The sequence below is a fragment of the Natrix helvetica genome, assembly GCF_964273705.1.
Source record: "Natrix helvetica genome assembly, chromosome: 2".
Taxonomy (NCBI): Eukaryota; Metazoa; Chordata; class Lepidosauria; order Squamata; family Natricidae; genus Natrix; species Natrix helvetica.
Genome location: NC_138552.1, coordinates 20,024,425 through 21,177,857, shown reverse-complemented (window position 1 = coordinate 21,177,857; position 1,153,433 = coordinate 20,024,425). Strand labels below are relative to the sequence as shown.

Below are 1,153,433 nucleotides of genomic sequence, written 5' to 3'. Positions count from 1 at the left end.
AGAGGAATAGAAAATAATTGAAATTACAACTTAGAGAATAAATTATTTCCTTAATTTATATATCTACATGGGCATGTGCCCATGTATGCTCAGCATTCAATGACTGTCAACATTTACTGAATATTCCATATCAACATTTTTCTGTTTGATTTCAGTATTTGTTTTAGGTGTGCAATGGCATTTTGTAGCCAACAGATTTTATTAATAACATTAATTAGATTACATAATATAATAATGTAATATACAATTTGTCCTTGATGTATGACCACAATTGAGCCCAAAATTTAAGTTGTTAAGTGAGAAATTTATTAAGTGCGTTTTGCTCCATTTTATGACCTTTCTTACCACAGGTATTAAGTGAAACATTGCAGTTGCTAAGTGAATCTGGCTTCCCCATTGACTTTGCTTGTCAGAAGGTTGCAGAAATTGATTACATGTCCCAGGGACACTGAAACCATCATAAATTTGAATCAGTTGCCAAGCATCTGAATTTGGATCATGTGACCATGGGGATGCTGCAATGAAAGTGTGACATTGTGAAAGATGGTAAGTGTGAAAAATGGTCATAAGTCACATTTTTCAATGCCATTGTAACTTTGAACAGTAACTAAATCATCTATTGTAAGTCGAGTACTACATAATGTAATGTAGTGTTAATATACTATACTATGCTATACTGTACTGTACTGTACTATAATGTACTGTACTGTACTATACTATACTATGCTATGCTATGCTATGCTATGCTATACTCTACTCTACTCTACTATAATACTATACAATACAATATAATATAAAATAAAATAATATAATATAAAATAATATAAAATAAAATGAGATTAAAATATAAAGTATTTATCGATAGATAATTGTATTTGTATCTATTTTATTTATGCTGCTGCTCCTAGGCTATCTAGATGACTATCTCATGTGCTCTGCCTCATGTTTTGAATTTCAGGCCAGTTCACATAGACATCTCTTCAAGGTCTTACAAAAAGTCAGCCGAGTTCAGGGTCCCACCACTTGGGACATTTTAGTAAACAATATGGGATGGGCGGATACAATCAAGGAAAACAGCCCTTCAAATAATCCAGCCTCATGTCAAAGAAGTCTTTACAGGAAACTATCAGCACCTTGATTTGACTATACTGACAACCAAAATAGCTCACAGGGCAAAGGTGTAATATACACAGATTGAGTAGCATTTGTAACTGCCTATATTGCTGTGTTTTGAACCAGCTGCAATTTCCAGACGCTCTTCAGGAGCAGCCCCATGCAGAGCTCACTGCAGTAGTTCATTCTGGCGGTAACTAAGGCTTGAATGACTGTGAACAAAATCTGTCGGTCCATTTTCCAAAAAAGGATCATATTTAAAGGTCTTACAGGAATGTGAAAAGCTTGGGATGGGTGGGGATATATTCACCACTGTATAAAATCATACATAGGTGCCATTATAACAAGAGATTCTAAAACCAGTGCAAAATATTTCAAAGGCAGGTATACAGATGAATAAGTACTAAAATATATTGTGCGTCAAATTGATCTAAGAATACTGTAGATCAGAGCAATCCGGTTTTTTTAAATGTGAACTTTCTTCCAGAATTGCCCCTTGAAAAGATTTCTGAAGTTGTCTCTCAAGCCAAGTTTTTTTTTTAAAGGAAAGAATCTCTCAACCATCTCACAAAATTTCTAACTTTTCAATCTTACCCTGAATAACTGGCAGTATTCAGCCAGTTTGGACTGGTTCGGGCGAACTGGTAGTAGCAACTTGCGGGTAAAATTATGTGAAACCCAACTCTGACCCTTCCCATGATGCATTTGTTTAAAGAGGAAAGAGAGACATTAGCTGGAATCCATTCTAGCATCTGTCCTGTTCATAATCCTGTCAGAGCAAAATGTTGGGAGAGTCCACTAGCATTTCAGAAATCTCACTCCTGAATTGTCTGTTCTTTCACACTTGAGTCACTACCCAGCCAAAGCTTCAGTAAGGGCTGCCTTATTACTTCACCCTATCACCTGGTGCTGAAAAGGCATACTGTGTAGAAGCCCTGTCTATATCAATTCCTTTTAAGTAGAATGCCTCCAGCTTCAGTTTCAAAATATAATACTGTACGGATCTGAAAATCTTTAATTCTGCCTCCATTTTTTCTGTTTGAAGCTGTCAGTTTCTGCTCCACTTGGATTTTCAGGCTTGCAATATAAGGGGACCTATTGTGCCTTCAAAGCAAACGCTTGGGCTAGTTCAGTGAACCCTGAAGGGAAAGAAGAAGCTGAATAAGAATAGGAGCAAAAACCTCTTTCATAGAGAAACTCTTACAGAACTTAAACGACTGAGTCACTAGCGTGATGAAGTCAATATCTGTTTCTTTGCTTGGCCTTCCAGATCGCTTTCAGCTGCAACCCACTAATAGTTTGATATGGAAAAAGTCCCATTTATTCCACGGGATTGCTTTATGGCACTTCAGTTTGGAGAGTAGAAACTTGCATGAGTCAGGATGGGAACAGAGAACACTTGTCTCATCAAGAGTAAACTATCTATATTTATACTTCGTCTTATGACTCACAAGACTTTATTTTATCAGGGCTGCACCACGGTAAAAACAAGAGAACAGGACTTTTGACTTGGCTATTGTATACAAAGTCTATTTTTAAAAACCGGAGCCCTGGATCGGTGAGGAGGAATGGAAAGAGATCATTAGTCAGCTGCAGAGGCTCCCACAGACATGCAAATTCTGGTGATGTTTGCCCCAGAATTGAATATTCTAGCAGCAATGAAGGAGGACATAAAGAAAACTGCTCTGCGATGAATGGACATTTTCTCCGAGTGTTCAGAAGGTCACTGATACAGAAATAACCTTTTAAAAAATATTAAAGATATTATTGTGAAGCGTGGAGTTCAACTTTTTCTTTAAAGCACTCTTAAAATTTACAGTTGACTTCAGCAAGAGAAGTTGTTCTGCTGTAGGTCAGTGATGGCTAACCTCTTTGTTGTTGGGTGCCAAAAATGCGAGGGCGTGCGTGCGACAGAGTGCATGCATGCCAGCACCCATAATGCAAAGCGTACCCCCAGGTGCACATGGGTGCACAACCCCCCCATGCTCACCCTCCCATGCGCGCCACACTACTTGCCTCCAAGCTGAGTTTGGTATTTCCTCCAGGGGACCAGGGGAGGCCGTTTTTGCCCTCCCCAGGCTCTAGGAAAGACTCTGCAACCTGGGGATGGCAGAAAATGGGCCCAATGGGCTGGTAGGACCATTGGGCCCATTTCTTGCCCTCCCTAAGCTCCAGAGGCTTTCCTGAAGCCTGGGTAGGGCAAAAACAGCCTCTCCTGGCCTTTTGGAAGGCCGAAAATCAGCTGGCCGGCACGCTCATGTGCGCTGATGCTGACAGCTTGCATGTTGGCAGATATGGCTATGCCTGCCACCCGTGGCATGTGTGCCATTGGTTCGCCATCCCGGCTACAGGTGAAGAAAGTATAGATCTGCACAGTAATTCATGAGTTGGACTGTGGAAGTCTTCTGCTGAGAACAGAAGGCAAGAGAAGCAAAAATGATGTCCCTGTAGGACTTTATCCTAGATTTCCTGGTCAGGCAGAAGATGAAACCTTTCTGTGTTAAATGATCAAACTTTCAAAGAAACGTGTACTATTGACAATGGAAAATTTCAGGTATTTTGGCAGCTGGGGCAATCTAACTCAGCCAAGAGTTAAAATTTCAACAAATTATTATCTTTGACTAGCAACTATAAGTCCTTGTGTTCTCCTTTCCAGTAACTCCTTGGGCTTGGAGACATAAACTCAATTTGAACAATCCTCAAACTTGCGCGATCTTTTATCAGGCACCAATTTCTTTTTCCATTTCCAAACTTTGGCTAGATTTTGCCCCGATGTTCAAATTGGCTAAATGTGGTCTCATCTAACCCTCAAAACAAAGCTTTGCAAACTCACTACAGTTTATGAATTGCAACTGTTTTGTTTCACAATTCATTCAGAAAAGCTATTTTTAGCTAAAGCAACCCAAACAGAGAAGAAAATGTCTTTGTGAGAGAGAGAGAAGGTGGAAGAAGAAGCCTATGGGACCACAGAATCTTCTCAAAATTGGGAACCAAACACCTCAACCCAGTTGTAAACCAATCTTCCATAGCTTCATGGAAGATTTAATTTACGTTTGCTTTGGGATGCGATGCCAAAGGTAGAGGAGAGAGAGTTACTTAGTTCTAGCTAGACACTCTAAATACCTCCAGATGATTTGCTCAACTTTGACAGCAAAAGGCTGGATTGATTCTACTATTTTCCTTTTTCATTTTATTTATGTACTAGCCGATAACCTGGCATTGCCCGGGTATTTATTTATAGGGGGAAAATGTCCTGACCAAATGTAATTTCTAATGTTGGATTTCCCCCCCCCCCCTTACCAGAGGGATCCCCCTTATGGAGTACTGTGGAGCCGTTACCATGGCAACTCCACTGCGCTGCACAGTAGAAGCCATTTTACAGCAGTACAGTAGAAGCCACTTTAAGGTACAACAGGCTGTATCTTAACAGAACACACACCCCGAGGGGCTTTAGGGATATCTTACTCCCACAATATTTTTTTCCAGAGAGTAAGTCATCTGTGTGCCAAGTTTGGTTGAAATTGCTCAAGGCATTACAGAGTTATGCTGGAACATACACACCAGAGGTGGGTTCCTGCCAGTTCTAACCTCTTCTATAGAAGAGATTCCACAAATCTACAGTGCCGTTTAGAACTGGTCCAGCTCCCTCCCCCTGCCCGTCCGCACATCATCAAGATGAAGAGCGAGAGGAGGAATTCTGGGAGTTGAAGTCCACAAGTCTTAAAGCTGTCAGGTTTGAATACCCCTGGGGTTTTTTCTAAAGGGTTAGGGTGCAAGGGTCTTGTAACCTGACAGCTTTAAGACTTGCACACTTCAATGCCAGAGTTCCTGAGCCAACATGACTGGAGAAGGAATTCTGGGAGTTGAAGTCCACAAGTCTTAAAGTTGTCAAGTTTGAACATCCCTGGGGTTTTTTTCTAAAGGGTTAAGGGTGCAAGGATCTTGTAACTTGACAGCTTTAAGACTTGCACACTTCAAAATGCCAGAGTTCCTGAGCCAACATTTTGGTTGCTAAGCAAGAGCGTTGTTAAGTGAGTTTCACCACATTTTACAAGTTGGCCACTTCTACCCAGTCACATGGCCGGCAAGCCACTCCCACAAAGCAGGCCATACCTACAGAAGAGGTTCTAAACATTTTTGAAACCCACCACTGATACACACACACACACACACACACACACTTATATACAGATAGATTATGTCCTTAAATATTTAATCTGCTCTACTTTGAAAGGTCATGGAGAGATATATTATACAACTGCGGGGGAAAGCACATCTTCCAAGTCAGAGTGCAGCTCTACTGTATCAGAAGAATGTGAGAATTGATGCCCTTAAAAAGAACTTGACTTGTTTTTTCCTCTTTCATATCCCAAGTTCAGGGGAAAATAATTTAATGAGATATTACTTTAATAACAGTATTGTAGAAGAAGCATTTAATACACATCCAGCGTTTATGGTGTGCTCACTCTTTGAAGCACCATTCACCCCTCTTCCCCAAGATCAGATTGGTTCCATAAAACACTGAATAACTGGATATTTGGAAGCTCAGATGGCCCACTGAGTCATTTCTCTTTATCGCCTTGTTGGGTTCATCCTTGTGACCATTGATGGGTTTTTTTATTTTGTTAATATGATTTTTATTGCTTTAATGTGTTACTATCTACTTGGAGTCACATTTGCAATGTGGCATCCAAATTAAAGAAATACTTCCTGCTGTAATTTGAAGCATTAAAATACCATTGGTGATTATTTTGTACAAACAAAATTCAGGTTGCCTTGCCCAACGTGTAGACACGTACTGAAGATGCCAAAGATGTTACGACATTAGCTATGCACAGACATCTTCAAGGAATTAGTAATGACTGAGTCTTTGATTGTCTTGAACAACATTTATTTATTTATTTATTATTTATTTCTTAGATTTTTAGACCGCCCCTCTCCCAAAAAGGGACTCGGGGCGGTGTACAGTCAATACAAATAAAACCAGTCATAATAATAAAATACATTTAAGATACATTTGGAGGGGGAGATAGGCTGTACTAAGAAATAAATATATTCTAATCCTAAAAACATCACTATTAAAACCCCAAACCCAATTAAAATGAATAAATCCCCGGGAGGTAAAACTAAGAAAGTGCCAGGCCAGCTGATTGAAATAGGTGAGTCTTTAACTTTTGCCGGAAGGAACGGAGGTCGGTGGTAGTTCGAATGTCCGGGGGGAGGTCATTCCAGAGGGTTGGGCCCATCACAGAGAAGGATCTACTCCTAGGTGTCGCCCGCTGGCATTGCCTAGCAGACGGCACCAGGAGGAGCCCCTCCCTGTGTGAGCGGATAGGTCGCAGGGACGTGTGTGGTAGGATGCGATCCTGCAGATAACTAGGTCCTATGCCATGGAGCGCTTTAAAGATGGTAATCAATACCTTGAAACGCACCCGAAAGGCCACAGGTAGCCAGTGCAGCTCGCGCAGGAGAGGTGTTACGTGGGAGTAACGAGTACTTCCCATAATAACCCGCGCGGCTGCGTTCTGAACTAGCTGCAGTCTCCGGATGCGTCCCAAGGGAAGCCCCATGTAGAGGGCATTGCAGTAGTCTAGGCGAGACGTCACCAGCGCATGAGTGACCGTGCGCAGGGCACTCCGGTCCAGTAGGGGGCGCAATTGGCGCACCAGGCGAACCTGGTGGAACGCCCCCCTTGCCACGGCTGCCACATGGTCCTCCATTGACAGCCGGGCATCGAGGAGGACGCCCAAATTGCGCGCCCGCTCCACGGGGGACAGCTGTTCGCCCCCTATGGCCAGCGATGGAGTCAGCTGGCTGAACCGAGGTGCCGGTACCCACAGCCACTCTAATGCTTCAATAAAATTTGCAAGAAAATAGAAGTCAATCAACTAGAAATTGTCTGATGTGCAAAGTATTGTCCTACTGTGGTCCCTGTTTCCTTATTTTGAATAGAATAGAATAGAACAGAATAAAATATTCTTTTATTGGCCAAGTGAGATTGGACACACAAGGAATTTGTCTCCGGTGCATAAGCTCTCAGTGTGCATACTAACAACAAAGTAATAATCATAAGATACCAATAGGAGAAGATAATAGGAAAGATGAGAAGGATAATAGTAATATAACCCTACTACACAGATAAATATCCTTAGGCATAAGACAACAAAGAATACAGTATTTAGCAGTCTTTAAACAATAGTTCGTTAATAGTAATTAGTTGTACAAATTGTGTAAAAAGTCAGAGTCAGCATATTGCCCCCCCAACACTGAGTCCTCATTTTACCCACATCGGAAAGATGGAAGGCTGAGTCCACCTTGAGCCAGTGAGATTTGCAGCTAGCAGTCAGCTGAAATAACCTGCAGTGCTGCACTCTAACCACAGTGCCGCTCTATGTGTTAAATGACAGCATGCCATTCAATATGTATTTCTTTCCTGCCTTCTAATGGTTCTGTGGATTTTTGCATTCCAGATCTGGGAGCCCTCAGCATGAGTCCCTATACAGGTAGTCCTTAACTTACAACTTTAGTTTGTGGACCACTTCCAATGTAGTGTCCAGTGTATCATGAAGCTAGATTATATTCTTCTTTGTTTAAATCAATTCATATCAAATAAATGCAGCCATTTCTAAATTCACTACTGTATACGTTTAGTGCTTGGTTTACTACAAATAAAAAAACCCTTTATATTTTACTTTAAAATAGGATCACTCAACTTTGTCATTTGCCCCCACGTAAGGTCACATATGTGTTTTAACATTTCAGAGCTCAAAGCAGAGAATTTATAAACTTCGCTTTAGTTGGAGCGTGGGATGTCCTTGGAATTAATAGACCAGTTTTTAATGGGTTTGGCTTCTTTCAAAACATCTGTCTCAAGAAGTTTACTCTACCATATGTTTACACTATGATCTGCCAGGTAGAGGATATGTCTATGTAAAAGGAAAGCTGCAAATATTTTCTGTCCCTGTGCACAAAAATCTTCAACTATTTTAATTCGGGAAGCAAATGCCTATTAATCCATCCTGAGATAAACTATTCCTCACTGAAAATAACAGATTCATTTTAGTAAATATCCAAATCCTGTTTAGAAGTGTTCCTCACACACTGAGCCAACAATGGAAAAGGAGATATCTAGCATCCCTGCCTTCTCTCACACTGAAGCCATTGTGATGCCAATTGTCCTCAGTGCAGGATGATTCTATTTTTTGGGGTCCATTTCTCCATAGGTAAAGGTTCCCCTTGCACATATGTGCTAGTCGTTCCCAACTCTAGGGGGTGGTGCTCATCTCTGTTTCAAAGCCGAAGAGCCAGCGCTGTCCAAAGACATCTCTGTGGTCATGTGGCTGGCATGACTAAACACCGAAGGCACACGGAATGCTGTTACCTTCCCACCAAGGATGGTTCCTATTTTTCTACTTGCATTTTTACGGGCTTTCAAATTGCTAGGTTGGCAGAAGCTGGGACAAGTAACGGGAGCTCACTCCATTACGCGGCGCTAGGAATTCGAACTGCTAGGGATTCCCCATAGGTTCACTGAATATATGAATGAAGATGGTCGCTAACAAGGTTCTAGTGTGTAAAGAAAACTTTCAGGCTGCTGTGTCCAGATGTTGCATATCTGGGTGTTGTTTAATGGACATTGTTTTTTAAAAGTTCTAAGCATATTCCAGAAAATTGCAAGGTTTCAAAATTACATAGAATTCTTAAAAAGACCCTCTAACACTTCTGCATGTATTTCTGTCATCCCCGTGAGCTTTTAATAAATGAGTCATTGTTAGGGAAAAGTAGAGGCAATCAGTGGTTTTCCTTTTAAAAACCCTATGGGACAAATTTGATTCAGTGAATTGTGAGAATGAGATATAAACCAGCCAAAGGGCTGAGTGAACTGGACAGCTTCATATTGAATGGGGTTTTGAAGGAAACTTAGGTGGTTATTTTTTTAAAATGGAGTTTGGACTACAAGAAATTATAAATTACAAGAAGCAATGTTCTTGGTTTTAATTTCATTACTTTGCTTTGTTGCTATTTGTTGATCATCTATAAAGTGCTGATTACATTGCTTCCAATGGTATCTTCAACTAAGTTGAATACCTTAGAGGAGAAATTTCTCTTTCTTTGTCTGAGCAAATTTTGTCTGTTTAATACTGAGAACTCTCAGTATTAAACAGTCTCCAAACTTGGCAACTTTAAGACTTGTGGACTTCAACTCCCAAAATTCCTCAACCAGCGAAGCTCTAAATGACCAGAGGTATGTTTTCCCCCCTGTTTTTCCAACAATACTTGTATACTTGGTCAACTGTTACTTGTAGTAACAGTTGACCAACCCTTGTGGTATAATGAAAATCAAATGTTTTGGGGATCTTCCCGTTTATTGCCATTCTAAATGTTTCTGCAAATTCATTTTGATATTTGTAGGAAGAGAGTGGGGAGAAAATGTAGAAAGAGTTGAAGGGGGGAGGGAAACCTAGTGACTTGAGAATTCCTTCTCTGCCTACCCAGAGGATGGCAGCCTTGTTCCTCTAAACATGAACTGCAAACTGTACCAGACAAATCTCAATTACGTGTTAGGTATAATTGCTTGAAGCATGAATAGACTCACTGAAATAATTCACTGAAGAAATGTCTTCTCTCCAGGATAGAGTAGCTTTTAATTTAGACATGCGTAGTGCTCCAGGAAAGTAGTTCAGAAAGAAAATATATGAAGATGAAAAACTTCATAGCGAGCGTGAGAAATCAACAACTGAAAACTCTCAGAAAAAGTGATGACCGATCCATAATATGAACGATTACTATAACACATCTCCCCAATAACTGATCTTGGCCGGTGACCTTGCTTCTATATTCTGGATATTGTGAACTTTCCAAACACTTTCTGCAACTACTTTTGTGTTACATGGATGCAAGAAAAGCACGAACCGAGTATTTGGAAAACTAAACTCAGTTGTGAATACTTCTAAGCACTGTCACAATGTGGGTAGAATTCTCTTATTAGAGAAATAGGGGAAGGGGCAAAGAACACTTGTAGAGGTAATGTGAATGATTTAATGTTTAAAATAGGAATATAAGGTAGAAAAGTCTATGACTCCTTTTCAAGGAAAAATGACATTCTGAGGAAGGAACAAAACACAGCAACAAGAAGCAGCAACAAAATGTACTTCTACCACCTTATTTTCACAGAAGGAAAGAGAGTTTTTCCCCATTGATCTTTGAAATGAAGGCTCATTTCAATTCCTATAATTCATTGAGAATACAGAGATGGAAATTGGGAAATTTCCTTCTTCACTGCAGATTGTCTTCCGGATTCAGTGCTCTGTTTCTTTGCATCTGAAGGAAGAATTCTGCAAGGAATACATCACAATAAATGAAGGAGAAAGATATGAGGAGGCTGATGTATTCTATACAGCAGTGGTTCTCAACCTGTGGGTCGGGACCCCTTTGGGGGTCGAACGACCCTTTCACAGGGGTCACCTAAGACCATGGGAAAACACATATTTTCAAAAAAATATGGAAAACATAAAATAATTTTATGGTTGGGGGTCACCACAACATGAGGAACTGTATTAAAGGGTCGCGGCATTAGGAAGGTTGGGGCCCAACTGCTATACAGTATACTGCAGTTGTGATACAGCTGAAAGATATTATCTGATATATTCATAACATATACGTAGGTTATGAATGCAGTTTTTAATAGAAATAACAAAAAGAGGAGTGTGGCATTGTAATACATGTTCTATCCCATTTGTAGGTGCACTGCACACATTCAAAAAGAAAGGAGCTTACATCACAGTGGAATGGCTCTGTGAAATAAGTGAAAAATTGGTGCAAAAGGAGATGGAAATAAAAATGCAAATGATAAAGCAAGTACTGTTTTCACAATAGTAATATAGGCAGAAAAATGAATAAGTGTAACAGTGGGAAGAAGCATGCTATGACAGGAGTGATTTGGAAAAGGTAGGGGGGGGGGGAATCAAAACAGAAGGTTTTACCAAAATGGAAATCAAGCTTGTTCTAAGTTGAAAAGGCAATTTCACATCAGAAATGAAAAAAACCCCTTGTTGGTTAACATGGTCAGCAATCAGGGGGAAATAATGCCACAACTTATATGTGTTTGATATTTTAGTAAATAAGCCTTTAGAAAAATCACTTGATAGCTCAATTTTCAGAATGCTTCTTGAGACGAGATTACACTAAAACCACCAGAAAAATAGAAATGTACCATTCTTTTGTCACTGCATTAAAAGATATGGAATCAGATAAATCTAGAACTTGTATGAAAAGTATTCTTAAATTTTAATTTAATAAATTCAGTGATGGTGCTATAGGAATGCTTTTCTTAGAATTGGTCAAAGCTCTTGATTGTGTCGAATAGCAGTGGCTAATTAAATTAAAGAGGGTTTTTTTAAATTGAAAAGAAGTTCTGAACTTATTCAGAATCTTCACCTTTCCTTTTTTTAATTTAAAATTTTAAGTTTAAAATTTATTCAAAAGTGTATTTCAAAAGGTAACTGTTTCAGTTTACTCATAAATAAAAAAGAGATTGGGAAAATTCACATTAAAATACCAACCAAATTAATTTCTCCATGGTTCTCAATTATATATTTACAGCATATAAACCACAGATAGAATCTTAGAAAGAAATTACATGAGAAATATATGTATAGCTATTGATATGTTAAAAAAATATAACACATTTAACTGAATCTAACCATTACAACATAGAAAAATACTAATAGTCATTCCAAGAGAATAATGTAACAGAAGGATTACTGGAAGTTATTAAATTATTCAACAATGAAATCCAGATGTGTTGTGGATGTGAAAAATATTAAGTGTTACGTATGAAGTCTGGAAAAGCCCACACAATGTCAAATATTTGGTTCCACTTTGGGGCTGAATTACCAAAATGGTCATTCTAAATGCATTGGATTTGGTTCCTTTGGTTAAAAGAAAAGAAATTAGGGTTGACCTTGTTTTGCCATTTAAGCAGAAAAGAAGAATTTAAAAGCTATTTTTCAAAGGCTGCAGCAAGGCTTATAAAGTTGAAAGCATGTCCCAACATTATGTGCTTTTAAGTCACAGCAGTTTTAAATGGGACACTTAATTTTTTCCCGTAATAACTCACATGATGCTGGAGCTAAAGGCAAGGAGCAGTTTTTGTCAATTCTTCCTGCAGTCCTACTTCTTTCTGGTTCCCAGTCCCTTAAAGTTAAATTTACTAGGACCAAGAAGTCTGAGTAGTGACGAGGAAGCATAAAATGTTGCTTCTATTCTATCTTCTTTACGTGGCATCAATCAGTTCCACCCCAATTTGTGCTCCAACACAATTTATTTCAATTATTGGATTGTTCACAATCAGTTTCAAGAGCAAGTTAGAGACACTTACTTGAAATTAAAAGCCGTAAGACTTAATTGTGTGTGGAAATGCACAATTGTGTGCATTTCCAGTGTGTGTGGAATATGCATCTGCTCTCTGTGATCGGCAACTGGAAAATTGAAATGTTTGCACACCACTCCTTCTAGCTAGATGAGAAAGCTTCCAGTGTGTTTGCATCATCCCCATTTCTACCTCACTATCTTGATCCCTTCTATTCACTCACTCCACCCTGCAGGAAAGGTATTCTGTGACTGCCGTGATTATTAAATCTAGAAATGAACTATAACCAGCAGTCGTAGTCAGGCAGTACCTTCCTGGGCTCCCACTTATGCGAAAGCTTTTGTGTGCACATAGGTGTTCCTTCCTCCAGACAATTGTGCTCAACAAGAGTTCTTCATTGATGTCCCCAGTGCTACTTTACCCCCATGAACCTCATGCTCTGCTTCTTGTGGCATGAAGATATCTCTCTAACCATTTCTGAGGGACAGGTCCTCGTGATATTGTCTCCCTCATATTCCCAGCCTACTGTTAAGCCAGCCTAGAACTTTTGTTAGTTATCAACCTTGGAAGTTTTGGTAGCTTTCTTGTCCTGTCATAACACTGTGGACAATCTAGGATATCTCAGGGTTGAGCCTGGAGATGACATGATAGGGACAGTGATCTAATGCTGAGCTCCTGTTAGATGCAAAAGATCAGATTCACACATGAAGATCCAATTAAAGTGATCTATTGCTATTCAAGCCTATGCTCTCCTGCATATATTTTTAACTAACAGGTAGCACCTGCTAGGAGATAATAGATAAAGGTTCTCCTCGCACATATGTGCTAGTCATTCCCAACTCTAGGGGGTGGTGCTCATCTCCATTTCAAAGCTGAAGAGCCAGCGCTGTCCAAAGATGTCTCCGTGATCATGTGGGCGACATGACTAAACACTGAAGGCACATGGAATGCTGTTACCTTCCCACCAAGTATTTTTCTACTTGCATTTTTATATGCTTTCAAACTGCTAGTTTGGCAGAAGCTGGGGCAAGTAACGGGAGCTCATTCCATTATGCAGCGCTAGGGATTTGAACCACCGAACTGCCAACCTTTCTGATTGACAAGCTCAGCATCTTAGCCACTGAGCCACCATGTCCCATTCAGGAGATAAATAAGAGTCAACAAAATTCAAGGGAGGAGGGACTTGGTCCCCTAATGGCTATGTAGAGATTCTAGGCAAGTTCCTTTAACTTCACCACAGGTTCTGCCACACCGCTGAACTGCCAACCTTCTGATCGACAAGCTCAGCATCTTAGCCACTGAGCCACGGCCTCCCCACTGTGGAGGTAAGACACCCCTAACACCCCTTGTGGGGGGGGGGAGTTCTGTTAAAATACAGCCTGTTGTGCCTTAAAATAGCTTCTACTATACTGCCGTAAAATGGCTTCTACTGTACAGTGCAGTGGAGTTGCTATGGTAATGGCTTCACAGTACTCCACAAGGGGGCTTCCTCTGGTAAGGGGGAAAATTCAACATTAGAAATTACATTTGGTCCAGACATTTTTGCCCTATAAATAAATACCCAGGCAATACTTGGTTATCAGCTAGTAGGTATTAAATTCAGGTACAAACTCTTACTCTAGGATAGTCATCAGTGGTTGGATTATTTACTATTAATTGATAGGAAACCCAACTATTAGATTGGGTATCCATTAATCATTGCCCTGAAATGATACCCCATTAAATGGTGTTAGGTCAACATGCTAAGAGTGAAAAGTCAATATTCAGTATATAGTTGTTAAAATATTGTGTCAACAAGGCTTCTTCCTATATGCATTCTCATCACTTAAACCTGCTGCCTTTTCTTTCGGCCGTAGGATACCAAAGTGAATGTTTTGGTGCAACGTATCTATTTTGCAAATCTATTCTTCTATAAGAAGACATGAAACATTTAATATTGACTTCTTCCTTGGGTGAAAGTCTCACCATTTATTAAATAGATCAAGATAGCTCATAAAAATCTTATAGCCAATTGCATAAGTAAAAATGTTGGTTTCCGTTTCCTGTCCGGGAGAGACGAATGTTGCAAGCCAAAGTCTGAAACTCTTCTCTCTTAATAGGTTACATATGTTCAGAGGCAAAATCCAGCTAATATTTTGGATTGAACATCTATAAATTAAAGCTTTAAATGACAGTTTCCTCCCACCTTCTGTGTGAGTTTCTTTTAGAAAGCATTAAGTAATTGGTTTTCTTCTTCCATTGGGAATTTGACTCTCTCTTTAAAAGCAAGAATTTACAGAGTGGAGTGAGTGCAAAAGAATCCCAGTTATAAAAGCTGTGATTTATATCCACTACCAAGGCTAATTTCACCCCTGATACTATTTCACACGTATTCTGTGCCCACAGAGAACTGCACGGGACATATTGGCTCAGGGTATGAAGGCAATCTGTTAAAATTTACTAGTGTTGCACCTGTAGTCTTTTTGGATGGAAGACTGCTTGTTATTGCTGTGAGTCAATCTCTAAGCTCTTAGTATTTAGAAGAGGTAGGCAGTTGCTCAAAATGGTGGGAGAAAATTGGGTGAGGGGGGGGTAGAGAAGGGGACAGAGCTGAGGTAGCACAGTGGTTAGAGTGCAGTACCACAGGCTACCTCAGCTGACTGCTAGTTGCAGTTTGGCAGTTCAAATCTAACCGGCTCAAGGTTGACTCATCCTTCCATTCCATGGCTCATATTTAAATGGTTGTCCACTAGGACTCCAAGATCCCTTTCACAGTTATAAATGGTGCAGATCTGATATTTGCAAATTTGAGATCCAGTACAGGTTAAGTGTTGGATTAAAATTGAAGAACACAAGTTCAAACCACAAACAATTTATCTCATAGGATTTTTCTGTTCTTCAGAGTCTAATGCAGGGGTGTCAAAATCGCGGCCCGCAGGCCAGATGCATCACGCACTGGCCACACCCACGCCCAGTTTAGCGAAGGCAAAAAAAGTCACGATACATCATCATGCTGTGATGACATGGGTTTGGCACCCCGGTCTAATGCTATAAAATTAGCAACAAAAGTAAAATAAGCCCACCCAAACAATAACACTGTGGCAAGGGAGATTAAAACAAAAATTAATTGAAAAGTTTTTTCTGCCTTAAGTAGGTCGAACCTTTAGTTGTGAGTACAGTAGAGATATTGTAACTAACTGTATGGCATCCGCCAATATGAATAGATTCCGTACAAGTTATGGCTCATTCCTTCCTTCCCAGAAATAATGTTTTAGAATTTCTTTAGAAATAAAATTAACAGAATCTTTAATGCACATGGCTTGATTGCTTTGAGCTAGAGTGAACTTTTCACCTATTGATTGCCCTTTTCCGGAGTAGGAATGGAGAAAGATTACTTTTTAAAAGCCAAGCCTGACATTTCAATCAAATATTTCGAACATGAACACAATATCCCTTTCAGAAAGGGGGCACTGAGCCCACTTCGCTTCCTTTCAATTCACATAGGGACCGGGTGCAGATGCTAACTGAATTTTGCACCTCTTAAAATTGTATGATACTGCTATGCATGCTTTAGGATAAACATATTCTAGAGAGATATATGTAGAAATAAGATGCATTACAAACCCATAATCTGAGAGTGAAATCCTGTATTTTTTTGGAGTATAAAACTCATCTTTTTCCCTCAAAAAAGAGGGTGAAAATCTGGGTGCGTCTTATAGACTGAATACCACATTTTTGGGCTAACAAAACCCCACCCCCTTTGCAAAAATGGATGTGCAGAGGGTTTGGGAGGCTTGCAAAGTGCTCCTGAGGGCTGAGGAGGGCAAAAAAGAGCAAAAAACGGACCATTTTGCCCCCCAGCCCCCAGGAGTACTCTACAAGTCTCCCCAAAGCTCTGCATGCCCCCCCCTTTTTTTGGCAAAAAATGAGGCATGCAGAGGGTTTGGGAGGTCTGCAGAGTGCAAAAACTTCTTTTAAAAAATTTACCTCTTCAAAATCATGGTGCGTCTTATACTCCGAAAAATACAGTACCTTCAACAAATGGATATATTTAAAATTTGTTTAAATTGTTTCAATTTAAATTATTTTTAAAAATAAAATGTTCTCAACTCCAGAAGTTGGTCGGGGAATTCTGGGAGTTAAAGTCCACAGGTCTTAAAGTTGCCAAGGTTGGACATTTCCTGATTGAAAGGATGTAGACAGCTGAGAGTGAATAAGGCAAACAAAATTTATCCTAACAGATAGTTGTTGCACCCTCTTGTATAGTTTCACTTGCAATCCCTTAGCAAAGTTCACTCCTGAATAGGAATGAGGTTGTTCAATGGCTAAGACGCTGAGCTTGTCGATCAGAAAGGTCAGCAGTTCGAATCGCTAGCGCCATGTAACAGAGTGAGCTCCCGTTATTTGTCCCAGCTTCTGCCAACCTAGCAGTTCGAAAGCGTGTAAAAAATGCAAGTAGAAAAATAGGAACCATCTTTGGGGGGAATGTAACAGTGTTCTGGGCACCTTCGATGTTTAGTCATGCCGGCCACATGACCATGGAGACATCTCTGGACAGTGCTGCCTCTTTGGCTTTGAAACTGAGATGAGCACTGCCCCCTAGAGTCAGGAATGAATAGCACATATGTGTGAGGGGAACCTTTGCCTTTACCTTTACTCCTGAATAGGTTGTTATTTCTCCAAATGATCTTATCCTACTGTTATTCTATTATTCTAATTGCAAAGGGCTTTATATGGCATTTACCTCTTCCTTTAACTTCTTTTTTTTTTTTTTCTTTTTTTTACAAGGAAAAAAACTCCAGTCCATCTTTTTATTTTTTTGAAAAATTTCTGACATTACAGAACTAAACTGAAATGTATTAATTCCACTCTTACATTTCATGACATAACAGAAAAACTTCATGAGCCAAGAAAGGGGAAGAAGCTTAAACTAAAATATGAATCAGCATTTTAACAGTTGAACAGAGAAAAGGAATTAAAATGCTGCAATTAAAAAAAATCATGAATGGATGGGAAAAGCATGTAGAACTGAAAATTTACAAACTAGTTAAAACCTGGAATTGCTGACTGCTCAAAAACTACACAGATGGATCATGGGGATGAACGGCAGAAACGGGTATTTCCATCATTGGAAAGAAAGGAGAGTCTGTAAAGAAGATGCGTGAAGAGAGTGGTGCACGGATTAACATCTCAGAAGGGAACTGCCCAGAACGGATTATCACTCTTGCTGGACCCACTAATGCCATCTTCAAAGCTTTTGCTATGATTATTGATAAACTGGAAGAGGACATCAGCAGCTCAATGACTAATAGTACAGCTTCTAGCAGGCCCCCTGTTACTTTGAGACTCGTGGTACCTGCCAGCCAATGTGGTTCTCTTATTGGGAAAGGAGGCTGCAAAATCAAAGAGATAAGAGAGAGCACAGGGGCGCAGGTCCAAGTGGCAGGAGACATGTTACCCAACTCTACCGAAAGAGCGATCACCATTGCTGGGATTCCCCAGTCCATCATCGAGTGTGTCAAACAGATCTGTGTGGTCATGCTGGAGTCTCCCCCAAAGGGTGTCACCATCCCCTATCGACCCAAGCCATCCAGTTCTCCTGTCATCTTTGCAGGCGGTCAGGACAGGTACAGCAGCGGCAGTGCAAGCTACCCCCACACCGCCCCATCAATGTGCCTCAACTCTGACCTGGAGGGACCACCTCAAGAGGCCTATACCATTCAAGGACAGTATGCCATTCCACAGCCAGATCTGACCAAGCTGCATCAGTTGGCAATGCAACAGTCACACTTTCCAATGTCTCATGGCAACACTGGATTCAGTGGCGTTGAATCCAGCTCTCCAGATGTGAAAGGCTATTGGGCAGGTTTGGATGCATCAGCTCAGACTACTTCTCATGAACTCACCATTCCAAATGATCTGATTGGTTGTATCATTGGGCGTCAAGGCGCCAAGATCAATGAGATTCGCCAGATGTCTGGGGCGCAGATCAAAATTGCCAATCCAGTGGAAGGATCTACTGACAGGCAGGTTACTATAACTGGATCTGCAGCCAGCATCAGCCTGGCTCAATATCTAATTAATGTCAGGCTTTCTTCGGAGACTGGTGGAATGGGAAGCAGCTAGGACAATGCCACCACCTCACTCATTACCTCTTCCTTTAACTTCTGTGGCCTCCCTTAGACCACGTCTATGATTATTCTTGAATCTTCTGACCTTAGCTGTAATAATAATCCTACGATTTCTCTGACATGCTTGTAGACACAGCCATCGACGTATTTCCTTTTGGGAAAAGCAACACTGAGCAGACCGCAGAAAAGGAGCAGGATATGCTAAGCCAAAAAAATCAAAGACTTGAGATAAGACAAAGAAAAGGAAACACAGCTCAAACTAGTTGACGTGATTTCTATGATCTTATTAAAAAATATCTCTCGTTTCCCTTTTTTGTGACTTTTCCCTCAATTTGTTGACGTACATTCCGAGACTCCTTGCTTCATGTTGAAAGCCTTCAATCGCCATGTTTCTTTCTTCTGCTAAGTGTTTCTGATAGCTTGTTCTGAAGGCTACTTTAGATACACTCCTCTGAAATGGTGGTGGTTTTCTTTCTAGCCTAGTTTTAACCATATCTCTTTTGTCAGCTCTCATAAGCTTTCATTTTGTGTAAAATTAAGTCCAAGGACAGATTAAAGGAGCTTGGAATGTTCAAAATGAAGAGGGAAAAGATTTAGCAAAGAGATGATGACTATGTGCCGTTACATAAAATAAAGTTTCAAGAAAGACTATGTCAGGATCTACTTTCCCTGGCTATAGAAACCAGAATCAGAAATAGAATAGAATAGAATAGAATAACAGAGTTGGAAGGGACCTTGGAGGTCTTCTAGTTCAACCCCCTGCTTAAGCAGAATACCCTACACCATTTCAGACAGATGGTTATCCAATGTCTTCTTAAAAACTTCCAGTGTTGGAGCACTCACAACTTCTGGAGGCAAGCTGTTCAGCTGATTAATTGTTCTAACTGACGGGAAATTTCTCCCCAGTTCTAAATTGCTTCTCTCCTTGCTTAGTTTCCACCCATTGCTTCTTGTCCTACCCTAAGGTGCTTTGGAGAATAGCTTGCCTCCCTCTTCTTTGTGGCAACCCCTGAGATATTGGAACACTGCTATCATGTCTCCCCTAGTCCTTCTTTTCATTAAACTAGACATACCCAGTTCCTGCAACCGTTCTTCATATGTTTTAGCCTTCAGTTCCCTAATCATCTTCTTTGCTCTTCTCTGCACTCTTTCCAGAGTCTCCACATCCTTTTTACATCATGGTGACCAAAACTGAATGCAGTATTCAAAGTGTGGCCTTACCAAGGCATTATAAAATGGCATTAACACTTCACATTATCTTGATTCTATCCCTCTGTTTATGCAGCCTAGAACTGTGTTGGCTTTTTGGCAGCTGCTGCACACTGCTGGCTCATATTTAAATGGTTGTCCACTATGACTCCAAGATCCCTCTCACAGTTACTACTATTGAGCGAGGTACCACATATACTGTACCTGTATATTTTGTTTTTGTTGCCTAAATGTAGAACCTTACTTTTTTCACCATTGAATTTCATTTTGTTAGATAGTGCCCAATGTTCAAGTCTGTCAAGATCCTTCTGTATAGGTTGCAGCTACCTAGATCTTGTTTAAATTTAAGGAAACATTTCTTGGCAATAAAAATTATATAGCAATGGAGCAACCTATCTCTGGAAGTTCTGGGTTATACATCTCTGGAGGTATTTAAGAAGAGGATGAACAGTCATATCCTAGGAATGATTTAGCCTGCTGGCTGGAGAATTCTGAAAGTTGAAGTCCATGCAGCTTAAAGTTGTTGTAGCTGAGAAACACCAAACTAGATAATCCTTGTGATCCAATCTTTGGCAAACTACGCTTTGGTTTTCTAACTATAACCTCCGTATTTGACACCATGATCTATTTTATAGTCTTCCTGGAAGTGTCCTCGTTGACTGGATTGCATTTCACTGGGTTCTGTTCCCTCTCACATGGTCAATTTGATTTGATTCTGATGTTGACCACTCAGTGATGACCATGTTTGTACATGTTGCCTGAAGCTAGTGTTGGCAGGTAACCAAGAATTCTTTTCACAAAATGTTAGTAACCTACTCCCTACACTACTGTGTTTACCAAACTGAAATCTTGTCATTTTTTCCATTTCATCAACTTCTGCATTTCAATCACTCATTAGCAGATGTTTCCTGGATAGCTATTAAATCTAATTCTAATGGATATGATACTGCGGTCCATACTTGTTCTCCCAAAACATCCAGCTTGGTACTTTCCCTTCCTGTTTCTTCCTCATATTCCATGAACTAATTGCATTTCTCTTTCAGTATATCCTCAGATATATGCATTAGGTGAGAAGACACTCTTAAAATGTTGCAATATATTCATATAACAGATTTAGATTTGGATTTGGATTTGGGTTTGGGTTTGGATTTGAAAAAAGACATATCCAAATGTATACATTAGGATAAACCACATACACATGCAAAAGAAAGTACAAATACGTTGAAATGCAAATCTATTGAAAAAAATCCAAACATAAAGAGTAGAAATGTAATGGAAAGTACTGCACATAAAATTGAAGGAATGTTAAATTAAAATAAAATTGAATGTAAACATTTTGGTGCAAACCCAAAATGTTATCATTGCTACAGTTGGGAAGCTCCAATTATTCATATATACCGTTTATGGTTTAGGATTGAGTTACTTATAGGACCTTCCCTCCTCAATTGTTTCTGCCTTATCTGGCAGGTAAGGCATGCTCCATTGGGTAGAGAAGGTTGGCTGGCAGGACTCAAAATGATCTTCTAAAGGGTGGTACCTTTTCTGCCAGGGTATCACCCTCCTGAGATTAGATTGGTCCCATTCCCATTGGCCTTCTAGAAGGACTTTTTAAAAATTGCTTTATGCCAGAGTCTGGGGCCCTGAGCATGGGATAGAGCCCATCTCTTGGTTATGTGGATGATTGGTTAGATTATGCCCTACTATGCGTTTTGTTTTAATTAGCTTTTTTTATTCTGTATTTTGTGTATGTTTTTTTATTTTAAGCGACCTAGACTAATATAAAGGCTATATAAATTGAATTGATCAATCAAGTAATCAATAAGAACATTTAATTATTGGGGAGCCTACTTGAAAGAGAAAAATTGCTCAAAGGGATATCGGATCCATTTCTTGGTTTGCAATTAGCATTAAGTAAACTTGCGACAGCAGTTGGGAATTTCAGCTGGCTGGTGCTGAAAACTTCTCGGGGCTTGGTTCAGAAGAGAACTGAAAGCAGAGATATCCAAACGATGCCAGAAATAATCATGCAGCAGCTTGAATAGTTGGTTGGAGACAGAACATTTCAAAGATTGAAAAGGTTTAGATAAAGCTGTAAAAAAAAGGATCCCCTCTAAGTTTGCCTTGTTTAAATCATTTTCTAGAAACCAGCCAGATGTTAGCCAGAATTTTCTGATACAATGAGCCAAACCATTCAATATAACCCATAACTTTCTCTGGATGCACAAAAGCAGCATATGCTTTTACTCCAGCTGAATTCAACAGAATGACGTTGTTAAGAAAACTATCACATTTGGGGTGTGGTGTGATGGGGGCATGCAGGCCATCTTCCATTCTCACTCTGGTATTTTGAGAAAATCTATGTAATTGCCTGAATTTGTGTAGAAATTAACATTTTTTTTCAACAGCAAAAATCAATTATGAGCTGTGCCCCAGTGTCATTTGGTAGAGAAATGTTTACTTCCAATTATAATTCCATAAACACCCAATGGCATCAGATCGAGAGTTCAGCTTGTTTTTGACAATGGTCCATAAGTTATCTGGCTATTTGAGAGCTAAGTGTAAAATCTTTCTATTGCAGGTGACCAATTACTAAATTGGTGCCACGGTGAAAATGCATTCATTTTAATAATAATAATAATAATAATAATAATAATAATAATAATAATAATGATAATAATAATAATAATAATAATAATGCATCGGTCGTCGCGCGGGTTAACAAGGGCCACGGCGGATGTTGAGGTCCCTGGGCATCCGTCGACAAGTGGGCTACAAGTGGACCAGCCAACAAAACAACAGAAATATAGTGCAGATGAAAATTGTGCCATAATGGCCTTTTACTACAACTCAGAGCCAAAAAAAAGAGGTTATTTAAAGCGAATGTATGATTTATGGAAACAACAATATCCAGATTCAAATGTTAGTGAACAACGACTAGCAGATCAAAGGCGATTTATTATATGGAATAAAGTGTTTAGCGAAGTTGAACTTGAGGAAATTCAGGCAAATTGCAAAACAACAACAACAACATCACAAGAGGAAATAACTGATACTCATGACACAACTAAAGAAATCATAGGAGAACTCCCAGAGGAAGCTGCCGGAGAGGAAATAACAACACTACCACCAGAACTAGTTACCATTGAACCAACTGATGAACCAACTCAAAAACAAAATGAACTGAAGGACAAGATCATGGAGCATTTTCTGGCTAGGGAGGAAAGGCAACGTTTACCATCATTAAAAACTGTCCCTAAGAAAATTTTGGGTCCTATAATGAAAATGGTTAATGCAGTGCTTTCAACAATTGAACCGGGATCCATCTTGGAAACGAACCAGTTAATGTACAGTGCAGCTGTAATAGTCACTAATGAACTAGGCATTAAAATCAAAGTACCTAATCACACAATGGAAAAAGCATCAAAGCCAAAGTGGAAAATCCGATTAGAACAAAAAGTCAAAAAATTAACGGCAGATGCTAGCAACTTGAAGAACATGTGTGAGCAATGGCTTAAAAACAACAAAATTATAGATCAGCTAATCAGAAGGTATAGATTGGATACAAGAAACATCAATGAAGCTGTAGAGATTGTAAAACAGCAGATAACAGCAACAGCTAGGAAAATTGAAAGATATGAGGCGCGAATCATCCAGTATAAACAAAATCAGCAATTTCGATCAGACCAACGGCATTTTTATCAAAGTCTTAATGTGAATGGTGACACCAAAAGTGAAAAACCAGAAAAGCAGGCCACAGCTGAATTCTGGAAAGAATTGTGGGAAAATGCATAAGGAAGCAAAGTGGATACATGACTTTGAGGAAAGCATTGGTAATAAACAAATGCAAGTATTAGAAATAACAACTGAGATGGTCAAAAATCGAGTAAAAAAAGTAAAGAATTGGACATCACCTGGAAATGACCAATTACATGGTTTCTGGCTCAAATATCTGACCAGTTTACATGCAGTGTTGGCCAGGCAACTGAATGAAATTTTACAAAATGGTCAAATTGATGAATGGTTGACAACTGGAAAAACATACTTGATTCAGAAAGATGCAACTAAAGGAACAATACCTGAAAACTACAGACCAATAACATGCTTGCCAACAACCTTTAAATTACTCACAGGCATTAATGCAGATAATATTATGGATTATTTGGAAACAAACAACATCTTGCCAGTAGAGCAAAAAGGCAACAAAAGAAGGCATAGGGGCACAAAAGATCAGCTCCTAATTGATAAAATGATATTAGAAAATTGTAAGAAAAGAAAAATGAACTTGAATATGGTCTGGATTGATTATAAAAAAGCATTCGACTCATTGCCACATAGTTGGATCATAAAATGCTTAGAAACAACTGGCATTAGTAAAAATATTACATCCTTCACTGAAAAGGCGATGAAACAATGGAGAACTGAGTTGGCAGTAGGGAATGAAAACTACAGAATGGTTAATATCAAGTGAGGAATTTTCCAGGGTGATTCACTTTCACCTCTTCTCTTCATCATTGTGATGATCCCACTATCAGTAATCTTAAAAAAATGAAATTAGGCTACCAAACAGCCAAAGAAGCTGAAAAAAATTCACATTTATTATATATGGATGATTTGAAACTCTATGGAAAGTCAGAAATAGAAATCCAATCACTGACAAACACAGTCCGAGTATTCAGCACCGATATTTCAATGCAGTTTGGCATGGAAAAATGCGCCAATGTATCCATAAAAAGGGGCAAAATCACTACATGTGAGGGAATTGAAATGCCCAATGGCCAACTAATTAAATGCAACAAAAATGAAGCCTACAAATACTTAGGCATTTTGCAGTTGGATAACATCAAACATGGAGAAGTAAAAACTATTGTCAGGAGAGAGTACACCAACAGAGAGTACACCAACAGAGTACACCAACAGGAAAATTTTGAAATCTAAATTAAATGGTGGAAATACAATCAAGGCCATAAATACCTGGGCAATACCAGTTATAAGATACACAGCTGGTATAGTTAACTGGACACAAGCTGATTTGGACATTTTGGACTGAAAAACCAGGAAACTAATGACAATGCACTACAGTTTACATCCACGCGGTGACACTGATAGACTATACCTGCCCCGAAAATCAGGTGGCAGAGGATTATTACAAGTGAAGCAAATAGTTGAAGAAGAAAAACATGCACTGGCTGATTATTTAAAAGAAAGTCAAGAACATCTATTAATCGAAGTAAAGAACAAAAATCTATTGAAGGCCCAACAGATGAAACAAGAATACAGAAAAGATGTGATAAAATCAAGAATGGAGAGTTGGCAGACAAAGCATTACACGGTCAATTTCTGGAAAAAATAAAAGATAAAGTGGACAGTAAAAAAACTTGGTTATGGTTAACAACAGGTACATTAAAGAGAGAAACAGAGTCACTAATCCTGGCTGCGCAAGAACAAGCTATCCGCACAAATGCCATTAAGGCCAAAATCGAAAAATCCTCTGATGATGCCAAATGCAGACTCTGCAAAGAAGCTGATGAAACTGTTGACCACATACTCAGCTGCTGTAAAAAAATCGCGCAGACTGACTATAAAATGCGGCACAATTCAGTGGCACAAATGATCCACTGGAATTTGTGCAAAAATTATAATATTAAAAGAGCAACAAACTGGTGGGAACATAAGCCTGAAAAAGTCGTCGAGGGTCAGATGGTCAAGATCTTGTGGGATTTTCGCATACAAACGGATAAAATACTGGGCATAATACACCAGACATCACACTGGTTGAGAAAAATAAGGTCACAATCATAGACATCGCAATACCAGGTGATAGCAGGTTCCCGAGAAGGAATATGAAAAAATCGCGAAATACCAGGACTTAAAAATTGAAATCCAACGATTATGGCACAAACCAGCAGTGGTAATTCCAGTGGTAATCGGCACACTGGGTGCTATTCCAGGAATTACTGGAATTACATTTAAAACAGTTAAAAATTGACAAAATCACCATCAGTCAAATGCAAAAGGCCGCACTGCTTGGATCGGCACACATATTACGAAAATACGTTATGACGTCCTAGGCCCCTGGGTGGGGCCTGACTAGTAATTAATGCCAAATCCGGTGAAACAACTGGCCGCTGTGATACAATTCTGTTGATGCAATAATAATAATAATAATAATAATAATAATAATAATAATAATAATAATAATAATAATAATAATAATAGTGATGCCCAACAGACGAAACAAGAATGCAGAAAAGATGTGATAAAATCAAGAATGGAGAGTTGGCAGAACAAAGCATTGCATGGTCAATTTCTGGAAAAAATAAAAGATAAAGTGGACAGTGAAAAAACTTGGTTATGGTTAACAGCAGGTACATTAAAGAAAGAAACAGAGTCACTAATCCTGGCTGCGCAAGAACAAGCTATCCGAACAAATGCCATTAAGGCCAAAATCGAAAAATCCTCTGATGATGCCAAATGCAGACTCTGCAAAGAAGTTGATGAAACTGTTGACCACATACTCAGCTGCTGTAAAAAAAACCGTGCAGACTGATTATAAATTGCGGCACAATTCAGTAGCACAAGTGATCCACTGGAATTTGTGCAAAAATTATAATATTAAAACAACAACAAACTGGTGGGAACATAAGCCTGAAAAAGTCACCGAAAATCAGACGGTCAAGATCCTATGGGATTTTCATATACAAATGGACAAAATGCTGGCGCATAACACACCAGACATCACACTGGTTGAGAAAAATAAGGTTACAATCATAGACATTGCAATACCAGGTGATAGCAGGGTCGACGAGAAGGAACATGAAAAAATCATGTTTTCATATTTTAACACTCTGGGCAAAGGGAAGGTCTAAAAAGTACAAGAACTGATTTAAACATTGGCTCAATTGAAGAGTCAGTTTTTCTTTTGCAAAGTAGCCATTTAATTGCTAATATTAGCCTACAACCAACACTTTAGCCCAAGAGACAAAGTACTCAAGTTGACATAAGTGTATTTTAGAAGTAGAACAAATTCTGAAGTCACATTGAAGGTGAGCAGGCCATATCTTCTGCTTTCCAGCAGCAGTTGCCTATCCATTCTGGTCTTAGGCAGCAATGACAAGCTTACATTAGCCAAAAGTAATATTTTAGCCACTGCTGCAGCTTCTGGATGGAAAAAAGTTTTGCACAAATATTTATACACGTTGTCATGTCCTCTTCAGTTAACATACACATGCCTGTGTTTAGTTCTCCTAAAGCGTATATGCGATTATACAGTTTTCAAGCGTAAAATGTATTTTATACATTATTTTCTACAATGCATGGACTGATATCTTTTTAAAATGTGGTTTATTTTCCTTGGCCAACTGCAGCAGGTGGGAGTTGAGGGCAACATTCTTCAGTGGTTTCACTCCTACTTCAGTGTGCCAAGCCCTTGGGAGATTTGTTGTAGAGTTCCTCAGGATTCAGTCCTCTTCCTTTTGTTGTTTAATGCAGTTTTTGGGAGACAACAACCATTGCTTAGATACGGTGTCACCTATATATCAAGGACACCCAATTATGTATCACTACATTGGGCCAAACTAGAGATGCCTTGGAGATGTCCTGAATTGATCTCCAAACGTGGTCAGGATTCGAATGGGAGAAAACAAACCCTGACTAAGTCCCAGATGCTTCACTAAGGCACTGGTGTACAAAAGGTGTTTTTTCAAGAGGCAACTAGACTTGCTGGTTTTTTTCTTGGAAGACATGTTGCTTCTCATCCAAGAAGCTTCTTCAGCTCTGAAGCTTCTTGGATGAGAAGTAAAACATCCTCCAAGAAAAAAACACTAAAAGTCTAGTTGTCTCTTGAAAAAACACCTTTGGGACAATCATGGTCTAGATGACTGAGAATCTCCATAGATATAAAGCACTGGTGCACTTTTTAAAAAATAAGAAACAGTCAAATAAACGATTGTATAGACTGTTTTAATAATGCTACTAATTGTGTTGTTTTTAAAATCATCATCATCATCATCATCATCATCATCATCATCATCATCATCATCATCATTGCTGCTGACAGCAACATGTGTCAACCATTAGCACCAGTCAATGGCATTTGTGACACATTTTTAAATGTTCAGTTGACTGAGTTTCATGTTTAGTGAATAAAAGAGATAATAATAATAAATAAAATAAAAAAACTGGGAACATCATACATATTAAGAAGGTACTTGATTGATACCTAGGATGCTGGCAGCAACCCGTACCAACCATTAGCACCAGTTAATAGTATTTGTGATGCATTTTTGAATGTTCAGTTGACTGAGTTTCATGTTTAATGAATAAAGTAAATCATAACAAACAAACAACAACAATGACAATATCAACAAAAATGGATAGCCTTGCTTGGATGAGATCAACTGGATTGCTAGGCTCTGGGATTTTCTTTTTATACATCAAGCATAAATCACTGGATTGATGGCTCCATGTGTTCCCTGTCTAAGAAAATACATCAATGCCACCAGCACTGTGGTTGCACTGCAGTGTGTTTAGGATATAAATAATTGTCCGATGTTCTTTAATGTATACATTTTAGAGAGCCTGTGTCCACAGTTGTGCAAACATGTGCTGCAGTCTGAAACTGCTTTATACGGAGTGGGGGGGAAAAGCTGTTAATTTGTAGTTGAAAATGTTATTTTAAGACTCAGGAAAACTCTAGGGAGTTTGTCTCTAATCAGTTGTAATAAAATATCGAAGAATGACTTGATTTTCTACACACTCCCCTCTGTAAGGGGCACAGAATTTAATAATTGAGTATTCCTCAAGTAACAGAGCCATACTGATGTCATGATTAAAGCACCAGGTTAAAAACTGAGAGATTATGAATCCCATTTTAGGCACAAAACAGCCAGGCTAATGATCTTGAGCAGGGGTGAAATCCACTTACTGTATTTTTTGGAGTATAAGATGCACCAAGATTTTGAAGAGGCAAATTAAAAAAGAAAGTTTTTGTAGTCTGCAGACCTCTCAAAAACAGCACATTTTTTGCAAAAATGGACCCGTATTTTGTAAAAAAAAAAAAGGGGGGGGCATGTATAGCCTTTAGGAGGCTTGTAGAGTGCTCCTGGGGGCTGGGGGGGGGCAAAAGCAAACAAAAAACCAGCCCATTTTTTGCTCAGTTTTGCCCTTCCCAACCCCCAGGAAGCCTTCTAAAAGTTATGCACGGCAATTTTTGCAAAGGGGGTTTCAGGAGGCCAAAAATACTGTAATCAGTGTATAAGACGCAGCCAGATTTTCACCTGGCTGAAAGGTGTGTTATACTCTGAAAAATACGGTACCTTTGCTACCGGTTCAGTAGCAATGTGAGCGTGCGCTTGCTTCACTCGCATGTGCCTCCTCTGGGCACGCACAGAGTGTAAAAAAAGTACAGTAAGTGAACAGCAGGGGAGGAATCCGCTGTGCTGCGTGATTTTTATTAGCTAGAAAGCAGGAAATCTTGCTTTCTAGCTAATATAAATTGCACAGCACAGCTGATCGTCGGAAAAACCAGTTTGCCCGAACCAGTTTCTTTTATTTTACTACCAGTTCGGGTGAACCGGTAGCATTTTTACTACCAGTTGAGGCAAAGCAGTCCGAAAAGGCAGGATTTCACCCCTGATCTTGAACCAATCAAACCTGTTCAGACCTGGCAAAAAGGCCACACAAACTATTTATGAAAACCTGCTAAGAAAATTGCAGCGAAAATGTCTAGGAAGCTTCTCAGTCATCCAGGTCATGGTGGTCTTAAAGGTGCTTTTTCAAAAGGCAACTGGACTTGGTTTTTCCTTGAAGACATTTTGCTTCTCATCCAAGAAGCTTCTTAAGGAGCCATGGTTAGAGTGCAGCACGGCAGGCTACTTCTGCTGACTGCTGGCTGACTGCAATTTGGCAGTTGGAGTTCAAATCACCAGGACCGGATGGATTGCACCCCAGAGTTCTGAAGGAACTGGCAGACGAGATCTCAGAACCACTGAATTATATCTTTCAGAGATCCTGGAGCACCGGGGAACTGCCAGAGGACTGGAAAAGAGCTGATGTGGTTCCCATCTTCAAAAAAGGAAAAAAAAATAGATCCAGGAAACCACAGACCTATCAGCCTGACCTAAATACCAGGAAAGATTCTGGAAAAGATAATCAAGCAACAAATTAGGGAACTCCTAGAAGTAAACAAAGTAATAGCCAAAAGCCAACATGGGTTTGTCAAAAACAGATCATGCCAGACTAATCTTATTGCATTCTTCGACAAAGTGACAAAATTAGTGGACCAGAGGAATGCCGTCAATATAATTTACTTGGACTTCAGCAAGGCATTTGATAAAGTAGACCATAACCTACTACTAGATAAAGTAGAAAAATGTGGGTTAGACAGCATCCACCACCAGATGGATTCATAACTGGCTGACCAACCACACTCAACGTGTAGTTCTCAATGGAACTGCATCTACATGGAGGGAAGTATGCAGTGGAGTACCCCAAGGCTCTGTTTTAGGCTCAGTACTCTTCAACATTTTCATCAAAGATTTGGATGAGGGGATAAATGCGGAACTCATCAAATTTGCAGGTGACACCAAGTTGGCAGGAATAGCCAACACTCCAGAAGATAGGCTAAAGATACAGAAGGATCTTGACAAACTTGAACATTGGGCACTATCTAACAAAATGAAATTCAATGGTGAAAAAAAGTAAGGTTCTTCATTTAGGCAAGAAAAATAAAATGCACAAGGTACAGTATAGGTGGTACCTTACTCAATAGTAGTAATTGTGAGAGGGATCTTGGAGTACTAGTGGACAACCATTCAAATATGAGTCAGCAGTGTGCAGAAGCTGCCAAAAAAGCCAACTAAGTTCTAGGCTGCATTAACAGAGGGATAGAATCAAGATCATGTGAAGTGTTAATACCACTTTATAATGCCTTGGTAAGGCCACACTTGGAATACAGCATTCAGTTTTGGTCGCCACGATGTAAAAAAGATGTGGAGACTCTAGAAAGAGTGCAGAGAAGAGCAACAAAGATGATTAGGGGACTGGAGGCTAAAACATATGAGGAACTGGGTATGTCTAGTTTAATAGAAAGAAGGACTGGGGAGACATGATAGCAGTGTTCCAATATCTCATGGGTTGCCAAAAAGAAGAGGAAGTCAAACTATTCTCTAAAGCACCTGAGGGCAGAACAAGAAGCAATGGGTGGAAACTAATCAAGGAGAGAAGCAACTGAGGAGAAATTTTCTGACAGAACAGTTGATCATTGGAATGGCTTGCCTCCAGAAGTTGTGAATGCCCCAACACTGGAAGTCTTTAAGAAGGTGTTAGATAGCCATTTGTCTGAAATGGTATAAGGTTTCCTGCCTAGGCAGGGGGTGGGACTAGAAGACCTCCAAGGTCCCTTCCAACTCTGCTATTGTACTGTACTGTATTGTATTGTATTGTATTGTATTGTATTGTATTGTATTGTATTGTATTGTATTGTATTGTATTGTATTGTATTGTATTGAAATGCTATTAGCAAATCTACCCATCAGCTAAAATGGAGCTGTGTTGGCTCAAAGGTAGATCTGCCCAACCTATTGGTCTAGCTAAGGGGAGATAGCAATAGCAACAACACATAAAGTTATATACTACTTCATAGTGCTTTACAGCCTTAGTGCTTTTTCTCTTTACAGCCATAGTGCTTTTTCTCTTTGCAAAGTCAACATATTGCCCTCAACAATCTGGGTACTCATTTTACCGACCTTGGAAGGATGGAAGGATGAATCAACCTTGAGCCAGTCAGAATTGAACTCTTGACAGTGAGCGGTGAGTTAGCCTGCAGTACTGCATTCTAATTACTGCACCACCACAGCTCTCCTGAACAAAGTGATGAAGATAAAAGAATATTTTGGCTTTCTTGTCCTGAGATTATTTGCCTACTTCCTGCTTCCATCTCTTCTTTAGTAATCTTTTGATTTGAGGTGGTGTGTACATGTGTGTTTTGTTTACTAATCTCCTAGGGAAAGAATGTCACCTTTCTTGGGTCCAGTGTATTGGTGAGATTATTGGCAAAAGCCTATGGTGTATGTCAATGAGTGGGATACAAATTTTTTTACTACCGGTTCTATGGGCGTGGCCTGGTGGGCTTGGCTTGGTGGGTGTGGCAGCAGAAGGATACTACAAAATTCCCATTCTCTCCCCACTCCTGGGGAACGGATACTGCAAATTCTCCATTTCCACCCCACTCCAGGGCAAATATACTGTAAAATCTCCACTTCCACCTCACTCCAGGCAAGGATACTTTGAAATTCCCATTCCCTCCCAACCCCACTAACCTGCTTTCCAGCTCTGTTTTCCTGTGCAGGGCATCAAAAGAAGACCCAGCCTATCAGCTGGGACTCCCATCAGCTGGGACTCGTGAGGTACCGACTAGATGGGGGAGCGGCCAGTAGGAGGTGGAATTGCCCGGTTCTCTGAACTGCTGAAAGGTCTAATGCCAGCATTTTTGCGACAAGAACAGGAAGACACAAGGGGACTGTGAAGGAGACTGTGGGGCACAAGAAGACATTAGGGGACTGGAGACTAAAACATATGAAGAACGGTTGCAGGAACTGGGTATGTTTAGCTTAAGAGAAAGAAGGACTAGGGGAGACATGATAGCAGTGTCCAATATCTCAGGGGTTGCCACAAAGAAGAGGGAGTCAAATTATTCTCCAAGGCACCTGAGGGTAGAACAAGAAGCATTGGGTGGAAACTAATCAAGGAGAGAAGCAACTTAGAACTGAGGAGAAATTTCCTGACAGTGAGAACAATTAATCAGTGGAACAGCTTGCCTCCAGAAGTTGTGAATGCCCCAACACTGGAAGTCTTTAAGAAGATGTTGGATAGCTATTTGTCTGAAACGGTATAGGGTTTCCTGCCTAGGCAGGGGGTTGGACTAGAAGACCTCCAAGGTCCCTTCCAACTCTACTATTGTATTGTATTATTGTATTGCTCAAAGTTTCTGCTACCAGTTCACTAGAACCGGTCAGAATGGCTGAATACCACCTGTGGTATATGTGCTTTATGGTCAGTTAAAGGCGAGGGTCCTTTTTTGTTAATCATAATCTGCTTTTAACAGATGTCTGATACATAAAAAGTTGGCAAATGAAGCTTCTATATTTCTTCATGAGGAAGAAAACTCCAGGTTGCGGATTCTGTATGCTGGGATAATGTTAAATACACCACCTGCAGATAGGTTGAAATTTAAACTTCCTTTAAATTTCCATATACTTTATCTTAATTTTCACAATTGGCTTATCTGTGGGTGGTTCATTTCTTCACGGTATTATGGTCTTAAAAAAATTGAGGATTTGCTTATCTTTAGGATTAGCTTTTTCATGACAGGATATATAGATACTTAAAAAATAAACATGGGGGAAAAAATCTACCACATAGACTTGCAGATAAACCTATCCATGGATAAGCTCTTCCCCAGATAAGCTGAACCCAATTTTGGGCTATGGTTTGGCACCTAAAGCTCTTGTCTTATCTGTGATTATATACAGGAGTCAAATTTTACTTGCCAGAACATTTTTTTTTTTTGGAGTTAATAAATGCATGCTGTAATCAAACAGCTTTCATCACAGGATGTGAGATGGAAGTTCACCCTAGGACTGAGACTGGATAGAATTATTATTTTCAAGTTCAACTTTCTTGCAATGGTTTGCAAATTATATTAGAAGGGATTGCAAAGACCATGCAATATGTGCTTTATTTAAAAATAGAAATTAAGGTGTAAAAGGCATCATATTTTGTTCGTTTTCTAGCTAGGGGCAAAAAAAAGAATGACAATTCGCTGCTTCAATAAGCTTTAATGGAATTCAACAGGATTGTCTTTTACAATGTACTGAAGAAAAAGCAAGGGGCATTAATCATTGGAAGGTGAACAAAACTTTTGCCGAAACATTTTTCTTGAATTTATCAAAATTTATTCTTACAGAGTTTTGATCCCAACAAAGAGCATGCCAGCTATAATTCTGCCAGAATTAACTTTTCAGCGCCATCATGAGAAAACAGATGTCAGAACACGGTAACATGATTGCAAGGGAAAACTGTTACATTTGTTCACATTGGATAGGTTCAATGGTGGGATTCATTTTTTTTTTGCTACTGATTCTGTGGGCGCGGCTTGGTGAGTGTGGTATGGCTTGGTGGATGCAGCTTGGTGGGTGTGGCTTGTGGGCATGTCGGGGGAAGGATACTGTAAAATCTCCATTCCCTCCTCACTCCAGGGGAAGGTTACTGCAAAATCCTCATTTCCTCCTGATCAGCTGGGACTCAGGAGGCAGAGAATAGATGTGGACGGGGCCAGTCAGAGCTGGTATTTACCGGTTCTCCAAACTACTCAAAAATTCTACTACTGGTTCTCCAGAACTGGTCAGAACCTGCTGAATACCACTTCTGGATAGTTTGTATTCAGACTTCTATTTACTCTTTTTCTTATCTGTTTGAGGCAAGGGTAAACCTATTACATCTCTATCTGTTTGCTGTCATCCAGATCTACTGCATTAGCTCTACTGCATATAATTCCAAAAAATTGAAAGTTGATAGATTGGCATGGAAATGTAATTTTTATAATGGAAGAAGGAAGAAATTATCAACTCACGAGGAAGATTATGTTGACTGCCATTTAATTACATACCAATTAAATCAAATTTAATTTTGATTTGTGGCTCAACTCATGGCTTTGCAGAATATATCCCGAGAAACATGGCAAGTATAAGCAGTTGTGTATGTCTGGTTTATCTGAAATACCACATTCATTCCACATTACCTCAGATTTAGCTCTCAAGAAAGCATCCAGTTGCATGAATGTAGTGATAATCAGTTTCCTTAATTGTGATTGGTTGAATAAGCGATAATTAATTGAGTTCGACCAAATCAAACAAATCACATTATTGTGTGAAAAAGACATTGAAAACATGAAATAATCATGCTTGTTTTACATTGGCCTGAGTAATATTACAAGGTTTATAGTGCTGAATAGCTTTGTTCTTAACATCATCGAATCTATATCTCTAGTCATCACAGTTCTTCAATGAGGGGTTTATCTTCCTTTCTTTGCTTCTTTTGAATAACAACAAAGTTTAAAACAAGTTTAAAACAAGCTTTTCCTAGAGTAGAAACACAATAGTACCTTCAAGTCAATTATTTATCCCTGGGGACTGTCTGGGTTACTCCACACAGTTTTGTCCCAGAGGTACTTAAGAATAGCAATAACAAAAGAATAGCAAAGGTGGTTTACAGAGTCAGCCTATTGCCCCCAATAATCTGGATCCTAATTTTACCCACCTTGGAAGGATGGAAGGCTGAGTCAACCTTGAGCCTGGTGAGATTTGAATTAAAAAATCATACATACAATAGCAATTTCAGTACAATACGATACAATACGATACGATACGATACGATACAATACAATACAATACAATACAATAGCAGAGTTGGAAGGGACCTTGGAGGTCTTCTAGTCCAACCCCCTGCCTAGGCGGGAAACCCTATACTGTTTCAGACAAATGGCTATCCAACATCTTCTTAAAGATTTCCAGTGTTGAGGCATTCACAACTTCTGGAGGCAAGCCGTTCCAATGATTAATTGCTCTAACTGTCAGAAAATTTCTCCTCAGTTCTAAGTTGCTTCTCTCGACAAAGAGAGCTTAGTTTCCACCCATTGCTTCTTGTTCTGCCCTCAGGTGCTTTGGAGAATAGTTTGACTTCCTCTTCTTTGTGGCAACCCCTGAGATATTGGAACACTGCTATTATGTCTCCCCTAGTCCTTCTTTTCATTAAACTAGACATACCCAGTTCCTTCAACCGTTCTTCATATGTTTTAGCCTCCAGTCCCCTAATCATCTTTGTTGCTCTTCTCTGCACTCTTTCTAGAGTCTCCACATCTTTTTTACATCGTGGTGACCAAAACTGAATGTTGTATTCCAAGTGTGGCCTTACCAAGGCATTATAAAGTGGTATTAACATTTCACGTGATCTTGATTCCATCCTCTGTTCATGTAGCCTAGAACTGTGTTGGCTTTTTTGGCAGCTTCTGCACACTGCTGGCTCATATTTAAATGGCTGTCCACTAGATTCCAAGATCCCTTTCAGTTACTACTGTTGAGCAAGGTACCACCTATACTGTACCTGTGCATTTTATTTTTCTTGCCTAAATGTAGAACTTTACTTTTTTCACCATTGAATTTTATTTTGTTAGATAGTGCCCAATGTTCAAGTTTGTCAAGATCCTTCTGTATCTTAAGCCTATTTTCTGGAGTGTTGGCTATTCCTGCCAGCTTGGTGTCATGTGCAAATTTGATGAGTTCCTCATTTATTCCCTCATCCAAATCATTGATGAAGATGTTGAAGAGTACTGGGCCCAAAACAGAGACTTGGGGTACTCCACTGCATACCTCCCTCCATGTAGATGCAGTTCTATTGAGGACTACACGTTGAGTGCGGTTGGTCAGCCAGTTACGAATCCATCTGGTGGTGAGGCTGTCTAACCCACATTCTTCTACTTTATTTAGTAGTACGTTATGGTCTACTTTATCAAATGCCTTGCTGAAGTCCAAGTAAATTATATCGATGGCATTCCTCTGGTCCATTTATTTTGTCACTTTGTTGAGGAATGCAATAAGATTAGTCTGGCATGATCTGTTTTAGTCTGGCATTATCGGTCCTGGTGATTTGAACTCGTCTAGGGTAGACAAGTGCTAACTTACCATTTTCTTCCCTATTTCAACTTGTGTTCCTAATCTGATTTTTGTGGTGCTGTTTTTGGTAGGTTGGACTGTTTTTTCCCTTTGTGTTTTTCCCAAGTAGGCTGCTCTATCCTTTAGCTCCGTGTTACCCAATAGATAGATTAGGCAAAAAGGATTAGGGGGAGGGCAGGTTCTATGTTCTCCCAAGTCAATCGAGTCATTCTCCTAAACAAATGTTCACTACATAGTGATTCTTGTATTTTAGATGCAACTATAACATTTAGTTCAGGCTTTTATTTGGAAGATGTCGAGTTAACATCCCATTTAGAAGAAACCCACCAGCTGCCTTAATTGAGGGCTAAAAGCAGGAAATGCTTCCAACATTGGTGTTGTATTGCCCCCCCCCCCAAGTCTTTATCTCAAATCAACCTTGATGAATTTGGTAGAATGGAATGGAATGGAATGGAATGGAATGGAATAGAATAGAATAGAATAGAATAGAATAGAATAGAATAGAATAGAATAGAATAGAATAGAATAGAATAGAATAGAATTCTTTATTGGCCAAGAGTGATCAGACACACAAGGAATTTGTCTCTGGTGCATAAGCTCTCAGTGTACATGCTGCTAACAACAAAGTGGTAATCATAAGATATCAATATGAGAAAATAATAGGAAAGATGAGAAGGATAATAGTAATATAACCCTACTACAATATCCTTAGGCATAAGACAATGCTGTGAGAATAAGGTATTTATAATATATAATAGTTTAATAGTAATTACTTGGACAAATTGTGTAAAAAGCTATTATGTTCAACTTTATGCCATGCAGTATGTTGAAACTGAACATAGGAAACTAAATAAAACAATATAAATCATAAAGTGACTAGCAACAAAGTTATAGTCATTAAGTCGAAAAGGAGATAGGTAATAGGAAGGATGAGAAGGATAAAACTTCTAAAACGTCAAGAAGCGCAAAACCTCGTAACAGTTTGCAGTGAGTCCGATGTGTGTTTCATTCCCCCGGATTGACAGAGGTCTAGAAGATGTATGAGTTTGACTGCAGGGTCAAACCAGCCATTTGCAGCATCCTGTACCTTTAAATTAGAGCTGCCCTTCTATTAACACCACAGCTGTCAAGGGCTGTGTAAACAAATACACTTCCTAAATAGAGTCCACAACATTTTTTAAAACCTTTGATCTCCAGCCAGCAATAATAGAAAAACAACTTCCCCTTCCCTTACACACCCCAACACATAATCAGCCTGCTAATCAGCAAGTTCCTGACACAGGGCATACCAGTTGTGAAAGGGCCTAGCCGGTCACCCATACCCCAATTAATAACCTGAATGGGATCAGAAAGGAAACGGAGCAAAATACAGGATTAGGATTTGCATGAGACACCAAACCACAAGCTACTCCGCTGCTTTTTTAGCTCAGTGGGATATAATAATAATAATAATAATAATAATAATAATAATAATAATAATAATAATAATAACAACAACAACAACAACAACAACAACAACAGCAGCAGCAGCAGCAGCAGCAGCAGCAGCAGCAGCAGCAGCAGCAGCAGCAGCAGCAGCAGCAGCAGCAACAATAATCGTACAACACACCTGACATAACAATAGTTGAAAAGAAAAAAGTTTGGTTCATTGACATTGCAATATCTGGTGATGCGCAAATTGAAGATAAACAGCAAGAAAAAAATCACAAAGTCCCGGGACTTGCAAATTGAAGTTGAGCGACTGTGGAAAAAGAAATTGAGTGTTGTCCCGATTGTAATTGGAGGCCTTGGAGCAATACCTAAAGGGCTACCTCACTATTTGGAAATTCTAAATTTAAACTTGAACATTCTGATTCTACAAAAAACCACCCTACTTGGAACAGCTTATATCCTCCGATGTTACCTTAACAGTTCCTAGGTCCTTGGTTAGGACTCAAGCTGTTGAGCTACCAACCAGCACCAAAGGCTGTGAATCTCACCAAAGATTAACATGATGATGAGAATTTCATTAACCGGTTAAACATGTCTAGTGATACCTCCAAAAAGTCTCCATAAGATACACAGATTATGTCACTGTCTCCCAAAAGAAAGAAATTGAGTGATCTGTTTATTTACTTTTTGTTGATGTAATTTAAATGATACCCTAGTAGTTTTTCAGCCCTTTACATGTTACCTAAACAGAACAATTTTGAAGAATGTAATAAATAGAATGGGTTGCTTGAATACAATGTGAAATAATGACATTTCACCCCGAATCTTTTACACCGTTTATGTAGAACATTTTATTTTTCTGGGCTCTAAGATCATGCAGATGGGGACTACAGCCAAGAAATTAAAAGATGCTTGTTCCTGGGGAGGAAAGCTATGGCAAATCTAGACAGCATACTAAAAAGCAGAGATATCACCCTGCCAACTAAGTGCATATAGTCACAGCTATAGTTTTCCCAGTTGCAATGGATGGCTGTGAAAGTTGGACCATAAGGAAGGTTGAGAGCAAAAGAATTGAGGCCTTTGAACTCTGGTGCTGGAGAAGACTCCTGTGAGTCCTTTGGACCACAAGGCAATCAAACCGGTCAGTCCTAGAGGAGATCAACCCTGACTGCTCTTTAGAAGGGCAGATCCTGAAGATGAACCTCAAATACTTTGGCCACCTAATGAGAAGGAAGGTGTTAGATCTGGGCAACGAGAGAACAGACTGCGGACACGAAGTGACTTAACAGCTCTTTATTAGTAGTAGTAGTGATCCAGCTTGCTCTGTGGTCGGAGGGTTCCCCTTTTATAGTACTCGGGTACGCCTCTCGACCAATCAGAGTAATACCTGTTTCCGCTGTAGCAGCGGACCAGAGAGGAGACTTCCTCCGATATATGTTAATATCTAACACCCCTCCCCTCCTAGACGGAACGTTGTGGTTAGTGACATAGTCCTTTAGATACGTTGGTGTTTGTCTTGCTCGGGAGGAGCGTCACAGTTCGGGTTGGTTAGAAGTGGTTGCAGGATCGGGTGCTTTTCCTGTTTCACGTTCGGGAGGTTTTGTGCCTTCGTTGCTAGGGCGTTCCAGAGTCTGCTCGGTTGCGTTGTCTGGGGTTTGCTCTGCTTCGATCTCTTGTTCCGACCTGGGTTCGCAGGTGTCGTAGTTCTCTATGATGGGGCTCTCGAGTGGCTGACTTTCCGTTGGCTGGAAACTCTCGTCTTCAGTTCGAAGGTCTGAATGTGCTAGGCGACCCTGAAGTTGATCGATGTGCCTTTTCCAGTTCCGCCCATCTTCCAGCTCCAACAGATATGATCGTGGACCTGTGATGCCAATGACCTTGGCCGGCATCCACAAAGTTCCCCCTGCATAGTTGTGGGCGTATACTGAATCCCCTATGCTAAAAGACCGAATTTTGCTTGTGGAGTCTGGGGGAGCTGTGGCAGAGTAATTTGGGTGAAGACGGTCCAGGTGAGACCGTAGACGGCGGCCCATGAGTAGTTCAGCGGGGCTCCTACCCATCGTTGCGCTTGGGGTAATATGCTGAATTAAGAGATAATGGTCAATGTGTGTTTGCCAATCACCTGGACCCATCCTAGCGAGGGCCTCTTTTGCGAATCGCACCATTCTCTCCGCCTGTCCGTTTGATGCCGGCTGGAATGGCGCGACGAGGGCATGCCAAATTCCCTGACCTGCTAAAAACGTTTCGAAATGCATGGCCGTGAATTGGGGCCCGTTATCGGAGACTAGGAGGTCGGGCAGGCCATGAGTGGCGAAAAGTCGCCGTAGAACCTTAATGACTGCCTCTGCCATGGTTGAAGTCATTAGGACTACCTCTAGCCATTTGGAATATGCATCTACAACTATAAGGAAAGTCTGACCTTGTATTGGCCCTGCGAAGTCGATGTGTATTCTCGACCAGGGTGCTTTCGGCTTTTCCCATTCCGTGGCGGGTGCTTCCGGGGGTGCTGGTCTCGATTCTTGGCATGGATCGCAAGTGGCCACCCACTCCTCTATCTCTTTGTCCATGTTTGGCCACCAAACGTAACTTCTCACTAAGGCCTTCATTCTAACGATCCCCGGATGCCCGACATGTAATGCATCTAACACATTTTTTCATAAAGCATAAGGAATAACAACTCGATCCCCCCACAATAAACAACCTTGTAACACTGAGAGTTCGTCCCGTTTTGACCAAAATACTTTGAATTCTGGGCCCACGTTTCCCTTCGGCCACCCCCTCCAAACCCAAGTTTGAACTTGCTTTATTAAATTGTCTTTAGAGGAGAACCTTGCAACGTCGCAGGAAGAAACCGGTCCGGAGTCCAAACAGTCAATGAGCAACACCGGTACTTCGGGAGTGGGGTCTGGCAAAAGGTCCGGTAGTGGGCAACGGCTGAGTGCGTCTGCGTGTCCTAGAGTGGAGCCCGGTCGATGAATTAACTTGTAGGAGTACGCTGCCAGGAAAACAGTCCACCTGGTCATGCGTGGAGAAAGGGAGACCGGGGTGGGGCGGTTTCCCGCCAAAAGTCCCAACAGCGGTTTGTGATCAGTAATTAGTTCAAAATCGCGGCCGTAGAGGTATTCATGGAAACGTTTTACTCCAGCTACCGCAGCTAACGCTTCCCTGTCCATCTGGCTGTAGTTCCTCTCGGCCGATGAAAGAGTTCTAGAGTAGAACGCGATGGGTGCTTCTTTTCCGTCTGGCATCCTGTGGCTAAGGACTGCGCCGACTCCAAAGGGTGATGCGTCGCAGGTCAATACTAGCGGTAGTGTCTGGCTGTATTGGACTAACAGTGAGTCAGTGGTGAGCAGGCGCTTTACCCCGGCAAAAGCTGCTGCTTCGGATCGTCCCCATCTCCATGGTGCGTTTCGCTGGAGTAGTCGATGTAGCGGCTCAGCAACGGTCGCCTTCTGTCTCAGAAAAACGCTGTAGAAGTTAAGTAGTCCGAGGAAGGCCTGCAGCTCGGTCTGGTTACGTGGTGTGGGGGCGTCCTGGATCGCCTTAATTTTCTTTGAAGTGGGGTGTATTCCCTGACCATCGATTCTATATCCCAGGAATTCTACGCTAGGCACGTTAATTTGGCATTTTTCCTTTTTAAGGCGGAGACCCTTCTCTCTGATTCTGGCCAAAACAGTTCTGACTCTTTTATTTAATTGCTCCTTGTTTGCAGCGGACACCAAGATGTCGTCGAAATAGGGGACGACTCCCGGTATCCCTTGCAAAAGCCGTTCCATGACGCTCTGGAACAAACCTGGAGCAATGCTCACACCGAATTGCAGCCGGTTGCATTTGAATGCCCCTCTATGCGTCACTATAGTTTGGGCCTCCGCTGTGGCGCTATCTACGGGCAGCTGCTGGTAAGCTTGTGCCATGTCTAATTTAGCAAATACCTTTCCCGGCCCCAACGAGTGCAATAAGTGCTGTACTACGGGCACAGGATACGCGCTTTGTTGTAGCGCGACATTAATTGTGCATTTATAGTCCGCGCAGATGCGGACTGATCCGTCTGGTTTGACTGGGGTCACAATGGGAGTTTCCCAACGCGCGTGATCCACCGGCTCAAGGACTCCTTGCTCTACTAATTTATCTATTTCCTTGTCTATTTTTGGGCGGAGTGCAAAAGGCACTCGTCTCGGCTTAAGACGGATTGGCGCCACTTTGGGGTCTAAATTAAATGATATTGGTTTACCCACATACTTACCAAGACCGGGGCTGAACACATCCTCGAACTCCTTAAAAATCTGTTCAGCGCTGCTGTTTTCCACGGCGTTGATTCCGGTGACTTCTAACCCCAGGGCTTCAAACCAATCAAGCCCCAGAACGTTCTGTAATGGCGCGCTGGCGATGGTCACGGGCAGCTGGGCTACGATGTCCTTGAAACGGATTTGGAATGTGCCTTGGCCCACGATGGGGACTTGGTTCCCCTGGTAGTCTCGTAGCAGGACGTCTGGAACGCGTAGTTGGCTCTTTCTGAGGCTAGGGATAGCCTGTTTCATGGATGCCCATGAAATGATCGTCAGGGTCGATCCTGTGTCAACTTCTAGCTCGCAAGGTGAGCCCTCCAAGAGGACTGTGACTTTCAGCCTTTTTGGCCGCTTAGGGCGGACCTGACTTATCGTGGTGAGATACGTTCGCAACTCCTCTCTCTGGGTCAACTCTATCTCAGTATCTGTATCCTGAAAATACTCTCGTTGAGCGTCTTGATAGAATGCTCTTTCAGCTCTTTGTGAGTAATCTCTCTGGGGATACGCTCGCTCAGCTCCTTGTGTGTAATCTCTCTGGGGATATGCTCGCTCAGCTCTTTGGGAATTTTCTCTCTGGGTAAACACTTGTGGATTTCTCTCTGGGCGCCCTTTTTGGTTTCGCCAAACCCCTGGGTTGGGCTTCTGTTGGCGGTACATGGGTGGCTGCCGTGAGGCAGGGACTTCGCTCCGGCACACTCGTGCGATGTGCCCAAGTTTGTTGCAGTGCGAACAAACAACGTTCCTGAACCTACAAGTAGACCTGGGGTGATTCCCTCCGCAGCTTGCGCAGGGCGGCAAACGGAATCCGGGTCTCCCCCCAGGCCTCACGTGACTGCTCCGCATCAGGTGACTGTCCTCGAACTCGGGATCCTCGTAGTCGGGGCTTGTGTCCTCGTAGTGAACTTTGGTGTGTCTTGGCGCTGGCTGGCCAGTGTTGAACCCGCGTTGAATTGTCTCCGCTGATCTGTCTGCTGCTTCTGAAGCTCTTGCCTCCTCGAGTACAATCTGTAGGCTTAAATTGGTTTTGGCTAACAGCCGCTTTTGTAGGGAAATGTCTCTCAGCCCGCTAACGAGTCGATCCATAATCTGCTCATCCAGGTCTCTGAATCCACAATGTGTGGCTGCTTTTCGTAGTGCTGCAACGTACTGGTTGATAGATTCTCCCGCCTTCTGGTTCCTCGTGTTGAACGCTTGGCGGCAAACATGGCGGGAAGGTTTTGGCGCATAATGAGTCTGTAGAGCCTGTTGCAACGCCGCCCATGATACTGCCTGTATTGGAGTAGGCGCGGTGAGGTCTCTGGCCGTGTTGAATACTTCTTTTCCGCAGTAGCCGAGGAAAATGTTTTTCTTCCGGGCGTCGGTGATTCCCGTGTATTCATTTGCTTCGAGAAAACACTCGAAACGAATCATGAAGGCTTCCCACTCGTCATTCGCTGGGTCGAATGGAGCGGGGGGAGCATGCATCGCCATCTTCTCTCGTTTGAATTTGCCGCGCTGCGGTGGCTTGAGATGGCTGCCGGAATTTCTGCCGAATTCTTGGGCTGGATCAAATCCGGAGATTCTGGAGGTAGCGTTCTTCATCCTATCTGTCTCTCGATCCCACCTTCGTCGCCAATGTTAGATCTGGGCAACGAGAGAACAGACTGCGGACACGAAGTGACTTAACAGCTCTTTATTAGTAGTAGTAGTGATCCAGCTTGCTCTGTGGTCGGAGGGTTCCCCTTTTATAGTACTCGGGTACGCCTCTCGACCAATCAGAGTAATACCTGTTTCCCGCTGTAGCAGCGGACCAGAGAGGAGACTTCCTCCGATATATGTTAATATCTAACAGAAGGACTCACTGGAGAAGAACCTAATGCTGGGAAAGATGGAGGGCAAAAGAAGAAGGGGACGACAGAGAATGAGGTGGCTGGATGGAGTCACTGAAGCAGCCGGCATGAGCTTAAATGGACTCCGGGGTATGGTAGAAGACAGGAAGGCCTGGGCCCTGGAGGAACGTTGTCCATAGGGTTGCAATGGGTTGGACATGACTTCACGACTAACAAGGTAGAACATGATCAATACTTGTTTTCTGTCATGATTTCATGTATGGGCTCTAATTAGAATTGGGATTTTTTTTCTCAGATGGACTTTTTACTTTTCTCAGGGCCACAAAAGGCAAAAATTCACAAGATCATTTCATTTCCCGGTTGAGTGAAAGTTGACATTGGATGAAGTTTAGCACATTTCTATTGGCATCTGCCTTTTAACAGCATACTGACGTGTGGAAATTAAACATTTCTTTACCTTCATTCTGGAGATATCTTTCTCCATTTGAATTTGTGCATGACACGTGGCATCCCTTTGCCAGGCTTCCAGCCATTGCTGTTTTAATCTTTAGAATCTTTAGACTCTTTTTCTAAAATGCAAGATGAATCATTTGGAGACTCCTATAAAACAACAGGACTGGTATGGCCCATTTTAGTTTAAGAAAATACCCTTAAAATAAGAATAAAACCAGGTTACCAAACTTCAGCTCTTTGTAGGTAGTACTAATCATTATTAGTGGCTAAGAAAATAACATCTAATTCCATGCCTAAACATTCCACTTAAACATCATGTGAAATTAAGCAAGGGATCTGCTCCACTTCACGGGAGGATAACCTTCAACCTTTAAAGCAATATTTTCTATATTTGGGGACTTAAAATCAGGCAAACTGAAACCTCAGTGCCAAGTGAGGTGTTAACTTCGGCCATTTATCCAGATGGTGTGCATTTCAAAGCTTGATCGTTATCAATGTATTGTTTACTCTTCTAAATAGCAAACAAAATAAGGCTCTATTTTTATTTTGAAGTCTCGATGTCTAATTTTATTTTCAAAGGGAATTACTAATTCTGAGTTGCATGATAAATTTTGAAAACAGCCCCGAAACTGAAGAAAATTCTCAAACATTTTATATACCTTGTTTTCTTTATACTGCAACATTCAGAATTATTTGGATTATTTCTTTTTTTGCTACAGTTGATGAGTAAGAAATCAAGAATGTTTTTAGATGGACATGAAAATTTAGAATCAGTTCCCTGAGACATTGAAGCCACGTAAATGTACAAAGAAAAAAGGAATTAAGATATAATTTGTGCCATTAGTTACCCTAATTTAGAAAATAAGAATAACTTAGAAACAAAAAAGTCACATTCACAGGTACACACAATGAATGAACTAGCTTGTTTGGATTATGTGATGATTTTCCAACCCTCAGATAGTTTTAATATTTATCCATTCCTACTTGAAATACAAGATTAGAATCTGTGGATTTCTTGGCTGGGCCCTTCAAGAAAAGTTTGCTCAATGTCAAATTCTTCCTTTCTTCATCTAGTTTTGCATAGAGTTGTGTGTACAGGTAGTCCTTGACTTATGACTCAATTGAGGCAAAGATTTCCATTGCTAAATAAGATAATTGTTAAGTGAGTTTGAATCTGGCTCCCCCATTGATTTTGCTTGTCAAAAGGTCACAAAAGGGCATCGCATGACCCCAGGACTTTTCAACCATCATAAATATATGCCAGTTGCCAAGTATCTGAATTGTGGTAATATGACCACGGGGATGCTGCAAAGGGCATAAGCATGAAAAACAGTCATAAGTCACTTTCTTCGGTGTCATTTCATTGACAAGCAAGGCACAGCCAATCTCAGCAGATGCTCAGAGTAGCTACGCTAAGTCTTCTCAGGATCATGGCTGGCTCAAGACAAACTGTAGTGGCAATCATGTATTGCAGTGATACATTGCTATCACCTATTGCCATTCTTTCCATTCTACATCTTTTCCAAATTGAAGAATTTTTCTTGATTGGGTAATGTGATTTTCTTGAAAGCCTGTTGTTAGACAGTAACAGAGATCACTGTATCACCGACCCCATAGAGCATCTGAAAGGGCATTTGATAATTAGTACATTCTGATGTCTTTCTGTACAGATGAGTTAAGTACTTACCGTTAACATTATATACATTCTTCACACAAGCAGGACATTACTTCCTATACAAAAGATACTTATACGTATCAATAATCTAAGTGCCTTCAGCTTATAGCAATAGCACTTAGACACTGTATATACCACTTCACAGTGTTTTACAGCCCTCTCTAAGCAGTTTACAGAGTCAGCATATTGCCCTCAACAATCTGGGCCCTCATTTTACCAACCTCAGAAGGATGGAAGGGTAAATCAACCTTGAGCCTGGTGATAATTTGATTTGCCAAATTATAGTCAGCAGAAGTAGCCTGCAGTACTGCATTCTAACCACTGCACCACCGCGGCTGTTATAGAAAGTGTTTAGGATACTTGCAGTTATTATTATTCCACAATTCTTACCTGTAGCTTTATTTTACCAGACTTTTGCAAAGCTAAAATGGAGCAGCCCTCCAAAAGAAAGGAAGGCCTAAATTAGTAGATGTGTCCACAAAAGATAACTGAAGTGAAAATTGAACTTCTTCTCTTTTCGTTTTGAATGGTACGTGCATTGCAGGATCAAAGAAGTGCACAAAATTTGAAATTTATTTATTTATTTATTGAATTTATAGACCGCCCCCTCTCCCCGAAGGGACTATCTATTTTTTTTCCATGAGAAAAAGAATCATCACCATAAGAGATTGGCACCAGGTGTTTACTCTGATACAACAATGTCTAGCTGGAGAGAATGTCAGGAAAATATAATTAAATATTTAGAATAATACTTTGCCCACTGATGTAAGAAGTTCTCTCACTTATTCCAGAGAACTGTCCTCCCAGGTATTCTGTCCTCAGATAGAATGCAGAATCTTCAAATCCGTGATGGCGAACTTATTTCATGAGTGCTGGAAGTGCCACACAGAGCCATCTCTCTGGGCATGCCAACCGTCGCTCATTGCTCTTCTGGGTTCCAGTCAGTAGTGGGTTCCAGATCCCGTTGCAACCAGTATGATTGCAATGGGGCCCGGCATCCTCCACATGAATCCGTGCGACATGTGCGCACACGTGCTAGTGCGTGCGTGCGTCTTACCATCCAGTGAAGCCTCCACTAGCCTCCGTGATGCTCCAGCTGCTCAGCGGAGCGTCGTGCAGGCGCTGTACATGCCATGCTCTGAAGAGTTTAAAAACAGATAAGGAGTGCTGGCGGGCGGGCCCTCTGGAGCACCGTACCGGAACGGTATCCAGTGCTCCGGGTAAGCTCCAGTATGCCCGTATCGGGGCGTACTGCCTGCAACCCACCACTGGCTCCGGTGCTGGTCTCCACACGCACAGGAATGCCATAACTGAAAGTGCAGCTTCCTGGCATGCATGCATGCTCTAGGAAGCTGACTTTCCAGTTTCTGGCACACGCATGCCTGCCTGCCAGCTGCTGTTTGCGCATCAGAAACTGGAAGACCAGGTGACCAGCATGCATGCGCATGCCAGAAAGCAGAAGCTCAGCTTCCCGGTGCATGCATGCATGCCAGGGAACTGTTCTTCCAGTTTCTGGTGCTCTCGTATGTACACGCCAGGGAGCTGCTCTTCCACTTTCTGGTCTCCCCATGCATGTGCTGGCGTATTGGCACTATGTGACAAAAAGGTTTCACCAACACTGTCCTAAATGTTCAGGAGTAGGAACTTTAGTCCATTTTCATAACTATGGCACTTATAATACATTTTTTTTTAAAAGGAAATGCCCTTGGATATTATGTGGAAGTCTGATTCTTCTGACTCTCTACCCATATTTGACAGGAGTAATGAAGGCTGGATTTGTTCACTGTTCCCTTTGACATTTTTTTAAAAAGAAAGAACAGAACTCAGGCAAGTACAGTACATGGCAATTGTGTTGAGCATCCAGTTGGTATGTAAATATTAATACTCACCCAGCTTTCATGAGTGCTGCAGTTTACATGATATCCCCTGTTTGCAGAATCGCGTCAACTCTGTTTATCATAGAGTGAGGCTGGAAAACAGTTCTGGGAACAAATTTGGCCATTTCTTCTGGTTGGATTGTTTGGAATCCGTGTTTAATAAAAACCCTTGGAGACTTATGCACAGCCTGGGCTTGAGGGAATGAGTGGCGTTCCAAGGATTTCAAAGAGCAACCTGGGAGACTTTAAATGCTTTAAGGATGCTCAGATAGGAGCTAATTATAGACATACAGTACGCCAGCATTTAAAAGCACAGATGATATTAACCTTGTAAACTTTTATGCTGACTTCCATTGGGCTCTTTTTTTTCAATTAAGGCCAAAGAATTTGAAAGAATACAATAAATGTTGTAAATAAAAATGGTGTCAGTTCACAAAGATTACTAGGTGCAAATAGAAATACACATTATTTCCATAGCAAGGAAGATAAAGCAGGAATGGTTAATAGCCAATAGAAATACACATTATTTCCATAGCAAGGAAGATAAAGCAGGAATGGTTAAATTGAATACTTTATTTAAAGCGGAAAATGTGTTCTTATTTGGATATCACTTCTGGAATTTGTGCTTGTAAAGAAAAAAAATGAAACTTTGATCTTGGTTTTGTTGATTAGAAAGATTTAGTGCTATAGGAATGGGTAGTTATATATTCACGTGTAAAAGCAAAAAGTTGAGGTTGGCGTAGAGATGCTTTATGAGAAGAGTCCGCCACTCCTCTGCTTGCAACAGAATACCTTATGCCACCAGACATGAAATTTTGGGCTTAGACAATTTAGAACTAAGCTGCCTTTGGACTGACCTAAGCATAGCACATAAAATTATCTGCTACAATGTCCTACCTGTCAATGACTACTTCAACTTCAACCGCAACAATACACGAGCACAGAACAGATACAAACTTAAGGTAAACCTCTCCAAACTCGATTGCAGAAAATACGACTTCAGCAACAGAGCCTGGCATGCACTACCTGACTCTGTGGTTCCTTCCCCAAACCCCCATAATTTTAACCTAAGACTGTCTACTGTCGACCACGCCCCATTCCTAAGAGGTCTGTAAGGGGCGTGCACAAGTGCACCAATGTGCCTACCGTCCTTGTCCTACTGTCCCCACTTATTTGTATCCATTCCCTGTATTCATAATCATGTTCATACTTATATCTGTTATCTAATACATGCTTGACTAAACAAACAAATAAATAGAATCTTGTACTGTGCCAGGAAGAGTTGGAAGGGAAGTCAATGCCCCCTTTTCTTTCTTTTTCTCTTCTCCCTTGTCTCTCACACACCCCTTTCCCCCTTCCCTTTCCCTCCCTTAATTTCCTATTTTCTTTTCTTCTTTGTATTTTATATAATACAAATATAAATGATAAAAAAATGGTGAGCACAGTGATCAGCTGCTAGAAGGGAGGTTGAATGACAAGCAGGAGAACTAATCAGAGATGGGTCTGTTGCTAGATCAGAAAGACATGTTGTAGATCATCAGAGTTTAAGAAAGGTTAGATGAAAAACAAGGCTTTTACAGTAGGACCTCAATCACAGGTGAGCTGAGAATGGGAAGATCATGTCATTTATTGCTGCAGTCAAGGATGGCAACGCATACTGATGGTCTAAGGAGAAAGTGTCAATCTGCCCTTAATTACAGCGGTTTTGTGAGACATGTGGATTCTGTCACCTCCCCAATTTAATTAAGAAATTCCAGGCAGTTCCTTGTGGTTATTGTAACAACTAGAAGTCCAAGACAATATTTATTATGACACAAATAAAAGCTAAATCTGTTACTTTGTACAGAATGTCCTATCTTTTTCATGTTTGATATTCTATGAAACATCTGGAGATGTTCAGACTGGAACTCATTCAATTACTGCTGTCTGCTTCCCTGATATAGATTGGATATTTTTTGGAATTTCCTGCAGGGCCCACAGAATCTCCATACTTTTAGCATTATTTCAAAATAATATTTTTAATTCCCATATTGAAAACATAAAACATAGCATGTTCGGTTAAAAGGTAGTTTTCAGATCTTCTCAAAATTCCATAGTAGTGGTTTGGTGGGACTTTGGCTGTTGAATGACTAGGGGAAAGAAACTAGTTTATTATATTTACACGAAGTTAAATGGTTGAGGTAGCATTTTCCCAGGCAGCCAAATTTTAAAGAAGAACATAGTTTGGCAGTCATCAAATTTCAGGGGAAAAAAAAAACAATGCTAAAGGTGATAGCCTGGGAAAGTTTCAAGCTAAAAATCAACCAATGAAAAACACTGTTTTGACATATCTGGTTATAATCTGTGTTTTTGTTTTTTGTATTCCATTACTGACACATATTCTATTATTTCTCACGTATATACGTTAAAGAAATATGCATACTACAAAAACACAGTCTGTTTCTCCTTAACGCTATTTGAATTCATTTTTATTAATCATCATGATTCTGCCCTTCAGTAGAAGGAATGATTTCACAGAAGCTATTTTGTATTTATGCAAGAGTCAATCAACCAATTGCTAGAATTGTTTACTTCTTTGCGTGAAGGCAGACATAAATATTCAAACAACATGGAGAAATTTAAAAGTGCACTGAATGGAAGATCCCCCCCCTCTCTCTTTTTAATTTAGAAAGCTAGTTCTGCAAATTTCTAGTGTAGTATAGGTCGGCAGTTCGGCAGTTCAAATCCCTAGCACTGCATAATGGAGTGAGCTCCCGTTACTTGTTCCAGCTTCTGCCAACCGAGCAGTTCAAAAGCACGTAAAAATGCAAGTAGAAAATAGGAACCACCTTTGGTGGGAAGGTAACAGCGTTCCATGTACCTTTGGTGTTTAGTCATGCCGGCCACATGACCACGGAGACATCTGCAGACAGTGCTGGCTCTTCGGCTTTGAAATGGAGATGAGTACCGCCCCCTAGAGTCGGGAACGACTAGCACGGATGTCCAAGGGGAACCTTCACCTTTTTCTTACAGTTCAATTGGGTGGGGTGGGGGAGTTGTGATGATGAAATAGGATGCATCACACATCAAACAAAAAGTTTTAAGACAGAAAGTGTTTTGAGTCCTGCAATTTTGGTGGTTACAGGTTGCAAGGAAGAACTGTAAATCTTCTGTAGTCAGACACACATCTGCATACTTAGTAACAGGTGCACATACAAGCAAGAAGTGGTAACTCATGGTCATAATCATATAGCTGCAGATTGTGTCTAAATTACTTACAAGGATAATATCATGTTGGTATCTTCATTTGTCAGAGATTGCTGCTGTAGCTTGCATATGAATGCAGATTTCTGAAATATTAGTAATACGGTATATAATTTGATTTTACATACATGTCACTACCAGACTGTGCTGTTTAGTGATTGGCAGATCAATTTAAAAAAATTAGCCCTAAAGCATGTGTTTTTAGTTAACATTCAAGCTGCAGTCCAGAAAAAAAACTTTGTCATTTAAAAGACTTACTGCAATCAGTGGAATTTCAGCCACTTCCTTGAATGAACTGACCCGCCTCTAGATTTGTTCACTTCATTAAATTCAATTCATTCTCCTTTTTCCTGTTGACAACAATATATTTAGCAGGAGGAAAGAGAGATTTTAATTCCATAAGCTCTCACTATCCTCAGAGATCGGTAGATCAGGTTCCGTACGATTAGAAGCAGTAGAGGAATAGTCTAAAAATGATTTACAGATTTCGGTACAATTTTAGAGGGGTTTTATTCCCTCCTGTGGCAAAAAAAAAAAAAAAACCCCACTCCATTCCAGATTACTTCCCTTGGATAATACACTTGATTTTAACCAAAAATCTGAGATAAATAACTTCTTTGCAGATTTCCAGCAAACTTAATAAAACAAGATGTGATATGGTGCTTATGTTAACAATACAACAGTTAAGAGTTTTTCGGTTATGCTTCTTTTTTCTTAGATCCAAAGGGTTATCTGATCTCTATTGTATTTTTTTTAGAATAACAACAGCAGTAAGCTTGATTGGCAATGTGCCCTGTCTAAATATAGTGTAAATCAAAATATTTAAAGTTAAGTTGTACAGTTTATATAACAGCCGTGTTACTCATTCAACTACCATGCTGCCTCAACATGACAGAAAGTTTATTATGTTTTCTTTTGCTCAGAGGAAAAATTGCGTCTCTTGAATTTCTACATTGGTCATAGCAGCTTTACAAAGTATTGATTTTCTCATCAGTACAATAAAAGAAAATGGATAATCTAGGACTGGAGATTTATGCAAGGTAAAATATTTCTGTTAAAACAATTAACCAAGCATGATTGTTGAAAATTAGGAGAAAATGTAAAAATAAAGAAAACAAAAGTAAAAAAAAAACCAGTTGGAAGATGGAAATTCATATACAGTATGTAACATTCACATGATTACTTCCTATATAATTAATAATTTTGTCTTTCTACCAGAGACATTGATGGGGGTGGCATTTGTATCCCTAGGGCAATGGTGGGTTCAGGATCCCATTCCGACTGGTACGGCCCGGATGTGTGCAGCGCACGCACATGCGTTGTACCTCACTACAACGTCTCCGCAAGCCTCCGTGACGCTCCAGCTGCTCGGCAGAGCAGCCTGCAGCCGCCACATGTGCCATGCACGTGTGCGGAAGCGCCAAAGGCTTAAAGGACAGGTAAGGAGCTCGGGCGGGTGGGTGGGCCCTCCAGAGCACTGTACCGGAATGGTACCCAGTGCTCCAGGCAGGTTCTGGTACGCCCATACCGCCTGCAATCCACCACTGCCCTAGGACCTCAAGATGTGTGTCTGCCTAATAGGATTTTTTAAAATTAAGGTGGATGTAGGTCAGAGGTGGGTTCCTGCTGGTTCGGACTGGTTAGGCTGAATAGCTAATAACCCAGCCGGTCATGCCCCCGAACCAGTTCTATTGGTGGCACCATCTTGTTTTTTGCTTCTGCGCATGTGCAGAAGCAATTTTTTTTACTACTGTGCATGAGTACGAAGTGCGCATCAAGCACAAAGCATGCATCAAGCAAAAAACATGCATCAAGCGCAAAGCACGCATCAAGTGAAAAGTGCGCATCCAGCGTACGAAGTGTGCCCCTGAGCAAACCAGTAGTAACAAAAGGCGGAACCCACCCCTGATGTAGATGTGGATCTACAAAGCAAGAAGCACACAGAATGATCTTCATTTGAGAGGTCCTTAGATTGTTGATCTACACATGAAGTATGCATCTAACAGCATAATAAATAAGCCAAGGAGTGTTAATTCATATAATTTATACAGCAGCTCATCATAAACAAGCAACTTGGGAGGGGTTTACAAGATTGGATCAAGTGATCAACTCACCCTGGCCAACCTGTCGGGGCCAACTTGCCACAGGCCAACTCACCACAAGACAAGAATTGCACTAATATTGAAGAAATGGTGGAACAGAATCATTAATGAAAGGAATCAAAAGGAGGAAATGAAATGTGAATGATAAAAATTAAAAGAAAGCATCCAGTCCATATGATTAATGATGCCATTGCTGTGGGATTGTTCTCTGATTAAAATAAAATGATATGTCATTATAGTTGTCTCTTAAACCTATGCCTAATCAAAATCAGGGTTTTGACAAATGAATAGCCAGATAGTGCTTCTCAATGAGTCCTACAGAAACTAGATTGTTATGCTAGGGCTGTGTCTAGAAAATAAAATGCAGCAGAAACTCTTCTAAAGATTGAAGGGTTTTGAATCTTCTGAAACTAAAGAATGGGTCAAATAAATGCTAAAAGAACAGATGAAGTAGCTGTGTACATATCCAACTTCAGGATCAAACAGGGATTATTCTAACACAATGACAACAGAATGAACCACAACCATTTATCTGTTTTTCTCACAGGAATGATCACGCTGAAAGAAGAGAAAATTAATTTTTCTTTCATAGGAAAAAATGGAAATCTCAAGGAAATGTCAATTGTCCATCTATTGATTCCTATACTATAGAAGCATCTCTAATGTTTATAATCATGTGTTTGGTGGGTGGACCTATTTTTATTAGAACTGTGGTTGGGGAGATTATGGTAAGTTTCCTCCTTTATTAAAAATTATCCCAAGGCCCCTTGTTATTTCATTTTTTAAAAGCCTGAATTTTTTCATAGCGGGATGATGAGTGTTCTTGACATGTTGCCTACCAGAGTGCATATGTGATTTAAGTTTTTTACGCTCCGCTTGTTTTTTTTAATCAATTAAACAGAGAAGATGCCATTAACAATCCTTCAAAGGAAAACCAAATTTTGGAATGTTATGCTCCTGTTATGCTTCTCCATTAAAGGGGAATGATCAGAAATACGATTATATCTGCTTATCCCCAGCTGTTAAAAGCCAAACAAATTAAAATGTTCTGGCTTGTTTATACAAACATTAATCTTCCAATTTTGGTGAGTCACCAAGGGAAGGGCATGGATGCTGGAGGGAAGAAATCGCTTAGCAATCTAAAGAATTGTCATGGGTTGCCAGTAGGGAAAGTGGAATTTGACAAATGTTGACAGGAGGATGCCAAGTTGTTTGAACTGCATTTCCAGAAAAACACATGTTACTTGGTATTTGAGAAAGCAACAGGCAGGTTCTTAGTCTTGACTGTTGTTTCTGATCTAGCAAAATGCCCCTTGTATATTTATTTTAACATTTATTAGTAATTGTTCAGCAAAGGCTTTCATGAAAGATTTTTTTAAAAAACTAATAGCCAGAGAATGAGATATTCACTGTGCAGATTCAACACGTCTTTTATGACATACGGGCAGGTAGGAAAGTTTTTGAAGATACCAAAAAGGCAACAGGATAACCCAAATTCTGGAGAGGCAATTCTAAAGAACAGAATTTACTCCTAAGAGGTAGATATGAAACAAACATTGTTTTTCCTCTAAAGTATGTGTAGAGGCTAACCTAGTTTTACATTGTCCCGAGAAAAAGAAAGAAAAATATAATGTTCATTTAAGGCCCTCGATTCAGAAATTTTCATATACTGTATGTAAAGGTGAATGGGAACTTAGGAAAAATGTGTTGGGCTCAAGCAAGCAGGAACAGGAGTTAAGTTCAGATCCCTAAAAGTTTATTACATGCAACCTATACACAAGAATCTGATCTACTAACAGGTACTAAATTGGTGCTAGTGTCAGCGGAATTCATGGGAGGTGGCTGGACTTGAGCCTCTCAGGGGAGCATAGCAGTGGTGGGTTCCGACTAGTTTGGACCAGTTTGGCCGAACTGGTAGTGGTTTGGTGGCCTAGGTCACTGGAACCGGCAGTAACCCAGGACTGCCATGCCCCTGAACCGGTTCTCCTGGCAGCACCATAGGCACCGCCATCTTGATTTTTGCTTCTGCACATGAGCAGAGCAATTTTTATTGCAGTGTGCATGTGTTGGCAGCACGCGCGTGCCGCATGCCCACGAGCGAACTGGCAGTAATCCCTGCCAGAACCCACCCATGGAGCATATCAACTCCAAACTGATGACACATTTGACCTCGCCTTTGGGCTCAGCCTGCTCGTCTCCTACAATTGGTAGTAATAGAAAATGGGTTTCCAAAGAAGAAAGAGAAAATGGGTGTTGGCTTACCTGAGACGCCCTTTCTCTGGACAGGTGGAGACAGGTCCGAAGCCTTGATCCGATGTCTGTGGGCTGCTCCGGAGCAGCTCTGCACTGGCCGGTGCCACACAGCGGATCCTCGTGACTGTAGGAGCCTTGGGGGATGAAAGAAAGCTGTTTGGAAAAAAAATCAGCCTAATCTGAAACAGAAAGGAGAATTTAGAGAATTTTGGAGAATTTTAGCCAATTAAACCAGAAGGAATTGAAGGAGAGATTGATTCACCCATCTAGTCCTTTGAGTATACTGAGTCACCAAGTTGGATGTAGCTGCAGGAGAAGGCGTATCTTAAAGATATCAGACTCAGTCCTATTGATTATTGTACGAGTATGTTGTCTCTACCAACCTTGGAAAAAGAGAAAGCTTTATCCTTATGCCCAAGAAGATGTGTTGGTTGTGAGAAAAGGGTTTCTGTCACCCCATATAGATTTTAAAAGCTATCTAGACTCCTAAAAATGCTTTATCTTTATTCCTAAATATATCCTAATCTCATACAACAGACTGGACAACTTCTACAGTTTAAGTCATGGACCTGCTAGTCTGAAGCTGAAGCTGAAATATTCTGGCCTGTTTTGTGTAATTTGAGGAACTTGGGAGACCTTACATTTGGGAATGGGAATAGTGAATTTTCCAGAGACCTCTTACTTCCATTCACTTCCTTATTTCTAAATTTGGGGACCACCCTCCGGAAGAGTGAATTGCAACAATGTAATTGTGGAAGCTGGATTCAACTTTCACTGCAGACCAATCTAAAAGCTACCCTTTCCCCAACCATCTAAGTGAACTGGGTGAATAGCGTTCCAAATTTTAATGAAACGCAAACTAAATAAGATCTATCCCTCCATGCTTCAGTTTGCAATTGGATTCTGACTTTTTAGGAACCTGCCATTCAATTTTAAAACCCAATTCATATAGTAACTGTTCATATATAGATGGAACTGTGGCATAAAGGACAATCTTCATAAACTAATATATCTCCATTGTTGCCTATCAGAGGATGGGCCATTGTGACCTGATCATTTCAGAAACTGAAATCACATACACACCAACCCCAAATATCTAGATCCTTTCAAAGCATCTACCCTTGACAAATTAGTCAAAAATTGATTGCAATGTAAAGTCTGGGGAAAATGTTCTTGCAAACCATGGTAGGAAACAGTAGGATGTTTGCTCATGTATATATGTATATCAGTGGTGGGTTTCAAATTTTTTTAGAACCTCTTCTGTAGATGTGGCATGCTTTGTGGGAGTGGCTTGCCGGCCATGTGACCAGGTGGGAGTGGCTTGCCAGCCATGTGACTGGGTGGGTGTGGCCAATTTATAAAATGTGGTGAAACTCACTTAACAACGCTCTTGCTTAGCAACCAAAATGTTGGCTCAGAAACTCTGGCATTTGAAGCACGCAAGTCTTAAAGCTGTCAAGTTACAAGACCCTTGCACCCCTAACCCTTTAGAAAAAAACTCCAGAGGTGTTCAAACTTGACAGCTTTAAGACTTGGGGACTTCAACTCCTAGAATTCCTCCTCCAGTCATGTTGGCTCAGGAACTCTGGCATTGAAGTGTGCAAGTCTTAAAGCTGTCAAGTTACAAGACTCTTGCACCCTAACCCTTTAGAAAAAACCCCCAGGGGTGTTTAAACTTGAGAGCTTTAAGACCTGTGGACTTCAACTCCCAGAATTCCTCCTCTCACTCTTCATCTTGATGATGTGCGGAACTGGTTCTAAACGGCACTGTAGATTTGTGGAACCTCTTCTATAGAAGAGGTCAAAACTGGCAGGAACCCACCCCTGATGTATATTTTCTAAAGCATTCATGCCATGCCTCCCTAACCTAATTATTTCATCATTCACTGATTACCACGATCAATTATTTGAGTAAGTAGAACATACTTCCTCAAGCAACATTGTAAGATACACTTCTGCAGTGGATTCCAATTGGATCCAATTCTCCCTTGGTGGTTTTCTAGGAAGGCTTGTGGATTGAAGTAGTCATGGTGGACAACTCTTGGCTGGTGACCCAACCTTATTTGAGAATCAGCATTCTTTTAACTTTGGTTTGTTTGTTTTTTGCTACCTCATTCCACTGTACTGATCTCACTGCTTTGCTACATCAACAAATATTTTTCAGTTATATAGTGATAACTTGAGATATGGTCTTTTCAGCTATCTGCTTCCATCTTCTATTTCTTCATGGACTACAGGTACCATATTTTTTGGAGTATAAGACACACCAGAGTATAAGACACACCAAGATTTTGAAGAGGCAAATTAAAAATACAGTTTTTGCACTCTGCAGACCTCCCCAAAATGCCCCGTTTTTCACAAAAACGGGCCCATTTTTTGTCAAAATGGGGCTGGGGAGGGGGGCAAAAACAAGCAAACATGGCCCATTTTTCACTCATTTTGCCCTCCCCAGCCCCCAGGAGCACTCTGGAAGCCTTCTAAAGGCTATGCACGACCATTTTTGCAAAGGGAGTGGGGTTTCAGGAGGCCAAAAATGCTGTATTCAGTGTATAAGATGCACCCAGATTTTCACCTTCTTTTTTGAAGGAAAAAGGTGTGTCTTATACTCCGAAAAATACGGTATGTGGAAACCACCTTTTACAACCATTTAGCTTTTCATTTTGGTCTCATCTGTGGTGGCCAAGTCATCTTCACTAAGCCAAAACATACATCAAGACTGTAAACCTCAGATTTGTTCCTAATCAGAAGAAAATGATGGGGAAGTGCTCTGAATCACATTTTCCGTCAAATATGTACTACAGTTGTATCTGGTAGTATACTTCCAAACCAAGCATGCGATTGAATGGAACCCATTCAATTAGATTGCATGCTTGGTTTGGAAGATATTTTCAGTCCTGATTGTGTTCCATCTTTGCTTGTTATGAGCAAAAACATTTTCTTTAAAATTTCCATATGTTGGGACTATTCCTGCAGAACTTTCTTGAAATGCCAAGTGTTTGTGGTCTTGGCTTGGAATTTAAACTGTGGGATAAATTAAAGGCTAGTAACAATCATCTTAAAAGGAAAACAAACAGAGTTTCCCTTCCTTGACTTCTAAAGTATTTTTGCTTTGTATATGATGCTAATTAATTTCTTCTAAGTTTGTCATCAACTGAATTGCATGACATTTCATTGCATTGCAACGTACAGCTGCTTGCAGTGTAATATTTATTCCTTTGCGTAAAGAAACTGTGAGGAGAGATTAATGGAATCAAGCTAAGTCTGCTTGCCTACCATAGTAGGAAATAGGTTTGGATAAAAACCCAGTGAACAAAAAAAAATGTTCAAATATGATACTTTCCAGGATCACACAGCTGTGTTAAATCTGCTAGATTGCACTGGATTTCATCATAAATCAAGAAATGCTACACAATGGAAATATAGTTTTATAGCATTTCCAGCCTTAGATTGTGGGCTTAACTTTCTTAAGAATTGAAGGGAAACGTGAGAGTTGAGCCAAAGACATGATCTGGCTTTGTGTTGTGTGCCAAAGATAAATGTAAGATTAATTGTCCTCTTCATCAGCTCCCACCATTTAAACATTATCTCTACAATCTTGACGACCAGCAGTTGAAAAATTGTAAGATGGTTAAAAAGCACGTAAGCCACTTGCTTCTGTAATTACATTTGGCACATCACTGCTTTTAGATATGTTGTGGTTACCACTCCAATCATTGCAAAAATGATGTTATTCCACATTTGCCTATTGATCTTGCCAACATTTGCCTGTTTATCTTAATCTGATCTGTGAAAGTAATAAAGTACACAAATATTGGATCTTAATCCGCATGGCACAGGTCCAGGTTACTTTGATGAGCCATCTCATCCCAATGAGATGGTCTGTCGTACCCACACTGACAGAGGGAGTATACTGCAGATTCTGTCAGTCAAGGCATTTCAGCTGGCATTGTCCAGGAGAAGAGCTTTCTCTACCTTGGCTTCTGTCTTTTGGAATATCTTACCCCTGGAGGTGAGATTGGGTCCCATCCTTCTGACCTTCTACAAAAGACCAGGGGTGGGCTTCAAAAATTTCAACAACGGGTTCTCTGCCTGGTTTCTGGGTGGGTGTAGCCATGGTGGGCATGACCTAGTCAGCCTCCTGCACCACAGAAGGGGGGGGCATTTTCACCTTTCCTAGGCACCGGAAGCTTTCCTCGAGCCTCTGGGAGGCTGAAAACTGCTTCCCCCAGGCCCTCCAGAGCACAGAAATGGGATTGTTTCTGGCCTTCTGAAACTTCTGGGAGACGTGTTCCCGAACCTTCGAACAGCCCTGCACTTAGCTTGCATGGGCTGCGTGGAGACTCCTGGGGGGAGGGGCAGGGTAGGAGGGGAGGGGTATGGAGGGGTGGGAGGGATAGGGTGGGAGGGTTGGGAGGGTTGGAGTGGGAGGGGTGAGGCCAGCCAGGGGTGAGGCCAGGCAGGGCTGGGATTTGGAGGTTTTCCGATCTGGCCATAACATTAGCTACGGGTTCTCCCCTAACCCGGTCTTTGGAGAATAGCTTGACTCCCTCTTCTTTATGGCAGCCCCTGAGATATTGGAACACTGCTATCATGTCACTCATAGTCCTTCTTTTCATCAAACTATTTTACTCTGCTGAAAAGAGTATAGCAAATTTGGGTCACAAGACCATGGGGATGCAGTCACAGGTGCAAGGACTGTTGGTAAAGTTACCGTTAATGCCATCTAATTTTGAATGGTTGCTAACAGGGTGATCTTAGACAAAGACTACCTTGCAAAGAGGAGGTTGATTTTATTGAATGATGACTGACTGCAGCTTCCTTTACGTATCTAATTGTGGCTATCCTGTCTCTCTTCAGTATTTTTTTCCTCCAGAATGAACAACTTTCAGCCTATCCTTGCAGGACACATCTTCAAGTGCCCATGTCATCTTCATTTATCATTTTTAAACAAATCTGTAAACTTGAATTGCTGTGATCTGGACTGACATGAGGGTCATGTTCTGGATTCCATCCCTAATGGGTTCATTTGACAGGATCCAGAAGATGAGCCTGTTCTGCTATGGAGCCCACTCTTTGGCACACTGTTCCCCTGAAACTAGATTAGCTCTGGCCCTAGAAATCCAGAAATCCCTTAAAATGCTAATTTTGTCCAGCAGAAAATTGGGGATCCCACGAGCCACAGTGGAACAGTAATTAGAGTGCAGCACTGCAGGTTACTTCTGCTGACTGCTGGCTGCCTGCAATTTGGCAGTTCAAATCTCACCAAGGCTCAAGCTTGACTCAGCCTTCCATCCTTCCGAGATGGGTAAAATGAGGACCCAAAATTGTTGGTGCCAATATGCTGACTCTATAAACTGCTTAGAGAGGGCCATAAAGCAGTATAAACCAGTATATAAGTGCTATTGCTATTTTCAGAAGGCAGCAATGCCAAGCCACTTCCGTACAATTGCCAAAAATATGTAAGAATACATACTCAGACCATGTGTCAAACTCTGTTCTCCTTTTCACTAAATTTCATAGTAGTTTGCTTTGAAATTTAATCCTCTGGATCAATAATATCCACCTTAGTGCTAATAAGGAGTCCATGGGATGGTTGCATTACATGTGAGATTTTGATGCTTTCCTCCACAATCTTATTTTATTTTAATCATATTTTATTAGTTTAATCTTATTTTAATCATATGCCTCTCAGAGTCATGTTAGTGAGGTGGATGGCTATATAAATAAACATATTCCCTGCTGACACTATTGTCCACCATGATGGAAGCTCACTCTCCTCTATACCTTGAAGAATTGGAGACAAGAGTTGTGGTGGGGCAGTGGTTAGAATGCAGTACTGCGAGCTAATTCTGCTGACTGTCAGCAGTTCAATTCTCACAGGCTCAAGGTTGACTCAGCCACTGATCTTTTTGAGATTGGTAAAATGAGGACCCAGATTGTTGGGAGCAATAGGCTGACTCTGTAAACTACTTAGAAAGGACTGTAAAGCACTGTGAAGAGCTATGTAAGTCTAAGCTATTGCTATTGCTATTGGGCAGACCTACCTTTAAGTTAACACAGCTCCAATTTAGCTGATGGGTAGATTTGTTAATAGTATTTCATAGCAGGCTGCTCTATCCTTTAGCTCTATTTAAGCCAACAGATAGATTAGGCAGAAGGAATTAGGGGTAGGCAGGTTCTATGTTCTCCCAAGGATAATTCAGGCCAATAGAGTTCTAAATAAATGTTCGCTGCATGGTGATTTTTGTATTTTAGATGCATCTATAACATTTAGTTCAGGCTTTTATTTTATATAATACATGCTAGTTTCTATCTCTGTTTTCCAGCCATTGATAAAACAAGTCCCAAATTCAGAAGTATTCTGTGTCTTCTTTTTCTTTAATCTTCAATTTTAAGCTATCCATTTCTGCACAATCTAATATTTTTTCAGTTATTTTTTCAGTTTTTCTTCTGTTGGAGTTTCCTTGTTTTTCCAATATTGTGCAAATACAATTATTGCTGCTGTCAAAACACATAATATCAAATATGCATTCCCTTTGTCGTATTTTTTTGGTATTATTCCTAACAGAAATACTTCTGCCTTATAATCTATATGTTGCCTGAACATTTTTTATAATCACCTTTGTATTTTCATCCTGAATGTTTTGCTTTTGGACACGTCCACCACATATGGTAAAATGTCCCCGTTACTTGATTACATTTCCAACATTTGGTGGACATTTGGATTTTATTCTGAGCATGTAGAGTTTACATCCCATTTTGCAGAAGCCTATCTGCTGTCTCAATCAAGGGCTAAAAGCAGTAAGGGCTTCACTCAGATTTTTGGGAGCAATATGTTGACTCTGCAAATGACTTAGAGAGGGCTGCAAAACACTGTGAAGAGTTATACAAGCCTAAATACTATTGCTATGGCTATTCTCTTTTATATCTACTTTTTCTTCTCTGCTCCAGTTCTGGGATTCAACAGACATTGGCCACGGTCTTTCCATATTTATCTTTTCTGTAAGTATCTGCACCTTCTCCCAGCTCTTCAACCTGCTGTTTCTTCTCATTCCATGACTGCCGGAAACACATAGGGGAGAGACAATAGTAGAAATGTTAAGATGCTCTAAACCTATTGTATATATTTGAATAAATTGATTTAAGTCAACCTGTCATGTTTATTTATATTACTTCTCCATGGGAAATGGCCTCTGATTTTGACAGAAACCAGACTTACATTTCTCCAGTTTTTGTTATACAGGATAATCATTGTTCCTTTTATGGCCCCTTGAAATATACAGGTATTTCAGGCTGAAGTAGAACTTCATGGTTCTTAGCCAACAGTTGTCATTTGGCCAAAATACAAATAGGTATGACAGGAGGAAGTAATAACCCAGCACATAACCCTGTCTCCTGAATTCCTCGTGTCAGTTCCAGCCATTCTCCTTGTTTCCCTTCCTAGCCATAATCGGTGCCAGCATTATGTCATCAGAACAGTTTCAACAACACTGAGCCCATGTTTTGAGGTCCTCTAAGATGGATCAATTTTTAAAGCTAAAAATTACATAGAAGACTGAAGGCTGAATTCCAGTTTCTTCAGGTTATTCCTGAAGCATGGCAACATGAAAACCAAAATTTTCAAATGCTAAATGGAATTTTCAAACACAACCTGAACAATCAGCTGCATATAACAATCTTCCAGAAGTTTCATTAAATCTCCTTCTGCCTATGAAGTTTCAGTAGACGAAAGTATAGAGAACACATGAGTTGCATTTGGCTCATGGAGTCACAGGTTGGCGAAAATGAATAATTCAAATGTTACCCCCAAATTGCCTGGATATGTCTTTCTGTGTGCCAATTGTTTTGTCTGCCACTTTTTCAAACTGATCCTTCCACTGCCCTTCATTAAAAATGGTATGTAAGTCAAAATGTTCAGAACAACTTGACCTAAGACAGATAATTATTTTAAATGAAAACGCAATTGGCAGAAGGGAAACTAATTTAAAATCAAGTAGATCTTGCTTTAAAAGCTTGCATTTCTTGGTTGCATTTTGGCTATTCTTTTTTAAAGGTTAACAATTATTTGATGCAGCGCGTGTCCATTTAGCATCCATTTTTCCCCATTTGGGCTCACTCATGATTCAGACTTATTCTTTGATTCTTCTCCATCCAATAAGGGGGGAAAAACTTCTATAAACAGCAAAGGGTTCTATATGTCTGTCAGCAAAGTAACTATCCAAAAGCGAAGAGGATAAGATGAAATTTGGTGCAGGAAAATAAGATGGCATGGCATGGGACTGAGCTATTTGAGAGATCATCTCTCCCTGATTACATCAACCCACCCCACTAGATATATAACAGAGAGGCAGGGGTGGGATTCAAAATGTTTTACTACTGGTTCTGTGGGCGTAGCTTGGTAGGCATGGCATGGCTTGGAGGGTGTGGCTTAGTGGGTGTGGCAAGGGAAGGATACTGTAAAATCTCCATTCCCTCCTCACTCCAGGGGAAGGTTACTGCAAAATCTTCAGAAAAGCTGAAGTCTGTTAGTTTACATTAACAGAATTACATCTAACATTTCACCGTGGAATAATCTAAAAAGACTATAGCATTATTTTCCGAATTCTTCTCCTCTCCATAGCAACTGCAGAAAAGACAATGGCTCTATATAATTCTTCTGATGTGGGCTAGAAATCATCATCCTGAACAAACTCAGGACCCTTCAAAAATTATGGCTTTTGCTCCAGATACTGTAAATTGTTAGAAAGTGCAGCATGTCAGAACAGTTTTGCTATTTCTGTTGTTTTGTTTTGTGTTTAAGTACTGGGATTTTGATTAATCTGTAATTTAAAAAAAGTATGGTCAATAGAGAATTACATAATCTATTGTTGGCCTGGCATTCTAGTTAAGGATTAAAGGAACATATCGTAGGTCCTAAGCATGATCAAAAATATTATTTTGATGTAATCCCTGCTTGGACAAGGATAGAAGCAAACCAGGACTAAGGCAAGACATTACAAAGCTTGAGTCCCTGTTGCCTGAGGAGATTGGGAATCTCTTTTTAACAATAGGGTGTTCTCTAACTCTCTCTCTGAACAAACCCAATTTTGGGTTCAATTGGGGACTCTCAAATGCTGCCATACCATGAACTATGATAGCAAACCTATGGCACGCTTGCCAGAGGTGACACGCAAAGCCCTCTCTGTAGCACACACACCATCACCAGCTGCTCTTCTGGTTTCCAGCCAGCTGGTCTTCGCAGGCACCGGAGGACTGAAAAACATTTTTGGGCCATTTTCCGGCTGTTTTCCAAAAATGGCCAGAAAAACAGCCATGTGCATGCCGGCCAGATGGTCTTTGGGTTTCTGGTGCCCCAGCATGCGCAAAGACCAGCTGGCCAGCGTGCCCCATGTGTATTGGCCACAGGGGTGGGTTCCTGCCAGTTCTAACCTCGTCTATAGCAGAGGTTCCACAAATCTACAATGCCGTTTAGAACCGGTCCCAGCTCCCTCCCCCCGCCCGTCCGCACGTCATCAAGATGAAGAGCGAGAGGAGGAATTCTGGGAGTTGAAGTCCACAAGTCTTAAAGCTGTCAAGTTTGAACACCCCTGGGTTTTTTTTTCTAAAGGGTTAGGGGTGCAAGGGTCTTGTAACTTGACAGCTTTAAGACTTGTGTGATTCAAATGCCAGAGTTTCTGAGCCATCATTTTGGTTGCTAAGCAAGAGCGCTGTTAAGTGAGTTTCACCACATTTTACAAGTTGGCCACACACACCCAGTCACATGGCTGGCAAGCCACTCCCACCTAGTCACATGGCCACAAGCCACTCCCACAAAGCAGGCCACACCTATAGAAAAGGTTCTAAAAAATTTTGAAACCCACCACTGATTGGCCAGCTGGTCTTTGGGTTTCCGGCATTCCAGCGTGCACACATGCACGGGCATTCCAGTTTGGCACTTGGGGCCAAAAAGGTTCGCCATCATTGCCCTAGAATGATAAATAGATTTATGCAACTACCAAAGTGGAAGCACATTTTTAAAAGTACTTTTATTTTGTCTCGGCAAACGAAGTCAGAGTACTATCAAAACTAATTCTGAGTTTGTTCAGACAAAACTAGTGCAAAATATCACCTATTAAACAAAAATATATGCCCCCACTAAGTTGCTTTCAATCCTACAGAGAGTTGTGAGTTATACATTGAGAAGTTCCATCTCTTTGCGTAAGATATGAAATCAGCCAGTGGCTCTTTATGATCTCCTCCAGAGACACTGCCCATCAGGAAAGGACATGAATCGCGCATGGAATCATTTGATGTGCATTCTTAACACTGTTAGCTGTTTTAAAGTGTTCAATTCCTTTAAAGTTCTTGCAACTCTTTAGCTTGGATCTGGCTGCTATTTTATTGGTTTTGCTGTGTGTGTGTGTGTGTGTGTGTGTGTGTGTGTGTGTGCATGAATGCAATATGTGTTTAACTCTTCTTGTAAACTCTCTAATTAGCCATCAAAAGCATTTTTGGAACAAAATAGACAAGCTAGAAATGGCTGTCTTGAATCTAATTGGGTGAGCCAAAGTATCTAAATCAAAGAATAAACTATTTGGTAGCTTATTTTTTTTTTACTGCAATATTTATACATGGTTCACTCCACATGAATGCCTCTACCCATAAAATCATAAAAACTGTAAAATGTTCCATTAAAACTATAAACACAATCTCCCTTGGTGCTCAAGTCAGAAACATCACAGATTAAAAGCTTTGTGAAACAGTTATGTTTTTGTTGCCTCCCTTACAGTCGTTAGGAAGGGAATCCAGATTATCAGTGTTAACTGATAAGACTTGGTGGCTCAGTGGTTAGAGTGCAGTATTGCAAGCTACTTCTGCTGACTACTGGCTGCCTGCAGTTCAGCAGTTCGAGTCTCATCAAGCTCAAGGTTGACTCAGCCTTCCATCCTTCTGTGGTTGGTAAAATGAGGACCCAGATTGTTAGGGACAATATGCTGACTCTGTAAACCGCTTAGAGAGGGCCGTAAAGCAGTATATAAGTCTAAATTTTTTTTAATACGGACTGTACACCGCCCCGAGTCCCTTTCGGGAGAGGGGGCGGTATATAAGTGCTAATAAATGAAAATGAAATGAAATAAATGCTATTGCTATAGCTATTGCTAACTATTCTATTCTATGAAATAAAACCTGAGAAATTGTAACTTCCTCCTCTCCCTTTTACATCCAAGTCTGAATGCAAATCTACTCCAAACAGCTTGTCCTGAAAGTCAAAGCACATCAGCACATCAGCAGCATTTTGAATTGTGCTGGGAAGTCTACTAACCACCAATGCAATGCTTACAATTCTGGTCATATATATTTTCAGCAAATCTCACTCCCCAGTTTGGGGACTGCTGTCAGCTAATGTCCAAGGAGCCTTCAAAGACAACCCCATGTAGAACACATGGCAATTATCCATTGTGGAAGTGTCATGAGCATGGATGACTATTGCCAGAACCTCACACATTCCAGGAAGTCCTCAAAAAAGGAGAGAACCAACCTAGAACTAAGGATAATTTTCCTGACAGAATCATTAATCAGTGGAACGATTTGCCTCCAGAAGTTGCAGGTGCTTCATCACTGGAGATTTTTTAAGAAGAGGTAGGACAACTATATGTCTGAAATGCTACAGGGGGCTGGATTAGAAGATCCAAGATCCTTTGAAACCCTATTATATGGTAACTGGTGCACCAGTCAGAAGTGGGCAAAGGCCATCCTAACCACAGGATCTACCTGCCTATTCAACAATAACTATGAATGTAAGAAATTTCCCAAGTGTCCATTCCAGGGAAGCAGAACCACAATCTGAGCAAATAAAGAAGCACTTTACTAATAGAAAAAATATATTTGTAGCTCAGGATTGAATTGTGGGGTCGTGGGTGCTCTCTGAGTTTGGTTGTTTTCTTGGAGATATTTCATTACCAAACTAGGCAATAACAACAGTCCTAGCAGAGAATGGGGTTTGGTCTCATTTTATATATTAGTGGCTGCCCTGTCAGTGTGGGTAGAGCATTAGTAGATCTTTGATTAGGCTATTGTCTAGTGTTAGCTTGTTTAGCAGTTCCTTAATTGGGGTGGGTGGGTATTATTTGCTTCTTGATTGTAAATCTAATGTTAATTCTGATGTTAATCTTTGCTTCTCTGGGTATTGATTGCTGGTGAAAAGATGGTATTGTAGATGCTGTTTACATCTAAGTGCCTGTTGATTGCCAATTTGTCTGAGTGTGAGGCTTCCAGGAATTATCTAGAGCCTAGGAATTCTAGGATGCTCACAGTTTCCCAATTGAAACTATGGTTAAGCCTGTTCATGTGTTGTGAAATTAAGGGATTTAATTTCAGTTCAATTCATTGTGAAGACATGGTTCACTTGATCTGAAAAGCAGATGTAACAATGTAGATTTCCCATCAGCATCTTATACATTGGTTTCAAATTTCTCATCACTGAAGACCTGTTTTGTACTTAGGTAAAAGTTCCCCTCGCACATATGTGCTAGTCGTTCCGGACTCTAGGGGGCAGTGGTCATCTCTGTTTCAAAGTCGAAGAGCCAGCGCTGTCTGAAGACATCTCCATGATCATGTGGCTGGCATGACTAAATGCCAAGGGTGCATGGAACGCTGTTACCTTCCCACCAAAGGTGGTCCCTATTTTTCTACTTGCATTTTTACATGCTTTCGAACTGTTATATACTGCATTCAGTTTTGGTCGCCACGATGTAGAAAAGATGTGGAGACTCTAGAAAGAGTGCCGAGAAGAGCAACAAAGATGATTAGGGGACTGGAGACTAAAACATATGAAGAACGGTTGCAGGAACTGGGTATGTCTAGTTTAATGAAAAGAAGTACTAGGGGAGACATGATAGCAGTGTTCCAATATCTCAGAGGTTGCCAGAAAGAAGAGGGAGTCAAACTATTCTCCAAAGCACTTGAGGGTAGAACAAGAAGCAATGGGTGGAAACTAATCAAGGAGAGAAGCAACTTAGAACTGAGGAGAAATTTCCTGACAGTGAGAACAATTAATCAGTGGAACAGCTTGCCTCCAGAAGTTGTGAATGCCCCAACACTGGAAGTCTTTAAGAAGATGTTGGATAGCCATTTGTCTGAAACGGTATAAGGTTTCCTGCCTAGGCAGGGGGTTGGACTAGAAGACCTCCAAGGTCCCTTCCAACTCTGCTATTGTATATTGTATTGTATTGTATTGCTAGGTTGGCTGAAGCTGGGACAAGTAACGGGAGCTTACTCCGTTATGCGGCGCCAGGGATTCGAACCGCCAAACTGCCAACCTTTCTGATTGACAAGCTCAGCATTTTAGCTACTGAGCCTTTTGTGCTTACTACTTTGTTGATGACTGTTTTGCCTCCAGTTTTTTTTCCTACTGATTGGGGTTATTTTTTGAACTACATCATGGCTTTTCAGTTTGAATTTTCTCTAGGTCTTCACATCTTTTTGAAATCCTCTTCCTACAATGTTTTAGGGGACCCAAGAAATCCTGAAAATTGTAGCTAGCTGAATATACAGAAAAGGCTCTAGTAATATAGGGAGGATTACTGATTTTTCAGGATTATGTATCATCTGGAAAACTCTTTATACTACACTGACGTTCAAAACAATCAGAACAATGCAAGGAGAATAAGTTAGTGCTTCGTCTTCTCTTCCCTATTTGTGTAGAATGCCAGACAATGATTCAAAGGATTATTTTCTTTTTTTAAAGGGCGGTGCAGTTGAATTTATACACAGAGGGCACACTTTTCTTTTTGTATATATTTTACTCAGTCTGTGAAAGTATGAAAAGTATGTTCTGGTATGGTAAGGTAACCGGAATTTTTAATCCTGTGTTAAAAATATTCTTAGGGTTTAGTGGGATTCTTAAAAAATCACATAATAGAAATTATAAACTCCTCTATTATTTTTTTCCCTTAATGGTATTTTTTTTTTAAAAGACAGAAAATTGTGCTTATTTTTGGCAATTTATTGCTAAATTTTAGCAGTTGATTTCAATGAGATCTATAGACGTACCAAACTATGAAGAAAGGGGGCAGAAACTAGCATATGCTATCAGAGTTTGTTGCAGAAAAATCAAATCCAGAAAACACACAGAAATAACTGATTCAGCTGGATTCCTTAACTTCTTTATATACATAATAACAGATGAATAAATGTACACTACCAATAGTAGATTCTTTCAACGTGGCAGAAGTTGCAAGCAGAACACAAGCAAGAGAGAACAGTTAGTTTCATGTCAGAGTTCAGAGCAGACAGAGTAGTTTTAGTTTCGACTCTCAGCACAGAGTCAGATCTGTTTAAACTCCCATTGGCTGACTTAGTTGCTGTGCCTATCATTGGCTGACCTTGTAACCATGTCTCTCCCAGTCATAAATATTCTAACACATGCAGCATATAATCCATAGGTAGTAAGCCTCCACCTTCATTTATTTAATTAAGCAGAACAGAGAAAGAAACAATAGAAAAAGAAAAACAATCAAGCAAAACAGCAATACAGCAATACAGCAAATGAATGAAGCTAAGTTTTTTTGCAACAGTGATGTACCACATTTTTCCTGCCATAAGCAAATCAAATTTGACCAATTTGACTTATGACTACAGTGGAGCCTCTCATCATGACCCTAAGTCAGGGATCCCCAACCCTAACCACAATCCCCGGGCCACGTCCCATTACCAAGGCTGTGGCCCATTCAGAACCAGGTTGTGCAAGCTGTGGGAGAGCACCTGCATATGTGCAGTTCCACTTGCGCAAGTGGCAACCATTCATGCTCACGCACAGAGCTCCATTGCACGAGCAAAGGCTGCTCTCTTGTGAAGCTCCATTTGCATGGCCAACGGCCACGCTGCTTGCACAAATGGAGCTGCGCATGGATGAGTGTCTCATACAGAACCATTCTCTCTTCCCTCCCCCTGCCAAAAAGGTTGTCATAAGTCATAATCTAACAATAACAGAATTGGAAGGGGCCCTGGAGGACACCTAGTCCAACCCCCTGCTCACGCAGGAGATCTGTACTAGGGATTCAAACCGCCGAACTGCCGACCTTTCTGATTGACAAGCTCAGTATCTTAGCCACTGAGCCACCTAATCAGGCTAATGGTCATAAACAACGGAGCCCCCTGTTCACAGTCCTAAGTCATAGTGGTTGGTGATGTGACTGGCATGATTTTACAACCCTTTTTACAATGGTCATTAAGCAAATGCAGCAGTCATTAAGTGGCCACCATGTTTGTTAAACAAACATAATGGTCCTTAAGTGAGCCAATGGTTTGTTATGGTGGGGTTTGGCTGAAAACCAGTAGTGGGTGCCATTTCTCCGCAAAATCCTAGTAGAAAGTGGTGACGTGACTATGGGAATGCTGCAACCATTCATAAATGCGTCCATGGTGCTGAGCACCTAAAATTTAGTCATGTGACTGAGGGGGGAGGTGACCGTCAGAGCTTCATATCCAGGTCGTAAGTAGACCCAAGGTAGGTCCATCATACTTTCAAATGGTCACTAAGTGATTAGTCATAAGTTGAGGGCTTCCTGTGCACTTCAAAAGAAACCTAGGCTGGGATGAGAACTGAAAATGATATGATTTTCGTGTCTGTTTATGAGTTTTTCTCTTTGTCCGCCTTAAGTATTACAGCTGTATTGTAACTAGAACAGAGATTTTGGGGAACCAAAATTATCACAGGCTTCAAATGGATCTAGGATTTAAAACTAGGTAACAGTGCCTAAGACGCTGAGCTTGTCGATCAGAAAGGTCGGCAGTTCGAATCTCTAGCGCCGTGTAACGGAATAAGCTCCCATTACTTGTCCCAGCTTCTGCCAACCTAGCAGTTCAAAAGCATGTAAAAATGCTTTTGAAAAATAGGGATCACCTTTGGTTCTGTACACTTTTGGAGTTTAGTCATGCTGGCCACATGACCATGGAGACCTCTTCAGACAATGCTGGCTCTTCGGCTTTGAAACGGAGATGAGTGCTGCCCCCTGGAGTCGGGAACGACTAGCACATATGTGCGAGGGGAACCTTTACATTTACCTTAACCTGGTCTACAAGGATTCATGAAAGAACTGTCTGCTCTTTTTCTTATCCACAGAAACCAAAGAAGAAGCCAGCGATATATCTAAGGAGAACCCCAACTGAAAAATAAAATAAAATAAAGGGTGAAAACCTGACTGGCTAGTGAGTATCAAGAACATAAAACAAATGAAAGGAACTAAGTTGGCAGGAGGTTGTAGTAAAAGTAATATGGGAAAGAGATTAGAGAAGAGAGGGACAGAATGCAGAAGGCAAGAAATAAGGGTGGGGGGTAATAGAAGCTGAATCCAGTATTACAATTCTGGAAACGTGATATGTGATTCAATGTTGTTCAATAAAATCAGCATTCGGTTTGCAAACGTATCCTTTGCAAAGGATCTCAGAAATAGTTGGGACATTTAAAAAAATAGCCTTGCATTTTAAATACACATTGCACTTTAATTCTGAAAGTAAATGTAGGTTTATCTTTATTTTCTGTATTTATTGATTGCAGTGGAAGCGTCTTTGTTTTACTCAGACCTCACTTGGAGAAATATTATTAGGCACCCAACAAATCTTATAAGGTAAGTTAGGCCAGGATTTCCAGTGGCCACATTTGGAGTTTTATTAATTACATTTATATGCTGCCCGTTTCACTCTTGAAGCCGTTCTGATGAAGTTTTAAAAACATGCTGCTTCTAAGTGTGTTATTGGAGGCTGTTGACCTTAGCTGCCATGTAAAGTTAGTATCCACCCCTCCCCTAGAAAAATGAAGTGTTTTGAGAAATATTAAAAAGCAGAATATTATATTTCCTTGGATGAGAAATAGAGAAACTTCAACCAAGCTTAGCTCAGACCAACTCCTAGGATTTGTACATGGCCCCATGGGAGTCTGACAACAGCCAATAGAATAGATGTTCTTGCACAGGAACAGGAAGCTCAAGTGCAAAGCCCAAGATAAGGTATACATAGCTTCCCCCTCTGAACTCTATGTGGCCAACTATCAAATGTGCTTGATGGTTCTGTTCATCATTAAACCATCTTTCCAATCAGGGGAGAGGGGGCGGTATAAAAGTCTAAATAAAAGTAAAGTAAAGCCTCCATGTTTCTGGCGTCTTTCTCCTGGCTTGGAACTGAACCAGATGGATATTTCTTCCAATAGAAGCTATAACCAATTTATAGTATACCAATCAATCAGAATACTTTGCTCACCCCACCCAACTAACCCTGCTTACCTTTGTCCATTCTCTGAGCTGGTGGATGGCAGACAAGGAATTGGCTTGTAGCCACCTATCACGTTAGGAGAACTAATTTGAAATGAAAGGCATTCTGGGAAACAAAGGCGATGCGCGTTGCTGGGTGGTATGCCAGTTTCTTCCCTTTTTAAAAAAATTAAAAGAGTCTTTCGCACAAAGGGTCAATGGTGGAGGAGAAAGCCTGGCAGATGCCAAGGAGGATAGCCTTGACATGGGAGATTATGGGGGCTGGGAAAGTAATATGAATAATGTGCGATAAACAATTAACCGATTGGAGTTAATTACCTGCTTATCTCATATAGATTCGTTTAGTTTGGGTGGCAAAAAAAAGCCCAAGTAGAAGACATTCAGAACATTCAAAGAGGATCCAACATACGAGTGGTGGGATTCAAATTTTTTTTTACTACTGGTTCTGTGGGCGTGGCTTTGTGGGCATGATGTGGCTTTGTGGGCGTGGCTTTGTGGGCATGGCAGGGGAAGGATACTGCAAAATCCCCATTCCCTCCCCATCCCACTAACCTGCTTTCCAGCTCCATTCTGCTGTCCAGGGCAACAAAAGAAGATCAGCTGGGAGGCAGGAAGGCAGCAGGGGCGAGGCCAGCCTATTTGCTGGTTCTTCGAACTACTCACAATTTCCGCTACCGGTTCTCCAGAACCTGTCAGAACTGACTGAATACCACCTCTGCAACATACTGAAGTACATGAGGCTTGGAAGACACTGACTGACATCCTGCGGCAGTGCTGAAGAATTCTTGATGATTCACAGATATAAACAATTAAAATAATTAATAGTTGAATTACAATTAGAACATACAAATCTATATAGAACATAAGCAATCCTAACTGTTTATGAACTTCATCCAAGATCTGCTTCCCGAAAGCAATTAGAATGGAAATTAGCTTAATTTCTACAGTACTCATCCAAAATGACTAGTACTACGTCTGAGAAGGAACTTCTTCGAGCCTCTCCACCTCTTACCTCCCAAAAGTGGGGAACCACTAGGAGCTTTTGCAAGCATAACTGAATTTGTTGCAATTGGATTTTGCAACTGGAGGGCATTTATGACTTCACAGCATCCTGCGCCCACATGATAACCATTTGCGATGGTCCCAACTGACTTCTGACAAGCAGAGCAAATGGAGAAGCCAGCAGTGAAATTGCAAGTCTCAATCCTGTGATGTTTTGCTTAGTGATGGAGTTGCCGATCCCAGTTGTGATTGCTCAGCAAAATTATCTAATCAATTTATCAACAGCCCGAATAAGTGAGCTGCAGGAATTTTTTTTCCTTGCTTATTTTTTCACCAAACAACTCAGATCGGTGGCTTACAGGTTGCTAGAAAGGGTTACATTTCCTAAATATTTTGTTGGATCTCAGCCAAAGTATTTTTAAGGTCCCTCAAGAATTTAGAGAATTAAGCATTACCACATCAGCTCCTTGTCATTGATACTGTAGTATGGCTTACTCATTTCTTTCCCTGTGGCCACTAAAAACACACACTCTCTCTCTCTCCCTCCCTCCCTCCCCCTCCCCCCTCTCACTCTCTCTCTCTCTCACACACACCTAAAGATATGAAATGGTTTCAAATTATCATTTGACAATGAAAATCAGCCATTTCATTTTCCAATTTCAGAATCGTGAAATATAACCTTTAACAGAGTCAGACTGCATACCTATTTCATTTTGTTTGGAATAGCTCTCTAAAACTCTTTCCTTGACCTCCCCATTGCTTGAGATGGAGGTGTCAGAGATTTAGACTTGGGTGGTACATAGTACACTTCTACATGTTCTTCTACAGAGGCCATGACTTCTACCCAAGCCTCAACAACATAATTCAATGTTGGTTCTAACTGTGGTGTAACAAAAGCTTTCTGGCATTAACTGGTCTCTTTCAAGCCTCAATCACTTAACTTGGTTAGGCTTCTGCCTCCACGTTTAGGGTCTGAAAACCCATTAGAACTTAGCCATCTATAAAAGTTGATGAGCCATAGGATGGTTACAGGTGGGGGGAGATCTAATGTCAGGCCCAACAGAGACTCCACTTCCTTGAGGTCTTGAGTAAAAACAGGGTAGACCAACTGATGACCTCCTTTTACCAGTCCACAATAGAAAGTGTCCTTGCTTATTGCATCGCGGTATGGCATTCCGGTTCGACAGCTGCGGATAGAAAAACATTACAGAGGGTGGTGAGCACAGCACAAAACATTGTGGGCTGTCCCCAGATCGCGAGGGCTCACTGCCTTAGAAGAGTGAGGAAAATCCTCAGGGACGACTCACACTCACAGCCCTTCTTTACCCTCCTACCATCTGGAAGGAGATATAGAAGCACAGCCAGCTGCACAAACAGGCTGAAGAACAGTTTCTATCCATGGGCTGTCAGACTCCTGAATGCTAAATAACATCATAACTACATAGTACGATGGACTTGAAGGGCCGGCGCAATGTGTAACGTATTCACACTAGTGCAATAGGACTGGGTGTTTGTTAATATGATTTATGGGGTTAGGGATTTTTCTGTCTTCACTGTGAGCTGTATTGTGTTGGGAGGGGGCGCAACCAATATCATTGTACCTATGTTGTGCACTGACAAATAAATTATTATTACCGTATTTTTCGGACTATAAGACATACCGAAGTATAAGATGCACCATGATTTTGAAGAGGTAATTTTTTTAAAAAAGTGTTTGCACTCTGCAAGCCTCCCAAACCCTTTGCATACCTCATTTTTTGCAAAAAAAAAGGGGGGGTTATGGAGAGGCTTTGGGAGGCTTGTAGAGTGCTTCTGGAGGCTTGGGGGGGGGGCAAAAACAGCCCCGGTTTTTTGCTCTTTTTTGCCCTCCCCAGCCCTCAGGAGCACTCTGGAAGCCTCCAAAACCCTCTGCACATCCATTTTGACAAGGCGGGGGGGGGGGGTGGTAGGCCAAAAATACTGTATTCAGTGTATAAGATGCACCCAGATTTTCACCCTTTTTTTCTGGGGGGAAAAGGTGCATCTTATACTCTGAAAAATACAGTATCTAATGTTAGAAAAATTCTTGTTAATAAAGGTCTGCATAAGGAAAAGATCTAAGACATCAAGAACATTTGTCCTACAAAGTGTATAAACTGCATAACAAAAGCTCCATCACTGGGAAAAGTTGTAAATAAAAATGAATGCAGTATTTTTGTATGGAACTTTTAAAAAAAAGATCTGTCAGACCAAAACACCAGAATCCAGGAGGAAGGAGGGGGAGAGGGAGAAGAGGGAAGAGAGGAGAGAAGAGAGAGAAGGAGAGGAAAGAGGAGACGTTGAAGAGAGGGACAGGAAGAGAGAGGGAAGAAGGGGGAGGGAAGGGGGAGAAAGGAGAGAGAAGAGGGGAGAGGAGAGGAGAAGCATTATTCATTTCAGTAAAAATGTCCCAATTTCATTCTTATTAATTTTAGCTTTTTTCATATTTATCTTTCCATCATTTTGCAAGCTGCCCAGAGTGACTCCAACAGTGAAATGGGCAGCGTATAATTTTAATAAATAAATACAATGACTGTTTTGCTTGCTTTTGTTCCTTTCACAATCCCATCACAGGGCTGTCCTGCTGTTCAGGCATTAACAGAATGCAAAGTGAAGGACCAATGTCAGAATTCAGGAATTGAAATGCTCTGAAACCATTGCACAAACTCCCCCTTTTCCCGTCTGATGGGTGAAAGTTACCTTTATGGGAATGACCAGATTTTCAAACTGAGAGCAAGATCGAGCAGAACAAAATGTAACAAAAACATTAAAAGACAAGCAGTTAAATCGTTTTCTGTCCTTGGGGGGAAATAATCATACTTGTTGTACGAAAGACTTTTTTAAAAAGGGAAAACCTTCGTCTGGGCCTGATTCCAGTTCTCCAGCCCAGGTGTGGAGCGATGCCTTCCCCAAGGCACCATCTTGTCCTTCGAGCTGACAAGCAGCAAATGCCTCACTTCTAGCCTGCACATCTGTTGCAACCGATTCTGGAATTAACCCTTTTCCTGTAGCTCAACTAGCCCAGCTTCTCCTGAGGGCCTGAAATGATCCTTCAGCAAGAATAAATGAGACAGAGAACAGATCCCTGGGCATCAAAGGCAGAGGGGGGTTGCTACCGGTTCATACCGGTTCGGGAGAACCGGTAGTGGAAATTGTGACTGGGTCGCCGAACCGGTAGAGATGACAGGCTGGCCATGCCCCTGAACCGGTTCCCCGGTTCCCCATTGCCGGCAAGTTTTTAGTCATTTTATAATGTTCTGCGCATGCACAGAACAATGTACAGAAAACTGTGCATGTGCAAGCAAATTGCGGCCGGCGCGCACACAAAGTGAACTGGCGGTAATGCCGGCAGGAACCCACCCCTGATCAAAGGGATTCCCAGTGGAGTTCTTCATAAAGGTAAATATTCCCCTCGCACATATTTGCTAGTCGTTCCCCACTCGAGGGGGCAGTGCTCATCTCCGTTTCAAAGCCAAAGAGTCACCACTGTCCGAAGATGTCTCCGTGGTCATGTGGCCAGCATGAATAAACACCAAAGGCATACAGAACACTGTTACCTTCCCACCAAAGGTGGTCCCTATTTTTCTACTTGCATTTTTAAATGCTTTCGAACGGCTAGGTTGGCAGAAGCTGGGACAAGTAACAGGAGCTCACTCCATTACGCGCACTAGGGATTCAAACGCTGAACTGCCGACCTTTCTGATCAACAAGCCCAGTGTCCCCCAGAGATCTTCATAAAAGAGGACAAAAATAAGAAATTAAGGGAGGGCGGGTGTTATACCTTGCATGCTGTCTTTAAGACCATGGATATTATTAGGGGACATAGATGGAGCAGCATGGGAAGCTGTGGATGAATTTTATCATGGGAAAGAGGTGGGCACAGAAGTTTAATGCATGATGATAATAATAATCTAGGTCAGTGATGGCTAACCTTCTTGTTGTTGGGTGCCCAAAAATGTGACTGCGCACACTGATAGTGCGCATGCGTGCTGGCACCCATTATGCAAAGTGCACCCCCACATGCGCATGCGGGCACTGCTTGCTTCCAAGCTGAGCTTGCTATTTCCTCCGGGATGTGCACGCAGGCCAGTTTATTTCTGAACTTTCGGTAAACCCATTGGGCCCATTTTTCGCCCTCTCCAGGCTCCGGAAGCTGTCCTGGAGCCTGGGGGTGGTGGTGAAAACGTCCTCTCCCGGCCCTCCAGAAGACTGAAAATGAGCTGGCCAGCATGCGCATGCATGCTGGAGCTGACGGCTCATGTGCCGGCAGATATGGCTCCGTGTGCCCCCATAGGTTCGCCATCACAGATCTAGGTCAATGGGAAAAACAATTCTGACCTTTCTTTTCAGCTGGTTTAATAGCAATAGCAGATAGACTTATATACCGCTTCATAGTGTTTTACAGTCTTCTGTAAGCGGTTTACAAAGTCAGCATATTGCCCCCGACAATCTGGGTCCTCATTTTACTGACCTCGGAAGGATGAAAGGCTGAGTCCAACTTGAACCTCGAACATTGAGAATGATGTCATAGCTTCAAATACTGGGTTTGTAATACTAATAGGTAGTCCTTGACTTTGTTGTTGTTGTTAGTTGCGAAGTCATGTCCCACCTATTGCGACCCCATGGACAACGTTCCTCCAGGCCTTCCTGTCCTCTACAATCCTCTTGAGTGCATTTAAGCTCACGCCTACTATATGCCTAGTGACTCCACCCAGCCACTTCATTCTCTGTCATCCCCTCCTTATTTTGCCCTCAGTCATTCCCAGCATCAGGCTCTTCTCCAGTGAGTCTTTCCTTCTCATTAGATGGCCAAAGTATTTGAGTTTCATCTTCAGGATCTGGCCTTCTAAAAAGCAGTCGGGGTTGATTTTCTCACAAGCATTCATTTAGCAACTGTTTGAAGTTAGAATGGTACTGAAAAAAATGACTTACGTCCGGTCCTAAAACTTACAACTTTCACAGTTTTCCTACAGTCAAATGGTCAAACTTTAGATGCTTGGCAACCAGTATGTATTTATAACAGTTGCAGCATCCCAGGGTCATACGATTGCCAGTTATGAACTTCTCAGGTGTCCACCAAAAATCTAAGTCAATGGGGAAAGCTGCCTTTCCTTAATGGTCCTGAGATTCACTTAATTTATTAGCAGCCATGGCAAAAAAGTATACTAAAAATACTGAGAAATTTTATAATAAATTGTAAAACTGTCATAGTATTCATAATAATTTAATACAATACAATACAATACAATAGTAGAGTTGGAAGGGACCTTGGAGGTCTTCTAGTCCAACCCCCTGCCTAGGCAGGAAACCCTATACCGTTTCAGACAAATAGCTATCCAACATCTTCTTAAAGACTTCCAGTGTTGGGGCATTCACAACTTCTGGAGGCAAGCTGTTCCACTGATTAATTGTTCTCACTGTCAGGAAATTTCTCCTCAGTTCTAAGTTGCTTCTCTCCTTGATTAGTTTCCACCCATTGCTTCTTGTTCTACCCTCAGGTGCTTTGGAGAATAGTTTGACTCCCTCTTCTTTGTGGCAACCTCTGAGATATTGGAATAATGCTATCATGTCTCCCCTAGTCCTTCTTTCTCTTAAGCTAAACATACCCAGTTCCTGCAACCGTTCTTCATATGTTTTAGTCTCCAGTCCCCTAATCATCTTTGTTGCTCTTCTCTGCACTCTTTCTAGAGTCTCCACATCTTTTTTACATCGTGGCGACCAGAACTGAATGCAGTATTCCAAGTGTGGCCTTACCAAGGCATTATAAAGTGGTATTAACACTTCACGTGATCTTGATTCTATCCCTCTGTTGATGCAGCCTAGAACTGTGTTGGCTTTTTTGGCAGCTGCTGCACACTGCTGGCTCATATTTAAATGGTTGTCCACTAGGACTCCAAGATCCCTTTCACAGTTACTACTACTGAGTAAGGTATCACCTATACTGTACCTGTGCATTCCGTTTTTGTTGCCTAAATGTAGAACCTTACTCTTTTCACCATTGAATTTCATTTTATTAGATAGTGCCCAATGTTCAAGTTTGTCAAGATCCTTCTGTATCTTAAGCCTATCTTCTGGAGTGTTGGCTATTCCTGCCAGCTTGGTATCATCTGCAAATTTGATGAGTTCCCCATTTATTCCCTCATCCAAATCATTGATGAAGATGTTGAAGAGTACTGGGCCTAAAACAGAGCCTTGGGGTACTCCACTGCATACTTCCCTCCATGTAGATGCAGTTCCATTGAGAACTACACGTTGAGTGCGGTTGGTCAGCCAGTTACCAATCCATCTGGTGGTGATGCTGTCTAACCCACATTCTTCTACTTTATCTAGTAGTAGGTTATGGTCTACCTTATCAAAAGCCTTACTGAAGTCCAAGTAAACTATATCAACGGCATTCCTCTGGTCCACTAATTTTGTCACATTATCAAAGAATGCAATAAGATTAGTCTGGCATGATCTGTTTTTGACAAATCCATGTTGGCTTTTGGCTATTACTTTGTTTGCTTCTAGGTGTTCGCAAATTCGTTGCTTGATTATTTTTTCCAGAATCTTTCCTGGTATTGAGGTTAGGCTGATAGGTCTGTTTATTTATTAGGATAAAAAAGAGAAATGAACAAATTTGGACTAAAAGGAAGATTTGGATTAGGTTATGTAATTAATTCAGGAGGCAGATGAATTGATTTATAAAAGAGTTAATAATTATTCATTGCTAACTAGCCCAAGCAACATAAATATATGAAACTGACTATATAATAGGAAACAGAAGATCAAGTAGTATGTGAAATTGACAGAACTTGTGAGATGGCCAAACTGACTTCTTTTTTCTAATCAAATATCATTATTGATATTTATCAATGACTGAAAACCCCTTATGGATGGTTTTGTGTGTCGAAAAAGAAAATAGTATTGCAACTTATGGTTTTGTTGATTAGGTTACAGAAATAAGGGAAATATGACGTAATCTTAGAAAGGCACATTTGATTAGAATTGTAGTATAACTGCCAAGCGGATGATCAGAAACCATTTGTTTATATACTTTTTCATGTTTGCTGGCTTTATTTTTCCCATTTCCTTTTTGTTTTTTTCCCCCTTTCTTTTTCCTTTCACATTTAATGTTTTTCTTTACTTTTTTCTTTAAGTACATCATATATGTACTTTTAATAACTCTTTTAATAACTCTTTTTAAAAAAGAGATGCAATTCAGTCAAGACACTTCCAGATTATGAAACATGAATTGCTTTGTCAAATATGTAGGCTTAGTATATGCCTGCAAGATATGACAGAGAAAGAATATAAAATCAGTAAACCTATGTTTGAAAACTGAAGCAGGAAAAAAGCCCCAAATTTCAAAGAGGAAATGATTGGAAAAAAGGTTTAGAACACGTTTTTTTCTAGCAGCTAACAAAAAGCTAGCCATTTGGTGGTAGGAAGGGCGTACAACTGAGCAGAGATTTCCATTAGACATTAGGCAAGAAAAGTTACCTTAGGTATTCTATTTCTTGATACTTTAGCTAATAGAAAGAAGATGAGTTTTTTAAAAAAATCAGAAAAAATATAGCTAAGATAGGAAAACTGGAGTCTAATAAAAGCAAAGGAAGTTAAAGGAAAATGGAGATACCATACTGAAATACTTTATAAATGGGTTTATAGAATGAAAACATTTTCATTAAGACAATTTATTCAAGAATCAACATTACTTGAAAGTGAAGTATGACAGGCCATAAACCAGCTGTCAAAAAGAAAGTACAAGGTACAATTAAAGTGTTTAAAGCTGCAGAAGAAGCAGCCGTTAAAATGCTAATAACTCTGTGTCAAAAAACATGGAATACTGTAGGAGTTTTGTTCTAAAGGTAAAGGTTAGTCATTCCCAACTCTAGGGGGCAGTGCTCATCTCTGTTTCAAAGCTGAAGAGCCAGCGCTGTCCAAAGATGTCTCCGTGGTCATGACTAAATGCCGAAAGTGCACGGAACATTGTTACCTTCACACCAAAGTGGTCCCTACTTTTCTACTTGCATTTTTACATGCTTTCGAACTGCTAGGTTTGCAGAAGCGGGGACAAGTAACGGGAGCTCACTCTGTTATGTCGCACTAGGGATTCAAACCGCTGAACTGCCAAGCTTTTGATCAACAAGCACAGCATCTTAACCACTGAGCCACCGCATCCCAAGAGTTTTGTTCTATGCACCCCATTTTCTTCCGGAGAGATCCAAGAGAAAGTCAAAATCCCCAACCACTGGACCAATGCAAGCAAAGTTTTGCTTAAACTCTTCCACTGAAGAGCAGAGGCAAACACAGACTGGAAAAGTTCAGAAAAGAGAGAAGAACAGGACATCAAGCAAGTAACGTAAGATGAATATGTGAAAAAAACCACCTGTATTCAAGAAGATTTTCTTTCGCTTCTATGAAAACTGGTGTATAGCTTGATAAAGAGTCCAGTGGCCATTCTCAAAACTATTTGAGGTTTCCCCTCCTTCTTAGACAAGTTTCCTCTCCCAATCCCAAGAAAGGAGACTCTAAATCAAGGGTGTCCAACTTTGGCAACTTTTGTGTTTTTTAATTCCCAGCATGAGCTGGCTGGGGAATTCTGGGAGTTGAAGTCCATGGGTTTTAAAGTTGCCAGAGTTGGAGACCCCTGTTCTAAATGCTTCGGATTGCCTGTACAGAAATTTCTCCGTTGAAAGAAAAGTACTCACTAGGATTCTTGTGTTATCACTCCAACCCTTTCTTAATAAATCTTCCTTAATCTGAGCTCAGAGAGGTTCATTCCTTGGATTGTTCCTTTCCAGTCCTGGTTGCCCGAGAATTCTTGCACCTTCAAGGACAACAGCAAAGTCTTTTGACTGTGTAGTTCATGCCAGAATGTGGAACGTATTAAGGCGGTGTGTGTGCCAGAACACCTGATGATTCTTCTGTGAACTCTTAACAGTGAATAAGAAGATCTTGTTGGGAAAAAAAAGATGGTTTTTATCAGCAACAGCTGTGCTCAACAGGAAGTGCAGGCAAGGAGCGTTCAATTTAAAGAGCAGAGTGTGGGAAAAGGCTCAATAACTCTAATATTACGCTTTCTTCCTTCTTATGCCATAAATGAAAACACTGTCGTTGATAAACTTGAATTAGGTGGTTGTGGGTAATCCTAACTACCAAACATGGACACTTACAATCTTCTAACAGAGAGAGAGGGGGGAGGGAGGGGGAGGGGGAGGGGGAGGGGGAGGGGGAGAGGGAGAGGGAGAGGGAGAGAGGGAGAGAGGGAGAGAGAGAGAGAGAGAGAGAGAGAGAGAGAGAGCACTCTTTGTGTGTGTGTGTTCCAGCATAATTCTGGAATGCCACAAGCAATTTCAACCAAACTTGGTACACAGATGACTTATTCTCTGGAGAAAAATATCGTGGGGGTAAGACATCCCTAACACCCTTCGGGATGTGTGTTCTGTTCAGGGCCGCATTTAGATGAAAAGAGGCCCTAGGCTATTCCACTTATGGGGCCCTTTCACCTCCCATTTTTAAGTTTGTAAATTACATGAGAGATAATAAAATACATCATTACTGTGATATATATCAATATATTAAATGAAACATGTTGTAATTGGTACTAATCTTTATAAAAAATGTGGCACGGATAAATAAAAGGCCCCTCTTGATCTTGAGGCCCTAGGCTGAAGCCTCGTTAGCCTATAGGAAAATCCGGCCCTGGTTCTGTTAAGATACAGCCTGTTGTGCCATACTGCTGTATTGGCTTTTACTGTACAGTGCAGTGGAGTTGCCATGATAATGGCTTCACAGTACTCCACAAGGGAGCACCCTCTGGTAAGGGGCAAAATCCAACATTAGAAATTACGTTTGGGACAATTTTAAAAATCAGCTTTAAGAAGAAGAAAAGAAAGAAAGAAACTACATTTGGTCCAGACATTTTTCCCCTATAAATAAATCCCCGGGCAACACCGGGTTATCAGCTAGTAAAACATGCTAGTTAGTCACAAACAGGAGACTCTATACTGGGGCTATGGCAGAGAATCACAGAATAACAAAAGAACAGAATAACAAAGTTGGAAGAGACAATGAAGTTTAGTTCATGATGAGTTCACATATACACAAAATGTCCCATCTAGTCATTTTTGGCTAATCTCGAAAATCTAAGTAGGGCTTGTTTTGGTTAGAACTTGGGTGGGAGACCATTATAAAATACAAGAGTTGCAAGCTAGCTATTCAATCAATCAATTAATCAATCAATCAATCTCAGAAGCAGCACTAGCAGCAGACACCATTCTCTATTCCTTCTCAGGATATTACGTGCTCACGCCCAGTAATTTGCAAATTACATGATTATTCTCATTTTAACTTTGAATTTTATTCTATTATTTTAATTGCCTCATAATATGTTTTATATACAAGTAAAGCGTATAATTTATGCTTTATCTGTATGTCACCCAGAATTATGGATTTAGTGATGGGTGTTTTCTAAATGTAATATAGCTTGAGTTTGATCTGAAAGTGACCGTGACTTTCTGAATTAAATGAAATATCATTGTGCAGTAATCTTTGAGAAGGCTACTTAATGAATTTTGCTTTCTCGCATTGTCTTTTCTTTTTCTTGTAATCCTCTGTCGCATATTACGTGTTCTGTTGTATATTGTTTGTTCTTCTCACAGGAAGAGGAGATATTTTCCTTTTATTGCGCAGAGACAGCATTTGCTCTTCATTAGACTTTACATGGTCTCTTCCATTAATATTAATTTATCTCCATTGTCCACAAGCCACTTCATGCATAGAAGCAATGCAAAGCTTGGAACTACAAGGTAGAATGCAGCCATTCCAGAGCTTGCTGCTGATTGTAATTTTCAAAAAGGCAAAAATATTATGAGCCACAGTGGCACAGTGGTTAGAGAGCAGTACTGCAGGCTACTTCTGCTGACTGCCGGCTGCCTACAATTTGGCAGTTCAAATCTCACCAGGCTCAAGGTTGACTCAGCCTTCCATCCTACTGAGGTCAATGAAATGAGGACCCAGATTGTTGGGGGCAATAAGCTGGCTCTGTAAAACTCTTAGAGAGGACTGTAAAATTACTATAAAGCTGTATATAAGTCTAAGTGCCATTGCTATTAAATGCATATGAAATAATCTATTTTACACTGACACTTATAGAAAATCTGTTTGGCCTGGCTATTCTTTTTGTTGGCACCATCCATCCTGAGGTATTTCACCTGCTTTAGAAAATTCATCCCAATTGACTGTAATAAAATGATTAAGAGCCATTGCTGTTCCCAGAAATAGAAGTTGTGATTTAAATTTTTTTTAATGCTAGAATGGTGAAGAGTTGCAGATTTTTTGAAAAGCATCCTTTTATTACGCTAAACTAATTTACAAAACATATACAGGATTAATTCAATATGCAGATTCAAACTTCAAATTAATTCAAACTTCGAATATTGCCATTGTGGTAGGAGGGGAAGGGGGTGTTTGGATTACCAGAACCACTCCCAAAACTTTGAACTTATTAAAGATCAGGAATCTTATCCTTTTGTTTTTTAAAAAAACTCCACAATCACAATCAACACTTCCTCCTCCTCCTCCACTTCCTCTTTTACCACTGCAGGTGTTGAGGGAAATACAAAGTTCTGGTTTTTGCTCTTCTGGCAGAATCAACCATTGTTAATTGATGTTATTGTAATGTCTTTGATGTTGTCTCTCCATCTTCTTCTGAGACTGCCTCATGTTCTTTAACCTTCTCCTAATTTTTGTATATGCCTTGCACTATATGGAATCCCAAGGCATCTTCTGCACTTTATTTGTTGTTTTTGAATATAGTTTAAAATTGATTCTATGCCAATTTTTTTCTCTTATGGTCTCATTTCTGATTTTATCTCTTCTGGTCACTCCAACAGCTTTCCTCAAACATCTCATGAAATGAGATGGTCTTTTAAAATTGATGTTATGTTTTATGATGTAAGCTGCCCAGAATCACTTCTTGAGATGAACAGCTATAAAAATCAAATAAGCAATCTGTTGGATTTGTGTAGTCATATGGCTAGCATGACATCACGGAGAGTGGTTACTTTCTCAGTGAAGTGGTACCTATTGATCTACTTGCATTTGCATGCTTTTGAACTGCTAGGTTGGCAGGAATTAGGGCGACAATGTCATGCAGTCCCCAGGTCACGAATCTGGGCTGTCAACTTTCTAGCATCTTAAGTGCTGAGCTATCTCACTGCCCCTACCCAATAGCACTATCCTATTCCATGGCTTTTAAGTTGAAAAATACTTAATACTGCTCTAATATCAAACCGTATATGATATATACAAATGTGGTGAGACCTCCAATACTGGGGTTTTGTTTTTAATCCTTAAAAAATAATGTATTGAGGAGGCTATCATTAAACACAGACAGATGGCCATCTCAGACAGCTGGGTTTGGATGTCATGAAAAGAAGAGTATATTTAGGGTTATTTAGTATGTTATTATTGGATTTTGCTGCCAGGAAGTCGAATAATTATACCTAGGGGTTTAAAAACATTTAGCCTAAAAACCTATACTCCCAGTTAAGATGGCTCCTCTTCTTGTACCTCTGTTTGATCATTGACCTTCCTGCTTTGCATTGCATGCTGCCCTGAAATATGATATGATGAAGGGCCATTATAAAACTTTTAAATAAGTAAATTATTCTCCCCTCTTTGGTGGACGGGACTTGATTTGCCAAATATTAGAGCCGTTTGTTGCAACGTAGAAATCATTTACTATTTTGGCGAAGATTTGAAGTAGACCTCCATTCCTCATCTAGGAAGAGAAGCCAGACTCTGAAGTCCCAAGGAGGACACAAATCAGAGTTCTGTGTCTTATGTCAGAGATCTAGAGAACCTGGAGACCCAGCACAGCTGAATTGAGAATGATCTAGGCCAGTGTTTCTCAAACTTGGCGACTTTAAGTCCTGTGGACTTCAACTCCCAGAATTCCCCAGCCAGCTATGCTGGCTGGGGGATTCTGGGAGTTGAAGTCCACAGGACTTAAAGTTGCCAAGTTTGAGAAACACTGATCTAGGCAAAGGCAAAGGAAGAAGTTTTGGCTAGAGAGAAATTCCCTGAAGATGGGCTCCAGCATGAATCCAAAAGCTCAGAAGGCAAAAACCTCTGGTCCCAATTTATTTTTATTTATTATTTATTAATTAGATTTCTAGACCGCCCCCTCTCCCCGGAGGGACTCGGGGCGTGTACAGGTATAAAGTTTAAAAACCCATCCAAACAATAACATACATCATTAAAATTAAATTAAATAATCCCTGTACAATTTATAAAAATTAAAACTAGCCCATAAAACCAATCATAAAATTTAAAAACCAAAACTGAGGTGGGAAGGCTGGAATTAGGCCAGGCCGGCTAGCTGGAACAGGTGGGTTTTGAGTTTCTGACGGAAGGAGCGGAGATCAGTAGTCATTCTAATGCCAGGGGGAAGGTCATTCCAGAGGGTTGGGCCCATCACAGAGAAGGCTCTTCCCCTAGGCGTCGCCCGCTGGCACAGCCTAGCGGACGGCACCCGGAGGAGTCCCTCTCTGTGTGAGCGGATAGGCCGAAGGGATGTATGGGGCAGGATACGATCCCGCAAATAACTAGGTCCTGTGCCATGGAGCGCCTTGAAAATGATGGTCAACACCTTGAAATAACTGACCCAGATAGGAATCTGCAACATTATCCTGGCTCATGTACATTTGCCTTTATTCGTGAGAGGAAGAAGTGTTAGAGAAGGGGTCTCAAAAATAAAAGGCTTGCTTTCAATAGATTAAACACTTCCACTTGTTTGTACCAGTGGTGGGTTCTGGGCGGTATGACATGGTATGGTCATACCGGTGGTAGCTGGGAGCAGCGGCCAATGTTCCCTCTAATTTTTTATCAGTGTGCACGGAAAAGTATAGTGTTTGACCGGCACATTTTCATGCCTGAGCAGCACCTGAATTTTTTTCACAGATGTCACCTAAGACAACAACAAAATCAGTGTTACTTGAAACTCAAAGATATGTTTATTCAAGGTACCTGCTTAATTAAAAGTGTTATATAATATATAGAGTAAGTTGAATTCAAGTTCAATGGATGACTCCCTATGGGAAAAGGATCAAAACTTCCCTCTATCAGGAAATAGGTTAGAATCAATACAGTGCAGGAGGCAGAAGCCTTCATCAAAAAAAATTCTCTCCTCCTGGAGGACAAACATAGTGAAGGTGGTGGGAGGGGCAGCATGGTGCAGGATAAGAAGGAGGGGGGCTGAAGGCTCCTCTGGGGACAGGGAGGAAGAAGCAATATCGAAAAGGCTCAGATCGCAAAAATAAAAGTTTTTGAAATAAATAGCAATTGGTGATACTCTAGAAGGTGACAAAGAAAAATGAATGAACACATGGTTAATATTACAGAATAAGATCTTGTTTTCTGCTTATCTTTTGTATTTTGTTTTTAAGATTGTAAAAACTGTGAGTGCTGGATGGGTTACTAACACCAGTGTGGGAGCTGTCAAAAAATTTTGTATACCCATTTACCTTTCCCCATATATGTGTAAAAACCAATAAATTTTTTTGAAAAAAAAACTTCCCTCTATCCACATTTTCCATACTATGAATTATTTTATATGCTTTATATTTCCCCCCTTACTATCCAATAGTCTGCAGTGATATTAGCAAGTTATGAATAAATTACCAATTGATGTAGATTAGCAATTGGGGTATGTAAAGAAACAAACCTATTATTTATTGAGTTGCATGTATACAACATTTATATATTGGCTGGCTGTAAACTATATTTAACCATTTGTTTTTATATGATGAGCCAAGAACTGGAACCATTTGCTGTATCAACACTATGGATGGTAACACCTAGCTGACCATGGCTGATCCCCCAAAAACTAGTAGACTCTGTACTGCTGCCAAAACAATCTACATGGAGGTTAGCTAATTTGAACTTGCTAAAGAAATCTGATCTGTCACCTTTGAGAGGATGAACCAACAGAAAATGAAGTTGGTTTTCAATATATTAAATGGCTCATTTAATATACAGCCCTTTCATAGGCAAATAATATAATAATGCATGGAATGTGTGATGAAATGTTGATTTGTAAGTACTAATTTTCATACGTAAAAATACAAAGATGCATAAAAGAGGCAAACCAATACCGTAGGTCAGTTTTCTGTTTCCTGAAAATTATCCCTTTCTTCTCTGGTGCCATTGGTAAAAAAACAGAAGACTAATTCAAAGCATTTAAAAAGAAAATACATAATGACAGCATGCAAGTGTCAGCAAAGCCTTCTGACAAATAAGGGAAAGAGGTATATGACCCTACACTTTCAGAATCAAACAGAAAGAAATTCCCTCCCAGACTAAACATGTGTGTGTGTGTGTGTGTGTGTGTGTGTGTGTGTGTGTGTGTTTCGCGCCTATACTTTGCAATAGATAAGTGCAACAGACCGATCGGGAACCTGAAATCCAACTGCTTCCCCAAAGGCAGAGTGCTCTAATGTGCTTCCAGCAACCCTTTGGGGCCGGTGGTCCTGTTCACGGTTACCACAAGGAAGCACCACTCTGTTAAGTGGAGATTACTTTCAGGAAAACAATTCGCAGACTCACTGCCTGCCTTGCGTGCTCAGAGCTTCAAAAAACAGTCCCGGATAGACGCCAATAAGCATTGGGGGCTGCAGGTGCCGGGCGATTGAAGCGCTCCACTCTAGGACGCCTGACCCCATCGCAGCGTACCAGTTGTGAGGGGATCCAGAACCCACTACTGGTTTGTATGGAAACCATCATACAGAGTTGAAAAAGTTTAAAGATGTTGTGTTAGGAACTGAGTATTTTAAGTTCTGAAGGCTCATGCTTTCTTTTGGCCCATTTTTTTTTTTTTTTGAAGCTGTTATAGAAAAACTGTAACTGAAAGGAATTGCTGAATGTCTTCCTTACTCTCTGTAGATCAAGGGTATACAAGCTGAAGTCTTAGCTCAGCATGTACTCTGAATATTTGGTACGGCCCACAATACTTTTCAGATTTCAGATGGCAATTTGTTAATGTAGAAGAAAGAGACAATTATTGAATTTATGGGAATGTTCTTTCATTTTATTCATTTAATGCTTAGTTAAATGTTACTTTAATTAAAACATAGTGGGAATCGTCATATGTCCTACTCTTGCTGTGAGATTAGCAAGGCCCACAATGAACCCCTGATCTAGATACGGTTTGGGACCTTCAACACAACACCCCACCCCTCATATATCCAGGATGACCACATGACATATCCCCAAGTCTTTTAGTGCTGTTTCACCTGAACCCTACAGGAACTTCTCCAAGCGATGGATTAAAGGAGAGTAGTATGAAAAGTCCTATAATTCAAATCGTGAGAGCACAGATTTTAGGGTGATCTTGAAGCCCATTGTAATGTCAACAGTGTGTCAAGATTGAACCACTTTGCTTCTTTCAAACCTTAACACTTTTCAACTTGCCAATGAACTGGGGAAAGGGAAGGGGAAAATAGAATGCTAAGAATGTGTGTGTGAACTGTGAGAGCTTGGTAACCATCAAGGTCACCACAGCGGGTGCTTGAGAAACAGATGGACTGTTCCAGTGGTGGGTTTCTACTGGTTTGGACCGATTCAGCTGAACCAGTAGTGGTTTGGCAGCCTGGGTCACTGGAACCGGCAGCTACCCAGGCCTGCCATGCCCCAGAACCAGTTTCCTGGGCAGCGGTGCCATCTTGTTTTTCAGTTCTGCATATGCGCAGAACAACTTTAATTGAACTGTGCATGCACACAGCACGTGCACGAGCAAACCGGCAGTAGTACCTGGTGGAACCCACCCCTGGACCGTTCCCATAACAAAAGGACATCTCATAATTGGACAATGTGATCATCCAGGAGTGGGGAGAAAGGGAAGGTACTATTTAATTAAGCAAGCAATTGTGCGGGAAAACCAGATCTGGTTTTGTTTCTTCAATACCAAAATGGTGTATCCAATAAAGTTTTACTTTTAGCAATTCAAAGCGCCCGAGAATGTTTCCTTATTTTGCATTCACTAGTCAGACAGTTGACACACTGGATGAATCCTGGGATCCAGAGGTCATCTCAGTTCATAACTGACCTGTTTAGCAAGGATTAATTTTGTATATCCACTAGATATCTCCATGCATTTAATGGCACAATCGTGAATCAGACCGAAGAAAATCTGACTATCGCTGTTTTTTAGTTTGATTCATCCTGGGCCACTTTTTCTTTGTTCTTTTTCCAGTGGATTAAACCATGTTATGAACAGACATTGTTCTTTCAAAGTTTCTTGTTGTCATTGGTTCCATCTTGAACATGCCTGACTAATGGCCGTATAGATATACAGCTGTCTCCCTATGAGGAATGTTTCTCCACCAACAAACCAAAAAGCCAACTATGAAGCAAAAAAACATCTTGTGCTATTACACAGCAAAGCCACGTTTCATAGTTTTGCCCTTCTTTGTGTGGTGTTACAAAAGCAGATTGCACGCAGATTAATTTCAAAGTATAAGCAATGGAATTAGATTGCAGAAAGTAAATGGGATTTTGTTGGAAGGAGAGGAAACGGAATTTGCCCAGAGAATGGTTTTGATTGCTCTCTAAAGTTCTGTGGTCACATCTGATGAAGAAAGGAAGCAAATCACTAGGGGATTCTTTGCACCTGTTTTCTGTGTTGTGGTTGCTATGGGCCAGAGTGTCCTAGAATGAAAAGTATCTGTTTAAAAAACAACAACATAACACATTACAGGAGAATGTGACACTCAGCTGCCTCAAAACAAACACACCCACACCGTAATCTCAACCAACTCATCTCAACTAGTATCTAATTAAAAGAAGCAGTGGGTCTCATGTGTGACAGACATGAAATTTGATTAATCATCAATCTATTACTGTAGATTAACCTAGGATTCATCCTCATTTCTCTCTAACATCAACACAGAGATGTCTCACTCATTGTTCTGAAAGAATATGTCCTCATGATGCTCCCTTTGTCTCATTCCAAGCCCACCACAGAGAGTTTACGTTCAGCTATTCCACTTTTAAAGTAGTATTTTCTCCTCTCCTGACAATTTTCATGTACTGTAGCACATCAACTAGGATGTTTCTCCTGTTTGAGGCTGGTCAAGATACATTTAGGGGATGGGATCTGGCCAGGCTCTACTGACTACTAACAGGGACATGTCTTCCTCAACCTAATTGCTCAGCAATGAACTCTCTTTTGGGTTGTTCTGCATGGAAAAGTGGACTCTTGGCTTTGTGGAGGTATCTAATCATGTAGTGTCTGACTGGCACTTTCTGAAACACTTGCCAGGCTTCTTGAGCTATGTCACAGACTCATGGTGGAAGGTAAATAAGTTCAGTAATAATAATTGGAGAAAGTTCAGTGCTTTGAGCATTTTGTTGTTGTTCGTTGCGAAGTCATGTCCGACCCATTGCAACTCCATGGACAACATTCCTCCAGGCCTTCCTGTCATTTACCATCCCCTGGAGTCCATTTAAGCTCAATCCCACTGCTTCGGTGACTCCACCCAGACACCTCATTGTCTGTCGTCCCCTCCTTCTTTTGCCCTTTCCCAGCATAGGGCTCTTCTCCAGTGAGTCCTTCCTTCTCATTAGGTGGCCAAAGTATTTGAGTCTCATCTTCAGCATTTGGTCTTTTAAAGAGCAGTCAGGGTTGATCTCATCTAGGATTCACCTTGCAGTCCAAGACTGGTGGGTCTGGAACCTTTTCCTTATAGCCTGGAATTTCTTGCATTGGGAATAGAATAGAATAGAACAGAATAGAACAGAATAGAGCAGAACAGAACAGAACAGAACAGAACAGAACAGAACAGAACAGAATAGAATAGAATAGAATAGAATAGAATAGAATAGAATAGAATTCTTTATTGGCCAAGTGTGATTAGACACACAAGGAATTTGTTTCCAGTGTGTAAGCTATTGTTGTATATACAACAATTACTATTGTTGCATGTACAGCAATCACTATTGTACATACAATAATAGTGGTTCATAAGAAGATAAGGAGATAGGTAATAGAGAAGATAAGAATAATGATGGTAATATTGCCTTTTTAGAGAGTTTGACAGTGTTGTGGGAATTAATTGTTTAGCAGAGTGATAGCATGGGGGGGGGGAACTGTCTTTGGGTCTAGTGGTTCTGACATCCAGTGCCCTATAGTGTCATTTTGAGGGTATATTTCAGTGGTGGGTTGCAGGCAGTATGCCCCGGTACAGACGTACTGGAGCCTGCCGGGAGCACCAGGTATCATTCCAGTATGGTGCTCTGGAGGGTCCACCCACCCACCCGAGCTCCTTACCTGTCCTTTAAAGTCTTCGGCACTTCCATGCATGCGCATGGCGCATACAGCACCTGCGCGAAGCTCCGCCGAGAAGCTGGAGCATCGTTGCTGCGGAAGCGTTGCTGGCAGCTACAATGCATGCAAGTCCCACGCACACATGCACAAGTACCACATGCATCCATGTGGGCGATGCCGGGCCCGTTCCAACCGTACTGGTTGCAACGGGATCCAAAAACCCACTACTGGTAGACGTCTTATCAAAGTAATGTGCACTTTCAGAGAATGGTTAAACAGCTCCAAAGCAAGCGTTTGGAAATGGAGAGGAAAAGGTGCATTTTCCCCCCTGGGCATCCATTCTGAATAACTATTTTTCTTTTCCAGAAGTATAACATCTCTTTAACCAACATAATGCAGGCAGAAACTTGTAATTACAGCAGAGATCTCTCAAAACCACTGAGCTCACACTGGAGCTCATTGATGGAAGACAGGGCTACCCTTTTTTTCTTCAAGACTTCAGCATCTGGATTCAGTTCTTAGCACACAAGCACCAATGTGCACTATTTCAGACAAAAAAATAACCCTCCATTATCCCATGGAAATAATACACTCCATCAAATTGCTTATACAGGCAAGACAAGCAATGAGATAATCAGAACATGTTGAGCCCGGGACTTCCGGTTCCGGCGGCTACGGCGACAGGCAGATCGCTGCCTGCTCCAGCTCTCCCGGTGGGCTTCCCCCGCTTCTGGGGGGGCACAAGACGCCTTGGAGGGGCGTCTTGCCGAAGGAACGGCTCGCGGAGGGTCCTGGCGTCGGCGGCGGCTGGCGGGGGCTCCTCCGCTTCGTTCTAGGCATCGGGGAGCAGTTTTGGAGGACGTGCGTGCGCACGCGTCTCGCCCCATGCCGATCGGAGAACACACTTCCGAACGAAGCAGCGGCAGTATGGTGAGAGGCTTCCTTTCTGCATTCCTTCGCTTTTGAATTGATGAACTTTTCAGCACTTTTAAAAAGTTAAATTTTCGGATCCCTGCTAGAGGTGCGGCTAGAGGGAGGGGGATTTCCCCCCCTCCCTCGGACAAGCGGCTTGAAAAGACTTTCCTTCCATCCCCAGAGAGGAGGAGGGGGGAGAGCCAACTAATGATGCCTCACCCCTATAAAAGTGATTTTCATTCGACCTAGCTCCAGAACTAATGGATGAACTGAGAACTTTTTGAACTTTTAAAAATTTTACTATGCCTCTGAGCCCAAAGCTGGCAGGGCAAGATGGCACACTTCCGTTGTCTTCATGAACTGTGAAACCTGACTCCACCTTTAAAATTCAGGCTTCCGGTCTTTGTCTCCGAGTCACCCAGAGGAATTTCTTGTGGATTGCTACTTTCTGAACTCTTTGGAGAAAAAAAACTTTCATCTACTGCTAGAGTGACTAAAGAAATCCCCATCTGTTTGGATCCTCTGCCTTCTGAATTCGCCTGCCTGCTCTACCTCTCCAGCTGCCCAGTCTCTACTTTGACTGATCTCCTTGCTTCATAAACCATGTCTCCAAAAAGACCACCTCCTGGAAAGCCTGGCTTTGCTACTTCTGCTCCAACGTCTGCAACGTCTAGTCCAGCTACACAGTTAAAGATATCAGAATTGATGCAACCCAAGACTACAGAGATAGACTTCCAACAAATGCTTCAACAAATTTTACAAGGCCAGGAGGAAATTAAGAAACAGTTAAGGGAAATGAAAGATGAAATTAAACAGAATCAAGCCCAAATCTTTAAGAACTCACAGAGACTGGACCTTGTGGAGGGTGGGGTGGCGGAGGCGAGGGGGGGGGTAGAGGCCTTACAGAAGGGGAACAAAGAACTTGACATCCAACAAATGAAAGCAGAGTTTGAAAGAATGTCCTTTTATCTTAGATTTCAAAATGTAATAGAAGCAGATGGGGAAAATATAAGGGACATTATGACTAACATTCTAGCTGAATACATACACAAAGATAAACAGCAGATGGAATGGGAGATAGATCTAGCTTATAGAGTGAATTCAGCATATGCCAGAACACATAATGTACCCAGGGAGGTTCATATTAAATTTCTTAGGAAAACCACAAGAGATGAAATTCTGGGTGTACAAAGGGGGCAAACACTGACATACCACGATAGGGAGATAACCATTCTAAAGCAGATTCCCAAAAAAATTAGGGAAAAAAGGAAAAGTTATTCGCAATTGGCGAATAAATTATACCAGAAGGGGGTGTGGTTTAGATGGTTGATGCCTGAAGGTATGCTGATATTCTGGGAGGAGACAAGAATCAGAATCAACACACCCATAGAGGCACAGGCCTTTATGGAAAAAAACAAAGCGAACCTAGAAAAAACAGATGACACTACAACGGTTATACAGGACACGGGAGGGGCCGGAGCTCTGCCAGCGGGGGATGAAGGGGCAACACCAAGAAAGCTCAGATCACAAAAATAAATAAGAAAACCACAATGTTATAAACAGACCGAAAGTATTAATGAATTTACAACTAGACTATATATTATAATTATATAAACTGATTGAAAAGTATTTTTTCTAGAATTAATATGCTGATTTTTTTTATGACTATGTAATAAGGTTTGATATTTTGATGTAACCTAGGAGTCTGGAGGGAGGGGGCGTCTGCCATACTTGCAACTGCCAAAATTTGTAACTATTCCACTTACCCTTTTCCGCATAAATGTTTTTAAAAAAACCAATAAAACTTCTTGAAAAAAAAAAAAAAAAAAAAAGAACATGTTGAGCCCAAAGCGAGTTTTGTTGAAAGTATTTCCTATGACATCCATCCTCTATTAAATTATTCGGTCCTCCTAAAGTTAATACAGTGCAAACAAAAACAATAATTTTGTTTTATGTAACCCATTTTGGGCCAAGAGATTCATCTGAACTTTCAGCAGCCTGCTGTGAGCTTGCAGGAGTGTTTGGAACCAGGTTAAAAATGAGATGGGTGGCAGCAAGATGACAATACATTTCTTTTAATTTAATGTTTTAATTTAAATTTGTGGTTGATGATTTACTTTTTCCATGCTGTATTTTAAATTTTATAGTGTTTTCCTTTTTTAATTATTAAATAGATAGATAGATAGATAGATAGATAGATAGATAGATAGATAGATGATAGATAGATAGATAGATAGATAGATAGATAGATAGATAGATAGATAGATAGATAGATGATGGATGAATGGAGATATGGATATGGATATGGATATGGATATGGATATGGATATGGATAGATAGATAGATAGATAGATAGATAGATGATAGATAGATAGATAGATAGATAGATAGATAGATAGATAGATAGAGATAGATAGAGATAGGTAGATAGATAGATAGATAGATAGATAGATAGATAGATAGATAGATAGATAGACAGACAGATAGATAGATAATGATTCTTTCCATATTTTATGGATTCTTTCCATGTTGTATGCTGCCCATAGTCACTGCTTGTGAGATGAGTGACCATATAAATCTGATGATTGATAAATAGATGATAAGTCGGTAGATAAGTAGATGAGTACATTGATAATTTGAAAAAAGACATATGGGAACACAACCAGAGCATTTGTCTGCAGCCCTTTAAAATAGCTACAATTTTTTCTTGGGCCCTCACAGTTGCTGCATGATTCCTGAAGAGGATATGGCTGCTTTAAAGAGCTGGGGACAGATGCTACAGTGGTGCCAGCATATGCTCTGAAACACCTCTTGGAATTGAACATAAGGTTTTGCATGGCTTATAAATATAGATGGATCAATGACATCAGAAAATATTGTGGGCCCAATTGGGAAAAGAAAGCTCGGGACCATATTGGTGGGAAACATGCAAAAGATGCCTTAAGTAAGCAGTGGATAGACAATGGCTAGATGATGATGATATCTAAGATTTAGTACCATTTGCTTACAGATGGAATAGAACAGAACAGAACAGAATAGAATAGGTTGGAAGGGATCTTGGAGATCATGTGGTCCAACCCCCTGCTTAGGCAGGACATTCTATACCACTTCAGACAAATAGTTATCCAATCTCTTCTTTAAAAATTTCAGTCTTCCAGCATGTACAATTTCTGGAGTCAAGTTGTTCCACTGATTAATTGTTCTAACTGTCAGGAAATTTCTCCTCAGCTCTAAGTTGCTTCTCTCCTTGACCAGTTTCCACCCATTGTTTCTTGTTCTACCCTCAGGTGTTTTGGAAAATAGTTTGACACCCTCTTCTTTGGGGCAGCCCCTAAGATACTGGAACACTGCAATCATGTTTGTCCAGAAAATTTCCTGGACAAAACAATATAAGCTCCTCTCACCTAAACAAAAATATATTGCATGTGCTTTTTCAGGATGACTTGAAAACATAAATATAGAACAGAATCATTGTGCAATATTATATGGAACCATTTCAGTGGACTCTTGCAGTGACTTGCCTTTCTGGCAGTGAAATAAAAAACATTTGCAATATGTTTCCAATTGTTTAGATTGCTGTGAGGGTTTTTTTTTTCATTCTTTCTACATTTTACTCTCTGCAAAGATCAAACAAATCTTGGTCAGGATATAAATGCAGTAGAATAAATGTATTTTTAGGATTTGCATATTTGCCCCTCCCAAACACCTTCCATTGTGAGGAAAAAAACCCAAATTTCCTTACTGCTCTAAAATGATTGTGCTTCATCATTCAGTCAACAAGATGTTTAGATTGAATTTGGCAGGTTTATCCACCTATCAAATCCTTCCCAAGGACCTGGAAAAGGCAGATGTTGTTAATAAATATGTCATTGCAGGATATAAGCTGATCCAAGTAGAGTTGCCTTTTGCAATTAACTGATGGTGATTTTGTCAATGCCGGTGGGGTTCAAGTGATGCTCCAGATGTTTTGAGATTTCACCCAAGGCACCGATTACTAATGGTGCTATCTTTGTTTTCTTACATCACCGCCATTCTACTTCCATTTTCAGGACTTTATATTTTATGATTTTTCTCCAGTTCTTCCTCTTCGGTTCTGCTGTCTACCAGTATTGTAATGTTCACTATCCAGACTGTTTTGTCTTTCTTATCAATAAATGTTAAGTCTATGGCGTTGTGTGGCAGGTGCTTCTTTGTTTCAATTCTAAAGTCCCAGAGCAGTTTAACTACTTCATTTTCCATTATTTTGTCAAGGTTGTGGTCCCAACAGGTTTTGCTTTCAGATATGTGATATTTCTTGCAGATATTCCAATGCACCATTATTGCTACTTTATCATGTCATTGTTTGTAGTCAGTTTATGCGATTTTCTTGCAGCAGCTAACTAGGTGGTCCATTGTTTCTTCAGCTTCTTTGCTTCTAAAACTTTGTCTTGTACAACCAGAATGAGCTCTTCTGTCTCTTCCTTCAACTTTCCTGCTCTTGGCCATTGCAAGGTAATCTGTTTTGACTCTGTCTCCCCTCCCCCTCCCTCCTCTCTCTCTCTCTCTCTCTCTCTCTCTCTCTCTCTCTCTCTCTGTGTTGACATGTAATACTTTGCCTTGACATGTCTCTTTTCTTCATTTAGCAATAGCAATAGCACTTAGACTTATATACGACTTCATAGTGCTTTTCAGCCTTCCCTAAGATGTTTACATATTGCCCCAACAAGCTGACTGCTCATTTTACCAACCTTGGAAGGATGAAAGGTTGAGAGATTTTTGAGCCACTCAGAATCGAACCCCTGGAGTGAGCAGTGAATTAACCTGCAATACTGCATTCTAACCACTGGCTCTTCCTTGGTTTTTCTTATAGGACAGTTTAATCTGTTGATGTCAAGGAAGCCTTCATGGTGTTGCTAGCTTCAGTGCATCTTCACTGTCCTTCAGATATCCTTCCAATTCCCTATTTTCTTTTACAACTTTCTGGTGTATTTGCAACATTCAGTTCACACCTATTTTCCTTGATAAGTAGAGTCTGTAAAATGCTGCTATGGGATGAAAGGTATGATTCATTGTCATTATTTTTCTATTCTTTCTAACCAGGACTTCTACTTCAGTTGGAGTCCAGTTCACTATTCCAACTGCTTATGTAATGACTGGAATTGCCCAGTTTTGGTTGCCTTAATGGTATTTGCACTATTGAGTTTGAACTTTAAGGTGTTCCTCACTCTTCTTCATTTCTCACCCTCATCTTGACTTCTGTATGCTTGATATTGTCAGCCTGAAGGATGCCCAGGTATTTAAAGTGATCATATCTTCATCTAGACCAGTGGTTCCCAAACCTTTTCAGTCCACCGCCCCCTTGGTGCTACAAACTGATCCTCAGTGCCCCCCACCCAGTGGTGGAATTCAATTTTTTTTACGACCGGTTCTGTGGGCGTGGCTTGGTGGGCGTGGCTGGGGGAGTCATGTGACTGGGTGGCTTGCATGAAGGAATAAAGATAGTAACAGTAAAATTCAAAACTGTAACAATTAATTGCACATTTATTCAAAATCCAATTTAAAAACCTTTGTAGTTAGTTAATTCAACAAAATTGTTGAACATGATCCAATGATACCAGGTTTTCAAAGTCTGATAGTCATTTATCAAGAACCTTAGTAACTAGTAACTTAGTAAACTTAGCAAAATTTAGTAACTACTTCACTGTTCAGTAAATTCTTAATGTGATGGATGGGCTTGATGAAGTGATACCAGTTTCCCAATGTCTGGTTTTAAGTCACTTAGCAGGAGTCTTAAATCACCACATTCAGTAATCTGGAGTCATTTTCTTTGCTTGGAGACCACACTGAAGCCCTGTTCCACCAAATATGATGTTGGAAATGCAACAAGGAGCTTCTTAACCACTGTCCATAGTGCAGGATAGCGATCAGAAATTTCTTTCTGTAACTAAAACTCTTGGTACAATTTCTTGAACTTTGGCTTCAGCTCAATGTCACCAACATTTGATTGAATTATTTGATGAGATTATTGCATGGTACCTAGGGATTCCCAATATGGAAAGTGAGAATGGGAACATTTTAACAGATCTATATGTTCTTGGGTTATAATTTTCACTAAAGAGCCATGGGGATGGAAAGGGAAATATAGACAATGGAGTCCAATCCCCCTCCTCAACAGTTTGGAAGAATAACTCTAGCAAAATGTAGCCTTTTACCTCTTTGGGAAATCATTTTTTATTATTATTATTATTATTATTATTATTATTATTATTATTATTATTATTATTATTATTATTATTTATTTATTTATTTATTTATTTATCCCAATACAACTCATGCAAAGGGTCATCCACAACTACATTACATTTTCCACACTCATATTTGTGATTCCTTATAACTTCTTTAAACTAAAAATTTTAGTACAAATCAACGCATTGACATATATATCACTAATGCAGTTTCCTATCTCTTCCATTGACATAATTAACACCTTATGTATTGAATACAAGTATATCAAGTATAGGTTAAACATGAATTGAATAATATCTAATTCAAATGTATAAGCTGTGAATTTATTATATAATGACAGGCAAACATTGCACTTATGCCTAAGTCCTCTACCCACGCACATTATAAGACAGATAAAACTATCTTAGCTGGCTGTTGTAAATATTATTCTGCTAATTCAACAAGAAATGCTACTGCATGAATTCTTAATGCAGAACACAACTAAAAGTGATTTTAGCAATTTTCTTTCCAAGTTAATTCAAAATGTATGTCCAAATGTTCCTCTTATTTTTTCCCCAAGCACTAGGGAGGATTATATTCAAAACCAGACACTTTTGCTCTGTGTGTGTGTGTGTGTGTGTGTGTGTTTGCTTGCTTGCTTCTGGTCTCCAGAGTCAGAAGGGCCGGTTGGGATCCCCAGAGGTCATCTAGTCCCACCCCAGACAGCGCCTCCCCGCCCCACATTCCCCAGCCCCACCTCCTCTGGGAAGGCTCCAGTGGGGGAGGGAATGCAGAGCCCCTGCAGAGAGCCCCTGCTGCTCTCCCTCACCCTTCACTCTTACTCCCTCCCTCTCTTTGCAGGCCGAGCGGCTGCAGCGTTACTGGGACGGTGATCATGGATGTGCTGTCGCCCCGGGGAGGGGAGGTCTGGTTGCCAGCAAAGGGCTTCCGCCGAGGCACCCCATGCAGGCAAAATAGTGAGCGAGCGAAGGAGGATCAGGCAGGGCATCGATGCCCCTTTGCCTCCCACTTTGTCTTGATGAGGTCGCTGCAACCTCAGGGCGTGGACGGACGGAGGTAGCCAGAGGAAGCCCGGGCGGGCGAGCGGGCGAGCAATGGAGGATCAGGCAGCTCGCTCGCTCGCCCACCCCCCCGGGCTTCCTTCAGGCTACCTCCGTCCGTCCGCGCCCACAGCTGCAGCGACCTCATCAACACAAAGTGAGAGCAAAGGGAGGCGAAATGGCCTCCCTTTGATCACTCGCTCCCCCCGCCTGTCCGCACTATGCTAGCCCTGCTCTCACTGATTGGCTGGCTCACCAATCATCCCACCCACCTCTAAGAGCCCTATCTATAGAAAGCCAAGCAGAAAAAAAGTTAACTGGGTATAGATAGGGCTCTTAGAGGTGGGCGGGGCGATTGGTGAGCCAGCCAATCAGTGAGTGGGCAGGGCTAGCATAGTGCAGATGGGCGGGGGAAGTGAGCGATCGAGCAGCTTCTGGATGGGCGGGGTGAGTGAGCAAACTTGTTCTGAATAGCTCACTAGAGGAGGCCACCTCCAGCACTCCTTTGCCGCCCCCCTGGCCTCTTACCACCCCCCTAAGCCATCTCACCGCCCCCCAGGGGGTGGTGGCCCCCACTTTGGGAACCACTGATCTAGACTCTTGATATTATTTCCATACAGCATCTAGATTCATTCATTCATTTTTGTTATTTTTGCTCTGTTGATTGTATGGGTGGCACATTTGTCCAGTCTAAACTATATTGCATTTCTGTACATTACAGTTGTATTTTTTGACAAAGCTGAGCAATGACTCTATTTCAGGTGGTATTTTTCCATACGGTTTTAAATTGTCCATATAAAATAGGTGAGATAGTTTGGCAATATTTTTGATGGCTGATAGTCATGGCCTGACTTGTTCATTATTGATGACAGATGAATCAATGCAAACAGTAGTGGTGGTAGTGAGTCTATATTATTATTATATATACTTTATTCATTAAACATGAAACTCAGCCAACTGAACATTCAAAAATGCATTACAAATACCAGTGACTGGAGCTAATGGTTGATATGGTTTGCTTTCACTATACAATTATTATTATTATTATTATTATTATTATTATTATTATTATTATTATTATTATTATTATTATTATTATTATTATTATTATTATTGGTGAGATTCACAGCCTTTGGGGCTGTTGGTAGCTCACCAGCTCGACTCCTAACCAAGGACCTAGGAACTGTTAAGGTAACGTCGGAGGATATAAATTGTTCCAAGTAGGGTGGTTTTTTGTAGAATCAGAATGTCCATCTCATATAACTTTAGAATTTCCAAATAGCAAGGTAGCCCTTTAGATATTGCTCCAAGGGGTCCAATTACAATTGGGACAACATATGATTTGTTTTTCCACAGTCACTCAACTTCAATGTGCAAGTCCCGGTACTTTGTGATTTTTTCTTGCTGTTTATCTTCAATTCGTGCATCACTAGGTATTGCAATGTCAATGAACCATACTTTTTTCTTTTCAATTATTGTTATGTCAGGTGTGTTGTAGGCCAAGTGCCTGTCAGTCTGAATTCTGAAGTCCCACAAGATGTTGATTTTCTCATTCTCTAGAATCTTCTCAACCTGATGTTCCCAGTGATTTTTGCTGTACTCAAATCCAAACTTCTGGCACAATTTCCAGTGAATGATCTTAGCAATGCGGTCATGGTGTTGTAGGTAGTCAGTTTGTGAAATTTTCCTGCACCCACTGATCAAATGGTCGACTGTCTCATCTTTCTAATTTCAGAGGTGACATTTGCTGTTGGTGGTAACATGTTGAATTTTTGCCTTCATGAAGTTTGTGGCTAAGGCTTGTTCTTGAGCTGCCAAAATAAAGTTTTCTGTTTCTTTTTTCAGTACTCCTGATCTTAACCAGTTCAAGTTAGTTTTTGGTCAGCTTTGCCTTCAATACTTTTCAAGTATTGGCCATGCATAGCTTTGCTTTTCCAATTTTCAGCTCGCTTCTCAATTCTTTCTTAAATTCAGCTTTTGACTTAGTTGTCTTCAGAAGGCCTCCTTTATTTACTTCCTTAATCATTGGTTCTTCACTTTTCTGGATGTAGTCATTCAAGCTGTGTCTTTCTTCTTTCACAATCTGCTTTACTTGTATTATTATTATTATTATTATTATTATTATTATTATTATTATTATTATTATTATTATTATTATCATCATCATCACATTTTCCTTCAATGTTTTTCCAGTTCTGCCCATGCAAAGCTTTGGTTTTCCATCTATTTAATCTGTCATCCAGCTGTTTTTCCTTATATTCTGCCTTTGTTTCTGTTGTTTTTATTTTGTTCTCCGTTTTCACAGCCTGCAGCAATTTTTCTGTACTTTGGTTCACATAATCATTCAAACTTCGTTTTTCTTCTTCTACAGTTTGATAGATTTGCAATAGCCCCCTGCCCCCTATTATTATTATTATTATTATTATTATTATTATTATTATTATTAGTCATAGTTGTGTTTGCATTGTTAGTATTGTCAGGGTCTAATTGACAATATTAATCGCTTTACTATAATGCTAGATTCAAGATAAGAAAAATTTTAGGTGAATGGAAATGTGCTATTATTATATAGGCTGCATAAACAGAGGGATAGAATCAAGATCACGTGAAGTGTTAATACCACTTTATAATGCCTTGATAAGGCCACACTTGGAATACTGCATTCAGTTCTGGTCGCCACAATGTAAAAAAGATGTGGAGACTCTAGAAAGAGTGCAGAGAAGAGCAACAAAAATGATTAGGGGATTTGAGGCTAAAACATATGAAGAACAATTGCAGGAACTGGGTATGTCTAGTTTAAGAAAAAGAAGGACTAGGGGAGACATGATAGCAGTGTTCCAATATCTCAGGGGTTGCCACAAAGAAGAGGGAGTCAAACTATTCTCCAAAGCACCTGAGGGTAGAACAAGAAGCAATGGGTGAAACTAATCAAGGAGAGAAGCAACTTAGAAATAAGAAGAAATTTCCTGTTAGTTAGAACAATTAATCAGTGGAACAACTTGCCTCCAGAAGTTGTGAATGCTCCAACAGTGGAAGTTTTAAAGAAGATATTGGATAGCCATTTGTCTGAAGCGGTGTAGAGTTTTCTGCCTAGGCAGGGGGTTGGACTAGAACACCTCCAAGGTCCCTTCCAACTCTCTTATTCTATTCTACATTCATCATCACCATCACCACCATCATCATCATTTTACCCATTGTCTATCCACTGCAGGATGAAGGACTCTTCCACATGTTTCCAAACATAGTAGACCATTACATATATCTTGGCCAATGGAAGGTGATACAGTAAAGGAAACTGAACAACATGTTAAATGTGGTTGGCAGGAATTCGGCAAGCTAAGCATAATTTTTAAGAACAACCTCCTCCTATGCCTGAAGAGAAAAGTTTTTGATCAGTGTGGGCTACCTGTTCAAACATATTCCATGAAACATGGACACCAACCTCACAATCAATACAAAAGCTACAAGTGCCACAAAGAGCCATGGAAAGATATACGCTCGGCATAACAAGGCAAGATAGAAAGAGCTGTACGTGGATTACAAAATAAACAAAATTATTATATTAATACATAATATAATTTATATCATATCACATCACACATTGTAATGAATTCTCATAGTGACTAAGAATTACAGAAAGAGAAAGCATGACAATGAAGCTTGCAAAGCAGTTTATTCCTTTGGTAGCCTAATTCCTTTGGAATAAACTTGGGACATTCTGCTTCCATTAGACTGTGTAGCAAAATAAATGCTGGCATCAAACAAATTCCAAGAGCATTCATTTTTCCTTGATTAAAGAGAGACAACTATGCCCCCCAAATACAAGCATCAAAGTCCACAAGTATTCTTTTTTTGTCAGATGAAAGTTCTATGAAAACCATTGCTACCAAACACTGCATGTAAAAGAAGGTAGCTATAGTACATACTTTTAAAACAGGAATACTTACAAAAGCTCCATTAGATAACAGTACATACATACATACATGTGTGTGTGCAAGGTGCTTTGCATCTAAAAAGAGGAAGGAGTATTAATTTATTTTAATAATTAAGCTAGGGACTGGGAAAATGTTTCATTGTGTTTCAAGATATTGGAAACAAAAATGAACATATAATAGAAAATTGTGCTTCACTTTTCACCCTTTGAAGGCAGAAAACACACACAGAAATTTAGACTTGACTTTTGTAAATAGAGAAGTAGCTAAATTCCCCTTTATAATGGGGAAGAGGAGGGAAAGAGAAAGAGAGGGGGAGGGAGGGAGAATGAATCCTGGACACATCTCCACCCACTTGAAATCATTAATAGCAGTAGCAATAGCACTTTGGTTCTGTTATACTGTTTCGCAGTGCTTTATAGCCCTCTCTAAGCAGTTTACAGAGTCAGCATATTGCCCCCCAACAATCTGGATCCTCATTTTACCCACATCGGAAGGATAGAAGGCTGAGTCAACCTTGAGCCTGGTGAGATTCGAACTGCCAAACTTCAGTCAGACGGCAGTCAGCAGAAGTAGCCTGCAGTACTTCACTGCAGCACCACAGCTATTTATGTACTAAAGAGCCCACTCACTGTGGCTCTTTATGTACTAAAATATTTTAAATGGGGTTTGTGGTCACCAAAAGTGCTTAAACAGAACAACAGAGTTAGAACACACCTGAATAGAATTATTATTTGTTTTGAAGCAAAACCCATTTCCTGCTTTCATAAGCATATTCATTGGACTCAAAAGAGTGACCTTGTTCATCTCCATTCTCAGCAACAATGTCTTCTGTTCCTCCTCACCCAGTGGTAGGGTTCTGCCAGTTTGCACCTATTTGGGAGAACCAATTGTTAACTTTCTAAGCAGTTCGGACAACCGGTTGTTGGAAGAAATCTCATTTTGTTTTTCCCCACTTTACAGGGATTATCCCTGTAAGGAACATAGGAAGAAAATATTCTGGTTTTGTTTCTAGCTTAATCTTTATTGCCCTGCTTACAGAAACTGCCTCTCTGGTTAACCCTTATTACATTGTAATCGCTAAGGCGAAGCACGCATCGATCTGAGTGACATTGAGTTGGCCATGGCCTCACAATCGCATGACCACCGAGCCACACCTACCCAGCTGGTCATTAGGGCAGAGTTGTTAAATTATTTGAATCCCACCACTGTCCTCATTTGACCATTCAAGCCGATTTCCAGCCTGTGCCATTTATTTACTGAATCTACTAATTAGATTTGTTTTCCATCAAATCCAAGCAGGCTCACGTTAGCCTTAACCTGCCAATAGCTGTCATGATTTCTATATTTTACCTTCCGATGGGAATAAGCATCCCCTCCCTTTGTGCGTGTATATAGCCTCCAACCATTAAATTGAAAATTGCACTCCCCGGACCTTTCCCCTGGTTCTCCCGTTCAAGTTTTGTCAGCTATGGAAATCAACACCAGCTATGGGATATATTGAAAACAGGTGTCTGATCCATGCATCTATTTCAGTGGTTGCATCACAAATCTTTTCCCTATGTAATTTCAGACCTGCCAATGCTACTGGAAGTTGAGCCACCTTTTATTAAATCAACGATGAATTTTGAAATGTGTAGCTGGAGCAGGAAAGCAATCACTCAGCAGTAATTTTGGCACATCGGTAGCAAAATAAAGTACGCTAAGATATTCAAAAAAGATTTGGCTAGTCTTTATGGGAGTTTTTTTTATTGCTGTTCTATTATTTTAGCTCTTGCAAATATGAAGTTGTAACACAAGAATGTTTTTTGTTATAAGCATCTCTCTCTCTCTCTCTCAACCTTTCACTAAATATTTGATCATCTCATCCTGGTAAATTAGTGTACAACAAGCTATTTACCATTGTGTGTCAAAAATAGCTGTTGGTGCCTCTATATAATTCTGTACTAAAAAAAATTATACAGATACTCCTGAACGTAAGACCACAGTTGAGCCCAAAATTTCTGTTGCTAAGTGAGACATTTGTTAAGTGACTTTTGCCCCATTTTACAACCTTTCTCGCCACAGCTGTTAAGTGAATCCCTGCAGTTGTTAAGTTAGTAACATGATTCTTAAGTGAATCTGGCTTTCCCATTGACTTTGCTTGTCAGAGAGTTGCAAAAGCTGATCACATGACCCCAGGACACTGCAATCGTCATACATATGAACCAATTGCCAAGCATCCAAATTTTGATCACATGAGCATGGGGATGCTGTAGTAGTCATAAGAGGGGAAAACAGCCGTAAGACATCTTTTTTCAGTGCCTTTTTAACTTTGAATGGTTGTTAACAGCAATAGCAATAGCACTTAGACTTATATGCCACTTTTTAGTGCTTTACAGCCCTCTCTAAGCGGTTTACAGAGTCAGCATATTGCCCCCAACAATCTGGATCCTCATTTTACCTACCTCGGAAGGATGGAAGGCTGAGTCAACCTTGAGCCTGGTGAGATTTGAACTGCCAAATTGCAAGCAGCCAGCAGTCAGCAGAAGTGTCCTGCAGTACTGCACTCTAACCACTGCGCCACCATGGCTCCTTTCTCTTTTTAGATGCAAATCACTTATTAATATGTACTGTTATCTAATGGAGATTTTGTAAGTATTCCTTTTTTTAAAACTGTACCCTATACCGACCTTCTTTTACATGCAGTGTTTGGTAGTGTATCTTTTTCCTGTGTGGTTTTGGTGGAACTTTCTCACTAAATGAAATGTTGTATGTTGAGGACTACCTGTACTTGTTTAAGTCAGTTCTAATGCTTTATAGCATTTAATTCAGACTGCTTCTGTTTCCAAGTCCATCAAAGCAATCTGAAGGTAGGTCAGAAGGAACAAAAGTTCCCAGGAGGATTTAAAGCTATCTAGACTTCATTCACCCTTAAAATACTTGGTGGTGGAGTTGAATCCCAGGTTCCAGGAAAGAAGGTGAGATAAACATTCTTGCAAATGGAGAAATGGAGAACCTAATGTTTAAAAAACATACTATTTTTTCTGCAGTTTTAAAGATAATCACGGCTGAACTGGAAATAATTCAGCTCAATGATTTGCCAATCAGAGATAACCAGGTAAGATTGCAGGAGCACAAAACTGATTCTGAAATGGGAAAAATGGGGAAATGTGTACAATCTACTCACAATTGTTATTCATTTTTTCGCTGTCATTGTGTACCAAACATGAGGCGCCTGTGAGAGTCATAAACAAAAATCTTGGGGGGAAATTATCCTACGCACAGAAGACACACAGACATGGGCTATATTTGGTTCAATTAACCCACAGTAAGGAAAGTTGTGACAAAAATAATATATTACAACACTCATATGCAAATAATAAACTATGGAATGCTATGAAAGTTGGACATAAAACATTTAGGAAATACCGTCTATCACTCAAATCTGAAGCAATATTGCAGATTTCGTTAACGTTTCTATGTTTAGCTGATCTGAATGACATGCGAGTCTAAGCAATGTTGACACAGAGAGGATTTATGCTGATTCACACATTTCTAGTATTTACTTAATCCAAGATAAACATACCTAGTGCTTTCAATCAATTGTCATAGGATTTGGCTTCCAGACCACCAGCCATTTGATCTCCCAGTGCAACATTTGCTAAGCAGAGAAACATATGTGTTACTAAACAGATTCTCCCTCCTCATTAGCGAGGCTAAAACAATTAAAGAATTTGACATGCATGACTTTACCTACACTTTCAAAACATGACCTTATTTCTGGCCATTGTAGTGTTATGTAACTACTAACAAGCAGTGACGTGCGGTGACGTTTATGACTGGTGAGGCTGGTGACGTCATCAAACCACGTGGTTGCTCCGATCGCAGGGGCGCAGCCCAAACGGAGAAATTTCTTCAGCTCCAGCCTCAATCAGCGCAGCCGCGGTCCCCTTCATCTTGCCTCAGGAAGGAGGGGAATGGGACCACGTGTGCAGGGGAAGGGGATTGCGGCTCTGCTAATCTGAGGCTGTGCGCTGAGGAGCCGCCTGCACACGTGGTCCCATTCCCCTTGCAAGGATCCCGGGCTCGCCCAATGCAAAAAATGCCTGGGTACCGTGTTTCCCCGAAAATACAACCTGTCCTGCGCTCACTGACCTAGCGTTATCCCGAAAGCGCCAAGTTACAGGAGCCGGGGGTGGGGGGAGCGCTCACGTTGCTTGCCGCCTTCGGTATACCGCTAGGTTGGGGAGTGGCGTTCTGTCCGGCCAGAGGGGAGAGTTGCCGGGAAACTCTCCAGCCGGGAAAAGCGCCATTCACTGACCTCAGCAGCCGCCCCGCAAATCCCCTCTCCAGCCGGGAAAAGCGCCATTCACTGACCTCAGCAGCCGCCCCGCAAATCCCCTCTCCAGCCGGGAAAAGCGCCATTCACTGACCTCAGCAGCCGCCCCGCAAATCCCCTCTCCAGCCGGGAAAAGCGCCATTCACTGACCTCAGCAGCCGCCCCGCAAATCCCCTCTCCAGCCGGGAAAAGCGCCATTCACTGACCTCAGCAGCCGCCCCGCAAATCCCCTCTCCAGCCGGGAAAAGCACCATTCACTGACCTCAGCAGCCGCCCCGCAAATCCCCTCTCCAGCCGGGAAAAGCGCCATTCACTGACCTCAGCAGCCGCCCCGCAAATCCCCTCTCCAGCCGGGAAAAGCGCCATTCACTGACCTCAGCAGCCGCCCCGCAAATCCCCTCTCCAGCCGGGAAAAGCGCCATTCACCAAGCCCTTGCGCAGCTGTCCCAGGCGACCGCTGCTGGCTGCTGCTGCCCGCCGCCACCCCACTCCGCTCCGTGCATAACTTCCAAACTCCAAAACTTCCAGCATCAGCCGCTCTAGGAGTGCTCTCTATGGTGGGCCGGCTGCTGGACAGAGAGTTTTCTGGACAGTCTTCCAGCAGCCGGCCCACCATAGAGAGCACTCCTAGAGCAGGCGATGCTGGAAGTTTTGGAGTTTGGAAGTTATGCACGGAGCGGAGCGGCGGGCGGCGGCGGGCAGCAGCAGCCAGCGGCGGTCGCCTGGGAGAGCTGCGCAAGGGCTTGGTGAATGGCGCTTTTCCCGGCTGGAGAGGGGATTTGCCGGGCGGCTGCTCAGGTCAGTGAATGGCGCTTTTCCCGGCTAGAGAGGGGATTTTCCGGGCGGCTGCTCGTGAGCATAGTTACCTCATGGCTACTTCGCCCCTGAGGCTGTGCCCGGCTCTTCGGGAGCCAGTTCACAAGAGAGCAGCCGCCCGGCAACTCTCCCCTCTGGCCGGACAGAACGCCACTCCCCAACCTAGCAGTATATTGAAGGCGGCAAGCAACGTGAGTGCTCCCCCCACCCCCGGCTCCTGTAACTTGGTGCTTTCGGGATAACGCTAGGTCAGTGAGCGCAGGACAGGTTGTATTTTCGGGGAAACATGGTACCTAGGCATTTTTTGCATTGGGCGAGCCTGTGATCCTTGCAAGGGAAATGGGACCACGTGTGCAGGAGGCTCCTCAGCACACAGCCTCAGATTAGCAGAGCCGCGATCCCCTTCCCCTGCACACGTGGTCCCATTCCCCTCCTTCCTGAGGCAAGATGAAGGGGACCGCGGCTGCGCTGATTGAGGCTGGAGCTGAGGAGCCTCCTGCACACGTGGTCCCATTCCCCTTGCAAGGATCCTGGGCTCGCCCGATGTAAAAAATGGCGAGATCGGCACACTTGGGGCTGCTGCTGAGATGTCCAGGGAGGCTAAACCAAGCCGCGCGCCTCTCCCAGCCACTTTCACGGCTTCCTGGAGTAATTCTTTTTTATTTTCATGACGAGAGTGGTGAGGCTCCGCCTCCCCTGCCTCCCCTGACTGCACGTCACTGCTAACAAGGTCCTGAGGTACAACCTAGTTTCTCATGTTATTTTCCCCAACAAACAATTGTTTTACATTAATACCAAACAGAAAATTGGTCCTTCCCCCCCCCCCCCGACATTCTCATTTTCTTGATGAACGCAGAATTAAAGAAACCAGGGAAATTCTTATGAGTCAGATACAATGTTCTTGCACTTACTGAATTGTGAAATAACCAAGGGATGTGGTCTGTATCCTTACTGGCTTCCGTATACCAATTAAATATCAAGGGAGGACGTTAAGAGAACATTTTCGCATTGAGCTTTTCCAGTAATGGCATTACAATGACAGGGAAAATCTATGTTGTGGACATTTCTTTTACTTAAAAGAAATTCACAGAACCTTTCCACCCCATTTCAACCAGTGATGGGATTCAAAAAAGTTTACTACCAGTTCTGTGGACGTGGCTTTGCGGGCATGGTGTGGCTTTGTGGACATCGCAGGGGAAGGATACTGCAAAATCCCCATTCCCTCCCCACCCCACTAACCCACTTTCCAGCTCCGTTCTCCTGTTCAGGGCAACAAAAGAACATCAGCCAGGAGGCTGAGAAGCAGCGAGGGTGGGGCCAGCCTATTTGTAGGTTCTCCAAACTACTCAAAACTTCCGCTACCAGTTCTCCAGAACTTGTCAGAACAGGCTGAATACCACCTCTGATTTCAACGTCCATGCATCTGAGGCGGAGGTCTACAGGTAGCCCTCGACTTACGACCATAACTGAGCCCAGAATTCCTGTTGCTAAAGTGAGACAGTTGTTAAGTGAATGTTACCTTTTTTTTACGACCTTTCTAGTCACAGTGAATCACCACAATTGTTAATTGTAGTAACATGGCTGATAAATGAATCTGGACTTTCCCATTGATGATTCACATGACTGCGGGGACATGTAACCCTCATAAGTATGGGTCAATTGCCAAGCATTTTAATTTTGATCACATGACTACAGGGATCCTGCAATGGTCGTAAGTGTCAAAAGCAGTTGTAAATCACTCTTGTGCCATTGTAACTTTGAATGGCCCCTAAATGAACTGTTGTAAGTCGAGGACTACCTGTATTCTAAATTAGCCTGAATTCTAGCATATGGAGGAAGAATAGATTATTTATTTATAACAAGGATTTGGTTAATTCCTAGTTACAGGAGTCCATGTGGTTTACCACCAGAAGATGCTGGAAATAAATGTGTTAAAAACAATTTTATCATAGAACAAATATTTGATTAAAACCCAAACCATCCAACACTCCTATAGTATATAAAGAAAAATCCTACGATCTTAAAAAAACAACAACCAAGAACCATAAACCATCAAAGGCCCTAAAACAAGAAGTTAAGACCAGCATTGAAAACAAAGGTGGCATTCAGCCGGTTCGGCCCACTTTACCTGAACCAGTAGCGGAAATCGCAGGTGGGCCGGCCCACCCGCCCCAGCTCTATGCTGTCCTATTTAGGCATGTTTTTGAGGCCGGGCGCATGTGCAGAAGGTGTGCATGCAAGCAAAGTGCATGTACAGAAGGTCAGGCACATGTGTGGAAGCATGCACACGGGGCGAACCAGTGGTAACAAAATGTGAACCCCGCCACTGATTGCAGAGAATTGTTTTTGATAATACAATACAATACAATAGTAGAGTTGGAAGGGACCTTGGAGGTCTTCTAGTCCAACCCCCTGCCTAGGCAGGAAACTCTATACCAGGGATGGCGAACCTATGGCACGCGTGCCACAGGTGGCACGCAGAGCCATTTGTCAGGGCACGCAAGGCGCTGCCCTGTCAGCTGAGTTCACCCTTTTTTAAAGCCATTTTTCGCCCTCCCCAGGCTCCAGAGGCTTTATAGGAGCCGGGGGGGTCGAAAAGAGCCTCCCCCGCTTCCCCCCGGAGGCTTCATGAACTTCCCTGAAGCCTCCGGAGCGCAAAATACCGGCCCTACGGGCAAACCGGAAGTTCGGGAACGGACTTCCTGTTTGCTCAGAGGGTCATTTTGACTGGTCTGGAGGCTTCAGGGAAGCCTCTTGGAGGTCTCTGAAGCTTTCCGAGCTCTTAAAATGACCCTCGGAGCAAACCGGAAGTGACTTCCTGTTTGCTTGGAGGGTCGTTTTGACTGCTCTGGAGGCTTCAGGGAAGCCTCTTGAAGGCCCCTGAAGCCTTTCGAGTGCTTAAAACGACCCTTCGAGCAAACCGGAAGTCACTTCCGGTTTGCTCGGAGGGTCATTTTGACTGCTTTGGAGGCTTCAGTGCAGCCTCCTGAAGGTCCCTGAAGCCTCCGGAGGGCTTCCGGAGGGTGAGGGGGGCTGTTTTCTCCCTCCCCAGGCTCCTATAAAGCCTCTGGAGCCTTGGGAGGGAGAAAAAAGCATGGAAAATGGGGGGGACACGCCTGTAGTGCACACATGTGCACTGGGGGGGTCGCGCATTGCATTATGGGTGTGGCACGCCTGCACACGACCCCCCTGCGCTCCCCCCACTTATGGCACGCGAGCCAAAAAAGGTTCACCATCGCTGCTCTATACCGTTTCAGACAGATGGCTATCCAACATCTTCTTAAAGACTTCAAGTGTTGGGGCATTCACAACTTCTAGAGCAAGATGTTCCACTGATTAATTGTTCTAACTAAATTAATTGTTCTAATAAGTTGGGCAGCATATAAAATGAATGAATGAATGAATGAATGAATGAATGAATGAATGAATGAATGAATGAATGTTTAAAAAAATCTGGCTCCAAGCAATCATCTCACCATGGATTCTGAACCAACAGCATTTCTCAGTTGTCTTCAAAGGCAGCTCAAAATAGGACACACTACAATCATTTAATCTCATAATGATAAGGAACAAGTCACTGTTATAAATACTTCCTGGATCAAAAAGAAACTGCAATTGATATGCCAGTCTAAGGTAGACAAAGGTGCTTGTAGCTATAATCTCAATATCATGATCCTCAAACAGGAGCCATGATTTCAAGAGGAGTTAGTTTTCTTTATTTTTCTTTCTTCTTTTTCTCTTTCCTTTTCTTTTCTTTCTTTGCGCTAGTATTCTTCCTCTTTCTTTCTTTCTTCCTCTTCCTCTTTCTTTCTCTGGGTTTAGTTTGTATTTGATAATGTAATACTATTTTTCAGTAAAAATAATAACTATAAAAAAGAATTTAATTGCTATATGGCTATGCAAAATATTTTTTTAAGAAAACTCCTTGCTCTAAAAGAGGAAATGTTTTTCTCAAGATTTATTTATAGCAATAAGCTTAAACTTTAGGCCATATTGGGGACATTTAACATGTGGAAGATCTACCATAATTGGGCACTATCTAATAAAATGAAATTCAATGGTGAAAAGAGTACGGTTCTACATTTAGGCAAGAAAAACGAAATGCACAGGTACAGAATAGGTGGTACCTTGCTCAACAGTAGTAACTGTGAAAGGGATCTTGGAGTCCTAGTGGACGGCCATTTAAATATGAGCCAGCAGTGTGCAGCAGCTGCCAAAAAAGCCAACACAGTTCTAGGCTGCATCAACAGAGGGATAGAATCAAGATCACGTGAAGTGTTAATACCACTTTATAATGCCTTGGTAAGGCCACACTTGGAATACTGCATTCAGTTCTGGTCGCCACGATGTAAAAAAGATGTGGAGACTCTAGAAAGAGTGCAGAGAAGAGCAACAAAGATGGTTAGCGGACTGGAGACTAAAACATATGAAGAACGGTTGCAGGAACTGGGTATGTTTAGTTTAATAGAAAGAAGGACTAGGGGAAACATGATAGCAGTGTTCCAATATCTCAGGGGTTGCCACAAAGAAGAGGGAGTCAAACTATTCTCCAAGGCACCTGAAGGTAGAACAAGAAGCAATGGCTGGAAACTAATCAAGGAGAGAAGCAACTTAGAATTGAGGAGAAACTTCCTGACAGTTAGAACAATTAATCAGTGGAACAGCTTGCCTCCAGAAGTTGTGAATGCCCCAACACTGGAAGTCTTTAAGAAGATGTTGGATAGCTATTTGTCTGAAATGGTATAGGGTTTCCTGCCTAGGCAGGGGGTTGGACTAGAAGGTCCCTTCCAAGGTCCTTTCCAACTCTGCTATTGTATTGTATTGTATTGTATTGTATAATTCTACAGTTACTATTATGATGTATTCTGTGTAATTTTATTGCCTTTTTAAAAGTTTTATTAATCATTACAGGTCTATTTAATTTATTGTTGTGCTTTCTGGCACAAAACCCAAAATAGAGTTGATTTGAGTTGTTGAGTTGAGTTGAGTTGGAAAGGGCCTCTCTGTGTAGTATACACAATGGAATCTCTGATCAAAGAATACAAAGTGTCAAAAGTGCGGTGGGGAGGAAGAAGAGTAGAAAAATAGAGGAGAAAGGAAATGAATTGGAACATCATAGAAGAGACCAAGGCAAATTGGTTAGAGGCCTAAGTACTACCTTTTACATAGTATAGTCTTTATTGTCATTGTACAAAATAAATACAACAAAAATGGCATTTTCTCATTATAGTATCTTCTATACATGATACTCTGAATTAACTTGTGCATTATGCAACATTTGAAGATACTGCAGCTATCAGAACTTACTGCTAGGAGAAAATTATTTACACAGTATAAAAATGATAGATCTGAAGCGATCTTTTATTATTTTCAGAGATTATCAAGAAAAGAAGAATTCAAAATGCATGTTGACACAAAAGATTGAAGCCATTCTTTCAAGAACATTGTAGTCTACTTTATTCCTTCAATTGAAAACATATAGGAACATCCATTACAGTGGTGGGTTCCAGATCCCGGTGCAACTGGTACAGTGCAACCGGGCCAGGCGTCCACCACATGAACATGCGCAGCGCGCGCATGCATACTTACTTCCTGCAATGCTCCTCGATGCTCAAGCTGCTAGGCAGAGCATCGCGCAGGCGCTGTACACTCTGTGTGCGGAAGCCTCAAAAACCCCAAAGGAGAACGGGTGGGTGGGCGGGTGGGCAGACACCGGTACACCTGTACCAGGGTGTACTGGTCATAACCCACCACTGAGCCATTAGAAACTAAAGTCTTAATCAAACTAGCTTGATTAAGATCATTCCGAAAACATATGTGCCAAACCTACTGCTCTGTATTGCAGAGACATTATGCAGAATATTAGATTCTCTACAACTCCAAATATTAAAATGTATTTTTCTAAAAGAGGAATAAGATACGATCTGAGACCAGCAGTTCCCACACTTCACCTTAAGAAGTTTCACCTTCAAAAAGAAGAGCAGAACTTTCAAAATACGTCTTCAGCTTTGTTTCCTATTTCACATGTGGAACTGGAGACGTATTTCATATATCCTCTGGAGATGAAGTTGCCTTATACTGCAACAGATTTTTAAATTCCTGGCCTTGGCACTGTCACTGACAGAGGCTCAGTTTTCCAAAAATGAAAAGGCCTCAAAAATGGGAGTGTGAGAAACATTTTGTTTTGGAACATTCTGACCTCAAAAAAGAGTGTTCCACACGTTTCTATCCCATGTATAACCTCCATATACTCTTAGCTGTGGTGCTTTAGATAGCCCAGTACAGGGAATAACTGGTCAACCAGTGGCTTCACACAGCTTCCTATTATACCCCTCAGACTTCTTTCTTATCACGCCACCAGAGGTGGTCTTCAGCTGGTTTGGACTGGTTGGAGCGAACCAGTAGTTGCAATCTGCAGGTGGGCCTGCCCACCCTCCTTGGCTCTATGTCACCTATTTAGCCATGTTTTCTAAGCCGCGTACATGCATGCAAGCCACGCACATGCATGCAAGCCATGCACATGAGCAAAGTACATGCACAGAAGTCTGCACACATGCACAGAAAGTGCACATGCTCTCAAAGCGAGTGTATGTGCATGGGGTGAACTGGCGGTAAATGTATGTTAAACCCACCTCTGCATGCCACACTCTGGTGGCAAAAACAGTGGATTTTGTTGGCATAATTTTTCAATATGTCTCAGGAAAGGACCATAGGGAACGAAATGTTCCCTTAAGCATTCCCTTGAAGAGCATGTACTGTATTCTGTTCTTTAAATCTGCCTGATTGGCAAAGAGATCTTGGTGGACAGCTTGATGAAAAGATCAACCAAATGTGCAACGAAGAAAGAGAAAGGAGTAAGTCAGGGGTGTCCAAACTTGGCAACTTTAAGACTTGTGGACTTCAACTCCCAGAATTCCCCAGCCAGCTCTGCTGAATTCTGGGAGTTGAAGTCCACAAGTCTTAAAGTTGCCAAGTTTGGACACCCCTGGAGTAAGTGCATGCAACCAAATTTCATGTGTGGAATAATTGGGAATGGAACTGCAAATGAAGCCGATAATATTGTCCCCCAAATCGGCTTCTTCCTCATGTAAAAAAACAATAGAGACATCAAAACACGTGGTGCAGTTTATCGGAAACTTTTGTTGAAGTCCTAGCAGCTAAGGGAGACCAGGGGTGGGTTTCAAAAATTTTTACTACTGGTTCTGTGGGCATGGCTTATTTTGTGCGCATGGCTTGGCAAACTTATGTTTCAGATCGGAGATGTGAAATAAAATATGCTGTAAAATGTTTTTTTAAAGGCCAAAGAAAGCAGCAACCCGAGCCGTGCCGAGCTGAACGCATGAGAGCTGGAGGGTCCAAAGAGTATGTAGTTTTGTTCGCTGCCTGTGAGCTCCGGGAGGGGGCAGCAGCCAAGTGAGCAAGCCAGCAATCTGCTGGCTGCTGAGCACCCTGCTCATGAGTAAACTTGCTCACTGCAGATTAAAGGCAGGGAGCAGATCTTGGCATGCTCGCTTGGCTGCTGCCACCCTCCAGAGCTGAAAGGCAGCAAATGAAACTGTCACCTCCTGCCTCTGTGCATCGAGGAGGCAGGGAGGCTCGATCCCACTTAAGAGGCGGTGGTTATAAAGCCTCTGGGCTCCCTGAGCAGCCCAGGCTGCTTATCTGTGTGTATGCACTAGGAGGGAGTTGTGTGGATGCACATGGCAAAGATGAGGCAGGGTGAGCGTCGGAGCAAGCTGGTTCAGGGGCGTGGCCAGCTGGCCATCACTACCAGTTTGGCCCATGCCCAATTACTATTACCAGTTCAGCCAAACCAGTCCGAACCGGGAGCAACCCACCTCTGGCTGAGACCCTGAACAACAGCAAAGCACAATCTTTTATACAATTGATTTTCAGAAATAGGGAAGTAAAATTTAATAAGCTGTTACCTTTTTGGGTAACCTTGTTACCTTGCTTTTAGGCTACATGTCTGTTTGTCTATGGAGTTGTGCCTTGCTTGAGCACATGTGTCATTTTGCCCCTATAGAGTTATGCCTTCTTATGCCCTACATGTCTTTTTTGTCCCAAATTTTGTTTTCTGCTGCTTATCTTCTTGTTGCCATATCTTGTAGCTTTCTATCTAATTCTGAGGATGTGTTCTTACATTTCCTTTATTTCAAACTGACATGTTACTTTCCTCAAAGTTTTTACTCTTTCTTTTTTTTTAAAACAAAATTTTATTGGTTTTTTAAAAAATAAACAAGGAAAGGGGTGGTGGAATAGGTTACAAATTTTGGCAGTTACAATATGCAGGAAGTGCCCCCCCCCCCGTTCTCATACTTTTCATTTATTAATACATTAGATTATTACTAGTTAATGGTATTTTGTCAGCATATAAACTTTTATCTTCAAATAATTTCAATCATTTTACCTCAAACAGATTTTCTTGTTCATTTTTGTGATCTGAGTTTTCTCGATGTTGCCCCTTCTCCCCCCTCCAGCAGAGCTCCGGCACCTCCCGTGTCCTGTATGTCCTGTGCAGTGTCATCAGATTTATCTAGGAGGACTTTATTTTTTTCCAAGAAGGCCTGAGCCTCTGTGGTTGTGTTAATTCTAACTCTCTTGTCCTCCCAGAATATTAGCATACCTTCTGGCATCAGCCATCGAAACCACACCCCTTTCTGGTATAATTTCTTCGCTAATAGCGAATAATTTTTTTCTTTTATCTCTCACCTTCTTAGGGATCTGTTTCAGAATGGCTATTTCTCTATCTTGGTATTTTAGTACATGCCCCCTTTGTACACTCAGAATCTCATCTCTTGTGGTCTTTCTGAGAAATTTAATATGTACCTCCCTTGGAACATTATGTGTTCTGGCATATGCTGAATTTACTCTATAAACCAGGTCCATGTCCCACCCCATCTGTTGTTTGTCTTTTTTAATGTATTCAGCCAATAGGTTTGTCATAATGTCCCTTAGATCTTCATCATCAGCCTCAACCACATTTTGAAATCTAAGGAAAAAGATTTTGAAAAGAATTTGAAAAATTCTTTCAAATTCTGTTTTTATCTGGTGGTTCTCAAGCTCTTGGTTCCCTTTCTGCACTCCCCTCACCTCCCCCCTCATCTCAGCCGTCCCCTCCTCCAAAAGATCCAGTCTCTGTGAGTTTTTAATCGCCCGGTCTTGGTTGTCTCTAAGCTGCTCATTCATCTCCTTTAGTTGTTTTTTTAAATCCTCCTGCCCCTTTAAGAGTTGTTGGAACATCTGCTGAAAGTCCACCTCAGAAGGCTTGGGCTGTAGCAAAGAAGTTAAAGTCTGCTGTCCACTGGGGCTGGACATTGAAGATCTTGGGGCGGAGACAGCAAATCCCGGCTTCCCCGGGGGTGGTCTTTTGGGTGGCATTGTAATAAGCAAAGAGATAACAATGTCAGTACAGAGAGGAAACAATTAGGGAGGAAAACCGCCAAGAGAGGTTACGAGGCAGGGAGTCCAAGCAGATAGGGACCTTTTCTGGATTCAGCTCCTGGCAATAAAGCAATAAAGTCCTTTGTTCCAAGCCCAGAGTAAAATGCAGCAAGAGATTTATCTGAGTGTCACGGAGACAAAGACAAGATGCCTGAAGCTTCTATGGGTGGAGTCAAGTTTCAATGTCTATGAAGATGACGGAATTGTGCCATCTTGCCCTGCCAGCTCCGGGATCCGAAGGCAAAGACCAAAAGTTTTCAAAGTTTTCAGATCATCACCTCATTTACACAATTGCAGTCCAAAATCTGCCTTTGCTATGAGCGTGATTTCATTGCATGGCTCCCCCCCTCCTCCTCCTCTAGGGGCAGAGAGCAAAACCGTTTAAAGCCGCTTGTCCAAGGGGGGGGGGAATCCCCCTCCCTCCAATCACACTTCTCCAAAACAAGTTGAAAGTTAGTTCTAAAGAGCTGGCAATTTTTTTTCCTTCAGTCGAACAAGGGAACGAGGGGAAGTTTCCACCTCACCACACAGCAGCTGCGTCCTTCAAATCTTGCTTTTCTTCCAGCTGCCTCATCGCGAAGACGCCGCAGTGCCTCCCCTCTTGCCTCCCGGTGCCTAGGGCGATGCGGGGAGCCCCCTCGGCTGCTGCCGACTCAGGGGGTCCCCCGCTACGCCCCCCCTTGGCAGGAGCCCCTCCAGGGCATCCTGTGCCCCCCCGGATCAGTGGGGAGCCCACCAGGAGTGCGCGGGGTGAGCAAGGCTTGCCCGTCGCGATCCGCAGCCGGAACCGAAGTCAAAGTTTTTACTCTTTCTTAGGATGGGAGTATATTGCTTCTTGGAAGGGACCCGGTGGCTCAGTGGCTAAGACACTGAGCTTGTCGATCAGAAACCTAGCAGTTCAAAAGCACATAGAAAATGCAAGTAGAAAATAGGGACCCCCTTTGGTGGGACGGTAACAGTGTTCCATGCCCCTTCGGCATTTAGTCATGTTGGCCACATGACGACGGAGACATCTTCGGACAGCACTGGCTCTTCAGCTTTGAAACGGAGATGAGCACTGCCTGCAAGAGAAGGGGTGAATAGCTTTGAAAAGTCACCCAGAATTAGGGCACATAATGAATAGAGAAATGAATCAAGGGGAAACTCTTCCTCGTAGGGCTTTTCCAAATGGGGAAATGTTAGCACTCAGGAAGGCTTTCAGAATAATGGAAAGACGTGTTCTGGGAAACAACACCAGTAAGTTCTCCAGCGTGTCCCACAACAAGCAGGCTCAAAAACGTGCCAGGAGAAATTGAAAGAAAACATAAATACATTCTCAAACTCTGTGACATTACATTAGAAAAGCAGACATTTTCCCATGAGGAAAAAAGACATTTGAGAAATTAAAAAATCAGTTTTTGACACAATGGGATAAAAATCACATACAAATAAAATGCAGGCTTTTATGTTTTATCAGGCACACATCAACTTCAGGGTGTGGGTAAAGAGGAAATTCAGTCTTGAACAAAATGTAGAAAAATTGGTAAAATCGTCTCCCAGGACTCAATGCCAAGCTGCCGTCAACGTCAGATTTCAATCTGCGCAAACATTTGTTCTTGCTTTCCTTTCCTGTTCCTCAACTCACCAGATATTTAAATCCTCCTATGATGATTGGGCAACCTGGAAAACTAAGTCAGGGAGAGGCAATCTATTGGTAGAATGGACAGCTATGTAATGTTTTGATGAAGATCAAAAGTCTTTGTGATAGAAGCAATGATGTAATCAGGGGTAGGATTCAGCCGGTTCGGACTGGTTCGAGCAAACTGGGAACTCCGACGATCAGGTTGGTTCCCCCCCCCCCTGCACTTTACTGACCTATATCCTCTCAGCTGATTCATGCAGCAGGGCGGATTGCCATGCCTCAGCTGTGTTACTCCCTAGAAGTAACGTGGAGGGTAAGTTTTGTTAAAACTGCTGATGCGCGTGCAAAGCAATCACCGATCCAACAGGATACCACCACTGGATGTAATGAGTGGGATTAATAGGTCAAATTGTGATTCCCATCCTCTTTTTATTCCCTTTATGTCCATTTTCTTTTTTGTTCCAGGTCCTCTTCTCTCCTTTTAAGGAAAAAAAAACTATTTTAAACATTATTCTACTATTATATATACAAATTTACCACAAAAATGCAAGAAAGCCTTACTATTAGTCACGAGATGTGATGCCACAGTCACATGTTGTGATTCCTCATTTATATAGCAGACAATTTATAACCCACTTCCAGATTGCAACATTGGTGCTGTTTCATCTACCCAGTAAGGTCTGAATCTAATAAATGGGACATCATAAAAAACCAAAAGGGACATGGTGGCTCAGTGGCTAAGACACTGAGCTTGTCAATCAGAAAAGTTGGTTGTTCTGTGGTTCGAATCCCTAGTGCTGCATAACAGAGTGAGCTCCCGTTACTTGTTCCTGTTTCTGCCAACCTAGCAGTTCGAAAGGACGTAAAAATGCAAGTAGAAAAATAGGAACCACCTTTGGTGGGAAGGTAACAATGTTCCGTGAGCCTTCGCCGTTTAGTCATGCTGGCCACATGACCACGGAGACGTCTTCGGACAGCGGTGGCTCTTCAGCTTTGAAATGGAAGTGAGCACCGTCCCCTAGAGTCGGGAACAACTAGCACATATGTGCGAGGGGAACCTTTACCTTTACCTTTAAAGAACCAACAAAGAGGAATTTTTCCTGGTGAGCTCTTGAAGTGTATGTTGCTGTGATCCAGATTCCATATACAAAAGGCTGTTTTCATTTCATTTTACTTTATTTTTAAAAATGGATCTCATTAATTGATTTCCTCTAACGTGGCCTGAATTTGGCCCACATACTCCTTTTGATTAAAAACATTTTCTTAGGTTTCTTCTACACCCATGGTCGCCATCACTCTACTAGAAGGACTTTGTAAATACCAATGGTATATTGATTTATATAATATTAAAAACAAGCATATGTTGCCGCTGGAGGAACAATAACGACATTTTGAAAAACTACGTTTGTGTTCTGTTTTAAAAACCCTCAATGCTTAAGGCAATGAAATGTCATATTGTTGTGCAATTGCGGAGAAGCAAAAAAGAACAAAAGGATTCTCCCTCGTCTTCCTACCCACCCACCCACCCCCATGGAAATATCCACCAAACATGTGAATCAGGGTAGGCAAATTGGAGAGACTGGAAGGGACATTTGGCAATTTTTCAGAGCAAGTTGTATGTGCTCTGGTAAACCACTGGATACCATGGAGAATGATCTTCATCCCCAAATGCCTGCTATTCTGAAGAGAATTAGTCACCAAAAGTTTATTTACCAGAAGCAAATAGGAAGATTTATCCCTAATACCACAAAAATCATTCCAGAATCATCCTGAAACAGTTCATTTTACCTTTGAGTTTATTAGTTTTTTCTTAAACAGGGAGGCAACTTGTAAGTAAAGATGGTACAAAAAGTTGGTATTTTATTGTGGCAGCCTGCCACTTCTAATTTTGTCTCCAGAAGTTGATCAGGAGGATAGAAACTACAGAGAGAGACTGAGGGAACTAGCAATACTTATTCTTGGGAATGATTGGGCAAAATTATAGGCCTCTTCAAACATCTGAAAGGGTATCACAGACAAGAAGTTCAAGACCTGTTCTGCGTCCTTCTAGCATTCAGGAAATGCAATAGCAATAGCACTTAGACTTATATAGCACTTCACAGTGCTTTACATCCCTCTATAAGCGATTTCAGAGTCAGCATATTGCCCCTATTAATCTGGATCCTGATTTTACCCACCTCGGAAGGATGGAGGCAGAGTCAGTCTTGAGCCTGGTGAGAATCGAACCGCCAAACTGTAGCCAGCAGTCAGCAGAAGTAGCCTGCAGTGCTGCATTCTAACCACTGTGCCATGGCGGCTCAAATAATGGATTTAAGGAGGAAGAACACAGATTCCAATTTAATAAAAGACTGTTTTCTCCACAGGGAAAAAAACACAATTCAAAAGCAATAAATGGAAGCATTTATTTAGAGAGGTGGTGAAAGTCATCGATGGCTACTTCCAAGTAGGGATTAGAGCAGTGGTGGCAAACCTTTTGGACTGGGCATATCAAAAATTCAGAAACTGCTTAACTTGACTCTATTGGCATGTCTCTCTCGCTTTTACAGAGAGAGAGAGAGAGAGAGAGAGAGAGAGAGAGGGAGAGGGAGAGGGAGAGAGAGAGGGAGAAAGAGAGAGAAGATATACAATTCATAACAAAGAGTAATACATCACATTAAATTTATTTAATTAATAAATAAATATTGACATAATAGTAAGTATTTTTTTTGAAATGCCTATTCAAGGCAGCTCTGTATTGCATGAGACCTAGAAGCTTGGAGTGCGCTCCTGTGTGGCCTTGCAGCCTCCAGAAAAAACAGGAAAGCACGCCCCATTTTTTGCACATTTTTGGGAGGTTCCAGATACCACGTAAGAGGAGGGTCCTCTCGCATGACTTCCAGAGAGACTTCCAGAGAGTCTGAAGCAGAGGTAGTATTCAGCAGGTTCTAACCAGTTCTGGAGAACTGGTAGCGGAAATTTTGAATAGTTCGGAGAACCGGTAAATACCACCTCTGACTGGCCCCGCCCCCATCTAGTCTCTGCCTCCGGAGTCTCAGCTAATCAGGAGGAAATGGGGATTTTTCAGTATCCTTCTCTTGCCATGCCCATCAAGCCATGCCACACCCACCAAGCCACACCCACAGTAGTAAAAAAATTTGAATCCCACCACTGGTCTGAAGGCCCAGCATGTCATTAGGTTGGACCTTCTGCTCAGTAGTAGAACTCACTCAACTCAAAACATTATGGATAGATTATACAAATTATCCAATAATTTGTATTGTTGAGCAAACAAAACAACCCAGACAACACGACGTTTATTAAACACTAATTAAATGTAATAATAGAAAATCAATACAATTTTATTTTTTAAAAAACATTCTGGATAGATGTCTAAGTGGTGCTGGCAAACCTATGGCACGTGTGTCACGGATGACATGAGATCATGTACAATGGGACATTCTGGCTTTCTTTTTCTGAATAAATGTCTTGTACCTGGCAATCATTTTGATTCCCATGGGTTTCTTATAGGTTTGTGTTAATTTTATTGACTGAATCCTACTCTAAAATTTATTTGTCCAGAATGGATTAAGAATAACATTAATTAATTAATTAATCTTTTGATTTGCTTTTTTTTTAAAGATCCTCGGTGAGGTTTATTTTGCAGTCTGGATGGCACCCAGACAGAAGTACAACTCGGTTTGTAAAGACTCGGTTTGTAAAGACTTTTCAAGCAATTGAAAATTTGAGGTTCTGATCAGTGGTGGGATTCAAATTTTTTTACTACCGGTTCTGTAGGCGTGGCTTGGTGGGCATGGCATGGCTTGGTGGGCGTGGTAGGGGAAGGATAGTGTAAAATCGCCATTCCCTCTCCACTCCAAGGGAAGGTTACTGCAAAATCCCCATTTCCTCCGGATCAACTGGGACTTGGGAGGCAAAGGATAAATGGGGGCATGGCCAGCCAGAGATGGTATTTATTGGTTCTCTGAACTACCCAAAACTTCTGCTACTGGTTCTCCAGAACTGGTCAGAACCTGCTGAATACTATCTCTGGTTCTGAAAAAGCTTCTGTCTGAAAGCTTCTGTGTTTTTTTTTAAAGGATAGGTCACATAATTTTCATAACATTAATTTTAAACCTCCGTATATGGTGCTGTGTGCTAGGCATATCTTTTTGATATAATACATAATCTTGCTTAAGAAATAGCTTATTCTGAACACATATACTTATTGGCAACATTAACTATGCTGCATTCCAAGCTGCTGGAACTCTCTTCAGATACTTATCAACATGGAATAATGGTAGTTCAAATTGCTGGATTTCAAAATAATGGCTGAAGAATACATTTACTGTTCCCCATTTGAATTTCTTGAAAATAGTGACTCTTACTAAAAGATAAGAAAATAAAGGAAAATGCATGTAATTACAAGGGAAGATATGTGTAATATATCTATATAAAAAGCTGAATAAAGATTTTATAGAGAGCAGGAAAGATGGATATTAAAAGCCCTGGGCTTTGTTTCTTTGCCTGCCACTTTTACTAGAAATTATGGCATGAAAGCAGAGCTAACTCTGGTGGTAATCAAGTCATTTTAGGCTTTAATTCCTAAGATTTATCGTACTCCTTTATAAAGTGTCATTTTAATTCCCAGAACATCAACAAAATGATGGAAGAAACTGCCAGGAACAAATTCTTTTATTTTTATTATATTAGAAGCTGGAGCTCGGTCAAAGATATCAACAAAATAATATCAAGTCATACATTTTCTTGTCTATCACACTTAACTACCGCAGTTGGAAATCTAGTAAGTTTTATCACCATATTTTTTCATTCCATGATAGAGCTGATATGTTAGACCTTGGATTGCCAAGATATAAACTAATGGCTGACTGCTGAAGCCAAATACTTTGATAAGATTTCTACTGAGCTCAGTTCAAGCTGATGTAGCTGTTCTTTTTGCATAAAGGTTGTCACTGCGTTAAATTGTTTGCTAGCATGAACTGACGAATTGAAACTAAATAGTTAAACTGAAAGAGTTACTGCGCAGGTCATAAGGTCTTATCTGACAATGATGTACTGCGCATGCTTATCTTTTTTATTACTTCACACATTCCAGAGACTTCTCCTTCTTTTTTGATCTTTGTCCGTCTTCCAGGAAAACTGGGAGACAGAATTGCTTTTTCAAAATGTAATAATTAGATTGTTTTGTTTTATTTCCATTTATTATTTTTGTATTAAAGTTTGTTTTTCATTAGAATATGTTCTCCGGGATTTATTTCTTTTCTTCGCACCTTAAAGAATATGCCTGTTTGGAAACGCCGCGGTCTAAGCCTCATCTAGTTCAGGGTGAAATAATTCTTCCCCTGACAAAGGTAAAGGTTCCCCTCACACATATGTGCTAGTCATTCCCGACTCTAGGGGGTGGTGCTCATCTCCATTTCAAAGCCGAAGAGTCAGCGCTGTCCGAACACGTCTCCGTGGTCATGTGGCCAACATGACTAAACGGCGAAGGCGCATGGAATGCTGTTACCTTCCGACCAAAGGTGGTTCCTATTTTTCTACTTGCATTTTTACATGCTTTCGAACTACTAGGTTGGCAGAAGCTGAAACAAGTAACGAGATCTCACTCTGTTATGCAGCACTAGGGATTCGAACTGCCGAACTGCTGACCTTTCTGATTGACAATCTCAGCATCTTAGCCACTGAGCCACCACGTCTCCTCTTTCAGCATAAAATATACTATTCCTATTTATTCCAAAGAGAATGCATGGAAGCTACAACTTTTTTTCACTCTTATGTGTGTACCAATCTAGAACACAGAACATAAATAGGGTTGGAAGGGACCTTGGAGGTCTTCTAGTCCAACCCTCCTGCTCAAGCAGAAGACCCTCAGTCTCTTCTTTAAAACCTCCAGTGATGGAGCACCCACTACTACTGGAGACAAGCTGTTCCACTAATTCCATTAATTGTTCTCACTTTCAAAAAATTTCTCCTTAGTTCTAGGTTGGAACTTTCTTTAATGACCTGCCACTTGTTACTTCTTCTAGCAATCATCTTGTTCATTTCTAGGTGCTCACAAATGTGCAAATTGTGAACCTGAAGATGGCCTCAGTCAGGCCATTTTGACACTTCAGTGCTGACACACCAGAGAAGAGGGATAGGGAGGAGGGAATAGAGATAGTTGGGGTGTTGTAACCAAAACAAACTACTTTCTTGTGGGAATCAAGGACATTCTTGCAGGTGCTCAGAAGGAGGGGACTGGAGTCACCTAGCAACTGGACAGTATCCCGATTGGACCATGTGATAGCTTGCTTTGAGAAAGTTTACAAAATTTCACTGTTAATTAGGTGGAAAACTGTGGGAATATTCAGAGTCGGTTTTCCACCAGCCTGTGCCAATATGGCATATTCAATAAACCTATCCATTGAGGAAATTGCCTGCCTCTGAGTTTTGTTTGCTATGGGCATGTTACTTGGAACCCTGACACAAATAATATTTTCCAGGATTTTCCCAGGTATTGATGTCAGGCTGATTAGGGGACTGGAGACTAAAACATATGAAGAACGGTTGCAGGAACTAGGTATGTCTAGTTTAAGAGAAAGAAGGACTAGGGGAGACATGATAGCAGTGTTCCAATATCTCAGGGGTTGCCACAAAGAAGAGGGAGTCAAACTATTCTCCCAAGCACTTGAGGGTAGAACAAGAAGCAATGGGTGGAAACTAATCAAGGAGAGAAGCAACTTAGAACTGAGGAGAAACTTCCTGACAGTTAGAACAATTAATCAGTGGAACAGCTTGCCTCCAGAAGTTGTGAATGCCCCAACACTGGAAGTCTTTAAGAAGATGTTGGATAGCTATTTGTCTGAAACAGTATAGGGTTTCCTGCCTAGGCAGGGGGTTGGACTAGAAGACCTCCAAGGTCCCTTCCAACTCTACTATTGTATTGTATTGTATGTAGTTCCCTGGATCTACCTCCCCCCCCTTTTTTTTTTATTGGAGATTGGAACCACACCAGCTCTTTTCCAGTCCTCCCTGGTGTTCTAAGAGAGTTGCAACATTTTGTTCAATGGTCTGCCAGCTCCTTCAAGACTTTGGAGTATAATCCAATTGGTGCTGGGAATTTGAACTCATCTAGAGTGGGTAAGTGTTGTCTTAACATTTTCTTGCCTATTTTGACTTTGATTCCTGTTTTGTCTCCCACAGTGCTAGTTTTAATTTTAGATCTGTACATCACTTCACAGTGGTTTACAACCCTCTCTAAGAGGTTTACAGAGTCCGCATATTGCACCCAACAATCTTGGTCCTAGCTTATCATGGTTGTTAAGTGAATCCTACAGTTGTTTAACAAATCACTTGATCATTAAGCCAATCCAGCTTTCCCCATTGACTTTGTTTGTTGGAAGGCAGCTGAGGAAGATTGCAAAGGCAAGTCACATGACCCCAGGATGCTGCGACCATTATAAACAGAGTACATGCTTGTCAAGCATCTAAATTTTGATCACATGAACTTTCCAACTGCTGCGACAGTTGTAAGTGCGAGGATAAGTCATGTCACCTTTTCAATTCTGTTGTAACTTTAATCACTCACTTAAAAAATGGTTTTAAGTACTTAAGCCATCTATCACTTTTGATATGCTGAGCATTGTTAGAAATTATGACTAGTTTAGAATAGTTCAAAGCTGTGCCAGAATGTGCAATGTTTCATATTCGTTTAAGGCTTTGAGAAAGTTTGTTCTTTTGTATTTCTTTTCTTTTCTTTTTCCTTTTTTTTTGTGAAATTCATTAAAGTTTTTTTTTTGGGGGGGAGAAAATACTGCCCTATTAAGTTGCCTCAATTAACTGAATCGTATTCTCTGCCATATTACTTTCTTGAATGCTTTCTGGCAGTGTTATTCTGGGTTTAAAAAAATTAGATAGCGAATTGTATCAAGAGCACTTTGTCTTACTAGAAAAATAATGGATAATGATAGCACTTAAATTTGACAAGAGAAAACTCTCACAATGAGAACTGCCTTGGCTTCTTTTGAAATAGCAAAAGAGCTGCCACTAAATTAATTATAGAATGATGGTGTACATCGCCGTAGATTGTGTTGTACTGGACTTATCACAAGAATGGTGTGCAATTCTTTTCTCAGACATTCATGCCACTTATGCTTAGGGCAGGGGTGTCCAAACTTGGGAACTTTAAGACTTGTGGACTTCAACTCCCAGAATTCCCCAGCCAGCTGGCTGGGGAATTCTGGGAGTTGAAGTCCACAAGTCTTAAAGTTCCCAAGTTTGGACACCCCTGGCTTAGGGCAAAATTGCCAATTTATTTTCAGCAGGTTTTTTCCCCCTCCGTTGATGCTATCTATGGAAGGAGCTAATCCTTTAGCAAAACATTCACAGAACTGCATCATAAAAAAGCAAGTCAAAGCAGGAACAGCCCAAGGCAATTTGCTTCTTAAGGTGACGAGCAAAAGATGTCCCACTTTCCCACTGGCTTAAATGGCATAATAGCCGAAGTGAAATAAATTATTCTGGTACACGAGGCAGAAACTCCCACAAGGGCCTCCTCCCAACTCTGAGGATTAAAAGAGAACAGAATTATAAATAAAACGAGTAAAGTTGTGCTGCACTTTTCTCAAATCAAAAAGTTAGCGTGCTAAAAATAGGTGGTTCTCATCTAATGACCATCTGTTCAAGGACATTTCAAAGTTAAAATGGTGTTAAACAAGAGAGGGTCCTTATAGTAGTGACCATCACAGCAAGAGCCAAGGTAGCGCGGTGGTTAGAGTGCAGTACTGCAGGCTATTTCAGCTGACTGCTAGTTGTAGTTCAGCAGTTCAAATCTCACCAGGCTCAAGGTTGACTCAGACTTCCATCCTTCCGAGGTGGGTAAAATGAGGACTCAGATTGTTGGGGGCAAGATGCCGACTCTGTAAACCACTTAGAGAGGGTTGTAAAAGCAAAATGAAGCGGTATATAAGTCTAAGTGCTATTGCTATCCCTTCAACCATGTGATCATGATATAGGCACTTGGCAACCAACTCGCAATTATGACATCATAGCACCCTGCAATTACATCAGGGTTGTCAAACTCACATTGTTATGGTGGCATCATGTGATGTATCGGGACTTTTTTCCCCTTTGTTAAACCATGCGCCCGTGATTGGTTTAGCAAAGGGAGGAAAAGTCCTGATATATACCATGTGACGCATCCGACCTGCGGGCTCAGAGTTTGACAGCCCTAAATTACATGATTGCAATTTGCGTGCTTGGCAACCACCTCACAATTAAATATTCAAAGTGGTCATGGGTTTGCCATTTGCAAGATTCACAAGTAAAGTCAATGGGGAAGCCAGAAGGAGGTCACCAATGGTGATCACATGACTGTGAGCATGTGATATACACCTGATGATAGCAACTGGGAGTGCCTGACCTGCTACTGCAACTTGGCAGTCACGTAATGTTGCACCTTTCAATCTTTCCCTTAGTAATGGAGTTCCCAGTCCCACTTAATGTCAGTAAGCAGGGAGTTCCTGTATCTGATTCACTTTCTAATGATACAGTTGGTCTTTAAAACTGAGCTGAATCTTCTAAGGCAGTAATGGCGAGCGTTTTTCTGCTAGGGTGCCAAAAGGGTGCATGCATGTTATATAGCATGCGTATGTGCGCGCCCACACTCTCCCCCCCTGCGCATGCAAACACAACCCCAACTCCACCCCGCGCATACGCACACTCACTACTGGACTTCCAATAGGCCCGTTGGGTCATTTTTCGCCCTCCCCAGGCTTCCCCTGCCCTCCAGAAGGCCGAAAAACAGCTGGCCAGCACACACATGCACACTGGATCTGATATAGGGCAACACCTCACATTCACCATCACGGTTCTAAGGTCTTGGATAGCACACATGGTTGGTCTTTTTCTCCTATCATGATATAGATTTACATACCAGGTAAGAATTTGCACACAATTTATTTAGGTGAACATTTTCTGTCACCATCAGAACAATGAGATGGTTTTCATGCTAATGACCACATTCACTGAGGTACCGGCTAGGGAATTTCAGATAAGCCACTCTCCCCTTGAATGACGGCCATATCAAACATGGCCAATTGAATAAAATCTAAGGGGGAGAAACACATTTCCCACTGAAGTGGCAAAAGACCATAGCATATCTAAATGGGTTGAATATTTGTCATAGTTGTTCAAAACTCAGCCTTATGGAGGGTCGCCACTCTCTAATCAACGTGCCTTCATTGATGATTAAATTAGTTTTCTATTTCAGTCAATGACATTCTGCATAGAAACGAAACTATTGAGTGATCTTTCAGTGACTTTGAGAGAACTGAGTTATCCTGGATACCCTGGCCTTCACCCAACTGTCACATTCCTTGTTAATTCTGCTGTTTCTCCTTGCGTACTCTGCAAATTCTATTTTTTCTTCTTCTGCAAATTCAATTTTAACTCATCCCTTGATATCAGCACTCTACATTTAAAGATAGGGTATAGAGGGCCAAAAGAGAGGAATTGTTTACCCTAAGAAGAAGGACAAAGTTTTACCTAACACTTTAAAGATCTCAAAGAGGACAGAGAGGACCATTGGTTTGAAAGAGGGGCAAAAGAGATCATTTATATTAACATTGAGCAGCCCTCTGTCAACAGAGGGAAGGGATAAGACAACACCTATTTCCTACCTACAATACAGCCCTTGCAGCAATTCCAAGAAAGCTCCACCTCCATTTGCACCCTGATACCCGGTAACCTTGAGGTGACAGATAAACTGCCTCAAGAGATCTTGAGCAGGGTTCTAAAGATTAGATAACTGCAAAGAAATATGATCCTTCCAATACACACATACACACACACACCACATCTTGTCCCAACTAATTCTTCCATCACCCCCACCATCCTACCAGAACTGATGAAGCTTCTTGGATGAGAAGCAATTTTTTTTCTTTTTCTCCTCCTCCTCCTCCCTTTTCTCCTCCTCCTCCTCCTCCTCCTCCTCCTCCTCCTCCTCCTCCTCTTCCTCCTCCTCCTCCTTTTTCCTCCTCCTCCTCTTCCTGGAAAACACAGCCCAGTTGCCTTTTGAAAAAGCATCTTTGAGACAACTATGACTTGGACAACTGAGAATCTCCAAAGAGAGCTTCAAAGACTATCAAATGTTTACAATGTAAATGGCTCATATTTTCAGGGTAGTTCAGCATGCATGACGAGGCCAGGAGCATTAGTGTACACACAGGGAACTAATCCACACAATAATCTCTTAAGAATATAACATTGTGAGTGCCAGAATGCCCAAAACAGCTTTAGAAAACTTGCCCATATCCTCAGCCTTAAATAAATATTAATTATTTCTTAAACTGCCAAAATCGTGCACGAATGGCATGCAAGCAATTTTCTAATCTTAACCCATATACTAATCTGGAGATTCACCAACTGGCACTTTTCAATAGTTTTCCTCCATTATTTCCTCCTCTTGATGGTCCAGTCTAGAATAAGGTGACAAGACAGGAGTTGCTTTACGAACAAGGAAAAAATATATGTTCTAAAAATAAATGCCATTAATATAAGTACAGCTTTGAAAAATCTGGAAACAATTATTTAAAATCCAAAATATATTCTGGAAGTGGTTAAAATAAAATATTTTCTACAATTGGGAAACTCTAGAAAACCAACCACAAAATGCAAATTGCAAGATTCCTACAGAATTCTCTTTGCAGTCATGCCAGTACGTTATTATTCATTGGCAAGGATCCTGAGTCACAAGCAGCCACAGTCTTACTTACTGAATCCATTGGACCCAGAATGACATCTTGTGCAACCTAGCACAGATCTCTAACAAAAAGCACAGGAAGATACAAGAGGTGGAAATTAAGAGAATAGATAAATTATTCCTTTTTGAGTCACTGGTATTTTTCCTGATTTCAGTGGCTTGTTTTGTCAACCTACTATCTTCTGGCTCCTTTGAACTCAACTACCAAAAGCCAATCACTTCATGCTACCTGGAGTTCATGCTGCATCTAATGAGCTGTGGTGGCGCAGTGGTTAGAATGCAGTACTGCAGGCTACTTCTGCTGACTGCCGACTGCCTGCAATTTGGCAGTTCGAATCTCACCAGGCTCAAGGTTGATTCAGCTTTCCATCCTTCCAAGGTCGGTAAAATGAGGACCCAGATTGTTGGGGACAATATACTGACTCTGTAAACCACTTAGAGAGGGCTGTAAAGCATTGTAAAGCAGTATATAAGTCTAAGTGGTGTTGCTAATGCCTGCTATTGTGGTCAAGAAGATCCACCAGTAGAAGAGTGAATCCACCGGAAGCCAAATTGCCTAGAGATCCACTTGATTTGGAGCATGTAAGTGTGCTAAAATAAAATCCAAACTGAAACAGAAAATAAAGTCCCATTGGTGAATACTACCATAGAGCTGTTTTAATATAACAATGAAAGCACACCAATGGACAAAGACCAAAATCCTTGTACAGCAATAATTCCATTCATTCTGTGCAGACTCAACACTACTCCATTTTTCCATTCTAAGATCAATTCCTACTCTGTTCTCATTACCTTCATCTCTTAACACCTGCCTAACATTCAATCTGCTTTTCCTCTGATTGGCAACTTCACATCTTTTTCAATTACAAAGTAAACACTCATTATGCCTAGCTGAACATTTTTAAAGGTCCTATATAGGCTGAGGCATTTCTATACTGCCTCTAAATGCAACCTGCATATTATTCGCTAACAGTTAATTTGCATAACATTGCACAAAATTGACTTTTCGTACAGAACGATTAATCATGTGCCCAAGATTGTACATGAAATACCAGATACTATCTTATTCAGAGCTAAAGAGCTAAACTCAGAGATTCGTCTATAGCAAGCCAACATGGTAAAGCACATTTAAACACTAGAATGAATTTGCTAGAATTGACAGATGAACAAAATCAAAGACAAGAACTCTCCTCCCCACCAAAAAAGGGGAAAAAGACACAGGAGTGTAGTTAATGTTTCCAGCACATCAACACCAAACCAGTTCTCTTTCTATCTCGTTCGTTGAGAATAAAGTTTCGCATTTTTCCAAACATTCTTTGCTCTTCCTCAATGCCAAATACCTGAGGGTTTTGTTAGATGGAGAACTAAAAGTTTTCCCAAGGTTAAAAAATAACCATTACCAGTTGCTATATGTTAACATTGTTGGAAGTGAATAAAAATTCTGAAGAATAAACACTAAAGTGTATGCAAAAAATATACAAGGCACACAATGTACTTTATAAAAGTATACAAAAATATACAAGTTTATCAGTTTAAGAGCAATTGGCTGGAGTGGAGTGAAAGAAAAGAAAGGAATGGATGGAATAGAATAAGAAAAGAATGGAATGGAGTGGAGTGGAGTGGAGTGGAGTGGAGTGGAATAGAATAGAATAGAATAGAATAGAATAGAATAGAATAGAATAGAATAGAATAGAATAGAATAGAATAGAATAGAATAGAATAGAATAAGACAGGGGCATGCGGGCAGGGGAGGCAGGGGAGGCAGAGCCTCACCGTTCTCATCATGAAAAGAAAACAAAAGGGAAAAGGGAAAAGGCACATGTGGCCCGATTCCCTGCCTTCTTGAAGGGGACCGCGGAGCGCGAGACGACAGAGTGTGCTCCGCAGTCCCCTTCAAGAAGGCAGGGAATCGGCTCCGCGGTCCCCTTCATGTTGACTCATGAAGGCGGAGAATGGGACCACGTGTGCAGGAGGCTGAGGCTGCTTCAGCCTCCTGCACACGTGATCCCATTCCCCGCCTTCCTGAAGACGTCACCAGCCTCACCAGCCATAAACCTCACCGCACATCACTGGAATAAGAATGGAATGGAGTAGAGTGGAGTGGAATGGAATGGAATAAGAATGGAATGGAATGGAATAGAATAGAATAGTCAATAACCACTTTCTTACAAACCACCATATCCTTCACTAGAAGATTCCTAGATGATGAACTGTGAAGTTTTGGTGATCTGGAAATGACCCAGAAAATTGTTCTTATAACCCTTTTCTAAGTCTACCTCTCCTACGATAGCAGATTGTACCATATGACTTACTGATGAGATAGAGCCATATGAATAACTTTCGAGACATCTGTGATCCAAAGATCCCTACCGGTTATGTTTTGAAGTGTTACAACTGTGTGAAACTTAGGCAATGGTAATTCAGTGCTAGTCTCACAATCTGCAATTCGAAACTTTTTTTGAACATGTTTTCTCTCTCTCTAATTGCAAGAGATATCTTGCTCATTTTAACTATACTGAGAAGTGTCTGTAAATCAGCATTGCCAGATTTAATAAAAGTAATATTACCTTTCTTTTAAAATGCATTGCTTTTCCACCAACTGCTTCAGATACTTGCTTGAAAAATGGCTCCAGTCTTGAAAAGTATTGTGCAAAGAGCTGTTTTAGCCTACCAACATGCTTAGGCCAACGGCTTAAAAAACTAAATAAACTAATTTAAACATTTGCTTATTTTATTTTATTTAGATTTCATTTTTAATTAGAGCTGAATACAGAATGCAGTGATTTATATGTTTGATATCTTATCATTAGCATAGTGCTTAGGCTCTGGGGACTGACTTCATATTACCGTATTTTTCAGAGTATAAGACACACTTTTTCCCTCAAAAAAAGAGAGTGAAAATCTGGGTGCATCTTATACACTGAATGCAGCATTTTTGGCGTCCTGAAATCCCACCCCCTTTACAAAAATGGCCATGCATAGCCTTTAGGAGGCTTCCAGAGTGCTCTTGGGATCTAGGGAGGGCAAAAATGAGCGAAAATGGGCTGGGTTTTGCTGGTTCCCCCCCCCCCCCAATCTCCCAGGAGCACTCTATAAACCTCCTAAAGGCTTGCATGCTCTTTTTTTGACAAAAAAGGAGCCGTTTTTGTGAAAAACGGGCCGCTTTTGGGAGGTCTGCAGAGTGCAGAAACTTTTTTTTAAATTTGCCCCTTCAAAATCTTGGTGCATCTTATACTCTGGTGCATCTTATACTCCAAAAAATATGGTATATAAATCATATTAGTCTCATAGATCTTATCAAGTTAAGCATCTCATAGGTGACCAGAGAAGCTCATCCATGTTTCTGATAAACACAACACAATAGTATGTATCTAAATAATCTGCTCCATCCAGTTTTTTGTGGCAAAGAAAGGAAGTCGAACATTAGTACTATTTGTTCAGTTTATACGTTCCAGTAGTATGTACACTGACTATGATAAAACCGGATTATATGTTATGCCAGAGAATTATTCATGAAATTATTTCTTTGTGTCACTTTCAAGTCAAATGTCAGCCAAACCTTTTATCACATCATTGGTCTGGAGTTTATTAAAAAATACTTTTCCAGGATGCTTTGCTGGGTTTGTTTTTTTTACTGGCAAATTAGAAAGGGAGTTTGTTTTTTAGCTTAAAGCCTGCTGCCTCTTTTCTGTAGGCAAGGAGGATGAAATACTTTTTCTATTAAATCAGCTAGGAGGACAAAGAATGGATTTGCACTATAGCCAGCAACATGAACAATCCTGAATGATTTCCTTTTAAAGTAGATTGTTACGTCCTCAAACCCCCATAACTTTAACCTTAGACTATCTACTGTTGATCTCACCCCATTCCTAAGAGGTCAGTAGGGACGTGCATAAGCGCACCAGCATGCCCAACATCCCTGTCCTATTGTCCCCATGTATTTGTGCCCATTTCTTGTGTTCTTATTTTTTTTTAAACAAAGTTTTATTGGTTTTTTGGTGTTTTGCAAAAGGGAAAGGTATGGGGAAGGTTACAAATTGTGGCAGCCGCAAGCTGCGGTAGGTATACGCCCCCTCCAGACTCATGGTGTACATTTACATAACATTCAAATATTACATAATAACATATAGTCAGTGTGGTAAATTCATAAGTAATTTCAATCAATTTGTGTCATGTGGATTTTCTTACTTATTTGTGTGATCTAAGCTTTCTTGATGTCGCCCCATCTCCCCCTGTTGGCAGAGCTCCGGCCCCTCCCGTGTCTTGTACATCTACTGGGATGTCTTCTGGTTTTTCTAGGAGTAATTTATTTTTTTCCATAAAGGCCTGCGCCTCTATGGGTGTATTAATTCTCACCCTTGTCTCCTCCCAGAATATTAACATACCTTCAGGCAGCAACCAACGAAACCACACCCCCTTCTGGTATAATTTATTCGCCAATTGCGAATAATATTTTCTTTTCTCCCTCACTTTCTTGGGGATCTGTTTCAGTATGGTTATCTCCTTATCTTTGTATATCAGGGCTTTGTCCCCTTTGTGTATTCAGAATTTCATCTCTTGTGCTTTTCCTAAGAAATTTAATGTGAACCTCCCTGGGGACATTGTGTGTTCTAGCATATGCGGAGTTCACTCTATAGACCAGGTCTATTTCCCACCCCATCTGTTGTTTTTCTTTCTGGATATACTCAGCCAAGATAGTTGTCATGATGTCCCTAATGTTTTCATCATCTGTCTCCATCACATTCTGGAACCTAAGATAAAAGGACATTCTCTCAAACTCTATTTTCATTTGTTGGGTGTCAAGCTCTTTGTTTCCCTTTTGCACGCCCTCCACCACCCCCTCATCTCAGCCGCCCCCTGCTCCAAGAGATCCAGGCTCTGTGAGTTCTTATCAATTTTTTCCTGGTTCCCTCTAATTTCTTCTTTCATCTCCTTCAGCTGTTTCTTAATTTCCTCTTGTCCCTGTAGAATTTGCTGAAACATTTGATGAAACTCCAAGTCCGTAGTTTTAACTTGTTTAAAAGCTGTCAATGTTGATTGCGTGCTCGGACTTGAGGTTGCAGATGTCGGGGCAGAGGCAGCAAAGCCGGACTTTCCAGGAGGTGGTCTTTTAGATGTCATTGTTAGTAATTAAGAGTCCAGTCAGTATAGAGAAGAATCAATCAGAGCGGTAGAGCAGCCAAGGGAGTTCGGGGGATAGAGAGACCAGGCACAAGGGAACTCTCTAATCACCCTGGCAGGGAACAGACGTTTTTCACTCCAGAAAGTTCAAAAGCAAACAATCCACAAGAGAATTATCCAAATAACACGGAGACAAAGACCGGAAGCCTGAAGCTAAGAGGTGGAGTCAAGTTCACCTTTCATGAAGACAACGGAAGTGTGCCATCTTGCCCTGCCAACTTCGGGTACTGAGGCAACAAATAAAGTTTTCAAAGTTCAAAGTTCCCAAGGCTTCCAGATCCCATTATCTTGAAACCTAAAGGTTTAAATCCGAAGATCCATTTAGTTGGAGTGTGACCTCTTTGGTTTGGCTCTCCCCCTCCTCCTTCCCTTGGGGCTACGAGCACGTTTGTTTCTAGCCACTTGTCCGAGGGGGGGGAAATCCCCCTCCCCTCCAGCCGCACCTCTCCAAATTAACCAAAAGTTCCGATTAGACACAACTGACGAGTTTTAGAGTTGGTAATAGGTATGAAAGGAGTCTACACCTCACCGCATCGCCGCCGCATCCTTCAAGTTTCTTTTTTTCTTCCGGACAGCCTCACAGCGAAGACACTGGCGCGTCTCCCCTTTGCGCTCCTCGGTGCCTGGAGTGAAGCGAGAGCCCCCCGACGGCTGCCGCCGATGCAGGGGTCCTCCCGCTGCACTGCTCCTCCGGCAGAACGCCTCTCCGGGGCGTCCTGTGCCCCCCAAGGGGTGGGGAGCCCACCGGGGATCCTGTGTTCTTATTCATGTTTATTCTTATTCCTGTTATCTTCTACATGATTGACAAACTAAAATAAATAAATAAAATAAAATAAATAAATAGATCTGGGCTGCAAGAATCCAGATGGCCACTAGATTGTAGTATATTTGTCTTCATTGAATGTCTACTTAAAAGTAGTCCCAAATATCTTGATGACCCTATAAGCAGATCAGGCATCACTCGAATGATGTGATATCCACCCCCTCTAACAAAAGGTTTTCTCTTTGAGCATGACTCAAGGTTCAAAGCTTCTTGATATATTGTCTCAGGTGACTGGAACTTGTTATTGTTTTGACTTTGATGGAACATCAAACTGAAAAGGATGACTGCCAGATTGACTTACTAGCATCTCTTTTAACCTTTTACTTGCTGCGAGGTGTTTTGATTCTTTGGGAAGTGTTTTCCCCCTTTAGAATTAAAGTTTAGTTTGGCTATAATATTGAATTAGACAAATGGGAAAAATTCTGGGGAACAAACTTAAAAATGACATTATCAGTTGCATACAAGGAAAACCAGTACAAAATGTTTTATAGATGGCACCTGGCACCAACAAGGTTAGCTAAAATCTCAACAAATATCTCCCCAAAATGTTGGAAATGCGAATCGATACACGGAACATATTACCATTTATGGTGAACCTGTGAGGAGGCTAAAAATTTTGGAAAAAGATCAAAAATTGGCTGGAGGCAATAATGGGGGTTAAAATAGAATGGAAAACTGAATTTTTTTTTAATTAGGAATAAAGTCTGCGAAATACAAAAAAGAAATCCAGTATTTAATACTACATATAATTATGGTGGCAAGGATTGCTTTTGCCTAGAAATGGAAAAACAAACTAACTCCAAGCGAAGATGAAATTATAAGAAAGGTTATGGACTGTGCTGAAATGGACAAATTAACTAAAGAAATTCAGGGAAAAGAAGAATCAGAATTCTACCAGATATGGGATAAATGGTATAGGTGGATGGAGGAAAGAAACAAGAATCAATGAAGGAATATAACAAAACTCAAAAATAATAGTTATGAGTAAAATAAGAGGGTTAAGAATGGTGAAATCCAAATGAAATACAATAGAAGGGGAAATAATATAAGGTGAGCGGTATCGATTAATAATTGCTATTAGAAAGAACAGGAAGCTCCTGTTTGTATTGCATTGTGTAAATGTGTTGAACGTCTAAGTTTTGTGTGTGTGTATTTTACATGTTTGTTAATAAAATTGAAAAATTGAAAAAAAAAAGAATTAAAGTTTAGTTTTTTTCCTACTAGTTCATAACCCCATCCCATGATAGCATGGGGAAACTTCTAGAAATTCATATTCCATTTTTCCCCCCTAGATGCTAATTCTACTTATTCTACCTCTAATTGTGAGGAAATAGACTCTGCTGGAGTATGTGTGTGTATATATATATGTATGTATGTGTGTGTGTGTGTGTTGTATTTGTGCTGATAAATAAATAAATCAGCACAAATACAATACAAATATAAAAAGGCAACATTAAAAATAAAAATATGGTTTTCTGCCTGGATGGTTTTCTGTGATGAGCCGAAGGACAGAAAGAGGGAGTAGTGAACTTCCTCCCATATTTGGGCATACCAGGGGTTGTAATACAAATACATACATACATACGTACATACGTACGTACATACATACATACATACATACATACATACATACATACATACATATATATTCCATTTACTTTACATACAAGTCACATTGAATATAGCTGTTGTCACTGTCTGTCTTAGATGAGGGCCGGTAGAAGTATAATTATTAAAAATAAAAACTTCTCATTGTTGGCATCCCTGATTGGGCCCAATTAAGTAGCAGCTCCAGGGTTATCTTAAAAAGCTAATGAAGGTTGAATGTGGTTGGTCCTGGGATAACTATTAGGAAACTGCAACTTGATTCTAGATAAGAGATTTAAAACAAAATCCCAGAAAAAGCAATGCCATACCTCATTCATATTTGCCAAGAAAACACAGCTCAGTCCATGAAATCATGAGGAGCTAAACTGAAGTTGAAGGAGATATAATCACACGTATTTCTTCTTATTAAACAGGAGGAGGAAGGAATATTGAATATATTTGTTGCCTTGAATTATTTGTATAAATAATAAAGGAGGGAGGGAGGGAGGGAGGGAGGGAGGGAGGAAGGAAGGAAGGAAGGAAGGAAGGAAGGAAGGAAGGAAGGAAGGAAGGAAGGAAGGACTGACTAAGGAGGCTCAGTTTCTATTAACCTTCCACCTAGCCTCCACTGTGTCGATCTCTGACTTTCTGAACTCCACATAAATCCCTAAACCAGGAGTGGGTTCCTGCTGCCATTTCTACCGATTCGGTGCCCAAAAAATTTTGCATTCCGCACGTGTGCACATTTGCACTAAAAATGTTCTGCGCGTGCATACAATATTTAAAAGGGGGGGGAAATAACATTTTTTCAATGAAGATTGTTCTGCAAGATGGCGCGTGGTACAGTCACGTGTCTGCCAGAGTTACTACCTATTCGGCCGAACTGTACCATACCGGTAGGAACCCACCATCTCCCCTAAACTGACTTTTTATCTTCAGTAAATGAATCTTGCTGCAGTACTTTACTTCTCTTTTGTGCCTCTTTTTATTTGACAATGGCATTTAAAATGTAATCTTTTCAGGCATGTAAGGAGGAAAGCATTTATTTATTTGTTTGTTCATTCATTTGTTTGTTTTGCCACCCATCTCCCCTATTGGGCAATTCTCACATGTTTATAATCAATTCCCAGATGAACTTAAAAGTAGGTGGGACAGAGGTATTACAGCCATTTCTCAAAAGAGAATTCATACAGTAGGTATTGCTGACTGCGGTTGGAAAAGGCAGGTGGCTTCTACATCATTTGAACTGAAATGAATGAAGCAATGGGACTGTGTCTCAGCAAAGGCAGGTGTGATGGCAACAAGTCAATCTCATCCGTGCTCATATTTGACAACTGTCTTTCTGTTTTACCAGCTCCTATTGATACTTCTTTTATCCTCTCTGGGATGAAAGAGGTCCTCTCAATGAGAGTCCTCTATAGAAGAGACAATGGAGTACCTTAACTGACAGCGAAAATACGGCTCATCCATCAAACCCTTGGACGTCCACAAACACCCAGTAGGATGCAGAGGGTGCCTTTCATTTAAACAAGTTCTCCCTTTATTTAAACCAACAATTTTCCTATCACTTTCCATGCCTGCTCTGGGAGCCTTTGAGCTGCCTGTGAACTAGCAGCTGACAGGATAAATCAACACAACACTGAAGCTGAGGAGCACTTGTTCGACCTCACTTGACATGACTCTAATACCTTGTTGGCTGGGAATGGAAGCAGCCCTCCCTTTGGGAAGCTAAATATTTCCTGTCTAAATATTTCTATATTTTTTTGAGTGAACAGAAGAAGGATGGTGGTTGGAAAGGCATTATGGCTTAAGCCTCCTTCTCCGTTCTATATATATATATATGTATGTATGTATGTATATATATATCACACAGGGAAAAATCTTTTGTTTTGTTTCTAGGAAATCATTCTCCCCCCCCCCTTTTTTTTTTCTTCTTTCTCCTTTCCTTTCTTCTCCACCTCTGTAACTTAAGTATTTATTTATTTATTTTAGAAAGTTTATATTGCCACCTACTCACCCATGGGAACTCAAGGCGGCTTACACAAATATAAAAGCATCATATAAAAATAGTACATGTATTATTTATCTAATTAATAAATAATAAAGTATACCAGGATTAGGGTTAGGATTCTTCTTCCATCTTTATTATTCCTTTTGAGAAGAATCAAGGACTTCCAAATAGGTACATTAGTAAAATCCTAAATGAATAAATAATAAATAAATGAGGGACACGGTGGCTCAGTAGCTAAGTCACTGGGCTTGTTGATCAGAAAGGTTGGCAGTTCAGCAGTTGGCATGCCTAGTGCCACGTAAGGGAGTGAGCTCCCATTACTTGTCCCAGCTTCTGCCAACCTAGCAATTCAAAAGCATGTAAAAATGCAAGAAGAAAAAATAGGAACCACCTTTGGTGGGAAGGTAACAGTGTTCTGTGCACTTTCAGCATTTAGTCATGCCGGCCACATGATCACAGAGACATCTTTGGACAGCGCTGGCTCTTCAGCTTTGAAACGGAGATGAGCACCGCCCCCTAGAGTTGGGAACAACTAGCACTTATGTGCGAGTGGAACCTTTATCTAAATGAATAAATACTATAAACGAAGCTTATCAATACGTTAACTGCTTCATTACGATTTTATTTAAGTTTGGGGTGAGTCGTGTTAGTTTCTTCTAAAGGACAAAGAAGCAGTTCATTCTCAGAACTTGGGCCAACCTCAGCACGGCAACTCGGTGCAGCCAATTTGCTGCAGGACAAGTTACCACAGCCAACTCACCCCTGGGATAAGTCACTGCAGGATAAGAGTTACACTTATATCAAAGAAATGGTGAAAGAGAAGTATTAAAGAAAGGATGCGAAAGGAGGGACAAAATGAAATGTGAATGACAAACATAAAATGTTTTTTTTTATTATTTTAAATACTTAAATTGAATTGTTAAATTGTCCTGCAGCAGGCTGTCCTGCAGTGAGTTGACCATGTTGAGTTGCTGTGATGAGTTGGCTGCAACAAGTTGTCCCATTACAACCCCACTATTGGGGACCTCTTAATGAAAGGTTTCAGGCTTTTTAAAAAAAAAAGTAGCCAAAGAATCAGTTCAATTAGTCTTATATACTCACCTTGGTTTATAAATGAGCACTATCATATGTACAGCACTTATCATTTGGAGATATGATGGGAGTGCAATGCACATTTCATGAGCTACATTCAACCAGGTACATATTCTTAAGCAATCTCTTGTTTGAACCAGGGTTACTTGGAATCGGTGGCATTATCCCAAGAGGAATTCAGCTACTGATATACAACCTTTCCTGCTGCTGACTTCTACAGAAAATTCTGAAATGTGGCGGTGTAGGAATAGTATTAGAAATTGACTTTTCTAAGCACATCGATTTTCTTTGCGGACCATTTAGTATGTGGTAGTAGCAAATCTTGTTGGTGAAACTGTGTGTAATATTTTGGAGAACTGTAAAAGTCAATTGTGAAAGAACAGAAAAGGGTAAAATGGAAAGGATTCTGTTTTAGTGGGAAAAGTCATTTATGTACCGTAAGCTTTACATGCAGAAACGGTCCAAGTCCAGAATGGGACAAGTCACAGTGGCCAACTTGCCATGGCCATCTCACTTCGGCCAACTCACCATGGTCATCTCACTTTGGACAACTTGCCGTGGTCATCTCACTGTGACTAACTCGCTGTGAGACAATTTGTTGCGGTACAATTCCATGTGCGATAACTCAATGTGATAAATGTTATCTGCCACTGTTTCTTCAACGTTGTTTCCATTAACAAAAATTTATTTATTGTGTTTATTGCATTGAATTCTCCTCCGTGGATTGTCTAGCAGCGAGTTGTCACAATGAACTGGCTGTGGCGAGTTGGCCACAGTGAGATGACTGTGGCGAGATGGTTGTGGCAATTGTCCTACACCCCTTCAAATCAATGCTTTAGCATCACAGTTCTCTTGGTTGCAGTTGAATACATCTAGCCTAGAGATATGGGGGGGAAAATTCTAAAAGCAACGTTGAGCATTCCACTTCTACCAGACTTACAATAAAGCAAATGGCATCTGTTTGTTTTTCCCAAACAAAAGTTGGCAAGATTGAACGTTAGGTAGAAATATCCCAATTGCAATTTGAAAGTGAATGTGTATTGGAAACATTTATGCATGTATTCCATTTCTTTTTTTTTTTTTTTTGCAATCAGAAGACCCTCAGCATTGCACAAAGGCAAGGTAAATGTTACAAAATAGAATTTCCATTAAGCAGAAAACAGTTTATTAAAAAAAAAAACCATCAGTGTCTGATATAAGAATGGAATGCATGATAAGAAAATTCAAAAGACGCCTTCTAACTTAATGCAAGTGACAGAACACAAGTAATTTTCCCCAGGATGTGTGCATTAGACAGGTGAATTTAAGCTGAAAAAGGCAGCCTTGAGGGTATCTTGGCACCCAGCCACAAAAGACTTTATAAGTCAAAAACAACACTTTAGATCTCTCCTGAAAATCTATTGGTTAGTATTTTAAAAGTCTGTGTTGGGGGAAATTGCAAGGATTGGAAGCAAGGAGATTTTATTTTTGGAAAAAAAAGTTATTAGACTCTTTGCATTAATAGTCATATAAACAAAGAGTATGCGTATAGGAAGTTTTCATACGTAATAAAAGCTTATAAAATTTTTTAAAAAAATTATGGAGATCATTAGCATTCAGGAATGCCGGTATACTAATGTAAAGATAACAAAATATTCAGGATTTGCTTTTTTAGTTTTTAATTTTGTTATTTGCAATTGTTTTTTTTTTAATTGGAGGGCATTAAGTTGAAATTCACATGATACCTGATTAAAAAGACTTTGGCTTAGAACAGTCTTCTCTTTGGCCTTGTATGGGGAAAAACTGTGAGAATTCTACAATAAAATCTGCAAAAATCTGAAGAGGATATGAAAAGAGAAGAACGAGCCTGGGTATGACCTTCAATTTTTACTCAGGTAGTTGGTTAATTTAAAAAAATCCATCATGTGTCATTCCACCTTTGATATTCTTCTATGTACATGGGTAAGTATGAATGACAATGGCAGGGGGTGAACGCACCAATGTCCTGATATTGCTTTTTAATGGAACTTGAGAACTCAAAGTCTTCTTGCAGCTGTGGCAACAATGTGAACAGTGTTGCCTATTGAAGTGTCATGCTCTGGAGATGCAAAGAAATGCACTTATTTAGTGCAACTAGATACACCTCAGCTTCTTCTGATGCCCTGTTCATCTGAATGGAAGCTTTGTATGAGATCACTGTCTGAATACACAGCGGATTCCTAGAGTAACCAAAACAGTCAAATTACAGTCTAGGAACAGCTGGTTTTATTTCTAGAAGAAAAGGGTGTGTTTTTTTCCTTTATTGAAGGTCATGCTGCAAGGAACTAATAGACCAGGAAAAGGAAATTATAGGTTGAGTCTTCTCGTTTCTTCCTATAATGTCAGAAAAGGGAAACATTTACATGTCACCTGTCCACCTCATATTACATGCAGCCAGAAATTGTTGGATTTTTATCCCAGTATCTAATGGTGAAGGAGCAAGATATCAACTGACCACAACTTGTCAGGCTGTGGCTGTGACTAGGCCTTCAATGCCACATCTCTTTTTGACCTCCATCACAGTAGGGCCTTGTCTCAGGCCTGGAAGCCATCTTTTGCATTGGGCCTTTAGGCCTGCCACAATTAATGCTGTGCAGGGGTGGATTACTGCTGGTTCAGTGCGCGCGTGTGCACATTTGCACAAGAATAGGTCTAAACATGCGCAAAATGTTTTTAAAAGGGGGGAAATTAAATTTGTGCAATTACAATTATTCTACCCATGCGCAGAACCGAAAATCAAGATGGCGGCCTGTAGGAGAACGGGTTTGGTGGCCTGGAACTGGCAGCGATCCAGGCCACCAAACCACTACCGGTTCAGCCGAACCAGTCCGAATTAGTAGGAACCCACTTCTGATGCTGTGGGAAAACGGGAGGGGGGATTATATGGAGTGTGGGAGATATATAGTCTAAATAACATTCCTTCCTCAGAGAGTCAAGGACATCTTGCCCTGCACCTGGAATGATGTGACTGGGAGGCATCTCCAGTTGGGATGGCGCCTGATTGGACCATGTGATGGACATATGGGTGCTGGGCAGGGACTTGAACTTTCAATTGGGTGGGGAAAACCCGGAAGCTTTCAGATTCAGGTTTTCCCAGATGTGCTAAAATGATATCTCTTATGTCTAAGGACATCTCTAATAAAATGGAACTTTGAGGAAACTCAAGCCTTGGAGTCTTCTTTCATTAGGGGTATTACTTAGAGCCCTGATATTGATGGTCTGGTCATCTTGACATTCCTCCACCCCCAAGCAGATTCCTCTTCTAAAATGGGAATATTTATTTATCATAGTATAGATAGGCTTGTACTGAAAACAAAAACGTTTTATTAGAAGCCTTCTGATAGCACATTCAAGATAGCTAACTGATGACAAGATTAGAATCAAAAGAGTATTACAAAGGAACAAAAAAGAAACATTACAATGCTCAAGCAATTTTCAGAAATGCAAGGATGTTATTCAGGAATCTATAACAATAGTACTTCTTGTTACTTTTGATTTCCTTTATATAGAACATCTATAGAAAGATTACATTGTTTAGATAATTGTGCAGAGGGCTCTCCTCGCATAATTAGGAACCAACAGTCTATCTACATATGTTTCTACTATTTCCCAATTAATTATTAGTAAAGCTTCATATTGTGTAACATTGGTTCCTTCAAAATAAACATCTACCACTGTCAAGTATAATTAGTTACTATATGCAAATTTCATATGATCTACAGTGTATCATGTACAATATAATGTATAATTTTAATGTCATTTTTATTGGCACTAGGTTTGTATCAATTGTGTTAAATTATTGCTGGTAGAAATTTTGTCTTCATATTTGTATTGATCTAAACAGTCCCTCTGTTTTTTTATAATGATTTAGGCATTATCCAAAGAGCTGGTAATATGATAATGAGGAGGATGTATTCTACCCTATGTATAACTATTTTTACTCCTTATTCTCCTTTAATATGTATTGAATGTGTAGTTTAAGGTAAAGGTAAAGTTTCCCCTGCATATGCATGCTAATCGTTTCCGGCTCTAGGGGGCAGTGCTCATCTCTATTTCAAAGCCGAAGAGCCAGCACTGTCTGAAGATGTCTCCACGGTCATGTGGCTGGCATGACTATACTCCGAAGGTGCACGGAGCGCATCCCATAAAAGTGGTCCCGGTGCTTTCGAACTGCTAGGTTGGCAGAAACTTAGACAAGTAACAGGAGACCACTCCATTACATGACACTAGGGATTTGAACCTGAACTGCTGATCTTCTGATCAACAAGCTCAGCGTCTTAGCCACTGAGCCACCATTCCCCAATGTGTGGTTTAGGTTACTATAAAAGGCTAACCTGCATAAGCTGCTGTGAAAAAACCAATTTTATATTTGTGTTAATTAGGAAACGAATGTTTATTTTATGTGATGTCATTTGCAATACTAAATATATTGAATGGATCTACTCGCATAACTCATATATTGAAGAATAAGAAAAACCCCACCTTTATGAGAAAAGGTTATTAAGAGAAATAGGTATCTCGGGGCTGAAGTGTGAAGTCCTTGATGCTCTCTGACCTTTGGTTATTTCCGTACAGATATTTCATTACCCAATTAGGTAACATCATTATTTTCTATGGAAACTGATGACGTAACTAGTCAGGTAATGAAACATTTGCAAGCAAACCATCAAGATCAGAGAGACCACCAGTGGTGGGTTCCTACTGGTTCGGTCCAGTTCGGCCGAACCGATAATGGTTTGGTGGCCTGGGTAGCTGAAACTGGCAGCGCCCCAGCCTGCCACCCCCTGAACCAGTTCTCTGAGCAGCCATCCTGTTTTTCAGTTCTGCGCATGTACAGAACAATTTTAATAGCACTGTGCATGCGCGCGCCTGTGGGTGCACACACGAGCGAACCAGCAGTAGTGCCTGCCAGAACCGACCCCTGGAGAGCACCAAGGATGCCACAAAAAAGACTTGTTTGGAGCATGTCAGTAAAGAAAAAAGGAAGGCTGATCAGGAGAGAAGCATTTGAAATAATGGATTAGATGCTATGACTCATGCTTATGAGCTTCCCATTGACCATGAAATAAAATTCTAGACTGGTAGACTTTTATTTGGTGCAATTTAGCTCTTCTAAACTACCGTCTGCTTGAGCATCCATAATGGTTTACCATAAACAGTTTCAGAAAATACTGAGTATGTTTTAATCATGTTTTAGCCCAACTGTCTTATTAATAATTTACTCCTCGAGGTTGTAGACAACATTTTGCTATCTTAGCAGTCTTGAGTAGAATGTTATATGATTAACAGTGTCCTTGACATTGTCAGATGAGTGTTCTGAATTGTTAATGCTTGAACTGGAGTTCTAGTCTCAGTTGGCTGTTTGGAAGTCAGGAACTAAAACAAAGACATGCGAGCAATAAATCACTCGAGGTCCTAAGTTTTAGCAGAAATAACTTCCAAGGAAAAGCTGGGAATTAGTACACAGAGTCCCAGCATGGTGTTGCATAAAAGTGATGCAAGTCTTTGCCACCTTCATCTAAAGAAACAAGACCCATGATGCTCTAAGAAATGCTGTTTGCTATGCCAATGTTATTTGGCATAGTAACAAAATTATGCCCTCCAGGAAGAAAACCAGGATACCAAATGCATTATTAATAATAATGAAATGACAGGAGGATTCTACATCGGTGAGGGGCAGCTACCAACAGCAGCAAAATAGGGTGTGGTTTAATCCTCCATAATTTTCTTCCTGAACCACATGATCTACATTTTGGAGATGCACCAAGGAGATGCAATAAAGACCTGGAGGGAAAAGGTTTCGCAGAATTATAAACTTTTTAAAAGATTGTCCAGAGTATGGCAGTTATATGCAGTCGTGTGTATTGGTGTTCTAACATTAAGAGATTGGCAACTATAAATTATTTCTCATGAAATTATTGTTTTATTCACAGTTTTTAGGGACTGTGGCTGAAGATCTTTATGATTGAAAGAGTTGAATAGTTGATCAACTATTCAACTTGAGTTGATGCTACATCATTTGTTAAGGATCAGCAGGGTAAGATAATGCCCCAAATAGAGGAAGGAAGGAAGGAAGGAAGGAAGGAAGGAAGGAAGGAAGGAAGGAAGGAAGGAAGGAAGGAAGGAAGGAAGGAAGGAAGGAAGGAAGGAAGGTTATATTGATATATAATATCATGTTAAATTGTAACACCAATAGTAACAGGAGGAAGTCTATTGAATCTGTTCATCAAATCTATAGTATTATCATAGTCTCAATTAGGGCCAATGAAGATGAAACAAGAATACTCATATAAATGAATGCACAGCCTTTGTTCTTGGATATATTATGCCCAGATTAGAGAGCTGCTCCTTACAGGAGTAGATGCACTGGACTTCCAGTGGCAACTATGTTGTATAAATCATGTGTGAGCTGAGCCAATGCAGAAGGATAATGGTAATGTCCTGGAATTAGAAACATGATGTAAGGTGATACAAAACTAAATAGCTAGATCACATACCTACTCTGAACTACAATTTGAAGAGCAAAAGAGAGGTTAGCAGCTGAAACATTATAAGGATACATTAAAGGCCACTCCAAAGTCCAACAGAATTATCGCCTTGCAAAACACAGTTATTGATGGTCTGAAGGGCATTGTTCTTGTCAGCTGTGAGGCGCCTGGCATACAAGGCAGCCATCCCCTGGTAGCCTGAACCTAGTTATAGATGGCATCTGCTGTTGCACACGTGTACTCAAGAGTCATTGTGATCTGCATGCCCTTAAAAGCCACTAGGATTCATCCAACATGTTGCCAAAAAAACACTGTCAACGTAACCATTGAGTAGAAACTATTCCAAGGATGGTGCCATCGTAAAACAGAAGGCAAAGGACATATCCTGGCTTAAGAGTACCCCCGTCATATAACTCTATTTGAACAATAATAAGAAACACAAACTCGGTAAGTATTACCTACGCTGCATTTGTCTTTTTGCACTTTGTCTTGTGTTTCATCACTTCAACATTAGTGCAGCAAGATAACTCATAGTGTGAGATACACTTAAGGATAAGGGAACTGGAGGAAAGAAGAAAACTGAGATGAGCTAAAAATTATTCTCACTGTCTGAGATAAGTTGCTGATTTTAAACCAAAATTGGCTGCAAATATATTTCAGCAAATTATTTTATTAGGTACAAAAATGGTAATAGTATCCTTGAACATTTTGACAACAGAGACAGCATTTTCCTGTGTCCAAAATTTTAATAATCCTAGGCTAAGTGGTGATATTTTCATGATGACAGTTAGTGTCTACTGCAGTGCCAAATTGTTTCCATCTGCTTTATTTTATCCTGTTTGTGATAAGGGAAGGGGGACATTTTTCAAGTTCATCGGACTACTATATTTGGGATGCAAAAATCTGGATGACCATCAGATAGTAGCACAGAGTTAGGTTTTTCTCCTTCTATTTTCCAATTAACTGATGATCATGCAACATGATCTTTTCACACAAAGCAAAGCAATTCCCAAATATAGGGACCAAGATTCAGACCAGAACTTGGAGATCATCTTTTCAACCTCTGTTCCATGCAGGAATCCACTACTAAAGCATCTCCAACTGATGGCCATCCAGCCTCTATCTGAACAATTCCTGCCATGATGATGTTGATGATGATGATGATGATCATCATCATCATCATCATCATCATCTGGTGATGTTACAGTAGCCAGGAGACCACAATGCTATTGCAGAATAGAACCTTAGCTTGACAAGGTACAATATAGTCCTGTTATAGGACATGCTTGTGCACTTCCCAAGGTGTGCCACAGGAGGGTGAACTGATTTCACACCAGAGAGAAAGATGAGTAGCTTTTCTTGAAGCATCACCCTAGGCCCCCTTCCTTCCCAGAACTGCCTCACAAATGGGTGACGCAACCAGGAAGGTTCAGAGCCATTAGGAATCTGAGTGCCTACACAGAGCACCAACTCATCTCCATACTGAAGTGGTACCTATCTACCTACTTCCATAGAACGTGCTTTTGAACTGTCAGGTAGACAGAAGCTGAGGAGCTCACCCTGTCAGGCTCTGCTTGGTCTCAAACCACCAGAACTGAGACCATTTCCAGCATCATTAAGCCACTGAGTGTCATTAAGCCATGAGCTACTACTCCTCTAAAGTTCACCACTTTTTGAACCATCTGTCCCATTGTTGAACAGCTCTTACAATTAAGAAATTGTCCTGATAGCCATCACACTATTGGAATCACTGTGGAGAGCACTCCATGGATTAGCACGTCATAACATAATATACTCCAAAGAGACAAGAAACAATGGATAGAAACTAATCAAGGAGAGAAGCAACCTAGAACTAAGGAGAACTTTCCTAACAGTGAGAGCAATTAACCAGTGGAACAACTTGCCTTCAGAAGTTGTGGATGCTTCATCACTGGAGGTTTTTAATAAGAGACTGGACATCTACTTATCTGAAATGATATAGGCCACCTGCTTGATTGGATTAGAAGACCTCCAAGGTCTCTTCCAACTCTGTTATTCTGTTATTTGAAAGAATGGTCTACTGACAGATCTTTTAAGAAAAAGAGATGCTTCTCAGTATGATAATGTCAACCAGGTATATACTCTCTGTTACATAGGTTTGTGAGTTCATGAGTAATTTTTCCATCAGATATCTACCATGCAATTTTCTCAGACTGCTTGAAAAGAGTCCATTTTTTTAGATCAAAGACCCTAGGAAGAAAAACAGATTTCCACCCCTCCTCCTATTTAGGTCATTTTTTTTTTATTTGCTTCCTGAAGTGCAGTGTTGCAGAGATTCCCAAGGAGCATTAGGAAACCCTTACCAAGATATTCATACCTTTTTACTATTTGTTCATAGATCCGTGTTTGCTGTGGGGCAGTGATGGATGTATTTTCCTTAGTTTCCACATTCACAACTTTCTGATTAAAAAAAATTCTTTGGCAGGTTTAGAGCTTTGTGTAAGGAAGAAGACTCCCTTCTTCCACACTTGGACATGCTAAGGAATCTAATTATCCTCCCAACAGAAGCAGCATTTTCTGGAATGGATGACCTTGAATGGTGAGCTATCATCTGTGAATCCATCTCCTAGTTCCTCTGGAGCCTTTGTCCTACTTAAAGCTAATGTCTCTTTGTGTCTCTATGTACACAGGGACATTCCCTTGGCCTCTTTTACAGAATTTTGAAGCTGTTAAAGCACATGATAGACTTTCACCAAGTGTACGAAACAGTGGGAGGGAGTCACCCATCCTGGAAGCAGGCAAAATGACTTGCCAGTCTCCTGTTTTGTCTATCTCTCCTCTATTTTTAATTCTAATGTCTGTGAGGAAACTGGCTGAGCATGAGGACAAGAGCCTGACAGCCATTCCTGGGAGGGATGCTAAACTTAATAAGAATGAAAGGCAGCTCCGGTGTCAGTGTTAATAGGTGTTAGGTGGATGTTACAGCCTAGTAAAAGATTCCTAGCAATTGTTCAGGTATTCAGAAACAAAATGGTGATCATATGGCGGCTATTTAAAATTGCGTAAGCTGTCTGGAGTCTGGAGAAGGACTGGAATGGAGAACTGGAACACAAAACAAGTTTGTAACCTATTAATTAATGACATTTATAATATCTGACCAGGTTCAGGGTGGTGAGGAAAAGGATAATGCAAGTTTCCCTTCTGGATATATTGGTAAGGCAATAGGGAGCTAAAATTATACCACAATCCTCTGTTTAATCAATATTGGCATATACCATATCAGAACTACAAAACTCTTGAAGAGTACACGATGGGAGTAAAGACCTACTCATCTTCTACAACTATGCAATCCTTTTGTGTGTGAGTGTGTATGTGTGTATTTGTATATATGTATATGTGTGTGTGTGTGTATGGATAGAATAGAATAGAATAGAATAGAATAGAATAGAATAGAATAGAATGGAATAGTACAGTACAGTACAGTACAGTACAGTACAGTACAGTATAGTATAATGCAATGCAATGCAATGCAATACAATACAATATAATATCACCTTTCTGGGTGATGCATATCTAATAACCAGGATGCTGCATGCTTGGTAATTTATTTTCCAGGTATGAAAATGAACCCAAAGTTCAGAGAGATGCTTTCTGAAGAAGCTTCTTGGATGAGAAGTGGAACGTCTTCAAAGAAAAACCAGAAAGTCCAGTTGCCTCTTGGGAAAAAAAAAAGCACTTTTGGGACAACCACGATCTGGATGACTGAGAATCTCCATAGACTTCCAGAACATAGCAACAGAAATGTGGAAAGTCTTTCCAGAGATTATGATAAAACTGGTCCTCAGAAGTTCCTCCAGCAGATTTTGCTTCAGTTGGAATTCAGAAGGGCTGACTGAGGTAGTCTGACTGGAATCCAAGAGCTCTGGAAATGCTAAATGCAGCTATCTGTGGCATGGGCCATCAGCTTAGGTTAAATCTGTCCTGCATCACAAGAGACTCTTGTCCATTCAGTGGATTTCCATTTGTGAGTCTACATCCGATTCCTTTCTCTCATTTCATCCAGAACAGTAGCTAGTATAGTCATAATGAAGTTTTGATAGAGTAAGAGAGTAGGCCGCTCTTTTTTGGTGAAAACCCCTGGCATCCAGTTGTATAATTTTAAATCAGCAGCAGGATAATTGAGCCAAACAAACACTAAACTTTCTCCCAAATTATTCATATTTCCTAACTTACACATTAAAATCAATTTGATAGGCAGATATTAAGAAATGAACAAAGTATTAGATGAAGGATCCCAACCCCTGGGCAGTGGATTGGCACTAAGCCATGGACTATCAGGAATTGGCCATGCAAGCAAGCAAAATCCTATCCACGCATGTGTGGGATCCAGGCAGTGTACAAAAATACAGTTCCCATTGTCATCCCCCCCCTCCAAGGAATCAATCTATGGGGGCTGCTGGTCTAAATAATGGGAGAGTATCTTAACTTCTATAGCAAGATTATTGATGGACCTCAAATCACAACTTGTACAACAAAAAATAATGTTTAGAATTTCCTGGACTCCGTTACATTTGTGTAGAAAAGTACTGCCAAAAACAGCATTTTGTTGGAGATGTTGAAGGCCAGATTGTAGTTGCCACTTACGAGTGCCTTGCCTACTCAGAGGTGGTATTCAGCCAGTTCTCTCCAGTTCAGATGAACCAGTAGCGGCAGCTGTGGGAGGCTCCGCCCACCCAGCCCAATGTAATGTGTGAGCACTGCACATGCGCAGAAGGCGATGTGCATGTGCAGATGTGGCGCATGCACGCGAAGAGAGAGACAGAGAACGCTCACATTTGCGAACCAGTAGGGAAGGTAAGTGAATCCCACCGCTGCTATAGATGTAGATATTGTACAGAAAAGCATGATAACGTATGGCACTCAAATACAATCGATTTTTTAAAAATCATAAAATGTATTAGAAATCTGTATGTTGAAATGTCTTCTCAGTTTGAATCAGAAAATGACTTCCTTTTCAATTAAATTTCTTCACACCTTTTTGAAAAAATATCTTCCACTATTCTCCCTTTCTAAGCAATTTCCCAAAGGCCCATGTTGTTGAATCCTGTTAAGTTTTCTCCTTATAGTTGACAAGAAAGCGAAACAGGTACGTCCATGAAGTCACTAGACGTGGAGCTGAATGAAAATAAACTATACTTAATGCAGGCTACACTACAAAAATAAGCATGCCATCCAAATTATGAATGAAAAGAAAACAATTGCATGCTGTTTGGATCAGTATATAAATATTGTAGTAGTAAGGTCTGTTCCATTTAAAAGCATGGATTGATTCCAACTGCCAATCTGGAAGACAGAAAGCTTTGTTTAACACTGGCAGTGAGATTTCTTGGCAGTTTGCTTTGGAGAATGATGATGAGGAATTCCCTCTCCTCAAAATAACCATCCTAATATTTGTGGCCCACCAGTCTCAAATCAGTCCTTGATCATTGGAAAATCCATATTTTTTTCTAATAAAATTTCTGGATAGAGAAATATAATTATTAATATTTATTTCATGAAGTTGATATTAGCTTATATTCATTATACCAGCCTTATAAAGCCAGAAAGTATTTTCCCCATCTTGAAAGTGAAGGAACCCGGGGCCAAACTAAATACACTAACAGCAAAGCTATGTTAAAACAAATCACATGTAAAGCACTTTGCTTAAGATCTACAACATTTTCCAGCTTCTGGGTGAAGAATGGTGAGCTAAAATGTCTCTGAACAAGTGGAGATGATGACCGCAGCTAAGACTGAAGGACTGGCAAGTATATCAACACCATGGAACCTCTCTGGTTAAGAAGAGGACAGATCACCAGTGGTGGGCTCCAATTTTTTTAACAACCAGTTCTCTGCCCTAATGACTGGCTTGGTGAGCATGACTGAGTGGCCATGGCCAACTTTACGTCACTTGTGTTGGTGGTACCTGTAGGGGACAGGCAGGGTTGGGGAGGTAATCCAGGGGTCTCTGGTGGTGGTGGGGAGAAAGAAAGATCCAACCAGTGTGTTTGTGTGTGTGTGTGTGTGTGTGTGTGTGTGTGTGTGTGTGAGAGAGAGAGAGAGAGAGAGAGAGACAGACAGACAGAGAGACAGAGACAGAGACAGAGACAGAGAGAGACAGACTGCGTCAAGCTAGACTGGGAGAGTTGGTTGCTGCCAATTTCAGGCCTTTTTTCAGATCATTTTCAGGCCATTTTTCTGGCATAAATTGGCTGAAAAACAGCCTGAAAATGGCCTGAAAAAAGGCCTGAGATCGGCCCAAAATGGCCTGGGTTTTGGGGCCATTTGAGGTTGGTTTTTGCCCCCAAAATGGCTGAAAACAGGCCAGAAAATGGCCTTAAATTGGCCCCAAAACGCCCCCAAAACAGGTAATTTTCAGGCCAATTTCAGGCCTTTTGGGGGGGCATTTTCAGTCCATTTTTCAGGCCAGGTTTTGCCAGGAAATATGGCCTGAAAACAGCCTGAAAAATGGAGAAACAGCCTGAAACAAACAGCAAGCATCGCTTTTGCTATTAAAATTAATCAACCTACTGCCAATTTCTACTTCAAATCTGTGTTCAATTCTACATCCACCACAACTAACAATAGCAGGATAGAGATTAGGGATAGAAAATAGAGCAAATCAACTTCAAATCTAGGCCATGTGTGGCATCTTCATTCTTAAACTGCTCAAAGATAGTCAGTCATGGTAATCACTGACTTTAGTTAGTTAGTTAGTTAATTAGTTAGTTAGTTTGTCAAACAATTACAAGATAACAGGTATAAGTTTAAACATGGACATGAACAAAGGAAATGAGCCAAATAAATGGGGACACTAGGACAGGGACGGTAGGCACACTGGTGCGCTTATGCACGCCCCCTTTACAGGCCTCTTAGGAATGGGGTGAGGTCCACGGTAGACAGTTTAAGGTTGAAGCTGTGGGGATTAGATGATGTAACAATGGAGTCAGGTAGAGCATTACAAGTGTTGACCACTCTGTTGCTGAAGTCGTATTTTCTGCAATCAAGTTTGGAGAGATTTACCTTGAGTTTGTATCTATTGTTTGCCATGGGTTATTGATGTTTATGCTGAAGTAGTCATTGACAGGTAGGACATTGTAGCAGACAATTTTGTGTACTATGCTCAGATCAGACAGTAGGTGGCATAGTTCCAGGTTGTCCAAGCCCAAAATTTCGAGCCTAGTGGCGTAAGGGATTCTATTGTGAGCAGAGGAGTGGAGTACTCTTCTAGTGAAATACTTCTGGACCCGCTCAATTGTATTAATTTCTGATATACAGTATGGATTCCAGGCAGACGAGCTGTATTCAAGAATTGGTTTGGCAAAGGTTTTGTATGCCCTAGTTAGCAGTACAGTGTTACCAGAGAAGAAGCTTCACAAAATTAGGTTAATAACTCAATGTCTTTTTTGCAATGCTGTTACAGTGAGCTCTGGGGCTTAGATCATTTGAGATGAGTACTCCTAGGTCCTTGACAGAGTGAGATGAGTACTCCTAGGTCCTTGACAGAGTGAGGGTTGTCTATGAGGTCATATCCACCCAGCTTGTATTTGGTGTTCTGATTTTTGTTGCCAATTTGGCTAAATTTCCCCTATGCTTTTGGTCATCCTGGCCAAAGATTAAAGACTTTTCCCTCATCTGTTGCTTAGTCCCTTCTCTGTTCAAGTACACTGTACTAGAATTGTAGACAAATTATATGCAAGGAAGAAATGAAAATTAATGCATGCATATATCCAGAGCCACACTTAACACTAAAGAAGTGCTTTTTTCTATTTGCTAGGCAATTACTGGTTTCCCATCTTACTTGTCTTCTCTTCTAAATTCATGTTATACTGATCCCAATATATTGTAATCCAAGTTTATTCCAACCCATAAATTATGTTTGTCTTCTGGTGATATCTGGCTCATTATCAAAATTCCTAATTGTATGTGCTATGGTTTCTGAGTCTGCTATGTGTGTAGATTGTTACATCCCCTTCTGACATGCCTCCAGTCCTTACAATACACACATAGACACAAACACCAAGTTCTTATTGTTACATTCTTCACAGTAAAAACCCTTCACTTGCCCCTTATCCTTGCTTGATTAGATGCAATAAGAGTTACACTTCAGGAACTGTCTTTCTTACACAGTGCTAAAAAGCTTTTGGATGCCACATAAAACAACATAATATCTGAGCTGAGCATCTCTTTAAAGCAGACGTGGGAAACTATGACCCCTTTGTGACTTGTGGACTTCAACTCCCAGGATTCCTGAGCCAGCCATACTGAATTCTGAGAGTTGAAGTCCACATATCATAAAAGGACCACAGTTCCCCATCCCTGGTTTAAAGGAAGCCTGCTCCTTAACTCTACCCACCTTTCTGACGTCTAAGTAATATATTTCACTTGAAACCCACTAGATAGCAGTAGCACTTAGACTTATACAGCAATCCCTGAGCACTTACAAATGTCAACATATTGCGCCCAACAATCTGGATCCTCATTTTACATTTGAGCAGAATTAACCTGCAACGTTGCATTCTAACCACTGCACCACCATGGCAAAATAGCTCTTGCAGTTCCATAAAAGTATGATCTAGATTTTATAATCCTGAATTCCCCTACAACCAGAACAAATTAATGCAGATTATCCCTTAACATCGCAGCATACTTCTTAATACCTTGGAGTCTTAGGGGAAATGATCATTAGTTTTTCAGAATTGCATTTCTTAACCTTAGCTGCTTGAACTTCCAGAATTCCCCACCATGGGAGTTGAAGTCCACACATCTTCAAGTTGCCAAGGTTGACCAATACTACCCACAATAATGAAAGTGGGAAAGCAGTGAACTGAAGAAGGATTAGTTGAAGGGATAGGAATGGACCCCCCCCCCCCCAATCCCAGGATTCTGCTCAGCTGTATTAATTTGGGAATGGGATGTACTTGTAGGTGTGAAATGGATGCTTGAATGACAGATATGCATTTATGGTGCGTCAGTTGGAGAAACTTCAAATAAAACTTCAAGTAGGTTTCTTGTCCAGATAGCACCTTTAAATTACTGTTAGGGACAACAATGATTTGAGTAAATCTAGCTAAATCTAGTAAAGGGTTTTCTCAGAATCCTACTGAAGAACATTACTCAAGCTCTACTCCATGGGTATTCTATCTCAAATTCCAAATTATCCTGAGCTTAATTAACTTAACCACAAAAACAGTCTAACAAAACTGTATTTGTTAAGCATGCTTTCAGCTTTTCTCTGGATATTTATTGAAATATCTGGGCAATAAGTTGTAGCTGTCAGAAATTCCCTCAGGTCAGAAGAAATTATACATAGTTATTATCACTCAGCTGTTTCATTGCAACTCACATCATCTCAGAAATTCTTCAGAAGCTTAGAGCCAGTTGTCTTCAACTTACAAAACTTTTGAGATGCTCATGAAATCAGCTAAGAGGACACATCAATTATGAACCTTCTTCTTTTTCTTCTTGTGCCATATCCATCATCGGACGTTGGCGATCATGTTGGCAATTCTATTTTTGTCAACAGCCGCATGAAAAAGTGCTGCTGAGCTTTGTCCAAACCAGTCCCTTAGGTTTTGAAGCCATGATGTTCTTCTTCTGCCTGGAAATTATGAGCCTACACAACAAAATTGTCCTTTTTAAGAGCCAAACAGGAACTGTTACCTCTATCCAGATGTGGATGTCCACCACCATCTAGTGACTAAATCATATAATGACAGTATCCACATACTGCCTACCTATGTTCCTAACTGTAAGTGATTCCATTATTGGTTTTCTTTATGGCCCACTAGGAGATAAACTACATTGGAAAATGTCTTTCAAATGGATTGTTATCCAACACATCATGGTTGGTCAAGCTTTTTTTTCCTATTGAGATTAACATATGATTGTAGAGTCAGATCTATTTTGAGTGTCCCATAATTATAATCCTATATTTTTAAATGTCAGAAGAGGTCACCAACTCAGATATCCCAATCTACCTTTTCTGTGCCTCTCCTGCCTTCAGGAGCCAATCACATCATCCTTTCATATAGACACTGCATACCTTCATAGTAAATGCTATAGCAGAAGCATCTTCCCCATGAAGTTGAGAGCCCAATAAATTTAAATAAATTAATAAAACTGATGCATGTAATCCTCAATTTACAATGAACCTTCCCAAAACTACTTCCATCCCATTCCAGAGTTCCAATGTCTGACCTCACATGATGACATTTCAGGGGCTTGGCAACCTGCTCACTTTTACATCAGTTGTGATATTCTGCAGTCATGTGCCCATGATTTACAATGGGTTTTGCCAGTTTCTGGCCTTTCAGCCAGTTTCCAGCCCCCAAAAAATCCCACAGGAATACAATGATTCACTTAACCACCAAGTCATATACTTCATTACCACCACGAAAAGTCAAAAAATAGGGTCTGGTCACGTGGGTGCCTCAACTTACAACCATCATGAGTTACAATGGAAATCCCAGCCTCCATTATGGTCATAGGTTGAGGACTATCTGGATCTTCACATGGAAAAACGGAGCTCTATATTTTTTCATGCCATGGCAGCAGATGCATCTGCTCAATAAAATTAACTTTTTAGAAATCTGAGAGCACCTTGGACAGAATGTGAGCAGGCAGAAATCATTTAAGAAGTAGGCAGACCAATGACAGGGCAAAGGAAGAATTTCATAACTCACTTTATGGGGTACAGAAAGCCTACTCTTGATTCTCGGGAACCTTTTTCATTCTTTCTCTGCTGGCAGAGAACTTAAAGAAACCAGTCTCAACATAATCTAGAAAGCTACTCAGCCACACCTTCCAGATCCTAAACCTATCCCCTCCCTTCTTCCATTTGTGGTAACAGGATTAATAAACGTGTCTATATAGGAAAAGGAATGTTGTACATACCCAACCAGAACAAAGTTCATTTATTTTTTTGTTTTTAAGCTAACTTCCTCTGGGGTAAAGTGAAATAAAATACTACAGAGATAGTTTAGACATTACTATGTACTTATTCAAAATATGGGTCAGCATTCAATATATTTTTAGAACTTGGACTCACTTGGTATATATGTGTACATACAGTACAGCATAATTATGCCCTGCTCTTCTTTTCTTAATTTAAAGGGCAGTATTGAACTCAGAGGTGACATTCATTTGCAGTAATGTTGGATCCCCAAATTGAAAATACATGCATGTGGTTTAAGTTATGAACATCAAGCAGCAAGTGTGTGTGTGTGTATATACAACTTTAATGCTTTGTTATGGTTGGTTGCATAGTCAGCCAGATGTTTAGACTGAATTTGCCATTTTTATCCAGCTATGGCATAGGTGTCAAACTCAATCACATCTCTTGACCTATCAAGACGTATCGAGATGTTTTTTGCCTTTGCAGAGCCGGGGTGGGTGTGGCCTGTGCATGATGACACTCCTGACCTACGGAGTCCTTCCCAAGGACCTAGGATGGGCAGATGTTGTTGGATGATGTTATATGTATCATCGCAGGATGTATGCATTTCAAAATAAAACTGCCCTTTGCAATTGATTGATGGTGTTCAAGTTGTGCTCCAGATGTTTTGGGATTACACCCAAAGCACCAATTACTATCAGTACAATCTGCTTACTTTTGCTACAGTTGTTCTACTTCTAGTCGCAGGTCTTTGTATTTTGAGATAGTCTCTAGTTCTTTCTTTTCTATTCTGCTGTCTCCAGGCACTAAAACATCTACAAAGACTTTTATGTCTTTCTTATCAACAATTGTTAAGTCTAGAGTGTTATGTGAGAGGTGCTTGTCTGTTTGAATTCTAACATCCCAGACCACATCAGATTCTTCATTTTCTATTACATTGCCTATTTTGCTTCGGCAAGTTCTTGGTTGCAGGCAAATGGCATTTCTTGCAGCTATTCCAATGCATCATTGTTGCTACTTTGTCATGCTGTTGTTTGTACTCAGTCTGTAGTCACTTCTTGCACAGCTCACTGTTTCTTCAGCTCCTTTGTAGAAGTGGCATTAACCTTCTTGCCTTTAAAGTTGTCATTCATGTTGTCAACATGCCTTTCATGTTAGTTCGTGAAGGTATTTGCAATAACTGTCTTCATCCAGGCTCTGAATATAGTATAGCTTTTATTGTCGTTTTTGTCTTTTTATCACATATTACAATCTTTATATCAACAGTTTGTACAATGTTACATCGTCGTATCTATGTATGTTTTCCTCTCTTTACCATATATTACAATCCTTATGTCATCTTATCTATACATTTTTATGATATTTAACATATTTACCTACTTTTATATACAGTTCTATGTTTATTTATGTATATTGTTTTCGGCTTAATTGTTTTTCTTATTATCCAACCATTCATACCACTTATTCCAAATTTCGTAGTATTCCGATTCTTCTTTGTCCTTTAATTTTTGAGTTAGTTTGTCCATCTCTGCGCACTCCAAGGTTTTTTTTATCACTAATTCGTCTGGCGGTGTATTGTTTTGCTTCCAGCATTGGGCAAAGGCAATTCTAGCTATAGTTAATATATGTGTAGCCTTTATTGTCATTGTACAAAATAAATACAACAAAATTGGTTATTATTGTTATATTATTTCTGTTAGATTGGGTAATGGATAGGCACACACAGGCTTAACGGTAACAACAGCTCTTTATTAAGTACAACAAGTGAGAACAATCCAGTGAAGGTTGAGTCTGACAGCAGCCCTTTTATAGAGAGCTGTCAGACCCTTTGACCAATAGGATTAAACCTCTGTTCCCGCCATAACAGAGGACCTTGGTGGAAACCACTAAAGTTAGAACAAGTATCTAACAATATCCATGGGGAATCTTAATTCCTTCAGTTTTCATATTTTACCCCATCAATGGTAAGGGTGGCACATTTCTCCAAGCCAAACTCCATTGCAACATCTTGGCTGTATATATGGATAGGGTTGAGCAGCAATTCTATTTCAGATGGTGTTTTTCCTTTTTTAAAAAAAATATTTTGTTCAAAACAAGATTAAAATACAAAATACAGAACACCAAAAAAAAAAAAATCCAAAGGAAAAGAAATACAGCAAATACAAAAAATCAAAACATTAAAAAAGAAAAAGGTGCATCAGGAAAAAAAAAATATACACAAAATATTCCCTCTATCTGAATACTGGTTAGTAATTACTTCAGTGTTGTTTCCCATCCCTTACAAAACAGGCCCTCCCAAAATTTGTAAACTATTAAATCTATTTACAAATTGTTGACTTATCTTCTATAAGTTATTATAGTGATAAAGTAGTTAACAGCAGTGGCGTAGCGTGGGGGGTGCAGGGGGGCCCGGCCGCACCGGGCGCAACATCTGGGGGGGGGGCGCGCTCGCACTCGCAGCTCTCTGCCCCTGCCTGGCTCACTCATTCTCTCTCACTGCAGTGCTGGCTGTGCGAATCCGATCCGAGCCGCCGGGTCGCCGCCCACTGTGGAGGGGGGGGTGCCAGCAGTGGCGTAGCGTGAGGGGTGCAGGGGGGGCCGGCCGCATTGAAAGGGGGCACGCTGGTCACACAGAATTGAATGCTGCATCTATGCTCACCGAAATAACTCGACTTCGGCACCACATTATCTTGTATAAGGAGGTCAATCCTGATGAGCAGGTTGCAAACTGGTCAGCTTTAGATTTGCTTCGCTGGGTGTATAAGTGGAAGCTGCAAGAAAGTTTAACTAACTTTGTTGTCACATTAAGAATCTTTCTTACTATCACTGTTTCTACAGCGAGTTGTGAAAGAAGTTTCTCAAAACTTAAACTAATTAAAACATATCAGAGATCTACAATGAGCCAAGAAAGACTGAGTAATCTAGCAATACTGTCCATTGAGAGAGACTTTAATGTAGATTTCAATTCCGTTGTTGAAAAATTTGCGCTAATTAAAAGCAGGTGAATTTAAATTAATCTGTATATACAGATTCATATCTTGCACTTCTATTAAAGAATTACAATTAGAGGTACAGGATTGAGGAAGTTGGCTCCATCTAGCCCAGTCTTGGATCATCTCCAGGGTATGGTTCCATTTTGATGTTTAGTTTTTGTTCTTGATATTTTTTGTCGTTTACGATGGTTGTGAGACGACATATAATAGCATGGCCCATGCTAGGTTACTACATTTGTAGATTTGTATTCATAGACCTGCTGAAAATGTGGAGAATGTGTAATGCATGTTCGCACTCAATAAAGTGTTTGAAAATAAACTTGTATTTAGATGCGTTTTACTTTAATTACATCAGTATTTTCATAACAAACAATACATGTGCTTAGGGGGTAAGGGTTTCTTTAACTAATCTAGTGGAAGAGACTCGAGTGCTAAAATCCACGGGTTAGGGGGCGCAAATTACTTGCCTTGCCCCGGGTGCTGACAACCCATGCTACGCCACTGGTTAACAGGAAGAATAATAATACTAAAACAAAACAAAAATAAAGTTTCAAAACCCTCTGTTAACAAACTGTTATTGTAAGCACCTTATCTATCCCAAGTCATCCCAAATAATTTTTCCTGGATCAAATATCCATGCTTGTTCCTTAGTGCCATCACTTATCAATTGTTGTTTAATTAAACATAATAGATTCAGTCTCCAGAATAAGCCTTTCTTCCAATCAAAGTCAAAATAGTTAGTTACCAATTAATAGTTAGTTACCCGCTAACAATGATAAATCCATCCAGTCTCCCTCAGGCTTCATAGAAAAGAGGAATTTGTCACTTCCCTTTATAGTCGAAATGCTGATAAAAAACAATACAGATATTTAAACTTTGGAAAGAGCAGATGAAGTCCCTCAGTTTGTCCTCCAACTGTAGAAGTATCTCTTTGATCTGGAACTGAGTGAGTCCTTTTGTATATGTTCATCCAAAGTTTCTTCCCCTAAGACAGAGGTCTGCAAACTGCAGCTCTGGAGCTGCATGTAGCTCTTTCCTCCCTCTGCTGCGGCTCTGTGACCGGTTGGTGCCACAATTTTGAGAGGAGCTTCCAGGGGGGGGGGGGAGAAGCACAGTGTGCCAGAAGAAGACTCTATGGCAAGGGGAGGCTTTTCCAGTTGTCCCCACAATTGATAGGGCTTTCAGTTATGACAGGTAGAAGAAAAAGTATGCCGCGCTAGGAGGAGACTCTATGGTGGGGGAACTGAACTTCCGGTCAGCTCCAGAACTGAAGAGGGGGTTTCCGGTTAGGACCTTTCTTTTCTGTGGGAAACGGGTCCAAATGGCTCTTTGAGTGTTTATGTTTGCCGACCCCTGACCTAAGTGATCTTGCAGAATCAGTAGCATCTCATCAAGCTTTTTAAAAAGAAATTCAGCTAGGACAGTGACGGCAAATCTTTTTGCCATCTTGTGATGAAAGTGTGTGCATACAACAGCATGCCTGCGCACCCGCACCCATAACACAATGCATGCACACACACCGTGTGCCCCGCACTCCTGCGCATTTGTGCTCCCGTCGTCTCCAGCGCATACACATATGAGCCCCCATGCCCCATTTTGAGTCTGGTAGACCTCCCTGCAGCCTCCTGGGAATACAAATGGGCCACAGGGGGCGCCCCCCACCCGTGTGTGCAGTAATGTGCCCTGCGCCCTGCTCATGCACTGCAGAGACCAAAAAAATCAACTGGCCGGCAGGAGGTACGTGCACATTTGCAGTGGAGCAAAGCTGGGGCGACAGCTCGCATACCCGCAGAGAGGGCTCTGCATGCCACCTGTGCCATAGCTTTGCCATCAGGGAGCTAGGAGCTACATATTCACCTACCCTTCTTTCTTAGGTTTCCACCACTGTTCAGCCATTTTAATCCATGAAACTTAATCAGAGAACATAGAACGAAGAACTGATGTTCTCCTTTATATTTTAATCCAAGGATGATTTTTTAAAAAAAATCAATAAAGATAAAGTCCAAATATTTTGCAAATTCAAAAAGTACAGAAATCCAGGGGTGAGAGTCTAAAAAAGCTCTTCACCCCACAACACCAGCCAGCCGTGCTTCCTTATGGAAAAGACAAAAAAGTTATCCAGAACAACATATATCAAAATGAAGAAGAAAAAAAACAATTAGACTCCAGCAAGGGCTTGAAATAAATCAGCATTCAGACATATAGTAAGTCTACTTTTAAAACCAGAAGCAAAATGGAACAATAAATTCAAAAGTGAAAATTAAAACTCTTAAGATAACGAAACGAGCAGACAGGAAGATTTATATGCCCAGGGACTGTGATCTCTTCCTGAGGGAATGGAAGAGATCAAGAACCCCTTTCCCATCTGGGTCCACAATTGTCCAAAAGTCATATTCGGTCACTCCTGAGTGCTTGAATTTTAAAACAGGAAGCAGCACTGCCAAAAAACAGCTCTGGCAATGAAATCAGCAGATCATCAATGTTGTGACCCGCCAGCAGCCAACAGAGCTGGCAGCACATTTGGACAGTGGGGAGGTTGGGGAGGAACATGAGCCAGTGCTGGAGTCTGGGGAAGGTTCTGATGAGTGCTCTTCATCAGAGGCAGAGATGCAGCCAGGGCCGTCTGACAGTTATCAGCTGCCTTCGTAGTCAGACATCAGTGAGATGCACATGCACAGAATTGCCAGACGAAGGAAACAATTAAGTAACAAGGGTCGACTTGGGAGTAAGGCCACAGATGGACGGTGAATGGCCTCTCCCATAGGGAATAAAAGAGGAGCAAAAGAGGAGTGGAGTTTGCAGGAGACAATTAGTTCATTCCTGCATTCTTGCCAAGCATTGTGGCGTCTGAAAGGTATCGGTCCTGGCCACTCTCCAAGCCGGATAAAGGTCGGTAATTGTGAACTATCTTGAAAGACTGTAGAGAGGAAAGACTTTGCTAGAAAGGAATTCACTGTAAATTAAATAAAAGGGGTTTATCGGGACGAGGACTCGCCTTCGTGCTGCTGGGGAAGTCTAGGTCAGAACAGGTAAGGGAAAAGAGAAGTCCTTACCATGCAGCAGCCATCTTGAGGGAAAGCATTCTCAGGTGGTACACCTGTCACGGGCCAGACATCACTGGAAACTCTAATGGTGTTGCATCAGTCACTTTAAACGTTTTACCATTTTTAAAAGTTACTGCTTGAAACTTATCTTTATGCAAATGTATTTTTGTGTCCTTGAGTTTCTTCCTTTTAACTCATCTCTTTTTACTCTTGTTCAGTCAAGTATAATTACAGCTAGAAGGTGCCTTCATTGCATAATGAGAAATTGTACAATTATCCAGAATATTCACTTAGTGGAAATGATAGTTTGAGACTGAGAAATAGATCCTGATCTCTATTAAGCTGATGTAGATTCGACTACTTTCCAAGATCTATATTAGTGTAGTAATAGTCCAGAATTTTTTTTTTTACTTTTCATCTCCCACGTAGCTTGCCTACCAATTATTTAACTGTCTCTGAAATTTCCCTATTTTTCTAAATAATTTTTTTTTCATTTTGCTGCCTATATGTTACATATATAGACTACCTGAAGCTTCTATTTATTAACGATAAAAAAAACTCTGGCTTCTATTTACTGCCTTGATTATACTATTTCTCAGTAGATTAGGGACAATTTTATCTGCACATGAAATCCTTTATATTTAGCAAAGCATTCCTCACATGATCCAGACTGACAATTACACTGGGAAAGCTTCTAATGATGTCAAAACATCCCCGAATTAAAAGAAGCCACAAAATTGCCTCAGAATTTGTGTTGCTCTATTTTCAGTCTAGAATCCTCATAGCCCAGCAATTCATGGCTCTTTCAAAGCATCAGCAACCCCAAAGCTCAGGTTTTTGACTAACCATGTTTTGCAGAAAACATGGTTAGGCCTGCATTTTAGGTCATGTTCTTCCAATCCCCTAGATAAAATAACTTTATTTATTAGATCTACCCATCTCTGACCACTATAGCTATCTTAGGAGATAGGCTTCTTATCTTGGAGACCATTCAGACGTGCTAGAATATCCATAATCTCCAGACACAATGAAGATATAGTATATCAAGGATAATCTAAGATGAGACAGATGGAACCAGAAAGACTATTATTTGTTTATTTATATCCCACCTTTATTATTTTTATAATTAACTAGCTCAGTGATGGCGAACCTTTTTGGCACCGAGTGCCCAAACTGGAATGCACATGAATGTATGTGCCAGAAATCTGAAGAGCAGCTAGCCAGTGCACACATGCCTATTTTTTGCCATTTTGGGGGTGATTTTCAGGCTGTTTTGGGGGGCATTTTCCAGGCTGCTTTCAGGCTGTTTTTTTGGGCTAAAACTGGCCTGAAAATGCCCCCCAAAATAGCCTGGAAATGGCCTGGAAAACACCCTGAGAAATGGCCCACAAATGACCTGAAAATGGCCCAAGAATGGTCTGAAAATGGCCCGAAAAACAGCCTGCAAAGACCAATTTGTGACAGCATGCATCCCCACAGAGAGGCCTCTGTGTGCCACCTCTGGCACGCGTGCCATAGGTTCACCACCACAGAACTAGCTGATAACCCGTTGTTGCCCAGGTATTTATCCCAACCCTCCTTCCATGAATGTCTCCGCAATTTCTAATGTTGGATTTTCCCCCTTGCCAGAGTCAGATTTTTAATGCCAGATTTTCTAATCTGGCAATTTCTAATGCCAGATTTTCCCCCTTGTGGAGTACTGTGAGTCCGTTACCAGGGCAACTCCACAGCGCTATGCAGTAGAAGCCATTTTAAGGCACAACAGACTGTATCTTAACAGAACACACACACACTGAGGGGTGTTAGCAGTGGTGGCTTGCTCTTACCGCCGCTAACGGTACGCTGATTGCGGTCTGTCTATGCATGAACCTGACATGCACTGTGCATGCTCCTGATGTGCGCAGCACACGCATGCGCAATCCACTGCCCCTGCAACACCCAGCTGCTTGTCGGGATGCATGCAGGGTCTGCACGTGCGCAGTGTGTCTTTTGGCATAAATACAGCTATAGAGCAGCTATATATATATTCTACACCTATATAGCTGGTGGTTATACAGCTATATATATATATATTCAAGATGGCGAACATACCTAAGATTCCTTCTTCTATTTTCACCATAGTTACAACCTTGTGAGGTGAGCAGGCCTGAGAGAAAATGACTGGCCCAAAATCACCCAGTCAAATTTCATGATCTTTTGATTATATCTTATTTTATTATAAAGTTCCTTTGTCAAATAAACTTTACTAGCCATAATTTAGTACCAGTTGTACTTTTCAGCGGCAAATAACATTACCATAATATTATTTGTCATTCACTACAGGTTGTCCTCAACTTACAAAGTTAACAATGGCACTGGGAAAAAAGCTACTTGTGACCATTTTTCACACTTACGACCATTGCAGCATTCCCATAATCACATGATCAAAATTCAGATTTTTGGCAATTGGCATGTATTTATTAAGATTGCAGTGTCTCTGGGTTATGTGATCACCTTGTTGTGACCTTCCTGACAAACAAAGTCAATGGGGAAGCCAGACTCACTTAGCAATCATGGGAAGAAAGGTCAAAAAATGGGGTAAAACTCACAACTGCCTCGCTTAGCAATGGAAATTTTGGGCTCGATTGTGGTCATAAATTGAAGATTACCTGTATTTTGTACTCTAACTCATTTTATTCTTAGGTATTGTGGGAAGAAATAATCCATCTGGTTCAGTTTCAAGCTGGGAGAAAGACACTACAAACATGGAGGCTGATTGTAAAGAAGGTTTAATGATGAACAGAACCACCAAAGAAATGTTTCTGGTGCAGCTGACAAAATGGAGTTGAGAGCGGGGGGGTTATACCTTCTCTTGGGCTTTGCACTTGAGCTTCCTGTTCCTGTGCAAGAACATGTATTCTATTGGCTGTTATGGGACTCCCATGCGGCCAGGTAGTTGTTATGTAGGGGTCATAACTGGCTCTATAGACAAAGTACAAATCCTAGATGTTTGCCTGAGCTACGTTTGGTTGAAGTTTGGACTGGTCTGAGATGATGCAATGAAGAGGCTTGTGTTCTGAGGGCAGTGACGTGCAGTCAGGTGAGGCAAGTGAGGCACAGCCTAACCTCTCATCATCAGGGCAGCAAGTCATTCGATGGGAAACTTGCCTTTTGGGAGGAATGACCTGTTGTGTACTGGCGAGCCTGGCCAGCAGAGGGCGTTCGTTCGGAGAAGCCCTCTGATTGGTCCAGGCGCGCCTGCCGGCCAGCGGGAAAAATACCCTGTTCCTATTGGTTCGCCATCTGACAGCTGCATGTATAAATAGCTGTCAGCCGGCTTTTGTTCTCTGGTTCCTGTCAGTTCTGTTGAGCTTAATAAATGCGTTATAGTAACAACCGACACCGTCTCCTCAGTTCCAAGACTTAACATGACCCAGCTTGGCTCCCGCTTTCGATCTGCCGCCCAACGACCGAACGGAGAAGCGAAGAGGCAGGAGAGACAAAGCAGGAGCCAAGCCAAGTCATTCCTTCCAAGACGCAAGTTTCCTATCGAATGACTCGCTGCCCTAGACTCGAGGCTCCAGTCCAGCCTGCGGTGCTTGCAGCCCCCGCCAGCTCCTCCAGGGACTCCCAAGCTCGGCACCAGAGAGCTGCCGCGAGAGAGGCCGGCCAGGTTGCCCAGGCGGCGGCAGAGGTTCCCTTTGTTCTTTCAGGTGCGGGAAGCGGGGGGGGAGAGGCTTCCTCCACTCCCCATCTGCACTGCCCTCGCCCGACAAGCGCACCCCGGATTCCGCACAGCTCTGACAGGAGGTGGCGTGGCCAAATCCCAGGGCGGAGGGCGGCAGGTCGCAACTGAGCATGCCTGACTGTGGAATTCTGGGAGTTGAAGTCCACAAGTCTAAAAAAATTGCTGCCTCACCAGCTATAAACCTCACCGCACCTCACTGTCTGAGGTGGTGTTGGGCAATTTCTGTTGTGGCTTAATAGCTTTGTCCAGTGTTGGATCTTGAGTGAGGGCTAATTCTACCATTCTGCCTTTGTTTCAAAACACCCTGTCTTGAATGGATTACTAAATCTGCATTTCTAAAAGTTGACCTCAGTATCTGCTAGGGACAGGGAGTTTGACTCTGCTTTCTGTCTTTTAAGAGCATGTTTCTCCATTTCTCTTTTAGGGAAAAATAATATTCTGCCTTTTTAATATTTCCTAAAATATTTCATTCTTCTAGGAAGGAGGTGGCTTCCCAAAGTATAATATTCTAGAAACATAATAGGAGAACTCCGGGTTACTTTTCCCACAGAAATGCAGTGTTTTCTTGGGAATATCAATATGCAATTTACCTGGGTTAAAATGTGAATTAACTTTACAAATTGCTCTCTCTCATCTTTGCGTCCACACCATCAACAATTAGGTGTTCCACAGAAATATGGAGGTGTTTAACCCAGTGGTGAAATTCAATTTTTTTTACTACCGGTTGTGTGGGTGTGGCTTGGTGGGCGTGGCGTGGCTTGGTGGGTGTGGCTTGGTGGGCGTGGCAGGGAAAGGATACTGCAAAATCTCCATTCCCACCCCACTCTGGAGCCAGCCAGAGATGGCATTTGCCGGTTCTCCAAACTACTCAAATTTCCACTAATGGTTCCCCAGAACCAGTCAGAACCTGGTGGATTTCACCCCTGGTTTAACCCCAAGTGCCCTTAGCACTTTTCTATCAGCAAGAGCTGGAGTTTTTACGCTGAAACAATTCGCTAAATTGGAGGGGTGAAGACACATACTTATTGCTAATACATGTTTGTTGTTATTGTTAGTCGCGAAGTTGTGTCCAACCTATTGTGATCTCATGGACAACATTCCTCCAGACCTTCCTGTCCTCTACCATCCCCCAGAGTCCACTTAAGCTCATGCCAACAGCTTCAGTGACTCCATTCAGCCACCTCATTCTCTGTCGTCCCCTTCTTCTTTTGCCCTCAATCGTTCCCAGCATTAGGCTCTTATCCAGTGAATACATGTTTAAAAACACACATTAGAGCTTGCAGGTAGGAAATCCATCTGAACTGAACCTTACTTTTTTGTCTAATTCATTAATTAATCAAATGAGCAGCTTCTGAAACTCGTAAATCTTGATTAGATTCTCTCTCCCATAAATTTTGTTTTTGTTTTTCACATGATGAGAAATAGTAAATGAGTGCCATTTAGCATGGGAAAGAAACAGATAGTTGGGGTCAGAAATAGCATCATTTAGTCTCCAGATGTGTTTATGGCCATCCAGATCAATCTGTGCATGGGTGATGGGTATCAAATTTAATTTCTCAGTTTGGGCCTCAGGGAACATCTATGACATTTGGTTTGCATGGCATATTGTGCTATCACATATGTCAAAGTTTAAACCACAGGCAGAAAAGGCCAACAGATTACAAAAGAAGTTGCTTACAGACATTTAGAGTGCATTATTATCTGGGTATGCTCATGTTGACAAAAAATTAAGCACAGGCTTCATCCCATAATGAGGCCAATTGAGAACACAATGGAAGCCTTGTGTCTTCCGTACACTGGGAAACTTCTCAGCTTCTGCTTCGTTGCAGCACCAACAGCATCCCTTAATATTCCCAGAATACTGAGGTGTATCTGTCAAAAGTTCCCACGCTCCTAATTTAGTGTCCCGTTGCAAGTGTGGGCAACTCAGTTTTAGAGCCACAAGTGAGCCCCAATCATTTGGGGGGCTGGGTGGGTTAGGGGTTTTTGTTTCTTCTTCCAAATTCTTCCAGAATATATACCGTATTTTTCGGACTATAAGACACACTTTCCCCACCCCCCCACCCCAAAAGTGGGTGGAAATGTCTGTGTGTTTTATTCAATGAATGTTTCCAAAGCCCCACCCGCCCACCAGCCCTCACTCTTCAGCCTCTGCCTCCTAGCAATTTGCCTCCTTGCAGCAAACAGCAAACAGCCTGGTCAGCTTCAGCACAGCCTGATTTAGCATGAGCAGTTGATGGTGGTTGGATCTTTAGAGATGCAGGGATCCCTGGTTGCAGGGATCACAGGGAGGCTGAAAATGGGATTCACAGAGGCGACAATAGGTAGTGGCGGCAAAGGGTGCCAATGGCACCGATGGGCAGTGGCGATCCCTGCAGCCTGGAACAGTTGATTGGTGGTATTCCAGGGGGCCGATCCTATGGCCATCAGCTGCTCATGCTAAATTCAGGCTGTGATGAAGCTGACCAGGCTGTTTTCTGTTTGCTGCAAGGAGGCAAATTGCTGGGAGGCAGAGGCAGATTTTTTTCCCCTTGTTTTCCTCCCCAAAAGCTAGGTCCGGAGCATCTTATAGTCTGAAAAATACAGTATTTTTTTCCCTATAACTCTAGGATTTTCCATTAGTCTGCCATGCAATTACTAACCAGGTCCAATTCTGCTTAGGTTTTTTTTCAAAGTTGCAACCTATAGTAAACAAAATAAACTTAACCGACTTCTAAAAGGAAAGCCTGTCTTCCGTTTTCTCTCAACTAGAAAGAAAAGTGAAGTTTGCAAACCATCCCTTTTGCACATTGCTATCTCCCTTGATTCCCCCTTACCTCCCTATCAGTGACGTGCAGTCAGGTGAGGCAAGTGAGGCACAGCCTCACCACTCTCATCATGAAAAAAAAAAGTAAAAGGAAAAAGCTGAGCTAGTTGCTGCCTCACCGTGGATGACTCTGCTTAACCTCACTGGTGCTCTCCCTCCCCAAGTGTAGTGACTTCCTCCCCAGGCCCCCATTCATTTCTCTCTCACACACACACAGCTGGATAAAACTATATAAAAATCTAGCCCAGCTTCACTGATTACAAGTTTGAAAAGGCAACGTGGCTCCACCTGCAATCAAACTACACTTGGGGAGGGAGAGCACAAGCGAGCACTGAGGAGACCACAGGAGGAGGCAGGAAGCCAGGCAAAGAGCCATGCTGTAGTACACACACTTCCTCCCAGCCTCTTTCTTTTGGAAGGCTCGGCTCGGCTCCCCTCCGGCTTCTCTGCCTCTCCTCTCACCCCAGCCTGCCAGCAGGAGGTGGTGGGTGGGCTTTATTGTGTTCCAGGCATTTCCCACCCAGACAGCAGGCTGCATTTGCAATGGTGGAGGTATTTGGGAAAGGCAGCAGGGGAATGGGGGGTGGTGGTGGCAGAGGAGCTGCTTTCAAGCCACTGGAAAAGATATCCAATCCAACTTTTGTGTGTGGGGGGGTTTGTTTGAGAGTGAGTGAGAGAGGGAAGGGGTAGGAGAGATAGTCCAATCCAACTTTTGTGTGTGTGTGTGTGTGTGTGTGTTTGAGAGAGGGGGAGGAAGGGAAAGAGGGAGGAAGGAGGGGAAGGAGAAGAAAAAGAAAAAGAAAGAAGGAGCAAAGGAGAAAAACAAATGCTGTCGCTTTAAATTGGAACTGAGCATGCCTGGCTGTGGAATTCTGGGAGTTGAAGTCCACAAGTCTAAAAATATTTAAAACCCAGCACTGTGTCAGTGCCTCACCAGTCATAAACCTCACCGCACGTCACTGCTCCCTATCTACCTTCCTTCCTTTCTTGTCTCAATCACAAATCACTAGAGTATATGAGTTACACAGTTAGCTAAGAACTAAGAGAGCCAATTTGGTCTAGTGGTATAGGCACCAAGCTAGAAACCAGAAGACTGTGAGTTCGAGTGCCACTTTAGTAATGAAAGTTGGCTGGGTAACTTTGGACTCGTCATTGGAGTTGCAGAACCAACAGCATTCCTTAATATTCCCAGAATAGTGAGGTCAACCCAACTGACCTCAAAGGGTCATTGTTCTTAGGAAAAGTAGGAGGAGAAAGGAGTATGTTAGCTGCCTTGAATTATTTATCAAAACAACACCATTGGGAAAGAAATAATAAAACAAATTCTCGGTGGCTTCTATAATAGAGTTAATCTCTTGGTTTGTTAGCCAAATAAACAAAGTAGAGTTGGGGAAAATAGCAAGCCTGATTTTCTAAAGAAAAAAACAATGCTAAGCATGATTTTGTTTAACAGGGGAGAAGTCTAAATGCATGCAGTTTTCCATTTAAAAGCACTCTTATCCACCGTCGGGACTAAAAGAACCAAAATGAATATGCTCCTGATGCTAAACATCTTTAGTAGAGACCAAACAAAGGGCCGTGTAATTTTAAAAGGAAAAATAATAATAGGAGTATCAGTAACCATAACCAGGAATCAGGAACCATAATCAGGAACCATAATCAGGAACCATAATCAGGAACCATAACCTTACCAGCTGAATGTATTGTGTTTTTAAACAAATGTTGTCACAGGCTGGGGGAAGGATAGCTCCTGCCATATCAAATATTAATTCTGTTTTGTTTTTTTTACAGTCTTCTATCCCATTGTTAGCAATGGGATCCTGAACATTGACTCTGAACTCCAGTTGTAATTGTTCCTCTGTTTTACTGGTATGGGTACTTTGTTGCCTTTACCTGTACTAGATTGTGGTGACAGGAAGGCGAATGGGGCTGAATTTAGTACTAGATATGTCTCAGTGGCTAAGACACTGAACTTATCAATCAAAAGGTCGGCAGTTCGGCAGTTTGAATCCCTAATGCCATGTAATGGGGTGAGCTCCTGTTACTTGTCCCAGCTTCTGCCAGCCTAGCTATTCGAAAGCACATAAAAATGCAAGTAGAAAAGTGGGAAGGTAGCAGTGTTCCGTGTACCTTTGGCATCTAGTCATGCCGGCCACATGACCACAGAGACACTTTCGGACAGCACTGGCTCTTCGGCTTTGAAATAGAGATGAGCACCGCCCACTAGAGTCGAGAACAACTAGCATATATGTGCCAAGGGAACATTTACCTTTACCTATGTCTTTGCTGGAAATCCTTGTTTCTCATGCTTTATACTACATGTAAAATAGAGACTACATCACAAGTGATCAGCAAGCTAAGGACAATGTCAAGGGACTTCTCGCTATCCAATTTCCACATGATCATTCCCTGTTTTACAGTAGTTTACTATAACCAGTAAAATACAGGGTTTGTGAAGTCGGGGAAAAGAGTTTTGTTTCTATTTTCTCTCCCACATTGTTCGAAACTAAGTCCTTTGTTTACTGCTTTCTAAGCCTTGAATATAACTACTCCTTTTTGCCTACATTAAGGTCAGTTTGAGGTTATGTGGTTGATCTGTAAGGAAATTCAAAACAGCTCCGCTGTACGAGCAAAAATAGCCACCTTTGCGGTATTCTTCTCTTCCCTCATAATTCTAGCAGAATAGCTTCAAAATTAAAGGAAATCTTCACATTCTATTAAAGGAGTGCAGGTAGAAAAACAGATGCAACCCAATTCGGAATTCTCTTCCATGGTCATGCCTCTTTGTAATGGATGAAAATCCATATTCAGTGGTAAATAAACCCAAAGTTTAGATTCAGGATAATGAATGCCAACAGTAAGTACCTAAGGTCATATACATGTGCGCAGGCTGCCCGGGACCTCCCGGCGGGCTTTCTAGAGGGAAGGCTTGATTGGCCTTGGAGCAATTGTTGGGCAATGCCATTTGTGCGCTATCAAAAGGTTGTGATCCTGGGATACCGCTTGGTCGGTGAGTGGCGTTCTGCCTGGCTGGAGTGGAATTGTATGCTGGATGGCACCACATGGCAAGAGGTGCCAGGCAGCTGCTCTTTTGCGAGCGGGCTCCAAGAGCCAGGCGCAGGGATAGGAGGATGCGGGCACGCCCTCAAGGCAAACAGCTGATGAACAGCTGCGTTGCACTACCACAGCAGTATCCATGAGGTGACCACGCTCACCGCCTCCTGCACCCCCAAAATAATAAGACCTCCGAAAATAAGGCCAAGCGCTTATTTTGGGGTTCAAAAACTATAAGACAGGGTCTTATTTTCAGGAAAACACAGTAGGTTCTGTGGTCTGAAAAAAAGTGAACTATATTCTAGAGCGGTGCAACAATATCTATACAGAGTTGACAATCCAAGAAGCAAGAGAAAAAATAAATTATCCTGTTCAAGCTAAATTCACATATATGCGAAACCAAAGTATGCTTTGCTCTATAGGACATCATTATGTGCAAATCCAAAAAGTAGTCACTAAAGTATAATTTTAAAAACATGGTTAATCACAATGTGCAAACGTAAATGAAACCATGATTTAAAAAGCTGTGCATTTTGCTTTACAGAAAATAGGTGTGAATCAGGGGCAGGTCCTGGCACTCACTACTGCCAGTTTGCTCATGGGCATGCCACACGCACATGCAGTACAATAAAAATTGTTATGCACAGAAGCAAAAAATAAGATGGTGGCGCCAGAGAACCAGTTCCAGTGTCCCAGTGACCCAGGCCGCCAAACCATTACTGGTTCAGTTGAACCGGTCCAAACCGGTAGGAATCCACCACTGGTGTGAATCCCCAAAAAGGAGCTTGAAATTGTCCCCACTATTTAGCACCTGGATTGCTTACCAGAGTTGTTTTGCAGAGTGACATATAAAATTATCTATTTATTAAATTTATATGCTGCCCATATTACCAAAGGTGACTCTGTGACTTATCAATAAAGTACCAATATAAAATATTAAAATGGTAAATGGTAACATTACATTTGAATTAAAATTGATGAAGTTGGGGAGGAAGGAAGCGAAATACACATGGGGAAGAGGTGGGGTCTTCTCTTAGACTATTAAGCAGGGGTTGGCTTCAAAAAGTTTAGCAAGGACTTGTCTGCCCGGTTGCTGGGTGGGAGTGACCTAGTCAGCCTCCTGTACCATGGTGGGGGGGTGGTTGCCCTCCTTGGGCTCTGGAGGTTTTCCTCGAGCCTCCGGGAGGCCGAAAATGCCTCCCCCCAAACTCCAGAGGCCCTCTGGAGGCCAAAAATGGACCAAATTTCTGGCCTTCCTAAACTTCTGGTAGGCCCATTTTTTGCCCTCCTCAAATCTATGTGCACGCCCTGCACTTATCTGCATCCAAAACGGGCCACATGGGGACTCCTAGGAGGGGCAGCTGGGATGGGATGGGATGGGATGGGCAGAGCCAGCCAAGAGTGGGATTTGGGAGTTCTCCGACTGCACAGAATCTTAGCTAGATGTTCTCCCGAACCCCCGCAAACCCCCAGCAGCCCACCCCTGAAAATGGCAACCTGTGCAGCTTGTAGAATAGTGGTGCCACACTAGATTTGTAATTTGCATTTTAAAAAATGAATAAATTACAGAATAAATTACATCTATCTACCTTTAGTCATTGTTTTTCATTTACCTATGTAAATTAGCACATGGTCACTACTTTCACCTATAACTCTGTGTTTCCTCCATCTGGCAACTCAAAATATAATATAAAAAAGTAACCATGGTGTAAGATTTGAAAGAGTTTTCAGATTCAATTATAGGCAGCACAACAGACAAGACAGCTTTATCCAACCAGATGGCTTCCAGATATGTTGATTCTTTTTGTTTGTTTCTTTGTTTGTTTCAGATGGGGTTTTAATGGGCTTCGTAAAGCCAAATCCTCAATACAGGAAATTCCTGATCCACTTCAAATACAATTAATTGAAATTATACATATTTCTTCCAGTTAAAAAAAAAGGACAATATAAACAAACATTTTCAAGAAACTCTCAAAGCATTTGAGTTACAGGTTTACACTAAATAGCTTTTACTATGATCAATGTAGTTTCTTTTGCCTTGTCACCCTTGCTTAGAAGGAGAAGTTTCTTATGAAAATATGAATCGATTGGACCATTTCACATGCAGTTCAGAGGTGGTATTCAGCAGGTTCTGGAGAACCGGTAGCAGTCATTTTGAGTAGTTTGGAGAACTGGTAAATACCACTTCTGACTGGCCACGCCCCTATTTATTCTCTGCCTCCAGAGTCCCAGCTAATCACAAGGAAATGGGGATTTTGCAGTAACCTTCCCCTGTAGTGGGGAGGGAATTGAGATTTTGCAGTAACCTTCCCCTGCCATGCCCACCAAGCCACACCATGACCACCAAGCCACACCATGACCATCAAGCCACACCACATCCACCAAGCCACACCACGTCCACCAAGCCACACCACGTCCACCAAGCCACACCACGTCCACCAAGCCACACCACGTCCACCAAGCCACACCACGTCCACCAAGCCACACCACGTCCACCAAGCCACGCCACGTCCACCAAGCCACACCACGTCCACCAAGCCATACCACGTCCACCAAGCCACACCACGTCCACCAAAACACACCACGTCCACCAAAACACACCACGTCCACCAAGCCACACCACGTCCACCAAGCCACACCACATCCACCAAGCCACACCACGTCCACCAAGCCACACCACGTCCACCAAGCCACACCACGTCCACCAAGCCATGCACGCAGAACCGGTAGTAAAAAAAATTGCATTCCACCATTGATGCAGTTGGGACTTGGGGATAAACCTGGATGGATTTATATTAGGTTAAGTGCTCCCCATGACAGGCTGTAACCTATTTAGGGTTTTGTGGTGTCCAAAAGCACCTTGAAATGTGTTCAGAAAGACAATAGCAGGCACTTTTTGCATCCCTTGAATATATGTGCCCGTTCATATTTCTCAGCAAATTCAGAATACATTGCCAGAGGAGATTCAAAAATGAACGTTGCTCCGCTTCAGAAGTAGGCAGGGAAGCTGCCTTAGAGAAAGCTGTTTGCCCACATTGTCTGTTGCTATTGTTACTGCCTCTGAAGATGGAAGTGTCTCATACAAGACTGTAAAGTTTATCTGCTAGACTTAGGGGACAACTAGCAATTAGCAAATGCTTATTACTCTTTCCTTGGATTCTTAAAAGCTTTCTTTACACCATCTAATCCTAGCAAGATTGACCCAAAGTATACAAGGGCAGCGTGGCGATTGAATTACTGACTATGCTGGCTGACTTTGAGTTCCAAATGAGAGACACTAAGCCTCTAGCAACTCCAGTTTCAAACAGACAACAAGGGAAAAAAAACAGATACCAGAAGATGATCCAATGTTTGCACTCTGCCTGCTGAGTTAGATGAACCCAGTAGCCCAGTGAATTGCCGAGCCTTTTCTCATAGATATAAAAACACCGGGTGGATCTCGGCATGACAGCAAAGGAGACAAAAAGTCTGCCAATCGAGGCTGCCATAACAGCAGACAGAACAACAAAGGAAGAGTAAGTGTGAAGGATAGGAAAAGATCAGGAACTTTGCCCTCAAGTGCAAATGGTTGTTGAACAATAGGATAAACTAACTTCTAGGGATTGTTGGAAGAATCTCTAAAGAGCAATGGGTGAACAACTAAGGAATGCAGCCGAAGCATTAATGCCAACAGGATTGGCAATGACAAGAATCTTGTGATGGCAAATAGGGAAAAAAATGATGATTAAAGACTGTAGAGATGAGGGGGGAAATAGGGGCTCTTTTACTGACAAAGGATTAGCATTGATTTTTTTTTTAAAATATACAATTCTTTACCCCCTTTTCATTATAAAGGAAATAATTATTACAACATTAGGTCAGTCTAAAGACCAGTATCATACAAGCTTCTAATTTCTAGCATTCAGGCTCATGCTAATTCTCATTTTGTGTATTGTACATAAATTTTTCCTTTCATCTCTTCCACAGTTCAACTTTACTAGAGGGCTCTGGGTTCTAATGTAGGAAGAAAAAAGGAACACAATAGCTCTTTGTATATTTTCTTCAACACCTGAGAATATGGATTAAAACAATTCGCTGGCGTTTCCAGCGCTGTAATGGTTTTAGAGGACAATCAAATTTGACTAAGAAATAGCAGAGATAAGACTCAGCACACACACACACACACACACACACGTGTGTGTGTGTGTGTGTGTGTGTGTGTGTGTGTGTGTGTGAAATACCACTCATGCAGCATCACGAAATCTCCAGAACCATAAAGCCTACAAATTTGAAATTTGGCACGTACGTTCCTCTTGGATTCTAGGTGCTTGCTAAGAAAGGATTTTTTGAAATGACCACCAGATCATTGATATTTCTTACGTTATTATTAACACACTCTGATGCTAGGGAGTTAGACGTTCTACTCCCCCTCCCCACCTGAAATGAATTCTGTTCCAACTGCCACTTTAGCATGGGCATGGCCAGTGTGTGCCTTATCAGGCCTGCAGGCTGAGAGTTTAGACATTCTACTCCCCCACCCCACCTGAAAAATGCTAAAGAGTTAGATTGAGGGAGAGAAGGGGATAAGATAGGAGAGGCCTCTGTGGAGCAAGCCTGACGGAGAGAAGGGGATAGGAGAGGATCAATGGGGCCAGCCTGGGGGAGAGAAGGGGATAGGAGAGGCTTTGGTCAGGCAAGCCTGAGGGAGAGAAGGGAAAGGAGAGGCTGATTGTAAGGGGCTTTGAAGCTGTGTGTCTGTCCCAGTACCGTATTCAACTGGTTTATCAGCAGGAACTAAGAAGTTGCTGCATCCCTGAACTGGTGGTTTTTACAGGATAAATAATTGCGGGCAGAAGGGCAACATATCTTCTATCCTACTTGAGTCTGGCATAGTAAACCATAATTAATGGCTTTGTGTATTGTGGGAAGCTAGTCATTTGTGGCTTACTCAACAATCAAATTTTAAAAAGAAATTGTAGCTTAGTACGCTATATAAATCCAGCTCCTTATTTCAGAATCCAGCTCCTTATGACAGAAATCGATTAAACCTACAAACCTTTTCAGAAAATGGGCAAAAAAAAATAGGCAATAAGGCAAAAATAAAAAAATAAATGTATTTTACTAGAACAAGGTATGAGCAAACACATTCACACATTCATATATACATTAATCTGATCTCCTGTCCATCTTTTTATAAGCCATTCTAGCTTAATTGTAGTTTAGGAAGCAGATGTTATTCCATTCACTAGGTTATACTAGGATTTCATTATATAGCATCTCCTAATTTATTGATAAGGGTTTTACTCCTATTTAATGAAGAAATTCATTAAATAGGAGTAAAACCCTTATCAATAGCTTGGGTTTTACAATCTATATACAAACTATCAATAAGGGACACAGTGGCTCAGTGGCTAAGACGCTGAGCTTGTTGATCAGAAGGTCAGCAGTTCGGCAGTTCGAATCCCTAGCGCTGCATAACGGAGTGAGCTCCCGTTACTTGTCCCAGCTTCTGCCAACCTAGCAGTTCGAAAGCATGTAAAAATGCAAGTAGAAAAGTAGGGACCACTTTGGTGTGAAGGTAACAATGTTCCGTGCACTTTCGGCATTTAGTCATGACCACGGAGACATCTTTGGACAGCGCTGACTCTTTGGCTTTGAAACAGAGATGAGCACCGCCTCCTAGAGTCGGGAATGACTAGCACATATGTGTGAGGGAAATCTTTACCTTTACCTTTAACTGTTCTAGAGTATAAGAAGGGATGAGGATTTGAATGAATATTCCTCTGAAAAGGTTGAAAGCCAAGCCTAATCCATATGTTTCTTTGTGTCTAATTTAGTTCCGTAGTTCCTGATCCACAAAGGGGTACCAATGATAAAGTTATAAAGTATCTCTTAAATCAAATTCAAATCCTGGTAACCAATTGGTATTATTGTGGTTGGTAATGGTGGAAGTGGTAGTAATGGAAATGCCATTGATGCTGTTCAGGATTTTTTTAACTCCTCTGTCTAGCATGGAGTCCTAAATTTCTTGGTCTCTCATCCAATCATTTATGATCAAGCTTAGCTTTTTCCAGATCAGCCAAAATCAGTTTGCTGCTCCCATTTGCTATGATTGAGACCAATCACCTTTTATGCCTTGGCTCAGAGATGGGCAAACTTATGCCCTGAAGACTTCAACTCCCAGAATTCCTGAGCCAGCCAGCTCAGAAATTCTGGGAGTTGAAGCCCATAAGTCATAAAGTTGCCCAGAGTTGCCCACCGCTGCCTGGGCCTAATACACCTCAGAGGTGGGAAGATAAATTGAAGAAAGAAATATTATAAAGATATTCTGAAGAACATTAATTATAAGTGGGGAATTGTTGTAGAACTATCTTCTGCCACTACAGGCAAGGAACAGTAACCCATTTGATTCACAAGTAGTTGAACACTTCTAGGGAAATCAGTTAATGACACAGTAAAGAAAAAGTTTGTGTTTACTGTGTTGGAAGAAATGTCCATCTGGGTTCAGTTCCAAGTGGGAGAAAGACACTGGAAACATGTAGGCTATTTGGAAAAATGGTTTAATGGTAGACAGGGCCACATGAGTTTTTTTGGGGTCCTGGGCAAAAATGAGCACATGGGTGTGAGAGAGAAAGAGATTTATACCCTCTCTTGGGCCCTACCTTGGAGCTTCCTGTTCCTGTGTAAGAAATGTATTCTGATTGGTTGCCAGACTCCCATGGGGTCATGCATGGGTAACTTTGTAAATTGTCTTGAGTCCCGGGCTTGGTTGAATCTTCCCAAGTGCCATGTGGTGAGATGGGTAGAGGGCTAATCCTATTATGTCCTGAGGGCCATGTCTTAATCCCATCACCATGGAGCTGAAGGCGGGGAGGGCAGGGAGCTGCTTTGTCTTTAAAACATATTTCTCCTTTTCTCATCCAGGGAAATATAATATTCTGCCTTTTTAATATTTCCTAAAATATTTCATTCTTCTAGGAGGGGGGTGGGGTGCTAACTTTCTTCAACTGCGTGATTCTATACCTATCTATTAAGAGTGAGTCCCACTTAATGTAGACTTGAGATAACTAAGCATGTAATCAGTGATCACCCAACAAGCCCATTCCTAGTTTTACACGTAAGATATCTAAATCAAGGCTCATGTGGGCCATTTTGAAGGTCATTCTTCTCACTTAGGCTTCCACACCAAGGGAACGATCGTATGACAGTTCTTATCCCTGACTATTCCGAATGAAGATGCTTTAATAGGCTAGCTATTTAGAACCTGCTATTTCTATTTAACCAGCATCACCTCATTCTGGTCGAAAGTTCATGAACGAGGAGGCTTTTTGAGGGCCAAGCAGATACATGTTATGTTACCATAAGCCTAGTGACGCCCCAAAGACTGGATAATTTGGAAGGCCAGCCTGCGTGAAGGCGCTTTTTCAGATAACGCATTGCTGAGTCCAATAGTCCCAAGACACATGGGAACGGGAGGCAGGCTGTCTAGATTTTTTGGCACTGATATAACAATCTATTCCCATTATACATTCTTGTTCAAGCTAGTCCACGTTCATATGCAGAAGTGAGTAACAAGTGAATAGTTCAACATTGTCATCTATGTTATCAATGCATGCGTGAAACTGATGTTCATATTATTTCAGAATAATACTTATTTTGCACTTTACTTTGAGGGAGTCTTTGTCTTTCCCATATAAAAGGGGTCAAAACAGAAGAAGCCCAGTCTTGGAAAGGGAATGACAAAAAAAGTACACAAACTTGTACCAAATTCATTTGCTACAATAAATTCGCTATAATATGCTACATTTGCTATAGTATCGGTATAGTTGCAATTATAGCAACTATTACAGCAATTATACTACACTCTTTTGGGGTGGCTTTTTAATAAATAGGGTGCTTTCCAAATCAAATAAAAACCAAAAAAATATTTATTACAATTATTTATCAATTAAATGATTTGTTTATGTTTATTTATTAAATGTATTCATCTCACATAGGGCAGTTGCAATCAGATAAAGCAATGTTATAAGAGGTTAAAATAGTTAGACAATACCTACATTAAAAACAGCGAAGTCTATTATATAACATGTAGCAGTGATTTGCCATCAATTTCTGCTGGGATTTACTGGGCGATTTCCAGCCTAAGCCTACTAATATTCAATGCTTGTTTTATAAGACAAACCAGGGGATCCTACCCTGTTTCCCCAGAAATACGACCTACCCTGAAAGTAAGTCCTAGCTTGAGTTTTACACATGCACCAAATAAAAGCCCTACCCCCCTACCCCAAAAATAAGCCCTGGTTAAGATCCCACCCACTCCAGAATATACAGGTAAAAATTAAGCTAGGGTGGGAATGGGGGGGTTGGAGCTGCCCTACCAGTTGGAGGTTCCTACCAGTTGGGACCAGTTTGGCCAAGTAGGTAGTAACTTGGCCGCCTCCACCCCCCGAGCCAGTTTTATCAGCGGCGCTGTAGACGCTGCCATCTTGCTTTTTGCTTCTGCTTCTGCGCAGATGCAATTTTCACTACCGCACATGCACACATAGCCCAAAGCACATCCCTGAGCGAACCGGCAGTAAAAGAATCCAGAACCCAACCCTGTGCCCTACTACTTACCTTTGGACAGTTGTAGCCAGGCCTCACACACCCTGACAACTGCCTCACCAGCTCATTTCTTCTGCAGCCGGCAAGGCTGGCAAGGCTTTCCTGAAGGCCTCTGTAGCTGATAACAAAGCTCCGGATCGATCCGGGATTCTTTTATCGGCTTCAGAGGCCTTCGGGATATCCTTGCCAGCTGCAGAAGAAGTTCCTGAAGGCCTCTGACAGTGAAAAGAGGGCTGGGGGTGATGCGCGCAAGTGATGTCAGTCAGTGGATGACATCCCCCCAAAATAAGACCTGGTGTCTTTTTTGGTGGCAAAAATATATAAGACAGGATCTTATTTTGGGGGAAACATGGTAATAAATGCTTATTTTATTATCTTTACTTTAACATATTTTATTATTTTCTCTAAAAAGAGTATTAGTGGTCAAAATCCCATAGTATTACCAGTCCTTGATATATGACTGTATTGGAGCCTGCATGCATGCGCAATAGAGCTAAAGTAGGACGACGGTTCACATGCCATCAGAGAGGGTGCTGCGTGCCACCTCTGGCATGCATGCCGTAGGTTCGCCATTATGTTCCTAGATGCTCTCAAAACAGAGCAGGAAGTATTCCTTTCCTGCTTAATAATAGAGAGGTGAGCCAGCCTTGGCCAAATGAGACACTGGCCTTGACCACCAGATAAATATCAGCTTGAATTGCAGCCGATTTTTGCCTCATTATACATAGGGCACCATCAGAGCAAGACTTCAGGGCACAAGTCCAGGGTCCCAATAAACAATTCGGTTTATCCCAAAAGCGGTAGGCCTAGCTTCCATCGCATTGAAATATATGAGGTGATAGAAAGTCTGTCTGCTAGGGCTGGCAAGAGGGTGCTAAAAACTGAGACAGAATTCTGGCCCTCTCTGGATCAGCTGATCTGCTGGCTGTGGGCCGAGGTTAAGGGGCCTCCTGCACCTCAAAAATAAGACCTCCCCAAAAATAAGGCCAAGCACTTATTAAGGGGGTTAAAAGAAAATAATACCCTGCCTTATTTTCGGGAAAACACAGTATGCTTTCAATGATGATGATTGTTGTGTCTCTTGCTCCTTTTGGAACAGAGTTCAAAAGTATCTCCATGTGAATAGCTCTCCAGGGATGGTACAGGGATGGTACAGACCAAAAATCTAGACTAATACATTTCATACAAACATAAAAATAAAGACTCCTCAAGGTCTAGGGCAACGATGGCGAACCTTTTTTGGCTTGTGTGCCATAAGGGGGGGAGAGCAGGGAGGGCATGCGTGGGCGTGCCGCACCCATAATGCAACGCCGACTCCCCCCCCCAGTGTGCATGCGCACATGAGAGGGCTCCCCCCCATTTTTCCATGCTTTTTTCGCCCTCCCCAGGCTCCAGAGGCTTTATAGGATCATGGGGAGGGTGAAAACAGCCTCCCTGCCCTCCCAGAGGCCCTCTGGAGGATTCAAGGACCTTCAGGAGGCTTCCCTGAAGCCTCCGAAGGGCAAAAAATGACTCTACGAGCAAACTGGACGTCACTTCCGGTTTGCTTGGAGGATCGGTCTAAACCCTCTGGAGGCTTCAGGGACCTTCTGGAGGCTTCCCTGAAGCCTCCAGAGGACTAAAAATGATGCTACAAGCAAACCAGAAGTGACTTCTGGTTTGCTCATAGGGTGATTTTTAGTCCTCAGAAGGCTTCAGGAAAGCCTCCTGAAGGTCCCTGAAGCCTCCGGAGGGCTTAAACCACCCCTACGAGCAAACCGGAAGTCTGCTCCCGAACTTCCTGTTTGCCCATAGGGCCAGTTTTTTGCACTCCGGGGGCTTCAGGGAAGCTCCTGAAGCCTCTGGAGGGCCTCGGGGGGGAGACTCTTTTCACCCTCCCCAGGCTCCTATAAGGCGTCTGGAGCCTGGGGAGGGCGAAAAATGGCTTTAAAAAAGGCTGAATTCATGTGCGCGCTGGCCAGCTGACAGAACAACGCCTCGTGTGCCCTAACAAATGGCTCTGCGTGCCAACTCTGGCACATGTGCCATAGGTTGCCATCCTGGGCCTAGGGTCTGTATGGACATATCTATGGGATTTGCTGCTTGGCTAATATTTTCTCCCAGAATTCTTTTTCTTTACTTCAGTCTAGCCTAATCCTAGAATTCCCTGGTGGTATCCCTTCCATATTTTGACCAGGGGGAATGCTGTTTGTCAGCCAGGCAGTAGTCTGTCAGATACTGCCATCTACTGATACTCTTGTCATCTTATTTATACAAATATATAAATATAGGATCAAGTGGAATCCATTCTATGACTGCCTTAGTCCACCTGCCATCAGTTCTTCTTGCTATGTGACCAGCCCATTTCCATTTTAATTCTTTTATTCCCTTGATGATATATTTTTTCTGATTTTATACACACACACACACACACACACACACACACACACACATATAGTATTTGTGTTACAACCCCTGGTATGCCCAAATATGATGAGAGCTAAATAGCTCGAAATAGATCTATACTAGTCTCCCTTTATTTATTTATCATCACAAATACAACACATATATATTATACATCATCCTGTGGTGGATAGACAAAGGCTAGAATGAATGAGAATGAATGAATAGAGAATAGGGCATTCTTCCCTAACCCAGTCTTTCATGTGTGTTGAGACTCTAGATCAGGGGTGTCAAACTCAAGGCCTGCGGACTGGATCCGGCCCACTGGGTGCTTAGATCTGGTCCACAATCCTGCCCTGGAAATAGTGAAAGACTCTCCCGCAGTATTTCTGCCAGCAAAAATGAAGCTCACAAGCACATTTTCTCTGACAGAGCATTCAGACTACCGCGACACGAGTGACGTAGATCTGGTGATACCCACCTTGGCGACACCCACCCCATCCCTCCAAGGTCAAACATAACTCTGATGTGGCCCTCAATGAAATCAAGTTTGACACTCCTGCTCTAGATCTTAGAGTTCCTCAGCAAGCACAGTTGTCCCAGTTTTATTTACATTCCCAGCTGCTACTGAACAAACCAAAATCAAATATCTTAAATGCACAGATGTAACTCACAAGTTTGTCCCTTTCTATTTTCTTTCTGACCCCATGAATAAAATTTGTATAAGAAGCCAATTTGGGTTAACTAGCTTAACCCACCTCGTCCAGTACTGTGTGGACTGACACAGTATTTCAAGATATTTCAAGATATTTCACAGCCAAACAGTATTTCAAGATATTTCTAACACAGGAGAGGGAGGGCGAATTTTTTAAAACTGGAATTAGAAGAACTAGTCTGTATGCCATGAACTGGAAAATATTACAACATCTTATGATTTTAATAGTGCAGTTGTTTGGAAACAGGGGTGACTATGCAGTTAGCGCCCTCCTCTTTTATAAACATCAGTGCAAACTAAAAAGTTGTGGGAACATTGCTTATGCCATTGCAGCTACCATCTTGATTTTTTTGACACTTGGGTGGGCAATACATTAATTAAATAAAGTAGCACGTCACCAAAACCAGCAATGTTTGCAAATGTTTATATGCGACACTTATTTTGGTTATTGAAATAGTAATGACGTAAGTGCATAACTTCAGTGTGATAGCATAGTGCAAATGTGCAGGCTTCCATAGACATGCAAAACAGGATGAGCTGTAAGATATTTAATATTTTAAATGTACTATCTGACTGTTTCAGACATGAAATACACAATTTATGTCTTTTATGGGCTTCTTGGCAGCACTTTTTGGATCCAATGAACATTTGGGGGACATGAACGTCTGCAAAATTGGTGGAACCTCATCCCACATATGGGTAGTTTAAGTCTGGGAGGAATTTTGCAGAGGATCCCATGAGAAATAGCTTCAAACCAGCTTTTCCATTGGAAAACAGCTAAAATCCAGGAGTTAGAAAGCAGAATGAAGTGAGAACTTCTTCCAGTGTAGAAATGGACCACCCACAACTCCACAGAACCACAATATGTCAAAGAATAACTTTACTGGTGTTCCAGATGTACCGCAGCTGAGTCACTAAGTCAAACAGGTCCAATGTCCTGAGATCACAGAAGACCACAGCTAGGGTCAAAAAAGTGCTAGAAAATCCTTCTAGAGAAATATCCTAGGTTGTTTCTGTTAGATACTTGCTACAGTGGTTTTCACCAAGGTCCTCTGTTCCGGCGGGAACAGAGGTTTAATCCTATTGGTCGAAGGGTCTGACAACTCCCTATAAAAGAGCTGCTGTCAGACTCAACCTTCGCTGGATTGTTCTCACTTGTTATACTTAATAAAGAGCTGTTGTTACCATTAAGCCTGTGTGTACCTATCCATTACCCAATCTAACACTGGTGACGAAGGTGGGATTGGAAGGCAACTAGGCAAACCGAAAAGAGTGTAGCAATCCAGCAAGTACATCCAGCCTGGACCTCAGCACAGCTTCGAGCGGCCATTTTTGAGTGGCAAACTCAAAATGCCCTCTGAACACAAAATGGCCATGCACGCCCCACCGACTCCCTATGACCAGTCACCGAGCACTGGGATTCATACATGCTACGATTTGACTTCTTCCTCAAGGCAAACAATCTCATGGGCCTTTCTGAAGACCGCAAGAAGAACATGTTCCTCATATACTGTGGCCGGGAAGTGTTCGAGACAGCGAAAGACCTCTCTGAGCCGACACCGCTACAATCAGTCACCTGGTCCGTGCTTCAGCAGACGCTAAGGACCCACTATGCCCGAGACGCCAGTCCTCCTCATTGACTGCCTAGAGACTGGGCCTGTCTCGTCCAGTGACATTGCCCATCACTTTGCAAAGGACTCCACCATCAAGCAAATTTTGAACTGGGTGTGGAAGGGGTGGCCCAAGAGGCCTGTTGGGGCTGATTTCAAAATGTATTTTGCCAAACGCGATGACTTATCGAGTGTAAATGACTGTCTTCTGTGGGAGAACTGGGTTGTTGTTCCACCCAAACTGAGCATTGCAGTGTTAGAGGCTTCACACGTAGGGCATCCTGGAATTGTCAGGATGAAGTCTTTGGCTAGAAGTTACGTGTGGTGGCCTAACATGGAAAGGGAGATCTAAGAATGGGTGGCTACCTGCACACTGTGCCAGGAATCCAGACCAGCTCCCCCAGAGGCACCCACCAGGGAGTAAGAGCAACCTCAAGCACCATGGTCTAGGGTGATTTTGCTGGCCCAGTTCATGGCCAAACATTTCTCGTAGTTGTAGACGCCTACTCAAAATGGTTAGAGGTAGTCCTGATGACCTCCACTATGGCACAAGCGGTCATCAAGGTGCTACGGAGACTTTTCTTCACGCTGATCTCTGACAACGGGCCCCAATTCACGGCCATGCAATTTGAGACCTTCCTAGCAGCTCAGGGAATTGGGCATGCCCTGGTTGCGCCATTCCATCCGGCCTCCAATGGTCAGGCGGAGAGAATGGTGAGATCTGCAAAAGAGGCCCTCTCTAGGATAGGCCCGGGAGATTGGAAAACATGGGTTGACCACTATTTGCTAATTCAGCACATCACACCCAGTGCCACTACAGGGAGAAGCCCTTTCGAGTTTCTCATGGGTCGCCGGCTAAGGTTCCACTTAGACCGGCTACAGCCCAATTATTCTGCCTCATCTCCCCCAGACTCCACAAGCAAGATTTGGACTTTTAGCGTAGTGGATTTGGTATACGACCACAACTACGCTGGGGGAACTCTGTGGATTCCTGCCACAGTGATAGGCATCACCGGCTCTCGCCCTTACCTCCTAGAGCTCGAGGACGGTAGGAATTGGAAAAGCCATATTGACCAACTCCGTGGCCGCCTCTCCAACTCCACTCTTAGACAACCAGAGGTAACTCCTGCACGAGTTAGCCAAAGCCCTACCCAAACGGAGCAAACACTCACTCCTTTCCCGGCCAGCTCAAGCCCAAGGGTACCGGGGAACTTATCTGGTTATGTTGCAGGCCCACAGCGAGCTCCGAGCGAACCGGCTCCAGAAGCTAGTAGTAGTATTGTTCCATCCAAGAGGGGAGGCGTGTTAGATACTTGCTCTAACTACAGTAGTTTTCACCAAGGTCCTCTGTTCCAGCGGCAACAGAGGTTTAATCCTGTTGGTCAAAGGTCTGACAGCTCCCTATAAAAGGGCTGCTGTCAGACTCAACCTTCACTGGATTGTTCCCACTTGTTATACTTAATAAAGAGCTGTTGTTACCGTTAAGCCTGTGTGTGCCTATCTATTACCAATCTAACAGTTTCCATAAGGAGAAACATCTTCCATGAATCACTAACAAATAAAGCTACTTGCTGATTTCCTTTGCTATCTAGCAGATCTTTGGGCCGAAATGGAAATTGAGAAGAGAAGGATTCTTCTTGGTTAAACATCACTTTGAGTAACTATCCATTTCTCCCAATTTTAGAAAATAGTCGAAGTATAAATAATCAAACAATAAGACAATGTCTAGAGAAGATCTAAGAAGACAGAAAATGTGGACTATTTACAGCAATTCCTAGTTCTGAGTTACTTTGAAATATACCCTATACTTCAGATAGATGATGATGATAGATAGATAGATAGATAGATAGATAGATAGATAGATAGATAGATAGATAGATAGATAGATAGATAGATAGATAGATAGATTGTTGCTGTATGTTACTGACTCTTTTTTCTGATGGGAGCAATGTGAAAGCAATGCCATCAATAACAGCTTCATCTCTTATTAGGCTAGGGCCTTCTGTTTGATTTATTCTGTGTATATTCACAGTGCTCTCTAAATAGCCTAAATTCTGCCTCAGCATACTTGAATCTATGCTATTTACCTTTCCCCAGGATCAAACATTCCCAAGACTAAACAGAATGGAATTTTGTCCAAATAACAGTCTTGGAAATTAGAAAGGCCATTCCAGAGCACAGTCTTATAGACAGTAACAAAGTCTTTCATCATTTTTTTCAAACCAAGATTTCGTTCTTTCTCTAATACAGGGATATCAGAGTTTGCGATTCAAGGATGAGTAATGAAGCGGAAAGATAGCAATTGACATCATATCCTTTGCTAAGCCATTGTTTGCTAACTATGTTAAGTAAACCATAGTTTGTTGCATTGACAAAAAAACTAAATAAATCACTTTTACAAATCACAATAATTAGGTTTATATAATGTGTGAATTTGACAATCAATTGCACTAAGCCATTATTTGAATCATGCTTTATTGATTATATCAAATCAGTAATACATATATCTGGAAACAAATATTGTGTGGGTAAGATACCCCTAATACCCCTCGGGGTATGTGTTCTGTTAAGATACAGCCTGTTGTGCCTTAAAATGACTTCTACTGTACTGCCTTAAAATGGCTCCTACTGTGCGGCGCAGTGGAATTGCCATGATAATGGCTTCATAGTACTCCACAAGGGGGCTCCCTCTGGTAAGGGGGAAAATCCAACATTAGAAATTACGTTTGGTCCAGACATTTTCCCCCTATAAATAAATACCTGGGCAACACCAGGTTATCAGCTAGTATTCACATAAATCACGGTTTACAAAATCACAATCACTGGGTTTATTTTAAATATATATAGTTATTACCAGTATTTGTTAGATTTATATCTTAGTTGCTTTCCAGACACTCTAAGCTACTTATATGACAGTCTCCTTCATTTTATCACCAGCATGGTAATTACAGTACGTGAAGTAGTTTGGACTGAGATAGGGTGAATGGTAAAGATTTACGGTATATTGCAGGCATGGTACAAATGACATGCTGCTAATTTCATCATTTCAAGATCAGGTAGCAACTGCAGACCTCGTTCCATGTCTCATGAAGTTCCAACCAAAGTTCACCAGTGCATGTACATCAATGCTGCCATTTTAACTAAGATTGGAAACTAGATTTTGGAGTGAGTTTGGATAGCTAAACCAGGGTTATGGATGGTAAGACTGAAAGAAGGAAAGTATTTGTGCTATAGCAGAGAGGGAGAAGAAGCTAACAAGCCCACTGTGCATGCCTGTGATTAATGCCAGAATTATGGCTGCAGAAAGTTATAGAATAATGCAAGATCAAAAAAGGAAGGGAGTTGATGTCATTTTTTTTTCATTGTCTGCAAGGATACTGGAGATCTGTATGAGGCTTTTCTAAGAGCCCAAATGCCAGTTTTTTACATTACTGTGGTTAGAACTTGCATAACTCTAACTGTTGACTGCTTAAAATCTTCAGTATTCAGATACATGAATGCTTTTTACTGTGTGTCGTCTGGGAAGGAAAGAAAAAAGTGAGTTAAAGTTTTATGGTAGCGCAAATGAGATCAAGATTTGTATTATTAGCAGTTGCAATAATATAAGTGGTAGCAGAAACATTTTATTAATACTAGAAATTATGATTAAAGCAGCATATAGACCGAAATAAACAAAAAGCTGTGCCAACATATTAACATACCAAAATAAGAACATGCCCTGCCTCTCCACGCATGCACGTGCATCCCCTCCCGCAAATATGCCCCTGCCCCCCCACGCATGCACAGCAAAGACTTAAAGTCCAGCTGGCCAACGGGAGGTGCACGCGCATGGACAGTGGAGCTGAACTGTGGCGACAGCTCACATGTCCACAGAGAGGGCACTGCATGCAACCTCTGCACATGTGCCATAGATTCACCTTCAAGGGCATATACAGTATGTAACTCAGAAATGAAGTTCTCTGGTGTTCTTTAAGCTTGGTTGTTTGCTTGTTTCATTACCCAATTAGGTAAGCCCATCAATGCAAGTGAGCGTAGGATTTGCTTTCTTGGCCTGCCAGTGTCCGAGTGTGTGCGGTTATCTCCTTGGTAGTTCCTTGGTATTGTTTTTTGCTTGTTTGTCTAGTTTAAATCCTTACTTATCTGGATGTTAGCTGCTGATCTTTTTTTTTGTTTTGTTTCCTACTTAGCTTTTTTTTTAATTGCTTCTTTTGAATGGTGTGTAAATGTGGTTGTCTCTATGTGTCTATTGATGGCTGATTTGTCTGAACGCCAAGCTTCCAAGAATTCCCTAACATTTTTTGGATTTAGCTTGGTTTACGATTCTCACAGTTTCCCATTTAAAATGATGGTTGTTGACTCTGTCCATGTATTGTCAGATTGAGGAGTTTTCATCTTGGACTTCTAGTTGGTGTTTATGAATGAGCTCTGCTAGTATTCTGCCTATCTGTGCTATATAGTGGCCGTTATAGTCCTTACACTATGCATTATAGATGATTCCTATTTTTTCTTCTTGGGTTACTGGTCCTTTGATTTATTTAAAATGTTTGGGAGGCTGTAGTTGGTCTGTGTGCTACAGTGAGAGCACGTAGTTCTAATAATCTGCTGGTTGTTTCGGAGCTGTTTTTGGTTTATGTCAGTGTTATCCTTTTCATAGCTTGTGTTGGTTGTGCTGCAGTGGGAGTCTGAACAGTGTTCTTGCACAACTTCTCTTGTTTGTTTGTTTATTTATTTCTTGGATTTCTAAACCGCCCCCTCTCCCAAAAAGGGACTCGGGGCGGTGTACAGTCAAATGCAGATAAAAATACAATAATATAAAACAGTTAAATACATTTGGGTGGAGGAGATAAGGCTGTACAAGAAATAAATATACCATAAAAACCCTAAAAACATCCCCAATTAAAATACCCCAACCCAATTAAAATATATCCCCAGGAGGTAAAACTAAGAGAGTGCCAGGCCAGCTGATTGAAATAGGTGAGTCTTTAATTTTTGACGGAAGGAACGGAGGTCGGTGGTAGTTCGAATATCAGGGGGGAGGTCATTCCAGAGGGTTGGGCCCAGAGAAGGACCTACTCCTAGGTGTCGCCCGCTGGCATTGCCTAGCGGACGGCACCAGAAGGAGTCCCTCCCTGTGTGAGCGGATAGGTCTCAGGGACGTGTGTGGTAGGATGCGATCCTGCAGATAACTAGGTCCTATGCCATGGAGCGCTTTAAAGATGGTAATCAATACCTTGAAACGCACCCGAAAGGCCACAGGTAGCCAGTGCAGCTCGCGCAGGAGAGGTGTTACGTGGGAGTAACGTGTACTCCCCATGATAACCCGCGCGGCTGCATTCTGAACTAACTGCAGTCTCCGGATGCGTCCCAAGGGAAGCCCCATGTAGAGGGCATTGCAGTAGTCCAGGCGAGACGTCACCAGCGCATGAGTGACCGTGCGCAGGGCACTCCGGTCCAGTAGGGGGCGCAATTGGCGCACCAGGCGAACCTGGTGGAATGCCCCCCTTGCCACGGCTGCCACATGGTCCTCCATTGACAGCCGGGCATCAAGGAGGACGCCCAAATTGCGTGCCCGTTCCACAGGGGACAGTTGTTCGCCCCCTATGGCCAGCGATGGTGTCAGCTGACTGAATCGAGGTGCCGGTACCCACAGCCACTCGATCTTGGAGGGGTTGAGTTTGAGTCTGTTGTCCCCCATCCAGACCCCGACGGCTTCCAAACACCGGGGCATCACTTCGACAGCCTCGTTGGGGTGGTTTGGGGTTGAAATGTACAGCTGAGTATCATCAGCATACAGGTGATACTCAACCCCAAAACCACAGATGATCTCACCCAGCGGCTTCACATATGCGTTGAACAGGAGAGGCGAGAGGACCGACCCCTGTGGCACTCCACAAGTGAGTGGCCTCAGGGACGACCTCTGCCCCCCTGTCAACACACATTGCTTCCGGTCGGAGAGGTAGGAGCCGAACCACCGCAAAACGGTGCCTCCGACTCCCATCCCCTCCAACCGGCGCAATAGGATACCATGGTCGATGGTATCAAAAGCCGCCGAGAGGTCTAATAGGACCAGGATAGAGGAACAACCCCTATCTCTGGCCCTCCAGAGATCATCAACCAACGTGACCAAGGCTGTCTCTGTGCTGTGCCCGGGTCGGAAGCCGGACTGGCGTGGGTCTAGATAGTCGGATTCGTCCAGGTGTCATGGGAACTGCTGCGCCACCACATTCTCAACAACCTTCGCCAAGAAGGGGAGGTTGGAGACTGGACGGTAATTAGCTAGCTCCATTGGGTCGAGCGAAGGTCTCTTGAGCAAGGGTCTCACCACCGCCTCTTTCAAGGCGGTTGGTAAGTATCCCTCACCCAATGAGGCGTTCACCAGGCCCAGAAGCCAGCCTCGTGTCACCTCCCAGGCTGCCAGTACCAGCCAGGAGGGGCACGGGTCCATTGAACATGTGGTGGGCCGCAGCCGTCCACGCAACCTGTCCAAATCCTCGGGGGCAACAGAGTCAAACTCCTCCCAGAATGGTCTCTCAAGACTCGCTGTTGACGGCTCGTCTGGTCCACTGACGGAGGTCCATCCGCTCCGGATCTGATCGATTTTGTCCTGGAGATATTCCCCAAACTCCTCTGCTCTTCCCTGTAAGGGTGTCTCGCACGTCCCTTGCGATAGAAGGGAGCGGGTCACCCGAAACAGGGCGGCAGGGCAGTTATCCGCGGACGCAATAAGGGTGGCACAATATCTACGCTTGGCCGCTCTTATTGCCACAAGGTAAGTCCGCAAATAGGCTCTTACCTGTGTTCGATCAGATTCGGAGCGTGAGGACCTCCACCTGCTCTCTAGACGTCTCCTGTGGCGCTTCATCACCCTTAGCTCCTCAGTGAACCAAGGAGCCCGGGTGGGTCGATGTCGCAGGAGAGGTCGTAAAGGCGCAACCCGGTCCAAGGCCCCAGTCGTCGCCCTATTCCAGGCAGTCACTAGGTCCTCGGAGCGGGAGCGGGACAGGGCTACAGGTATTGGCCCAAGCTCCGTCTGGAATCTGTCCGATTCCATCAGGTGCCTGGGGCGGTACCAGCTTGTAGAGTCTGGTTCCGCCTCCTCGCGGTGGGGGATAGCGCCAGGGAAGTCCAGCCGGAGGGATGAGTGATCTGACCATGACAGGGGCGTGATGACTAAGTCCCCTATTCCCAGATCACTCGTCCACTGTTCAGATACAAAAATGAGGTCCAGTGTGTGGCCCCCTTCGTGAGTGGGGCCCTGAACTAATTGGGTCAGGTCCATGGCCGTCATGGAAGCCATGAACTCCCGAGCCACCTCGGAAGCCGCTCCCGTTGACGGCAAGTTAAAGTCCCCCATGACCAAAAGTCTGGGAGTCTCAACTGCCGTCGCTGAGATTAGCTCGAGGAGCTCGGGCAGGGCTGCTGATGCATAGCGAGGAGCCAAGTATACAATCAGAAAGCCCCACTGCCTCCCTGGGCCCCAGTTCACACCAAGGGACTCACACCCGGGTATCTGAGGGACAGTGAACTCCCTCGGCTCTAAACGTTCCCGAATAACCACCGCCACCCCACCACCCTTACTCAGGGCCCGGGGCTGATGGAATGCCCGGAAACCTGGTGGGCACATTTCCACGAGGGGTAAACCACCCTCGTGGCCCAACCAGGTCTCCGTTATCCCTGCAAGGTCTAGCTCCCCCTCTGAGATCAACTCATTAATGAGGGGGGCCTTGTTGGTAACAGACCTTGCATTGCAGAGCATCAGCCGCAGGCCCTGGCTCTGTAGTTCCTGTCCACCTAGACTGCAGGGGTTGGTACAAGCGACTGGGCGTAACCAGCAGCCACGGTCTCCCAACCGACCTTGGGATCTTATCCTGTCCTCGCATCCCCTCCTCCCCACGACCGTTGTAATAGGACAACCCTCTGCTCGAGTGACCTTTATTTTCCCCCCCTCCACCGCATCCCCGTCCTTCCTAGACTCACCTGTTTGTCCGGCACTGGCTCTCCTCCCGGTCTGATTAGCCCTCCCCCCCACCCTGGAACCCCCTAAAAAAGATAAAAAACATTTTACTAAAAATCCCCTTAACTTCCGGTTCCTGCACCTCTCGGGGTCCATGAACCCGTCCTCGAGGCGGGCCCTTGAAAGAGCCAAGGGTCAAACCTGCGAGAGAGGGGCCTCCCGCAGGCGGAGCAAGTCTAACCTCGAATAGGTTATTATAACCTATAATGTGGGAGTTTGCTTTATTATTTGATAACGGGACACTCAATTAGGGTGTGGTTTTTTGCTAGATATATGACAGTGATGGCTAACGGTTTCTGCACCGTGCCCAAACCGGAACATGCACATGTGCATATGAGCACATGCACCATAGAGCCGCAAAATCTGAAGACCAGCTGGCCAGTGTGCACCTGGTCTTTGGATTTCCAGCATGCGCATGCCTGCCAGCCAGCTGGTCTTCACACGCACCAGAGTGCCGGAAATCCAAAGACAAAGTAGCCAGCATGTCCATGCGCACTTGCCAACTGGTATTCTGACTTACAGCACTATGGTGCATGCAAAGACCAACTGGCTAGTGTGCATGCATGTGCTGAAAACCAGAAGCAATGGCTCGTGCCATAGGTTTGCCATCACAGATATATGACATTTTGATTGCTTTCAAAGAGAGGGCCATGATGGAGCAATGGTTAGAATGCAGTATTGCAGGCTAATTCTGCCAACTGCCATAGGTCCGATCCTCACTGGTTCAAGATTGACTCAGCCTTCCATCCTTCCGAGGTGGGTAAAATGAGGACCCAGATTGTTGGGGGCAATAGGCTGACTCTGTAAAACCGCTTAGAGAGGCCTGTAAAGCACTGTGAAGCGGTATATAAGTCTAAGTGCTATTGCTATAAAGTGACTGCATCTGAAATCAAAGTCTTTTCTAGCTATTCCACTACAAAATCATAAACCTATCTGGACTGCACCAATCTGAAAAAGGAAGGTAGAATCTATGTTCCCTTTTTTGTATCTTTTCTTTTCCTTTCCTTTTTTTTCACATTTACTTTACTACATTTCCTTTGTACGTGTTATGTGTGCAAAATCCTACAATAGACTGAAGAAATCTTGATAATTAGAAAGGGCTAGAATGTTCTGTATTTCCCTGCTGCCATCGTGTGGTTGTTTGGAGTTTTGCAGCCCAAGTAAGTGGCCCTAGCAGTGGGTGTTAGTCAGACCTTGTCAGAGCTTAAGAAAGTCCTAATAGATTCTAATATTTCTGCCACATCAGATAGCAGTGAGGCCAGGATCATTCCCAGATTACAAAGCTAAAATATCATTATCCACAATCAGCAAACTCCCTACCTAGAGATTTCCTAGATTACGCCTTAGTTGGTTATCTTCTATTTATCAGCAGATATTTAAGATCCAGTCAGAATGTCAGAAGGAGGGGGGTGTTTTTTTTTTAATTTATTTTCTTTATTTTTCTGGTAAAGGTTAAGGAAAACCTAGCAAGATGATCATTCAAAGTTACAATGGCATTGAAAAAGGTGACTTGTGACTGGTCCTCACACTTACAACTGTCCCAGCATTACCACAGTCATGTGATTAAAATTCAGGGGACTGGTAACTAGCATTTATTTATGATGGTTGCAGCACCCCAGGGCCCTAGGGTCATTATTTGCAACCTTACCAAGCAGCTTCCAACAAGTCAATGGGGGAAAGCCAGATTCACTTAATGACTATGTGATTCTCTTAACAACTGCAGTGACTCTCTTAATGACAATGGCAAAAGGTCATAAAATTGGGCACTGTTAACAACTGTTAACTGAGAGAGAAATGAATGGAAATTCTAGTCCCAATTGTGGTCAACATTCAAGGTCTACCTGCATTCGAGAAACAGGAAGGAAGGAAGGAAGGAAGGAAGGAAGGAAGGAAGGAAGGAAGGAAGGAAGGAAGGAAGGAAGGAAGGAGAGAGAGGAGAAAGAAAGAGAGAAAGAAAAGAAAAGAAAGAAAGAGAAAAAGGAAAGAAAAAAAGAAAAAAAGAAAGAAAGGGAGAGAGAAAGAAAGAGAGAGAGAGAGAGAGAAGATACATATAGGAATGGATATAATAGAGCAGTGATGGCGAACCTATGGCACACGTGCCACAGGTGGCATGCGGAGCCATTTGTCAGGGCACGTGAGGCGCTGCCTGTCAGCTGGCCAGCGCGCATGTGCTTGCTGGCCAGCTGAGTTCACCCTTTTTTAAAGCCATTTTTTGCCCTCCCCAGGCTCCAGAGGCTTTATAGGAGCCTGGAGAGGGCGAAAAGAGCCTTCCCCCCTCCCCCAGGAGGCCCTCCGGGAGCTTCATGAGCTTCTGTGAAGCACCTGGAGCATTAAACACCGGCCCTATGGGCAAACTGGAAGTTCGGGAATGACTTCCAGTTTGCTCGAAGGGTCGTTTTGAGCCCTCCAAAGGCTTCAGAGACTGTCCGGAGGCTTCCCTGAAGCCTTCGGAACGCTTAAAACAACCCTCCTGAAGGTCCCTGAAGCCTCCGGAGGGCATCTGGGGGGGTGGGGGAGGCTGTTTTCACCCTCCCCAGGCTCCTATAAAGCCTCTGGAGCCTGGGGAGGGCGAAAAAAGCATGTAAAAATGGGAGGGAGCGGCTGTAGTGCATGCATGCACACTGGGTGGGTTGCGCCACACACGACCCCCCTTGCACTCCCCCCACTTATGGCACGTGAGCCAAAAAAGGTTCACCATTGCTGTGTAGCACACAGAAATAATAAAAATGGATTCATACTTTGTAGTAATGTGGCAAGTTGGTTTCCACATCATAATAATGTCTGAACCTATCCACTGTGGATTGTAAGCTATAGTTTGCAGCTCATTGTGATATGTGATACTCCATTCTTGCTTAATAAATGATGGTGTACTGCAATGTTTGAACCTTGCTAGATTAATTTCCCTAACCTGGTATTGTCCAGATCTCATGGAACAATTTGCAGAATTCCCAGACAACATGGTTACAAATTGCAGACAATTAGCTTACTATGGTGTAGCCCTCTGGTTCTCAACCTCTACCCTTCCTACTGCCCTTCACAACCTCTATTGTTTTCTGATGTCCCTCAAAAATCTGTTGCATTCATAATTTGTCTGGTGAAAAATAATGATTTTTCTCAGTGAGTTGAAAGTGGCATGATAGCCTGTGATTGCTCATAGTCTGTATATTTTTTTTCTTTTGCCCCAGTCTCTTTGTCTCTGGTCAAGTAAAATGCCAGAATTCAAAATCACATTCCCAGATGTTTTATCGCCAGTACCATTTTTAGACATGCAACCAAGCTGTTTTAATACTAAACCTCTAAAAACATAAAGCATTCTTGTGATGAGCACATAGGTTATTTTCACACCAGCTAAACATCCTATGACTAGTTGCTTGGTCCATTTTATTACATATTTTTATTGCAATCCTTTGCTGGTTATACGTTGAGAAACAGTGGAACAATAAACTTTGAAATGCAAGCACTAATTGTATTATTTCCCCACAGGAAGACTGGCAGACATTTCTGGGCTCAGATATCGATACTTTGTGATAGCCCAAACACGCAAACCCACACACAGTCAAAAGAGAAAAAAGTTCTACCTGGAGAGATTGCATGCATCCTTGTGAAATATGTAAATATTTCTCTATGAGGCTTATCCTTTGCTTTAAGAATCCATTAAAACACAGAGCAATGTCAAACAAAGAAACTTCTCATGTTTAAGATTACAGAGCATGATGTGTAATCCTATGCACAGTTGACAGAGTGTAAGCTTCTCCGAACTCATTGGGGCTTATTTCTGACTATACATTCACCCCAGGAACCTTACATAAGGTAACGGAAGTGCAACTGTTAACTAAGCAATCATAGGCATCCAACGGAAGTCACAAAGTCATCATATCCCATGTTGTTGCAAGATGCCTTTCATGAGTGACAATATGGCTGTCAAAAATCATCAGACTAATGACACAAATTATGCAGAGTTTGCAGCAGTTGGGTCATAATCATATGTTGGAAATATTGCACATATGTAATGTGCCTCATTTACAGGATAATGTCCAGAGGTGGTATTCAGCAGATTCTGACCAGTTCTGGAGAACCGGTAGTGGAAATTTTGAGTAGTCCGGAGAACTGGTAAATACTATTTCTGACTGCCTACTGCCACCAGTAGCCTCCCACCGTCCAGTACGATCCCGCAGAGTTGGCCTCCTCAGGGTGCCGTCGGCCAAGCAGTGTAGGCTGGTGACCTCCAGGGGGAGAGCCTTCTCTGTGGGAGCGTCTTCCCTCTGGAATGAGCTGCCCCCGGAGCTCCGCATAATCCCTGACCTCCGGTCCTTCCGACGCACCCTAAAAAGTTGGCTTTTCCAGCAAGCCGGCCTGGCCTGTTAATGTTAATTTTAATTTTAATTTATTTTAAATGTATTGTTCCTTTTTTAAAAAAATTGGTTTGGTCTTTTTGGAAATGGGTTTAATCTTTTTTTCTTAACTTTTGTGATGTGTGTTTTTAATGTTGTACGCCGCCCTGAGTCCTTTTGGAAAAGGGCGGCATATAAATCCAAATAAACCTGAAACCTGACTAACACCGCCCCCATCTATTCTCTACCTTTCAAGTCCCTGCTGATTGGGAGGGAATGGGGATTTTGCAATATCCTTTCCCTGCCGTGCCCACCAAGCCATGCCACGCCCATCAAGTCATGCCCACAGAATCAGTAAAAAATTTGAATCCTACCACTGGGTGAGATGGGTTGGCATGGCTGGGATGGCATGGGATGGCATGGGATGGAACAGAACAGAACACTTTATTTGGCTAAGTGTGGTTAGATACACAAGAAAATTTTCTCCAATGCATAAGCGCTTGATGTACATGCAAAACAACTGAGTAATAATAATCATAATAATGATGCCAATAAGTAGAAGAGATGAGAAGGATAATAGTAATGCAGCCCTACTATATAGGTAACAATTCTTAGACATAAGACAGTATTGTGGGAATTAGATGTTCAGCAGAGTGATTAGGTGTTCCTGCAGATGGTGTCTCTGGGCTAGAATTAGGAAAACCTGAATCGGGTCTATTTCAGCCAACGATTGCTTGTGGATAGTTTTGGAACAATCACCTGTCCTCCATTTCACAGGGACGCTGAAGCCAGCAGAGAAAGTGCTGTACTAACCACTAAAAGTTCTGAAAGAAACGTGGTCATAGCGTAGGAAGGTAAGGTCCCAATTGTGGTCGTAGGTCAAGAACTACTGTATTTTTCAGAGTATAAAATGCACCTTTTTCCCTCAAAAAAGAGGGTGAAAATCTGGGTGTGTCTTATACATTGAATACAGCATTTTTTTGCCTCCTGAAACCCCACCCCCTTTACCATTTTGGCCTTGCATAGCCTTTATGAGGCTTTCAGAGTGCTCCTGGGGGCTGGGGAGGGCAGAAATGACCAAAAAACGGAGCTTGTTTTGCTCAATTTTGCCCCCCACCAGCCCACAGGATCACTCTATAACCCTCCTAAAGGATATTCATGCCCCTTTTTTAAAAAAAAAAAACGGATCGGTTTTGGGAGGAAATGGGCTATTTTTTGCTTGTTTTTGACTCCCCCACCCCCCAGGAGCACTCTACAAGCCTCCTAAAGGCTATTCATGCCCTTTAAAGGGGGGGCTGTTTTCACGAAAAACGGGCCATTTTTGGGAAGTCTGCAGAGTGCAAAAACTTTTTTAAAAAATTTGCCTCTTCAAAATCTTGGTGCGCCTTATACTCTCAAAAATACGGTAGTTGCATTCAAGGAAGTGGCTTGGAGAAACACAGCAACTCTGTTCGGACTGATTTGATAGATACACACTTTTGATCAGCCTCCTTTAAGTGACAGCTTACTTACCCAAGTCACATTCCAATGAAATAGCATAAGAACCAGTGGTGGGTTTCAAATTTTTTTGGAACCTACTCTGTGGGTGTGGCCTCCTTTGTGGGAGTGGCTTGCTGGCCATGTGACCGGGTGGGAGTGGCTTGCCGACCATGTGACCGGGTGGGAGTGGCTACGCGAGTGGCCCACGTCAGCCCGGCGCTTCATCGAGGAAAGGCCCAGGGGCCTTTCCTCGGCGAAACTAGCCTCCCGACGGCCGTGCGTTCCACACGACCCAGGCGCTTCGTCCCGGAAAGGCCCAGAGGCCTTTCCTGGGTGAAACTAGCCTCCCGACGGCCGTGCGTTCCACACGACCCAGGCGCTTCGTCCCGGAAAGGCCCAGAGGCCTTTCCTGGGTGAAACTAGCCTCCCGACGGCCGTGCGTTCCACACGACCCAGGCGCTTCGTCCCGGAAAGGCCCAGAGGCCTTTCCTGGGCGAAACTAGCCTCCCGACGGCCGCGCGTTCCACGCGAGCCCGGGGTTCATCCCAGAAAGGCCCAGAGGCCTTTCCTTGGCGAAGCTAGCTGCCCGCCGCCCGCACGGCCCACGCCAGCCCGCCGCTTCAGCGAGGGAAGGCCCAGAGGCCTTTCCTTGCCAAAGCTAGCCTCCCGCCCCCCCCCTCGCGCTTAGTTGCTTACCTGAGGAAAGCAGCAAGCTCCTGGAAGGCGAAGAGAAGGGAGTTTTGAAATGGAGGACCCGCTTTTAAACGGGTCGCCTCCAGCCCGCTCACTGATTGGCTGGACTCCAGCCAATCAGTGAGCGGCTGGCTGGGCTAGCTAGTTTAGTGCGGATGGGCGGGGGAGCGAGCGAGCTGCATTGGGACGGCAAGGGCGATTGAGCAACAGGACCGGTGCCGGTTCCCAGAAGTTACTTCCGGGTCCAGTTACTTCCGGGTTCGGTCGCCAACCAGTTCGCGCGATCCGGTGCGAACCGGTAGGAACCCACCACTGATAAGAACTATCCATAATGATTTGGAGCATCTGCAAAGGGTGTGTGTATGTGTCTGTCTGTCTGTCTGTCTGTCCAAAAGAGTCAATTCAATTGTGTGTGTCAAAAAACAGTCAATTAGTCAATGAGCATGTCTATGGAGATTCTCAGTCATCCAGGTCATGGTTGTCCCAAAGGTGCTTTTTCCAAGAGGCAACTGGACTTTCTGGTTTTTCTTTGAACAATTTTTCACTTCTCATCCACAAGAAGCTACTTCAGCTCAATGAACAAGGATTAAGCAAACCATGATTGGGCAGGTTTACATTGCTTTCTGCAACCTAATTGCATTACAGCATTTCAAATCTGACCAGGCTCAAGGTTGACTCATCCTTCCATCCTTCCGAGGTGAGTAAAATGAGGACCCAGATTGTTGGGAGCCATAGGCTGACTCTGTAAGCCGCTTAGCAAGGGCTGTAGAGCACTATAAAGTGGTATATAAGTCTAAGTGCTATTGCTATTGCAGTCTATCTCAGCCCACTGCTAGGAGTCCAATCCTGACCAGCTCAAGGTTGACTCAGCCTTCCATCCTTCCGAGGTGGGTAAAATGAGGACCTTGTTTATACAAGGTCAGCAAGAGGCTGACTCTGTAAACCACTTAGAGAGGGCTGTAAAAGCACTAGGAAGCAGTATATAAGTATAAGTGCTATTGCTATTGCTTTTGTGTACATAAAAATAGTCAGAGGTTTGATCATGCAGGGGCGGATGCCATCTTTTTTTTTTTTTTGACCTATTCTACAGATACCCCCCTGCATTGCCCTCCCTTGGAATCTTACTCACTTTGTGATCACTATCAAGTAAGGAATATATTATCCAAACTACTGTGAACCAGTGCAACCTTCACAGCTATCCTCTGGGAAGATGGTGAGATATTTGGAGATTACCACAAGCATTTATGCTGAACTCCCAGTGAGATTTGTGTTGATGAAAAAGGCATAGATGTTGCCAAGCCACGTGTCAATGAACCCAGTAGCAACATGTGGCAGCCATACACAATTACATCCAATTAGCCCTTGAAAACATGTCTTTAGTAAGACATTCTTGAAGTATTTGGCTAGAACAGGCATTCTGATACTGTAAATGAGTGAAAATAATTCAGTGCACTAAGTTTAAACAGTTGTTGGAGGACTGAGCTTGAAGTATACAAGAACAACACAACACAACACTTGACATAAATCATCGTTTGTGTAACCATAGTTCATTAAATAAGTTATTTCCCCATATAGTTCTGTCCTTTTATGGTCCATGTCTAGGGGGGGGGGGCTTCAAAAATTTCAGCAATGGGTTCTCTGCCCGGTTGCTAGGTGGGCATGGCCTAGTCAGTCGCCTGCACCAGGGTGCGGGGGGGCAGTTTTTGCCTTCCCCAGACTCCGGAGGCTTTCCTTGAGCCTCTCGGAGGGCAAAAACTGCTTCCCGCAGGCTTTAGAGCCCCCCCCCCAAGAGCCCAGAAATGGGCCCATTTCGGGACTTCCTGAACTTCCAGGAGGCCCATTTTTCCCCCTCCCCAAGCCTCCACGCGGGCCTTGCACTTACCTCACATCCAAAACGGGAGGCGTGGAGACTCCTGGGAGGGGAAGGGTGGGAGGGGAAGGGTGGGGTGGGCGGGGCCAGCCAGGGGTGGGATTTGGAGGTTCTCCGAACCGGCCATAATGTTAGCTATGGGTTCTCCCGAACCCGGGCGAACCCATAGCAGCCCACCGCTGTCCATGTTTTGGATCGAGAAAACAATTGGTTTGAAAGAGGGGTAAAAATATATCTATCTCTGTCAGAATTGAACAACAGTGGTGGGAGGAATAACATGCCACTTATCTCCAGTTAAAAAAATAGCCCTTGTTATTTTTTTCCAAGAAGATTCCACAATCAATTGAACCCTGATTCAGGTGCCCCAAGGCAGTGGTGGAATACGACCAGCAGGCCCCGGTACGGGTGTACCGGTGCCTGCTGGGAGCACCAGGTACCATTCTGGTACGGTGCTCCAGAGGGCCCCCCGCCTGCCTGCGCTCCTTACTTGTATTTGAGCTGTTTGCGGCTTCCCCGCACGCGCATGGAGCGTACGCCGCCTGCGAGATGCTCCGCTGAGCAGCTGGAGCGCCGCTGAGGAATTGCGGATCATTGCAGGCGGTAAGTATGCGTGCACACGTGCTGCATGTATTCATGTGGTGGACGCCCGGTCCTGTTGCACCATACCGGTTGCAATGGGATCCAGAACCCACCACTGCCCTGAGGGCACAGATAAGCCCCCAAGTGGCTTCAACAGCTCTCAGAAAGAGCACTAACGACCAGATGACTGCAAAGAAATACAATCCTTCCATTCCCCACCCCACCCCATCCTATCAGAACCTATCCTTCCATCTCCCCACCATCAGAACTGATGAAGCTTCTTGGATGAGAAGTGAAACATTTTCTTCTTCCTCCTCAAGGAAAAAAAAAACAATCCAGTTGCCTTTTGGGGAAAAAAAAGCACCTTTTTAATTTCTGTCCTATTCTTACATAGTTCTGTCCTATTAAACCAATTTAATAGGGCTAGCATGGCTTGGAAGATGACTTTAGGGAACGACTTCTTTCAAAGTAAATTCTTTGCTTCCATCTTGAGGTCACTGGGAGTTTTGCAGCACGTGAGTTGGAAGGTTTTAAATTGTTTTGCTTCTTTTAGAAAAATATATTTGGAACCCACACCAATGAATAGCTAACATTTAAAGAGTTACACATTTTTGAGCTAACTCTGGTAAGTTTGAGGAATGCATGAAACCCCTTAATTAATATAGTCACCTAAATGAAAGAAGAATCTGAACTTAAGCAGAAAAGTGTAGACAAAAATTCCTGTGGACCTATATTGTTATTTGTATTTGAGATCAACCCGAAAAAAATGTTGTCCTCCCCACAAAAGTGAGTAGGCAGATATTTGTTTTTAAATCCCTAATGTTCTAATAGGAGATGCACAAACACTGATTATTTTCTTTATCATAGGACGCATTATGAGCTTTAGACCACAACCGCTGTCTAGAAACACTGGTAGGATACATATAGCTTTCCAGACATCCCTGAATTAAAATTCCTTGAGTTTTAAGTCAAAATAGCCAATTGGGAGGAATGTCGAGGGGAGTAGTTTGGCAATAGATGGAAAATCTCACGTTCCCATGCCTGTGAAAATATTGTATTATTAGCCCATGATTTGCCAGGGTTTTTTCAACATCAAATCCTAAACCTATCTCTGATCCATCTAGTTCTAGACTGAGGACAGGTTTATCTAGTTGATTTCATTCTTATTTGGCCTCTACTACTGTCTCCAGTCCCAGGCCATCAATATTTCTTCCAATTCCAACCCATGAAATACCCACTGGAATTTTTATCCTTCCAATTTTATCCCCAATCACTCAGAAATCCTTACATTGCTTCCTAAGAGATTGTTCTAAGACTTATTGGCGGGGGGGGGGGATAAAACATTTTAAATACTTAAAATATTGCCATATCATTAAGGGCATTGTTCATATTGAATTATGTTTTAAGTTTCCTATGTATCGTTAGAATACATAGAAGAAAAGAGAGATTACAGACATGCAGGTCTAAAACTCAGGTATGCTAATTAAGGGGGGGACCCTATAAATTATACATGTGTTATATAATATATACTTTCCATTAATTTATAAATTGCATTTACACTGTCTCCCATTAGCTTGCTGTCACTTATAAAATCTGAGCTTAGTCAAAAGATCTAATGCCAAAGTTAACAACTTACTCCTGTATTATCTGCCTGCCCTCTTAGGTCCTTAATGGGGACAGCTACCTCTAGTACTTTAAATATCAGCAGGACATTCTATTCTATCTATGGAGAGACCATACTCAAATATTTGTCACTGCAGTTGAGACTGGCCTCTTCCACGTTACGTTTTAAGAAAGGGAGTTAAATCTTTTAGATGATTTCATGCTTAATTTTAATATTTCCAAAATGTAAATGGTTTTTTTTAATTTATACATCACACACACGAGAGAGAGAGAGAGAGAGAGAGAGAGAGAGAGAGAGAGAGAGAGAGAGAGAGGGAGAGAGAGACTCTTTGTAAGCTATCCAAAACTATCCTAACAGCTTTGGATAGCTTACAAATAATATATTAGCTATCCAAAGCTGTTAGGACAGCAGGATACAGTTAGTATGTATTTATAAATAAATCAGCTTACATTAGTTTTCAGTTTTCCATTCTTTATCATACAGGAAGACTGTCTTTGTGGTGTCACAATGGTACTAATGTGGCCGTATATTGAATAACAAGGAAAAGAAAAACAAATGGTGACAGCAAATCTATCCAGATCAACAGAATTCTTCTGAACTAATGTTTGTGCTGCAGAATTTAAGGTAGACCATCTTCACAATTCAGTACAGTTTATGGAAGTCCAGCAATGCAATTTTAAAAGTGCATGTTAGAAGTCGCAGTAGGCTTCTGAATTGTATCTCTTGGTCATCCTTCAGATAAAAGCACCAATTGCTTGACATTTTCACAAAACCTCGCATCAACGTATTTTGGCTGGATTTTACAAATCTGTGGCTGAGTTTCCCCAATGCGCCAAACCATGAAATAGCAGCCCTACCAGCTTGGCCACCACATCAGGCTCAACTGTGGCTAGCAAGTTTGTTGCTTCTGTTGCCAGTGATGAACGTCAGTTAAAGTTGGTGCAATTTCAGTGTTTCTCAAACACAGTTGTGGCAAAGAACATCTGAAGATGCTTCCAAAACTCCTGGCTGGAAAAGGTTCGTCCACTCGATCCAAGCATTCATGTTGGAGTTCCTCTCCTCGCCTTCGTCCTTGGGCTGCTCCAGCAGGTCCAGGCAGAGGTTTCTACACCTGAGGCTAGGAGGCGGGGCTCTATGGGCGGGGCTTCGAAGAAAGGAGCGCCTCCCTCCACAGCTTCCCCCCCCCCATTTACCTGCTTCTCGGCTCCTTGGACGTCACCTGCCCGTCGGTGGGGAAGGCAGGGCGAGAGCGAGCGCAGCTGGGCTCCAGCCTCCGGTCGACCGGACCTTTTGAGCGCTTAGTGATGCCAGGGCTTTGGAATGGGGGGTGGGGGGAGGAGGCAGCGGGGCGGCTTCCACCAAAGTGTGGTTTTAGGTTACCTCGGCAAGAAAATGTAAGCCTAAGATGCAGGGCCAACTTCAGAAGGCTTCTCCGTTGCTTGCCATGTAAATAATACACGATGGGTCGAGCCGCTGACTTCAGCCGAGAGATATTTGCTGGAGCTTCTAGCGTTATTTGATGTGTGTGTGTGTGTGTGTGTGTGTGTGTGTGTGAGAGAGAGAGAGAGAGAGAGAGAGAGAGAGAGAAAGAGAGAGAGAGAGAGACCAGCTAGTCTGTCTATGCATCTCTCTCTCTCTCTCTCTCTCTCTCTCTCTCTCTCTCTCTCTCTCTCTCTCTCACTCACTCACTCACTCACTCTGTGTGTGTGTGTGTGTGTGTCTGTCTGTCTGTCTGTCTGTCTCTTTCTCTCTCTGACTCTGACTGTGTGTGTGTGTGTGTGTGTGTGTGTGTGTGTGTGTGTTTAGGTCGCGGGCGAATCAGAGGCGCCGCTGTAAGAACGTCACCGACCTCGAGCCCTATAAAGGCACCTCCAGTCTCACTTTTCCCTGGCAAAGAGACCGGGCAGGCGTGTGTTTTCGACGGCTGGAGCGCCCACCTCTGCCCCCTGGTGTAAACGCGTGAGCTACACCTCCCGAGGCAGGAGATCGACCGCTTTCCTTCCCTCTTTCCTTTTCCTTTCTCCTTCTTTTCTTTCTCTCTCTCTCTTTCTTCTCCCCGTCCTCTTCGATTTCCTGCGGATTTTATACCGAGTTACCTGGGCGAGGAACGAAGCGCCCGAAGCGCCCGTCCGCCTTCGCCACCAGGGTGGATTTGCAAGAGCCGCCGTTGACCGGCCCTTGGGAGCGACACGGCGTCGCACGTGGATCTATCTCGGGCGTCCGCTGGCCGTCGCAGCCCCGCTCCACCACCTCCGGAGAGCCCTGCTTTGCCTGGATCCCCTTCCCGCCGGCCCGCCTCGCTTTCTCCAGGGCTCCCCGCAGCCGCCTCCTCTTCCTCCGCCGCCCGCTTCTCCCTGGACCAGCTGGCGTCGCAAGCCCCCCCTGATGTCTCCACGGGACTCCCCGCCGCTGTTGATGGGGTGTCTCTCTCCGCTTTCCAGCCAGCGCCTTGGCAACGGTAGGATCCCGAGCCAGCCTTTCCTGTCAGGCGGCGCCCGGCGCGGCCAGCCGGGCTTCTCGCCCCGTCTGTCCTGAGCTTGGAAGTGCGCGAAACCCGGCTCGCTCGGAGCCCCAGCGCCCCCCCCTCGGGGGGGAAGGAGGGAGTCCCCGGCTGCACCTGCGGGGGGAGGGCGCGGAGCCGCAGCAGAAGCTCCCTCCCCCGCCTGGATCGCCAGCGCCAAGTCAGCCGAAGGCAACCCCTCTCTCTCTCTCTCTGTCTCTCTCCCACCCCAACCCACCCACCCCCCGCGCGCCCACCCACTTGGAGGATCGCGGGCGCCCGGGGCTTCTTTTCGCATCTCTCGGAGCTTGGAGAGCGGGCAAGTCTGGCGTTCATGTCACCCCGGGGCCTGGGAAGGAGACCAGCTCAAAGGTAAGGAGGAGGAGGAGGAGAAGTCGGCCGGCCGGCCGGCCAAGCAGCGACCCACCCAAGGCTCGATTCGGGAAGCTTCGAGGGTTTGGGGACAGGTTGTGCGCCGCGGGTTGGGGAGGGACGGCGTTTGGGATTTGCTGCTAGGGCAGAATTTGTGAACTAGGTGTGAAGGATCTGTTTCCCTCTCTCTCCCTCTTTCTTTCTCTCTCTCTCTCTCTCTCTTTCTCTCTCTCTCTCTCTCTCACTCACTCACTCTTTCTCACCCTCCCTCTTTCTCTTCCATTCTCTTTCTCTCTCTCCCCTCTTTCTCTCTCCCTCTCCCTCTTTTTCTTTCTCTCTCTCTCTCTCTTTCTCTCTCCCTCTCTTTCCTTCTTTCTTTCCCTCTCTTTCGTTCCCTCTCTCCTATCCTCTTTTCTATCCACAAAAGTGTTGTTAGCAGAGCTGAGCGTGCATCTTATCTATTCGATCTGGGCTGATTTCTTTTTCTCCCCGCAACTCTTCCGTGTTGGGATCCACCATTCGTTTGTATTAAAAGGCAACGCTTCGCCCGCCTGGTTTTGTGGTGGGGAGGGGGATCCCTAGAAGTTTCTGCCTTGGTTACCGGTAGTTAGTCGGGGAGGAACAACACACACACACCAGAGTAAGAAGGTTCAGAATATTACAACCCAAAGTTTTTGTTTTGTTTTGTTAACTTCTCTCCTGGAAGGAATGCTACGGGTCCCAGGTCTCAAGCGATTCCCAAAGACTTGGGGGACAATTTTAGAAAGATGGTTAATCTAGGACCAAGGGATTGAGAAATGCTAGGAGTTGGTATCCTCCAATGGAATCTCCCCAGGGGTGGGGTCTTCCCCTCCTTCTGTTCGCTCAGTCTCCAGCATGGGCAGCATTGGCCAAAGCACAACCGTTACTTTAAATTTGGCGTGTACACCTCTTAATACAACAGAATCAATTCACTGATCCAGATGACTGTAGCTAGATTACTTTACCTCCCTTTTCCACTTTTTTTCTTTTCTTTTTTTCTTTTTCTTCAATGCCTGGAATGGTTTACTGGCTGGCTCTCTGCCTTAAATCCCAAGAATCAATTCCTGCAAGGGTGGGTACATACGTGTCACATTTCTTTCCCTCTTAGTTGAGATTGTCCCTCTTCTACTTTTATCTTTGGGTCAGTCCTGCAAGGTAGATAAAACCGAGGGATGGGTTACTGGTTCTAAAGCACCCAATGGATTTCTTGGAACTTGGAACTGGGTCTTCTCCCCACCCCCACCCACCCCAATCTGGTGTTTCAGCTCCATATTCTGGAAGAGTTTGTGTGAAGGCAGGGCTATTGGTTCATGGATTAGTGCATTAATCACATTCTTCCCTGTCTATTCAGAAATAACACGGATTCCGTTCCGGGTTTTTTTCTCCCAAATAAGTCTAGCATCAAAGCTCCCTCTTTTTTTTTCTGCCAAATTCTTTCATGAAGGGGCTGATCTGGAACATGTGTGTAGTTTGTTTCTTAGCCTTCGTTTCTGATTTGGGGAGAAGAAATATTGGGCCGTGACTGAGCCCAGTTTGCCTATTTATTTCCCCCCCTGCAAAATTAAGCTTTGAAAAAAAACGTGCATTAAGGATCAGCAATAAACTTGCTTGTGGCTTTCAAGATCTTGATCAGGTGACGTGCGAAGAAACAATGTACGGTGTTTAAGCCACAAAGGGTGGCTTAGGGGCTAAGGCGCTGAGCTTGTCAATGAGAAGGTCAGCAGTTTGGTGGTTCAAATCCCTAGCACCGCGTAACAGAGTGAGCTCCCATTATTTGTCCCAGCTTCTGCCAACCTAGCAGTTCGAAAGCATGTAAAAATGCAAGTAGAAAAATAGGGACCACCTTTGGTGGGAAGGTAACAGCGTTCCATGTGCCTTCAGCATTTAATCATGCTGGCTACATGACCACGGAGACTTCTTCAGACCGCGCTGGCTCCTCGGCTTTGAAACGGAGATGAGCACCGTCCCCTAGAGTCGGGAATGACTAGCACATATAAGCGAGGGGAACCTTTACCTTTTTAAACCACAAACCAGGTTAAAGACCCTCCTGTCAAAAAAGGCTTAGAATTGAAAGCTTTGGTTAAAGTAGCATCAACGGTTTCTAGCCCGCCTTACTTTTTCCCTCTTGATGTTCTCTTTTCCCCCCTCTTTTTCAGAGATCCCAACAGAGCTAGGGAGGAGAAAGAAGAATGCCTAAAAGTGTGTTTAGGGCAGCGTTTCTCAGGCTGGGAAACTTTAAGCTGTGTGGACTTCAACTCCCAGAAGCCAAGGCTGGCTGGGGAATTCTGGGAATTGAAGATCTGAACATCTTAAAGTTGCCAAGGTTGAGGAGTTTCCCAAGGCAAGCAGATAGACATTGACGGCAGCCCTCTGTGCTAAGCAAAAGCCAAAACCATTTAGGAGAAGAATCTAAATACCCGCTTTCTCTGAGTACACTGATCCCCCAACATGCCTTGATCTCCTTTCCCCTCCATTTGCAGAAAACAGGAAGACATTCCTGTATGCCATCACTGCCTTTATTCAGTCTCTTGGAAATCCCAGGCCAAATATGCGCTGTTGCATCTGCACTAGAAAAGGTAATCAGATCCAAGTATGCAGAGAGATACTTTGGCTGGGCCTCCCGGAGACTAGTCAAAGCAGGAATATGATGTATGTATGTGTATGTAATAGGTATGTGTGCATACTTGAAAGCCTGGCCTGTGCGGGGCATTAAGGCAGGCAATAGCATCATGCAGAACCCAGTGCAAAGATATAGAATAGGTTGTCCCAAAGATGCTTTTTCAAGAGGCCGCTGGACTTTCTGGTTTTTCTTTGAACACGTTTCGCTTCTCATTCAAGAAGCTTCTTCAGCTCTGGACTCCTTCATCATCAGAGCTGAAGAAGAAGCGAAATGTCTTCTTGGATGAGAAGCGAAACGTCTTCAAGGAAAAACCAGAAAGTCCAGAGCTGAAGAAGCTTCTTCGATGAGAAGCAAAACGTCTTCAAAGGGAAATCAGAAAGTCCATTTGCCTCTTGAAAAACCATGATCTCCATAGACATAGAGAATAGGTAGCACCTGGTTTAACCGTAACTGTGAGAAGGATCTAGGTGTCCTAGTGGGTCACCTTTAATCCCTTCCAACCCTGTTATGTTATGTCAATGTCTGTAATAAAAAGTTTCATATGGAGTTAGCATATCTCAGAGCAGCTTTGTGTAACTCATGGGGCAGAGTAGCAGTCTCCAAGACTGGATGATAAGTTGAGCCGGTCGTTTTCCGAAATATATACCCTTTTGACCTCTTTGATTAAGGGACTTTGCACTGACTTAAAAAAGAGATACTTTGATGTTAGGTTCCCATGACAAGTTAAACCATGGTTACCTAAGCTGTGATTTAGAGAATGAACATGATTTTTTGGGGTTCTCATGAGCCTCAGGACCTAAGAGTACCTGGGCTGGGTTGGCCCCATGAGTCAAAGCTGTGATGGGATGATTTCATCTGTGACTCAGTATGTCATGTGAAAACTATTGTCATATCTTGGGGGATTTTAAGGTTCAGGAGGGAAGAGACCCACAGATCTATCATTTCATCAGGCACTCAACTTGCCCATTAAATTCAGCAGCAATGATTAAAACTCGTAGCAAATTAAATCTGAACCTTTATTGTCAGATGAGTTAAAATGCTTGAGTGGCAATAGCTATAGACTTATATACCACTTCACAGTGCTTTACAGCCCTCTCTAAGTGGTTTCATAGTTAGCATGTTGCCCCCAACAATCTGGCTCCTCATTTTACCAAACTCACAAGGATGGAAGTCTGAGCCAACCTCACTGAGCCAGTGAAAATCGAACTGCTGACAGTCGGCAGTCGGCAGAATTAGCCTGCAGTACTGCATTCTAACCACTGCACCAGCACAGCTCTTCATAATATATTTAAGGTGCTTTCTAAACTACCTGGTTGATATTGCAACGTAAGCAGGATTCTTCCATTGGGAAGAACATCTGGACTGCTTCAATTTTACACATTCAGAAATGGATACTAAGCAGTGGTGGGTTACGGGCGGTACACCCCGGTACGGGCATACCAGTGGCAGCTGGGAGCAGTGGCCATTGTACCGGAACGGTGTTTCTGTTGGGCCCACCCACCCGCCCTCATTCCTTACCTGTTTTTAAGCTAGCGGGCCATTTGCGCCTGCACAACCTCTGCCGAGCAGCTGGAGCATCGCAGGGCGGTGGGGTGTGCATGCGTGTGCAACACGCGTGCCCATGGTGAATGCCTGGCCCCGTCACAGCGTACCGGTTGCGACAGGATATGGAACCCACCACTGGTACAGAGGGAAGCACTTCCCTCTCCCTGCTAAACCATTTTGCCGTACTAGGGTTAGGCTTTGAAAGACAGTATCCATAGCAATATGAAGTTGCCTTTTCTAAAGTTCTACAGTATATAGGTTAGCATACCCATGATCCATCCCAAACTAACTAACGGGTTCTGTGTATTTACAAAGGGGAGGAGCTGAGTGCAGTGACTGGAAGAAGCAATTGGTTTCTACTACCCTCTAGTGGTACTTTCAAATAGTATATTTTTTTTACACATATCAGGATCTCAGCCTTTCCCAGCCTGGTGTCCGCAAATGTGTTGGGGAAGGCGGAACTAGTTTAAATTCCTAAAAGGAAATGAGCACAATTAATCAAAGATGGTGATCCACCAGCCAAATCAGAGATGTGGCATGATTTAATTGCTCTCCAGATCTGGTTTTGAGGATCCAAGTAGGGGCACAATAGAAACCAAGATAAATGAAGTCCAAATTGGTGGTTTAATAGTGGTGGGGGAATGTATTGGCAAACCTGTAGGTACCGTATATTAGCACTTCTTTATTCTTGGCATTTAACATGGGGTTCTAAGAATGATGTTTTGTTTGTTACTGATCCCATCCTTCCCCACTACTTGTTCCATTTTTTTCCTACAAAGGAAGAAAACTTGGAACTCCTGCTGAATGCCTTTACGAGCACTGGAAGGCCCATTTCACTGCATCCAAACTATTTACTCTCAAATAATTTTTGTTTTCGGTGAAAAGTTCACATGTGAATTATTTGAGAACGAGTGAAATTTGGTCTTCCCCTTTTCTGGATGCTGAACACAGTGCAGGGAAAATAGGATGGTGGATCAAAACAACCGACTCCTCAATCCAAGTAGAAGTTTAGACACTGCATGACAGGGGTTTGGTGGGAAACAAGACGTTTATAAATAAAGTACTTTGGATTTTTAGCTTCTTTTTTAAAAGGCAGGTATAAGTGCTGTCAGGCCTGGGAGCCATCTATTACATTGGGCCTTCAAGCCTACCACATTTTCTACTGTGGAGAAATGGGAGGGGGGATTATATGGAGTGGGATAGATATAGTCAAAATAACATTCCTTTCTCAGAGAGTCAAGGTCATCCTACCCTGCACCTGGAGTGGCGTGACTGGGAGGCATCTCCAGTTGGGACAGTTGCACGTGATGGACATGTGCGTGCTGTGCAGGGACTTGAACTTTCACTTGGGTGGGGAAAACCTGGAAACCTTCAGATTTGGGTTTTCCCAGATGTGCCAATATGACATCTCTAATAAAATGGGACTTTGAGGAAACGCAACCCTCGGAGTCTTCTTTCGTTGGGGATGTTACTTGGAACCTCGACAACAGTCTTTGCTATTGCAGCTCTGGTAAAATCTTGGCCAACCTGAGTAGACTGGAGTGGATTTAATTGTCCAAATTGTGACTCACAATAAAGGAACTTTATTTATCACTTGCACATTCAGTTCTCCATGATAGAATGTTGCTCAACGTTGCCACCTGACCCATGAAAGATGATTATACTCCCAAAGTCTAAATGACTTGTTTTGATCCTTCTCTACGGAGCAATTCTAGTCTATTAGAGCCTCTAATGAATGGAGCTACACTTTGGTTTATAGTTCCTTCACCATCACCATCCTTGGAGAAGGAATCTTATTAGAATAAGGTGATTAATTCACTGAAATAAGATTAGAAAAATGCGGCTCTGGGAAGGGAGAGCAGAGAATGCAAAAGAAGAAGAGTGAGTTATCAGAAAGTTTTCTGTTTGTAGTAAGTTGTTATGATGTGCATTCCAGGGCTAACAGTGAAATGTTTCTGGACACAAGACTCAGAATTTGGTTTCCTTGGAAGGAGTTAACTGAAGATTGCAGGGGGGGAATTAAAACAAATAATATATTAACTATATAAACTGCACTTGTAGGACAGAAAAGCATTCCCTAGCACAGAAAAAGTGGAAGTAAAAATAGATAAATTTGTATCTGCTTTTAAAATTTATATCTAATAAAATCATACTAAAAGGAAAAAAATAGCGAAGAGGCTTATTGCTCTTAAAGACAAGGTAAGATTTTGTACGTAATATATTAAAGCTTAGGTCATCATGAATTTGTTACTCTTTAGAGAATCACATTTTTTTTCTACAGCTGACAAATATGGCTATCCCTCTGAAAACCAAAATCACACTCTAAGGTAGTTCCTTACCTTTGACTGAGTGCTACAAAAATATGAATAATTTTATATTCTGGGATCTTTCAGGACATATCTTGGTTAAGATCTGGCCAAATCTCCTGCCTTATTGAGGAAAAAAAATACTATTGCCTTCCTGAGATTCTGCCTCTGAAGATATGAGAAAGACCTATAACTGTGATGGCGAACCTATGGTATGCATGCCAAAAGTGGCACAACAAGCCATGTCGCCCAGCACGCGTGGCCTTCCCTGGTTTTCTGGTGTGTATGTGTATTTGACGATCAGCTGTCTTCACAAGTGCGGCAGTGCTGAAAACCGGTGTGCACATGCGCGCCAGAACCCTGAAGTTCAGCTTTTATGAAGCGTGATCCCTTTGCGTGCACAGCAGTGCTAAAAACCAGCCTGCGCATGTGTGCCGGCCAGCTGACCATCGGGCACGCATGCGTGTCAGAACCCGGAAGTTTGGCTTTTCCGGAGCGGGTCCCTGACAAGCGTAAATGTACACGCAACATTTCCACGTCACCGACCTATAGCAAGGATGGAAATTAATTTGATGGGCAACCTGTAAATATTTATGAACTACACCTCCCAGCATTTTTTACTACTAACCATTCAGTAACTTTATTACTTACTTTAGTAGCAAAGTAGTAACTTTACTACTAACCATGCAGATTAGAGTTCTTCTGACTTCTGGTTCATCAACATTTGTAATACTATTTGTTTCCCACCCTTGTTTTAAGGTAAACTAGCATAAGCAAGACCCAATTTTCCTCAAAGACGTGCTTGAGATTTTGTAGAACTAAATAGATCTAAAATTATTTGTATGCAATATTTGATCTACTTAGGATGTATTCGCCATTCTTTCCGTTTTCTGTTCCTCTCTAACAGTGACAGTCATCACAAATAGCACAAGAGAGAAGCAAATGTTTTTTCTAACGTTCTGTCAACATGGAAATGATTTATTGTACTGAAAAATCCCATGTCTGTTTCACTTGGCTGCCAGTTAAACAAAAACCCAAGGCAAAGTCTAAGGCTAGGTGCCAGGAAAGAAATAGACAAGGGGCCTCCACATTGCCTAGACATTGTCAATTTGATTCCAGTGCAAGGTCTCTCGGGGTTGCTAGTCCGAAATGTACCTTTACATCCTTTGACAGAAGAAAGGCAAATTCCACTATTAGATCAAATAGGCTGGAGGCAGTGGTGGGATTCGGCCGGTTCCTACCACTTTGGGAGAACCGGTTGTTAATTTTGTGAGCAGTTTGGTTGAACTGGTTGTTGGAAGAAATCATTAGGGCAGAGAGACAATTGTTACTTTATTTGAATTCCACCACTGGCTGGAGGGTATTGAGAAGCAGAAAGATAGGGAAGGACAGAGATTTGTTTAAAATGTAACTTTGTCATTCCATTGTAGTTGCTGTCTTTAGGTGCAATAGGAGACTCAAGTCTTCCATCCTCTCCCGATGGCTTTAACTAACAAGCAGACAATCCCATTTCTGGGGTTTTAGAGGCACTCAGAATAGAATTAGCAGAGTAGCACAGGTTTCAAGCAATAGTAGCTTATTTCTGAGTAGGTCATAATTTTCACAATGTTCTTCTCACCAACATCCTTTGTTGAGTCACAGAGGTGCTTAGTCCAAATATGACTATGTCCTATAACAGTGATGGCGAACCTTTTTGGCACCAAGTGCCAAAATATTTGCATGGAAATGTTGCACGCGTGTGTGCGCTTGTTGGGGCCGCATTTCAAACTTCCAAACTTACTGGTTCTAGCACACATGCATGCCTGACAATCAGGCTGGTTTTCAGCACTGGCGCACATGTGAAGGGATCACGCTCTGGAAAGGCTGAACTTCCAGGTTCTGGTCCGTATGCACACCCAACAATCAGCTGGCTAGCACACATGCGCACACCAGTTTATGGCACTGTTGCGTGTGTGAAAGAGAGCTGATCATCGCATGCGCATGCGTGCCAGGAACCCAGAAGACAAACAGGCAAGGCCACGCGTGCCGGGCAACATGGCTTTGCATTCCACTTTGGGCACGCATGCCATCAGTTCTATAACCTCACAATAATGCCTCATAAAGAGTTGTTTTTCAGATCCTTCATCATCTTAATAGCTCTCCTTTCAACTTGCTCCAGAACTTGTCATTGCTATAGTATGGTGCTCTGAATTGGTACTTAACCCCAAATGAGGTCTGGCCTGGGTGAAAACAATTCCTTGTTTCCTATTTAGCTGAACTCTATGATCCTGTTAATGTCCCTCAAATTAGAATTGCCAATTGCATCCTGTTGTAGGACCATGTTTAACTTGTCGTTAACAAGGACACCCAGTTCCCTTACCCATGTGTTTGCCAAGCCAAGTCTCCACCTTCTTGTCCTTGTGCTTACATTTTTCCTGCCCGATGCAGAACTTAACCTTTCTTCCTGTTACATTCTATCCTGTTTATTTCTACCCACTGCTCAAGCCTACCCAGATCTGTTTTAATCTTATCTCTTTCTTCCAAAATATTTGCTGCCTCTCCCAGTTTGGTATCTCCTCCACTCCCTCATTCAAGTCATTGATGAAAATGTTAAACAGCACAACTTGGCAATATGTTCAAAGTTGATGGCCCATACAGATGTCAACCTGACAGAACTGTAATTTTTGGGATCCTCCTTTTTCCCTGTTTTGAAGGCGGAGATCTCAAAGATTTCAGAAGGTAGTTCTATGATCATTTAGTTCCTTCATCATTCATCAGCCTTCATCAGATTTTAAAAAACCAAGCTGTCTTCTAAATTGTAATTCCTCTTATTCACCCAAAAACATTTCCTGCTCAGGCAGGAAGCCCTATACCATTTCAGACAAATAGTTGTCCAATCTCTTCTTAAAAACTTTCACTGCTGGAGCATTATAACTTCTGGAGACAAGTTGTTCCTCTGATCAATTGTTCTAACTGTCAGCAAATTTCTCCTTAGTTCTAAGTTGCTTCTCTCCTTGATCAGTTTCCATCTATTGCTTCTTGTCCTGCCCTCAGATGCTTTGGAGAATAGCTTGAGTCCTTCTTCTGAGAGAGATGCCTCATCATCATCACACATTTACTACTTTCTTCTTACAATGGACCCACATTATGTTTGACCTTCTTTTATTTCTTACAAACCCAAACTTATCCTTTTTGGGGGGGTTGCTGTGTCTCACAAAACTCAGTCTTTCTGAGGCTATAACCTTTCTGATTATCATATTTCTGGTGGAGTTATTGCGTTTTCAGGGGATAATCTTGTATTTTTCTTTGGCTGTGTTTCTCTCCATTTCTTGCACATTTCTTCCCTTTTTCACTTCACTATTTTAGAGAACTTTGCATTATTTATGTATCTTCAGATTTCTCTAGCTTTTACCTCTCATGGGGCTTGCTTCCAAGTGCACCTTATTTGCCTAGACATTTCCTTTACGCCTGTTCCCCTGAAATATTTGAAGCCATTACACCTGAACCCAGGGGTGGGCTTCAAATTTTTTTAGCAAGGGGTTCTTTGTTTAGTTGCTGGGTGGGCATGGCCATTGTGGGTATGGCCTAGTTGGCCTCCTGCACCATGGCAGGGGGGGGGCATTTTTGCCTTCCTGGGACTCTGGAGGCTTTTCTTGAGCCTCCGGGAGGGCGAAAATGGCCTCCCCAGGCTCTGGAGGCCAGAAATGGGCCCAAACTTTCAGTAGACCCATTTTTCACCCTTCCCAAGCTTCCGCGCATGCCCTGCACTTATCTGCATCCAAAATGGGCCAGGTGGGGATTCTTGGGAGGGGAGGGGAGGGGAGAGGTGGGTGGGGCGGGGCCAGCCAAGAGTGGGATTTGAGGGTTCTCTGAACTGCACAGAATCTTAGCTAGAGGTTCTCCCGAACCCCTGCAAACCCCCAGCAGCCTACCCCTGCCTGAACCGCCTTCCTTTCAAAATCTGGCCTTCTGAAGTCCAGGAAGCAGGTCTGCCTCTTCTCAATTACTTTTCATCTTTCTCTAGCTTTTTTTTTTGCTTGTAACTCATTGATTCCCTCATCACCAAAAGCCTTAAAAGAGGAAGCAAAGAAGAAGAACATATTGATATTCTTGTGAGTTTGGTGGTCAAGGTTTTACCTAATGCCCCACAATCAGGCCAGCCAGGAGAAGACCCATTTGAGAAGGTCAAGACATATTGCCAGGGTTGAAATAAGGTGGAATCAATTTTGTCTGCAAAAAAAAAAGAGGAGTGCTTTACATTCATAATATGGGTATGTTGCAGCATTGCCTTCCTACTTTAGCATTAGCACATGCTTCTTCAAGCACACCCCTGGAACATAGGTCATCAAGAGTCTTGTTTATGTGATGAGTAGGGAAGGTATGAATGAACAGGTGAACCAAGCAGCCCTCCTTCCTTCCTACTTATTGAGGAGTTGAATGCCAATCTCTTGGGCATAGTATCCCTGAAGGTCCAAGTTCAGATTATGCTAACTGAATTATCCCATCACTTGCATGAGTAGTTGAACCTTTTTTGTTGGACAAATGGACCTTAGAGCTCGTTTAAAGCAATAAGTCTAGACTCTAGGCTGGCAGGCTGTAGTGTGGGGAAGGAAGTAGGTACTTTTCAGTCCAAATTTATTTGATTGCTGAAATGTGTCAATGCAGTTCTTTCTTAATGTCTGCTGCATGGGTTTTAGGTAAGACTCTTGATATGCTTCCCTGATATATTTATGCCAAATCATAAATAAGTAAAAAGTGCAAGAGATTAAAAGTGGAGGGGAAACTGTGTCTGCAGCAATGACTTAGTGCAGGGCCTCTCCTTTCTCAGTCCCTTGGAACTGGAGGCCATAAGGGAGAAATAACCTCAAGCTAATTTTTGTCTTTTGATCTCAAGACAACACAAGGATACGATAACATTATTTACAATTACCCTTGGATTCTTTGAAATTAGTTGGCTATAATTCTGATCTGAATGTGACTGGACTCTAGAGATACCCATGACCCAGGGTTTACATAACTCAATTTTTAGGACTTGCACAACACATTCAGCCATAAAGTAACCACTATCTAGAATCTCATGACAGCTACACTTCATTGTGGCTGTTTCGATGTGTCTTGTGAACATAGCCACTGTGTCTTTAACTCAGAGTCACCGTGGCTCAGTGGTTAGAATCAGTGGTGGGATCCTCCCGGTTTAAGAACCGGTTCAGTGATTGCGCAATTTGTGCGTGAGCGCATGCTGTGTGCGCATGCGCAGTTTGAAGAAATCTTCACTTCCGGGTTTCTTTGGAGGAGTGACACAGCTGATTCGTGTGGCGAATCAGCAGAGGAGATAAAGGTAGGAAAATAGCACCGGTGGGCCTTTCTGATCATCGGGGCTAACCGGTTCGCTCCCAGCTGATTGTTGGAGCTGACGGTTCGCCCAAACTGGTAGAATCCCACCCCTGGTTAAAATGCAGTACTGCAGGCTATTTCTGCTGACTGCCGACTGCCTGCAATTTGGCAGTTCAAATCTCACCAGGCTGAAGATTGACTCAGCTTTGCATCTTTCCGAGGTCGGTAAAATGACAACTCAGATTGTTAGGGGCAACATGCTGACTCTGAAACCGCTTAGAAAGGGCTGTAAAGCACTGTGAAGCGGTATATAAGTCTAAGTGCTATTGCTATTTCTATTACCTCTGGCAAATGTACTCATGAATCAATCTTCACTCTAGCTGTTGCTTCTCTTTCTTTCTCATCATTGCCCTCTCCTTCTTTGCCTAAAATAGTTGGTGAACAGACCAACCATAAAAACCTTAGTGTTCTTCCTTCATATCATCACCTTTGTGAGGCCCAGGGAGCAAGAAATACATCAACAATTAGATTGCATTTGTGAAGAGAAGCAACTGAACAGGATTCTGGTGGGTTGTGTACCTTTGGCTAGTACCAAACCATTATTTGGTACCATACTATTCATACTGATGTTGCCCCTTCTTTCTTTTATGGCAAAGCATTTGGGAAGCCCAGAACTACCAGAGAGGAAGAAGATTGGAAAGCCTCTTCTTTGAGCAGTTTTCAAAAGAGGAAGGGGACAAGAGGATAGAATATGATTACTAGACCAAGACTGGACACTCCTACTTCATGAACACAATGTATGCAATTAGTTTATGGTGTTTCACCTCACATAAGTCTCAGCCATGATAGTATCTGATCAACCTCATCTACGCTTTGAAGTTAAGCAGGGTCAGGATTGTAAGTGTTTGGATTGGAGACCACCTGAAAGAAGGAATTCCAGGACCGTAGGGTAGATAAACTAGAAAGATGGAATAAAATATATATATATTCTGGAAGAAGGCTATAGCAAAACTGTTTCCATAATACTTCCACGAAAAATAGAAAAAAGTACAAAACTTCACTTGAGGGCCTCTTTGTCTTATGATAGCATGAGAAGCTAGAAAAATGGTTTAGGTGACTAAACCATGGCTAACCATGGTTCAGGATGCTATAAGTTGCACAACATTCTCAGAGATTCTTCCCATCCTGCTTACAATCTTTTTGGACTGCTGCCTTCTGGCAGAAGATACAGAACAATTAAAACTAGGACCACACCGTCTTCTGAATAGCTTTTCTCCCAGAGCTATGATTGCACTCAACAATGAGCTAAAGGGCCACCATCAGTGAGCTATTGGACAGCACTACTTGATCTGTTGTGTGGATGCTTGGGTGGTTTAGGGGTGGGGAATTTTTGGTAGGTGGAGGTGTGTTTGGGTTTTTGTGTGTGTTGGGCCTGGTCTCTGGGTGTTATGTGAATTTCGTTGTGTGGGTGCACTGAGTATATACGTACCATGACAATAAATTAAATTAAATAAGTATAAAAGCTGAGGGATCAACAGAAATGAATTGTCCCATAGCCCTGGTGGTGAAGAAGCTTTGGAACAAGTCTTCTAGCGTACAATTATTTTGGAGTGGGAAGTGGGAAGGCTGAGCAAAGAATGGAAGGGAGAATAGATACAAACAGACACAGAGGATGACTTTGTTGGCAGCTTATCTCATAAACAGCAACACAGCCCAGCTGGCAAGAAATCCTGGAAGAAGCTTTTCAAATCATTTAATCACACACTATAAATGAACACTGGAAATTCCACTTTGCTTCCAAGATATAATATTTACACAAGGCTGGCATTAAGGATACCTTACTGAAATCTGTGCAGTTCTTGCTCCCTCGGTCTTGTCCAACTACGTGTGACTGATACACACATGCACATTCGTTTGCAAAGTGCTGTAGGAGAAGTAGAAATTGGTACTTTATTCTTTTATAACTCTCCTAAGCTTCCTTTGCTTTATCCTTTTGAATGCCTTTGGAAACCCGTGGAACTTTCTAGATAGGCTTAGACAGACACCATGGAGCGTACTTGTGATGAAAGATGCACAGATCTGTATATCTAAGGGCAATGTTTGCGGTTTGTGGTATCAATCAGATAAAAGTTGGTTGAAAAGGTGGTTGTCGTTGAAGCTCCGGCATCCTTTTGAATTTTGGAGTGCCGTCTAAGCCCAGACCAAGCGTTAAAGATGCTTAGAACTCTTAACTTTCTGATATCTTAAGTCAGGAAAAATAACAGGACTCAGCCTAGAACTGTGATGGTGAACCTATGGCATGTGTGCCATAGATTGCCCCGCCAGCTCCAGAGCGCATGCAGGCTCTGGCCAGCTGATTTTGGCCTTGATTTTCGGCCGTATTTCACCATTCGGAAGCTTCCCTAAAGCCTCCGGAGGGCGAAAAACCTCCCAACGCGCAAACCGGAAGTTTGGGAACAGACTTCCAGTTTGCGTGTTGGTTTGTTTTCACCCTCCCCAGGCTCCAAGAAAGCCGTGCAGCATGCACGGGTCAACAGGGGGGGTTATGCATGCATGCGCAGGGGGTACAGCGTGGAGGGCATTAAATTATGGGGGTGGGCATGTGAGCGCGTGTGATAGCGTGCGAAAAAGGTTCGCCATCCCTGACCTAGAACACGGAAGTAAAATTCATCCAGAATTAAGAATTAAGGCTAGAAAGAATACATCATCTTTTTAAAACCCTCCACAGGAAGAGGTTGCCTTTAAGTGTTTATTCCCATTGAAACCAAACTGACCAGGAGAGAGCTTCACTCGCCAGCTTGTTTTGAATCTATTGTTCCCTTGCTTTAGAAGCCTTAATCCAGGTCGTGTTGATAAACTGTTTATAATTGTTCAGTGTTAAGAGATAAGCATGCTGCAGATTTACCTGCATGGCCTTTTGCCATGAAAGATTGAAGACTTGGCAATGGAAAAAAAAAATTGGATGGGGAGTATTGCATGCTGGATCTCATTAAGCACCTGAAAACCCTTTTGCTTCCTTTGCCCATGACCTCCAAACTGCTTGCCATATCCAAAACTGGGGTCAAATGAAAGAAGACTCGTCTCCAATCAAAGGACAGTTTTGAAATATTTCCAGTGGAATTTAAGGCAGTCTGCACACCAGCCTGTTCTGGTGAAATGAGCTGAAAGGATGGGAAATGCCTTGATTGGTCCCAGATTGCCTGTTTGCAAGGCGGATAATGGCTTCAGTGGGGATAGGAAAATTCAGCCAAAAGAGCTACGTTTTCTTCCAACTCTGCAGATGACTTTTTCTCTTTTTTTTCCTGTTCTCATCTCTGCTTAACCACTCCCCCGATCCCAGTTTTACCAGGCATGGTACCCATACGACATTTAATGATTGGAAGTTGCCCAATTGTTGCTTTTTTTTATGTGAAAGGCAGACGAACCTTCTTCTGTAAACAAGCGAGAGGCCCTTAAACTGTAACCCACTCTGAACTGAAAAAGAACGAACGAATGAGCATTTCGAAGACCATAGAAAACGTCAGCTCCATGGGGCATTTATAATAATCTTTGTCTGAGCAAGCCCAGAAGGTTTTATCCTTCACCAAACCAGGTAACCACACATCTGGGGCCCAGATGAGATTTTTTACAGATGTATTTGAAATCCTAAAGCCTCTCTTCTCTCTCTCCCTCCACTCTGCGAGTTGTATATTATTAGTTGAACATCTGCAAAGGAGGTACAGTTTCTGCATCTTTAGTAGAGGTACAGCTGTACCTTTGATGAACCTTCTAAAGGAAATGAGAGAATGGCTCTCCCATTCTGCTGCTTGTAATAGCTTTCCCTGACAGGAGTTGTCCTGCTAAGAATAGAATTTCTCCTCCTTGGAAGGAAACAAAGCAAATGACACAGGCAATCTTGAGCATTAAGGTTTATGGACAGTCAATCCATCTCTTTTGCAGAATTTGATCAGGGCAGCGGCTGCCTTTTACTTGTAAATCTTCTTACACACACCTTATTACCAAGGTGGGAAACCTGGGAGTTTTTTAGATTGGAAGCAGTGGTGGGATTCAACTCACTTAACAACTGGTTCTCTGAAAATGTGAGTGCACGTGCATGCGCGGCTTCTGCCACGCGGCAAGGGTTGACCGAGCAGCTTTTTGGGGCCTACTCCGCTCCATCTCTGCTCTCCGGGGCAGCGGCTGCTTCTCTTCGCTGCTGCTCTTACTGGGAGAGAGAGCGTCTCTTGTGCAATGTAGCAGCTGTGAGTTGCCACTTTCCTCTAAGTCCCATCTGGAAAGCATGGGGCACAGAGAGACAGCAGCCATGTTGAATGCTGCTAATCTGTACTGCGCATTTTCCGGATGGGACTTAGAGAAAAGTAGCGACTCACAGCTGCTAAATTACACAAGAGACGCTCTCTCTCCCAGCAAGAGCAGCAGCGAAGAGAAGCAGCTGCTGACCTGGAGACCACATGGAGCGTTTCTGCAAGCAATCGAGCTTTGGCAAGGGACTGCTGCAAGATGTCTGCTGCAGGGCTTTAGGTAATAACCGTCCAGTAGTTTGAGGCCAGAGTGGGGTAGCAGCATGCGGGTGGAGGCCTGGGGCAAGGCTGGAGCTGGGGAATGGCGCATTCCCTGATCCAGCCAAGGTGGGCAGCGAGTGGGTGGCGGCTCTGGTGCAAGGCTGGAGCTGGAGAATGGTGCATTCCCTGGGCTCCGACCCAAGACGAAGGGTGAGCGAGCGGCATGAGCAGAGCAGGCGAGGCACAGAGATTAGCTGGACTGTCTGGTCCACGTGGTGAAGGAAAGATAATATATAGGGTAGGGCAGGTTGGGGTGGGCAGAGTGGGGCTAGCCAGTGGTCAATTTTACTGGTTCTCTGAACTGTGCAAAACCATAACAACCGGTTCACCTGAACCGGTCTGAACTGGTTGAATCCCACCTCTGATTGGAAGTGCTTTTCAAAAAGCTCTCCCTGGAAACTTTTGGGTTAAAATCCTGAAATCCTATGAATTGCAACTAATTTGTATGGTCTAACCTGGAACCAGGTTAATTTTACCTTGAGTCTGCAGGAGAGTATCAAGTTATAATTTGCGACCAAGATAGAAACTACTGTGTTTCCCCGAAAATACGACAGGGGCTTATTTTCTTTTGCCCCACGAAATATGGCCTTGGGCTTATTATCAGGGAGGGCTTATTGTTTTGGAGCTGCCGGGCAGCTGCTCCCTTGTGAACTGGCTCCCGAAGAGCCGGGCACAGCCTCAGGGGCGAAGTAGCCATGAGGTAACCATGTTCATGAGCAGCCACCCGGCAAATCCCCTCTCCAGCCAGGCAGAGTGCCATTCACTGACCTAGGCGGTATCCCTAAGGTGCCAAGCCATGTGACGCTCTGTCCGCTCCCCAGCTCCCATGGCTTGGCACATTCAGGATACCCCCTAGGTCAGTGCATGGAGCTCTGCCCGGCTGGAGAGGGGAGCTGCGCGAGCACCTGTTCCGCCCGCAGCCTCACCAAGCCCTTGCGCAGCTCTCCCAGGGCACCGCCGCTGGCCGCTGCTGCCCACCGTTGCCCACCGCTGCCCCGCTCCGAGCATAACTTCCAAACTCCAAAACTCGAGGCTGAGTCTTCCAGCATCGGCCACTCTAGGAGTGCTCTCTATGGTGGGCCGGCTGCTGGACAGAGAGTCTTCCAGACAGAGAGTCTTCCCAAAAATATGTGTTTTACGGTGGTCTTAGGCGGCCCCTGCGAAAGGGTCATTTGACCCCCAAAGGAGTCCCGACCCACAGGTTGAGAACCGCTGGTCTAGTTTAATGAAAAGGACTAGGGGAGACATAATAGCAGTGTTCCAATACCTCAGGGGTTGCCACAAAGAAGAGGGAGTCAAACTATTCTCCAAAGCACCTGAGGGCAGGACAAGAAGCAATGGGTGGAAACTAATCAAGGAGAGAAGCAACTTAGAACTGAGGAGAAATTTCCTGACAGTTAGAACCATTAATCAGTGGAACAACTTGCCTCCAGAAGTTGTGAATACTCCAACACTGGAAGTTTTTAAGATGATGTTGGCTAACCATTTGTTTGAAGTGGCGTAGGTTTTCCTGCCAAAGCAGGGGGTTGGAGTAGAAGACCTCCAAGGTCCTTTCCAACTCTGTTATTCTATTATAAAAGTTTTGGAAATCTTATGCAAGAGAGCTGTAATCTAGTGTCTGTCATAGCTGTCACAAACAGGAACCATCCTTTTCTAAATTCAGGCATCACTACTCAGCTATTGTATATGTGGCAAATTAGAAGGTCAAAAAGGCAGTGGCAAAGGCTCCTGGCAGTGCCAGCCCAGAAACATTGTTAATTAAACATAGGGCAAAGTAACAACTTGACAGATTAACAGAGTTAGAAGGGCCTTTGGAGGTCGTCTAGTCAAAGCCCCTGCTCAAGTAGGAAACCTTATACCATTTCAGTCGACAGTCAAATGGGGAGTGACTTCCACCTCCGATCCATTGCAGGAAGCCATCATGAACTCATAGCTGCCCTCCAGCTATACTTCCCACTGCTCAAAATTAGTTGTTGTCTAACTTAGATAATTCACTTGGGCAGAGGGGAAGTAAACATGGGCCAATACATAACCAGTGGTGAAATTGATTTTTTTTACTACCCGTTCTGTGGGTGTGGCTTGGTGGGCATGGCAGGGGTAGGATACTACAAAATCCCCACTCCCTCCCCACTCCTGGGGGAAGGATACTGCAAAATCTCCATTCCCACGCCACTCCAGGGGAAGGACACTGCAAAATGCCCGCTCCTGGGGGAAGGATACTGCAAAATTCCCATTCCCTCCCCACTCCTGGGGGAAGGATATTGCAAAATCCCCATTCCCTCCCCACTCCTGGGGGAAGGATATTGCAAAATCCCCATTCCCTCCCCACTCCTGGGGGAAGGATACTGCAAAATCTCCATTCCCTCCCCACTCCTGGGGGAAGGATATTGCAAAATCCCCATTCCCTCCCCACTCCAGGGGAAGGATACAGTAAAATCTCCATTCCCTCCCCACTCCTGGGGGAAGGATATTGCAAAATCCCCATTCCCTCCCCACTCCAGGGGAAGGATACAGTAAAATCTCCATTCCCACGCCACTCCAGGGGAAGGACACTGCAAAATCCCCGCTCCTGGGGGAAGGATACTGCAAAATCCCCATTCCCTCCCCACTCCTAGGGGAAGGATATTGCAAAATCCCCATTCCCTCCCCACTCCTGGGGGAAGGATACTGCAAAATCTCCATTCCCTCCCCACTCCTGGGGGAAGGATATTGCAAAATCCCCATTCCCTCCCCACTCCTGGGGGAAGGATATTGCAAAATCCCCAATCCCTCCCCACTCCTGGGGGAAGGATATTGCAAAATCCCCATTCCCACCCCACTCCAGGGGAAGGATACTGCAAAATCCTCACTCCCACCTCACTCTGGGGCCGGTCAGAGGTGGCATTTGCTGGTTCTCTGAACTACTGAAAATTTCTGCTACCGGTTCTCCAGAACCAGTCAGAACCTGCTGAATTTCACCCCTGTACATAACAAAACTTGAACTTTGGGGTTTTTTCCTTAAGAGCAGATGCTAAGGCTGCCAATGATTCAAGAATAATGACAATAAACTAGAATGATCTCGACTTCAAAGTAGTATTTTTAAGTAGCCCCTGTACTCCATATAGTCCAGCTAAATACCCGAAACAAATTACTGTTCCCAAGCTAAGGAAGGCCCTAACCTTGGCATATTCTTCCATTGATGGTTTTAGAAGGAGATACAGAGGCAACTCATTTAAATCCAGACTCTGCCTATGTGATGAAAAAGGCAATGAAATTATTGCATGGTCCATTTTATACTGATTTTCACTGGAAATTATTAACCCCACACCTAATTAAATATGTTAGTTTTATTGAAAACCTTTTCTTTCAAATTCCAATGATTCTATTTCCTAAAGCATCACCAAATTTTGTCATGCAGTATGCAAGAAGTGCAGAGAGTTTGATTGACCCGTTTACTGAATGGGTATCCATGTAAGTTGTTTTTGTGGACTGGTCATTGTCTACAATAAAGATTTTTCTTCAAAGAAAGTGTGCTTCTAATATCCTTGAGTGTGCAAGGTATAATTCTATATTTTGAAGTGTTTTGGATTGTAAGGATTAAAATGGGAGCATTTCATTGGCAACTATTGGGTGGGGTTCTGGCAATGTTTAAGACAGGGGTCCTCAAACTTTTTAAACAGGGGGCCAATTCACGGTCCCTCAGACTGTTGGGGGGCCGGACAAGCTGGGTGGACATTGCTAAGTGGTCATGTGACTAGGTGAGCATGGCCAATTTAGCAGTCCAAACAATACACAATGCTCTTGGGAGTGGAAAGCAAGTTAGTGAAGGGATGTGGCTGCCTTGGATTGTGTATGAGGGACTTCTGTTTGTGTGTCTCCCCTTTCCCCCCTCTCTCTGAACAGGGAGGCAAAAAACAGGCCCGTTTTTTACTTTCAGAGGCCTCTACATATCCTGTTTTTGGGCTCTCTGGCCTCCAGGAGGTGGGTGAGGGCCAATGGGTAGATGGGGTGATGTGGGCAGGGCAACCTTGTAGTCCCACGTGAGCCGGATTAATGGCTGCAGTGAACCGTATCCTGCCTGCGGGCCATAGTTTGAGGACCCCTGGTTTAAGAGGATATGAAATGGTGCAACTCAGACAATTGCAGATTGAAATGGTGCAGCTCAGACAGACAGTTTTTTTCATCAGGGCTAATGACTAGGCTGTGAAAGAACTGCTGGAACAAAACACCCTAGTAACAGGCAGTTGTGATCCACTATCCAAAATATGGATTGTGGGCCGTGCCAAAATAGACAGGACCTTGAAAGCATGTCATCTGGTTCAAGAGAACCCTGGATACAATTATTCTGCTGGACCTCTGTCTTCCATTGAGGAATTCTGATTTATCAGACAGCAAAGAACAACCATTCACTAGATAAGGGTACATGCAGCTAAATGTTCCCATATTTCTAAATGATGCTAGGAGGAGATCATCTCCAGGAAAAAGAAACACATTTATGCTTTCCATTGATGTATGTTGATATTACATATTAGACATAATTTTAAGGTAGAGAGATATTTATACAGTATTTTTCACTTTACTGGGCAAAATTGTGACCAGGAACCTGCTGCTGTCCAAATGGAAATGGTTGCTGAACAATTTTAGGTCTCAACTATTCATTCTTTTGGTCTTCATTTTTAAGTAAGAATTAATTGGGTAGGGATGCATTATGGATGGATGGATGAGTAATGATGATGATGATGATGATGAATAGATAGATAATGATGAGATAGATGATAGATAGATAGATAGATAGATAGATAGATAGATAGATAGATAGATAGATAGATAGATAGATGATAAATAGATAGATAGATAGATAGATAGATAGATAGATGATAAATAGATAGATAGATAGATAGATAGATAGATAGATAGATAGATAGATAGATAGATAGATAGATGATAGGTAGATGATAGATAGATGATAGATAGATAGATAGATAGATAGATAGATAGATAGATAGATAGATGATAGATAGATAGATGATAAATAGATAGATAGATAGATAGATAGATAGATAGATAGATAGATAGATAGATAGATAGATAGATGATAGATAGATGATAGATAGATGATAGATAGATAGATAGATAGATAGATAGATAGATAGATAGATAGATAGATAGATGATAGATAGATAGATAGATAGATAGATAGATAGATAGATAGATAGATGATAGATAGATGATAGATAGATAGATAGATAGATAGATAGATAGATGATAGATAGATAGATAGATAGATAGATAGATAGATGATAGATAGATAGATAGATAGATAGATAGATAGATAGATGATAGATAGATAGATGATAGATAGATAGATAGATAGATAGATAGATAGATAGATAGATAGATGATAGATAGATGATAGAAAAAATAACAAATGCTAATAAAATAAAATAGGGCTTATGGCCATGATAACATTACAGAAAATTTGGGGGATCCAAAGTAGGGACAATAAATGGAGCTCCAGAAACTTGACCTATATTCTATTATCAAGTTCTCATTCCCATACCAGATTTTTTTTTAATCATTGTTTCCCCTAGATTTTATACATGAACTCCAGTTTTATGGGGAGCTGTGATGTCTTGGAATGAAAGACACAAAGAAAAGTTATGGCTCTCTTTTAATAAACAATTAAATGCCAAGCATTGTGCTTGCTATTATATCGATCATTAAAATAGTTGCATTTAGAGTAGAGTACAGTAAAAATAGATTAGAGTAGAGTAGAGTAGAGTGGAGTGGAGTGGAGTGGAATGGAATGGAATGGAATAGAATAGAATAGAATAGAATAGAATAGAATAGAATAGAATAGAATAGAATAGAATAGAATAGAATTCTTTATTGGCCAAGTGTGTTTGGACACACAAGGAATTTGTCTTTGGTGCATATGCTCTCTGTGTACGTGGAAAAAAATAGACACAACACTTAGTGATAGTCATAGGTGACTATTAAGCAATCAAATTATACTAGGAAACAAAACAATATAAATCATAAAGATACAAGCAACATGGTTATAGTCATAAGTGGGAAGAAATAGGTACTAGGAAGGATGAGAAGGATAATAGGAATACAGTCTTACTAAATTATTTGACAGTGTTGTGGGAATTAGCTGTTTAGCAGAGTGATGGCACTCGGGGGAAAACTCCTTGTGTCTAGTTGTTCTGGTGTGCAGTGCCCTATATATAAATATATATATACAGTATATATATTTACAATAGATAGGGAGGGCCAGGTTAGGAAAGAGAGGTGGAGTTGAACACAGATGGCACTCCGAGGGAAGAAGAGGTGAAAACTAATGTATGTCTCCCATTTGCCAGGGTCTTGTGCTGGAAGGGACTCTAAGATGAATTTATGGGATATGATGACTGTCTGCGTGGTGCTACTCAACTCGATCTCGACCTTTCCGCTTCCCGCTGGTAAGAGACCTCCTGAAAAGGCCCGCTCAGTGCTAGGAAGAGCTGAAGAAGACCACACTACCAGCAGGCTGCCGAATCCCTACGCTGGCCCAATGGATTGTAAGCACACATTCCACTTTCTTGCTGCCACTTCTTGTTGTTTTTACAGCTCCTTACTGGCCTTCAGCTTTTCTTTTCTTTTTTTTTTTGGGGGGGGAGGTCCTTTTGAGATGATCCAGTCAGCTCTGCCCTCCAACAGAGACTCAGATGGGGATGGGCAGATGGGGGCTAAGGAAGAAACAGTCAAAGGATTGCCATTGTTGCCCCATAGCACAAGGTAGACTAGAGCTAAAGGCATTCCTGCAAATCAGTATGGTGCAAGTGGCTGTTGCTTTCCTTACTTGGAATGCTGCATCCAGTTTTGGTCACCACAATGTAGAAAAGATGTAGAGACGCTAGATCAGTGGTTCTCAACCTTCCCAATGCCGCGACCCTTTAATACAGTTCCTCATGTTGTGGTGACCCCCAACCATAAAATTGGTGTCTCCGTTCCTAAGATCTTCGAAAATATATGTTTTACGGTGGTCTTATGCGACCCCTGTGAAAGGGCCGTTCGACCCCCAAAGGGGTCCCAGCCCACAGGTTGAGAACCACTGCTCTAGAAAGAGTGCAGAGAAGAGCAACAAAGATGATTAGGGGACTGGAGGCTAAAACATATGAAGAACAGTTGCAGGAACTGGGTATCTCTAGTTTAAGGAAAAGAAGGACTAGGGGAGATATGATAGCAGTGTTCCAATATCTCAGGGGTTGCTCCAAAGAAGAGGGAGTCAAGCTATTCTACAAAGCACCTGAAGGCAGGACAAGAAGCAAAGGGTGGAAACTAATCAAAGAGAGAAGCAACCTAGAACTAAGGAGAAATTTCCTGACAGTTAGAACAATTAATCAGTGGAACAACATGCCTCCAGAAGTTGTAAATGAGAAAGGGGAAGTAGAGAAGAGAAGGATGACAGAGGGAAGAAAGGAGGTAGGGAGGAGGAGAGAGGGAGAAGAAAGTGATGGATAAGGTACAAATATGGTGTATGGGGAGCAGAAGAGCCAATAATAGTTCTTGGGGGTTGATGGTAAGACATAAGATTTGACATAAATATTTAATAATACAAAATAGTGTTGGTTATGTAACAGTATAGTTGTGGTTATTTGTATGAAAATGAAAAAATAAAAAACTTTATTGCAAAAAAAGACCCACCGAATTCAGCTGGACCAATTCCCATATGCATTGAGTTGCATCCTGGGAATGAAAGTCAGATTTTCTTGAAATCAAAGTTCAAATTAAATGAAATATTTTCACTGGAAATATACACTGCTGACTGTCTTGGAACATAGTGCAGGTTTCTATTCACTTTCCCTTCACATGTATGTGGAAGTATGGATAGAGTAGGGAACAGGATTGTAATGCAATCTGTATCCAGGGAAGGCCATGTTCTATAACAGGGGTGTCAAACTCAATTTCATTGAGGGCCGCATCAGGGTTATGTTTGACCTCGCAGGGCTGGGGGCGGGCGTGGCCATGGCGGGCATGACGTGGGACTCGTTTCAGGGGCACCTGCTGTGGTCAAGTGCTAATGCAGGACTTCCCAGAGACCCTCCCTCACATTATAATCTTCCTTCCTTCCTTTTTTCCTTCCTTCCTTCCTTCCTTCCTTCCTTCTATTCTTTTTCCTTCCCTCTTCATTCTTTCTTCTTCCTTCCTCTTTCCTTATTTTTCCTTCCTTGCTCTCTTCCCATCTTTCCTTCCTTTTCTTTGTCTTTCCTTTTTCCCTTTCTTTTTTCCTGTCCCTTCTTACATACTCAAATGCAAAAGGGAAACATTTCTCCTTTTGTTTTCTTTTTAGTTTGTTTTGATAGCCTTCTGCCTGTGAAAATGGCCATTTTGCTGGTACAGGCACCATGGGCCGGTCCTTTGTTGTTTCCAGGATGGCCCCATGGGCCGGATCCAGCCCAAGGGCCTTCAGTTTGACACCCCTGTTCTATAACATTCATGCAGTTGGTGATGAATATCAGGGGTGGTTTGCTACCTGTTTTACTACTGGTTTGCAACCTGCGCACAATACACTTGTTTCTGTTTCCTAGAGTACTACGTTGCATGAGAATTTAATATTATGTATGTGGCAGCAATCTGTCTTTTCCCCCTCAAAACTTTGAAAGAAGAATGCTTTTCTAGTGAAGCTTATAGATCCGTGTTTCTCACCTTAGCAAATTTAAAATATGTGGACTTCAACTTCTAGAACTGTTACAAGCTGGGGAATACTGGAGCTTGAAGTCCACACATCTTAGTTGCCAAGGTTGTGAAACACTATAGCGGATAGTTATACCTTGCAATGGATTTGCTTCACTCCGTTGTAACACAAAGAGGATCAAAAAGCAGCTTCTTATGAGCAAATGAGATGTACTCCATGAATTGTAGCCACTCCTTGGGCTCCTCGGGTGGGTTTTATTTTGCTTGTAGCAAATTATACAGTAGTCTTCCACTGTTGCTTTCTGGTGACATAGGGATTCTCAGCCATTTTTGCCTCTTCAGCATCTTTCCAACAGATACAAAACCACATCTGCATTCTTCCACTTTTCTGCCTTGTCTGTTCCTCCTTCTCTGTCTTTCCACTGGAATCTTTCCTGGGTTTCCCTCTTCACTTTTTTTGGAAGGAAGCCACAGGAATGATGCAAGTTAGCCAAAATGTTTAAACTTTTGTCATGCTTTCTTCCTTCTACCACACTAACTACTATAATTCTTCAATTGTTGACTGTTTGACTCAATTGTTGATTCTTTTCTGTATGATGAAGGCATTCATACCCAAATAGAAGTTCTAGAAAGTCTCAGGTTTCTCTTTTCTTTAGAACCCCTCTTTAGTTGCTTTAGGGAAATATGGTAGTGTAGTGAAAAATCATAAATGAAAAATTCTGACAATAAATGCCAGAAGTAAACTGTCATTGTCCAGTCAATTATGATCATTGCTATTAGTTATTTCTTGTAAAGTGATTTAAATCTTAATTAATTTCTTCATACATCAATCTAACATTGTGAAGGCTGGGCTAAGAAACAATTACCATATTTTTCGGAGTATAAGACACACCTTTTTCCCTCAAAAAAGAGGGTGAAAATCTGGGTGCATCTTATACACTGAATACAGAATTTTTGGCCTCCCAAAACCCCACCCCCTTTGCAAAAATGGCCGTGCATAGCCTTTAGGAGGCTTCCAGAATGCTCCTGGGGGGCTGGGGAGGGCAAAAATAAGCGAAAAATGGGCCATTTTTTGCTTGTTTTTGCCCCCCCCCCCAGGCCCCAGGAGCACTCTATAAGCATCCTAAAGACTATGCATACCCTTTTTTTGATTTAAAAAACGGGCACATTTTCACAAAAAAATTGGCCATTTTGGGGATGTCTGCAGAGTGCAAAAAAAAAATTTTTTTTAATTTGCCTCTTCAAAATCTTGGTGCATCTTATACTCCAAAAAATACGGTATTTGCAAAGAGGCTTTTCAATAACCAAAAATAGTTTTCGTAAAAAAATGGTATCTAGATTAACCTTGGTGTTTATAGTTAAATTCGGGAATGAGTTAAAATTAATTTAGTTTCTTCTGAAACTTCAAGTTTCTGTTTATCATAGTATTGCTGCTTTGCAAGTTGAATATGCTTAGAAAATGTGATATAACAGTCATTGATATTCTTTTGTTTAGTCAATCACAATCAGTTATATTTGCAGTTACTTAAATATATAAGGCATGCTCAGTCAATATACATCACTGAACAAGAATCAAAGCTAATGAATCAGCAGTATAACATAACTAGCTGCTCTCACTAAGCCTCCCCAAACACTAAGGGGAGACAGAGCCATGGTGGCACAGTGATTAGAATGCAGTATTGCAGGCTAACTCTGTTGACTGCCAGCAGTTCGATTCTCACCAGTTCAAGATTGACTCAGCCTTCCATCTTTCCGAGGTCAGTAAAATGAGTACCTAGATTGTTGGGGACAATATGTTGACTCTGTAAACTGCTTAGAGAGGACTGTAAAGCACTGTGAAGTGATATATAAGTCTAAGTGCTATTGCTATTTTGATCTGTCCTCCCAATTAATATTTCATAAACTGGGATAACTATTATTTAATGTTATATAAGCTTTGAGGCAGGTTTTGAGTCACAATATGTATGGTTTGGATTGGGGTTTTCTCTATTAGCTGCTGTTTCAATGGATTGCTCATGTGCACAGTGATATTCCTGTCCCTGTACACAAAAGTATGCTTCTGAATCTCTCAATCCTCCTGTTGTAGAGATACTATGTAGGAAAATGTCTAGGAACTTTCAGAACAATTAAGGATCTATAAGGCTTTCTATCTTTCTTTCTCTGCACAGGTAGAACTTGATCCATTTACATTGAACTTGGGTAAAATTTCAGTTGTTACTTTGGCTAGCCTGTTGGCTGTTCTGATGACATGAGCCAGCTATTGAGTGAGTAAAAAAGGAGAAAAGAAACTTCGGTGTCGGCCTTGAAGAGAAACTGCACTTATCACAAGGCCTGATGAGCTGCTCTGGCTGGCCAGAGCTTTTGTGAGGAGATTTTGGAGACAGCAGTCCCATTGTTCCAGTCTGCTACATAGCTGAGGCGGGGTGTCACCCACCTCCACTGAGGGGGTCTTGCTACTAGTCTGACTAAAAATAGAAGAGGGAAGGAGGAGAGAGAAGAGAAAAAGTCTGTGCATAAAATTAACGGAGTGGCAGGAGAAGAAAGTTGAAGAAAAGTTAAACGTATGGACCACACACTTAATTTCCTGATTGGAAAAGGAGAAGTAAGGTCCAGGGAGGAAGGGAGGAGATGATCAGATGTTTGTGGCAAAGCCCTGGTCTCTGGGGAAAGGACTGAGCAGATGACATTGAGAAAGGTTCTTCTCTCAGCAAAGAAGCAGTAGATATTCAGCTGAGCAGGAGAAGATCAAGCCATCTTTAGCAAGTTATTGTAAAAGGGGGAAGGAATTGAGAGAAAAAGAGAGGAAGCAAGAGAGACACAGATGGATAGTCTGGGGACTTAGGAGGATCCAGTATTGTGCTATAGGTAAAGTTAAAGGTTCCCCTCGCACATATGTGGTAGTCGTTCCCGACTCTAAGGGGTGGTGCTCATCTCCGTTTCAAAGCCGAAGACCCAGCGCTGTCCGAAGATGTCACCGTGGTCATGTGGCCGGCATGGCTAAATGCCAAAGGCGCACAAAACACTGTTATATACTTGCTCTAAATACATGCTGTGAATATCACTATATAGCAAAATGCATATTTTTTTGTGTCAACTGCCGCCTTGTAAAATAGTTCGAAAAAAGGAACCCCATCACATTGTAACAGATTGACAGCAAACGTGGCAGCATTCCTTCAGTATTTTATCTCCATCCTTACTAGCACCAAGCGAACCATGAGGGATATTGATGGAACTAACATGTCCAGCTTTAGTCATAACCATACGTCAGGGAGAAAATCTGGAAGGAAAAAGACAGTATCTTCTGTAGGAGGAAACCCTGCATTCCGTCATCTTTGCACAGCAACCCTGCACAGTTGTGGCAAATCAGCTGTTCAATAGAAAAAGGCAGGTCGCAATCTGTTGTTCTTCTTTCCCAAGATGCTGAGCTCGTCAATCAGAAAGGCCGGCAGTTTGGTGGTTCGGATCTCTAGCGCCGCGTAACAGAGTGAGCTCCCATTACTTGTCCCAGCTTCTGCCAACTAACTGTTTGAAAGCATGTAAAAATGCAAGTAGAAAAATAGGTACCACCTTTGGTGTTTAGTCATGCTGGCTACATGACCGCAGAGAACGTCTTCGGACAGCGCTGGCTCTTCAGCTTTGAAATGGAGATGAGCACCACCCTCTAGAGTTGGGAACGACTAGCACATATGTGCGAGGGGAACCTTTACTTTTACCTACAGTTGCTGATTTTGTACTGCAACCAATTTTGGTCACCATATTACAAAAAAAGATGTTGAGACTTTGGAAAATGTTCAGAGAAGAGCAACTAAAATGCTCAAAAGGCTGGAGGCTAAATATGAAGAACAGCTGCAAGATTTGGGTTTGGCTACTCTAAAGAAAATAAGAATTAGGGGTGACATGATAACAGTATTTCAGTGTTTGAGGGGCTGCCACAAAGAAGACGGGGTCAAATTATTCTCCAAAGGAGCGGAGGTCAGGACAAGAAACAATGGTTGGAAATTAATCAAAGAGAGAAGCAACCTGGAATTAAGGAGAAATTTCCTAACAGTGAGGACAATTAACCAGTGGAACAGCTTGCCTCCAGAAATCATGGATGCTGCATCACTGGAGGCTTTTAAGAAGAGACTGGATAGCCACTTGTCTAAAATGGTATAGGGCCATGATGGCGAACTTATGGCATGCATGCCAGAGGTGGCACGCAGTGTCCTCTCTGATGGCATGCAAGACATCACCCCAGTTCAGCTCTGCCGTGCATGTGTGCATGCCTCCCAAACAGCTGGTCTTTGGGTCTCTGCCGTGCATGTAAGGGGATGGGGCACACGTGGGGGGTGCATGCATTCTATTTTGAAGGGTCCTGGCACGCACATGCGCTTTGGGTACTCCGACCGGAAAAGTATTTCTATTTCACCTTGGGGGGGGGGGGATGGCCAGGATGAGTATGGCCAGTTTGATGTCACTCATGTCAGGGGCATCTGTGATGGCCCGAGCGCTCTGCCAGCGAAAACGGAACTCAGGAGGGTGGCACACAGTCCTCCCGAGCTCTGTTTTTGCTGGCAGAGGGTTCTAGGAGACAGTTGCAGCTGAAAGCGGAGCTCGGGGGACCTCGCGTGGCCTTCCAGAGCTTTGTTTTTGCTGGCAGAGGCACTGCAGGCCCGTCCTTCGGTGTTCCCGGGGTGGCACCATGGGCCAGATCTGCGGTCCGCGGGTCTTGAGTTTTACACCCTTGTCATAGATCAGTGGTTCTCAACCTGTGGGTCGGGACCCCTTTGGGGGTCGAACGACCCTTTCACAGGGGTCACCTAAGACCATCGGAAAACACACATTTTCGATGGTCTTTGGAACCGAGACACCAATTTTATGGTTGGGGGTCACCACAACATGAGGAACTGTATTAAAGGGAATTGGGAAGGTTGAGAACCACTGTCATAGATGGTCTCACAGAAGGAATTATAACAGACACAAAAAATATCAAATAAATAGGCCTCTGCTGCCTATTTTTTCAGTGCATCAGCAAATTGGAAGCAACTTTTCGTCCTGTTGAAAAAAAAAATACAGTACTAGTTTATATTATAGGAAGGATTCCTGGCCAGCTGTCTTTTCTAGCTTAGTATGCAAACAAGGATGGTTTGAGTCATTCAACATTTGTTTTTTTCTTAGCATTGTTAATACATCATCCATCATTGGTGAACATGTTTCCATTTCCTCCAAAGCTTGCACATTTTGCAATGAAGATTTCCATTCTTCATCTGGATGCAAACAACAGGAATAGTTTACCTAAGGAGGTTGTTGGTTCTCCATCTGTGGATTTTTTTTTAAAGGCTAGATACCTGCTTGCCATGGATGATTTAATTAGTTTTCCTACACGTTTGCAGAGGGTTTGACTAGAGAAGCCTTGCAGTCCCTTCCAATTCTACAGTCTTTAAGTTCTAACTTGTCAGTGCAGATTCCTTCCCAGTCACGGCCATATCTGCAAAGCAGGCTGGAATATTTGGGTTATCTTTCGTTTTATATAGGCCCCCTATATAGACGCGGTGGCTCAATGGCTAAGACGCTAACTTGTCGATCAGAAAGGTCGGCAGTTTGGCGGTTCGTATCCCTAGTGCCACGTAACGAGTGAGCTCCCGTTACTTGTCCCAGCTTCTGCCAACCTAGCAGTCTGAAAGCATGTAAAAATGCAAGTAGAAAAATAGGGACCACCTTTGGTGGGAAGGTAACAGTGTTCCGTGTACCTTTGGCATTTAGTCATGCCGGCCACGTGACCATAGAGACACCTTCGGACAGCCTTGGCTCTTCAGCTTTGAAACGGAGATGAGTACCGCCACTTAGAGTCAAGGAATGACTAGCACATATGTGTAAGGGGAACCTTTACCTTTATCTTATCATGTAGGCCAGACCAGGAAATCAACTCTACAAGCAGGCTAAAACTACTTTGATATGGGATGTAATAATAGAACCTTGCAAATCTAATTGTGAAATATTTCCTGTCCCTTCTTATACCCATGTGAATTAAGGAGGAGTCTTATCTACCCGCTTCTGTATACTTTCTGCTTGGTTAGGACTTAAGCTACCATTTTCTCCTTGTTTTGATAACAGGCTTATTTCTGTCAAGGTCAACTTTCTTACTCATCCTTCAAATAGTTCTGTTATTATAAAGTTGTCTGCTTGCTTCCATACTATCTGCATATGCCAGGGTTATCTTCATTATCGTTGATTACGACTACCATAATTCCTAATCATTGCACTCAGTCTTTGAACCGTACCAATTTTGCTGGGATTGGATAAGAATATTTGTTGAGGGGATAATATCTATAATGCAATTCTCCAGGGCAAGTGTCACTCAAAGGAGGAGATGCATTCCCACATAGATAGATTGAAAGTGGCTTGAATCCAGGAAGATGTTTTCCAGTAAATCAGGAGTGGTGATCCTATGGCAATCCTGTGAACCATGGGCTAGATGTGGCCTGAAGACCTGTTTTACAGATCCCATATTTTTCTTTGCACTAGTTGCGTTCAAACTTTAAAAGTGATCAGTAAAAGTGATTTTTGTGTGCAAACCCAGCCTGAATAAATTTGAAGGCCAACATTTAAATCCTGCTCACTCTGTCATTGCCATGCTCCAAATAAAAATGTCCTCCTCCCCCAGCTGTAATTCGTGGCCATTTTTACATTAAAAGGTGGGTAACAATGCTCAGACAGTTGTGGAAATGGGATAGAACTATGAATAGGCAACTTATAGAGTGTCATAGACAAGGAATAGACCAATTTTTCTGTAATCTGAACCCTCCAAATGTATCAGATCACCACTTTCATAATTCCCAGTGGTTCCTCTGGATAGAAATTACAGTTGTACTCCAATGCATTGGGAATATCAAGTTAAGGAAGTTTTCTGTCTGTTCAGGAGTGACTAGGTGCTGTGAGAATACATCACAGTCTAATATTTCACTTAATCTAGTTTTCCATGGAAACACTTAGTCAACCAATGGATATGTATTAAATAGGTTAGCCTATCTTATGGACCTCTTTCAACATCAAAAGTAATGTTGGAATTTTCACAATCACCTCATTGTACCTAAAAGAAGAAGGCAGCAATGGATGTTTTAGTCTTGATAAAAATGTGTTAATCGTTGTGAATTTTGAAATCATGCCTATACAACAGCGATGGCGAACCTTTTTTGGCTTGCGTGCCACAAGTGGGGGGGAGCGAAGGGGGGTCATGTGCAGGTGTGCCACACCCATAATGCAACGCACGACCCCCCCCAGTGCGCATGCGCGCACAACGCGCAACCCCCCATTTTTACATACTTTTTTCGCCCTCCCCAGGGTCCAGAGGCTTTATAGGAGCCTGGGGAGGGCGAAAAGAGCCTCCCCTGCCCCCCAGAGGCATCAGGGAAGCCTCCGGACGGTCCCTGAAGCCTTCGGAATGCTTAAAACGACCCTCCGAGCAACCCGGAAGTCACTTCCGGTTTGCTCGGAGGGTGGTTTTAAGCGTTCCGAAGGCTTCAGGGAAGCCTCCGGACAGCCCCTGAAGCCTCCGGAGGGCCTCCAGGGGGCGGGGGAGGCTCTTTTCGCCCTCCCCAGGCTCCTATAAAGCCTCTGGAGCCTCAGGAGGGTGAAAAATAGCTTTTGAAAAGGTGAACTCAGCTGGCCAGCGCGCGCATGCGTGCTGGCCAGCTGACAGGACAGCGCCTCACGTTCCCTGACAAATGGCTCCGCGTGCCACTTGTGGCACGCGTGCCATAGGTTCGCCATCACGGCTATAGAACATACATTTTGTTAAGCTGTCATATGTTGTGACCCAGGCTTCCCGAGAATATGAAGCAAATTCCTTGTCCCGACAAAAAACCCTTTTATTAATTCACTGTGAATTCTGCTCATTCACATCCAGCAAAGTCTTATTTTATTGAGATCACTTCCGGTCCCCGGAGGCGACGGACGTTGCCGTCCGCTGCTTGTCTCTTTGGTGGGCTCCTTTTAGGAGCACAGGGGGTCTTTGAGGGACCACCTGCCATAGGGCGGCTTGCTGGAGCCCTCGGAAGCGGCGGCAGCTGTCGGGGGGCCTCCAGTCTCGCCCCAGGAGCTGGGGAGCGAAGGGGGGCGCATAGCGCAGCTGTTGGCTGCCTGCCCCTTCGCCGAATGGATTCCGGAAGGAAACAATCAATCAGAAGTTGCAGTAGAAGTGCTAGAGGTGAGAAGTTTGCTCTAATTTCTTTTAACACGATTTAATTGATGAGTAACAGCTTTTTGCAAGTTGTGGATTCAATCTATTTAAAGTTGCAAGATTGGAGGTTTTTTTTTTTTTTTACCCCCCTTGGCTAAAGCAGCATTTGGACTATCTTTCGATCTCAGAATGGAGTGAGAGGGTAAAACGTTGAATTATCCACTTGTACTAACTATGAGAAAGATTTATATCACAATTACAAGAAGTGATTCTTGAACTGTTTTTAAAGCCTTATGGAAACTTTGGATGCTTTGCTCTCTGGTTCCCTGTGAAAGGGGGAGCCAAGATGGCCCACTTCCGTCTTCTTCTTCGCTCTTATAAATGAAACTAGCCTTTTGAAACTACCTTTGAAGGAATTTCTGGCTTTATATTACTATTACTTCCCGGAGGTCTCCTGGAGCCCCCCCCCCTGTTTTGTGGTCTTTCTGGATTTGGATTATTTGATTTTCTTCTTCTGGCTTGGAACTGTGACTAAGGATTAACATTCACTTCTGGGCTTGTCTGCTTCCTCGGCATCACCCAGCTGCACATTCCACAGACACCATTTCTTTTGTATAAGATTTGCACTTATCTCTGAACTTAACAAATGGGGCCCAGAAAACCACCGCCGGGTAAGGCAGCTTCGGCACCCACTTTCTCTACATCCAGCCCAATGACCCAACAGACAAAAATTTCATCATTCTTACAACAGGAAGGGGCTGGAGAGAGTTCAAAGGACTTATCAGTTACCCAAATGTTCCAGGCTATTATGAAGGGACAAGAAGAACTGAAAAAAGAGCTGACAGATTTTAAAGAACAACTCAGAGATGCACAGCAGCAAACAACAGAAAATAAACAGAGGGTTGGTGTACTGGAGGAGAGTGTGGTTGGGTTGAGGGAGGAGGTGAAGGCAACTCAGAAGGAGAATAGAGAATTGGAAAACTTCATGGTAAAGATGTTACTTGAAAGAATGTCCCTTTTTCTCAGATTCCAGAACCTACCCAAGACAGAAGATGAAGATCTTAAGGATACTATGTGTACAAACTTAGCAGAATACATTAAGAGAGATAAAGAACAGTTGTGGTGGGATATGGACCTGGTTTATAGAATCAATTCAGAATATGCCAGAACACATAATGTTCCAAGGGAAGTCCACATTAAATTTCTTAGGAAGACCACGAGCGATGAGGTTTTTGGGAGCCCAAAGGGGGTGACCACTAAAATATAAAGATAAAGAAATTGCCATTCTTAAACAAATTCTGAAAAAAAATAAGAGATAAGAGGAGGAAGTATTCCTCCTTATCAAAGAAATTATATAATAAAGGAGTTTGGTTTAGATGGTTATTGCCAGAAGGAATGTTGATCTTCTGGGAGGGAAACAGAATTGGAATCAATTCAGTTGTGGAGGCAGAGGCCTTCATGAAAAAACACAGTTCCCTCCTAGAGGACGAAACCATAAGAGGTAGTGAAAAAGGTGATAATACACAAGATATGAGGGAGGGAGGGGCTGTGGCTCCGCCAGAAGACAGCGGGGAGGGAGCAATATTGAAAAGACTCAGGTCACAAAAATAAATGTATTTGAAATATTATTGTAATTGTTGATATATTAGAAAGTGGTAAAAGAGATGATTGAACATATGGTTGATATAATGTATAACAAGATGCTGTTTCTGCTTATCTTTTATCTTTTGTTTTCCTTTCTTTTGTTTTCCTTTCCGAGTCCCTTCGTGGAGAGGGAGCGGCTAACAAGTCTAATAAATAATAATAATAATAAAAATAATAATAATTTCTGTAAAAGTTGTGAGATTTGGAGAGATTTCTACCTTCAGCACGATGTAGCTGCCAAAATTTTTTGTATATCCATCTACCCTTCCCTATAAATGTTTAAAAACCAATAAAATTCTTTTTTTAAAAAAACCCTTTTATTAATTTACTGTGAATTCTGCTCATTCACATCCAGCAAAGTCTTTCAAGCGAAGATGTACAGTCACAGACCTAATCTGGCTTGGAGAGCTGACAGGCCAATATCTGCAAAACTTGGCAAGGAGTCTCAGAGAGTCCCGAACCAATTAAGCGAACTAATTGTCTCCTGCAAACTCCCCTCCCCTTTCGCTCCTCTTTTTTTTCCTCTGGGAGCAGCCATTCATCCCAAATCCCAAGTCAACCCCTGTTCTTTAGCTGTTCCCTTCATCTGACAACTCTGTACATGTGCGCACTGGGAACAGGCTCCAGCTGTTCTCTGCCTCACTGATGTCTGACTCTGAAGGCATACTCTGATAACTGGAATACAACTCTGGTCCCCTCTCTGCCTCCAGCATAGAGCCCTCATCAGAGCCTTTCCCAGACTCCAGGACTGGCCCATGTTCCTCCCCAACCTCCTCACTGTCTGAATCTGCTGCCAGCTCTGCTGGCCGCTGGTGGGCCACAACATCAGGATCATGGGATAATTTGGGTGCAGTTGAGCAGAGTTTTCTTTTGGTTATTTATATTATGGTAATTGTTTCATCTATTTATATTCTGTATGTCGTATTTATATATTGTACAATATCTGTTTTAACGCTATGGTTTATGGCTTGTGTTTTGTTAGTGTATATCACTCAGAGTGTCATTGTTGAGTTGGATCCAGTAATAAATCAAATTTTAAAAATTGAATTTTGCAGCCTTTAACGTATGCAGTTGTCACTCCCAGATTTAACCATGTGCCTGCTAGAAATTTCAGTAAGTAAGATCCTTTTCTCCATGTGAAGTAAGATGGATACGCAATCATTTGACAAGTTGTTTTTTTCCTTTTCCCAACAGCTAACATGCCTGTGGATTATCCCAGCCAACTTGAGGAGGTGATGGATTTTATTCAAACCACTTTAAAAAGACTGAAGAGATCACCAGATAAACCACATTTCTCCAAACGGCAAAGAAACCGGCAAAATGCCGGAAGGAACAATAATTCCAACAAGAAGAAAGGACGGAGAGCTCAAAGACTCAACTCTCGGGATTGTGTCTTAAGTGAGATTCACTTAAATGTGACTGACTTGGGATTGGGATACACAACCAAAGAAGAATTGATTTTCCGTTATTGTAGTGGTTCGTGCGAGACTGCTGTAACCCTGTATGACCAAATTTTAAACAATTTAACCCAAAATAAAAAGTTGGTCAGTGACAAAATCAGGCCACAGCCTTGTTGCAGACCCATTGCTTACGATGACGACCTTTCGTTTTTGGACGATGACCTATCAACTTATCACATACTGAGGAAACATTCCGCTAAAAAATGTGGGTGCGTTTGATGTCCTTGTGTGTTTGGACACGGGCTACGATATTGCATTCCTGCTAAAATGGGCAAAGAAGGGGACCAAGGCTCCCGAGGAAAGGAAAAACGTTGGCTTCAAATGAAGGAAGAGGACCAAGCATACAGGAGAACAACAGCTGTGCGAGCCTGGTTGGTGGAAATCCAGCACGGGATACTTGGTGAAGCTACAACATGATGGAGCTTTTGGTTACTACAGGAAGGCAAATAGACATCAATGCTCAGGGGATGAGATCCAGGATGAATGGGAAATACTTTACACCATTGGTTTTGAGGTGATCCACCATTGGCACAAAACTTAGCCGAACAGGTGCTTATCAACACAAGCCCCCTTCTTCCTTCTTTGTTTTCTACCACTACCACCCTCCCTCCCCAAATGGAAGTTAAACTATTGATCGCAGGCCTTCATCCCAATCTGGAGGCATAATCTGTCTTTCATATTGAGAAGAATGTGTTTTATGATCAGATGCAGGGGCTCCTGGGGGTGGAATCAACAATGTCAGAATGGCCACTATGATTAGATGGTGACTGGAGTGCCAACCCTTTTTAAATATGTCTGATGCATGTTAAAAAGGAACAAGGCTTTGGTTATCCAGCCACATCCATGATTTCGGTCTTGTTGACCTTCATCCCTCGTAGACCCCCCTGATCCAAACCTTCCCTAATTTTGCATCAGAGGTGGGTTCCTACCTATTCGGTCCGCTTCGACCAAATAGGTAGTAACTCCGGCGGACACGTGACCGTACCGGTTCTATCCTCAGCAGTGCCATCTCGATTTTCTGCTCTGCACATGCGCAGAGCAACCTTCATTGAAAAAAATGTAATTTTTATTCCTTTTTAAATGTTGTGCACATGCACAGATCATTTTAAGTGTAAATGCGCACACGCAGGGGGTGCATGTCTGGTGCGTGCGTGAGCAAAGCCAGCACGCGTGTGCAAAATTTTTCGGGCACCGAACCAGTAGTAATGGCAGCCTGAACCCACCTCCGCCTTGCATCCTCCAGTTAATATGAACTGGGTTTCCAGAATTCTTCCTAATGGCCATACTGGCTGAAGCATTCGGAAAACTGAGATCCCAGGTTGAAGAAGGCCACTGTGTGAGCAATCCTGAGGAATTTATCAGGATATTTGAGATGCAAGAGTGGAATGTATAGAAATGTTATAATGGAGAAAACACACTTGATGAAAGGAGGAAATTATCCTAGCAGAACTTTGCTGGCTAAATTTGTCCAGCTTGAGAACTGACAGTTCCCAACAATTCACTCGGCACTTTTTTTGATACTTGTTTATGGAAAGCCTAGCAATTGTAGACCTTTGTCTTCCATTGCTAATAGTCTCTTTTAGAAATCCTTCACCAAAATCTAAACTTGAAATTCTGCTCTTGATTTACCAGACCACTTAGATCAATTGTACATCACAACATCCCTCTCTTTTTTTGTGATGTAAAGACATTAACAAGCTTCTTTTCCTTCTGCCTTGTGACTAATGCAGAATTATTCTACCCATACCAATCGGTCAGAAAGGAAACTCACAACAGAGTCCTCCGTTACTTCAAGCTTCAAATGGAGTTACATATACAAGTAGTCCTTGACTTACAAGAGTTCATTTAATGACCGTTCAAAGTTACAACGGCACTGAAAAAAGTGACTTAGGCCCGTTTTTCACACTTACAACTGTCGCAGCAATCCCCATGCTTCAGGTGATCAAAATTCAGATGCTGGATAACTGACTCATATTTATGATGGTTGCAGTGTCCCGTGGCCATGGGATCAGCTTTTGCCAACCTTCTAACAAGCAAAGTCGATGGGGAAGCTTAACAACCATGTTGCTAACTTAGCAGCTGCAATGATTCACTTAACAACGGTGACAAGAGAAGTCATAAAATGGGGCAAACTCACTTAACAAATGTTTCCCTTAGCAACAGTAATTCGAGGACTAGCTGTAAATCGAAAGCAATTCCATATTTTTATATACAGGTAGTCCTCAATTAACAATAATTTGCGTGCCAACCTTTTGAAGTTATTGGCTCTGAAAAGGGGGATTTACAAATGGTCCTCACACTTATGACCATTGCATTATCCCCATGATCTTGCTTGGCAACTGGCGTGCACCGTATTTACAACTGTTGCAGCATTTTGAGTCAGGAGATCACCATCTGTGATCACCTTCCCAGCTGGCTTCCAACAAGCAAAGTCGATGGGTGAAGCCGAGTTCACTTAATCGTGTGATTCACTTAATAACTGGAGTAATTTGCTTAGCAACCGTGACAGAAAAAGGTTGTAAAATCGAGTGGGGCTCACCTAACGACCATCTTGCTTAGCGACAGAACTTCTGGTCTCGATGGTGGACGTAAGTCAAGGAGTACCTGTACGGGAAAGAAGTCAAGCTCAACTTTTAAGTATATTGCTGAATTCTAAACAAATGATGATGAAAAAGATGGAGGATTTCTAAAAGCGAACTAATTTAGAATGTAAGTGATAAAGGATTAATGCAGGAGGGAGAGGGATGGTACCTTTTCTGTTTCCCAACATAGCGGGCTGTGTTTTTAATCACCTGTCTAGCAAAATGCCATTTAAAAAAAAATGTGGATCTTTTTTTGGTTTAAAGAAGGACTAAGATCGCTTACTTAATGAACTACATTTTTTATTTGCGGTTATCGTGAGTGAAGAGAAAGACTACTTGATGCAATGCATCCTGTCTAAAGTCAAATCTAGAGAAAATATTTATTGAGATTTTAAGTTATTATTATTATTATTTATTACGGTTCAGACATGAGTTTCAGTTTCATTATTTATTTAAAGCTTCTTTCTTCTAAAGAGGTGCCAAAGTTACAATGGGATAGTGATGCTGGGATCAAGGTAATACAGTTTTTCTTTTTTTGAAAAAAAAAGTATTAAGAATTAATATCAGGAATTCAAACTGTTGTTGTTGTTTTTTTAAAAAATCACTTACTTTACCATTTGAACAAAAATTATGAAAGCCCAGGTGGATAGCACTTCATCATACCCATTGCAATATGTTTTATCATTGATAAAACTTTCATCATCTTCTTTAACTAGTTGAAAGTTTGGAGATTCCCTAACTTCTGACCGTTCAGGATATGTCATACTTTGTTACCTTTGATGGGGAGTGGGGGGGAGAGGGCAGAGTATCATAAACACCAGAAAATATCAATAATAATTTAATACCTGAATATCCTGTCAGATGTTAATGGGTTTAATTTTGAGATGTCTCTTCCTTGGCCACATTCAGCATAGGGAAGTGATTGGAGGCCATCAAAGATGAGTTATTTGAAATAATAACAGTGATGACTTTCAAACGACTGAGCTATATTCATTTCCAAGACCATCCTCTCCCATAAGAAGCCACTGGGTCAACTGATGGAGTAGATCGGAGTTTCCCACCCTTATCAACTTTAAGAAAGGTGGACTTCAACTCCCAGAATTCCTCAGCCAGCCTGTTGCTAAAGTTGCTAAAATTGGGAAGCACTGCATGCTTACATTTTTAATACAATGTCCTTTTAAATTATCTGAAGTGCATTTCAGTGGAAATCTGCATACAAATTGTTGGATGCCCAAGCTTGTATTGTTTGACACAACCCCTAAAATAGCAACTATAAAAGTATCTATTTGAAAGGGTCTTAGAGGGGAGGCAAACCCATTGCAGCAAAGGCTTAGTCATTGGTCACTAAGACAAGAAAGTTAAGCATTTGTTTAATGTTGTCTCAGTGAAGTGAACAAGATTTGATAGTGCCCAATTTGGCGACTCTTAATTTTCTACATTGTTTCTACTTCAAATGGAACATAATGTTTCTTGGGATATCTCAAACCCTTCTCCCAAGAAGCATTTTATGTCCTTGCGTAGCATTGGTCAAGAGCATCGTACACCTGGAAAGATATTCCTACTATCTGAACATTTCACCCCTTATGAAAAAGTAATTACCATATTTTTAGAGTATAAGACGCATCTCCCCCCCCCCAAAAAAAGAGGGTGAAAATTTGGGTGCATCTTATACACCAAATATAGCCAAAAAAATGAGGCATTCAAAAAACACACACAAGTAACTGATTCAGCAGGATTCAATAACTTCCCTTTACATATAATATAGCACATTAAGTAAATAGACAATACCAAATGCAGGTTTTCCAACATGGTAGTTCAGCAGAGGAGAGAAGTTTCACTTTCAGTTTTTAGTTTCAGATATCAGCACAGCATGCAGCTTTAGTACAGAACAAGCCACGCCCAGGCTCCTTGTTGCTCACACAGAAAATACTGTTTGTTTCCAAACAGTCCTCAACTCTCTCACACACTGACAGGATGCTAGCCAGATGAATACCATGGATGCTGCTAGATAGAGGCAGAATATTTTTTTCTTATTTTCCTCCCCCAAAACTAAGGTGCATCTTATACTCTGGTGCATCTTATACTCCTAAAAATATGGTATATAGTATTTCTGTAGTCTTTGGCAGATATTAGTTTCTAGAATTGGTCTTAAGCTGCTAAAACATTGTTTAAATACACCTAACAATTGAATCGACGTTTCTAATGGTGCTCTCCTTGTTTTTAAAGAGGAGCATGGGGGGAGGGATTTAAATTGTGCAAATTTTAGGATCCTTATTACTTTATGACAATAGTTCATAATAAGCGAGATCATTTTGTCCTGTCTTTTGATTCTGACTGACAATAGCTAAAAAGAGTTTGCTCTCCAAGGCTTCTTATCTAATGTTCTTAAAGCAGAGTTCCCAGGAAATGAGAATGAAGACCTTACATGTTTGAAGCTGGTTTGCTATTTCTGCTGCTATTGCCTACCATTTTACTACCAAGATATAATTGTCCCAAAGGTGCTTTTTTCAAAGGGCAACTGGACTTTGTTTTTCCTTGAAGACGTTTTGCTTTTCATCCAAGAAGCTTCTTCAGTTCTGAAGTGCATTGTTTGAGAACTGAAGAAGTTTCTTGGGTGAGAAGCAAAAAATCTTCAAGGAAAAACAAAGTCCAGTTTCCTTTTGAAAAAGCATCTTTGGGACAACCATTACCTGGATGACTGAGAATCTCCATAGACATACTGAGATAAAGGAACTTTTCATGAATCTTAATATATTCTTGAATTAAGCTTTCCATTCTTCCTGCCACACCTTTATTTTTTTTCATGCAATATATTATCTCATAGGATGATTACTTGTGGCTTCTTGGGACACATAACTTTATGCTCACCATTTCCTACTTGCCAATCCCACCTTCATTCAGTTGGACTATGGAGGCAAGGAAGACCTGTGTCTCAACATATACAGTTTACCAAGGTGAGATGGCTAGGAACTATAAAATAGAATCCCACAATCTCCCTCTTAAGTTAAATCTGCTATGTGTAGACAACCCAAAATAGAAATTCCTCCAGTCCCACAGTGTTCAGAGGTTTCTTCCAAGAAAAAGGAATCCTTTGTCTTTTACCTCTCTGGTAGAAATTCAACAACTACTTTGATGTAGCAGATAGAATATTTATTGGAATTGCAACACCATAATAATTAACGTGGAATTTGAAAAAAAAAACCCTCAGAATTTGATAAGATAAAGACCAAAGAGAAAAGAAATCCATGTTTCACATTCTGCCAAAAACTACAGAGCACATGTGGATTATGTAATAATGAAAAAGAATAAAAACACACTCAACACCAATTAACCCATAATCAAAGTTTTATGAAAATGTAGCCTTATTTTTTCACACTAGAAAGCAAGTACAGAAGAATTGATGTTCCTGATCATTTGCCTGCAGAAATTACCTTGCAGCCACAGTAGTGGGTTCCAATTCCCACCTGTTTTTTATGCATGTCATGTGTGCACATAAAAATACAGGTGTCACTTTGATTACATTATCAGGGATGCTATTGAAACTTTGACTAAACCTGCAAATATGCCAGTTTTTTTCATGTCTGACTCTGCTACCATTACTAATGTATTACAGACATGGGACCACTATAATTTTCATCCAAATATTGTAAGTGCAATTTCTATCTCTTTTTGACTTTATTTTTTTTTATATACAGTTGGTCTCCAATAAAACATAAGTGACTGTAATCCAGAGAACATACCGTATATCATATCCCAGGCTATAACTCTATTCTTATTAACATTGAAAATAAGATTTCTGAAACCAATGGAACATCAAATTAGCATTCCACTGAAATGAAGTAGATTTAAGGTCACGTAATTCAGTCGGAGTGGGTATATGAGAATTATATTAAAAATAATTCCAAGCACTTTGTTTTTGGAAACGTCGAGAAGTAATTTTGCTGGGCTTCTGCATACACTTCATTCATGCGGCCTTTGCATTTGAGAAATATCTTTTGCAAGAATGGGATCTGAGCGGGATTTAAGCCAACAGTTCAGTATATCTCTGTCATCGAGAATGTGTTCCATCCATTTGGGAAAAGGTTTCTAAAGCTTCCAGCAAAATATTTTGATTTTGTCCTAGGGATGTTGACCTTTCTGTGGATTACATCTTACGTGCCTGCCTAAAGCTTGTCTTGAAGCCACTTTTTATTATGTTGCTCCAGAAATTTGTGTGGCTATTGTTGTCCGTGTTCATTTTATATTCTGCTGTGTTCAGCAGCATTCCCAATTTAAATGAAAAGGAACACATCCCCCTAGTTTTAATTGTTTAAAAGGGCTGTGCCTGCTTCAAAAATGATTCAGGCAAGGGGCTTCAAATGTCTTACACAAGCTTGACAGCTCTCTGCTTTTGTTAAAAAAATCTTTCTGCAACCCCCACCCCCACCCCCAGCAGGCCTCTAGAACAGGAGTGTCAAACTAGCGGCCCATGGGCCAATTGTGTCACATGCAAACCACAGCTACCCCAGCTCCTTGAATGGGAAAAATGTCACAAAATGTCACGTGATGCCAATGTGACATGGCGAGTTTGACATCTGTGCTCTAGAACAATCTCACTGCTTTAAGGAGTTGACGTGTGTGATTCTTAAAGCAACTGTAACTTTTCTTCAAGTTCAGGTAGTAACCTGAACAATTATGAGCTGCCTTATTGTCTAACAGAGTCTTGCATTCACACTTGTGCAACTGTGCAAGGTTCAAAGGACTTTTCTGATATACTTTTTGAAGCCTCCATAACCCTATAGCTTAGCATAGAGGAAGGCAGTCTAGGACCATCCAGATATTTTGACTTACAAGATGCCAGGTCTCTTGCCATCAGCCACGCTGGTGAGGATCAAGACTCACTGAATTCAAAATTATTGAGCTACAGTAACACAGCCAGCTGCTACCCTATATTTCCACATATAAATAATTATTAACGGCGTCGATGCCTATCTACTCAGAAGTAAAATTGATTGCATTCAAGGGGACTTACTCCGGAGAGCAACCTAACACTCTTTCGGCTAGAATTATTGTCACATTGACTTCCAGTTTTAATTTCCTTTCCAGGGAACCTTTGATGTTTCCTGTAAGTCTGGCTTTCATAGAGAGGATTTAAACATTTGTTTAATATTCCCACTGAAACAAAAGGAATTTTACTGGATTTTATCCAAACGGGGGGGGGGGGTGGAATGATGAGGGAATAGTGATAGAATGGTCATATGACAGGATACAAGACTGCACGAAAGTTTATCCTTTAATGAGTTTCCACAATCTGAATCTTAATGTGGAAAGAATATTACCAAACAGGCTGCATTACAAACCAATCAGTCTGTTGAATCTTGATTGCTTCTGGCAAGTCAGGACCAATAGCAGTTTCACATCTTGTGTTAAGCCACAATTTACTAAATGTTTTATTTTTGGCTTTTGTGAAGCTATCTAACTGCTGTGTTGAAACCATGGTTTATGGTTTAGTGCAATGCATGGACCTCATACTGTTCCCTGTAAGATAAATCAGCAAGACATAAATTCGGCTGGTACGTATTCTGAACAATTAGCTGTCATGTTTGGGCTAGGTCATACTTATATGACTGGTTTATCCTTAATCATAATATGGTACTATGTGGTCATCAATGGGAAAAATCTAATGGATTTGATGATGTAAGAACATCATGGCTCCTATTCTCAAGTTTTTCCATATGCATGAGTCCAGTTATCTTTTCAGACAGGGAAGTCTGCAGAAGGCAAAATGATACCCTCAAAATATTAATCCAAACCAACCGGGGCAATAGGTTCCGTCTCTTTTCATGAAGCATTCAAGCACCTTTACAGAAATCACTTTGGCCTTTGCTGTGAGCCTCTTTCAGCAAACAGTAGCTTTCCCTCAGCCTGTTTCCCCAGCCTGTCCCATCCTTTAATGGCAGCCTAATGCTAACAAACCAAAAAGGTAAAGTTGGTGATTTTTGCCCACTCTGGAAATAAGAACTGAAAAAAAAAATTAAAACAGATAGTTGTTATTATTGGGGATTTTTACTTCACCTCCAATTGATGTTTCAGCCGTTTGTGTTAAGCAAAGTTCTCTACAGACTTTATTTTTGTACAATATGCATTTTATAAACTTTTTATGAAATAAAGCTTCTTTCTATTGTTATGGGGTAATTTACTGTCATTGTTGCACAACTGTAAAGGTGGCTTTTGTCTGGACTTTTTGGAACAGAATCTCAAAGTCAGGTAAGGCTTTGGGTTGTCCGCCTCGAAAAAAAGCCAAGATGTCGGTTACAATTGCGCAATTTATACTCCACCCTTTTTCCTGTGACATCACTCATACAGAACTTGGATCACATGGTTGTAGCTGCGCCAGGGGTGGGATTTAGCCAGTTCGGACCGGTTCGGGCAAACCGGTAGCTCCTACGATCAGCTGGGAGTTAACCGGTTCACTCCAATGATCAAGTTGGCCGGCCGCCTCTCCGCTTTACTTACCGATATCCTCTCAGTTGATTCGCATGGCAGAGCTGATTGCCGCGGCTCAGCTGTGTTACTCCCCAGAAGAAATGTGGAAGGTAAGTTTTGATAAAACTGCGCACACAATCACAAAAAAAGCGATCACCCAACCGGTTATTAAACCGGCAGGATCCCACCACTGTAGGTGCCATCTTGAGTTTTTTACCTCTCCCTGCAAATGCCCTGGTTCAGTATCAGGTCACTTTATTGGGAAACAATTGTATATTAGATGAGGGGATCGGTTGCTCTGGAGACCCCTTACATACATGACTGATGGCTGATTTCTTAGGTAATATATGGCAATTCTGCCTCTGTCCATCAACTGGCCTTGTAGAAACTCAGCTAGTTGAAGCACATGTGAAAGATAAATCCCAAAGCCAAAGAACTCTCCCGAGCTCTGATTCATGAGGCTCTTGGGATGGCATGCACTCATCAAGACATTTTACCAGTCACACGTGATTGACTGTAGCAATACATAGGAGAATCCTATGAATTTTCCAAAGGTAAAGACGTAGAAAAATATTTTTCACAAAGTTATATAAGATCCCACTGAATAGTTTTTCCCTGCCGAAATTTAAATGGAATGCCTTTCAACATGGAGAGGATCTAGTCCTAGAGCTATTAAAGAGGACCTTGTGAAAGGAAACTCTTGGCAATTCTAATTCTAATTGGTTGGAAGTTTAACTAAAGTCCTCTGCCTGAATGGAGATTACTCCCCTTTTTGTTTCATGTCAATGGGTGAGTACAGAAGAGTCTAATATTAGTTCTTGTTAGATTTTATTGTGTACTAGCCGATAACCTGGTGTTGCCCGTGCATTTATTTATAGGGGGGAAATGTCCGGACCAAACCTAATTTCTAATGTTGGATTTTCCCCCTCACCAGAGGGAGCCCCCTTGTGGAGTACTGTGAAGCTGCACAGTAGAAGCCATTTTAAGGCACAACATGCTGTATCTTAACAGAACACGCACCCCAAGGGGTTTTAGGGGTGTCTTACCCCCACAGTATTTGTTTCCAGAGAGTAAGTCATTTGTGTACCTAGTTTGGTTGAAATTGCTGAAAGCGTTCCAGAGTTATGCTGGAACACACACACACACACACACACACACACACAGCCATTTTTACATACTATATAGATTTAAAATTCAAATAAAATTTTATTTTAAAAAATTGACAAGGTGGCAGGTGGAGTGTCACCATGAAAGCTTCAGTGGCTTGCCCAATGTTCTGTCCACCAACTCAGGATTTCTCAACCTCAGGAACTTTGGAGTCCGTACATCTTAAAGTTCCTGAGGTTGAGAAACATTGCACTAATTCACTGATTTTGATCCCATGTGACACTTAGGCTGTTTGGGGGTTCATATTCTCTGTCTCTATCTCTCTCATACACCCTCATTAAATCTCAATGAAAAAAATTGGCTAGTCTGCCAGCACAATGCCCCATCTATTATCATACCAACTTTGAGGTCAGCCACCCAACAAGTTTTATTTCTTTTGGAGCAATCTTTTCCCCCCTCACTATCCTTTTTATATCTCTTGTTCCTTCCATTTCATTCTTGAGGAAAGCTGCCAACTTTCCCACCATTCTTCCCAAATTATATATAAAAAAATCCCACCTACCTATGAGCTGTTGTTGTTTTTTAAACTAGAGATTAAAAATATGGCCTTTCGCGGTCATATTTCAGATTAGATCAGAACACCTCAAGAAGGATAAAAGTCATTTATATTGCAATGCCACATCTTTTGCACATCCTATTCCTGATACTTCAGTGGCTAATTCCATCCATCAATAGAAGCAGCCACATTAAAGCCTGGAGGGAAAGCTTAACAGCAAGAATGCTGGAGGCTGGGATGCACAAACATTTCTGTGTTAGCGGTAGCCAGAGATCCAAACCACGATAGCACTGAAACATCCTGTTCAAATGATCCACATGCCTCCTGGATTTGTGATATGATATATGCACTTGCTCTGGTTTTTATTTGGCAAGAGGTGAGTTCTGTGTGTGTGAGAGAGAGAGAGAAAGAGAGAGAGGAAATGATGGAGGAAGGGGGGAGGGAGGGAGGAAGGGAGAGGAAAAAAGAGGGAGTAATTGAGGAAGGGAGAGGGAGGGAGGGAGAGATAGGGGAGGGGGAGTGAGAGGAAGGGAGAGGGAGAGAGAAACAGAGGGAGACAGAGAGAGAGAGAGAGAGAGGGAGAGGGAGGGGGAGAGAGAAGAGAAAGAGACAGACGGGAGGGGGGAGGAGGAGAGAGAAACAGAAAGAGACAGACAGAAAGAGAGAGAGAAAGAGGAGAGAGAGAGAGACAGAGAGAGGGGGGAGGGGGAGAGAGAAACAGAGAGAGAGAGAAAGAGAGAGGGAGGGAGGGGGAGAGAGAGAGAGAGGGAAGAGCTCAGGAATTGAAAGGCTGCCACATCCAACAACCTACCTTCACAAGTCTTCTCTCATTTAGAGGGAAGGCTGATCCTGCCTTCAGACATGTGCTACGTTCTAGGGGCAACTAAAAGAAGAAACCTGGAATGTTAGCCTGGGAAGCTTCAGATGCTTTTGCTCAGAGAAGTGGGAGCGAGTCATCCAAGATTTTGGGCAGGGTAGGAGGCCATTGACAGCTCTGAAATAAATAGCAACAAGAAAAATAATTGGTCCCAAGTTTCAAAGCACTAAGGCAGAAGTGGAAGGGCTAGTAGAATGTCAAGCCCTTGGATATTATTCTTATGAAATTGACCTTCAACAAGTGCTACTTTGTTCTGTCTATCAAAAGAAGAGGAGGGGGTCAATGCCAAACACATCTGCATTTGTCCTTAGCTAGGAATAGCAGCAACCATCCTTCTGTTGCATAAATAAGTCCTGATAAATGATTTCCAAGTATTCAAGATTTGCAGCATTTTTTTCTGCTTTACGGATAGCACATTTCCTCCCTCCCTCCCTCCTTTCTTTTTTTCTTCCTTTTCTTTCTTTCTTTTTCCTTTCCTTTCTGCCTCTCCTTCTTGTGGGTAAGATACAATTGAATTGGCAGTAATAGATTTCATCAAACTGTCATTCTTCACACAGGCTCCAAATACTACTCAAAGGGTTAAAGACTAAATAGGGGAACTTGTGGTAGGGGGACAAATAATATAAGCTCTGGTCTTACATCCCCCTATGGACAGTGTCCACCACCTCCTGCTCAATTTTTTAAAGATGTACAGATGGATGCAAAAGGAAGGAAAACATTGTGCAAATACTGTATTTCACGTTTAAGAAGAGCCATGGTGGTGCAGTGGTAGGAATGTAGTATTGCAGGCTAATTCTGCCCATTGCCCGAAGTTCGATCCTGACCGGCTTAATTGACTCAGCTTTCCATCCTTCCAAAGTTGTAAAATAAGGATCCAGATTGTTGGGGGCAATATGCTGATTTTGTAAACCGCTTAGAGAGGGCTGTAAAACACTATGAAGCTGTATGTAAGTCGAAGCACTATTGCTATTTAAAAGGATCTTCAGGTTTGAATTTTTTTTAAAGGATCCAAATAATCAGTTCTCAATTGCATTTCTATCTCTTCTACAATTCCCCAACCCCAGCATGTAGTTTAATACTGCACATCAAACCTTTATATAATGTACAGTAACACCTGTCTTAAAGTATAAATAGTTCCATTGGGATATCCCCGGGGCTCAGTTTAAGCTCATTTGCTGCCTGCAATAGCATTAACCACAAGTACAGTTGTGGCATACCTAACACACCACTAATGTGTTGCTTTATAGCAAAGGCATTCTCTGGTGATCACTCAATCATATGTTTTATTGCCAGGTCTTTTGAAATGGTCAAATGTCATTCTAGAGGAAATGGGGAACGGGCTTAATTTATTTTCAACTCCCCATTCCATACATGGTACCGATGATTTTATTCCTCTTTCTGCATTTACCATAAGGTTATATCGCAAATGCTTTTCTCTTTCTTGAAACATGTTTTATAGCTGGCAATGAGCAGGCCAAGGTTTGCACACTAGGTAGAAGTTGGCCATCTAATGTAAAAGAAAGACAGCTGAAAATGTTTTGAAATGTTTGTGAGTGGAATAGCATGTTCAAGGAAACAGGAATTCTAAACATTAAAATGGGTATGTAGGCACAGAAGTTGATTCTTTCCAGGAAGTTTTAAAATGAAAACTGCTCCCAGAAAAACACTGTGTATAATTTCTCCCTTGAGAGACATTAACTATCATAACATTGAGTGTGCATCTATATACCTACTATGGTTCTACAATTAAATGTCTTGAAGCGATGCTGCTGAAAGCATTTTAATTGGGATGTCTGCTGGAATACAACCAGGGACGCGGTGGCTCAGTGGCTAAGCTGCTGAGTTTGTCGATCAGAAAGGTCGGCAGTGCGGCGATTCAAATCCCTAGCGCCGCATAACGGATTGAGCTCCCATTACTTGTCTCAGATTCTGCCAACCTAGCAGTTCGAAAGCATGTATAAATGCAAGTAGAAAAATAGGGACCACCTTTGGTGGGAAGGTAACAGCGTTCCATGCGCCTTCGGCATTTAGTCATGCCAGCCACATGACCATGGAGACGTCTTCGGACAACGCTGGCTCTTCAGCTTTCAAACAGAGATGAGCAGTGCCCCCTAGAGTCAGGAACAGCTAGCACATATGTGCAAGGGGAACCTTTACCTTTACCTTGAATACAACGTGTGACTGTCCCCTGGAAACATTTCAGAAAGAAAAAACAAGAAGAACCAAAATGAAACAAGAAGAGGAAAGCCCAATTCAGAAAATTAGAAAAAGTCAGAGCTTTTTCCATTCGCTGTCAGCCCTTGAGATAGTCCAGACAGGAAACTAAAACCATTTATACTAACATTACCTTTATTGTATGTCATAATAACAGAATCTCCCAAGTGTGAAGACACCTCTTCTGTCCCTTGCTTCTACTTTTCAGAGAGCCCAGGAGGGTCCCTTCTGAGATGCTTTCTCTGACCTCATCCCTCTTTTGCATGTCTTTTATCAGACTATTGTCTCAGCTGCAATTTAAAAATAAAATCCACTGATCTCTCCTATGACATTCTTCTTCAACCTCCTGCCATCCACATGTATAGGATGAGGTTTATTTATTACTAGCTGGGTACCCGTGCTTCATCATGAAACTATGTGAGCGGGCTATGCAGGAGAAATTCCGTTCACAATCTGTTGGCTCAGGAGTGGTCGGTGATTGTAACACATAAGGGAATATTGCTCCCACCACCTTGAGCCCGGAAGCAGTTCCATCGGTGGAAGGCATAGACATTTTGGTGAATTACTGATGTTTAGAAATGTAAGGAGCCCCAGACTGCTCCTGAGTGAAGGAGTGGAACGTCTGCCAGTTTGAACTGAGGTAACAGAATGTGAGGCAACTGGCAGTTGTAACAGAGTTCTTTTCTGGTGGGGAGGGGGAGTAGAACTCCTTAGCATCAGAGTATGTTAAATACTGTACAAAAAAATACTAATGACCTGATGGTCATTTCAAAAACTTCTTTCTTAGCGAGCACCTAGAAGTCAAGAGGCACATAGGTGCCAAATTTCAAGTTCGGGGGCTTTATGGTTCCAGAGATTTTGTGATGAGTGGTGATTGGCTTTTATATATATAGATTTATTAAATGTAATTCCAAGTTGACTCAATAGTCAAGCTGCCTAGCAGAGTATCTGCACAGTGAGTCAAAAGGGTCAAGATGGCAGCTGCCACTAGATCATTGAATCCCTGCCCCCTTTCTTACCTGTGTTATACTGCCCTTTTGGGGGGGGGCTCCCTACCACCATTTGGTCATTCCTGCATACTGGCATGTCTAGAATCTATTGTCCAATATATCTGGAGGGCAGCAAATTGTCCTATAGAACTTCAACTAATCCTCAACAACTGACAACTGGTTTTAAAAAATGATCACGAAGTTGAAATTGCACAATTTCAAATGGACCCAGGTAGGAAACAAAAGAAAAGGAAGAGAAGTTGAGCTGGGTGTAAAAACAAGAGAGAAAGTATGCAGTAGAAGTGCCGTCTGATGCATGAATTTCATTTCTTCTTCATATGCGTGCACAGATTGTTGTTGGAAAGGGTTTGCTTATATAGGCTTGGCTGCTATGAGACACATGGATTATATCAATGCACATAATTAGATTTTATTGGATAAAAGTAGGAAAAGTTTTCATATATGCTCACAGAAAGTGCAAATTTTATAGATAGATAGATAGATAGATAGATAGATAGATAGATAGAGGTAGGTAGGTAGGTAGGTAGGTAGGTAGGTAGGTAGGTAGGTAGATAGATAGATAGATAGATAGATAGATAGATAGATAGATAGATAGATATTTGTGTGTGTGTGTGTGTGTGTGTGTGTGTGTGTGTGTGTGTGTGTATCTACAAATTCAAATTTGATAAAAAATATATGCTTTCTTTTATCGAGATGGCATTGTTATTCATTTCTTCACTCCTGGTTGGCTACAGCCTTCTGTTTCATTCCTGATGCTTTATTTGGTTATGAGTTGATGACTGTTCAATCTGTCTCGATCTCTGACTAAACTCCACAATAATGAAAGACTCACAAGAGATGAGTGACATCAGTAATCCAAGACTGCAACTATTCAAATGGACAATGCGAGGCCTTTAAATAATATACTATTTTTAGGCTCTGGGTGATCACTGTACACTAGAATGCATTACAAGCCCCATATTGCCAGTTTATTAATTTGAATGTTACTTTACTTGCATTTAGATGAGGTGGCAAAGTCTTCAGGTCATCAAAGACTGTTGAATATCAAATCAGTCTTTTCGCCTTCTTTTCCTTCCTTTGCTATCCTGCTTTTTGTAAAATCATGTTTGATAATGATATCTGAAGCTCATAGAACACATTTTTTGTTTTTGCTTTTGAGTTGAACACTAAGGAAATTACTGAATGCCCCAAGATGAATTTTGAAATTTTCCATTGTCAACCTCTTCCTCTTTCCATTGCAGCACTTTTGATATTTTTTAACATACAAAAATATGTAGATAAGGAAGAACACAGTCAGATTCTTACCCACTGTTGTATCTACCTGCACTAAAAATTGGTTTCCAGATTGATAAGATTGAAAAATGTGTTTAAAAAAACCAACCAGCTGTACATCTTTCTGTTTTCAGTGAAGAGCTTCCTCTCCTTGTTGGTCCATCAGGAAGAGGAAGAAAGAGAACGAAAAAAAAGAGAGGGAGAGCAAAAGGGGAGGGAGGGGGAAGGGGGAAGGGAAGGAAAAGCCTTGTACTCTAATGTATAGAGCAGGGGTATCATACTCATGGTCCACGGGCCAGATACATCACCCGCTGGCCACGCCCAGTTTAGTGAAGGGGGCAAAAGTCACAATACATCATGTGACGCCGCCGTGACGATGCGAGTTTGACACCCCTGGTATAGAGGTAGTCCTTGACTTGCAATCATTTGTTTAGTGACCATTCAAAGTTCCAAAACTGAAAAAGTAACTTACTAGCAGTTATGGCATCTATGACCATTAAAGCATGGTGACATGATCAAAAATTTGATGCTTGTATTTACGATGGTTGCAATGTCCTGGGGACATGGGTTGCCATTTGCAACCTTCCAAGTCAGTTGATTTTGGTAGAGGATTTTAGTTTCTGGGCATGCAGTTTAAGCTATGGGAATGAGAGCACCAAATGGCATAAGATGGGTCGAACCCAGAGGTGGTATTCAGCCAGTTCTGACAGGTTCTGGAGAACCGGTAGAAGAAATTTTGGGTAGTTTGGAGAATCAGCAAATAGGCTGGCCACGCCCCCGCTGCCTCCCAGATGATCTTCTTTTGTTGCCCTGAACAGGAGAACAGATCTGGAAAGCAGGTTAGTGGGGTGGGGAGGGAGTGGGGATTTTTCAGTAACCTTCCCCTGCCACGCCCACTAAGCCACGCCCACAGAACTGGTAGTAAAAAAAATTGAATCCCACCACTGGTTGAAGCTCTCATGACTAGTAAAAATGAAGTAGGGCAAAGTTTAACCAGAAAGGCTTTATAATGAATCTTGTGGGGGATGGAGACACAAACCTTGAAGGAAAACCTCAGATGCTTGTGCACTAGAGAAAGGAGTGGGAGTGTTTCGTAGTGTCGTGGGGCCTATTAAATCACTCAGTGGGGGGGGGGAGCCTCCTAAAGTTCATGGCCTTCACTGTCTTCATGCTAAAACTCCCAGGTATGGGAAATAAACATGGCAGGATTAAACTCTTAGTACAGGAAAGCAAATGTGATTTAATAGGTATAATGTAGATCTGGTGGAATGACTCCTCCAAATGGAATTGGAGGACATTATTTATTCAGGAGAAGCCGAAGGTATAAAGAGGGAGGAGGATTTGTACTGTAAGTTAAAAATAGAAATCCAAGCGAACAGACCTGGTGTTACTGAAGTGATGAGTATCTAGGTTAAAAAAAAAAAAAAAAAAAAAGAAGAAGAAGAAGAAGAAGAAGAAGAAGAAGAAGAAGAAGAAGAAGAAGAAGAAGAAGAAGAAGAAGAAGAAGAAATGACAGCCATGTTGTCAGAGGGCTACTATGGCCAGCCCAACTAAGGAGAAGATGTATTGTTGCTTTCCAAAAGTAAACTGCAATTCTTTCAAAGAGGCATGAAGTAGTAGTGATGTGGGACTTTAATTAACCCAACATCTGTTAGGGGATAAACTCTGCCAAGCATGGACTTTACAGGAAATTCCTGACTTGTCTTGCTGACAACTTGCTCCTTTGGAGGATGGAGGAAAGCACAAGAGGATCAGTTATCCTTAACTTGACGCTAACCAATAGGGAAGACTTACCTGAGGAAATAGGATAGCAGCGACATTGGAGGAAAGTAGCCATGGAATGCTGATATTCTTTATTTTAAAAAAAATACACACCTTAACCTGAGTGAAGTCAAATCTGTGGACTTTAATTAATTTACACCAATTTACAGGTATGTCAAACTCTTATCGTCACATTGTTGTCAAGTGATGTATCATAACGTTTCCCCCCTTCACTAAAATGGAGGGTGGGCATGACCAGCACCTGACGTGAGTTTGACACCCTTGATTTACACCAATGTTAAGTAGGATTATACATCCAGAAAAGAAGGACTGAGAGGAATCTGAACTCGTAAAAGAAGGATATGCTAAAAGGGAAATAGACAAATTACTAAATTTGGGATATGGGAAGGAAGCATCAGGAGAAAATGTAGTTGAAGAAAAAGCGACAGTCTGAAAACAAAACAACAAGAACAACAAAAGGATATAGGTGCAAAAAGTGATTAAGGCATCAGGTTAGAAACCAGGAGACTGTAAGTTCTAGTTCCACCATCAGCACAAGAACAATTTGAGTGACTTTGGACCAGTCACTTACTCTAAGCCCAACTAACTTCACAAAGTTGTTGTTGTGGGAGAAATAGGAGAAGAAGAAGCATTATGTATGTTTTCACTTTGAGTTACTTATAAAGTAATAAAGATGGGATAAAAATCAAAAGAGAAAGAAAAAAAGAAAGAAGGAAGGAAGGAAGGAAGGAAGGAAGGAAGGAAGGAAGGAAGGAAGGAAGGAAGGCAGGCAGGCAGACAGACAGACAGGAAGGAAGGAAGGAAGGAAGGAAGGAAGGAAGGAAGGAAGGAAGGAAGGAAGGAAGGAAGGAAGGAAGGAAGCCAATAGACAAAAAGAGAATTAGTTTACTATAGGTAATCCTTAATTTGCAACAGTTCATTTAGTTACAATGGCACTGAAAAAAAGTGACATGACTATTTTTCAACCATTGCAGTATCCCCATGGTCACATGATCAAAATTCAGATGCCTGGCAACTGACTCGTCTTTATGACCGTTGCAGTGACTAATTCACCACAGCAATTCAGCAGGTACGAGCGCTAGGTTGATACTGTGAAATTCATCTGATAGCAGAAAATATGCTGAGTTCCCTATATATTCTTTTATGATTCATATGAAACTAACAAGCTCAGAGCCAGGTGGATTACACTGCATTTAATGTAGTACTTCAAGAAACGACAATTTAAGATATTAAAACTGATGGCACTGAATTGCATGCAGGGGGTGTCCATCCGTGACCAGTAAGACACCTTTGTTTTCATTCCTCTCTGCTGGATAAAAGCCTTATTTTTACATTAAACTATAACACAGTCAAGGGACGTGGTGGCTCAATGGCTAAGACACTGAGCTTGTTGACCAGAAAGGTTGGCAGTTCGAATCCCCAGTGCCAAGTAACGGAGTGAGCTCCCGTTACTTGTCCCAGATTCTGCCAACCTAGAAGTTTGAAAGCATGTAAAAATGCAAGTAGGAAAATAGGAACCACCTTTGGTGGGAAAGTAACAGCGTTCCATGCGCCTTTGGCATTTAGTCTTGCTGGCCACATGACCACAGAGACGTCTTTGGATAGCGCTGGCTCTTCGGCTTTGAAACGATGAGCGCCACCCTCTAGAGTAGGGAACGAGTAGCACATATGTGCGAGGGGAACATTTACCTTTACCTATAATGCAGTGCACTTGTGAAACACCTCACAATCCCATGTTATTATCATACAAATCTTTGTCAGCATGATGTCATGTTCCAATTAACTTTATTGAAATCCAAACAGGGCAGCTGATCCATGTTGCTAGTCCTGGATCTTATGGGTAAAAATCTACTTTCCCATAACAGTTATGCTATTTTTCTGTGAATGGCAGGCCAGTTGTCCTTTGAAATGCCCTTGTATTATTTTGTTTGAAACATCCAATAAGTTGTTTACATATTGAGAGCGAATGCTTCAAAGAATTCATTTCTTATGGCGAGAAGAAAATTAAAACAGGCAGGGGACGTTCTACAATAAGTAACACATGTAGTATGGACAGCATCATGAGAAACCATTAACCTAGAAATGAAAGTACTCGTGAAGCATGGGTGGGGATGTAGGAAATGCCTTCTGGATCCTATTTTGTCAGAAACTATATATGCAACTAAGAACAAGGGGGATGTCAGCCAAAAATGCACACTGGTGAAAAATTGATGGCCTTGCTCATCCATGAAATATGATGGGAACTAAATTCTTTTTAGGTTACTTAAGGTAAGTGGGCAGTAGAAAACCCCTTCTACTATGTTCAAAGGACTACAACTGCTTCTAACTTTCTACACAACCACTTCACCCAGGGTAATGATTTATTTATGCTGCATACACCCACAGCATTCATGGTGCTTAGAATTACAAACATGTATGAACAGAAAATCCTCTATCCCCAAATAGCTTACAGTTCAGAAGGGTGGGGGGAGAAGAGTGGAAGATACATGCGCTTTTAAGATGATTTATTTATATCAAATTTAGAAACCGCCCTTCTCACTCACAGAGCGACTCTGGGCTTAGCTACAGCTTAGCTGAGAAACCAACAAGGTTTACTTTGAGTAGACAGGATAAACTGTAGACTTTGCAGGAAGCTAGTTTTGATTTAAAATAAGATTAGAGGGCTATTAGCAACGCTGTCTGCACTGTAGGGTCAAAAAAATCAAGATGGGAGGCGGCACAAGCTAAGCCCCGCCCTTTTTCATGTCTGTGATGTAGACACACAAAAAGGGCAGGGCTTCTAGCAATCTGCCATAACCATCATGTTCACTGCATTATTAGTTTTCCATTACCCTGAAGGTATAGAGACACGGTGGCTCAGTGGCTAAGATGCTGAGCTTGTTGATCAAAAAAGTCGGCAGTTCGGCAGTTCAAATCCCTAGCACGGCATAGCGGAGTGAGCTCCCGTTACTTGTCCCAGCTTCTGCCAACCTGGATGTTTGAAAGCACGTAAAAATGCAAGTAGAAAAATAAGAACCACATTTGGTGGGAAGGTAACAGCGTTCCAGTGATGGGTTGCAGGCGGTACGTCCCAGTATGAGCGTACTGGTGCCTGCCAGGAGCACCGGGTCCTGTTCTGGTATGGTGCTTCGAAGGGCCCACCCGCCCAAGCTCCTTACCTATATTCGAGTTCTTCGGCACTTCTGTGCATGCGCACAGAGCGTATGGCGCCTGCACGATGCTCCACCGAGCAACTGGAGCGTCGCAGAGGTAAGGACGCATGCACGCATTGCATGTGTGTGTGCACGTGCTGCGCGCGTGCATGTGGGGGATGCCAGGCCCCGTTGCAGCGTACTGGTTGTAATGGGATCCAGAACCCACCACTGCAGCGTTCCATGCGCCTTCGGCATCTAGTCATGCTGGCCACATGACCACGGAGACATCTTCAAGCAGTGCTGGCTCTTCGACTTTGAAACAGAAATGAGCACCACCCCCTAGAGTCGGGTACGACTAGCACATATGTGCGAGGGGAACCTTTACCCTGAAGATGCCACTGAATTGACACCTTGGGAAAACTTGTGAAGAGTGGCGTTTGAGGAGGAAAGAATTGGAAAAGAAAATGATTTCAAGTTTTCTTTAAGAGATTTCATTGTTCTCTTCAGGATATTTCATATGCTATCCCACCAACGGGAAGGAAATACATTTTTTTCAAATCCATTTATCCCATGTTGTTTATCTCTATGGTGATTATTGTTGCCATACAGGATAGTGCTTACACTATCGTACAGTATTTGTAGATTTTGAGTTGCAGAAGACTGGAAGAGAATATTTTCTTTCAAGAAAACATTAATAACCAGCAGGCACTGGCATTTTTAGGCTTTATTTCTATTTTAATTAAGGTAGCCATTTCCCCTTACTGTAGGTAAAATAGTAAGATTTGTGCAAGGCAAATCAAGCTTTATTTTGGAAAATGTCTATTTAGAAGTGCACTGAGGTACAAACTGCATTCCTAAGGGGAAAATGTGGGTGGGTGTTAAATATTTTTTTCTGCAGCTGCATTGTCCAATATTTGTAATGGATACATCATTTTGCTCACTTCCTTCTCTTCCTATTTATAATGACTTATGCAGTGTTCATTTTTCACCTGCTAATTATATTTTTATGTAGTTGTAATGATTTGGGAAGCAGATGTATGATGACAATGCCATGTAAATGGGGACATGGCATTCCACATTATCCTACTAGTTTTCTCCCATTCTATCCAAAATGCCTATGGCCATTTAATTTTCCATCTTATTATTCTCATCTTGATGGAAGAAAATACCTTTAACTCAGGGATGACGTGTGCAGTTCTTGGTGCTCTGGACTTGGTTATTTGCTTGCAGATTTTCATTACCCAATTAGGTAACATCATTAGCTAAAACACAATCCATATAAATAAGGAAAGTTTTTAGGCAAGCAGAGTAATTACTCAATCGGTTTTTTAATTTTCACACTGCTTTCCACTACAAATAGTGGGCAAATTATGGAGGAAAAAGCCATTTTTGTGGTAAACTGGGAATCCTAGTTAAATGCTGCGATTTTCGTATACACATATTTGAGAACTTAAGAGAAGTAAAATTGACATCAATTCACTTGAGTTTTAACTGATGTCACTGTTCAGCTTCAGGGCCATAAATTTTATGCAATCCTGCTTGCCGAAGATTAAGAAGAGGCTGAGTTAAGTGATATAGCTTTTTAAATTGAATATTCATCCAGCTGGAAGGCACTCTGCTAGAAAAGAATACTACTCTGAAAGGAAAAAAGGGGGAAAAGGGCAGTTTATGAAGCACCCACTGGTAGTGTATGAATTAAATGCTAATGTTTTAAGTATCAAGATCATTATGATCTTTTCACTTTTTTGAAAGAGTCACAAAATTAAATATATTTGATTTTGATGGATTGGAACTATTTAGAAAAGGAAATACAACTTCCTCTAAGCAAATGACTTTCCAAATCAATAATTCCTTTTAAAACATTAGTTGTGACAGACACAGCAAGGCAAGCACTTAAATAAAACGTTAACCCTTTAAAATATGCAATGTTGTTCTTTACCTTTCTATCATATAACGCATACCTTCCTCAAGATGCATACTGTAAAATATTAGATTTCTATTTTATTCTTTGTCAAAAGTAAATATAAAAAAATTACAATGATGTTAAATAAAAGCAGGGATAAATGTAGTGCCTTAGAAAAGGCTAACTCATCAAATATATATAAAAACGGCTGTGTGTGTGTATATTCCAGCATAACTCTGGAACGCCTCGAGCAATTTCAACCAAACATTTGTACACAGGTGACTTACCCTCTGGAAACAAATACTATGGGGGTAAAACACCCCTAAAACCTCTCAGGGTGTGTGTTCTGTTAAGATACAGCCTGTTGTGCCTTAAAATGGCTTTTATTCTACTGCCTTAAAATAGCTGCTACTGTACAGCGCAGTGGAGCTGCCATGGCAATGGCTTCACAGTATTCCACAAGGGGGCTCACTCTGGTAAGGGGGAAAATCCAACATTAAAAAATACATTTGATTCGGACATTTTTCCCCTATAAATAAATACCTGAGCAATGCCGAGTTATCAGCTAGTAGTTTATAACACCTGAATGATGGCAATAGTTCCTACCCTTTCTACTGTATGAATAGAGAAGCTCAATACAGATGTTCTCTTAGTTGTGATCACTGTCCTGAAGAAGATAATCAGGTCACTCTAGCAAACATCTGGGAGGAATCAAAAGAGGGATTGATGGTGGCTAGCAAATAGGGTGGGATTAAACTCCTAAAATTGTAGCCCCCAGAGATATCTATCTTGATGGCTATGAATGAGGTCCTTTGCAAGGTGATATTTAAAGGATACACAGAATACTCTGGCTATAGAGTAGTAAGGAAGTCACAGTACAATTTTGATTTAGAAGCAAGAACAAAGAACACGTACTTTCAGAAGGAAAAGATAAGACAGACTCTAAAGACCATGTTTTTTTTCCTTCCTTCTATTCTTCACCAGTATCTTGCAATTTATCTTTTTGTGAAACAATGACTGGTTTTAAAATGAATATTTTTGTATTACAATCCAGAACTTTAAATTATCAGCAAACGTCTAAACACCAGGAATCAAGAAATGCACAGACAAAATGCATCGATAGCAAGATTTCTTCTTCGAGCAAAGTAACAATCTATTGGCCTTAAAAAGGGAATCCATTGCATACCATTAGAAAAATTTATGAAATGACATCTGTATGATATATATCTGTTCTGCAATCAACAGGTGGAAATAAGTTGGCAATAGAAGATTAGTACTGTGCAAAATTTTTGAGCTGAAAATGACCATTCCAATTTAACCAGGAATAATTCCGACACTGTTCCAGATATGTTCTGCATTTGAAACATCTATCGTTTAAGATCTACATGCACCTTTTTTTTTTTAACTCGGAACATTCCAGAATATCAAAAGAATCATTTTTAATTTGGAATGTTTCCAATTATAAATGCTTTGCCTAGCCCCCATAAGATTCTGTACACCATTTACAATTCACATTATTGGCATACCCTACGGCTTTCATACATGAGCAAAAAAATATGGAATTCAAATATGGAGCAGAAATCATTCGAGATCATAAAATAGTCGACTTCCTCAAAATGTTTAGGTGATGTATCAGCAAATGAAAAAATAATTTAAGGAGGGAAAAAACAGAATTGGGATTTTTAAAAGTTAATATGATCTACCCTTCTAAATAGACACATACGTAAACAAAGGCCTTTGAAGAAATAATTCTTTTTTTATTTATGACTTCAGTCATTTAATAAAATACAGATTTTATGCTAAAGCAATCTTATTTCACTTTGCGGCAATTATAGTCTTTCAAAGGGGCGAAATATTCCTGTGCGTAAAAGCAATTTTGCTTGCAGTAATTTGACTTCTTTTGCATAAGGAAAAAGAATTCCTCTCTGTCTCAAAATCCCTTGTGAAGCTCCTCCAATTTAAATTCTTCAAATTTTACGTTTTTTCCACTCTGGCTTGTCATCTGTTTCATCTTCATCCGATTCTACTTCTGCAAAAACTGTTTTTGGCTGGGTTCTAAAAAAGTATTAAAAGAGCAATAATGATTAAACAAGAGCTCTGCAGAAGTGTTCAGGTTTGCTCTTAAAATGAGGAAAAAAACCCTACTCCCAAATAAATATCCCATCACTCCTTTACTGATTGATTAAGAAAATTTTTGCTCACATCTACCGAAATCTGATTTTTACCTGGATTATAACTAAGGGGACATATGAAAACATACATCAAAGACATGTACATACCCCACAACATGTATTAATATATTTCTGGTACTCTTAAGCACCAGAAATTAAGTACTCTTAATTCTGCAAAATGGAGTTAAGTGGTTTATTTCTTGGTTGCTGAGGGAAGCCGGCTTGAAAGTTACTTTGTGTAACTTTAATATTTTTCTGTCTAATTTGAGGATATCATTCCATTCCAATCTCCCATTAGCACCAATTTTCCTAAGAAACGCCCATTAATCTGTCCATGGGTTTTATGTAAGAACATTGCTTTAGCCTCATTTGGGGCATAAATTCCCAATATCAGAATCTTAACCCCAAATACCGTATTTTTCGCACTATAAGACCCTCAGAACTATAAGACACACATTAGCTTTAGAGGAGGAAAACAAGAAAAAAAAATCTGCCTCTGCCTCCCAGCATCCATCTGGTATTCATCTGGCTAACGTTCTTGCTGCAAACAGCCTGGTCAACTTCAGAACGTTATCGCAGCCCCGGCACGTGGCTCATCGGGGCTCTGCTCTGTTGCGCCCACCACCGGTTAACTGAGCTGAGCCGCCGCCGCCACCAGGGTATACTGGAGCCTTTGCTGCCAAGCAGATGATTGGATTTGCCTCCCAGAATACCGCCAATCAGCTGTTCAAGGCGGCAGGGATTGCCACCGCCCATTCGCCGCCAATCACTGGGCAAAAGCAAACAGGCGGTACCTAGAAGAGGCTGATTGGCAGTATTCCAGGAGGCAAACCCAATCGCCAATCAGCTGCTTGATAGTGAAGGCATCAGCGTTCTCCGGTGGCAGAGACCAACCGCACTCCCCCCCCCGCAATATTTGCTTTAAAAGATGCACAGACATTTCCACCCATTTTTGGGGGGAGGGTGTCTTATAGTGCAACAAATACGGTAAATTAATTTCCACCCCAACATAGCTGCTATATTTATCAGTGAATATTTGATCTGGTTGTAATTGAAGGTTTATATGCAAAACAATTTCTTCTCTTTTTTTAATTTCTTCTGAAATAAATTCTTCAATAATTTTTTTTAAAGTGAAATATATTATACCCTCTTTTCTAACACGTCTTACTTGTAAGTAAATTATATCTTGTTTTAATCTTTCAAATAATGATTTCTCCGCCTCTTTTGAGGAATTTTTGTTCCAGTTACATTTCATGTGACCCAATTGTAATCAGGCCAAAATTTTAGAAAAATGAATACCTGTAGCACCTGACTATCATCTCTTTTATCTCAAAGGTGTATTTTCAAGAGATAACTGGACTTTCTTGTTTTCTTTGCCTTCTCATCTAAGAAGCTTCTTCAGCTCTGACTGGATGGTGGGGAATGGAAGGATTTATATTCCCTGCAGACAGCTGGCCATGTGTTTTGTACAACACAGTCCTTTCAACAGTTCTAAAGAGACTCCACACCTATTTGCACTTCTCAGGTGACCCTGAGGACACAGGTAAACTTCTAGGTGGCCTCAACAATGATCTAAAAGAATGCAAATGACCAGCTACAGGGAGTAAAATGTGTTTAATCTAATTTCTGTCATGAAGACGAGCTCTTTATCTTTACACTGTACAAGCCTATGGAAAAGGAAGGCTGAAAATCTCTTATAAATTTTATGCTGTCTATATTTACTTATTTTTAATGTATACATTTGTATGTATTTAACTAAAGGGGAAAATAATTCATGAGAAGAATGGCTGTATAATACATTTAAACCAATACTTGGCATTCAGATGAGCTCTAATTTCAGTATTAGATGGCTCTGATCCTAACTCGTAGTTCTCTAATTCCATCTTGGGCTTTCTCCTTTTTCTAACTTCTTTTCCATCATGACCCTCCCCTGCCTTCTCCTTCTTCTCGTTTAACAGGGCGTCACTCAAGATAATGACGGTGACTGACTTTTTATCCACAGAATTTAAAGTATGCTTACAACTACTTGGCTATGCTTTTCCTGTAGTATATCGTTTATAAAACTTTAGTATTCGAGCCTATTTTACAGCAGTAAAATCATAATAGCTTCAGGATCCAATCTAGGTCGGTCACTGGGATCAGAGGTTTAGTCTCTGAGCTTTCGGACTTGTGCTGGAGCTAATCCTTTTTTAAAAAAGTTTTTTCTCCCAATATATAAACATTTCATCATTTCATCATTGCATTGTCTGGATACAAATATCTCTCTGCAACAGCTTTCAGCATTTACAACATCATTCACGTTAATATTAGTTCTCTAATCTTAAAATTGTGGTATATTAAACAATTGAGCTTGATTAATTTATTCATTTCCTCTTAGCATATCTTCCAATAAAAATACAATAACAACATTAAGCATAATTATCTTCCTCATCATAACATTAAGTTATCATCTTGTTTATACCTCTATCTTAACTTATTTCCTATTCTTCTTTAATCTTCTACTTCTATTCACAATTCCCCCTTTTTTCCTCTAACCATTGATAAAACGCTTCCCATATGCAGCATGTTTTTTTTAATTATTAATTTTAATCTATTCATTTCTGCACATTCTAATATTTTCCTAATCACCTTCTCATGAATAGGAATCTATTCACACTTCCAATGTTGTGCAAATACAATTCTAGCTGCAGTTAATACATGGATAATTAAATAGGAGCTCTTTTTGTTATAAGTTTCAGCAAAAAATATTTCTGGCTTCAATGTGTTGTTTTATCATCTCCTCCAACCATCCTCAGGGAACTTCTCTCTCACCAGAAACTTTTACATGTTCCAGTCCAGAGAAGTTCCCTAAAACTGGGCTCCAGCAGAAGTCCGAAAGCTCGGAAGACTAAACCTCTGGTCCCAGTGACCAACCCAGATTGCATCCCGCAACATTATCCCGGGACACATATATTTGCCTTAATTCATAATAGCTTCTTTGCCATCACATTGCAGGTCGCTGTGAAGTACAATTATACAAATGTTTTCTTATATTATATATTTAATATAAAATATATTAATATATATGATATATTTGGGCATACCAGGGGTTGTAACACAAATACACACACACACACACACACACACACATATATATGCTGGTTTTGTTGTATTCGGGTCTTTTCCCGTGTAGGATTGAGATTGTCTTTGCAACGTTTCGGCAAGATCTCACCTGCCATCTTCGGGCCAATCTACCAATCATGATACAACCACACAACCAATCATTCCACTTACTGAAACAAAGCCAGCACCCCATTCCCTCCCACCAAGATTTACAGAAAGACGGCAGCTCCGTTCCCATTTTAAGCCCAAGCCTGAAGATGGCAGGTGAGATCTTGCCGAAACGTTGCAAAGACAATCTCAATCCTACACGGGAAAAGACCTGAATACAACAAAACCAGCATACCTACACCCGTGAAAATCTATGAAAACAAAATATATATGTGTGTGTTGTAATTGTACTGATAAATAAATATTATATTATATTATATTTAATATTTCTTATATTCTTATACTCTTCACCAGAGTTTAAGGCATATTATCCAATCCCTTCTCTATAAAATTTACTTACTTGGAATACGCGGGAGCAACCCAGTAGGGACTTTCTTCTGCTTCTTTTGCATGCCGCAAAATAGCCTCTCGGGGGTTACTATCATCAGTTTTATCCAATGCAATATTCTTCACTATGAATGACGACAGAGTACCTCCATGAGTTCCAACACGACCACCGCGGCCTAATAAGAACAAAGAATAAACAGTTGTCAAAAATGTAAGAGCAAATAGGACAGACATTAAGAAAATATCTCTATATACATATAGATATGAAAAAGTGAATATTCTAGGGGTGTCAAACCTGCGGGCTCACGTTGTCATCACATGATGTATCATTACTTCCCCCCCTTTGCTAAAATGGGAGTGGGCATGGCTAGTGTGTGACACATGCGGCCCGGGAGTTTGATACATGCGGCCCGGGAGTTCTAGTACATCAGCATTTTCAAATTTTTATATTATATAGTTTATGCTTGCTTTTATCAAGTTGATTTGATCTTCCCCCATAAAAGTCATTATCCGTCTCAACCCTTCTTTGATTATACTGCACCTAGAATATACTGTCTAGTTCAGGGGTGTCCAAACTTGGAAACTTTAAGACTTGTGGACTTTAACTCCCAGAATTCCCCAGCCAGCATGGCTGGCTGGGGAATTCTGGGAGTTGAAGTCCACAAGTCTTAAAGTTCCCAAGTTTGGACACCCGTGGTCTAGTTCTAGTACCCCATTTTAGGAAGAACATGGCTAAACTATTTCAGGAACATGGAAAGGAAAATGTATAAGGAATCGGTGGAGAAATTGAGCATGTTTAGCATGGAGAATAGAAATTATTATTTTAATTTTAAGAGATACGTAGTAGCTGCAGTCGAGAATTTGAAAGACTGTCATATAGAAAGTTGCAATTTTGCAGCTACAATGAGAATATTATTTATCACAGAAATAAAATATACTTTATTAATCTGTTGCTACTTGTCAGTTGCTTCAAGGCTTTGGACACAAAGTGGCGTATACATGAATTAAATAAATGAACTAGATGAGGCAAGGCTGTTCAGAATTTTTCAAGAACCCAAGACTCGAAACAATGGGATTAAATTAGAACATAAATTAGAACAGATGATCTCCGTGGAAAAATTCCACATTAACAACTATGCTACAACAGAGTAGACTGTCCTACAAGATAGTAGACTCTCTTTGTACAATAGAAGTTTAAATAAAGATTGGATGGACATCTGTCCAGGATACTTTAGTAATTGGGTTTTGCATGAGAGAGAGCTGGATTAGATACTCTCCCAGGTACTTTACAAATTTTGCTTTCTATGATTGTATGAAGTAAGCATCTAATGGCTTTTGCACTATTTTGCTGACATCAGAATTCAAAAATCTGGTTACCTGGTCCAGCTACTGGAGGTTCCGGTTTGTGAGATTTCACAGGATCCATTCTGTCCTTTTCCAGCTGTTTTCTTGTACTTCGCTGACGTGGTTCACGAAACATTGGAAGTGCATGAGCTTCATGAGGATAAAAAGGAAAATGTCATATTTAACAGCAAAGAGCTTTAAATGTTACACAATGTCCATCATTCTCCTCTGATCGTAGAGACATCAGCCAGACTGGGTTGCTCTGTCCAGTAACCAATTGGACTGAGTCTACACTTATGATGTCATCGAGCCCTTGGTGACTCCTCCCAGTTTAGACTCAGTCCAACCTGGACTAGCTGTGAGAATTGATCTCTCCTCCAAATTTTGGCTTTTTAGCACTAATTGGCAATTTTTTCCAATTTTTTTCTCATTAAATTGGTTTTTTACTTGCATTTTTTTCTCCTGCTCCTTTGAGCGGGAAATTCAAATCTGCTTCAAGGCTGCTTCTCCTCATGAAGTGAAAATCTTGAACTAGGCAGATAGTCTCATAGTCTTCTAGACATAGAATATTCAGTTGAGTAGCCGGGATTAAGCAAGGCATAATGTCTAGGCATGGGACTAGTGTAGAATGCCTCCGGTGTTGAGGGAATTACTTCGTACAGTAGAAATTACTAAGTATAGTCTTGCTGTGAGAGTACAGAAAATATTCTTAAGAAGTTAACCTAAATTGTAATTTTAAGGGAACCTGTCTCAGAAATCAGAATAACAGACGTGGAAGGGACTTCGGAGATCTTCTAGTTCAGGGGTCTCCAACCCCGAGGTCATAGGCCACTTCTAGACTGTGCCTATTCAGAATTGGACTGGAACACATGTGTACGCACTGCTCAACTTGTGCGAGTAGCAGGGAAGGCAGGTTAGGTCAAGCCGCAAAGGTTGGGGACCACTGTTCTAGTCCAAACTTTGGACTAGACCTTGGAGGTCTTCTAGTCCAAACCTCTTCACAAACTTCATATTAGTAAAAGTTAGAAAGCCAGTGTAACGTAGTGGTTACCAACACCAAATCATAAACTGAGAGAGTCTTTGTACTTTGGCCTCAAAGCCAATCAAGGACTTTGGGCCAGTCACTCTCTCTCCCAGCTCTAGGAAGAAGGCAACAGCATCAAAACACTTCCAAAAGTGGCAAGAAAATCCAGGGGCTTGTCCAGGAAGCTGCTAAGTCAAAATGGACTTGAGCCCCAACAAAACAAAAACAGAAAAAAAACCCAACCCCACTTCACCCCTTCAAATATTAAAAAAGAGGATTTCTGTCCCCTATTTCGCCCACATACAAATAGGAGAGAAAAACAAAAGTATTTTCAAATTAGGGAAAGGTTTGGTGATAGCAGTAAAAACAGGGGTGGGTTCCGGCAGGCACTACTGCTGGTTTGCTTGTGGGTGCACTACGTACGCATATGCAGTGCAATAAAAAATGTTCTGCGCATGCTCAGAAGCGAAAAACAAGATGGCACCGCCTATGGCGCTGCCCGGAGAACTAGTTCAGGGGCGTGGCAGGCCTGGGTCACTGCCAGTTCCAGCGACCCAGGCCACCAAACCACTACCGGTTCAGCTGAATCAGTCCAAACTGGTAGGAACTACTGAGTAAAACCAATACATTCTTCAAAGAACTTCCAACTTTATTGTGATTTTGCTCTAGTTTGGAAGAACAAAATCAAAAACAAGGGAAGAATAGCTATCAAGAGTTTGGGGATTATAAACCCAACTCATGCCATACCAATAAGCTACTGTTGTAAGCAAACCCCCAGAAGTGGGAGGAAGAGAGGAATCCCTTCTTTAAGCCAGCCTTTTTGAGTATAATCAATTTAAGTACTGTGTCTTTATTTAAGGCAGCATCCAGAAGGGAAAATACTGTATCTTTAAAGGATCTGCAAAACTGGAATACCATGTATGTTCTCCATTGTTTGCAAAATATAATAAAGTATTCCAGTAAGGATTAGTAGCTGGCCCTAAAAATCAAGCCAAAGGTTTTGGAGAAGATTCCATTATCTGATCTTATATTTGGGACAAATTGAGCAGAACCTTTTTAAAAAGGTTTAGCACATAGTAGTGGTACATGTGGCTGAATAAAGCTACTCACTTCCCTCTTCTTCCCCACCCAACAACTGATAAGCGACTTAGTTCTTTTTAAAAAGTATTTTGTGACCCTTGGGTCTTAATACATTAAGATAAAAATTCTATACTTATTAAGGATTCAGAAGGAACCTACGTGTTATAATATAATCTTGTGTAAGAGTCTCTGCTTGTCTCTCTTTTCTTTTAGTCTTCACAACGCACAGCTTTGCTCCCCTAGGGATGATAAAGAATTAAAAAAAAGATTATTATAAATGCCATAACCAAGAAGGAGCGTTTTATCATACATGGCAAAATTACTCTCAAAAGTATTGGAAGAAAGACTTCCAAATATTTAGAAAGGTCCTAAAAATAACATTTGAACTGAAACCACAAATGGTCTAATTAAGTATAATTCCAGAAACCATAAATGAAAAATATCAGACAGATCTATGTTGAAAGCTGCAAGACCAAATTTGGCACAACATTGGAGAAGACGAATTTTGCAAATTGTGGATTTTGGAGATCAAAATTGAAGAACATGGAGCAAGAGCAAAATTGACAGTATATATCCATAAGAGACGTCTAACCAACTGTAAGGAAGAAAATTAATGTGGATTTGAAAAATCATTATGTTAGACATGCCAGATTGAGAATATGGAATATATAGAAACCCAAGTTGTACCTCAAAACATTATGGTGTGCTTTTAGCACAAGCACTTGGTCGACAAGACATACAGTAACAGGCAAACACAAATGGCTAATTTATTGTGAGTTACTACAATTTTGTCAGAGTGAATATGAAATAAAATTAAGAGAACAACTGATTGAGAGCGATATAGTTATCAATGATTCTCTTATTATGCTGAGATAGCTAAATTGATTTTTTTTATCAAAGAAAAGGCAGTGTTTACATTTATTACTGACTGGTAAACTCTTGTGGACTTTTTGCATGAAAAAGAAAAATATATGATTTAGGATTAGACAAGATAGATTATAGAAAGAAGAGAGTTATATTGTAACCATAAAATAAGAGATAAACTTACAATTGTCTTTGTAACTGCAAGATCTGAAACTACTTCTTTGTATGTTTTCTTTCTTTTCTTTTTACCTTTTTCTTTCTTGCACTTTTAGCTTTCTCTTCGATTTCTTTCTTTTTTTCTTTCCCCCCTACTTTATATTAGTTTGTATTGGTTTTTTTTAAATAGTTGGCTGGTCTTTTAAAAAAAAATCTTTAATAAAATAAATCTCTCCACTCCAGGAAGGAGGCAATGGCAAACCACTTCCCAAAAATCTTGCCAAGGCCACTTAATTCCAGATTGCTTCTCTCTTCGCTTAGTTTCCAACCAATTTATCTATGTAATTACTAGAGGTCTAGAGACACAATGACTTGATGGCATGTAATCAATCAGAGGCTGTAGATGGATTTATGCATGAATGTCTATGGAAATTCTCAAGTCATCCAGGTCATGGTTGTCCCGATGGTGTTTTTTCAAGAGGGAACTGGACTTTCTGGTTTTTCTTTGAAGACATTTCGTTTCTCATCCAAGAAGCTTCTTCAGCTCTGACTGAATGAAGGGGAATGATAGGATTTATATTCCTTGCAGACAGCTGGTCATTTGCATTCTTTTAGAGAATTGTTGAGGCCACTTGGAGGCTTTTCTATGTTCTCAGGGTCACTTGAGTAGTGCAAATGGATGTGGCGCCTTCTTGGAATTGCTGAAAGGAATATGTTGTAGACTGGAGATAGATAATATCGTATCCTCTTCCTCTATTGAGAGAGGGAGCTGTTCAATTTTGACATAGATGGCCTCTTTGACCCCTCTTTCAAACCAGTGGTCCTTTCTGTCCAAAATGTGGACTTTGCTAAATGCAGTTGGACTGCTGAATCTTATAGTGATGAGTTTGTTCTTCTATGTTGTACCATGTCTTTATTCAGCAGTCCATCTACATTTAAAAAACAAAGGTAAAGCAAAACATCTTCAAAGAAAAACAAGGAAGTCCTGTTACCTCTTGAAAAAGCACCTTTGGAACATTTATGCATGAACTTAACCTGATTTCGGTGTTGGGGGTCAACATGATGGTGGTTTGTACCACCTTAGAGACTTAGCAAGAGAGCAACCTTGGTATAGTGGTTAAGGCAGGGGTCTGCAACCTTAAACACTCAAGAGAGCCATTTGGACCGTTTCCAACGGAAAAGAAAACACCAGGAGCCACAAAACCTGGGTGGGTGTGGCCTACTCGACATCACTCATTCCCACCCAGTCACATGACCCTCTCCAGCCATGCCTACCCAGGTTTTGTGGTTCCCTGTGTTTTCTGGTGGGAAAGGGATATCTGTGTGTGTGTGTGTGTGTCTTTCTCTCTGTCTCTGTCTGTCTGTCTCTTTCTCCCACCCCCTCTCTCATCTCAGATCAGGCAAGGAGTGACTGGAAATGGAGGGTGAGGGGCGGGGTAGGGCCAGCCAGTGGTGGGTTCAGCCAACAGGGAGCCACAGCAGGGGGACGAAAGAGCCGCATGCGGCTCGAAGCCGCGGGTTGCTGATACCTGGGTTAAGGCATCAGGCTAAAACCCAGGAGACTGTGACTTCTGTTCTAACCTTAGTCATAAGGCCAGCTTAGTCACTTTGGGCCAATCCCTCTTTCAGCCCAGAAAGGAAGCAATGAAAAACCTGACAACAAACTTGATAAGACAAACTTGATAAGAAAACTGCAAGGACTTGTCCAGGTGGTCGTCAGGTACCAAAAACTCACTTGAATGGACCAAAAATAAAGGACAGTTTATTTCCTTATTTAACAGATTTATAGGTCACACTAATTTAAAATGAAGAGTTGGACTGTTTGCAAAGTATACACAATGAGAATTAGGATTTCTACACTTTTTCCAGTTGTGCGTCCAAAAACAGAAATGGCATTTCTGTTTTTGTTTGGTTATGGTTAGTTGAGTCATCTGGACCAATGAACAGTGGTAATAATTACCACCGCTTGTTTCAAAGAAAGTCAGCTTCCATCTGTAATTAGCGAAGCTGGCTTGTTTAGATTAATCATAATTTTAGGTCTTTCTGCAGTGTATAGTTTCTCAAAAGCAAAAACGAATGCCTCTGAAGTTCCTCTCCTTGGCTAAGCTAGGTGGAACAAAACCAAAAATCTGTGATTTTAATGTTTCAAGGAAAAACATTCTACCAAGAGTAGCTGGAATGTGGCCTTTTGCTGGCACAGAATCTGCCCAATAAGTTCAGGGACCAAATTAGTGTATTCTGGAAGTTGAAGTCCACACATGAAGTTGTTGAAGTTAAGAAAGACGGCTCTAGGGCAGTGTTTCACAACCTTGGCCCCTTGAATATGACTGGACTTCAACTCCCAGAGTTCCCTAGCCAGCAAAGCAAAGCTGGCTGAGAAATTCTGGGAGTTGAAGTCCATCCATCTTCAAAGTTCTGGTGACCCATGCCGGCAAACTACTACCGGTTCGGCCGAACCAATCTGAACCACTAGGAACCCACCTCTGGTCCAGTGATGGATATTTTTTTTACTACTGGTTTGCTTGTGCACATGTGCGTGCGACGCTTCTGCGCATTCACAGAAGTGTTCGGGCAGGTGGACAGAGCTTCCCACCGCCGCTATTACTGGTTCGCCCGATCCAGGCTGAACCGCGAACAACCCACCTCTGCCTGGGTCACAGTATAATCAGACACAGTATAATCAGATACTAATTTATATTTTAGAACTAAGATGGGGGCTATCCCAAGACCCCATCTTAGCTCTAAGAGACCCTGGCATTGCAAAGACTTGAGAGGTGGTGCCACGTTTACTGTCCAAACAGCTTTCTGAGTTGCAGAGTTTTAAGCAATGGTCTATGTGTGAAGAACTGGATTGTCAAAACAGCCTTTTGTAATGTGATAATTTTCTAATCAGCAAGGGTTAATAGTGCCATTCTGAAAATGCCTGGAGAAAATTAGACAATCACCAATAAGGTTTATTATTTATATTTCCTATGTTGTAACACAGAGAGAGGACCAGGGATGCACAGGGAACATAGAATAACAGGATTGGAAGGGATCTTGGAGGTCTTCTAGTCCAACTTCCTGCTCAGGCAGGAAATCCTATACCATTCCAGACAGATGGTTGTTCAATCTTTTCTTTGAAACCTCCAGTGATGAAACATCTACAACTTCTGGAGGCACGCTATTCTACTCATTAACTTGTTCTCACTGATAGGAAATTTCTCCTTAGTTTTAGGTTGGATCTCTTATTAATGATAATTTTGAACGGTTGCGGAACAAAAGGACGTAAGCCAAGGACTACCTCTATATGTTTTGTGTGCTTTTTCATTCAGATTTCTTCTTTTAGAATGAGTGCATTAAATATCTCACAAATGAGAAAAGGCTTAGCAACTTGATTCTAAAAATAAATTCAACATCATGACTTCGATCTCTGAATTGGCATGTTTTGGATTGCAACATTAGTTTTTTATTTTCATAATTTTTTTTCAAGCCAAGAATAGAATAGAATAAGATATAGAATAGAATGAAATAGAATATAATTAGTAGAATAGAATAAAACAGAACAATAGAGTTGGAAGGGACCTTGGAGGTCTTCTAGTCCAACCCCCTGCTTAGACAGGAAACCCTATACCAGGGGTGTTAAACTCAAGGTGCTTAGAACTGGCCTACAGGGCCGCCCTAGAAACAGCAAAGGACTAGCCCGTGGTGCCTCTGCCAGTGAAAAGGCAGAGAGACCGCATGTGCCTCCCCCCCAGCTCCGTTTTCAACTGTGACGGTCTCCTGCAATCCTCTGCCAGTGAAAGTGGAGCTCGGGAGGGTTGCGTGTTGAGCTGGCCATGCCCAAACTGGCTATGCCCCCCCCCAAGGTCAAACACAACCCTGATGTGGCCCTCAATGAAATCAAGTTTGACATCCCTGCCCTATACCATTTCAGACAAATGGAAGTGCAATCAAAAAGTTGAAATGATTGTGCCATTGAAGACTGGCATGCATGCAAATAAGTTGGGGCTTCAATTAAGAAGTTACAGTAGCCATCTTGACCACTCTCCCCCAACTGCAGAATTTTTGAAAATGATAAGGCTCTCAATGCAGGGTTAAAATAAATCACCTTAATCCACAAAATCATCCAATTTTTCTTAAAATCTTCCACCCTTTCTCTTACAGAATCACATATGTGGGAAGTTGTTTTATATTTGTTCCCACAGTTATGAGTCTAATTGCCCCACAAGCATTTTTAAAAATTATTTTGAGATGGAAAGTTACATTTTATCCTGTAAAAAGCACTTTTCTACCCTCGGGAAAATAAAAGTGCTATAAAATATTTCTGCAATGATTAGATTACTACAAAATGACAGCAAGATGTTCAAGTGTCCAAATTCAATGACAATATAATTTTTTTACATTTAAGAAAAAAAGATTGGGGGTGGGGGAAGGAGAACTATCTATTTGACATTTTTTATTTTCACATTAACTTTTTGTTGTAACATTAATGGGCAGGGGCTGTAAAAACAGTTGGGACAGACCAGAAATCTGTTTTTATTTCTTTACTCTCTGAGTAAAGAGCCCAGCTGCATAAATATATTACACAAATGCATGTTTGGGGTGGGGATGGGGAACTACCTGGGAATCAGGCTTTTATCAATTCAGAGTCAAACTTTTTTTGCCTTTGCTGCTTGGAGAAAAAAAAATCCCATTAATGCTGAAATTAAAAACAGTGGTTTTATTCTGGACAGCAACTAACTATACGTGATTTGATCTCGAAAACGAAGATTAAAACATAATCTTCTACTTTAGACATAATGGGAAATTCTTTTTTTTAAAAATAAAGTTATCATGCTCACAAGCACCAAAGTCAATCGGGGACAAGAATGCTGGGCCTGGACTGGATATTTAATTCTCCGTTTAATAAATCACCCAGCAGATAGAGTTGTTGTTTTTGGTTCACTGCACTGGTGACACTTCTGCAATTTTTAGATGCAGCATTCCAGAAATGTTAATACAGATAATGCGAAGTTCCAATGTATTTTTGAATCACAAATTGTAAACCTACTTAAAAATAAAATAAAAACTGCAAACAGATTTCAACGGGATCTTACACTTTCTTTCCGTGAAGTCAGATCGTAATACAATAATTCCTGGGGCTTTTATAAAAGCTGCAGGGACAGGAGTTGTTCTGCTGGGCTCTAGGAGATGCTACCATGCAAGGTGGATTAGTGCATCGTACGGTTCACATTTTAATTGTAATCTGAATTTTTATTGTAACTTATTACCTTTGTTTTATTATTTTAAACCATGTGTTGGCAACCCGTGGCCCCAGAGCCGCATGTGGGGAGGGAGGGAGGGAGAGAGAGAGGGAGAGAGAGAGAGACCCTCAATTCCCACAGAAAACACTGGGAGCCATTAAATCTGGGTAGGCATGTTGGGGGGGGGTCATGTGACAGGGTGGGAGTGACATTGAGTTGGCTACGCCCACCCAGGCTTCGTGGCTCCCGGTATTTTCTTTTCTGTGAGAAATGGGTCCAAATGGCTCTTTGGGTGTTTAAGGTTGCAGGGGCCTGTTTTAAACCAACAGGGATCATAACATTTTTGTGACATATAAATTGAGAAAAATAAATGAATGTACTACCTTTGACTTTTGAAGGGATCGTAGTATACTTTTGCTAATCCATTTCCTGTTCCAACCATGATTTGGTTCAGTTTAGGATGCCAAAGACACCGAACAACACTCTGCAAAGTGAGATGACAAAGGAAATCAACAAAAGATCAGGACACACAGGTTTTCAGTTCCAATACAACAGACCTGGGTATTCTGCAGCCCATAAGGCTGCCTGGCCGGCGGTGACAGGCAATGGCAGGAGGCAGGGAGGCAGAGCAGCATCAGCAGCATGTGGGGCAGTAGTGGTCCTCCACAACAGTCCCAGTTTCTCATGTGGCTTAATCTTAATCTGGTTCACCAAAGCGGTAGCTGCAAGGACTGGGAGAGATCGTTTTCACTCTCCCAGAGACTCGAGGAAAGCCTCCGGAGCCTGGGGAGGGTGAAAACTCCTGCTGTGGTGCAGGAAGCCGACTAGGCCACGGCCCCATGGCCACACCTACCCAGCAACCAAGCAGAGAACGGGTTGCTAAAGGTTTTCAATCCCACCCCTGGATAGCCTAGTCCAGAAGAGATTCGGATCTTAATAACACAATGGCCACAACATGAAAATGGCTGCCATTGTATAACCTTCAGCAAATGCCACAAGGAAATCTGGGCATAGTGATTTGCACGTACTTTCGGCCTGCATTTGGCACACGTCATTCTGTGCCCTCAACAGAGACAGCCACATACAAAGCATGAGTCCTATAATGCTATTTAGAAAGATAGAAAATATAGCCCCAAAGGTATATTTTTTCAAGAGGGAACTGGACTTTCTGTTTTGTCTTTGAAGATGTTTTGCTTCTCATCCAGGAAACTTCATCGGCTTCTTGGATGACAGCAAAACGTCTTCAAAGTAAAATCAGAAAGTCCGGTTGCCTCTTGAAAAAAGCACTTTTGGGATAACCATAGATATAGAGAATATAGATTTAGTTATCAGGTTCGTTTGTATCTGGGCTCTTAACAGTGTAGAATTTCCTCTTAACAGTAAAGACAGAATTGGTCCGTTTACTAGGACATAAGAGATACAAGAACAATTATACGTATTGAAAATCGATGTATTTCTGCTTGATTCTATTATGCCTGTGTTTTTGTAAGTACTAATGGGCATATTTCCTTGTGTTCCTTTTCTTCATTATGTTGCACTTTATTATTTTGCTATTTTGTGTTTGCAAATAGGGCAGAAACCTTTTGCCCAAAGTTGGCATATCAAAATGAGATTGAGGAGGGGGAAAAAAACAATTCTTACATCTGAAATGATTGCTTTTGATTTGCTGTTTATTTTATTTATGTGCATTTAGATTTTAAATTTGCCACATTTCCTGGCTGTGCACAACACAAATGTTTTAATATTCAAACTGAATAACAAGCACAAATAAAGAACAAAAAAAAGCTAAATAGATCTTTATTGCATTCTTGTCGTTTGTCTCTTTCTCAACCCCTCTACTTCTTTTAAAACATTAATATTTATCAGGACAGCCACTTTGGTGTAGTGGATAAGGCATTGGGCTCAAAACTGGGAGACTGGGAATTTAGTCCCAACTTAGGTGCAAAGCCAGGGTGACCTTGGCCAGTCCCTCCCCCTCAGCCCTAGGAAAGAAGTAATGACAAGCTACTTCTGAAATCTTACCAGGGAAAATGTAGGAACTTGTCTAAGTAGTCACCAGGAATTGAACACTTACTTGAAGTATCCCATCCACCAAAAAGTACTTAAAAACAGATTTTGTAAATTGATGTAAGACTAGTGCTTCTACATCATGTAAAAATGAAAAAAAAGAGTGTAACCTATACATTGGTAACTTAGTACTCATCATTAATTGATTCCGGGAGGTGCGATGAGTACCAAAAAAGATGAGTACCAAACAAATTTTTCCCATAAAGAATAATAGAGTGAGTCACAAGGAAGCCGACACTGACAGGTTTTAGCTTGTGCGTTGAATATCAAACAAATGATGAGTACTGGGATAAAATTTTAATGTCAAAATGTGTTGAGTACCAAATTTGATGAGTTTTGAGGCAATGAGTAACAAGGTACCACTGTATGCCGTCAATATTGCTTAATTCAGGATTCTCAATTAAAATCTCCGAATAAAAGACATCAACAGATGCTAATAGCAAAGCTACTTATTTTCTGAGATTTTAAAAAAATCGAAACTGTCATACTTTTCCTTGAGCTGGGCTCTCATTTATGTCTTTTTGTAAGGATGAATTAAATGCTTTGCTTTCGTTGTTTTTATATTTTGCAACAAAGCTCCAAATGAGAAAGCTGTTGCTTAAATTTCAACTGCACCCAAGAGACAATTAACTGAGTCAGAGTTGTTGCAAGTGTTATAATTAAACACCAGTTACAGGATTTGAAACACGTCTTAATCAGATTTTGCTTCTTGCCCAAAGTCAACATACAGCAACAATTTTTCGATCAGCACAAAATGTTGGGCTAACCCTTGCCCCTGCTTCTTAAGTTTGTGAACTTGAAAATTCTTGTTTTTGATTTGTGAAAAACATCATTGATCATTTGAAGGTAAGATGTAAAACTTGGTAACTTTGGAAATGCAAATTTCTTCAAAAGCCTTTCACCTTTATCTTTAGAGAACCATAAAAGGTGATTCTTATATTTGAGGATAAGTTTGCAAACTAAGTTAATTGATTATGGGCTATCAACTTGGTGTCAACCGTTAGCCGGCCATATAGACCTTCTCCAAGATAATCAATCCTCATCCTGACTCTTCAGATCTCCCAGTAAGATACCCATCGCCACGGCAATTAGATCCATTCGTCTTACTTCTGGCAATTCCTTCCTTATCTCTCCTTCCATGTTTCCCAGCATTGTGGACTTTATAAAAGAGCTGGTTCCTCACATAATAAATCTGAAATTTTGTCATCTAAACCTGCTCACTTCTGCCTCAAGTGAGAACTCTGGATTGATTTGTTCTGCAATTCATTTATTCCGTTTTCTTAAATTTTCCTCCCAAGATTCTTCTCCTACAAAGTTCAAAACCCATAAATACTCCTTCTGTCTTGCTTCTTCAAATTCCATACAGCGTGCAAAATTCTGATCTTGGTAGGCAAAGGCAGGTCACAGCATCTGAAAATATTTTCCAACACTGTCATGTACACCCTAAGAAGTGCTAGTCTTCAGGGTATTTCTTGACTCTACTTGCAGAAACAATGAGTCCAGGAAAGCATGAGTAAACAGCCAATGCCTTTTGGGGGTGAATGGCCCTGCCCAAAGTATCTACTAGGCTTGGTGCTATTAGCATGTCATGCTGACTTTTGATGAACAACTGCCCTGTTTTGATAGGAATTAAAATGGTTTTGGACAGGAATTGTTTTGCTCAATGGCCTCCAAGCACCAAAACTTAGAATAGAATAGAATAACAGAGTTGGAAGGGACCTTGGAGGTCTTCTAGTCCAACCCCCTGCCTAGGCAGGAAACCCTATACCCGTGATGGCGAACCTATGGCACACGTGCCACAAGTGGCACGCGGAGCCATTTGTCAGGGCACGCGAGGCGCTGCCCTGTCAGCTGGCCAGCACACATGCGCGCGCTGGCCAGCTAAGTTCACCTTTTTAAAAGCTATTTTTCGCCTTCCTCAGGCTCCAGAGGCTTTATAGGAGCCTGGGGAGGGCGAAAAGAGCCTCCCCCCCCCCCGGAGGCTTCAGGGACTGTCCCTGAAGTCTTCAGAACGCTTAAAATCACCCTCCGAGCAAACCGGAAGTGACTTCCGGTTTGCTCAGATGGTGGTTTTAAGCGCTCTGAAGGCTTCAGGGACCGTCCGAGGCTACCCTGATGCCTTCGGAGCGCTTAAAACGACCCTCCGAGCAACCCGGAAGTCACTTCCAGTTTGCTCGGAGGGTGGTTTTAAGCGCTCCGAAGGCTTCAGGGACCGTCCGAGGCTTCCCTGATGCCTTCGGAGCGCTTAAAACGACCCTCCGAGCAACCCGGAAGTCCGGGGGGTCGGGGGAGGCTCTTTTCACCCTCCCCAGGCTCCTATAAAGCCCCTGGAGCCTGGGGAGGGCAAAAAAATGTAAAAATGGGGGGGGGTTGCGCGTTGTGCATGCATGCGCACTGGGGGGGGTTGCGTGTTGCATTATGGGTGCGGCACACCCGCACTCGACCCCCCTGCGCTCCCCCCACTTGTGGCACGCGAGCCAAAAAAGGTTCGCCATCACTGCCCTATACCATTTCAGACAAATGGCTATCCAACATCTTCTTAAAAACTTCCAGTGTTGGAGCAGTCAAAACTTCTGGAGGCAAGCTGTTCCACTGATTAATTGTTCTAACTGTCAGGAAATTTCTCCTCAGTTCTAAGTTGCTTCTCTCCTTGATTAGTTTCCACCCATTGCTTCTTGTTCTACCCTCAGGTGCCTTGGAGAATAGTTTGACTCCCTCTTGTTTGTGGCAACCCCTGAAATATTGGAACAATGCTATCATGTCTCCCCTAATCCTTCTTTCTCTTAAGCTAGACATACCCAGTTCCTGCAACCGTTCTTCATATGTTTTAGTCTCCAGTCCCCTAATCATCTTTGTTGCTCTTCTCTGCACTCTTTCTAGAGTCTCCACATATTTTTTACATTGTGGCGACCAAAACTGAATGCAGTATTCCACGTGTGGCCTTACCAAGTGGTATTAACACTTCACGTGATCTTGATTCTCTCCCTCTGTTTAGGCAGCGTAGAAATGTGTTGGCTTATTTGGCAGCTGCTGCGCAGTGCTTGCTCCTATTTAAACAATTGTCCACTAGGACTCCAAGATCCCTCTCACAGTTACCACTATTGAGCAAGGTACTACCTATACTGTACCTGTGCATTTTGTTTTTCTTGCCTAAATGTAGAACCGTACTTCTATGGCATCTCTAGCATAGCCTGAAGTTGTACGTAAACCTGGGCAACATTAATGTACTGATAACGCCTCATCCCAAACTGATGGATGGGACACAGAGTCTTGAGGAAACTCCCAGTGGAGCAAGGGCTCAGGTGTTTCTAAGCACCACCATCTGGTTAGGTAGGAGGAGAACCACTATAAAATAAAGCCAGTGACCACCCAACTCTTGTAGGTATACTGGAAGGACTCCATTGTCAATGGTACTAAATGCTACCAAGAAATTTAATAAAAAGGGACCCAACAAACCACCTAGGTCTCAGTGTCACCCAACAGCATGACCAGTGTGGTTTCTGTCCCATGATCAAGCCTGAATGTGATATTCTGTGTTTTGTTTTCTAGAGCCCTCTAGAGCTGGCTCCCCATTATTTTCCCAACAACCTTCCCCAAGAAGGACATTTGGAAACTGGGTGAAAATTTTCAAGACAGGTAGCTTAATATCTTCCAAGAATACAGTGTTATCTCCCAGAACCAACTGCTCAGCTGGCCACATGAAGGCATATATTTTTGATATATTTCTCTCTTGAGAGTCAAGGATATATCAAGTCTGCTGCTGGCAGAGGTTAAGCCACAAAGCTTTCCATTTCCTTGTGGCACGCGAGCCAAAAAAGGTTCGCCATCACTGCCCTATACCATTTCAGACAAATGGCTATCCAACATCTTCTTAAAAACTTCCAGTGTTGGAGCAGTCAAAACTTCTGGAGGCAAGCTGTTCCACTGATTAATTGTTCTAACTGTCAGGAAATTTCTCCTCAGTTCTAAGTTGCTTCTCTCCTTGATTAGTTTCCACCCATTGCTTCTTGTTCTACCCTCAGGTGCCTTGGAGAATAGTTTGACTCCCTCTTGTTTGTGGCAACCCCTGAAATATTGGAACAATGCTATCATGTCTCCCCTAATCCTTCTTTCTCTTAAGCTAGACATACCCAGTTCCTGCAACCGTTCTTCATATGTTTTAGTCTCCAGTCCCCTAATCATCTTTGTTGCTCTTCTCTGCACTCTTTCTAGAGTCTCCACATATTTTTTACATTGTGGCGACCAAAACTGAATGCAGTATTCCACGTGTGGCCTTACCAAGTGGTATTAACACTTCACGTGATCTTGATTCTCTCCCTCTGTTTAGGCAGCGTAGAAATGTGTTGGCTTATTTGGCAGCTGCTGCGCAGTGCTTGCTCCTATTTAAACAATTGTCCACTAGGACTCCAAGATCCCTCTCACAGTTACCACTATTGAGCAAGGTACTACCTATACTGTACCTGTGCATTTTGTTTTTCTTGCCTAAATGTAGAACCGTACTTCTATGGCATCTCTAGCATAGCCTGAAGTTGTACGTAAACCTGGGCAACATTAATGTACTGATAACGCCTCATCCCAAACTGATGGATGGGACACAGAGTCTTGAGGAAACTCCCAGTGGAGCAAGGGCTCAGGTGTTTCTAAGCACCACCATCTGGTTAGGTAGGAGGAGAACCACTATAAAATAAAGCCAGTGACCACCCAACTCTTGTAGGTATACTGGAAGGACTCCATTGTCAATGGTACTAAATGCTACCAAGAAATTTAATAAAAAGGGACCCAACAAACCACCTAGGTCTCAGTGTCACCCAACAGCATGACCAGTGTGGTTTCTGTCCCATGATCAAGCCTGAATGTGATATTCTGTGTTTTGTTTTCTAGAGCCCTCTAGAGCTGGCTCCCCATTATTTTCCCAACAACCTTCCCCAAGAAGGACATTTGGAAACTGGGTGAAAATTTTCAAGACAGGTAGCTTAATATCTTCCAAGAATACAGTGTTATCTCCCAGAACCAACTGCTCAGCTGGCCACATGAAGGCATATATTTTTGATATATTTCTCTCTTGAGAGTCAAGGATATATCAAGTCTGCTGCTGGCAGAGGTTAAGCCACAAAGCTTTCCATTTCCTCAGGCTCCACAAGCTCAACAAAATCCCAGATTATCACACATGACATCATCTCTTATACCCCAGTGTCTAAAAGAGCCTAAACCCTAAACAGAGAAGAACATCCTTATCTGTAAAACAACTTGCAAACTCATTTAGGCAGAGATGCAAGGCGGGAATCTTTGCACACAATAAGCAGGCTGTAGGATGCTTCACCACTCTTATCAGCATAGTGTAGGTTTGTACATAAGTATTACTAGTTGCTTCTTAAAAACAGATCAACTGAAGGAATTGATTTGCAAGTCTGCTAGCAACAGAAAACGATACTAACCGTAATCGGAAAATAACTTATTTATAATAAGGATCAAACCAAGGTGACACATTTAATGTGCCTTCCTTCCGACATTGTGTTATTTTACTTCTAAAAGCCATAGGAAGCTATGGGGAAAACAGCAGAATCAACACTGTAAAATGCAGAAAAAGGGAAATAGCTTTTCCCTCTGTAACCCAATAAAACTGCACCAGCACGTTGATGATTTTGTACTTGGGGGAAAAAATTGTCATTGGAGACAGTCACGCACATTCAGAAAGCATCCTTCCAAGAAAGGCTGGCGTAAATTTAGCCCTAAATGCTTTGCACAAGCTTAAGAGCAAAACCACTTACTTTTCTTTTTTCACATTTATTGGCTTCCACTTCTGATTTTAGTTCCACATTAAAAAATAAACTGGCAAGTAATAGTTCATGATTACCCTGGAAATTCAATTTAAATTAATTTAATGCTAAATTATAGGGGGGAAAGCAACGTATATATCTGGCATTTGGAGACTTGATAGAAGAGATGCGAAGATGGGGAAAGAAAACCCTCGGCAGACAGAAAAGATTAAGCAATGGCTGAGGCAAAAAAAATGGTTTGCGCTTGTATTTTCATTTCTAAAGGATGCTACACGATAAATGTGTGTAACATTTTGACTGCTGATGACTATCTAATTATTGGGGGGGGGCTGGAGAGAACAAGATAGTTTGGGAATTATTGTAGGGTCCTTCCCCCTCTTTTTTTTAGCGTATGGCACGTGTTAGCCAGGGATCACTGAAGTAGCTGGCTGCCTCTGGGAAAGGAATTTTTCCAGACAGTGTAATCTTGCCCGCGGGATGTCTGAATGCCAGTAGGCAACCGGGGGACGCTCCTTTCCTGTCCCTAAGCAGTTTATTCGCTCATGGGAATTGAGCTGCTGACCTCAGCAGAGTGCAGTGTTTTACCATGTGAGCTCCTATATGGATTATATAATAATTGTATTGGCTGTGTTCATCAAGAGCAGGGGTGTCCAAACTTGGGAACTTTAACGCATGGTCGGTTGGGAGGCCGGGGCTGTTGGACACGCCCGGTCGCTTGTACCAACCCCCGCAGTCTAGGTGGACAGGATCGGCAGAGCCTGGGCCTTAGGCTGATGTTATGTAACGCGAGGTCTGTGGTTAACAAGGCCCCCCTCATCAGGGACTTGATCTCAGAGGGGGAGCCGGACCTCGCAGGAATAACGGAAACCTGGTTGGGCCCGGAGGGGGGGTTGCCCCTCGGGGAAATGTGCCCTCCAGGTTACCGGGTATTCCATCAGCCACGGGCCCAGGGTAGGGGTGGTGGGGTAGCGATAATCATCCGGGAAGATTTGGCTCCAAGAGAATTCACTGTGTCGCAGACATCTGGTTGTGAGTCTCTGGGCGTGAAATGGGGCCCAGGGAGTCAGTTGGGTCTGTTGATAGTATACCTGGCTCCCCGCCATACATCAACGGCCCTGCCCGGACTCCTCGAGCTGATCGCGGAGATGGCGGTTGAGACCCCCAAGTTATTAGTGATGGGGGATTTCAATCTGCCGTCGACGGGAGAGGCATCCGAGGCAGCCCGGGAATTCATGGCTTCCATGACAGCCATGGATCTGACTCAAGTAGTTCGGGACCCCACACACGAAAGAGGCCACATACTGGATCTTGTGTTTGTCTCCGACCAGTGGACGAGTGATCTGGGAAGAGGGAATTTAGTCATCACGCCCCTGTCATGGTCAGATCACTCACTTCTCCAACTGGACTTCCCTGGCGCTACCCCCTGCCGCGGGGAGGCGGAACCAGCTGGTCCCAGATGGTTCCGCCCCAGGCGTCTGATGGAACCAGATAGGTTCCAGGCGGAGCTTGGGCCACCTCCTGCAGACCTGTCCCGCTCCCGGGCAGAGGACCTGGTAGCTGCGTGGAACAGTGCGGCCGCCGGGGCCTTGGACCGGGTTGCGCCTTTGCGGCCTCTCCGATGGCAACGATCGACTCGGGCTCCCTGGTTTAACGGAGAGCTAAGGGCGATGAAACGCCACAGGAGACGCTTAGAGAACAAGTGGAGATCCTCCCGCTCCGAATCCGATCGAACACAGGTAAGAGCCTACTTAAGGACCTACCTTGTGGCAATAAGGGTGGCCAAACGTCAATATTGTGCCACCCTTATAGCGTCCGCAGAGAACCGCCCTGCCGCCCTGTTTCGGGTGACCCGCTCCCTGCTGTCGCAGGGACAACGGGACCCCCCATTGCAGGGCAGGGCAGAGGAGTTTGGGGAATACCTGCAGGATAAAATTGATCAGATCCGGAGGGGGTGGACCCACTCCAGTGCTCCAGGGGGGCATCCGAGGCTAGTCTTGAGATTCCACGCTGGGAGGAGTTTGACCCTGTTGTCACCGAAGATTTGGACAGGTTGCGCGGGCGACTGCGAGCCACCACATGTTTATTGGACCCGTGCCCCTCCTGGTTGGTACTGGCTTCCTGGGAGGGTTCACGAGGCTGGCTACTGGGACTGGTGAACGCTTCGTTGGGTGAGGGCCTTTTACTAACCGCTTTGAAAGAGGCGGTGGTGAGACCCCTGCTCAAGAAGCCTTCTCTGGACCCAATGGAGCTAGCAAATTATTGTCCTGTCTCCAACCTTCCTTTTTTAGCGAAGGTTGTTGAGAGTGTGGTGGCTCAGCAGTTCCCGCGTCACCTGGAGGAAGATGATTATCTAGACCCGCGCCAGTCCGGCTTCCGACCCGGTCACAGCACGGAGACGGCCTTGGTCGCGTTGGTGGATGATCTCTGGAGGGCAAAGGATGGGGGTTGTTCCTCCATCCTTGTCCTATTAGACCTCTCGGCGGCTTTCGATACCATCGACCATGGTATTCTATTGCGCCGTCTGGAGGGGTTGGGGATCGGGGGCACCGTATTGCAGTGGTTCCGCTCCTACCTCTCTGGCCGGACGCAATGTGTGTTGACAGGGGAGCAGAGGTCGACCCCGAGGCCCCTCACTTGTGGGGTCCCACAGGGGTCGATCCTCTCGCCTCTCCTGTTCAACACATATATGAAACCGCTGGGCGAGATCATCCGTGGTTTTGGGGTGAGATATCATCTGTACGCTGATGATACTCAGCTGTATATTTCCACCCCAAACCACCCCAACGAGGCTGTTGAAGTGATGTCCCGTTGTCTGGAAGCCGTGCGGGTCTGGATGGGTGACAACAGGCTCAAGCTCAACCCCTCCAAGACAGAGTGGCTGTGGCTTCCGGCACCCCGGTACAACCAGCACATTCCATCGCTGGCCATCGGGGATGAACAATTAGCCCCGGTGGAACGGGCACGCAATTTGGGCGTCCTCCTTGATGCCCGGCTGGCTATGGAAGATCATGTGGCAGCCGTGGCGAGGGGGACGTTCCACCAGGTTCGCCTGGTGCACCAATTGCGACCCCTTTTGGACCGGGAGGCCCTGCACACAGTCACTCATGCGCTGGTGACGTCTCGCCTGGACTACTGTAATGCTCTCTACATGGGGCTCCCCTTGAGGTGCACCCGGAGACTGCAGTTGGTCCAGAATGCAGCCGCGCGGGTAATTATGGGGAGATCGAGGTTCTCCCATATAACACCACTCCTGCGCGAGCTGCACTGGCTTCCTGTGGCCTACCGGGTGCGCTTCAAGGTGTTAGTTACCATCTTCAAAGCGCTCCATGGCATAGGGCCTAGTTACCTGCGGGATCGTGTCCTGCCCCATACATCCCTGCGACCCATTCGCTCACACAGAGAGGGTCTCCTCCGGGTGCCGTCCTCTAGAGATTGTCAGAGGGCGGTGCCCAGGAGTAGGTCCTTCTCTGTGGCGGGCTCTACCCTTTGGAACGACCTCCCCCCAGACATTAGAACAACAACCGATCTCCGCTCCTTCTGCAGTAAACTGAAGACCCACCTGTTTCGGCTAGCCGGCCTGGCATAATTCGACAACTTTTCCACCCCTAGGTCATTTTTAATTGTCAATTTTAGTTTTTAAACTATTAATGTCATTGGGGTTTTAACCTTTTTCAGTATTGTAATTATTTATTTATTTTTTACCTCCTCTGTATGACACTGTGCTGACTGTTGCTTGTGTACGTCGCCCCGAGTCCCTGTGGGGAGAGGGGGCGACTAATAAGTTTAAATAAATAAATAAATAAATAATAAATAATAAGACTTGTGGACTTCAACTCCCAGAATTCCCCAGCCAGCCATGCTGGCTGGGGAAGTCTGGGAGTTGAAGTCCACAAGTCTTAAAGTTCTCAAGTTTGGACACCCCTGATCAAGAGAGTCTTTCGCTGGCAAAGTGCTGCCAGAGGCACCGCGGGCCAGTTCTTTGCTATTTCCAGGCCAGCCCCATTGGCCAGATTTAAGCACCCTGCATCCTGGATGCGACCCACGGGCCTTGAGTTTGACACCCCTATTCTAGCTGAAGGGAAAAGGGAGCAGAAGAAAGTGTAGAAAATTTCTCTGCATGTCAGCCATGGAAAACCCATGCGAACAATAAACAAACCCAGCAGCGGGAAACATGGACTCGTCTATATTTATAAGCCAGAAATCACGTCATTTCATCCGATTTTGTTTTCTGATTTGCAATGAAAGCACAACAACGCTGTGAAGAACTACAAACTTTCATTAAGTTTGTTTGCCTTTTAAACCAATGTCTTGATTCTTTTAAGGTGGCAATCAATTTTCCCAGTTCTTCCACTAAGTCATATGAATGGTACAAAAGTGACTGGTTCATTGGTTCAAGTAAGTGAGGCCTTCTCTAAAAGGAGTTTACGAACGAGATTTAAAACTGCCAAAGCTATCTATTTTGGGGAGATGTGATTTTAAGATTTATCTCTCTCTGTCACACTTATACGTTTGGCCTTGGTCCAGGTCAGGTAAATCTAAATCATTGCTGAAATGCACAAAACACATAGCTCAGCACCTTTGAAGATTATGCAAGATTTATACTTTGCATCCATATAAACTGAGATAAACAGAATTACAAGGTTTTTTTTGTGCTAATAATTCTGTTTGAGCTTAGCATAAAACTACTGCTTAGTTTGCTGACCACAGGAGTTATAAATCAGGGTGGAAATATTTCATAACATGGACAAATAAAATAATGTAAAACATTTTCATTGCATATTGCAATGGGCCTAAATATATTCCATTAATTTAGACCTATTACAAATTTGCTTTGCTATCATGATATTGGTGGTGTGATAAGGTGTTTCAAGGTGTTGATTACTATCTTCAAAGCGCTCCATGGCACAGGACCTAGTTACCTGCGGGATCGCATCTCACCTCATACATCCCTGCGACCAATTCGCTCCCACAGGGAGGGACTCCTCCGGGTGCCGTCCACTAAGCAATGCCAACGGGCGGCGCCCAGGAGTAGAGCCTTCTCTGTGATGGGCCCAACCCTCTGGAATGACCTCCCCCCCGATATCAGAACCACTACTGACCTCCGCTCCTTCCGACAGAAACTCAAGACCCACCTGTTCCAATTAGCTGGCCTAGCCGATTTATAGTCCCATTTTTAACCTCCTGGCAAACATCTTATTCTGGGGTAGTTTTTTAGGGGTAGTTTTTAATTCTCGAATGCTAATTTTAATTACTGTACAGTTTATATGCTACCTCCTCCATCTATATTTATCTATATTTATGTATTTATATTGTTGTTTTTAATATGACTGTATACCGCCCCGAGTCCTTTCTGGGAGAGGGCGTGGTTTATAAATTAAATAAAAGTAAAGTAAAGTAAAGTAACAAGTATGCGTGTAAGTTTAGACAACAAGAAGCCAAAACATTTGGATTTTCAGAAGCTTCTCTATCTAAGAGCTTCAGTAGTTTTGATGCTGTTGTTGTGCCCTTCAAGTCAATCTTGACTCCGGTTGACTACACAGACAAACCTGCATAGTTTTCTTGGCAACATTTCAGAAATTGCTTGCCTTACCACCTTCCGAGGGCTGAGAGAGAATGGCTGACCGAAAGGACATAGTTAGCTCCTAGGTCTAACAGAAGATCTAGAACTCAGGATTTCCTATTCCTAGTTCAACGCTTTAATCCCTAGTTCAAACTCATTCCTTTAGCACAAATTGGGTCCCTGATATGTTTTTTTTTTTTAAAAAATAAATCAATTCCTTGAAAGTTATCTTTGTATGACGCATCCTTTCATGTGCAGGTTTTTAGGTGGCTTTTTTTTGGCAGTGTGCATTTCAAAATGAGGATTTCCAAAATTCCAAGAACGATTCTGCCAGTAATGACTTTATGCCTTCTCTTTCCCATATTAAGGAATTCACTGAGGGGAGAAGGATTTGGGCGAAAAATCCAATCCTCTTGGGTTTTCGTGCTCCGTGGGAATAAAGGCAGCAAAAAACTGCTATCTGTGAGAAACATATCCACCTGAACTGTTGCAAATGGTTGCGCAAACTGCAAAACCACATAATCATAGCAATATGGGTCACATATAGGCAGGAGTGGGCTTTAAAAATGTACCAAGGTGTTCTCTCCCCGGTTGGATGGGCGTGGCCATGGTGGGCATGGCCTATTTCGCCTCCTGCACCACAGTGGGGGGAGCATTTTTGCCCTCCCCGGGCTCTGGAGACTTTCCTTGAGCCTCCGGGAGGGCGCAAGTGGCCTTCCCAGGCTCCGGGGGCCTTCTGGAAGCCAGAAACACACCCGTTTCTGGCCTTCCTGAACTTGTTAGGGCTGTTTTTTGCCCTCCCCAAGCCTCTACGCACACCCTGTACTTACCTGCATCCAAAATGGGCTGAGTGGGGACTCCTGGGAGGGGAGGGATGGGCAGGGCCAGCCAGGAGTGGGATTTTGGACTTCTCCGAACTGCACAGAATCTTAATTACAGGTTCTCCCCAACTCCTGTGGACCTCACCCCTGATAAAGCCAGCATTTACCAAGAAGAAGTAGAAAAGTGTGCAACTATCTGAAAACTGTAACATCCAACTGGTATTTCTAACTCTGAAAGTATAGAGTGTGAGGCTGTTGTAGGGGAATGACAATTTCATGAAAATATCTGAAACGGACAATGTGAAAAGTAATACTGGCTACACATGAGGGACGTAGAAGTCCAACACATCTTAAGGACACTACATGGAAGAGGCATCTTACTGGCATCCAGGCTTCCATTCGCAGACTGAGGAATATAAAGAGCCATTCCAGAGAAATTCTGTCCTGTCTGAATGAGGCACTAAAGATAGTCAGCTGACCTTTGGCCAAATAACTCCCTTGAGTTTGGGGAACAAAGAAATTTTTGACTTTTAACTACAACATCTATTTATTACAGGCTACTGGCTCATGCCTTAATGGGTCCAGTGCTAAAATAACTCGTTAACACAGCGCTTATCTGGCAGTGGGTGAACAGATTAACAGAATTGGAAGGGACCTTGAAGGTCTTCTAGTCCAACCTCTGCTCAAGCAGGAAATTCTAAAATCTTGTAAGGTCTCTTTTTAAAAATCTCCCATGTTGGAGCACTCACAACTTCTGGAGGAAAGTTGTTCCACTGATTAATTGTTCCAACTGTCAGAAAATTTATCCTTAGTTCAAGTTCTCTCCTTGATTAGTTTCCATCCATTACTTTTTGTTCTGCCTTCAGATGCTTTGGAGAATAGGTTGAAACCCCACTCCTCTCTTTAAGGCAGGAAACTCTATAACATTTCAGACAATGGTTGTCCAATCTCTTCTTTAAAAACTTCTAGTGTTGGAGTATTTACAACTTCTGGAGGCAAATTGTTCCACTGATTAATTCTTCTAACTGTCAGGATATTTCTTCATAGTTCTAGGTTGCTTCTCTCCTTGATTAGTTTCCACCCATTGCTTCTTGTGCTGCCCTCAGGTGCTTTGGAGAATACCTTGACTCCCTCTTCTTTTTGGCAGCCCCTGAGATATTGAAAGACTGCTATCATGTCACCCATAGTATTTATCTAATTTACATAGCTGCCCATCTCACCCAAAAAAAATCTGGATGGTGTACAATAAAGCTAAGAAAAATGAATAAATCTGTAAAACCGCAATCATCATTAATTATAAAAACACTAACAGCTATGAAAAACCCCCAAACAAGCCAGGAAATAATAGATGAAGGAATGTTAAAGGAGACACATCACTAGTTTGCCGGTCCCTTGAGGTTCTCGGACATTCTGCCTGTTTATAGTTTTAAAATGACTACTTGTGGACTTCAACATGGATCAGAACGATATAGAACAGTGACTAAGAACTGCTGCTAAGAAAACATTATGGCTTTGAACGCTTGCTTCTCAAGAACAAGTGTTATTCTTTGCCTGCTGGTGAAGCTGCTGCTTGAAGAATGTTCTTCTGATTTGTTGTACTTGGCAGCCCTTGTAGTAAGATAAGAAGATCATGAGCAAGAAAGGCTCTGAACACATAAGGAGAGTTGTCCATACGGACAGTTAGACTTTATGTTGACATTCTAGAGAGAGAGAAGGAGAGAGGGGGGGACGGAGAAGCAGGGAGAGGGGGAGGGAGATAGATAGAGAGGGAGGGAGGGAGAGAGGGAGGGAGAGAGAGAGAAGGAGGGAGGGATGGAGAGAGAGAGGAGAGAGGGAGGAACAGACAGAGAGCAAGAGGGAGGGAGGGAGAGAGGGAGGAGGGAGGGGGAGGGAGAAGGAGGGAGGGAGAAGGAGGGAGGGAGGGAGGGAAGGAGAGAAAGAGAGAGAGAGAGAGAGAGAAAGAGAGAGAGAGGGAGGGAGGGAGAGAGAGAACCCACAAAGTGGGCTTACTATAGCTAATCTGAGACTGCCCATTACTGTACTTTTTTGCTTAAAACTATTTTTTTAAGGTAGGGATTCAAAAGAACACTATGTGCATAACAATTACAGACATGTAAAAAAGGAAGTACACCCTCTTTGAGTTCTATAGTTCTACATATAAGGACATACTGTACTAAAAATCATTTAGTCCTTAACAGTTCTTAAAAGTAGGTAAATAGAATCTCAGATGAACAACAGCCCATGATATATTACATCATGTCATCATTTATTTTACAAAAAGAAACAAAATGGAGAAGCTAGTAAAACTCCACATAAGTTTATTCTATACTAGCCAAACTTTGGATGCACCCCAGGGAAATAAGTAACAAAAAAAAACCCTGACAAATGTCACTGGTTCTAAACTTGACATTACAGAAGTAATATGCCAATATTTTCCCCTTTTCTAAAGGCTGCAATTTCATAGTAGCATATATTCGTTTAGCAATATGCATGTAACATTACACATCAAAGCTATAAAGGCTGAGTTGGAAATGTTTGTAGATAGAGGCGACTTAGACACTATAACTTGTTTTAAAGGTAAAGGTTTCCCTTGCACATATGTACTAGTCGTTCCCAACTCTAGGGGGGATGCTCATCTCCATTTCAAAGCCGAAGAGCCAGCGCTGTCCGAAGACGTCTCCGTGGTCACGTGGCTGGCATGACTAAACACCAAAGGTGCACAGAATACTGTTACCTTCCCACCAAAGGTGGTTCCTATTTTTCTACTTGCATTTTTCTACGTGCTTTTGAACAGCTAGGTTGGCAGAAGCTGGGACAAGTAACGGGAGCTCACTCTGTTACGCAGCACTAGGGATTCGAACCGCCGAACTGCTGACCTTTCTGATCGACAAGCTCAGCGTCTTAGCCACTGAGCCACCATGTCCCTGATATCACTTGTTTCAGCATCTATTAAATTATAACTGGATACTTATGACATAGACATATTGTAGGTGAACTAAACATTTGGTGCCAAAGTGATACATCTTGTTACATTTATTAATTACACAGCATAAGCTTTCCAACGTGTTGATTTGTAGCTTCGTACAAATCACTGTGGCAATATACAGCTTGTCTTTATTACTGATATACTGCCATTACTGAAGGATGCATGGTGATGTAAGACAGTGGTTCTCAACCTTCCCAATGCCGCGACCCTTTAATACAGTTTAATATAGTCCTATTCTTTAATCCTCCTGGCAGTTATTTTAATTTTGGGGTAGATTTTGGGGTAGATTTTAATGTTGTTTCTAATTTTATTTTACTGTACAGTTTGTATATCGCCTCCTCTATGTATATGTATGTATATGGTGTTTTAACTTTGACTGTACACCGCCCCGAGTCCCTTCGGGTACAGGGAGCGGTTTATAAATCTAAATAAAGTAAAGTAAAGTAAAGTTCCACATGTTGTGGTGACCCCCAACCATAAAATTGGTGTCTTGGTTCCTAAGACCATCAAAAATACGTGTTTTCCGATGGTCTTCGACCCCTGTGAAAGGGTCATTCGACCCCCAAAGGGGTCCCGACCCACAGGTTGAGAACCGCTGATGTAAGATGTACCCAATTACTGCCCTAGGAATGGTGCAAATGTGACCTTTACTTTCTGACAAAATTCCGGTGAGGCTGAAAGTAGACTGTATCATGTACGCCATTCTGAGGAGAAGGGGTGGGGAAAAACTGCAGCTCCTCAGATTCATTTTATTAGATTTACACACCGCCTTCCTGTTTATAGAAGCCCTTGACGTGGGAATTTGTGTTGCTGAAAGTCTGCAGGAAATCACCAACTTTCATCTGTGAGATCTTTTGCAACTGGCAAAAATGATTTTCCTCATCCTAAAGGAGGTGCATGTAACAGGACAAAGAAGAAGGGCCTTCCCTGTGGTGACTCCATCCTTGTGGAACATCTTCCCTGCGGGGATAAGATTGGCTCTCACTAAGACACTCTTTCACAAAACCCTGAGAAACTGCTTTGCCAACAGCCCTGGGGAACCTCAAATAGAGCCCCTCGCCTGGCTTATTTGATGAACCGATTATTGTCATCAGAAGGTGAAAGGAATGGGTATTGCTCATTATTGCTTTTATATTGGGATTATATCTTTAGAAGCCTCCCTGAGTCACTGACGGAGTTGGATCGCCATATAAATTTTCATAAATAAATACATCTGGCTTGATAACAAGACTTCTGGAAGAAGGGAGGGTTATGTTGTCCCTGAAGGGGAAGGAGGGACAATGTAAGCAGCTTCTCATGAGAGGGGCGGCTATATACATTTGATTAATAAATAAAAGTAAACATATAAAGTTCCACCTCTTTTCGTATAAATCTCACACTGTCGCCTGGGTTGTAATGCTGTCTTAATGACTGCAAAACAGCATGGGCTGTACTGCCTACATGCCCATGGATAAGTTCTCACATTACCCCATCTAGAAGAAGAAGAAAAAAGTTTGGAATAATAATGCACTTTTCCCATAAAAACCTAAAAGGGGTGGGGTGGAGGTGGGGGGTTTGGTGAACAAAGGCTGTCATGATTAAGATAGAAAGAAATGCTAGACATCTTTTTGGTCAAACATTTAGAACTGGCCATTAAGTTTCCATTAAGCATCAGGTTCATTCACAGGCCAAAATCAACTGGCTATTTACCAAGCAGTTTTAAACAGTAAGTTTACAGCCCTAAAGCAATTTAAAATTATCTCTGTTGTCTGGACAGCCCCCCTCTTCCCCCCCCCCCGGCTGTCTGATAAAATAAAACCAAACAGCTGTAAAAAGTGTTTTTCTTTACATGCTTACCAGTCTTGTTTCATGTAATGAACCAATTAGAGGTAGTTTATCCTTTAACCCAGTAAGTGTTATTAATCTGTCCACAGCTATAACGGGGGGACCCAAGCTCATTCCTCTATCCTTCCTTCAATTTCAGAGACACCACCTGATTTTCACTTAAAAATATGATTAAGGAGCAACAAATGTTCGTTGGCTGGCATGGAGTATTTTCTTTCCATTGATTTCTTAATTATATATGCCAGTGATGGCTAAGTTTTTTGGGACCGAATGCCCAAAGCGCGTGTGTGTTTGTGTGTGTGTGAGTGTGAGTGTGTGTGTGTGTGTACACGTGCATGCATGCACTCGCCCCCCGGAACCCCCCAAATGTAATGTGCGTGCAGCCCTGCGCATGTGCCCCACCCCTATGCATGCGCACACGGCCTCCCTGCATGTGCCCTGCCCCCCCTGTGCATGCACATGTGGCCTCCCCACATGCCCTTCACCCCACCCACATGCGCAGCAGAGTCCTGAAGACCAGCTGGCCGACAGGAGGAGCGTGCACATACGCGGGAAGATGGCTCGCATGCCCACAAAGAGGGCGCTGCGTGCTACCTCTGGCGCGCGTGCCATAGGTTCGCCATCACATGATATATGCCAAACGTATTGTAAAAGTTAGCAAATGGATATTGAATTCTTCTTTTTTTTACATTTCCTCTACAAGAAGACTTTGATTCCAACTCCAAAACAGACAATTGAAATGCTGCAGCCTAAACCATTCAAATAATAGCACATCTAAAAAGCAATGTGCAAGATAAGCAAAGCACAAAACCTAATAATGCCTATTAATCTGGCAAGTGAACTCAGCAATATACAGATGGACAACAGCCATTCAGAGTACAAGGGACAGAGATAAGTTTGGTGCTCCAAAATTATTCAGACCAAATTATTTAAAGAATGCTGTGCTCTAATCCATATCTAGTATATTCTCCATCTGTCTGGATATTCATCATCCTATTCAGATAGAGTTTGAATATGTAACATCCAAAAACACTTTCACTTTCTTCACATATTGATTGATTGATTCATAATATTCACCAGTTGTCCTTATTCCCAAAGCTTACAGAGGAAAATCCATTAATCATCCTTAAAGATATAATACGCATTTCTTCATTTTGCAGTGGAGTTTGGAACAAACTACAATATGTCCCAATATAATGATTCCAAGCAACTGTACTTACTCATTGTAGGTTGTCCACCCCACTTCTACACCTAATGCAGTTTACCAAAAAAAATTGCTCTTGTGAACAGAATTAAGCTACTAATAATTTCAAAGAAATAAGGTAATTTTGAAAAGTTGCTTCAAGGCAGTGTCACGTCAATTTACTATTTACTATAGACCATGGAGGCGCAGTGGTTAGAATGCAATACTTCAGGCTAATTCTGCTCACTGCTGAACTGCTGGCAGTTCGATTCTCACCAGCTCAAGGTTGACTCAACCTTCCATCCTTTCGAGATCAGTAAATTGAGGACCTAGGTTATTGGGGGCAATATGCTGATTCTGTAAACCACTTAGAGAAGGCTATAAAGCAATATATAAATCTAAGAACTATTGCGATTGCTACTTTAAGAAAAAGACTAACTGTGAAAGAGGAAAAACTTTATATGGAGAAATTAAGCTAGGGATCCCTCAAGCTTGACCCAGAGTATCTGGAGGGGAATGAGAAGACTCTATGATGTTCATTGCCTTAAAACCTTTAACTATTTTAAGACTTGGGATCCAGACATCATTAAGTAATATTAGTCTCTTGTTTCATTAGCTCCATGGTAAACTATTATCTTGGTGTCATTATCAGCCTTAAAGCTTACCCCCAGTCCAATCACATGCAACGGCGGGTATCAGGACAAACAGGGACTGGGATACAATTCAGAATATAACAGAATAGCAGAGTTGGAAGGGACTTTGGAGATCTTCTAATCCAACCCTCTGCTCAAGCAGGAGACCCTATACCATTTCAGAGAAATGGTGTTTCAATCTCTTCTTTAAAATCTCCAATGATTTTTCTTGCAGACTGTATTGTTATTAATGAACTTCATAACTTACCTACCCTACAGAAAACATGCATTATTATTACTGACTGATGGGATGAATTTGTTATAAGGGATCACATCATTATCCAATACAGGAATTGGATAATTCCTCCATTACTGGTACCATGTCTATAATCCCTCCATTTAAGTGGATTTTCTAGAACATCAAGGTTGCATTAAATTGAATTAAATTGCATGTAATCGAAAGTTAATAAACAAAATTCCAAATTCATCATCCTGAGAAATAACTATCATTCTCATACAGCAATAAAATAAGTGATATACTGAATTTTGGCTTACCGCATCAGTGACATCAATCTCATACATTTTTTTAAACGTTTCCCGATCAAAAAAGAGAAGTTTTGCATTGCCATGTCCTTTCTTAACAGAAGTGCCAGTAACAAGTAATTGATCATCTGGGCTAAAGCAACAGTCGGTCCTGTAGACAATAGAATACAGGTTAGTTTATCTTTTTGAAATCCAATTTCTATAATATTTCAAATCTATGTTAAAATGATAATTGCGTTTGGCAATTAAAATCAAAGCGGCATTCCAACTAACCCTAACTAGAAAAACCAACAAATAGAGATTTCTCCTGAAGATTTCAGCAACCAGAATAAAAAAGTGTCATGTGTCTACTTTACAAAATAAATAGAGTTTTGACATCTATAATTCAGTAATAATTCAGTGGGCCATAATGTCTATTTCTAGCAATATGATACCCCACCATTTTATATGACAAATGGTAAACAGACCCATTTTCAAAATCGTTTTTCATATTTCATATTTCCTCTCAAAGCAATAAACAAACACGTAGATTCTTTACAATTAATATGAGGTGAAAGCTAAGAGCTTATAGACAAGTAGCGAGTAAAAGCAATATGCTAAATCAATTTCTATCAAAAGCTTTAAAAGCTACAGCATTATCCCTAAAATCTGGGGGAGATATAATTCTTGCTCTCTGCAAGCTAAGCAAATTGGAATGAAGCCCTGTTGGAAAACCTGGTCTCTCCCCCTTTCTTTCATCCCATGCCAATTTCCATCTGAAGTTTATTGTTGAAAAAGGTGTAGCGTGACATTGTTCATCAAAGTTTTAAGGCTTAATATTCACCATGATTTCTGTCCAAAGTAGATATGGAACTGAGGAGATCTAATACCATATATGACCTTGCAAAGTATTATTCACCCAGCCTTGCAAACCTTTAAACTGTCTACCGCCAGTATAATGGTGTAGCAGTGGTGGATTCCGGATCCTGGTGCAACCAGTACGGTGCAACGGGGCCCGGCGTCCCCCACATGCCTGCATGCAGCACAAGCATGCGCCCTTACCTCCATGATGCATCCGTGATGCTCCAGCTGCTCAGCGAGCATCACGCAGGCACCATGTGCTCCGTGCACGTGCGCCAAAGAGCTCAAATACAGGTAAGGAGCTTGGGTGGGTGGGTGGGCCCTCCGGAGCACTGTACTGTAACGGTGCCCGGTGCTCCCAGCAGACACTGGTACGCCCGTAATGGGGGTTACCGCCTGCAACCCACCACTGTGGTGTAGGCTTTCACAGCTATCATCCATGAAGCAATGATAAGTTTTAGAGCCAAATGGTAATAAACCAAGGCCATTCAGCTTGGCCAAACTTATCACTGTTTCATAGTTATAGCCATGCTTATGCTGGACACCACTTTTTCTATATCCTTATTTGGATTAATATGGCTCATCTTTACTAAATCCAAAAAGCCCTTCAAATCTATGTCATCATGCAACTCACTATTAACAATTTGTGTGTGTGGGGGGGGGGGAAGCATATGTACTATTAAAAAAAAGTAAACTAGAATTCTTTCAAGTGAAAAGATTTTTGGATTCTTAAGGTAATTTGAGTGCAACTTTTACAACTTTTAACAGTCCTATGAAATATTACCTTGCAAGGTAATTCATATTTCATAACCACTGAGCCAATGTTTTAAATCAGATATGGGGAACTATGGCCCTTTCATGACTTGTGGACTTCAACTCCCAGAATTCCTGAGCCAGCATGCTTAGTCAAGTCGTAAAAGAGTCACAGTTCCCCATCCCTGTTTTAAATGGAGGTTTAACACTTTATCAATTTGATATATTTCTTGAAAACTGGTAAGCCAAAATTGCAGATATGTTGAGTTCAAGCCAAGCAAACTTAAATTCAGAAAATGTTTCTCCAGTGAACTAATCTTGATCTGTTTCTGCACATCACGTTTCACTTCAAATTATAAAAGCTACTTACATGGGGAAGAAACTTGGCAAGCCACTGATAGAATTAAGAGGTGCTTTAAATTGTCTGATGTCCCAGGTTTTTAAGGTATCATCACCTAGTAAATAGCAAACATTAAATATCCAATGGTTAAAATGCAATTCTTATATTAAAAAGCATCGATATTAACCTTTTCAGTGATTTTCTCCATCAAAGGTTTTGGTCAAAGAGGAATTGTAAATAATACACCTCGAGCAGTTCCAGAGAATAAACAAAATAACACTTATCATAAATGAACTACAGTTCTCGTTGAAAATTTGCAAAAGATTATGATTAGTTTAAAATTAAAAGAAAAAGCTTTCTAAGCCTCCCCTGCCAGCACAAAAGAGGAGAAAGTGGTATTCATGTGAAATGAAGATATATTTTTTTAGAGCAGAGCTTTACAGCCCTTTCTAAGTGGTTTACAGAGTCAGCCTATTGCCCCCAACAATCTGGGCCCTCATTTTACCCATTCAGAAGGATGGAAGGCTAAGTCAATCTTGAGCTGGGTGAGATTTGAACTGCCAAATTGCAGCAGCCAGCAGAAGTAGCCTGAAGTACTGTATTCTAATCATTGCGCCACCGTGGCTCATCATAAATGCTGTAATTTCTCATTGTGCTCAAATGGGATGTAAAATCTCCCCCCAAATCCTGTATTGGGGACTGACTCCCAGCAACCTTAGATGGCACAGCCAACAGTGGGATACTGAGGGTTGTCATCCAGTGCTATTGGAAATCTCCCAGGTTCCGAATCCTACTCTGGACTTCTCAGTGATCATTCTGGAGTGAAAGGTGAATCTAATGGATTTAGAAGGATTCTAAATGTGGTTTGACAAACCAAGCCTGAAGAAAATATTCAACTGTTGAAAAATTTATACAGGCAAAGATCTAAATGTGAGAGGCTAATTTTAGCTTTAAAAGCTTCGACAGACAGGTTTTCAAGTTTACTATGTAAGTCAAGTACGATTTTTAAATTAGAAAAATGAGATCTAAATGTCTTCTTCACATCATGGTTGTACTGATTTCTTACTCTCTTTTTTGGTCCCCAAACTATTTGCCAAGTTTTCGCTATATTCCTCATCATTTCTCTGTTTTCTTACAGGTAAGCATGTTAAGACAGTATTCAGATCATTGTGAAATTATTCAAATCATATTTAACTTGTATTTTCCTCCATAGACCAGTAACAGCACGTGCATTCAATAATACTATTATTGTACATACTCCTTCAGTTGTGGATGAGATTAAAAAAAATGATATTGGCTGTAAACACTGAAACTTAATGCATTTCTTATGAAATGGTGTAGAAGAATTGGTATATTTGTTCCTAAGCTCTATCAACTCTATAAGAAAATATTGGAAATGGTATGTCATTTCTTCATTTAATGAAGTTGATATAACAGCCACACCAAAACCCAGAAAAGATCATACATTGTTCACTGTAATCCTACTTCATTGATTAACTATTAAAATCTTAACTGTTCTCTTTAGCAAACATTTCTTCAGTTGAGTTCATTCAAAACTAGGCATGTATCAAATAATATTCGTCTGGCAATAGATCTGATTGTTTTGAATAAAGATAGAAAAGAGAAAGTCGTATTTCTACCGCTTGACGGTGGAAAAGATTTTGATAAAATATACAGGTAATCTATAGGTAGTCCTCACTTCCCAATTTCCTGCTAGTTTTCCTATTGGCTTTCTTGCCAGAAACTGACTGGGAAAGTTGCAAATATGGATCAAGTGACCAAGGGACGCTTAATAAGTACATAAATTAAATATATGCATAAATGCATGCCGGTTGCCAAGCACCCAAATTGCAATTAATCCCTGTTAATTTTCTAGCATCCCTCAACGTCTGGTTATGCCACCATGTGTGGAGACCATGAGTTACTGAAGTATCTCCATTATCATTGACATCTGGTGCCTCTCTTATCTTTTAACTGTGTTTTTTTTTAAATGAATTATAGTTTTTTTATATATCAACAATTTTATAGTTCTACTGCTTGCTGTTCAGTCATTTTTTTGTCAAGTGGGCAGCCATGTATATTTGATGAATGAAATGAAATGAAACCCAGGACTCCCTTTTCTAGATGGTCTTGGGGATTTATTTTAAAAAATACCCAAACGCCTTAGGTCCGTGATGGCGAACCTATGGCATGTGCGCCACAAGTGGCTCGCGGAGCCCTCTCTACAGGCATGCGAGCCGTCACCCCAACTCAGCTCCACCATTCATGTGCACGCACCTCTTGCCGGCCAGCTGGTTTTCTGGTCTCTGCCACGCATGGCGGGGGCTGGGGTGCATGTGGGAGACGCACACATATGCATGGGGGCGGGAGTTGCGCATGCATGCATAGTGGACAGGGAGAGCGTGGGGGGACGGCGCCCCCCTGCAGCCTATTTTGGTCCCAGGAAGCTGCAGGGAGGCCTGCTAGGCCCAAAACTGCGTGCAAGGGGGGTCGCGCACACATGCGCAGGGGTGGTGGTGTCATGCATGCATTGCATTATGGGTGTGGGCACGTGCGTGCATGCTGTTGTACCCACACCCGTGGGCTTTCGGCACGCAATGACAAAAAGGTTAGCCGTCACTGCCTTAGGTCATTTAAAGGAACACATGGTTCATTAACTTACCTTCCAAACTTTAAAAGATCAAAGAAAGAGTCATTTCCCCCCTCATCCACTCCATGGGTCTCTGAGAATTACAGGGGATATTAAGGGCCACTTCTATCCTCTATCCAATGGAATGCTAGGGGTCACATTTGCTCTCTATCCAATGTTACAAGAGGGCATGAATGATTCTACGGGTAAACAGAAGTTGAGAAAATCCCTCTAATTAACTGAGAGAGGTCACAACTGTTTTAATTACTGTCTACATGACAGAGAACACATAATATGCAAATCGGACCAGAAATACAACTCTTGACCACACACATTTTTAATGGTTTTAATGCTTCTGTTGTTGTTATTGCGTAATTATTTATATGCATGTTTTTTGGCAGTATGAGCTGTTAAGTATTACATATCTGAGATGGGTAGCTATGCAAACTGAATAATAAATTTAAAAAAATACAAACCAAGACTAGTGCTCAAGTCACACCATGTCCAAACACTAAGTAACTCAACTTTAGAAATATATGCTGAAGAACAACTGTATCTGGCAAATGCTCAAATATCTTTCACAAAAAATAAATCGCAATCAAGGTTCCTACAGCCTTGACAGAGTAGGCCTTGACATGATCATTTCTCTGGAGGAATGATACAAAAGAGAGAAACTCAGACAGATGACTCTTGTTTATATTTTTAAAAATATGTTAGCAAATGTTTTCTTCCTTCACTGCATCAGTTTCCTAATGTTTCCATCCTACTTCCCCACCTGCCAGCCTTAATCACAGTTAATATTACATCATTATCATTAACCACGAATATTAACGTTCATTATAGGTTCCTCCAAATCTATATTATAAACTAGTTTGTGTGGTTAATAGAAAATCCTGATCTGAACTGATCCTAGAGATGATACTTCAAAAACTTTTAAAGAAGTATGAGATAAAGTAAATAGAAAAGCCTTTGTAAACCAAACCGGGAGGGATTATTTTGATATTTCTTCCCTGATAGTTAAAATTAGATTTATCTATTATTTTTGTGTCTGTAAGTCTTTGACCAGAATCAGGGAATTTTATTCAGCCTTGGATATTCACTGAGTGATTGACATATACCGTCTTTCAACTTATCTTACATCACAGCAGAGGTGATATTCAGCAGGTTGTGACCAGTTCTGGAGAACCGGTAGCGGAAATTTTGAGTAGTCCGGAGAAGCGGTAAATACCACCTCTGACTGGCCCCGCCCCCATCTATTCCTCTGCCTCCTGAGTCCCAGCTGATCAGGAGGAAATTGGGATTCTGCAGTAACCTTCCATTGGAGTGGGAAGGGAAGGGAGATTTTACAGTATCCTTCCCCTGCCACGCCCACCAAGCCAAGCCACGCCCACCAAGCCACGCCCATAGAACCAGTAGTAAAAAAAAAAATGAATCCCACCCCTGCATCACAAGGAAAACACATCTCAAGGAGAACATTGGAGGAAAGAAATATTTAATCTTTCAGCTTTAGTAGAAAAGAAGGACATAAAGAAAAATAATCTAAGAACTAGAGAAAAAAGTTAAATTTGGGCAACCATTTGTCTTAAAATAAAGAAAAGAAAAAGAGACGTCACCAAAGTCTGTCAAGTATGGAAAATATTTTGCCCTCTTTCTTTTCTTTACTTGGAGTCTACTTCTATAAAATGAAGCTATCAAAGAGTTATCACCTCTGTGAATAGCCATAACAATGTTTTTAAGAGCTGTGATGGCACAGTGGTTAGAATGCAATACTACAGACTACTTCTGCTGACTGACTGCCGGCTGCCAGCAGTTCAGTAGTTTGATTCTGATCAGCTGAAGGTTGTCTCAGCCTTCTATCCTTCTGAGGTCTGTAAAATGAGGACCCAGATAGTTGGGGCAATATGCTGACACTGTTAACCACTTAGAGAGGGCTTTATTGCTATTAATGTTCTTGCTTAAAACTTAAATTGAAATTTTGTATAGTTAATTGCCAAATTCAGTGTAACCCCCAAATTGCAGTTCTTCTCCTCTATTCGTTACGCTTAGTAACAGTAACATTTTCTTTACTTCATTTAGATCATTAATATATAAATTAAATATTTTCTTAGTTTACTTCACATCTCCACTAGAACAAGTTCTTTCCTTTTAGCACTAACTTTCCAGTTTAACTTTCAACTTTCTATTTCAAAAAGACTTCAAAGTCAACTTACAATATTGATCCTGTTGTGACAAACCATGTCAAGTAGACGTTTCACCCTTCTACTGGCGGTTTTTTATATGGCTCTAATGCCATTTCCATAAGAGTAGAAAAGGTAGTATAGCAGGTACTCATAAGCAGCTATACCCAGTTTGTGGCATCACAAACTTGCACATGTAAAATCATTTTAAAACAAAATATATTGACTGCATAAATTTGCATCATATTAAAAGACAAGACGACATCTCTCCAGCTTAATTTCAACCTATTTTTATGAACAAACCAAGCATACGTTAGGTAAAGGTAAAGGTTCCCCTTGCACATATGTTGTTCCCAACTCTAGGGGGCTATGCTCATCTCCGTTTCAAAGGTGGAAAGCCAGGGCTGTCGGAAGACGTCTCCATGGTCATACACACAGAATGCTCTTACCTTCCCACCAAAGGTGGATCCTATTTTTCTACTTGCATTTTTACATGCTTTCGAACTGCTAGGTTGGCAGAAGCTGGGACAAGTCCATTACTTGGAGCTAGGGATTCAAACTGCCGAACTGCCGACATTTCTGATCGACAAGCTCAGTGTCTTAGCCCCTGAGCCACCACGTCTCATAAGCATACATTTCTAGTCATCTTTTATTATACTACATTTTATATAGTCATGAATGTTTTAAGAGCTATTTTCAGGGTCAGAAGTGTTTCTTTAACTATCACTTTCTTACATTTCTGTCAAGTTATATATGTTTAATAGGAATAAAATTAGGAATGTATATAAGCAATTCTTCTGCTGTTCCTTTCCCTTTGTCCATGTAAGTGAGCCATCTTTGGTCTCACATCTCCAACAGGCAAACTGCATCACAGAACAAAGAATACTTCCAGGATTTCATTGGAAGTTCTTATTCCACCCCAAACAGAAGTCCTGCCTTTGATCCCTTGCATTTGGGCAGTTGTGTCTGACTGTTGACAACACATTTGCTATTACTGGGGTCCTGCTTCTGCTCCTTGTCCTCCCCTGTTTTTTAAGCACTTAAGTTGGAACGAAGATGACGTGCTTGATTAACATATTCATATCCTGACTCAGGATAGTCGCGTAGTTTAGGCATATAACCCCCCTCAGGCAAATGGGCAATGGGAACTAGGCATAAGCTTCTTCAAAGCGGGATAGAAGTGCCTTGGTCCTCTTCCCCCATTCCCAAGGTTGGCAACCAAATTTTGCTTTATGAATTCAACACTAGCTGTGGCCAACTTGTATCCAGCACTTTATATATAGAAGGCAATGTGGTCACTTACCTCCCCGACTGGCAAGAACGGTACCACTATAAGAAAACGTCAAACTTGATGTATCGGTGCCTGGAGCATGTGCTTGTCTGCAGTGAAACTTGGTATGAACCTGTGTGCGGAGCAAATGAATTATTACAAAGGTTTGCTAATTTTAGACAAAGTGCACCTGGTTCTTTGAGAACATCAAACGCTTTTTATTGCATTCTTGGATTAAACAACTAGTAAGCAGTTTTATAATCTCGGGTATTAAGAGAAAACATGACAGCTGACATTCAGCTATTCTTGTTCATCCCCTTTTATATACATTTAACAGCTTAACTGCATATGCAAGGCTAAGGATTTGTAACACTTCCAAATATTTAGCTTTAGGGTACAAAACTAAAATAATGTAACCATGCAATAGTAATGTACACGCATCTCTCTCTTTTATATGAGTTAGAGGCAAATATGTATGAGTATAAAAATATTTTTAATCGGGAGAAAACATTCCTATCCTTTCTATGGAATAGAAAATTCAAAACCACAAAATAGTTTATCTTCTTCTAGATGTACCTTGAAAGTAAAGAAATCTGGGAAAGTTGGATGCCAAGCCTGAGAAATGCCAAGAAGCCTGGTTAAAGGTTTTTTTTTTAAAGTCCCAAAAATCTGACTGTCATTTGGAAATGAAATGAAAATGCATTTTGGGAGGGGGGGGAGGATTTTTTAAAATTAAAATACTTTTTTAAAACAATAAACCTTGTTTATTACCGTGTTTCCCTAAGATAGGGTCTTATTTTCTTTTGATTTCCGAAATAAGCACTTGGCTGTATTTTCGGGGTGGTCTTATCACTTTTGAGATGCAGGCGGCCCCTTAACCTCGGCCCGCAGACCCTGGATCAGCTGACCCAGAGAGGGCCGGAAGTTTTCTCTCTGTTTCTAGCACACTCTTGCCAGCCCTAGTGTGGCTGGGCCTGCAGCTCTTTTTGCGGCCGCCACTAACAGAAGAGGCGCGGTAGCTAGGATTTGTGGGAGCGGCCTCCACAATGCTGTTCTGCGTGGATGGCAGGTGCATGTGGGGCATATTCCCCCCTTCCCCAGCTGTGCTTGCGTTTAAATATTTTAGGGGAGGGCTTATTTTGGGGGGAAGGGCTTATTTTAGTGCATGTGCTCAAAAGCCCAACTGGGCTTATTATCCAGGGAGGTCTTGTTTTCGGGGAAACAGGGTAAAAGATGAGCAATTTTTTGTAAGCTCTTTCTTCCTTTTTTTTTTAAAGCCAAGACTTTTTTTTTATTTTCAAAACAAACACAACACATAAAATCTTCCTTCTTTGCATACTGTAGAAAATGTATCAGTAGGAGTAGAGCCTTCTCTGTGGCGGGCCCAGCCCTGTGGAATGACCTCCCTCCGGATATTAGGAATACCTCTGACCTCCGCTCCTTTCGTATAAAGCTCAAGACCCACCTATTCCAAGTAGCTGGCCTGGCTCAACTTTGATCTAACTATATCGCTCCTGATGGGTTTTTATTTGGGTATTTTAATTGTATTCAATTATTTAGGGGTTTCTAAACATTGTATTTTATTGTTTTTATTCATTAGCCGACCTCCTCCTTGTACATGTCTTCGTATATGTTTTTGTAATATGTATGTCTTGTCTATATATTTATTTCATATGTTTTATTGTACGCCGCCCCGAGTCCTTCGGGAGAGGGTGCGGCTAAGAAATAAATATTTATTATTTATTATTATTATTATTAGTTGGTTGCAAAAGGCTTTTGTGCATCTCTTCCACAGTCATCAAGCATAATTCATATTAACTCAAGTGTTTTAACTCAGATATTTATACATGTTACCATCATCATACCTCCATTTACATTTGACTATAATTGTTTAAACGTCATAAAAATATACCAAAATTTAATACATAACCACATACTAGCATTTCATTTAGTATTTCTAAAGTCCTCTAATAACACTGAATCTTTATTATCCAAGGATGTCTTGTTTTCGGGGAAACAGGGTAAAAGATGAGCAATCTTTTGTAAGCTCTTTCCTCTTGAGGTAATGTTTTGGGAATATAGTTTATAAACGTGGATAACATTTTAAAATATTAGAATAACTTCCCCATATCTCTTACTGGGAAAATGAAGGAAAAATGACCAAGCTCATACTGTAGTGAAAAACTATGCTCTTCTTTCTGATCTGTGAAACTGAATGCCTGAATCGCACACACATTTCTCACACATACCAAATCAAAATTATAAACGACTATAGGTAGTTCCCTATTTACGACCACAATTGAGCCCAACCTTTCCATTGCTAAGCAAGACAGTTGTTGAGTTTTGCCCCATTTTACTGTTTGCTCCATTTTACAAGCTTTCTTGCCACAGTTGCCAAGTGAATCACTGCAATTGTCCAGTTAATAACATGGTTGTTAAGTGAATCCGGATTCTGCTTGTCAGAAGATTGCAAAAGATGGTGACATGATCCTGGGACACTGGGTCATAGACACATGTCGGTTGCAAGCATCTGAATGGGGATACTTCCACAGTCATGTGAGAAACGGTCATGCTATTTCAGTGCCATTGTAACTTTGAATGGTTGTTATGGTAAACAAACAGCTGTAAAGTCAAGGAACATCTCTATCAACTTTTCAGTCTTTTTGATACCTGCACTAAACTCCATATAAAGCCAAAAATCAAGCTACAGAATGGGTTAGGATACCCACAGAGTACTGTACATGCTACCTTTTTTGGGATACTAGCACAGCTCTGCATCTTTTTATGAATTTTCCTTTCAAAATACCAATCTTTTACCCCATGCTCTATTTTTGCATTTATGAATGCTTAATTTTCAGTCAGAATTTGTGGTTTTGAAAGAAGCTTCCCACAGAGCCAACTAATAAGATCTTTCCATCTTTTTTATTTGAAGCCGCATTTCCAAGTTTGATCACAGGAGAGTTTTTAAAAAAGAATGGATGGTCTGAGCTTTGAGAACTGGAGTTTGAACTGGTCGTCCACCAGTGGTGGTTTGCAGGTAGTACGCCCCGGTACGGGCGTACCGGAGCATGCCCAGAGCACCGGATACCGTTCCGGTACAGTGCTCCGGATGGCCCACCCAAGCTCCTTATCGGTCTTTTAAGGCTTCAGCGCTTCTGAACATGTGCATGGCGCGTACAGTGCCTGTGCGACGCTCCACTGAGCAGCTGGAGCATCACGGAGGCTTGCGGAGGCACTAAGATGCATGCGTGTGCTGCGTTCATGAGGATGCCGCCAGGCCCGTTCCAACCGTACCAGTTGGAACGGGATCCGGAACCCATCACTGTCGTTCACCCTTCCTTCAGAATAAGGTGCAGTTACTCTCACTTCAGACTTATAAGGAACAGCAGTGGTAGTCATTACCAATGGTCTGCTTAAAGCACAAGCATTGGAGCACTCTTGCTGTGACCTTTTAGTTACTAACTCCAAGGTATTAAGGATATAAGACATTTAACCTCTGACATCTCCAGGAGCTCCTGGAAGAGCTCTTGATTTAAATTTTGGAAGCTCCTTGGCCATTAGATTAGACAACTGATTCATCATGAGAACTTTTTAAGTTCAAAACAGCATAGAAATTCCTTCATCCCGGCAGGTTGGAAGCAATTAGGTTTATGAATAGAAGCTGCAGCCCAGCAAATATTTTCTCCAGATGTAGGCACTGATTTAGAGAAAAATACGCTGCCACTACAAGCAGATTCATCCAGTTACAGAAATCTTCCATCCTCTTTTTTCTTCTTCTAATCACCAAATCAAAATATAGGTTACTCAAAAGTATGTGACACAAACCAGTCATTTGAAAATTTTTCTCATGCTTATCTTTCTTCACTTGAATATACTCATTTTGTTCTTTAGAGATGTTTCAAGATTTTCAACTATGAGGAGAATGGAATGGAACTTACTGGCATCTGATCCTTCTCTGCTTATTGTGGTGTGCTATAATCCAAAATGTGGTTGCATTTCACTTTGTTTTACTAGTTACTACAATATTATGCTGCAACCCAGCAAGACAGACACAGACTTCAGAGGATAATCAGAACTACAGAAAAAACAATTGCTACCAACCTACTTTCCATTGAGGACCTGTACACTGCACGAGTCAAAAAGAGGGCTGTGAAAAGATTTACAGACCCCTCACATCCTGGACATAAACAGTTTCAATTCCTACCCTCAAAACGATGCTATAGAGCTCTGCACACCAGAACAACTAGACACAAGAACAGATTTTTCCTGAACGCCATCACTCTGCTAAACACATAATTCCCTCAACACTGTCAAACTATTTTACTAAGTCTGCATTACTATTATCTTCTCACCGTTCCTATCACCCATCTCTTCCCACTTATGACTGTAGCTTTGCTTCTTGTATCCTTATGATTTATATTGTTTCCTAATATGATTTGATTGCTTATTTGTACCCTATGACAATCATTAAGTGTTGTACATTATGATTCTTGACAAATGTATCTTTTCTTTTATGTACACTGAGAGCAGCACCAAGACAAATTCCTTGTGTGTTCAATCACACTTGGCCAATAAAGAATTCTATTCTATTCTATTCTATTTTATTCTATTCTATTCTATAACTATAATACTAACTCTATCCATTATTTTTCATCTTATCTGTCTTCCAAGAAATCTTAATTAAGAATGCAAAATCAATGCAGAATCAAATTATAATTCAGGAGCATTGTAATTAATTTTGCATGTGTTAGATACTTGCTCAGAATTTTACCATATCCAAATAGGAAAAATTCCTACTTCAAACCTTGTGCAACAGCTGCTAGTTTCGATGCTAGATTGTAAAAAGGGCTCAGGTAGATGAATTATCTTAATGGGTCCTAGATGGCGGGCCTTTTCTACTCTGGCACTTCATCGTGGAATCTTCTTCCCCACGATTTATGTAAGCCTTCTCACTCCTGAGCTTTTGAAGGTCTCTCAAGACCTGGTTATGCCAATAGGCCTGGATACCCCAGGGGGAATTTCTGAAATGGCTCCATTACTACTAACATCCCTGTATATATTATCTCCTTTTCCTGTTTTACTTCTGCTTCTACTGTGTTTCTCCAAAAACACGATCCACTCCAATAATAAGCCCAACCCTAATTTTTAGGGGGTGGGCCTAATATTACCCCTATCCTGAAAATAAGCCCGGGGGATGGCCGTGGTCAGCATGAGTGGCGGAGCAGTGGCGGTATGCAGTCCGGCTGTAGCGGCAGCCCACTGGCCCCTTGGGGGCAGCGCAAATACCACTTTTGCCCTTCTCTTTCTGAGCGCAGCGCTTCTGCTTGATGAGCCACTTCCCCGAAGCCAGCAGATCCGTAGCCAGCTGGTTTGCTTTTTCCCTCTTTTTAGGAGGCTCGCGGAAGGCTTTTTGGCGAACAGGAGGAAAATGGGGAGGGGTGATTCTCCTGCTTGTTATCTATTCCTCAAGCTCAGCACAGACTGAGAGAAGGATGGTAGGCAGGAAAATCCCCCTTCTCATTTTCCTCCCATTCGCCAAAAAGCCTCCATTCCTAACACTGAAGGTTTGGAATGGACGAGACTGTGCGTCCAGCTCACCGAGTCTGACCTACTGCACCTCAAAAAAAGTAAGACCGCCTCGAAAATAAGCCCAAGTGCTTATTTTCAACTCTAAAAGAAAATAACTCGGTCTTATTTTCTGAGAAATACGGTATAGTTTTTAATGTTCTTTTAATAATGATTATATAATGGATTAAGATGATTGCTTTATTTATTTACTGTTTCATTGGATTGTATACTGTAATAACGAGTAAAAGTAAGTGAAATGCTACCAAATTTCTCATTATACCACATCATAATAAGCAGATAATATACACCATTCAGAGACACTTTTCATGGGCATATAAATTTGATTAATAAATATACAAGTAACAAGCCAAGAGAGTTACCTGGATAATGTTCCTACATTGGATTTACAAAAGATGCTTCTTAAAACTTTGAAGAATTTTGGGAGAAGAAAAAAATGAAAAGTAATAAAGTTTGTGTTTTTTCTGGTCTAGCTGTACCTTTCTGGATAACCCAGGTAGAAAGAGTGAGAGGGGAGGAGGTCTTACAAGATCAAATAGGCTATAAGTGAGCGGCTATAAGCTGAATCTAGGAATGTGTGTAACATATTTCTCTAGTAAAATTATGAAATAGAAGACAAAAAATAACACCCGCCAGCAGCCTAAGCAAAATTATTAGAAAAAGATAAAATTATTAGAAAAAGACAAAAGATTTTGTCTTACAAAATCACCATTCTGCAATTTTTTTTATCCAGAATAATTGGTTTTTTGAAAGTCAAGAAGCCAAAACTGCTCTCTGGGAAAATATTCTCAGCTATGACAAATATTATTTTTTAAAAAAAGGAAGCCCATGTGAAACATTTGGATTTATTGCTAAGCTGTTTTATCTGAAAGTGATAATACAAATTGGCCAGCATGAAATAATAAACATCATTAATTAAAACAAAGCATTTGGATTTAATTCAATTGCCCTCCCTTTATTTTTATGTTGTGTATGAAAAATGTTAATACACTTGAAAATATTAAATTCTCACCACTCACTCTGCATAAATTATGTTAGTTGGCAAGTACTGATCTGTTACTTGGCTAGTATTTGCAAGTGCCAGTCCTAATACATGGCATTATTTAGTAGTAAATTTAACTGCTTCTCTAAATTTACAAATCTTCTTGAGACTTCTGTATCAGCAGGCATGCATAGAAATTGCCCATTCGTGTATGTAGTGCTTTAGAAAGCTGATTGTCTTGCTAGCCCTCCAAATCTTGTCAAGAAGTTTAAAATGATGTTGCACCTGATCAAAATTTTACAGGATTAAGTAATAGTTAGAATTTCATTACTATATTTAAAAAGGTAAAAGAGAGGACTATCATGGTAAGCTAAAATTTAATCTAAGACAGAGATATTTCCTTATTAAAGACAGTTCTCAGCTGAAACAACACCTTGCATTCAAATTTCTCCTGTGTTCATTGAGTTTCACACTGGCATCTTCAAACCTAATTAAATTAAATTAAATCAATTGGAATTTACCCTGTTTCCCTGAAAATCAGACCTCCCCTGATAATAAACCCAATCAGGCTTTTCAGAACATGCGCTAAAATAAGCCCTCCCCCGAAAATAAGCCATCCCTGAAAATATTTAAATGTATGCACAGCCAGTCCCCATCATTTCCTGGGGGTGGGGGAAGGTGGGGATATGCCCCATGTACCCCTCATGCACCTGCCTTCAATGCGGAATGGCTTCGTGGAGGCCGCTCCGGCAAATCCTAGCTACCGGGCCCCTTCCCTTAGTGGCGGCCGCGAAGAGTGGCAGGACCAGCGACGCTAGGGCTGGCAAGAGTCTGCTAGAAACAGAGACAGAACTTCCAGCCCTCTCTAGATCAGCTGACCCACGGTCTGCGGGCCAAGGTTAAGGGGCCTCCTGCACCTCAAAAATAATAAGACCTCCCCGAAAATAAGACCAACTGCTTATTTCAGGAGTCAATAAAAAATAAGGCCCTGTCTTATTTTCGGGGAAACACGGTATGTCTAAAAAAAGTTGTAAACCAACAGGAAAGGGAAGGTATGTGGGAGAAGGTCCTAATGGTACTCTCAGTTTCTAAACCATTTTAAGTGTATCAGTTGCGTTACATTTGCACTCATCTCACACAATCAGTAGTGATGGACAGAAACTGCTATATTTCGTTTAGACATGATTCACCCAAAGCATCATTATTTTAGCTTTGTTTAAAAGCCAGCTGATAAAACACGGATTTTCCAAAACTTGATTGATGGTCTTGCTTCAGGACAGGCAATTTTATAAGGATCTGATGCAGCCACATAATTAGCTCTAGAATTGCTTGATTTCTCTTGAGATTGTAAATTAGTGGCTACCTGATTCTAATCAGATGGAAAAGAAAAAGAGAGATTGGGACTGCGAAGTTTTCTGCTATGGCATACAGTGCAAAGGTCTTACTGCTAAGGGATCTGCCAAATTACAGAAATTGCAGAAAGTACTATACTGGTTATGCTGCAGCGGTGGGTTGCAGGCGGTACACCCTGGTACGGGCTTACTGAAGCCTGCCCGCAGGACCGGATACCGCTCCGGTATGGGACTCTGGAGGGCCCACCCACCCGCCTGCCCAAGCTCTTTACCGGTCATTCATGTCTTTGGCACTTCTGCGCACTCACGAGGTGCATATAGCACTTGCGCGACGCTCCGCTGAGCAGCTGGAGCGTTGCGGACGCTCGCGGAGCCAGTAAGACGCATGCATGCACTGTGCACGCCCCTGTGGACGCCGCTGGGCCTGTTCCAACTGTACCAGTTGGAACGGGAACCGGAACCCATCACTGTTATGCTGGTATCCTTAAAATTGTTGATTTTAAACAAGACAAGGGTAGTCCTTCACAGGTAGTCCTCAACGTATAGCCATGATCGTTTGAAGTTACAATGGCACTGAAAAAAGTGACTATTTCCCCCACACACACATTTATGACTCTGGCAGTATCCCCATACTCATGTGATAAAAATCCAGATGCTTGCCAATGGGGTTATGTGATCACCTTTTGTCACCTTCTGACAAGCAGTGCCAATGGGGAGGCTAGATTTGCTAAAACAACCATGTTAAGAGCCGTGGTGGTGCAGAGATTAGGTTAGAATGTAGTGTGGCAGGCTAATTCTGCTGGTTGCCATTTGCCAGCAGTTTGGCAGTTCGATTCTGATCAGCTCAAGATTGATTCAGCCTTCCATCCTTCTGAGGTCGGTAAAATGAGGACTCAGATTGTTGGGGACAATATTCTGACTCTGTAGACCTCTTTAAGAGGGCTGTAAACCATTGTGAAGCAGTATATGTTTAATTGCTATTGCTACTAATCACACAACTGCAGTGACTCATTTAACAACTGTGGCAAGAAAGATTGTAAAATGCAGCAAAACGCACAGAAATTTTGGACTCTATTGTGGCCATAAGTCGAGGATTATCTGTAACTATAACTGTACAACTCTGTTATAGCTTACACAGCAATAGCACTTAGACTTATATACTACTCTATAGTGCTTTGTAGCACTCTCTGGGCAGTTAACAATGTCAGCATATTGCCCCCAACAATCTGGGTCCTCATTTTACTAACTTCAGAAGGATGGAGAGCCACACAATTAGCTCTAAAATTACTTGATTTCTGTTCAGATTGATGTATAGTATACATACCCTGATAATTAAATTGGTATCTGAATTAAGTGTTCGTAATTTTCTGTACTTTTGCCACCAGTTTCTACTATAAAAACTCAAAAGCTTATTGACTTTCCTCTTCAACAAACAGTCTTGATTAGCAAGTAATTGTAGTGCATTATTTTGGAAAATTATTCAGAAAATAGAAAACCAAGAGGGACAAAAATAATTAAGAAACTGAAACCTCATGCTCCAAAATCACAATACAGAGAATATTTTGAAGCCAGGGGGCTTTTCTCAATAATATTTTGGTTGAGATTTTAAAAAAACACCTCAAATTCCAGCTAGCTGGGACCACACACATATATACACAGCACTATAAATTAAGTACAAAGCCTGGCACATTTAAGGTCATATCAGCTAAAGTGATTATGAGAAACTAATTGGGGAAAAATCTAGATAGAAAAATTGGGTCAGCACTGAATTTCCTATTGCTTAGTTTGATATAATTACTCCTGGATAGTAAAATAATGTATGTATGTATGTATGTATGTATGTATGTATGTATGTATGTATGTATGTATGTATGTATATTCTGAAAAGGTAGAAGCAATCTTTGATAAGTATAAAGGTGCATTTTAATACAAAAAGATAAATAGTTGAATCTCATAGAAAATCTTGTTGGTGCTGAACATACTGTAATTGTGTTGAATGGTTAACATCTCACTTAACCATCTATTATAAAATATCTAAGATTGTATTAATTACAGCTATCAGTAGCATTTTAAGAATGGTACGCATCTATTTCATTTAAAATCAAAAGACTCTCATAAATATTTTTATAACTCTGATATTAAGCATAAGAAGTTCCCTTGAATACCATAAAAATCAACCTGGAAGGATGATTTAGGATTTGAATCTAGCTGGAATTCTTTTTGGCACAATATTTTTTTGCCTAACTTTCAATAGGTCATCAATATCGGCCATGATGATAACTCATAAATTGAATTATATAAATTGCAACTTCTAGCGCTTCATAGTGCGTTGTAGCCCTTTTTAAGGAGTTTACAGAGTCAGCATATTGCCCCCAACAATCTGGGTTATCCTCGGAAGGATGGACGACTGAGTCACCCTTGAGTTAGTCAGAATTGAACTCCTGACAGTGAACAGTAATCAGTCTACAATAACTGCATTATATCCACTGTGCCATCATGGCTCAGTTGATTGTGCAATTTGATGGCAATGTCCAATCATTCATTCTTTTGGGTTGAATGTTTTAGAGCAAGTCTATCAAACTTGTGGCCCCGAGCCAGATGCGTCACACGCTGGCCACACCCACACCCGTCTAACGAAGGGGAAAAAACTCCTGATATGTCACGTGATGCCGCTGCGATGCCGCGAGTTTGACACTTCTGTTTTAGAGCAATTAAGAAAATCACCCAACAGCCTTTCCCCAAAAATCCAGCTTTTGGTTTATTTATCTGTATTTTATTCAGTTCCTGTTGTTACATTTTATATTTGTTAAAAACAAAATACTTGAAACTATAAAAATGTTCGCACTGGCACAGTAATATCTAAAAAAAGCCTCCCCAGATAATAAGCCCAATTGGACTTTTGAGCGCATGCGCTAAAATAAGCCCTCTCCTGAAAATAAGCCCTCCCCGAAAATATTGCAACACAGCAGCAACCATGAGATGACCATGATCGCCGCCTCCTGCACCTCAAAAATAATAAGACCTCCCCGAAAATAAGGCCAAGCGCTTATTTCAGGGATCCTAAGAAAATAAGACCCTGTCTTATTTTGGGGGAAACACGGTACAGTACATCCAACATGGCAATAGCATTGGAGTGGTAACTTATACTTCTTTAGGTTGTCAGTTTTGGGGTGGGGGGAAATATACATGTGAAAATGGAGCATGCTAAGTGCCCATTGTATTCTGAATTTAGTGAAAGAGGAATTAGATTGAGAAAAGATGATGATACAGTTGAGTAGCAAATTAAAATGCTCCATTTTGCCACATTTTGCAAGCCCCATTTGCTATTCTGTTTAAGTAAACAATGGAAGAAGGGAGAAGTTCTAAAGAATAAATGGATTATTTAACACCATTTCATCTTATACATTTGTGACCCTGAATAGCTTCACTAAGGAAACTTAACCTATCTACTTATTATGAAAACACAATTTTCCGATTCAATGTGCATCTTGCCAGCTATCCCAAACTGCTCACCTTTTTTACCCTTCTCCTTTGACCTCATCTTGAATAATATACTTCTTGCCAGATCCTTAACTGTTCTGACCCCCCTCTTTGTACTCCAAGACAAGAATACTGCTAGACGATTTATTCACAGTAAATTCACACACTGACTAGACCTTAGCAGCAATCCAGACTTCCAAGATAAGAAACAGACACAAGAGCTTCTCCAGCGTTGGTAATTAAGTTGAAACCTGCAACCAGCCTCCTCACAAGGTCTCTCCTTATATACTATCTTGAGAGGAGCCTAATTACAACCACCTGGGTGCAATTATCTTCTGTTGTTCTCTACGTCTATCAGCCCTCCGTTTCCGGGCGTCCAGGACCAACTCCCTTGTCTCCTCCCCACTGATCCAAGGCATGACGTCAGGAGCACACTTCCTTTGGCTTTCACCGCTGCTCCATGCCTCAGGCACCTCCTGGTGGCCAACCAGCCTCTCTGATCCCTGCTTGGAGTCAGAACCCTGTCCAGGGTCCTCCACATCTTCCAGAGCCGACTCATAGGGTCTCTCGCTGTCGGAGTCTGTTTGCAGCTCCAACAGCTCCTGCTGGGCCACAACACTTAACTATGAGGGGTCCTTGGTGGTCTCTGAGCTTGGCGGTTTTCTTGCAGACGTTTCCTTACACGATGATGTTACCTAGTTTGGATAATGAAACATCTGCAACAAAAAGACCAAGCTCACACCAAGGACCCTTGGTTTGCGACCCTGAGCCACAAATATGCTCCTTTATTAGATCCTTAGCTATTTCAACTTCTCCTTCCCTGTGAGATTGTGTGTATGTGTGAGTGAGAGAACGAGACTTTAATTTGTTCTCCCAGCTACTCTATATGCCCAGCCTCAAGTTATCAGCCACAAGCAAAGCTTTGTATGAGTGGCAGATAATACAACAAGATAACAGATGTTTCATCTTTTTCATTCTGTCAGAGAGAGGAAGGTTAGTCAGGTATGTTGTGCTTGAATTTAAGAGTGGAAGGTAAGGTGGTGGTGAGGGTTTAAAATTCTAGAAAGACTGATGGATAGGATACTTCCAGATTTTTTTCTCAGCTGAACCTCGTAAAAGCTCAAGTGTTCAGGCTTTTGTTTGGCTGAAATAGTCTGGCTGGATTTCTGAGTCCCAGTATGTTTGTTAACTATATCCCCCTGTGTTTCTGTTTTGTGTACATCTCTATTGGAAGAAAACATTATTTTTCCTGTGGGCATGCTTCCCCGGCTGAGGGAAATGCACTCCAAATATTTTGCTCAAAAATGTATCTTCCTGCTAAGAAAGGTGAGAAAGGTAAGGCTTGAGACCACATGGAGTGGTGGGAAACCATTCCACAAGTTTTGCTTTTAGTAAATTGGTGTTTTGTTGCACCGCAGCTGTTTTGCGAATGAGCATGTCCTCCACAGCAGACATCTCTGTAAAAATGCTCCCCGCTTCGAAATTTTAAAAGCGTTCGCTGATTCAAAAGGATTTCATATTTCCTACTAAAAAACGACAACAGAAAGAGGTGCCTAGACTAATCTCTTTGACAGGATTCTGAATGAAAAGTGAAATAAATCAAATTTTCTGAGGAGGGAAATGGGATATGATCTGTCTTCTTATTCCCTGAGGGATTGGGGTATCATGCAGTTTATAGCAGTCTCCCCTTTTCCTTGAATGATGATAAGTGTTATCTTTATAACAAAGAGAAAAGCAGCAACCCTATATCTAGAATTTACCTTTTGTCCCCCCACTTCATTACGGGTAGCTCTGGACTTATAACAGCTCATTTGGTGACCTTTCAAAGTTACAACAACATTGAAAAATGTGACTTATGACCATTTTCCCCAATGATTGTTGCAGCATCCCTGTGGTCACAAAATTCAGATGCTTGGCAACTGGCTCATAATTAGCAGTAGCAATAGCACTTAGACTTATATACCACTTTACAAGTGCTTTACAGCCCTCTCTAAGCAGTTTACAGAGTCAGCCTATTGCCCCCAACAATTGGGGTGCTCAGTTTACCCACCTCGGAAGGATGGAAGGCTGAGTCAACCAGGTGGGATTTGAACTGCCAAATTGCAGTCAGCAGAAATAGCCTGCAATACTACATTCTAACCACTGCGCCACCAAGGTTCTTATTTATGACAGTTGCAATGTCTTGGGATCAGGCGATCAGCTTTTTGCGACCTTCTGACAAGTAAAATCTATAGAAGATCCACTTAACAACCATGTCACTAAGTTAAATGCAATGAGTCACTTAACAATTGTGGCAAGAAAAGCCGTAAAATGGGGCAAACTCACTTAACAAAAGACGTTTCACTTAGCCACATAATTGTTGGGCTCAATTGGTGGTCGTAACTCAAGGACTACCTGTACATGAACGGCAAAAGCAGAAGTACAAGTACTATTTTGCTGTCTTCAAAAGGTTAAGCACTAGCAAAAGTATATATTTAAATCTCACAGATTTAAAAAGAACCCAGCAGGTTATTTTTTGATAGGAAGAATAGATATGGAACTATGTTATGTCTCTTGTCTCTGAATTAGCGAATGCAAACAACCTGGTACTGTATTACTATAAGTTCTTTATTATAGAAGAGTGATGGCTTTTAAATATTGCAGCATCTCTTATGACTTGAGGTGAAGGAGAAAAACACCTTGCCCGGATAGACAGAGAGAAAACACAAAGTACTTCACCATCTTGCATCCTGTCTGTCTGTGCAATTGCAGCTGCCAAAAGATTCCTCAAGTTGCAGAAAACATCGACTTTTTGCAGGGACAGCATTAAGGTTTTGCTCTCCCAGCAGAGGCAATGTGCCAAGGACTTCATCACCAGACATTGGTCTTCTGGGGCTCGTGCTTAAAAGGAAAGCTTCACAGGGATGACTTGCTTGCTGACAGCGTTGGCACAGAAAGGATGTCATGAAAAGGGCTGCCCCATTGGGAGCCCCTTAGGAGGATTTGGGGCCAAAGCCAATCCACTCTTATTCTTCCTATTTTATGTATAGTTGGGTTCCAGAAGGAAGGGAGGGACTAAGGAATGGATAGAGGGAGGGAGGGAGTGGTGTTTTCAGACAGAGAAGTCTGGATTTCTGTTCTTGTCTGTGTTGGGATATCCATGGGGGTTTGGGCGGGAGAGAGTCAAGGTGGAGCAGCCCAAGAATGAGTAGCCCAAGGTAGTCTTCAATTTATGACCACAACTGAGCCCAAAACTTACATTGCTAAGTGAAACATTTGTTAAGTGAGTTTTGCCCCATTTTCTTCCCACATTTGTTAAGTGAATCACGGGAGTTATTAAATTAGTAACATAGTTATTAAGGGAATCTGGTTTCCCCATTGGCTTTGCTTTGCAAAAGGACATGGCCCCGGGACACTGCAACTGTCATAAATGTTGAGCTAATTGTCAAGCATCCCAATGCAAATCACGTGACCGTGGGGAAATCACGTGACCATGGGGATGCTGTGGCGGTCATGAGAAAAATGATATGTCACTTTTTTCAATGCTGTTGTAACTAAATGGTCACTAAGCAAACTGGTAAGTCAAGAACTATCTGTATGTCTATAATAACCTGCATATATATATATATATATATATATATATATATATATATATATATATATATATATATATATATATATATATATATATATATATATATATATATATATATATATATATATATATATATATATATATATATATATATATATATATATATATATATATATATATATATATATATATATATATATATATATATATATATATATATATATATATATATGTTTGTGTGTGTGTGTGTGTGTTGTAATTGTACTGATAAATAAATAAAGGGAGACAAGGATAGATCTATTTCAAGCTAATTAGCTCTCATCAGCTAGCCATACCCTTACTGTGATTAGAACCCGGGCTGTATATATCTTAGGCAGGAGTCTTAACCACTAAACCACGGGTTCTCTTCCTTATCAGTTGAGCCAGGGAAATAGGTATGTATTTGTGTTACAACCCCTGGTATGACTAAATATGGGAGGAAGGTCACTACTCCCTCTTTCTGTCCTTCGGCTTATCACAAAGACCATGCAGGCAGAAAACCATATTTTTATTTTTACTGTTGTCTTTTTATATTTGTGTTGTAATTGTACTGATAAATAAATAAAGGGAGACTAGGATAGATCTATTTCGAGCTAATTAGCTCTCATCAGCTAGCCATACCCTTACTGGGATTAGAACCCGGGCTGTATATATCTTAGGCAGGAGTCTTAACCACTAAGCCACGGGTTCTCTTCCTTATCAGTTGAGCCAGGGAAATAGGTATGTATTTGTGTTACAACCCCTGGTATGACTAAATATGGGAGGAAGGTCACTACTATATATATGGGAATGAATATGTATGTATGTATATTCATTCCCTGGGGATGAGCAGCCCAAGCTGTGCTCGATAGAGGAGGAAGGAATAGTAGCTAAGCCTCCATTGATTAACATGTATGAAGTAAAAATGACAAAGTTAATTACAGGTGGGAGGTGGGTGGATGCAACACGCGCAATAGCCAAATTGAATAATGATGTATAAAGACAGATATCTCTTTAATGCAGTGCTTCTCAATTATTTTCTGTCATGCCCCCCCTAGGAAGAAGAAAACATTTCGCGCCCCCCGCGCGACTGTAAATAGTATCATTTGTCTATAAAATTGTTATGTACACCTCTGCATAACACTATATCCTTATTAATGTATAAGAGAATAAAAAAAGAAAGAGATGTGGATCAATTTACAACAAAGAATAGCTTTATTAACTGTAGCAGAAAAGATTTAAAGGAGCACAGGATTTAAAGGAACACAATATTAAAAAAAAAATTAACCTGCAAAACAAAAATATATAAAATAATTTGAGCTGAGCCCCCCTTTACGGAGCCTCGTGCCCGCCCTGGGGGGCCCGCCCCACTATTTGAGAAGCACTGCTTTAATGGTAGTTGTTAAATTCTGACGATGTTAGCAGAGGCTAATGAAAGCTAAGTGGGTAATATATTTTAAGTTCCGGAGATCACAATGTCTGTGAGTCCATGTGTGTGTTTGTGTAGAGGTGGGCGTCACATACTGTAACAACCAGTTTGCCCAGAACGCGAAAATGTGAGCACGTGCATGCGTGTGGTAGCAAACACACCACGATTGTATAGGACGGGATAGTGCTGGGGGGGGGGGAGGCAGCCGCTGGTCAGAACTAATGGTTCACTCGAACCTGTCTGAACCGACAGCAGCTCACCTCTGTAGGTGTGTGTGTGTGTGTGTATTATATGTACATTTTAAAAAATGGGAGCCTGCAATCTAGCTATTACTAGAAAAAACAAATAGGCCGAGCGAGCACTATCTGGCCTTGTTTTTTTTCAAACTGTAGTTGAATCAAGGAAATTTAGGTAGCTTCTCTTGTAAAGAGGTCTCCTTTGTCAGAAGCCCATAACTTTTGCCTAGTGGGGACAGCCTTTTCTTGCCTCATTCATACCCAATAGAATACATTTTCTGGAAAGTAATATTTTTCCTCCACTCTTCATGGAGATAAACCTCCTCTGTCAGATTTTGTTAACCGATTTTATTTTATAAACAATATAGTTAATGTATTTTTTTAAAAAAACTTTTTATTTAATTATTGTTAGCATCCGTTTGAATAAAGACATTAATGGAAGATCTAAGCACTTATTTAGAAGAATGGTTCATTTTTTACTTTTTTTTAGCAACAGGGAGGAGAACTTCAGGCTAGAACTTAGGAATTACTGGCAGGACTAGATGTGTATAGATAGATAGCTAATATTTGCTTCTGGCATGCCGTATGTGATTTTTTTTTTCAGGTTCTGTAGCAGAGGTCTGGCACACATACCTCTGGAATAAAAAAATATGGGATACTTATGGGTATGGAAACTTTATCTTGAGCTTGCAAAAAAAAATAATACTGTCTATTTGGATGTCTTTCATCTTATATTTATTCAAGAAATTTCCAGATGGAGCTAAATGTTCTTCAAAGGTTCACATGAAACCATTCATTTGTCATATGAAAAGAAGTAAAGATTGATAACCATAGTAAAATACCCGGTGAATTTACATTTTGAATGGCACAAAATGTTTATAAGTGCATAATACAAGGCAAAACTCTAAAGAAAACATTTCTTTAAAAAAGGCAAAACAATTCATTAATCCATTGGCATATATAGTCCAAATAGTAACAAATATGATTTAGAACAGGGGTGCCAAACTTGATTTCATTGAGGGCTGCATCAGGGTTGTGTTTGACCTTGGGGACATGACCAAGGTGGGTGTAGCCCCACTTTTGTCGGGGGCACCTGTGGTGGTCCGAGTGCTCTGCCAGTGAAAATGGGCTCCCGAGCTCCGTTTCCAGCTATGACAGCCTCCTGCAACCCTCTGCCAGCAAAAACAGCTTGGGAGGGCCATACACAGCCGTCCTGAGCTCCGTTTCTGCTGGCAGAGGCACCACAGGCTGGTTGTTCCCTGTCTCCAGGGCAAGATCTAAGCACCCCATAGGCTGGAACCAGCCTGTGGGCCTTGAGTTTGACACCTCTGATTTAGAAAGACAATGTTATAAAATGTAAGATTCATGGATTTAGCCAAAGGGAAAATTAATTTTTGGCATGATATCAACATCCTTTACAGAGCCATGGTGGTGCCATGGTTAAAATGCAGTATTGCAATCTAATTCTGCCAACTGCCCGCATTTCGATCCTAACCGGCTGAAGGTTGATTCAGCTTTCCATCTTTCTGAAGTTAGTAAAATGAGATTGTTGGGGGCAATATGCTGACTCTGTAAATCACTTAGAGAGGGCTGTGATGTGGTACATACACTATATTGCCAAAAAGTATTCGCTCACCCATCCACATAATCAGAATCAGTTGTGAGCGAATACTTTTGGCAATATAGTGTAAGTGCTATTGCTATCTTTAAAATTCACCGGAGCAATTCATGCTGATTTTATCAAACATGAAGTCTCAAATTTTTTGCAGCCTGGAAAACTATAAGAAGTTTAAAAAAGAAAAAGATGGGGGAAGGGGTGTTGCAGTGCCAGCTGCACCCCTTTTGTACATGCATACAGCTCTGAAAGAACTACAGTGCTGTGTTGTGGCCCAGCAGGAGCCGTTGGAGCTGCCAGCAGACTCCGACAGCGAGGGTCCCTATGAGTTGGCTCTGGAGGATGTGGAGGACCCTGGGCAGGGTTCTGACTCTGAGCAGGGATCGGAGAGTCTGGTCGGCCACCAGGAGGCGCCTGAGGCATGGAGCAGCGGTGAGAGCCAAAGGAGGGGGGCTCCTGATGCCATGCCTTGGAGCTGTGGGGAGGAGTCACGGGACAGTGACTCAGACATCAGCAGGGAGTTCTTAGATGCTCGTTACCGCCGCGCCCACAGGCGCAAAGAGCAAGGGCGCAGTTACCGGCGGTAAGGGCTCTCAGCTGCTGATAAGTAGACTCCTCTTCAGTCTATAAAAGGACTGATTGTGCATACACCCTTTGCAGAAGTCAACAAAGGAACTATTGGGAAAGTTCCATCTTGGGAGCTTGGCATGCTGGATAGCTGCTATCGTGTCTCTGTGCCGGAGGGTTCTGAGAGTCTTGTCGTGGTGGATTGCTGCCAAGGATCGGTCTGTCTGTCTGTGCAATAAATCCTGTTGAAGTAGTTTTGGTCTGGAGTGTGTTCTGTCTTGGCGAGGGAAGAAGGAGGGTCAGAACAGTGCTGTATGCATGTGTAGTGGGTGGGATTTGTATTACAACATCATTTTTGCTATCTTGCCCTTTTGGACACCTGTCATGCTGCAGATGCAACTATTTGTCTTGATGATTTAAGTTCTATCTTTGCACCTTGTAGGAGGAGTTCCCTTCCATGCACGGGAAGGAGCTGATATCCTTCAGCAGGCAGCTCTTTCAGCCAGCCCCTATAGCGAAGAAAGACCCCAAATCCAAGCAGAATTTTCAGCTCCTGAATGGAAAGGCAGCATGGTAAAAAAAAAAAGGAACACGAGGCATCTTAGGAGGATGGGTGAGTCCCCGGCAGGATGGACAAAGATGTGAGTGACTGTTTCTGAGAGGCTGGAAATCCTCCTGGATTTCAGCAGAGAGGATTTTTGAGTGAAGCCTTCCGGGATCTGCCCCACCCACTCAGAGGCACCTCACACTCCTCACCTATCCATGTACCAACTTCCGTGATTGCTTAACAACTGCAACTGGGAATGCCAGGGTTGGGGTTGTTGAGCAAAGGAGCCCATATGGGCAGTGATGTGATGTCTCAATAATGATTGCTTTGCTTAACAACTGAGATTCCAGTCTCAATGGTAATTGTTACGGCAGGATTAGTTGCCGTGACTTTAAGAGCTATTTTGGTGTTGTTGTGGCCCGCCAGCGGCCAGTGGAGCTGGCAGCAGATTCGGACAGTGAGGAGGTTGGGGCGGAACATGGGCCAATCCTGGAGTCTGGGGAAGGCTCAGATGAGGGCTCTGTGTCAGAGGCAGAGAGGGGGCCAGAGCCATATGCCAGTTATCAGCTGCCTTCAGAGTCAGACATCTGTGAGGCAGGCGAACAGCTGGAGTCTGTTCCCAGTGTGCGCATGCGCAGAGTTGCCAGATGAAGGGAACAGCCAAAGAACGGGGTCAACTTGGGAGTAAGGCCACAGGTGGACGATGAATGGCCCCTCCCAGAGGAAATAAAAGGGGAGAGAAAGGGGAGTGGAGTTTGCAGGAGACAATTAGTTTGCTTAATTGGTTCGTGACTCTCCGAGACTCCTTGCCAAGTTTTGCAGATATGGTCCTGGCAGCTCTCCAAGCCATATAAGATCTGTGACTGCAAATCCTCCCTTGAAAGACTTTGCTGGATGTGAATGAGCAGAATTTGCAGTAAATTAATAAAAGGGGTTTTTGTCGGGACAAGAAGTTTGCTTCATGCTCTTGAGAAGCCTCGGTCAGAACAGGTGTTTAGTTCTCAAGTCAAAGTAAAGCTTTAGTTCCCTTACTAACAACTTAAATAAATGATACTTTTTCTCATGCAACACTGTAACTGTGGCATAAATATTGGAAAAAGTGATAAAACTAAGGACTTGGAGAAGGAAAATTAGGTGGTTGAGAATCACTCTTCTGGTCAATAGAACCTTAATAAACCAAGAAATGCTTGAGATGACTTCCACTTTTCAAACCTCATTTATTGCCACCCCGATCTGTGCTAAAATATATTTCCCTGTCCTCCAAAAGGTAAATTTAGCTTCTTTTACCTTGCATATGAACTACCATTTTAAAAAGCTGCAGCAGGACATTTGTCTCTGAAAAGGAGCATTTATGAGCCAACCCTGGTTAGTTTTTCTAATCATCCTGTGATAACATCATGTTATCCTTTAATGAAAAGCTTTGTTTTGGTCTAGGACAGGGGTGGGGAACTGTGGCTCTTTTGCGACTTGTGGACTTCAACTCCCAGAATTCCTGAGGCAGCTATGTTGGTTCTGGAATTCTGGGAGTTGAAGTCCACAAGTCGCAAAAGAGCCACAGTTCCCCACCCCTGGTCTAGGATGAACAAGCTAGAACAGTTCTACAAACAAGATTATACTTCTTTCAACTCACATTTTTCATTTGGTCAAAGCGAAGCTAAATGATCCAGGTATGGGAATGGTCCCCCCTCCTCCTTGCTTTCACTATAGTTTTTAATTTATTTAGTATCATTGATTAAATTTGTTTGATGTCCATCTCACCGTCTCTGTTATGAAGCAGAGTTTTAAAGGTATTGCCGAGCTTATTTATATATACCGTATTTTTCGGAATATAAGGCCAAGGTTTTGAAGAGGCAAATTTTTTAAAAAGAGTTTTTGAAACCTCCTCCCAAAAACGGCCTGTTTTTTGTGAAAACGGGCCCGTCCCCCCCCCAAAAAAAGGCATGAGTAGTTTTTAGGGGGCTTGCAGAGTGCTCCTGGGAGAGTGGGGGGGGGTTGGTGGTAAAATTTTGCAAAAACACGCCCATTTTTTGTAAAAAAAAAAAGGGGGGGTAGGGATAGCCTTTAGGAAGCTTATAGAGCAGTGTTTCTCAAACTTGGCGACTTTAAGTCCTGTGGACTTCAACTCCCAGAATCCCCCAGCCAGCATGGCTGGGGGATTCTGGGAGTTGAAGTCCACAGGACTTAAAGTCGCCAAGTTTGAGAAACACTGTTATAGAGGCTCCTGGGGGCTGGCGGGATGGTAAAATTGAGCAAAAGATGGATAGTTTTTTGCTCATTTCTGCCCTCCCTGTCTCCCAGGAGCTCTCTAAAAGCTTCCTAGAGGCTCTGCATGGCCATTTTGCTAAAGGGGCAGAGTTTCAGGAGGCAAAAAATGCTGTATTCAGTGTATAAGACGCACCCAGATTTTCAGCCTCTTTTTTTGAGGGAAAAGGTGCATCTTATACTCCGAAAAATACGGTATATATTTTCTTGTGAAAGAATATAAAAACAGAATACTTGGCCATTCTGTGGGGTTTTTCCCTTGCAGGCATAGTTTCTGCCATTCTAACACTGAGCAGTGTAGAGACTTTTTAAACTTTTTATTGATTTCAGCTGCTATGTGTATTAATATTTCATAGCGTCTACGTTGGATTCAACATACAGTAAATGAATAAAATAAATTCCATTGTGCTTTATGATGGTTTGCCACAATGAACTTTTAATAAGAGGCAATTGTTTTTTTAAAAGAAGTAAATAAAGAATTTTTAAATTTCCCTCTTCTGTGTTGCAGATTTGGAAGGTGGATAACCTGTATCCCTCAGGCAATTACTCAGTTCCACTTCCCAAGAGCCTTAGCCAACATTGTCAAATATGAGGCATCCTGAAAAGTATAACACTTAGAGCCGTGATGGCGAAACTATAGCACGCATGCCAGAGGTGCATGCAGCGCACTCTCTGTGGGCATGCGAGCTGTACCGCCCCAGTTCAGCTCCGGGGCACATACGCATGTGCTCTGTACATGGGGGTGGGGATGTGCGGGGAGGCCACGCATGCATGCATGGGTGGCTGGGTGTGTGTAGGGGCCCACGTGCGTGGGGGTGCATTGCATTTTGGGGGTTCAGCTATGTTCACGCACGCACACATACATACACACACATGCTTTGGGTACTCGGTCCAGAAAAGGTTAGCCATCACTGATTTAGGGTATGCATGTTGCCCCCTTCTGTACTATAAGATCAAAAGGTAGACATGTTAACTTAGAATCATAGTGGAATCCTGTGTTCTGGCAAATCCATAAATTATATTTCCCCATAGAATTTAGCATACACTGTAACTTGAAGCTGTCACACGTCTACCACTTTACCATCAACTTAGATGAAAATCATTACCTGAAGCAATTTAAAAGCCAGAGAGCTTGACTATGATGTTGAGTTTTTATATGAATTGAGAAAGAAATAAAATAGACCATCACAAGTTAGTATATCTGAACATATTTTGAAAGTTAGTTTTTTTTTTTAATCTCTGCTGGTGTTTCCAATATAAACCTAGTAAAAATGTTTAACAGTGGAGGTTTTAGAAGTTTTCCATGGTTCAAACTCCTTTGAACAGAATAATTTTTTTCCAGATGCTGGCTTTTTCTTCATCTGTTTAATTGAAAGGTTTCCCCTGTCCAGTCATGTCCAGCTCCAGAGGTGGTGCTCATCTGTTTCTTAGCTGAAGGAGGCAGCATTGTCCGAAGACATTTCTGTAGTTATGTGACCATCATGACTGTTGTGGCCCAGCAGAATCCGGTTGAGCTGCTGATGGACTCGGATAGCGAGGAACCATATGAGTCTGCCCTGGACGATGTGGAGGACCCTGTGCAGGGTTCAGACTCAGAGCAGGGACCAGAGAGGCTGGTTGGCCACCAGGAGACACCTGAGGCATGGAGCAGTGGGGAGGATCAAAGGCAGTTTGTCCCTGACGCTAGATTGAGAAGGGCTGGGAAACGAAAGCAGCAACTCCGTAGGCAGACTCACAGAAGATGATTAAGCACAGGTGGTTGTGGATTGGCGCCTCCCAAGAGAGATTATAGGTGAGGCGTTGGGAGGGGACATTTGCAGGAAACAACCGTTCGAATTAGTAGTTAAGAAAATCTATCTGTGTATTCTAGTCGTGTCTGTTCGTTTGCACTATCTGCGTTGCTTCATTTGAACGTGAGTTGTCTGGGCCCTCAGCCAAAGGATTCGTTATCTCAGTAATTAAACAGTGGCAAACAGCCAAGCCTGTATTCTGGTTTATTCACAGGTGTGTGTGTGTGGGGTGTCAGAACACATGACTATATGCCAAGACGCAGAGACCACTGCAGAGGTGGTATTCTGCCGGCAAACTGGTAGCAGCAGCAGCGGGAGGCTCCATCCACCCATCCAGATGTCATCACGGATGCTCTGCACATGTGCAAATGTGCCACACGTGTGCTCCCAGTTCTGAACCAGTAGCGAAGGTAAGAGAAAACCATTACTGGAACACCGTTATCTTCCCACCAAAGTGGTACCTATTTTTCTATTTCTATTTTTTTCTATTTTTCAGGCTATTTAGTTGAGGTTAGATGTACTGTGCAAATGCCAATATGTGAACTGAGCTCATAACCATAACAGTGGAAATAAACTTGTTTTGGTCCATATTTTTATGTGCTAAATTCAACCAACAGATGTGTGGTTGACAAAAGTACACAAAGTGGCACTGCGTCCTTTCTGCACGTTCGTTAACGGTAATCAAGGAAGGTCATGAAATGCATGTAGATCTATCATATTAAGATAGTAGGGCAGCTGCTTCTTTAGGAAAGTACTGCAGATCTCGCTTGGGACTGATCTCCTTGGCTTGGTGGTCTCAATAGGTTCCTTACAGTTGTTGCAACCAATGACTCCGGGCTGAAAAGACAGCTGATTGTGTGCCTACACAAAGAAGGCTCAAACAGCACCTTGTATCAAGGTTCTATCACAATAAGGGGCAGGACCTACTCATCCCCACTATTTTATTATCCCTGGCACTACTCCAGCATTTTCTTGTTCCCAGTGGCAGATGCCGATCTACTCCAGGTAGCTGCACATGTTCTGTTCTTACTTTCTCACCTTCTCAGAGTACCTAAGGCAGAGAAAGAATCCCCATAGGGTTGTATATAGCAGGATGTGGTCTGGGCTCAACTATGGAGGGTGGGAGAGGAGAGATGCCCCAGCTTGGAGTTTCAGTACCGCTGGATTACAACAGGTTTTTTAGCTTGGTTGATCCTAGATGTTCTCCATGCTCTTCACAACACTTCCAACTCAACGTTAACAGCAACCCTAACATCACTGCAGAGGTATCAACATGGCTTAGGTAGATAAATAGAATGGTGAAATAATATAATAGCTGTTTTGCAGGGTTTTCAAAAAATGTTTAGCAGTGTATTTGTAATAGTCTTCATTTTGACTTAAAATGTTTGCATCAATAAATGTAAAGATTTCAGTATTATAGTCCTTGGACTAACAAACCAGTCTTGATACGGACCAATTTTCAGCTTAAGACCCCAAAGTAGTCACTGAATCACAAAGATTTGTGGTAAATTGGGTAACATTTGGCAGGGCAGTAGTATTGAACTTAGGACCATTGATTTAACAATGATTCAAAGGTACAAAGGCCTCAGAAAAAGTGATTTATGATCTGTCGTCCCACAACCGTCACACCACTGTGCCATCATGTGATCTCAATATAGATCCTTAGCAACCAGCTCACATTTACAACCAGTATCCTGTGGTCATGTGATTGTGATTTGTGACCTTCACAGGTAGTTTCCAACAAGCGGTAACTAATTGGGGAAGCTGTGTTCTCTTAATAACCATGGTAAAAAAAAAAAGTAAAATTCATTCTGGTCACATGACAACTCATTTAATGACAACATTTACAACCAAAATTCCAGTTTTAACTGTGGTCACAAATTGAGGACCATGTGTAAAACCATTAAAATTAAATAAAATTAATTTTATTTAATTTTATTTAATTTATTTTACGATGTAAAAAAGATGTGGAGACTCTAGAAAGAGTGCAGAGAAGAGCAACAAAGAGGATTAGGGGACTGGAGACTAAAACATATGAAGAACGGTTGCAGGAACTGGGTATGTTTAGCTTAAGAGAAAGAAGGACTAGGGGAGACATGATAGTAGTGTTCCAATATCTCAGGGGTTGCCACAAAGAAGAGGGAGTCAAACTATTCTCCAAGGCACCTGAGGGTAGAACAAGAAGCAATGGGTGGAAACTAATCAAGGAGAGAAGCAACTTAGAATTGAGGAGAAATTTCCTGACAGTTAGAACAATTAATCAGTAGAACAGCTTGCCTCCAGAAGTTGTGAATGCCCCAACACTGGAAGTCTTTAAGAAGATGTTGGATAGCTATTTGTCTGAAATGGTATAGGGTTTCCTGCCTAGGCAGGGGGTTGGACTAGAAGACCTCCAAGGTCCCTTCCAACTCTACTATTGTATTGTATTGTATAAAATGTGGAAGCTGGCAAGGAATTCACTTAGTATATCATACCGTCAATTTGAATTAGGAAAACATGATTACTTACATTCATATTCCTATCCCAGATCTGAATGGACCCATCTTGGCAGCCAGCTGCAATTAGTTTACCATCTCTGCTGTAGGTGCAGCTTGTTGGAATCACCCTTTTGCCTTGAGCTGAACGTGGTTTAAACACAGTTTTATGTTTTTTCTCATTAGTGACATCCCATGTTCTTACAGTCCTAGGGAAAAAACACAGAAATAATGCAAATCATTATGCATTATGTATAAGTGTGACAGTATACATACCTATACATAACACACACACACATGCAAATATCTGATTTTCCTTATGATGCAAGCCATAAATACAATTAACTTTTAATTAATCAAATTAATAAAAAGTGAGAGATACGTATGTATCTCCCTCTTGTTGAGCCACAGAGAGAACAGCTATAAGGCGGATGTGTCAAATTCTTTTTTCAAGTGGATTTTGCTTCAAATTCTATCCAATGCTAAATTTTAACTGGGCAACTACTGAGGTCTTACATGAAATTCTGAAAATCTTTGAAAAATAGAAGTTACAATAAGCAAAAATGAAATGCCCAAAGTATCATGGTGGTATAATGGTTAATGGGACCAGAGAGACCCAATTCATCACCAGCCACGGAGACTAGATAGATAGATAGATAGATAGATAGATAGATAGATAGATAGATAGATAGATAGATAGATAGATAGATAGATAGATAGATAGATAGATAGATATACTACATAACGGAGTGAGCTCCCATTAGATAGATAGAGATACTACATAACGGAGTGAGCTCCCATTACTTGTCCCAGCTTCCCCCATCCTAGCAGTTTGAAAGCATGTAAAATGCAAGTAGAAAAATAGGGAACACTTTGGTGGGAATGTAACAGCGTTCCGTGCGCCCCCTAGATAGATAGATAGATAGATAGATAGATAGATAGATAGATAGATAGATAGAGACAGAGAGACAGACAGACAGACAGATTTAACTCTGCATAAAGTATCTATGCTTCACCTTTCTTATCTGCTGTCTTGAGAAGGCAGTAAACATAGATGATAGATGATAGATAGATAGATAGATAGATAGATAGATAGATAGATAGATAGATAGATAGATAGATAGATAGAACGAACGAACTCTGCATAAAGTACCTATGATTCACCTGTCTAATCTGCTGTCTTGAGAAGGCAGTAAACATGGAAGTAATGTTCCAGATCCAGAATTTGATACAAAATTCAGAGATGAATAGTCAAACAATGAATGGGACCTAAGTGGGACCTAAATTAAAAAAATGGCTAAGCATGAAGTAATTTATCTTTCACTTCACTTTTCCTCTGCTTTTCCATACATTTCTTTATTTGTTTAATGTATAACTATTCCTCTTGACTTAGCCAGTGAAACACGGTGGATTAAGAACAACGGGAAAGAACCACCTCCTGAACTTAATCAGGTCTTCTCAGTGCCTGAATGAAAGATTGCTTGTGAACCTCACAGATATTATATTGCAATTCTATGGCAAAGATGGAGAATCTCTAGCCTGCAGATACTTTTGAAACTACAAATCCCAGAATTGCTATCAGCTGGCTCAGTAGTGAGAGTATAGGATTCCCCATTCTTGCTGTGTGGGAATAAAAATGGGATAAAAGGGCCCCAAAAATATGCAAAGTGTGTTATCTAATAGATGGGGATTAATCCATCACTTTGCTCTTTTTATAAACAGAATTGGAAAACGAAATACTTGACATTTTCTTCTTTATTTACATAATGAAGGATGTGCATTGCTTGGACTAATTAGAAAAATGCTAACGTTTGTAGAAATCAGACATAAAAATGATCTGTCAAATTTTAACACAAGACAGTCTAAAACACTGACCTTAGACAAAGTGCATTTAAATTCAGCGTTGCATCGGGGCTAAAAACAAAACCCTGACGATTACACAACACTTCTCAGCTCAGAAGGCTGACACGTAATGCACAATACATACCCTGTTTACATGTAACTTGCTTTTTTTTTTTAAGTGGTGGGTTCTACATCTGTGGAGCAGATTCTTTGAAATGCTTCTAAATGCCAAGAAGTGATTTGAAGCACTTCTAAAAGGGATGGAAATACTTATTTTTGGAAGACAATAAGCATATGTTCACGACCTGAGAATGTAAATATTTTTTGAATACAACTCAAGGTTCCTGGGTTCAGGTTTAGGTCCCCTAAATTTGCATTTCCTTTTAGATTTAGAAGAATTCGTAGACAATGTGTTCCTCCTATCAGTTGTACAATGAAAAGAAAAATCTCAGAGGCAGCCCTACTGTTACAAGTGATCGTGGGGATTTAAAGAGCTACATTTATTGTTGTCAAAATACATCTCACTTTAAGTCAGGATTTATAACAAACACATCCCTCATGTATGACTAAGTGCAGGTAGTTCTCAACTTACAACCATAATTGTATCCAAATTTACAGTTGTAAGCAGTGCTGGTTGTTAAGCAGGTCACCACGTAACTATGCCTGATTTTGCAACACTTTTTGTGGCAGTTGTTAAGAAGTCATTAAGTGAATCCATGGGCAGTTTTTTTGCCAAAAAAAGGAAGTATACAAATTTTTGGTAAAAAACATTGCAAATTGCAGTTATGTGACTTCAGAACACTGCAAATGGCCATAAATGAGGGTCAGTATCTAAGTGCCAAAAATGTAATTATGTAACTGCCATGAGAACTTCAAATCCAGGGCGTAAGTAGCCCTGGGAAGGCCAGTTGTAACTTTGAATGGTCACTAAATGACCATTCATAAGTCAGGGACTATCTTGTATGATGAAACTGAAAACTACAAATGTTTTGATACTGGGAAACAGAAAAAAGATAAATTTAATATACGCAATAAGCAAAATTAATGAAGCTAGTTGAATACTGGATGCAGATGAATGGAAAAAGAATGTTACATCAGTATGAGTAGGGTTCCAATTCTCCACTTCCAATTCTCTCTCCTGGTTCCAATTCTTGACTTCCAATTCTTTTATTAATTATTTTATCTACTGTTATAGGCAAATGAGAGGCCAGCATAAGACAGTAAACTTGAGTATTCAGTTCTATGTCTTTGCCAGTTAAATATGGAACTTTATGAATGTTTGCACTGTTAGAAAAGATTTTATTAGGTGATTTAAAATAAAAGTCTGATGCATTAGAAACACAAGATGTTGTAGTGTTACAAAACCTTATAGCTTTAAAGACACAAAAGGCCAAAACAGAAGAACCCCAAAACAACAATGAAAGGCAGAGCTGTTTTCCATGCTTGTTTGGCAAAATATTTTCATACATGAAAACTATGCATCTGAATGCAATTACAATAATATAGTCCAGGCTACAGAAGAATTCTTAATCGTATACTGAAAAAAGTTAAAGATTAACAATATAAATGGAAGAGAGAACCTCAACTAATAAATATTAATATCTATACGTAAGAGTATTTTATTCATTCTTTGTCTCAGTTTGGTAGATTTTGATAATCAAGACTTGAAACTGTAACGTTACAGAGTGTTGGGGATGTTGACTATCCTTATAAAAAGAGCTTATGGGGTCTATTGTACTTTTTAATCTCTTTTTTTATTATTACTATTTATTTTTTGAATAGACACAAGCAAGCAAGACACAACAAACACCATAAAAACATATTCCATTACAAATTATAAAAAGTGTGTCAATTGGTTACAAAGAACTTTCGTGCCTCCCTTCCAGAGTCATCACCTATAATCCATATCAAATTAAAGATTTTGCATCAAATATATTTATATATATTACTATCATCATACCTCATCCTTCATGTGACTATAGTTGTTTTAACATCCCTTTATAACAAATATTCCAAAATTCAAAGCAAAACCACATAATGGCATTCCATTGTCTATTTTCAATATCATCCAACAACATTCTATCTTCGTGAAACGTTCTAAATAAAAATTAATTATGTTTGATAACAAAGTTTCTAAATCTCCTTTCTTAATCACTGTTTACAATTTATATCCAATTTCAATATTATAGGCTTTCATACATAACTAAGTTTCAAAACTTCCTTTCATGGTCACCATTTAAAATTCATACCAAATTTCCTCTTGTCGAACCAATATATATGTATACATTATATTATTATCAATTATTTATCTAACTATATCCATGATCAATCCAATTTCAATATTATAGGCTTTCATACATAACAAAATTTCTAAACTTCCTTTCATGGTCACCATTTTAAAATGTATAGCAAATTTTCTCTTGTCAAACCAGTACATATGTATACATTATATCATTATCAATTATCTATCTAGCTATATCCATTATCACTTCATTTTTAACATAATGCTCTAATTTTAACTATTTAGCTAGGATTTTGTTAATAGTTTTCACGTCTCAACCTGTGTCTTTCCAGTAGTAGTACAGTCTTATTTCTTTTGCCTTATGTGGGATTAATCTTCTGGTTATTTCCTTAATCAACTTTGTGTGGACTTCTCTTCGCACCTTGTTGCTTGTTGCATGTCTTATAAATTCTGGAAACCCTCCATCAGCTTCTTTAATCAGCTTATTTTTGGTTATCAGTAGTGCTTTTGTCAAAGTTCCTCTCCGTAAATCCATCAATTCTTCTCTTTTTTTCTCCTTCTATACCTTGAAATCTGGGGTAGAGCTCCTTTCCATCTCTCTTCCCTTTCCATGTTCCATTCTTTCCATTTCCAACCACGCACAGATCACTGTCAATATCCATAATTATCTTGCCTCTTTGTTCATTTTTCCCTTGGGTTTTTGAGACGCTAACCTCCACTTTTTCGATTAGCTGGCTATCTTCAATTTCATCAAATTTTGCTATATTACCATCTATATTTTCCAATTTCTTCTCAATTGTCTGATGTTTCTAATAATTTTTGAATTTCAAACATAATCTGTTGTAATGTTATTAATGTCATTGTCCAATTTATAAACACTGCCACTATAGTTGGAAAACAAAGCTTTGTTTTTCACTTCTCTCTCACTGCCAAAGAGACATCCAAAAGGCACCTGCATAAACAACCCTTCGTATTTCTTTGCAAGCTAAAACCTTGGAAGTGCTAGGTCAAAATGATCAAAGAAAGGAGAGAGAAAAATATTTCCAGAACTCAGCCTCCAACCTCCAAGTGGCAGTGTAACTTCTTTTCCCTCTGATGTTACTGCTCTCTTTATATTCCTTTTATATCCTCTTTATATTCCAAGCTGAAAAGAAACAACGCTCTTAAATAGAACAAAAGAAAAAAAAAAAACCCATCCAAGCCAGTATTGTGAAAATAAAAAAAAAAGATTTAATCCATAGGTTAAAAAAAAGTAGAAGAAAAGCCAATACTTTCAATTTAAAAATTAGGAAGTGTTTGCAAAACTTCCATCGATAGAAGACAATTTTTAAAAAAGGATAAGACACTGTCCAAAATAGCTTAAATTCGCCGCTTATTTTCTTTTCTTTTCAAGTTTGATTTGGTTTTACTCTTTTTTGGTCAGTCTCTTTTGTAAAAATAAAATTTCCTCACCAAATGGACACACTTTCTCTTTCCGCTTTCCTCCGGTTGCAGAGCTGTCCTGACTTCATCAGCTTGGGGCTGCCTTCTATTGCTGGCTAGAAGAGATTCTCTTGGATCAATCAGGGACTTTGCAATGTCCCTGAGATCAGCAAGACATGTCACCATCTCTTCGGGACAGTTTAGGTCCAGATGGACCCCCCAGCGGTAAAAGTATCGGCTGCGATCTCAGAGTTCCGAGATCGCACGTTAGTATCGTCATGACATCAGCTCTTTTTTCCCTTTTTAATCTCTTGATATCCTCCTTCAGCTAAGAGAAGCTGCATAGTTTCAATTGTGAACAATCTATAACTTTCCAAATATACAGGTCAGCAAACACGGTATAGAAAGTGAGAAGCGAACAGGGCATGTCCATAGCTCTATGCGCATGTTTCTCTAACCTCCAGAATATTCTCTTAAGGAAGAGCTTGATTTCTGGATTACCCTGACAGCTTACTTACTCTGTTCTTCCAAGTTCCTATATGAATATATGGAGGTTGGAGAGAGATGGGGGTATGGCTAAATATGAGCCATTGTCTCCCCATTCTGAGCAATTTACTGTCTCTGAATTGGCTATCAATCAACTCTGAATCCCCCAATGTTGTTTTTATGATTCCTATTTGACTAATGACCAGAGGTTATAGTCACCATAGTCCGCCATCAAGGCATCCATGTGTGTTAAATATTTTCAAACATTATTAATTCTACATGCTGATGGGTTTATATATGATAGACAGATGATAGACAGACAGAGCCAGTTGGTCTGGTGGTTAAGACATCAAACTAGAAAGTAGCTGATTGTGAGATCAAGTCCCACTTTAGCCATGAAAGCCAGCTGGGTGACTTTGGGCCAGTCATTCTCTCTCAGCCCAATCCATCTCACAGGATTGTTGTGGGGAAAATAGGAGGAAGAAGGTCAGTAATGGTTTCCTCTTATCTTCGCATGCGTAGAACGTCCATGATGACATCTGGATGGGCGGGAGGATCCTCCCGCCGCTGCAGCTACCGATTTGCCCGAACCAGGGTGAACTGGTAGAATTCCACCTCTGAAGAAGGTATGTTGTATATATTCGCTGTCTTAAATCATTTGTAAAAATAATAAAGGCAGGGAATAAATAAAGGAAATGGGGGGGGGGGAGAGATTCTTAAAGTTTATTTACAAAACTTTCAACTTAACACAAATTAAATTCTTTAATATACAAGAACATCATGTTCAGAGTCACAGAGCATAAGCTACAAAAACTGGAGCAAATTAACTTGAAGAATGATTTGATATTGCATTCTGCCAAATAAATCCAGACTTTTGAACTCATCAAACAGTGCAAAGAGGTGTCAGCATGGTAGAGTTCTAATACCACTATTGTTTAGAATATGAAAGGGATCCCAGGCTAATTCTTTTCATGCACTTTTTTCGGGGTACATATGGTGAACATTCAATTAGATTATAAAACAATAAAGCAGTTCTTAAAAGAGTCATAAAACAACTACACAATTTCTAGATCAGTGACAAAATCTGAACAACATCAGTCCAATTATCAAATCAAGAAGTATTGAGAGAGAGGGACAAGAGGGAGTCAACCTATTCTCCAAAGCACCTGAAGGCAGGAAAAGAAGCAATGGTTGGAAACTAATCAAGGAGAGAAGCAACCTAGAACTAAGGAGAAATTTCCCGACAGTTAGAACAATTAATCAGTGGAACAACTTGCCTCCAGAAGTTGTGAATGCTCCAACACTGGAAGTCTTTAAGAAGAGACTGGACAACCATTTGTCTGAAATGGTATAAGGTTTCCTGCCTGAGTAGGGGGTTGGACCTGAAGACCTCCAAGGTCCCATCCAAATCTGTTATTTGTTATTCAAATTCTGAGTTCCATAGAATTTTAGAGAGACATATTCTTACTATAAAGACAATACAAAGAGTCTTTCACATTTATTTGTAGGAAAACACAGAGAACACACCATGTGCTGTTTTAAGAGATCAACCAGGCTTTATAAATAGCATCCATTTGTTTAATTTATCTAATTAACTTTACTACACTAAAGAGAGGCATAAAGTTTTAAAGTGCTCACAAACTGGAGGAATAGCCAATAAATTCCCAAGGAATTCCTCTGCACAAAACCACTAATTAACCTAAAACCACAAACAAATTTTAGAACCAAAGAGAACTGCACTCTTAAAGAATTATGGGTCCCTAGGTACAAGGAAAGTGTTTTTTCTTTTACAAAGACAAGAATAGAGACACAAGTTTATTCTTACAGAATACAGAATATCAAACTTAGAAGGGACATTGGAAGTCTTCTAGTTTAACCCCCTGCCCAACCAGGAGACCCAATTGCTTCTTATTAAATTCGAAGGGGTGGCAATGACTGAGGCAAGGCAGGACTTGGATAACAAGGCTTTATTAGAACAGCTAACGCAACAGCAACTCCAGAACCAGTGAGCTTGAACAGTTCCCGCTTAACGGCAATTTATATGCAGGCAGTCCCATGGTTAGCCAATCAAAGCATGGTGACTTTCCCGCTCTTGCCACGCACGCGCCTCGACCAATGGCGAGCCTCGGAGACGGAGTCACGTCTCTGAGACTTAGACATAACACCCCTCTCCAACAGTCAGGCACATGCAGAATCCTGCAAATATGCAGGCCGCCTGCACATGCGGTCCGATCTTCTTGGCTTGGCTGGAACTAAGGCAGGAGGAGGAGGAGGAGGAGGAGGCTTCTCCAGGGGAACTGCCTGCAACTGCGCTAACTCTCCGCCCAGCAACTTTGGATGCAACTCTGATTGCCCAGGTAAGTCTGGCACTGGAACAGTAGACTGCTGGGTTGGGCAACACGGCGTTTCGGCGGAGGTGTCCAGAGCAAACGGGGGGTCTATAGGACCAACTGGGAAGAGATCAGCTGGCGCCTGATCGAGGCCATCAGTGGTCGCAGCTGATCAATGTGGCGGTGCCAAATGCGCCCATTGCCTAGGCCAACCCTGTAAGAGCAGGGACCCGTTAATTGCAGAATGCGCCCCGGTAACCACCTCGGCTCACCCCCATAGTTCCGCGCAAAAACCAGATCCCCCATTTCAAAACCCCTGGCGTGATCATTGTTGTCGATAGGTTTGTCATTGCAGTAGCTAGGGTGAAGTCGATCAAGATTAGTCCGGAGGCAGCAGCCCATTAACAACTCTGCAGGGCTGCGGTTAGTTAGGGGACATGGGACTGTGTGCTGTATTAACAGGTATCTGTCAATTTGGGCCTGCCAATCCCCTGGACCTAGCCTAGCTAGAGACTCCGTAGCAGATCGCACTGTCCACTCCACCATGCCATTGCTGGAAGGATGGTAAGGGGCCACCAAGACGTGGCAGATGCTGTGTCCCGCTAAGAACATCTGAAAAGACGCAGACATCAACTGGGCCCTGTTATCGGATACCAATATGTCCGGGCACCCATAAGTTGCGAACATCTTTCGCAATGCCTTAATCAGAGTAGTGGCTGATGGCATTAGGACGACTTCCACCCACTTTGAATATGCATCAACTACTACCAGGAACATCTGTCCATGGAACGGCCCTGCAAAATCCAAAACACGGAGTAGAAATTTAGGAGGCAAAGGAAAGCTTGCCATTGGGCCTTATTGGTTGGTACAGGAGCCTGCTTAATGGCTGCTATCTTGGAGGTGGTAGGATAGATGCTCTTGGCATCAATCAGATACCCCAAAAATTCCACTTCGGTTACTCCTATCTGACACTTAGAAGGCTTAAGCTTTGACCTCACCTTCTGGAACTTCAACAAAATGGCACACAACCTCACCATGAGTTCAGTGCTGTTTCTGGCGGAAATAAGCACATCGTTGGGACAACTCCCGAGATGCCATGGAGCAATTGCTCCATGAGGCTCTGGAATATGCCCGGGGCTATACTGACACCAAACTGGAGCCGCTGGCATTTAAAAGCTCCCCTGTGGGTGACAATAGTTTGCGCTTCCGCAGCAGCAGCAACCACAGGAAGCTGCTGATACACCTGGGCAAGGTCCAGTTTGGTGAAAATGGAGCCCCATCCCAATGTATGAAGCAGTTCCTATACTACAGGCACAGGGTAGGGGGTGGATTGGAAACCCCTGTTTATTGTGCATTTAAAATCCCCACACAATCTAATGGAGCCATCGGATTTCAAAGGAATCACGATGGGGGTCTCCCATTTGGAATAATCCATGGGCTCTAACACCCCCTGGGCAATCAACTTGTCTAGTTCAGCATCCACTTTTGGACACAGGGCCAGGGGGACCCTCCTGGGCTTGAGACGGATGGGAGCAAAATGAGGGTCCAAATTAAAACTAATGGGGGTTCCCTTTTAATTACCTAACGACCCATCAAAAACTGCAGCAAACTCCTTCATCAGGCCTTCAAACTCATCAAGGCCTATTGTTGCATGCACCCCAGCGATGCTGAGGCCCAGGGCATCAAACCAGTCCCGGCCCAGTAGACTGGGGAGGTTGCCCTGGATGACGATGAGGGGAAGCCTGCCCTTAAAACTTCAAGTGACCACTTGGAACCAGTCACTGCCTACTACTGGAATATAGTTTCCCTAATAGTCCCGCAACTTAATAAAACAAGGTGAGAGGCGCTTCTTGGCTAGGGAAGGCACCAAACGCTTGATAGTAGACTTTGAAGAGCTGGTGTCCACCTCCATGCGACAGGGCTTGCCCTTGAGTTGGACACTGAGATAAATCTTATTGCCTGATGTTGCGTTGGTCTGGCTGGTCGGCAGAACAGCTTGCCACTGTTCGCGAAAAATTGCAAAACAGTCCTCCGAGGTGTGGTAAGACCTTGACTTTGGCTTGCGATAAGATGAACGGTCAGCTGGTTGACCTTGAGGAGGAGATGGTGCGTGGCGCACCTTAGCCAAATGTCCTTTTTTTCCACACTTGTTGCAAATAGCTGATTTGAAATGACACCAGGCACGGGCATGGTTCCCACCACAACCAGCACAGTGGCTCTGAGGTAATTTCTTTCGTGAATGCCCTGCTCCGCCGCCTGCTGTTTTCAGGCAGTCAACGCCAGCTTCATCGGTGTCGGACGAAGAATGTTCGTCCACCTCCCCGTGAGGAATAGGCACAGTCTTAGTAGATGGTAACGCAGGGGGCGCTGCAGCTTGACCCCTTTCAATCTTGGCAGAGGACTCGTTGGACATCTCAGAGGCACGAGCCTCATCTAACGCCGCTTGCAGGCTGAGCTCAGAACGGGCCAACAAATGGCGATGCAGCCTCGAATCGGTCACCCCACACATGAATTGCTGAAGTAGGGAGTCATCTAGATTAGGAAAATCGCAGTGCAATGCCGCAGCCCTGAGGGTAGCCACGTACTGGTTCACTGACTCCCCCTCCTTCTGAAGCCTTTGTTGGAACGCATAGCGCGTCGCTATGCAAGACGGAGCTGGGGCATAATGGTTCTGCAGTCTTGCCAACGAAGTCTCCCATGGAAGGGACTGGACTGATTGCGGGGCGGCCGAAGCCCAGGCTGTTCTGAACATCTTGCACCCACAAGCATTTAGGAATTGGGCTCTCTTTCCCTCACTAGGCAAGTTAGCCAGATGGTTTGTCTCGAGGAGGCATTCAAAATGGTCAATGTACGCCTCCCAGGACTCTAACCCTGGCGCAAACAATGCGAAATTGTTCAAAGTGGCCATTCTCAGGGAGACACATTCTGAGGAGATTGTCTCAGCGATTAGCCGGAAGCCATGTGTTAATAAAAAAAAACTCTTTCTTACGTGATACAGCTCTTCCTATGCCCCAGAATATCCCATCCTCATAGCCAGTATTAAATTCGAAGGGGTGGCAATGACTGAGGCAAGGCAGGACTCGGATAACAAGGCTTTATTAAAACAGTTAACGCAACAGCAACTCCAGAATCAGTGAGCTTGAACAGTTTCCGCTTGACAGTAATTTATATGCAGGCAGTCCCACGGTTAGCCAATCAGAGCAGGGTGACTTTCCTGCTCTTGCCATGCACGCGCCTTGACCAATGGCAAGCCTCGGAGATGGAGCCACGTCTCCGAGGCTAAGACATAACACTTCTCTTCTTAAAAACTTGCATTGTTGAAGCACCCACAACTTCTGAAAGTAAGCCATTCGATTGATTAATTGTTCTCACTATCAGGATTTTTTTTTCTTAATTCTAGTTTGAATCTCTCTTTGATAAGCTTCCATCTGCTGTTACTTCTTATCCTGAGGTGCTTTGGAGAATAGACTAATCTCCTCTTCTTTGTGATACCCTCACAAATATTGGAAGACTGCTATCATGTTCATCGTTGTCCATCACAGTGTTCATAGTTCTTTTTTAAAAAATAATTCTCCGATAGTTTCTTTGATTAAATATATCTTATCATTGGTATACTTTTTTATATATATATATTTAATACAAGTGCTTGCTGGTCAAGGTAATGTCTCTTAGCATCAGATACTGGAAAATCAAAATATGGAAATATTTTTGCTGATATTCCATTAATCAGTGATGAACTCAATATTTCAGGAATCACATATGTTTTCAGACTTCAGCAGGATTAATACCGCTATTAAGCGTATCCTTGATCCTCTCTGAGCTTGGTTGTTTTCTTGCAGATGTTTCATTACCCAAGCTAGGTAACATCATCAGTACACAACTAAGCTCAGAGAGCACCAAGGACCCCTTGTTTCAACCCTGAGGTTTTTTTAAAATTTGTTTTAGTACTGGAGACTAAAACATATGAAGAACGGTTGCAGGAACTGGGTATGTTTAGCTTAAGAGAAAGAAGGACTAGGAGAGACATGATAGCAGTGTTCCAATATCTCAGGGGTTGCCATAAAGAAGAGGGAGTCAAGCTATTCTCCAAGGCACCTGAGGGTAGAACAAGAAGCAATGGGTGGAAACTAATCAAGGAGAGAAGCAACTTAGAACTGAGGAGAAACTTCCTGACAGTTAGAACAATTAATCAGTGGTACAGCATGTCTCCAGAAGTTGTGAATGCCCCAACACTGGAAGTCTTTAAGAAGATGTTGGATAGCTATTTGTCTGAAACGGTATAGGGTTTCCTGCCTAGGCAGGGGGTTGGACTAGAAGACCTCCAAGGTCCCTTTCAACTCTACTATTGTATTATTGTATTATTATTGATATTACAAGAATAATTCAAGCATTGACATGTCTGGATACAGGTAGTCCTGGACTAAAACCATTCATTTAGCGACTGTTCAAAATTACAACAGCACTGGAAAAAGTGACTTACAATTGGTCTTCACACATCACAGTATCTCCAGGGTCATGTGATCAAAATTTGGGCATGTGGAAACCGGCTTGTATTTACAACAGTTGCAACCTACCCAACTGGCTTCCAACAAGCAAAGAAAATGGGGAAAGCAGGATTCAAATAATTAATTAAAACCTAGAACAATGCCAGCTATCATCTGACCTAAACGTAGTACACAAAATTATCCGCTACAACGTCCTACCTGTCAATGACTACCTCAGCTTCAACCACAATAATACACGAGCAAATAATAGATGCAAACTCAAAGTAAACCGCTCCAAACTTGATTGCAGAAAATACGACTTCAGCAACTGAGTGGTCAATGCCTGGAATGCACTACCTGACTCTGTTGTTACATCCCCGAACCCCCATAATTTTAACTTAAGATATCTACTGTTGACCTCACCCCATTCCTAAGAGGTCTGTAAGGGGCATGCCTAAGCGCACCAGCGTGCCTACTGTCCCTGTCCTACTGTCTCCATTTATTTGTACTCATTTACTGTGTTCATACTTACGTTTATACTTATATCTGTTATCTTTTATATGGTTGACCAACTAAATAAAATGTAAAATAAAATAATGATCGCATGTTTAACTTAAGAACTGCAGAGATTCTTTTAACAACTGTAGCAAAATAAAAATTGGTAAAATTTGGAATGACTCACTTAAGAACTGCCTTGCTTAGCAATCCAAATTCTAATTGTGGTCTTATGTTGACGACTACCTGCATTTCCTAAAAATTTCAGCAACATAGTACAGAATGGCTATCTTCAATCTCTGTTCCCTAATCTCATGAAGAAAATGGCAAAAGCCAAAGCAATAGGGTACTACTGTTAAAAGGCAGTGGATGGCACAAATTACTTACAACTATTCTCCTGGATATGAAGAGACATACCAGGCAGTTGAGTTTTGAAGGGGGTCTCCTTATTATTATTAAGGGGATATTTGAGAAGTTTACTTTGAGTGACGATCAACCATTTAATCATAAACTAGTCTGATGCAGCACTGCACAAAAGAAAGTAAGAGTGAAAGACTGAGAAAATGGAACAGTCCTTGAAGATCCTAATTAGCAAAGGCTGTAAATAACTTTGCAGTTTATTTGGGTTTAGAATTATCTCCACCGAAATCAGGACTTTGGACTGAAACTGACATGAAACAGCCATTACCTAAAAACCCCCGATAAGGTTCTCAAAAGGAAATCTGTACAATGACAAACGTAAGCATTAGCCATTTGCTTTCGTAGACCGATATATTGCCATCTTATTTCTCACCATCACAGGCAATTAAATTAACAATGAACAGAAATCAAAGCCCTCCAACAGCAAACAGAGCAAAAGAAAACAGGCAGGGACATTCCGTGCTAGATTTTCCATGTTCTTTACTTTAGGCCAGGATACATGCACACATTGATATTGTTACAACCAAAAGACAAGCGAATCTTAAAACAATCCTTTTATTCATCATTTCTTTATTAAAAAAAGAACGATTTCTCATTGGATGTGATATGTTTATTTAACTCCCCTGTAAGGCTTCTAGGGAGCCAGTTTGTTATTGTAATAGGAAATGACAAAAGGAAATATTAAAGGTTCCTTTCCCTTTTACAATGAGTGGGACCATTTGTTTATTAAGCTGGAAGTTCTCAAATCCCTTCAATATCCCCCAAATGAGAGACATTAAACATTCAAACTCAATAGGAATGCTGTTAAGAAACTAATGGTTAATGCACTTTAAAACAACCATCAAAGTTACACGTTATTTCAGTTTACATTTCTCCTTGAACCCGTGTTCATCACCAGGAGCTCCATATCAAATACACAATTGACTTAGGATTGTAGTTGAGTCTAGAATTAAAGTCGTAGGTTGTGAGCCGAGGCATCACATGACCAGATCAAATGTTTTGCAACTTTTCCAGCAGCCATTAAGGAAATGCCACAGTTGTTAAGCGAAAACATTTTACCCAAGGGCTTTTTCTCCCAGAAACTGTCCTGGGACACTGCAAATGACCATCAAGGTGAGCTGATTGCCAAGCGACTTAAGGGGTGTGTGTGAAGTGGTTAAAGCAACTTCAAAATCGAGTCGCAAGCAGTTTTTACAAGGTCTGTCATAGCTTCAAACAGTCACTAAATGTATGGTCGTAAGTAGAGGTCTACCTGTATCCAGTCTAGAGTTCATAAATCAAATTCTATTTTCAAAAATAAGATTCAAGATTTTTGCCAGCAGCGCCAAGGGAAAAAAAATCTGAATGAATACGTTTTAAATATAAAAAGCTAATAATTATTCTTAAAATATTTCTCACAGTATTGCAAAGCTTCTATAAATGTATCCAAATTTTTTTTTAAAACCACCATTATGTTGGTGATATTATCACTAAATACCATGGAATTGATATAATTCAGCCTTGTCCAATCTGATGCCTTCAAATAAGTTGGGCTTCCATTATTTGTAAGCCCATTATCCTTAGTGAGAATCTGATTGAAGAATATGTGATACCCTCTAAAATCTTATTATCACTACACAGAAAGAATGCTGACAATATAAAAAAGAATTACTCCAAAAATGGAGAAATACTTCCATAATTTTATAAATCTTGCATATATATATAATATTTTCCTAGACCTCAGTTTCATTCTGGAACTCTTAAAGGTCAAAACCATAGCAAGGCTAAACTTTTGTGAACCTTTTTGAATTTTCTATATTTCTGTATAAATATGAATTAAAAACAAGTTCTATTATCCACACAAATCCTAAAGTTAGATAAAGAAAACCCAGTTAAGCAAGTGAATCAAAAATGTTATACATGTTTATTTACTCAGGAAAATGTTCCAAAGCTCATATTTGTGTTTAGCAAAAGTATGAACTCCCTCTTGTAATAAACAAACAAACCGCTAGGGTAGGTGTGTCAAATTCATACCATCACGGCACCATCATGTGGCATATCAGGGCTTTTTCCCCCTTCGCTAAACCAGTCTTGGGTGGAGCCAGCACTTGACTCATCCGGCCCACGAGTTTGACACCCCTGTCTAGTGTTACCAATTTATTTGAAGGGGAAATCAGAATCAGGTCTTTCAATCAATGGGCTGATACTCAGATATATGTGGGGGAGTACTTATATTAGTTATAGAACAAAATTCACTCTCAAGTCTGATCTTCACAATACAGGTAAGAGGAAGTGTGTCATAGCTCAAGCAAAGGAGATATCTGAGGACCTCTGAAAAACAGTTGTTGATGCTCACTTTAGATGGAAATACAACTATGGGGCTGAATTGCAAGTTCTACTACACAATAGAGTACACAGCATAAACATAACAATGCCTTAAATACTCCTTGAAGCCAGGACCCAGACAAAGCACCACCACATATTTAATTCGGCACTCAGGAGAGCATTAATGCTTTTTATTAAACAGGAATCAAGCATACATACACACCCTGTCTTCAATTGTATAATAGGTCACTTTCAACGTTTGGAGGATGTGTGTGTTTATGCAGGTCAGCCAGATGTTAACTCACAATTTTAATCATGATAAGACAAAATGCAGAATTTGTTTTAAGAGGTTGATAGGTTGCTATATCCTCTCCAACCCCCCAAATCTAGAAATTGTTTATTACTGCATTGTCTTCATTTTTCCAAACCCACCTTAAGTTCCATGCAGCTGAAAAAGGTGGAGTACTATATATCCTTTCTAACTAAATAAATGAAATAGTTTATGATTGGGCTTTGAATGAATCATAATTATGCTTTAATCTCAAGCTGAATCATTTATCATTATGATTAATCATTGGTTCAATTGTTAAAGAGCAAACCAAATTTGAAATTTACTGGGTTATTGCAAGAGAATGACTGAAATAGAACATAACAAGAGGGGGGGAAGCATATTTGAAAAAAAGTCAGTCTAAATATTTTAACTAGAACGAGATAAAAAATGGGAACATTCTGAACTACATCTTGGTCTTTAGATAAATGACTAACCTCTCATCCGAAGGCGAAAAATTTCTAAAAGGTAACTTTTCAAGAATGTTTGCGTAACTAGTCTTCCTTTTCTGGATACTGGCTATTTCTCTGGGGCATTCTTTTCACAAAAAGCACAAAGAACCGTTCTGTGGTTAAAAAGTTTGATAACTACATAAATAAAAAAAACCTACAGGCACTTCTCAGAATAGATTTTATGCACTGATAAGAAGCCAATAGAATAAGGCAACTGACTAGCAGCAGGAGAGATGGACAGTACAAATACCTTTGCAGTAGAAATATCTCTCTCTGGATCTAGCCAATGTGGTATACATCATAATTACATTAATAATGTCATGTATTCTATGCAGGGCATTCCTTGAAGACTTTTTTTGGCAGCAGTTTTTAAAAAGTTAAGAGCCGGTATGCGATTTACACCACAATACACTGATTTTAAACCAGCTACTCCAGCCCACTATTATGATTTCAAATACAATTTCAGATTCCGGCTTTTTGCTAGAAAGCTCTGAAGTTGGAAGATACCATAGCACAAAGGCCACTTCAGTGGTGGGATTCAGCCAGTTCGGATCAGTTCGGCAGAACCGGTTGTTAACTTTCTGAGCAGTTTGGTGAACTGGTTGTTGGAAGAAATCATTAGGGCAGAGAACCGGTTGTTACATTATTTGAATCCCACCACTGGGCCACTTCCTCTCCTATAACTCCATGTTTAACATGTGCAATCTTTGTCTGGTGATCCACAGAAAATCCCATTGATACTAGGAAGACCGTCATGTAAATCTGGCCAGAGTCTTTTCTGCAGTAGCATTCAATTGTGGTATTACCTCCATTGAAAGATTGAGTTGATTCCATCTTTGCTGAAATCTTGTCAAGCAATGAAAAAGGCTTGTTTTATTTAGATTTCAACAGCTTTTTAAAACAGAGAACATTCTCCAGTATTTTGTTATTGTTCAGTCACTAAGTTGTATTCATATCACACCCCTTGTCCTCCCTGATTCTTCCCAACTCATGCCCACTGCTTCGAAGACACTATCTAACCATCTCTCTGTTGTCCCCTTCTCCTTTTGCCTTCAATCTTTCCCAACATCAGGGTCTTTTCCAATGAGTCCACTCTTCTCATTTGTGGCCAAAGTATTTGAGCTTCAAATTTAGATTTTGTAAAAAGCCCAGCTTTTAAGATGTTTTTAATTTGAGACTGCCTTAATATTATATTGTAGACCAAAAATAGTTTACAATCAAGGCAGTTGATTGCTCACAGGCCAGTGGGAATCTCGCTAACCCATGCGCATAAAACACGGTCAACTTCTGGTTTCCAAGATGCACAGAAGAACTGACATACATCCCAGGACAGGACACTACTCTTATTTTTGTCTATTAACAAAAAGCAAATTTCTACTGCCATTTATTTCTACACACACTAACGCACACCGTAGGTAAACATATGCCTTGGGCAGCAATAATAATTAAAGAAGGTTAATGCCACTGAAATGCTGACAGGGACATAACCCAAGATAAATACTTATAACCCATGTATATCACTGCATTAGCAAAACTTACTAGAAAATTGCCCATTAAAGCAATTAGGTATGTACCAACAACATAAGCAGATGTCAACATTGCTGGAATACTCCAGTCCAATTAGCTAAATTGAGAACGTTATTTATATTGGTTCAGTTACTTTTACTGAACTAGGGATAATTGCATTATCTCTCTCTCTCTCCCTGCCTCCCCCCCCTCTTCTATCATCCATCTCTATCTCTATCCATCTATCTATCTATCTATCTATCTATCTATCTATCTATCTATCATCTATCTATCTATCTATCTATCTATCTATCTATCTATCTATCTATCTATATCATCGATCCATCCATCTATATATCTATCTATTAAATTTGGAACCAAGGAGGAAATAATTTGGCATCTTCCAAGATAAGATTGAACATATATCTTATTTATCAAAACCACCAACAACAAAACACGTGTAAAAAAAACCCTGTTCCGGAATCTCCTGAGCTGAAATATTTGATGTTGTCACTTTCTCTTTCCATATCCCATCCCACTGATGGATGAAGCTCAGCTGGAATCCTACTTGTTACTAACAGGGAAAGAAGAATGGAATTCCCTAGTATCAGGGCAGATTAATAATTAACTTTTCAGGAAATAGAGTGGCTTTTTATGATACATTTCCCACTAAGTTGAAAGGCTCTTTGTTAAGGTTATTGTTGTGAATGTACAATGAGGTGTATTTCACCAAAAGTTTGTTACGGCTGCCAAAGTCTGTCAATAGGGGGATTGAATGTGGGGTATTTCTATTTGGGGAAAAAAACCCTATGTAATTAATCATGGCCCACTGATAGGTCAGGGTAATTAGTTGCACCTGTATCCAAGATGATTCCACTTCCTTGTTTTCTTGTTTTCTCAACAATGCAGCTGCATTAACTGCAAGTAAACGTCAACTTACAATTGTCTGTTTTAACAATAGTATGGAATTACGATGGCCTTGGAAAGGATGCTTTATGGCCCACAAAGCGCTTCTGGCCATCACAAAATGTTGCACCGCTGCCCCCACAGTCAGATGATTGGGTTCTGGGTGCTTGGACACCTGTTTGCACTTATGAACACTTGCCAAATGTCCTGCGATCATGTGATCACCATTTGCAATCTTCTCGGCTGACTTCCCCAGAAAGTCAATGTTTGTTCTTTGCAAACTTGCTGAAAGAGCTGCCATCTGAAAGGAGCTGAATTTCTTTAGCAGGGTGCAGAAACAAGCTCTGTTCCTTCACCTGGCCAAAGGAATTCCCTTCCGTGCATGAGGGGAAGTGAACTATTTAGTGAAGTGCAATAATGGAGCTCAAATCCCGAGCAATCTTTCCATATGCAGCTGAAGGAGTTCCCTTCTACACATGGAGGGGAAATGAACAACTTCAGCTAGGACAGAAATGGATCTAAAACCCTGAAGACTTGAGCTCTGTTCCTGCACCCTGTCAAAGAGTTCCCTTCTACAAACAGAGAGGAGCTGAATTCCTTCAGAAGGCAGCTCATTCAGTCATTCTTCAAAGATGAGAGGAGTCGAAATACAAACAGAGTTAAGAGGTAGCACAGTAAAGAAATGAGCACAGTGGGTGGGAAGCTAGAGTTTCAGGGGCTGAAAATCTTGCTTGGATTTTGGCATGGAAGATTTTCAGCTCATGAGCATAGTCTCCTAGGGTCTTCCCCCACTCCTTTCATGAGATGCTGTCTGCTTAATAACCCACAAAACTGCTTAATTACCACAACCTAGAGTGCTGGGATTGTAGTTGTTGAGCAAAGCACTTAATGACCGCTTGCTCAATGGCTGAGATTCTGGTCCCCATTATGATAGTAAGTTAAGGACTACCTCAACACATTATTTTAATGCAAGATGATGAAAACAATAATTATTTATTAAGATGGCATGATGCTGAACTCTCAATAATCTTTGGAGCCGCTGTTAATAATTCTGACATTAAAAAAAAGCAAGATCATTTAAAAAAAAATCAATGATAGCTTTTTATTAAGTCTATGATTGATCAGTGATAATGTTATAGAAATTCTAGGAAGGATTTTCAGACCTAGGAATGGAAACTTCAGGATACACTATGCAAAGCTTTCATTTCATGATTTGGATTCAGTGAATATTTTCCAATGAAAGTTATCAGATGCACTACTGCTAAACAGAACAGTACTAAATATGTAAACTAGGAACACGGGTTAAAAGAACATTTCAACCCACGTTTATCATTTCAGCAAAACAATATGAGGCTAGCCATGAAATCCACACACATGGCTAAAATTAGACATCTGAATTAAGTTAAAAGATTAACACAGTAACTTTTGACAAACTTGCTAGAAACATTTCGTGCAAAGCAAAAATCAAGCTTATGATCTCCAAAGGCCCAGAACATCACATTCAGGAGAAGGCTTTACGTTGCATATGTTGTGTGTGTGAAGAGAGAAATTTGTTTCGTTACATTGCAAGTGAAGTAACTAACATCAAATCTTAATTTAACAATTTGAAGAATCTCACCTAACAGTGGCTTTTGTTAGCTAGCCTCATGCTACAAGGATTAATAACTCTTACAATAATTTCAAGAGGCTGGATGAAACAACTTCCTTAGCAGTCCAACAATTCTATTCTTAGCCTTAGATTAACATAATTACATAATTATTATGAAAACATCCAAACATAAGAGATAACAATTTTATGGATCAAATACCTCTCATCCCCATTAACAATAAAAAGTTTGGTAATGTACTAAGATGGGTGCAGGGTGTGTACTCTCATTTTTTTCTACATACCTAATTATTTAAAGGAATAATCACTGCCTCTTCATTTTATTTTCTGTGGCAATGAAGAGTTTTATATCAGAACAGGTGGCACTAACGAGCATCCATATTTTGTCTAAATAAAATGTGTGTACCTAAGCAGATACATAGCTGGTTTGTTTTTTGGAGTCACAATTACAGTCACTATGCCCCCTTCTTCTAGATCAGGGGTGTCAAACCACGGACCGGATGCATCATACGCAGGCCAAGCCCATACCAGCTCTGCAAAGGCAAAAAATGTCACAATACGTCACATGGCACGATCGAGTTTGAAATTCGTGTTCTAGATAGATGGTTTGTGTTGAGTTCATGGCAATATATCCAGCACTCTGTGTTCTTCACGCTGAACACATCCTTGAATGCAGCTGTGGGGAGAATGGGATCTTCCAACTGTCAGAGTTCCAAGTAACACCCCTAACGAAAGAAGTCTCCGAGGCTTGAGATTCCTCAAAGTTCCATTTTATTAGAGATGTCATATTGGCACATCTGGGAAAACCCGAATCTGAAAATGTCCAGGTTTTCCCCATCCAAACAAAAGTTCAAGTCCCTGCCCAGCACCCACATGTCCGTTACATGCTCCAATCAAACACCATCCCAACTGGAGATGCCTCTCAGTCACGCCACTCCAGGTGCAAGGCAAGATGTCCTTGACTCGCTGAGAAAGGAATGTTATTTTGACTATATCTATATCCACTCCATACAATTCCCTCTTCCCAGTTTTCCACCGCAATAAATGTGGCAGGCCTGAAGGCCCAATGCAAATGATGGCTTCCAGGCCTGACACCAACTTTCCATGGGAAGCCACATTTTTTCCCATTGGGAGAAAGGCAGGGTACACTATATTGGGTACAGTACTTCCTGCAGATACCAAGAATTGTGCCAACAGAGAGAAGACCAACTGGGCACTTTATGTTTTAAAATATAAGTATTTACAATTACATAGCTGCAAATGTGCGTGAAAGAATGTAATGAGAGAACATACAGCCAAGAGAATCAGAAAAGAGAAGCAGGATGATTCAATTTGAACATTTTTCTCATCGTTCTGGAAACTTCTCCTGCGTTACTGTGTTTGGGGGGGGGGGGGAAATCCTACATAAAAATTCTTTCTGTCTTTTCACCCACCGTAATATGTTAAAAAAACCTTCTCTCTCTCTCTCGCTCTCTCTTCATGTAGACTAAAATACCTTTAAAGTGCAAAAGGATACCAGAAGGACTTTTTCAACTTAGCAGCTAGCATTTTAATCAAGACAAACCCTAGCAATTAACATAAACATACGTAGTTTATAAAGACAAAAATAGCTTTACTAAGCCTTTTGTAAACATATAACACTCAACACGAGCCAGAACAGTGAGAACCATTTTTCACAGTTTTGTGCAACAGGTTAGCTGACTTGCTGGGAAATCTTTTGACTGTTCTTCAAATATAAGACTTGGATCTGCAAATTGGTGTAACAGTCTAAGAGGGACATACAACCTTGGGGTGGTTGGTGGCTTGAGGGTGCTTTCTCTGCCTCCTAATTTATTTACATCTTAATTTTTAACTTTATTCTTAATTCTGCTTTTAACTCTGTTTTTATATCACTGTATGTTATTATAAATTTCCCCAAAGTTACTCAGATGAAATAGGTGATGTAGAAATTTAATAAATCATAACAAATACCAAAAATTGGATAGGAAGGAGGGGAATGAATTTCTACTTTCAGGCAAGAAAGGTTGTTTGTTTTCTAATTGTGCACCTGTCTTTTCCATAAATTACTTGTCCTCAACACTTCTGAGCTTTTTTTGGATTTGGGTAATAAATTTAGAAGGCAAGCCATAGCATCATCAGATGCTGCAACTGTCGTAACTTTCAACTGAATTCTCAGCAATGCCTGTGTAAAATGTTGGCATTTTAGCACAAAAATACAAGGCCTTTAAAAACTTCTTGCTGATTCGGGAATTCATACAGTTTTGGTTAATCTGGTTCTTTGTCCAATCCAAAATGTGATACAAACTATTACAAATAATGTATGTATTTATGGAAGACAGAATCTACATGGTCTAGTACAGTGATGGCTAACCTTTTCCGGACCGAGTGCCCAAAGAGTGTGTGCGAATACTCCCAAAATGCAATGCATGTATGGCCCTGTACATGCGAGCGCACATGTGTGCCCCGTGCAAGCAAGCGCAACCCCCCGCACATGTCCTGCCCCCCCCCACATGCACACACAACTCCCCTGCCTGCATGCACCCCACCCCCATGTGCCTTGACATCCCTGTGCGTGTGTTCCCACCCCCTGCACGGCAGCGATTCAAAGACCAGATGGGCAGTGGGAGGCCCGCGTGCATGCGCAGCAGAGCTGAACTGGGGCGACGGCTCACGTGCCATCATAGGTTTGCCATCACGGATCTAGTCGTTTTATGATGGCAAAGGAAGACCTACCTGCATATTATCTTAGAGTTCAACCCTGGAAGAGCAGAACATTTGCCAGTAAATGCTAAATCACATTGACATGTAGCCCATGAACATCTCAATACGGAGAGATTTGACAGGAAAGTTTCCACAACCGCAAAATGAACTAAAGTGCAGATCATCTATCATAATGTTTTCATTTCAAAATAGCCGGTACAACATAATGTAAATTTGCCGTTTCAGACTAGAAACTTCCTAAAGTGCAAAAAGACAAGTAAATGTATTAAACCTTTAAAAAAAAAACACCTCTAACAGCTTCAGTGGTAATAAGTGGATGAATAACAATAAAGTGAAGTCAGATACAGAATTCTTTTAAAAGCATTCTAGCGCTGTGTTTTAAAATTAAATATCAAATCAACCAGTTACATCCCTAAATATAAGGCATTGTGAATGGCAAAGATTCGGGCAACTTTAGAGAAACTTCTGAGCAGTTTACCAGTGTCAGCCTATTGCCCTCAACAATCTGGGTCCTCATTTTACCAACTTCGGAAGGATGGAAGGCTGAGTCAACCTTGCGCCAGTTAGGATCGAATTCGGCTATGGGCAGAATTAGCCTGCAATACTGGATTGTAATCACTGCGCCACCATGGCTCCTATAGCTAAATATACCATAATTGCTTAGTATTATACAACAAAATGTTGTACAAAAACATTATATACAGGTTAAATTTTTGGCATGTATTTCAATGTAATCAGATCGTAATTCCTTTATTTGGTGTAAAAAGGTAAAGGTTCCCCTTGCACATATGTGCTAGTCGTTCCCGACTCTAGGGGGTGGTGTTCATCTCCGTTTCAAAGCCGAAGAGCCAGCGCTGTCCGAAGACGTCTCCGTGGTCATGTGGCCAGCATGACTAAACACCGAAGGCACACAGAACGCTATTACCTTTCCATCAAAGGTGGTTCCTATTTTTCTACTTGCATTTTTACATGCTTTAGAACTGCTAGGTTGGCAGAAGCTGGGACAAGTAACAGGAGCTCACTCTGTTACGCGGTGCTAGGGGTTCGAACCGCCAACCTTTATGATCGACAAGCTCAGCATCTTAGCCACTGAGCCACCGTGTCTACATAGTGGGCCTGTATAAAACTTAAGATACCCCAAATATTCCAGCCTGCTTTGCAGATATGGCAAAGGAAGGAATCTGATCTGACAAGTTAGAACCCGAAGACTGTAAAATTGGAAGGGACTACAAGGTTCCTCTAGTCAAACTTGTAGGAAAACAAATTAAATTATCCATGGAAGGTAGGTATCCAGCCTTTAAAAAGAAAATCCACAGATGGAGAACCAACAACCTCCTTAGGTGAACTATTCCTGTTGTTTGCACCCTTGTTCTTTGGAGTGTACCCCATTGAAATTCCCTTCTTTTTTCCCCACTTTAAAAATGTACACACGCACCCTTGTTTTAGGGATACCAGAAAATTATAGTATTGGGTGGAAAATGTTCTTACGTACAAAATTAAAACATACAATAAACATAAAGCAACAGTAAGAGAACCAGGGTAAAAAGCTTGACACAGTCACACAAAAACTTTGTAGTATTAAGACAAGAGTTTCTACAAATAACATTTCATATTACCTGAAAACTTTTACTTTGTGCAAATAGCCTTACTATAAATACCATGCACCTGCTCTGAAAAGTCACATAGCTCACAGCCACATTTTCAATTTAAACGAATAAATAATGTAGGATCTATGTTAAAATTAGGTGGTTATGCTTCAAGAGGATTCCTCTTAAAGAAAGAAAAGAAATGTAGTTTTCTTATTGTAAATTCAATTGTAATCAAGAGGACAGATTTCTAAAAAAAAAAAAAAAACAGTTCTAGATTGATAGATACAGCTGGGCAAAATCAGGCAACCAGCAGGTTAGAATTGTAACTCACCCTGCAGGCTTTGGAGGTGTGTAAGGCTTTTTTGACCCATTTCAATAAAGGACTCTGGTCTCAGATTTGCATTTTGTCACATGCATCCAAAGGGAGGAAAAAGTGGGCATTGCCTTTGTGGTGCATAATTTGGTTGCAATCCTGCATGATGAGAGGCATTTTAAAATGCACACGTAAAGAAGATAAAAGAGAATCGTACACAGGAAGGCTTCAAAATTGAAATCTTTCAAACGCTGCAGATGGCGATAATATATATCCCTTCCTTGATTTCCGAATAACTTCTGAAAGTAGATATAAGACTCATATCCTTTAGGTCCCTAAAGAAGCTGTAACTCAGTAGTTAAGGCACATGTTTTCAATTCCAGGCATCTTGGGGGCCTGGAGAGCAGAGAGGCTCAGCACTGCAGCTGGATTAACCACTTAGCTTGTTTCTTGGTCTCAGGGCTCTAGCCAAGTGCTGAGAATAGCAGGGCCCACCACTAAAATTCCCAAACCCATTCGCCAAATGTTTGGTTTTTGTTTACAAAGCGTTTGCAGTTCTTATGGTGACAATAACAGAGGGAAATATACAAGCAGTATTTCATCTGACTACCGCGAAGCAGCAAAATTCATCTCTTATCGTGGTCTGGATAATGCATGGAAGGAACTGAAATGACAAAGAAGGTATGGGAGGGACAAAGTTTGACTTCCTCCCTCCTTCTCTCCTGTGCATTTCCTAACGCAAAGAGGAAAGCATTTTTGGTTACCCTTCTTAACTAATTAGTAATACGCATTCCAGGTCATTCTCTCTCTATTAGGCTTCTTTTCAAGGAAGTGAACATTATTTTTCCTTGTTTCAAATTTGCTGGATGTCTATTTGGCAAGTGTAAGGATACACTCTCGTGGCTTATTTACTCGCTTGCGGGACATGCTGGTAAGCACTTTAAAATAAATGAAAAGTTATCCCAATAAAGTTGTGCACTCCTCCAGAGAAATGGTAGTTAGGGTTTTTGCCGCTTTTCTGGCATCTAACAATGCCAAGGAACAATGCCTGGCTATCTTTCAGCATTTCCTGAGATAGATCCAAACTATTAAAGGCACAAGGCATCTTATTGCTGAATTAAAGTGAAATTTATCATTTGTCTATGTGATAAATCAAATTTAAAAAGAATTACTGCAATATGGGTGGAAACTAATCAAGGAGAGAAGCAACCTAGAACTAAGGAGAAACTTCCTGACAGTTAGAACAATTAATCAGTGGAACAGCTTGCCTCCAGAAGTTGTGAATGCCCCAGCACTGGAAGTCTTTAAGAAGATGTTGGATAGCCATTTGTCTGAAACGGTATAGGGTTTCCTGCCTAGGCAGGAGGTTGGACTAGAAGACCTCCAAGGTCCCTTCCAACTCTGCTATTGTATTGTATTGTAATAATTCTAGATTCAGGGAGCACCAGATTCATATCTCAACAGCTATGACACTTACTGGATAATCTTGGGGGAATCACTTCATCTTAATCTAACTTGGTGTCAAGCCCAGAGAGGACAAAGTGAGATTAAAATTGAGTCCAGTTCTTTATTTGCTTATGCCTAATAGAATCTTGGCAGACTAAAGCTACAGATTTCAAACCTAATAGATATAACCTGGGAGATTCAAGAGGGTGGCTACTCTGAACCTTTTCCTTCCTCCTCCATCTAATTCAAGACTATACGGTCTCTTGTCTTGGCCCCACCTCTGGAACGTGCTGCCTCCTCCCTGGGAAGCCACAGCGCTACTGCCGACATTCCCTCCCCTCTCCTCCAATCCTTCTTCAGCTGCACGTTCCATCACATCTAGAAAACTGCCAGATGATAAACATGTATTCAGAGAAAGAGGATTAAGTGCTACCCAGATCTGAGAAGAAATAAAAGACAAATATGTAATAAATGGATACTTTCATACTGTGTCCTTTTAGATTCTTACGCAATATGCAATATGAACCAAAGTGTGGGCAAGGGTATTCCTAGAGAGTCCAGGGCCCCATTCCGAAATGCAGCCTCCAAGGATAGCCAAAACTACCTTACTGCATTTCAAAATATATGTCTTAACATTCCAAACCCATCTATTAAATCTGGAATCTAACTTCATTAAATCATTGTTTTTCTCTAAAATTAGAACAATTAAGTTGGACATACTTTCTAATAAACCTTTCGGCCTTAAACGTAATCCATTTTAGTTTAGAGAATCCTTTGCAATATTACCCTGAGTCCAAAGGGAGTAACAAAACTATAAAAGATCTTCCACTGAAACACATAATCTAAGACAACTAAACAAAGATTTAGTGGCTTAATTTTCTGTGCTCTTTGTCTGGAGCCTTTGAATGGTGAAGACAAATGATATATCTAAGCAAAACTACAGCAATATATGCTGTTTATTCAAATGTCTCATATTCGCTTTGGCGTGATTTGTCCACTATTCCAGCTGCTCAGCTGGCCAGTATTAGCTGTGTACAAAGCACAAAATGTTTGTACAACCACTGTGATGACGCAGAAGGTGTTCAGCTAATAACTTTCATCTTTAGCTTTCTGCACCCACAGCAACAGCAATTGATGGACAAAAGTGAGAAAATTCTAAACAAAAATAATAATCCCCACCTTATTTTGTTATATTATCTAATGTATAGGGTTTTAGAATAAGGCAGATTTAGAATAATTGTATATGTATCATGAAATTTGCATCCTACTTTTCTGAAACTGACAAAGAATTTAGGCTACAGTAAATAGCAATTGGTACTGAATATAATTTGAAATTTTTCATTTAAGAGAATATCCCTCCAAAGCACTTTATTGGGGGGGAAAAAGAAGATTAAAAAATAAGACAAATTATTTTGTTACAAAATCACAGTTATTGAAAGTGAAGGTGTGAAGTCTCCATTACTACTACCTTGAGTACTGGCCTGAATTTGAAAGATGAGCTCTAAAATCAATTAACAAAATGTTCATTTCTAAAATGTTCAGAAATATAGTTGGAGAGATTGCTATATACTGTTTAAAAAACTTGTCTGTAATATATATAAAACTTGTAAAAGTTGTAAAGTATGAAAAATAGGGGAGGGGAAGGGAAGGGAAAGGGAAGAGTGCAGAAAAGAAAGGAAAAAGAAAGAAAAGGCATTGACTCCCGACTCCCTTTGGTGCAGTAAAATAAGAGAGTAGTGTACAACCTCAACTTTTTACTTTTAGGTAGTAGTATAAATTAACAATTTCTATATCAACAAATCTATGTAATTGGTGAAATCCAAAATCTAAGTTTTATTTTTTTCCACTTTAAGCACAAAGTCCAGAAGTGGTTTCCAAGTATTCTAATAAAAGAACCTTATTCCTACTTCATGGCATAGGATGTTCGGAACTGTTTTGCAGCCTCAGGACTTGGACAACTGTCATTGATGGAACAATTGTACTAGCAAATTCCATAGGAGCATATCAGCATCATGAGGTGATGCTTAATCAGATATGGGTCATAAAGCACGACAATGACAAACAACAAAAATCACTTTTGGGAATGACCAAGTTAAACCCTGACCTTATTCAAATTGAAATGTGTAGTATAACCTGAAGACAGCAGTTCATGGATAGCCTCCAAATATCATCAAGTAAAGCAGTTGTAAAGTATGAGCCAAAATATATCTATGGCAATGTTCAGGATTCATCAACAAATATTGCTGCTAAAGCAAGTGCATTAAAAACATTACGGTATTAAATGTTCCCAAACTTTTTTCCAACAAAAAACAGTAAATGTCAGTTTTCATTAAAGATACGGCCAGTACACAGGTTTGTATATTGTTTCTTTCACCAAAATGTCTACCTATCCTCAGGTTTTAGACAAAACTTTGACCATACTGTATATTGTGGTGGTGTAGGATTACAGATAGTTCTAAAGACAGTAGGATTACAGACCACCATCATACCTCCTAATTATGGGCAAGATCTTCAAATAGTACTTGCAGGAGAACAGCAGTGGGATGGAGGCACCTTCTCTATCTTCTGCTTCAGAACACTGCAGAAACTTCTGGTTGGCCACTACAAGAAACAAAGCACTGACCTAAGATAGGCCTTGGCCTGATCAAGCAGGATTATCCTATGTTCTTAGATGGAAAGGTCCACTAAAGCCATCAAGTCTATTGATAGGGATGTCAGCTAAATTGTATTCCCACGATAAGACTATGTCAAAATATAGAGTGTTCTATATTTCTCCAACAATGGGAATGCCAACTTGGTAAAGGAGTATTTAGCTAATGTTAAGATACGTGTTTGAAATGACAAATATTCCTTAGTATAATTTTAGCCTCTCTAGTTAAAATGCATTATTTTAGTTATATAGTATCTAGAGATGCCCTTCAAAACAACTGCTCAGAACAGCTTATGACAAAATAATTACAAGTTATGTTTGAGAACCTCCAAATATGCTGCTAGCCTAATGGATAAACACTGGCACAAGGCAGCATATGATGCCATTATTCATTATCGGGTCAAAAATTGAAGGAAGTTTAATTTCTCATCAATACAGGTAGTCCTTGATTTACAACAGTTTGTTTAATGACTGTTCAAAGTTACGCCATTCAAAAATGTGACTTGTGACTGTTTTTCCCAGCTACAACCTTTGCAGCTTCCCGATTATCCTGTGACCAAAATTTAGATGCTTGGTAACTGGTTCATATTTATGACCGCTGCTGTCACCCAAGATCATGTGATCATCTTTTGCAACCTTCTGACAAGCAAAGATTAGTTCATTTAACAACCTGGTTATTAACTTATGAACCGCAGTCATTCACTTAACAATTGTGGCAATTGTGACCTAAGAGGTCTTAAAATGGGGGAAAACTTACTTAACAAATGTCTTACTTAACAACAGAAATTTGGGGCTCAATTTGGGTCATAAATTGAGGACTACCTGTATGCATAGCCCCAACATGTCATCTGTATAAATTCTACCCTTTAGTTAAAAATCCCATTTCCATTGACCTTGAAAAGACTAGATGAGACTAAACCATTTCTCATCTCTCTGCTTAACTTAACCTCATAAGGTTAACATGAAGACAGAATATAGGGAGATGAGGAAATTGCTGCCTTGAATTCTTCAGAGAAAAGTGAAGTAAAAATGGAATATATAAAACATGTGTCAGTGAAAACCGAAAGCCTAGCTTTAGATCTATTACTAAGACAGCCTTAGGAAGTAGAACAGAACATGTTTTGTTTTGAAAAGTTGTCCGAGTACTAACCTGGGGCATCTAAGAGGTGGAAAGAGGCAGATCCTATAAAGGACTTTTCTACAATAAACCAACTGTAAGGTAAACCACAACACTGACTCAGATGACAAATCACAAAACACAAGACTGCTACATTTCAAGGTTGGCTGCAATTCTATTTCTGAAGGGGGGCTGTGGGGTGCGGAAGAGAGAGGCTAGGGACACAGAACACCTGCCGTGCGGGAATTTAATATCACTGAGTTCCATCTTGCTTATTCACAAGAAAAATTATCATGTGTGGTAAGAAAAAAGCCAGATAAACCGAAGGCCCCTGACAATTCAATTCTTATTCTCATTTTGGTTTCATGTGAAAGCTCCAGAATTTGGGAATCCCATAAATTATTTTCTGCCTATTATTGAATTTCAAAAAAAAGAATGCAGGAACATCACTGGTCTAACCTAAAATACAAGGATAGCATTTATAAAGGCTTTTCAGTTCATTTAGCATTTATAAATGATTTTCAGTCCAACTTTTCAGTTCTGTGGCCTATTTATATGTTTTTTCCTCTACATTTTTCTTTATTTTATAATTAGGCCAAGTCATACAGGATATTTGAAATCCAGGTTTACTGCAATACATAGAAAATCAATGATTAGGAGAAAGAATGCTTTCCACAGTTAACTATGGTAGATTAGCCTTCCATAGAATCAGTCAGAATGTATGAATACTTTTAGCTTAAATTAGCTATTTGCTATAATTTACTGCCTCCTAAAACTTTGATCGCACAGAAATGATGTCTGCAATGCCTCTGGTTTGCAATTTTAGCCTTTGGATGTTAAATTTCAGATGTTCTTTTATTACTTCAGTGACAACCCATTAGCCATGTTCATATGGCATTTTAAAACAATGTTTGTAGCTTAATAAATCATAGCGTGAATGGGTATCAGCCTGATGCATACAGCCTGCTGTTCCAACTTTACTTTGTCCTAGGTTCTGAGATCAACGGTCTTATCTACTTTCACAAAAGTAGAAATGAAGGAGTGAATCAGTTGTGTATAGCAGCCTGAAGCTCATCCCCTTTAGGGATTTGAAGATAATATCTATCTATTATAAATAATTATTTAGGCAATAACACACAACTTGAAATCTGGTTCCCTTACACCTACCTTATTCATTTGCTCCAAATGCTTAGCACCAATTCCTGAGCGATTTTTAATTAAAGAATTCCCTTGGCCACTCAATTTAATTAACAGAGAGCTAGTACCAAAGTTATCACTTAGTGATAACTTTTAACTTAAGTTCACCCCCTGCTGGCCACAAATATAGGGGGGAAATTAACAGCTATTAATTGGTTTTCTGCCTCTTCCCTATTCAAAATAAATAAACAAACAAATTACTTTTCCTCTTTCCTCTTACCTAGCTTGTATACTCATTATCAAAAGCATTACATGTCCTTTAGCTAAACAGCATTAGGAGCAATTTAGCCATATCATCACTAATCTTTCTCCTCAGCCCTCAGATTCAAAGGCTAAATCAACCAATAATACAGATGGCACTCAGAAATAGTCCAACTATAGGATTAAGTCAATGACATTTTAAAACCTCTTAAATGATAGCTATAAAAATAGAAAGCAGGTAAAACATAACATTTCCTTCTCAGAAAAAGCGGCTTTTGGAGTTTTATTAGTGGTCAGCTGCATGACCTTTCAGAGGGCAATTGGTGGGACTTAAGGAAAGAAAGACTTTGATCCAGGACTAGGAGTCGGTGAAAAAACACAGGGGAGAAATAGCGGTTTACCAATTTTCTAATGCTTAGCAGTTACAGGTCTTGCAAACTGCTAGAATGGAAGCTGTTCAAATAGCTAAATGCAGTGTTGGGAAAACTTTCTGGCACCAAGTGCTGAAATGGGGAGTGCGCGCATGCCGGACACCAGAAGAGCAGCCGCACAGTATGCATGTGCGCGCTGGAAAGATGATCTTCCAGTTTCCGGCATGCACCTGCCAGGTGGCCTTTGCACGCGCATGCACTCCAGAAACCAGAAGGCCAGTGTGCATGCACGCCAGAAACCGAAAGATCATTTTCCCAGTACGTGCATGTGTACTGGGCAGCTGCCCTTCCGGTTTCTGGTGCTCCCGTGTGCATGAAGACCAGGTGGCGATAGTTTGCATGCCAGGAGAGATGGCTCTGTGTGCCACTTCTGGCACGCATGCCATAGGTTCGCCATCATGGGCCTAGTGGAACAGGCAGTGAGAGCTTCTCTGAGCATTTTTATTCATTACTGGGCAGAATTTACACATTTACACAGCAGTAGTAAAGAAACAGATTTTCAATTAAACCGAGGTCATATCAATACTAGCCTAGCCTTTCATAGACAAAAGTTTTTTATTTCCCATATTTCATCACAGCAATATTTTGTCCTACCTCCAACATTAAAAGCTTGATTTGGAATCAGAAGGCTTCGCTATAACTTTTGCTAAAAAGCATTAGGAAGATTTGGAGCCAAACAGTAGAAAAATATCAGAAACAAGACTAATCAATAAATATTTCTTCCTAAACCACATTATCAGGTAGGAATGCTGTTTTTTTTAATGACAATTCAGCTGCTGTCAGATTGAATGGCCCATAAGGTTTGGGTACATAAAACAGTAGATATGGAGCTGGTATGATAGGATTTACGGCAGTATCACTTTCGGGGTGCAATGGCAATGAAATCTTAACCGCCACATGCTGGTTTTGTTGCACCTGACCAGCACTTAGGATGCTCCTGCTTTCACTCACATAACAATCTGAATGTCCCAAAGGTGCTTTTTCAAAAGTGACATCCAAGAAGTTTCTTCCGTTCTGACTGAAAAATTTTCAGTCAGAACTGAAGAAGCTTGTTGGATGAGAAGAGAAATGTCTCCAAGCAAAAACACAAAAAAGTCCAGTCGCCTTTGAAAAAAGCACCTTTGGGAAAATCATGACCGGGATGACTGAGAATCTCCATAGATAACAATCTGAAGTGATAGAATACTCTCGTATTGCTCGAACGAAGATGCGAGATCCTATAAATGACAAGAGACAACTTACTTGGGAATTTCATGGATTCCTCATCTCCAGCAAAAATGTGTGACTTAATTCAAAACTACCAATACAGGCTCAACACATTTAATTTGAGTGTAAAGCATTTAAAAAGAGGAAAAATCCATAGAGAATATGGACCTGTATTTTCCAATCTAAGCATCTGCTTATAGATATTTTATACATTTATTATTTTATTCATTTATTAAATAAATATTTGCCTTATCATTAACAACTGCCTTATTTACAAATAAATAATTATGGTGATTCGGAGAATATAGTGCCAATATAAATAGATAGCTGATGGGATAAGAAGACCTCATCCCTGTCCCATCCAGCTCTTAGCTCTCTCAGTTTGGTTTTAGTACAACACTTAATAATATTTGAACTCTGTATTGTTTCAATCTTTCAATCTTTTACTTATATACAACAGTCCATATTTCTAACTGCAGCAGCATAGTTGCATTAGTTATAGAACTGATTCTAATATTTTGCAACCACACTGGGAAGCTTTTAAGAACATCTTTCTATTGTATTTATTTGTTAATTTATTTTAAAATATCTGCAACTTCTCCTCAGTGCAAAGTAACAACAGCAACAAAAGCAATTATGTTTGCTTTGCATGACTCTGAATACTCACATTTGTCATCCCCAAATTTGCCTTTGGCATAATAAATGGATATTTAATATGTACTCATTTGATTTGATTCCTCATTTGTTTTTACTGTTTTTTTAAACACTCAAAACTATAGTTACATTTAAAAAAAATAAGATAAATTGATTATTCCTCAGAACAAAACCCACGTCTCATAGATTATTGGTTACCTGTTAATGCATAACAATGCATTATTTCCTCGGGCATTAAATATATCCCCCAAAAGAATACAGTATGGTGAATGTGTTTCTACTAGCTACTCAGAAAACAATCTGCCAAGAAAAACAGAGTCTTCAGGAAGAACACTGGAGTTCCTATTTTTGAAGGTGATGAAAACCAGAAATCTTTGGGAGACCAATTCTGTCTCTAAAAACAGAAAGGCTGTTGATATTACACAGCATATGAGCACCACCAACCAGGAGTCAGCATACACTATATTGCCAAAAGTATTCGCTCACCTGCCTTTACTCGCATATGAACTTACTGTAAGTGACATCCCATTCCTAATCCATAGGGTTCAATATGACGTCGGTCCACCCTTTGCAGCTATAACAGCTTCAACTCTTCTGGGAAGGCTGTCCACAAGGTTCAGGAGTGTGTTTATGGGAATTTTTGACCATTTTTCCAGAAGCGCATTTGTGAGGTCACACACTGATGTTGGACGAGTTTACGTGGCCTACCACTTCGTGGTTGAGTTGCTGTCATTCCCAAACTTCCACGTTCTTATAATACAGCTGACAGTTGACTGTGGAATATTTAGGAGCGAGGAAATTTCACAACTGGATTTGTTGCACAGGTGGCATCCTATCACAGTTCCACGCTGGAATTCGCTGAGCTCCTGAGAATGACCCATTCTTTCACAAATCTTTGTAAAAACAGTCTGCATGCCTAGGTACTTGATTTTATACACCTGTGGCCATGGAAGTGATTGAAACACCTGATTCTGATTATTTGGATGGGTGAGTGAATACTTTTGGCAATATAGTGTAGGTAAGAGCATTTGTTGCAAATTATTTGTTACCAAGAAACTAACACGTAGCCAAAAAGAAAATGGATGATGTGAAAAATAACTGAGAAAGATTGGAGCATATAATTGAAACATATAAATCAAAAATTCAATTATATATATTTATGTTTTTAGTTAAAAGGAAACAGAAAAGGTTTTATCACCATCACCTTCACAAATCTTTAGTTCTGTGAAGATAAATTCCAAGGACTGCCAACAGTTAAAGAAATGGGATGGATACAGATATTGCAAGGCCATTTTATGACTACTAAGTTCTAGTTACAAAGCTGCACAACCTGTGATCCCCAAAACTACCTGCACTGCTGCACTCTGCACTTCCAAATGCTCTTCAAGGGCAGCCCCATACAAAGCGCATTACAGTACTCCAGTCATGAGATGACTAGGGACCGAATAATTGAGCGCAGGGAACAAAATGTCTTACTTTACAACCATATTGCTTAGCAATGGAAATTCTGATCCCAACTAAGGTTGTAAATTGAAGACTATCTGTACATCATATTCTTTTAAAATCCATCTCCCCAAGTAAAAAGAAACGTAAATAGGATTGGTAAAGCTATATAAATTGAATTCATAATACTGTTTCAGGTTTCTTTTAGAGAACTTAACCTTATGTTTTCTTTCTGCTTTTACAGAGAAAGAATAATTACCTTGTTTAAAAAAACCTTTTAGTTTGTTTGAGATTTATGTATGCTGAATTTTATATATAACATTTTACAAAATTCATCATTTCCGAAACAATTTCTATTTGTTTAAGAGTTCGGGAGATTCTATCCCTCAGATGGAAGAACTGCATTAAGAAATCTGAATATATTCAACTATCAACTAGGATCTGTCGAAGTAAAACATACTCTAGTTGGGCAATGTGCTTGAATAAAAATCAATATGCCACAGTGTATATATAGCATTGGGGGGGGGGGGGAATTCTCAGGTTTCCATATAGTTTTAAATTAAATGTAGTTTGGGGTGTGAAATTGTATCCTGTGTCATCTTTTGCAGCAGACTGATTCTGCGTGGCTGACTTGGTCTCATTGATTGATTGGTTATATGCCTTCAAGTTGGTATTGGTTAGCGATTATATAGCGATTACATAGTGAATACATAGTGATTACATAAACAGATTTTCTCCAAGAAGACCTATCCCCATATCCATATCCATATTATGCAGATTATATATATTTGCTTAAATGTGGTACATTGTGGCATGTTTATTTGGGGGGTCTCACTTATTCCCTTTGTGTTGTCAAATTAGGCTGTGCAGACAAATGTTTAAAGGACTCATTAAGTGCTTCCCAAAAGCTAAAATAACAGCGATACAATCTTTTTTTGCATTCACTGAAGCTGCAGCACTCATAACCTTGGTTGTTTTGTGGCCCAGCCATTCACACAAACACTTTAAGAAAAGCATGGAAGCTTAGCTTTTGTGCTTATTGGTCTCATTGATTGATTGGTTATATGCCTTCAAGTTGGTACTGGTTAGCGATTATATAGTGATTACATAGACAGATTTTCTCCAAGAAGATCTGTCCCTATATCCATATCCGATCCTTGGCAGGATTACACAACCTTCTATTTGTTTGGCCAAACAACAAAACATTTGCAACTTGGTAAACAACAAAAAACAACCAAGAACTTCACATGCAGTGAAAGAGTGCTTGGAAAAACCGTTGTTAAAGTACAGCTAACGTCTGAGTAAGTTTTCACTTCAATTAGCATGAAAAGTAATTCTGTCATTCTGACAAATTACTCCTGTTAATCTATAAAATGTCTGGTACTGCACTGCTGCACCTTAAGTCCTAACTTCTGGCATGTGAACATACAAATCTTACTGCCAGCAGTGAATTGCTTCAAATATTTTTTTTATTACGTAAGGCAATTTGGAGTTTTGGGGAATATAACTATATATCCATTCGTGTTTACTTGAGTTTTAGACAATTAAGCAGGGTAGAAGTTTCAGCATGAAATGAAAAGGCTATCTTCTAAGAAAAAAACCCCTTCTAAGTTTTAAATTGATGGAATGATAACATTCTTAAACGCTTGTAACCCTAAGTGGTCAAAATGATTAGTTCGAAACTTAATGGGTTTTGAAATGTTAAGAATTTTCTTGTCTTTTTCTGCTGAGAACAGAACGTTCATAATATCTTATTGGGCTTAGAAACAATAACAAATCCTCCAGACACATTTGATTTTGTTGTTTTAATTGTCTAAACATCAATCTTTTTAAGTTCCTATCATGGAAGTTTTAAATAATTGGTCACTCAGACACAAGAAAAAAGTACTCAGTGATGGAAAACTCCTGTCTGAAGGATTTCCTCTTGCATTTCAAACTTCATAGTTTTCTTTCTTTTCTTTTTTTGGAATATATTTTTATTATTTTTACATTTAAAACAATGTAGTACTGCGAAGTCGAAGTGACCATACATTCACATTATATACAACTAGTCTCAACCATTAGCCTACTTAATACATTGTCTATCCTTCTGTCCAATCACAATATATATATAGTTTGTTCCAGTCTTGTCACCTTGTCTTATACCAATCATAAAATCTGTTCCAGACTTCAAAATATTCTGATTCCCCTTTATTTTTAAGTTCAAGAGTGAGCCTATCTGCTTCCGCACAGGCCAACACTTTTCTGATTATATCTAGCTCTGATGGTGCATTTTATTTTTTCCAATATTGTGCATAAGTTATGCACGCCACAGTTAGTATATGTATAATTAGATAAAGTGTATCTTTCTTAAACTCTTCCGGTATTATACCTAGGAGAAAATTTTCCGGTTTAAACAGAATTTGGTCTCCCACCATTTGTTCTAAACATGATTGAATCATTTTCCAATATTTTTTTGCCTCATTGCATGTCCACCACATATGATAAAAAGTGCCTGGTGTTTTTTTACACTTCCAACAATTTGAGGCCAGATTTTTAAACATTTTGGAGAACCGTGCTGGGGGGAGATGCCATCTGTAGAACAACTTATAAAGATTTTCTTTATACGCCGTAGCCATTGTTAGTTTCTGATTAAGTATCCAAAATTTTTCCCACTTAGCCAATTCCACATTATAACCGAAATTTTTCGCCCAGGCAACCATAGTTTCTTTGACATGTTCCTCCTCTAGCTTATGTTCCAACAAAAATCTATACAACACTTTGATCAACCTGTTTTCTGTCTGTATCAAAAATTTATCTAATATTGTGTAATCTTTGGCAATACCTTCCTTCTTCATATCCTGTGCAAACCTTGATTGTATCTGTAAGTAGGACCACTACTTGTACCCCTTGTGATGCCAATTCTACTTGTACCCCTTGTGATGCCAATTCTAATCTAGTTTTAATCTCCCCCTGTCTGTTCAATAACTCTTTATATGTAACTATATTTTCCATATTAATTAAATTTCATAGTTCATAGTTTTCTTTTGTGCCCTAGGAATTGTGTATTTCAAAAGGTACTTCAGAATTAAGAAGGACTTCAGGAAGTCCTTGACTGACAGCCACAATTAAGCCCAAAATGTATGTTGCTAAGTAAGCTAAGTTATTAAGTGAGATTTGTCCTATTTTATAACTTGAACTGCCAGAGTCTAGATCTATGATGGCGAAGCTATGGCGCGTGTGGCACAGGTGGCACGTGGAAACATATTTGAGGACATGCGAGGCGTTGCCCTATGTCAGGTCCAGCATGCATGCATGCACTGGACAGCTGATTTTCAGACTTCCAGAGGCTGGGGAAGACCGTTTTCACCCTCCCCAGGCCTCCTAAAGCCTGGGGAGAATGAAAAACGGCCCAACAGGCCAACCGGAAGTTCATTTCCGAACTTCCATTGGACTCATTTTTCGCCATCCACAGGCTCCGGAGGCTTTCCTGAAGCCTGGGGAGGGTGAAAACGGTCTCCCCCCGCCCTTCGGAAGCCTGAAAATCAGCTGGCCAGCGCACACATGTGCGCTGGAGCTTACGTAGGGCAACACCTCGCATGCCCTCAGATATGGCTCTGCGTGCCACCTGTGCCACGCGTGCCATAGGTTCGCCATCACGGGTCTAGAGTCTGGCAGTTTGAGCCCTACCATTCTGAGACAGAGTAAGCTCCTGTCACTTGTCTCAGCTCCTGCCAACCTAGCAGTTCGAAAGCATGTAAAAGCAAGTAGATAACAGGTACCCTTTCGGTAGGAAAGTTAAACAGGGTTCCGTATTTTGCCATGCGCTTTGCACTCTGGAGTGATGTCATATTTTCACATGCCATGGAAACATCTGGACAAAACTGCCTCAATAGCTTAAAGAAGCAGAGATGAAGCAGAGCCCTCTAAAGGTGGCTACACCCACAGAGACTCCTTTAACAATGCAGCTTGAAATGTTATTTGTAAGCCAAGATTTTTAATCTTAAAAAGGTTACATATCTTATTTTAGAGCAATCATTTCTATGGATAATAATTATTGGATAATTCTAAGAACTAGGTCAAGGAAAAAGAAGCTAAGCAAAAGATATAACAAAATAAGTAGCAGTTCTTCTTAACCATGCCTAGCCTTTATATTTGCTGTTAAATATGAACTGAGCTTCGCAAATTAAGAGATATAACCTATGAATCTTTCATAAATTAGCTTTACAGCTAATTGGTTTCTTTTAGCATGAGATTAGATCCAGTTGATAAACATCTTGACAGTAAATAAATGGCAGGAATTAAAAATAAAGTCTACTTTTTGAATACTTGAAAAATTACTTACCCATCATTGGAACATGTTAAAAACTCTTCTTTTATTTTTGGATGCCAACAGCCTGAATTAAGCATTGCTGTGTGTCCCTAGGTTGACAAACAGAAGGTGTGAATATAATGTATAATAATTTATGTTTAATCAAACAATTTATTTGTTCTCTTCTTTTCCAAATACTGCAACAAACAAACATAATTATTATCCAACAGTATGTAGGAACACAGTGGCTCGCATGCCTAGGACACTAGTTTAACCAGCAGCAAGCTCTCGCTCGAGACCTAAATACTGTCATGGGGTGGGGTGAGCTCCCGTCCTTTGCTCCTGCTGGCGACATGAAAGGAGCCCCAAATTGGGCATCCCTATGGCAGTGTTGATGTCACCGGCTAATCCTTTCAATCTGGAAGCACCTTGGTACCTCCAACACAAATGCAAAAATCCATTAACCTTATAAACATCATTGAAAACTGAAGAATAAGATGTCAAACCCCAAAACCCCAAGGTTTGCCATACTGGGAGAGGGAAGGGGCTCCTGCACTGGTGATGGGGGTGGGGTGTAGAACTTGAGGTTGCTGCAGTGTGCCAAAAAATGCCGCGGATCAGCTGTTCAGTGGAGAGTTGCCCACGGATCAGCTGTGCAGCAGGGAGGCGGCGCGGCACGAGGCAAGTTGCCTTCCGGGATTAGAAGCACCAGTTATGGGCTGACAATCAACTGTTTGACATCACAGCACCAATGGGCCAATAATCAGCTATTTGGGGACTGGGCGATGTCCAATCGGCTGTTCCGATGCACAGTTGACAACGGGGCGAGGACTGTGCTGGCAGAAGGACGTGGCTTTCCTAGATAAACTGCACTGGGAGGCAAATGCTCCCAGCGCTGATTTTACTCCTGTTTGCCTTTTTGAACTCACTTTGTGTGCCATAGACCAGCTCATTAAATCTAGTAAGCCACACAATGCATGTTGTCTTAATTACTTGTTTAGGTCCGCAGCTCTTGAGATAAGGAGGATAATCTTCCAACTGTCCATGTACTCAATTACTTCTTCCACCTCTAGTTACCTCTTCTTACTATTTAAAATTCCACTCAGAATCTATATAAATCACTTATATTATTAGCAACAAAAACTTCTAGTGAAAAGGCAATATGCATTCACAATTATTTTAACTACGGTACCTCTTTTAAATAATTTCATAAAAGTATCTAATAAGCCAACCTGAAATGAAAACTTGTTCTATCTTCCTCTCAGTTATACTTTCAAAATACCTGCACATGTAGTCCTCAACTTACAATCAATCATCTCCCAACTATTAGAAGTTACAACGGCACTAGTGGTTTATGACCACTTTTCACACATATGACTATCACAGTATCCCCACAGATCACATAATCAAAATTTTGACTCCATTTGCAATCTTTCCAGCCAGCTTCCAATAAACGTCAATAGTAAAAGCCGGGATTCTCTTTACAACTCAACGATTCATTTAAAAATGCAGCTTAACAACCATAGTGAAAAGGTCATAAAAATGAGTGTGACTTATTTAACAACCACTTTGCTTAAGCCACAGAAATTCTGGTCTCACTTGTGGTTGTACGTTGAGGATTACCTGTATACAATTAAGAGATAAAACACCTTATTCAGTCCTAATTTTCCCTTCAGTGCTATTCTTTGCTATTCCTTCTGTGCCAGACCCATTAGCCAGTTGTCCAATGGCCGTACAAATTTATCCTTTACCCTGGGCAATTTAAAGTGAGATTTTCTTTTTTAAAATATCTTTTATCAATTCTTTACATATTTATTTTGCCAAAGTTTATGCTCCTTTTTGTTTTCCCACATTCAGGCAAGAGTTGCATGTTCTGAACGTGGAAAACAAGTTTAGAGGACTTTTATCTAGACTTTATTGGTATCTGATCTTGTGCATTAGTTATTATTGTGTTCTTTTGAACCTCTTGGAACATTTTTGATCTCAGGGATACTTTGGAGCTGATCTTTTAGTTTTATAATTCTGAACTATCTCCAAACATTGTTCAAATAATGGATTGCTTTAATTTTCCCTTTCAACTTTACTTTCAACAATCCTTTAATTTTTTGCAGATCTGCTCTTCTGCTGTCAAATGTGTGTGTGATACATTTTATTGGCAAGCACAATTTACCTCCACATTTATATTTACAAAATTATTATCACTACTTCCAATTAGTTCATCTAGGTTGTGGACAAGACTATAATTAATACTGAAGATTAATGCCAATGTTAAAAGTGATGTTGGCTTCCAGACTGGCTGTTTCAAGGCTTAATCATTTGTCAAGGCCAAAATATGCATTTGGTCAGTCCATGTGACTACAACTGAAGCTGCCCATTACTATTTCCTTCTCAGATGCTTTTATGATTGTCCTTTCAGTCTACAAGTTCATTAGAGAGTACCCAACACTTTAAATTCCCAAGAGACAACTTGCCACTCTAACTTTGTATAGAGTTACATGAACATGGCATCGGGCCTAGTTACCTGCGGGATCGTGTCCTGCCCCATACATCCCTGCGACCCATTCGCTCACACAGAGAGGGTCTCCTCCGGGTGCCGTCCTCTAGAGATTGTCAGAGGGCGGTGCCCAGGAGTAGGTCCTTCTCTGTGGCGGGCCCTACCCTTTGGAACGACCTCCCCCCCAGACATTAGAACAACAACTGATCTCCGCTCCTTCCGCAGTAAACTGAAGACCCACCTGTTTCGACTAGCCGGCCTGGCATAATTCGACAACTTTTCCACCCCTAGGTCATTTTTAATTGTCAATTTTAGTTTTTAAACTATTAATGTTATTGGGGTTTTGACCTTTTTCAGTATTGTAATTATTTATTTATTTTTTACCTCCTCTGTATGACACTGTGCTGACTGTTGCTTGTGTACGTCGCCCCGAGTCCCTGTGGGGAGAGGGGGCGACTAATACGTTTAAATAAATAAATAAATAAACATGGCAAGGTTGTGATCGACTACCTGGTGGACCTGTATGAGCAATAAAACTATGCGTTAAGTCAAAACAACAGGGAGTGTGTTGACGCATGGTTAGGATACTGGGCTGACAATAGGTAGCCTTGCGTTCAAGACGCAGTTGCTACTGTGGGAGCTCCCCCATCACATACTCTTGCTCCTGCCAACCCAGCAGTTTGAAAGTAAATGACTGCGAGTAGGTAGATGGATACCACTTTGGTGAGCAACTTAATGGGATCATGAGCCCCCAACTGGACATCCCTGGGCACTGGAGATGTCATGATTCACTCCTTTCAATTTAGAGCAGTGTTTCTCAAACTTGGCGACTTTAAGTCCTGTGGACTTCAACTCCCAGAATTCCCCAGCCAGCATAGCTGGCTGGGGGATTCTGGGAGTTGAAGTCCACAGGACTTAAAGTCGCCAAGTTTGAGAAACACTGACTTAGAGCTTCGGAGCTCTTGACATGAATGCAGCAGAGGTCCAAACAAACATTATCTGTTTGCTTTATTTAAAAATTATATATTTTAGAAAAATATGCTTTATATTTTTCAATGAATGCTACAATACTTCACAAGAACACGAGAAAACATCTCTAAAATTACATTAGTCAAGCTCTAAATTTACCACCTTACCTTAGTGTTTGCCATGTCTACAATATACTGGTCCCCCTTCACACACTCCATCACAGGAAAGCCATCTCTGTCAAGGACCTTAGCTTGAGAATTACCCGCAACAACAAGAATGACATCTCCAGTGCTGCTGTACTGCAAAGACTTTATCTGGTGACTGAAAAATTATGGAACAAAGTTAAATACTAACAATTAAATACAAAATTGCCAAGTCTTTGCTTACCAAATTTAAAAACGGCAGGATATTTTATGCTACATCATTTTGGGAATATATGAAATATCTCCAAGTGGAATAATAATTGACAGATCCATTTTGGGTAGATGCACAGCAATTTCTAATCCATTTTTTCCCCAAATACAAATAGTCCTTGTTTAGTGACTGCTTCGTGTAGGGATCATTTGCAATTATAATGGTAATAATGGAAAGTAACTTTTATGACCAATCCTTGTATTTACAACCTTTGCAGGTCTCTAAAGCAAAGGAAAGTTGAAGTAAAATCATAAGCATGGTTGCTGTTTTGTTCAGCTGCCATTTCATTTAATGACTGAGTTGCCAGTTCCAATTGTGGTTGCTAAATGAGGACTACCCATACGGGTATCTTTATCCTTGTCTTTCCTGTTCTTTTCCACAATTCACAAAATGGTGTTACCTATGTGATTCATCTTCATTTCAAAACTATTTGTAATCTTAACTCCATTAAGATTTCAATGACTATTGTTTTTGAGAATTTCTCATTTCAAGATGTTTCTTGAGAAACAAATAAGTAAGCATCTTTGAGTTTTACAAACTAAAAATATACATATGTGAGGAATAAATAGCATAAGCTGAGTTGTCATTTTACTGTTATTCAATACAATACAATAGCAGAGTTGGAAGGGACCTTGGAGGTCTTCTAGTCCAACCCCCTGCCTAGGCAGGAAACCCTATACCATTTCAGACAAATGGCTATCCAACATCTTCTTAAAGACTTCCATTGTTGGAGCATTCACAACTTCTGGAGGCAAGCTGTTCCACTGATTAATTGTTCTAACGGTCAGGAAATTTCTCCTCAGTTCTAAGTTGCTTCTCTCCTTGATTAATTTCACCCACTGCTTCTTGTTCTACCCTCAGGTGCTTTGGAGAATAGTTTGACTCCCTCTTCTTTGTAGCAACCCCTGTGATATTGGAACACTGCTATCATGTCTCCCCTGGTCCTTCTTTTCATTAAACTAGACATACCCAGTTCCTGCAACCGTTCTTCATATGTTTTAGTCTCCAGTCCCCTAATCATCTTTGTTGCTCTTCTCTGCACTCTTTCTAGAGTCTCCACATCTTTTCTTCATCGTGGTGACCAAAACTGAATGCAGTATTCCAAGTGTGGCCTTACCAAGGCGTTATAAAGTGGTATTAACACTTCACGTGATCTTGATTCTATCCCTCTGTTGATGCAGCCTAGAACTGTGTTGGCTTTCTTGGCAGCTGCTGCACACTGCTGGCTCATATTTAAATGGTTGTCCACTAGGACTCCAAGATCCCTCTCACAGTTACTACTATTGAGCAAGGTACCACCTATACCGTACCTGTGCATTTTGTTTTTCTTGCCTAAATGTAGAACCTTACTCTTTTCACCACTGAATTTCATTTTATTAGATAGTGCCCAATGTTCAAGTTTGTCAAGATCCGCATGTATCTTAAGCCTATCTTCTGGAGTGTTGGCTACTCCTGCCAGTTTGGTGTCATCTGCAGATTTGATGAGTTCCCCATTTATTCCCTCATCCAAATCATTGATGAAGATGTTGAAGAGTACTGGGCCTAAAACAGAGCCTTGGGGTACTCCACTGCATACTTCCTTCCATGTAGATGCAGTTCCATTGAGGACTACACGTTGAGTGCGGTTGGTCAGCCAGTTACGAATCCATCTGGTGGTGATGCTGTCCAGATTCTTCCAAATATGGCTACATATTACTAAGTCTTCTTATCTCAAAGATGTTGGCCTGCATATTATTCTAGTAAGTTATTAATACATTTGGGGGAAAGCATCATGACATACCATTCACACGGTTGCAGAGATCTAAAAGCCTGAAGAGATGCATCCATTCCAGCAAAATCCCAAAATTTAACATCATAGTCATATCCTCCAGTTATCAAACGGGCACCTGATGGATCCAATCCTAAAGCAGAGACCTATAAAGCAAGATGTGAAAATGAACTGTCAACCAAATTAATGTCAAGTATACATATGCACACACTCACACTCATTCACGACTATGTGCATATACTGTATTTTTCTCATTATAAGAAAAAAAAGTGGGTGGAAATGTCTGTGCGCCGTATAGAGCAAATATTGGGGGGGGGGGTTGGTGCAGCCGCCAGCTGTCACCTCCGCTGCCGTTCGTTGCTGCCGTGGAACACTGGAGCCTTTGCTGCCGAGCAACTGATCGGCGGCTGGATCAGCCTCCTGGAATACCGCCAATCAGCTATTCTAGGCGGCAGGGATCACCATCACCGCTCGCCGCCAATTGCGGCTGAATGGCGGTGGTGATAGGCGGCAGTGGCAATCGGCAGCAATAGGCGCTAATCCTCATGGCCTAGAACAGCTGATTGGCGGTATTCTGGGAGGCTGATTCAACCACCAATCAGCTGCTCAGCAGCAAAGGCTTCAGCATTCCCCAGCGGTGGCAGCTCAGCTCAGTTGACTGGTGGTGGGTGCAATGGAGCAGAGCCATGACAAGCCACATGCTGGGGCTACAATAACATGCTGAAGCTGACCAGGCTGTTTGCTGCAAGGACGCTAGCCAGATGAATGCTGGGAGGCAGAGACAGATTTTTTCCCCTTGATTTCCTCCTCTAAAGCTAATGTGTGTCTTATGGTGTGGTGCATCTTATAGTGTGAAAAATACGGTATTTTTTTTCTCTTAAATTAGCCAACTGGATTCTTATAAATTTCTATTCTATGTATGATCAAATCTGGATTTAATTCCTTCTACTTTTTTCACATAATTCATTTTCTTCTCAGGATCAACATATTCTATCCTAAACCTAAGAAAGAGAGATATCAAGATGCTTACTGTTTTTGTGCCATGGTGGAGAGTAATTTCATGTGAGTCGGGAATCCTCTTCACAGGATCCTAAGAGAAATAATATTGTTCAGAATAACATTTAAGTATAGATATAACATCTACATAACCACAATAATTCTAGAAATGGGAGAAAGGAAGAATTACAGCAGGAAAAATCCTCTTTCACTTGCCTAAGAAGCAAGTTCCACAGATTTGATGCAGTGTTTAGAATGCAGTATTGCAGGCTAACTCTGCCCACAGCCATGAGTTTGATCCTGACCACTCAAGGTTGACTGAGCCTTCTATCCTTCCAAGGTCAGTAAAATGAGGACTCAGATTGTTGGGGGCAATAGGCTGATACTTGTAAACAGCCCCAAGGGTGCTGTAAAGCACTATGGAATGATATTGTGTTATTGCTATTTTAGCTGGACCCAGCACTGTGAGTCAAGCTTGGTCTAAGTCCCATTAAATGATAAAAAGGATTTAAAAAGAACCGTGTATTGTATCATGTTTTCGTAGAGTTGTTTCTATTTTACTTTAGAATAATGTTTGGGAAAAATATAGTAAACAGGAAAATCAAAAAACGCATGAGCCATAACGCTTCTAATTTAAAGGAATAAAGTTTAGCCCACCAATTTATCCATCTTCAGTACGGTGACTATGGGATGTAATTATTTTGCAAATGGGTGATTAGCACCAGAAAGGTCCACATGTTTTAATAACAGAAACCATTGAGGATGTGAAGAAAGTTATTGGGCAAATGAAAAGAAATGTAAAAAGAGATCTATCAGATGAGCCATGGTGGTGCAGTGGTTAGAGTAAGTACTGCAGGCTACTTCTGCTGGCTGGCTGAAATTTGGCAATTCAAATCTCACCAGGCTCAAGGTTAACGCAGCCTTCCATCCTTCCGAGGAGGGTAAAATAAGGACCCAAATTGTTGGGGGCAATATGATGACTCTGTAAACTGCTTAGAGAGGTTTGTAAAGCACTGTAAAGCGGCATATAAGTCTAAGTGCTATAAAGTGCTGCTATAAAGATTCAGAGGGAAATTAGGGTATCTTTGACCAAGCTAACTGAATTGCGTGTAGACAAGTTCATGGGCTGGATCAGGTATGCCATTATCAAGGAGCACACTTAATGTTTTTTCTATCTGCGCTACATTAAAAAAAAAGTGCAGATTCATCATTTGGAGCTCCAAATCCAGACTACTTGAAGTACATTTTGGAGAGAGATTATTAGCCATTCAACTCAAGGGATTCCTGAGTCTGAAACAAAATTGTTTAACCAAAATAAAATTAAGATAACAACCTCAAGGGACTACTCTTGGCATAACATTTCTTCAAAACAGCCAAATACTTACGAAGAATCATAATGTGACCCCATTCTATTTTAATATCACTAAAAGCCCTAAGTTGTAGAATACACTATAAATATCCCAAACCCGCCCCAAAAATTGCCTATATATGAACACAAAGCCAGTTACAATTTGAGATGTCCCCAATGGTTTTATTCCCACAAAATTAAGAACATCAGAAAACATTTGAAGATCCAAAGAAAACATTTAAATAGTATATTATAAAAAGTGATGTATAATGATACAATTCTGAGTGTTATCATAAGCTTCACTCATTTCAGCAAAGCACTCCATCTTAGACCTTCACTCATTTGTGATATTCAGAAATGATGGCAAGTTGGGAGTTCTAGTCCCACCTTAAGACCTGAAAGCCAACTGGGTGACTTTGGGCCCAACACTTTCTCTTGTTGTTGTAGCTAAAATAGGAAGGAGAAGTATTTATATATGTTTGCCACATTGAGTTATTTAGAAAAAAATAATAAAGGTTACATATATAATAAGAACCATTTAATACTGATGCCCTTGCAAGTTCTTCCAGAAGTACTGAGCGTATTGGAAAAGGCTGTTATTGAGGCTGGTTTATTACTTCATAAAAATAAAGGTAAAGGTAAAAGTTCCCCTCGCACATATGTGCTAGTTGTTCCCGACTCTAAGGGGTGGTGCTCATCCCGGTTTCAAAGCTGATGATCCAGCGCTGTCCGAAGACGTTCACCATGGTCATGTGGCCGGCATGACTAAACCCCAAAGGTGCACGGAACGCTGTTACCTTCCCACCAAAGGTGGTTCCCATTTTTCTACTTCGGATTTTTACATGCTTTCCAACTGTTAGGTTGGCAGAAGCTGGGACAAGTAACGGGAGCTCACTTCATTACACAGCGCTAGGGATTCGAACTGCCAAACTGATTGACAAGCTCAGCATCTTAGCCACTGAGCCACCGCGTCCCTTTCATAAAAATAGTTCTTTTTAAATGATAAAAATAAACAGTTTATATTAAATCTGGAAGAGAGAACAAAGGGGTCCTTCTGCCCAGTCAATGGCTTCAGACATTAAGTAATGTTAGACATGTTTCTTATGAGTAAATTCAATTAGTTCAGAGAAAAAAAATATCTTTTGAAATCTGTTACACCCCCTCAAAATGTTTCTATGGTAGAGGTGTAATAATGATTTATTCTTTTATTATTTATTTATTAGCCTGATGCTATTATGGCGAAATACCTTCTTGGAAAGCAGAAAAGGGTTAAAGAGGGTTATGTTTTGTTAAAGTATAACCACAAAACCTGCAATCTTTCCATTTATGCAAAAATATCAGTATTTCCACTCTGGGTTTTACCAAAAAAGTGATTGTCCCTTTTTCCCCCCCATTAAAATTAAAGCTTTTAATATCTGATATAGTAAAGGACAAACTTCCAAATATGTTAATTTTTTGCATTACTACATTGCTGACAATTTCTTTGTTTTCTAGCTAGTATGTATACCAAACAAACAACGAAAACCAGGACAAGCTTTTCACATCAAAATACATTGGGTACCAACTTTGATGAGTTTCAAAGCAGTTGAGTACCAAGGTACCAGTGTGTGTGTGTGTATGTGTGCGTGTGTGCAATTTCCCCTCAATTTCATTTCCCTTCCAAACATTTTTGTTACTTTAAAAATTCCCAGAAATTCTACATTTGCCAGGCTTTTACAATAAAACATTAACACAGAATTTAAAATGTTCAAACGGTTAGCACACCATTGTTTTCTTGAAAGAATTACTAGTTAAATCACTACTACCGTTTTCGTTTTTCAAGTGAATGGCTCAGATGGGCTTGAGGGCCTAACAACTTTAGATGGATGCACGATTTGAACCTCAGAAAACGCTTTCATGGCTCACTCCCTAAGCCGCTAAGCTACATTCACTCACATAATTGGGTTGTTTTTAATTTCCCATTCGGTGCATCCAAATAATTGCCGGTTTCTTTCCAACCTTATTTACTTATATTAAATTTAATTGTGAGGCTGCACTAACATCAAATCTAATATGAAATGCTTTCAGTATGCGTTGCGATCAATATTTTGTATATTTCTAAGGCCAATAAGTGCTCCGTTTTATCAGGCTTAACTGATGCCTGGTAAAGATTTCCAGTAACACTAATCAAATGTCTGAGCAACACATGAATTAATTGGCATTTAAGGAGAAGAATAAGGGTGAAGCATTGACAGAATTCTGTATCTTAAGAAGATAGCTTGGATCATTCATTGTGCTAACCATGGTTTGCATAACAGTGGATTCTTTAATCAACTATAATGGTTAGACTCATCCAACGTTCTGCAACAGAGACAATGATTTATGGTCTAGAGTGAATGGAGTCATATATTGTATTAAACATTCAACTAAACTACATAATGGCTGTGATAACTAGGTCAAACTCAGGCAGGAGGGGAAGTATACAACGACAACTGATTAATTCCAAATTAAACTGAAATATATACAGTTCATATGGCTATTCCCCATGTACTTAATAATTTCCCCTTCTGTCTCAACAAAGAATTAGAATTTAGCAGCAGTTTTTTTTTTTAAATCTTTGAAACATATCCAAGGGTTTTCTTCCACGAAAGAAAGGGATTTCCTCCTCTTCAAGTGTCATTGGTCTTTCATATGCTAACGTAATTTTTATCAAAGTTTATTACAGTATAAATACTAATATAAATGACGTGGAATAAAGGAAAGGTAAAGAAGGAAGGTGAAAGGGGAATTTAAAAAGGCAGTGACTTTCAATTTCTTTGATGCAATAAAATTCAAAATACTGTTTACAACTTCAACTTTTTGCTTTACCTATTTAGTGAGTACCAACCCTTTCTATAACAAAAATAATAATAATCTTATTGTTAAAACTTAAAATGAAAGCATCATTTTTTTTCTGTTTTGAGCATAAAGTCCAGAAGAGGTTTCTATGTGGAAACCAAACTGGATAAATTCCTTTCTTTAATTAAAGCACTTAGTTTTGCTAACTCCATCACTTTTTCCATCCAATCTTCCATTGTGAAAATTAATGTATTTTTCCATTTTTGCACATATGGGAGTCTCGTTTCAGTCAACATATGTGATATGTAATAAAAAAGTTCCAAATTGTTTTTAAAGTTCTTTATCCTATAGTCCTAAAAGAAAAAATTTCTGGTTTCAGTTTTATATTTGTTTTAAGAATCTTCTGAATTACAACGAAGTCTGGCCCCAATATTTCTTTGCTTTATCCCAAGTACATCAAAGATGATAAAAAGTATCTTCTTTATAAATTCCATTTCCACGGATATTTGAAAACACCTTTATATATTTTTGAGTTTCTCAGCCATTTAGTACCAATGATGCATTTTATAAAAGTTTTTTTTTCAGATTATAATTTAATCGAAATTACGATCCATTCCTCAACATACTTTTCTACTGGTCAAGCATTGTTATAAACAAAGTTTTCAGCTCATTAAAACATCAACTTCCAGTTCAATTTCAACATGTTATAAAAGCAATGAAATATTCAATGTGCACATTGTGTAATTTGGTGTGGGTCCAAGTCAGATTTAGTTTCAGTATTCATCATTTCTTATATCTGATCCATAAGGTTAGAATTCAATCTAAAACTCTGTGCTTGATAGGTGAAAATAACTTCTTTCAACTTGTCCTAACAAAATGGAATCTTTCTCTTCTTCAGAACATTTGTTAAGAAGACATCGGATTTTCATTTTCTCAAAATTCCCACAGGAATTTCTTTCAGAACAATTATATCCACATTGTCTATCTTCAATTTAGACTTGAAATGAAACTCCAGAACTTGTTATATTGTTCTTCTCCTTAAGCACATCCTTTGGCACTTTTCTAATTGTAGAATACAATTTTATAGACCATGTCTATTTCCAAATCAATTTTTTTCTTCCTCCCAATTTATTAACTCAGCCAAAGATTGGACTATTCTTCTAATGTCTTCTCCCCCTACTTCAAGGCATGCCTTAAAATAGCAAATGCTGCTCATTTTGTCCAATAATATTATCTAAACGACCTCTATATTATGCATCCTTACTGCCCATTTTATGTTCCAAAAAGTCACCCTTGTAATTTATTTGTTTGACATCCCCTAAAATTTGATGAATTTCTTCATTTGGCCCCTTTAAGATATTTTCACATATGGCTTGAATTTCTTGAATTATTTTGTTTGAGTATTCCTTGAGCATGTTTCTCAAATGATCCAGCTCACCCGAGTCTCATCTCTCCTTCTGGCACCTAGTTGCCAGCTTAATAATTGCAAAATAATTGCAAAATTTAGTATTTGAAATAGTATTTAATATATATCCAATTCTAAAAACCGCTTTTAGTCAATTGTATGGTCTGAGTTGCCATACAACTGCAAACTGCTCAAATAATGTCCTAATTTCTTCACCTTGATTAATCAAAACTTCATCATATACCGGCAATGAAAACCTGAAACAGAACAATTTATTTAAAATGTGTGACATACCTAGTTTTTGGAATATGCAGAAGCTGAAACGTATATTTTCAGAACTGCTCAAGACCATAGATGCTTGTTATATTCATGTGTCATCATTGCTACACGTATAGGCAGTTTGAGGAGCTGCTAGGGAGCATTAAATATACACAAAACCTGCAGTTTTAAAACTGCAGATTAGCACATACACTGCATAAATACACTGGTTAATCAGGTATCTGCTATCTTTCACCCTTATTAGAAAAGCCAGCCATCTGTTTCCAAGCTTTTACTGAAAGGTAGTCCATGGAAGGATGGATAACTATCAAATAGTGAAGCTAACCTCATTGTTCTCATGAAAAGAGAATGCTTGTTCCATTTGGGTTTTTCATCTTAGTATTATTAACCTATTAATAATATTAACCTATTTTTCTAATGTTTAGCCCTGGTAGGATTTTTGCTTCTGGGAACATTAACTTTCACCAACTTAACTAGTAATGGATTTTATTTTTATTTTTTAAATTCACTGTGGCCCAGCAGACTCACTTTTCTTCCCGGGAAGGCAATGTGGTTGATGGAGGTCCTTTTTCCCTTATTTTTTACAAAACCTCCAGACACAAAGGCAGGCTAAATTCCCCTTCTGAAGTCCTTTCTGAAGAATCAACTGCACAGTTCTGCATATATCCGTTGCATCATCAGATAGAGACAAGCAGCCTTGAGAGTGAGGAAGAGCATCAGGACTCGGGACGTAGAGGGCTACAGACAGTCCTCGAATTACAAAGTTGGCTTAGCGACCCAAGTTAACAATGGCACTGAAAAAAGTGACTTATGACCATTTTTCACACAAACGACCACTGCAGCATTCCCACAGGTGACGTGATTTACTTTCGGATGCTTGACAACTGACTCATATTTATGACAGTCGCAGTGTCCTATGGCCATGTGATTCCCCTTTGCAACCTTCTGACAAGCAAAGTCAACGGGGAAACCAGACTCACTTAACAACGGTGTTACTAATTTAACAACTGCAGTGATACACTTAACAACTATGGCAAGAAAAGTCATAAAATGGGGTAAAAGTCACTTAGCCAATTTCTCAACAGAAATTTTGAGCTCAAATGTGGTCATAAGTTGAGGACTACATGTATTGAAAAGACCAGACTTGGGGTCAGCAGTTGGTCATTACCTAATTAAAGTTGCAATCTTTTTTTTTCTTCTCTTCTGCATATATATGCTCCAAATGGTGCCTTTTTACCTCTCTCACTCCATATTTATTTATTTATTTAGACTGATTTAAGGAACACTCAGATTTAGTTCATCTAATAAAAAGGAAGGTGGTTTAAAAATATAGAAATGATATGCTTTCTGAAAATGCAACAAATCCCTATCTAACCAAATAAAAAATTGTCCTTTACCCTGTCCCAAGTCCTGGGGAAATTATTTCAATACAATACAATACAATAGCAGAGTTGGAAGGGACCTTGGAGGTCTTCTAGTCCAATCCCCTGCCTAGGCCGGAAACCCTGTACCGTTTCAGACAAATGGCTATCCAACATCTTCTTAAAGACTTCCAGTGTTGGGGCATTCACAACTTCTGGAGGCAAGCTGTTCCACTGATTAATTGTTCTAACTGTCAGGAAGTTTCTCCTCAGTTCTAAGTTGCTTCTCTCCTTGATTAGTTTCTACCCAATGCTTCTTGTTCTGCCCTCAGGTGCCTTGGAGAATAGTTTGACTCCCTCTTCTTTGTGGCAACCCCTGAGATATTGGAACACTGCTATCATGTCTCCCCTAGTCCTTCTTTCTCTTAAGCTAGACATACCCAGTTCCTGCAACCGTTCTTCATATGTTTTAGTCTCCGGTCCCCTAATCATCTTTGTTGCTCTTCTCTGCACTCTTTCTAGAGTCTCCACATCTTTTGTACATTGTGGGGACCAAAACTGAATGCAGTATTCCAAGTGTGGCCTCACCAAGGCATTATAAAGTGGTATTAACACTTCACGGGATCTTGATTCTATCCCTCTGTTGATGCAACCTAGAACTGTGTTGGCTTTTTTGGCCATTTCATTTTGTGTTATTTTATTTCTACTGCCTGGGTTCGAAACTCTGCAGGCAGAAGTGTGGTTCATCTTTTGTTCTTTCAGTATATTTCAGTTCTATTATGTGAGGGTAACAGGAATAGAAGAGGGGTATAATTGAGGTATTCCAGGAAGCCGCACTTTCAAACTGGATGTGCAGCCCGAATCTGCTTAAAAGCACCACTTTTCCTCTTTCATTAAATTGGATTGTTTGTGATCAAAAGTTGGACGACGTGTTCAACCTTTGATTCCTTGTTTCAACAAGCAATAGAATTGCATCCATGTGTGTTCCATGCCAAACTGAAGCCATGATGAGTTTAATGTATCACATCCTCGTGATGAGGATGATAGTCATTAGATTTGCAAAGAGAGGACATGCTAGATACTGAGCAGTTTCACTTTTCTTATGTCTATTCAGAAAAAAAGTCCCATTGAAAGCAATGTGGTAGCTTTACTGGAAAGCACATATAAAGTTACTGCCTTAACTTACAAAAGGATCATCTACACAGTTAGTCTCATTCATTCCCCATGTTTTTCCTCTGCATGAACATTAGCTGCTCAGTGACTTATTTTATTATATTGCATTACATAAAAATGCACTATTGTATGATGGTTTATAAGAAGGTTAAATATTAATGTTTTGAAAGCAATTTATGGGTGGCATGGGAGAGTCACTAATTAAAACAATGATCAAATTGGAACCAGCTGTGCATGCAGTATATGAAATTGCCCCTTCCTTCCTATAAGAAGTTTCTCAAGGTTTCAAAAATATCTGAGAGAATGTTCAAGAATTTACTGTTTGGCTCCACATAGTTTTTCTTAGGGCTTAATGACTGAGTCGAACACAAACTCATCAACTGAAAATAATCTGATGAATATATAAGAGCAGAGCCTCCATTAAGCCATACAGCGGATTTCTCTTATTTATTAAAATTTTACGCTGCTCATATTGCCATCAAAAATTTTTAAAAGTTGATAGTTTGGTGATAATGGTGTTTAAAGATTCTAAAAAGTCCGGGTGGCAAGTGACCCAGTGAAAAAGACTTTAAATTGCCAGAAATTGCTTGACTTCCCTTACAGTGAGTAGGCCATTCCTTTAGTAGGCGCTTTCTTCCAATCTACAGATACATGGAAACTGTTGTTTATATTGTTAGCTGGAGCTTTAGGGCCCATCAGCTTCAATCAAGTTCAAGATGGTTGCCGGTGCAACAGGGCTAGATGCAAAAGGATAGATCTTGAGCAGATCAACTTGCCTATCTATATCTTTCTTCTATATATATATATAAAAATGGATGTATATATGTACGTTCCAGCATAACTCTGGAATGCCTCGAGCAATTTCAACCAAACTTGATACACAGATTACTTACTCTCTGGAAACAAAGGGGGAGGGAGACACACCTAACACCCCTCAGGGTGTGTGTTCTGCTAAGATACAACCTGTTATGCTTTATAATGTCTTCTACCGTACTGCCATAAAATGGCTTCTACTGTACAGTGCTGTGCATTTGCCACAGTAATGGCTTCACAGTACTTCACAAGGGGGCTCTCTCTGGTAAGGGGGAAAATCCAACATTAGAAATTGCAGTGACATTCATGGAAGGAGGGTTGGGATAAATAAATACCCAGGCAGTGCTGGGTTATCAACTAGTATTATATAAAAATCTCAGTGCAATCGCATAGGATAACCTGAGCATCCATAATTCTGCATGTAGGGGGTAGTACTACTCTACATGTGAATGTGGAAAGGGATCAGAAACTCTAGCAATTCCTTTTAGACCCATGTATTTGTTGTTTTTATTCCACTTTTATTCTTTTTATAAATAACTCAAAGTGGAGAGCATACCTAATATTCTTTCCTCCTCCTGTTTTCCTCCATAACAACATCTCTGTGAGGTGGGCTGGGCTGAGGGGGAGTGACTGAGCCAAAGTCACCTAGCTGGACGTGATGTCTATGGTGACACTAGAATTCCCAGTTTCCTGCTTTTTCCGCCAGCACTTTCCCCTCTAAATCAGTGTTTCTCAAACTTGGCAACTTTAAGTCCTGTGGACTTCAACTCCCAGAATTCCCCAGCCAGCATAGCTGGCTGGGGAATTCTGGGAGTTGAAGTCCACAGGACTTAAAGTTGCCAAGTTTGAGAAACACTGCTCTAAATGTTAGGCATCCAAATATATAATACACTAATAATATACATAAATATGCAGCTTAATATATAAATGAACACAAATCCATCTTCAGCTCTCCCTAGTATAGCTCAAACCCTGTCATCTGGCTGAATGATGCAATCATACCGTAATTTTTAATTGTAAACTGCTCCACTGAATGCAGAATTCAATCCATCAGTCATTTAGACTGCTGGCCTTTGCCTGTCTGATTTACATTCAATGAATGCCTTTTTCTGGAGAACAGAAAGCAAGAATTGATCTCATTATTGCAATGCCTATGTCTTTCATAACAGGATCAAAAGGGCACAGCTGACTACAAAACCCATGTAAGCCTCCTTTTTTCAGTGAGTTCTTTAATTTAAAAAGAAATCAAATAGATGAGTCAATTGCAAGGAAAAACGGGTCAATCTGAATCTATTTTGATGATTGAAGAAGTTTGAGTGGCAAGAAATTTAATCTTGTTCTCGTGGAAAACATGTTTTTCTAAAAAAAATCAATGTAATCTACCAAGGACTTGGAAAGAACATACATCTCTAACATGCAGCACTTGAATAGGTCCCTGTACAGTATTATTTTGCTTTCAGGTAGACCAGAAGCCGGAACAAAGCAATGTTTTATTTAATTTAATTTTGTCAAAATTTAATTAATTAATTACAAGTAAATATGATTACTCCCTGTGTATTTAATGACTTTTCTCTTCTCTCATCCTCACATCACAAGCACAGCAGCAACAGTTGGAAAAGCATAGGTTGCCTGTCAATCTCAAAATAAGCCTTAAGGCTAATAGTTTAATGGACAATTAATCAAAGAGCCTTTAAAAGTTATGGAGAATATAAATTGTGAGATAGTTGTGTTCTGCCTCTGTCTTGTTGGTCGGGGGTGGGGAGCAGGAAACACATAGTATTCAGCCTTCTATTCTATGTCTCCAATGCATGGGTCTAAAAGAGGTTTGCCAAACCATCTCCAACAAAGAGTGCATTTGCAAAAGCTATCGGCTAAATGGATTTTATTACAACATGTTAGGTAGTCCCAGGACAACTCCTTGTATCTAGTATATGGAAAGTTTGTTCCCTTTGTAGGAGAGTTAATTTAAGCTTTGCTTAAAAGATATTCTATCATGCAACTCTGAAAATTGCCCTAAGGATGAAAACTGTAGTTCACTACTGTCATGAAAGAGATGAAGTCAGTGGTGGGATTCAATTTGTTTTTACTACCGGCTCTGTGGGTGTGGCTTGGTGGGCATGGCATGGGAAGGATACTGCAAAATCTTCATTCCCTCCCCACTCCAGGGGAAGGTTACTGCAAAATCCCCATTCCCTCCCGATCAGCTGGGACTCAGAGGAGGCAGAGAATATATGGGGGTGGGGCCGGTCAGAGGTGGTATTTACCGGTTCTCCGAACTACTCAAAATTTCTGCTACCGGTTCTCTAGAACTGGTCAGAACCTGCTGAATACCACCTCTGGATAAAGTGAAACTAGGATGTCTCTTTCAGTTTTCCAGGCAAGTGGGAATAAGGAGAGAAAATAGCATTGTACTTTAAAAGCCGACTGGCTGGCCTGGCATAATTTTTAACGTCTACCTCCTGGCATATATATTTCCTACTGGTTTTTTAGGGGACTTAATTTTATAGGACACTGGGGTTTTAAATTCGGTATATTTTAAATTATTCATTTAGCAATTACAGTTCTGTCTATTTTTATCCTCCTCTCATTTATGTATTTATCCATTTAATAATTTTAATTGTTTAAATTTTATTTATGATGTTTTTGATATGGACTGTACACCGCCCCGAGTCCCTTTTGGGAGAGGGGCCGGTCTAGAAGTGCTAATTAAATTAAATTAAATTAAAATGGAAAATCAAAAGGAAAAAAAATGCCAAAATCAATGGACAGAGAAACCCTTTAGGAAGCAAGACGGTAGGAATGGTGAACAATATTTTAGCAACTGGGCTCTCTCTTTTAAGAGGGTGAGGGAGGGGAAGTGTCAAGAGCCACAATAGGTGGGCTAATGCTGTAGAGTGGACAGAGCCACAAGACACCTGTGGATTTTCCTGGTTTTCTTGGCATGCTCTTTTTACTTTTTAAATAAAGCCAAGGTTATTTTAGGCTTCAGCTTGGCTTAAAGAAAGTCAAACTTAGGGCTTCCGTTCTAGTTTGCATGCTTTTCCACCTCAACATGGAAGACATTTGTGCCCATCACGTTCAAAATTTTAAAAGTTTGGGGGGGGGGTGCAAAAATGTGGATTTAGTGTTCTAAAGCCAAGATCCAATGGATAGCTTAGATCGTACAAGGACTATGCACTGGCCCACTGCAAAAAGAAGTGGCCCAAGGTCATCTAGCTGGCTTTGTGCCTAAGCCAGGATTAAAACTCTCAGTCTCCTAGTTTCTAGACTGAAGCCCTAATTACAATATCAGATAATGTCCCTTTATTAAGTTTAATGGAAAGAAAAAAATGATTAGCCTACAGCAGCGATGGCGAACCTTTTTTGGCTCGCGTGCCACAAGTGAGGGAAGCACAGGGGGGTTGTGTGCGGGCGTGCCGCACTCATAATGCAATGCGTGACACCCCCCCAGTGCGCATGCGCACACAACGCGCGACACCCCCCCCCCCATTTTTACATGCTTTTTCGCCCTCCCCAGGCTCCAGAGGCTTTATAGGAGCTTGGGGAGGGCGAAAAGAGCCTCCCCCGCCCCCCCGGAGGCCCTCCGGAGACTTCAGGGACCATCCGGAGGCTTCCCTGAAGCCTTCAGAACGCTTAAAACGACCCTCCGAGCAAACCGGAAGTCACTTCCGGTTTGCTCGGAGGGTCATTTTAAACGTTCCGAAGGCTTCAGGGACCGTCCGGACAGTCCCTGAAGCCTTCGGAGTGCTCAAAAGGATCCTCCGAGCAAACCGGAAGTGACTTCGGGTTTGCTCGGAGGGTCGTTTTAAGCGCTCCGAAGGCGTCAGGGAAGCCTCCGGACAGTCCCTGACGCCTTCGGAGCGCTTAAAACGACCCTCCAAGCAAACCGGAAGTGACTTCCGGTTTGCTCAGAGGGTCGTTTTAAGCGCTCCGAAGGCGTCAGGGAAACCTCCAGACGGTCCCTGAAGCCTTTGGAATGCTTAAAACGACCCTCCGAGCAAACCGGAAGTCACTTCCGGTTTGTTCGGAGGGTTGTTTTAAGCATTCCGAAGGCTTCAGGGAAGCCTCCGGACTGTCCCTGAAGCCTCCGGAGGCCCTCTTAGAGGACGGAGAAGGTTCTTTTCACCTTCCCCAGGCTCCTATAAAGCCTCTGGAGCCTGGGGAGGGCGAAAAATGGCTTTTAAAAAGGTGAACTCAGCTGGCCAGTGCGCGCATGCGCGCTGGCCAGCTTACAGGGCAGCACTTCGCGTGCCCTGACAAATGGCTCTGCGTGCCACCTGTGGCACGCGTGCCATTGGTTCACCATTACTGGCCTACAGAATCATAGCTATATGGGCTTGGGAGTTCAAGTCCAAACTTCTTCTAATGATTAAGGTTGGGAAATACCGTTCTAGATTTTTTTTTCAGTTTAGACTTTTTATGGTTCTGAACACTTGGCTTTCTTGTCCCAAAGCTGCTTTTTTTCCCCAAGAGGCAACTGGACTTTCTGGTTTTTCTTTGAAGACGTTTCACTTCAAAGAAAAAACAGAAAATCCAGTTGCCTCTTGAAAACTTTGTACCTTTGACACAACCATGACCTAGGTCAGGGGTCAGCAACCCGCGGCTCTGGAGCCGCATGTGGCTCTTTCATTCCTCTGCTGCGGCTCCCTGTCTCCGGTCGGCTCCACAATTGATAGGGCTTTCGGTTAAGACAGGTAGAGGAAAAAGCTGGCTGCGCTAGGAGGAGACTTCCTAGGAGGGGAATCGGACTTCCGGTCAGCTTCAGAATTGAATGGGGGGCAGGGGGGCTTCCGGTTAGGACCTTTGTGGCTCTTTGAGTGTTTAAAGTTGCCGACCCCTGGTCTAGATGACTGAGGATCTCTATAGACACTTGGCTTTCTTAATTTTCATTCTTCATACAAGATTTTAACAGAGGAAATCTTCAAACAGCTGTTGTTTTGTTTTTCCTGAAATAAGTATGGACTTTAACTCCCAGAACTCCCAAGCCCATATAGCTATGATTCTGTAGGCTAATCATTTTTTTTTCTTTCCATTAAACTTAATAAAGAGACATTATCTGATATAGTAATTAGGGCATCAGTCTAGAAACCAGGAGATTGTGAGTTTTAGTCCTGACTTAGGCACAAAGCCAGCTAGATGACCTTGGGCCACTCCTTCTTTCTCAGCCCGAAGGACACAATGTCAAACTCAGGGCCGGATTTTCCTATAGGCTAACTAGGCTTCAGCCTAGGGCCTCAAGATCAAGAGGGGCCTTTTATTTTTATTTATTATCCGTGCCACATTTTTTATAAAGGATAGTACCAATTACAACAGGTTTCATTTAATATATTGATATATATCACAGTAGTGATGTATTTTATTATCTCTCATGTAATTTACAAACTTAAAAATGGGAGGTGAAAGGGCCCCATAAGTGGAATAGCCTAGGGCCTCTTTTCATCTAAATCTGGCCCTGGTCAAACTACATGTTATACAATCTATATCATATGGCATCCAAAAATTTAAAAGAGAGATAATTAGTTTTGTGAATACTATAGAAAGTCTTATTTGCTTTTCTTTTATTTTTAGAAAAGTTTCACATCAAAGAAATCTATATAGAAAAGCATGGAAACATGTAGGGGAAGAGAACAACAACTAAGCCATGCTACCCTGAACACTGATCTTGGTTCCAATCAAATTACAAGCGGTTCCTTTTTATAGTACAATCTTCTGCACTCAGAACTATGTTCCAGTGAGTTAAATGGAAATCTCTCCCAAGTAATTGCATTATAAAACTCTGAAAACACAGTAAAGTGAATGGCTAAATCTTTAAACTTCATTGCATCTAACACTTTGAAACACTGCTGATACAATACCTTCATAATATAATAGCTCACCAGTAATGTGCTCATAAAAGCTGTACTTTTTAAAAAAAGGTAATTAATACTAATATATTTAAAATTCACTAACGTTATCTTTAACTGAAAGGTTTATATATGGTTAGGTAGAGAAACAGGTCTCAAAAATGTTCTCTTTATAAGTGATTCTTAACTTTTTGTATTTTCTGTTTCCTTGGAGAAAACAAATTAACATGATTTATGAAAGGATGTTAAAATGTTATTTTTGCCTGTGGTGCTTTTGTAGTTTTACTTAAAAACACAACCACCAGCAATATATTTCTCTATACATATCTTTGGTTTCCAAGGGAAAATATTTTAAAGTATTTTCAAATGTTGCTCATCTGAAAAAGTCATGTGAATTGCCATTCCAAGAAAGCAGGGGGAAAAAAAGCAACTTTACTTTTGTATAAGTAATATACACTGAAATGTAAGTGAACAACTGCAAGCTAACAAAAACAATGAGAATTTTAAAAAAAAACTTTTAGGAGAATTTTTAGTGGCATTGATGGAATAAATCTGACCCCATGTGGCCCTAATGTAAAATTTTAGTTTAATAGGTGAGAAATTCCTGAATTTGGCTCCTAATTTTATTTACCATATTTTTCGGATTATAAGACGCACCGATGTATAAGACGCACCAAGATTTTGAAGAGGTAATTAAGAAAAAAAATTGTCTTCCCTCAGCCCCCAGCAGCACTCTGAAGGCTTTAGCAGGGCTGGGGGAAGGCAAAAATGCTCCCGTTTTTGCAAAATGGAGGCATTTTTGCCTTCTAATCTCAGCGACGGCAGTTGAGACCCCCAGACTCTTGGTCATGGGGGACTTCAACTTGCCGTCGACGGGAGCGGCTTCCGAGGTGGCTCGGGAGTTCATGGCTTCCATGACGGCCATGGACCTGACCCAATTAGTTCAGGGCCCCACTCACGAAGGGGGCCACACACTGGACCTCATTTTTGTATCTGAGCAGTGGACGAGTGATCTGGGAATAGGGGACTTAGTCATCACGCCCCTGTCATGGTCAGATCACTCATCCCTCCGGCTGGTCTTCCCTGGCGCTATCCCCCACCGCGAGGAGGCGGAACCAGACTCTACAAGCTGGTACCGCCCCAGGCACCTGATGGAATCGGATAGATTCCAGACGGAGCTTGGGCCAATACCTGTAGCCCTGTCCCGCTCCCGCTCCGAGGACCTAGTGACTGCCTGGAATAGGGCAACGACTGGGGCCTTGGACCGGGTTGCGCCTTTGCGACCTCTCCTGCGGCATCGCCCCACCCGGGCTCCTTGGTTCACTGAGGAGCTAGGGGTGATGAAGCGCCACAGGAGACGTCTAGAGAGCAGGTGGAGGTCCTCACGCTCCGAATCTGACCGAACACAAGTAAGAGCCTATTTGCGGACTTACCTTGTGGCAATAAGAGCGGCCAAACGTAGGCATTGTGCCGCCCTTATTGCGTCCGCGGATAACCGCCCTGCCGCCCTGTTTCGGGTGACCTGCTCCCTTTTATCGCAGGGGACGCGGGAGGCACCCTTACAGGGAAGAGCAGAGGAGTTTGGGGAATATCTGCAGGACAAAATTGCTCAGATCCGGAGCGGATGGACCTCCGTCAGTGGACCAGACGAGCCATCAACAGCGAGTCTTGAGAGACCATTCTGGGAGGAGTTTGACTCTGTTGCCCCCGAGGATTTGGACAGGTTGCGTGGACGGCTGCGGCCCACCACATGTTCAATGGACCCGTGTCCCTCCTGGCTGGTACTGGCAGCCTGGGAGGTGACACGAGGCTGGCTTCTGGGCCTGGTGAACGCCTCATTGGGTGAGGGATACTTACCAACCGCCTTGAAAGAGGCGGTGGTGAGACCCTTGCTCAAGAGGCCTTCGCTCGACCCAATGGAGCTAGCTAATTACCGTCCAGTCTCCAACCTCCCCTTTTTGGCGAAGGTTGTTGAGAATGTGGTGGCGCAGCAGTTTCCACGACACCTGGACGAATCCGATTATCTAGACCCACGCCAGTCCGGCTTCCGACCCGGGCACAGCACAGAGACAGCCTTGGTCGCGTTGGTTGATGATCTCTGGAGGGCCAGAGATAGGGGTTGTTCCTCTATCCTGGTCCTATTAGACCTCTCGGCGGCTTTTGATACCATCGACCATGGTATCCTATTGCGCCGGTTGGAGGGGATGGGAGTCGGAGGCACCGTTTTGCGGTGGTTCGGCTCCTACCTCTCCGACCGGAAGCAATGTGTGTTGACAGGGGGGCAGAGGTCGACCCTGAGGCCACTCACTTGTGGGGTGCCACAGGGGTCGGTCCTCTCGCCTCTCCTGTTCAATGCATATGTGAAGCCGCTGGGTGAGATCATCCGTGGTTTTGGGGTTGAGTACCACCTGTACGCTGATGACACTCAGCTGTACATTTCAACCCCAAACCACCCCAACGAGGCTGTCGAAGTGATGTCCCGGTGTTTGGAAGCCGTCGGGGTCTGGGTGGGGGACAACAGACTCAAACTCAACCCCTCCAAGACCGAGTGGCTGTGGCTACCGGCACCTCGGTTCAGCCAGCTGACACCATCGCTGGCCATAGGGGGCGAACAACTGTCCCCTGTGGAACGGGCGCGCAATTTGGGTGTCCTCCTTGATGCCCGGCTGTCAATGGAGGACCATGTGGCAGCCGTGGCAAGGGGGGCGTTCCACCAGGTTCGCCTGGTGCGCCAATTGCGCCCCCTACTGGACCGGAGTGCCCTGCGCACGGTCACTCACGCGCTGGTGACATCTCGCCTGGACTACTGCAATGCCCTCTACATGGGGCTTCCCTTGGGACGCATCCGGAGACTGCAGCTAGTTCAGAACGCAGCCGCGCGGGTCATTATGGGGAGTACACGATACTCCCACGTAACACCCCTCCTGCGCGAGCTGCACTGGCTGCCTGTGGCCTTTCGGGTGCGTTTCAAGGTATTGATTACCATCTTTAAAGCGCTCCATGGCATAGGACCTAGTTATCTGCAGGATCGCATCCTACCACACACGTCCCTACGACCAATCCGCTCACACAGGGAGGGACTCCTCCTGGTGCCGTCCGCTAGGCAATGCCAGCGGGCGACACCTAGGAGTAGGTCCTTCTCTGTGATGGGCCCAACCCTCTGGAATGACCTCCCCCCCCGACATCAGAACCACCACCGACCTCCGCTCCTTCCGTCAAAAATTAAAGACTCACCTGTTTCAATCAGCTGGCCTGGCACTCTCTTAGTTTTGCTTCCCGGGGATATATTTTAATTGGGTTTGGGTATTTTAATTGGGGATGTTTTTTAGGGTTTCCATAGTATATTTATTTCTTGTACAGTCTTATCTCCTCCATCTAAATGTTTAGTATTTAATTGTTTTATATTATTGTATCTTATCTGCATTTTATCTGACTGTACACCGCCCCGAGTCCCTTTTTGGGAGAGGGGGCGGTTTAGAAATCCAAAGAAATAAAGAAATCCAAATCCAAAGAAATTCTTCCAGCCCTGCGGAAGTTTGTAGAATGCTACTGGTCGATGAGGGAAGGCAAAAACGCCTCCGTTTTTCACAAAAATGGGATGCAGGGGCAGGGTTTCGGGAGGCTAAAAATGGCTGTATTCGGTGTATAAGATGCCCCAACATTACCACGTTCTTTTAGGGGGGGAAAGGTGTGTCAGCATATAAATGTAATAAATCTGGTAGAATATAAATGTAATGAATAAGCAAACATTTGTTTATCTCCAGTTCTTTTTAGTCGCTTCACTCATCTCTTCGTTCAATTGTTAAAAGCAGCCCATAAACATAGCTGCCAAGAAAATATTATTGAACGCCTGGAAACAAACCAATGCTAGAAATCAGCATTACAGCAGACTGGAATGAATCTCGGGTATTCAGCATACTATTTCATTCCATAACTCCCGTTCTCTGTCCAAACCACTGCAATACAATACAGTAGTTGTTAACCTTTATTGGCACAGCACAGAGCTGTGATCACTAGATGGGCCTCTGAGGAGAGAACTAAAACAAGTCTATCTAAAAACTGAAAATGGCATGTATCATTTGGAGAAGCTTATCCTCTTGAACGAGAAACCACACATAAAATCTGCTCTGGGATGACCCCCTCAAGAGAAATACATCTTCATTAGCGAAGAGAACCACTGGCCTCCTGAGGACAACAGAATTATCTACCACAACCAGGTAAAAATTCCCTGTTCTCTGCTACTGAGGCGAAAGATGGAGTGAGCAGGCATTCATGTTTGCAGAAAGAAGTCCTTTCTTAAATTTGTACCATGCAGAAGTTGTATTAACTTCTACTCAATGAAAGATTCATTGGCATAGATCAGTGTTTCTCAACTTGTGGTCTATGGACCCCGGGGGGGGGGGGGGGGACGACACATTGTCATCACAGGGGGTCCATGATGGCTTGAAGAAATGTCATGATTTACTGTATTTTTCAGAGTATAAGACACCCCCCCCCCCAAAAAAAAAGCATGGAAATGTTTTCCGCCCGTTTTTCGTAAAAATGGGGGTGTTTTTCCCTTCCCCCAGCCCTGCTGAAGCCTGCAGAGTGCTCCTGGGGGCCAGGGATGACAAAAACTTTTTTTTCTTACTTACCTCTTTGAAATCTTGGTGTGTCTTATACACCGGGGTGACTTAAAAGTCCGAAAAATGCGGTAAATGATGAGTTAAGTCTTGCGGGGTCTGTGACCATGGTCAGTGGCCACAGAAGATATTTAAAGGGGGGCCATGGTGAAGAAAAGGTTGAGAATCACTGACATATATAATTTGACCAGAGGTGCCTAAACCTTTGCATTCAACTAGAGTTAGCCCTTGACCTGTAACTATTCATTTAGCAACTTTGAAGTTACAACAGCACTGAAAAGTGACTTCTCACCAACCCTTGCACTTACAACCATCAAAGCATCTCCATGGTCACCTGACTGTCTCCATGGTCACGTGATCACATAAATCCTCTTCCCCTCTACTAGAGGTTTAAACTAAACTCCCTACCTTTGCTTTCCAATCTCTACCCCTCTAAAAGCAATTCCTAGTTGGGTCTTAAAGGCAAGACATTCGAACAACAAAGAGGTCCGCAAGGACACAGCATCCCTCCATTTGCATGTGTTGTGCTCTAGCCTAAACTTTATGAGCTCATTTTTTTCCCTGTAACTCCTCAAGGGGTCATTCCATGTCAAGTGGTCTGATTTCAGAAAAGTGCCACGCTCGACCATTATGGATTTTGGTGAAATTTGGTGTGAACATGCACACATATCCCCCGTTTACCAATATTCATTGGTATTCAGTGTACCAATGAACATTGGTAAACCGTTACATTTGCCGATGCAATACTTGTGAAGATATAGTCATTGGTTTGAGCCCATACCACAGCCTTCTATGGTATGACTCTGAGGTTCCAGCAACTTTGAGACAAAATATCTCCAGCAATATTTTGTTGAGAGCAACCACTTTTTGTGCTCTATTAAACAAAATAACAAAAATATTCTCATGTGCAATCTCCATCTAGATCAGGGGTGTCCACACTGACAGCCAACGTATTGGAGTAGAAAGTTCTAAGGCTAAGGAACCTGCCCTTTTTTGCCCCAGAAAGGCAGGGACTGTGTAGCCAGAACAAATGTAAAACTTTTCAGCCTTCTCAGTAATGAATTTGAGAATTAGAATATATTGAGCTTGCACACAATAGGTCCAATTTCTTGTGAACTAGTACCATGCAACACATCTCAGATCCTGATAGGATTTTTTTTTTTAGTCAGTTACCAGGATACTGGAACTCTATATTGTTGCTCCCATATGCTCCCAGCAGAATCTTCTCTATCCAGCAAGTGATCATTGCAAGTGAAGATCATGCATTCACTTCAATTAATGGGAATAAGATTACTGCCCTAAATAAAATGTGACTGTAGGAGTCCCTGGTGCTCTCTGAACTTGGTTGGTTTCTTGCAGGTATTTCATTACCCAACTAGGTAACCTTATCAGCCGCTCTGTTTAAAAATAACCCACTCTCATCTAACACTGATGATGGCACCTGGTGTTGGTAATGAAACATCTGCAGGAAAACAATCAAGCTCAGAGGGCACCAAGGACCCTAGAGTTCAACCGTAAGCTACAAATATTCTCTTATATTGATAAAATGTTATTCTTTATATGTATGGTTACCTTCACAATGCTTAGGAACAAGAAAAAGTAATTGCAGCAAATTATGTATCATACGTTCTCCTTACGTGCAGGGGGAATACCCATAATGAGTGATGACAGGGTGAGGCAGAAATAATGGTTTCTCACCATGCATTAATTGAGAGACTAAATGCTAACCTCATCTTCTTCCTGGGCACTTTCATCATCATCATCGTCCTCCTCCTCCTCCTCCTCGTTCTTGTAGTCAGGAGGAAGTGGTGGGCCAATCAGCTCCTCATCAGAGTCATCTCTTGACTCTTTGGGTGGTAAAGGAGGACCAACGAATTCTTCATCCAGACTGTCTTCACTTTCGCTACTAGACATTTCTCTGAATGGAAGAGTTGCAAGAAACAAAACAGCTGTTGCAGGTATTCTGACTATTAAGTGCTGAAGTCCCTAACTCTGTGATGGTGAACCTATGGCACGCATGCCAGAGATGGCACACAGCACTCTCTCTCTCTGTGGGCACGTGAGCCATTGTCCCAGTTCAGCTCTGCTGTGCACGCGCCTCCTGCTGGCTAGCTGTCTTTGGGTCTCTGTTGTGCATGTGCACACATGGGCACTAGACCAGGGTGCATCCGGGGGCCATGCGCACATGTGTGAGGGACGGGATGCATGCACTGGGACCGTGCAAGCATTGGATTTTGGGAGTTCAGGCATGCATGTGCACATTTGGGTGCGCGCTTGCGCTTTGGGTGTTCAGTCTGGAAAAGATTAGCCATCAATGCCCTAACCTGTCCCTTCTCTTTGTTGTGGTTCTTGTGTTCAGTTGCTAAGTCATGTCCAACTCTTGGCAACCTGATGGATCATAGCACGCACCCCTGCTCTCCCATTATCTCCTGGAGTTGCCCAAATTCATTTTCATTGTGTTGGTGACATTATTTAAACAACCTCATCCTCTGCTGTCCCCTTTTCCATTTGCCTTCTATCTTTCCCCACATCGGGGGTCTTTTCCACAGAGTCCTCTCTTCTCATTAGGTGGCCAAAGCATTGGAGCTTCAGCTTCTCAAAGGGGCCTAATGAAAAAAAGATAGCCTGCAATGGAACTGGGTGAAGTCTGTGCAAAGAAATAAAGAGAATGGGCAAGAAAAATGACCCAAGGCAAGGGTGTCAAACCCACGCCTGTGGGCCGAATTCAGACCGCGGAGTGCTTAAATCTGCCCCATGGGGCCAGCCTGGAAATAGCGAATGATCAGCCTGCAATGCCTCTGGCAGCCAAAACTGGGCACGGGGAGACAAATGAGGGCCCCAGTGTTTCATTTTAGCTTCTAGGGTCCTGCAGGAGGCATCCATCCCACCTCCTCCCTCCCCCTGGCCAGCCCGTGGAGAACTACAATGCTGATCTGGCCCTCAAACAAATCCAGTTTGACACCCCCGGCCGAAGGTTTGCCAGAGCACAGAGGGATGTGCAAACACGAATGGGCTAACCATGGTGCTTGTCAAGTAGTTAAATGTTTGGTAAAAAATGAAATACCTGATCTTGCAATACGTTTCCCTAAGCAACATCTTATTTCTGCAAAGAGGAAAACAATGATTCTCCTTGGGAGCTTTGTGGTAACCTGTGTTCTGACCTAGGCTTCCCCAAACCATGAAGCAGACTCCTTGTCCCGACAAAAAACCTTTTTTATTAATTTACTGTGAATTCCTCTCATTCACATCCAGCAAAGTCTTTCAATGGAGGATTTATAGTTACAGACCTTATCTGGCTTGGAGAGCTGCCAGACCGATATCTGCAAAACTTGGCAAGGAGTCTCGGAGAGTCATGAACCAATTAAGTGAACTAATTGTCTCCTGCAAACTCCACTCCCCTTTTGCTCCTCTTTTATTCCCTCTGGAAGGGGCCATTCATTGTCCACCTTACTCCCAAGTCGACCCCTGTTCTTTAGCTGTGACCTTCGTCTGGTAACTCTGTGCATGTGCACACTGGGAATAGGCTCCAGCTGTTCGTCTGCCTCACTGATGTCTGACTCTGAAGGCAGCTGATAACTGGCATACGGCCCTGGCTCCATGTCTGCCTCCGACACAGAGCACTCATAAGTGCCTTCCTCAGACTCCAGGACTGGCCCATGTTCCTCCCCAACCTCCTCACTGCCCGAATTTGCTGCCAGGTCTGCTTGCCACTGGTGGCCCACAACAACCTGCTGATCTCCCTAAGAAAAGAGGAATTGCCTCCAAAAGATGCTGAATGCAATTAGAGGAATGACTGCTCCTCTCTTTCAGCTTAGGGGAAAAAACACTAATTATGAAGTGCACACGCTGCCAAAACTTAAAAAAATTGTATTATTTATACCTGGAAGATACTTTTTTTACTGGTTGTGATCCTGCACCCCTTGATGGATTGGTACCTCCTTGCTGGCCTGCAAATTCTTTTTCTTTCTCAGCTGCTTCCTTCTCACGTTCTTCTGAATAATAAAGGATTACCAAAAAGAAACAGTCAAGGAGTCAAATATTATTGTATTACATGAACAAAGATGATGAAGTCCTGGTTTTTTTGGTAATACTGCCACCTACTGAAAAAAAACTCAGTGAAATCTCTGCAAATTCGTTCCAAATATATAAATTAAACAGATCAGCCCAGAGTTTTTAGAACTGAACTATCAGAAGATCAATTTTAAAAAAACACCGAAACATCTCAAATTATTTTTCTCCAGCCTTTCAAAAATTCACAAATTTTAAATGTCTGGGTTGGGTAGTATTTTGGATTACTATTTTGGATAGTAAAACAATCTAAGACGCGCCCACCAAGCTGAGTAAACCTTAGTCATGCACTGCTGTTTCTTCATTGCTGCAATTTTTATTTTATTTTCAGTACTTCCTTTGAGCCAGCGGAGTAGAATGGGACTAGAATCAAATAATGAATGCAATTATTTATATTTTTAGTTTTTAAAAACTTAACTAGTGTGTCTTATATTACAGAATGAAAAAGAAACTTAAAGCTCCATCTAACATACTAGCAAGCTTTTTATAGACACTGTGGTTTTCATACAGTATGGATGCATATTTATTTTGATAACTCTTAACTTATTTTTAACAATGTGGCGGTCCAGGGATGTTTCTGGTTCTCGGACTTCAGAGTAAATACAGGCAGGAAAATATACATTTAATACTCAAAACAAAATAAAGTAAAATTATTTTGTGTACAGCATATCTCACCAAGAATTTTTCTACTTCGCTCTACAGCAGTTCTTCGGGTTTGTTCAAACATTGAAGTGAAGTCCAATGTTCGAGCTTTCTTTCCTAGATAGAAGAGAAAAAAAAATCCAATTTCCCAGAAAGTGATATTATATTAAAAGAAAACATCTCTAGGCAATCGCAAAATATAAACTAATCTATGAAACACACTGAGAACTGGTTTCCTTGCCAGGATGGATCCCACAACCTTCCAGCAGGCCATGCTGATTGAGAATTGCAAACATAATAATTCAGCACACTTGGAGAATTAAGGAATGTTCTGGTAAATAATATATTTTTTATAATGCAATCCTATATTGTCGTGATGGCAAATCTATGGCACGTATGCGACACGTGATATGCGGAGCCCTCTCTGTGGGCATGCAAGCCATCTCCCCAGCTCATCTCCACCGCGCATGGGCATATGGCTCCCGGCCACCAGCTGATTTTTGGGTCTCTGCCGAGCATGTGCTGGGGGGGCACATGAGGGAGATGCACATGCATGCATAGAGGGTCACGTGTGCATGTGCAGGGGGGCAGAGGGGGCATCACACATGCATTGCATTATGTATGTGAGCATACGCGTGGGCACTGTCGCACTTGCCCGCTTTTAGCATGTGATGACAAAAAGGCTAGCCATCACTGCTATATTGCATACTGTGAAAAAGTCACACAAAGTTAAGGGACTTATTATGGGTAAAATATATTTAAGATTGGAACTTTTATTAGAACAGTCCCGCTCTCACAAACCAAAGGAGACTCTGAGAATCTGTTTCCTGCAATCAGACACTTCAAAGAGACTCAAGTATGGACTTTAAAATAATGCTTCCCAATAAGTATATTCTTGCATTTGTTAATTATATATGCAAAACAGAAACATACTGATAGATTAAAAACTTTTACTATATTATTTCCTAAGCCTGATCTCTGAAAGCCTAAAATATTAAAGATAGTAAATTAGGATGATCAGTTTTATTTCCGGAAACAAACCATCTGATGAAAACTCTCACTCAACAAGCTGAACAGCTGAAGAAGCTTCTTGGATGAGAAGCGAAACGTCTTCAAAGAAAAACAAGGAAGTCCAGTTGCTTCTTGAAAAAGCACCTTTGGGATATACTAGCTTTTGCAAGAGATCATGTTTTTTTTAAAAAATCATTTTTTAACTTTGTGCAACACACAATCAGGGGTGGGTTTCGGCAGGCACTAATGCCAGTTCGCTCGTGCGCTCACTTAATGCGTGCTGTGGGCGCATGCACAGTACAATTAAAATTGGAATCTGAGCAATAAAAAACCCTCCAAAATTCAGAAATTCAATAATTTCTTTATTGCAGAGATACAGCTGCCAAACTGAGAAGTCTGAAGTCTCGGGTTGTTACTGAACTGCAATTCACAATATTTGTCAGCCATAGATTGCCAAAACTTGGGACTCAACATCATCTGGAATCTCTCCTCTCCATCTCATGCATCCCTGGGCTCCAGAAGCCCTTGAGCATCACCAGGTCTTGCTGTTTCGGGGTGGGGAATCTATGGGGGCACATTAAAAAAAAACACCTTGCCCCTGAAACTTTCAAGCAAGGTAAGCAAGGGCGCCCAGGATTTGCAGGATACCCCCCTCCCCAGAGCTCTCCCCCTCCAGATGGGAGCCCCGATTCACGTAAAGATCTGCCCGAAGTTTTGCGTCCCATCCCCACCCGTCTCCTTCTCGTCGCCCGCGGTTCTCCTCCAAAACTTACCGAAGCCCGAGAAACCCATCGTAGCCGCCAGCTCCGGATCCGGTCCTGCCACCTGCTCGGCCTCTGAAAAGAGACAGAAACATTCAGCGCTCTTTCCTGCCAGCCTTTGCGGAGGAGGGAAGAGAAGCCGCCCGCCACTTACCGTTCTCCATCTCGGGCTGCTGCATCCCAAAACGCAGGCTAAAACTCTGCCGGAGCCACCACAGAAAACTACAGGGAGGAAGCGGCGCTTTGGTAGAAGAAGGGGGCGTCTCCTTTCTTGGGAGAGTATAGAGGCCTCTAGTGGCCGGCGGGGGAAATGAGAGAGCGAATTCAATTCAGTTTATTAAAGTCATAGAACAGAGTGGAGTGGAGTGGAGTGGAGTGGAGTGGAGTGGAGTGTAGAGTAGAGTAGAGTAGAGTAGAATAGAATAGAATAGAATAGAATAGAATAGAATAGAATAGAATAGAATAGAATAGAATAGAATAGAATAGAATAGAATAGAATAGAATAGAATAGAATAGAATAGAATAGAATAGAATAGAATTTTTTATTGGCCAAGTGTGATTGAACCAACAAGGAATTTGCCTTTGGTGCATATGCTCTCAGTGTACATAAAAGATACATTCATCCTGAATCATAAGGTACACCAATTAATGAGTCATAGGGTACAACTAAGCAATCAAATCATACCAGGAAACAATCAATATAAATTGTAAGGATACAAGCAACACAATTACAGTCATACAGTCATAAGAGGGAGGAATGATGAGAAGATTAATAGTTATAGTAATGCAGACTTATTAAATAGTTTCACAGTGTTGAGGGAATTATTTGTTTAGCAGAGTGATGGCGTTTGGGGGGAAAACTATCCTTGTGTCTAGTTGTTCGGGTGTGCAGTGCCCTATATAGCGTCGTTTTGAGGGTAGAAGTTAAAACAATTTATGTCCAGGATGTGAGCAGTCTGTATATATTTTCACAGCCCTCTTTTTGACTCATGCAGTGTACAGGTCCTCAATGGGCAGGAGGTTGGTAGCAATAGTTTTTTCTGCAGTTCTGATTCTCCTCTGAAGTCTGTGTCTGTCTTGTTGGGTTGCAGAACCAAACCAGACAGTTATAGAGGTGCAGATGACAGACCCAATAATTCCTATGTAGAGCAGCATCAGCAGCTCCTTGGGCAGTTTGAGCTTTCTGGGTTCTATATTTGGAGATATAGTAATCTGCATTGAGTGGCGTGAAGAGGAACAGTATATTTCCACGGGGGATCAAGATTTGGGAATGACACTCTTTTGCTCCCCCCCCTCCCCTTGCTGCTGTCACTTTCCCGGGCGCCTCGCGCTGCTCCCGGCAAGAAACCACCGCGCCCTTCAGCAGCCCCGCCCTCCAGTCAGAGTCAGAGAGCACTCCTCGCCTCTCTTCGACCCGACAGGCCGGAAGTGTGCGTTTGTGATTCCGATCTAGGCTTTGCTCCTCGCTGACCCGCGTCAGGCGGGCGGGCGGGCGGACGGGAGAGCGCGCGGGGGTTGCCGGGATTGCCCGCGAGGCGCGCGGTTCCTTAGTGGTCCGCGTTGGCCCTCTGGAGAGGCCGGGATTTTCTCCGCCGCGGCCATGCCGGTCGCTCTCAACCCCGCGGCCGCCCCGGCCCTGCAGGAAGCCCTGGAAAACGCGGGGCGTATTATCGAACGGCAGATCCAGGAAGACCGTTGCTACCCGGACCTTTCGGAGTTGCTGAACGTGCCCGCGCCCGGTGAGGAAGGTCTTGTTGTCTCCTGGTCGACTACAGCGCCCATAATTCTCGGCCGGGGTGAATGCCTGCTGCCTGGGAATCCCGTAATCCCGGCTTGTGCAAGGCACCCACTTTTTCCTGTTGTCCGCCTTTTTTTAGCGGCACCCCGTTTCAGTCTCTCGCACCTCTGACTTGCGGTGATTAGATCGCTTCATTGGAAGGCTCAGAAACCCCTCCAGGTTCTCCCGGCAGTAATGCCTAATGGTTAAGTGTCCACTCCTCCCAACAGCAGTCTCTTCTGGGGGTGCCTCTCCGAGACTGATAATGTAGCCTTGCCAATGGCAAAAGTACAGGTAGCCTTCACATTTGAGCCCAAAATGTATGTTGCTAAGTGAAAAGTTTGTTAAAGTGAATTTTGCCCCGTTTTACGACTGTTTATGGCCACATTTGTTAAGTGAATCACTGCGGTTGTTAAGTGAATCTGGCTTCTCCATTGACTTTGATGGTCAGGAGGTTACAAAAGAGGATCACGTGATCTGGGGACATTGCAACCCTCATAAATATCAACCAGTTGTCAGGCATCCAAAAGTAAATCACATGACCGTGGGAATGCTGCAACAATCATAAGTGTGAAAAATGGCCTTAAGACACTTTTTTCATTGCCGTTGTAAGTGAATGGTTACCAAATGAATTGTAAGTCAAGGACCACCTGTATTCCTATTATTTTATAATGGGATACGGGGAGAACAATCTGTCCTTCTTCTGTCTGTGACAAAATAGAATGATATATGAAACTTAAGAATGGAAAATAGGCTATATTAAAAATAAAACCAGTTAACAACTGTAGTTATAAAGCTAAGTAGTCAGGTCTAATTTTTGGGGTAACCATAGTTAGGCTGCAAGCTAAAAGCGACTGCAAATATATTGTTTCCAAAGCAATTGCAGTATAAAATTTACACAGTGTGGAAAGATTTTAAAAACATTATTTCACTTCTGAAAACCTAAAGGATTCGGTTGAATGAAGAGGTTTTAATTTGGCTTTGAAAAAGGAGTAAGATGCGTGTCAGGTAAGCCTCTCTGTTATCTTGCAGCCAACCTGCCATGCTTATGATAAAAATATGTTCCAGATTTAAATTTGCCATTTTTAATAAGGTAGCCAAGCAGTTTCTAAGCAGATGGCAGCTAACTGGCTGATTTCAAGATCATAGGGGGCAATTCAAATCAGAGTGGTTGGTATGTCATCTTTTTAAATCTTAATCCAAGGAAGCTGTTCTGGGGTAAAATAAGTGTCTAATAGAATGAGAGAAAATAAATTTAGTCTGTTGAAAAGCAGATCAAAGATTCCGTTCAGGTATGTGTGAATTCCTCTAGCAAAAATGTAACTGAGCATGCAGCCATAAAAACAAATCAAAATATTCCCAAAAATAAGAACAAAATTCACAGTCAAAACAAGGAAAGATATATTGCTTCCCAAATACCTGAAGGAAGATCCAAGTTTTCAAAAGTATCAATGACTGTGGCATGCTTTTAGGACATATATTTGGGCTAATGTTTCAGAACGATCTAATCGTTTTTAAAAAATGTATTTCTTTGTGAATTGTGTGTCGTCTCCCCATCCCACCCCACCTAATTTCTCTCCGACTTTTCAGAAATAACTTCTTAGAAGTCAATAGACAAACACACAGAAAAATACTGGGAAAATCATTTACGCATCTCACCAGAGGTACATATTGGTATCGCAGTACTTTTGTTGTGTCTTACTGTTTCTTTTTTTATTTCCTTCAATTACAGGTAGTCCCTCCGTTTCTGGCATGTCAGATATGGATTATCCATTACAGGGGCCTGGCTTTCTTTCAATTCCCTGCCTTCCAGAAATAAGCTCAATTCGAAGAGTTCCTTTACCCCATGAACTCGTTGAGCAATTTGGACGTATCCTCGTTTTGATATTAGTGAAATGTTTTGCGATTTTCATTATGTGAGGTGGGTGGGTTGGAGGGTGACTTGGAGAAATGCTGGCTCTTCTTCACTCTAGTATTATTTTCACCAGTATCTGCATATAATGTTAGTTGCCTTTATTTATTTCTGTCTTCTGTTTTTTTCAATTTTTCAGAATTAAACATACATAAAGCCACTGCCAATACTTTTTACCCTATGTAAAGAAATCTTATAGTGTTTACAATATTAGTTTACATAAACATAAGAACATTATTTATTGTAAATGTTTATTTTATGAAAAACGTTTTATTTGAAAATGACACAAATTTTATCTCAAAAGATTGAAAAATATATCAGAAAAGTGTGTTTTTATTAATTTTGAAGAACTGAAATATGGGTAATTTTTTAAAAATTATAGTTAAAAATAAGACATTTTGTCCTGCGGATAATTTTTCTTTCACTGGAATAGACTTTAAAAAGTACTTTTATTTAAATTTGTGCCACATAATGTTAAAACTCTTAGCAGTTGAACATATGTGTAGCATAAAAATTGTATTCTCAGGTTTGAGTGTCCAGCACAATACTACAATCTGGATTTATATAGTTGCCCTGATCTCTTCTTATATCAGGCTAAATCTTCTAAGTTCCATATATTTATTCCTTAAATCTTGGTACTTCAGATATGCAGTGTAATTGTATGATGGGAGTGTTTCCTGAGATCAGTAGGGCATGGCTGACCATCGATAGTGACATCTTTATGTGGAATTATGAAGATGGGTATGTAGATGAAGAATTTGTATCTTGCAATGAATGTATATTTGTGTACATGTTTACATATATACACACACACAAGATATTCAACTCAAAATTGACTGGTGTGTGTATTTACGATCTGCATAAAAATCAAAATGATACACTTATCAGTTCCAGTTCAAGTTCCTTGAGAAATATGTCCTAAATCTCTTATATTTTAATACAGCTTTTTTGTGTTGCTTTTTATAGGGGAGACCTTGCTTATTTTGATGGTCTCAGTGAAACCATTCTTGCAGTTGGATTGGTGAAACCAAAAGCAGGTAAAGGATTATATAACCAAGCCCATCTAGGGACAGGGCAGAGAATGGGGTGTTCTTATTTTTTGAGAGAAGAAGCCTCTATTTGGTATTGTAAAAATGAATAAAAATACAATTTTTGTAGAAATTGTCCTTCATGGGCATCCTCATATAGCACTTAGGATAGCATAGCAAACTTCTGTCTTCTCCTGAACATGGAAGCACAGCTGGCAGAGTATCTTCCATGCTATAAGCATGCTTTTTACATATTTGAAAGTAGCAAGAACAATATAAAGAAACCATGGTTTGTTGTTTTTGTGAGTGTGAAGGGGAAGGGAGTGTTCTCTAGTTTCTGCTCAGTGTAAGCCGTACAGCACATTTAAAAGTCGCAAACCAGGCTGAACTAATAGGGATAATTCTGCAGCTCTGTTCATGCGCAAAAGAAGCCAGCAGCTTCAAGCAGGTATTTCCAAAGAAGCCTTAAGCTTTGTTCACCATGTCATGTGAACTTTTGATAGTACTGTATACACTAATAGAGCGGCACAAATCCTTTCAAACAGACACTTTTCAATGCATCTCTTCTAATCATTAAAGCAAACCCATCCCTTCAGGGTTGTGTGTGTCTGCTTTGTAAGCTTATCCCAGTTGCCTTCTTTACATGTGTTTCAAAGCAAAGGGGTTAAAAGCATATGTGCATATGGAAGTAGTTGATAGCAGCTTTCCAAGCAGTCATACAAACTTGACTGGTGAAAAAAAAAAGGCTTTTTAAACACTCCCATGCATTGCAGCGTGCCTCTTTTAAAGGAGTTGCATGGTCCTATAAATCACCCTGATTGAAGTTTGATTACAGGGATCTCCCCCAGGATAGAAAAATAATAGTTACAAGACTTGAAGTTCTATTTCAGACTACCAGGTGTTATGAAAGTTCTGTTCCTCAAACCAGTGTGCAGTATGTGGGTCCTCTCTTTAATTTTGTTTAGAGACCACTATTTATTTAAAGATTTGAATAATATTTTTGTTAGTGAAAAACTGGTATAGATACGTTTTCTTATATATATATTTATTTATTTATTCACAGGCATCTTTCAGCCACATATACGGCACTTGCTGGTTTTAGCTACTCCTGTGGATATAGTAATTTTAGGACTCAGCTATACTACCTTGCAAGCAGGTAGGTTGAAGGTATATCCTTTCTGTACACCACCCAGAGAAGGGCAGCCATTTAAATTTTGTCTATCTGTCTGTCTATCCATTCATCTATCCATCCATCCACAATTATAATTTGGAGAAGTATCGGGTTCTGAAAGAGGAACTAGAGAGTATGTGGAAAGTAAAGGCCAAAGTGGTCCCAGTGGTAAGTAGGAAGCATTCAGAACTGTGAATTCTAATCTGGTTGAGTGGCTCCAACAGATCCCAGGAATGCCATAGGAGCTCTGTGTTAGGAACAACTAAGATACTATGCAGAATGCTGAAATTCCCATGCCTTGAGGAAGATACATACTATCCATAGGGCTGTTTTGGCTTCTTTTGAATTAAATGTTGCTGCCTTGAGCATTGGATCTGATACATGAAAATGTGTGGGTTAACACAGACGCTGATCTTAAAATTGTTCCTGTAGGCTGAATGGTTGGACTAGAAGACCTCTGAAGTCCCTTGCAGCCCTATGGTTTTGTGTTCAAACTTTTCAGTGGGTTACTGAGAGAAAATAAGACTTAATAATTTCTAGTGCATAGATGAGATTCTTGATGGTTTTTAAAATAACTTTACTGCAGTATGAAGGTGTTTAAACAAGCCAAACAATAATAATGTATTTTGTCTCATCAGGCGCTGGAACCCTGAATGATAGTATGTCTGGTGGAATGCAGCTTCTCCCTGACCCCCTTTACTCACTTCCTACTGATAACACCTATCTGCTGACTATAACTTCTGCTGAAAATGGGCGCATTTTTATGTCTGGCAAGGATGGTTGTCTGTACGAAGTTGCTTACCAGGTAAGTCAAGTTTGAAGTTGCATTTCTTCAATTTAAAGCGGAATTACTGCATTTTTAAGGATCTTAGGAGAAAAGGTTGGAGTATTTATTTTTTTATTGTAATGGACAGTGCTAAGAGATTATCATCAGTAAATTTTTCAATTGTATGCTTAATCTTTAGACTTCTGTCAACTGCAAAACATTTAGAAGTGTATTTAATATCAATAGTTGCTCTAATACAGTGGTGGGCAACCTTTTTTTTCAACTGAGCCAAATCTCGCCAAAACCACGATTGAAATTTATTTTGAGAGCCACATTTTTAAAACCGAAAATACATAGGATGGTACACTGTTTTTAGTTTCAATAAACTCTGGCATTTGAAGCACGCAAGTCTTAAAGCTGTCAAGTTACAAGATCCTTGCATCCCTAACCCTTTAGGAAAAAAAACCCAAGGGGTCTTCAAACCTGACAGCTTTAAGACTTGTGGACTTCAACTCCCAGAATTCCTCCTCCAGTCATGTTGGCTCAGAAACTCTGGCATTGAAGCATGCAAGTCTTAAAGCTGTCAAGTTGCAAGACCCTTGCACCCCTAACCCTTTAGAAAAAAAAACCCAGGGTCTTCAAACCTGACAGCTTGAAGACTTGTGGACTTCAACTCCCAGAATTCTGAGAATTGAAGTCCACCAAGAGCATCAATCATATTAGCCCAGGGATCTGCAAAATTGGCTCTTAAGACTGGTGGACTTCAACTCCCAGAATTCTGAGAATTGAAGTCCACCAGTCTTAAAACAGCCAACTTTGCAGACCTCTGTGTTAGCCCAAAGCCTGGCGCTGGACAGGCCTTGCTCCCCCATTGGTGGAGCCCCAAGAAGCGAGGAGGGAGAAAAAGAGACGGAGGCCAAGGAGCTTCCCCCCCGCCCCCTCCCAGCAAAAATCTAACCGGGGAGCCGGGCGGACAGTAGCAAATTAGCCGATCACGCCACGTGGGCAGTAGCAAATTAACCGATCACGCCGCGTGATCGGCTAATTTGCTACTGCCCGCCCGGCTCCCCGGTTAGATTTTTGCTGGGAGGGGGCGGGGGGGAAGCTCCTTAGCCTCCGTTTCTTTTTCTGCCTCCTCGCTTCTCGTCCCCGCCCGACTTCAGGATCCTCCCTAATCATTGTGGGTCGAAAAGAAAAAAGGGAAAGGGGCGCTTGTTTTGAAGTGCCCGAGAGGAGGGAGGGGAGCTGGTGCCCGGCACACAGAAGAGCCGCATTAAAGTGTGTAAAGAGCCGCATGTGGCTCGCGAGCCGCGGCTTGCCGACCACTGCTCTAATAGATTTCACAGAGATTAAACTGCTTTTTCCTGCACAAATATTATCACATATACAGAGGATTAGAGATGTGGAAGTAACAATATGGATTTATAAAATTATAAACAAACTTCAGGCTTGAAAACATATCTTTGATAGGAATGAACTCTTTTCTTTTTCTTGATTGTAGTTTTTTTATCTTAAAATGTAACAAAGTTTTTTTTTTAAAAAAAAAGAATCGACATCTTCCAACTGGGAAAAATGCTACTTAAGCAGAGGTGACAAGCTATTGAAGTTTTGAATAGAAATTTAATGGCCTTCATGGTTTAAATTCACAAGTATTAAACTTCTTATGCAGAGTCCAAAAGAGAAGCACAACAGACAAAGTGTGCAATTCTATTTTGTATACCTTCAAAGGATCTTTGGATCAGCCTTGGTTAAAAGTATTTTGATTTACCTTATTTAAAATTACCATTTGCTTTTTGCAAATAATTGGGATTACTGAATAAATTAATAAAATAATCCAATGATTTGCATGCTTGTTTATAGCTAATGAAATTTTATTTTTGTAGGCAGAAGCAGGCTGGTTCAGTCAGCGCTGTAGGAAGATCAATCACTCAAAGAGCACCCTTTCTTTTCTTGTTCCGTCTTTACTGCAGTTCACGTTTTCAGAAGATGGTAGGTGATGAATAATCTATAGTAACAATAAAACATAAATATACTTGTGTCGACAACACAATAATACATATGGCCCATCTGGTCCAATTAACTGCTTTTATTTTACATCTTAAATTATTACTAATTGATTTTAACATAATAAAACTAAAATCCTTGGATAATGATTCTGAGTTTGGATATTTTTTCAGAACTTGCTATGCAGTTGATTTAGAAAAGCGAAGCGATTCATATTATAATTTTTTCCCCCCAAATAAGCTCTAGGCCTTCAACAAATAATTCTGAATTTTAAAATTAATTTTATAGATCCCGTTGTTCAAATAGCCATTGACAACTCCCGAAACATTTTATATACACGCTCTGAAAAAGGGGTGATACAGGTATGACTTTTAGATATTCTGATTGTTCATGGTTTCTTATGTTACACATTGCCAACACAGTGCGTGTTGTTTTTATGCCTAAATTCCATTGAAACTAATGCAGAATTGAGGGTAGAAATGTATGCACCGTATGCATTTGCTACAGGCACTTCTACTATGCATCCTAATGCTTTTTATATATTTTTATTATGCTCTTCCCATTGACTGTTCATTTGCAAGACTTGCCTGCAGTACAATAATGCCATGTTTGCTGTGTCCTTAATCCTGAATGTCTCCTTTCCTTTGGTCCTGTTATTTTTTTTTTTATAGTGCCCATGCTTGTTCTTTCACACCTGCATGCATTTAATTCAAGAACCTCTCACGTACTTTCCTCCATTGGGCCATGTAGCATGGATTCTGCCTTTCTGTTGAGTGCTATATACAAGCAACACTTTGCAGCATGGAATTAATGATAGATGATTTTATTTTAAATCCACTAAAAACAATATAATTAAATTACAGGTTTATGATTTAGGTCCCGATGGCCAAGGGATGGTGAGAGTTGCTTCTGTTTCTCAGAATGCTATTGTGTCTGCAGCTGGAAGGGTTGCCAGGTAAATTATGTGACTTAAGATGTGCTTATGGACCCAACTGTTTTATTTGAGATGATTTTGCTTGCACAAAATACTTCAGGTGCCCTTTTGAATTTTTCTTAGGACCATCGACCGTTCTGTGTTTAAACCAATTGTCCAGATTGCAGTGATTGAAAATTCTGAGTCTATAGATTGTCAGTTACTGGCAGTCAGTCATGCAGGTAGGAATTCAGTATCCTATCTTATTTGTCTAGCGTGTGATTGTGAATAGTATAGCATTTGGGTTGGCTATTGTAATGGTATGTGGGAAAGACCTTGGGAAAATGGCCAAGCAACCCTGCCTAGGGAACAATTAGATAAGAAACACTGTAGCCTGTAGCTGGATAATGGGCAGGGCAAGGGGCTCAGAGGACCTTGCCTAGTTTCTTGGGCTCTAAAGGAAACCACAGAAGAATTGTACTTTCAGACTTACAAGATTTATGACAGTCTTACTAGGTAGACCAGACAGGAAATATGATCAGATGAGCTAATTGTATTTTACTGTAATGCTACATTAACACACTCTTGCACAAGGGAAAGTTAAGTGGCAAGGCACCTAGAAGAAACAGAGATACAGTGAATTAATTTTGAGAGAGGGGAAAAAAATACCTAGCAAGACATGGAGGCAGGAAGCTCTGTTAAAGAAATGGTGCTTAAGCTAAACTGGGGCCATAAAGTAAAGTTCTGCAGTGACTATTGGGTGTTTCAGCAGAAATCTCAAGAATGGTTCCAGCTGTTTAGAGGTGCTGTGTTCCAACATCTGTTCACCATATGACTTAGGCCATTCTTGATAATGTGAGGTATCTCCCTCAGCCTTTCTCTGTAACAACTTTCAAAAAAATACTTAATACAACTTTGATCTTTCTTTACCTTTGTGTAATTGATTTCTTTCTTCACCCTGCTACAATCCACATAACGACTGTGTACTTTGTATATTTTAAAGAGTGAAAAATAATTACCTAATCTGGATGTAGACGCACATCTCATCTCTGCATTATTAAAGTTATGAAAGCCATTAATTAATGAAATCTCTGCAGCTTACATATTTCTGTCAAACCTATTAGCATTACTAACTTAACAACTGCATCTTTTTTCCTGCAGGTGTACGGATGTATTTTAGTGTATGTCCATTTAAGCATCCTTTTGCTCGGCCTTCAACTTTAACATTGATTCATATCCGCCTACCTCCGGGATTTTCTGCAGCTTCTAATGTGGAAAAGCCGTCAAAGGTTCACCGAGCTTTATATAGCAAAGGTAAATGTTGCAGGTGGCAAATGTTCAATTTTGTAAATCAAGTAGAGCAGGGGTGAATAACATTTGAAGGACTGGAACCTCAGTACAACCTCCTGCCCTTCTTAACAGTGAAGTCATAAGAGTGTGTAAAAGATGCCATGCACAAACCACTCCAAGCATGGAAAACTAATTTCTTGTGGTCCTTGTCCAGGCTAAAATCTTTGCCCCAGATATGTGCCTGAGACAAAGGTTTTGGGGCAGAGCAAGAACAGAAAAATCCTGGAATATTAATGGCATGGCAGCAGAAAAACCAAAAGTCACTGGAAGGCTGGAGAGGAGAGGGCGGTGTAGGCAAGCTGCTTGAATATGATGCTTGTGGGCTTCAATGGGGATGGTAAAGTAGGCCTCCTCTTCTTACAAGAACTGTCCAAACTTTTTTTCGCATGAATCCAGAACAATTCAAATTTTTGTCTTGCTTCTCTACTTGGCAGAAACACCGTTCTTTTGAACTGAAGCCGGGAATGGGGGGGGGGATTGTTTCTCATTACTTGAGCACCTCTAAACAAAAAGCTTTCTGGACACAACTTTGAAAGTGTGGAGCTAACTTTTTAAGTTTCCTTTTAAATGTATGCCTGTTTAGTATTTAAGGAAGCAAATTGTGGAGTGAGAACAGACCATCTTTGGAGCAAAAATATTACAACTGTCCCAAATTGTCATTTAGCAGGAAAGTAGTGCTTCAATTATGGGAATTTATGTTGCTTGAGAGTGAGATCAAGGATGAAAAAAGTAGAGGTTTTCCATTTCAATTTTTGAAATGTTGGGGGAGAAAACCCCCATTAAAATCAGATAAAATATTGGAGTGGGGTACATGCCGCAAGTTACCAATCCCTGTAAAGTAACTCTTTTGTCTTAGAAAGTGAAAAAAAATTAATTTCAGTATTTGAATCTACCACATTTTGAGAAATTAAACAGATGAGGTCACAATGAAAAATCCCAAAATCCTTATATACACATACACGTATATTAAACTGTTCCTTTTCAATGCAAGCAGCATTACGGAAAGTATGGAAAAGAATAATAGGCAGGAGAGAAGGACTATAAAAACAAATCGTACTAAATGTACCATTCACATCCTTGTACTGGTAACTCATTTTTGTATCCAGTCCAAAATTCTTATATGAAGAACATCAAGCCTATTTGTTTACAACTAAGTGTACAAATTCAGCACTCTTCATTTTACAAGATTATAAATATAGTTGTGCACAGAAAAGTAATTGATAATGCTTAAGTGATGAATCTGCATTTAATTGTCATTCTGTAGTAGAATCTGTACAGGCTCATTGAAGGATGCAGCTTTTCTGTCTGCAGAGTAGAGGATCTTTGATAGTTAGAAATCAGAAGTAGGAATTTTTATATTTAAAAAGTTGGAGAAAAGGTTTGGTATGGGATGTCAGATTTAAATAAAAGCAAAACTGGATAATTCATTTAGTAATTAGAGGGATAGTAAATACTACCTTGGCATAGTAGATTTCTCTTTTTCCTATGTAAAACTAAATATTATTTTCCTGCCAGGTATTCTCCTAATGGCTGCTTCAGAAAATGAAGATAATGATATCCTGTGGTGTATTAATCACGATTCTTTCCCTTTCCAAAAACCAATGATGGAAACCCAGGTAATTTTTCATTCTGTGCTTCATTGTTGTTTTAAAAGCAGCATTTGTAACAGAGAACTTAACATTTTCTTTCATCTTGATCTTTCTTAATTTGGTTGTTCATTTAAGTTGTCCTGCTGCTCTAATTCATTGGCACCTTTTTGACATTAACTTTCTTACAGTGTAGTAGCCACATCACAGATTCTGAACAGCTTTGCTCATTGCTAATACTAATGTGTATGTCTGTGTGATTGTTGACTATTGCCTGATGAAAAGGTGTTTTGATTCAGTTCTGGTTTAAAAGGAGCTTCAAGAAGGTGAAGAAAAATACATCTATTAAAGAGTTATTGATCTGGATTCAGAGTCTAGATTCGGTTTGGATAGTGAGATGTGTGACATAAATTTAATAAACCAATGAATTCACTTTGGGTAGACTAAACAATTGGAATGTACGTCATGCTTTACATTTTGTTTCAGACAAAAACAGCTGTCGATGGGCATTCTTGGGCACTTGCCGCCATAGATGAACAAAATGTTCCTAAGATTGTAACACCACTGAACAAAGAATTAATTCCAATAACAGATTATCCTATAGTTGTGCAACAACATATGTTACCACCAAAGAAATTTGTTCTACTGTCAGCACAGGTAGGCAGTACTTACTGTTTCTATGAGTAATCTAACTTTCTCTGTGTGAATGTGTGTCTATTACATATGCTATAAAAAACTGAGATGTAAAGTTCAATAGTAAGAAATGAAACACTGGTCCTCCACAGAATTACTTTCAGGATCACTTAATCACACTGTTTAGAATGCACAGTTTCATAGTGATTATTGATCCAATATGGAATTGTTTTGACATTTTCCATTTAGCTTAATTGAAATGCAATGGGAAGAAATAGTGTAATGTGCATGAACTCATCTACATTATAAATTTTCTGCAGTAGTACCCTACTACTGTTTTTATATAGTTTCTTAGCCTTTTGAAGGCTTTTAAGATTTTTTAAGATCTCTTTCTCAAATGCTTTCTGAAACTGTTCAGAAGTACTTAGATTTTAGAAAATGTCCTGCCTTGAGCTTCGCAAATTTCTCAAGAAATTTGGTCAAAGTTGCAAATTATCAGATCCTTCAATGTAACAGCTGTTGCTTGATAGTTAGCTATTTAGGGTACAATGGGTACAAAATAAAGATAATATGCTTGTAGTCTATAGTATAAACTGATTTTTTTTTAAGAAAAAAGAAAATGTTTACTTTCTAAGAATTAGATTTGGGCTTGTAACTCTGTACATGATCCTCAATTGCATAGGTTTGGGGAAAGTTTAAAGGTATATGCCTACAAATAGACATAAGATGTGTGTGCGTGCGTGCGCGCTGTCACTAATTTAGCTTCAAAGTGTTAGGTATTACAGCTGCATGTTTTAATATTAGGTTCAAGTTGACCTGTATTGATGTGGGGGATGTTCCTGCTGCGCTCATTATTCTCCAGTTTTGTAAAATGGAATTATGAGGTGCCTAATTTTTCAGAAATTAAATAAGAACTGTAAACATGTTATATAAATTTCCAACCATTTCCTACTTTTGTTTTCCATTAGGGGAGTTTTATGTTTCATAAACTCAGACCAGTGGATCAGCTAAGACATCTCTTTGTGTGCAATGCAGGAGGGGATGGAGAAGATATTGAAAGATTTTTTAAACTTCATCCAGTAAGAATTCTTAACTTCCTTTCTTAGCTGATTCGCACATCATTGTTAATTGTTCCCAAGACCTGTGTTCTGTTTAACGTTTGCCATCCATCTGATATTTGCTGCTGTAGCTGGTTTAGTAATCATAGTTGTGACCTTCCCTCCTAGATAGCTAACTTGTACATGAAAACAGTTATTGTATCTTTATCTGCTAAAACATTAAATGCCCAGTAGCTTTCATTTCTCCCTAACCCATACTGATGTCTTAGTGTATCTGATTTGCATCTACAGAAGCTATGAATTGTGATTTATAGACTACAGTGGTTGGTTTATGCATTTACACATATCAAATAAATAAGGGACTGAAGTCACAAAATAATGAAAAAAGAAGTACGTTCTGTGAAGCAAGAGAGTATTTTAGCAGAGCTTAGTTTATTCCTATAATATAAAATGTGGGCTTGCTCTGACAATATTAGATTTTAGTCCACCACGATGTACAAGATTATAAATAGTGTTATGCTTTCCACAATATTTGTAATTTGCAAGCCCAGTTGAATATCACATTTGTTATTAAAGGAAATAATACTATTTTACCACAGTTGTGGCCAGCTAAACACTTCTTACAAGATTGGAGATAAATATTAGTTGACCGTGTTTTCCCCAAAATAAGACAGGGTCTTATTTTCTTTTGCCCCACGAAATATGGCCTTGGGCTTATTATAGGGGGAGGGCTTATTGTTTTGGGGTTGCCGGGTACCTGCTCCCTTGCAAGTGGGCTCCCGAAGAGCCGGGCACAGCCAAGGCACGTGGTGCTCTGCCCGCTCCCCAGCTCCCGCAGCTTGGCACATTTGGGATACCCCCTAGGTCAGTGCATGGAGCTCTGCCCGGCTGGAGAAGGGTTTGCGCGAGCGCCTGTTCTGCCTGCAGCAAGCTGGGGGCAAGCGGAACAGGCGCTCGCACAACCCTCCTCTCCAGCCGGGCAGAGCTCCATGCACTGACCTAGGGGGTATCCCTAATGTGTCAAGCCACGGAAGTTGGGGAGCGGGCAGAGCGCCACATTGCTTGGCACCTTAGGGATAGCCCCTAGGTCAGTGAATGGCACTGCCCGGCTGGAGAGGGGATTTGCCAGGCGGCTGCTCGTGAGCGTGGTCACCTCATGGCTGCTTCGCCCCTGAGGCTGTGCCCGGCTCTTCGGGAGCCCGCTTGCAAGGGAGCAGCTGCCCGGCAACTCCCCCCTCCGGCCAGGTAGAACGCCACTCCCCAACCTAGCGGTATCCCGAAGGCGCCAAGCAACGTGAGTGCCTTTCCGCTTCCGCGGCTTAGTGCTTTCGGGATACCGCTAGTTTGGTGAGCAGAGGGGGGGGGTTGTCCAGGGGGCTTATTTTCGGGGGTGGGCTTATATTTTTGCCCATGTGAAAAATGTGGCAAGGTGTTAGTTTCAGGACAGGTCGTATTTTTGGAGAAACACGGTACTTTGTAGACTTAATTTAACTGTTCCAAGCAAGGCATTTAATTCTCCTCTATAGATTCATTTATTTTTATCCCAATATACCATAATTATAATAAAATATTTTACAAAATACATTGCGTAGTTGGATAAACAACCAGGTATTTACAAATTTTAGTAAGAATCCTATTATTTATGACCACTGATGAGAAAAGTTTCAATTTGCACTCCGATGTCATTGAGTCCCACTGAAGTCATTTGGAATTCAAATGTATGGGTTATTTTTGTTGTTTACATTTGTATGCAGCCTAACTGTCAATGACTCTGGGCTGCTTACAATAATCAAAGTAATTAAAATCAGTGCAAGGTAAAAGATGGTAAGTGTGATGAACCTAAGGGCTGTCATTCTTCCTCACCAAAGACACGAGTGAAGGCTTTTTCTTGCTAACCAAAATACCTCTTAATTCTTAACATAACTATTGTATAAAGATAGACCTACCATTTTATCTTATTATTTACTGATGGTTTTTGCAGGTAGAACAAGCTTGTGCTACTTGCCTAATCCTTGCCTGCTCTTCTGCTGCTTGTGATAGAGAAGTATCTGGCTGGGCTACTCGAGCATTTTTCAGGTAAAAATAGTACATATTTGCAGTAGAATGGGAGATGATAGTTAATCTGTTATATCACAACAAAATTGGATTGCTTTGACTTCTAGATGGAGTATATAAAATTTGGGGTTTTTTTCATAGCTTCCTCGTGCGATTTTCCCCCCTTTTTGGTACTCTTCTCAGTGAACTGGGGGCTGTTTTGTTGGAGGCCCACTGTTAGTTAATTCCAGAGCTATATATAATAAGTTCAAATGCCTCCAAAACTTGGTGAAGGAAGCAACAGCATGACTAGCATGAATCAGCAAGCACAGAGGGTGGGGAAGTATTTCTCATTTGGTGTGCTTCTGCTATCATGACGCTATGATCTGGGAAGGTAGTGGTGATGATCCCTTGTGATAGGATAGGATTGAATAGAATTCTTTATTGGCCAAGTGTGATTAGACACACAAGGAATTTGTCTTTGGTGCAAATGCTCTCAGTGTACATAAAAGAAAAGATACATTTGTCACGAATCATAAGGTACAACACTTAATGATAGCCGTAGGGTACATCTAAGCAATCAAATCATACTAGGAAACAATATAAATTGTAAGCAACAAAGTTACAGTCATACAGTCATAAGTGGGAGGAGATGGGTGATAGGAACGATGAGAAGATTAATAGTAATAGTAATGCAGACTTAGTAAATAGTTTGACAGTGTCGAGGGAATTATTTGTTGAGCAGAGTGATAGTGTTCAGAAAAAACTGTTGCTGTGTCTACTTGTCCTGGTGTGCAGTGCTCTATCGCATTGTTTTGAGGGTAGAAGTTGAAACAATTGATCTCCAGGATATGAAGGGTCTGTAAATATTTTCACAGCCCTCTTTTTGACTCGTGCAGATGCTCAATGGAAGGCAGGTTGGTAGTAATTGTTTTTTCTGCAGTTCTAATTATCCTCTGAAGTCTGTGTCTGTCTTTTTGGGTTGCAGAACCAAACCAGACAGTTATAGATAGGCATACCAGGCATCCTGCTCTACAGATGGCATGTGTTTGTGCCCAAGGCTGGGGTCCAGGAGCAAGTTGGGGTTGTTGCTGGTACATCTGTACTTCTTAATATCATTAAAGGATTAATGTTGGATTCCCCCGAGCCTTCCACTCTTTTGAGTATGGGAATCTAGTATGGCTCAGAAATCGATAGTCTCCATGGCAGCTATGGATTTTTCCCAGTGCAGACTGGTCCCCAATCATACCCACTTTTACTGGATCACACAGTCTTTAGGTCAGAACAGATGGAATGTGATCTGAAGGATATGAATATCAGATCTTCATCATTACGCGTTGTCATCCTATAGCTACTCACCACCACTAATCTCAGTAGAGATGGGGATTGATTAAGATGGCCCACTTTAGATGTCTAAGGAATCTGCCCAGTTTCCAGCAAATCCTTGGGAGGTTTTTTTTTCCCTGTCAGTAAGCCAGGCAATTATGCTACTGCCCTTGATCTCTGTAATATGAAGGTTTTCTAATCTGCTTTTTGATTTAAGTGCAACGTATTTGCTTTATTTTGATGCTATTAAAAAAATCTAAAAACAGGTTGCGATATTATGACTTTTCATCTAATCAATCACAGATATGGTGGTGAAGCTCAAATGCGGTTCCCCTCTAGTCTGCCACCTCCAAGCAATGTTGGGACAACATTAGGCTCTCCTCTTCTACCTGGTAAGTGGTGAATGTGATTTATGCTCTTTATATGTTCGTGTTGTGTCTCTTTATCTCTTGTTGGGAGTTTTTTCTATTTGTAAATCTTTATTTTACAGCATCTTGTATTTATTCTCTTTTTAAGTATTAGTAGTAGTGCTCGAGATCAGGATCTATTTATTCTGGTTCAGCTTTGAAAAAAGGCATGAATTCTCTACCATCTTTAAAGAAGAAGAAATAGGCAGTGCTTGTTTTGGCAAGAAAAATTGAAGCTTAAATTCATTTCTCTCTCTCTCTCTCTGACATGTCTCTGCTTGTATATCTTCTCCATATAAGCATTGAAAAAGGAAAAGCAATCAACAGATTTGTACAAATTGAACTTTTCTCTCCATTTCTGTTTCTTTCCTACATGCAATGCAAAGACAGATTTTTTTTTCTGCCGTCTTTACATTTGGCATCTCTTTAAAGTTTAAAAACTTTTCACATCTCTTTAAAAATCAAAAACAGTGCTTTCATAGTGGCCATTTGGGGATGAGAAGGAATGATTGGGTTTCTCAAAAAAGAATTTGTTGTTGTTAGTTGTAAAGTCGTGTCCAACCCATTGCGACCCCATGGACAACGTTCCTCCAGGCCTTCCTGTCCTCTCCCATCCTCTGGAGTCAATTTAAGCTCACACCTACTGCTTCAGTGACTCCATCCAGCCACCTCATTCTCTGTCGTCCCCTTCTTCTTTTGCCCTCAATCTTTCCCAGCATTAGGCTCTTCTCCAGTGAGTCCTTCCTTCTCATTAGGTGGCCAAAGTATTTGAGTTTCATCCTCAGGTTCTGGCCTTCTAAAGAGCAGTCAGGGTTGATCTCCTCTAGGACTGACCAGTTTGATCGCCTTGCAGTCCAAGGGACTCGCAGGAGTCTTCTCCAGCACCATAGTTCAAAGGCCTCAATTCTTTGGCGCTCAACCTTCCTTAGGGTCCAACTTTCACAGCCATACATTGCAACTGGGAAAACCATCGCCTTGACTATACACACTTTTGTTGGCAGGGTGATGTCTCTGCCCTCTCAATTCCTGGCAAATAGATGGGGAAAAAGGGAAGGTAGTGACAGATTTTATTTTCCTGGGCTCCAAGATCACAGCATATGTGGACTGCAGCCAAGAAATTAAAAGACGCTGCTGGGGAGGAAAGCTATGGCAAATCTAGACAGCATACTAAAAAGCAAAAGAGAATAGTGCTTTTCAAAACCCTGGGATATATCTCCTGAAATTTATTAGAGTTACATTCATATGTCTGACAGAAAGTGGTTTCCTTGTGATTTTTATGCATTAGGTTCACCTCTGCCTGCTGGTAGCCCCTACACTAATCCAAGCTTTTTGGCAACACCCGCACCAGGTATTTTATTTTATTTTATTCTTCAATAACTTCTTTCAGTTATGGAAACATATTACATACATATATAACTTAGCATATAATTAAGGTTAAACTGCACCATTAGATAATGGGTTAATATTTCAGGTTTGCAGCCTCCTACCATGTCCACTCCAGTATATACTGCAGTTGGTCATATGACGCAGCCTGGCGCTTCAATCAGTGGGATGATGTGCCCTGAGATCGTGTATTCTGGAAAGCACAATGGGGTCTGCTTATACTTTTCCCGAATAATAGGGTGAGTATGCTTTTCTTCTAAATCTAAGGCATTACCAGGAATATGCAAAACTCACTCTTCCAGGACAGAATATTCCACCAACAGCAGAACTTTGTGTTTTTCATCTAGATTATATTGTATCTGGCTGTTCTGTTAGTTTTCCAGAAATATATCTGGTTTGTGGCATTTCAGGTGTGGAAGAGCCTTTCTCTGAAACAGTGAGTTTTGCACACAGTGCGCAGATTGTTTAGTCGCAGCTTCAGTTTGTGGTACCAACTCACCTTTCACTAGCCCTATTTAAGTTTAAGGATGATGGAGGCACATAATGAAGTCTGTTTTAGTTAAAAGCATACATTTCCAGTCTTCATGAGCCTATGCAGGGAGAACATGGCCCAAAGTGTCATGACAGTATGTCTTAGATAGATTAAATTATTTTTGGCTATAATATGTGTATTGGCTCACTCTACGTTAATTTAAAAAAATGCTGAAGATACATTATTGTTTTTCTGTTTTGGAGGAAAAAAAACCTTAACAGTTTTGAAACTACCCCGGGTGTCTTTCATCCCTCTGCTGCAGCTCCCTGTCGCGGCAGAGGGATGAAGGAGCTGTTGCCCTGTCGCGGTGGTGGTGATGGCTGGAGCCTTTGTGTGGGAGCGAAGTGCCCCTGCACTGGCCAAAACAGCATTCCGCCTTTGTCACGATATATTTGCTGTTGCTGCCTCCATGGCCTGCCCGCTGCTATAGCAGCGCCTTGTGCAGCACAGTGAAATTTAGCGTGCTTTACAATGGGGAAAATGGGGTCCCCTCCTCCTGGAGCCCATTACGATGCAGAGCCATAATGCGACACTGTTCCACTTGTCCCTGGCAACAGCAACGTTATTGTTGGCTCACTCTTGCCTCCCGGATGAAAGAGTGGGAAAGAGAGGGAGGGAAAGAGAGAGACGAGAGAGAGGGAGAGAGTCATGTAACTGGGTGGGAGTGAGTGATGTTGAGTTGGCCACGCCCACCCAATTTTGTAGCTCCCAGTGATTTCTTTTCACTTTGGACCAGTTTCTTGGGATACTGGTCCAAATGGCTCTTTGAGTGTTTAAGGTTGCAGAACCCTAAACTAGCCATATATTTTTTTCTACTGTACAAAGTATCTTTCAGTGAAAGTTTCAATATGTTACTCTGATATGGTAGAAAAATAAATTCTCCAAACTTTATTTAAATAGTTCAATTATAATAGTTCATTGAAATGATGTGAAAAAAATCCAAATTTTGCTTAGTTATTGCTATGACACAGGTGACGTAGGATGGGCAGAGGCAGTCTATAATAGAGTCCTTTATTGCTCTGTTGAATTCTATAACAAACGGTTCTACAATAGCCAGTAAGGCTTCACCCCACACTTCCCTGAAGGCAGCCACCCACAGTCCAACAAATAAAAGCCAATGAGCAACAAAGCCAATTTGCTAAGACCGAGAGGAAGTCCAAAGATGAGGGGCATAGTCCAGAATCAAAGTCCACAAGGCAAAAGGCAAGTCGACAAGGCTAGGCACAGGCAGAAACCAGAGTCAAGGCTGAGTTTTTTCCAAAGCCATCATCTCTGAACGATATAGTCATCTGGTATGCTTTACAACAAAATTCCAGTCCCAATTGCCTTTCTAATTTAAAGATTATCTGTAAAATAGTTTGCCTGTAGATTTGGTAGTGAAAGGGGAACTAGTGCATATATTACAAATGGGTTACCTTTTGGAGTTAAAAAAAAGGGTGGGGAGGAAACCCAGCCCATCTTATAGTACAGGGGTGTCCAAACTTTTTGCAAGGGGGGCCAGATTTGGTGATGTGAAAATGTGTGGGGCCGATCATTCAGCCTGACATTCTTTGAACCCTTAACATTAAATGCGAATTAACTACCATATTTTTCGGAGTATAAGACACACCAAGATTTTGAAGAGGCAAATTAAAAAAAAAGTTTTTGCACTCTCCCCAAAACGGCCCATTTTTCGTGAAAACGGGCCTTTTTTAAAAGGGCATGAACAGCCCTTAAGAGGCTTCTAGAGTGCTGCTGGGGGAGGGGGGGGCAAAGTTGAGCAAAAAATGGGCCGTTTTTTGCTCATTTATGCCCTCCACAGTCCTCAGGAGTACTCTGAAAACCTCCTAAAGGCTATGCACAGCCATTTTGGTGAAGGGGGCAGAGTTTTGGGAGGCAAAAAATGCTGTATTCAGTGTATAAGGTGCACCCAGATTTTTAGCCTCTTTTTTGAGGGGGAAAAGATGCATCTTTATACTTCGAAAAATACAGTATTTTATGAAAGACTAAACAAATAACTCCAGTGGGGAGAAGAGGCTGCGGGCCGCTTGCAATTTGAAAAAGGGGCGCATTTGGCCCCCGGGCCGCACTTTGGACATGCCTGTTATAGTATAAGGAATTTATAAATTTTGAAAAAAACTTTCAAATGAATAACTGCCAAATGTATATACAGAATTTGTTACAGATGAATGCATGAATGCTTTTTCAATGCAAGTATTAGAAAAAAAGCATCCATTTATTGCATATGAAATAAACCTGTGTGTATTGTAAACTGGTAGTAGGATTGATATACAGATAACATGAAAATTTGCAAAGTAGATTTCTGACAGCATTCAAAGGTGAGTTGCATTTTCCTGCTTTTCAGAAACATTTGGGATGGAAGTATAGTTGTGGAGAGAGTTTTCAAGAGTGGCAATCGCGAAGTTGTAGCGGTAAGTGATGATGGGTATTAATGCATGCTTCTCAGAATTTTTAGTAAGGATTTTACTTGTGATATACAAAATGCTTTTATCTTTATGTGGGCTTGATCACAGCCACTTTAATTGAGGGCAAGTATGCACTGACTGTTATTTAACATCACTTGGAATGTGATTGGTTAATTCTGAACACAGCCACATCCCTACTTATAAGGGGGTATGAATACTCATGCAGCCACATTATTCCAGTTTTTTATTTTCATTTTCTCCCCACTAAACAATTCAGTTTGTTTTTAAATTGAATTGTAGAGATGATATATTAAAGATGGAAAGAATTCTGAAGTGATTTCTTTCTCTTGGTCTGGGGTTTATTTGTTTTTTTACGTCTCAAAACCTTGCATTTTAACCCAAGTGCCTAGACTTTCTATATCCATTGTATATTAAAGGCCCTGCTTGGAAAAAAGCAGAATGGTGCGTTTATTTGTGGCATGGCCTGCTGAAAATGGCTGTTTGAGAGCCTAAGGCCATGATAGCAAACCTATGTCATGCATGCTACCGGTGGCATGTAGAACCCTCTCTGCACGCATGCGAACTGTTGCACAGCTCAACTCCACCGCGCATGCGGGCACGCCTCCCATCAGCCAGTTGGTTTTTGGGTCTCTGCCACACATGCGGAGATGTGCATGCATGTGCGGGGGGCGGGGGGTCTCACGTACATGAGAGCATGGGGTGCGGCACCCCCTTGCACCCCGTTTTTTGTTTCAAGAGGCTTCAGGGAGGACTGCTAGGTCCAAAACAGAGCACAGGGGGTCGTGCGCATGCATGGAGGGGGTTAGAAGAGGAGAAAAAGGTTAGCCATCACTGGCCTAAGGGTATGGGGCCAAGGGTATGGAAACAGGAGTAATTTAGGCCTAAGCCTTTGCCTTTTTCTCCCTTAGGTTGAAAGCAGTGTTCCCCCACAACTATTAGAATCAGTGCTACAGGAATTAAAAGGGCTGCAGGAATTTTTGGACAGGAATTCCCATTTTGCCACAATAGGATCTCTTAGAAATCCCAGGTAAGATGGTTTTCATTCCTCACAATTGATTTTGAAGCAAATCATTAGAGCTATTGTTTTTAACTGTTCTGTTTAATGGTAAGTATTTCTGTTTTTGAAGCTGATTTTTGATTCCATAACAAACTTTTCAAATGAATGTATACATTTTCGTGCCAGCCGTAATTACAATAAACTAATTCTGATAAATATTTCTATGCAGTTTGGAGTGTGGCAGAGCAAGCTTTGTTCTTGCTGTTTGCTAGTTTTGGTGATCAGCACTTGGTGTAAGAAGGGTTGTAGGGACGAAAGCTGTCCCAACCTTTTGTTTTCAACATTTGTGGGTGCTGATACTGACATCATTCCTAGCCAGCATGGCCATTGGGATGGTAACCTGTGTCTGCTCCAATTTGTTCATTGCAATTTTAGCATGCTGTTTACATGGTTGCATTTGTTTTCTTTACAAAGTTTCATCAACCCAGCTACCCTGCAACAGCGCTTACTTGGAGCGATGCAGTATGACGTTGGAAGCTCTCAACAAATGCAGCAAGAAGTTCAGAGGAAGTTTCATGGTAAACTTGGGTTTTGGCACTATCATGTATTTTTGTTAGGGAGGAAAAAGTTGTGAGGAAAAAAAATCTTTGTTGCCTTGATGAAAAATCGTTTGTTTTTTCCCAAAAATTGATAGAGAAGAAATTGTCTTGTCCAAAAGAGATTGAGCTCATAATAGTCAATGAAGTCAACTTATCAACAGATAGAATGGGCATTCTGCAGATCCCATCAAGCAAAGAATGTTGGCTGGCAGGGACTAGAAGGCCAGCTTTTTCTACAGCAGCCCTTGCTCTATGGAACATCCTTTTTTTAATAAAGTTTTTTATTTTATTTTAATACAAACATACCATTTTTCATTAAACAGTGTGTCATGTGGGTAGAAATATTTTGTACAATGACAGTGAAAATTACAGCCATATTCATTATTTATCTATTCTTAAGTTTAGACTAATACATAACATGCTATTATAACAATCCCCTTCTTAACATATTTAACTTTATTAATACAATTTCCCTATTGCACTCCTACTTTCATTTCTATTTTTCATATTTATTCTCTAACCATTGATAAAAAAATTCCCATATACTATAATAGTCATATTCTTCCTTTTCTTTAACTGCAAGTGTTAATCTATTCATTTCTACTCTGGAAAATCATTTTTAGGAGATTAGAATGGCCCCAACCTTGTTAGCCTTTCATAAAGCTCTAAAAACCTGATATGCTCCTGAGGATTGGACACCAAGGGCCCCTCCTCTTGACTTTATTGTTAATAGGCCAGATACCTTGCTTGTGTGTGTACTTCAAATTACTGTGTTTCCCTCAAAATACAACATGTTCTGAAACTAAAGCCTTGCCACATTTTTCAGGTGGGCAAAAACATAAGTCCCCACGCCAAAAATAAACCCCCTGGACAACCCCCCCTCCGGCGAGGCAGAGCACCGGTCCCCGACCTAGCGGTATCCCGAAGGTGGCAAGCCACGGGAGCCGGGGGAGGGGCGGAAGAAAGGCACTCACGTTGCTTGGCACCTTCGGGATACCGTTAGGTTGGGGAGTGGCGTTCTGCCTGGCTGGAGGGGGGAGTTGCCGGGCGGCTGCTCCCTTGTGAGCGGGCTCCCGAAGAGCTGGGCACAGCCTCAGGGGCGAAACAGCCATGAGGTGACCATGCTCATGAGCAGCCACCCGGCAAACCCACTCTCCAGATGGGCAGAGCACCATTCACTGACCTAGGGAGTATCCTAAGGCGCCAAGCCAATGTGGTGCTCTGCCCGCCCCCCAGCTGCCGCGGCTTGGCACATTCGGGATACCCCCTAGGTCAGTGCATGGAGCTCTGCCCGGCTGGAGAGAGGGGTTGGGCGAGCACCTGCTCTGCCCCCAGCTCACCTGCTTCCCAGCCTCACCATGCCCTTGCAGCTGTCACCGAGCTCCAAGCAAAATTTCTTCTCCAGCTTCCAAACTCCGGAACTCGGCTTCGGATTCCAGCAGCGGCCGCTTTAGGAGTGTGCTCTATGGTTATGGGCAGGCTGCTGGAAGACCCATAGGCACAGAAAACACTCCTAGAGCAGCCGCTGCTGGAAGAATCGTAAGCTGAGTTCTGGAGTTTGGAAGCTGGAGAAGAAATTTTGCTTGGGCGGCGGCTGCAAAGACAGCTGGCCCAGAGCATGATGAGGCTGGGAGGCATGAAAGCTGGGGACGGAGCAGGCACTCGCACAACCCCCCTCTCCAGCCGGGCAGACCTAGGGGGTATCCCGAATGTGCCAAGCCGCGAGAGCTGGGGTGTGGGCAGAGCGCCACATGGCTTGGCACCTTAGGGATACTCCCTAGGTCAGTGAATGGTGCTCTGCCCGGCTGGAGAGGGGATTTGCCGGGTGGCTGCTCCTGAGCATGGTCACCTCATGGCTGCTTCGCCCCTGAGGCTGTGCCTGCCTCTTCGGGAGCCTGCTCGCAAGGGAGCAGCTGCCCAGCAACCCCAAAACAATAAACCCTCCCCCTCTAATAAGCCCAAGGCCATATTTTGTGGATCAAAAAAATATAAGACCCTGTTGTATTTTCGCGTAAAGACATTAGATATTTTAAATGTTTTTTACTATTTTAATGCTTCAATCCAAACCTAAGAAATTATTTGTGTTCAAGTTGAAATTTATTGCATTGCATTACTACATAAATGACCTAAACTAAATACACTTCCTTCAAGGCTGCTCACCCTCAGCAACTTTTAAAACGTGTGGACTTAAGCTTCCAGAATTCCTTAGCCAGTTATGTTGGCTAGGGAATTCTGGAAGATGAAGTCCACACATTTTTAACGTTTTTGAGGTTGCGAAACACTGCCTAAAATGATGGACGATGTCCCTTAGGCAAAACTGAATGAGTTTGGAGAGCCACACAGTCATATATTCTTTGTTGGTTTCTTGAAAAGGATTAGACAATAAGAAAACAAAAAGCAGCAATCCATGTTTTCATTTTACAGCAGAAGCACAGTTATCTGAGAAAGCTTCCCTACAAAGCATCCAACAGCTGGTGCAGAAAACTTGCCAAGCCCTGGCTCTGTGGAAGCTTCTTTGTGAACATCAGTTCAATATTATTGTAGGTGAGCTACCAAAGGTATGTAACAGCTACATTTCTTTTTATGTGGTTTTTGATATTAGGGTAACACAAAGCCATTTTAAAAATCTAGATAGGTTTTCCGAATATATTTTAAAATATAATATAAAAATCTAATTTTAATCAGAACACAATATAAGAGGGTGATTAACAGGCTATGTCAGTTTTTCTGCCAGCACAATTAAACCAATTTTAAACATGTACATATTTAAGGACAAGATACTATGTGTTGCAAATCATCTTTCTTAAATAGTTTTTCATAAATACATAAATGTCTGCTTAAGGTATATCAAGCTATTTGGGGTGTAGCAGCAATGTGGTTTTGCTTTTTTTAAAAGGAGTTTCAAGAACATCTGAAGATTACTACTTTCAGAGACCTCGTCATTAGAGATAAAGAACTAACTGGAGCCGTCATCGCTTCCCTTATCAACTGCTACATCAGAGACCATGCTGCTGTGGATGGCATCAGTTCACATTTACAAGACATTTGTCCGCTACTGTACAGCACAGATGATGCCATCTGTTCTAAGGTATTTGAGAGTAATCTAGTTTATTTAAACAAGCTAAAGTTAAGGGTACATCATGCTACCTGATCCAGGTTAATAAGAGATTTATTACCGGACGGGCTATGCATAAGGCTGAATATTTTTTTAAAATAAATACTATGAAAATGACTTGTTTTTTCATAAAATGCATTTATTGACAAAGTTGATTAGAAATAGCTGACTGTTAAGACATATTTCCTTATCACAAAATTGAATAGACATTTACTTGTACGTGACAGAAAACAGTTAGCCCATGGCTTCTCTAAACAAAGGATGGACAATGAGGCCAAAAGGTCACTGAAGGAAAAGATTTTAGATTAGGATGACAGGATATTAGCTTAGCATCAAGGCAGCTTAACTCTTGGAGATTGTCTTTTACCACCAATCCAGCTGATAATTGTGAATCCTTAATTAAGAATAGACATTGTCATTGACTGGCTAGATTCAGTCACAGATGGTAAATCCCCCAAAATGCCTTTGACAAATGACTTTTCCTTTGTGATTCCCAAACCACAGAAGACATGTAGGATGTTCTATTGTATTGTAAATTCTACCCAAAACTTACACAATGTACTAATTTGGCCTCTCATAAAGGAATTCTCAAGGAGAATATTACTGGTATGTGACACAATTGCCCATAATGTAGCCTTAACTGCAATGAGGATGAGGCAGCAAATACTGTGTAATAACACTACATTTCTTTAATACCTTCAAGATTTTGTCCTCTCCCCCTCCTTTTTCTTTTTAATTCATAATTTCTTTTTAATTATTATTTTTATGAACTATGTAGAATACTATATATTTGTTCAGTCATTTATTTATTCCAGGTTCTTTTGTCTCATGAGACAAAAGAACCTGGAATAAATAGGTCCTGAAATAAAACTAGAGATGATTGGAAGGTAAAGCTGAAAGTGATCCCAGTAGTAGTACCACAAGCCATAGGGCCTGTGACTTCTAAGCTGAGAGAATGGCTCTAACAGACCCTAGGAACATCAGAGCTCTCTGCCCAGAAGAGTGCAGTGTGTGGAGCAGCTAAAATACTTTGCACAATCTCTCTCTCCCTCTTACACATGCACTCAGAAACACAAAACCACAGACACAAAAGAACATCCCACTCCTGGTTGAAAATCAAATTTAACATTTGTATTATTTATTTATTATTTATTATTTATTTATTTATTTTATTCGATTTATCAGTCGCGCCCTTTCCGCGAAGGGACTCGGGGCGACGTACAATCAAATATATAGGCGTGTGGCATGGAGGAGGTAAATACATCAACATTTAACAATTCAAATAGAAATAAAAGCCACAAAGTTAAGATAAATAACAGTAAAATTACAACAATTAAAACAGTTAAAATACCCCAAAAAATTAAATTTACAGTTTAAAATTGCCAGGGAGGTTAGAGAGTTCTAATTAAGCCAGGCCGGCTAGTTGGAACAGGTGGGTCTTGAGTTTCGTGCGGAAGGAGCGGAGATCAGTCGTTGTCCTAATATCTGGGGGGAGGTCGTTCCAGAGGGCTGGGCCCATCACAGAGAAGGCCCTACTCCTGGGCGCCGCCCTCTGGCACTGCCTAGTGGACGGCACCCGGAGGAGTCCCTCTCTGTGAGAGCGGATTGGTCGCAGGGATGTATGGGGCAGGATACGATCCCGCAAATAACTAGGTCCTGTGTATGACGAATATGACTCAAAACAGATACTTGTAATGTAAAATAATGTTTAATTCTCCATTTGATGTTTGTTTTAAATCTCACAGTTTTAAATCTTACAGAATACGACCAGAATCTTCTCTCAATAATTTCCTGTGGTGAAAAATTGACTTTCAGGCAAGGGGTTCAAAGACAGATACAGAATGAAAATAAATTGATGTCTGCTTATGTTATTCCAGGCAAATGAACTACTGCAAAGGTCCAGACAAGTTCAGAACAAGTCAGAAAAAGATAAAATGTTAAGAGAGTCATTGAAAGAATACCAAAAAATTAGTACTCAGGTGGATCTTGCCAACGTATGCATACAGTATAGGCAAGGTAAGATGCAGTTATTTGCTCAAAAGCTTCCACGTCAACATCTTTTCATTTCAGTTATTGCAAGAGTAATAATATGTATCGGTACGGAAACAGATTTACTCAATCAACAAGACTTTAAAACAACAGAGAAACAAATAGTTGAATTAGTTTTACATTTATGAGGCATTTTGCCTAATATCTTTTCCTCCCCTTCTTTTTAATTTTAAGTGCGTTTCTATGAAGGTGTGGTAGAACTTTCTCTGACAGCTGCAGAGAAAAAGGATCCCCAGGGCCTCGGACTTCATTATTACAAAAACCATGAACCAGAAGAGGATGTTACTGGCTGGCAGGCTTTCCAGGAGAGGTGAGTATTTTGGAAAATAGAAGGGATTTTTTTCCCCCAACAAAATACTTTCAGCAAAATATTATTGGGGAATTCTAATATACAGGATAAACTTTAAATTACTGTTAACCGAGATATCACTCCCAAGGATACGTTGTCATCACATCAGTGGTGGTATTCAGCAGGTTCTGACCAGTTCTGGAGAACTGGTAGCAGAAACTTTGAGAACCAGTAAATACCATCTCTGACTGGCCCCACCCCCATCTATTCTCTGCCTCCCGAGTCGCAGCTGATTGGGAGGAAATGTGGATTTTGCAGTAACCCACCACTGCATCACATACAGGTTACATTTAACTTAATGACTACAATTGGGACCAGAATGTCCCTTGCTCTGCAAGGCCATTGTAAACTGAGTCACGCCCAATTTTTTTTACAACTTTTTTTTTAGATGGTGGTTAAACATATCACTGCAGCTGTTAAGTGAATCTCATAGTCATTAAATAAATCCAACTTCTTCCCCCCACTGACTTTGCTTGTCAGAAACTGGTTGGAAAAGTCACACATGGCAATTACATGACCTCAGGATGCTGCACCCATCATAAATACATGTCAAATGCTCAAATTTGATCATATGATTGTAGGGATGTTGTAAGTGCGAGGACTATTCACAAGTCACTTTTTTTCAGTTCTGTTGTAACTTCAAATGGTCATTAAAAGAAATCGTAAGTTGAGGTTGTAAGTTCTTTATCGAATTTATTATTTTTTAAAATTTGTATTGTAGAAAATGTATAAACATTCCAATCTCTGCTAAGCTTATGCTCAAGTAAGATGTCACCTGGAATGTGTGTGATAAAATGATAAAACTTGAAGACATTGATGTACATTGGTGTTTTCTCCCCTCATGAGCATGTTATTCCACTTGGCATCTTTTTACAGGTTAAATTGTTATAAATGCATCACAGACACCCTTCAGGAGCTGGTTAATCAAAGCAAAGCTGCCCCTCAGTCTCCCAGTGTGCCCAAGAAACCGGGTCCTCCTGTTTTGTCCTCTGATCCCAACATGCTGAGCAATGAGGAAGCAGGACATCATGTAAGTGCTACTCAAGTCATATATTGAGGAGTTCCTTAGGGATGAATAAGATTTCTTGGATTGTTTTTTAAAATCTATTTATTTTTCTTATTAAAGCATAATAACTTCTTGCATACAAGATTTTCAGAGATTAATCTCTTTCTCTCTCTCTCTGTGAGTGGCAAATACCACTCACTCATCACGAAATCTCCAGAATCGTAAAGCCTACAAACTTGAAATTTGGCACATATGTTCCTCTTGGCTTCTACATGCTCGCTAAAAAGGATTTTTCAAAATGACCATCATCATCATGCTAATGAGTTCTACTCCCCCTCCCCACCTGAAAAGAACTCTGTTCCAGCTGCCAGTTGCCTTATATTAACACGCTCTGATGCTAAGGAGTTAGACATTCTACTCCCCCTCCCCACCTGAAAAGAACTCTGTTCCAACTTCCAGTTGCCTCATATTCCGTTACCTACCTCAGTTCAAACTGGCAGATATTCCTCTCCTTTATTCAGGAGCGGTCTGGGGCTCCTAACAGTACTAAACATTGGTACCTCACCAAAATATCTACGCCTTCCACCTATGGAACTGCTTCCGGACTCAAGGTGGTGGGAGTGATATTCCCATATGTGTTTCAATCACTGACCACCACTGAGCCAACGGATTATGAACCAAATTTATCCTGCATAGCCCGGTCAGATAGTTTCGTCGTGAAGCCCAGGTATCCAGCTAGTTGGAGTAAAGAAATATTCAGTATTTAGTACTTTAGTAAATACTGACGTATTCAGTATTTAATACTTTGGTATATGGCTATTAAGAGTCTTTTTTCATTATTCTAGAAGTGAAGGCATGCTTTACATTCTTGCAAATCTCACAAATAACTTTTAAAATGTATCTGTCTTCCTGATTCTAGTTTGAACAAATGCTTAAACTGGCTCAACGGTCCACCGATGAACTTTTTAGTATTGCCCTTTATGGCTGGTTGATTCAGGCTGATTTATCAGATAAACTGCTGCAGGTAAGATCACAGAACAGCTTGATACACATAACTATAGTTTCTGCTTCAGTTTCAGAAAAATAATGGATTAAAAACGGCAATGGCAAATTGATGAGATTCCTACCACCATTTTTCTAGGTAAACTCTCCCTTTCTGGAGCCATATCTGGCACGCATGGCCAAAATTGATCAAAACAAAGTTCGCTATATGGATTTGCTATGGAGATTTTTTGAGAAAAATAGAAGTTTTAGTAATGCAGCCCGGGTGCTTGCAAAATTGGCAGACATGCACAGGTACTATATCTTTTTTTTCTTTGAAGACTTCAATTATGATTGCATTATTATTCTATGGATTATTAATTACATGGCTTTATCATCTAGCACTGAGATTTCACTTCAGCAGCGCCTTGAATATATTGCCCGTGCCATCTTGAGTGCTAAGAGCTCAACAGCGATATCGCCCATAGCTGCAGATGGGGAGTTTTTGCATGAATTGGAAGAGAAAATGGAAGTAAGTAAAAGCTGATTTGCATGGCATTGATGCCAGTGTTGCTTGAAGGAGACATGTAATTTTTTTTTCATATTGTTGTAATTAAAAATGAAGAAGTATTTTTAATCAACATCTTTCATCTGTGATTACTTTCATTTATTAAAAACATGCAGAACTATTATAAGCACAGTAATTATAAAAGTTTAAACTTTTCATTTAAATATTCTTGTATTTTTAATCAGGTTGCCAGGATACAGTTTCATATACAAGAAGTCTTACACCATCAGTGTTCTCATCATTCTTCAGTGCAAGATGCAGTTTCCCAGTTGGATTCTGAGTTGATGGAAATTAGCAAGGTATCTGAACTTCACCATTCTAGGTTCCAATTCTAAATAGCTTGTTTGTTGGAATATATATTTATACCTTAATTTATTTTTCCTATTCATACTTTGAAAACTGCAGCTGGCTTACTGTCTGTCTGTCTTATTGGCTATTTCAGGTGAAGATATGATATTTAGTATTTTCATTACTTAATTAGTGTAAAATAATGTTTTCCATTTCTTACAAGTGACCACATTGTTGTTATTTTGCCTTTTTAAATCTTTAGCTCTATGGGGAATTTGCAGATCCTTTCAAACTCTCTGAGTGTAAATTGGCCATTATACATTGTGCTGGACATTCAGATCCTATCTTAGTGCAAACTCTTTGGCAAGAAATAATTGAAAAAGGTAGGTGTTTTGTAAGTTGAATAAGTCTTTGTCAGATCATTTTTCATCTCTTGATTTGTCATTTATATTTTCACTTTTAACAATCATTTCTGTCTTTTGGCAACAGTTTCTTTATTTTCCAATACTCCTACCTTTTTGAGATTTTCTCTTCCACTGCTGTCAATAATTGCCATCTCCCAGTTTCAAAGGTCCTTTGAAATGTTTTGATGTCATCCTGCAAATTTCACTCTATTTTCCCCTGCCTGGAACTTTAGTCTCTTCCAGTGTTCATTCATAAATTTGTTAAGTTTATTTTCAGCTTTCCACCCATATTGCATTTCTTCATAGAATAAACAACTTCCATTCACGTGAAAATGTTATTTTATTTACTTAATTTTTCAGGGCTCTTAGCAAAAGTTCTAATCAGTAAAGGAGAATAGTTGTAGGTCATGTTTGAAACAAAAATCCTTGGTATTCTCTGAGTTTGGTTCTTTTCTTGGAGACATTTCATTAACCAAATTAGGTAACGTCATCAGTGCACTGATGAGGTTACCTAGTTTCAACTGATTGGAGTACAAATGCATTCTCCAGCTGATGGCGCAGGAGGGTCCAGGAGTGTGTTGTTCAATCCTTATTTGTCCCAGAGACTGAGTCAGAATTTAAGCCACACCTCCAGCTTCCTCTGCTGATATCCAATTCCGAATCAGTCTTGCCTGAAAAGAGATGTAAAAAACCTTTGCTGTTAGTGAAAATTGGTTTTCTTTCCTAGAATAGTTGAATTTTTTTTCTTTTAATTAAATTGATGTTGCTACTGGATGGAAGGTGTTTGAACTTGGCTCACAAGTTCTTTCTTCCACCTGCTTGTGCTAGAGTAGCTAATTGTATGGGCTAGATCCTGCTGAAGGTCCCAGGCTCCTCGCAGGCAAGCTCGGAGTCCTTTCCGCAACCGTTTAAATTGCTTCAGATTACTGGCAAGTGAGCAGGCCAGGGAGGTTACCCTGCATTGCCGCTGGCTCTCGGGGTGCAGCGGGCAGACATCGAGGCTGTGAGTGCAAGGAGCGTGTGTGCGGCACGCCGGCATTCCTGCGTCGCTGCAAATGGTCCGGAACGACAGGAGGGCACGATTGGCGATGGCTGTGAATTGTGGGGCCGACCGGATGATCTCGGGGCCGTTTGCTCACCCGCACCATTGGTTTTGTCCAGAGGCTTCTCCCTCTGGGAGAGAATGAGGCCCTGGGAGCGGCCATTTTGGGAGAGCTTCTTGGCCATCTTGGGAAGGTCCTCGTGGCAGCGGCTATTTTGTTAGTGGCCATGAGGTGGCAGCCATTTTGTTGAACCTCTGGGGGGAGTCACATGATCGGTGGCCATTTTGTTTCCCCTTTTTTTCTCTGCCACAAGACTCATTAGGACTGCAGGCTCCGGTGAGATCAGTCACAGATTAAAAATAGGAGTTTTTCGCTGTGTTGGTTGTTGAACTGGTAAGGTGCGGCCTTGGGCAGAGAATTTGCTGCAAGACCATGGCTGATTCCTGCGGTGAAGGTAGCTCTGGGACGACTTCTGCAGCTCCTTCAAAGAGCTCCAAGAAGAGAAAGGGTTCCCCACAGGATCCTCCTCCACTGGTGAAGCAAGCTCCCTCCAGGCAAGGGGGTGCAGGGGATGGGGAGAAGACCAAGCAGGGAGGCGGAGATAAGGCCCTTTTGCCCTCAGTGAGGTCCACACACACCCGTCTGATGGCGGCTCCACTTTCTCCATCCCCTTCCCCTTCAAGGATCTCTGGATCCCCAAGGGCAGGTTCGATCTCACCCCCACTCTCGGAGGTGGAGGACGAGGAAGACGAGTACCATCAGCCTACATGCATTATGCCTGTTCCTGACCCAGGGTATAGGCACAAGCTGGCACCCAAGCCTGGGCCTAGTCATGACATTGGTGAATTTGAGGACTTACCTGATAACATTCAATCTCTTATTCATCGAGCCATTGCACAAGTTTGGCCTGTGACTGGAATTCCTATCCGTCCCCCCGAATGCCTTTCGTACGTTTATGCCCTCCAAGTGCGCACTTAAGAGACAGCTCATGTGCCAGGCGATTGACCACCTGGTGGAGATCCAGGTGGTATAGGTGGTTCCCCAAGAGGACCGGGGCAGGGGGTTTTATCCCAACCTCTTTGTAGTTCCAAAGTCCTCTGGGGATTGGACGGCGATCCTTGACCTTAAACGGTTGAACCGTTACTTAATTTACAAACGGTTCAAGATGGCATCCCTTCGTTCCATCCTGGAAGGTATCAGGGAGGGTGACTACCTCACGTCCATTGACTTGATGGAGGCTTATCTTCATGTAGCTATCCTCCCTGAGCACAGGAAGTTCCTTAGGTTCTCCTACGCTGGTGAACACTACCAATATAGAGCTCTTCCCTTCGGCCTTGCCTCGGCGCCCAGGACTTTTACAAAGGTCCTGGCAGTCCTGGCTGCCCATCTCAGAACAGTTCCCATCAGGCTTCATTGTTATTCAGATGATATCCTCCTCCAGGCGGAGTCACCGCAGAGGTCCCTTCAAGACCTAAACCTAACAGTGGAGACACTACAGAGGTATGGGTTCTCAGTAAACTTCCAGAAGAGCCACATACGACCATCTACCGGACTGTTGCATTTGGGAGCGATTATAGACTCCTTCTCCGGCATAGTGTTCTTGTCCCAGGATCGTAAGGCTAGCCTGGTAAAACTGGTCAACCAGGTGCAGGGAGAACGGCGCGTGCCCATAGTTACCTTATCCCAGTTGTTGGGGAAGATGATTTCATGCATAGATCTTGTTACATGGGCGAGCTCCATGCTAGAACCCTCCAGTGGTTCTTGCTCCTGTACCAAAGGAGCTAGTGCAATGCCTCATCCTTCCAGGTCCGAGTACTCCCCCACGTGAGGATCTCCCTGAGGTGGTCGACTTCGCCAGCATTAGCCAAAGGTGTGGGTTCAGGGAGCCGGAGGGACTTATCCTGACCACAGACGCGAGCCTTTATGGCTGGGGGGTATTGTTGGAGAAACAGCTGGCCCAGGATTGGTGGTCCCCTCGGGACCTTACACAAAACAAACTGGCTGGAGCTGTGTGCGGCTCATCTGGCCCTTCGACACTTTCAGGCCCTTGTAGAGCAAAGACACGTCCTACTCCTGACGGACAACATGGCCACGAAGGTGCATGTAAACAGGCAGGGTGGGACGCACTCCAGAGCCCTCTGGGTGGAATCTCAGCACCTGGGCCATTGGGCAGAGAGGCACCTGTTGTCCATCAAGGCAGAACACATATCCGGAGGCGCCAACCACCAGGCGGACTGGCTCAGCAGGGCCACGGGGGACCAGACGGAGTGGCAGCTGGAACCAGAACTGTTTGAGGAGATCTGCAGGAGATTCGGACGTCTCTGGAAAATGCCCAGCTCCCCAGGTTTTTCTCACGGTTCTCGACTCGGGGAGCAGAGGAGAGCAGTGCCCTACACAGCAGGTGGCCCCCAGGTCTGCTTTATGCGTTCTCCCCTTCCCACTGATTCCAGGGGTGCTGGGAAAGATAGCGCACGAAGGGGCGGAGGTAATCATGGTCGCCCCGTACTGGCCACGCAGGCCAGAACTGTTAGGTCTATCCATTGCCAAACCCTGGAGTATCCCACAGGAGAAGATATCCATATGCCAGGGGGTCCTGGTCCATCCAGAGCCGCAATGGTTCCAATTGACCACCTGGTATTTGAGAGGGAGATCCTGAGAGAGGCAAGGTTCTCCTCACAGGTGATTCGAACCATCCAGATGCCCGGCCACGACCAGTATTTATAATGACACATGATCCACTTTTTGTACTTGGTGCCGTAAGGCACATGTGGATCCCAAACGTTCCTCGCTCCCGAATATCCTGGACTTCCTTCAGGATGGGCTCGATAGGGGATTAACCCATAACACACTTCGGAGACAAGTCTCGGCCCTGTCGACTGTCCTGGTCTTGGACGGCTGGGAGAGCCTGGGCCGTCATTCGGTGGTGAAGAGGTTTCTACGGGGGGCGGCAAATCTTCGGCCCCCGGTAGCTCACGGGTTGCCCTCTTGGGATTTGTCCACAGTCCTCCTGGCCCTAGTGTATCCTCCTTTTGAACCGCTGAGGACTGTGTCCTTGCAGTTCCTCACATTAAAGGTGGTTTTCCTGGCCGCCATCATGTCAGCTAGGAGGATTTCAGAGTTAGGTGCCCTCTCTGTCAGGGAGGACTTTTGTATTTTCCAGCCAACACAGTGGTTCTGAGGCTTGATCCCGCCTTTATCCCAAAGATAAACTCCTACTTTCATAGGGCTCAGGAGTTAATTTTGCCGGACTTCTGTCCCAAACACTCTCATAGACAGGAGAAATCCTGGCACAAGTTGGACGTGCGGAGGGCCCTCCGTATTTATATAAGGAGAATGGCGCCTCACAGAAAAGCGGAGGCATTGTTTGTTTCTTTCCCACCTTCTGCCGTGGGTTCATGGGTGTCCTCTTCTACTATTGGACGCTGGTTGCGAGCTTGTATTGCCAGAGCTTATGAGGCGAAGGGCAAGCGGGTGCCCCAGGGATAACAGCTCATTGAACTAGGAGTGCGGCCACCACGGCCGCGTGGAACACTCAGGCTCTGATCGGAGACGTTTGTAGAGCTGCAACATGGGTTTCCCCTCACCTTTCATTAAGCACTATAGATTGGATGTGTTCGCATCTGGGGAGGCATGATTTGGGCATAGGGTGCTGCAAGGAGTACATGCGCCCTCGAGTACCACGAACCAGTGAGTTCCTGCCCTAGGGACTGCCGCTTTGGTATGTCCCACTCCTGGACCCTCCTGCGCCATAAGCTGGAGAAGGAACATTGGTCCTACCTGAACGTTCTTCTCAGTGTGGTGCAGGACGGTCCAGGTCCCACCCTAGTTATTGGTTTTGGTTAGGTCCGGGTCCCTGGGGGCTACTAATGCTGTGGGCAGGACCTGTACTTCTTTCATTTCTCTAGTTGGAGCTACGCCTCGTCGGAATTGGATATCAGCAGAGGAAGCTGGAGGCGTGGCTTAAATTCTGACTGTCTCTTGGGCAAATAAGGATTGAACAACCCACTTCTGGACCGTCCTGCGCCACGCTGAGAAGAATGTTCAGGTAGGACCAACATTCTCTCTCCTTGTTTGGAGCGCTCCAGTGAATGAAGCTTGCCATCAGTCATTGCCATGGTATTATCACTACTCATTGGGAGGCATCTAATTTTCATCACCTGGACATCCGTTTATTGTATCTAATTATATTGAGTTGAAGTTTGAAAGAACATATGTAATAGATTTCCCATTTTCTTTCAGCACTGAGTGACAGTCTTGCAATGAGTGCTCCTGATAGGATGCAGGCTCTTAGTCTGAAGATGGTAACGCTTGGGAAGATTTATGCTGGAACACCACGCTATTTCCCTTTAGGTATATAAGTCAATTTTAGGTATTGAATAATATAGTTGTCAAGAAGGAAGTTGAAAGAAAATTTGAAAAAGTCCTACTGCTTGTTTTTCTTGAATCTGTACCAAATACTTACTTCAAAATCTTCAAATGGTAGAATCCAGAAATACTGTTTGTAGGCTTCGGTGTTCTGCTTGTCATTTAAAACCAAGAGGCAGAGCAGAAGTGGGAAAAGAAAATGAGGGAAGCCATCCGATTCCGGAATTGTATCCAAGCAAATATTTTAAAGGCTTACATTTTACCTTTTGCCTTGTTAGTTGCTATTACTTTGATAAATAGCAAAAAAATATTAGTCAAGATAGTAGCAACTAAGAGTGTCCTATGTGTGAATTCTCAAGACTTTGGGTTTGGCCCTTTTAATCTAATGTGCTCAGATATGTCTATTTCTTTCTATGCCCAAGACTCCTTGGTCTCACTGACACTGAGTCCCAACCCATCTTGTCATGGGCAACAAATGTCTCTGTTCTTTACATCAAGAGACTGGTCAGATGGAGTCAAGAATGTTCTCTGGTTCCATAGATGAAAAAAAAAAGAATAACATCATTGCCATAAATTTATGCAAGAATTTAATATTTTATTGCATTTTATTTTTTCCTCAGATTTCTTAGTACAATATCTAGAACAGCAAGTTTGTTCTTTGAACTGGGATGTGGGATTTGTAACTTATACAATGCAAGAAATTGGTGTCCCACTACCACGGCTTCTTGAAGTATATGATCAGCTCTTTAAAGCACGGGTATGAGAGTTCACAATCTAGTTTTCCGTTTTATTTATGATTTGTATTATAACAATTCATGGGATGAGAATACTTCTGTTTAGATGCAGAACTATGAGATGCTCAGTTAGGAAGTTTTTGGGTGATTATACTTACAGACCATTAAGTTTCCAAACTATGAATGTATTTTCCGCCACCTATCAAAGTTAGAAATATGTATAAAGAAGAAAGATGTGCTATATCTTTCCTCTTTAGGTGAAAATGAGGCCTTTGAGTTAAAAAAGGATTTGCCTGGTTTTCTTAGTTCCAGAAAAAAAATAGATAAGATTGAATTTTTCGAATGGGAGAAATGTTAAAGACCACTGGGCGGAATGGGGTTTAACACATTTTCAACAGTGCTAGTGCAGGCAAGAGCAGTGTTTACCCATTATCAAAAACAGGATCATTCACAGGGGAGGGTGATTCTTATTGGAAATGACTTCTTGCTAAAAAAAAAAAAAAAAGCAATGAAAATGGGTGTTGGTTACTCACCTGATACGCCCCTTCTCAGACATCATCCAGACATGGGTATTCCAGCTAATATCCAATAGGACTGGGTCTACCAAATTGACAAGTCCCGCCCTCCGTGCTAGCCTCTCCAGCTTAGACGAAGGAAGAATAATGGTAGACTGCTGTGTCACTTATAGATAAAAATGTGATCTCCTTATTGAAATAAAAAAACAAAGATTAGTCTGAACAAAATACTCCCTGGGTGGGGCTGGATGATGTCTCCACCATTTGGAGAAGGGGCGTATCAGGTGAGTAACTAACACCCATTTTCCCAGTAGGTGGAGACATCATCCAGACATGGGACATCCCAAAGCATAATCTGTCCCATGGGAGGGAACTGAGTGAGGACTTAAGAATCCTGTTGAGCCACCACCCGCTGCAATACTCACCGTCTGAAATCTGCATCTGCTGACACATATCTGTCTATTCTGTAGTGGCGGATGAATGGTGATGGCGTTGTCCACGTGGCTGCCCTACAGATCTCCTCCAAGGGGGCCTAAGATGACCAGGCAGCTGAAGTAGCTGCGCTGTGTGTAGAGTGTGCAGTGATTTGTGGTGGAACCGGAAGAGATAAGGCGATATATGCCCTGGAAATAGCTGAGCAATCCCAACGTCCAATGTCTGTAGGAGAAGCCTTGGACCCCTTCTTACCTCCAGGTTGGAAACGTATAAAGAGAGATTCTGACCATCTGAATTCCGCCATGCGCTTGATGTACACACGCAAAGCCCGACGCACATCAAGACAGTGCCTTTGCGTTCCATCCGATGTACTGGATTGGGACAAAAGTCCGGAAGCACCAATTCTTGTGCCCTATGAAGTACGGAATTTACCTTTGGTACAAACGTAGGATCCACACGGAGGACAACTCTGTTCGGATGAAATATGCATAAGTCCTGTCTGGAAGACAATGCTGCAATATCGAAGAACCGTCTGGCCATAGTGACTGCAACAAGAAATATAACCTTGATTGTAAGATGATACAGAGATGCTGAATGCAGAGGCTCAAACGGAATCCCTGTTAATGCCTCAAAGACCTTGTCAATGTCCCAAGAAGAAAATTTATGTATCGTAGGAGGCTTGTTGGTAGCGCTTCTAAGAAAACTGCAAATAAGTAGCTGATGTGAATGCGGCTTGGAAGAATCTATGGACAGAACCGAAGACAACGCCGCCACCTGATGACGTAGCGTATTTGGGGACAGTCCCTTGTGAAGTCCCAACTGAAGGAACTGAAGTACATTAGGTATAGATGCCTGCAATGGTGGAATTCGTTGTATCTGACACCAGGAAGAGAATTGATTCCAATGGCGTCGTAAATTCGATTAGTGGACGCACGCCTGACCGCCTGTATAGTTCTTATTACCTTATGGGATAAATTAGCTGCTGCCAAGGCCTCCCGCTCAATCTCCAAGCGGTGAGACAAAGCCAGGCTAGATCTGGGTGCCGGTGAGAGACTTGTAGAAGAAGAGAATGGAACTGAGGAAGCTGCCACTGAGGACCCACTGACAGGTTGATCAAGTCCGCAAACCAAGGCCTGCGTGGCTAATGGGGCGCTATAAGAATCAGTTCTGCTTCCTCTATCAACATTTTTCTGATGACTCGCTGAATCAGTGAAATTGGATGGAACGCATACAGAAGACCATGTGGCCAGCTGCACTTGAATGCATTGGTGCCCTCCGCCCCCATAGTCATGTAGCGTGTGAAGTACCTGGGGAGCTGATGGTTGGTCTGCATCGCAAACAAATCCAGAATTGGGCGACCGTACCTCTCCGAGAGTTGTCGGAAAATACTGTGATGAAGGCTCCATTCCGCCGGGTCGGTGTTTATGCGGCTGAGGCTGTCCGTCAGCAGATTGTGAACGCCTGAGATATGTTCTGAGCGAATAGAAAGTAGATGTATTTCCGTCCATGCCACTAACTGGAATGATAAAGTCATTAGAATCTTTGATCGCATTCCTCCCTGCCTGTTTATATGCGCCTTTGTGGTGGTATTGTCCATGAGGACAAGGACGTGCGCATTGGTGACTATTTCCCTGAAATGGCATAGCGCGAGATACACTGCTCGTAGCTCTAACCAGTTTATACTGTTCTTTGATTGGACCGGGACCAAAGTCCCTGAGCTACGTGATCTTGAATGTGAGCTCCCCACCCCAGAAGACTTGCGTCGGTGGTGAGGACCAGTCGTTGAGGATCCCTGAACAGAGTGCTCTGTCATAGCGCTGGGGACATCCACCAACGTAGAGAAGTCCTTGCCTCTGGAGTGAGACATACACAAACTTTTTAACAGCTGCTGTCGGACCGCTGGTAGGGAAGCAGAAACTACTGCAGATGACGACTGTGGAAGTGAGCCCACGGCACAATGTGAAAACACGACACCATCTTCCCTAGCAGCTGCGACAATTGTAGTAGCTGAACCTTGCGCTGCAGCCGTATGTTGGAGACCAACTTGCGAATGCTCACTCTTTGCTCCGGAGATAGAAAAACCTTCCCTATGCTCGTGTCTATAACAGCCCCTAGATGTGTGAGGCGAGTGGCAGGAGTTAAATGACTCTTTGGCATTGACCAGGAATTCGTGATCATGGAGCACCTGAAGAGTAGTCTGAATGTTCCTGTGGCCCAGGTGTGTCATTCTGGACAACAATAAGATGTCGTCCAGGAATGCGGATAGGCAGAACGCGTAGATGGGCTGCAAGAACCGCAAGGACTTTTGTGAAGACCCTCGGAGCTGATGAGAGGCCGAAAGGGAGAGCCCGATATTGGAAGTGCTTTCCGGCATAATAAAACCGGAGAAACTGCCTGTGGTCTTCCAAAATTGGGATGTGGAGGTATGCTTCCATGAGATCCACTAAGGAGAGGAGGTCGTTTGGGCGAACACTCTCCAAGATGGATTGCAGGGAATGCATCTTGAACCTCCGGTAAACTACAAAGTAAGATTTGAAGTCGAGAATTGCTCTCCAACCCCCCGAAGACTTCGGCACTATGAAAAGACGGGAGTAAAACCCCTGTCCCTGTTGGTTGGAAGGCACCTCCTCTATGGCCTTAATCTGAAAGAGATGCTGTATAGCTTTTTCCACCAATCTTCTTTTGATGATGTCCCTGGAAACCGGACACATGATGAAGTACTGTGGGGGTGGATAGAAACTCCAGAGCCAATCCGAATCTGATGGTGCAGAAAATCCACGCATCGTTGGTGATGGCATCCCAACGATCAGCAAAGGCCGCCAAGCGACCTCCAATGGGAAGGGAACTTCCTGAATGGATGGTTGGAAGTTCCCTTGTAAGGCTTCCTGTAGGTGAAATGTTGGTTACTCTTGCCAGATCTGTCGTAAGGAGCAGATCCCTGCCTGGGGGGAGGCTGACATTGCTGACGGGAGTAATTGAAACCCCCGTCCATGTTCCAAAAGGGCTGCCTGCGGAAGAAAGAAGAAGATGGTTTATTATTAGTCTTACGCGTAGCAGAAGACAGAACCTTTCGCTTATCTTTAGACTCAGCAAGCATAGGCTCAAGTGGAGGTCCAAAGAGATGATCCGCAGAAAGGGGTGAAGATGCAAGTCTACATTTAGCTCTGGCTTTCGCCTGCCACTGTTTGAGTCACAAGAGCCATCACATGGACACTGAAGAAGCTATGGCCTTGGAGGCGAAGCGTGCTGCATCCAAAGAGGCATCCGCGGAATACTCCATCACAGCCTTAAGTTTAAGTCTTTATGGGTTCTCATGTCAAAAGAAGGAAGCCTCTCTTGAAGTTGCTTCAGCCAACGCAAAGCTGCCCTGTTAAAGAAAGAGGCAGAAGAAGAAGCCCGCACTGCCCGTGCAGAGGCCTGATGCCCCTTGACCAAAGTCTGATCAAACCGTTTGTCCTCCAGGCGGAGGGCATCCTCAGAAGCCGCAGTGGCAGCGTTGGGACAGTGCCGCTATCGGGGGTTGATGAAAGGTACCGCCAGCAATTTGGATAATTCCGGACTCACGTTGTAAAGTTGTTTATCTAAGGCGGAAGGGAGAGGACCAGATCCTGGTGTAGCCCATTGATTCTAGACTACCTCCAGAAAAAGCTTAGGTGAAGGGACCACATCCTTTTCTACCATAGGCCTGGAAAAAAGAGGATCAGTTGTGTCAGTCTTGTCCTGCTCCGTCGTGGCAGATGGCTTGGCTGCAGGAATGCCAGATACCTTCTTCGCCTTAAAGAGGAGTGGGTGAAATAACACAGGTTTAAACAGTCCTATCAAAGAGGAAGGAGCAGGAGTGAGATCCTCATTGTCAGAGAGGTTAGAATACCTGGAAACTTGTTCCTCCACCTCTGGAACAGAAACCTGAGATAAAGAATCATTAGGTACCCACTGTGTGCTTGAAGGTTTTGCCTTCTTGGAAGAATGAGCTGCTTTGGAGGTAGAAGGCACAGCAGTGCAATGTTGCAGACCAGCAGCAATGCCTCTTTCTATGGCAGCTGCTATAATATCAGCCATGCCAGCAGGATAACAGGGAAACCCTCTTGGAGTAGGGGAACCAACATCTAGGTCAGGGGTTAGACTCCTTTCCCCTTCAGAATCATACTCATCAGGGACAACCACCCCATCCTCAGGCTGCAAAGGGGATACGGGGAGGGAATGTTCCCCATCTGTGTCAGTGGACAGTTCTTCAGGAGGACTCTGGGCCCTTGGAGGAAGAGTCATTGTGGCCTGAATAGGCTCCTCACAGTGGTGTGACTTGGTCTTGGTCTTGCGAGGTCCTGAGGCAGGGGTACCATCCTGGACCTTAGAGGGAACCTTATTTTGTGCTGGAACTTTGGCAGGCTTGGGGGCAACTTCCCTTACAGAGCCTGCCCTTTTCCTGGTTGCCGACTCCCCAGACCCTGTAGGTGGTATAGAGGCAGGAGGGGAGCCCTGAGGGGGTTCTGAATTCAAAGTATCAGAGACCTTAGACGCCATTGTACTCAAGACCCTGTAAGGAGCTGTCAAAATGGCGGACGGAACTTTTGGTGCTTCAAAATGGCCACTGGCCGAAAACCTTCCGAGATGGCCGCCTGGAATCTTCAAGTCCTCTGAGGGACTGTAAAGGCGAACTGACAATGCCAGTTATGTCGCCACAACCTCCTGGTCGTTTGAGGCTGCAATCGCTAATGCGATCAACAAACTGCCTTAGCCCCGATAAGGAAATCCGCTGCTCCAACAACGAATCCAGTGCGAAAGGGCGTCTGCTGACGGCTTGGAAACAGAGGCTGCTGATAGTCAATTCTGCGGCCAAAGCCCAGAAGCCGCAAAGAAGCCAAACAGCTAATGGAGTGGTGAAGCCTCCATGGAACACAGCCAGGCGCCGAAACAGCAACAAAAAAGCCAGAGAGAAGAACTCGTGGGCCCAATCCCCTCAGAAGCTGTTAGGACCAGGAAATAAATCCCGCCCAAAAAAACCTCCGCACCAAGCACCAAATTTATCAATTTAGAATTTAGAATAGCCAATAAAGCAAATTACAATTTATCACCAATGAATCCTACTTGCAACTAGTAAATCTGTCGGAGAGATCACCAGACACAGCTAGTCCAAAGGAAATGGACTGGAGAGGCTAGCATGGAGGGCGGGACTTGTCAATTTGGTAGACCCAGTCCTATTGGATACTGACTGGAATACCCATGTCTGGATGATGTCTCCACCTACTGGGAGAAGAGAAAGCTCATGTTGGCTCAGCTCCTAAGTATTCAACAGGCATATCAAGTAGTTTTGTGGTATGTTTTAATAGTGGGTTTTATTGTACACTGCCCATAGTCACCTTGTTTGAGATGAGCATCTACATAAATTGACAATCAAATGTGTATATTTCTGAGCAAAAATGGCTGCTGGTCTTTGTCACAGTTTAGTCTACTGTTTTGGTAGCAATGGAGAATCAGCAGTTTCTAAACTATCAACTGGTCAGTGAACACATGTACAAGCTAACAAGTCTTTATTTTTGCATATACACATGTATGTGTGTTACTACATGTATATATTTCCATATTTTTGTCTTTATAGGATCCCTACTGGAGCAAAATGAAGAAACCATTACATCTTTTGGAATGCATACATGTACTGCTATCAGGATATGTGCAAGATCCTAACAAAGTAGCTACTTTTGAAAGGTATTTTAAAGTTTATATACATATAAATGTAAATGTATATTGAAAGTGAGGTGAAGTTTTATTAATATAGCACATGCTGAATGATGATGTTGACAATACGTACAATCTTGTTTAAACATATCAAAATTAAATAAGAAAAAAACCTTCAGTCAAGCTTTTTAACAATATGTTCAGCATTTTCAGGCCTATAATGACTTTTACTAACTTACATATTTTTAATCCATTTTTTCAGTTTTAAAACAATCATGTCTGAAATAACACATTTTATAGAAAAGACATGTGGCAGGATGGCAAGAAATATCTAGTAGTCTTTCACCTTCCTATCCCAGAAAATTGTTTCTTTTTTTAACCAACTTAATTTTCATACCTGAAAAATTTATGTCGTCAGCCAAGAGTAGAATAAGCTAGCAAAAAAAGGACAAGTCAAGGTAGTCCTTGACTTATGACCAGTTAGGGCTGAAATTTGTTGGCAAGCAAACTAATAAGTGCACCCAATTTTACAACTTTTTTTCCATGGTTAAGTGAATTATTACAGTTGTTAAGTGAATCACAAGGTCATTAAGCAAATCCAGCTTCCCCTATTGACTTTCTTATTAGAAGCTGGCTGGGAAGGTTGCAAATGGCAATCACATGACCCTGGGATGCTGCAACCATCTTAAATACATACCAATTTCAAGTGCCTGGATTTTTGATCATGTGACTCTGGAATACTGCATTAGTCATGACTTCAAGGATCGTGATGTTCTTATGAGTCTGGTGGATCATTAGGAATTACTGCACTTGCAATTATTTGTGCCAACTTGGCATTATTTTCAGGCAAGCTTCCTTAGAACTAGTCCCTTCATTTTGGAATTTCCCTACCTGAAATGTGTGATTGTAAATTTGGTGTCTCTTGAATGCCTCTCTCTTCACCCAGTTTCCCAGAATGAATGTTGGATTAATAGGTCTATTTATTTTTATTCTGCTTCCATCCACCAACTTTTTAAATGAATATAAGTTTCAAGACTTTTTAAGTCACTATATAGCAATTGCATGGAAAGGCATATAATAACAAGATCCATCTGTTTTCTTTCTCTTTAGACGGCGATTCACCAATATCTGCTTAGATGCTGTTAGCCGTTACCTTGTTGAATTGCAGTCTATAAGTCCGACATTAGCTGTACAGACCATTACAGGGAGCTTTAAATCTCTGCAAGCAAAATTAGAGCGGCTTCACTAAGTCCAGTGATGCATGTCTGCTTGTCCAGGTGAACTGGCTGTTAATGTACTGGCAAATGTAAAGGCAAAAATGCTGATAAGACAAAAGAGAATCAACTTCCTACTGATCAGTTTTCTAGTGTCTCTTCTTAATGAATGTCACATGGAACAGAATGTATAAATAACATTGTTTTATTGTGTTCTTTTTTTTTTTTACTGCTGCCAAATTTTTCTAACAGTGAAACTGTTTTATATGCTTTGGATTAAGATGCATTGTATAATTGTGTTCTGGCGATTAAACTTATTTGTAAAATGGGTTTTTTTTGTAAATCTACAATGTGCTTGACCATATTATTCTGTAGAGTCCCAGCTGGTAGTTTAAATCCTGGGAATTGATTAACCACCCTTCATTTTAAAATTCATCATGCTCCAAACAGAAATTCTGTTTCTACAGTGTGTACTACCTCTCTTACTTTTAAAAGGAATTACTATTTGCCTGTACTATGAGAAATTTTGACAGTGGTCATGTCAGCAGGAATTAATACCGGGGAACAAACAAACCATTCATAATTTTTACTCAATCAATATTCTTCATCATTATACTTCATTGTTTATATGCACCCATCTCACTGTGTTTCTGGACAACTAACAGTAGAGTAAAATCAAAATAAAGACATTAAAATTAACAAGAATCAAATAAAAAACTACAAACCAAGACCATAATGGTATGGAGGTGGAATCTTCTCTATTACTCCTCCAGCCGCCTCCACTATGGAGCACCCTCATCAGGGTCTCAAGCCAACCAGCAGGTGGAGGCTCCACGTGAGTGGGAGACCTGTCAGGCCTATGGGACTGCGGGGCCTTGTGCTTGCGGGTGCCCTCCCTGGGTTTATCAACGCACCCCTGGTGCTCTGGGGATGTTTTCCTACCCCCACTCCTGGTCCCCTTGCCCCCGCTGGGGGGCGGGTCCAGTCTGCTCCGTTTTGAAGAGGGCCCAGCCTGCATATCTGTTGCCCCTTTGTCTGCCATGCGGGCTGATGCCACAGCAAGGCTGGAAGGCTGGGATCGAAGTGCTGGATTAAGGTGGGGCGTAGGCCAGCCGGCCAGGAGGACGCCCGTAGATCCCGCCAAAGGTTCTGAGGGAAGCCTGAAGGACAAGGCCCTCTAACCTGTCGCTGCCGCTCCTGAAAGCTCTGGCAGTGACTTGTTGTGGGCCTTGCCGGCGTTCCGGACAAGGTCCACGCTCCAGGAACTCGTCGCTGCTGAGGCTGAGGAGAGAGTCCTACCAGCACCTTCATTCTCTCCGAATGCGGCCGTGTGTGAGAAAATGGCCGCCGCTGCACGCGCAGCTTTCTCCCTGAAATGGGCGGGCTTGCGGCAAAATGCGCGAAACCCCTTTTTAAAATGGCTGCCGTCTTTTCCGGTAATTCAATGGTAATTGAATCCGGTAATTCAATTCATGCTGCTGCCGGAGAGTGCTCCTCCCGGGCAGCGAAACTTGCTGTTGGGGGACTTTAGTAGCGGGCAGCCTCCTGCTGCCAAATCACTTGCCGGCAAGTGCCGGACAAACCTCAGACCCCCGCGCACTCGTTCGTTCGCTCAGCAATCGCTTGGTGCCTCAACTGCTGTTCCAGCAGGCAAGAATCTCACTGTTTTGACGAATCCTTAGTAGGCGTGTCGAGATTAGATCTAGTTTCTTTAAATTATCAAATAACTTATGGGGAGTCCAGTGTAAATGCTATAAGACTGAGGAGCTCCCCGGTTACAGTCCAAACGGGCGGACTGAGTTTTTAAAACTGAATTGCACGAGGCAAAGGGAGGCGTGGTCAAGAAAAACTCACTCAGTCCTAGGGCAGTTAGACTGTGTTAACCCATGTTTGGACAATCCAAGCAGCGCAAAGGAGAATAATGAGTTTTCCTATACCCTGATTGGAGAGTCCAAGCATGGGTTAAATTCTGTCTGACTGCCCGGGACTGAATTGAAAGATCTTTAGCCACGCCTCCTCTTCTGGCACCTCAGATTTTTCAATTCAGTCAAATCCAATGGACATGTTTTAAGTGGTTCCAGACTATCAACAGAAATTTACCCTTAACTTGGACTTTCCAACCAAATAATTTCCATTCTGCAAGGAAAAAAAGATCTGCTTTAAATCTTCTAATTGATTCTATTGCTGCTGTTTGTTGCTGGCACTTTTTCCGGACTTCTCCGGGCGCGCGCGGTTTATCTGACTTGCTGGGCGACGCAAGCTGGCTTAGGACCCGACGTGATCGCCTTTTCTCTTCGCGCAGCTGTCAGCGGCGAGGGGGCCCAGCCGCTTGCATTATATTTGAGCGTTCTGGTGCGAAGGTCAGTGGTGCAAGGACCCATCCGTTCGCGCCATTGCCTTTGTTGCTTTGAATTTGGTGCCGTTTTTTTCCAGCAGTTAGTCATCGCAGTGGTCATTTTAAATAAGAGAAAACTTCCGGCGGCCACTTTAGTTGAATATCGTACTTAGGGCTCTAGTCTTGCCTCCGTCCGAGCCTCTTCGATCTTGTGATTTGAAACATCTAACCTTCAAGACAGTATTCCTAGCCGCTATCACCTCTGCACGTAGAATCTCAGAGATGGCAGCCCTGTCAGTCAGGGAGGACTTGTGTGTCATGCATCCTGACAGGGTCGTTCTACACTTGGATCCTCCGTTTCTTCCGAAGGTCAACACTTGGTTTCACCGGAGCCAGGAAGTCATTCCCCTGGACTTTTATCCTCACCCTAGACATCCTACTGAACGCAGATAGCACAAACTGGATGTGCGTACAGTCATCCGCAAATATATCAAGCGCACCTTTTTTGTACGTTGCGAGGAGAGTCCAACCCCGCCCTAGGGTTTCTCTCACAGCTTCCATTCTAATTTGATCTAGACTTACTTGACTTGGTTGTGACTTCTTTACTGAATTGGACTTATTCAATCTAACTTGACTTGAACTATGACAACTCATTGGAACCACTTGTGAACAGAGTTACAGGTCCACGCCTTCATCGAAAAATCTGAGGTGCCGGAAGAGGAGGCGTGGCTAAAGATCTTTCAGTTCAGTCCAGGGCAGTCAGACAGAATTTAACCCATGCTTGGACTCACCTCGCAACGTACAGAAAAGGACCCTTCAGGAAAGCCAATGGTCATTCTCAGTGGGGTTTAGAATTCTACGTGTTCATAACCAGTCTTCTATAGATATGTAATAGTTATGTGTCAATGAGATGCTGCATAGGAAATGATCAAATGAAAGGATGGAGGACGGTGATTTCATGGTGAGAGGAAGAAACCTAGTTAACCACCCTAACTGATCTGATGGCTAAAAATGGTGTTGGGAGATTTATTCCTTCAATTTTCAAGATTCTGTCAACGTAGCTTTACAATAAAGTAAAATTAGTTCATCTAGTTATGTTTCCTATCTTATTTAGCTGGAAGTCCTGACAGTTATGTGCAGCAGGAAGGAGAGACCATTTCACTTATTAGCCCAAAATAAAATGGATTCCTCAAAAAGTATTATACTGCAACAGGGACTTTTAAGCAGATAGATATTTTCTCCCATCTCCATGTTTATTCACTAACCTACTTCTCAGCTTTTCACCTGATGAGATCATCACCCACAAAGCTTATGCTCTTTTCCCCAGTTTAACTGCCTTCCAGAGGTGTTGCCTAGAGATGCTGGGGCTGATGGCACAACCTCTAGGAGCAGCAGACTGGTTTCTGCTTAAATCTTTATGCCTTCTTCCTTACCTGTGGAGCTGTAATCAAAGCCCATGTATCAGTTGAAGGATACTAATGTAGAACAAGATGTCCGTCACAGTGAAGAAACCAGCTAGCAAATCAAGTCTTTTTAGTCGTGCTCAGCTACCAATAAATTTATGTGCACCTCTGCAGCTTTCTCTTTTCTTTCTTTTTCTCTTTCTTTTCATTCCTGCCTTCCTTCCATACAAAAATATTGAGGGGATTTGCCATCTCCTTCCAGGATTTTTTTAAAATTTTATTTTATCGTCGTAGCTTATACTGCTAGCTAGGCTTTCCTGGTGGTCTCCCATCCAAGCACTAACCACATCCTCGTAGAGCCAGTACTCTGTGCGGTGGCTGCTGGCAGTGATGAACTGCTTTAAGATTAAGACTTCCCCCAAGTCAAGTGGTGGCTTTGAAGGAACAGATCCATTAGTTCTCTTGGCAGTCATCTGGTAGCGGTTCCCATTTTCAGGAGACTTTTACACACACCCGCCCCAACTTCTCCATCTAATCTTAAATCCTGAGGCTTCCTCTGGGTCTCCTGCTTAGCTTCTTGAGCTCAACCGAAGGCTGCGGGGCACTTGGCTGGATTAGGTCGTTTAAAACGCCCGATATTTTGAGCAGATGTTCTGAACCCGAACATAACCGGAATCCCATGCTTCGCTCCGGCAACGATACGCTTCAAAACCGCCCAGACCCCAACGAGAGGCGTCCTCCGCGTTGGAGGGGCGGAACTTCCCTATTTACCGTTGGAATGGGGCGCATGCGTGGTACTGGCGCTCCTCCACCCACCTCGGTTGGCAACTTGGGAGCCTCCCGAGTCCTGAAAGGGAAACCGTTGGGCTCAGCCGGTGAGTAACGGGTCGCCCGTCTCTCTCTTCCGTTCTCTCTTAGGCGGGATCTCGCGACCGCGAGCGATTACAGAGCTACGAAAAGGCGGCAGCCCGGCAGCCGAGAGGCTCCTGCACGAAGCGTGTGGGACGCGCCCCGTTGCAAAGCAGCCCTTGGTGGGCAATTAGGCATAAAAATGAGAAAGCGGCGGGGCGTGGGGGGTGGCGGAGAGGGTGTCTGACGGAGGATGTTGGTTCCCACAGGATCCATCCATCCATCCTGGAGCCCTCCAGATCTATTGCACCGCAGTTTCTCCTATTGGATTTGCCAGCCTGGGGATCTATGCGCGAGTCATTCCAGGAGCAAGAGATGGGGTGGGGGGTGGGGGGGTGGAGAGCTATGTATGTATGTATGTATGTATGTATGTATGTATGTATGTATGTATGTATGTATGTATGCATATGTATGTATGTATGTACGTACGTATGTATGTATTTTGTGGATCTGGAAGTCAGATTGCACACAAGGAAACGGGAGAGGAGGTGGGCAGGATTGTGCTTGGAAGCCTCATTAAGATTGAACAAGAGCTGAAGTGTTAGAATAGAATAACAGAGTTGGAAGGGACCTTGGAGGTCTTCTAGTCCAACCCCCTGCTCAGGCAGGAAGCCCTACACCACCTTCAGACAAATGGTTGTCCAATCTCTTCTTCAAAATGTCCAGTGTTGAAGCATCAACAATAACACTATAGTGTTATTTCATGAATCCAGGGCAATTCCTTGTGATGCAATGGTGATGTGGGTTCTTTTTTTAGGGCAGTATTACAGGTAGTCCTCAACTTATAACAGTTCATTTAGTGACTGTTCAAAGTTACAATGGCATGAATGGACTTATGACCATTTTTCACACTTATGACCTTTGTAGCATCCCTATGGTTACACGATCAAAATTCGGATGCTTGGCAAGTGACTCATGCCTATGATTGTTGCTGCGCCCCAAGGTCATGTGATCACCCGTTGCAACCTTCTGACAAGCAAAGTCAATGGAGAAGCCAGATTCACTTAACAACCGGGTTACTAACTTATCAACTGAAGTGATTCTCTTAACAATTGTGGCAAGGGAGATCATAAAATGGAGCAAAACTCTCTTAACAAATGTCTCACTTAACAACATAACTTTGGGGCTCAATTGTGGTTGTAAGTCGAGGACTACCCATATAGAAGTAGCAGGTCATTACCTCCTAGGATACTTTATTACTTAGTTTAGTCTGTTGCCCTCGATTTCCTGATGGTCTCCCATCCAGTCAACCAGGGATTAATACTGTATGGCTTTTCAAGATCATCCACAGTCAACTAGATGATGCCACTCAAGTGTAAATGTAAATGGAGATTCTCAATCATCCAGATCATGGTTATCCCAAAGGTGTTTTTTCAAGAGGCAACTGGACTTTTTTTGTTTTTCTTTGAAGAAGTTTCATTTCTCATCCAAGAAGCTTCTTCAGCTCTGACTGGACATTGGGGGATGGAAGGATTTATATTCCTTGCAGACAGCTGGTCATTTACATACCCCACAATCCAGTCAGAGCTGAAGAAGCTTCTTGGCTGAGAAGATAATCTTCAAAGAAAAACAGAAAAGTCCAGTTGCCTCTTGAAAAAAGCACCTTTGGGATACTCAGGTGTAAGTTCAGTTTCCTGGGTGGAAATTGCCATTCTGTGCAGGTGTCAGCCTCTGTTTTGCTATTTGCTTTTGGCTGCCATTGAAACGGGGAGGGGGGGCTGGTATTTGGGAGGGGAAGTTTAAGTACAGGAGAGATTGTAAAAAGGGAGTTTTGGTCTCACCGTCTACTGCGCATGTTGGAGATTAGTGCTTGGTGTTGGTCAAAGCCAACCGTCCTGCATACCAACCTGATGATGCTCCTTGAAGATGGAGCTCACATGACACCTAAGGGATTTGCAGATTGGGCACTGGGATGAGGGTTACCTGGGGAGGGGGTTTGGTCACATATTGATATGTATGATTTTGCGCGCTTTTGCTTCAGATCTTGCTTTGCTTAGCTGCTATCTTTTCATAGCCAGTGCTTTCATAAAAGTGCTCTTAATTCTGCAAAATGGAGTTAAGTGGTTTCTTTCTTGGTTGCTGAGGGAGGCTGGCTTGACAGCAGGGGAGAGAGAATAGCCATGTATGTCAGTCTGCAGTACATTTCCGAGTTAACTTCATTAAATTTCTTAGTCATTTACATCAGTGCCTTTCCCTTGAGAACACAAAGTTTAGGACAAGTTAGCTTAAACAGTTGGGCTGATATTAGTGTTTGGTTTTAATTTGGTTAGTGATGGTGATGGCGTCATATTGTGGTATGGTTTTTTTTGCAACTTTTTTTAATTAGTTAATGGGCTTGATGAGGTGATATACAAATATCAAATAAATCAAAATAAATAAATAATAACCAAATCAGCTAGCTTGGGGATGCTGTGGGTAGAGTGGAATCTGTTAGATGGTTGTATGACAGTTAATGGAATGCCCTTTCTGTATGTTTTCTTTCTGTTTTGTTTTTACCTTGTTTTCATCTTAATTTAAATTGGCTGTTTTAATGGTTTTTATATATTCTTGATTATTACCATGTACATCTCCCAGTGTCACATTATGTAAGATGGGTGGCTATACAAATGAGAGTAAATAAAGAAGTTATTTTTGTATATGCAACAGACTAGCAATGGTTCTGGAAACGAAGAAGAATCCAGTCTGATCAGAAAGATAGCTTCATCTAGCAAAACATCCTGATTCTTACCAGCCAAAATGCTTTTTGGAACCTTATGGACAGGAAACAAAGGCATGGTTGCTTCATTCAGACGGTACAGGTTTACCAATATGCTTATGAATCTTGACTTTAAAAGTACGTGAAAATTGTTGGAGGTAATATGCTGACTCTGTAAACTGCTTAGGGAGGGCTATAAAGCACTGTAAAGCGATATATGTCTAAGTGCTGTTGCTATATGTTAGCTCAACTGAAGTACTTCTCAGTTGCTTCATAAACTATCCAAATTGTTTGCATAGCATCACAAGCAAAATGGGGCCGCGTGTACATGCCTGCAAAGTCAGCTGAGAAGAGCTTTTAAGGGAGTCATACAGAGATGCTGTTGATTTAACAATCTAAAGAATGGATCTCTATTAATATGTATCGTGAAGTAACTTGGATGTCACACTGCTCTAGAAACCTCATTGAACTTGACACAGTTCCCTTTAAAACTTTCTAAATCCATGACAACTAAGACATCTTTTGGCACTGAATTTCACAAGTTTGTGTTCACATATATATTGATAAATATATAAGTCTGTAAATAGATACTGAGTAATGAGAAAGATCTTAGGATTGCAATGGGCAGTTTGATGAAGAACAGGGTACAGCAACAGTGTAAATTTTATGTTGGAGGCGACTGAAGAAGAACCAAAAGAGATGCTACCAATATCACATTTATGTATAAGCCTTCAGCGTGATCATACTTGGATTATCTTATATTGGAAAAGCTGAACAAAATGCAAAGTTTGGCAATAAGAATGATTGAGGGATGATTATGAAGTTTAGGGCTTTTAACTTGGAAAAATGGAAAGTAAGGCAAAAAGAGTACAGGTTTATAACGGTTTTTTTCTTATCGCTAACACTAGAATTTGGGATCATCCAGTGAAGTTGAAGGGAGACTTGTATATCTTTATCTTGTGTATAGTGTCATTGATATAATATATGATCTTGGACCTGCCAGATTTTTGCACAAGAAGGCTATCATTGATTCATCCTAACATCCTCATGAATCAGTGATCCTAGGTTATGCAGTTATTCAAAAGTCTGCTTGGCTTTGAGAAATCGTTGAGCAAGTACCATTTAAAGCAGCAGGTCTGAGCAGCCACTGTGCTTTGATCCAGATGGCAAAACTCTTCTCTGCATGCTCAGGTGCCCATCACTTTCCAGTGAAGCAAAAGATGCAGGATGACTCGTAGTAGAGGGATTCAATTATGCAAGTTGAGGCACTGCATTGAACCTGATTGCTGGTGTTCTGAATTGAGATGCTATCTTAAAACCTATTTGACATGCCCGCTGGTATCTGGTATTGAATGTTATTTTGAAATAATTATAATATATGAACACACTGAAATTATATCTCTGGTTTGATTATTTCAATAATTAAGAACTTTACATTGTTTTGCAGAGATGCTGTTGAATTTTTAGTAAGGAACCATTTAAAAGCTATTTAAACTTTGATAAATTTTATGGATTATTGTATGTTTTAATCATGAAAATCAAATTAGAGGTACTAGCCTCTACATGTATCAAACAGAAGAAGCCATGGCCTCGAATCACCTGGCTGGGAGAGGTAATTATAATTTTTAATATATTGTACATTAAAGGTACATTCCTCCAAAATTTAAATCTTACTGGCATAACTTCAGGTCATTGTGAAAATTAAGTAATATAGCAATAGCAATAATCAATCTATACATCATTAGGAATTACAATAAAAGCTCTCTGAGCAGTTGAAAAATGTATCATTGAAGTTTAAAATATCTGCTTTAGAAAAGAGCTGACAATCCAAAAATTTGGATTTTTCTTAACATAAAGCATTCCTATCTAAACTTTTATTAATTAAAGATGAAGTTCTTGAATTTTTCATTTCAATATCAGATTTGTATTACACTGACTTCTGTTATTGCAATTTATTTGATTTTTTAAAGTTATTCAAGATATTTGAATATGCCATACTAATCACATATTACTTTTACATTTGATTCATAGTCATGATGCTTGAAAATCTTTTTTATTCTCTATGTTTTTAGGTATCTGCTATTTTAAAGCAAAAAATATATGTTCAAACCTGACTTTGTACTATGGCAGTGATGGCGAACCTATGAACCCACGCGGAGCCATTTGTCAGGGCACGTGAGGCGCTGCCCTGTCACCTGGCCAGCGCGCATGTGCGCACTGGCCAGCTGAGTTCATCCTTTTTTAAAGCCATTTTTCTCCCTCCCCAGGCTCCAGAGGCTTTATAGGAACCTGGGGACGGCGAAAAGTGCCTCCCCCGCCCTCCTGGAGGCCTTCCGGAGGTTTCATGAGCTTCCCTGAAGCCTCCGGAGCACAAAAACCTGCCCTACGGGCAAACCAGAAATTTGGGAACGGACTTCCTGTTTGCTCGGAGGGTCGTTTTGACTGCTCTTGAGGCTTCAGAGAAGCCTCCTGAAGATCCCTGAAGCCTCCGGAGGGCTTCCTGGGCGGCGGGGGAGGCTGTTTTCGCCCTCCCTGTGCTCCTATAAAGCCTCTGGAGCCTGGGGAGGGCGAAAAAAGCATGCAAAAATGGGGGGGTCGCACCTGTAGTGCGCTCATGCGTGCTGGGGGGGTCACGCATTGCACTATGGGTGCGGCACGCCTGCAAATGACCCCCCTGCGCTCCCCCCCACTTATGGCATGCGAGCCAAAAAAGGTTCGCCATTGCTGTACTATGGTGTCTTATAACTGAATCAGTGATAATTAATGTGGGATGGTTGAAATTGTTTTTTATATATTCCCCAATTTGTTTTTATTTGTTTTTTATTGAGTTTTTAATTGTAAACTATATTGAATCTCTGATTTTGGATACCTTATAAATCTAAATTATTACTGTTATTGTTGTTATTAAAATTCCATATCAGATCTTTTTGCTCAGAAAAAAATTATCTACTTGAACAGCAGAAAAGTCTTGTTTTCAACAAACATCTATCTTTGTGTAAGGATCAAGAAAAGAGTTTCTGAATCAAGTATTGTGTCATTTCATGTTTTACTTTTATTTCTTATAATGTTAGCAGAATTCTTGAATTAATCCAGACATTCATTAGCAAGAAAAATAATAATATGTAAATAAAAGACTGGCATTCTTTTAATAGGAAAAAGAGGCCGCTTTCCTATTGGATGACAGAAACATACAGGAAATTAACCTGCTTTCTGGAAAAACAAAAAAGAAGATTCCCCAATTACAGACTTTTCTGAAGAATGTTATTGTATTATCAACCTCAAGAAATGGTAGTCTTACACAGTTAATTCTTTTTGCCAGATTGTATGAATGTCTGTTTTTATAGAATGTAAAGAAGTTTCTAATAGAAAAATTAGCACTACTTCAGTTGTTTCTGATGTAAATTGGTTAGCCCTTTTTCTGATCATAAATACAGTCATGATACAAAATTACTTATGTATTTGAAATATTAGTTGAATATACATTTAACTGGGAAGGAAAGAGTGAACTCATTGAAAAGAATGATGCTTATATTGTATGTAAGTATATGTGCATCACACTCTGAAATGGCGCAATCTTTTTCACATAGGAGCTTGGTTGGCAGGAATGCTTAAAACAGGAGAGCTCTTTCTTTGGAACAAGGACCAAGACATTATAAAAACTGTTCCAGCCATTGAGGAATCTAAAAAAGTGGCTATGGCAGTGCAAGGTATGATTGTTCAATTAATATTTCTTTTTTTTTTCATTTTCATCTTTTAAAAAAAACTCAATATTTTTTTAAAAAAATATTAAGAACTGTAGTTTAAAATTGTCATTTTTCTTATAGTATTTTTCATAAATATCAAGACAACTACCTAATTGTTATATGCCAATGACACATTAATATCTATAAGGTATACTTATTGAGGCTATTATCACAAAGTGTGTTACTTATTAATGCAGTAAAAGCATCCATGATAAAACATATATACTAGTTTAAATTTTTTATTCTATTACCTGATTTCATATAAGAAACTGTACTTGTTTGTGATACCATATGTTTTGTTGTCATAAATTAACTAAATATTTTGAGTAGATTTAGAAGAACAGGATAATTCTAACACAGCATTATTTTCTAGAACATTCCTTGAGGTTATGCCTGCGTGTTTCCGGCAAAGGAAATAAAATACTTCTTGCTACTCCAGATGTCTGTGTCTTATTGTGGGAAAGCATAGAATCAAACGCAACACCTTCCCAAATTTCTACAATGGGGCAATGGTCCCAAATTATTCCTGAAGCTTCAATTGTGTTACCAGCCAACGAAGAGAAGGAAACTGTAGTTAGTGCTGATTTTATTGAAAATGAGGTAAAATATAAATACATCTCATCTTATTCTTTGACAGTCAAGTTTTTTAATATACATAGTGACTTTTCTTATAACAACCATGTAATTTTGGTTATTGTTGAAGACTATCAATATGTTTATCTTAAGTAAAGATTTGTTTTAATATTGAATCTGTATCTGTTGCCTGTATTTCTCATATTCGGACTGTTAATTATGATGCTTATGCATCCAGACAGGCCCACCTCAGATAAACCGAGAATTTTAGGTGCCAAAATACACCCCCAAAAACCCACTTTTCACTTATTTCAGCAATGAACCTATCAGCAAATATATATGGTAATACTTGTTAAAATATCTGTATTTTCCACATATATAATCCATCCTCAGATAAGCTGACCCTTGAATTTTTAATCAAAAGGCTATGAAAAAGATGGGTTGACTTATCCACAAGTGGAACATTTTTCATGATATGACAATTAAAAAAATTAAGGGCTTGTACAAAGTACAAATAGTCTTTAGTTAGTAACTGTTTGAAGTTACAAAAATGCTTACAATCTGGATTGAAAATTCCAGTGACATTGATCATATTTTGGATATAAGTATAATCTTTATTGTCATTGTACTTAAATACAACAAACTTGCTGCTTGACAAACAGCTCACATTCACAGCTGTTTATAGCATTCTATGGACATGTGACCTTGATTTACAATGCTTTTTTTATCAGAAAACAGCTTTTACTTCCTTTTTTTAGCAAAAAAAATCCCAGTAGGTTCACTTAACAACCACTATGTTCACTTAAAATCTGACTCATGCGTACACTTAACCATCACTGCAAAAAAAGTGTTGTAAAATCAGGTTGATAATGTAATGCTCAACTTGGCACAACTTACAAATATAATTCTAGACTAAATTACAGTAATAAATTGAAGAGACATAATTAGGGAGTCTTCCATTTGGCAACATTTTTTTAGAGATCCTGCTTGGATATTTAATGCTCAACATCTTAGTGTTTCCTATTTGTACTGGCATGTTTGCATGCAATGGCAATTTATTGCATTTCCTGCTGTGTTTTGTGCATGTTTTTTTTTCACAATAGAGAGCTTAGGATCCTAATCATAATATTGCATGTACAAAATAATTCATTATAACTGCAGTTTAAATTTCTAAGGATTAATATGGGAATGATTAAATCTTCTATAACATTGCTGTTATAGAAGCAATGTTAATTGTTGACCACTTGGTAAAATATGAATAATTATATATAAATTTAAATAATTGATAATACGTACTTCAAGTGAGTTATTCAAAAATGTTGATTCATTGACAGATATTGGGAGATTGTTGCTTGGGTTCTTTTGCATTTTATTCTGAGGACCAACTGGTGCTGATATTTTTGAAGATCAAATGGCAGGAGAACAGTTTAAACAATGCAAGGTAAAACATAAATATTCTGATTTTTAAATGGAGATGTTTTTATCAGATATTTAGTAAAATGCATATCGGTTTATGAATGAAAATGTTGCTGTTTATATGTGTGCATGTACAGCAGGGACTGAGTGATAAATACATAATTTTGAATGAAAAAATTGATAGACAGACATAGACAGACGCACAATATTATATTTTTCCCCTTGACATATGAATGCATATTTTAGGAATATGTACAATCTGGGTTTCCTTCCCAAAAAGTTGGTAACAACTGCCACAAAACTAGGATGGATATTACACTAAACCATAATATTTAGTAGATGAGATAGAAGGAACTTAAGTGAAGCTTTGGCCTAAGATGGCATCTCTTTCACTATTTTTCAATTGCACATCTCACTTACGTAACTTTTAAATTCAAAGAATCTAGGTTTAATTTTCCATGCACTGTAGCTAATAAAAATGGGGGGTAAAGTAGCGTGGTTTAATTCTTTGAAGTCCGCGTCGAAAAACAACATCCTCTGCATGCTTAAGGAAAACTTGACTATATATAGCAATAAAATTATTTCCCCCTTTTCCACTTTTTTCTTCATCCAACGTAGCTCGGTTCCATGTCAAATCCATTGGGCACAACAAACATGCTCTCTGCTTAATTTGGCTCCCTCTTGTGAATCAGTGAAGTCGAGAGGTGCTTTGCTTACTGCATTCTCTCATGATGGACTTGTGCTAGCAGTTGCTCTCAATCAAAAGGATCTACAGGTACCAATGTGAAAAGCATACGAAGAAAGTGACTTTATTAATATTGTGCTCTTTGGCTTTGTAAATTAGTTTGAATCAATAGTGAAATTCATTTTTTTTACTACCTGTTCTGTGGGCGTGGCTTGGTGGGGGTGGCCGGGGAAGGATCCTGCAAAATCTCCATTACCACCCCACTCTGGGCTACCAGTTCTCCAGAACCTGTCGGAACCTGCTGAATTTCACCCCTGGTTTGAATAATCCAGTATCAACCCGGTAGAAGAAGATGCCTAGAATTTAATTGCCTTCTCCTTTCAATTCTTGGCAATCTTTACTTTCTTACATTTATATATGATCACAGAACCTACCTAGCATGTATGGCTATAGAATAAAAAAGGAAATCTCTCTGAACTGTTAAGTCACCCTTTCATCTGCCCATTTTTAAGGAAACTCCCCATCCCCACCCAGTCTTTCAGTTTTACTTGCTGCCCTTCATCCTATTAAAAGAATCTACTGCTGCTTTCCAGGAAGGGGGTAGGGGAACACTTCCTTTTGGCAGCGCAGTCTTTAATTTATTTATTTAATTACATTAATTTAAGACTCCTTAAGTCTTAAAGTTTAAAATTACCGGTATATTCAGCAAAGAGACTTGTAATCAAGGAACAGAGTAATTTTGTATCTTATCCATAAGTCAGCATTTATGTTCAACAAATAATTCATGAAAGGAAAATCAATTTAAAAAAAGATAAAGATACATGAGGAGACATTAATACATTGTTAAATTTTATCCTGGGGTTTTGTCCATATTAAACATATTTTCCTTTTTTTCATAATGCTCAGGCAACTCAAATTCTGTTTATGAGCACTAAGAATTTTATTACTACTTCAGGGAGTCTTAAAGGCTGTGGTAACAAGTATCCCAAAATTCCATCCAAATTAATAAGGTCAGTATGACATCACATTTTTCCCCCCAGGGGTTATTTTGAAATCCAGTGTGAATATTTTAATTGCATGTTCCTGAAGGTGTTATTTGTTGTATTGTTGAAGGTCTTACTGGATTTCTGACATGAGCTGGACTCCTGATACTCTGTTTTTGGTTTGCATGTTAAAACGTGGATCTCTGATCATAATGACATGCTTAGGTGAATTGATGACTTTAGTTACTTACGGCTGCTCTGTAGAATTTGGACCAGCAGAATTTATTCCTCTGCATCCATTAATAACACACAGGTGAGATAATAAAACAGTTTAAAAAATATCTGAACTTTATCTTTTTCTTCCATATATTTTCTAATAGTAACCATATTTTTTAAATTATTGTATGTCATTCAACCTTCAATGACTCTGGCTGGCTCACAACAATAAAAGAAATTACAATAAATTCAATAAAATAAAGTCAATAAATAAAATTAAAAATAAAATTAAAAGTTGGTATGCGTGATAGTCCAGAGGGAATATGCACTGATAGTCCAGAGGGAATATGCAAGGGGTCTTGCTCTTCTTTGCCAATGGCACATTCATATTTTAAATGTTTTATTTTTTTCACTTATTCTTTTATTCTCAATCAACAAAAATGGCACCGGCAAGAAAGAGTAACTCCATCTTAAAGGACCTCATTTCCTATTAATGTAGCTTAACATCAGGGTGGGGATTTTGCCTAAAATACTTTAAGTAAGATAAACATTTTTGCATTATGATATTGTACATTAATCTTTTGTTTTGTTGATTTATTCTTCTGTCTACTAGATCACAGAACTCTTTCCTGAATTCTCATGATTCATCAATTTCTGAAGGAGACTTAATGAGGCAGAGATTTTCTGTCACATGTCACTCGAGTTTGCCTTATGTCATTGCCTCTGATGGATACATGGTTACCGTTCTTAAATTTTCCAGTGAGTTTTCGCCTTCTGCATTTACAAAGTCTTTGCTGCTTGATTCAGCCCAACGACTAGAAAAGTTGCATCACAATTTGATTACATTCAAGGTACAACTGCTTGCTTAATTTTTTACCACCATACAATATTGGTTTGTAATTAAGGTCCATAGAGTCCTTTCTGAAAAGGGCCACAAAACAGTTGCTACGTACAATAATGTTCTTAAAGAAACAAAAACATTATTGTACGTAGCAAGAGAGAATTAACTCATAATTGGATGCCTCCTTAAAGAAATTCTCTCTTTTCCCAAGAATTGGAATTGTCTAATGTCTAATTGTATAAAAATTAAATGGCATTTTCCAGATGCCAACTGGCATGATCTTTCAGATAGAAAGAGAACTATAACAGGATACAAATTATGAATCTGCCTTTTTATCTCGTAAGAATTTCTAAAAAGTACAGCGTCCCTTGCAAATGAAGAATTGACTGTGATTTCATTGATATTTTTAAAATAAATATCACAAGAGTTTTATTCTGCAGGAGTTATTACCACCTATTCCATTTTTCTTACACCAGTGAATGGATAATTTACTACAGGTTTTGCCGGCTTAACCAGAATTAATATTTCCATGGTAACTATCCAGTGTGCCATTTTTGGTAGCAGCACAGTCATTACTAAAAATGCTCCTGGAGGGGTACATTTGATACCTTTCTTTATTGTTTTAAGAGCAATAGGGAAATTGTTTTATTTAGTCAGATATTTTAAAATAATAATTTAAAATATTTAAAATAATATTTTAAAATACCGTACTTTTTCAATTTCATTTGCAGTGCTGTGATTATTCATTCTTCTGGCCATATGGCCATTTCTGCAAGAGTTAATGCTATATGTGTTTTGTGTTTCTGATATCCAAAAAGATCAAATCATATAAATTATATATTTTGTAATCTACCATGCCCCCTGTTTCAGAATCTGCTTCAACGAATGCATTCAGAAATTGAGGTTTTTTAAAAAAAGATGATGTTAACAGTAAAAGAGTTCTATTGTTCTCTTCCATAGTCTGAGGGGAAAAAGCAGCCACTGCAGTCATTGTCTTCTTTAAGAGCTAACCTCTTACAATATGAAAATCAGCTTTCTACTTTTTCTGGCACTCCAAAGTTTTTACAAGAAGAAGAGGGAGCCACTGAACTAATTGAAGAAGTGTCACTATTCCAGGTATTCTGATAGCTTTACAATATTCAATGATTAATGTTCATAATTTTAAATCATGATGAATACATAGTAAAATATTTAATAATGTAATGTGAATTAGAATAATTGTCATGTAGAAGGGCCATTTTGTTTGTTCGGAGGATAGTAATGTAGAATTTTATGTTTGAGATTTTTTGTTGTTAACGATAAAACTTACTTTTAAAAAACTCTTTACTATCTCCTGGTACTCAGAAGGCTGTTTATGTGACACAGGATCCCTAATCTTAACCTAGAGAGAATTGTACAAAAATATCAAACATTTTATCTTGGTTCAGTATTCATTTACATTTTGCTGAATAGATATTGAACCATTCATACACCAAACTGGCCATAAAGTATTTAGATCCCTCACTTGCAACAGTTTGTAGACCAGCGTTTAGAGAAATATTGTGTTTCCCATTTGTTCATGTGTGTGTTTATGTGTGTGTACATGTATAATTATAGTATACATGGATCTATAATTATTACTGATACATGTGTCACAAAATAATCATATTTCAAATGTATAACCTTTTTAATATAGGAATGCAATGAAGAATCCAGTGACGATAATTTTTTTCAAAGTAATTCGTACATTTTGGGAAGCCAAAAAGCAGATTTCACTTTAGGTGATGAAGGCCAGCTGGAATTCGCATCCATGTTTGACACAATTCATGCAATAGATGACACAAAACAGATAGACAGAAAAAAAGATGGCCTATTGTTTGAACTGAACCATATTCAAAAGAATCTCATCGCTGCTTGGAGAGTGGCCACTTCAAGAAGTATAAAAGAAAAAGACATATTATTAAATTTTAACATTCGTTGCGTTGTGCACTTTTTTAACATTCTCCAGCGTGTGAAACTGAAAGAATTAGATCATCCTATCAAGAATCAGTCATGGATACAATGTGTCTTAAACTGTTTCCACCAATTTTTGACTGTCCTCAGTTGGGAAAATCAACACAGCCAAACATTGGGGCATTTAATGAAATTAACAATGCAGACCTTGAAACTGATACTTACAGAACAACAAGATCACCTTTTCTCCACTAATCTTTTGGGAGGTTTCTCATTGCTGAAGATGGTTATTCATTATTTAAATGCCAAAACAATACCACAGTATGAGGTTCTTCTAGCAGATTTGAATGGTAATAATAAAGTGGAACTAGATTCTATTGATGTGCCTCTGTTTCAAAGGCACACAGATTGGAATAGTCACCAGAAGCACTGTGCATTACATTCTGTGCTAACGTGTTCTCTTCCAAACCGAACCGAGAATCAGGAAAAAAGGTACTTCTAGTATAAAAATTATGACTTTAAATATTTTACTATTTTGATGCATAGTCTAACTTGAGTCATGAATAAAATATCGTAAATAAGAATTCGGAGACAAGTAAAACACACCATTTGAGTTTGTGTACCCCTTCTGGTTTTTTAACACCTATAATAGATTTTAGTATGACACCCAGTATGCCGATAACCACTGGAACCACCATAGTCAATTTATGCTGTAATCTTTCAACCTCAATTTTCAGATCTTAATACTTTATGATCTTCTCCAGTTCTTTGCCTTCTACAATATTCTTCTAGTATCGCCCATCAATTAATCACACTTTATTTTTTTTCAACCAGAGTTAAATCTGTGTGTTATGAGCCAAGACATTACCAGTTTGTATTCGGAAAGCCCACAATATTTAACTTGCTCATTTTCAACTACTTTTTCAACTCTGTGTTGCCGCCAATTTTTCATTAGCGTCCCATGATATTTTTTAACAGATGTTTAATTAAATAATTTTGGTGACTGTTATCTCATTGTTCATAATCAGCTTGTGTGATCTTGCATGAGCTAAATATCTGATCTACTGTTCCTTCGCACAATCCACACTTTGAATCACTTGATAATAATAATTATAATATAATATAATTATTATTTATGGGCTTGGTTTGCAGCCCTGAATTTCCTGGTGATTTCCTTTTGAAATACTAGTGTAAGATTTCTTCTACTGCATAGAATATGTAAGGATTAGTCAGTAGCTTGCTTTAATTTGTGACTTTAATTCTTTTTAAATGTAGGTTAACTGTAATCTGGCGATACTTGTATAAACATGTGATTTGGTATTGGGCACAACTAAGCAGAAAAATGAATAACTCAAACAAATCAATGACTGAAATCCAAATTGCTCAGGAAATTCCAGTGACCAAAGCACTTGCAAGTCATATACAGGCAATCTTACAGTCTTCGGGAGAAAGCTTGGAACAGCTTCTGAATCTCAAGTCGGTGAATGGTTAGTGTCTTGAAGAAACCACCATCACTTCACATACCTTGCATAAATATATACATGTAAATTTGCAATTGATCCTCCACTACCTGCAAGGCTAATGATTGGTACAATTTAAGGGGTTGATTTGACTTTAAATTCTGCATTCAGTGGGATGAGATATCCAATAAAGGATTAATGTTTCCATTAACTCTATTTTGAGAAACAAAACTGATTCCTGACAATACCCACAGTGAACTTATTCATACAGATATTTTTCCCCTAATAGTCAATGTCATCTATGTGTTAAAAGCTTAATTCATGGTTGCTGATCTCAAGTAAACTGGCCTGAAGTTTAAGATTAGTTTAAATGCTAAATTTCAATTTGTTTTTAAGGTGAGGAAGAGTTTCTGATAGGATCATATAAAAAGTCTGTGGAGGCCTGGGAAAGAGCGTTTCAGGACACAAAAGCAAAAGGTACGATAGTGGTTCCATTTTTAAGGTTTGTCCTTTCTGCAAAAATTACTTGTTTGACGAGATATGGGTAGTCTTTTTTCTGACATTGTCTGTAGTCTCTTTGAAGTGAGTTAAAGCAATGCAGCCAAAGCCAAAAGTAGGTGACAAGATCTTTCCAACTCTGATACCCTTTCTTGGATTTTATGTTCCCTATTTTCTATTATGATTGTTTCTATCCCAAGCAGCAGACTGTAACCCTGTTTCCCTGAAAATAAGACCTCCCCGGATACTAAGCCCAATCGGGCTTTTGAGTGCATGCACTAAAATAAGCCATCCCCCGAAAATAAGCCCTCCCCTAAAATATTTAACCACATGCACAGCTGGTCCCTGCCATTTTCTGGGAGGAAAGGGAGGAACATGCACCACGCTGCCCACTTGCACCTGCCATCCACGTGGAATAGCCTCACAGAGGCCACTCCTACCGCACCCTAGCTACCGCGCCCTTCTTTTAGTGCTGGTCGCAAAAAGAACGGCTGGCCCAGCGATGCCAGTGCTGGCAAGAGTGTGCCAGAAAAAGAGACAGAACTTCTGGCCTTCTCTGGATCAGCTGATCTGCAGACTATGGGCCAAGGTTAAAGGGCCTCCTGCACTTCAAAAAATAATAAGACCTCCCCCAAAATAAGGCCAAGCGCTTATTTAGGGAGTCAAAAGAAAATAAGACCCTGTCTTATTTTCAGGGAAACACGGTAATCTAAAAAGATGCTATTGCACAAAAGGAATAAGGAAACAGTTGCCAATTTCAATTAACATTGTTAAGCAAGGACTACCTGCATATTAAGGTGTGAGCTTAACTGAGCTTCAGCAAATTCCTTCAATACCGTTCAATGCAATTCATCTGCTATTGTGTATTGAAGGGTATTCCTTAGCTAATAATTTGGTATTTCTTTCTATTTCAAGTCTCAATCTGGCCTTTTCATCGTGCTCCTGTTCCACAATTGGCCTGCATCCAGCATAGCGAGGCAAGATAAAAGTATACAAATTGTCACTATGATGTAGTTGCAGCTAATAATCTTACAGCATGTAGACCTTAAGTACCTTATGTGTGATGCTTCTTATACTAGCACCCCTTAGAATTCCCTTTCACTCTCCTATCATCACCGTAGCAATTGTTTTGTGTACTCTTCCCCAGGATAATTTTGTGCTTATCAACCTACCACATTATTTTCTCTTTAATCTGTCTTTCATACTCGGCCTATATAGCCTCTTAAAGTAGTAATTATATTGCAGGGAGAGAAAGGGAGAGCTCTACCACAACATTCCTATCTTAAATGGGTTTGCAATCACCTGAGGAAACATGGGGAGAGAGAAAGATTGCATGAAATAGAAATAAAGATAATACGTGTACATACCTGAATGGGAGGTTTCAAAACTACCCCTCACTTTTGTTATTAGGTGTATGCAGACACAGAGAATCTAGTAATACAGCATTTGGTGCAGCTAAGAAAAAGCCAAAAGTAAAAATCAGATAATTAAAATTATTAAAAGTTAAGCTTAATAATTATAAACTAGAACCCTGGGATTCAAAAGAGTTTGCTTATCCTCATTTCTCTTTGCAATAATGCTGTTAAAGAGTTTTCAAGTGGAAAAACCATTCAGTTAATCTTGTTTAAATTACTGTTTATCTAATGATTCAAATGAAATGTATTCTAATATTATAATTGTATTTGCATCATGTATTTCTATTTTCATTTATGAATATGGATCCAAGAACTAGATTTGCACTCGTATGTGGAAGGGGTTTATTTTTATACCATTAGGATTTATCTTTTTAGCTTTTGTCCAATTATTTTTCTTTCTAAATATAGGAGGAAAAAGAATACCCTTTCTTCAGACTCGATATTATCTTGCTATTTTATATTGCCATCTGTATCATTATAATATAAGTGAGGCTCAGGGTCTGTGTGATCATCTGGCATATGAACTCCTAAAACGAAATCAAATTTCTGTAAGAAACCAAGATGCTATGACAGGTATGTAAATGTAGAATTCTTCTTTCATCACTCAAGTTATATATAATAATATACAATACAATACAATACAATAGTAGAGTTGGAAGGGATCTTGGAGGTCTTCTAGTCCAACCCCTTGCCATATATAATTTCATATTATATGTTACATATAATTTGTTATGTTTGTTACAGTGTTATAAATATATGTTATTCATCATTTCTGTACAGATAATAGAACGTTGCTTTGAATTATATTATGCATTTTTATTTGCTTGCTTTTAAACTCTTTTTTTCCCTCCCAAACCTCCCAAAAATTCCCTCCCAAATCTGGTTTTAGAAAACAGGTAGTCCTCAATTTATGGGCATAATTGAGCCCAAGGTTTATGTTGTTAAGTGAGAAATTTGTTAAGTAAAGTAAATTAAAATTAAGTTAAACTAAATAAGTAAAGTGAGTTTTGCTCTGTTTTATGACTTTTCTGGTCGCATTTGTTAAGTGAATCACTAAAGCTGTTAAATTAATAATACAGTTGTTAAGAAAATCTGCCTTCCCCATTGTTTTTGCTTGTCAGAAGGTCGCAAAAGATGATTATATGACCAGGATGCTGCAACTGTCATAAATATGAACCAGTTGTCCAGCATTCAAATGTAAATCACATGACCGTGGGGATGCTGCAACGGGGCATAAGTGTGAAGAATGGTCATAAGTCACTTTTTTTCAGTGCTGTTGTAACTTTGAACAAGTCTAGGACCACTTGTACAGTGTCTTCAAAATTTAAATGGCTATTATCTTGTGATAACTATCAGCATACCTGCTACAACTCTTTTTTCCCTAAAGCACACTGATTGTCATGCATCAAAACAAGTTGAAATTTGAAATTTAAAATGGTTCACTTCAAAATATTTTGCATGTCGCTATTTGGGGGTTCAGTATAGTCCTATCCCAGCAGCATCTGCCCTCTGTGGGATGATGCCATTTCAGAAGATCTTAAAGTCCTGGCTGTTCTCACATGTTCTTGGCTAGCCTGACTGGAGCCCCTTGTCGGATGTATATATTTGTGACATTGGGTGACATTTTTGAACATTATTTTTGCTTGTTCCTACTTGGTTTCTCTTCTTACTCATTGTGTACTCTATTTTCCTGTTGTGAGCTGCCCGGGATTATTCTGGTGTTGGGCAGCACAAATCATTTATTGTTACTTTTGTTATTATTTCTATTTGAAGTAAGTTCCATTAAGATCAGTAAGACTTATATTAGTGTAAGATTGCAGTCTTTGGCTTTTGTTTCTGAACGACCAAGGAATTCTTACATGCTGAACAGTAATAACTTTATTTTGAGCTTTTTACTTCATTCAGTTACCTCAGACTGTTTTATTTTAGATGCTGAATGGATAAAAGATATTCACACTGAAGCTGCTCTGGCAGTGATTCAATCTTTGGCCCGATTCATGGCAGCCTATTTCACTAATGAGCCAATTTATATACTTCCTCCCCACAGTGTTGGTATCTTACTGCCACTTCATATTAAGCCAGGTACCTTTTGATATTGTTTCATATGCTTGCTTACTGCTATAGTGACAGAGCTGTATTAAGAGGTAATCTCCTTCCTCCTGCCCTATAGAAATGCACAAAACTTGGATTGGATATTATTGGATATTGGATAGTATTTTGTAGTTATTTCCTAACCTATAATTTATCTAGTCTATTTAGCTGCTGCTCCTTTTCTCTTTTAAGTAAACTAATGGCATAATGATTATCTCTGACATTTCTCTAAATGAAAAATGTTCTTCCCGTAAAATGCATCCAATGTGACGGATCCTGTTCTTGCAGAACTGAAAATTGTAGCTGCCTGTCTAAATTTCTGGGATAAAAGTAGGATGTTTGGTGGGTTGGATATCTGATGCAAATGATCTACAGTTCTAATGGTTGTGTTCAGCTCATCTGAAAACAGACTCAGAACTCACTTGGTCTTACTTTTAAGTAAGTTTGCAAAGGATTGGCCATTGAGCAATTTAATAAAATAAAATCACAAGTACTCTTTTTTTATTATAGAAGGGTGCCTTCGTATTATTCCTCTGCAACATTCCAGAGTCACCGAAGCAATTAGGGATAATGGCCTGTCTTGTACTTGGACTGTAGAATATACTCTTGATTTGTTGCTCATCAGTGGACTAATTCCAGAAGCTGTGTGGCTAGCCCAAAAACTTGGAGACTGGAAAATGGCTGTTTCAATCGGAGTGGCTTATCAACTATATTGTCAAAGTAATAAAAGCTTAGCAAGGTTAGTCATATATATATAAGCAGTAATGTATAATTATTTATCATAAATTGGTATTATAGTATTTACCATGAATAGTTATCATAAATAGATACCATCATCATTATCGTCCTGAATCTATCTATTGCAGGATAAATAGGATATTTATCCTGCAATAGATATTCCACTTGAAAGTTAAGAAACATAAGCTACCATAATGGTCAAGGGCAGGTTGATAGGTAGATATTTTTTGATGTATTAGTCTAATGCCGAAAGAAATAAAGTGACCAAAATCATCAATTTAGTTTCTGTGCCTAAGGGAGGACAAGGACCTGTTTTCCAACTCATGAGCTAGCACCTTAACTATTATGGCTGGCTGACTGGATGGATACGATAGATAGATGGATGGATGGATGTAGAAGCTCTGTATTTTTCTCTGTATGTGTGTGTTAGTAACTCTAAAATGGGTAATATGTCCCAAATCTAGCAGAATTTTGTTAAAAATACAGAGCATGAACTTTTCTACTTAGTTTATTGGTGGACCACTTCAGAGAGAGGTGACAGAAAAACAGAGCAGTTTTCTTTTTGTACTATTTTCCCATCACTGTTGGTTCCATTTTAGTGACATGTGATGATACAAGGTTGCTAGCACATTGTGTGATGTAGCTCACAATCATTACTTGGTTTGTCATAGCATGTTTCAACCCAACCAATTATGGTTGCTTACCATAGGTAACTGATAGGTAAGCAACTATGGTTTTGGGCAGTGTAGTGATTCAGCAAATAAATACTGGCCTCTTAGTAGTAATCTGTGTAAGTAGCTGGGTTGTCTGAGATTCATCGTATATCTTGAAACTCCAAAGATGATCCCTAGATAAAGAATCCAAGTTTTAGAGATAATGTTGATGTTTTAAACACAGATTATTAAGAGATTACAATCCTTGTAGGTTTACGGGTATCATTTCTATTTCCGCCACCCAACAGATATTGTGTTAGTAATCGATGGCAATTGGGCATTCTGTCCTTACAGTTACAGTGTATGAAGTGATAGTTGCAATAATCTTACAGGTCAGTAAGAAACATGTCTATCTAAGATTTCAAAGGACACCCCCCCCCCCCTTCCAAATAGGTTTCTTTTGCTGATGTTATTGTGCAATATTACCTCTTTTAGAGTTTCATGTTATACTGAATGAGACAAATATTGTTTGCATCAATCAATATTTTTCTTTTGCAAAATATTCTCTTGAGTAAACTTCCTGTATGATTAAGCAGAGACCATTTAGAGAATAGTTTGAAGTAAGCTACCCTGGTACTCTTGATACAATTTCAGGTCAGGGAACGTGGAATTATTCCTACCATTACACTTGACTCCAACAAACATTTTTCAAGAAAAGCTACAATCTTTTTTGGGTCAGCCTGTCAACAATGAAACAACAAATCAAGGAAACCTCAGATGCAGACAACTGACAGGTGCACAGGTTTTTTATATGAATTTGTTATTGTATTATATTTCTAATACTTTTATACAAATGTGTGATTTCCACATTAACAAAAGTTGGAATTATCCTTAAGTATTTTTATGCCTTTCTTAATATACATATTTATTTAATACACATTCACAGGGGCAACATGCTATCAATTCTTCCAAATGATGAAATATTCTTATACAATTTTTTATCAATGTATATATTCCTGAACTAGATTTATAGAGGTAAAATATTTCTTCAAGTATTTAATATTCCTGTGCCATGTCTTTAATAACGTTTTGATAATTTTAAAAAGATTTTAAGAAACATACGCATATTAGTTTAATAGCTCTCATTTTATGAACATTCATTTTCATTGATAAAGTGTCATCAGATACCATATCAAATTTGCTGGTCATTTTTTCACTGAAGCCTTTTCTGTACTTTATTGGTCTATATGAATGATTTTTGGAGATTTTTTTTTCTATATTTAAATTCACTAATATTATGCTTATACTTGTGTTACACCACTATAGTGTTTGTCTGGAAATATATTGAGTATTACAACTAACATAATAAGCCATTGTTATAAAAGAGATATTAAAATCCTTTTATTCTAGTGATATTGTTATTGTTAAAAATTTTAAGATGGGGCAACACAAAGGCTCCACAATTTTTTGTTCTGGATCAAATGCAGCTACTGATAGACTTATCAAAATTCTGAATAAAATTTTCCTGGCATTAGCAAAGATCCTTAGCCATGTTAATATAAGTGAGGCAGCTCTTTGAAAGTAAAACTGTCACATGTACCATGACATTCAGAGTACAGAGTACAGCCTGAATGAAATGAAATGTATCCATTTGCAAAATGCAAATGCAAAACTCTGAGGAAATTATATTAGTAACTCAGAGTCGCTATCATTTTGAACTAAAATATATTTCTACATTTAATCCTATATTTATTATTGTCTTTCTTATCATTATTTATTATTGTTGCTTTTTTGCTTGTTTTAGATCCTATTGAAGAAGAAGATGCAAATGCCCTTTTTAGTTCAGTAGAACAAATATTAAAAGCAGCTGTTATGGCAGAAGCAGACATTCTGTCAGAAACCTTTCAGGTTTTGATGGATTTTGCCAAGGATCATAGTAGAAAATTCTGCGGCTTGGTTCCTAATGGCTTATATCTCCCAGCACCACCTTTATATTGTCCTCAGCCAACATTTGTGAGTGAAGTGTGCACCTCAGTGTTGCATGAACATTTTCTTAATTTTTTTTGTCTTGCTAATTTTTTTCTATTACAGGTGAAACTCGAAAAATTAGAATATCGTGCAAAAGTTCATTTATTTCAGTAATGCAACTTAAAAGATGAAACTAATATATGAGATAAGACTCATTACATGCAAAGCAAGATAGTTCAAGCCGTGATTTGTCATAATTGTGATGATTATGCCTTACAGCTCATGAAAACCCCAAATCCACCATCTCAGAAAATTAGAATATTACATGCAATCAATAAAACAAGGATTGTACATAGAACAGTATCGGACCTCTATAAAGTATAAACATGCATATGTACTCAGTACTTGGTTTGGGCCCCTTTTGCAGCAATTACTGCTTCCATGCGGCGTGGCATGGAATCTATCAGCCTGTGGCACTGCTGAGGTGTTATGGAAGACCAGGATGCTTCAATAGCGGCTTGCTTCAACTTTTGCATCTCATTTGGAAACCAAGGACCCAGAGTATGGAGGAATAATGGAGAGGCCAATCAAGCACAGTAATCCCACAGTCATTGAACCAGTTTTTGGTGCTTTTGGCAAGAGTTGCTCTTATCAGAAAAGAGGACTTTGGACCAAGGAGCAACAGGACTTTGGACCACTGTGCTTCATTAAGACCAGGGTCAACGCAGCCGTCTACCAGGAGATTTTGGAGCACTTCATGCTTCCTTCCGCAGACGAGCTTTATGGGGATGCTGACTTCATATTCCAGCTGCCCACACTGCCAAAAGCACCAAAACCTGGTTCAATGACCGTGGGATTACTGTGCTTGATTGGCCAGCAAACTTGCCTGACCTGAACCCCATAGAGAAGCTACGGGGCATTGGCAAGAGAAACATGAGAGACATGAGACCGAACAATGCAGAAGAGCTGAAGGCCGCTATTGAAGCATCCTGGTCTTCCATAACACCTCAGCAGTGCCACAGGCTGATAGCTTCCATGCCACGGCGCATTGAGGCAGTAATTGTTGCAAAAGGGGCCCAAACCAAGTACTGAGTACATATGCACGCTTATACTTTTCAGAGGTCCGATATTGTTCTAACAATCCTTGTTTTATTGATTGCATGTAATATTCTATTTTTTTGAGATGGTGGATTTCATGAGCTGTATGCTATAATCATCACAATTGTGACAAATCACGGCTTGAACTATCTTGTTTTACATGTAATGAGTCTTATCTCATATATTAGTTTCACCTTTTCAGTTGCATTACTGAAATAAATGAACTTTTGCACGATAGGCTAATTTTTCGAGTTTCACCTGTATGTTTTGGCCAAACCCCAAAATGCTCCCCCCCCGCATGCCCCCGCACATGCCCCCACGCTCCCTGCCTCTGCGCATGTGTGTACACCCCCCTATGCGCCCCACGCATGTGTGCATATTCCCCACGCAGGCACATTGCCCCCCACGCATGCACACCCCCTGCACACATCCTGCTCGCTGCGCCTGTGCAGCAGAGACCCATAGACCAGCTGGCCGGCAGGAGACATGTGCATATGCGTGGTGGAGCTGAACTGGGATGACAGCTCGCGTGCCCACAGAGAGGACGCTGTGTGTCAGCTCTGGCACATGCCATAGGTTCGCCATCAGGGCTATAGACTATATAGATCTGAGTATATATGTTTATATTTATATGATCATAAAACGTATCTGTAAATACTAGGAAACTGTAGTTCTTTTCTTTTCACACTTTAGTAAATCAAAGGAATTAGGGAATTAGGATGGGTAATTTGTTTTGGGCTTACACTTTCCTTGGGAATGTTCATATTGTAAAACTTGTCAATTTTATAATAATTTAGGAAGAATATGCTGATGGACCATTAAGAATAGAGAGAGACTGCAGACAGAAAATATCTGGAATTGTTCAACGGATTCTTCTTCTTTACCGGGCTGCTCATTGTTCTTTTGCTGCTGCTCAGTGGTATATTGCGCGGCTGAAACATGCACGAAGAGTCATGCAAAAGGTACATATTAATTTTAATAGTATACAAAGTGATGATAATATATGGAAGACAACCTTTTTGGACTTGATATATTTCATAGGCTTCTATGACAGCTCTAGGTTTTATTTTTTGTTCTCTACCTTAAATCTAGAATTTTGCTAATGTGTACGTTTCTTTCAGATGTGATCTTTTCAATGATAATGTCTGGAAGGCATATGTCATGATTCATGTGAAGTTTATTTGCTTTTTATTATTTAGATCTTAAAATTGTATGTCCTAATTTGTCTGGACATATAATCACTGGGATATTTCCAAGTTGACCGTGTTCCAGTGAAGCAAAACTTGAAATGGCTTGTCTGTTCCAACAGTGGGAAATAATTGGAATTTACCAGAAGCTTTTTTGGTTATCTATATTTCTTAAGAAGTAAATTCCAAGCTGTTCACCTCTCTTAATGCAGAAATGTAGCTGCAGCCCGATCACCTTCTTTACACCTTTCCCAAAAAGGAGAGTTGTAGATTAGATTGCCGTGGATGATTGGATCTGGCGATGATCTCTTAAGAAAGACTCCCTCCTTCAAGGCTAGCAGTGTTGTGGCCCGCCAATGGCTAGTGGTGCTGGCAGCAGATTCGGACAGTGAGGAGGTTGGGGAGGAACATTGGCCAGTCCTGGAGTCTGGGGAAGGCGCTGGGTTGGAGGCAGAGAGGGGGCCAAAGCCATATGTCAGTTATCAGCTGCCTTCATAGTCAGACATCAGTGAGGCAGACAAACGGTTGGACCCTGTTCCCAGTGTGCACATTCTCAGAGTTGCCGGACGAAGGGAATAGCTAAAGAGCAGGGTTTGACTTGGGAGTAAGGCTACAGGTGGACAATGAATGGCCCTTCCCAGAGGAAATAAAAGAGGAGAGAAAGGGGAGTGGAGTTTGCAGGAGACAATTAGTTTGCTTAATTGGTTTGTGACTCAGAGACTCCTTGCCAAGTTTTGCAAATATCGGCCTGAGCAGAATTCACAGTAAATTAATAAAAGGGTTTTTTGTCGGGACAAGGAGTTTGTTCAGGCTCTTGGGAAGCCTAGGTCAGAACAAGCAGTACCAGCTTCCTCTCTGAGAAAGGCCAATGCCCAACCGTATATCCCTTTCCAAATGTTCTTCGCAAACTAGGCTTGACAAAAGCTGGCCAGATAGTAATCCTGAGAAACCTGTCTAATTCATTAGGAGTTACAGGATCTAAGAGATTTATACAGCGATATTGCCTAGAATAGGGGTCAGCAATCTGCGGATCTGGAGCCGCATATGGCTCTTTTATCCCTCTGCTGTGGCTCCTTGTTGCTCAAAATATGTGTTACACCCGCCAATGCGCGACACCCACTGGAACATGATTTCTTGAGCTTTTCAACCCCTGGTAGGCCAAACATGGTGAAATCCAAGAAAAGAAAAGTTTCAGAAGAAAACAGAATGCTTACTTCAACTACATATAGTAGTTTTGTGGCCGCTCAGGAAATAGTCAGGCATGGGAAGGGTTTTGTGGCTCCCGGTGTTTTCTTTTCTGTGGGAAACGGGTTCAAATGGCTCTCTGAGTGTTTAAGATTACCAACCTGTTGTGGGCCAGCAGGAGCCGTTGGAGCTGCAAACAGACTCCGACAGCGAGAGACCCTATGAGTCGGCTCTGGAAGATGTGGAGGACCCTGGACAGGGTTCCGATTCCGAGCAGGGATCAGAGAGGCTGGTTGGCCACCAGGAGGCGCCTGAGGCATGGAGCAGTGGTGAAAGCCAAAGGGAGTGTGCTCCTGACATCATGCCTTGGAGCAGTGGGGAGGAGACAAGGGAGTTGGTCTTGGACGCTTAGCAATGAAGAGCTGATAGACGTAGAGAACAACTACGCAGATACAGAAGATAATTGGACCCAGGTGGTTGTAATTAGGCTCCTCTCAAGATAGTATTTAACAAGGGACTTTCCTGGAGGCTGGTTGCAGAGTTCAACTTATTTACCAACGCTGGAGAAGCTCTCGTGTCTGTGTCTTATCTTGGAAGTCTGGATTGCTGCCAAGGTCTAGTCAGTGTGTTAATTTACTGTGAATAAATCATCTAGCAGTATTCTTGTCTTGGAGTGCTTTCGTGTACGAAGAGGGGGGTCAGAACACCAACCCCTGGCCTAGAACTTTTACAGTGTCCCACTAAATGGTCATGAGTGCTGTCCGTCCCCAATAAAGAACCAGTCACCAGCAGAAAGGCCACTGGTTAGCTATTAGCAGATTCAGAAGATGAAGAAGAAGAAACAAGTATGTTCTCCTGTGCGCTGCTTGGAGAGTCCAAGCATGGGTTAACACAGTCTAACTGCCCTAGGACTGAGTGAGTTTTTCTTGACCACGCCTCCCTTTGCCTCCTGCAATCCAGTTTTAAAAACTCAGTCTGCCCGTTAGGACTGTAGCAGGGGAGCTCCTCAGTTCTAGAGCAGTTAAATTGAACTCCCCAAAATTAGCACAAGGATAATTTACCACTTACATGAGATCTGTTAGATAATCTGACAACGAGAACAAGAACTGCTGCCTGAGAGGCCTGCCAATGCTACCGTCTCCTGCTGGTCGCAAGTGGAGCTCGGTGGTGGTGGTGAGTGGCTTGTCTGCCGGCGGCCGGCAAGCAAAGGGACGGAGGTAGGCTTCCTGACCCGATTGCGCCCCAGCCGCTGCTTAGAAGCCGTGTGGAACGCCCGAGCGGTCCGGCGGCGGCGGCAGCTCCCCAATCTACCCAGCAACAGCGGTGCCCATTTTAGGAACGGTTTGTGTGCTTTTCGCTGCAGGGCCAGCCACCTTGGTATAGAAAGCTGCGCGCGCAGCGGCGGCCATTTTAAAACATGGAAACTCATTTGGCAAGCGGAGCAGCAGCGTTAGGTACACACACATAAGCTGCATTCACTATCAAACCTATGAGATGCCCTCCTGCTTCCCCCTTACACATGCAAACTGTTTACAAACTGCCCTTGTAAGAAAATATATGCTGCAAGCTGAATTGACCCTGAGTGGTGAAAATCAGATTGAGCCAGGACTTTGTGGCCCAGTAAACCAGATTGTTCATAGTTACTGACCATATTTCAAAGATGCTTTGCTTAGCTTGCTGACCTAGTAGGAAGGAATAAATAATAATGTTGTTTTTGCCTAAAACATTCCAATGCCATGTTGTAATTTATATCGTGTCTTCCTTTTTCCTCTGTTGTTTTTGTCCCTCTTTTTCATTTCAGATTCACAAAAAAGGTGCTCTTCCTCCTTTAAATGATCTTCCAGAAAATTTGCTTAAGTATTCCAAATATCACACTGTGTTCTTAAGGCCTTCTTCTTCTGGAGACCATACCTTTGATGCTGTTTCATGTAAAACTATAGGTGTGTGTCTGCAAAAGTTCCAATACATGTTTAAAAAAGAATAAAATGCAAAGCAAAAAATGCCTGTCTCTCTGTATCAGCACTTAAAAAATGTTTAGGTGTTATATGAGGACAGTGTTATCTAATCTAGGTTTAATACCCTGTTTCCCCGGATAATAAGCCCAATCGGGTTTTTGAGTGCATGCGCTAAAATAAGCCCTCCCCAAAAATATTGCAACAGAGCAGCAGCCATGAGATGACCATGCTCACCGCCTCTTCCACCTCAAAAATAATAAGATAAGACCTCCCTGAAAATAAGGCCAAGACCCTGTCTTATTTTCGGGGAAACACTGTAGTATATTTAGAGCCTGTGGGAGATTCCCATCTGGCCCCTTGCATATTCCTCTGCTATCAGGCGAAGAATAAGTTTCCTGGCCCGTTCAAGTAGAGAGTCTGTGTGTTAAAAGAAGGAAGGTTTCCATTTTAATAAGCTAAGAACTAAATTGGGTTGTAAGATGAAAGCAATCTAGTTGCTGATTTTTCTGATATTCCATTCCTTTTCAGTATATAATACAATAATACAATAATACAATAGTAGAGTTGGAAGGGACCTTGGAGGTCTTCTAGTCCAACCCCCTGCCTAGGCAGGAAACCCTATACCGTTTCAGACAAATAGCTATCCAACATCTTCTTAAAGACTTCCAGTGTTGGGGCATTCACAACTTCTGGAGGCAAGCTGTTCCACTGATTAATTGTTCTCACTGTCAGGAAATTCCTCCTCAGTTCTAAATTGCTTCTCTCCTTGATTAGTTTCCACCCATTGCTTCTTGTTCTACCCTCAGGTGCTTTGGAGAATAGTTTGACTCCCTCTTCTTTGTGGCAACCTCTGAGATATTGGAATAATGCTATCATGTCTCCCCTAGTCCTTCTTTCTCTTAAGCTAAACATACCCAGTTCCTGCAACCGTTCTTCATATGTTTTAGTCTCCAGTCCCCTAATCATCTTTGTTGCTCTTCTCTGCACTCTTTCTAGAGTCTCCACATCTTTTTTACATCGTGGCGACCAGAACTGAATGCAGTATTCCAAGTGTGGCCTTACCAAGGCATTATAAAGTGGTATTAACACTTCACGTGATCTTGATTCTATCCCTCTGTTGATGCAGCCTAGAACTGTGTTGGCTTTTTTGGCAGCTGCTGCACACTGCTGGCTCATATTTAAATGGTTGTCCACTAGGACTCCAAGATCCCTTTCACAGTTACTACTACTGAGTATGGTATCACCTATACTGTACCTGTGCATTCCGTTTTTGTTGCCTAAATGTAGAACCTTACTCTTTTCACCATTGAATTTCATTTTATTAGATAGTGCCCAATGTTCAAGTTTGTCAAGATCCTTCTGTATCTTAAGCCTATCTTCTGGAGTGTTGGCTATTCCTGCCAGCTTGGTATCATCTGCAAATTTGATGAGTTCCCCATTTATTCCCTCATCCAAATCATTGATGAAGATGTTGAAGAGTACTGGGCCTAAAACAGAGCCTTGGGGTACTCCACTGCATACTTCCCTCCATGTAGATGCAGTTCCATTGAGAACTACACGTTGAGTGCGGTTGGTCAGCCAGTTACCAATCCATCTGGTGGTGATGCTGTCTAACCCACATTCTTCTACTTTATCTAGTAGTAGGTTATGGTCTACCTTATCAAAAGCCTTACTGAAGTCCAAGTAAACTATATCAACGGCATTCCTCTGGTCCACTAATTTTGTCACATTATCAAAGAATGCAATAAGATTAGTCTGGCATGATCTGTTTTTGACAAATCCATGTTGGCTTTTGGCTATTACTTTGTTTGCTTCTAGGTGTTCGCAAATTCGTTGCTTGATTATTTTTTCCAGAATCTTTCCTGGTATTGAGGTTAGGCTGATAGGTCTGTAGTTTCCTGGATCTAATTTTTTCCCTTTTTTGAAGATGGGAACCACATCAGCTCTTTTCCAGTCCTCTGGTAGTTCCCCGGTGTTCCAGGATCTCTGAAAGATATAATTCAGTGGTTCTGAGATCTCGTCTGCTAGTTCCTTCAGAACTCTGGGGTGTAATCCATCCGGTCCTGGTGATTTGAACTCATCTAGGGTAGACAGGTGCTCACTTACCATTTTCTTCCCTATTTCAATTTGTGTTCCTAATTTTGTGGTGCTGCTTTTGATAGGTTGGACTATTTTATCCCTTTGTGTAAAGACAGATGCAAAACATGAGTTAAATAGTTCTGCTTTCTCCCTGTTGCTTGTCACCTTCTTGCCACTTTCTCCTAGCAATGGACCAATTGTTTCCTTAACTTTTTTCTTGTTTTTAACATGTTGGAAGAAGCTTTTTTTGTTAATTTTTACTTTTGTGGCAAGCCTTTCTTCATTGTGAGCCTTAGCTTTCCTCACTTCATCTTTACAGGCTCGGGCTATTTGCTGATATTCTGCCTTAGTTATGTCCCCCTCCTTCCACTTTTTATACTTACTTTTTTTGTCTTTCAGTTTGTCAGATAGTTGTTTATGCAGCCATGCTGGTTTCTTTTGGGAGCTGTTGTTTTTCTTCTTCATTGGTATTGTGTTAGACTGGGCTTTTCTAATCTCATTTTTCAAAATTTCCCAAGCTTCTTGAGTTGTTTTCCCCTCGAGGATTCTCATCCATGGAATTTTTCCCAAGCTCTCTCTAAGTTTATTGAAATTAGCTTTCTTAAAGTCCAAGACTCTAGTTTGACTTTGTTCTACTACTTGTGTTTGGATAATGTTGAATTCCAATATTGCATGGTCACTTGCCCCCAGGGTTCCTATGGCTTCAACACCTTCTATCATTTCCTCTCTGTTAGTGAGAATTAAGTCCAGTATGGCTGATCCCCTTGTTTCCTTCTCTACTTTTTGGAAAACAAAGTTGTCTGCTAGGTTTGTTAGGAACCTGTTGGATCTTCCACTTGGTGCAGAGTTTGTTTCCCAGTTGATGTCAGGGTAGTTAAAATCTCCCATTACTATTGTGGTGTGCTTCCTACATACCTTAGTTAGCTGACTAGCAAAAAGTTCATCTTCTTCCTCTGCTTGGTTGGGTGGCCTGTAGTATAGACCTATGGCAATGTCATTTCCCCCACAACCTTTAATATTGACCCAAATGCATTCAAGATAGTTCTCATTATTGTTGTGCTCTATTTCTGTAGAGACATAGTTATTTCTTATATATAGTGCAACTCCACCTCCTCTTTTATTTGGTCTATTTCTTTTAAATAATTTAAATCCTTCTAGCTGTATGTTCCATTTGTCAGTTTCATCCCACCAAGTTTCTGTAATGGCAATAATATCATATCTGCCCTCTTTTACTTGAATTTCTAATTCTCCCTGTTTATTCCTCATACTCTGTGCATTGGTATATAGACATTTGAGTCCATTTTGATTGACCTTGTGTTTACTGTCTACATAACCTGTATTATGCCTGACTGCCCCTATTTTCTTGCCACTTGTGTGATTCATGCACATGGTATGACAATCACTATTACATGCTTGGTTTTGCTTGACAGCAGGAGTGATAATCTTACCCACACACACATCTATGTTACATGCATTTATAACCCTATGAATTTTAGTTTGCTGGGGACAGAGATGTTCTGTATCTATTAATTCTCTGTCCCCGCTCTTCAGTTTAAATGTTTATCAAGAAAATCTGTGAATTTAATGCCAAGTAACTCAGTTCCTTTCTTGGATGGGTGCAACCCATCTCTTTTGTACAGTTTTTCATTGGACCAGCTACAGGCTTCATGACTAATAAAACCAAAGCCTTCCCTTTTACACCACTCCTTTAGCCAAACATTAAACTCTGCTACACGCTGGCCCTTCCCTTTTTGTTCCTTATATACAGGTAAAACCTCTGAAAAGATAAGCCTACAACCTATACTATTAAGTTCATACCCCAAGTTCTGGAAATCATTCTGCACAGAAAGTACATCTTATATCTTATTGATCGCCTGACACAAGACACTTGTGAAAGGGCAACATTTAAATGTTCATGTGACTTGTCATTAATATGTTGAGTATGTCAGGTGCCCTAATTAATTTTCGAGCCTGAAGACAAAGTGCTTATTATTATGCTTATTATCAAGTTGACAGGGTAAATATCTGTAAATTAGCATGTATTGGCTCTGTTGCTATAAAAGGAAAATATTTTCTCAGTCCTAGTTTTCATACTGATTCCCTCATACAATAAGGTTTTATCTATTGGGGACACATTTTAAAATTCATTTTCATCTGATAAATTTCTATACCATCTTCTAGGAAGTCATGGTGTCATACATAATTCTCCTTTCCTTTTTCCTTTAAAGCACACACACACACACACACACACGCACACACCCAAGTTAAGGTTAATTGATAGAAGGAAAGTGAAGAAGCTGATGATAGTAAACAATATAGCCATTAAAAGAATACACTGATCGCCTGCAGATGCTGTTACTTATAAAGAAACAATTTTAAGAGAAAATATAGAAATGTGAATTATTTTCTGATGTACTGCCTGTTCCACTTTGAATTTTTTCCATGTCTCTTGCAGGATGCTTTCGAGAATTATGTGTGTTGTGCTGGATGCTTCATGTTCGTGAAAGATTGTCTGAGAGTTGCAGACGGTATCAAAGGGCAAGGGAGAATTTGGAAAACCGGAATGTAATTAAAATATTATGAACTTTTAAAGTCATACTTCTTTCTCTGTCTCCCTCTTGTTCTCACTCTCCCCATATCTATCTATCTATCTATCTATCTATCTATCTATCTATCTATCTATCATCATCTATTTCTATAGCTGCCCACCTCCACAAATGACTAAGTGGCATATATAGGAGATTATCTTTTCACCTTTTTTCTTCTTTGTAATTACAAAATTTAAGCTAAGTCAGTTTAAATGAGAAGGAGGTCCATTTCCCAATTATTTGAAGAACCATCTGACCTCAAATTCCACAGACTTTACCTTTTTAAGTTTATCTCTTAAAATATCTGACTATTCTAGTTGGGATTTCATCTACAAATAATCATAATCATATGTTTATTTTCATATTGGCTTTATTAATACTATATTCCTTTTTTGTAAGCAGCCCTGAGAAGGGTTTTATATTAAAAGTTGTCCAGAAATATTTTTTAATAATAATATTCTAAGTTTATACCATATACCACAATGGCAGATCTGTAGATTTAAATCCAACCTTCCTGAATTACTCATAAAAGGAAGTACAGGAGGATGAGCTGTGGTCAATCTTTACTTTTATTCATATATTAAATATTGGTTTTAGCTTTATTCAAATCTCTTAATATTACACATATTTTTGTGGGAAACCAGGGTTTTAAAAATGGCTTTAGATCAGAGGTGGGTTGCAAATCCCGGCGCATGCACAGAAGTGTCCGCTGCCACTACTGGTTTGCCCGATCTGGGTAGAACTGGGAGCAACCCACCTCTGCTTTAGATCTCATGTACCTAACGTTTTAGGCCAATTACAAGATGTTCTTTCTTTAGGAATCCATCAGGATCGAATTTGATGCTTGCATAGTTGAGTACTCTGTTGATGCTTTGGAGTGGGCTTGCCGAATTCTTCCTTTTGCAAGATTCATGAACATTGAAGAACTTGTGCAGGATATCATTCTGAGCCTCATTGGGGAATTACCACCAATTAAAAAGGTATGCAGGATTGAGGAGTTTCACATTTTTTATACAGGTATTCCTAATCTGTTTAACAACCATTGAAAGTTAAAACAACCTTGGAAAGTGTTCTTTATGGTCCATAAAGCACTTCCAACCATTGTAAAACTTTTCACCAACCGTTGCCTTGGTTACGTGACTATATTTCGGGTGCTTGGCTACAGGCTCACATTTACAATCAATTGCCAAGTGACTTGCAATTATGTCATCATCATTTGCAATTTTCTCTGCCAACTTCCCCAGTAAGTCAATGGGGAAGCCATCAAGAAAGGTTGCAAGTGGTGGGGCGGGAGGAGAACTGCAATCCTTTGTGGAACTGCAGGAAAAGTGCTGAATTTGTCAGAATTTCATCTCTTTTGGCAGATCGTTGAAGAGTTTACCCTCCATGCATGAAAACCTTCACAGAAATGTTTGAGAACAACAAGGCTGCTTGCCAGGAGAGTTTCAAGCTCCACATGGAGCTAAATTCTTTCAGTAGGCAGCTCTTTTGCTTAGCGACACTGGAGGTTGCAGCCGAGATTATGGTTATTGAGTGAAGTAGTCACATGGACATGTTCAGGGGTGGGTTCCAGCTGCTGCTACTTCCAGTTCGCTCACGGGCGCACTACACGAGCATGCACAGTACTAAAAAAATGCTTCTGCATTATGGCACCTCCAAGAGAATCGGTTCAGGGGCGTGGCAGCCCGAGTTACTACCTACTCGGTCGAACCCAATTCTGGACATGTTGCTTAACAACTGCTTCAACAACAGCGATTTGTGTCCCAGTTGCTTGTAAGTCGTGAACGATCTATATACCTTTGGATGTTTGTTTTTACAAGCATGCAACTGATTTTTGGAAACTATCTGGAAGCAATTTAAACTATTTTCATGCTGTTTGTTTTGTACAGGTGGCAGAAATTTTGGTAAAAGCATTCCCTAGCCCTGAAGATGTGAGGGTCTCACTAAGGGATAAATATAATGATCTATACCAACGACTTAGGCATTGCACAGTTAAAGGTACAGTGTATGACAAAGACCAAAATAATGAAAGCAAATCAGTACTTTTTTTCTTTAAAAGAAAGTTCCTTGAAAAATGAAAATATAAATTCATGGTGTGAATTCTAGTGTTTAGGTTAGGGGTGTCAAACCCGATTTCATTGAGGGCCATATCAGGGTTGTGTCGGGGTGGGCATGGCCAGCATGACATCACTCATGTCGGGACATCTGTGGTGGCACAAATGCTCTGCCAGCGAAAATAGGCTCCTGAGCACCGTTTTCAAGTGGGACAGCCTCCTGAGAGGACTGTGTACGGCCCTCACAAGCTCCATTTTCACTGGCAGAGGCATCATGGGTTGGCCCTTTGCTGTTTCCAGGGTGGCCCCATGGTCCAGGTCTAAGCACCCCACTTGCTGGATCTGGCCCTCAAGCCTTGAGTTTGACGCCCTTTAAAAAATGTGAACAATAATATCCAGTATTCTTATCAATGGAAAACTAATATAAATTACTCTAGATTATTGGTTAAGGGAAATTTTATATACTTAATAGGCCCAGGATAGTATTATCTACCCACTGCATATAAAATTTATCATACAATGTGAATTATCTGAAATCTCACTTAAAATGACTAGTTAATGTGATCCACTTTAGAAACAATAACACATTTTCTGTCTTTATGGTTAGGCCCCAATTGTGAAGAAATTATGTCGGTTGTACTACAGGCTGCTTACAAAGAGAATGTGAAAACCGTGAAACGTGTGATAAGAAACATAGGGCCCATTCAAAGCAATATCTGGGAGCCACCGGAAGAAGACATCCAAGACTCCGGAGGTTCCTGCTATGACCGGTTTTCTTTGGGGACTACTCTAAGCAGAAGCACAATTTCAGATTTCAGAAACTTTCAGGGGTGTAACAATGCTGAAGCAACAGACTCATTTTCTGGGTTTGGGGTGACAGAAGAAGCCAGAAAACTGAGGCAAGAAGATCCCAAGTAAGTGTTTGTAACATTTTGTCTTGAATCGGAGAAAATATTATTTTGTGTAGCATCTCATTTAAATTCTGTGAAATTATGCACATTTATTTTGCATCAAACTCCATCTGGCTCACTTGCATTTAAGTGTGCATTGGATCGCAACCTAAAAGCCTCATGTCCTTGTTTTGCTCCTCTTATGCTGGGCAATCCCATAGCAAAGTGAAAGCGAAGTAGTGGTGGGCTGCTGGGGGTTCTCCTGAAACTCTAGCTAAGATTCTGTGCAGTTCGGAGAACGCCCAAATCCCACTCCTGGCTGGCCCCGCCCCCCAGAAGTCCCCACGCAGCCTGTTTTGGATGCAAGTAAGTGCAGACCGTGCGTGGAGACTCAAGGAAGGTGAAAAACAGGCCTACCAGAAGTTTGGGAAGGCTGGGAACGGGCCAGTTTCCGGCCTCCAGAAAGCCTACGGAGCCTGGGGAGGCTGTTTTCACCCTCCCGGAGGCTCGAAGAAAACCTCCGGGGAGGCAAAAATGCACCACCCCCACCATGGTGCAGGAGGCCGACTAGGCCATGCCCACCATGGCCGCGCCCACTTATCAACCGGGCGGAGAACCCTTTGCTAAAATATTTGAAGCCCAACCCTGGAGCAAAGCAGTGGTGGACTGACACTATTCACACAGGAAAATCCTTAAAGCGGAAGAACACAATAAGCATGAGATTGTGATAAAAATCATATTTAATGCATTTTTTCAGTATGTTAATATTTTTCATAAGACTTAGCATATGATTGACATTGTGCCATGTAGGCTTATTTTATTCTGAGCTACTTTGTAACACTTATTTTCTTTCCTGGATTGAAAGCTCTTTTCTTGCCTTTATGGATATACAGAAGGTATGCTTGTAGAAGGAAAAGAATTTGCTTTTTATATGTTATTTTTACACTTTTTTTGTAGGGATTTATCTTCGTGTATAGATGTTTCCAACCGTAAAGAGCGGACTGAAAAGTTAAAGGACCACGGTGGGGGAGGAGATTTTAAAAAAGGGATTCATAAAGACCTTCCCAATGAACTCCATATGCCTCTAGTCGGCGAATGGGAATTTGAACGTGATGATGATGAATATATTAAGTTTATAGACCTCTTCCTAACTTATGTGCTTGAAAGAGATCCACTCAATCACAGCAAATCGGCTGTTCCTTTTCTGACATGCTTTTCAGCCCTTCTTAGAGAACATGAGCTCCATTCTCTTCTTTTTGATGTTCACACAACCCTGATACGTCGCCAGGTCAGAACTGAAGTCCAAAATGCTTTTAGAGCTGGTTCTTGCTACACCCTTGGTTATGGATTTAGTGATTGTAAACTAGCTCCTGTATGGGGTAAAAAGAAAAAAGATGGTGAAAAAGAAACTTTAGCTGATGAGCAATCCTTAGAGCTTTCAGATTGTGATTCAGTCATGGGACTTTCTGAAAGAAGAGGTTTATTTGGGCAAAGCCAGCAATCAGTCAGTGATTCACATGATTCCAATAAGACCTTAACATTCACACCAGCGTTAGCTCAATGTTGGTCTACCCCTAAAACAGCTCTCTTTCAAAAATACATCTGCAAAACTGGACCAGTGAATGACGTCACCCAACAAGACGAACCAGTCCCAGAAATGCATCTTAAATTTAACAATATCTCTCGCTTACTTGAATGGATGATCAGATGGTCCGGTAAAAGAATGGTTCAAGATCCCATCACAACAGGGACACTTCAGGAATGCCAACCAATGATGCATGTGAAAATATCTTCATCTGCCATTCTTTCATCGCTGTGGATTTTAGAGCGACGTTACGGCAAGACATTTCAAGACCAAAATTGCGGTTTGGTAAGCAACTGAAATCATTTTCAGCGTGTCTAAAGCTAATCTTTGAGCTTGGCCAAAGTGTCTCAAAGTGCCTGCAAACAAAAATCTACCTATAGAAAGAAAATAGCTCTAAAGTGGATATCTCCCACCTCAGATAAATGCCTGACAGAGCAATAAAAATACTCAGAGTCATAGTAAGCAATTACTGGTATATGTATAATAAATATACATAAAGTGAATCAATCACTTCCATTCCTCTGGGAGTTCTAGGAAAGCAAATAGTATGTTAATATATGTAAAATAGTGGAGACTTTATTCTTACGTATAATACAGCATGTACATATATGAATATGAATGTTTGCTTATAAACAAACACTTAAATTCATTTGCATTTATTTTTGAGAAATCGTTTGTAGAATAAGGTTGTTACTATCAATTGGGATTTTGTACACTCATAGTATCTTGTCTGTTATTATGTGGCATAGTTTGTGATGGCGCAGTGGTTAGAATGCAGTATTGCAGGCTAACTGCCTACAGCCTGCAGTTCAATTCTGACAGGCTCAAGGCTGACTCAGCCTTCCATCCTTCCGAGGTCGGTAAAATGAGGACCCAGATTGTAGGGAGCAATTTGCTGACATTTGTAAACCACTCAGAAAGTGCTGTAAAGCACTATGGAGAGGTATAGAAATCTAAATGCTATTGCTATTGTACTTTAGGCAGTAGTCCCCAACCTGTGGGCTGCTGTGCATCAGGCCGTGGCCTATTCGCAACTGGGCAGCATGAGTGGTGGGCAAGTGCGTGCAGTTGCAGTTGCCCACTACCCATACTAATGAAACTGCATGCACACGTCTTCCTCTCTCACAAAACCTACCCCCCTTTCCCTTTCCCGCCCCTCCACACCGGGCCACCAACCTAGAAAGGTTGGGGAAAGCTGTTTTAGGGAATTATACCCTTCTCTTTTCTTCGGCATATAGAGATGCAACTGCTGTAACTTGATAACTGCACGCATTTGAACATATTTGGCTGTTTTCCCAACTCAGCAAAGGAAAGAAATGATTTTTTTCTCAGTATCATCTCTGAAAATTGGCATAGATAAAACAAAAATATTTCATCCTTAGCTTTCCCTACTAAGTAACAGTGCAAATAGTGAGTTTTGAAATAGTTACTTTTGAAAAAGAAAAACATTTTAACTTTACATAGGTCCTCTAGGGTGTAGTGCTCATCTCCATTTCAAAGCCGAAGAGCCAGCTCTCTCCGAAGATGTCTCTGGTCATGTGGCCAGTATGACTCAACGCTAGAGGCGCACGGAACACTGTTACCTTCCCACCAAAGTGGTCCCTATTTTTCTACTTGCATTTTTACGTGCTTTCAAACTGCTAGGTTTGCAGACGTTGGGACAAGTAACAGGAGCTCACTCCGTTACGCGGCACTAGGGATTCGAACTGCTGACCTTTCTGATCAACGAGCTCAGTGTCTTAGCCACTGTGTCCCTTAACTTTACATAGGGATATCAAAATATGAACTGTAAGCTTTTAGCATCCAGAGAAGCCAATGATTAATGACAAAGTTATGCACTTTATATCCACATCTCACCTGCATCAGATTAAATTATTGGTGCATTGGGATTGTATAATAGGTGAAGGTTCATATTAAATATGTTGTGGGGGTGTTTGCTTTTTATTCAGGATAATGAGGTGTAAGGAAAATGAATCCAAAGATCTGCTATTCTGCCTAGAACAAGAACTGTCTATTTCCTTCACTTTATATTTTATAAAGTAAATGTGCATTAATTGGGCTTGAGAAGTTTGAAATTTCTATAGCATTTTTATTTTACGATCATGGGATTATATGAAAAATTAAAATTAGTATAAAACAGTGTATGAAAGTTTTGCTTTACCAGATATAAGTACTACTAATTCAAAATATTTGTAGCAATCATTCTGTGTTTTCTTGCTAATTAATTAGCACGCTGTTAGGGGAGGAGGTCAAGATTTTAGAATGTTAAGTAATGAACCTCCTTGAAGAGCAGTCGCTAAGCAGCATTAAACATTCCATAGCCATGGACATTCTTTGTAATGTAGTACATTTAGAAGGTAGCAGAAACCTACTGAAAAATACTAAGGAATGGTACCTATCTCATGAAACCTTGGCCTATAATTTATTAGGAGAAACATAATTAAAGCCAATTGGAGCCTTTGGATAACTAATACCCTGTTTCCTTGAAAATAAGACCTCCCTGGATAATAAGCCCAATCGGGCTTTTGAGCGTGTACGCTGAAAATATTGCAACACAGCAGCAGCCGTGAAGTGACCACGCTCGCTGCCTCCTGCAACTCAAAAATAATAATACCTCCCTGAAAATAAGGCCAAGTGCTTATTTGGGGGGGGGGGTCAAAAGAAAACAAGACCCTGTCTTATTTTCGGGGACACACGGCACAAGACAATTTTTGTGAAGGGAAAATTTAAAATTTGATATAGAATTTTTCAAAACAATTATATTATCAAATTGTAATTTGTACTAAAGGCTATTTTATAGGATGGCATATTTCCCCATAAGATTTAACATTCTAATCCAAATCTGAAAATATATAGCCTCTAGTTGAGGATTTTCTTAGGCAGACAGGTTTCCTATGATGCAATAGCAGCTATTGAAAAGGTGCACAGCGGGAGTGTAATGCAAAGCTATGAATACCAATCATTTTTTAAACTTAAAAATTATACGTGGGGTTGTTGTTTTAGAAACCACAGAAACCGTGGGGAAAAACTTCCACTATCATACCCAAACTGGAGAAAGAGGGTGCTGAGAGTACAAATAATTCTTCATCGGAGGGAGCTCCAGCTGATATCCAAAATGGACACGCATACAGTGAACCATTTAAAAATATTCCAAGGTAAGAATTCAGCATTCAGTTTGATGTAAGGGCATAGATTACCAAAGGGATAAAAAACTATGTTGTATAGCAAAAATCTTATATATTATTTTTAAATGTCACTCTTAAAGGTGCGGAACATTACCTGAAAAGCAAAATAGGAAGAAAGTAAGACATAGGGGTCATTCTGATATAGAGACTGGGAGTACAGCTGTTGATATCAGTCTGGCAAAAAAAGTGGCAGAGTTTCTACGAAATGAAATAGTTGTACCATCTGAAACTGAAGGTTAGTTAAAAGAAAAATGTTTTCTTCATCCATATGAAGCCATTGATGTAAAATAAAAGATTTTTGCATGGGATATGTAGTATTTACTTCCTCTAGTATCATATTGAAATCTTACGGGTTTTTTTTTCCAGAATTTGTTCTCTCATATTTAATTAGAATCCTTTATTGGTAAATGTGATTGACACAAGGAATTTGCCTCCAGTACATAAGTTCTCAGTTTATTTGCAAACAAGAAGTCATAATTATGATCATAAAATACAGTCATCATAAATCATAAGAGAGAACAGTGATAATCCTAGTGTACTAAATAAGCAATCAGCATAACTCTAATAGGATACTAAATAAAAGTGACAGAAATAATTTATATATAGTTAAAGTGAAGCAAAGGGATCAGAGCCACACCCTAGATCCATAAAACCAAGGAAGAGGTAGGACGAAGTAGAGATACCCTTTCACGAATAGAGAGAAGTTATAACAGGAATTTCTCTCTGCCCTCACAGCCCACTTTAAGAAAAGATCTTTTACTTCACTTTGAGGCCCATATTATTCACAAAATATAATGTTTCGGATAAAGAAGAATATTTGTAGCTCAGGTGTCCTTGGTTCTCTCTGAGCTTGGTTGTTTTCTTGCAGACATTTCATTACCCAAACTAGGCAACAGTCATGTGGAAGTGAACAGCCACTCAGACAGCAACAAAGATCCCTCAGAATGGTGTTTAAGATTGTCAGAGTGCACATAGTGTGACTATTTTTAGACTACCCAGGAGCAAAATACAGTAAACAAGTTTGTCTTTCAAATAGTGGTTTATCTACAAGGAATATATACATACACATGCTAGGCAAAGTCAGGCAAACAGTCATCAACTACATGACAGACAGAGAGAGAGAGAGAGAGAGAGAGGCACCCTCATAGGGCCTCTCTTATATATACAGCCTCTTAAAGTGATAACAGTTAAATAACCCTGCTAACTCATTACTACCATTGTATCAGCATTACAGCATCTTGGCAGCTGGTCAGCTCTTAAAGTATTTCCTTGATACATTTTTTTCTTATTGACAGATTCTAATTTAGAGGCAAAACAGATGCATCACTAAACAGTAATGGTCACTTTATACTTGAAGAATTCCCAAAGGAATTAAAATATGTGTTTGTAAAGGAAATAAAAAATAAATGTTGGAACGCCCTTGCTGACCAGAAAATGGCCAGCAAGTCTAATAGTGTGTTAATGACAGCTGAATAAAAGAAAGGTTTTAATAGGTTAAGAAATCCAGATAGTAAGAAAGCTTAAAATTATTCTGAGGACTGGTTTGGAGTTAGAAAGCTTCCCAGAGCAGGATACTTATTAACAGAAGATAATGTAAGGTCATAAATGTAAAGTTGATTAGGGGATTAAAAAAAAGAACAGAAGCAAGAACAAAAGCTGAGTTAAATGGAGCTTGTGAGAATCTATCAATCAACTCAAAATAGGGGGCAGTTTGAGGTGTCGGCAGTTTGTCAGATCAAACAAACAAAATAATTGAACTGTTTGAGGTCTCTGAAACTTAGAATATTATGAGGGTGTGGAATTATGTAGGATGGTTTTTCTTTTGAATTTTCTGCTGGATAGCCATAAATAGGTAAGCTTGAGGCAGACAGTCTTCTGACACTTTATGATATAAATGTTTGGATCTGAAGCAGGTAAGGATCTTCTTTAAAAAGTCACAGATTCCCCCAGGCAACTGTAATTGCAATGTAGGTCCTTGAGTTACCTCAAACACCAGGTTTTTTTTAGTCTTCATGGCACCCATATACATCTAGGAAAAGCATGGTTAGTACCTGTCAGCTACAGTATTGTTGGGCATTTTGGATCCTAATTGTGAATTATTATTACCTGATACCATTATAATATACTATAGTAAATAAACATCCTGAAATAAAGGTGTGGGTGGGTATATGCTGAAGAGAAATTTATCAGAAAGTTGTGTTTCTATTCTGGAAATTTCTCATTCTGGAAACTTGAACAATATTACAAAGATATAGGTGCCTTAGCTGAGGGAAATAAATTCAACCTTTTTAAAGAGGCTCAATGAATCAGAGTTTAAGAGCCATTCTGAAACAAATGCTGTTAAAATGTTTATCGCCTCTTATATAAACACAAGAGAATTAATGAAAAGGATTGTTAGTGAAAAGAAAGGGAAAGATATGGAAAAGAAATACATTGTTCTCTTTATTTAATTGTTCTTTTTAATGCTGTGCTTGTTTTGAAGTCTATAATGAAGATCTAGTTTCAAGAAATCCTACCATCTCTGTCAGTATTAAATCAGTAGAAAAGAAAAAAGAGGTAAGTGGTTCTCAAAATAAGTGTATTTTCTTCCATTCAGTTTATAAAACCCGTGCTTTATACATCACATATAACATTATCAGTAGATATGCTACAACAGTGGTTCTCAACCTGTGGTCTGTGGACCCCAGGGGTGGGCATAATGTTGTCACCGGGGTCCACAAAAGCTTCAATAAATGCTACTATTTAAATATTGACTGAAGTCTTGGGGGTCCATGGCCATATTCTGTGGCCAAAAAGGTATTTTAAGGAGGTGTGTCGTGAAGAAAAGGTTGAGAACCACTATGCTAGAATATGTCCGCGTTCCAGAGGCCTTCAGCATTGTTTAACTTGGCTTTTGTAGAATCATGTCTTATTACTGCAAAATCAAATTCATTCATACAATTCTTGGTCTAGATTTCACATATAATAATCAGGAGAAACATATATCCTATACCCGTGATGGTGAACCTATGGCACGTGTGCCACAGGTGGCACCTGGAGCCATATTTGCTGGCACGCCAGCCATCAGTTGATTTTCGGCCTTCTGGAGGGCACAAACTTCTGGTTGGCCTGTTGGGATTGTTTTTCACCCTCCCCAAGCCTCCAGAGGCTTTCCTGAAGCCTGGGGAGGGCAAAAATGGCCTCCTCTGAAGGCCCTCCGGAAGCCAGAAATGGATCATTTCCGAAATTCTGGTTGGCCCATTGGGGCTGTTTTTCGTCCTCCCCAGCCTCCAGAGTCTTTCCTAAAGCTTGGGGGCTTCCAGAGGGTCTCCAGGGGGCCGGCGGGGTTGTTTTTGCCCTCCCCAGGCTTCAGGAAAGCCTCCAGACCTGGGGGGCGGGTTTGTGTGTGCATGCATGGGGGGGGGGGTAGTCACACGCACATGCATGGGGCACAGGGAGGATTGAACTGGTGTGGGCACGTGATAGCACGCATGCGCACAATTTTGGCACGCCATAAGAAAAAGGTTAGACATCATTGTCCTATACTTATGCTTTCTCTGATAGCATAAAAAGCATAAACTCTGAATAAAAAAATTCAGATTAATGATGAGTGATAGTTTATAGATTGTTAATGAAGTATCATGGAGATTTCTTTGATTTCTTTGAAAAAAGAACTATAGTTTTTTGTTTCAAATGTTCCATGTCCAATAACTTTTTCATCACAACAGTGTTCCTCATTCTTTGTCAAAATTTAAAACTGGTAACAGTTTTCTGCTTCAATTTTGCCTCTCAGAGTTTCTTCGATTTCATGACTTTATATTCTAAGGCTCTTTGAAAATTACTCTGAAAAGAGCTACTGGTTGTCATTGAATTTTAATTTTTAGCTAGGATGCACAAGCTGTTTAAAACTGAAGAAACAGTTTTTGAGTAGTTGGTTTTTAGGAACCGAATTATCAAAAACATATACATATTCAGTAAATTACAATTAATTAAGTTGATAATAAGATTACTTTCTCTGCATTTAATTATTGTTCTCCGAGGGGGTCAAGGTGGTAGACCTGTACTTTTCTATTGAATAAAATATAGTAATAGATTAGAAACTAATATTTGCAGATATTTTATTTCTGGTCCCTGCTCCATTTTTTCTACCTTTTTAAAAAAATTATTCCTTATATAACAGACTGAAAGTAGTTTCCCTCCTCCTTCCAAAAAAGGTTACTCAAACTCATTTTTTTCAGTCTTGTTAGATATTGAATCTGTAAAATGACACTGCAAGCTGTATGTTTTACAAGATACTCATAACAATATTGTATATTATATGAGCACAAATAACCTTGGCTGTACGCCCTCATCACAGGATTGACCTTTTAAGAAATTCCAACAATTGGCTGACAATTAGAGTATTAGTGGAATAAATAAGTAGTAAATTTTATCATTTAAAAGTGGTGGAATGATAACATGTTAATATATGCTTAAATACTCCTTAAATCACAGCATCTCTCTGAATCAAAAGTAGAATGTCAACAGGATGAACCTTTAATGGAAACTTCTAAGGGAAAATGTTCAAAACTGGATGGGTGAGAGAAATTAATACGCTGTATAACTCTTCGTCTGCATGTTTCATTCTTCGCTTTATTTTTATTTGCTGATTATTACAAGTATGTATCAGAATTTAACCAGCAGGTGAATAGTTTCACAGCTTTGTTCTACATAAGCAGTAGGAAGCCCTGATCTATTCCCACATATTATCTGCTGATATATCTGAGGGTTTCTTTCTCAATAAATAGCAGTACATCATTTTAATATCCATGAGTGCTTCACAGTGAAGTGCTTCCAGATTGACATATCTATTTTCTTGAATGTTCTGGAGCCCACATGAATCTAGAAATAGACCAGGAAGTAAAGATGACTGAAATCTTGCTTTTTTACTTCAAAGTGCTCTTAGCTGCTTAGGAAATAAAGAATTTAGAACAATTCCATCATTGGATTCTATCCTTTTCTACCTACAATGTAATGTTTATTGATGAGAGCTGTGAATTTTAATATACTGTTAATATACAGTATATTTACATATTAACATAGCATTAACAATATTAATATACAATGTAATCAGACATATTTCAAAAATGATTCATAAAATTGCTCTTTGTTAATTTTAGCCTCTTTAAATTGTCTTTCCATAACTAATGATGTTTTTGTAAATGATTTAAATGAATAATTTGTCCTTGAAAAAAAAGTATATAGGAACTCCCTTTAGAAATTAACTTTTGATCTTTTAATAGTACTGGTTTCCTTTTCTTTTTTGAGCAGTTATTATTTCAACCTAGCATGCTTGTCACTTAGATGTTGACAAAATGTGTTGTTGACTTAGTTACTACTGGTTACAGAGACCAGATGTAAACAGTCCAAAGTTGTGCACAGGGTAACAATGTTTGTTTAAAAACAGAGTTTACAAAAGAGCTTACTGCTATGATAAAGAATAAATAGTAAGTAATACATTTAAAAAACTTTTAATTAAAATTGCTTAGTTAAAATTCATTTGCATGCATTCAAATCAAGATTTATCATATGTTAAAGATAAACATTTTTTGTATCTCCAGCAGTACAGTTGAAGTAGTTCCCAGTGATTTTTCCCTTTCATTTTGTTCTGAAAAGAGGGCGGAAACAGCTAGGTAAGTGTCATTAAATTATTTTCTAAAATTTATGAAGTTCTGTCCTTTACCCATTCCGTTAATTTCTAGCATTTTACTATTAGTTTGAAAAATCACAATTTCCGAAATTTAATCCATTGTTATGAGTTCATGGTTGCTTATCCGTAGATTTATTTCTGAACTGCCTTGGAAGAACTGGGCAGTCCCAGGAAGACTGGGAGTTATTTAAATACATGGCAGCAGTGCCAGTACTTAATTCCTATCCTAAAGTGGAACGTTTGAAGAAGAAGAATTCCAGACGGAGGAATTTTAAATTGATAGATTGCTAATTATTATAATCTTCCTGGAATTGTGTCTGAAGAGCAGAGATTATTGTCTATAATGTTGACTTATGAAAGAGTAACTGGAGATATGTGTATAACTACTCAAAAGAATGTCACTATCACTTTGGAGAGGAGAGGGGGAACCTAAATAAGGACATAATAAGGAGATATCAGATGTAATGGAACTTTATTCTCTCATGTTCCTCTTGTAATTTTATATCTGGGTTTACCAGTGTGCAGCTTCCACAGCTTGCCTTTCAAAGAAAGCAGACTTTCATAACTTTTATTATTTAAGGATTGCTCACGATAGCTGTTTCAGAGAGTCAGATACTCCTATGATCCCCTCTGAGTAGTCACTTCCTAAGCAGGAACTATTTGTTTCATAGTCTTCAACCATTAGCAAATTACAGTACATCCTAAATGTGCAATTTTCCTTAGAGTCGCTTGTCCCTGCTATTTCAGACTTTGTGTACAGCTCTACAGAACTATGTATAAATTACATATCTGAGAAAAAAGTTAAGACTCCTGATTTCTCTGTTTATCACAGCTAATTTCCCTTTTTCTATCTGCAGTGTAGACATCACTGTTTCAGATGATCAGCTTTCTTTCACAGAGGTGTCAGACATTCCTTCAAATGATGCTGGTGTAAAAACAGAGATGATCAATAGAGAAACGACAGCACAACCACCAAACACTTCAGAGGTTGTTGGGCAAATGCTACAAGACGAAATGTTTAAGCTGATTCAGGTGAAAATATAACATAATAATAATAATAATAATAATAATAATAATAATAATAATAATAATAATAATAATAATAATAATAATAATAATAATAATAATAATAATAATAATAATATATCTTAGCCGCACCCTCTCCCGAAGGACTCGGGGCGGCGTACAACGAAACATACGAAATAAATATGTAAACAAAACAAACATATAGCAAAGACATACACTAAAACATACACAAGGAGGAGGTCGATTGATAAAAACAATTAAAATACAGTATATAAAACCCCTAGAAATTAAATATAATTAAAATACCCAGTTAAAAACCCGTCAGGAGCGATATGGTTAGATCAAAGTTGAGCCAGGCCAGCTGCTTGGAATAGGTGGGTCTTAAGCTTAATACGGAAGGAGCGGAGGTCAGAGGTATTCCTAATATCCGGAGGGAGGTCATTCCACAGGGCTGGGCCCGCCACAGAGAAGGCTCTACTCCTAGGCGCCGCCCCACGACATTGTCTAGCGGACGGCACCTGGAGGAGCCCCTCTCTGTGCGAGCGAATTGGTCGCAGGGATGTATGGGGCAGAATACGATCCCGCAAGTAACTAGGTCCTAAGCCATGGAGCGCTTTAAAGATAGTTATCAAAACCTTGAAACGCACCCGATAGACCACAGGAAGCCAGTGCAGCTCGCGCAGGAACGGTGTCACATGGGAGTACCTAGTACTCCCCATAATTACCTGCGCGGCTGCGTTCTGGACCAACTGCAGCCTCCGGGTGCATTTCAAGGGAAGCCCCATGTAGAGAGCGTTACAGTAGTCCAAGCGAGACGTCACCAGCGCATGAGTGACTGTGCGCAAGGCATCCCGGTCCAGTAGGGGGCGCAATTGGCGCACCAGGCGAACCTGGTGGAACGCCCCCCTTGCCACGGCTGTCACATGGTCATCCATGGACAGCCGGGCATCCAGGAGGACGCCCAAATTGCGCGCCCGCTCCACGGGGGCAAGATGAATGCCCCCAATGGCCAATGATGGAATTAATTGGCTGAACCGGGGGGCTGGTACCCATAGCCACTCCGTCTTGGAAGGGTTGAGCTTGAGTCGGTTGTCATCCATCCAGATCCATACGGCTTCCACACACCGGGACATCACTTCGATGGCCTCGTTGGGGTGGTTCGGGGTGGAAAAGTACAGCTGAGTATCATCAGCGTACAGATGGTATCCCACCCCGAAACCACGGATGATCTCACCCAGCGGCTTCATATATGTGTTGAACAGGAGTGGCGAGAGGACCGACCCCTGTGGCACCCCACAAGTAAGGGGGCGTAGGGTCGACCTCTCTTCTCCTGTCAACACACGCTGCGTCCGGTCAGAAAGGAAGGAGCCGAACCACCGCAAGACGGTGCCCCGGACCCCCAACCCCTCCAGCCGGCGCAGCAGGATACCATGGTCGATGGTATCAAAAGCCGCCGAGAGGTCTAATAGGACCAGGATAGAGGAACAACCTCTATCTCTGGCCCTCCAGAGATCATCCACCAACGCGACCAAGGCCGTCTCCGTGCTGTGACCGGGGCGGAAGCCGGACTGGCGCGGGTCTAGATAATCATTTTCCTCCAGATGTCGTGGGAACTGGTGGGCCACCACACTCTCTACAACCTTCGCCAAAAAGGGAAGGTTGGAGACAGGACGATAATTGGCCAGCTCCAAAGGGTCCAGGGAAGGCTTCTTGAGCAAGGGTCTCACCACCGCCTCTTTCAAGGCGGCCGGGAGAGACCCCCTCGCCCAACGAAGCATTCACTAGGCCCAGGAGCCAGTCTCGTGTAACCTCCCAGGATGCCAGTACAAGCCAGGAGGGACACGGGTCCAATAAACATGTGGTGGGTCGCAGTCGTCCACGCAATCTGTCCAAATCCTCGATGGCAACCAAGTCAAACTCCTCCCAGATCGAAACCTCAAGACTCGCCATGGGCGTCTCCACTGGACCACTGACTGGAACCCAGTCTCTCCAGATTTGAGCGATTTTATCCTGCAGATATTTACCAAATTCCTCTGCCCTGCCCTGTAAAGGGGCCTCCCGCGGCCTCTGAAACAAGAGGGAGCGGGACACCCGAAACAGGGCAGCAGGGCGGTTCTCCGCGGACGCAATGAGAGTGGCACAATATTGATGTTTGGCCGCTCTCAATGCCACAAGGTACGTCCTTAAATGGGCTCGTACCTGTGTTCGATCAAATTCGGAGCGAGAGGATCTCCAACGACTCTCTAGACGTCTCTTGCGGCATTTCATCACCCTCAGCTCCTCGGTAAACCAAGGGGCTAGGGTGGATCGTTGCCGCCGGAGAGGCCGCAAAGGCGCCATCCGGTTCAAGGCCCCGGTAGTTGCATTATTCCACGCAACCACCAGGTCCCCTACCCGGGGGCGGGTCAAGGTTACAGGAGGTGGCCCAAGCTCCGTCTGGAACCTATCAGGTTCCATCAGGCGCCTGGGGCGGAACCATCTGGAACTTTCCGGTTCCGCCTCCCCGCGGCGGGAGGTAGCACCAGGGAAGTCAAGACGAAGGAGTGAGTGATCTGACCATGACAGGGGAGTGATGGTTAAGTCCCCTCCTCCCAGATCACTCAACCACTGGCCAGAGACAAAAACAAGGTCCAGAGTGTGTCCTCCCTCGTGTGTTGGGCCTATATTATGAAAAATATAGGCACATGCCTTAGAACAGAGTTCCCCAAGCTTTCCTGGTTGGCGGCCCGGAGTGGGGGAGGGGGAAATTGGATGGTTTTGTGGGGGGGGAGGCGCACGCATGCGAGTGTGCCCAAACACCCATTGCTTGCGTGAGTGGTGCCGCAAGTGCCCCTGATGCTTGCAGCAATGCTTGCATGAGTGGGGCCACAAGTGCATGCACAAGTGGAGTCTTCATGCACTGGCCAGCTATTCACATAGCCCAAGGGCCAATAGGCCATGGCTCCGTAGTGGCCCACAGTTTGGGGACCCCTGCCTTAGAATGTATTAAATTCATGGAATGGTCTAAGGATGTTTATATGTCTGTAGTATAATTTATATTCTGTAATATAGATAATTCATCAGTATCTATTTATGGATTACTTATATGGAGATACTCGCATGACATACATAGAATTCAGAGGCAATTTGCAGTATATGGAAGATGCTGAAGCAATAAAAAATCGAACACATAGAAAAGCAGTTGAGACTATCTCTTGACTTTGCCTCTCAATTTGAATCTAATCTCTGCTTCTATGTATTTGGCGTCAAACCTGTTTGGGGAGTCAATCTGTTTGTATGTATCCTTCTCTCAACAACCACACAATTTCACAGTTTTTTTTAAATGAATAGCTGATGTGGCTTCATTGATGTTGCTAAAGATATGATATGATCAATAATTTGCTTTGGTCAAAGAAAATGTTTCAATTTGAAGAACTGAAAATTCTTAAGATGATGTATTTTTTAAAAAATTAAATCATCATAAATAAAAACAAAATTATCATTTTTTCCTCCTTAAAAATAAGACAATTAGATGCATTGTATAAGGCCGGGATGGAGAACTTATGGCACGTGAGCCATTTTTCAGGGCATGCAAGGCATTGCCCTGTCAGCTGGCCAGCGCTGGGGAGGGCAAAAACGACCTCCTCCCCCCCCCCCGGAGGCCCTCCGGAGGCTTCACGAACTTCCCTGAAGCCTCCGGAGCGCAAAAACCGGCCCTACGGGCAAACCGGAAGTTCAGGAACAGAACCAGGGGCCTTCCAGAGGCTTCCCTGAAGGCTCCGGAGGACTGAAAACGGCCAACAGACAAACCGGAAGTGACTTCCCACTCACGACACACACACACCTGTGCTCCCCCCACTTTTGGCATGCGAGCTTCTGTATTACTGTTTGTTGTCTTGAGTTGTATTTCAAAATTAAAATGCGGGCACAGGAGACCAAAGGATTCCAGATCTAATGTTTCTGTAAAATTCAGAACATAGAAAAAGATACGTATTTCTTTGCAGAAGTAAGTATGCAAGATATTTTGAGTTTGAAATATTTTGAGCTTGAACTGGACTTTTAAACTCTCACCAAAAGTGTTCCAGGGTCATTCCCAACTTATTAGAAATTTTTCAAGTCCAGAAAAGCCTACTTTGAATTCAGAATGCTTCCAGTAAGTTTGAAATAACCAATTGCGTTAGAAATATTTTGCCCAATGCAGCTCTACTCCTGTATTATGCCTCAGAAATGGGCAACACCAGCCAACCATGGCCCACCTTAAAAACTAGACAGGATCAAGCTTGGTTGGTACTTGTTTGGGTATTTTAGCTGATGGCAAAACTGGGAAGACAATGGTTGATGATTAAACATCCCAGAAGATAATGACAGACGGATTCGGTAATGCTTCCAAGAATAGCACATTTCTGTTAGTTGAGTTTGAAGCCAGAGTTTCTTTATTCTTCAAATAATCTGCTGACTTCATAGAGATTAGAGGTATAGTTGCAAGTAAGCCTATTTGGACCAATCCTATTTACCCTTCTGTGCATTAGATGTACAACTGGAAGTTTGACACAAGTAATTGACTTCTGAATAGTGGACATGTTTTTACAGATGAGTGAAACACAATGAAAATTCTACAAACATGCTACCCGTACTTCAAATATAATCTAAAACTATGCCTAATGTGGCTATGGAGTAAAATATTTGGTATTTATCTGTCTCCTAACTTTACTGCCCTTAAAATTATCTCCTATTCTTTTTTTTTAATTTTTTATTTATTTTTCTTTAAAAAAGACAAAACAACACATACAGAACAAGAGCAGGGAAGTAAAAAAAAAAACAATTTCATCAAGCATGTCGTTTGGTTACAAGTTTTTGTGCAGTGGTTTTTACAATTAAGGATAAGGTTAAATTATCTCTTATTCTTAAATTACTGGTCACATTTCCCGAAACTTGATGCAAGGGTCATAACAATGTGATTATTGAAGAAGGATAATATTTTGGCTTTTACCTGTTTTAATATGTTAACTGCATAGTTGTCAATATTTTCGGTCATAAATTTTAGCTAAGACACATTTTTAGTAAATGTATTAATTTCTTATATTCTAGCTACAACAGATTAACTATCTGAGCCTCATGCAGATAGTTGGATTTGCCAATTTGCCAAATACGTCACAGCAGATGCAGCAACCTCAATCCTTTCCATTAGGAAGAAACTGGGCTTCAAGCACGGAAGGGAATAATATCCATCGATCTCCCCCTGTGCAGCCAGCAGGTGGTGTTCAAAAGCCTACTGACCATCAGGTACCAACTCTGGAAAACAGCTGGAATGTTGGTCAGAAAAAGAACAGCTCTCAGGAAGAAAAGAACTTACCTGATCAGAACCAGGTGAGTTGCTGAGATTTTTAAAGCTTTAAAACTCATATTCCAGGTTTTTGTTGAATGTGTGTCAGGTTTCCGAAAGATCCCCTCATTGATCATCAAGTATATATATATTTAAAAAAACCTTACATTGTTATCTTTTGTCTTATTAGAGATCTGTGCACACTAACGATACTTCAGCGTTACGAGAGAGTCAGTCTGTCGGTGCAAGATTGATGCTGCCACTTCAAAGCTCACCTCATCAGAATCCAGCCAGGCCATTCCCACTGTTGTCTGTTTCCCTTAATGCTGAGAAGAAACCAAAGCTTATTCCATTGGCAAAACCCTTAAATAATGCAGAGGGATTTCCTTTGCTTAAGCTAAAAACAAGTTATCAATTTCAGGCATTCAATTTCTGCCCAGTAACCCTCCGCAGATCTTCTGGGCCATCGTCAGGACCAAGAGAAGCCTGGGGGCCCCCATCTTCTCTGGCACAAAATTCTCCCGGTTTACAGATGTCAGAACCCACAAATGAGACAGGAACACATCTAAACCTGAACCGCTATGATCAAAATGTTATGAACCAGGCACAAGAGCAGACAAAGCGTTGGGCAGAACACGTCAAGACAGGGATTTCCAAACAGTTTCCTGTAGATGAATATGGCACAAAGGAAGGTTCAGCACCGTTACAACCCTGCCATGAGCGTCTGAGGGCAGAAAAACCATTGGTTGACCATGCAATCAATTCACATCAAGCCTATGGGCCTTTTACTGAAATTCCTTTGTTATATCTGAAGACTAGCCCACAATCCAAATGTTCACTAAGTACATTTACAACAAAAAACACAGATTGCAGAGCACCCCTTGGACAGACAGGATTACCATTGCTTCATTCTAATTTGCTTCCACTAACCAAGGTAATGGTTTTATAAAATACGTGTATTATTTTAGTGTGGATGTCCTAACAGCCCTTTCATTCATAAATGAAGTGTTTCTCAACTTGATTTGCTCCCCAAATATTGAAAGGGAAACTGGGATTTATTTACGATCTCTTCTGTTTTATGAACAGTTTCAGATACCGAAGCTCATTCCCCTTCAAGATCTAATTGCCTTTGAACAAAGCCAGCATTCTGTTCAATACCCACAGCATAAAGATCACCCCAAGCAGATGCAGTTATTGAAAGCTAACATTAAAGTAAATGAGACGAGACAAGTGAGGAGTAATAAGAAAAGGTAAAGACCAAATGTTTAATCCTATGTACCAAAATCTGATCGCAGTTCTTGCACTAAAGAGAGAAGAACTTTTCTTGTAAAGTAACAAATGCTGCAAATTAGAGTAGGTGTAGTTCAGTGATGGGTTGCAAATCCCGTTCCAACCGGTACAGTTGGAATAGGGCCGGCAGCGTCCTCATGGATGCACGCAGCACGCACATGTGTTTAAGCTCCTCAGCGACGCTCCAGCTGCTCCACAGAGTGTCACGCAGGCTCTATATGCGCCATGCGCCTGCGTGGAAGCACAAAAGCCTTTAAACTCCGGTAAGGAGCATGGGCGGGCGGGTGGGCCTCTGGAGCACCGGAACGGTATCCAGTGCTCCGGGCTGGCTCCAGTACGCGTGTACCGGGGCGTACCATCTGTAACCCACCATTGGTGTAGTTTCTCCATACGTTATGAAAATATTGATTACATTTCTGTGTGACCCGATAGTTGATATAGCTAGTTCTATTCTCGTATTGTAGCGAGCGGTGGCTCAGTGGGTAAGATGCAGCAGTTCGAATCCCTAGCGCTGCGTAATGGGGTGAGCTCCCGTTACTTGTCCCAGCTACTGCCAGCCTAGCAGTTTGAAAGCATGTAAAAATGCATGTAGAAAAATAGGGACCACTTTGGTGGGAAGGTAACAGCGTTCCATGCGCCTTCCGCGTTGAGTCATGCCACATGACCATGGAGACATCTTTGGACAGCGCTGGCTCTTCAGCTTTGAAACTGAGATGAGCACTGCCCCCTAGAGCCAGAAACAATTAGCACACATATGCAGGGGAACTTATTCTGGTATTGTCTCACCAGCTTATTATATGTCTAGCACCATCTTCCAATCTACTAGTCTAAGCAAAACTATCATATTGCTTTGGAAGCCCTATGGCAGATGAATAGGACTCAGTCTGGAGCATTCTGGGAATTTTTCAAACAACCTATTTCTCTATTATCACACTAGACAAAAGAGACGTATTGAAAATCGGATCAAGGAGAAGGAAGAAAAAATAAAAGCCATTGTGACTAATCAACAAGATGATTCTTCTGTTCTTCCTGATACTGTAAAGCCAACAAAGGCAAGCACTAAGGAAATGTTAATTGATAATTATCTTCCTTATATTGTTTGGTTTTAAAGTAAAATATAGAAAAATAACAAGGTAGTAAAAAAATAACAATATAGTAAAATATTGTATAGAAGTGGACTAAGTGATGCAATAGTCCATGTTTTTCTCATTCATTCATTTTCACTCTGGACTTGATTTGTGTTTGCTAATGTTCCAGAAAAAAAAACCCTCATTTGTCTGTAAAGACAGATTTAATGTAGTCAATACATAATAGTTCTACGACAAAACGTTCTATCATCCTTATTTAAGAAAGAGGCATCAAATATATCTTGTCAGAATGTAGACTTTCCAAATGAAGAAAACTATTCAGCATGCAATGTATACATTTGAACTTGACAGCGTCATATATTCCCTTTGCATTGTTTTTTTTACTGATGATGGGACTCACCGAAGCAGATTAAATGTGGTGGAATGATCTGCTATAGAAAATGGCAACTAGGTACCGTATTTATTTGAGTATAACGCGCAAAATTTTGTACCAAAAAAAGGAATCAAAGTGTGGGTGCGCGTTATAAACGAGGGCTGGGGTGGGGTGGCAGTGGCGGCTGGGGGAAATTTACTTGGCATGGTAGCCCCTGAATCATTCGATCCTGCCGACTGGAGGAAGAGCAGCGGCGGCAATACTCGCAACTCAACTATAGGCGGCAAGGCCAGGGTCGGCTTGCAGGAGTCCACGGCCTCCCCTTTGCTCCTGACTGAGGCTCCTTGGCACATGGCGGCTGCGGGGGGTCCCGTCTTTTTGTCCTGCGGTTCGACCGAGACGCTGTAGATGCTGCCGCCGCCGCCTCCACTCTCCGACGAAGCCCCCTTGGCCATGGTGCCTGGGGGGATTCCCGAGTACCAGTCGCCCCCTTCCAGACGGATCGAGATCCTGCCGACTGGAGGAAGAGGGTGAGAGGCGGGTCCTGTGAACGGCGGCAGCAGCGGCTGTAATACTCGCAACTCAGCTGCCTGCTGCCTTTCCCCTCCTTTGTCTCCCAGCCAAGGGGGCTTCGTCAGAGAGCGGAGGCGGCGGCGGCGGCGGCAGCATCTACAGTGTCTCGGTCAAACCGCAGGACAAAAAGACGGGACCCCCCGCAGCCGCCATGTGCCAAGGAGCCTCAGTCAGGAGCAAAGGGGAGGCCGTGGACTCCTGCAAGCCGACCCTGGCCTTGCCGCCCCGCGAGAGAGAGACTTGGACCCGGCAGATGGATTTCATCATGTCCTGCGTGGGCTTCGCCGTGGGGCTAGGCAACGTGTGGCGCTTTCCCTACCTGTGTTACAAGAACGGGGGAGGTGAGCAACCTGCCGCCGTGAGGGCTGGGTGGAAGGGACGACGTGGGGGGGGGGGTCTCCAGGATTTTTGTCAATTACAATGCTTGGTGTGAAACAAAATTTTATACCGATTTTTAATCAAAAATTAGGGGGTGCGCGTTATACACGTGTGCGCGTTATACTCGAATAAATACGGGTAATTTGTTAACTGAAAAACATACAAGTTGTCCTCCGTTAACAGTCACTCATTCAGCAATTGTTTGAAGCGCTGAATGAGTGCAGGTTATAACCGATTCTTGAAATTCAGCCATTCCAGCATCTCCATAATCACATGATTGTGATTTGAGTGCTTGGTTCGCATTTATGATTGCAGCAACTTACAATCAAGTTATCACAATTTGTGGTCCTCCATGGCAACTTCCCACAATAAAGTCAATGGGGAAACCAGCTGGGAAGGTTGGAAGTTGCTTGGGTACGTCCTTCTAACCCATGTACCTTTCCCGAGCATCCCTTGTTCAGCACCTCTTCTTATTAATTGTTTCAGATTTGATGGTATGTGTGTATCTGTTTGTATTTTGAATGTTGTGTTTTACTGGTGTTTCTGTATTTTAAATTCTGAATTTGTTTTATTGGTCTGGGACTGTAATTAAATCTTGCTTAATCTTCTTATTCCCTAACAATATATACTGGAAAATGCTATTAGTGTGCTATTAGTTAGTCATATTAGTATATGACTAACATTAAATCACTTGTATACGTTTAATCATACTTGTTCTTCCCTCAGGAATCCCAAGCTGAATTAAGTGCTGACCCGTGTGATACCAATTCATTACCAAGTAAGTTTTTTCAGCAAAATTGTCTTGAAAGATTGAATGTTTTTTCCAGGATATCACAGGTGTATGTTGAATGGTGATGGTTACCTATATAGACTGAGTATGAAATTTCTCACTAGCAGCCCTTAATCTTTGCTCAAATGATTAATGGAAAACTTTCAGAAATCTGTCTTGGCCTCTATATTTAAGTTATTTTTACTGATAGTGTACCTGCTGGTAAGATAGGTTTTTAAACAGGTTCTGACTTAGAGTTCTAGTGTTTCAATTGTGCTTATAAGTTTTACTAATTTCTCCTTAAAGTATGCTTATTAGAACAGCATTGGGGTCACTGTAGGAGGGAACAGAGTAAGTGTTTATTGTTTATGCATGTACTGAATTCATATCCCATTTCTTTTGTCCATGCATCACCCTAATACAGACTATAAAACATAAAAATAAATACGGTACATTGTAATTTAAAGCATAGGTTAAATTAAAAATCATCATCAGTAGTTAATAATTAGAAAGCTTGTCATCTTCCTGAACATGAGGAGTGAAGGCCAACCAAACTCCCTTTGTTGATGGGAAGGAAAAATACTTCCTGTGCTTCTTCAACAAGAAAAAGCAATTCTCACCCTCAGCTAGTTGCTTGGACGGAACAGAGAAATGTAGATTTATTTACTCTTGTAATGAGGATGCATAAAATGTCATCTTAAAACTGGCTGTAATTCCCAGATTTATTGCTGTAGCTAAAGTAATTAAACTCCCTTCGCAGGCAGTGGATGGGAAGCGTTTGAGTGATTTCATAGGACATAAATACAGCCAGGTTTGGGAGGAATTAGCATTGGACAGTAAAGCTTGATTACCTCGTCTCTCTTTTTAATCCATCTCCTTCTCCTCTCTCAGTCTCTCACCCTGCCAAATTGAGCTTTACTGACTTCAACGAGCTTCGGAACAATGGTACGTCAAGACAAGTGTTCTGAGAAGCATAAGAAGGTTTGCCCTTGGATCCCATCTACTAGTTTTCAGAATTAGAAAATTAAGGGAAAAAATGCAGGTGACAAACACAATTGGTAGGCAGACCTATAGAGGAAAGAAATTAAGCATGGGTACTGTTCTGCTCATATTCTTCATAACCACCACCCCTCCCTCCAGAGGTGCGATCCTAACCGATTCACTGAGCGCAGGTGCGCAGTTCACAGGAAAGCAGCTGGGGTAAAAAACAAGGAAATACAGGTGAATATAGCCCACGGGCGGGCGGGCAGGCCCCCCTGAAGATCGGAGCGAACTGGTTCGCGCTCAGCTGATCTTCGGAGCTACCGGTACATAACCTAATCCAGCCAAACCTGTAGAATCCCATCTCTGCCCCCCTTCTCGTCGAAGCAGATAACTAGATTTTGTCCGCTTTCATGCAAATGGCTAAAGTGATGCAATTAGCAATAGCTAATGAAATAGTATTTTTGTTTTTTGAATTGGATAATAATCCTATCTTTCTATTATTTTAGAATCAGATACGTATATTTCATCAGCGGCGCTACATTACCTGGCTTCTGTAGGAAAAAAGACTGCAGAGCTTCAGGACGCTAGCACAAATACAGAGACTGGTAAAACTCTTGCAAGAAATTATTGTGACTGTTTTCTTAAAGCTTTGAAAATGAAATGGTTTCCCGCGAACATAATTTGCGTTCTCTAAGAGCACAAATGTATGTCCATTTTCTCAAATAACATTGACTGGTAGGTTACAAAGTAACAATTGTGTAGAATGGTAGATTGCAAAGTAACAATTGTGTAGAATGGTAGATTGCAAAGTAACAATTGTGTGAGATTAATGCCCTTTCATACGCTTTCATTTCTGCATTTCAAATTTGTTCTGTCCTGCAAAACTATCTAACCTTTCACTCCTGAATAAGCGCCTTTATAATAATTTAGCAGGATACATTCTCCTCTTGATTCATCTTGATCTTATTTTTTTCTCATGGCAATAAAGTTCTGAAATCATCTCAGAATATACAAACTGTATCAGAAGAATTAATTGATGAATCTGTTGGGAATCAATCAGTCACTTCTGCTTCTGCATCTGTCACAGGTGTGTTTTCTTTCAAATTATTTTTGAAAAAGCACAAAAATCTGCGTTTCAGAAATAAACAAATATCTTGGTGGTCTCCAGAGTTTCAAGACCTGAGTTATCAGCCTTTTGCTGACATTAAAGGACAAAAAAATTTTTTTATTGAGTTTTATTATCTCGTTGCTATTCTTTTCTTTGCAAAGCTATCCCCGGGGTGAATTAAAGAGGGGCTGAAGGAAACCGTATAGGAATTATAAGAAACATGGAGCCATAAAATTAAGTAAGGCGAAAAATGACGAGATATTGTGAGAGTTCAGAAATTTTGCCATTGACAAACATTTAGCAATTTAGATTAAAATGCCAAAACTTCACAATATCATATGAGACCTTGGTGTTGAGATTTTTCTTTTAAAATGTTTATTTTGTGAAGTCTGCTGCCTGAGAAATTCCCAACCGCTGTTGTATGGGGAACTGATTAAAGCAACCTTCCTGTCTGGGAGCAGGAGATATTTCTAGTCATCAAAGGCAGATAGATCATCCATTCAAGAAACAAGCGGGTCTAAATTGATTTTTTTTCTGACTTTAAATTTATCCAGAAGATACTCAAAAATGCTTATAAAATCTAATTATTCCCAGAAGTATCTCTGGTGTATGAAAAATAGAACGTTTCTCTGCTAAAGCTTTCTGACTTTATATATGTTTTTCTCATTAATCAAGTTGAAAAATCACATCAGGATGTTATAACAGACTCAGAACAAATAATTGGTGAAACTAATAAAAACCAGCCAATCATTTCTGCTTCCGCTTCTGCTTCTGAAACAGGTGTGCATTCTGCTTATCTACTCTGAAAAATACATCACCAAATTTCACTGTCTTTAAATTTTAAAAGATAGACATTATATACTAGTTTTGATAATATTGTGCAAAGGAATATTTTATTTAATCTAATGAATGTGGGGCTACTGTTTTTATTACTATTATATAATGCTGTCATTGATTTAGATGTTACTGTTCTCTTACCTGCATAACTTGTGATTGTTGTACAAAATATAGCGCTCTTGAAAATTAATATTAAATTTTTAATGACGGGTATGCATACAAATTTAGTTTATCCAAAACTTGCTTAGTATTGTTTGTTTTATTCCTGCAGTTTAGAACTTAAAATATATGTTCAGAGTTTTCTTCCACTTGTAGACAAAAACAGAATACCAGCAGTTGTTATCTTTATTAAAGGTTAAGATCAGAATGATAAACTTTTTAATAGTTGAAAGGTAAATGTTCCCCTCGCACTTATGTGCTAGTCGTTCCCAACTCATCTCCGTTTCAAAACCAAAGAGCCAGCGCTGTCGAAAGATGTCTCCATGGTCATGTGGACACCATGACTAAATGGTGAAGGTGCACGGAACACTATTACCTTCCCACCAGGAGTGGGTTCCAGTCGGCACTACTGCCAGTTAGCTCGTGTGCATGCTTTGCATGCACACACGCTTGATCTGCACTGCATGTGCATGCACAGTGCAATTAAAATCATTCTGCGCATGCGCAGAACTGAAAAACAAGATGGTGGTGCCAATGGCACTGACCAGGGAACCGGTTCAGGGATGTGGCAGGCCTGGGTCGCTGCCAGTTCCAGCGACTCAGGCCACCAAACCACTGCTGGTTTGGCTGAACCAATCCAAATCGGTAGGAACCCACCACTGCTTCCCACCAAAGGTGGTCCCTATTTTTTTCTACTTGCTTTTTTACATGCTTTTGAACTGCCAGTTTGGCAGAAGCTGGGACAAGTAACAGGAGCTCACTCCGTTATTCTACGCTAGGGATTTGAACTGCCGACCTTTCTGATCGACAAGCTCAACGTCTTAGCCAGTGAGCCACTGCATCCATTTTGATAGTTGTAATCATACCCAAATCCTTTTTGTGAGGAGGGTAAAGGTCACCATGGATGAAGCAAGGAAGCAACTACCCAAACGCAAGATTTTCTAGATTTTTTTTTCAAGTGAGGGTCATTTGTTTTTAAGTAAATTTAGCTTAAGGCTCCCATCACAATGTTTTTTTTCCTTGTATGTACCTGTATTTCCAACTTCTAAATGATAATTAAACCAAGCCATCGACTTTAAACGACAATAAGATGCTTCAAAGGCCTTAGCAAAACACATGACCTTAGAAGTAAGCTTGCTTACACTTTATTTGGCTATCCAAAAAAACAACTTGCTCTGCAATCACATTTTTAGCATTTCAGGAGTCATCGCCATGCTGTTCATCTTTCCAAGTAGTCTTTTTCAGCTCTCCGAGTTGCATCTGAACCTTGGGTGACTTTTAACTGTATTTTCTTCTTCTTTAGAACTGTTGCCTTCTTGCGTTCCTCAGACTTTGCCGCCAGAGTTGTATTTCAACTTTAAGTCAACCAGCGCAACGACAGGGACACCTTTGCCATCTTCATCTGATTTGGTCAGTCAATGAGAAACATCTCCTGAAAATGCAGCCATCTGTCTAAACCAGAGGTGTCAAACTTAAGACCTGGGGCCCAGATCCAGCCTGCGGGGTGCTTAGATCTGACCCGCGAGGCCTCCCTGGAAACAGCAAAGGACTGGCCCACAGTGCCTCTGTCACCAAAAAAGGGCTCCCAAACTCTGTTTTCGTGGCAGAGGTTTGCAGGAGGCAAACGAAAACGGAGATTGGGAGCCCGTTTTCCCTGGCAGAACGCTTGGGCCACCATTGGCACCCCCGACACGAGTGATATCGAGCTGGCCATGCCCACCCTGGCCAATGCCCAACCCTTCCCCCCCCCCCCGGTCAAACCCAACCCTGATGCGGCCCTCAATGAAATCGAGTTTGACACCCCTGGTCTAAACTATTCAGTAAATTTGTCAGTTACAGGATGGGAGACGTTCAGTTCTTCAGTTTTATAAATATTTCATAGTTTAACATGTTTGCTACTTACAGTTTGGTTTGTTGGTTTGTTTTAATATATGGTGTAGGCTGAACAGAGATATATCAGTGTGACCGATATAGAGTCTGGTGATCTTCTCAAGAATTTGCCAGTTAAATCTGCGCCCGCTGCACCGCCTATTGTCACACAACCTGTGAAGTCTGAATTCCCAGCTTCTACAAAGCTGTATTATCCAGAAATCTCTGTTGCCAGTGTATTACCACTGGATGAATTTGAGAGACAAGGTAAACATCTGCAATTTTTGTTTTGCAACCATTTGCTTTTAAAATGTACTTATCTGTATCTCTCTATACTGAGAGCTTGATGGCACTTTGTGAGTATGCTTTGAAATTTTGTAGATAAATAAAACTTTATTGTGACTTTCAATTAAACCCTTTGCAGGTAGTCCTCAACATATGATCACAATTGAGCTCAAACTTTCTGTTGTTAAGTGAGTTTTGCCCCCTTTTAAAACCTTTCTTGCCACAGTTGTTAAGTGAATCACTGCAGTTGATTAATTAGTAACCTGGTTGTTAAGTGAATATGGCTTCCCCATTGACTTTGCTTGTCAGAGGGTCACAAAAGGTGATCACATGACCATAGCAACAGTCATAAATATGAATCAGGTGCCAATCCTCTGAATTTTGATCACATGATCAAAATGCTTCCCATCACATGATGGGGATGCTGCAAAGGTTGTAATTGAAAAAGGTCAGATGTCACTTTTTCAGCGCCTTTGCAACTTTGCATGGTCACTAAACGAACTCTTGTATGTTGATAACTGCCTGTAATCGTCTGCATTTGGAAATATTTTGCGCTTTTTTTCTTTTTGATCAAAAGACAAGAGTCCCGAAATGGAATTATCTCTACTACCCCAAAGTGTAACAGAGGAGGAAAATGCTGGCGATCGTCTTACGTCAAGTCTCCTTCATGAAGATTTTTCCAGTATTTACGCAGGACAAAAGATCGGTAGACAGCATTTTTCTGGAAAACTACAAGAAATGGATAGACAACTATCGTACTTACAAAATTTGACAGAAAGAATGGAGAAAGAATATAGCACTACTAAATTGGTATATTTCACTTAACGTTTTTTTATTTTAAATCCTTCTCCCCTTGGTAACAGGTTCAGGGGTGGGTTGAAAAAATTTAGCAACCAATTCTCTGCCCGGTTGCTGGGTGGGCATGGCTTACTCGGCCTCCTGCACCACGACGATGTATGTGTTGGTCCTTCCGAGGCTCCGGAGGCTTTCCTTAAGCTTCCAGGAGGGTGAAAACAGCCTCCCCCAGGCTCCGGAGGCTGGAAACAGGCCCGTTTCGTGACTTCCGGAACTTCCAGGAGGCCTATTTTTCTGCCTCCCAGAGCCTCTTCGTGGGCCCTGGACATACCTGGCATGATGAAAGGGCTGCGTGGAGACTCCTGGAAGGGGTGGGGCAGGGCCAGTCAATCCTTCCAACTACTGGTTTGGCGAACCAGATGTAAAATTAGCATCCAGTTCACCCAAACCGGCTGAATCCCACCCCTGAATAGGATATTTGTTTAAATAGATTGTAATTGTATGTACTTTCAACTGGAGGAGAAAGCACATGTCTTTGATATGATACAAGATTTCTGGCTGGTAGTGAGTTGCTTAGAAAACTTTGTGTGAAAGTTAGGGATGTAAATAAATTTACTGTGATTGAAGAAAATAGTTCATTGATCAGTAATCAGTTTAATTTTAATTGATTTTAATTGATTTTAATGGAAAAAAAGTTAAATGCAAACCAATATGTAAAGTGTAGAATTTTATTACTATTTCATTGTGAGGACAGATATTGTCAAAAATAATAAACCGCAATAAACTCAGTGTTAAAAAACGTAGGTGTACTTTCCAATTTATAAAAGAAACTTCTGCAGATGTGAACAAAAATCAGCAAAGGAGAGATTTAAAAAAAATATTAACAGTTGTATTTTTTTCCAGTATATTTGGGTTAACCTTAAAATTGTGTATTGATTGAAATGGAAAAGAGATGCTCAGAAAAAGACATATATATTGTAATATTTATTATATGCAGCTGTAGGTGAGAAACTGTCTTTTTTACAGTTTGGGGAAACTGCAAAAGATGTCAGTGTGATACCTGAGCAAGAAGAAGATGACATATTGTTCTTTGCACCAGGTGTTCAGCTTTGCAAAGCAGGTGAGTTTACTAACTGGGGGCTGGGTTGAGATATTATGACTATAAGGCAATTTGATATGGAAGGGAATAGGTGATTCAGAATATATCTCCCTTTACATAATAGGAATACATAGATTTGGTAGCTATATAGAGAAGAAGAGAAGTCTGGTCTTAGGTTACAATGGGGATCAGGATTTCCATCACTAAACAGTGCAGTCATAAATCACAATGTCATTTGACTGCATCACTTATTAAAGGCAATTAAATAAGCAGTACTAGTTCGTAACATAACCCAAGGATGTGGTGGGATCTTAAGCTCACATGATTGCAATTTATGACTTTCTGCAGGATTCCCCATGGAATTTCCTTGTGGAAATAAGCAGGAATGTCAGAAATCATGATCATGTGACTGTGGCTTCTTACAACCAGTCACCTGATTGTGATCAAGTGACCGTAGGGATGTTGCAGCAGATGGAACTCAAAGGACCAGTCATAAGAACTATTTGTTCAGCACCATCATGCCTTTGAACAGTAACTGAACAAATGGTCATAATCCCAGGACAGATTTTAAAGATCAAAGCCGGACTGGAACTGAACTTGGAAATTTGCTATGGAAACTGATTAATTCTGGTTATAATGTTACTTAGTCTTCCAACTCCAACCAGCAGTCTTATAACTCTGTTTTAGACCACAAATATTTGGGAAACTACCAATGGAAGATAAGTGTGGCCAATTTGCTTTCATCTTGAGTGACTGATTGACAGCTGCAGTTGACAAGAGTCATTATGCTACTGAAATCTCTTGGTTTTTTAAAGTGATGCTATGGTATCAATAAGCATGTCCTGAGTTTTAAAGGATTATCACCCTTTCCTGCCCATCAATCCAAGTGCCATAATAAATCTGCACTCAATTCTTTGTTGTAATTTCTGTAAGAGAGGAACATAGCTTTTATCCTGAACATCGCATAACTTTTTATATGATCCTCCTTTGAACTTTGGTTTCACTCTGTTCTTCTGTTCAACTAGAACGTTATTCAACCCGTGTAAGAGTGGAGAATTTTACAGAGGAAAAAGACTTCTTAGAAGCAGAATCTTCCCCAAAGGATTTCATTGCCTTAAAAACACTTTCTGTTTCACCTTCAGTATCAGCTGCTAATCATCCCAGGGTCGACGAGTTGTTTGCTGGTACTACTCTTTCTTGTTTTTTGCATTTTGTTGGGTAATTTTGTAAACGATCTTTTTAGTTGTTTATAGAATATGTTGCGGTGGTTCAGTGGTTAAGATGCTGAGCTTGTCGATCAGAAAGGTCAGCAGTTCAGTGGTTCGAATCCCTAGTGCTGCCTAACAGTGAGCTCCCGTTACTTGTCCCAGCTTCTGCCAACCTAGCAGTTTGAAAGCACGTAAAAAATGCAAGTAGAAAAATAGGTACCACTTTGATGGGAAGGTAACAGCATTCTGTGTGCCTTTGGCATGTAGTCATGCCAGCCACATGACCACGGAGACGCCTTTGGACAGCGCTGGCTCTTCGGCTTTGAAACTGAGATGAGCATCGCCCCCTAGAGTTGGGAACGACTAGCACATATGTGTGCGGAGAACCTTTACCTTAGAATATGTTATTTGCTAGTAGCATATCCATATTTTAACATTAAATTCAATCAGAATAGAGCTGGCAGGGACCTTTGAGGTTTTATCGCATAAGGAAGTCTCCGTCACTGACCCATAACATTCTTTGACTTGACTTGAAAGGAAAGGAAATATTATTTTAAGTGATTAATATTTTAATTAATTGTATTAATAAACCAGGCTAAAAGTTGGTTTATTTTTATTAACCCTAAAAGTTAGTGATGATTTTTGTTTTTGTTTTTATAGATATTAGTTTTAAAATGGAAGAACAATATGAGAGGTATGTATGAGAAAATATTTCAGAAGCATTTACTGAAGTGGGGAGAGTCATATTGGGGAATGTTCCTACCACTTTGTTATCAGTATACCAGTTTAGAAAATAGATTCTGCTTTCTACTTAATGGCAGATTTCAAAAATATAGGAAGAAGTTCTTTTATAGTGATTATAGAGCATTTACTAAAGATTTTGTTGAAGAGCCAAACAATCACTCATTCAGCAACCATTCACAGATAACGATGAAACTGAATGAGGGGGGCTTATAATCAGTTCAGAGATTCCAGTCATCCCTGCTTTCCTGGGGTCATCAGATCACAATCTGGATGTTCAGCGCGCAAGTCCTGATTTTGGTGTTGCAGCAAGCCATGGTCATGTCATAATTTCTAATGTTTTTCCAACTTTCCACAATCAAAAGCAATGAAGAAGCTGGTAGGAAATCAGAAATCACTCCCACCATTTTTTCACCCGCCGGCACATTGGATGCCTGCCTGCAGCAGCCCTTCTTCTGTCCTGTATGGCCTGCTGACTCTATCCCACTGCCACTTCCCTAGCAAGGCCTAGCGAGCTCCCTTTGGCAGATCGGCCCTGTCAAGCTCCCCGTGTCCATCCAGGGTTGTGCCTAGTCCCCGATCCCAGGTCAACAGTGGGTGGAAGAAGATGGCAATGTCAGGTGGGGGGGGGGTGTCGAGTAGCCCACAGTAACATGCAGGGCAGCCGAAAAGACAGAAGAAATAGATATGTGGGGAAGCTGGAGTCCAAGCTCTGGTTGTACATGCAGGCTGGTTGCCAAGAACCTGAATTCTGATCATGTGACTGATGGGGCACTGTAACAGCTGTAACATCCATTTGTTCAGTGCCTTGTAAGCTCGAAAGATTGCTGAATGAACAGACATTAAGCAAGAATGACCTGTGGTGTGAGAAAATGATTAAAACCCATCTTTTGCTTGTATATTCATGGCATCCTTATATTCCAGTTATTGTTTTGTGTAAAGGTTTAGAAGTGTCGTTGTGATATTATTTGATCTCGGTGTATATTTTTAAAAGTAGCTTTCCTGCTTGCAGCAATTTAATTAGGTTTTTTTTTCTATAGATGTTCAGACGATTGCCTTCAAATCACTGGCTTCAGTGATGTTTTGGACATCATTAATGATCTTATAGTGGAGAATGGGGTTTCTGCTTCAGAGTTGGGCCTTTCAGAAATCCAAGCTAAAAAAATAGCCAGGTAGTGTTACATTGATACTTTTAATAACTTTGATCTACATATGTTAGGTTGTATGATGCACCCAGGTGTATAGACCTGATAAACAGTAGTTGCTTTTGGATAGGGCAAAAAACAGGAAGTAGATGCATTTACTATCTGTAGTCATTCTGGTTATATACACGTTGTAGATGCACTGACCTTAATGCCTAAAGAGTCACTGTTCAATTTCAATTGTGTAGTGGTCACTACTAGTGGTTGGTGATTCTGATCAGGGATGCTTACCTCATGTGCATCCAATGACAAACAGACTATGAATGAATCAATATCCATAGGCAGATGGAATTGCTAGTTTCCATACCTAGGATTTCCACCAGTCAATTAAATAATTGGGACTAGTGTTTATCTCCAAATCAGGGCTGTCAAACTCATGGACCGCGGGCCAGATGCATCACGCACTGGCCGCACCCACAGCCAGTTTAGCAAAGGGGGGGGGGGAAATCACGATACATCACATGATACTGTCATGAGTTTAACAGCCCTGCTCTAAATAACAATAGAAAAAGGGGAAAGCAACACTTTATGTATGATTAGCAGCCATAATTTTTTTTCTTGTAAATTTCAGCAGTTTGTAATATTTTTACTTTGACTTGGTTTCCCCCACCCCCTTTACTTTAAATAACAATGGCCTTAGCAACTTCTGGCTGTTATTACAAATTCAGAAATAGTTTATTTCCACTATATGATTCTGGAGTCATTAAATATTTGTTAGCAAAATATGCTCTATTCCTATCTTAGTTCAGAATTATGATGTAAGACAATAATGTCATCGACTCTGCCTTTGTTATTTCAGTCTTTCAAATATACCACATAAACAGACTTATAAAGTTGAGAAGGATAAAAAAGAGTTACATGCTTGGATGAAAAGAAAACGAAAAGAGAGGCTTGCCGAATATATGCAAACTCTGTCAGAAAAACGGGCAAAAGAGCACAATCCATTCCATTTGAGAAAGATGGTAAGGCTATTTGAATTGTTAAAAGTACATTAAAAGGAGAAATTTTATCTTTAGGAATCTCTCTGTTCTAAAATTGTATTTCTAAATCTGGATGGCCACCTCTTCAAAAAGATGACCTATCAGAAAGGAAATCAAGAATTGGAGAACCACCAGATAAAAATGGAATTTGAACGAATGTCCTTCTTTCTTAGGTTCCAAAATGTAATTGAGGTTGATGATGAAAACTTGAGGGATACTATGGCAAATTTATTGGCTGAATTTATTGGAAAAGACAGACAACAGATGGGGTGGGACATGGACCTGGTTTATAGAGTAAACTCAACATATGCTAGAACACACAATGTTCCAAGGGAGGTACATATCAAATTTCTTAGAAAGACCACAAGAGACGAGATTCTGAGTGCACAAAGGGGGCAAGTATTAAAATATAAGGATAGAGAAATAGCCATTCTGAAACAGATCCCAAAGAAAGTTAGAGATAAAAGAAAAAAATATTCGCTCTTAGCGAATAAATTATACCAGAAAGGGGTGTGGTTTCGATGGCTGTTGCCAGAAGGTATGCTAATATTCTGGGAGGACACGAGAGTTAGAATTAACACAACCATAGAGGCTCAGGCCTTTATGGAAAAAAATAAAGTCCTCCTAGATAAACCTAATGACACTACACCGGACATACAGGACACGGGAGGTGCCGGAGCCCTGCCGGGGGGGGAGAAGAGGCAACATTGAGAAAACTCAGATCACAAAAATGAACTTGAAAATCTGTGTGATATAAAATGATTGAAATTATCTTAAGATATTGTATTGCTGACAAAATAGTACTTAGTAATAACAAACTAATGTATTAGTAAATGAAAGTTATGAGAATGGGGGGAGGGCCATTTCCTGCATAATGTAACTGTCAAAATTTGTAGTTCATCCATTACCCCTTTCCTTGAATATTTTGTTTTAAAAACCAATAAAATTTTGTTAAAAAAAAAAAAAGATGACCTATCGATTATCAAATCAAATGTGAAAAGAAACATGAAGATGAATAATAATAACAATTCTAGAACATGAATTTACCCACTGTAAGTTCCTTTTGAAAATTCCATTTTTACAAGCTTTCGAACTGCTAGGTTGGCAGAAGCTGGGACAAGTAACGGGAGCTCATTCCGTTACGTGGCACTAGGGATTCAAACCTCTGAACAGCTGACCTTTTTGATCAACAAGCTCAGTGTCTTAGCCACTGAGCCACGCGTCCCTGGAACCTTCTCCTTAGAAACCTAAGCAACAGTAATTCAATATTTCTCTAAGTCTCAATCTTTGACAGCATAATTCAGAGGGAATGGCCATTGTCCAGGAAGAACAGGTTCTGCCAGGAGACGTTAGACTGCTAAAATCCTTATGATGTTTTAAAATCTCTGCAAGACAATGATGGAAAATTCTGCTGCATGGAACAATAACATTAAACAGCTGGAAATTGTCATCTCTAAGGAGAAGGGAAACTTAAAAAAATAATCTTGATGGTTAAAAAGTGAGCTTTTCTTTAGGAGTCAAATATTTATTTCAGTCATCGTCTAACATAAAGTACAATCAAGAAAAATTACATCCGTTTAATAATAACACCTTCTCTTGTAAGAGATATACAATGACTAAAAGCTAGGATTACAAACCCAGTGTTATAATTTTAAACATTCAAATCTCTCTCTAAACACATCTTCATATTAATGTTAAGGGTATGGACCAAAGGAAAAGGGACTCAGAAGGCTGAAAAAAGGGATTTAAATAATAGAGAAATTTAAAGAATTATTTCCCTGTAAAATTACTCAGAACCAGTACTCTTACATGTTTCAAATGTTAATTGTTACAGAGCAAAATCTAGCAATGTATGTAATAAACAGTAAGCATTTCGTCAGTAAATGTTAAATAATTTTAAACTCACTCAGTTCTCAATTAGAACAGTTAATGTTGCAGACCAGATAACTGATATACATATCTGTTTGCATTTTTTGTATAGCCATTTGGACTGACAACACGAGAGATTAAATTACAGCAGAAAAAGAAAAAGGAGAAAGATAAGTATGTTATTTTTGGGGAACTTTCTAGACTTTTAATCCACTCTATGTGGCAATTGAGCTATTAAGTGTAAATTGTCTACATCTCACCCTATATCTTTCACTGGTCTGTCATATTTTATGAATGAAATAATTCTAGGATAAGGCATTTGAATTCTGTGCCCCAGGGATAAGATGGAAGAAAATTTTGGGAACATTTTGAGTAGAACTGTTAAAACCCAGTTGAAAGAGAAACTTTGTGTTGGGAGCCCTATAAAACAATTCTGTTGTATTCACTCTGTGGGTATATTTACTCTACTATAGACTTGAATCTTTTGGGAATTCCAAATTCCATATTGTTTGGCATATTTCTACATTTTAAGAGAACGTACATCACTGATGCAAACCTGATGAAGATGGACCAAAACTTTTCTACAGATTTTCCTCAGGAACTTTCGTTGTTACTAAAGCAGGGGTGTCCAAACTTGGGAACTTTAAGACTTGTGGACTTCAACTCCCAGAATTCCCCAGCCAGCATGGCTGGGGAATTCTGGGAGTTGAAGTCCACAAGTCTTAAAGTTCCCAAGTTTGGACACCCCTGTACTAAAGTATTTAAAGTACTCAACCCCTCCAAGACCGAGTGGCTGTGGGTACCGGCACCTCGATTCAGTCAGCTGACACCATCGCTGGCCATAGGGGGCGAACAACTGTCCCCTGTGGAGCGGGCGCGCAATTTGGGCGTCCTCCTTGATGCCCGGCTGTCAATGGAGGACCATGTGGCAGCCGTGGCAAGGGGGGCGTTCCACCAGGTTCGCCTGGTGCGCCAATTGCGCCCCCTACTGGACCGGAGTGCCCTGCGCACGGTCACTCATGCGCTGGTGACGTCTCGCCTGGACTACTGCAATGCCCTCTACATGGGGCTTCCCTTGGGACGCATCCGGAGACTGCAGTTAGTTCAGAACGCAGCCGCGCGGGTTATCATGGGGAGTACACGTTACTCCCACGTAACACCTCTCCTGCGCGAGCTGCACTGGCTACCTGTGGCCTTTCGGGTGCGTTTCAAGGTATTGATTACCATCTTTAAAGCGCTCCATGGCATAGGACCTAGTTATCTGCAGGATCGCATCCTACCACACACGTCCCTGCGACCTATCCGCTCACACAGGGAGGGACTCCTTCTGGTGCCGTCCGCTAGGCAATGCCAGCGGGCGACACCTAGGAGTAGGTCCTTCTCTGTGATGGGCCCAACCCTCTGGAATGACCTCCCCCCTGATATTCGAACTACCACCGACCTCCGTTCCTTCCGTCAAAAGTTAAAGACTCACCTATTTCAATCAGCTGGCCTGGCACTCTCTTAGTTTTACCTCCTGGGGATATATTTTAATTGGGTTTGGGTATTTTAATTGGGGATGTTTTTAGGGTTTTTATGGTATATTTATTTCTTGTACAGCCTTATCTCCTCCACCCAAATGTATTTAACTGTTTTATATTATTGTATTTTTATCTGCATTTGACTGTACACCGCCCCGAGTCCCTTTTTGGGAGAGGGGGCGGTTTAGAAATCCAAGAAATAATAATAAATAAATAAATAAATAAATTTGATATTTTTGGTCCTCTTGTCTCTGAACTTGTTCATTATATGAAAGTAGAACAGACAAAATCAAAATAATGTCTCTTTCCTACAGATTACAGGTAGTCCTTGACTTACGACCATCGTTGAGCTAAAAATGTCTGTTGCTAAGTAAGACAGTTGTTAAATGAATTTTGTCCCATTTTACGACCTTTCTTGCCATAGTTGTGTTAATTAGTAACAGTTTTTAAGTGAACCCGACTTCCACATTGACGTTGCTTGTCAGAAAGTTGCAAAACATGATGGCATGACCCCGGGACACTGCAACCATCATAGATATGAACCAATTGCTGAGCATCTAATTAATCACATGACCATGGGATGCTGCAACAGTCGTAACTATGAAAAATGGTCATCAGTCACTTTTTTCAATGATGTTGTAAAGCTGAACGGTCACTAAATTAGCTGTTGTAAATAAAGGACTACCTGTACTTCTACTAGTATGTTTTTCTTGTATAGAAAATATTTTTATATGTCTCCTTTTCTCCCCAGTAGTGACAAACTTAGATTGCTTTTAAATAACCTAGAAGGGATGTTTGTTTAAAAATATATATCTGCAATTGTTGAGTAGTTAAACTGGTCCATTTGCTTTCTCTGAAGGGTCTTGCTATCTGAACATCATAACTTAAGAATCAACGAAGCTCTCAGTCTGATGCATGACTTGCTGTCTGACACGGCGCAGCTCCCTTCCAGCCAATATAAACCATCATCTGGAAGAAAAGCAACTTATGATTTTAAGCAGCCGCGCATCGCTTCTGCTGGAGGGTAACTTATTGCAAAATAGTACTGATATTAATTTTCTTGCTTCATTCTCAGATTTACCAATGTGACAATCCTATGCAAGGCTTCTGAGCACAGTTATTCTTACTCCTAGAAAAAAGTATTGCCAAATTAGAGCAATAATTTTAACTTTTAACTTCACAGTGGTCCAGTATCATAGCAATGGCAATGTACTGAGGGGATAGTTGACACACTTATTTTGGGTGTTCTGTTTCAAAATTGCTGGCACGCAGGTGCAGAAACAGTAGTTGAAATATTTACCACAGTTTTAAGAAGTGAGCAGTCAACAGGAAAGTACCCTATTTCTCCGATAATAAGACCCAACCGGAAATTAAACCCTAGCATGATTTTTCAGGATAATATAAGCCCTACCCCAAAAAATAAGCCCCACTTAAGATCATCAGCCGGATGGACACAATTAGTAGTGTATTTTCCCCAAAATAAGACCTAACTGGAAAATAAGCCCCATTGCATCTTTTGGAGCAAAAAATAATATAAGACTTGGTCTTATTTTCGGGAAAACATGGTAATTCAAATGCCTAGTAGAGAATGGTTGCCTGAAAAATGCCGTTACGGTCCAAAGAGTAGTAGAATAGTCCCAATACATTCCAAGAGTCAGAGAAAGCCAAATTAGGTAGTCAGGCAGTCAAAGGGCGACAAACAAGAAAGAGGAACAAAAGAGAGAAACTACCGTATTTTTCAGAGTATAAGACGCACCCTTTTCCCTCAAAAAAGAGGCTGAAAATCTGGGTGCATCTTATAAACTGAATACAGCATTTTTTGCCTCCCGAAACCCCGCCCCTTTCACCAAAATGGCTGTGCAGAGCCTCTAGGAAGCTTTTAGAGAGCTCCTGGGGGCTGGGGAGGGCAAAAATGAGCGAAAAATGGCCCGTTTTTTGCTCAATTTTATCCCAGCCCCCAGGAGCACTCTATAAGCTTCCTAAAGGCTATCCATGGCTTTTGGGGGGGGGAAATGAAAAACAGGCCGTTTTGCTCATTTCCCCCCCCCCCCGCCCCCAGGAGCACTTTGCAAGCTCCCTAAAGGCTATTCATGGCTTTTGGGGGGGGAATGGCCCTTTTTCACAAAAATTGGACCATTTTTGGGAGGTTTGCAGAGTGCAAAAACCTTTTTTAAAAATTTTCCTCTTCAAAACCTTGCTGCGTCTTATACTCCAAAAAATACGGTAGGTGTCATTCCCCGGCGCTCTCAGCGGCTCGGGGCTGACATTCTGCTGGTGGGGAGATTTGTGACTGGGACATTTTCGGATCGCTGCTGTGCCACATTTGTTTCCCTGTTGCGCCAAGAGCTTGAAGTACCTTTGGATTCTGCAGTGACTTTCATATGGAACGGCACCAGCGCAGGTGTGGCAATGTAAACCAGCATGGTCTGTCACATCTTCGGAGTATCTTGGGTGTATTGCACATGCGTCGGAGAGGGTGGGGCATAGGAGGGTTTAAATGGTGCAGGGAAGTACGGAATTACAGGCTTGACTTTAATTCACTCGTGTTTTGCACTGTGTGTTTGTTGGAAGTACCCGAACAGGCTTATAAAGATTACATTTACCACGAATTACCTGCTTAGTTGTCTTGTTTCTGACACTAGGATTCCAAACACTTGTTTCCAAGCAAAGCAGCTACCTAAAGTTCTTCTGCTGACACTTGGCTGCAATCATTTGTGCCTCACCCTTTGCCTTGCGACCAGCCTACATATTCCAGTTTACGTATTTTCAAAAAGTTCTCGAATAATCATTGCAATTATAAATATATATATATTTTTATTGAAGTTTCCATGGGAGGAGCAAGCCATTTGCCAAAGTTGGTTTGGGTCCAGTAAGATCCCTCTCAAGTCTGTCTTGTGACACAGCTCGGAAAAAGGGTAAGAAACAAAGATCTGCTTTTTATCAAAATAGTCAATGAAAGTGCATGGTGCATTTTATAGACTATAATGCTTACACATATATTTTGCATCATAATGTTTAAAGAAATAAGCAAACAAGCTTTATGGAGAAATGGAACATTACTTTAACGAAAAGAAGGACTAGGGGAGACATGATAGCAGTGTTCCAATATCTCAGGGGTTGCCACAAAGAAGAGGGAGTCAAACTATTCTCCAAAGCATCTGAGGGCAGGACAAGAAGCAATGGGTGGAAACTAATCAAGGAGAGAAGCAACTTAGAACTGAGGAGAAATTTCTTGACAGTTAGAACAATTAATCAGTGGAACAACTTGTCTCCAGAAGTTGTGAATGCTCCAAAATACTGGAAGTTTTTAAGAATAAAACTGGATAACGATTGGTCTGAAATGGTATAGGATATTCTGCCTAAGCAGGGAGTTGGACTAGAAGACCTCCAAGGTCTCTTCCAACTCTGTTACTCTATTCTATTTTAATTCCATTTCAATAGAGCCTTGAAATTTTAGGGTGATGCAAACAGAAATATATAGCAAAGAAACTCTAGACTTCTGCCATGGTGTGAAGATAGTAAAGCTCGCTAGATCCCACTGAATTGTAATCTGGTAACTTTGTTTGAAGTTCCTAATCCATGATGTGAAAGGAACAGTTTTGTTGTCTTTTTTTGCTTAAGGTCGACTCTGCCAAACTCCTTACAGAAGAATGTCACTAGAAGCCCATCAAGGTGAAGCCTATGGGAGAAGCAGTAGGAACCAGAGGCAATGGCCGAAGAGCAGGCTGGACCTGAGAAGCCATGGTTTGTAATGGCACAAAACTCAATGCTATTCATTGGCCCTCATCTCTACGCGGTCCCTTTAGATGCCTTCTGTTTTTTAGAAAAAGATCTTCTCCCGTTGCTAGGCTTTTTCAGTTTGGATGAATTCATAATGATGGGACTTTTTCCAGATTTTAACTTTTCTTGTTCACTGGCTTTGAGTAGTTTAGTGATCATTTAGTACAAATCCAATCATTAGGTGAACTGAGGTAGCTCACAGAAGACCTTTATCTCATGAGCTGAAGAAGTCAACATTTATCTAAATGGATCATTGGCAGAACTTACAGTATAAATGTCTTCCTCTCTTCTTAGTTGAAATGCTTTCCAGACCTTGGGAGCGTGGGTGGGCTGTTTCCCTACATTGTTTGGAAGCCTCATTGAAGAGAGTCACCACTATTACAGAGAGATTTAAAAATAAGTTCTGCAAGCAATAATTGTAGTCCAAAAATTGATAGCTATGGACATACATGTCAGGATTCCAAATAGCATCCAAAATAGAGTCTGAGGCAAAGCATTCCTCAAAGTTCCAATTTATTAAGAGAGCCATGTTGGCACATCTGGGAAAACCCGAATCTGAAAGCTTCCTGGCTTTCCCCACCCAGCTGAAAGTTCAAGATCTTGCCCCCACACCCACAAGTCCATCACATGGTCCAATCTCCCACTACCATGCTGGCAGTTCCACCCATCCAGTTCCGGTCAGGTGCAGAGGTGCAAAGACAAAGGATGACCTTGGCTTTCTAGAAAGAATTTTGTTATGGATACATATCATCTAACTCATACAATCCCCCCTCCCATTTTTCCACAATAGAAATTGCATAGTAGAATAATAGAAAGTGTGGCAGGCCAAAGATCCAAAAGAAAAGATGGCTGCAGGCCTGATAGTAAATTCTATGTAAGGCCTATATACATTTTTTTCTTCTGAGCTTATGAACACTTGTGGGAAAATATACTCTATCCCAATATTATGAGCAGTATAGACTCATACTTTATAATAACTTTTTAACATAACTTGGCAGCATTGAGGCTATTTTGAAGCTCATAGTCTTCGTTTGATGGACGTGAAGGAACTATAGGAACATATAGGATTGCCTTCTTGATGCCCCACACCTGAATGAGAAGGATGCCAATTTGGTCACACATATATTAAGGGACAGGAAAACTTAGATTAACAGAGTTGCTAATATCCTTGAGCCTCCCTCCATTCATGCTCAAGGACTCTTGCAGTCCTTTTATGGCTCCATAATTGTTGGGATGTTGAAGCTGGGAGGAAAAGCCTGTGAGATCTTCAGTGGTCCTCTGTCTCTGTCATTGATTAATAGATGCAGGATAGATACCAACGTCAACCATGGGAGAATAGCCTGAAGTCATATAGAAATGCTTAACTAGAAGGTCCCTTTTAGATAGTTTAAGACATATAAAAAGCAGCACTAAAACTTACTTTTATCAAAATTTAGGTCCAAATTACTGAATGCTTAAATAGTAAGAAATTTAAATAAACTAAAATACAAAATCTTTCAACCATTTGTTCCCCTCCAGCTTTTGATCAGACAAGAGAGTCAATGAATGAGAAGGGGTTCTTCACTTCTAGTATGACATCTCAGGCTATGGAAGAGACTGATGACAATACTGTGAGTGGCTGGAGTGTCCCCGAAGAGATCCAACAAATACTGTATGGCACATCTAATGTACATTTCAAGAAGGTGAGGACGGCAAAAATAGAACAAATCAGGCGATAGCTCTGAAATGGTTACTATCTTCATTTTATTTGGTATTTATATCTCTCCTGGGAAAAGGATCAGAGTCTTATTGTTTACAGTGCTTTTTCATATGATACCGTTTGATCCCAAATCTACTTTTGGAATTGATAAATTCTTGTGACTCTCTACTCCAAAAAATATAGGACTATAGTCTCAGAGTTTTTTTTTAAAAGGGTGTGTGTGTGTGTGTGTGTGTCTCGTTAAAAGGAAAATATGAAAAGGTTTCCTCTGAAGATCCAACAACCTTTGGGATGAGAAGAATCACCTCCTCCCAGGATGCCAGGGGGCCATGCTGTTAAGAAGGGCCACCCTTTCTAAAAATGGGGCCAAGTTAGATGGAAGTTCTTTCCAGTGTTCGTCCACTATTGCTGTGCTGTGTTTTCATAGGATTTTCAAGAGGCAGAATGAGGTGTTGGTTCTTACCTGATATGCCCCTTCTCTGGGCAGGTGGAGACAGTAGCCATGCATGGGGTAACTCAGCCAGTAACCAATAGAACTGAGTCTACCAAAATGATGTCATAGCCCCTGAGGAGTGTCCTCCCGCTTTCTTGATGAAGGAGATAAGTAGACTGCTGAGCGTTATCCGACTGCTCTCTATCCATCTTTGCTCAAGTGTACCTCACTACTGTCCCTCTGCGACCTAGGCCAGAGCCAAGAAGGGTGGGGATGGCTGCTGTCTCCACCTGCCCAGAGAAGGGGCATATCAGGTAAGAACCAATGCCCCATTCTCCAAGTTGGTGAAGACAGCAGATTTCCTCTACCAAGGCCTGCATAGTCCATGTCGCTGAAGTTGCTGCGCTGCACGTGGAATGTGCGGTGATGTTGGCCGGAGGGGTGAGGTAATGAGTTAGGTAAGCCCGTGAGATGGCAGATCTGATCCAGCGTTCAATCATTTATGAAGAGGCTTTAAGCTCCTTATTGGTGGGATGGAAAGTCACTTCTGCCTCTTAAAGGAACGGTTGGAATTGTCCCTGAAGGATTTTCTGGGATGAAATCTCTGGTTATTTCTGCCTGACCTATTCAAGAAGGAAGGTCCCTGTCTGGGAGGAGCCTGGTGTTGCAGATGGGAGTTGGAAGAACCTCCATCCTGTCCATGAAAGGGCTGCCTACGATAGAAGGATTGATTCCGGCCTTCCTGCTTTTTGGTGGCCGGTTGCAGAACCTTCCATTTTTCTTTAGACTCCACTAATAGAGGCTCTAGAGGAGGGCCAAAGAGAAGAGAGGTAGAATAGGGAGAAGAAGCAAGCCTCCACTTTGCCCGGGCTTCCGCCTGCCACTGTTTAAGCCAGAGGAGCCGGCAAGAGGTGACAGAGGACACTATGGATTTGGACACGAAACAAGCCGCGTCCAAGGAAGCATCTGCCGAGTACTCTAGGGCTGCCTTCAATTTGTTAATGTCCCTGTGGGCCCTAGAATCCCGAGCAGGAAGCCTCTCTTGAAGTTGTCTCAGCGACAGGAGAGCAGAACGACTAAAGAAGGAGGCTGAGGTTGCTGCCCAAACGGCCGAAGCTGCTGCTTGATGCCCTTTGACCAGCGTTTGCTCAAGCCTTTTGTCCTCAGGACGAAGGGCCTCCTCAGGAGCTGCTGAGGCCGCATTAGGAGAGGACAAACTCACTACAGGTAAGTCAGTGGTGGGTACCTCAAGAGCCTTGGACAGTTCGGGTCCCACATTATACCGGCGCTTGTCCAAGGTATTGGGGAGAGGGCCTGTACCTGGTGACACTCACTGGTTCTGGACCACATCTATGAAGAGTCTGGGAGAGGGAATCACCTCCTTTTCCACCTTGGCTTGGATGAAGAGAGGGTCAGTGGTATCCGTCTTGTCCGCCTCCATTCCCTGAGGAGTCTTGGGAGATGGGATGCCAGCGATCTTCTTGGCCTTAAAGAGAAGAGACCGAAAGATAGCAGGTTTAAAAAGACCTAAAAAGGTGGGTGGATCTGGAGGAAGACCCTCGTCCTCAGAAAGGTCCGGATCTCGCGCAGGACGTTCTTCCTCTCCAAAAACCGATGGTTGGAGGTTCCAGGAAGCTCGTGCAATAAAGAAGCCAAGAGATCATCATTCCTGCGTCTGGAACTCGAGAAAGAAGAGGACCTGCGTGGAGTAGAATGATTAGAAGATCTGTGTTTAAGACCAGCTGCTATGCCCCGTTCAATGCCATTGGAGATTATAGTAGCCATGTCAGGTGTGTAAGGCAGGGGCCTGAACGGAGGAGAGGCATTCTCCTCGGACAAGAGTTCCCCTTCAGGAGTGAGGCTCCTGTCACACTCCGACTCATCTCCACTGCAGGCATGGTCACCTGTGGCCCCGGCCTCTTCAGGTTGGATAATGGATGCTGCAGGAGATAAATCGTCCTCTGAATCTGATGATAATTCGGGAGGCTAGGCTGTACAGGCCTTTGGGCCTGGAAGGGATGAGGCTCTGTGTGTTTGGTCTTGGCCCCGGCCTTCCTAGGAGAAGCCTGTGGGGCATTGCCACCTTCCTCTGAAGGGGTGGTAACTGTGGTTCTGTGGCTGAGCCTGGGCCTGGGAGCCTTAGCAGAGGGCTCATTAGAGAGTCTCTGGTGCAGGCCTGCGCTTAGTAGCCCTGGAAATGGGAGAGCCAATTGGAGGTGTTGGGTCCAGGACAGTTGGAGGGGCCTGTGGCTCTTGGGCAGGAGAAGAAGACATGGTAGGTACTTACGACCTTGTCGCCCAGAACAGAAGTGTCCAAAATGGCCACCGGGAATCTTCGCGCCAAAACAAAATGGCTACTGAGGCTTAGAAGCCTATGGGCCAGACGCCATGAGGCTGGTAAGGCCGCAATACAGGGAGATCAATTGGTGGCCCTGCGGAGAGACTGTGGAGTTGGCGGCAGCTGCAGCGGCGCTGAAGGAGGAGGCGGCGGTGGCGGTAGAGAGCGGTGGCGGTTCCTGGCAGTGGCGGAGGCTTTGGTGGCAATTGCTGCGCTAGGGAGCATAAACGGCAATGAAAGGAACCCTCGCGGCGGCGGCGAAGAAAAGGAGACTGCCGAGGCAGCGTCTGAGTCAGCAAAAGGCGGCTGCGCGATAGCGGTGCCTCCAACGGCCGGTGCCACGCAGCGCTGACTGAAGGTGAGCCACTTTGAAGCCGCTGATGAGAAAGGAAGGCTGGAAACCTCAAAGAAAATCTCATGGACGCACCTTCCTGCAGAAGCCCTGAGGGCTTTCTGGAAGCCTTCGCTCCAAAAGGAGCTGTCCTCGATCCTGCCTTCTAGTAGCAAATTTAAGAGCAGGACAATCTTCCGAATTAATATTTTTAGGTAAGAAGCCAATTGAAAAAAATTTTGATAGCCAATTGAACTGATTTTAATAACTAAGTTGAGGAGAGAGCAGTTAGCATAGCCAGTCCTGATCGAACTGAGTCTAAAAAAGCAGGACACTCCTCAGAGGCTATGACATCATTTTGGTAGACTCAGTCCTATTGGTTATTGGCTGAGTTAACCCACGCATGGCTGCTGTCTCCACCAACTTGGAGAAGAGAAGGGGAAGACGAGAAAAGCTTAGGCCTCCAAATGAATCACTGTTGTACTACATAAAAACTTCAATAAGGCACAGAGCAATTTGAAAGAGCAGGGCGGATGCATCCACTGGAGATAGTGCTATAAGAAATTGGTGACTATGAGCCACAGAAGTAGAAAGCAAGGAAAGAGTGGGCCAATGAATGGTTTCCAACAGAGATCAAACCTGAAGGCTTTTTGTTAATTACCGTATTTTTCAGAGTATAAGACGCACCTTTCTCCTTCAAAAAAGAGGCTGAAAATTTGGGTGCCTCATACACTGAATACAGCATTTTTTGCCTCCCGAAACCCCGCCCCCTTCACCAAAATGGCCGTGCATAGCCTTTAGGACCCTTGCAGAGTATTCCTGGGGGCTGGGGAGGGCGGAAATGAGGGGGAAATGGGTCATTTTTTGCTCAATTCCCCCCCTCCCCGAGCACTCTATAAGCTGCATAAAGGCTACACATGCCCATTTTTTGACAAAAAGCAGGCCCGTTTTTGTGAAAATGGCCCGCTTTTTTACACAAATGGGCCGGTTTTTGCTCATTTTTGGAACCACCCCCCCAGGAGCACTCTGCAAGCCTCCTAAAGGCTATTCATGCCCTCTTTTTTTAAAAAAAAATGGCCCCGTTTTTGCAAAAAAACGGACCGTTTTTCGGAGATCTGCAGAGTGCTAAAACTTTTTTTTTTAAATTTGCCTCTTCAAAATTTTGGTGAGTCTTATACTCCAAAAAATACGGTATATACTTTCGTATTAAGTGGTCTCTTGACTGGTCTATTTCTTATCCCCATCATGTTTCTCTTTCTCTCTCCAGGAATCACTTCCAGAAGATGCTTGCTCCATTGCCAGTCTTAATAATATTGACAGTATGAGTGAAAGTACCAGCAGCATCCTTAGCAAGCTGGACTGGAATGCCATAGAAGCTATGGTAGCAAATGTGGAGGAGAAGTAAAACCGTCTCTTGCCTGTTCTGGTCTTTAAAAGGACATTAAGTGGAATATGTAAATGAATGACTGGTGCTGAAGTTGGAAGATCATCAAGCAACGGCACAACAATTAACATCAAGGGACAACATTCATCCATTCAGGAAATTCTGCATAATGTTACAGAAAAATTCAAGGAATTTTTTAAAAAAACGATTACCTTCAGAATAATTTGATTGATGGTGTTGTTCCACAGGATGGCGTTTTAGGATTTGTAGACTATGTAGATGTTTAATAAATCTGGCAAATAAGGTCCTAAGGGTGTTATTGTATTTCTGAAAGAGTGTTTAGAATTAGAATGCATCTCGATTTCAATGAACCTTGCTTAAAATTGTGAACATTTAAATATTTTTATATAATAAAATGTTTTTGTGCTTGTTGTTTTGTTACATTTAAAAATGTTTTTGGTGGGGGTGATAAGTTTGTGTTATATCATAAGTTTATGTTATATATTTGTTTTGAAGGTGTGGCTGATATCCAGTATCTCTTGCTGTGTTATTTTTTTAGTAGTCTGTGAAAGGTAATCAGGCCTTAAAATATGTTGCCTCTTTCACTATGTAAATATTTAAAACAGTTTCATTTTTTAATTCATTCTCTTGGTGAATTTTTTCATTAGGATGGCTGCTATACTAACAGCATATCTACTTTTGAACCTTAAGATGAAAATGTGGATACAAGGGGCTTGTTTTTAGTTCTTACTATTATTATTGGTGGAATACTTGAAATTTCCAGAATATATCTTCCATCAGAACCGTCAGGCCCTTTTGAGTCCTTTTAAAATGCAAGATGTTGAAACATTCTGAGTCGATAAATATTTATGCTTGTGCTAAGAAAATAACAGGTATTTCATATACTCATTTTACAAAATTTGCCAGTGTTATAGTTTATCATAAAGGCATGTCCTGGCTCCTAGTTTGGAAGCCCTTTTACACACTGAAATTCTCAATTGGAAGGTAGCTGATTGTCAGCCCTTTGAGATAGGCTAGCTAAGGAAACAGGCTTCCAAGAACGACTGGAACTCTCCTGGACTAGGCTGTATATAGGTTGTAGTAACAATCTTGAAAGGCTGTTTTGCCTTCCTGTCCTCTTATAGAGGGGCTAAGTGGCTAAGACGCTGAGCTTGTCAATCAGAAAGGTTGGTGGTTCGAATCCCTAGCGCCACGTAATACAGTGAGCTCCCGTTACTTGTCCCAGCTTCTGCCAACCTAGCAGTTTGAAAGCATGTAAAAATGCAAGTAGAAAAATAGGGGACACCTTTGGTGGGAAGATAACAGCATTCTGTGCGCCTTCAGCATTTAGTTATACCAGCCATATGACCACGTAGACGCCTTGACAGCGCTGGCTCTTCAGCTCTGAAACAGAGATGAGCACCACCCCCTAGAGTCGGGAATGACTAGCACATATGTGCGAGGGGAACCTTTATCTTTTTACCTCTTATACCTCTGGGAATTTGGGTGAAGCCAGTTTGAGTTTTTAATGTTTTCTTCATTTTTTGTCTATTGTTGCCTCTGTGCCTCCAAACTATGGTGGAAGAGGATTCTAATGAAGCTAACTATCACTCACAAAACCTGGTGCCTTTTCATAGCTATTTTGAACAGACATTGCTAGACTGGGCCATTGTAAACTAAACAATTCTCCTTCTACTATATTTGGTAATGAAATGAACTCTAATCCATTTGCCTAATTACTAGTGAGATGATTCCTTTTGTAATTAAGATGAGATTTGTAAATAAGGAAGCCCCCATTATATTTTAATGGGATGAAAGAACCTTTAGAGTGCTTTCTTAGATAATCTGGTGCCATTCAGGAGATTCGGACAGCAGGATGGGATGGACGTCGTGATAACACGATGATGTAACGTTGTAAATCAGGATTACATCTTTATCCGTATTTGTAGATGTTGTACAGCAATATTCTAGATATGCAATACATTCAACTAAATCAATTGTTTAACGTATTGATATCTATGGAAGTATGTAAAATTATGATTTGTTCCTCCTTGCTCTCCTAATACTACTCCTAATTACTGTTATTACAAAAACACTCTGTAAAAAAAAAAAAGTGCAGAGCACGGGTGTCAAACTCATGGCGTCGCGTGATGTATTGTGATGTTTTCCCCCTTTGCAGAGCTGGGATAGGTGTGGCCTGTGCATGATGCATCCAGCCCATGGGCCGCCAGTTTGCCACCCCTGGTGTAGAGCTTGGATAGGGCAATACACAGTTCTCACTTAGAGACTTCTTATTCAACAACTAGTTACCAGGATGCCAAAAAGGATAGTTATGACCAGTCCCTTGAGCTTGCAGCTGTCATCTTCCTGCAGTCATGTGATAAGGACTTGGATGCTTGGCAATTGGCATGCATTCGTATCCTGCAGTCACATGATCACCATTTGATACATTCACAGCCTGTTTTCCCGCAAGCAAATCTGAGAGAAGTTGCAAGTCACAATAATACGTTGTTGCACTGACATAAATCAGTGCAGTTGTAACATTTCAGTTTATGACATTGCTTAGCAACAGCTTTGCCAGTCCCAATTAGAGTTTGGTGAGGACATGGAAAATGCTTGTATATCTATAGGGTAAATACAGGTAGCCCTTGATTTACGATCACAATTGGGAACAGAATTTCTGTTGCCAAGCGAGGCAATTGTTGAGTGAGCCCCTCTAAATTGTATGACTGTTTGCATTTAAGTGAATCAAGCAGCTGTTAAGTGAATAGGAAGGTCACACATGATCAGGGCGCAGTGGTGGAATTCTAAATTTTTTACTACCAGTTCTGTGGGTGTGGATTTGTGGGCCTGGCAGGGGAAGGCTACTTCAAACTCCCCATTCCCTCCCCCCTCCTGGGGGAAGGTTACTACAAAATCCCCATTCCCTCTCCACCCCACTAACCTGCTTTCCAGCTTCGTTCTCCTGTTCAGGGCAACAAAAAAAATCAATTGGGAGGCAACCGGGGGGGGGGGGGGCAGGCTATTTGCTGGTTCTCCGAACTACTCAAAATTTCTGCTACCGGTTCTCCAGAACCTGTCAGAACCACCTCTGATCACATGACCCTAGGACCCTGTAATCATCAAAAATACATACTGGTTGCCAAGTTACTCATTTTCATTGGGTGATCGTGGGGATGCTGCAGCAGTTGTAGCTGCAAGAACAGGTCACTTTTTTTCAGTGCTGTTGTGACTTTGAAGGGTCATTAAACAAATGATTGTACAGTATAGCGTGGATTAACATGGCTTCAGACTAATGCGTATCTTGAGAGCATTGCTTATGTTAATTCCAGTTAATACATCGAATTGCTAAGAATGGTCATTTTTAATGGAATGGGCAGACTCCAATGATTTCTCTTAAAACTATTACTTTCACAGTGTGGTTTTATTTTTGCAGATTTTAAACTACCATTGACTCGTTAACTAAAGTAGTGCTTTACAATGAAAATATTAAAATTATGTACCTTTGTGGGCTTCTCTATAATCACCCTTAGACCTCGCTACATTTCCCTCAAGATAGTAAGAGATAGGTAAGAAATTAAAACTGGATTTCAAATTTCCATGAAACATCTGTGAAAATCTAAAACTTTTAAGGAAGGTGGTTTTTTTTTGGCTTTGATTGAAAATGAGATTGATTGAAAACAACCTTATGATAAATGTTACAGAAGGAATATACCTACAAGGATTCTCTGAACAAGGGAAATCATAGAATTCAATTTATTAGATTTTACATTTGATTTTGCCAGTTCTTAACTCAAAATTAACTAGCTTCAAACTTTAAGTCTGCTTGAATTTTTGCTGAAGCCAGAGTTGAAGAAGGTATGGATGTTTACAGTCATACAAAGTCTACCTGTTTGCATCCTATATTTAATTATCAGTTTAGAATAACAGAGTTGGAAGCAACCTTGGAGGCCTTCTAGTCCAACCTCCTGCTTCGGCAGGAAACCCTAAATCACTTCAGACAAATGAATATCCAATCTCTTCTTAAATCTTCCAGTGTTGGAGCATTCACAACTTCTGGAGGCAAGCTGTTCTACTGATTAATTGTTTTAACTGTCAGAAAATTTCTCCTTCTAAGTTGTTTCTCTCCTTGATTAGTTTCCACCCATTGCTTCTTGTCCTACCCTCAGGTGCTTTGGAGAATAGCTTGACTCCCTCTTCTCTGTGGCAGCCCCTGGGATATTGGAACGCTGCTATCATGTCTCCCCTAGTCCTTTTCATTAAACTAAACATACCCAATTCCAGCAATAGTTCTTTGTTTTAGCCTCCAGTCCCCTAATCCTCTTTGTTGCTCTTCTCTGCACTCTTTCTAGAGTCTCCACATCTTTTTTACATCATGGCAACCAAAACTGAATGTAGTATTCCAAGTGTGGCCCTACAAAGGCATTATAAAGTGGTATTAACACTTTATGTGATCTTAATTCTGTTAGCCTGGTACTGTGTTGGCTTTTTTGGCAGTTGCTGCACACTGCTGGCTCATTTAAATGATTGTCCACTAGGACTTCAAGATCCCTTTCACAGTTGCTATTACTGAGTGTGGTACCAAATGTACCTGCGCATTTGGTTTTTGCCTAAATGTAGATCCTTACTTTTTTCACCATTCAATTTCATGTTGTTAGATAGCGCCCAATGTTGAAGTCTGTCAAGATCCTTCCTGTATCTTAAGCTTATCTTCTGGAGTGTTAGCTATTCCTGCCATCTTGGTGTCATCTGCAATTTATTTAGAGTCTATCACCCAGCTGAGCTGAGATAACAAGCAGTTGAGGTAATTGGGCAAATGTTTAGTCATAGCAACTGGATTAGCTCTTCAAGAAGGAACTAGAAGTCAATGAAGAGATTAACTGGCTGAAAATTAGTAATTTGGGGAGTAATATGGCCAAATGGGTGAATTGTGATTAGGTGACTGCAAAAGCTCAAATTAACTTTCAGAATTCTTGAAGACTTAGATAGAGTGTCAAGTATCTCTCCTGCCACAATGGAGAAGCTATCAGATGTGCATCAAGAACATGCCCTCTGCTGCCACCGTGGTCTGTGCCACGGTGCCAGCAATCATTTGACTTTTTCACCATTTGATTCTTTGTTTCCATCCCTTTTTGGACAACAATTTCAAACTTAATGGTCACCCACTCATAAATGATTCTGCATATGTACAATAATGGACAAACATTCAGCTGAGGGCATGTAGCTAGTATTTTATACAGTATTTATATTTAAAATGTAGTTTTTAGGGCTCAAATAATCCCATTCAACTGAAGCCATCTGCCTAGAATGACTGTCAGATGTCGGGCGGAATGAATCTTATTTCTTGTAAGATACTGATAATATGAGATGGCAAAGCCCAACAATTATGTCCACTTTAAATGTATTTGGCTTTGGATTCACTTGCTGATTTATATATTAAATATATATGCTGCCCATCTCACTATTGGTATTTAGGAATATCCCTTTCTAAAATGTTCCAATTTAGCAGAGAGATTCAATCTACAACCAACCATGTGTTTATAGGGCAAAAAGTCCCATCTATTTATGTAATATGAATCAGTGGAATGAACTGGAATCTTCAACATAGAAAATTAGAAATAGAATTTACTATCCACCAACAGTACTCCCCTTCTCTGGAACAATTTTATCTGAATTTTTTAAAAAAGTACATACATTTTGGGCTCATCACCCTAAGGAATAGAATTAATTCTTCATGTAATGCATTATCAAGAAATTCTTATTTCTCTTTAGTGTATTTCACAGCAATTAATATGGAGCTATGTGATTAATTTTCTGGTAAAATAGAACATAATAAAATCAATTTGTAGATACCCAGGGGGTAAACTGAGTGAATCAGTATTGTACAAAAAAAGAATTAGGCAAAATATAGTAATTGAATGAATGCAGCACAGCTTTTGCTTTCACAACATTAAAAATAGATTTTGCCCAGAAATATTTGCAGCAACTACGACAAAGAAGAGGAAATGAAAACTATTTCATAGAGCAATTAGATTCTGGTAATTATTAGTCATATAAGTTTAATTTTTCAATTCTGTACAAGATAATGAATTTGAATATTGTGTTACTGTTTCCTACAGATCAAGTAACACTAGAATTCTGTAAATTAATGTAATAAAAACACAGCCCACCATATATTAGTTTTATAATTGAATGCATCTAAAATCTTTGATGAACATCCACTTTTAAATAAAATGTAGACTTTAAAATAGTTATTTGCTAATTATTATGCTATTCATTTCTTCTGCTTTTGTCAATATGCAAAAATTATTTTTGTGTCATTACCCAGAAACAGAACAGCTTCTGAAAGAATGGTGACAAGTACACATTGAAGCACCACTCCAGAGACAGTTTAAAATAGCATTTTCAGTGTATAAAAGATGAAAACAGATTTCAAGTAATTAAAAAAAGCCTATCTACAATACAGCCATTTCTGTCCAGCTTTTTTTTTTAATCATTTAAAATGGTTACGTTAGTGCAACTATAAGTTACAAATCCATATTGATTCCTGACATTTGCAGGCTCCAACTGATTCAGTAAGGGAGTACCACTTGGATCATAAAGCAATAACAGCAGAATTCAGGGAGTGCCTTTGCGCATTATGTCCTAGTGTAATGAACTTTGATGTCCTAACGAAATATACATGTTTCTTTACTCAGAACAGAATGATGGTTTTTCCCCCCTATGTTTTGAACATTGCCATATGAACAGCATTAGAAAAAAATTGAAGCATACAAGAAATAAACTATAGTTTCTTTTTATATCAAAATGTACTCTTGAAAATGTGTTTGGCACAGTGCTAAATCATATAGAGTTAATACTAAATATTGCAGGATACAATAAAACCCTGGAGTTAACTTCTGTTTACACCCTTGTAAGGGATAAAGATACCAATTATTCAGAAATCAGCCTATACAAACTGTATAAACAATATTTATGTCTTGCTTTGAAAACCACTGATATAGTAAATTTTACATAAAAGACTGAAAAAGAATATAAATGGATTTAAACAGATCTTTACAATAAGAAATTCAAATGGAAACAGACAAGTAACAAAGAGAAGTAAAAAAATTTATTGCAGTATTCGTTCCACCAGATTTGCTGGGGATCCCTTTTCTTGTATTATTTCAGGGTGACCTAATACATCAAAAATCTACATTTACAAAAACTCCTCCTGCAGGTAGGTCATAGATACTGCATGCTTTTTTCCCCCAACAGAATAAATTATATATCCAGGAAATTCTGCCATTTTACAGCCTGGAAAAACGATGCTTTCCTTGAAACTGGGCTAAGCTAAAGAAAGCCATCCGCTGCTAGGTTAAACTCCAAGAACACTTTATTAAGAACATTAACAGACTAATTTCCAACATTCACTTGTTTATTTTTTTAAAACAGAAAGGTTTTTTTTCAAGATATAAACATTTTTTTTCGTTAAACTATTATACAGTGGGAGTAAAAATGAACTGAGAAGTTTCTGCTGCACAACAGCGAAGGAAGCTCCCACAAAAATGTTTACCAAACATTTCCTTCTGTTTCCTGCATCCCAGGTGTCATTCTTACTCTTCATTAAATTGAATTTTTTGCCAGAAAGTTGGTAATTTCAAGTTTTTTTTTCTGTTCTTTCCTGTAAAATTTGGCTGCATGTGTACAAATGCATTATTAGCTGGAAGTTCCATCCTTGGCGGCATACAGCGATCGTAAAGTCTGAACAACTTTATTAGTCAGCTTATTAGCACTCGTTAGAGCAATTTTTTTGTAAATAATGTCTGACTCTTTGATAGTGTCTACCCAAGGCACCAGTTTGCGGCCATCGCGGCGCTTAGCCTCAGTCCAGGAGCCACTGTAGGAGCCTGCCATCCATTGAACACTGAAGCCATTGCTGGTTTTCTGCACTACTCTTGCAATTTGTGGTCGATCTTTGTACTTTGGACAGCAAATAGCGATGACATCCATGACATCAACACTTTCATTCATCTGTGCTGCCAACTCCGTAGAGTCTGAATTTCGTTTTGACCTTCTCAATGACTAAAACATTGGAGGGGAAAAAAGACCAAGTGTTACACAAAAGAACTTGATTGAAATTATTGCTTTTATTGCTTTTAATCCCTTGACGCCGGGAGTTGGGATTTTCCGGCACACATTCCATTGCCGGCAATGAGACGCGACCGCCAGCGCCAAGGGGTTAACATATCCTTGCAAAATCACATATTTAAATTTGTACCCGTCTCTTTAAACTCTTATTGATATATAAAATTATATGTACAAATGAATCATAAAGCTACATAAAAACTTGGCAACAATAAAAAGGTTACACACAATACATTCCAAAGGAAAATTTTATACTAGATATATTCTCTATGTTTTTATTGTTTTTGTTAAAACTTTCTACAAAAAGTTGTATAAACGGTTAAGAATTTCTATCTACAATTTTTATATGCATTACATTACTTAATGTACATTTTATTATAGACTGACATTTATAAGCACATAAAATCATTTTACGTAATACGCTGCGAAATACGTTGACTCCTCCTCCGCCTCACCCCTGAAGTGCCTCCTCCTCTATCCTCCCCATCACTCTCATCCTCCTCTGTTTCAGCTGCATTGTTCCTAGGGCTGCCACCTCCGAGCAGCGAGGTAATAGCTTTGTTGCGAGCATTTGTGCTTGCTGACACTTCCCCGTCTTCTTCCTCTTCGTCAGGATCCAAATGTTCCATAAGAAGTTTGAACTAAAAAAAGAAGGTGGGAGGGGAGGGGAGAAACTGTTTTAAGACAAGAGAGAGATGCTACATAAAGTCCCTTTGGTCAAAAAATTTAAGCAGAAGTGATTTGTTACAAAATTTTGTTTTCTTCCTCAGACAAACTAGTCGGCAGCTCCAACCAAACCACAAATAGTTGGAGCAACTTGCCCCTTCCTCTCAATCCATCTGTAGACAATCTGCAATTCAAAAATTATGCCTAATGATGTGCAGAAAAACTTTCACATTGGGGAACAAAATAAAATAATTGGAAGGTATGTGACATATGGACATGTAGCAGATGAAGAGAATTCCAGAACAAAAAATTTGTCTTTCTAAAAACGGTTATGCACCAAACACTATGGATTGTCCCTGCAACACTTGGTTCTCACTGGTCTTCCTCCAGATACTCAAACAATGGGCTGATCCAAGAAAATGGTTATTAAATTATAATCAGGGACATCTAGATATATGTCAATCTGCATACATTAAGTGACAATGCAACTTCCTTGTTGAAACCTCTGCTTTGGAAAACAGACATGCCAAGAATCTGGAGGGGAAAAGATCCTAGGGAGCAAGATAATAGTGCAGTAACCAGCTAGTCTGCTTTGTATATTCCTAATTTTTATGTTTCTGATGGGGTAAGATTTTAGTTGGCTTATCCCTGGACAACAGAACATATTGTGTAACAAAAAAAGTGAAAAGGCCGATTTATTATGTGTCACAAAACTTTAAAACAAAGAAAATGTGAACTAAATCATTGTCATCAATGCTTCTAGAAATGGATTCTAATATATTTTTTATTTAAAATACTTTATATTTCATTCATTAACACACACACCGCCAAGATATGCTGCATCTGATTCATGAGAGGTTATATAGCCATCATCATCTACTTTAATTACTGAAAACCATTTTATCTAATGGCACAGACCTGCACAATAGCACTAGCAATAACAGACTACAATAAGTTCTATTGCTATCCATAGACATATATCACTTTACAATATTTTACTGCCCTCCCTAAGCGGTTTACAGAGTCAGCCTATTGCCCTCAACAATCTAGGTCCAATCTTGGAAGGATGGAAGGCTGAGTCAACCTTGAGCCGGTGAGGATTGAACTTCTGAAGTGAGCAAGGAGTAGTCCTACATTCTAAGCACTGCACCACCATGGCTCCTGTACTACAATTACAAGTAGTCCCTGACTTACAACTATTACTTAGTGACACTTTGAAGTTACAACAGCCCTGAAAAAAGTGACGGATGGCCGTTTTTCACAGAAACATTGCAGCATCCCCATCAAAATCCAGGCACTTGACAACTGTGCCAGTTGTATTTATGACATTTGCAGTGCCCCAGGGTCATGTGATCACCATTTGTAGCCTGTCCGGCTGGCATCTAACAAGCAAAATCAATGGGGGAAGCCAGATTCACTTAACAACCACATGATTCACTTAAGAACTGCAGTAATTTGCTTAGCAACTATGGCAAAAAAGGTAAAACGTGACAGAGCTCACTTAACAATTGTCTTGATTAGCAACAGAAAGTTTGGGCTCCTCCTAATAAGTCAAGGACTACTTGCATACATAATTTTTTTTCTTGCATAATGATAAAAAATATTTTATGGGTTTTACATTTAATTTGACACCTATCTCATTTCGCACCTGTGGAAAAAGTCTTATCTTCAGCCAGTAGTAAATAGTGATGTTTTAAATAGTGAAAACTTACATCTAAGTATTGTTTCACTATATTCCTCTTCACATCTTCCGTGAGCCTGGAATTAGCCATATCACTTCGAAGGAAGTCCAGCGTTTGCTTTGGGTGGAAGTGAATTCCTGCTTTTCTGTTTATCGCTTTATCATAAACTTTTGCCGATTCAGAAGGCGAGTATTTCTGAATTTTACTAATAAAATAAAATAATTGTTGTAAGAAAAATTCCAGTGTGCTTTAAAGGAAATAATAACAACAGATATTCTGAATCAGTCAAACTTTTTTAACCTTATAAAAACAAATGTTAATTTACATATTTAAGTATTATTGATTCAAGTTCCCAAGAGTTCAATCCTCCACATACAATCTCACCAATTTAAAAAAATAAGTTAAAATGGTCCTTACGTATCAGAAAATCCGCACAGGTTCTTCAAATGCTGTTTCAACATCAAAAGCAACAAGATGCCCTGGGAGACATTTGCAAATTCAATCAAAGGAGCTGAATTGTCTGGCAAACACTTCATGACTGCATTGATATCATTTTCTTCATCAGTGTCTGAATCAGAATTTGCACGTTTTCGTGATTTCCGGGGTTTGTGAATTTCCTCCTCGCTTTCACTGTCACTTTCACTGTTGCTCTCACTTTCACTTTCTTCATCAGAGGAAGGCTTTTTTTCTTTCTTATATTTTACCATAGACTGAAAGAGAGACATGTCCTTTAGACTACTAACAATACAATACCTTCTGAGTAATTTCACAGTCATTTTAACACATTTCTCAGGTTTGAAATACTTGTTATGAGAAATGTGGTGACGTTTTGTGCAACAGCACATCAATATTGAAATATATACATGAGGTCTCAGTGATTTCATTTTCAGTTTGGAATATAATTGACATATTCCACCAAGGAGACTGCGTAACTTCGTTACTGGCAGTCCTTTGTAGCAATTGGCATGCAGCTTCACTGAATACAGCTATCTTTTTATATCTAAGAACTATCAGAAAACTAACTATTAAAATCCTCATGAATTCTCTGCATGTATTATTAAACAAATTCTGAAAAACAAATGAAGGCTCTGAGTAAAACATCTGGCAGAGTATTTCACTCATCACAAGAAGCTTCTTCACATTTTGCTTTACACATTGCTTGTAAATTTTATAAGAGGCAAACTACACATATGAGGAAGTTGGCCTCTTGTGGGTTTGAGAGATGGATTCCATGAGAAAAATCCATATTGCTGGCTCTTCTCTACATACTATATGGGTCTCACTACATGGGAGTAATCATTATTTGTTTGTGTGTGTGAGAGGGGGGGGAGAGAGAGACAGACAGACAGAGACAGAGACACTGAGAGACTTCAAATCTTATTAGACCTAATCATGTTAGCATAAGAGATATAGTCTTTGTTGGTGCATCTTGATTATATTTTGTTTCTGATGAGGATTTTTGTTCACTTTTTGTCAGTGTCATTATTACTATTTGCTGCCCAGAGTCATATTTTTTGTGAGTTTTGAATCATAAAAATACATAAATAAATAGTTTTGGTGTCTTAACATTAAATATTCCTATTGAAAAATAACCAATTCATGTAAAACATTCTATATATTTCAGAAAGGGACTTAAATAAGGGTAGGGTTAATTTCTTAACATCTCTTAATTTGGGATAGAGTTGGAGTGACTGGATGGAGCTGTGTGTTTACTGACCAGATGCCCTTCCTGACATCTTCCTGACAGCAGATGAAGGCTCTGAATTGACATTTTTAAAAATGTAGTTTATGAGTAAAAGACTGCCTCTATTAAATTTATAAACTTAAAAATTATAACTTTCGGAGAACCTAAGATTGAAAGGCCTTAATTACATTTTAGACTTAAAATTTATACAAAGATATTCTTCTCCTTTCATCTTCTCCATTACAGCTTTTGGTAAATTTCACAGACAAAATTAAAATTATTCTAGGACTCTGCAGGCAGTAGCAATGTAGGTGCACTGTCTTAGTTTGGACCACTTGGGAAATATCTGTCCAATCTTTCAGTACACATTGAATTATTAAAGATACACGTGTAAGAAATAACTTATCAAAAATAAAGATTTTAAAAGAGAATTTCACTGACCTCTTTAAATGACTGTAGAAGGTTGCTACCAGAAACTGATAATGTAATATCTATATGATGCATTATAAAAAGTGGCTCTTCCTGGGTCTGATAAGGAAAACAGCCCAGATTGTCAGCTATATACAAAAGCATATTCACCTCTGTTTTCTGTTAAAATAAAAAGATATATAGATATGTATATAAAAGACATAATCATTCAAATCCACATTTTACGTACAGTGGCTAGATTTATCTAACACTAAGTAACTGGGACTTCTGCCAGGAAGGAATTCTCTGTTCTATTAATACCTTTCCAGATAGTGTATCAATGGCACAGCAAGCACTGGAGGAAACCTCTTTAGACCCAGAGATCATTTAGTGACTGCAATTAGTTCTAGTTAGATAGTTTATATTAAGAGAGGGGAGGGGGAGGGACAACCCCCCCCCCCCCGGAGATCATTGGTGGCTACTGTCTCATTGCTAGCCCTTCAAGGTACAGCAGACAAAAAGCACAACCAGGGGCACTGCCATAATCTTTATTGTAAAGTTATATTAAATAGAATATTACAAAACTGGAAACAGTTTCCCCACTCCTCTCTTTTAAGTCTTCAGAAAAGAGTTCCTTCTGAAACACTTTCCAGGTTTTTCCTCTCTCTATTTGTGGACCAAGTCATTCCCAGGTACTATCCCATTCATTCAGATAATGTTATTTCGCACAGCCTCCTGAGCCTGACCTAATTTTTCTTCCTCCCCCCCCCAGCCCCACTTCCAAAGCAGAAAAGAAGCAATCACTTCTTCAGCTGCTTTTCTCTACAACACTGCAGCTTCCCTCAAAAGTGATATCATGTTAACAAGTTAACAAGCTCAGACCTGTGACCTTAATTAGTTGATTAGAATCCTCCCCAAATATTGTCTGAAACTGAGCAGACATTGATTAAGGTCTGCTGATTAGCTTGATACTGAAGGCTTTTGTTATCCTAAATTTGCACTAATTGGAAAATTAATTTATTGTCATTTATTACCATCTTATTTGTAAACTATTATTATCTAAGGCAGTTGCTAAACAAGGACTACCTGCAATTTCTAAGCAAGGGAAGAATCAAACAAAAATGCAGGAGCAGAGAACTTCCTGAGCAACTGTTCTATTAATCTTACACAAATGATGATTAAATTCATTGAAACTTACACATTGCTGGTACATATCGCTAAACCCTGATTGGGATTTGCAAGCTACTTTTATATAGGTAGTTCTTGTCCTACAAATACAACTAGAATTGTGTTGTGTTGCAATCATACATTGAGTCATCTTGTGATAGGGTTAGGGTTGATAGAATGTCTTTGATGACTGTTTTTACCATGGTTGCAAGTTGAGTCATATGTTGTAAATCTGAATCCAATTTAACCAATAGCTTTTCCCCCCTGGTTTTCTTTTTTCCCCGAAACTAGCAAAAAATATCACAAATTGGTATCATGTGACCATGGGATTCTACAATTGATCATAAATGTGATCTGGTTGATAAATGACCAAATTACAATTATGTGACCGTAAGGCAAGTTCAAGGTCAAATTTAGGCCATGACTGCTTTTTCTGAGGCCATTGTTAATTTGAACTGTTATTAAATGAATGGGTCATAAGTTGAGGACTGCCTGTATACAGTTATAATGTAGGTAAAAATGATCAGGCTTAAATTATCCTAATATAATTTGGAGCTACTATGCAAAGACCTCCAAAGAGGCATCTCATGCTGGAACAGGTGGAAAGAGAAAAAAGGACAACCAGCATTGAGGTGGATGCATTTAGTTACTATGGCAATAAATGCAAAATTGGAAGGCCTGAAGGACCAGGTTAGGGACTGGTTGTCATGGAGAACACCAATCTATATGGTTGCTACCAATTTGATAGCATATAATCACAATAAATTCAAATCAGATTAGATCAGATTAATAAATGCAACCATAAATATGTGTGTCCCTTGGACTGCAAGGTGATCAACCCTGACTGTTCTTTAGAAGGCCATATCCTGGAGATGAAACTCAAATACTTTGGCCACCTAATGAGAAGGAAGGACTCACTGGAGAAGAGCCTAATGCTGGGAACGATTGAGGGCAAAAGAAGAAAGGGACGACAGAGAATGAGGTGTCTGGATGGAGTCACTGAAGCAGTCGGCATGAGCTTAAATGGACTCCAGAGGATGGGAGAGGACAGGAAGGCCTGGAGGAACATTTTCCATGGTGTCGCGATGGGTCGGACACAACTAACAACAAAAAAGTTAAATATAGAAATTAAATGGTGAAGTTATTCTAAGCCAAAGAAAAAGCATCCATCAAGGAGGACATTCTAAAGAAGCCCTGAAAGCCTGCGTAAGACTTACAGCTGTGTCATCAAAGAGGTTGAGCAAAGAAATAAGAAAGGCTCGCCGGTGTTGCCGATTCCCTCGGATCATGGAGTAAAGATGGGAGCACAAAGCACTGCTAGATTCATCCTGTCTAAAGCCCCTCACAGGATCTTTTCGGCAGGTATTGATTGCCTGCTGTACTTGGTAAGACATCTTCATACCAGCCACTGCTTTCATCTGAAATTGAACAAAATGTATAATGCCTACATATTTCTTACTCCAATCTCAATGAAGTTATTGCCAAACAACTTCCGTGCCATATCCTAAATGACTCCCTACTCCGCCCTTCAGATTCCATATCCTCCTCTCCCGAAATTTCATTTTGATTCTTGCTATTCCTATTCCAACTGTTTGTAACTATTAACAAGAATAGGCCAAGTTTGTTGTAAAGAAATTCTTAGGTTGAAAAAATGTAAACACAACTGGCTTGTAGAGAACAATTCAACTCTGCACTTCTTAATCATGAGGGGATGAGCAACTGCATATAGTAAAATCTTACATCCAATATTGATAAACAATGACTATGTAACATTTCTCGTTGAGCACAACTGGCTCATCATGCAAGTCTGGTTGAAATACGTCTTTCTCCTACAAGGGAGTATATACATTCCTTGCTTCTAAAAACATAATCTCTCTCATGCCATAGCTTTTGTTTTCAAGAAGAAACATGCAAACTTTAGTAAAAACCCACGTAGAATGGCATCAATTTTTGTATATTAATGGAAACATATTTTCCATTTCATTTTTTTCAGCTGCAGAAACTGAATTACCATATCTTTTTATTGTGAAAATAACCTACTGATAATGCTATGCTTCTTCTTATTGTGTGTATTTTTATATAAATGGAAATATATAGAAATCATATTTAATTTATTAAGATAAATGGAGGCCAACATACATGAATAAACCCGGCGTATTTTTTGTCTATTTCCACCAGCTGTTGGTCTGCTTTGTTCCTCATAGAAGGTTCTGGATCTGTGCCCATTGCTATTAAATATGGTACACACTGCAAAAAAGATAAAAACATCATTGAAAGAATTCCATGTTTCTTCTTGTGAAGAAAACAGAGAAATTGGAAACAAAAAAAAAGTATAAATATTATCTCTCTGGTAAATAAATTGTTCAATTACATTCTTCTCCCATCTACTATCCTTACTAAGAGGATGAGAAAGAATAGTTTCCTCCTATGGATAGCAGATGATTCTTTTATTTATATGTCAAATGATCCCCAGCTTATAATTTCAGAAAATAGATAAAGAGTTCATATTTCCTCTGAGCAAATATGGTCAAAGAGCTTTCCAAAGTATTCCCAGCCATAAACCAAATGAAAGCCCCCCCCCCCCCCCCCCAGCATCAAAATATTCTGCAATCCCATCTATTAAGACTCAAGGTTAGGAAGAAAGAATTCAGTACTATTTTACATTGCTTGTGCCTTTTGCTGTTCTCTCTATACCCCTGCTGCCTTTTTCTATTTACTATATTATTAGACTCCTTGGAAATGTTTATGATACTGAAAAGCAGGGAAAAAAGAAATTGATAACTACAAATACTGGGCATGGAGCCATGTTACCTACAAGCCAATCTTCTCCAAACAGAGTCTGCCGGTCTTGGGCAATCAGCCCAGGAAATGATTCTAGAAGTCTGGAATCAGAAGGTGCTTTTTTCTGTCGTAGCCTGCTAACTCTAAAATAATCCCTAAAGTCTATATTTCACATTAAGAATTCATGGGATGTATAAATACTCTCCTATCTGATGAAATTTTGGAACCCGAGGAGCTCATTACATTATGCTTTTAAAAAATGTTTGTCTTAAGTTGAATTGATTGACATAATAATAAGAATTGTCTGGAGTTTGTGAAATCAGATTAGATACATTAGAAACAAACCAAATAAACTATGTAAGTAAAATAAATACTTAAATAATTTTTTGCTGAGCATCCAGAAAAATATCCACATCTTAAGTATAAAAATATAGTGATTACAACAGATTTCTGTACTTTCCTACTCATTAGTAAGCTCCAAAGAACTATATGTATATTGCTCCCAGTCAATATTTTACAGAATTGTGAACTTAAATATACAATTATATACCTGAACTGGATGGATAAGACCCTGGTTTAACGTGAGTGCAATAACATTGAGCGCAAAATGACGAACACTGGACTGTGCGTGAAAGAATGCTTCTAGGACTTGTTTGAGATATAGCTGCATGATGGAGCTGCTCATCCCTGAGGAAATATCACCCATTTCTTTCAGATCTTCTTGCTTTGCTACCTTTTTCCCTACAAAAATAGAAAAGAAAGCAGAAATCTTATCATAATATCTATTATTTATATAATGTGTACATGTTGAATGCATAATTTGCATTTCTGTTATTGCTTACAATAGAAATTGGAGTGCCACCTAACTGAAACCCACTTAGTAAAGATGGAGTCAGCCACATTAATATACCATTCTCCATTAACTGATAAACTATTTGAAGAGCTATCATAAGTCACCAATCTAGAGACATGAAGAAAAATACAGAAGGGCTGTACCGTTTCAGATAACAGATTGAATAGGGTGGATCATTTAAGGCTGTAGGTAAAGATAAATAGTTTTAATTTGCCTATTAAAAAAGCACGCACATACCCTAAAAACCTTCTTCTAAGGGAAAGGATGTGCTCACTTCCCAACATCTGTCACAGCAATAAGAAGCAAGAAAAAAGGTATCAGGTGTGAGATGTGCCCGGGGAAGAAGGATAGACTATATAATTATAATGAAAACTGCCTGAAGAAGCATAGTTACATGTTAAGCAAACAGGTCTTCTAGTGTCCTTAGATATAAGTGCATACAATTAAAATAAATACAGCAGAAAAAAAAGAGGGAAAATAGGTGATGTACTAAACATAGAAGCGAATACTCTGATATACATCCAAAAAGTGAAAAGAATTCTCGGAGGACAGTATCTTGATTCAAATGAAGAAAATAATGGCTTTCCATAAATATAGTATCTGATTGAAAAGAAGCTCCATTAGGATCAAATCAATATAACAGAACAAACAAGGAGTGAAATAAATATGAGAAGACCACCAAAAGCTTATTTGGGTGTTAGAAATATAATACATCCTTGATGAAATGTTCCAATTGTTTTAACATCTAGTCAAAAGAATAAAAATGCTGATTGCTAGCAGAATTATCAAAGATTGATTGATAAGCAATTGATTTTCTATGCAATGTCAATGTGCTTCAAAATTTCCAGCAAAAGAGTCAGAAGTATCATATTTGCAACCCTAAGAATCCGAATATCAAAATAATGTTATTTGATTATGGTGCCAAGACTCTGCTCGAGTGATAGAAAATACAGTTCTGCTCAAGTTGAACAACTTGAACCAAGGTTCATATGGCCACCATCCATTATTAGGATGCAGTCTGCATTGTCCCAGTTGTCCCAGTGAAAGTTTGACATTAACAAGGAATAAATAATAAAGAAACATAAAGAAGAACCTCTGATCATTCATGTTCTGAAACACTTCTCTCAGTGAATCTGCCTGATTCTGTCCAGATATTTAATAGAAATTATTGATGACTAGCCTCATGATACCTAGTTAGGATAATGAAACGTCTGCAAGAAAACAAGCAAGCTCAAAGAGCATCAAGGACCCGTCATTTCAACCCTGCACTACAAATATTCACATTTAATGATCGATGGTATCAGGATGCATCATATGTTTTTCAATGCAGTACCAGTGCTTTAGCTTTTCATTTTATCTAAGCACAGATATTCCTAAAGGACATCCTCACTATCTGGAAATATGGAATTTATCAGATCTGCACACTGATTTTATTTAAAAAAAAACCCATCCAGCTTGGTACTGCCTATATTTTTAAATGCTATCTTAATAATTCTTAGGTCGAACTATTATGTTTTCACCAGTTTTAAACTGTGAATCTAACTATAGATTATCCACCCTTAATAATAGTAATAAAATATGCTGCAAGAAGATTCTTACAAACAATGGCATGACAAAATAGAAATAATTGTGCATTGAAATGGAGAAGAAAAAGGGGATAATTGAGCTGGGAATACCAGGGGATGGTAGAATAGAAGATAAATAATTGGAGAAGACTACAAAGTATCAAGATATGAAAATCAAAATTGGATGGCAATTTAAAAAATCTGTGCACTGACATCAATCAATTGCAAAAGGCCTTCTCTACCTGTTGAGACTACCTTCTCAAAAATCTTACCTAAAAAGGCGTTGGAGTTAGCACTAGTCAAATATCTCCAAATGTTTTTTAAGAACCAAAAATATCCAAGAGGATTTGTCTGTGTGTACCATTAAAAGTATAAATCGGGATTACAGATGAGGCAGGTATAACCTGCATCAGATACCGGGTGCCGCAACTGTCATCAAATACAAATAGGTATAACATGTATCTGAACATAGATAGTGAAACAATAAGAATCCCCCCTCCAATTTTCAGGAAGTCATTTTCTGAACCTCTAGAACAAGTATACGGATTGACTGTAAAATAGCAACTATGTCATAATTTGAAAACAGAGAACAGAAAACAGTGATCAATCTAAAATGCTACCTTCAGAAATAAATCTAAGGAATCAACTAAAATGAGCAAAGCAAGTGATAAAGAGTATGAACTGCCAAGTCCTAGCCCTCTGGTTGTATGCAAAGCCTTAGTCAGTTAAAGAAATAATAATCACAGTCAAAACTGAGGTCTTTGATATACTTCTGAGTTCAACATAAATACCAGTTCTGATAAAAATAAATATCATATTTCAATGTTTAACTCTTCTGTAGTTCTTTCAGTTTAATAACTGAAGGCCAGTTAAATTTAATTAGTTTAGTTTCATTTAACATTCTATGGCAAAGAGTTTAGGGAAGAGCCACTCAGAGTCACCTTGTAAGGAAGATGGGCAGCATAAAATTAGAATGGATGGATTGATGGATGCATGCATTTCTTACAATTGGGGTATTTTAATGGTGATTTTTAACTGTCTAAATGTTGTAATTTGTTACCTCCTCCGTGCATGTGTGTCTTTGTATATATGTATGTTTATGTGTTTGTACACATGTTTTATGTTTTATATGCCCCATTGTACGCCGCGCCGAGTCCTGCCTGGAAAGGGAGCGGCTAATAAATTCAAATTATTATTAATTATTATTATGCGTGGAAAGAGATGCTCTAATGGTTTCATGAATTGCCAGATATGTTTACTTTCAAAACCAAAATTGGAAACAAAACCTAGAATTCTAAACTGAAATTCTAAAATGGACAGAGGTACAAGACTTTCTATTCATGCATTAGAATCAACCAATATAATGATGAGCTTTATTTAGATCAGAATTATTCAATTTGTGGCCCCATGAGCTGCATGCTGCCCTGCGTGTGGTTCCGTATTATTTTGAGATCTGTATACATTAATTAAGTTATATATTTTATATGCGACCCACGACAATTCCTCTTCACTCAATGCAGCACAGGAAAGCCAAAAGGTCACACACCCAAGGTTCAGATAGTTAAAACTGAGACAAATAACTCCGTTGCATTATGTGCTCTTGAAGAATAGAGAGCTGTTTCCTTGGGCGTGAAATCAATTGTCAATTCTACCAAATGTCCTTTTCTAAGTCACAGAACCCATAGTCAGTTGAGAATTATATATTCACATAGCCAGAGTCCTTTTGGAAAGTATATTGGAAAAATAAAAACATAATTTGAAAATAGGAAATTGAGAAAGGAAAAAAGAATATAATAAATAAATGACGACATATGCTCCAATAGTCTTCAGTAATGGCAAATATGAAGAATGTTCTCTATAATATTGCTGCAGAAAATTTTAGGAAGAGTGTATCAGGTAGAGTAGCAGTCCTCCCTGGCTGAGCACACACACTAGGAGGAAAGAGTGGGTTTCTGCCAAACTTCCTTAATTTTGGAATACTGTGAATAAAGCTCAACATAGGTGAAATATCTAGATGGGTTGCCAACAGAAAGTTCATTAACATTACATTTTACCTATCTCACTCTTCATATGAAAAAGACATATGGACTCTGAATTGTGGTACTTAATATTAGCTTGATACTATACAATCAATTACATTGAAAATATTTATTGAATGCAATTGCATTTATCACTCACATTCTCTATCTGCCTGCTGCATACGTGTATCTTCCTCTTGAAGGTATGTCTGGAGATTTTTCAACACCTGGATTTTTAAATTTACTGAGCAGTTTTTATCAGAGAGAATATTATTATACAATGTCTTCACCTCTTGTTCAAACATTAGACCTGGGTGTTGTATGAAGGCGAATCCTGAGGAAAATAAGAAAATGCAACTGAATAAATCTTGTTGCAGAGTTGAATTCTTAACTTTATATATAACTTTCTACCACAGGAAATGTTATGTTTCCCTCTATTTTATTGTCTCCTTATTTATACAAACATTTTAATATTATCCTGCTTCAAAACACTTCAGCTTTATTCATAAAGTAACAGAAGTAAGAATGTCAAACCAGGTACAAATAAACGTAAGTTACAAGAGTAGCTCAGATTCATTGTTACTATAAATATCCAGTGGAGTATTGTAGCGTTAAAGGTTTTGCAAAAGGGCAAGCAAATTGAGGGCGTCCTATCACTTATGACCCAAAATATTCTATGGTCAGGTGGATGCCACTAAGAAGGAATGCTTCTAGGGCCAAAGTCTTCTTGTCTCATATGGAATTAAGATCCATAACAGAATTTTGGGGATTGAATCTCTACAGTTTCCCTAATTGAATATCATCAATATACTGATACCTCAAGAGTTTTCTACTCCAGAGGGAATTGAAGCACCATAAAAGAATGTTTTCTGCTCCTAGTTCTCATACAGTCTAGAACAGTGATGGCGAACCTTTTTGTAAATGTGTGTCAAAATTGTGCACCACGCCCACCTGTGCATGTGACCCCTGTGCATGTGCGCACGATACACACACACACACACACACGTGCGGAAGTTCAAAATGATCTGAACATCCAGTTGGCCCGTTGGGCCCCTTTTTCACCCCCCCTAGGCTCTGGAGGCTTTCCTGGAGCCTGGGGAGGGCGAAAACGGCCTCCCCCAGCCCACCAGAGGCCCTCTGGAAGCTGGAAACAGATCATTTCTGAACTTCTAGTTGGCCTGCTGGGCCCGTTTTTCACCCTCCCCAGGCTCCGGAGACTTTCCTGAAGCCTGGGGAGGGCGAAAACGACTTCCCCCAGTCCTCTGGAAGGCCGAAAATAAGCTGGCCAGCACATGAATGCGCGCTGGAGCTGACAGCTTGCGTGCTAGACGATATGGCTCTGCATGCCACCTGTGACACACATGCCATAAGTTTCCCATCATGGGCCTAAAATAATACAATGGTGGATAATATAAAATGCTTTTGAGAGATCTAATAAGATCAGTTGAGAGCGTTTTCCCTCCAACCAACAAACTTCACTGACTTTGTGACTAATGCTTTTTTCCATCCAAAGAAAGACTGATAATCTGTTTCCTCTGTAACTCAAGCCCCAGAAAGGAAAGACTGGAGATCAGGTTACTGATGGGATCAAGAGATAATTCAATTCAGGAAAGAATACATCACTACCTCCTTCAAGGTACAGTGGGACCTCAGGTGCCGACCGTAATCCATTCCAGGACTTCGGTTGGCACCCGACTTGGCCGTGACCAGAAGTAAGACTGACTGCGCATGCGTGCACACAAAAACAAAGCTGCGGCAGGGGAAATTGCCGTGGCTGTGTTTATTCAGCACCCAAGGATGTGTTCGTGACTTGAGTGAAACATTTAGGAGATTTTTCGGTTGGCACCCGAATTGTTCATCATCTGAGCCGTTTGGGACTCAAGGTCTCACTGCATATGATATCTCTCTTCCTTTAAAGAGGCATTTATCACTCCAGAATACTGTTGCACATACTATGACCAACTACTGAAAAAACCAGTGCAAGGCTCTGGCTCACAGGTGGCACAACTCCTGTTATGGAGAACTCTGCTCCTTGATCTCTGGAAAAACAATCCAAAATGGTATGCAAAACTCTGTCCATTTGGTATATAATTTGAAGAAATGTGGACAATTTTATCTTTGACAAACCCCACAAAAATGTCACATTAGCTATCTTCTTCCACCTCTCTATCAAAAGGATATGGGCAACCCTAAACAAGGCTATTGAATGCAAATCTGCAGGTGCAATAAGAGCAGACAAGTAGAAACAGTTTGCCACTATTATTACCATGGTTTAGTATCAAACATGGATGTGTAACTGTGTTTTGTTAATTCACTTTTTATGGTTTTCACCTAGTACTACTCTGGCCATCTCTTGAGCCATCGCATTTCCCAGAGATCTTCAGAATATCAAGAAGTCCTCCAGGACTTAAAGAAGAAACCACTTAATGCAATTTTGCTTAACATGCTAATCACTCCAAAAACACCATTTCTAATATTTATTTATTTATTTATTTATTTACTGAGCGCTTATAGACCGCCCCCTCTCCCGAAAGGGACTCGGGGCGGTGTACAGTCAATACAAGAAATACATCATATAAATAACTAAATAATTGAACAGTTAAAATTGTTAAATAGGTAGATAGATATGGAGGAGGTTAAAAAGAAGATTAAAAAGAACTGTACAGCTGAGTAAAGTATATAAATATAGTTTTAAAAACCCCTAAAAATATCCCATAAAATTAAATTTAAAAAACAATTCCCCTAAAATACCAGTTAAGAGATATGTCTGCCAGGAGGTAACAGTTATGATTGTGCCAGGCCAGCCAATCGGAACAGGTGAGTCTTCAATTTTTGTCGGAAGGAGCGGAAGTCGGTGGTGGTTCTAATGTCGGGGGGGAGGTCATTCCAGAGGGTTGGGCCCATCACAGAGAAGGCCCTACTCCTTGGCGCCGCCCGTTGGCATTGCCTAGTGGACGGCACCAGGAGAAGTCCCTCCCTGTGAGAGCGAATTGACCGCAGGGATGTGTGTGGGAGGATGCGATCCCGCAAGTAGCTAGGTCCTGTGCCATGGAGCGCTTTAAAGATGGTGATCAAAACCTTGAAACGCACCCGAAAAACCACAGGCAGCCAGTGCAGCTCGCGCAGGAGAGGTGTTACATGGGAGTACCTAGTACTCCCCATGACAGCCTGCGCGGCTGCGTTCTGGACTAGCTGCAGTCTTCGGGCGCGTCCCAAGGGAAGCCCCATGTAGAGAGCATTGCAGTAGTCCAGGCGAGACGTCACCAGTGCATGAGTGACCGTGCGTAGGGCATCCCGGTCCAGTAGGGGGCGCAATTGGCGCACCAGGCGAACCTGGTGGAACGCCCCCCTTGCCACGGCTGCCACATGGTCGTCCATTGACAGCCGGGCATCTAGGAGGACGCCCAAATTGCACGCCCGTTCCACAGGGGGCAATTGTTCGCCCCCTATGGCCAGCGATGGAGTCAGCTGGCTGAACCGAGGTGCCGGTAGCCACAGCCACTCAGTCTTGGAGGGGTTGAGTTTGAGTCTGTTGTCCCACATCCAGACCCCAACGGCTTCCAAACATCGGGACATCACTTCGACAGCCTCGTTGGGGTGGTTTGGGGTTGAAATGTACAGCTGGGTATCATCAGCGTACAGATGATACTCAACCCCAAAACCACGGATGATCTCCCCCAGTGGCTTCACATATGCGTTGAACAGGAGAGGCGAGAGGACCGACCCCTGTGGCACCCCACAAGTGAGTGGCCTCAGGGTCGACCTCTGCCCCCCTGTCAACACACATTGTGTCCGGTCGGAGAGGTAGGAGCCGAACCACCGCAAAACGGTGCCTCCGACTCCCATCCCCTCCAGCCGGCGCAATAGGATACCATGGTCGATGATATCAAAAGCCGCTGAGAGGTCTAATAGGACCAGGATAGAGGAACAACCTCTATCTCTGGCCCTCCAGAGATCATCAACCAACGCGACCAAGGCTGTCTCCGTGCTGTGCCCGGGTCGGAAGCCGGACTGGCGTGGGTCTAGATATTCGGATTCGTCAAGGTGTCGCGGAAATTGCTGTGCCACCACATTCTCAACAACCTTCGCTAGAAAGGGAAGGTTGGAGACTGGACGATAATTAGCTAGCTCCGTTGGGTCAAGTGAAGGCCTCTTGAGCAAGGGCCTCACCACCACCTCTTTCAAGGCAGTTGGTAAGGATCCCTCGCCCAATGAGGCGTTCACCAGGCCCAGAAGCCAACCTCGTGTCACCTCCCAGGTTGCCAGTACCAGCCAGGAGGGACACGGGTCCATTGAACATGTGGTGGGTCACAGCCGTCCACGCAACCTGTCCAAATCCTCGGGGGCAACAGAGTCAAACTCCTCCCAGAATGGTCTCACAAGACTCACCGTTGACGGCTCGTCTGGTCCACTGGAGGGGGCCCATCCGCTCCGGATCTGAGCGACTTTGTCCTGCAGATATTCCCCAAACTCCTCATGTTATTCCTTACGTGTATCAGGTGACAAATAACTTGGAACAAGCATGATTTTTATAGAGGCTATTAAATCATGACGCTATCTAGAATTCACACCCAAAGATATGGAGACTGAAGTCACTTCACCAATAAAAGCTTAGATGATTTCAAAACCACTATCAATATGAAATCAGGACCTCAAGAAGGCAATCACAGCAGCACCTCTAGTCACAGTTAAAGGTCTTACAATAAATTATTGCCTCAACCCCACCCAATTTCAGTATTGGGGGCATGATGCACAAAGAACAGTGGTGAATAAATCTTGAATATGGTAATTTCCCCCTCCCTTCCCAATCAGGTTCCTATGAAGTTAGACAAGTCCACACACGCTCATGATGAATAAATGTGGTCTTACTGAATACAAACCTGAATGCAGTAACTAACAACACTGACATCACCTAGGCATAGGAGGACTAGCACAAGTGCAGGCAACCTTTTTCTTGTAAAGATTGTTCCAGTACTTCGTGCCATTCCTGCAACTGCCCACAACTGCTTATTTGCATTTTATAGTTATTGCAAACTGCACAAATACAAAATTATTAATATGTTTTAAAAAACCAGAACTATACAATATTAAGCTGCATCAACGGCACACAATTAGATATACAAAAATACATGCTAGCAAATTTGCATCATCTTTCCTTTTCTGAATATAGCCCGCTAGAGACTATTACAATAATCCAAACTATATTAATAAATTATCTTGGACTGTTTTATTGAAGCAGCAGTCATTTTGCAATGATCACAAGCAACTACTGATATACATAATAAGTATTTCAAATTTGTTGTAAAATCTTACCTAGACCAATGATAGCTTTTGTTTGTACCTCCTCATCTGAATGCTTGGTAAAATACATTAACAATTCAAGTACTTTATCCTTTATGTTAACCTGTTTAAAAAGGAAAAGGGTACAATAATTAAAAAGTGAAGGAAAGTTTCATTTCCATTTTAAAACTTTTATTAATATCTAAAACCAGAAAAATAATGGTTGTATTAGAGATTTCCATCCCTCCAAATATACTTTTAAATATTGCATTACCTTACTGTTGCCTTTAAAATCTTCTTGATCAAAATCAAAATGCCGGCATAGAGCTCCAACAGTAAAAAGGGATCTTAGGAGTGCTGGTTTATTTGCTGTAAGTATAGTGCTATTTGGATCTTCTTGATGTTGACTTTTTAGTTTTGAAAGTGCACCTAAATAACGAAACCTATTTTATAATGCTGTTTTCATAAACATTGTATATCTTTAAAAGAATATTCATTTAAAAAATCTAAATATTTAACTTACCATAGTATCTATTAAAACAAGCCCATACAAATTTAAAATTCTGTGTGACTTTGTTAACAACAGCTCCAAGACAGCTAACACAGTGCTGCACTACCTAGAAACAAAGGGGGGAAATTATTGCAGAGAAATGGAGAAATCAATGTTCTGCTCTTATTTTACAGATTTAGTTAGACTTCAAGGCCATCATAAAAATGGTATATTATTAATTTTTAATAATTTCTATCTTCTTTACTTAAACAAGCAAAGTTTTGTTTACTTGTATATAAAAATAAACAAATATTGTTTTAAGTAAAATATTGTTTTACTTAAACAATATTCAAGTAGTGTATGAATAGTTAAAATAAAAAAGTGAATTAGCTAACCATATTTTTATATTCATAAAATCAACGTAATGACTACAATTTCAATGTTCCCTTTCAAATACAACATTTTCTACCGCAGTAAAACAAGATGATTTTTAAAGTAGAAATTAAACCTTACTGTCATGCCATATTTGATTATGAGCTTCATGAGATCTTCTTCCATTGTAGCAAGGAAAGTCTCACTTGGGTGTTCCATCAGTGGCACTACCAATTCTAAGATCTTTGCAACGTTGCAGATCACCATGAAGTCATTTTGGTTCTATAGAAAATATTGCATTCAATTAATTATGTCTATTATGATCCTTTAGTATAGCATGAAAAGCTCAAGTTCAACATTAGAATAAAGCATCCATGCTACTGAATGATACAACACCATGGAATAACAACTCAGCAGTCACAACTTGCGTACATGAATTAGTACCATTTTTTAGTGTGCAACTCTCATTGCTCAAAAGGTACCTGAGAAAATCTTAGAGGGCTGACAGACTGGATTGTTTCTATCCTACTTTTGAATCATTTAAATGATGAAAAATGAGACAGAAATGTTAGAATGAAAATGAAAACATACAAAACATAGAAACACAAAGTTGGAAATGGCAATTAAGTCCATCCCCTGCTCAGTGCAGGAATATAAATGAAAGAAGTCCCAGAAAAAAGCTACGTAGTTTTTGTTTGAACATCTCCACTTTCCACATTTCCAAACTCACTACTCTCTGGATAATCAATTTCGTTATCAAATTGTTCTTATTGTCTAAAAATACTTCAAAACAAGTCATTTAACAAGCAAATTTAAAACCTAAAAGAATAGATGTAATAAATTCAAAAAGAATTTTAAAGCAGCTTATTAAGCCACAACAATGGGAATGATAAAAGTTAAATAGTAGTAAGAACAACCCTAGAAGCGGACAACTAAATAAGTCTCAAAACAGATTTTACTGGTTTCTATCCATACATTAATCTTAACTTCAGATGAAACAGATACTATAAAGATAAGCAATCTGGATGTGTTAATACTTACACTGCATTTAGTTGTAAGATATGGCTGCATGGTCATAGCATGTTTGACCATTAACTGAGGCCTGATTTTGCTGAATAAAAATAAAGTGGTTATGCAAGCTACCAAGCGACTTGAATTCACACCCTTGTTGTCAGAATCTGGAAAAGAAATATCATTATTTATATAAGCCCACACAAATACTCATCTGCCAATCATCTAAGTGGCCAGCTGAATCAAGTCTCTCGAGTGAAAATATTGATAGTTGCCCTGATTATGCATAGCATCACATTGTGCTGCAAACATAAATGATTCCTGACTGGGAATTCCTTTCTCCTTTCATGTGCTTTGTAAGCCATTGTTTATGATAGCCCAAACAGAAATATTATTGATCAGGCCAAAACCTGATTCCAGTCTTAAAGCTAGTACTATTATCATAGATTTCATATATTATTCAGTCTTACGTTCAATATTATCACCATGACAATATTTTAAATAAATAAATAAATAAATCATACAGCAATAGAAAACACTATATTCAAAGAACCAATATTATTTTCCCAATGTAAATTAAACTAACAGTGCAGATTTGAATAGCTATAAAGTCTCACTTTTATTGTGATCCTTTGCATTATAATAATATGAGCTCATCTGGACAGACCCCCACGTTCTCATATTCCTCTTCAGAATGACCCCAAGGAATCAAAAAGATAATTGATGTTTCACATAACCGTTCCTTTTAACTTTTAGCAGAAGTACCTAAGTGATTGGATTCCTACTTTCTTGGATGACTGCAAATCATGTGATCTAGTTTTTTTATACTATAACCTATTCCTGAAAGCTTTCCAGTTGTATACTGTGGCTAAGAGCCTGAGGCAGAAACACTAAGAACATAATTAAAGAATAAAACAAAACCTGAATGTGATTTGACCTTCCTTTGCACTGCAATTCTGAAAAATTATGCAATTACTTCTAGTTTGTCCATTCATAAAGGATAGTACTTTGGCCACCTAATGAGAAGGAAGGACTCACTGGAGAAGAGCCTTATGCTGGGAAAGACTGAGGGCAAAAGAAGAAAGGGACGACAGAGAATAAGGTGTCTGGATGGAGTCACTAAAACAGTCAGCATGAGTTTAAATGGACTCCAGGGGATGGTAGAGGACAGGAAGGCCTGAAGGAACGTTGTCCATGGGGTCGCGATGTGTCGTACACAACTTTGCAACTAACAACAACAACAAATGATAGCCATTCCAAGTTAGTAGGAATGTAGTCTCAAGATACTGTAACACATTACACCAGAAAAACTAAGATGTGTTGGACGTGTTTGTCACCTTGAGCTATTTGTAAAAACAAAAAAGACAGTAATGAAATAAATAAAATAACCAAATAAGTTGTGATCTCAAACAAGGCTGAGATAAACCATCATGCCATGAGCATTTCCCCATACAAATTGAAATTGTGATGAAAAGTAAAACCCCTTTATCTAAGGGTCCACTCTCACAAGAAAGTGTCTAAAATTCATTACAGTATTTATTCCTTCTGTCCATTAATATTAGTGGTCATTTTGTTTTAACTTTTTAAACAATTAAAACTGAGAAATTAGTCTCTTAAATTGCAAAGAAAAAAATTTTCTTGAGGAAAATAGACATATCAAAAAAAGTTTTGCCTCTTTTGGAAGCATTTTTCAACCACCCAGAAGAGAATCTTTGCTGCCATCCAGTGACTTGTAAGAAAGTTGTTTTCTATTTCCACAGGAAATCTAGTGGCTTGCAAGTAGGAGTACTATGCAAGCATTTTTTGTAGAAGACTGGAGAGGCTGGATGAAGGTTTTCTTTTCTTTCTTTACCTTCCTTCCTTCCTTCCTTCCTTCCTTCCTTCCTTCCTTCCTTCCTTCCTTCCTTCCTTCCTTCCTTCCTTCCCACCTTCCCTTTCCCTTCCACTCCATTCTATTAATTCCTTGCACTGATATAAATTTCATTGTCTCTGAGGGGCTAATCTGTTTGTGGCTTTTAACAAATTAGGTAGATTTGTTTATGTAGGAGTGGCATTGCCTAAATGCTCTAGTGTAAGTTTGCTCAGAAATGCTTCCCTACTGATGTTATGAGAAGCAGAAATAAAGGAAGAGACAGAAAATAACAGGTTTAAAAAACAGAGGAAAAGATAAATCTGTGCACACAAAGGAAGGAGGAAAAATTGCTACCAGCAAGCTATCTTAATTTTAAATTGCTACCAACAAGCTATTTTAATAGTATATGATTGAAATGGTCATAGATGCTTTACCTGCCAAAGATTCTTCATACTTCAGAATATGCTCAACCAAATTGTCCACAAGTTGAGTACAGGCTTTCTTGACAGGTTTGTAAGAAGCATCCTCTTCTGATTTTAACAACTGTAAAATAAACAGAATATAGTCTTTTGTAAAAGAAAATTAAAGACAGCATCTAACTGGATATAACAAATATAAACCACTAAGTTGAAGTAATAATGGACAACAGATTATCCCAAAATACATTTTAAGGAAACTTATTTAAAGTGTTAATTTAAATTGATTTTTATTTAGAAGCTTAAACAGTCAATAAATATTTATCAAATAGTATACGCTATTCTAAAAAAAATGTGAACTAACTCACTTTGCTTGTTATTCATGTGTATATTCATTTACTGCTTATCATAAACCTGGGCTACAAGTCTTAAAGTTTTTTTTAATGATTTATAACTGAACCAGGATACATGCCTTAATAAATATGTCAAGAAAACTAAGCTAGGCAAAGTAGCCTTTCAAGAATTAAGAATAATATGTAAAAAGCATTAATGAATAAGCAATATGAAGAAGATATTCATCCATGAAATAATGTAATTCATTTTTGAATTATCATAGTGTCTTGCCTAATGGATGGAGGAGGCATGTCAGCTTTCCAATTTAGAACCAATATTTCCAATAGATTGGGGGAGAGATTCTTTTCATTTCTTTTGTTTGATTTACCTACAAACCAGTAAGAAAGTCATTTTTAACTGATAATGGGACCTCCTGAATTCTTATTAGATTGTTAATTGATCTTTACACTTTGTATTGATTAATTTGAATATCCTTTTTCTATTTGTTGTTACTGAAAAGCTGCATCAATTCTGTTTGAAAAAAGATAAAAAATAAAAGGTATTTGAATGAATCAAGGTCCAGAATATCTGAATCATTACGTACATTCTGAAGAAGCTGTTCAAACCAATCATATCCTGTATCTCTACAAGCTGCAACCTATGAAAAAGAAGTGTAAAATTTATTTGCGAATAAATGTAATTGTTATATTCTGAGTTCACATATTAATACACACAGAGAATATCTATAAAATACATCAATTTCTCAGAAAGCTGTTCATAATCTATCAAAACCACCAAATTAGGGGAGAGAAACCTGTAATTTTGAACATAGAATGCTAAAATAATACATAGTAGGACAAATGTTTTTCCCCCAGAAGCTTTGTCTATGCCAGCGATGGCGAACCTTTTTTGGCTCGCGTGCCATAAGTGGGGGGAGCGTAGGGGAGTCGTGTGCAGGCGTGCTTCACCTATAATGCAATGCGCAACTCCCCCAGTGCGCATGCGTGCACTACAGGCACGACCCCCCCCCATTTTTGCATGCTTTTTTCTCCCTCCCCAGGCTCCAGAGGCTTTATAGGAGCATGGGGAGGGCAAAAACAGCCTCCCCTGCCCCCCCGGAAGCCCTCCAGAGGCTTCAGGGATCTTCAGGAGACTTCCCTGAAGCCTCCGAAGCTGTCAAAACGACCCTCCGAGCAAACCGGAAGTCACTTCTGGTTTGCTCAGAGGGTCGTTTTAAGCGCTCCAAAGGTTTCAGGGACCTTCAAGAGGCTTCCCTGAAGCCTCCGGGGCAGTCAAAACGACTCTCCGAGCAAACAGGAAGTCGGTTCCCAAACTTTCGGTTTGCCAGTGGGCCGTTTTTTTGCGCTCCGGAGGCTTCAGGGAAGCTCATGAAGCCTCCGGAGGGAGCGAGGGAGGCTCTTTTTGCCCTCCCCAGGCTCCTACAAAGCCTCTGGAGCCTGGGGAGGGCGAAAAATGGCTTTAAAAAAGGGTGACCTCAGCTGGCCAGCGCGTGCATGCGCGCTGGCCAGCTGACAGGGCAGCACCTCGCGTGTCCTGACAAATGGCTCCTCATGCTACCTGTGGCACGCGTACCATAGGTTCGCCATCACTGGTCTATGCACATATCAATACTATTTTCATAACACTATTTTAATTGACATTTAACAGATTAAATCTCTACTGAAGTATTTGTACATCTTCAACTTTCATACAAAAAAAGTTTATTGTTTATACCTAACAAACAAGGTGTCCAAGTAAAATGGATTGTTTTCAAGAATCCTTAATTAGGGTCTTAGCTGAACTTGATAGCATTATATAATGCAATTATATATATTTTTCTTCCATGTTATGCTATTCCAATTTTTCTCACTAATTTTAAATAATTCAAATACTATGCTATGTTTTATAAACACAAACCTATTGGGAGACAAGTTCTACATCATATTAATCTAGCTAATAAAAACAAACGTTTAAAATATATTGATAAGTGCCTAAAAGTTTGGATACATATATTGTGCTAAATCGTGGTCCAACTATAATTCGTTAGGCAACAAAGCATATAACACAACGTCTTAGACAAAGTGGCTGGGACCACTACCCAAACACAAAATCCAACAAAGCACAGTGTAAAACAGCAGTGCATAATGCGTAGTTCTCCAGATGTTGGCAGACTATCCTTTTTATCATATTTTGCCCTTTGCCAGCTAGAGCTAATGAGAGATACAATTCAATAAAATCTCTACCCTTCTTCCATCAAATAGCCAACCTTTACTTAGCACATGTGGCAATAAAACAATTTTTCAGATTTTTCAAAACCCAACCAGAAAAATAAAATATTTGTACTACATGTAGCCCTTGCCCTATAATCATTCATTCAGCAACCATCTGAAGTTATGACAGCGCTGAATTAATGATGAATACAGCTGGTCCTTGGAGTTCCAGCTAACCCAACACTCGTGTGATTCTGAACTTGGAGCTTGGCAATTCATTCAAATGACCAGTTGACAAGTGCCCCATCATCACCATTTGCAATCGTCCCTGTCAGCTTCCCTAGAAAGTCAATAGGAAGCCAGAAAGGAAGGTTACGAATTGCTGGGGCACACATTCTGCCCCAACCCCTCTATGCTGATGCTGCATTGGCCACTTGTGCACTCCTAGGCAGCATCCCTGATCCTATGTTTCCCTCACACCCTCCCTGACTCACATCCCATGTAAATTTTCTGATCCGTAAGATTTTTCTCACGCACCCCCTCATATTCTCAATGATCTGTGTAGAACTTCTCTCATACTTCCTTGCTGATCCATTCTCACACACTCCAACACCCCAGCACACACTGCAGTTATGCACCCCCCCCACCTGCAAGTTTATTCTTGCACTCCCCCTCCTTCTCTCCCATGTGGTGCCCCTTGCATCCCCATACCCTCTCCAACCTATACCATCCCCTAGCAATCTCCCCAAATCAACTCACAATCTTCCCATACCTCTCACGCATCCTCCCTGTCCTTCTCCTGCACTCCTTCATTCCCTCCTTGATTTAATGGCCATTTACTTGCCTGCGGGTCTTGGACTGTAAAATCCTGCTGGCTTCCTCAGTGACTTTGGTTGTGCCAGCAGGAAGTCTGGTAGTGCCAGCAGGAAGCTACCTCATCTAAGGACTGTGAGATTCAGTTAAAAATGGCAATTGGGACTATAGGAATTTCTGTAGCTAAGCAATGCTGGCACACTTGACAACTTACATTGTGTCCACTCCCAATTGCTATTGAAGCTCACGGACTACCTGTATTGCTTTTGTTTGAGTGACACCAATAAAGTAACACTTAGTCTTAAAAAGATGAAAAAGAAATACTAGGAAAATAGACTTGTGAACACAGTTAGACATAAATGTTTACTACAACTGAAATAGTCCCATTCATACCACATCTGTGATGTTCAGGATTTTTCTGGTCATAGCTTCTTTGTCATTATGTGGGGTTGGAGTGAACCATAATTTCTGGAATGTCTCATTTACCAATTTCTGTAAATAAAAAATATATCTATTAAGAAAATTAACTCGTTAAACCTTAAAGTGAAGAAAGTATAAATTCAATAAGCAGCATTATTACCACTTCTAGCCAAGCTATAGTAACATTGCTCACAAGAGCTCAGCTCAATTTAACGTATAACAGAAGCAATACATGCTGCATATACCTTAATGCCTTCTTCATCATTAACTCTGCGAATCATTTTCACACACATTTCTGTAATTTTGGGGAAGGTTGGTTGTTCAATGCAGATATCTCTAAGAATCTTTATTACTCTTTTTCTGACACTAATACCAGTATCCTAGGGGAGGGAAAAGAAGACATACATATATTTTCTATAATTTACAACATTGCATATTATTAACTAAAAAATAAAAATAAAAAACAGATATAAAAACTTTAATAGCAACCAATAGTTGATACATTATGGTTATATGGTGCATATTTTTTTAAAAAAAATTCTGCAAATGACAAAGTTCTCCTAATCTACCATAATAAAATCCAAGAAGCTTGGATTAACAAAAACTATGTAACTATGTTTCAAATTTCAGTCTATAAATGCTCATACATAACAGAGGAAAATGTAAAACTATTCGTACCAATATTCGCTCAATCAGCATGTCATAATACTGTTCGGCAAGCTGTGGTCGACAAAGCACAAACCGACCCAGTAACTCCACAGCTGCTTCTCGCACACTTGTGGAATTATCCATTAACCGTCCATGAACACCTCGTTGCATATCCAACTATAAACAACAAGCAAAATATAAAGGCACATAAACAAAACCAGAAGAGTTGCTTGAGAGAATAAATACAAATGGCTGGTTAGATATTGTGTCTCCTTTTCTTTTTCTTACCCTGGCTAGAATGCTGGGGTCCACAGCAACTACTTCAGACAAACACTTCATGGCTTTTGTTCGAACAGCTATTGCATTTTCACCAAGCACACGCAGAATCTATTTTTAAAAAATGGCACTTGTTAATCACTACTTATTACTTTCTGAAAACAAACATGCAGTGGAATCATTCCAAGATTAAAGCAAAATGAAAAGTAGGTATTTAATCATCTGTCATAACCTTGCAAAGAGAATTATAACAATAGTTTGATATCTATATCTGGCAAAATCCTTGAAAGGAATGGGCTTGTGAACCCTAAGTTTCTAACAGTTTATCAGAAGCCAACATTGATTTGTTCAAAATAGGTGCCAGACAAATTTTATTGTTTTCTTCTAGAGAGTTGATATTTCTTTGACAATGTGACCAGATTAGTAGACTAAGGAGATACGGTGGATGTAGCGTACTTAAACTTTAGTAAGATATTTGATAAGTTAGACCATAGACTCCTTAAAAATGTGTGATGGATGATCACACTATCAGATGGTTTCACATTTGATTGAACAACCATGATCCTTAAGGGGTCTATATCCACATAGGAGGAGGAATGCAGTGGAATATCACAGCATTCGATTTTGAGCCTTGTACTGTTTTATTATCTTTGTAAATGTCTTAGTTAAGGGAATAGAAAGGCTGTTCATAAAAATCTACAGAAGATACAAAGTCTGAGGTGAAGGGACTGCTAACACCCCAGAAGAGAGGATCAAGATTCAAAATTTCCCACTTCTATTTAACAACTACATGAGGTTTCCTGGAAAGATTATCCATTGGCATGGTATAAGTATCATTAATGTAAGGATGAAGCATATTATGCTTCTCCACCCCGGCCAATAAAGTTATACTTTAAAAAAAATTCCCAGCATTTGGAGGCTGCAGGAGTCCGGATGGAGAAGAACAGATTTAGACTTAATCATACTGAATGCTGTGGGTCTTAGCCACCCCCACCCCCACCCCCAATGTGGTGATCCTCCATCATTAAATCTAGATACGGTGTCATTCCCTCAGACAGACAAGATACACAATTTGAGAGATCTTTGGCACCTGATTTTTAGCAGATGGCAGCTGCAACCAAAAAGACCCTTGCACAAATACATCTGATCTGCCAACTGCATATATTCTTAAAACATCCAGGTGCAATTTAAGGGTCTGTATTGTTTACCACTTACAAAATCCTACTTGATACAGGATTATTTACAGAACCACCGGGCTTTAATTATGTTTGCACGTCCCATAAAATGCAATAGGGTTGACATGCTTTGAGTCTTTTCTATGAAGCCATACCACATGATGGGATGTAAGATGCATGCTTTCTTGTTATGGGACCAGCCCTATGGAACAGCATTCTCGGGATGCAACAGGTTGGAACCCTGATGGCCTTTTACTAGACTTTGAAAACATGACTTTTACTCTGAGCACTGGAGAAAGTTGTTATATTCTCTAAAGCAGGGGTCCCCAAACCCTTGCCTGTGGTCCAGTGCCGGCTGTGGCCTGTTTAGAACTGGGCCGCAGAAGTGACGTGGAAGTGCACAAAACTGCATTCGTGCAAGCAGTGGGTATGAAGGTGAAAGCATTCCCTCTCCTGCCCACCCACCAGGCACTGCAGGTCCGCAGAGTAGGAAAGGTTGGGGACTGCTGCTCTAAAGATGAAAGAGGATTATTATGGTTGATCTCAACTATTATATTTTCCCTTTTGATTCAGTTTTTTTTTTTGTTCACTTATTCTTAATTCAATGCTCAAAATCTCAATCAAGTTTGGCAGGTGTATAAATTGATTAAACAGAGTTCAGATGGGGAAAATATTGGTTGTCTATATCTGGTAATTCATTCTCCAAGAAATATGAGCAATCACTTTGTAAAATTCAGATTATATTTATGACAGTGCTATAACAATTGCAAACAAGATACAGCTCACATCCCTAGTAATGAATGCAAATCAATAAAGATGAAGTTCATAAAAAGGTATTATCCTTCCTTATCCTTTTAAGACAATGATTCGATTGAATTATCTCATGTATAGAATGAATTACATTTTAGGAAGGTATGAAAGGCATGCAGGATAAATAAAAATGTTCATGTAACTGTAAAAAGAACCATGGAAATGTGGTGTAATCACAGCCTATTAAATACCTATGCTCAACAATGAACAGATATTGCACATTACTGCATAAGTGCTTGAAATCAAGAAACAATCCTCATTTCATTAAAACTTCCAGCAGAGTTTACCTGTGTCAAATAAATATCGAAGCTCTGGGCAAACGGCCTCATAGAGGCCAAATAGCGTACAATCAAGCAAGCATCTTCATAGTCCACAGTATCAGAATTTATCCTGTAACAAAGTTGCACATAGTTACTTTAGACTTTAAGAAAAAAATACACGACACAAAGCAAGCCAAATAGGACCTTAAAATAAATAAACCTGTTTTTACTGAACAATCCAGAAAACTCACCTTAATGTACTGAACTGAGATGGTGCTGTTTTAATGATTTTTCGAAGGAATTTTTTGCGACTTTCTGCTCGGTGCATAATTTGTCCTGTTGTCTCAACCTCTTTTGAATGGTGAGTTCCTTCAGATGAATCTTCATCCTTCTGAGACTTCATTGCTTTCTCAGTCTCCAAAGTAGTATCCCGAAACCACTGAGCTATATAAAATTTCCGAGAAAACTGGTATAATAGAAAGAAAAAAGTCAGAGGCTGTTCAATTAAAAAAATGTTTTCAACATTATTTCTTGTTCCACCATTTTTAGATTAAATGTATGCATATGCATATAGATAGATAGATAGATAGATAGATAGATAGATAGATAGATAGATAGATAGATGATAGATAGATAGATATAGATAGATAGATAGATGATAGATGATAGATAGATAGATAGATAGATGATAGATGATAGATGATAGATGATAGATAGATAGATAGATAGATAGATAGATAGATAGATAGATAGATAGATAGATAGATGATAGAAATTTAAATTTAGATACATAGATATATAGATAGATGTACATTTAACTTACATAAGCCAAGATGAATATTATGTTATGGAAAAAGAAAACTAGGCTATAAATTCCTCTAATAATTATTTCCTGGTTTAAAAATATTAATATAATTCAAGAGAGCTGCTACCAGTTAATGCAGATAGAGATAATTCTCATCTAGTGACCATTCAAAATTATGATGGACCTGCTCAGCACTACTTATCACCCAGTTCTGTAGTTACAGCATTACTACCCTAGTTATATGAATTTTGAGTGCTCAGCAACCAGTTTGCATTTATGGCCATTTGCAGCATCTCATAGTCATGTTATCATAACTTTCAGCAGTTTTTGTTGGTTTCAAGCAATTACTTCTGGTTTCTAATAAAAAACATCTATTGAAGAAAATGGGTTCTCTTAATGATTGCAGTGTTTTCTTAATAACAACAGCAAAAAAGGTTGTAAAATCAGGCCCGGTCGTGTGTTGATCTGCTTAATGATCACCACAATTTACGATTATAATTCCAAGTTGAATTACACTCCTTAAGTTAAAGACTACCTGTATCTACATCCAGATATTATAGGCCACCTTTAATTAGCCCAACCAGCATAGCCACTGGTGAGGAAAGATGGAAGTTACTGCCTCAATCTGAAAAAATCTACACTGGGAAAATCAACTGTAAACAACACTGCATGAAATGGACTAGTGCTCATTGGAAATAAGGCAAATTCCTATAATCACTGAATTGGAACTTTCTACAAGAAAAGCTTGTTATGTATCATGCAGGTAATTTTTTATTTTTGAGAGTCATTTAAATGATCACTCAAAATTATGACAGCCTTGGAATGGGTGTTTTATAACCCGTAAAAGCACTTCCAGACACTAAAAAACAGTGCTGCCGACATGGTCACACAAATATATTTCATGTGCACTTACAACTAGTTGCCAAGCATTCCATGAAGATCTGAGCTCCATTTCTGTAGCCTAGCTGAAGCATTCTCTTCTGCATAAGGAAGAGTGCTGGAAAGCTAGTAAGTGCCAATGTAGAAAGATTTCTAGTCCTCCAAATGATAATGTTTACTAGCTCTCTAGTCCTAGGAAGACTAAGAAGCTAGTGAATGACATCATTCTGAAGGCTAAACAGATTTCTAACTCTTTAGAAAGATCGCATTCAGTAGCTTTTGTAACTTTCTCTGAGCTTGCTTGTTTTATTGCAGACGTTTCATTACCAAACTAGGTAACATCATCAGTGCTAGTTTTCATCAGTTGTTAGTTATCATGATTGTTGGAAGGCTCCTTCTCCAAATTGTATGATTTGGAGAAAGGGCCTCCCAAACAATCATGAGAATGGGGCTCACTTGCAGGATGGCACAAGGCAGCCTCAGTAGGAAGGCCATGTCTCGCATTGGCTAGGCTGCAACTGCAGAAAAGGCAAAGGTAAGTGAAATCAGGCATGGTGGGTTAGGGAGAGGGCCCAGGCTCGGATCACTCTGGTGTTGTGAGACAGGGAAAGGGCCATTTCTTCAGCACTCTACTTAACAACCCACATGATTGCTTAACAACTGCAACTGGGAGAGCTAGTATTGAGGTCATTGAGCCTCCTTGGGCTCTCAGTCCAACTCATCACACAAGGTTGTTGTTGTGGGGAAAATAGGAGGAGGAAGGTGTAATATGTTTGGCAACTTGGGTTATTTGCATAAATAATGAAGGTGGGATATAAATAATCAAAATAAATGAAAAATAATAAATGACTGAAGCCTCCTCCACAGTAGACTCAAAAGTAGAGACAGTAAACCCAAAGCCCACCAAAGTGGATTGTCTGAGGCCTTAGTAAGGAGCAGCGTGAAAGGAAAATACCAGCCTCCATTTAAGTGAAACCCAACAGCAGAATACATCTGAGTCTAAAACTCACTACCTAGTTTTATTGAGAAAAATATTTTAAATCAACTTTTATTCTAACAACCTACCACTAATGATGCATCGGTTTCTGTATTTTCTTCCAAATAATCTAATAATGCCTTTTGCAACTGTTGGATTTCATCTTCACCTCCTGAGACCTATAAAACATAGAAATATACTTTTGACATTCTTCCCAACATCAGAATAAATAAGACTAAGATGGCTATGTGTTCTAAACATGCCTCAAGGTACTCAACACTGATAAAAATTATTCACACATTTTTCCTTAGAAACAAGAAAAGCATCAAACCTGTTTTAAAATTCGAGCTATAGATCCTTGATCCATTTTGCTAGTAACTGCATCTTTTCTCAATCGTGCTGCTACAGTTCCAAGATAGTCAAGTGATGCCACTCTCAAAGCCATCTCTGTTGATTTATTACTGAATTGATGAACCTAACAAAAACACAACACTTTTGTCACACCCATTTTCTATCCTTCAATATGCTTTGTATATTGCCTGATCGTTTCCAAAAAATATGGTAAAAGGCAGTTTTACAAGATTATGCACTCATGTCCAGGTTGTACATAAGGACAAGCACAGTTAAAAACCACAGTTAAAAGTAAACAACATATTCTTTTTTATTACCTGCACAAATGCTACTTGCTACTCTGGATGAAGGTTTGTATTTTGATGCATCTTTTCAAAGAGTGTTATCTAACTGATTAAATGTTTATAACAAATTAATCAACACTAGGAATCTAATTTCTTATAAAACTGAAATAATCTCTAAACATAAACATTTAAAGATGATGTTTTCAAATTAAAATTGAATTGCATAACAGATTTATTTTTTTAAATATGAGGTTATTTTAGATTTCAAAGCATAGTTCCATAATATAGTTTAGCCATTCTACCAAGAAAGAGCTCAAACACTTTTTTTCAATGAGAATAATATTCTTACCATTGCTAAAATATAGGAAGCTAGTTCAGGATAGGTAAATAAAATGTAATAAAAAATATCTTCAGTAACGTTTAGTAAAAATGAAGTTGCAGGGAAAGTTCAACTTTCAAGATTTTCTAATATAAATTCTAATATAAATTATTTTCTAAAATTAGGCATTTGGTTGAGCATTCCTACATTGCCACCAAATATCAACAAATAACCAAGCTTACTCATTGCATTTTTTATAGTTTTTAGAAAATGAATTATTTATTTTTGTGATCAACAATGGAATAATGTGCCAATAATAGAACTTCTTGTACCAATTTTCTCTGAATACAACATTGGAAGTAAATTTAATATTAACTTAAACTCCTATTGCTACATACTCTTTATTACAATATTCAAATTCTACATCTATTTACATGCAGTCTTTGATCTTGTATTTCACTAATATTTTATCAGGCAAATGTAATGTTGCATGTTAAAAGGTTTTTTAATTAAGTTAATTCTCACACTATTCTTCCCAATCAAGATAAATTTTGGCTTTTTTCTAACTAGAAATATTGGCTCTTATACATTTACAACTTGGTAAATAACTTTAATATTTTTTTGTTAAATAAATTCCTAAACATTGAACCTTTAATTTACCCATTGTTATAGTTCTATGAGTGTTCATCTGTGCATTCACAAAACTGACTTTCCTTAAATTTGAGGAATGATTATAGATATTCTGGGATCTGGGGCTGCTAAGACAATTGTTCAGAATGAAGAAAAAAGTAGAAGATGCACCTAAAAGAATGCACACTCAGACTGAGCTTCTTACTAAAAACATCTGAAATTCAGAATGATGTATTAAGTTGTGATGAAGAAAAAGTCTGTTCTGCTCTAGACTTCCCAAGAGCATGAAGGAACTCCTTGTCCCGACAAAAAACCCATTTATTAATTTACTGTGAATTCTATCATTCACATCCAGCAAAGTCTTTCAAGGGAGGATTTACAGTTACAGACCTTATCTGGCTTGGAAAGCTGACAGACCGGTATCTGCAAAATTTGGCAAGGAGTCTCGGAAAGTCACAAACCAATTAAGCAAACTAATTGTCTCCTGCAAACTCCAGTCCCCTTTCGCTCCTCTTTTATTTCCTCTGGGAGGGCCATTCATCGTCCACCTGGGCCTTACTCCCAAGTCGATCCCTGTTCTTTAGCGCTTCCTTTTGTCTGGCAACTCTGTGCATGCACACACTGGGAAGAGGCTCCAGCTGTTCGTCTGCTTTACTGATGTCTGACTCTGAAGGAACTGATAACTGGCATACGGCTCTGGACCCCTCTCTGCCTCCGACACAAAGTCCTCATCAGAGCTTTCCCCAGACTCCAGGACTGGCCCGTATTCCTCCCCAACCTCCTCACTGTCTGAATCTGCTGCCAGCTCTGCTGGCCGCTGGCCAGCCACAACAAAGTCTTTGTTAAAATTCAAACTTTTTTGAAAAAATTCCATATACTTACAAGTAATCTTCCCAGTAAACTAAGTAGCAATTCTGCAGCTGGCCATTCTGGTTTATTGACAGTGGAAAGAAGATCTTGAACAAAGTTCTCAAACAGTGGTCTATAATCTTCTTCACCTTGTTTGCTACCACATCTGATTAAAAAAATGAAATGTGAATTATATTAAACACAAACTACATTATAAACTTGGGAATTGTTGAGGTAAATGAAATTGGAAATTAAAATAATTCAAATCATCAAAAAAGAAAAAGATTTAATACATCAATTAAATGAGTCAAGTAATAATCCTCTGCCATTTGGTAGTGATATAGAACATGGCAAGATTATTTATATATTTAAAATGTTTCTATTCTGCTTTTTTTTTAATTTTTGAGGTAACATAATAAAAAGGCACTCAATTTTGAAAAGTAAAACACCTGCATATTCAATGCCAATATATAAAACTAACCAGTAGAATAGTGCAATAGCAATCATTTTAAAGCTTAAATAAAAATAACTGGTTAAAAAAAAGAATTATACACCAAAGCTTCCTCTGAAGCAGAAAACAGCAATTACTTCTGAAAGAGTATTAGGAAAAAAGACGGGTCTCTTAAAACAAGTTTCAGAGTTTAAGTGCAGTAAAAAGTACCCTCTGCTCAGTTTTAATCTCATGTATTGTTGAAGTGTAACAGAGAGCCTCTAAAGATCTCTATAAGACAGGAATTTGGGCTGCCCTTCCAATATCACCGTCCTACATCAGGGCTTTAAAAAACACCAGCAATATTATTTGATTTTATCCAATTTCTGAGCTGAATAAGCATTTGTGACTAGGCTAAATCTAACCTAAGTCAATTTCTTTTCATAAGAAATTTGTTATTTGTCTATAACTACAATTCTTCAAGTGATCATCTGTAAACATATATATAACTTATGAGTCAGAGCTAAGCATTTGCCTCCAAAAGTGGTGAATTTTCCAACACTGGAAGTTTTTAAGAAGAGATTGGACAACATTTGTCTGAAATGGTTTAGGGTTTCCTGCCTGAGTAGGGAGATGGACTAGAACACCTCTATGGTCCCTTCCAACTCTGTTGTTCTGTTCTGTTCTGTTCATTTCTTACAACATTCTACAGCATTTTTCAAGCTGGGAAAATTCAATATTTGCAAGTTCCAGATATGGCAGTTATGGCTACTCTAATTGAGGAATTCTGTGAACTGAAGTACATACATTTGGAAGTCATCAAGATTGAGAAGTACCATTCTAGTGCTTACAGAATTGTTTGGGGACAATACTATGTAACAAAAATCCTTCACTTCCTAATTCTAACACAGAAAATCCGAAGGAACAATGGGGTCATCTGAGACCACAAGGAATGGGAAGTGAATTTTCTGAATTCCCAAATGACCACTTGACAATTCAGTTACAAGTAACCAATTCTCCACCATCATGATCTCTGTGATCGACACCTATGAGTAACAAAACAGATTCATGTCTAGAAGACTATGTTGTCTTCATGAAGTGATTGAAGACAAATTCCAAAGTGGAATAGAGGCCCAGTCTGTAGCTATTGAAAAAAGTGGAAGACTAAGCCTAAGTGGCCACTTTATTTAACTCCACTATAGGAATGGTGCCACATGGTCCACGTAAAAAGCAAGAGCATAATAACCATATAAGGTATGGCGTGATCATTTCCAATGGTGAGGAAAGAGACTATACTATACGATACATTGATTCAGAAGGAAAGAAATATCAGAGCAAAAGACTATTTTTCTCTAAATATAATATAGAATAGAAGTGTTCTTCATTAGTCAAACAATTCTCCCAATTGGACAGTTACTAGAAAGATTACATTTCATGAGAGGAGAATATTGGTGATAGCCATGGAGAGATATTATGAAGAAGCAGTGATGAGGTATTGTAAAATATATGGGAGTACAGGAAAAGAAAAGAAAAACATGCTAAACTCTTCATGAAATACTTTACAAAAGGATTAGAAAAAAGAAACAAGGTAAGCTACAAGGTAGCTCCTAACGGACAATACAACCAAACTTTGCTCTTTCAAATACAAGTAAAAGACAAAAAACAATGGATGTGAAATTTCATGGGATGAAATTACTGTTTCCACAAAGAATTTCCACATATCAGAATAGAATAGAAAGATTCTCTCCTGTATCTCAAGAACTGGATGAAAATGTTGCCCCAATGCCACGAGAGGAGTTTGAGAAGGCAGTGGGATTTGTAGAAACAAGGCAAAGCAAATGGTGAACCATGGCTACCAATGCCACCATGGTACGATGACATTATGGCAGGTTAATCTATTTTTATCTTTGTCAGGATTCTGATCAGCAGAAGACCGATGATGTTTAGACAAACATGTCTAAAACAGGGCTATTCCAAGAAAAAATGGATTACCAAGAGTCTAGAGATCTCCTTAACCGCCTATTGCAAAATATTACACATTACTTGTCTCAATTTGTAAACAGGCTGACCAAATGGCATCTGATAATGGTCATCATCAATATAGCTTTCATTTGTGAGTCACTATTCTAGTAAAGCTGTAATTCTTGGTGAGCATGTTCTTGTTTTCAGGCATATGAATTGCCAAGATGAAGATGGTGGGTCAGATACATCAATGCTGTAAGATGCAAAAAGTGGGGCAGGCTTTGTGTCATCTTGTACATATTTACCAAGGAACTGTCTAACATGGAAAGCTGACCATAGGGACAAACCTTAAAAATCTGCCAGTGTAATGTAAACTACAAGGAGCTCAAGCTCACTGAAGTGTTGCAATGCTGTATGCCTTGATCAAGCACCTCAGATGCAGGCTGTTCAGAGGTGAGCATCTCACCTGGACATGGATGTATCAGTGGTGAGAACAAGCAGAGAGAATATTTCCAGAGAGATTTTCTGAAATCAGCCACTAGTAGAATTCTTTGACTCAAGGCTGAACTGAGAGGAGTAGATGTGTTATGTCCATACCTGGAAAAGTGAAATAGAGGTACTAATCCTATAGAAGATACATCCAAAAACGGACAGAACAAATAAGTGAAGTTGTAGCCTTTAAATAGCAGTTGGAAAACCACACAGGTTGATTCTTATTAGGGAAGAAATTGAAAATGCCTCAAGCATATGGAATCACATAAGCAATAGAGCTTAAACTCCTCTGTGTATATCGACTGTCCTTACGAATCAGAAAATCTGAAAAGGAATAAAGGAATATTTCTTGTAATAGATCTAGAAGCTAAGGTGCTCTATGGACTGAATAGAACAGCTTGAGCTTTGTGATGAGATACCATGAGATTATACAACTAGAAGTCAGTTATTTAAAAGGCAAATTGTACCTTATTGGTGGAGGAACACTATATACACTATTCATATAGAAAAAAATAAGGCAAAGTATCAAAATCCTCAAATTTAGCATCAAGTGACAATGAAAATGAGATGTCAAATAGACCAAAGAGGTTTTAGAAACAAAATAATTAGGTACAGAACACAAGCTCCATTGGGAAATTAATACGGACAGCAGGTCCTAGAGTTTAGAGGCAAAGGCCAAAATCTTCAAGGCCTAAAAAAAAACCAAATGAAAAATGATGAAGATGTTCACAACTCATATGTGAACATCTTCAAAGAGACAAAAACATCTTGGATGTGAGAGTATTTCAAAAAGCTGTGTGTCATGCAATCAGGCCAAAGCATATTTAATTAATGAAATTCCAGATCACGGAAAAGGTCAATGTGTGTAATGATTGCTTGAGTCGTTCTAGACAGTAGAGCTCCATGGACTAAGTTTATGAAAGGTTGAATATCAAGCAGATCAATGATACATCCTCGAAAATCACATGGGACCTATTGAGAGACAGTGCCATACTTAAGGATCAAGCCATAGGTTCATTTTCGAGCATGGAAGGTCATTGGTTGATTTTGGGCCACTCACTCTCTCTCAGGCCAGCCTACTTCACTGGATTGTTGTTGTTGGGAAAATATACAGCAAATGAATTAAATAATGCAATCAGCTCCACTCTTGGTGATCTTGAGATGGACAAAGGGGAAGGTCTTAGTTTTCATTACTCCTATGGTAAAGCGGGCAATTCAGATGAATAGATCTTAAAGCATGTCCTGAATTTCCCCTCCAAGGTTCAATATCCATGGGTGAAGAGGAGCTGTTGTGAACTAAATAATAGGAGGCTGAAACTGACATTAAATTAAAATAGTAGTAACAACTCTTTACTAAATCGCTATACCGGCAAAAAGAAAAGATCATAAGTTCCAAAAATCCATTCAATAAAATTAGTTCACAACAATCAATAAAACCAATGTTTAAAACTATAAAACTAAAATAAACAAAAGAACATAATATTCTATTGCAAAGTCTGCATATATCTACGATAAGATAAAATACTGCCCAAACTACTAATCATAATGAGAGTAGGACAAGGTCCTACTTTCAATTTTTTGGTCCAGTTCCCAATTTTCCCGGGTTTCAACCTGAGCAAGGCTGAGATGCTTTGGGTGTTTGGACCTTCTGGTGCCAGGGATCTACTCAGTGTATGTGATACCACAGATTTGAGAGTTACACAGGTTATTGGTTTGCCTCCAGCAGGGGTGGTATTTATCTTCCCTACCAGTTCGCAAATGTGAGCGCATGCGCCACCTCTGTGCATGCACTAAGCCTTCCATGCATGCGCTTTTGGCAAAAAAGGGGCCTAAATGGGATACCATAGAGCTGGGGCGGGCGGGCGGGGCCAAATGTGATTTCCACTACCAGTTCAGGCGAACTGGTCCGAATCGGTAAAATACCACCTCTGGTTTCTCTTATGTATTTCAAGGTGATGTTTTTCACATTTACAGCCCTTCATGAGTTGGGACTGAGTTATTTAATGGATCACCTTTCCCCAGTTGTTTCTACCTATTCTACCCAGTCTGGCAAGATAGGCATGCTCTAGGTCTCATCCAGCTAAGAAATGTTAAATAGATAGGCCTTTTCTGTCATAGCACTTGTCTTCTGGAAAGTTCCTTCCTTCAGGAGAGCCAGGTCCTAATTTTGTAACAAAGGTTTTGTAACAAAAGTTACAAATGTTGATCACATGAACCCAGGACAGTGCAACCGTCATAAATACATGCCAGTTGCTAAGTGCCTCGATTCTTATCAGGTGAGCACAGTGATGCTACAACAGTCACAAGTGTGAAAACAGTCATAAGTCAATTTTTTCAGTGCTGTTGTAACTTCAAACAGTCACTAAACAAATGATTGTAAGTCCAGCGCTACCTGAAACAAATAAGCAGAATTGTAGGGATAAATAAAGGACAGATACAAGGGAAATGTGGAGGGGTCTAAACATAAACATCAGTATATGAACTGGCAGCCAATGAAGAGTCCCATGGGGATAGAACAGAAGGTCCAGAACAATTGAATGGTAGTAGAATCAAGGAATATAGAGAATTGCCATTTATGAAAATGTTGAGGAGTATTGGGCCTAAGACAGTATCCCACTGAGTGCTTCCTTCCATGTAGATATAATTCCATTGATGACTACACCTTAAGTGTGGTTGGTCAGCCTGTTAAGAATCCATCTTGTGTTGATGCTGTCTATCCTACATATTTCTATCTTGCCAACAAGTAGTAAAAAATGAAGAATTTCAATAAAATAACTAAATTTTATTTATCAAGAATATGTTAATACTATGGCACTTTTTTAAAAAATCTGATCAGTAGAACTCAAAATCTAGTCATATGGTACAACTGTAGGCATGGTAAGAACATTAGGTGAGAAAGTTCCAAAAGGTCCTGAAGTGTATAACTAATATATGGTGCATATGTAGAAAAAACAAGAGTTTCATTATTCACACTGCCAAAGGAACTTTTCTAGATACACTCAATCTGTTGCAGAAAGACTCTTATACCAAAAATGAGAAAAGAAAAAACTCAGTGGTGCCCATTTCACTTGCAAAATACTAATGGGATTAATTTATTGAATCATACTTACTTATAAATGACACTTATTTCTCAATGAGTACAATACAGGTAGACCTCAATGTACAACCACAATTGAGTTCAACTGCTGAAGGCAGCTGTTAAATGAGTTTAACCTCATTTTACCACCTTTTTGCCATAGTTGTTAAGCAAATCACTGCAGTTGTTAAGTGAATCTTAGGGTTATTAAACAAACCTGGCTTTCCCCACTGACTCTGCTTGTTCAAAGCTGGATGGAAAGGTTGCAAAAGATGATCACATGACCCCAGAAAATGCAATTGTCATAAATACAAGTCAGTTGCCAAGAGCCAGAATTTTGATCACATCACTATGGTGATGCTGATGGTTGTAAGTCTGAAAACTGTTATAAGTCACTTTTTCCAGTGCCACTGTAACTAAGTTATCATCTTAATTTTCTACACTACTTTTAGCAACATATGCAATGAGCCTCGCAATTAGAATTAAGATCTATCTTTATTTTGTTTCTCATTTCCACATTGTCTTAAAGAATATAAAAAACTCCATGGGGATAAATTAAAATTGTTCAATAAAAATAAGTCCTACAATATACAATGTGAGATCTACTCACTTCTTGAGAAAAATAGAAAGGAAGTTTTGTGCTGTCCTCATAGCTGTTTCATATGAATTTGTAATGAGGACATCCTGATCAATCTAAAACAAAACAGAACAGAGTTACAAAACGTATATTGAAATTTATGCAATAGCAGATACAATATATACGGTTCTCACAACAGATGGCAAGGAGCAAAATGGCAATAATTCAATGTGCTAGCGCTAGGCTTTACCTATAAAGCCCTTTTAGGCAAAATACATCAGAACTAAATTTGCCAGGTCATGGGAAGAATATCTGGTTGTAATCCCCCCACCCACTCTATGAACAGCAAATAGGACTAGACCAGATGACAGGCATTCCTCAAAATAGCCTCCAATCTTTAGAGCAATTTATTCCAGAGGTATAGGCAATTTTATCCTGCTGACATTTCATAAACAAAATCTGTAATTTACATTGTCTGGGAATCTTCAGCCCTTTTAAATTTGATTGAGAGGCTCTGTCAAGGATTTATGTGTATATAATTGTTTTATATTATTGTTATACAGTGTTCTAATTTTGTTCTTTGTTATTATTCATGTCCCAGAATTCTACAGAACTTGGGCAAGTTATAAATATGAAGAAAGGACAGACATACAGAATTTCTAGAGGACATATGGCCTAGTGTCAGTTAACAATAGATAACTAAACTGAGATAACTGAGTTGAAGGTTGGAAAAGATAAGTTTCACTTCACTACAGTTATATTTCCTTTAATCCATCAGTTCTGTTTTCCATATCCTCCTTTCTCTACTTTCTCTAGTTTAATTTGTTTCCTTCTGTTGAAAGTTTCTTCACTGTCTTCTTTCTCAACTTTCTTCTTTGTTATGTGTTCCTATGGTTATTATATTTTTATTATGCACATCAGTAGCTAATGTAATCACAGGAACAGTTACATATTTCCAAAACGGATTCACCTTTTTATTTGATTCCTCTTCAGAATTAGAATCTTTTTCACCTGATGGTAGATGCACAACGCACTGAATTAATTGTAGGACTAATGCAGTCACCATCTGAATATACATAGGTTCCCCATCTGTATCACTGCTATTCAATCTGGGGAATAAATATAAAACTATTGTTTATCAAAAGTAAAATCAACAACAAACATTTGAATCCATGACAAATTTTCAGATAGTGACTGCGTTCAGATGGAATCAACCCTGGAGAAAAGATTGCATCCCATTACTATGAGTAAACTTCAGATCTGATTTGTAAATATGAAGCTAATGCATCCCACAATCCCAGAAGAGTAAAATCTTCACAAACTAAAATATGACTGGAACAAATATTAATTTATCAAAAAAATAATGTTTTCATTCATTCAAGCTTTCTTCACATTAAAAATATTTTTCTTCAACTCTTTCTTATATTTCTGAAAAATACCATATTTTTGGAGTATAAGACGCACCATCCCCCCCAAAAAAAGAGGGTGAAAATCTGGGTGCATCTTATACACTGAATACAGCATTTTTGGAAATCCCACCCCACCCATCCTGTTTTTCGCATAAATGGATGCGCAGAGGGTTTGGGAGGCCTGCAAAGTGCTACTGGGGAGGGAAAAAATGAGAGAAAAATGTGCCAGTTTTTTGCGAAAACGGGACTGGTTTTTTTGCAAAAAAACGAGGCATGCAGGGGGTTTGGGAGGCCAGTAGAGTGCTCCTGGGGGCTGGGGAGGGCAAAAATGAGTGAAAACAGACCAATTTTTTTAGAAAAACGGGGGTGTTTTTGCCCTCCCACGCCCCACCAGGAGCAATTTGCAGGCCTTCCAAACTCTCTGTAAGCCCCATTTTTTGCTTGTTTTTGCCCTCCCCAGCCTCCAGGAGCTCTCTAGAGGCCTCCCAAACCCTCTGCACGCCCCATTTTTCACCTCCCAAACCCCCCACGCATTGTGTTTTTGCCCTTCCCGGCCCCCAGGAGTACTTTGCAGACCTTCCAAACTCTCTGCATGCCCTATTTTTCACAAAAAATGGGGCATGTAGAGGGTTTGGGAGGCCTGCAGGGTGCTCTTGGGGGCCGGGGAAGGCAAACACTTTTTTTTAAAATTTACCTCTTCAAAATCTTGGTGCGTCTTATAGTCTGAAAAATATGGTACATTTGTAGAAAAGCTAGGTTTCGTACATGGCTCTCTCTTTCCTCTTTTTCATTTTTTCAATGTACTTATGTAGTAGATTTAACTAAGACATAGACCTATTAACTAGCTAATAGGAAAAGTGGAACTGATCTGGGCAGTTGCAAGGTAACATTGTATTTACTACATTCAGTGGTGGGTTCCTCCGGTTACGGTATGGTACAGCCGTACCAGTAGTAGCCAGGAGCAGCTGATAGCGTACTGGTACTGTGGTTCGTTTGGTCCATCCGCCTACCCACGTTCTATACCTCTTTTTAAAGCAACCGGCCAATTGCGCACGCACATATAGCGTGCAGCGCCTGAGCGAGCCCCAACAAGCAGCTGGGTGTTCCAGGGGCAGTGGATTGCACATGCATGCGCAGCACATGTACACAAACAGGATGCATGCCCCCGTGAGCAGTGTACCGGTACCTACGGTAAGAGCAACTCACCACTGACTACATTGCACTGATAGAATCGGTCATTCTTAACTGAATTTCATTTAGCTACCAAAGCAAATCACTTGGGATTTGTAAAGTACAAGTAGAACTTATTTTGTTTCTGAAAAAAATCTCTCAATATGTCCCAATTCTGTGACAATCAAAGTATGATTCTTTACCCCAACATATCAGATTTTTCTTCTACAACTGCCATGCTCTAGTTCAGCGATGGCAAACCTTTTTCGGCTCACATGCCTCAAGTGGGGGGAGCGCAGGAGGGTCGTGTGCGGGCGTGCTGCACCCATAATGCAATGCACGACCCCCCATTTTTACATGCTTTTTTCGCCCTCCCCAGGCTCCAGAGGCTTTATAGGAGCCTGGGGAGGGCGAAAAGAGCCTCACCTGCCCCTGGAGGCCCTCCGGAGGTTTCAGGAACCGTCCGGAGTCTTCCCTGAAGCCTTCAGAACGCTTAAAACGACCCTCTGGGCAAACCGGAAGTGACTTCTGGTTTGCTCGGAGAGTCGTTTTAAGCGTTCCGAAGGCTTCAGGGACCTTCTGGAGGCTTCCCTGATGCCTTCGGAGAGCTTAAAACGACCCTCCGAGCAAACCGGCTTCAGGGAAGCCTCCGGATGGTCCCTGAAGCCTCCGGAGGGCCTCCAGGGGTACAGAGGAGGCTCTTTTCGCCCTCCCCAGGCTCCTATAAACCCTCTGGAGCCTGAGTAGGGCGAAAAATGGCTTTAAAAAAGAGTGATGCATGTGCGTGCTGGCCAGCTGACAGGGCAGCGCCTCGCGTGCCCTAACTAATGGCTCCGTGTGCCACCTGTGGCACGCGTACCATAGGTTGGTCATCACTGCTCTAGTTATTGCATCACTATAATTCAATAATTCTTATGCTGTCCATTCATCAAAAAATAATACTGAGCCAATGCAGTTAAACATATATTAATTTCCATATTCCAGTGGAAGAGGTAAACACATTTAAACCCTCAAAAATTTAAATATATATGTATATAAAATATACATATTGCATCAAATAGGTGTTTTGTTGTAATATATTACCTGAAATTTCTCAAACTCCTTTTGCTGGTTGGTAACCTTGCAAGTGAAGTAAAAATTTCTTCTAATATTAATTGTCTATGTTTTTCGTATCTTGAGAAAACCTGTTTAAAATCAATGGTTTTTTAGAAAATATTGTTCTTTATAAAGGAAAAGCATACAATGGAAAATGTCATTACAATTTTTTTCTGATTTTCGCCCAATAAACTACCAATCCTATTTTGCATGTTCTTAGCTAGCTCCATCCCTCTAGAACTAACTTACTATTGCCAATTATCTTAAAGTGGGCGGTGGGATGACTTAGGGGAGCGCTAAGAGGCAAGGGAGGTGGCAGAGGAGTGCTGGAGGTGTTCTGCTGTGCTGTACTCCCAACTCACCTAGCATAGCGCGCAGGCACGGAAGGGAATGCAATGGAACCGAAAGCAAGAGTCCTTCCCCGCGCGGCTTGTGTGGAGGTGGCGGCTCAGTCTCGCCTCACCAGAAACCAGCGATGACGTGCCTTTGGGAAGGCTTGGGTCTCGTGTGCGCCTTCAATGGGTGGAAGGGCTGGGTTCTTCTTCATCGCGCAAGACTGGCAGTTAAAACTGCTCCTCCAGCTGCGGGGAGGGCGTCAACCCCTAAATGTAGCGATGGTGTTGCCTTCCCTGCTTCTCACTGGCTTTGCCACTTTCCTTCTCCGCAGTCCACTGTTATTTAACGAATGGGCGTGTGGGTGAACAGCTTCACAAGAGCCGAAGGTCCTGTCCCACCCGATATGAGGGCATAGAGACCCTCGGCCGGTCTGTCATGCTGTCTAGAAACTGAGCTGCTGCCTCCATAAAAAATTGCAGGGGAAGCTGAAATTTTGGAATGTGATTCTAAGAGGAAGAGTGTCTACTCCGCTTGAACTACTTTCTTATGTAAATAAGGATTGAACAGCGTACAAGAGGTTGTGGATTGTAATCCTTTCATGCTGGGGCAGGCGTGATTTTGCAACTACTTCATAGATGCACATTTTTTTCTATAGTATTAGTATTGTTAATAGGATTCTTTTTAAAATCATCTGGATTAATAAACAATCTTAATCTTGCCCACTGCTGGAAATACTCCAGAAAATGTGTTTTAAATTAGCAATAATTTTTATAGCATTAGCTGGCTGGCTGATCTGCTGAAAGAGGGAGGCACGTTTTGTTCAGAATAGTTTGTAGAATTGAGACAAGTGGTTCTCAAGCATTGACACACCTAATAAAAGTAGCTTACACTGCAGTTTAACATCATGTCCTGACTACATCCTTGTGTTTCGCCCAAAATGAATTGTCATTGCCCTGATCTCATTCCCAGTAATGAGTGAAATATCTTTAATCATTAGTTGTACTAGCTATAAAGTGGCATTTTTCCTTCTTTCCTATTGACTTTGCTTGTCAAAAAGTCACAAAAGTGATCAACGTGACCCCGGGACACTGCAACCATCATAAATATGAGTAAGTTGCCAAGTGGGACTGGTGCGATAGTTGTAAGTGTGAAAAACAGTCATAACTCAATTCTTTCAGTGTCATTGTAACTTCATACTGTCACTAAACTAATAGTTGTAAGATAAGGACCACCTGTATTTCACAAATTGCTAGGGAAGATACAAACCTGCTCTCTTTCTGCCTACATTCCAAACTCTGCTATCTCTTTGCTCTCTGAAAAGCCTTTTTCCTCCTGCTGCAGACTACAGGTAGTCCTCAGATTATGATTATAATTGAGCCCAAAATTTCTTTTGTTAAGTGAATTTTGCCCTATTTTATTATCTTTCTTGTCACTTGTTAAATGAATCACTGCACTTGTTACTAACGTTGTTAAGTGAATCTGGCTTCTCCATTGACTCTGCCTTGTCAGAAGGTTGCAAAAGATGATCATATGACCTCGGAACACTGCAACCATCATAAATACAGTATGAGTCACTTGCCAAGCATCCAAATTTTAATCTTACGACCATGGGGATGTTACAATGGTCATAAGTCACTTTTCAATGATGAAGATTTTGATCGTTTGCTGCTTCATACAGAAGTTCGTTGGCTATCAAAAGGCAACTGTGTGAGATGCTTTTACAATCTTTTTGATACTGTTGTGGAGTTTTTTGAAGACAAGAATGCCTTGCTCAGTGGTGAACTCAAAGAGATCAGGCATGACATTGCTTATTTATCAGAACTATTTGCAAAATTCAATGAAGTGAATTTGCAGTTGCAAGGAAGTTAGGTCAATTCTTATTAAGGCCAAATCTGTCATCTCTACGTTTATTTCAAAGTTAACTCCATTCAAGCGCAATATAGGCCGTTGCGAGCTATACCAATTTCCGAGCTTCTCTGAGCTAGAAGAGAAAGGTGGAATACAAGATGATGATCTTCAGGTTTTTTGTGACCATTTGGACATGCTGCATAAAGTCATGTCTGAGTGATATCAGGATCTTCTTTTGATGGAAATTCCAGATTGGGTGATAAATCCATTTTCAGATACCGAGGAAGTTGGGGTAGTGGAGGAACAACTCATAGAGCTGTAAAATGACATTGAGCTGAAGCCAAAGTTTAAGAAATCGTACCAAGAGTTTTGGTTACAGAAAGAAATTTCTGATCACTATCCTGCACTATGGACAGTGGTTAAGAAGTTCCTTGTTGCATTTCCAACATCATATTTGATGGAACATGGCTTCAGTGTGGTCATCCAACTTTTCTCCAAGCAAAGAAATCGACTCCAGATTACTGAACGTGGTGATTTAAGACTCCTGCTAAGTGACTTAAAACCAGACATTGGGAAACTGGTATCACTTCATCAATCCCATCCATTACATTAAGAATTTACTGAACAGTGAAGTTGTTACTAAATTTTACTGAGTTTACTAAGTTACTAGTCACAAATGACTATCAGACTTTGAAAACCTGGTATCACTGGATCATGTTCAACAATTTTGTTGAATTAACATTAACTAAAAAGGTTTTTAAATTGATTTTGAATAAATGTGCAATTAATTGTTATAGTTTTGAATTTTACTGTTACTATCTTCCTTCCGTCGTGCAAACAGCCCAGTCACATGCCCCTCCAGCCACGCCCACCAAACCATGCCCACAGAAGCAGTAGAAAAAAAATTTGAATTCCACCACTGGGTGGGGGGCACTGAGGATCAGTTTGTAGCCCCAAGGGGGTGGTGGACTGAAAAAGTTTGGGAACCACTGCTATAGATGATTTAGATATTCTATAATTATGTTTTAAAGTAATTCAGATGAATCTTGAAATATATATTACATGCAGCAATGACTAGAATTCTTTCTTTGTTGAATGGAAAATATATGCTAATGACAGAGTACATTCTGGCACTTGCACTCTCCATTTTTAAAAATTACAATTGCTTTTAGGACCTACAGTTTAGGTTTTAAAATGGTAAAGCTTTGGTAAAGAAATAATTTAAGTAACTCATGAATCCCTTATTGTTTTACATACATAAATACAGAAAATACAAAATCATTTTTAAAATGAAATACTGGTTTAAATAGTATACTTACAGCAGTGACTAGCTTGATGGCACACAACTGAAGTTCACTGACATTTTCTACAAAGAAAGGTGTTATTCCCGTTGAAGAAATCTATAATGAAAAAAGAAAAAATGAATTCATTATGGCTGACAAATTGATAAAAACGTTTTAAGTTAAATGCAGTCATTGTTTATATTTTAAAATTGTATACATTTTTAAATGAAGTAGTTGTGTCAGTTTACAATTACAATTAAACAAACATAATGCTAAGTTTAAAGAAATGTTCAGTGTCAAATTGGAAGGGAAAAAACAAATTATCTTTGTTTGTACAGTAGTTCTGTGCTTCCATATTAGCCTAGTGAAATACAGTTACAAGAAACTATGTTCAAGCCCTGTATAATCATTTTATAAGGGGAACATTTAGAAAGTTAACAGGAGGCAACTGGAAATATCTAGAGAGTTGGCAATGGTAGGAAACCAAATATTTTACAAGATTGTTGACCAGATAGAAAATCAGATAGAAGTTAAAGGTAAAGGTTCCCCTCGCACATATGTGCTAGTCATTCCCGACTCTAGGGGGCAGAGCTCATCTCGTTTCAAAGCCGAAGAGCCAGTGCTATCCAAAGACTTCTCCATGGTCCTGTGGCTGGCATGACTAAACGTTGAAGGCGCACAGAACGCTGTTATATATGATATATAGAATATATAGAAGTTACTAGAAGTTAGATAGAAGTTACTAATCTTCAAAATTATATTTGTCTATTCTTATTATATTCAGAAATGAATTTCCACACTACTATATTGAATTACTCTAGCAGTTTAAAGCTTTGTTAAGCAGTGAGGAATGATCTATTCTAGTTATTAAAATACCTACTGAAGGGTAACATTGTAGGGAAAAGTGCGGCGGGGGGGGGGGGGGAATCAGAATGACATGAATCCAACTTACTTGAAGAATTGTAGTGTCAGTTAGAAGTTGTATCTCTAGTAATTCAGCCAAACTACTAACAATGTCACAAATTTTGTTATACAGCATCACTATTACCCTCTGTTTATGAGTGGAACACTTGGCACGCTTTGCTTTTGAGCTTAACACACCACCTAAAAAAATCAAATCAAATTGCATTTTAGGAATATTACAAATCAGAGGAGAGACAAAAATTTTTATTAAGGTTTATATTTTTTCCTTTCACCAATCATAATTCATCACATATTTTTAGGAAAAGGAATCAAAAGTCTTCATGAAAAAAGAGCGAATGAAATAAAGTTAACTAAAATAATGTCACTAAACTAATGATTTCAAAACGGAATGACTACTATTATAGATGACAGAAAGGCAATCTGTAAAACAGGCATGTATGAATTAAGAATTTGGTAACCATAACTTTGCTAATAGTTTTTCACTGGTACAGAACAAGCGAAAGCTTAAATAAAGATAAAAAAGTAAAGCGCTAAACTGTAGGAAACTAGTATATAAATTGGTTCAGCAACTCAAGAGGATAGGGATTTAGCTAAATTTTATTAAAGAAAATTAAATATGATGCCGTATAGCAAAGAAGAAGCTATAGAACATTTGATGAATGGAAAAAGCTATAGCAAAATTCCCAGAAATTGGGCCTTTCAAAAATGAAAATAAAGATCAATTTTGGCTTAAGGCAAATGTTGAAGTAGCCACTCTAATTCCATGCTTCTTTGTTAATATGGCCAGATAGTAACATCTCTACCTCCAATTTAAATGCCAAAAGCTTTCAGGATAATCAATATATTTATTTATTGTTATACTAACCACCATGTGGATCCAATCGATAAACAGGATCATATTGAGGATAAATTGTGTTCTGCAAGTGAAACTTAGTGTACTGAATAACTCTTTCTATTACATCTTCAATATATACAGCTTTGGGCATGTGGGGTGACGTCATAATGTTGATAGCTGTAAGACAGGCATCGGCAGATTTTGTGACTCTCTCCATGATCAAGTCTCTCCATAATCTTTCTTCATCTTCAGTATCATTATTCTGTCAAAAATAAGACCATTAGCCTTAAATCTGTTTCAGCAATAATATGGAAAAATCTCAATAAAGTTTAAAAAATCACTTCATAAACTTTAATGAAATATTCATGTTTTTCAATTTTAAAAATCCTCAAATATATTTTCCAGCTTATTACTAGCTGTGCTGTCCCATTAGTTATATCTAAAGTAACATTATTATTGTCAGGCTCAAACATTAAATTGCAGTTCCTATACACAAGAATCTAGTCAACTAAAGTTCAACACTAAATTGGTGCCAGATAAGAGTCAAAGGAATTCAAGAGAGGTTGGAGTTAGACCATTTGTGGGAATGTTAAGTTCCTTAACATTCTGAGGGAATCCTCTTGGCTGATGATTCCCTAAGCTTTGTCTGCTCTTCTCCTACAATTATTAAGTTTTTGATTTCTACATAATGGCTAAATTCATTTATTCCCATGCATCTAACTAGATAATCATTTAGCAACTGCCCCATTCAGTGACTTTATGCTTAACAACCAAGTTGTCAATCCCAATTATGATCACTAAATGAGGACAGCCTGTATGCTTCATTATCACATTGACAATTTAAAATTATTTTGGCTGTTTTTTCACATTCTAGTTCAAACCACCGTTGTAAAATATGCGCATCTTTCAATTGGACACCACTTGTGATGAAACCTCCTTGTAGTTTTAATCTGTGAACTTGGAAAAAGCTCTTCGCCGGAAACTAGAAGAGGAGTGTCCTGCAATCTGGGATCTCATTATCCACACCAAATATTTCCGTCACATCTGTATAATATTCTGGATAACTACAGACAGAATTTGCTACTAAAGATAGTCCTTGACTTACAACCCGTGCTAGCAATCATTCTAAGTTACAACAGTATTGGAAAAAAAGTTACTTTTACACTTCAGTGTAAAAATTACAGATCTTACACTTATGGCCACTGCCAAATCCCACACTCACATGATCAAAATTTGGGCACTTGCAATGTATTTATGAGAGTTGCAGCATCCCAAGAATACAGTAATTGCCAAATCCATGGAACTGAATTTGGAAAAAAATTATAAAATATTTTATAACATAATGATCATAAATGATTTTATGACATATTATAAAACATTTCTTATGGTCAACTCCTAATGATATACAGTTCAACAAGAGTTAGATTCAAAAATTTTAAGGATTTTTTCAGTGAAGGCATTGCATTAGAAACTTTGCTGTTGTTGAAGGCACTGATAGATCTGGTAAACTACATCCCAAGGAATCGTGGCTTGTCTTATTTGCTGTTAAAAACTGAATTCTCAGGCACTTTTGGACTGAATTTATTACTGAATGCTGAATTTAATACTTGATGGACTTCAAACCTATGTCAAAATAATTACACATTCCAAATAAAAGCACCTGTAATATTAATATGCTATCATCAACCTTTTTAACAACTTACATGATTAAGCAGAGTCGAAAGCTTTGCACCGTCTTGAATATTTTTCTCTAAGATGTTCAGGACTTTCACTGTTTTTTCAGTTGAAAGCTAAAAAAATCCAAAAATAATACAATAAATACAATACTTTTCTGTGTTTGACATTTAGATTCATTAGACAAACCAAGATCATGCATCATGCAACATTGAAAACAAATAGCTTTAAAGTAAATTCAATTTTGCTCAGAATTAAACTTTTTAAAAACAGCTTGCCAAGGACCTCACAAGAGTTCACTCTGGATTTTCCAAGGCACCTGAGGGTAGAACAAGAAGCAATGGGTGGAAACTAATCAAGGAGAGAAGCAACTTAGAACTGAGGAGAAATTTCCTGACAGTTAGAACAATTAATCAGTGGAACAGCTTGCCTCCGGAAGTTGTGAATGCCCCAACACTGGAAGTCTTTAAGAAGATGTTGGACAGCCATTTGTCTGAAACGGTATAGGGTTTCCTGCCTAGGCAGGGGGTTGGACTAGAAGACCTCCAAGGTCCCTTCCAACTCTACTATTGTATTGTATTCTCTGAGAAGCAGAACATATATATATATGCATGCTGGTTTTGTTGTATTCGGGTCTTTTCCCGTGTAAGACAGCGAGGTCTCACTCGCCATCTTCAGGCTGCTGTTTTTGGCTTAAAGTGCGATCGGAGCTGCCGTCTTTCTGTAAATCTTGGTGGGAGGGGATGGAGTGCTGGCTTTGTTTCAGTAAGTGGAATGATTGGTTGTCTGGTTGTATCATGATTGGTAGATTGGTGCTGATTGGTGCTGGCTGTGTGCGTGCATTGTTTTTTTGTATTGTAACGGCCTGGGTGGTGGGTGGGGTTTGTTTGTTGACTAGGGCTGGTTTCCAGATGTTTGGTAGGCGGGAGGTATCGTCACGTTTATTCATGTTGTGGGGGTGTTTCTCTATTTCGATGGCTTCCATAATTATTCTCTTGTTGAAGTGTTCTGTTTTGGAGATTAACCTGGTTCCTTCAAAATTGATTTCATGTCCTGTAGCTTCATTCCACTTACTGAAACAAAGCCAGCACTCCATCCCCTCCCACCAAGATTTACAGAAATACGGCAGCTCCGTTCGCAACAGCCTGAAGATGGCGAGTGAGACCTCGCTGAAAGGTTCCCAAGACAATCTCAATCTTACACGGGAAAAGACCCGAATACAACAAAACCAGCATATATATATTTGGTAATATAAGGATAAAAACAGATGTGCATTTTTCAGACTCTCCCAAGTGGCTTCAATATCAAAATGTATTTCAAACCAAAAGTTTTTACAAGAGTCTCTTGTAAACATCTGCTATGTCTTCATTTTTAAGGAAGCAGTAACTTACCCTATCCATAATGCCCATGGCCTTAATTTTAGCTGATTCACTGCCCAATTCACTTAGTTGATGCTTCCCCAATAATAACTCCTGAGGAATTTCATCATCGTCACCTAAAAATAAAACAAAAGAATACACACTCACTTTTCCTTTTGATGTACTTAAATAATGCATCATTACAAAAATATATAAACTAATGTTAAATGATTTCTCTGGTCTTCTGCTTTTACGTATACAGCCACCAGAACCATGTAGCAGTGTCAAATGAGTGGAGAATGGCATCAGCAAAATATATCGGTAATGGCAGCATGAGATCTGTGAGAGCAGGTAAGTAATGAGGATGGTAGATAGTTCCCTGTCCATCCAATGCTAGGTTAAGTAGCTAAGCAGTGATAGGCTGAGGCTGAGGAAGGATTATGTCCAGACAAAGTATGGGAAAATATTTCTTCCCACTTCTCCCTACCAACCATTCACCAACCATTCACAATGGACAAGTCCAGAGGCTAAGCCAATATCAGGAAGACCATCGTGTGACAGAAAGAGGGAGGGAGGGAGATGGCAGAGGGAGTGTTAAGAGAGGTCAATAAAAATGTTTTGAAATCTTGACACAGAAGATAACAATATTGATGGAAAATATAGTAATAAAGAATCCAAGGAAGAAATTAGTTTTATATGGGATAGAGTTAAAACCAAAAAGAAAGATATAAAGCAACTTGAAAGTTATGAATATCAGAATAAGAACAAAAATAAAAACTAGAGTGTAATAGAATAAATTGATATATATATGAGGGAACATTTATGCCAGTGGTTTCAAATTTTTTTAGAACCTCTTCTGTAGGTGTGGCCTGCTTTTTGGGAGTGACTTGCTGGCCATGTGACCGGGTGGGAGTGGCTTGCCAGGCATGTGACCAGGTGGGAGTGGCTTGCCAGCCATGTGACCGAATGGGAGTGGCTTGGCACTTAGCAACCAAAATGTTGGCTCAGAAACTCTGGCATTTGAAGCACACAAGTCTTAAAGCTGTCAAGTTACAAGACCCTTGCACCCCTAACCCTTTAGAAAAAAAAACCCAGGGGTGTTCAAACTTGACAGCTTTAAGACTTGTGGACTTCAACTCCCAGAATTCCTCCTCCAGTCATGTTGGCTCAGGAACTCTGGCATTGAAGTGTGCAAGTCTTAAAGCTGTCAAGTTACAAGACCCTTGCACCCCTAACCCTTTAGAAAAAAAACCCAGGGGTGTTCAAACTTGGCAGCTTTAAGACTTGTGGATTTCAATTCCCAGAATTCCTCCTCTCGCACTTCTTCTTGATGATGTGCGGACGGGCGGGGGGAGGGAGCTGGAACCGGTTCTAAACGGCACTGTAGATTTGTGGAACCTCTTCTATAGAAGAGGTTAGAACTGGCAGGAACCCACCCCTGCTTTATGCTCTCTGAGCTTGCTTCTTTTCTTGCAGACGTTTCATTATTACCCAAACTAGGTAACATCATCAGTGCTGGTTACTTAGTTTGAGTAATGAAGCATCTGGAAGAAAACAACCAAGTTCAGAGAGCACCAAGGACCCCCATTTCAACCCTGAGCTACAAATATTCTCATTTATTGATATTTATATTAAAGTTTTAAAAGAGAAGATATCAGAGTACAAACAGTCCCTGAGTAACAACAGTAGTGGAGTCTGCCCATCCTGATCATAATTAGTGACTGTTATAAAGCAGGTCAATGATATGACTGATCCAATTTTATGCCCTGTATTGTAGTGGTCATTGAGCTAATAACTGCAGTCATTGGGTGAATCTACAGTTTTTAAAAGCATCCAGAAAAACATCTACTTCTGCTTCATTGACAATGCTAAAGCCTTTGATTGTGTGGATCACAACAAATTGTGGAAAGTTCTTAAAATGAGGGAGTACCAGACCTTCTTATTTTTCTCTTGAGAAACCTATATGTGGGTCAAGAAGCAACAGTGAGAGTTGGACCCGGAACCATTGATTGGTTCAAAATTGAGAAAGGAGTTCCGCAAGGCTCTATACTGTTGTCCTTGTCAGGGGAAAAAACGCCTGAGATCTGAGATCAATGGATCGGGCTGATTCCCTTCCGCATATCTTTTGAGATATTAAGAAAAATAAAAGTCTTTAAGAAGTATTCTAATTAATAAACAAACTTTAATAATAAAATAATAAAAGTAAATGAAACAGAAATAACTAATGGTTACATTTTGATAATAAAAAGCTCCGGTAGCCAAGTTGGCAGCCGAACAAAGAAGAAAGGAATTCTGGAATGTGTGACGCATGCGCAATAAATCACTTTCAGATAACATTTTGTTTTATGACCTGCGCAATAAAGCTTTCTTAGTTTAACTCTTGAGTGTCAATTCATTCAGTTCAGGCCTAGCAAACTTTTTAACATCGTGACAGTCCTGCTTATTTAACTTATATGCAGAGCACATTATGAGAAAGGCGGGGCTAGATGAATCACAAATTGGAATTAAGATTGCTGGAGAAATATCAATAATCTCAGATATGCAGATGATACCACTCTAATGGCAAAAAGTGAAGAGGAACTAAAGAGCCTCTTGATGTGGGTGAAGAAGGAGAGTGCAAAAGTTGGCATGGCATCTAGCCCTCTCAATTCCTGGCAAATAGATGGGGAAGAAATGGAGGGAGTGACAGATTTTATTTTCCTGGGCTCCAAGATTACCGCAGATGGGGACTACAGCCAAGAAATTAAAAGACGCTTGCTCCTGGGGAGGAAAGCTATGGCAAATCTAGACAGCATACTAAAAAAATAGAGACATCACCTTGACAACAAAAGTATGTATAGTCAAGGCTATGGTTTTCCCAGTTGCAACGTATGGTTGTGAAAGTTGGACCATAAGGAAGGCAGATGCCAAAGAATTGAGGTCTTTAAACTATGTGATGGAGAAAGACTCCTGCGAGTCCCTTGGACTGCAAGGCGATCAAACAGGTCAGTCCTAGAGGAGATCAACCCTGACTGCTCTTTAGAAGACCAAATGCTGAAAATGAAACTTTGGCCACCTAATGAGAAGGAAGGACTCACTGGAGAAGAGCCTAATGCTGGGAAAGACTGAGGGCAAAAGAAGAAGGGGACGACAGAGAATGAGGTGGCTGGCTGGAGTCACTGAAGCAGTAGGCATGCGCTTAAATGGACTCCAGAGGATGGTAGAGGACAGGAAGGCCTGGAAGAACATTATCCATGGGGTTGCAATCTGTTGGACACGACTTCACAACTAACAATAACAACAACAACAACAGTTAAGTAAACCAATGGTTCCCTGTGGGCATGGTTTTGCCTAAAAGTGGAACTACCGTATTTTTCAGAATATAAGTCGCACCCTTTTCCCTCAAAAAATCTGGGTGCGTCTTATACTTCGAAAAATACAGTATATGCCGGTTTTCAAGCAATTTGACCATAAATTGCACTCAGAAGATCGTAGGGAGCTGCAAATTATCATAAATGTAGACTGGATGCTGGGTGCCAAAGCACAATCATGTGACCATGGAGTGTGATTATTGGAACTTCTACGTACCACTTGTAAGTCAAGGACTAGTTGTACTGCTTATTATAGAGAAATGTTTATTTCTGATAAATTATTATTAATGCATCACTTCAAAAAGTTAAGAGACTGAATTCACGTGTCAAGCAATATGTGAGTTCATACATCACATGAATTGCTAATTACAACAGGATTATAATTTCCCACAACAACATTTAAGCAGCATTTAGATGTTGGGAAAGTGAAAAAATACTTTAGGAAATTTGCACTTCATAACAAAATTCAATCATTCTAACATATCTTAAATAAGTGTCTGAGAGCCCTGAAACCATCTTTAGTGGGAGTCTTCAGGGCTGCCACAATGGTGGATGGACAAGCTGTGGGAACGGGGAGAACCCGGGGCTTTCAGATTTGGATTTCTCCAGATATGTCAATATGACATCTCTAATAAATTTATGCCTTGAGGAAGAATATATGTTTTAAAAAGTAAAAGTATGTAGCTTAGTTTAAACCAGAAAATATCAATGTCATGGGAAGAATGTCAAGAGAATGTCATGCTTTAAAAATATTTACCAAATGCAGTAAAATCCATGTCCTCCAAGTTGTCCAAAATATTTTCAACTGAAGCACTGAACCTCTTGAATGTAGAAGAATCCATCATTTCTACAAAAACCAGGCAATATAGTATAGTTTGAGTCATGAAGAAATAATTGCAATAATCAAAACAGGGACATGTAAAAAATATTAGAAAGCCAGAATACCTTCAGGAGTTAACTTTGGTTCATAAGCTTTCCTTTTCTTTTGCTTTTCTTTTTTCTTCATTTTTCTAGCCACTTTAAATTAAAAATATAAAGTTTATAAAATTAGATATTTTTTAAAAAATGTTATTTTCTATAGCAGTATAACTATATAAATGCTTTTTCAACAGTTGGTTTATAATATATCTAAAATAGTATAAAATACATTAAATATGTATTTATTTATAGTTGAAGAACAAGTCACAGAATTTAAAAATACTGTACAGTACACCATTAATTCATGAATAATAGTACATACATATATTACATGGAGAACCCCTTTAAGTTAACATTTCATTGAAAGCACCAAACAATTTCTATAAGGTAAGACTATAAATAAAAATGTTGCTACTGCCCTCAAAACACGTGGGTATTAATAACATTGGTCTATAAATTTTGGGAAATTATCAACCTCCGAGATAAAATGTGTTAATTCTTACATATTTTGATTAGATGAATTAGAAAACAGGTGATAAAGGTGCTGGTTGGCTGAAGTTTTCAAGATAGTTCACAATAAAGATTTATACAAAGGTGAGTATATATTATATATTAAGGGAGGAAGGTGTCTAATGATCATGATGCCCCATAACTTCTCAACAATGTATGGTAGAACAATGAAAATGGTACCACATGGAAGTGTACAAAGCCTTCAAGTTAATGGCAACTGAGCTTCTTGAAAATAGCAAGGCAAATAATTATGAAAAACATGTGGAAAATTTGCTTAGGTCCTATATAAAGCACTTGATGCAAACATGTCACTGAAAATTCACTTCTTACGCTCGCATTTAGACTATTTCCCTTAGAACAGAGTGATGAGCATGGGGAGAGAGTCCACCAGGACATCATAGACATGGAGAAAAGGGAAATGGAGTCGGTCCATACTTGTTAATTACTGTTGGAATCATCCCAGGGATGATCCTACTGCAGTTCAAAAGAGAAAAGCCAAAAAGCGCAGTTTAGATACTGAATAAAGATGGAACCTCGTCGTTTAATCTGATTTTAGAGCTGGTCAGATTTCATGCAAAAAGCATGACAATGTTACATGAAAAACCAGTAAATGAATGGAAAGCTATTTATTGGTATCAATAAAAATATAAATTTATAATGATTGGTGTGGCACCATTCTCATTGCTAAATCACATTTTGCGGAAAGGTTATGGAGCATAATCACACATCCCCCTCATAATTTTGAATTATTTTGATGCAATTTTGACCTGAAGCTGTATATTGAAAACAAGCCAATTAATAGTAAGGAGTTAATTTTCCTTTATTAGTTGCCCAATTCTGATGAAATTTAGCTTCTTTCGTATCTGAGGCTTTCTCCTTATAATTTAATGTGTCTGAATCTCCTCGTTACAGGTAAAATTTCTGATTGGTGATATTAGTTCTAATTACAGACTCAACCTCTTTGTTCAAGTAAATACATCCTAGATCTTCATATGGAAGATTTAATTTAACCCATTTAATTTAATAAAAGGACAATGTTTATGTTTTATGATTACGTAAGCTGCCCACGCTTACGTAATCATAAAACAGTAAAAAACATATGCCATAGACAGTCTGGGCTAAAAGAACTGTAACAATAGCACACACACACACATACACACACAAAAACCATGCAATAAGGACCTCACAAACATTAACTTCAGATCTGAGAACAAAGCCAGAACCTAAAGGCTTTTTGGAATCCCAGGAGAGATGGCATAACTGCATATCTGGGTGGATGCTGTTTCAGAGTGTGAGAGTCACAACAGAGAAGGCATACTTCCTTGGTCCCCAAAAATGGGAATGCTTTGAGAGGAAACCTGGATTGCACCCACTAGCAGATAAAAACAATTGGCAATCCTACTACCTTCACTAAGACAAGGAGGAGGAGAATAATCATCCACGTCTGAATCTTCTGGACTTCGCCCGCGGTATCGGCTGCTACCAGAACTCCTCCTTCCTTCATGATAATGGGCACTCCTTTTATGATCTCCAGAACGTCTGTCATGTTCTACATATTCCCAGGCTTTGTCATCATTTCTGTCTTTTCGATGTCTTTTCCGAGAAGCTAGAAATAACCACTGTTATCAGTGCAAAGGAGATCTACAAGGCTTCAGTTATAAGAAATTAAACATGCAAAGTTCTTTCTTGGCACAGCAGCACTCTTTGAGGAAAAAATTCAGAAATACCCATTTGTAAATCTTAATGAAAAATTTAAAAATAGCTTCAATATTCAATATTTTAAAATTATCATTTCAGAGTTTATTACAAAATGCCTGTTCATTTTTTCTGGTTTGTTTAGTTATTGCAATGTTTTCTTCCCAGTTCTAATTTCAGTTACTTAAACCTTTGCAATAAATCTCACAGGAAATTATTATGTTCCATAAAGGAAAACCTATAACTTCATTTTAATAATTTTGCTGCTAGAACCAGTTCCGTTGTAAATAGCTTAGTTTTAAATAAATAATATAAGCAATATGCCATTGCACTTACAGATCACATATTCATTTATTTTGTTAATTTGAAACCTTGTACCAATATCTATACAAAATTGTTCATTAACATTTGCAGCCCTAGCTCAAATACTACTTTATATTCAATTTTGATTCTACATTTTCAAGTTCTCAGTAAGGAGCTCTAGTGTTTTTCTTTTTGATGCATTCCAGTCAGAGCACATAAAGCTTGATACTAAAGCCTCCTGTCCCATTACATCTCTGTAGCCTCTTTCATTTGCCTTAAAAAAAAAGTGTGATTATTGACTATTACTTAATTAAATTACATATGCTTTTACATAGTGTAGAAAACTATTTATCAGATTACTTAATAAACATTATAGCTTGCTAGGTTTAATATTCCCATTAGCATAAAGTGTCTGTGAGTGAGTGAGTGAGTGAGTGAGTGAGTGAGTGAGTGAGTGGATGTGGTTGTGGATGTGTGTGCATGTATTGCAGCAGTCTATCCTGGCCTCATCTGTGTAAACTGCTTTAATCAAATTAGCAATATTGACTTTCAAATTACTAGAAAACATATTACTAAATACATGTATTACCATTATCAAAGTAAATCACCATTCTACTTACTTTCAAAAGCCTCTTCACTGTCATTGTCTTCATCAGAACTAATTTCAGCATATTTTGGTTTTTCATTTACTGTGCTACGCTTACGTTTATTCATTTTCACTCGTTCACAAAGTGGCATGGTGGATTCAATTTCTGCTAGTAGTTCTGGAGGTAATTCCTTTAACACTGACTGATCTATGCTACCTATTAATCAAGAGTATGTAAGTGAATATAAATTCAAATATTGTTAAAATCTACAAGACAAATTAACATTTTACACATGCTTTTCATATCAAACCCCCAAGCCAATTTATAAATTATTAATAATGGTATAGCAACTTAAAAACACACAGTATTTATCTGTTTCTATTTATTAAAAATGGAAAGTGTGAAATGTAAACATAACAAGAACTCTGTTGTAAAAAGAACCTAAAATGTTTCTATCTCTCTCAGAATGTTATCTAGTTTACATTTATTTTAAGAATTATATGAAAATAGAAGATAAAATGCCATCTAAAATTAATCTGAACAATTCAATTGTGGAATATAATGGTTGAATAATAGAAATGAGATATTTAATTCCAGTGATCATATTTGTTTACCTGAGAAATAAAAGTGGTAATATTAGCAGACTACCTTTTCTTCATTTACCTAATTTTATATTTATTTCTGAAAATACATTTTTAAAATTCACATATTTAGATAGAATAGCTATTATGAAAGTCATGGTAAGCATTTATAAAAAATTAATTAAAAAAAGATACAAAGCCAATAAAAAGAAAAAATGATTACACCTTATTTCAAAGGTAAGACAAAATGTAAATTGTTCACCTGAGACCCTTCTGACTCATGTTTTAAGGAGTAGTGGATATGTTTGAGTGCAACTACATTGTCAACAATACAACTTTTTAATCTACATAGGCTCTTTATGCCTAATTCACTCTGGTAACACAAAGACATTTTGTGGATCTCATTTTAAGTTCTAATTTGTTCTAAGAGAAAATATGCAGCTGAATTATTTTTCCTCCCAGGAGTGGTTTGCAAGGTTCTGGCATTTGTTGTTCAGGAACAATAAACTGGAACTGGACTTCCCCAAATATTTGTGTTGAAGCAATGTAGAGCTATCTCTTCCACTTTATATACAAAATAAGCTTCTCACATTATCTAATACGCCTTTCATTCAAACTTTGGCATAGTTTGAGTGCCTGAATCAATTTCTGCTGGTTGAACAAAACAAAGCAGGAACAATCCAGTAGCATGAACCAAATGCTTTCTCGTTGACAATAAACAGCAATTTCCACAACACTGCCTTTTTGTATGAATGTAGCAACTTTAATATTTTAACCATTCTGAAAATGGAGTGGGCCAATGTGATTACCCAAATGCAAGATGGAAATCTTGATTATCAAGAGATCAAATTATCCCATCACAAACTAGAGTCACTGAATTAAAATGAACCATTTGGACCACTGAATTCAACCCTCAGCTCAGTATAGGAATCCAAATGAAACAGCTCCAACAAACAGCTATTTAGATACTACTTGACTACATTCACAAAACAAGATTTCATAACTAACAACAATAATCATCATTTTTTCATGGAAATATGAATTAAAAATCAAAATAAGTTGAATCAACTAATATTTTTACAATTTATTTTCAAGTAATTAATAACTTAATTGTCAAGGATGGAACTCTTTACAGTCAAACTCATCGAGACATTAAGCATAATGGATAAAATGTTGCACTCTTACCTTTACTTGATTTGGATGACTTGTTTTTATTAGATCTGAAACAAGAGCTTCTTGATTTGTCTTCTCTGTCCTTAATAAATTTTTGTACATCATCCAAAGAAAGCTTTTGCAGAACGACGACTGGTTTAGCTCCTTTATTTAGATCTTCTACTAGTCCAATCTTCTCAACCTTATTCTTCGGTTCACCTTTAAATTCTGATTTCCTTACTTCGTGCATGACATTCCCATCCTTATCACGTTTTATTTTTGGAATGATAAAATGTTTTAAAGCCCCAGATCTTCCCCCCAACAAATAACTGGGAAACTCAGCTTTACTATCTCCATGTGCTTTACTACTATCCATTTTGCTTTTATTACCATCTGTCCTCCGATCATCCTTACTGTTCTGTGATTTAAAACTTGGTCTATCAGTTCTTAATTTACTTTCCTGTTTAATACGAGGACTGTCCGGTCTTGATCTCTGATCTCCAGATGACAGCTTATCCCGGGACTCACCAGACTCATGTCTGTGTTTCCTGTCTAGTCTCTCTGCTTTTGTGTTATCAGTTCTAATGATATGTTTAGAATCATGTTCGCTTTTACTTGAAGATCGCAAATATTCTGGTCTTCGTAACTTTGATGGATCTCCTCTATATCGTTCTGATTCACCTCTATCCTCAGTTTTTTGTTTAAGGCCATCATGATCCCGTCTTACAGAATCAGAAATTGAACGCCCATCAGGCCTCTGTTTTAATGAGTCAGACTTTTCAGATTTCACCCTGGATGGATCAGATTTCATGTCCATTTTATATTTAGATATATCGAGCTTCTTTTCCAATGAAGATTTATTAGAATCACGCCTGTTTTCATGTCTGTGTTTAGGGGTTTCTGGCCTGCCTTCATTCTTCTGCTTTGGAGTTTCTGGTCTGCCTTCATTTTTCTGTTTTGGAGTATCTGGCCTCACTTCATTTTTTTGTTTTGGAGTCTCAGGTCTTTGTCTTGTTTCCTGCTTGCCATTATTTTGCTTGCCCTCATTTTGTTTCACATCCATCTGTCTGTTTTCATGTTTGCTTTCATGTTTAACTTCTGCTTGCTTGCTTTCACAGTGTTTAATTTCTATCCGTTTACCCTCATTTTGTTGTGTTCCTGTTTGTTTGTTCTCGTTATGTTGTACTTCCATTTTTATACCTTCAGAATCTGACTTTTTCCTTAGAGTTTCAGGGAAGTTTTCAGTTTTTAGTTTTAGTACTCCAATTACATCATCTTGGGCAATGAATAGAGAACCATCATTACACTGCTTTATCTCTTCAGGCTTTTTGATAATGTCCAAGTCCTGAGTAAGAACTGCCTGAGAGTCTGCCCGTCCGGCTTGCTGTAGATCGATACTAACCATCAAGGCTGGTCGTGACCCATTTCCTGCAGAATTTGTGTCCTGAGAAGCTGGTTTATTTCCTCCTGTAGCACCTCCAGCCTCCTGTGGAAAGGAATCTTGTTTTCGTTTCTTTAAAGGCTTATCTGCAGATCAAAAAAAATTGTTAAAAGGTGCTTATCATTTTATAGAACACTTTATGTAGACACATGAAAACATGTATTTTAATATGGTCATACACAATTATATATTTTGATTGATCTGGAACATTATTTCTTAACTATTTGCTAATTTCTTTGTAAACAATTTATACAACACAAATAATTGTGGAAAAAACTGTAAAAGATACTTCAGTTATCATACTTCCTCAATTCTGAGTTTTCACCAATCTATTCGAACTTATCAAGGAAACTAAAGAAGCAAGTTGCTTACATGTATCTTCAATAGTTTGAGTGATCCCCTGAATATTCATTTATGAGTTTGGTATAACCAACCTCTTAGTTAAAATATTCTAGAATTGAAATTAGGCACCAATTTGAGCTTCATGTTTTCTTCCAGTTCAGTGATGGCCAAGAGAGGAAATATTTGACCTTGAATACCAAGTGGATGAATAAAGATTGCAGCTTTTATAATGAACAGAAAACTATTTGAAGAACCAAAATATACAAAAGCAAATTGTTGTTAACCATGATTTTTGCAGATCATATGTATATATACATGGTGAACAGCAAGCCAATTTATACATCATAAAAAGCTATTATTTCAAAGCAATGAACATACTCTTCCAAAGCTTGTACTAATTATGCCCAAAGTTCTAGGCAGTCATAGAAAAGTAGATTAAACACACATCTTGCAAATGCACACATATATCAGCAACAACAGATATTGTTGTGGCTCAAGTTGAATGTCAACGCCACTTAGAAGATAGAGCAGATAAATGAACTCTAATGGAGAATAATGAGAGGCAGAATCAAATGTATGTTTGTTTGAACATAAGGAAGTGGTGGATTACATTTATAGCAATTTTGTATGCTTCGCTTAAAACTAAAGAAAAATATCACAGATCTGTAGGGAAAATAAGTGAAAACTTGATTGTTTCATACAATCAGTGCAAGACTCAGAAGTCTGGCGTGCCCAAAAAACTCACTGTCTAGTGTGTTTAAATCTGGATTATCTGCTTGTTGAATGCAGGCTTCTTTCACCAAGTGGAACAGAATCACAAACTTTACTTGCTAATAATTAAGAGTTGCATGAACAGATAAAATTCTTTTCTATTTCTATAAAAAGACTTTGCCTAGAAAAGTGCCCCTGCAATACAAAAGCATTAATTTTGGCTGTACTATAATGAGTTTCATCTGTGCTTTCTACATGTGAAAAAAATTCTTGAAAGATCTCAGTTCTTAAGAATGCTTAGAATGTAATTCAAAGAATCATTAGAGTAGGGTTCTTCCAGACAAAGAGAATGTGGGGGGGGGGGGTTGTTCTAAAGGGGAGCTACAGTATCTAATACAGACATAGATTGGTTCAATCCTGATGTGAATAGCTGTATTGTCTACAATAGGATTTCACTGATATTTCTGTGTCAAATTTTTATCTGTTTAAGACACACCTATTTTAATATTATGATATGATTGCATCTGCTCAAAGATAAATTCAACTAGTAACTGCTAATTCTAGTTTATTGTTCTACAGATCAATGCACTAAGATGCAAATACACATTCTAACTTGGGTTTGGCAATGATGAAAGATTTGAAAATTCAAGATTTCAGAGATGCATGCAAAGGTTGGAAATCAAGTCTGTGCTATCATTTGGACTCACATCTGTTGCACTCAAACTGTTGTGATGAACTTGGTCCAGGATAAGGCATGAGCAGAGTCCACTTCAGCTCAAGGCTTGTCTTGGAGCAAGACCATGAGACTTTCTATCATGTTCAGCATTACTCCAATGAAGTTGGTGATCTGAGTCAGATTTAAGGAAAACTTCTCTGCACTGAAAGAGTCAGAGAGTAGCTCACCTGTGAAAAGTGATTTCAACATAGAGCAAGAGTTTGTAATGTGTAGAGAGGCCTCTAAAGACAGTTTTTATGTAATAGTATCTAATAACTGATACTTGGAAGTGTGCAACAGCTCCCATTTAATGAAGACATGCAGTAATGTAGCAAATCTAAGGGGAATAATAGTGATAAGTAAGAGTTAAGGAGCATCACCAAGACATAGGAAAATGGAAATGGTGCTAAGAAAGTTTTTCAGACCCACAGCTGTTTACCAGACACTCAGAATGAGTACAATTGCTATCTGAAAATAAAACGATGCCTCTAGTCCAGAATTGGCCTCGATCTTTAGCTCTGATTCAACATGTAATACAAAAGGAAAAGTGTAAAAACTAGTAATTCTCAGTCCAATAGGGATTCAAGCTACTGATATGTAAATGATCAATTAGTATATTTTCCAGAAGGCCATGCCCTTCTATAGCCTCTGAGACATGGACAATATACATTTTATCAAGAATGGATGCTGGAGTATTTGAAAGAAAGATTCCCATAAGCAGAAGAAATTTATCCTCTTTAACATCTCTGTAAGACCTGTAACGCATAAAAAGCATAGCATATCAAGTGATAAATTGATATAAAGATGGCACTTATGAATATATGTAGATTTTTAAAAAATAGATCCCTTAAAATTGAGAGAGACAATGATATTTTTATCCTTAGGAATAGAGTTGAGATGATATGTAATAGAATCATTTCTACCGGTAAATAAATAAAATTGATGGTTCAGAAGATAAGACCATTTTATATATTGTTTTTAATTATTGCAGCCTAACTTTGTATTGCTTAGAAGAAATTATTTTCATTTCATTCTAGCTAACTGTCCATTTGAATCTGCAAAGCCATACATGATACTTTAGAACAATTAAATAATCTAATTTTACTACATCAATTCGTAATATGCTGAGCAATATGACTTGTTCCTTGGTCAGATGGGTATCTTTACTTCAAAAATGTTTAGAAAGCTTCTCCCCAAATATAGAGACATTCTTCCCATTGAAAATGCATATATTATTATTCTATGCATATCCAGTAAATCTGTTCTATAGGATGATAGCATAGTTATAAAATACCGGTACATTTATTTATTTATTTTCATTTTATCAATCAGTTATCTGTTTTTATAGGCAAAGTGTGAATAAGTGAGGGAAGGGGTACTACAGAGTCCTGTTTCTGCAGGAAACCTTGGCCACTTGGAACACTAATATTCCTACCAAGACAAGTAGAGCTTTGATTACAGCTGAAACATCAAGCCAACCTATAGCAGCTATTACTTTTCTGAGCTCAGGAAAATGGGTATCTGCATAACTTTTCAGTGTAGGGTTACATACTCTCTAAATGTGATACTGGGTTTTGATTAACCACTCCAATAGTGGGAAGGAAGATTTATCAGAATTAGAGTCTGATTAATCCTCTTCAAAGTCAGAAGATGCTTAAAGAAAATTAGAGGAAAAAGAAAAGAGGTAACAATGGCTGAAGGCATAGTAAATACAGCAATGGAATTGATAATGCTGCCAGATTTATTGAGATACCAAAGTAACTGACAGATTAATTTAACATTTAAAGTTAACGATGGTTGCAAAATTGATATTGATGTAGTGGTTTTTTGTTGAGACTTAAACACTACAAAGAACATATCTGTGTAGCTAGTATTGCCCCAATTTTAGCATCATTTTTCAGTGTATGAATTGGAGGAAGCAGGGAGGAAATGATGGGTTCTTAATATCTGAAATTCTTCATACAAGTTATGATATTAGTTTTGACACTGATAACTGTAGCATAGGTCTTCCAATATATTAATAATCAGAATGGGTGAAAATTATATATCCTATTAAAAGTGTGTTATGCAATTAATTATTATTAAATAATTAATTAAAGAGTATTATTCTTTTGGCTTAGAGCAAATAAATAAATACTATAAATAGCACTTACTATTTATTGTTTCCATGAGAAAATACATTTTCAGTGGAAAAGCACTGAAAATTCAAAGACCATCTAGGTGTGGACAAAACATCAGGGTTACATGAAATTTTGGGCAGGGAATGGACAAATCTTGAATAGCTAAGTTTGAAATTGACCAATTGTTATGCTGGGGGATCAAGCTGGGCAGAGATCAATGAATTGTCCAGCTACCAGAATCTAGTTTGATTAACAGCTCCTGAGTACAATGAAGTGGCCTGAATATATTACCTGAAATAATGCCAAAAAATGGAGAGATCATTTTGGCCTGTAAACATCTTCCCAAAAAAAGAGTGAAAAAAAGAAAACAAGTGTATCAAGTATTTGTAGTCAAATGTTACCATCTATGAGATGAACCTTACCAAGGCAGAAAAGACACTGAGCATGGCAGATAATGACAGAACATTTCTCTCATAACAGTATTCTAAACAAAGTCTAAAACAGATGATAAACATGGGTTCTAACTGCTCCCCTCCTCAGAAAAAAAATACAAAGTGGAGAAGGAGATACATACAGATTGGTACAAATGTATGACTAGAAATCTCTTCTAAAACTCTTCAAATAGGATTGAATGTTGCAAAGTTCATATTTCAACTCACCGTGTCACTTCACACCACGAGATGAGTGTCATATACATTTTATAATTAAATAATAATAAATATCCTTAACTAAAACCTACCCATATGGATTTATTAACTTCACACTGTTGTGTTAAATAATACATAATTAGTAAACGGCTGTGAATGTACAATTTTTGATAGGTTAAGCACTACCCAGTGATAAAATACTATCAGAATTAAGACAATCCACCAAATCATGTAGTCTGCTAGTTAATTAGCAATCTATTTGTTTTTGATTTTCCAGGAAGAAAAGTTTTATGCAAGACATTCTTACACTTTGTAGGAGTACACCACAAGTTTGAGATATTTTCAAATTTATTCCCCCCCCCATCTGCATTTGAAAAGGTAAAAATTGTATTAAATTATTACTATAGTTTAGAATTAGATCTCTAAAGAGCCCACTGCTAAAATATATTAGTTATCTAATTAAGAACACATAAAATCCTAGGAAACAAAGTTCTTTAAAATTTATATATGACAAAAGCAAGACAGGTAACAGTACACTTTAAATAAAAATAACAAATTCATGTACTGTGCTCACTTTGACATATCATTGAAATAACGCCTAATGAGCATAATTTGGCTTATACAAGCAGAAACTGGAAATTAAAGCAGAAGAGTAGAATTTTTGATCTGCAAAAAGCCAATAGGTAACTCCAGCCTCTGGCTCAATCCATGAAAGAAAATATATGTTATGGAAAACATCATCTGCTCATGCTCTCCAATGATCAAATTGTTCACAACCTTGAACAGCTTTTAACCTTGAATGGTTTCTAACCAATTAATAGATTTATAGAGATTAAATTCATTCCATAATTCACTAGCTACAGATGCTACAAATAAAATTTCATCTAGCCTTGTAACTATGCCACTGTAACAAAGCAAAAGTGATATTTTGTATACATTAAAGGTAGTCCTCGATTTACGACCATAATTGGGACCTGAATTTGCATTATTGCTGTGGTTATTAAGTGAGACACACCAGATTTTATGATCTTTTTGGTAGATTTCCAAAGAGAATTAGATGAGAATTAAGAGAATCTAGCTTCCTTCATCAATTTTGATGAAGATTATAAATGCCAATCATGTGATCCTAGGATAAGGCAATTATTGTAAATTCCTGCTGGTTGCTATGCACCTGAATTTGACCATGTGACTGAGGGGATGCTGTGATGCTGTGTTGGTCTTAAGTGCAAGGACAAGTCATAAATTACCTTTTTCAATGCCGTTTGTTAAATGAATGGTTGTAACTTGAGGAGCACCTGTACTTACTCATGATCCAACTACTATCTTCTAAACAACCTTCTCTTGTAATTTGGGCCAGATATAAGTCCCAAATATACATTATTATTTACAGGTAGCCCTTGACATATGACCATAATTGGGACAAGAATTTCCGTTGCTTAGTAAAACGGTTAAGTGAGTTACACCTGGCTACGACCTTTTTCGTCATGGTTGGTAAGCACATCACTGCAGTTATAAAGTAAATCATGCAGTTGTTAAGTAAATTCAGTTGTCCCGCATTGATCTTGACAGCTGGGGCTCCCATGATCCTGGAATCTGCAACCATTATAAATATATGCCTATTGCCAAACACCCAAATTTTGGTCATATAACCATGGACATGCTGCATTAATCATAACTGCCAAAACTGGTCATAAGGCACCTTTTTCAGTGCCATTGTATCTTCAAATAGGTGCTAAACAAATGGTTATAAGTCAAAGACTACCTGCATAAGCTTTAATCATATTTTACATTTTCATGAATTTCAGCCTATGTTTGGTATATCTTAGATATAAGTTATAGATATAATGTTATCCTGTTCCAAGTAATAATTAAAATATTTAAATGTAATAAAATCTGTATGGCTCATGAAGAATGCCTAAGAATAGTCTAATTTTAACAATAAGATAAATACTGTTATTTCTACATATGAATGTTCAAATATATAAATCCTTCAAAGTTTTCTAGTTCACATTTCTCAAATTATATCTTGATACTTTCACAAAGCCTTGCTACAATCTCAGTATGTTCAGTTCAACAGTATAACTAAGCCTCTTCCAGGTCAATTTAATCAATTTAGCAAGGTTTGTTCTGAATAAATCCATGTTGTCTACTAAGCTCTCTTCAAGTAAAAAAAAATAAATACAGAATTTTTAAAAAATCTATTATTAAAATATACTGTACTTTGAACAAGCAACAAAGTAAAATTTTATGATATAAATTACCAAGTCTGTATTTTTGTCATTTAGGCAAAGATGCAACACAGTATATTTCTAAAAAGAGGAGGATAAACCAATTCTAGTAACATTTAATAATTAACTATGTATCTTTAAAGTAACTATTCAATCTAACTGAAAATGACTGTTTGATGACAAGTGCTTTGGTATACGGTTCTAGCATATAAAATAAGATTGACTATTTGAAACTTTTCTTCGCATATAAGGAGGAATTGAAATCATACATTATTGTTCAATTTAAGATTTCAGATATGGTATGTTCCTGTATCACCAATTTTGCAATTCAGTTGTTTGAATTAATTATGCAATGCATTGTCTTCTTTTTTGAAATTACCTGGAATTTTTATGAATAATCTTCCCTATGATTTCCAACACTTAATAGTTTCATCAAAATGGGACTATTACATGATATGGTCCCAGAACTGTAATGGTTCCAGATCATAGAGATATCTTTGTTTATTGTACTCCTATCTGGATTCTAAATCGTACTGACCAATTATTTGATCATATTTTTTCTTCCATTCTCAACTATATTTAATATCAATTTATGGAATGTAAATCAAGAGTTCAAATATCAAATTATTATTTTTCCCTTCACACTTTTTTTTCTGTTATGAACAGATCTCACACTCTCTTGATCAGGATTGATTTAGGAAGCTTCATCTGCCACCTTTCTTCAGATAGAACTCATTTTGTTCCAAATTAGAGAAAACTATTTTACATAATGGTATACTGCAGGTATTAATCAAGGACCAGTCATTTGGTGTGTTTTTTCCCTTCCTCCTGTCTTCATTCATTTTCAATTCATCTACAATTATTTTTCTGGAAGTCCTATTTTTCTTAATGCACTTTTTAAATGTTTTAGTATTTTCTCAAGAGGTATTTCTAAAACATCTTCCTTGAGGGGAAAAAATATAATTTAAATCTCTCTGCATCCACAAGATCAATTGCAGAAGATGTTACTCTTCAAAAATCTGAGGTAATAAATCTATGGCAATTTCAATCCCTACATTCAAATACAATGAGATTTCTCAGTAAACATGAGTGGAATTGCTCTACAATTCTGAAACTATAACAATTCCTACATTAAGAATTTGGAATTAGTCAATCATAATTCTTGTGTTCATTTGACATAGATCTTTACAACATGTCTTTGCCCTGATTCATACACCACACTAAACAATAATATGGCTTTGCTTGATTCTAGTTTAGGATGCTGTGAAGGCAGTTTTGATGTAATCCTTGGTTTATGACTCTTTATTGACCGTCTGAAGTTACAACAGTGCTGAAAAAAGTGACTTATGATTGGTACACTTATGGCCATCCCCATGGTGACGATTGAGGTTTGGGTTCTTGGCAATTGACATAAATTTATGGAAGCTGCAGTGTCCTGGGGCCACATGACTGCCATTTGTAACCTTCCCAGCTGGCTTCCGGTAAGCAAATTGAATGGGGAAAGCCAGATTCACTGAATGACCATCTGATTCACTTAACTACAGTGATTCATTTCATGACCGCAGCAAAAAAAAAAAAAAAGTTGTAAAACCAGGTATGAGTCAGTTAACAATTGTTTAGAAATGGAAATTCTGGTCCCAATTGTATTCTTAAGTCGAGAACTGCCAGTATATGCTAAAGCACGCTTAAGTACTATAGCTTTTTGTGATTTAGGAATGTAGACTGTGAACAGATATGGTTTGAGCAACAGGCCATTTCTTTGTAACTGCCAGTATGTAATAAGAAATAATACTCTTCTACAATTATGATATTTTGAAACTACCTGCTGTGCATTGTCAAAAATGTATCCCTGCAGCAATTGTATAGTATCTTTCCACACCAAGGATATTCAACTATCTTTTAGACTACAAGCATTTTTACCTTTGTCTTGCACTTCTTTTGAAAACCGTTCCCTTTCAATAGCTGATTCCCGTTCTATCCGTTCAATTTCAGCCAATGCATCCAATTCTACTTCATCATATGGCGTAATAGTCCCGTGCTGTGAAACCTGTGGATGTGTCTGTACCAAAGGATTTTGAGGTTGTTTTGCAGAAACTGAAGTGTTCGGTTGTAAAACAGGCACTTGTTGCGCCTGGAGGAATGCTGTTTGTTCATGCTGTGGTAAACACTGAGCAGCATTTAGAGGCCTATTAATATCCTGTGGAGTAACTGGTGTTTTAGATGTCTGTCCTGGATACTGCACATTAAAAGAAATATCCCCTTCCGATGCATTACTGTTTTCCAAACCAGAAAGCATGTCATCTTGCTGGTCCATATCTGAAGATCTTATACGACTGAGTCTTAATGTAAGTTTAGTCGAGTCCTTGGATGGAGAACTAATAATATCATACATTGCAGCTTTTTCAGTCTGGTCTTTTTCATCCTTGACTAATTTCATTTTCTTTTGTTTCTTTTGCTTTCTTTCTGGAGAATCTAACAATATGTCTGGGGGAACATCTCTAGGTGATGAATAAGGTGGAGGTTGAGATGGAAGTATTAAAGGTGGTCTTGATCCTAGAACAATAATTTAGAAAAACTGAGTAGTTATGTAGATTCATATTTTCATGAGAGCACACACAATGTAATCACCTTTATTAACAATTCATATTAATACATATATCCGTATTTACAAAATAAAAAAAATGAGTTCTGAAAATAACCACTACAACAAAATCTATGCCTACCAATCTGGCAATCCACATCTAGCAGAAGAGTCATTCTAAAAAAAATGCAATACTTTTGATGTAATACATTCACATTTCAATTCAAGATATGAGCTATTAGAAACAAATATTAAACAAAAATCAGCCAATGCAAGGTTAGCCCTGAAATGGTTAGTCACACACTATAGTGATGAAAGCACAAATATAGACAATAAAACTCTATTACAATATACACACATAACATCAAACATAAAAAGCTTTCACATTTTATACACAGGAAAATAATTTTAATGGCTAGCAGATTACGTGCCTTTGCTTTTTTTAGTGATTAACTGAAATCATTTGTACATACAAATTGTTGCATATTTACATACTTGACAGTAGTTGCCATAACATTATGTACATTATGTTGTTGTTTATAAGCATCACATCCTCTCCAATGTTCAGACAATGTATTTCAAGGGAATAAGCAAAGTAGATTTCCTATCACATCTTTTAATAAAACAAATGCATTTCTTTTCTCTGACAAACTTTTACCTTATTTTTGTCTCAACAAAATACTGGAATATCATCTAGAATCCATTAAACAATTCAAGTGGGGATAAAATTCATAAATAAAATTTAAAAACAATTATTCAAATTGTTATTTGCCAACTAAAATATTTAGCTTTTTTAGTTATGTCTTCCTGTTCTTCAGAAATAAGGTAGGAACAGATTGCTAATTTATATGATGCTGTTGTGTTTTCAACTAGCATCACAGATATGAAAATTTAAGATTGATTTAAAACATCATAGTCTGTGAAGCAATTGGAAGCACTACTTAATAATATTATTTTATATTATATTATATTCAAGTACACTTGAAAAACAAAATCTACATATAACACAGAGCATGTATTTGTCACCTTCATTTTTATAGTTTAATATATAAGCAATTGTATAGTAGAGTATTTATTTCTTCCTTGTCCAAAGCAATCACTCCAGCATGTGATACGGAGTTCACAACATGTTTTCAGGATCCCAGATAAAGTACAAAATAAATTGTGAACAATCTCTTATAAAAAGTATCATAAGAAACATTATGTACTCTTGAACTTTAGAAGCTGGAAGTTTCATTTTTCATTTATTTATTTATTTTGCATTAAAAATGAATTACCTACAGAACACAGTATTAATTAGAATATTAGGTATTCTTTAGAGAATAAAAAAGAATATGCAATTTATGTTAACAGCACTAAAGCATTTGCATATGCATTCATCTCAAATTCCTAATGAAAACTTTCCTGAAAATAAATTATGCCACTAAGCAAACTGCATAAAAGGACTGTGGAATTGCTCTTCTACATTTTTTCAAAGCAAGCTTCTAATAAATCTTCTTTGAGTACAGTTATTCTGGACAAGATTTCAGTTACATTGACCATTTACTTCCAACTAGCTTTGAGATATTACAAAATAGAAATCAGCAAGGGAAATACTGAACCTGACGCTCTGATATATGCAATCTTTTGAAAAATATTTTGCAAATAAATACAGCTAAAATATACAGGAAGACAAGCATACAGACTATAGCTCTATCTAGATTCAAAAACACATTTTTTCAAATATTTTATCGGGTAGCTTGATCCACCTGAAAATTTCCTTGATTGATTATCTTTAAAAAAGAACCCTAATGCGAATAAGAGGTCTTTTAATTATATCTGTTTTGCTTCTTAAGCCTCACCTTCAGGTTCAACTTGAACAAGTGGTTCATATGCAACTTGAATAAGTAGCTGTTTGATTAGTATCAGCAATTTTCAGGTTGCTCTATTAGAATGTTCATCAAGAGATGCTTTGCTATTCCAATGGTAAATCTATTATTCCATTTTGTTACTTCTTTTCCCAACCAGGAGTTGGTGGATTAAACAAACATTAATTTATCTTTTCTTAATTGGATCCTTATAGCCTTTCCTTCCATTAAAGTAAATGTTCAACTGTTTTTACAGGTGTGTCAATTTCACTCTAATGCACAATACATTGTATGTTTGATACCTTAGTACATAGTTAGGAAATCCTAGAAAATACATTGTTCCAGCTCGTGAGCTGTCTTATTGAGCCTTAATTCTCCCCCCCCCCTTTAAATTCCCAAACCCAAATTCCTCCTTTTCACAAAAGTTATCCTATTGTTTGTTTATTATGATTTAAAAAACAACAACATTTTTATTCATTAATACTATTCTTAGTTATTGAACTCCAGTCCATAGTTGATTTTTTAAATAAATTCACTAACAATTTTATCCAAAATAGAATGGTTTGTAGAAATCTATAAAGTTCAGCAATTCAGAGATTTCACAGCATGCAAATCTTAAAACACTTTTACAGGTTTAATGAACTACAAATCTATTCAAAGCCGTTACTTTAGGTTTGACAACAAAAGGATCTAAAAGAAGGACATACAGTTGTAACATAATTAATTTGAATGCATAAATAAATAAATAAATCATTTTGTACTGAAATATTAGAGCAAGGTAATATTTTATAAATTAAACTTCACAAGTGAAACTGACAAATATTTAAAATTTGGCCTGATGCCGCATACTGTATATAATCAATTCAGTCTTTTAAGTATTAAATGTTCTCTTCTCCATTAAATAGAAACAAGTTGTAAGTTACAAACGAAAGTTCAACATATTTACCCCCACAAACATTTTTATATCTTTATACATAAGCTGCCCTCAATAAATTTCTCTCACTTCCTGGAAGAGGACAAAGGAAAATAAACTCAAATTTGAGAAACTGATCATATGATCATATTCTACTGTATAAATACTCATGTTATTTTTTGTATTTATCAGTAATTAATCTACCATAATGTAGATTAATGTACCCTAATTGCTCTGTGGCAATGAATATTAAAAGAGTAAATACTTACCTGTAGCAAGTTATCAAAATTTGTACCAGAATCTTGGGCTTTTCTTAAAATCATGAGGACTTTTAGAATGAATACAAAAGTTCTAATACACAAAATCCTAATATACCAAAAATAAGGGTTTTTTTGCTCAGCTTATATATTTCTGAGCAACAAAAGCATACTTCTGGTTTAACAAGATGGAGATAAATAGAATGGACATGAATCATTTTTGAAGGCTCTAAGAAAAGATCAGTTACTATTCAAAAAGTAAATAGTCATCCTTTCTGAAATGATATTTCTTATAAAGTAAGTGCAGTACTAATGTTAGTTCTGGCATTTATTACAGAAAAGAATAAAAAAATCTAATGTGTCAAACAGAATCAGTATGCTTAAATAGAAAATTCACCAAAAAAATCACAAAAATGTCTACCATTCTATAACTAATTAAAATAATTAATTTAGCAGTGATTAATATCACTTCCACTAACCTTTTGATACCAATGGTTAATAGGTATACAAATACCACCCAAAAACATATTAATGGAAAAATACTTAAAATGTAATATAAGCTAAGAATTTGTTGAGCTATTGAATGTTTAAATATCATACTTTTTTAATTCATAAAAAATGATATAAAAATCTGAATGTTCTCTAAATATTTAATGAACACAATAAAGTAAGCCTAGTCAATGAACATTCTTTCAGACCACCCAAGAAGAGTTTTCTAGATGAAGTAGATGAATGATCAAGATAACTCCCCTTTTACTTTTGTCCTGTAATTACTATTGTCAGCTTAGCATGTATTAAAGTGAAAATCAAAGCCAAAGTGAATAGGTGTATATTTTTAAATATGTATATAATTAATTCTCCAGTTGAAAATACCTTTCCTCTAAAGTAGAACTAGCTTGCACAATTGATCTTCCTCACAGGAATAACATGTTTATTTAGAGATCCATTTAGTTTGAAGGCTGACACAAGTCTTTACAAATCATGCTATATTTGTTGTCATCTGCTATTGTAATAAAGAAAATAAATATCTGCTATTGTTAATAAAATTTAATTAGAAAGAATTAAGATAGTATTATGATATTAATTATTAACTATTGACATAAAAGTTTCATCCATAAAATCAACAACATCAGAAGTCCATTTTTTTAGAACAAGGATGGGCAATCTTTCAGTGATCAGGGGCACACAGTTTTTTTTTAAAGATATTTTTTGGTTTTTAAATACTACATTTGCTGAATAGTGACATTATGACTTCAGAGAAAGGCAGAACAAAGATCTGCTGAGGGGGTTGATTTTCATCTCTCTATAACACCTATAAGTGATGGAACGGTTTGAAACTTTGAAAGGCAATTGAATCAAATCATTCCTTTCAAATGATTCAGTGCTTCAAATCTTGAAAATTGCATATGTGAAGACAAACTTTTTATCAAATTAACTGTTCAAATCAAATAGACTCAATAGTCAAAGTAAACTGACTGTTCAGTTTCTTAAATAGATTATATTGATTCATTAGATCAGGGTTGTCAAAATCTCGGCCCATGGGCCAGATGTGTCATATGCTGTCCATGCCCACGCCCAATTGAGTAAAAGGGGGAAAGGTCCTGATACATCATGTGATGACACCATGATGACATGAGTTTGACACCCCTGCATTAGATTATGGGTATTCAATATTTTAGCTTGCCCGGGCTATACTGAGTGAAGAGGAACTGTCTTGGGCCTCATATAAAATATATAATATACTGAAGTTAATGATCAAATTATTTGAGTAAGATTGTATGTGGTTCATATACTTTGAGCAAGCAATTAGAACTATGATTTTAAACTGGAATTTTTTTCTTCACTTATACAATAATCCCCACTTCTAATATTGTTGTAGTATTCAACTCCATAAAGAACCAAATATAGCCACAAAGTAGCCTTTCAGAACCTCAATGAAAAATGAATGATTGGAATTACAAAACAATGGAAAAAGTATATTTTGCTAGGTTGTTCAAAATTATAAATATATTCAAATTTCAAATGGCACTGCAATTAAGAGTATGAAATTTTACTTTCTCTTATAGACAAAAGGGAATTTGTACCTTTATTTTCAAATATTTTAATTTTAAAATTCCCATTTTTCAAAATTAATGCTGAATTTAAATATTCGTAATAATTTTACATTTCAGAAGAACAATTCTTCTTAAATAACCAGATATTTATCTCTGTCAAGGATCGCTTATAGATCCAAATCCAAAAGGTGATGCCAACACTTAATTCTTAAGGAGATAAAAAGTGAACAGTAGTTAATTTCACTGCCATTTGACAATATCATATTTTGTTTTGTATTGGCCCATCTAATATCTTTGTCATAGTCTTATCATGGGGAGGGGCAATACCCTGCCCAAACAAGACTGCGCATCCCTGAAAATATCAAGTATCTTCTTTATATGAATTTTTAGAAGAGTAAAACAAGAAGAATACAAAACTATAAAAGTACCTTTTGGAGTTCCATCACTTCCAGCGGGAGAACATACTGACTGTGGTGATCTCAAGGAAAATGATGCAGTGTTCCTTATTGAAGAATCACCATCCTATGATAATTAGAAATGAACAACTTTTAAAATTATTATTTAAACAATCATTTATAATATTTGTAAATATCTCAGCATACTTTATTTACAACTGTTGCTACTAAAATTAAGACTTTTCTAGGCAGCCATGAAACCTTCTGATAGATCTTTCTTGGCAGGGGATGGGAATGCTACTAAGGAGCTGTCCTTAATTCTTAGTAGATGATTCACATGGCTGAAAACCATGTGAAGATCAAACAAATTGCTCTGTGGAGAAGTTTTTGGCAAAGCTAGCAATTTTAATCTAATGTAGAACTAGAAATACATATACATAAAAGAAAGGTTTTAACAGACAACTCATCTACCACTTGAGATACTTCAGTGAAAACAGAAAATATTAGCCCATATTACTTATACACACAGTTCACAGAATTTTGTGCATTTTTTTCCTGCATTCCCTTTTGTATCATCCAAAGATTGAAACAGATATTAGTGATAATTTGGGACTATAGTAAGTAAAGTACCACGGAAAGGTTTAAACAAAACTTTTACATAGGACATTTGATGAGGCATAACAAAATCAATTATAAGTTGCCTCACAATGAAAATAAAAGTGTGCATAAACATTCCTGAACATGCACAGGGAAATAAGAATTCAGGTTATCATACAGTGGAATGTTTACAATTAAATAATATAGGAACACAGAAACATCAGACTAAGATTGATTATTTTGTTGGAATACAATGCTTAATAGGATAAGTAGCAGAAGTGACATCACTTTTAGTCAACTAATTTATAAAATGGGACACAGAACAAAAGCATAAAGATAAAACTGATCTTAAATTAATAATACAAGTACCGAAACAAAGACATAATTAATTCTGAAAATAATTCTTTCTTGTTTATAACACTTACCTAATGATTAACCTTATTAAGAGGTAAAAAACTAAAGGCTAACATAAATATCTCTTACTTCGCTGCTTATTCTGTGCACCATGTGTAGGTAGTCTTCACTAGAGCCATGCCTGGTGTTATCAGGATGGTGATTGGTTGAACTGCCCAACTGACTTGTAATCTTATTTTCGTTTATATTCCTCATCCCACCTGAAACAATAGGGCTGGATACTGAAGCTGAAAGTAAGATTATACAAACACATATATAAGCATTTTCTAACAACTGTGCAAGCACATTACATATCTTGCATTAGACCTCACTGTTTTTTTAATGGTTTCCACTCTACCTTACAGGCCTGCCTGATTTCCATTCAACTCCTTACATGACAATTCAACTCCTTATATGAAAGCCAGGGGTGAGATCCTACTGATTTAACAACCGGTTTGCTTCACGCACACAGTTTTCTAATGCTTGCTGTGCATGTGCAGTTTTGAGAATTGAGGAAGGGAAGGAGGAAGAGCAATACTTATGAAATTTGGGTAAATTACCCAAAAGTGGATAAAAATGGTTTTACTTTGGGTAACAATACACAAAACCATTACCCATCACAACACAGACCTTTAAACTGACTTAAAGTTTGCAGTGTTAAAATATATCTGAAAAACTCTAAGATGAAAATCAAGGAAATTACCAATGATGATTTGTTGAAATGACATAAAGATCAATGAAACTGTTTTTATAATACAGATAATCCTTGAGTTACAACTATTCATTCAGTGACTATTTGAAGTTATGAAAGTGCTGAAGGAAAGTGCAAAGTTATGAACCTGTCCTTGAAGTGATAAGACTTTCTGATAAGCAATTTTGGGTGATGAAGGAGAAAATTTGGGAAGCAGTGATGTAATTTGCTAAGGCACTGGGCAAGACACTGGGAGTCACCAAGTTCTACCTTAAGCATAAGGTCAGCTTCAGCTAGTCACTCTCTCAGACCTAGCAAGACAACAGCAGGCCATTCCAAAAAGCAATCATCATGATCATCATCCAGTCTAAATTTCTAGCTGACAGTGCAACTAACTATGATATAATTAAAACTGAAACAGCTTACATTCTGCAATTATTTTAACACCATCAAATAACATGTTTATCCTTGGGAAGAAATTGATAGGTGGATAAAAATGCCAAATCTAGTCTAAACTTCTGGCTGACTGTGCGACCAACAATAATGTCAGCCATAATCTGAACATATCCTTTCCAACCCTGTAATAGAAATAGCACACTACACTGAAAGAAAACATCTGGGAAGGAAGAAATGGAAACAACTATCAGGTTAGACATCTTCATTGCCCAAGATGGGACAGTGAAAATTGTATTGTTTTTGAGTCAGGATTCCCATTTTAATAATCTGCCATGGACTGCATGACAGCACTGAATAAGGTAGGTGCTAAAGTGAGCATAGCACATAATCTGTTACTTCTCTCACACAAACTCCAATTCTTTAACAATTGGTACTATTAAAAACTATTAACTTAATCAAGGCATTATTCCTTTAACCAAGTGCATATGGAACAATTTAGCATGTTCTGAAAAGAAGACAAATACCTTGTTGCATCTGTGGGTGAGGCGTGTAACTTGGAGGATGTGAATATGGCAAATATCCTGCAGGGCTCTGAGGAGCATATGGACTAGGCACTGGACTGTTTTGTGGTGCCATGAATCTATTACCAGAACTTGACTGTGGTGGCACAAATCGACTGCAAATAAAATCCAAAGAAATATTGTAAGAGGGCCAATATAAACATAATGTCTCCCTAATTATTTAATTACTGTATTACTTTTTTATTTATTAAATTTCCACACTGGCCAACTCACCTAAGTGACTCTGGGCAGTTTATAACAAAATAATATAAGCAGATGAATAAAAATTAGATTAAAGACAGTGTTAAGAACAAAATTAAAACTTATAAGATAAAAGTGGAATTTAAAACTTCAAAAAGGTAAAAAGTTGATAAGGCAGATAGAGTACCCACAAGTCACCAATCATTTCCTGAGTTACATCATACTTAGACCTCCTTGTTGATGGGAAGAGTCAGGTCTTTACACTCTTCCGGGAAACCTGAAGAGTAAAGGCTGGCCTCATCTCGGAGGATAAAATATTTCAAAGCAAGGGCAATAGCAGAGAAGGTTCTTCTTCTAGATCAGTGATGGCGAACCTTTTTTGGCTCGCGTGCCACAAGTGGGGGGAGCGCAGGGGGGTCGAGTGCGGGAGTGCCGCACCCATAATGCAACGCGTGACCCCCCCAGTGCGCATGCACGCACAACGCGCAACCCCCCCATTTTTACATGTTTTTTTGCCCTCCCCAGGCTCCAGGGGCTTTATAGGAGCTTGGGGAGGGCAAAAAGAGCCTCCCCCGACCCCCCGGAGGCTTCAGGGACTGTCCGGAGGCTTCCCTGAAGCCTTCGGAACGCTTAAAACCACCCTCCGAGCAAACCGGAAGTCACTTCCGGTTTGCTCGGAGGGTGGTTTTAAGCGTTCCGAAGGCTTCAGGGACGGTCCCTGAAGCCTCCAGGGGGTGGGGGAGGCTCTTTTCGCCCTCCCCAGGCTCCTATAAAGCCTCTGGAGCCTGGGGAAGGCGAAAAATAGCTTTTAAAAAGGTGAACTCAGCTGGCCAGCGCGCGCATGCGCGCTGGCCAGCTGACAGGGCAGTGCCTCGCGTGCCCTGACAAATGGCTCCGCGTGCCACTTGTGGCACGCGTACCATAGGTTCGCCATCACGGTTCTAGATCCTGCCAGTTGAAATACTTCAACGAAATACAGAGCACACTTTCCCTGCTTGACCCGGTGGCATAGGTCAACATAACTGGGAATATTAATTTGAATTTGGAATAGCAAAAAGCTTTTCCAGATCATAGAATACTGATCAGCAAAAGCAGACAAAAAGTGCATTAAAATATCAAGTACTGAATTCATTATTTAGGATTAATTTTGTTGTCTCCAAACAAGGGGGATACCAGTTCAGAGTTTTTATTATATGAAAATTCTTTTTCAAGAACATATAGTATTTAACCTTAAATTTTATGACATATTCTATCTTTAAACATCATATTTCAATTGTACTGTTATAATTTAACAACATACATAAAACTGTATCATAAAGAGTCATTGCTTTGTAGTTCTGTAACTCTTCTTGATTCTTTGAATCTAAAGAATTGTGCTTGGTTCCTTGGATCCAAGCCACCATTTATCAATATTCTCATCCTTGGTAAATCAGTCAAATGATATGAACAGAGAACTAAACAACAAAGCAATTTAGTGATAGATATATGTAGCATTTTAGTTTGTCAGTTTATAAGATCACACTGTTGCACCATAATAATCAGCACACTTCAGAACAGAATGTAAAATAGGGAATCTAGTGTCTATATGAATCCAAATTTACTTACTTAAAAAGTATTCACTAATATTTATTATGAACACTTCTGGAGTGTAGAAAAAACAGGAATAGCTAAATTTTTAAGGCAGAAATTTTCTGTCTAGAAAACTACATTTCTGCATGATCATGAACTGCATTAACTAATCCTTTTTCTAAAACTTTCAACTCTATTCTGGTTTCTCTTCAAATTGCCTAGATCTTTTACTAGCAAATGCATTTATATAACTGTAATAACATGTTACAAATGTTTGTCATTGATAAATCAATCTGACATGCAAATTTTACAGACTGAATGGAGAAAGTAATAAGATCCCAATGTCTGAAGATTGGGGAACTATCTTAATGTGAGTTTATAAATTTAAGTAACTAACAGAGCCTACTTTATTTTTTAAAAGATCAGCTTAGGATCTTATTGAATTTTGTAAAGGAAAAAGTATATAAACCACTTTGTTCTTTGTGATCCAATGAAGGCATACTTCAAAAACATATTTTTTGAAATATCCTACAGTTATTATATTCTGAGAATAATCATGTTAATCATTTAACTTTCATACTAATAATTTTGGACATTCATTTTTAATTACATGCCTATCACAGAGAAACTAACAGCTGAACAACAGATTCTCTGTGCCACCATTATTACTAAGAGATTAGTCTTTCAACATTTAAAAGATAAAATGTATGGTTCCAATTATTGAGGGGTTTGAAGGCCTGGTATCACATATGTTTTATTAACAGTTTACTTATAGATATAGATTATGTATGGACAATCACAAAGAAATCTGATAATCCTTTATTGATATTATTGTATAATTTTATATTTATATTGTATATATTGTATAAATCCTCAATGCATATTTGCGTGTTTGTGTGTATAAGAAGGTTTCTATCTCTAAACAATTATGATTTAATTATATTGTATTGCTAAAAGTATTTAAGGTCCATCCCAATTATTGTATCATGGTTTCAGTGAAGTATTAAATCAACTCAAAACAAAACAAAACAAAATAAATATTTTTGTTACAGACTGAAAGAATCACACTTCAAAATCTGAAAAGATGATATATACCTTGAAGGACTATGAGAGATAGTGGTTTGCTGATAATTGGAAGATGCAGGACTACCATGCATGGAATTCTGAGAAAGTTTGTACTGTGGCATCATCATTCCTATAAAAAAAAGAAGATTGTTCTGAATTATCTCCCTGTTAGCTTTATAACATAATTTAAAAATAATAATTATGCAAAAAGGTATGGGCAGCACATACAACCACTGTAGAGCAAATTCTTATGAATGTAAAGGTTCATACACATATAATTCTAGCATGACTCATTTTTAACAATATATATCTTTCCTCTAGGATATTCATAGTATACTAGCACAATTTTGGAAGACACTTCTTAAAATCCTTTATTGCAAATAGGAGGGACTTATAGTGACACCAGTAGATTAATTGTGATTAGTTGTCCATTTAAATTTATTTTATACATACATACACACACACACACAGAGTCATTGTGTGTTTTTGTACATACCCATACACACTCAACTTAAAGAAAGAAAATAAAAACTAATAGAAATTAAAATAGGGTGAAAAAAGAAAAAGAAAACAAAGAATTAAAAGAAAAAGAAAAGGCGACATAGTCTTTGATTTTTTTAAAGCAGTTTAAGAACAATTATAAATGTATGTATTGCTCTATGGTCATAACTATTTTTGGTATAATCTATTTGGTCTAATCATCAAAACCATAACTCATAAGTTCAAGTTCCTCTGTTTCTTGAGGGGGGGGGGAATCTATAAGGTAATTCCAGCAATATGTATAGATATTGTATTTTCCATTTCTCATTGCGAGTAGTACTCAATCTTTCCATCTCTGTGCTTTCCATTTAGTTTTCACAATCAATCATAGTTAAATATGATGTCCAACACAATCTATCCATATACTATTAAAACTCTCATGTCTGTAATCTTTAACAGGATGAAACGATATAGCACCGAGCAAAACATTATGAACCGGGGTACTTCAAATTGGCTAACATCCATTTGAAATACCTTACCCAAAAACTGGGGATTCCCATTGAATTAAAAAAATTTATAAAATATATAGACGTAAAAATTATCAGAAAGCATTCTATGATATAATATAAAATACCACAAAATATTTGGTGTGGATAACTCCTAATGTTCAATATGGGTTACCTTCAAGGCAGACACATCTCTGAATATCTCCCTGAATTTTTAGGAACTCTTCCAGTGAAGGCAGTACATTAGAAGCTCTGCAATTGTTGAAGGCGTTTGTTTAAATGTATATTTCAACATGTACTGTGTTTCCCTGAAAATAAGACAGGGTCTTATTTTCTTTTTACCCACAAAATATGGCTTGGGCCTTATTATGAGGGGAAGGTTTATTGTTTTGGGGTTGCCGGGCGGCTGCTCTCTTACAAGCGGGCTCCCAAAGAAGCCTCAGAGGCGAATGGCTGTGTTGTGCTGTCGCAGCAGCGCAACATAACAGCCATGAAGCAACCACGCTCACGAGTAGCCATCCAGCAAACCCCCTTTCCAGCCGGGCACAGCGCCATTCACTGACCTAGGGGTATTGCCAAGCCGCATGAGTGCCTGTTCGCTGCCGCCAAGCCTTCGCGGCTTGGCACCTTCGAAATGCCAGTGAATGGCGCTCTGCACGGCTGGAGAGGGGGATTACGCAAGCGGATGCTCCGGTACCACTCGCGTGCCTCCCAGCCACACAATGCCCTGGCCCAGCTCTTTCTGCAGAGCCAGGGCATCTACGCTGCCGCCACATGGCTTTTCGGCAGCTTCCAAACCAAGTCTTCCGGCAGTGGCTGCTCTGGGCGTATGCTCTATGGTTGTACGCTCTGCCGGCAGCTGGCCCACAACTATAGAGCGTACGCCCAGAGCGGCCACTACCAGAAGACTCGGTTTGGAAGCCGCCGAAAAAGCCATGCAGTGGCGGCGGCAGCGAAGATGCCCTGGCTCTGCAGAGAGAGCTGGGCCAGGGCATCGTGAGGCTGGGAGGCACGTGAGCGAGAGCCTCTCGTGTAACCCCCCTCTCCAGCCATGCAGAGCGCCTTTCACTGGCATTTCAAAGGAGCCAAGCCATGGGAGCCGGGCGGCAGTGAACAGGCGCTCACGCGGCTTGGCGATACTTCTAAGTCAGTGAATGGCGCTGTGCCTGGCTGGAAAGGGGGTTTGCCGGATGGCTGCTCATGAGCGTGGTCGCTTCATGGCGGTTGTGTTGCACTGCTGCGACAGTGCAACACAACCATTCGCCCATGAGGCTGCGCCCGGCTCTTTGGGAGCCTGCTCGCAAGAGAGCAGGCACCCGGCAACCCCCCTCTTCAGCTGGGCACAGCGCTGCTCACCAACCTAGCGGTATCCCAAAGGCGCCAAGCAACGTGATCACCTTTGCCTCCCCCCCCCCGGTTCCTGCGGCTTGGCACCTTTGGAATACCGCTAGGTTGATGAGCCGCACTCTGCCTGGCCAAAGGTGGGGTTTTTTTCCAGGGGGCTTATTTGCAGGGGGGGACTTATATTTTTGCCCACCAGAAAAAAGTGGCCTGGCCTTATTATCAGGACATATAGTCTTTTCGGGAAAATACGGTAAGACCATGCCAAAGCAACTTTTTCTAGGAGTACTGCACTTGCTTGAAAGGGATTATTATTCTGTTATTAGTGTGAATAAGGTTTTTTTCCAAAATCCTAGGCTTAAATGGCTAGAATACACATCTCATATTGAAAACAAAATAAATCAACACATTTGAAATTACACCTAAAATCCATTTGTGCTGTCACACTAGAAAGTTAACAAAGTTGTTTCTCATTTTCTTTAGAAAATATAGTGAAGTTAATAAAAACTCTCACCACTTTGTACCCCGTATCTGTTCTGCATGCTTTTTTCCCTGAAAACATTAGGATTCCTTGCCAGGACAGCCTGCAGCAAGACTGGTATATCTCCCTCTGGATCATCACTGCCAAGGTTATCTTTCAATTCTCTGATGTAAGATACAGAAAACAAAAGTTATAGGAATCCATGAGTATATTGTCCAGCATGCAAGCTATTAATTAGGACACCCATAAAAATTTTCTGAGATGGAAATGGTTTCTTCTCCTTCATGATCTGTAGCATAAAATAAATATACAGGAGCCTGGAATTTTGGTCACAAATAGTTGCAGTTATAAATTGGGGCGTTATGAAACCAGACTTGGTTTTGTGGCCATTTTTACCACAGTGGTAAAATAAATCCACAGAGTCATTAAGTGAATTATGTGGTAGTTAAGCAAATCAATTCTCCCACATTAGTGATTTTTGTTGGAAACTAACAAAAAAAAAAAAAAAGCAAATTTTGAACATGTGACCACAAAACACTGCAACTGTCATAAATGCGAGCTGATGGCCTAGCAACAAAATAAGTTATAACTTTGAGGACAGATCATAAGTAATTTACTTTAAGTCATACAGTAACTTTGAATGATCATAAACTGAGAACTGCCTATATTTAAATTCTCTGCAATACAGCACAGTTGTTTTCATCTTAATACAATAGGCTCTCAAACTTGAAGCAACAATCTCACCATTATTAACTCTCCTGTTAATTAAAACACTTGATCAAGAAATAACATGGCTCCTCTTAATTTTGCATTGTTCTAAAAATGTGTTTAAAATAGCATGTAATGACACACTTCTATAAGATAAACATTGACTAATTTGTTTAACAATGTAATTTCACAATTTTTAAAAGAGCAATGAACTTTCAGTGACTTATTTAAGATTCTACTTATATATTTTTTCAACTAAATAACAATATTTACAAAGATTGTATTTCATTTTAAACTAAAAGGAAGATTGACTGCCAATATTTTGGTGGTTTTTAATACACTGATTGTATTATATTTCTGCATCAGTCTTAACCAATGGGAATTTATGTATTCAGTTATTATGCTTTGAATAGTACTTACATAGGCCATGTTTAGGGGGAAAACACCTCTGGCTATTGACAATTAAACAGTGAGGTTCTACAGCAGCAATGACAAATGGCTCCGCGTGCCATAGGTTTGCCATCGCGGTTCTACAGAGTTCCATTTGTTTTTCATTACTGTTTAATATCTATATAAAGCTCTTGGGGGAGTAGTAAGATGCTGGAATTAAGGTATGATAATAATTGATGCTACTCATCTCTATACATTAACATCATCTGAATCAGAGCCCTTTGACAGGTGTCTGAATGCTATAGTGGCCTGGATGAGGCTCCAAAAAACATAAGGTAGGACTGCAGAGAGACATGCAGAGAAGATTTTATCCAGTTATTATGAATACTGTTCTTTCTGGACAGCTTTATTCTTCCTTCAAAGGATAGGTGTTCAATCTGTATTGATCCCAAATCAGGGATGGCAATATTTTTGGCTTAGGGGACAGGTAAAAGTTTGGTGTGGTTTTTTTTTTTGGGGGGGGGGGAGTTACGCTCAGATTCTGAAGTCTCCAAAAGATGTAGGTGAGATACAGTTGTTGCCTAGAAACTCAGAAAACCCATGCTTAGCATGTAGCTGATAAGAACTTGACCTTGTCTGTCTATCTGTCATCTGTCTGTCTGTCTATCTATCATCTATCTATCTATCTATCTATCTATCTATCTATCTATCTATCTATCATCATCTACCTACCTACCTACCTACCTACCTACCTACCTACCTACCTACATACATTTAACCTCCTAAAGCTATTGTTATCAATAGACATAATTACAAGGTAAAGGTAAAGGTTCTTCTCGCACATACGTGCTAGTCATTCCTGACTCTAGGGGGCGGTGCTCATCTCAGTTTCAAAGTCAAAGAGCCAGCGCTGTCCAAAGACATCTCCGTGGTCATGTGGCCAGCATGACTAAATGCCAAAGGCGCAAGGAATCTTCCCACCAAAGGTAGTTCCTATTTTTCTACTTGCCTTTTTACATGTTTTCGAACTGCTAGGTTGACAGAAGCTGGGATAAGTAACAGGAGCTCACTCTGTTATGCAGCACTAGGGATTCGAACTGCCGAACTGCCAACCTTTCTGATTGACAAGCTTAGTGTCTTAGCCACTGAGCCACCACACCCCTTAATCCTTACAAAGAACATGGTAATTCCTGAATATAAAGATTGGTTAACTTCAGATTTTGATTACTGTAATATTCTTTTATAATACTTCTGTCTTTGAAATTGGTCCAAAAGCTAACTCTGGTGCAAAATCCCCCATCTAATTTACTGAGAGAAGCAACTCACCAGGAACATACTACAACTTTTCTTAAGGAATTCAAGAACTAACAATTGTTTCTAAGGCAAATTTAAGATACTTCTATTGTATAAAAGATATCATATTTTAGGAACTGGGTAACTATTAACTCTGTACTTTGTGCATTTGTCTGGGTTTCAAGAACAGCACTAGTGTCTTCTTAGTGGTACTAAATTTGCCGGGGATTTTTCCCTGAAGAAACCCATAATTGACAGAAGTCACAACTGCAGAATGAAAACTGTGTATTTACCCAGCTGTTAACCGAATCTGAGTTGCATTCTATTTTGTTATTGCTGTCTGGAATAATTTTGGACTAGTGATTCTAGCAATCTAGAGAGCCAGTTTGGTCTAATGGTTAAGGCACCAGGCTAGAAAGCAGGAGATTACAAGATCAAGTTCCACCATAGCCATGAAAGCCTGTTGAGTGACTTTGGACCAGTCATTCTCTCTCAGCCCAACCCATTTCACAGGGTTGTTATTGTGAGGAAAATAAGATGATGATGTGTTGGATATGTTTGCGTCCTTGAGTTATTTGTAAAAATAATAAAGAAGGAATATAAATAATTGAATATGGTTTTGAACTCTTTTGAAAATATTATATATTTCTTATTTATAAATTAACACCTTAATGTGTAGTCCATTTAGAGCTCTAAAAACTACACATCTAACAATTTTCTGAAATCCAACGCTTCAGTATTTTTAAGCCATTATTCCTAAACCAAAAGCAGAACAAAACGATGCTGAAAATCATGAAGTAATCATACCATTACAACATTGGTGTTGCAATCTATTACTTTACTTTCCTCAATTTGTTAAGTGTTTTGTTACTCACTTTTCACTAAATCACTAAGGTATAGCTTTCATTCTTCAAGGCACCATACGTTAAGTGCTCCCTCCTCCTACACAGCTCCACAACAACACTATTAACTACATTGAGCAAAAAAAAATCTTACTGGCCCAACATGGAAATAAGATTTTTGGTGAGAGTGGATTAGAACTTTATGTTTGTACAACCTAATGGTATCAATAAAGTGTCTTTAATAATTCTACACATACAATAGTCAATTTTAAAATGCTTTGCTTTAAATACATACATGTGATCTGTTGACACCTGGTTGAGGCTGTGTACAAGTTGTGAAACCAGATTTTCATCCCTACAAGCCAAGAGACAGTTCACCTCCTCTGCAATTCGTCCATTAAAGAGCAGGCTTTTTGTAGTTGTGGCGGGCAAAGGTGATGGAAGAGGCAGCTGATTCAAAACTGTTTAGAAAGGTTTAAAATAAAACATTATTCTATTTTAAAAAATCAGCATTTCAGAAAACTAAAATTTTTCTCCCATATATCACTCCCATATATCATGTAGAAAAGATGTGGAGACTCTAGAAAGAGTGCAGAGAAGAGCAACAAAGATGACTAGGGGACTGGAGACTAAAACATATGAAGAACAGTTGCAGGAACTGGGTATGTCTAGTTTAATGAAAACAAGGACTAGGGGAGACATGATAGCAGTGTTCCAATATCACAGGGGTTGCCACAAAGAAGAGGGAGTCAAACTATTCTCCAAGGCACCTGAGGGCAGAACAAGAAGCAATGGGTGGAAATTAATCAAGGAGAGAAGCAACTTAAAACTGAGGAGAAACTTCCTGACAGTTAGAACAATTAATCAGTGGAACTGCTTGCCTCCAGAAGTTGTGAATGCCCCAACACTGGAAGTCTTTAAGAAGATGTTGGATAGCCATTTGTCTGAAACGGTATAGGGTTTCCTGCCTAGGCAGGGGGTTGGACTAGAAGACCTCCAAGGTCCCTTCCAACTCTGCTATTGTACTGTATTATTGTATTATTCCTACAATATTAAATATTGTGATTCAGACCACTTCTGGTAATAATGCCTCTGACACTAATAACTACCGGTAGTGCTCAACTTACAACAGTTCATTTAGTGACTGTTCAGTAACAACCACACTGAAAAAAGTGACTTATGACCGTTTTTTGCACTTACAACTATTGCAGCATTCCCAGTCACATGAGCAAAGGTCGGATGATTGACAACTGACTCATTTATGACTGCTGTAGTGTGCAAGAATCATATGATCCCCTTTTGCGAACTTCTAACAAACAATGGGGAAGGCAGATTCACTTAACAACCATGTGACTAACTTAACACCTGCAGTGATTCACTTAACAAATGTGGCAAAATTCACTTTTGTTCACTCAGCAACATAAATTTTGGGCTCAAATGTGGTTGTAAGTCAAGGATTACCTGTATTGATACTTCTGATACTCCACCTTCTCCAAATTGATATTCCTGCTAGGAATTCCAGAAGTTGTAACTCCAATGTGCCTACACAGCATCAACTTAGGGAAGCCTGTTCTACTTCCATATTACACGTTACTATTCTCTTCTTTTGCATATTTGTATATAAAAATCAAGTGCCCGAAAATTATCTATTATGCATCAAGAATTGGCCAGCTATCTGTTACGCTTGAATCGGTGCCCTCTTGAACAGAGTTTTAAAAATATTAGGCTGAGACTTCTTTACCATCCAGTTCACAATTTCCACTGAATAATTTCTAAGGTTTTTATTGGATAGGAGGTCAATTTAATTGTATTTTATAACTGAAAAATTAAATAACTTCAAATTATAGTACTTCTCTGCCAAGATGGATCTGGGGATAAGAATATTGTGTTGTAACACAGTTGCATATTTTGCTCTGTTGCCAAATTGAGATTTTAAAATTTTAAATTATTCATCCCTCCATCCAAGAAAAACAAGATACAGATTTTTTTTTGGAGGGGGGAGTGTTTGCACGCGCGCGCGCACCCACCTACCCCCCCACACACACACACTTATTATTTCATATACACACACACATTTCTTTAGATAATCATGTTCCAAAGATATTTTGATATAAATAACTTAAGATAACTATATTAAGTATAATTTAGATTGTTAATTTAAAAAACTTAGAAAGATACTTACGATCAGTAAGACTAGCGATCCCTGCAAGAGTAGTGATGGGAACATGAGGCATATCCCCATTCATCCTGAAGTGCTTGGGATGGTGGTGCTTACACACAGATTTTAGTTCGGGTGCCAGCTAACATTACTTCCCATCTCCCACACACTGGAATGAGAAAGAAAGATTCTATTTGCAAAGCAAAACAAAATTTAAAGTCTAAAAAAATGTAATAGCATAGAGTTTTATTTAATATTCACTATAAACAAGACTAAAAAAAGTAAAGTTTGCATAAAGTGAGTAGTCTATATGATCAATATTGGTTGGACTAGAAGACCTCCAAGGTCCCTTCCAACTCTACTATTGTATTGTAATATAAGAAAAATAATTGGGGCAATCATGTAGATGTTTATATGATGTCACTAATCCCTCTGGATACAGCAGTAAGAGAAAGTTCAATAAAAATCTGGTGCAGGACGTTATTTTAGGTGTTTCTAAAACCACAATACTGTTATCTATCAGAATGATAGCAGATAACTAACTAGCAGATAATTAGAATCATGGTGGTCCCAGTACTGCAGAAATAGATTTTGAATTATTCAAATCATTGCAGCTAAAATTTATCATTTTTTTATTTTATTTGAACTCATTGGTCTTGTATTTCAAGGATCTCTGGACTGAATTATTCAATAGTAAAAGCAATTATTCTTCTAAGTAAATTTCTACAATCATAAAACAGATGTGTGAACTTCTTCATCAACATGTTTTACAGTTACATTGAATTGTATGGGTTATGTATTCATCATGGTCCCTATATTGACTTCCTGATGGATATAGATTTGGTCTCTCGGCATATGTGAAGCAAGGCAAAATCATTGAAAACAATGACAGAAGCACTCCAGAAATATGGTTGGACTTGATGTCGAATAATTTGTGGATTAGATATTCTGGTTATTAAAACACTGATCAAATGCTACTGAAAGCATGCACAGGAACCCTTTGATAGAATTAGGATCATGCTGATGAACCTTGTTGAATTCTTTCAAAGAACTGAGGATATTATACACAGTTTCTTCTATCTATTTTTTCATAATTAGTCTGAGTTACTCTATGTTGAAATATGATAACTGTTTGAATATTCAAGCTGACAGTCTAAATTATATTGATCCAAGAAGAATGTGTCTGATCTTCAGGGACTACTTATGTAGCTCCAATTTCTACTCTTAATTCTGCTATAGAGTTTATCCAGATGAGGCTGAACTTCCTATCAGACTGACCTGTTAGACAACAATAACAATCCAAGAAATTATCTGGGGAGCTGTGATTCATGAGAGCAGAAGCAGACTATCTACAGTATGGGAACAGATGTAATATCTGGGTAAGTTACTTACATAAACTGGCTTGTTAATATACAGTCCTGTGTTACATCCATTCATTCAGTGACTATTCAAAGTTACCATAGTGTGCTGAAAAAATGGACTAAGAATCGATCCTCGCACATACAACTGTTGCAAGCTTCCTCACAATCAAACGATCAAACTTTGGGTACCTGGCAACCAGCTTACATTTATGAACATGGCAGCATCCTGTGGTCATTTTCTAGTGCTCTGTGCAAACTGTCTCTACTTCAACTCCTTCCATTTGCCTATATCCCCTCCCCCCAGTGGTGGGTTTCAATTTTTTAAAAAACCTCTTCTGTAGGTGTGGCCTGCTTTGTGGGAGTGGCTTGCCAGTTATGTGACTGGGTGGGAGTGGCTTGCCAGCCATGTGACTGGGTGGGCGTGGCCAACTTGTAAAATGTGGTGAAACTCACTTAACACTCTTGCTTAGCAAACAAAATGTTGGCTCAGAAACGCTGGCATTTGAAGCACGCAAGTCTTAAAGCTGTCAAGTTACAAGACCCTTGTATCCCTAACCCTTTAGAAAAAAACCCAGGGGTGTTCAAACTTGACAGCTTTAAGACTTGTGGACTTCAACTCCCAGAATTCCTCCTCTCGCTCTTCATCTTGATGATGTGCGGACGGGCGGGGGGAGGGAGCTGGAACCAGTTCTAAACGGCACTGTACATTTGTGGAACCTCTTCTATAGAAGAGGTTAGAACTGGCAGGAACCCACCCCTGCCTCCCCCCCAATCTCTGCCCTCTTTTGGTTTCCTGCATGGCATAACTTGAGATGATGAAGCTGGTGTATTCTGCCATTACCCACTACTACTCCCCCCCACTATCACCCCAGCAATTCTTCACTGTCTTCTTTGCCTTGCCTCTCCTCTGCTGGGCTTACTGACATTGGCCAGCCTCAAAGTCTACAGCATGGGAATTCTGTTGACCATGCTAAGTAGGGTGCCTAGCCCCATCACTGAAATCTCCCTACCATGGAAAGTCTCCACTTTACTATCTGGTGATGGATGAGGTAGTGGCCAAAGCAAGCTCACTGCTGACAGAGCACCCATGCTGTGAAGTCTGAGAGCTATATTAAAAGCAATTAACAAGAGCTACTTCCTATTAAGAAAAAAAAATCTTCTAATTGAGCCTAAGAAGTCTAGGAAATGTTTGATTATTATAGAATCACCAAATGTATTCACTTAAAAACAGGTTTTACACTTTAGCATTCATTTACTAAACTCTAAATAAACTTTATAGATTTGGGATCAATTCTAGCTTGGGAAAATATAATCACTTTCATTTTGGCCATTTCACCTTAGAAGTTTAAGAATCACTTTTGTATGACATAATGATTACAGCTTGTTGAATGATTCTAGTGGTGCATTTGAAGCATAACCATTGGCCATTCTAGATACAAGAAAAAGCAAACCTAAGATCGATAAGGCATTGTTTAACTTCTAAATCATATGCTTGTTATTGGTCTATTTTAAGGCTGAATTTTTAAAAGGAACAAAACAATTTTAATTCAAAAGTCCAAGTCGTCCTTGCTTAACTAGTGCCCTAGCAAACATTCTAAGTTACAGCACTGCTGAAAATATAACTTTCTGACCAGCCCTCACATTTACAATCATTGCAACATCTTTGCGGTCATGTGATCAAAATTCAGGTGCTTTGTAACTGGAAGGCATTTATAAGCATCATGTCCCGCAGTCACATGATTGCTGTTTGCTGCTTCACAACTGGCTACCAACAAGTGAAGTCAATGCAGACAGCAGTAAAATAACAAGTCACTTTAACAGCCAGGAGTGGATTGGTTAATGGCGGCAGTGGAACTGAGGCACTGTATCTGTCACAATCATATGATAGCTCACTTAAAAACTAGATCACTTAGCGATGGAGCTGTCGCTGTGGTAGTTAAGTGGGGACTATGTGTATACCAGTAATATTGTAACCTATATTAAAATATGTTACATATATTAAGACATATATTAAATATTAGAATATGATATAATAAAAAGTTTGTGGGTACTTTTACGTTGTTCTTGATAAATCTTCCAGATTTATTATTACATTGGTATCCTGCTTTCCTGCTTTCTTTGGGGAGCAAAACGTGTCATATGCCGTAGTGTCTTCCCATTTTATCCCCCTATCAACATTCTTGCGTTGATAAACAATGCTAGGCTGAATGATCATCAATGATGAAATATTGCTCAATGATTTCCATTATTGAATGGCAATTTGGTCTCAGTATAGTACCTCCACCCAGCAATGGCATATTATGAAAAAAAAATAACTAGAATAATAATTAAGAATTTTTAAAAGGTGAAAATATATGTGTGAAACCTGATTGTTTTCTTTGTCAGTGGAAAAGTCAGGAATAAGTTCTTGTGGATTAGTGAAACATCGGCTTAAATGTGCTTCAACATCTTTCACTATATATTGTAAGAGTAGCAATATTAAAAATACTCATGAAACTTAATTTGTGGTAAGTTAGTGGCTAATTACTAATTTCCCATCCCATTATAAAATGTAACTATACACATTCATAAGGTAAAATTTGTCTATGTATATATTTGTCCACAAGAGGGCGCAAAACATACTTCCAGATAAAGTATACTTTTTGTCTATAATATTGTTGTATTATATTCAGAATTCAACAGGTGAAATGTAGAAAATACATCATATATTTGATCAAACTTAATGAAAGTCAGCATTAAATCAGTTTTGTAAAAAATAGCAAACAGCAGCTTAAAATACAAAAGCTCAGAGTGCATAAATTAAAAAAATCTAAATTCTGTGGTTGAGTTTATAAATAAATAAAATCACATATACAAACACACGAAATATAACATGACACAATGCAATAAAACACATACACAATCAGATTAAGTGCTAGTGGACATTCTGATACTAATCCATTAGTTTTCGCATTTCAACTCTTTTTAATGAAGAGTAAAAATATAGTTAATTGTTTCCTACCTACATTCGTTTATAATGCAAATTCTGTTGTTTGAATACAAAATGTTCAGAACTTTATAATGGAAGTTTCAATAAATATAGGAAATAACAGTATTTTTAAAGAAAATTAATTAATAGGAATTTCTGCTGCCTTTGATTTGGCAACACATATGTACATTATTTTCTGTTGGACAACTAAGATTTTCCTTTCTATCGTAAATATTAATTAGGATATTATTTTCTGCCAGCTATATTGGAACACCAGGTCCACCAAGTCTTGTCTTTTCATCCCTTTGCCTTTTCTATGTCTTAGAATTGTAATCTTGCTAAAAGTCCTTCTTAATTAGCTGTATGTTATTATTTGTTTTTGGCTGAGATGCAAGATAGAATTTTGAGAAAAATAAAATAAATAAATACAAAACATGAGAAACAGCTCAAAAAATTATCTCAGGTACAGGCAGCCTGCAAATAATCTGCTATGCCCAACTACTGCTGTGCATAAAATAATTTATTTATATTTCACATTTCTTAATATTTCATCTCCCTCATATTATATTGGACTACATAAAAGTAAGCTACACTGAACTGAGCAAATTATTCCTAAGTAAACAAGCATAAGAGGATATTGTAAAATGACAAGAGATGAGATGGGAAAATCTATGTGGAATAAACAACTATATTAACTGTCTGCCTTTAGATGCAAAGCTGTGCAACTTCATTAAAATCACACACACTAAAGGGCATGCTACCAATACTATAACCCTGGTTAACAGTAAGACATTAAAACTGGATAGAGGAAGCAGAATCCTGGAAGACAGAAGACTGTATATATGCAGGAGGCCTGCCTTATTTGCATTAATTGTCCTGCTCTCTATGTGTACAGTGGGGGATGCTAAATTGGGATATATTGAATTCTAGAAAGAAAAAAGAACACATACACTTACCGTATTTTTCAAAGTATAAGACGCACCTTTCACCCCCTAAAAGTGGGTGAAAATTTAGGTGTGTCTCATGGACTAAATACGGGTATTTTTGGCCTCCCAAACCATTTGTGTCGCGTTTTCACCCTTCCTGGACCCCAGAAGTACTCTTTAGTGCTCCACATATCCCATTTGCCAAAAACAGGGCCATTTTTGGCAAATATGAGCCCATTTGTGGGCTCCCAAGCCCTGTATACATCACATTTTTGCCCTCCCCTGCCCCCAGAAGCACTCTGCAGTGCTCCGCATGGCCCGTTTTCACCAAAAATGTTTTTGCCAAAAATGGGCCATGCGGAGCACTGCAGAGTGCTTCTGGGGGCCTGGGAAGACGAAAATGCGACGCATAGTGAGCTTGTGAACCCCAAAACGGCCCATTTTTGGCGAAAACGGGCCATGTAAAGCACTGCAGAGTGCTTCTGGTGGCTGGGGAGGGTGAAAACGTGACGTGCAGAGTCCAAAAACAATTTTTTTCTTGTTTTCCTCCTGTAAATTTAGTGCATCTTATAGTCCGAAAAATACGGTAAATATTTTGTAATATGTGACTGAAAAGTAATAATCTGCTTTGCAATCCTGTTACAAAAGAATAGTACTCTTGTTGTTTGGTCCACTCTCATGACTACTGACATCATTCATCATAGAGCTTCACAAATTAATATTACTCAAAGTAAATTCTTAAATTTTCATCTTTAAATGTATAGTTATCTGAATAACTATAAACTTAACTATAAACAAAATATTTTTTGCATACAGATAGCTACTGACTCTGGTCTTTGACTGTAATAAACTTGATTTGATTTGATTTGACTTTTGACAACAATTAAAACCAGAATTTCCATTCCTAAGCAAAACAATTGTTAAGTGAGTTGTGCTTAATTTTATGACCTTTTTTACCAGAGTTGTTAAACTGCAGTTATTCAGTGAATCACGTGGTTGTTAAGTGAATCCAGATTCCCCCACTGACTTTGCTGTCAAAAGCCGCTGGGAAAGTTGCAAATGGCAATCATGTGACCCCAGGACTCTGAAACCATCATAAATACATGGCAGTTGCCAACAGCCCAAATTCTGATTTTGTGACTGTGGAAAGGCTGCAGCAGTTGTAAGTGCAAGGACCGGTTGTAAGTCACCTCAGATCATCCGAATCAACCTGGCAATCAATAAGGTCACATCCAGTATATGAGAAACAACTACAGCACTACAGAAATGCAAAAAACAAGGATGAAAACTTTATTGAATGCATTTGGATTAATATAAAAAGAAAAAGGAATGGCATTGCCATGATTGTATACTGTTGATCACCCAACCAAACTGAGAATATGCACAGTAGATAAACTTTTTGCTAATCAGTTAGCTTAGGTATGCAAGCACAATGCTACAATAGTAATTGGTGATTTTAATTATGCTCAATTGGAAAACAAGCTCTGCACCAATGGGAGATAAAACAGATTATTCACGAATATAGAAGACAACTTTGTCACCCAAAAGATAGAGGAGAGAACTAAAGGGTCAGCTATACCAAACTTGATCCTTACTAACAGAGATGAAATGCTATAAGGGGTTGAAGTTGCAGGCACTTTGGGGAACCATATCATATTGGAATTCAACATAACACAAGCATGTCCAACCAGTGTTTTAGATCTTAAGATAGCTGATTTCAACAAATTTATAAGGAGCTTTGGGATGATTCCATGGATGAAATATTAAGGAGGAAAACAATTCAAGAAGTTTGAAAAACTCTGAAAAATCAGATTATAAAAACCCAGGTTGCACATTACCACTGAGAAAGAAAAATAAGAGTTCCCATATGAAGCCAGCATGGTTGCATAAAGAACTGTCTGATAAACTGAAAGACAACAAGGACAATAAAAAATAGAAAGAAAGACACATAACTAAAGCAGAATACCAGTAAATAGCCCAAAACTACAAAGATGAAGTCAGGAAAGCGAAGATCTCTAAAGAACTAAGACTTGCTACAAATGTAAAAAAAATAATTAAGTTTTCTTTCAACATGTAAAAAACAAGAAAAAAAGTCAAGGAAACAATTGGTCCAATTGGGAGAAGATAGCAAGGAGGTAAATGGTAAAAGAAAGTGGAACTGCTTAATTAATTCTTTGCATCTGTCTTTACACAAAGGAAAAAATAGTCTGACCTAACAAAAAACAGTACCATAAAGGACAGATTGGGAATACAAATCAAACTAGGGAAGAAAATGATAAGAAGACACCTATCCCCTCTAGATTATTTCAAATCACCAGGACTAGATGGTTTGTATCCCAGGGTTCTGAAAGTGCTGGCAGGTGACCTCAGAACCATCTTTCAAAAATCCTAGAGCACTGTAGAACTATCAAAGGATTGGGAGAATTGATGTGGTTCCAATCGTCAAAAAAGGGGGGAAATGGATCCAGGTAACTATAGCTCAATCAGCCTGACATTAATACCTAGGAAGATCCTGGAAAAGATAATCAAGCAATGGATCTTCAAAAACCTAGAAAGAAGCAAGGCTATTACTAGAAGCCAACATGTGTTACTCAAAGATAGATCATGGCACAAACCTTATTGCATTCTTTGCCAAAGTGACTAAATTAGTGGACCAGCAAAATGCTGTGGACATAGTATACTTGGATTTCAGTAAGGCATTTGACAAAGTAGACCACAACAACCTATTTCTTGGTAAGATAGAACAATTTGGGATAGACAGAACCACCACCAGATGAACTTACTACTGCCTAATCAACAGCACTCAGCATATGGTTCTCAATGAAACTACATCTAATGGAGGGAAGCATGCAGTGGAATATTTCAAGGTTTGGTCTTGGGCACAGAAGGGAACTCATCAGAAAACACCAACCCTAACTAATCACAACTATGAGGACTAGCATAAGCTAGTTTTTCCAACACCATTGTAACTAAACTATCTTTACATAAATGGTTATAAATCACGGACTACCTATAGAAGTCCCTGAAGAGCCCAAGCATGAATAACATCGATACTATTTTAATAAAAACAAATATGCAATTAATGTGTATTTTCCATATTTTTCACATTAATGCTATGATTTTAATGTAGTGTCTGCTTAACACAACACTTAGACAATTAAGCAGGAAACGTTATCCAGTAAAATAGTTATAGATATGTTCAATTTAACTTTCCGAACACAAAGGAAAAGGTGATTATTCACAAAAATGACAAAAAGAAACAAAAAGCCTTATGCTGCAATTATCAGTTTGGACATCAATAAACATACCAATAAAACTTAATATTTAAAAGTGTCCTTGCCCAATGGAAAAATTGAGACCTGATTCAGACATTTAGCCAAGTTATAGGGATGGCTGATGGAAATACGTCAAGTTAATAAAACTGTGCATTGAAAGCCTTGGGGAACAGCAAATTTTAGAATTATTTCCAAATAAATAGAATGATTACTAAGTAAAGCTATTTTTGACATAACTGCAAATATGGTATCGTTTATTTGGATGCATCTTAAATCTATTTCGAAGATGCTGCATTTCATGTTACACATGTTAGAAATGTTTTGCAAAGACTGAGAGACAATAAGCTTTTTCCAAGTTGAAAAAGTGAGCATTTGATTTGCAAAAGTTAGATTATCTGGAATAAAGGATCTACAGTAGCTAAACTATATAACAGATATAAAACTCAAGGCCTGGGGGCCGTATTTAGCCTGCAGGGTGCTTAGATCTGGCCTCCGGGCCTACTCTGGAAATAGTGAAGGATTGGCCCATAGTGCCTCTGCCAAGGAGCTCGGGGAGACAGTGCACGGCCCTCCTGAGCTCCCTTTTCGCTGGCAGAGGGCTGCAGGAGGTGTCGCAGCTGAAAACAGAGCTTGGACGGGCTGTGTGCAGCCTCCCCAAGTTCCATTTTTGCTGACAGAAGGCTGCAGAACGCCATTGCAGCTGAAAATGGAGTCCAGGAGGGTTGTTGTGGGCGAAAACGGAACCCAGGATGGTCAACGGAGCCCAAACTGGAGCCTCAATGAGTGACATTGAGCTGGCCACTCTCACCCTGGCCATGCCGCTGCCCCCACGCCTTTGGCCCCCTTGAAATCAAACACAAACCTGATGCGGCCCTCAATGAAATCAAGTTTGACACCCCTATATAATTAAAGCACAATACTGCATCCTCCTCATACTGTGAAAGATATACAGCACATCTTGGGCCTTGCCAACTTCTACAGAAAGTTCATTCAATTTTGCTAACATAGTTAAGCCTCTCTTCACAACTTTTAAAGAAGGGAAGGAAGTTTGATTGGACAACACATGACATCGACATTCCAAGAGTTAAAACAACTTTTTCTTTCAAACCCTCCCCCCCCCCGACCCCCCGCATAGCTCTGACAACTCCCAGCAGTTTATGGCCAGACAAATACTGCTGTTGGAGAAGTACTACTCCAGGCTATAAAAGAAAGAGGGGGAACATATTACTGTATGCTTTTTTCTCTTGCATTGTCATCCATAGAAAGAAACTAAAAAAGATTTAACAAGGAGTTGCTAGCAATCAAGACAGCCTTTCAGGAATGGACGCAGTGACTACAAAGAGGAAATTTCCTGGATTGGTTTGCACAGATAAGAACTTGGAATTGATGCAAAACACAGTCTCTTACCCCAGTCAAATCATACGAAGCCAATTTTTCTCCCATGTTAACTTCTACATAACTTATGTACCTGGTTCCTGAGATCGACCAGCAGATGCGCTCTCAGGTAATCTATAAAATGCATCATGCTCTAGACCAGTAATGACAAACCTTTTTCTTATGGCGTGCCAAAATTGCGTGCACGTGCGCTATTGCTTGTCCACTCAATTTTCCACCCCCCCTGCACATGCACGCACGACATCACCATCCCGCGCATGCGTAGGCGGCCTCTCCTCAGGCTCTGGAGGCTTTTCTGAAGCCTGGAGAGAGCGAAAAGGGCCTCCCCCAGAGGCCCTCTGGAAGCTGGAAAAGGGCTGTTTTTCGCCCTCCCCAGGCTTCAGAAAAACTTCCGGTTGGGCTTTTGGGGCCGTTTTTCACCCTCCCCAGACTCCGAAGGCTTTCCTGAAGCCTGGGGAGGGCAAAAAACGGCCCCAATGGAAGTTAGTTCCCGAATTTTCGGTTGGTCCGTTGAGGGCGTTTTTCGCCCTCCCCAGCCTTCGGAGGCTTTCCTAAACCTGGGGAGGGTGAAAAATCAGCTGGCCAATGCACGCATGCGCACCAGAGCTGACAGCTGGCATGTCACCAAATATGGCTCCAAGTGCCACCTGTGGCACGCATGCCATAGGTTCACCATCACTGCTCTAGACTGAATGCATTAAAGAACTGAAGATTTTGCCTAAATAATGTGAGGCTGTTTAAATGAACTTCCAAAAAATACAGTTTTAGATTATGGCTTAATCAATGAAGATGGTATATTGAAAATATTGGACCAAATTGCATGTTGTTGGAGATATGAAAATAATGCTTCATTAAAATGTTTCAGTTATTATATTGTGAGAAGGCATTAATTTATCTTTGGTGCAAGACTTAATATTTTTGAATATCCATATTCTTTTCAACTACTTTGCATTGAAATTAACAAATGGACAACAGAAATGGATTTTCTATGCTGTCTGGATTCCTGGCCCCAATTATATACCAAATTGATGGCTTTATATTACTTGCAGTTTATGAACATTTTGCAGTCAGATAGATTATGTATAAATGTAATGAGATCATCCTTTATTGAAATTGTTTAGAATCTGATATGCATACATCAAAAGTCCTTATTCTGTTATTGTTTTTTTTATTTTCTTATTGCTGCTTCTTCCATTTAATTAAAAGCATTATATCCTGTGCTACTTTCAAAAGAAGCATTATAGCATGATAGACAGTATGCTACTGCTAATATTACTTTCACAAATTAATCTGATACAAATTTCCAAAGTAAACATAGTAAACATTTTGGTTTCATATTGCAATCTAAAATATCAAAAGGGATTGCTTCCAAGTTCTTCGGATGAGGAGAGGTAGATAATGATCTACTGGTAGATCTCAAGGTGATTTTCAGCATACCAGCAAATATGCTTGTGACTTTTTAACAGTGGCAATCATGCATTGTTATATATATTTACTTATGAGTACCACTTTCCTTAATGACTTATTGTCAATCAAGTCAGTATATTATGTTAATTAGTTGTTAAAATTGAAATATTTGAAAGAAAATCAGGACAGATTTTCAAGAGGCTGGACAGCAAGATCTGTACTGGTACTAAAAATAAAACCCTAGGCTATCTTGAATTCATAGATTATATATGCACCAATTAGTCAGTAATCTACAGCTGGCTCCAATTCACATACCCTAGGATTGCAATAGTAATATAGATGCGATGATTTTAAACTTTGCCTATGAAAAATCTAATAAGGGTTTTAATACTTGTGGGAATATGCGAGCAAAACACACACAGAGAGAGTTTGTTTATACACATAGTGAAATTGAAAACTAACCAATGCCCAGGGTTAGAATGAAGTCATAAAATTATTATCCAAAACAGAATGGGGAAGAGGGGGAAGAGGAGGAAGAGGAGGAATCTTTATTTGAGTTAATGTCCAGTCCATAAAATACATTGCATATATAAAATTTACTTATTAGGTTAAAAGATCTGTCAAACTGTTGGTATGTTACATATTATATAATAAAAATTGGTTACTTTTAATGAAATGAAATCATTTGTATCTGAATCAGTCATAAGGGTAGGCAGATTACAAGACACCTGAATTTTGTACATCTAATTGTCCCTTTCTTCAGTGACATGGTAGTTTTGAATAGTCGCTGAATAAAAAGTCACAAGTCAAGGACTATCATTATGTCCTTACCCTAGTATGTTCACTTGACTTAAGTATCACCTTAGTCCAAGAGAAAAACGTTTCAGGGAATTACAGCAATTTAATTTACAATATATGAAACTATGAGCACTGGAATTAATCTTACAACTGCCAAGCTAATAATGTAGGATCACATTTGAAATATAACTTTGGGACTTGAAATAAAGTCCTGAGGAACTTAGTATGTACCCTTTCCAAAGCAGCAAAAGAATTATTTGGGTCTATCTGAGCACCATCCCAGTAGTAATGTATGACTGTAAGAGTTGGACCATTCATAAGAAAGGCTAAGTGCTAAAGAATTGGGGTTTTTGAATTGTGGTACTTGGAGAGACTACAGAGTCCCTTGGAGGATGAGTTGGTTAGACAGTGTCATCGACACAATGAACATGAATTTGGGCAAAGTCCAAGAGACAGTGGAGGACAAGGGGCCCTGATGTGCTATGGCCCATAGGGTTGCAAAGGGTTGGACATGACTTAGTGACTGAACAATAACAATCTGAGCACCAAATTATAATTGTGGCTGAATATATGACTTGTCTTTTAATATAAAATGTTTGAAGGTTTATGGCAGATCTTTTGAGCTCCTTGGATTTCATATTCCATAGATAGCAATGTTATTTTTCTTCAAGTGTGGTGGTCTGCAGATGAGTCTAGTTCTACTGAATTATAGAAATTATAGGAATAGGAAGCATCATTAAGGAAGATTTATCTGCATCCAGAAAAATAAGGGAAAGTTACAAATTTGCATTTTCTTAATAAAAAAGGACTTAAAATGAATTTATTTTGCCTACTAGATTAACTTAACTAACTTTACTTTTAAAAAGTAGCTGTAAAAGTATTAAAACTGAAAATAATTATAGCAATACACATTATCATTATGTGTGAATTAGTACTTTTCATATGATGTCACAGTAATGAAAGTGAGCTTTTCATCCTCAATTCCTCCAACATTTTGCTTTTGATTTGTAATCTAGCTCAACTCCAAAACATCTTTGTAATTAAAATGTAAAGCAAGTATTCTTTAAGCTTTTCATAATAAGAGAACTCTGCCCCCTTGTGGAATAGAACACAAGCCAACCACAAATTAAAGAAAAAGAATTAAAGTGTGTTTAAAAAACAAATTGAATTATTTTTTGCAAACAGTTTAAGTTTAAGAAGCAGAATGAAGTCTGAAGGACTACGAGAGAGAAATGGTGAAATGTTTATATATATATGATATGTATTTAATATTATACATAATATATTGAATTTGCAAACTGATATTTCTTTTTTTTTAAAGGAAAAACAATCAAAATGTATCAAGGAGTAACCAGGAATTTGGGAGATATGTTAAAGTTGCACATACATAAGAGTAAAACTCACAAACAAAAAGTTAAAAACACTGTTTATATAAGGTTATAACTATTCACATGATTGTTTCATTAAAATGCTTTCTAGGGACTTACAGTATTAAAAGCACAACTAGCACACCATAACAAAAGCTAAATGATTGCAGAAAGTATCCCCTTGGACATCTTACACTATCTGGCAAGTAAGTAGCATTTACTGCCTTCTCTGAGTGATTTGAAAAAAAATATACTGACATAGGTTTATGATTTTGAAGTGGTATTATGTTGTTTCATTAAGAGTGAATTTTAAAATTCTTTCAGTTTCAACAGTTGAGGACAAATTCTGTAACAATATTTTAGGATGCCTATTGTATACACTGACAGTTCCTTTTATTCAGTTCCTTCTACACACAAAATGCTCTTGCTTATTCTAAGATTTCAGTGATTTTTATACTGTAATTATTTTAGTTAACTAACTAGCTTTAAAGGATTCATTATAAATGATAAACCTTCTGGAAGCTTGCAAATCAATGCAAAATATAGGCAAATCAAATCAGTTAAAGTAGACTATACAAAAATAAACACGTCTTTTATAGAGAACTTTTCAAAATATCACATTGAAGAACCACAAATGGATTAATATTCTATTTTGAAAAACATCTATACATTCAATTATCTGAAGTTTTAACTTTTTCAAAACAATCTATTAAGTTGCACACAGATTAGTTTTAAAAGTTCAAAGAGCCAAGTAACAAACATTTGTTGAAAATATGCAAATTAATGTTATTATTCAGCAAACTGACAAATTACAATGTTACAACAAGCTACAAATTAAATGAGAGTGAGATGCGCAATATCTAAATTTGATAAATAACTAAATGAAATCAGGCCAGAAATACTTATACCTTGTGGAATTAATTTTTATAAAATGCAACCAAAAACTTTACAGTAATACTCATTTTTAAAAGCAAGTGTTTCAAGTATGAATATGCAGTTAAAGATGCATGTTGCCTAATGAAGACAATTTAGACTCAAACTAAAACTCATTTTAACTTTTTCAAGACAAACACGATGTCAAATTACAGGAACACACATATAAGCCTCTGGGTAAGGGAAAATGAACTTAAAAACAACAAATACACTTTGACCTCCATTATCTTTCTCATAAATCACCCAGCAAAAATGCATGTAGTCCAGATCCACACATCTCCCTTGCAATATCATAAGTACTGTATAGCCCCTTCTTCCGTTGTACTACACGTCTGTATAACTCTGCCTATATTCCATGACCAGACTGGCTGGGAAGTCAAGAAAAAGGCTGATAGCTCATGAAACAGGTATTCTGTACTGCCCTGCTTTGAAAGTGATTTATAAGTCAAAGTTTTTTAAAGTGCTCTGCATATTGCTGATGAGAAGTCAAAGTTAAACATATATTTTCTCCACCTTATGTCTAAATTATGACTTGCCATAGAAGCAACATCAAGGTATGTGGAGAGGCCTTAGTCAGTATATGATTTTCATGGCTTTCATATTGATTACAGCACTGCTCTGTTCATCCTCTAATATGTCTTCTGGTCTATCTGCCTGTAACACATCCTTCTCTGCAACTCTTCTGTTGCAGTGACAAACAGAAGAGTCCCCTGGCATGAGGCAACAGTAATAGAGAGAGTTGTTTCCCAAGTGCTCCGATGCTGGGCTGCTTTGGCCCTTTTGTTACAATCAAATTCTGAATTTTAATGGTAGCCACTTTCCCATTTTCTTTCTTTCATTCATTCATTCATTCATTCATTCATTCATTCATTCATTCATAATTTATTAGTTGTTCATCTCCAAAGGATTCTGCTTCCTGTACTAATCAGGACTCCTAACAATAGGTTCTGCCACAATGATGGTAAATTTTTGACAACCAATGGCAAAAATAATTTAAAAAGTTCTATCAATATGTAAGGAACAAGAAGAAAATCAAGGAAACAATAGGCTCACTATTGGGAACAGAGGGCAAAAATCTGATAGGCAGCAAGGAGAAAGCAGAATTGCTTAATTAGTTCTTTGTATCTGTCCTTCCGCAAAAGGAAGAAATGCCCAACCTATCAAAAGCAGCACCGAGAGATAGAATGACCATTGGCTTACCTGAAGGGTCCTTTTCTGTGCACCGCGGGAGAGTCCAAGCAATGGGTTAATTTGCTCTGGTTGCCCTGGATACTGAGGAACTTTTTTTCTCCCTTTAACCACGCCTCCTCGTGTGATTATTGCCAGAATTAATTGCCGAAAAGTCAATCTGTCGAGAGGATGGAGCGAAGGCGTCCAAGGTGTCTTCAGTTGAGAAGAGGAAAGAATCCCCGGGCCGAAGACCAGGGTGGGTTGGACTCTCCCGCGGTGCACAGAAAAGGACCCTTCAGGTAAGCCAATGGTCATTTTCCTGTGCACCGCTTGGAGAGTCCAAGCAATGGGACATACCCAAGTTATTGTCTGGTTGGGTGGGCAGAATCAGAGTCCCGGGATTCGGTCGAAGACACGACCCCTTGAAGTACCCTCCTGCCAAAGGACGCCTCAGCCGAGGCGTAAACGTCCAGTTTGTAATGACGGATGAAGGGCGACGGGGAGGACCACGTAGCCGCCTTACAAATGTCTAGTATTGATGCCTGGGTGGCCCAGGCCGCCGTGGTAGCCGCGCTGCGAGTGGAGTGCGCAGTGATGCCTTGAGGCACCGATCTGGACTGACTTTCGTAGGCCAGGGCGATGCAGGCGCGCAGCCACCTGCCAACAGTGGAAGAGGAGACTTTCTTGCCCAGGGAACCTGGATGAAATGACACGAATAAGGACTCCGACTTCCGGAAATCGGAGGTGCGGGCGATGTATGTTTTCAGCGCCCTTCTTACGTCCAACATGTGCCACTGTCGTTCCCTGCGATGAGACGGTCTCGGACAGAAATCAGGAATCACAATTTCTTGCGTTCTATGAAACCAAGTATTAACCTTTGGAATAAAGGTAGGGTCCAGTCTCAACACCACCCTGTCTGGGTGGACGGTACATAGGTCCTGGCGAACCGACAGGGCCGCCAGTTCTGAAATACGACGAGCTGACGTCACGGCGATGAGGAATGCCGTCTTGAGTGTAAGATGACGTAGCGGCGTAGTGCTGAGAGGCTCGAAGGGTGGAGCGGTGAGCGCCTGCAGAACCACGGACAGCTGCCAGGTGGGGTAACGATGGACCGTGGGAGGTCGTAAGTTACAAGCTCCCTTGAGAAAGGAACGGACCCTGGGCACCTTGCTAAGGGGCAAGACCGGGTCACCGGCCCAAACGGTGGAGAGGGCCGCCACCTGTCGTCGAAGGGTATTTGGAGCGAGGCCCTTGGCAAGGCCCCCTTGTAGGAAGTCCAGGACATGGGAGACCGGAGCCGTCACCGGGTCTAAACGTAAGGCGTCGCACCATTTGACGAAGGAGGCCCACGAGGCATCGTAGATTCGAGTGGTTGACGGTCGCCTAGCTGCCTGAATGGTGTGTATCACCTCCCCTGAGAAGCCCTCGCGCCTCAGCTGGTCCCCCTCAAGTGCCAGACGGCCAATTGGAGCCATTGGGGCTCTGGATGAGTTACGGCCCCCTGGCTGAGGGAGACTTGGTCTGGAGGAATCTTCCACGGAGGTGACAGGGAGAGGCTGACCAGGTCGGCGAACCACGAACGGCGGGGCCAGTGTGGGGCCACGAGGAGCACCTCCGCCTCCTCCGCGATGATCTTGTGGATGACTTGTGGAATCAGGGGCAGAGGAGGAAAGGCATAAAGTAGGCCCCGGGGCCAAGGGGAGCGAAGGGCATCCGTCCCTTCTGCCCCCGGGGACTGGAAGCGGGAGAAATAGCGGTGAAGTTGAGCATTTTCCCTGGATGCGAATAGGTCGACCGCGGGAGTGCCGAACCTGCGGGACAGCTGGCGAAACAGAGCCGGATCCAGTTTCCACTCTGCCGGGTCTATGGTGGTCCTGCTCAGCCAGTCCGCCCGGGTGTTGCCGACTCCCGAAATGTGGTCGGAGCGAAGAGATGCCAGATGCCTCTCCGCCCAGCGCCCCAGGGATTCCGCTTCCTTCATCGTCTTGGATCTGGTGCCCCCCTGGCGGTTTATGTGGGCCTTGGTGGCCACATTGTCCGTCATCAATAGAACATGTTGATGGTGAATGTCCTGGCGAAAATGCCGGAGTGCTAGGCGGGCCGCACGAAGTTCCAGAAGACTGATGCTGCAGGAGCTCTCTGCGAGTGACCATTTGCCTTGCACCACTAGATGACCCATGTGCGCCCCCCAGCCGGCGAGGCTTGCGTCTGTGGTGACCACTAACCGGTTGGGCTCCTTGAACAGGAGGCCCTTGAGGAGCGCAGGGGACGTCCACCATCGGAGCGATCTCTTCACTGCTGGGGAAACGCTCACCAGTCGATTCGAGTTGCTCCTTGAGGCTCTCTGGTGAGGAAGGAGGAGCCATTGGAGAGCTCTGGAGTGGAGGCGAGCCCATGGGACGATCGAGATGGAAGAGATCATTTTTCCCAACAGCTGTGACAGGAGGACGATCGGTACCTGTCTCGCGAGCATCACCTTGCGGGTCATGGTCACTAAGCTGTCTAGCCTGTCCTGGGATAGGAAGACCCTGCACAGGGAAGTGTCTATGACCGCCCCCAGGTGGACAAGTCTGGAGGAGGGAACCAGGTGGCTTTTCTTCAGATTTAGGGAAAAACCGTGGCTCCTCAGGGTTCTCGTTGTGATGCGGAGGTCCCGCAGGGCCTGCTGCCTGGACGACGACTGGATCAGGATGTCGTCCAGGTAGCACTGGAGCCTTATGGGTCTGCGCCTTAGTTGGGCTGCTACAACTGCCAGGACCTTGGTGAAGGTCCTGGGGGCCGACGACAGGCCAAAAGGAAGGGGCCGGTATTGAAAATGCCTGCCGGCATAAAAGAAGCGCAGGAACCTCCTGTGCTGGGGACGGATGGGGATGTGTAGGTAAGCCTCCTTGAGGTCGATAGAGGTAAGGAGGTCTCCCTGACGGATCCCCGACAGGATGGACTGGAGGGACTGCATCTTGAACCTCCGGTAGGCAATGTGCCTGTTGAGGTTCTTTAGGTCCAAGATGGCCCTCCAGCCCCCCGAGTTCTTTGGTACCAGGAAGAGGATGGAGTAGAACCCCCTCCCCTCCTGGTCGGGGGGGGACCTGCTCTATCGCGTCTATCTCCAGGAGATGGCGAATCTCCTGGTTCATAAGCTCCCTCTTCAGAGGGCAGGAAGGAGTGGGGCACCGGATGAAGTTCCGGGGAGGGGGGGATAGGAATTCTAGGGATAGGCCCTCCCTCACAATCTGGAGGACCCAGGCGTCCTCCGTGGTCTGGGCCCAATGGTGGGCGAATAGCTGGAGGCGCCCCCCAATGGGTGACGGGCCCGGGCAGTCACTTAGATTTGCGGAAGGGCCTGTTGGAGGCACCTCCGCGGTTGGATTTACGGAAGCCAAATTGTTGTCTACCTCTGTCCTTAAAGGAGGACCTGTCCTGGAACCTGTCCCCTGACTGACCGGCCGGTCGGTAGGGCGGGGAGAAGGAAGTAGAGGTAGAGGGTTCAGAGGCACGAAAGGGCTGCCTCCTGGGGTATGGAGTGGACTTGCGGTCCTGCTTTTTTGTGGTGGAAGGTAAAATCTTTCTTTTATCTTTGGATTCAATGAGGAGAGGCTCAAGCGCCTCCCCAAATAATTTGGCACCCTTAAAGGGGGCTGAGGCCAGCTTCCACTTATGCTTCTGGTCCGCCTGCCAGTGGCGGAGCCAGATCAGGCGGCGTGAGGTGACGTTGGCCGCCAAGGCTCTAGAAGCAAATTTAGAGGCGTTAAGGGATGCGTCCGCCGCATATTGGGAGGCCGCAATAATTTTTGAAACATCCTGGCGGAGGCGCAAGTCTCCTGCCGGGAGTTTGGCCAACAGTTCCCTTAGCCATATAACGGAAGCCCTGTTAAAAAAGGAGGCGGAAGAGGAGGCTTTGATGGCCCAGGCAGCCGCCAGGTGGGCCTTATGGCATACCCTCTCCGCCTTCTTATCTTCCGCCTTGAGCCCATCCAGCAGTTCTGCTGGGAGGGAGGAGTTGGAAGTGAGGGCAGTGATAGGTGGTTCCACGGCTGGGAGAACCAAAAGGTCTTCCAAGGTGGGGTCCATGGAGTAAAGTTTCTTGTCTGCCCCGCTGGGGGAAGACAAGGTGGCTGGTTGGGCCCACTGGCATTGGATTACGTCCAGGAATAAGCCTGGAACCGGGACCAGTTCTTGTTGGGGGGCCGGGACGTCGAACATGGCCGCATTGGGATTTTCGGGAACAGCATCGGCCGAAGGTTGGACCGGCTTAGGTTTAATCCCTACCCTGGCAGCTAGTTTGGCCTTGCGGAGAATGGACTTAAAGAGAGTGGGTTTGAAAAGTCCGGAAAAGGCAGGGGCGTCCGGGGGGAGGCCCTCGTCTTCAGATAGCTCCAGGCCGTCCTGGTCAGCGTCCTCGATGGCGGAGGTTTCGCTGACCACGGATGATTCAAGGGACGGATGGCGGGCACGCTTGGCTGGAGGGGGGGCCGGCGGGCCCCGGGAAGTGGTCCCTGGCCCCGAAGGGGGAGGGGAGTGCTTTTGGAGGCCCTCAGCAATGCCTCTGGCGATAGCACGATCGACCAAGGCCTGCACGCGGGGTGACAGCTCGGACTCCTGATCAGAATCTGATTCCGGGTCCCTGGGGTCCTGGTGGAAGTGGGAGCCCCCAGCCGGGGGAGCCCTGGTGTGACCCTCTGGGACTGGGTCCTGTTCATATGACCAGGACGGGGCAGGAGAAGCTGGTTCCGCCAGTGATCTGTCCGGGGACAGATCCTGAGACTCTACCTCCTCATTCAGCAATGCCAAGATATCACCTCTGGATGGGGGAACGGGGGCCACCTCTGGGGAGGACCCTGTCCCAGCCTGGCGCCGGGCCTTCTCAAATTGTTTATCAAGGGCCCGCTGGCGCCTCTCAGCGTCCTTGGTTTCGGCTGCAGACGGGGCCTTGACGGGGTGCCTATGGGTGTCCCCTGAGACGCCCTTGCCCACACTCCCACCCCTACTGGAAGGGGGATCCTTGCTAGGGGCCTGAGATGGGCCGGATCTAGCCTCAAGGGAACCTGATAGAGGGGGCAGCTCCATGCCAATGACCGCACAAGGATGATGCAGAAACAGGCAAGCGGGTAGGCTGCAGCGGAATTCGACTGGCTACACTGAAAGGCATAAAGAAAAAAGACAATTATGATTAATAATACAGCTATAGGAAATTTAATAAATCCATTTCAGCCTAACACTAGTAGCCAAATGGGAGGATGGACACCCAGGAGGCTGAGCTATGAGGTGGGCCCGCAGCTCAGGCTGCAGTAACCCCTGCAGGAGAGACAGGGAAGCCAGTAGGCCAGGGAACTTCAAAAAAAGGGCGAAGGCCTGGCCAGATCTTAAGGATAGAGAAAAAATTCTTCCCTGTGCCGGTGCAAAGGACACGTGGTGGCCAAATTACCAGCGCCGCTGATGTCCAGTGAGTGGTGGCCGAGGGCCCACTGGGCGAGCCCGGCTAGGCCCTGTAGCCACCAAGCGGCCTCCTGCATGAGCGTGGCTGAGCGGCAGAGGCCTAAATTTAAGGCGCGAACTTTTCGCACCTAAAAATGGCCGCCGCAACAGCGAGGAGCTGGGCGGAGAGGAGAGCAGCAGCCAGGATCAATCCGGGCCGCTCGTAGCTCCGCGGCGGCTGGGGGGGTGGAAAAAAACGCAGGGGAGTCAAAAAACGAAAAAACTAGGCCGGAAAATAACAACCGGGGAGGGAACCGAGCCAAAAATAAAAGAAAAAACCCCCTCGCCGCTGTTGCCGCGCTCTGGGAGCAAGCAGCAAGTTTCCAAGCCTGCACGAGTGCGAGGCTGTGGAGAAAAAAACCTCCCACACACACACTTACCTCCTGGTCTCCAAGATAGCTGATGTTGATTGCAGAAGAATAAAAGGCAAGGAGAAAAGTTCGTTTTGAAAAGGAAAAGGTTTTCCAAAAATTTTGGAGAGTCCAAGCCAAGGATTAATAGCCTGAACTCAAATATGCATCCGATCTGGGCAGTGAGGAAATTAATTCTGGCAATAATCACACGAGGAGGCGTGGTTAAAGGGAGAAAAAAAGTTCCTCAGTATCCAGGGCAACCAGACTAAATTAACCCATTGCTTGGACTCTCCAAGCGGTGCACAGGAAAATAGGAATATGCCAAATAGGCAAAGAATTAGTCAGAGAATGCCTATCCATCCTGGATGAGTACAAATCACCTGATCAGATGGTTTACAACCCAGAGTTTGGAAGAAGTTGGTAGATGTAATCTTTCAAGGCTCATGTAGCACAGGGGAAATACCAAGAGGATTGGAAAACAAGTGATGTGGCAACAATCTACAAAGGGGGGAGGGCAGGGGAGAGAGATTGAATCCAGGAAATTATAGACCAATCAGCCTAACATTAATACCTGGGGAAATCCTGGAAAAGATAATCAAATGGAGAATACGTGAGCATCTAGAAGCAAGGAAGGTGATCAGTAGAAGCCAGCATGGATTTATTAAAAACAGATCATGCCAAACAAACTTCATTGCCTTTTTTGATATAGTAACTAAATTAGCGGGTCAGTGAAATGCTGTGTACATAGTATACTTGGACTTCAGTAAGGCATTTGACAAAGTAGTCCACAACCTACTTCTGGTAAGATACAACAATATGGGATGGGTAGTACCACCACCAGATGGATTTTCAATTGGCTGATCAAATGCACGCAGAGGGTAGTCCTCAATGGAATTATACCTACATAAAAGAGAAGCATGCAGTGGGGTACTTCAAAGTTCGATCCTGCGCCCTATACTCTTCAACACCTTCATAAATGATCTAGACAAGGGAATAGAAGGGAAACTCGTCAAATTTGCAGACGACATCAAGCTGGTGAGAATAGCCAGCACTTTAGAAAATAGACTCAAGATTCAGAAGGGTCCTGCAACAAGATGCAGTTCAGTGGTGAAAAAAGATCCTACACTTGGGAAGGAAAAAAGTAAGTGCATAGGGATAGAATAGGAGGCACTTGGCTCAACAGTAGTAATTGTGAGAGGGATCTAGGTGTCCTAGTAAACACCACTTAAGTATGAGCCAGCAGTGTACTGCAACTGCCAAAAAAGCCAATGCTATACTAGGTTGCATCAGCAGAGGGATAGCATTAAGACAATGAGAAGTGTTAGTGCTGCTTTATACTGCCATGATATCACACTTGGAACACTAGATCCATTCTGGTCACAATTCAAAAAAGCTGCCAAGACCCTAGAAAAAGTGCAGAGAAGGGTAACAAAGATGATATGGGGTCTGGAGGCTAAATCAAATGATGAATTGCTAATGTTTAGCCTAATGAGTGGCAATGTTTAGCCTAATGAAGACAAAGCTCAGGGGAGACTTGAGACTCTTCCAATACTTGAAAGGCTGCCACAGGGAAGAGAAAACAATTTTCTGACATTAGCTGTTGTATCTGTAGTTTTTTTGATATTGTGAAATTGTAGATTTCCTTATTAATAAAAGAACTTTTAAAATAATTATGTTGCCTATTTTTAAGCTCATGATTTTAAAAAACAGAGCCAAATACTGTATTTAATATGAGGTATGCAGTTTGGTATAGTGACTGACGGACCAGAGACTAGAAACTGGGAGACCATGAATTCTAGTCCTGTGTTACACATAAAGCTAGCTCAATGTTTTAAAAAAATTGCTGGCCTAATATGAAATACAGATATGCTTGCCATTTGTGTCTGTAACGTTGCTTCTATAGATCTTAAAATTTTAAAATCCCTTTTTTGGTAATAAAATTGCAGGATTCTAGACTTCTTTAATTGCTAGTTCTCTTTTATCAATAATTTGATGGGCAACTACATAATAATAACATACATAATAATAACACCTCTGCTGTAATATCAATATGCCAGCAGAAACATAGACATAGGAAAGCAAACTTATTCTGTTCATGAGATACTGAGACAATAGAGCTATGTGGCATATGTATGATTGACACTATTAATGAAACTAACAGTTGAGTCACTAAGTTTGTTGGGAAAGACCATATGCATCATTTTTTTAAAAAAATAAGGATTTTTTTTTTAAAGTTACAGTTTTTGAAAGTTACTATGGTGACTTTGAATTTGAGGTAATATTTCTGGCAAGTGAATAATTAAACAAAATGTAGTTCCTTAGAAATATTGTTTGCTAGTTGATGAGCATATATAGTTTATAGCAGTGATGGCGAACCTGTGGCACATGGAGCCATTTGTCAGGGCATGCGAGGCGTTGCCCTGTCAGCTGGCCAGTGTGCATGCACGCGCTGGCCAGCTGAGTTCACCCTTTTTTAAAGCCATTTTTCCCTCTCCCCAGGCTCCAGAGGCTTTATAGAAGCCTGGGGAGGGCAAAAAGAGCCTCCCCCCCCCCGGAGGCCCTCCGGAGGCTTCATGAGCTTCCCTGACGCCTTCGGAGCGCTCCAAACGACCCTCCGAGGAAACCGGAAGTCACTTCCTGTTTGCTCGGAGGATCGTTTTGAGCGCTCCGAAGGCTTCAGGGACCGTCCAGAGGCTTCCCTGACGCCTCCGGAGGGCGTCTCGGGGGGTGGGGGAGGCTGTTTTTGCCCTCCCCAGGCTCGTATACAGCCTCTGGAGCCTGGGGAGGGCAAAAAAGCATGTAGAAATGGGGGGGAGTGCCTGTAGTGCACGCATGCGCACTGGGGGGTCACGCATTGCATTATGGGTGCAGCACGCCCGCACACGACCCCCCTGTGATCCCCCCCGTTATGGCACGTGAGCCAAAAAAGATTCGCCATTGCTGGTTTATAGCATTTGATTATAAACTAAAATGTTTTCAGCCCTCTCTTTTATTACCAAGACAAGTAATAAAATGTTTACAAATATCCAGGAAAGAAAGAACGTTGGTCTTACCTGAACGTTTTTTTCTGGAGTAGTGGAGGGAGGGGTCACAGCAGGGTTAACACAGCCTGATTGGTCCATTTGACTGAGAGAAAACTTCTTAACCTTCGCCTTCTCCCGTTGGTTCCCAGTTTCCGCGATGTCACGGCCAGCAACTGCAATTCAAACACAAACAAGAACAAGCCCCCCCGGGGCCTCCCGATTCTACACCTCCCGGACCCTGTCTAACTAACTAACTAGGGCGGGAAATGTGACCCCTCCCTCCACTACTCCAGAAAAAAACGTTCAGGTAAGACCAACGTTCTTTTTCCAGTAGAGTGGAGGGAGGGGTCACAGCAGGGACATACCCACGCTACGTCCCCGGGCGGGCCGACTGGGTCCCAGGTGAAGAATCGGCCACCACCCTCTGAAGGACCCTCCGGCCAAAGGATGCCTCAGCCGAGGCATAAGTATCCAAACGATAGTGCCTAATAAAAGGTGTGGGGGAAGCCCAGGCCGCCGCCCTACAAATATCCTCGAAAGGTGCCCTGGTGGCCCAAGCCGCCGAAGTAGCCGCACTGCGGGTGGAGTGCGCAGTGATCCCCGATGGGGGAGTCTTCCCAGAAGCCCCGTAAGCCTCAACTATGGCCAACCTAATCCATCGTCCGATGGTGGAAGAAGACACCTTACATCCTAACGAGCCCGGACGAAAGGAAACAAATAACGCTTCCGTCCTCCTAATGCCCTCAGTTCGCTTTAGGTAAATGCGAACAGCCCGGCGAACGTCCAGCTTATGCCACACCAACTCCCGCTCTCTCGAGGGATTGGGACAAAAATTCGGGAGCACGACCTCCTGGGCCCTGTGAAACTGTGAATTCACCTTCGGAATGAACGAAGGATCCAAGCGAAGGACCACCCTGTCCTGGTGTATTACACACAGGTCACTGCGTGAAGAAAGGGCCCCCAACTCTGAAATGCGCCTGGCCGATGTAATGGCCACTAAAAACACCACCTTAAGGGTAAGCAGACGCATGTGTACCGTCCTAAGTGGTTCGAACGGGGAGCTCGTCAGAGCCTGGAGAACCAGGGTCAGATCCCAGGTTGGAAACCTATGAACCGGAGGCGGGCGGATGTTAGCCGCCCCCTTCAGAAAACGCTTAATCAGTGGAGACCGGGAAAGGACGGGGGAACCCTCCCCCCCCAGAATGGTGGCCAAAGCCGCCACTTGACGCCGGAGCGTATTATGCGACAAGCCATCCTCCAACCCCTTCTGGAGGAACTCCAACACGTTTGGGACGGTAGCCCTAGAAGGATCCAACCCCAAAGGGATGCACCACTTCGCAAACGCTTTCCATGTGGCATTGTAAATTCTAACCGTGGACGGCCTCCTAGACGCCTCTAAGGTGGCTATGACTCCTGACGAAAGTCTCTGCCCCCTCAGGATCCTCCGTTCAAGAGCCAGGCGGTCAGATGGAGCCACTGAGGCCCTGGGTGATGTAAAGCCCCCTGACTCAGAACGACCTCCCCCGGGGGAATCCTCCAGGGGTCTGCTACCGACAGCTGGACCAGGTCCGCGAACCAGGGTCTCCTCGGCCAGTATGGTGCTAACAGAATAACGAGAGCCCTCTCTGTGACTATCTTCCCTATCGTACGGGGAACGAGGGGAAGGGGAGGAAAGGCATAAAGGAGACCCGGGGGCCATCGGCTCCTGAGAGCATCCGCTCCTTCCGCCGACGGGGACTGGAACCGGGTAAAGAACCGGGGCAGCTGAGCGTTGTCGGGGGAGGCGAACAGATCCACCCGAGGTGTGCCGAACCTGCTGCATATCTTCCGAAACAACTCCGGGCCCAGTTGCCACTCGCCATCGTCTAGGGTTGTGCGACTCAGCCAATCCGCCTGAAGATTGGACACTCCTGAGATGTGCTCCGCCACTATGGAGGCCAAGTGTCTCTCCGCCCACAAGCCCAACGACTGCGCCTCTCGCCAGAGAGAACGTGAGTGGGTGCCCCCCTGGCGATTGACATGGGCCTTCGTCGCCACATTGTCCGTAAGCAGGAGGACATGGCGCCCCCGCAGGTGATGACGAAAAGTCCTTAGGGCAAGCCGCGCGGCTTTTAGCTCCAGCCAATTGATGTTGTGGCGGAGATCCGAGGCAGACCAACGTCCCTGGGTCATGTCGGAGTCCATCACGGCCCCCCAGCCGAAGAGGCTGGCATCCGTCGTCACTGTGACTCTCTCGGGCTCCCAAAAACAAGCCCCCTGTTGCAGCGCTGGGGACAACCACCACCGAAACGAGAGTCTCACCTCCACCGGTAGAGGAACTGGACGCAAGGAGTTGCTCATCATCCTTCTCTGGACCGGGATCAAGGCCCACTGGAGAGGTCGCAGGTGGAGCCGGGCCCAGGGCACTATCCCTATGCAAGAGACCATCTTCCCCAGAAGTTGAGACAAGGTCAGGATGGAAACAGACCGTCTTTTTTGTACAGAGGAGACCAGCTGGCGAAGGCTGGACAAGCGCTCTGGAGACAGGCGGACCCTCCCTGACTCGGAGTCTATCACTGTCCCTAGGTGTAGAATCTGCCTGGATGGGGACAGGTGGCTCTTGGGAAAGTTCACTGAAAACCCCAACGCCTGAAGCCAACGGATCGTCAGCCGAAGATCCGACTTGGCCCTGGGGAGGGACCCTGCCTGAACGAGGACGTCGTCCAAGTAGCACTGAAGTCTCACCGGAATGGAACGCAGATAAGCCGCCAGTGCTGCCAGGACCTTGGTGAACGTCCGCGGAGCTGAGGCCAGACCAAACGGGAGAGCCCGGTACTGGTAATGCCTGCCCCGGTGAGAGAACCTGAGATAACACCGGTGAGACTGAAGGATGGGGACGTGGAGGTAGGCCTCCGTCAAATCTACTGAAGCCATGTAATCCCCCTTCCGAATGCCCTGCAGAATGGATTTCAGGGACGCCATCTTGAACCGCCTGTATACTAGGTAGCGGTTTAGGCGTTTCAGGTTGAGGATTGCCCTCCAACCCCCCGAGGATTTTGGAACTACGAACAGATGGGAGTAGTAGCCCAGACCCCTCTCCGGCTCCGGAACGACCTCCACTGCCCTGATTTCTAGAAGATGGGCGACCGCGAGGTCCATGAGACGACGCCGCTTCGGGTCCCGAGCCGGGGGAAAAACTTTGAAAAAACTTGGGGGTTTGGAGAGGAATTCTAACCTTAGGCCGTGGCGAACGGTCGCCCTGACCCAACCGTCTGACGTGATCCGATCCCACTCGTCCGCATACAGTGCCAGGCGGCCTCCGATGGGATGACTCGGGTTCGAGTCATTTCCCTCTGCGGAAGGGGCGGCCGCCCCCCCCACGAAAGGGCCGCTTGGACTGCGGCTGATATCTAGAACGGTCCTGAAAACTCTGTCTATGAAATGACCTGTCCTGCCTGTATGATTGGTATCGCTGGTCCTGATCCCTGTCATAAGACTTGAACTGGGGCCTGCGATAGGGATGACTACGGGACTCCGCCTTCTTGGTGGATGTAGGCATAACTTTCTTTTTATCTTTGTTTTCCACCAAAATCGGGTCTAAGGAAGCCCCGAACAAATTTGGACCCTCAAAAGGGGCAGCTACTAGGTCCCACTTGGCTTTAAAGTCCATCTGCCAGTTCCTGAGCCACAAAAGTCTACGAGAGGCCACAGAGGTGGCCAAAGCACTTGAACCAAATCTAACTGCGTCTAGGGTCGCATCAGCCGAATACTGACACGCTGCCATTATTTTAGCCAAATCCTGGTGTGCGCGCTCCTCCTGGATCGGAATGCGCTCCTGGAGCCGGCGGAGCCACATGACCGTAGTACGGTTAAAGTACGAGGCAGCAGCCGCTGCCCGCACCGCCCATGCTGAGGCTTTAAAATTTTTACGTAAAGTGAGCTCCGCCCTCTTGTCCTCTGCCTTAAGTTTGTCAGCCGCGTCCCCCGAAACTACTGGAGAGGAGGAGACTAAAGCTGCTATGGGCTGATCTATAACTGGAAGCTGAATAGCTTGCACAAAAGACTTTTCCATGTTGTAGGCGCGACGGTCGTTGCTGCCAGGTGGGGAAAAGTTAGAAGGACGGGCCCATTGGCTAGTAGCTACCTCTAAGAAAAGAGGAGGGGCAGGAATCTCCTCCTTATTGGTGGCCGTCGCTGAGAACATGACCATGTCCGGATCCGTGGGCGGTGGGACCGTGGGGTCCCCCGTGCCCACCTTGGTGGTCCTCCTAGCCTTCTTAAGCAATGGTTTGAACATGGCCTGGAGGAAAAGATTGGAAGAGCGAGGCGGCTCAGGAGCCGCATCCTCCTCCTCAGAGAACCCCCAATCGTCCCTCCGTGCCTCCCCCCTAGAGGAGACCTCACTCATGAGGGAAGGCGAAGAAGCCCTAGATCTGGACCTACTAAAGGGAGTAACTCGACTGTGGTGGTAAGGTCTGTCCCTTTGGGAAATGCCCCTAGAAATGGCTGCAGAAATAAGCCTTTTGAGATTCTCAGGGAGGTTTTCGAGATCCTCCTCATCTCCTTCTGAATCATAGTCTGGTGCCACATAGGCCCTGCTGGATCTCCTACCCCTAACTGGACCTGCAGAGGTACCTTCCAATGGATCCCCCCTATCTTCTTCCCTAATCCCCGGGAAAGCAGAAGGAGAGCGAGGCGCCCCCCGCTCCTGACTCCTATCAGATCTGCATGGGGAAGCAGAGGAAGAGGAAGAGGAAGGGCTGAACCCCCTAGCCACCGGTGGGGGAGGGCATGAAGCCGCCACGTGTGGGGATCTGGATCTGGGCCTAGGATCCCTGGCCTGTCTCTTCTCAGCCCTTTCAATGACCTTCTCAATGGCCCTGGATCGCCTGAGCTCATCCCTTTGCAGAGCTCTCGAAGGCCTGTCCTCAGCTGAAGGCCTAGAAACCCGAGGCCTAACTGGGGGAGTGGGCTCAACCTGATCTTCGCCTGCCTGAGCTGGCGCGGCCTGCTGGGACTCAGTTCTATCTGCCATCCCCACTCACGTGCTCCAAAACGAGGTTTTTGGTAGGAATTGCCCTTCAGCTGGTGAGAATCGCCTGCTCCGGGCCTCCGGTAAAGTTGCAAACAGCACAGCCACGTTTTTCACAGCCTCTCCGTGTTGCAAGCCCCAAACACGTGACTCAAAATGGCCGCTGGCTTCTTTTGGGCGGTGCTTTCAAAAGCGCGCCTAAAAATGGCCGCTCCCTCGCCCTTAATTGCCAATGCCTGCAGCTGCAAGCTCGCCTTTCCCAAAACGCTCTCTAAATCACCGCTGAGCTCCTAAGCCCCTAGGAGCCTTCCAACACCAAGAAAAACGATTCCGCGCTGCTGCCGTGGGCTGTAACCGGCCCGGGAAGCTAGCGGTTCAAATTAGAAGCCGAAAAGCCGCTTTCGCGCCGAAAAGCCCCAGCGCGCTGCGAGCCTCACCGGAAAGTTTTAAGAAGACAAATTAAAGCACGTAGGATCGCCCGGCACACCCGAGACCCCAGGCACCAGTCCGGAGCGATCCCTTAAGAGAGGGGGAGGAAGCGCCCCCCCCACTGACTATCTCAGCCTCCTGAGGACAGTCGAACAACAGCCCTGCAAGGCGGACCATTAGAAAAAATTTTTTAAATAAAAAACTCCAAATTCAAGGTGCCAACAACACTAACACTGACTAATAAAACCCACTAAAACTCTACTACTAGGAACCAAACCTGTGTCTTGGACCTTGACTGAGAGGAAACTGGGAACCAACGGGAGAAGGCGAAGGTTAAGAAGTTTTCTCTCAGTCAAATGGACCAATCAGGCTGTGTTAACCCTGCTGTGACCCCTCCCTCCACTCTACTGGAAAAGATTGTGTGAGTGATAATGAATAGACAATTTGTATTTTTTTATTTTTATTATGAATATACAGGTGGTAAATTCAAATGTTAAAATTTTGATTGCAGGTTATTATAATCAAATGCTTAGCTTTTACTCAGTAAAATACTGGGTGCATAGATAATGCTTCATGAAAACTATTAAATGTCCCTAAAATAAAAACACAGAGTTCTTGGGCTCTTAATTTTTGTTGATTGAGTTTAATATTTAATATAAAAAAGCCAACACAGTTCTAGGCTGCATAAATAGAGGGACAGAATCAAGATCACGTGAAGTGTTAATACCACTTTATAATGCCTTGGTAAGGCCACACTTGGAATACTGCATTCAGTTTTGGTCGCCATGATGTAGAAAAGATGTGGAGACTCTAGAAAGAGTACAGAGAAGAGCAACAAAGATAATTAGGGGTCTGGAGACTAAAACATATGAAGAACGGTTGCAGGAACTGGGTATGTTTAGTTTAAGAGAAAGAAGGGCTAGGGGGAGACATGATAGCATTGTTCCAATATCTCAGGGGTTGCCACAAAGAAGAAGGAGTCAAACTATTCTCCAAGGCACCTGAGGGCAGAACAAGAAGCAATGGGTGGAAACTAATCAAGGAGAGAAGCAACTTAGAACTGAGGAGAAATTTCCTGACAGTTAGAACAATTAATCAGTGGAACAGCTTGCCTCCAGAAGTTCTGAATGCCCCAACACTGGAAGTCTTTAAGATGATGTTGGATAGCCATTTGTCTGAAACGGTATAGGGTTTCCTTCCTAGGCAGGGGGTTGGACTAGAAGACCTCCAAGGTCCCTTCCAACTCTAGTATTATTGTATTGTATTGTATTGTATTGTATTATTGCATTGCATTGCATTTAATAGAGATATTGTGTTCTACCGCTAGTCAAAGAAGGAAAGGAAAGAATTTCAGGGATGCAGTTGCTCAGAGATGTGGGATGTTGTTGTTTTTTGCTTAAGATATAAAAATTAAGCATTTTTATATTAAGCCAGCGCTTGTATTTACGTATTTTCATAGACATCTATTTTTCAATAGTCAACATTTCATCACTTTCAACTAGAGTAGTAGAATTAAATAAGGCAAAATACATTCCCTAAAGAGCCTGAAATTGAGGACAATGTGGTTTTATTTTTTTGTACAACTCTTTTTTAAGAGGGGCAAAGAATTGTTTGGACACATGTTACGTTCTACTCTTTGTCTAAGTTTGATGCAGGTTTATAAGAACTAAGGTAAAATAATATAAGGAGCAATGGTTACTCCAAAGCATAACAGACTCCTCAAAATTTACCCTCCACCCATATCTGAACTGCAACTTTGAAAATCTGTTGTGCCACTTGCTCTATGGAACAACTTCTCCCTGAGATCCAGAGAAATCCAATCCTTCTGACCTTCCAGAAAGCTGGGGAAACCTGGCTATTTGCTCAGGCTTTGGGTCAGGATGTTAGCTGAGTCCATTGTAGATATGACCTATGCCACTAATCTGTTACTGTGCTTCAGTTATTTTATTATGATTATTTGAACTCTGTTTGTATGCCAAATTTGAGCCTGGTTATTTGTGCTTATGAGGAGGTTGAGTTTTTTAGTGCTTTTCTTGACTCTCCACGGTATTCTCAGTCTTATTCAAATCACTGCTCAAAATGTCTAAGCTCCTAACAGTTCATTGACTTAAATGCTTCATCTTTTTTTTTTGTCTCAGCAATAACACCCACATATCTACATCAAGATCATCTTCTTTATTCTCTAAAATTTCCATCAACTGATTTCATCCACATTCCATGTTTCCTTAAAATTGCCGGTCTCCATATTAGGAACTTACTGTGACCTGAGGCAACATCATAGAATCATAGTGCTGGAAGGGATCTTGGAGGACATCTAGTCCAACCCCCTGCTCAAGGCATGAATCTTATACCATCCCAAATGGTCTGTTTTTGAAAACCTCCAGTGATGGAGCACCCACAACTCCAGGAGGCAAGCTGTTCCATTGATTAATCATCCTTATTATCTGGAAATTCCTCCTTATTTACAGGTTCAATCTCCCTCTGACAAGCTTCTTATCCTGCCCTCAGGTGCTATGTGGAATAAGTCAGGTACTTCATCTATAATGTCAATAATGGAAGTGGCTATCACATCTACTAAGAAGGAAGCTTCCTTTGTTTCAAAATCACTTTGGAGACTTTAGTCACCATCAGATCCACAGGGATTATGTTGTAGGAGCTGTAATTGCGAAGCATCAATAAGCAAAATATTGAAAGGCTAGAAATCTGTAAATCCACAAAATGGTGCAGCTTCTTTAAGGAGCAACGAATAGATATGGTGAGGTCTTATACTAGATGTGCACAGAGTACTATACACCTCTACTAGGGATAGGTTGACAGGTTGGATTAGCGAGCAGCTGGATGAATGGATAGAGAGAGATGGAAGAGAAGGTAGGAATTTGAAAGAAATGGGATCTTGGAAAAAGGTCAATGTGAGGAGACTAAAGGAAATAGGATGGAAGCAAATGAGTGAACAAGAAAAAAAATCATAAGATGGAAAAGGAGATAAAAAGAAGAAAAAAGTTTAACTGGTAGGTTTTAGAAGGGCAGTATTATGATGATAATTCAGTCCTAAAAATTGACAGAAGAGACAATGAAGCTTAAAAGGCAATTCCGCTAGAAAAAGACTGGTACTGGGGGACAGAACAACACGGAGGCCACCACTGACATTTGTGCAACTGGAGAAAAGTAACTAAAATTTGAGGAGATGCTGGAAGGCTGCAGTCAGCCAGCATACCTATGAGGATATATACTGTATTTTTCGGAGTATAAGATGCACCTTTTTCCCTCAAAAAAGAGGCTGAAAATGGGTGCATCTTATACACTGAATACAACATTTTTTTTTGCCTCCAGAAACCCCACCCCCTTCACCAAAATGGCTGTGCAGAGCCTGTAGAAGGCTTTCAGAGAGCTCCTGGGGGATGGGGAAGGCAGAAATGAGTGAAAAACGGGCTGTTTTTGACTCAATTTTGCCCCCAAAGCCCCGACGAGTACTCTATAAGCCTCCTAAAGGCTATGCGTGCAATTCTTTTGAAAAAAAAAATGGGCGAGTTTTCATGAAAAACGGGCCTTTTTTTTGCTCATTTTGGGGGGGCCTCACCTCTCAGGAGCACTCTCCAACCCCCCCTAAAGACTATTCATGCCTTTTGGGGGGGGGAGGGCCCGTTCTTGGGAGGTTTGCAGAGTGCAAAAACTTTTTTTAAAAAAATTGCCTCTTCAAAACCTTGGTGCGTCTTATACTCCGGTGCGTCTTTTACTCCAAAAAATACCCACAGGGATTTGTGAACACAGAGGGGGTTGCCAAAAAGGAGATCAGAAGTGATGATGAAGAAGAGGAGGAACTTTCAGAGACTCTGAGACAGCAGCCAAGATATGGTTTTGCAAAGCACTTTGGAAAATAATAACAAGAGCTACTTAAAAGAAATTGCAGAAAATTAGAGAAGATGTTGATGCCTTACTGACAGATAGTGAATAAAGTAACAGAACAGGAAGAAGCCTGACTTCATTATGTGAGTGCACTAATGGGAATACCAGGTTTATAGTGATACTCACAGTTAAGACCAAATATAGTTCAATGTAGTTTTTTAATACTAGAAATTGGGAGACTGCATTCTAGTTATTGCTTAGACATGAAAGAGCAATGATTGTTTCTCAGACCAACTCACTCCACACAGTTGTTGTGCAGGAAACAGGAGGCAGAAACATGTACACTGCCTTTAATGGTACAAAAATGGGATAAGAGAGGGGGGAGAGGAGGGAGGAAGAGACAGAGACAGAGAGACAGAGAGAGAGAGAAAGAGGCTACTATAGCACAACACGTATTTTGTAGTAGTTCCAATGACTAGTAGATCAATATACCAATGTTTATCTGCAAGTTCTTATTTACAGTAATGAATATCAGATTACATCAAGTACTGCCTTTCAAAATCATTCTGCTCATTCTGTGAGGTCATCAAGAGAGACCTGCTTATAAACGTGAGAGGTCAGAAGCTGTATTTGCTTTGTGGCTTTGTTTCCTTTGCTCTTGGCATTTTCTTTTAAATATTGTAGCTATCTGATACCCAAGTCCAATGGTGACCGGGCAGCTACCTTTGCTTATGTTCTGACATATGTCTGGATTTCACACAGGGATGGGAAAATAAAAGATCCAGAGCTGTGGCATGCCGGAACTGGGTATGTCTAGTTTAATAGAAAGAAGGACTAGGGGAGACATGATAGCAGTGTTCCAATATCTCAGGGGTTGCCACAAAGAAGAGGGAGTCAAACTATTCTCCAAGGCACCTGAGGGTAGAACAAGAAGCAATGGGTGGAAACTAATCAAGGAGAGAAGCAACTTAGAACTGAGGAGAAACTTCCTGACAGTTAGAACAATTAATCAGTGGAACAGCTTGCCTCCAGAAGTTGTGAATGCCCCAACACTGGAAGTCTTTAAGAAGATGTTGGATATAGGGATTTATTTATTTTTTATTATTTATTTATTTATTTATTTATTTATTTATTTATTTATTTATTTATTTATTTATTTTTATTTATTTATTTATTCTTCGCATTTCTAAACCGCCCCCTCTCCCAAAAAGGGACTCGGGGCGGTGTACAGTCCACACAACAAATAACAGATAAAATACAAATATAAATATAACTATAAATATACGTATATATGTGGAGGAGGTTAAAATTAGAGTACTGTACAGAAGAATAAATATGGCTCTAAAAGCCCTAAAATCAATTAATATTAAAACAGTTAAAATATTACAATAACCAGTTGAGTATACTTCCAGTTGAGTATATACTGAAATGGTATAGGGTTTCCTGCCTAGGCAGGGGGTTGGACTAGAAGACCTCCAAGGTCCCTTCCAACTCTGCTATTGTATTGTATTGTATGCCAAAAAGTCTCTCTGCACTATGCTTCTGGGCCAAGCTGGGTCTTGCAGTGCAAAAAAAAAAGCCAAAAGCAACCCCTGAACTTTTTTGGGGGCGAGGGGGTTGGTGCACCACACTCCAGAAGCTTTTTGCAAAGGGCTTTTTGGAGTGTTGCAGCTCAGAGGCTGCATTTGGAATTTTTTTTCACATTCAAAAAACAGACTGAACCAGGAGAGCAACACAAAGGGGCTTTTTACAGCATGCCTCTAGGGTTCCTTTTGGCCTTTTTTTCCTCCTGTAGCCAATGCCCAGACCAGCTCAGGAAGCAGGTCAGATATACCTTGTCAGCAGGAGCAGGAGGAGGAGCAAGAAGACAGCTAAGTTCAGCTGAGGTATCAAGGATCACAGTGCAGGATGATAAAAGCTTATTTTATTAGTAGTATTCAACCTTTCATCATTTTTCTTTACTTGATAAAAATTACTTTAGGTGCCATGGAAGATATAATCCTATTTTCTGTCACTGATTATGAAACTGTATGTCACATAGACTTTAACTTAAATAGGGTTAATTTTGAGAGGGGAGGGGAGGGCGGAGGAGAGGGGAGAGGACAATTCTTTATTGGTCAAGTGTGATTGGACAAACAGGAATTTGTCCCTTGTACACAAGCTCTGCGTGTACATACAAGCAACGACCCCCCTGCGCTCCCCCCACTTTTGGCACGCAAGCCAAAAAAGCTTCGCCATCACTGTCCTAGGGCATAGATAGTAATATAGACAGTAATATATTAAAATAAATTGAATATATATTGGACCTATAATTATCCTATTGAATACTACTAAAAACATGTATGAAAAGAGGCCTTTCTATGTAAGGAATAAACAAATTACACTACAAGTTAAACCAATTAACCAAGTTAAATATTCCCTTGAACAGCAGTGAAAGGAGAGAGTTTTCTTCACAATAACACAGATGTGGTTTGCTCTTGCCTTCTGGCAGATTTTTTTTTTCAACTTCTCCGACTAGCATTTATTCATAGTATTTCCTAAAGGCTTCCCACCCATATATTAATCAGCTCTGAACCTGCTTATTTTTTTAGATCAGCCAAAATCATATTGCTGTCTAGCTAACCAACACGCTGTGTAACTGAAATTCCTATTACTAATCTGACAAATCAGAACTGGTTTATGAAAACTAACTTCCACATTAGTTTTAATTAATACACAGTCAGAACAAATCATATCACTGTTTCATGCAATTTATACATTATACTGAAATCTCTGCAGTTTACTTCTTCAAAAGTTCTACTCTCTTCTCATACAGGAGTAACGTTTCCCTGGTTTTTGTTTTTCCAAACCAGTATCTCTCTGACTTTAGAAAAAAAATCCATGTGGGCAAAGACAGCTGCCTAGGAGTTGGTAAAGATGACTCTCATTAACGAGCACTATCAAATGCAAGTTCTGACTAATTTAACACCACAAAAGTCCAGCAAAAACATATTAAACTGGGATGAGTAAGGGAAAAGGATACCATATACAAAACAAAACAAAAACCTGAAATAATGAACAAAGACACTTTATCCTGCAAATATATATATATATATATATATATATATATATATATATATATATATATATATATATATATATATATATATATATATATATATATATATATATATATATATATATATATATATATATATAATATAACATTTATATTGCTTTACAAAAACATCAGGGAAAGTTCTTGACATGAAAAGCTTTAGGCCTCCATTTTGGCACAAGATAAAGAGGAAAGAAAAATATTAGGCAAATATATTGTGTTGCATTTATTTCTGCTTTATTTTGTGTATGTTTGTCTGCTTTATAATTTTTATTAATGATTTTTTAAAAGATAAATAGAAAGTAATACAAATTATTATAAAGTAAAAAAAAAGAAATAAAGAAAATAAAGAAAAATCTAAATAGAAAAGGAAAATAGAAAAGAAAAAAATAAGTAGTGTCTGATGTTCTTTACAGCAGTACATTTATAAATTTACCTAATTCTCTTTTTTCTATAATATATCCTGTCAAATGATCAAAATCATAAATCATAACTCCATTTGTTTTTGTTCCACACAAATACTTATAAGAGGTTTAGGTCAGCAATAAACATATTTTCTTTTCTCTGATCAAAGAAGTCATTTTAGCCATCTCAGCAAGACCCATCATCCTCAACCATTGTCCATTGTGGGTGCTGCTGAATCTTTGGGCATGCAGTAATCTTGCTGCAGCTACAGGTATTACTTGAGCTACAATAGCAACTGGGACCAGGACTGATGTTGCTAAGTGATGCAGTTGTAAAGTGCAATGTCATGCAACCACATTGCTTAGCTTAGCATAACCCCAAGATACAGGGGTTGTTAGGAGGGAATCCCAGATAATGAGCAACGGAGCCCAAGGAGTTGGGGGAGGGGTGCTGCTATGTAGTGCAAGCTCAAGGGGGAGGGGAAAGAGGGTGAGTGTGCGTGTGTGAGAATGCAGGGAGACCGGGAAAAGAGGACATTGGTGGGTGTGAGTGGGAGAAGGGGAAAGTAGAATGTTGATAGCTGTTTGCAAGTTCCTTCATTCAGTGTCATTAATAAATGATAAAACAATAGCCATAACTTGAGGACTATCTGGATCATGTACAAAAACAAAGATCCAGAACTTTTTTTTCCAACTGCTTGTCCATCAATCCTAAAATAAAAATAACTGATTTCAAATGTATATTATTGTTTAAAATCCTCTGAATCAGTGAATGTATTTCTATCCTGAATTTTTCAGTTTTTTTATAAAATCCACCAAACATGATCAAATGTCCTGGTTTGTTCACATTTCCAGCATACAACATACTGGCGTAAACTATACACACTAGACAATTTATCTAATGACATACATATATCATTTTATAAAAAATCTTTTTAAGAGTATCACATAGTATAAAGCTTAATCCTTTTAGCTATATTTTCCCATTGTTACATCAGTGTATAACCAGAATTTAAGCCTATTTTATCATACATTCTTTCATTTGTTCATTTCAAATTTCAATAAAAATGGACGTCTCAGGTAAGACCAACGCCCAGTCTCCTGCTGAGTAGGGGGTTGAACTAGAAGACCTCAAAGGTTCATTACAATTCTTATTGTTTTATTATCCTGTTATGCCAAAAAGCACCTTCTTGTCTCTCTGCACAAGAAGCTTTTTATAGATGTAAAATAATAGGCAAACACAAAAGTTTAACTTATGAGATTCCAGAATTTTGTCAAGAGAAATGTGAAATAAAGTTGAGAAGAATTGGTGACCGAGAGATATAGTTGTCAGTGGTCTTCGAATGTACAATTATTAGAAAGATTTGAAGTAGACAAAATAATTTATTGTTTGAATGTTGTAAAACTGAGTTTGAAATAGAATTGTGTACAAATGATGAACATGTATTTACTAAAATATATACATTCTCTGGATAGGTGGAGATAGCATCCAGGAATGGGTTAACTCTGTCTGTATCCAATTGGACTAAGTCTGCAAACTTCAATATCCCGCTTCCTGTACTAGCTTCTCCCAGCTTTTGATGAAGGTATTTACTGCAGACTGACGTGTGATGAGTAGAAATTCTCTCCTTGCTGATGCCGGACCAGACACCCCTCAGGGTGGGGCTGGATGCTATCTCCACCTGCCCAGAGAACAGGCGTCTCAGGTAAGACCAAGGCCCATTCTCCATTGTTGGTGGAGATAGCATCCAGGAACGGGACATACCAAAGCCTGGACTGTCCTCACAGGGGGGCAGATGTCTGGGCCGGGGTCACCCGGCTCTTGTGAACTCTCTGCAAAACCCACCTGCCAAATGCTGCATCCACTGATGCATAACTGTCTATCTTATAATGTAGATAAACAGATCCAGGTGGTGGCTCGAAAAACTTGTACCAAGAAAGCCTGTGTGGCCCAAGCAGCTGATGTGGCTGCATTCCTGGTGGAGTGAGCTGAGATGCGTCCTGGAAGTGGTTGAGATTGCAGTTTGTAGGCTTTTGCAATGCAGGCACGTATCCAACGACCCAATGAGGAAGGAGTTGCCTCTGTGCAGAGCAGTGCCAATGTCCGACTGAGATATATGCGAAAGACCCTCTCGGTGTGTAAGATGCACAAGTCCTGTCTCATCAATAAGGCAGCGAGCTCCGAAACCCTCCTGGCTGAGGTGATAGCCACCAGAAACGTCACTTTAAGGAAAAGGTAGTGAAGACAGGTGTCCCTCAAGGGTTCAAAAGGGGGCCTCATGAGGGAGAGCAGCACTTTGGTTAAGTCCCATGTTGGATACCGGGGGACAACCGAGGAACGAAGATTAGTAGCCCCTCACAGGAACCACTGGATCAAGGAATGATGCACTAAAGAGGTGAACAATCCGCAGGGGAGAACTGAGGAGAGAACGGCTACTTGCCGCCGGAGGTGACAGGCCGCTGTCAAACCTCTCTTGCAGGAAGTCCAGCATGTGATGAATAGGTGCTTGTGCAGGAAGGACCAATTTGCCAGAGCACCATCAACAAAAGACCTGCCACGTAGCATTGTAGATGTGGTTGGTTGATGGTCGCCTTGATTCTTGGATCATGTCAATGACCTGAGAAGACAGACTGACCGTGGTCAGGGTCTCTGCTCAATCTCCAGGTGGTCAACCTGAGCCACTGGGCGTCCGTGTGGACAAGGATCCCCTGGCTGACCAAGATCCTGGAGGTGGGAAGTCTCAAGAGGGGCGCCACAGACAGTGACATCAGGTCCATGAACCAGGCCAACGGAACCAAAAGGGTGCCAGAAGCAGAAGCTCCGCACCCTCCTCCAGCATCTTCCGGATGACTCGTTGAATGAGAGGCAGAGGGAGAAAGGTGTAGAGGAGGCCGTCAAGCCACATGCATCAAAGAGCGTCCATGCTCTGGAGTCTCGAACCATGAGATGAAGGCTGGCACCTGTCTGTTGTCCCAGGGTTGCAAAAGAACGTTGGTACTTACCTGAATGTTGATTCTAATGATGGGAACGGGAAGTGCTACCATCCGGCTATTATCAATCCTGATTGGTCCATAGACTGAGAGAAAAGTGTTGCAGCCACGCCTCTACTCCTTTTGCCCAGTTTCCTTGAGGTCGCATGGAGTACAATGATGATCTGTAATAAAATTCACAACAAGGGTACCCCCTCCCTAGACAGGCCGCTATGGCTAAGTAGGGTGAGAGGTAGCACCTCCCGTCCCCATCATTAGAATCAACGTTCAGGTAAGTACCAAAATCATTCATTCTCCTGTTATTGTGGAGACAGCAACCATACTGGGTTTGCTTCATCCAGTAACCAATTGGACTGAGTCTACTCTTATGATGTCATCGGGCCCTTGTGGCTCCTCCCCAGTTCAGACTCAGTCCAACCAGGACTAGCTGTGAGATTTGATCTCTCCTCCAACTTTTAACCTTATAACCCTAATTGGTAATTTTTTACAATTTTTTTCCGTTTGAATTGGCTTTTTTACTTAATTTTTTTCTTCTGACCAAATTGGAGGGAAATTCAAAACTGCTTTCTGGCTGCCTCTCTTCAGCCGTCTGACTGCCTGCGGCCACGAGTTTACTCAGGAAGCCTGCCTTGCAGTCAGTTCGGCCAGCTCATGAGCTACGGCTCCAGAGCTGTCTCCCCACAGTGCTCCTTGACTCTGGGCACTAGGAGGGATGTGCAACCAGCCCTTTCACGCGCAGCAGTTCCAGTGAAGTCAGTGGCCATTCTGCGGCTCCCTCAGCCACATTGTCTGTGGCCATTTTGTGAGTCGGAAAAGCCCACGAAGATAGAGGTGGCCATTTTGAGGTTCGGAAAAGCCTCAGAGAAAAAAAGTTGGCCATTTTGGACACTTTAAAAAAGGTGTGAACTCTGCAGCAACCGTTAGAAGTACCCAGCGACCCTGGATCATCCCAGGTGGACCGGATCAGGAACGCCTGGCCATCAAACGGGTGAGACCATTGCCTACCTTTATTGTGGCGTTAATTTATGTCTGGTGAGATGGCTGACCAAGCTGTGGCTGCATACACAGAGGGATAGAATCAAGATCACGTGAAGTGTTAATACCACTTTATAATGCCTTGGTAAGGCCACATGGAATACTGCATTCAGTTTTGGTCGCCACGATGTAGAAAAGATGTGGAGACTCTAGAAAGAGTGCAGAGAAGAGCAACAAAGATGATTAGGGGAATGGAGACTAAAACATATGAAGAACGGTTGTGAATGCCCCAACACTGGAAGTCTTTAACAAGATGTTGGATAGCCATTTGTCTGAAATGATATAGGGTTTCCTGCCTAGGCAGGGGATTGGACTAGAAGACCTCCAAGGTCCCTTCCAACTCTGCTATTGTATTGTATTATAAAGGATTAGAGGAGGCAAGGCCATCGGGGGCGAAGAGCAGTAGGAAGAGGCAAGGCAAAGAGGCTCCTTCCTCAGGGGTAAACCCCAAGGTCTCTAAAGCGACTACCAGGGCAGAAGAGCATAGGGAGAAGGCTTTTGAGAAAGAATTTCAGAGGGCCCAAAAACAGCAATAAATTCTAACTGCCCAGCCCTCTCCCCCTCCTCCCGAGGATCTCCAAATTGCTTCCCCAGCTCCACCTGTCTTGCCGCCCATGGGCCCTTGCCCTTCACTGGCTGATTCAGATGGGGAATTGTCTTCTTCAGAGTCCTCCTCTTCTATAGAACCTGACAACAGAGGCAATTTCTTTAATGTCCCTCTCAATAGGGAACGCCCCTTTATACAGGCTTCCCTCTCTGTTGCGTATAGTTTTGGGATTCCCCAAGCCATGTACACCTCTCCTGCAGATATGGCAACCATCATTGCTGAAACCATTAAACAGGTCATGGCTGCTGGCCTACAACAGCACCCCCAACCTGCTCCATCACATAGCCACAAGCATAAATCTTCTGCAACTGCTCAACAACCTGATCCCTCTGCTTCTACTTCTCAGGCTTCAGTTGGTGGGGAGCAAGATAACCTGTGGGATTCAGACCTGTCTGTCGATGAGGTGGTCACCCCAGATGCCCCGGCCTTTGCTGGATTATTCAAAACCGATCACTTTAAGTCCCTTCTACTTAAGGCCATTAAAGCTGCTAACTTATCATCTTCTGCTTCATCTTCTACTTCACAGGAGACCTAGTGGCTCAGGGTCAGTGGTCCTTCGAAGAGAGCCAGCATAAATTGGCTACAGTTATGGGCGGTTCACCTCACCCTCAGACAATTCCAACACAAAGTTCAGGACCGCCACATATTAATCCTAACAGACAATACCACGACCAAGGCACACATAAATAGGCAAGGGGGAACACGTTCCTGGCCTCTAATGCAGGAGTCCAAACTGTTGTGCTGGTGGGCGGAATCTCACCTGTCATCTCTCAGGGCAGAGCACATCTCAGGGGCCTCCAACGTCCAGGCAGACTGGCTGAGCCGGACAAGGATAGATCAGGCAGAGTGGAGCATCCATCCGAACCTCTTCCATCAACTGACACTACAATTCGGTCTCCCAGTCCTAGACCTGTTTGCGATGGCAGACAACGACCAGGTACCCAGGTATTACTCGTGGTTCATGGATCCCATGGCAGAAGGAGTAAGCGCCCTCAGGTGCCAGTGGCCCAAAGGTCTCCTGTACGCGTTTCCACCCCTTCCCCTCATTCAGAGAGTAATTCAGAAAATGTTGGAGCAGGAGGCAGAACTATTGCTATTAGCGCCGAAATGGCCACACTGGCCTTGGTATGCCGACCTAGTGACTCTGTCAATCTCCACTCCATGGCACATTCCACGGTCTCTCCTGCCTCTACACCAAGGGTCTGTTTGTCACCCCGACCCCCAGTGGCTACAATTAACTGCATGGCAATTGAGCGGCAAGCCTTCACAGCCAATAATATCTCCCTCAATGTCATTGCTACCATTCAAGCATTACGCAGAACCTCTACTAACCGCATTTATGATGCCACTTGGCGGGCATTTGCATTGTGGTGTACCAACCAGACTGTTGACCCACTTAAAACGTCCATTCCACAGACATTGGACTTCTTACAGAGGGGACTTGATCAGGGCCTTACCCCTAATACGTTATGTCGACAGATGGCCACATTGGCTTCTGTCCTAGACAGTCTGGCCTATGAACGTCTACTTTCTCATCCTTTGATCCGGAGATTTCTCTGTGGAGCATCCAACCTGCATCCCCCTGCCATCCATAGGTATCCGACTTGGGACTTACCTCGTGTCCTAGAGGCTTTCACTTCCTCGCCCTTTGAACCTATGAGATCCACTTCTTTGAAACTATTGTCCTTTAAGATGTTTTTGGTGGCTATAACATCTACCAGACATAGATGATTTGGCTGCCCTTTCAGTCAGGCATGACTTGTGTGTGTTCCATCCAAACTGAGTTGTCTTAAGACTGGACCCGACATTCATACCAAAGGTGAATAGCTGCTTCCACAGAGGTCAAGAGTTAACCTTGCCTGACTTCTGTTCGTCTCCCCGTCATGAGAGGGATTATAAGTGGCACACTCTTGACATACCTCGGGCCCTCAAGATCTGCATCGACCGCACTGCTTCGTTCCGCCACTCAGAAGCTCTCTTCGTATCCTTTCACCAGGCTTCCTTGGGTAACAAGGCTTCATCGTCGAGTCTGGGGCGGTGGATCAGGGTCTGTATTAAACTGTCTTATGAACTTCAGTCCTTGCAGGTTCCTCTAAACATTACAGCTCATTCTACACGGAGTGCTGCGACATCTGCTGCTTTGTCCACGCAAGCCACGTTGGAAGAAGTCTGCCGGGCAGCCAGTCTCCCACAGTCTTCACACGTCATTACAAGTTGGACAAGCATGAGTTGTCTTTTGGGCACAGGGTGCTGCAACAAGTGCTTGTGCCTTAACGGACTTTCTTTAGTGTTCCCACACTAGTGGACAGCCCAGTCTTTGGTACGTTCCAGTCTGGCTGTTGTCTCCACGATCACAGAAGAATGGGCATTGGTTCTTACCTGATACGCTCATTCTCTGTTGAAGTGGAGACAGCAGCCAGCCCCACCCTAGGGTGCGTCACACAATGGAACATTTTTGTGCGGAGGAGAGAGAAACAGAGACTATGGACTTGATACATGTATGTTTTTTTCTCACAATTCTCACTTGAGTCTACAGTTTTCCTTCGTCTGAACTGGGGAGGAGCCACAAGGGCCCAATGACATCGTAAGTGTAGACTCAGTCCAATTGGTTACTGGACGGAGCAAACCCAGTCTGACTGCTGTCTCCACTTCAACAGAGAATGAGCGCATCAGGTAAGAACCAACGCCCATTCTCCATGATGGGGAGCGGGAGGTGCTACCATCGGGACATACCCAAGCTACTGTCCATAGGGTGGGGAAGAAGTTATGAATCTATAGCGGCTGTAGGAGTCACTATCTGCTGCAACACTCTACATCCAAAGGACGCTTCAGCTGACGCATAAGCGTCTAGTCTGTAGTGTCAAATAAAAGAAGTAGGAGATGCCCAAGATGCTGCCCTACAGATATCTTCAAATGGTGCTCTAGTTGCCCATGTTGCCATGGTAGCTGCACTTCAGGTAGAATGCGTGGCAATACCCTGAAGTGGAACCTTGCCCTTGGCTTTGTAGGCCAAGGAGATAGGCGTCCTCAACCATCTATCTATTGTGTTCGGGACTACTCTAGATCCTTGCGTGGCCGGTTGGAAAGACAACAGCATTGCCTCTGACTTGCGAAACGAGGCTGTTCATCTGAGATAAATCCTCAGTGCCCTATGGACATCCAGCCTATGTCAGAGACGCTCCCTTGTGTGGGAAGGAGCTGGACAGAAGTTGGGTAATACTACCTCCTGCACCCTATGAAAGGGAGTATTAATTTTAGGGAGGAAGGAAGGGTCTAGCCTTAATGTTACTCTGTCCTGATGGAAAACACACAAGTCGTCTCGAGATGAAAGAGCTCCGAGCTCTGAAATATGTCTCGCCGATGTAATGGCTATTAAGAATGCGATTTTCAGAGTCAAGAGCTGAAGAGAGACTGTGTGTATGGGCTCAAATGGTGGTCCTGTCAGTGCCTGAAGGATCAGTGGTAGATCCCACGTAGGGAATTGGTGTATGACTGGAGGGGCCAGATTTGCTGCACCCTTTAAAAAACGCTTGATAAGAGGTAGGTGTGATAAGGGAACTTGACCCTCCCCAGGGAGTATAGTAGAGAGCGCTGCTCTTTGGTGGCGCAAGGTATTGTGGGCAAGTCCCCTGTCCAGTCCATCTTGCAAAAAGTCTAGGACTTGTGGTATCAAGGTCTCAGATGGAGAAATGGACACCGACTCGCACTACCTGATGAACGCCGACCTCTTGGCATTATATATCCTTGTGGTCGACGGTCACCAAGGTTGAGATGACCCGGGCAGAAACATTTGCCTTGCTTAGAAGGCCCTGTTCAAGTGCCAGGCAGTCAGTTTGAGCTACTGGGGCTCCAGGTGTATCAAAGAGTCCCCAAAAAGAGACCCTCCCAGGTACCGGGTTCATACTACCACATGTGGTGGACTTGTATTGAAGCTAAAAGATACTGGACTAAAATCCACATGTGGTTGGAGAAAATGATACACAAACACATAGACCTTAAACCAGAGATCTTTTTACTGGGAATCATACCAGAAATTTACAACAAAGACTTAAAATATTTGATTGTAAACGTTTTAACAGCAGCTAGAATTGTATTTGCAAAAAACTGGAAAAACGAAACAGGAAGAAGTTATTCAAAAGATAATGGAGTGCGCTGAAATGAGCAAATTGACATTTGAAATTAGAGAACAAGAAGACGAGCAATTTTATAAGATATGGGATTTGTTTTATCAGTGGCTGGAAAAAAGAACCTGGAAATGAAAAATGTTTTACTTACGTTTTAATTGAAGGAGAAAAGTGAGAATACAATAATGTTATTAAATAGACTAATAATGATACGTTTTAATTGAAGGAGAAAAGCAAAAATACAATAATGTTGTTAAATAGACTAGTAATAATACAATGAAATACTGACATATATGAATAATTTAGAATTTTTTGTTATAAAATGAAGGACAAAGATAATAATGAATTTATGTACATTTGATAGAGGATTGGTAATATAATATATAACTCTCAGTGCACACTATAAAGATATCCTGTTGAAAATAGTGATAGATATATAAACACTTGATAAATTCTTTTATACTGTAAAAATATTTAAAATGAGACAATGATTACACAAAGGTACGTTGTTATTAAGCAGACAATCAAGAATGTAAGAGAATTAAGTTTATTGAAAAGAAAGAAATATTAATCATAACTGAATATATGCTGTACAATGAAAGTGAGGTTTTTAGTTATATTAGATGGAAAATCTGTGATTGTATATGTAATTGAAAATACGGATGCAAAAACACTTGTAACCAATCGACATGCTGTATGTAATGGATGAAAAAATTTTAATGTTGTTTTTTATGTTTACAAATTAAAAAAATGTGGAAAAAAAAGAGATCATCCATTAGAACTCCAAGATCCCTCTCAGAGTTACTAAGATTGAGCCATGGTTCAGCTAATCTGAACCTGTACATTTGGTTTTTCTTGCCTAGCTGTAAAACCTTACTTTTCTCTACAGTAAATTTCATTTTGTTAGATAGGGGCCAGTGTTCAAATCTGTTGAGATCCATCTGCCTTTCTTCTGGAGTGTTGGCTAATCCTGCCAATTTAATGCCATCTGCAAATTTGATGAGTTCACCTTCTAATTCCCTCATCTAAATTATTCATAAAGATATTTAATAGTACTAGTCTTAAAACGGAACTTTGGGGTACAACAACCTTAGGTTTGTTCTATCTATTCTATATTTTCAATATGGCACATCTAAAATAATGATTTTTAAAATCCACATTAATCTTGATTTTATCTATTGTAATACAAATATCCATGCCAACCAAAGCTAAAGTCATGATATTGTAACTCCAAAAGTCTTCACAGCTACAACACGAAATTAAACAGCAAAATACAACTTCAAATCTGATTCACATTCAAATGCTTTTTCTTTACATCTTGTAACATCTATTTTTCCAGGGCGCTGCTCTGGAGAGTCCAAGCAAGGGTTAAATACAGCCAATCTGCCCAGAACTGAATTGAAACTTTAAGCCACGCCTCTGGTGCTGATTATCTTCAGTTTTTTTTCAATTCAGCAAGCCCAGTGGACGCGCTTAGAGTTTCTCTTCAATTCTGAGATAGATTGCTTGGACTCTCAAGAGTACTTAAAAATAGGAAAAATAAGGGGGGGAAAATTACAGAGAGCAGGCTGGTGAGTAAAATATATTAAATTTAATTGGCGTTCTCACCCTTGGCTCTCCTGGTGTCCAGGGCTTCGCTCAGGCTCCTCGAGCATTTAAACAATCCGATCGTTTAAAAGCGGCGTGGGATTGTGGCCTGCTGGGTCGTCCCCTTGGATCTCCTGCAGGCGCTGGAAGCGAATTAAGCTCGCGCGAAAAGCTCCAGTAATTGGATCAGGCCTTGCAGTTCTTGTCTCCTCAGGAGCATCATGCTGCGGTGGGCTTTGTGGAGGTGGTGAATGGTGGTCTTCCCTACTACCCAGTCCAGACATTACTACCATGGCAGATCAGGCCCCTGAAACTTCTGAGGGTGTCTCTTCCAGAGCCCCTCTAAGACAGGCCGGGAAAGCTGCCAGAGAGGCCATTAGAGGGAGTAAACCTTACTCCAGGCATGGCTCCAAACAAGGTTCAGGCCTAGATAGAGATGCCTTAAGACGCCAGAAAGCATTAGAGAAGCAGTTCTCCAAGGCCCAACAGCAGGCCCATTCTTCCCTTTCGGTGTCTCCTGGGGAGCCCTCCAGGGAACTTCCTCCAGCCCAGGGAGGGCCCATTTCTGATAGTGAGGAGGAAGGCCAGGAATTCTCCCCCACGCCTTCATTTGCCATGGCAGCCTCTCCAGGCCTCTCCAGGCCCCTCCATGGCTGACCAGGCCGATCTCTTTGCCTGTCCTTCAGATATGGAAGAGGGACCAGCTCCAATGGGCCCCTTGGCCCCTCAGCAGCCGCCCCCCGGGTCTGTTCAAGGGGTTCGCCCCATTGAGGACCAGGGGCCTAACCTGTCTAGCGAGATGCAGGATATTATTAACAGGGCGATTTCCCAGGGCATTGAGGCAGGCATGCAACGGAGGGGCAGGCATGCAACGGAGGGGCAAGCGCACTCGCAAGACCCACCATTTGCAGCCCCAGGAGGATCCCAGAGAGATGACTCCTAGTCTTTCACCCCCGTCCCCGCATTCTTCGATGGCTACCGATTATTCGGACTGGGAGGAGGAGGAGGAATCCTTCTTAGGCAGGAGGCTGAGTTCTCTGGGGATGAGACAGGCCCATCCAAAACACTGGCCTTTTCAGGCCTCTTCAAATTGGACAACTTTAAAACCATTTTAGACAAGGCAAAGATCTCAACACGTCTGGGGTCAACTCCCCCAGCCCAGGAGGCCGTAGACCCTGATGACCTATCTGGGGACCTCTTTGAGGAACCTATTTCGGTCCAGGAAATTGCTCCCGTGCCCAAGATGTTCCTCAACTTAGTTCAGAGGCAGTGGGCGCAGCCGGCCACCATGGCTACTCCTAGCAGCAATGACAAAAAGCTGTACACAGTGGATGCCAGCTTGGAGGATCTGCTCAAGCTACCTCCAATTGATCCCCCTATAGCGGCCCTCACTTCCTCCTCTGTGCTCCCTCCTGACCTGTTGGAGGGGCTCAAGGCTGAGGATAAAAGAACCAAGACTTCTTGCCACAAGACTCACCAGGCACCAGCGTGGGCTATTAAGTCATCCGCTTCTGTCTCCTTTTTCTCCAGGGCGGCTCTCCTGTGGCTGAGACAGCTGTTGAGGAAGATACCTGCCAAGGACGTTAAAGTGAGGCAGGATATCAATAAAATCATGGCAGCCACAGAGTACACTGCCGATGCCACGCTGAGTGCTGCCAAATTTGCCTCACGCGCCCTAGCGTCTAATGTTACTTCCAGACGTCTTCTGTGGCTTAGACATTGGAACGTGGACATGTGCTCCAAATGGAAGCTTGTAACTGCCCCCTTTAAAGGGGACAAGCTGTTTGGGGAGGTTCTTGACCCAGTCCTTGTGAAAAACAAGGACAAGAAGAAGGCGATGCCGTAGGTCGCTAAAAAGTCTGATCGTAAGGGTTCCAGCTCCTACAGGAGGCAGCCCTTTCGGAGCAAAGAGCCCTCCACTAGCTCCGCCCCCTTTCATCGGGCGTACCCCCAGCAGGGCGAGCGGTCCTAGGACCGTCAGTCCTTTCCTGACAGAGGTCGCCAGCAGCATTACTCCAAGCGACCATTCTGGGGGGGCTCCGGCTCACGGCCTTTTAGGAGGTATAAGTGACCATCAAAGGTCAGCTCCCATAGGAGGGCGTCTATAGTTGTTTCACGCCAAATGGGAGCAGACCACGTCGGACCAGTGTGTTCTTCAAACGGTCCGCATGGGTCTTACTCTGGAATTCTAGTCCCTCCCCCCCCCCGCCACTTCATCAGGTGTCCAGTTCCCTCGGGCATAGTCAAAAGATCCCTCATGGAACAGGAGATAAGGCACCTCAGGGAAATCAGGGCCATAGAACCTGTTCCAGCAGGTCAGGAGGGAACAGGATTTTACTCCATCCTATTTCTGGTTCCCAAAAACTCCGGAGGGTGGAGGGGGATATTAGATCTAAAAAAGTTCAATTACCACGTAACCTATCGCAGGTTCAAAATGCAGTCCCTCCAGTCCATCTTGGGGTGCATCAGACCAGGCGATATACTAACATCCATCGAAGGAGGCCTACCTCCACGTCCCTATCCACAAAGCCCACCGCAAGTTCCTGAGGTTCACGTACGCAGGCCGCCACTACCAGGTGATGGAACGAAGTGGTTCGAATGGAGCAGAGGTCAATGTCTGTAGAACAACTGCCAGGTCCCTAGTCGGGTACTGGTGGACCGTCGGGGGACGTAAGTTGGTAACTCCCTTCAGGAAGCTGCAAACCCTGGGGTGTCTGCTGAGTGGTGTAGAGTCATCTCTGGACAAGATGTGGCCAAAGCGGCCGTCTGCCTCCGAAGGGTGTTAGGGGCAAGACTCTTCTCCAATCCGTCCTGAAGAAAGTCAAGAATTTGTGAAATAGTTTCTGCAGTAGTGACAATTTGCCGCGGTAGACACCAGGATGAAAAGGCAGTCCAGGTTGCGTAATAGATGCGCACCGTGGAGGGATGTCTGGATGTCTGGATGGTCCGGATGACCTTGTCCAAGAAATTGTCTTACCTCAGGAGGTCCCCCTCAAGTGCCAGGCGGCCAACTGGAGCCACTGAAGGCCTGGGTGCTGAAGATCTGCTCTTGAGGAATGCGCTACCATTGGTCACTGACAGTTCAGCAAGGTCAGCAAACCAGGATCATCTCGGCCAGTGGGGGGTGATCAGCAGCACTTCGGCACCTTCCAGTAGGATTTTCTTAATCACCTGGGGAATGAGGCTGAGAGGCGTGAAGGCGTAAAGAAGACCTGGGGGCCAGCGGCATCAAAGGGCGTCCACCCCTTCTGCTCTGGGGCTCTGGAAGCTGCATGTTCGACGGACTGGTGAACAGATCTATTGCCGGAAGGCCGAATCTCTCCGACAGTTGGTGAAAAAGAGATGGATGAAGTCGCCATTCTGAGTTGCTGATCGCCGATCTGCTCAGCCAGTCTGCAGTCATGTTCTCCTTCTCCAATGTGATCTGCCTTCAGTGACCCGAGGTGGCGTTCGGCCCAATGCCTGAGCGCCTCTGCCTCTAACATCAGGGCTTTCGATCGAGTGCCGCCCTGATGGTTTATGTACGCCTTGGTGGCAATGTTGTCCGTCAGTATTAGTATGTGTGCGCCCTCGACATGCTGGCAGAAGTGGTGAAGTGCCAGCCTGGCTGCCCTGAGCTCCAGCCAATTTATATTGTGGCCGAGCTCCATTGGCGACCATCTGCCCTGTGTCACATAAGTCCGAAAATGGATGCCCCAGCCGTACAGGCTGGCATCCGTCATTATGACAAGACGCTCTGGATCCTTGAAGAGGGAGCCTCTTTGCAGAGCCGACGACTACCACCACCTGAGCGATGTGATGACTCTCAGAGGGATGTTCACAATCCTCTTGGAATTGCTGACCTTGCGATGTTGAATTGGAAGCAAGAACCACTATAGTTCCCGTGCGTGCAGTCGAGCCCAGGAACTACCACAATGCACAAGACCAGCTTCCCCAGAAGCTGGGATAGAGTCACGATGGAGGCTGACCTCGACATCCTGATGCGTCATGCAAGGGAGGTTATGCTGTTGCTGCGTGAGGAAGACCTTGCAAATGTCAGAGTCGATCACCGTGCCCAGATGTTGAATTCTGGAGGTTGGAGTCAGGTGACTTTTCTCCCGGTTGACGGAAAAGTCATGACGTTCGAGGGTGCAAATGGTGAGATTGAGGTCCCGATGTGCTTGTGGGAGGGATGACGACAGTAGGAGTATGCCGTCCAGGTAGCAGACGAGTCGTACAGGTCGGGATCGGATCGGAGATTCGCTGCAACTGCAGCCAGGGGTTTTGTGAATGTCCTTGGGGCAGATGAGAGGCCGAAAGGAAGGACTCTGTACTGGTAATGATGGTCTGCAAACTGGAACCTCAAGAACTGGCGATGCGCTGGGTGAATGGGGATGTGCAGGTATGCCTACTTCAAGTCAATCAATGTCATGTGATCACCCTGCCTGATACAACTCAAGATGGTCTAGAGCGATTGCATCTTGAAGAGTCTATACGCTAGGTGTATGTTGAGCTTCTTGACGTCCAGTATTGCTCTCACACACACACCGCGATGCTTTGGGGACCAGGAAGAGGATCGAGTAAAACCCCCTGCCTTCCTCACCCAGGGCTACCTGCTCGATGACTGCTATTTCCAGCAAATGTCTGATCTCCGCCTGCGTTTGAGGGGCGATTTGTGAATGGGACAGCAGATGAAGGTCCGTGAGGGCATTGAAAGGAACTCTAGGGTCAGACGAACCGTGTTCCGAACCAAAGCATCCATCGTTGTCTCCTCCCATTGGTCGGCATACAACTGTAGATGAACCCCGATGGGAGGGGATCAGTGACGGTCACTTAGTCCTCCAAAAGGAGCAGTTCGAATACCCCCCTCGGAAGGCCCTGCGGTTCCCCTGCTGCCTATTCTTGTCCCTAAACGAGTACCTCTCGTGGGAGCGGTCCTGCAACTGGGTGTAAGGCCTAGTGTATCCCCCAGAGGTAGAAGGGGCTTCTGCAGTACGGAAGGGCTGCCTACAAAAAAACGACTGCCCTTTCCGGTCCGGCTTTTTGGTAACAGCCAGCAAGACCTTGCGCTTATCCTTGGACTCATTTAAAACAGAGTCTAAGGCCTCCCCAAAAAGCTTGCCTCCCTTGAATGGAGCGGAAGCAAGCTTCTACTTTGCCTTCATGTTTGCCTGCCAGTGACAAAGCAACAGCAGGCAATGCAAGGTCACATTGGAGGTAAATGCTCTAGCTGAGAATTTGGTGGCATTAAGCGAAGCGTTGGCCAAGTACTCGACCGCTGCAATTATTTGGTTGACATCTTGGTGCGACCTAATGTTGCCAGCTGCGACATTGGACAGCAATTTGCGCAGGCAAAATAGGGTCACCCTACTGAAGTAGGAAGAGGAGGAGGAAGCCTTCATGGCCCACGCAGTGGCCATATGAGTCTTGTGACAGGCCTTCTCCGACCTTTTATTCTCAGCTTTGAGTCCTTCCAGCAGGTCAGCTGGGAGGACCAAATTCGAGGTTAGGGCCACTATGGGGTCATCAACCTGGGGGAGCTTCAAGAGATCCTCCATGCCAGCTTCCATAGAATAAAGCTTCTTGTCCACCTCACTGGGATTAACCATGGAGTCCGGCTGGGCCCATTGATGTTGTATAATGTCCAGGAATAACTGGGGAGCAGGGACCAACTCCTGAGGAGGGGTGGTTTCCTTGAAAAGCCCTACCCCTAGATCCTGAGATCCAGCTGTTGGCTTATTGCCCTGTTCGTCAGAATTCTTATCAGATTGCGCGGGAAGCCCCATCTAAATAGAGGAGGCCTAGCCTTGGTGAGAATGGTCCGAAACATAGAGGGCTTGAATAACCCCGAGAAGGGGGGAATGTCAGGGGTTGGGTTTTCGTCCTCCGACAAATCTGGGGCATCCTGACCACCCTCCTCCGCGTCAGATGCTTCGCTGACGGCCGAAGAGGCAGGAGGGGAGACCCTACCCTATTGCTGTGGGGGATCAACAACCTTCGCTTTGCCTTTTTTCGGCCTGGGAGGGGTAAGGAAAGGCCCAATTGCTGGATACCATCAGCAATCCCCTGAGAGATAGCCCTTGCAACCACCTCCTTCATGGCTGGGGTTAGCTCAGGAGTGAAATCTTGGTTTTAGGGCAAATCCCTGGCTACAGGCCCAGGAGGGGGAATTTCCTCTTCCAACAGGGAACAAGCCTCCTCCATGTATTCCTCCTCTAGAGATGAGGCTAAGGACCTGGGAGATGCCCTAGAGGGGTTAGGGGAGAACCCAAAATCACCCTCCTCCACTACAGATATGAGATTCTTCTCGTGGAAGATCTAAAATGGGGGGATTAGCAGGAACCTCAGCAGGTGGAGGGAGATCCTTTTCAAGCCCCTGGTTGATCTGAGCCTTCTGAAATTGTTTTTCTAGGGCTCTCTGACGCCTCTCAGCCAGCCTCTCTTCTGCCTTGGACACCTTCATTGTTTTGGGCTGTTTGCCTTTAGTGGGGCATGCTGCAATAACACCCTTGGCCGCAGGATTAGGCCTGCTGCGCTTACTGATGGTAGGCCCTGCCTGCTCTCAAACTCCTTCACACGTTTGCTGGCCATGGTGGAAACTTTCAGCTCCCAAACCTCATTATCCAGAGAAGGTTGCTTGGCGAAGATGGAGTCCCAAGTTGCGATGAAATCCTGAGGCAACGACTCCGGCAGGTGATACAGCAACAAATTGGCACCAAGAGGAAGCTCTTAGGGTGCTCACAGATCCGCGCTGGTAATATCAGGACAGGGAATGGCCTGGAAAGCCAAAGTCTCTGTAGCTGCCAATCAAGGTCTTCAGGGAAGGGGGTGCCTGCCTGGAGATCCAGAGCAAGGCCACTTGACCAACACCCCTCCTAGCAGCGATCTGCTAAGTGACCAGGCTGCAGCACAGGAAAAGAGAAAAAAAATGGCTTGGATTTAAAGCACATGCTTTTTTTCTCTTCCAAAATGGCCACAAGCTTGGAGCGACACCAGGCTGCTGTCGATGATCCGGAACGCTCAATAGAGCCTTCGGAACTAAGAGGGGTCTTCCGACAGTTCACAGGGGCACCTGACTTCCCTACCTGGCCCCTAAGCTCGCCAGCGGCCGCTGACGAGCCTCACAGTGCTGCCAAATCCGCATGGAAGTGCGGGAGGCTGGAAATGCTCCAAGCAGCCTGGTTGGCGCATGAGGAAGGCTATTTAGACGAAATAACTTCTTTCAATGGTAAAAACAAAAAACCTAGGTCTATCTAAGGCTACAACTGTGGAAGAAAATAAAAAAGGGCTACACTAAACTAATTAGGAGAAATCCAGATGCTATCCAAGGACTGGAAATCTCAAATACATTCTTTTAGGGCGACTGAGTTTTTCAAACTGGCCTCCAAAGGGAGCAGGAGGCGTGGCTACACTAAAGATTTAAACTCAGTCCTTGGGCAGCAAGCTGAAGTTAACCCATGCTTGGACACTCCAAGCAGCGCCTAGGATAAATGCAGATTTTTTTTCCATTGAAAAACTCTCCAAATTTCTTGAGGTCTTCAATGATGCTACCAAAATTAGACAGCAAACAGATCATTTACAGCTGCACGAATTTAGACTTTGGAGGGTGGCAGGATAAAGGAGAAGTGTGTAAATAGAAGTGATTTCTTTAATACAAACCTTTTTTCCAGTTCCTATAATTTAAAATAACAACATATGGCTGATCATGCAATAAACGAACAGTGACTAAAACAATAATAAAATCACAACAATGGTACATTGGAATATCTTTAAGAAATACCATTTCCCTTCAAGCAAGAAGTGGTGGTGCCAGTGACGTGCAGTCAGGTGAGGCAGGTGAGGCAGGTGAGGCACAGCCTCACCACTCTCATCATGAAAAAAAAAAGTAAAAGGAAAAAGCTGAGCTAGTTGCTGCTTCACCGTGGATGACTCTGCTTAACCTCACTGGTGCTCTCCCTCCCCAAGTGTAGTGACTTCCTCCCCAGGCCCCCATTCATTTCTCTCTCTCACACACACAGCTGGATAAAACTATATAAAAATATATCCCAGCTTCACTGATTACAAGTTTGAAAAGGCAACGTGGCTCCACCTGCAATCAAACTACACTTGGGGAGGGAGAGCACAAGCGAGCACTGAGGAGACCACAGGAGGAGGCAGGAAGCCAGGCAAAGAGCCATGCTGTAGTACACACACTTCCCCCCAGCCTCTTTCTTTTGGAAGGCTCAGCTCGGCTCCCCTCCGGCTTCTCTGCCTCTCCTCTCACCCCAGCCTGCCAGCAGGAGGTGGTGGGTGGGCTTTATTGTGTTTATTTATTTATTTATTTATTTGTTTATTTATTTGTTTATTTATTTATTTATTTATTTATTTATTTATTTATTTATTATTTATTTATATATTTATTATTTCCCACCCAGACAGCAGGCTGCATTTGCAATGGTGGAGGTGCTTGGGAAAGGCAGCAGGGGAATGGGGGGGGGATGGCAGAGGAGCTGCTTTCAAGCCACTGGAAAAGATATCCAATCCAACTTTTGTGTGTGTGGGGGTTTGTTTGAGAGTGAGTGAGAGAGGGAAGGGGTAGGAGAGATAGTCCAATCCAACTTGTGTGTGTGTGTGTGTGTGTGTGTGTGTGTGTGTGTGTGTGTTTGAGAGAGGGGGAGGAAGGGAGAGAGGGAGGAAGGAGGGGAAGGAGAAGAAAAAGAAAAAGAAAGAAGGAGCAAAGGACAAAAACAAATGCTGTCGCTTTAAATTGGAACTGAGCATGCCTGGCTGTGGAATTCTGGGAGTTGAAGTCCACAAGTCTAAAAATATTTGAAACCCAGCACTGTGTCAGTGCCTCACCAGTCATAAACCTCACCGCACGTCACTGGGTGGTACCATAAATAGGAAAATAGAAAATGTAGAAGCTAAATTACTCTAGGACTTTATAATCAAAACTGACAAACACATCTCACATAACATCCCAGATTTGGTGATAAATACAAAGAAGACTGGATACTGGGCATGGTAGTACCCAGAGATAGCAAAATAGGAAAGAACAAAAAAAAAGATCATAAAATGCAAACATCTGCAAATGGAAGTAGAACTGTGGCAAAAGAAAGTAAAGATGATACCAATAGTAATATGTATTTTGGGTGCAATCCCAAAACATCTGGAGCACCATTTGAATATCATCAGCATTGACAAAATCACAATCAGTCAATTGCAAAAGGCAGCTTTACATGAACAGCTTACATCTTGCAACAGTACCTTAAAACAACATCAAATGAAAGTTTTCGAGCTGGGAAGATTTATTTCTTCTTCTGTGAAAGCCAAAGACTACAAAGAAACAGGGCAACACAAAATAGCCAAAAGAAAACATGATATATTTTAAAGAAGAATATTTGTAACTCAGTTGAAATGAAGTGTCCTTGGTGCTCTCTGAGCTTGTTTTCTTGCAGACATGTCATTACCCAAACTAGGTAACATCAGCAGTGTTAGTGATGATTACAGCACTGATGATGCTATCTAGTTTGGATAACAAAACATCTGCAAGAAAACAACAAAGCTCACAGACTATCAAGGACCCCCCCACAATATACTTTTTTTTACTGAAAAGTAAAGTGTATTCAGAGTGTAGTCCTTAATGGTACTAATTTATTTATTTATTTATTTATTTATTAAACTTCTAGACCGCCCTCTCTCCCCGAAGGGACCTACATTTATATGGAGGGACGCATGCAGTGGGATATCTCAAAGTTCTATTTTAGGCTTAGTACTCTACAACATTTTCATAAATGATCTGGATGAGGGGACAAGAGTGAATTCATCAAATATAAAGATGACACCAAACTAGGGGTAATAGCTAACAATTTGGAAGATAAACTCTAGATTCAGAAGGATCTTGACAGACTTGAATACTGGGTCCAAAATGCAGCTCAGTGACAAGAAAAATAAAGTCCTGAAATCAGGCAAGAAAAACCAAATGCATTGGTATAGAATAGGAGGTACCTGCCTCAACAGTAATAACTGTGAGAGGAATCTAGGTTTTCTAGTGGACCACCACTTAAGTAAGAGCCAGCAATGTGCTGCAGGTATCAGGAAAGTCAATGCAGTCCTAAGCTGCATCAAAAGAGGGATAGCATCAAGACCATTTGAAACAACAGTGTCTCTTTATACTGCACTGGTGAGACCCCATCTGAAATACTATGTCCAGTTCTGGCCACAATACAAATAAGATGCTGAGATCTTAGAAAAAGTACATTTACTTGCTTCGAAAATGTCTTGACAATTTTGTCCAGTAAAAATCTCTGTAAGTAACAAACTTCGAGTTCATTGTTCTGAATAATTCACTTAAGTTGGAGTGCAAATGAAAACATAGAAATATGTGTGAATTGTGATGCATTTATTCTTGATGTGAAATTGATGTGAGAAAAATCTGTTTTATTCATTAAAATCTTACAAAACAATATGCAAAGTTATTGGATGACAACAATAAATGGTTTCTTCTGATCTTCCTAGCAATACTATATTTGTTCATAATGCTAAATAAAATTTGTTGATTGGACAAGGAAAAATATACATGGCAAAAAGCTAATTAACTATAACTGATTTGCCGAATTCATTTTTATTTGCCTTTCTGTCATAACTGAAAGAATATTTCAGTTCAACTCTAGAAAGAGTTTACACCTGTTGGCATTGACATGGACAGAATCCTCAGTGTTATAAATACTGCCACCCCAGTTGTATGTTAGATATACACCCCTCCTGATTGGTTAAGGATGCAAAAAAGTGATGGTATGTTGTTTGCCCAAGAAGCCATTTCTCAATAAAATGATACTGAACAATTTTCATCAGTTTATTAGGGAAGGTAGTTTAGAAAGTGGCTGGTTTACAGCTCCAAAATTGCTGGAAGAAATAGCTTATCTGAATCCCTTTCAGTCAGGTTTCAGACAGAAATATATTGCTGAGTCAACATTGATCACATTTCTAAATGCTGTCTGCAAAGACCAAGACAGGGGTGGTACATACATAGCTCTTTGATCTCTGCAGTTTTTTATATCACCAATCACAATATCCTTCAGGACTAGCTTCGAACTTTAGGACTGGGAAAGATGACATTGTGATGGCTCTCCTCCTTCTCCCAGAATCAATTCCAGGCAATGTTGGTAGGAGAGGAGAGATCTAACCTGAAATCCTTTCTTTCTAAAGCAGGGGTATAGAACTGGTGGCCACGAGCCAGATATGTCACATGCAGGCCATGCCCACCACAGCTCTGCAAAGGGGAAAAACATTGCAAACATTGTGACAGCAACATGACGCGACAAGTTTGACATGCATGTTCTAGAGCAGTGATGGCTAATCTTTTTGTTGTTGAGTGCCCAAAATGCGAGGACGCGCGCCCAGTAGCATGCATGCATGCTGGCATCCATAACGCAAAGTGCCCCCCCCCACATGTGCATGCAAGCACAATCCTCCAACAGGTGCACCGCACTACTCGCTTCCAAGCTGAGCTTGGTATTTCCTCGGGGCGGGGGGGCATTTTCGCCCTCCCCAGGCTCCAGGAAAGCCTCCGGAGCCTAGGGAGGACGAAAAACAGACCCAACAGGCCAACCAGAACTTCCATTGGCCTGTTGGGCCCGTTTTTCGCCCTCCCCAGGCTCCAGAGGCTTTTCTGAAGCCTGGGGAGGGTGAAAATGGCCTCCCTCAGCCTTCCAGAAGCCCGAAAAACAGCTAGACGGCATGCTCATGTGCGCTGGAGCTGACAGCTTGCGTGCCAGCAGATATGGCTTTGCGTGCCACCTGTGGCACCCATGCCATAGTTTCGCCATCATGGTTCTAGACTCTCCCAGGACTCTACTCTCTCTCCATTCTTATTTTGCAATTACATGAAATGACTGAATGAGGTCATCTGCTGTTATAGGGTCAGGTATCATCAATATGTTGATTATTCAACTCCATCCTTGGAAAACAAAGTGATACCATCAGTATTTTTCCTTTTAGTTTAGAAGGTAAGGGGAGGGGATTTTAAATGGGGAACAAGAGACTTCAGTTCAATCAAAGGAACACTAAGTGGCTGTGGGTTTAGGGTTTGCCAGTTCAGGGGACACTCCTTTGCTAATTCTAGATTTGTGCACATACACTGGGGTGAGGCCTTTAGGAATCTTTTAAAATCAGGGTTTGTTTTCTCTGTGCACTTTGTGATGTTATGTGTTCTGGCTGTGTTGTGACAGTTTTTACTGTTTTGTGAATGCATCTTATGAATGCACTGAAAGTGCAGTTGTGAATTTTTAATTAGTACAAGTATGTTTTTTGAGCATCTCTTCTATGCAATGCTTATTTAACAAAATATCTGAAAAGGACAATGTCCAGAGTATATTGTTGCATGCAAAGTGGTATTCTTTGAAAGTTTAAAACAGCAGAGTCCTCTAGAAGACTCCATACAACTGTTTAAGTTTTTCCAAGGTCCAAGTTCATGTATATGCATATAATTCACAACGCTAGTTATCTGAATGGAAATGATGTTTGTGAATTTATACTCATAGAAAGATAGCTGGAAAAAGCCTTCAAAGACTTCTAGAAGATTTGGCTGCTTTAGTCCTTTGTAGAGAATTACTTCATCCACCCCCGTGTGCTTTACAAAATAGTTCTTTCGAATACATTGCAGAGTCCTCGCAGTCAGTAGTCTTCTGTGGCAAAAAATAGTAATCTGACAATTAGAAATAAATTTCATCTCTGTTTTGTAACCTGGAAGATGCTGCATACCGAAAAAGCTACTTCTGAGAGGGGAAAGCAAGGATTATGACAAAAGGGCACAGTCTAGTCTAAGAAGTGGTACCTTTTTAGAACGTCTTGTCTTGCACTATGTGAACAGATTACCTGCCCATAGCCTAAATTACAACGTTTCCGGATCGCGGTTCACACTTGGTATGGGTGTGCAAAACGAACTAGGCTGATTCCATTTCAGGGCTAGGTTGCATTGAGAACATCATGAGCCACATCCTTTTCCAGACAAAACATTCCCCTAAATAATGAGCTACTCCATAATGCTTAGAGAAGCACTCTTTCTGTGAGGGGGAAAAAACGTTCTAGAAAATGAATTTTCCACAAACACACAATTCAATTTTGACTAGTATTTGGACATTGAGTAGTATGCCAAGCGCCATATTCAGTAGATGAAAATTCCTATCTGATTATTTCAAGTATAAAACATGTTTAAACAGCAAATGTAACAATTTTGTAACATTTTTGTAACATTTTTTTCTATTTAATTGTTTATCCCAAGAAAGTGGATAAATAATGCTCACATTTATGGCAAAAGTATAATACAGGTAGTCCTAATTCAATAACACCTCATTTAGTGACTGTTCACAATTATAGTGGTGATGAAAAAGTAATTTTGCAACCAATCCTCACATTTACAACCTTCACAAGTCTTTAAAGAAAACCAAAGTTGAAGAAAGATTACATAATCATGTTTCACTTAATGACCACTTCGCTTAACAACTGACTTGCTGGCCCTAATTGTGGTCACCAAACAAAGACTACAAATACTGTAAAACATGAACACAAAACTTTAATGCCAAGAGCTAAATCTCCCCAGCAATAAAATAAGATGATGAAAGGGAAGCAATAGCCTCTTTTATCTGACAAAATGTTACCTGATTAGTTCAATGACTGAGAACAATTTGAAGCAAGGTCTTCCTGACACAACTTTATATTATTTATATAACTTCCATTATATTATTTGTATTCTTTCTATTATTCTAATTGTCTTAAACTACTGAGTTAAAATTCACAGATGCTTTGCAGTCATGCAACCATCCTATTTTTGTGCTTTGATTGTCAAAATTTCAGTTGGTAATTTTGAAAATATTAGATGCAACCCTTCTAGGAGATTTTAATTATGGAAAGAATTAATTTTGGAAAGAAAAGCCTTGCAATGTTATCACAAATGAACTTTATGTTATTTACCCTAACTTAGTAGATTACTGAGTTCACATGTTTGTTCAGCATGGTGAGATGACTTCACCGTGCAGCTTAATATAGTTACTAAAAATGAAGTTTTGCAGGCAAAAGTAGAAACATCATGGCTGACTGAGGAATTCTGGGAGTTGAAGTCCACAGATCTTAAAGTTGCCAACGTTGAGAAATACTGGTCTATTCTATCATCACTCATAGTTTCAGTTTCAAACTCCACTGACAATTTAAGGATGAACTGAGTAAAATGCTATTTATCTCTCACCCCATAAAAGTAAATTGTTAAAATCACAGTCAGATTCTCTTCCTTAACTGATTCAAATGTGAGTGAGACTTCCCAGACATTTCAGACATTTAATATGCACAGCTAGTAAAGAATCTTTATTATACACGAAGACTGAAGCTACCCGAGGCCACAAAAGCCCCCACCGGCAGGGCTTGAACCGAGTGGGTCTCTAAAGGTAAGAATCTGAAAGTGGGAGGCTTTCCACCCTCAACTGAGCCTTTACCTCCCTCACCGGCCTCTTTACCTGTAGCAAAGGCGAAACTCCCTCACTCAACTGGCCAAGATCAAGAGCCGCACGTAAGAGAAGAAAAGGGGAGGTTTGCTAAGTAGGCTGTGGAGGCTCCACTCCAGCCACCAAGAGTTGAGGATGCTCCAGCCGAGGAAGGCTTACCAAAACTAGTGGGAGGAAGCAGTGGGAAGGACGATCCAATGATCAGTGTAGCCATCCCTCCCTTTACTATCAAAACCAGGATAGTAGTGCTGGGAACCGGAGCTCAAGGTGAAGTAGAAGCTGTCATAGCCGCTGGTTGCACCAGATGCCTAATCAGCCTCCCCATAGTCAAGCAGCTAGACATTCGCACGAGGTCCCTCAAGTGACCCATCTGCTTCGAGCAGGTCAATAGCATACTGATTGGTAGAATACTGGACACCTTAGTCACGGAATCCGATTTGTCATAGCCTCCAAAATGAATGAGTCCGTCATACTGGGTCTCACCTGGCTAGACAAATGGGGACCAGCCATCACTTGGGAGGGCAGCTATAGAAAGCTGACTATAGGCACTGCCTCCTGTAAAGTCAGACTCAGGCCAACTCTCTGTAAGATACGCCAACAATAACAAGCCACAGGCTGCTGCCCCTGCAATGGAGGCCCCGCCCGGTTACCCACAAATACTGAACGGGTCTTTAGAGAAGAAGATTGCAACCTTCTCCCTCCTCACCGTTCCACCAACTGCGCAATAAAGTTCACACCAGGGGCCAAGATACCAAAGCCAAAGATGTACTTCATGACTCCAAGAGAGATGGAGGAACTAAGGAGGTACATTGATGACAACTTAGCAAGGGGGTTTATTCAACCTGCAAAGTCCAAAGTGGCAGCCCCAGTACTCTTTAAAGAGAAGGATGGAGGGGATGAGGCTCTGTGTTGACCTTTGTGCAATTAACGCTGTGTGCATGGAGAACACCTACCCTTTACCCCTCATGAAGGATATGCTAAACCACTTGTCCAAGGGCAAAATCGTCACAAAGTTAGACCTGAGAGAAATCTACTACTGCATTCAAATTAGGGAAGGGGATGAGTGGAAAACTGCATTCAACTTCTCCCTTAGTATCTTCCAATTCAAAGTCATGCCATTCGGCTTACAAGGAGCCCCTGTGGTATTCATGCAACTTATCAACGAAGTGCTACATGAACACTTGTACCAAGGGGTTCTAGTCTACCTTGATGACATCCTCATATTCAGTGAGACTTTACAGCAACCTTTTTATATCTACTGCCCACTTTTGTATCTCTTAGTAGTAAAATTTTCTAACTGCCCACCGGTTCCACAGTAATGGTGATTTATAAAGTAGGGAAGTAACTTTACTTTATAAAATTTATAAAGCAGAGTTACAGCAAACCCCTACCGCTCACCATGAAAGCTGGAATGCCCACTAGTGTGTGGTAGGGACCAGGTTGACTACCACTGCTTTAGAGGAACACATGACGCTAGTGTGACAAGTACTGAAGAAGTTTCTTGCTACCAAACTGTACCCAAAGCTGTCGAAGTTCAAATTCCACAAAACCTGTCTGGACTACCCTGGGGTATCGGATAGCTAGCAGAGGGGTGGAAATGGATCCAGGAAAGGTTAAAGGAGTCTTTGACTGGCAATCCCCGCGCACTTTCAGGCAACTTCAAAGGTTTTTGGGGTTTGCTAACTTTTACAGGCAGTTTATCCCGGCGTTTGCCGAAGTCGCCCTACCCTTAGCAGAACTGTTGGAAACGAGATCCCCTCCAAAAAAGCAAAAATGAACTAAACCTCTTGGTTGGACAATGGATTGCCAAAATCCTCTGTTGCATCTGGCGAAGCCAGAGCAGTGAAGTCCGATTGAAAAATGAGGCCGCTGTGGCTGCCTTAATCGTCCTGGGAACTGGTGAGCTTCATCCAGATCTGGAGGCAAATTATAAAAGTGCCTGTCATTTCTGCTTGAAGTCGGAAAGGAGCCGCCTTCACTGTTTCTAAACCACATCTATAAAGAGTTGTGGTGCAGGTATGTACTCTCGCTTCATGGCTGGCTCAGAGAAAAGTTGTTCTCTGAGACCACTAAGGCCCGTGGGTCTTGGGTTGGATTCTACTCTCATTCCAGAAATTACCTTTGCTTTACACAAAAGTGACTTAAAGATAGCAGGAGGAAAAAGTCTGGTGAAGGCCGGAATATCGGGAGTTAATCCCTCATCCTCAGATAAATCTACATCTCTTTGTCCCTCATCTTGAAGTAGTGAATCCTCACTATATGAAGAGGGGTGCCATGCCAATAGGACCAATCCCCTGTTGACTGAGAATGGTAGTGGGCTCAGAGGCCAGGCCTGTCAGGGCATGAGATTGCTGCAATCCTGCAACAATGCTCTATGAAATAGCCTGGGAGATCAATGATTTTATATCTCCAGGCAAATCAGATATTAAATTTTCGTCCTGGCGAAGCCCTGCTGCAGTAGGAATGAAGGTAGCTGCTGGGGCAGACCTTCTGTCACTGGAGCCATGCTGCCACTCAGTTGTTGCTGGGCAGAAAAAAAGTGTTTATCCCCATCTCATTGCAGCCTTGGGAAGACAAGAGAGGAGATTGCTCCCTAGCTCCCTCTAGTGACCAGGCTTGAGGAATTACACCTGCTGGGTGAATTAACAGCTCAGTCTGAAAAGAGCGGGAACTGACAGCTCCTGTCAAAGTGATAGCAGTTTGACTTGCTTGCTCTGTCAGATCCTTCTGAGCCCTGGAAAATTGTTTCTCTAAAGCCCTTCATCTTCTTTTTGCATTTTTTTCTGAAGCCTTAGTGGACTTCTTTGACATTAGAGCCTTAGACATGGTTGTGGCTTGTCTGGGATTTGAAGCCTCGCCAGCCATTTTGGGAGTCAGTCACAATTACAAGCAGAGGGGAGCCTGGAATTTGAGCTCCTGCCTTCTTCCTGCCTCTTTAGAGAGTATGCCTAACCGAAACTAGGCAGGGACACCAAGCCTCTTTAGAGGGTTTGCTTAGCCAAGACTAGGCAGGGACTCCGTTGCTTGACAGATAATGGCTTTGTTGGTGGACTGGACTAGCCAGCACATCTCGTCGGGGTCAGGCAGCGCTGAGATCGGTGACCTTAAAGTTAGCAATTTTGGCCACAGCTGCCTGAACTGATGCTGATCCGAGCTTTCTCAGTCGGGCTGGGGCGACTAGCTCGACTGGAGGAAATAAACCAATGCTCTGGCGTGTTTATAGAGTGTGCAGCTGAAGCCGACACTGATAGTGGTTTCCCAGAAATCACTGCATCACAATAAAAACCTGCTTCTGTGAAGAGTGCAAGAATTCAAAAGTCATTTGACACGTTTCTTCTCAGTGTAGACCGAGCTGAAAACTGGACCAGATAGGGTGATGACAGGGCACGGCCACAAGTTTGACAGCTCAGTCTCTTAGCGGAACAGACGAGTCAACCCATTCTTGCACTCTCCCAGAAGCACTCAGGAGACATAGGAGCTATGGCTGGTACCTACAAGGATTAAAATAAATGTATCCAATACATTTATTGGATCAGCTTGCCTACAGTACAACAGTGGTGGTTATACAAGAACTGAGTATCAAAATTATAAAAACCAAAGCAAAATCACTTTTTAATCCCAAAGTAAATGATAGACTAAGGCCAAGATAAAGAAATTAAGATCAGATACAAGGAATTTAAAGAACATAAAGGTCCAGAAATTGAAAAATGTAAGGATCAAGGGTTACCTAATTTAAAAAAATATTGGCTTTGCAACAGAAAAGTTAAAGAAGCTTTAGAATCATAAAGCAATAAATAATACAAGCAATAACTGGAAAAATGAATGTTATGAGGCACAAATCCTCCAATTAAAGCAAAATCAGCTATTTCAATCATACCAGAGGCAATTCTACTGAAGTACTAATGACAAATACAAATTCTGAAAATGGAAAACCAAACAAACAAACAAAAAAAAACAATCCTTTTTCAAAAGATCTATCAGAAACTCAAAAAAATTATAATAAAAATGCTGGATGGCTAAAAGAATCAAGTTGAATTTAGTAAAAATCAAATGGAAGAATCAATAACAACAACAGAGTGTTAAAAATTGAAAAGGGTTAAAAACTGGATATCTGCTGGGAGCGATCAACTGCATGAATTCTGGCTTCAATTCTGACTGGATTATATCCAATTATAGCTACACAGTTTAAAGAATGCATACTGTAGAGAAATCAGCAACTGGTTAGTAATGATAAATAGAACAAAATCAGAAAACTACAGGCCAATAACATGCTTGCCTACAATGTTTAATATACTCACAGGAATAATACCAGATAACATCTAAGATTATTTAGAATAAAGTAACATCATTCCAGTAGAACAGAAAGAAAATAAAAGATAAAACAGAGGTACACAAGATCAACTTCTGATTAATAAAATAGTTTTGAAGAATTGCAAAATCCAAAAAAATAATTTATATTTGGTCTGAATTTATTATAAAAGGGCATTTGATTCATTACCACATGGTTGGATCATCAAATGTTTGGAAAGAACTAGTGTTAATAAAAGCAATAAAATGTTTACAGAAAAAAATGAGTGGAAGGCAGAACTATTGGTTGAAAGTGAAAAATATGGCTGTGTCAACATTAACAGAGATATATTTCAGAGAGACTCATTATCACCCTTATTGTTTGTCCTAAGAAAAGTCCTGAAGGTATGACTCTGGTTCTGCCATGGCAAAGAGGGATCAAGTCACCACAAACACCACTGCTGGTCAACTATCTTACTGTTACAAAAACTGCTTTTTATCAGTATAGGAATTGAAATGACTCTAGGATTTTAAAAAAAGCTCTGTTACATAGTTTTTAGATATCATTTTGGGAGAAAATAAAAATCTTCAGTTAGTAACACCTTGACTTAATCATTTTATTCATTATTTTACAAGAATCTAATAATTTTTCCACAAATTTCCTTCAATTCTTTGCGATAATAAAAAAAGAACTTTTTGAAAATACAAAAACAATTTTACAAGTAACTTCTAGCAACAACATATAGCAAATAAATAACATAGAATTAGGACTAAACTATTTTAATTAATTAAACTTGTAAATGTAATGTCTAGGTTCAATATAATGTATTGATGACTACCTTCAAAACTTTAAAAAAGGATGAGATTAGGATATCTGAAAATCTGCCATTCTTCAACGAACTGCCCAGATTCTTAAAAGGGAAATATAGCTTGGTCTAATAAACACAAATAAGATCAAATAGGATGATAGTTAAAAACCACAAAATTTTTGCATGGCCCTATCTTTACAAAATGCCTCACCAGTCAATTTAAAAGGAGCCTAAACACCTTGATGGCTCAGTCCATTTTTTAAATGAATAATTCTAGCATTTGCTTTTAAAATTGTTCAAGCATTTTATGCTACTCTTTTATTCGACAATATTTTACATTCTACTTTTTAAATAATTTTATCATGGTCACTGTCTTGAAGAAACATCACTTTAAAATGTGATAGAAAAAGTCTCTATTTCTATACTTGTATAAAATAGCTAGTACATAATTGCTTTTGGTAAAAAATGAATATTTAAGTACCCTAAGCAAAAATGATAAACTAAATTGTAAAATAAATTCTTACAATTTTTTGCCTACAGTAGTTCAAAACTTGATGTTATATTATTCATTACCTGTCTCTGCTACACTTAGTTCATTATAATTTGTTATATTAGATTCAGCTAGCAATATTTATATAGCAATAGCAATATTTACCTTAATTATAATTTTTGTTCTATTCATAAGCAAGTTAAATTATGTTAACTGGCTATACAAGAGGAAAGCCAACAAATTGATATAAACTCTGCTGGATGAGCGCAAATGTTATGAAATAATGCTTCTTGAGAGCCATAATGGTTTAATGAGATATGAGGATAATAGTAATCTCCTACTTTATCTCCCTATATTCAGTGACTTGTCACTTTCAAACTTCAGAAGTAGCACAGAGACATCCTCACTAGCCATTCAGTGAAATCAACAATTCAGATTTTATAGCAATAACAGTTTTAACAATAAAAGCTCAGTTACACCTAGTAATAGAAGACAGTACTATTGGGATTTTACATTACATAGCACTGTATCAGAATAGTTAAGATAGATAACTGTACCATCTAAGATGAGAGTTTGGCTAGAGTACAAGCAACTAAGTGCCCAGAAAATTTATGAAGCAATCAGTCCACTAAAAACTTGGCCACCGGCTGGGTATTGAGACTTGTATTCTAGATTTCCCATAAAAACATTAGTTTACTCATAGCTGGGCATAGGAAAATAAATGCAACCCTAAGAAAATTAAGAGAATCAAAATCCTGTCACGTTTCAGAATATTAGTAATACTGATGGTCTGCCCAAATATGGTGCTTATTATCATTATTTATTAGATTTAATATAGCTACCCACTCTAGTGAATTTCCAATTCTGATAAATGCAGCTACTATAACAGCAACAGTAATTTAGCTAAGAACAATCCACTTAACAGGGAAAAATATGTATTTATTGCTTCATTCTGTATGCAGCTTCAGTTCCAGAGATTCTGGATTATGAATGAAATTTCAGCATATACTTTAGGGGGTGTGTATGTGAATGTACTAAACCAATAATAAAATGTATTTATACTTCAGATTTCTAAACTGCTCATCTCCCTCAAAGAAGTGTTCTGGGTGGTGTACAATATAATATAATAAATAAAATATATAAAAAATAACCCTAAAATTAAGATAAGATTTTAAAAAATAAAATTATAGAATAAGATTATAAACTTCAAGAGAGTTAAAAATAACAAAACAAATTGGCAATTTACATTGGTTATTACAGCTAGGCAGAGGGAACTCTCATGCGGCTAGCAAACTCCACGACTGTATGGTCCTTTGTACCCCCACATGAAGCCGCAGAGCAATGTTTGGACCTCTTTAGGGAAGATCAAAAGAGTAGAGGCCTTTCTCACTTCTGGGGGCAGGATGTTCCACAAGGCAGGGGCAGCAATACAGAAGGCTTTCTTCCTAGACCCCACCAGATGAAATTCCTTAACTGACCCGGTCTGCAGCAAACCTTCCCTCTCTGAATGAGACAAGTTGATGTGTTGGGGCAAAGCTGGTTCAGTAGGTAACCTGATCCTATGCCACTTAATGATTTATAGATTATAACCAATATTTTGAATTGGACCCAGAAACAAACTAGTATCCAGTGCAATTTGTGGAACAAGGGTACTAAATGTGCCCATCTTCAGCCACCTAGCATGGCTTGTACGGTCACACTCTGCTCCAGCTGAAGCTTCTGAATACTTTTCAAGGGTAGTCCTATGTAGAGTGTGTTGTAACAGTCCAACTGATAGATGATACAGGGCATCAGTGACACAGTGAAGAGCCTCCCTGTTGAGGGCATAATTGTTGCACAACAGAGTTACGCAAAATGCCTCCTGGCCATGGCCACCACCTGCTCTTCAAGCAGGAGCCTTTTCCAAGAAGAACCCCAAGTTACACACCCGGTCTGGGATAGTGCAACCCCACCCAAGACCAAAGATGATAGAAGAAGCCATGGTGGCACAGTGCTTAGAATGCAGTATTACAGGCTGATTCTGGTCAGTGCCAGGAGTTTAATCCTGACCAGATCAAGGTTGACTCAGCTTTCCATCCTTTTGAGGTCGGTCAAATCAGGATCCAGATTGTTGGGAGCAATATGTTGACTCTGTAAACCACTTACAGAATGCTGTAAAGCACTATGAAGTGATATATAAATCTAAGTGCTATTGTTATTATTATAAACTCCTGGAATAGAGAGGCCTACCTGTCTTACCAGGTTTCAACTGAAGTCTGTTGTTTCCATCCAGATCTCCACAGTTCTAGGCATCATGAAAGACTATCCATTGCAACATAATTTCACCCAGGACGGAGATAATAATTGGGTATCCTCAGCATATTGGTGATCCCTCATGTTGTGAAGATGATCTCACCCAAAGGTCTCAAGTAGATGATGGAAAGTAACGGAAAGAGCACTGAGCCCCACAGTATCCCATAAAGGAGGAACTATGAGCTGGACCTCTCACTGCCTATTAACATTGATTGGGACTGGCCTTAGAGGAAGGAGGTAAACCAGCACAAAACTGTGCCACCCAATCCTTCATGTCAGCCATAAAGGACACTATGGTCAATGGTATCAAAAGTCACTGAGAGGTCAAGGAGAGCAATGATGGCTATATCACCTCCATGCAGTTCCTGCCACAGATCATCCATGAGTGCTACCATATCTGGCCCTGAAACCTGACTGAAAATGTTCTGGATCAGCGGTCACCAACTAGTGGTCCGTGGACCACTGGTGGTCCACGAGAAAATTTTTGGTAGTCTGCAGAAAAATTATTTGCATTTTTTATATTGCACTAAATCAGGGGTCCTCAAACTATGGCCCCTGGGCCGGATATGTGCAATGAATGTTTGTGTTGCTGCAGAGAGTCTCTCCCTTTGGGGTCTTTTTGTGTAGGTCGGAGGGGGGAAGAAATTCCGACTTGGAGCCTGCTTCATTCTCCTAGTGCAGCAACGGCGAACCTTTTTTGGCTCGCTTGCCACAAGTGGAGGGAGCACAGGGGGGTCGTGTGTGGACATGCCACACCCATAATGCAACGCGCGACCCCCCCAGTGTGCATGCACGCACAACGCGTGACCCCATTTTTACATGCTTTTTTTGCCCTCCCCAGGCTCCAGAGGCTTTATAGGAGCCTGGGGAGGGCGAAAAGAGCCTCCCCTGCCCCCCGGAGGCCCTCCAGAGGCTTCAGGGACCGTCCAGTTTGCCTCCAGATGGTCCCTGAAGCCTTCGGAACGCTTAAAACGACCCTCCGAGCAACCTCGAAGTCACTTCCGGTTTGCTCGGAGGGTGGTTTTAAGCGTTCCGAAGGCTTCAGGGAAGCCTTCAGACAGTCCCTGAAGCCTCCGGGGGGGGGAGGCTCTTTTCGCCCTCCCCAGGCTCCTATAAAGCCTCTGGGGCCTGGGGAAGGCGAAAAATAGCTTTTAAAAAGGTGAACTCAGCTGACCAGCGCGCGCATGCGCGCTGGCCAGCTGACACGTAGCGCCTCGTGTGCCCTGACAAATGGCTCCGCGTGCCACAGGTTCGCCATCACTGTCCTAGTGCGAGGCTTTCGACGAAGGCTGGAGGGAAGTGCTGCTGGTGGCAAAGAGCTAAGGGCCTTGTTCCAATGGGACAACATCATGGCCTGGAACTGGCTGACCATCTCAGCCCAGTGAGCCTCCAGGGGCTGGTTTCTGGCCTTGTACTCCCGCAGGTCTTACCTCTGCTTGGAAAGTTTATGCTCCTAGTCCTCAGTGAGTGCTTCTGATGAGCCTCCTTCTTGGTCAGATCCAATTTGAACTGAGCCAGCTGTTTTGCCAACTTTTTCTCATAGTGGCTGCTTAGCTCCAACAATAGTTCCAACAACTGCTTCCTATTGGGGCCCTAGGGAGCTTGGGCGGACAGGGAAGGAGTGGCTGGAAGGGGAGAGGCGAGTACAGGCTGGTGAGGTGCACCTTGACATGAGTACCATCAAGTTGGCCACACCCACCCAGTCACATGACCACCTAGCCACGCTCACTCAGCTGGTCATTAGGCAGATCACATTAGTGTTCTGTGGGATTTAAAATTATGAATTTAGTAGTCCCTGAGGTCTGAAAGGTTGGTGACCCTTGATCTAGATAATCTGTTCCCCCCAGGATCCTCTGAAGTTGCAACACCATCACTTTCCTGACCTTTCCTAAAAAGAGAACGGGCAGAGACTAAAGAAAAATTGTGCAACAAGATCCAGCAATGGTTTCTTATGTAGAGGAGCCTCTTTAAAAGGAGCCAGAAACACTCCCTCTGACAAGCTCAGTGGAGCCAAGGCTCTAGGGCGCTCCAGGGAATGTGGGGAAGCCTCCCTGCTCCCTCAATAGGACTAAGTCCTTAGTAATCTCAATGAATTAATTTAGACTAAAATTTAGAGAATCCAATTAATCTGAATAAGAATAAAAGTTAATACCTCACAGGAGCCAAAACTATTGCTTGGACCAAAGACTGAGGGAACTGGGAGCCAAGAGGGAAAGGAGGATACTTAAAGAAAAATCCCTCAGTCTTTGGACCAATCAGGCTGTAACAAACCCTGTTGTAGCCCCTCCCACCAGAGTCACTGGAAAATCAAACCATTCCCAGGAAATTTGTTAAGTCTGTTCCCTGGCCAACTCCACAGAACTTGCACCATACTTGGAATCCAATTGCGAACAAATCCAAGTGATTTTATCCTCTAAATGCTTAAAAATTCCTCTACGTGGCTCTGGAGATGAAACTCTGGATCACCTTTCCCAAAGAGGGCCCAGGTATCTATGGCATTCCCTTTCCACAGTTCCACATAGTATAAATTTTGGTTAAAAATTGGTTTTTCCTTAGTTGTATTACAAACTGCTGTTCTTTTTCATGTAGTGCAATTTCAGAACTGTCAGTATCTTTCTCAAGTTCAAATCTTATCACATCCATGTTATTAAAATAAGACTCTATAAATATTGACCTGCTTTGCAGATTTTTTTTAATAAGATTTGACACTTAGTGAATTTTTGAGCTTCAATCTGCATAGATTCTTTACTAAAGAACATGTTTTGAAAGGAGTTACAGTAGCAGTCCATATTTGGCAAACAAACAACTGCACCTTTCATCTTAATATCTCTATCAGATAGTGGTAGGAAAGAACTGAACAATTTGAACAACTATGTAAGCAGCAATGACCAAAGATATTAATACACTGTATTAAAATAAAGAGGATACATTCAAATTACAGATATGTGGAGGAGACTCATTTCAAAAACTGTCAACTCAAATTCTCTTAACTCACAAACTATTAAAGTATAGGTAAAGGTAAAGGTTCCCCTCGCACATTGTGCTAGTCGTTCCCGACTCTAGTGGGCCGTGCTCATCTCTGTTTCAAAGCCGAAAAGCCAGCGCTGTCCGAAGATGTCTCCGTGGTCATGTGGTCTATACATTAATGTATAGGGTGAGGGAAACAGAAATAATGTTAGACCACAAATAAAACATGCTTTATAAGTTCTATGTCTCAGATGATCAACAAGTCCATGAAAACATTCCTGGAAACTCTAATTATGGCTTTTTTCAAACTAAGAACAAACAAACTGAATCTGAATCTTGAAAATATTTACATTCCTTTTCTCAGAATCAGCATTTAAACTCATTCCTTGTGACTCAAAATCTGATATATGATTCAATTTGCAACATAAACTTCAACAGATTCCCAGATAAAGGAATAGATTAACCATTTTCATATTCTAGCCATGCTCAAATAAGAGAATATTAATGAGAAAGCAGTGTAGTTCTATTATGTAAAAATAGATAATACACAATTTTATCTAAGAAACCATTGAAAGAAAGAAAAAAGAGATTGAAGACATACCGTATTTATCGGCGTATAACACGCACAGGCGTATAACACGCACCTTCATTTTAAGAGGGAAATTTCAGGAAAAAAATTTAAATTTCAAATAAAGAACTTTGAAGCAAAATAAGGGTAGCTCAGAACTTTTTTTTTATTAATATTATTACCACTTATAAGGTAAATAATGTAAAAGGACAGTAAAAGCAACTATGAACACTGCTGCTTTCACTGCTACTATCTTCCACCCTCCCTTCCTCCTTCCCTTCCTTCCTGCCTCCCTTCCAGTTCCCTCCTTCCTCTTTCCTCCTGCCTGCCTGCCTTCTTTCCCTCCTGCTTATCTATGCTTCCTTCCTTCCTTGCACCTCCCTCCCTTCTGCCTGCCTGCCTTCTTTCCTCTTTCCCTATCCTCCTATCCTTCCTTTCTCCCTCCCTCCTTCCCTGCCTCCCTTCCAGTTCCATCCTTCCCTCCTTCCTTTTTTTTATTAACTTTTAGTCGGGAGTCCGGGGAGAGGAGAGACGGCTCATCCATTCTCTCCTCCTCTCACCCACACCCCGCTGTCTAAAGCGCTTCCTTTCGCCTGCCCGAGCTCTTCCGCGGGCGAAAGAAAGTGTTTTAGTCGGGTGTCTGGGAGAGGAGAGACGGCTCATCCATTCTCTCCTCCTCTCGCCCACACCCCGCTGAGTAGCGCTCCGTGATCCTTTTCTGTGCGCCTGGTGTTTAGATAGATAGCCGGATGTTTAAAACGCCAGGCGCACAGAAAAGCAGCTGCTTTTGGGGCGAAGCGCTCCGCGATCCTTTTCTGTGCGCCTGGCGTTTAAAACATCCGGCTATCTATCTAAACGCCAGGCGCACAGAAAAGGATCGCGGAGCACTTCGCCCCAACAGCAGCTGCTTTTCTGTGCGCCTGGCGTTTAAAACATCCGGCTATCTATCTAAACGGCTGCTGTTGGGGCGAAGCGCTCCGCGATCCTTTTCTGTGCGCCTGGCGTTTAGATAGATAGCCGGATGTTTTAAACGCCAGGCGCACAGAAAAGCAGCTGCTTTTGGGGCGAAGCGCTCCGTGATCCTTTTCTGTGCACCTGACGTATATCGCCTGGTGTATATCGGCGTATAACACGCATACATCATTTGCCCCCTATTTTTCGGGGGGGAAAGTGCGTGTTATACGCCAATAAATACGGTAATTCTGATACCAATAATTGTCTTGCTTTTTCCCTGATGTTAATTACAAACTAAATATTGTAGCTAGGTTAGAGAACTATTATGTTGACTAATTTACTTGAGAATTAACTTGAAATAAACTTTCATTTAACTTCAAGTTAGTTTGGCAACTATGATGGGTATAATGTCCACCCTGTACAAGTAAATCATAGAACTTTGCTTTTCCTTTTGCCAGCAGTTCCTTGTATTTCCATAAAAACAGATCCCAAGCAATACCATAACTCTCCAAGCAGAACTACTCATTTTACTGTAGCTCTATTCTTCAGGAAAAGATAATAACTTTATTAAACTTAGATTGTACCCAGAAAGAATTCTAAAGTTAAAGTCAACAGAATTGATCTGTTCTTAAACTGCATGAATCTTGCTTTAACAAACTGAAAATAGCACTGCAGAATTAAATCAATTACTTTGACTTATAATTGTATTCCTGCGAGAGCAGCAGCAATGAGTCCAACATTTAAAATCACAGAACAGCTTTAAAATCCAAGATGAAATGTGCAGTCACATATAGCAGAAATAATCAAAGATATGTAGTTATGCAAATTCCATGCTGAAGCCGCCTGGCTACCATATTTGAGAGGTATCCCAACTATTACCTGCTGAGTTTTAAAATTTGTGTATAAATAGGATTATGAAACTATATTATAGGTAGAAAACTCAAGCACAATACTTTTGAATCTCAGTATCTCAAAACTTGATTATTTTGTATTACACAAAAAATCAAACGAAAGTTTAAAATTATCTATAATTCATAGAAACTAATTTCAGTAGTACAATATCATCACATAAGCTAAAATCTGATTTTAACAGAATACAACAATTAAGAGGAAATAAATTAGAGAATTAGGAGAAATAAAAAATCAAGGACTTTTCCAAAAAATTATTTGCAGGTACAAGCTGCTGCCTAATCTCCATACTGAGTTATGAGAACAAGTGATCACATAATGCACACACAAATACTCCCTTAGAAATATTTCAACTTTCTTCACACTGCTAATATTAGCATTCTTGGCAAATGCACGTCACAGCAAACAGAAACATACTAATCTTATCTGCTATCTAGCAATGTATTACTCTACAGGTTCCATATTGATGCATCTAAGTGCAAAAATTGTAATTATACACAGCATTTTTAACCGATAGTCCTTGGAAAGGCATAGTTATTTTTCCACTTTTTGTTTTAAGCATATTAACATTATATTCTTCTAAGGTAAAGTTCCCCCTCGCACATATATGCTAGCTGTTCCCGACTCTAGGGGGTAGTGCTCGTCTCCGTTTCAAAAAGAGCCAGTGCTGTCCGAAGACATCTCCATGGTCATGTGGCCGGCATGACTAAACGCCGATGGCGCATGAAACACGTTGGGGGGGAGGGAGAAAGATCTGTGCCTTTATTTGGTAGCATAAGGACTTGGTCTTTTTTAAATTGAATGCTGGCTAATCACTGCTAATTATACTATGACTATATTTACAAGTTACTTATGTACAATTCATACTGTGCTTCTTCATGCCTGTTCCTTGTTCAACATTATTCAGGAAAAATCAGGAAAGATTACTCTAGTTCATTTTGAGTGGAAAATATATTATTCGTATCACTGAACATGCATTTTTTATGAAGCATAAGCAGCAGAATCAATGGGATGCATATTATTATTCTGCCATCTTTATTGTAAGAGCACCAGTTCACTTATACTTTAGTTTTATTATTCTTGTATTACCTAAACTATCAATTAGAGTGGATGTATCTCGTGTTTATAATCTTTAGTTTTTTATGTTTTATATGTTTGTTGTTTATGGGACCAAGATATGGTTTCTGACTGTCACCAGAATCTGCACAATCACCATGTCTGCTTCTTAACTGTAACGAATACTATATTCAATATGTTTAGTTTAAAATTGAATATATTTTATTCTAAGGTGATGATCTAAACTTTATTTTGGATTACTACAGACAATAAAATATACATTTCAAACTCACACATAATATGTTCAAATTTGAATGTCAGAAGCAAAATTTCAACCATTGTTACAGAAGCTGCCCCAGAATGAAACAGTGGCACAGCATGTTAACTATATCCTGCAACTACTTTATGCTTTTACCGCTTCCTTGATTTTAAAATAATAAGCTATTCCTGGCTCTAAGTTAATTGTAAAATTGAATTATGGAAGATGCATGTGCAGAATATATAGGTGGTCCTCAACTTACGACCACAAATGAGCCCAAAATTTGTTGCTAAATGAGGCCGATATTAAATTTGCCCCATTTCTTGCCACAGTTGTTAAGTGAATCACTGCAGATGTCAAATTAGTAACATGTTTGTTAAATGAATCTGGCTTCCCCATTGACTTTGCTTGTCAGGAGGTTACAAAAGATAATCACATGAGCCTAGACAATGCACTACACACTGCGACTCATAAATATGAGTCAGTTGCTAACAGGGTGGATAAAAATTGGTGATTTTTTTTTTTTGAAAAAAATAAAAAAACAGATTTTTAAATTTTAAATCGGATTTTTTAAATTTAAATTGGATTTCTTTTATTTTTATCAAATTTATTTTAATAAAAAGCTTTTGGAGTAAAAATCTATCTAAAGATAGTTTTATATTTAAGATACATTAATAATTTAGTTTATTCAGCATGAAATGGAGCTTAGTTATGTAGCATGAGGCTGTATATTCTGCAATATTGGGATTGTCGATGAGTCAACAACAGGTCAGAGGAGGAGCTGCTGCAGGACAGAGATGACAGTTGCTCTTTAAAAATTATGATTTACATCCACTTGATTTAAATCAAATCCACCCTGGTTGCTAAGCATCTGAATTCTGATCAGGTGACGATGGGGATGCAGCAATGGTTATAAGTGTGAAAAATGGTCATATGTCATTTTTTCAATGCCACTGTAGCTTCGAATGCCCATTAAATGAACTGCTGTAAGTCAAAGACTACCTGTAGCAGGTGTGAAATATTGCAAAGTAAACCTGACAGTTGAAGAAAAGAGGACATTGGGAGAATATCTGAAGGACAATAACAGAGTTGGAAAGGACTTTGGTGGTTTTCTAGTCCAACCCCCTGCTCAGGCAGGAAACACTCTATCATTTTGGAGCACCTCTCCCTGCCTCTTCTTGCATGAAAGGCTGAATCAAAAACTGGGCATGCGCAGTAGGAGAAGGCGGGACTAAAGAAATGACTGTTCAGCCTCAAAGCAAGGAAGGAGAGGAACCAATGAATTGTATTATCCTGTCAGCACAACAGAGAATAAAACAATGTACATGACCAGTATATTTTTTAAAAGCAGGCAAAGCAGATAACAACCTGGCAATGGCTAAGAGTAGGAAATTGAAGAGACAAACAGAGGAGCTAATTCTGGCTGCACACAACCAAGCTTTAAAAAAACAAATCCTGTCACAAGGTCAGAATTGAGAAGACAACAACAGACAGCAAATACCGTCTGTGCAAAGAAGCTGAAGAAACAGTGGACCACCTACGGTAGTTAGCTACAACAAGATTATCAGACAGACTGATGATCATGACAACAACATGAAAAAGTAGCAACAATAATGCATTGGAAGAACTGCAAGCAAAAATTGATGGGACCACAAGAGAGACAAATAGAAAATGAAGAAGCTAAAGTGCACCAGGATTTTAAAATCCAAACAGAAGGCACTTCCCACATAATACTCTAAAACGTACAACTGTCCTGCAAAACACCTGCAAAAAATAGTAGAACGACTGGGGCAAAAACAAAAAAAGCAAAGATAGTATCGATAGTAATATATTTAATAGGCACCTTGGGTGCAACTCCAAAACATTCTGAGCACCACTGAAACACCATCAGCATTGATAAAATCACCATCAATTAACTGTAAAATGCAGCTTTACTTGCAACCATTTACATCCTGTGATGATACTTTTAGCACCCTTAAAAAACCACATCTGCCTAACTCAGGTCCTTGAGAAGGACTCAATAGGTAAATAAAAATGCCATATCCAGTCCAAACATATTGCTGACTCAACAATCAACAATATTATTAATAGTGATAGTGGATGTTACAATAGCTGGAGACAGCAGAATAGAAGAGAAATAACTAAAAACAATCACAAAATACAAAGACTTGCAAATAAAAGTACTGTGGCAAAAGAAAACAAAAATAATACCAAGATTAATAGACACCTTGGACATCTATAGGTTTACCAATAGATAAAAATGCCAAATGCTATCTGTACACCTGGCTGACTGTGAAACCAACCATAGTAATGCCCACAAAGGATAATTATTTAATAATACTTCAGTGTTAACTTGTAGAGTTGGGTTCTAAAACTAAAACTAAGAAGTTCTAAAATTTATGCAGAGCTAAGGATATATAAGAATGTATCTTTAGCTTTCATTTAGTATGTAGAATTCAAGCATTCCGTAAAAAAACTTACAAGAAAAATGTTTATTATTTTCATAGTAAACCCATTCAAAAGCTAGCTTTCTTTTCAAATTGACAAATAACTTCAAATCAAATACTTTTACTGTTCAATGATCAGTACTACACGTAGCAATAATTGCAAACAAAAACATACTGATACCACAAGTTAATAAAAGATAGACCACAAGTCAATTTAGGCTTTTAAACTTGCAATCTTGATATAAACCAATGTAGAGCAGTACACAAAAGATAAAGAAAATGGAATAAATCTCACCTGCACATTAATTACTGTTGAATTCTACCTGGTATTATATTACAGTGAATATTATGCTAGAGCCTGGTTGAACAAAAAGTGGTATATATAAAATTAATCAAGACCATTCATTAGAACAAAATATAGTATAATGAAACATTGGCCAATGATTCACCTATTATATCATTACAATCAATCTTCTCAGATAAGTAGTACTGTATTCTTAAAGCAGACCTCAAGAATTTGCTGAGAATAAAAAATTACAATATCCTGGCCTAATAACAATAGCACTTAAGATTTATATACTCCTCCTTAGTGCTTTACAGCAGAGTTTACAATGTCAGCACGTTGCCCCCAACAATCTGGGTTTTCATTTTACCGACGTTGGAAGGATGGAAGGCTGAATTAACTAAAAACTGGTCAGGATCAAACTCCACCAGGCTATGGGCAGAGTTACCCTGCAATACTGCATTCTGACCACCGTGCCACAACAGCACCTAAAACAACACATAAGTACATAAATATAATCAAAGACCTAATTGAGAATGTTCTATCAATTTCCTAACTCAGCATATGCAAGCATTTTGTTATGTTCAATCTGGGATTTTATATCCAAGGTTCTTTGAACATAGCTCCACCCTGCTCAGCATTCAAAGTCAGAATGCTTCAAGAGAGAAGCCATAATTTATCTTTTATTTCCTATCCTTGTAGGTAAAAAAAATAGTTTTAAACAAAACTTAAACATGGTAATCCAGGACCTTATCTCAGTTCTGGTTAAATTGATCTCAGCATGGTAAAGTACAGATTATCTGAGTAGTTTTTGCAAATATTTTCACTGAATGAACTCATAAGCAATTTGATGTACAGTCTTAATTATAATTCATGTAAGAGTTGGCCTTAATTACTTTTAATCTGGCTGAGACTTATTTGGCTCCTCTAGTACAGTTTAAGAAATACAAAGTAAGTGTTATATTATTTGGTTTGTTATGAGAAATATAGCGTATTATGACCTAGCATAAAGTACTATCCCCAAGTATTTGAAACATGTCACCAACATTCTAAACTAACTTCTTTGGTTTCTTAACAAAGGTATCTTGGCAAACTTAATGTTTAGCAAGTGATTTTTACAAAAGAAGCTCAAAGACCTTAACTGATAGTTCTTAAAAGATACATTTAAAAGATTTAAAATAAAAACTTGAAAGCATATTGATAAACAAGCAAAAAATACATTTTCAATTCTATTTACATCTTAAAAGCACACACAACTGCAAATCTGACACATTTAAATATGATAAAGAAAAATGTTTTATTAAATAATTCTTCTTAAACTTTAGTAACAAATTTTTAGTAAAACCAAACAAAATTTAATCATTACCATTTTTAAAGAAGTCTTCGGTATAGTTGAACAAATAACTGCAGGACCAAATACAGCTTGCCATTACTACTGAGTTTGTGTTTGTATGTTTATAGACACATAGATACAAAATGTACTACAAACAGAGCATTCCAGTCCTGCTTGGAATATATGGAAGCAAATTACACCATTACGAATCAGGTTTGTTTTCATAAGACAATGAATTTATGTAGTCAAAGGCAAAAACAATTTTAAATATACATGAATCTTTATCAGACATAAGGCATTCTTCACAAGGCATAGTTTAGAGTTCCTTTCTTCCTACACTGAATATTGTTCATTTTTATTAATTTTGTTATCATAGAAAGATTAAGACATATTATAAAATGATAATACATTGAGGCTTCTTATAATAAAATATGACACTTTTTTCACCATCACTGCAAAATTTGTAAATAATTTTCCTGCATTCTCAGTAAGTTGACATGCTCTACAAAAGCTGCATTTGCCATATATGTGTGTATGTGTGTGTGTGTGTATGTTATGTTTATTAAAATAAACAATTGCAAAAGTTTGTAGTCATGCTACCTTCTGTAGATCCATTGTTAGAAGGAATGTCTAGAATAATTTTTGAGCAGTTTCTTAAATTTTACTGAAAAAGTTGCTATGTTGAATAGACATGTAAAACTTACACTTGAGGCAAACTCAAGTTTTACTTAATTTTTAAATGCATTCCTCTTTGTTTCTGAAATTATTTCAAATGTTTACAAAACAAACTCTCTCAGACATAATAATCTATTTAAATACCTGTCAATCCAATCTTTAGCTATCTCGTTATCATTTATTTTATTGAAAGACAATGTTTTCATTTAAAATTAATATAATTGGAATTATGAAATTGTAATAAATATTTATCATATATCAATACACCATTCACCTATTTTTAAAATGTTATTGTTTAAGAACTCAAATAATTGAAAGTGTGCATCATTTTATAAATACTCAGAAATTATGGGGAAATTGCCTTAACTATAGCATTCTAATCAAATATTAGACTAGACAGTGTAAGAAATACAGAGTGTTATATTACTTGGGTTGTTATGAGAAATATAGTGTATTATGTCCTATGTTTTTATAGGAATGGCTACTTTATATTATTATGGGGGGAAAAGCTGTGGTTTGATGTTAAATGCTTTTTTTTACTGCAACAGAGGGAGTCGGAAGTCAATGTTTCTTTTTTTCTTTTTTCCAGTTTCCCCTCACTTTTCTTTCCCCTTCTCTCCCCCCCCTTCCTATTTACTTTTGTATTTTACCTTATAACCTAATAAAAATGGTAAACACTGGAAATATTAGACTAGCACATTCTATTTTATATTTTAAGAAATGTCCTAGCAGTTTTCTCTAAGCTGCTTGAGAGCAACAGTTTTGGCACCATAGTTTCTTATTATATACACTGAAATATGCCAAGGTATTATCAAAATAATTTCAGGCATCTTAGAAACACTTCAAATTGAGTGTACTGAGTTCTTTTTAATACACAGTATATCGTAAGGATATTATCAAATACATGAAACATTTAAATGAAGTACAAAGGAACAGTGAAAAACCCATACACCTATAAGAAAACTGATTCAAGAGCAAATTTTACATTAAAATAATTTACTGAAGACACAAGATATGAGAATAAACCTCATTTCAACTTAAGCAAAATCCCAAATATTTAGTATAAGCAACAGAAGAATCTTCGCATATGTTACTTTCTGATTATGAATAATACTGTATTTGATTATTCTCTGGACAGTCCCTCGTTTTCCGTAAATTAGACCTATTCCAGACCTTTAAATAAACAGCTAAGCACAGAGAGAGACTCAACCTCCCCCACACAAGAGCATTTTAAAGCAACTTGTAGCTCATGCTTGAAATAATAAAGTTCAAAAATAAAAAGCTACTTTTTCAGACTGAAAATGGTTTCTCTCCCTTGCATATAGGCCTGAGGCCCTATTGCAAACAGTGTTTAACAGGCCCAGGCAGCACAAAGACAGGAATGGCAGATTACAGGGAGGGAGGGAGAGAGAGAGGCCGGGTTTGGGGCTCAGCAGGATCTTCAGGCTTTTTAAAATTCAAACTGCTGCCTGACCAATACAAATCACGGACACACTGCTGACTACTACATGGATTTACAGCATTAAAAACACGCCTCCTATGTGACAGCTATATTAACTTCATCCTTTTAAACATGTATCAGGCCATAAAAGCACAATTGTACTTTCTTAACAAAAGTAACTTTACTGAGAAATATTAAATGTAAGACTAACTTTCCAAAAAATTAGAACATCTACAACTTAGTAAGAACTGAGCGCAATTAAATGTCACTTTGTCTTACCTACCCCAGGATTTAAATTGGTTTTAAAAACAGCTATCAGACCAGCTGGATATCACAAATCCTTACACCTCTATATCGGAGAAATATAGATTTCTCTATATGGGAAATTAGAATTACACTGGAAAAAAATTACAGGCATCTATCTGGTTTCTCAAAAATCGTAATGTTTTTACTAAAGTCATTCTTCATTTGTGAGCATTACAGGATTATAAACTTTCAGATATCTGATTCAAAGTTACACAAACTAGACACATTTGAAAGTAAGAATATTTTTCAACCCAATAACATAGGCTATTCAGAGGTATGCATCACTGTCTTAAATACAACGTATTCCCATATAAACATACTTAAAACAGCAGGCTCAATTACAATAGCAGTGGTCTGACCTTTAAAACGTCAAGTAGCTACATAGATAACCCTTTTTCAAATAGGATACCTGTTCTTACAAAATAACTCTTTCCTCTTAAGGACCAAAATAGTTGTTCACTGTGTATGTAGAAAGTATGTCATAAATGGTACTAGGCAACCCATGGACTTCTAGTGAACTGGATGTTTGTTCTCCAAATTATTTAGTAGGAACTAGTTTTACTTTTACAATGCATTTGAGGGGATGTATACAATATTAACCATACGTATCCAACTACAAATTTGAAACTAAGACAAATAAAAGATGCAACTGTTGCAAACGGAAAACAAACGGGCGTTCGTCTCTCCCCTATTCTAACTAGGACCATTACGTTCGTCTCTTTCCTTTCCGCACTCCTCCCCCCTCCCGAAGTTGTAAATATGGCACAGGTTCGGTGCCCCGTCGCTGTTTAACTGTATTGTTTCCTCCTCCCACTTTTGCTCTCGGGCGCCGAGGCCTGTCACAGTGAAACCACTTCGACTCTCACATCCCCGAGCTGGAGTGAAAGCGCTGGCCGCTGGGCCTGCGCCCTCCTCCGGGCCTAGCCATCTCCAGCAGCTCGGCAGAAACCACTCTCATCCGCCAAACCCCGAGAGGAGGAGGCGGAGAGAAACGTGAAACACCCCTGGCTGCCACTCATTATTCACCCCCCCCCTCTTTTCTCCCACACCGGCCGAAAAGGCTAATCCCCGCTCTGCTTCCAGACTGGGCCGCCTCGCCTGAAAGAAGGCCCAACTCGCCGCTTATCTTGAAGCGAATAGAAGAAACCCGGAGACGGGAAAGCGCGAGCGGGGGCTTTTACCTGAGCTAAGCGTCGTCTGAATCCAACCGAAAACCAAGCGGTGGGGGGGGGAGGAAGGAAAAAAAATCCGCCCCCCTCCCTCCTCAGAGGATCCGCCACTGGGCCGCCGCGGAGCGGGAGGAGGAGGAGGGGAGATAATATAACAACAATAATCCGGGCCGGGAGGGGGGCTGGCTCCTCTTCCGTCTCCTCCTCAGTGCAGCGAACATGTAGAGCCGAGGAGGGGAGGAGAGCGGCCGAAGCGAATCCCTGAAGTCGCCGCCGCCACCGTCTTCTTCTTCTTCCTCCTCCTCCTCTTTTTATTTTTCTTCTTCCTTCTCCTCCTTGCCGTCGTCCTCCCAGCGAGCTTGATTCACCCCAACATCCACACAGGCCGGGCCGAACCGGATTCGATAAACACCTCACGCACCCACCGAGCGACCAACCCCGGGAGGGGAGGGAGGAAAGGAGCGAGCGGAGGGGAGGGGGATCTCCTCGGCCGCGGCTTGTTCCTTCTCTTCTTCCGCCGCCGTCACCGCCTCCGCCTCTCCTTCTGTGGACGCGGTCGGGGCGGGGCAGGGAGGGGATCGCTTGGCTTACGGTGAGTCGGTACCGGGGAGGGAGGAAAGGAAGAGGGAGGAAAAAAATAAGAGGCTGCGTGAATGTGTCGCTCTCGCTCCCTCTCAGAACAAAATGCCGACCGGAAGTGCAGTTGGAGGAATGACTCCCTCCACCGGCGCCAAACACCAACAAGCTCCCCCTTCTCGCTCTTGCTCGCCGCGGCCGTCGGCTTCGCTCGCTTGGCTTCTCCCTTCCGAGGAGAACAGCTGGACCGTATCTGGAGATCGCTGCCTCTTCGCGACAGCTGATGGCCGCCCTGCGTCGCGTGTTGGAACGTTGTGCCCCTGGCTTCCTTCTTCCTCGCAGTTTCTCTTTCTTTTTTTCTTCCCTGCCTCTCTTTCTGAAGTGCCGGAGGAAAGCCGGAGCGTACAGATAAAAGTCTCTGACCTGCTGAAGAGGAGAACTCCTGCGAACTGTCAACATGAGTAACGTGGCCGAGATAATTTTGTAAAGATCTTCTTGTACCTTTTTGCCTTTTTTTTTTGCCTTTGAAATAGGTTCTTTGTAAACTCTTGGTGTCATGCAGAAGAATAGAAGAGAAAATGTGTCTTATAAAAATACTTATCTTAGAAGATATTTTCTTGTAAAAAATACTTATGGTAGAGATATTTTCTTGTAAAAATACTTATCGTCCTTGGGAAAGTCTGTTCATCGGGTTTTCACAACTCGAAGGCTAAAAGGTTTTTCGCCCTTGTAGTACCTTGCTTTTCTGTCCCTTTAACGTTTGTGCCAGATTCGGGTTTCGACGGACTTGAAGCTTCCATTACATTCTGATTTTTAGAATGAAAGTGCTTTTTGCCCCAACCTTTTTTTTTTTTTTTTTGGTAACGTGGTGAAAGTATTCCTCTTTAGATAATGGGTTTTTTTGTTGATTCCTGACAAATAGATACATTATGCATTGGGGAAGATAGTGACAATCTGTAAAGCTATTTTGTATTCATGTAAATTTTGCGAGCAATGAATCAAAAGGAAGTAATTTCAGCTTAATTAAATGTCTTCTGTTCAGTGTTTTGGCTTTTATTATGGTGCAGCACATCCTGGTGTTTTATTTTGAAAGATAAGAAATCTAGAATACTGTACTCCATAGTAAAAATGGAAGTACAGCATTGCTAATTTTCAAACACAATTTCACTTGCATCAGTTTTCCCTAATGTTTAATCCCTATTTTTTTAATCCAGTCCACAATCCAGAATCTTTAATCGTGAACCAGGATGACACTAGATTTGCTCAGATTTCTAACTAAATTAACTGCATGTAAGAAAACTGTTCTTAAATATATACTGACCATTGTACTTTTAAAGCTTCTTGTACAATAACCCTTATCAATCAAGAAGTATAGATTTACTCCAAAATTAAAAGCCCAACCACAAATATGGCTGCCATTATTGTACAATTATTTAGAAATAAATCTGAATGAATAGCGTAAGATATTTTTTTTACAGTTTGTATAGAATAGGGTTGCGCATCTCATACAAAGAGGTGCTAGTTGCTTCTGGCTTACTCCATTAACTCCAATGGGATTTAATTTATCTTAGTTAAAGCCAAAATGAGTTTATTTCAGCATTTTTATCCTGCCTTTATTATTTTTCTAGATAACTCAAGATGATGAACATACATAATACTCCTTCCTCCTCCTATTTTTCCAACAACAGCAGCCATCTGAGGTGAGTTGGCCTGAGAGAGAATGACTGCACCAAAGTCATTCAGCTGGCTTTTATGTATATGGCAAAATCAAAAATCACAGTCTTGTGTTTCTTACTTACTTACTTTACTTTATTCATATTTATAGACCGCCCCCTCTCCCAAAAGGGACTCGGGGCGGTGTACAGTCAATACATAAAAGATACATAGATAAATCAATACTCAGATATTTAAATACATAAATAGTTAAATACTTACTTAGATGGAGGAGGTTAAAAGAACTGTACATTAAAGTAAAGTATTTAAAATACAATCTTTAAAAAGACCCCTAAAAATACCCCAACGAGTTAAATTTAAAATGGTTCCCCAAAAATACCAATTAAAATATATCTGCCAGGAGGTAAAAGCTATGAGTGTGCCAGGCCAGCTAATCGAAACAGGTGAGTCTTTAGTTTTTGCCGGAAGGAGCGGAAGTCGGTGGTGGTTCTAATGTCGGGGGGGGAGGTCATTCCAGAGGGTTGGGCCCATCACAGAGAAGGCCCTACTCCTAGGCGTCACCCATTGGCATTGCCTGGTGGACGGCACCAGAAGTCCCTCCCTGTGAGAGCGAATTGGTCGCAGGGATGTGTGCGGCAGGATGCGATCCCGCAGATAGCTAGGTCTAGCCCAATGCCTTAACCACTAAACCAAACTCTCACTAATCATTTAGTCATTGGGTGTCATTAAGTTGGTTTCACTCTCTGGCAGCTTCTTTTCAAATGCTTACCAAATTCACCTGTCCCTACTCTACAAATATTCTATGATCTTGTTCTGATCTATCCTTTGTTATCTATGATTATCTATTTTCTTAGACTCGCCAAACATAGTTTTATTTGTTTTAATATACAGACATTAAATGCCCAATTATTGCCTTAAGGAGCAGTCAATTTGTGATCCAGGATTTGATCATTTGTCCTCCTTATAATATAGAATCATCTCCAAATCCATAATTCAAGGGCCTTATCTTAATTCTCTCACTCCTTGTCCAGGTTTATGATACATTACCATTGAAAACTGTTGTCGCTTTAAATTTTATCTTTGATATCAATGAAATGCCCTTTTTCCTTCAGGATCTTGTTTAAGTTTGTCACTGCTTTCTTCAGTAGAGTAAATAATTTCTTTGTTTTTCCATCATAATGTCCATCTTATCTGTACTTGAGTACAACTACTTTTCTACCACTTTCACTTCTCTATAGTTGCCTGTAATATTCACCAAATATCCTGGGTGGCATTATATGTGTCCTCTTTATACACTAATACAGATTTTAACTTTCCATTTTTCTTTCATTTCTTTAAAGTCTTTTGTACTTTCAGTTAAAAAAGAGGTATCATTTTCATATCTCAGATTGCTAGTGTTTTGCCTCTAGTTTTGATTCCAGCTGTCATATTTTGTAATGTATTACTTACAATATATTTCTTAGCATTTAAATATTTACCAGTTAAGCAGATTTATTCAGCAGGACAGTATCCAGTCTTAATCTTCTGAACATTTTATTTTCCTCAAAATCAGCTCATACTGTAGCTTCTTGTCCAGTCCTTTAAAATAATTAAGGTTTCTGGCATAGTAAGAAACTTTTACATATGCCATATTTGCAATATCTATATAGTCAATGGCTTTGCTATGTTTAGACAAAATCTACACAATCAAAAGCAAATCTTAAAGTAGCTGATGTCCTCAATTAATTTTGTTTTGCAATATATATATTAAATTTATGAATTTGTAGTCAAAAAGATTTTGATTTTATGAATTACAACATGGAAAGTAGGTTGTAAAATGGTAGTTATGTTTAAAATTCTTAGGGCTGTAGATTTTTTTATAAAGTTTTCTGAGACAAAATTGAATAAACATATCTGTGTTCCATATATATTTCAATAGGATGTTGATGGGAGGGGGGGGGAGCTAAGGACATCAGCAGCTATTGGAAGGTAAGGATAGGAAGTTTCTGTATTCTTGGTTTCAAGGACAGCATATGTAGCCAGGCCACCCTGGGTTCCAGTAATTTCTCTGTCATTCTTTTGTTATCCTTGAAGTTGTATATATATAGAGAGAGGTAGTCCTTGACTTACAACAGTTCACTTAGTGACCATCTGAAGTTACAACAGCACTTTAAAAAGTGATTTATAATCATTTTCCCACTTAACAACCATTACAGCATCCCCATGGTCACCTGATCAAAATTATGCTTGGCAACTATGTCATATTTATGACGGTTGCACTGTCCCAGGGTCATGTGATCACCTTTTGTGGCTTTCTGACAAGAAAAATCAAAGGGGAAGCTTTGTACTAACTTAACAACTGCAGTGATTCACTTAACAACTGTGGAAACAAAGAACATAAAAGGGGACAAAACTCACTTAACAACTTTCTCACTTAGCAACAGAGATTTGGGGCATAATTGTGGTTGTAAGTCAAGAACTACCTGCATGTATGATGCCCTTAAGGCAGCGGTTCTCAAATAGTGGGGCGCGTCCCCCTGGGGGGGCGCGAGGCTCCGTAAAGGGGGGCGCGAAGGCTCCCTTTCCATCTGGGTGCAAAGGCGGCGAAGGCGTGGGCGAGGCATAATATATCCCGCCTGGAAGTGGCAGCACTTCGGACTGTGGATTTTCATTGGAGCCGCGGGCTGGAGCTGTGCAAGAAGCCTGCTCGGGCGGGGGTGGGAGGTAGGGAAGCATGGGACCGCCCGTCTTCGCCACCGCGTAGCTCGCCTCCCCGCCAGCAGCTCCACCGCCAGCATTCCGTCTGGAAGCGGAAGCGCAACAGCCGCTGTTGGGGAAGGGACAAAGGGGCGGCGGTCGCCCGATCTTGCCACCGCCACCCCTTCGCCCCTGGTAACGGCGACTGTTGTGCTGCTGTTTCCAGCTGGGATGCTGGAGGAGCTGCTGGCAGGGAGGGAGGGAAGAAGGGCAGAAGGGAGGTGGAAGGAAGGAAAGAAAAGCAGACACGCCGGAGGCAAAGAGGAAAGAAGGCAAGCAGGCAGGAAGGAGGCAGAAGGAAGGAGGGAAGAATGGAACTGGAAGGGAGGCAGGGAAGGAGGGAGGGAGAAAGGAAGGATAGGAGGATAGGGAAAGAGGAAAGAAGGCAGGCAGGCAGAAGGGAGGGAGGTGCAAGGAAGGAAGGAAGCATAGATAAGCAGGAGGGAAAGAAGGCAGGCAGGCAGGAGGAAAGAGGAAGGAGGGAACTGGAAGGGAGGCAGGGAAGGAGGGAGGGAGAAAGGAAGGATAGGAGGATAGGGAAAGAGGAAAGAAGGCAGGCAGGCATAAGGGAGGGAGGTGCAAGGAAGGAAGAAAGCATAGATAAGCAGGAGGGAAAGAAGGCAGGCAGGCAGGGGGAAAGAGGAAGGAGGGAACTGGAAGGGAGGCAGGAAGGAAGGGAAGGAGGAAGGGAGGGTGGAAGGAAGGATAGACAAGTAAGAGGGAAAGAGGAAAGAAAGCATGTGACTACGGTGGGAGACGAGGAAAGACCGGTGTGCTATGTTATGCAGAGGTGTACTTATAACAATTTTATAGACAAATGATACTATTTACAGTCACGCGGGGGGGGGGGGGGGGGCGCGAAATGTTTTCTTCTTCCTAGGGGGGGGCATGACAGAAAATAATTGAGAAGCACTGCCTTAAGGGATGGCTAAAGGGAGATAAGGAAAGGAAAGGCCTGGAAAACTCAACAGGGATGCTAGTTGAAGCCAAGCATAGGGTCAGCATATGGCAGTTAAGGAAAGGTAAAGGAAGGTGGGGACGGTGAAGATCAAGGAAGTGGGCAGCCCAATTGAATAGCTGTCAGTGATATCATAAGTAAAATCAGTACATAGTTGATCAAAAACTTTATGAACTGTTGGTATGTATCTGCTCCAAAATACGTTAATGATTTCTTAGGTCCCAAAAGCTTATTCACCACTATTTAACTTCACTTTTCTCTGGATTGTGTCCAACTATGCAAATTTTCAATGAAAGTTTTCTTTAAAAATTGATTAACACTATATTATTATATGTATGGCTCCAATATTTGATCAATTTTAATCTTACAGTTTTTCAAGTGGACTTTACTATTATTTTCTTATCTCGGTTGAAACCTTTTCAAGTTTCTCAAAAAATGAAACAGGCTAAATCAATTTTAGAAGACTTAATACAGTATTAAAAGCAGTTTACTAAAACAAATATCAATTAGATGAAATATCTGTAATTAAACATGTCTAGATTATACTCATACTTTTTAAAATGACAGATTCTAAATACCTTATACAAGAAATGTGTATATGTTGCATGTACATGCAGATGTTCAAACTATGATAAATATAGAAAATTTTATCTTCTATGAAAAAAAATTAAAAAGTATAGCAAATCCTCTTACTTGTTTTCGGGACTCTCTTTTGGACGAATCAATTCATTTCTTCATGTTCATTCTAACTTAATTCTACAACTCAAACAATTAGGTAAGTCTCAAAATATGTTTATCAATATATTCTCCTGGATATTATAGCACCCACCGTCTAAAATTATATATGAAGTTGAGCAATATAATACTGAAGACCTTATAGAACAGTACCATGAATCTTAGATGTAATGTTTTCAAAATTATTTTCAAGGTGTATTTTGCAATAGTATACAAAATTATTTTTATAAAGAAACTGTAATCCTTACATCAAGATCCTCAGGATAAAAGGCAGGCTAGAAATATTTTAAATAAGTCAGTAAATAAATCAATATTTATAAAAATAAATTAATATCTTTTTACTGTGCCTTCTTTTCTTCCTTACTAAATCCTCTCTTTCTGAATGTGGTGTGATCCTTTATTCTTTTTTGAAAAACAATGTACCACAACCTATTTCAGACAGTACTATCAACAATAAAGAGTTGATTTTTAAAAAATAATCAGTGACCATTTGTTCCTACTTGTTTCTTTTCAATTTTTTATGATTTGTTCATAACAATACATTTTAAGACATTTTTTTTCTTTTTGCCTGTTGGTAAAATAATAATTTAATAGAAATTTTCAGTCAAATAATTTATATTGTAACAGTTGATTAAAAGTTGATAAGTCCAGTTTGTCCAATTTCACTAATCTTTAACAAGAACATTTGGACTTGGCATTTCCACATAAATACTTATTTGAACTAGAAATATCAGACATTATCTTTCCAATATAAAAATAAGTCTGATTTTAATGATGTTCCATGTTGGAGTAGAGCCCTTGAGTTTGATTTACTAGTTACCTTTTAATAGTTAATTTAAATTGATAGGAACTGTTTTCAAACATTTTATTTCCAAACCATATTAATAAAATCCAAGTATGATTTCCATGTGATAATGCTTCTGTTCTTCTTATCCACATATTCAAATAAGAGTCCCCAAATATTTAATTAACCAAATGTATCTTTGTGGGGATGTATTCTTATTTTCTGTTTAGAAATATATTTTAAAAAACCAAAAATGGCAGAAATGTTTTCCCTGCTTACATGTAATTACTTTTAAACTGAGGGGCTTCTTTTAGGGCAGTGATGGCAAATCTTTTTGGCACCGGTGCCCAAAAGTAAAGTGCGCTGGAAACCGGAGACCAGCGGGCCAGCGTGCATGCCAGCCAACTGGTCTTCGTGTTTCTGGCATGCACATGTGTGCCGGCCAACTGGTCTTCGCGCACGCCGGAGTGCTGGAAGTCTGAAGAGCAAGTTGCTGGTGCATCTTCCAGTTTCCGACGCTCTGGTGCGTGCAAAGACCAGCTGGCCAGAAACCAGAAGGGCAGCTGACAACCATGCATGTGCCCACGGAGAGGGCTCTGCGTGCCACCTCTGGCACACGTGCCATAGTTTCACCATCACAGTAAATCTTTATAAGATTGCCCTGACCTGATTGACACATTACATTTAGCTCTAGTTTCCTTAGCCACATTTTATTAAATTAATTCATATTTAATTTGGTCAGGGTCACACAAATGTGGCTGACCTGTAACACTGGCTTGGGAGGGGGGTTTATGTAACTACTATTTTCTTGGAAAAAATAAAGGGCAAACGCGAAAAAGTGGCACATCAGAAAGAAGTTCATAAGGGGGGGAAATTGTTTACATTTATGCGGTAATCTTGTTTTACAAAGCAAAATTCAAGAGCAAAACCAGAAAAATAAAATAAAAAATAAACTATTAAATAAATCTGAATGACAGATTTCTGAAAAATAGGTCTGTCCTTTCTAATAAAGTATACTGTATATGGTCACTGTAGTGATAACAATAAGATGAAACCAAATGAGTCAAATGAGGGATAAGCAGAATGTGTGGCACCAGCCTAAATCAAAGGTCTCATCCTTCCTTAAAAACCATCTTTCATATCTTGACAAGAACCTTAAGCCATTGAAAGTTTAAAGAGTAAATTCAAAAGTTGCATTTACTCACTTGTAAATATCTAAGTACCTCAGCAGCATACACTGCTGAGAAATTAAGTACCACATGACAAGATTGCTTGACTAGCACTTATATTTTAGCACATTTAGAAATTACCCTCCCCTCACCCTTAGTTACAATACAATAATACAATACAATATAATAGCAGAGTTGGAAGGGACCTTGGAGGTCTTCTAGTCCAACCCCCTGCCTAGGCAGGAAACCCTATACCGTTTCAGACAAATGGCTATCCAACATCTTCTTAAAGACTTCCAGTGTTGGAGCATTCACAACTTCTGGAGGCAACTTCTGTTCCACTGATTAATTGTTCTAACTGTCAGGAAGTTTCTCCTCAGTTCTAAGTTGCTTCTCTCCTTGATTAGTTTCCACCCATTGCTTCTTGTTCTGCCCTCAGGTGCCTTGGAGAATAGTTTGACTCCTTCTTCTTTGTGGCAACCCCTGAGATATTGGAACACTGCCATCATGTCTCCCCTAGTCCTTCTTTCTCTTAAGCTAGACACACCCAGTTCCTGCAACCGTTCTTCATATGTTTTAGTCTCCAGTCCCCTAATCATCTTTGTTGCTCTTCTCTGCACTCTTTCTAGAGTCTCCACATCTTTTTTACATGGTGGCGACCAGAACTGAATGTAGTAAGTAGTTGTGTTTAAATGATTTCTAAATGAGGTTTTATAATTTTTTCCACAGCTTATTTTCTTGTACGCTATCCAGAGTGTGTGTGAGATGGCAGCTACATAATTTTCAGAATTGAATTAAACATTTAAATTTAAAAATGTGACTTATCAATTACTGAGAAATAAGGGTGGTTGCCATCTCTCAGAGAGATCACGTCCCTGAGGCATCAAATCAAAATTCTTTATTGTGGTCAGTGACCAAATGTTGGTTACCTGACCCATCAAAACACACTTATTCCTCAGTCATATTTATTAAAGAAGTGCCCTTTCAATGAAAAAATGCCTCAAGGGTGGAATTTTTAAAATTAAACTCCTTTGTCCTTTTTCCCCGTTACTGTGAAGAAAATACTAGGGACCGTAGAAAAAACTACTTTTCCTACAGGTGGGAAGAACTTTTTACTTCATTATCACCAAAATAATTTAATATATTTTGTACACTCCAAATAATCAACAGGGCTTATTAAAAATATCACTAAGACTTACCTCTGACACAACTCCTAATGTGGGGTTTTTAAGAATCTCCTCTTTTTTTCTTTACCTCAGGCTACTGTCGCTGTTGTTCACTGGAACCTACCATCCAGAATATATTGTTGCCCTTCAAAATTTACCTCAGGTTTAATAGTTCTCATTCATGGATGCATATCTTCCATTTTTATTAAGTTAATGCAGATTAATGGATATTTTTTTTAGCCACAGAAAATGTGGAAATGTATTGATAGAAGAAATACTCCCCCCCCTCCATGTTGTCTAATGGAATCTCCTATAAGAGCAATGTTTTTCAAATCTAGCAACATTTGAGGTGTGTGGACTTCAATTCCCAGAATTCACTAGCAAGCTTGCTATTAGATATTGATACCAACATAATGTATTGATGGTTTAAATTATTATCAGTTTAAATTATTCATCCTGTTTCATCAAGTGCTTTTTCTCCACATTGGAAAAACAGCAATAAACTTTTCTCCTTTTTTAAAAAAATAAGGTTGACTGACCCTAATGTTATTCCAATAAAGCACTAACCTTAAAATTAAAACAACAATGATAACAATAACAAAGGAAAACTGTGGTCAGGACTTTTTGCAGTAACTACTGCAAATGGCAATCCAGTATGAGTTTGGGAGATACAATTGATAGGGAACGTGAGTCTCAGAATTCAGGTTTGTTTCACAGGATTGCAGGCTTCTATCACTTAGATAGACTTGGTGTATAAACTGAGACTTGGCTATTGAGGGTGTTCAGGCAGAGGGGATTTTTCTGTCATTTTGTGGGTCAGTAGCACCACAATTTGAAAATCCCTGTCATAGCTGATTCGGTAACAGATTGAAAGGAGATAATGTCAGATGTTTTTCTGTCACTACACTATGTAGGGAGAAATCCCTAAAAAGATTCTGAGGAATCATTCACAGGATTCCTATGAACAGTTTTAAAACTACTAATCTAACACATTGCAGTATGCCATTTTTGCATCATTTAATTTTAACTATTCACTTGGATGTTACTACTCTTTCTTCCATGGCATGTCATCAAAGTATATATTATCAGATGTTCATCTTCTGTATGCGCATACTGTATAAATAAATGCATGAAACATTCAATCAACAGAAAATCAAAGACTAATTTTAATTATAAATGCTCAAACAAACCATTAACTTTCATATCTATTTCAACTGGGCCAGATCAAACCGCATATGTGTTTATTGCAATAAATTAAAACACATATGAAAGCAGTTTTGCATAGAAACATAGAAGCTAGAAACAGAGAAACGGTGAGTTATAGTCTTGCCTTAGGCATAAAACCAGTTGAGTGACCATAGGCCAGTCACTCTTTATCAGCCCTAGAAAGGAGGCAATGACAAACTACTTCTGAAAAACCTTGCCAAGAAAATTGCAGGACTTATCCAGGCAGTCTTCAAAAATTGTATACGATTGAATGGAAAGGGGGGGGGGGGGAGAGCTTATACACTGTCACACAATCTTGGCCATATCACACATAGCTTTTTATGATTGTGAAATAGTGGAAATTAAGCATACCTTCACTAGCCATTGTTTATTTTAACCATGATACATTATATAAATTTAGTTATCCACACACTGTGTTAAGACATAAACCACAACTTAAAGCCTCCCGAGTCCAGATCAATACAATATGCGAAAGCAAAACCCAAAGAAATGCATTACAGTATGACATCTGAACCCAGACTATTTATGGAAGCAAGCTCACCATTATCATCAGTATCTTCATAACTAATCAAGGAGAGAATCAACCTAGAAACGAAGGAGACATTTCCTGACAGAATAATTAATCAGTGGAATGACCAATGGAACAGCTTGCCTTCAGAGGTTGTGGGTGGTCCAACACTGAAGGTTTTTAACAAAAGATTGGGCATTTGTCTCAAATGGTATAGGGTTCCTGCTTGAGCAGGGGATTGAACTAGAGAACCTCCAAGGTCCCTTCAACTCTATTATTGTGTTATCTTACAACATCTGGGGGGGGAGGGTGTCTAGTGCTTCTGAACATAATCCTGATTTTCCCAGTGAAATGATACCATAGTAAGAATCCATAGGATATTGGACAATGCCGAAGGTTCACCTCATGCCTGGTCCCCCATCCAGGCTCCCACAGCCTCCAGCCATTACAAAAGGGCAGCCACAGCATCACTATGATCACCAGGGATACTTGCTGTGATTTGTTTCACCAGAACAATTGGATGTTGTGTGTGTCTTCCTTCTAAAATTATGACCGCAGATACAATGTCCCCATATATCAGGATGAGGCTGCCCAGAAAAAGTATTCAGAGGATGCCCATCTTTGCTATTATTTTAAGTATTCACAGAACGACAGACAGACGTCTAGATGAGTTCTGCAGCTGGTCTTCTAGTTTTACATCTGCACTGAATTACATCTGTATTCTTTTGGTTTCAGCATCTGTTTGAGTTTATTTGCACTTCAGTAATGTCTACTTAATTTCTCCCATTAAAAAAATCCATAATATACAAATACTTGGTTGGTTTGTTTGTTTGTTTTCCTTAATGTGTGTGTGTGTGTTTAGTTATTAGGAACTGTTTTTAAGGATGCAATTCACTATTTTATATTTCTGGGTAGTCTTACACTTGCAAGCAACTGAGAACAGTAGATGCTGTTGAGTTACTGTACATTATCAACTATGATAAATTGATACACAAATAGAAAACAAAATACTATTTGCCAAGGAGAGCTTTTTCAAGTTAGGTTTTTGATACTATCCCTACCCACAAATGTCATTATATCATTCAATTCTCTGTAATTTGGAAAACAGATAACATTAACTGTTCATTGTTTTCAAATGGCAGATGACTTGTTTTATTACATTCATAGATACATTTGTGGGAAATATGACTGCCTGTTTATCTAAAGATTATATATATATATATATATATATATATATATATATATATATATACATACATACATACATACATACATACATACATACATACATACATACACACACACACACACACACACACACACATATATGCTGGTTTTGTTGTATTCGGGTCTTTTCCCGTGTAAGGTTGAGATTGTCTTTGCAACGTTTCGGCAGGATCTCACCTGCCATCTTCAAGCCCACGCTTGAGGTAAGTATACTTATTTGGAAATAGTGTACTATACTCAACAATATACTTTGAGTAAATATATACAGGATTGGGTTTCTTGCTTACAATTTGGCAATATGCTAATAAGCGAAGTGGGATCTATAGTATTTCCATCATGTCACAGTGAACTGTGAACGTGTTTTGAGGAAGTGAAACACTTTTGAGATTATGTTGTGGGATATAAATTTACTACAATTTTCTTTTTGTAATTCTGATTGTAATTTGCACACAACATTGTACTTTCTTAATAGCTGGCCATGTATTAGCAGATCATTTATGACAGGAAAAGGCAGTATCTCTGCTCAATTAGATTACTAAAAAGATAATCCTAATAATCCTATTAAGAAGCAAAATACTGAGTATTTCATTTAACTTGTTTGATGTTAATAGCCTGTCTATTCAATAGGATTAGACCCAAGATTAATCTTTGTATACAGTAATAACATATTTTTATAGTAATTTTATTTTTAAAACATTACAATTAAAAAAGATAAAAATGAATGCAAACTAAAAAGTATTAGAATATGCTTTAAAAATAGTGCAGAAACCAAACAATGGAAAAATGGAAAAGAAAAAAGCATATTGTAAAGCAAAGGAAAAAATGACTTTTTCTATCACAACAAGTATAAACACTTTTAGTAACATCACCTCTTAAAATACAACAAATGATTTCTTCTTTCCATATCTCATCTCTTATTTATAAATTAGACCTTAAAGCCCTGATCAGCAAAAGACTATTATGGGTTACAGGACATGACAACACATAAATGTTAACCTTGATCAAATAAACTATTTTTATATTCCTTCCTTTTACTTTTAACAAACTTGATCTTTAGTCAATACAAATAATATACTAGAATTTGATTTATTTATTTTTTCCTTTTTCCTTCTCATAAAATTTGTCAGAGGTTTAGCAAATCTCTTTTGTAAATCCAATATAGGAAAGTTATCCATGTTTTTTTAAATCAAAACAAAAGCATTTTCCTCTAGCAAGGATTCTTAATTTTAAAATCTTATTTCAAATCCATCTGGACCCTTAATTTGTAATTTTCCAAAAACCAAAATTCTAATGACCCTTTTGCTGTTTATTCAAATCGTTTTTTTAAACCCTAAACTTGCATTTAAAAGTTTTCTAAGGATTAAAAGAAACTGATTTCATGCTGTACAAATTGTTGATCCAAAAGTTCCCAATAGCTGAAAAGCAAACAACAATTTCACATTTGATTAGAAAAGGCAACATGCAAACCTGAAATCATTTTTAAAGCACAGACCATACTTTGAACAAAAAGATGACTACTCCCTTGTCTTCCACAGCTCTAAACTCACCTGATACTGCTGTTTAGCAGACTTCTCACCAAGAGCAACTGTCTGGAGCACTTATGAGCAATCTCAAATCGTCACCTTGTCCAGAAAGGAGTTACGAAGAGCTGGTTTACTCACTGGCTCTTCATTCTTCTGTGGTCATCAGCTCTGCCTTTAATGGTCTTCAGTTTGCTATTTATTCTCCCAAATTATAATAACATTTTCATTGTAGTAATAATCATAATAATGTTGACGCACAGTATTTGTCAATCACTTCTGTACTAAAAAAGATGATGATCTTTATACAAAGTTAACACCAAGGGGTTACACAGGAAATACTAACAGATTGAGAGTAGCTGTTGGGTCATTGACCTTTAATGAGATAGGGACTTGTCTATTCCGAGCGTGTGATGACAGATTCCAGCTGATTGAGAGGATGAAACCTACTAGAATAGGACAGCGGTCATGAAGGTGATCTCTGCAAGCGATGTGGTATGCTAAGAGCATGGCACAACATGAAAGACGCCCTGGTCAACCACTGCGCCCAGCCCATTTCCAACTGTCTTGACTCTTGTCCTGCTATTGGAACAAGATGGAATCTGGGAAGAGAGAGTGAGGCTGACTCTGCGCACCTCTCCTTCCCTTTAATCCAATTCATGCACAAGTCTTGACATCCCCTCAATTAGATGTCAAGGTCCTCTTTGAACACGATGGACAAACATCATCATATCTTGCCCTTTTATTTTGATATCTTGGCTTAAATATTCATATGTTTTGAAAAAGCAGCAGGGCAGGAGGCATGAGTAAATAATAGAAATAAGAGTTATTCCCAGTGGAATTAGAAGAGTTAATTATTTTTCCATTTCCTCTAGTAATTAAACGAGAATTGTGTTTTCCTTCAGTGAAATTAAAAGCCTCTGAAAATTGATAAAAACAGATACCTATTTCAAGACCAAGCCATTACCCAATTAACCTATATAAAAATATCTGGAAACTGGTATCCAGACTCTACTGCCAATGTTCTTGGATAAGACAAAAAAAAAAAAAACAATTGGAGCAGTGACATCCATGGCTCTTCATATTGATGCAAAATATGCCTTGTCGTAGCTTTGTGAATTATTTGAAAGAACGGCAACTATAGTCCGAATGCGCATACCTAGAGAATTCAGCATTTGAAAGAAAATCATTTATCCAGTGCCCATTCATCTTTACATATCAACAGATACAGCATCCATCAGTCTAGATTGGATTGATGGCAAGACTGGTAAAATAAAAAATTACTTCATTTTTCTCGCTTTCAAACATTCCCCCATCCCTGTTCCCATTTTCCCCCTGGCATTCTTCCTAAAGACTCAAATGTGAAAGAGCAAAAGAGGGACTGTGAACAGCCTGGCTAAGAAGAGGTCAGATGTATTATGGGCCTTTACAATGGAGAAGATATTCTGTAGGCCAGGTGTCCGCTTACCTTTGAAAGATGAAAGAGGATTAGAGAGCCACCTGTCCCCATCAGGTGTTCTCCCTCTGGCAGTGGACTGAGCCTCCCCTTCACAACAAAAGTCCCTCACCAGAAGAGTAAGAGTTATGTAGGTGACAGGTATATCAGGTGATAAAGTTTGGAACAGGTTAAAGGATGTTCTATTGTTATAAAATTAAATGGAAGTAGGAGATACTGAATAATGATTTTACTCTGGGTCTGTGTTGTTGCAATGTTGGAATATGCATAATGGACTAAATAATCCAGCATAGAAATGACTTTAGGGGTCAGTGTTGTTTGATTTATCTTAAGTCTCACACTTTTGGCCATTTTTGTTTCTTGAAAATAGCCTGGGGGGAGAGGGATATTAAGCAAGCAACATTAAGATTAATTATTCAGATAATAATTCAGATATATATATATATATATATATAATATTATTATAATAATTATTAATTATTCAGATAGAGAGAAGGACTAGGGGAGACATGATAGCAGTGTTCCAATATCTCAGGGGTTGCCACAAAGAAGAGGGAGTCAAACTATTTTCCAAGGCACCTGAGGACAGAACAAGAAGCAATGGGTGGAAACTAATCAAGGAGAGAAGCAACTTAGAACTGAGGAGAAACTTCCTGACAGTTAGAACAATTAATCAATGGAACAGCTTGCCTCCAGAAGTTGTGAAAGCCCCAACACTGGAAGTCTTTAAGAAGATGTTGGATAGCCATCTGTCTGAAACGGTATAGGGTTTCCTGCCTAGGGGGTTGGACTAGAAGACCTCCAGGGTCCCTTCCAACTCTACTATTGTATTATTGTATTCATCTAAATTTAGCTGCTGTTAAGGAGTTAGAGGTAGGACTGGAAGAAAAAAAACCTACTGCCAAATTTAACCAGGCATAAACATTAGTTTTATCATATAATGCATAGGTAAAGGCAAAGGTTTCCCTCGCACATATGAGCTAGTCGTTCCCCGACTCTAGTGGGCGATGCTCATCTCCATTACAAAGCCGAAGAGTCAGCGCTATCCGAAGATGTCTCCATGGTCATGTGGCCGGCATGACTAAACGCCAAAGGGACACGGAACACAGTTACCTTCCCATCAAAGTGGTCCCTATTTTTCTACTTGCATTTTTACATGCTTTCGAACTGCTAGGTTGGCAGAAGCTGGGACAAGTAACGGGAGCTCACTCAGTTATGCGGCGTTAGGGATTTGAACCGCTGAACTGCCAACCTTTCAGATCGACAAGCTCAGCTTCTTAGCCACTGAACCAACCCGTCCCTGCATACAATGCATAAAGATTGCCAATTAACTAGAAAGGATGCCTAGTTTGCATTAAGAATAAATTAATACAATAGTTGGGAAGATGACAACATTGCAAGCATTGGACCAGGTCACCTTAGGATGGTCTAGAAAACAGTCCATTCTCCAAGAAGTGGAATGCAAAGTTTTCTGATTTGCTTCTCTGCTCTTGCCAGAAAAAAAAGTGCTTTAATCATAAAAATACGATACAATAGCAGAGTTGGAAGGGACCTTGGAGGTCTTCTAGTCCAACCCCCTGCCTAGGCAGGAAACCCTATACTGTTTCAGACAAATGGCTATCCAATATCTTCTTAAAGACTTCCAGTGTTGGGGCATTCACAACTTCTGGAGGCAAGCTGTTCCATTGATTAATTGTTCTCACTGTCAGGAAGTTTCTCCTCAGTTCTAAGTTGCTTCTCTCCTTGATTAGTTTCCACCCATTGCTTCTTGTTCTACCCTCAGGTGCCTTGGAGAATAGTTTGACTCCCTCTTCTTTGTGGCAACCCCTGAGATATTGGAACATTGCTATCATGTCTCCCCTAGTCCTTCTTTCTCTTAAGCTAAACATACCCAGTTCCTGCAACCGTTCTTCATATGTTTTAGTCTCCAGTCCCCTAATCATCTTTGTTGCTCTTCTCTGCACTCTTTCTAGAGTCTCCACATCTTTTCTACATCGTGGCGACCAGAACTGAATGCAGTATTCCAAGTGTGGCCTCACCAAGGCATTATAAAGTGGTATTAACACTTCACGTGATCTTGATTCTATCCCTCTGTTGATGCAGCCTAGAACTGTGTTGGCTTTTTTGGCAGCTGCTGCACACTGCTGGCTCATATTTAAATGGTTGTCCACTAGGACTCCAAGATCCCTTTCACAGTTACTACTACTGAGTAAGGTATCACCTATACTGTACCTGTGCATTCCGTTTTTGTTGCCTAAATGTAGAACCTTACTCTTTTCACTATTACATTTCATTTTATTAGAGAGTGCCCAATGTTCAAGTTTGTCAAGATCCTTCTGTATCTTAAGCCTACCTTCTGGAGTGTTGGCTATTCCTGCCAACTTGGTGTCATCTGCAAATTTGATGAGTTCCCCATTTATTCCCTCATCCAAATCATTGATGAAGATGTTGAAGAGTACTGTGCCCAAAACAGAGCCTTGGGATACTCCAATATATACCTCCCTCCATGTAGATGCAATTCCATTGAGGACTACATGTTGAGTGTGGTTGGTAAGCCAGTTACGAATCCATCTGGTGGTGATGCTGTCTAACCCACATTCTTCTACTTTATCTAGTAGTAGGTTATGGTCTACCTTATCAAATGCCTTACTGAAGTCCAAGTAAACTATATCGACGGCATTCCTCTGGTCCACTAATTTTGTCACTTTGTCAAAGAATGCAATAAGATTAGTCTGGCATGATCTGTTTTGGACAAACCCATGTTGGCTTTTGGCTATGTTTGCTTCTAGGTGTTTGCTAATTTGCTGCTTGATTATCGTTTCCAGAATCTTTCCTGGTATTGAGGTCAGGCTGATAGGTCTGTAGTTTCCTGGATCTGTTTTTTTTCCTCCTTTTTTGAAGATGGGAATCACATCAGCTCTTTTCCAGTCTTCTGGTAGTTCCCCGGTGCTCCAGGATCTTTGAAAGATATAGTTCAGTGGTTCTGAGATCACGTCTGCCAGTTCCTTCAGAACCCTGGGGTGTAATCCATCCAGTCCTGGTGATTTGAACTCTTCTAGGGTAGACATGTTCAATGGGAAACGTAACTGCTATATCATGGATGACTTTTTGCATTCAGGCTAGTAAATTAATACATTCTTCCACTCCCACCAACAGAAATACATGATACCAAGCTGTCAAAATCCAGCAATAGATAATGATTAGTTTAAGTGTCTAACTACTATACTAATGAAGTATTTCCCCTTTCCCTTTGTAAGAAATACCATATGTCAAGGGATTGAAAATTGCACACCGAAGAGCTACTTGTTGTAACATTAATTTCACTGACAAGGCTTATTTTTTTTTTTAAAAAAAAAACTCTTTACCGATTGAAATCTGTGTTCTTTTCAGAATTAATAAATTACAATTAAAGCACTAAACCCATTGCACAGAAGTGATGTCTTTGAGATTTTCTTCCTGTAAGTATTTACAATTTCGGAATAAAGGGAGAAAATAATGTGGCACCTTGGCATTATAAAAAGAGAGAACAGATGGGACGTACCCGTGATGGCGAACCTATAGCACATGTGCTAGAGGTGGCATGCAGAGTCCTCTCTATGGGCACGCACTCCGTCACCAGCTGCTAGTATGATTTCTGGCACGCGCATGCGCACGCTGGAAACCAGAAGAGCAGCTGACCTCTGCGCGCATGCGCACCAGAAGTTGGTCTTTGGGTTTCCTGCACTGTGGCACGCACATGCACTCTCCCGTTCCAGTTTGGGTGCTCAGTGCCGAAAAAGTTTGCCATCACTGGGCTATCTTCAACTCACAATTATTTAGCAATTCTTCAATGTTATAATGGCACTGAAAAAGGTGACTGACTACCGGTCACTACCTCACCCTTACTATTGTTGCAGCATCCCTGTAATCATATGACCAACATTCATGCGCTTGGCAACCAGCATGGATGTCCAATGGTTGCAATGTCCTGGGGTCATGTGATAGCCATTTGTAACCTTCCCAGCCAGCTTCCAACAAACTGACTCAATGGTGGAAGCTGGATTTGCGTAACAACCATGTGATTTGCTTAACCACTGCAGTGATTTGCTTAACAGCTGTAGCCAAAGTCATAAAATTGGCTATAAAACTCTCATAACAACTGCCTTGCTTAGCAACAGAAATTCTGGCCCCAAGTGTTGCTGACCGCAAAGTTGGACATCTGGTTGATTGGAAGAGAAGAGGCAAGATGGCAACAGCAATCATGTAACATAAACCCTGACTCTTTTTAATGTGTATCACCTGAACACAAATAGGGGATGGGGTTTTTATGGTATGATCATGGTGCCATCTTGAGTTTTTATTCCTCCCACAAGCCCTTCAATAGCACTCAAAGTTTAGATCAGAGAAACATTTCGAACAGCTCAGAACTCCTCCCTCAGATCTGATAGGGATGCTTTTTTGGGGGTGGGTGGGTGTCCACCTATGATAAAAGTGACCTGGAAATAGTCTGTAGCTGCACCCAAATTGTGTAATCTCTCATGAGTTTCCCTTTGCTCAGTTGAGCAAAACTTTTGTTCAAATGCGGTCTTGATATATGAAATCTTTGTGGAAGGCTTTATCTCTGATTCCTTTTAGATTTTATTTTATTATCTATCATAGATGCATTGATAGTGATTCCAACTTAAATATCTAAGTTAGATATCTTAGATATCCAAATATCTAAGTCTTTGCCACAAAGAAAAGGGAGTCAAGCTATTCTCTAAAACACCCAAAGACAAGACAAGAAGCAAGGGAGGAAAACTAATCAAGGTGTGAAAGCAACTTAGAACTAAAGAGAAATTTCCTGACAGTTAGAACAATTAATCAGTGGAACAACTTGCCTCCAGGAGTTGTGGATGCTCCAGCCTGAGTTTTTCAGAAAAGATTGGACAACCATTTGTTGAAATAGTATAGGTTTCCTACCTGAGCAGGAGGTTTGGACTAGAAGACCTCCAAGGTCCCTTCCAAGTGACAATATATTCTGCTGTGCTCTGCTCGATTCCATTCTATTCTATTCATAAAAATGCCTAAGTAAGGCAGGATATATTGTATAGAAATAAATAAAAATAAGGGAAAATAGACTCAACTGAATTCATATCAAAGATTGCTATCCAAATGTTGTCACAGCACACATTTTTTTCCCCATTTGCTCTGTATCAAATTGACCATAACAGATTACATTTGTAATGTAAGGATATTTAATGGAGTAGTTAATTCAAGAATGGGGCTGATTATACATCATATAAAACAGCTGCAACAAGAATGCATTCAGCAATCTTAATTAACTAGGCAGATAGTAACAAGGGAGAGATCGCAGCAACAGTGTGCTGATACAACAATGTATTCATGCGCCAACAGAGTCAGTATGGTAGAGCACGTTCTTTTGCTCTCATATTCAGCGAGAGGACATCAAAAGTTCAGTCCTGCTAAAACATAAGGTCAGCAAGTGACATGATAGGCTTCTCTTTAAAATCATATCATTATTGTATGCACAAAAATGGAAGGACACTTCGATTCCTACTTTGGACGAATGGTTGCAGAAGTTGATGGAATTGCCTGAAATGGCAAAATTGATCACTTTGATTAAAGAAAAGAACATACCGTATTTTTCAGAGTATAAGACGCACCTTTCCCCCCCCAAAAAAAGAGGGTGAAAATCTGGGTGTGTCTTATACATTGAATACAGCAATTTTGTCCTATCAAAACCCTGCTCCCTTTGCAAAATTGGATGTGCAGAGGGTTTGGGAGGCTTGCAAAGTGCTCCTGGGGGCTGGGGAAGGCAAAATGGGCCATTTTTGCTTGTTTTTGGGCCCCCCCTCAGCAGCATTCTACAAGCCTCCCAAAGCCTCTGCATGCCTCCCCTTTTTTGCAAAAAACGGGCCATTATTTGCTTGTTTTTGTCCCCCCTCCCCCCAGCCTCTCCCCTTTTGTGTGTACAAAAAACAAGGTGTGCAGAGAGTTTGGGAGGCCTGCAGAGTGCAGAAACTTTTTTTAAAATTTACTTCTTCAAAATCATGGTGCATCTTATACTCCAGTGCATCTTATAGTCTGAAAAATATGGCAAGTACTTTCGTTTCCACATGGAGACCGTTTCTGAATTTAGTGCCTGATGTGGAGAAGAATAAAACTGTGACTTTGGGTTTTACAGATTAATAGACCGATAGATCTTTATAGAAATGGCTTGTTCATATGATTATGAAAAAGCAAAAAGTTGTGATTTGATGTTAATGCATTATTTTACAGTAACAGAGAGAGTTGGAAGTCAACGCTTCTTTTTCTTTCTTTTTTCTTATCTTTCCTCACCTCTCCTTCTCCTTTCTCTTCCCACTGCTTTCCAATTTACTTTGTATTTTGTATTTTACATGGATTTATAACTCAATGAAAATGTTAATGGATTCAAAAAAATCATGTTAGATAGCCAAGAGTTAGATATTATAAAGCATTGTCTGATACCTGGGATCACATAATTTAATTTACCATGGTTATTTATTTATTCATTTAGTTAACTGATATGCCATCTGTCTCATTATCAACATAGATGGATGACTTGCAACACAATGAAAGCAAGAACATAAAAATACTTAAAACGTTAAAAACATTAACATTTACAGAAGTTGGATAAAGCTAGGAACCACTACATGAATGGTATGGGGTTGGGGTCTTCATCAGCCATCTCCAGTGTAGAGGGATCCTGGGCCAGGGGTGTCAAAGATCTGACCCATGGAGCTGCCCTGGAAACAGCAAAGGACCGGCCCGCAATGCCTCTGCAGTAAAAATGGGGTCCGTTTTCACGGCAGAGGACTAGCAAAACCAACCAAAAACAAAACAAAAGGAGAAATATTTTCTCTTTTGCATTTGATCATGCAAGAAGGGACAGGAAAGGAGAAAGGGAAAGAGGAAAGACAAAGAAAAAGAAGGGAAGATGGGAAAAGAGCAAGGAAGGAAAAATAAGGAAAGAGGGGAAGAAAGAAGAAAGAATGAAGAGGGAAGGAAAAAGAAAAAGAAGGAAGGAAGGAAGATTATAATGAAGATATATGAGGGAGGGTCTGAGGGAGCCAACACAGGTGCCCGCTCACATGAGTGATGTTGAGCTGGCCACACCCACCCTGGTCATTCCTGCCTTGGCCATGTCCCCTGATGCCCCCCCCTCCAAGGTCAAACACAACCCTGATGCGGCCCTCAATGAAATCGAGTTTGACACCCCTGTCCTAAGCTATTTGGCAGAGCCAGGTTTTGAGACACTTCCAGAAAGGCAAAAGAATAGGGATGGATCTCACTTCCAGTGGCAAGACTTTCCAGAGGGAAAAAAGCTCTTTTCTTGGACCTCACCAGGCAAATTTATGTATTTATTTGAATAAACCCCAATAGCTACATGGCAACAGCCTATTTAACCAATATTAAGTAAATCGCCTTATGATTTAGTTCAGGGGTGTCAAATTCAAAGCCCACAGGTTAGCCTGGAAATATCAAAGGACCGGCCTGCAGTGCCTCTGCCGGCCATAGCAGGCATGTGCGGCTCCCATGCAGCCCATTTTTGGCCTCCGCAGCCTCCTATAGCACTCTGCCGGCCAAAAATGGGCCTCATGGGGGCCTCATGGGGGCCTCTGCGTGGACCGTTTTTGGCCAGCAGAATGCTGCTAGAGGCCATTCAGGCCAAAAACAGGACAGAGGGCCACACATGCCCCCCCACACTCTGTTTTGACTGGCAGGGTGCTGCAGGAGGCATCTGTCTTGCCTGCCCCCCTGCCCCCTCCCTAGCCCGCAGAGAACTACAATGCTGATCCGGCCCTTAAAGAAATCCACTTTGACACCCCAGATTTAGTAGATAAATGAACACTATCTGGCTGGGTTTCTACAATGCACACCATCCCATCAGCCACTCTGTCAAATTTCCGTACAGGCGATCATGGCAATCAAGGGTACCTACAGAATGTTGTTGCTTTTGTAAGAATAATAAAAGTATTATAGCATTGCAAGCAGGTCATGATGCATATACTGTAGAAAAGAGGTGACGCTTGTGTTGCAATGCTGCAACATTATTTTCTTTCAGGCTGACCGTTTCTCTTTGCCCATAGATGCTACTAATGATAACTAACATTCACAATAATTAAAGATCCATCCTCGTTTCTGTCCTCCTTGCTTTCTCCAGGATTTGGCCATCTATCTGGACGGTACTAAAATAAACTTTATGATGTTATTAAACTTTTTTCCCCACACAAGCCACCTTGGCAGATTTAGGCATAGTTTGTTTGCAGCTGTCAGTGTGTTCATCTAGGTTTTAGTAGCAAGCTTTGTATTAAGAGACTTCACTTTTCAGTCACCATTTCTCTCATTATTATTATTTGGCTGTATGAAAATTAGATTAGCTGACTGAGTTTGGGATTTTTGTTTTGCCTTGTGGTTTTTGTGCCTTTGAATCACTCTTGACTCCTGGTTCCTGACTGGGCAGGTTCAGAGGTGGGCTCCTCCTGATTTGGCCGAATAGGTAGTAATTTGGCCGGACATGTGACCATACCGGTTCTGTCCTCAGCGGCGCCATCTTGATTTTCTGTTCTGCACATGCGCAGAATAATCTTCATTGAAAAAAATGTAATTTCCCCCCCTTTTTAATATTGTGTGCATGTGCAGACCTTTTAAAGTGAAATGCGCACTTAAAATTTGCATTTGCAAACAGTGCAACATTTTTTGGGTGCCGAAATGTTAGTAATGCCAGCAGGAACCTGCCCCCGGCCAGATTCCTGCAAAGTTATTTTTTTCTTCCCAGGAACGGATTGCCATTGCATCCTTTCTAAAGCTGAGAGAGAGTGGCTGGCCTAAGGTCACCAAGCTGGCTTTGTCCCTAAGGAAGGATTAGAACTCGCCATCTCTTGATTTCTAATCTAATGTGTTAACCGCTACATCAAACCGGCTCTATGTTCCCATGATACAATTGACTAAATGGAGTTAATGCAACTCCATTTGGTGAGTGTAGGACTGGATATATTTGGAGACTAGTTTTAAATCCCTGAAAATTAACTCGTTGGATCAATTAATCTCTTTTGATGTTTGTACAACTTACTAACCCTCTATTGACCCTGCATTTTGTGAGAACAGGGTTTGAATTTGTAATGATACTGAGATGTATCAACTAAATGTAAAGGTTTGCCTCGCACATATGTGCTAGTCATTCCCGATTCTTGGGGGCGGTGCTCATCTCCATTTCAAAGCTGAAGAGCCAGCAGTGTCCGATGATGTCTCCTTGGTCAAGTGGCTGGTATGACTAAACACCGAAGGTGCACAGAACGCTGTTACCTTCCCACCAAAGGTGGTTCCTATTTTTCTACTTGCATTTTTACATGCTTTTGAACTGCTAGGTTCGCAGAAGCTGGGACAAGTAACAGAAGCTCATTCCATTACATGGCACTAGGGATTTGAACCGCCGAACTGCCAACCTCTGATCAACAAGCTCTGCATCTTAGCCACTGAGCCACCATGTCTCTGAATGTATTACCTACTGTCCCCTAAATTATTGTTCAGCCATGTTTTGTTTGTCATACTCTATGATTCAAACTAGAGTATTAAAGATTATTAACAATGATAATACAGCTTGATATGTTGCATGAACGTATCCATTACAGATTATTCAATTATGTTTAATCAGATCATGAATTAGCATGAATTAATCAAACTGGCGCCATTTAAAACTGCAGGAAAATGTTAAAACCCAAAGAATTACAGTGCATCTGTAAGTATATTAATAAAATGAGATAAATTTATTCCTCAACTTTTTTTCAATAGAGTGAAAGGGAAATAGATTTTACTAAGGACAAGTCTGCAAAAATTGTGCTCGTGCCAGCTAACAATTGCAAAATATTGACGTCAAATAGTAAAGCTGTTCATTGAAGCAGGATAAAACTTAATAGGCAGCTTCAGTTTAGGATGTGTTCAGCTAAAGAGGATTTTTAATCCTTCATGCTAAACTCTTAACTATTCATTATTTCTCCCTAAATTAAATGTGTATTGGAGTGTATATTTCAGGCTTGAAATATCAGTAGTTGTCACCTGCAGCTTTTACATTTTGAAATTTATTTTTCCTTTTTCTGCTGTTTTTTAAATGGCGTTGGAAATATGTACCCTGAAAAGCTGCCTTGACAGTTGCTAATTTAAACCAAAAATGGAGAAAGAGTAAACGGAGGCATATGTACAATGAAGAATAAAAGTAGTTTGTGGAAGCAACCTCTGAAAAAATTGAAATAAACTAATCAGGCTGAAACATAATGGAATTAAGAAAAACAAAGAAGCATGTTTCAGCTTCTTATTATTAGACCTTATTTTATGAGGATTGAGAAAGTTTTGTTTACAAAACTTTTCTTTGACCAGAAGGCTCTTAGAAACATAGTATTGTCGATAACCGATAAATGTTTTTTAATCATAAAGTTTTGTATTTTTTCCTTTCAAATACATTCGCAAATATACATTCTTATGGATACTATTAACATTTATCTATTAACTATTAACATTTATCACTATCTTCTTACAAATATAAAATAAATTATATTTGTAAGAAGAGAATTGATAAATGTTTGTGTCTTGGTCTTGCAATGTAAATAAACAAATAATGAAACAGTAGCGTTGATATTATTGTCCCCACAAAATACAAAAAGATGAGAACTTATTAGCAGGAAGCACCTGTCACATTGTGGGGTATACCAGTGGTGGTTTTCTCCTAGTCCGGTAGTAGCGGTGGTGGGAGACCCCGCCCACTTTGCCCAGACACTTGTGCGCATGCACAGAAACGTTGCGTGCTTGCCCAAACTGGTAGTAAAAATATTTGCAACCTACCACTGGGGTATACTATAAGTAGTTCCCTAATTAAGGTGTTATCTGAATTTTTTTTCAGAGTTAGGTGAAGTTTTCTTTATACTAGCTGAATAAGTGACAAACTGGTACTCAGTTTTTTTTCTAAAAAGTTAAGCTCTGTGATTAAAAACCTACTTTGAGTTTTGGGGATTATTGCCCTCTGGTGGTATAATTTAGTAATTTATAACTGATGTTAAATTGGGGGGGGGGGGATTGCATACCTGCAAAGCAGAGCAAAATGAACATCAGATAAATAAACCCCATAATCTTTTTTCTCAACCAGAATTAAAAACGAAGATCCCATTTTAGTCAGAATTCTATTCAACTAATTCTCCATGTAATTGTGCCTGATCAAGGCTGCTGCCTTTTTTGATATATACTATAGAAGCCTCATTTTATCAGTTACCTTAGATATCCTACTGTACACCTTAATCAGCAATGTAGCTTTTGCTATCTGAAATATGATGAAAAACCAGAGATTCCAAATGTGTAAAGTGACAAATGAAATGTCCTAATGTGTTGATTCATTGGTTGATTACGTGTAATTAAGTCATTTTCAACTACAAGCAATGTATTACACCAGTGTTTCTCAAACTTGGCGACTTTAAGTCCTGTGGACTTCAACTCCCAGAATTCCCCAGCCAGCTATGCTGGCTGGGGGATTCTGGGAGTTGAAGTCCACAGGACTTAAAGTCGCCAAGTTTGAGAAACACTGTATTACACGGTTCCTATAGAACAGGCATGTCCAAAGTGCGGCCCGGGGGCCAAATGCGGCCCTTTTTCAAATTGCAAGCGGCCCGCAGCCTCTTCTCCCCACCGGAGTTATTTGTTTAGTCTTTCATAAAATACTGTATTTTTCAGAGTATAAAGATGCATCTTTTCCCCTCAAAAAAGAGGCTAAAAATCTGGGTGCACCTTATACACTGAATACATCATTTTTTGCTTCCCAAAACTCTGCCCCCTTCACCAAAATGGCTGTGCATAGCCTTTAAGAGGTTTTTAGAGTGCTCCTGGGGGCTGTGGAGGGCATAAATGAGCAAAAAACAGGCCATTTTTTGCTCAACTTTGCCCCCTCTAGCCCCCAGAAGCACTCTAGAAGCCTCTTAAAGGCTATTCATGCCCTTTTTAAAAAAAGACCTATTTTCGTGAAAAATGGGCCATTTTTGGGAGAGTGTAAAAACTTTTTTTTTTAATTTGCCTCTTCAAAATCTTGGTGCGTCTTATACTCCGAAAAATACGGTAGTTAATTCGCATTTAATGTTAAGGGTTCAAAGAATGTCAGGCTGAATGATCGGCCCCACACGTTTTCACCTCACCAAATCTGGCCCTCCTTGCAAAAAGTTTGGACACCCCTGCTATAGAAGGATATAAAATGCACAATCCTAAACATATTTACACAAGACTAAATCCCTATGGATATATTAAGATTGAATACAATTGTGTGATATAATATTCCAACCGGTCTTATTTTCATGCTATTATGTATCCTTACATTAACGGAGAGATGTGAATGCTCTCCAATATGGTACTTCCCAATGAGATGGTATTATTAATATCTAAAATTCTCAGTATTGCTACATTATCTAGGCAGTTAGTCTATACAGGTCCATAGGATATCAGATTCAGGAATATTGCCATATCTACGTATTAGGATTGTGGTTCCAGGTTGTAAAAATATTACTGTTCTAAAAGACAAGATATCATATTTTTCATCTGAGATAAAACAGTAAGTACATAAGAATATCAGGTTAAACTATGTACTGATTTAAATCTACGTCACGTTAATCACTGCCTTTCATGGATTTTAGCACAGGACTATCAAATCACCTGCTTCCTTTTTTTATTTGGGTCCTTCAGAGATTGATCTTGGATTTCTTTTAATCCTAAATACGTCTTCTACCATTGTGTTACAATTCCTGTCCTGGTCCTATTTTATATTTTAACTAAATGTATTGCGTTGAATACTTGACTTCTCTATCCCCACCAGACAGTCTTTGTAGCTTCCAATGAATCTTCAGGAGCCCCATCATTTTAAACTGCTGATAACAACAGCAACATTTGCAGATGACACCAAGCTGGCAGGAATAGCCAACACTCCAGAAGATAGGCCAAAGATACAGAAGGATATTGACAAACTTCAACATTGGGCACTATCTAATAAAATGAAATTCAATGGTGAAAAGAGTAAGGTTCTACATTTAGGCAACAAAAACGAAATGCACAGGTACAGTATAGGTGGTTCCTTGCTCAACAGTAGTAACTGTGAAAGGGATCTTGGAGTCCTAGTGGACAACCATTTAAATATGAGCCAGCAGTGTGCAGCAGCTGCCACAAAAGCCAACAAAGTTCTAGGCCGCATCAACAGAGGGATAGAATCAAGATCCTGTGAAGTGTTAATACCACTTTATAATGCCTTGGTAAGGCCACACTTGGAATACTGCATTCAGTATTGGTCGCCACGATGTAGAAAAGATGTGGAGACTCTAGAAAGAGTGCAGAGAAGAGCAACAAAGATGATTAGGGGACTGGAGACTAAAACATATGAAGAACGGTTGCAGGAACTGGATATGTCTAGTTTAATAGAAAGAAGGACTAGGGGAGACATGATAACAGTCTTCCAATATCTCAGGGGTTGCCACAAAGAAGAGGGAGTCAAACTATTTTCCAAGGCACCTGAGGGTAGAACAAGAAGCAATGGGTGGAAACTAAGCAAGGAGAGAAGCAACTTAGAACTGAGGAGAAACTTCCTGACAGTTAGAACAATTAATCAGTGGAACAGCTTGCCTCCAGAAGTTGTGAAAGCCCCAACACTGGAAGTCTTTAAGAAGATGTTGGATAGCCATCTGTCTGAAACGGTATAGGGTTTCCTGCCTAGGCAGGGGGTTGGATTAGAAGACCTCCAAGGTCCCTTCCAACTCTGCTATTGTATTGTATTGTATAGCAACATACTGTCACTTATTTGAATGTCTCCACGAGGTGACATTCAGTGATGAGGTGACTGGGAGGCATCTCCAGTTTTGGATGGTGCCTGATTGGACCATGTGATGGACATAGGGGTGCTGGGCGGGGACTTGAACTGTCACTTGGGTGGGGAAAACCTAGAAGCTTTCAGATTCGTGCTTTCCCAGATGTGCCAATATGACATCTCTAATAAAATTGAACGTTGAGGAAACTCAAGCCTCGGAGTCTTCTTTCGTTGGGGGTGTTATTGAGGAACCCTAACAATGGTTAAATGGGATATGCCATTTCTACCATACCGTACAAAAGCCGTTATTTTTAACTAAGAGTTAAAATCATCTAATCCAGTCAGTGGTGAATTCCGGATCCTGTTGCAACTGGTACGCTGCAACGGGGCCCGGCGTCCACCACCTGCACGTGTGCAGCACACGCATGCGTGCTTACTGCCTGTGATGCTCCAGCTGCTTGGCGGAGCGTTGCGCGGGTACCATACGCTCCGTGCGCAAAAGCCCCGATCGGCTCAAATAAGGAGGGCAGGCGGGCAGGTGGGCCCTCCGGAGTACTGAACCGGAACGGTACCTGGTGCTCCCAGCAGGCACTGGTACGCCCATACTGGGGCATACCGGTCGTATCCCATCACTGAATCCAGTGGTCCCCAATCCCTGGGCCACGACCCATTGCTGGCCCTTGACCCGTTTGGAACCAGACTGTGGAAGTAGAGGTGAGGAAATGCATGCAGGTTGCATCCCCATTTGCATGAGTAACAGGTGAGTGTCCTCCATTTGTGCCAGCAGTGGGCGTACGTGCCCACCGGTCATGCAAAAGGAGCTGCGTGCCCACCATTAACGCAGAACCATCACCCCCACCCCACTCAACAGCCTGCAAAGCCAGAAAGGTTGGGGAACTCTCATCTAATCATTTCTCGAAATGATAATTAAAATACAAAAGCACCCGTGTGGCATAGTTGTGAAATATTTGAATATGACGGAGAAATCCTAGGCTTACCATTCAGCCACAACATTCATTGGAATAATTATTATTTCTAAACCTAATCAACTTAAGCCCAGTTATTATAAAATTAAACACAGAGAGATGGGGTGGAGAAGAACCACATACACTGCCTGGAAGACAGGTGGGATATCACTTTTCTTAATTTAATTAATGGAAGCAGTTCTACTTCTTGTTACTAGATCAATGTAACCGTGTTCACAAGTTTTACCATTTTTATTCAAATTTTTAGTCTTAATGAAGGACACATGGTGGCCTATTGCCTCGATTATTTTTGTTAATTAGTCCATTTCAATATTCTCTTTCATTGTGGGTTGGTACTCAGTACAACACAGTTGAACTGGCATTTGGTAGGTTTTTCATGCTTGGCATACAGGAGATTGAGGAATATCGTGAAGATTAAGGACAGAGCAAGGTGTGTGGGAGGCATAAGGAAGAGGAGGGGGAGAGGAAAACAGATGCTTCAAGGAGGTGTGTTTCCTGAACAATATTTACTGAGAGCAAATTAAGCTTCTGGGAATCATTAGTTCAAACTGAAGATTAACTCCTTCTTGCCTTTCAGCAAAAATGCATGAAGACAGATCTTCTGAGTTGGACACAAATGTGTACAGTAAATGAATGTTATATTTTGAGTGGGCACAATTAATTATAATTCATACTCCCAATCAATACACATTTAAAGTCACCTCCATTATTTGTGACTCATTTGCCCTTAAAAAACTTTAAGCAACCATGCCGATATCATACATTCATTCGCTGCTTAGTGTTTACCCATTTAGTAATCAAGGTGCTTCTGGGTTGAAAGGATTAGCTGGTGTCATCATTGTGGTCTGGGAGAATTGCGCGGTGGCCTAGAGGTGGAGCTCTCGCCTCATGATCAGGAGGCTGTGAGTTCGATCCTAGGTAGAAGCAGATATTTCTCTCTCTGGGCACAATGAGAATATACCTGCTGTAAACTCCGCATTGGCGACTGGAAGGGCATCCGGCCAATAAACACTCAGTTCCATTCAGTTGCCCCAACTCCACCCCCATGCAAGGGATTACAAGGTCATTTAAAGACAACCCAACCCCCCATTGCCTGGGGGATACCCAGCTGAAAGCTCCTTTCATAATCCTGGCAGGAGCTGGAACAAAGGATGGGAGCTCAACCCTGCCCCACAAGAGCACTTGGATCTCAAACACAAGCTTTGCGAACCTCCCTCCCAGCGTCCTAATCATGCAAACTACAGTGCTCCTTCCATAGTTCCATTTATTTTCAATCTTATTTTTATTTCCATCATGTGACATAAAGCTGATAAATATTTTTTTGCAACCAGGAATCAACCTCCTACTGCATATTGTGCAAAACTTTCCAAAAGCCATTCTTATTCACTTAATCTTAAAATAAATCAAATAATTTAAAATAAAACTTCTATACTTGTCTAAGAGTAAAAATCTGCTGTGCACATATCCTGTCTTAAAACTGCTCTTTATGGTTCCTTCTTGACCCAAGGCACACTCCATTAATTAATTTCTCCAAAGTTTTTGCATTCATTTTGCTGCTATTCCCTTTGCACGTCACTCTACCTAATTGTCAGGCATAGGTGTAATTTTCACACACACGTTAAACTTGTTGCAGAGCCATACTATGAGCACATCATACCTCGATACCAAGGTTACTCATGTTACACTATTTACACCTAGAGCTTTATCATTTTTCCCCCCAGTGTTCTCATAGTGTTAATACTTATAGGACTGTTTGTCAAACTTTATATAGCTTGAAGGCTCCTTTTTTTAAAAAAATAGCTTTTTGTGATACTAAATATATAAGTACATATTTTAAAAAAGGAAATCGCACGCACAAACCAATGAATTTATTTTCGGTATTTAAGCTATTTTAAATGTGCATACTTTGCAGTTTTTAATTAACTAAGAGCAGAATTATAAGAAGGAAGGTGTTTCGCATTACATGACAACTTCATTTAAGAAGCAAAAGAAGAGAGCTTTATCCTCAAATCTGATTTGGCATTCAGTTTAGTTATTATACATTTTTTTGGGGGGGGGGAATGAAGATGAGAAACCAGTTCGTCACTTTTGACAACACGTTGCATCAAAAGACACTGATAAATTGCTTTTTCAGACAAGATATCAATATCATTTTTTACAATTCGCCCAACAATAATCAAGAAGAATTCATTACATTTTTAAACACAGGATCAGAAGAAAACTGTGAATCTGCTTCTGATGCATTTAACTGTTTTTCACTTTTGGTGTCAGCAGTAAATGGGCTTTTAACTCACATTTCCCTGGTGTTTAACTGGATGGAAATATTCATTTAAGCTTCATTTAGCTCATCAATGTTTTTTAAAAAATTGCTGCAGAAATTATTTCTTTTATCATATTTCTCCTGTAATTCAGTTAAATGCAAAAAAGAAAAAAATCTTTTTAATCCACACTCTTTATAAATGGAAAGAGGGACGTGGGGGTTCAGTGGCTAAGATGCTGAACTTGTCGATCAGAAAGGTCAGCAGTTTGGTGGTTCGAATCCCTAGTGCCATGTAATGGAGTGAGCTCCCATTACTTGTCCCAGCTTCTGCCAACCTAGCAGTTCAAAAGCATGTAAAAATGCAAGTAGAAAAATAGCGACCATCTTTGGTGGGAAGGTAACAGCGTTCCGTGCACCTTTGGCGTTTAGTCATGCCAGCCACATGACCACAGAGACATCTTTGGACAGTGCTGGCTCTTTGGCTTTGAAATGGAGATGAGCACTGCCCCCTAGAGTCGGGAACAACTAGCGTATATGTGCAAGGAGAACCTTTACATTACCTTTATCTATAAATGAAGATTTTCAATTGTTGCTATCAAACTTTGAAAATGTTAATTTTGGTGCTTTGTAAGTTCAGCGTTAATTGATTTAAAGGACAAACTCTGTCATGCATATCACTGTTGTGAATCACTCAAATCCATGAAACTTGTTTTTAAATTAAATCAAAGTACAATGCCTTTTTCTTAGAGTAACACTTTCCTCCCTGTTTAATCTTTCAGGTGCAAATTGGAGCTTTTAGCCTTCTGTGTTATCTCAAAGCTCAGAAGGATTAATAATGCAAAAATGTGATATTATATGATCATAGAATTAATACATCCAGCATTTCGGTCCACTTTGACAATCAAAAATGGGTAAATGGTTCTTTCTTATATTTTCAGAAATCTCACTATTTGAAACTTTTACCATCACACAACCTAACTCGGTGTGGCGGGGGGGACACTCTAAACCAGTTATCCTTTTAGATATTAGCTCTATTGGGCTGAATGAACTATTATTCTTTTGCTAAATATGAAACCATGCATATTATTCAGGGGTGGGTTCCTGCCAGTTCTAACCTCTTCTATAGAAGTGGTTCCACAAATCTACAGTGCCGTTTAGAACCGGTTCCAGCTCCCTCTCCTCGCCCATCCGCACATCATCAAGATGAAGAGTGAGAGGAGGAATTCTGGGAGTTGAAGTCCACTAGTCTTAAAGCTGTCAAGTTTGAACACCCCTGGGTTTTTTTCCCTAAAGGGTTAGGGGTGCAAGGGTCTTGTAACTTGACAGCTTTAAGACCTGCATGCTTCAAATGCCAGAGTTTCTGAGCCAACATTTTGGTTGCTAAGCAAGAGCGTTGTTAAGTGAATTTCGCCACATTGTACAAGTTGGCCACACCCACCCAGTCACATGTCTGGAAAGCCACTCCCACCCAGTTACATGGCCTGCAAGCCACTCCCACAAAGCAGGCCACTCCTACAGAAGAAGTTCTAAAAAAATTTGAAACCCACCATTTATATTATTACACTAAATGTGCCCAGCATTCAGCTGCCAAAGGAAGTATATAGCACATTTAAAAAAATAGATGAAACTTCATCTCTAAGTGTCAGCCAATTGCCAAAGGCAGTGCTTTAAAAGCACTGCAAATTTAGTTAATGAGAAGCAAACGATAACCATAGGTCCAGGAAGGGCTATTTCCAGTCTGGCAAGCTCTAATAGCAGCGTTTCGAACCAAATCATCCACCAAGGGCTTAAAGCCTTGCCTTGCATCAGATACATAGGCCATTTCATCACTCCATTCTGTCAATAGGACTACAGATGAAGACTGATGCAAGAGCCGTTATAAGGAGATAGCAAGGGAATTTGCCTTTTCCTCTGGGAAGCAATGATACAAAAGGAAGGTTTATAAACAAAATAGTTTTTCAGCTCCTCTGCGGTAAAAGGGAAGGGAAGGACCGATTTCCAAAGCTAAAACTGGCATAATATGAGAGGAGAGGAAACAAAAGGACTGCGATAAAAGAGGAGGCCCATCCTGCAATTGCATTTTTCTAAATAGCCGGTGGACTTGTGACTTAACTTTGATCAAGTAATATGACCTTAAGGGAAGAAAAACCTTCAGCTAAGTCTCGGAGGTTGCAGGGAGAAAGATGTATTCCCATGACTAATAATCATGAATTCATAACACTAGAACTCAGGCTGACAAAACACCTCCGGTCCTAGACAGTTTTCGTAGCGTAATTCGGTGCTTCAAGTTCTCCTGTTGTTAGTCACATCAAGCAACACAGTCTGTGGGGTATAAATGAGTCAGTGGTGGATTCTGGATCCCATTGCAACCAGTACTCTGCAAAGGAGTCAGGCGTCCACCATGCCCACGTGCGTGGTGCAGGCATGCGTAACCACCGCCAGCGACGTTCCAGCTGCTCGACGTAGCGTTGTGCAGGCGTTGTATGCTCTGTGCGCAGGCGCAAATGCCCCGGTCGGCTCAAATAGAGGTAAGAAAAGCGGGCGGGCGGGTGGACCCTCCGGAGCACCGTACCAGAGGTAGTGGGGCTGTTCTGTCCCGTGATTCCAATGAAGATGCAGACACAAGCTTGGCTGTCTGCCACGACTAATTACATAGATAAAGCCACCCCTTGGCTAGGAGCCTAGAAAGCTAGCTTCAAGAAACCAAGATTAAACTTACGGAATGCTTTCTCAATGGCTAGTAAAATGGACTGTTGTTTCCTGCAAAGATTCCCCTCCCTTCACTCCACCTATAAACTCTTTGGGAGGGGTCACACCCTTATCCAGCTGTCCTCTATGACGTCTTCTCCACAGCTGTTTCTTTCTCCTATCAATTCTACGCATACGCACATCAGGGACAACTTCCCTCTGTTCCTCCTCACTGCTCCCTGACTCAGATGCCACCTGGTGGCCAACAGACCTCTCTAGTTCCTGCTCTGACTCCAAACACCCTCCAGAGTCTTCCTCATCCTCCAGAGCAGTCCCATAATGGTCTGAGCTGTCAGAATCCACCAACAGCTCAGCCGGCCGCTGCTGGGCCACAACAGTGGCGTACCGGTGGTAACCTACCACTGAAATGAGTGTACCATGCTGGCTGCCTTGTAAAGCAACTCATGGTGGCTTTTTTAAAAAAAACGGCCTTGCAAAAGTTAGTTACTGGATGTTTTATTACAGTGGTGGCTAATTTTTTTTCCTCACATGGCGAAAGCATGCACGCGTGTGCAACAGAGTGTGCGCGCGTGCCCACATCCCTAATGCAATGCGTGCGTGACAATCCACTGCATGCGACACTGCCCCGCATGCCGTCCTCTGCGCACGCACACACGACACTCCCGTGCTCCCCCTGCATTCCACATGCCTGTGCGACCCCTCCCCCCGTGCCCCATTGTGAACTTAGCAGGCTTCCCTGCAGCCTCCTGGGACCAAAAATGGGCCATGTGTGTGTATGTGTTGCATCCCTTGTTCTCCCCTCGCTCTCCACGCATGCGTGCATGACCCTACCACCACATCATGCATGCGTGAACGTCTCCCATATGCGCGGCAGATACCTGAAAATCAGCTGGCTGGCGGAAAGTGCGTGCGCATGTACGGTGGAGCTGAGGTGGGCTACGGCTCGTGTGCCCGCAGAGAGGGCCCCGTGTGCCATCTGTGGCACGCGTGCCATAGGTTCGTCATCACGGTTTTGTGAGCAACATGTTGCTTTAACTAAAATATATAGTACATAGATAAGTTATTAGAGGGTCTCCCATTAAGTAGGCATAATCTGTAAGAGCAGAAGGAGAACCTCACAATCTTTGTTCAACATTCTGCTTTACACAGCAGAGAAGTGGATTCATTCAGCAAAATGGATAGGCGAGAAGACATAGCTGTCTTCCATGCTTGCTGCTTAGGAGCTGGTATACAGGTAGTCCTCAGGTTACCACCACAATTGAGCCCAACATTTCTGTTGCTAAGGGAGACACGTGTGAAGTGCATTTTGTCCCATTTTAGGACTTTTCTTGCCACAGTCGTTAAGTGAATCACTGTAGTTGTTAAATGGGTAACGTGGTTTTTAAGGGAATCCGCTCGCACAGAGAGGGCCTCCTCCAGGTGCCGTCCACCAGACAGTGTCGAGGGGCGGTGCCTAGGAGTAGAGCCTTCTCTGTGGCGGGCCCAGCCCTGTGGAATGACCTCCCTCCGGATATTAGGAATACCTCTGACCTCCGCTCCTTTCGTATAAAGCTCAAGACCCACCTATTCCAAGTAGCTGGCCTGGCTCAACTTTGATCTAACTATATCGCTCCTGATGGGTTTTTATTTGGGTATTTTAATTGTATTCAATTATTTAGGGGTTTCTAAACACTGTATTTTATTGTTTTTATTCATTAGCCGACCTCCTCCTTGTACATGTCTTGGTATATGTTTTTGTAATATGTATGTCTTGTCTATATATTTATTTCATATGTTTTATTGTACGCCGCCCCGAGTCCTTCGGGAGAGGGTGCGGCTAAGAAATAAATATTTATTATTATTATTATTATTATTATTATTATTATTATTATTATTATTATTATTATTATTAATTGACTTTGCTGGTCAGAAAGTTGGGAAATGGGATCACATGACCCTGGGGCACTGCAACTGTCATGAGTCAGTTGCCAAACATCTGAATTCTGATCCCATTACCATGGGGATGTTGTAATGGTCATAAGTGTGAAAAACGGTCAAAAGTCACTTTTTTCCAGTGCTGTTGTAGGTCGAGGAGTACCTGTATAGGGAATGCAACCTGGATTTCAGAGGTAGCAAAGGGCCCTCACAATTAGTACAGGTAATCTTTGACATCAACTGAGACCACAATTTCCATAGCTAAGGAAGGTGATTTGTTGAGCCCGATTTAACAATCCTTTTTTCTTTTGCCTTGGTTGTTAAGCGAATCGCTGCAGTTGTTAAATGAAGCACACATTCATTAAGTGAATCTACCTTCCCCCATTAACTTTGCTTGGTAGAAGCTGGCTGGGAAGGTTGCAAACGTGAAGAGGTGGGTTGCTAATTCTTTTACTACCGGTTCGGGTGCGCTCTCATGCTTGCTCCCACGCACATGTGATGCTTCTGTGCATGCGCAGAAGCATCCGGGTGGGTGGGTGGAGCCTCCCGCCAACGCCACTACCAGTTCAACCGATCCAGGTCAAACCAGGAGCAACTCACCTCTGATCACGTGCCCTGAAATGTTGCAAGCATCATAAATACATTCAGTTTGCCAAGTGCTTGAATTTTGATCACATGACTATGGGGTTGTAAGTGTGAGGTTAATAAGTCTGGTTTTTATAGTGTCGGTTTCAATGAACGGAACAAACATGATTTCATCTCTCTAAGCCCATCTAACTTGGTATGAAATATGATAGCAGCAAATTCCAGCCTTAATGAACTGTATACAGTAGTATTTCCTTTTCTTGGTCCTGAATTTCTCCATGTTCTAAATTCCAGCACTGTGAGAGAGGAACAAAAACTTTTTTCTGAGCACACGGCAGCCAGGGTTGATGGATCAGAAGCTATGCAAGTTAATTGCCATTCAAAGATCCCAAATTTTTAATCTTTCACACATTGCTTTATTAACATTTACAAAAAACCCATCAATTGTCCAATATAAACTTTTGTGGGGAGATAAGGGGAGCAAATTTAAAATAGCAGTCAAAACAAGTACCCAGTATGGCTTATGAACATAACTATAACAGCATCCACTGACTAGCAAGTTGCATTTTGGTTGTGTTTAACACCATGAAGATAGAAAAGTAAGGTGAAGATGGTGAGCTCCCATTACTTGTCCCAGCTTCTGCCACCCTAGCAGATCGAAAGCATGTAAAAATGCAAGTAGAAAAATAGGGACCACCTTTGGTGGGAGGGTAACAGCGTTCCATGCATCTTCGGCATTTAGTCATGCCAGCCACATGACCACGGAAACGTCTTCAGGCAGCACTGGGTCTTCGGCTTTGAAACGGAGATGAGCACTGCTCTCTAGAGTCGGGAACAACTAACACATATGTGCGAGGGGAACCTTTACCTTTTTATGCATCTTTTTAAATGCTCAGGTTGTCCTTACATAAAAGAAAAGATTGTTTTCCACAAGGTGGCAGTAGAAGGTAGAAGTTTCTTTTTTTTAAAATAATTTTTAATTTTCAAAACAAACACAACACATCCTTCTTTACATACTGTAGAAATTGTATCAGTTGGTTACAAAAAGGCTTTTGTGCATCTCTTCCACAGTCAACAAACATAATTCATATTAACTCAAATATTTTAACTCAGATATTTATACACGTTACCATCATCATACCTCCATTTTCATTTGACTATAATTGTTTAAATGTCCTTCATCATAAAATATACCAAGATTTAATACATAACTTTAAAAGTTAACCTTTCGGATTTACTCTTGGAGGAGCGGCTAGAGGGGAGGGGGATTCCCCCCCCTTGGACAAGCGGCTTGTTAAAATTCTGCTCTCGCCCCCAGGGGAAGGAGGAGGGGGGAGAGCCAACTAATGATGCCTCACCCCAGCAAAAGTGTTTTTCATGGGACTTAGTTCCAGAACTTATTGATGACCTGAGAACTTTTTGAACTTTTAAAATTTTTCTTATGCCTCTGAGCCCAAAGCTGGCAGGGCAAGATGGCACACTTCCGTTGTCTTCATGAACTGTAAAACCTGACTCCACCTTTAAAATTCAGGCTTCCGGTCTTTGTCTCCGTGTCACCCAGAGGAATCTCTTGTGGATTGTTATTTTCTGAACTCTTTGGAGAAAAAAAACTTTCATCTATTGCTAGAGTGACTAAAGAAACTCCCACCTGTTTGGATCCTCTGCCTTCTGGACTCATCTGCCTGCTCTACTTCTCCAGCTGCCCAGTTTCTACACTGACTGATCTCTTTGTTTTATAAACCATGTCTCCAAAAAGACCACCCCCGGGAAAACCTGCACCGACATCTGCAACATCCAGTCCTGCCACACAGTCAAAGATTACAGAACTGATGCAACCTAAGAGTACAGAGATGGATTTGCAACAAATGCTCCAGCAACTCATACAGGGCCAGGAAGAAATTAAGAAACAATTAAAAGAAATGAAGGAAGAAATTAAAGAGAATCAAGCCCAAATTTATAAGAATTCACAGAGACTGGACCTTGTGGAGGGTGGGGTGGCAGAGGCGAGAGGGGGGGGGTAGAGGCTTTACAGAAGGGAAACAAAGAACTTGATATCCAACAAATGAAAACAGAGTTTGAGAGAATGTCCTTTTATCTTAGATTTCAAAATGTAATAGAAGCAGATGGGGAAAATATAAGGGACATTATGACTAATATTCTAGCTGAATACATACACAAAGATAAACAGCAGATGGAATGGGAGATAGATCTGGTCTATAGAGTGAATTCAGCATATGCCAGAACACACAATGTACCCAGGGAGGTTCATATTAAATTCCTTAGGAAAAGCACAAGAGATGAAATTCTGGGTGTACAAAGGGGGCAAACACTGACATATCATGACAGGGAGATAACCATCCTGAAGCAGATCCCCAAAAAAATTAGGGAGAAAAGGAAAAACTATTCGCAATTGGCGAATAAACTATACCAGAAGGGGGTGTGGTTTAGATGGTTGATGCCTGAAGGTATGCTGATATTCTGGGAGGAGACAAGAATCAGAATCAACACACCCATAGAGGCACAGGCCTTTATGGAAAAAAATAAAGCGAACCTAGAAAAAACAGAAGACACCACAATGGTTACACAGGACACGGGAGGGGCCGGAGCTCTGCCAGCGGGGGGTGAAGGGGCAACACCAAGAAAGCTCAGATCACAAAAATGAATAAGAAAACCACAATGTTATAAATAGACCGAAAGTAATAATGAAATTATATCTAGACTATATATCATAACTATATAAATTGATTGAAAACTATTTTTTCTAGAATTAATGTGCTGATTTTTTATGATTATGTATTAATGTTTTATATTTAGATGTATCCTATGAGTTTGGAGGGAGGGGGCGTCTGCCACACTTGCAACTGCCAAAATTTGTAACCATTCCACTTACCCTTTATGCTGGTTTTGTTGTATTCGGGTCTTTTCCCATGTAAGGTTGAGAAAAGACCCGAATACAACAAAACCAGCATACCTACACCCGTGAAAATCTACGAAAACAAATTATATATATATATATATATATATATATATATATATATATATATATATATATGTTATTATCATTATCCCTCCTTTATTTGACTATATCCTGCATCATATCATTTCCCCCCTAATAATCAAGACTTAACTGTATCTCTTAGTTCTTTTTTATTAACCTTTATATATAATCCAAAAGGATTTCTAATCTTCCTTTCATGGGTACCATTCAATATTCATATCCAATTATTACTTATAATACTACACATTGTATACATTATTATCATTATCAATTATTTATTTAACTATATCTATTGTCATTAAGTTTCACTAGTTTTAAATTATACTCTTCCATCTATCAACCTGTATCTTTCCAGTAGCAAAACAGTCTCATGTCTTCTGCCATTTGTGGTGTCAGTCCTCTAATCATCTCCTTAATCAACTTTGTATGGACTCCTCTTAGCAACTCCTTGCTTATAAAATCTCTCATGTAATTTCGATGCTCTTCTTCTGTTTCCTTAATCAGCTTATCTTTGATTGTCGGTAGTGTTATCAATGATATTGCTAATAAAATTTCTCTCTTTAAATCCATAAATTCTTTTATTTTTTCTTCTTCTGTATCTTGCCATCTGGGGTAGATTTCCTCTCCATTTAATTCCTCTTTCAGTATTCCACTCTTTCCATTTCCAGACACAAACCAATCACCATAAATATCAGCAGATTTAATTTCTTTATGGTCATTTTCCTCTTCAATTTTTAGGATTTTAACCACCACTTTTTCCATTTGATAAACATCTCCAACTTCTTCATCATATTTTACTGTTAGATACTCTAAGTCTTCCAACTTCTTCTCTATCCTCTCATATGTTTTTGATAATTTCTGTATTTCTGAGTATATCTTTTGCAGACTTAAAATTTCTTTCTGCTGTTGAAATTGTACCATTACCTCCAGCTAACAAACACTGCTGCTCTAGCTTGGAAGGTTTTAACAAGATTAAGCATAGATTCACAATAACGTTTTATTTTCACCTTTCTCTGGTTAAAGATATACTTTGGCGTTTAGTCATGCCGGCCACATGACCACGGAGACGTCTTCAGGCAGCGCTGGCTCTTCGGCTTTGAAATGGAGATGAGCACTGCTCTCTAGAGTCGGGAAGAACTAGCACATACTGTATGTGCGAGGGGAACCTTTACCTTTTAATGCATCTTTTTAAATGCTCAGGTTGTCCTTCCATAAAAGAAAAGATTGTTTTCCACAAGGTGGCAGTGGAAGCTAGCAGTTTCTAAAAGAAATATGTCTGTGATTTGTTAATGGCTTCTAGCAACTAAGGCTTCAATACTCACAGATGGGGAGAAGCACAAAACTTTGGCAAAGTCTCCCTGATCTCTTTACAGTGACTACAGTGGCATTTATTCTTCCGGGAATGTGTTTCGTTTTTTTTTTTTTTTACATCCTGCTTTAGCTGCTAAATGAAGGCTTAATGGGTGGTCTCTTTTTATTTGGTTCATTCATTCATGCAACTCACAGAATGACTGTGCAGCTTGGCACAGACATCGTTAGAAAAGATGCGGAGGCCAAAGCTGACGATAAATAGCGAGCAAAAGTCTGATGGGAACACACACAGCACCTGTTCTCATCAAACTAGAGAGGTTTGTTCTCATCAGCCCCAGGTTTCTTGTGCAAGAAATTTTGGGTGAATTTCCATCTTGTGTGCCATTTTAAATCCATGCAGAATCGCCACTCCAGAGGGATCTCAAAACTACCCAATACAAATCAATTATCTTAAACTGAAAATGCTGTACAATTTCCTTATAGAACTGAGACATTGTCCTATGTTCAAGTTGTCAAGATCCTTCTGTATCTTAAGCCTACTTTCTGGAGTGTTGGCTATTCCTGCCATCTTGGTGTCATCTGCAAATTTGATGAATTCCCCATTTATCCCCCCATCCAAATCCATGAAGATGTTGAAGAGTACTGGGCCTAAAACAGATCCTTGGGGTACTCCACTGCATACTTCCCTCCATGAAGATGCAGTTCCATTGAGGACTATACGTTGAGTGCGGTTGGTCAGCCAGTTACCAATCCATCTGGTGTTCTTCCTCATCCATCCAATTATTAAACTTGGGTAGTATTCAAATGTGCCAAATGTGCCAATTGCTTCCTTGGACTGGATAATAAGGAGAATTGTTGCTATGTGTAACCAGTCTACTAAAGGTGACCCAGTTCAAAGTTCTAGATGATATCCATGTGGTGGTATCATGTAGCTATTGAACAGCATCCGGGGCACCATATGTCAGCTTACTAGTTTTGGGAAAACAGAGTATTGGATCCTGTGTGTTGTCCTGCTGCATGTTGGTTTATGGTTGTCATGGGAGACACAAATAGAAGAAAGCCAGGGAAATCTAACACTTCGTCACGACAGATATGGTAGTATGATTTGTGATCCCAGCTAACTGTGGTTTGTTTGGCAAGCCATAGTGAAGCAATAATGACTTAAGTGTCTTGTGTGAAACAGCCACACATTCACCTTTTTCTATATCATGCTGGGCTACTCTGTTGTGAGACCTTTTTATGTTCTGTGTGATTTATAATAGTATAGCCTTTATTGCACCAAAAACAAATTCCTTGTGTGTCCAATTACACTTGGGCAATAAAGAATTCTATTCTATTCTGTTCTGTTCTGTTCTGTTCTGTTCTGTTCTATTCTATTCTATTCTATTCTATTCCATTCCATTCTTCTATTCTATTCTATTCTATTCTATTCTATTCTATTCTATTCTATTCTATTCTATACAGTATCCTGCAAGGAGGGCAACATTTGGGAGCTTAACTGTTTAACAGATAGAATGGCTGTACCCTGGAAACTTCTCCCTCTCTTTGACTGTGTCATGCAAGCCACATCTTTTCATCTTAACCCTATTTTTTATAGTCTCTTGCAGCAATAATGCAAAACGCAGGATTAATGCAGAAACCAATACATGAACAATGTTTTTATTCTGTCCAACTTTCTATGCATAATCTGAGCAAATATAGTTTAAAAAGAACCACCAAGGCAGGGTTGTTAAGTTCTCGGCCCGCGGGCCGGATGCATCATTCACTGGCTATCCCCATGCTTGGTTTAGCGAAGGAGAAAAAATTCCCGATACATCAACTGACGCCGCCATGACGATGTGAGTTTGACACCCCTGCATTAAGGGGTCCTGGGTGCGCTCTGAGCTTGGTTGCTTTCTCACAGACATTTCATTACCCAAATTAGATAACCTCATCATTGCTCATGATGATGTTACCTAGTTTGGGTAATGAAACATCTGCAAGAAAACAACCAAGCTCAAAGAGCGCTAATTTCACTTCAAACCTGAGCTACAAATATCCTCTTTCGCGCAAAAATCTTATCAGGGAAAGAATGAGGAACCAGATTCGGGGGCGATATGCTGACATTGCAAACTGCTTAGAAAGGACTATAAAGCACCGTGGAGCTGTATACATGTCTAAGTGCTATTGCCATTGCGGCATTCATTATATTAGTGATATTTGGGATGAGAACATCGGTGAAACTGTTCCTACCTTTTGTACAAGTCTACAATCCAACTGCACTTACACTAGCCTCTTCCTTCCTAGTCAACATGTCTACATTTTGAAGATGATTACAACAACATATTTTCCAGGACTTGTATTTTCCATGCAGCACTTTTTTCAGGATATTTCTTAAAACACTGCTCATAAAATGGTATTCAATGTTTATTTTTATTATCTCACAAAAAACCATATATACAATGGATAAGTGTGTCAGAAGAGAGAGCCAAGATTTTATATTTAGTCTTCTGAATCTCTGCTCTAGTCTTTTTAGTGATTAATTGCACAGTGAGAATGTCTGGGCGTAGGTGAGCCTCTGTGTTAATTAAGCTAATTATAACTTTTGTTCACAAATACCTGGATGCAGCCTTATCCACATGTAAAACATAGAAACAGTAAATATAGGGCTGACAGATCCTTTCTATTTCCATGAAAACTCTGGCAAAAAAAAAAAAGCACTGTAGGTGTTTTTTAGCTGCATAATTGATGTTAAAAGAATAGCTAGAGAGCAAGGGTGGTATTCACTTACCTTCCATACCGGTTCGCAAATGTGAGTGCATGTGAGCATGCTCACGCTTCACTCGCCTGTGCTACGTCCGCGCAGCCTTCCGCGCAGGTGCTTTGGCTAAAAAAAAAATGCCAAAATGGGATGCCATAAAGCCGGGGCGGGCAGGCGGAGCGAGCCACAATTTCTGCTACCGGTTTGGGTGAACTGGTCCGAACCGTCAGAATACCACCTCTGCTAGAGAGCATAGTTTTCATAATACAGTGATGGCGAAACTTTTTTGGCTCCCGTGCCAAAAAGCGGGGGGGAGCGTAGGGGGGTAGTGAGCGGACGTGCCATACCCATAATGCTATGTTTGTGACACACACACACTGCGCGCATGCAAGCGTGACCAGCAAACCTCCCCCCCCCCCGCTTTTGGCATGTTTTTTTCACCCTCCACAGGCTCCAGAGGCTTTCTAGGAGCCTGGGGAGGGCGAAAACAGCCCCCCCCCAGACACCCTCCAGAGGCCTCGGGAGATTCCCTGAAGGCTCCAGAGGGCAAAAAAATGGACCATGGGGAACCCAGAAGTTCAGGAATTGTGACTTCCAGTTTGCTCATAGGGCTGGTTTTTGCCTTCAGGGAAGCCTTCTGAAAGCTCCGGAGGGTGAAAAATGATCCTACGGCCAAATGGGAAGTCCGTTCCCAAACTTCCAGTTTGCCCGTAAGGCTGGTTTTTCACACAAAAATGGCCTCAAAAGAAGGCCGAAGTCATCTGGCCAGCCAACGCATGCACGCTGGCCAGCTGACAGGGCAGCGCCTCATGTGCCCTAACAAATGGCTCTGCGTGCCACCTGTGGCATGCGTGCCATAGGTTCGCCATCACGGGCATAATAGATGAAAGGCTATCCCTCCCCCACCCAGGTTCTTCTATAACTGAGTTCTTGTTTCTGGCAAAAAGATAGTCAAGCAGAGGCTCCAGGGAGGAAAAAAAGTACCCTAATCCAATTTGAGTACCTCAGATCTTCTGGGAACAGTTGCATTAATTGGCAGCAAATTTCAACCACTGAGTTACGAAACACCCATCAACTGCAGCGTATTTTCTAAAATAGGCTTAAAGCAACCCCAGACCCTCTGCCAAAGCACAGGAAACACCCCCCACCCCGGAAAACTGTGTCCCTGCCCACACAAACAATCTCACTTCACAATTACCTGCTGGCTGCTGACCACAAAAAATTTCCTGCCACCTGATCTGTAGAATTCAATCCCAGTTTCCATTTAGAAACACCCTTGTATCGTATGCCTTTAGCTCTGCTGCTGGGACCAACTTCAGACATCAATAAGCTGTCTTCTAGGTTAATTGTGGGAGTGGTTGCTTATTTATGGATTTTATAAAGAACATAGAATAATAACGTTGGAAGAGACTTTGGTGGCCTAGTCCCATGATGGCGAACCTATAGCACACATGCCAGAGGTGGTATGCAGAGCCTTCTCTGATGGTACGTGCGCTGTTGCCAGCTGTTCTTCTGGGTTCTGTCACATGCATGTGCCCCGGCCAGCTGGCTTTTGCATGAAGGCCAGCTGGCCATCGCACTAGCGCATGCTGGAACCTAGAAAAGAGCTGACTGGTGTGCATGTGAGCCACACCACCTGTCCAGCGGATAGCTGGTCCGGCATGCATGTATGCAGAGGTCAGCTGCTCTCTTCCAGGTTCTGGCACATGCATGTGCACCGGCCAGCACATGCGCGTGCTGGAACCTAGAAAAGAGCTGGCTGGTGTGCATGTGAGCCACACCACCTGTCCAGCGCATATGCACCCTGGCCAACTGCTCTCTTCTGGGTTCTAGCACACATACTCAGTGCCGAAATGGTTAACCACCACTGCCTTATACCATTTCAGGCCAATGGCTGCACTGATTTTATTTTTATCCTACTGTAATCTGGCAACTCTCAGTGGTTATTTACATGAAAATGATCTTGCCAACTACTTACATGATATTCATAATCTTAATCATTTTAAAAATCTGCCTCAGGTGAAAAGTGAGCTATAAATTTTATAAATAACAAGTAACTCGAATCACGTAAAATAAATGTACAGCTGATCAGACACTTATGAAAAATTCCCAGAAGGTTTGTGTAATTTGAAATTAAGATTTAAATTCCCTCTGGTCTTTCTTAGACCAGACTTTAAAAAATATGTATGTATGTAATTACACAAAGGTTAATTGAATATTCTATAAATACGTTGCCACTTGTTTGCATCCATAGTTAACATTCCAGTAACCAAATCTGGAATTTTGAGTACAAAGCAAATAGGGGATTTCCACTTGCCACAAATGATTTAAAAATATAAATCTGTTTAATGGGGATGAGCCTCTCTTGTAGTGAGGCAATTAAAAAGGTGTATATTACAACTGATCTAAATTTTTATATTACATTTAAAGGATAATTTAGGCAACCACTTTAATAGTATTCCTTGTCAAAAGATGCACTGCTCCGATTCACCAAAAATGCTGAAAGCATCACATGTTCTTTAATGGAACTACGTTGAAACACGTTCCATGACACTCTGTGTTGGCAAAATTAATTATTAGGTTTGATGTAGAAAGTTCACTACTCTGTATTGTTCACCTCTTAGTACAATGGTCCAATCCTTGCTATTTCTTCAATATTCTGGGATGTTTTGAAGTTTTGTAGATATATATAAGTGATAGAAGAATTCATGTTGGATGCACATAAGCAGTTGGGGAGAAGAAGAGATACAGCCCAATGCATAAGTTCCATTCTCTGCCCAGTTTAAACTCCCTCTATTTTTCCTTCAGGTTTTCCGGGCATACTACAAGGAACAATGGGGTTTTAATAGGAAGTGAATGAAATGAGCTTGGGGAAAGTAAATTAACTTAATACTTATTGTATAATCATGAACACCCCCTCAGACTTTCAAGATTGGAATGGCATATAAATTAGAATAAAGACAGGGGGGAAAGGCAATACACTTACTGAAATAAGACAAAGTCCCCAGTTGGATTTACACAATATGTTTGACTAGCTGAATACCAGTGCTCTGCTATGAAACTCTGTGATTGGGCTTTATAAATCAACACTTACAGTTTGAAAATTAATGGGTAGTTATGATCTGCCTCTCCCTCAGGCTTGCCCCATGGAAGCCTCCCCTATTCTTTCCCCTTCTCTCCCTCAGACTTGCTGCACAGAGGCCTCTCCTATCCTATCCCCTTCTCTCCCTCAGGCTTGCCCCCTAGAAACCTCTCCTATCCTATCCCATTTTCTCCTTCAGGCTTTCCCCCTAGAAGCCTCTTCTATCCTATCCTGTTCTCTCCCTCAGGCGTGCACCAAAGAATCCTCTCCTATCTTATCCCGTTCTCTCCAAGTTATTTTCAGGTTGGGAGGGGGAGTAGAATGTGTAACTCCATAGCATCAGAGCGTTAATAATAATAGAAGAAATACTAATGATCTGATGGTCATTTCGAAAAATCCTTTCTTAGTGAGCACCTAGAAGCCAAGAGGAACATATGTGCCACATTTCAAATTTGTAGGCTTTACGGTTCTGGAGATTTCGTGATCGCAGCATGAGTGGTTTTCGTTTTTATATATACATAAGATTAATGCTAACCTTGTTTTTTTGTGCCTCAGGATGCGGTGTAAGCTCTGCCTTTATGTTTCAGTGTACTTTATGAATGGGTTGTTTCCACAACTGAGTTCAATGTGTTGAGTGAATGCAGTCAATATGAATAAAATTAGCATTTATTGGGGAGCTGGTGTGTGTGTGTAGAATAACAAAAGGTTTATGATGTTCTTCATCGAGAATACTGAACTGTTGGCTCAGTTCTGATTTAAGCTGGTATGAACTTGTCTGTACTGCAAAAACTTACCATCAGTTCCTATGTATGTTTCCTTGCATGAAAATCTACTTCAGAATATGTTCCACTGAAATCACTTCTTTTGAATACGCTTTTTCTTGTTTTACGAAAGCATGCTATAAAAAGTTCTGAAACTTATAGGAATAATATAGAGGTGGGTTGCTCTCGGTTCGGCCTGGGTCAGGCGGACCGGTAGTAGCGGTGGCGGGAGGCTCCACCCACCCACCCGGACCGGTAGTAAAAAAATTGGAAACCCACCACTGGAATAATAGCTATTTCCTACAGCAGCCTTGGTGGCGTGGTGCAGTGGTTAGAATGTACTACTGCCAGCTAACTCACTGCTCACCGCTAGGAGTTCAGTTTTGAAAGGCTCAAGGTTGATTCATCCTTCCATTCTTCCGAGGTCCCAGATGAGGACCCAGATTGTTGGGGGCAATACGCTGACTCTGTAAACATCTTAGAAAGGGCTGTAAAGCACTATGAAGCAGTATATAAATCTATTGTTATTTTGAAAGAAGACAAGTTGGACGAACAGGATTCAATGCTTCTGAAAATACAGTGAATATATACTATTTGGCCAAAAAGGTGAAAAAACAGAATGTTACAATTTGTGGAAACCAGGAGTCATTCTAGTCCTTCTAGAATGATAGAACCTAGAAACGTGAAGGTCTCTACTGTTGATACTGTGCTGTTTAGTATTGTAAGAGGTGGTAGTATAGGGGGGTTTCTCCTAAAATCTACCACCATTTCTACGGTTTTGAGTGTATTTAGTTCAAGCTTGTTCTGGTTGCACCACAAGGCTAGTTGTTCAACCTCACGTCCCTATGCAGATTCATTGTTTTCTTGAATGAGACCAATCACGGTTGTATCATCTGCAAACTTCAGTATTTTAATGAGAGGGATCTTTTGAGATGCAGTCATTGGTGTATAGAGAGAAGAGTCGTGGTGGCACAGTGGTTAGAGTACAGTACTGCAGGCTACTTCTGCTGACTGCTGATTGCCAGCACTTTGGCAGTTCAAGTCCCACCGGCTCAAGGTTAACTCAGCCTTCCATCTTTCCGTAAAATGAGAACCCAGATTGTTGGGGGCAACATGCCGACTCTGTAAACCACTTAGAGAGGGCTGTAAAGCACTATGAAGCGCTATATAAGTTTAAGTGCTATTGCTATTGCTATTCTAGGACTCCAGGGGGAGTTCTCTATTCTTCCATATATGCAAATAGCAGATGATCTTGTAAGTTGTCTTTTTGCTATTCTTAAGGGAGACCATTATTTCTTTCAAATGTGATGTGATGACAATATAGAATTCCAGCCAGAAAAAAATGACATTTGTTGTAATCAAATATATCTGGACACATCTATCTGCTTTACTAGAATACCATACTGCAGATGCTTTAATACTATAGTTAATAATATTGTTAGTACTTAACTAATTTAAGTACTAACATCTACTAATTAACTAATTTAAGTTTCCTAACATCTAATAAAGTTTGAGATATTAATATTCTGTAAAAGCTAGCAACCAAGTTTATATTTTATCACACTCAAGCTAGATGTGAAAAATCAACCTGGAAGAAGAAATTTGCAAAAGACTTACTAAAAAAACAGGAAGGATGTAATCACCAAGATCAGATTCAGCTCAGACACTTCACTGACTGCATATGGATAGAATATTTGCATTATGCTCGCTGGTACATAACTTGGGAGGAAGTCATTTTCTAAAGAACTCCAGGTGGAAGACTGGTTATACAGACTAACTGAAGATCTTATGGTAAGGTTGCCATACTTGGCCTGCAGATATTCAAATGATTATTAGATGACAGTAAAGAGCTAGAACTTTCTGCATTGTTGTTGCTACCTAGCGGTCATCAGGGCTTTTGTAGGGCAATCTACAAAATCTAGACCTTTTCCCATGTGTCTCTGATAAAATATTGGAATGAAAATAGGGCATTATTATTCTGGACTATGGTGAGAAATAGGGTTTTGTGCTAATAAAAGGCAAGATGTTCCTTTCGAGTTCCGGTTCCGGCGGCAGCGGCGACGGGCAGCTCTTTGCCCGCTCCGGCTCTCCGGTGGGCTTCCCCACTCCTTGGGGGGCACAGGACACCCCTCAGAGGGGTCCTGCCGGAGGGGCGGCATCGCGGGGAGCTCCTGCATCGGCGGCGGCCGGCGGGAGGTCTCTCGCGCGCCCAAGGCACCGGGGAGCTAGATCGGAGGGCGCCTCGCGTTTCTGCGCTTCGCGCCTCGCTAAAGCCGTCGGGAGAATGAAGCAAGTGAAGGAAGCAGCTGCGGTGCGGTGAGGCTGCTTCTCTCTTCATGCCCTATTTTGCACAAAGAACTAGTTAGCTTTCTTTAAATAACTTTCGGAGTATTCTGGAGGCGCGGCTGGAGGGAGGGGGGTTTCCCCCCCCCTTGGATAAGCGGCGAGGAATAATCTTGCTCTCAGCCCCCGGGGAAGGAGGAGGGGGGAGAGCCAACGAATGAAGCCTCACCCAGGTTGGATGATTTTCTTTGCAATTTAATTTCACTATTTACTGAGATTTGAGGACCTTTGGAACTTTTTAAAACTTTGATATGCCTCTGTGCCCAAAACTGGCAGGGCAAGATGGCACACTTCCGTTGTCTTTATGAACTGTGAAACCTGACTCCACCTTTAAAATTCAGGCTTCCGGTCTTTGTCTCCGTGTCTCCCAGAGGAATCTCTTGTGGATTGGTCTTTTTGAACTTTCTAGGGGAAACCTTTCATCTATTGCCAGACTTATTAGAGAGATTCTCTTCTGCCTGGTTCTTCTGCTCCCGGACCTCACCTGGCTACCCTTCTTTTCTAACTGTTTATCTTATATATGGACTGAACTTCTAATGTTATAAAGGATGGCATCCAAAAGACCACCTCCTGGGAAATCTGGCTTTGCCACATCTGCTCCAACATCTGTAACATCCAGTCCAGCCACACAGTCCAAGATAACAGAACTGATGCAACCTAAGACTATAGAGATGGACTTTCAACAAATGCTTCAACAAATTTTACAGGGCCAGGAGGAAATCAAGAAACAGCTAAGGGAAATGAAAGATGAAATTAAAGAAAATCAAGCCCAAATTTATAAGAACTCACAGAGACTGGATCTTGTGGAAGGGGGGGTGGAGGAGGTGAGGGGGGGGGTGGAAGCTGTGCAGAAAGGGAACAAAGATCTTGACATCCAACAGATGAAATTAGAATTTGAGAGAATGTCCTATTATCTTAGATTTCAAAATGTTATAGAAGAAGATGGGGAAAATATAAGGGACATCATGACAAACATTCTGGCTGACTACACACACAAAGAAAAACAACAGATGGGGTGGGATATAGATCTGGTTTATAGAGTGAATTCAGCTTACGCTAGAACACACAATGTACCCAGGGAGGTTCATATTAAATTTCTTAGAAAAAGCACAAGAGATGAAATTCTGGGTGTACAAAGGGGGCAAGCATTGATATATCATGATATGGAGATAACCATTCTGAAGCAGATCCCTAAGAAGATTAGAGAAAAAAGAAAAAATTATTCGCAATTAGCGAATAAATTATACCAGAAAGGGGTGTGGTTTAGATGGTTGATGCCTGAAGGTATGCTGATATTCTGGGAGGAGACAAGAATTAGAATTAATTCACCCATAGAGGCGCAGGCCTTTATGGAAAAAAATAAAACATTCCTAGAGAAACCACCAGATACCACAACGGACACGCAGGACACGGGAGGGGCCAGAGCTCTGCCAGTGGAGGGAGATGGGGCAATAGCAAGAAGACTCAGATCACAAAAATAAACAAGAAAATCATATTATTATAAACTGACCGAAAGTGAAAATGGAATTATATTTGGATTTTATACTGTAATGTTTAATTTGATTGAATTTAATAATAGAACTAATATGCTGACTGTAATCAATTATATACTAATGCATTATATTAAATGTATACTATGGGTATGGAGGGAGGGGGGCCTCACACACTTTGCAACTGCCAAAATTTGTATACCTGTCCATTTACCCTTTTCCCTATAAATCTTGAAAAACCAATAAAATTTTATTATAAAAAAAAAAAAAAAAAAAGATGTTCCTTTCAATATTATATATATGGGATGCATTTTTCCAGGAAAACACAGTAAATGCATTCAAGGCATGTTTACATGTCAAACTTAGTATAAATCATAGTTAAGAGATTTATTCTTGGCTCCATGCCAAATGACATAACAATCCAAGTTAAGTTGCAGTTTTTGGCCACTCCAGAATCTATGCCAACTTCATGGTTGGTGATAGAGTGATATTTCCACTCCCCCATTCATGAATGAACTTAAGTCATGACATATGAAACCAGCATCTTCGTACAATCTTTGGGTTTCCATTTCCTTGCAGTCCACCAATGCCCAAGGATTTCAAAATAGAACCAGAGAAATGAAGCAACTACTGCACCTCGAATAGTCTCAGCTGCTGATTCTGTTCAGACATGGAAAGAAGGTATTAATCATAGATCAACTCCTCAAATTTGGAACACATGTAAGATCGTGGTTATAGGTAAGCTAACAACTAAATCATGAGTAAAATCTTGGTTAATTGCTTCACCTTGGCTTAGAATGCAATACAAACTGACTCACTCTCTTTTTGTGATGTGTAAATATAAGATAGTGTTTGATTGTGTATGAGTATGGAAAGGGGAATGGCAGATAACAGAGCTTAATGTAAGTTAATGTACATCACATTATTTCACCTTGTCTTGTCTCTTACCTGGGTGCAAATAAATAATATTTTGAAGCACAGACATAGGGAATTCTTTACTGCTTTCTGCATTTTGTAGAGTTATTTTTCAGCTACGATGAGAGTAACACTGAAGTTGAAAGAAAACATTTTGGAAGACTGCAGTACTAAATGATTTCTGCCCCCCCAAAAACCCTGTTAAAACGTAGCAGTCAGTTGACAAAGAGCATCCTTACCTGTTCTGACCCCCCTTTTTCCCTCGCCCACACAGAACACGCTCCAGAACAATACTACTTTAACAGGGTTTATTGCACAGACAGACAGACAGATCCTTGGCAGTAAACCACCACGACAAGGCTCACAGACACGAGACACGAAAGCAGCTATCCAGCAAGCTACGTTTCCAAGACCAAACTTCTTGAACAATTCCTTTGTTGACTACTGCAAAGGGTGTATGCTCAGTCAATCCTTTTATAGCCTGAAGGGGAGTCTACTTATCAGCAGCTGAGAACCCTTACTGCCGATAACTGCGCCCTTGCTCCCTGCGTCTGTGGGCGCGGCGGTAACGAGGCTCCAAGAGCTCCCTGCTGATCTCTGAGTCACTGTCCCGTGACTCCTCCCCACTGCTCCAAGGCATGGCATCAGGAGCCCCCCTCCTTTGGCTCTCACCGCTGCTCCATGCCTCAGGTGCCTCCTGGTGGCTGACCAGACTCTCCGATCCCTGCTCAGAGTCAGAACCCTGCCCAAGGTCCTCCTCATTCTCCAGAGCCGACTCATAGGGACCCTCACTCTCGGAGTCTGGTGGCAGCTCCAACGGCTCCTGCTGGGCCACAACACTTACCTTTATCTTTCTTGGATGAAATCAGGTTTATGTCTGAATGAGCATTCTTAGTACCGATGCCAACATGTATAATAAATAGTTATTCTAAGTGTGAGCAAGTGTATAGATCAGAGGTGTCAAGCTCGATTCCATTGAGGGCCGCATCAGGGTTGTGTTTGACCTCAGGGGGGCGGAGTGGATGTGTGGACAGGGTGTGTATGGCCAACTCAACATCAATCATTTTGGGGGTGCCTGTGGTGGCCCAAATGCTGTGCCAGTGAAAACGGGCTTCTGGGCTCCATTTTCACCTGCAACAGCCTCTTGCAACCCTCTGCCAGCGAAAACGGAGCTTGGGAGGAGCAGCGTGCAGCCACCCTGAGCTCCATTTTCACTGGCAGAGGCACCGCAGGCCAGTCCTTCGCTGTTTCCATGGCAGCCCGGCAAGCCAGAGCGAAGCACCCCATGGGCCTTGAATTTGACACCCCTGGAGTAGATTCTAGCAGACCTCAAGACTCATTATTCACCGAGGAGAAAAAGACCACACTGTTCAAAAAGAATAATGTAAAACTATTTGCTTTTTAATTGAAAATAACACCTACAAAGTAATATTTCTCAAGCCACACCCTGGGTGCATCAATTGCCAACTCAGAATAGGCACAAAAGAGAGAATATTCTATGGCTCATGATTTCTGTAAGAAACAGAGTTAGTATAAAGTTAAAGAACTGTCACCCTTTGTAATACTATTTCCTCCTAAAGTGACAGCATGGAATGATAGTCCTTTACATGAAAATCTTTTCAGCCCCTTTCCAAAAATAGTATCCTTTCAAAAGCAAACCACAGTAAAAGTTATTCCATACAATTTAATATTAACTTTGTACACATTACAGTACCACTATAAAAATATCTCTAGTTACATTTCAGAAAACACCTGTCTCTAATCTAGATGTTCTTTTTGTTAGCGCAAACAAGAAACAAATAATTAAAAAAGGCACATCCATTTACTGCGTACAGTCAGAGATTACATAAGAGCTTTGCATTACTTTAAACACCATCAGACACACTGAGTTAATTCATATTCTTTTTCTGAGGAGAAGCTAAGCGAGTGTCCTGCCTACCTACTTTCACCATTCAGAGACTGTCACTACAACAGAGGAGGTATTCTTCCGGTTTGCGCGAACCAGTAGTGGTGGTGGTGGGAGGCTCCGCCCACCCGCCCAGACATCATCACAGACCAGGGATGGGTTCCGTCAGCCGCTACTGCCAGTTCTCTCAGGGACATGCCATGAGCAGGTGCTTGATGCACACAGCACGCACATGCACAGTACAACAAAAATTGCTCTGCGCATGTGCAGAAGAAAAAAACAAGATGGAGGCGTCGCCGGAAGAACCAGTTCTGGGGCGTAGCAGGCCTGGGTCACTGCTGGTTCCAGTGACCCAGGCCGCCAAGTTACTACTGGTTCAGCTGAACAGGTAGGAACCTACCACTGTCAGGAGGCTGTGCGCATGCACAAAAGGTTCTGCACATGTGTGGAAGCGCTGCGGGCGAGCGCTCCCAGTTCCAAACTGGGAGCGAAGGTAAGAGGATTTCATACTAGCACTACAACCTCAATAATCCCACCTAACAATCTGAAATTTTAAATCTTTGAGGGTTTTATTCACCTGTTGCACTTTTAAGATAATCCTCAACGTGTTTCAGAAACTTCAAGCCAGCTTTGTGTGTGTGTGTGTGTTATCGGTTTGACAACGTCCCTCAAAAGGTGTCATTGAGCAACAGCAAGAATTTAGGGTAGTGGTGCTTTTACCTCTGGAAAGGGCATTATTGCTATCACATGGAAGTCTTATCATTCTTGCATTTGTAATATAGTCTGGAACAGATCTGGGCATTTTATGGCCTCTGGGCCATATCTGGCCCTTTGGCTGTCCCTGTCCAGCTCAAATGAGATCAATGGGGAATTAGAAATCAAATGTAAATAAGTATATGCCAAGCACGCAATACAACTTCATTGCTGTTATTTTGAGGGTGGCTGCTGTTTTCCCCCCCCGTTGATGTATGTGCGTGTGGGCATGCCTACACACTTTCACAGGCCTATTGGGTAGGTCCTTCCACAGGCCTTTTGGTTAGTCCGTTGCTCACGTGGCCCCTTGGGAAAATTAATTACCCATCCCTGGCCTGGAACATGACAGGAGGCATCCAGTGGAAATACAGGCTTTTGAGTGGTTTGTGGTTCATATTAGGATTACTGGATCTGGGTTATAAAAATCCACAATGAAAACAAAGAAGTATACAAAATTCCAACTCTTTGCTGCTGTCTTGTGATTGTCTGGATTTCCACAGCCCAGACAAGGCAGGCCTCACTTATGTTAAATCTGCTTAGAAGTGAGGAAAGACTCTTCACTAGCCACAATGAACAGACTGTTCGTTAGTAAACTACTTCCATTGAGAATTATTCCACGAGTAGGCAAAAGGAATGAGAAACTGAGAGATTAGAAAAGCACAAGGGAGCCCATTCCCCTTTATTAAGCAATATAGTATAGTGTTTACTATACTGGTTTGTAAAGGGGAGAAGGGATGGATAATAAAGATCTATTGTAAACTGAACAGCAGCTGATGGAAAATGAGTTAGTCTGCTATAAGCCTGGATAAATAGAAATATAATTCCCACATTTGATCGTCAAAACTCAGAAACCTAAACCTTTCCCCCTCAGACCAGCAGTTTACTTAAGATTTCAACACTGAATCCGAGAATTTGATTGTAAATCATCTCTCTTTTAATCTGCCTAGATTTGTCTGTAATGTTTGGTGGCTCTGAATCTAATTGAGAGATTGAACCTTGAAAATGTCTTTTGTTTCATCAGACAATGCCAGCTACCTTAGCTTAAACTGGATAATGTCAAATTTTAGGTGAAATAACCATTTTGTAAAAATGAAATAAAAAAATCAGGGCATAACCGCAGAATTCTGAGGATTAGCCAGGATGGAACATAGCTTTCGGCAGTTGTACAATCTTGGGAAACCAATGAATGAACCTTGAAATATCAGATTGGCAGCTATAAGGAATAACTCAGTCCTATTTTACAAAGATGCTATTAAAATACTGTTCCAACGACTATACAACCAATGTATGTTTATATTTACACCATCCTATGAAGTCAGACTCTTTCAAACATGGGACTCTCTCCCATTATTCCTGACTAGCAGAAAAAGGAATATGGTTTAGGAGCCCCACATCATGGGTGGGATTCTACAGGTTCAGCCCAGTTTGGGCAAACTGGTAGCTCCAAACATCAGCTATGGTTCACTCCAACCTTCAGGTAGGCCTGTCCTATAGGCTATACTCACCTACATTTCCTTGTTTTTTAGCCCAGCTGATAGGCACGGCAATCCACTCTGTTTTCCTGTGGACTGCGCACATGTGTGCAGCACATGTCAGGCATATAAGACGTGTGTTAAACTGGTAGGATCCCACTCCAGGCCCCACATATGGAACGTAACAGATCATAAAGGCTAATCTCTTCCTTCAAGCATCCCATTGCAGAGATTATTCTGCTTGCATAAAGCTTTCCTTCCTGTCTCCTGTGACCATGCATGCAAAACATAATTTAAAAATCTTAATTTTTTAAAAAATAAACGGGCTCTGTGAAACAGCAAGCTTCAAATGGACAAAAATCACAATCTCATCCCAATTTTTTTTTAAACAAAAACTGTCCTTTCTTAGTCCCGAAGACCTCTTTTTTAAAAAAAGGGTCTTTTATATTTTCGATATTTATTAAATGTTTCCATTATTCTCTTTATATACTCTTTTTCTTAATAAAAAATAATCAAGCACCAGGTTAGTGTTATTTTTATACAAAGTCATCTCCTCTCTGTGTGAGCAGGGTCTATCAGATGGATGCTGCTAACACCGAGAAGGTGGTAGTGGAATAGAAAGTTTAGTCTTTAAACCAGTTTCTTTTTTAAAAAAAATATGTATTTAACCAAATTTTGGAAGACTCCCCTTCCTGAAAGCATTTTTGGCTCTGTAGTTTCACCACGAAAGCACAAATGTAGCCGAATCTTGACATATGTTTTGTAGGCACTGCTGTCTAGAGTTCCATATCTATGTTCATATTTAACACAGTGTCAAGAGATTCTAAAATCTTTCCTGCTAGAGCAGGGGTGTCAAACTCGATTTCATTGAGGGCCACATCAGGGTTGTATTTGACCTCAGGAGGGGTAGGTGAGAGTGGCCAGAGTGGGCGTAGTTAGGTTGACATTACTTGAGGCTCCATTTCCGGCCACGGTGGCCTCCTGCAGCCCTCTGCCAGTGAAAATGGAGCCCCGGGGGCTGCCATTGTGGCCGGAAACGGAGCCCAGGAGACATGCATGTGCCCCCCCCCCCCGAGCTCTGTTTTCGCTGGCAGAGGCACTGTGGGCCAGTCCTTTGCTGTATCCAGGGTGGGCCTGCGGGCCAGATCTAAGCACGCTGTGAGCCGCATTGGCCCACAGACCTTGAGTTTGACGCCCCTATGCTAGAGGGTTAAACACAGGGATTGGCAGACAATTTAGCTGCAGAAGTTTAATTTAAACTCATAGTAGCTATAATTGCAAGCAGTATAAATTACAAATTAATACAGGTAGTCCTCGATTTACATTCATTCATTTAGTGACCGTTTTCCACACAACCATTACAGCCTCTCCATGGTCATGGGATCAAAATTTGGATGCTTGGCAACTAGTTCATATTTATGACGGTTCCAGTGTCCCAGGATCATGTGATCACCTTTTGCGACCTTTTGACAAAGCAAAGTCAATGGGAAAGCCAGATTCACTTAACAACCATGGTACTAAATTGACAACTGCAGTGACTCACTTAACCACCGTGACCAGGAAAGTCATAAAATGGGCCAAAACTCACTTAACAAATTATCACTTATCAACATAAATTTTGGGCTCACTTTTGGTCGTAAGTCAAGGACTACATCACTAGAAGAAAGAACTTTGGGGAGAGCCATTCCTACACAACAAGGAAGGACAAATCAACCCCAATTTTTCTTTCAATAGCAGATTCCTGGTGGCTTGCCTTTATGTGCAATCAAGAATTGTGGTTTAAAATAACTTGCAATCTATTATTAAATAAACTATATCACAGCAAAGCCTCGAGTTTTTTGCTAGTAAGTTATAGTAAGTTTCTTTTCAACTGCAATCTCTAGTTCCTATATAACAAGCAAGCAAGCAAGTTGCTAAGAGAAAAAGAATCCCAATTTATTTCTTAGTGTGATCATAGCAGATCACCTCTGTGTGAGCTACCTCTTTGTTTTGAGATCTTTTTGCTCACCTGTATAAGGATGGCTTAGCATTGTGCATAATGCCCAGCAAAGTCTGCCTGGAAACAAGGGATTTTTATTTCATTTGGGTTGTTTTCAAAATATGGGTGTTTTAGAATTCGTATCTTGGTCTTTAAGTTGCTAAATTCAATTCAGGAGAGTTGCAATGGTGATGATGAACTGTTCGATTAAATGTTTGCCAAAAATTCTAATTGGCTGAAAGTTGGTTTCTCTTTCATGTAAATTTAAGTTGGCTGTATGTTTGTGTTTGTGTGTGTGCGTGTATAGGCTAAGGATCTTCAACAAGATTCTTAACGTTAGACTAAAGTATAATTCCCATGATTGATTGGAAATGCCATATGGATATAAATCAGCGAGGATCTCAATTCCCATTGAAAACTCAGTGGTAAATTGAGAATTAAGTCAGGATAATTTATGAATCACGGTAATCTTCCTGGAGCCTAAATGTTTATAATCCCCCCATATTAACAGTTTCTGTAGGAGGCAAAAGCAGTTACTTTCTGAAAACTATATATGATGAGCGGGTTATCATTTATCTAAGCCTCACTAGATTAAATCAGCAGAATATTTACAGTTGTTTGATCAAATAATGACATCACGATTGCAGTGATAGCAATAATTCAATATGCCCATAGCAATGAAGCAGCTAAGATAAATTTCATGTTCCAAAGTGCATATGTTTTTAAAATGTGTGCATTTGATCTCTGATCCTGGAAAGAAAAAACAGTGTGTATGAGTAGCAGTATTTGTGCTAAATACTATCATTTAAAAGAGAGTCATAATGTTACACATACACAGAGGTATTTGCAGGTTTGTGATATACAAAAATCAATGGGATTTGAAGGTGCACAGTACCAAAAAGCATGAGCCTCTTTCTGATACTAAAATATCCCATTGGTTAGAAATGAACACGTGATTAGTAGTTTTTGCTTAATTCATAAATATAATGACCTGTGGGAAATACTATTCACTTATTTCATTCTTTAGGGGGGGAAATGTATTCGTACTTGTGCTGTTCTAACAGCAATGAAATAAGGTAACACTATCTTTTCTTAAAAAGAAATAAAAATCTGCTATTAATTTCTCTGGGAAGAGCATGAAATGTCAAAGGTTGACTTGATGGTGCTAAGAACACGTAGCATTTGAACAAAATGGAGCCTCTTTCAGGATTTCTTCTGTTTTGCTATTTCAGCTTATATTAAATGAGATCACATTAACAGGATAAAGAAATATATATATATATATATTCTTGAATAAGCTTGCTAATTTGATAAAATATTTGCCACCCATTAAAATGTTGCATATCACTTTGTGTAATGCCTATATTTTTTTCAATGGCACCTAGCCACGAATTTGGAATATTTTTCACCAATTTTGAAAAACGCGCAGCACAGCTCATCCCTATTTTCTCCTGCACAGATGGTGCAGCCTTCTTCAGCCAGATGTCCCCCAGATGTAGTGGATTATGACTTCCAGAATTCTAACCAGCATGTCTGCTGCATGTTTGCTAAGAATTCTGGGAGTTGTAGTCTCACACCAGGAAGGCATCAGGCCAGAGAACATATGTCTAGGTAAACACAATAAGAGACATGGCAGTACTGTGCTTTGCTTTGCCCTCCTCTGGCCTTCCTTACGGGAAGGAACAAGGCGAGGCATATGGAGCAACAGCCTGCTGTTGTTCATTGCTCTAACCTAGCTATCACAAGGCAAAGGAGACAGGTCACACACTCTATGTCTCTTGTAATATCTAGTTCATCCTTAAACCTTTTCAGTGCTTTGAGAGTACAAGAAGAAATGAGGAACAAGCAGAAGGACCAAAGAAAGTGTACATTTTCCATATCTCTAGTGCTTTGTGTCAACTTTCCTCTACCTTACATCTTGCTTTCACTGTCTACGGGCTTTTCATTCTCACTCTCTTGTGAAATCAAGTGATAAGGCTTCTTCATTTCATTCTCCTCAATCACAGAGTTGCCCATTTCAGCATCCTTGTTCCGTAACTCATGGCGGGATAAGTGTTCGACAATTCCTGCACCAATGGAGTCTCCCAAAACGTTGGTAGTGGTGCGCAGACGATCCCTGGGGAAGACGTCAGAAATTCAGTAAACCAGTCATTGTTTACCAACATAGTGTAAGTTTTCACTAGAAGATATAACTCAAGTTCACATTCTTTCCTTAAAATTACATTGGCAATATAATAACATGTGCTTCAATATTTGCACAGTAGTAAAGAGAAAAAGTTACTGGACTGATGGGGAAAATAAATAAATGGTGAAACGAAATAACAGCCATATTTAAAAATTAAATATCAGTTCCAAGAAGGAAGAACACACGGGTGTTTTGTAACATTGTTTTCTTTGGGGCCTCTTCCTTCTCACATAAGGAGATTCAAGCTAACTTGTCACATGCACAATGCACTCACTACCTGACTCTGTGGTTTCATCCCCAAACCCCAAAACTTTAACCTTAGACTGTCTACTGTTGACCTCACCCCATTCTTAACAAGTCTTTAAGGGTGTACGTAAGCCTACCAACATGCCTACTGTCCCTGTCTTACTGTCCCTACTTATTCATATCCATTTCATAATCATGTTTGTACTTATATCTGTTATCTTATACATGCTTGGCAAGATAAATAAAAAATAAAAGCTGCAGCATTGGAAAGGGTTCATTAAAAAACAAAGAACTTAACGACGGCAGCAAGATTGTTGGTGGCGCAGTCCTGGAAGAGGGAAGAATTGCCTACTATTCAAGAATGGACGCTAAAAGTAGTAAATCTAGTGGACATGGCCAAAATTACAGCATATTTGAAGGACCATTCGGATGAGAAATATAAGTTGGAATGGAGAAGATGGATTGACTATATTCAAAATAAATATCGGACTAGGAAATTTCAATTAGCTTATGAGTGAAGGCACAAAGAATGTTACAATTTACCTAAAGTTAGCTTAACAAAAGGACAATTAAGGCACAAGAGGAGGTAGGATGTCAAAATCAGTTAGCTTATGTTAGCGTATGATTGTTAAATGTTTATACCCTGTATTTTGCTCTGGGAGGTTGGGGGGAGGGAGGGTCGGAGGGTGGGAAGGAGAAGGGGTAATATTTGTAAAATTTGTTAAAACCTTTAATAAACAAAAAAACAAAAAAGAAAGAACAGGGAAATTAAGGCTTGCATATTGAAAATACGGTTGCTGGTGAGACTGAATAATGCATCTTTTAAAAAAACTACAGCTTGGAAGGTGAACAGAGATTGAATAACTTTCATATCTCTGCCCCCAAAATGCTCATCACTATCCTATTTCTACTCTTCTTTTTGTATAAGATGACAGTTTGACATTTGTATGCAATGTAACCAAGTATTGTATCAAAGAGACCCAATGCATTTCTTCAGGAAAGGGACTACAATGACATTTGGTTTCCACTTGTCTCTTTAGTCTACTTCATATAGAGAAATACTCACAGAAACCAATCCACTGCAATGATAAGTGTTATGTCATCTGTAGGCAAACCAACAGAGGTTAATACAATCACCATTGTGACCAGGCCAGCTTGAGGAATTCCCGCTGCACCAATGCTGGCAGCTGTTGCGGTAATACTGTTACAAGGAAAGAGATATAAAACCAATCATATTGTCATTTTTTTTAAAAAAAAAACATGTCCTTATGTCATAAAACTCTTTCAGCCTTGAAGAAGTTGCTGGCTAGAGTCTTTGTTGGAATCAGTTGCTAGTTTGCACGATCAAGTCTTTCCCCTTTCATTTCTCTTACAAGAAAACGTGATGCTTAAACTAGATAAGCCATCCAGGTATTCAGCTTCATGAGTTAGTCTTCCCCAAGCTGGCATTTTCCAGATATCTTCGATGTTCAGATTGTGATCCATCCTTCCTTCCTTCCTCCTTCCTAACTTCCTTCCTTCCTTCCTTCCTTTCCTTCCTTCTTCCTAACTTCCTTCCTTCTCCCTTCCTAATTTCCTTCCTTCCCTTCCTTCTTCCTTCCCTTCCTTCCTTCTTCCTTCCTAACCCTTCCTTCCTTTCCTTCCTTCCCTTCCTTCCTCCTTCCTAACTTCCTTCCTTCCCTTCCTTCCTAACTTCCTTCCTAACTTCCTTCTTCCTTCCTAACTTCCTTCCCTCCCTCCTTTTTTTTGGGTCAAGTTTTTAAAATGTATATATAAATATTTTGAATATAATGTATTGTCCGGGCATACCATTTTACAAAAAGGAAAGAAAAAAAAGATAACACATATACTGATAGCAATAATAATAGTATAACAAAATAATTCTAACCACATTTATAATTATATTTGCTTATTTATGTTCCAAATTAATATATTGGCATACATATCAGAGGTGGGTTCCTACTGGTTCGGACACGTTTGGCTGAACTGGTACTGGTTTGCCGGCCTGCGTCGCCAGAACTGGCAGTGACCCAGGCTTGCCATGCCTCCAAACCAGTTCCCTGGTTGGTGTGGCATGTTTTTTAAAATCATTTTTAATATTCTGCACATGCGCAGAACTATTGCTTGGCAGCTGTGCAAGCGTGGGGAGCAAAATTGCACGCGAACCGAACCGGCAGTTATGCCGGCAGCAATTCACCCCTGATACATATAATTATAAACAACATTTATATTTTACTTAAATATAATACTCTTTCTTCATCTAATTTCTACCTCCCTTACTTCTATATTACTCTAAAAGCAATAATTAGCAGAATAGGAAGAAGACCTGAGGTCTATGTAGCTGTCTCAATCTGGATTAGGTCTCGATATTATAATTTGCATTGCAAACATGAAATATTCTGTGATTTCTGAATTGTTCATGACCTCCTACTTTATCATCCTCCTGTCCCCGTGTTACCATGCACTCCACTCAGAAATGCCCCTCATTTCAACTTTTCTAGCTTTATTTCCTTGCATAGGTATCCAAGGATATGTATTTTTTGCAGGGTTTACAAACCTGATAGTGATAATTTGCCCAAAGTTTAGATCCAAATTGTTAACCTGAGCAATGAAAATTGCAGCCAGGGCTTCATACAAAGCTGTCCCATCCATGTTAATAGTTGCACCGACAGGCAGGACAAATCTCGTAATGCGTTTGTCTACTCCATTGTTCTCTTCCAAACACTTAAAAGTGATAGGCAAAGTGGCAGAACTGAAATCAGATGGGGAGAAAAAAACAAGAAGATACCATTACTATGTATGTATGAGTGGTGGGTTCCGGATCCCATTCCAACCGGTATGTTTGGAACGGGCCCGGCGTTGTCCACATGGATGTGCGCAGTGCGCGTGCATGCGTCTTAGCGTCTCCGCGATGCTCCAGCTGCTCAGCGGAGCGTCATGCAGATGCTGTACATGCCGTGCACATGCGCGGAAGAGCCGAAGACTTAAAAGACTGGTAAGGACGGGTGGGCCCTCAGGAGCACCGGACTGGAACGGTATCCGGTGCTCCGGGCAGGCTCCGGGATGACCGTACTGGGACGTACCACCTGCAACTCACCACTGGTATGAATGTATGTATGTATATATGTATGTACAGAGAGAGAGTTTGTTCATATAGTTAACCTTCAGACAATGCTCCAAATTTGAGGGAATCTGTACCCAATTTGGATTCCTGTATATATATTATGAAAGACCATACAGTACAGCTAGATCATGTATGGTGCCTACACATTTTAATGCCTTTCATTGGATTGATGTCTGTCTAACCTGGAGACAGTACTAGCCTAAAAGATATATTTCAATACAAAGCAGTTTCAGATATTAATTTTCAGGCTTAAGAATAATTAATACAAAAGAGATGTCCAATTAAAGTATTTATTGGAGTATATAGCCAAATAATACGATGTGCATCAAAATCTGGACACTGTCTTATACTGCTCTCTGAATGGTACATAGATTCAGATGAATGTTGCTATACACGTATTGGAAAAACATGTCAGGTGTAAATTAAAACCTAAAGTAGAGTTGAAGAGTGACAAAAACCTGGGATAATGACAGAAATCTGAAATAATCACATCTTATCTCAATCGTTTGCAATAAAAATACCTTAGATACTTAAGAGACTAGCCTTTCCATGGATATGTTTTTTTAAAAAACAAAGTTTTATTGGTTTTTTAAAAAATTTACAGGGAAAAAGGTAATGGAAAGGTTACAAATTTTGGCAGTTGCGATGTGCAGTAGGTGCCCCCTCCCTCCATACTCATAATATACATTTACACAAAATTCATTAATAAGTAGTAACATATAGTCAGCATATGTATTCAGTTAATAATTTCAGTCAGTTTATGTCAGGTAGATTTTCTTGTTCATTTTTGTGATCTGAGCTTTCTCGGTATTGCCCCATCTCCCCCCGCCGACAGAGCTCCGGCCCCTCCCATGTCCTGCATGTCTGTTGTGGGATCATCTGGTTTTTCTAGGAGTGCTTTATTTTTTTCCATAAAGGCCTGCGCCTCTATGGGTGTATTAATTCTAACTCTTGTCTCCTCCCAGAATATTAACATACCTTCAGGCATCAGCCATCTGAACCACACCCCCTTCTGGTATAATTTATTCGCTAATTGCGAATAGCTTTTTCTTTTTTCCCTCACTTTCTTGGGGATCTGTTTCAGAATGGTTATTTCCTTATCTTGGTATGTCAAGGCTTGCCCCCTTTGTGCACACAGAATTTCATCTCTTGTACTTTTTCTGAGAAATTTAATGTGTACCTCCCTGGGTACGTTATGTGTTCTAGCATAAGCTGAGTTCACTCTATAAACCAAATCTATTTCCCACCCCATCTGTTGTTTCTCTTTCTGGATGTATTCAGCCAAAATACTTGTCATAATGTCCCTTATATTTTCGTCATCTGCCTCCAACACGTTTTGAAATCTAAGGTAAAAGGACATTCTCTCAAATTCTATTTTCATCTGTTGGGTATCAAGTTCTTTGTTCCCCTTCTGCACCCCTTCCATCCCCTCCCTCATCTCAGCCGCCCCCCCCCAAAAGATCCAGTCTCTGTGAGTTTTTGTTAATTTGGGCCTGATTCTCTTTAATTTCTTCTTTCATCTCCTTTAGTTGTTTTTTTATTTCCTCTTGTTCCTGTAAAAGTTGCTGAAACATTTGTTGAAACTCCGTCTCTGTAGTTTTAGGTTGCATCAAAGCTGTTATCGTTGATTGTGTACTAGGACTAGATGTTGCAGATGTCGGGGCAGAGGCAGCAAAGCCAGGCTTTCCAGGGGGTGGTTTTTTAGGAGACATTGTTTGTGGAATAGAGAGTTCAGTCAGTACAGGGAGTGATCAGTCAGAGAGGTGGAACAGCCAGGAGAGTCCAGGAGACAGAAGGTCCAGGCAGTAGAGGATTTTTCTAATCACCCTGGCAATAGAGTAAAGTTTTTCACTCCAGGGAGTTCAAAAGGTAGCAATCAACAAGAGATTTGTCTGAGTAGCACGGAGACAAAGACCGGAAGCCTGAAGTTTTAAAGGTGGAGTCAGGTTTCAAAGTTCATAAAGACAACGGAAGTGTGCCATCTTGCCCTGCCAGCTTCGGGTTTAGAGGCATAATAAAGTTTTCAAAATTCCCAAAGTTTCCAGATCATCATTATGTTATGGAGTTAAGTCCGAAAATTCACTTTTAGTAAGGGCGTGACATCATTGGTTGGCTCTCCCCCTCCTCCTTCCCCTGGGGCTGAGAGCAAAATTGTTTCAAGCCGCCTGTCCGAGGGAGGGGAAATCCCCCTCCCTCCAGCCGCGCCTCTCCAAATCAAGCCGAAAGAAGGAAATTTAAACTGCTGACAATTTCTCCAACTTGGTAAAGGGAATGGAAGGGAGTTTTCACCTCACCGCACCGCAGCCGCATCCTTCTGCTCGCTTATTCTCCGCACAGCCTCACAGCGAAGACGCCGGAGTGTCTCACCATAATGCTCCCCAGTGCCTGGAGCGAGGCGGGGGGCCCCCCACTGGCCGCCGCCGATCCCGGGGATCCCCCGTGGTGCCGCCCCTCCGGCAGGAGCCTCTACGGGGTGTCCTGTGCCCCCCAAGGAGTGGGGAGCCCACCGGGGAAGCGCGGGGAGAGCAAGGCTTGCCCGTCGCCGTCAGCCGCCAGAACCGGAAGTCCCTTTCCATGGATATGTTGTCAGGTTTTTAACCAAAATAGCATGAAAAATGTTGCTGTCCACAGTTAGTTGTGAAAACTGAAAATTTTGAGGGCCAGCCTATCTGTGGGTGGCACATTTTTTATGGTATTTTAGTTAAAATTTTAAAAATGTGCTTACAGGCAGATGGGCTTACACTCTAGTACAGCGATGGCTAACTCTTTTGCCATCACATGCCAAAAGTGGTCATGTACACCGTGCCCACACTCATAATTCTATGCGCCCTCCCCCCATATGCGCATGTGACTCCCCCATGCTCCCCCCACTTTTGGCACACAATGGCATGGTGGACCTATTTTTCGCCCTCCCCAGGCTCCCCAGCCTTTCTAGGAGGCTGGGAAGGCTTGCCCCAGAGGCTCACTGGAGGCTGAAAACAGCCCATTTGCCGACTTCTGGTCAGACCAGAAGGTCCGTTTTCACTCTTCCCAGGCCCCAGAGCCTTTCTAGGAGCCTGGGGAGGCCAAAAATGGCCTTCCACACACCCCCGGAGGCCCCCCAGAGGCCGAAAACAGTCTGTTTCTTGACTTTTGGTGGGCCCAGAAGGCCGCGCCGGAGCTGAGCTCACGTGCCCACCAATATGGCTCCCTGTGCCACGCGTGCCATAGGTTCACCATCACAGCTCTAGTATATATGGAATACACAGCATTTTTAAAAAGTATTACATCTGTAGATAAGTCCCAAAGGTGCTTTTCCAAGAGGCATCTGGACTGCCTGGTTTTTCTTTGAAAACATTTCGCTTCTCATTCAAGAAGCTTCTTCAGCTCTGAGAGCTGAAGAAGCTTCTTGGATGAGAAGCGAAATGTCTTCAAAGAAAAACCAGGCAGTCCAGTTGCCTCTTGAAAAAGCACCTTTGGGACCAGGATGACTGAGAATCTGCATAGACATCTGTAGATAAGCTGAACCCAATTTAGTGTGTGTGTGTGTGTGTGTGTGTGTGTGTGTGTGTGTGTGTGTATTTTGGGACCTATTATTCTTGGTTGATGCATATGTACAGGCAGTATACATCCAGTAAAAACTCCTGTACCCCAAGCTACTTGATTGTGAAAACCTACCTTGAGGAAGTTCCCAAAGCTGTGATGAGAGCTTGCAACAATCCTCCAATAAAGACCCAAGGATTTTTCCGAGTAATGAAGAAGTAGAGAAGTGGGAGAACAATAATTGCATGGATAAGCAAACCAATGATAACAGTAACGGTATACATGGCTAGCTGGCCTCCAATCACACCCATATCTTCCATCTCAACAATTTTCCCAGCAATTAAAAACATAATACCAAGTGGTGCATACCTGGAAAGAAAGAAAGATAAAGAGAGACAGAGGGAGTCAGAGAGAGACAGAGAGGAAGATAAATGCATTGCTTTGTAACTATTCTACAAGTCTACTTGTGTGTAATGTATCTTTATTCTCTTGCACTTGGAAGTTCTTTGCTGCACTCCATATATACAGAGACTGTGATACTAAATATATTGTCCCCAGTATGTTTTTGTATATTATAATATCTGGAGATCCTTTGGATGAAAAGCAGTCTATGAACCAAAAGGGAAGTCTCTCTGAACTCAATAGAATTTATTTTTAAAATGAACTCTGCAAATTAGTGGCAAACAAAGGAGAATATGAAGATACCAATTCATTATGGGCAGACTTTAATCATGGGTGGTGTGTTTTATTCCAAAATAAACTTTCCAAACTTTAAAAAAATTTTTCATCACATTCTATTTGGGTAAAATATTATTTTGATGAAATAATGAATTCTGAAGCCAGTTTCACAAGAGCTTGTATAGTATGGCTGTAATAGAGTACCGAATTAAACTAACTCTACCCAAATATAGGAACTAGGCAGCTTGTTTGTGATACTGATTTTTTTTAAAAAAAATTCAGAATTTATTTTAGCTTCATATTTCTGGTCTTATATTCCAGTAGAGACCATCACAAATTCCTACTCTAAGAATCCCTGTTTTTGCTTCCTGCTGTTATAATCGCTTTTGAAACAACTGTGTGAAGATTCTTCATTTCTTCCCTACTAATCACTCACCAAAACTGAGTTCCTACTTACATTTTTCCCCATCTAGAGTCCTCTAGATTGTTTGGAATTCAAATCCCAGAATTCTTAGTCAGTGTAATCATGCAAATCAGGGAAGTCTAGGAAATGATCCGAGACTTTTTACTGGTTTATTGTATTTAGTTTTTATGGTTTTATTCGTGATTGTAAACTGCCCAGAATTTAGTTTAAGATAGACAGCTGCACAAATATTGTATACAAATTAAATAAATTAAATTAAGACATCATGTATAGGAATGCTGTTATCCTATAACTTTGCTTAAGTAGGCATCACTGGAATACTGTACATTCTTCTTCCTTCTTTTCCCTGAATATTTTCCTCTTCCCTTTCTCCATTATCTACCAATCTTGAAATACAGACCATCAGACTTTCGGGCTTTTAATACAATATCATGTAAAGTGATAGCTCTGTCATGATTAATAAGAGTAATTAATAAAGGACCAATACAGCTCTGATTAAGTGGAAAGCTCTGTTGGGCACGGACTTTCTTCAGTGTTGCCAACATGGATGGGAGTAAATTCCGTTTTGGAGGTGAGCAAGTATATTCATAATTTTGCTAAATTATACTGTATCTCCCAGAATCCTTCATAGCAATAGCAATAGCACTCAGACTTATATACTGCTTCACAATGCTTTACAGCCCTTTCTAAGCGGTTTACAGAGTTAGCCCATTGCCCCCAACAATCTGGGTCCTCATTTTACCAACCTCAGAAGGATGGAAGGCTGAGTCAACCTTGAGCCTGGTGGGATTTGAACTGCCGAACTACAGCTAGCAGTCAGCTGAAGTAGCGTGCAGTACTGTACTCTAATCACTGCAGTGTGCCACCTGGGCTCTATATAGTTCTTAGGACAACTGAAAGTTTATTTTCAGCAACATATGAAATGTCACGGGTTCCCACTCCTCATTAGCTGAATTGGAGTACAGCTAAAGTGACTCGAAATCATTTCCAGGTTCTTTTTGTTCATAATCTGAAGGAAGATGACAGAAGTTATTGGTGAGGAATAAGAATATCTATTTCACAAGATAATGCACCATATGGGAATTCAGCAATTCCTGGAAAAAGGACTCCGAGTTGATTCCCGGATCATCCTTTCATTTCATATATATGGATCCCCTATGATCACAGAAAGGAAGAGGCAATCAACTCCCTGCACATTGGAGGATACGTCTTCTTTTTCTTTCCATTCAATTGTGCCCCATTCTTGGAGACTGCCTGGACAAGTCCCTGCAGATTTTTTGGCAAGGTTTTTCAGAGGTGATCTGCCATTTTCTCCTTCTTAGGACTGACCCTAAATTGACTTTGTGCTCAAAGCAGGACTACAAGTCATGATCTTCCAGTTTCTAGCCTGGTACCTCAAACACTATACCAAACTGGCTCTCAAGATTCATTAGGTAAGTGTACAGGTTCCCCTCGCACATATGTGCTGGTTGATCCTGCTTCTAGGGGGCAGTGTTCATCTCCGTTTCAAAGTCGAGGAGCCAGCGCTGTCCAAAGATGTCTCCGTGGTCATGTGGCCGGCATGTCTAAACGCTGAAGGCGCACAGAATGCTGTTACCTTCCCACCAAAGATGGTTCCTATTTTTCTACTTGCATTTTTACATGCTTTCGAACAGCTAGATTGGCTGAAGCTGGGACAAGTAGCGGGAGCTTACTGTTACATGGCACTAGGGATTTGAACCGCCGACCTTTATGATCAACAAGCTCAGTGACTTAGCCACTGAGCCATTGCGTCCCCAAGATTCATTACATCTCCACAAATGTCTATAGCCTTTGTTTGAAAACTTCCAGTGAAGAAGAAACCGCTCCACGCAGTAACTTATTCCACTGATGGTTGTTATTGTCAAGAAGTTCTTTCTAATGTCTGATTTCTATCCACCTCCTTCAACTTTCATCCCAGAAACTGTTAGAACAACCAAGAAGGAAGCTCATCTTAGACCTCAAAGTAAAGAGGTGTGAGGGATCAAAACCAGGTAATAGTAGCACAGTGAATTTAATACTTACCACATTATTAGAGCTACCAGCCGCATGATAGCCTCATTAAGGCTGTCGAAGAAATCTCTCAAGGCTCGACCTTGTTCCTTCATATTGCCAATCACTAATCCAAAACTAATGGAGAAGACAACCAGTCCAAGTGCATTCACGCCATTTACAGCCCCTGGTACAGGGATCATCTCCTTCTTTATCTGAGTTAGGTTTTCCACAGCTTCTGTTACATTAGCTATAATGCCAGCAAGGACCGACGTTTCGTTAGAATCATGATGTTTATGATGATGGACTTGCTCTTCATAGCTTGTTTTGAACTGTTAAGGATGGTCAGAAGGACAAATATTACATTAATGTGTTAGGAAATCTGGAAGCCTTATTTCTAACTGCTCAAATGTAAATTATCAAAATATTTGTCTGACCTCCCTGGGTGAAGACAGAAATAATCTAAATACAGGGAGAGAGGTGGGGGGGCTTGGTGCTCTCTGAGCTTGCTTGTTTTCTTGAAAACCTTTCATTACCCAAACTAGGTAACATCATCAGTGCTAAGTAAGGGGTGCAGTTTGCTGTCAGTTTATATTCTAGTGGCTTGCCCTGTCAGTATTGGTGGGGGTGATCCAGTGGTGGGTTCCTACCGGTTCGCACCGGATCGCGCGAACCGGTTGAAGAACGAACCCGGAAGTAACCGGACCCGGAAGTAACCGGGAACCGGCACCGGTCCTGTCACTTTATCCCCCTTGCCATCCCAACGGAGCTCGCTCGCTCCCCCGCCCGTCCGCACTAAGCTAGCTAGCCCAGCTAGCCGCTCATTGATTGGCTGGAGTTCAGCCAATCAGTGAGCGGGCTGGAGGCGACCCGTTTAAAAACGGGTCGTCCTCCATTTCAAAACTCCCTTCTCTTCGCTGAGAGCTTGCTGCTTCCCTCAGGTAAGCAACTAAGCACGAGGGGGGGCGGCGGGAGGCTTGCTTCGCCGAGGAAACGCCTCTGGGCCTTTCCGAGACGAAGCGCCATGCTCGCGTGGGCGACGCGGCCGGCGGGAGGCTTGCTTCGCCGAGGAAACGCCTCTGGGCCTTTCCGAGACGAAGCGCCGTGCTCGCGTGGGCGACGCGGCCGGCGGGAGGCTTGCTTCGCCGAGGAAATGCCTCTGGGCCTTTCCGAGACGAAGCGCCGTGCTCGCGTGGGCGGCGCGGCCGCCCGGAGCTTTGCATCGCCTCGGAAACGCCTCTGGGCCTTTCCGAGACGAAGCGCCGTGCTCGCGTGGGCGGCGCAGCCGCCCGGAGCTTTGCATCGCCTCGGAAAGGCCTTCGGGCCTTTCCGAGACGAAGCGCCGTGCTCGCGTGGGCGGCGCAGCCGCCCGGAGCTTTGCATCGCCTCGGAAAGGCCTTCGGGCCTTTCCGATACGAAGCGCCGTGCTCTCGTAGGCGGCGCAGCCGCCTGGAGCTTTGCATCGTCTCGGAAAGGCCTTTGGGCCTTTCCGATACGAAGCACCGGGCTGGCGTGGGTGGCAAGCCTCCGCGAGGCTAGGCCAAAAGCCCCCCCCCCCCTCTCCAGCCCTAAGCAGTCTTAAACATTCTTACCTGTCCTCCTGCCTCTCTGCCTGTCTGCTGCCTGTTGCATCGGAGAGCTGCTGATTCTGCCTGCTGGTAAGTAACCTGGCTTTTTTTCTTTTATTTTTTAAATGTATTTTAAAATAATATTTTATTTATTGTGCATAGAATTTTTTTAAATAATTTTACTTAAAAGTATTGAGTGTAGAATATTTTAAAATGGTTTACTTCAATTTATTGTGTGTGGATTCTTTTTTTAAAATTGTCTTAGACTACTTAAAAAAAGATTCTATCCAAAATAAATTAAAATAAACCATTTTAAAATATTCTATACTCAATACTTTAAAATGTATTGTGCATATAATTGTTTTAAATTGTTTAATTGTAGTATGGAATATTTTTAATGGTTTCATTTTAAATTATTGTGTGTGGAATAGTTTGAAATGGTTACAGTATAAATTATTGCTGGTGGAATAATGGTTACAGTTGGTACAATACCTTAAAATAGTTATAGTATAAATTATTGCTGGTGGAATACTTAACAATGGTTTTTAAGGATTTTTTTTTATTTATAGAATATCTTTTTTAAATTATTGTTTGGGAATTTTTATGTTTTAATTGTTTATAAAATATATTTACTACAAGAAATGTTATTCCTTTTTGCAAATGTTTTATTTGTGATGCAATATGTTGCTTTTAAGTGTACAGGTTGGTGTATGGTATGTGTCTCAAGGTGGCTTCTTTTCTGTGGGCAGGCCAGGTTGGTGCAAGGCAGCTTTGCCAGATTTTGTGTGTTTCTGTGTGATACCTGGTTGTTTATGTAATTGTGATGTGGTTGCTGGTTCTGTGAGCTTCCTGGCACTGTCCTTTATAATTTCCCACAATGCCTTGATGGTTTTGATTCCAGTGGCTTTGTCTTTCCTGTCCTTAGGGTTAGGGGGGAAAAAACACTGGTTTCATTTGCAGTCTTTGGGGGGGGGGACAAAAAGGAGAAAGAGGGAGGAGGTGGGGGAAAGTGGGATCCTTGCTGCTTTCTGAGCTTGGTGGTTTTTTTACAGACATTTCACTACCAAACTAGGTAACATCATCAGTGCTAGATGGGGTTGTGGGGAAAGGAGGAGGAGGAGAAGTCGAAGGACAAAAAGGAAAAAGATAAGGAGGGAGAGGACTGTGGGGTCCTTTGGTGTTCTCTGAACTTGGTGGTTTTTAATTATTTTTAGGGAATTTTTATTTATTTATTGTTTATAGAAAGTTTATTACAAGAAATGTTATTCCTTCTTGCAAATGTTTTATTTGTGATGCAATATGTTGCTTTTAAGTGTACAGGTTGGTGTATGGTATGTGTCTCAAGGTGGCTTCTTTTCTGTGGGCAGGCCAGGTTGGTGCAAGGCAGCTTTGCCAGATTTTGTGTGTTTCTGTGTGATACCTGGTTGTTTATGTAATTGTGATGTGGTTGCTGGTTCTGTGAGCTTCCTGGCACTGTCCTTTATAATTTCCCACAATGCCTTGATGGTTTTGATTCCAGTGGCTTTGTCTTTCCTGTTCTTAGGGTTAGGGAAAAAAACTGGTTTCATCTGCAGTCTTTTGGGGGGAAATTGTTTGTGTGTGTGTGTGTGTTTGTTTTCCTGGCACTGTCATAGTTTGTGTTTGTGGGTATGTAATGTCCCGCAGTTATCTACACATTAATAATGATCAAGTGCTAATAATATTTCCTTATACATTTTAGTGACCTTTCCTTTCATAATTGGTGTTTTCTTTCATACTTTTAGATTTCTAATTGCTGTTTTTGTTAGTTAGCAATTGATAAAACAAATTCCACGTGAAAAAGTATTCAAAGCCTTCTTGGTTTTAATTGTCAATTTATTCATTCTTGCACATTCTAATATTTATTCATTTTCATATCTTTGTTTTTTCCACTGTTGTGCAAACACAATTCCAACAGCTGTTAACATGTGTAAAATTAAATATGTATTTATTCCCTTTGAAATACAAGTAGTAAGTAAAACTCTTTTATTGTTTTGTGTACTTATTTTAATCTTATTTAAGTAGTAAGTGCACAAAATAATAAATTTCCTTTTTTATATCTTCTTTTTGTAGATCATTCATTGGTGCAAAAAATTCAGTGACATTGTCTTGGCCACTCCCATCCGGTCACATGACTGCCAAGCCACTCCCACCCGGTCACATGGCCGGCAAGCCACTCCCACCCGGTCACATGGCCGGCAAGCCACTCCCACCAGGTCACATGGCTGGCAAGCCACTCCCACAAAGGAGGCCACACCCACAGAGTAGGTTCCAAAATTTTTTGAAACCCACCACTGGGGTGATCGTAAGAGATTCTTTGGTTGGGATGTTTACTGTCAGCTTCTTTGGCAGCTTTTTGATTGGGGTGTAGTTTAGTTCAGTGGTCACCAACTGTTGGTCCATGGACCACGGGTGGCTTGTGAGAAAATGTTGGTGGTCTGCAGAAAAATTATTTGCATTTTTTATAATGCACTAAATCAGGTGTCCTCAAACTATGGCCTCTGGGCTGGATACATGCAATGAATGCTTGTGTTGCTGTAGAGTCTCTCCCTTCAGGGTCTTTTTGGGTGGGTTGGAGAAGGGCAGAAATTCCAACTTGTGGTCTGCTTCAGCCTTCTGGTGGGGGGCTTTGGGCGGAGGCTGGAGGGAAGCGCCGCTGGTGACAAAGAGCTAAGAGCCTTGTTCCAGTGGGACTGAATCATGGCCTGGAACTGGCTGACCATCTCAGCCCACTGCGCCTCCAGGTGCTCTATGTGGCCTTACACCTCCACAGGTGTTCCCTCTGCTTGGAAAGCCTATGCTTATAGTCCTCAGGGAGGTGCTTCTGCCCCCTTCTCGGTCAGATCCAATTTGAACTGAGCCAGCTATTTTGCCAAGTCTTTCTCTTGGCGGCTGCTTAGTTCCAACAACTGCTTCCTGTTGGGACCCTAAGGAGCCTGGGCGGGCAGGCAAGAAGTGTCTGTGAGGGGAGGGGTGAGAAGAGACTGGCGAGGTGCCCCTTGACGTGAGTGACATCAAGTTGGCCACCCCCCTCCAGTCACATGACCACCTAACCAAGCCCAGCCAGCTAGTCATTAAGCAGATCATATTAATGGTCTGCGGGTTTTAAAAGTCCCTGAGGTCTGAAAGGTTGGTGACTCCTGGTTTAGTTGATTGTTGGTCTGATATTAACCTTGGAGTTAATCTATGCTGATCTGGGTGCTGATTGCTGATGGAGTGGTATTTGGATCTTTTTGTTCCCTTTTTGGTTGGTTGATTGTCTTCTTTGCGTAATCTATAGATATTTTTAATGTCTGTGTGTCTATTAATGATTAATTTGTCAGAGTACCAGATTTCTAGAAATTCCCCACCATTTTTGGACTTGGCTTGGTCTAGGAAAGTCACATGCTCCCAATTGAAACTATGGTTAAATCTGTCTATATGTTGTGAAATTAAAGGATTTCAATATGTTAATCTTTAATCTAAACACTGCTGGCTTCTAATATGATGTACTTTTAATAATAATGAAGCACTTGTCTTTTCTGCATCTAGAACATCAGCAATAACCATGGGAGTATTTTTAAACTTTTGATAAGCCAGAGATCTATTCAGAAAAGTAACTGGAAAACCTAATCTTGGTTGGGTCCTGAATCCAGATAATACAACCTTTTGGAATCTTATCTTATAGATGCTGTAAGTGCTTCTCCCTGGGAGACAATGAATAACAATTCTCTGCATTATAAGCTTGGTCTTTGTGTAATTCCAATTGAATTCGGACATGTAATATACCCACATATAGGAAGGGATTCAATCTTTTTTTACCTGTTTGAAGCAGGCTTCTACAAGATTTGGAGGAAACATGTTCCTGTAAAGAAGAAAAAATTAGTATTTACCTATTGGCCATAATTTTTTATCCTATCAGGATCACGCTAAGGACCAACAATCAATCCCCGCTCCCCAATATTCCTTTAAATATAAAGTACAATCCAAATCCACATTTTATGGGTTGGATAATTTGGTTGCTGATAGCAGAAACCTGGTCAGTAGAAGTGTTTTCTGGCCATGTACAGGCAAGCCCAGAAAACAATGGAAGAGCTTTGAGTCACTTGTCAGGTATCCTCATGGTCTTTGCTGCTTCACTGCTTCAAAATCAGATTTGCTTCTTTGTAAGCAAAGTGGCTCCTCAAATGATTTGCATACCCTGAACCAAATTATGCTATCCTCCTGTAATTGAAATTTCTCTCACCAGTTAAATCTCTCACCAACACACATATTCAATGAAGTGTTTCCTTCATTCAGAATATAATAAACAGTATAATAAATAAGAACACCAATGTTCTGATTTTTAAGATAGCATCTCTCTGAATGTTGACTTGTATGCCCAATGTCAACCAGCCCCAGTGAAATTGGAATGATACCTAAGATATAAAGGAATAATACAATAGCAGAGTTGGAAGGGACCTTGGAGGTCTTCTAATCCAACCCCCTGCCTAGGCAGGAAACCCTATACCGTTTCAGACAAATGGCTATCCAACATCTTCTTAAAGACTTCCAGTGTTGGGGCATTCACAACTTCTGGAGGCAAGCTGTTCCACTGATTAATTGTTCTAACTGTCAGGAAGTTTCTCCTCAGTTCTAAGTTGCTTCTCTCCTTGATTAGTTTCCACCCACTGCTTCTTGTTCTACCCTCAGGTGCCTTGGAGAATAGTTTGACTCCCTCTTCTTTGTGGCAACCCCTGAGATATTGGAACACTGCTATCATGTCTCCCCTAGTCCTTCTTTCTATTAAACTAGACACACCCAGTTCCTGCAACCGTTCTTCATATGTTTTAGTCTCCAGTCCCCTAATCATCTTTGTTGCTCTTCTCTGCACTCTTTCTAGAGTCTCCACATCTTTTCTACATCGTGGTGCCCAAAACTGAATGCAGAATTCCAAGTGTGGCCTTACCAAAGAATTATAAAGTGGTATTAACACTTCACGTGATCTTGATTCTATCCCTCTGTTGATGCAGCCTAGAACTGTGTTGGCTTTTTTGGCAGCTGCTGATCATGAATATCATGATCTCCTCCTCCTCCTCCTCCTCCTCCTCCTCCTCCTCCTCCTCCTCCTCCTCCTCATTATTATTATTATTATACTTTATTCATTAAACATGAAACAGCCAACTGAACATTTAAAAATGCATTACAAATACTAGTGACTGGTGCTAATGGTTGATATGGTTTGCTGCCAGCGTCCTAGGTATCAACCAAGTACCTTCTTCAAATATAAGATATTCTGTTCAAATATAAGATGTTCTGAGTAGCGCAGTATTTTGCCGTTCTGCTGGTGGTATTGCAGGAAGCTGCAATTCGTTGATGTATCTTGTAAAATTCTTGGACATGGTGCCAAGTGCCCAGGTGACAATAGGTATCACTGTTACATGCTTCATCCATAGCCGTGTAGTTTCGATGGCCAGGTCACGATATTTCATTATTTTTTCCAGTTCTTTTTCTTCGACTCTGGCATCTCCAGGAACAGCGATATCAATAAACTGTACACTTCGGCCCTCTACAACCGTGATATCTGGCGTGTTGTGCTCCAAATGACGATCCGTTTGTATTCGAAAGTCCCACAAGATTTTCATCTTCTCATTTTTGATAACTTTTTCCACTTTATGTTCCCATGACTTTCTAGATACAGGTAAATCATATTTTTTACATAATGACCAGTGGATTAATTTAGCAACTCGGTCATGTCTAGCTTTGTAATCAGTTTGTGTGATTTTGCTGCATTCACATATTAAATGTGAAACAGTTTCAACTTTGTTATTGCAAAGTCGGCAGTTTGGGTTGTCAGTGGATTTTTGTATCTTCGCTTTCATGGCATTAGTTTGTAGTGCTTGTTCTTGAGCAGCCAGTATTAAACTTTCAATTTCTTTCTTGATGGTTTCAATCTTAAGCCACGTCCACATCAAGTTGCCATCACATTTTTCTTCAATGTTTTTCAAATTCTGTCCATGCAAAGCTTTGGTTTTCCATCTATTTAATCTGTCATCCAGCTGTTTTTCCTTATATTCTGCCTTTGTTTCTGTTGTTTTTATTTTGTTCTCCGTTTTCACAGCCTGCAGCAATTTTTCTGTACTTTGGTTCACATAATCATTCAAACTTTGTTTTTCTTCTTCTACAGTTTGATGGATTTGCAATAGCCCCCTAACTCCTATTTTTCTTGGCAGGTACAACCTGTTGATGTCACTTCATGGATGTAAAGCGTGGTACATATTCAAAAGTTTGCGTATTTTCTGGTCCAAGTTTTCCAGTTCAGCCAGAGTCCAGTTGATTATTCCAGCTGAATAGCATATCACTGGAACTGCTCGTGTATTTAATTATGTTTCCAGCATTCAGCTTTGATTTTAATATTTTGCATTCCTTTGTATTCCTTTTGTGTTGACTCTTTGACTTTTCCATTCAAGATATTATCTGCTTCCAATATGCCTAGGTACTTGTAACCATCATCCTTTGCTAATGCTTTCACTATATTTCCATTGCCCAGTTCTATTCCTTCTGCTTTTTCCATTTTTCCTCGCTGCATGGATAATATAATGTATTTTTCAAGCCCAAAATTCATTTTGATGTCACTGCTGAACAGTGCTGAGTATTGATTTAAGTTCAGTGGGGCTTTTAGCATACATTTTTAAGTCATCCATGTATAGTAGATGGTTTACCTTGCCATGTTGACTTGAGATTTGGTATCCCAATTTTGTGTTTTGTAGGATTATTGTCAGTGGAATTAATGCAATGTTGAACAGTAGTGGTAAAAGTGAAACCCCTTGGAAGATTCCTTGTCTGATGTTGACTTCACCAATGTTCTCATTATTATTATTATTTTCCTTATCTGTAGGAATTGGTAACGACTTTAATTGACATCAGAATGAGAGACTAACAAGAAAACAAATAAATTCACCCAGTCTTGCTCAGCTTGAGGTAAGCTATACTTACTTTGTTTAAGTGTGCAAAGCTTTCGCAAACTGTGGCTCTCAGGTTTCCCAAAAATAAAGTACTGTATTTTTCGGAGTATAAGACTCACCAGAGTATAAGACACACCAAGATTTTGAAAAGGCAAATAAAAAAAAAGTTTTTGCACTCTGCAGACCTCCCAAAAACAGCCTGTTGTTTTTGCAAAAACAGGACCTTTTTTGTCAAAAAAAAAGGGCATGCATAATCTTCAGGAGGCTTGTAGAGTGCTCCTGGGGACTGGGGGGGGGGGGAAACAAGCAACAAAATGGTCCATTTTTGTCAAAAAAAAGGGCATGCATAGCCTTTAGGAGGCTTATAAAGTGCTCCTGGTGGCTGGGGGGTGGGGGGAGAAATCAAGCAAAAGACAGCACATTTTTCACTCATTTTTGCCCTCCCCAGCCCCCAGGAGCCTCCTAAAGGCTATGCATGGCTATTTTTGCAAAGGGGGCGGGGTTTTGGGAGGCTTAAAATGCTGCATTCAGTGTATAAGACGCACCCAGATTTTCACCCTCTTTTTTGAGGGAAAAAGGTGTGTCTTATATTCCGGGAAAAAAAGGTACTGCCCACAGCCACAAAATGTTGTTCAACTATGATCTGTGGCTATCCGGCTATTTTTGGACTATGTTTCAGAATTATTTCCAAGCTGAGGTGGCCACCTTGATGTTCCATCGCATCTCATTTCCTTAGCTTTACATTATCACACGCGAAGCATCTTTTTTAATTTAGTGAATAGCTTTCCTCCAGGAAGGCCCTCCTACAATTTACACTAACTGCATTGCATTAAGAGGCTGTGATCTAACACAATCAAAGGAGCCAAGATGCAGAAAAATGCCGCCTACCTGATTAAGTCCAGAAAGGCATCTGCAGCTGTCACTTGGACAATCTTGCCTTCTCTGTGCATTTTTTCCTTTGATCCTTTCCCGGGATGGATGATGACTACCATGATTATTCCAATCAGGACAGCTATAATTGTGGTGCACATGTAATACACCACGGCTCGGAGACCCATTTTCCCTGATGCTTTACTGTCCAAGGCAGCCACTCCTAACACAAAGGATGCACAAGGGGAAAGTTAGAGTCATACATCTCAGAAATTTAACCTTCTTTGCAGAATGGCCTTCACCCTCGATGTCCTCTTTGTCTGGTCCTTCTTCAAAGGTTTGTGAGGAACAATAAGACTGAAATTCTTTACAATTATACCCATAAAGGTAGTCCTTGCTTATCCACCAATTGCTTATGACTCTTTGAGGTTATGACCCACCTCTTCAGAGCTACTTATAACCCAATTCCGGAGTTCAAGTAACTGCACACACACACACACACACACACACACACACACCCTACAGTTACATGATCAAATTTGGGGTGTTTGGTAAGTGGCTCACATTTGTGGCTATTTGCAGCATTCTGCAGTCATATGATTGATTTTTGGTGGGTTTCAGGCATTTACTTCCAGTTTCCAGCAAAAATATGAAGAAAACAATGATCCTTGCTTAATGACTGCCAAAATAGATCATACAATTTCTACCCCCGCTGGGGATTTCCTCAGCCTCTAATCATTGATCAGGCAGTGTGGAGGCAATTTCAATTGCTTTGGCAGCAATTTAAAATTTTTCCTTTAAGTTTCTTCAGGATCTCAGGATGAACACAGCCGTCCGTTGATGGACTGAGTTGATAACTGGGTGGAGCCTGGTGACCTGGTGCTAAAAGAGCTTATCTGACTCAGTCCAATCAAGAGAGGACAAGGTCAACCCATCCTGGATACTCCTCCCCTCACTATGGAGAAGGCACAGAATATTTATCTACCTTACTGTGATCAATTCTATTATATTTCAATTTTAGCTATAGCAATTAATTTTACCTTTAGCATTTCACATTTGACTATTCTCCACAAATATGCCCATTCTTTGCTGGTAATAGATTTCCTGTTTTAATTCTTTGATTCATATTCATTTATTATTCATTCAATTATGTATTTCTTGCATTAATATGTTAGGCAAAGGTAAAGGTTCCCCTTGAATATATGTGCTAGTCCTTCCTGACTCTAGGGGGTGGTGCTCAAAGCCAAAGAGACAGCGCTGTCGAAGATGTCTCTGTGATCATATAGCCAGTATGACTAAGTGCCGAAGGCACACAGAACACTGTTACCTTCCCACCAAAGGTGGTTCCTAGTTTTCTGCATGCTTTCAAACTGCTAGGTTGGCAGAAGCTGGGACAAGTAACCGGAGCTCACTCCATTACATGGTGCTAGGGATTCGAACCGCCAAATTGCTGATCTTTCTGATCGACAAGCTAAGCATCTTAGCCACTGAGCCACCATGTCCCTTATTAATATGTTACCACTCTTTTAAATAATTAACAGAGGTGATCCTGAACACACCCTCATTTTATCCTCACAATAACCACCTCGTTAGATAGATGAATGGAATGGCTGCCCAATCCAACACTCTAACTACTGTAACATATTGGCTAACATGTAGGTGGTACTCAGGCAATTATGTGTGACGGATCAGGGTGCCCATGGAGGGAGAGGTGGTGTGCTGGACTACAAAGAAGCGGCAATTTCCAAGGAAGGAGGGAGCACATTCCAAGGAGGGGGATGAGACAAGAGGCAACACAACCTTGATGTCAGGCCCAAAACCAAGAATCGTACATTGTGATTTTTCCAAGCTGAATTCTTTATTGTTGCACCTATAGAGAAAATCTTGTTAGATCCAGCACTTAACTATCTGCATCTACAATATATTCCACAATTTGAACTATTGGGAAGGGGATGTTTTCACCTTTTTTCTCTCACACATAATATCTGAGCAATGTTGCTTATTTTTACTGATCATCAGCAACTTGAAGACAAAATCCACCCCAGAGAGGTGGTAGTAACTTTGAAAGAGGGAATTCAATAGAATAGAAGAGAATTGAATGGAATGGAATAGAATAGAATTATTTACTGGCCAAGTGTGATTGGACATACAAGGAATTTGTCTTTGGTGCATATACTCTCAGTGTACATAAAGAAAAATAAAAACTAAGCAATCAATCCTTTGACTAACTTAATCAGGTGTCTTCCAGGCAAATCCTATAATAAGATTGAGACCTAGGGAGGTTGTGTATGGATTTCTGTATAGTAGATTTGGGTGGGGAATAAACAGCAAAAGGGTGAACTTTGATTTTGGAAAACTGCAAACAGACTAAGGGTCCAGATGGATTTGAAAGAAAATATTTTTGGAATTAATTCAAAGAATGCCTCCTATAGGAAAATGCTTAATAATTAAAAGGGTTATACAAATAGTAAATCAAGTGAGTGACCTGGATAATTTCTCTATATTAGATTTACAAAAGAGATTTGTTAAAGCTTTGCAGAATTCTGTGAGAAAGGACAAAGAAGAAAACGAAAAGAAATCAAGTTCTTAGGATGTTATTTGAAAGAAGATTGAGATTGTTAAATTAAAAGGAAGGAATATAAAGTTGGCTTGTTAGATCAAGGTTAAAATAGACATGTTAGTTCTGGTAACCCTTAATGGATACTGAAATGACAACGCTTTAAGGATTTGTTTATAGATAAAAGATGGGATGTGGAATTTTGCAGCATTTTAAGAGAAGGTGGCAAGTTACAAACTGTTTATAATTGTGATGAATGGGGCAGCCATTCCTCTCTCTATGTATGTATATTTCATTTCTTTTTAAAAAAAACTAGATTCTTATTTTTATATTTTTCTTTTCCGCACTTTATATTTTTCATTATTACTTTTTTTTAACTTGTATTAGTTTTTATCTAATTGCAATTTTTAATAAAATTACTATTAGAAACATAGCAATATCTCACTAAAATATTTGGCTACCTGCGGAAACTGCTAGGGAAAGCTAGTGAACAAATTGTAACTCACCTGGTTTTGTTGAAATTAAATATTAATGACAGTACAGGTAGCCTATATCCATTTTATGCATGTCATGTACCTTCAGCTGTTACTTCATTCTATCAAAATTCTATATAATTTTGTGGGTTTTTTCCCTCCAACTGCAAGGAAATCTTATTTGTTTTTACATGTTGTTACCCTGAACATTCATTTTGTTATAGGCACATTTTTCTCAAAGTGTGGATTTTTGCTTCCTCAATATACAAGTTCTATAAAGATTCATTGGTCTGAGAAATACTTGAAAAAAAATGCAAATGAAATGAGGCCGCTTGGCAAATGGCACAAACTGACAGGTAATTAAATTGTTTCTGAAAAGGAATCCAGAGTGGAATTAAATCACTGGCTTTTGAATCAAAGAATAATGAATATAACCAAGGGATTCCTATAGTGCTCCCTAACATTTCAACCCCGCAACGAAAGCAGAAATGTGGCGCATACATACAGGAAGAGCAGCTCTGTTGCTGGGTGAGGATAGAAGTTAAAAATCTAACAAATCTGGAAGACATGAGATTAAGGGAGATTGTATTGCCTACAGTAAGGATGCCTAACTTTTCTAAGATTAAAGCTTAAGTGTCCACAGGTCTGATGGCGTTATTAAAGTGAGGACAGCGGAGCTGCTCAGCTGCAAAGCAAGGTCCGCTCCTTTTGTACATGCGTGCAATGTCACAACACAAGTACAAGAAGAGCAAAATGCTGGTTTTATCTTTTGCAATCCCCCCCCCCCCCGGGTCTCTGCAAAGGGTACGCTAATAAAGAGTAGACATCATTTTTAGGAAACAAGATGCTGCATCATAGTTTGTTTTGAACTGTTTTGGCGTTCTTGTTTGCTATTATATGCATGCACACTAGGTTTGCGCAGCTCGTTGGATTCACTTTCCAAAAGGTTCACAGCATAAATATAACACCTCTCTCTAACTGCTTAAAGCAAAGTATTGGTTGAATCGGACACATTGCACTGTCCCAATGACAAGGGGTGGAATATAGTTCTTAGTTACAGGAAAAGAAAACAGAAACCAAATGTACCCTTGATTAATCCAGTTGGGACGTTTTAGATACGAATAAGGCTAAATAAATATATTTTAGAGGTAATCCTCAGATTACATCCATCATGGAGCGTGCCCATCATGAATGTAATTCATGACAATTTTATAGCCTTTTTCTGTGTCAGTTGTGAAGCGAATGCTGCGGTTGTTAAGTGCACCCATGGTTTGCTATGGGCAGGTTTTGCTGAAAACTGGAAGTAAATATCAGTTTTTTGGCAAAACCGTCATAAAATATGCTCACGTGATTGCGGGGTGCCACAAACAGCTGTCCCACTTGCTGAATGCCTGAAGTACAGTCATATGACCATGGGTGGACAGAACCATTGGAATTTTGAATCTGGGTCGTAAGTGCTGATCTGTCAAAGTCTGTCAAAACTTCAAATGATCACTAAGTGACTGGTCGTAACTCAAAGACTACCTGTGTATCTTGTAATTCAGTTCTTAGGGTAAGTCTGAGGAAGTAACTTGTCTGCCTGTTCCTTTCCATTTCAGAATTTGTCACTTGTATCACTACCACTCAACTGTACTACATTTGGTGAATTACCTCTGACTTTTCAGAGATTTGTGGAAATTATTTTCTCCAGGCTCAAAAGTAATTTTGTCTTTTGCTGTAACTTCTCACAGCCCTTGATGCTGATGCCAGGTTGCACAATTGGAATAGCCTTCTGTTTTTCAACCTTGGAAACTTTAAGATGGGGGTGGACTTCAACTGCCAGAATCCCCCGACCAGTCTTGCTAGCTAGGGACTTCTGCCAGAATCCCCCGACCAGTCTTGGGACTTCTGGGAGCTGAAGTCCACCCATCTTAAAATTGCTGAGGTAGAGAAATACTGCAATAGCCTAGTTGAAACGCAAATCACAGACACACACACAAACCCTGAGGCCCATTTTCTCAGAGCTGCATCCCATTTCTCTACTCTCAACTTTGCAAGCGCAAAGTAACACGGTATTTCTAGATATCCAAGTCAGTGGCACATTTCCTGTTCTTCACATCTGCCAGAGTAGGAGCCTACTGTGTGGGCTGTTTAGTTACCACTTTAACTCTTTGCATTATTCCATCTTTTCCTCATGATATTGGAATGCACCACACAATATGCTTTTTGAAGAGAAACTAAGGGAGTAATTTATCTTCTTTATGTGTGCTAAGCAGAGCAGGAGGTAAGGACTAGCAGGGATTCACAGCAAGCCATAGAACGGTGATTAGTAACAGCTGACAGCCTTGAACCGAGCTTCTTTCTCTTGGGTTGCCTCATTGTAATACCAGAGCACAAAGAACTAACTGTCCCAATGCCAAGAATCTGAAATGAAGGCTCACAGAAATAGCAGCCCAAAATTTTTCGGTAACTAAAGGCAGCCAATACCTGCTTGCTAGAGACCTGAAGAGACCATCCTTTGATGGATGTGACACTTAAATTAACCTGCTCTCCTATAAAAGCATTTTCCCATATCATTAATTGGCTTAAAATGGCCTTTTCTGGTAGCTGGGCTATGAGTTGGGGGAGGATATGCAAGTAAATGATGTATAATCAAAGCCCATTAGCTTCTAAAAAAAAAAGACTTTCACTTGATGATTTTGCTGGATTCCCTAATGTTGAAGTAACACAGTGAAACACAGTGATTTAATTAGAGGGAAGTCCATCAAAGTAACTTCCCAAGCCAACCAAACTTCTTGAAGCGTAGCAAATTAGCAGGAAAACCATTTTTTGGAGGGGTCTGAAGTAATACATCTGCAACATTTCCCCAATCTGTTACAATAATAATAGATTTAAATCTGCTTAAAAGATTAGCACGTTAACTTGGCTAGGAATCACCATTCCTTTCCTCCCAATTTATCCATCCACAGATATGGTAAATGCTCAGACGTGATAAAGTGTCTTTTATTTAAATAATGCTTTTCTTAATTGCTCGATACACATTAGCCCTCCAGTGGTTTCATAGGCAGGGCTAAACCATGGTTTGTGAATGTTTTGTAACTATGCCGCAACTGGCTGAGTTCACATGTTGTTCTAGGCCAGTGTTTCTCAAAATTTGGCAACTTTGTGATGTATGGACTTCAGCTTCCGGAATTTCCCAGTCAGTGTGCCAAGTTTAAAACACACTGTTCTAAGCTAATCTAAATAAAACATTGTTCCAGGTTGATAAGAAACAAGTTTCAAGAAGTTCCAAATTCATCAGAGTTAAGAAAAGGCCACAGGTTCGTATTATTTTTAAAAAGTCTTTTTCTTCAGAACACATTTTAAAAATATTTACAAATACCCCCACTAACTCATATCTGGTTTTCTGACAACAGGAAAATGGTAGCCCAGTGGCTAGTAGGCACTCCTCATTAGAATTAGGATAAGAACAAACATTTTAACAAATATTATGCTCACCCTGATTGGTTATATAAATACTGACTTCCTGTCCCTCAGTTTATATAGTTTGGTGAGATAATCACCTGCTCTTACAACTTTGGAAACATTCTAATCACTGAGGGTAAGTTTATTACTGATTTCCCACATTTGCATCATTTGAATGTGGTAGCAAAATGGAGAGCTTATTTTAGTTTACAAGCCAAGGAGAGCCTATTCAAATGTTATTTATTATTCCTTCCTTCTTTCCAAATATAGGGACAAAACGATCAACTGTGATGATGATAGTGGCACAAGGAAGTTGGAAACAAGAATGTAAGGCAAGTGATGAGATGCATTCCTGAAAAACATGAGCCATGAAGCTATTCCTCTGTAAGAAGGCAAAGGGTTGTGGGGTCAAATGCAAACCAGATCTCCAGGTTCACAGTTAGCCACTATGTTTTGACCTCTGGAAACATAGGTCAGTGTTTATAGCCTTGGCGGAATTCCTGGCTTAAGGCAGCAGAAGAAAAGTCAGAGGAGGCAGCCAGACTGCATAGAGAAGGGGTGTCAAACTCAAGACCTGGGGACCAGATCCGGCCCACGTGGTACTTAGATCTGGCCTGCGGGGCCGCCATGGAAACAGCAAAGGACTGACCTGCAGTGCTTCAGGCTAGCGAAGACGTGCTCCTGAGCTCCGTTTTCAGATGCTACAATCTCCTGCATTTTCACTGGCAGAGGGTTGCAGGAGGCGCTGGCAGCCGAAAATGGCGCTTGGGAGTCTGTTTTCAATGGCAGAGCCCTGGGGCCACCACAGGTGCCCCTGACAGGAGTGATGTCGAGCTGACCATGCTCCCTGGCAACACACACCGTCCCCCTGAGGTCAAACTCAACCCTGATGCAGCTCTCAATGAAATCAAGTTTGACACCTCTGGCATAGAGAAAGAAGTTTAAGTGCATAATGGTGCTCTTGCCTTCCTTTGAACAAGGAAGCAATGTCCAAAGCATGCCTTAAGTTCTCCGCTTCCTAAACGCATCCATGGCAAGACAGAAGACTCGATTAAATAGGTGCTTGGCCTGATCCTACAAGACTCTGCTGATTTTAGGCTTCTAGAACGGAGAAGAAGGATGCTAAAAACCACTCACAGTGATTGACTAATAAAACCACAGGAAGTGCCAGTCTTCAACTTATGACCACAATTGGGATGGAAATTTCCATCATAAGTTGGTATATTTGTAAGATGAGTTATCATGTAACAAGACCCAATCTTACAACTATTTTACTGCTGTCAAGCATATCAACTCAGTTGTTAAGTGAATCATGCAATCGTTAAGCAAATTCAACTTCCCCAATTTATTGCAGGATGGTGCAACTGGTTGAGAATGTGAACTGATTGTCAAGCGCCCAATTTTGATCATGTGACTGTGGGGTGATGTGACATTTGTAAGTGCAAGGGGAGGTCGTAAATTGCTTCTTCCAAGGCTGTCCTAATTTTGAACTGTTGTTAAACAAATGATCATAAGTTGAGAATCACCTGTATTCAGGAGTGGGATTCAGCTGGTTCGGACACATTCAGGCGAACTGGATGCTAATTTTACATCTAGTTCACTGAACCGGTAGTTGCAAGGCCTGTGGCTGCTCTCACCCCTCCCCTCCCCAGAGTCTCCACGCAGCCCGTTTTGGATGCCAGGTAAAAGCAGGGCCCATGTGGAGGCTCTGGGAGGGCAAAAAAGGGGCCTCCCGAAGGTTCGGAAACAGGAAAGGCCTTTTCGCCCTCCCGGAGGCTCAAGGGAAGCCTCCGGAGCCTGGGTAGGTTGAACCCCTCCCCTCGTTGTGCAGGAGGCTGGGTAGGGCACGCCCAACATGGCCACGCTCACCCAGCAACCGGGCAGAGAACCGGTTGCTGAAATTTTTGAATCCCACCCCTGCCTGTATTGCATGAACCATCTAATGCTTAATAATTCAAAGAACCAGGTTCAGAGTGTGATTGAAAACCATCTGTCTCACACAGACTCTTTCTCCAGGGTAAACCTATTTTTCCAATATCCAAGAAAGAGCTTCCTTCTTTCTCCAGCAGTTGCTTTAAGTAGGATAATTATAAGCGACACAAAACAGGTTCAGTTTTTACCACTCTACTTTATTTTATACCTGTAATTTTAACAACTTAAAAAAACCTAATTATTTTCAAATTCTGCCAGAGACCATTTTAGCCATGCTACATCTCTCTCTCTCTCTCCTCTTCAATAATAAAGCATGGACATGAGGATTGTACCCACCCTTCCTAAGAATTAAAAACGGTTAAAAAAATGGCTACCTGAACATTATGGCTTGTACAGAAAACATGCACAGTCTTAAAACAGCATTAGAATCTTTTCATCTAATGCTCTTGCAAAATCCAACAATATTATTGTCATTACTTTAAAAGTAATCTTCTCTTTCATTTGTTTTTTTGTTCCCCCACTCTAAAAATCTCCAGTGTTTTACTGGAGCTTATACACTCTCCTTAGTTCGAACACCAGTGTTTTTCAGAACTGAAATGTGCATAAGTTATCCATCTGTGTTTGTGGAAGCGGGCAGTGGGAAATTCATACCAGCTGCTTTCAAATAATTCCAAGTTACCTTGGGGGTCCCCTTGATAGAAGGTGGCCAATAATATTAAACATCTTTCCCTATAAAGCAGCACCCTGAGGCCAACTTCCAGTTTCTGAGAGTTTTCTGCAAGTATTCTCCGAGAGAACCTGCTACAGATTTAGTTTTATATGCAGTTTGGTTGCAATATTGTAAGGAAATCCTTTGTTGTTGTTGTTTTTTAAAAAGTTGTAACTCAGAGGAATATGCAGGAGATAAATAATTATCCTAGTTAGAGCAGTCGTTGGAGAAGAAAGCTCTTTCTGCGATGTTGGGAAAATTGTGTTTACCTGAGAGATTCAGAGAATGGTGGCTACCTCTAGAACGGTGGCCTCTGTAGGAAGGCTGGGGGGGTCTTTTAGGCTGGGCAATTTTTCAGAAAGATGATATTTGGAAGAAGTAAGAGGAAAAAAACATGACAGGACAGGTAGGAGGAGGCCCAAGCTTGTGTGAGACCAGGAAGGGTGGGAAGCAGGCCTGAGGCTATGAGACCCAACAGGTCAAAAAGCAGGCCCAAGATGTGCAATCTGGCAGGGTGGAAACTGTACAGAGGGAGGTCCTGGGAGGCCCGGGGAGGTCGTAGGAGGCCCAGCAGAAGGCTTGTATTAAAATTTATGATACTTATTTATAGTGGTATAGTTTTGTAGTGATTTTTAATGGACTGTCTGTAAGCTGCCTGGAGCTGCCTCTGGTGAGGTGGGAGGCCTAGAGGTCAAGAAAGTAAGTGAGTGAGTAAGCAAGCAAATAAATAATAAATAAGCAAGCAAGGTGTGTGCTGCAGTGTAAGCCTGGAATTTAAAATAGAGTATTGCCCTGCGCCAGGCCTCTCGTACCCTGAGGCACCCCATTCTCTGCTTAATGACCTGCATTGTCACTTAATGAGCGCACCTGGGAGAGTTAGGACTGCAGACACTGAACAAGGCAACCTTGCTTATCAACTACAACCACTTATGACTTACCACAACAAAGGACTGTCTGTAGTCATTCACCTTACAATTAAAATCAACTAATGAATAAATATTTTATCTCAGTTTTTAACTAAAGTTGTTGGAAGCTGAACCTTTCACCTTGTTTATGCAAGCAAATATCCTCCCACAGAATTCCTATCCTTTCATTAAAAGAGCTTATTTTTGACCAATCACTATAATGAATTACATTACAACATCACATTCTAGATCAGGTGTGTCCAAACTTGGGAACTTTAAGACTTGTGGACTTCAACTCCCAGAATTCCCCAGCCAGCTATGCTGGCTGGGGAATTCTGGGAGTTGAAGTCCACAAGTCTTAAAGTTCTCAAGTTTGGACACCCCTGTTCTAGATTCTTTGACAGGCTTAGACAATATCCTTAGATACTGTTTTTTTAAACAATACCCATCTACACCCAAAGAGAAATGTTAAACTTGAAGGACAGTAGTAAAACACAAAAAAGAAATTAGAAAATAATTTACACCAGTACCTGTTACTAAACTGGATACAATGAGAGGCAAAACCAACATTTGCAGCATTCTCATTAGCAGTTCGCCAGGGAAGGAAAAATATTTCACTTCTCGGTAGCTGAAGTGATAGGATCGGAGAGAAAAGCCAAGGATGATACCTAAGGAAAAAAGAAACCATGGTAATTCTTTCTTCTTCTGCAAGCATTATTTAAACACATAGATTTGGTACAGCTGTAACTGACAATAGGTACATTGAGGGCAGAACTGCAAATTCTCACCAATTTGATGTTGGCTGCAACTAAGCTTGTAGACTATGGGGTTTGTGAGGCAACAAAATATTCTCTGCTGAATTATCTAGCTCTCATGACTTCCAGAAAAGAAGGAAGTAATCTAAAATTGATTTTCCTGAGGTATGAGTGTGTTTGGACTTCGCACACTTAGGGCTTGCCCGGAAGAGAAATCCTCACATAAACTTTTATTTTATTCTGAAAAAATGATGTACCATCAAGCTATTGATCATTGATTATCATTGTAACATACTCTTTTCAATAGTCTACTTTTCAACCAGAAAGTAGAATAACTCATATTCCCGTGATGGCGAACCTATGGTACGCATGGCGGAGGTGGCACACAGAGCCCTCTCTCTGGGCATGCCTGCTGTCACCAACTGCTCTGGTTTACGGTGCGTGCCTGCTAGCTGGTCTTCATGGGTCCCAGAGTACCAGAAAACGGCCTGAAAACAGCCCCCAAAACAGCCAAAAAACAGATCATTTTCAGGTCGTTTTTCGAACTGTTTGGGGGCTTTTTTCAGGCAGTTTTTGGCCCGAAAAAGGCTGAAAATTGGCCTGAAAATGGCCCCCAAAACAGCCTGAAAACACCCAAAGGATGCTCCAAAAACAGACAGCCGTGTGCCAGCTGTCTGGTGTTTGTGTCTCCAGCACTCCAGCATGGGTACATACATGCACACACGTACCAGTTTGGGCACTCGGTGCCGAAAAGCTTTGCCATCACAGCCATATACAGTACTAAAGGCGCAGTCCCCTATGCTATTCAGAAGCCTCATAGAGGGCAGTGAAGTTTATTCCCATCTAATTTGGAGAGAATTGCAAATTCTGGATGTTACTCAATTCTGTTTGTGTTTTAGGAAGAAAAACAGTTCTCTCCATCCTTTCTTTTGATTGAAAGTGAAGGAAGGGCCTTTGTAGGCCATTCATGGTTGTCCCTGCTTCCTTTCCATTGACCGCAGGAACAGTTGGTATGCAGCTGTACAGTTCTGAATGAATGTACAACCATTTTATTTTATACTCTTCAGCAGTTGAGCCAGTCTTAAACAACAAGGGGACTTAAAAGAGCACATGTGAACTCATGCTTATTCTGAAATTACAAGTACCCTTCTTTTTACTATGAGTACGAGGAGTAACCCAGACAAAAATGAGGACCAGTTGGTTGAAGTGGGTGAGGTATCAGGCTACAAAACTGGGAGACCATAAGATCTCCTTAGGCATGAAGTCTTGCCTTAGGCATGAAACCAGCTGAATGACTGGGTCCTCTCCCAGCCCAAGGAAAACAATGGCAATGGCAAACCACTTTTGAAAAACTTTGCCAATAACACTTCAAGGACGCCTCTATGCAATTTACAAGAGTTTTTTTTTTAAAAAAAAAACCTTACTCCAAGACATCAAACCACAAGATGAGCAGCATATAAATTTTATAAATCAATAAAGGCTCACACAGACAAACACACAAAAATTTCCATGCAAAGTTTTGGAACTATACAAATTCCTCTCTGAGTTGTTGCAATTAAAATACCAATTCACCGATGAATTGGTTATTGTCTTTCATTTCATTAAAGGCACCATAGATACTATGCTTTGACAACAGAGCAATGACTGCAGGTAAAAAAATAAAATAACAAGCAAGGCAGGTTGGAAATCAAAGGGGCTCCGTTATAGATTCTATGTAGATGTAGATCACCCCTCCTCTACAAAGGTTTAAGTTTCCTAACGATTTGTGAGCCTATCTGTGGAACAAAGCCCACTAAGAAATCTCCTGAAGTTGTTCTGCAGGTTTTCTCCTGACTTTTTACAGGGGGTAGGGGGAAGAGAGGAAGCAAGCATTCCAAAAGAAGACAGGGGGAGCACATATTTTAAAAAAGACAAAGAAATTCTGATGGCCTGATTTTTTTTCCAGAATGATGCATTAAAAGAAATTGTCCAGGTGTGCAGTCTAAACAAAGACAAAAATGAAAAAGCTTGCAAGATGTAGCTCTATATAATCACCAAACCAAACCAAACACAAATTTTTGATTCTATTTTGTACCTCTTCATGTTAAAAGGGAAATATAAATGCGGAATTCTGAAATGCAACTCTGCTTCATTGCTAAATTCAATTAATAATTTAAATCTTTTGATTAGGAGACATGTAGCAATATAAGGAACATACTGTTATTGCATGATAAACCTATAGATGTCAACACCAATCTTAAGTAAGACAGGTTGCACCATGGCAGTATTTTTCGAACTTAGCAATTTTAAGATATATAAACTTCAACTCAACTGGAAGCTGGTTGAGAAATTTGGGAAAATGAGATCCACACATCCTAAAGTTGCCAAGTTTGGAAAAAACACCAATCTATGGCATTTAAATTTGGAACAAATATTGATATCCAAAGCACAAATGTCAAAAATTGCTTTCTTACTATTATTTGCAAGCCAAAATAAAAAAAGGAATAAAATAACAATATTTCCACGAAAACAAATTTCGCCAATTGTATGCTTAAATAATTGCTTCTTGCCCAAAGCACTCAACCAATATTGATCTGTTCATTATTATTGTGTATTCCCACAGTGTTAAAACCTTGGAATTTACCTATTATGGTTTGGTATTATGTGAAACTATTATTTCTTGCTTAACAAATTGGGTTATTTTTTTTTAAATCCTGCCTTAGCATTATAAAGTAGTGCTTCCCAAACTGGATAAATTATCCATATTTGAGTAAAAGTGATTTTTTTTTCTTTTGGTAACGAAATATTAACTATTACCCAATCACAATAGGAACATTGACATTGACTTAAAGTGTTTTGCCCACATTGGGTAAATAGGACTTTTTTGATAGCAATTTTGAATATGAAAGGAAAAAGATTGGGAAGTTTTGGTCAAAGTAATGTCCTTGTCTCTCAGAGAAAACCTGGAAGGTAAATCAAATCAAGCAGCTGATCAAGAACTTTGTTTCTCTTAAACTAGACAAAAGGAGATATCTGACTCTATATCAGTTACAATTATATACATCAGGGGTCTTTTTCAACTTGCAGCAGTTAATTTAGGGACCATTTGATGTTACAACGGCACTGAAAAAAAGTGATTTATGACCATTTTTCATACTTATGACCATTGCAGCATCCTCCTGGTCACGTGATTCATATTCAAATGCTTGACAACTGACTCACATTTATGACGGTTGCAGGGCCCCGAGGTCATGTCATCTCCTTTTGCAACCTTCTGACGAGCAAACTCAATGTGGAAATCAGATTCACTTAACAACCGTGTTACAAATTTCACAACTGCGGTGATTCAGTTAACAAACCTGGCAAGGAAAGTCGTAAAATGGGACAAACCTCGCTTAACAGATTTTTCACTGAGCCAACATAAATTTTGGGCTCAATTGCAGTCGTAAGTCGAGGGCTACCTACGGTCCTTCATGATATTAACAATGTATGAGCATAAAATGTGCTTATATTTGCGGAGCTTTCCCCATCTACTTCATTTGCATGTTATCAGATATAGCGGAGGAAATGCTAATGATTCTTTTGCTTATACAGCTGAAATCACTCGAGAGGCAAAAGGTGTGGGATTCCTGACTTGTGCTTCCTCTCTCCTGCCGCTATGAACTGGCTCCACCACCATCTGCATAATGGAGGAGAAAGCTTGATATGGCACCTTTGATAAGAGCATAAAGCTGAATTGTTGCAGAAAATGACAGGCTTTAGACTTCTCAGGATACAGGAAAAGTTTATTTGGCAGCCAGGTTCAGAAATGTTAGCCCATGGCTAACATTGCAAATTCTGAACGATCTTTATTATTGATGCACGCATTTTTATACATTCTCAAAGCAGCGTAACACGGAAATACTTAACACATTTCTTATTCGTTATTTAGGGGAAAAAGCCTTATAAGTAGATGGGGGTCTTACTTCTCCTTTTGTTACAGGTATGGGCTACGTGTCATTAACAAACTTTATTTGAACTTTGTGGTTTTGGACTTTTGACCTAGGGACTTTTACTGGAACATGTTGTGGTAGAAGGTTGATGACATTTCCTTATCTTTTGAAACAGTGTTCCAACTGTCCTTTCTATGCCACGTCTTCATTCTTATATTTTAATCCATATTTTATTCTACTTTAGTATCTGCTCAAGTTTAGTTTAGTTTACTTTATTGTCATTGCACATGATACAATGAAATTAAATGTAGTCTTCAGTGTACATTACAACTATAAAAACAGAAACACAAACATACATCCTTTACATTATATATAATTGAAACTGAAAACCTGAAATTGCACTATACCAGTGATGGCGAACCTTTTTGGGCTCACGTGCCAAAAGGGGGGGAGCGCAGGGGGGTCATGCATGGGCCTGCCACACCCATGCTATGCGCATGACCCCAGCGCGCATGCATGCATGATCAGCGCTCCCCCCATTTTTGGCATGCTTTTTTCATCCTCCCCAGGCTCCAGAGTTTTTATAGGAGCCTGGGCAGAGTGAAAACAGCCTCCCCGCTCCCCCGAAGGCCCTCCGGAGGCTTCCCTGAAGCCTCCGGAGTGTGAAAAACCGGCCCTACGGGCAAACCGGGAATTTAGGAACAGACTTCCGGTTTGCTCTTAAGGCCGGTTTTAGCCCTCCGGAACCTTCAGGGGCCTACAGGAGGCTTCCCCGAAGGCTCCAGAGGGCAAAAAACGACTCTACAAGCAAACTGGAGGAGGACAAAAAATGGCCTCAAAAGAAGGTCGAAGTCACGTGCCCTGACAAATGGCTCCGTGTGCCATCTGTAGCACGAGTGCCATGGGTTCGCCATCAAAGCAATATACCATAGAATTCAATATAGTTACTGCCCTGGGATAGAAGCTGAGTTTTTTTTTTGTCCTTGTTTTTATTATCCTGTACCATCTGCCAGATGGTAATGGTTAAAAAAAAGGATGAGCGGGATGAGATGGATCTTTAAGACTGTTTTGAACTTTTTTAAGGCAGTGTGAGCTATATAGCTCTTCCAAAGAGGGGAGAGGGCAACCAATGATCCTCCGGGCAATGACGTTGACCCTCTGGAGCGCTGTCCTATCTGCCACTGTGCAATTGGCAAACCATACACTGATGCAGTAAGTTAAAATACTCTATGTTGCAGTGGTAGAAGGTCAACAGCAGTTTTTCATTTAGTTGTTTCCTGAGAAGTCTCAGATAGTATAATCTCTGCCTTTTGACCAGTGCTGCAATGTGACTGCCCCAGGTTAGGTCCTTTTTTATGATAACAACCAAAAACTTAAAACTGATCACTTGCTCTATTCGGTCTCCATTGATAAGCAATTTTTTTTACTACCGGTTCTGTGGGAGTGGATTGGTAGGCGTGGCAGGGATAGGATACTGCAAACTCTCCATTCTCACCACACTCCTGGGGGAAGGATATTGCAAAATCTCCGTTCCCACCCCACTCTGGGGCCAGCCAGAGGTGGTATTTGCCAGTTCTCCGAACTACTCAAAATTTTAGCTACTGGTTCTCCAAAACCTATCAGAATCTGCTGAAAGTTATCCCTGGCTGGATGTCTGGTCTATTCCTTCTATAGTCCACTATAAGCTCCTTGGTCTTTTTTGTATTAAGGACCAAGTTATTGTCTCCACACCATGAAAGCAACTGTTCCACCTCATCTCGATAGGCAGACTCATCCTCCCTGGAGATTAGTCCCACCACTATTTACAGCTCTTGCGAGCCAGCTGGATGCACAGAGGTAAAGTGCTGAACTAGATATCAGGAGATGTTGAGACTTTGGAAAAAGTGCAAAGAAGAGCAACTAAGATGATTAAAGTCCTGGAGACAAAAGCATATGAAGAACTTCAGGTTGCAGGATTTGGGTTTGGCTAGTCTAAAGAAAGGAAGGACTAGGGGTGACATGATACAGTATTCCAATATTTGAGAGGCTGCCACAAAGAGGAGGGGGTCAACTTATTTTCCAAAGCACCAGAGGGCAGGACAAGAAACGAAATGGATGGAAACTAAACAAGGAGAGAAGCGACCTAGAATTAAGGAGAAACTTCCTAACGGTGAGGACAATTAACCAGTGGAACAGCTTGCATTCAGAAGTTGCGGGTGCTTCATCACTGGAGGTTTTTAATAAGAGGCTGGACAGTCACTTGTCTGAAATGTTATAGAGTTTCCTGCTTGAGTAGGGGGTTGGACTAGAAGACCTCCAAAGTCCCTTCCAGCTCTATTCTGATAGATTGATTGAATTAGATGTCTCTTGGGCATAGAAGCTGGCTGAGTAATTTTGGGCCAGTCCCTATTTCTCAGCCCAACCTGCATCATTCGATTGTTGCGAATGGTAAAATGCAAGTAGTCCTTGACCAACAACCATTTACTTATCAACTGTTTGAGGTTACCAAGGATGCCCTAAAAAGTACTTATAATCCAGATTTGACGTTCCAACCCCTCCCTCCATGGTCATGTGAATGCATGTTGAGATCTCTGCAACTAGCCTACATTTTTTTGCGTAGCATCTCACAGTCCTGCAACTGTGATATTATTCCTCCTATGATTAAAACTACTATTTATGTAGCATAAAATTGCATTTGCGTTGTTTGCAACCACATCTCAAGGGTGACTCGTATGGACATTTTTGCTGGAAATTGGCCTTTGCTTCACAACTGCTGCTTCCACTTATTGAATGTTGCAAAAAAAGTTGTAAAATCAGACACGATCATCTGCTGAATGACCACTATGACTTACGACTCTAATTGTGGGCTCAATTGGTTGGTCCAAAAATATCGGGACAAGGATCAAATAAATAAACTCATATATCGCTGTTTAAATTACTAATTTAAATTTAACTGAATTAGGTTTAAACTAATCACTGATCTTCAACTCAGATCTTCTCTGGTTTGTAGGCATTAAGGAAGTGAAGTACTAGAAATACAACTGAAGCGACAGGATGAAAAATAATGGGGCTGTTCTCCTCTCATATGATTTTAACCTTATCACCATGAGAACTCTTGGTGCCTTCTCAAAGCAAAGATGTATTTGAGATGGGAAGTGAATTTTGAGCACCTTTGAGGCAACCGTGACCTGGATGGATGACTGAGAATGTCCATAGACATTTGAATTGGGAAGTGAATAGAACCTTGAAGTAGTGAAGAATGTAGCAGGAGACCAAATACTGTGTATATTATAAGGTAAAGGTAAAGGTTCCCCTCGTGCATATGTGCTAGCCATTCCCAATTCTAGGGGGTGGTGCTCATCTCCGTTTCAAAGCCGAAGAGCCAGCGCTGTCCAGAGACGTCTCCATGAGCATGTGGCTGGCATGACTAAACTCCAAAGGTGCACGGAACGCTGTTACCTTCCCACCAAAGGTGGTCGCTATTTTTCTACTTGCATTTTTACATGCTTTCGAACTGCTAGGTTGGCAGAAGCTGGGACAAGTAACGGGAGCTCACTCCATTACGGGGCGCTAGGGATTCGAACTGGCGAACTGGTGACCTTTCTGATCAACAAGTTCAGAGCCTTAGGCACTGAGCCACCGTGTCCCTATGTGTATATTATATAAGAGATTAAAATATTTGTTTTAGGATCTAGTATCCAATGTGTTGCCTGTGGAGAACAATAGGTGGTGTATGGATTTGTATTCTTAAGAATTGTGTTATTGTCCCATTAATATCCAGCTAAGAATTTTTAGAAATGACTATGTCAAGCAGACTTGAAATTAAATATTGAAAAAAAATGAAGAATAACCTTCAATTGCTTCTTATGTTATTCTTGGATGTTTCTGTTCTGTTTTCCCTTTTAGTCTTGTATTCATTGACTTCTTATACTATTTGTCAAGGAGCCTGCGGCAGACTGGGAAAATCTATTTCTAGATAAGGTCTTCCAATATGTATGTACAAAGAAACAAAGATAAAGAATTCAACATGAAACAACTGAAAATTTGGAATTTAAGTTGAGATTTAAGTTGAAGAAGCTGAAGACATATAAGAATTTTAATGGCAACACAATAAGGCAATTAACTCTTATAACTGATAATGTCACAAATTGATATTTTCTAGGTTGCTAGAAACTAAAGTAACTTCTTTTGGGGGAAATCAGTGCAATATGATTTCTATACATGTTTATGTTTGAATATAAGTGTGTTTCTATCAATATGGCACCTCTACATTTTCCTTGAGCATTTCCCTCTGACCAAAAACTAAAGCCACAAAATCAAAGAACAGTCCTCAAACTTAACATTATTTTCAATTACATCAAATCTTAATTATATCTAAAGACTATGAGACAATACTGTTTGTTGGTCTTCTAACTTGGTTAAATGAGAAACTCTTGTAAACAAATTAACTTCTATGTCAATTCGCACATTCTAGAGGTCAATTATTCCCATATTGATCCACATTTCTACAAATGTGTATGGTTGACTATACATCAATTCTATATCTCAGAAATTGGCAGTCTATTGTCTTACCCGGCCACCTTTTTTCTATTCAACAACTATTCATATGTTTGCAAGACAAAATCAAAGAATTAATGGACTTTTTAAAAGAAGTATGAGGTCTATTACTTACAATTCCCTTTGTAATCAGTGGTATTTGCAGATACCTGATCTTGTCTAGCTGATAAACCAACATTATGTTATCTGCAAAGTAAGACATAAAATTGCATTGGTTGCACTTTTGGACAACCTCTGCTAGGAGTAGGATGGGAGTAGTGTGTATGTTGATGATACTCTCTTTTTATATATCCACTCTAGATCAACTAAGTGATGTGAAGGTTCTGTCTGGAAACTGATGATTTGGCTGGGGAATAACAGGTTTTAACTCAAGCCAAGCAAGACTGAGTGACTTTGGATACTGGGGTCCTGCATAGCACTGATGCTGTTATCTGCTTTGGTAATGAAAAGCCTGCAAGAAAAGAACCAAGCTCAGAGAGCACCAAGGACCTTCACCACTTGAGGTCCAGTTACACTCTTGCTATAAAAGATAAGACACTTTCCCATTGTCTAGGCCCGAACCTATGGCACGCGTGCCACAGTTGACACGTGGAGCCATTTCTGAGGTCATGCGAGGCATTTATCCTGTCAGCTCCAGCATGCATGCAAGCGTGCGCTAGCCAGCTGATTTTTGGGCTTGATTTTCGCCCTCCAGAGGCTTCCCTGAAGCCTTCAGAGGGCAAAAAATCACCCAATGCCCAAACTAGAGTTTGGGAATGGACTTCCGGTTTGCGTGTTTGGCTGTTTTTCCAGAGGTAGAAAAACCGCCCAACAGGCAACCCAACAGTCTGTTCCTGAACTTCCAGTTTGCATGTTGGGCCCTTTTTCGCCCTCCCCAGGCTTCTAGAAGGCAAAAAATGGACCTACCGGGCCCACCGGAAGTCAGAAAACAAGTTTAGAGTGACTAGTCCAAAGTCATATAGCTGGTTCTGAATGAAAGGGTGCTGTCTGGGAAATTCTGGGAGCTGAAATCCAGATGTTTTAAAGCTGCCAAACTTAAAAACACTGCACTATAGTGGTGAACTGTGAAGTTTACATACAAATGTAATGCAACAAAAATTAATTTAAAGTATGTTGATTAGTATATGTTTAAAGTGACAATAAAGTTTCTACTCTACTCTACTCTACTCTACTCTATTTTAATACACTGCTTGCCTGATGCAGATTTCATGGCAGATCGTGAACCAAAAGTAATGGGGGTATCAGCATGTCCAAACCTATTTTTTTACAATCAGTTTAATTCTCCTTACAATGTTACAATTGAAAGCATACTTTTTAAGTACTACTGTGTTTCCCCAAAAATAAGACATGCCCTGCTAATAAGCCCAATCGGGCTTTTCAGAGCATGCGCCATAATAAGCCCTCCCCTGAAAATAAGCCTGCCCCAACTATTTAAGCGCATGCGCAACCGGTCCCCGCCATTACCACTGTACCACCTACCGGTACAGCTTGCGGGGCAAAAAGAGGGCTCGCTGCAAAAACAACGGCAGGCGAACCAAAGTGCTTCCATTTCCCGCCCTTCCCTCCCACGTAAAAAGAGCCCGCCGCAAAAACAGCAGCAGGCCAGCAATGCGATCACCCCCTCCCGCCTGTTCCTTCTCGCGCAAAAAGCACCGCCCACCCCAATGGTAAAGGCAGCCTGCATGGTTCCCTTCCCCGCCGTCTCTTTAGCGAGGGGTGGCAGGTAGGGGGGGAAAGAAACGAGGTGCGCCTCTTACCTTTCTAGGTCCATTGCATTCCTCACCCTTTCACCCACTGAATCCCCTTGTAAAAAAAAAACCTCATGAGTTCAACTCGCGAGGTTTTTTTACAAGGGGATTCAATGGGTGAAAGGGTGAGGAAAGTAACGGAGCTGGAAAAGTAAGAGGCGCACCTCGCCTCAATGGTAAAGGCAGCCTGCCTGGTTCCCTTCCCCGCCGTCCCTTTAGCAAGTGGTGGCAGGGGGGGAAAGCAAGGCGCGCGTCCTAGCGGTACCAGAGACTGACAGCTCCGCTGCATTCCTCTCCCTTTCGCCCATTGAATTCCCTTGTAAAAAAAACCTCGCGAGGTGTTCGGCCGCGAGGCGCGCCTCTTACCTTTCCAGCTCCGTTGTGTTCCTTGCCATTGTGTTCAGGGAAGCCTCTGGTAAAAAATACCCCTTCTCGCGATTTCAAGAAGTTTGATTGAACTCGCGAGAAGAGATTTTTTTTACCAGTCACGTCCCTGAGCACAATGGCGAGGAACGCGACAGAGCTGGAAAGGTAAAAGGCGTGCCTCGCTTCTCACCTGCCCCAGAAAGTTATAAGCCCTCCCCTATAATAAGCCCAAGGCCATATTTCATGGACCAAAAGAAAATAAGACCTTGTCTTATTTCCGGGGAAACACAGTAGAACCACACAAATAAAAACGAGATGAGATAACATCAGTGAACTTCCATTAAGGTCATCCAGGAGCCTTTCATGGACCAACAAGAAAAGTAAGAAAGTAAGAACATAGGGACAATTGATTATGCCAAAGGATCATCTCATTTTAAAACTAGCAAGACGTTCTTGAACAACAACACATACAAACACAGAGTATTGTTTTCTGCTGTTGGAGTAACGGGAAAATATTTTTGGACCACCGGCCACACTAGATCTTTATATGGCATGCCAAGACCACTCTTTTTGAAACAAACAAAGTACACACACATACAACCCAACAAATCCTTCCAAAACTTAATCTCACTTAACAAATTCAAAAGTTTAACTTTGTCGAAGAACTAAAACTTATTGAATTCCACTTAAATTTCAGTTGCAGTTGGAGAATGGGTCAGGAGCACATTATTCGATACTGAGAAATATGTTACGCGTGAATAAAAACATAGCATTGTGCAGGACTTTGGATTCAATTTTGAAAAGTTGCTTTGGAGATCTCTCTGTCTCTGTCTCTGTCTCTCTCCCTCCCTCTCTGTCTCCCCCCGGCCCTCCCGCCCTTCACACTACACGCATATACACATACACATATGCACATATTAAACACTGGCAATATTTTCAATATTCATAGACAGTAGTATTTGAAAAACCTGCTCCCCGTGCAGTCTCTAATGTCAGTTCTGGTCTTTGTGAGGTGGCTCTTCTATCAAGCATCACGTTGTTCCCATGAAAAAATGTTCAACAACCATTTCACTGTGATTTTAATGAATGTTATCAAGCAAAGCAGTTTTAAATATACATACATACATATATACATACACACACACATACATACATATATATCAGTGGTGGAATTCAAAAAAATTTACTAACCGGTCCTGTGTGCGTAGCTTGGAGGGTGTGGCTTGGTGGGCGTAGAAGGGAAGGTTACTGTAAAATCTCCATTCCGACCGCACTCCAGGGGAAGGTAATTGCAAAATCTCCGTTTCTTCCCAATCATTTGGGACTCAGGAGGCAGAGAATAGATGGGGGTGGGGCCAGTCAGAGGTGGTATTTACCAGTTCTCTGAACTACTCAAAATTTCTGCTACCGGTTCTCCAGAATATGCCCTTCATAATGGTCTAAACTATGTCCCTTGTTTCCCAGTCAAATATAATCACAGAATTGGTAGCAGCTATTTAGACACTGAGTTTATATAATGTACCTGGTTTGGACAGAAGTCCAAAGAAAGAATCCAAGACAATTGACTATCCAACCTCTACTTAAATGCATCCACTGAAAAAAAAAACTTGCTAATTGAAGACTGCCATTATATACTGCCTCTTCTTCTCCTCCCAAGACTAAATATTCCCAGTTCTTTCAACCTCTTCCCATAGAAAATAGTCCCTTCTCCTCTGAATATCTTTGTTACCTTTCTCTAAATTAGTTCCAGCTTGTTTGAAACCTTTCTAACATGCAATGCTTTGAAACAATGCAAGAATGTGATGTCCCAAAGGTGCTTTTTCAAAAGGCAACTGGACTGAAGAAGATTCTTGGACGAGAAGCGAAAGATCTTTAAGGAAAAACAAAGTCCAGTTGCCTTTTGAAAAAAGCACCTTTGGAACAACCATGACCTGGATGACCGAGAATCTCCATTGACAGTGAGAATGTGGTATTATTACTGATTAGAAACTACTATTAATATAGCCTAAAATCACATTTACATTATTTGCAACCACATCTCAAGGGTGACTCATTTTGGTCTTTTTATCCATTCAGTGCAACATTATTTCTGCATGTACTATTGCCAACCTTGGTATTTTATCATGCTATATCTGTGCAGTTACATATTCTTTATTTGAATAATTTTGCATTGATCATGTTTAAGTATGTTTAAGTGTACTTTATTATTTTCATCTATTTTCTTTAGCCTACCAAGATTATCTTGACTTTTATTTATTTCTTCAAGGTTATTAGTTATCTATCCCAATGTTGTATTTTCTTTTGATCTAATAAAATTAATATTCGCTCCATCTTCTCATCCACGTCATTAATAAAACTATTGATGAGTAGAGGATCATGACCAAACCTTGAGATATCTCAATACTTCTCTATGGTTTGGTGGTTTGGCTCTTGATGAGTACTCTGAATATGATTTTTGAGAATATGGTTTTTGACAGTACTCAATTGTCACCTCAGCCAGTCCGCACTTGAAGAAAAATGTACGAAATATTTTGTTGAACTTAAAATATAATAGGTCCATAATGTCTTAGCATTCCACTGAGTCTGATTCTAGAGCTATACTCTGCAGCATTTTTCATTTGATGAGAGATCTAGAATTTCATACAGTATTTTATATTTAACAACATTTGTGCTTATCTTATAATACTGTAGTTCTCTGACAGTACAAGCTGATGTTTCCCCAATTATTATTCATTATTGTAATAAACCATAATCTATATCAGGGGTGTCAAACTCAATTTCATTGAGGGCCGCATTAGGGTTGTGTTTCATCTCACAGGGGGAGGAGTTGGAGTGGGCGTAGCAAGCATAACATCACTTTTTTGGGGGGGCGCATGTGGTGGCCCACTCTGCCAGTGAAAACGGGCTCCCGAGTTCTGTTTTTGCCTGTGACGGCCTCCTGCAACCCGCTGTCAGCAAAAGCGGAGCTCGGGAGGGCAACACACAGCCCTCGCGAGCTCCCTTTTCCCTGGCAGCGGCACCGTGAGCCAGTCCTTCGCTATTTCCAGGGCAGCCCCACGGGCCAGATCTAAGCACCCCGCAGTCTGGATCCAGCCTCTGGGCCTTGAGTTTGACACCCCTGATCTATATAAACAACTGGTATGCAGTCACTCTACTCCACAGGTAGTTATTAAACTAAGGTACATCACTTACTGTACTGTAGTTTCTTATGCTGTGGTGAGCCCACAACTCAGGCAAGCACTTGCAAACAAACAGACCGAAATCAGCTTGGAGGTGTGGTTTGTTACTATTTCACCACAATTCTGATGTGAAATTCTAGTTGTCCTATTAACAAATCCTAGCCTGATGGATAACAAATAAGAAAGCAACTTGGCTGCATATGAATTGTTTGCATCCTGATTTCATTAAGCCAGAATTTTTAGTTTATAGGGACATATGCCATGCAATCTTTTTCCTCTTTGGTTACAAAACAAACAAAAGAGAAAGGGAGAAAATCCAGATACCAATAAAAAAAGCATTTGGGATCCTTTCCTTTCTCTCCAAAACCAGCTTCCCTCCCACAAGATTGGTTGCAACCAACTACCTTCGGTATATTATTTTTAAAATTGTTGTTAAATTACCAATTATTTTGTTCAGGGCCAAAGTCTATCTTGCAACTCAGCCCTCAAACTATAAATCCAAACCACAACAACATCCATATTTCAGTAACATGTTTGTGGAACAACGGCATAAATATTTACTTTTTTGTTGGTGAGGTTACCGAGTGAATGAAAGAAATATCTACAAAGAAATGTCTAAGTTCACAGATCACCTGAAACCTAGCAAACATGAAAGTAAACATGGTAACATGAAGTTATATTATTTCACTTACCCAAGAACCCTGGTGTAACACATCCATTACATCATGGATTCCATGCACGTGAAATCATTTTCAACCTTACTTGTATACATAGTACAGTGGTGGGATACGACCAGTACGCCCCAGTACGGGTGTACCGGTGCCTGCTGGGAGTACCACGTACCGTTCTGGTACGGTGCTCTGGAGGGCCCACCCACCTGCCTTACCTATATTTGAGCCAACCAGGGCTTTCGCGCATGTGCATGGAGCGTACGTTGTCTGCATGACACTCTGCTGAGCAGCTGGGATGTCGTGGAGTGTCGCCGGTGGTAAGTACTCATGCAAGCGCTGTGCACTTGCATGTGGACGCCTGGCCCTGTTGCACCGTACCAGTTGCAACAGGATCTGGAACCCACCACGGATGTAGTGGTTGGTTATGCTCAGCCTATTATCAGATGACAGTAATTCCCATTACCCTCAGCAAGGGAAATAGATAAAGGGTGCTGTAATTGTTCCTCTAAATGAGGTCCCAATGCTTAGTTCTTCAAAAAGTATAGATGCTTTTCATTCAAGGGAAACTCTAGTTCAGGAATGTCAATCTCAAGGTCCGGGGCCCGGATTCGGCCTGTGGGGTGCTTAGATCTGGCCCACGGGGCCACCCTGCAAACAGTAAAGGACCGACTCCTTGTGTGACGTATTGTGCTTCTGCCAGCGAAAATAGGCTCCTGAGCTCTGTTTTCGGCTGTGACGGCTTCCTGCAACCCTCTGCCAGAGAATATGGAGCTCAGGAGACCATTTTCTCTGGCGGAGGGTTGCAGAAAGCCGTCGTAACCATAAATGGAGCGCGGGAGACCATTTTCACTGAAAGAGTACTCGGGCCACCACGGGTGCCTTCCGACATGAGTGACTTCAAGCTGGCTATATCCACCCTGGCCCCCCAAGGTGAAACACAACTGTGATGTGTCCCTCAATGAAATCAATTTTGACACCACTGCTCTCTCTCTATATCTAGATAGAGCAGATCTATATACCGTATTTTTCAGAGAATAAGGCGCACCTTTTTCCCTCAAAAAAGGCTGAAAATCTGGGTGCCTTATACACTGAATACAGCATTTTTTGCCTCCTGAAACCCCGCCCCTTCACCAAAATGGCCATGCATAGCTTGTAGGAGGCTTTCAGAGAGCTCCTGAGGGCTGGGGAGGGCAGAAATGAGCAAAAAATGGGCCATTTTTTGCTCAATTTTGCCCCCCCCCAACTCCCAGGAACACTCTATAAGCTTCCTAATGCTCCTTTTTGCGAAAAATGGACAGTTTTTTTCTCATTTTTGCCCCCCCCCCCCCCTGGAACACTCTACAAGCCTTCTAAGGGCTATTCATGCTCTATTTTGGAAAAAAAGACGGGCCTGTTTTTGCGAAAAACGGGCGATTTTGGGGAGTATTGCAGAGTGCAAAAACTTTTTTTTTAATTTGCCTCTTCAAAGCCTTGCTGCGTCTTATACTCTGAAAAATATGATAGCTTCTTTGACATTAAGGCAAGGTCTTTATTGAGTTATTTATTTTGAATTTGGTTTCAACTTCCCAATGTAGTTTATAACACTAATTTCCCTTTAGTTTTCCATCCCAATTACATCTGATCTTGGTTTATTTTTTTGAGTTTTTAGAGTTCTGAAAGGGAAAGCACTTAATCTGAAAACACAGAGCTAAAATGACCATACTCTAATGCAGAGGTGTTTACCCCTATTGATCAGACAAGACAATGCTGAAAGTTAGGTTGGGCGCATAGGAAGAAGCTAAACAGAGAAGAAACAGACAGGAACTGGAGTTACAGAGGATAATGTATATCCCTTGGGAAAGAAAACCAGCTTCCAGAATAGTACTAGGAATTAAGGACAAACTCATTATCTGAAGAATTTTCCAATGGATGAATGTAAGCGGGAACAATTTTTTGAGGTATAATGTGATAGGCGCGTCCATAAATGTTTGCCATGATTGATAATCTCACTCACAAAAGTTCTATTTACTAGAAGGCAACTAATGATGTTGATTCCCTTCAACTCTGGTTCCAACTCCTCAGGATACACTGGTTACACTACTTGCTCTTTGTTTTTCTTGGGAAAGTGGCACATTTCCAAAGGAAGACTTGGGCTGCAGCCATTTACTAGACCAGAAGGAGGTCAATTTTTCTAAACAAATGCTTTGAGGGCGGAGAGAATAAAAGTACAGGCTACATCCACTTAGATTTGGTGTTTCCAATCCAAGTTGGCTTTCTAAATTTTCCTCTAAAAAGATTTTAAAAGGAAGAACAACTGTGCAATCTCTATCACACCACTCACCTTTTAGCTAATTGAGAATTGAAGCTGGCATTAAAAATGCCACCATGCCTGCTCTCCCATCATTTGATTTAATTTCTGAGACTCCAGATATTACTACTATGTAATACTTTGAATGGAAAAAGTGGTTCAGAGCAGCTGACATGGTATAGGCTTAAGGCAGAATTTATGACAAAGCAGATCAATCCTGTCAATGGGCAGCGTGAAAATGCTGTCTTAAACAGTAGAAGATGTAAAGTTTGGATCAATCAGAAAATAGTGAAGGTTATATTAAATCTATCTTTTTCTTTTTTCTTATCTTATCTTATCTATTATTTATATTTTATTTTATATATTATTATATTATACTATTACATATTATACTATTACATATTATATTATTATATATTATATTATATATTATTATATTATATTTTGTATATATTTAAAAAATGCTGTATGTATGTATGTTCCACCATAACTCTGGAGCACCTCGAGCAATTTTAACCAAACTTGGTACACAGGTGACTTACCCTCTGGAAACTAATACTTGGGGGAGGGCGGGGGGGAAGGTAAGACACCACTGGTGCGTGTATGTGTATGTGTGTTCCAGCATAACTCTGGAACTCCTGGCCCATTAAGGAGAGCAAGTGTGGCGTCCTAGAGCGGCAATTGTTTGTGATGTCAGTTCCTTCGCAGATTCCTCTGGAAACTCAGCCGTGACGTTCGCCCTCCAGTGGACCAATGGGGAAACACTTGATGGATTTGGGGCAAAGTGCCAGGATTGTAGACAGGGTGGGAAAAATGAGCGCATGGGAGGGGGAAGGGTGAGGGGAGGGATGATGGACATGGGAGTAGGAGGAAGAAAGGCCCCTCTCAATGGCTCTCTGTCAGACAAATGCTTCAACATCTATAAATTCCCGGACAACGCCGGATTACCAGCTAGTATAAAATAAATACAGGTAGTTCTTTCTCATTGATCGCTCATTCAGCAACCACTTGAAGTTAAACTGGTGCTGAAAAATGACTGGTCCTTAAAGCTGCAGCTGTTTTAGCATCTCCACAGTCCATCCACCTTGCTACTGGTCATCCTCTTCTTCTCTTTCCTTCTAAATTTCCCAACATTACATCCTTTTTCAGAGAGATGTGTCTTCACTTAGTATGTCTGAAATAGGATAATTTGACTTAGTCATTTGGACTTTGAACGAGAACTCTGAGTTGATTTGTTCTTCAATGATCCACTGGTTTGATTCCCTGGCTGTCCATGGAATTCTCAGGAATTCTCCTTCAATACCCAAGTTCAAAAGTGTCCATACACTTCCTATCCTGCCAACATTTGCTTCCATAGAGTGCCACAGGGAATACGATGGGCTTGCACAATTCTGACCTTTGTAGAATTAGACATATGACATTTGAATATCTTCCAAGACCTTCATGGCTGCTCTACCAAAGGCTAGAAGAGCCGTGGTGGCACAATGGTTAGAATGCAGGCTAACTCACTGCTCACTCTAGGACAGGGGTCAGCAACCTTTGGCTCTAGAGCCGCATGTGGCTCTTTCATCCCTCTGCTGTGGCTCCCTGTCACCAGTCGGCTCCACAATTGATAGGACTTTCGGTTAGGACGTGTAGAGGAAAAAGGACAAAGCGCTAGGAGGAGACTCTATGGTGGGAGAATCGGACTTCTGGTCGGCTTCAGAATTGAACTGGGGGATTCCAATTAGGACTTTTGTGGCTCTTTGAGTGTTTAAGGTTGACGACCCCTGCTCGAGGGGTTTGATTCTGAGCGGTTCAAGGTTAATTCAGTTTTTCATCCGTCTGAGGTCGGTAAAATGAGGACCCAGATTGTTTGGGGAAATATGCTGACTCTGTAAGCCACTTAGAGAGGCCTGCAAAGCATTGTGTAGTGATATATAAGTCTAAATACTATTGCTAGTCTGGCATGTTTCTTGACTGTTTTTTTTGGGGGGGGCACTGTGTATATGGCTGAATATTTCTGTTCACTGGCAGAAGTGGATAATTTTTCTGTACTCAGTGCACTGAATGTAAGCTCCTGCTGGCTTTCTTGCTGTCCACAGCTAGTTAAAGCCAACTAATACATTAGCAGAGCACTGTATCTGAACAAGAATGCTATATTTTAAACATTTGCAAGAGAAAGTTACCCTGGGGCACTTAAGGGCCTGCGCTACTGCTCAAGTAAGAAGTGGCATTAAAATAGGATCAGGATCAGTCCGAGACTGTCTTCTCCCATATTGTGGGTCCTACATTAAAGCAAGTCATTCAATTCTCTTTTAAAAGCCTTCCCCCTTTCGGCTTCATATGTTTCAGAACTGTAATAAAAGTAGAATGACAAGAGTTCATAGATCGTTAGTTGAACTAGAGTTATTTTTCAAACAGACCATAATTTAATTTAACTGATTGCCATGACCACACAGATTAACAACTATAAGGTAAAGGTTCCCCTCACACATATGTGCTAGTCGTTCCCGACTCTAGGGGGCAGTGCTCATCTCCGTTTCAAAGCCGAAGAGCCAGCGCTGTCTGAAGACGTCTCTGTGGTCATGTGGCCGGCATGACTCAACGCCAAAGGCGCACAGAACGCTGTTACTTTCCCACCAAAAGTGGTTCCTATTTTTCTACTTGCATTTTTACATGCTTTCAAACTGCTAGGCTGGCAAAATCTGGGACAAGTAACGGGAGCTCACTCAGTTACACAACGCTAGGGATTCGAACCGCCAAACAGCCGACCTTTCTGATCAATAAGCTCAGGGCCTTAGCCACTGAGCCACCACGTCCCCTTTAACAAGTATAGACCACTGTTTTACACATGTTAAATCTTGTATCATCTTAGCAAGGATTGTAATGTAAGTGCAGCACCAGCTATTTTGTCTGAAATATATTTATTTTCAAATTTTATAATTTGGTAATCTGCTGAAGGCAAATTGTTGGTTTGGAGTACTAAGTGTTACATTTATTACTCATCTGCAGCGAACCAAATTGGAGAACCCTGCCATATCCCTCTGAATCACCTCGAGCTTATTTCTGCTATAAGGGCTAATATTATACTATATACAGTTTGTTCTAGTATATTGTTGTCGTTTTATTATACGACAGGAAATATTTCTTGCTAATTTACATTTACTAGTTGAATTCTGATGTCACGGGAGATTTGCCTCCTATCCTTGCTTTATATCAGTTAGTTCAAATTACTTCTGATCAGAGATCAGCAATAGATACAGCCTGATAGAATCCAACAGTTAAAAGGAAAAGAAAGAAAAAGGAATTTCCATTTATGTTTGATGTTAGTTGTTGTTTCATTTTAATTCATTTTAAATTTGGCTACTGTGTAGGCAGTTCCATGGTTTAAGTCCCAGTGTGCAAAAATTCTCCCAGGTGTACTTAGCAAAACAGGGGTTATGATATCCTTTAGGACAAGGGTGTCGAACTCAAGGCTGGATCCGGCCCATGGGATGCTTAAATCTGGCCCGTGGGGCAGGCATGGAAATAGCAAAGGACCGGTCCACGGTGCCTCTGGCAGTCAAAACAGGGTGTGGGGGGGCAGGTGACCACCCCATGCCCCGTTTTGGCTGGCAAAGTTCTGCAGGAGGCCATCCACACAAAAAATGGGGTGCAGGGGAGGCACATTCAGTCCCACTGTGTCCCATTTTGGCTGGCAAAGTGCTGCAGGAGGCGTCCGTCCGATCTTCTCTCCCAGCCAGCCTGCGGAGGAGAGCCACAATGCTGATCTGGCCCTCGAACAAATCCAGTTTGACACCCTGGCTTTGGGAGAGCCTTATAAAAATTACATTAAAAAAGGAAATGTTGAATTGTGTCAATTTCCCCAGAATGAAAATGGCAAGTACACTGAGACAGGGGAATTACTGGCCTACCTGCTAGTTAGTAGAACTGATGGAAGGATGTTATATCTGGCTGTGATATAATCCTTTCTTTATTCTTTATTGGCCAAGTGTGATTGGACATACAAGGAATTTGTCTTTGGTACATAAGGAGAATAAAAATACATTCATCAAGAATAAAAGATACAACACTTAGTGATAGTCATAGATTACCAATAAGCTATCAAATCACACTAGTAAACAAATAAAACAATATAAATTGAAAGATACAAGCAGCATGGTTATAGTCATAAGTGAGGAGAGATAGATACTAGGAAGGAAGAGGAGGATAATAGTCATACAGTCTTAGTAAATTATTTGACAGTGTTGTGGGAATTAGTTGTTAAGCAGAGTGATGGCATTTGGGAAAAAAGTGTCCTTGTGTCTAGTTGTTCTGGTGTGCAATGCCCTATAGCGTCGTTTTGAGGGCAGAAGTTGAAACAATTTATGTCCAGGATGTGAGAGGTCTGTAGATATTTTCACAGCCCTCTTTTTGAATCGTGCAGTATACAGATCCTCAATGGAAGGACCTTTCCTTAAACTAGAGGAAGAAAAGGCAGGCTCACCGGTTGTCAAAAACCTGTGCCTAGTGTATTTCTAAGGTTATAAGAGAGTGAGCTGGCTTAGAATTGATATTCAATGCCATCCACAATATTTGCAACATCAGGTATTTGGCCTGTACGGTATCCAAAGTTAACAAGGAATTGACAGGCATTCTATATGTTCTTAATTTCTTCTCTACCATTTTTGTCCAAAGTAAAGGTTAGTTCAGTAAGAACACAATAGTTGCACCCATAGCAATTGCAATGTGGACTGCCCTAATGAATATTTAATTTTTAGGCCGCTCTCCTTCATCACTGACATCATAGACTGGAACTTTTGTTATCAACTCTTTAAACCAGTGCAATACGTCTCTTTAAGGGCCACTTACATTCAGGGTATAGCCATTAGATCTGCTTGTTCTCAGTTCGAATGCTCTTTTCCCAAGTTCAGCCATTTAAATGTGTCCCTCTGTGAAATGGAAACATTCACCATTCCCCAAACTGTGTGTGTGTGTGTGTGTGTGTGTGTGTGTGTGTGTGTATTCTCACAGCCATATCTGTCATTTTACACAAACACATGCACATGCATGCTACACTGCTATTTGGTTACTCATAAAACCTATATTACTCAAATTCCATATTTTCATTGTACACATGTTGTACTCTGACAATAAAGGTTTGAATTGAGAATTGATTTGAATTCCTATAAACTATTTGAAAAGATGCCTCTGAAAATGTATTCTAAAACCTACAATTCTATCAGCATCATTTCATTTCAGCAAACCAAGACGTGAACACTTCATGTTTACTAAACTTTCTAAAATTGATCTCTTCTAATTGCCTTTTCAAAATACATTAGTTTACTGGAGGGTTGTTTTTTTTGTTATATTTTCAAACTGTAAATCTCATATTTTGCCAGATACAACTGACAAGAAAAAGTAGGGAACAGCAAATCCTCTGAAATGTTTTCTACCTACCCATGTGCTATGTATACATGTAAACTTTGTTTTTCTTATCATGGTCTTTGCTACAACTTCATTTCTTCATTAGTTAGTTTTGTTGGAATAATATTTAAGGAAGAAAAAACCTTCTCTTTACTATCTTAAATGAGAAAGTCTTTCAGATTTTTTTTTAAAACCGAGGCAACACAATCAGAGTTTCAAGTCTGATTCTCACCTCAAATAGACGATTTACATCCTAGTAAAATTGAAATCACTCTGCCAACAAAAGTGCATATAGTCAAGGCTATGGTTTTTCCAGTTGCAACGTATGGCTGTGAAAGTTGGACCATAAGGAAGGCTGAGCGCCAAAGAATTGAGGCCTTTGAACTATGGTCAGTCCTAGCAATCTTGATTGCTCTTTAGAAGGCCAGATCCTGAAGATGAAATTCAAATACTTTGACCACCTAATGAGAAGGAGGGACTCAATGGAGAAGAGCCTAATGCTGGGAAAGATGGAGGGCAAAAGAAGAAGGGGACGACAGAGAATGAAGTGGCTGGATGGAGTCACTGAAGCAGTCGGTGTGAGCTTAAATGAACTCCAGGGGATTGTAGAGGACAGGAAGGCCTGGAGGAACGGCGTGCATGGTTGCGATAGGTCGGACACAATTTTACAACTAACAACAAAAAAATTGAAATAAATACATGTGTTCTGCTATTCAGTCTATTTTCTTTTTCTAATGATATGAAGGCAGGCAGATTTTTTCCACTGAAGTTGTACCCGTAATTTTTGCTGCTGCTTCAAAGCTTGTGAATCTAAATCTCTCATATCTGATCTAGATAGGGTTTTGCAATCAATTCAAGTTACACAGCAAAATAGTTCCTTGGGAATTATTTCCATAATTGTTTCACAACAATGGATCCTTAGAATTATTTTTCAATATAATCAAGGAATCATTGCCCATTAATTATATTTAGAGAAGGATCTAAAGGCATAATTCTAAGTCTTATCAATCCCTTGCCATAAGAAACCCGCTCTTAAAATTGAAATGTAATGAGTGCTTACTAAAATATTGAGTCAAAGAATAAAACAGAGGCTTTCTGATCGTTTCTAGAACTGATTATATTTCCCATTCATGGAGTAATATGTATGTCCACTTGGAAATAAATCTCATTGAGAGCATGTGATTTATTCCTGGATTGCTTTTAAAAATAGCAGATTATGACTCCACGAAATAAGTCTCCCCTTAGGATTCATATTGGTAAAATGATAAAGATACAAAGGAAAGCTTTTACTTAAGACTGGGCTTGCTTACTTACTAGTCATTACTAGTAATAATTGGATGCCTCATTTCTTCTCAGATCCACTTCCACTGTCTGCAATTAGAAGCGATGTGGTTAGGTGAACTTCCCAGTTTCTGCTGTACTACACCTAGATTGTAAATCCAAGTGAAAGGAATGTAACATACATAAGATGACAATTCTTTTGCATGTCCCCATTCGTTTCAGTGGGGCTTATACAGAGGGCATTCAGATCCCAACAAACTATAAAAACCTGCAACGTTGTAAGGTTGAGCAAAAGATGCAAGTACTAGGAGAAATGGAAAATGATTTTGAAACCCTCTATCAACTTCTGTCTACGGAGATTCTCAGTCATCCAGGTCATGGATGTTTTTTTTTTTTCAAGAGGCAACTGGATTTTCTGGTTTTTTTTTCTCTGAAGACATTTCGCTTCTCTTGGATGAAGTTTCTTGGATGAGAAGCGAAACGTCTTCAAAGAAAAAACAGAAAGTCCAGTTGCCTCTTGAAAAAAATACCTTTGGGGCCTGTACCATTATGTTCTGAACATCCTCTCCCCAAAATGGTTTCTCTTCCTGTAAGTCTCTAGGGAAATAGTTCTGAAGTCCTTCTCATACAGGAGATTATGAAGCAAACTACCGTATTTTTCAGAGTATAAAATGCACCTTTTTTCCTAAAAAAAAGAGGCTGAAAATCTGGGTGCGTCTTATACACCGAATGCAGCATTTTTTGCCTCCCAAAGCCCCGCCCCTTCACCAAAATGGCTGTGCATACCCTTATGGGGGCTTTCAGAGAGCTCCTGGGGGCTGGGGAGGGCAGAAATGAGTGAACAACAGGCCGTTTTTTGCCTCCCCAGCCCCCAGCAGCACTCTATAAGCCTCCATAAGGCTATGCATGCATTTTTTTTCCATTTGGAAAGCTCTAACTGATTGATAAGAATTACATTGATCAAGTGCTGTGCCAGCAGAAACACCTACCTATCTACGTATTTCTCTCTATCTCTATTTGCCTCCGTCTCCCTACCTACCTACCTACCTACCTACACACACACACACACACACTCTCCCTACCTACTGTATTTCTCTCTCTCTCTCTATCCCTTTATCTTCCTACCTACCTACCCTCTCTCTCTCCCTACCTCCCCATCTACTGTATTTCTCTCTCTCTCTTTCTATTTCTCTCTCTCTATCCCTCTACCTACCTACCTACACTCTCTATTTCTCTCTCTCTCTATCCCTTTATCTACTTACCTAACTACTCTCTCTCTCCCTACCTACCTACCTACTCTCTCTCTCTCTCTCTCTCTCCATCTACCTACCTACCTAACTACTCTCCCTCTCCATACCTACCTACTGTATTTCTCTCTCTTTCTCTCCCTGTCTCTCCCTCTATCTATCTACCTACTTTTTAAAAAAATTGCCTCTTCAAAACCTCGGTGCGTTTTATACTCCTATGCGTCTTATACACTGAAAAATACGGTAACTTAGTTCCTTTGATTACAATAAGCAAACATTCTTTCCTTGTTTTTAATGTTATCTAAGTACCTGATACTCCCTTTAAATAAAATAAAGATTATGACTATACATCATAGAAATTATTTTTGTTGATTCAAATACTTTCCTTCGCTGGGTTTATTTTTTTCTTCTTATAAAAATACTTTCTTTTGAAAAGCAAAGCCCAATGACTAAAGTTCAAGAAGCTCTTTAGCTGTGCCCAACGCGAGTTGAATGCATGCAATCCTGAATGAAAAAAGATGCCAACTATTCATCTGTTGAAGGGAAAACTCATCATCATTATCTCAATGCCTATCTTACGCTTGTCAAAAAAAATTGTTTTTTTAGAAAAATCAAAGCATTTGCAAACCAACAAATAGAAAATCATTGAAAACACAAACCCATGTTCTTGACACATAGAACAAGTTACACAACTTTTTGGATTAGGTTGCTATAAAGTCTCTAGGAGCAAGGATTCTTCCCAAACCAACCTTTTTCCTTCTGAACTAAGAAATATTTGAAATATTAAACCTTTGCCAACAGCGCTCTATAGAAATCCACTTTGCAAATATTGAACTAAATCCCCTTATTTTATTTTTGCCAACTAAATCTCCCATCAATGATTGAATAACACAAGTAGAATATGTGAGATATGACCCTGAAGGTATGAGTTCAAGTCTGATAAAAAAAGAGGAAGAGAACTAAATGTTTTAGTTGAAATTCTTATTCCTATGGTTTGGCATTGATCAGAATTAAGTGATAACATGACCTTTGATGTGCCCGATTATTTATAGCTTGGAAATGATGGAAAATAAATAGGGAGTGGGCTAAGACTGTAGATGATTTTCTTTGATTTCTAATAAGTATCAAGAAATACTGCAATGAATTCCTAATTTAGGAATTATTTTAAAATAGGATCCTTTAAACACCTTAAGTAATTTCTTTCCTGTTGGGTCCCGTTAGGTCTAAATTGATGGGATATGTAATGGAAGGCAGAACTACAACTGTAAAAGGAGGAAATATTTCTCTACGGCTTATCCAACACGAAGGATCAGACTAAAAGTTTTTGGAGCAACAATATATTCTCAGCAGGGAAGGGAAATGAACAGCAATAACATTGTCCAAACAAAATTTTCAAGATTCTGGTCTTGATCAAATTACTCACCCACAATGACTGCAATGACAGTGAAAAGCACAAAAAAATTTCTCAGTAGGTAACTTTTAACATCTTCCTTTGTGATGTTTTGAACCTTCTTTTTTGCCATAAGAGTACGTTTCCGAACCCCTTGCTGGAAGCGCTCCATCCTATTCCCCGATCTTGCGTCTTCACCGTTAACTTTAGTCATTTCTGTCTCAGGAATTTTTTAAAACTTCTCCCTTTTCTGTGTTCTTAAAAAAATCTTCCCAGTAATAACAAGGAACCAAAAAAATTTAAATTAAAAAAATATTTTAGACCAGAGGTAAGACCTACAGAGAAAAATAAAAATAATGTGAGTTTAATCTATAATTAGCTACATTTTTAAAAAGAAAAATCATATTCTGTAATAACATTCTTAAAAATAGACAATAGAGAGATATTGGTAAGCAAATTTCACACTGATCAGCAGTTAACCCTTTAATAACTAGCTATCAAAAAAGCCAAAAATTACATACAATTGACTTGCAAATTTAGCTTCAACATTAAAAAAAACCCAGTATTATGATGACATTAACTTAGTATGGATGGAAATCAAAATCAAACAACAGTGAGCTTATCATGATAAATGGAAAAATGTTATTGACAATATGCGCCCATTTTACATTGAATCACAGAAGAAATGAATAATTCTCATTAATACATAAAACATGTGGGCTAAAAGAAAAGTTAAAAGTTAAAGCCCTTTCCATCCCAACATTGTGTTCTACAAAAATGCCCCCAAATGGGTCTAAAACACTGTATCCTCAAGGCCTCATATGCATGAAATTTAAGCATATACTTATCATTCTCTGAAAGCTGAATGAAATTTAATTTAATGCAATACAATCTTAGAAAAGGCCAACGTTACAGTAGTTATGCTAGGTTTTTAACGTTGTTTCTAATGATCCACTGAGATTACTTGGCATATATTACACCTGACATGTTCAGCTACTTCAGAAGAATGTTCTGAGTATGCATTCCTGTCTCAGGTGCACGCTGTAGTTACTTTACTAACAGGGCAACTAAGAATTTAAAGTTGCAATTTTAGTAGAGGTGTTTATAAGGCAGGCTACATCTTTATTGTAACTCACAATAAACCAAATCTCACACCTCACGCACCCCATGCTGTGTCTACAGATTTTTAAAAACTCATTGATTTCAATCAAATTCTCTTTCACAGTCAAAGATTCATCTTTAATACGGTTCAATGGCAGGTGTGTCACAGATTTGTTTCTAGCGTACCACTAGATTTTTGCCTTCTTTCCTAACTCTTAAAGTGTACAACGATAAAAGATGCAGAATTTCTCAAGCCAATAAAGATAGAGATATAGAACCATTGCTATATTCAATATTGTGCCAATAAAAGATACAGATATAGAACGATTGCTATATTCAATATTGTGCCGTGGATTCAAAACAGTTGAAAACTACTGCTAATAACTGCTTAAGCCTCCTTCAGTAATATTCTAACAGATCAGAAACGATAATATCTACATCCATTTATGCATTTTGGGATTTCATTCTTCACTCAACAATACTCTTCTTCCCCCCCCCCCCCTACTCAAACTCCTGAAAACGACAGAATTTGAATAAAGCGCACTCACTCAAAAATCAAATCCTTTTGTTTTGCCTGTGTGACTATTAAATATTTGTTTCTACCCACTTCAGACGGCAGGCGGGAAAATCCCACTCTCCATCCATCATTGTACAAAAATACAATTTTCGCATAAAGCGTCATAAACATTTGCTTTTAAAAATAATAAACAACACCCCAACCAAATCAGATATTCAATCTTTCCCCACGTCCCAGATCCAGAGCATTGCAAGTACTCTCCCCACCCTCCTTCCCGTTTTCTTTGAAATCCCGAGAAAGGGAAACGAGTCAAAGCCAAGGTACGCTGCTCGTATCCAACCGGGCGCGGGTGAGAAAAAAAAAGCGGGGTGGGGGGAAGAAAAGCGAAGACAGGAACGCACACAATTGGAAATTAATAAACGCACCCACCTTTTCCAAATTGGAGTCCTCCGAGGGGCAAACGGGCAAAGGTAAGGCTCCCCAGAAGATACCAATGAGATAAAAAGGGGGGTTTGGTGTGTGACAATAAAGTCAAGGGAGACGAAGTTAGGCGAAAAGCGTGTACTCCGCTGAGCAAATCGCCGCGAGTTAAGGAAAGGGGAGGCGTCTACCAAGCCAAGTTTGGAGAGGGGGGGGGGTGGAAGGCACACGCAGAACAGTAAAACGTGTGTTCGGGAAGAGGGGAGGTGGGGAGCGGCGGTGAAAGTTGAGCTTTGGGAATATTGATGAGCGTTGGTACCCTAGAAGCGGGCGGCTTTCTTTCTCCTCCCTTCCCTCCCCTTCTTTAGCCCATTTTCACACTTGGTCAACTCAGCTGATGCGACGAGGATGGCCAAAGCAGACACGCATCGTCCGCTGCTTCTTCTGGCTGGACGTGGCAGGCGAGAATCCCGTTCATCTGTAGCTGGATTCCCCAGCATTACCTACCCTCTTCAGGGAACAGGAGAGAAGGCTGTGCGAGTGTACTTCCTTCTTTTAGACTCCAAAGCTCTCTGGACAAGGAGGACTGTGCCATGTCTTGAGATTGCCCTATTATTCTCCCTAACAAAGGCTTTGGGAGCTTCTTGAGAACTTGACCTCTTCAGCTTCTCAACACTTGAGAGGCGCACTAGCTAGAAAAGGTTGAACTTGACCTGGGATCGTTCTTCCTTTTTCTTTACAGGCAAGACGAAACGTATTCTTGTAGGAAGTTAGCACCCAACCCACCCCTCCTAGAAAAACGAAATATCCTAGGAAATATGGAAAAGGCAGAATATTCTATTTCCCTGGATCAGAAATGGAGAAACATGTCTTTGGGCAGGAAACAGATTCACTCTTAATAGCCCCCATCTTTGTTAATGGGCCATTTAAAAAGCCTGGGCCAGTCTATTCTACATAACTTTACTTTATTTAAATTTATAAACCGCTCCCTCTCCTCGAAGGGACTCGGGGCGGTGTGCAGTCAGAGTTAAAACACCATATACATATATATACATAGAGGAGGCGATATACAATGTTCCCTCTAATTTTTTTTCAGTGTGAGCAGAAAAGTATAGTGTTTGAGCGGCACATTTTTATGCCTGAGCAGCACCTGAATTTTTTTCACAGGTGTCACCTAAGACAACAACAAAATCAGTATTATTTGAAACTCAAAGTTATGTTTATTCAAGGTACCCGCTTAATTAAAAGTGTTATATAGTATCACTTAACAACGCTCCTGCTTAGCAACCAAAATGTTGGGTCAGAAACTCTGGCATTGAAGCACGCAGGTCTTAAAGCTGTCAAGTTGCAAGATCCTGGCACCACTAACCCTTTAGGAAAAAAAACCCCCAGGGTCTTCAAACCTGACAGCTTGAAGACTTGTGGACTTCAACTCCCAGAATTCCTCTTCCAGTCATGTTGCGGCAACGTCATCTGCGTGGATCCATCTTCGGTTTCTTTCACAGGGGGCAGGGCTGCCGCTGAAGATGCTGACGAGCCCCTGCCACCACCAGAATAGCAGCTGCCGCCTCCTCCTCCTCCTCCTCCTCCTCCTCCTCCTCCTCCTCCTCCTCCTCCTCCTCCTCCTCCTCCAACAGCACCACCACATTTGCTGCCTGGCGCTGCGGCTGAGGTGAAGCTGGCAAAGCTCCCACTGGCGCCCCCGCCCGTGGCAGCGGCGGCGGCGCGTCCCCCTCCACTCGGAGCACCTGAGCTGGGCACCGCGTTACCCCTGCTGCCTTCTCCTCCGCCGCCGTGCTTTTGAGAAGCCATGAAGCCTTTTTCCCCTGCTCCCGCCCCCTCCGCTGCCTTCCTACTGGCTCCCGTGGCCTCATGGCTCCTCAAAAGCACAGCAGAGGAGGAGGGGGCAGGGGTAACATGGGGCCCAGCTCAGGTGCTCTGAACGGAGGGGGAGGCGCCGCTGCCATGGGCGGGGGCGCCGGCGGGAGCTTTGGCGGCTTCACCTCGGCCGCAGCGTCAGGCAGCAAATGTGGTGGTGCTGTTAGAGGAGGAGGAGGCGGCAGCAGATATTCCGGTAGCAGCAGGGGCTTTGGGGTTTTATTTTAGCCACAGCGCCGGGCGCAAGCAGCTAGGATTGGCCGCCCACAAAGGACCTCCCCGGGCTTGCTTTCCAGAACTCAGTCCCCCACGCTCATCAAAACAAGTCCGGGGAGGTCCTTTGCGGGCGGCCAGTTCTAGCCGCCTGCAAAGGACCACCCCAGCCTCCGGCGCCTGTAACAGTGGAAATCACTGCGCGGTAGTTCAAAACTGCTGCGCAGTGTTTTCTTGCCACCTGCGTGGCCGCGCAGCCGCGCACCTTAGAGGGAACAGTGGCGATATACAAACTGTACAGTAATAATAAAATTAGAGACAACAAAGATCCCTCCTCTTCAGCTCCAAAGTGATGGGATTAAGGCATGATCGTATTAGCCCTTTACCCATCTCACCACAGGGCACCTGGGAATGCTCAACCAAACTTGGACTCAAAGCACAACCTAAAGACTTGTCCCTGCATGGCCCCATGGGAGTCTGACAACCAATCAGAATACATTTCTTACACAGGAACAGGAAACAGAGAGGTGGGGTTGAACAGAGGGTATAAAGCCAGGAACTTTCAGCTCTTCTCTCTCTTTTCTTCTTCGCTCAACATCTTGAAGCATGTGATCTCCCTTTTCTGTTCAGGAGCTCAAGCCATGTGATCCTGTCCACCATTAAACCATCTTTCCAAGCAGCCTCCATGTTTCTAGTGTCTTTTTCCCCACTTGGAGCTGAACCCAGAAGGATATTTCTTCCAATATTCTTTCTCCCTCTCTCTCTCTCTCTCTTTTAAAGCTTTCAGAAATAACTTGAAATCCTGTCTGTGGAGATTCTCAGTGACCCAGGTCATGGTTGTCCCAAAGGTGCTTCCCCCATCCCACCCCAAGAGGCAACTGGACTTTCTGGTTTTTCTTTGAAGTTGTTTCGCTTCTCATCCAAGAAGCTTCTTCAGCTTTAGACTTTCTGGTTTTTCTTTGAAGTCATTTCACTTCTCATCCAAGAAAAACCAGAAAGTCCAGTTGCCTCTTGGGTAGGAAAAAAAAGCACTTTTGGGACAACTTGAAATCCTGTTAAACTTTTACTGTCAAAGTCCTGTACGATAATGAGAGAAAATAGATGCCTGAACTTCTCCCACTATCATATCGATTTACTAGGATCTCATGGGGTCAAGATGGGTTGGACACGACTTCACAACTAACAACAAAAGATCCCAAAGGTGCCTTTAAAAATATATTTTTTATTCCACCTTTTGTTTTGTTTTCATGTTTTCTGATTCAGGTTTTGCACCCTTAAAACTGAAAAGCAGAGAAAGATTCCTCCTGGCCCTGGCATGAAACCTTTGCTTCTTCACCTGGAGAACTGTGAAACCCATGCATTGCCTGTTTGTATTAACTGACCTAAATTAACTGAATCAAAGCCCTTTTGGGGAGCAAGGAATTGACCAGGAACTGGGAGGGACAGAGTGAAATCTCATGCAACTAGAATGTTAAAAATGGCAATAATGTTTTGAGTTACAGCTTCAAATTTGACTTGGCATAAGACATTCATCCTGCCAATAACTAGCCCACCTACAGGCTGGCCCAGTCTGCATGCTGAGTAATGTTGGGAGGAGGATTACAAAGGATGTAATAATTGTAAACCTGTTTGTGTGGGCCTTTCCTCCAACTTGTGATGTATGATTTTTTTTGGTTGGGTTTTTTTGGGTAGCAGTTCAGATAAACTGGATTCTGAAACGGGAACTTCATGTTTCTTTTATGGGACCCTCTTTTTAGATTGGTGGGATGTCCTAAGTAAGCATTGCATATGTTGAAAGTAAGCAATATCTTCGATAACAAATTGTGATAGAGAAAGAGAAAGGCATAGACACAAGAATGCACTTTTTCACATCCCTACTAAGAAGCTGAAACTTATTGAATAATTGCTTCTGAAAGTGAAATTCGGGTTTGGCCAGTGACTGATTCCCCTAGGAATAAGGAACGCATTTGGGAAGGGGCAGTTGGGAAGTGAGCACCAGGGAAGTCTGGAGTCCCAATATGAAGTGGACCAGAAAGAGAATTCTCTGGGTCTTGACTGTTCCTAGCTTTATTTTACAAAGAACTAATGGACATCGCTCACCTGTCCCTCAGGGTTCCTCCAACATACCACACCAGACCCTCTGTTCTTTTTCCTCCCATCAGCAGCAGGGCACATAATGCTTACAATGGAGATTAGTAAAAGAATGCTAGAAATTGGGCACGCTGAAAGTCTCTTAACTGGCTTAAGTAGAAAGGGTAGAAGCCCCTAAAATATTAAGAATGTAAACAATCATTTATTTTTCTTTGCTGGGAAGAGAGTCATACTTTTGTTATATGAATTGGTTCTCGCTAATGGTGAAAAACAAAAACGAAGGGTCACAATACAACCTGCATGCTGTGTAGCAGTATATACTTTCTCTAGAACTTTATAAAGTTGCAAATCATAGGGTTTGTGGCAGGGGTAAAATTCAGCAGGTTCCGACAGGTGCTGGAGAACCGATAGCGTAGATTTTGAGTAGTGCAAATACCACCTCTGGCTGGCCCCACAGTGGGGTGGGAATGGGGATTTTGCAGCATCCTTCCCCCAGGAGTGGGGTGGGAAAGGGGATTTTGCAGTATCCTTCCCCTGCCATCTCACCAAGCCACGCTCACAGAACTGATAGTAAAAAAAAAAAGAATTTCACCACTGGTTTGTGGATTTAGTTTTAGCAGAAATGCATGAACCTTCATAAAGTCAAATCCTAAAGCAGAGGTCCCTGGGCCGTGGGCCCGTGGCCTATTCAGAGCCGGGCCGCATATGTTTGTGTGCCAGCCTGACACTTGCACAAGAATAGAATAGATAGAATAGAATTCTTTATTGGCCAAGTGTGACTGGACACACAAGGAATTTGTCTTTGGTGCATAGGCTCTCAATGTACCTAAAAAGAAGAGCTGTGTGCAGCTCCCGCTCACACAGCCCAGTTCCCCACTCCCTCCCCCAGCCAGGTTGCTACGCTGCAAAGTTGGGGACCTGCTATCCGACAGGGGTAACTTTGCTGGAGGAAAGAGTTTCTCATATTTTGTCACAGTTTCAAAATTCAACTAAGGCAACACATTTCTAAATGTTAAGATTTCAAAATTGAAATGTGATGGGAAACAGAAGCTATGGAATAAACCTGATTCTTGTTTGCCATGGTTGACAGCAGGTGTACAAAACTGCACGTTATAATCACTCCTTTTGTGGCTTCTAGAGCTTTACCAGTGGATAAGGCCTATATACCAGGGGGCATTCCATGCTAGAAGTTGTTGTGGACGAAGATAAAGGTCCCACCTCCATCCAACTCTTGAGCTAGTTCTTAGTTTACTGATTTTTTGTTAATTTTAATGTTTTTGATATTATAATGTTTTTGTATTCCTGTTTTTATGATGTTGTAAGCCAACCAGAGTCACTTGATAATGAGATGGGTGGCATATTAACTTAATAAATCAATAAATAAATTTGCACACCTTCATTTTTTATCCATTGTCCCGACGTTTATTAATATTCTACCAAAGTATACACGTTCATCTACTTGTATTAAATGTTTGCCATTTATATATGTATTTTCATCACTCACTGTTTTTATTAGCACAAGAACTCTGCTCAATTGTCAAGAGTCAGACACAACTGAAGTGATATCATCATCATCTTGATTTTCAGATCCAAATTCCTCACAATAGTATTGCTCCTAGCAACTGGAAATAATTGGGGTTCTCAGCCAAAACATGGCATTTTCTAAATCAAAAAGTACATATACCGTACGTTGACATACCTAACAAACCCACTTCTAACAACATCATAAACAAGCCTTGTATATTTTCACACCTATTCTGCATGTCATATGCTCTGTAAACAGCAAGGACAAAATTACAGTTAGCCCTCAACTTATTTAGTTGATTTAGTGACTAGTCAAGAACTATCTGTAATCAATTTTGACATATTTTAGCCAGTGTTGGAAGAAATGTCCTTCTGGGTTCAGTTCCAAGTGGGGAAAAAGACACTGGAAATATAAAGACTGCTTGAAAAGATGGTTTAATGGTGAATAGGATCACATGCTTCAAGATGTTGGGTAAAGTAGAAAAAAGGGCAGAGATGCTGCAGTCCCTGGTTTTATGCCCTCTCTGGGCTTTGAACTTGAGCTTGCATTCTGATTGGTTATCAAACTCCCATAGGGCCATCCATGGGCAACTCTGTAGGCTGTGTTTTGAGTCCAACTTTGATTGAGCATTGCTTCTTCCCAGGTGCCATGTGGTAAGATCGGTAGGGGTTAGGGTTACCTTTGTTATGTAGAGTAGATTGGCCCAGGCCTTAATAGCTCATTCACAAAGGTGGGGGCGGCTGAGTTTCTGCCTCTCTTAAGTTTCTACTTCCCTTTTTAGGGGAAATATTCTGCCTTTTTAATATTTCCTAAAATATTTCATTTCTCCTGGAGAGGGGTAGGTTTTAACTTCCAACACCAGCACACTGCAAGCGTTACCAATGTCCAATGCTATTCCAAACATGATTACACTATTTTATGCATGCTAGGATCTGTAATCTAGCCTCTTCCTTGCAACCAACAACTGAGTGATATATGCAATCTACTAGCAATTACTCGGAAATTTGTGTAGATACATACTTTGCAAACCAACAACTAAGAGGTAGAAGCAGACTACTGACAACAAGAAGGAAGCATATGTAGAGGTAAGTCAACAAGTAGGAGATACAGTATATGCAATCTACACTATATTTTGGGCAAATACCTCAGGATAAAGGTAAGTGATTGTATACTAATCTTGAAATACAGCTCAACATTGTTGGGACAGGTTGTTGATGTAGTTTGATTGGATTATAGCTTTTAAGAGCCTTGGCTTAGTTGTATTTGTTTATTGGTTCTTGTGTTTAACACTGTAATTATTGAGAGAGATCTACCAGTAGATTGAGATGAGCAGCAGTAGAAATACTGTAAATATATAAATAAATAAATTTGGTCTGATGACAATGAGAAAAAATTGCGGGCAAAATCTTCAGCTCAGAACGAAGTCTTGGAGATAATGTTTAAACATGTTGAAGTGGAAATTCCCCTTGGTTTTTTTGCATTTATTTTTGTTGCGAGTGTTTAAAAATACCTTTAGTTGACAAATACAAAAAATAAGGATGATTCAATGTCTGTATTTAAGAAAATCAGAATGAATTTGTACGATTACTGTACAATTGTTACAAATACATACCTATTTCCCTGGCTCAGCTGTAATGAGCCGAAGGACAGAAAGGGGGAGTAGTGAGCTCCCTCCCATATTTGGGCATACCAGGGGTTGTAACACAAATACATACCTATTTTCCTGGCTCAGCTGATAAGGAGGAGAGCCTGTGGCTTAGTGGCTAATACAACTGCCTAATATGTAATACAGCCCTGGTTCAAATCCCAGTAAGGGTATGGCTAGCTGATGAGAGCTAAATAGCTTGAAATAGATCTATACTAGTCTCCCTTTCTTTATTTATCAGCACAAATACAACACACACACACACACACATATACACATACATACATACTATATGTATGTATGTATGTATGTATGTATGTATGTATGTATGTATGTATGTAGAGAGAGGAGGGAGGGAGGGAGGGAGAGAGAGAGAGAGAGAGAGAGAGATCAGGGCTCTCCAACTTTGGTGACGATACAACTTGTAGACTTCAATTCCCAGAATTCTGGGAGTTGAAGTCCACAAATCTTAATGTGGCCAGGGTTGGAGACCACTAATATAGATTGTGTAAATTCACCAGAATTGTGCATTTGGGAGATATTTTTACCTGCTCATTTAGACATCCACTTCTCATAATTTTTATTATGTTTTTATTTACATGCAAATCAAATTTTAGAGTGTCTAAGATACATCTTATTCTCAGGAACAGCTAACTCACAATACATTTGAATATATCTAAAAGTAAAACAAAACGAAATGAAATCGAGAATGTCTTATCACCAAAGACTGAATGTGATATTATAATGTATATAGTAAAATATCAGTAAACAACATCTTATCATTTTAACCGGAATCTTCTGGGGATGTAAAAAAATAGAGAAAAACTGGAATCCATGATCCAGTTTGGATATGGTAGTCTTGCATCTTGCCATTGGCCTTTAGAAAATTGGTTCCTGTTGGTTTGGTAACCAACTTGAAATCCAGTTCTTGCAAAGATTACTTGATTGAATAATTGCTTTTATTAGTTTGCATAATTTCAGGATTTGGGACTATATATGAATAACAAATAATGATACAATCAAATAGAGAGCCAGCTTCTTGTAGTGATTAAGGCATCAGGCTAGAATCTAGGAGACTGGGAATTCTAGTCCTGCCTTAGCACAAAGTCACTCTCTCCAAGCCCTAGAAAGCAGGCAATGGCAAACTACTTCTGAAAAACCTTACGAAGAAAACTGCACAGACAAATTAGTTGCTTGAAGTCAAAATTAACTTGAAGGCACAAAAAAAAAGTTCAGCAAACTTAAAATCATTTAACTTTCCACATCTGAGGATTATAATTCTTCCACAACTACCGTGTTTCTGTGAAAATAAGACAGGAACTTATTTTCTTTTGACCCCCGAAATAAGCACTTGGCCTTATTTTCAGGGAGGTCTTAATATTTTTGAGATGCAGGAGGCAGTAAGCGTGGTCACCTCATGGCTGCTGCTGTGTTGCAATATTTTCAGGGAGGGCTTATTTTCAGGGAGGGCTTATTTTCGAGGGAGGGCTTATTTTACCGCATATGCTGAAAAGCCTGATTGGGATCATTATCTGGGGAGGTCTTATTTTGGGGGAAAACAGGATATGTATACATTTATGTTATACAGGTAGTCCCCAATTTACAACATTTGTTTAGCAACTGTTTGAAATTACAAAGGCACTGGAAAAAGTGACTTATGACTGTTTTTCACACTTACAGCATCCCCATGGTCACATGATCAAAACAAAGATGCTTGGCAACTGGTTTATATTTATGACAACTGCAGTGTCCTGCGGTCATGTGATCCTTTTTTGTAACCTTCTGAAAGCGAAGTCAATGGAGAAGCCAGATTCACTTAAGAATTGTGTTATTAACTTAACAACTGCAGTGCTTCATTTAACAACTGTGGCAAGAAAGTTTGTAAAATGGGGTGAATCACACTTAACAACTGTCTTGCTTAGCAAAAGGACTTTTGGACTCAACTGTGGTCGTAAATCAAGGACTACCTATGTTCATATCAACACAAATCCTGCAGATTTTAAATATTTACATATTTTCAAATCCAGACAATTCCAACAACCTGAAATTAGCAGAGAATCTACCAGTTTCATACCAGGCTTTAGATGAAAGAGTTAAACATTTCTATTGATTATCTTTATTTTTCCAGCTGAGAATTTGGCTTAGCAAATTTAAGCCAGTTCTGTTGGTTTTTCACAAGGAAATATGAAGGGGAGTTCCTGTAGATTGTACTCCACTAGTCCTTGCTGACTATAGGGGGCGGTTCTCATTTCAATTTCAAGGCCATTGAGCCAGCACTGTCCAATGACATTTCTGTGATCATGTGGTCAGCATGACATCATAGCATGCTGTTACCTTCCCACCATAGTGGTACCTATTTATCTACTCACATTTGCATGCTTTCGAACTGCTAGGTTGGCAGAAGCTAGGACGAGAACAGGAGCTCACCCCATCGCATGGCCCTCGGGACTTGAACCTGGGCTGCAGGCTTCCCAGCTGACAAGCCCGTGTCTTACCACTGAGCCACCACGCCACCCACCAAAAAATATACAGTGTGGTAAATGCAAAGGAGACAAATAACTAAAACTAAACACAAGTGATAATGTTCAATTAAGTAGCTAAATGGTGGCATGATTTATAAAACATACATATTTATAATTGTATAATCATTAATCACAGCCATTAAAAAACATAAAATTCTCTGTAGTTGTAATTTAAGAAGGTTCATAATTCAAAATTGTTCTTGTAGTAATGACTGTTATAGCCACTGATTAGCATTTGGACATATCCTTGGCAGGCGATTCGGATACTGTATTGTCTATTGTGGGAAAGAAACGAGCTCTGAAAAACTATGTAAATTTTTAGCGAGGGAAAATGCAGCTTCAAGTTTAGAATGCTAAGGATGGTTTCAAAGCATTCCATTTTTGATGGGGATTTTCTGCAAAATCCAACTGTATATTAGATTGATTCTTGGCAAATATGAATGAGGCACATTGGCATGGAATGATTGCATAATGGTGAGAATTAATTTTCTGTCCCAAATCTGATGGCTTGATAAGAAGAAGAAGAAAGAAAGATCTGTAGAAATTGTTTTCATGGCTGAGTTATTAGAAGACTATAGAAAATATTCAAGAGTTTTCAAGATGAGATTCTTAAAGGCAGCTATCTAAAATAAAAATAAAATGCTGCTTTCCTCATTGCTAGGTAACCATACTTTGTACATATTTTCTTTAAGTGCATTTATCTATGCTGGTCAAAGACTGTAATAAAGATATTTGATTAGATTAGATTAACGTGAGTAGTTCTTAATTGCAGCCTTTCGTGTTAGGTATATTGAGAACTAGATCATTATAGACAACTAGAGTCTGTCAACCATCCATCTATGGAGATTCTCAATCATCCAGGTCATGGTTGTCCCAAAGGTGCTTTTTCAAGAGGCAACTGGACTTTCTGGTTTTTCTTTGATGACATTTCACTTCTCATCCAAGAAGCTTCTTCAGCTTGGCTGGATGGTAGGGAATGGAAGGATTTATACTCTTGGTCATTTGTATTCTTTTAGAGTGTCGTTGAGGCCACCTGGAGGTTTATGTGTGTCATCAGGGTCACCTGAGTAGTGCAAATTGTGTGGAGCCTTCTTGGAACTGTTGAAAGGACTGTGTTGTGGCCTCTTTGACCCCTCTTTCAAACCAGTGGTCTTCTCTGCCTTCAGAAGGCTATTCTTCTGAAGACAGCAAAGTCCACATTTTGGATAGAGAGGACCGCTGGTTTGAAACAGAGGTCATTGGGCTTAAAAAAAATAAACCCCCAAAAGAGCCAGCTATGGTTAATAAATTCACCAAGGAAAGAACAAAAAATTATCTGGAGAAGAATTAGAGGTAGTAGACTACTACATATAGCTTGGCCAACCATGAAACATGGACACTAACTTCATAATCGATACAAAATCTACAAGTGGTGCAAAGAGCCATGGGCAGATACATGCTTGGCATTACAAGACAAGATAGAAAAACCTACATGTGAATTAAAGAACAAACAAAAGTGTACAATATTGTCAAGAGAGTGACAATAGAAGAAGAAGAAGAAGAAGAAGAAGAAGAAGAAGAAGAAGAAGAAGAAGAAGAAGAAGAAGAAGAAGAAGAAGAGAAGAAGAAGAAGAAGAAGAAGAGGAGGAGGAGGAGGAGGAGGAGGAGGAGGAGAAAGAAGCAGAAGAAGAAGAAGAAGAAGAAGAAGAAGAAGAAGAAGAAGAAGAAGAAGAAGAAGAAGAAGAAGAAGAAGAAGAAGAAGCAGCAGCAGCTCCTCTGGGGAAGAGATAATTTACATTGGAATGAAGATTCTTAAAGGAATGGATGTCAGATCTTCTTGTGGTAATATCTAGTCTTAAGGAGTGAAGCACTAAATAATTCTTAGTTTAATTTATGTACACCTCTCTCTATGAATAATGAGACCGACATCCTAAAATAGACTCTAATAGGCAGTGTAATGGGAAAAAAAGAGGTAGTAAGCTCATTAATACTGTTCTATAAAACCCAGCACCAGAAAATACCAGCATCTCTGTCGAGTTCTGTCTACCACCCAGTGTTTGCCAAAAACTTGTGATCTGTTGTCAAATGTTCCGGGAGTGCATCCCATTCAACTGTACTCCGGACTCACTCCATTCCGCATACTGGGAAGTCCGTTGAAAGCAGCCATTCTTCTCACTTGGGTTTCTCTTTCTTTCTTTTCAACAGCAATTCAGTTTCATTAACTTTGCGATGGGACTCTCTAGGGGAGGAATGAGCAGTTGCTAGGGGAGATCCAAGCATTTCCTCCACACTAGACCAGTTCTTGAGTGAGTCAGCCGGCTGATTGTGAACTAGGGTTCTATACCACCCACTCTATCCTAATCCATCTCTCTCTCTTTTGTTCCACCTGGCCTCATGCCTGGCTTAGGGAAGATAACAGCCAAAGCCGAAGTGCTTTCCCCCCCTCATTAATTCCCTTCATATAGACATCAGTATCAAATTTATGTTCTATTTGTTTTGTCTGTTGGCTCCAGAAGTCCTGCTACTTAAGGGAAGACTTTTTTTTCCATATCACTCATGTGTCTACTTCCATTTCCAAGGGTCCCTGACACCGGCAGAAAAGTTGTGCAATGGGTCAAGCACTTGAGGGAAGTGACAGGTTGGAAGATTGTGGTGAGGAGTCACCCATGACAAACTTGCTTCTATTGTTTATAGCAATGCTGGACTGGCAAAGCTGATTAGTCATTATGGATTACTGTAAACACATAAAGTTGCCATATTGTGCAAAAATATGCAGTCAGGACATAGCAACATCATGTGCAGACCAGAGGTGGTATTCAGCCAGTTCTGAACCGTTCTGGTGAATCGGTAGCGGAAATTTTGAGTAGTTCAGAGAACCGGCAAATACCACCTCTGACTGGCCCTTCCCCCATCTATTCACTGTCTCCCGAGTCCCAGCTGATCGGAGTCTCAGCTGATCGGCTGAGTCTTCTTCTGTTGCCCTGCACAGGAGAATGGAACTGGAAAGCAGGTTAGTGGGTGGGGAGGGAATGGGGATTTTACAGTATCCTTTCCCCAGGAATGGGGAGCGAATGGGCCATACCCACCAAGCCAAGCCAAGCCCACCAAGCCAAGCCAAGCCAAGCCCACCAAGTCACACCCACAGAAGCGGTAGTAAAAAAATTTGAATCCCACCACTGGTGCAGACATCACCCTGGCATGAGACGGTCATCTGGGACAATTCTAGTTAGTTAGAAGCTACTTTTTCCTTTTGTATCTCCCTGGTTTTCCCCTGGTCTTTCCAACCACATCATTAGAACATTAAAAGGATTATATAGTTTTCTTTTCTTTCTTTTTTTTAAGAATTTTTTTTCCCGGTTAAACAGACAAACACAACACAAATAAAATAAAATAAAATCATCTTTCGTTACATATTGTAGAAGTGTGTCGATTGGTTACAAATAACTTTCCTGCATCTGTCCCACAGTCATTACTTATAATTCATATCACATTATATATTTTAAATAAAAAACCTTTATATATCTTACTATCAACATCCCACAATTCTCATTTGACTATAATTGTTTTAACGTCCTTTTGCATAAAATAATTCAAAATTGAAAAACACAACCACATAATGACATTTCATTCATTATTTCTAATATCATCCAATAACATTACACCTTTATAACATGTTCTAAGTAAGAATTAATTATGATTGATAACAAAATTTCTAATCCTCTTTTCCAAGTCGCTGTTTGTTATTAACAGTTAACCCAATACCTTTTATTGAGCCAGTACATATATACATATATTAAGTATATCCCTTGTCATTTCATCGTTATTATTATCATTGTTATTTATTAATAGAAATTCATTCGCTAATTATATCAAGTTTCCTCTCTTCAAACCAACACGTGTGTACCTTGTTATCATTATTGATTATTTATTTAACATATCACTCTAAAGATTACTAAATCACTAATCACTAATCATATTGTAGAAGTGTGTCAATTGGTTACTAATAACTTTCATGCATCTTTTCTACAGTCATTGCTTATAATTCAAATCACATTGTGTATTTTAAACCAAAAATCTTTATATATCTTATTATCAACATACCATGCTTCTCATTTGACTGTGGTTGTTTTAACATCCTTTTACATGAAATAGTCCAAAATTTTTAAAAAAACACAAGCACATAGTAGCATTTCATTAATTATTTCTAATATCATCTAATAACATTACTCCTTTATAGCATGTTCTAAGTAAAAATTAGTTATGTTTGATAACAAGGTTTCTGACCCTCCTTTCCAGGATTATATAGCTTTCTATGGCTTGTCTTCAAGTGTTCCATCCTTCCATAGGTTTCCTTTACTTTGTTTTCTCAAGTTCTCTGAGCAAAGCCATCCTCAGATACCTTTGCTCAGATAGCTCACTTTGGGATACCAATTCAGATGCCTAGCAGTCTAATTAATTGTCATCTAAGGACATTTCCATGCTGAAGCAAGAATTCCTGTATGTACAGTATTCCCAGTTGAATTTGGATTCCCCAAATAATGTATTACATTTATTTTACATATGGATTATCTCTTGGACAATCACAATACTTCCTTATTTCTTATTTGTAGGCTATAGATATACAAAGTCTACAAACGCCGCCAAAGTTCAGTATCAACAAGAACAGTGGAATGAGATATGGAGATATTTATTGTAGCAAAATCTATTAGATTGCCATCCCATGCCAATTTAATTGGGAAAAATAATAAAATTCAATTCCATTATTTCTGCAATATTTGCACAGAAAGGCTTCTTATAAATTGTACCTTTCTACTACCTGGGATTCTTTGTGGGAACTCACATTCTTTGGGACCCCAATCATTCATTCATTTATTCATTCATTCATTCATTCATTCATTCATTCATTCATTCATTCATTCATTTTTGACATCACAAATCCACTAATTGAAGCAACCACCTTATATGGTGAGATATAAACATATGAGACTAAAACACATGAAGAACGATTGCAGGAACTGGGTATGTTTAGTTTAAGAGAAAGAAGGACTAGGGGAGACATGATAGCAGTGTTCCAATATCTCAGGGGTTGCCACAAAGAAGAGGGAGTCAAACTATTCTCCAAGGCACCTGAGGGTAGAACAAGAAGCAATGGGTGGAAACTAATCAAGGAGAGAAGCAACTTAGAACTGAGGAGAAACTTCCTGACAGTTAGAACAATTAATCAGTGGAACAGCTTGCCTCCAGAAGTTGTGAATGCCCCAACACTGGAAGTCTTTAAGAAGATGTTGGATAGCCATCTGTCTGAAACGGTATAGGGTTTCCTGCCTAGGCAGGGGGTTGGACTAGAAGACCTCCAAGGTCCCTTCCAACTCTGCTATTGTATTGTGTTGTGTTGTGTTGTGTTGTGTTGTATTGTATATTGCCTTTAGGAAAAGGGGAGCTTTGTTTCTTGTGGAAATAGCTAATGCTGTCTACTTATGTCTGCTATAAACTTTATGCAGAACACCATATGGGTTTTTTTTATGCGTAGCTGTAGTAGGTTATTATTTAAATAAATATAGAAATAGTTTACAATATAGAATAACAGAATTGGAAAGGACCTTGGATGTCTTGAAAGAGTTCTTTGGAGGAAATGCAAATTGCACTGCAAAATTTTGAAAAGTGCAAGAGTTATTGATTATGTTATATCAAGTCTTGGCTCTCAGCAACCACATAAGTAGATTTTAATAGAATAACAGAGTTGGAGGGATAGGGGCTCTCTGCTCAAGCAGAAGACCCTATACCATTCCAGACAAATGACTGTCCAATCCCTTCTTAAAAACTCTCAGTGATGGAACACTCACAACCTCGGGAGATAATCCATTCCACTAATTCATTATCCTAAGGTGACCAACCGTCCTCCTTTAGGGAGGACAGTCCTTCTTTTGTAAGTTCTGTCCTCCCTTGAAAAGTGTCCTCCTATATGTCCTCCTTTTCGATATTTGAAGGCTAATCTGTTGCACGTTATGTGACATATTTTATTAAACAGTTTTTAATAGTGTTTTTTTTACTTCATCGCAAGTATATTGAACAGATATTGAATCTTGTGTTGAATTTTTATCTAAAGAAATGCTAGACTTTAAAATAGACGACAATTGTCTCTTTGAAGAAATTAGAAGACTGAATGTATATTTAAATTCTGAAAAATTAATACAATGGGAAAATCAACATGTTGAAATTGATAAAAGATGGGTGGATATTTTCAGCCATTTCAAAAATGAACATATTCCATGTGAACATTTATTTATACTTGTTCAATTTACGTTGTGCTGCCCTAGAACTAATGCAGCCGTTGAAAGAGTTTTTTTCAATTGCCAATGATTTTTCGACAAGTGAGAAATCGAGATTGAATGTTGATACTCTAGCTGCAGCACTTGCCGTAAAATGCAATATGAAGGATATTTCTTGTTCAGATATTTCCAATATATTGTTAGAAGATGATACATTGACAAAAAATATTAATTCAATGGAAAAGTACTCATTTAAATAATAATTAACAGGCATGTAAGCATAATTACAATATAAAACGTTGCAAATGTTTTCATTATGCATATATCATATTTTAGTGTATTATTGTTGCAATGAATAAAATATTTCTTTTATTTACGATATATTTTTTCCAATTTATTTGTCCTCCTTTTCACCTTAATTATCCTCACTGATAGGGTATTTCTTCTCTAGGTTCAATCTCTCTATGATAAGCTTCCATCCAATACTTCTTGTCCTACTCTCATTGGAAAATAGGTCAATCACCTCTTCTCTGTGACAACCCCTCAAGTACCGGAAGACTGCTATCATGTCACCCCCAGTCAGGGGTGGGCTTCAAAAATTTTAGCAAGGGGTTTTCTTCCCAGTTGCTGGGTGGGTGTGGCCATGGTGGGCATGGCCTAGTTGGCCTCTTGCACCATGGTGGGGGGAGTTTTTCCCTCCCTGGGCTCCGGAGGTTTTTTTCGAGCCTCCGGGAGGGCAAAAACAGCCTCCCCAGGCTCTGGAGGCCCTCTGGAGGCTGGAAACGAGCCCAATTCTGGCTTTCCCAAACTTCCAGTAGGCCCGTTTTTCACCCTCCCCAAGCCTCCACGCACACCCTGCACCAGTGACGTGCGGTGAGGTTTATGGCTGGTGAGGCTGGTGACGTCATTAGGAAGGCAGGAAATGGGACCACGTGTGCAGGAGGCTGAGGCAGCCGCAGCCTCCTCCACAGGTGGTCCCATTCCCCGCCTTCCTGAGTCAACATGAAGGGGACCGCGGAGCGCTTGCGCTCCGAGGTCCCCTTCATATTGACTCAGGAAGGCGGGGAATGGGACCACGTGTGCCTTTTCCCTTTTCTCTTTTCTTTTCTTTTCTTTTCATGATGAGAGCGGTGAGGCTCTGCCTCCCCTGCCTCCCCTGACCGCACGTCCCTGCCCTGCACTTACCTGCATCCAAAATGGGCTGCATGGGGACTCCTGGGAGGGGAGAGGTGGGAGTGGCAGGGCCAGCAAGGAGTGGGATTTGGGGGTTCTCCGAACTTCACAGAATCTTAGCTAGAGGTTCTCCTGCACCCCTGTGAACCGCCAGCAGCCCATCCCTGCTCCTAGTCCTTCTCCATGTTGTTGATAATTCTTTCTGACAGAACTTTGATCGCTCTTTAGCAACCATTTTTTACAGATAAAGCTAAATCACTCCGTTTTCTAAGTCATGTCAGAGCTTTTCTATGCCCTTTGGTTGTAAGGTTAAAGTTAAACATGCCAGGAAAGTGGGCATTCAATGCTCCCAATTGGATGTTGTTACACCTAATAGCTTTTTCAAGATACTGCAGTTCTTAAAGCTGTTTGCTCATCCTGGCACATTTACCATGGGGCAATGAAATGGCTCCCCCCACCCCTTTGCAAATCTTCATGAATTCGTTCCCACTGAGATCCCTCTGGACAGGATGCACAATGGTGTTTAAAAACAGCATGAGAAATTCCACTATGATTTATCTTTTTAGTAAAATAACTCTATTCTCATTCAGCAGAAGGACAGCTGTGTAAATAGGTCATTGCTTATGGGCACTTCACATCATCTGTAGGCTTTTCTACTATGCATGCTGCATATATTCTGCATTAATCTACAGACAGGATGAATAATGAACATATCTGACATATTTGTATTTGCATGTGTATATGCCATATATAAGGGACGCGGCGGCTCAGTGGCTATTCTGCATTAATCTACAGACAGGATAAATAATGAACATATCTGACATATTTGTATTTGCATGTGTGTATGCCATATATAAGGGACGCGGCGGCTCAGTGGCTAAGATGCTGAGATTGTTGATCAGAAAGGTCGGCAGTTGATGATTCGAATTCCTAGCGCCATGTAATGGGGTGAGCTCCCATTACTTGTCCCAGCTTCTGCCAACCTAGCAGTTCAAAAGCATATACAAATGCAAGTAGAAAAATAGGTACCACCTTTAGTGGGAAGGTAACAGTGTTCCATGAGCCTTCGGCATTTAGTCTACTTTAGACTACGGAGATGTCTTTGGATACCTTTATTACTGTAAAGTATTTCCTGTAAATAAATCTCCTCTATGAAATAATTGTAAACCCTTCTCCGCTATGCATTGCTCAGGGTGCATTTCCATTCTTAGGAACATTTAGATATTCACCTATTCACCTTATCACATACCACACTGTTTTTCAACCTGGCAATAGACTTCTGGGAGTTGAAGTCCAAACATCTTCAAGTTGCTAAGTTTGCAAAACATTGACAAAGACAATGCTTTAAGGTCCAGTATAAATACCATCAGAGCAGGAACTTGAAATACACTTAACAGCCTTAATAGAAGGACACACTCACCCCTCTCCATTCCCACCCCTAGCTTACTTCATTTTGAAATAAACAAACCAAGCACACTATCATAAGTGAGGACCTATAAGAACGTTCAGTCCAGGCATCACATTTATTTGATTGTATTGAGTATGTGCATATATGGCATAAAGGTAAAAGTAAAGGTTCCCCTTGCACATATGTGCTAGTCGTTCCTGACTCTAGGAGGTGGTGCTCATCTTCGTTTCAAAGCCGAAGAACCAGCACTGTCTGAAGATATCTCCGTGGTCATGTGGCTGGCATGTCTAAATGTCAAAGGCACACAGAACGCTGTTACCTTCCCACCAAAGGTGATCCCTATTTTTCTCCTTGCATTTTTACATGTTTTTGAACTACTAGGTTGGCAGAAGCTGGGACAAATAACAGGAGCTCACTCCATTACGCGGCGCTAGGAATTTGAACTGCCGAACTGCCGACCTTTCTGATCAACAAGCTCAGCGTTCTACCCACTGAGCCACTGCGTCCCCTTCTTTGTTTGCCGAAAAGGTAGCATGTCAAGTATCTCTGAAATGAATGGGCTCTGACTATGGGTAGTCTCTGTTCTTTCCTTCTTGCTCTTTATTGTTTCCTAGCAAATCTGGTGTTTGATATGGAATGTCTCTTTCTGTTAGCAGCATTGTGTTGGTTTTGTTAAAAAATACAAAACCAAAAAATAAATGGAGGCAAATAAGACTTAAAGCCTATGGTTAACAAAACATCTCTATTGAATAACTCTGGATTTAAAGTATATCAGAAATTATGAAATATAATGTCCAGGATGTTGTACCTCCTCCTCCAATAATATCCATGATTAAATATCTGGATAGCCTTTGGAAGTCTTAGGCCAATCAGGGATGTCCTCAGGGCGTGTTCAAAAAAGGCAAGCAGGTTTGACAGGCCTGTCAGCAGCTCTGCTGGCTTGGTATTAATTTCAATAAATTAAGCAACAAATGGAGCTGTCTCTCTTATAACATGCCAACGTATCCCTCAAATTGCATTTTTCATAATTTGTTGCCTTTTGATGATGATGATGATGATCTCTTTTATTCGTTAAACATTAAATTCAGTCAACTGAACATTTAAAAATGTTCCCTGATGGTTGATACAGGTTGCTGCCAGCATCCTATTATAATATTATTATTCATTGCACAGTCAGCCAGATGTTCAGTCTGGGTTTGGCATTTTTGTCTAACTATCGAGTCCTTACCAAGAACCTGGGCTAGGCAAATCTGGATGTTTGATGGTGTTACAGATAACGTCGCAGGATGGAAGCAGTTCCAAATAAAGCCGACTTCTGCAATTGACAAATTTGTCAATGCCAATGGTGTTCAAGTGGCACTCCAGTTTTTTAGGACTGCACCCAAGGGGCCTATTATTATTGGTACTACCCTTGCTTGCTTTTGCCATAGTCATTCTATTTCAATTTGTAGGTCTTTGTATTTTGTTATGTTCTCCAGTTCTTTCTCTTCTATTCTGCTGTCTTCAGGCACTGCAAGATCCACTATCCAGACTTTTTTTGGTCTTTCTTATCTATTATTATTATTATATACTTTATTCATTAAGCATGAAATTCAGCCAACTGAACATTCAAAACTGCATTACAAATACCAGTGACTGGTGCTAATGGTTGATAGGGTTTGCTGCCAGCGTCCTAGGTATCAACCAAGTACCTTCTTCAAATATAAGATGTTCTGAGTAGCGCAGTTTTTTGCAGTTCTGCTGGTGTTATTGCAGGAAGCTGCAATTCGTTGATGTATCTTGTAAAATTCTTGGACATGGTGCCAAGTGTCCCGATGACAATGGGTATCACTGTTACATGCTTCATCCATAGCCGTGTAGTTTCGATGGCCAGGTCGCGATATTTCATTATTTTTTCTAGTTCTTTTTCTTCGACTCTGGCATCTCCAGGAACAGCGATATCAATAAACTGTACACTTTGGCCCTCTAGGACCGTAATATCTGGGGTGTTGTGCTCCAAATGACGATCCGTTTGTATTCGAAAGTCCCACAAGATTTTCATCTTCTCATTTTCGATAATTTTTTCCACTTTATGTTCCCATGACTTTCTAGATACAGGTAAATCATATTTTTTACATAACGATCAGTGGATTAATTTAGCAACTCGGTCATGTCTAGCTTTGTAATCAGTTTGTGCAATTTTGCTGCATTCACATATTAAATGTGAAACAGTTTCAACTTTGTTATTGCAAAGTCGGCAGTTTGGGTTGTCAGTGGATTTTTGTATCTTCGCTTTCATGGCATTAGTTTGTAGTGCTTGTTCTTGAGCAGCCAGTATTAAACCTTCAATTTCTTTCTTGATGGTTTCCATCTTAAGCCACGTCCACATCAAGTTGCCATCACATTTTCCTTCAATGTTTTTCAAATTCTGTCCATGCAAAGCTTTGGTTTTCCATCTATTTAATCTGTCATCCACCTGTTTTTCTGTTTTTATTCTGTTCTCCGTTTTCACAGCCTGCAGCAATTTTTCTGTACTTTGGTTCACATAATCATTCAAACTTCGTTTTTCTTCTTCTACAGTTTGATGGATTTGCAATAGCCCCCTAACCCCTATTTTTCTTGGCAGTTACAACCTGTGGATGTCACTTTGTGGATGTAAAGCGTGGTACATATTCAAAAGTTTGCGTGTTTTCTGATCCAAGTTTTCCAGTTCAGCCAGAGTCCAGTTGATGATTCCAGCCGAGTAGCGTATCACTGGAACTGCCCATGTATTAATGGCTTTAATTATGTTTCCAGCATTCAGCTTTGATTTTAATATTTTGCGGACCCTCCTGATGTATTCCTTTTACGTTGACTCTTTGACTTTTCCATTCAAGATGTTATCTGCTTCCAATATGCCTAGGTACTTGTAACCAGCATCCTTTGCTAATGCTTTCACTATATTTCCATTTCTCAGTTCTATTCCTTGTGGGGTTTTTTTCCATTTTTCCTCGCTGCATGGATAGTATAGCACATTTTTCAAGTCCAAAGTTCATTTTGATGTCACTGCTGAACAGTTGAACTGTGTTGAGTATTGATTTAAGTTCAGTGGGGCTTTTTTGCATACATTTTAAGTCATCCATGTATAGTAGCGATATCAATAAACTGTACACTTCGGCCCTCTACAACCATGATATCTGGCGTGTTGTGCTCCAAATGTTGTTGTTGTTGTTGTTGTTGTTGTTGTTGTTATTCTCAAAAACATATTCACAATATGTCACAATCTGCTAACCCCCAAAGAAAAATATCCTCACATTTTACATTACAGTATATCACTTTATAGTGTAATACTATCAGGTGGACCTGTGGCTGACATAATTTACAGTTGGCTTAGAAAACCATACATGTGATAGAAATCTAGGAATCCTGAATTTAGGAATTTGGAAATAGAGCCACTAAGTCTAGACGTGTTGTTGCAAAGATGCCCGACATAAGTGTTGTCATTATGTCCTGGGTCCTATGTCAGCCATTATACACTTTATGACTCATAAAAAGAACCTCTGTAAAACCTGAAGAACTGGCTCTTGATATTGTGTGAATATGTGCATCACATTAGATGCGCCTTCTCTGGAAATACTCTCATTGTCATTTCTGTATGATCGTCCTTCTCTACATGAGGTTGGGTCCATCCTGTCTTTTCAGAAGCCAGTGAATCAACCTTGTGAAGAGTATAAACAGAAGATGTAAATGCAAAGGGATGTTCCCATCACCTTTACAGAATAACAGAGTTATGAAAGGGATCATGGAGGTCTTCTAGTCCAACCCCCGGCTCAGGCAGAAAAACCTATACTATTTCAGACAAATGGTTGTCCAATTTCTCCTTTAAAAGGTCCAGCTTTGGAGCATCTGCAACTTCTGGAGGCAAGTTGTTCCACTGATTAATTGTTCTAACTGTCAAGGAAATTTCTCCTTAGTTTTAGGTTGTGTCTCTCCTTGATTAGTTTCCATCCATTGCTTCTTGACCTGCCTTCAGGTGCATTGGAGAATAAGTTGACCCCCTCTTCTTTGTGGCAACTCCTGAGATATTGGAACACTGCTGCTATCATGTCACTCGTAGACCTTCTTTTCATTAAACTAGCCATACCAAATCCAGCAATTGTTCTTTATATGTTTTAGCCTCCAGTCCCCTAATCATCTTTGTTGCTCTTCTCTGCACTCTTTCTAGAGTCTCAACATCTTTTTTACATCATGGCGACCAAAACTGGGTGCAGTATTCCAAGTGTGGCCTTACCAAGGGTCTATAATGCCTTATAGAGCGGTATTAACACTTCGCATCATCTTGATTCTGTCTCTCTGTTAATGCAGCCTAGGACAGGTTTTTGTGGCAACTGCAGCAGACTGCTGGCTCATATTTAAGTGATTGTCCTCTAGGACTCTAAGATCTATCTCAGAATTACTACTATTAAGCCAGGTACCACCTATACCTGTGATGACCAACCTATGGCACGTAGAGCCATCTCTCTGGGCATCCAAGCTGTTGCCCGTTGCTCCTCCAGGTCCTGGCGCACTGGCCAGCTGTGGGAGCACCAGAAACTGGAAGTGCAGTCACCCAGTGTGCATGTGCCCGCCAGGAAGATGATCTTCCAGTTTCCAGTGTGTGCATGTGCATGGACTGGTTGCTCTTTGTACATGCATGCACACCAGAAACTGGAAGCCAGGTGGCCAGTGTGCATGTGCATGCTGGAAACTGGAAGAGCAGCCAGCACGCACATGCACCCAGGGCTGCCGCTTTTCCGGTTTCCGGCGCACACTCGGTGCCAAAAAGTTTCGCCAACACTGACCTGTACTATAACTATTCATTTGGTTTTTCTTGCCTAACTGTACAACCTTGCTTTTCCCCCCCATTGAATTTCATTTTGTTAGATGGGGCCCAATGCTCCAGTATGTCAAGATCCTTCTGTATTTTAAGCCTTTCTTCTGGAGTGTTGGCTGTTCCTGCCAGCTTGGTCTTTTACAGTACAATGCAATTCTATGCACGATTCCTCTGAGTTCAGTGCAATTTACTTCCAGTCATATTTGGGCTTTGCAGCACTCCCTCCCCATTTCCAGCTTCTGGACTATCAGAAACACCTTTTTCACACTGCCTGCAGATGTCCTCACCGTTGCTGTCTCACAGAAAGTGTAAAATTCAGCTTGCAACCCCTCAACCTCATTATGGCTTTGCTGTGTTTACTTTTAAAATAAGAAAAACAACGACTCGTTCGTTTTTTTAAAAAATGCAATGAAATGTTGGCAAGGCATCACCGACCTTGGGGTGTGAGAGAAGCTAAAGAAGATGGATGTGAGAGAGTGAAGGAATTGGAGGATGGCTGAGAAGAGAATTCCCACTAATGGGAAATAACCTACTTTTGCGGTTTCATTGTTAAGTACTAAAGGGCTGTTCTCACATCCCCTCCTGAGCCACAGCTGAGCTGGAAATTAGTCAGTTCATTTACTGGAAAGCTGCAGAATCTCGGTGGCGTCCTTGAAGGAGGGCCCTGCATATTTTTAGTTGCCATTGTGTTTATTAAACCTGTGAAAGCTATTATAGTAGTCAACAGTAGAGTGAAAATACTTTAATTAGAAATGAATATTCGGGAATAACTGGTTTTGATTTAATTTATCTTTAGTCTTGTGTTAGATTAAAAAAATATGTACTTCCGTATAAACTTCTACAAACTCTGACATCGTCTTTGGAAACACTTATTCTGCTTTAAATGGGTTAAGATGTTCCCACTTAGGTCGATGGTTAAGGAATCACCACTGTATGCACTCTATCAAAAGGCTGCCCCTGTGCTAATAATATGCTTACGATGGTTAACTGACCCATAAGGAATTTAATCAATTTTATGCAATCACAGATCTTCTTTTTAAAAAAATATGTAATTTTTATTAAGCTTTTTACAAAACAAAACATAAAAATCAAATTCAACATCCATTCTTCCCATTCCTAAGACATCTTTTGTTTAGCATCTTACATACTTTCCATTTGTTTTTCATTTGCAATTTCTTCTTTACATTTATAATTCCTATAGCCTAATATTTACATATATCAATATTCTACTTTCATTCGTTATTCCTATTATCTAACCACTGATATAACCACTGATACAATTTGTCCCATACTGTGTATAGTATTCTTTTTCTTCTTTATCTTGCAGTTTGAGAGTAAATTTAACCATTTCCGCGCAGTCCATTATTTATTACCAACTCCTACTGAAGATGGCAAAGAACTTTTGGTGTTACTGTATAAAACAATAATACCAAATCATATACACATTTTTTAAAAATCCACAATATGGATGCATTGAACCGGAAAGTAACAGGAAGGACTGCTACTTTTTGAAAGCAGCTGTCCCCAAAGCTGCAGGAATGTGTAACTGCCTCATGGCCATGGGATCTTTAACTGAAATCTTTGCTTGAAAATACATTCAGATTAATCAATCCCTTCAAGGTAAACACGCTGAGATGGAGGAATCAGATTCGCCAGGTAACCTTTTTATTAAGTAAACAAATACGATTTAAATCTGGATCTGGGAAAAGCAAACTTAAAAGCCAACTTTTAAGAAGGTTGTGGAATTTAGGTTCATCCTTTCACAACTATTTATTTTTAAAACAGGTCTTCCTGTTTGTCATGTTTTACAGGTAATACCTGTTTTCTTATATTCTTTTGGCTGATTTTTTTCCAGAATTTTTAAAAATGGTTTTGTTCCAATTGTAAGTCTGAAAATAGATTGTGCTGCTTTTATATTGTTGAATGGTTCCTAATATTAGAGAGTTTAAGGCATCTTTGCATGCAGATTCATAAAATCTTCCTACCTTAGTGTGCACACCTATCTTATGGACTTATTAGACAATATTTTGTCGTAAAGTTTCCCATCAACAGTACACAAAAATATCAGGTGCAATTGCCTTCCTGATTAATTTCCAATTTGACTGATCAATGTAGATGAATATAGATAGAGCACACAAGACATACAGACATTTCCAGGAACAGAAGTGGGGAGGAACCCACAATTGTTAACCTCACAACACAAATACCACACATGTGTCAAACATCAGGGCTCAAAGATATAACATCAACATTTGTGGGATAATTATATACTCACTGTCATTTTGGCATCGTGCAGTTTGCTTCATATGCCACTGACAGTGCAGGATAAAATTAATTGACCTATGGCAATTGAAACAATCTACTTCCTAGAGAAAAACAAGGCAGGGAGTGGGAAAATATAGAAAATATGGCTCATAGAATGTTTTCTCTTTACTTGCAGTGGCATTTTTTCCCTATGTAACCAAATAGCATTCTATGTTTGAGTAAGCATACATTTTTGTCAGGTTGAATCAAAACCTGTTGTGGAATGGCATTTTCATCTGAATGTTCTCTATAGCATCCTGAAATAGATGCTGAGAATGCTGAGGATCGAATTCTTGAGATCTTGTGTCTCTCCTTTTACATATTTTTCCTCTGAAGGTCAATTAAACTTACTGTTAGCTTTCAAAATGACTCATCTCCCAATGCTGGCCCATTTCTAGCCTCACTGGCTTGATCAGGTGGGTAACAGGAGTCCCCGCTATTAGCGACCCAATGGAGTGGGAGCCCATCTGCCCCTTCGCTATTCCCGTGAGGATTGTGGTCTCCAAGTTGGGAGTTCAGGGGAGATTCAATGTCCTAATAGACTCAGGGTGCACTCGATGTTTAATGAGCCTGCCGACTGTGTTGAAACTAGGAATCTGAGTGAAGCAGCTGTCCAGGGCCATGAGATCCAAGCAGGTTGATGGCTTGCTAACATAAAGATGTACAGACTGCCTCCTCAATTAATCTTCTGATTAGAATAAATTCAGACTTGGTCAGAATCGACCTTACCAAACACTGACTGGGGATGATGGGTGATATGGCCTTACAACCACGAGACCAGCAGATCGAGAATGGCTACCAAATCTGCATCTATGCAAATTCGCTGTTCACAGCAATATGGGAAGATACCATTTCCTCGTGCATGAGATACACCAGTCTTCAGACCAAGATGGCCCATGAACAAAAGCCAGTCTTCAAGATGAAGAAGCTGTCAAGCGCCGGGGAAAATCAGGCAGTTCAAATGAGTATAAAGATTTATTGCAAGTTTAGCTCTCCACAAGAATCTGGCCAAGAGACTGTTAAGGGAAATGCATGGGAGTTAAGAAAAGAATTCAAGGTGGCTGGACTTAGAACTCTTGCGGGCGTCTCAGGGACTCATTATTTATGACACATTTTACTCCTCCCTTGGGCTCAGCCTGGTCATCTCCTACAGTTACTCAGTCTCTGGTTTCATCTTCCTTCTTCTCCAAGGACAGCTTTACCTTGGCTTCTTTGGGGGGACAGAGTATTTGTCTTAGCAGCTGGACCCTGTGCTTAAGCCTGTCTCCCTTTCCGGGCAGCCCAAAGTCTCTTCTACTTTTGGCAGCAGAATTATGCCTCTCAACAGGAAGCCAGAACAACTAGGCTACTTGGAGTTGGTGCACGCAAGTGCCGAAGCCAGCATTATGAAATTTCAGAAGAGAAGCAAACTCGTTTGTTTGTCACATAACGTATATACTTAGACACAGTTCAAATATTTGAAAGGTTATACAAATAGATTTATAAAATGAAAGCTGTACTCTGAGCAAAAAAATAAAAAATAAGGAAACACAACTCCACATTTCTGGAAGTGGAAATCTGAATATTTAATTTTCCTCTGAACAAGCTGTAAGAAAAGGCACAGAGAGGATTGCCTGCGGGGCGGGGCAGGGGGTTCTCTGTGTAAAAGTGAGAGAATATTAATAGTTACCATGGTCCCATTGTTGCCATAGCAATTGTAAACAAATTACTTTTGTGATTGAAGCCTCCTGTTTCCTGAAAGAATTGCCCTATGGGCAATTCCTGTCATTAGTGAAGAGCAAAAGATTTTTTTTAAAAAAGAATCATGCCACTCTATCCAAAAAAGACAGATAAAAGAATACTTCTGAGAAGCCTTTTCAGGCTGTGAGAGTGTTGGATGTCAACCAAATACAATGGAAGAGTCTACTTCTCATTAAAATGTTTAAGAATTCTAACATGTTTAAATCCAAAATCGTGACTCTGCATTTTATTAGGATTATTTTCTCAATGAATAATGGTTTACACCTAGCTTTTAAAAAATCTATTATGTACATGTGATTCAGCATTACTGCCATCAATCAAGCATAGCTAGCTTCTTAGTTTATACAGCCACATGTGAGAAGATCCTATGACAAGATGCACTATTTATCTGTGTAGTTTTAATACAAACGCCAGCGAATTGGGAAAGGAGAGACCCAAATCCAGAGGGGTTATCAGAAATGGAAGCAATTCAAAAGTTCAGTCAAACAAAAATCACTTCTTGATGAGTTCAAATTATTGTGACTCATTCCAGGTATTTTCTCTTCTGGAATAACCTTAGACATAATTTTTTTCCTAACTTGTACCTGGGTTAACAAGATGTTAACTGTCAATAATAATAAATAGTTATATTTTGAATTATTTTAGGATTGTTGGAATTCTTTTAGACTCTGAAAAACAGAGACATTTATTTATTTACTTGTTTGTTTGTTTGTCAAACATGTACAATATAACAAGTATAGGTATGAGCATGAATGAAGGAAGTAAATACAGATAAGTGGGGACAGTAAGACAGGGACGGTAGGCACACTGGTGCGCTTATGCACGCCCCCTTTACGGACCTCTTAGGAATGGGGTGAGGTCCACGGTAGACAGTTTAAGGTTGAAGCTGTGAGGGTTCGAGGATGTAACAATGGAGTCAGATAAAGCATTCCAGGCATTGACGACTCTGTTGCTGAAGTCGTATTTTCTGCAATCAAGTTTGGAGCGGTTTATCTTAGGTTTGTATCTATTGTGTGCTCGTGTATTGTTGTGGTTGAAGCTGAAGAAGTCATTAAAAGGCATTGCCATCACCCCAGTCTGATCTCTTGTTCCACTTGTTGTTGACGTGACTTTGTATTACTTGGCTGTTCAAACACATTTTCAATGAAAGTAAAGCATGGTTCCCTTAACTAGCAAAGAAAGTTGAATGTCAAGTTGGTTTAATCTCTTGAGGGGGATGTCAGATGAACGAGATTTCTTTTGTAGGCGTTCTACATCATCATGTATCCATATCACTGTACCTGAAGGCATAAATTCTAATCATATGTCATTTATTATAAATCAGTGTTTTTGTTAATGGAGCAATTCTTATATTCAAAATTAGTAGTAAACAATGATTCCATTTGCTAAAATTCTGAGGTTAAATCTAACCTTTCCCTTATCTCCCTTTATTCAATAAACAGACAGTGAAATGTGCTGCTTCCTTTATAGACCAGAACAGACACTACTTTACAATATATATATATTTTTGCAAATTGTCCCACCCATTTGCCTTTGCGTGTCATAACAGACATCTTGTAGCACAACTATGTTATTCATCATGACAGGTTTCCTTTTGTCTTCATTTCTTGATGCTTTTTCATTCATTTCCTCAGGCTGTTGGCTGTATTAGCTGAATGCCTATCTTTGCTTCATAATGTAGCCTGATTTGACTCAAGGTTGATCCGGAGTAAGTTTGCTATCCCATCTGGCATCTGTTTATTCTAGAAGGTAATGGATGATGGCCAAGAAGATCTCTAATTCCTAGAAGTTCTGGAACTTCAGCAGATACTACAAAATGCAAGTAAACTATCCATAGAAGACAAAAAGAACCTCAGTTATACCATGCCCTTTTATTTATTTACTTATTAGATATGTACACCACCAATGTCACCTAAAGACAACTTTTTAGGTGATAAGGCTATATTATACTTTGCTTGGCACATGATAACAGAATAGAATAACAGAATAACAGAGTTTGAAGGGACCTTGGAGGTCTTCTAGTCCAACCCCCTGTGAAGGCAGGAAATCCTATACCATTTCAGACAAATAGTCATCCTACATCTTCTTAAAAACTTCCAGTGTTGGGGCATTCACAACTTCTGGAGGCAAGTTGTCCCACTGATTAATTGTTCTAACTGTAAGGAAATTTCTCCTCAGTTCTAAGTTGCTTCTCTCCTTGATTAGTTTCTACCCATTGCTTCTTGTCCTACCCTCAGGTGCTTTAGAGAATAGCTTCCATCCCTGTTCTTTGTGGCAACCCCTGAGATATTGGAACACTGCTGTCATGTCTCCCCTAGTCCTTCTTTTCATTAAACTAGATGTACCCAGTTCCTGTGACCCTTATTCATATGTTTTAGCCTCCAGATGTTCTAGAACAAGAACTTATTTTTTTTCTTTCCAAGAACAGATGACTATCAATAGAGAACCCATTCCATCCTTATCATTGCTGGTTCCTTCTGGCATCTTCTAGGTAGGATGACCTTTCTGATATAGTGGGTGGGTTTAATAACCCCAGGGGCTTGGAGAGTGATCCTGGTGGGAACAAGGATTCATGAGTAATAGGATCTCCTTTGCTGGATGTGAAAGGCATAAGCTCTGAAGATAAGATCAGCAAGTAAGGAACAAATTCCACATGTATACATTATGCAAAACAGAACCCAGGAAACTATGGGAAAGAGACAATGTGAAAATCAAAGCAGGAAAAAAGAAAAACTCCAAGTGATTTTCAGAAGTGGATATCATGGTAGCCCAAGAAAGACATGGTATGAATGAATGAGGATTTTACTAAATGAATGAACATTTTCAATATCAAATAAAGAATTAAAAAGATACAGGAAGGAAGTAAACATATAAAAGAATTAAACAAAAAGATGACAAGTTTTGGAAAACCCCGTTTACTGCTACTGTAGTAATAACAGTAATTGCATAAGAGATTGAAGGCAAATGAAGTGACTGAAAGTTTGGTCAAGTAGAGATATAAAGCGACAGAATGAAAATTGTATCTTTTAGAATTGATCAGTGGTGGAATTCAAACAATTTAACATCTATTTCTCTGCCCTAATGACTAGCTAGGTAGGCATGGCTGGGGGGGCATGTGACTGGGTAGGCATGGTCAATTCGACATCACTCATTACACCCACCCCGGCCTCCCAGCCACTCTCCCTTTCCCTAGGCCTTGGGCAACACCTCCAGAAATACGGGGTTAACCAACCCTCAGTTTCCTAGTGCAAATTCCCCTTCCACGTGAAAGGATGGAGAGCATTCTGCTCCCATCACCAAAGAAAGTAAGACATTGGAGGCTGAGCTTATTAAAAAATAATATGTTGTGTCATAACAGTCAACATTTCACACCTGAGATGGCAGATGCAATAAATCCCATTGACTCCTCAGAAGCAATTTACAATTAAAACCCATTTGCACCCCAAAAATAATAAATAGCAGAAGGAGAAGGATTGACAATATTTCTGGGGAGGCAATTTTGAAAGAGACTAAGCTAAAGCTGGATTAAACCCTTCCTTCCTCCCTTCTTTCTTTCTTTCCCTCCTTCCTTCTCCTTATTCCCATCTCCTTCCTTCCTTCTTTCCTTCCTTCCTTCATTTTTCAGCCTGTTTTTTAGCCGTTTTCAGATTTTCTGGGCCATTTCTGGGATGTTTTGGGGCTATTTTTGGCTATTTTTCAAGCCATTTTCTAGGCTGTTTCTCACCTCAAAAACAGCTGAAAATGGCCCCAAAAATGGCCCAAAAATGGGAATGGCACCACCGATCTGGGCAGAATTTTAACAACCAGTTCACCCAAACTGGTCTGAACCAGCTGAATCCCACCTCTGGAACCGATTCTACTAAATGTATTAAGGAAAATTGAACATATGACCAAGAAAGCACCTGATCCAATGAAATGTACACTGAACTGTTTAAAGCAACAATTTACAGCAAGAGCCAACTAACGTCATAACAGCCCTGTGTCAACAAATGTTAAATAAAACTGTAGACTAAGAATAGGAAAACTGCTATCTACTTAAGCAAGGAGATATGATGGAATGAGCAAATTACAGAACCACTGCAAATTCTTCATGGGAGCCAAAATTTGCTGAAGAATGGAGTTGTGTATGGAGAAACAAATGGCAAATGAACAGAAGGGGAATAAGATATATACAGGTAGTCCTTATTGAACCCAAAATTTCTGTTGTTAAGTGAGACATTTGTTAAATGAGTTTTGCCCCATTTTACCACTTTTCTTGCCACAGTGCTTAAGTGAATCCCTACAGTTGTTAAGTTAGCACCTAGGTTGTTAAGTGGATCTGACTTCTCCATTGACTTTGCTTTCCCAGAAGATTACAAAAGGTGATCAAATGATCCCAGGATCCCAGGTGACCATCATAAATATGAGTCAGTTGCCAAGCATCTGAATTTTGATCCCGTAGGGATGCTGCAACGGTTGTAAGTGTGAAAAACAGTCATGTCACTTTTTTCAATGTTGTTGTAACTTTGAACGGTCACTATATGAACTGTTGTAAGTCGAGGACTACCTGTATTATCATACTAACTCACATGACAAATATATTAAAACTGGTTTATAAGAGTTAATAGCTGGAACCAAATTTGTAAGTTGAAACAATCACAATGTGAGATACACAAATGCAGCTTTTGATAGCTAACAGTAACTAAGGTTTAGAAAAGTTCATTATGAAAATGAAAAATAGAAAACGAAACATCCATTATCTTAAATTTTGATAATGTCAGCCTGCATATTTACAGAATAGATAGCTAATCTTCAAGGAATAAAGTCACTACGTAGTTTTGTTTTCTGGATCTCCAGAATAAATAATGGGATGCAGAAGTAAATAAGAGATTTATCCTAGGAAGAAACACAATGGCAAAGATTTAGACAATGTCATGAAGGAGAAAAACATCTGGATGAAAATAAACAGCAGTACTTTTAAAACAATGGCCTTTCCAATGGTAATATATGATTGAGAAACTGGACAGAGAAAAAGCAATGGAAAGAAGGTGTGCATATTTGAATTATAATCTAGAGATGGTTACAAGGAGTAGCATGAGCTTCAAGAAAACCAATTAATCCCTTCTGGACCAAGTAAAAGATTCCTGCTAACAAATTGGGCATGTGATGTGAGTGGCTGATAAATTGGAGTAAAGGATTATATATGGCAAGCCTGGGAGAAATAGAAGAAACTTTTGTGAGGGCATACCATATGTCTCTTTGGAGCTTTAATCAATTCAGTATTTACCTGAAAATCATTTTCTTAGGCAACAAGTTTTTTTCTTGCTTTACTGCATAACAATTTTATTACAGGTACAATTGTGAAAAAATGATTTCAGAGCCGGGTTGCCATGGAACAACGTTGACATTATCAAAGAAGTACCATCTTTCTACATCATGGCTTGTAAAATAAATTTCTTACCAAGTCTATCTGGACCATCTCCAAATCAGCAATGGGATTCAAAAATTTTTACTACCGGTTCTGTGGGCGTGGCTTGGTGGGCGTGTCAGGGGAAGGATACTGTAAAATCTCCATTCCCACCCTACTCCAGGGGAAGGTTATTGAAAAATCCCCATTCCCTCCCGATCAGCTGGGACTTGGGAGGCAGAGAATAGATGGGAGCGGGCCCAGTCAGAGATGGTATTTACCGGTTCTCCGAACTACTGAAAATTTCCACTACCAGTTCTCCAGAACTGGTCAGAACCTGCTGAATACCACCTCTGCTCTAAATACAGGTAGTCCTCCATAATTAAGCCCAAAATTTCTGTTGTTAAGTGAGACTTTTGTTAAGTGAGTTTTCCCCTATTTTACAACCTTTCTTGCCACAGTTGTTAAGTGAATCACTGCAGTTGATAACTTAGTAACCCAGTTGTTCCACCATGATTTAAAGCCGTAATTATGGGTTCAATGACAATCGTACTTTGAGGAATACCTTTGAATGAAAGTTGCATTCATTTTGTCTATGAACAATGAGAACAGTCCAGGTGCTTTACACTCTGCTGCATAAATGGTTCATATTCCTGAAGGTGATCTGGCAAATCTCTGAATCAAAATGGACCAAAGCTATCCACATCTATTTTATTTTATTTTATTTTATTTTATTTTATTTTATTTTATTTTATTTTATTTTATTTTATTTTATTATTTTATTTTATTTTATTTTATTTTATTTTATTTTATTTTATTATTATTTTATTATTATTTTATTTTATTTTATTTTATTTTATTTTATTTTATTTTATTTTATTTTTTATTTTATTTATTTTATTTTATTTTATTTTATTTTATTTTATTTTATTTTATTATTTTATTTTATTTTATTTTATTATTTTATTTTATTATTTTATTTTATTTTATTATTTTATTATTATTTTTTTATTATTTTATTATTTTATTATTTTATTATTTTATTATTTTATTATTTTATTATTTTATTATTTTATTATTTTATTATTTTATTATTTTATTATTTTATTATTTTATTATTTTATTATTATTTTATTATTTTTTTAATTTTTTAATTTTTTAATTTTTTATTTTTTTTATTTTTTTTATTTTTTTATTTTTTTTATTTTATTTTATTATTTTTTATTATTTATTTATTTATTTATTTATTATTTGTCAAGCTTGTGTAAGATAACAGGTATAAGTATAAACATGGCTATGAATACATGAAATGGATACAAATAAATGGGGACATTAGGACAGGGACGGTAGGCACATTGGTGCCCTTATGCATGCCCCTTAAAGACCTCTTAGGAATGGGGTGAGGTCAACAATAGACAGTCTACGGTTAAAGTTTTGGGGGTTTGGGGAAGAAACTACAGAATCAGGTAATGCATTCCAGGCACTGATCACTCTGTTGCAGGAGTCGTATTTTCTGCAATCAAGTTTGGAGCGGTTTACCTTAAGTTTGTATCTATTGTTTGCTCGTGTATTGTTTTAGTTGAAGCTGAAGTAGTCATTGACAGGTAGGACATTATAGCAGATAATTTTATGTACTACGCTTAGGCGGCGTAGTTCTAAGTTGTCTAAGCCCAACATTTCAAGCCTGGTGGTATAACGTATTCTGTTGCGAGCAGAGGCGTGGAGGACTCTTCTCGTGAAGTATCTCTGGAGTTGCTCAATTATATTAATGTCCGATATGCTGGCGGGTTCCAGACAGATGAGCTGTATTCGAGAATTGATCTAGCAAATGTTTTGTATGCTCTGGTTAGCAGTACAATATTACCAGAGCAGAAGTTACCCAAGATTAGGTTAAGAACTCTCAATGCCTTTTTGACAATGTTGTTACAATGGGCTCTGGCACTTATATCAGTAGAGATGAGTACTCCAAGGTCCTTGACAGAGTGGGGGTCATCTATGAAGTCGAATCCGCCCAGCTTGTATTTTTTTTATTTTTATTTTGCCAATGTTTAAGACAGAGCATTTGTTGGTTGAGATTTGAAGTTGCCAATTGTTTGACCATTCTGACACATAGTCAAGGTCTTTTTGAAGGGTTGCAGCATTGTTGGTGGTGTTGAATAGTTTTGCATCACCACCAGCGAAGAGAACGCAGTTGCTTATAATATGATGGCAAAGGTCATATTATAAGATTATATTATATGATCACTCATGGTCGGAGAGATCGAATGTTTACAGCAACTGTTAAATGGGCTGTTTTAGTCCACCTAGATGAATCTGAGCATTTCCGTCCTGCATATTTATATCTATTCGTGTTTGCACACAATGAGCTTTAAATGCAGAAGAGCTGTGGCTGTAATGTGATGGATTCCAGGCTGCGATAACAACAATAGCACTACTGTGTGCCATTCAGTGGCAGTGCCAGGGCTCTGGCACATGACAGTGTCAGATTTCTGAAGGTTGATAATAAGATGAATAAGTGGTTACTGTGTGCTACCTGATCATTGGATGTGCCTCTTGTGCTTTGCAGTCTATAAACACTGACACACTAATATTTTGCGCTAGCACAATTCACAACTGGGAATCTGAATATGAAAATGCCAGTAGAATGTTTGATCACATCTCTTCCTTATGCCAGTGTCTCAAAATCACAGCACAGTTTGAAAGGAGTCTTGTGAATATCTACCACCGCTTAAATGAAAAGAATCTACTTGTATTGCGCTGAAGTTTGATATTGTGTAATGACCAACATTACATAACGCACCTGCAACGATATTCAGAAATAAGTCATGTTGTGCTTAGTCAGGCTTACATTGAGCGGTGTGCAGAAAACTGTTGACTGATTCCTTGATTTAAGAATGAAACTATTTCAGATTTTACGTTAAATCTTTCTCTTCTATATATGCTAGGGAGACATAATATTTGTAATATTATTAATAGTAATGATTATTACGCAAAAAGATGAAATTTGCGATGTGTTTAGAATAGTAGAAAACTTTTTTTTAAAAAAAGTTTAAGTGATTCAGTTCTAATCATCTGCTTAGTAACAAATCCAAATTGACACATACATTTAAATGGGTTCCATTGTAAAAAGCATGATAGAACAATGGTTTAACACATACAATAGATTCTCAAATAAAGCAGGTTAAGGCTGCCAGCTCACTGTAGAAGAATTTCATAACTTTCCAATTTTGTTGGTAAATACAGTTGCACAAATCCACTGGAACAAAATTCTTTTGTTGAAATTATATTTCAAAAATAAAAAATAAAAAATGCAAGCCCTCCCCTCGGCTCTCAGATTCCCTTCTAGCTGTTTAAAGTTCAATTAGCAATAAAATGCTCTATTCTTACAGTCACCATTGAAGTAAAGTTTTAAAACAATCACCATTTGTGCTTAGTATGCAGATCAGATGAACTCAAACTCCCCAAAACAGCATTAGGATTCTGGACACCTAGCCTTGCCTGGCTGTGAATCGAGAACAGGGTTGAATGTTTGAAGTCCAGTTCCTCAATTCTGGTAGTTAATCCTCTTTGTAAGTCGATTTACATGTTAGGGGGGAAAAAATAAAAAAGACAGGAAGTACAGAGCTTGTCTTTGAATTTCCGTCTTTAACGTTTCTCCTTTTATTTATTTATTTTTGGAGATAAATTTCCAGATTTGTGAAAATGACTGCAAATGATGTTGATTTGGCTACCGGCATTTTAAACCTCCCAAGTGGATAACATTCATTAAAATTAAATCATTTTAAGTCACATATTGTTCCACAGAAGATTTAAACATGTGCTTTGTTTCAGGGGTAGGTTCCGGCCACCATTGCTACCGGTTCAGTAGTAAAAAAAAAAATGTACGCGTGCATATTTTCGTTTAAAATGATCTGTGCACGCGCACAACATTAGAAAACTGAAGTTACATTTTTAAAATGAAGATTGTTCTGCGCATGTGCAGAACAGAAAATCAAGATGGCGCCACTGATCGTAGAACTGGTACGGTTGTGTGTCCGCCAGAGTTATTATCTATTCGGCCAAACTGGACCAAATAGGTAGGAACTCACCAGTGGTGGGTTTCAAATTTTTTTAGAACCTCTTCTATAGGTGTGGCCTGCTTTGTGGGAGTGGCTTGCCGGCCATGTGACCGGGTGGGAGTGGCTTGCCATCCATGTGACTGGGTGGGTGGGGCAAACTTGTAAAATGTGGTGAAACTCACTTAACAACGCTCTTGCTTATCAACCAAAATGTTGGCTCAGAAACTCTGGCATTTGAAGCACGCAAGTCTTAAAGCTGTCAAGTTACAAGACCTTTGCACTCCTAACCCTTTAGAAAAAAACCTAAGGGTGTTCAGACTTGACAGCTTTAAGACTTGTGGACTTCAACTCCCAGAATTCCTGCTCTCGCTCTTCATCTTGATGATGTGCGGACGGGCGGGGGGGAGGGAGCTGGAACTGGTTCTAAACGGCACTGAAGGTTTGTGGAACCTCTTCTATGGAAGAGGTTAGAACTGGCAGGAACCCACCCCTGGAACTCACCTTTGCTTTGTTTACTCATCGTGAAATTAATGAGATAATTAATAAAGTAAATGCCTATTGGAGTGAATCGTTCAGTCAAGAGAGATTCCAAAGTGTAATTTCTTTATTAAAGAAATAAACCTATATAAAATCACACAAACATTTTAAAAATTACACAGACTCAACCTGACTCTGAACATATACAGCTCCCCAAACACGGCAAACCCTCTGATGTGAACTCAAAAGGTTCCTTTATTAGGAATGCCGGCAATCCGGGCAAAATGTTTTACAGACTAACAAGTCCATCCAGCCAGAGGATCAATAATAGTCTGCTACACCTATTCATCACTGCCCCCTGCTTTTTATCCCCAGAGCTAGGGAGGGGGCCTCGCTAGCAGCGGTGACTCTTCCTTTCCCAAGACCGGCCCATGGCTTTCCACTGCTCTTCTCTCCTCTGCCTTTTGCGCCACCGCGCATCAGGCACTGGACCCAGCTGTTTCTCCTCTTCTTCATCAACCACCTCCAGACCTGGGGGCTGTTGGCTCGCCACCTGAGGGCTGACGGACAGGCTTGGCTAGTGATGGCTAACCTTTTTGTTCTTGCTTGTCAAAAGCACGCGCACACAACAGCGTGCATGCGCATGACCACACTCAACGCAATGCATGTACAACACACTCCATGGGCCCCATCTCCATGTGAATGTATGTGTGACATACTCCATGCTCCCCCATGGCCTGTTTTGGTCCTAGGAAGCTTCCTTGAAGCCTCCTGGGACCAAAAACGGACTGCAGTGCTGAGCTAGGTGACTGTTTGCATGCCTGCAGAGAGGGCTCCATGTGCCCCAGGTGACACGCATGCCATAGGTTCACCATCACGTGAAGGAGGTGGACAGAAGCGGTGGCGGGAGGCTAACTTACGCCAGCTCACGAGCTGGCGTATGCCGCGTGGCCCAAAGCGGGTTTCTTGCTATCCCCCCCCCGTGCCCGCTCCCCGTCTTCAGCCTTGCCTGGCTGGCTAAGCCTGCTAGGTGGCGGGCTTAGCTGACCCGGTTGTCCCTTGTCCCTTCAGTCCAGCTTACTTACTGCCTCGTTGCCTGCCGGCTCCCTGCTGCATTCATTGCATCGGAGAGCTGCTGATTCTGCTTGCTGGTAAGTGACCCGTTTTTTTTTCTTTTATGCTTTTAATGTTTTTTTAAAGAATATTTTATTTATTGTGTATGGAATTTTTTTAAATCGTTTTATTTAAAAGTATTGAGTATAGAATTTTTAAAAATGGTTTATTTCAATTTATTGCGTGTAGAATCTTTTTTTTAATTGTGTTAGACTATTTTGAAAAAATACTCTATCAACAATAAATTGAAATAAACCATTTAAAAATATTCTATACTCAATACATTTAAAAGTATTGTGGATAGAATGTTTTTAAATGGTTTTATTGTAATTTATTGTGCATAGAATATTTTAATGGTTTTTAAGGACTTTTTAAATTATTTATAGAATATTTTTAAAATTATTTTTAGGGAAAATTTATTTATTTATTGTTTATAGAATATGTTTATTATAATAAAGGTTATTCCTTTTTGCAAATGTTTTATTTGTGATGCAATATGTTGCTTTTAAGTGTGCAGGTTGGTGCATGGTTTATGTGTCTCAAAGTGGCTGCTTTTCTATGGGCAGGCCAGGTTGGTACAAGGCAGCTTTGTCAGATTTTGTGTGTTTCTGAGTGCTACCTGGTTGTTTAGGTAATTGTGAGGTGGTTGCTGGTTCTGTGAGCTTCCTGGCACTGTCCTTTATAGTTTCCCATAATGCCTTGATGATTTTTATTCCAGTGGCTTTGTCTTTCCTGTCCTTAGGGTTAGGGAAAAAACTGGTTTTGTCTGCAGTCTTTTGGGGGGAAATTGTTGTTTTTTTGGTGTTTTCCTGGCACTGTCATAGTTTGTGGGTGTGTAATGTCCTGCAGTTATCTACACATTAATAATGATCAAATACTAATAATATTTCCTTATACATTTTGGTTGGTGACCTTTCCTTACATAATTGGTGTTTTCTTTCATACTATTAGATTTCTAATTTCTGTTTCTGTTAGTTAGCAATTGCTAAAACAAATCCCACGTAAAAAAGTATTCAAAGCCTTCTTGATTTTAATGGTCAATTTATTTATTCCTGCACATTCTAATATTTATTCATTTTCATATCTCTGTTTTCCACTGTTGTGCAAATACAATTCCAGCAGCTGCTAACATGTGTAAAATTAAATATGTATTGTATTCCCTTTCAAATAGCCAACAAAATATTTCTGGTTTTAAATCCATGTCTTGCTTTACCATTGCTTCTAACCACTAACTCTTGAATAGCTGCTTGGACCGACCTAAGTACTGAACCTAATTCATATATTCCTGTTTTTTGGAACTGAGAACTAAATTTCAGAAAAAGAAATCTGTATTGCTCTGTGAATCTACCTATGACATTCATTCTAACTTCTTGAATGAAAGACTATATCTTTCCTGTTTGTTGGGGGACATCCTTCCTGAAAAGACTGTACATTGTTGGGTGAAAACAGAGGTCCCTTCTGTTATCTGTAGAGTAGTCCTCAGCTTACAACCACAATTGAGTTCAATATTGTTTTATTTCTTCTGCAGTTAGTATTATTTAACAGGATGAAGAGGCAACAGAGTGTGACCGCTAGGACAGTCATCTTTCCTATGTAAGTAGCTGTTTTATTGTTTTGTGTGCTTGTTTCATCCTTAATATAGTAGTGCAAGTCTTCCTTTCTGTATCTCCTTGTGCAGGCCATTCATTGGAGCAACGTGTGTGTGACTTCAACAAAAGGACAGTAACCTTCTTTTTCTATTATTTAGTGTGCTTGTTCATCCTAATGCAGTGCATGCGATTAAAGTCTTCCTTTCTGTGTCTTTTCTTTGTGCAGGTTATTGGAGCAAGGTGGTGAGGTGGTGGTGCAGAAGATGGAGAAAAGGACAGTAATCTTCCTTTTCTATTATTTAGTGTGCTTGTTTCATTCTAATGCAGTGCATGCGATTAAAGTCCTCCTTTCTGTGTCTCTTATTTGTGCAGGTTATTGGAGCAAGGTGGTGGTGTGCAGAAGACTGGCAAGACAGTAATCTTCCCTCTGTAGGTAGCTGTCTTTATTGTTTTGTGTGCTTGTTTCATCCTAATGCAATGCATGCAATGGAAGAGTTCATTTCTGTGTCTCTTCTTTGTGCAAGCCATTAATTGGAGTCAGTGATACTGAAGACTGGCAAGGACAGTCATCTTCCTTCTGTAAGTAGCTCTTTTATTGTTTTGTGTACTTATTTTAATCTTATTGTAGTTTATCCATTGGGGCAAAGAATTCAGTGACATCATCTTGGCTACTCCACCCAATCATATGGGTGGCAAGCCACTCCCACCCAGTCACATGGACGGCAAGCCACTCCCACCCAGTCACATGGGTGGCAAGCCACTCCCACCTGGTCACATGGACAGCAAGCCACTCCCACCCGGTCACATGGGCATCAAGCCACTCACACAAAGCAGGCCACCGCCACACCTACAGAAGAAGTTCCAAAAATTTTTGAAACCCACCACTGAAACACACCCAAGGCAGCCACATACCTTCACTAACCTGCTTTCCACCCCCAGGAGCATAACAAATTGAAGTTTAATTTATATTGTTTAAGGGACTGCTAAATTGGCTACTCCCACCCAGTCCACCTAGCCACGTCCACCCAGCCCATCCGATCTGGGTAAGTGTGTTTGAGGGACTGAGGACCGTGAATTAGCTCCCTGTTTAAAAGGTTTGAGGACCCCTGATATACAGTATGATACAGGCAATCCTCGACTTACAACAGTCTGTGAGTGAAGTTTACTACAGCACTGAAAAGGTGACTTACAACTGCTCCTTGCACTTACGACTATTGCAGCATGCCCAACCTTGTGATTTACTTAACAATTGCAGTGATTCATTTAACAACAGTGGCCAAAAAAAAGTTGTAAACTCAGGCATGACTTAGCAATTGCCTTGCTAAGCAATGGAAATTCTGCCCCCCTTTGGGATCATATGTTGAGAACTACAATGATCAAATCACTATGGTGGCGCAGTGGTTAGAATGCAGTATTGTAGGCTACCTCTGCTGACTGCTAGCAGTTTGATCCTGAACAACTCAAGGTTGACTCAGCTTTCCATCCTTCCCAGGTCAGTAAAATGAGGACCCAGATTGTTGGGGGCAATATGCTGACTCTGTAAACTGCTTAGAGAAGATTGTAAAGTACTATGAAGCGGTATATAAGTCTAAGTGCTATTGCTATTGCTGTTTGGTAGGCTGTGTAATTCCATTACCTTGGGAATCATAGAAACACGTGATACTGCAAGTATTCAGCAACAACTTTTAAGAATGCACAAAACACCATGAACAACTATCTGTGGTCCAATCCTGTGGTCCACTGGGAAACAAAAACTGTAGTGAAAGCAATATAAGGCAAGAATTCATCCTTGAATATGGGCTCTTGCTGAAAGCTTTAATTAACATTTAACAGGGAATTTAATAAAATATCACATACTATCAGCTTTTCAGAGGGGTGCGGTGGCTCAGTGGCTAAGACGCTGAGCTTTTCGATCAGAAAGGTTTCAGTTCGGCAGTTCATATCCCTAGTGCCACTTAGCAGAGTGAACTCCCATTACTTGTCCCAGCCTAGCAGTTTGAAAGCAGGTAAAAATGCAAGTAGAAAAATAGGGACCATCTTTGGTGGGAAAGTTGCATTTTTACATGCTTGCAGTGTGCGTTGTGTGCGCCTTCAGTGTTTAGTCATTCCAGCCACATGACCACAGAGACTTCTTCAGACAGTGCTGGCTCTTCGGTTTTGAAATGGAGATAAGCACCGCCCCTTAGAGTTGGGAACAACTAGCACATGTGCGAAGGGAACCTTTATCTTTTCCTTTTGTAAAAATGGCAAGAATTCTGTCTGTCCATATATAACATAAACTGTAGTTGGTGATAGTCCAACATCTTAGATTTAGATTTATTTAGATTTATTAGATTTGTTAGCCGCTCCCTCTCCATGAAGGGACTCGGGGTGGTGTACAATAAATAAAAAACACATATTATACAATAAAACATTACACGGAGGAGGTATAAAAATCACACACAATCATTACAATACATAAAAATAGTAAAATAGGTTAAAATTAAAATACCCTACTAGAAAAATTACAAGTTTAAAAGATTGCCAGGAGGATTAAATGGAACTATGGTTGAGTCAGGCCGGCTAGTTGAAAAAGGTGGGTCTTGAGTTTTAAACGGAAGGAGCGGAGGTCAGTAGTAATCCTGATGTTGGGGGGGAGGTCGTTCCAGAGGGCTGGGCCCGTCACAGAGAAGGCCCTGCTCCTGGGCGCCGCCCTTTGGCACTGCTTAGTGGACGGCACCCGGAGAAGTCCCTCTCTGTGAGAGCGAATTGGTCGTAGGGATGTGTGGGGCAGGATGCGATCCCGCAGGTAACTAGGTCCTGTGCCATGGAGCGCTTTGAAGATGGTGATCAACACCTTGAAACGCACTCGATAGACCAGCGATGGCGAACCTTTTTTGGCTCGCGTGCCACAAGTGGGGGGAGTGCGGGGGGGCATGTGTGGGCGTGCCGCACCCATAATGCAACGCGCCCCCAGTGCGCATGTGCGCACAACGCGCCCATTTTTGCATGATTTTTTCGCCTTCCCCAGGCTCCAGAGGCTTTATAGGAGCCTGGGGAGGGCGAAAAGAGCCCCCCTGCCCCCTCCGGAGGCTTCAGGGAAGCCTCGGGACGGCCCCTGAACAGGCAGGAGACGTGCGTCTCCATCGCCCGGGCCTGGATTGCCTCCGCTGCGCGGCGCCTCAGGCTTCACATCGCTGCTGCCGCCACCGCCGCTAGGACGGGCTCGGCCGAAGGGAAGTCCGTCAGGGTTCGGCCGCGCCGCCCTCGCCTCCTCCTCCTCCTCCTCTAGCCGCGCCATCGCAAGGATTAAGGCGAAAGGGGGAGGACGGGGAAAGCGAAGGGGGGGTTGTTGTCCTCCTTCTCCTCCTTTCCCCCTCCGGCTCGAACGTGGCGCCAGGGCCCGGCAGGCAGCGAACGAGTCGGAGCCTGCTGACTGGAGGAAGAGGGTGAGAGTCGGGTCCTGTGAACGGCGGCAGCAGCGGCGACAATAGTCGCAACTCGGCTGCCTGCCGCCTTTCCCCTCCTTTGTCTCCCAGCCGGGGCGGCCCGCCGCCGAGTTACGACTTTTGCCGCCGCTGCTGCCACCGTTCACAGGACCCGCCTCTCACCCTCTTCCTCCAGTCGGCAGGCTCCGACTCGTTCACAAATGTGAATTCCTCTCATTCACATTCAACATGGTAAACAGTCTTTCAAAGGTGAAGTTATGACCACAGACCTTATCTAGCTTGGAAAGCTGTCATGTAAATATTTTCCAAACGCAGTGCTATGCAAGGAAAGACTTGGCACAGAGTCTCTGAGATTCACGGACAGATCTTCACACTCCTGAAACAAATGAATGAATGAATGAATGAATGAATTGTTTCCTGCCAAAGCCCACTCCCGTTTTGCTCCTCTTTTATTTATGGTGAGGGTCATTCACCATCCATCTGTGGCTTTACTCCCAAGTCGACCCTGATTTCTTAGCTGTTCTTTTCTTCTGGCAGCTCTGCGCATGCGCACCTTGGGAACGGGCTTCAGCTGTTCCTCTGCCTCACTGCTATCTAGCTCCGAAGGCAGCTGAGAACTGCCAGATGGCCTTGGCCTCATCTCTGCCTCCAATGCAGAGCCCTCGTCCAAGCCTTCCCCAGCCTCCAGCACTGGCCAATGTTCCTCCCCAACCTCCTCACCATCCAACTCTGCTGCCACCTCCGCTGGCTGCTGGCGGGCCACAACACTAACTTCATTCTTTGCCCTGCCCTTCCACATGTACAAGAATGCAACCCCCCAATATTCTGTACTATTTAAGTACATGTAAACTTATTCCCCCAATCCCTCACCAAGTTGCATGCCCTGATTTAAGCAGTTGTATGATTTAGCCTGGAAAGGTTTCTCTCCCCATCTTCTGCCTCCTGCTTCAGGCCAATGCCATGTTTTTCTGAAACGGGTGATTTAAATTACATCATTCTAACTGCTGTCGTAGAAGATGATGTTTGGCAAGACCTTTTTGAACCACGCGATGCAGAAATATAAACCTGCAGAATCCCACATGGCTCTGTAAATAAATCTTGCATCTTTTATTTAATCTTGCTGGCTTCCTGAAGATAGGTTAGGGAGTTTCCATCCCCTCTGGACAGAGTTGCATTGATACTGAGATGGAGAATTGGAACCATGTGAGGTCACTGTGAGGACAAACAACAATGCCGGCACAATGGGGCTGGATGATTCTCATGGATTAAACTTCAAATGAGCCAAGCCTCCTCAATTATTGTTGAATGGAAAATGACTTCAGTTTGTTCTTACAGCGGAGAACAAGAGATCACTTTGGGGAAGCCTCCAGATCAGGGACATACATTGTCTTGAGATTATCTTTTTTGTTCTCTGTATACCTAGTTCACCAAAATGTGCATTATTATTATTTTAAACATTTATTTGATAGGGTAGGGAATATATTTGCCATTGCCTGAGATCCAGGGAGCTGACATGCTTAGACTTTGCTTTTGGGGTAGAAAAGACTTGATGCTTTAGGAGTAATTCTAAAGGCCTGGAAATTGAATTTTTAAAGATGCATTTGGGTGAATTATTGGGATGAGGTAAGCTGGTTATAAGATAAATGAGATAGAAGACTATGAGTACTTTACACTAAGTGTTGCATCTTATGATTCTTTATGAATTTTCTTTATGTACACTGATAGCATAGGCACCAAAGACAAATTCCTTGTGTGTCCAACCACACTTGGCCAATAAAGAATTCTATTCTATTCTATTCTATTCTATTCTATCCCATCCCATCCCATCCCACCCCACCCCACCCCACCCCACCCCACCCCACCCCACCCCACCCCACCCCATCCCATCCCATCCCATCCCATCCCATCCTATCCTATCCTATCCTATCCTATCCTATCCTATCCTATTCCCAACCACTGGTCACGTTGGATGGGGCTGATGGGACTTATGATCCAATGATACCAAAATATATTTTTTCCCAACATCCTTCAGCCAGGTTTCTGAATTTAGTATTCATTCTACTGTATAGACTTTCTACAACGGAGCCTGGTTTCAAAAACCCCAAGATTAGAATTAGGGTTAGTGGCAGTGCTAATCAGGGGGAAAGAATCCTGCAACTTAAGAGATGGCAAAGGAGAGTGGCCAGGATAAGGAGGAGAAGAATAACTGTTATAATTGAACTAAAGTATAGGAGGAAAAGGTCAGCCTGGTTATCTCCCATTTGAACAGAGGTTCATATCGGTTTGGCCCGGTTCAGCTGAGTAGGTAGTAACTTGGCCAGACACGCGCCTGAACCGGTTCTATCCTTGGTGCCGCCATCTTGATTTTCTGTTCTGCACATGTGCAGAACAATCTTCATTGAAAAAATGTACTTTTCTCCCTTTTTTAATGTTGTGCGCATGCGCAAACCTTTTTAGGTGCAAATGCGCAGGCGCGCACACACTTTTTCAGGCGCCGAATTTGTAGTAATACCGGCAGGAACCCACCCCTGTGTATAAAGTCTGCCACACCAAAGGGTTCAAACTTGCTATCTGGTTTAGCACTCCAGCTCACCTATGGTTAGGAGGAATAGCCATTCAGGAATGCCTTGGTGTGCTCTATCTTCTCTGCCAGTCAATAGAATTTTCAGCCAATTCAATTGCTCTGTTTGGTGAGTTGATCATTCAATTTTCTTGAACGGAGAACCTCACTTTATCTGAAGGGGCTCACAACAGTTGTTCAAAGGCCATTTCCTCCATTATTCCAACAGAGGTTCAAACCTCAGGCTCTAGCCATTTGATATTTAAGTGCCATAGCCTACATCCGTGATGGTGAACCTATGGACATTGGGCACTATCTAATAAAATGAAATTCAATGGTGAAAAGAGTAAGGTTCTACATTTAGGCAACAAAAACGGAATGCACAGGTACAGTATAGGTGATACCTTACTCAGTAGTAGTAACTGTGAAAGGGATCTTGGAGTCCTAGTGGACAACCATTTAAATATGAGCCAGCAGTGTGCAGCAGCTGCCAAAAAAGCCAACACAGTTCTAGGCTGCATCAACAGAGGGATAGAATCAAGATCACGTGAAGTGTTAATACCACTTTATAATGCCTTGGTAAGGCCACACTTGGAATACTGCATTCAGTTCTGGTCGCCACGATGTAAAAAAGATGTGGAGACTCTAGAAAGAGTGCAGAGAAGAGCAACAAAGATGATTAGGGGACTGGAGACTAAAACATATGAAGAACGGTTGCAGGAACTGGGTATGTTTAGCTTAAGAGAAAGAAGGACTAGGGGAGACATGATAGCATTATTCCAATATCTCAGAGGTTGCCACAAAGAAGAGGGAGTCAAACTATTCTCCAAAGCACCTGAGGGTAGAACAAGAAGCAATGGGTGGAAACTAATCAAGGAGAGAAGCAACTTAGAACTGAGGAGAAATTTCCTGACAGTGAGAACAATTAATCAGTGGAACAGCTTGCCTCCAGAAGTTGTGAATGCCCCAACACTGGAAGTCTTTAAGAAGATGTTGGATAGCTATTTGTCTGAAACGGTATAGGGTTTCCTGCCTAGGCAGGGGGTTGGACTAGAAGACCTCCAAGGTCCCTTCCAACTCTACTATTGTATTATTGTATGGCACGCGTGCCACAGGTGGCACATGGAGCCCTCTCTGTGGGCACGTGAGCCATCAATTAGCTCAGCTCCATCATGCATGCATGCGCGCTTCCCACTGGCCAGCTGATTTTTGGGTCTCTGCCCTGCATGCGGGAGACGCATGTGGGGGCAAGGGGGGTCATGTGTGCATGCACAGGAGGAGTGCAGGGGAGGCCTGCTAAGCCCAAAATGGGGCGTGGGGAGGTGCGCGCATGCACAGGGAGCGTGGGGGGGGTTGTTATGCACGCATTGCATTATGGGTGTGGGCACACATGCACGCTTTTGGCGCGAGAGGACAAAAAGATTAGCCACCACTGGTCAATGTCATAACACCCAAGTAATTTTCTCAGAGTCATAACTTGTGCCAATCAACCTTTGTAGGCTGTTTGAACTACTCAAAATATCGTCTCTTTCCAAAATAATTGTTGCTTCCTCTATTATGGAAGAAGGAAAAAAATAAGAATGAGTGGCATCTAGAAATAGGACTGAACAAGAAACAGCTGAATAGCAACATGTTTAAGATGTCAGGGACACAATTTAAATGTATGCATAATAGCATCCCTGCCTAGATATTATCTCTTCAAAGTATTATCCACTAATATTGTTGCATCTTTACAGTAATCACACAGTGAATTCATAAGTGATTAATTAGAAGGATTAAAGGAGATTTACAGCGTTATTTTACCTTCAGTGTTTGAAGGTAAAAAAGTGTCAAGTAAATTGCTGCTTATTAAGATAATCTGATCAGCAAAAATAATAATAATAATAACTTCATTTTTTTTTCTGGAATCAGGATTCTCTGAAAATCTGCCCATTGTGCAAGTTGCCATATTCCGTTACAAAACTAGGAAACATTGGAATGCGCAAATAAAACCTGTCCAAGATGATCTGTTTTCTTTTCAGAATTGTTCCTTATTTCTGCTCCACAATGGCAAGAAAATATCATTGCTTGCCTTTAAAAATAGCATTCGTATGCACTTTCCCTGAGATTGGCTTTAATTCTGGGGGCCAATATTTATTTTCATTGGCTTCTTCAGTTCAACATCTTTGGTGACATCAACACACAGCAGTTTTGTTTGTGTTGTTTGCTTGTCATCCGTGCTCAGCAAAAACAGAATTATCAAAAAACATGCATGTGGAAAGCACTCTAGCATGGATTGTGTGTACAGGAAGTCCAAATGCCAGGTCTAACATAAAAAGAACAAAGTTAGAGGTAGAAGATGAGAAAAAAATATCTGGGATTGAAGAAAAATGCAGACAGGAGAGTATCTATGGTGCTGGAGAAGACTCCTGCGAGTCCCTTGGACTGCAAGGCGATCAAATCAGTCAGTCCTAGAGGAGACCAATCCTGACTGCTCTTTAGAAGGCCAGATCCTGAAGATGAAACTCAAATACTTTGGCCACCTAATGAGAAGGAAGGACTCACTGGAGAAGAGCCTAATGCTGGGAAAGATTGAGGGCAAAAGAAGAAGGGGACAACAGAGAATGAGATGGCTGGATGGAGTCACCGAAGCAGTAGGCATGCGCTTAAATGGACTCCGGGGGATGATAGAGGACAGGAAGGCCTAGAGGAACGTTGTCCATGGGGTCACGATGGGTTGGACATGACTTTGCAACTAACAACAACAAAGAGTAAACAAAAGATTAACACGGCATCGTGAAATAACATGGGAACTCCAGTAATATGAACCAATTGTTGGATTTAGGCTATAGCATGAAATCTCTCATCACTTAGTTTTCAATAGTTCTCATCTTTTGCACATGAAGTACAAATGTGTGCTTATTCACACGTATGCATGTTGGCAGCATCCTACCAGGCATTTTATTTTGCTATGGATCTTCAGACAAAATTGGCTGGCTTCTGTTTTGAAAAATCGGATTCTGGTGTCCAAACATCTCTTATTTTTATGTAGGAAACACATCATTTACTTCTTTTATTGCCCAGGGTCAAAGGCTGCCTTCCCTAAGAGAGCAGCCAGTACAATAATTATAGCAGGTGGTTATTATTATTATTTTTAAGGCTCTTCAGCCTGATAATAATTTTATTTTTGTCCAGCAGGATGGTAAACAGGATTAGTTTAGCAGCACATTAGTGCCACCTTTAGGTAGAAGATAATAAGTTTAAATATAATTTTAAGACCTGAGGATTTTATGGGCAGAATTTGGGAAATGGAAACCAGAAACCTATCTTTCAGTACTCATTTTGTCCTGACACTTATTCTAGACGTACCTGGGAAACTACTGTGAAGCAGTCCTGTTATTCAATGCTCTTATAAAAGAGCCAGAAATGTGCTATGCCAAAGCCAGAATTTCTAACCTTGGTAACTTGAAGATGGATGGTCTTCAACTCCCAGAATTCTGGGATTTGAAGTCCACATATCTTTAAGTTACTACGGTTGAGAAATGTGGCCTATTGGTTCAGTGATGGATCCACCAATATGTCTGAACGCCCAGCGTGCTTCATATTTTCCCATGCAAACACGAAAGCATTCATTATTTCTGATAAAGTTCAGCAGCGGGAGGTTTATTCTTTTCTGTTTTGGTCTTGTAGAAATCTTTCCGGGAAAACTCTGCATCTTCATCTCCCTGGCGAGGATATGAGCCTACAATTCTGACCATGCTGAGACCGGAAAAAAAAGAGAGAGAGTTAACTCTACTAAAGCAAACACTCCATATTTCAAAGATGTATTTTCAGTAGAATTTTCTCTGACTTGGGAATACAGAATAGCACGCCATTATAATTGCTTACCAAATACTGTCTTGCTGCGCCCTGTCTTTGAACTGTGAACAAGCGAAGTACACTTGGCAAAACAAAAGAGACTGTACATATTTCGGCGAACAGACACACAACAGGGTGCAGAGTCTGAAAAACAGCAGTCATTAATGAAGCAGGCAACTAGGTCGCCTCCATCCAAAACACCCCAAGAGCCACCATGATATTTTTTTTATGAGAAATGTTTCTTTTCATTCCATACTTTTGGCCTGCAAAGAGCAGCTGCTTCGAATCAGCAGGGTGCCCCTTTTGTTATTCATGCTTTTGCAGGTGGACGAAAATAAGCAAGGTTTCCAGACTGAGTTAAGAAAAAAAATACTGTTTTTTTTTAAAATAAGATTGGGTAGTCTGTTGAATATATATTTCAAGAAAGCATTATTGAGTGAGCTTGTATGCGACAATGAGGATTCAGCAATTGTGTCATCTGCCATGATCTTGACTGACATCATTCCTCCCTATTCTTTTTGTGCTGATAATTTTTTTTCCCCGGGGAAATCTCAGCATAATTTTTGTTGATTTTCCATGTGTCTCCCATTTAGTGCCTAATCAGCTCCTCCCTGCAATAGACTCAACAATACCTAGACTGCCAGTTCTTCTTGCATGAGTTATAAGCTAATTTGTTTTCTGAATTTTCTTTCATAGGATTCCTCTCCCATCTGACTTTCTCTCTCTCTCTCTCTCTCTCTCTCTCTCTCTCTCTCTCTCTCTCTCTCTCTCTCTCTCTCTCTCTCTCTCTCTCTCTCTCTCCCTCTCTCTCTCTCTCTCTCTCTTTTTTTTCTCTTTTTTTGATTTTGTTTCTGTATTTTCTCTGCATCAAACTGTTGGAAGAAATGTCCTTCTGGGTTCAGTTCCAAGTGGAGGAAAAGACACTGGAAACATGGTGGCTGTTTGGAAAGATGGTTTTAATGATGGACAGGAACCCATGCCTTGAAGATGTTGGGTGAAGAAAGAAAAAAAAGGGAAGAGATGCTGAGAGTGCTTGAGTTTTATACTCTCTCCAGACTTTTGAATTTGAGCTTGTATTCTGATTGGTTGTCAGACTCCCATGGGGCCATGCAGGGATAACTCTGTAGGCTGTCCTGAGTCCCAGGCTTGGTTGAGCCTTGCTGGGTGATGTAATCTTCCCAGCTGCCATGTGGTGAGATGGGTAGAGGGCTAATCCTCCCTTTGTTGGATCTTGAGTGAGGGCATTTGCCTATGAATAGTCCTAGCTATCCCTTTATCTCTTAAGTGTGGACATCTGCTGTGGGCTATTGAGGAGGGTTGGGGGCTACGAAGAGTGAGTCTGCTTTCTGCCTAAAAACATGTTTCTCCATTTCTCATCCAGGGAAATATAATATTCTGCCTTTTTAATATTTCCTAGAATATTTCATTTTTCTAGGAGAGGGGTGAGTGCTAACATCTTATAAAACATAGCCAGTTCTTTTTTGCATGTCCAGAAAAAGGAATTATTTTAGTGTGATAGACTCCATTCTTTTGTGTGCAGAAAGCACTTTCTGTTCCTGAGCTATTCATGTAACTTATACAAAAAAAGAACCGGTGCATTTATATTGAAATGCTACAATAGTTAGGACAGTCTTTTCTCCCCCTTTCCCTTAAATTAATATATTTGTTTTGTTTCGCTCAAAGTAAAGTCTGTTGAAATTGCAGTGATTGAGGTCAGTAAATTGGATGGTTCCTTCCGCAGAAACTTTTCTTCAGTCCTTTGATATCTGGAGGCTTCCTAAGAGTCTTCTGAAAGCTGACATTGACCGTCATAAGACAAAGGATGTACAGTAAAAGCCTGGGAGATTCTACATCAAAATGCTTGAAGTGACAGCTCCTGGAAAATAGATTGCTCAGACTTCAGCTTTCTCATTGATCAAGAAAAGATTTAGACCTCACTCCGTGACTGTAGGTTGAATGAAGAAAACTACTGTATTTTTCGGAGTATAAGACGCACCCCACCCCCAAAAAGAGGGTGAAAATCTGGGTGCGTCTTATACACTGAATGCAGCATTTTTGGCCTACCGAAACCCCACCCTCTTTGCAAAAATGGATGTGTAGATGGTTTGGGAGGCCTGCAAAGTGCTCCTGGGGGCTGGCCAGGGCAAAAATGAGCAAAAAATGGGCCATTTTTGCTCGTTTCCCCCTATGCCAAGGAGCACTCTACAAGCCTCCCAAAGCTCTGCATGACCCCCCCCCTCTCTCTCTTTTTTGCAAAAAACGAGGCGTGCAGAGGGTTTGGGAGGCCTGCAGAGTACAAACACTTTTTAAAAAATTGACCTCTTCAAAATCATGGTGTGTCTTATACTCCGGTGCGTCTTATACTCCAAAAATATGGTAGTTGTCCCAATCTGGACCGTAGACCAGGATTTCCCTATCCTTTCTGTGTCAGATAAAAATGCAAATAGCTTGTTTATTTTATATTGTCACACCTCCAAGTGTGTATCAAAAAAAATAAAACATATGGTAAAGGTAACAGTCCCCCTATCCAGTCATGTCCGACTTCATGGGGGTGATGCTTATCTCTGTTTCTTAGCCAAGGGAGCCAGCGATTTCTGAAGACATTTCCATGATCATGTGGCCAGCATGACTACACACTAAAAGTGCACAGAATACTGTTACTTTCCAAATCAAAGTGGTACCTATTGATCTACTTTCATTTGCCTGCTTTGAACTGCTAGGTAGGCAAGAGCCGGGGTAAGTAATAGGAGCTCACCACGTTGCATGGTGCTCAGGTCCTGAACCCAAGCTATTAGTTTTGCAGCTGACAAACTCAGTGTCTTTAACTCCTGAGCCATGCACCCCCCTTTCCCCAGGAGTGGGTTTCTGGCTGCTGCTACTGCCGGTTTGTTCAGGGATGCGACGTGTGCGCTTGATTTGCGCTATGCGCTTGATTTCCATTATGCGTGCATGCACAGTACTAAAAAAAAATGGTGCCACCAAGCGAACCGGTTCAGGGGCATACTACCTACTCGGCTGAACCGGTCCGAACCAGTAGGAACCCACCTCTGCCCTCCCCCACCAATATATAGTAAATATAGTAAAATTACTGTACAGAGTAAGCAATATGGCTTGACAGAAATAGGCAAGAATTAGTACAAAATATTTAGGGAAAAAGGATTAAGGCATTTTTTTTAACTCCAGAGAGACAAAGCAGCATTTGGAAGTGACTCAGACAGATGTTGAGTGGGTTTGCTGGAGTAAAAGAAGAAAGAGTTGAGGCACAATCAGATTTGAAGATTATGTTATACAGGGGTGTCCAAACTTGGGAACTTTAAGACTTGTGGACTTCAACTCCCAAAATTCTGGGTCTTAAAGTTTTAAGTCTTAAAGTTCCCAAGTTTGGACACCCCTGTTGTAACACATTTCAATAAGTAGTTTTAGCCTTCGTGTGAAGCTGATTTCCTGGCCTGGCCTACCTGGTGTGGTTGACAATTACATACTGTGTACATTCCTAAGTTACCGGGATTGCATTAATATATCTCCCAACCTAAACAACAAAAGCTTTCTTGGACAACTCTCTATCAGGCCTGGGAGCCATCTTTTGCATTGGGCCTTCAGGCCTGCGACATTTTCTACTGTGGGAAAATGGGAGGGGGGATTATATGGAGTATGGGAGATATATAGTCTAGATAACATTCCTTTCTCAGAGAGTCAAGGACACCTTGCCCTGCAGCTGCGATGGTGTGACTGGGAGGCATCTCCAGTTGGGACAGTGCCTGATTGGGCCATGTGATGGACATGTGGGTGCTGGGCAGGGACTTGAATTTTCATTAGGGGGGGGGAAAACTTGGAAACTTTCAGATTCGGGTTTTCCCAGATGTGCCAATAGGACATCTCTAATAAAATGGAACTTTGAGGAAACTCAAGCCTCAGAGTTTTCTTTCATTGGGGATGTTACTTGGAACCCTCTTTTCCCCATCTTCTTAAATAATAATGGGGAGAGGGGCACACTGTATGCATTTCTAGGATGATGTGATCTCAAATGTTGGGTACTAAGAAGGACTTCTCCCTGTACATTTCATGGAAAACTTCAGCTTTTTTCACCTGGGATGTGTGAAGGGGATGGTTAGGTTATATACATTAGCCACATTTTATAGAAATGCTCGTGACAGGCATTTTACTCACACTCAAGGCTTATATCTACTTTCCAAAACCAAAGCCATAACTGTGTAGGATTGACAATTGTTTTGTTTTCCAACCCTCAGTAGCCAGAAGATGTCAGCACTTACCTTCAGAGTCTACAAAATTTGTTAAAAGTCTTAATTGGTAGCACAGAATTGTTATACAATAAACAAACAGATTTTGCTTCATTAAAAATTTAATCATGTCCTTTGAGTAAAAGCACTGCATTCCTCTCCCATCCCCTCTCCCTCTCCCTCTCTCCCTTTCTCTCTTTCTCCTTTCAAATTCAGCTTGGCAATTCACCAGTCTGGCAAGTATTTAAACAGTTGTATGTGTGCACTACATTTTCATATCCGTCAGTTTCTGTAGCTAAAGCACTAGAAATTTTGACAGTTTAAGATCATAAGCATAATAAAGTCAAGACAGAAGAGGATTACTCATAATTAAATTTAGTATTTTTATTTGTTTAATGTGCATTTGACACAAGCACATTCTAATATAAATACAGCTTATAATAACACCTAAAAAGAAAGTCTATTTAGGTACAAATAGAGCATGAAATTGTAGCATACCAAGTAGGAGGTGGGTGGGGAAAGGAAGCCCCAAAAAAGGCCTCCAGTGAGAACTCAGAGGGTCAAATGCAGTGGTTTTTTACCAGTGCTGGGAATGGAGCCCATGATAAAAATAGCCTCTATAACCCAGAAATAAAGTATTTTTGTTTTTTAAAAAAAAGATATTTAAGAAACAGGGAAGGATTAAGAGGAAAAAAATGGCCAGATTACATTCTCTGACTGTATTTGACTCTTTGATTTCTGGAAGGAAAAGAGAAGGGGAAAAGTTAAGACAGGTGAGAAACAAACTTGTTTTGGAGAACACAAATTATAACCACACCCATTTGCAGATCCCAGCCGCTGAATCGGTTGGGCTGCTCATTGTTGAAGGGAAACATTCTGTTCCAATTTCTACCTAGGAGAGAAGACCACTGGGCATGTTAAAGACACAGCACAGAAAGGGCTGGTTTTTTTTTTGTGGGGGAGGGAAGAGTGATGGGGAGAAAGAAAATTTAAAAAATCTCTTTGAAAAAACCGAGACACCATTGTAAACATGCATAATATGAAATGATCCCCAAAGAAAGCTATATTCACAGGTTGATAAACCAAATTATCATAAGGAATAGAAAATGACAAGAAACTGGTTTGCTTTCCCAAAATTTCAATTTGCCAGGTGGAACTTTACTCTCCACGAACCATGCATGTCTTCTTCCACCCAATTGAATCTGCTCCAGAAACTCTTCAACTTTCTAGACCAGGGGTATCACACTCAAGGCCCACAGGCCGGATTAGGCCCACGGGGTTTTTAGATCTGGTCCACAGGGCCACCTTGGAAGCAATGAAGGACCGGCCCACAATGCCACTGCCAGCAAAAACGGAGCTCGGGAGGGCTCTCGTACATCTCTCCCAGACTCCATTTTCACCCGCAACAGCCTTCTGCAGCTCTCTGCCAGAGAAAACAGAGCTCGGGGAAGCATGCCCCCCCCAAGCTCTATTTTCACTGGCGGAGGGCTGCAGGAGGCCATCGTGGCATAAAACAGAGCTTGGGAGCCCATTTTCACTGACAGACCACAGGTGCCCCCCAACACGAGTGATATCAAGCTGGCCATGCCCCCATGCCCCCCCCCAAGGTCAAACACAATCCTGATACAGCTCTCAATGAAATTGAATTTGACATCCCTATTCTAAACAGATTTGAGGGAAGACACATGGCTCCAGACAGTACAGGCCTCCTTCACTGATGTCCTCCTTTTCAGGGAAAAGAGAAAATGAATATTTCTCATGGTTGGTTGAGAACTCTGGGACTGTATGAACCAACAGATAAGAAAGCAATCACATGGGAAAAGCTGGGTGTATTAATGGAGTATATTGCCTTCCTATTTCAATTATAGGGATCACATCTCAATGTATTGGTGTATAACTAGGAATCCATCTGTAAGCCCTCAGGAAGAAATTTCTGCTTGCAGCCGGGTTCAACTTCTTGATTGTTTGCCAGGATACTATTGTGAAATACGACCCTGTGTCCAGCTTCATTTTGCATGGATCCCCTCCAATTGTCACGACTGCGTGGTATTTCTCCTCCTCATATGCATCTGTGTGTCCCATGGTTGTGTGATGGATTTCTCTGGGAGCTTGGTATTGGTCCTCTCTTTGTCTGCTCCGTTGTTGGCTGGGTCTTGGGTTCCCTGGTCTTCCTGATGGGGCTATCGGCTTTGGCTGAAAAGGAATGGGTTGGGGCACTTTGAAGGCTTTGGCAATGTGGCCCTTTTTTTGGCATCGGCAGCATGTCACGTCCCAGAAATGGCAAGCCGCCCTTGTGTGGAAGCCCATGCAGCCCGGACAACATGGCTGCCTGCTCTCCATATCCTTGGAGTTCTGCCGCCTTTCTGGGTACACACGGTGGATGGTGTCATCTGTGTCGCCCCAGTTGTCATTGTACTCAGGGACTTCAGTTGACGAGTCAGGCTTCCGGTATGTGTGGTGCATCCCACTGGTCTTCCTCATGTTTGCTGCCGAGTTGTCTGATGATTCTGCAGCCCTGGCCTCCTCGATAATGTCCTTGAATGAGACTCCTCCCCGTATCAACAGTTTCTTTTGTAAAGAGAGGTCTCTCATCCCCAGGATGATCCGGTCCTTCATCATTTCTTTGGGATTTATGAACTCGCACTTGGTAGTGATATCCCGGAGGCTGGTCACAAAATCATTGACGGTTTCTCCCTCTCGTTGGCGCCGGTGGTAAAACTCATTCCGGCTGACCATGGGGGTGGCGGATGGTGTGTAGTGGTCTTCCAGGGCACGTTGCAGGGTGGCCCAGGCGACGGTCTCCACATCTGCTGGGGCAATCAGTGTCTGTGCCATTTTGTAGATCTTGGTGCCGCAGTAGGTCAGGAATAACGCTCGCTTCCTGTTGTCCGGCCTGTCCTGGTAATCGTTGGCCTCCAGGAACATTCTGAAATGGGCTGTGTATGTGTGCCAGTCTTCCGTCTGTGGGTCGAAGATCGCTGGAGCAGGCGATACTTGCGATGACATTTGTGCAGGTGGTTGAGGGTCCTTGTTGCAAGATAACTGCGTGGTCATGAGGAGGTTCTCAGGTCCCTTTGTCCTTTGTCGCCAGTGTTAGATCGGTGCAATTGCAGCAGGCGAGAGTCGCTCGTGATTTCAGCACTTTTTTATTTCTGGCAAAATGTGATTGCGCTCTGCTGGGTGGGCTGCTGGAGCTCACTCTTTAAGGAGCTCCAGGCAGACTAGCCAGCCAATGACAGCAGTTTAGTTTCCCCGCGGTTGGGACAGCCAATCCGCGGCAAGCATGACAACTTATGTAGATTCTAGCCAATCTGTGGCGAGCATGAAAACTGATGTAGATTTCTGACGTACGTCCATACTTAACATACATAATGAGTCTGGTTAATCTGGAGAGTCCTAACCATTGTTGAAACCATAGCTAATGTAGTGAATTATGGCTCTGTGTGTCATCAGAATGCAAACAAGTGGTTAATATCTCCTGCTAATCTTTGCAGACAGAGCTACATGGAAGACTGGTTGCATAGCAGCATCACAGTTGTGTTTTGAACACTAAGAAGTGACGAAGGATTTCTGAATGAACAAGGACACTTAGATAACATTTAACTTTTCAGCAACCCCCTGAACGATGTCTAAAGTCACAACCAGACCACTGTGAATCTGTGTTTTTCCTTTGTTGTTTAAAAAAGAATGACGTGAAACTACTTTGATATACTATACCAAGGTGGGGAAGAGGTTAAAAGAAAAAGAGTTAAGGACTGCCTTACTCTTTTCTTACAATTGTTAAAGAGATATTCTAGGTGGAATTGAAAGGGGAAAAGAAACACATTTCTCCTCTTTTACATTCCAGGATTCTTTGCCATTATTGATTCTTTGCTCAAGGTTATGATAATTGGAATGCATTATAAATGGAGGACACCAGAGGTCGGGTTCTGCCGGTTCAACCCGGATTGGGTGAACTGGTAGTGGCTGTTGACAGGCTCCTCCCCCTGCCCAGATGTTTCTGCGCATGCGCAGAAGCGTCATGCGCGCACGAACCAGTAGTAAAAAAAACGGAAACCCACTACTGGAGGACACCTGCTTTGTCTTGTGTTCTGTGGAGATGCAGGGAGAAATTGAGGATGCAAATAGCTCTTCTCAAGGTTGAAAGCTTGTAATTCAGCCCCCCTGTGATATTATAATCAAAGTATGGACCAATCCAGTAATTCAAAACCAATAAATGCTACATTAGATACAAGAAGAGTCTGGTAAGTCAAGTGTGGTCCAGACAGAGGTTAATATATCTAGGGAAACAGGTCACTTTCTCAAAGTAGAGTATAACTTTCAATAATCAGCCTTTCTCACGCTCATCTAAAAGATTCTGATGCCTAAATAAGTTTAGTCTAGGGAATTTGGGAGCCTAACCCTGCAATCGCTAGTCCCCTTCACCATTCAGCTCTTTATGTCCATAGTTGACATCAACAGCACTGCTCAAGGATAGGTGATTTGTGTTTGTGGCCCAAGAAGTGAGAAAAACTAGTTCTGTTTCAGCTTCTACCTCCACCTCCTGATCTGAGGTCAGGATCATAATGGGACACCCCCCCCCCCTCAATCCTCATTCTCGTTCATTTGCATTTTTATTTTCTAAGAAAGAACTTAGGGAAAACGTGATAGTAAAGAAGTCTGAATCAGAGGAGAAATTCTTCTAATCCATACTCTGCTACCCAATAGCACAACATGAGTGCCAAAGGTCATTTTTGTAGTGGCAACTTAGAGCATATTCTAGAGTCATCCAACCATCCTAATGTCAATTTAACAGTAGGGCAGACAAGCTTTACATCACTGTAGGGATGTATGGATGAAGTACTGTACAAGTGGAATCAAGTCAATAGCTCCCTTTCCATTGGGAAAGAAGAGCAACAAAGATGATTAAGGTACTGGAGAATAAAACAGATGAAAAATGGTTGCAGGAATTAAATATATCTAATGAAAACAAGGACTAGGGGTGACATGATACCAGTATTCCAATATTTGAGGGGCTGCCACCAATGTTCCCTCTAAGGTGCGCGGCTGCGTGGGCGCGCACATGGCAAGAAAACACCGTGCAGCAGTTTTCAACTGCCGCGCAGTGATTTCTATTGCCACAGGCTCCGGAAGCTGGGGAGGTCCTTTGCAGGCAGCTAGAACGGGCTGCCCGCAAAGGACTTCCCCGGACGTGCTTTGATGAGCACGGGGCGACTGAGGGTAGTTGTGAAGCCCCAAAGCCCCCGCCGCCACCGGAATAACTGCTGCCACCTCCTCCTCCTCCTCTAACAGCACTGCCGGATTTGGCGCAGGGGGAAAAAAAGCCTCATGGCTCCTCAAAAGCACGGAGGAGGAGGAGCAGGCAGGGGTAACGCGGCGCTGAGCTCAGGTGCAAATGTGGTGCTGCTGTTGGAGGAGGAGGAGGTAGCAGCAGTTATTCTGGTGGCAGCTCGTCGGCATCTTCAGCAGCAGCCCTGCCCACGATGAAGAAACCAAAGATGGAGCAGATCCACGCAGATGACGTCGCTGCAACATGACTGGTGGAGGAATTCTGGGAGTTGAAGTCCACAAGTCTTAAAGCTGTCAGGTTTGAAGACCTCTGCGTTTTTTTTCTAGGGGTGGAAGGGTCTTGTAACTTGACAGCTTTAAGACTTGCATGCTTCAAATGCCAGAGTTCCTGAGCCAACAGGACTGGAGGAGGAATTCTGGGAATTGAAGTCCACAAGTCTTAAAAGCTGTCAAGTTTGAACACCCCTGGGGTCTTTTTTTCTAAAGGGTTAGGGGTGCAAAGGTCTTGTAACTTGACAGCTTTGAGACTTGCACACTTCAGATGCCAGAGTTTCTGAGCCAACATGACTGGAGGAGGAATTCTGGGAGTTGAAGTCCACAAGTCTTAAAGCTGTCAGGTTTGAAGACCCCTGGGGTTTTTTTTCCTAAAGGAATAGGGGTGCAAGGATTTGTAACTTGACAGCTTTAAGACTTGCATGCTTCAATGCCAGAGTTCCTGAGCCAACATGACTGGAGGAGGAATTCTGGGAGTTGAAGTCCACAAGTTTTAAAGCTGTCAAGTTTGAACAGCCCTCGGTTTTTTTTTCCCTAAAGGGTTAGGGATACAAGGGTCTTGTAACTTGACAGCTTTAAGACTTGTGTGCTTCAAATGCCAGAGTTTCTGAGCCAACATTTTGGTTGCTAAGCAGGAGCGTTGTTAAGTGATACTGATATTATATAACACTTTGAATTAAGCAGGTACCTTGAAGAAACATAACTTTGAGTTTCAAATAATACTGATTTCGTTGTTGTCTTAGGTGACATCTGTGAAAAAAATTCAGGTGCTCAGGCATGAAAATGTGCCGCTCAAACATTATACTTTTCTGCTCACATTAAAAAAAAATTAGAGGGAACATTGGCTGCCACAGTGAAGAGGATGGGGTCAACCTATTCTCCAAAGCACTGGAAGGCAGGACAAGAATCAATGGATGAAAATTAATCAAGAAAAGATCCAACTTAGAATCAAGAATAAGACTTCCTGACGGTTGGAACAATTAATCAGTGGAATGACTTGCCTCCAGAAGTTGTGAGTGCTCCAACACTGGAGGTTTTAAGAAGAGATTGATCTGAAATGGTATGGAACACATGGCTCACGGGCCTGATCCGGGCTGCAATAGACCCAGAGTTTCCCGTGGAGCAATCCCGGAGATGGCAAGGGACTACTCGGCCCCGGTCACCCAGGCCACACCCTCTCTGGCAAACAAAATCCTGATACAGCCTGCAATGGGATCAAATTTGATACCCCTGGTATAGAGTTTCCTGCTTGAGTGGGTGGTTGGATTAGAAGACCTCTAAGGTCCCTTCCAACTCAATTATTCTGTTATTCTTTCCCATCACGTAGTAATCTACAGCATATTGCTTCTGAATATAAAGCTCCTTTTTACAGTTTTTGATCGGTCTTACTAAGTCTTATATGTACTATTCATATAAAATCCCACTTAGTCCTATAAAAAAAAACACAGTAATTGTATTGTAACATCTGTGAACAATACAGCAGCATTCTTGTTTAGGAGGCAACCTTACTAAAGTTTTTGCTGCATTTATTCCAACCAGCCTTTCCTGGGGGAGCAAGATTTAGATAAAGTATCCTTCAGTGGGTGTGAAAACCACAAAACAGCAACAACAGAAATGCAAAAAGTAGATAAACTGGTTCCGATTTTCGCAGCTGAGCCCATTTCAGTTTTTAAAAGTTGTGGAAAAGATGATCTTATGATTAGCCATCTGCAGGAATCAAATGAAGCCCGTTGTAAGTCATTCTCATTATTGAAGAGAATACCTTTTGTGGTGCAACGAAGAATCACAGAAGCTTGGGATATTTAGGGTTAAAAGCTAGAGTTGGCTGGAGAGTAACAGTGGAAATTTCCACTGTATGCTTTATTGTAAATGGAACAAGCCATACTCATCAAGAAAAGGTGTATAGCATACCGTATGCATATGTGATTGCTTTGTAAATACCCTGGAATGGGAGTATCACATTATTTTCTCCAACTTTTTCATAACTTTTGTATTATGTCCTTTCCTGTATTTTTATGAGACTCAGCAAATAACCTTCAGGCTGCGCCCATCAAATCACCCCTTTCGCTCTTGTTTATTCTGAGCATTGCCTTCCATCCTATAAGCCAGTGGTTCTTGACCTTTTTGAAAGAATCGCCCCCTTGAACCATTAAGGAGGTTATCATGGCCCCCCTCTCCCAACATAACCTCTCAATCACAACACAGGGAAATAATTCTTCAATTTATGCAAACACATTTTTGGTTTTCTTTCAAATTGTCATCAAGACATATCGATGGATTGATTACATACAGAATAAATATCACACTAGGAAGTACTATGTAGCCTTTAGGTAAGAATGTTTAGATTGACAGATGATCAGAGTAAATAATATATGGGATGCTTGGAATTGTTAGAGTGGTGTATAGCGGAAGTCAGGGGGGTGGGTTTGATTGGGAGGTGGGGGAGGGCTAGGGCGGAGGGTGGGGAAATATATATGCATAATAAATTTAGAAGATGGGATTAATGAGATATTGTTACTTTAAGAGAAACCTATATTATGATTTATATATGTTTACTTAATTTAGATGATGGGGTTATTGGGTTATTGTTACTTTAAGAGAAACTTATACTATGATTGTTGGGTGGTGAGGGGGTACAATACAATATTTGAATGAGAAATCTACTTTAAGACGGGGGGGAGAGGGTACAGTATTTGTATGTGATTTACATTATATGACGGGGGGGGTAAAAAAAGGGGGGGAAATTGTTTGTATAAAACTTTTTCAATAAAAAAAAGACATATCGATGCAAATAATTTATTTCAAGTCTTCTCCCCATATCTCAACTGTGTGAAAAATTCTGATGCCACCCATCGCTTTACTCCCAAACTTCGTGATACGCGTATTTCATTATTATCTTATTTATTCAAGACACTTAAATGCAATGACCACTGAAAACAAAATTCAATTGCAAGAAAATGAAATGCCCCCCAAAAAGGTCTTCCAAATGAAAGGCACTAAATGCAAATTAAATGTTTGACTGCACTGGAACGCTATAAAACACCCGTGGATGTCGATAAACCTAGTTTCAACAGTTACGTTGACATTACAGCTGACATCAGAGGGGACAGTCACTCAGCTTGCGATGTTTCGAAAGAAGCGCTCACCCCTCCATCACTGCCCATTCTGGCCAATGGCGCACCACTGTATGGGTAGAGTGATAGAGGCTGCTGCGCAACGTGCATGAAGATGAGCAATGCGCATTCACATATGTACGGCGTTCTGTACTGAAGCTAGCTGGAGAAACATTTTAAAACACAGTTCAATCCACTAATAGCGAGCGATCTGATGTTTTTGTACGACAGATATACAGCAGTTCACTGTACAAAAAAATGTCCCCAAAACTTCTCGCTCCATCGCCCCCATATCGCCCCCTTCCATTCCTTCACCCCCGCGTCACCCCTTTTTGTTCCATTGCCCCCCTGAAAAATGAAATAACCCCCTGGGAGGGAATATCTCACAGGTTAAGAACCACTGCTATAAACTGTGAAATATCTTTCTTATATAGATATTCTAATCCCGTAGTTTGTTGCTGAACATGAAGGACTGCCTCATCAATGGGAGCGACTCCAATGAACTTGGAATGGAGTTGATAGAGTTGATGTGCAGGTCCTAGAAACCACATTCTATCTGAGGATGGAGTGATTACAAAATAGATCTGGGAGGGACCCACCCAGGGCTGGGCTGCTGGGGGTTCACAGGGGTTCGGAAAAAACCTCTAGCTAAGATTCTGTGCAGTTCAGAGAACCCCCAAATTCCACTCCTGGCTGGCCCTGCCCACCCCTCCCTTCCCTTCTCAGGAGTCCCCACGCAGCCCATTTTGGATGCAGGTAAGTGCAGGGCGTGCGCGGAGGCTCGGGGAGGGTGAAAAACAGGCCTATCGGAAGTTCGGGAAGGCCAGAAATGGCCCAGTTTCCAGCCTCCAGATGGCCTCCGGAACCTGGGGAGGCCATTTTCACCCTCCTGGAGGCTCAAAAAAAAACCAATGGGTGGCTTGCTTTTCTCCCACCGTTCGGCAGGCACGCCTGAACCAATCAGAGGCGTTTCTTCCAACGCCATCTGCTGGCCGCGCCTGGTGGAACACAACACCCCCCACCATGGTGCAGGAGGCCAACTAAGCCATGCCCACCCAGCAACCAAGCAGAGAACCCCTTGCTAAAATTTTGAAGCCCTCCCCATTTTGAAGTCGTAGAGAAGGTAACAAATAGCATATATCAAGTTATGGACCTATACTAAATTTGGAGCACCCTGGCTTCTCTGCACGTGTCCTGAATAGACTGTGACTCATTGCTCCCTACAGGTAGTCCTCGGTTTGTTACTATTCGTTTAGCAACCGCTCAAAGTTACACGGGTGCTGAGAAAAGGCATTTATGCCTGGTTCTCACACTTATGACCGTTCCACCATTTCCATGGTCATGTGTTCAATATCCAGGCACTTGGCAATCGTTACGCATTTATGATGTTTGCAGCATCCCAGGGTCCTTCGCTCATCATTTGCAGCAAGCTTAAAAGCAAAATCAACCGGGGGACGCCGCATTCACTTCACAACTGCATGATTCACTAAACAACTGCAGTGGTTTGCTTAACACCCGTGGGAAAAATGTTGTAAACTTGGAAGTGACTTACTCAATGTGCTTTGCTTAGCAATGGAAATTCTGATCCCAACTGTGCTCGTAATGCAAAGACTACCTGTATTATTATTTAGCCCTTTTTTAATTTCTGATGAATAACATGGACACATGAATGAAGGCAAGGAGTTACATTCTCTCTGACAGGAGTTCATCTAAGCATTGAGTATGTCTTGACTATCGGTGTTTTGTTGAGTTATCCTTGAGAAATGCCCCTAAATTTCCATTACTGCTAAATACGGCAGTAAAACTATCTAATGTGGCTTATCAGGATCACACAATGTCTGTATCACCTGCCAATTTGAGGAGTGGGAGGGTCTTGCAGCTTATTTTAAGACCCTGAATTGCTTAAGATTGGATTGTCACTTTGCCAGACCATCAAGATTTGCAGAAGATGCTCTAGTCTAGTCTATCACACTGAGTGATGATGAAAATTCGTCCATTCTTAGGTATCCTTTTGCAGCATTGTCCTAGAGGAGAGGTGTCAAACTCAATTTCATTAAGGGCCACATCAGGGTTGTGTTTGACCTTGGCTGGGCGCATGGCCAGGGGGACATGGCCAGCTCGATGTCTCTCATGTCAGGGGCGCCTGTGGTGGCCCGTGTGCTCTGCCAGCGAAAATGGATTGCTGAACTCCATTTTTGGCTGCGACAGCCTCCTGCAACCATCTGCCAGGGAAAACGGAGCTCCATTTTCCCTGATAGGGGCATCATAAGCTGGCCCTTCACTGTTTCCAGATGTAAGCTAGATCTAAGCATCCCGCAGGCCGGATCCAGCCAGTGGGCCTTGAGTTTGACACCCCTGTCCCAGAGAGTATCACTTGAATCACTATCCCTGAAATTTTCATGGATAATCATGTTAACCCTGACTACAGATACTTACAGAAGAAGGAATACAGCTGTTGCCTCTCTGACACTTTTGCTCCTTGGGGTAAGATAGGATTTACACTGAACAAATAAATAAATTGGTGCCATATAACTACAAGGGGGTGGCTACATGATATCATGAAGCCAAGTAAAAGCAAGGGCAATGCTTTTATTGCCCAGTCAGTTTTGGAAAAGAAAGGATGTTCAGTAAGAATAGGGAATACAGTAGCCACCATGATGATAAACTCATGCACCATGGTGGTGCACTGGTTAGAATGCAGGACTGCGGGCTACCTCACTGCTTACTGCCATGAGTTTGATTCTGACCATCTCAAGGTTGACCCAGCTTTCTATCCTTCTGAGGTTGGTAAAATGAGAACTCAAGATTGTTAGGGGCAATAGGTTGACTCTGTAATCCACTTAGAGAGGGCAGTAAAGGATTGTGAAGTGATGTATAAGTCTCAGTGCTATTGATATTGCTATAAAGAGTAATCAAGCACGATAAAAATGGAAAAGGGAACAGCTTTCAAAGAACTTTTCACTTTAGACTTACTTTTTATGCCTTTTCATGTGTATAAGGTAAAGGTTCCCCTCGCACATATGTGTTAGTCGTTCCCGACTCTCGGGGGTGGTGCTCCTCCATTTGAAAGCCGAAGAGCCAGCGCTGTCCAAAGATGTCTCCATGGTCATGTGACCGGCATGACTAAACCCCGAAGGCACACGGAACGCTGTTACCTTCCCACCAAAGGTGGTTCCTATTTTTCTTGCTTTTTTTTTTACATGCTTTCAAACTGCTAGGTTGGCAGAAGCTGGGACAAGTAACGGGAGCTCACTCCATTATGCGGTGCTAGGGATTTGAACTGCCAAACTGCTGATCTTTCTGATCGACAAGCTGAGCGTCTTAGCCACTGAGCCACCTTGTCCCTATGTAGATTAATATACATTCTACATAATCTAGTTTATACCTTCAATAGTCTATGCCATTGCCTTGCATGGCTTTTATTCCTATTACTTGTTATACAGAAGTAGCTTAACTACAAATACAGGAGCTGCGGATGAGTACCAGCATGGGGTTCTCGGAACAGCACATCTAAAGGTTCATTTCTGCATTGATTCCATTTACATGCCATCTTTTCTCCCAAGGGTTTTATGACAGCATACAAGGGTTTCCCATCCCTCACTGAATCTTTGCAATTCTGTGCGATAGGTTATGTGGCAAGCAGATAAACAACTTCTATCTAGTTAAAAATCAGAAAAAGAATGCAGCGCCTTTTCAAGACTAACAACTTTTATTATACGACATGAGCTTTTGTGGGCTGCCAAAGCTCACCAAAGCTTAAGCCATATAATAAAAGTTGTTAGCCTTAGACTTTTCTTGACTTTTGGCTACCATAAAACTAGTATGGCTGTCTTGCAATACTTACCTAGTGAGTTGTCCTAAGTTCATTGAGCTAAGCGTCACTGAGTTAAGGGACTTGTTTCTCAGTAGAAACTGCATTGGATTGTGCTGTTAAAATCTTTATGCAGATTTTTAAAATTTACTTATTTTGTGGGTGCCTTTGCCGTAGCCTGTTTCCTGAGAGAGAGTGACCGGCCCAAGGTCAGCTACTGCCTAAAGCAGCATTAGAACTCACAATCTCTCCAGTTTCTCTGCCTTAACTACTACACCGCACTGCCTCTTTTTGTATTTGTAGCACTTAATATGGTAACTCTTCGGCCAAATGGGCATTTGATTTCTGCTGGCAATGGGTCGGGCTTATCTATTGCATTGATTTAATCCAGCCAGGACTTCCTGTTTTAGTCTAGTAGTAGAATGGGACACAATATTGGCTGACCACACACACCTCTCATATATATGCTCTTTACTCTCCTGCCATCTGGTAAAAGGTGCAAAAGCATTCAGGCACGCACAAACAGACTGTGTAACAGTTTCTTTCCACAAGCCATCGGACTCCTCAACACTCTCTAAGTTCTTAGATTTCGAGCTATATGTACGTACTTCTGTGTTCTGATCTTTTTCTTTTTTATCTATGTTGTCTGATGTAGCACATTGGTCCTGGGGAAACGTCGTTTCGTTTCACTGTGTACTGTACTGTATATTGTTGAAATAACAATAAAACCTTCTTGACTTGACTGTTAGAAACACATATTCTCTTTCTACAGAGGCTGACTTTCTAGCAAATATGCCTAGGACTGCAGTATTGATACCTTTTTAGACCTAAAAGCATGTCCTGAGTTTTGTAAGTTCGCCACTGGCACTATCGCTGAGGAATAAGAGAGGAACAGGAGTTTTCCACTTGACCCATTAATTAAAGTTACTGGATACCTTTATGTGATATTAATTTTCCCTTAAATATGGTAATTGCAGATGCAATTTACTTCAGCTGGATTCCTGTTGTAAAGTGGAAAGTTACAGGTATGCCGAACTCTGTAAACCACGCAAGTGAGGTCAGAGAAATTGAATGCATAACTCTTCTTATAAACTAGAGCAAACAAAGCTTTAGCTTATAAATCTTTGGAAGTGGTTTAAAGTTTTCAACCGGCCAGCAGCAGAGTGGTTTTTCTACTCCCTCTCTCGTGTGTCGTTCACTAAGAATTAAAAAATAAATCGGATAAACAACTCAAACCACTTCAAAAATTTGGAACGTTTTCCAAACAAAACCTTTTAATACGGCCGGAGTTAACTCAAACCTATAGAAAAGAAGCAAACCTTTCTGAAAATAAGTCTTTGTTTCCACTGAAATTCCACCTGCAGATAGAGGATTCTCTCCTGTCTTAATTCTTTCGGTGAAACAATTTCAGCTTGTACTATCCCCTACCTTGTAATTGACAGATCTTTTAAGAGCCGAACAAGAAAAGAATCTTTTGTGAGCCTTTGAATAAGTCTTGATTCCTGGTGTCAAGTCCCCTCAGTTTCCTTGGCAAGATTTTCAGAAGTAGTTTGGCATTGCAGTTTCTTGCAGCTGTTTGAGAATAACATCCTCAAAATCCTCCAGCCGGATGTTGACAGGACGGAAACTTACATCTCCCTGATCCTATGTATAGAAGCATAGTAGCAAGCAATATTTTAATCAGGGAAACGCTAAATCTATTAGGTGAATGTATCAAGTGATAGACAATTAACATTTTCCCTCCCTCCCTCCCTTCCATAATGTTTTCTTTTACTCTAGTTTAGTTTAGTTTAGTTTATTTGGATTTATATGCCGCCCTTCTCCAAAGGACTCAGGGCGGCGTACAACATTAAAAAACACACATCCCAAAAGTTTTTTAAAAATTAAATCCATATCCAAAAAAACAAAAAAAACAAACCCAATTTATAGGACAATACATTTTAAAAATGAGATAAAATTAACAGGCCAGGCCGGCTTGCTGGAAAAGCCAACTTTTTAGGGCGCGTTGGAAGGAACGGAGGTCGGGGATTATGCGAAGCTCCGGGGGCAGCTCATTCCAGAGGGAAGGCGCTCCCACAGAGAAGGCTCTCCCCCTGGGGGTCACCAGCCGACACTGTCTGGCCAACGGCACCCTGAGGAGGCCAACTCTGTGGGATCGTACTGGACGGTGGGAGGCTACAGCAGGGGTGTCAAACTCAATTTCATTGAGGGCCGCATCAGGGTTGTGTTTGACCTCAGGGGCCGGGGTAGGCTTGGCCAGGGTGGGCGTAGCCAACTCTATGTCACTCGTGTCGGGGACACCTGTGGTGACTCTGCCAGCAAAAACAGAATCCCAAGCTCTGTTTTTGGCTGTGACAGCTTCCACTTGTGGCCCTCCTGAGCTCTGTTTTTGCTGGCAGAGGCACCATGGGTCAACACCTTTGTTGTTTCCAGGGCGGCCCCACGGGCCTTGAGTTTGACACCCCTGCTCTACAGGAAGAACAAAAGGGATTAAGTTCCCAGTTCCTGGCTCCCAAGTCTTACACATGTGGTTATGGCACAGTTCATATCTTTCACAATAAAGATAACTCCCAATTGTCAAAGGAGAGCCGTGTTAGTTCATCACATTTTCTTAATTTATTAAATCCTATATCAATCTAGCCAGCGGATGTGTGCATATGATGAAGTGGGCTGCAGCTCATGAAAGCTTATCCCTTCAATAAGCTAAGTATAGAATTAATAAAAAGTGTTCATCAGAAGAAGTGCTTTAATAAAATATTTTGTTGGAACTTAAAGGGCATCTTTTCATACAGCACATTCCTCTCGGCTTCCTGGCAGAGAAAATATTTGGATGCAACTTCAAAACTCTTTAAAGCCCATTGTGCCTAAATATTATTGTCAAACTGTGTTTGAAGGACATGATTTTTTCCCAAAAATAAACCCCTCGTGTGAGTTCCAGCCTTCTGCATGGGAGAAACCCCAGCATCCAAAATACATCACATTATTCCAATCTCACGTTTTCATGACATGGACTTATTACTTTTCTTTCTTTTCTTGTAAACGTTTTATAGAACGTTGGTTAAGAAGAAGAAGGTTGCAAAAACAATTTTGTTTATAAAGAGCGGTCTGATATTAGAGATAGATGTTTGTCTTGTCTAGGTTCGTAAATGTACATTTCAGGTGCATTATTTGCATCTTCCTATTTCTCCCCCTCCTCCCCCCAAAAGTACCTCACACGAACAGTCCTGGAGATATTCTACAGCTGTTGGAGGAGAGGCAAGGGTGTATCCACTCTACTTCTCAGCACATTTCTTATTCTTTGTCTCCTTTTCAACTCAGGAAGTTTCTTCCCCTGCTTGGGCCCCTTTGCCATACCCCATTTCTCCTCAGATGTACTCTCCTAAGACTTTACTCCCATGCCTTAGGCTTCCTGCAGGCTTCCTTCATTGTCCAATTAGCTGCCGTGAAACATTCCCATCCAAGGTTTCCATCCTCCCTTCTGGAACGTGGAAATTAATCTTGGGCATGGAAGCAACTACAGAGAAGCAAATTCAGACCAGACAGAGAAGGGCGAGTCAGATGGTGGTGGTAGTAGTGGATCGGTGGCATTTGGTCTGATCTTCAAGATCAAAGGGAGCCTCAAATTTAGACACTGGATATTCTTTAGACCTCAAAATATTCAAATGATGTCTCCCTCTGAGATACATGATCTTGTTTGGATATTTCCTCATTCTTATAGCTCAGGGCCTTCAAAACTGACATAATAACAGAGTAACAGAGTCGGAAGAGACCTTAGAAGTCTTCCAGTCTAACCCCTTGAAGCAGGAAACCCTACACCGTTTCTGATAAATGGTTGTCCGCTCTCTTCCTAAAAACCTTCAAGGTTGGAGCATTTTGGAAGCAAGTCGTTCCACTGATTAATTATTCTAACTGTCAGGAAATTTCTCCTTAGTTCTAAGCTGCTTCTCTCCTTGATTTGTTTAGTTTCTGGCTTTCCGAGCCGTTGCTGGAGCTCTACTTCTGCCAGCCATACAAAAAAAATTGAACCATTTGTGAATTGCATAAACCAGCCCCAGTTCAAGGCCATCCTGGGGGACTTGAAGCTGTGTGAGAAGATGGTGCAATTTGATGGTCAGGAAATTCAACCCTGATTCTCTTTTAAATGGCCATTCTGTCTTTTTAAGGTTGGAAAAAGAACAACGGAAGGTGGGATGCGTTGCAAGCAGCTTACATCACCCCTGGATTTAATGTAGTTTAAATCCTTCCCATTAATTCCAAACAAAAAAGAGAGCAAGAACCTCATTAGGGGTGACTTGACCAGTATTCAGAGAATATTCCAGTATTTGAGGGGCTGCCCCAAAGAAGAGGGTGTCAAATTATTCTCCAAAGCGCCAGAGGACAGGACAAGAAACAATGGTTGGAAACTAATCAAGGAGAGAAGCAACCTGGGATTAAGGAGAAAGTTCCTAACAGTGAGGATAATTAACCAGTAGAACATCTTGCCGCAGAAATCATGGGTGCTCCATCACTGGAGGTTTTCAAGAAGAGACTAGACCTGTGATGGCGAACCTATGGCACATGTACCACAGGTGGCACATGGAGCCATATTTGCCGGCACGCGAGCCATCAGCTGATTTTTCACCAGCTGATTTTCGGCCTTCTGGAGGGCCAGGGGAGGCCATTTTCACCCTCCCCGGGTTTCAGGAAAGCCTCCGGAGGCTGGGGAGGGTGAAAAACAGGCCCAATGGACTAACCAGAAGTTCATTCCCAAACTTCCGGTTGGCTCGTTGGGCCATTGTTCGCCCTTCCCAGGCTTGAGGAAAGCCTCCAGAGCCTGGGGAGGTTGAAAAATGAGCCCAACGGGCCAACTGAAAGTTTGGAAATGATCAGTTTCTGCCTTCCGGAGTTCCTCTGGGGGACCGGGGGAGGCCGTTTTTGCCCTCCCCAGGCTTCAGGAAAGCCTTCAGAGCTTGGGGAGGGTGAAAACTCCCCCCCGCATGGTGTGCGTGTGTGAATGCATGGAGGGGTAACGCACGCATGTGCAGCTGGGTGGGGCGCATTCCATTGTGGGTGTGGGGACGTGTACGCATGCACAATTTTGGCACAGCTTTACAAAAAGGTTTACTATCACTGGAGTAGAAAGTCACTTTTCTGAAATAGTATAGGTCTGTGATAGCAAACCTATGGGATGCATTCCACAGGTGGCTCATAGAGCCATATTGCTGGCACAGCAGCACTCAGTTCCCATATTTGCTGGCACGTCAACCCTCAGCTGATTTTCGGCCTTCCAAAGGGCTGTTTTCACGCTCCCCAGGCTTCAGGAAAGCCTCCGGATCCTCGAGAGGGCAAAAAACCAGGCCCAATGGTTCAACTGGAACTTCATTTCCGAACTTCTGGTTGGCGCGTTGGACCTGTTTTTCGCCCTCCCCATGAGTGGGGGAGGGGGTTGTCACACTTGCATGCGCAGAAGGGTGGGGTACCCCTGCCCAGGCACAATTTTGGTACGCCTTTAGAAAAAGGTTAGCCATTACTGGTATAGGTTCTCCTGTTTGAGCAGGGGGCTAGACTAGAAGACCTCCAAGGTCCCTTCCAGCTTATTCTATTCTAGTTTCCATCCATTGCTTCTTGCTCTGCCTTCAAGTGCTTTGAAGACTAGGTTGACACCCCGTTCCCTTCTTTAGATATCTTGTCACCCCTAGTTCTTTTCATTAAACTAGACGTACCCAATTCAGGACCTCTGAGAGAGCTTGTAACTATCATTTATCATTCTGCCCAAGGCAGAAAATTTGTGATATTCCTAAAGTTACAATGGATGACATGATCTCCACCAAACCAGAGGTTCTGTCTTTTATCATAGGAGCAACATTCCTGAAGGCATGATAAAATTATTTTCTCCATTCTTGGCTTGGGATTTACCGTATTTTTCAGAGTATAAGATGCACCTTTTTCCTTCAAAAAAGAAGGTGAAAATCTGGGTGCGTCTTATACACTGAATATAGCATTTGTGGCCTACTGAAACCCCACCCCCTTTGCAAAAATGGCCATGCCTAGCCTTTAGGAGGCTTCCAGAGTGCTCTTGGAGGCTGGGAAGGGCAAAATTTAGGAAAAAATGGGCCATTTTTTGCTTGTTTTTGCCCCCCAGCTCTCAGGAACACTCTATAAGCCTACTAAAGGCTATGCATGCCCCCCCTTTTTTTTACAAAAAACGGGCCCGCTTTTATGAAAAACGGGCCATTTTTGGGAGGTCTGCAGAGTGCAAAACCTTTTTTAAAAAATCTTGGTGCGTCTTACACTCCGAAAAATACAGTAATTAGCCAGAATGGAACACAGCGACTAGTAATTTTTTTCAAAACCAATGTAAGGCTTTTAAAGAATGAAGAAATTAATAGACATATTATTATTAATAGATTTTTTTTAAAACGTAAGAGTCGCATTCTTTGGAAGGATTACTCACACAAGCCTTACACAAGTGGAGGTTTGAAGTCCTGCATTATCTCCTTGGATTCTAGACTCTTGCTGTAATTAGGAGCCCCGATTGACTGACCAGAGTGACTTTGTCCATGTGATTATTCTCAAAATAGCGATGCAAAGAGAGAAACTTTCAATCCATTGCCAGACCCTTATATATGCACTATTACATCATAGGTATAGAACCTGAATTCATAATAGGAACATATCATTCTGTCCCGAGTCAGGATTAACAGTGGTAAATGTGCATTACACAGATTGAGGTCAAATTCCCACAAAGGTTACTGATGGCCAGAGAGCACACAGAAAAAAACAGGCAATAAATCAGTCCAGAAATCAAAAGCCAAACCACTTGGAATCAAGGCCTCAGATGTCCAAGATAGCAGAGACAAAACCTGGGCCTACCAATGAAGAATTAGAATATCAGGTTGGCCTAAAGGATAGCTGTGGTTCAAAGTAAAAGGGAACCCATGACGGCAATAAACATTGCTTCTGGGAATGACCAATTCCCAAACAGTGCTTTATACTACAAGATATAGCTACTTCTCCTTTAATCTGCTGCTCATTAAGCTTGATCTACCAGGTTTTCCACTGTGTACAGACTGAACAGTCAAAGTTAATTGGTGGTCATGAAGATAACCATGTATGCTTTGTTCTGCATTTCTATGGCAACGTCCATTTGACATATGCACATAGAGCCAGGACCAGAGGTGATATTCAGCAGGTTCTGACCAGTTCTGGAGAACCGGTAGCGGAAATTTTGAGTAGTTCGGAGAACCAGTAAATACCATCTCTGACTGGCCCCACCCCCATCTATTCTCTGCCTCCCGAGTCACAGCTGATCGGTAGGGATTTTGCAGTAACCTTCCCCTGGAGTAGGGAGAAAATGGAGATTTTACAGTATCCTTCCCATGCCATGCCCACCAAGCCACACCCATCAAGACATGCCATGCCCACCAAGCCATGTCCACAGAACTGGTAGTAAATAAATTTGAATCCCACCACTGGCCAGGACCCTTAGGGTTTCTAGGTTTTAGGAATAGTTTTAGAGATTCTACATAAGTGTATATTCTGCTAAAATCATTCTACTTAAGGGTTTTTGTGTATTCCCTTCCTCAAAAATCCATAACATCTATCTTCAGGAATTAAGGTTTGAGGGAAACCCATATTCACGTGTGTAAAAAAACCATGCATGCCCATTCATTCTGGAGCAGCATGTAACTCTGGAGTATCAGTCTGCTCAGCCTGTGGGAAATTCAGGTTGTCAGATTAGGTATTTGGAATAGTGGACTAGGTTAAGAAAAAATTGTGGGACTCTATAGAGGTCAGGGCAGCAGTGGATTTGTTTGAAAGCTAAGGTTCATGTGGTGTTGATTTTTACTCTATCTAATCACTTTTCTCTAGCTGAGAAAAGTGATCTGGCTTGAAAAATTACAGGAAAGAAAGAATAACCTGCCCTTTTCCAAATGTTCTTCTCCCCATCATATAGCTAATCCACATTGACTTTGGCTGAAGATGGTAGCAACAGGAAAGGTCTGGAGAACTTAGTGCACCAGTAGCTTGAGACTGAAGTCCCCATTAATCAGTTGCCTGCGTAAGTCCTAGGACAGAGGGACCCCTGTTTTGCTGGATTCAGTTTTTATCAAGAATCACACCGGAGAGGAAATGAATTGGCAAACAAACAAAGCAAATTCACCTGCATGAAATTATGAAAAGGAAAGGAAAAGAAAATGATATTGAAATTAAAAAAGAAAGGTTCTGTATTAACGGACAATGAAGCCATTAAAAAGCATATTATTTACACATCTGTGAGTGAGATGGGCAGTATCTGAATTTGTCAAATCAATAGAATCATAGAATCATGGAAGGGACTAGATGACCTGCAAAGTCCCTTCCAACTCTGTTAATCTGTTACCTTGGAGGCCTTCTAGTTCAATCCTCTGCCCAAAACAGGAGACCTTATTTCATCCCATACTAATGGCTGTCCAAACTTTTCTTGAAAACTTCCGGTGATGGAGCATTCACAACTCTGGGAGACAAGTTGCTCCATAGATTAATTGTTCTCATAGTCAGAAAAGCTATCCTTAGTTGTAGGTTAGATCTCTCTTTAACAAGTTTTCATCCATTGCTTCTTGTCCTGTCCTCAAGCTGCTTGAGAGAATAAGTCAACCCCTTCTCCCCTCCAATACTAGAAGACAGCTATCATGTCACCTCTAATTCTAGACTAGACATAGCTATTCCCTTCATTGTTTATTGTGAAGTTTAGCCTATCATAGAGCTGGCATTTTACGGCCCATGGGCCACATCTGGCCCTTCAGTTATCCCTGTCTTACCTGCATTGGTGGCGTTGGTAGGTGGGTTGTTGTGGCAGCTGGTGGGATGGCAGCAGGCAGTGTAGTGACAGAGTGCCAGAGGAGAATAGGATGGTGGCAGTGGAGAGAGGTGGGGTGGCAGGAGGCGGGCCGGGAGTGGCAGCCCTCCACCACAGTTCCAGTTTCTCATGAGACACCTTGGGAAAATTGCCCACCCCATATCAAAATGAATGCTTTGCCTAGAATAATGTTTTTGTTCCAGAAATACCTCTTTTGACAACTGATGTACTATTTATACCACGACAGAAAGATACATCTAAATTTGAATGGCAGGGGAAATGAATTAAATATAAGCTGTTACAAGATGCAAAGAAAGAGGAGGATTGGGTTTATCTGATTTGAAATTGCATTTTGCGGCTTATGTGTTTGGTTTGGTTGAAAAAGTGGGTGCTGAAGACTTTTGGAGTTAGAAGGACACAAAATAAGATTTGGGTGGCTTGGATATTTGTGGGAAAACAACATCAAAGCTAATGCAATTTTCAACAAATCATTATGTTGAACGTGCCTTAGTGAGAATATGGAATATATCAGGGGTGGGTTCCTACTGCCGTTGGTACCAATTCGCTTCGCACGCACGTCACAGTTCACTGTAAATTGTTCTGTGCATGCGCAAAGACCATGAAAAACCAATAAAAACCATGCCGGAAACAGCAGTGGAGACTGGGGAACCGGTTTGAGGGCAAAGCCAGCCTGGGTCGCTGCCGGTTCTGCAACCCAGGCCAAATTACCACCACTGCTTCGCACAAACTGGTATGTACCGGTAGAAACCCACCTCTGATATATATTAACACAAGTTGTGTTTGAAAACTGTCAGCAAAACAAGCATTTTATAGAGGGGAAAACTGCGGGTCCCTTGGACTGTAAAGCGATCAAACCGGTCAGTCCTAGGGGAGACTGCTCTTTAGAAGGTCAGATCCTGAAGATGAAACTCAAGAACTTTAGCCACTTAATGAGGAAGAAGGATTCCCTGGAGAAGAGCCTAATGCTGGGAAAGATTGAGGGCAAAAGAAGAAGGGGACCACAGAGAATGAGGTGGCTGGATGGAGTCATTGAAGCAGTAGACATGAGCTTAAATGGACTCCCAGAAGGGGTGGGTTCCAGCAGAGACTACTGCCAGTTTGCTCAGGGGCATGCCGTACGCGCATGCACAGTAAAATTAAAATTGCTCTGCATATACACAGAAGCAAAAAACAAGATGGTGGCACTTACTGCGCCGCTAGGAGAACCAGTTTGGGGGTATGGCAGGCATGAGTTGCTGCCAGTTCCAGTGATCCGGGCCGCCAAGTTACTACCGGTTCAGCCGAACCAGTCCGAACCAATCTAAACCGGTAGGAACCGGTCTGAACCGGTCTGAACCAGTCTGAACCGGTAGGAACCCACCACTGACTCTGGGGGACGGTAGAGGACAGGAAGGCCTGGAGGAACATTGTCCATGGGGTTGCAATGGGTCAGACATGACTTCACAACTAACAACAGGAGGGAAATAATAGACAAACAGAAATGGCTAAGTTTACCATGAGAGTTTAGACTTTTGTCAAAGAGAATGTAAACTAAAATCAAGAGAAGAATCAGTTGTAGAGGGATATAGTTATCAATGGTTCTCTTATTTACAGTTATTAGAAAGATTTAAAGTAAACAAAAGAGTTTATAGTTTTGAATGTTGTAAGACTTAAGTTTGAAGCAGAATTTTGTAGAAATAATGATGTAAGGAAATTTGTATAAACTTTTATTGTAATGTAAAACAGAAGAACAAGTGGAAGAATCTATGATAAAGCAAGCTAAAAGTTTTGGTTATAACATACAAATGGATTAATGGGAAAATAGGTGGTTGAAAAGACTGAAATTTACACTAAATTATAATCTTAAAGAGAATTTTAATGCAATGATATACCATCGGTATATGTTACCAGATAAATTGTCTAGAGTCCATAAAAGCACTTGAAATTTTTACTGAAAATGGGACATGTTATTGAGTTGGATGCACATATAAAAACCTAGGAAAAAACGGATATTAATACCCACAGTGATTCAAAGGATTTTAAAGATTAATATACAATTGAGACCAGAGGTTTTTCTTTTGGGACTGATGGATGAACAGTTGGGGGAAAAAGTCATGGAACTTGTTTTTATACATGATAGCTGCAGCAAAATTAGTTTATGCACAAAGTTGGAAAGATTTGTCATTACGCACAATGGTGGAATTGTTGGTGAAGATGATTGAACTTTCTGAGATAGCTAAATTGATTTCTTGGATCAAAGAAAATACAGTATCTATGTTTATTGCTAACTGGAAATCCAGCATGGACTTTGTGCATGAAACATTTAAAAGTGAACTTATGGTCCATGTTTTGATGATTAGACAGGATAGATGGAATGTTATCTTGCAACCACAGAGTAAGAGGTAAATTTATATTTAAAAACTGCGGTAAAGAAGATCAGAAGCCACTTGTTTGTATCTTTTCCTTTTCTATTTTTTTCATTTTTTTCTTTCTGGAACTTTGAGTTTTCTCTTTGATTTTTTTTTCTTTGCTGACTTTACATTGCAGTTTTTAGTTTTTAGTATGAGTTTTTCATCTTCCTTTTTAAACACGTTTTAATAAAATCATATATAAAATATTGCTATTTCTATATGCTTTAATGAATAACTATTCTATCAATCTCTCAATTTTAATTTTTTAATAGAGTAAATATTGATAAATATAATCCATAAAAACAAATGCACTTCTGGGGTCTTATTATTAAATTATAATTTTTAAAAGTGAGAAGGGGTCTTGGCAGAAACAAACAACTCTTTTCCCTAGATTGTGCTTTAGTTACAGATGCTATTTTGCAATCCCAGGAAAAGACATAGCTGCTTTAAAGAGATGCAGACAGGCGATCTGTGTGAGCTGTCAAACACACTTTTTTTTAAACCTTCAAATCTGAAATGTTGCACATTTAATTGTTTAAAATGTATAGTTTGGTGTCCTCTTTTGTGTGGACTTTGAGGGAATGTGTTAGGATTGCAACTTGAATATTTTTACATTTTTTAAATACTGTAATAAACTGAATTTACTGAAATGTTTTCCTTTCATTGTTAAGGAGATACCTCTATGATATTTTTTGCTATCTACAGTTTTCAGTGGTAACTAAGGCTGCCCTTTTTTCTACTTTAGTAACTACATTGCTATTAAAACATTTTTAAAAACTACATAGCTTTAAAAAAAACTACATTGCTATAAAAGCAAGCATGACTTAACAAAATATTTTAAAACAATCATTGGGCTAAACATTGGGGTGCTTTACTGAAAAAGGTATAACTTGAGATTATACATATGGGTTATAAGAAAATATTAAATGAAGTTTTCTCCTTATGCCATGCTATAATTTTAACATTTGCATTTAGGAATTCTGGTTGATGACTTATAAGGGTGAAATTAATAGTGAGTGCCATACCATGTGCATGAATCATACAAGTGGCAAGAAAATAGGGGCAGTCAGGCATAACACAGGTTATGTAGACAGTAAACACAGGGTCAATCAAAATGGACTCAAATGTCTATACACCAATGCACAGAGTATGAGGAATAAACTGGGCGAATTAGAAATAGAGGCAGGGTGAATCATACAAGTGGCAAGAAAATAGGGGCAGTCAGGCATAACACAGGTTATGTAGACAGTAAACACAGGGTCAGTCAAAATGGACTCAAATGTCTATACACCAATGCACAGAGTATGAGGAATAAACAGGGCGAATTAGAAATTCAAGTAAATGAGAGCAGATATGATATTGTTGCCATTACAGAAACTTGGTGGAATGAAACCGACAAATGGAACATACAGCTAGAAGGATTTAAATTATTTAAAAGAAATAGACCAAATAAAAGAGGAGGTGGAGTTGCACTATATATAAGAAATAATTACCTCTCTACAGAAATAGAGCACAACAATGATAACTATCTTGAATGCATTTGGGTCAATATTAAAGGTTGTGGGGGAAATGACATTGCCACAGGTCTATACTACAGGCCACCCAACCAAGCAGAGGAAGTAGATGAACTTTTTGCTAGTCAGCTAACTAAGGTATGTAGGAAGCACACCACAATAGTAATGGGAGATTTTAACTACCCTGACATCAACTGGGAAACAAACTCTGCACCAAGTGGAAGATCCAACAGGTTCCTAACGAACCTAGCAGACAACTTTGTTTCCAAAAAAGTAGAGAAGGGAACAAGGGGATCAGCCATATTGTACTTAATTCTCACTAACAGAGAGGAAATGATAGAAGGTGTTGAAGCCACAGGAACCCTGGGGGCAAGTGACCATGCAATATTGGAATTCAACATTATGCAAACACAAGTAGTAGAACAAAGTGAAACTAGAGTCTTGGACTTTAAGATAGCTAATTTCAATAAACTTAGAGAGAGCTTGGGAAAAATTCCATGGATGAGAATCCTCAAGGGGAAAACAACTCAAGAAGCTTGGGAAATTTTGAAAAATGAGATTACAAAACCCCAGTCTAGCACAATACCAATAAAGAAGAAAAATAACAGCTCCCAAAAGAAACCAGCATGGCTGCACAAAGAACTCTCTGACAAATTGAAAGACAAAAAAGATAAGTATAAAAAGTGGAAAGTGGGGGGGGGGGACATAACTAAGGTAGAATATCAGCAACTAGCCCAAGCATGTAAAGATGAAGTGAGGGAAGCTAAGGCTCACAATGAAGAAAGGCTTGCCACAAAAGTAAAAAATAACAAAAAAAACTTCTTCCAACATGTTAAAAACAAGAAAAAAGTTATTTTCCAAGGCACCTGAGGGTAGAGCAAGAAGCAATGGGTGGAAACTAATCAAGGAGAGAAGCAAATTAGAACTGAGGAGAAACTTCCTGACAGTTAGAACAATTAATCAGTGGAACAACTTGCCTCCAGAAGTTGTGAATGCTCCAACACTGGATGTTTTTAAGAAGATGTTGGATAACCATTTGTCTGATGAGGTGTAGAGTTTTCTGCCTAAGCAGGGGGTTGGACTAGAAGACCTCCAAAGTCCCTTCCAACTCTGCTATTGTATTGTATTGTATTACTTTCAATTAAGCAGATTAGTTAACCTTAAAATTGGTTGAACAGAGTAAGAATAAGAATATCTAAGTACAAAACATATATTTATGCTAAAATATAGTAGAGATGTTATTATTAAAGGGTCACTGGTCTTCATTGAGACAGTCTATTCATCCAAACATCGTGATTGTATTGCTCTCATTATTAAAAAAACCAAACTGTTCTCATCACTTCTGTATTTGGCTGAAAAACACCTTGTCGGATTATTCCGAACAAGTCTGGAAAAAGCTTCCGTCTGTTGAAAGGCAGCCAAAATATCCATCCAGAGAGAAGCAAATCTCCAGTTAAGCTTTTGCCAAAAGCCTCCTTAGTCCTTAGAGCTAATCAAGCGCCACTATTATCAGCTCTAGAATCAGTCGGCTGGAGATTCTGCTACGCTTTGAAAAAAATTTTTCCCTAAGCTATGACACTGGTGGAAAATCCCCAGAACTCTTAGATGGATTGAGAAGAGAAGTAATAATTTACCTGTTGCTGAGTGTTTGCACGGAAGACTTTCAACACTGACTTCCCAGGTATGTGAGCTTTCTATAGGACAGAGCAGGGAAAAAGTAATTGCCTGTCAAAAGATGTCCACGATCAAATGTACCCCTTGCTCATGCTAAGGGGTTCAATAATTGCATTATTTAGTTAAAGGACAAGATGGAATTGTCTCTAGGATATCACTACATCCTAGCTTTTTGAGGCTGTATAAGGTAAAGGTTCCCTTCGCGCATATGTTCCTGACTCTAGGGGACGGTGCTCATCTCCTCATTTCATTTCAAAGCCAAAAAGCCAGCACTGTCCGAAGATGTCTCCGTAGTCATGTGGCCAGCATGACTATATACCCAAGGCGCACGGAATGCTGTTACCTTCCCACCAAAGGTGGTCCCTATTTTTCTACTTGCATTTTTACATGCTTTCGAACTGCTAGGTTGGCAGAAGCTGGGACAAGTAACGGGTGCTCACTCCATTACGCGGCGCTAGGGATTTGAACTGCTGAACTGCTGATCTTTCTAACTGACAAGCTCAGCATCTTAACCACTGAGCCACCTTTGGGGCTGCATACTGATTGCATATGTCTTCTCAGTAAATAAAAATGGGTACTCACAGTCTGATACTTGGTTAGCCTACTTGCTGAGCTGATAAACTGAGGATTCTTTCAAATACAGGTAATCCTCAATGTACAAGAGTTCATTTAGTGACCGTTCAAAGTTACAACGGCACTGATAAATATGGCTTACGGCCACTTTTCACAGTTACAACCTTTGCAGCATCCCGGTGATCACATGATCAAAATTCAGATGCTTGGCAAGTGGTTCATATTTATGACCGTTGCTGTCTCCCAAGGTCAAATGATTCCCTTTTGCGACCTTCTGACAAGCAAAGTCAAAGGGGAAGCCAGGTTCACGTAACAACTAGGTTACTAAGTTACCCACTGCAGGGATTCACTTAACAACGGTGGCAAGAAAGATGGTAAAATGGGACAAAACTCACTGAACAAATGTCTCAGTTAACAACAGAAAATTTGTGCCAGAGTTGTGATCGTAAGTTGAGGACTACCTGTAAAGTATATTCCATACCAGTTTTCTTTCCTAACATCTTGAAATTAGACAATCTCCTGTCTTGGCAGCTGTTTTGCTAGCATCCATATAACAGACTCTCCTAACTGTAAATGTTTTTCCTAGTCTTAAAAGTTGGGGGTGAGACACAGAGCCTATCAGTGCTAGTTAACTTCTAAACATGCAGTAAATAAATTTCATAAATTACGTAGAGGTTGATCTACAGGTAATCCTTGATGTAGGATTTGTCGCTTAGCAATCGTTTGAAGCTGCACCCCCCCCCCCCAAAGTAGGGGTGTCAAACTCGATTTCATTGAGGGACGCATCAGGGTTGTGTTTGACTTTGGGGGAAGCAAGTGCGGCCAGGGGAATATGGCCAGCTCGATGTCTCTCATGTCAGGGGCGGCTGTTGCGGCCTGAGTGCTCTGCCAGTGAAAATGGACTCCTGAGCTCCATTTTCAACTGCGACAGCCTCCTGCAATCATCTGCCAGGGAAAACGGAGCTCCATTTTCCCTAGCAGGGGCATCGTGGGCTAGTCCTTCATTGTTTCCAGACGGAAGCCAGATCTAAGCATCCCGCAAGCTGGATCCAGCCAGTGGGCCTTGAGTTTGACACCCCTGTCCTAGAGAGTATCATTTGAACCACTGTCCCTGGGCTTTTCATACATAATCATGTTAACCCTGACTACAGATACTTACAGAAGAAGGAATACAGCTGTTGCCTCTCTCACTATTTTGCTCCTCAAGGTAAGATAGGATTTACACTGAACAAATAAATAAATTGGTGCTTTATAACTATAAGGGGTGGCTACATGAGATCATGAAGCCAAATAAAAGCAAGGCCAATGCTTTTATTGCCCAGTCAGTTTTGAAAAAGAAAGGATGTTCGGTAAGAATAGGCCCAGTGATGGTGAACCTATGGCATGCGTGCCACAGGTGGCATGCGAAGCCATTTGTCAGGGCACGCGAGGCGCTGCCCTGTCAGCTGGCCAGCGCACATGCGCGCGCTGGCCAGCTGAGTTCACCTTTTTAAAAGCCATTTTTCGCCCTCCCCAGACTCCAGAGGCTTTATAGGAGCCTGGGGAGGGTGAAAAGAGCCTCCCCCACCCTCCCAGAGGGCCTCCGGAGGCTTCAGGGGCCATCCGGAGGCTTCCCTGACGCCTTCAGAGTGCTTAAAACCACCCTCCCAGCAAACCGGAAGTCAGTTTGCTCAGAGGGTGGTTTTAAGTGTTCCGAAGGCTTCAGGGACCGTCCGGAGGCTTCCCTGATGCCTTCGGAGTGCTTAAAACCACCATCCGAGCAAACTCTCGGAGGATGATTTTAAGCGTTCCGAAGGCTTCAGGGACCGTCCGGAGGCTTCCCTGACGCCTTCGGAGTGCTTAAAACCACCCTCCAAGCAAACCAGAAGTCACTTCCGGTTTGCTCGGAGGGTCGTTTTAAGCGTTCCGAAGACTTCAGGGACTTGTAACTTGTAAAAAAGACTTCAGGGACTTTAACTTGTAAAAAAGTTAAAGCATTTTGGATAAAAATATGGTGGGTTATTTAAAATATGTTGAAAAAGATGATAAAGTTTACACCCCAGTTATTTTTGTTAGGTATAATTTCAGATTGTACTGTCATAGAGACTAACCTGATCTTGAACCTAACGATGGCAGCAAGATTGTTGGTGGCGCAATACTGGAAGAAGGAAGAGTTGCCTACTATCCAAGAATGGACGTTAAAAGTAGCAAACCTAGCAGAGATGGCCAAAATTTCAGCGTATTTGAAAGATCATTTGGATGAGAAGTACAAGCTGGACTGGACAAGATGGATTGACTATATTCAAAACAAATACCGGACTAAAAAATTTCAGTTAGCTTATGAATGAAGGCATAAAGGACATTACGATTTATTCAAAGTTAGTTTAATAAAGGGGGAGTTAAAGCACAAGAAAAGGAACATGTTAAATGTTAAAATTAGTTAGCCTACATTAGAGTATGGTTGTTAAATGTTTATACCCTGTACTTTGCTCTGGGAGGGAGGGCGGGAAGAGGGAAGGGGTGAGAATTGTAAAACTTATTAAAAATTTAATAAAAAAACAAAAAAACAAAAACAGGTCACCAGGCTCAATTATGGTCCTAAGTCAAAGATTATCTGTATTTTAATACCTGGAATAAACATAACAAAGCAATTACTTTGATACTCTTGTGTTTTCTGGCTACAATTAATGGTAACATGATTTCTTGCTTCACTGCTGCATCTTACTTCCCCATGGGCTCTAGCCAATAGATGGCATACACTGAATGCAGATGATGTCATCAAATGGCTGAGCCAATGAGGTTGGATATTCCTAAAGTAATTAAGGGCAGTCAAGAGGAAAGCAATATATCTGATAATTCACATGACATGAACCATCCCATGAGACACGAGATATTGCTTCTGTGTTTGCTATTGAACGGAACAATGTCACATTGAGCCATCATGTGGTATCTCTGTTTTTCAGTTCTGCTAAAAATATCTTTTAAAAATATTAAGATGTTTAGATCACGCTTTAAAATCAAGATTTAAAATGGTGAATGTAAAATGCATTCATGCTACTGTTTTTATATCTGTTCAGAAAATCCAACTTTCACTTGGCTTATGCACCTCGATGTAGATGTTTGCTATAAAAAGAAGAACTTCATTGGTGCTCTTTAGAAGGCCAGATCCTGAAGATGAAACTCAAATACTTTGACCACCTAATGAGAAGGAAGGACTCACTGGAGAAGAGCCTAACTGGGAACGATTGAGGGCAAAAGAAGAACAGGACAACAAAGAATGTGGTGGCTGGATTGAGTCACCAAAGCAGTAGGCATGAGCTTAAATGGACTCCAGAGAATGGTAGAGGACAGGAAGGTCTGGAGGAATGTTGTCCATGGGGTCATGATGGGTCAGACACGACTTCACAACTAACAACAACAACAACAGCTAGTGCACAAGATGCACAATGACTGCCACCTGTGAGTTGTGTGCATGAAAGGTGATCCCATGCACACTCTTCTAGTTTAGATGTCCATGGAGATTCCCAACCATCCAGGTCATGGTTGTCCCAAAGGTGCTTTTTCAAAAGGCAACTCCCCCCACCCCCCGAAGACGCTTTACTTCTCCTACAAGGCACTTGGATGAATTCAATAAGCATCTTTGATGAGGAGCAAAATGTCTTCAAAGAAAAAAAATCACGACAGTCCAGTTGCCTTTTGAAAAAGCACCTTTGGGACTTTTATCTTGGATGAATCTTTGGAGAGAGGGAATGACTATTCATATAAATCATGTGGTGTTTTTTTTCAAGGAACAACCACTAAATAGTGTTTTTCATGGAATGACCATTAATATAATCCATGAAATACCGTATTTGTGGAGTATAAGATGCACCTTTTTTCCTCAAAAAAGAGGGTGAAAATCTGGGTGCGTCTTATACATCGAATGCAGCATTTGTTGCCGCCCGAAGCCCTGCCCCTTCACCAAAATGGCTGTGCATATCCTTATGGAGGCTTTCAGAGAGCTTCTGGGGGCTGGGGAGGGCAGAAATGAGCAAAAAATGGGCCGTTTTTTACCCCCCAGCAGCACTCTATAAGGCTCCATAAGGCTATGCATACAATTTTTTGACAAAAAAACAGGGTGTTTTTTGCTCATTTCTCCCCCATCCCCCATCCCAGGACACTCTGCAAGCCCCCCCCCCCTCAAGGCTATTCATGCCTTTTTTTAAAAAAATTGGCCCGTTTTCGAAAAACGGACCATTTTTGGGAGGTTTACAAAGTGCAAAAACTTTTTTTTCCTTTTGGAAAGCTCTTTAACTGATTGATGAGAATTACATTGATGAAGTGCTGTGCCAGCAAAAACAAAGTCTTAGGTGCTGCAGATTGTCAGCAATTTCCTTCTCCAGCACATGGATAATTACACCTGAAAACATCTACCTACCTACCTACTCTCTCTCTCCCTTCCTACCTACTGTATTTCTCTCTCTCTTTCTATTTCTCTCTCTCTATCCCTTTACCTACCTACCTACCTAACTAACTAACTAACTAACTACTCTCTCTCTCTCCCTACCTACTGTATTGCTCTCTCTTTCTCTCCCTCTCTATCCCTCTATCTACTACCTACTTTTTTAAAAAAATTGCCTCTTCAAAACCTTGGTGCGTCTCATACTCTGATGTGTCTTTTACTCTGAAAAATACGGTATCTATATCATCAAGTTACAGGCACTATAATTTTTGGATGATGTTGCTATCAGACATGGCAATTTGAATGCAATTATTTCTGCAATTGTATTCCTTGTGTTTTTTTTTCTCCCACTCTTCCTCCACTGATCAAGGCAGCATCAAAGGTCTTCCTTTGGTTGATTCATGTTACAATCAGCCAGTGAACTTTAAAGCTCAGTGTCTGAACAGTGATTTGAACACAGGTCCTCCTCAGCAAGGTTCCAACTCCTGTATTTTATACTTGGAAATGCCATGCTAGCAAAAAGAAAAACACGTAAGGAAGCCAATGTTTTATTAAAATAAAACAAAATAAAAGAAAACAATGTTTTCTTTTTCTATGGAGACACTTGAAATGTTATTCTAACTGGGAAAGGAATTCAAAATATGTCACATGTTCATTCACACCCCGGGGAGCAAAAAAATAGCTTAAAATGCAAAGAGAAGTAAACAAACATGCCATCTTTATCAAAAGAAACTTTTGTTTTAAGGGCTATGGGGATGGGCTAAAGTTACAGATCTAGCTAAATATCTGCAGTGAATTGGGGGGGGGGGGGAGAAAACGATCAGGTTAATGAAAGAAAGATCTGAATAAATTGAAAATAAAATGGAATACTTTACCAAGCAAAAATAATAATAATAATAATTTTCCTCATGAAAAGTATTATTATCTGATTTGTCCAGGATCCTGGGTTAAATAGTCTGGCCTCCTTATGTTTTTAAAATTATTGTCTATAGCACTGCGGGGTTTTTATTTTTTTCTACATATAAAAATGTTGGACATTCAGTCCATTTGCAAGACACTGGGTGAACAATAGAGAACAATAGTGCAGAGCGTCTTTAAAAGATAAAGGTAAAGGTTCCCCTTGCACATATGTGCTAGTCGCTCACGACTCTAGGGGGCAGCACTCATCTCCGTTTCAAAGCCGAAGAGCCAGCGCTGCCCGAAGATGTCTCTGTGGTCATGTGGCCGGCATGACTAAACGCCAAAGGCACACGGAACGCTATTACCTTCCCACCAAAGGTGGTTCCTATTTTTTCTACTTGCATTTTTACATGCTTTCGAACTGCTAGGTTGCCAGAAATTGGGACAAGTAACGGGAACTCACTCCGTTATGCGGTGATAAGGATTCGAACCACTGAACTGCCGACCTTCTGATCGACAAGCTCAGTGTCTTAGCCACTGAGCCACCGTGTCTTTAAATGGAATCAAAGAGCAATTGTTTAATTAACATTTGAATATGAAGTAGGCCTGTGCAAAACATTTGGGATTTCATTTGTTAGGGCAGTAGAAGAAGATTCTCAACACATACCCAGAAGACCTTGGGAGGGCTTCTCAAAGTAGCCGTATTAAAGCCATATCTGTAGAGCAGGAGTGTTAAAATCAAGTCCCACGGGTCAGATCCAGCCCGTGAAGTGCTTTGATCTGGCCCACGGGGCTGTCCTGGAAACAGTGAAGGACCGGCCAGCGGTGGCTCTGCCAGCGAAAACGGAACTTGGGTGGCTGCGACGTACTCCTCTGCCAGCTCTTTTTTCACTGGCAGAGGGTAGCAGGAGGCCACCACAGGCACCAAATCTCCATTTTAGTTTGCAGAGCACTCAGGTCACCAAAGGTGCCCCCCAACACAAGTAAAGTCGAGCTGGCCATGCTCACCCAGCCCCCAAGATTAAACACAACTCTGATGCAGCCCTCAATGAAATCGAGTTTGACACTGCTACTGTAGAGTTTTAGACTAGCATGTAACCAGGGATGGGCTCCTGCTAGTTCTAACCTCTTCTATAGAAGAAGTTCCACAAATCTACCGTGCCGTTTAGAACCAGTCCCAGCTCCCTCCCCCCGCCTGTCCACACATCAGCAAGATGAAGAGCGAGAGGAGGAATTCTGGGAGTTGAAGTCCACAAGTCTTAAAGCTGTCAATTTGAATACCCCTGGGGGGTTTTTTTCTAAAGGGTTAGGAGTACAAGGGTCTTGTAACTTGACAGCTTTAAGACTTGCCTGCTTCAAATATCAGAGTTTTTGAGGCAACATTTTGGTTGCTAAGGAAGAGCATTGTTAAGTGAGTTTCACCACATTTTACAAATTGGCCATGCCCACCGAGTCACATGGCTGGCAAGCCATGCCCACCCGGTCACATGGCCAGCAAGCCACTTCCACAAAGCAGGCCACACCTACAGAAGAGGTTCTAAAAACTTTGAAACCCACCACTGCATGTAACATATAAGTTACAGGTAGCTGCCTTGTGTTATCAAAATAATAAAGATAGGAAATAAATAAATGACAAATAAATAAATAATAACATGCAACAAAGGACCGGAATATAGGGGACTCGAGGATAAAACATAAAGAACAGTTGCTGGAACTGGATATGTCTAGTCTTATGAAAAGAAGGACTAGGGGAGACATGATAGCAGTGTTCCAATATCTTCTCACAAAGAAGAGGGAGCCAAACTATTATCCAAAGCACCTGAGGGTAGAACAAGAAGCAATGGGTGGAAACTAATCAAGGAGAGAAGCAACTTAGAACTGAGGAGAAACTTCCTAACAGTTAGAACAATTAATCAGTGGAACAGCTTCCCTCCAGAAGTTGTGAATGCCCCAACACTGGAAGTCTTTAAGAAGATGTTGGATAACAATTTGTCTGAAGCGGTGTAGGGTTTCCTGCCTAAGCAGGGGGGTTGGACTAGAAGACCTCCAAGGTCCCTTCCAACTCTGTTATTCTGTTCTATGTGACATAATATACAAGGGGATAGTCACACAGAAATGGCAGAAGATTGGCCATATCATACAACAAACTTGTCAACACTGGAAACAACTATTCTCCATTTGAAGATGTTAGTTGGAAAAATATTTTGGTGAAAACAATGGAGCTCCACTCCTGCAGTGGAGCTATTCATACTGCTGCTTCTCATGATGATGACATTGAATGAAACAGCTCCTTGTTTGGAAAACACCAAATCTAAGCTAATTATAAGTCCCAATTAAAAATACAGAGACATCCATCAGCCCAAGCACAGGCTTTCCCAGATTAGATAAAAATCAAAGCTTAGCTGCAGATCTGAAGTTATTAAAACATTCAAAAATAGAGATGAGCAACTTTTTTTTGATCAAAGATAAACTTGTTATTTGCATCTTGCATTTTTGTACAATTGAAAACCTGCCCCATGTCTTTCCTATGTAAAGGCATACATATTTCAGTATCAGAGTTCAATGTTATAATTACCAATCAGAATGGAGATGGAAGGAATCTTGAGGGTCTTTTAGTCCAGCCCCCTGCTCAAACAGGAGACCTCATACCATTTCAGACAGGTGGATGTTCAGTTTTTTCTTTAAAACCTCCAGTGATGAAGCAGCAAAACTTCTGAAGGCAAGCTGTTCCACTGGTTAATGAAATATAATGTATAATTATATTTATTATAACTGTATAATGTTCGTATACAGTTTGATTTAACATGGCCCTTCTTATTTAGATTATGACTATATATTGTCCAAAGAAGAGACTTTTAGACTTTTAATTATTATATTTCTGGATCTTTATTCTACTTTTGCTTTAGTACTTGTTAAATCTTGTTAACCCAAGATTCCTGATTTTAGATAGCAAAAGATATATATTGCAGTTTCTCTATTGCATATATACCAAAATTAAAACAGCCTTTAAAGTTTTGACTGTCTATGTATTTTCTTTGATATAAATAATGTTGAATCAAGGTAAAGGTAAAGTTTCCCCTCGCACATACAGTATGTGCTAGTCTTCCCTGACTCTAGGGGTCAGTGCTCGTCTCCTTTTCAAAACCAAAGAACCAGCGTTGCCCGAAGATGTCTCTGTGGTCATGCGGCTGGCATGACTAAACGCCGAAGCCACATGGAATGCTGTTTCCTTCCCAAGGTGGTCCCTATTTTTTCTACTTGCATTTTTATATGCTTTCGAGCTGCTAGGTTGGCAGAAGCTGGGACAAGTAACGGGAGCTCACTCCATTACACGGCGCTAGAGATTCGAACCGCCGGACTGCCACCCTTCCTGATCAACAGGTTCAGCGTCTTGTCACTGAGCCACCTAAAACAGTACACAACAGTAAATATTCAACAGTACAACTTAAAGTCTAATTAGGTATTTTGTGTTCTGAAAAGAATAAAGGTTGAGTGTTTAATATTTAAAGTCTTTTTTTCAGAATCACTGCTTGGCAAGGGGGTTTTTAGGGGGGGAACCCCCCCCCCCCGCAGTTACACATCTTTAAGAAATGTGACTTCTGCAGGGTAATCCTGAGTGAAAATATAGGCATCCTTGTGCTTTAAAAATGAGGGTGCTTAAAGGAGATTCCCCGAAGTTGTTTCTGACAGAAAAGTTCAGATTCTAAGTGTGGTTCTTTCACCTCTGACAGAGTACACTAAATCTCTTGCAAGCATGCAGTACAGCTTCATGCTCTTCTGTTTGTTCTGAGCTTTTACAGAGCAATCTAAACTGGCCAGTTCTCCTAAGGCTGTCCCCTCTGGTTTCAGCAGGCATCTTCAAGCAACCAACCAGCTCCAGGCATGACCCAAGGTTCAGAAAGAGTCCCTCTCTACGTGACATAGTACACATAAGAAGAAGCAGGCTCTGTTGACAAAGACGAAGGCTGCTATAAAAACTCTCTGTTTATTCTCAAATCTGTCACTGGAGAAGCTAGTAACCTGCAGGCTTTTGTTACTTATCATCTTCCCTTTCTGTGGGTTGGTGATCTACTGCATTACTTGGGCGCCTCTCTAGAGCAGCGGTGTCAAACTCGATTTGAATTGAGGGCCGCATCCGGGTTGTATTTGACCTTGTGTGGGGGGTGTGGCTGTTGTGGGCGTGGCCATCTTGCCATCACTCGTGTTGGGGGCGTCTGTGGTGACCTGAGCACTCTGCCAGCGAAAACGGGCTCCTGAGCTATGTTTTCAGTTGCGACGGACGCCTGCAATCCTCTGCCCGTGAAAATGGAGCTTGGGAGGGTTGGATGCGGCCCTCCCGAGCTCTGTTTTCATTGGCAGAGGATTGCAGGAGGCTGTCACAGTCCAAAATGGTAGCCTGTTTTCACTGGCAAAGGTACAGCGGGCCGGTCCTTTGCTGTTTCCAGGGCAGCCCTGTGGGCCAGATCTAAGCACCCTGTGGGCCAAATCCAGCTCCCAGGCTTTGAGTTTGACACCCCTGCTCTAGATGAATAGCTTGAGTAAGTTCGCATTGATATTTGACTGACATTGTTAATGTTGAATTGTAAGGGGGAGCTTTTTTTTTTAAGAAGAATTAATTTATTCTTGCCTGATAAAATCTGTATATTAAATACCACACAGCTGGTATTCTTTTATCTTAAAAGGAAAAATGAACAGAAGATAATTTACTAAACGTGGCCCAATATAGATAGAAGTGCATATGACTTTAACTAAAATAATTCCTGTTAAGTTCTACTTTTCTTGATTCTCTCCCCCCCCCCCCAATCTTCTACTTTGTAAATTATTAAATGTTCACAGATGTCTATCATTTTCTTAGCAAATAAAAATGGGGAAATGATTTAGGAATCTTAACTGCAGTTGATCCCATTAACCAAGACAAGACAAAACAATTTGTTCAATTAGTGTGCTTTATTGAAAGCACATTCTCAGCTTATCATCTATTTCCTCCCTTCCATTCTTCCTTCCAAAATTAATATTCCCTGCAAATACAAATTTATACCTGTTGAAAGTAAAAATCTATAGTGAGTGTAGTCAGAATAATAAGATTTTGAAGCAACTCCATATTTTTTGCCCACAGAAGTTTGGGGGAGTAGGACTACTACTATACTAGTAGTATGTAACCCAGTACATACTCAATCTGGAGTTTTTAGGAATTGGGCAGTGTTTACATTTAATTATAGGCAGTCCTTGACTTACGTCCACAATTGAGCCCAAAGTTTCTGTTGCTAAGTGAGACATTTGTTAAGTGATTCCCCTCCCACCCTCATTTTATGACCTTTCTTGCCACATTATTACATTAATTGTTGTGGTTGTTAAGTTAATATCATGTTTGTTAAGTGAATCTGGCTTGTCAGAAAGTCACAAAAGGTGATCACAGGATCCCGGGACACTGCAACCATCATATATGTCAGGGGTGTCCAAACTTGAGAACTTTAAGACTTGTGGACTTCAACTCCCAGAATTCCCCAGCCAGCATGGCTGGCTGGGGAATTCTGGGAGTTGAAGTCCACAAGTCTTAAAGTTCTCAAGTTTGGACACCCCTGATATATGTGAATCAGTTATCAAGAGTCTGAATTTTGATCACATAACCATGGGGATGCTGTAATGGTCATATGTGTGAAAAATGGTCATAAGTAATTTTTTTCATGCCATCGAAACTTTGAAGAGGCACTAAATGAATGGTTGTAAGTTGAGGACTCCCTGTAATGACGACAATAACCTTTAAAGAAATCCACCATTAACGCTTGATAAAGTAGCTAGGAAGGCCTTGGAAGACATAGTCAGGTGCTTGGTCTATACCAGGGGTCGGCAAACTTAAACACTCAAAGAGCCATTTGGACCTGTTTCCCACAGAGAAGAAAACACCGGGAGCCACAAAGGTCCTAACTGGAAGCCCCCTGTTCAATTCTGGAGCTGACCGGAAGTTCAGTTCCCCCACCATAGAGTCTCCTCCTAGCATGGCATCCTTTTTCCTCTACCTGTCATAACCGAAAGGCCTATCAATTGTGGAGACAACTGGAAAACCCTCCCCTTGCCATAGAGTCTTCTCCTGGTGTACTATGCTTCTCTTCCCCCCCCCCACCGGAAGCTCCTCTCAAAATTGTGGCGCCAACCAGTGACAGAGCCACAGCAGAGGGAGGAAAGAGCCACATGCGGCTCCAGAGCCGCAGTTTGTTGACCCCTGGTCTATACTTACAGCACAGGTGTCAAACTCGTTGCGTCACATTGCCGTCATATGACGTTTCATGATGTTTTTCCCATTGGCGGAGGTGGGATGGGCGTGGCTTGTGTGTGACGCATCCAGCCCGCGGGCTGCCAGTTGGATACCCCCGGCTTACAGTGATCAGAACAGTGAAATGAACAGTGAAGTGACACTCTATGAAATGAATGAACTTTGAAGCAGCAGGGTACAAAGAGTATTGATGTTTTTGATATTTGGTTTTAGAAAAAAACTTCCCAGAATACTATGGACAGCCAAAATAACAAACAAATGGATCGTTGAAGAAATCAATTCACAGTTATCACTTGAGGCATATAATCAGAATCAAATTATCTTACTTTGGTCACATTATGTGAAAAATTAGCTATCTAGAAAAGGCTGCAATGCCGTGAAAGGCAGAAGGAAAAGAGAACAAGAGAATAATCAGCAGCAAAGTGGATGGACTTAATTACAGGTAGTCCTTGGGTTACAACCAATCAATCAGCAACCATTCAAAGTTACTAAGCCACCAAGTGAATGATACCTGCAACCAATCCTCAGAGTTCTGGCAGTTGCAGCATCTCCACAGTCACATGATCATAATTTCCAATGTTCTCTGCATTGTTCTCAGCCAGCGGAGAACCTGCTAGGAAGTTGGAAGTAGTGATCATGCGAGGTTCTTGCTTAATGTCCCCTGTGGTTCTGTTTTAACAACAGCAACCAGGACCTCCAGAATCGCTACTTTTAAGTGATGTACTCATATGGCATTGTTCTTTATGATCACATTGCTTAGGAACAGAAATTCCTGTCCCAAACACTAAAACAACCTGAGAACTAACTGTATTGGGTGTACCATTGGAAGAACAGAAAGACCATGTTACAAACAGATCATCAAAGATAAAATCTGTCTATATGATTAGTAGAAGTTGACACTCACTTGGAGGCACATAATCATTCGATCAACATCTGCCCCATGGTCTCTTTTTCCCCAGGTGCCAGGCCCTGTTTCTTCCTACCAGAAGTCATGATCTCAGCAGACAGGCAAGCTAATATGATATAAATGCTTGATATAACCCATTATGTACTTATTTACTACTGCTTGTACAAATCAGACTGTCTATGCTCTAATGTACAGAGGACACCCACTGAAAAGGCTGATAATTCCTTACCCCTCTAATTCAAGCTGTCTTCCATGGTGCAAGAGCATCTTGATTCAGAGTATAAGAGAGCAAAGCTCTCAAGTTTCTCATTTGTGCTTTCCTCCATGACTGTGATACACAACTGTCTAGCAAGCATGAAGCTGGAGGAAGCAACAAGTAAGGAGTGGTTTCTGTCCTCAGCTAATGTTGCAAAGGAACAGCAGTACTGGTTATGAGTAGCTATGGCTGGGGCTACCTGGAAATAACCCATGGGATCAGGGGTGGGTTCCAGCTTCTTCTACTGCCAGTTCACTCAGGGATGTGCTTCAGGGGTGCTACGTGCACATGTGCAGTAGGTTAAAAAGTGCTTCTGTGCAAGCGCAGAAGCAAAAAACAAGATGGTGCCATCTATGATGCCGCCAATAGAACCACTTTGGGGGCAAGGCCGGCCGAGTTACTACCTACTTGGCCAAACCAGTCCGAACTGTTAAGAACCCAGCTCTTAATGGGATATATACAAAACAATATACATGTGGGCAAAATGCCACTGGGCATGCCCCCAAATAGTTAAAAAGTGCAAAATATACAGTATTAGTGCAAAACTCCTTGTTGGCAGAATCAGCAATGGTTCTTTCGTGTGTGTGTGTGTGTGTGTGTGTGTGTGTGTGTGTGTGTGTGTGTGTGAAAACAATCTTTGGGTTAGTACTATCTCATGAGAGCCTTAATGTGTCTCTCTTTGAGTTTTAAAAAAGTCTAGCCCTCTTTCAAAAGAATGATAAACACACATAAGGAGCCTGTGTAAGTCCGGAAAAATGCTTTGGAAAATGCCAGTCAGACATTATGTGGGCAGATGCCCCTGAGAGAACTCACATCTCTCCTGATTAGCCATGGATACAGTGGTGGTATTCATCCAATTTGGATTGGTTTAGGCGAACTGGTAGTGGCAACCTGTGGATGCCCTACCGCCAATGGTGGGTTGCAGGCAATACGCCCCGGTACGGACGTACCAGAGCCTGCCTGGAGCACTGGATATCGTTCCGGTACGGTGCTCTGGAAGACCCACCCGCCCGAGCTCCTTAGTGGTCTTTTAAGTCTTCGGCACTTCCGCGCACGTGAATGGCATGTACAGCGCCTGCGCGACGCTCTGCTGAGCAGCTGGAGCATCACAGAGACACTAAAACGCATACGCGCTCTGCACATGTGTGCGCTTGCGCTGTGAGCATCCATGTGGATGCCGCCGGGCCTGTTCCAAACATACTGGTTGGAACGGGATCCAGAACCCACCACTGCCTACCGCCCAGAGCTATGCTGTCCTATTTAGCAACGTTTTCTAAGCCACGCACATGTATGCCAGCTGCACACATTTTTGCACTCACATTTTCGGTGCATGGTGAACCGGTTTTAAAATTATATGAAACCCACCTCTGCATGGACACCAGTGGGGAATTTAGAGTGGGAAGTAGAAACTAGATAGAGCCCATCCCCTAAGCACATGATGATGTTGATGATAGATCATATCTATAGCAACATGTGTTGGTGGATGAGACAAAGGCATGAGGCAATGTGTCACATAATCATGCTTAATTGGACTTGATAAAACTGGATTTAGGAGACACGAGGTTAAGACCTCTAGTTCAAGCATATTTATCTTCCGCAACAGAGTTTCTTGAAAGATAGGGGAAGTACCTAAAAAAAGAAATGAACAGCATTTAGCAGCTGACATAATCATAAATATATCCATGCTAAATATTTTTGCAATGAACTAGATTTTCCTCCAGTACTAAGATGGCCAAAAATAATCAATTTAACCCAGTACATTAAGTTTTGTGTTTTCTGTTAACGGTCATTTCCTTATTAGCAATTTATAATGTCTTCCACTGTCACTCAACCATTATTGTAGCAATATAAATCTATTTTGGCATTTGATTTTTTTTTTATAGTCTAGTACAGCTGCACTGGCTAATATATATTGAATAATATATAGAATTGCAATTCCTGCATATAGCAATAGCAATAGCATTTAGACTTATATACCACTTCATGTTGCCTTACTGCCCTCTCTAAGTGGTTTACAGAGTCAGAGTCAGCCTATTGCCCCCAACAATCTGGGTTCTCAATTTACCCACCTTGGAAGGATGGAAGGCTGAGTCAACCTTGAACCTGGTGAGATTCGATCTGCCAAACTGCTGGCAGCCGGTGATCAGCAGAGGTACCCTGCGGTACTACACTCTAACCACTGCACCACTGTGCCACCGTGGCTCCTATGGTCAACAATACACACAATCCTTTAGACCAGGGGTCTCCAACCTTGGGAACTTTAAGGCTGGAGGACTTCGGGAATTCTGAGAGTTGAAGTCCTCCAGCCTTAAAGTTCCCAAGGTTGGAGACCCCTGCTTTAGACTGAGAATGACTGTAAACATTAAGACATATTGAATTAGTTTAGAGTTTGGAAATAGGGAACTACAGAGAGAGGGAGGGAGGGAGGAGGGAGGAAGGGATGGATAGATGGATGGATGACTAATTTTCTCTCACCACACTATCCGTACGTAGACTAAATCAGTAAATCAACTCTCCAGGAAAGCCTACAACTACTTTTATTGCTACATTAATAGAATCTTACAAGTCTGATTGTGTTGTAGTTCTTCCTCCTTTTTATATTCCAATGACTTAAGGAGGCATCAATCTGAACTGCTTTCAAATGTTAACTTCTTGTTCTGGACTTTAAAAAAGTTTCCTCTCCTGAAATGATTCCTGCATATTTCATCAAGATCATCTTCTTTCTTAATATGAATACTTCCTTAATTTATTTTAGGATCAGTGGCAAAGTTGGGATGATGCTGTATTTGACATCCCATCTTACGTTGCTAATGTCATATCATATGTTGTTGAATACATTTAGTGCAGTTGGAAGGGCCAGGTAAAGAAAGGGGAGGTGAAATGAATATGTGATATACATGTTGTTGGGATAAAATTAGTCACAACTTTTTTGTTTATGGCATACAGACGTTTTGGCATAGCAGAAGCTGTAAATCCATCAACTGATATTAATCTCTACATGCTCCGAGAATGGCAAGAACTTGTAACCTGTGCAGGCTCTCTCCTGTCCACCATGGGAATTTCCAGGGATGAGTAGTGGTGTATCCTTGAAAATGGATCTGTAATAGCTAAATACCATGTATGGTGGAATGTAGCCTGGATTCCCAGAAGGGAGGGGCTGCATTCCAGAGGCGATAGAGGAAGCAGAAAGTTTGATTGGCAGAAAGAGTAAAAATGGCTCCTCCCAAACTTTTCCCTATCTATAGTTATGTAAAATGTTGTTGTACATAGTCTGTTTATCGGTGAAGAACAATAATCATTAGTAACTCCATGTGTCAATCTTGAGCCTGACACAATGCCAGTGAATAGTGATTGCATAATAGTATTGTAAAATAAGCTTAAGAGATATAAAATAACTGCAAATCCACAGCAAATATTACTTCATTCCTATGCAGGATGCTATTCCTTTCTTCATGCTTAGGGCAGCTGTCAATATGGACAGAATTATTTCCCAGAGTGATTGATAACATACCATATAGAAAGGGTAAGTGAAGAAGTCTATTGGCAGACTGGACCATATGCAGAATCATGTTTAAAAGTCAGAGACAGGTATAACTTCTTCCTTGTGCCCATTTCCCCCTAGCTGCTTCCCCTAATGATTTCTGTCAACCCTACAAATTAGACCAGACTAGGAAACTGATACCAATACAATACAATACAACACAACACAACACAATACAATACAATACAATACAATAGTAGAGTTGGAAGGGACCTTGGAGGTCTTCTAGTCCAACCCCCTGCCTAGGCAGGAAACCCTATACCGTTTCAGACAAATGGCTATCCAACATCTTCTTAAAGACTTCCAGTGTTGGGGCATTCACAACTTCTGGAGGCAAGCTGTTCCACTGATTAATTGTTCTAACTGTCAGGAAATTTCTCCTCAGTTCTAAGTTGCTTCTCTCCTTGATTAGTTTCCACCCATTGCTTCTTGTTCTACCCTCAGGTGCCTTGGAGAATAGTTTGATTCCCTCTTCTTTGTGGCAACCCCTGAGATATTGGAACACTGCTATCATGTCTCCCCTAGTCCTTCTTTCTCTTAAGCTAGACATACCTAGTTCCTGCAACCGTTCTTCATATGTTTTAGTCTCCAGTCTTTAGTCTCATCTTTGTTGTTCTTCTCTGCACTCTTTCTAGAGTCTCCACATCTTTTTTACATCGTGGCGACCAAAACTGAATGCAGTATTCCAAGTGTGGCCTTACCAAGGCATTATAAAGTGGTATTAACACTTCACGTGATCTTGACATACCACATACATCAGAGCTATAATAACAGAATCTTGAAGTCTAACTTGTTCTCCACTCCTTCACTTTAACTTCATGTGAACTAGGGAGGGCCTTTCTGAGATGTTTTCTCGAATTATTTTCTTGGCTTAGGCTCAAGCCCTGCTTATCTTAGAGTACCCTTGATATCAGCTCTTCCTCCTTTCCTTCAAGATCATTCCTGCTTCTACAGTTTCTTTCTAGTTTCTTCTTGCCCAATGGGCCCAATGCCCATTCTACAGTTTCTTGCCCAATGTCTCTCATGAAGCACAACAACCATTTATTCTTTGATTCCGCCAAAGACTCAAAAGACTATCTGCCCAATTAACAAGTTTCCTAATGTTATGAATAAGATCAACCCTTGTCTAAATTAGTGGGCTTATGTCAGGCTCAAAACCCAAAAGTGACACATGGTCTTCCAGGGTGAGTTCCTTATTGTTCCACACCTGTGGACATAGTCTTACCAGACTGTAGCACTCTGCATCTACCATATACTCTGAGAACTATTAGGGAGGTACTTCACCCTCTATCTCTCCCCAAAAACATTTTGACTGAGTTGCCTCTTCCTCTGGAATCCATTCTCCTATATTTCGACACAGTGTATGATACCATTGGGGTGTATGGGCCTGTAGAGATTCTCAGTCATCCAGGTCATGGTTGTCCCAATGGTGCTTTTTCAGGAGGCAAGTGGACTTTCTGTTTTTTTCTTTTGAAGACGTTTCGTTTCTCATCCAAGAAGCTTCTTGGAAGCTTTGACAGGATTCCATTCTATTCTCCACTCTCCTGTCAGAGCTGAAGAAGCTTCTTGGATCAGAAGCTAAACATCTTCAAAAGAAAAAATAAGAAAGTCCAGTTGCCTCCTGAAAAAGCTTTTGGAAATTGATGTGTATAATACATACTTTGTCGTGTATTTTTACATAGATGCTAGTGATACTTCATCCTGTCTATCTCTATATCAGTGTTTCTCAACCTTGGCCACTTGAAGACGTCTGGACTTCAACTCCCAGAATTCCCCAGCCAGCATCGCTGGCTGGGGAATTCTGGGAGTTGAAGTCCAGACATCTTCAAGTTGTCATGGTTGAGAAACACTGCTCTATATTATCAAAATTATTGGATAAAGTTAACTGGGATTTTTAAACATCAGAACTAATTGTCCTGCAATGTTCAGGACAAGATGTGAAACTGCCACCAATGCAGGAACAATATGTGTCTCTGCAAAAAGTTCACCTCACATGATCCCAAATGTCTGTAGGATTTTGAAATCCTTGTACAAACTCACTTGCGTTTTGGAATCTAGAATGGAAAAAAGGGGAAAAAAGTAGCAATTAACAGTCCTTTCCAGGATTCTTAAATTTAAAGAGTCTAATATTCTACAATATTATTATGGACAGGACTTATTATACTCAATTTCCTCAAATTTAGCAACATATATCTTCTTAAATAAATGCTTAAATTCTTATACAACCATAAAAAGGTAAAGGTACAGGTTCCCCTCGCACATATATGCTAGTTGTTCCCGACTCTAGGGGGCGGTGCTCATCTCCATTTCAAAGCCGAAGAGCCAGCGCTGTCTGAAGAAATCTCCGTGGTCATGACTAAACACCAAAGGTGCACAGAATGCTGTTACCTTCCCACTAAAGGTGGTTCCTATTTTTCTACTTGCATTTTTACGTGCTTTTGAACTGCTAGGTTGGCAGAAGCTGGGACAAGTAACGGGAGCTCACTTCGTTACGCAACACTAGAGATTTGAACCGCCAAACTGCCGACCTTTCTGATTGACAAGCTGTGAGTCTTAGCCACTGAGCCATCACGTGCCTTTATTCAACCATAAGAGAACAGAGAATAACAATTTAACAAGGCCATAGCATGTTGTTATTCAGCTATGCGTTACCAGCAAATTATGAATTGCTTGCTCATGTACCTACTCTGCAAAATAACATTTAGAAGAGTATTATCAGATTGGGAAGTGTTTGGAGTGCCTTAAAATATTGTTAGGGATGTAGATGTTACAGAAATGGAAAACATAGCAAATAGCCTCACAACAGGTGGTAATGGCTTATCTCTTTCAATATTAACTACTCTGACTTGGACACGGCATTTCCAGGTTTTAGATGAGAGTTTTTCCCAGCCTATCTAAGAAACGTTGGTACCTTCTATATTAGTGTTTCTCAACCTTGGTCACCTGAAGATGCGTGGACTTGCTCTGCTGGCTGGGGGATTCTGGGAGTTGAAGTCCACGCATCTTCAGTTGGACCAAGGTTGAGAAGCACTGTTCTATATGCTGAAACTGGGATCTTTTGCACTCAGGTCAAGTGCTTTGTCTCACAGGAATGATCTTCTATAGATGAGGCTCTCAGATCTTGGGCAGTAGTGATATGCATAGCACCCTCTTCTTTGCAGACCAGTGACGTGAGGTGAGGTTTATGGCTGGTGAGGCACTGACCCAGTGCTGGGTTTCAAATTTTTTTAGACTTGTGGACTTCAACTCCCAGAATTCCACAGCCAGGCATGCTCAGTTCCAATTTAAAGTGACAGCATTTGTTTTTCTCCTTTGCGAAAGAAGATTCCTTTCTTTTTCTTTTTCTTCTCCCTTCCCCTCCTTCCTCTCTCTCTCCCCCCTCCCCCCTCTCTCAAACACACAGACACACACACACACACACACACAAGTTGGTTTGGAGTACACACACTTTCCCCCAGCCCCGGAAGGATCCAGCCCAGCTTCACTGATTACAGGTTTGAAAAGGCACGTGGCTCTGCCTGCAATCAAACTACACTTTGAAGTTTGAAGTTTGAATTCTTCCCCCTCCCTCCGACCCACACGTACCTTTTCCAGCTGTTTCAGAGAGGATTTCAACTCTGCTCTTGCCTCGGGTCCTCTGAAGAAGCCCCGCCCAAACGAGCGCCCTCTACTATGAGGCAAGAGAACTGCATGCCTCACCTACGTCAGGAATTTCTAGACTTTTAACCCTTGCTTAACTCTGCTCGAGTGATCATAAAACGCCTAAAGTCAGACTAGATGAGGCATGCAGTTCTCCTGCCTCATAGTAGAGGGCACTTTTTTAGAGGCTTTTTTAAAACAGTTAAGCAGAGTCATGCACTGTGAGGCAGCAACTAGCTCAGCTTTTTCCTTTTACATATTTTTCTTTTCATGATGACAGTGGTGAGGCTGTGCCTCCCCTGCCTCCCCTGACTGCACGTCACTGTTGCAGACAGGAAACTGAGAAACAAGAAAACATTTCTCCATCTGCTTCATAAAAATATTCATTAAAAAAATTCTATTGCTCCCTTCAGCTTGGAATGAGAAGAAAAAGTACCCCGCTTATGGGATCCTTTGGATCTGATGCTTCTTCCAGTCTATCCACTGGGCAAGAGACAAGATCTATCCAGGCTTTCCGAAGATCTGAATCTTTAGATCATGAAGAGAATCATAAGGAGGAACTGAATGTCTAATTTCTCATATCCAAGATTATATTCTTTCTCTGATCTCAAAGGCATCTTATGGTCCTTTGTGGGAGCCTGGAGTCACAAAACTTCAGTCTAAAAGAATTCATAAACTAAATATGCCTTCTGTTTACTGGGAGGGGGGAATCTGCACTTGCAGAAACTATAAAAGTGGAGTGAATATACAATATATGAAATGCCTAAATCATTGTGTATACCAAAAACTATATTTTCTTCTTTTTGCATCCTGCCTTTCTATTAATTAGAAAATTGCCAGAGCTGTTTCCAGTAAATCCACCCCATTTTTTCTCCAGAATGTTCACACTAACAGCATTTGCAAATTGTTTTCTTCTTTTTCTTTCTCCCTAGCATTTTCCCACAGGTACAGGATCCTCTTTCAGGATCCTTTCAGGATCACTGAATGTTGATCATTGGTTGCAATAGGAACTGACCAATCAGTGTGTCATCCTGGCCTGACATCAGGGATTGGAGATACTGACTGGCCCAAAGTCACCCAGCTGGTTTTCATGCTTAGGAGAGGCTAGAACTTCCAGTCTTCCTGGTTTATAGCATGGTGCCTTAACTACCAGGCCAAATTGGCTTTCATTTGCAAATGCTTTCCAATGCTGGCTCAAAAAAAAAGGGGGGGGCATGACAGACAGCTGTTTGTCTAACTGAAAAAGACAAATCAGAAGTAATGCCCAAACAGCCATGCTGCCACTGGATATGAGGCATATGAGGAGGCAGGGAAGTTGTTTTGCTGGAGACCAGGGCTTATATATTTACTTTTTTAGCATGCCACAATGCTTCAGCTACAAGTCTTTGAAGAGCAGATCACTAGAATGCATTTCTAGACATGCTATCTTAGAAATTTTCTTCTGCTACTTTCACTAAATTAAATGAAAGATGATGGGTATACAATAGGTATGTACTGGTAGCTAGATAATGGATAGATGGATGGATGGATGGATGGATGGATGGATGGATGGATGGATGGATGGACAGACGGACAGATGGACGGACAGATGGACAATGCAATATTAAGAAATAATGGTTTACGGGCAGATAGGTTTCTGGATTTAAATACACTCCTTGCCCAAATAATAGTTTATAAGTTGTTGATATTTTACTGCCAACAACTTATACACTTATTATCAACAGTTATAAGTACTTAGAAGTCACTGGCAATTCTATAATAAGATTTAAGTGAAAGCTACATATACAGAAAGTTCTCTTTCTCTTCCACATACAGGGATCTTTGTTTATGGAATCCAACAGTGGCGGTTATAAATTCTTGAAGTCAGCAGGTATGATATATGCTATCATATAGCAGCCAAATGTTTGCTAAGAAACATCAGGTCTCTTTGATGTGATTTGCTTTTGCTGTCTTCAATGCCCGGTGTTGTGAAAATTGCTCTCTTCCTTTTCTGCATGACACTCTGAAATCTGCTGTATTTTTTAAAAGGTATTTATACAGCCCAGGGGTGGGTTCCTGCCAGTTCTAACCTCTTCTATAGAAGAGGTTCCACAAATCTACAGTGTCATTTAGAACCGGTTCCAGCTCCCTCCCCCTGCCCATCTGCACATCATCAAGATGAAGAGCGAGAGGAGGAATTCTGGGAGTTGAAGTCCACAAGTCTTAAAGCTGTCAAGTTGGAACACCCCTGGGGGATTTTTTCTAAAGGGTTAGGGGTGCAAGGGTCTTGTAACTTGACAGCTTTAAGACTTGCGTGCTTCAAATGCCAGAGTTTTTGAGCCAACATTTTGGTTGCTAAGCAAGAGCGTTGTTAAGTGAGGTTCACCACATTTTACAAGTTGGCCACGCCCACCCAGTCACATGGCTGGCAAGCCCACCCAGTCACATGGCCAGCAAGCCACTCTCACCCAGTCACATGGCCAGCAAGCCACTCCCACAAAGCAGGCCACACCTACCGAAGAGGTTCTACAAAAGTTTGAAACCCACCATTGATATAGCCCCTTATAAATACAGGATCTCAGACTCAAGTTTGTTTTTCCATTCTTGGTATCCTTCTTTGTCTTCCTTCATCCTTTCCAAAATATCTGATGTTCTATTACTGTGATGGCGAACCTATGGCACAAGTGCCCGAAGTGGCACACAGAGCCATGTCGCCTGGCATGCACTGCGTCGCCCATTCCTCTTCTGGAGGAAGAAGAGCGAGAGGAGGAATTCTGGGAGTTGAAGTCCACAAGTCTTAAAGCTGTCAAGTTTGAACACCCCTGGGTTTTTTTTCTAAAGGGTTAGGGGTGCAAGGGTCTTGTAACTTGCCAGCTTTAAGATTTGCACACTTCAGTGCCAGAGTTCTTGAGCCAACATGACTGGAGGAGGAATTCTGGGAGTTGAAGTCCACAAGTCTTAAAGCTATCAAGTTTGAACACACCTGGTTTTTTTTTTTCTAAAGGGTTAGGGGTGCAAGGGTCTTGTAACTTGACAGCTTTAAGACTTGCGTGCTTCAAATGCCAGAGTTTCTAAGCCAACATTTTGGTTGCTAAGCAAGAGCGTTGTTAAGTGAGTTTCACCACATTTTACAAGTTGGCCACACCCACCCAGTCACATGACTGCCAAGCCACTCCCACTCAGTCACATGGTGGCAAGCCACTCCCACAGAGCAGGCCACACCTACAGAAGAGGTTCTAAAAAAAATTGAAACCCACCACTGACCATCACTATTCTATTAGAAGAGTTTCTTGATTCAGCGATTGTCTGCAGTTGTACCTAAATACTGTACTTCCTTGAAAGTTTTATACACGAAAAGCACAGAAAAGATGTTGCTCTGATTTGAATGACATCGGCTGGAACTGTTATGTAGAAAATATCAGAAGGGAGTCATGAGTTAGTTTTAGTAGTTCCAGAAGTATATCTAAAATCCCCCATGGTGTGCTTGGAGGTGGTGTGTCACCATTGGAAAGTAATCCTATAAACCAGGGGTATCCAAACTTGGGAACTTTAAGACTTGTGGACTTCAATTCCCAGAATTTCCCAGCCAGCCTGGCTGGGAATTCTGGGAGTTGAAGTCCACAAGTCTTAAAGTTCCCAAGTTTGGACACCCCTGCTATAAACAGACTCATCCTCTTTGACACATTTCCAAATGTTGAATGGAGTGCAGCTATGAACTATTTAAATGATGCTTCTGAACCTATTGAACTGGACAGAAGTATTTGGCTCATTATCAGCTAGCAGGTTTTTTTTTAACCCATGGATCAAATAGAATGGCTGCATTCCACAACATGCGGCCTAGCCTAAATGGAGCTGGGTAATTTGTAGTTCAGTATTATGTGGACAGGCCACAATTTAAACCTGTAATATGTTCTATCCTTGGGCATCGATATTAGGTGAAATTCAGATTGTTGTTTTTTTTCTTTCCCAAACCTGATTTAGACTTCAACATGTTAACCGGGCCAATATGTAAACTTACAGATTTATATATTATTTTAAAATGAACGGTTTCTGTTGATCTCTGAAGTCACACAGTCCATTCAGTATTTAAAATAATCAATATTATTATTATTATTATTATTATTATTATTATTATTATTATTATTATTATTATTATTGTTGTTGTTGTTATTATTATTATTATTTATTAGCGTTTATATACCGCCCCCTCTCCCGAAAGGGACTCGGGGCGGTGTACAGTCCGTATCAAAATACAACAGATTAAAACATAGTAATAACTACATAAATACATGTATGAGAGGAGGATAAAATATGCCAAACTGTACAGCTAAATAAATAAATCGATACAAAAGTTTAAAATCCCAATGTCATATCAGGTTAAGTTTAAAACACTATCCCTCTAAAAACCAGTAAGAATGTGTATGCCAGGAGGTAGACGTTATAAATTATGCCAGACCAACCAGTCTGAACAGGTGTGTCTTCAGTTTCTGTCGGAAGGAGCGGAGGTCAGTAGTGGTTCTAATGTCGGGGGGAGGTCATTCCAGAGGGTTGGGCCCATCACAGAGAAGGCCCTACTCCTCGGTGTTGCCCGTTGGCATTGCCTCGTGGACGGCACCAGGAGAAGGCCCTCCCTGTGAGAGCGAGATTCAACTGTCTAATTTAATTATTGTAATGGGATATTGATTTTGATATTCATTGATACTGAAGTTGTAGGTGGTCCAACACTGGAAGTTTTTAGGAAGAGATTGGACAACCCTCCTTCTGAAATGGAAAAGGGTTTCCTGCTTGAGCAGGAAGTTAAACCAAAACACCTGCTCAGTGCCTAAGACACTGAGCTTGTTGATCAGAAAGGTCTGCAGTTCTGCAGTTTGAATCCCAAGAAGAGGTCTCCTGCGTGAGCAGGGGGTTGGACTAGATAACCTCCAAGGTCCCTTCCAACTCTGTTACTGTTAACCTGAAAGCAGGACAAGAAGCAATGGAGGGAAACTGATCAAGGAGAAGCAACCTAAAACTAAGGAGAAATTTCCAGACAGTTAAAATAATTAATCAGTGGAACAACTTGCCTTCAGAAGTTGTGGGTACTCTAACACTGGAGGTTTTTAGGAAGAGATTGGATAACGGTTTATCTGAAATAGTGTAGGAATTCCTGCTTGAGCAGGAAGTTGGAGTAGAAGACTTCCAGGGCCCTTTCCAACACTTTTATTCTGTTACTCTGATTTTGTTTAAAAAAATAACTATAGAAAAAAATCATATGGTAACTCAGATTAGCCTTCTCCAAAGAAGAAGTAATAAATAGGTTATTAAACATGCCATTAACAATAAGTCTAGTTAGCTTATTCTATATTCCAAATATTTTTCTGTACCCAGCCAAATTACAGTAGCAGCTTTCATATTTTAATGCTTGCGTAGGGAAGGAGGGACCTCTTGTTGAAGGAAATTACAGAGTGTTACAGGGATTAGTCTTGACTTTTATCCGGTGGACTAAATTTCAACGTGCAGGGAGATATTTCATTGGTGAGAGAATACAAGCATGTTTTCATCTCATGGCATTTGAAAATTGCAGTGGCTTTTCCAAAGGAATCGTGTTGTGTACTACATTTGCATATTGTAGCCAATCACTTCACAACCATTATCTCTTTTTGTAGAAAGTTATATTCTGAGTTTGAGACCTGAGTGTTGCACAATGGAGTGAGCTCCCTTACTTTCTCCGGCTCCTGCCTACCTAACAGTTCGAAAGAATGCAAATGTGAGTAGATAAATGGGTACCACTTCAATAGGAAAGTAACAGTATCCTGTGTCCCTTGGGGTATAGTCATGCTGGCCACATGATCACAGAAGTATCTTCAGACAACACAGACTCCCTCAGCTAAGTAACAGAGATGAGCACTGCCCCCTACAGTCAGACATGACTGGATAGGAGAAACCTTTATTTTTTTAAAAAAACTAAGAGATTCTGGAATAAAATGTTCATTTGAACCCCTTATATTTTGGCTTTCCTATTACTACACCCTGCACCATGGTCAATTTTAACTGCTTCTGGAAATCTCAATTATTTATAAGATGCAAGAAGAAAACTCAAGTAGACCCAGTTTTGTCTAGTGGTTAAGGCACCAAAGCTGGAAAAATGGGGATTTTGAGTTCAAATGCCATCTTAGGCCAGAAAGCCGGGTGGGTGACATTGGGCCAATCTCCCTCAGCTCATGATATCCAGTTTGGGTGTAAAGCTGGTTGGTCATTTTTTTATCAACAGATCAACACTGTGTTGATCTGAAGAAAAAAGTCAACCCTGCACTTGCAGGAAAATGGTAGGAGGGAAAAAATTGTAAGAAGAGAATTACTCTGTTACAACTATACAACATACTTTTGAAACAAGCTGAGAAAAAACAATGTGGACTTTTTCCTATATGGGGATCCTTTGTCATACTACACAAAATAAGATAAACATTGATAAAATGAAACAAAGATTCTAGATTACTTTTAATAATGCAACAAGTTGGATTCAAATGGGAAGGTAGCTGATTTAGTGATGAAACCGCCATTTTGTTTTGTTTTTTTAAAAAAAATGTTTTGCTCCAGCATGGTCCAGCTTTCCTTGATCACTCTATCCAAATTACATGCTGATTCCCTAGGAAACCCTTTGAGGTTCTGCTTGGTTGATTGGACAGTCTTCAGTTTCACAGTCGATTGAGCTCTATAATTTGGAATTCTTCTTAAAATACATCCTAAGGTGCTTTAGTAGATGCCATTATGGAAGCCTTTTCTATTTCTATTGACGACCTGCTAAAAGAATGTGGATCAAAGGACGTGGTGGTTCAGTGGCTAAGCTTGTCAATCAGAAAGGTCGGCAGTTCAGCAGTTTGAATCCCTAGTGCCATGTAACAGAGTGAGCTCCCACTACTTGTCCCAGCTTCTGCCAACCTAGCAGTTTGAAAGCACGTAAAAATGCAAGTGGAAAAATAGGGACCACCTTTGGTGGGAAGGTAACAGTTCCATGCGCCTTCGGCGTTCAGTCATGCCGGCCATATGACCATGGAAACAGCTTCAGACAGCGCTGGCTCTTCGGCTTTGAAATGGAGATGAGCACCACTCCATAGAGTCAGGAACGACTAGCACATATGTGTGAGGGGAACCTTTACTAAAATACCTAAAATAATGCAAATGACCAGCTGTCTGCAAGGAGTATAAATCCTTCCACTCCCCACCATCCAGTCAGAACTGAAGAACCTTCTTGGATGAGAAGCGAAACGTCTTCAAAGAACAACCAGAAAGTTCAGTTGCCTCTTGAAAAAAGCACTTTTGGGGTTTTCTATTTCTTCTTTCTCTTCTCTCACATCTGGCCAGGGTTCTAGAAAGATACCTCCTGTGTTATGGATTGACTATTAATTCCTTCCTTCCAAAGGGACTTCTTTTCACAAGAATCCTGAAAGAAACATTCTTTTTATTTTGCAAACGTACTGAGCTAAACTGAGCAAACGTGTAAGGTAACAAGAGTACCCTTCATCATATATAAGTGAACCTCACTGGCTCGGATTAAAAAGTAATGAATATGGTGTTGAAAATCAGATACTGAATTGGCATCTCTAAAATCTTCGTGCTTAAGCAGTTGACAGTAAGAAGCCTATCTTATATATCTCTAATCTCAAACTGATATTGATTAATTTTAACTTTTATGTTCTCGCTTCTTGCCCCAAGATTGCTATGACTTCTGTGTCACCTACGTTTCATCATGATGGTATTAATCATTATTTTGAAGATTTTTTTTTCTGAGAACTGTTAGTATTCTCCCCCCCCCCTTTTTTGGGCCAAGGGTATGCCATGAGATATACCATAATGCTAGCAGAGGATAATATTTCATGCATCTGACACAAGACACGGAAGATTGCCTCAATGAACTCATCTAAGTATGAACAAAGCTGTTCCAAGTATAGGATGCTTTTGAAGCTCCAAAAGGAACCTCCCCCTTGAACCTAACCACAGTTGACAGACACAGGACCACTGATAAGGCCTGCTTTCATAACCCCATTAGCTGCTAATTGGGCTACTCTTAAATATGTCTCAGTGTTCTAAGAGGAATTTCAACCCAATCTAACCCAAACTTACTTCCTCTCCTAGCTTACCTCTTACCTCAAGGAGAGTAATTGATGGGTTCTTACACCAGCTATAGCGTTTGTGGGGATGAGATAGAAATAGACCTAGAAGAATCTGCAAGGCTCCTATCTTAACTTGCCTCACCTAAAGCAATAAGGAAACCACCATACAGGGGTGGGCTGCTGGGGGTTTGCAGGGGTTTGGGAGAATGTCTTGTTAAGATTCTGTGCAGTTTGGAGAACCCCCACATCCCACTCCTGGCTGGCACCGCCTACCCCATCCCACCCTGTATGTGTGTCTGTACACCAGTGGTGGGTTTCAATTTTTTTTTGAACCTCTTCTGTAGGTGTGGCCTGCTTTGTGGGATTGGCGTGCTGGCCATGTGACTGGGTGGGAGTGGCTTGCCATCATGTGACCAAGTGGAAGTGGCTTGGCAGTCATGTGACTGGGTGGGCATGGACAACTTGTAAAATGTGGTGAAACTCACTTAACAATGCTCTTGTTTAGCAATCAAAATGTTGGCTCAGAAACTCTGGCATCTGAAGCACGCAAGTCTTAAAGCTGTCAAGTTACAAGACCCTTGCACCCCTAACCCTTTAGAAAAATAACCCAGGGGTGTTCAAACTTGACAGCTTTAAGACTTGGGGACTTCAACTCCCAGAATTCCTCCTCCAGTCATGTTGGCTCAAGAACTCTGGCATTGAAGTGTGCAAGTCTTAAAGCTGTCAAGTTACAAGACCCTTGCACCCCTAACCCTTTAGAAAAAAACCCAGGAATGTTCAAACTTGACAGCTTTAAGACTTTAAGGTTTAGATAGAACTCTTAGAGGCGGGCTGGGCGATTGGTGAGCCAGCCAATCAGTGAGCAGCGGGCGGGGCAAGCGTGGTGCGGACGGGCGGAGGGAGGGAGCTGGAACCGGTTCTAAGTAGCATGGTAGATTTGTGGAAGCTTTTCTATAGAAGAGGTTAGAACTGGCAGGAACCCACCCCTGTTGTACACATACACGTAAATAAGTTCCTTGAAAACCAGTTCACCTAACATCCTGCCTGAGGTAAACATCAAGTCTTCAGTGCCATATGAAATGCCAGAAGAGTTGGGGCTATCAAGATGTCAGTTGCAATGGCAGAAAAAGTATCTCCTCAGACTCACCACATTATGTTATTTAACGGAGAGAAGATGGTGCACCCCTATCCTATCAGGACTTGTAGGGCAGGCCAAAATAATTGGACATAGATGACCTACTAATCACCTGGCCCTGTGCTATAAAGGACTTCATAGGTAATAGCCAACACCTTGAATTGCATCTGGACGTTTATTGGGAGCTAGGGCAGCTTCCAAAGTAGTAGTGCCCTCAAAATGGGTCCATCAGTATCTGTGTTATCTGGTTTAGAGGCAGCTGCAGCTTCAGATTAGTCTTTGAGGGGGGCTCTATTGTACAGCATGTCATAATCCAGGCAAGAGACATGAGCAACTACAAGCAGGGCCTCCCAATCCAGGAATGTGCCCAGTTGGCCAAAGACGGAGTTCTGTAAAGGATCTCCTAGCCATGCCTAACACCTGCTCTATGAGCAGGAGACGAATGTCTATGGGGCAACCCAGGGTGCATACCAACTCCATGGGGCTGGGGGCTGGGGCTTCTACTCCATGCAGGATTAATTGCAGAAAATAAATCAAACCTTAAAACCCCCGGCCACTTGATTTTAATAAGGTTGAGCCTTGTCCTGTTCTTCACCCACACTTAGGGCATGTCAAATTGTTCAGATTTTAATTTGCAAGCATATGGGGTGCTCAAAAGTTGTGACATGCCTTTGGGATTGTAAATATATATTTTGGTTGCTTTAATATAATTTAGATATACCTGGTAAGTAACTAGATAAATATCATAACTTTTTAACATTTTGTTTGTTCCCTACATCTTGAGAAATAAAAGTCTCGATAGCATCACAGCACAAGAATTAAAGAGTTACTCTTTTTTTTGTTAATGAGAACTTAATTCTTCAACTCTCAACAGTTAATAAATGCACATTACTGATCAGATCATCCCTTTCCAATTTAAGAAATTATTTTGCTGCAGTTAAGTCCAAGGAAGACACTAGAGAAACCCATGCTGTCATAAATTTGCTAAAAGTTTCAGAGTAGAAAAGCACAGTTGTTTCTGGACAAAACTCTTGCTTCCAACTCATCTGTAGGGAACATGAAACTTCGCTATCTCAGATTCCTGTTAATAAATCCCATGAAAGAAAAACGAAACATTATCCATTGGCTGCATTCCTTCTTTATGTTAATCTGGATGACTTTACATATCCCCTCCCAGAGTCCTGCCTCTCTTAAGTCCCTCTCCAGTGTGAACTGTCAGGAAAGCAGCTTCCTTTCGCAGACGCTCCTACAGGATTTTCCTTCTGGTCTTAGAACGTGGGGTTTCCTGCAGTTTCATGTCAGAAGAAACTGCTTCGGACTTCAGAAACAAAAAAATTTGTGGCAGGGCTAAATACGAACAGGAGTAAAGATACATTTGCCAGGGTGACTTCGTAACTCCTGCTGTTGCTCGCGAAGAGTCTGCACGGAGGAAAAGAAAGCAGTATTAATATTGCAGAATTCTGTGGAAGGTTTTGACAGCTCTATGGATCTTGATTACGAGAACCCAGCAAACCACTGCTGTGAAAGCAAATGATGTGCTTTCGGATATAAGAGTTTTCTGCACAGAAGTTTTCTGCACAAAAAGTACCTTTTCTTTGACCATTAGCTTTGAACATCAAATGAAGGACACGCCTCATTTCAAAAAAAGAAGAACCACGTGGACCATGGACCAAACTGGAAACCCACTAACTGACATCCATGTCTTCCACAGCTTTGGCTGCAACAGACACAAAGATGAAGGTAAATCCATTGTTTCCTGAAATTAATGTGATTAATTTGTTGTTTTAATTGCTATTAAAAGCAAACGTTTTAAAAAAAAAAATCCCAGGTGAATTCAGGGTTATTTTACTACTTGAAGCCAATTTCTAATCCATGTCAGGCTGATTAAATGTCCCTAAAAAGAAATCTGTGTCTCAGTTTTTCCAAGGCCTAAGGCTTCTTCCTGGGTTCATTTTAACAATCCCTGTTATACTTTTGGGAGAAAAATAATTCCAAAGACTAAAACCAGTAGAGTTCTTAGGATTTCTTTGAAATATAGAATGCTTCTTTAATTTGAAAAGGAAAAAACCAACTAAATGTGTCTTCAACCTTGTTTTCGTTGATTAGTTTTCCTTGGAAAAATACTTTCTGATCAAATTACAGAAATTGTGAGAAATAAAAGACAAAAATCTGCAGGACAGTTGAACATTTTGTCCTAAACGTATTTTATGTACACATAGAACATTGCAAATGCATGTTGCTAAGATAGGCGGCATAGCTTGCTAGTGTTTGGATGATAGAGTCTTGGAAAAGACCTATGGATAATTGAAGATGGACTGTAACTATCTGGAAGATGCTAGGATAGAAAACCTCTGTTACCTTGCCTATTTTGTCATAAATTCTGCAATGAAAAATTCACTTGGAGTAGAATTTGGTCCCATCCCTGGTCAAGAAATTCATCTGTAAATCAAATAGTAAGTACAGGCAATTACACTGGAATATTCATAATAAACTCTCCAGACACAAACACAAATGATGATGTCATGAACATAATTACATCACGTGTTTTTCCTGTAATGGACTGTGGGATGACATTGGAGAAAAGGGGGTAGGTGCTGGGTACTCAGACAACAGAAGCAGGAGCCCCCAACAGCTTAAAAGTCAGAAGTAGAAAGGATCTGCCCCAATGGATCAGTTAAAAGTGATGGTGGAAACTTTGTACTTTCAGACTTGAAGAATTCTGTTGATGTAGCCTTACAATAAAGTAGAATTAGTTTTATTATTTCCTGCCTGGTTTACTTGGAAAGGCTGACACGCCTCTCCCCCTAGTACTTTTGTATCCATGCTAAATATAATAATAGGAACTCAGTGACAACATATTCCATGTGCCCCTCCGCAATACCTTCCAGATGTTCTGAAATTCAAAATCAGTTACTGGCATGTCCATCTGAACGGATAATAGCATACTGGAATTGCAATCTTGAGCATCTGTAAGGCACCAAGCTGCTTTTGATAAATCCATTTCCCTAAAGATTGTTCACCAAGACTGTAGAACTATATTCACCAGTCTTTTAAAACTCATACACACACACACACACACACACACACACAAAAGGGAAACAACAATAATGAGTGTAAAATATTGAAAAATGTTGAGAAATCTAACCTCAGAACTGTGCCATCTAGTGGCATTATTGAAAATCAAAGAAAAACAACAATATTGCTTATGTTTTAAGATGGTTTTTTTTTGGGGGGGGTGGGGTGGAAATACTAAGGTTTTATATTGTGTGTATATGTTTATAAAGTGAATTCCAGACATGGAGTTACTCAGAGTGGATTCATTGAAGTCCTGGAGATTTAATTCAAGTCACAGCATCATTTAAGCACTTCAATAATGTAGACTGAGCTTATACAAATCACAATTCTTTATATCTCATAAATAATCAGTCAAATCCATTTAAATCAACCAGAGGGTTATCCAAACCTCCTCAAATCACCTTTGTGAATTCAATCATATAACATAATACTCAGGGGTCTTTTAATTGAAGATCTTATTTAAATATTCATGTCTCCAATAATCTTAGGGTAGTTGTATGTAATCCAATAAGTGTTTTCACAGTCCTTTAAGTGGTTATTCTCAGACTGATTATTTACGAGATATAAAGCATTGTGATTTGTATACGCTCAGCTTTAAACCAATGATTCCTGGACTTTTGGTTAAAAGTGGGATCTACTAAAATAATGTAGACTGAGTTCAGATTCACTTAATTTGTAATTTAATTGGAGGTTGGGGGTGGCACAAGGGGCAACATTATGATCTTGAATGTAAAAATTGTGCTAAAGCATATTTTAGCAGAGGAAATGTTGAACATACAGTATGTCATTTTATTTTATTGAGTTGTATATTTATTACTGTGTTTTAGATGCTGCTCCATTCCAAAATGCCTTTAAGCAACACCTGACAAAAATAAAGTTTTAAAACTTCTGAATAGTGATAAATAATATATATTACAATAGCCTCACCCTCTTCCCAAAGTTGAGCTGCTAGTTATTGCTGGTTCACGCCGTAGTGTGGATTCAATGTATTTTTAAATTATATTTACAAAGAATGATGTACAAACCCCTTATAGACCACCAGTATCTATGAAAGAGGGCAATATGGCTTATTCAACAAATTATATTTGAAAAAACCCTGACTTAACATGACGCTAAAAGAAGCCAATGTTGGTAGATTCTGTGAGCGAAGCAGAGCTGAAATGAACAGACTGAAATAGTAGTACAGTCTTTATTGTCATTGTACAAAATAAATACAATGAAATTGTATTTCTATTTATTGCAATGAGAAGTTAGGAATTGTGTGAGTTTCCTTGAGAATGGTAGCTTGATTCTTGATGATTTCTCCAAAGGTTTGGTGAATGGTGACCACTGAGCCTATGGTGAGAACAATGTAGGCTCTGATGTGGAACATTTGATTTTACGCTGAGTTGGAGGATATTAGGTTTAACCTTATTTTTCATTATTTAACCGTCTTAAATAATTTGCCCATGTCCATACGTTCAAGTAGGAAGAGCTGCTTTCTAAGCAAATAAAGACATTCAGAAGCAATCATAGAAAACTGAAGCAAATGATTAATGTCAACATCTCTCATATGTTGCAATGTGCATTTTTAATTCTGGGGAGGTCCACGGAATGCTTTAAACTCGGTTTGGAAGATGTGCTTCAGGACAGATAGAAGTATTCTTTTCAAACTCAGGGATTACATACTGTAGCTCTTACACTGAGCTTTTCAAAGGACTTCAAAACTTCAGAGATTTAGAAATTGGGCCTTCACCACTAACAACTGATTCATCAGCCACAACTTGTTATATATATATATATATATATATATATATATATATATATATATATATATATATATATATATATATATATATATATATATATATATATATATATATATATATATATATATATATATATATATATATATATATATATATATATATATATATATATATATATATATATAAAACACTCTCATAAATGTATTAATCTCCAACAGATTCCAAAGAAAAACAATTACCAACCTAATCCAAAGGGAGACTCCCCCCAAGAACTGAGACACAGAACAACGGCATCACCCTCCTCCCTTACATCAAAGATGCCACAGATAAAATCAGCAAAATTCTCCACAAACACAATATCAAGACAGCCTTCAGCACTGACCAAAAAATAGCCAATATCTTAAGAAACCCCAAAGACAAGATCCAGCTAGAAAACCAAGGAGTCTGCGAAATACCTTGCAAAATCTGCCCTGCCACATACATTGGACAAACTAATAGGAGAATAAATGCAGGTATCGCAGAACACAAGAACGCAGTGAGAAAAAAAGAAAAAACTTCCTCCCCTTTCCAGCATCTTAAAGCAACAGGACATGAAATTGATTTTGAAGGAACCAATTAATCTCCAAAAACAGAACACTTCAACAAGAGAATAATTATGGAAGCCATCGAAATAGAGAAACACTCCCACAACATGAATAAACATGACGATATCTCCCACCTACCAGACATCTGGAAACCAGCCCTAGTCAACAAACGAGCCCCACCCACCACCCAGGCCATTACAACACAAAACAACAACAAACACAAAGCCAGCACCAATCAGCACCAATCTACCAATCATGATATAACCACACAGCCAATCAATCCACTTACTGAAACAAAGCCAGCACTCTACACTCCCCCACCAAGATTTATAGAAAGATGGCAGCTCAGACCACGCTTTAAGCCGAAAACACCAGCCTGAAGATGGCGAGTGAGACCTCGCCGAAACATTGCCAAGACAATCTCAATCTTACAAGGGAAAAGACCCAAATACAAGACCATACACACACACACACACATACAAAATCTCCTTTTTTACATATCCTCCTTGACTTCCCCAAGTTCTGATTTAACACAATATTCTTCAAATGAACATAGATGATGCAATCAACAGGATAGTCACACTTCAATGAGAAACAATACCATCTTTAGTGTGTGATGTTTCTTTGAAACACATTATTCCAGTTTCAACAGGGTTAAGCAAGTCCTGTTTTTAGCTCTGTGGCCTCAGTGCTTCTTGGCAATAATATTTGTGTCAGGGGATCAAGCTAAACATCTCCAATTTCATAAACTATTGACAAATAGGGCACTGGTGGCATAGAAAACCATTATAGATACTGTAAAAATGATTAGAGAACTTACAAAAGATTTCTGTGGACTGATAAGTCATTACATTGGATATGGAATTCAGGTGGCAGTATCAATGAACAAGAAATTGTAGTTGACACATAGAAACATTTCAGATTTAGAATAGGGATAGTTGAATCAGTTTTTTTCCCCGATTTCTGTTATGGTTTATTTCATTTATTTTCCATATTTATTTATTAAGACTGTAAAGAAAGTTTAATCTATTTGAGATACACACACACACACACACACACACACACACACACATTTTTTCACTAACGTAATATATTTTTGTTTGTACATTCCCCTATTTTAAAAAAAAAACATTCTCATTGCAAAATTTAGAAATTGCAAGTATTACCATACTACTATATGCAACATTCAGAAAGTGTAAATCTAGTCATTTTGCAGTAAAATTTGAACCAAACCAACTGGATATTTCCTGTATCAAGTTGGCCTTATCTACTGTATACAGATTGCAATTTTCTCTCTGGAAGGATGAGTCAGTCTGTTGCCAGCCTATGTCAGACACCTACTTATTAGTAAGTCCATTTAATTAATTAATTTTTTTGGGGGGGGGAAATGCACCCAAAGTTGTATGTTTCATGAATATTTCAAGACAGGTTTCAAAATGATTTAAATTACAATTTATTTCATTTTCGTTCCAAACTTAAGTTATTTAAAGTATTTATTTCCAAAATATGCTAAGGCTACAGCTTTAAGATCTCTGGGAGGAGAAGCTTGACTGCAAAAATGATAGGATTATCGGGTTTCCCCTTCTGACTTGACAGGGATGACTCCAACCTGAGAGCTTGTCTCTAATTTCTTCCCAGAAGTGCATAACTAGCGTCCAAGCTATTCTAATTCCAAACTATTCCAATGTATCATTTTTCTTCCATTTGTGTCAATGGACCTGGGATTATTTCTTCCCAGTGAAGCAAACATTGATCCTTTCTCATTCCAGCTACAAATGACAGCTTGTTTATCTTTCTTCTTTTTCTTCTTGTGACATGTCCATCATCAGACGTTGGCGACAGTGGTGGGATTCATTTTTTATTACTACCGGTTCTGTGGATGTGGCTTGGTGGGCGTGGCAGGGGAAAGATACTGCAAAGTCCCCATTCTCTCCCAATCAGCTGGGACTCAGGATGCAGAAAATAGATGGGGGCAGAGCCAGTCAGAGGTGGCATTTACCAGTTCTCCGAACTACTCAAAAATTCCGCTACCGGTTCTCCAGAACTGGTCAGAACCTGCTGAATACTACCATGGTTGGCGATCATGTTGGCAATCCTATTTTTGTCAACCGCTGCATGAAAAAGTGCTGCTGAGTTTTGTCCAAACCAGTCCATTAGATTTTGAAGCCATGACCTTCTTCTGCCTGGACTTCGTTTGCCTTCAATTTTTCCCTGGAGGATTAATTGAAGGATGCCGTATTTTTCTGGGTGTCGCATCACATGTCCAAAATATTCTAACTTTCTCTTTTTAATGGCTTTGATGATTTCCCTTGGCTTCCCCAGGTAGCTTATCACCTCCTCATTTCTGTTTTTGTCAACCCAGCTTATACCTAATAGCCGTCTGTAAAGCCACATTTCAAATGCTTCTAGTTTCTTCGGGTGGTTTTTGGTCAGAGACCAACTCTCCACTCCGTAGAGCAGGATAGAAAAGATGTAACATCGGACAAGCCTGGTTTTCAATCTTAGGCTTATGTCGTGACTGCAAAAGACAGTTTGTCTTTAGCCAGACTCAATGGGGCAATTGTTCCGTGCAAGAAAGCATACATAGCCATATCCTTATAAAGCTAAGGAAAAAATGCCAGTGTTTTAACTTTGTTAAAATAGCTAAAAGAAACTTGCTTGATGGGCCTCTTTGGGGCAGAGAGAATTACAATCGGGGAAATAAATGTGGGAGAAGATGGGGAAAATGTAAATTGTGCCCAGCTTCAATTATGCATAACAGAAAGGGACAAATTGGTTTCTGCTGTAGTCCCAGAGTGTTCTGTACATACCTAGAAAGTGAGGCGGAAAATGGAGAGGCTCGGTCTGTAGTCATTATTTATGAAGCTGGCAGGCAAATTTATTGCCCGGTCTTCTCTTGCCAGAAAGGGCTGGATTACTCCTGTTCTGCCAGCTAGAAAGGAGCAAACTTGGCAGGCTTCAGTAGTGACTTGTCCAGCAGTCTCTGAGTCACCACACGGACTGAGCTGCCTCAGACCAACGCAACCTAGTTGTAACTAGTTCCTGCCACACCAGCTGGTCAGAGCATGTAACCTGCTGTAGTTTCTGAAGAAGACAGGCAGGGAGGGAGGAGAGGAGAAGCTGCTGTGTCAGGTTATTCCACCCTTCCTCTGCCTTGGTGCCTTGCGCTGCCTATGCTTCTCCATGCATCCTGCCCTCCCCCAAAAAAACCCTGCAGGATGCCATCAGAACAACAGAATAACAGAGTTGGAAGGGACCTTGGAGGTCTTCTAGTGCAAACCCCTGCTCAAGCAGGAAACCCTATACCATTTCAGGCAAATGGTTGTCCAATCTCTTCTTTAAAACCTCCAGCGTTGGAGCATTTACAACTTCTGGAGGCAAGTTGTTCCATTGATTAATTGTTCTCATTATCAGGAAATGTATTCTTAGTTCTAGCTTGCTTCTATCCTTGATTAGTTTCCATCCATTGCTTCTTGTCCTGCCTTCAGGTGCTTTGCAGAATAGGTTGACACCTCTCCCCCCTCTTCTTTGTGGCAACGCCTGAGATATTGGAACACTACTATCATGTCTCCCCTAGTCCTTCTTTTCATTAAACTAGACATAGCCAGTTCCTGCAACCGTTCTTCATATAGCTTCCAGTCTCCTAATCCTCTTTGTTGCTCTTCTCTGCACCCTTTCTAGAGTCTCAACATTTTTTTCACATCGTGGCAACCAAAACTGGATGCAATATTCCGTGGTCTTACCAAGGCATTATAAAGTAGTATTAATACTTCATATTATCTTAATTCTATCCCTCTATTAATGCAACCGAGGACTGCATTGGCTATTTTGGCAGCTACAGCACACTGAAGGTTCATATTCAAGTGATCGTCCACTAGGATTCCAAGATCCCTCTCACAGTTACTACTATTGAGCCAGGTACCACCTATTCTATACTTGTGTGTTTGGTTTTTTTCTTGCCTAAATGTAAATTTTTACTTTTCTCTCCATCCATTATGTTGCCAATTGGTGCTTTTAGATGAAACATGCAGATACTGCTGCTTCAAAAGCTTCAAACGATGTGGTCTTTCTTTGGAACTTCCTTATTTTTGCACCCCTATTGTGACAGAATAGCCACACAATAACTTTGGGCTGGATGTATAAGAACAGTCTATGGGTAATGATATGTGGGAGTGACCAAACAACAGTGAGATAAGAGGCAGCTGAGCCCACAGAAGCAATGAAGCTCTGTTAAGTGACTCACTCAGAATGGAGCCTCCCTAATTTCTTGGAGTGTAATGACGAAGGAGAAATGTACTTTCAAACTTGTAACATTCTCTTAAAGTAATGTAACCTTATAATAAATTAAAAGCTAAGACTTCTGGGTATGTTTCTTGTCTGGAATACTTTGTAAGACTGACATAATGTGAGAATGTGCTCATTTGAAGAGGCCACCGACTGCTACCTTTATTTTAATGAAGCCGATAAGTGTACATCATCAACAAGCTTATAACCCTAGAAGGGCACGGCTCACTTCTGCATGCATCTACCCATCCCCGATTAGTCTGCTTTCCTTCTTACATCTCTTGCATTAAGGTTACTTCAAGCTTATCAGTTTTCTATCACTGAATTCTTCTGAATCTGTTTTAAAACACAACTGGGATTGATCCAGTCTACTTTTCATGTTCATAAATTTCAAAATGTTCAGAAATGCACAAGCATTTTTTAAATATTTGCAAGCACAATAGAGCTTACAAAGAATAAGCAGCCAATCAGCAATTGCCTACCTTGACCAGTAGCTGAGCACAAACAATTATTTAGTATTCATTATTGTCCACCTGTGCTTTTTACCATTATAAGTGCTTGTCATTCGGCATTGTGCTTGAAACAGAATTTCTTCGTAAGAAGAGAAGTTATCATTGGAACAGGGGAATCCAAGAAAACTTACACTCATAAGGATCCAGTCACAGCTTCTGAGCAGAGAGCATAGCCAGTATGGTCTAGTGCAGCGATGGCGAACCTTTTTTGGCTCGCGTGCCACAAGTGGGGGAAGCGCAGGGGGGTCGAGTGCGGGCGTGCCACACCCATAATGCAACCTGCGACCCGCCCCAGTGCGCATGCGCGCACAACACGTGACCCCCCCCCCCATTTCTACATGCTTTTTTCGCCCTCCCCAGGTTCCAGGGGCTTTATAGGAGCCTGGGGAGGGCGAAAAGAGCCTCCCCCGACCTCCCGGAGGCCCTCCGGAGGCTTCAGGGACCGTCCGGAGGCTTCCCTGAAGCCTTTGGAGCGCTTAAAACCACCCTGCGAGCAAACCGGAAGTGTGGTTTTAAGGGTGGTTTTAAGCGTTCCAAAGGCTTCAGGGACGGTCCCTGAAGCCTCCGGGGGGGGGGCGGGGAGGCACTTTTCGTCCTCCCCAGGCTCCTATAAAGCCTCTGGAGCCTGGGGAAGGCGAAAAATAGCTTTTAAAAAGGTGAACTCAGCTGACAGGGCAGCGCCACGCGTGCCCTGACAAATGGCTCTGCGTGCCACTTGTGGCACGCGTGCCATAGGTTCGCCATCACTGGTCTAGTGGTTAAGGCATCCAGCTAGAAGCCAGGAGACTGTGAATTCTAGTCACACCTTAACCATGAAAGCCAACTAGGTGACTTCGGGTCTGGCACTTTCCTTCAGCAGAAATGGGAAGAGGAAGGAGTAGCAGATTGATTTGCTATCTTAAATTATTTATAAAAATAATGAATGAATGAACAAATAAATGAACCAGCGAATGAATGAAATAGCTCAAACCTTTGCTGGAAGTGCAGCCTGTCTGGAAGACCCCTTAATGTTGTCTATATTTCTCTCTTTTTCCTGAAATAAAATGCTTTTCTAGACTCCAAGGCGTGGATCATGTTTTCTACAGTAAAGAATAAGCTTCCTCAGGTTTGAGTGAAATTCACTCTGAAGAAGCTGAACTGTTTCTCCCTAAAATAAGAAGTACTGTGGGGTTTTACTATGCCAATTGCCAATGGCTCCGAAGCTCAGCCTTTGGAGCTTCTTCTTCTGCCTCAGGAATAGCAATAACACTTTTAGACTTATATACCTCTTCACAGTGCTTTACAGCCCTCTCCAAGCGGTTTACAGTCAGCATATTGCCCCTCAACTATCTGAGTCCTCATTTTACCGAACTTGGAAGGATGGAAGGCTGAATCAACCTTGAGCTGGTCAGAATTGAACTGCCAAACAGCAGTCAGCAGAAGTAGCCTGCAGTACAGCATTCTAACCACTGCGCCACCAAAGATCAATCACTCTTCAAACTTCTCACTCCTTCTTTCCCAACTTCTTACGGAAGCGCTAGTAGGAAATGAGAGGCAGAAAGAGAGGCACAGCTGCCTCATCCATCCATCTCATGCCAGTAGTTGCCAATCAGGTAGGTAGAAATAATGCAAGGGAAGAGCTGGGCTATTTAAATACGAATCAGAGAAGGATTGGAGGAATGCAATGCTCTCTAATAATTAGAAATGAACTTGATGAATTATGAAACTGCATTTATGAACAAAGTTCTCACCAATTCTTTAGTTTTGCGTGCCAACAATACAAGATAAGCTTACAGAAAACCATTGTAAGCTGTTCTACAGGTCAGAATAGTTGTTCCTTGAATCTAAAGTGCACAGAACCATTTGTTCCCTATGAATGGATGCTTGAGTGCCAGAAAAGGGCCTTTCCATTAAAAAAAATGTTTTTTATGCTCTAGTTCTGAAGAGTAGAGTGGAGTGGAATAGAATAGAATAGAATAGAATAAGAATGGAGTGGAGTGGAATGGAATGGAATAAGAATGGAATGGAATGGAATAGAATAAGAATGGAATGGAGTGGAGTGGAGTGGAATGGAATGGAATAGAATTTCTGAAGTCCCTATTTTTCTAATAGTACTGCTAAAAGGCTGAAAGAGTTAACAGAGGAGAAACGCTTGCTGTTCACACACATTAAGGCATTTCTTGTTTTGTACTTCTGAATTAATTTTGTCCAAAACTCATCTCTCCTGTTGAGAAAGTGCCCAATCATTGATATCTAACTGAGAATATTGTGACATATTACATTAAGGGAACACCGCTCAGGGGTGGGTTCTGGCAGTCGCTACTGCTGGTTTGCTGACGGCCGTGCCGCGTGCGCACACACAGTGAAATAAAAATTGCTCTGCGCATAGACAGAAGCAAAAAACAAGATGGCGGCGCCTACAGTGGCACCTGGAGAACTGGTTCAGGGGCGTGGCAGGCCTGGGTCGCTGCCAGTTCCAGTGACCCAGGCCGCCAAACCACTACCACTTCAGCTGAACCGGTCCGAACCGGTGAGAAGCCACCACTGACACCGCTGTCCAAAAGAAATGTCTGTAGCCAAGTTATACGGATAAAGAAAAATGTGCCAGAAAGTATGTAAAAAACTATTTATTTTTATTTATTTATTTTTTGCTTTTCAAACTGATGCAGAGGGGCAGTATGTACCCTTGGAATGACAAGAATCCATGGGAACTAAAATAAACAATTTCATCACCAGTGCTGATCCTCTTTCCAAATTCTTCCTGGTCTAGTAATTTTTCCCCCTTCACCCAGGCTTCAAAATGAGAAAGGAAGCTGACAGGAAAGGAAATTGTTGGGGAAAACATGGATATTTGTAGGAAAGACATGTTCCCAAGCATTGCTTAGTAAAAGGGAGGAACATGTTATGCACATTTCTCTGATGAAAGTGATCTTCTTATGATTTTCTCTCTGGTATCTGGAATCTTCCTACATGATAAAAGATGGATGGAATTCTGGCTACCCATATCTATATCAAAAGTATTATGGAAGCCTTTGTTTGTCCTGATGGGATGTTGCAAGCAATTTGGAGGTGTTGCAAATAATTTGGGAGGTCACAATTTTTAAAAACCCAATCAGATTTGCCTAGGAAATGTGGGAACCCCCATCTAACATTCTGATTTTATCTGTACAAACTATGCAGCAAAATTTGAGGATTTCTCTGATATGGAGATTAACATGTACCGTATTTTCCGAGTATAAGACACACCTTTTTTCCTCAAAAAAGAGGCTGAAAATCTGGGTGCGTCTTATACATCGTATACAGCATTTTTTTTGCCTCCCGAAGCCCTGCCCCTTCACAAAAATGGCCGTGCATACGAAGGCTTTCAGAGAGCTCCGGGGGGTTGGGGAGGGCAGAAATGAGCATAAAATGGGCTGATTTTTGCCCCCCCAACCCCCAGCAGCACTCTATAAGCCTCCATAAGTCTATGCATGCAAATGTTTTGACAAAAAACGGGCTCGTTTTCACGAAAAACAGGCCATTTTTTGCCCATTTCCCCCCCCTCCAGGAGCACTCTGCAAGCCCCCCCCCAGGCCTTCCAAGGGGAAGGCCCCCCTCCTTCATGCCTTTTATTTGAAAAAAATGGGCCCATTTTTGCAAAAAACGGGACATTTTGGGGAGGTTTGCAGAGTGCAAAAAGTTTTTTTTTTCCTTTTGAAAAGCTCTTTAGTTAAAGTGATTGATGAGAATTAGATTGATCAAGTGCTGTGCCAGTAGAAACAAGTCTTAGGTGCTGTAGGTTGATTTCCTTCTCCAGCACATGGATAAATACACCTGGAAACATCTACCTACCTACCTACCTACCTACCTACCTACTCTCTCTCTCTCCCTACCTGTACCTACTGTATTTCTTTCTCTCTATCCCTCTATCTATCTATCTACCTACCTACCTACCTACTCTCTCTCCCTCCCTACCTACTGTATTTCTCCCTCTCTCTCTTTCTCTCTCCCTCCCTCCCTCCCTCTACCTACCTACCTACCTACCTACCTACTCTCTCTCTCCCTACCTACCTACTGAATTTCTCTCTCTCTCTCTCTCTCTCTCTCCCTCCCTCCCTCCCTATTGTATTTCTCTCTCTCTCCTTCTCTATCCCTCTACCTACCTACCTACCTATTTTTTTAAAAAAAAATGCCTCTTCAAAACCTTTATGCGTCTTATACTCCGAAAAAACAGTATTTATTTATTAAAAGTGGCACATTTATTTCATGGCCAACTTTAATGACAACAACAATAATTTGTCTGTATGTGTGTGTATGTGTGTGTTTGTTTGTTTATTTTTTAGGGAGTTGTACAGGCAGTGCAAAATTTGAGCATCACTTGACAAGGCAATTAGCCTAGTGAACTATTGCCAGTGTAGACCAATTTAATCAATGGGTTGGTCCAGATTTATTGAGCAACTTCTAATCACTTTGGCCAAAGGAATAGGTGGAGCTCTTGCCTCACAATCAGGAGGTTGTGAGTTCGATCCTAGGTAGAGGCAGATGTAGGTCTCCTGCTTGGGCAGGAGGTTGGACTAGATGACCTGCAAGGTCCCTTCCAACTCTGTTAATCTGTGAATCTGAATCAGTCTATTGTTCTTTAATATAACACAGTGATGTCCCCTCATGTTCACTGCCATTCAGAAATCAACCAATCACAGACACAGCCTCAGTTCCTCCCAACTCAGAGCTTCAGCTATTTGAAAAAATTGCTTCTAATTTTGGTATAGAAAAATGCTTGACTCTTGCCAACTTTCAGTGGCCTTGAAGCTTTGGTACACAGTGATTTATCAATATCTGATCACACTGAGTCGGCGGTATTGTTTTTCAAAATATTTTCTCCTGCCTCCTTCCTCCTCCTCCTATCCTGCTTTTCTTTTTTTCATAGGCTCAAAGTCATTCTTCTTCTCCACTTTTATCCCCACTACAATGATTCTGCAAGGGAAGTTAGGCTGAGACTTTCCCCGAAAATAAAACGTCCCCGGATAATAAACCCAATCAGGCTTTTGAGAGCATGCACTAAAGTAAGCCCTCCCCTGAAAATAAGCCCTCCCCAAAAATATTGCAACACAACACACTCACCTCTCCTGCACCTCAAAAATAATAAGACCTCCCTGAAAATAAGGCCAAGCCTTATGACCAAGCCTTATGGGGGAATCAAAAGAAAATAAGACCCTGTCTTATTTTGGGGAAAACATGGTAATAAGCACCAAACTATCCAGGTAGATATTCTATCTGAGTGTGGATTTCAACCTGCATTATTCTAATTCTAGCCCAACATCATAATCACTAATTCACTCTATCCCATCGCTGTTTAGACTTGTTCAAAAGCCAGCACAGAGCTGACTCATCCCTAGTCATCTTCCTCACTGCGCTGAAACAGAATTAGAATTAGAATGGCATTAGAATTATACTAATAGAAGAATTATATTCGATCATACGACCAGTGTTTAAACCTTGTAACTACATTTATAAATCAGTTCAAAAGAGGCAATGGAGCAAATTAGGATGAGGTTTGCTAAAATGGGGAAGGATCCTAGAAATCCTATGTAAAACAGTTAAAGGATCTAAGTACAGTACATTTAGCTTGCAAAAAAACGTGACTGAACTGAGATATAAAATGGAGAGATATCAACCTATTTCCCAAAGCACCAGAAAGCAAGAGCGGAAACAAGGGAAGGAAACTAATCAAGAAGAGAAGCAACCTGGAACCAAGGAGAAACTTCCTAACAGCACGGACAATTAACTAGTGGAGGCATGTCCAAAGTGCGGCCCGGGGGCCAAATGTGGCCCTTTTTCAAATTTCAAGCAGCCCGCAGCCTCTTCTCCCCACTGGAGTTATTTGTTTAGTCTTTCATAAAATACCGTATGAGGGCTTAAATGAGCAAAAAACAGGCCATTTTTTGCTCAACTTTGCCCCCCCCCAGCCCCCAGGAGCACTCTAGAAGCCTCTTAAAGGCTATTCATGCCCTTTTTAAAAAAAGGCCCATTTTCGTGGGAGAGTGCAAAAACTTTTTTTTAAATTTGCCTCTTTAAAATCTTGGTGCGTCTTATACTCCGAAAAATATGGTCGTTAATTCGCATTTAATGTTAAGGGTTCAAAGAATGTCAGCTGAATGATCGGCGCCACACATTTTCACCTCACCAAATCTGGCCCTCCTCGCAAAAAGTTTGGGCACCCCTGAACTAGTGGAACAGCTCGCTTTCAGAAACTGTAGGTGCTTCATCACTGGAGGCTTTCAAGAAGAGACTGGACAACCATTCATCTGGAATGCCATTGGCACAGGGCCTCTGCAGGAGCAGGAGGCTGGACTAGAAGGCCTCCATGGTCCCTTCCAACTCTGTTATTCTGTTATGTAAATATCTGAAGGGCTGATCCTGAGAAGCAGGAATGCACTTAATACCTCTATTGCTCTAAGAGGGCAGGATTTGAACCATGGGATTAAAATTACAAGGAAGAAAATTCAAATTGCGGTTCAGGAAAAATTCTCTGATTACACGAATAGTCAGCTAGGGAATCAGGTTGCCAATATGGCACGACTGTTTCTCCTTCACTAGAGGCCTGGCAATAGTATTGGATTTTTATATTCCAGAGGTGCTCTTCCAGAGATCCTGCATTGAGTTGAAAATTGATAAAACGTGCAGTTTCTGATACTAAAGATGCTTCCAGATACAACATTTGAGGGAAATGATGGTTTTTTTTTCACAGAAATTGCTATCTTTCATCTGTAATCATCTAGAAAAGTGTCATACTTTTGATTGATACAATGACAGAACGCCCAACAATTTCCTCCCTTATATGATTCTTATCCTAGGATTATTCCACCAGTTCTATACATTTTTACCAGTGACGTGCGGTGAGGTTTATGACTGGTGAGGCACTGACACAGTGCTGGGTTTCAAATATTTTTAGACTTGTGGACTTCAACTCCCAGAATTCCACAGCCAGGCATGCTCAGTTCCAATTTAAAGCGACAGCATTTGTTTTTCTCCTTTGCTCCTTCTTTCTTTTTCTTTTTCTTCTCCTTCCCCTCCTTCCTCCCTCTCTCCCTTCCTCCCCCTCTCTCAAACACACACACACACACACACACACACACACAGAAGTTGGATTGGACTATCTCTCCTACCCCTTCCCTCTCTCACTCACTCTCAAACAAACCCCCCCACACACACAAAAGTTGGATTGGATATCTTTTCCAGTGGCTTGAAAGCAGCTCCTCTGCCATCCCCCCCCATTCCCCTTCTGCCTTTCCCAAACACCTCCACCATTGCAAATGCAGCCTGCTGTCTGGGTGGGAAATGCCTGGAACACAATAAAGCCCACCCACCACCTCCTGCTGGCAGGCTGGGGTGAGAGGAGAGGCAGAGAAGCCGGAGGGGAGCCGAGCCGAGCCTTCCAAAAGAAAGAGGCTGGGGGGAAGTGTGTGTACTACAGCATGGCTCTTTGCCTGGCTTCCTGCCTCCTCCTGTGGTCTCCTCAGTGCTCTCCCTCCCCAAGTGTAGTTTGATTGCAGGTGGAGCCACGTTGCCTTTTCAAACTTGTAATCAGTGAAGCTGGGCTAGATTTTTATATAGTTTTATCCAGCTGTGTGTGTGTGAGAGAGAAATGAATGGGGGCCTGGGGAGGAAGTCACTACACTTGGGGAGGGAGAGCACCAGTGAGGTTAAGCAGAGTTGATTGCAGGTGGAGCCACGTTGCCTTTTCAAACTTGTAATCAGTGAAGCTGGGCTAGATTTTTATATAGTTTTATCCAGCTGTGTGTGTGTGAGAGAGAAATGAATGGGGGCCTGGGGAGGAAGTCACTACACTTGGGGAGGGAGAGCACCAGTGAGGTTAAGCAGAGTTGATCGCAGGTGGAGCACGTTGCCTTTTCAAACTTGTAATCAGTGAAGCTGGGCTAGATTTTTATATAGTTTTATCCAGCTGTGTGTGTGTGTGAGAGAGAAATGAATGGGGGCCTGGGGAGGAAGTCACTACACTTGGGGAGGGAGAGCACCAGTGAGGTTAAGCAGAGTCATCCACGGTGAGGCAGCAACTAGCTCAGCTTTTTCCTTTTACTTTTTTTTTCATGATGAGAGTGGTGAGGCTGTGCCTCACCTGCCTCACCTGACTGCACGTCACTGATTTTTACCCACCTTTGGATGAGAACTGGAAATATTTGTATAGTATACGATATGTAATTATGATCTTTTTAAAGTATTGGAAGGTATGTACATTCATGGATGGATGGATGGGGAGAGAGAGAGAGAAATAGAGAGATATATAGATGCAGTGGCTCAGTGGCTAAGACGCTGAGCTTGTCGATCAGAAAGGTTGGCAGTTCGGGGGTTCTAATCCCTAGCGCCATCTAACCGAGTGAGCTCCCGTTACTTGTCCCAGCTTTTGCCAACCTAGCAGTTTGAAAGCACGTAAAAATGCAAGTAGAAAAATAGGAACCACCTTTGGTGGGAAGGTAACAGCATTCCGTGTGCTTTCAGTGTTTAGTCATGCCAGCCACATGACCAGTGAGATGTCTTCGGACAGTGGTCGCTCTTCGGCTTTGAAACGGAGATGAGCACCGCCTCCTAGAGTCAGGAATGACTAGCACATATGTGCGAGGGGTGTGCATGTGTACATATGTATGTATATTATATATACATACATACATGCATATACACACACACAATATATATATATATATATATACATACATACACACACACATACATACATACATACACACACACACATTTTATACACACACACACACATTTTATACACACACACACATTTTATACACATACACACACACACACATGTTCACATACAAAGGATATCCTGTAAAGTGCCAGTTTTATCCTTGGGAACAGTTTCAGGATATTTTAGCATTAATAAATGTACCAATTAAGCCCAAGCTATCTATAAATACCTTAAATATAAGTGTGGTGAATCAGTTAATATGTTCATATGTTTTCCTTGAGGTGTACTCAGATGTGTTATTTGAGGCTTGAGGGATGATTCAAACTGGGCTCAAATTATAGCTTTGTGAGCTATGTTAATCTGTTTTTCTTTAAATACGCAGTTCAGTTTTCAATAGCTCCCTGAAGGAATAGAATTCTACCCATTTTTTCTGCACTTCAGGGCTATAATTATTAATAATTTGTGATAAATATTTTATTATGTTCTTATAAATTGACTCCTGTGTACAAGCAAACAGCAATGGTGTATGATTTCACCTAGGTTTTTATTGGATTTTTACACTAACATTACTTCTAGTAAATGTCAAAGAATAATCCTTTGATTTCAAGACAACCAGTCAATGGTTCACGGGATATTTTAGTCTCCACTGAAAGAGGGAGCTGTCTTTACTGGTGTGGTGGTGAAGCTGTTGGACTAAGACCAGGGAGAACCCAAACCAGTCCACCCTCATCCATGAAATCTTAGTAGGGGCCTTTGGCCATGCCCCTGTCTCAATCAATGCGGTTGTCTTGGGGAAAAATGGAGTGGAGAAGACAATGAATCACTAGAGCAGGAGTGTCAAACTCGTGGCCTGTGGGTTGGATACATCATGCGCTGGCCATGCTCACCTCTGCTTTAGCGAAGGGGGAAAAGTCACAACAGGTCCCATGATGACACGACATTGCAAGTTTGACACCTGTGCACTAGAGTATGGGTGTCAAACTCATGGCGTCATGTTGTCATCTTGTGACGTATCACAATGTTTTTCCTTTCATGGAGCTGGGGTGGCCTGCGTGTGACACATTTGGCCCAGGGGATGCTAGTTTGACACTCCTGCACTAGAGGAAAGGGAAGATATCAATTAAACAAAAAAAAAAACCCACATTCTATTGGACAAATTGGATAGATTTTGCCTAATCTGCGATAGCAATACTTCCTGACATGGAAGTATTGAATGTAGAAACTACATGTAATAATACAAATTGATGGTATCTAATCATAGTCTGTCTATGGAACATACTTGCAATCTGAATCCAGGAACAGCAATAACTATATTCTCAGGTTCTAAAGCAGTGGTTCTCAACCTTCCTAATGCCGCGACCCTTTAATACAGTTCCTCATGTTGTGGTGACCCCCCAACCATAAAATTATTTTCTGTTTTCCATATTTTTTTTAAAATATGTGTTTTCCGATGGTCTTAGGCGACCCCTGTGAAAGGGTCGTTCGACCCCCAAAAGGGTCCCGACCCACAGGTTGAGAACCACTGTTCTAAAGCATAGCAGAATTCTGTTTTCATATTTTCTCAAATTAGAAGTCTGTAGCTGACTCACATATGCATTTTTGTACATATCATCTGAATTATTTAGAAAATTCTACATTTTCAATAAGTTTAGTGGTTCAGTGGATAGAGTGCAGTATTGCAGGCTAATTCTGCTGACTGCCAAAGGATCGGACCTCACCAGCTCAAGGTTGACTCTGCCTTCCATCCTTCTGAGGTTGATAAAATGAGGACCCAGATTGAGTTGACAGGAAGTTCTCCAGCTGGACAGATGTGGGGGTGAACCCTGTCTGACAATCCAATTCTGAGATTCTTTTGAATCTGAACCCCCACTGGAGGTGGGAGCAAAGAAGGGCAGCATCTCATCAGACCCTGGGGGAAGCAACAGATCTCTCGTGGGTTAGAGATTTGCCTATGAATCGGAGTCAGGGCGGCAGTCATCATGGCTGACAAGATGCTGGCTTTTTGTCAAGCAAATGAAGCAGGCAGAGGCCGGGAGAGATGATAGGTCTGGTAAGAGAATTTATCTAACCCACAACTATAAATTAAATCTGGAAAAGGCAAAGAAATCTTGAGAACATAACTAATACTGATGGTCAGATCAGGACTTTTTTTTTCCCAAAGAAAGGAAGGTGGAGGGTTGTAACACCAGCCCCCCCCCCGAAGTTCATTCTTTAAAACGCTTTTGAACAGAAGAATAGAAAGCAGAGAAGTGACAAACCCACCCAATTATAAACTATAAAATTGGCCTTGGATCTTAAACAGAAGCCAATACTTTTACTTTGTTTGAATTCCTTCCAGCTAATATAACCAAGGAAAAAAAGCACGTCCTCTTATTGATAACGGACAACTTAATCTTGACTGAATTTGGAAAAGCAGAGGCAGAGAAAAACTTTTGGCTGATTACAAACTTATTATAAGTGATTTATTTTGAGCAGTGATTGAAGCAAAGAATAAATATTGGATCTGGGGATTATGAAGGTTTTTTTTCTCTTCTCCTCTCTCTTCTTTTTTTCCCCTTGCTGCAGAGGATTAAGATAGTGTTAGCTATCTACCAGTTTCAAAATAGATGGATCTTAAACAGAAGCCAATACTTTTACTTTGTTTGAATTCCTTCCAGCTAATATAACCAAGAAAAAAAAAGCACGTCCTCTTACTGATAACGGACAACCTAACCTCGACTGTGCGGGAAGTTTTAATTAACCAACTGCCATAAATCAGAATTTGGAAAAGCAGAGGCAGAGAAAAACTTTTGGCTGATTACAAACTTATTATAAATGATTTATTTTGAGCAGTGATTGAAGCAAAGAATAAGTATCAGACCTGGGAATTACGAAGGTTTTTTTTTTTTTCTCTTCTCCTCTCTCTTCTTTTTTCTTGCTGTGGAGGATCAAGATGGTGTTAGCTTCTCTTCCGGTTTCAAAGTAGGAGATTAATTAAACTTAAGGTGGACCAGAATTTTGAAATAAGATTTGTACAACTAACTGCAATCTTGGAACTGAATATCAAGGAAGAACAAAAGACTAAACTGGCCCCCATTGCTTTTTTCCACAGCAATTGACGTATATAAATCTAAGTTTAGGTTTTAGGTTTAGGTTTAGGTTTTATTGAATTTATAGACCGCCCCCTCTCCCCATAGGGACTCGGGGCGGTGTACAGACCATTCGTGTATAAAACAACAAAACATAACATAAAACATCAGACAAAACAACGCACACATACCATCTGTATATACAACCCAAACTAATTAAATAATTAAAAACAATTCTAAAACCAGTTTAAAACCCCAAAATTTAAAATTTAGAAAGCCATCCAGGAAGGTCAGTAGTGGGTGTTCCCTGTAAGTACAATTACAATTACAATTAGGCCAGGCCGGCTAGTCGAAACAGGTGGGTCTTGAGTTTCTTGCGGAAGGAACAGAGGTCCAAGGTGGTTCTAATATCGGGGGGGAGGTCGTTCCAGAGGGTTGGGCCCATCACAGAGAAGGCCCTATTCCTAGGCACCGCCCGCCCGCACTGCTTAGCAGAAGGTACCCGGAGGAGTCCCTCTCTGTGAGAGCGGATTGGTCGCAGGGATGTGTGGGGTAGAATGCGATCCCGCAGGTAACTAGGTCCAGAGCCATGGAGCGCTTTGAAGATGACAATCATCACCTTGAAATGCACCCGAAAAGCCACAGGCAGCCAGTGCAGCTCACGCAGGAAAGGTGTTACATGGGAGTACCTAGTACTCCCCATAATAACCCGCGCGGCTGCATTCTGAACCAGCTGGAGCCTTTGGGTGCATCTCAAGGGGAGCCCCATGTAGAGAGCATTGCAGTAATCAAGACGGGAAGTCGCCAGGGCATGAGTGACTGTGTGAAGGGCGTCCCGCTCTAGTAGGGGGCGCAATTGGCGCACCAGGCGAACCTGGTGGAACGCCCCCCTAGCCACGGCTGTCACATGATCATCTAGCGACAGCCGGGAATCTAGGAGGACGCCCAAATTGCGTGCCCTATCCACCGGGGGCAGTTGTTCCCCCCCGATGGCCAGAGATGGAGCACATTGGCTAAAGCGGGGCGCCGGTAGCCACAGCCACTCCATCTTGGAAGGGTTGAGCTTGAGTCTGTTGTCACCCATCCAGACCCGCACGGCTTCCAGACACCGGGACATCACCTCGATGGCTTCGTTGGGGTGGTTCGGGGTAGAGATGTATAGCTGAGTGTCATCTGCATACAGATGGCACTCAACCCCGAATCCTCGAATGATCTTGCCCAGCAGTTTCATGTATGTGTTGAACAGGAGAGGTGAGAGGACCGACCCCTGTGGCACTCCACACGTGAGCGGCCTCAGGGTCAACCTCTGCTCCCCCGCCAACACAGATTGCGTCCGACTGGAGAAGAAGGAGGAGAACCACCGCAAAACGGTGCCCCTCACCCCCATCCCCTCCAGCCGACGCAGTAGGATACCATGGTCGATGGTATCAAAAGCCGCTGAGAGATCTAACAGGACTAGGATGGAGGAACAACCCCCATCCTTCACCCTCCAGAGATCATCCACCAATGCGACCAAAGCCGTCTCAGTGCTGTGGCCGGGTCGAAAACCGGACTGGCGCAGGTCTAGATAAGTTCTCTTCTGGTTTGAATTTAAGATGGTCCAGAATCTTGAAATAAGATTTGTATAACTAACTGCAATTTTGGATATGGATATTAAAGTAGAATAAAAGACTAAGATGGCTACGATCATTTTTTCCCACAGCAATTGAAGCAGATAGACTTAAGGTGGAACAGAACTCTGAAATAAGAACTGCATAACTGTATAATTAACAGTAACTTTGGAACTGGACATCATGGAAAACTGGGAATTTGAAGAACTATGTGAAATATATGTATGTATGTATGTATGTATGTATGTATGTATGTATGTGTGTGTGTTACAACCCCTGGTATGCCCAAATATGGGAGGGAGCTCACTACTCCCTCTTTCTGTCATTCGGCTTATCACAGAAAACCATCCAGACAGAAACCCATATTTTTATTTTTAATGTTGCCAAATACAGCACAAATACAACACACACACACACACATATAAATCAGTAAAATCAAGCCTAGTTGAAATTTTGAATTCAGAGAAGCAGATAGTTATAGAAGAACTCAAAGAAGAAGGGGGCAAGACATCAAAAGGGTAGAAGCGGAAGGAAATAAAAAGCAGATAAAAAACTCCTTTGGTCCTGGCAATGGTGTAGGGAAAATTGTGAAAAGGGGAGGTGCCCTAACAAAAGGGAAAAGAAAGCTACAAACATAAGCGACCTTGGAGGCTGTTAAAGGTATAAGGAAAATTGAAGCAGTAGGTTATCACCCAACAAAGAGGAATATAAGTTATTCTTTTGGTCACCTGGGGAAATTTGAAGCGAGTGGATCTGTCAAAATAAAGAAAAGGGAGAAGACAGGAACAGAGAAGTGGGACAAGAGACTCATCAGGAAAAAAACAGATAATTAGAAACTATTATATGGGAGAATATAAAGATAAGGGCTTTATTCCTAAATATGATAATAAAATGGAGTTGCTAACTGGTTGAACAAGATAATGGAAAGATAGCTAAATAAAAGTTAAAATATATGGAATATGGATAAATATGAAACTGATATGGGGAGCTTGTAAAGCAGAATTTTGTGATTTACCTATTTGACATGATAATTAAATTGAGTGAATATGACAATAGAAGGACAACTAAGCATGGGTCAAAATCTATGAAACATGGACATATATAGAACCTTTAAGATAATGAACAAAGTGAGATGTTACCGCATGTTACTTTATATAATACATTAAGGGAAGTGTAATGAACACTGAACAGTGAAGATTGTCATCTAGAGGTAACTAAGGGTAATCTAATCCAAGGTATAAAAAAATGGAGAGGGAACATGAAATATACCTACAATGGGAAACTATTGTAATAAAAAGACAGAATCACAAACTGGGGGCATGAAAGGATGTACAACTATATAAAGATAATGATGAGAATAGCTGGGAAATGTAACCAGGTCTACAGCTCAACCAAAATTTGGTTGGGATTTTTTTAAAAAAAGCACAAGGACTATATATGTATGCTTTTCTGTTATACCACTTTTTTTTCCTACTAAAAAGGAGGAGAAAAATTCAATATGCATATTGAAAAATAATTATAAATATCATCAACATAAAAAGGAGCTTGTTCAGAAGCTGAAATACACCAAGTAAATGAGATGAAGACTTGGAAGCAGGGGAGAAAGGGAAAGGAAGAAGAGAGGGATAGGAGAGAAGGTAAGGGGGGAAGAGGAGGAGAGAAATGAGGAGTGGAAAGGGGAGGGAGGAGAAGGAGAGAAGAAGGGGAAGTAGAGAAGAGAAGGACGACAGAGGGAAGAAAGGAGGTAGGGAGGGGGAGGAGAGAGGGAGAAGAAAGTGATGGACAAGGTACAAATATGGTGTATGGAGAGCAGAAGAGCTAATAATTGGTTTTTGGGAGTTGTTGGTAAGATGAATTGATGTAAACATTTAATAATACAATATGATGTTGGTTATATAATAGTATACATGTGATTATATGTTATGAAAATGGAAAAATAAAAAACTTTAATCAAAAAAAATGAGGACCCAGATTGTTGGGGGCAATAGACTGACTCTGTAAGCCACTTAGAGTGAGCTGTAAAGCACCGTGAAGCGGTATATAAGTCTAAGTGCTAGTACTATTGCTATATTGGTGTCCCTAAATAGAAAAGGTGACCCCTGCAGATTTAAAAACAATGTGATTTTGATGGCCACATAATTGCTTTTTTCAAGAGAAAAAAGAAAAAATATATATAAATCTGCAGTCCACAAACTGGCCTACATGATTTCATGTTGGGATTTTCTGTTCTACTTCCAGATAGTTCAGTGATTGCGCAGCCCATGTTTGTCTTCAAGAAGGAACGACCTTGCAAGGTAAGAGCTGAAACTCCTCCCATCCTTCTTGCATTGGTTTAAGATAATTTACCCGGTGTACATGGATCCACGTGGCGGGCGAAGTGGGTTTGCCAATTTATTTGAATGTCTGTGTGAACTTCAAAGCCAAATTGTGCTGATTTCAACTGTTGCTGCTTCTCAGTTGCCACACAGACTGGAGGGAAGGGGAGCCACCTGTGGAATGCTGGTTCCAGACAGCAGACAACAACAAGAATCCAAGTTATGTGGGAACTAAGGTCGTTCAGCCATCTGGGTTACTAAGGCTAAAGGTTTTACTGTTGCTAAAACAATATTGGGACTGCTAATTGGACAATGTGACACAAACTAATGAGGGGAGGAGAAATTGATTCTTTAACTATGCGAAAACCACGCGGATTAATTAGAGTTGGTTTTGCTTCGATTCGTGCTGGTATCCAATAAAGTTTAGTAGAAAGAGACAACCAGCTAAATATGAGCCAGCAGTGTGCAGCGGCAACCAAAAAAGCCAATGCAATCCTAAATTGCATTAGCAGAGGGATTCAATCAAGATCACGTGAAGTAGTAATACCAGTCTACAAAGCCTTAGTAAGACCACACCTAGAATAGCTGATTTGATTGCTCTTTCTCCTTTAATTGAATTCAGAATAATGTCTGAATTGAGCTACTTCCAGTTCACATCAACCTCTCAGGTTTCTCATAGTGCAGCCAGAAAGACGTTTTCACTGAATGCCTGGTATGAATGGAATACACATATTCATAATTACCATTTTGTAAATTAACAATAAGATTAATGAACTTTGTTGTGGGTATGGTGAACTGTTGTTCTTTTTGGCTCAAGAAGAGAAGAGATGGTTTCATCCAAAAATGGTGGCATTGTTTTCCGCAGGAAGTACCGTCTAGATGTATAGGAATTCAACTTCCAGTCTAGCCTTACTAACTAGGAATTAAGGGAGTTGAAGCCTATGTAGCAATAGCACTTAGACTTATATACTGCTTCACAGGGCTTTACAGCCCTTTCTAAGCGGTTTACAGAGTCAGCATATTTATTTATTTATTTATTCTTCGCATTTCTAAACCGCCCCCTCTCCCAAAAAGGGACTCGGGGCGGTGTACAGTTCACACAACACATAACAGGTAATAAATACAATATAAATATAAATATACATATACACATGGAGGAGGTTAAAAAATTAAAAGAACTGTATAGAAGAATAAAATATGGCTCTAAGAGCCCTAAAATCAATTAAATTTAAAATACTACCCTTAAAATAACCAGTTGAGAGTATATATTGCCCCCAACAATCTGGCCCCTCATTTCACTGACTTCAGAAGGATGGAAGGCTAAGTCAACCTTGAGCCTGGTGAGATTTGAACTGCCAAATTGCAGTCAGCCGGCAGTCAGCAGATGTAGCCTGCAGTACTGCACTCTAACCACTGTGGCACTGTGGCTCATATATCTAAGGAACAGGGGAATCTGGCATAATCTCCACTGTATTTTCAAAAACGTTGATTGATATGGACAGTCACATAGAATATAAACAGTCAACAACCACACTGTGCAAAGGCTCAACGATGGCTTGGCTTCAAGACTACCAAGTGTTGTGCAAAGACTTCATGGAAAAGCAGGAAAAAAAAACCTATGGATTTGAGCCACTAAAAAAGGCACTTGCAACTTTATGCTGAGAGCCACCAACTAATTCCTTTCTTTGGCTTCCCCCCAGGTTTTTTTTTTTTTTGGCAATAATTAAACTTACATAAACAAATTGTTTCTTGCCTAGGAAACTGGTTTAGTTGTGCTGGGTCAAGATATCAGTGACAGGCTTGGCAAAAGGAGCTTGACAGTCTGAATGTCCATCCTAGCTATTTTAATTTTAATTTTAAACTTGACATCTACAACTTTTCATTCACAGTTTAACCAACCATTCTTTTTGTTTCTGCAGAGGCCTGCAGAAGATCCAGTGCACAAGACTGAAAACGGTAATTGTGTTTTTTGTTTAGAAATCTTTCTAGGCCAGTGATTGCTAACCTTTTTCGGTTGGAGTGCCCAAAGCAAGCAAACAGCCCCAAAGTCCCAAAATGCAGTGTGCGCACCCCCCACGCACATGGTCTGCCACCCATGCATGCTTGCGCGACCCACACACATGACCCACCCCCTGCGCATGCGCGCACAATCTCCTGCGAGTGCCCCCCCAATTCATGCATGCACAACCCCACTTGCATGCGCCCCACCCCCCACGCATGCGTGGCAGAGACCTGAAGACCAGCTGGCTGGCGGGAGGTGCACACGCATGCACGGCAGAGCTGAACTGGGGCGATGGCTCGTATGCCATCAGAGAGGTCAGTTCTAAGCAAACTTCCAGTGCTGCTTATCATGGGTTGTGTTTTTCTGCCTTTAGTTCCCAGCGGATCCAGAAAACGTGCAAGAACCTCGTATTTTTCTTTTCAGTCCTCTGACTCGGAGTCCTATAGAGGTAAGGCTTCTCTCTTAACCATTTGTTTTATGTTCAATTTACGTTAGCAAGTGCAGCTTTCCAAAATTTGGCTTGAAATGTTGCATCCTGGACTTAAGTGCTGAATATCATGCTTTCACCTCTAACCATTTCAAATAAATGATAGCAGAATGACAGTAAGGGGAAATGATATGTATAACAAAACACTGAAACTCATCTTGCTTGTTAGTGAAAATAAATACCACTATAACTACAATACAATACAATACAATAGCAGAGTTGGAAGGGACCTTAGAGGTCTTCTAGTCCAACCCCATGCCTAGGCAGGAAACCCTATACCAGTGATGGCGAATCTTTTTTGGCTGGCGTGCCATAAGTGGGGGGAGCGCAGGGGCATCGTAGGCAGGCGTGCTGCACCCATAATGCAATGCGCGACCCCCTGTGCGCATGCGTGCACTACAGGTGCGACCCCCCCCCCCATTTTTTCATGCCTTTTTCACCCACCCCAGGCTCCAGAGGCTTCCCCGCCCCCCGGAAACCCTCCAGAGGCTTCAGGGACTGTCAAGAGGCTTCCCTGAAGCCTCTGGAGCAGTCAAAACAACCTTCCGAGCAAACAGGAAGTCTGTTCCTGAACTTCCGGTTTGCCCTTAGGGCCGGTTTTTTGCGCTCCGGAGACTTCAGAGAAGCTCGGGGGGGGCTCTTTTCACCCTCCCCAGGCTCCTATAAAGCCTCTGGAGAGGGTGAAAAATGGCTTTAAAAAAGGCTAAACTCAGCTGGCCCCCGTGCGCATGCGCGCTGGCCAGCTGACAGGGCAGTGCCTTGCGTGCCCTGACAAATGGCTCCGCGTGCCACCTGTGGCACGCGTGCCATAGGTTCGCCATCACTGCCCTATACCGTTTCAGACAAATGGCTATCCAACATCTTCTTAAAGACTTCCAGTGTTGGGGCATTCACAACTTCTGGAGGCAAGCTGTTCCACTGATTAATTGTTCTAACTGTCAGGAAATTTCTCCTCAGTTCTAAGTTGCTTCTTTCCTTGATTAGTTTCCACCCATTGCTTCTTGTTCTGCCCTCAGGTGCCTTGGAAAATAGTTTGACTCCCTCTTCTTTGTGGCAACCCCTGAGATATTGGAACACTGCTATCATGTCTCCCCTAGTCCTTCTTTCTCTTAAGCTAAACATATCCAGTTCCTGCAAGGAACTGCATCAGCATTCAACTATAAATAGCTTTCTTAAGATTATGAAATATAAAATGCTACTGGGGGAAAAAACCACTTAATATTTACCTTTCCAGAAATTGTAGGTTCCAAGAAACAAGCAAGAACATCATCCTTTATCACCATTCCATCGTTTCCACCTTCTCAGCCAGGTAAGCTAAAAGTTGATCTAGAAAGTGAATACATAAAATTGATGTGGAAACATATATGTTCTTTCTTCCTTCCTTCCTTCCTTCCTTCTTTTTTTCCATCCCTTTCTTCTCTCTCTCTCTCTCCCTCTCTCTCCCTCCCTCCTCCCCCTCTCTCTTTGAATTTTTCAAATTAGGCTCATTCAGATTAGTTTTGTTCTTGTGCCACTTTATTGTTCTCACACAAAATGGGATATCAGTACTAGACTCCTGCTAAAATACAATAAATTAGTATATCACAAATCCTCTCCGGTTGGCTCCAGCTTCCTTATCCTCTCTTATCCCCATCAGCTTACTGGATCAAAAAATATCTTTTGCAAAGGGCTAGTCTGTATCTTCAGGCTGGTCCCTTTAGTAAATTATCTCTGTAAGAGAGCTTTGATGAGTTTTAGTGAACTGGATGCCATTCTTGCCCCCCAAAAACCCAAAACAGTAAAAGTCTTGGAAAAGCTTGAGAAGATAAAGCTGGGTATATAATGTAACATCTGGGAAAAAAGAACACAAATTTTGTTGAACATTTTGGAAAATGTTTGCTTTGTAGTAAAGAAGAACAATGTATTCATGACTTAGGGCCTATCAGAAGATTGTATTGATGTGAAAGCAACAGAACAAGGTATGGAGAATTATTTAAGTAAAACAATCTTATCCCCCATTTGGTGCATAAAAGCTGGTAGAGAAGGAACTAGAAAAGGTAAAAGATTGAGGAAAATTGGCAAAGCATAGATATCAATCAGTGACTGACACAGCTCTGTCCCTTTTCATTAAGTAGTTTATTTTATTTTATTGTCATTGCACCTTGTACAATGAAATTAAATGCAATCTTCAGTGTACAATGACCTAAGGTTCAGGTTGTGGTTGTTAAGGAATCATGTGCAGTCTTTAAGCACAACATCAGGTGGTAGCTGGTTTCCTCATCAACTTGACTTATTGGAAGCGGGCAGTGAAGATCACAAGTGGTGAGGATGTGACTGTGGGAAGCTGTGACCATTGTAACTGTGTGCCAGTTGCCAAGTGCCCCAATCATGATCTTGTGACTGTGGGGACACTGCAACAGCCACAACTTCAAGAACTGGCCATAAGTCTTCTGGTTGAGCACTGTTGTAACTTCAAATGATTGCTGAACAAGAAGCCATTAAGTGAGGCTCTGTTTTGGGCCCAGTACTCTTCAACATCTTCATCAATGATTTGGATGAGGAAATAAATGGGGAACTCATCAAATTTGTAGATGACACCAAGCTGGCAGGAATAGCCAACACTCCAGAAGACAGGCTTAAGATACTGAAGGATCTTGACAAACTTGAACATTGGGCACTATCTAATAAAATGAAATTCAATGGTGAAAAGTGTAAGGTTCTACATTTGGGCAACAAAAACGAAATGCACAGGTACAGAATAGGTGGTACCTTGCTCAACAGTAGTAACTGGGAAAGGGATCTTGGAGTCCTAGTGGGCAACCATTTAAATATGGGCCAGCAGTGTGCAGCAGCTGCCAAAAAAGCCAACACAGTCCTAGGCTGCATCAACAGAGGGATAGAATCAAGATCACATGAAGTGTTAATACCACTTTATAATGCCTTGGTAAGGCCACACTTGGAATACTGCATTCAGTTTTGGTCACCACGATGTAGAAAAGATGTGGAGATGCTAGAAAGAGTGCAGAGAAGAGCAACAAAGATGATTAGGGGACTGGAGACTAAAACATATGAAGAACGGTTGCAGGAACTGGGTATGTCTAGTTTAATAGAAAGAAGGGGAGACATAAAGCAGTGTTCCAATATCTCAGGGGTTGCCACAAAGAAGAGGGAATCAAACTATTTTCCAAGGCACCTGTGGGCAGAACAAGAAGCAATGAGTGGAAACTAATCAAGGAGAGAAGCAACTTAGAACTGAGGAGAAATTTCCTGACAGTTAGAACAATTAATTAGTGGAACAGCTTGCCTCCAGAAGTTGTGAATGCCCCAACACTGGAAGTCTTTAAGAAGATGTTGGATAGCCATTTGTCTGAAACAGTATAGGGCAGTGATGGCGAACGTTCCACATATATCTTCAATTCCTCTCAGCTTAAAAAGAACGCCTGCACGACATCCTCTCTTTCTCTTCCTATCCCTCCGTTTTCTCCTCCTCCTCCTCCTTCCTACAGGGATAGTAGTGTTGTAGTGTTGAGCTATTGTGCTGTACTGACCACTCTACCTCTTTTGGATGAGTTTGACCTTATAGGTTAGTCCTCGACTTACGACACTTAGTTACTGTTCAAAGTTATGGTGTAACCCAAAAAGGGGATTTACAACCCAGATTTGAAGTTCCAAGATCCCCCTGACCAGTCATGCATTTTAGATGCTTTGGTAATTGGCCTGCATTTATAGCCGTTGGCAGAGCCCCATAGTCACATGACTGTAATTTAAAGCGTTTTTGCCAGAAGCTGGGGTTTACCTTTGCCTCATAATCTGCCCCATAGCCAGCAATGGATTCCCTTAACAATTGGGGCATTAAAACCTGCACAAAAAAGGGGGCATAGAATCATATACGGCCAAATGCTGGCCTAGTTTACTATTATCACGAATAATAATAATAATAATAATAATAATAATAATAATAATAATAATAATAATAAATTTTTATTTGTTAGCCGCACCCTCTCCTAAAGGACTCGGGGCGGCGTACAATAAAAGCACATAAAATATACAAATGAACAATACATATACAGATAAAAATAAACACATACACGTACGTACACATATACATGGAGGAGGTAGCAAATATATAAAATAGAATTTAAAATTGACAATTTAAAACACCCTCAATTAAATTACAAGATTTAAAAAACCCGTCAGGAGCGATAAGGTAAAACTATGGTTGAGCCAGGCCAGCTAATTGGAAGAGGTGGGTCTTGAGCTTTGCACGGAAAGAGCGGAGGTCAGAGGTAGTCCTGATATCAGGGGGGAGGTCATTCCACAGGGCTGGGCCCGCCACAGAGAAGGCTCTGCTCCTAGGCGTCGCCCCCCGACATTGTTTGGTCGACGGCACCTGGAGAAGTCCCTCTCTGTGCGAGCGAATTGGTCGTAGGGATGTATGGGGCAGGATGCGATCCCGCAGGTAACTAGGTCCTGTGCCATGGAGCGCTTTAAAGATTGGTTTTATGACCAAAACCGTGGGCTCAATTGCAGTCATAGACTGTTCTGACCCAGCCTTAGCAGAACCAAGAAACAGACCTCTTGTTCTGAAAAAAAAAAACCTCTTTATTTAACTGCTGGTGAATTCACACACAAAAAAGTCCAGGCAATAATTCTTCTAAGGGTTAATTGCAATAACAGACCTTATCAGTCCTTGGATAATTCCAGTCGGGAAGCTGTAAATTAATTCCTGGCAAGAAGTCTTTGAGGCACAAACCGCAAAAAGTAAAGAAATACCAACTGTTGTCTCCTACAACCACCCCTCCCCTTTTGCTTCTATTTATTCCCCAGCTAGGGAGGGGCCATTCAGCATCCACATGTGCCTTTCTTCCCGAGTCTGCCTCTGTTCCTCAGTTGCTCTCCTCTCCTGAAAGCTCTGTGCATTCATGGATCTGGAACAAGCCCTAGCTGTTCTTCTTCCCCACTTATCTTCGACTCCGAAGGCAGTTGAGAAACGTTGGACGGCCCTGGCTCTATCTCTGCTTCCGATGCAGAGCATCCATCAGAGCCTTCCCCAGACTCCAGGACTGGCCCAAGTTCCTCCTTTACCTCCTCATTGTCTGAGTCTGCTGCCAGCTCTGCTGGCAGTTAGCGGGCCACAACATAGGCTTACTACACAACAGATGTATAAAAGGCTTGAGATGCAATGATGTTGCTTTTATCAGGAGGAACATTTTGTTTCTATGCTGCAACATGCTGCTGTCAGTCAGTCTTCTACAGAGGAATAACCAGCTCTTGATCTGTCGTAAACCATCAGAAGAAAGAGATATAAGGTTTCAACCTTGTGACTGTTCTGGGTATGATCTGAATCCGTGGTTTTCTATTCCAACTATAGCTTTTCCGATATCTGCCATAAAACTAGCTTATCAAGAACCGTGGCCTTGCGTGCGAACCTTATAGACTGCGTGGCAGGCAGTTGATTCTGATACATGATGCGTGAAAGTTCAGTGCTTCAGCATCCATGTGGATATGTGTCATAAGACTTGATTTAAGCAGGTATATCATTTCTGTTCTACATATTTACACCTTCAAAGAGGAAAGATTTAAAATGGTGCAGGGAAAATGAGAACTCTAAAATATTTGCTAAACCTGAGGGAAATCAGGCTGTGGTCCTTGAGGGAGGAATAATAGAGATATCCAAGCACTATAGCAATCACAAAATTCTATTTTTCACTCGGAAGAGCAACTTTTTAAGAAACCCAAGTATAAGAAGATTGTCGTCAGGAAAGAATAGCATGAATTAAAATGATTTTTCCATTCTATTTTTCAAGATCTTCCAACAAGCGACAACAGACAAAGAGAGGTTTTACGCCCTGCCAAACTGCAGCCGCCACAAGCGACTACATACAAAACAGAGAAGAAAAGAATTGATGAAAATTGTCTAGAGGAGAATCGTGAAACAGATAATCAGGTAAAATATAATGCACCATCAAGAGTACGTGTTCTTATTGTTGCAGCCATAAAGTTCCGTTCATGTAAGAAAGTTTTGAAATATCCCAAAGGTGCTTTTGAACAAGCAACTGGACTTGGGTTTTTCCTTGAAAAAGTTTTCTTCTCATCCAAGAACTAAAGCTTCTCATCCAAGAACTAAAGCAAAACATTTTCTAGGGAAAATAAAACAAGAAAAACACCGTTTCAAAGCTTTCTTTAGGCAAATATGTTAGGCAAATCCAATAAAATTGTTTTTTGGGGGGAAAATAGTTCCCATGAAGAGGGCAAGTTTGGGTACTTACAATACAGGTTCCTTACTTCTGGAAGCTAATGCTGTAGTGGGTAGAATAAAACAGATGGGGAGGTTATCACAATCTATGTATTTTAGAGTACATGTGAAATAAATTTGATTTAATGAATTGTTTTTAGATGTCTGAAGATACCTATGCATGGATTGATATCTCCAAAAAACTTCCTCATCCATTACAGATTTCAAGCTCTAGCACAACACAGTAAGTTAATTGAAATCTATTTAAATGATGATTGAAAGAAAGAAATATTCATTCAATTGGTCAACCTTTTCAATTATTCTGAATTATAATTTGGAATTGCCGCTTTACAGCCTGGAAAAGTGGAGCATACTTTCAGATTTTGAAGTAGAGATAAGGAAATTTCAGAAGGATGCCACCATAAAGAACAAAGGTCAAGTCTTGGATAGTTGATAGAATTATTATAGAGAGAATTTCATGAGCTTTTTTCACGAGGAAGGAAGGGAGGGAAGGAGGGAGGGAGGGAAGGAAGGAAGGAAGGAAGGAAGGAAGGAAGGAAGGAAGGAAGGAAGGAAGGAAGGAAGGAAAGCTCTTATCAAAGTTAGGTCATAACAGTAACATAATAGTTACGAGGTAAACGATAGACTAAACTGGTCTTACTCTAAGTAAATATGGCAGCTCAGGGTTACAAAATAGAATGCGCAGGTTGAAATGGAGTAAAAAATAACCCTGGGAGAAACAGTGGCCTATGTTTCTGACCGTCTATTTGTCTGTCTCTGCCTCTCATCTATCGTCATTGTTCATAATATTTTTAAAGCCATTTAGAGCCTTATTTGGTTTAGAGCAGTGTACTGCTTGTAATTAAGTGCTTGTTGTAATTAAGTAAGTAAACAAATACATATTCCTTTTTTTTATTCAAGCAATCGATTAGCCAAAGACAGAACTGTCTCAGAAAATGAGCATTCTAACTTCGTATTTGGAGAAAATATAGTAGAAAGAGTTTTGGTAAGTATTAATGAATGCTTTAATACTAATGAATTTATTAATGAATTTAAGTTTGAAGGGTATAGTCATTTGCATTTCCCATTGTTAAATCTGAATCTAGATGATCAGGAAATAATAGTTAAAGAGATATCTTTCTCATTTCAGCCATTTCAGACATATATCTCATATTTGCAATACTCTTAGTGACAATAAATTATCAGTTTAAAACTGTATATACATTTACCTCTCTCCTAAGCTACAAAAAAATCATGTTATTCTAGTATACTATCTAAACAGCCCTTGATCCAATAATAAAATTTATATTTATTTCAAAAAATTCTGAATAATCATTTCGGCTGCACCAATCAGCAGGTACTAGCCCAATCCCAACTATTAAATATTTCACCTATTTTCTGCACATCTGTTGCTATTAAATAAATCATCTCTTCAGCATTGTTTGGAGTTGAAATGTTCTGTGGCTGCTTGCAAGATTCCCAAGAGTGGGCATTTCACCTGGGGAATCTTTAGTGATACCAATAGAGGAGAATGTTTGTAGCTCAGGGTTGAAATATCCTTGGTGCTCTCTAAACCTGGTTGTTTTCTCACAGACGTTTCATTACCCAAACTAGGTAACATCATCAGTGCACAATGCAGTGATGATCTTATCCAGTTTGGTAATGAAACATCTGAGAAAATAATCAACCTCCCAGAGAGCACCAAGGACCCCTCAATCCTTAGTGAAGCAGGGTGTTTTTTTTTAAATCATAGTAATAATGTTTATTTGTAATGTTTATTTTAAGGATTGGCAAAGCCTAGCATCCATCCAACTACATTCAGCTACGAGAAAAAGTCAAAGAGCATTCTATACAACTAAATAAGGGGGGGGGGCAGAATAAGGTGCCTTCAGATTAGCAATTTAAAAGAAAAAACGAAGGGGTGGAAAGGGGCACAGGACACTTCCTTAACTTTTCATCTACACTCTATTGCCCCCTTGTGGCTAGTAGGTGCTGAAAAGTCAGCACGACTGAATTAGTGTTTCCAACAAACAGATCTGCAGGAAATGGGAATGACACCATTCATCCATTGGGTAATTCTGTAACTGGAAAGTGTTCACATTACAAATTCAGGATCATCTAATACAACATGGTTAAAATGCTTTTATTCTCAACATCTTAAAAATACATTAGTGGATGTGCACATTTCTAGATACCATGTAAGCATGCGAATAACTGAAAATAGCAAAAGTGCATCCAGAGGGCTGATAAATGTGTTCCTTAATGGATTCTTCCAATTAAACGAGACTTTATGGATCTAGGAATAATCCATGTACCTTCCCCTTACCCAATTTGCCACAAAGATCCTGTGCTGTAAGAAATTCGTGTTGCTTTTGGCCCGAGGATTTTAGACCATAGTATTGAACAAATCAGGAACATTAACTAGGATCTTGGCAGAGGTGGGCGGCACATAATGTAACAACCAGTTTGCCCAGCACAGAAAATGCGAGCGTGTACACCTTCCGTGCATGCACGGAGCTTCAAAAACACGGGGACTATATAGGACGGGAGAGTGGGCGGGCTCTGTCGCTGGTCCGAACCACCGTTTCACCCGAATCGGTCGCAACCCACCTCTGGATCTCGGTATATGTAGTCAAGAACATCCATCTAAACAGGGCTAATTATGACAACTTTTGTTTTTATCCCAGATAGTTAGCTTAAAAGTTAACAGGATTTTGGTAATTTTAGTCCTCAATCTGTATCGAAGCCGTATGCGTTACCTATTTAATGTACAAACATTGATATTAGATATGTTTTATTCTAAGAAGCAAAATAAATAATAAATTTAGAGTCAAAGGGCACCAGAATCTATTTACTGGGGGATAAAATCTGGATCAAACTTAATTTTTGAAAGACAATTTCCGCTTGACTGCAAGATATTTGTAAAAAAAAAAAAAATCAATCACATTAACTTGCTTTATCAAAGACAGGATAGGAATGTTCCCATCTCTCACTACTGCATGAGAGCAGTGGTGGGATTCAAATTTTTTTACTACCAGTTCTGTGGGCGTGGCTTTGTGGGCGTGACAGGGGAAGGATACTGCAAAATCCCCATTCCCTCCCCACCCCACTAACCTGATTTCCAGCTCCATTCTCCTGTTCAGGGCAACAAAAGAAGATCAGCTGGGAGGCAGCGGGGGCGGGGCCAGCCTATTTGCCGGTTCTCCGAACTATTCAAAATTTCCACTGCTGGTTCTTCAGAACCTGTCAGAACTGTCTGAATACCACTTCTGTATTAGAGACCATGGGATTGCCACTTACTGCCTTAGTTCATGCAACAGACTGAACCTTAAGAACAGATTAAACAAACCACAGTCATGTATTCACATAACATGCTATTCCAAAACAAATAAATTCTATTGTAGACTAATAATGATGTCCTCCTGCACATTATTTAACACAATGTCTGAGTTCCCTCACATTCTGAACCACAAATTACCCAATGCTATTTTAGCCTAGCCTAGCTTAGCCTATGCCACTGGGTACATTTTCAATGCCTTTCACGCGTTTAAAAGTCCGCGCACAATATTTTTGTTATCTTTCCAGACCTAATTGTATTAATTCAAATCGGATCTTTCTCCAATTTTTCTAGACGCCTGAGAAATCCCCAGAACTGCAGTCCAAGGATATCAGTGAAAAGGAGCCCATCTGTGCCCCAGATTTCCATACCATTCCCCCATGGGCAAGTAGGTTCTGTTTCTTAGAAAACAATGGCATAAAATTGATGTTGCACTTTCATGACGTTGTGTATGTGGTTATTGGATTAAGCCCTGAAAATTGGGCCTTCCTCAACCAGAACAAGTTGACAGCTCCATAATCCCCTGCAAAAACGCATCTCCCTCTCTCCCACATGGTGATGGGAGTTACATCTACAAGAGTCCAGAATGGGGATGACCGATTTAAGGCAAAGCCAGACTCAGAAAGCAACATGTCATATAACACATCAGACTACTTTGTCTTTCTAGCCTGATGTATTCCTCTCCAATTTATTTACTTTTCACATTTCTGAACCACCCATCCCACTCAAAGTGTATTTTGTAATTTATTTCCCACCCAGAGATGTTCACAGGTTATATCAAAAAAAGATAAAATTCTGTCTGCAACTTTGTGATCATGTTCTGGAGGCACAACCTGTACAAAAAATGTAGGTGAAACTTCATAGACTCACAAGGCTAAAAGGGACCTTGGAGGTCTTCCAGTTCAACCCTATGTCCAAGGCAGAAGTCCTCATAAACCTCTCAGACAGGGATATCCAACCTATGTATATACCAGAGGTGGTATTCAGCAGGTTCTGACCAGTTCTGGAGAACCAGTAGCAGAAATTTTGAGTAGTTTGGAGAACCAGTAAACACCACCTCTGACTGGCCATTCCCCCATCTATTCTTTGCCTCCCTAGTTCCAGCTGATCAGGAGGAAATGGGGATTTTACAGTATCCTTTCCCTGGAGTGGGGAAAGAATGGAGATTTTACAGCATCCTTCCCCTGGAGTGGGGTGGGAATGGATATTTTACAGTATCCCATGCCACACCCACCAAGCCATGCCCACAAGTCAAGCCACGCCCACCAAGCCACGCCCTCAGAAACAGTGGTAAAATATTTTGAATCACACCACTGATACATACATATATACACACACAACACAGTTAATCCATTCAATCTCACTAGCTTCATTGCCACAGAAGGGTCTAATTCCATGTTAATAATAGCTAATTTTGAACTGAAGTCAGTTTGGAAATAATGTATTTAATATCTTCAAAATTCATTCCTGTTGTAAGACCTTCCTCCCGTAGCAATTTCATCATTTTCTCTTCCTTACTTTCTTGTAAAATAGCGCCTCATTTTGCTAAGGGTTCGACGCTAGCAGAATCAGCTGCAGCTTACCTATCTAGCAAAACAGCCCAAAGATATTTATTGGAGGAAATAGAAATTACAACAGGTGAAGAAGAGGAACACAACGTATTGCAGGTATATTTCAAACAGTTGTTGATGTCTCGATTTAACACAGTGGCTTTATGGTTTTTTGTAACAGTATGTCAATGGGAATTAGGCATGCTGCTGAATTATTATTATTTTTTATTGAAGCCAGTTACTGAATGAGGAATATAATCTCATGTTAGTGTCAGTAATTTATTTTAGTTCATTTGGTAACCACAGGTAATCCTCAACTTACAAATACTGTAGTTGCTTATTGGTTATTCAGAGTTATTCACGGTTGCAACAGACGCAAAAAAAGTTATTTACATCCTGTCTTCAAGCCTATGACTGCTATACCATCCCCATAGTGACACGATTGTATTCCGGACATTTAGCAATTGGTTTGCGTTTATGATTGATTGGAGCATCTCTCAGTCACATGATCATATTTTGCAATTTTTTTGGCCGTTTTCTGGCAAAAACGAGCAAACAGCACCCATTGGTTAAGCTAGTCTCAGATTTATGATCATGCAGTGTGCTTACTGAATTGCTTGATGACTGTTTTAAGAACCGTTGTAAAATTGAGTCTAGTAACATGGTGGTTCAACTTACAAACGCGATGTCTTACGTTCAAAATCCGGGGCTCAGTTGTAAGTTGAGGTCTACCAATAGTTAATATGCAACGTATCTGTCATCTGTCCCAAAGGTGCTTTTTCAAGAGGCAACTGGACTTTCTGGTTTTTCTTTGAAGATGGTTCACTTCTCATCTAAGAAGCTTCTTCAGCTTTGACTGGATAGTGGGGAATGGAAAGATGTATGTTCCTTGCAGACAGGTAGGCTGGTCATTTGCATTCTCCATCATCCAGTCAGAGTTGAAGAAGCTTCTTGGATGAGAAGTGAAACGTCTTCAAAGAAAAACCAGAAAGTCCAATTACCTCTTTAAAAAGCACCTTTGGGACAATCGTGATCTTGATGACTGAGAATCCATAGACATATCTGTTATCTGTTCTTTTTTTTAAACATAGCTTCTTCAAAAGTTATTTAATTGTAATGATCAATTGTCACACTCATCTGAATTCCAGAACAGTTTCTCAGGAGTTATCAAACTAGTCACAAAGAAAATGAAAATGCACCCATGAGCACTAAAAAGCATGAAAGCCATGCCATCTCATGTAGGGTCCTAAATTACACAAGACCAATATTATCTTCACATGTTTCTGTCTTGTACATGTGCTGTTGTTTCAGAAAAATGAGGTGGAAATAAAAGCAATTACTTCAATGTTGGGCAAGATAATGTTCAGGAAACGTATTTTCATTATCCCTTTGTAGTTGTCTAAATCATAAAACTAATCCAGTTGTCTACAAGTGCAGCAGTTAGAACTTCCCAGCTTGGAAGCTTTTGTCAAAGAGCAAATATTATGTTGACCAATTGTCTGAGACAGCAGGAAAGGGGCTGCCCCCTCAAACTTTTGACAGCAGAAAGACAGAGTTACTGATTTTTACCAGACTGATTCTGGTTACATGCATAAGCCCTTAGCTGAATCTGCATATCAGCTTCAATCTGGATATAATTTATCATTCAGCTATGGATCTGCACAGTGAAATCTGCTTTTTCACACACTGGATTAGAATAATCAGTCATGCTTGCTAAGTAAACACACTCTTAGAAAAGAAATGCTTTTTTAAAAAATGAAAATTACTTTGCAGCAGGATTTTTCTAGTATTGCCATAAGAACAAGGAGATAAGAATTTTGCAAGTTCGCTAATAATCATTTTCCTCTAAGAAGAGATTATTTATTTCAATTTCTGATAAGAAATGCTGGTGTTCCCTTCTTTTTAAATGTCTAAGTAATTAACGCACAGTATTCAGTTAAGATCATTTAGTTGTCATTTTCATTCTTTTAATTGATAGCAACTATAGAAATAGCTTAGAAGCCGTTTGACCATTATTATTAAACATTTTCTGTCATAGAAATAATGATAATGATGATCATTTCTTCTGTCTTAGATCAACTGCAGGCTTTTTTTATTTAATAAATCCCTGTTATGCTGGACTGAAAAGGGAAGTGGCTGTTTGAGACTCAATGATACCTCCAGCAATCAGCATGAAATGCTTCAGTCAAGACTGGGTAAAAATTAATTTTGCAGTTCTGTATATAAACATAAGGTCTGTCGCTTCTCAGCCTTTTGGCTAAGATCAAGTGTAATGTAAGGTCTTCTTGATTCCTAGGAATCATAGGGACACAACTGTATAATTTTTTTCTTTAGGATTTGCTTTGGCTTCTCAGTCTATCTTACAGTTTGGTATTCCCTGGTGGTCTCTCATGTACAAATAAACTCGTTTATTAAAAGGATATGCACATACAATCCACTTGCAATCCATTTGCAAAAACATATCACCAAAAGATTAAATATTTTAATCTTGATTTAAACATTTTAGCAGGGCTTTCACATGAAAAAGATTTGACAATTAATCACAGCAGTTTTAATTGCTCCGTTTGTCTAGGATTAAATCATCGTTCTGAAGAAGAGTACGAAGACTAAAAAGTCAAGATTGTCCACATCAAACAGTAGCCTTTTGGAAGTCCTAAGCTGGGTATTAGAGAACCCTTCCTAGGGAGGTTTTTAACAAGAAATTGGACAACCATTTGCCTAAAATGGTACATAGGGTTTCCTGCTTGAGCAGAGGGTTGGACTAGAAGACTTCCAAAGTCCTTTCCAATCCTGTTATTCTGTTCTGTTGTTCTATTATTATTAGTTTTTCATCTCTTAATCCTTCTCCCCATAGTTAAACCCATTTGGCTTGGATCTGGATTGTTATATTTTGCAGGTTTATTCTATAATTAAAATAGTTTGCCAAGTTTGTAGAGCATCACTGGCGAAGTCAAGAAAAAGGAGGGCAAGTGAGCCAATCAATCAAACAGGTATATTTGCCCTCCTTTCAACTTGACAAATAACTGTAAACCACTTAGACTTAGAGAGTGTTGTAAAGCACTATGTAGTGGCACATAAGTGCAATTGCTATTGCTATGCTGCTGTGACTGGTCAATGCAGTTATGTACATATACACTGTACATAAGAAAGAGTAGTTTCTGCAACTACTTTGGAGGCTGCTAAATCCAGATTCATACGGAAAGTCTTATTTTTCTCTCTTTGGAAAAAACGGATGCCCTTCAGTGTCATGAGAATGAGTAATGGAAATTCCCAAAATTGCTAGGAAAATCGGATGTATTTCAATTTCCTTGCCTACTTTTTTGAAATTGTTTTTTGTGCTTGCAGTCATGCGAAATCAAGGAAGCATGAGGCTTATTCTTAACACCAAGCTGTGGAGTCAGATGGTGATAGAAAGAGCAAACCGGAAGAGTGTTTGCATCACAGCAACAGATCTGGAGGATGGATCCGTCAAAGTTTTCCTAATACAAGTAAGAATAAGAATCCTGTGATTCCTAGACTCTGGGATAAAACCTGAATTGTTGGAAAATACCCAAGTCAAAGATCTGAGATATTCATTGGATAGATAGGTGATGGTGATGATAATGCTACATTGTGTCATCCTAGAAAATTTAAGTTTTCCATTTTAATTGATTTACACTTTGATTTTCAAGGAATTTTTTAAAAAATTATTAGTTGAACCAGAAGATATTTCCTGCATTTTTATCAATATTCTGCAGCATTCCTTTACTATTCCAAGATGTTCCTGAACTTCCTTTTTTGGGGGGCGGGGGGGGGGACAGCGAAGTACTTGCAAAGAGTTACTAATGCCTTCACTTAAGAAGCAATAAGACACATAAATAAGAATACATGTAAAACTTCAGTGACATTTTTATTTGTTTGTAAGTTTTTTATTTTTTATTTTTCTACAAACATATTGTTGTGTTAACAGTGTGGACCGAAATATATTTTATTTTAGTACAAATATAACAATATTCTTCATATTTAATACCGTTGATAATCTTATAAAACGTTAATACACATATTTTGTTGAATTATAATCTTTCATTCTTTGATTGTTCGATATTTCAGTATATTATTTTATGCCAATCTCCATATTCTAAATATCACTCCTTTTACTACAAATAAAATATTAATAATCACATTTGTCGTGTTTAACAGACTTATATAGTTCTGATAACAATACACAGATTTATATTAAATTATAATCTTCCATTGTTTATCCCTTTTCTAATTTTTAATTGTGCCACTATTATATTTTTTTAAAATGTCACCTTTCTAATCACATTTTAACACCAATAAAATATTCATCATACCTATATTTGACACGTTAAATACACGTGTTTTTATTAAAGTCTAATCTTTATTATTTTGTTCCACATTTCTATATTTTTATGCCAACCAAATTCTACATATTCGTACATACCCAGTGATATTTTTAGATGTTTTACTTGTTGCTCAATTTCTATATCATAAAATCGGTCTGTGGAAAACCTGAATAGTGGTAATTAGTATACAAAATACATAAATAAATAACAGACCCTTTTCTTTAAAATAATCGGTTGTGCTAAGAGCTGGTTAACATACCTAAGGATGTTCTACTGTGTTGCTCTAAGTCAGTTTTTCTTAAAAAGTACTCCCTCCAAGGGCCTGCAAAATCAAATTTGTTTGCCAGCCTCTATTGAAAAGTAACACAATATTAGAATCCCATCAAACAATTGTGAGGAGCAGTAGTAGCAGCAAATGCATCAATTTTAATTTTTAATAGTCATCCATACAAGCTAAAGCTCTTTTGGGGGAGGTCTCCTCTATAATGTTTAAAGTGGGAAGGAGTCTTGAGAGAAAAAGAGTTTAAGAAACACTGCTCTAAGTCATCCAGAAAAAACTGTTTTTTGAGTACAGGTGTATGTTAAAAATAAAGTTTTTGAGTTTGAGTTCTATTTATATTTATAAAGTAAAATGGAGCAAATAGCACAAAATAGGTATTTTGTTTGACAGGTCAAAGTCAAGGACAGCTGATGGACATGCGTATGTCTCAACTTTATGGCATATTTCTCTGTAAAAATGATGGTATTGAACATATACTTCCCTTTGATCTTGTAAAGCATTATAAGTTTGCTACTTAAAAATCTCTGAATCACTCAGTCACTTTCTCTTCTTGCTAGATGGTTCTTAACTTTTTTTATTTATTTTCTTGTTGCTTGTTCTGACAGTGGTGGGATTCAAATAATTTAACAACCGGTTCTCTGCCCTAATGACCAGTTGGGTAGGCATGGCTCAGTGGTCATGTGACTGGGTGGGTGTGGCCAACTCAACATCACTCACATCAATGGAAGCTTCGCATCAGCTGTTACAATGTAATAAGGGTTAACCGGAGGCAGTTTCTGTAAACAGGGCAATAGAGATTAGGCTACAAACAACACCAGAATGTTTCCTTCTTGCCTTCCTTTGTAGGGATTAGCCCTGTAAAGTGGAAAAAAACAAAGGAGATTTCTTCCATCAACCTGTTCTCCAAACTGCTTAGAAAGTTAACAACTGGTTCTCCCAAATAGGTGCGAACTGGCTGAATCCCACTACTGCTTGTTTACCTTTTCATTGGTGCTCTGTAATACAACACCTCATGGATCCATGCTTTCTGTCTCTCTATCACATAGGCCAGCACAAAGGACATTGAATCCCTCTATGCAGCCATCCATCACCGTCTTGTTGCTCAGAGAAACTTTACAAAGCAGGAATCTGGTGTAAATCAAATGGAATACAAGCTAGATGTTCAGCCAATATCTTGTGACAGCGATGATGAAGAGAATGAAAAAAAATCTCCAGGGAGCAACAATAGATCAGGTAAAAAAAAAAAAAAAGCTTTCATGAGGTTGACATCAACTCTGGTTCATGCAAATTATAATTCAATATTTACTTTCCCAGAATAGAGCGGGCTAAGTTCACTGCAGGAAGAATTGGGGAAAATATTTCTGCTGCTGCAAAGTTTGCAAATCTGGCTGGATAATATAATGTTTAAGGAGGAGAAAGTGCATGTTTCAAAGGTTAAAAACTCACACATCTAAAACATGAGGCAGAGTAAAATTGGAAAAGGAATTGTTTTGTGATTGTCTGCGTATACACATACCTATAGAGAGACAGATAAACCACAAGAAAAAGACAGGCGGGAAGGGAATTAATATTCCAGATTTAGTAACTGGACAGAATAGGAACTTCTTAACATTGAGCAAAGCAGTTGGACAGGTTTGCTCTGGTATCTCCAAGCTGATAGGCAAACAATTTTGATGTCAACATTCAGCACAGTAATTTGCAAATAATCTCACTATAGTTTGGAGAGAGGTTCTTCTGATTCTTTCTCCACCTCCAGAAACAGTTAAGGGTTTACCTTCCAAACTCCAGGGTCTTCCACAGGGGTCAGCAGCTTCATCTCTCATACCTTCTGCAGCACTTGTCCATAACTATGTGAGCATTATTCTCACTTCTTCCCCACTACCGTGTAATCTGTTCCCTCCAGCTAGTCCATAGGGAATATAAGGGAGCAAAGCAATGGTAGCTAGCTAGGTCATTGCAACCATTTTGGAGTCTTTTGCATAAGAAGAAAAATGGAAAAGTACTCTTCCTCCAACCAGTTGCTGAGCAAGGCAAGGGGATGGCAACCACATTGTCTAAGAAAGTCCAACTCCCAGAATTCCTGAGTCAGCCGTGCTAGGACAGTTGGGAACATAGTGGGAACATACCATCATAAAGGGATGTGGTGGTTCAGTGACTAAGACTCTGAGCTTGTCGATCAGAAAGGTCAGCAATTCGACAGTTCGACTCCCTAGCACCGTGTAACGGAGTAAGCTCCCATTACTTGTCCCAGCTTCTGCCAACCTAGCAGTTCGAAAGCATGTAAAAAATGCAAGTACAAAAATAGGGACCACCTTTGGTGGGAAGGTAACAGCGTTCTGTGTACCTTCGGTGTTTAGTCATGCCAGACACATGACCACGAAGACGTCTTTGGACAGTGCTTTGAAACATGACTCTTCGGCTTTGAAACATGAGGCAGAGTAAAATTGGAAAAGGAATTGTTTTGTGATTGTCTGCATATACACATACTTATAGACAGATAAACATACACACATACATACAGTTTTTACGGCTTTGAAACAGAGATGGGCACCGCCCCCTAGAGTTGGGAACAACTTACCAACGTAGAACATTGAGTAATAGGGCTAGAAGAGACCTTAGGAGTTCCTTAGGAGGAACTCTAAAGAAACAGAAGATAGGATGAAGGGGAAGTTTCCTTTCAGAGAAAAGAACTTTAAACTCTTTTCACAATATTTTTCTGGAGCCATAGCTCACACAAGAATTCCACTTTTGAAAACCTAGGCTAGCCCCTCAGTATTGATTAGACATGAGCATGTACCCATGCAAATGAAAATGTCTCATTAAGCCTTAAAGTATCTGTTGGTGTTCTCCTATCTCTAGAAATTGGATTGATGAGCATCTATGATAGTCACTTGCTTTAACACCTGGCTTTTAGCCCCCACTATGTACAGCTGCTGTACCTGTAAACAGATATAAATATTACAAAATGGCATAGCATCTCCAAGGATCCCTTTGTAAAAGAAACCTGACTTGGATATGTGCTAAATCCTGGAATTTCTTACCATTCAATAATTAAGTTGTGTATAACATTACTTCAAATTCTTTAAATGCTTTTGGCAAAATAATTTAGATTACATTACCAGTAATATTTAGATTATTAATCCCTGTTAAACCAGGACTTTTATAAGAGATTCCATAACTTCAGTATCTGCTTTTTGCTTTCATGCACCATACTCCAAAGTTTGCTTTTTTAAAAATCTGGTTAATAACTTTTTAATTATCCTGAATTTAAGGTCATTTCTATTAGAATCCATTATGCACTTATGGTTATATCGATCTGTTCTAGGCATTGAGTATTGCCTGCTATAAATAGTTTCTTATGGATAGCAAAATTGCTGAGATATAAACAATTGACTGCTCACTGGATATTATTTAACAAAAATGGAGGAGAAAAGATTATGATAGGAAATTGCATGGCTGCAAAGGACAGAGAGAAGCCCAGATTATTGTACCAAGTCATCCATCACAAAGACAGAAAGGAAAACAAAACATAAGAAGGGTGAATATTATTTTATTTTTATTATTTTATTATGTAGGCTGCTGGGGGTTTGCACAGGTTTGGGCGATCCTCTAGCTAGGATTCTGCCCAGTTTCGTGAACCCCCTAATGCCACCCCTGGCTGGCCCCTCCCACCCCACCATGCCCCTCCCTCCCGCCCCACCCCTCCCAGGAGTCTCCACGTGGCCCGTTCATCATTCCAGGTAAGTGCATGGCCTGCGCGGAGGCTCGAGGAGGGGGAAAAACAGGCCTACTGGAAGCCCAGAAATGGGCCTGTTTCCAGCCTCCAGGGGGCCTCCGGAGCCCGGGGGAAGCAGTTTTTACCCTCCTGGAGGATTGAGGAAACCCTCCAGAGCCTGGGGAGGGCAAAAAATGGACCTACCGGAAGTTCCCAAAGTCCAGAAACGGACCTGTTTCCGGTCTCTGGGGGGGGCCCTCTGAGCCCAGGGGAAGCAATTTTTTCCAAGTCCCGGAGCCTCAAAGAAAGCCTCCGGAGCCTGGGGAGGGTGAAAAACACCCCCCCCCTGCCATGGTGCAGGAGGCTGACTAGGCCACACCCACCATGGCCACCCCCACCCAGCAACAGGGCAACGAACCCATTGCTGCAATTTTTGAAGCCCAGCCTTGGCGATATTATTGAATCATTGTAGTTGGTGAAATTGCGTTGTGGCTTCCTGTTATCTTCAATAAATCCTTTCTAGCTATAGTTCCTTAACTTCTTATGAACCTTCCCAAATGGGGTGAAGCCTAACATTCAGAGCACTTATAAGGAGAATTTATACTGTGGTTTCAATTAAACTTTGCTCCAAAATCCAGCCCTCTGCGGTGTAATACCTTCTTACAAGTGCTTACAGGGAAGGTGTCTTGTAGACAACGTGGCCATCAATCAACCTGCCACACTAAATCCATTGTGCAATTTCATGGCTTAATTCATGATTATGCAATGTCTTTTATAAGTGTATAAAGAATAGGGAAACTGAGGGAAATACTTAGGTTGTGGTGCTTGAAGGAAGTACTTGAAAAAACACCTATGTTAAAATATTCCCCCCAGTTTTTCTAGCAGAATGAGCAATTCCACAGAGTAATGCAATTAAACCTCCTCCTTCCTTGCCACAAGATACATTAGTACTGTGTCTTCCCTGATCTGATACTCTGGATTTAGTGGACCCAAACAGAAAGCTTAAACAATGAGAAGAGCATCAAAAGAGCAGTGTTGAAAAGCACTGCAAAAGGATATGGATAGAATAATAGTATTATTAATAGCATTAATTAATAATAACAATTACATGAGCCACGGTGGCACAGTGGTTAGAGTACCGTACTGCTGGCTACTTCAGCTGCCTGCCGGCTGCCTGCCATTTGGCAGTTCAAATCTCACCAGGCTCAAGGTTGACTCAGCCTTCCGTCCCTCCGAGGTGGATAAAATGAGGACCCAGATTTCAATTTGAATTCAATTTCAATTTATTTGTGCTTCTAGACCGCCCCCTCTCCCAGAAGGGACTCGGGGCGGTGTACAGTCCATAGAGAATATCACAAAAATACAATAAAAAATTAAATATGTACAGTTTGGAGGAGGTTAAAATGCAATTAAAAGAACTGTACAAAGCTAAATAAATATAATTTTTTTTTAAATCCCTAAAACAGACACAACAGATTAAAAAACCCTAAAATAACCAGATAATAATACATTTGCCAGGAGGGACAGTTGTAATTATGCCAGGCCTGCTAATCGGAACAGGTGAGTCTTCAATTTTTGCCGGAAGGAGCGGAGGTCAGAAGTGGTTCTAATGTCGGGGGGGAGGTCATTCCAGAGGGTTGGGCCCATCACAGAGAAGACCCTACTCCTTGGTGTCGCCCATTGGCATTGCCTAGTGGACAGCACCAGGAGAAGTCCCTCCCTGTGTGAGCGAATTGGCCGCAGGGATGTATGTGGGAGGATGCGATCCCGCAAGTAACTAGGTCCCGTGCCATGGAGCGCTTTAAAGATGGTAATCAGCACCTTGAAACGCACCCGAAAAACCACAGGTAGCCAGTGCAGCTCGCGCAGGAGAGGTGTTACGTGGGAGTACCTCGTACTCCCCATCACAGCCCGCGCGGCTGCGTTCTGAACCAACTGCAGTCTCCGGGCGCGTCCCAAGGGCAGCCCCATGTAGAGAGCGTTGCAGTAATCCAGGCGGGACGTCACCAGCGCATGAGTGACCGTGCGTAGGGCATCCCGGTCCAGTAGGGGGCGCAATTGGCGCACCAGGTGAACCTGGTGGAACGCCCCCCTTGCCACGGCTGCCACATGGTCATCCATTGACAGCCGGGCATCAAGGAGGACGCCCAAATTGCGCGCCCGTTCCACAGGGGGCAATTGTTCGCCCCCTATGGCCAGCGATTTGGGGGGCAATAGGCTGAATCTGTAAACCACTTAGAGAGGGCTGTAAAGCACTGTAAAGCGGTATATACGTCTTAAGTTCTATTGCTATTGGCATTGATGAAATCACCATCAGTCAATTGAAAATGGTAGCTTTACTTGGAAAGAGCTGACATCCCCTAACAATACGTTTAATGCCATCAAATAACAGCCTATCCCAAGTCCTTGGAAAGAACTTGATAAGTGGTTAAAAAACCCAAATCCCATCTAAACACCTGGCTGACTATGTGACTAATAACAACAGAGTAAAATCAATATAACTATGATCCAGATGGTAAGATGATGATGATCTATCATTTCCAAATTCTCTGACTCTCAAGTGGACATGTAGAACGATATCATTTGATTGTCACTCTCTCTTCAGTTTTCTCAAATTTCCTTTCCTCTCTGTGTCCTTCTCTGAAACTGTTCCAGACGTTTGAATCTTTAAGGTATGTTGCAGTGGTGAAATTCATTTTTTTTTACTACCGGTTCTATGGATGTAGCTTGGTGGGCATGGCTTGGTGGGCATGGCAGGGGAAGGATACTGCAAAATCTCTATTCCCAACCCACTCTGGGGCCAGTCAGAGGTGGCATTTGCCGGTTTTCTGAACTACTTGAAATTTCTGCTACTGGTTCTCCAGATCCTGTCAGAACCTGTTGGATTTCACCCCTGGTATGTTGGCACCCAGAACCTGAGGTAGGATTTGACCAAAGCAGAATAAAATGTATCAAGTAGTGCATTATGGTGATATAATCTAACTACATTTGCCTTGTTTGCAGCCACAGTGCTGCTGACAACATTCATCTTATAATGAACTACAATTCCAGGATTTTTTTTTAACAAGTACTGTTGCCAATCCACATACCCCTCCTTCTACATGTACATTTGATTTCTGTCTGTCAAATTTCTTTCTATTGTTCACGACCCATTTTGCAAACCTACCACAAATTTTGAATTTCACTTCTGTCTTCTGGAGTATTAGCTATCCCACCAATTTTATGACATCTGCAAGTTTGATATTCGTTCTCCTCCTCATCCAAATAATCACCACAAATCTTACCTCATTTGTATTTAATTTGCACCTTCGTTTTACAACTGTTCTATGTCAACACAAAAGCTGAAGTCACTGCAAATGTCCTCCCATATAAGTGTGTATTGCGTTACAACCTTCACTATCTTGGCATGTTGTAATTTTTTCCTCCATTTGTGCTGAGTGTAATGCAACTGAACTTTGTGTCCGTTTGTTTTACTTTGTGAAATGCTGCACAAATGAGATAAAAGGAATTGTGTTCCAGTGCTAAAGTTTAACTTCCTTTTCATTCTCTGTGCATGCACATCTGATTCATTTGGGTCTGATCGGGTTGGAGACAATCTTCTGGAAAGTTCTTTGGCATCAGCCTCATTGAAACATTTGGGAGCTGCTCAAGAACAAAAAAGCTTTCATTTAATAAAGACCTTTGTCCTCTCTTTTTGAGTTTTCTAACAGCATTCTAGAAATATATATAATATATAATGTTTGTGCAATAGGACAGGCAGCGTTTTTTAATGAATTTTCTGTCATAAACATCCTTTGTCTTAAATATATGTGAAACCGTAAACCTTTCATATTGGGGAGGAGAACATCTATGCAAACAACCAATTGTTTTAAACAATATTTATTAAACTACTAAATAAATGAGAGTTTATTTATTAAACTGTCTTATTAATTGTAATGGTCTTAGGCTTCAGTCCTAATAGACTGGAATAAGAGACCCACTCATTCATTTGAAAAGAAGTCCAATCATGCTGGTGGAGAGCTGGTTGGCTGGCTGGAATGTGTCCCAGTTGTATATATCTAAATATAAATTTCTGCTCCTCCCCCCCTGCCCCCGAAAAATAGTGTGTGAAGGGTTGAGATATTCTGAACCAATATTCTTGAATTTAAATCTGAGAGGTTTTACGAAATCAAATAGAACAAGGTGGCTACTTTGGGGAGTTGGCATTACACTTAGCAGCATTGAAAAAGAAGGCCATTCTGAGGTTATTTGGAGCAGAAACTAGTGTTCTGGTCTTCGTTGTTTAACTATCCAATTTAAAGCATTTAAGTCCACATGCCGTTCCACCTGCTATTGATGTCATTTTCAAAGGAAAACAAGAGGCAATTTGCAGATTTTGGAACACTTCTAAATATTTATGTCCAGGGGTGGGCTTCAAAAATTGCAGCAACGGGTTCGCAGCCCCGTTGTTGGGTGTGCATGGTTATGGTGGGCGTGGCCTAGTTGGCCTCCTACACCACGGAGGGGGGGGGGAGCAATGTTCACCCTTCCCAGCCTCCAGAGACTTATTTGGAGCCTCCAGGAGGGCAAAAACTGCTTCCCCTAGGCTCCGGAGGTCCTCCAGAGGCCGGAAATAAGCCCATTTCTGGACTTCCGGAACCTCCAATAGGCCTGTCTTCTGAGCCTCCCAGAGCCTCCGTGCAGGCCCTGCAGGTACCTGGCATCATGAATGGGCCGCGCGGAGACTCCTAGGAGGGGTGGGGTAGGAGGGGCCAGCCAGGGGTGGAATTTGCAGGTTTGCCGAACTGGGCAGAATCCTAGCTAGAAGATCGCCCAAACCCGTGCGAACCCCCAGAGCCCACCCCTGTTTATGTCCTATGGATTTATTTTTAGGAGTAAGTTGTATTCACCGTGACAGAATTTACTTCAACCTAAACATGAAGATAATTGTTCTGGCACTGTTGTGTCAGTAAGCATGGAGAATTGGGCTTTAGATTTTCAAACTGTAGAGACAGATTGATCTTTCCCAGATTGATGCCCTTTAGAAACATTGGACTAAAGCCTGCATTATTCCCAAACGATTGTAGAAAAATATGAGAGCTATAATCCAACTATGATTCTGTGGGGATATCAGATTGGGGAAGTTACTCTTCTCTTTAATCAATGTCTACTTCAATCAGTGTTCATACCGAACCATTCCTCTGAAACGTCTGTATGACTTTGCAAAGGAGCATAATAAAAAGGCTCAAGTCTGTTTATCGAGTTGAATGCAATATCCAATCTGTGCGCTGATTTGCAAGTTAAACAATCCGTTGACAAACAAAAGGCCCTTGACCCAGATTTAGTTAAAAGAGATAAGGGTTACTGGGCAATGATTGCTAAGCTTACAGCCCTTGGGAATCTTCAACCCTGTGGTGCAACTTCTTTTCAGTTGATGGGCTTCATAAGTATGTGCGCATGGGTATTCATGCACACATAAGCACCCACATTTGCAATTGGTGATCAAGATAAAAAAAATGGAATAGTAGAAAATCTGTGGATTACTTGAAGTCTATCAGCTAAACTCTTCTTTCATTTGTCTCCAGGATATTGCTGATATTATGCTAGCCCCATCTCTTATGAAGGAGTCTTGGCAGAACTGCTGATAGTTTCTGCTTCATTTTATTTATTTTGACTTGGTTCACTTCATTCCAGGGGTGAAATCTAGCAGGTTTTGACAGGTACTGTAGAACTGGTAGTGGAAGGTTTGAGTAGTTCGGAGAACTGGTAGCGGAAATTTTGAATAGTTCGGAGAACTGACAAATGCCACCTCTGTCTGGCCCCAGAGTGGGGTGAGAATGGAGATTTTGCAGTATCCTTCCCCTGCCATAGCCACCAAGCCACCACGCCCACCAAGCCATGCCCACAGAACCGGAAGTAAAAAAAAAAAAAAGAATTCCGCCAATGCTTCATTCTATTTATTTCACAGAACATAAAATAACAGGGTTGGATGGAACCTTGGAGGTCTTCTAGTCCAACCATTTCTCAAGTAGGAGACCCCATTCAGAATAAATGGTTGCCCAATCTCCTCTTCAAAACCTCCAGTGATGGACACCCATAACTTCTGGAGACAAATTGTTCTCAGTGTAAGGAAATTTCTCTATATTTCTAGGTTGGAGCTCTCTTTAATCTTCCACCCATTAGTCCTTGTCCTGCCTCTGGGTGTTTTGGTGAATAGACAAATGTTTGACAAATCTTTTTTATTTTTTATTTCCAGAGTTGGAAGTGTCATCTTCCATGTAGTTGATTCTGGATTGACCCCTGAAAGATTTGTAGTTCAGTCTTGCTATTCTTGCTCCCAAACTCATCATTTGCAAAATTATTTCCGGTTATTCTGAATTGTTAATTTATGTAACTGTGAATTTTGCAAGTGGCGTGTGTGACAGGTAGAACTAAGTACAGTAGGTGTTCTTCTCGTCATGCATATTCTCTGCATTTCTTGAATTTCTTGTTTGTTGCACTATTCTGAATGGCACAAAGCCATTGTAGTTTTTCCTTTCTTTTTCAGAAAATTCCACAAGGCAATGACTTTTTATGGATAAAAATTGAAGGAGGGGAGGCATTTGAATGCCATTTTGAGCTCCTAAATTAAAGCCAGGTTATAAATCTAACCGATAAATAATTAGGACACACATGCTTATTTGCCGAATTGACTACATACTCACTTTATATTTTAAAACAAGGATCGGCATGAGATATTGTTTGAGCTCCCTTCTTTCTCAATGTAGTAGTTCTTTATTTTTTAGCAGCCTAGAGTGATCCACTGCTCAGTTAATTATACATTAGTAGTGGCTTTGAAAATAGCCTTACATTTTATTCTAGATCATGATATTGATGCTGGCTGTTCATCAGCTGATTTGATTGATCAGAACTTAGAGGATTTCGCCTAAAACAGCTCCCATTGTAATCGATGTGCCTGATTGTTACACCAAAAAAGGAAGGGCCACACAACATCCTGCAGACTAGCTGATTTATTGTGGCATAAGCTATATCAGACTTGAAGCTAATTTTATCAGATGAGTAGCATGCCATCTTCATGTGATCATCAATTACTTTTTGCCTTAAAATGTATTTATTGTTATAATAAATACTATACATGTGATTTTTAAATGCTAATATATGAATGAACATCTTTGGAAAAACTAGCAGGAGAGCATATTCATAATATCCTCCTTCAATAATTATTTTCTTCCAACTGAAAAGTTTTGAACCACGTCCAGAGATCGATTCAAGAAATGCCCACGTTCCAGAAGGAACTATTTTATACAATAATACAATAGTAGAGTTGGAAGGGACCTTGGAGGTCTTCTAGTCCAACCCCCTGCCTAGGCAGGAAACCCTATACCGTTTCAGACAAATGGCTATCCAACATCTTCTTAAAGACTTCCAGTGTTGGGGCATTCACAACTTCTGGAGGCAAGCTGTTCCACTGATTAATTGTTCTAACTGTCAGGAAGTTTCTCCTCAGTTCTAAGTTGCTTCTCTCCTTGATTAGTTTCCACCCATTGCTTCTTGTTCTACCCTCAGGTGCCTTGGAGAATAGTTTGACTCCCTCTTCTTTGTGGCAACCCCTGAGATATTGGAACACTGCTATCATGTCTCCCCTAGTCCTTCTTTTCATTAAACTAGACATACCCAGTTCCTGCAACCGTTCCTCATATGTTTTAGTCTCCAGTCCCCTAATCATCTTTGTTGCTCTTCTCTGCACTCTTTCTAGAGTCTCCACATCTTTTTTACATCGTAGCAACCAGAACTGAATGCAGTATTCCAAGTGTGGCCTTTGTTATTTTCTTTGTTAAAATTCTTTTGAAGACATCACCATCTTATTTGTTTTATGAAATATACTTATGAGTACAGCATAGGTCATGTGAATGAGCTATGGAGAAGAGAATGTAGACTATAGGCTCTCTTCAGAGGTGGGTTTTACATAATTTTACCACCAGTGCGCCATGCACGGGAAATACGAGAATGCTCATGCACACGCTTACTTCACACACACGCCTTCCACACATGCACTTTGCTTGTGTGCGCGGCTTGCACACATGCACGTGGCTTAGAAAACATGGCTATATAGGACACATAGCACCAAGGGGTGTGTGTCCCGTAGGACTCCATTACCAGTTTGCCTGAACCTGTCCAAACTGGCTGAATAACACTACTGGCTCTTTCCCAAAGGGGCATGAATATAGGCCAACCACATATTCTTTATTGCCACACATCATATCTACCGTAGACAAAGGCAAGATGGCAAACATCAGCTTCACTGTATCATTCAGTGTTAGTCATCCTTGCCTTCCAGCCTTAATTTTTGATTAAGCTCACTTGATTATTATTTTTAATGGTTCACCAAGCATTATTAGACAATGGGAGTCAGAGTGACCCAAATCCAATGCTTTGATTTGAAATATGATCAATTCCTCCCTTCCCCGAAAAAGGAAAAGGGAAGCAATGATAACAGACCACATTAAAAAGTAGTTTACTAGGGTTGGCATAGAATAAGCCCATTCAAATCCCTTCTTGATGAAATGGCAGTTTTATGACTGGCCTTGCTCCACAACTGCCATTTTATAAAAGCACTCAAAATGTGCTCTCAAAGTCTAAACGTGGCCATCAGTTATAAAGGCCTTGAGGCCTTGCTTTATTGAGAAGGACATAACCAATGGTGGGTTTCAAAAATTTTTAGAACCTCTTCTGTAGGTGTGGCCTGCTTTGTGGGAGTGGCTTGCGACTGGGTGGGTGTGGCCAACTTGTAAAATGTGGTGAAACTCACTTAACAATGCTCTTGCTTAGCAACCAAATGTTGTCTCAGAAACTCTGGCATTTGAAGCACGCAAGTCTTAAAGCTGTCACGTTACAAGACCCTTGCACCCCTAACCCTTTAGAAAAAAACAACCCCAGGGGTGTTCAAACTTGAGAGTTTTAACACTTGTGGACTTCAACTCCCAGAATTCCTCCTCTCGCTCTTCATCTTGATGATGTGCGGACGGGCGGGGGGAGGGAGCTGGAATCTGTTCTAAACGGCACTGTAGATTTGTGGAACCTCTTCTATAGAAGAGGTTAGAACTGGCAGGAACCCACCCCTGGACATAACCCACATACCAAGACTGAGCCCACTATTTGTGAACATAAGACTGGGCTAGGCTTTCTGGCTACAGTTAAAATAAACATCCTAGTAGCTGGTGATGTCAGTACCACTAGATCAGGTAGTATAGGAACCGGATGGAATTCAGAAATTCGATCCACAAAAGAGCTGCCAGATGGATTCTCGTTATTTCTGCTGGCAAAGTATTACAGTTTCTGGCAATTAGCAAATTCCCATCAGGCCCATTTTAAACCTTTTGACTGGAAGATCATTCTGGCCAAGTAAGCTAAATCTAATAACAGGGGTGTCAAACTCAAGGCCTGGAGGCCGGCTGCGGCCCACAGGATGCTTAGATTTGGCCCACGGATCTGGAAACAGCAAAGGACTGGCCTGTGGTGCCTCTGCCAGTGAAAATGGAGCTCAGGAGGACTGCACGCAGGTTGCAGGAGGACGTAGCAGCTGAAAATGGAGCTCAGGAGCCCATTTTTGCTGGCAGAGTGCTTGGGCCACCATAGGTACCACTGACACAAGTGATGTCGAATTGGCTATGCCCACCCTGGCCATGCCCACTCCGGCTGCTCAAGGTCAAACACAACCCTAATACAGCCCTCAATGAAATCGAGTTTGACACCCCTGCTATATATTATCATTGCATAGTGTGGGATCTCAGGAGAGAGCTATGCATCTCTTTGAATTTAATACAAACATTTTCAATGAGAATCCATTAACACTATGTATGTAACTTTCATTAAAAAGCAAAGGTTTCATTGAAACAAAGTAAACCATGCTTGACTATATGGAGATGTCCATCTTGACAGCAATATGGAAAATGGATCATATATTTTTATTTCATTGCTAGAAGTTCCCACAGAAAAATCAGTCAGGCATTTAGTTGCAAAACACTTTTCCTAAAAATGTATAAACAATCATCCTTCACTTCATTTAATGCTAGTGATATTCAGAAGTCACATTTTCCTCAAGATAAATATTCAATTGTGCCGTGAACTTGAAAAGAATTGTGGTTGTTTCTCTGCAATTATTATTTATAGCATTATGAGAACAAGCATAGTTTCACCCTTGGCTGGCATGGGTCTCTCCTCAAAATCAGAAAGCTCTATTTCCCTGTTGGATTAAACACATTTTAGTATGTTGTCTTAAGCTTAAACTGAGATCTTACCTATTGTTAGTACAAAACTATTCCAAAAAATGTAGCATGGTGTTGCCTTGTTTCATAGTTATAATTAACTATTATTTGCCTAGGTTAGTACCTTTAACCAGGACATGGTGAATTGATTAAAGCATTCTTAGTTGGATTTTGATAATATACTGCATGGAAAGCAAATTACAAATGCGATGCCTTTAGATCACGGGTGTCAAACTCATGGCGGCACATTGCTGTCACATGACGTTTCACGTTTTCCCTCTTCATGGAGTAGGCGTGGCCTGCCTGTGACACATCCAGCCTACTGGCTGCCAGTTTGACATCCTTGCTTTAGATAAATAACAATAGACAGATGATAGGAAGGTAGGCAGATAGGCAGATAGGCAGATAGATAGATAGATAGATAGATAGATGATAGATAGATAGATAGATAGATAGATAGATAGATAGATAGATAGATAGAAAGATAGATGATAGATAGATAGATAGATAGATAGATAGATAGATGATAGATGATAGATAGATAGATAGATAAGCATATGAACAAACATACTACATTTTGGCTTTGTGTCTTAGTCTGGCACTTGATTGCCATCAATAAAGAACAGAAATGGAATCTCCCAAACTTTTCACAGCTGACCCAGAGATATGGTACATTTGACCTCATTTTGCAATGCTTCTGGGCGCCTCAGGAATTATTTCATTTTTATTTTTTAATCACCAGAATTGAAGCACAGGTTCTATTTCTCATGTACCAGGTTTACGTGGCTAGCCACCAAGTAAGATACCTCTGGAAGATGAATGGTGCAGCACAGGGGTGGGTTCCTGCCAGCATTACTGCCGGTTCGGCGTGCAAAATATTTTCAGTTCAAGTCCTATCTTAGCCATGAAAGCCACCTGGGTGGCTTTGAGCCAATTACTGTCCTCAGCCCAACTCACCTGATAGGGTTGTTGTTGTGGGGAAAATGGATAGAGGAAGGTGTACTGAATATGTTTGTCAAATTGAGTAACTTGTAAAACTAATGAAAGTGGAATACAAATAAATAAATGTTGATGTGCTTAACGCAATTAAGTAACACTTTACAAACACTCTTCCAGAGCATTCTCCGTGGATTCGCAGACAATCTGTGGTCTGTTCCTGACAACTCACTACGTCCCATTAAAGGAACATTAGGGACAACACACCATGTTGGCATGAAGACACTGGAATGAAGACACCACACAGGGTATATGATAAAGGAACAAAGCAGAGAATAGGGGAAAGAAGCACTTTAAAGGTTCCAGACATCAGTACCTGTACGGTAACAGGAATCCAACATTGGTCTCAGTTCTTTTCAAATTATTCAGAAGTAGTAGTTTTCAATTTGGGGATGAACAGCTTTAAGGACGGTTTTAAAGAAAACAATAATTCTGAGCCATGATGGTATTCATCCTTTACTAATGATTGCTCCATCTACTTAGAGCAGTAATTATTTACAAAGCTTGTGTATATGTATGTGTGTGTACAAAAGAAGAGACAGACATTGCAATCTCCGGAACTTAAAATATATTACCCACTTGGCTTTTGTTAGCCTCTGTAACATTGTCAGAGTGAAAAAACTACCATTGAAGAGATATTTGCCTTTATACATCATTGAGCAATTTGGCCATTGCATGTGTGATAGGCCCATCCACCCGCCTCCCACCTGTTATTAGCTCTGTCGTTTTTACTTCAGACATGTTAATTGAAGGAGACTTAGCTCCTGTTGCTTCCTTCCCTATTGAGCACAGCTTGAGCTACTCGATAGGGGAGGAAGGAGCTAAGCCTCCATCGATTAACATGTCTGATGTAAAAACGACACCCAGAACTCGTATTTTTAGGTTAGTTCTCAATGTGTGTGTACAGTATAAAATGTTAATCTATTTTAGGTCTATTATTAAATTTGAATTAATCTTCAAAGCTTAATGTTGTAAGCTGATATTTGCATCTCCCCAGCTCTACGCAATATATGGCAGACTTGAACATAAACAACAATTTTCCAGGCAGATAGGTAATACAAGCTTTCCCAGACCTGCTGTTTGCATGCGAGTTTGATTCATAAATGCAAACAACTCCACCCCCCACCCCCCAAAAAAGCAGATTTTTATGTCATCCCAGGAAAATTACACCAAGGCTCATCACTTCATTGCTATTCTTTCCGCTAGAACTTTGCACTGATCTGGGATTAGCACATTTCTTTCAATCGCCACCGCATTGTCTGGCTGCAAAGTTAGCATTTCTTCTGGAATGATGGTTAGACAGTTTCTCATTGGCAGTGGCTGATTTTTTTTTATGTCTGGGAGATTAGCTGGCTGGAGGGAATGCTGGATAGTTGGGGAAGAGCTCTCAGGAAGGAAAAGCATGAGATGATTTCAAGAGGATTTGGGAACTAAAGCCAGCGGCTGCATAGAAGTAGGGATGTAGGCAAAGACTGGATTGGTGGGGTTTTTATATATTTTTGGTGCCTTCAAGTCATTGTCGACACCTGACAACTGTCTGGATTAATCCCTGTAGTTTTCTTGGCAAGAATTCAGAACTGGTTTGTCTCCTTCTTACTTTACTTTACTTTTATTTAGATTTTTATACCACTCCCTCTCCCCAAAGGGACTCGGGGCGGTGTACAGTCAAAAAAAAACACATCAATAAATAGAAAATACAAACACAAAGAGGAGGCAATAAGAAACTGTACATATCTGAAGTAAAGTAGTTAAAAGCAATATTTAAATACCCTAAAAAATACCCAATTAAAATATCTGCCGTCAATGGAGATTCTTAGTCATCCAGATCATGGTTGTCCCAAAGGTGCTTTTTCAAGAGGCAACTGGACTTTCTGTTTTTTCTTTGAAGACGTTTCGCTCTCATACAAGACGCTTCTTCAGCTCTGACTGGATGGTGGGGAATGGAAGGATTTATATTCCTTGCAGACAGCTGGTCATTTGCATTCCCGTCAGAGCTGAAGAAGTTTCTTGGATGAGAAGCGAACAGAAAGTCCACTTGCCGCTCAAAAAAACACATTTGGGTCTCCTGAATTTGAAAGTGACTGGCCCAAGGTCACCCACCTGGCTTTGTGCCTAAGGCAGAAGTAGAATTCATAGTCCACTAGGCCTCAGAAAATTATACTTTCATTATATATGGGCCACAGTTCCTAGGTTTGTTTTAAAACCATGGTTAAAACATCATGGCACCATGTTATCACAAAGCTCATAAAAGAGTGAGGCAGAATTTGTTTGCAGATGCTATGCTGATTCAGAATGCCCTGTTTATTTTTGGAATGGGTGTCTGTTTTGTGTCTTTCAAGATTAAGCCAAATAATTCATTCATTTTCTTTGTAATCACATCTTTAACTTTCTTGTTATTCAATAGTCTGTCTGCCTCCTTTTCTGATTTCCAGTTCATAATATTTTTAAAGAACTGAGTTCTTCATCTTAATTATTATGGTACTGTAATGATCCTCAAATGTTAGTACATTTTCCCTCTTTTATTTTGCCAGGTTTCAGGCTTTTAATCTTTTCATTTGGACAATCATCCATTATTTTAGGATTATGCGTCCAGTAGATACTAGGTTTACTGTATATTGAAGATTAATTTATCTTGTATGCCTTAAAAGATGTGACAGAAATGTTTCTGAGATCTTGCTAACAATTTTGTGACATATCTTACTGCCAAAGATGATAGTTTTATTATTAACTACTAAAAGCTAGTACGTTTGCTAAGAGTGTATCTCTCAAAACAGTACACTTAGCAGTCCAAAGAGTATTCCCAAAGTTAACAATGAATTCATCAACTGTGGATGGAAAAGAAATCATTGTAAAGGAGAAAAAACATGCTGTTATTTCCCATATAAATAAGTATGATTGAATATTATTGGTTTCTGTGGGTTGTATGATGTAATCCTTTGAATATTTATTTGGAACTAAATCCTACTAGATTCAGCAGTTCGTAGCCAACTGTTAAGTGGATATAGGATGAAGCCTAATAATATCATATTAAGCCTATTAATATACAGCTTCAAATCTATCCTACATCATTTTTGTCTTTTTTTTAATAGACCATTTCTACACCTCTTTTATCACTCTTAGTCCCAGAAGGGGGCAATGGCAATACTTCTGTATTACTTACAAGAAAAATGTATAGATCTCCTCCTGCTGAGTTGTCTTGAGGCTTTACCTTTTGAGAAAAATCCTATTAAAATTGTGTCTTTTCTTGAAAGGAACATGCTTATGCTATTTAGCTTCCAGCTTGGGTTCTTTTGTCCGTAATGTCTGAATACTAGATATGTCTTACCTCTCCTTCCTCTTCCTGCTAAGAAATATACGTTCTAGGCCAGGGGTGTCAAACTTAAGTCCTGGGGGCCAGATCTGGCCTGAGGGGTGCTCAGATCAGGCCAGCAAGACTGCCCTGGAAACAGCAAAGGACTGGACCCCAGTGCCTCTCCCAGCAAAAACAGAGCTCGGGAGGGCTGTGGGCGACCCTTCTGAGCTCTGTTTTTGCTGGCAGAGGGTTGCAGGAGGCCATCGCAGCCGAAACGGAGCTTGGGAGCCCATTTTCACAGGCAGAGCACTTGGACCACCACAGGTGCCCCCAACACAAGTGATGTTGAGCTGGCCACACCCACCCTGGCCACACCCACCCTGGCCCCCCAAAGTCAAACACAACAACCCTGATGGGGCCCTAGTTATAGCAGGTTACAGAAGTTATAGCAAATTATAGAAAAGAAGTGCTTAAAAAGTGGGATCTCATAACTAGATATAATTCCACCCAAACTATTGAAGCTCTGTTACTCAGTGGCCTCTGTGGGATTTTGATGCTTTTCACTGGAATGTTAACAGGCAGCATTATAGCATCATGCTATAATGCATGCATGCCCAACCTCACAGTGCAGGCAGAAAAAGGGCAGAGCTTGTATCACAATTTCATAATGATGCTTTGGTCAGTCTGACCCACTTGGATCCCATGACAATGATGTTCCCATTTGCATTTAAAGATATTATAGATGTAAACCAGGGGTGGGCTTCAAAAATTTTAGCAAGGGGTTCTCTGCCCATTTGTTGGGGGCGTGGCCATGGTGGGCATGGCCTAGTTGGCCTCCTGCACCACAGGGGAGGGGGTTGCCCTCCCCGTGCTCTGGAGGCTTTTCTAGAGCCTCCAGGAGGGCAAAAATGGCCTTCCCAGAAACGGACCCGTTCCCGACCTTCCCAAACTTCCAGTAGGCATGTTTTTCGCCGTCCCCAAGCCTCCCCGCGCGCCCTGCACTTACCTGCATCCAAAATGGGCCACATGGGGACTCCTGGGAGGGGTGGGGTGGGTGGGACCAACTAGGAGTAGGATTTGGGAGTAGGATTTGAACTGCACAGAATCTTAGCTAGAGGTTCCCCCGAACGCCTGCGAATCCCCAGCAGCTGATGTAAATTAATGAAATATTTGACAGGCAACTCTGTGGCAGTGATCATGATGTTTGGCAACAGTGAAATAACCTAAGTTTCTGAAAGGACGCAACTCTGTTGATAATCTCCAACTAATAAAGAATAGCATCATCAGATTGTAAAAATGAATTCAGGGCCTATCGATAGAATTTGTCAGATTTTACAACTATGCCCTTTCTACCAAGAGAATGGGGGTATTCTCCACTTCTAAGATGACAACTTTTCTGTTTCTTTAAATATAAAATAGCTTCATTAAGTTGGAGGTACCTTCTTTACCAACCCACCCAACATAAAAGAAAGTTAAAAAAGGGCTCCTTACACCTCTTGCCATCCTTGGACACTTTGAACAAGTTTTTGTCTTGATTTTTTTTTAAGTCCCTGGATAAAAAAGGCCTGTGTATTATAGCTTAAATCAACTTTTTACAACCTACCCTCTTCTAAATCCATTTTTTCAAACTTGGTACATGTGTGGAATTTAACTCCCAGAAGTTTTCCAGAAGTTTGAAAAGAGTGTTCTAAACGTACTGGACTTCAATTCTCATAATTTTGCTAGTTACAAATGCACCCATAATAATCAAGTAAGTTCCAGATCAAAGTTTGAACACATTACCAAATGGGTAAGTTATTAAATAGTGCTTATCTGTTTGTAAAGTGCAACAGTCAATTATTTAGCAACTGGTCTGACTCAGAATGAGTCTCACAGATTGTTTTTTTCTTTGATCTATTGCTCCACTCTAATCTAGTCCAATTCAAGGTCTTTTAGCCGAGCAAAATGTCTTAAAATAAATTTTCTAAAAACCTAGTGAAGTTACAAATTTCAGCTGTTTTGGTTATAATGATGCACTGTCACAGGTATAAGTCTCATTATATATGCTAACTATAATTCCTAATAAGGTGCTGAGTCCTCTTTTTTTTAACATTCACATAATAGCATTTATTCCCACGAGAGGAAATGTATTGATTATATACACAATCTTACTTTGAATCAAAGACTGCAGGATCCAAAATACTATGGGTAATGGTCCATATGATGGTCTTGTATCGCTTTTAAAATGAAAGTGTTTTTGTCTAAAGTAAACACTTTGGCTCACAGTTCCAAGAGAGAAAAATTTAAAAATCCCACATTTTGCACTTTAAGATGAGTAGTGTTGTTATTAAAAGGTTGGACCTGAGGGACCCAGATCTAAATTATAGTATTTACTCAGTAACATTGGGCCAATAAATCTAAGTCATGCCATCCCATCCTGCAGGGTTACTGTGGAAATAAAATTAAGAGAGATCCTTTGCAAGTCCCTTGAGCTCTCTGAGAAAAAGCAGGATACACTGTATAACAATGATTTAAATCTTTAAACACAAAATATGCACTAATCTAAACTGGCCTTAATAGATTTCAAAATATTTTCAGATACATATTAAAATTATTAAAATAATTATAGCTATTGAAGGATGTACAAATAAGCTATTTATGTTGCCTGTAAATATAGATATTTTATTATTCCTATTTTATTAAATGGGGAAAACATATGGCATATGAGAGGGCATATGAACTTTGCTAGGATCAATGACATTTATCTTTTATATTCTTGTGTTTTATATAATGTATTAATATTATTATTGCAATATCAAGTAGATTCAAAAAAGTATATTTTTCTCATATAACTGCTTACATATGTGTTTCATATATAGGGTAGATATTATTGTGTACTAAATAGAGAAAAAAATAAAATTTCATGTGTTTTTTGGCTTTTAATCAGTGAATCATCTGCCTTTTCTTCCTCAATGCATATTTACAAATTTATTTAATCAAATGAATCTAAAATGAATCTTGACTTTACACCAATAAATATCTTTTAACTTTAACCTATGCACATTTTCTATGAATTACAATGAGTTAACATCAACCTATGTATGTTTCCTTTCCTCTGCATAATTGTATTTAACCTTCATGTATGACAGTATTTCAAAAATGCCTCAAAATCTGTAAGATGTAAACATGTATACATGTGTAAAAACTAAAAAATATTTATTTTATACCATAAGCTTTAAATTAAATAGGTTCTCACATGAGGCCCTGGTTCAGTTATTACACGCTAATTAGGAGCAACTCAATATTTACTTGCCAGCAATTTTATATCTTAGATTTTTGAAGTTCAGTAATGGACACTTTGAATTTGCTTTAATGAGTACAAAGGTTTGCCAATCAGAACCATTTCTTAAACAGCCTCCTGGGACCATTGAATTAATGTTTAGTGTATAGCACTTATTTTCTATAAAATGTATGGATAAACATGCACCAACAATCTTTCTGCAGTAAGTAGAAAGCATATACATGTAAAGAAAATATTGCTTATAAGTAAGAGAGTTTGGCTTATTTGTATTATATTGTAATACAGGTTATTGGATTGTCCAGTTAGCATACCTTTGCCATGGCCCTGTAGGAAGAGAGTGAACTGTGGTAGCCAAAAATCAGAAAGGATTTGTTGCCAACAAATGTCAAAGCATTTCAGTCTTCAAGAAAATTCTATTGCAGATCCCAAAGGGATCATTTTGGGGAAAAAGAAAAGCAGCATGGTTGAAAGATTGTAGAATCATCAAAGGGATTTTGGGCTATCTCAAAAGAGCTAAAAACAAACACAATGGGTTTTTAACCCTTTTCAGGTACTTGCAGCCCATCTCATTTGTAATCAACATAACCAATAAGTCTTCCCCTCCCTTTCTCCTCCCACTAATTTTAATCCTAGATCATTCTATGCATCCTAGATTGCTCTGTTGATGCACAAACCCTTATGCCTTTTAATTTGCTAGGGTGAAAAGGAAAATCAGTCTCTGAAAAGAGGAAAGGGGTGATTTTAGTGATGAGTGGATAGGGTGGCAATTCAGTGGGAAAACAAATGCATTGCACATACTAATACTAGTAAACTGCATTTCTTACTCCAAGTACACCAGCAGAAAATTCTCTGAAATCCTAAAGGGCCACTGGTCAATCAGCCTAAACTAAGAATGCTGGATTAGATACACCCATGGCCAGGTTCAATATAAACCAGTTTCCTTAATTTCTACAGAATTGAAAATTGGCATTATGTGTGTCCTGTGTGACTTGGGAATTTAAAAGATCAGGATTTATATGCTTAGACAATACTAATAAAAATATAGCAAATCTAAAAAACATGCCTGAGTTTTTTTGATGGCTTCTTGAAGAGCCAAATGCTTCTGGATTCCTCTATGCTCCCAGTATCTTCCAGAACAGGTTCCAATTCAATGCCTCTATGGGAATCATTTAAAAAGCCTTCCCACACAGAGCTAATTTGTGATCAAAAAAGCAACTTCTTGTGCTTGAATGGAACCTCCCACAAGGAGCTTGCTGGCTCCATATAGGAGTGCAAATATTAAATGAGGGTTGGAAATGTATTTTAATTGACTCCCGCCAAAAGCAAACAATGTTTCATCTTGGAGATGGTGTAGCAGTTTTTTGGATACTTTGCAATCAACTACCTTGGGAAGAATATATTGAGGCTATTCATTTCATTAGTGCCAATAATCGAACTGCAAATAAAACTAGGTAAGTCCGGGCAACATACACAAACTCAAAAGTTCGGACTTGCGGAATTTATTTGATTTATTTATTTGATTTGTCAATCATTTACAAGATAATAGGTATAAGAATAAACATGAGTATGAATGAAATAGGTACGAATAAATGGGGACAGCAGGAAACCACACTCCACTCAGCCCCTTCTCTAAAACCGTTGGGAGTGCAGTTTCCCCACGTTTAAACGTCTGAAGGTACGGAAAGCCGAATGGCGCGTTAAAAGAACGCTGCGACACTCCCGCTGGCGCACAAGCCCAGGAGGCAAAGGCGTCGCTCTTTTTGGGAAAGCCACCGCCTTTACCCACATGGCGTTCTCCTTCCGAAACTAGTTAGAGACAGCTCTTTCCTTCCCGATTGGTCAAAACACCCGCACAGGCGCAGAAGGCAAAGTGACGTTCCCGACAGGCTGCGGACGAGTAGGGTACGGGACGTTCGGATGGGAAGGGGGGGGGAAAGGAAGAGTCGGTGAGGTAGGGGGAGGGACTTGAAGCCGCGCGTGCGGGGAGCGTGCATTGCTGTTTCTCCGCGTCTCTTTCCCCGCCCCGCCCCCCTCTAGGGTTCGGAGCGCTCTTAGTCGAGCGCGCACGCAGCCACCTGCGCGCGCGGATGTCAAGTGGCACGCACGAGCGAAAGGCGTGCGCGCGTAGGGACCCCGCCTCCGTCTCGAGAGCACGAAGCGCGCTGTTGAGGCGCAAAAAAACCCCACCAAACCAACCTGAGGGAAGGTCGCCGCTCCGTTCTTCTTTTCGCCTTCCCCGCTTATAAGGCAGCCTTCGGCAGCGGCGGTGGCTCCCGGAGTACTCTCCCGACCCCGGGCTATGACCTGCCTCCCAAGCTACCTGAGTGGCGGCAGTCCCGGTGCCACCCTTCGCGCCTTGCTCAAATCTTTACGGCGGCAACCGCCGCCAAGGAGGCAGCTCGCCGTCCCGCGCGTCCGCTTGGCTGAGCCCTCGGCTTCTTCCTTCGCCGCCGCCACAGCTGGACTCCCCCTGCGTTGCCCGTCGCTGGCGGGAGAAGGGTCGTCGCCGTCGTTTTCGTCTTCGTCGCCGCCCTCCTTTCCCCTTCCTTCTCCTTCCCCTTCGCGGCGGTGCCTCGGCTCCGGCGGCCGCTCCAGCTTTTCCTCCAAGGCCGACAGCGCCTTCCGCCCATCCCGGGTAGTGGTGGTGGCCAAGACGACCCGTTACGAGTTCGAGCAGCAGCGGTACCGCTATGCGGGGCTCTCCGAAGAGGATCTCAAGCAGCTGGTGAGCGGCGGCGGCGCCTCGAGTGGGCTTTTCCCCGCGGGGAAAGGAGACGCAGGAGCCTAGAGGCGGTGGGGGGGGGGGTTGCAGGTGTGGGGGGGCATTTTTTGGTGGTTTCTCACACCCCCTCCAGGTGTCCCAGGTTGCGGGACCGAGGGAGAACTCCAACGTACCTGGCCGGCCTCAGGTGAGGAAGGCTGCCTTAAAGGCTTCACAGACCTGGTCCTTGCACCATTTGAAAACTTAAGAGAAACTTAGTGGACAATCTCTGGTTGGTCTGTGCCTCTCTTTTTTATGGCAGGGGTCTTGGAGCAGGGGGAAAAAGGGGGCTTTATAATGTGTGCATATGTAGGTGGTGCAGCTATTTTAATAAAGGTTTGATTTGAATTTGGAAGTTTTTATTCAGGTTGCCTTGAGTTCCAGGGGGAAGAAAAGTGGGCTATTGGAGAGCAAGAGTTCCAAACCAAGTATCGTTGTTTAACATCCTAGACTCCAGAGCAGTGGTTCCCAACCTTTTTTCGGCCATGCCCCATCTAAGCTTCTTTAAAATTCTGATGTCCCCCCCCCCCAACATATAATTCTTACTTTACTTAAAAAGTGAAGTCTACTCATGCAGAGGAAGCCTAAAAGGCCATTAACTTAGTTTAAACAAGGTTCAAATTCCCCCCATTAAAAATCAAATGGCCCCCTTGGGAACCACTGCTCTATAGCCAGATTCAGTTATTGTGGAATCAACAGTCCCTGGTCAACTCCATTGGCTGTGTTTGAAGAAATTTACAAAAGTTACACCAAAACAGATCTCAACATTGGTGTAAGATTTGTTCTCTTGAAGGTAGTACATCCAGATCTTGCTTTTCCATAGGCCTTGATATACACATAAGTATGATTAGAAAGCATAGAGATAAAACCAATAAATCTATTTCATATACTGCCTGGTGATTGAATATGGAGGCTGATCCAGTAGACCTTGGGTTACAAGAAAGAAAGTTGGGCTACATATGTTCTTCTCGCGTACTCATTTTCTTTAACCAGTTTACAGTTAATACATAAGAAGTTATGTTTTAATCAATATATTGTAGCCGGTACTTAAATCAGATGACTTTACAATGTAATTACATAATTCAGGGAAGAGACAATTATAATTTATCTGTTCTCAGTTACACAGAGCAGCAACAGTTGACAAAGAAGTACCAGTCCCCTTTTTACTGTAAGGTTTGGTTACTAAACTTTTTTTATTGTCCAAGAAATATCAATTAGAAATAGCACCTACCCACTTTCAAGCAGTTCATTGGTCTTGCTATAAATGTTACAGTACTGTCTTCTGATGTTTTGGAATGCCAGGTTTCAGAATTCAGTTATGATGATTGATTGATACAGTAATTCTGAGATTACTGTATGACGGGTCATTTAGGGAAGACTGTTGAAGCACATGGGTTTGCCTCATCCTTCTATTCAGAGTTGTACAGTAGGCTGTAACTATTTTGGGCAATATTTAGAACAATTTCAAAGGATCAAATTAAGTTCTATTTAGTTGGTCATTATGTTCCTGTAAACCAGTGGTTCTCAACCTGTGGGTCGGGACCCCTTTGAGGGTCGAATAACCCTTTCATAGGGGTCGGCTAAGACCACCGGAAAACACATATTTTCGATGGTCTTAGGAACAGAGACACCAATTTTATGGTTGGGGGTCACCACAACATGAGGAACTGTATTAAAGGGTCGTAGTATTGGGAAGGTTGAGAACCACTGCTGTAAACAGAACAAGTAAATAGCAGTTACTTGTTCCAGAGCAACTGGCCGTTAGAAGCATACAAGCCTTGATAATAGAAATAGCTTTTATGACTGATACTAATTAGCATACTTGTTCTCCATTAAGTTGATGAATTCCATTCAGCCATCAATGCATCTTCTAAGGAATTATATTCTTTCATAGTATTAAAATTATGTAAATGAACAGCTAAAGATAAGCAGTTAAGCAATAACATGGAACATTACATTCTTCAGATGTTCAATTTTTAATCATGTTTTTGGCTGTTCAGTCTTCAATAATCTAGAAGATTTAAGTGTGTTTGATTTCAACTTCTATCACTTCCAGGCAGTACTCCAGACTGGAGAATCTTGGCTTGATACTTCAGTTATCTATTTTAGTTGTTAATTCTTCATTCTTAAGCATGCTGAAATTATGGTACCTTTTTTAAAATGCTTATGTGAAATGCAATGTCAGCCATTCTGATTAATTTTAAATATATGCATACTGTAAAGCATAAAGTAAATAAGTAAATATCAGTGAAATAAAATGAGAGCCAGTTTGATCTAGATCAGGGGTGTCCAAACTTGGGAACTTTAAGACTTGTGGACTTCAACTCCCAGAATTCCCCAGCCAGCTGGCTGGGGAATTCTGGGAGTTGAAGTCCACAAGTCTTAAAAGTTCCCAAGTTTGGACACCCCTGATCTAGAGGTTAAGGCACCAGACTAGAAACCAGGAGACGGAGTTCTTGTTCTGTCTTAAGCTTGAACGCTGGCTGGGTGACCTTGAGCCAGTCACTCTCTCAGCCCACAATGACTGGCTTAGGTAACAATTCCTGGCTTGTTGGTCAATTCCTGATCAACCAATGGATCATCATTTGTTTGATCCAGAAAAAGCAGATCCTGTACTTGGGGGGAGGGGGGGATCTAAGAAGAAAAAATATGAATGAGATAAAATAAGACCTTAAAAACAATTCAATTTCAGTTCTTTTACATCTCCCAGATCTGTCCTGGGCATCCTGTAATATTTTGAAGTGGACTAGATGAATGCAGACAGAAATAATATATTCCACCAAAAGCATTTGTTTTGCTCCTGGGTAAACTTTTTTTTTAGTTCCGTTCCCATTCAATCCAGCTTACTTTTTCTTGGCAGCAGTTTTTTTTAGAGCCATGTGGATGTATTGTTTACAGTTGCTAGACTACTGTTCCCCCCCTCCCCCAAACTTCAAAACAGTTTCTCCAGAATAAGTAGCTTACTGTAGAGCAGTACTTTCACACAATCATCAGTGATTTGTTGTTGGGGAATAGAGTAGAGCCAGATTTTGTCCATGGAACATAGTACTGTTAAGCTCTTACTTCTCATTCAAGTCTTGCTCTGTTTTTCAGATGGCAGCAGTGGCGGTTCCTTAAAGTGGTGTCACTGTGCTGATTCTGATCTTATATGCAGAGGGTGCTTTGATTGTGGAAGCAACGCTCCCTGATCACTTGTATTCATTCTGTTAATTAGCAAAACATTTCAGTCTTTTCCCAAGGATTTAGAAATGTTGGTACTCATTTGAAACACTTTTGTCTATTCAGTAGCGATAAAATAGTTACTAAATAACTTCTTTAAACACTGTTATGGTTTTTGCTTCTTTCTATTGTATTTATCCTAAACGAAAATGACCCTGAATTTGAAACAAAAGGGAGATTAGATAGAAAAATATTAGAAACACAGGCAGAAATTATTTGCAAAGCTCACACTTCCCCACTTCGTCAGTCAGTTTAACCAACTCGTGTGTGTGTGTGTGTGTGTGCGCGCGCATCTACATACACGCACACACAAGTTATTGACAAATAAACTTAACAGCTAGTGAAATAAAACAAGATAACTTGTGTTTTTTAGTTGCTCCAGTTTTGCTGAAATGTTCATTTCGAGTGTCTAAGAAATTGGAACTAGATAAAGTTGGCAATTTACCATAGATGAAGAATTGTTTCTGACAGTCATAGAAATAATTTCCCTCTCTTTCTTGCAGTTCTTTAGGCACCCTTAATATTTATTCAGGGCAGTAGGCTAATAATCAATTTTAATCTTTACCTAGAATAATTAATATTTAAGGGGTTTTTGTAACCCAGTTATGATTACACTTCAGTATCACTAAGAAAATAAATTGTAGACTAGAATATAAAGACTGAAACATATATATAATTATCTTTTGCAGTCTTTTTTTTCCTGGAATGTAATTTTGGTAGGACATTCTTAACCCGATGAGATTGGCTTTGTTGACTTTTTCAGAGTCCCTGGAAAAGTCTCTGATAGTGAGTATTTACGACATGTTCTGATAGCATTATCCAAAGGTCAGACATTTGGAGACATTAGCTTTAGTTAAAGAAACATTTTCAGTGAACTAAATTAGTTTCATTATATGACTGGATTGAAACATTGTCTTTTGATATATGTAGTTAATAGGTGTTAATGGGATGGAGATATATATATATATATATATATATATATATATATATATATATATATATATATATATATATATATATATATATATATATATATATATATATATATATATATATATATATATATATATATATATATATATACACAAAGTAAACTTGGAAAGAAAGAAAAGTAAAGGTGAAAAACGAAAAAATGAAATATAAAGAAAAGAAACATATAAAGAAATTAGTTCCACTCCTCATCACAAGTATAAACAAATTTGATAGCTCTTCACTGTAAAATTGAACATATCTCTTCCTCCTATAACCATTCCTTATTTATAAGCAAATCCATAAAAACATCAACTTTTCAGTAGATTATTTTTTTGGAAGGATGTCACACATCAGACTCTAGAATCAGAACAGGTAAAATGCCTCATATTAAACTGTGTTGTCATTAAATAGAGCAGAGTTGAACATTTCAGTTAGCTCGGATAAGGAGTTCACTTGCAATGTGACTTATGTACATATGAGTTTATTGTGAAACTAAGATATAGCAGCAGTTGTGCCATTCTAATTATGACCTGGTGTGAAGGTCTTTTACTTTAGACTTCTGATATACATATTTTGAAAGGTTTTGAAAGTCCTGATTTTTTTTTAAAAAAAATAGCATGGTATTTCAAAATTCCTGGAGGTAAATAACACACACAGCATTCACAATGTAATATGTGGGTTACATTCATTGAGAAGTGCTCTGAGCAGGGATTACTATAGAAATATTATGTATCTTTTTCATTATTTCTGACCAACTGTAGTCAGGTATATTGAGTAATTTTGTAAAGAGTTGATGTTTTAATTCCTTTTTGATTCATTATTGTATTAACTTGACTGCTTAATTAAAATGAAATGAAATGAAATATAGCATTGTTTCCTCTAGCTTTTTGCTGGCCATATACTCACTTCATTGTGAATTTATAATGTACACAAGTTGTATATTAAGAATCTACCGTAGTTTATCTCTATACATGCAGCATTGACTATATTCAGACAATACTCTTTCAGTTTAGTCAGTCAAATACTTGTAGTTCTGTGTATCTTTCAAAATATGTCCAATTAACTAAATAGTCTGACAATGAATACAGACAATGCAGCCAAAATTTTGAGGGCTGTAGAGAATTGTAATGAAGTGGTTATTGAAAATAGTGCCTATTAAAATATGGCTGATTCTGTTTTCCCACTTGTTTTATATTTTCATTGATTTACTAGGTTTATTTTAAATTCTATTTTCTGTTTGGTTACCGTGATTGAAATAATTCAAATGTGTGATTACACAACAGCTTTGGAGCTCTTCCAATTTGTTGACAGCCCTATTCATGTAATTGGGTCACATGTGATTTTGTGTATTACTTACTAGATAGTAGAAAATGCAAAAGTTATTGCAACTATTCCTTTGTAATGATAAAACTATGGGGTGGTTTTATGAGAGATAGACGTAATCCACTACTCCTCTCTACAGGATGGGAAGTCTATAAGAATGATCTGTCCAAGAGATTAATAGACTGTTCTCAGAGAATTATTTTATACTAGTATTAAAACCCTGGTCATTAGGAATATAGAGATGATCCAAGTAACTGACATTATTGTTCTAGGTTGTATTTTTCAATGTAATCCTTATTTAAGTAGTGTCATATTAACTGAAACTGAGGAAAAATGAAGTCAGAAAATAAAATTCAGAGTAAAAATATCATCTTTAACTGGGAAATGGTAGATGATAGCTTCCTAATAAGCAGAATATAAAGCTCACTCGAAATCATGGCTTCATTTCCTATTTTGCTTTGAAGTTATTAGCCATTGTTTCTTGGTTTGAGATGGGTTAAGATGGGAAACCTATGTGGGAGTCCGATGTGAGGCAGTTATTTGTAGATGGCATAGTGATCAGTTCATTAAGATAACATTTGATTAACACAGTTAATGCTTATATATAAAGTCTGTAGGCTTATAGCTTAAAATGGTAATGTGTTGCAAATTCTTACACTATTTTTTAATTTTAAAATATTTTTAACTGATGTACTTGTTTCAATTAGTGGAAAAATAATTTTTAAGTTTCTAATTCTTTGCATTCTATCTTTTTAAATGCCTGCGTTATTTCAATTTGTTTTTCCAATTTTCTCTTTCACAGCTTGCATTAAAAGGATCTAATTATAGTGGTCTATTAGAGCGACATCGGATTCATACCAAAAATGTGGAACATATTGTAACTAGTCTAAGGTAAGGGTACATATCAAGAATTTTGATTATAATTGAAATAATGTCAGTGAACAGAGCATCTGAACATTTATATGTTATTCTTATATTTCCTGTTTTAAAAATATTACATAATGACTCTGATCCAATAGTGCAGTCCTCTAGAGTAGAGTAGTCCTCTACTTACAACTATAATTGAGCTGGAATTACAGTCATAAGTCATGCCAATTGTTAATCAGGTCACCACATGGCCACTCTCGGTTTTACAACTTTTTTTGCAGTAATTGTTAAGCAAATCCATTGTTCACAAGGAGTGTTTTTTGCCAGAAACGAGAAGTAAACACCGATTTTCAGCAAAAAAAAACCTCATATATTGTGGTCACAAGAACATGGGATATTGCAAACAGCCATAAATACTTGCTGGTTCCTGAGCATCTAAAATGTGATCACATCTAAAGCTATAATGTGGGAGTTGGGAAGGTTGCCTTCAAGTCAGTCTTGATTCCTGGTGGCTGCTTGCACAAGTTCCTGTAGCTTTCTTGGCAAGCAGTTTGCCATGGCTTTTTTTCTAGGCCTTAGAAACTGGCCCAAAGTCATGTAGCTGGCTTTGCACATACATTAGGGCTCATGGTCTCTCGGTTTCTAGGCTGGAGCCTTAGCCACTACACCAAACTGAGCCTTAGCCACTACACCTAATTTGAACTGCCAACATGACTGTGGGATACTGCAAACAGCCATAAATGCAGGCTGATTGTTGAGCACCCAAAATACAATCACATGGCTGCAAGGATGTGTGTGACCATTAGAACTCCAAATTCGGATTATAAGCTATGCTGGGGAGGTCAGTCGTAACTTCAAACAGTCGCTAAAGAACTTGTTGTAAATCAAGGACTACTTGTATATGAACACTGAAGCAAATTGGATTTAGCTTCAAAAGATACTTCTGAGTGGATGGGAATACAAATGTAACAGATGCAATATCTTAAAGCAGAAATGTCTTTGCTGAGATCCTGCATGCTTTGAAACACTCTGCAGATAAAATCTGAAGTCCTAATAGATAATTTTGCTCTTTGTTTCTTGTTATGTATAGTAATACGTCTGTTTTTATTGTTGTTATCCCTTTGAGTCAGTGTTGACTCCTGGTGCTTTCTTGGCAAGATTTTTCTAAAGTGGGTTGCTATTGCCTCTTCCTAGGAATGAGAGCTAAAGCAAGGCTAGAATTCATGGCATCCTTATTTCCAGCCTGGTGCCTTAACCACTATACCAAACTGGTTCCTAATTTTTTCTTATTCCAATTGGGTTCACCTTAATAAAGCAGCAACAAAAATTCTGATACTGTTGTATAATCCTTACAGACACATAGATTACATGGATTTAACATGTGAGAGAGTTGAATGCAATAAGTGGATATTTTCACGCAAACGATAACTCAGCCTGATGTATTGATCTGTTTCATAAGATTATCAATAGTTCATACCGTGTTTTCCCCAAAATAAGACTGGGTCTTATTTTCTTTTTACACACAAAATATGGCTTGGGCCTTATTATGAGGGGAGGGTTTATTGTTTTGGGGTTGCTGGGCAGCTGCTCTCTTGCGAGCGGGCTCCCAAAGAGACGGGCACAGCCTCATGGGCAAATGGCTGTGTTGCGCTGTCGCAGCAGCACAACACAGCAGCCATGAAGCGACCGCACTCATGAACAGCCACCCGACAAACCCCCTTTCCAGCCAGGCACAGCCCCATTCACTGACCTAGGGGTGTCGCCAAGCCGCGTGAGCACCTGTTCGCCACCACCTGGCTCCCGCAGCTTGGTGCCTTCGAAATGGTAGTGAATGGTGCTCTGCACAGCTGGAGAGGGGGGTTGCGTGAGCGACTGTTCCGCTGTCGCTCGTGCGCCTCCCAGCCTCACGATACCCTGGCCCAGCTCTCTCCGCAGAGCCAGGGGACTGCCGCCACCGCATGGCTTTTTCTGCGGCTTCCAAACCAACTCTTCCAGTAGTGGCCGCTCTGGGCGTACGCTCTATGGTTGTAGGCCAGCTGCTGTCAGTGAATGGCGTTGTGGCCGGCTAGAAAGGGGGTTTGTCGGGTGGCTGCTCATGAGTGTGGTCGCTTCATGGCTGCTGTGTTGCGCTGCTGCGACAGTGCAACACAGCCATTCACCCATGAGGCTGTGCCCGGCTCTTTGGGAGCCCACTCACCAACCCCCCTCTTCATCTGGGCACAGAGCCGTTCACCAACCTAGCGGTATCCCGAAGGCGCTGAGCAACGCAATCACCTTTGCCTCCCCCCCCCCCGGTTCCTGTGGCTTGGCACCTTCGGGATACCGCTAGGTTGGTGAGCGGCGCTCTGCCTGGCTGGAGATGGGGGGTTGTCCAGGGGGAGGGCTTATATTTTTGCCCACCAAAAAATGTGGCATGGCCTTATTATCAGGACATGTCGTAATTTCAGGGAAACACGGTTTGAATTTTGTCAGTGTATATACTTTTCACTTCCTTTTTTTTCTAGGAGGCATTGACTGACCTCACTTTTTACGTTTCTTAACTATGAAAACCAGAACAATCACTTGCTTTTCAATATCTCTCTGTAGAAATGAGAAGATTGAAGTTCGGCTTGTGAAACGGAGAGACTATGATGAAGAGACCGTCCGGTGGGCAGATGCTGTTATAGCAGCAGGAGGTATTAACTTGTGAGTGGGGAAATGTATTTTGAGTTATTGAAAACTTGAATAAATACTTTTGCAGCAACATTAAAGCCAAATTTGCCAATCTACAAGTAAGTCTAAGCTAAAATGTTGGTGAATTGGCAGGCCCTGGTGAGACTGCAAGATCCAATCAAGTCCAATTCTTTATTTTCTTACAACTAATTGACAGAATTTTGCCAAATTAAAGCTATTACTTTCTTACCTACTGATATATCCTGAGAAATTCTAGTGTGTGATTACCCTGAACCTCTTGCTCTTCCCTCTGGGATAAGTTTTCCCATCTTCACATCATCTCTCAGCCCTCCCAGCTTGCACCAGTCACTTGCACACCCTCTTTGACATGTGCCTCCCATACACCCTCGTACACATTTCTCAATCCATGCCACACCTTCATGTACCCTCCCGGACGTTGTCATGCCTCTCACATATATTCCCTGACTCATACCATACTTTCCCTGACCCTTGTTGCACCTCTTGCACACCTGGCCTGCATTGTTCCTCTATTACAGTTTTGTGTACTCTTATGCACCCCCTCCAATCTAGCAGCAACCTGCCTGCCAGCCTTGGACTTGCAACTTCCCATTGACTTTTGCACTTACTTTAGTTGTGGGAAGTCCGCAGGAAGTTGCTTTGCTTAATGACTGGATGATTCAGTTAATGATGGCAACTGGACTGCTGGGATTGCTGCTGCTAAGTGATGCAGCTGTGCTTTACAGCCAGATTGCTTAGCGATGGAAAATGGTTCCAGTTGCCAGGGTGCTGGTTGTCACTTTTAAGATTATGTGTAATTCAGAACCAGGTTATCTGACCGTCCACTTTTATCTGCCCATGTGAACAAATAGGGTAAACCTCATTTTAAGTCCCATCTATACAAATATGCCATTTGATGAGGTTTTGAAAATAGATATTTTCAGTTACCTCTCCAATATTCCAAAAATCCTTCTCAACAGACATTTTATTTAATCTTTGTCTTTTGGGTTTCAGAAAATATCTAGTTATTCCATTAAGTATAGGAAGAGAGGTTACAATTTGCTAGATAGTGTATTTGTACTTTATTGTATAATTTAATAGTGTATTTGGATTGTTTTATGGGTGAATTTATTATTTGGCGAGAATATCTTAACCCAATAGCCACTGATACAAAAAATTACTATATTAAAGAAAATCATAATGGATGATTGTTCTTACTATAATTTCTTACTGTCTTTGATTGTTATACTATGATTTCAACAACTGTATACCACTTACTACATCAAATAAAAATATGGCAAAAGGACTATTTAATTCTCCATATTGGAGTAGCCACAGGCTTGATGATGTTCCCTCATAATTATTGACTGGAGTTGCCTGTTCAAATGCACCTTTGCAAAATAATATCTCTGACTTCCAAACAGTGGTGGGTTCCTGCCGGATCGCGACGGATCGCGCGCGCTCCCTTTCGGCGCTAAACCCGGATCGCGCGCTCCCTTTTGGCGCTAAACCCGGAAGTACGGTCTTGCCCCGCCCCTGGCGACGCGACGACGCTTGCCTGCGCTCCACCAGCTCGGCTGGGAACGGAGACGTTTCCTCAGCGGAGCGGAGCGCCTGAAAGGGACGCAGGCTCAGCCTGCCAGGCTGCCACCACTCCACTGAAGACATTGCTGAGCAGAGAAACGTCTTCGTTCCCCGCCGAGCTGGTGGAGCGCAGGCAAGCGTCGTCGCGTCGCCAGGGGTGGGGCAATACCGTACTTCCGGGTTTAGCGCCAAAAGGGAGCGCGCGATCCGGGTTTAGCGCCGAAAGGGAGCGCGCGATCTGGGTTTAGCGCCGAAAGGGAGCGCGCGCGATCCGTTGCGATCCGGCAGGAACCCACCACTGCTTCCAAACCTTGTAGGTAGTCAGAAAGATACTATGCTGTGGAATATTGCTGAGACATTGCTGAGAGCTGCTGTATGTGTCTCTGATAGGACCATGGGATGCATAATTCCCCACAATGGGGAATCTAACAATCATCCAACAGAATATTTTACTAAATGAAAAATAATTATCAGTTTAACTGAGTCTGAATCCTGACTCAAGAATTATTCTCTTCAGGAGAGCATGTACCTCTACTCTTTCAGCTTTAACAGCCCCCAGATGCATTAACAGCCCCCAGATGTGTTGAGGCACATAACAATACATATAGTCCCTTTTCCCCCTTAAGATGTTTGTCCAATACTTCATTTTGGAATGTTAAAAAATTATTATATAAACATGCTCTGATACCCTATATTTTTCCTAGGCGATGGAACAATGCTTCTGGCGGCCAGTAAGGTGCTGGATCAATTAAAACCAGTTATTGGAATAAATACAGATCCAGATAGGTGAGCCTAAGATTTGCTGGCATCTTATGATAAGGTTGGGTAGCCAAATAAATAATTGTCACATTATAGAAATTTGAACCCCATAGATACTTCTGATGTATTATCTTTTATTCAACCTTTTCCCCACATTTTGTTTTACCTTTTACTTGTATGAAAATGTCCTCAGAAGCATAAATGGTCAAAGCTTAATTCAGAAGCAGTATTATGCTAATCAGGAAAAACAGAATTGTTCTGTAAGTGTACAAAGTATTACTGTAGGTTCATACATGTAACTTTTAAATTTTTGATGTTAAATATTTATTTATTTGTATTTACAAATAATTCAAGGTGGTGAACAAAATCAATACTCCTTGTTCCTATTTTCCCCACCACAACAACCCTGTATGGCAAGTTGGACTAAGAGATAGTGATTGGCCCAAGGTCACCTAACTGGCTTTCATGGCTAAGGCAGGTCTCCCGCTTTCTAGTTTGGTGCCTTAGGGTTAGATGCCTTAACACAGGGGTGTCCAAACTTGGGAACTTTAAGACTTGTGGACTTCAACTCCCAGAATTCCCCAGCCAGCCGCTGGCTGGGGAATTCTGGGAGTTGAAGTCCACAAGTCTTAAAGTTCCCAAGTTTGGACGCCCCTGCCTTAACAGTTAGACCAAACTGGCTCTATCTATATGCCTAAATAAATCAAATGTTCTAAATTGAGTTCTACAAATTTCAGTATCAATGTATTTATTTACTTACTAACATTGCATCCTGCTTTTCTCATTTCCCCCCACAATTAGTCTATAGGATAGGTTGAGGTGAGAGATAATAACAAGCCCCAAAATTGTTAATGAACTCCATGGTTAAGTATTGAGCTAGAATATTGGTTTTCCTGATCCAAACCCAACACTAACTCTAATACTACACTAGTATTCATCAGCATCAAAATAATTTTCATCTGATAACTAATACAATTTCCATTAGAAGTGCATTCATTAGCATTTTAGCTCATGAATTATATACCCCGAGTCCATTATAATGTAAACACTGCATTGCTATTCTAAGAGTAAATTAGTGTTATTTGATAATAGTATTTGATTATCTTGAAATAGTGGTGCTTTCCACTTGGTTGTACACCTAATGTTATCCAATGTACTGCCATTCATTGATTATGTATTAAAATGACATTTCATTTTAAGCAAAATGAATTATGTCTCTTGCATGTTGCTACATTAGAATATAAAGTCTTTGCTTTTAAATATTTATCATGTACTATTATCTCCTCCCTTTCTTTGTCTCTATAATTTATGGGATTGGGAGGGTGGCCTTCAAATCAGTCTTGATTCCTTTCTCGACAAATGGTTTGCCATGACCATCTTCCTAGGGCTGAGAGAGAGAGAGACTGACCCAACATTGCATAGTTGACTTTATGTGTAAAGCAGGACTCATGGTCTCCCAGTTTTTAGCCTGGAGCCTTAGCCACTGCATCAAACTGGCTCTCTTAATCAGCAACACCTAATATGAAAATAGTAACATTAACCTATTTTAAAACCTATGTGTTTTTAATACCATGAGTTGATGGAAAGTGAACATCAGTAGGTAACTTGCAAAATAGCCTCTATGTCCGTGATGACGAACCTATGGCACGCGAAGCCATTTGTCAGGGCACGCGAGGCGCTGCCCTGTCAGCTGGCCAGCGCGCATGCGCGCGCTGGCCAGCTAAATTAACCTTTTTAAAAGCCATTTTTCGCCCTCCCCAGGCTTCAGAGGCTTTATAGGAGGCAAAACTGAGTATTAGTTGCTTACAATGTTCTGTCCAAAATGTGTCAACATTTACTAGTATTGTTACTATGAGCAGGGAATGCTGCATATGGCATAGATATAATTAAGATGATAGTTCAGTCTCAGTTTCTCTATATTATTTAAAATATTACATGACAGCTGTGATAGATCAAAGCCATGATGGATAGTGGAGATCAATATCTTTGGACTGGTATGGTGATAACCATGACATGCAGGAGACGCAAATGACAGGAATCATATTTTTTTTCTTTTTAGTCTGCTTGTAAAAAGTTCATTTAGTTGACTTTGGCTGCAATAAAAATGTACCTAAACATGTTTTGCATGTCTATGAAACTAAAAGAAACGAGGGTGATGTAATAGATCTAAGTGAAGATGATCTGATTTTATGGAATTGACAGATAACATGCAGAGGAACATGATGTAAGTGGTCTGTGCATAAGTTATTTCATATGTAAACATGATAAAGAAATCAGTTCACATGTAAAATTGTTAGTTGTTTTTATGATAAAAATTTAAAGGATTGGTGAAGGATGCTTGGGTGATGAGGTGCTTTGATTCACTTTGGTAGTGTCGAGTGAATCTTGGGGGAAAATGGACATGGAGGAAGAGGAAAAGAAGTAAAAGAAATGAGAGGGGAAGAACAACTACTGCAGGAGGAGAAAATCCTGTATGAATAAGTATTAGAAGATAAATTAATCTTCTAATTAAGATTAATTTAAAGATTACTTAAGATTAATTAATTTAAAAATACCATACATGTATTTCCTTATATTGTGGATATTATAAAAATGTGGCTTTTTGTAAGGAATGAATATTTGTCAAGCACGCAAAACTGCTTCTGTATAAGAGCATGTTGCTACTGTCTTTGTTATCTGGAACGGGGTTGAGTAGAACAGGGGTGTCAAACTCACGTCACGGCAGCACCACATGACGTATGGGGACATTTTCCCCCTTCGCTAAACCAGGCAAGAGCATTGCCAGCATGTGACGCATCCGGCCCATGGGCCAGGAGTTTGACAGCCCTGGTCTAGAGAAATATCAAAATAAGTTGAATGCAGTCATAATGGAATACTTAGGAAGTGGGGTAGAACAGGATAGGGAAGTGGCCTCGCAATTGCAGGAAAATAAGATGCTGACTCCAAAACACCATGTCACATTCTTTTGGTGCCTGAATTCAAACATGAATTGATTTGCACCCTTGCATTCTATGTATTTCTTTCATGTCACTCACTTTTGTATTCAGTGTGCATCTGTTCATTCTGGACTCTGCAGCATCTTTGTAGAGTAGAACATTATGAAAAGAAATAGTGAATTAAATGGTATTGCTGTGTTTTGCCTTTTCTAGAAATGACCCGTGCCTTTAATTTCTATCGCTTGCTATTTTTTATTACTATTCTGTGCTTGCTAACATTGCATACCTCAATAATGTGATGGGTATGTTTGTTTATTTTTGAGAGTTGTTGCTTTTGTCCACTGCTTACAGTTAAATATTTAAATTTAAGTCAACAAGAATTATGAAATAAAAGATTTTAGTGTATTGACGTGTCTGTAAGAAATTGTTGATAAATTGCTCAGTCCCTCATTTGCCAATTAAAATGCATGAAAATTCAGTTAGAGTAATATAATCCATTATTATATGACACAATCCTCTTTTAGAATGGGTGAGAGAAAATAAATCTTTGCCTGAAAAATGTACTGTTTTCTAATGCAATGTATTATTTTTCCATTGTTATTTTATATACAGATCTGAGGGCCATTTGTGTTTACCTGTACGATATACGCACTCATTTCCAGATGCTTTGCAGAAACTTTATAATGGTGAATTCAGGTAATATAAACTTAAATCTCTAGAGAACTTTGTCTTTAAAAATATTGTTAAGTTTTAGACAAATATTGTCTAAGTGTCACTGACATGTATTGTGGATAAAACCTAATGATTATTTTTCCCATCCTATATTAATATAGAAGTATAGGAATCACTGAATGCAAAACAATGATGAATTTGCACTTATGTACATATTTTGAAGGCAGTTTTAAATGAACTCAAAATATTGTCAAGAAATGGGCAGGAACTATGATGATGACTAATATAGGGAGAAATCAGTGTAATCCAACAGTGTAATTAATTAATGATGAAACTCACTATTTTTTAAATAGAGAGTGGTAACAGTACCGACATTAAAAAAAGAAGGCTACTGAGAGATAACAGGGTGCTAATCTGTCTGAGGAAGCCATGACAGAGTTGCAGAAATGCTGAATAAAATGGACAAAGAACTAATGGGACACACATACCTCTTCTTATAACAGCCAGAAGAAGCTGAATGTATTCAGTGGATACAACATGCCAAAAGTCTGTCAGCAAGAAAAATGGTGGGAGGAATGGGCTTGGCTGGAATCTCCAGAAGGAACAATTCATTTAATTATGTTAAGACAGGTTTTAATTATGAATAAACTTGAAAATAATGGTGAATCCTTCCTTCCCTTCCCTATTTCACATGGTAGCACCCATCATATTTTCCTACATGTAGTGCAAATCATGTAGGTTCTGAAATAGGGAATTGGTTAGAAAACACTTTTTTTTTCAACGAGTTCCTTATTTTGAAAGGTATGATGAGAGAAGGCTCTATAAATATTAGAAGAAAATAAAAAAATCAGAATAGCTTTTAAAAAAAGATATGTATGTTTGTTTAGGCTGATCATATACTGTAGGGTCAACCAGAAATTTAATTCCGTTAAGATAATAATAAATTCCCAATCATTGTGTGCAATAATTATCAAATCTATCAGTTATTCTTCAGTAGCTGGTATACTGTCATTCTCCTTAATATTTGTTAGAGAGGCTAACTGGTATTTTTAAAAATAATTGAAGTAAATAAGGGAATGCATGGAATTGGTTATTTTATATTTTGATAACATACCTACAGATTATCTTCTAAATATTGTATACGTATGTGACAATAGATCTGGAAAAAATAATGAATTCAGCATAATTTGAGTGTAATAGGAATATGATCATTAACTATATTTTGAGGAGTGTTAAAGCACTAATTGCATTTTTCTTTTCCTAAAATATATGGTATAATATCTAGATTGTTTGGTTTCACACTAAATCAACTTGTACTGTTCTGAAAATTCATCTCTTCCAACATCAGAAAACCAGAAAAAGAACAATTTGTCTTTGGGATGCTTAAAGTTAAATTGCCCTAGAACTTTCAGAAGTTATTTAATAATTTAGACTGTGATAAGAATATGATTTCATTCCCATCAAGTAAATGTCTTTGTGAGTTAAGTAATGTTTATATGAAATAGTTGTTAATTTTCTGAATGCTGTATGGGTCAATTGTAGTGGTGATTTATGGAAAAATTGTCATCCGTTTCAGTTGCTTTACTTTTTGTGTTATCCTTCATCTTTAAAGATGGCAATGGAGGCAACGAATCCGGTTGTACCTTGAAGGAACTGGTATTAATCCAGTCCCTGTAGATTTACATGAACAGCAACTGAGTCAAGAACAGCATAGTAGGGCCCATGTTAATGGAAGATTTCAGGATCAAAGTGAGTACTGTTTTCCTCCAAAAATGTATTCAACTCTGATTGATGATTAATAGTACCCAATCTTAAACCCCTCAGTTCTTAATTTACCATCTCAACAGAGTAGGAAAACATGCTCAGAATAGAAATCAAATGCTTCTATTAAGTGCAGAGCTCCTATGAATAGATGCAGCCAGGTTTGTATAAAATGAATGTTTTCATACCAAGTCTGAAAATAAGGATCGTCTTAATTTTAGTTCAGAGACATTTTCATGTTTGAGTGTGTTTTTAGAGACATCTGCTTGGCCTATATTTCACCCATGTAATTTGCCCGTGATTGCAGGATCTCAGATTTCTGAACCACACCTCTTGCCTGTAAGATCATTAAATGAAGTCTTTATTGGAGAGTCTCTCTCATCCAGGTATGCTAAACATCTACTTGCAAGCATTACTGTTTGGCATAGCCTGTAAACATAATACTTTTATTTATATTAAAACATTTCCAAACTACTTTGATTCATAATATCTTCAATCAATCTTTATATTCTTTTGCTTTCTTACTGATTAATCTATGGAATTGCATTCATACTTGATTACTGAATCCGAATGATAATATTTTGCTTCTGAAGCCTGTGAGAAAGCAGTTAAGTGCTATATTTTTAAAGAAGTCTTAACATGTTCGTTTTATTGTGAGTTCTTAAAAGAAAAATCATTAGCTGGTCTTTAATGCATCTTAATTTGCACCTTGCATGTTATGAGTTGCTGTTGGATTTTTGATTCAACTGACTGGGCTATATTAGCTGTGTAAAAATTGCCTTTTCTGGCATTGTCTAATAGAACTTCATATTGAAATAAAAATAAGTTAGAATAATCTTGTTTTAAGGATTTTCAGAAACACCTTTTTTCTTACTGTAGTGGATTTTAGTACTATGCAAAACATTCAAAAGCTACACTTTTCAAACTGCACTAGAATTAGTGAAGCTTACCTCAATTAAGTTCCAATTAACTACATGTTTTGGAAAGCTTGCATGGCTGTTTTGAAAGTACATAGGATTGTATGTAGGATTCCTAGAAGCGTATCCTATGCATATGGAGCAGCTGCACAAGCATTAGTGTAGGATGTAAGAAAACGATGTTGTGAAAATGATTTAATTATAATAATGGAACAGAATCATGAATGAAGTGCTTGGTAGAGTAGTAGATCAGAAGATATGTCAGATCATGAATCAGGGAATTGGAACATATATAATAGTAGGAAACATGAAACCATAAACTAAATAGTTGTAGTTGATAAAGCTGAGTACATTTAAGAAAATGGTTTTGACAAGTTCAGTTTGTTCTGTAGATGCATTGTTCTGCTAGCAATATGATCTGAAAGAGGACATGTTTTGTACAGATTGGAGGGACAAGGGGATTTCTCTCACTTGCGGCTTGAATTCAGAATTTCATTTTGAATTTGAATGACAGGGACAATTATGTAGAAGGGAAACTAGTATGTATTTCTGTTGTGTTCAATCCTAGTAGATTTCCTGCTAATTGCAAACAAAATTACTAGAAAATTCTAAAAGGCTTTCAAAATGGCTTGCTCTTGTACTAACAACATGCTGGAGTTTTGAAAACTGATCTAAAAACCCTATCCATCAAAAATATATCTTGATTCTTTAAAATCTGCTTTTTAAAACTGCTGCATACAAATTCAGTAGTAAAATTTTCAGCCATGTTTGAAATTAGCCTTTTTAGACTGGTACATGCCTGATGTCGGGCTGTGTTCTGTCTTATTCAGGGTGAACTATAAGTCCTGCAAACCCAGTTTTAAATTCTCCCTTCATAGGGCTTCTTATTATGAAATATCAGTTGATGATGGTCCATGGGAGAAACAAAAAAGCTCAGGTCTCAATATATGCACTGGAACTGGATCAAAAGCTTGGTAAGATATAGCACATTTATTTTGACACAATATGCAATACTGCTGTTACAAGAAGTAAGTTGTAGAGGGTTTATATTTACTGAGTTATTTTAAGCCTTACCTATTTTATATGTCACTCTGTGTATGTATTTGAAAAAAAACATATTTGGGGAAAAAGCTCTGTTGAACTTATTTTAATGTTTGGGACTTTTAATCTTTGGATTGTTATTTTAGTCTTTAAGTACATAATGATTTTTATTATAAATTTTCATGTACTAAGAACATATTTATTACTTGTTAAATACATACATTGCTATCCTTATGGAATATTATGATTTTAGAATTCAAGTGAATGTTTGTTTTCTAGAACACATAAGCACTCAAAAATAGACATAATTTCTATTTAGCCTGCTGGATTATTTGACTGAAATTCTACTCCTCCAATTTTTCTAGATAAAGAGTTAAGCATGCTTAATATTATCCCAAGAAATGCTTACAATTTGCTGGAAAAAAACTGAAATCCCTTTTGGTTTGATAATTTCCAGGATTTCCCAGTGTTTAGGTAGCCTTAAAATCAAAAACTTTGTTCTGTGGTTGAACAATGTTGTGGGTTCTGGGAATTTCTGTTTTATTTTAAACCTTTGTTAGCCAACATTTTTATTATTCTTTTTTCTTCAGCTTCCAAGTCAAACATTTGTTTTTAGAAATAATAGTTATGAATATTAATTAATTAAAATAAAAAAATCTAGAGACAGGGAGAAAGGCTTCCCAGCTACAGTTGATCTAGGTATTATTCTTTTAAATTCTCTTTTAGGTCTTTTAATATCAACAAAATAGCAAATCAGGCTGTGGAAGAAATTCTTAAGATTGGTGAGTTCCTAATGACATGCTCATCATTGAAAATGATGTAAAGAAACATTTAGATATTGTCTAATTTAATCTGAATCTGACATAATCTAAAATACATTGACTTTCTTCAGAGACTAAATATTATCACATGTATCGATAACACAATTTTGAAATGCTACTAAAATGAATAAAAGTTACATCTCTGTTAAAACTCTGCTTATATTGTAGGAGTCTAATATCTGCAACAGAGAAAATAAGTTGAAGAACACTTGTAAAACTTGAAAAGCTTTTAAAGAACTGTACATGGCTTTAGAAAATAAAGTCTGTATTTTACTATATTTTTTGTTAAACCAAACCAGATTTTTTTGCTCAACAAATCTTGAATCAGAACAAAGGATGCATTTTGGGAAACTGCCCTTAAATTTATCAGGGATGGGAAACCTATTGCTTCCCCATTTTCCTATATATAACCAACATGCATATTTACCTTTGATTTAGATGAGAGATTATCCTGTAGTATGTATTCTATGTATTTCCCTTATTGTTTGGTCAGGTGCTGGTCAGAAATAGATGTGTCTTCTAGAATTTTGTTTCTTATTTTTGTAAGAGTAACTGAGTATTGTTCTTTGTCACATTGTCTAGCAAATGCAAAATATAATTTTCTATAAAAAATTTCTTTTGGTTTAATAGCTAAAAGTTATGAGAATTTAAAGCTTCCGTTGAACAAGGAACTAATACAGAAAGGTGAGGCCTATCTTTAAAGTGTTTAATCATTGTGGTTTACCAATTTGTTTTGTTCTTCAATTTTGCTCAGAATTTCAGAGTTACAGAAATAATCAACATTATTTTATGCATTTAACTTACAAGCATTCATATTAATTTAAAGGTTGTTACACCTGTAAGTAAAAATGGGGGCTGGGGCTGGGCTGCAAGATGGTATGCAGCAGCCCAGATTCAAAACCCGAGTGTCACGTGATGGGGTGAGCTTCAGCTCCTGCTAATCTAGCAGTTTGAAAGCATAGTACAGTGGAAAGGTAACAGTGCTCCATGATATGATGCTGGCCATATGACCACGGAAATGTTTTCGGACAGCGCTGGCTCAGTGGCCTTGAAATGAAGATGAGCACCACCTTCTATAGTTAGCAAGGACTAGCAAAATAAAATCTGCAGGGAACTCCTTTTTACATCTGTGAATAGAAATCAAATAAATTGAATGTAGTTCAAGCGCTGCTTCAAATATGTCATGTTTCCACAATCTCGGATGGGACAGGCTAACATAACATTTAGTAACTTAAAAAATAACAGATTTAAGCAAGTTAATTTCCACAACATTTGAAGAATAATCTTCTTAAGCTTTTCACAGCTTTTCTGTGTTACATAAAATCAGAAAATTTAACTATATAAAAAAATGACTTGGGCACTAACTCATAGTGTGCTACTTAAAGAACCTGATTGATTGTCTTCTGCTTTTTCAGTAACAAATGGATATAATGAATCACTGCTCTATAGTCCAGAGGAACCCAGATTGTTTTTTAGTATACGAGAACCCATTTCAAACCGTGTTTTTTCAAGTAGTCGGCAACGAGGTTTTGCTTCAAAGTAAGTATTAATAGTAATTGTTTATCTAACCATAATTTGAACAGCTATTTTAGATTCAGATCTGGAAGATAATTGCTTTCAGTTGATCCCTAGGTCACTGAATACAATGTTGGAATCTGAATTTTAATTTGGAAATCCAAAGCTGATTGTCTTTATTAACTATCAGTTAAAATCAGTAAGGTAAGGTAGTAGCTCTGACCAATAAAAAAAAATTGAGTTTACATGAGTGTAAGTATAGCATTTGTTTTCAACTTTTAAAAATAAAGCACGTGGATCTTTTATTGGATCATGTGGAGCTGCAGGAGGTAGCTACACAAACTATGGAAAATAATTAACTGCTTTAAAAAGCTTACAGACAGGTGCTGTCTTTGTTCTCTTGTGCCCATTGATGCCCCTTTTGGGATTGAATGCAAACTGCATTCAGTAAATTCTTATCACTTTGTAGTATAAGGGATGTAGGAGATTCGCAGGCATTGTAGCCCTTCACAAAGGACACTTTTTAATCAAAAAGCAAAATATAGTTGACTTAAATGAGAGCAAACAAATGAGAAATGCATCAAAGATTATTTCTTCCAGTGGAAGTAAAAATAGCAGCAGTTATAGTTTTTGAAAAGTACTGTATTTTTGGAGTATAAGACACTCCTTTTTTCCTCAAAAAAGAGGCTGAAAATCTGGGTGCGTCTTATCCATTGAATACACCATTTTTTGGCCTCCCGAAGCTCCGCCCCTTCACTAAAATGGCCATGCATACCCTTATGGAGGCTTTCAGAGAGCTGCTGGGGGCTGGTGATGGCAGAAATGAGCAAAAAATGGGTCTTTTTTGCACCCCCAGCCGCCAGCAGCACTCTATAAGCCTCCATAAGGCTATGCATGCAATTTGTTTCACATAAAACTCATTTTTGGGGGGGCCACCTCCCCAGGAGCACTCTGCAAGCCCCCCCAAGGCTATTCATTTCTTTTATTTGAAAAAAAAAACGGGCCCGTTTTCATGAAAAATGGGCCGTTTGGGGAGGTTTGCAGAGTACAAAAACTTTTTTTTCCTTTTCAGAAAGCTCTTTAGAGTGATTGATGAAAATTACATTGAGTCTTAGGTGCTGCAGGTTGTCAGTGATTTCCTTTTCCAGCACATGGATAAATATACCTGGAAACATCTACCTACCTATCTACCCTCTCTCTCTCCCTACCTACCTACTGTATTTCTCTCTCTCTCTATCCCTCAACCTACCTACCGTGTTTCCCCAAAAATACAACCTGTCCCGAAACTAAAGCCTTGCCACATTTTCGCGTGGGAAAAAATATAAGCCCACCCCCGAAAATAAACCCCCTGGACAACCCCCCCCCCTCCGGCCAGGCAGAGCACCGCTCACTAACCTAGCGTTATCCCGAAAGCGCCAAGTCGCAGGAACCAGGGGGGGAGCGCTCACGTTGCTTGCCGCCTTCAGGATACCGCTAGGTTGGGGAGTGGCGTTCTGTCTGGCAGAGGGGAGAGTTGCCAGGTGGCCGCCCCGCTCTGCTGCCCGCCGCCGCCCCACTCTGCTCCGCGCATAACTTCCAAACTCCAAAACTCGGGGCCGAGTCTTCCAGCATCGGCCGCTCTAGGAGTGCTCTCTATGGAGGGCCAGCTGCCGGACAGAGAGTTTTCCGGACAGAGTCTTCCAGCAGCCGGCCCACCATAGAGAGCACTCCTAGAGCGGCCGATGCTGGAAGACTCGGCCCCGAGTTTTGGAGTTTGGAAGTTATGCTCGGAGCGGGGCGGCGGCAGGCAGCAGCGGCCAGCAGCGGTGGCCTGGGAGAGCTGCGCAAGGGCTTGGTGAGGCTGCGGGCGGAAGAGGCGCTCGCGCAACCCCCTTCTGCAGCCGGGCAGAGCTCCATGCACTGACCTAGGGGGTATCCCGAAGGTGCCAAGCTGCGGGAGCTGAGGGATGGGCAGAGCACCACATGGCTTGGCGCTTTAGGGATACCCCCAAGTGAATGGCGCTTTTCCCGGCTGGAGAGGGGATTTGCCGGGCGGCTGCTCGTGAGCATGGTTACCTCATGGCTGCTTCGCCCCTGAGGCTGTGCCCGACTCTTCAGGAGCCAGTTCACAAGGGAGCAGCTGCCCGGCAGCCCCAAAACAATAAGCCCTCCCTGATAATAAGCCCAAGGGCATATTTCGTGGGGCAAAAGAAAATAAGCCCCTGTCGTATTTTCGGGGAAACACGGTACCTACTCTCTCTCCCTACCTACCTACTGTATTTCTCTCCCTCTCTATCCCTCTACCTACCTACCTGGCTACTCTCTCTGTCTCCCTACCTACCTACTGCATTTCTCTCTCTCTCTATCCCTCTGTCTACCTACTATTCTCTTTCTACCTACTTAATCTCTGTCCCTCTCTGTCCCTTTATCTGCCTTATCTACTTTTTAAAAAAATTTGCCTCTTCAAAACCTTGGAGTGTCTTATACTCCGGTACATCTTATACTCTGAAAAATACGGTATGTCTTTTAAAATGATGATGCGTTTTGTAAAAATAGTATTATAATGTTGGTCAATTAAGTATTTCTTTACAATTTACAGGAAAAAGTATGTTTCATGCTTCTTTCCCAAAAGCTACCTTTGCAATGATATAAGGTTCCATTTGTAATTAATGTTTCATGAAGATATTCACTGAAAATGTTGTATACATTATTTTCTCCTACCATAGTTTGGAAAAAACATAATGAAATGTGTTATTTCAACAGAATAGGTGAAAGGGCTCTCTGAAGAAATTTTCTTTTATAATTGAGTAAGGTCCTTGTTCTGCTTGGGGCTTGTTTATTTTTGTAATACTATAGAATTCTAAAATCGTCCCTCCTCAAGAATGTCTCTCAACCTGAAGAGTTTCTTAGGCATTCCTATCTGTAACAAAACCAGAACTTTGCTAGAAGACTGTCCATTACATCAACTTAAGACCACAATTGAGCCGAAAATTTCTGTTGCTAAGCATTTTAAAGTGACGTTTGACCCATTTCTTGCCGCAGTTGTTAAGTGAATCACTGCAGTTGTTAAATTAGTAACAAGTCAATCTGGCTTCCCTGACTTTGCTTGTCAAAAGCTTGCCAAAGGGGATCACATAATCCTGAGACACTGCAGCCATCATAAATATAAGTCAGTTGTCAAGTCTCTGAATTTTGATCATGTGACGATGGGGATGTTTCAACCATTATAAGTATGAAAAATGGTCATAAGTCACTTTTTGAGTGATGTTGTAACTTCAAATGGTTATTAAATTAACTGTTGCTGACTATAGCTTAGCAATATCATTCCATCCCCTATATTAAATGACCACATTATTCCATCTTAATGCCTTATCAAATATGTGTTGCTTCTAATTTCTGTTATATGTATTTAAATTTATTCAATTGATCATTTGTCATAAATATTTTTCTGTAATGTATTTTCAGAGTTTGCATTCGCTCCCGTTGTTGGGATGCCTGTATGGTGGTAGATGGAGGAACTTCATTTGAATTTAATGATGGAGCAATAGCATCAATATTAATCAATACAGAAGATGCCCTGCGTACTGTTTTGTTAGAAGACTGAAGATGTCATTGAGGGTATTCAAAATTCTTCATAAAGAAATGAGCTGCATCAATTCAAATGTGAAAATAGCTCTTTATAGATATTTGGGAAACAAAGATTGAAATGACTTTTTTTTTTTGCTTCTGAATGAGAAGCTCCTGGAAAAATCAGTGTTTTGCCATTTATTACTTCTTGTAATATGAAATATAATTGGTTTGTATCTCAGACCAACAAATTATTAGCCCTTAAAAGCTTGATTCCACAGAGTGCTTTTTAAATGAAGGTGGAGTCAAATGCAATTGGTATTAATATTAAACTATAAACTTCAATGGAAGTAGTATACAACTGATTCAACAAAATACCTTGGAACTCTTTCAGGTTTTAAAGCAAATAATATAAAGGTTAATATAAAGATGTTTGGTCATACTCCAGTGTGCTATCCAAGAATTTTTAATAATACTTTTTTATTCAGAAAGAACTTTAATTTTTTTAATTCTGCATGTTTGAAGTAGGATTCATTACTGTTCTTCTATTACACTCTAATATTCATATTTCTACCACAAACCATGTTTCTACTTACCGTTGCATTTCTCGTATCATACCAAACTGGCTATTGAGTTCCCAGTATTCCCCCATCCCATACGAGCACTAAGCATATAGACTTAAATACCACAAGCAGAAATAATGATGCAGCTGAGGGTTGGCTAGCTTAATTGTTTGTTCTACTCCCAAGGACAGGTGCTCCATTAAGTAGGTCCTAAGATAGCGAAATATCACAAAATCATTCCTTTAAATATTTAACTGTGTATTTGTGTTAGGAGTATAATAATCTTTACATCTCAAGTGCAGAAATATTCATGCATTATGAAAACTTACTTGTTTTTGCAGTCTCTAAAGCATATGCATGAACAGTTTCAAGATAATGGGAACATTTTGTTCACAATAGTGTATAAACCCAATATTATACAAACAAGTCCAACAGTGTTTTTCCACTCAGGGATAGAATCCTCTCTTTTGCTTTCCTCCCAAATCATTTCTAGAAGTTTCCCCTAGTCCTCAAGAACTTTGTGCCTGGGAGGGAGAGATTTATTTGACCCTTTCCTAGTTCTATCCATAGAAGCTGTTTTTCTTACAGAATTGAATTCCCCTCCTCACATTTTACTTGACAAGTTACAGAAGTGTGTGACCACTGCCAGCCTTTTTTCCTTTGTTTATTTCAGGTAGCTGTTGTATGCAAAAGTCTTTGCAAAGATAGTATTCAGCAGTATATTAGTTTACATTACTTACACCAGGATATTTTGCAGATTGGCTGCCACTAAAAAGAAATCATCTTTGATGATTTCAAAAGAACTTATTCATGTTGGTTTTAATGACATTTTGAAAATGTTACAGAATGCGTTAGCTGCTTATATTCGAAATGATAATTAACCTGCCATGTGAGAGAGCTAAATGATGAATTCTTTTTCTAATTGCAAAGTATTGTAAATTATATCTTCAGGGCTTAATATGAAGAGTTAAGAAAATTGAAAATCAGTTTTACAAAGGTTGTGTTCAATTTGCAATACCAGAATGATCATAAACCTTTTAGAAGACAAAGAAAGTGGGGGGGGGGGAGGCATTGAAATATACATGTTAGGCTTCTATCATGGAAAGCTTCTAAATCTTTCAATGAAAGTGTGAGATTATCTGTTTACATGTTATTTTAGCTATTGGAAAGCTGAAATGGACTTTGTTTCAAGTAAATATCTTTAAAACACAAGTGAAATAAAACCAGGATGGATATGCTCTGTAATTGTTAGTTTGAAATTAAGGAAGTTGTAAAATGGGTTCAATGTACTCAGTGTTTGTTTTGTGATCTTCAAGTTCTAAAGTTGACACTGTTTATTTGGGAGTATGGGCAACTTTAACTTGAATATGTTTTTCTTAGCCAGCATGTTGAACTATCCGTGTCTAAGTCTTGGTTCTCTCTGGTGGGTTTCCAACCTTTCTAGATCAGCAGAAGCATGTGGAATGTTGAGATCATGCCAACATCTGCCTTCAGATTGTGACTGTTAACAAAATACCTGCCTTGACAACCTTAGCCAGTCATTTACAAGAAGGCAAACTGACCAAGATGCTTTCTTGTGGAGATGTGTATATTTCTAAGGAAACACTTGGCTGCAACTGCACTTTCCAGATTGCTTCTGTGACTATGTGATGCTAAGAGTATGTAAAGATGATACTTGAGGTTGACACTTCGCTTTGCAACTTTCCTTGGTGTCTCTTTTATTAAAAACAAAAAATTAAACCAGAATTGAGTTCTAAGGGAGATGCCCACATCAGTCTCTTGATAGGACTTACTAAATATCTGAATGGTACTGTGTTCTCATTGCAAATGGATCATGATGTTGAAAATTTATGTCCCATTTTCTTAAATTGTGCCAGTAATGAAGGGTTAAGAATACCATAGTGCTGTTGTCCATTAGATAAAAAGATAATTAAAAGATGCAAGGAGAAGCTGTCCTTTGAAATGATGTGACCTACAATTTGGGTTTTACTTGCTATTTTGTATAGCAGTGTTCTTAGATGCCTGTCTAAAGAAAAAGCAGAGGAAGATATCATAGTGGGCTTTTTGAGTCCTGCCAAAGATTTTTAAAAACTTAGTGTTCTTTGGGAATAAGCAAACATCCTTCCTTATCATCTGGCTCATGCCATCTAGGCCAAGAGATGACATTTTGGGGAATACAAAATCCACACTAAATGCCAAATCTGTCCGATATCACATCAGTGTCTATACCACAAGTGTGCTGTCAGGGCTTCATTTTATCTGTCCCTTCTACCGGCCAGTCAGGCAACAGTGGGAAGGGCTTGTGAACTATAGGCAATTAACATTTAGACACTATTTAGTAGATTTTGAAAGGGTCACTTTTTGTTTTCAGTCACATTTTGAGAGGATAAAAATGTTTTCGCTGTATGCCTTACCAAGCAAACCTCTCTTAATCCTCAACTTGCTGACGTTCTCGACCTTCCTAATGATGCAATTAAACATGCCAGATGTGCTTTTTAAAAAAATGAGCATCAAAGAAACAATTGAGAAACAATTGAGTGACAAACTATAGATTTTCTGGCCATGATAGTTAACGGTAATAAAAATAGGGTGGAAACAATACAGTCTTGAAAAAGATTTATCTTAAGAACATATTGCTGTGTCAAAAATAGTTGAATGTGCACAAATTAAACTCAATACAACTATGCCTTTTTTCAAAATTGTTTTATTTAAAATAATGTATGCTGTGGTTAGTAAATTAATAAACATATTTTTCTTGCTTTTTTAACTGCTTTGTATGTCAACTAACATTCACCATAACAGGAAATATATATTTAGAATGTTAAATTGTGCACTTAGAATGTTAAATAATCCATGCACATCTTTATAAAATCTTGTAGATAACAGGACTTAATTTTCTTCCTAAATGTTGTACTATTAGGGCCACAAGAGAATTAGGAAAAATGATATTTCATAGTAATTTCTCATATACTATAGTGCATTTAGAACTAATGCAACTATATTTCCCTCTTCAGTCTTTCATGTAGCAAAATTAATATCCCATTTCATGAAAAAACAGGTTGCAATTACACTTTGCTCCTGCATTTCCCTTACTGATTTTCCCTTTTAAGGACAATTTAGTTATATTTTAAACTAGACGCTTTTATCTTGCTACTACTCAGCAGAACAGAATCAGGTGGGCAGGAAATATGGAAACTTTGAAAAACATATTTTTATGGTTTGGTTAGGAGTTATTTTAAATGTTTTGAGAAGGTAGTGTCAGGGTTCCAAGTAATATGCCAGATGAAATCAAAACTCCCAAGGCCAGAGGCTTCCTCAAAGTATAGATGTATGTCATATTGGCACAGCTGGTCAAAACCTAACTGACTCTCCCCAGGTTTTCCCTACGCAATTCAAAATCCAAACTTCTTCCCCGCATTGCACACAACCATCACATGCCCCGATCAGACCACCCTCCCAAAACTGAATGGCTCTCATCCATGCCTCTTCAGGTGCTGGTGAGAGTATCCTTGGTTCCCAGAAGAAAGAATGTTATTTTGGCTACATATCAGTGGTGGGTTCCAGATCCCGTTGCAACCGGTATGGTTGCAACGGGGCCCAGCATCCTCCACATGAATGTGTGCAGTGCGCGCGCGCACACGCACATTCGTCTTACCATCCAGCGATGCCTCCGCAACGTTCCAACTGCTCAATGGAGCGTCGCACAGGTGATGTGCGCGCCATCTGCGCGGAAGCGCCAAAGGGTTTAAGGACAGGTAAGGAGCGCAGGCAGGCGGGCCCTCTGGAGCACCCAACCGCTACAGTACCTGGTGCTCCGGGCAGGCTCGTTACCCCCATATCGTGGCGTACTGCCTGCAACCCACCACTGCTACATATCCTCCCCTCCCCCAGATATGTCTACACTCCCCTACCTTTGCCACAGCTCTATCCAGTATCGCTGTAGCAGCCCTGAAGACGTTCCAAGATGGCTCCAGGCTTGACAGATGGTCAATAACAGCAGGATTTCAAATTATTTTTAAACAAATTTCTTCAGATTATACAAATGTTGCAGTGCAACCAGGAAAAAGGGAAAGCTTTATTAGGATGTATTTACTTGTATCCTCTTTATTTTTTAATTTGCATTGCTATATGCATGGATGAGATTCTACCGGTTCGGGTGAACCGGTAGCTCTGACTAGCAGCTGGGAATGAACTGGTTTGCTTCGAATTTGAAGTTGGCCCACCCGCCTGCCCCTGCATTATACTCGCCTATATTTCCTTTTCCGAAGCCCAGCTGATCGGCGCGACACACTGGATTGCTGCGCCTCAGCTGTTTTCCTCACGGTGTGGAAGGAGAATTTTCTCTAAACTTGTGAAGCGCGTGCTCATCGGACCGGTTAACTCAGTAGGATCTCACCCCTGCCTATATGTAGTACGGGTCTCCTATTAATGACCTGTTCATTGTCTGAACTTAAAATGGTGTTGAAGAAATGGTGGTTATGGTCAGCCTTCCTACTAGCTCTGCTGTCAGGTGATCGTGATCTAGGTACTTGGTAACCAACCTGTGGTGCAATAACATGATTGCAATTTGCACTTTCCCTGCTGGCTTCCCACAAATAAATTTAGTGGGAAAGATACCCATCTGTCCACTTTCCCCCAGCCCCTCTGCACTCGAACCAAGCTTTTCTGACTAACTGCGCTCGTGCTGTGCCTCCCCAGCCACCTACATATTACGCCACTCCCTGTCTCACTCAGCAGTCAACTATCCCAGTGACTTTGCTTGTCGGAAGCCAGCAGGCAAGAAGTGCTCACTTAATGAACCACAAACCTCGCTTAACATTGACCATAGGGTCTGCAGGGGTCACCATTGCTAAGCAATGCAGTCACATGACATTATGCTGTACAATAGCATCACTTAATGATGGAAATTCCAATCCAAGTGCCATTGTAAGGAATATCTGTGTAACAATTAGCAACATGTGTTGTTTGTACTCAGTGAGTATTGAGATACAAGACAAGAAATTCCAGGGCTGGGATGTAAATAGAATTAAATTCCAATATTGTTTCCAGGAGTTGTGAGATAAAGGCCAGAATCTTAAGTATATCAGCATAAATGCACCCTACTCCCTGAAACAATAACAACTGGCATGGATAAAACAGAGAATATGAACATTTGGACAAGTTTTATTAACTAGAGCTACTTTTTTAAAAAAAAAATCCACAAGGAGAGCGTGCATATTGCATGGCAACTACTTGTGCATGATTAGCGTTTCTTGGATAGGCCTCAGCATACGTCGTGGAACATAAAACATTTAAAAAACATATAACTTGTAAAATACTTGACAGCATTTGGTCATAAACTGATAAAACCAGGTCAGTAACTGCAAATTGTGAGGTTAAAAGGTAATGCCAAGAACTTCTCAGTGAAGACTTGAGGAACTCATGTTGCTGTTGGCAGAAGTCAAAGAGTCTTTTGAGATGTATTAAACCCCAGCCAGGTTTCTCAAGTTCAGTCTGCACTGGATTCCCCAAATCTCTTGGTTCTTTTTGCAGCCAACGGTGGGCCTTGCTATAGGTGAAAAATAAGAGGTATTGATCTTTATATGAGGAAGCGTCCCCTTTAAGAGCTGTAGGGAATTGGCAGTCACTATTCCAAAGATTTGCAGTGTTTTGAGTGTAGCAATTTCACCAAGTTCACTAAAAGAAAAAATACAACAAAATAATTCCTTTAATTTAGCTAGTGCGATTTTTCATGTGTTCAGTACTGAATGATTGTCAGCACTTCTCATAGAATAACAGCTGTGACTTAAAATTATTCTCTAAATTCAAGGGCATGTTGAAAACCATGTAATAAACTAATACTTCTGTACATTCTATAAGGACTAAGTTGTTCGCGAGGGTGTCCATTCCAACATCCATTTTGATGTTGGACTAAGCAAAGAATTTAAAAATGTAAAGGACCCATCGTATAGTTAAAACTCTAAAAATTATATTAGCAGCTCCAGTTCCATTTGTGGTCCCCAACATACGAACAGCATTGCAGATTATCTCTTTATTACATATATACAGGTGTCCTTGACTTACAATCCCAATTAGCACCAGAATTGCTGTTGATAAAGCAGTTGTTAAGTGAGTTGCATCCAATTTTACAACCTTTCTCTTCCTCCCATACATAAAAGGCACCACAGACAGAATCAGCAAGATCCTCCACAAACACAACATCAAGACAGCATTCTACACAAACCGAAAAATATCCACCATCCTAAGAAACCCCAAAGACAAAATAGAGTTAGAAAATCAAGGAGTATATGAAATCCCATGCCCCACCTGCCCCACCACATACATCGGACAAACCAACAGAAGAATAAAGGCACGCATTGAAGAACAGAAAAACTCAGTCAGAAAGGAGGAACCAACTTCTTCCCTGGTCCAACACCTCAAAGCCACAGGACATGATATAGACTTTAAAAAGACCAGAACTATTGCCAAAATTGAACACTTTAACAACAGAATAATCAGAGAAGCTATTGAGATAGAAAAACGACCACACAGCATGAATAAACGAGATGATACCTCCCGCCTACCAGCCATTTGGAAACCCGCCCTCACTGACAAACGAGTCCCTAACACAAAGAATGATACCAGACCCACACTCACGAAAACCACATAGGATGTCACTATCACACATCCACGCAAAAAGCAAGCCCAAACCCACACCGATAATGACCACAAACCAGAAGCCGGACCACAAACCAGAAGCCAGACCACAGCTGCATTATTAGCCACTTTAAACCCCTCAGATCCATACATTAAGCAAACTGATGCCCACCACGGAGATGTGGCACGACCACAAACGCGAAGCCAAACAACAGTAAAGCAGCTCACCAGCTCAAATCCCTCTGCAACTCAGACTAACACAAGCACAACCAGGCCCCCACCCAAACAGAACACGCCCCCATCCAATCAGAGCACAGCCAAACTCCCATCCAATCAGAACACAGCCAAGCCCCCTACCAATCAGAATACACCTCCACCCAATCAGAATGCAGCCAAGCTCCCACCCAATCAGCACAAACCCCCACTGGCAGTTAAAAGGAGGAACCGGCTGAGATCTCACATTGCTCCTGGAAGCACCAAGCCGGAAGCACCAAACCGGAAGCACCAGCCTGAAGATGATGAATGAGACTTCATCAAAACGTCGTGAAGATACTTCCAATTCTACGCGGGAGAAAACCCGAACAACCAAAGACATACATACAAACACCCGCGAAAACCTCAGAAAATATATATATATATATACACATACATACATATATATGCAGTACTATAAAAATACTCCAGTAACCACTGTTCACCATTCTCCAGTTTGGTTATGCAGTTTAAAGATGTGCTGCACCTCACCTTTGAGGAATTTACCGTAATAAGTGATAATTTTAAAAGCTATCTACAATGATATTTAAAAGGTGGTCCTCCAGTGGTCGGTTCTGAATCCCGTCGCAACCGGTACGCTGCGACAGGGCCGGGGGCGTGTGCATGTGCACCCACCGCCCTGCGATGCTCCCGCTGCTTGGCGGAGCATTGCGCAGGTGCCGTACGCTGAGCGTGCATGCACAAATAGCCCAGTTGGCTTAAATACAGGTAAGGAACGAGGGAGGGAGGGCGGGTGAGCCCTCCAGAGCACCGTTCCGGTACAAGGGCTGCTGCTCCCAGCAGCCACCGGTACATCTGTACCAGGGCGTACTGGCCGGAACCCACCCTCTAACAATGTATCTGCTTTATAACAGTTGTTCTCAACCTTCCCAATGCCGTGACCCTTTAATACAGTTCCTCATGTTGTCGTGACCCCCAACCATAAAATTGGTGTCTACATTCCTAAGACCATCGAAAATATGTGTTTTCCAATGGTCTTAGGCGACCCCTGTGAAAGGGTCGTTCGACCCCCAAAGGGGTCCCGACCCACAGGTTGAGAACCGCTGCTTTATAATATTCTCTTAGCTTCTGTCAGCAATCTGATGAGTGGAAGAACAATACATGTCTACGGAGAGTCTCAGTCATCCAGCTCATGGTTGTCCCAAAGGTGCTTTTTCCAGAGGCAACTGGACTTTCTGTTTTTTATTTTTCTTGGAAGACGTTTCGTTTCTCATCCAAGAAGCTTCTTCAGCTCTGAAGCAGCTTCTTGGATGAGAAACGAAATGTCTTCAAAGAAAAAAAAAAAATGGAAAATCCAGCTGCTTCTTGAAAAAGCTCCTTTGGGACAAGAATAACAAATATACTCTTGAGTAGGGCCGTGCACACCCTGTAGATGATTCCAACTATAAGTGTTGGATCTTATGTGTGCTCAGTCCTAAGTACACATTTCAAAGTGTGCACAGCCCCATCCTTGAGTTTCTCACTCAAAAAAGTAAAAATGCAAAATATCCTGCCCATCCAGCTTTTCCAGGTCAGAAATTGTCAGTTGTATATTTCTAGAATGCACAAAGGGAGGAACTTAGGCATTCCGGCTGATTTACTTACACACAAACACACACACACACCTTTTTGCCAAAATCTCAAGCCAATGTATCCTTCCAATTAAGGCATAAAGAATTACAGCTATCATAAAAATATGCTGGGACATAACTGCTCTGTGCAGCATCAATCTACACATTCTGTGTTAACAGGGAAACGTCCTTCAATTATACTTTCTGGCATTCAGGAAACCTCTGGTGGAAACTGAGTCAATGACAATGGCAGAAGAAATTAAAGTCCTCATTTTGAAAGGAGGATCAATATATAGCAATGAAATGTTTTAAAATGCAATAAGCGAGCAAAGGATGAAAGCGGACAAAGGCATACATTGAAAACTCAGTGTGTAACATTTATAAAGAGCAGTCTGAAACTGATCTCAAAGTCTTAAACTTTGAAAAAAACCTTCGTTGATACTAAGAACAGGATTTGGTCTCTTTAAACAACTCCAGATCACAAAGCATAAAAAAGGGCCACTCAAAGAGCTTGTAACAAAACTGCAATAAATTATCCTTTATGTTCACAGGGAAACACTCTGCAGTACAACATTTCACCTGTAATAGCTTGAAAATCTTAGCTTTTGCAGGATTAGCTCTCAATTTTAGCACAAACAATTTGATATCAAAAATGACTTACAGTAAAGCAGTGGGAGGTATTTGATAGCATCGACTGAGACTTAAGTGCTCAAGATGTCTGAGTTGGTGGAAGTAGGCAAAGCATTCAGGCTTCAACATAACACTGTCACTGTAACGCAAGTATTTAAGAAAATTTTATTTTGCATTTATTTAAGATGGAGTGTCTTTATAAAAACAAAACTTATCTTTTATTTAATTCTGGATGTGCATATTCAAGTCGTTCACTTTCACCAAGTACTTGTGATGGAATGTAATAGGCTGGATTCCCAGAAGGGAGGGAGTGAAATTCCAGAGGCAGCTCAGTCCAGATATTTTGTGTGGGAGAAAGAGGGTGAAGACAGCCCCTCCCTAATAGTCCTTCAAAGTATATGCTTGATGTAGATAATAGGATGCTTCAGTTTGGCAAGATTTATTTACAGCTGGACTAAAGATGCCAAACAAAAAGTGACTAATTTAGTTAGAAGGACCAACTCAGAACAGTATAATTTTAATACAGATTTAGGCACTTAAATGTACTTGTTAACACTGAAGCTGGCCTGACTGAGGCCATTTTGAGGCTTCAGTATTGCCCCGATGAAGATGAGGGCTAGGGAGGGGGGAATAGAGATAGCTGGAGTTTGTAGCCAAAACAAAATACTTTCCCCTGGGAACCAAGGACATTCCAACAGGTGGCTGAAGAAAGGAGGAGAGTTATCAAGCAACTGGGCAGCACCCTGATTGGACCATGTGACTGTTTGGGAAAAGGGGAAAACTTTTACTTAGGTGAAAACTGCGGGAACATTTAGAGTTGGTTTTCATCAGTCTGCCGATATGATATCTCCAAATAAACTGTTCTTTGAGGAATCTATCTGCCTCAGAGTTCTGTTTGCTATGGGGGTATTACTTGGAACCTTGACATTATTCCAATATTAATCTATCACTTATATATGGCATAAGATGCATTCAATCTATCATATTGTTTTTTATTAAAAGCACAAAGCTTTCAAAGATGCAAACTTTGAAATACAATTGCAGCACTTACCTTAAATCTAAATGTACTAAACCAGAGCATCTCTCTAGTAACGTTTTAACATCTGAAAATGAAAAGTGAAATATAATCTGTCATTCATACCTTCTCAATGGCATTGTCCAGTATATGATCGTAAAACAATACCATAAATTACTTGGTCAGAAGTACATTTTCTACTAGGATTTGAAAAGGCTACTTTAGTTTTAACACATTTTTCACACTAGAAAACACAACATCTAGAGATAAACCTCGACTTAACAATAGTTCATTTAGTGACCCAAGTTACAATGGCACTGCAAAAAATGACTTGATTGTTTTTCACTTATGACTGTTGCAGCATCCCCCTAGTCACGTGATCAAAATTTAGACACTTGGCAACTGACTCATATTTATGACGATTGCAGTGCTGTGGGGTTGTATGCTCCCTTTTTGCGACCTTCTGACAAGCAAAGTCAACAGAAAAGTCAGATTCATTAACAACCATGTTACTAAAGAACTTCAATGATTCAGTTAACTGCAGCAAGAAAGGTCATAAAATGAGGCAAAGCTCAGTTAACAAATGTTTCACTTAGCAACAGAAATATTGGGTTCAATTATGTTAGTTGGCTGAGGATTACCTGTATACAGTCTCAGTAATTTTTACTGCAATGGAAGCACCAATACAATATTATCTTGCAAAAGTTTAGGGTGATGCCTGAACTATCCAGAAATGCACGAGTGATTCAAAATTTCACAAGCTTGCCAGCTGTTATGAAAGTTCACTATTTTTTGCCAGAATTCTTACGTCAGCATGCAACGCTATGCAATGATGTCTAGCCCCTGAAAACACTGCTAATTCCTACTATATGAATTTATAGATGCTACAGATTTGCCATTCGTACAATCATTCAGAAAAGGCTAGTTCAGTTGGGAAGTAAACTGCGTAATGTCAGAGGGCTTAGTGGTCCCCTAACTTAGTCTGTCATCCAGACTGCTTTCGGGAAATGGCCCAGCCTGAGCCAGGCACCTGTGTATGTATTGATGAGATGATAAGGCTAATCAAGTATCTACCACTTCTTCCATACTGAACAATCCCATGCAGACAATCAAATGGGCCATTCAATTTGGTGTAGCTACAGTTCAAATAATCATTTATGCGAAGCAATTCTAACTGTAGCTCAGTGACAAAGCTTATTCTTTGCATATACAAGTCTGCATACTTGGACTCTCTAGAACAGTGTTGGCTAATCTTTTCCGGACCGAGTGCCCAAAGCACGCCCGAACCCCCAAAATGCAATGCGTGCATGGCCTCCGTGCATGTGCATGCCCCCCGCATGTACGAGCGCCACCCCGCATGCCCCCCCCCTGTGCATACACGGCAGAGACCCAAAGACCAGCTGGCTGGCGGGAGGCGCATGCGTGGCAGAGCTGAGCTGGGGCGACAGCTCGCGTGCCCACAGAGATACTTAAGACTGAGTTTTGCATTTTTGTCTCCTTATCAAGTCCTTCCCAAGGGGGAAGACAAATGTTGTTTAATGCTGTTAAAAGGTACTGTAAAAGGCTGTAAAATATTCCAAGTAAAACTGCCTTTTGCAATTGACTGATGATGATTTTATCAATATGATTGAATATGATTGAGTTCAAGTGAACGTATTATATACACAAAAATTGGAAATCACAGTTGCTATTAGCTGGCCTTCATATGCACCACATTTTTCCCAAGAACATGGGAGATTGTATTGTTATCAGCACGGTATGTGTGGGCATCCAAAAGTAAACCACAGTATTTATTCTGAATGTGGTAGAAGCTGGATTAAAGCAGTCTCGGCACAGGTTCAGATTCTGAAAATTTTGTTGGCTCGAGCGCTATACCAGGCTTTGAGAGGCATGTCAAGAAACCACAGTACAAAAAGCATATTAAGATTTTTTTACCGGGTGGCTTTAACATTTTAAGGAGAAAATTGGGTATGTAATCCAACTACTGTTCAATTACAATGGAAAACAACCTCCCCCTCCAATTATCACTTGAGGAATAGTAGGTTACGTGGAAAAACTGTTTCAAAACAAAACTCACCTGGGATCAGGAGATTCTGCCTGTATCCACTAAGGTTCAGTTGCAATAGATTGGGAGGAACATGACTGACTACTATCTTCAAATGCTCAGCTGTGAAGTCACACCAGCCTAGATTCAATTCTTCTAACCTATGTATAAATTGACAAGGAAAATACATTCTAAAAGTTATCTACCAATTATTGTATGCCACCCAAAATCACTTCTCATGAGATGGACAGCTATATAAATTTGATTAACGCATATCAAGTGAGAGTTTTGACAGCATCAAAATATCTCAAAATTGTATAAAAATAAAATAAAATAGTATAAAAAATACTACTTTCAGTCTTCTAATTTGAAATTCAAACATGTTTCACCTTCATTTAATTTTTTATACAACAAAACATACCATGGCACTGAAGGCCAGTAGATTTAAAACTGAAAAAGAAAAATCAAGCACACAAACACATTACTTAGGCTCACTCACTGTGCTAAGCCATAGTTTAATGTTTAATGCTAAGGCATAATTTAATGTAGCTTTGTTAAACCAGAATGCTGGCTTCACTAACTGAATTGTGGCTGCATCCTACAACAACTAGGTTCATATTACCGTATTTTTCAGAGTATAAGACGCACTGGAGTATAAGACGCAGCAAGGTTTTGAAGAGGAAAATTTTTTTAAAAAGTTTTTGCACTCTGAAAACCTCCCCAAAACAGCCCATTTTTCACAAAAACGGCTGTTTTTCCCCAAAAAAGGCCAGGCATTGCCTTTGGAAGGCTTATAGAGTGCTCCTTGTGGGTAGGGGCAAAACGAGCAAAAAAGGGCATGTATAACCTTTAGGAAGCTCGTAGAGTGCTGCTGGGGGTGGGTGGGGGCATAAAATGGGCCGTTCCTGCCCTCCCCAGCCCCCAAGAGCTCTCTGAAAGCCTTCTAAAAGCTATGACGGCCATTTTGGTGAAGGGGGCAGGGTTTCGGGAGGCAAAAAATGCTGTATTCAATGTATAAGACGCACCCAGATTTTCAGCCTCTTTTTTGAGGGAAAAAGGTGTGTCTTATACTCTGAAAAATACGGTACATGCTAAACTAAATTCAAACAAATACTACAGATTAGCAAGATATGTGAACCCGGTTCTTATGTATAGCATTTGGTGTTCTCCATAACAGCATTTCTACTAGCAGAACTGGCCTATGGTGGATTTTTAAATATTTTATTTCTACTACTGTCCCTGAAATCTATTGTGAGGTTTTGGGAATCCTTTGGCCAAGAGGGAAAACAGCACCAGGTCTGCAGAAAACATAAAAATCGACAAATATCCTAGAGGAAATTCCACAGCCATCCCATTTGGTACAATGGTGTAAAAATGATACAACTCAATCTATGACCTCCCTTACACATCATCCACACCTAGCTACTTGTGCCTTTCTTTTCATTCCAAGATATTTTTTGTTATGCATCATATTTATGAGTTTCTTGCATCTGTGCACAACTTAACGTGTGAATGCCTAGATGACTACTCAAACCCACAGCAACTTGTCCCTCTAATCTGAACTCTGGATTGTTATTAGAGTTTCTATCAACAAATCCCGTTTGGAATGTTTAACACTAGTGCTAAATTCAATGTAATATCTCATGTAAGTAATATTACCTCACACAGCTTTTCAACAACACTTCCACGGTATCTGCAGAGAATCCAGAACATCCAGATAAGTTGAGCCGGACCAAGTTGGGGTTTTGTGCTATACTTCTAAAAGAGGAAAAAATAGAGTGTTTAAATACTGCTAAATTGATCTGTTCTAACATCAGGAGCCAAACTATTTTTAGCGTGTCAAACTGGTTATGAATTTGCTGAATAAGGTTCTACATTTAGGCAAACACAAAATGCATGGGTACAGTATAGGTCCGGGACGGCAAACCTATGGCACACGTGCCACAGGTGGCACACAGTCCCTTTTGTCAGGGCAATGCCTCAGCTGGCCAGTGCACATGCACGCACTGGCCAGCTGTGTTCAGCTTTTTAAAAGACATTTTTCGCTTTCCCCAGGCTCCAGAGGCTATATAGGAGCCTGGGGAGGGTGAAAAGGGCCTCCCCCCGCCAAAACACCGGACCTATGGGCAAACCGGAAGTTCGGGAACGGACATCCGGTTTGTTCGTAGGGTCTGTTTAAGCCCTCCGGAGACTTCAGTCCCTAAAACCTCCGGAGGGCCTCTGGGGGGCGGGGGAGGCTTTTTTCGCCCTCCCCAGGCTCCTATAAAGCGCACTGGGGGGGGAGGTCGTGCATTGCATTATAGTTGTGGCACGCCCGCGCACGACCCCCCTGCGCTCCCCCCCCTTATGGCCAAAAAAGTTTCGCCATTGCTGGTATAGGTGGTACCTTGCTCAATAGTAGAAACTGTGAGAGGGATCTTGGAGTTCTAGTGGACAACCATTCAAATATGAGCCAGCAGTGTGCAGCAGCTGCCCAAAAAGCCACTATGGTTCTAGGCTGCATCAACAGAGGGATAGAATCAAGATCACGTGAAGTGTTAATACCACTTTATAATGCCTTGGTAAGGCCACACTTGGAATACTGCATTCAGTTTTGGTTGCCACGATGTAGAAAAGATGTGGAGACTCTAGAAAGAGTGCAGAGAAGAGCAACAAAGATGATTAGGGGACTGGAGACTAAAACATATGAAGAACGGTTGCAGGAACTGGGTATGTCTAGCTTAAGAGAAAGAAGGACTAGGGGAGACATGATAGCAGTGTTCCAATATCTCAGAGGTTGCCACAAAGAAGAGGGAGTCAAACTATTCTCCAAGGCACCTGAGGGTAGAACAAGAAGCAATGGGTGGAAACTAATCTAGGAAAGAATTGAAGAACTTAGAACTGAGGAGAAATTTCCTGACAGTTAGAACAATTAATCAGTGGAACAGCTTGCCTCCAGAAGTTGTGAATGCCCCAACACTGGAAGTCTTTAAGAAGATGTTGGATAGCTATTTGTCTGAAACGGTATAGGGCAGCGATGGCGAACCTTTTTTGGCTCGCGTGCCACAAGTGGGGGGAGCGCAGGGGGGTTGTGTGCGGGCGTGCCGCACCCATAATGCAACACATGACCCCACCCCAGTCCGCATGCGCGCACAATGCGCGACCCCCCCATTTTTACATGTTTTTTTCACCCTTCCCAGGCTCCAGAGGCTTTATAGGAGCCTGGGGAGGGCAAAAAGAGCCTCCCTCACCCCCCCGGAGTCACTTCCGGTTTGCTCGAAGGCGTCAGGGAAGCCTCCGGATGGTCCCTGAAGCCTCCGGAGGCCCTCTGGGAGGGCAGGGGAGGCTCTTTTCGCCCTTCCCAGGCTCCTATAAAGCCTCTGGAGCCTGGGGAGGGCGAAAAATGGCTTTTAAAAAGGTGAACTCAGCTGGCCAGCATGTGTATGCGTGCTGGCCAGCTGACAGGGCAGCGCCTCGCGTGCCCTGACAAATGGCTCCATGTGCCACCTGTGGCACGCGTGCCATAGGTTTGCCATCACTGGTATAGGGTTTCCTGCCTAGGCAGGGGGTTGGACTAGAAGACCTCCAAGGTCTCTTCCAACTCTGCTATTGTATAATATTTATTTAATGTACATACTGCTCTTCACAAAATAAAGCAGTTAGTAAAATTAATAAAATAGAATAGCTGTTGGGAAGAAGAATGAGATTTTATCCATGTCTAGTGCCCGGGAGGAGGGGATGGTTTTACACACGCAACCTAGCTCTCACATGTATGCAAATGAAGCTTTGCCCGCCACTTGCCAATGGGCCATGGACCAGTTCAGGGGTTGGGGGACCGCTGCTTTATATGGAAGAGGCAGAGAAGGAAAGTTCTGGAGAGCTAAAATAAAACACAAATCACAAAAATAATTCTAAAAATCCTACAGCTTCAAAATCAACACCAATGTAATGAAGCAAAAAAACTGAGCAAAGACTTAAACCTTAAGCAAGAAACGAGGGAGAAAGAAGTTATGTATTACAAAGGAACGCCAAACCAGATTTAGTCTGAATTTTTAAACATGATGCAATTATGAAGGATTCCTAAGATCAATTTCACTAGAAGTTCAGTTACTCAACTGACTGACCCTACATACCTCTTCACGTCAATAAAAGTAATATAATTCATGCCGGCAGATATTATCTTAAAAGAGGCCTTCCCTTGCTGAATGAAAAAACAGAAAGTCAGGTATAAGATTGCCTTTTATGTTCTTACCTTTAAAATAAACAGAAAATTTTAAAATGTTGCCTCTTGATCTACTACTAAAAAGTTTGTTAAGTTGATGAATGGACAGATCAATTCTACAGAGAAGGGAAAGGAAGTAATGGAGGTAGAAGAAAGGATTCCATAAAGCTCTTTTGGCACAGGCTACAGACAGAAAAGCAGTCACTTGGTCATAAGAGTTGCCAGTCCCAACTGAGGTCATTAAGCAAGGACTACCTGTATGCAAAATTGTTTAGTATTTGATTCTGCAACTGAGTTGTGGACTATTTTATTTCTTACATTTTTTATCACTGATAAAAGGGGAAGGAAATCAACCAATGAGAAGGTAAACACAATACTTCCTGTGATCTACAGCTGAGGGGCACAGGATCTTCAATAGTTCGGTGAATCTGCAATACTTTTGAGCCTGCTCTTGCATTCCTACACCTTATGTTGTTGTTATTATTACCGTATTTTTTTGGAGTATAAGATGCACTCCACCCCCAAAAGAGGTGAAAATTTGGGTGCATCTTATACACCGAATGTAGCCCCACCAACCCGCTGGCCCCCACACTTTGGCCTCTGCCTCCCAGCAATTTGCCTCCTTGCAGCAAACAGCAAACTGCCTGTTTCAGCTTCAGCACAGCCTGATTAGCACAAGCAGCTGATTGCCATTTGGATCGGCCTCCCGACCATCAGCTGTTTCAGGCTGCAGGATTTCTATTGCCTCCTCCGTGTGCCCCATTTTCTGCCTCTGCATCCCATTTCTGGCCTCTGCAGGCCCCGTTTTCGGCTCCGCATGCCCCATTTTCCGCCCATTCTGATTCCCGCCACCCAGAATGGGTGGAAAATGGGGCACACGGAGGCGGCAATAGCCTATAGCAGTGGTCGGCAAGCCGCGGCTCGCGAGCCACATGCGGCTCTTTACACTCTTTAATGCGGCTCTTCTGTGTGCCGGGCGCCCGCTCCCCTCCCTCCTCGGAACGCTTCGGAGGGAAGCTTCTGCAAAAGCCCGGGTGAGTGACAACAAGTTCCCGCCGTTATGAAGTCTCCAAGGCTGTAATTTTCTGAGCTATGCATGCGCCCCTGTTTTCTACGGCGTGGAGCAGCGGCGAGCGATGATTCCGGAGGCCATCAGTGGGGGGGCAGGGTCCCCCCTCGTGTTCCTCATCTTCCCGGATGGCCCCCGGAATCATCGCTCGCCATGCAGAATCTCGCCGCTGCTCTACGCCGTGGAAAACAGGCGCGCGCGCACAGCTCAGAAAATTACAGCCTTGGTCCTATGACTGCAGAATGCTGCAAAATACCATAAATGCAGGCCAGTTGTTGAGTGTTTCAAATGTGATTGGAACACTCAACAAGGTGACCACAGTGTGTGTGTGTGTGTGTGTGTGAGTGAGACAGACAGACAGAGAGAGGAACAGAGAGAAGAAGTGAGGGAGGGAATCAGAGAGAGACTGACAGACACACACATACACACACACACAGACAGAGAGAGACAGAGAGGGGGTGGGAGGGAGAGAAAGATAGACAGAGAGAGAGACACACACAGAGTGAGTGAGTGATTAAGTGAATGAGTGAGACAGACACACCCACATACACAGAGTGACAGAGAGAGAGGAAGGGAGGGGAGAGAGACAGAGGGAGAGACAGAGACAGACACACACACAGAGTGAGTGAGAGACAGACAGACAGACACACACACAGAGTGACAGAGATGGGGGAAGGAGGAGAGAGAGACAGAGATACAGAGAGAGAGACAGACAGATAGACACCCAGAGAAAATGACAGAGGGAGACAGAGAGGGAGGGAGGGAGAGAGAGACAAAGAGCCAGAGAGAGAGAGAGAAAGAAAAAGAAAAAAAGAAAGAAAGTGGGAGAGAGAGATGAAATTAAAAACAACAACATACAAACCTGACTTACTCAAACTATCCAAGGAAATGCAAGGCCAATGTTCACATTAGTGGTTGTGACTTTGTCAGTCATTGTCAGGATGTAATTTTCTCTACATTGTAAGGCAAATTTTACGGAATTTAATGTTATCGATAAATAATATTGTTCTAAAGTTTTTGTTTTATTAGTTGTGTTATTTGTATCCTCCCGACCTATGTGGATACTTGCATGCAGAATATTCTCAATAAAAACTTACTGAAACTAAAAACAGTGTACCATCCTATGTATTTTCGGTTTTAAAAATGTGGCTCTCAAAATAAATTTCAATCGTGGTTTTGGCGAGATTTGGCTCAGTTGAAAAAAAAGGTTGCCCACCACTGGCCTATAGCAATCCCTGCAGCCCGAAACAGCTGATTGTCAGGAGGCCGATCCAACTATCAGCTGCTTGTGCTAATCAGGCTGTACTGAAACTGAAAAGGGCTGTTTGCTGCAAGGAGGCAAATTGCTGGGCGGCAGAGGCAGATTTTTTTCTTCTTGTTTTCCTCTCCAACTGCCAAGTGTTTCTTATACTTTGGAGTATCTTATACTCCAAAAAATATGGTACTTTAATTGTGGGATAAATACAGTATTTATAATAACCAGCCCACTTCCAAAAACTCTGGAAAACTTACAACATCCCAAATACAAGTTAAAAGAAAAACACAGCAAAGCACAATAAAGTAGGGGGTCCCTAACCTGTTGGCGACAGCCCATTAGTGGACTATGAGGGGTTTTCAGCCAGGCCATGGAAACAGCCGGTGAGTACCCATCCTCACCATGCCCTCCCCACCCCACCCACCCCACCCCCGCCAGTCTGCAAAGTTAGAAACATTGGGAACCTAATTATAAAGGATAACAGCCCATAGAAATACAATCGTAGCAATCAAAACAATGAGGATCCACCAACACAGGAACTCCAGGTGTGTGAACCGGGTAAGGACTTTGTCAAGGATTTGTTACGACTTTCTCTTCCTGAAGGCAGCATCAAAAATTAACACATTCTTAATTGCTCACCTAACTATACCAGAAGAAAGTACGAGACCTTCCAAGCTGAGATTCTGCAGACTCTGGCATCTATCAAGGATAACTTCGAGATCTATAACATTTATTGTACAATTCGATAAATCCAGATGTTGCACACAAAGAGCCCTAAAAAGAAGAAACAAGCAAGAGTGTGAGGAAAACAGCGGAATACAATTCTTTAAAAAAAAAAACCAGTACTAGCAAAATCATAGAATCGTTGAATTATGTAGTTTAAGGAAACCATAACAATCATGAACAGGCGGTCCTCAAGGTACCAGTGCAATTCAGCCCAAAATTTCCATTGCTAAGCAAAGCAACAGTTAAGTGAGTTGTGACCTTGCAACCTTTTTGACATGGTTGTTAAGAGAACCACTGCAGTTGTTAAGTGAATCATTTTTGCACATTAAGTGACTCTGGCTTCCCAGGTTCACTTTGCTTGTCAGAAACTCCTTAGAGCAGGGGTCTCCAGCTTTGGAACTTTAAGACTGGTGGACTTCAACTCAGCTGAGGAATTCTGGGTGTTGAAGTCCATAAGTCTTAAAGTTGCCAAGGTTGGAGACCCCTGCCTTAGAATTACAAAGGACGACCCCAGGACCCCGAGACACTGTAACCATTGTAAATACATGCTGGCTGCCAAGCTCCCGACATTTGATCATGTAACTGTAGGGATGCTGCATCGATAATAAGCGTGAAAACCGTTAAGTACCGTTAACTTTAGCCATTTAAAGAATGATTGTAATTGAGGACTAATCCAGGGTATTTTTTGCAATGTGGAAAGAAACCAATGAAACCATCTGTGAGAATCTACAGTCCAGATAGGAAGATAATTTACTGTTGGACAGAGACTTTGGTCAAGACATTTTTTAAGGCTATAATGAAACAAACTCTAGGAAGGTAAAACTTATACTCGTTATTTTTGGACCTATTTCCTCTGGTCATGGAAAAGAGCTCTCACTATCTTTTCTGCAGTTTTATATACTTAAGACTATCATGACTACCATACTTTCTTTATTCCAAAACTCCCAAGTTCCTCATAGGATACAGCCTCAAGTCCCTGCACCTTTTACATTAAAAGGTAAAGGTTCCCCTCGCACATATGTGCTAGTCGTTCCTGACTCCAGGGGGTGGTGCTCATCTCTGTTTCAAAGCTGAAGAGCCAGCGCTGTCTGAAGCTGTTTCCATGGTCATATGGCCGGCATGACTGAACGCCGAAGGCGCATGGAACTGTTACCTTCCCACCAAAGGTGGTCCCTATTTTTCCACTTGCATTTTTATGTGCTTTTGAACTGCTAGGTTGGCAGAAGCTGGGACAAGTAACGGGAGCTCACTCCGTTACGCGGCGCTAGGGAGTCGAACCGCCAAACTACTGACTTTTCTGATCGACAAGCTTAGCGTCTTAGCCACTGAGCCACCGCGTCCCTTACCATTTACATTACCTTCCTTTAAATCCTCTCTAATTTCCATCTTAATACTGTACTGTTTTAATTCAAAACCTTTAAAAGCATTGTGTTGAATATTCACAAAATCAAACATAGCACGCCTATACAGTATTTGCTTCCCATAAAATCTTCATACAACTCAATTTGTTTTGTTTTTGTTAAATTGTGGGTGCAATGCTATTAGCATTTTATATATATACCATGGGCATTTTATTTATTGCCTGTGATGATTATGAACCATGTAGTGGCGGAAGGAAGGAAGGAAGGAAGGAAGGAAGGAAGGAAGGAAGGAAGGAAGGAAGGCAGGAAGGAAGGAAGGAATCTAGCCAATCATTTTCTCAAAGCTACATAGAAGGTTGTGATCTGAATTGAGATTCCATAATGAAGCCCAACACGTATCATCCAAGTAGAAGACAACAAGCTATCCAGACACCAGGGTGACCCCAAACATGACTTTTTAAAAAGTTTATTTTATTAAAAACCAATTACAGGCAGTCCTCACTTTATGATCAGTCATTCTATGACAGTTCAAAGTTACGATGGTGAGAGAATGGGTGCTTTATGGCTTGTAAAGAACCTCCCTCCCAGCTGTCATAAATAGTTGCTCCACCCTTCCTCCATCACGTGATTGCATATCAGGGCAGTCCGCTTTAAGTTCCATAATGACACGACTGTGCTTCGCAATGTTTCTTTCCAGTTTCCAACAAAAACACCTATTCAAATGAATGATTTCACTTAATGACCATGGTGTCCACTTAACAACTCAGGCATTTTTTAAATGTCCACCACGGAAAAAAAAAAACAGAAAATTACTTCTAGTCAATGGGTGCCCCAACTTATGACTGCAATGATTTACAACCATAATTCTGCGCCCAATCAGGGTCATAAATCCAAGATTCGCTGTATATATGAAAGCTAGACGGTCCAAAACAAAGCATCAGTCTATAGCCGTGATGGCAAACCTATGGTATGCGTGCCACAGGTGGCACGCAGCACACTCTCTGTGGGCACATGAGCCATCGCCCCAGTTCAGGTCCACCACACATGCGCACTGGCCTTCCACTGACCAGTTAGTTGTTGGGTCTCTGCTGCGCATGCATTGCCTTTTGGGGGTTCGGGCGTGCATTGCATTTGGGGCACTCGGCCCAGAAAAGATTAGCCATCACTTGTCTATAGCATCAATGGTTTTTTTGTGTGTGTGTGTGCCTAAACACGCCAATCACAACAGGTTGTTGTCTTTTCAGCAAACAACTCTACCAGAGTAAGCATTTTTTGCTCTCAGCCAAAAAGGATTGTCTATTCACACATCGCACTGCACTGATGTCTAGTGCCAAAGTCTAGGTCAGTTGACCAAATTTCCCAATTCACTTGAAAAGTGTTTCTTTCTTTTTGCAAAACATACAACAGCATATTAGTAGACAGACAGGAACAAAACTGCAAAATTAAAGGGTATCGTCTCATTTTAGTGCGGCATTTACCTGCTTGTTTTAAACAAAGGTGTCGCGATGCAAGACCTTGGACAGCGGAAAGCCATCACTCCCAAGGGCAACAATTGGCCAATCACTCCTGGCAAAAGATTTTTACCTGCAAGATCAAGACTTTGCCAAAGCGACTCATCAAGCCTTAAAAGAAGAAGAAGAAAAAGGGGGGCGGAGGAAATTAATTTAACAGCAATTGGAGCAAAATTTTAGCATAATTGAGGTTGTCCTGAGCATATTATTACACAATACTCATAAAAAAATCATAAAAATCAGCCACGATTAACTTAATCACCTTGCTTACCAATGCAAGCTCTGGTCGCAGTTGTGGTTGTAAGTTGACATACTGTGCCTATATATGTTTATACATACTGTATATGGGAAACAATGGTGTCAAGAAGTATTGATACTATGAAAAATGAATAAATATTATGTGCGTTGGGCAAAATCTGCCCAGAACTTCATTTAATTTTCATCTATTCCAAAATAGACGCTGCAACTTTGAGCTCCTGGTGTCACAGTGGAGTTTGTTTCCACTATAATTTTGCACCAGTGAGGTTAAAACCAATTTTGTTGTATTTATTTTGTACAATGATAATAAAGATGATACTATTAAAAACAAAGAGCCAAAGTGATAAATCTGTTCAGATCTTAGATGGAAAATATTACAACAATTCTGCAGCATGCAGTTAAAATTCCATCCCAATATCGGGCTATTATTTTGGAATGTTTGTTGCCTCACATATGACAAGTGAAACTCCTAAGTCACTTAAATCCTACTGAAATTAATAAATCATATCAATGCTATAGGGACGCAATGGCTCAGTGACGAAGACGCTGAGCTTGTTGATCAGAAAAGTCGGCAGTTTGGTGGTTCGAATCCCTAGTGCCGCGTAATGGAGTGAGCTTCCATTACTTGTCCCAGCTTCTGCCAATCTAGCAGTTTGAAAGCATGTAAAAATGCAAGTAGAAAAATAGGAACCACCTTTGGTGGGAAGGTTAACAGCGTTCCGTGCGCCTTTGGCGTTTAGTCATGCCGGCCACACTACCAAGGAGACATCTTCGGACAGTGCTAGCTTTTATATATTTATATATACACTTTTATTTAGAAATCGACAGCCACTTACGAAAGGCGATGCCATCTCCGGCAAACCTGGGAAACTTTCAGCAAATCGGTCAAGTTTAGACAGCAAAAGATTCCCAACAGCAATTCATCTGGCAAAGTATCCCAAGAAATACCTTTTGGGGATGAAAGGAAAGAATTATTATGAAGGTTTAACTGAGTGTTTTTCAAGCTTTATGCTTCAAGATGTGCGGACTTCCACATTCTGGAGTGGAATTCTGAAAAATGACGTCCATGTATGTTAAAGCTGCCAAGGCTGAGAATGCTTTAACTGGTTCATTGGCTGATAACCAAATTTTTCCGGCATCTTTTGCACTGGAAATGCAGCTGGACTTTTCCAACTCATGGAGAACACTGTATTTCCTCCTTTCAGCAAAGTATGTACTTGGCACATAATTGTGTGGGTCATTCTACTACTAAAAACGATGGATAAGAAATTTGAACCACCATTAATGATGCTCATTTCCATCTTAACAGATTCTACAAAACAATAATAAGAAGCCCACTAGTTTGGACAGGATGAGATATAGGAGGAGTGAAAAAGGAATAATTTATTCACAATTAGGGAGATACACCTGGTGGGACACAGAAGAAAGGGTCTTCTCCGTGGTGGCTCCCTCTCTCTGGAACATCATTCCCGCAGAGATTAGAATGGCCCCCACTCTTAACACTCTTCCGGAAGGCGCTGAAGACCTGGTTCTGCCAGTGGGCCTGAGGATCCCAGAGCGGGATGGAGCCCATTAAATGGCTCATATAATGTGTTGTCACCGGGGCGGGGGGGCTATTTTATTTTATTATATATGATTTTCTCTTTTATTAGTTTTACTGTTTTTATATGATGTTTTTATATTCTTGTAAGCCACCTTGAGTCGCCATGTGTGAATAGGAGGCAATATAAATCTGGTAAATAAATAAACTACAGGCGGGATAAATGTCTTGTGCCTAACATGTTTTATTTTACACTGGGAAAACCCGTTTCAATTTTCTTGGGCTGCTTAATCTTGTTTGCTCTTATTTTGCATCTTGTGATACTGCAGTAATTTATCCTTAAGTGGCATATGTTTTAACATTTTATGAATGTTGTTCACTTAATGGTCAGGTTTTCTAAAATCTATTTTAGAGTGTCTATAAACATTGTTCATAAAACAAATTGAAGCACTGACCTCAAGTCATTAATTCTGGATCTTATATCAACAACAAAAATCCAAGATAACACACACACAACAGAATCAAAAATATTTTTAAAAAAAGTTCCATGTAACTCACTTCAAGGTAAATACAGTGGGACTGCAATCTTCCCTTCAGAAAATGGGACAGTTGAATGTTAGCCAGGGTATTAAACTACTAAATTAACTTGCCTTTTTAAATATTCCCAACTTAAAAATGTATTTGTATGCAAATGGTAACTAATATAAATCTAATTTTGAAGAAGTGTAGTCAGCCAGTTTAAGAAATACACTCCTCGTACCCTGCACTCAGTTAGTGTGCTGAATGAATTCAGCCACTCTGATTTGCAAATTATGGTTTATAGCAAGTCTGTTGTGTTACTTTAGGCAACTGTTTCTTGACAACAAAGCAAGATTAAGGAAAACTAATTATAATAGCTGAATCCAACAAATCAGCCTGCTTTTATAATTAAAAAAACTGCTATCAATTTAAACTTTATCATCACCCTAACGTAGAATTTTAAATACCATATTTTTCAGAGTATAAGATGTAGGAATGAGAGGTAAGGCTTACGTACAGGCATGCGTAGAAACTACCATGACCTCAGTGGCTGGTTATCTTGGAAGCCTACAAGCTCACATAATTAGCAGAACCAGATGCTGGAATAAGGGAAAGGTGATGCACATAGTCTGTTATCTTTAGCTCATTAATTCACCAGAGCAAAGGCATGAGGTAACCTTGGCCTGAATAGTATTCTTGATTCACTAGGGAAGATTTGGGGGAGTGAACCTGTTATAGCAATGTGTTGTTGCTCTGTGCTTTGCTTGTAAAAACTTTATAAAAGCCAAATAAACTCTGCGAAAGGCAGACAGATATTTTGGACACAAACTGCGTGATGGATTTCTGAAACCTACATCTGGTGCCGAAACCCGGGAACACCCTTCGGGGGAGCAACAGCCAACATACTTACCTCCCGTCTGGAACAGACCCCACGGCATGCCAATCGTCCTACGGGACCCCTCAGAGGTAAGTATGGGTTGCAATCTGTCTCACCAGCAGCAAATTGTACAAGAATTTAGATTCTTGATACAGGAGTCAGGTGTTACAACACCTGAGGCATTCATAAGGAAGCTGGCTGGAGGGATAGGGAAACAATGTCCTTGGAAGATAGGACATCCATGGTCTCAGTGCCGTCAAGTAGTAGAAAAATTTGGCTCTAAAGTTTTGGCAGGACATCAATTGACCACCGAGCCTTCACCTGATTATGATCAAGTAAAAATTATTCCCCTAAAATCATCTTCAATTGGACTTCCAGCTCCTCACAGAGAGGCTAATTCATCTGCTTCTCCACAGTCAGAGGAACAATTAGAAAAAGAGGAGGGGAAGAAAGAAGATATGTTTTCTGTCTGTCCGCCTAAATTGATTCCACAAGATCATGAAGTAATTGGTTTAAAGGATTGTTTTTCTTCTATTCTTTGCCCTGCTTTGCAAGAAAAGTTTGACTTTACTGCCGGTCAGGAAAAGTCCATTTTCTGTGTGTCTGCTTCCCTCCCCACACCTCCCCTTCTTCAAGAAGAATCTGTGAATGGATTGCAGGATGGTTTAAAACAACAAATAGATAATTCTGAGGCTCAGATGAAGTTTTTGGTGAAATTAGCAAAGGAAAACGCCACTTTTGAATGCCGGAGGGCAATCATTGGCTTTGGGAATGATCCTGAGTTGGCAGAAATGATTAAAGCATGTCAAGATATAGGAACAGCCTCTCATCAGGCTAATTTATTGGCAGCCGCTTTCTCGCAAGGCAGCAAACCTCAAGGAAAATGTTATAAAAGGGATTGTCGAAAGTTAAGGGGGGGAATGCCTGCAACGAGTCCCTTTTTGGGAGAGGGGCGGTCTAAAAATCTAAGAAATAATAATAATAATAATAATAACTTCCCCCAGCCCTTTCCACCAAGGGCTGAAGCTAAAAGCAAAATGTCCAAAATTATTTCGTTGGTTGATTTATACATTTACTTAGTTCTTTTTGCTTCAAATTTATTCATTGACTTTGGTAAATCACTATATGGATGATATTTTAATTGGAGCCCCAAAGATACCACCTAATTGGCTTTCAGAAATACAAAATGATTTGACTGTTTATGGGTTGCAAATTTCCCCAGACAAAAGTACAACGATATGCTCCTTATCTGTATTTGGGTCATAAGATGTTGCATTCCTATTCTGTTCCGGCATTTCCTTGTTTGAAATTGCCTAACGTTATGTCACTAGTTAATTTACAACAGTTATTGGGTACTCTTAATTGTGTAAGGTCATATTTTTCTTTGCTGACACATTTATTGTTTGAATTACTGACCAAAGGAAAACAACCTGGAGATGTTATCATGATTTCCTCAGCTGCATTTGCCGCAGTTGAGGAGATTAATGATCTTTTGAGCATTTAATTTGTGGAGCATCCCTCAGAAATTGTCAGCTAACTCTTTTGATGTTTTTTAAGACAGAAGATTCCGTTTCAAAATGTTTTACCCTTTATCCAGGCCGTTGCTGATTTAATAACCTTGGGTTTGTCATAGAAATTAAACTGACTTAATTAATATTATTTTTCCTATTCCAAAATTTGATTTTCAATTTTATTTTCAGCATAATTTATCTCTTCAGTGTGCTTTAACTGACTATGTGGGTCGTATTGTCTATCATTTGCCTAAAGATCTTTGGCTTGCATGTTTACTCATCTATTGCTTTCTTTCTCTGCTTTCGCATCACTGTTTTTCAAGTGGAGGGTGAACGAGAGGAGCAATTGCTTATAAGGACTCTCATGAAAGTTTCCTACCCTGCAATGCAGTTTTTCCTGCAACATTTTCTTAAAATTGTTTGTTGCTTTTTACATCTTTTCTCAACAAGCTTTTTAACTATATTTCTGACTTTCATTATGTGTGTCAATTTATTTTGAATTTTCTAGGTATTTACATCATATCCAGGATGGATTCTAACCTTATGGCTTTGTTTTTAACTTTGCAGCAACTATTTTCACATACGCAGTCATTTGTTTTTTCTAGGACCTTTTTCTTAAAGCAACAGGTATGCAACTCAGATGCAGCTGTTCATGTTTTAACTACGTTTTTTTTCAGATTTATTTTTTTGATTACTTTTTTTCATCAAAATGCCAGAGGGCTGGCACAATCTTGCCCTATTCCAATTGACCAGGCCAAGCAGATTGTTTCATCTTGCCCCCAGTGTTCTGCAGCATCCCCCTGTGGGGACACAGGTGTTAATCCCCGTGGTTTAGCCTCTAATAAATTATGGCAAATGTATGTCACTTATGTTCCCTCTCTGGCTCCCTAGAAGTAAATTCATTTATTTATTTATTTTAATTTTTGGCCACGTTTCAATGAGGAGAAACAACTAATCATGTTATATTTCATTTTTTTTTCAGCCTTTACTGTTTTGGGTAAACCCTTTTCTTAAAAAACTGATTATGGCCTATTTTTCATTGGCTTTTTGCAATTTTGTACAAATTGAAACATTTTTCTAATTCATGTTTTTTTTTTTACAATTCCACAGGTCAAGCTATTGTGGAATGTGTTAATTGGTCCTTTAAGGACTGTCTTCTCAAACTAATAAAAAAGGAGGGATCTTGGGTACCTAACAATTTGGCGTACCCCAATTTGGCTAATTTGGCATAGGTAACATAATAGATTAAAAAAGTGTGTTTGCCTCCCCCGCAAGGGGGACGAGGATATGTTGTACTTGCTTCTACAGGTTTTTGTGGATTCCCGCACGTGGTGTTTGTCCAGCTAAGCTGGTACCAGTTCTCAAATCCAGTTCTAGAGATGACCAAGGTGACTTTACAGACAGCACAGTGGCCAATACGATCTTGCCAAAACAGCTGTCCAGTGACATGGGGAGATATGAAAACCTTGATCACCAAAGCGCAAGCAGTGCTGAAACAATGACACGTGGAACAAATCCCCGAGAACTAATGCGCTGCCATTTTTGCCAAGTCCTTAGTCATCATTTGTTTATGTTTACTTGTTCATTGCTTCTCTTTAGCGATAGCTGCTGTCATCTCACCCAAAAACTCACTTGAACAATGACTGAAGTAAAAATCTATGGGTGCAGCTAGCTAACATCACACACATGGATGTCTTCTGCTTATCCGAATTGTAGTACATGGAACATTTATTTTCTACATGCTTGGATCCTGTTTGAATCCTGTCTGCAGTAATTCAACACTTCATTGGTTTGAACTATAAGACTATATCTAGTTAGGAATTGATTGCCTATGAACTGCCCCCGATGCAATTGCTTTGTATATTCTATAGTAGCAGTTCCTGAAAATGTAACATGTGCTAAAGTAGTGAACTGTATATCTTCAAGTAAAAAGCTTTACTGTCTTCATATTAGTTCACCTACTTTAAATTGTATAACTTTTGAGGAAGTTTCCTTTCATTTTGCTTATGTTTGGCTTCTGCAAGGATGGTTTTTTACATGTGATCACGAAACTTTTAATTACATTCCTGCTAATATTAGTGAAGCGCAATGTTGCTTTAGCTAGTTAATTCCTGTGTTGCTTTCCAAACAGCAACTTCAGAAAACACTTGTGACTCTGAGACAGCTTTGCTTAATAAAGTAGAATATGTAGCATTGGCTATATTTATAGTGGGTGTGCCAGCGCTTGCTGCTCGTGCTCATCTTAATATTAACGCTGTTGCATGTAATTTGGTAAAAATAATTAATGCTATTTTTTTAGCTATTTCAGCAATTAATTATGAGCTACAAGCTTTGCATAAAGCTATTTTGCAAAATTGTGCTGCTATTGACTATTTGCTTCTTCGCCAGCATATGGGTTGTGAAAGTTTTGATGGGATGTGTTGTTTTAATCTTTCCGATGAATTCAGAATTATTCAGCATCAGCTCGATATTTTACATAAATTGGCCTCTGATTTGAAAATTGATACCCTAGGATCTTGGTGGGAAAGCTTTTGGGCGTGGTTACCCACAGGTCTGTTGGGAAATATCCTATGTTATTTAGTCATCATTTGTGCTATTTTAATTGGCGGGTGCTGTTTTGTTCAATGCCTTCCCTCCCTTTGCAAAACATATGTACAGCTTTTTGCCATGTCTTGTCAAACAAAATAAAAAAGAGCGAGATGTAGGAATGAGAGGTAAGGCTTACGTACAGGCATGCGTAGAAACTACCATGACCTCAGTGGCTGGTTATCTTGGAAGCCTACAAGCTCACATAATTAGCAGAACCAGATGCTGGAATAAGGGAAAGGTGATGCACATAGTCTGTTATCTTTAGCTCATTAATTCACCAGAGCAAAGGCATGAGGTAACCTTGGCCTGAATAGTATTCTTGATTCACTAGGGAAGATTTGGGGGAGTGAACCTGTTATAGCAATGTGTTGTTGCTCTGTGCTTTGCTTGTAAAAACTTTATAAAAGCCAAATAAACTCTGCGAAAGGCAGACAGATATTTTGGACACAAACTGCGTGATGGATTTCTGAAACCTACAATAAGATGCACCTTTTTTCCTCAAAAAAGAGGGTGAAAATCTGGGTGCGTCTTATACACTGAATACAGCATTCTTGGCCTCCCGAAACCTCATTCCCTTTGCAAAAATGATCATGCATAGCCTTTAAGAGGCTTCCAGAGTGCTCCTCGGGGCTGAGGAAGGCAACAATGAGCAGAAAATGGACCATTCCCTCTCCCGAGCACTCTATAAGCCTCCAAAAGGCTATGCATGCCCCTTTTATTTTGACAAAAAAGGGCCCATTTTCACAAAAAACGGCCTGTTTTGGGGAGATCTGCAGAGTGCAAAACCTTTTTTTAAATTTTTTAAATTGCCTCTCCAAAATCTTGGTGCGTCTTATACTCCAGTGTGTCTTATACTCTGAAAAATACAGTAGTTTTTTTTTGGGGGGGGGGAGATCTTACCTGCAACTGTCTCTTGAAGCAGTCTAGGCTGGCGGATAATCACAAATTTGGTTTCCCTCACTTTCTGCCGTTTCGTGGGTGGACTCACACACATCAACAGATCCTGGGGGGTGTTCTCACTGTCCAGTTTAAGAGCAGACACTCCCATGCCTGAGAGGAGATCCGAAGTCTTGTTGGGATGCCAGCTCCATGGGACACTTGTAGTGATGTTGCTCTCCAAATCTGGAATTTCCTGAAGATGTCTCCTGCAAGGATGCAAAGGCCCACAGCTACCATTTTACATGCAATCCATAATAGCTCTTCAGCCAACACAGGAACAGAGACTTAATAGCAATAGCACTTAAGTACTGCTTCAGTGCTTTACTGCTCTCTTTAAGAAGTTTAGAGTCAGCATATTGCCCTCAACAATCTGGATTCTTATTTTATCAAGGATGGAAGGCTGAGTCAACCTTGAGCCGCTCAGAATCAAACTCCGTGAGCCGGTGAGACCCGAACTGCCAACCCGCTGGCAGCCGGTGATCAGCAGAAGTAGCCTGCAGTACTGCACTCTAACCACTGTGCCACTGTGGCTCTTAATTGAAGTAATTCATATCTCAAGACCTAAAATGGAGACCTAACATCAAAAACGTCATCAAAAAAGCACAACAAAGAATGTTTTTTCTGCGCCAACTCAAACTGCCCAAGGAGCTGCTGATACAGTAATACAATAGTAGAGTTGGAAGGGACCTTGGAGGTCTTCTAGTCCAACCCCCTGCCCAGGCAGGAAACCCTATGCCGTTTCAGACAAATGGCTATCCAACATCTTCTTAAAGACTTCCAGTGTTGGGTTCTAGTGTCCAGTTCTACAGAGGAATTATTGAGACTGTCATCTGCACCTCTATAACAGTCTGGTTTGGTTCTGCAACCCAACAAGAGAGACAGAGACTTCGGAGGATAATTAGAACTGCAGAAAAAACAATTGCTACCAACCTGCCTTCCATTGAGGACTTGTACACTGCCCAAGTCAAAAAGAGGGCCATGAAAATATCTACAGACCTCTTGCATCTGGACATAAATTGTTTCAACTTCTACCCTCAAAACGACGCTATAGAGCACTGCACACCAAGACAATTAGGCACAAGAACAGTTTTTTTTCTGAACGCCATCACTGCTAAACAAATAATTCCCTCACCACTGTCAAACTATTCACTAAGGCTGCATTACTATTACTATTAGTCTTCTCTTTGCTCCCATCACCCATCTCCTCCCACCTATGACTGCATGACTGCAACTTTGTTGCTTGTATCCTTACAATTTATATTGATATTGTTTCCTGATTGCTTATTTGTACCCTATGACTATCATTAAATGTTGTACCTTATGATTCTTGATGAATGTATCTTGTCTTGTTATGTACACTGAGAGCTTATGCACCAAAGACAAATTCCGTGTGTGGCCAATCGCACTTGGCCAATAAAGAATTCTATTCTATTCTATTCTATTCTATTCTATTCTATTCTATACAGAATCATTATTATGATTATTATGATTATTAGAAGAGAGCTAAAAATTCCAGATATGTTTATTTTAGTCCTTACTTGACTGGGATGCCTTCATAAATTACTACATACATTACTACTAGTTCTTGATGTATTTGAACCTGGAATTAGAGTTAAATGTTGTTCTGGTCGTTAAGATCAGCTTATGAACACGCCCCTTTTTTTGTAGTTGTCATTAAGCAAACACCGTGGTCCTAACACAAACAGCATCATCATTAAGCAAACACTGAGGTCATCAAGTAAAGTCACTGTTTGCAAAAGGTGATTATTGCCAGAAAGAGAAAGTAAATGCCGGTTTTGGACAAAAAAAAAAGCTGTAAATTGCAGTCACGACCGTAGACAGTTGCAAACGTTGCTGAGCTCTCAAAATGTGATCACTTGGCCGGGGTGGGGGCAGCTGTTGGAACTTTGAATCTGGTCACATGTACCTCTTTTGGCGTATGCTGTGATTTCAAATTTATTTTTTACTCAACATGTTGTATGGAGCCAAACACTGTAACTTATAAAACAGATGTATTATTTAACAATATGAGTAAATCAAAATAATTGTGGCTTTTGAATAAACTGGGGCTTGATGTGTGATGAAAGAAAGAGTCATAGTGGCGGAGTGGTTAGAATGCAGTTTTGCAGGCTACTTCTACTGGCTGCCAGCAGTTTGGCAGTTCAAATTACATCGGGCTCAAGGTTGACTCAGCCTTCCATCCTTCCGAGGTGGGTAAAATGAGAACCCAGATTGTTGGGGCAATATGCTGACTCTGTAAACTGCTTAGAGAGGGCTGTAAAGCACTATGAAGCGGTATATAAGTCTATTGCTAGTGCTACTGCTATTAGGCCAAGGAGATTTCCTGCAACCAAAAAAATATCATTAAAATACATACTGAGTAAAATAGATAGATAGATAGATAGATAGATAGATAGATAGACAGACAGACAGACAGACAGACAGACAGACAGACAGACAATAAAAGATATACTGGATTGTGAGTCTGACAACTTGCTATAATTATCATCAAAAATTGTTTGGATGGATGAAGTCCTGCATGGAAGAATAAAACACCCTGTCTCAACAGAGGACTAGAGATCATCTTTGACTTATATCTATTCATTTAGTGATCATTCGAAGCTACAAGGGCACTTGTAGAAAAAAGACTTATTACTGTTTTTCACACACAACCATCTCAACATCTCCATGGTCATGTCACCAAACTTCAGACACTTGGCAACCTATTCATATTTATGACAGTTGCAGTGTCCTGAGGTCATGTTTTTGCAACCTTCTGCAAAAGCAAAGTCAATGGGAAAGCCAGATTCACTTAACAACCATATCACTAACTTAACAACTGCAGTGATTCACTTAACAGTGGCAGGAAAAGTCACAAAATGGGGCAAAATTCACTTAACAACTGTCTTGCTTAGCGACAGAAAATCATGGTTGTAAGTCCAAGACTACCTACGTAGAGGGCAGATCAGAGGATGGCAACTACAAATCCTCCTATCCTGTTTACAAGAAAATCAATGGACAGGTTGATGTAGTTGCACTCAGTGGAACTCTTGAAAATATCTAAATGACCTGTTGCATCATTGTACATTGTACATAGACGCAACAACCTTTGGACTAAGCTACTTTTGCATACAAATACAGCATTCCCAAATACAATTTAGCAACACCGTTGCAAAACTAGGAGACGATTTCCCATCAGGATGTATATTTTCTACTGAATTCAAAGACAAACAAGAGACCCACATTCAGTCCATTTGCACACCTGCACAGGTTTGTTCTGGCATTGTTTAATTCCATATGCTAGCGCACCTATCCACCTGTGCCAACTTTGCATATGGAGAATGCGACAGTACCAGTATCCTAACTTTCCTAACTTCTTTGCACTTATGATGCAAATATTTATTACGCCTATTCCTTGGGGCTTCCTAAGCAGTAATTAGACGTGCAGTTATAATCTGAAAAAAAATGCATGTCCGATTTGTGAATTGCAGCATTTTTAGCTGAAACACCAAACGACCCGCAACAAGGCGCGCAAGCCAATCATCCCGCCGCTCCTAATTTTGACTTCCCTTCTGCCTTCCCAGTTGCATCCATTTATCTTTTACCTGTGCATGATGCTCAAAAGGGTGATGCATGAAGAACGGGGATCTCCGATCCTTCGGGCTTTTGCTTTCCCGCGCCTAGCCTCGCTCAGCTTTGTTGATCTAGTCAAATTTCCCGCAGCTCCGGAAACCCAGCAAAAAAAAAAAAAAGAACCTCGCGCGCTCGATCCGCCCGGGCTAACGTTCTCCTAGACCTCGCGGTGGTTCTCGGGAGTTGTAGTTCTTTGTAGTGGAAACCGTTCTCATCTACAGTCCAGTACTAGGGCGACACTTCCTTTAGATTATTGGAAGACATGTCGATTATATTATTCATAATGAAATATTATTAAGAGCAATTGTTTCCTTCTGTTCGTTTCCAGTTCCAGGAAAGTGCGATTTGGGAGAAATGTATTTGTAATAAATGCGTAACTTCCATAAAATACAGCGTCTATAAAACATCTATGAATTGCAAATAAAAGTCAACAATTAGTCCTGCGTTTTATGTAAAGCACTTAAGGCCAATTTAAACTTGTAAGATGTTGCCAAAGTTGAAAAATAACTGTTTCAATGAAACCTCAACAGTGCAATGTTACACTTGTCAATTGAATCATACATTCATTTTATATTAATTTCATATTATAATTTTATTTTATTATTATTTTATTATTTTATTTTATTATTGTTTTGTTTTATTTTATTATTGTTTTATTATTATTTTATTTATAATCTTATTTTCCAAGGCACCTGAAGGCCAGACAAGGAATAATGGATGGAAACTGACTAAGGAGAGATTCAACCTAGAAATGAGGAGGAACTTTCTGACAGTGAGAACACTCGACCAATGGAACAGGAGTTCCCTTCGGAAGTTGTGGGGGCTTCATCACTTGAGACTTTCAAGAAGAGACTGGACTGCCATCTGTCAAAAATGGGGTAGGGTCTCCTGTTTGTGGAGGGGCGGGTTTGGACTAGATAACCTACAAGGTCCCTTCCAACTCTGTTAATCTGTAATAAACCAGGCCAATCCCACGTGGGTCTAGGATTGCAACCTTCATAGCAATAGCAGTTAGACTTATATACCGCTTTACAGTGCATAGATCTGAGATTAGTAATTTCAAAAAGAGTTGATCAGTGATGGAATCACAATGAACGTTCTCTGATGGGTTAATCAGTGTTGAGACCCTTAGCCACCCCATTGTCTCCCACTGCAACCCGTCCCTAACTTATTTAACTATCTTCCATAGGCTAGCCCAGGGTTCTCCAAAGTTGGCCACTTTAAAACTTGTGGCTATGCTGGCTGGGGAATTCTGGGAGTTGAAGTTCACACGTGGCCAACTTTGGAGAACCCTGGGCTAGGTAAACAAAGGCAGCTTGGCTTTCGCAATGCCTCTTGGGTAGTGTAGTCCACCCGTAAAGTGACGGGTGGGAGGGAGCGACAAACCCTGCTCCTGCGCAAGCGCGTGGCGTGGCAGAACGCGATGTCTCCTGGGTATTGTAGTTCATCACAACCCCTCTGCGAAGGAAGCGACGTCAGGAGTTGTGGTAGGTTTCGGCAACGTGGATGTTTTCCCAGGCTTCCTCGCGCGCCTGAGGAGAGAGAATGGAGCCGGAAATGTCAGAGGCGTCTGCGGTTCAGCTGGTGGCCGGCTCGGTTCCTTCCTGCGGAGAGCCGGACTTCCTCCGCCTGAGGAGTAGGCAGCCAGGAGTCCCCGGGAGCAGCCTCGGGAAGGAGTCTCTCTGAACGGGAGGCCCGAAGTCCTTGGCTCGGCGCCCAGCAGTGACCGGAGAGGAGCGGGGACCGCCAGAGGATGCGACCAGGGAGTGGCCAGCCCCGTCGCTGCCGGGTAAGTCCACAGGGAGCCCCGTCCTCCTGTCATGGGTTAGCTTTCTTCCATTTTGGCCCTCTCAGGCTGGCCTTTCCCGACTCGGCCCCCTATTGTGTATTGAACTACAGTTCCCATCACCCGCAGCCCACGTTGGACTACAGTTCCCATCATTCTTATCCTCCTGCCCTCTTAGCTTTCTTCCCTTCGGCCCTCTCAGACTGGCCTTTCCCGACTCGGCCCCCTATTGTGTATTGGACTACAGTTCCCATCATCCGCAGCCCCCATTGGACTACAGTTCCCATCATTCTTATCCTCCTGCCCTGTTAGCTTTCTTCCCTTTCGCCCTCTCAGGCTGGCCTTTCCTGACTCTGCCCCTTATGGTGTATTGGAAGTGCAGTTCCCATCACTCCTCAATGCGGGAGATTTGGGAAGAACCAGAGGGAGGCACCAAGTGGGGGAAGGACATTTTCTTTAAAGTAAGTAGATTAACCAGCATATCCAGGAGGCGACTATGGTAGAATTGGAGTGAAAACTTCCCAATTCTAAGGGATTTTTTTTAAAAAAAAATGCTTTAAAGTCTTTAAAACCAGACAGCCAGCTCTGGGTCTGTGGGATTTTCTGCTCCAATTTATTTATTTATTTTTGCTTGCTTACACTGATATAGAAGTGTGCTAAATAAAAGTAGGACATGAATGTGAATAATTATCATTGGATATGTATATATTCTGGTATTACCTGTTGCGAGCGCTACCCACGCATGTTGATAGAAACTTTTACTTCTGCCCTTAAGTGTTAGATGAATAGAAGTGCTAGACTTCATTACTGCAGCACTTTGTATTTTAGGTGAGGTGGTGAGAATCATGTATGTATGTATGTGTATGTATATGTATTCATACATGAAGAATATATCGAATAAAGGACAAAATATAGTGGTACCTTAATACACATTATTAATTGGTTCCAGGAGTGATGAGTACCAAACAATTTTTTTCCCACAAGGAATAATATAGTGAGTCACAAGGCAGCCGACACTGACAAATTTTAACTTGTGTGTTGAGTAACGAACAGACGAGTACTGGGACAAAATTTTCACATCAAAATGTGTTGAGTACCAAATCCAATGATTTCCAAGCAGTTGAATATACCAAGTTTGTTTGTTTGTTTGTTTATTGGATTTATATGCCACCCTTCTCCCAAAGGACTCAGGGCGGCATACAACATTTTTAAAAAACCACATATTACAAAAGTTAAAAAGGAAATTTGATAGAGTATCCAAAAACAAACCCAATTAATATTAACAATAACATTTTAAAAATTAGATTAAAATTAACAATTAAATCCATCATTTATTTTATTTTGTTCAGACCAGGCTGGCTTGCTGGAAAAGCCAACTTTTTAGGGCGTTTTGGAAGGACCAGAGGTCGGGGATTATGCGAAGTTCCGAGGGCAGCTCATTCCAGAGGGAAGGCGCTCCCACAGAGAAGGCTCTACCCCTGGGGGTCACTAGCTGACACTGTCTGGCCAATGGCACCCTGAGGAGGCCAACTCTGTGGGATCGCACTGGACGGTGGGTCTCGCAGGTACCCTGGGCCAAGGAGCAGTTTAAAGGTCATAATTAGTACCTTGAATCACACCCAGAAAACAACCGGCAAGCAGTGCAGGCCGCCTAAAAGGGGTGTAACATGGGAGCACCTAGGTATCCCCATGATAACCCGCGCGGCCGCATTCTGGACCAGCTGAAACCTCCGGGTGCTCTTCAAGGGCAGCCCCATTTAGAGAGCGTTGCAGTAGTCCAGGCAAGAAAGGACGAGGGCATGAGTGACTGTGCACAGAGCATCCCGATCCAGGAAGGGGAGCAACTGACGTACCAGGCAAACCTGGTAAAAGGCCCCCCTGGTCACGGCCGTCAGGTGTTCTTCTAAACTAAGCCGCGTATCCAGGAGGACTCCCAGATTGCGAGCCTTCTCTGAGGGGGCTAAAATTTCTCCCCCTATCATCAAAGATGGAACAAGATGCACAAATCGGGATGATGGAAACCACAGCCACTCGGTCTTGGAGGGATTGAGCTTGAGCCTGTTCCTCCCCATCCAGATCCGCACAGCCTCCAGGCATCGGGACATCACGACGCGGGCATCGTTTGGGTGGTTAGGGGTAGAGATGAAAAGTTGGGTATCATCAGCATATTGATGATACTCTACCCCAAAATCACAGATGATCTTGCCCAGCGGTTTCATATATATGTTGAACAGGAGGGGTGAGAGAACCGACCCTTTGGGCACCCCACAAGTGATGCGCCTCGGGGTCGATCCCTGCCCTCCAGTCAACACGAACTGCGACCGATCCAACAAGTAGGAGGAGAGCCACCGTAAAACGGTGCCCCCCACTCCCAACCCCCCAAGTCGTCGCAATAGGATACCATGGTTGATGGTATCAAAAGCCGCCGAGAGGTCTAATAGGACCAGGACAGAGGAGCAGCCCCTGTTCCGGGCCTGCCAGAGATCATCAACCAATGTGACCAATGCCGTCTCCGTGCTGTACCCAGGCCTGAAACCCGACTGAAACGGATCCAGGTAGACAGCTTCATCCAGGTACTGGGGAAGCTGACATGCTACCACACTCTCGACAACCTTTGCTACAAAGCGAAGGTTGGAGACCGGACGATAGTTGGCTAAAGAAGCTGGGTCCAGGGAAGGCTTCTTAAGGAGGGGCCTCACCACCGCCTCCTTCAAGGTGGTGGGAAAGAACCCCTCTCTCAATGAAGCGTTGGTAATCGCCTGAAGCCAGCCTCGTGTCACCTCCCGGGAAGCTGAAACTAACCAAGAGGGACACAGGTCCAGCACACAAGTGGCAGCACTGAGTCTCTCCATAATCCTGTCCATGCCCTCGGAGGTCACAGGGTCAAACTCATCCCAGATTGTCTCCACAAGATTCATCCCCGTCGACTCGCCCGAATCTACCCAGTCAGAGTCCAAGCCTGTCTGGATCTGAGCGATTTTATCCTGCAGATACTGAACAAATTCTTCAGCCCTACCCTGCAAGGGGTCTTCCCCAGTTCCTTGGTTAAGTAAGGAGCGGGTCACCCTAAACAGGGCAGCTGGGCAGTTGTCTGCAGACGCGATAAGAGCGGAAAAATGTTGCTGTTTTGCCGCTTTTATCGCCACTAAGTAGGATTTAATATGAATTGTTACTAGTGTTCGATCAGATTTGGATCGGCTGGCCCTCCAACCTCTCTCTAGGCGTCTTTTCCGGTGTTTCATCTCCCGGAGCTCCTCGGTAAACCAGGGAGCTACCCAGGATCGACACCAGGTCAGAGGCCGCAAAGGCACAACAAGGCCCCAGTGGCCGCCCTATCCCAGACTTCCACTTAGGCTTCGGTCGAGTTGTGAGCAAGGGATTCAGGAAAAGTCCCAAGCTCCATCAGGAACCTTTCAGGGTCCATCAGGCGCCTGGGGCGGAACCATCTAGTCGGTTCCGCCTCCCTGCGGTGAGGGGTAGCAGTATGGAAGTCAAGCCTGATGAGGAAATGATCAGACAATGACAAGGGTTGGATCGAAATACCAAGGTACCACTGTAAGGATAAGTGTGCCCGAATTAGAACGGTGATTGCTTCCTGTACAAAATTAAGAGTGCTGCTTTTAAAAAGTTCATTACAAAGCAGGGAAATTTCAGATCAGTTTCTGAAAGGCAAGCTTTCAAGTGCAAAGGGAAATGAACACGAAATGCATATTCTTTAAATTGCCAACTTGAAATTTACAGCCTAATTTTGACATGTTAATCTTGTTTTTCACAGAAATTGTAGGGTAGGCAAGTTTACAGATGTGATGTGAAGTGTTTGCTTAAGGTTTTATCTTTTGAAGGGGTAACGTTTGGGGTAAAGGTTTGTTGTCAGGTTTTAATCTTTCTTCTCATCTCTGTTTACGACAGCAATATGTTATAACAGCAATATGTACTACTTATCTGTGATGTTCACATTCTTCTCTTAGATTCTCTAAAGCAGCCACATGTTTCCCAATTCTTACTACACTGTTACTGTACTCCCATCAACCTCAGGCAGCAGGACCAATACCCATTTGTAGAAGAGGGACAGAGATTAATCAGGAACTGACATAGCATTTAGATCAGTGCTTTTGTTCTCTAGATATTAAGATACACTGACGTCCGATGGCATGGAGCAGAGTCCAATGTGGTAGACAAGTTAAATGGATTTTTTAAAAACCTTTTCAGCCAAATATTAATGAATTAAATGTTTATTGCAAGCCATATTCTATTCTATTTAAATCATTGTTTTTTGCTGTTTGTTACAGATATAATTCTCTTACGAACCATTACTTGCTGGTTGGAATCAGTGAACAATAATGAGTGGTGCAGCTTTGGGCATTGAGATAGTTGTCGTCTTCTTTTTGGCATTAATCATACTACATCGATATGGTGACTTCAAAAAGCAGCACAAACTTGTGATTGTTGCAACACTGTTAGCTTGGTATCTTTGTTTTCTCATAGTCTTTATACTGCCCTTAGATGTCACTACGGTAAGAATTTTCATATTTATTTTCTCCTTTTTAATAAAATTTGATTATAGGGTTTCCATAGAATTAGCAGATAAGGATTTTCTGTTATTTTATTGTAATAATTTATTTTCAAGAATTACATCAGATATCTAATATCTAATGCAAAATGTGCTTATTCGAAAATTTGAGCCTATTCGCTTTATTGTACATTTTCTTGAAATCAGCATAAAGTAAAGATACATTCTCTCATTGCGTACATTTCTCAGTGAGCTGCTGAAAAGGAAAGGATGATTGGCACACATCAACATTGCAAAATTGGGGCTTTCCAGTTTGGGAAGCTGATTTATTTGATGAATAGAGTAGGCCAATGCCTTTATAACTCTTATTTTACTTTTGTCCAATCGCTGACTTTTTGTTTTCTAGACTATATACAATCGGTGTAAACTTAATATAAATGACTCATACACAAACAGTGGATCAGCAGTGCAAAATCAAGACACTAATCCTACTCAAAGGTACCAAGGCATATAAAAATTAATTTCTTTTCTGATCTGAAAATCTCTTGACAACTTGTAACATTGGCAGGGCAAGGGGGGAAATCTCTCTTTTAACCAAAATGAGAAAAATGTCATGCGAATGTGAAATCCTCAGTGAGATATCAAGAAAACTATAATTAAAGATGGTGTAATTTGGCATAAAGATATTGAAATGTGGTTTTTTATTATTACGTAACATAGTACAGGTAATCCTTGACTTACAACATTTCATTTAGTAACTGTTCAAAGTTACGACACTAAAAAAAGTAACACAACCAGTTTTCACAATTATGACCTTTGCAGCATCTCCCCATGATCATGTGATCAAAATTCAGATGCTTAGCAACTGGTTCATATTTATGACTGTTGCTGTGTCCCAATATCATGTGATCTCCTTCTGTGACCTTCTGAGAAGCAAAGTTAGTGGAGAAGCCAGGTTCACTTAATAATCGGGTTACTAATTTTACAACTGCAGTGATTCGCTAACAACCAAGGCAAGAAAGATCGTAAAATGGGGCAAAACTCACTTAACAATGTCTCACTTAACCACAGAAACATCAGCAGTCTCATTCACAATTAATGAGACAGGTGGGAGTATAAAGACAAGCAGTCATAATTCTAAGCCAAGGGGCACAACATTCAAGCCAGTTTATATTGCACCACTTCATTGGTGATGCTTTTTATGAGTCATGTTGTTACTATTATTTTGGCTGAATAATCCAATTTATACTGTAATTAGTAACTCGAATGGTAAACATTTCAATTTAGGTCTGAGGATTGAATGACTTCGTATTCTGAGCCTTTTTATTTGAGTAATCAATTTAATTTGCATCTGATCCTATGATGCTGAATAACTTAATGAGCTCTATTTTATTACTCTATAATTCATGTAGTCCCATAACATATTATGCATATGTTAAATGCTAACTCTGATTGTCTTTACAGTAAAAACAAATGTATCAAACCATGGAGTTATATCCCTGATAGAATTATGCCCATTTTTTGGCGTGTTGTATACTGGACATCACAGTTTTTAACATGGTAAGTATTGTGGAAATTTCTGGAATGCTTGAAACAGCCTAAAGTAAAAAGGAACAACAGTTTATCCATATCATTTGAATGTTTATCATTAACGTGAAAACTTTGGAACCTTTTAATTGAAAGACAGGTTTGCCCACTAGAAAGTATCGAACTTCTTTACATTAGGTGATGTAGGTTTTAAGATAGTTCTTCTCTCCGTTCTAGCCAAGTAAAATAATCTTATTTAAGCCATCAGAGAAGCTAAATTGAGGAAGTTCTTGGCTTTTCTATAAAGTAGCTGCTATGTTCACTGAGTTAGTTGCATATACATTTTTGTCGCAGATGGTGACAAAATATGAACTTGGTACCTGCTGCCAATGAGAGATTTACTTGCACTGTTTCCCCCCAAATAAGACCTCCCCTAAAATATTTAAACACATGCGCAGCCGGTCCCTGCCATTTCCTGGGGGTGAAGGAGGCACCTGCCATCCATGCAGAATGGCTTCACAGAGGCTGCTCCCGTAAATCCTAGCTACTGCATCCTTTCTCTTAGTGGCGGCTGCAAAAAGAGTGGCAGGCCCAGAGACATTAGGGCTGGCAAGAGTGTGCCAGAAACAGAGACAGAACTTCCGGCCCTCTCTGGATCAGCTGATCCACAGGCCGCGGGCCAAGGTTAAGGGGCCTCCTTCACCTCAAAAATAATAAGACTTCCCCGAAAATAAGGCCAAGCGCTTATTTCTGGGATGAAAAGAAAATAAGACCCTGTCTTATTTTTGGGGAAACACAGTAACATGCCTGTGCTATGGTTCTGAAATCAGTTCTGTGAAGAAACAGTTTCCTTCCTTTTGATTTATTCCTTGACTCTTAGAATAAGATGTTTCAGAAATATTATAGCTGCCAGTTTTTCTAATATGTAGGACTACTTGTATGTGTATAAGTGCCAAGTACTTACTTCTGACCAAAGAAAAAAGATGAAACTCTTGCTATATTCATTTTGCTCTTCATTCCTAGGATTCTGTTACCCTTTATGCAGTCCTACGCTAGATCAGGAGGTTTTTCTATTACCGGGAAGATTAAAACAGCGTTAATTGAAAATGCTATATATTATGGAACGTACCTTTTGATTTTTGGAGCGTTCTTGATATATGTAGCTATAAATCCAAACATCAGCTTGCAATGGTAAGTAATATTTCTAAGCCTTTAGTATATTAGTATCTTGCATATTTAGATTGTTATTCAGTGATTGGAGGAGATAAAGCTTAGAATTATGTTGTTGAATTTGATCTTAAGATTTGATTTTTAATTTCATACATAGTTGCAGGTAATTTTTACTTCCCTTAGGGTTTTTTTGTGAATGAAAGTATATCGAGCTTTACTGATCCAATATGGCTTTTCCCTGATACTAGTTAAGGGATGCAATGGCTTAGTGGTTAGGACTCTGAGTCTTAGATCGTTAAAGGTCTAGAACTTTCAAGATCTGAGTGCCACAAGATGGAGTGAGCGCCTGTCACTTGTTCTAGCTCCTGCCAACCTAGCAGTTAGAAAGCATGCAAATGTAAGTAGAGTAGATGAATAGCAATAGCATTTAGATATGGTTTCACAGTGCTTTACAATCGTCTCTAAGCAGTTTACAGAGTCAGCCTATTGCCCCCAACAACCAGCAATCTAAAACTCATAGGGTTATCAGTGCATGTAACATAGATGTTTGTGCGGGTAAGATTATCACTCCAGCTGTCAAGCAAAACCACGCATTTAACAGTGAATGCCATACCATGTGCATGAATCATACGAGTGGCAAGAAAATAGGGGAAGTCAGGCATAACACAGGTTATGTAGACAGTAAACTCAGGGTCAATCAAAATGGACTCAAATGTCTATACACCAATGCACAGAGGATGAGGAATAAACAGGGCGAATTAGAAATTCAAGTAAATGAGAGCAGATACGATATTGTTGGCATTACAGAAACTTGGTGGGATGAATTATTTAAAAGAAATAAACCAAATGAAAGAGGAGGCGGAGTTGCACTATATATAAGAAATAACTACATCTCTACAGAAATAGAGCACAACAATGATGAGAACTATCTTGAACGCATTTGGGTCAATATTAAAGGTTGCGGGATAATGACATTGCCATAGGTCTATACTACAGGCCACCCAACCAAGCAGAGGAAGTAGATGAACTTTTTGCTAGTCAGCTAACTAAGGTATGTAGGAAGCACACCACAATAGTAATGGGAGATTTTAACTACCCTGACATCAACTGGGAAACAAACTCTGCACCAAGTGGAAGATCCAACAGGTTCCTAACAAACCTAGCAGACAACTTTGTTTCCCAAAAAGTAGAGAAGGGAACAAGGGGATCAGCCATATTGTACTTAATTCTCACTAACAGAGAGGAAATGATAGAAGGTGTTGAAGCCACAGGAACCCTGGGGGCAAGTGACCATGCAATATTGGAATTCAAGGTTATGCAAACACAAGTAGTAGAACAAAGTCAAACTAGAGTCTTGGACTTTAAGAGAGCTAATTTCAATAAACTTAGAGAGAGCTTGGGAAGAATTCCATGGATGAGAATCCTCAAGGGGAAAACAACTCAAGAAGCTTGGGAAATTTTGAAAAATGAGATTACAAAAGCCCCGTTTAGCACAATACCAATGAAGAAGAAAAATAACAGCTCCCCCCCAAAAAACCCAGCATGGCTGCATAAAGAACTATCTGACAAATTGAAAGACAAAAAAGATAAGTATAAAAAGTAGAAAGGGGGTGACATAACTAAGGCAGAATATCAGCAAATAGCCCGAGCCTGTAAAGATGAAGTAAGGAAAGCTAAGGGTCACAATGAAGAAAGGTTTGCCACAAAAGTAAAAAATAACAAAAAAAACCTTCTTCCAACATGTTAAAAACAAGAAAAAAGTTAAGGAAACAATTGGTCCATTGCTGGGAGAAAGTGGCAAGAAGGTGACAAGCATCAGGGAGAAAGCAGAACTATTTAACTCATTTTTTGCATCTGTCTTTACACAAAGGGATAAAACAGTCCAACCTATCAAAAACAGCACCACAAAAATCAGATTAGGAACACAAATTGAAATAGGGAAGAAAATGGTAAGTGAGCACCTGTCTACCCTATACGAGTTCAAATCACCAGGACCGGACAGATTGCACCCCAGGGTTCTGAAGGAACTGGCAGACGAGATCTCAGAACCACTGAACTATATCTTTCAGAGACCCTGGAGCACCGGGGAACTGCCAGAGGATTGGAAAAGAGCTGATGTGGTTCCCATCTTCAAAAAAGGGAAAAAAACAGATCCAAGAAACTATAGACCTATCAGCCTGACCTCAATACCAGGAAAGATTCTGGAAAATATAATCAAGCAACGAATTAGCGAACACCTAGAAGTAAACAAAGTAATAGCCAAAAGCCAACATGGGTTTGTCAAAAACAGATCATCTTAATCTTATTGCATTCTTTGACAAAGTGACAAATTAGTGGACTAGAGGAATGTCGTCGATATAGTTTACTTGGACTTCAGTAAGGCATTTGATAAGGTAGACCATAATCTATCACTAGATAAAGTAGAAGAATGTGGGTTAGACAGCATCACCACCAGATGGATTCGTAACTGGCTGACCAACCACACTCAACGTGTAGTCCTCAATGGAACTGCATCTACATCAGCGGTTCTCAAATAGTGGGGCGCGCCCCCCTGGGGGGGCGCGAGGCTCCGTAAAGGGGGGCGCGAAGGCTCCCTTTCCATCTGGGTGCAACGGTGGCGGCGGCAGCGGCGAGGCATAATATATCCCGCCTGGAAGTGGCAGCACTTCGGACTGTGGATTTTCATTGGAGCCGCGGGCTGGAGCTGTGCAAGAAGCCTGCTCGGGCGGGGGTGGGAGGGAGGGAAGCATGGCTGTCCCAGGCTTCACTCCCTTCCCCCCCCGCCCCCCCAGCCCAAGCAGGCTTTTTGCACAGCTCCAGCCCGCGGCTCTGATGAGTCTCTGAGCAGTCCCCAGCGCTGCCACTTCAAGCCGGGATATATTCTGCCATGCCCTCGGCGGCGTCTTTATGCAGGTAGCTCGCCTCCCTGCCAGCAGCTCCACCGCCAGCATTCCGTCTGGAAGCGGAAGCGCAACAGCCGCTGTTGGGGAAGGGACAAAGGGGTGGCGGTCGCCCGATCTTGCCACCGCCACCCCTTCGCCCCTGGTAACGGCGACTGTTGTGCTGCTGCTTCCAGCTGGGATGCTGGAGGAGCTGCTGGCAGGGAGGGAGGGAAGAAAGGGAGGAGGGAGTAAGGATAGACAAGCAAGAGGGAAAGAGGAAAGAAGGCAAGCAGGCAGGAAGGAGGCAGAAGGAAGGAGGGAAGAATGGAACTGGAAGGGAGGCAGGGAAGGAGGGAGGGAGAAAGGAAGGATAGGATAGGGAAAGAGGAAAGAAGGCAGGCAGGCAGGCAGGGGGAAAGAGGAAGGAGGGAACTGGAAGGGAGGCAGGAAGGAAGGGAAGGAGGAAGGGAGGGTGGAAGGAAGGATAGACAAGCAAGAGGGAAAGAGGAAAGAAGGCAAGCAGGCAGGAAGGAGGCAGAAGGAAGGAGGGAAGAATGGAACTGGAAGGGAGGCAGGGAAGGAGGGAGGGAGAAAGGAAGGATAGGATAGGGAAAGAGGAAAGAAGGCAGGCAGGCAGGGGGAAAGAGGAAGGAGGGAACTGGAAGGGAGGCAGGAAGGGAGGGAAGGAGGAAGGGAGGGTGGAAGGAAGGATAGACAAGCAAGAGGGAAAGAGGAAAGAAGGCAAGCAGGCAGGAAGGAGGCAGAAGGAAGGAGGGAAGAATGGAACTGGAAGGGAGGCAGGGAAGGAGGGAGGGAGAAAGGAAGGATAGGAGGATAGGGAAAGAGGAAAGAAGGCAGGCAGGCAGGGGGAAAGAGGAAGGAGGGAACTGGAAGGGAGGCAGGAAGGAAGGGAAGGAGGAAGGGAGGGTGGAAGGAAGGATAGACAAGCAAGAGGGAAAGAGGAAAGAAAGCATGTGACTACGGTGGGAGACGAGGAAAGACCGGTGTGCTATGTTATGCAGAGGTGTACTTATAACAATTTTATAGACAAATTATACTATTTACAGTCGTGCGGGGGGGGGGGGCGCAAAATGTTTTCTTCTTCCTAGGGGGGGCATGACAGAAAATAATTGAGAAGCACTGATCTACATGGAGGGATGTATGCAGTGGAGTACCCCAAGGCTCTGTTTTAGGCCCAGTACTCTTCAACATCTTCATCAATGATTTGGATGAGGGAATAAATGGGGAACTTATCAAATTTGCAGATGACACCAAGCTGGCAGGAATAGCCAACACTCCAGAAGATAGGCTTAAGATACAGAAGGATCTTGACAAACTTGAACATTGGGCACTATCTAATAAAATGAATTCAACGGTGAAAAGAGTAAGGTTCTGCATTTAGGCAAGAAAAATGAAATGCACAGGTACAGTATGGGTGGTACCTTGCTCAACAGTAGTAACTCTGAGAGGGATCTTGGAGTCCTAGTGGACAACCATTTAAGTATGAGCCAGCAGTGTGCAGCAGCTGCCAAAAAAGCCAACACAGTTCTAGGCTGCATCAACAGAGGGATAGAATCAAGATCACGTGAAGTGTTAATACCACTTTATAATGCCTTGGTAAGGCCACACTTGGAATACTGCATTCAGTTTTGGTCGCCACGATGTAAAAAAGATGTGGAGACTCTAGAAAGAGTGCAGAGAAGAGCAACAAAGATGATTAGGCACTGGAGACTAAAACATATGAAGAACGGTTGCAGGAACTGGGTATGTCTAGCTTAAGAGAAAGAAGGACTAGGGGAGACATGATAGCATTGTTCCAATATCTCAGGGGTTGCCACAAAGAAGAGGGAGTCAAGCTATTCTCCAAGGCAGCTGAGGGTAGAACAAGAAGCAATGGGTGGAAACTAATCAAGGAGAGAAGCAACTTAGAACTGAGGAGAAACTTCCTGACAGTGAGAACAATTAATCAGTGGAACAGCTTGCCTCCAGAAGTTGTGAATGCCCCAACACTGGAAGTCTTTAAGAAGATGTTGGATAGCCATCTGTCTGAAACGGTATAGGGTTTCCTGCCTAGGCAGGGGGTTGGACTAGAAGACCTCCAAGGTCCCTTCCAACTCTGCTATTGTATTGTATTGTATCTGGGTCCTCATTTTACCAACCTTGGAAGGATGGAAGACTGAGTCAACCTTGAGCCCGGTGAGATTCAAATTGCCAAATTGCAGGCAGCCGGCAGTCAGCAGAAGTAGCCTGCAGTACTGCACTCTAACCACTATGCCACCATGGCTCATAGTATCGCATATAAGCATACAGGAGGGTAACAGCGTTCCGTGTATTCCTGTATGCTCTGTGCTGTGGCGTGATGTCATGCCGGCCGCATAACCACGGAAACATCTCCAGACAATTCTGGCTCTTGGCTTAAGAAACAGAGATGAGCACCAACCTCTAAAGTCGGTCACGATTGGGATAAAACCCACAGGGACACCTTTACCTCACACTAGTTAAGCATATAGGATTGAGTTCAAAGCTTACTCTGCTAAACATTGAAAGGGAAAGCTTTTTTAGAAGTTGTCCCAATTAGATGAGTATGTTTACTAGGCTGGTCTTACTTAGTTGCTTCCATTCTCAGTGGGGCTATTTCCAACAGGGACTAAAACAATGTATCCGTGTATTCTTTATTGGTAGAAAACAACTTGCTTCTTTCACATTAGTTATTTTTTTTAATTGTAAAATTTTAATTGGTTTTTTACAAATGTTTTAGGGGAAAAGATAAATAGGTGTAGAAAAATTTTGACAGTTAAATCATGCGGAAGGTAGAAATCCCCCCCGAATCTCACAACTTTAATCAGAAAGAAAAGAAAAGACATCAAAATTTGAATAAACATTGGCAGCTTTTTGTTTTTACATTCAATCATCAATATATTCAATCATTTTTGTATCACTTCCGAGGGTTACATTATAACAACAATTGCAAAAATGTTTCAACTCATTTTTGTGATCTGAGTCTTCTAAGTGTTGCGTCCTCCCCCCTGTCTGCTGGCAGAGCCGCGGCCCCTCCTTCCTTCACATCTTGTGTACTGTCCCCTGTTTGATCTAGGAGGGCACTATATTTTTTAATAAAGGCCTCCGTTGATTCTAATTCTACTGCCCTCCCAGAAAATTAGCATTCCTTCTGGCAACAACCATTTAAACCAGATTCCAATTCACATTAATTATTAATGTAATGGATTTGTAATTTATTGGAAATTGACTATTATAGGTCATGACTAGATGCTGCAAAAGTTCAATGTTTAGTTTCAACCTTGGCTGAGTAGCTTAATAAATTTGAGAATGTAAGCCAACAAGACTAGTTGCTTCACTGACTCAGCAAGGAATGCTTTCTTCTGGCAAAAAAAGGTGTGTCTGTCGTGTTTGAAATGTTTCAAAGCACACCATTTTAAATTTGAAACAGCAATTTGCTCTTACCAAGAGTCTTCAAAGGTTGTTCCTACTATAAAAGTTCGCTCCAATTCAGAACACTTCTGGTTTTGGTGTAACAGCATTAGAAGACTTCAGTAAAATCAAAACACCCATTTCATACTCAGAATGTTTTATGTATCATAAACATTCATATGAGCCTCTTGGATATAGCAAATTAAGCTACACTCTGGAAAAGGAAGCATTAGTCAATAATAAGTACAACAGAAAAAAGGATTTAATATTTTTCTGATTAAAAATATTTAATTGATTGATTGATTGTAGGGCATTAACATGGTATTGACCCTCAGCAACCATATAAGTAGATTTTCTCCAGGATTTTACATAACAGTAGTTTAAAATCTTTAGTACTTACTGCAGGGGTGTCAAACTCAAAGACCGGGGGCCGGATCTGACATGTGAGTTGCTTAGATGCTGGATCTGGCCGGAGCTGCCCTTGTAACAGTGATGGACCAGTCTGCGATGCCTCTGCCAGTGAAAATGGAACTTGGGAGGACCGCAGGTGGCCTCTGTTTCTGCTGGCAGAGGGTTGTAGGAAGCCGTTGCAGATGAAAATGGAGCTGGTGGAATGCTTAAGTCATCACAGGTGCCCTCGACATAAGTGACATTGAGCTGGCCATGCCCACCCTGGCCACAACCATCCCAACCCCCTGAGGTCAAACAACCTTGATGCGGCTCTCGATAAAATCGAGTTTGACACCCCTGAGACTGCATATGAAACCCCAGGCCACTTTTTCTGTTTCAGGAGTCAACTTCAGACGATTGGAATAGCTGCTGCCAATACCTGGGGCCTCTTTCTGCTTGTGTTGCTGTTAGGATATGGCTTAGTAGAAATCCCACGCTCTCACTGGAATGGAGCTAAAAAGGGCTACCTTCTTATGAAGACCTACTTCAAGGCTGCTAAACTGATGACCGAAAAGGCAGATGCAGAAGAAAACCTGGAGGATATTATGGAGGTAAGTAAATTCTGCAGTGCAGGGATATAAAAGGAAGTAGATAAGAGTTTTGAGAAACAAAATGCCAAAGCTGCAGACCATTTCTTGATATCCAGGGTAGCAAGACAATTAACAAGCACTTTGGATTGTGCCCGCTGCAGTGCTATTTTCAATACTGCAAAGGGAATTTCCTGCTCCCTTATTTAATAATTTCAACTCTTAATTTTTAAAGATAAAACCTCCAGGCCCCAGAGCCAAAGAGCATAAAAGGTGCAAAGTAAAAAGAGGACTCCATTACCAATTATGCCGCCTGCTTTTCCACCTTTTTCCTAAAACTGATTTCAAAATGAATTCCTCAGTGAGTCTGTAACGGCTTGTAAAAACCCAGCTCCTTTGTAAAATATTGTACATTTAACTGAATGTCATAGTTAAAGTTGCTCTGCATAGAAATTATATTTCTGATGGGTTTTTTTTTTCTCTTCACATAAACAGGAGGTCCGTAAAGTAAATGAAAGCATCAAATACAACCATCCTTTGAGGAAATGTGTGGATACAATATTAAAAAAGGTAGCTTAATCAAGCGGTATTAAACGTTGCCACGGGGGTTTGAAATTGTCAGTGGAACATAAGAAGGCTAATTCAAGCCTGGGTAAAGGATATTTTCCTTACTTTTTTCAGTAGAGACAGCAGGATGTCTTGACTTAGTCTCAGTGCTCCATTGTGCCAGTCATGCCCACAATTACTGGCACTCGTACTCAACCACTTAGCAATCAGGAGAAAAAATTACTGCAAATAGCTCTGGGAAATAGCATAGGAAAAAGACCTTTACTAATTTCAATGTTTTCATGTGTACACTGCCACTGGCAGAAGAAAAGGAAAGCCGCACAAAAAGATCAGGACTTTCAGACAAAAATCCTAAAGGTGCTTTTTCACGAGGCAACTGGACTTTCTGGTTTTTCTTTGAGGACATTTCGCTTCTCCTCAAAGAAACTTCTTCAGCTCTTCAGAAAGTCCAGTTGCTTTGTGAAAAAAGCACCTCTGTGACAACCATGACCTGGATGACTGAGAATCTCCATACACATTCAGATAAAAATATTCGTGCAGGACTACAGGTCGTTCTCAACTTACAACATTCATTTAGCAACTGTTTGAAATTAAAACAGCACTGAAAAAAGAGACCTATGGCCGTTTATCATACCTACGATGGTTGCAGCAGACCCATGGTCACATGATCAAAATTTGGACACTTGGCAACGGACACGTATTTATGACAATTGCAGTGTCCTGGGGTCATGGTTGCATTTTGCAACCTTCAGACACTTGGTGACTGATTCATGTTAATGACGGTTGCAGGTCTCACGGTCTTGTGATCTATTACCTTTTGTGACCTTCTGATAAGCAAAGGCAACGGGGAAGCCAGATTCACTTAGTAATCATGTTACTAACTTAACAACTGCAATGATTCACTTAACTATTATGGCAAGAAAAGATGCAAAACTCGCTTTGCAATGGAAATGTTGGACTCATAAGTTGAGGATTACCTATAAGCAGAATTTTTTCTAAAGTGATATGATTGTTTTTCTGTAGTAGGAACTATTTCCTGGTTTTAATGGATCAAGGAAACAGGATAGCGATAGCCCACTGTTTTCTTCTTTGCTAGAGAAACTTTGAATAAAAAGAATGAAAATAAGATCTCATGTATAATAAGGGAAGCGCAGATCATTATTTTTTCTAAAATGAGCTCACTGGTAGGCTTTGATATAGAGACTTCGATATAGACTGCAGTATATTCTCTTTTAATTTTAGTGTCCTACGGAATATCAGGATAGGATGGGTCGAAACATGGATGATTATGAAGACTTTGAAGAAAGAGCCAATAGTTATCCAACAGAGAAAAGCCTAGTGAAGCTTCATAAGCAGGTAATTAGATAATGTCAATGGCCTATGTTCAATACATGTGAAATTGTAGCAGATGCATAACCAGAACACGCAGGTAGGATAACATGTATATGTGAGAGAGTACTATCCCTGCATTCCTGAATCCAAATAATCCAAACGTTTCCTTTGTCAACTCGTAAAGCATTCCTGGCCTACTCTCAAGTTGCCATAGGGAGGAGGTGGGGGACAACTGACAGAGCAACTCGGTTCATTGGAAAATGTGATTTATGACATACCTTGGGAAGAGGGGAGAAACAGGGTCATAGTTGAGCCATAAATTACGTGGGGCAGAGCTGTCTTCATTCCACTTATGTGCTGACATGTTGCTCCTAATAAATAACTGGATTTCTTTTGAAACTTGGCTCGAGGTTCATGAGTTAATTAGGGCATCCGTCGGAGCCCTGACAGCCTCCCCTGAGAGACTTCCTCAAAGACACCTCTGGGTATTTGCATCCACCACTGTGTTTGTTTTCTCTTGAATATATCTGAATTTAAAGTTATAGTCCAAGACACCAGTAAACAAACTACTTTTGTGTTGGGCTTCCTATAATCACACCATAGAGTAGATGACTGTTCAAATGCAACCTAATACTCCTGGGCGGCACTCTATTCTTTTCCAGCTCCAGACCACAGATTCATGGTAATTCTACCTCCAGTTTTCAAAGATGCACAGTCTTTCCAGTAGGGAAAAAGGGCTGGCCATCTGACAGAGAACATATCTTCCTCACGGATGTGAATTACATGTCTGAGCTGCAGTATGCAAATCGGGCATGTAATCTGTTTTCATACTGTTTCATACATACTGTTTCCCTAGTTATTCATTATATCAGTATAAGAATTACCAGATAATGAAGTTAATTTCTGCTCTGTTTATTTTACTAGTACCTGAACTCAGTTGTCTAGTCACAATGTTACAAAATGCATAATTATTTCCAGTCTTTTTTTTTAAAATATGCACTGTATTATAAGCAGGTGTGATTGTGCTTAGTGCATGAAAATATATCCACATATATCCATAATTACCTATGCTAATCAAGGTGTTGGTGTTCCTATCTATTTAATATAATGTGTATGCAGGAAGATACTTGGCAACCCAAGCCATATTCCTCATAAAAAATTATTCTTATCTTTATTTTGGCATCTGCGTGCATATATACACATACATTCATTCTGTGGAATGGGTGTGTATTCTGTTTATTAAGGAAGCACTTGTTGGAGTTTTGAGAAAATCATCTCTATCTTATTCTGCCCTTATTGCCATAAATAACTAGAATGCTGTTTTTGTTTTGTTAGGTAAATTATTCAGTTCAAAGGCATCGTCGTACACAAGTCCAGTGGCAAATTCTTTTAGAGCAAGCCTTTTACCTGGAAGATGTGGCAAAAAATGAATCCAGTGCCACTCGTCAATTTGTTCATACTTTTCAGTCTCAAGAAGCTGAAAACAAAATTATCCAATATCTCTATACACCAACTCTTGGTATGTTTTGTTATACCGTAATAGAATACATGTTTTAAACAAAACCTCTAAAACAGGGGTGTCCAAACTTGGGAACTTTAAGACTTGTGGACTTCAATTCCCAGAATTCCCCAGCCAGCATGGCTGGCTGGGGAATTCTGGGAGTTGAAATCCACAAGTCTTAAAGTTCCCAAGTTTGGACACCCCTGCTCTAAAACAATGAAAAGGATTCCATTGTAATCCATCCTAAGTCTATGGCATTATCTTTTTAAAAAAATCATTCAAACCTTGCTCCTTATCATCATTTTCTACTTAGGTTTAATTTTGTATGTGGGGTTCATCCTTTGTCCTCTTAACTGTCTGTCCTACCTTGATACAGGTACTTCAGCTCAAGTGCTGCTACTAGAAAAGGTATAGGTAGCTGACTTATGACCACAATTGGGACCAGAAAATGTATAATTAAATTAAATTTAATGAATTACATTTATTATTAAATGGTGTGGTCATTAAGTGCGACATTATGTGACTACCTCTGATTTTTACAACCTGATTTTGCTTAACCTGCATCGTTAAGCAAAATGTCACTTGATTGCAATTTGTGGCCTTCCCTGCCAGCTTCTCCGTTGACTCTGCTTGTCGGATGACAGCTGGGAGGGTTACAAATGGTAGTCATATGACTCTGGGACACTGCAACTATCATAAATGTGAACCTGCCATAGTCGTAAGCGTAAGTTACTTTTTTCAGTGAGGTTGTCACTTCAAAGAGTTGCTGAACAAACAGTCATAAATCAAGGACTATCTGAAAGCAACTTTGAAACGATTTTCTTATTTCCCCCCCCCCCCCCTTTGTCGTTTGTTTTGTTTCATTTTGCTTTAGAATGGTATTGGGAATGCCTTCTAAAACCATGGTTCCACAGGATTCTCGCCATTATCCTGGCCATCTTTTCCATTGTCGTCGTGTGGTCAGAATGTACGTTTTTCAGCCCAAAACCAGTTCTGTCCCTCTTTGCAGTCTTCATACGACTAGCGGAAAAGAATTACAACTATTTTTACATAGAGGTCAGTTAATGTGATGGCAATTTCTGTCATAACTATTGTTAAGTTCCGCATTCATTGACTTTGAGGAAACTGCTTAGATTTGAGCTCATTTGTTAGAGCTATTCAAATTTGGGATTAGAAGGGAATTCATTACTTTAGTTAGGTCATTCACATGGCATCTGTCTGCAGCTGTTAATTGAGCCTAATAAAAACTCTAGTTTCTTGTTTTGCAGATGGCTTGTTTTTTTACAATCTTTTTCCTGAGTATCTGTGTTTATTCTACGGTCTTCAGGATCCGTGTATTCAACTATTATTACTTAGCTTCACACCATCAAACAGATGCATATAGTTTGCTTTTCAGTGGCATGTAAGTATTTATTTTGCTACTTGTGCTGTTTGGCCAATTACAACCAATATAAAGAAGGAATGCACTGAAATATAAATAGATCTTGGTCAAAATCTAGTCCACAGTAGCTCTCAGTTTAATTTTTAATCAGATTATATCAATTATTATATATGATAATTATGTATGTCAGCATTCCAAGTAACGCACCCATTGAAAGCAGAACTCCAAGGCAGGCAGATTCCCCAAAGAATAATTTATTGGATACATCATAACAACTGGTGAAAACTGACACTGAAAGTTCCCACGGTTTTCAACTAATTAAAAAGTAAACGTTCCCCCTCCCCCGACATCAGTCACGTTGTCCAATAAAAGTACCGTCCAGTTGCGTGGTTACTCTATTCCTCCTCTTCCCCGCCACCTGTTGAGATGTCCTTGGCTCCCACAGGAAAACTTTTAGTTTTGACTCCCATGACCCCAGCTAACAATTTTCTCCCCCCTCCCTCTCTTGTAGCAACCCTGAAGTCATAAAGATGGCCTCAGCCAGGTCCGCTTCAGGGTTCACAAATCTAATTAGCAGAAGTGGAATCCCAGAAACTGTTCCCTGCTGTGCAGAAGAGTCTCATTCATAGGAGACTAAGGGAGAGAAGCACTGAGAAACTGGGCAGAAGGATCTTCTCCCTTCTTCCTTGCCATTCCACTCCATTCAGAAATCATCTCCCTTCTTCCTGCTCATTCTACTCTATTCAGTAGAGGCTCAACTTCAATCTTTCGGAAGAGTGTTTACCAATAAAAGAGAATATTTGTAACTTGGGTTTGAAATGAGGGGACCTTGGTGCTCTCTGACGTTGGTTGTTTACTTGCAAATAATGAAGTCTGCAAAAAAACATCCAGTGCCAGGAACAGAAAGAGGAAATCTGTTTTGATTCATCTCCTTTCGGTAGCACATACCTAGATCCAGTCCAAATACTGCTCACAGTTCTATGTGGAGCAGTGGACAGGCAATCATCAATTTATGACCCCTTGCTTAGCAACCATTCAAAGTTATGAAGAACTCCGATAAAGCTACTTACAAACAAGATTTGAAGTTTCAGTGGCCACCCCTCCCTCCCATAACATAGTCACATGACCACATTTTTGGGGGCATTCAATAGTGAGCCTACATTTATGTTCATCTGTGGCATCCTACTGTCACAAGAGCACAATTTACAACGTTTTTTTGAATGGAACCTGACATTTACTTCCATTTTCTGGCCAAAAAATTACTGCCTAGCGAACCGTGGGTTCATTTAATTACCATTTAATAGCCACCATAAAAAAAAAAGATTGTAAAATTGGGCGCAATCACATGATGACCTACTTAACAACCATGATTTACAATTATAATTGCGCTCTCAATTACAGTCATAATCCGAGGACTGCCTGTATTATGTAAATGTTAGCTAACTTCCTCTGCATGAAAAGAATTTTAAAAAGTATAATACAGTAACATGAACACGTTCACCCTTATTAATACGGAAGGAAGAGTTTGCAATTACTTTTCAACTGCGGCTACTTTTCACCCAGGTTGTTCTGTCGTTTGACTCCTCCACTGTGTCTGAACTTTTTGGGCTTGACTCATATGGATGCAGCAATTTCTCAGAGAACCACGGATCAGCCAACTGCATATACCTCTGTAAGTCAACAGTGTTTGTTTTTCTGTGATGTATTTATACATTTGATACTAAGAGATTTCCCCAAAGCAGTTGAAAGTAAGATTTCAAATCTGTTTGGCCTGGCTTAATTCTTTCTTTGGCTATTTCAGCTCAGTAGAAATTGGTTCACTTGCATACAAGTCCCAGTTTCCTATGTACAATTTGGTTTCACTGACAGAAGCTTAAAAGCAATCCCTACAAAGGGAAAATTCCTGAATGTTATTAATCTTAGCCCGTACTTCTTATGTCTATCACTGGGTAGATGAGATTTAGTGTTTTATCCGTATTTATTACATCTAATTAGATAGTAAACTCATGTTTCTTGCACTCAAGGAAGCTAATAGGATACATTTAGTGTATAATAAGAATGACAGATTTCTAAAACAAACCATTGTCATCTTAAGTCCAAATTTAAGGCTATCTAATTTTGGTTCAATATCCATGTAGTGTGGAAATAGGAATTTACATCTGATGCCTAGAAAATGTATTCCATGACCTATAATGATATTGTACCCAGAAAAGCATCAAATGCTTCCTAGACCAAGGCTGGGCTAGGATAAGATGACACGTCTTTGATAAGCACATTTGTTTTCCTTACCTTTTCTGGGGCCTGAATTGTTAAGGAACAAGGTAAATATATGGAGGAATGCATATTAACAAGTAAAGTTTGTGACCTAGATCATTTATGATAATGGCCACATCAGTTCAGCTTCTTTGTAGTGCTTGAGTCAGCCTTATATCGGACATTAATGCTTTAACAATCTTCTTTTAAAAAAACCAGAACATTTTAAGGGCTCAATTTAAGGCAATCTGGTGTTCTCCTTGCTGTAATTAAATCTATTTTCTTGTAAGTGAATTATAATTTAAAAAGAAAAGGCCTAGATTAGTCAGAACCCTTTCCTGAAGTTTAGGATGGGGCATACTCATTTTATCCTGATATGGATGATCTCATTAAACAAAATTTAGTATACATTTTAGAAAGAAAAACTGGAAATTAAGATTCCTTCCAAATGCTCTGGTTTGTAAATTGGAAGGCTCTTGTTATAAATTTCATTTTATCATGTATCAAAAGATGACAAAAAATAAAGATGATTGAATTCAGCCAGTTTTCCAGCACTGCATATGAATCATTTTGTCCTAGCATGTCTGAGCTCTGGGTTTGCCTGCAGAAGTTGGAGGGCAGTCTGTCCGTACTTACCATATTTTTCAGAGTATAAGACGCACCTTTTCCCCTCAAAAAAGGGGGTGAAAATCTGGGTGCGACTTACGGCATTTTGAATACAGCGTTTTTGTCCTCCCAAAACCCCACCCCCTTTGCAAAAATGGTCGTGCATAGCCTTTAGAGGCTTCCAGAGTGCTCCTGGGGGCTGGGGAGGGAAGAAATGAGCAAAAAATAGACAATTTTTTGCTCATCCCCCCCTCCCCCCCAGCCCTCAGGAGCACTCTATAAGCCTCCTAAAGGCTATGCATGTCGGGTTTTTGGGGAGGTCTGCAGAGTGCAAAAACTTTTAATTTTCTTCTTCAAAATCTTGGTATGTCTTATACTCCGAAAAATACGGTAGTTGCAGTTTCCACAGTTACAGATTCTCTTCTTTCTTATACATTATCTTCTTATTTACACAAATTATTCCACTTGGGTAATAGAGTGGTGAAGTGGCCTGGAGGTGGAGCTCTCGCCTCACAATTCGGAGGCTCTAAGTTCGATCCTGAGTAGGGGCAGATATTTCTTTCTCTGGACACAAAGAGTAATTATCTGCTGCGAATTCTGCATTGGAGACAGGAAGGGCATCCGGCCAGTAAACGCTCAGCTGCATTCAGTTGCCCTGACTCCACCCCAATGTAAGAGGTTACGGGGGTGATTAAAAGACAAAAAAATTACATTTGGATAATAAAATAGCAGTAGGGCTTACTTTATACTATGCCATTTTCTATTGGCAGAGAGCAGCAACCAGAGAGCTAACTTATAGCTGCAATTTTGAGTGTGTGCAGTTGTTTTTACTTCTTTAATATGCAGTATTTGAAGATGAATATCAAACATAAAATGTTCTTTCTTTCTTAATTATATTGATAGATTTATTATTTAAAAAAATTAAATACACTATTCATTCTCTGCAGTATCAAATTATAATCCTGTTTTGTATGGTATAATGAGGTGTCCTCGGAACACAAATCATGGATTTTAAAGCCAGACTTTACTTAATATCAGTATATAAAATATTTTGAGCAAAACAACAAAACAAAACAAAACTTGGCTTTGCTAACATCCATTGCTCTTTGCTTCCCAGATTATGGGATCGATGAAAGTATTGTCCTTCATAGCAGATGGCTTTTATATTTATTATCCCATGCTGGTTGTCATTCTCTGCATTGCTACTTACTTCAGGTAGGAAATGGGCTTTTTCAAAGTTGCATTGTTTGGATATTGAGTGTTCTGAAATTGCTCTTCCTTTCTCAAGCAAATTGGCCTTTCTCAGCCGGTTCAGAAAATGTTGAAAAAAATAGAGCGAGCTTTAACATCCAACTTGAGTTTTTTCCCTTCCTTTTCCTGACATGGAAATGTTAGAGTTGCAAGCACAATAACCAGAGAGCCTCCTCAGATTGTTTGGCTGGTGATAAGTGAAAATAAATTTGGACCACAAAAAATACATAGCTCTCCTGCTTGACACACCATTAGAATGTTACTTCATTCCAGGGCTGTCTTAACGCATAGGCCTGATGGGCATTTGCCCATGGGCCCCACAAGCAAAGGAGCCCCATACTAATCTTATTTATTTATTTATTTGATTTGATTTCTAGACCGCCCCCTCTCCCCGGAGGGACTTGGGGCGGTGTACAGGTATCAAGTTAAAAACCATACAAACAATAATAAATATAATTAAAATCGGATTAAACTTTAGACCCCTGTACAAATTTATAAAAATTAAAAACTTAGCCTTAAGACCAACCCGTGAAATTTAAAAATACAGACTGGGGTGGGAGAACTGGAATTAGGCCAGGCCGGCTAGATTAAACAGGTGGGTTTATAGCTTCTGGCGGAAGGAGCGGAGGTCCGTAGTTGTTCTAATATCAGGGGGAAGGTCATTCCAGAGGGTCGGGCCCATCACAGAGAAGGCCCTTCCCCTGGGCGTCGCCCGCTGGCACAGCCTAGTGGACGGCACCTGGAGGAGTCCCTCTCTGTGAGCGGATCGGCCGAAGAGATGTGTGGGGCAGGATACGATCCCGCAAATAACTAGGTCCTGTGCCATGGAGCACTTTGAAGATGATAACCAGCACCTTGAAACGTACACATAATCTGTGTATGTTAACCCTTCAATGCACCTTGTATCATCCTCCCACATACATCCCTGCGGCCAATCCGCTCTCACAGGGAGGGGCTTCTCCAGGTGCCGTCCACTAGGCAATGCCAGCGGGCGGCGCCAAGGAATAGGGCCTTCTCTGTGATGGGCCCAACCCTCTGGAATGACCTCCCCCCCGATATTAGAACTACCACAGACTTCCGCTCCTTCCGACAAAAATTGAAGACTCACCTGTTTCGATTAGCTGGCCTGGCATAATTAATTATAACTGTTACAACTGTTAGCTCCTGGAAATATATTCTCAACTGGTATTTTAAGGGTATTGTTTTAAAGTTAATTGATTTTAGGGCTTTTAGAGCCATATTCATATTCTTCTGTACAGTTCTTTTAATTTTTTAACCTCCTCCATATGTATATTTATAGTTATATTTATATTTGTATTTATTATCTGTTATTTGTTGTGTGGACTGTACACCGCCCCAAGTCCTTTTTGGGAGAGGGGGCGGTCTAGAAGTGCGAAGAATAAATAAATAAAATAAATAAATAAATAAATAAATACAGCAACATATTTATTACATTTTACTGCATTTTTAATTAATGCTAACGTGCAAATGTATGTTTAATTTTATCAACCATTTGCATTTTTATTCCTGTGAGTAGTTGTAGGGGCTCCATAAAATGCCACATAAAGCTCTCTCTAGTACAGATTATTCTAGACTTAGCAAACTATTTCATTGTTGAACAGCATTATTCAGGGCAATCAACAGGCAGCCTTAGTTACACAAAATCAACATTTCCCCTCCACTGTGATAATTTTGCATATGTCAAGGCCCAAGTAATGCATCCCTTCCATATAACTTTTATCGGGTTATGATCCGCCCAGTTATTTATTTCTATATTTATTTTCTGTATGTTAGATTCTAACTCTGCTGACATCCTTATCATGTCTATCGTGGACCTATGTCTATTTGAGTAAAATGAATATTGTTTTTTATTAGGATAAGTCTCTCGCCATACATCTTGGATACCTACTTCTTCCACCATTTTGGAAAAAGCTTTTGGAAGCATTTTTCTAGCTTTTTTGTTCACTCTTCTGGTTTTGTGTAATCTTGTTCCACGTCTACAATTACATTGAACTCTTAGGCATGCCTTTTCTCAAAGTACAAATGTATTGTACTTTGACACTATATTGGCATTAACTGGTGAAAAGCCCATACTAAAGTTCCCGGGCTTTTCACCCCAATATAAGTTTCAAGTTTCTCAAGTTTCCAAAACAAGTGACACATTGTCCAACCAAGATGGTTGCTGGTTGCTAGGCAACATCTATCCTCCTCCTCCGGTCAGCCAGACATTGGAATGTGGCTGACTCATCCATGAGAAATGGGGTTTTGACTAAAGGCTCCATCTCCCCTCAGCCCAAGGTGTATCAAATTGAATTCATGTCAGAATGCCCAAGGATCAGTGACGTGCGGTGAGGTTTATGGCTGGTGAGGCTGGTGACATCATCAAACCGCGTGGTTGCTCCAATCGCATGGGCATAGCCCGACAGGAGAAGTTTCTCTTCTCAGAAATGTCAGAAAGGGACAGGCAGGCTGCCACAGCTCCACTGAGAAGACATTTCTGAGAAGAGAAACTTCTCCTTTCTCCTCCTCCCCCCTCCCCCCACTCCCTTCTAGCACTGATGATGTTACCTAGGCATTTCTTGCATCGGGCGAGCCCCGGATCCTTGCAAGGGGAATGGGATCACGTGTGCAGGAGGCTCCTCAGTGCCAGCCTCAGATCAGCGTGAGCCACGGTCCCCCTTCACCTGCACACGTGTTCTCATTCCCCTTCTTCCTGAGCCAACATGAAGGGGACCGCGGCTGCGCTGATCTGAGGCTGGCACTGAGGAGCCTCCTGCACACGTGGTCCCATTCTCCTTGCAAGGATCCCGGGCTCACCCGATGCAAAAAATGGTGAGATCGGAACACTTGGGGCTGCTGCTGCAATGTCCAGGGAGGCTAAACCAAGCTGCGCGCCTCTCTCAGCCACTTTCGTGGCTTCCCGGAGTATTTTTTATTTATTTTCATGATGAGAACAGTGAGGCTGTGCCTCCCCTGCCTCCCCTGACTGCACGTCACTGCCAAGGATACAAACAGTCCCACACCCCAATTGAATTCAGGTTTGACAGCATATTTATTGGATCACAAGTCTCTTCCAGTTGTTGCAAGAAATACCCTTATTTTGTTCTGTTTGTTTTTATGGTTTGGCAATGATTTTTTTCCCAGTTTAGGAACTCGGTGTTTGAATCTTCTGGGATTTCAGCAGTTCATGGGAGACAATGAGATGACATCAGACCTCATAGATGAAGGGAAAGAGTTAATCAGAAGAGGTACAAGAGAGGCTTTGGGGGATCATTCTAATACAAAACTTTGGAATTGTAAACATTACTCCTTTGTTCCCATTTTTTAAAAAAATTCTCTTCCTGGGGTATATCAAATATACTGATAAAGGAGCTTATTTGTACTTTAGGATTGAAATGATGGATCTTTGGTGCCTTCTGAGTTGGCTGGTTTTTTGCAGATTTTCTTTTACTCAAACTAGGTGGCATCATCACTGCATTACGTTACCTAGTTTGGGTAATAAAACGTCTGCAAGAACAGACGTTTTATTACAACAAGTTTAGTTTAGTTTATTAAATTTATAAACCACCCCCTCTCCCCGAAGGGACTCGGGGCGGTGTACAGACAATAAATATATAATAGACAACAAAACAAAACACAAAACCCCAGACAAAACAACTTAAGCACACAGTCTGTAAACTAACTGATAATTAAAACCAATTAAAATACCCCAGAATTTAAAATTTTTAAATGCCATCCAGGAAGGTGATTAGATTATACTTATACTTATAATTGCGATTGGGCCAGGCCAGCTAATTGGAACAAGTGGGTCTTGAGTTTCTTACAGAAGGAGCGGAGATCAGCAGTAATTCTAATATCGGGGGGGAGGTCGTTCCAGAGGGTTGGGCCCGTCACAGAGAAGGCCCTACTCCTGGGCACCACCCGCCCGCATTGCTTAGCGGATGGTACCCGGAGGAGTCCCTCTCTGTGAGAGCGGATTGTTCGCAGGGATGTGTGGGGTAGGATGCGATCCCGCAGATAACTAGGTCCTGAGCCATGGAGCGCTTTAAAGGTGATAATCAACACCTTGAAACGCACCCAAAAAGCCACAGGCAGCCAGTGCAGCTCGCGCAGGAGCGGTGTTACATGGGAGTACCTAGTACAAATCTCACCAAGCACCATGGTATCAAATATGTATCTGGACTGTATTCTGTCTTCAAAAAAGGTCAACAGAGTAGGACGTGATGAATAGATTCTTTTAGCTCTGTCAGCATCACTTAATGATTTTTAATGACACTCAGCTTCCTTGATAGTTAATATCTTCAATAATTAACTCCACAACTAAGAAGCAGACCTATTGTGTTTTGCACATAGGGAGGGCCCACCTCTTCTGAAAATTCTGTTTATAGATTCACCTTCCACATGGCTCTATATTGACATTTCTGGCCAATGATACATAAAGATACATTACATACATGTTGTTTGGTACATTTTTCAGTTTCTATGTAGTTTTCAGGCAAAAATAGCTATCTCCATCCTTACATTGTTAAGAAATGCAGGCTCCTAATTCTGCTTTGTGCATCTTCGACTTAACACATAAATAACTCTTCTAATGTACAAGTGCAAAATTTGTAGTAGAAAAATAGAGACGAATAGTGGCTTAGCCTTAGCCTTAATTCTACTTGCATCGTGACTTTTTATCCAGTTTTAGATGGGATTTTGCCTTTGCAATCATTTGTTTCCCATGTTGAGAATCTTTCACAGCAAAAATCAAGGAATTTGGGCCCAATTCCCCTTGCTCCATGTTCTACATCAGGGCTGTCAAACTGGATTTCTTTGAGGGCCGGATCAGCATTGTAGTTCTCTGCGGGCCGCCGGGGAGGGGGGAAGAGACTGGATGGACACCTCCTGCAGCACCTTGCCAGCCAAAATGGAGCGGGAAGGAGGGGGTGGCCAGATCTAACTATCGCAGGCCTTGACTTTGACACCCCTGTTCTACATTATTGTAAAGGGATAGAAAGACAGAAAGTAGACAATTCTTTGGATTAGATTAGACAGTGTTTTGAATATTCACAGTGGAAAAGATTAGCAGTGTTTTGAATCTGTTCACTTCCAAAGCACGTCCAATTTATACTGTCTTGGCCCCGCTACGCAGTTCCTCACATTTGTTGCTGATCAGGAAACTTGAACATAGTCTTCCAAAGTGAAGCTACCACCTGACTCCTCCATCCATCATGCAGTTACAACAGAAAGGGGAAGTACTAAACCATCATACATTTCTTCTGACCCCCAAAGTTTATAATTCTTAATGGAAGAAAACTGATTTCACTGAAAGTGTATATTAAGTTGTTTTTTTAAAAAAAATTGCTGTACATCCAAATGAAAATATTTTTCTCCCTAGAAAAGAGAAAACGGCAAAGGCAGGAAGATGGTGATAACAGGAGACGGGTATGTTCAACTGTTTAATATATTTTCTCTAAAATATATTGAAAGTTTAGTAATATTAACTTTGGAGAATATGGTCATTTCTGCAGCAGGCAATCCAATCCTAAATCGGCAAAAATAGGTGGCAGATCACATTTTGCGTAAAATATTGGTTTCTTTTTCTGAGCAGCATTATATTATAATCATTTGGTTATAATGGTTAGAGATTTCCTTGGTATTTTGTAACTAATCCTTTTTGGTACTAGATGCTGGTATTTTGAACATGGTTGCCTTTATATGTGTGTGTGTGTGTGTGTGTGTGTGTGTGTGTGTGTGTTTTGTATTTGTGCTGATAAATAAATCAAGGGAGACTAGATGGGCATACCAGGGGTTGTAACACAAATACATATATGTGTGTGTGTCTGTCTGTCTGTCTGTCTGTATTCACTCTGTATTTTTGGACAGGAGTGGAAAGAACGGTATGGAAACAATCGTGAACCTTCAACAAGAAACAGAAATAATCAAGCAGACCAAAAAGAGTCTAGTTTCACAGAGATCAATACAAACAGATGTAAGTATACCATTAACAATTTAATTTAGCTTTTTGTTTGGACTTAAGAAGTTTTTTTTAAAAAAATCAGAAATGTAATACTTGCTCTGAGGCATCTTGCATATTTCTGTAGATCGTGGATAATATTTGACTACACTGTTTCATTCATTTCCAAGGGGGTGGGTACAATTTCTAGTGAAATTGGTGACGTGAAACTAGAAGTAAATTGGAATCATTGGGAAATAATTGATCAAATTTTGATTTAGTAAAACTTGCTTCCTTATTCCCCTCTCGCACACGCACACACACTCCAGCAATAACTCTGTAAGGTGTGATGGTTGGAGAGACAATGACTGCCACAAAGTCATCCAGCCAGCTATCATGACTAAGACAGGACTAGAACTCACAATCTTCTGGTTTCTAGCCTTCTGCCTTAATCATAGACCCAACTGGCTTGGTCATGTATGGCTGAATGGCCAGTATGCTGTCCATTCCCACAGGCACTGTCAAGATTACAATACAAAAAAAAAAAAAAAAAACAACAATCAACAAACCCCAGGTAAAGGTAAGCAAAACAAACAAACAAACATCAGATATTTTAAAAACCCCATCTTTCAGTCACAAAATACTTTCCTGCTTTGGAACAGGAAAGTCTCCAAAGTTCTCCTGAAGCCTAGAAAGATGAGATTCATCGTGTTTTCCTAGCAGGCAGTTGTAAAGAGCAGAGACGGACACAGAACGCCTGCCTCCGAAGCCCCATCGATAGGATCTCCATTCTTTGTACTGCTGTCCATCTATCCAGAAACTCTGAGGAGTGGACTAACACAGAATTATTTAGGCAAAAAACTACTAAAACTGCATTGAGGCTTAATAAAAATACAAGCCATTGGATGCCTGCACCCAATGCTAGAGCTCCCAAACTAACACCCTGCCCCCCAGGGGAAGAGCCAGTTTCTTGTGAAAGGACTGATGAGTGCCTTCGTCGGAGGCAGAGATGGGGCCTGGGCAATCCAACAGTTATCATCTTCAGAGTTGGAGATCAGTGGGGCAGAAGAACAGCTGGAGCCTGTTCCTGATGTGTGCGTGCGCAGAGCTGCCAGAAGGGAACAGTTAAGGAACAAGGGCCGACTTCGAGGTAAAGGCACAGGTGGATGGTGAATGGCCCCTCCCATAGGGGATAAAAAGGAGTGAAAGGGGAGTGGAGTTTGCAGGAGACAATTAGTTCGCTTAATTAGTCTGAAGATTTGTTTGTGACTCTCAGAGACTCCTTGCCAAGTATTTTCTGATACAGCATAGCCTTTGGAAGATATTGGCCTGGCAGCTCTCCAAGCCTGATAAGGCTGTGGTTGTAAATTCACCCTTGAAAGACTGTTTGCCGGGACTTTGCTGGATGTGAATGAGAGGAATTCACATTACCTTAATAAAAAAGGGTTCTGTCGGGACAAGGAGTCTGCTTCGTGATTTTGTGAAGCCTCAGAACACAGAAAGGCCCCATCTCTGCCTCCGATGCAGGCACTCATCAGAGCCTTCCACAGACTCCAGGACAGGCCCAGGTTCCTCCCCAACCTCCTCACTGCCTGAGTCTGCCATCAGCTCCGCTGGTGGGCCACAACGTTCTGTCTTTAAAGGGGAGGCCCTGTTCTACCAGGTAGACACAAATAACAAGAACACTTCCAGCAAATCTGGAACAGTGGCCATGCTCTGAGGACCACTAATGGTTTGCTGTGACAAGCAGAAATCAGTGGGGAGAAGCATTCTCACACATAACCTGGTCCAATGCCACGTAGGGCTTTAAAGGTGGCAACCAGGGCCTTGAATTGCATCTGGAAGCTACCAGCAGCCAGTGCAGCTCAGGTATCAGCAATGTCACGTGGTTGGATGGATACAGTATATATATCCAATATATCCAATCCGTCTCTATTCCTTTTGATTGTGATTTTAAATATATATAATTTATTCATACTTTATTATTTGTATAATCTATTTTATTTATAATAAATATAGTACCAATTGCATTATTTTAGAAATGGTGTTTGGATTTTTGTACTATGTATATATTAATCTTAATAATTAATAATTCAAAAGAGGGCTGTGAAAATATTTACACACCCCTCACATCCTGGACATAAATTGTTTCAACTCCCATCCTCAAAAAGACACTATAGAGCACTGCACACCAAGACAACTAGACACAAGGACAGTTTTCCCCCGGAACGCCATCACTCTGCTGAACAAATAATTTCCTCAACATTGTCAAACTATTTACTAAGTCTGCACTACTATTACTAGTAGTCTTCTCATTGTTCCTATCACCCATCTCCTCCCACTTATGACTGTAACTTTGTTGCTTGTATCCTTACGATTTATATTGTTTCCTAGTATGATTTAATTGCTTATTTGTATCCTACGACTATCATTAAGTGTGGCACCTTATGATTCCTGACTAATGTATCTTTTCTTTTATGTACACTGAGAGCCTATGCACCAAAGACAAATTCCTTGTGTGTCCAATCACACATGGCCAATAAAGAATTCTATTCTATTCTATTCCCCTTGAAAATATTAGGCCATCTATCTATTCCAGGGGTGTCCAAACTTGGGAATTTTAAGACTTGTGGACTTCAACTCCCAGAATTCCCCAGCCAGCATGGCTGGCTGGGGAATTCTGGGAATTGAAGTCCACAAGTCTTAAAGTTCCCAAGTTTGGACACCCCTGATCTATTCAGATCAATTTTTTTCCCCTGGCAAAGGCCTTTTCAAATATTTGCTGAAGTTCAACATGCCCTTTGACTATTTTGTAAAATGTCTTCCTGCAGTGACTTCCAAGTACACCAGGTCAAATGGAAGGAGCGAACGGGATAGAGTGGAACTTCTACAGGACGCAGAACCCCTGGACTTCAGTGCCGATTCAGTCAATGAAGATCCTCTTGACTCTGAGTCAGGAAGGTAAGGAGCATCTGGATTAGACTGACATTGTCTGTCAATACTCGTCACCATCATTTCCTTGATGCCAGGAAATTCCTGTTCATTTCTCATTAACTAAGTTCTAAAAAAACCAAACACAAACGAAAGCAGGAGATCTCATGACAGGTTTCCAACATCTGCTCCGGGGAAGAGATAATTATAGAAGCTTGATCTCAAAAAGATTTTATTGTTTTCCGACTTTCCTGTACTGGAATAGTATCAAGAAAACTTAACATAATATACATACCTCTGCACTAAAGTTTAGGTGCTTGAATGTTCATGGCATTGAAAGACAGTTGTTTCCATTATTAATATCAGATTTCTTGTCATTGAGTTCTTACACTGAATGTAACCCTAGATACTCCATATTTTATATAGAAAAAATTAGAATGCAGAAGGTCCTTGACTTACAAAAGTTAATTTAGTGACTGTTTGAAGTTACAATGGCACTAAAAAAGTGATATGACCATTTTTTATGCTTATGACTATTGCAGCATCCCATGGTCACATGATCAAATTTCAGATGCTTGGCAACCAACTCATACTTTTGACGGTTACAGTGTCCCGGGGTCATGTGATCACCTTTTGTGACTTTCTGACAAACTCCACGGGGAAGGCAGATCCACTTAATAACCATGTTGCTAACTTAACTGCAATGATTCACTTAACCACTGTGGCAAAAAAGGCCACAAGATGGGGCAAAATTCATCTAACAAATTTGTCGCTTAGCAACTAAAGGTTTGGGCTCAATTGTGGTCATAAGTCAAGGGCTACCAGTATAAAGTTGAATATTGCAGAGGTGTCGTTATAACCTGATCTTTTGTCAGTTGGTCTTTGTAAGATTTATACAATTCACAGTGCTATTCCGTGCATTTCCACCCAGGGGATAAATGAGGTGTAGTTCACAAGTTTCCTGCTTTTGATTTATTTGTTTGTTTATTAGTTCTATTACTTTATAAGTAAGGCGTGAACAAACATGTAGAATAACAGAGTTGGAAGGGACCTTGGAGGTCTTCTAGTCCAACCCCCTGCTTAGGCAGGAAACCCTGCACTACTTCAGACAATGGCTATCCAATATCTTCTTTAAAAATTCCAGTGTTGGAGCATTCACAACTTCTGGAGGCAAGCTGTTCCACTGATTAATTGTTCTAAGTGTCAAGAAATTTCTCCTTAATTCTAAGTTGCTTCTCTTCTTGATTAGTTCCACTCATTGCTTCTTGTCTTACCCTCAGGTGGTTTGGAGAATAGCTCTTGTTTGTGGCAGCCCCCGAGATATTGGAACACTGCTATCATGTCTCCCCTAGTCTTTCTTTTCATTAAACTAGGCATACCCAGTTCCTGCAACCATTATTTATATGTTTTAGCTTCCATATTATGCCCTCTTCCTCCTATTTTCTCCCCAACAACCACCCTGTGTAATAACATCATTAATTTGAAAAGGTGCTACCGGACTCCTGATTTTGGACTTGCATAGCTACTGTGCCTCTCCTCACTCAATGTCTTTAGCTCAAAAACAGGACCATGTAAGTTCCATATTTAAAGCCTCTCTGTATTCTACAGGTACCAACCTGGCGGAAGATATTTGTCAATGTCTCGAAGTAGAATATTTGATGATGTCTAAAGCCCCCAAACACTTGGATCTCACTCTGGAAAAACACCCTTTCCATTTCTCATTCTGCAGCCGAATCAGCTTCAGTTCACAAGAAAAGAATGTGAGGAATAAGGAACATTTTTCCTCCAAAAAATGCACTTTGTAGAATTAGTTGCCCACTTCAAGATGGGCTTAGAGCATTGGTTTCTAACCCCCGCAGCAGTGCCTTTTCTACCTTCCCTCTCACTCCTTCAAACTTTGAATGAGATTTGAACAAGAAGAGAAGGGGCGCAAAGGAGAAAGGGACGCCAGATGGCCCAGAGACAGAAAGGCCTTGATATTTGGGGTTATTCTTATCTCTTAATGAAGAAGCCTGTTCAATCTCAAAAGCTTCTCCTAGATTTTAGAAGCTGTCCATACATACAGGGAGTGTGGTTTTGACTTATTGAGTTGAATTAAGGTAAAGGTAATGCAGATGCAATCTTAAAATAACAAATGTTGGGCCCAAAATAAAATTGTAAATATGCACCTGTGGGAAGTTTTCTTTTGGGGGGGGGGTGTTGGGAAGACTTCAGGTTCAAAAGAGATTTGTAAGGATAACACAATTAGGTTTTCCTAATTGCAGTTCATTAGATTATCCCTATTTGGTGCAAATATTTTTGGTTAGCTTTTATTCCAGCTTTGGTATGATTCATAAGGTTTCGGTTCTCCATTCAAGTCCTCAATGCCTGCCTAATAGTCACTGAACAGGAAACAATTTATGTTTTCTTTATCTATTTAGCAAATGACATTTGCACGCATAAGAATATTGATAAAATCTTAATCATATCTTAACAGTTTGAAAGCACGATATTTATAACTACATACACTGACATAAAGCTATAAGGGAAAAACATCAGAAAAATATCTTTTTAAGATTCATGGATAAAAGCTGCTGGTAAAAATAATTCAGCTAAATTATATTTTTGCCATTCTGAATTGCAAAGCTGCAGTTTAAAGTCCATTGCTTTAAATATAATTTAATAGTTCTTGCAGTTTGGATCTTGCCTTTTGAAAAAAATGAATTTTTCTAGTATGAAAATGAAAAAAGATGACATCCAGCTATTGCCTTACAAAGGAAATCTGTTTTAATCAAGACTGTATTTTTACTGCTGTGGCAGTTTTTTCACTAGAGAAAAAAACAAACCCTACCTTTTCAAATAAAGAGATGAGATTTTTCAAAAGAATTTTCATAGGGATTCATTAATGCTATAGAGAAATGTGTACAGTATTATTGAGACCAGACAATATTGGAAGAAGTTAAGAAAAAAATAAGCATTTCCCATTGTTTGTTTTCTTGAAGCCAAATCCGGTGATTAGATATTGATTATCATGAGGATTTAAACATCTATCACTATCCTGTGTTTCATACTGGAAGGGGATTTGTGTTTTTATTTTATTTATTTTACTTGTTTGCTGCCCATCTCTCAATGATATTTTTTTGTCATTTTAGAAAAGCAAGGGATGTAAATATTTTGATTAGTGAATAGTAATGCTGTACAATGTTTTTTGTTTTTTGTTTTGTTTTTGCTGGATAGGTTTTAAACATCCCAGAAAAATGCAACCTAAAGCCACAGTGTTTGGAAGAATTTTTATGAGTGCAAAGAGATGTTTTTGCAACAACTGTATAAATAATGTGGGATAATTTATTGGGCATTTCCTTATAGTGTCCAAATTCAGGTGTAGCATGAGAAAGTAACAAGGAAGAGATGGAAGAAAATAGACAGAGTAATGGTTGATCCGTGTATTTTATAATACGTAAACCAAAACATTCATTTTAGAGGGAGAAAGGCAGAGGTGGGTTCCTACTGGTTCGGACTGGTTCGGCCGAATAAGTAGTAACTTGACCGGACACGCCCCTGAACTAGTTCTATCAGTGGCGCCATAGGTGGCGCCATCTTGGTTTTTGCTCCTGCGCATGTGCAGAAACAATTTTTTACTACTGCGCGTGCGCGCATAGGGCGCATCCGGCAGTAACAGAAGCCGGAACCCACCCCTGGAGAAAGGTTATTGTGATTCACAATAGCTTCAGTGAAGCATCATTTTAGGCAATGTGCATTTGCAAAGCGAATAGCTTATCTGTCAGGTATGACTTGGGGTGCTATTTTCACGAATGCTGAAATTACATTCAGTGCTCAACCTACCAAATATGACTAATAGAAACTGGAATGTACTGGCAAATGAATTTACAAATTGTTACATTAATCCCAGTTTAACAATAAATTTAGAATTTAGAAATTATCTCAATGCCATAAATTGTTCCAAACATCTCATGTCTATTAAGAAAAGTTGCTTTAGAGTTACCAAATTTCTTCCAAACATTTTTTGATGCCCAGAGAAAGGTCCGATATTTTTAATACCTTGTTTGTTTTGATAAACAGGAATTTGGTTAACTGGTAAATTGAGAACTTAACAATGAGGCTTCTGAAAAGTTGTTAAAATTTGCTTCAAAAGTTATTGGCTCAAATGCACAGTTGTAGACTAGATGGTCTCTTTTGCTTTGGGAGGTGAGCTGGAATTTCACATGTAATTTCCTTTGAAGTTTGGAAATGGATTATGCTATGGGATATTCTGAGGTGACTGACAGATCAAGTGAGGAAGATTTGGTTTAAAATAGTACTTTTTTCTTCTTGAAATTCTTTTTGGGAGTTAACATGTTTTTTTTAATCTGGGATCACCTTCAGATTGAAGTCAGACAGCTTGCATAAAAGCATATAAAACATTCCAGCCACCAATTCAAACTGCTTGATACATTAAGTATTAAAACTTCAGTGTCTTGCTTTATGAATGCTGCTTTGGAACTTCATGCCACAACAAAAAAATTTAAAAGATTTCTATATATTTGTGAAACTGACTCATTTTTCACTTGTAAGAGTGGATTGATCATTGTGCTTGTTGTGTGAAAAACTTTGATTTCTTCTTTTAAAACAAATTGGAAAGTGGCTTTTTAGCAGATACATTCATGCAAAAATTTACATTTGCCATTGAATTCTTTATTTATACCTAATGGTAAGGTTGGAACTGAAATAATTGCTTTGTAAATAATATTGGGGTTTGGAGTCATGATCAGTGAGATAGATATTTACTGCCAGTAAGTAATTGTTATTTATATCTAATTAGGGATGTGTGCATTACTGTAGTATAAATTAAATTTAAAATGCAATGCTGTATATGAATGGAATTAAAATGAACTTTACAATATGTTTCTCTAATTGTCAGTGTTTGATGTGTATCTGAAATGCTGAGATGCCTGAACTGAGTGCAGAGAATTAAAAAAAAATAAGGGACATCTGTATATTAAATAAATTGTTTTTTAGTTGTGGGAAACATTACAAAATGTGCAGTACTACTGAAGAAATCTTTTGGAAACAGAATTTTCACAATTTTTCTTTGCACAAATTTATGCTGCTAATGGTATTGTCAAAGAATAGTTGGGACATGTTTTTATTTTATTTTCCACAGGGCTCAAAATAGTGAAGATCAGCTAATTGAATGTTATTTTGCAATCTTGGTATATAATACTGTATACGGTATATTACAAGATGCCAATGATTTTCATGTTTGTCATTATTAATACTTGGAGACATAAAGTTCATTTAACGTTAAAATAAGCATCATTTGCGGAATAAAATGGAGAATTGTGCTGAAAAATCTGTGTTCTGAATTTAGCAATTCCAGCGCTAGCTTTTCTTCTGTGATTATTTCTAAAAATGTATAAAAAAAAGAAAAAGGAAAAAATCTTGAGAGATCTGAATATGTCCACCCAAACTTTCTTTAAAGGTCTTTACCCAGATTTGTTACTTTTCTATTACTTCTTTCTGCAGTTACTGTCTACGCTTCCTAAATCAGAAAACATTTCAACTACATCATGATTCCTTCTCTCTAAGTAGCATGAAGTTTGAGTGTGAGTTTCTTATTTTACCAATAAGTGCTCCTTTTGCTATAGTGTATCTACCGATATTGGCCATAATGCAAGTGTTCAGTGTGAAGGAAATTTGCCAGCATTTTACTCCTTGTAAATACAGAAGCTATGCTAGATTTTTGATTGTATTAGTGCAGGGGTGTCCAAACTTGGGAACTTGGCTGGCTGGGGAATTCTGGGAGTTGAAGTCCACAAGTCTTAAAGTTCCCAAGTTTGGACACCCCTGTATTAGTGGATGGATGACATGATTATAGATCAAAAGAAATCAAGAGGATGATTTACACTACTAATGGGACAAATACCACTCTATCTCACTAATAATGAAGCAAGATGTGTACCTTGAACAACACAATAGGTAATCAAAAATACTGACGCCTGAACATTGTGTTTCTGTCTCAATAATCTTAAATTGTTTATTTACAAACTGATGTGCTCACTGTGGTTTTTGCTTCATTTGTTTTTGTTTATATAATTTATTTCTCTGGAAAATAAGGGATGCTTGAATGAATTCATAAAATGCCTTGCAAGTGCATGTTTCACATGGGCTTTGAGAGCATGACTAAGTGAATTCCCTTTGTCTTCATCACTTCAGTGCAGACATGTGTATCTCTTATTTGGATATCCAGAATTGCAGACCTGTAAATTATTTATGTGCTGATCTTTTTTAATGTACATTTAAATCTAATTAGAATAAAGTTTGCCTGAATGGATTTTTCTGCAATGTTTTCTTTATATACGTATTCATAACACAATGTTTTAGATTAATATTAGAGTGGGTGTACGTTTTGTGAATATTCACATTACAGTACAATTCCTTTGTATGTAGCAAACACCTCTACATAGAATATGTTGGCTCTGTGCATAGTTAGGTTTTTTTTTAAAAAATAACACTAAAACACTACAACCTACACCGGATGAATCAATTATGAAGCCTTTGGTATAAGGATGCTATTGTCTCCTGTCCCATGTCCAGTTGTTTTATCTACATCAGGGATGTCAAACTGGAGTTCTTCGAGGGCCGGATCAGCATTGTAGCTCTCCATGGGCCAGCCAGTGGGGAGGGGGGGGAGATAGGATGGATGCCTCCTGCAGCATTCGCCAGTCAAAACAGGGAGTGGGGGGATTGTGTGCGGCCTCTATGGAGCCCATTTTTGGCCTGGATGGCTTCCTGCAGAACTTTGCTGGCCAAAACGGGTCACATAGTGGCCACGCACAGCCCTCCCGTGACCCATTTTGGCTGCCAGAGGCACCACAGGCCAGTTCTTTGATATTTAGGGGCCGGCATTGCGGGCCAGGTTTAAGGACCCCATGGGGCAGACCTTGAGTTTGACACCTCTGATCTAGATTAACTTTCTCCAACCTGTTGCCTTTGGGTATAATTCAGTATAATTCTCATACTGAAACAATTATGTACATAGTTACTTTAAAATAAATCTTTCAGTTTATTGCCAGCCATGATTCTGGGGTTGTTTGATTGCTAGATTTTAAAGGAAGAAAATGCTCCTAATAAATATGGCTGTTGGTTGTTTAAAATGTTGATTTATTATGTTGCTTATTAAATATTTTTTATCGTAATTCTGTCCACTGCCTAGAGAAACCTATGGAGGTGGGCGAGAATATAAATTGGGTAAATAAATAAAAGTGACAGAGGAACAAAGAACCTAAATAAAATTACATCACTTATGTAGCTATTTAACTTGGAAAATTGATACCCTTCTTTTTCATCAATTCAATCTCAGATTGTTTTGAATAGCCATTAAATAGCCACTGAACTCCAACACTGTTGGAAAGAGTCCTCTGACATTTCTGGTGTGTATTTCCATTCCTACCAGGAAATATGCTGGTACCAACCTGGCACTGTCTATATGGGAAGTATACAGCAAGAAAGCTAATATCTTTAATTCCATTTAAATTGTTTTAAAGTAGTTTTTATGCCACAAAGCCCTAACCAGTATATAGAAAGAGAAGATGAAAATTAAAAAAGATCCCTACACACACACACACACAAACAAAATGTTGATCTTAACCTTCCCCTCAGGTTTTAGGGTTTGTATCTTGGGAGCTTCCAGTGTTTCTTCCTTTATCATTTAGCTCTTTTGCCCCCCACTCCCCAAATAATTATCAAAAGAACATGTGGGCCAGAGGTGAGTTGCTGCCAGTTCAGCCCAGTTCAACCAAACCAGTAGTGGCGGTGGGAAGCTCCGCCCACCCACCCAGATATTTCTGCGCATGCACAAGCAAACCAGTTAGCAAATAAACCGGTTAGCAACCCACCACTGATGCGTACATGATCAAGTCTCCAGGATAAAATCATCTGGTTGCAAAATTGCCAGGCAGCTACCATTTCATGTACACAACTCACAAACATTTTCAAATACAACACAGGGAATGGCAAGAAGGCAGCAGAGAAACTTTGAAAGATTTCGGCAATTTGATTTACACTTTTATAATCAAGCTTGCCATAACTTCCACAGACCAGTTCCAATATTTTGGAAACCACTGGAGGAGTGCGCACAAATACGTGTACAGAAAAACATCCATGAGGTGAGTAGCTGCTAATAATCTATTTTCATTTGGAGCAAAAATTGGAGAGGAGAGTCTCTGAATCCATCCAGAGGGTGGATACTGATTTGATGGTATTCTTTGCATCTTCCGATTAGTCTTGTCTGCATTTTTTTAAACAAATAAATTTTGGGATGAATTCTGACTGCTTCGCGAAGCACTGTACCAGGGGTATCCGTAGCGCATGTTCAAAATAAATCAAGGGGACAGCTTTGATGGTGTGATCAAAATTCTGCTTTCTTTTTATGCGCATCGCATGTGTGTTATGCATATAAAACAAGTGTGGCTTCTGTCACATTTCAAGTTGACTTTTTAAAACTACAACATGGAGACGCCTCTGGATCGCAGGTTGGAGACACAGGTGATGTGGCAGTTTCCTTATATTGCAGAAATTTTTGACTTTTGCATTCCTTTTGCAGGAGGGCGCCAAAAATGCAAACCTACTGGGGAAGCTGCAAGCAGAATAAAAGAACTTCATTTTATTGGGCCTCTCCATTCGTTATTTCAGAAAGAAAAAAGAGCATATATTATATTACAGCAAAACATCAATCATATTCACAGAAACATAATTTTAAAATAAAAAGCATTTGTGCTCTTGTCACTAGTAAATTAAATCTTGATATAGCTCCCCCTTCAAAGTATATATGATCTCTGACCTAAAACAATCCAAAACCCTATTTTGTACAAATATACTCTTCATCTAAATAGTTTTGAAGCAGGTTATGTTAAATATTTCAAAGAAATAATTCTTTGCCTAGAACTTACCTTTCCTTCCATAACGGTGACTGGAGGACTGTTCATCAGACCATATACACAGAAAACTTAGCATTTCATGGGCATATGTACTATTGGTTCAAACCTTTTCCCTTGAATTGTAACCTTCCACATCATTTTCTCTCTTCCCATTTCTTTATTTAATGAAAAAGCAGATCCAGGTGAATTCCCTTTTCCTCCTCTACACTGAAAGACAGAGAGCTTTCCCTTGCAGCAAAATAATAATAACAAAATATTTCCTGAGACCCTGGGATCTGCAGTCATTCCGAAAGCCAAATGCAAAAGAGCATGAAAGAGCATCTCTAGCCAAAGAGATTCAACGATTCAAACCCGGCCAGGTTGCAATGAGGCCCATCTGGGCAACCCACATCACCTTGGAAACAAGATAGTAAACTTCAAGCAGGGGAGTGATATGTAAACAAGTAACCTGAGATGGATGGACAGCTGATGCCTTCCAGTCAGACTTCGCTGCCTGTTGGTTTCTGCGTTCCTCCTTCCCCCACAGCCCAATCAGGGGAGGAGGGTGTAGGCCAGAGGAAGGGAGGAAGCACAAGGAAGAGATAGGCCTATTTTCCCCAACCCTACAAGAAAGCGTCCATAGTTGCAGGCGGAAGCAACAGGTGACAGATTCAAGGTAACCGAACATCTTATTCTCATTCCCCTTCATCAGTGGTTTCCAGAGGTTACTCTTGTCATTTACATCCCTGTCTTTCCCCTCTTTGCTATTAACGGCATTGGCTATTTAGAAAGTTAAAAAGTTAACTTTCAATTTTAAAAAAGGACATCTGGGATAATAAATACTGTACTGTGGGTTACGGAGAGTCAAAAAAAAGGAAAAAAATACGTAGCAGAGTCAGAATAAATTGCAACTTTGATGTGTCACTTTGAGATTCAGGGGAAGGTGGAGTCGGGGGGATCTGAGAGCCTTCATTGTACTGTTGGAAGAAATGTCCTTCTAGGTTTGGCTCCAAGTGGGGAAAAAGACACTGGAGACATGGAGGCTGCTTGGAAAGATGGTTTAATGGTGGACAGGACCACATGGCCTGAGTCCTGAACAGAAAAGGTGATCACATGCTTCAATGTTGGTGGAGAAGAGAAGGGAAGGGCTGAGATGCTGAGTCCCTGCTTTTATGACCTCTCTGGCCTTTAATCTTGAACTTGTCTTCTAATTGGTTGTCAGACTCCCATGGGCACATGCAGGGGCAACTCTCTAGGCTGCGTTTTGAGTCCAGGTTTGGTTGATTTCTCAGATGCCATGTGGTGAGTTGGGTAAAGGGCCAATATTATCATGCCTTAATCCCATCTCCCTGGAGCTGAAGGAGAGAACTCTTTATTATGTAGAGGGACTGGCTTGGCCACCTTAATGGCCCATTGACAAAGTGGATGGAGGCAGGAAGCTGCAGGGAGCTATTCTCTCTTTAAAACATGTTTCTTCCTTTTCACATCCAGGGAAATATAATATTCTGCCTTTTCAATATTTCCTAGGATGTTTCATTTTTTCTGGGAGAGGGCTAGGTGATAACTTTCCACAATACGTAGCAGATTTGCTGTATGCGATCATCGTCAAATTATGATTAAGGAGGTTGGCTGAAATGGCAAAACTGACTACTTTGAGTAAAGAAAAGAACATAAGTACTTTTGTCTTCACATGGAAACAGCTTCTGAATTTCATGCTTGATGCAGGAAAGAATGAAACTTTGACTTTGGGTTTTATTGATTAGATTGATAGATCTTTATAGAAATGACTTTTTTCATATTATTATGGAAAAGCAAAAAACTGTGATTTGATGCTAATGCCTTATTCTCCTACAACAGAGAGATTTGGAAGTCAATGTTTCTTTTCCTTTTCTTTTCCCCACCTTTCCCCACTTCTCTTTCCCTTCTCCCCTCCCTCCTTACTGTTCTTTTATTTACTTTTGTATTTTGTATTTTATAATAATTTTAAAAATGATGATTAAAGTGCTTTTCAGCCAAGAAATTGAACAACCGATTAAAATAGAGGACAGATAAATTTCATAGTGTACAGAAACCAAAAAGAGTAGGTAGTCTTTGTGGTTTAAAATTTTAAAAAAGCATGCTATTTTTTTAAAGAGCAGAAGAGAATTAAATACTGTGTAAAAATCTTTACTTCCCTGACTTTGCCATATCATCTGAGCTCTCTCGTACTTTAAGGAGGAAACCAAGTGCTTTGCATAGAGACCTTTCAGATTGATGCTATCAGATGCTTGTAAAGCCTTTATGAAGACATTATGAAATTACTGCTCCATATTTGATTGTTGCTGTGGTTTTACATGCACGCATGCACATTCCATGAATTGTAATAAGCATACCTGCTGGAATGTCCTTTTTCTGGTTTTACTTCAGCAAAGTTAAGTTCGCATTTGTATAAATTGATAGACGGGGATCTTCTAGAGAGAGAAGGGACAAAAGGCTGCTCCCCAAAGGCTCCCCAGACAGTAGCAAAGCCAGGAGTCACCCGGATCTGAGATTTTACATCTTTGGTGCTGCATGAAACTGCACTTTACCAGACAAACCAGGTGTGCAATCTGGGGACTCACAACTCCTACTGAAAGAGCAGGTGACGGTGAAAGCTACAAGGGCTTTTATGTCATGTGCCATTTGCACCAATTCCTGAACAAGGAGAGGTTCTACCTTAATCACCTCCCATATGGATTACTGTAGTGTACTCTGCATGGGAAAAGAAAGAAGACACCAAAACATGCATATGTAGAGGTAAAGGTTCCCCTTGCACATAGTGCTAGTCGTTCCCGACTCTACGGGGCGGTGCTCATCTCCATTTCAAAGCCAAAGAGCCAGTGTTGTCCAAAGACATCTATGTGGTCATGTGGCCGGTATGACTCAACACCGAAGGCACACAGGATGCTGCTACCTTCCCAACAAAGGTGGTTCCTATTTTTCTACTTGCATTTTTACATGCTTTCGAACTGCTAGGTTCGTAACAGGAGCTCACTCTGCTACGCAGCGCTAGGGATTCGAACCGCTGAACTTTCTGATCGACAAGGTCAGCATCAGCCACTGAGCCAGCATGTCCCCAGAAACATGCATACATACATATATTTGAAGGATCCCCCATGACATCTACCCATCCCACCAGATCCAGCAGTAAAGGGTTGTTGTGGGACCCAAGAGGGTCTTTTCTGCTGTTGCCCCCACCCTATGGAACATCATTCCTCCTGAGATCATGCTGGGCCTAACCTTGATGACCTTCCAGAAGGGCCTGAAGATGGCTTTGCCATCTGGCCGAGGGATCAGAGACAGGTGTGGGGCAAAGTTGGGTTCCCACCGGTTTAGACTGGTTCGGTAGCAACTCGGCTGGTCACGCACCTGAACCGGTTCTATAGGCATCGCCGTAGGCACTACCATTTTGCTTTTTGCTTCTGTGCATATACAGAAGCAATTTTTTGCTTCTGCTCATGGGCGCATAGCGCACATCAAGCGTGTGTATGCCCAAAGCGCGTCCCTGAGTGAACCGGCAGTAAAAGAAGCTGGAACTCACCCCTGCTGTACGGCCCCTTAAATGTCTATACCAGGGGTGTCCAAACTTGGGAACTTTAAGACTTGTGGACTTCAACTCCCAGAATTCCCCAGCCAGCCATGCTGGCTGGGGAATTCTGGGAGTTGAAGTCCACAAGTCTTAAAGTTCCCAAGTTTGGACACCCCTGGTCTATACCATTCTCGACTGACTCTGCTCTACTGCCAATTGCGTGTGTGCTTTTTTTTGTTTTTGAATTATTTTAACATTTTCTATTCCTCATATTATCATTTTATTTTTGAGTGGGTGTTTTTTTTTTGGCATTGTTGATGGTTTAATTGTAAGCCACTCAGAATCACAAATGTGTGATGGGCAACTATACAAATTGGATGAATGACTAAATGAGAAAGGACGAATGAACAAACAAACAGACGAATCAATCAATAGCACTAGCACTGAGACTTACCGTATTTTTCGGAGTATAAGACACACCTTTTTTCCTCAAAAAAGAGGCTGAAAATCTGGGTGCATCTTATATACTGAATACATCATTTTTTGCCTTTTGAAACCCCGCCCCCTTCACCAAAATGGCCGTGCGTAGCTTTTAGAAGGCTTTTAGAGAGCTCCTGGGGGCTGGGGAGGGCAGAAACTTTGCCCCCCAGCCCCCAGGAGCACTCTATAAGCTTCCTAGTGCCCTTTTTTTGACAAAAAACAGACCTGTTTTTGCAAAAAACTGGCCATTTTGTGCTCGCTTTTGGCCCTCCAGCCCCCCAGGAACACTCTACAAGCCTCCTAAGGGCTATTCATGCCCTTTTGGGGGGGAAAAAGAGGCCTGTTTTCATTTAAAACAGGCCGTTTTTGGGAGGTTTGCAGAGTGCAAAAACTTTTTTTTTAAAATGTGCCTCTTCAAAACCTTGGTGCGTCTTATACTCCGAAAAATACGGTATATACCGCTTCACAGTGCTTTACACTCCCTCTCCAAGGGTTTACAGTGTCAGCATATTGGCCCCAACAATCTGGGTCCTCAGAAGGATGGAATGCTGAGTCAACCTTGAGCTGATGAGAGTTGAAGTGCCGAACTGCTGGCAGCCCACAGTAGCAGAAGGAGCCTGCAGTACTGCATTCTAACCACTGCGCCACCACGGCTCATCATAAATACATAGCTCATAAATAAATTAGGTGTGCATAATAACTCAAGTTATTCAACTCAAACCGTCGGGAGTTCAAATCTTTACAAATTGAGCTATAGGAATTAAATTGCAGTGAAAAAGAAAAGATTGCTTCCAAGGAAACATTCTTAGGACCTGGTTGCTAACAGTGTGTGTGTGTGTGTGTTTCCACTACATCCTATTATTACATTGCTATGTGGTTACTAAGTCTCAATACCAAATTGATAGCACATAATTGATTGATTTGTAGGTGAGGAATGAATGCTTACTACAGAACTGCTCCTTTCTCGGTGATAACCAAATGCAAAGATCTTGTCCTCTTACTTGTCTGGCAAAGAAGGACATCTTAGCTGCTTTCCTTGCTTTTCCGTAACTTTAGCATTCTACGTAATATTTTTTCAAACTTGGGTTTGAAATCTCCGTTTGACCATTGTCCAACTCATGAAGGATGAAGCTGCCTAAATTAGCTTAACATCTATATGTATTAATTACCTTCTTAAAATGTTTTTTTAAACATTGAAAAACGTAATCTGAAATTCCTTTTGCAATGTTCTTCCTCTTCAGAACCACATATTTACATTCTAGAAAAAGTTAGTTCTTCATTTATGTGGCAAAGTAGCCATTTTCTACAGACAGAATTACCAGCACTTTCTCCCCAGTTTGCTCAGGTGCCTTTAACAATGTCTGAATTCATGCAAGCCCTGAATGCTAGCATTCGTAAGAACAGTTCCTAAAGATGCTTGGAAGGCAGGAGATGCAGTTAAGGCCATTTTAAAGATACCAGAATCTGTCTGTCTGTCTCTCTCTCTCTCTCTCTCTCTCTCTCTCCCCCTCCCCCCTCCCTCTGAGGTAGATTCTTTGCCTTTACATTTTTTTTAAAGATATTGAGGCCCTAGGAAGAGTGCAGAGAAAAACAACAAAGATGATAGATCTGAAGGCTAAACCAGGGTGGACTTCAAAAATTTCAGCAACAGGTTCTCTGCCTGGTTGCTGGGTGGGCGTGGCCATGGTGGGCGTGGCCTAGTTGGCCTCCTGCACCATGGCGGTGTGTGTGTGTGTGTTTTCAACTTCCCCAAGCTCCGGAGGCTTTCCTCAAGCCTCTGGGAGGCCATAAACTTCCTCCTGTGGGCTCTGGAGACCCTCCGGAGGCAGGAAATGGAACTTCCAGGTGGCCTGTTTCCCCTCCCCCCCTTCCCAAGCCTCCACGGGGGCCGTGCATTTACCTTGCATCCAAAACGGGATGCATGGAGACTCCTGGGAAGGGTGTGGTGTGGTGGGTGGGGGATTTGGAGGTTCTCCGAACCAGCCGTAACGTTAGCTATGGGTTCTCCCGAACCCGGGCAAACCCATAGCAGCCCCCCCCCCCCAAGAGGTAAACCTTATGACGAGCAATTGAGGGAACTAGGTATGTCTAGTATTATAAAGAGATGGACTAGGCTTGATATGGCTGTATTTGAGGGGTTATCACAGAGAAGAGGGGATTTGACCTATTCCCCAAAGCATTTGAGGGCAGGACAAGAACTTACGGGTGGAAGACCATAACAGAGATCCAACCTAGAAGGACAAATTTCCTGAGAGTGAGAACAATTCATGAGTGAAACGGCTTACCTCCAGAAGCTGTGGATGCTCCATCAATGGAGGTTATCAAGAAGAGTCTGGACAGACATTTGTCATGGGCAAGAGGTTGGGTAGAAAACCTCCAGGGTCCCTCCCAACCCTTTTATTCTTTCTTCTAAGATGAGTGACTTCCCTTTTTTCTAGATGCCAGGCACTGCACGACATGACAAGGAAATGGCCATCCAAGCCAAGAAAAACCTTACCCACACTACCGATCCAATCGAGAAGCTACGCCTTCAGTGCCTGGCGAGGGGCTCAGCAGGCATCAAAGGCCTGGGCAGGTAAATGGATCCATGAAACACGTGATGAAGCCAAGTCTGGTGGCAACCAGACATATATACAGTGGTGGAGCCTGCATCCTTTAACTACGATAGCTAGTTCAGCCTCTTTTCAGCTTTATTTCAAATGTCCCAGAGAACTTAAGACCAGGAACCAGCCACTCTGTCTGGGGATGAGTGAGAATCTGCTCTTTAGCTGGACTTTTCCCTCAACACTCTTACGATCTGTTTGCATTCATATTTTCTTTCACATTTTTAGCACATTAAAGAAACATGATTAAGAAAAAGGTAAGAAGACCTGAATGGGAAGGGAGGGAGGAAGGAAGGAAAAAAGGAAGGAAGGAAGGATTCTAGTGCTACTACTCCTTATATCTGGATGGAAAATTCCAGATGATGACAAGATAATAGTTGTTCTGACCTAGGCTTTCCCAGCAGCACAAAGCCGAGTCCTCATCCCGATAACTCCTTTTATTTAATTTGCAGTAAATTCCTCTCCAGCAATGTCCCGGCCCACAGTCTCTCAAGATAATTCACAATTACTGATCTTTATCAGGCTTGGAGAGTTCCAGGCCAATATCTTTCAGAGGCCACAATATTTGGCAAGAATACAGGAATGAACTAAAGTGTCAGTTCTGGTCGCCACGATGTAAAAAAGATGTGGAGACTCTAGAAAGAGTGCAGAGAAGAGCAACAAAGATGATTAGGGGACTGGAGACTAAAACATATGAAGAATGGTTGCAGGAACTGGGTATGTTTAGCTTAACAGAAAGAAGGACTAGGGGAGACATGATAGCATTGTTCCAATATCTCAGAGGTTGCCACAAAGAAGAGGGAGTCAAACTATTCTCCAAGGCACCTGAGGGTAGAACAAGAAGCAATGGGTGGAAACTAATCAAGGAGAGAAGCAACTTAGAACTGAGGAGAAATTTCCTGACAGTTTGAACAATTAATCAGTGGAACAGCTTGCCTCCAGAAGTTGTGAATGCCCCAACACTGGAAGTCTTTAAGAAGATGTTGGATAGCTATTTGTCTGGAGCGGTATAGGGTTTCCTGCCTAGGCAGGGGGTTGGACTAGAAGACCTCCAAGGTCCCTTCCAACTCTACTATTGTCTCCTGTAAGCACCCCTCCCCTTTTGTTCCTCCTTTATTTCCTCTGGGAGGAGCCATTCATCGTCCACCTGTGGCCTTACTCCCAAGTCAACCCTTGTTGTTTAGCTGTTCCCTTCGTCTGGCAACTTTGTGCATGCGCACATTGGGAACAGGCTCCAGCTGTTCTTCTGTCTCACTGATGGCTGACTCCAAAGGCAGCTGATAACTGTCAGACAGCACTGGCCCCCTCTCTGCCTCCAACACAGAGCCCTCATCAGAGCCATCCCCGGACTCCAGGACAGGCCCATGTTCCTCCCCAACCTCCTCACTGCCCGAATCTGCTGCTAAGTCTGCTGGCCGCTAGTGGGCCACAACAATAGCAAAGAGATCTAGTAACAAATTATTCTTGCGGCATGCCATCTAGTGGAAAAAAATTCTGTGGTCAAAGGAGATGAATTGCATGGTACGTTTTTTAATCTGGAAACCCTTAAAAAGTTTCCGAATGACAGAACTCTGTGTTCTGTGAATAATTTGTGCGTATTGTGTATTGAACTGTATTTAACCCAAAGGTGTTTTTTTCAAGAGGCAACTGGACTTTCTTGGTTTCACTTCTTGGATGAAAAAAGCATCATTGGGACAACCATGATCTGGATGATTAAGAATCTCCATAAACATTGAACTGTATTTAACTTTTCTAGATAAACGTATTAGTCATTCTATCATCTTGGTTTCTAGAATAGAAAGAGATAGAGAAATGCAGCCTGTTCAAACACAACAGTCCCTAGAAATCCAGTGAAAGGGAAAATAGGCTAACAAGGGCAAAATTGTTATTTGTGTGGCAATAAATTAAAACTAATTAATTAATTAATTAAGCAAACATTTTAATAGGGTAAATTCCATAAAAAGGGTATTAAAATTGAAAATGTCCACATTTACTCATCTTCTAATGCAGTGTTTCTCAAACTTGGCAACTTTAAGTCCTGTGGACTTCAACTCCCAGAATCCCCCAGCCAGCATAGCTGGCTGGGGAATTCTGGGAGTTGAAGTCCACAGGACTTAAAGTCGCCAAGTTTGAGAAACACTGTTCTAATGTATAGCATATCACTTCTCAAGCAGGATATAAAGCCAATCCCAATGGATGGGGAGGTTTATGTAGGAGAATAGAAAATGATGATCCTTGAGATATTCCAGCCAAAGGCATTTTTACCATTACACATTCAATTCTGAAATGTCAATTATGCCTAGAAACAAACCTTTGGTTATTATAACTACTCCAAAATTGGCACAGCCTGTTCCGTATGACCCACCTCGGTTAGCAATTGTTGTATTTTTCAGCAACTGCCGTACTTCAGCTGTTTTCTAAAGAGAGACTCCTACTCCGAGATGTGGTGCTGGCAACCAGCTTAGCTGGCTTCAAATAAATATTGGACCAATTCATGGAAGTCATCATGGGACTCCTTGCTGGCAAGATGACTGCTTCTGAGGACCATCTGGTGAAACACTTGTGGACTTCCTTGGGCCATTGGTTGGCCATTGTGATGGAATGTATACCTGGAGAAGCAGTGGAGGAGACTCTTGGTAGCACAGAGATTTCCTAGGGGGGAGATGGTGCATTCCAGAGCGAAGTCCGAATTAAGAGACTGCGTACTTCTAAGCTACATATGGGGTGTAGGGAGAGGAGAAGTTCAGGGTAGCGGCCGTTAGAATCTCTCAGCATATATCTATCAGGTGGAGGATTAAAGTTTTAGTTTGGCCATATTCTGTCCATTAGGAGTAAACAAATGTACTCAGTTGGAATTCAATGCGTCTTCCATGGGCTTGGACCAGAGATGATATTCAGCAGGTTCTGACCAGTTCTGGAGAACCGGTAGTGAAAACTTTGAGTAGTTCAGAGAACTGGTAAATACCACCTCTGACTGGCCCCACCCCTATCTATTCTCTGCCTCCTGAGTCCCAGCTGATCGAGAGGAAATGGGGATTTTGCAGTATCCTTCCCCTGCCATGCTCGCCAAGCCATACCCGCCAAGCCACACCCACAGAACTGGTAGTAAACCTGTGGCTTTTCGGGTGCGTTTCAAGGTGTTGATTATCATCTTTAAAGCGCTCCATGGCTCAGGACCTAGTTATCTGCAGGATCGCATCCTACCCCACACATCCCTACGGCCAATCCACTCTCACAGAGAGGGACTCCTCCGGGTACCTTCCGCTAAGCAATGCGGGCGGGCGGTGCCCAGGAGTAGAGCCTTCTCTGTGATGGGCCCAACCCTCTGGAACGACCTGCCCCCCGATATTAGAATCATTGTTGATCTCCGCTCCTTCCGTAAGAAACTCAAGACCCACCTGTTCCAATTAGCTGGCCTGGCTCAATTGTAATCGAAAGCAAAATATAGTATAATTGAATCCTGACCTTCCTGGATGGCATTTTAAATTTTTAAATTTTGGGGTTTTAAATTGGTTTTTAATTGGTACTATTTTAATTATTGTAAAATAGTTTAGTTTTGTACGGACTGTGTGTTTGTTGGTTTGTCTGGTTTTGTGTGTTGCTTTGTTATTCTTTTTGTATATTGTCTGTACACCACCCCGAGTCCCTTTGGGGAGAGGGGGCGGTTTATAAATTAAATTAAATAAATAAATAAATAAATAAAGTAAAAAAAATTGAATCCCACCACTGGCTTGGACCTCACAGTCACCAGATTGCTAAACTAGAGAAAAGAAGGAGCAAGGCAGACATGCTAGCCAGGGGTGAGTTCCTGCCGCCATTACTACCGGCTCGGCGCCCAAAAAGGTTTGCATGCGAGTGCGCATTTGCACTTAAAACGGTCTGCGCATGTGCACAACATTAAAAAGGGCAGAACAGAAAAGCAAGATGGCACCACCGAGGATAGAACTGGTACGGTCACTTGTCCGCTGGAGTTACTACTTATTTGGCCGAACCGGACCGTACTGGTAGGAACCCACCTCTGATGATAGCAGTATTCCAGTATTTGAGATGCTGCCACAAAGAGGAGGGGGTCAATTTATTTTCCAAAGTACCAAAAGGCAGGACAAGAAACAATGGATGGAAACTAATCATGGAGGGGAGCAACCTGGAATTAAGGAGAAACTTCCTAAGAGTGAGGACAATTAGCCAGTGAAACAGCTTGCCTTCAGAAGTTGTAACAGGTGCTTCATAGAATAGAATAGAATAAATTTAATTTGTTAGCCGCTCCCTCTCCAATAGGACTCGGGGCGGCGTACAATAAAAAAACCCATACATATATACATATACATACAATACATATACACATACATACAAACACATACATGTATCCGGAGGAGGTAACACTCGTTAAAAGCATACAATAGTAATAATAGAATTAAAATTAACAATTAAAATACCCTCAGTTAAAATTACAAATTTAAAAAGATTGTCAGGAGCAATGGGATAAAACTATGGTTGAGCCAGGCCAGATAATTGAAAGAGGTGGGTCTTGAGCTTTACACGGAAGGAGCGGAGATCGGAGGTAATCCTGATGTCAAGGGGGAGGTCATTCCACAGGGCTGGGCCCATCACAGAGAAGGCTCTGCTCCTAGGTGTCGCCCCCCGACACTGTTTAGTGGACGGCACCTGGAGAAGTCCCTCTCTGTGCGAGCGGATTGGTCGCAGGGATGTATGGGGCAGGATGCGATCCCGCAGGTAACTAGGTCATCACTGGAGGTTTTTAAGAAGAGACTGGACAGTCACTTGTCTGAAATGGTATAGGACCGTGATGGTGAACCTATGGCATGCATGCCACAGGTGGCACATGGAGCCATTTTCAGGGCATGCGATTGCCCTGTCAGCTGGCCAGCACACATGGGACTTTCAAGTGACTTCTGGTTTGCTCATAGGGTCATTTTTTGTCTTCCGGAGCCTTCAGGGAAGCCTCCTGAGGGCTCCTGAACGCTCCGGAGGACTAAAATCAGCCCTACAAGCAACCTGGAAGTGACTTCCGGATTGCTCGTAGGATCATTTTTTGCCCTCCGGAGGCTTCAGGGAAACTCCTGAAGCCACCAGAGGGCCTCCGGGGGAGCGGGGGAGGCTGTTTTCGCACTCCCCAGGCTCTTATAAAGCCTCTAGAACCTGGGGAGAGTGAAAAAAGCATGCAAAAAATGGGGGGGTCACGCCTGTCATGCGCGCATGTGGGCTGTGGGGGGTTATGCATTGCATCATGGGTGTGGCATGCCCACGCACGATCCCTCTGCATTCCCCCCGTTTATGGCATGCGAGCCAAAAAAGGTTCAGAATCGCTGGTATAGGATCTCCTGCTTGAGCAGGGAGCTGGACTAAAAGACCTCCAAGGTCCCTTCCAGCTCTATTCTGATTCTGATAAACTAAATGGGCTAGAATTCTAATCTAGCAGGGCACTGCTTATGTTCTAGTAGACTCATCTAGTAGTCAGCTAAATCAGATGTTACCAGTTCAAAGATAATTTGCCCAAGCAGTCTTTGTCCAGGAAGATTGCAATTAGGTCCTCAATAAGAGTAGCAAAAAGTAGTTCAAGCCAAGAGGGTGTAAAAATTAGAAATAACGGTACCCTTAATATATACGCTCATATTCAGAATTGCTGATCTGAGCGGCATGGTGGCTTAGAGGTGGAGCTCTCACCTCACAATCAAGAAGGCTGTGAGTTTGATCCTAGGTAGTGGCAGATATTTCTCTCTCTCTGGGCCCAAAGAAAAAATATCTGCTGTGAGCTTCACTTAGGTGTCAGGAAGGGCACCCCACCAGCAAATGCTCAGCTCCATTCAGTTGCCATGACTCCACCCCAATGCAAGGGATTACCGAGTCATTAAAAGAAAAGAAAAAAAAACCCAGGATTGCTGATCTAACTTTTCAAGGGAACAGCCATTATATCCACATGTAGCTGAATACTCCAAATGGATCATTTGTTCGTGCCACATCAATCTTATTTCAACTGATTTTTCAATTTGCTGATTGCTAGTTAGGCTTTTCCTACAGGTGCATGTAACTGTCCAAATGCTATTCGAGCCCAATTCAGGGATTTGTAGGTTGACCCATGTTTACTATATCTGCACATACTCCTTTTTGATTCAGAGTAGAAATACCATTCTATACCAGGTAAAGATGGGGCTTGGTTATGTACGAGTTGCTCAAATTAGTTGCTATAGAAGTAACATAAACATTCAAACTGTTTAATGTTTAGCACCCGAAACTGGGAACACCCACTGTGACAATTGGAAAAGGGGTCAGATAAGAAGGAACTGCTACGCAGCCGAACATCGTGATAGACTGTATCTCAGAAGCAACACTCTTGTTGTTTTCCTTAAAGGCTTCTTTGCTAGATTTGTACATCGTTGTCCTATTTCTCTTCCTCTTTGATCTTTGTAACTCTTTTCTTTACAGTCAACCTTCTTTTCTTCAGGGTTTTCCGCATCATGGATGACAACAAAAGCAGGACCCTTGATTTCAAAGAGTTCGTGAAAGGGCTCCATGATTACGCTGTGCTGATCGACAAAGCCGAAGCCGAAAAGATTTTCCAAATCTTTGATAAAGATGGGAACGGAACAATTGACTTTGATGAATTCCTCCTAACATTAAGAGTGAGTGCCAAGCAGCAACAACAAAATTAGTTTCCCACATGATTGCATTGACACAGGCTAGGTCATATCCAGCTCCACCCTGGTGTGTGTGTGGGAAAGGCCTTGGGAGACCAGGTGAAGAGATGCTGCCCAGGGGACGGTCAGATAAGAGACAGCATAGCCCACACTGGATAGTGGGCAGAGCAAAAAGCTCAGAAGGGACCCTCCCTAGTTCTCCCTGCAAAGGAGACAGTACAGGGGTCCCCAGCCCCCAGGCCATGGCCCACTACCGGGCCGTGTCCTATTCAGAATTGGGCCACATGAGTGGCTGGCTAGCGCGCACACATGCATGCAGCTCAACTCGCAGGAATAGTGGGCTGGTGGGCAGTCGCGCACATGCGTGTTAGCCTGCTGCTCACGCTAGCCCAGTGATGGGTAACCTTTTTGTCATCATGTGCCGAAAGCACGCAAATGTGTGCCCATACCCATAATGCAATGTGCATGCGCGTGTAAATCCCCCTGTGCTTCCCGCGCCCCTACACTGTGTGTGTGACCCCCCCCCATGCCCCGTTTCTGACCTGAAGCCTCCTGGGACCAAAAACGGGGCATGGGGGTATGCCGCACCCCCACGCTCCCCCTGCCCCCTGCATGCACGCAAAATCCCCCTGCCCCTGCTGCACATGCACGCGCATTTCCAACATGCACCCCACCCCCTGCGCATGCACAGCAGAGACCCGAAAATCAGCTGGCTGGTGGGAGGCACGCATGCATGTGCGGTGGAACTGAGGTGGGGCAATAGCTTGTATGCCCGCAGAGAGGGCCCCATGTGCCACCTGTGGCATGTGTGCCATAGGTTCACCATCACGGAGCTAGCCCATAGGGGCTGCATGCACACTCATGTGGCCCAGTTCTCCTTTTCACCAGTCAGAAAGGTTGGGACTGCTGAGATAGTAGAAAAAAAATGTACTTTCAGACTTGCAAGATGCTGTTAAAATACAGTAGCTTTACAATGAAGTTGAATTAAATTCATCTGGTTGTGTTTCCTGTCTCGACTACCTGACAAAGCTAACAAAATCAGTGCATTTACTGGACAAACTTGTTTGTTGGTATGGGGAAATTACTTGGGGAAATCCCTGATAGGTGCTGCTAGGAACACCCTAACCGGAGTATTTCAACGTCAGTGTGAATTGCTGACACTCTTTCTGGGTACAGAGGTCTTAGTGCTTCACACACATTTGTGAACTCCACATTTGAGTCAAAGTCACGCAGAACGAAGTTGGGGCAGATCTGATCCAGGCATTTTGCTCTGTGCAAGGCTAACTGATTGGGGATCAGTGCTGTTGCGAATCTGTTTCCACCCACATTTTCTAACAGTTAAAAAAAAAGATGTTTGTTCTAAGAAAAGGAAGGACAAATAGACACTCAGCGGAATTAACATACATACAGCGGCTTAAAAGAAATCAGTTTTTTTTCATAATAAAAAAGTATGGCTAGGAAGTAGTGATTAAATAAGATTTTAATTCACTGGTTGATATGCCTCTCAAATGGGTTGTGATTGTGTAGGGAAACTTAGATAGCAGGCTTCTATCCGGTACGTGGTTACATGAAAATTACAGACAAGAGTTTTAGAGTCTTTAACATCAAAAACTACACTAGCTTTCAACTCCATGAGACACAGTAGATTGAGGTACTAGGTAAAATCTTATCTATTATTGCCGCAGTATACGCTGTACTTATCTTTTCTGAAATCCCAGTTTGATGCCCGGAGTTGCATCTGTGAGATGAAAAGCCAACTGATATAAATCGGTTTCAATTAAAAAAAGAAATAAATCCTGTTGTAGCCCCTTTGAACTCCTGCACATGCTCTTTCTATATCTTCTACATCTCTAACCATTCTGTTTTTCATCGACTTTCAGCCTTCAGTCTTAAAGCGAGTGGCACAACAATATAATTCAGATGCCAGCAGTGCTTCCTCCCCATCACCAACTCAAAACCATTGTCCTCAGTTACAAGGGAATTGAGCCTGATTGGCCAAATCCCAAAGAACAACCAGTGAATTTTTGTTGTTGCTAGTTGCGAAGTCGTTTCCGACCCATCACGACCCCATGGACAACATTCCTCCAGGCCTTCCTGTCCTCTACCATCCTCTGGAGTCCATTTAAGCTCACACCGACTGCTTCAGTGACTCCATCCAGCCACCTCATTCTCTGCCGTCCCTTTCTTCTTTTGACCTCAATCTTTCCCAGCATTAGGCTCTTCTCCAGTGAGCCCTCCCTTCTCAATAGGTGGTATTTGAGTATTTGAGTTGCATCTTGAAGAGCAGTCAGGGTTGACCTCCTCCAGGACTGACCGGTTTGATCGTCTTGCAGTTCAAGGGAATTGCAGGAGTCTTCTCCAGCATCATGGTTCAAAGGCCTTCATTCTTTGGCGCTCAGCCTTTCTTTTTTTTCTTTTTTTTGAAAATTTTTTATTGGTTTTTACAAATTTTTTAAAGGAAAAGGGGTAAAAAAAGGTATAAATTTTTTTGACAGCTACATCATGCGGGAGGAGGTAATCCCCCCAAATCTCGCAACTTTTACAAAGAAAAATAGGAAAACATCAACATTTGAATAAACATTGGCAGTTTTTGATTTTACATTAAATCATCAGTATATTCAATCATTTTTTGTATCACTTCCAAGAATTACATTATAACAACAATTGCAATCATGTTTCAACTCATTTTTGTGACCTGAGTCTTCTCAGTGTTGGATCCTCCCCCTGTCTTCTGGCAGAGCCTCGGCCCCTCCCTCCTTCATATCTTGTGTACTGTCCCCTGTTTCGTCTAGGAGGGCTTTGTGTTTTTTAATGAAAGCCTCCACCTCCACAACTGTATTAATTCTAATTGGCGCTCAGCCTTTCTTATGGTCCAACTTTCACAGCCATACATTGCAACTGGGAAAACCATCGCCTTGACTATAAGTACTTTTGTTGTCATGGTGATGCCTCTGCTTTTTAGTATGCTGTCTAGATTTGCCATAGCTTTCCTCCCCAGGAGCAAGCGTCTTTCAATTTCTTGGCTGCAGTTCCCATCTGCGGTGATCTTGGAGCCCAGGAAAATAAAATCTGTCGCTACCTCCATTTCTTCCCCATCTATTTGCCAGGAATTGAGAGTGCCAGATGCCAGGATCTTACTTTTCTTAATGTTGAATTTCAAACCAGTAGATAGCAGTGGAATATAAGCCAGGAGACTGTCGCTCTTTTCAAATACAAATAAAATTATAGCAAACTTCTGGAGAAGGTTTGGTAGCCAAAATGCATCAGATTATGCAATATAGCACTAGTTCACGAAGATCAGTAACCTGTGCATAGCTCCATAGATCAGTATTCCCTCCATTTTGGCTTACAAATAATATGGTGCACACACTAGTAAACAACTGGAGTTATCCAGCTGTCCCAAAGCACCATTTTGGAAGGTATGACATTAGCTCAGAGGCAAATAATGGTTTGCACATAGCTAAATGTCTTTGGAGATTCTCAGTCATCCAGGTCATGGTTGTCTCAAAGGTGCTTTTTTCAAGAGGCAACTGGACTTTCTGGTTTTTCTTTGAAGATCTTTCGCTTCTCATCCAAGAAGCTTCTTCAATTCTGACAGGATAGTGAAGAATGAAAGGATTTATATTCCTTGCTGAAAAAGCTTCTTGGATGAGAAGCGAAACGTCTTCAAAGGAAAAGCAGAAAGTCCAGTTGTCTCTTGAAAAAAACACCTTTGAGATTTGCACGTACCATATTTTTCGGAGTATAAGATGCTCTGAAAAAAAGGAGGCTGAAAATCTGGGCATGCCTTATACACTGAATACAGCATTTTTGGCCTCCTGAAACCTCGCCCCCTTTGCAAAAATGGCCATGCATAGCTTTTAGGAGGCTTCCAGAGTGCTTCTTGGGGCTGGGAAGGGCAAAAATGAGTGAAAGGCCATTCCCCCCTCCCAGCTCCCAGGAGCACTCTATAAGCCTCCTAAAGGCTATGCATGCTATTTTTAAAAACAAAAAATGGGCCCATTTTCGCAAAAAAACAGCCGTTTTTGGAAGGTTTGCAGAGTGCAAAAACTTTTTAAAAAAATTTGCCTCTTCAAAATCTTGGTGCACCTTATACTCCGGTGCGTCTTATACTTCAAAAAATACGGTAGGTTTCCCTGCTTCAATTTAGTTATGTCATATTTTTCTACATTGCATCCACTGTTCTTGGGCACTGTTCTTTTTTTTTTTCCTTTTCTTTTGACCATCCCTGTTCACATCTTTCATTTAATGTTCTGAAAATGGTAGAGGAAACATAACTCTCCGCACCCACTTTAGATATTATGAAACGGAAAGTAACAAGATAAGGCTGGGAAGAAAGTGGCCTTAAAATAATGTTGCTTTATGCTTTTTTCTTAGCCTCCTATGTCCAATGCAAGGAAAGAAGTCATCATGCAAGCTTTTCGAAAGCTAGATAAGACCGGGGACGGAGTCATCACCATTGAAGATTTGCAAGGGGTCTACAATGTAAAGCATCATCCCAAGTATCAAAATGGAGACTGGAGTGAAGACCAAGTTTTTAGGACTTTCCTGGACAACTTTGATTCACCCTATGATAAAGATGGACGGGTAAGTGAGAAGGAGATTAAAAGCAAAGCCCAAGTTAAGTCAATCATGTCACACATTCCATAGGCTCTGTTGTTGTTTTTTAAAGAGGGATTTGCTGAAATTGTCAACAGAAACCTTTCCTCTTTGTCCTCCTCTTGGGTAGCCACTGGACATAGAAAGGAGGCATCATGAACTGTATATTGATACTCAATAGTTCTGCCTCTTTCCATTCCCCCAGAGCCCTAGAATGCAACTTACTCCTTAGCAGGGGTCGCCAACTTTAAACACAAGAGCCACAAAGGTCCTAATAGAAAGCCCCCCTTTCAATTCTGGAGCCGACCGGAAGTCCTGTTCCCCCATGATAGAGTCTCCTCCTAGTGTGGTGTCCTTTTTCCTCTGCCAACATGAAGTCTGATTCCCCCACCATAGAGTCTCCTCCTAGTGCAGCGTCCTCTTTCCTCTACCTGTCTTAACCAAAAGCACTAACCCTAACCTTAACCCTATCAATTGTGGAGCCAACCGACGACAGGGAGCCGCAGCAGAGATATGAAAGCGCCATATGCGGCTCCAGAGCCACAGTTTGCTAATCCCTGTCCTATAGGAAAATAGAATATATCTTACCTTTCAAAGGAAATTCACCGAGATTATGCAAACTATGTTTCTATATCTCTTACGATGCTTAATTTTGTTCTAGAATTGTGAAATTAAAGCCAAGCTCTTTGTGGTTTTCATAAGAAAAATGTGAGGGGAAGGGTTAGGTTGACTCATATATTATGTGTTCAATGGGGCAGGTCCTATGGATCTTGCATTCCAGTAAAACACGTTTCACTTCTTTCTTTCAGTGGGATTGTTCTTCGTGCTTCTTGTAAGAGCAGTGCAATTGAATTGCACCTTGACAAACCTAGGCAGATTTTAAGATCAAGGTCCTATGAGGCTTCCAGATCCAGACAGACAGGCATGTGCTAGCCAATCAACCAGACATTGTGGTAGTATACATGTCAGGGATCCTAGTAACAGACCCAATGCAACCAAAACTCTGAGGCCCGAGTGTTCCTCAAAGTACAGATTTATTAGGCATGTCATATTGACTCTGAAAGTCCTGCGGTTTTCCCCACCCAAATTAAAAGTAAAAGTTCTCTCTCCCCCATCCACATGTCCATCACATGGTCCAATCAGGTCACAGTCCAAACTCCAGTTGGTTTCAGTCCACGCCTCCCCAGCACCTGGTGGAAACGTCCTTGGTTCCCAGGATAAAGAATTTTATTTTGGCTACAAGTCCCTAGCTACCTCTATTCCCCCTTCCCATTCCCACAGCTCCAACCAGTCTTGTTGGGGCAGCCCTGAAGATGCTCCAAAATGACTTCATACAAAGACCAGAGAAATATGGTGGTGACAGAAGTAGGCATGCCAAGCAACAGCGACATCAGGAAGGTTTGAGGAATGGAGAAGTACTAGGGCCTGAAGGAGATATTGGAGACAATGTGGAAAATAAGGCCAAAGAACTCCCTATTTTAGCACTACACTCTCCTGGAGAGAGAGACCTGATGTTGTTCTTGGGATCTGTTGGAGCCACTTTCCCAGCTTAGAAGTCACAACACCAAATGATGATTTAACAGCTGACTAACAGCTGTAAGGCTATAAACCAAGATGATGCAATGAGAATGAGTCACCAGGGTTACTGCCACTTTAAGAACCTGTCTATATAAGGGAGGCCACGTGAAGATGTCTCTCTCTCTCCCTCTCTCCCTCTCTCTCTCTCTCTCTCTCTCTCTCTCTCTCTCTCTCTCTCTCCTTCCATGTTATAGTTGAAGATTGATTGATTGCCTGGTTTTGTCTAGTGTGTATGTGTGTGTGTGTTATATGTATGTATGTACAGTATGTATGTATGTATGTATGTATGTATGTATGTATGTATATATGTAAGTCTCAAAATAGTAGTCACACTGCACACACTCTGACACATTTCCTTAAGCTGGAAAACTGACTCCGACAGATCCCAGGAACAACGTTGTGGCTCTCTGTCCAGAAGAGTGTAGTAGTACTAAGAGCAGCTAAGATACTGTGCAGAACTCTCGAACTCCTAGGTCTCTGATACAGGCCTGAGATGGAGGGACATACTACTCATAGGAGTGAAAAGGGAATCTTCCCATAGAACATAATTTATCTTTTAATTCTTGCACGTCCTAGTTTACACATTTATTTAAATAAAAACGTTATTTTTCTTTTTTAAACTTTTCTATCGTAGGTCACAACAGAGGAATTCATGAACTATTACGCTGGTGTCAGTGCTTCAATAGATACCGATGTCTATTTCATTGTGATGATGAAAAATGCTTGGAAAATCTGATCTCCTAAAATGACTCTGTTATTCTTGTGCTTTTGCTCTGAACATCTTCTTCATCCAACGTGCAGGACAGTGGTTATACTAGCTATACGGAATGACGTTGGCAGCCTTTACCAAAAGAAATTAAAATGTCTTATTCCTACTGTGATCATTGTGTCCATTGTTTAGCTCCGCCAAAGTCAGGGAAAAATGGATTTTTCAGCAAGCAAGATTTCTCAGTGCAAATAACATGGTAAATCAGTTAGTAACTTCCCCAAGAACAAATGGCGGTGGGAGCAGAGGTTTTTTTTTTAAAAAAAAACTTTTCTCCAGCTACAAGCCTAGCATTGAAAAGGCTACTTAAGCTATCAAGTCCATCTTGCTCCTCTGGGCTGCAACTCAAAATATCTCCATCAGAGGACCTCCCAACCTCAACTTGAATGTATCTCATGAAATACTTAGATAATTGCCACCTGTTAGGAAGTTTTTTGATAACATTCCATTATAATCTTTGTTTCTGTATCAGAAGACTTCTAACCTACCTGCTCCGGCTATATTTGTCTTATTTTCCTTCCCCCAAAAATACTTGGTATAAGTTGAGGGAACATCATGTAGAACAGGGGTGTCAAACTCGATTTCATTGAGGGCCGCATAAGGTTGTGTTTGACCTCGGGGGGAGGGGGCGTAGCCAGGGGGGGCATGGTCAGTTCAACATCACTCTCAAAGCATC

General features: G+C 40.8%; 12 protein-coding genes across 24 annotated transcripts; 8 read left to right on the top strand and 4 right to left on the bottom strand.

The window, feature by feature from the left end:
• The first annotated feature begins 17,588 nt into the window (after positions 1–17,588).
• On the top strand, positions 17,589–18,617 carry LOC309388356 (poly(rC)-binding protein 2-like). 2 transcript variants are annotated; one of them, XM_081945586.1, is made up of 2 exons: positions 17,589–18,287; positions 18,330–18,617. In XM_081945586.1, exons 1-2 carry the CDS (start codon positions 17,621–17,623, stop codon positions 18,587–18,589), a joined length of 927 nt encoding a protein of 308 aa, XP_081801712.1. In that variant the 5' UTR covers positions 17,589–17,620; the 3' UTR covers positions 18,590–18,617. The 2 variants fall into 2 exon arrangements, with proteins under 2 accessions (XP_081801712.1, XP_081801711.1); XM_081945585.1 differs by having other exon boundaries at positions 17,589–18,617.
• A 193,070-nt stretch (positions 18,618–211,687) lies between these two features.
• GDNF (glial cell derived neurotrophic factor) lies at positions 211,688–251,325 on the top strand. 3 transcript variants are annotated; one of them, XM_081945294.1, is made up of 4 exons: positions 211,757–211,799; positions 224,261–224,401; positions 234,511–234,708; positions 247,821–251,325. In XM_081945294.1, exons 3-4 carry the CDS (start codon positions 234,537–234,539, stop codon positions 248,303–248,305), a joined length of 657 nt encoding a protein of 218 aa, XP_081801420.1. In that variant the 5' UTR covers positions 211,757–211,799; positions 224,261–224,401; positions 234,511–234,536; the 3' UTR covers positions 248,306–251,325. The 3 variants fall into 3 exon arrangements, with proteins under 3 accessions (XP_081801419.1, XP_081801420.1, XP_081801421.1); XM_081945293.1 differs by lacking the exon at positions 224,261–224,401 and having other exon boundaries at positions 211,688–211,799; XM_081945295.1 differs by lacking the exons at positions 211,757–211,799; positions 224,261–224,401 and adding an exon at positions 247,682–247,739 and having other exon boundaries at positions 234,652–234,708.
• A 21,399-nt stretch (positions 251,326–272,724) lies between these two features.
• On the bottom strand, positions 272,725–414,879 carry WDR70 (WD repeat domain 70). Of its 2 annotated transcripts, none has more exons than XM_081939980.1 (18): positions 414,784–414,879; positions 414,642–414,704; positions 412,891–412,974; positions 412,028–412,139; positions 409,876–410,065; positions 388,521–388,580; positions 387,503–387,636; positions 385,476–385,629; positions 381,879–381,955; positions 341,798–341,972; positions 315,885–315,984; positions 309,806–309,890; positions 307,855–307,993; positions 286,833–286,933; positions 280,364–280,443; positions 278,134–278,250; positions 276,770–276,932; positions 272,725–273,043 (listed from the first exon to the last, which is right to left on the bottom strand). In XM_081939980.1, exons 1-18 carry the CDS (start codon positions 414,806–414,808, stop codon positions 272,956–272,958), a joined length of 1,947 nt encoding a protein of 648 aa, XP_081796106.1. In that variant the 5' UTR covers positions 414,809–414,879; the 3' UTR covers positions 272,725–272,955. The 2 variants fall into 2 exon arrangements, with proteins under 2 accessions (XP_081796106.1, XP_081796107.1); XM_081939981.1 differs by having other exon boundaries at positions 412,028–412,136.
• Positions 414,880–416,106: 1,227 nt separating this feature from the next.
• NUP155 (nucleoporin 155) lies at positions 416,107–461,600 on the top strand. Of its 2 annotated transcripts, none has more exons than XM_081944700.1 (35): positions 416,107–416,368; positions 418,139–418,276; positions 418,963–419,059; positions 419,285–419,355; positions 420,410–420,502; positions 421,156–421,322; positions 423,167–423,272; positions 423,576–423,649; positions 424,151–424,242; positions 424,345–424,442; positions 425,362–425,514; positions 427,066–427,166; positions 427,623–427,793; positions 428,738–428,848; positions 430,809–430,903; positions 432,491–432,579; positions 433,880–433,942; positions 434,066–434,216; positions 436,854–436,920; positions 437,844–437,962; positions 438,407–438,510; positions 440,956–441,089; positions 441,428–441,619; positions 443,524–443,662; positions 443,870–444,005; positions 444,921–445,074; positions 445,970–446,074; positions 446,192–446,346; positions 446,434–446,563; positions 446,785–446,898; positions 447,150–447,270; positions 452,574–452,684; positions 453,320–453,456; positions 459,980–460,086; positions 460,684–461,095. In XM_081944700.1, the coding sequence occupies exons 1-35, from the start codon at positions 416,230–416,232 to the stop codon at positions 460,718–460,720; spliced, it is 4,071 nt and encodes a 1,356-aa protein (XP_081800826.1). In that variant the 5' UTR covers positions 416,107–416,229; the 3' UTR covers positions 460,721–461,095. The 2 variants fall into 2 exon arrangements, with proteins under 2 accessions (XP_081800826.1, XP_081800825.1); XM_081944699.1 differs by lacking the exon at positions 460,684–461,095 and adding an exon at positions 461,167–461,600 and having other exon boundaries at positions 416,109–416,368.
• Positions 461,601–465,759: 4,159 nt separating this feature from the next.
• On the top strand, positions 465,760–547,357 carry CPLANE1 (ciliogenesis and planar polarity effector complex subunit 1). The gene is made up of 55 exons (XM_081940547.1): positions 465,760–465,883; positions 468,564–468,750; positions 470,060–470,224; positions 471,765–471,900; positions 472,200–472,319; positions 472,729–472,955; positions 474,263–474,369; positions 474,963–475,119; positions 475,936–476,039; positions 476,143–476,325; positions 476,842–477,079; positions 478,030–478,185; positions 478,745–479,493; positions 480,277–480,488; positions 480,858–480,938; positions 482,783–482,947; positions 484,304–484,456; positions 484,976–485,204; positions 486,511–486,650; positions 487,661–487,869; positions 489,720–489,884; positions 493,096–493,234; positions 497,784–497,893; positions 498,735–498,896; positions 499,806–499,914; positions 500,578–500,884; positions 501,818–502,730; positions 505,449–505,600; positions 505,711–505,865; positions 508,113–508,186; positions 510,104–510,186; positions 511,210–511,281; positions 512,156–512,330; positions 517,392–517,670; positions 517,817–518,560; positions 518,713–518,876; positions 519,854–519,968; positions 522,055–522,106; positions 522,989–523,042; positions 523,588–523,686; positions 524,070–524,168; positions 526,489–526,595; positions 527,126–527,321; positions 527,917–528,149; positions 529,161–529,254; positions 530,259–530,417; positions 531,102–531,135; positions 532,223–532,354; positions 533,184–533,346; positions 535,346–535,407; positions 537,613–537,777; positions 539,577–539,668; positions 540,375–540,497; positions 542,052–542,215; positions 546,602–547,357. The coding sequence occupies exons 3-55, from the start codon at positions 470,144–470,146 to the stop codon at positions 546,737–546,739; spliced, it is 9,531 nt and encodes a 3,176-aa protein (XP_081796673.1). The 5' UTR covers positions 465,760–465,883; positions 468,564–468,750; positions 470,060–470,143; the 3' UTR covers positions 546,740–547,357.
• A 6,455-nt stretch (positions 547,358–553,812) lies between these two features.
• Positions 553,813–731,391, bottom strand: NIPBL (NIPBL cohesin loading factor). Of its 3 annotated transcripts, none has more exons than XM_081940542.1 (47): positions 730,902–731,388; positions 646,640–646,784; positions 644,753–644,918; positions 641,258–641,388; positions 638,447–638,546; positions 635,546–635,697; positions 634,025–634,182; positions 632,978–633,071; positions 626,818–627,450; positions 616,727–618,220; positions 614,994–615,176; positions 613,781–613,981; positions 611,893–611,964; positions 611,705–611,794; positions 607,631–607,734; positions 606,269–606,355; positions 604,596–604,827; positions 603,759–603,910; positions 602,843–602,923; positions 599,328–599,428; positions 596,636–596,774; positions 595,699–595,781; positions 589,162–589,294; positions 587,027–587,170; positions 586,785–586,874; positions 584,287–584,501; positions 584,063–584,165; positions 581,803–581,901; positions 581,545–581,691; positions 581,112–581,246; positions 580,840–580,938; positions 578,028–578,081; positions 577,109–577,217; positions 574,853–574,989; positions 573,953–574,093; positions 573,473–573,566; positions 573,224–573,378; positions 572,983–573,073; positions 567,830–568,003; positions 563,784–563,974; positions 562,592–562,699; positions 561,670–561,870; positions 559,319–559,465; positions 557,611–557,903; positions 557,224–557,398; positions 555,301–555,486; positions 553,813–554,782 (listed from the first exon to the last, which is right to left on the bottom strand). In XM_081940542.1, exons 2-47 carry the CDS (start codon positions 646,701–646,703, stop codon positions 554,417–554,419), a joined length of 8,304 nt encoding a protein of 2,767 aa, XP_081796668.1. In that variant the 5' UTR covers positions 646,704–646,784; positions 730,902–731,388; the 3' UTR covers positions 553,813–554,416. The 3 variants fall into 3 exon arrangements, with proteins under 3 accessions (XP_081796668.1, XP_081796670.1, XP_081796669.1); XM_081940543.1 differs by having other exon boundaries at positions 554,649–554,782; positions 555,260–555,486; positions 730,902–731,391; XM_081940544.1 differs by lacking the exon at positions 626,818–627,450 and having other exon boundaries at positions 730,902–731,386.
• A 55,920-nt stretch (positions 731,392–787,311) lies between these two features.
• Positions 787,312–851,165, bottom strand: SLC1A3 (solute carrier family 1 member 3). Of its 3 annotated transcripts, none has more exons than XM_081944392.1 (10): positions 851,045–851,165; positions 849,031–849,332; positions 822,769–822,906; positions 812,237–812,441; positions 808,227–808,269; positions 802,873–803,171; positions 799,863–800,096; positions 795,639–795,833; positions 794,148–794,282; positions 787,312–792,766 (listed from the first exon to the last, which is right to left on the bottom strand). In XM_081944392.1, exons 2-10 carry the CDS (start codon positions 849,209–849,211, stop codon positions 792,562–792,564), a joined length of 1,635 nt encoding a protein of 544 aa, XP_081800518.1. In that variant the 5' UTR covers positions 849,212–849,332; positions 851,045–851,165; the 3' UTR covers positions 787,312–792,561. The 3 variants fall into 3 exon arrangements, with proteins under 3 accessions (XP_081800518.1, XP_081800519.1, XP_081800520.1); XM_081944393.1 differs by lacking the exon at positions 851,045–851,165 and adding an exon at positions 850,647–850,705; XM_081944394.1 differs by lacking the exon at positions 794,148–794,282.
• A 112,161-nt stretch (positions 851,166–963,326) lies between these two features.
• RANBP3L (RAN binding protein 3 like) lies at positions 963,327–1,022,545 on the top strand. 2 transcript variants are annotated; one of them, XM_081944395.1, is made up of 14 exons: positions 963,327–963,653; positions 987,710–987,765; positions 989,706–989,742; positions 990,162–990,236; positions 991,510–991,584; positions 996,062–996,201; positions 996,651–996,733; positions 997,411–997,495; positions 1,000,121–1,000,214; positions 1,001,360–1,001,493; positions 1,003,451–1,003,571; positions 1,004,722–1,004,864; positions 1,007,049–1,007,235; positions 1,021,078–1,022,545. In XM_081944395.1, the coding sequence occupies exons 1-14, from the start codon at positions 963,533–963,535 to the stop codon at positions 1,021,119–1,021,121; spliced, it is 1,395 nt and encodes a 464-aa protein (XP_081800521.1). In that variant the 5' UTR covers positions 963,327–963,532; the 3' UTR covers positions 1,021,122–1,022,545. The 2 variants fall into 2 exon arrangements, with proteins under 2 accessions (XP_081800521.1, XP_081800522.1); XM_081944396.1 differs by lacking the exon at positions 991,510–991,584.
• A 6,990-nt stretch (positions 1,022,546–1,029,535) lies between these two features.
• Positions 1,029,536–1,058,223, top strand: NADK2 (NAD kinase 2, mitochondrial). Of its 2 annotated transcripts, none has more exons than XM_081942206.1 (12): positions 1,029,536–1,030,254; positions 1,036,607–1,036,695; positions 1,039,258–1,039,346; positions 1,041,630–1,041,711; positions 1,045,233–1,045,316; positions 1,046,905–1,047,041; positions 1,047,361–1,047,439; positions 1,048,801–1,048,944; positions 1,049,738–1,049,793; positions 1,050,463–1,050,516; positions 1,051,248–1,051,371; positions 1,054,792–1,058,223. In XM_081942206.1, the coding sequence occupies exons 1-12, from the start codon at positions 1,029,829–1,029,831 to the stop codon at positions 1,054,928–1,054,930; spliced, it is 1,503 nt and encodes a 500-aa protein (XP_081798332.1). In that variant the 5' UTR covers positions 1,029,536–1,029,828; the 3' UTR covers positions 1,054,931–1,058,223. The 2 variants fall into 2 exon arrangements, with proteins under 2 accessions (XP_081798332.1, XP_081798333.1); XM_081942207.1 differs by having other exon boundaries at positions 1,029,547–1,030,254; positions 1,048,849–1,048,944.
• A 2,380-nt stretch (positions 1,058,224–1,060,603) lies between these two features.
• SKP2 (S-phase kinase associated protein 2) lies at positions 1,060,604–1,089,715 on the bottom strand. 2 transcript variants are annotated; one of them, XM_081944397.1, is made up of 10 exons: positions 1,089,566–1,089,715; positions 1,085,922–1,086,166; positions 1,078,822–1,078,933; positions 1,077,695–1,077,838; positions 1,074,769–1,074,903; positions 1,069,264–1,069,362; positions 1,067,638–1,067,765; positions 1,065,597–1,065,648; positions 1,064,577–1,064,684; positions 1,060,604–1,061,132 (listed from the first exon to the last, which is right to left on the bottom strand). In XM_081944397.1, exons 1-10 carry the CDS (start codon positions 1,089,571–1,089,573, stop codon positions 1,060,919–1,060,921), a joined length of 1,245 nt encoding a protein of 414 aa, XP_081800523.1. In that variant the 5' UTR covers positions 1,089,574–1,089,715; the 3' UTR covers positions 1,060,604–1,060,918. The 2 variants fall into 2 exon arrangements, with proteins under 2 accessions (XP_081800523.1, XP_081800524.1); XM_081944398.1 differs by lacking the exon at positions 1,077,695–1,077,838.
• Positions 1,089,716–1,091,091: 1,376 nt separating this feature from the next.
• On the top strand, positions 1,091,092–1,129,944 carry LMBRD2 (LMBR1 domain containing 2). Its single transcript, XM_081943296.1, has 18 exons — positions 1,091,092–1,091,382; positions 1,095,669–1,095,893; positions 1,096,296–1,096,387; positions 1,097,354–1,097,449; positions 1,098,440–1,098,607; positions 1,105,688–1,105,898; positions 1,106,370–1,106,444; positions 1,107,684–1,107,797; positions 1,109,109–1,109,292; positions 1,110,149–1,110,330; positions 1,110,543–1,110,676; positions 1,112,219–1,112,327; positions 1,114,632–1,114,729; positions 1,117,910–1,118,013; positions 1,120,146–1,120,192; positions 1,120,634–1,120,739; positions 1,123,535–1,123,664; positions 1,125,243–1,129,944. The coding sequence occupies exons 2-18, from the start codon at positions 1,095,720–1,095,722 to the stop codon at positions 1,125,301–1,125,303; spliced, it is 2,085 nt and encodes a 694-aa protein (XP_081799422.1). The 5' UTR covers positions 1,091,092–1,091,382; positions 1,095,669–1,095,719; the 3' UTR covers positions 1,125,304–1,129,944.
• A 3,135-nt stretch (positions 1,129,945–1,133,079) lies between these two features.
• Positions 1,133,080–1,152,885, top strand: CAPSL (calcyphosine like). The gene is made up of 5 exons (XM_081940546.1): positions 1,133,080–1,133,204; positions 1,138,994–1,139,130; positions 1,145,622–1,145,799; positions 1,150,192–1,150,401; positions 1,152,626–1,152,885. Exons 2-5 carry the CDS (start codon positions 1,138,994–1,138,996, stop codon positions 1,152,725–1,152,727), a joined length of 627 nt encoding a protein of 208 aa, XP_081796672.1. The 5' UTR covers positions 1,133,080–1,133,204; the 3' UTR covers positions 1,152,728–1,152,885.
• Positions 1,152,886–1,153,433: the final 548 nt, after the last annotated feature.

Coding starts and splice junctions, on each gene's coding strand:
- LOC309388356 (XM_081945585.1), top strand. CDS start 17,621: ATGCGTGAAGAGAGTGGTGCACGGATTAACATCTCAGAAGGGAACTGC.
- GDNF (XM_081945293.1), top strand. CDS start 234,537: ATGAATTTATGGGATATGATGACTGTCTGCGTGGTGCTACTCAACTCG. Junction 234,709..247,820: donor CTACGCTGGCCCAATGGATT/GTAAGCACACAT, acceptor TTTTCCCAACAG/CTAACATGCCTGTGGATTAT.
- WDR70 (XM_081939980.1), bottom strand. CDS start 414,808: ATGCAGCAGCCCGAGATGGAGAACG. Junction 388,581..409,875: donor GTGCCCAGGAAGAAGATGAG/GTTAGCATTTAG, acceptor TATTTCTCTTAG/GATCCTGTGAAGAGGATTCC. Junction 309,891..315,884: donor CGTTCTTGCCAGTCGGGGAG/GTAAGTGACCAC, acceptor GCTATTTACTAG/GTGATGATACCTTAAAAACC.
- NUP155 (XM_081944699.1), top strand. CDS start 416,230: ATGCCGGTCGCTCTCAACCCCGCGGCCGCCCCGGCCCTGCAGGAAGCC. Junction 416,369..418,138: donor GCTGAACGTGCCCGCGCCCG/GTGAGGAAGGTC, acceptor CTTCAATTACAG/GTAGTCCCTCCGTTTCTGGC. Junction 423,650..424,150: donor CTGAAAAAGGGGTGATACAG/GTATGACTTTTA, acceptor ATTAAATTACAG/GTTTATGATTTAGGTCCCGA.
- CPLANE1 (XM_081940547.1), top strand. CDS start 470,144: ATGAAAATCAAATTAGAGGTACTAGCCTCTACATGTATCAAACAGAAG. Junction 485,205..486,510: donor AGTAATAAAAGCTTAGCAAG/GTTAGTCATATA, acceptor ATACAATTTCAG/GTCAGGGAACGTGGAATTAT. Junction 518,877..519,853: donor GTGAGGAGTAATAAGAAAAG/GTAAAGACCAAA, acceptor TTATCACACTAG/ACAAAAGAGACGTATTGAAA.
- NIPBL (XM_081940542.1), bottom strand. CDS start 646,703: ATGAATGGGGATATGCCTCATGTTCCCATCACTACTCTTGCAGGGATC. Junction 577,218..578,027: donor TTGAACAGCTTCTTCAGAAT/GTACGTAATGAT, acceptor TTTATTTTACAG/TTGTTAAAATCAGAAGAGGA. Junction 573,567..573,952: donor TAATCAAATATGGCATGACA/GTAAGGTTTAAT, acceptor CTTTGTTTCTAG/GTAGTGCAGCACTGTGTTAG.
- SLC1A3 (XM_081944392.1), bottom strand. CDS start 849,211: ATGACTAAAGTTAACGGTGAAGACGCAAGATCGGGGAATAGGATGGAG. Junction 794,283..795,638: donor GGGCAAATTATCACTATCAG/GTTTGTAAACCC, acceptor TCCTTGTAACAG/TATTACCGCAACAGCTGCCA. Junction 792,767..794,147: donor ATTGCAGTGGATTGGTTTCT/GTGAGTATTTCT, acceptor CGTCTTCCCCAG/GGATCGTCTGCGCACCACTA.
- RANBP3L (XM_081944395.1), top strand. CDS start 963,533: ATGAAGGACACGCCTCATTTCAAAAAAAGAAGAACCACGTGGACCATG. Junction 963,654..987,709: donor CAACAGACACAAAGATGAAG/GTAAATCCATTG, acceptor TTCTACTTCCAG/ATAGTTCAGTGATTGCGCAG. Junction 997,496..1,000,120: donor ATATAGTAGAAAGAGTTTTG/GTAAGTATTAAT, acceptor CAATTTTTCTAG/ACGCCTGAGAAATCCCCAGA.
- NADK2 (XM_081942206.1), top strand. CDS start 1,029,829: ATGACCTGCCTCCCAAGCTACCTGAGTGGCGGCAGTCCCGGTGCCACC. Junction 1,045,317..1,046,904: donor CTTTATAATGGTGAATTCAG/GTAATATAAACT, acceptor TCATCTTTAAAG/ATGGCAATGGAGGCAACGAA. Junction 1,050,517..1,051,247: donor CAAGGAACTAATACAGAAAG/GTGAGGCCTATC, acceptor CTGCTTTTTCAG/TAACAAATGGATATAATGAA.
- SKP2 (XM_081944397.1), bottom strand. Junction 1,067,766..1,069,263: donor TTGTTGAAAAGCTGTGTGAG/GTAATATTACTT, acceptor ATTTATACATAG/GTTAGAAGAATTGAATCTAG. Junction 1,064,685..1,065,596: donor TTAGTACATTTAGATTTAAG/GTAAGTGCTGCA, acceptor CTTGCGTTACAG/TGACAGTGTTATGTTGAAGC.
- LMBRD2 (XM_081943296.1), top strand. CDS start 1,095,720: ATGAGTGGTGCAGCTTTGGGCATTGAGATAGTTGTCGTCTTCTTTTTG. Junction 1,112,328..1,114,631: donor AGCCAACTGCATATACCTCT/GTAAGTCAACAG, acceptor TTTGCTTCCCAG/ATTATGGGATCGATGAAAGT. Junction 1,120,740..1,123,534: donor AGAGATCAATACAAACAGAT/GTAAGTATACCA, acceptor GTCTTCCTGCAG/TGACTTCCAAGTACACCAGG.
- CAPSL (XM_081940546.1), top strand. CDS start 1,138,994: ATGCCAGGCACTGCACGACATGACAAGGAAATGGCCATCCAAGCCAAG. Junction 1,139,131..1,145,621: donor GGCATCAAAGGCCTGGGCAG/GTAAATGGATCC, acceptor TCTTTTCTTCAG/GGTTTTCCGCATCATGGATG. Junction 1,150,402..1,152,625: donor CCTATGATAAAGATGGACGG/GTAAGTGAGAAG, acceptor TTTCTATCGTAG/GTCACAACAGAGGAATTCAT.